This window comes from Lygodium microphyllum, chromosome 21 (genome assembly GCF_053477565.2).
Source record: "Lygodium microphyllum isolate KBCC chromosome 21, Lygodium_microphyllum_v1.1.10, whole genome shotgun sequence".
In the NCBI taxonomy this organism is placed as follows: Eukaryota; Viridiplantae; Streptophyta; class Polypodiopsida; order Schizaeales; family Lygodiaceae; genus Lygodium; species Lygodium microphyllum.
The window spans coordinates 95,680,995-96,834,427 of record NC_141155.1 but is presented as its reverse complement, the minus strand read 5'-3'; the positions used below and the strand labels follow the sequence as shown (position 1 = coordinate 96,834,427).

Here is a 1,153,433-nt window from a genome sequence, read left to right as displayed (position 1 = left end):
CCTGGAAATATTGATGACAGGCCAGCGAATGTAGTTCCATTGCCAGTTTTTAAGGGAGAGTACAATGAAGACCCCGATCTTCATGTAGCAGAGTTTATGGTAGCGTGTGTGGCTAACAATGCCAGAACCCCTGAGCATTGGTTAGCAATATTCCCCGCCACTTTCAAGGGCGCGGCGTTTCAGTGGTATGAGAGACAAGCAGCAGGAACTTTTGGCACATGGGACGACCTGAAGTTGGCCTTCCTCACTAAATTCAGGCGTGAAGGTTTTGAAGAGCGGATGAGAGAGGAATTTATGAACCTAAGTCAGTCCTCTGGAGAAAGAGTAGAAGCATATGTCTCACGAATGGAATCCATCCTGAAGAGGTGGACTAGCCATAATCTAGATGATGGTATTCAGAAGGGAGTGTTTCTCAGAGGATTACAACCAGAAGTCCGTAAGTTTGTGGAGCTACAAAGACTAGCCACCCTGCAAGCTGCAACAGAAGGTGCCAGACTGTACGATAAAGTGGAAGCTAGATTGGCAATGAATACAGGAAGAGGAGTCCTACCTCCTCTAGTGCCAGGAATGATGTACCCACCAAATGCAGTCCCGGGGACTGTTCCCTATCCCTACCAACAGATGCCCCCGGTATCACAGTACAGTGCACCAAATCCTCAGTGGCCACAATCCATGCCTCCAATGATGGCTCAACCACAACAACAATGGTCCCAACCAATTTCCTCAATGACAAATTAGCAGCAACAGTGGAACCCTACCAACTGGAGTCAACAGCCAACAGTTCAAACAGGAGCTCTGAATCAGAACCAGAACAGAGACCCCTCTGTACCAGCCCAACCAGTTTATGCAATGATTACAGAGACTCCTCAAAACCCTCCTGCCAGTGCCTCAGGAGGAGAAAGCTTGAAGGACTACTTATCCAACTCAGTTGCAAACATAAAAAAGGAGTTGATGGATGTGATTACAGAGCAACTACAGACGATGAAAGTGAACACAGCGAGCATATCCAACGTTGCAGGAGCAGGAAGAGATGTGATGCGGTCAAATACTTGGTGTGGTAAGTGTCATCAAGCAGGTCATTTAGCCACTGAATGTACACGAAAACCAACCATCCCTGGAGCCTTCTGTTCCTACTGTTTGCGGAAGAATCATACAGAGGACATTTGCTCTTTGAAGGAGATGCATGATAGGAGAAGGAAGGAAGAAGACGCAAGATTTAACTTGCTGGAATCCAAAATGACAACACAAGATATTGGACCCAAGCCTAGAGAGTTTGGTCCTAATTTCGGACCCAGAAGATTTCCTTCTCAAAGTTACAGAGGGAGACAGTCTGGCGGTGGTCAGAGATCAGAAGTGGAGTATTACAGATGCGGAGAAAAAGGCCACATCTCACCAAATTGTCCAAATCCTCGAAGGTCAGTGGATTACAAGCCCTCATGCAGTCGATGCAAAGGAGAAGGCCACACTGCAAAAGACTGTCCAAGCCCAGCCCTAGTGAAAAACAGTGCTACTGATAGTCCGTCCAAGGCCCAAGAGCCTACCTCCAATTTGGTAGAATTGGAAGTTGCTACCATCACCCGTGCAAAGCAGAAGGAACCACCTATCCAGAAAGAAAATAACCCTCCTGCCAGAACAGTGAAGTTCAATCTTCCACCAAAAGAACAGAACAGAACAGAGCCTAACAGTGCTGTACAGAGCCCTACAGTGCCACAGAGAGTTATAGAGACAATTACAGAGACAGGACCAGAGGTCCAGGATACAGAAGAGGAGGAAGTGCCCCAATTGGCAGAAGAAGTTCCTGTAATTCCTCTGTTGGAAGAAAGAGGGAAAATGAAAATGGGTGTTGCCCCATTCCCTAATCGATTAGAGAAGCCAGTGGATCCTATTAAGGAATACGATCTAGTTAGAGATCTAAATACCTTTAGACCAAACCTCACATTTCGACAATTATTGATGTTGTCTCCCAGTTGCCGGAAAAGATTCAAAAGTATACTGACAAGAAGATGTGGTTTAAGGATTGCTCCCTCCACAGTGACAAAGTCCAACAAGGCTCCAGAGCCTGTAAAAGAAGTGGATGTGGCTAACGCTTTCCTAGATCCAGGTACTCCAGAGACTGGCGTATGGATAGAAGGCTGCTTCATTGCAAATGCACTGATTGATGGTGGTTCATCAGTGAACATTATGACGGATGTGACAATGAAGGATCTAGGCTTACAAGGTGTGCAACCAACCCAATGGCTCATCAGACTGGCGGATCAGAGTAGAATCAAGCCTTTGGGCATTCTCCCATATGTGAAGACTACTGTGGCGGGAAAAGATTATTGGCTAACCTATTTGGTGGTGAAGCCAAACTCTTATGGTACATCCTATCCTCTGTTACTGGGTAGACCATGGCTTTTTGAAGCCAGAGCAAGGACGGATTGGTTTAAAGGAACTTTGACCTTGGGCAGAGGACCCAATAAAGTGGTGCTGAAACTGTATGGTTCTCAAAAAGGACATGGATTCACCTCCTTGGAATTATCTTCTGATTCCCCTAACGAGGCTACAGATGGAACATCAGCAGACGAAGATGCTGTCAAACAGATCCTTCCCAAGAAAATAACGGCACATTCTTTAACAGTGGATACTGTAAGCCGACTTCCAAAAGATGCAAAGCCATTATCAATGGGTGAATACTTCCTGCCTGAACCAGAAATGACTTCTGAAGTCACTTCTGATAGTGAGATAGAAGCATGGATGTACTGCTCTCCCTGTTACATGGTCACAGCAGCAGCAGAAGCAGACGCAGAGACAGAGGCAGGAGAGGAAACAGAGAATCTGTTCTTCTGTTACAGAGCTCCTACAGAGATAGAAGCAGCAGCAGAAGCAGAAGCAGAGACAGAGACAGAAGAGGATGAATATGATATGGATGAAAAAGATTATGAAAGTGAGCCAGAAGAATCTATCCCACTTGAAGAGGATACATTTGAAGAAGAAGTTCCAGAAGTATCGGAAGCCGATGAGCTCATGCTATGGGACAGAATGGCAATGGTACCATTTGGTCTAGTAAATGGATATTCTCATATGCAAAACCTTTATAAGAAATGGATTAAGAAGAGCAAGCCGTCTTTTAAGTGTGGCTCATACCGTCCTAACCCATCCTTGCCAAAGAAAGATGATGATGATGCACCGTGCCAACAAGTACCAGTCCCACCAACCCAACAGGCATCAGAGGGTCCCTATTATGTGACGTTCTTGGATATGTCATCTTCAGAAGATGAGTCTTCAAGCCAAGACGTAATTAATCTTGAAACCAAACCCGAAACAGCTCTAATTCCATTCCAACGTCTTAAGAAGCAACCTAAGTCTCCACCAAAAGAAGAAGTTGGTTCTAGTGGGACATCAGAAGAGGACACCACTCCCTTGAAGGAGTCGGATCTGTACCCAGAAGCAGTCCGCGGGACCTTCATTCGTGAAGTAGAAGGTGAAAGGTAGTTAACCTTTGTGGATGCAGAAGGCACTGAACGCCACTTGAAGGTGGGTAGCAGTCTCCCAGAAGAGGAGTTGTCAACCTTGTACAATTTGTTGAAAGAAAATTTGGACGTGTTTGCATGGTCTTACAAAGACCTAAAGGGGATTGATCCCACAATATGTCAACATCATATTGATTTGGAGCCTGATGCCAAGCCAGTACGGCAACGACAGAGGCGAATGAACCCGAATTATTCCACATTGGTGAAAGCGGAGCTGCTGAAGCTTCTGGAAGCCGAGTTCATCTATCCAGTGGCAAACAGTGAATGGGTTTCACCCATCGTGGTTGTACCCAAGAAGAATGGCAAATTGCGAATATGTGTGGATTTTCGAAAACTTAATTCCAAGACCAAGAAGGATCACTTTCCTATCCCTTTCACAGACCAACTGTTGGACACAGTGTCAAGACATGAGCTTTATTCCCTTCTGGATGGATTCAGCGGATGCAACCAAGTCCAAATCGCAGAAGAAGACCAATCCAAAAAAACCTTCACCACAGAATGGGGGACCTACGCTTATCGAGTGATGCCATTTGGGCTCTGCAATGCCCCTACTACTTTCCAACGAGTCATGATGGCCGCATTTCAAAATCATCTGCACGACTTCATTGAGGTATATTTGGATGACTTCTGTGTCTATAGTTTGATCAGTGAACACTGGGAACACCTGGAACAATGCTTTGACCGATGCCGGGAGTATGGGATTTCCCTCAACCCCGACAAATGCATCTTTGGGGTTTCTTCTGGAGTTCTGTTGGGCCACATTGTCTCTGCACAAGGGATATCAACAGACCCTGCAAAGATCGAAAAGATTGCCGCTCTGACAGCACCCACCAACCTCAAACAGTTGAGGGGATTCCTAGGCCATGTGGGTTACTACAGAAGGTTCATAGCCCATTTTGCGACAAAGGCAACCTCCTTGCACAAGCTCCTGAGGAAAGATGCAGAGTTTACTTGGACAGAAGAATGTGACAAAGCCTTCCACACTCTGAAGCAGTGTCTGATTGAGGCACCCATTCTGCAACCTCCTGATTGGACGAAAGAGTTCCATGTACACACTGATGCATCAATTGAAGGCTTAGGTGCTGTCCTCTGCCAAAAGGGCTCCTCGAAGCTGGATCAACCGATCTATTATGCAAGTCGAAAAGTCACTGATAGGGAACGGAACTATACAGTGACAGAGCTGGAGTGCTTGGCAATGGTGTTTGCCCTGGAGAAGTTCCGCCATTACCTCCTATCTACCCACTTTAAATTTTATGTGGATCATGAGGCCTTGTCCTTCTTGATGAACAAAGCAGATGTGGAAGGACGATTGATGAGATGGCTCCTTCTATTTCAGGAGTTCGATTTTGAGGTGATTACTAAGCCTAGTCGTTCCCATGTTCTGGCTGATCATCTGTCGCGTATCCCACAAACTGCAGACGAGGAGCAGGATGATCCAGACCTCCCTGATGCTTCCCTATTCTTGGTAGAAACTGTCACTCCCTGGTATGCGGGCATTGCCAATCTGCTGGCAACCCAACAGTACCCTCCTGGTATTTCTAGTCGGGAAAGGAAGAAGCTCATGCTAGAATCAGCCCCCTACACCTTGCTAGGCGGTGCACTGTACAAGAAAGGCAAAGATGAAGTGCTCCGAAGATGTGTTGCAGGAGATGAGATTGGGATTGTTCTGAAGGCTTGCCATGACAAGCCATGTGGAGGTCACTTTGCAGGAGAAGCTACAGCCAGGAAGGCTCTGCTAGCAGGATATTGGTGGCCTACCATCCACAAAGATTCCTATGATTACTGTAAAAGATGTGATGCTTGTCAAAGAATGGGGAAACCCACCAAGACAAGTGCCATGCCACTGCAACCTATCCTTCCTTTGAAGCCGTTTGAGAAGTGGGGCATTGACTTCATAGGTCCGATCGACCCTCCCACCAGAAGGAAACAGAACCGATACATCCTTGTATGTACGGATTATGTCACAAAGTGGTGTGAAGCTAAAGCCCTAAAGTGGGACGATGGTAACAGCGTGGCCCTGTTCATGTACGAGAATATCATCACCCGTTTTGGCAGTCCCTTAGAGCTGGTAAGTGACAGAGGCACTCATTTCCTCAACAAAGTCATGGAAGAGTTGACAGAGTTGTATAAGATCCGCCATCGCAAGTCCACTCCTTATTACCCCAGAGCCAACGGCCAAGTCGAAGTCACCAATCGCATCCTCTGCTCGATTCTGACAAGAACAATTGCCGCACATCGTCGTGATTGGGACGATCGACTTACAGAGGCCCTCTGGGCGTACAGAACCTCCCATAAAGCAGCAACGGGACAGACACCTTTCCAGTTGGTGTATGGTACAGAAGCTATTTTTCCTGTTGAACTGGAACTACCCTCTTTGAGAGTAGCTATCAAAGAGCGTTTGGGGGAGGATGATTCACTGCAACGCCGTCTCCTACACTTGGAATGTTTGGACGAAATTCGTAGGATGGCTTTACAGTGCATGGAAGCCACGCAAGCTCGACGCAAGGCTTACCATGACAGCTTCATCAAGCACAAGGAGTTCAAAGAAGGTGATTTGGTCCTAGCTTATGATTCACGATTTGGCAAGTTTCCTGGCAAGCTCCAACAGCGGTGGATGGGCCCCTATAAGGTACTTGCAGTCAACCCTAATGGTTCTGTTCAAGTGCAGACCGTTGATGCCTCTGATGATCCCTTTCTGATCAATGGATATCGCCTGAAGAAGTACTTCCCTCCTTGGGGATCTTGACAATTACGGACACTTGATCCTTCCCCTCGTTGGCACGGCACTGTGCCTCTTATGATGCTACTTTTGATAGTCGTTCTTCAATCACTTCTGATGAAGAGGGTGCAACCCTCTGTCCCCTCCAAACCCCCTTCCAGTCTTGATTTCTTATCCTCTATTTTCCACCAGCGACAGTGGCGAGGTGGGTTCTGACAAATGGTAGTTCTGCCATTCCCTTGCTCAATATTGAAAAAAAAAAGAAGAAAAAAAAAACAAAAAAAACAAAATATATCGGTCATGGGAGAAAAGGACTTAGGTCCCTGTCATGCCGACCTATTCTTCGAGAAAAGGTGGAAACACCCTCGGGAATAGGGAAAAATAAGAAAAAGAAAAAGAAAAAAAAAACAGAAGAAAAGAAAGAAAAAAAAAACAAAACAAATCTGTTATAAGAGAAAAGGAAGCAATTCCCTGTCATAGCAGGCCTCGTTCCAAGAAAAGGTGATAAACACCCTTGGGCGAGAAGCTGGCTGTGGAAAAGGTGGTAACACCCAGCAGTCCAGAAAGTGGATTCATTGATTGATATCCCTCGGATCCAATTCCGAAGCTGCCTCCCTTGGTACGCTGTGTCATGGGTCTCTTTGCAAAATGACTACCTGTCCTCTAGCAGATGACATGTCCTATTCAACACAATGTTCGATTTGATGGCTACCTCCCTGGGTACGCCTCTTCAACAACTGATGACGCGATCTTCATCGACAAACAATTGAGTGATGTGAGCTTTCATCCTAACCGGATGGGGAAGTGAGTATGGTTGCCCTCTGTATCTATCAACAGAGCGTGAGACAGAGGGTGGGGCGAGAGACCAGTCTTTTCCCTTCAAATCAAATGAGAGGTGAGAAGTGTGAATGAAGTGTTGCACGCACGGGATGGGCCTCTCAAAGCACAAAGCACAATTTGTTTCTGTGCACTGCACTATAAGGCTCCCTTGCCTTCCTTCTCGCACCGTATGCCGACACAGGGCGGGATGCACAGTTGCACCATCAAATGCGCACAAGGCATACACCCTTTGCACAAGTGACTGTGAGGATTACATCAATGGGTTTCAGGAAAAGGCTGCCCTTCTGTATCTATCAACAGAGCGTGAGACAGAGGGTGGGCTGAGTGTGACTGGAGTTTCTTCAATCATTTACCGAGAGGTGAGATTGAGGGACGTTACGACACTTGGAGTCAGGTATGTTCCTGTTTCCCTATGCACCCACGGGATGGGTCTTTACCGTCAACACAAGACACGTCACCCTGTTCTGTACACGGCACTGTAAGGCTCCCTTGCCTTCCTCCTTGCACTTATGCCAGACGGGTTGGACGCACTAATGCACCATCAAATGTGCACCCTGGCATACTCCTTCTGCACCATTCCCCCTTTGATGATTCCTCAACCGGGTATGAGATATGGGTTTTAATCATTCTTCCGCGAGTGATATTAGTCATGGGGCGAATGACTGTTCTTTCATTTCGTTTGAGTGACTGTGAGTTGAGTGCAATATCCCTCATCATCGACGACTTTCCTGCGATTCCTTCCATCAGCTACCTCCCTGGGTACTGCCGCGTGGTCCCTTGCATGACGGACGTGTGCGCTGAGAAGATGTCTTGGTCCCTCCAGCGCCGATAACAACACTGGACATGCCATCGATACTCAACCTTGATTCTTGACGAAACGGGCCAAGTTTTTCTAACCCTACACTTTGGTTTCTTCGTGCCGGTCATGTTTTAAGTGTGGGGACGTTGGTGGATGGTCTGTGGCGTGGTCCTAGGTCCCTATTGCTCGGTTAACCCTATCCGTTAAGGTCTTAAGTGTGGGGACGCGTCCCTGCGCGTCTACATTGCATACCCATCTGCATATGCCTTATCTTGCTCATGCATGAATACCATGACTTGCTTTTACCCTCCTGGGGTCCCTTCCCACCCACCCAGTTATGTTCCACCCACCCTTGGGACTGTTCCCTTGCAGTTTTCCTTCATTCCCTGATTTTGAGGTTTTTCCATGTGAATGCATCCTACGTTCACCGAAGTCCAAATACAACCTTATAGCCCTGTTCCTCTATTTGAACTGACCATTTTTCCTTTTTACCTACCCCTATTCCGGTGCACGGTTTTCGAGTTATTAATTTTTGAAGCATTTTACACAATTTAGCCGGTTTTTCCATGTGAACGCGCTTTTCTTGCTTCGAAACCGTGATCTAACGTCAGCCCTGACCAACGCTTTTCCCCTGACATTTTTCCTTTTTATTCCGCATCATTCCGCTACACGGTTTGTCCGTTATTAATTTTCCGGTTTTTTAAGACTTTTTCGTGTGTATTTTTGACATTTTTCCATGTGAACCTACCCTATTTGTATCGGAATTCCAATCTGATTTGACAGTCGTGTCCCTTGTGCCTTCCCCTACCTTTTTCCTTTTTCCTCCACCTTTTTTCGACTTCCGGATTTTTATTTATTAATTTTTAAATGACTTTTCGGGAGTATTTTTGGAGTTTTTCACATGTGAACCCCTCCTATTTCCGTCGGAACTGCGGTTTAACGTGATAACCCTGTGCCACTCCTTTCTGTGGACATTTTTCCTTCTTACTTCATGTCATTCCGGTGAACGGTTTGTTCGATATTAATTTCCGATCCCATTTTCGGGTTTGTTTTTTGGGTTTTTCCCATGTGAATGCGTCTTACCTTAGTCAGAATTATGTTTTGACATGATAGGATTGTCGGGCACATCTTTCTGCACAGTTTTCCTTTTTTCTGCACCTCATTCCGATGCACAGATCTTTCGATATTAATTTTTCAATTGCGTTTTTGGTTCTTTTTTGTGTTTTTTGCACGTGACCGCCCTTTATCCCTCCCGGAACCCCCGTCCCATATTTTTCTTGTTTCCCCCCTGTCGTCCTGCCCACTTTTCATTTTTACGATATTTCGTTTTGACGTCCGGATTGGGAGTTATTAATCTTTCTTTCTTTTTACGTTTTTTCTCGTGTTCGTTTTGCGCGTGAACGCGCCCTTTTTCGATTTTACGAATCTCCATGCGCCTCGGTCGTGTCCGCGTAACCCGTACCGTCTTCCTTGCGCCATTTCAATCCTGTCACGGCAAATTTTTTTACTCCGCCTCGCGCACGTGCGCGGGACGGAGGTACGCCTTGCCCTCTCATGGGCCCCCCCGCCCATTCTTTTTCATGGACTACCCCCGGGTGCCTGTAGCTACCCCCCTCATGTCCCTTACCCCTACCCCATCCCTTGGGCACCCCTTTGGACACCCCCCACCCCCCCATGGGCCCCTGCCCATATCCCCTTCCACCCTTTTCCACCCCCCCCCATGGATGCCCTTACCCCCCACACCCTTCCCTATCCCGACCCCTTTCCCCCCAACCGTCTCTCCTCACCCTCTCCCCCTGCGTACTCCTTCTCTCCCCTCGTCCTCCATTCCCTCCTCTTCCTCTGTTCCTTCCCTTCCTCCTCATCTTCTTCCTCCCTCCCTCCTTCATCTTCCCTTCCTCCTCATCTTCTTCCTCCCTCCCTCCTCCATCTCTCCTTCCTCTCCTTTCCCCCCTTTTTCCCCACCGTACTGCCCGACCGCCCCCTTCTTGTGTGCCTTTGCCCCCTCCCTCTTCGTTCTCGCTCCTGCACGCCGCTCGCCACAGTCGCCCCCGCCATGGTTCTGTGGCGCCCTTGCTGCCGCTCGCCACGGTCGCCCCTTCCTCGCCGGGTGCCGCCCCTCGCCTGACCTGCAGCACCTTCCCGCCGGGTGCCACTTCCTCATCGACGACGCCTCCAGCCCACAACGCCCGCCTCCAGCCCACAACGCCCGCCACTGTGTGCCCGCCATGTGGCCGCCTGGTGCTCGCCTGCCCTGCGCCCGCCAACGTGTGCACGCCACCTGCTCCCTGCGCTCCAGCCCCGCCATGCCTGCTGTTGGTCGCCGCTGCGCGCCTGAAGCGCCCCCGCCACGTGGCATGTGCCTCGTTCCCCGCCTCCAACGCCATTGTGCCGCCACGTGGAGCCCGCCTGCACGCTGACGTGCCGTCTCTGCGCCCCTGCCATCCGTTGTTGCCCCTGACACGTGCCCATCACACTCCCTAAACCCCCCCATCTAAGCCCCCCTTCCCCCCAAACACACAAACCTACCCTACCCCTACCTAAGCCCCCAATCACACACAAACCCCACCCACCAAACCCCTCCACAAACCCCTGTTCCAATGCAGACCCGCAGCAGGAACCCACCCTTCTTAACCACTGTTCACCCCCGCTGAACCGCCGATCCCCACCCAAACCCCTGTTCTCCCTCGAGATGCAGACATACGCACGTGGCTGTTCGTGCGAGTGTGATTGTGTGTGTTCGTGCGCGAGATCGGGTGCAGGAGATCGTTAGCTGGCTGTTCACACGCAGTTGCCACCCAGCCTATTTCTGGGTATTTTCCCGGATTGTTACTTACAAATACCCAAAAACCTTTTAAAAACATTGAAAATTAACACAAAAACATTAAAAAACACTTAAAATTCATACAAAAAATACATACAAATCTTGAAAATTTTCCAATCTTTTTGCAGCAAATTGCCCTATTTTTTCTAAACTGCAATTTCAGAAAAAAATTCAGACCATTTTCACATTCCAAAATTCTTTTAAAAATACCAAAAATGAAAAAAATTCATTAAAAATGCTAACAAATTCCAAATCAATTGCCGAAAATTTCCTAAAAATTCTATTTACATTTTTACTTCTTTTTGGCATATTTTCTAAGTTGTCAAAATACTTCATTAAATATCCTAAATTCATTACCAAAAAAACATATTTCATTCAAAATACCAACTACAACATATCGAAACAAATCCATATACCTTTTTGGATAGCGGAGAAGCGCATTCTTTGCATTTTCATACACCCACTACCAGGTATTCCCCTTTTATTCGTTTTTTTTAATACACAAAAAAACACAAGCTACCCCAAAACCCACGGTTAATATTGAAAAAAAAAAAACAAAACCACTAGAAACACACACAAACCAACAACCCAATATTTAACCTAAATCAAACCTAATTACCACCATGGCACGCGCATTCGTGCTAAAACACACATTTTTTTTAAATTAAAATCAACCAGTTGTTCACTTAGCACGCGCTACGTGCGCTACAGAGGCACTCTAAAATTTTAAATTAAAATGAACCAGCCGTCACATGAGCACGCGCTGGCAAAAAAGCGCTCCACATCACCTTAATTTATAATTAATGAATTGCATTTAGAGACCCAGTCGGGAATCGAAGTCCGGGAATCGAATAACTGCACCGTTTAACCTAATAATTGGTAATTAAATTTATAATAAGGAACCGCCGTTTTCTTATTAAGGTTTATCACCTAATAAAAATTCACCCATTTTTAATAATTGATTAAAATCAACCCTTCATTAAATTAAATCCCCCCTCACTGCACTTAATTCCCCTTTTTAATGAACCGTTTCGTGGGATGGGTATACGCAGTCATTAGTGTTATTTTCCATGGTCCAGTCTTGGTTCTATCACAAATATAGTATTGATATATGTTGGATATGGTATGGTTTTGGTTTCCTGTCTTAGTTACGGTTACGGGTACGGTATGCAGATTTTTTTCTTTTATTGCCTGATACGGGGTTCAGGGTGTTTGTTTGATGCATCGCATGAAGCTTTCGGTCGCATTTGTCTCAAGGTCATGTCAAATTTTTTCTAGGATGTGGTTTGCTTGGGGTTAGTAGGTCGAGTCACGTTTTATTGGTAATTCTCTTATCCTTGGTTTTTTGTCTGTTGCTTTGCAGGCATTCACCTTGATTGTCTGTGTTTGTGGTGTGTGTGTAACCATCTGAATGGCGCCTTCTCATGCTCCTCCCCCTATCCAGTACGTTCCACTAGTTAGTAGGGATTACTCGTCCCTACTTACTTTTGAGCCCCTCACGAAGGCAGGACTTGCTGCTTTTGTGGCCACTCCTTTTCCATTACTTCCAAAGGATCCGTCCTTATGTGATGAGTTCCTGGCCTCTTACAGCAAGAAGACAGGAGTAGTCCAAGGCATGTCTATGACATTGACGTCTCGCGGCTTAGGGAAGGCTCTGTCTTTACCCTTCAAAGGAGAACCTTTTGTGACCACTCGTCAGCTCTTCTCTAATGAAGAGATTCTCAAACTGTTGCAGAAGCAGACAAGGGAAGTCCTTGATGTTAAGAAGGTGATAAACTCTTTCGGAGTTTCGTTTTCTATGATTACTGATCCCGTTTGGAAGACGATCTGTCAGTTCCTTCAGGACAGGTTCATGCCTGCCAAAACGCCATCCCACTATTTGTCCAAATAGCTTTTCACAGCTTCTAGGATGGTGCTAAAAGGAGTTGCCATTGATTGGAGCACATACCTCCTTACTAAGATGGATCAACATTTTGTTAAAGTCACGAGGGGTAATGTTACCAATGTTACCTATGGATCCTATTTGTCAGCCTTCTTGACCTATTCAGGTTTACAGAAGACTGTACCTCCACCTCCATCCGATCCAGTACCTCCTCCTCCACCTTCAGAAGAGTCAGCACCTATTGACATTGAGGATGATGATTCTCCGCCTCCCCTGGTCATACAACGCAAACGCTTGAAGAGGGTAGCGGACAAAGCCCCTGCTGTACTTCCCTCAGTGTCTATCCCTGCTACTTCTGGCAGTGAACTCCCTGGGTATCTCACTTGCAATAATCTGTTCAGAGCACATAGAGAAGGATCTTTGGAGATCTCAGTTCCTTCCCTGAACAGTCTCGTTTCAGGAGATGCCATTCCTTTCCTCTGCAAGGATATTCAAAGTTCCATCGAGTTGTCAGTGACAGCCTGTGTTCAACAGCTGTACGCATCTTTCTATGAGGAGCTCATGCAGTCCAAAGACCAGTTGCATAAGGCAACATCTGAGTTAGCTTCTGCTAAGGATACCCTAGCAGATCTATTTAAGCAAATGGAACAGCAAACCCAACTAGTGGCCACCCAAAGTGATGAGATTTCTTCATTAAAGACCCAGTTATTCGAGGCTCAGTCACAGGTTACTAGCCTTTCAGCAGAGAAGGAGAGGATGTCCGGTGAAGCGAAAGAATTCCAAGTTCTCTTAGATGACAAGCTTTTAGCTTTACAGATGGCTAATGACACAGTGGCCAACCAAGCCTCCCAAATCCAGCAGTTGCAAGATCAGCTTGCAAAGTCCCGCTCTGTTCCTCCAAGCCCTCCTGTTCCATTAATTCCCTCTCTTTCACAACAGGACTTGGCTGCCCTACAGAGACAGGCTACTTTGTGCCCTCTATTCCAAGACAAAGTGGAAAGATTGCAGTCCAGAATGGACTTGTTATGGTCTACCTTTGAACAGTTTCAGGAATATGTCTTACCTGACCATTCTTTCTTTGTCCACTACCACTTGCAGAAGTTGGTCTTCTATATGAAGCTTTCCACGATGGATTTACCTTTTCCAGAGGATGGCTGGAGTGGGGCTTGGTCTGCTGAGTTGTTGACAGAGGTAGTCAGAATGCTCTTTGAAGATTCTGTTACGCCAGACACCATGCTGATGTCATACATGTATCTCCGAGGAGATTTGTTAATTCCAGATGAGGTAGATATGGCATGGTATGTGGGGGATGTGGTCTTACAGGCTGTTCTATATGTCAATCATTTGGAGTTGCACATAGCTGATATGTTTCAAAGTTATTCCTCCAAAGTAGCTGATTGTCAAGATAATTCGTGGCATCCCATGATTGATTCGGTGGTCCTCAATCAAAGATAAAACACAGCTCCTACCTTTGTACAGAGTACTAACCAATTGAGGATGGATCTCTTAACCTATCTTTCCAAACATAATCCATTTGATGCTATCTTCTTTGATGCCTATCATCGACGATCTCTCTTAGGACCTTCTGTTCCTACCCTCCTTTATTACCAACAATTGGCTCACCGCTATGCTATATATATTTCCCTTTGTCAAACAAATTCCACAGTAATTTTACCACTTCTTTTCCAACCTTCAAATTTCTCTCAAATTCCTATTTTCACTTACTGTTCCTTTATTGAGGATAGGGTATTTTCCCCTTCTCCACCCTGTCCTTCACCCCTCATAAATGTACCCTCTACATTTTCTATTTATCAGTTAACACCGTTCCTTAGTGATTCCTTACAAATTTCTGCCACTCCTTCTTTAACCTTTTCTTCCTTTTATGATTTTTCCTATCCTTCCCTACATCCACTTTCTCTTATTCCATTACCCTCTCCTAACACTTCCATATCTCAACCACCTCAGTTGGTTAGTGACTGTGACGGTTTTGATACTCAGATTTCCAGAAGAAGGGGATGGAGTTCGGATGATTGCCTTACAGGACCGCAGATTAATTGTCCAGTAATTCTAGGGGAATGGACAGCTTCAAGTCAAGCTTATCAAAACTATGTTCATTTTGCCCAACAATATTCACAGTCTGCAGATCCCTCAGTGAGATTAACTGCTCACTTTGCTTGGTACCTGGCGTATATGCATAGGCACTCTCATACTGATTCAAAGCCTATTCCAAAGTTGTGCATGAATGTCAATGTTAGCATTGATTCCCAACAGCTGGAGATACTGTATTTTCATGCCCTCTGTTTACCTAGCAGATACTTGGTCCTGTTGGAAAGGATGTGTTGTCTCCAATTTTTCCAAAATCCTCCTAAAAACTTTGTAGATGAATCCTTATCTATGGATCGATTCCGACAACATCAATCTTTTAAGAGGGATCATCTTCATTGATGCCTTTCCAATGTATAGTGAAAGCTTTTTAATGAACAACTCTCTTTTTGAGGAAGTCATTCAGATGGTTGTGTTGTGTATTAGTGTTTGTGTTGTGAGTTCATGTATGTCAAACGAACGTGGTGGTTTCCTATTGGATTTTGTGTACGAGCTATGTTTTGGAGATTTGTCGAGATGGGGTCGTGGATGGAGAGTTGAAGCTGATGATGAAAAAGAAGAAGCAAACTCTTATATCCTTTACAAATTTGTGGTGATTTTTAGTTTGATAAGAGGTGTTAATTTCAATAGAGTTTTCCTTTCTTTGTATTTTTATATCAGAAACAGGTTATAAGATGGGGTCCTGTTGGATGGATTCTTTTTGCAAAGATATTGAAGATCAAAGTGAAGCTTTTTCTTGAACTTGTATTCCTTTTTCCTGGGTCGCGAGGACGCTTCCTTATTAAGTGTGGGGATATGTTGAGTGTTGAAATGACTTATTTTTTGGCTGATTTTTGTTGTTTTTGAGAGCTGAATGGTTGATTTTATGGGATGATTGGTTGATTTGGAAGTGGTTTGAAAGTGTTTTGGATGATAATGATTGTGTTTTGGAAGATCATGATGTTTGTTGATGGTTCTGTGATGTTCTGATAGGTTCTGTATACCTTCTGTTTTGTTCTGTTTTGGTCTGTTTTGTTCTGATTATCTTCTGTAAGGAGGGAAGGAGTATTGATTGATGAAGAATGAGATATTGTGAAAGCTTAGTGAATGGTTTGTGAGAGTTTTGAATGGTTTGAGAATGAGTTATGTAGTTTTGATGACCTTCTGTAGGTCTTCTATAGAGCTTCTGCTTCTGTTCTGTTTCTGTTCTGTTCTGTACTGTAGCTGTTCTGGTACTGTTCTGTAGACTGTTCTGTATGCTTCTGTAAGTGTTCTGTGGAATGTATGTGTGACTTTTGGGAAAGTTTTCTAGCCTTGGAAAGAGGTGAATACAAGTGCAAAAGAGCTGAAAGAAGTGGAAGAAGTAGCTGCTGAAGACTCAAGAGAAGACTAGAGTGAAGTGACAGTAGTGAGCCGTGAAGAGACACTGTAGTGGCTCTGGTGACCCTTCATATCAGACATACCTCTTGGGAGGGGTATCCACGACCTAAGAGTGATTATTGAGAGTGAATTTTGAGAGATTGTAGTGAGGATATGATGTATTATTGATGGAGAGAGAGAGAGAGAGTCAGAGATAGCCAATTCTACTGAAACAGAGTGATTGTATAAGAGAGATTGAGAGAGAAGACTATGAAGATATTGAAGATGAATACTATGTGATGTATTTCCATTCAAAGATGGTGTACTTCTTTGCTTTCTTTGTTCTATTGATGGATTTTGTGAAGATGTTGAAGAATATGGTTGATTCTATTAAAAACCGTGGGAGATTTACATGATGCTGCATGAAGATTTGTTGTGCCTGGTGTTCTTCTCTTCATTATGATCATATAAAACATGATAAACAAGCTTGTTGATGTTACAAGATAGATTTTCTTGCAAGAGAATTCCCTTTTCCTTGGTGTTCTTCTCGGGGCTCCAAGGATGGTTCAATCGATACGATAAATACCCCAAGTGCTAACTAGGTTTTAGCACAATAAAGACTCGTTTTAGTTTCACACTTGTTGCCAAGTCGAAACCCTCATACCCAAAGGTCCTGCCCACATTCATGGAATGTAGGGTTAATTGGACGCACTTGCAAGAAACGATCTAGGGTTTCTACCTGAAGGATCACTTGATTAAATGTTAAAACTCGAATTGAATTGGAACCCATAGGGCCATCAGCCCAGTGGAATATGGCATGGGTTGGGTAAGAAGACACCCTAAATCTTGCTTCTTATCTAATCATGATTTGGTGACTAGAAAACGCCGTTCGATGGGCAAAATGATCCCATGGAATAGATGCGGCACTTGTGCGACAAGTTGCAACATCGCATGGTCTTGTGGTTTGATCACAAGAGAGTTGCCAATTCCTTGGAATGAGATTGGCAGATTCTTGCACAAGCTTAACTTGCAAGAGGATGAGTAGCCGTCCTACTACAGCACCTTTCTTGTGGAAATTTTGCCAAGATAAGGGAATTAGGTATTTGCTTGAAAGCAAAGGATCAGTCAACAATTTGGAGCGACATGGTCGCCAGGATTTATTGTTAATGTATGAAACCTAAGGTATTGGTTAAGTTGGGTTAGCACGGTATGGCCCTAACCCAAGGACAAAAGGGTTAACAAACAAACCCTTGGGGATCTTGCCAAGTCGCAATTGATCCTGGATGGAATGCTGGATGCATTCGGGAAAAAGGATTCACTCCTTAGCAGTTGGCCAAATAAACAACCACTAGAACTGATTATGCTTGTAATAGTTTAGAAAGCACTGTTTGCATTGTTTGCTCAAGGAACTAAAGGATGGTAAGATATTTAATGCTTTAGGTTGAAGGCCTAAAGGGAGAGGTAGCTTCAGTTACCTCCGACTGTCTGCTTGACACTAACGAAGGGGTTGATAGCCGTGCCAAGAACGTGGACCGAACTTGCCACGTAAGTTCTCTCCATTGAGTGCTACTTGGAGCAGGAGGATACTTGGATGCCAGGGGGGCTTTGGCCGTAAATCCCTTGCCTTCCGGGCACTGCACAAGAGGCCAACGTGACTCGGGATTGGATCTCGAGGCTCGCATACTAGTCTACCGACAGAATCTTGGATTAGTAATCCCTGTGGATTGCTGGATAGCCTTCGGGCGGATTATGGATAGCCTTCAGGAAGATTATGGATTAGCCTGCTTGGCTGGACTTTATGGATATATTCTAAAGATAAATATGATAACCTGTTGAAAAGGAACTTGTTTGACACTATTTTTCTATGTCAAGTGCTAAGATAACGTGAAGGAACCAGTGTCTAGTGGGCTAATTAAGTAAGCTACTTAATGCATGTCCAACTAAATGTGGTAGGTGATTAGACAACTAAAACAACCTTGAGGAAATTGCGGTGGATGTGGCCATGGGTCCATCCTACGGATGGGTGGTCCCAGTTGGTCGGGAACTTTTTCTATCGTAATGGATAGCAAGGAGCTCTTCTCAAAGGAAATGAATAGCAAGGGCGGTGACCTATAGTTTAGGTAATGACAAAAATCCCGATTTATGCTATTTTAGGGGAATGGAATGGGACTATGCCTTATGGGAGAGAGGTTGAGCCTTGCATCCCTCTCGTTTTCCATTCTCCTTGAACCAAGTGCAGCGTGAATCCGCTTCGACCCTGGCGTCTTTGCATAAAGTAGTGTGCTTGGGGTTCGACGCTAGTTGCCGTTTAGGAAAATGACCATTAGGGAAAACCCTGATTTAGGTCGATCCTAAGTGGGAACGACCGAAATACTTCCACTATGTGGCAAACATGGAAAGTCCTAGATCGCAAACCCCGTAACATTCCATGGGAATAGTATGCATACAAGAGTATTATAATTCAGGATGATCCATGCATCAATGGTACACAAATTGATCTTGCAATAAAGTCTTGTTGATATCACAAACCTGTTAGTTCATTGGGATCTTGATGATATGCATAGTTACCATAAACAATGACCATAATGACTAAGACTAAGATGCCTTGAGATTCGCCGATAGCGACTATGTTCATCAATCCTACTCGAGGTTGGACTAGATGCAACAACAGCTCCTGGGAAAATGAAGAGCTCAAGGAATTAGAAAACCCTAAGCCAAAGGAACCAATGCTTTTGTATTTGTTGAAGAAGGTTGGGTTAATAATCAATGTGAGTGATTAATAGAACTTAGGTCTTGTATAGTTTTTGAACCACTATAAGGATATGAAGGTATAGCGATGACGCTTTGCGACGCAAAATAGCGGCGTCATATTTGCATCACTACTAGTGTCGCAAATTCTATTTACGTTGCTATTAGCATCGCAAATAGCAAAGGTACTCAGACAAAAAATGTGGGTTGAGACCAAGCGCGTTACTTTATGCACATACACGAAAGAGAGGGCGAAAGGGAGAGTGAAAGAGAGATTGAATGTCTTTCATTTGAGAGGGAGAGGGAGAGAAAGATAGAGAAGAAAAGATTCTCACTGCCGCCGCTACCGTTTGCGAAGAAGAGGAGGAAGTGTACGAAGGGTGAAGAGAAGCCGATGAACCCTTCTTCGGGCCTTTACAATGAGTGCGTTGTTCCTTCTTGCTTTTTTTCTCTCTATTTTATCTTTCTCTTTTACTTGTTTTTGTTAAAATTCATGTGTATTGAGAGAGGGAGAGGAAATGAGAGAGAAAGAGAGGGAGAGGGAGAGGGAGAGGGATGGAGAGGAAATGAGAGAGGGAGAGGGAGGGAGAGGAAGAGGGAAGGAGAGGAAGCGAGGGAAACATTAAACATAATAGGGAAAGGGAGAAAGAGAGGGAGAGGGAGAGGGAGGTAGAGGAAATGAGAGAGGGAGATGAAGAGAGAAAAAGAAATGAGAGAGGGAGAGGAAGAGAGAAAAACATTAAACATAATAGGGAAAGGGAAAGGGAGAGGGAGAGGGAGAGGGAGAGGGAGAGGGAGAGGGAGAGGGAGGAAATGAGGGAGGGAGAGGAAGAGAGAAAAGAAAATGAGAGAGGGAGAGAAAGAGAGGGTGAGGGTGAGGGAGGGAGAGAAAATGAGAGAGGGAGAGGAAGAGAGAAAAGAAAACAAAGAACGAGAGTAAGAGGGAAAAAACATTAAACATAATAGGGAAAGAGAGAAAGAGAGGGTGAGGGAGAGAGAGAGGGAGGGAGACGAAATGAGAGAGGGAGAGGAAGAGAGAAAATGAAATGAGAGAGGGAGAGAAGAGAGAAAAAACATTAAACACAATAGGGAAAGAGAGAAAGAGAAGGAGAGGGAGAGGGAGGGAGAGGAAATGAGACAAAGAGAGGGTGAGGGTGAGGGAGGAAGAGAAAATGAGAGAGGTAGAGGAAGAGAAAAAAACATTAAACATAATAGGGAAAGAGAGAAAGAGAGGGAGCAGGAGAAATGAGAGAGGGAGAGGAAGAAAGAAAAGGAAATGAGAGAGGGAGAGGAGAGAGAAAAAACATTAAACATAATAGGGAAAGAGAGAAAGAGAGGGAGAGGGAGGGAGAGGAAATGAGAGAGGGAGAGGGAGGGAGAGAAAATAGAGAGAGAGGGAGAGGGAGAGGGAGAGGGAGGGAGAGGAAATGTGTAATATTTTCACTTTAAAAATGTTACTAGACCCGAATTCTCGCACACCACGTGAAATTTGTGCAAAGAAAGGTTACTTTCAGTATTGGAATTACCGGTAGTGTAAGCGGTAAACTGCACGTGAGGAATCAAGGCCTCCGCATTGGCAAACCAAGCCCGAGGGTTTAAAACCACATAAACCACGGGGATACACCCTCTTGGGAGGAGGTTAAGTGGATAATTGTAATTTATTTTTCTTTCCCCCAGCAGATGCATGGCTGAGGGAAGGGGATGGGCTTAGTGAGATGTGGACTATATGAGGAGGGGGGTGCCATGTAGTGGCCATGTAGTGGAGGCCCCTCTCCCCCCCTTGGCCTAGAAAAACCCTCCTTAGTGGGGGGGTAGGGGGTAGAAAGCAGAGAGGAGGCAATGCTGAGGTCATGGAAAGAGAGAGGGAAGCTATCGTGGAGAGAGAGAGGGAAGCTATTGTTGACATCACCAGCCATGGAGGTCGCCATCCATTGCAGCCGCCAACTCCGCCGTGCGTGCCGCCATTGGCCGTAGTTCACATCGCCACCAGCCGCCAATCGCTGTCTCCTTTTGCATTCCATTACTACCCCTCCCTCTTCCATGTGGATCAGTCCACTGCAAGAAGCTTCTTTAGGAATCTTTTAAGGGGGCTTCCTTAAGCCCCCTTCCCAGTAATGTCCCACAAGCCCATCCCTAGGCCCGGGATTTTAAGAGAAGAAGAAGAAGCTCTCAAAGCCTCCATTTTTGCAAGGGCCATTCACAAGAACCCTTGTCGCGAACCCCCTGGTAAGGCTTCAATTTCTAAAACTCCATTCATAGAAGCCCAATTCCCAAGAACTTTCCCTCTTGCAAAAGGCCCAAGCTCCAATCCCTAAGGCCTTCCATAAGCCAAATCCCGCAAGGTGGTACTTCTTCAAGGTTCTGTACTTCAAAGGGGATCTCTGCGTACGAGGGAGATGGGCAAAGATCTTAAGGCTATATACCAAGGCGAGTAATTCTAGACCGCGAAGGAAAACTAGAAGCCGAATCACGTCTATGATGGCCCCTAAAAAGTCACAAGGTGCGCCTGTAGGAGGTTCATCTCCTAGGATTCATGTGGATATTTCACTGAGCTCACAAGTCCAGGTTTTTTCTATTTTAATTTCACGAAAAAGTATTGCATTGCACGATAATTTCATGATCTAGGATGCACTTACGCTTGTCAAATCCACCTAGCTAAAAGCAATTGAAATAAATTGGCTATTTGAAACTTACTAGAAGTAACTCATGATATAAAGTTTGTCATTGGTATTTTCAATGGAATGAATGAAAAAAAACATAAGGTGTCTATGCATTTTTAGGACCTTATTAGCAAGTTGCCTTTTGTGCATTGCAAAGTGACGAGCCTAGAATAACTTATGCCTATCATTATAAGATCGAAATTATTAAAGTGCACCTTTGATTAGGTATGGAAATATTAATTGCATGTTGCCATTTTAGACAAACCTTATTTGTAATGATTCTTTAACGAAGTCGTTATCACCCGTAAGAAATAGTAAAGCATGGAAATAATTCTAAGGGTTGCATGAAATAGGTTAACTCTAGCTTCAATTGGCATGAATCTCATTTAACTACATAGTGGTTAGGAAAGGTTGCATAATGCACATTCATCGTACGAAGAATTTCATTCATCAAGAGATGTAATTAGGGAAAAGCTGCATGGTTCATTTAAGCATAACATCTTAAAAGCTTAGTGGCATCAAACGTGAATGCATGTCCTAGTAGGATCAATGGAAGTTATGCCGAAATTTAGCATGCCCTTTTGTCTTAACAAGAAAAGTTAGGGATTGTGAATCTAATCGTACGTAGAGGCAATGAATGGCGTCTTACGTGAATTGTGTCATAATGTAACTAGTTTTCCCCTTTTAGATCAAGATAGCATCTCTAGGAATGGTTCATCCTTGTTGCAACACAAATAAATTGGATCTACTAAACTGCAAGGAATTCGCATAGCATGGTTCAATCGATACGATAAATACCCCAAGTGCTAACTAGGTTTTAACACTATAAAGACTTGGTTTAGCTTCATACTTGTTGCCAAGTCAAAAGCCTCATACCCAAAGGTCCTGCCCACATTCACGGAGTGTAGGGACAATTGGACGCACTTGCAAGAAATGATCTAGGGTTTCTACCCTAAGGATCACTTGATTAAATGTTGAAACTCGGATTGAGTTGGAACCCCTAGAACCAAATGTTATCCGCCTAGTGCAATTGGGAATGGGTTGGGTAAGAAGACTCCCAAAACCGTGCTTCTTATCTAATCATGATTTCGTGACCTGAAAACGTCACTCGAGGGCGAAATGATCCCATGGAATAGATGCGACACTCGTGTGACAAGTTGCAACATCGCATGGTCTTGTGGTTTGATCACAAGAGAGTTGCGAATTCCTTGGAATGAGGTTGGCAGATTCAAGTTTAACTTGCAAGAGGATGAGTAGCCGTCCTGCTACAGCACATTTCTTGGGGAAAAATTACCAAGATAAGGGAATTAGGTATTTGCTTGGAAGCAAAGGATCAGTCAACAATTTGGAGTGACATGGTCGCCAGGATTTATTGTTAATGTATGAAACCTAAGGTATTGGTTAAGTTGGGTTAACAGGGTATGGCCCTAACCCAAGGACAAAAGGGTTAACAAACAAACCCTTGGGGATATTGCCAAGTCGCAATTGATCCCTGATCGAATGCTCGATGCATTCGGGAAAAAAGATTCACTCCTTAGAAGTTGGCCAAATAAACGACCACTGGAATTGATTGTGCTTGTGATAGTTTAGAAAGCACTGTTTGCATTGTTTGCTCAAGGAACTAAAGGATGGTAAGATATTTAATGCTTCAGGTTGAAGGCCTTAAGGGAGAGGCAGCTTCAGTTACCCTCAACTGTCTACCTGACCCTAAACAAAGGGGTTGATAGCCGCGCCAGGAACGTGGACCAAACCGACCGCGTGAGGTCTCTCCATTGAGTGCTACTTGGAGCAGGAGGAGGATTGGGTGCAAAGGGGGGCTCTGGCCGTAAATCCCTTGCCTTTTGGGCCCTATACAAGGGGCCACGTGACTCAAGATCGGATCTCAAGGCCCACATACTAGTCTACAGGCGGATTCTTCGATTAGTAATCCCTATGGATTGCTGGATAACCTTTGGGTGGATTATGGATAGCCTTCAGGTGGATTATTGATTAGCCTGCTAGCTAGAATTTATGGATGTATTCCAAAGATAAATATGATAACCTGTTGAAAAGGAACTTGTTTGACATTGCTTTTCTATGTCAAGTGCTAAGATTACGTGAAGGAACCAGTGTCTAACGGGATAATTCAGGAAGTTGGTTGATGCATGTCCAACTAAATGTGGTAGGTAATTAGACAACTAAAGCAACCTTGAGAAAAGTGTGATGGATGTGGCCATGGGTCCCCGTCCTATGGATGGGTGGTCTCAGTTGGCCGAAAACTTTTCTCAATCGTAATGGATAGCAAGGAGCTCTTCTCAAAGGAAATGAACAGCAAGGGCATTGACCTAGAGTTTAGGTAATAACAAAATTCCCAATTTATGATGTTTTAAGGGAATAGAATGGGACTATGCCTTATGGCAGAGAGGTTAAGCCTTGCATCCCTCTCGTTTCCCATTCTCCTTGAAGCAAGTGCAGTGTGAATCCACTTCCACCCTGGCATTTCTGCATAAAGTAGTGCACTTGGGGTTCGACACTAGTTGCCGTTTAGGAAAATGACAATTAGGTAAGACCATGATTCAGGTCGATCCTAAGTGGGAACTGCCAAAATACTTATGCTACCTGGTAGATGCGGAAAGTCCTACATTGCAAACCCCATAACATTCCATGGGAGTGTCAGGCGGAGCTTTCTAGACTCTCTTTCCGATGGATTGCTAAGACATGTCCTAAAAGGGAAAAGGTGGATACCTTACAGTTTGTATTAGAGTGAAGGATTTGTTTTTATAAGAAATCTTAAGAAGAAATAGTAAAGCAAATGTTGCTATTAAGAACATTTCCTTACTTTCAATGCTGTCTTGCAGAATTATGAAGCATGGAACAGGTTCTTAGTGTTCCGAGTCATGTTTATGACCGTGATGCATGCCTCAAATTATTGACAAAGGATCGATATGATGAACGTCCTAGATCGCATTTACAATCCATCACCTCTGTACATGGAGCGGAGATGGATGGGTGTTTTAGGGATATATTACATAGCTGCCCACAGACTTGCATATCTTCGAACCAACTTGAAAAGAATCAAGTGGATGGAGGACTTAAAGATCGTGAAGCTGTTCACCTTTGTTGAGGCTCACGCAAACACGACCCTACATGTGTCGGAGGTCAAAGGGTTAATCAGAATAAGTATGTGTACAGGGAAGTGATTTGAGTAATCCCTGCCAACTTAATTAAGGTGTTGGGACGTCATGAGAAGAACGATATCAAAGGAAAGGATACCCTAATCTTCCAATGACCTATCGATTCCTGAAAATCGATGACCTCAATCCATGCTACTACTCAGTTCTTGTAGCTGAATGCAACAACATCTTATTCTCCCCGAACTAATGTAACAGTTGCTCTATCGTCCCGGGAAATATTGTACTCTAAAAGGGCTATTCCCATATAAATGAAATAAGACCTATTTTTATCAATGATATCTTGTCTATGAGAATTGATAAAGAAGTAAAGTGACTTGGTCACTTGGCTAAAAGCTGAAATAGATGTGTAATGTAATGTGGAATTCTTACTACGAGGGTAAATCGACTTCGGTGAAATTTAGGGTCATGAACCTAGGTGTCCATGAGTGTTTACTCAGAATGGATTGGCTTAAACCTAACGATGCCCACATTCATTGTGGAAAGGGGCAAGTTTCTTTTTGAAACTCTGAAGGGGAATTGGTCACCACTCAAGGAGAGGCTGGAAAGTTGAAAATTCAATTGGCTAAAGCATCTCCGATTATAAAGGGAGTTAGAAAGGGACTACATGTCTAATTGATTAAGCTTAATAAGCTAGATCAGAAGCAGGAGTCTAGTGAAGAACCTTCATGGCTAAAGGAATACACGAACGTATTTCCTAAAGAGCTCATAGAACATCCACCTCAAAGGGAAGTTTATCATGAGATCAAGCTAGTGCCACGAACTACGCCAATTGCAAAGAGGCCTTATAGGATGTCCATCCTGGAAACAATTGAGCTGAAGGAGCAACTCAATGGATCAGGGCTACATTCGTCCTAGCAATTCACCATGGGGAGCTGAAGTGCTGTTCCAGGAAAAAAAAGATGGAACGCTTCGACTGTGTACTGATTATAGAGGATTGAATCAATAAATTGTTAAGAACAAGTACCCTATTCCTAGAATAGACGAAGTTCTTGACCGTCTTCAGGGTGCGCAAATCTTCTCCAAGATTGATCTCAGGTCTGAATACTATCAGATAAGGATCAAGGAAGAAGATATCCCAAAGATGGCCTTCAACACAAGATATGGACACTTTGAGTTCCTAGTCATGTCATTCGGGCTTACAAATGCACCTGCCACCTTCAACAGGTTAATGTATGATATCTTTAGGCCATATCTTGATAACTTCGTACTCGTCTTCTTCGACGATACCCTAGTCTATTCCAAACAGGAAGAAGATCATGAACCCCAGCTTCGCATTGTCCTTGAGACAGTGAGGGCACACAAGGCTTATGCTAAGATGAAGAAGTGTGCATTCTTCAAACATCAGATTGAATATATGGGATTCATCGTATCAACGGAAGAAATCTCTGTGGATCCGGCCTAAGTCAGAGACATTCTAGAATGGCCAATACCAACAACTGTCAAAGAAATACGTAGTTTTCTTGGATTGACAGGATGGTATAAGGTCTTCATCAAGAACTATGCTTTGATTGCAACACCTCTAATGGATCTACTAAAGAAGCAAACATCCATTGCATGGTCAACAATCGAACAATCTAGCTTTGATAGATTAAAGCAATGTTTGGTATCAGCACCTATCTTGGAACTTCCCAACCTCACTAAGGAGTTCGAAGTAGTAACTGATCCTAGCACGCTTGCCTTAGGATGTGTGCTCATGCAAGAAGGTCATCCTGTAGCTTACTCTTCAAGGAAACTGAAGAGCCATGAGAAGAATTATGCTACCCATGATCTAGAACTGTTAGCTGTGTCATCCATGCTCTAAAGCTTTGGAGACACTACCTATTGGGTAACAAGTTTACTCTAGTGACAGATCATAAAAGTCTCAAGTGGATCTTTACCCAGAACGAGCTCAATATGAGGCAATGTCGGTAGATTGAAGTGCTAGAGGAGTATGATTTTGAAATCAAATACCGACCTGGAAAGGAGAATGTAGTTGCCGATGCACTCAGTCGCAAGGCATTCCTAAATTCTCTAACCTTGCAAAATCCATCAACAGTTAGATCTCTAGCCACAAAGATATCCATGCCAAACAACCCAATACTTTAGGTAGCTAGAGAAGAAGCATGCCATGATCCAGCCTATCAAAAGATGCTAAGGGTGATCCCTATCAAGGATCAGGATCAAAAGCTACAGGCTAAGTATCATGAATTCTCTATCAATAGTGGACTTGTCTACTATAGAACGAAATTATGCATACCGGCAAGCCAGTCACTTAAGCAGAAGATACTTTGGGAAGCTCATGATTCCTCTTTCTCAGGACATCTTGGCTATGGCAAGACTCTCAATGTCATTGGGAAGAGCTACTATTGGGAGAGGCTTAAAGGTGATGTTCTCAAATATGTCACTGAGTCTTTGTCTTGTCAACGTATCAAAGCCGAACATGTCAAAACGCCAGGAAAGTTGCAACCACTTGACATTCCCCAAATGAAATGGGAATTCATAAGTATGGACTTTTTTGTTGGCCTACCCCAAGTTCAAGGAGGATACAACTCCCTCATTGTTGTGGTTGACATGCTTACTAAGGTTGCACACCTTATACCAGTTAAGACAAACTATAAAGCCTCAGACATTGCAAGGTTGTTTATCAAGGAGATATTCAAGCTACATGGGTTTCCCAGAAGAATTATTAGTGATCGTGATTCCCTCTTCACATCACACTTCTGGAGAGCTATCTTTGAAGCCATTGGGACTCAGCTCTATTTTAGTACAGCTTACCATCCCCAAACCGATGGCCAAACGGAGCGAGTCAATCAAATCATCGAGGATATGCTAAGGGCACACTGCTGCCGTGAACCAAAAAGGTGGATGCAATACTTGCCTTTGGTTGAATTTACCTACAATGCTTCTTACCAACAAACCATTCAGATGACCCCTTTTCAAGCATTGTATGGGCATGACTGTCAAAGTCCCCTAAAACTTCTTAGATCCAACCTTGAGGATTGAAGCTTCAAGGTAGATGCTGGAAGAGATGGATGACCAAATGAAGTCAATTAGAAACGACATCCAAGCGGCTAAGGATAGATATAAGGCATATGCAGATTTGAAGCATCAAGATAGAACCTTCGAGGAAGGAGACATGGTCTTCATTCGCACGCCCAAAGAAGAGTTCCCTATCCTTAGGAGATTGCAAGAAGCTAAGTCCAAGGTATTGTGGAACATACAAGATCCTTAAGTGCGTAGGACCCAATGCTTATAGACTGCAACTCCCTGAGAACCTAAAGATTCATAATGTATTCCATATCAGTCTACTGAAGAAGTATGTACCTAATCCTAGCCATGTACTTGATGACCAACAAGTTTTAATGACTAGCCAAGGAGTCCTTGAGCTATGGCCTGACAGAATCTTAGATGTTAGGGAGAGACAATTGAGATCCAAAACCTTGAGAGAATGCCTCGCCCAGTGGAAAGATTATCTTGAGGAGGATACCACTTGGATGCATGAAAGCACTCTCAATCAACAATACCCCTAGTTCTTCTCGAGATGAGGACATCTTGATTCCTCCAAGGGGGAGAGAACATAATATTTCCATTTAAATAATATTACTAGATCCGACTTCCCACACACCGCGTGAAACTCGTGCAAAGGTTACTTTCAGTATTGGAATTACCGACAGTGTAACCTGTAAACCACACGTGAGGAATCAAGGCCTCCGCAATGGCAAACTGAGCCTGAGGGTTTAAAACCACATAAATCGCAGGGAAACACAATCTTGGGAGGAGGTTAAGTGGATAATTGCAATTATTTTTTTCCCCCCAATCGATGCGTGGCTGAGGGAAGGGGATGGGCTTAGCAAGATGTGGACTGCATGAGGAGGGGGAAGGATGCCATGCAGTGGCCACGTAGTGGAGGCTCCTCTCCCCCCCTTGGCCTACAAAAACCCTCCTTAGTGGGGGCAGGGGTAGGGGGTAGAAAGTAGAGAGGAGGAAGTGCTGAGGTCATGGAAAGAGAGAGGGAAGCTATCATAGAGAGAGAGAGGGAAGCTGTTGTTGACGTCGCCAGCCGTGGAGGTTGCTGCCTATTTCAGCTGCCAGCTCCACCCCGTGAGTGCTGGCATTGGCCGTAGTTCACGTCGCCACCAACTGCCAATCTCCTGTTTGCCATCTCCTTTTGCATTCCATTACTACTTCTCCCTCTTCCACATGGATCGGTCCACTACATGAAGCTTCTAACGAGGCTTCCCTAAACCCCCTTCCCAGTAATCCCCCACAAGCCCATCCCTAGGCCCAAGATTTTAAGAGAAGAAGAAAAAGCTCTCAAAGCCTCCATTTTCGCAAGGGTCGTTCACAAGAACCCTTGTCGTGAACCCCCTCATAAGGCTTCAATTTCCGAAACTCCTTTCATAGAACCCCCATTCCCAAAAGGTTTCCCTCCTGCAAAAGGCCCAAGCTCCAATCCCTAAGGCCTTCCATAAGCCAAATCCCGCAAGCTGGTACTTCTTCAAGGATCTCTACTTCAAAGGGGATCTTCGCATACGAGGGAGATGGGCAAAGATCTTAAGGTTGCATACTAAGGCGAGTAATTCGTAGACCGCGAAGGAAAACCAGAAGCCAAAATCACGTCTACGATGGCCCCTGAAAAGTCACAAGGTGCGCCTGTAGGAGGTTCATCTCCTAGGATTCATGTGGATATTTCACTGAGCTCACAAGTCCAGTTTTTTCTATTTTAATTTCACAAAAAATTATTGCATTGCATGATAATTTCATGATCTAGGATACACTTATGCTTGTCAAATCCACCTAGCTAAAAGCAATTGCAATAAATTGGCTATTTGAAATTGACTAGAAGTAACTCGTGATATGAAGTTGGTCATTGGTATTTTCAATGGAATGAATGAAAAAAAACATAAGGTGTCTATGCATTTTTAGGACCTTATTAGCAAGTTGCTTTTGTGCATTGCAAAGTGATGAGCCTAGAACAACTTATGCCTATCATTATAAGATCGAAATTATTAAAGTGCACCTTCGATTAGGCATGGAAAGATTAATCGCATGTTTCCATTTTAGACAAACCTTCTTTGTAATGATTCTTTAACGAAGTCGTTATCACCCATAGGAAATAGTAAAGCATGGAAATAATTCTAAAGGTTGCATGAAATAGGTTAACTCTAGCTTCAATTGGCATGAATCTCATTTAACTACGTAGTAGTTAGGAAAGGTTGCATAATGCACATTCATCATATGAAGAATTTCATTCATCAAGAGATGTAATTAGGGAAAATATGCATGGTTCATTTAAGCATAAAATCTTAAAAGCTTAGTGGCATCAATCGTGAATGCATGTCCTAGTAGGATCAATGGAAGTTATGCCGAAATTTAACATGCCCTTTTGTCTTAACAAGAAAAGTTAGGGATTGTGAATCTAATCGTACGTAGAGGCAATGAATGGTGTCTTACGTGAATTGTGTCGTAATGTAACTAGCTTTCCCCTTTTAGATCAAGATAGCATCTCTAGGAATGGTTCATCCTTGTTGCAACACAAGTAAATTGGATCTACTAAATTGCAAGGAATTTGCATAGGATGGTTCAATCGATACGATAAATACCCCAAGTGCTAACTAGGTTTTAGCACTATAAAGACTTGGTTTAGCTTCGTACTTGTTGCCAAGTCAAAAGCCTCATACCCAAAGGTCCTTCCCACATTCACAGAATGTAGGGACAATTGGACGCACTTGCAAGAAACGATCTAGGGTTTCTACCCTAAGGATCACTTGATTAAATGTTGAAACTCGGATTGAGTTGGAACCCCTAGAACCAAATGTTATCCGCCTAGTGCAATTGGGAATGGGTTGGGTAAGAAGACTCTCTAAACCCTACTTCTTATCTAATCATGATTTCGTGAACTTAATACGCCGTTCGATGGGCGAAATGATCCCATGGAATAGATGCAACACTCGTGTGACAAGTTGCAACATCGCATGGTCTTGTGGTTTGATCACAAGAGAGTTGTGAATTCCTTGGAATGAGATTGGCAGATCCAAGTTTAACTTGCAAGAGGATGAGTAGCCGTCCTACTACAGCACATTTCTTGGGGAAAAATTACCAAGATAAGGGAATTAGGTATTTGCTTGGAAGCAAAGGATCAGTCAACAATTTGGAGTGACATGGTCGCCAGGATTTATTGTTAATGTATGAAACCTAAGGTATTGGTTAAGTTGGGTTAACAGGGTATGGCCCTAATCCAAGGACAAAAGGGTTAACAAACAAACCCTTGGGGAACTTGCCAAGTTGCAATTGATCCCTGATCGAATGCTAGATGCATTCAGGAAAAAGGATTCACTCCTTAGAAGTTGGCCAAATAAACGACCACTGGAATTGATTGTGCTTGTAATAGTTTAGAAAGCACTATTTGCATTGTTTGCTCAAGGAACTAAAGGATGGTAAGATATTTAATGCTTCAGGTTGAAGGCCTTAAGGGATAGGCAGCTTCAGTTACCCTCGACTCTCTGCCTGACCCTAACCAAAGGGGTTGATAGCCGCGCTAGGAATGTGGACCAAACCCACTACGTGAGGTCTCTCCCTTGAGTGCTACTTGGAGCAGGAGGAGGATTGGGTGGAAAGGGGGGCTCTGGCCGTAAATCCCTTGCCTTTTGGGCCCTATACAAAAGACCAACGTGACTTGGGATTGGATCCAAAGGCCCACATACTAGTCTGCAGGCGGATTTTTTGATTAGTAATCCCTATGGATTGCTGGATAGCCTTTGGGCGGATTATGGATAGCCTTCAGGTGGATTATGGATTAGCCTTCTAGCTAGAATTTATGAATGTATTCCAAAGATAAATATGATAACCTGTTGAAAAGGAACTTGTTTGACACTGCTTTTCTATGTCAAGTGCTAACATTACATGAAGGAACCAGTGTCTAACGGGCTAATTCAGGAAGTTGTTTGATGCATGTCCAACTAAATGTGGTAGGTAATTAGACAACTAAAGCAACCTTGAGGAAAGTGCGATGGATGTAATGTTAGCAAGGAGCTCTTCTCAAAGGAAATGAATAGCAAGGGCATTGACCTAAAGTTTAGGTAATAACAAAATTCCCAATTTATGATGTTTTAAGGGAACGGAATGGGACTATGCCTTATGGCAGAGAGGTTGAGCCTTGCATCCCTCTCGTTTCCCATTCTCCTTAAACCAAGTGCAGTGTGAATCCACTTCCACCCTGGCATCTCTGCATAAAGTAGTGCATTTGGGGTTCGACGCTAGTTGTCGTTTAGGAAAATGACCATTAGGGAAGACCATGATTCAGGTCGATCCTAAGTGGGAACTGCCAAAATACTTCTGCTACCTGGTAGATGCGGAAAGTCCTACATCACAAACCCTGTAACATTCCATGGGAGTGTCGGGCGGAGCTTTCTAGACTCTCTTTCCGATGGATTGCTAAGACATGTCCTGAAAGGAAAAAGGTGGATAGCTTACAGTTTGTATTAGAGTGAACCAACAAAGGATTTGTTTTTATAAGAAATCTTAAGAAGAAATAGTAAAGCAAATGTTGCTATTAAGAACATTTCCTTACTTTCAATGCTGTCTTGCAGAATTATGAAGCATGGAACATGTTCTTAGTGTTCCGAGTCATGTTTATGACCATGATGCATGCCTCAAATTATCGACAAAGGATCGATATGATGAACGTCCTAGATCTCATTTACAATCCATCACCTCTGTACATGGAGCGGAGATGGATGGGTGTCTTAGGGATCTATTATATAGCTGCCCACAGACTTGCGTATCTTCGAACCAACTTGAGAAGAATCAAGTGGATGGAGGACTTAAAGATCGTGAAGCTGTTCGTCTTTGTTGAGGCTCACGCAAACACGACCCTACATGTGTCGGAGGTCAAAGGGTTAATCAGAATAAGTATGTGTACAGGGAAGTAATTTGAGTAATCCCTACCGACTGAATTAAGGTGTTGGGACGTCATGAGAAGAACGATATCAAAGGAAAGGATACCCTAATCTTCCAATGACCTATCGATTCCTGAAAATCGATGACCTCAATCCATGCTACTACTCAGTTCCTGTAGCTGAATGCAACAACATCTTATTCTCCCCGAACTAATGTAACAATTGCTCTATCGTCCCGGAAAATATTGTACTCTAAAAGGGCTATTCCCATATAAATGAAATAAGACCTATTTTTATCAATGATATCTTGTCTATGAGAATTGATAAAGAAGTAAAGTGACTTCGTCACTTGGCTAAAAGCTGAAATAGATGTGTAATGTAATGTGGAATTCTTACTAGGAGGGTAAGTCGACTTCGGTCAAATTTAGGGTCATGAACCTAGGTGTCCATGAGTGTTTACTCGGAATGGATTGGATTAAACCTAAGGATACCCACATTCATTGTGGAAAGGGGCAAGTTTCCTTTCGAAACTCCGAAGGGGAATTGGTCACCACTCGAGAAGAGGCTGGAAAGTTGAAAATTCAATTGGCTAAAGCATCTCCGATTATAAAGGGAGTTAGAAAGGGACTACTTGTCTAATTGATTAAGCTTAATAAGCTAGATCAGAAACAGGAGTCTAGTGAAGAACCTTCATGGCTAAAGGAATACACGAACGTAATTCCTAAAGAGCTCATAGAACGTCCACCTCAAAGGGAAGTTTATCAGGAGATCAAGCTAGTGCCACAAACTACGCCAATTGCGAAGAGGCCTTATAGGATGTCCATCCTAGAAGCAATCGAGTTGAAGGAGCAACTCAATGGATTAGGGCTACATCCGTCCTAGCAATTCACCATGGGGAGCTCCAATGCTGTTCCAAGAAAAAAAAGATGGAACGCTTCGACTGTGTACTGATTACAGAGGATTGAATGAATCAACTGTTAAGAACAAGTACCCTATTCCTAGAATAGACGAAGTTCTTGACCATCTTCAGGGTGCACAGATATTCTCCAAGATTGATCTCAGGTCTGGATACTATCAGATAAGGATCAAGGAAGAAGATATCCCAAAGACGGCCTTCAACACAAGATATGGACACTTTGAGTTCCTAGTCATGTCATTCGGGCTTACGAATGCACCTGCCACCTTCAACAGGTTAATGCAGGATATCTTTAGGCCATATCTTGATAACTTCGTACTCGTCTTCTTCGACGATACCCTGGTCTATTCCAAATAGGAAGAAGATCATGAACCCTAGCTTTGCATTGTCCTTGAGACAGTGAGGGCACACAAGCTTTATGCTAAGATGAAGAAGTGTGCATTCTTCAAACGTTACATTCAATATATGGGATTCATCGTATCAACGAAAGAAATCTCAGTGGATCCGGCCAAAGTCAGAGACGTTCTAGAATGGCCAATACCAACAACTATCAAAGAAATACGTAGTTTTCTTCGATTGACAAGATGGTATAAGGTCTTCATCAAGAACTATGCTTTGATCGCAACACCTCTGACGGATCTACTAAAGAAGCAAACATCCATTGCATGGTCAACTACCGAACAATCTAGCTTTGATATATTAAAGTAAAGTTTGGTATCAGCACCTATCCTAAAACTTCCCGACCTTAGTAAGGAGTTCGAAGTAGTAACTGATCCTAGCACGCTTGCCTTAGGATGTGTGCTCATGCAAGAAGGTCATCCTGTAGCTTACTCTTCAAGGAAGCTAAAGAGCCATGAGAAGAATTATGCTACCCATGATCTAGAACTGTTAGCTGTGTCATCCATGCTCTAAAGCTTTGGAGACACTACCTATTGGGTAACAAGTTTACTCTAATGTGACGGATCATAAAAGTTTCAAGTGGATCCTTACCCAGAACGAGCTCAATATGAGGCAATGTCAGTAGATTGAAGTGCTAGAGGAGTATGATTTTGAAATCAAATACCGACCTGGAAAGGAGAATGTAGTTGCCGATGCACTCAGTCGCAAGGCATTCCTAAATTCTCTAACCTTGCAAAATCCATCAATAGCTAGATCTCTAGCCACAAAGGTATCCATGCCAAACAACCCAATACTTTAGGTAGCTAGAGAAGAAGCATGCCATGATCCAGCCTATCAAAAGATGCTAAGGAGATCCCTATCAAGGATCAGGATCAAAAGCTACAGGCTAAGTATCATGAATTCTCTATCAATAGTGGACTTGTCTACTATAGAACGAAATTATGCATACTCGCAAGCCAGTCACTTAAGTAGAAGATACTTTGGGAAGGTCATGATTCCTCTTTCTTAGGACATCTTGGCTATGCCAAGACTCTCAATGTAGTTAGGAAGAGCTACTATTGGGAGAGGCTTAAAGGTGATGTTCTCAAATATGTCACTGAGTCTTTGTCTTGTCAACGTATCAAAGCCGAACATATCAAAATGCCAGGAAAGTTACAACCACTTGACATTCCCCAAATGAAATGGGAATTCATAAGTATGGACTTTTCTATTGGCCTATCCCAAGTTCAGGGAGGATACAACTCCCTCATAGTCGTGGTTAGCATGCTTACTAAGGTTGCACACCTTATACCAGTTAAGACAAACTATAAAGCCTCAGACATTGCAAGGTTGTTTATCAAGGAGATATTCAAGCTACATGGGTTTCCCAGAAGAATTATTAGTGATCGTGATTCCCTGTTCACATCACACTTCTGGAGAGCTATCTTTGAAGCCATTGGGACTCAACTCTATTTTAGTACAGCTTACCATCCCCAAACCGATGGCCAAACGGAGTGCGTCAATCAAATCATCGAGGAGATGCTAAGGGCACAGTGCTGCCGTGAACCAAAAAGGTGGATTCAATACTTGCTTTTGGTTGAATTTACATACAATGGTTCTTACCAACAAACCATTCAGATGACCCCTTTTCAAGCATTGTATGGGCAGCTATAGGCTAAGTCCCCTAAAACTTCTCAGATCCAACCTTGAGGATTGAAGCTTCAAGGTAGATGACCAAATGAAGTCAATTAGAAAGGACATCCAAGCCGCCAAGGATAGATATAAAGCATATGCAGATTTGAAGCATCAAGATAGAACCTTCGAGGAAGGAGACATGGTCTTCATTCGCGTATACCCAAAGAAGAGTTCCCTATCCTTAGGAGATTGCAAGAAGCTAAGTCCAAGGTATTGTGGAACATAAAAGATCCTTAAGTGCCTAGGACCCAATGCTTATAGACTGCAACTCCCTGAGAACCTAAAGGTTCATAATGTATTCCATATCAGTCTACTGAAGAAGTATGTACCTAATCCTAGCCATGTACTTGATAACCAACAAGTTTTAATGACTAGCCAAGGAGTCCTTGAGCTATGGCCTGACAGAATCTTAGATGTTAGGGAGAGACAACTGAGATCCAGAACCTTGAGAGAATGCCTCTCCCAGTGGAAAGATTATCCCGAGGAGGATGCCACTTGGATGGATGAAAGCACTCTCAATCAACAATACCCCGAGTTCTTCTCGAGATGAGGACATCTCGATTCCTCCAAGGGGGAGAGAACATAATATTTCCACTTAAATAATATTACTAGACCCGAATTCCCGCACACCACGTGAAAATCGTGCAAAGGTTGCTTTCAGTATTGGAATTACCAACAGTGTAACTTGTAAACCGCACGTGAGGAATCAAGGCCTCCACAATGGCAAACTAAGCTGAGGGTAAAAAAATTCCCCCCAGCCGATGCGTGGCTGAGGGAAGGGTATGGGCTGAGCAAGATGTGGACTGCATGAGGAGGGGGAAGGATGCGATGCAGTGGCCACGTAGTGGAGGCTCCTCTCCCCCCCTTGGCCTACAAAAACCCTCCTTAGTGGGGGTAGGGGTAGGGGGTAGAAAGTAGAGAGGAGGCGGTGCTGAGGTTGTGGAAAGAGAGAGGGAAGCTATCGTGGAGAGAAAGAGGGAAGTTGTTGTTGACGCTGCCAGCCGTGGAGGTTGCTACTTATTTCAGCTGCCAGCTCCGCCCCGTGAGTGCTGCCATTGGCCGTAGTTCACGTCACCACCAGCCGCCAATCTCCTGTTTGCCGTCTCCTTTTGCATTTCATTACTACCCCTCCCTCTTCCACGTGGATTTATCCACTACATGAAGCTTCTAACGGGGCTTCCCTAAGCTCCCTTCCCAGTAATCCCCCACAAGCCCATCCCTAGGCCCAAGATTTTAAGAGAAGAAGAAAAAGCTCTCAAAGCCTCCATTTTTGCAAGGGCCGTTAACAAGAACCCTTGTCGTGAACCCCCTCGTAAGGCTTCAATTTCCGAAACTCCATTCATAGAAGCCCCATTCCCAAGAAGTTTCCCTCCCGCAAAAGACCCAAGCTCCAATCCCTAAGGCCTTCCATAAGCCAAATCCCACAAGCTGGTACTTCTTCAAGGATCTGTACTTCAAAGGGGATCTTCATGTACGAGGGAGATGGGCAAAGATCTTAAGGCTGCATACCAAGGCGAGTAATTCGTAGACCGCGAAGGAAAAACAGAAGCCAAAATGACGTCTACGATGGCCCCTGAAAAGTCACAAGGTGCGCCTGTAGGAGGTTCATCTCCTAGGATTCATGTGGATATTTCACTGAGCTCACAAGTTCAGTTTTTTCTATTTTAATTTCACAAAAAATTATTGCATTGCACGATAATTTCATGATCTAGGATACACTTATGCTTGTCAAATCCACCTAGCTAAAAGCAATTGCAATAAATTGGCTATTTGAAATTGACTAGAAGTAACTTATGATATGAAGTTGGTCATTGGTATTTTCAATGGAATGAATGAAAAAAAACATAAGGTGTCTATGCATTTTTAGGACCTTATTAGCAAGTTGCCTTTTGTGCATTGCAAAGTGACGAGCCGAGAACAACTTATGCCTATCATTATAAGATCGAAATTATTAAAGTGCACCTTCGGTTAGGCATGGAAAGATTAATCACATGTTTCCATTTTAGACAAACCTTCTTTGTAATGATTCTTTAACGAAGTCGTTATCACCCATAGGAAATAGTAAAGCATAGAAATAATTCTAAGGGTTGCATGAAATAGGTTAACTCTAGCTTCAATTGGCATGAATCTCATTTAACTACGTAGTATTTAGGAAAGGTTGCATAATGCACATTCATCGTACGAAGAATTTCATTCATCAAGAGATGTAGTTAGGGAAAGGTTGCATGGTTCATTTAAGCATAAAATCTTAAAAGCTTAATGGCATGAATCGTGAATGCATGTCCTAGTAGGATCAATGGAAGTTATGCCGAAATTTAACATGCGCTTTTGTCTTAACAAGAAAAGTTAGGAATTGTGAATCTAATCGTACGTGGAGGCAATGAATCGCATCTTACATGAATTTTGTCGTAATGTAACTAGTTTTCCCCTTTTAGATCAAGATAACATCTCTAGGAATGGTTCATCCTTGTCACAGAGGTTGTTGTTTTCTTATTTGTTGTAGTAGTAGTAGTTTTTTTTCTTTTCTTATTTTTTTTTTAGTTTTCTTATTTTTTGTATTTGTAGTAGTAGTAGTAGTAGTTTTTTTCTTCTTTTCTTGTTTATTGTTATTGTAGTAGTAGTAGTAGTTGTTGTTGTTTTTTCTTCTTTTCTTGTTTATTATAGTAGCAGTGGTAGTGGTAGTGGTAGTCGTGGTCATAGACATAGTCGTGGTCGTGGTCATAGTCATAGTCATAGTCATAGTCGTAGTCGTAGTCGTAGTCCTGGTCATAGTCATGGTTGTAGTAGTAGTGGTGGTTTTCTTGTTTGTTGTTGTTGTAGTAATAGTTTTTTTTTCTTGTTTATTGTTTTCTAGTTTTTTTATTTGGTGATGTTGTTATAGTAGTGGTAGTAGTAGTAGTTTTTTCTTCTTTTCTTATTTATTATAGTGGTACTGGTAGTGGTACTAGTAGTCCTAGTCATAGTGGTAGTCGTAGTTGTAGTCCTGGTCGTGGTCGTGGTTGTCGTTGTCGTCGTAGTCATAGTCGTAGTCGTAGTTGTGGTCGTGGTTGTAGTCATAGTCATAGTCATAGTCGTGGTCGTAGTCGTGGTCATAGTCATAGTCGTAGTCGTAGTCGTCGTAGTCATAGCCATAGTCGTCATGGTCGTAGTCATAGTCGTAGTTGTAGTCGTGGTCGTGGTCATGGTCGTGGTCGTGGTCGTGGTCGTGGTCGTGGTCGTGGTCGTGGTCGTGGTCGTGGTCGTGGTCGTGGTCATAGTCATAGTCATAGTCATAGTCATAGTCATAGTCGTAGTCGTAGTCGTAGTCGTGGTCGTGGTCATGGTCATGGTCGTAGTCGTGGTTGTAGTAGTAGTAGTGGTTTTCTTATTTGTTGTTGTTATTGAAGTAACCTTTTTTTTGTTTTCTTGTTTATTGTTGTCTAGTTTTCTTATTTATTGTTGTCGTTGTTGTAGTAGTGGTAGTAATAGTAGTTTTTTTTTGCTTTTTTTGTTTGTTGTTGTTGTTATTGTAGTAATAGTAGTAGTAGTTGTTGTTGTTGTTGTTGTAGTAGTAGAGAGAGAGATATGTTTTGTTAAAGAAAATGAGAGAGGGGGAGGAAGGAAAAAAGGAAGAAGGAATGAGAGAGAGGGAATAAACATATAATATAATAAAGAAAGAGAAAAAGAGAGAGAGATGGAAGGAGAGGAGGTAATGAATGGATAAAAAACAAAGAGAGAGTGGTGGCAAGGTCCGGTGAGGTCTGATACAACACCAAGAGACGGGAAACACTCCGATATACGTTAATTTGTGGGTGGGTGGGTAGAGACTTTACATACGTTAATTTTTACTGAGTTACGAGAGAAGAAATCCCTTCTCAAACAATTTAAGAAAGAAAAAAAGAATGATTAAAAAATTTTTTGTTTGTCCTAACATAAACAAAATGGAAAACAATGAAGGTCTTAATGTTCAAGATCATGAGGCGTATCTTAATCAGCGTGTCCCATGTCCTTGCTCTCAATGTAAGCTAGCAATTAGACGAAAACGTTGATTGTCTATAGAACACGTACAACGCTTTGGCGAGTTTCAATTTGAGATCATTGATCAAGTGATCTTGGATTTTCAGAAAACAGTAAGAAAAGCTAATATCAATCATTCATTATTAACACAAGCTAATTGAATACCATATACAAGAAGATTGGGTGTGGCTGGAAAATTTTCTATCCAGGGAGGTGACGTCTCGTCCCAAGGAGGAGTGCACCCTTTACAGCCAATTAGAAGACTTCATGAGCATGCAATGAATGGAGTGCATGAGCCAATCCACCACTTGGAAGGTACTACCCAATCTATACTGTAAATACCAGAGGAGACAGACAACCTTCGAGACTTACCTGTAATCTTGGAGCTTGAGATGGAGGCAATGATCGATGCATTGATTTCCATGGATGTTGAGACTTCTGATCCGTTTAGAGAGGAAGCATCCATACTGTTATATGATGGGTGCCGAGTATCTCACCTAAAGACATTGCTTGCACTCCTAAGTATGCAAGGAAAATACAGGTGGAGTGATGCGAGTGTGACCGAGTTAATCAGGTATATTGTATGTATGCTTCGTTGATTTCTTTTTGGCAATATCATTAAAAACATTTGTAATTTTTCAAGCTGTTTTATGATTTTTTTAAAGATTACTAAAGTATCATATATTATCACTTGCAAATACTATTCCTGAGTCTCGTGATGATACACGACATGTTTTATGAAAGCCTGGCATGGACTACAACAGCATCGATGCATGTATCAACGATTGTATACTATTTTGAGGAGAATAGAAGACTATGGAGACATGTCCCAAGTGTGGTTCTCACAAGTATTAGTAGGACTTGCAAGGGCAAACCATCCCTCAAAAAGTTTTTAGACACTTTTCACTTATCCCTCGCATAAACCACATGTTTCGTATGTCCGGCATGGAGAGCTTGATAACGTGGCATGCGTAGAATAGGTCCACAGATGGAGTTCAACGAATATGAGGGGATTCATGCGCATGGAGTCACATTGAATCTACCTTCTGAAGCTTTGCCCAAGAGCCAAGGAATCTTCGACTCGGTCTTGCAATGGATGGCATGAACCCATTTGGTCTGCGCTCAACTTCTTAAAGTGTGTGGCCTATAGTCCTTGTCAACTACAATATCCCTCCATGGCTTTCTACGAAGAAAGGATATCTCAACTTTAGCTTACTCATCCCTGATTGCTACAAAGTAAAAAATATGGATGTGTATCTTCGTTCATTAGTCGATGAGCTTAAGATTTTGTGGGAGGAGGGGGTCACCGTGCAAGATATGAGCAAGCACGATGGTCGATGGTCCGCCAACATTTGAGCCATTCTCACATGGACTATGCATGACTTTCGGAGATTCGGAGAGTGCTCAAGTAAATAGGCTTCCATTCTCGTTGTTAATATCTATCATAGCTCGTTCAAGTTTGTATTCACTAGATAGAGGTGTTGGGACAGGTTTGGTTACCTCAAGTTATCGTGCATGTCCATTGTGCGGGCCATGGTTAGACTCCCAAAGGTCACGAACCATGATGAAGATGGTATATCAAGAATACATCACTTTCTTGCCAGAGGATCATGAACTCAGGGAAGGTTTTCTTGGATGATCTCCAACACGTATGAATGCCCAAAGCTAGTACGAGCTGAAAATGGTCCACACTGAGTCACATCCAAACGGAATGTGACGGTTCTCAGTTTTCTACGAGTTGCCATATTGGACCCACTTACAGATCAACCACTTGTTGGATCCCATGCATATTTTCAAGAACGTGGGCATCTTGCTATGGAACCACATCACAGGAAAGAGAGACACTATAGGGGAACGAATGGATTTGAAGGAGATAGGCAAGATGGAGATGCTTTGGCCATAGTCAAGTGCTGATGGTCGCGTGTAGCTGCCTCACGCTCCTTGAGTTTTTTCCACTAAAGAAGAGCGCATTGTGAAGTAAATAGTCAAGTCTATCCGCACTCCGACGGGTATGATGCGTTCTCTCAGGTTTGCATTTTTTAAAGGTGACCATTTATCAGGGGTAAAATCCCATGATTGGTATGAGATATATCAGGTTTGTACTACAAATGGATTGTAAGTAGCCTGCGCATTTTGCTATTTGGAGTGTGGTCATTGTTCATAATGCTTTCTCATTTGTGAAAGTTTCTATTACCGATCGCGATCACAGGATGCCTTACTCCAGAAATACACGGGACCATTTACAAGTTGTTGACTTTAGTGCAATGGATCTCATAAAATGAGATTAAGACATCCTCTATTGAATTCGCAAGGTGGGGAGCAGTGGAGACGGTCTGTCTCTTTGAGAAATACCTGCCTACGAGCATGCTCACAATATAAATCCACCTTCTTGTGTATCTTGTAGATGAAGTGGAGATTACTAGACCTGTCCATACGCGATCTTCTTGGAGCGCTTCATGAAAACCCTAAAAGGCTTTGTGAGACAACGAGGTTGGCCAGAAGGTAGCATGGCTGAAGGTTGATTGGTGTTTGAGGTGCTAGTGCATATTTCACAATGGCTACCAATGGTGGATCCAGACAAAAGTATGCTATGGTAGTTGAATGTAACGTGTCCGCTTGTATCTTCAGGATACGTCTTAGCAGTCCATCGGAAAGGATGTTTAGAAAGCTCTGCCCAGCACTCCCATGGAATGTCACGGGGTTTGCGATCTAGGGCTTTCTGTGTCTGTCACGTAGCGGAAGTATTCCGGCCATTCCCACTTAGGATTGACCTGAATTAGGGTTTTCCTTATTGGTCATTTCCTAATAGCAACTAGCGTCGGACCCAAGAGAACTACTTTACGCAGAAACGCCAAGTCTGAAGCGGATTCATGCTGCACTTGGTTCAAGGAGAATGGAAAACGAGAGGGATGCAAAGCTCAACCTCTCTGCCATAAGGCATATTCCCATTCCGTTCCCCTAAAACAGCATAAATTGGGATTAGTCATAACTCTAGGTCAACGCTTTTTTGGGGGGGAATGGGACTATGCCTTATGGTAGAGAGGTTGAGCTTCACATCCCTCTTGTTTCCCATTCTCCTTGAACCAAGTGCAGCATGAATCCGCTTCGGAGTTGCGCCGTTTCTCCGTAAAGTAGTTCACTTAGGTCCGACGCTAGTTGCCATTAGGAAATGACCAATAAGGAAAAACCTAATTCAGGTCGATCCTAAGTGGGAACGGCTAGAATACTTCCGTTACGTGGCAAACGTGGAAAGCCCTAGATCGCAAACCCCGTAACATTCCATAGGAGTGCTGGGCAAAGCTTTCTAGACATCCTTTCCGATGGACTGCTAAGACATGTACTGAAGATACAAGCGGACACGTTACAATTGGTATCAGAGCCGACCAACAAAGAAATTGTTTTTATGAAATCATAATAAGATAAAGTAAAGCAAATATGGCTGTCCAAATATTTCCTTACTTCCAATACTATCTTGCAGAACTATGAAGCATGGAACATGTTCTTTGTGTTCCGCGTCATGTTTATGAGGGCAATGCATTCTCCGCATTATCAACAAAGGGTTGAGATGATGAACATCCTAGAGCGAATCTATAATCCATCGCCTTTGTATATGGAATGAAGATGGACGTGTGCCTCAGGAATCTACTATATAGCTACCCACCGGTTTGCTCATCTACAAACCAACCTAAAGAGGATCAAGTGGTTGGAAGACTTGAAAGTCGTGAAGCTATTCATTTTTGCGGAAGCTCACGTAAACTCAACTTTACATATTCGAGGTCGAAGGGTTGAGATGAACTCATATGTATATGAGGAAGTAACCCGTGTGATCCCCGTCGACAGGATTAAAGTGTTGGGGCACCATAAAAAGAATGGGTTCCAAAGGAAAGGATACCCTGAACTTCCAATGACTTACCGATTCCTAAAGATCCATGACCAGAAACCATACTATTATACAATTCCTATAGATAAATATAATACAACGTTGTTCTCCCCAAACTAAATATAACAGTTGGCTTCTCATTGCAAGAAATATTGTATTTTGAAAGGGCTATGCCCATATAAATACAAATAAGACTTCCTTTTATCAATATCTGATTGTGTATAAGAATTGATAAAAAGTTAAGTGGTTAGATTACTTGGTTGATAGCAGAAATTGAAGATGTAATATAAATCAATAACGTTTATCGTATAATAACGTTAAGAACCTTTATCCAGGCACAACCCCAGGTACAAGTTCCTAGTTTGCCTCCTACATCAAGTACTGCTGTAACCCAGGAGAAGAAGTCTCTTCTCAAGCAGATTAGGCCACCCGAGTTTGATGGGAGGGGTAGGTCGGTCCAAGCAAATACTAAAATTTGGATTGAATCCATGGAGGATTACTTCGAAGCAGCCGGTACTGCACTTGCCAATCAGGCTATGCTCGCCAAGCTGAAGCTCACCGGCAAAGCCAGGCTTTGATGGAAGCAATGGTGCAAGGATCAAGGGATCGCGGAGGGATCTCTTACCTAGGAGAAGCTGAAGAAAGCCGTGCAAGGAAGATACCTACCACTTGCGTATCGCACGCAGAAAATGAATGAGTTCTACGAGCTAAAACAGCTGGGACTCACCCTTGATACATACTATTCTAAATTCGTCTCACTTTTAAAGTATGTGCCACAGATGGGCATGACACAGCAAGTGTCCAAATTTTGTGTTGGTTTAAATCCACTAGTAAATACCCGTCTCGAATCTATGCATCTGTTAGATCTTCAACATGCACTCATTCGAGCTACGCTGATAATTCAGGAGGTGCAATCTAGACCAAGGGGTAACAAAACTTGGTCTTATAATGACCCGAACAGAGGAGCATTCAAACCTCAGATGAAGAGAGCTCAAGGTCAGAATCAGGGACAAAGAAAGAAAGCAAGAACTAACAATGTCAACAACTTTTTTCCTACTCAAAGCAATGGCCGAAACCTGCGTTGTTTCCACTACAACAAGCTCGGTCACTTCAAGTGGCAATGTCCCTGACTTGGAGGAGGACATCGCCAAGCATCTTTCCAAGGAACGGGTCGTGGTCAAGGAGCCGCTACCCGAGGCAGAGGAAGAACTGCCTGTGTTGCCAATAGGCAAATGTGCGAAGAAGAAGAAGAAGAAGAAGAAGATCCAACCATGGAAGCAGAGTTTGAAAGGGGGACAGTCCATGCCGCTCTACACAAGAAAGGGCCGAATCGCCAATTCTCGATGATTCAGACACCGTCGGACTATCAAGGTAAAAGTTTCAAGACCTTGATTGATTGTGGCAGTACACATTCCTTTATCTCACCAGCTTATGCAAAAAGAATAGGAATAGCCATAGTAGAAGCACCTATCTTGCTTGTGGAATTCGCAAATGGTTGTGAGGTTACTTGTACCAGGCAAACTGCTAAGGTGAAATTCTTTCTAGAAGGAAAAATAACTTCAATCAAATTCAGAGTCATGAATTTAGGTATCCATGAGTGCCTACTCGGAATAGATTGGCTTAGGCCTAATGACGCCCACATTCACTATGGAAATGGTCAAGTTTCCTTTGGAAACTTTGAAAGAGAATTAGTCACAAGTCAAGGTGAGGCTCGAGTGCCAAATTTCCAATTGGCCAAAGCATCTCAGATCATAAAAGGAGTCAGGAAAGGATTACTTGTCTACTTGATCAAGCTCAACAAGTTAGATTAGAAGGAGGAGTTTAGTGAAGGACCTTCTTGGCTAAAGGAATACACAGATATATTTCCTAAAGAGCTGACTGAACTCCTGCCTCAAAGAGAAGTGGATCATGAGATTAAGCTAGTACCAGGAGCTGCACCAATTGCAAAAAGACCTTATAGAATGTCTATACCAGAAGCAATTGAGCTGAAGGAACAACTCAAGCAACTGCTAGAACAGGGCTACATCCGTCCTAGCAGTTCACCATGGGGAGCTCCAGTACTATTCTAGAAAAATAAAGATGGGACACTTTGACTATGTATTGATTAGTAAGGATTGAATCAATCAACGATCAAGAACAAGTACCCTATTCCTAGAATAGATGAGCTTCTTGATCGTCTTCAGGGTGCAAAGATCTTCTCCAATATTGATCTCAGGTCACGTTATTATCAAATAAGGATCAAGGAAGTAGATATCCCAAAGACAGCCTTCAACACAAGATATGGGAGTTTTGAGTTCCTAGTAATGTCATTCGGGCTTACGAATGCACCTGCCACTTTCAACATGTTAATGTAGGATATCTTTAGGCCATATCTTGATGATTTCATGCTTGTCTTCTTCGACAACACTTTACTCTATTCTAAATGGGAAGAAGATCATGAACCCCAACTTCGGATTGTCCTTGAGACAATGAGATCACATAAGCTGTATGCTAAGATGAAGAAGCGTGCATTCTTCAAACGTCATATTGAATATCTGGGATTCATAGTATCAGTAGAAGGAATCTCAGTGGACCCACAGAGATGTGCTAGAATGGCCAATACCAACATCTATCAAAGAAATACGCAGCTTTCTTGGATTGACAGGATGGTATAGGTTCTTCATCAAAAACTATGCTTTAATTGCAGCACCTCCAACGGACTTACTGAAGAAGAAAACTTCCATTGCATGGTCAACTCCCAAACAAACTAGCTTCGATAGGTTGAAGCAGAGTTTGGTGTCAGCACCTATCCTGAAACTTCCTGACCTCAATAAGGAATTCGAGGTAGTAACCGATGCTAGCACACTTGCCTTGGGATGTATACTCATGCAGGAAGGTCATCCTGTAGCATACTCTTCAAGGAAATTGAAGAGTCATGAGAAGAATTATGCTACACATGATTTGGAATTGCTAGCTGTCATCCACGCTCTAAAGCTTTGGAGACACTACCTATTGGGTAACAAGTTTACTCTAGTAACTGACCATAAGAGTCTCAAATGGATCTTTACCTAGAATGAGCTCAACATGAGGCAACGTTAGTGGATTGAAGTGTTGGAGGAGTATGACTTTGAAATCAAGTACCGACCAGGAAAAGAGAATGTAGTTACCGATGCACTTAGTCGCAAGGCATTCCTTAATTCCCTAATCTTGCAGAATCCATCAATAGCTAGATCTCTAGCTACAAAAGTTTCTATGTCGAACAATCCAATACTTGAGTTAGCTAGAGAGGAAGCATGCCATGATCTAGCCTATCAAATGATGCTAAGGGAGATCTCTATCAAGGATCAGAACCAAAAGCTGCATGCTAAGTATCATGAATTCTCTGTCCATAGTAGACTTGTCTACTATAGAGCGAGGTTGTGTATACCGGCAAGTCAGCCATTTAAGCAGAAGATATTGTGGGAAGCTCATGATTCCCCTTTCTCAGGACATCCTGGATATGCCAAGACTTTTAATGCAGTTAGGAAGAGCTACCATTGGGAGAGGGTTAAAGGTGATGTTCTCAAATATGTCACCGAGTGTTTGTCTTGTCAACGTATCAAAGCCAAACATGTCAAGATGCCAGGGAAGCTACAACCACTTGACATTCCCCAAATGAAATGGGAATTCATCAGTATGGATTTTGTTGTAGGCCCACCCCAAGTCCAGGGAGGATACAACTCCATCATGGTTGTGGTTGACATGCTTACTAAGGTTGCACACCTTATTCTAGTGAAGACAAACTATAAAGCCTCAAACATTGCAAGATTGTTTATCAAGGAGATATTCAAGCTACATGGGTTACCCAGAAGAATAATTAGTGATCATGATTCTCTCTTCACATCACACTTCTAGAGAGCTATCTTTGAAGTTATTGGGACTCAACTCTACTTTAGCACATCTTACCATCCCCAAAAGGATGGCCAAACAGAGCGAGTCAATCAAGTCATCGAGGATATGCTTAGGGCATACTGCTGGCGTGAGCCAAAAAGGTGGATTCAATACTTGCCTTTGGTTGAATTCGCCTACAATGCTTCTTACCAACAAAGCATTTAGATGACCTCTTTCCAAGTATTGTATGGTCATGACTGTCGAAGTCCCCTAAACTTCTCAGATCCAACCTTAAGGGTTGAAGCTTCAAGGCAGATGTTGAAAGAGATGGATGACCAAATAAAGACAATAAGACATGGCATTCAAGCTGCCAAGGATAGACAAAAGGCCTATGTGGATTTAAGGTGTCAAGATAGAGTCTTCGAAGAAGGAGACATGGTCTTCATTCGCGTACGCCCAAAGAAGAGTTCCCTATCCTTAGGAGATTGCAAGAAGCTAAGTCCAAGGTATTGTGGACCATACAAGATCCTCACGTGCCTAGGACCTAATGCCTATAAATTGCAACTCCTTGAGAATCTAAAGGTTCATAATGTATTCCATATCAGCCTATTGAAAAAGTATGTACCTAATCCTAAACATGTTCTTGATGACCAACAAGTTTTAATGCCTAGTCAAGGAGTCCTTGAACTAAGACTTGACAGGATCCTAGATGTTAGGGAGAGACAATTGAGATCCAGAACCTTGAGAGAATGCCTCGTCCAGTGGAAAGATTATCCCGAAGAGGATGCCACTTGGATAGATGAAGGCACTCTCAACCATCAATATCCCTAGTTTATCTCGAGATGAGGATATCTCGATTCCTCCAAGGGGGGAGAGAATGTAACGTTCTAATTTTATTTTCTTCCTTTCACACGTGAATTACTTCTATAGGACATAGGGATAAATTTTTTAATTAAATAAAGGAAAAAAAATGCATCTCTCCTCCAGCCGACTGTTAAGCTGGAGGAAGAGGGGAATAGAATGTGAAGCAAGCTCCTTGCTGGAGCTTGCTTAAACTCTGAAGCATGCAGCTCGACGCATCGGGGAGGGAGGATCTTATCCCCTCCCCCTATTTAAATCGTGGCTACTAGAAGAGGCAGGAGGGTGCTACCATGAAGACCTTAATGATGCTGCTGTGAAGGAAAGTTCCCAACTCTGAGTAAGGAAGAGAGAGGTGATCGATTACTGCCTCATGAACAAGGGAGTGAAGAATCTGGCTGTGAGGAGGAGAGAAGGAGAGGAGGCATTGATTGCCGCCGAATGCCAGGACGGCATCGCCCTCTACCATCACAATCCGCGCCCCAGCAGTCAAAATCGGTGTTTGCTTTCCCCCCCCACGTGGCTCAGAAGCTTTAGAAGCTTCTTGGGGGGGGAAGCTTCTAAGGGGCTTTATAAGCCCCCTTTCTCCCCAAAAGAAATCTGACCTTAAAAGTCTTATTCCCCCCCCTAAAAAAGCTTTGACCTTAAAGGTCCCTTGCCACCCCGTGTTCATAAATCTCTCTAAGGACTCCGTTAGGTTTTTTTTCCCTCTCCAAAAGGTTTATCCTTTAAGGATACTTTGCTCCCCCCCTTAGAATTCCCCCCTTAGGGCTCTTTAGGCCCTTTCTATACCCTCTTGTTTACCCCCTTAAAAATTCCTCTCTAAGGCTCCCTTAGGGCCTTTTCTCCCCCCATAAAAGGTTACCCCAAAGGGCCTTTTCCTTCCCTGTGTTTTAAAACCCCCTTAGGCCTTTCATGTCTTTTTTTCTTTTCCCTCCTAGCCGAGGTTTGTAAGGGATTGTTAAACAATCCCTATCCCCCCCTCCCCCCCCAAGAAGGAAGCCTTCTAAAACTACTTTCGACGGACGGTGCAAGTTATCGAAAAAGGGAGCCACAGTGGAATTTCAAAAAGGAGTTGTAAAGCTGTATCCACGATGGAAAGACTGCATTCGTGATGCCTCCTAAGAAAGCCCAAGGCGTAGCCACCGCAGGAGGATTGTCTCCTAGCATCCACGTGGACATCTCACCCCAAGTCCAGGTTTTCCTTCCTAATTTTTAATTTGGTATTGTTATAATCACACAAGGTTAATTGTTGGAAATAAGATGCATTTTTCGTCTTAAATGCATTAGAAAAATTAGCGCATGAGGGAGGATTTTAGTCATTAATATTTTCAATAAAACAAGAAAAATAAAGGGAGCATAAATGCATTTTTAGTAAATAGCTTTATGCATTGCAATGAGTTAAAGTTAGATTAATGTCCATTGTTACAAAATGGAATTAAAATAGTATACCTAGTTTAAACATGGAAGTATAAACTGTATATCGCATTATTGAAGCCATATCTTCTTCGCAATGAATCATCATGGAAAGTGCCAGGAATCCTTAGCAAACTGCAAGGCATGAAATGATTCTTACGATGCATAACTCTAGGCAATTACCGTTTGTCAACTGCATAAATTATCAAGTAAAAGGTTGCTTCTTTAGCATAAAATTTTCGCAAGTTATAGGAAGATTAGTTGGAATTAACCTAATCTATGCCTGACCTTAATCGATAAGTTAAGGTTGAAAAATCAATTTACGCGTAGACAACAAGTCATGTGTTTATGAAATGTTAAAGTAACTATCTTCAAGAGTTAAACAAATTGGCACAAACCTAAAACCTAAACCTTGGAGTACTCGTTTAGAATGAGTTAAATTCCAAGAAATTCACTAGGAATTATTACGTGACCTAATTGTACGTATTGCTAAAACTGAAACTCCTATACCTTAAATACTTGCCCACATTCACCGAATGTAGGGACAGTGAAACATATTTGGAAAGTGAACTAGGGTTTGTCCCTAAGAATCTTACGAGATGGAACTTGGAACCCTAGGACTAACAACATCAGCCTAATGTAATCAGGAACGGATTGTTTCGTGACTGCATTCGATGAGTAGAATAGTTTCATAGTTCAACGCGACACTTGTGCAAAAAGTTCAGAGTCGTATGATCTTGTGATTGGATCACAAGTGAATGGCCAATTCTCGCAATGAGGTTGGTAGGTCCTTACGCAAGTTATCTTGCAAGAGGGTGAATAATCATCCTAAAATAGTATCTTTCTTGAGTAAAGAAAATTTACTTGGAAGAAAAAGATCAGCCGATAAATTGAAATATTTTATGAACTTAAGGTTTGACCAAGTCGGGTTAATAGGGTACACCCTAACCCAGGATATAGAGGATCTTGCAAAGTCGCAAGTCATCCCGGATCGAGTGCTGAACGCATTCGAGAGGGAGGATTCATTCCTTAGCAGTTTGCCAACAAAAACAACCAATGGATATGTTTGTGCTTGTTACAGATTTAAGAGCACTGTTTGGCTTTGTTTGATCAATGAACTAAACGATAAATGGATATCTAATACTTCAGGTTGAAGGCATGAAGGGAGAGGCAGCTTCAGTTAACACCGACTGCTTGTTTGACCCTAACCAAGGGGGTTGTTAACCGCACCAGGAAAGTGGACGGAACCCACCGCGAGAGGTCTCTCCGTTGAGCGCTACTTGGAGCAGGAGGATGCTTGGGTGCCAGGGGGGCTCTGGCCGTAAATCCCTCGCCTTCCGGGCCCTGCACAAGAGGCTAACGTGACTCAGGATTGGATCTCGAGGCCCGCATACTAGTCTACGGGCGAAAACTTGGATTAGTGATCCCTATGGATTGCCGGATAGCCTTTTAGCAGATTGTGGATAAGCCTACGGGCTGGACTTTTTGTATTTCAAAGATAAATAGGATAACCTGTTAATAAGGAACTTGTTTGACATTGTTTTTCTATGTCAAATGATATGATTACGTGAAAGAACCAGTGTCTAACGGGCTAATTAAGGAAGTTAGTTGATACATGTCCAACTAAATGTATTAGGTAATTAAATAACTAAAACAACTTGAGGAAAGTGCAGAGGATGTGGCCATAGGTCCGTCCTACGGATGGGTGGTCCCGGTTGGCCGGGAACTTTTCTCAAATCACGATGGACAGTAGGAAGATCGTCGAAGAACACAACCAAGAAAAGCGTTGACCTAGAGTTATGACTAATCCTGATTTACACTGTTTTAGGGGAACGAAATGGGACTATGCCTTATGGCAAAGAGGTTGAGCTTCGCATCCCTCTTGTTTTCCATTCTCCTTGAACCAAGTGCAGCATGAATCCGCTTCGGGCCTGACGTTTCTGCGTAAAGTAGTTCGCTTGGGTCCGACGCTAGTTGCCGTTAGAAAATGACCAATAAGGAAAACCCTAATTCAAGTCGATCCTAAGTGGGAACAATCGAAATAATTCCGCTACGTGGCAGACGCGGAAAGCCCTAGATCGCAAACCCCGTAACATTCCATGGGAGTGCCGGGTGGAGCTTTCTAGACATCCTTTCCGATGGACTGCTAAGACGTGTCCTAAAGATACAAGCAGACACGTTACATTGAAAGACGATGATAGACTGATCGGAGATGTGGTGGTTGAAAATGGGGTAGAAAAAAGAATGGATGCTACAATGGAGGTGAAAGTGAATCGCTTTTGTACGTTGCACCATGCCTCTATGGAGACGTGGCTCGCTAGGTACTAACAAGCTAGGCAAGATTGAGAGAAAGTGTGATCTGAATTTCAACGTATATGCACCATCAATCGATTTGATATCCCGAGGGCATGGAGAAGATGCCGCGGTTTATGTCAATGCAATGGTTGCATGGAGCTTTGATCGCAGCGTCTCGCAAAGGGACAGAGGTCTCAAGCAAGGAGTGGAAATTATCAAGGAGATGTAGTCCAAAGGTGATAACGTGTTTAGGGTTTGTTATATCTATATTTTATATGCGACAACTAATTGAGTGTTTCAATGTATAGTACAAAATATATAGTGCAGCGTGGTCGCACGGATGACATTTCCGCATGGAGCGTATTGACAAAATGCACTCCACAACAGATTGTGGTATCATGGCAAGGTTTGAGTAAGAGAGCCGATGATGAGAAATGGATCCAAACACGGTTATAGATGAGTGGAGTATTTTTTGGGAACTTGCAAAGTATTATGACAGTAAATTACCGCAACTTCTCCATGATACTATTCTATGTGCAGTGGTTCAAAGTGGTACTTGAAGGAGCTAGAGCAACAGTTCCACGAGGTCCATTTGGATTTCTCGAAATAGATTCTGAAAAAAAATGGATGGATTTGCACGACACCTTTGTGTTTCCGGCCCATTGTGAAAAGGTGCATGAACTCATTTGTTTGTTAATTATATTACGACATGGTACATGTTACAATAGTTAAATCTCTCTTGTACATGTTTGTGAACATGTAATCTTCCATCCAAACCCTCGACAATCTCGATGGTAGTATGTTATACCTTCACCTCCCTGAAGTGCGAGAGTATATGATGAAAGTGATGTTTCGAGCATAGATGAGGACAATATGTAAATAGAGGGGTCGATATTGCAAGGGGTAGAGGCCACCGAAATCTTGGAGCATGTAGAGGAGCCAGCATCGAGTAACAATGATGGAAATATAAGAGTCCAAGAATTCTTTGAGAATGAGGTGGACTCATCATTTTGTAGTGACATGTCTATCAACCTTCCAGTTTATGCCAAGTTGTGTCAGGAAATTGACATGGGACCATAGGATACTTCATACTTGGAGCATTCACTTACTCAATTTGTTGATTAATAACTTATAAGGGTACATAAGATATGCATTTTAATTAAGTTTATTTTTTAAAGATTTATATTACCGTGCTTTGTATGATTTAAATTGATTATGCTAACACCATTTTTTGTCTGTATAGGTGACCTTTGTGGATACTTAGATCATCAAGATGAGTTGACGGATGAGAAATTAGGATTTGCAAGATATCTTTACGTGCATGTCTCTAGATCAGATGGCGAGATTCAGAGACATAGTGGACCAAGAGCTGTCTCGGACATCGTCAGGCTACTCTATTAGATCTACTTCGGTGCGATCAGATGCTTTAGTTTTGAGGAGACGAGGTCGATGCTCCAAACTTGGGCCAGATGGAGGGAGTGCTTCAGAGTCAGGGGGTGCTACTACAGAGATACAGATGTAGTGAGCTCGTGGTCGACTCGGGATACACGTGCTACTCCTCGCTCTCATGGCAGTTCCAAAGAGCGCGGGTCAGGTGGTTGCTGTGGAGGCACGGACACGGTGTCTCTATCTCGTCGTTCTGCTAGAGTTTCATCACCTCCGTAGTTTCTCACACCTGTGGGGATGTCTACTCCAGTCACTCCGGCTTTTTCTCAGCCGTTCGCAGGTGGCATCCCTATGGGTGCTACTCCGATAGATACTACCCTGGTTGGCACACCAGATGTACAGGGGTTTCCTAGATATGTCCAAGAGCATGGTCGCAAGTGGGAGAGGACCCATCTTAGGCATACCGTAGAGGGATATGCCTACCTTGTAGATGATAGGTCAAGAGCTATCATCATGAATGATGAGAGGAGGAGGGTGATGGCTCGCATGAGAGAGTTGTGTTAACAAGTTTTTTAGCACAATGTCTTGGATCATTGGAAGAACATATCGGAGGGAAGCAAGGACTACATAGTAGCATCCTTGCATGAGGAGTTTCCGGTACCAGCCACATCAAATAGGTTTTCTATAGGATGGATGATGGTGTAACGTGTCCGTGTCCACTTGTTTGCTCGTAGGACACGTCTTAGCAACCCATTGGGAAGAGAGTCTAGAAAGCACCACCTGGCACTCCCACGAAATGTCATGAGGTTTGCAATCTAGGTCTTTCCGAGTGTGCGGTGAAGCAGAAGCATTCCGGCCGTTTCCACTTAGGACCGACCTGAATCAGGGTTTCCTAGTGGTCAAATTCCTAGAATGGCAGCTAGCGTCAAACCCCAGGCAAACTACTTTACACAAAAATGTCAGGGTCGAAGCGGATTCATGCTGCACTTGGTTCAAGGAGAATGGAAAACGAGAGGGATGCAAAGCTGGACCTCTTTGCCCATAAGGCATAGTCCCATTCCGTTCCCCTAAAACAACATAAATCAGGATTCTAGCAACCTAGATTCTAGGTCATCGTTCCTTGCTATCAACTTCTTTCGAGAAACGTTCCTGGCCAACTGGGACCACCCATCCGTAGGACGACCCATGGCCACATCCACCGCACTTTCCTCGGGGTTACTTTAGTTATCTAATTACCTACCATATTTAATTGGATACGCATAAGACAGCTTCCTTAATTACCCAATTAGTCACCGGTTCCTTCACGTAATCTTAGCGCTGACATAGAAAAACAATATCAACAAACATGTACTTTTACAACAATTAATCTTATTGATCTTTGGAATACATCTTATAATCGAGCCCGTAGGCTAATCCATAATCCGCCCAAAGGCAATTCATAATCTGCGCGAAGGAAATCCAGCGATCCATAAGGATTACTAATCCAAGATTCCACCATTAGACTAGTATGCGGGCCTCGAGATTCAATCTTGAGTCACGTCGGCCTCTTGTGCAGGGCCTGAAAGGCAAGGGATTTATGGCCAAAGCCCCCTTTGGCACCCAAGTGTCCTCCTGCTCTAGGTGGTGCCCAACGGAGAGACCTTCCATGGCAGGTTTGGTCCACATTCCCGATGCGACTAACAACCCCCTTGGTTAGGGTCAGGTAGACAGTCGGGGGTAACTAATGCTACCTCTCCCTCCAGGCCTTCAACTTGAAGCATTAATTATTTTTCCATCTTTAATTCTTTGAGCAAATCAATACAAAAAGTGTCCTAAACTGTACAAAAACAATCAATCTAGTGATCGTTTTATTTGGGCAATTGCTAAGGTGTGAATCCTCTTCTCTGAATGGGTCCAGCATCCGATCCGAGATCAATTGCGACTTGGCAAGATCCCAAGGATTTCATTGCTTGTATACCCTTGTATCCTTGGGTTAGGGTTATACCTTATTAACCCAAATTAACCAACACCTTAGGTTCCTTAAGTTAAGACAGTAAATCCTGGCGACTTTATCGCTTTGACTTGATTTGTTAATTGCTCATTACCCTAACTTGGCAACTCAGTAGCAGGATTACTCATCCTCTTGCAAGTTAGACTTGCGCTAGACCCTACCAACCTTGTTCTAAGGAGTGGCAAGTCTACTTTGTGATTTAACACAAAACCATGAGACATTGCAATCTTGATGCATAGGAGTCGCATCTAACTTGTGGGTTCAATCTCCAATCAATGACGTTCCTTGGTCAAGAAGTATGTTTAGTCAAGATGTAGGGTTTGGGGTGTCTTCTTACCCAACCCAATCCCTAACCTTACAAGGTCACCACGCTTGGTCCAAGGGATTCTAAACTCAATCGGAAGTTTAGTATTAAGTCGAGTATTAAGTCAATCGATCCTTAGGGTAAAGCCCTAGATTGTTAGTGTATGGGCATCCAATTAACCCAACATCCTGTGAATGTGGATAGGACCTTTGGGTTTGAAGGTCTCGACTTGGCATCCCAAGTGTGATACTAGGCAGAATTTTTAATGTGCTAAGCCCTAGCTAGCACTTTGAGGTGTTCATTGTACTATCTACTTATGCTTCTAAGAATCCCATGTGGGTTATGTCATTACAAGTGATCTATCTAAAATGATCTAAATGTCTTGCGACAAGAGTGATATTTGCTTAGAGATGCTAAACTTGTTCTAAAGGTGTAAATAGTTGCAAGACATCACATTACGTGTAAATATGCGATTCATTACTTCTCTGCAATTATAAGGTTTGAAATTGATCATTTCTTTTCTTGCTAAAAATCAAAATGATTGACAATTTGGAGAAAAACTTGCATAAAACCTACATAGATTTACATCAAGAATTTTACCTACAACCTTTCGTTTAATGCAATTGAAGTTTAGGCTTTGATATGACATGAAATCTTTTCTAGATGCAACTTTGATGAATGAAGTTCATGCATGACGAATATGTAACATGCAACCTTTTCTAGATACAACTTCGTTAAATGAAGTTCATACATGACGAATATTATAAGACTAATATTGACTTAATCTATTCTACAAGCATCTTTGCATGCAACGTGCAAGTCCATGGTTTCATTTTCATACCATGCAGTTCTTTAGACAACATCTAATGGATGTTAACGACTTTCTCATGTGAATCACAACAAGGAAGTTATTGCCTAAATGCAATATATGCTTGTTCTTTCCGGGAAAATCAAAGATGAATTTAAACAATTTTATCTTTTAACCCTAAGCAATATGCACTTAGGAATTCCAACTTGAAAATGCAAGCAACCAATTGCATGACATGCACTAATTTTCGTAAATCGTCCAAGGGGATAAGTTCCCAAATGTATCTTAACTATGAGATTTAGAGACTTGCGTAAATGCATTCTTCCCATGGAAATTAATCGTGCCTAAAGCATTGCCTTAATGCGGAATCATTCTTTTAAGAACTTGGGCTTGAGGGCTTGTAGGGATGTCCATGCGTATGCTTGGGGAAGAAACTTTCGCGTGAGCGCCTTGCGTCTTTTGTTTGGGGGCAATCAATGTCGAAGACTCTTGACTCCGCAAACTCGTTTTTTGCCTTAACCAAACTATGAAATTTCTCCAGCCCTTGGCAATCATCTTCAAGATCTGGCTACTTTTCCCCTCGCACAGGAATTGGGCTTATGAGCCCGATTTTTGAAACTGGGGAGGCTTGTGGAAAGGAGGCTTATGGAAGCCCAACCTTAGAAGCTTCTAAGAAGCTTCTACTTCAAACAAGATTACGTGAAGGAGGGGTAATGATTTGAGGAGAGGAGATTGACGACGAAGAGGAGAGTTATGATGATGATGGCGGTGGGGTGGGCAGCGGAAGCAGTGCAGCAGGGAGGCGGCATTTTTTCGTAGCAAGGCGGCATCCTGGGCAGCACGTCCACACTCCTCTCTCTCTCCTCGTGCCTCTCCCCAAGTGTGGGAGCTTTCGCTCAACCGCCAAGACCCACGGATGTCTTATTGTTTCAAGCCTTCCAAGCCAAGCACTAATGGCTACCTCTCACATAGCTGACGCGCCATCCATATCTACGGGTGTAGTGAGCTTACCTCTGTGTCGATCGAGTTACCTCCTCTCCCGCGCACTCCGGTAGCTCCACAATCCAATTGCAAGCTTTAAGCAAGCTCCATCCTCAAGCTCCACTCTCCAAGCTCCATCGCCGCAAGCAAGACAAGAGAAGAGAAAAGAAGAGAAGAAGAGAGGAGAAGATGTAGAGCTTCTCCTCCTCGGTCCCTCACCCTCACACTCACTCCCTCACACTCTCACACTCCCTCTCTCAAGCACAAGCTCAAGCAAGAAAGAAGAAGAAGAGTAAGAAGAAGAGGAGACCCAATTTTGGCCACACACAAGAATGAGCTTCTCATTCACTTTTCAAATTTAGATACAAAACCCTAAATCCCTTTTGGGCGATCATCCCCTTATCCCCTTTTTTATATGGCCGACCTTGGCCTAGGCCCTTTTTCCCATTGTCCTCCTATCTTCCTAGCTTCCTTCCTACCACCCATCTACCTTTACAAATTGCACGGGTGAGAGCCCGGCGCTCCTTAAATTAAATCATGATGCGCTTACGCTCTTTTACAAAAGTATTGACTTGCACTTTTCCTTGTGCACATTTTTCCCTAATTCAAGACTTTTCTACGCTTCTTGGGTTTCTAGATTTTTCTTGGCACATCTTCGTCTTCTGTTTCACTTTGCCTTGGCCTTTGTCTTCTACTTTAGCTTTTCTAGATTTTCCACCTTGTTCATCTTTCGGTTAACATTACCCCCCTCCTAGACGAGTGCCAGTCCCATGGCACTCACCGTTGTAGGTAGTAGGCTTTGATATGCATTGAAGATGTGGATGGAAGGGACATCGGTGGTTGTTGTGGAGGAGTGTTGGTGGTGGTGTGGAGAAAGGTCGTTGGGGACACGTTGGTGGCCTAGGTGGTTGGTGGTAGGGTTATTGGAGTTGGTGGTAGGGCTGCTCTTTGTTGGGGATTGCACTGATGGCCAGCACAAGTGGTAGTTTGTTGGGGATTCTGCACATGACAATTCTTGACGAGCTTGTAGGATGATAAGGGGTAAGAATTCAGAGTTGGGTGTCGATGAAGAGAAAATGACACGATCGTTGGAGTCTTCAATACCTGTAATTGAAAACCTCTCATAGGTGGTCTCTCCCTAGGGGTAGTGCTAGTCTTCTCTATCGTGCACAAGACATAGTTCAATTAGTTTGGGAGACAAGTCGAACTCTAAGCAAGTTGAGAGTATTATCCTATAGTTGAGGACCCAAACTGTGTATATATTTTGGTGCATATATTATGTGAGTGCTCGTGCATACTTAGATATTACATAGTTAGAAGACCACGGGCTGGTTTCTCATAACAATGTGTGGATGAAGCAAAGTTGTCCATGTTGAGAAGAAGTACGTATGAAGGTGTATGAGACATCCTTTGCATTGTGACTGCATGACGTAGCAGAATTGAATACAGGGACATCGCACGGTTGAACTTGCTATTGATGAGGATGGTGTACTTTTCATGGCCATTCGTGCGGTGCTTACCACAATTGATTGCAATTGTATTAAGGTAGAGTGCAAGAGGGAATCACACGAATGGGTCAGGGTGACAGGTCTAACCATAGGTGAGACAAGCTCCCTAGGTATGTCCTACCCTTGATGTGCCCTGAACAATTGTGGGTGATGCTAAAGGGCTAGGGGACTAGGGACGGAGCCAGCCGACCAAGGTCACTAGACGTACCTAATTTGAGGACCCCTAGGTGCTCTGCTGTGATCGTGGGTGCTTCGTATCTTTTCGTTCTTTTCTTTTCTTTTTCTTTTCTTTTTTGTTTCTTTTTCTTGCATTTCTTTTCTTTATTCCTTTCTTTCTTTTCTCTTTTTTTCTCTCTCTCTTTTTTTTTGGACTTACCTACGTACAACCATTGCAATATGTTGAGGCTATCAACATTTCAATGGGTTGGGAAATGTCAAGCTTCAAAGGCTCAGGAAATGGATATTACAGTGATGATTGTGCCCTAGCCTCGTTGTTAGAGAAGCAGTCATTGAGATGGGGAGATACACTTGAGATATTGTAACCCTCTTTGAAATGTGAGATGTTAATACAATTGGGGTAACAGCTGCCATGAGTGCCTGGTAGAGTGTATCCCAGAAAGAGAAAGTGGTTAAGATCATGCTTTGGGCCATGCAATGTGGGCACTTGCACATGTGATTTTTGCTTTCGGCAGCGTGGATTTGTCGTGGCTCTTTGTCGAGTCAGTGGTCTTACGGTGCTTGGGCATTGAACACTTTCGCATGAAGACTTGCGTCATCCTGCATCCACTTGTCACTTCATGAGAGTATATGCTAGTCGCATGTATCAAATACAACAAATAGATGCAATCATGCCAAGATATTACTTTATCAAAATCCTATGATGCTGATTGTGATGCATATTTCGGTGTTTATTAAAGACGTGGCATATATTAGCAATAGGTAAGGAAAGTGCATATAGGTGGGGAGCCTGCCCCTTTAACCATTTAAAGACAAAAAATTATGGCAGGATGGCCTTAGTTAAGCTGCTTATATATCATAGGGACTACTCTATTTGCACGAGGCGGGGTGAGTCCTGGTGGTCGGGTGATTGAGGCTCTGTTGGTGAGGGGCTCCTGTGAGGTTGGACAGGGAAGATGTCGGCTGGGACCCAAATGGTATAGTCCCTAGCCGCAACTGTTTCCAGAGTGCTTTTGAACAATGCATCAAATTCTTCATTGTCTCGAGTTGCCCTTTCCTCCTTCGAGCACCTGGTGCCCGAGCGTTTGGTGGGGGCCCACACAACGAGTGTTGGCACTCCCGGTGTGCTCCCTTGAGCTTCTATTCCCCTGGCTTGGGGATCTTTTGGCCTACATCTAGGCCAATGTCACTTGGGGCCTTGTTTCTTTGCATACCTTTTAAGGGTAGGTACGTAGTGTTCCGACGGAGGCACTTTTGCTACATGCTCCCTTTGATGGCGGATAGCGTCCTTACAAGCCAACTGCACTTAGTGCTCCTTGTCGGCTACCATAGGGGGACAAAATGCGAACCAAGGATTAGGACTTGAGGCAGGATAAAACTATTTGCATGGAAGGGATTATACAGTGGGTTATCAAGCGCATATGATGATGAGGGGAGAGGTGAGGCATGCAATGTTTGTTGTAGAGGGATGGCCCCCATGATGATGTTTGTTTTGCCTCTAGCCATTAGCAGATCTTGGTTTATGCTAAGTTGTGTAGATTGGTTGTCATGGAGTGGGGCAGGGCTCATCCTTGGAAGGATAGACCATCAGAGAAAGGGTTGTCATGGAGTGGTGCAGGGCTCATCCCTGGAAGGATAGACCGAAAAAGGGAAAAGGTGTATAGAAAGGTACGGTGCCCCATCTACACCATCAGTGATGTTAGTCAGAGCTTCGTATGGCAATAATGAGGGTTGCATGCCCTCCTCCTAGAGGTGGGAATGGTCACACAACTTCTAAATGTGTGATGAGAGGAGGACCTGAGGAGCTTAACATGTCAAACCCAACTCTTCTCCCTGTGCTTGACTATCATTGCTTGTGTGTGTTGATATTGTCTATACAAGGTCACACAAAAATCATTGTCTATTTATATATATATATATATACGAATCCATGTCACTTCACGAGGATAAAAGCCAATTATAGAACTCCGGATTGTACTGAAGTGTGGCACACGCATCTAGTACTGGTGGCAGCTTACTCAATACCGGTAGATATTTTGCAACATCGAGTAGCATGGAACCTTGTCCGAGTCTACTGGCAACATGTAACTCCTCCTCAGTGAGAACCTTATAAGACAGAGAGTTACCTTGGCTAGTTTCAGCTAAGTCCACACCCCAAATGGTAGTTAGCACTCGAAAGGAAGTTGGCACTGCATAGGTTGGGTCTCTTTGAGACCGCCATTTGGCCAATCGCTCTTCTGAGACTGTCATGATTTGGGCTCCTAGTTCGGCCATTGCAACACAGTTTTCAAAACAACGTTGTTCAAATTGACTTTGACCCTCTGATTGTCACTTTAGTTCCTTTAACTCTAAGAGATTTGGTTGGCAGAGCACATCATTGAATGTTACAGTTAAGCGTAGTTCATCAGCCTTCTCGTCAAAGGTGAGTCACATGCGTTCATGCAAGAGCTTTTCATAGTGCTCATCAAGATGTTCTTACTCTTCCCAGGATAGGGGAAATGGCAAGTATTCTGCAAGCTGCTCCTTAGGGAATGTGCCCATGTCTACCACGATGTAGACTCATGTGAACACTTTGAGCTTAGCCATCAACTCAGTTAAGCATTCTGCGATACTTCTATGTTCAATGCGGGCTTGCTCAATTGCTATCTCATGCAAGGTTCTAGGAGTTCGCCTAGGCTTTAGCATAGCTGGGGGCTCAAGCCTAGATGAGAAAGATTGGTCAACACTAGGATCTCTTACGCTCTTGGGGTTTGTGCGTTTTTCCTGAGGTTTTGCTACTATTTTATCATGGTTCTCGGATGTGACCGGTGTAGATTTGTCACCATATTGTGATAGCGTTGTATCCACTCTTGATTGGTCAATGTGAGTTCTATTGTCGCTGGATTGAGTGTTGAAAGCAACCATTGATGGTAATGGCTGCTTTGATTTTTTAGAGCATACGGATGTGTTTGAGGTTTCACCACTATTAGGAGAGACATCAATGGGTTCATTGGTGGATGGTCTCGATGCTTTATTCCTTACCTCTTCGGCACTCTTGGTTTCAATCTTCTTGGGGTCTACAGCCACTTGCAACTTCCATTTTTGTTTTCTTTCTTTTCTCTTCTTTTTCTTAGACAATCAAGGTGTATCCCTTGAAGACTCGGGACCTTGAACTAGGTCAGTCGTTGATGTGCTTGGCTGGTCCTCAACTTTCCCCTTCTTTGGTGTGTCCTCATGGGACATAGCTGCAGGCTATTGAATAGCCTTGCTAGGTTGATTGCTCAGATGCACCATCTCCTTGGCCACATCTTTGAGAGATTTCTCTTCAAGCCTAGGCTTTAGGTGCTTTGAAAGTGATGGAGTTGGCAAGGACATTGGTTGCGGCACCTCCTCCCCAGGTGAACTGCTAAGGACACGTTCTGCAAGGAGCATTGTCACGGCCAAGGGCTGTGACTGCTATGATCCCTGATTGGAAGTAGTAGCAGCTAGTCCATTGGGCTGGCTACTCTTGGTGGATTGCGGTATCAAGTCCCTAGGGCGATCGGAAGTGGTCGTGTCTTTTGTTGCCCTTTGAGCATTCACCTGTGTAGATTGAGCATGAGTTGATCTAGTCACATTAGGTTGCATAGGCATCTCCTTAGGTTGAGAGCTAAGGGTGGTGTCATGTCCTGCCTCTTGGAAATTTGGAAGCTTAGATGTAGGTAGAGATTGGGATTAAGTACCCGCACTTGACAACTGTTGTGCTTCTTGTGTCCAAGAGGGTGTAGGAGACTTGGGACTGCTAAGTGGCTTTGACACTGGCTGGGAGATTTGCTTGTGGTTGTTAGATGATTTTGCTATTTGCTTTGTTGAGCATTTAACCTGTCCATGAGCAATATTGTGCCTATGATGCCTATTATCCTCTCGAGAAATCAAAGACTTTTTGGGCACTAGTGGCTTTTGCGTATCCTCAATGATTACATCTGATATGTGCTTGTTAAGCACACTAGGTTGAGGATCTACCCTCTGATTGGTCACGCTTGGTTTCTTGATTTCAACCATGAGGGGCTTGGTCACTCCACTGTTGTTGACTCGAGACTTGGTTTTTTGTTTAGATCTCCTCCTAAGCTTCTTTCCTCTTGATATGATCTGTCCTTCAGTCAACAAGGGAGGTTTACCAAGGGGTTTTGGCACCCAAATCCATCGGTTACCTGTGTAATACCCTTGAGTACGTAGCAATGCTTTGGATATCCATCATGGCGTTGTGTTGACCCTCCATCGACGCCTTCATCTATAAGGCTTGGGATTCGTTTGGGGTCTTCTACGATATTTGTAAGTCCAAATCTCGTCCTTGGCATTGTCTCTTGACCTTCTTGTTTCAGGCATGGCCTCACTCACTAGTTCTCGTTGTTTGACCTGTGATTGTATCAACTCTTCCAACAAGTCCTTGCTCTCATTAATAGGATTGACTGTTATGTCAACACCTTCCTTGCCTTTCCCTCAAGGTTTGATGAGGTCCCCCTTGCTAAAGGTCATGATTATCCTCACACCCAAGTAGTATCAGGTGTATCCTCTGTGCTACATAGTCAGCCTCACACTTGGTCACCCTTTTGAAGGGTCTTTCAAGGAGGGTTTCCTTTCTGCAAGTAGCATTATTTGGAGGAATATGAAACAGGATAGGCAAGCTCTCAGTTTCAATTGTCGTAAGGATTTTGCACTTCCCTATAAGTGCTTGTGGGTGTCCCCTATAAGGGCTAAGAGTTGCATTAGTCGATGTCATCTCTGGTTGGCCTAGAAGGGTCCATGCCTCATAGGTCAAGATATTGAAATCTGCTCCTTCATTAATCAGAGCATTGATGGTATGATCTCTTTTCGCGGTGAGTTTGACCCTAAGATCAGTAGGTGGTATTATGTATTCGTCTTCTGGGTCTTGGCTTGTAAATTTAAGCCTTCTGACAAATTCCCTTGAGTCCCCAACTGCACAACCAGATGTGGATTCTCCACTAGTGTCTTGGATCATCAGTGTAGTGCTATCCACGAAGCATCTATCGTCAAGACTGTCATATCTAGTCATCCTCGCTGTTGTAGCTTGATGTTGTTGATTTTCGCTTTGGCTAGATTCAGTCCGAATGTAACACATATGTGTTTTTGCAGTGTGGCCTTTTTTCCCTTGTTGGCTAGATTGGCCTATTGAAGTTCTAGGGTCTCTGTTTGTCTTTGTTCGGGTATGGGATTTTGGTCGCTCTTTTGCAAGTGAGAATCCATGCTTGTGTAGAGCCATTACTACACCAAGGTCCAATTTGGAGGACCTGTCATAGCACACGTTTTCTCTCCAACCTACTTGGGAGAGGTACAGAGGGGGCAGAGCCCCCCTCTGTGGGGGTCCCGGGGGGTAGTCCCCCCGGCCCACAGGGCCGTTACGATAAATGCCATATGTGATTTGAAGGACCAATTTTGAACTACTTGCTTGTAGATTTCAGCCCAATGATCGATCTATGAGGTGGTTTCAGCTCTATATGGTCTCTTTGTCAATTTCAAGGTCTACAGGTTAAAATTTGAAAAAATCTAAATTCGGCCTAATAGGTCCGAATTGCAAGGGCCGAATGCCTGATTTGGCCTGTCCGAGGGCCGAGTAGGAAGGGCCGAATGTAACTCGTATGAATGTCAAACTCAGTCAGTCCGAGTCTGGTTATTCGAGGGTGTAGTGGGCCGAGGGCCGAGTGGTAGTGGGCCGAGGGCCGAGTGGGCCGAGGGTCAAGTCAGGTAGGCCGAGGCCGAATTTCAAAGTTGGTTCGAATGCTCAATTCGGACGGGCCGAGCGATGGGTGGTCCGAGTCAAGTGGGCCGAGTCGACAGGGCCGAGGGCCGAATTTTTGAGTGGTTCGAGGTCCCATTCTGGGACTGGCCCAGGATCGCCGTTACTGGGACACGCCGAGGGCGGTGCATTTTTTGCCGGTGCATCGATAAATCGCCTGAATCACACGATTCAGGTCACGACCTATCATACACACCTCCATATCAAAGCTATGGATGGAGAGGAAGAGTTGTATATACCTGGAATAGCCAATAAACTCCAAAATGCAAATCGCCAAATGAATCAAATCCTCATGCCCTGTTATGACATCACAAACCCTGATGCTTGTTTTTCTTTTTTTCTTTGTTTTTTTCCTACTCTAATGCACCCAAATCACAAAGTAAATAACTACTCTACTTCAACATGCTTTTCCAAATCCAAAAAACCAAAAACCTACTTGCTAAGGAGATCAAATACCTCTTCAAACTCCCTCGCTTCCTACCTACCTATCTCTAGCACCAGTTTGGGGGGAAACCCTCACTTCGATGCTCGATTTGAAGCGCATAAGCACTCAAGACTTGAATCCATTGGTCCTGGCAATGGAACCAAAATGTGGGAGCTTTCGCTCAACTGCCAAGACCCACGGACCACTTATTGTTTCAAGCATTCCAAGCCGAGCACTAATGGCTACCTCTCACATAGCCGATGCGCCATCCATATCTACGGGTGTAGTGAGCTCACCTTCGTACCGATCAAGTTACCTCCTCTCTCACGCACTCGGGTAGCTCCATGATCCAATTGCAAGCTTTAAGCAAGCTCCATCCTTAAGCTCCACACTCCAAGCTCCGTTGCCACGAGCAAGACAAGAGAAGAGAAAATAAAAGAAGAAGAGAGAATAAGATGGAGAGCTTCTCCTCCTCCATCCCTCACCCTCACACACTCACTCCCTCACACTCTCACACCCCCTCTCTCAAGCAAAAGCTCAGGCAAGAAAGAAGAAAAAGAAGAAGAAGAAGAGGAGACCCACTTTTGGCTACACACAAGAATGAGCTTCTCATTCACTTTTCAACTTTATATACAAAACCCTAAATCCCTTTTAGGCGATGATCCCCTTATCCCCTTTTTTACATGGCCGGCCGTGTCCTAGGCCCTTTTTCCCATTGTCCTCCTATCTTCCTAGCTTCCTTCCTACCACCCATCTACCTTTACAAATTGCACGGGTGAGAGCCCGTCACTCCTTAAATTAAATCATGATGCGCTTACACTCTTTTACAGAAGTATTGACTTGCACTTTTCCTTGTGCACATTTTTTCCTTATTTAGGACTTTTTTGCGCTTCTTGTGTCTCTGGATTTTTATTGGCGCGCCTTCATCTTCCATTTCACTTTGCCTTGGCCTTTGTCTTCTGCTTTAGCTTTTCTAGATTTTCCACCTTGTTCGTCTTTTGGTTAACACCAAGCTCAAGGGGAGGGGGTTCATATAGGATGGGGGGGAGAGGTAGCCACACCCGTGGAATAATTTTCATGTATTCTCTCTCCCCCATGCTCTCCACCTCACAAGGAGTTCTCACACTCCTTCTCACACTCCTCTCCCCCGCCATGCATGAGCTGAGGGAAGGGGTAATTAATAAAAAAAATTTCCTTAATCTTACCCATTCCAATTGCCCCTTTTTTCAAGAAGGTTGTTCTCACGCGGCTTTGCGGTGTTCAAGCCGCAGCCCTTTATGCACTGTGTGGGTGGGGTTTATTAACGCGTGAAGGACGGGTATTTAGCCCACAGTTCTTCTAGTCGCGGGGAGAATATTTTAAGCCGCTTTTGCGCGGGTGTGTAAAGGTTAAAATTCATTAATATTTCTTGTGGAAATATTAAATTCTTTCCCCCTTAGAGGAATCTAGATGTCCTCATCTTGAGAAGAACTGGGGTGTTTTTGGTTGAGAGTACTTTCATCCATCCAAGTGGCATTCTCCTCAGGATAATCTTTCCTCATCTTGAGAAGAACTGGGGGTGTTTTTGGTTGAGAGTATTTTCATCCATCCAAGTGGCATCCTCCTCGGGATAATCTTTCCACTGGACGAGATATTCTCTCAAGGTTCTGGATCTCAAATGTCTCTCCCTAACATCTAAGATCCTATCAGGCCGTAGCTCAAGGACTCCTTGGCTAGGCATTACAACTTGTTGATCATCAAGCATATGACTAGGGTTAGGTACATACTTCTTCAGTAGACTGATATGGAATACATTATGAACCTTTAGGTTCTCAGGGATTTGAAGTCTATAAGCATTAGGTCCTAAGCACTTGAGGATCTTATAGGGTCCACAATACCTTGGACTTAGCTTCTTGCATTCACCCAAGGATAGGGGACTCTTTTTTGGGCATATGCGAATGAAGCTCATATCTCCTTCAACGAAGGATCTATCTTGACGTTTCAAATCTGCGTATGCCTTTTGTCTATCCTTGGCAGCTTGGATGTCCTGTCTTATTGACTTCATTTGGTCATCCATATCTTCTTGCATTTGCTTTGAAGCTTCAACTCTTAGGGTTGGATCCGAGAAGTTTAAAGGACTTCAACAGTCGTGCCCATGCAATGCTTGAAAAGGGGTCATCTGAATGCTTTGTTGGTAGGAAGCATTGTAGGCAAACTCAACTAATGGCAAATATTGAATTCACTTTTTGGGTTCGCGACAGCAGTGTGCCCTTAGCATGTCTTCAATGACTTGGTTGACTCGCTCCGTTTGACCATCGGTTTGGGGATGGTAAGCTATACTAAAACAGAGTTGAGTCCCAAAGGCTTCGAAGATAGCTCTCCAGAAGTGTGATGTGAAGAGTGAGTCATGATCACTAATGATTATTCTGGGTAACCCATGCAGTTTGAATATCTCCTTAATAAAAAATCTTGTGATGTCTAAGGCTTTATAGTTTGTCTTAACAGGAATAAGATGTGAAACCTTGGTTAGCATATCCACCACAACCATAATGGAGTTGTATCCTCCCTGAACTTGGGGTATGCCAACAACAAAATCCATACTAATGAATTTTCATTTCATTTGGGGAATGTCAAGTGGTTGCAACTTCCCTGGCATTTTGACATGTTCGGCCTTCATGCGTTGACAAGACAAACATTCTGTGACATATTTGAGAACGTCACCTTTAAGCCTCTCCCAATAATAGCTCTTTCTGACTGCATTGAGGGACTTGGCATAGCGAGGATGTCCTGAAAAAGGGGAGTCATGAGATTCCCAAAGTATTTTTTGTTTGAGTGATTGGCTTACTGGTATACATAATCTCATTCTATAGTAGGCAAGTCCACTATTGATAGTGAATTCTTGATACTTTGCCTGTAGCTTCGTGTCTTGATCCTTGATAGGGATCTCCCTTAGCATTTTTTGGTAAGTTGGATCATAGCATGCCTCTTCTCTAGCTAGCTCAAGTATTGGGTTGTTTGGCATGGATACCTTTGTGGCTAGAGATCTAGCTGTTGATGGATCTTGCAATATCCGAGAATTTAGAAATACCTTGGGACTAAGTGCATTGGCAAATACATTCTCCTTTCCAGGCCGATATTTGATTTCAAAATCATACTCCTCCAACACTTCAATCCATCCACATTGCCTCATGTTGAGCTCATTCTGGGTAAAGATGCATTTGAGACTTTTATGATCCGTCACTAGGATAAACTTGTTACCCAACAGGGAGTGTCTCCAAAGCTTGAGAGCATGGATAACAGCTAACAACTCCAAATCATGGGTAGCATAATTCTTCTCATGGCTCTTCAGTTTCCTTGAAGAGTATGCTCCAGGATGACCTTCTTGCATAAGCACACATCCTAAGGCAAGTGTGCTAGCATCAGTTATCACTTCAAACTCCTTACTAAGGTCCAGAAGTTTCAAGATAGGTATTGATACCAAACTTTGCTTTAGTCTATCAAAGCTAGTTTTTTCAGCAGTTGACCATACAATCGATGTTTGATTCTTCAGTAGATCCTTCAGAGGCACTGCAATCAAAGCATAGTTTTTTATAAAGACCCTGTACCATCCTGTCAATCCAAGAAAACTGCGTATTTCTTTGATAGTTGTTGGTATTAGCCATTCTAGAACGTCTTTGACATTGGCTGGGTCTATTGAGATTCCTTCCACTAATATAATGAATCCCAGATATTCAATCTGTCGCTTGAAGAATTCACACTTCTTCTTAGCATAAAGCTTGTGTTCTCTCATTGTCTCAAGGACAATGCGAAGCTGGGATTCATGATCTTCTTCTTGTTTGGAGTAGACTAAGGTATCGTCAAAGAAGATGAGTAAAAAGTCATCAATATATGGCCTAAATATATCCTGCATTAACCTATTGAAGGTGGCAGGTACATTCGTTAGCCCGAATGATATGACCAAGAACTCAAAATGTCCATATCTCATATTGAATGCCGCTTTTGGGATATCTTCTTCCTTGATCCTTATCTGCTAGTATCTAGACCTGAGATCAATCTTGGAGAGGATCTTCGCATCTTGAAGAGGGTCAAGAAGTTCATCTATTCTTGGAATAGGATATTTGTTCTTAATGGTTGATTGATTCAACTCTCTGTAATCAATACATAACCGAAGCATTCCATCTTTCTTCTTCTGGAACAGCACTGGAGCTCCCCATGGTGAACTGCTAGGACAGATGTAGCCTTGGTCTAACAGTTGCTTGAGGTGCTCCTTCAATTCAATTGCTTATGGGATGGACATTCTATATGGCCTCTTTGCAATTGGTGCAGCTCCTAGCACTAGCTTGATTTCATGATCTACTTCCCTTTGAGGCAGAAGTTCTGTCAGCTCTTTAAGAAATACGTCTTTAGCCATGAAGGTTCTTCACAAGACTCCTGATTCTAATCTAGCTTATTAAGCTTAATCAAATAGACAGGTAGTCCCTTTCTAACTCTCTTTATTATCCGAGATGATTTGGCCAATTGAATTTTCGGCCCCTTCAGAATTTCAAAAGGAAAATTAGCCCTTTCCACAATGAATGTGGGCATCATTAGGTTTAAGCCAATCCATTCCAAGCAAACACTCATGGATACCTAGGTTCATGACCCTGAATCTGGATTTTCCTCCCAGTAGGAATTCCACCTTAGCAGTTTACCTGGTACGTGACATCACGACCATTTGCTAATTCCACAAGCAAGGTAGGTGCTTTTGTTGTGGCTATTCCTAGTCTTCTTACACAAACTGGTGAGATAAAGGAATGTGTACTGCCACAATCAATCAAGGTTTTGAAGCCTTTACCTTGATAGTACAATGGTGTCTGAATCACTGAAAGCTGGCGATTCGAGCCTTTCTTGTGAAGGGCGGCATGGACTGTTGCCCTCTCAAAGTCTGCTTCCATGGTCGGGTCTTCTTCTTTGCATATTTCCCTGTTGGCAACACAAGCGGTTCTTCCTCTGTCCTGGGTGGCAGCTCCTTGGCCACGGGTGGTTCCTTGGAATGGTCCTTGATGTTGTCCTCCCCGAAGCTTGGGACATTGCCTTTTGAAATGACCGGGCTCATTGCAATGGAAGCAACGGAGATTGCGACCATTACCTTGGGTAGGAATAAAATTATTGACATTGTTGGTTCTAGCTTTCTTCCTTTGTCCCTGGTTTTGACCTTGAACTCTCTTCACCTGGGACCTATATACTCCTTTGTTCTGATCCTTATAAGACCAAGTCTTGTTATTTCTTGGCCTGGTTTGCACTTCCTATATTATGGGTGCAACTCAAATGAGCGCATTCTGAAGGTCTATTGGGCACATTGATTCGAGGCGAGTGTTTACAGGTGGGTTTAATCCGGCACAAAACTTCAACACCTGTTGTTCATATTCATTTGTGGCGCATACTTCAAGAGAGAGATGAACTGTGAGTAGTATGGGTCAAGAGATAAACCAAGATGTTTCAGCTCATAGAACTTGTTTATCTTCTACGTGTGGTATGCAAGTGGTAAGTATCTTCCTTGCACAACTCTTTTCAGCTTCTCCCAAGTAATGGACCCTTCCGAGATCCCTTGGTCTCTGCACCATTGCTTCAACCAAAGTCTGGCTTCGTCGCTAAGCTTCAACTTGACGAGCATTGCTTGGTTAGTGGATGCAGTACCGACTGCTTCAAAGTAAGCTTCCATGGACTCAATCCAGATCTCCGCATCAGTTTGGATGGTCCTTCCCTTGCTATCAAATTATGGTGGCTTGATTTGCTTGAGAAGAAACTTCTTCTCCTGAATCATGGCCGTACTTGGTGTAGGGGTCAGACTAGGGAACTACACTTGAGGTTGTGCTTGGGCATTGATATTCTTAACGTTAACAACTTGCTAAATGTTTCTCACGTTACATTTCATACCCAATTAAACTTTCTGCCAAGAGACCTAATCACTTAACTTTTTTTTAAAAGCAATACTCACAGTCAAGACAATCATTGATAAAAAGAGTCTTATTACATTCATATGGGCATAGCCCTTTCGGAGTACAATTATTCTTGGGAAGATGAAACAAGCTGATACATTAATTCAGGGAGAATAAGGTTGTGTTACATTCAGCTACGGGAACCGAGTAATAATATGGATTGGGGTAATGGATTTTCAGGAATTGATAGGTCATTGGAAGATTGGGATATCCTTCCCTTTGATATCCCTTCTTCTCGTAACATCCCAACACCTTGATTCTGTCGGCAGGGATTATTCGGGTCACCTCCTTATACACATACATGTTCTGCTTGACCTTCCATCCTTTGACAAGTAGGGTTGCGTTTGCATGAGCCTCAACAAAGATGAACAACTTCACTATCGTCAAGTCCTCCAACCACTTGATTCTCTTTAGGTTGATTCGAAGGTACACAAATCGGTGGGCAGCTATGTAATAGATTCCTGAATCACCTGTCCATCTCCATTCCATGTACAATGGTGAAGGATCGTATATGCGGTCTAAGATATTCATCATATCGATCCTCTGTCGATAATTCGAGGCACGCATGGCAGTCATAAACATGACCCGGAACACCAAGAATTTGTTCCATTCTTCATGACTCTGCAAGATAACATTGATAAGTAAGGAAATGTTCTTAACAGCAACATTTTCTCTACTTCTCCTCATTAAGTCTTTTTATAGATATTAGTTTCTCGTTGGTTTGCTCTGATACCAACTGTAACGTGTCCACCTATTCGCTCGTAGGATACATTTTAGTAGCCCATCGGGAAGAGAGTCTAGAAAGCGCCGCCCAGCACTCCCACGGAATGTCACGGGGTTTGTGATCTAGGTCTTCCTGAGTCTGCCACGAAGCAAAAGCATTCGGGCCGTTCCCACTTAGGACTGGCCTAAGTCAGGGTTTCCTAGTGATCAAATTCCTAGAATTGCAGCTAGCGTCGAACCCCAAGCGAACTACTTTACACAGAAACGTCAGGGTCGAAGCGGATTCATGTTGCACTTGGTTCAAGGAGAATGGAAAACGAGAGGGATGCAAAACTCAACCTCTCTGCCCATAAGGCATAGTCCTATTCCATTCCCCTAAAACAACATAAATTGGGATTCTAGTAACCTAGATTCTAGGTCATCGTTCCTTGCTATCAACTTCTTTCGAGAAAAGTTATCGGCCAATCAAGACCACCCATCCGTAGGACGGACCCATGGCCACATCCACTGCATTTTTCTCGGGGTTGCTTTAGTTATCTAATTACCTACCACATTTAATTGGACACCACAAGACAGCTTCCTTAATTAGCCAATTAGTCACCGGTTTCTTCACGTAATCTTAGCACTGACATAGAAAAACAATGTCAAACACATTCCTTTACAATAATTTATCTTATTTATCTTTGGAATACATATTATAATCCATCCCGTAGGCTAATCCATAATCCGCCCGAAGGCAATCCATAATCCGCCTGAAGGCAATCCAGCAATCCACATGGATTACTTATCCAAGATTCCGCCCGCAGACAAGTATGTGGGCCTCGAGATCCAATCCTGAGTCATGTTGGCCTCTTGTGTAGGGCCCGAAAGGCAAGGGATTTACGGCCAGAGCCCCCTTTGGCACCCAAGCATCCTCCTGCTCCAAGTGGCGCCCAACAAAGAGACCTCTCACGGCGCGTCCAATCCACGTTCCAGGCATGACTAATAATCCCCTTGGTTAGGGTCAGGCAGACAGTCAGGGGTAACTGATGTTGCCTCTCCCTCCAGGTCTTCGACTTGAAGCATTAATTATTTTTCCATCTTTAATTCTTTGAGCAAAGCAATACAAACAGTGCTCCTAAACTGTATAGATATAATCAATCTAGTGGTCGTTTTATTTGGCCAACTGCTAAGGTGTGAATCCTCTTCTCGGAATGCATCTAGCATTTGATCGGGGATCAATTGCGACTTAGCAAGTTCCCAAGGGTTTCATTGCTTGTGTACCCTTGTATCCTTGGGTTAGGGTTATACCCTGTTAATCCAAATTAACCAATAGCTTAGGTTCCTTAAGTTAAGATAGTAAATCCTGGCGACTTTGTTGCTCTCACTTGATTTGTCAATTGCTCATTACTCTAACTTGGCAACTTAGTAGCAGGATTACTCATCCTCTTGCAAGTTAGACGTGCTAGAACCTGCCAACCTTGTTCTAAGGAGTGGCAACACTACTTTGTGATTTAACACAAAACCATGCGACATTGCAAACTTGTTGCATAGGAGTCGCATCTAACTTGTAATTTTAGTCAAGATGTAGGGTTTGGGGTGTCTTCTTACCCAACCCAATCCCTAACCTTACAAGGTCACCACGCTTGGTCCTAGGGATTCTAAACTCAATCGAAAGTTTAGTATTAGGTTGATCGATCCTTAAGGTAAAATCCTAGATCGTTAGTGTATGGGCATCCAATTAACCCAACATCCCATGAATGTGGATAGGACCTTTGGGTTTGAAGGTCTCGACTTGGCATCCCAAGTGCAATACTAGGAAGAATTTTTAACGTGCTAAGCCCTAGCTAGCACTTTGAAGCGTTCGTTGTACTATCTACTTATGCTTCTAAGAATCCCATGTGGGTTATGTCATTACAAGTGATCTATCTAAAATGATCTAAATGTCTTGCGACAAGAATGATCTTTGCTTAGAGATGCTAAACTTGTTCTAAAGGTGTAAATAGTTGCAAGACATCACATTACATGTAAATATGTGATTCATTACTTCTCTACAATTATAACGTTTGCAATGGACCATTTCTTTCCTTGCTAAAAATCAGAATGATTGACAATTTGGAGAATAACTTGCATAAAACGTACATAAATTTACATTAAGAGTTTTACCTACAACCTTTCGTTTAATGCAATTGAAGTTCAAGCTTTGATATGACATGCAACCATTTCTAGATGCAAATTCGATGAATGAAGTTCTTGCATGACGAATATGTAACATGCAACCTTTTTTACATACAACTTCGTTAAATGAAGTTCATGCATGACGAATATTATAAGACTAATATTGACTTAATCCATTCTACAAGCATCTTTGCATGCAACACGCAGGTCCATGGTTTCATTTTCATGCCATGCAGTTCTTTGGACAACATCTAATGGATGTTAACGACTTTCTCATGCAAATCACAACAAAGAAGTTATTTCCTAAATGCAATATAGGCTTGTTCTTTCCGCGGCCAATCAAAGATGCATTTAAACAATTTCATCTTTTAACGCTAAGCAATATGCACTTAGAAATTCCAACTTGGAAATGCAAGCAACCCAATTGCATGACATGCACTAATTTTTGTAAATCGTCCAAGGGAATAAATTTCCAAATGTATCTTAACTACGAGATTTAGAGACTTAAGTAAATGCATTCTTCCCATGGAAATTAATTGTGCCTAAAGCATTGCCTTAATGTGGAATTATTCTTTTAAGTACATGGGCTTGAGGGCTCATAGGGATGTCCATGTGTATGCTTGGGAAAGAAACTCCCGCGTGAGTGCCTTGCATCTTTTGTTTGGGGGCCATCGATGTCGAAGACTCTTGACTCCGCAAACTCGTTTTTTGCCTTTACAGAACTACAAAATTTCTCCAGCCCTTGGCAATCATCTTCAAGATCTGGCTACTTTTCCCCTAGCGCACGAATTGGGCTTATGAGCTCGGTTTTTGAAACCGGGGAGGCTTGTGGAAACGAGGCTTATGGAAGCCCAACCTTAGAAGAGATTGACGATGAAGAGGAGAGTTGTGATGATGATGGCGGTGGGGTGGGCAGTGGCAACAACACGACAGGCAGGCGACATTTTTTCAAAGCAAGGCAGCAACTTGGGCAGCACGTCCATGCTCCTCTCTCTCTCCTTGTACCTCTCCCCAAGCTCAAGGGGAGGGGGTTCATATAGGATAGGGGGGAGATGTAGCCACACCCGTGGCATGCTTTACATGCCTTCTCTCTCCCCCATTCTCTCCACCTCAGAAGGAGTTCTCACACTCCTTCTCACACTCCTCTCCCTCGCCATGCATCGACTGAGGGGAGGGGTAATTAATGAAAATTTTTTCCTTAATATTACCCATTTCAATTGCCCCTTTTTGCAAGAAGGGTGTTCTCACACGGCTTTGCGGTCTTCAAGCCGCGGCCCTTTATACACCGTGTGGGTGGGGTTTATTAACGCGTGAAGGAGGGGTATTTAGCCCAGGGTTCTTCTAGTCGCTAGGAGAATATTTTAAGCTGCTTTTGCACGGGCTTGTAAAGGTTAAAATTCATTAATATTTCTTGTGAAAATATTACAGATGGACTGCATGCGTGCATATATGTCACACAGATGATCAGACGCATGCAAGGCACTCAAGTGTGGAGTTGCAAAGCTCGAGTAGCTAGACGTGAACGACTAGCATTGACTGAGGGAGGAGGCTATAGATTCTCTAGGACATTGGAGACAGTAGCGTGAGGCGGCGAGGGCACAACTAGAGGCTGGAGTGGTCCATCATCTTGGGAGTGGCGGCCACAGGAAATATCTAGAGGACTTTGTAAGTTTTTCTTTTGTTTTGCTTGCTTATTTTTTTGCAATATCCTTTGTGCTAACAATTGTGTTTCTAACAGTTAGTATTTTGTTTCCTTTGCAACACTCCATTACAAATCGCGATTCGACCGGCCTTGAGACTCAATATGCAGAGAGGCACGGTCTCACTACATTGATCGATCGATTGTATGGACACAGCGGCCCTGTAAGCCACTCATATTTCTTGTCGTAGTTACCATGTTTAATTAGAATGCATTATTGTATGGTGGACTGATGTGTAGTTGTTTCCTTTTTTTGTAGAGTCTATTCGATGCTCCTTTGCAGCGGGATGAGCTTTCGGACGGCGATGATCTATAGCTCACCCTTGGATCCCTAGAGCTCACACACCCTTCTTTTTTGGTCACCTGATCTATGTAGACATTTTCTATGTAGTAGTGATATCTTGGCATGATTGTACCAATCGCTTTCATTATGCGATTACATATTTATTTCATGTATCAGTGTTATGATTTAATTACACTTATCTTTATTTACATGAGCATTGCACATAGTGTAGAAACTATTTTGAATGGCCCAAATATAGCGCAAGTTGTCCTGTGACAAAAAAAAAAAATCCCTGTTACGGTCGCTATTAGAGTCACAAATTTTCCTGCATGCGTCATTATTGGCATCATTATTGGTGTTACAAAGCATCTTTCATTATTTGCATCGGTATCAGCGTCGCAAATGCGACGTTGATACCGACGCAAATAGCGACACTGATAATGATGCTAATACCGACTATTCTATGGCGTTGCCAATAACGACGTTTTTTGCAACAAGAGGGGAAATTTTCTTTATTTACATTTTTGTCTCTTTTAACATCGGTATAAGGCCTATATCTTGTAGTGAACCCTTAACTTGTGCCTTAGGTGAAAGAAGGGTGTGTTAAGTAAATCTTACGTAGAACTACTCCTGATCCGAAGATGGAGAGTGAATATGTGATGGAAGGTTATCGCAACTATTCCCACAATGTTAGAAGAGGATATCATTATTTTATTTAACATCGTCTTAAATGCTTTTTGCATTCAATCGATTGTTGGGATGTGATTTGGATGATTATTCCAAGTGCTTGTGTTTGATGGTAAATGCATGACAGGGGTCAGTAATGACAAGTTGCCATGGGGAATAAATGATTATTTTCCTAGAAGATGATATTAGGTTTAATTGCCTTGATTGTGCATGATTCTTAATTGGATTAATTAAGGAAGAATATTTTGTGCGGGTGGATTATCTCCAAGGTTAGGCCGTGTTTCAACTTGAGAGGGCATTGCACCATTCACGGGCCAAAGGTTGAGTGGTTCTCACTCCTAGGTCGCTTGGAGTCAATGGAGCTCTCGACACCCCTGGCCTAGTTCGCAACACAGTTGTAGACTACTGTGAGCCCAATGTCTAGGGCCTTGGAAGATCCTATTCTAGATATTGGATGGAATTTATGGTTCCATGTGATTTGGACTGGGTACTTCTATTGGGCAGAAGGGAATATATAATTTCTCCTGTATGGGTAGGAGAGAAAGATTAACTTGAAGATAAGTTAAGGAACTTATTTGTCAAAAGGACTGCTTGCTTTGTCTTCGCGTCTGTGCTATAAATTACACGAATGAACCTTGTTCCCTGAAGGCTTAGTTAAGGAAGCTGGTTTTAGGTGTCACACGTAATTGTGGTAAGACCTAATTAGAAAACTAAAGCTATCAAGGGAAGCCGGTGGGCAAAACCCCTGACAAGTCTATCCTATTTTAGGGTGGTCCCTGATAATTGAGAGGCTTCTCACAAGATTTTATTGTCATTCGACGCTTAGAAATTGTTAGAACCCTGATTCATACTGTTTTAGGAAACTCAAATCATGGGACTATGCCCTACGAGCATGGGTCTGCTTCTACTTGGTATCTCTGTGTAAAGTAAGATGTCTAGGTCCCAATGCTAGAATGTTATCAGGAGACTTTGGCTCGTAGGAACCTACATTTCAGGTCGATCCTAGTAGTGGGTTCTCGTCCGCAAATGTTTCGTTGCGAGGCAGACTTGGGAAACCCTAGGAGGCGACAAAACGTAGAACATTCCATGGTAGTTCCAGGTAGCAACACTTAGATTCGTTCTCGATAGACTGCTAAAACGTGCTTGGACATGACACGTTACAATTGGTATCAGAGTGAAAATTCCTAATGATATATGATTGATTAATGTATAGATATCCTAAACAAATTAACCTAAGTGGTATGGCTTGACTATCAGGCATCTTTTGCACCCATGAATGTTGACATGCAAGAGAAAAAATTCATTCTCAAGCAAATTGAGGCCCTCGAATGTGATGGAAAAGGAATAGACGTCGTAGCTGAGATAGAGATATGGATTGAGTTGATGGATGACTATTTCTCTGCTACGAGACTTGTTGCTACCAATCAAGCAATGATAGACAAACGTAAGTTAGTTGGCTAGAGGCTCAGATATGGTGGAGGCAATGGTGCAAAGATTAAGGTATTTTCGAAGCTGCTGTCAGCTGAAAGATGTTGTATGCGGGCGATACCTTCCGCCAACCTACCATACTTTAAAGATGAATGAAATTTTCAAGCGCAAGCAGCTAGGAATTAACCTTGGAAGCCTACTAGTCGAAGTTTGTAACCCTAAAAAAATATGCGCTACCTATGGATATTGCGCAGCGCATATCCAAGTTTTTCCATGGCCTGAATACTCCTCTAAATTGCCATATGGAACCAATGTGTCCAAAAAATTTGCAAGATGCAATACTTTAAGTGAAGCCAATCATCCAAGAACTTGGATCGGGCAATCATGACAAAGATGATCCCTGAGATCAGGGCAATAGATGCCACATGTTCGAAGAGATAGGGCACATCTGTAGGAAATGTTCCTATTGTCATTGCTTCCATTGCAATGAGCTAGGACAAATCCAAGCAGATTGTCATGACTTAAGTCCAGAAGGCAGCAAGCCTCCAAGGAAACAAAACTACACAGGTGTAGTCTATGGATATATAGAGGAATCACATAAAGATGAAGACTTAGAACCCACTACACCTTTTCAAGATGATTAGCAAATTTTATCGACATGTAATACAACTTGTGTTGGAATAAATCCTACTCTTGTACCTCCGATAGTTAGAACAATATAAGTTGCACTACTTGAATCATTAAGAGTAGCATATCGGAGGCATGGTGGGTCCTAACCCACATGCCTTAAGTCCAATTAATCCTTTTCTTCCCCAGTTCTTCCAAGATGAGACACATGAGTTCATTTTCATAAGTAACCTAAAATTATATTTCAATAGTTAATGAACTCGTAGGGCGTTTCTAGGATAATTCTTTGGAAACCCTAGGTGACAAACCCTGAAACATTCCATGGGAGTGCCGGGTAGTGACGCTTAGATTTGTTTCTCAATGGATCACTAAAACATGCTTAGACAACCGATAGGCAAGCACGTTACATTAAGATCAAACCTGAGCCTCCCAAGTCAAAAGGAAAGATGATATCATGTCCATGCAACAATATATTCATGGCCACCAAGGCATAGGTATCATCATCCATGAAATAATAAGCATGTACTTTTGAATCTAGAAAACCATAAGCAACTGAGTCAAATAGAAATGCATGGTCATGATCTTCCTCATTTGAAACTTCATAGGTTGCAACTTTAAACCCTTTATCTTCATTTTAACCTACATCAAAATTTTCCTCATCATGACTATCTTCATTCTCTTCATCTAAATATTTGAGTACCAAGAATATCCTTGTGTTCTGTGCTCTGCATATGTCTTTATGATTGGAATACATCGGCTCAACACATCTATAACATAACCCTTGAGCATGCAATTCTCTAATCTGGTTATTGTTTACATGTCGAGCTCTATGAGCTTTAGACACACTTTTTCCCATATCATCACTATATAGATGAGCAATAGAATAGTCATACTGCTATCCATGGTATTCATGATAACCATGTAACTGATAAATAAATGATTGCTACTAATAATCATATTGTTGCCCATATAGATAATATTTCCTATAAGAGAGTGATTGTCCATACTCACACATGCACAAATTTAGCACAATAATTGTAGTAAGTCTTATTGAACTAGTGCATCAGCCATAGCAACCAATGAAACCAACATATACTTTTCATGTACATGTGGTAAAACCTCTTGCAAAACAACATTACCATAACAATTTATGAGAGCTTCGAAGATGCATGGCTATACCGACTAATCCATATGAGATGTCAAATTTTAGGCAAGTGCTTTTTCTATCCAGATTGCATCTACAACTTTAGCTGCCATCATGGTTCCATCAAAATCCATAAGTACATGTGCCATTACATCAATCATGTCAACCATGTGAGCATCTTACTTGCTAAATTCCATTTTTCTTATTATGTTCATAATATTTCCATGTAGCACATGATTAGGTGCAAAACCATATGAGTATTGCACTTGTTGAGGCATGTCTTGCATTATAGTCCACTACTATTGATCAATTTTTTTTTTAATGTTACTACTTGCAATTCTAACCAAAGGTAACTTCTGCTACTACTGAAGCACCAATGTCATCAAGGGAGTTGAAGTAGAAATAGGCTTCTTTGATGAGAGTCTAATCCCAAGGATGTGGATACACCAATTCAAGTCCAAAGAGCATGGTCTACATTCTCTTTCTTGAATGCACCATCAGTATTTTATCCTAGTGAAACTTGAATGCTATGTGTTTCCGAGCCTTGCTATACTACCACCTAGTGGCTTTTGCCTTGACTAGTTGCAATCAAAGATCTACCCTAGAAATTGTTTCTTTAGCTCAAGGAAACATTTCCTTAACCAAAATTTCATTGATCCACCTTTTCTTTGGTTCAATTTAGCTTTAATGTCACTTTCATAGCCAATCATTGCTTTTGCATTCAACCATTGTTTTTGCAGTTGAGTGAAAGCACTGTGATTATAGTTTTGCATTGCAAGAAGATGATTATCTCTGATTTGAAGGTAGGAAGGCTATCACAATTGCTACTTTCTTCTTTAATGTCTATAGTGCCTGACATCTTAACTACAAGTGTTCCAAAATGAATAAGGAGAAAAGGTGTTGGTGCCATCCCATAGGCTTGATGCTATCTCCAATTAGTCTACTTTGATGTCTACTCATGAAAGATTGTTGCAAGATCAATGTGATCTCTTGAGTCAATTTGGGAATGATATGTTTCTAGTTTGGATCTAGGTATATGGTTTAGTGTAAACCCTCCATCTTTAACTATTGTAGTTGCATGTGGGGCACTCCTTGTGGCCATAGCAGCCTATTCACCATCTTCACCATAGAGGATATCTGTGTTTGGTGGAGATTCACCATCTTCAAATTTTTAGAAAAATATGGCTCTACTACCAATTGATTGCTATTCTCATTGATAAATCCTCTCTTGAATACTATTGAGAGTTTCCCTTATTTCTATTATGCCTATCATGAACCTTTCTATTGTTCATAGAAGTTCCTAATAAATGCCACATGTACTCCAGTAGCATTACTGACACTTTCGTGAAATACATGGAGTTCCAAACACCATTCATTGCATCCCAACATATTCATGTGGAAGATTCAATAACTTTGTTATATAGCTCTACTAGCACATGATGATTTTTGTTGAGGATTGTAGGATTCTTGAAACCAGTCTCATTTTCAGCTACTTCAACATTACTAGGCCTATCTTAGATTCATGCAAAGAAAAACATCAATTTTTAGTGGAAGATTCATATGATCTTTCTTCCATCCCATGATTGCCATTTGCTTGAAAAAGGGAAAATTCATCAACATCCTATTGCTGGGAGTGAGTTTTTGAAGGCTAGACCTATCATCCTCAAGAACAAGGATCCAAGATGGCATAAACAACTATAATCCTGATGCCTTAATTATCAAGGATGTGTGATTGTTGCTTCATTGATTAGTCTCTAGGGTTCAATGGTATTCCAATGAAATTACAAAGTCAACTCATAGAATTGATGTCTAAATCTCATGAGTAGAGACCAAGGAATAATGATGAACTAACAATTTGCATTGAGGCTAATGATCTAGATGTTGTGATCCAGCCTCCATCAACAACCATAGCTTTGCAATCTGTGAGATACTTAAGCCTTACCTCCCAGTCATTGCAATCACAATCACATGGAAATGTTCTTCCCACTTGTTGCAGGCTTGTCTTGCAAGATCATAGAGTTAGGATTAAGTGGCTATGTCACCTCCCATTTCAACTTTTTAGAATTTTCATATGCTAGCTACATTTCTAATTCCAGATCCTGATGGTACCAACATAGATTTCCCCTAAATTATCTACCTTGACCAAACGATGCTTTGTATCCTGCAGCCTTCAAGATGGAGGGCTCACTTATGTTGACAAGTCATGGATCTTGCTATTCAACTTCTTTAGAACTAACACAACATTACTACAATGATTGAAATGAGTGAACTGATTAGATGGATTTGTGATGTCGGCACAACATCAAATATCTCAAGTGATCTTCTCATGTAAGTGATAATTCAAGTTGCCATTGGGAACACTGACTATGTATAACACAATATCCTATCAAAGAAACAAGGTGTCAATGATGAACCCTCCTGATGACTTCCAATTTTACATATAGTTATTTTTCCTCCTACTACTAGCGAAGATAACCAAGGCTCTTGGATGATGCCCCAATTTCAAAAGCTCTATAAGACTTTGCAATGAAGGAGTCTCAAACTACCAAGCTCAAAGAGAAATGCAAATAGAAGGAGATGGCTAAGGCCATGGAAGCATCAAGCATCAACATTATGTTGTGCAGTTTATACTTGTTCTCCAAATTGGTGGTTGTACCACCAATACTTGTAGGTATTATATCATAGAAATATGGAACCTCCTCTACTGCAGAGTAGTGCTTCAATCCTTTTATTACCAAACAAGAGGATCTCATTAGTGCATTGCAAGCCGTGATGGAAGGTATTTAGGAGCTATTGCTACCCTAAAGGTTTGTTAACTACCAAGTCTAGGGTTTTTGAGAATAAAGAAAAGCCAAAAGAAACTAAAGATAGAACTCAAATCTCAATCACATGAACTACCATTACTATGGCTATGATCTCTTTGATGACTAAGCTCTTCAAGTGGAGTTTCGTTGTGAAAATAGTGAAGAATTTTCATGGACTCCTAAAGCAAGTGCTCGTTAAACACTCCATAAAACAATACTTGATCTCCTGTAAATCATGAATGGAAGGTCCTCCAACAACTCCTTGATATTAGTAGGTGAAGATGAAGGAGAAAATGAAGTAAAGCCTCTGGTCTGCCATAAAACTTAGAGGAGGTTTGAGAAAGTTGAAGAAGAAGAATAAGACTATTTGAAAGTAACTGTATCTAAGCCTTTCCTAACTTTAGTGAAGCCCCATTCTTCAAAATGCTTGTCAAAATTACCTAAATCCAAGTGATGACCTACTACTTTGACCATCCACCACCATGTCTATCCCTCCTAGCTCCAAACATCTCTAGATTTATCTTCTTCCAATTGTATGTATCCTGCAAGTCATCGCTAGTCACAGTTAATGTCTTATACCTATAGTACCTATTTGAAATAGGACTTTATGATGAAAATTGAGATTGAATATGGAGAAAAAGAGAAAAAAATGAGTCAAAGACCAATGTTTTGATACTAGTTGTCACAAAGGGACCTGAGAGGAGACAGAAGACTACAAGAAATACTAAAGAAGAGTGCACTTATTAGGAGCAAAAATGGCCCCGACACTAGCTCTATCAGCTCTAGCTAGCTCCTACATACACAAACAACCCTCACAACCTTGTGGCTAGGCGCATCTATATAATAAAAAATGGTTTATCTAACTAATGTATTTGTAGACAAAAGTTTCAAATTGTAGTCTAGTGGTTTACCCATCTTGATTCTAAGCACATGGAGCTTTCCATACATATCTAACTACTTCACCTCGATTTACACATATAGAGGGAACCCCCTAGCTGAATGTTGTGGCCCTTGTGGCTCTTTTACACCCTAGGGATTGGCCTTGGGATGTATCATCTTAAGACATAGAAAAGAATGAAACATAGTCCTCTCTTTTTATTTTTTTGATCTAAGAGATTTATTATTTTCTGACACAAAGTTGTTCCAAAAATAGGCACTCTTACCTATGGAAAAGGAAACTCTTTCGCTCAATGTAGGTCAATAATTTGCTAGATAAGTGCTATGTATATCCAAGATTTATTCTTTGATATTGTTGAACCATTACTCAATGCAAAATCTTCATAGGATGGATGCAAGAATTTAATGCAAGGTCAATTTGAGTACCATCGATGCATGTTTCATATAGTCTTTTCCATGCATGCACCGACTATGTGCATAACCCTTAAGTACCCTTTTTGTTCTTTATGCCATGTGTAACTTTGTTGTGTAGCACTAGGATGCAAAGTATTTGAGTACATGGGTTTGTGCAAACCTCAATGTGCCATATGCATAAATCTATGCAATGTCATCTATGGTTGCAAAAGGAGTTAACCTACGATCCCCTATGAGTTCTTTAACTATTGAAAAATAAATTCAAGCTACTTGATGAAATGAATTCATGTGCATGCCTATGCCTCAATGGATAGCGAAGATGGTAATTAGTACCTAGATATTTGGCTAGATATGAATTGTCCATTCTTGACATTGTATTCACATTCCAGGAATGCCTTGGCTAGTGGCTTCATTGTTAGATACGGGATTACTGTTGATGCGTGTCTCCCTCCATTTTGGGGCCATGCCTTCAGCTTATGAATCTATCTCTCTTTCTCTCATCGGGAGAAATGATGTGCCGAGGTTACTCCTTTTGATTTGCAATGGGGTTAAACTCACGGGAAGATGGAGTGTTAAACTCACAGAAAGACAGTGTGAAGAGCAACACATGTGGTCACCCTCTAAGGAGGGGAAGAGGAATGGGTTCCTTTAGAGTGTCCCTCACTCACTCTCTCTCTCCTCCTCTTCTTCTTTTCCTCCTCTTCTTCTTCTCTCTCTCTCCCTCTTCTTCTCTTCTTCTTCTCCTCCTCTTATCCTCCTCTTTCTCTCTCCCTCTTCTTCTTCTTCTCCTCCTCTTTGTCTCCTCTCTCTCTCTCCCTCTTCTTCTTCTTTTCTCCTCCTCTCTCTCTCCCTCTTCTTCTTCTTCTTCTCCCTCTCTCTCTCCCTCCCTCTCTCTCTTGTCACCTTTCCCTTCCTTTTCCTTTTTCTTCCTCAGCAAAAAATTGGAGGGGGGGGAGAATAGGGTGGCCTTCCCTTCTTTTTCCCTATATGATGGGGGTGGAGCCTCTCAGCAACAAGGGGCATGGAATTAACATCTTCCTCCTTGTAACATATCCACCTGTTCCCTTACAGGACACGTCTTAACAGCCCATCGGAAAGAGGGTCTAGAAGGCTCCACCCGGCACTCCCATCAAATGTAACGGGGTTTGCGATCTAGGTCTTTTTGAATCTACCACATAGCGGAAGTATTCTGACCGTTCCCACTTAGTATCGACCTGAGTCAGGGTTTCCCCTAATGGTCAATTTCCTAAAACGACAGCTAGTGTTGAACCCTAGGCGAACTACTTTACGCAGAAACATCAGGGTCGAAGCGGATTCATGCTACACTTGATTCAAGGAGAATGGGAAACGAGAGGAATGCAAGGCTCGACCTCTTTGCCCGTAAGGCATAGTCCCATTCCGTTCCCCTAAAACAATATAAATCGGGTTCTAGTAACCTAGATTCTAGGTCAACGTTCCTTGCTGTTTGTTTCCTTCGAGCGAAGTTCCCTACTGTCCATTTCATTGAGAAAAGTTCCTGGCCAACCGGGACCACCCATCCGTAGGACAGACCCATGGCCACATCCACCGTACTTTCCTCAGGGTTGCTTTAATTGTCTAATTACCTACCACATTTAGTTGGACAGGACATGCATCAAGCAGCTTCCTTAATTAGCTAGTTAGACACTAGTTCCTTCATGTAATCTTAGCACTTGACATAGAAAAATAGCGCCAAACAAGTTCCTTTTCAATAGGTTATTTTACTTATCTTTGGAATACATACATAAAATCTAGCCCGTAGGCTAATCCATAATCTGCCCGAAGGCAATCCATAAACCGCTCGAAGGCTATCCAGCAATCCACAAGGATTACTAATCCAAGATTCTGCTTGTAGACTAGTATGCGCGCCTATCCAATCCCGAGTTACAATGGCCTCTTGTGCAGGGCCTGAAAGGCAAGGGATTTACGGCCAAAGCCCCCCTGCCACCCAAGCGTCCTCCTGCTCTAAGTAGCACCCAATGGAGACCTCTCGCGGCAGGTTCAATCCACATTCCCGGTGCGGCTAACAACCCCCTTGGTTAGAGTCAGACAGATAGTCGGGGGTAATTGAAGTTGCCTCTCCCTTCAGGCCTTCAACCTGAAGCATTAATTAACTTTTCATCAAACAATGCAAACAATGATCCTAAACTGTTACAAGCACAATCAATCTAGTGGTCATTTATTTGGCCAACTACTAAGGAGTGAGTCCTTATCTCCGAATGCAATCAGCATTTGATCCGGGATCAATTTCGACTTTGCAAGATCTCCAAGTGTTTTTTTGTTCACCCTTTTGTCCTTGGGTTAAGGCCACACCCTATTAACCCAACTTAACCAATATTTTAGATTTCATAATTTAACAGTAAATCCTGGTGACCATGTCGCTCTAACTTGATTGATCCTTTGCTTCCAAGTAAATAGCTAACTTTTCTTAACTTGGCAAATCAACCCAAGAAAGGTAATGTAGCAGGATGACTACTCATCCTCTTGCAAGTTAGACTTGCGCTAGAACCTACCAACCTCATTCCAAGGAATGACAAATTTATCTTGTGGATAAACCACAAAGCCGTGTAACGTTGCAACTTGTTGCACAAGTGTTGCACCTAACTCATGGGATCATCTCACCCATTGAACAACGTTTCTTGGTCAAGGACTTTTGTTTAGACAATATGTAGGGATTAGGGTGTCTTCTTACCCAACCCAATCCTAATTGTACTAGGCCGACACGATCCTAGGGTTTCCAAACTCAATCTGAGTTTTAGCATTAGCTCGAACGATCCTTAGGGTAGAAACCCTAGATCGTTATTTTCATGAGCGCCCAATTGACCCAAACATTCCGTGAATGTGGGCAGGACCTTAGGGTTTGAGGGTTTCAACTTGGCATTCCAAGTACAATATTAGGCAGCACTTCCAACGTGCCAAGCCCTAGCTAGTACTTAAGGTGTTTATTGTGTCGACTAGTTATGCCTATAGGAAACCCTAACAGTTATAATATCACAAGTGATTTGGGTAAACTATTCTACTTGTCTTGCGACAAGAATGACCCTTTCTTAGAGATGGTAAACTTGATCTAAAGGAAAAAATAGTTGCTACATGTCACAATACATGTAAACATGCGATTCATTGCTTCTACCTATCACAAGATTTGCAATAACCCTATCTTTTCTTGCTAGAGTCAAAACACATGATAATTTGCAGAATAACTTTCATAGGACCTACTAGGACTTACATCAAAGAGTCATGCCTACAGCCTTTTGTCTAGGCAATTGAGTTTCATGCTTTGATAAGCCATGCAATCTTTTCTAAATGCAACTCGATGAAATGAAATTTACGCACGACGAATATGCAACATGCAACCCTTTCCTAACTGCAATGTAGTTAATGAGTTCATGCAAAGTGAATATTGTAGGACTAGTGTTGACTTATTCCATTTTATAAGCATATGCCACATCCAAATCCATGGATTCATTTTCATGCTTTACAATTCCTTTTCAGATAACATCCTATGGGTGTTAACGACTTTTCCTCATGCGAATCATTACAAGGGAGATATTGCCTAAAATGCGACATACGCTGATTCTTTTCATGTCCAGTCAAACTGCACTTAACAATTTCATCCTTTGCCCTAACTAATCGGAGTTTAGACTCGTTACTTTGGAAATGCAAAAAAAAAAACAACATGCGACTATGCGCGTAAGATGAATGAGCAATTTATATTGTTAACTTCCCTATGAATTTTTAAACATGCCCAACGCGGAAATTACTCCAAGAACCTGGTTATGAGGACTTGCGGTGATGTCCGCCTGCAAGTTCGGGTCCGAGGCTTCCACACGTGCGCCTTGCGACTTGGACTTTGGATCCATCGTGGACGTAGTGAAGTATGGACTCCACGGGTTCCTCCTAGCCTCTATTCCCGCTCCTTTGAGGCTGCGTGTGGGTCAATGCCTATTCTCTTGCGTAGGAATTCGAGCCTTACAAGCTGGTTTTTGAAACCGAGGAGATCATGTAAAAACAGGGCTTAAGGAAGCCCCTTGTGGAAGCGTCCAAGGAAGCTTCTATGCTCTGAATCAGAGCTTGCGTGGAGAGGGAATCTAGAAGAGAGAGGTGATGAGGATGACGAATCGGATGGTGGCGTTGATGATGAGTGGCAGCGAATCTGCGTGGCGGCAACAAGAGTCAAAATGGTGGCAGCTTCCTGGCTTGGGGATGGTGATGGTGGCCTCCACTCTCTCTCTCCTCTCCCTCAGCATGGCGCAATCTTTTTTCCCTTGTCACCCCCTCCCTTCACCACAGGGGGGTTCTTATAGAGCTTGGGGGGGGGGGGGGGGAGACTCCACACACATGGAGCCGCCCCATGCTTCCCTCTTCTCCCATGCATCTCCACCTCTTCACCTCCTTCTCCCATTCCCTCCCCTCAAGCCATGCATCGGCTTGGGGAATTAGTAAAAAAATTTGCTTACATTTCATCATTATCCATTTTTTCCCCTTCAAAAAGGGTGTTTCCCCGCAGGATTTTATGGTCTTCATTCCCCAGCCTCGATTTCACAATGTGGATGGGGATTTTTAATGCGCGCGCGGGTTAACCACTTAGCCACTGTCATTAGTCAACACCGTCAGGGTCCCCCTATTAGAAACCAAAAAGGAAACAAAGCTTCCAAGAAGCTTCTAGAAGCTCCCATAAAGAGCCTTCTTAAGGGTACTTCACCTGCGGAATCACGCAAGGGACGCAATTCATTTGCGAAGGGAGTTTCCTTGCAGGAGGGAAGAACTGCGAGCTGCATGGAATTTCAACACACCCTCCACCTGCCCTAGCCCCAATTGCGATGGCCCCAAAGTGCCACACGAGAGGAGCACACACGGGAGTAAGAGGGGCACATGCAGGAGTCCCCACCCCAAGCGCGAAAGTTGATAATACCCCTCCTGCAAAATTTCAGGTTCCATCAAATTCACCCTTTCATTTCCGCATGATATGGGTGCATTAAGTATAAATTCGCATAGGGAAAACCTAGTTGCATTACTAGAACGCTTCGTTTTGAAAAGATCATAGGAATGTTTGGAAGATTTTTAAATTTCATGACAAGGTATTTATATTCCTCGCATCGACATGATGAAAGGTTTTCGCATTCGTGAATATATGGTTCATGTGTTAAAAGATGCACTCATGCAATAATGCCCTAGTCGCATCGCGCACATAGCTTAGACATATATTGCGATGCTCATGTGCATTGGAAGGTTTGCATTGGGTAACTTACGTTGGCAAGAATTGAGTTATGTTGTACACAATGCATTTGTGCAATAAAAAAATCCCTTGTGACGACCGTAAATAGGTTGATTCCTAGGAGGATGTTTAATTAAATAGGTAGTTGCTATGGAGAGGAATAAAAGGGTTATATTTTTGCATAAGCAACTGCATTCTATTTCGCGTGACTTGCATGGGAAAGGAAAAGATTATGTTTTTATTTCAATATCATTGTAGCTGTACATAGCATAACCTGCATGCATAAGCAACTTGCATGCATAAGTAAATGTATGAAAAGGAGAAGGGTTATATTTTAGTTGGTGAAAAGCATATAGGATGCAACACGCATGAAGTGATAGTTACATTCAATATGAAAAGATAAGTGCTTGCAGAGTTAATCCAAAATTCTCGTACTTAGACCATTCTAAGCTACAAGTAATGAGACGGTACCAGGCCTTAGGACACGAATCCTAGTAATATCGACAAAGGGATGGCATTCCTCAAGATAAGCACTGCTAGCTATCTCGTGCAAGTAGTCTGCAAGGTCAGATACTATTGCAACTAAATCATAAGATGTTGCTACTACATCTTAGGCCAAGGGAGGCGAGATCTAATTACGAGCTATATTCGTTAAGAAGTCGATTAGTCGCCCTACTACAACTCTCTCTCTTGGGGACCGATTTGTCAAACTTAGAGAAACTGTGAAATTGCCAAGAGGAAAATTGACCAATCGAGGACGACGGGGTTGTCCAAGATCTTATTGACTATAGTACAAGGGGACCTAAGGTAAGGATAATTGGGGTCGGTAGGGTAGAGAATCTAACCAAAGAAAAAGGGAAAACAAGCCACCTAGCTTTCCAAGCCCTCGAAATCTCGCCAAGTCGCGAACGATCCAGGTTCAAATGTTGGGAGTATTCAAGAAAAATGAAATCACACCTTAGCAGTTGGTCATATAAATGACCACTAAAATGATCGTGATTGTACATTAGGTACATCGTTTGAACTTCTTTGCTCAAGGAACTAATTCAAGGCCAAACATTAAATACTTCATGTCAATAGCCTGGAGGGAGAGGCAAGTTCAATTACCTCCAACCGTCTGCTTGGCCCTATCCAAGGGGGTTGTTAGCTACACCGGGTACATGGACCGAACCCACTGCGAGAGGTCTCTCCGTGGGTGCTGCTTGGAGCAGTAGGACCCTTGGGTGCCAGGGGACGCTCTAGCTGTAAATTCCTTGCCTTCGAATCCCGCACAAGAGGCTGACGTGACTCGAGATGGGATCTTGAGGCCCGTGTACCAGGCTACGGGTGAATCTTAGAGTAGCAATCCTATTGATTGATGGGATAGCCTTCGGGCAAGATACTTGATGTATTCCAAGACAATGATAAATAAAGGTCAAATATTTGGAAAAAGAAACTTGCTTGACATTGTTTTTTTTATATGTCAATGCCTAAGTTATGTGAAGGAACGTGTGTTTAAATTGACTAATGAAGGAAGCTGCCTTTGCATATCAAACATAATGTGGTAGGTAAGTAGATAACTAAGCAACCTGAGGAAATTGCAGTGGATGCGGTCCTATGGAAGGGTGGTCCTGGTTAGCTCGGAACTTTACTCAAAAGACATGATAATGAGACTGTGAAGACCTAGAGTCAGTAGAGTTATAATCCTGATTTATGCTCTTTTAGGGGAGCGGAATGGGATTATGCCTTATGGGTAGAAAGGTTGAGCTTTGCATCCCTCTCGTTTTCCATTCTCCATAAACCAAGTGTAGTATAAATGTGCTTCGACTCTGTTGTTCCTACGTAAACTGGTTCATCTGGAGCTCGACGCTAGCTACTTCCTAGAGATTTGGCTAATAGGAAACAAACCCTGACTTCAGGTTGGTCCCAAGTGTAAACGGCCAGATACTTTCACTTCAAGGCACACTCGAGAAGACCTAGATCACAAACTCTGTGACATTCCTTACGAGTGCCAAGCGGCGCTTTCTAGACTGTCTTCCCGATGGCTGCTAAGACGTGTCCCACAAGTGGATAAGCAGACACGTTACAGTTGGTATTAGAGCGAACCAAAGAGATCTAAAGATTATAAGGGTATGTAATGGAGGAAAATAAAGGGAATAAGGGGATAAACAAGGGAGGGTAAGTGGAATAGAGCAGTGTTTTCTGTTGAAAACATTTCTTTACTCACTTATGGATGCTAGGCTGTAGAGTCATGAAGCATGGAGAAGGTTCTTGGTGTTCTAGGTCATGTTCATGACTACAATGCATGCTTTGAATTATCATCAGAGGCTTAGCATGATGAATCTGATGGACCGCATCTATAATCCTTCGGCCCTGCATGTGGAGCGGAGATGGTCGGGAGACTCAGGAATATATTACATAGCATCCCACCGACTCACGTACCTTCAGATCAACTTGAATAGAATCAAGTGGATGGAGGATTTAAAGATCGTGAAGCTGTGCAAGGGAGGTATCTATCACTTGCCTACCACACACAAAAGATGAATGAATTCTATGACTTAAAGCAGCTAGGATTATCCCTTGAAGCATATTATTCGAAGTTCGTTTCACTTCTAAAGTATACACCCCTAATGGATATGACAGAGCAGGTGTCAAATTTCTATATTGGGTTGAATCCACCCATAAACACTCGATTGGAATCAATGCGCCCCACGAACCTACAAGACGCACTCATTCGAGCTACTCCAATAATACAGGAGGTACAGACCAAACCAAGGAGGAACAATAGGATTTGGCCTTACAAAGATCAGAATAAGGGCATGTCTAAGGCTCAGATTAAGAGAGCATAGGGTCAAAACCAAGGCCAAAGAAAGAAAGCTAGGGTCAATATTGTCAATAACTTTGTTCCAACACAAAGCAATGATCACAACCCACGTTGCTTCCATTGCAATGAGCCCAGACACTTCAAGAGGGAGTGTCCCAAGCTTGGTAGAGGGCATTGCCAAGGGCAATTCCAAGGTAAAGAAAAAGCCGCTCATGGCCAAGGGACCACCATTATGGCCAAAGGAAGAACCTCCAGTGTTTCCAACAAGGAACCAGACAATGAAGAAGACCCATCCATGGATACTGACATTGAGAGGGAAATGGTTCACACCACTCTTCACAAGAAGGGTCCGAATCGCCAATTCTCAGTGATTCAAACTCCATCAGAATATCAAGGTAAAAGCTTCAAAACCTTGATCGATTGTGGTAGTATACATTCCTTCATCTCACCAATTTGTGCAAAAAGATTAGGGATAGCCTTAGTAGATGCACCTACCTTACTTGTGGAATTAGCAAATGGTCGTGAGGTCACTTGTACTAGGCAAACTACTAAGGTGAAATTCCTACTGGGTGGGAAGCCAACTTCTGTGAGATTCAGGGTAATGAACCTAGGTGTCCATGAATGTTTACTTGGAATGGATTGGCTAATACCCAATGATGCCCACATCCACTATGGAAAGGGCCAAGTCTCCTCTTCTGAAATTCTTAGGGGAACTAGTCATGACTCAAGGTGAGACTGGTAAGCCAAAAATACAGTTGGCAAAAGCAACAAGGATAATAAAAGGTGGTCAAAAGGGTCTACGTGTCTATCTGATTAAACTTAATAAGCTAGATTAGAATCAGGAATCTGGAGAAGAACCTTCATGGTTAAAGGAATACGTAGACGTATTCCCTGAAGATCTGACGGAACGTTCTCCCCAAAGGAAAGTCGACCACGAAATCAAATTTGTGCCATGAGCTACACCGGTCACAAAGAGGCCATATAAGATGTCCATCCTGGAAGCTATCAAACTGAAAGAGCAACTCAAGCAACTATTAGATCAAGGCTACATCCGCCCTAGCAGTTCACCATGGGGAGCTCCAGTGCTGTTCCAAAAGAAGAAAGATGGAATGCTTCGACTATGCATTGACTAGAGAGGGTTGAATCAAGCAACCATAAAAAATAAATACCCCATTCTAAGAATAGATGAGTTACTTGACCGTCTTCAAGGGGAAAATATCTTCTCAAAGATAGATCTCAGACATCTGGATATTATCAGATAAGGATCAAGGAAGAAGATATCCTGAAGACTGCATTCAGTACAAGGTATGGACACTTCGAATTCCTAGTAATGTCATTTGGGCTGATGAATGCTCATGCTACCTTTAATAGATTAATACAGGATATCTTTAGGCCCTATCTTGATGACTTCGTACTCGTCTTTTTTGGCGATACCCTAGTCTACTCAAAACAGGGAAAGAACCATGAACCCCAGCTTCACATTGTTCTTGAAACAATGAGAGCACACAAGCTTTATGCCAAGAAGAAGAAGTGCACATTTTTCGAGAAACAAATAGAATATCTAGGATTCATTGTATTAACAGAAGGGATTTTAGTAGATCCAGCTAAGGTCAGAGACGTTCTGGAATTGCCAACACCAATTTATGTCAAAGAAATACCAAGTTTTCTTGGATTGAGAGGGTGGTACAGAATTTTCATCAAAGATTATGCTTTCATTGTAGCACCTCTGACTAATCTACTAAAAAAGCAAGTAGCAATTGTATGGTCACCTACTGAAAAGACCAGCTTTGACAAACTAAAGCAAAGCTTAGTATCAGCACCCATCCTAAAACTTCCTGATCTTAGTAAGGAGTTTGAAGTGATAACCGATGCTAGCGCACTTGCTTTAGGATGTGTACTTATGCAAGAAGGTCATCCCATAGCATATTCTTCAAGAAAATTGAAAAGACATGAAAGGAATTATGCTACCCATGACTTGGAGCTATTGGTTGTCATCCATGCTCTCAAACTTTGGAGACATTACTTGCTAGGTAACAAATTTTCCTTAGTAACGGACCAGAAGAGTCTTAAATGGATCTTCACCAAGAATGAGCTCAATATGAGGCAACGTTGATGGATCGAAGTGCTGGAAGAATATGATTTTGAAATCAAATATAGGCCCAGAAAAGAGAATGTAGTTGCCGATGCACTCAATCGCAAGGCACTTCTAAATTCTCTCATTTTGCAAGATCCATCAACAGCAAGGTCTCTAGCCACAAAGGTATCAATGCCAACCAACCCGATTCTTGAGCTAGTAAAAGAAGGGGCATATCATGACCCAGTCTATCAGAAAATGCTAAGGGAAATCCCCATCAAGGATCAAGACTCAAAGCTAAAGACGAACTATTAAGAATTCTCCATCAGTAGTGGGCTTGTCTACTTTAGGACAAGATTATGTATCCCTGTGAACCAAACTCTCAAGAGAAAGATACTTTGGGAAGCTCATGACTCCCCTTTCTCAGGGCATCCTGGTTATGCCAAGACTCTTAATACGGTCAGAAAGAGATATTATTGGGAAAGGCTCAAGGGAGAGATACTCAAATATGTCACGGAATATTTGTCTTGTCAACGCATTAAGGCAGAGCATGTTAAAATGCCTAGGAAATTGTAACCACTTGACATTTCACAAATGAAATGGGAGTTCATTAGTATGGACTTCATTGTTGGCTTACCCCAAGTTCAGGGAGGATATAACTCTATTTTGGTTATAGTAGATATGCTCACTAAGGTTGCACATCTCATCCCTGTTAAGACGAACTATAAAGCCTCAGACAACGCAAGATTATTCATCAAGGAAATATTAAAACTTCATGGGTTACCGCGAAGAATCATTAGTGATCGTGACTCTCTTTTCACATCACACTTCTGGAAGGCTATCTTTGAGGCCATTGGAACTCAACTGTATTTCAACACAGCTTACCATCCCCAAACTGATGGTCAAATAGAACGATTCAATCAAGTCATTGAAGAGATGCTTAGGGCATACTGCTCTCGCGAACCCAAAAAGTGGATTCAATACTTACCCCTGGTTGACTTTGCCTACAATGCTTCTTACCAACAGAGCATTCAGATAACCCCTTTTGCAAGCATTGTATGGGCATGATTGTCGTACCCCTTTGAACTTCTCGGATCCAACTTTGAGGGTAGAAGCTTCAAGATAGATGCTGGAAGACATGGATGATCAAATCAAATCAATAAGACAAGACATTCAAGCTACCAAGGATAGACAGAAGGCTTACACTGACTTGAAACGACAAGACAGATCCTTCATCGAATGTGATATGGTCTTCATCTGTGTACACCCTAAAAAGAGTTCACTGTCCTTGGGAGAGTACAAGAAGCTAAGTCCGAGGTATTGTGGACCTTAGAAGATCATCAAGTGACTAGGGCCTAATTCTTACAGACTACAACTGCCCGCAACTCTAAAGATTCATAATGTATTCCACGTTAGCCTATTGAAAAAGTATCTACCTAATTTGAATCATGTACTTGATGATCAGCAAATTGTAATGCCTAGCCAAGGAGTCCTTGAGCTACGGCCTGATAGAATCCTAGATGTTAGGGAGAGGCATTTGAGATCAAGGACCTTGAGAGAATACCTCATCGAGTGGAAAGATTATCCCAAAGAGGATGCCACCTAGATGGATGAAAATAATCTCAACCAAAAATATCCCCAGATCTTCTCGAGATGAGGACATCTCGATTCCTTTAAGGGGAAGAGGATGTAATATCTCCCCCCTCATGCTTCCCCCTGAGAATAACCCTTTTTTAATTTTTTAAAAATTAATTCAAATTTTTTTACTCTCCCTCTCTCTCCCCATTGATAGCATGTCGGGGAGAGAGAGAGAGAGGGAGTAAAGAGAGGGAAAGGGGGGCATGCACCCCCCTAGGTGGAGGGGTGGCTGCCGTTAAATGGTCATCTCCCCCCTCGTGAAGCCCTCCCTCCCCCACCATATAAGGGGAAGCCCCCCCCCTCCCCCATGGTCGTCTTCGGCAGTGCCCCCCTCCCCCTCGGTGATCAAAATGCTGCTTCCCCCTCCGCCTGACAGTAGCGCTACCCTCCTCCGCCTGACAACAACCCCCCCTCATCATCATCATCATCATCATCTTCGATGCTATCAGGGTTCCCCCTGTCTGAAACCAAAAAGGAAAAAAAAGATTCCAAGAAGCTTCTAGAAGTTCCCATAAAGAGCCTTCTTAAGGGTTCTTCACCCGCGGAATCGCGTAAGGGACGCAATTCGTCTGCGAAGGGAGTTTCCTTGCGGGAGGGAAGGAGTGCTAGTTGGAGGGAATTTCAACATACCCTCCACCTGCACTAGCCCCGATTGCGATGGCCCCAAAGTGCCACACGAGAGGAGCACACGCGGGAGTAAAAGGGGCACATGTAGGAGTCCCCACCCAAAGCACGTAAATCCGATAATACCCCTCCTACGAAAGTTTAGGTTCCATCAAATTCACCCTTTCGTTTCCGCATGATATGGGTGCATTAAGTATAAATTCGCACAGGGAAAACCTAGTTGCATTACTAGAACGCTTCGTTTTGAAAAGATCATAGGAATGTTTGGAAGATTTTTAAATTTCATGACAAGGTATTTATATTCCTCTCATCGACATGATGAAAGGTTGTCGCATTCGTGAATATATGGTTCATGTGTTAAAAGATGCACTCATGCAATAATGCCCTAGTTGCATCGCGCACATAGCTTAAACATATATTGTGATGCTCACGTGCATTGGAAGGTTTGCATTGGGTAACTTACGTTGGCAAGAATTGAGTTATGTTGTACACAATGCATTTGTGCAATAAAAAAATCCCTTGTGACGACCGTAAATAGGTTGATTCCTAGGAGGATGTTTAATTAAATAGGTAGTTGCTATGGAGAGGAATAAAAGGGTTATATTTTTGCATAAGCAACTGCATTCTATTTCGCGTGACTTGCATGGGAAAGGAAAAGATTATGTTTTTATTTCAATATCATTGTAACTATACATAGCATAACATGCATGCATAAGTAAATGTATGAAAAGGAAAAGGGTTATATTTCAGTTGGTGAAAAGCATATAGGATGCAATACACATGAATTGATAGTTACATTCAATATGAAAAGATAAGCGCTTGCAGAGTTAGTCCAACATTCTCATACTTAGACCATTCTAAGCTGCAAGTAATGAAAGGGTACCAAGCCCTAGGACATGAATCCTAGTAATACAAAGGGATGTAATTCCTCAAGATAGGCACTGCTACCTATCTCCTGCAACTAGTCTGCAAGGTCAGATACTACTGCAACTAAATCATAAGATGTTGCTATTGCATCTTAGGCCAAGGGAGGCGAGATCTAATTACGAGCTATATTCGTTAAGAAGTCGATTAGTTGCCCTACTACAACTCTCTCTCTTGGGGACCGATTTGTCAAACTTAGGGAAACTTTGAAATTGCCAAGAAGCAAATTGACCAACCGAGGACGACGGGGTTGTCCAAGATCTAATTGACTATAGTACAAGGAGACCTAAGGTAAGGATAATTGGAGTAGGTAGGGTACAAACCCTAACTCAAAGAAAAAGGGAAAACAAGCCACCTAGCTTGCCAAGCCCTCGGAATCTCGCCAAGTCGTGAACGATCCAGGATCGAATGCTGGGAGTATTCGGGAAAAAGGGAATCACACCTTAGCAGTTGGTAGTACGAACGGCCACTGAAATGATCGTGATTGTACACCTAGGTACATTGTTTGAACTTCTTTGCTCAAGGAACTTCAAGGCCAAACATTTAATACTTCAAGTCAATAGCCTGGAGGGAGAGGCAGGTTCAGTTACCTCCAATTGTCTGCCTGGCCCTATCCAAGGGGGTTGTTAGCCACATCGGGTACATGGACCGAACCCACCATGAGAGGTCTCTCCATGGGTGCTTCTTGGAGCGGGAGGACGCTTGGGTGCCAAGGGGGCTCTGCTTGTAAATTCCTTGCCTCCTGATCCCGCACAAGAGGCCGACGTGACTCGAGATGGGATCTCAAGGCCTGTATACTAGTCTACGAGCAAAACTTGGAGCAGCAATCCTGTTGATTGCTGGGATAGCATTTGGGCAAGATACTTGATGTATTCCAAGACTATGATAAATAAAGGTCAAATATTTGGAAAAATGAACTTGCTTGACATTGTTTTTTTAATATGTTAGTGCCTAAGTTACATGAAGGAACCTATGTTTAAATTGACTAGTTAAGGAAGCTGCCTTTGCATGTCAAACATAATGTGGTAGGTAATTAGATAACTAAGCAACCCTAGGAAAGTGCGGCGGATGCGACTTGGATTCGAAGGGTGGTCCCGGTTAGCTGGGAAATTTTCTCAAAAGACGTGATAATGAGACTGTGAAGACCTAGAGTCAATAGAGTTAGAATCTCGATTTATGATGTTTTAGGGGAGCGGAATGGGACTATGCCCTATGGGCAGAAGGGTGAGCTTCGCATCCCTCTTGTTTCCCATTCTCCATGAATGAAGTGCAGTATAAATCCGCTTCAACTCTGTTGTTCCTACGCAAAGTGGTTCATCTCGAGCTCGACGCTAGCTACTTTCTAGAGACTTGGCTGATAGGAAAGAAACCCTAACTTTAGGTCGGGGTCCAAAGTGGGAACGGCCGGATACTTCCACTTCGGGGCAGACTCAAGAAGTCCTAGATCGCAAACCCTGTGACATTCCTTGCAAGTGTCAGGCGGTGCTTTCTAGACTCTCTTCCCGATGGGCTGCTAAGACGTGTCCCACAAGTGGACAAGCAGACACGTTACATTTTACTTGATTCTCAACCCTCTAGTTATACTTATTTTGTGAGCCCTTGAAGATTAAATTGTTCATTCCATTTAGAATACTCTGTCTTGTTCTACAACTTGGATAATTGTAATAAATCCCAGATTTGTTTTTGAGGACAAAAACATCTGAGTGGGGATGGAACGTAAAGAGTTGAATTAGGGAAATATAAAAGGTGAAAGGGACATATATACGTACATACATACATACATACATACATACATAAATACATATGTACATATGTACGTACCTACATACGTACATATGTATATATATAGTAATACAAATCTATCATTCACCTCTCAAGCTTTTCCCTCACCTTTCATGGCTGCCAGCCATCTCTCTCATTGTTTCATATCTTTCTCTCCCCATTTTTAATATTTCTCTCTGCTCGTCTAGAATTTCTCTCACCTTTGCACTCTTTTTATCTCTTTCTTATAGCCTTCTCTCTCATCTTTCTCTCTCCTCTCAGGTCCCTTCATGATAATGAAAATAGTCTCCCATTACTAAATCCTCATAAAAAGAGAAACCCCCTCCTCTCTTCCCATAGAAACTATTTAAAGGAGGGCCCTACTTCTAATTTAAAACATATAATAATAAGGGGATTACTCTTGAGAGAGAAAGAGAGAGAGAGAGAGAGAGAGAGAGAGAGAGAGAGAGAGAGAGAGTGTGTGTGTGTGTGTGTGTAAGTGAGTGAGTGAGAGTTAATGAGCAAGAGGCATGAAAATTTAGAAAAAAAAGTTAGCGATAATTTTAGTGTTGATACATTATCCAAATCATTTCTTTTTTATTCTTCCAATCAACAATGGCCCAATGTAAGCATATCCATGTGGCAAAACCATTAGCCTCCAATGATGTTGACTATACTATCGTAAATATAGTCAATGTATATTGTTTTATTTTATTGTGTTTTATGTTCATTATTGAGTCATGTTATTTTTTGAATCTTAATCATGAAAACTCTTTTCAAATAACAAAATAATTCAATCTTAATTTTCTTAAAATTTACAACTTTTTAATTTAGAAATATAGTAAAAATAATAACAAAATTTTAACGAAATTAATAAGATAAAATTAAATATATAATTAAACTAGTTTCAAAATTAAAACCAATTAAATAAGACTAAAAATATTATTAGATTATTTATTACAAAACATCTTATAATTGGAACGGTAACTAATTTTTTATAAATATTTAATTTCTTTTAAAAATTATAAATTTATATAGAGAAATTATCAAAAAATCTTATTAAATGTCTAAGATATTCGGTTCTTCAAAACATTAAATAGTGAAAAGAAAACATTATCATTTCTTCATAGTTTGAAGTTATATTCCATGAAAATGCATTCTTGTGAATAAATTTTTTAAAAGTATAGTTAGAAAAAAGGATAAATGTATATATTTTTTCTTTATAGTTTTTTCACAAAAAATTAGTTTAAATTATTTGTTTTTCCATTAAAGGGCATTCTTGTGCATAGAATATTAGAGTATGCTTTCATGTAGTACGGAAAAGGAAAATCATGTGTGTTCACACACACACAAAATGTTATAGAACATTCAAGTGTATGAAGTTGAACTTCATTTTAAAATAGATGAATTGTGAAATTAAAGAAAAATATCTATTGAATAATTCAACTTATTGAAAATTTTAGCTATATCTTGCTTTGAAAATAATGATTGGAAAAAATAGTAAAAACTAATTGTGGTTGCTTTGAAGTATGAAAAAAAAATACTAACTACCATGGCTCCAATAGCCGAATAGGAAGGAGGTGTGAGGCCATCCCCAAGGCCAACTCCTCACCCATAATGTATATATACTATCTAAGGCAATTGACCACACAGGTCATGTATGTTTGGTCTTCCATATAGGAAGGTTTACCCTTATAATGGGGGAGAACTAGTGGGTCTCTAGTTTGAGTTGTAATCTTGATAGAAGTCCTACAATAGGGAAGGAAACCTATACGAGTCCAATGTGGTTGAGCATTGAAGGGCCCATGATTAATATAGTAAGGGTGATAACCCGATTATGGGTTGGTTTGCTCTTTGGAGCAAGTGGTATATATGAGAATAAATAAAAAATAGTTATGTTTTTCAAATGGATTGCTTTGTGTCCATTTCATAAAGGAATGCCAATGAACCCTATGTAAAATTAATTAATAAAGCTAATTTACATGTCACAATTGCATGGTAGCATGCTGGTTTAATCACAAAAATATGCCATGTTACTTATAGAAAGTAGGTGAATGGTCTCCTAATGAAACCATCCTATGGTTGGGTGGACCTAGTTAGGCGGGTGGCTTTCCCTAAGGCTTATAGAAAGACTTTGACAAGTGTTAATTTCCTAGAAACAATCCTAGAATTGGTTATGCACCATTTTAAGGGGCCGATGTGAGACTATGCCGTATGGGCATAGAGATTGATGTTCAACTCCCCCTCATTTCTCACTCTCATTTAACTAAGTGTGGTTATTGCCTACGTTGGTCTTTGACAATCCACAAAATATTTTCATTTTAAGATCCATGTTGGATTACTATTACATACTATGCTTGTGTCTTTAGAAACCCACAGGTTGATCCTTGTGGGATGATGGATGACATTTATGAGGTAGACCTAGGGAACACCTAGTCACCTAAATCAACATGCTCAAAGATAGCTCAGATGGTGGTGATTAAGATTGAGATGACTACCAAACTATTCCCCTTAGGAATTAGCATTATATATGTTTCAAATTTTCCACTCGTGTGTACACAAAAGTCAATTTTTCCATAAGTCAAACAAATGCATCAAGGTATATTATTTCTCTTTGGGTGTAAATTTTCTTGTCATGCATGATTTAATCATCTACACAAAATTTTTTACTTAGTTTTAACATTCAATGTCATGTTTCAATATTTTAGTTCTCTTATTTTAATTATATGACTTAATTTTTTGTGATTATACCAGTGTCTACCAATGTATAAATATGTGAGTGTGTTTATAAGTTATATTTCTTCAATGGACATACTTGTTTGATTCCTTTTCTACATTAATATAGTTGTTTCAAAATATCTTGTTTTTTTATGAGTAACTATTATTTAATAGAGACATTACATCCTTTGTCCCTTGGACAAATTAAGATGTCCTCATCTCGAGAGGACCTCAGTGTATTCTTCTTAAATAGTAACCCCGTTTACATAGCTAACATCTTCTTTAAGATAGTCTTTTTATCATAAAAGTTGTCCTCTTAAGATTTAGCTTCTTAAAGGCCTTTCCCTTACCCCAATGATCCCCTCTAATTTCAATTTAAGAATCTCTTGCGGCAAGGTCACTATTTGCTCATCATAGAGTGCATATTCTAGCTTTCATATATATGGCTTGAGTAGAGTCACATGAAATATATAAGGATTAAAATAGGACTTTTGCTAGTATTTGATAGTCTTCATATCATGATAAATAGCTTAAAATTGTTGGTCCATTTCTTCAAACATAGCTTTGCATTGAGAGTGGGATCCAAAAATTTCATTCTTGTCCATATAGATCTTAGAGTGGAGATATCATGATCGATTGTTATGGGTAGGTGGTGTTAAATTCAAATTCTAGAAGTGATAGATGCTAAACCACCTTCTTCTTTTTCTATCACAATAGGAACTTAGATAATCTTCAATGAATTGGTTAATCTTCTCATTTTGGCTATCATTTTGTACATAATGAGATGTATAGAAGCTTAGCTAAGTTTTGATGACTGAAAATAGGAAAGTCTAAAACTTCAAGATAAGCTTGGAATCTCCATCATTGACTATACTTTTTTATAGTCAATGTAGTTTGAATGTATGAATGTCTCTATAATAAAGATTCATGCAATGTTGGAGGATTTATATGTAGTCTTGACTGGAATCAAGTTGGTCAATTTGTCTACCACTAATATAATAGTCATATCCACAAACAAAATTGTGTAATCTAATTGTAAAAGCCATGCTTATAAGCTTCCACTTCATCTATAGAATGTTTAGTGATTAACGTTCTTATCAGTAACCTTCATTCTTTCTATTTTGATCCTTTGGGGTAAGCTAGATTTTGGGTTATATGTCATAATATATCTCGTTTCTTTCCGGTCCAATGATCTTACAAACAACATTTAGAGTCTTATAATAACTTGAATGTCCAAGTATCAAGTTGACATGAGATTTACATTGAAACTTAGCCTTAACACCTAGATTATTTGGAAATAAAAGCTAACCTTAATGATACTATAGACACCTAGTACTCACATCATTCTCCTTTTTATTAACTTGTTTCTTATCTAAGATTTTTTTCTTTGGGTACTTTTTACATGAGTAATTTGCATTAATTATCGAGGAGAATGGCCTAGTATCGAAGCTACAGAATAGGGTTGTCATGTATGGATATGGTTCTTAAGCTTTTCACCTTGATCATCCTATTAAGGGATGATTTTTAACTTAGGACATTAGCAATAATCTTGTCCTTTCTTGGACAATGTTTGATCTCCAAACGAAAATATTGCACCATCTCAATCCATCTTTGTTGTCTCATGTTCAAGTCAATCTAGCCAAGGATCACTTAAATCTTGTGTGGTTTATCAGGGAGTAAAATACCTTCTAGTAGAAAATATCATTATAATTTCAAGGCATGAATAACTATAAGGCGATTTAGGTCATATATGGCATATTTGGTATCATACAATTTCAAATCTTGAGAGATACAAGACAAATGTCTTCCTTCTTGTACCAACACTCATCTAATCACAAGCCTACATGTATTGGTAAGTACTTAAATTCTTCATTAAAGTTAAGAAGTTTTAGCATGGGGATGTAGCTACACATTCTTTGATATTGTAGCCTAGCCATTTACTATATGAGTATAATCAAATTGTACCCATCCATTGTAAAGGTCTCCATTTCACAACTTTCTCATGTGATTCACCAAGTCTACACCTAAGGCAATACCTTTTTTAGAAATCTTGAAAACAAAACATTTCTCTCCAAGTAGACATTGGCTAGGGAAGTGACTTCCATGGAATAAAGTATACATTGATCTTTTATTCAAAAGCAATAGTGCATCATAATACTCCCTTACTATCATCGTACTATTTTTCTCTTGTTGCACAATACCTCAAAATCTATAAAGCATCCAAAATGTTAGTAATGAGTATTCAATTTGGATAAAAAATACAATAGGTTGTATAATTGCAATTGTCAATAAGAGGTATCAACTCCTCCAAGAAATCTACAAACTCACAATTCCCCATAGCATTGCTGCTCAAATCTTAACCTTGTCCCATCAAAAACTTTATGATAAGGCCCCTTGTTATTGTCATTTTTGTACCTTTCATGGCCCTACACTCCTATCCATTCTTGAGACCTATGATACCATCATCCTTCTTTTTGTGGTCATTGACTTGGGCATGCCAAATTGCACTACATGGGGGTCGTGACTAATATGAAGCATTAGTCTTGTCATATTTGTATCGTATGGTATGACATAGTACACTACATATTTACAAGTGTCTACAGAAATAGTTATCTTTTAACAGTAATGGCACAACATAGTATTGCTAACTTGGTCACCGTAATTGTAACGTGTCCACCTCTTATCTTCAAGACACATCTTAGCAGTCCATCAGAAAGGATGTCTAGAAAGCTTCACCCGGCACACCCATGGAATGTTACGGGGTTTGTGATCTAAGACTCTCCATGTCTGCCATGTAGCGAAAGTATTTCAGCCGTTCCCACTTAGGACCGACCTGAATTAGGGTTTTCCCTATTGGTCATTTCCTAACGGCAACTAGCGTCGAACCCAAGAGAACTACTTTACACAGAAACGCCAGGTCCGAAGCGAATTCACGCTACAATTGGTTCAAGGAGAATGGGAAACGAGAGGGATGCGAAGCTCAACCTCTCTGCCATAAGGCATAGTCCCATTCCATTCCCCTAAAACAGTGTAAATTGGGATCATCTGTGTCTTAGACTCTAGGTCAACACTCTTGCTATTCGTATTCTCTGAATGATCTTCTGACTGTCCATCATGATTTGAGTAAAGTTTCCGGCCAACTGGGACCACCCATCTGTAGGATGGACCTATGGCCACATCCACCACACTTTCCTTAGGTTGTTTTAGTTATTTAATTACCTAACACATTTAGTATGACATGTATCAATCAGCTTCCTTAATTAACCTGTTAGGCAGTGGTTCCTTCACGTAATCATATCACTTGACATAGAAAATCAATGTCAAATAAGTTCCTTGTTAACAGGTTATCATATTTATCTTGGAAATACATAAAGTCCAGACCGTAGGCTTATCCTCAATCCGCTTGAAGGCTATCCAACAATCCACAAGGATTACTAATCCAAGATTCCGCCCATAGACTAGTATGCGGGCCTCGAGATCCAATCCTAGGTCACGTTAGCCTCTTCTGTAGGGCTCGGAAGGCGAGGGATTTACGGCCAGAGCCCCCCTTGGCACCCAAGCGACCTCCTGCTCCAAGCAGCGCTCAACGGAGAGACCTCTCGCGGCGGGTTCGGTCCACCTTCCCGGCGCGGTTAACAACCCTCTTGGTTAGGGTCAGACAGGCAGTTGGGGGTAACTGAAGTTGCCTCTCCCTTCAGGCCTTCAACCTGAAGCATTAGATATCCATTTATCCTTTAATTCATTAATCAAACAAAGTAAAACAGTGCTCTTAAATTTGTAACAAGCACAATCATTTCCATTGGTCGTTATTGTTGGCCAACTGCTAAGGAGTGAATCCTTCTTTCCAAATGCATCCAGCACTCGATCGGGGATTACTTGCGACTTGGCAAGATCCCCTATATCCTGGGTTAGGGCCGTATCCTATTAACCCAACTTGGTCAATACCTTAAGTTCATATGTTATTCCAATTTGTTGGTTGGTCTCTTGCTTTCAAGCAATTATCTTTACCCAAGAAAGATACTATATTAGGACGATTTTTCATCCTCTTGTAAGATAACTTGCGTAAGAGTCTGCCAACCTCATTCCAAGGAATTTGGCCATTTCCTTGTGATCAATTCACAAGATTCTGCGACTCTACTACTTGTGGCACAAGTGTCGCATCAAGCTCTGGGACTATTTACCCATCGAATGGAGTCACGAAATAATCTGTCTTTGGTGGCATTAGGCCGACCTGTTAGTCCTAGGGTTTGGAGTTTCATCTTTTTAGCGAGAGGTTCTTAGTAAAACCCTAGATCACTTTTCACAAGTAGGTCCGACTGTCCCTACATTACGTGAATGTGGAAAAGTCTTTAGGGTATCGGGGTTTTAGCTTTGGTAAAACGAGCAACTAGGTAATGTTTCCAACGTGCCAACCCTAGTCAGTTCCTTGGGATACATTGCATTGAATTAACCCTTTTCTAATGAGTACTCCATGAGTTTAGGTGTTTAGTTTTATGCCAATTTAACCTATCTATTTTTGAAGATAATTACGCTATCATTTCCATAACCACATGACTTATTATCTATGCGTAAGTTGATTTTCAAACCCTACCTCTTCGGTGTAAGATCAAGCATAGGTTAGGTTATAGCCTAATTCCAATTAATCATTCTAAAACATGCGAACAAGATTCATGCTAACACATGCAGCCTTTTACTAATAAATATGCAGTTGAAAAACGATATTTATACCAATTTACTAGAGTTATGCAACTTACGAATTATTTCACGCCTTCCAATTTCCTATGGATTATTAGCATTTTCCATAATGACTTATTGCAAAGAAGATATGTCCTAATAATGTGACATGCAGTTTATACTCCCATGCCTAAACGGTGTCGTATTGCTGCGCATTCGAGGTGTGAAAACCACCCAAAAGTTGTGCATGAGATTTGTTACTTTGTACATACTTAGACGTAGACGTTGTGCTTTGCTTTGCTTGAACATTTTGCTTTCAATTGGTTCATGTTCAATTTTACAGAAGAGACAAGCGCTGTTTGGGATTGAATATGATATTTGGTATAAACAAATTAGAAGGAGAATGGGTTCTAGATCTGCAATGAGTATGGTTTTTCCGAGCTTCCCAAGTTGTTTGCTTATGCTGAAGATACAAACGGTATCGACAAGGGAGTTTAAGAAGACCAGTGAATTTTCAGATGAACATGAGGCTCATGTGCAGCTTGCCCTTGAGCATGGAATCCCTACCATTTCTGCAGTGATGGGGACTCAAACGATTGGGAATTCATTGGAAGAAAATCAAGAATATGATGGACAAAGGGGGCGTGAAAAAGCAAAAGCAAAACAAGAACTATTTTGAAAGAGCCTTTGTGGGGGAAAAAAGAATACTATTTTTGAACAGAGAATCAGAAAGGGGGGAAATCTGGTATTCTGCGGCGGAATGAAGAAGAAAATAGACGTATGAGGAAGAAATAGGGGGGGAGAGCTTTATCAATTGGAAGGAAGGAAAATAGGGGGGATACGCTGCGCTGGACGAAGAGAAAAATGGTGGGTACTCTGCAATTCAAGAGGGCGACTTGATTGGAGGAGTATGCTTGGACTTGAAAAGAGAGGAGGGCTCAAAAGGAGACGACTACGGGAACAGAAGGAAGATAGGCAACTGTTGCGGAAACAGGGGAGAATTGGAGAAATGGTGCAGTCGAAAGGTGGTGAATAGATGAAGAACAAAGCAAAAGCATATAAATCGCAAGCAAAAAGTATATGAATCACAAGCAAAAACCATACGAATCGCAAGTGGAAAGCATATGAATCGAAAATGATTTTCTTGGATAAGCAGATCCTACATTTTTCAGATGTGGAGCTGGAGGAGACAAAATTTCTCAATCAATTGGAGAGCTTACGACCTGTGCTTTTGTTCTACATGAAGGGGAACCTGCTTTAAATCCTATTGAAGGAAGACGATCTTAGGGACCGGGGAGAGAAGGGGCGGTTGCTGCATACTAAGTTTGATCTACTACCACGGCGTCTGGATATTCATCCCCTTCCTATCGGCACCATCATCCTTTGCTGCTTGATGTTCCAGCGCAGTTGCACCGCAACATAAAGCATCCGAGGGATATTTTTTCATAGAATAGAGAACAGGGAAAACACAGACAGTTGACATAAGACAACATCATGCGCTCTCTTTGTGTGTCTGTGTAGCGAACATGGCGTTTAGGTGATTGCCAAAAGACTCAGGAAAAAAAAAAAAGAACCCAAAAAGGAAATTATACCTCCAGGCTTTTAGTGTGGACGGCTTGATGCAACTCCCTCAGGCTTTACAACTCACATGGACAAGATCAGCACTTGCTGAAGCCCTCCACTCTATGCAGTTCTTCTTCCACCATCTTGTGCACAAGGTGGCGATGCATGCGTGCAGCTTTGGCTTTGGGGTGGCATCTTGATGCAGGTCTTTGGAATGGCCTAACTCGCAGTATGATAGAAGTGTTAATCCTGCTTAATGTATGGCTGAAAACTGCACGGAGGTGCTTGCAACAGATTGCTAATTGCCTCAGGCTGTCATGACTCTGACAATGCCTGCCTTTGCCACTCAAACTCAACCCCTATTGCCACTACAAATAGTATCAACTAGGCTCATATCAATTGTTACCTAGCTGCTTCTATTCTAATTAAAATCTCATATATGCTGTTCTAAATGACCAGTTCAATTTTTAGCACTTGTTGATACATCCAACCAGCAGTAACAGAATCTATCCATTCAAAGTCTTGTTCAAGGTGCTGATAATCAAACAATTCCTACGAAACTTGATGCAAAACATTTGGGAAGTTTGAAGACTATACTCAACTTTGGAGACACACAAGTGGAGATATTCAATTATGGCCAAGGGTTGTTGCTATTACATCTAATTACCACTACCAAGCTTATACCTTCCCTTATTGTATGGGGTCAAAGGCTAGAGATAGACAGGACTTTACCATGGCTCCTTGATGCATCTCTTTAAACTAGATTTGAATAGCTATTCTCAGTTTTCATACTGCTCATGAGAGGGTGGCATAGATTTGTCAACTGTTGCAATCACATATAGATGATGCATAGCAGGCAGAAACTGTTGTCAATTGTGTGCATTTGAAACCTTGCTTTTCATAAGCTTGGACTCTAATAAGAGCTTGTATACATGGCATGGATCAATTGCACAGATCACATATGGTTTTGTTATGATGTTTCTCTATGCTCACAGTGATAACTTGGCAGTAAAACAATTGTTACTTGGCATCATATTTGTCTTGATTATTTGCTTCGCTTGATCTTCAGACTTGGAATTTCTTAAGAACCTATGTGGTTGCGACTTTTCTTTCGAAACCCCTTCGACATCTTTGGTGAACCCGATGTGAAAGCGTCGCAGAAATTTCAGGATGGGAGATACTTCAGCCTCTATTTCAGCTTCTTCTACAACTCCAGCTGCATCTACTTCAGCTCCATCAATGATTGCTGCGTCAAGTACTTCAACAGAGGATCTAAAACAGATTTTGCAGAATATGTCCATGTATGTGCAGCTCCAAAATCAGCAAACACAATTGTATATGCAGCAGCAACAACAATTGTATCAACAGCAGTTGTCTCAGCAAAGGCAACTCTATTCGGAGCAGGAGAATGCAAACAGCGCGACTAAGGCTATTGAAGCAGTTGAGAATGAGAAGAAGCTATTTGACGGGCGTAATGTTTCAGCATATTTGAAGAAATATGAGATCAAGATGGGGTTTTTTGGAGTTCCTGCTGGACTTATGAGTAAGTATTTCCTTCGTCTTGTCACACCTGCTTTGAGGACAAAAGTGACTGATCTTTTTATTCAAAATACACATTGGCAAGATTTTAAGAAGGCCTTGAAAGAAGAATACTTCCTTGAGGACTTTGGTATGACTACTCGGCGGTCATTCCGAGAGTGGGTCTACATGCCAAACAAAGGTCTAGCTGCTTCGAAGTTGATTTGAGAATTCGAAGAAAGGTATAGTCAACTTGATGCCATTGAACAAAGAGCATTGGATGTTGAAAAAGTTGAGCTTTTCTTGCAAGCTGCAGATCCTGCTCTTCAAGAAGAATTGGGTGAGCTTCTTGAAGATCGCACGAAGCCTATGGGTCTTAAAACGGATTGGCAAGATGCTCAGGATGCAGTCTCGACTTTGACCAAGAGGAGGATATGGAAGACTCGCCTACAGAATGGTTCCATGACACCTACACCACCATCAGTTCCTATGCCTACTTCTATCCCTGTTATTTCTTCTTCTCCTCAGCCAGTTTCTTGGCCTATGCCAGTGCCTACTGTTTCCACTCCACCTATTCCTCTTATTCCACGACCGATGCCTACACCTTCTACTCCAAAACCATCCGCTCCATCGGTGCCTACCTCTCTTGATGACATAATCAAAGGCATCACAGATTTGACACTGGAGTCAGTCAAAGCGGAGTTGGTGGGAAAGTTGAAGGAGCAGTTTGCTTCGACTGTGCCTACTACTTCTTCTAGTGCTCCTACTGCACTTAGGAGTGCTCCTAGTGCACCTAGGAGAGATCGGAGATGTATTTGGTGTGATAGTACGGACCATCAGCATTGCAGGGATTGTGATTCTTTTCAGGATGCAAGGAGGAAGAATGTGGTATATTGGGGGCAAGATGGTAAGATTTGGTTGATTGAGACAGGAGCTCCACTTGCTACCAACTTTGGTAAAGGTGGAATGAAAAAGTTAGTGGAGGACATGGCTGCGCGTACTTCTTATGTGACAGCTAGAGGTGATGCTTCTGCATATGGAGTCCAAATTGAGAAGGGATCAGAGACTCAGTCAGCGCTATGGACTTATGCTATGGAGACTACAAACAAAGGGAAAATTCAGCAAACTGTTTTGACCAGTGCAGGCTCTAGCATCAGATCAGAGACAGGTTGGGACTTGCCTGTTGACAGGTATTCTATTTATGCTTATTTGGCTAAGTCTCATGGTGCAGATGCACTTGTTGAGGAGAAGCGTAAGAGGGATGAAGAAAATCCAAGTGCAGCTAAGAAGACTAGAGGGCGTGAGTTTGTTACTCCACCTATTGCAGGACCGTCTTCAAGACTAGGGCCAGATCGACAGATGGAGGATGCTCAAAAGAGAGAAAAGAGGCAAGAGCCTAGAGAGAGAAAGCAGCCAGGATTCAGATTGATGTCCGATATTGAGACATCTACAGACATGAAGAAAATCTTTAATGATAAGATACTTGGCAGTGAGGTGACTTTCACTATTTCTGAGATTTTGGGCATCTCAAAAAGAGAGTTTCAGGATCAGTTTCAGGAGGTCCTGAAGAGGAAAAGACATGCATTGTCTACCACTGATACATAGGGAGTTTTGATTGGGGAGTTGGATGAGGATGAGGATGAGGTTATGGTTGATAATGCTTTTGTTTTCCCGCAGGTAGAGAAGAGGGTTCAGCCTATGCATTATGCTGAAATTGATGAGCCTGTCATGATACCGCGTAGTCACTTTTCGCGGAGCCATTGGGCTAGGGCAACTACAGAGACGATGGTAAAGATTGGAGAGAAACAGGTGCCTTATGTTGCATTGGTTGATCATGGTTCAGAGATTAATCTCATAGTTCGTGGAGTTTATGAAAGTAACAGATGGCCTATGGATGTAGAGCATGGGTGGCGTATGAGAGCCGCCAATAACACTGCAGGTGATTTGTATGCTGCCTATCCTAGTGTCAGGGTTTCTATTGGTGATGTAGAGGAGGATTTTCATTTCTTTGTGCAGGATTCATGCTCTTATTCCATAATTCTTGGCTAGCCATTCATTACAGAGATGCGCATGGAAACAAAGGTCATGGATGATGGATCTGCTTATGCACGGATTCGCAGTAAAGATGGTATGAGAGTAGTTCAGTTTATGACTGTATGTGTGAACCATGTTAAAAACAGAGATACTCTCAGAGATGCACATTTTCCCACTGTGAGGGATTCGGGTTTTCATTAGGTACCGCCGTTTTGCGAGACGACGATGGTACAGAGCAGAGGAGATTAGAGTTCTCGCCTCCTGGCAGCAGTGTTTTCTCCTCCGGTTTTGTTGGGATTTCAGCAAACAGTTCGATGAGTTATCAGAAGATTTCTAGGTTGCCTAGAGCTGCCAGGCAGTATATATGCAGAAAGGAGAAAAATTTGAAAAATGCAGGAATTTTGGAGGATGATGAGCACATAGATGGGATGTATGACAGTGTGATTTGTGCAGATACGATGACAGAGATGGGAGATATGCTGAAAACTGATATGCTGAATTGTCACGGTAATGTATTAGTGCAGTCCCTGGACATGTTTCATGAAATTGCAGATTTTATGTCACAGATTGAGTCAGAGGCTGAGGTAACTCAGCAAAGAGTGTTGAGTGCTGAAGAAATTCAGCAAATAGAGTTTCCAGCTGGTTATGATCAGCTTTCAGAGAGACAGAGGGCTGAAAATTTTCAGCCAACAGAGTTTACTGCTGAAATATTTCAGCATTCAGAGTTTGGGGCTGTTCCTATGCAATCCATAGAGCAGAGGGCTGAGAATATTCAGCCATTGGAGTGCAGAATTGCTGATTTACAGCAAGGGTTATGTAATGCAGAAGAGCATAATGAAGCCAGGGTTGACACAAAATACAAAATTGTGGATAAGAAGGTGAAGCCGGTTGCTGTACCGCTTCCACCTGACAGTGATCAGCAAATAGAGAGGGCTGCAAAACAGCAAATTTTGAGGAATCCGGAGCATATTGGTCATAAATTTTCAGCAGAGACTCTTGCTGAATTGAAAATTGGAAATGGTGATTTCTTGCTACCCATAGAGAAGCAATGCTTTCAGGATATGCTTGAGCATCATGGAAGGGGATTTGCTTTTTTCCCACATGAGATTGGATGCGTGAATCCTGATATTGTTGCTCCTATGGTCATTTTTACTATTTCTCATATCCCATGGAATCTCCGACCTATTCCAGTGCCTAAGGCACACTTGCCAAAGCTGATTGATTTATTGAATGAGAAAATCCGGATGGGAATCCTTGAGCCTTCATCTGCACCATACTCAAACAGGTGGTTTACAGTTCCAAAGAAGAATGGTACTCTTCGATTTATTCAGGACATGCAGCCAGTGAACAGAGTTACTATCAGGAATGTTGGTATAGGTCCAGTTGTGGATGAGTTTGCAGAGGCATTTGCTGGACGTGCCATCTATTCTTTAGGTGATTTGTATTTAGGGTATGATCAGTTTCAACTGGCTTTGGAAAGCAGGGACATAACCACCATGAGAACTCCTATTGGGCTTGTCAGGATGTGTACCTTACCTCAAGGTGCCACTAATTCTGTTGTGCATATGATGAATGCCATGCATAAGGTCCTTCGTGATTACATACCTCAGCTTACTATGCCTTTCTTGGATGATGTGCCCATTAAGGGGTGTGCAGAAGAAGAGAAGAATGAGAGTCTAAATGAGCAGGGATGCAGATATTTTGTGGCTGATCATATTTCAGCATGTGAGAAGATTTTGGCCAGGTTAGAAGAAGTGAACTTGACACTTTCAGGGCAAAAATCTGTTTTTGGAGTGAATGAGGTTGTCATTGTTGGGCATATGTGTGGATATTATGGCAGAAAACCCTCACCTGATAAGGTGAATGCTATAGGCAAGATTGTAGAGTATTGTTCTACTACTTCAGAGGTACGGAGATTCATTGGTGCTTGTGTGTTTTATATGATTTCGATACCTCATTTTGCACACATAGCAGATTGTTTGTATCAGCTGCTTCGAAAGGGGCAGAAATTCTATTGGGATGAGAGCCACACTAGAGCCATGCGTAAATTGAAGAAGTTATTGTAGAATGCTCCTACTCTTAGGAAAGCGGATTATAATTGTGAAAGGCCTATTGTATTGACAGTTGACACTAGTCCAATTGGCATAGGTTGGGCTGTGGGTCAAGATGATGCAGATGGAAATAGGTATGCTATTCGGTTTGGGGCGAAAGTCCTAAATGAGAGACAGAGGAGATATCCGCAAATCAAGAGGGAGTTATTGGGGATTGTCACGGCTCTCAAATGTGACAAGGAGTACTTTATTGGAGCTTCAGTTGTGGTAGAGACAGATTGCTTGCCATTGATTGGTATGATCACGAGTTGCTCTACTCCGGATATAGCTATGCTGAGATGGATTGCATATATCAAGTCATTAAATCCGGAATTTAAACACATAGCACGGAAGGATAATTCAATGGCAGATATGTTGTCTAGAGCCAGATATGATGATGAGGAGACTCTACTTGCAAAAGAGGATGATGCAGAAATTTCAGCCACTATGGTTGATCATGTTTGTCATGTCTATGATATTGTGGCTTTCATAGAAGAACTCTATGTTGGAGATTGGTTGCAGATTGGCAGGTACCTTAGTAAACTAAGCAAAAGAGATGAATGGATAGATGAAAAGTTCAAGAAGATCAGAAGGAAAGCCTATGGTTATTTTCTCAAGGACGGATTTCTTTGGAAGCATTCGAAGAAAAGAGGTGGATTACCTTTGCGGGTTGTCTGCGATAGAGAGACACAGTTACAGGTGATGAGGGAGTTTCATGAGAGTCCTTGGGCTGGTCATAGAGGAGTATGGGCTACTTATGAGAAAATCAAGGAGAAATATTGGTGGAAAGGCATGTATAGAGATGTTTCTTACTTTGTTGAGACTTGCAGAGACTGCCAGATGTATTCAGTAGTGCGTCATTGAGATGAGCTTCATCCGACCTATCCGCTATGCATTCATTATAAGTGGATAGTTGATTTGGTTACCATGCCTATGGGTCTATGGCAGATGAGATACATTGTTTTGGCTAGAGAGGATCTTACCAATCATGTTGAGGGAAGATCTTTGAGAACGAAGACCACTAGTGCAGTGTGTAAGTTCTTATTGGAGGAAATTTTCTGCAGGTATGGTTGTGTGGGTAAGATCACTGCGGATCGTGGTGAATTGGATGCAGATGAAGCTAGGGAGTTTTTCTCTCAGCTAGGAATCAAGTTGGCTCTAACCACAGCATATAATCCAGAGGGAAATGGGAAGAGTGAAAGAGGGCATCCGCTGATAGTGAAAGCATTAGCCAAAGCATGCAGAGGATGGATTGGAGAATGGCCGAGACTTTTACCATTGGCTTTGTGGGCTGATCGTACGACTCATAGTGTTACCACAAGATATATGCCTGCAGAGTTGATGTATGGTCAGAAACCGGTGATGCCGATTGAGACTTGTGCATTGACTTGGTCAGTTTTACCTTGGCAGGAGGATTTGACGAGAGAAGAGCTCTTAGCTCTTCGGATTCAACAGTTGGAGAGGAGACCAGAGGATATTCAGCTAGCTATTGACAGGTTGAAGGTTGCTAGACTAAGGAATAAGGACAGGTTTGATAGCAGGCATCGTTTGCGGCCTAGAGCAATAGAAGAGGGAGATTGGGTATTGGTCTTTGATAGCAGCCTTGAAAATCAGCATATTGCACTTCGGAAGATGGTGAAAAGATGGTTTGGGCCGTACATAGTCAGACATGTCTTTGATAATGCAACATATGAGCTGACAGAATTGGATGGGACAGTGCTTAGAGTGCCTATTGCTGGAAAAAGAATCAAGATTTTCAAGAAAAGGGATGATGAGGACTATGCATTGGAAGAATTTGCAAGAGAAGAGCAACGAGAAGAAACTCCAATGGAAGAGACAGATGATATGACAGATAATCTTGTTGATCTACCAGAAATGCATAATGAAGAGATTGATCTGTTTGTGGATCTACATGATAATGATCATGGGTAGTTGGCCCATTTGGAGGATGTGTAGGATTAGAGGGGGTGGATGTCGTATTGCTGCGCATTCGAGGTGTGAAAACCACCCAAAAGTTGTGCGTGAGATTTGTTACTTTGTACATACTTAGACGTAGATGTTGTGCTTTGCTTTGCTTGAACATTTTGCTTTCAGCTGGTTCATGTTCAATTTTACAGAAGAGACAAGCGCTGTTTGGGATTGAATCTGATATTTGGTATAAACAAATTAGAAGGAGAATGGGTTCTAGATCTGCAATGAGTATGGTTTTTCCGAGCTTCCCAAGTTGTTTGCTTATGCTGAAGATACAAACGGTATGGACAAGGGAGTTTAAGAAGACCAGTGAATTTTCAGATGAACATGAGGCTCATGTGCAGCTTGCCCTTGAGCATGGAATCCCTACCATTTCTGCAGTGATGGGGGCTCAAAGGATTGGGAATTCATTGGAAGAAAATCAAGAATATGATGGACAAAGGGGGCGTGAAAAAGCAAAAGCAAAACAAGAACTATTTTGAAAGAGCCTTTGTGGGGGGAAAAAGAATACTATTTTTGAACAGAGAATCAGAAAGGGGGGAAATCTGGTATTCTGCGGCGGAATGAAGAAGAAAATAGACGTATGAGGAAGAAATAGGGGGGGAGAGCTTTATCAATTGGAAGGAAGGAAAATAGGGGGATACGCTGCGCTCGACGAAGAGAAAAATGGTGGGTACTCTGCAGTTCAAGAGGGCGACTTGATTGGAGGAGTATGCTAGGACTTGAAAAGAGAGGAGGGCTCAAAAGGAGACGACTACGGGAACAGAAGGAAGATAGGCAACTGCTGCGGAAACAGGGGAGAACTAGAGAAATGGTGCAGTTGAAAGGTGATGAATAGATGAAGAACAAAGCAAAAGCATATAAATCGCAAGCAGAAAGCATATGAATCACAAGCAAAAAGCATACGAATCGCAAGTGGAAAGCATATGAATCGAAAATGATTTTCTTGGATAAGCAGATCCTACATTTTTCAGATGTGGAGCTGGAGGAGATGAAATTTCTCAATCAATTGGAGAGCTTACGACCTGTGCTTGTGTTCTACATGAAGGGAAACCTGCTTTAAATCCTGTTGAAGGAAGACGATCTCAGGGACCGGGGAGAGAAGGGGCGATTGCTGCATACTAAGTTTGATCTACTACCACGGCGTCTGGATATTCATCCCCTTCCTATCGGCACCATCATCCTTTGCTGCTTGATGTTCCAGCGCAGGTGCACCACAACATAAAGCATCCGAGGGATATTTTGTCACAGAATAGAGAACAGGGAAAACACAAACAGTTGACGTAAGACAACATCATGCGCTCTCTCTGTCTGTCTGTGTAGCGAACATGGCGTTTGGGTGATTGCAAAAGACTCAAGAAAAAAAAAAAGAACCCAAAAAGGAAATTATACCTCCAGGCTTTTAGTGTGGACGGCTTGATGCAACTCCCTCAGGCTTTACAACTCACATGGACAAGATCAGTACTTGCTGAAGCCCTCCACTCTATGCAGTTCTTCTTCCACCATCTTGTGCACAAGGTGGCGATGCATGCGTGTAGCTTTGGCTTTGGGGTGGCACCTTGATGCAGGTCTTTGGAATGGCCTAACTCGCAGTATGATAGAAGTGTTAATCCTGCTTAATGTATGGCTGAAAACTGCACGGAGGTGCTTGCAACAGATTGCTAATTGCCTCAGGCTGTCATGACTCTGACAATGCCTGCCTTTGCCACTCAAACTCAACCCCTATCGCCACTACAAATAGTATCAACCAGGCTCATATCAATTGTTACCTGGCTGCTTCTATTCTAATTAAAATCTCATATATGCTGTTCTAAATGACCAGTTCAATTTTTAGCACTTGTTGATACATCCAACCAGCAGTAACAGAATCTATCCATTCAAAGTCTTGTTCAAGGTGCTGATAATCAAACAATTCCTACGAAACTTGATGCAAAACATTTGGGAAGTTCGAAGACTATACTCAACTTTGGAGACACACAACTGGAGATATTCAATTATGGCCAAGGGTTGTTGCTATTACATCTAATTACCACTACCAAGCTTATACCTTCCCTTATTGTATGGGGTCAAAGGCTAGAGATAGACAGGACTTTACCATGGCTCCTTGATGCATCTCTTTAAACTAGATTTGAAGAGCTATTCTCAGTTTTCATACTGCTCATGAGAGGGTGGCATAGATTTGTCAACTGTTGCAATCACATATAGATGATGCATAGCAGGCAGAAACTATTGTCAATTGTGTGCATTTGAAACCTTGCTTTTCATAAGCTTGGACTCTAATAAGAGCTTTTATACATGGCATGGATCAATTGCATAGATCACATATGGTTTTGTTATGATGTTTCTCTATGCTCACAGTGATAACTTGGCAGTAAAACAATTGTTACTTGGCATCATATTTGTCTTGATTATTTGCTTCGCTTGATCTTCAGTCTTGGAATTTCTTAAGAACCTCTGTGGTTGCGACTTTGCTTTCGAAACCCCTTCGACAATGGAGTGCACTATCTTAATTCCGTTTTGTAAATATGGACATTAATCTAAGTTCAATTCATGGAAATGCACAAAAGCTACTTGCTAGAAATGCATATCAATTTTTTGCTCACTTTATTTTTTTTGTTTCATTGAAAATATTAATGACCGAACTTGTCCGTCGTAAGCTAATTCTTTTAAATTAACTAAAGTATTTAAGACAGAAAGTGCATCCTATCTCCAAAAATCATCCACGAATGTAAAATTATAACAACGTAAAATAAAAATTAAGAAGAAAAACCTGGACTTGGGGTGAGATGTCCACATGGATGTTAGGAGATGATCCTCCAGCGGTGGCGCCTGGTGCTTTCTTAGGAGCCATTTCGAATTCAGCCTTTTCGCCTTGAGCGCAGAGCTATGATCTTGTTCGTCTCCTTCTTACGCGAACACCCTTGGTGAATTTGGGGAAGGGATTTAGGTGGAATTCATGCGAAATTGGATAGAAGAATCCCGAGGAGGAGGGAAAAACAAAGGGTATGAAAGGGGCACACGAAGGGGCTTTGGATTCCTGGGCAAGGGGTGTTTTAGTAAGCCCACATGACCAGGGCTAGGAGGAAGCCCGAAAGAAGAATTTGTGGGGGGGGTTTAAAGTCTTTCGATGGTAAGGCTTCTTTAAAGCCACGAAAAGGACGCTTTTTCTTGAATCCCAAGGAGGAGCAAAAACAAAGGTATGAAAGAGCCTAAAGAAGGAATTTTTCATGGGGGGAAAAAGGGCTTAAGGATGCCACATAAAGGTGCTTCAAGGAAAATTTAAGGGGGGAAAGGGGCTTATAGAGCCCTTAGGAGGGAATCTCGTGTGGGGGGTGTTTATGAAAGGCCTTAAGTAGGCCAAATGAAGGGGGGCTTAGGAAGCCCACCCTTGGAAGCTTCCAAGGAGCTTCCAAAAGCTTCTGGGGGTCCAGACTCCCATGTGGAGGGGAAAGGAGGCGACTTCTCGGCGAGCTCGCAGCAGACGGCATCGCGAATGGCATACGGACTGAACGGCAACTGCTGGGACTGGGCGGCGTCGATAGTCTTCCCCTCCTTCACGACTGTACTCCTTCACGGAACGGCGGCATCAGACTCTCCTTTTCTCACCACACCAACACTTCCCCCCCTCGGTTGACAACGATGTGGGCAAGGGGTTTAGACTGCAGCGGTAGCTACAATTGGTGATTGGGCGGCGTCCCGTCTTGCTTCACGGCAGCCCTCCCTTGCTCTATGGTAGCGACAACCACCCCCTCTGCTCTCACGACCCTTGATATAAATAGGTGAGGGGAGGGGGATCCTCCCTCCCTTGCGTGGCATAGTGCATGTTTTCCCTCCTTGAGCAAGCTCTAGCAAGGAGCTTGCTCATACATGCTATTCCCCTCCCCTCCAGCACGACTTTCAGCTGGGGGTAAGGGGAATAAATTTTTTTTCCCCTTATCCTACTAATTATCCAAATCAAATAGCATTATCCCTATGACCTCTTCCCAAGAGGGGATTCATGCAACATATGCGGTTTCGTAGTCCTGGTTTTTGCCAAAGGAGATAATGCTACATTGCTTTTAAGTTTGTACCGTCTGGGATCCAATGCCGGCATTATCTTTTGCTGAGAATTCACATGACCTCAATATATGTTTTCGGTAGAAATATTACATTTTCTCCCCCTTGGAGGAATCGAGATGTCCTCTTCTCGAGACAAACTGGGGATATTGATGGTTGAGAGTGCTTTCACCTATCCAAGTGGCATCCTCTTTGGGATAATCTTTCCACTGGACGAGGCATTCTCTCAAGGTTTTAGATCTCAGTTGTCTCTCCCTAACATCTAAGATCCTGTCAGGCCTTAGTTTAAGGACTCCTTGACTAGGCATTACAAATTGTTGGTCATCAAGTACATGGTTAGGATTAGGTACATACTTCTTCAATAGGCTGATATGGAATACATTATGAACCTTTAGGTTCTCAGGGAGTTGGAGTATATAAGCATTAGATCCTAGGCACTTTGAGGATCTTGTACGGTCCACAATACCTTGGACTTAGCTTCTTGCAATCTCCTAAGGATAGGGAACTCTTCTTTGGGCATACGCGAATGAAGACCATGTCTCCTTCTTCGAAGATTCTATCTTGACGCTTCAAATCCGCGTATGCCTTCTGTCTATCCTTGGCGGCTTGGATGTCTCGTCTTATTGACTTTATTTGGTCATCTATCTCTTCCAACATTTTCCTTGAAGCTTCAACCATTAAGGTTGGATCTGAGAAGTTTAGGGGACTTCGACAATCATGACCATACAATGCTTGGAAAGGGGTCATCTGAATGCTTTGTTGGTAAGAAGCATTGTAGGAAAATTCAACCAAAGGTAAGTATTGAATCCACCTTTTTGGCTCATGACAGCAGTATGCCCTAAGCATATCCTCGATGACTTGATTGACTCGCTCTGTTTGGCCATCCGTTTGGGGATGGTAAGCAGTGCTAAAACAAAGTTGAGTCCCAATGGCTTCAAAGATAGCTCTCCAGAAGTGTAATGTGAAGAGAGAATCACGATCACTAATGATTCTTTTGGGTAACCCATGTAGCTTGAATATCTCCTTGATAAATAATCTTGCAATGTCTGAGGCTTTATAGTTTGTCTTTACTAGAATAAGGTGTGCAATGTTAGTAAGCATGTCAACCATGACCATGATGGAGTTGTATCCTCCCTGAACTTGGGGTAGGCCAACAACAAAATCCATACTGATGAATTCCCATTTCATTTGGGGAATATCAAGTGGTTGTAACTTCCCTGGCATTTTTACATGTTCGGCTTTGATACGTTGACAAGACAAACACTGGGTGACATATTTGAGAACGTCACCTTTAAGCCTCTCCCAATGGTAGTCTTCCTAACTACATTGAGAGTCTTGGCATAGCCAAGATGTCCTGAGAAAGGGGAATCATGAGCTTCCCACAATATCTTCTGCTTAAGTGATTGACTTGCCGGTATACATAGCCTTGTTCTATAGTAGACAAGTCCATTATTGATAGAGAATTCATGATCCTTAGCCTATAGCTTTTGGTCCTGATCCTTGATAGAGATTTCCCTTAGCATCTTTTGATAGGGTGGATCATGGCATGCTTCCTCTCTAGCTAACTCAAGTATTGGATTGTTTGGCATAGATACCTTTATAGCTAGAGACCTAGCTATTGATGGATTTTGCAAGATTAATTTGTTAATGAATGCCTTGCGACTGAGTGCATCAGCAACTACATTCTCTTTCCCTAGTCGGTACTTGATTTCAAAGTCATACTCCTCCAGTACTTCAATCCAGCGACGTTGCCTCATGTTGAGCTCGTTTTGGGTAAAGATCCACTTGAGACTCTTATGATCAGTCACTAGAGTAAACTTGTTACCCAACAAGTAGTGTCTCCAAAGTTTTAGAGCATGGATGACAGCTAACAATTCCAGATCATGCGTAGCATAATTCTTCTTAGGACTCTTCAATTTCCTTGAAGAGGATGCTACAAGATGACCTTCTTGCATGAGCACACAATCTAAGGCAAGCGTGCTAGCATCTGTTACTACCTCGAACTCCTTATTGAGGTCTGGAAGTTTTAGGATAGGTGCTAATACCAAACTTTGCTTCAATCTATTAAAGCTGGTTCGTTCGGGTGTTGACCATGCAATGGATGTTTGCTTCTTTAGTAAATCCGTCAGAGGTACTGCAATCAAAGCATAGTTTTTTATGAAGACCTTATACCATCCTATCAATCCAAGAAAGCTGCGTATTTCTTTGACAGATGTTGGTATTGGCCATTCTAGCACATCTCTGACCTTGGCTGGGTCCACTGAGATTCCTTCCACTGATATTATGAATCCCAGATATTCAATCTGACATTTGAAGAATGCACACTTCTTCATCTTAGCATACAGCTTATGTGACCTCATTGTCTCAAGGACAATCCGAAGTTGGGTCTCATGATCTTCCTCCTATTTAGAATAGACTAAAGTGTTGTCAAAGAAGATGAGCACGAAATCATCAAGATATGGCCTAAAGATATCCTGCATTAACCTGTTGAAGGTGCCAGGTGCATTCGTAATCCCGAATGACATAACTAGGAACTCAAAGTGCCCATATCTTGTGTTGAAGGCCGTCTTTGGGATGTCTTCTTCCTTGATCCTTATCTAATAGTAACCCGACCTGAGATCAATCTTGGAGAAGATCTTTGCACCCTGAAGATGATCAAGAATCTCATCTATTCTAGGAATAGGGTACTTGTTTTTGACAGTTGATTGATTCAATCCTCTGTAATCAATACATAGTCGAAGTGTTCCATCTTTCTTTTTCTGGAACAGTACTGGAGCTCCCCATGGTGAACTGCTAGGACGGATGTAGCCCTAGTCTACCAGTTTCTTGAGTTATTCCTTCACTAGACTCCTACTTCTAATCAAACTTGTTGAGCTTAATTAAGTAGACAGGTAGTCCTTTTCTGACTCCCTTTATAATCCGAGATGCTTTGGCTAATTGAATTTTTGGCTTCCCTGCTTCTCCTTGAGTTGTGACCAATTCCCCCTGAAAGTTTCGAAAGGAAATTTGGCCCTTTCCACAATGAATGTGGGCATCATTAGGCTTAAGCCAATCCATTCCGAGTAGACACTCATGGATACCTAGGCTCATGACTCTGAATTTGACCGAAGTCGTCTTTTCTCCCAGAAAGGGTTTCACCTTAGCAATTTGCCTGGTACAAGTAACCTCACGACCATTTGCCAATTCCAGAAGCAAGATAGGTGCTTTTACTGCGGCTATTCCTAATCCTTTTGCACAAGCTGGTGAGATAAAGGAATGTGTACTACCACAATCAATCAAGGTCTTGAAATATTTACCTTGACAGTCCAACGGTGTCTGATGAATCACCGAGAACTGGCGATTCGGGCCTTTCTTGTGTAGAGCGGCATGGACTGTCGCCCTTTCAAATTCTGCTTCCTTGGTCAGATCTTCTTCTTCTTCGCACATTTGCCTATTGGCAACGTAGGTGGTTCTTCCTCTGCCTCGGGCAGCGGCTCCCTGACCACGGCCCGTTCCTTGGAAAGGTGCTTGTGGCGATGTCCTCCTCCAAGATTGGGACATTGCCTCTTGAAATGACTGGGCTCGTTGCAATGGAAACAACGGAGGTTTCGGCCATTGCTTTGAGTAGGAACAAAGTTGTTGACATTGTTAGTTCTTCCTTTCTTTCTTTGTCCCTGATTCTAACCTTGAGCTCTCTTCATTTGAGGCCTGAATGCTCCCCTGTTCGGGTCATTATAAGACCAAGTTTTATTACCTCTTGGTCTAGCCTGCACCTCCTGAATTATAGGGGTAGCTCAAATGAGTGTGTCCTCAAGATTTGATGGGCACATCAATTCGAGACGGGTATTCATTGGTGGATTTAAACCAGCACAAAATTTTGGCACCTACTGTGTCATGTCCATCTGTGGCGCATATTTAAGAAGTGAGACAAATTTGGAATAGTATGCATCAAGAGTGAGTCCCAGCTGTTTTAGCTCGTAGAGCTCATTCATTTTCTATGTGCAATACACAGGTGGTAAGTATCTTCCCTGCACGGCTTTCTTCAGCTTCTCCCAAGTAAGGGATCCTTCTGCGATCCCTTGATCTCTGCACCATTGTTTCCACCAAAGCCTGGCTTCGTCGGTGAGCTTTAGCTTGGCAAGCATAGCCTGGTTGGCGGGTGTAGTACTGGTTGCTTCAAAGTAATCCTGCATGGATTTAATCCAAATTTCAGCATCTGCTTGGACAGACCTTCCTCTCCCGTCAAATTCGGACGGCTTAATCTGCTTGAGAAGAAACTTCTTCTCCTAGATTACAGCAGTACTTGATGTAGGAGGCGAACTAGGATTTGGTACCTGGGGTTGTGCCTGGATAAAGGTTTCTTGACGTTATTACATGATAATCGTTATGATTTATATTTCGTCTCCATTTCAGCTATCAACCAAGTAATCTAACCACTTAACTTTTTATCAATTCCCATGCACAATCAGACATTGATAAAAAGAAGTCTTATTCATATTTATATGGGCATAGCCCTTTCGGAATATAACATGTCTTGGGATGATAAGCCAACTGTTTACATTTAGTTTGGGGAGAATAATGTTGTATTACATTTATCTACAAGAACTATATAATAGTATGGTTTCAGGTCATGGATCTTCAGCAATCGGTAAGTCATTGCAAGTTCAGGGTATCCTTTCCTTTGGAACCCATTCTTCTCATGGTGCCCCAACACTTTAATCGTGTCAGTGGGGATTACACGAGTCACTTCCTCACATACATATGAGTTTAGCTCAACCCTCCCACCTCGAATATGTAAAGTTGAATTTATGTGAGCTTCCACAAAAATGAATAGCTCCACTGCTTTTAGGTCTTCCAACCACTTGATCCTCTTTAGGTTGGTCTGTAGGTATGCAAACTGGTGAGCAGCTATATAGTAGATTCCTGAGGCACTTGTCCATCTTTGTTCCATGTACAAAGGCGATGGATTATGGATTCGCTCTAGGATGTTCATCATCTCAACCCTTTGTCGATAATCCAGGGAATGCATCACAGTCATAAACATGACGTGGAACACTAAGAACCTGTTCCATGTTTCGTAGTTCTGCAAGATAGCATTGAAAGTAAGGAAATGTTTAGAATAGCAACATTTGCTTTACTTCATCTTATTAAGATTCAATAAAAACAATTCGCTTTGATACCAACTGTAACGTGCCCACCTCTTATCTTCAGGACATGACTTAGCAGTCCATCGGACAGGATTTTTAGAAAACTTCACCCGGCACTCCCATGGAATGTTATAGGGTTTGCAATCTAGGACTCTCCATGTCTGCCAAGTAGTAGAAGTATTCCGACCGTTCCCACTTAGGACTGACCTGAATTAGGGTTTTCCCTATTGGTCATTTTCTAACGGCAACTAGCATCGAACCCAAGCGAACTACTTTACGCAAAAACGCCAGGTTCGAAGCGGATTCACGTTGCACTTGGTTCAAGGAGAATGGAAAACGAGAGGGATGTGAAGCTCAACCTCTCTGCCCTAAGGCATAGTCCCATTCTGTTTCCCTAAAACAACATAAATCACGATCATCTGTATCTTAGACTCTAGGTCAACACTCTTACTGTTCGTATTCTCTGAACGATCTTCTGGCTGTCCATCATGATTTGAGAAAAGTTCCCGACCAATTGGGACCACCCATCCATAGGACGGACCTATGGCCACATCCAGTGCACTTTCCTCAGGTTGTTTTAGTTATTTAATTACCTAACACGTTTAGTTGGACATGTATCAATCAGCTTCCTTAATTAACCTATTAGGCAGTGGTTCCTTCACGTAATCATATAACTTGACATAGAAAAGCAATGTCAAACAAGTTCCTTGTTAACAGGTTATCATATTTATCTTGGAAATACATAAAGTCCAGACCGTAGGCTTATCCTCAATCCGCTTGAAGGCTATCCAACAATCCACAAGGATTACTAATCCAAGATTCCGCCCATAGACTAGTATGCGGGCCTCGAGATCCAATCCTAGGTCACGTTAGCCTCTTCTGTAGGGCTCGGAAGGCGAGGGATTTACGGCCAGAGCCCCCCTTGGCACCCAAGCGACCTCCTGCTCCAAGCAGCGCTCAACGGAGAGACCTCTCGCGGCGGGTTCGGTCCACCTTCCCGGCGCGGTTAACAACCCCCTTGGTTAGGGTCAGACAGGCAGTCGGGGGTAACTGAAGTTGCCTCTCCCTTCAGGCCTTCAACCTGAAGCATTAGATATCCATTTATCCTTTAATTCATTAATCAAACAAAGTAAAACAGTGCTCTTAAATTTGTAACAAGCACAATCATTTCCATTGGTCGTTATTGTTGGCCAACTGCTAAGGAGTGAATCCTTCTTTCCGAATGCATCCAACACTGGATCCGGGATTACTTGCGACTTAGCAAGATCCCCTATATCCTGGGTTAGGGCCGTATCCTATTAACTTGACTTGGTCAATACCTTAAGTTCATATGTTATTCCAATTTATTGGTTGGTCTCTTGCTTTCAAGCAATTATCTTTACCCAAGAAAGATACTATATTAGGACGATTTTTCATCCTCTTGTAAGATAACTTGCGTAAGAGTCAACCAACCTCATTCCGAGGAATTGGGCCATTTCCTTGTGATCAATTCACAAGATTGTGGGACTCTACTACTTGTTGCACAAGTGTTGCATCAAGCTTTGGGACTATTTACCCATCGAATGGAGTCACGAAATAATCTGTCCCTGGTGGCATTAGGCCAACTTGTTAGTCCTAGGGTTTCGAGTTTTATCCTTTTAGCCAGATGTTCTTAGGAAAACCCTCGCTCACTTTTTGCAAGTAGGTCCAACTGTCCCTACATTACGTGAATGTGGACAAGTCTTTAGGGTATTAGTGTTTTAGCTTTGGTAAAACGAGCGACTAGGTAATGTTTCTAACATGCCAACCCTAGTCAGTTCCTTGGGATACGTTGCATTGAATTAACCCTTTTCTAACGAGCACTCTGCGAGTTCAGGTGTTTAGATTTATGCCAAATTAACCTATCTATTTTTGAAGATAATTACGCTATCATTTCCATAACCACATGACTTATTATCTATGCATAAGTTGATTTTCAAACCCTAACTCTTCCGTTTAAGATCAAGCATAGGTTAGGTTATAGCCTAATTCCAATTAATCATTCTAAAACATGCGAACAAGATTCATGATAACACATGCAGCCTTTTATTAATAAATATGCAATTGAAAAATGATATTTATACCAATTTACTAGAGTTATGCAACTTAAGAATCATTTCATGCCTTCCAATTTCCTATGGATTATTAGCATTGTCCATAATGACTCATTGCAAAGAACATATGTCCTAATAATGTGACATGCAGTTTATACTCCCATGCCTAAACGGAGTGCACTATCTTAATTCCGTTTTATAAATATGGACATTAATGTAAGTTCAATTCATAGAAATGCACAAAAGCTACTTGCTAGAAATGCATATCAATTTTCTACTCACTTTATTTTGTTCGTTTTATTGAAAATGCTAATGACTGAACTTGTCCGTCGTAAGCTAATTCTTTTAAATTAACCAAAGTATTTAAGAGGGAAAGTGCATCCTATCTCCAAAAATCATCCACCTATGTAAAATTATAACAATGTAGAATAAAAATTAGGAAGGAAAACCTGGACTTAGGGTGAGATGTCCACGTGGATGTTAGGAGACGATCCTCCTACGGCGGCCCCTGGTGCTTTCTTAGGAGCTATTTCGAATTCAGCCTTTTTGCCTTGGGTGCAGAGATACGATCTTGTCCGTCTCCTTCTTACACGAACATCCTTAGTGAATTGGGGGAAGGGATTTAGGTGGAATTCATGCGAAATTGGGTGGAAGAATCCTGAGGAGGAGGGAATACCAAAGGGTATGAAAGGGGCACACGAAGGGGCTTTGGATTCCCGAGGCAAGGGGTATTTTAGTAAGCCCACATGACCAGGGCTAGGAGGAAGCCCGAAAGAAGAATTCATGGGGGGGTTTAAAGTCTTTTGATGGTAAGGCTTCTTTAAAGCCACAGAAAGGAGGCTTTTTCTTGAATCCTGAGGAGGAGGAAAAACAAAGGTATGAAAGGGCCTAAAAAAGGCAATTTTCATGGGGGGAAAAAGGGCTTAAGGATGCCACATAAAGGTGATTCAAGGAAAATTTAAGGGGGGAAAAGGGGCTTATAGAGCCCTAAGGAGGGAATCTCGTGTGGAGGGGGTGTTTATGAAAGGCCTTAAGTAGGCCAAATGAAGGGGGGCTTAGGAAGCCCACCCTTGGAAGCTTCCAAGGAGCTTCCAAAAGCTTCTGGGGTTTCAGACTCCCACATGGAGGGGAAAGGAGGCGACTTCTCAGCGAGCTGGCAGCAGACGGTGTGGCGAATGGCAGATGGACTGAATGACAACTGCTGGGACAGGGCGGCGTCGGCAGTCTTCCCCTCCTTCACGAGTGTACTCCTTCATGGCACGACGGCATCAGACTCTCCTTTTCTCACCACACCAACAATTCCCCCCCCCTCGGCTGATGACGATGTGGGCAGGGGGTTTAGACTCTAGCGGTAGCTGCAATTGGTGACTGGGCGGTGTCTCGTCTTGCTTCATGGCAGCCCTCCCTTGCTCTATGGTAGTGGCGACCACCCCCTGTGCTCTCACGACCCTTGATATAAATAGGTGAGGGGGGGATCCTCTCTCCCCTGCATGGCATAGTGCATGTTTTCCCTCCTTGAGCAAGCTCCAGCAAGGAGCTTGCTCATACATGCTATTCCCCTCCCCTCCAGCACGACTGTCAGCTGGGGGGTAAGGGGAATAAAAAAAATTTGCCCTTATCCTATTATCTATCCAAATCAAATATCATTATCCCCATGACCTCTTCCCAAGAGGGGATTCATGTGACATATGTGGTTTCGTAGTCCCGATTTTTGCCAAAGGAGATAATGCTGCATCGCATCTAAGTTCGTACCATCCGGGATCCAATGCAGGCATTATCTTTTGCCGAGAATTTACACGACCTCAATAAATATTTTTGTTAGAAATATTACAGTAATGTTTGAGTTTCACATTTCTTATCAGTATACCCTTGAATAAGAGATTATTTAATTTATTATTGGTGGTGAAGTAGGGGTAATTTATCCTATGCCACTCTAGCAAACCCAATAGCTAACTGGCACAATGCATGGAATTGACATGTTAGATGTTATAGGTTTAGTCCAAAGGTGGCCATCCTAATTTTACTCCATACCATCCATTCTTGAGACCTTGCCATATGTGGGTGGTAGCTCAAATATTTTATTGCCATCATACATTTCAAGAATATTTATTGATGTGATTGTGTCCTTCATTGCATGTACCTTTTGTTTGAGTACATTGCATGTATTACTTCCAAGTATCATATTGATAGCACTTACAATGACAGCATATTCCTTTGGCAATTCAAGTTCTTGAACCTCTACTCTTCCCATTGTCCCCTCCAAGTCAATAATACTAGCTCCCCCACCTGATTTGCTAGCATCCTAAACGAAGGGTTTATTATTATTGCTTATGTCATGTCTTTGATTAGAGTTGCTATCTTTGGAAGGTAGTACATTATGCACAATCTCATACTCACTAGAAAGGGAGGAGTCAACCATGTAGCATTCACTTCCCTCAACATCCTACTCCCTTGTTAATTTCATCTACAAATCATTGTCAAATATAGCAATGAGGTCAATGAACCTCCTTGCCACTGCTGGCACAAGCCCCTACAAGAATGATCTCATTGAAATAATCTTTCCTTTTCGCAAGTCACTTGCTACTCGCCCCATTGACAAATGTGTGTAAGGTGGTATCCATCAACTAGATGTGATGGAGCCAAAAGAAGATAGTAGGGAGATTATGGAATGATAAAAAGAAATGCTACATAGTACTCAAATTTCAGTGGAAAGATAGACTTACGAGAAATAAAGATAGTACTAGGATCCAAGAGAGACAAGCAAGAAAGTTTCCCAAGAGGGTGGGAAAAGAGGATGTGAAAAAGAGAGTCCTTTGCAAGATATAAAAACATGGGAGGTGATGGAGCCATAAATAATATGTAGGCACCACCTCTTCATGCCAATATATCCACTTGGATCCCTCTTTATTGCCTTGAATATTTTTTCCTCTCTATATCATCATGTCTCTCCCTCATTCTCTCTCCATATCGCTACCCGTTGTCATGCCACTGCATGGACACAATGTGAAAAACCTTGGAGTGCATCATGATCCCACTTTCTTATTAATCTAGAGAGTCAATGTCATATTATATCACTATCGTATTAGTGTCCATATTATGGATGGTCCAAAAATAAAGGATCTTTAAATAAATTTAGCCTATTTTTGATATTTTTGATATTATTTTTGTAAATATCCTAAGAAGGTGTAGAAAACTTCTAAAATAGGGTGACACTAAAAAACCAAGTTACTTTTCAACCAGTTTGGGAGATCTCGTGCCAAAAGAAGTGCTCATGAATTTGCACAGCACCATGCGGTCGTAGTTTTTAGGCAATAAAGAACATTCCAAACGGTGAAGAAGAAGGAGCAATCCAGGAGAATTTTCTATAGGTGACCTACAGTTTTACCCCCTTTCAGATCCAAAGAAACCATTAGATTTGCCATCTAAGCAGCAGAGATGAAGCTAGTGTTTGGTGCACATTTTTGTTATAACAAGGAACTCTAGGAGATCTAATGCTTGGAGATTGCTTCTGAGTAGTAATAGACATTGTCTAGATAATAAAAGATCCATTTTTCTTGGAGTTTAGCCATCGAAAAATCAGCTTTACGACTACTATAATAACAAAAAATTCACAGGGCGAAAGTGTGTTTGGAGTTTGATACAAGGCTTTTGTTTCCCTTCTCAGGTTCTATCAATACAAAGTTCTCCCTAGAGAAGTACTTTAACTTCTCCTACCAATAAATCATCTAAACCTATTGACATTTGGATCATTTGGACTCTTTGTCTTGGATGTATAGTAGAGTTTACATGTAATACATGTAGATTGCGAATCATTGAGCTTTGTCTTTATCTTGTGTAAAGGTTTTGGTAGACTTGATGGAAGGTTTTATGATTGATTCATGATGTATGGACATGTCCTGAAGAGAACTTGATTTTCAGCACTCTTGGGATTTATTTGAATCTCCTGCCTATTCTTTTTGTTCTCTTCTATCTCCTATTCTCTACTAAATTCTCTCTATGATCCACAGTACATACAACCTTTCGAATAAAACCCCTTTGATATTGCTCTCCCTCTAACTCTCTTGACCTCCGCACCTTCATCACACACCCACTCTCACATCTTTCTCACCCTCTCACGCGGCTTTCTTTCTCTCTTAAGTATAGCATGGATGTTGGTTACTGCCTACTCTTACACCTATATATGATGAGCTTAACTCAAGGCATGGATCGCTGTATTGCTTCAATGAACCTAAATTATAATAACACACACAAAAAACTCACTCAATCATTCCATGTGTGACTAGGATTCAAAATGCGGAAGTGCTTGAGTAGGGCTTAAAATATGTGTAACTATGGCTTTAAATGGGGGTGTGATCATGGCTATAAATGTGTGTGACTTGGCCTTGATTTTTTTGTGACGAGGGCTTTAAATGTGTGTGATTAGGGATTGATTTTCTTTTATTTGTGAAAATGTGGTAGAAGGCTATGTATGTTCTACAAAAGCCTATCAGGAACACAGGCTATGATTGGAAGTTGAATGTGTAAAGTTGAAAGGGAGCAACAAAAAGACCAGTCGAATGCCCTAGAGTGTAAGGCATACTTTCTTTAATATCCATTGGATTGTTTGGAATAGACATAGGAGTAGAATATAGTAGGGTCAATATAGCTAAGACTAAAATCACATAATTACTTCTCTTGCATGTCAGCATTTGTGGGTGCAGAAGGTGCTTGACAGTCAAGCCGTAGCACTTAGGTTAATCTATTTAGAATATCCAGACATTAATCAATTATATATCATTATTAAATTTTGTTGTGATACCAACTATAATGTGCTTGCCTATCGGTTGTCCAAGCACATTTTAGCGGTCCATAAAGAATGAATTTAAGCATCGCTACCTCGCACTCCCATGAAATGTTTTGGGGTTTGTCGTCTAGGGTTTCTCAAGTCCACCTCACAACAGAATCTTTGTGGCCAAACCCACTAGAATTGACCCCAAATCTGGGTTCCTAGTGGCCAAAGTCTCCTAAAATAAAACCTTGTGAGAAGCCTCCTAGTTCTCTAGGACAACCCTGCCATAGGACGACAGACCTGTCGGGGGTTCTGCCCACATGCTTCCCTTGATAGCTTTAGTTTTCTAGTTAGGTCCTACCACAATTACGTGTGACATCTAAAACCAGCTTCCTTAAATAATCCTTTAGGGAATAGGATTTGTTCATGTAATTTATAGCACAAACATGAAAACAGAGCAAGTAGTCCTTTTGACTACAATAGGATCTTCAACCGCCCTGGATTTTGGGCTCATGGTAGTCTACAACTCCGTTCTGGACTAGGAAAGGGGTGTGTCTTGAGCTCCATTGACCCCAAGCAACCTAGGAGTGAGACACAACTTCCCTGGTTGGTCTTTTTACCATTCTAGCTTCGGTCCATGAATCAAGCAGTGTCCTCTTGGGTTGAAATGGGGCATGACCTTTGAGATGATCCACCCATGAAAAATATCCTTCCTTAATTAATCCAATTAAGAATCACGCACAATCAAAGAAATTCAACCTAATATCATCTTCTAGAAAAACATGTCTTTATTCCCCATGGCAACTTGTCAGTACTAACCCCTGCAATGCATTTACCATCAAACACAAGAACTTGGAATAATCAACCAAATCACATCCCAACAATCAATTTAATGCAAAAAGCATTTAAGATGATGTTAAATAAAATAATGATATCCTTTTTCAACATTGCGGGAATAGTTGTAATAACATTGCATCGCATATTCACTCTCCCTCTTGATCAGGAGTGATTCTACGTAAGATTTACTTAGCACAACCTTCTTTCAGCTAAGGCATAAGTTAAGGGTTCAAACATATACAGGAACTAAGTTCTATTAATCACTCACATTGATCATTAACCTAGCCTTCTTCAACAAGTATAAAAGCATCGATCTTTCCTTTGGCTTAGGGTTTCCTAATTCCTTGAGCTCTTCATTTTCCCTGGAGTTGTTGTTGCATCTAGTCCAACCTCGAGTAGGATTGATGAACATAGTCACTATTGGTGAATCTCAAGGCATCTTAGTCTTAGTCCTTATGGTTTTTGTTTTTGTTAACTATGCACATCATCAAGACCCCAATGAAATAACAAATTCATGATATTAGTGGGACTTTATTGCAATATCAATTTGTGTACCATCAATGCATGTTTCATATAATCTTTCCCATGCATGCACCATCTATGCGCATAACCCCTAAGCAGTCTTATATGCTCTTTATGCTACGTATGATTTTGTCGACTAGCCCTTGGTTGCAATGATTGTATTTGGCTACAAGGGTTTGTGCGAACCTCAATGCGTCATATGCATGAACCTATGCAAGGTCATCTATGATTATGGAAAGATTTATCCTAAAAATCCCCTACGAGTTCATTAACTAAAATAATTTTGGGTTACTTATGAAGATGAAGTCATGCACATGCTAAGGTAATATAACCTATGTCTCAATGATTAGCGGAGATGGCAAGTAGTACCTGAATATTCATATATGAATAATCCATACCCAAGGTTGTATTCATATTAGCAGAAATAGCCTAGCTGGTGGCTCCATTGTTGGATGCGTGATTACCATTGGTGCGTGTCTCCCTCCGTTTTGGGGCAATACTTTCAGCTTATAAATCTCTCTCTCTCTTTCTCTCAACAAAGAGATGGTGTGCTCAAGGTGACTCTCCTCAATTGCATTGGGGGTTTAATCCACAAAAAAAGGGAATAAGTTGCGGGGGACGAGACAGAGTGTGTGATCACCCTATAAGGAGGGAAAAAGAAAGAGTTTCTCTCCCTTTCTCACACACACTCTCTCTCTTCTTCCCTCTTCTTCTTCCTTCTCTCTCTCTCTCTCTCTCTCTCTCTCTTCTTCCTTAGTCCAATGTGTGGAAAGGGGGATAATCATCTTGAAAAGGTGTAATGGGTTCTAAGTCTTCGTCTTCATCTAATTTTTCTATATATCCATAGACTGCACTTGTGTAGCTTCATTTCCTTGGAGGCTCGATGCCTTTTGTCTCACATTCATAAATGACTTCAAGCTCTTATGATAATCTCCAAGTGCATCTAAGCATACACATACGATATTATCATCATCAACTACCACACTAATAGATCCAAGAGCTTTCACAATACTCTTGATCTTCAAGGCATAATCATTATTATACATGTTCTCTATTTTCACTTAGATTAGCTCTAACTTGAGTTATAGCTTTCTGGTCTTTGTGTTTACTTTGAAGAAACTTGCCAAATTCTTTCATAGAATAGTAGGGATATTAAGTTTTTTCAAATAGCCTATCATGCTATTCGTGACATTAGCACAATACCAATACATGACTTTACTTTATGTCTTCTCCTAATCTTTACTATCCTTTACCTATTCTGTAGTAGCATTTTGCATGGGAACTTTAGCTAGTGCTACCATGTCTCCTTCAATTCGAAACACCTTTGTCCTTTAAGAAATTTGTCATCCTAAACTTCCATGCATGATATTTATTCTTATCAATCTTCTTACTAACAATCTACTTGAAGTTGTCAAACATTTTGATAAAATAACAACTTGTAAAAGATTGCAATCTACAAGCAAGTTGATACCAGATATACTATAACCAAAGGTGTAGCCTTTTTTATTGATTAATTACTAATTACAACTTGTAATTTGGAGGAAGATGCTTTTTTGGTCTATAATCTAACAGATAACTAAACTCTTACACATTTGAAATCTGTAACTTATGTATCTATAAATGACCGATATAGCTAAAACTATATTGTATCCAAAAAAATTTGTTGAAACTACTTGCATGTCTAGAATAGAGGATAAAATGAGCTCAAATGCCAAAAATCATTGCTAGAAAGTTCTAAAGGACATGTTTGCAGTATATACATTAATCTTCCTTCTTACCAAGTTTCATTATAATTGGACACTATATCCTTACAAGCATCAGGAGTCTCCGCTGGCTATAACTGAAGGCAAATCGAGAAAGTTGGAAAAACTTCTTGCCCATTGCTTGCTTGCTTACTTTCATGGTCCAATACCTTCATGTTGTGAAGCATTTTTTTGAAAACTGAAAACCCCTAGTCAAATTTTAGTTAGGTTTGATTTCTGCTAGCTTAGTTGTCTACGTGACAGTTTGTTTTGTTGTTTTGTGGTTGGACTTTCTGTGTTTGTTAGGCTTACGATTTTTTTTTTTGTCATTTTTTTAAATTTCTTAAGTGTGAAACTTGATAGCCTTGGTCGAGCTTGGTATATTTTGGATAGGTTGGAGCTGGAGTTTGTTAGTAGCTACCGAACATTGTGGAACAAGGTTTGTTTTCTTACTGCTGAGACTCTTGCACAGCACAAGGATTATGGGTTTACGAGCACTTCATGTTGCACTTGTTGATGCACTACACTCGGGGGTCATCTCCTATTTTTATCAAATACTTCCATGCCATGGGTTGGGTTTATGCACATTTTGCACCATCATTGAGAACTTGCATGGCATGAGACCTGTTGCAATTATATGCAGTAAATCCTAGTTGCACGTGCACTTGAGAAAGCACGTGTTATTGAGCATGCACATTTCTTACACACACGATATTTGGGATATTCATCACCAAGTTAGGAACCTCTAGATGAGTGTATAAGGTGGTTGGGTGAGTCAAAGGGTCGTGAAGGATGCCACCAATTGTGAGATGGGTTATTCTTATCTGGTCAACATCTTAAGGACTATCATTTCCAGAGAGATTGTGAAATTTTGGATGGGTGGAGTGGAGCATGACATATTTTCTTGCTAAGAGTTGAGAGGTGAGGTTAGGGATTTAAATAATCAAGGAACTATGTTTGCATTATGCATGACACACGATCACATGTAGATAGGCTAGGCACAATTCTTCAGTGCATACATAATTTTCGTGTGAGCATTGATTGATTGGGTGCATATCATAGATCCACTATTGCATATTTCTCAAATCATGTATGAATGGACACGATGTATATTTTTCAAACCATATTCCTGCTAAGGCACATTGCATAAAAAACACGTTCATATCTAGAGAATGTTTATTTTGAAGACTCAAGGATCAAAGAAAAAGGTCATAAGTTTTACATCGTCAGTGAGTATTTCTTGAAGAAAAAGATTACATGTGTGCTAAAAGTGTGTGTAATGATAAGAAGAAAAGGCCAAGGAAGGGAATAAGTCGTCCAAGATAAAATATGGAGAAAAATGATGCAATTTACAAACATTGATATTTTTTCCCATTTTTTATGGATTTTCACAATTCAACCCATGTTGAGCTGTCGACCATATACATTTCGATCCTTTTGAGTACTGGGACAACTATATTCAAATTTCATATGACGAAGTTATGATCCAAACAAGTTGACAATAGGCATAGGGTAGAAAAAATGAAAATAGTGAAAAGTAGTAGAAAAGCAAAAGCCAAAAGCTGAAAGCAAAAGGCCAAATGTATGCGAGAGAACTTGTGAAAACTATGTAAGGATGATGAAAGGAAGAGGTAAGGGCTTCCTCTTCAATTCCAATTGTATCTTGTGAGTGAGGAGAGAGAAGGGTCGCATGCGGGAGTGTGAACTCTAGTCGTGTTAGTTGTAAAGTTGTAGAATTTGGATGTTGAAGTACCAAGTGATGGCCCAAGGTTATCAAGGTATGAAGTTTCCATGATGTTGGAGTTGTCTTCAAAGTTTATTTTTATCTTTATGAAAAGTGTTGGTATTTTTGAACTTTTTGCTAGAATGATGCTCTACCCGAATTTGGGTTTTAACTATTTGAGTTACAAGAGGCATTATGCGTTGTTTCATTTCATGTGTGGTTCGTGTGGTGGTTGTCAAAACATTTAAAATTTTTGTGTTCTATTGTGCATCGGACGAAGTCAATTTCCCCAACGGGAACTCCTTAATGTCTCATTATCGAGTTGTGAGTGAGGCTTGCTCTCAATCACTGCTCATGTAACAACGTTAGCCTTCAATCAAGCTTTGTACAACCATGGGATGGCTCTAATACCATGAAAATAGACGAGACGGAAGAGAGGTTAAGAAACCAAGAGCATAGACACAAAGGCAATGGAGACTTGAGCACACAAAGAAATATGATTGAAATTTTCTTCTTCTTATTCTTTCTTCTTTTCCACATAAAGAAACTAAGTCTATAACATGATAAAAGACTAACATGAGTGTACCACAATGTATGTACATGTAGTCACTATAAGTGAGAATCCATTAAGGAAAGAAGAGGTAGCATAGTAAATGTGCCATAACCAAGGGTGGACTACGTGGGTGTAGTCTAACTATAGAATCACTATTGTATCCACATGTTTGTCACCTAGCATGCGAGTGAATAATATCATGCCACAATATCAAGGCATATCGTGAATGCCAAGTCATGTAGGGATCAACATCTTAACACCTATACATAAGGTTTACCATAATTCATATTATTACTTTAAAAATCTTTAGTGTCTTAGTTAATCTAATGCTCTTTCAGATTATATATATTTTTTACTTTCAACCATTGCACTTGAACATGTACATATTAGGGATATTTAGATTCTCATTTTCTATGTCTACTTGGAATTGATATAAAGAGACATTTGCCCTTGTAGCCAGCACTATTAAGAGCTCATTCTCTTGGCAAATCGCTAACATCATTATAAAATTATTAGTGTAATATTGTAATTATTCATCAATTACCATAATCATTCCAACCATGTAATGATATCTCATGTGTTAGGATAAAAGTTTGGATAAGATAAAGATAGGCAAATATGTGGACAAAAGGATCCCATAGTTATTCACCTTGTAAATATCTTAGATATTTAGAGAAGAAGCTTACCTACCTCATTGAATGTACCATGTATATATACAACTACTAGCAATGAAATGATTAACTACAGCTCACTCCATTTTCTACATTGTCTCTATCTCTTTCTCTTATTGTGCATAGTTTCCTTTCATCTACAAATCCTCTTAGAATTCCTAGTCTTCACTACATGGTTTCAAAGCCCTAGGTCCTAGTTCTCTAGCTTATCACATTCTCCTCAAAATCACAAACTATTAGCGCCCTCCTTTACTCTCATTCTTCCAATGGCTCTCATCAATGCCACTACCTCTTACAAGCAACACATCAAGATCGACGAACTTAATAGTAGCAACTATGAAGTATGGAAGCTAAGGATAGAACTTTACCTATCTCAAGCAAACCAATGGAGTATTATCAATGGCAAGGAATATTTCCTTGAATAAGAAGGAGCAGATAAGGAAGATTGGATGCAAAGAGACGCAGCTGCAAGAATGGAAATACTTGTCCATTGTGGAGATTGACAAGCATTTGGGATTTCTTCAACAATACATATGAATACAAATATATTTTTTTATCAAATGACCATGTTCAGAAAACTATCTACTGCCATTATGCATGAAGATTAGTTTGCCACTAAGTTCTTAGAACAGTGGCAATCCTGCTAGATGAAGCCATAATATCTGGTTTAGTAATCTCTGAAGAACTACAAACCATGTTCCTTCCTCCTCCTTGCCTCTACCTTGGAGAGCTTTTATTACAACTCAAACCTCCACTAATAAACTCAAGCTTCAACTGTGATGTCAGAGCGTTTGAGGTCGAAAGCCTACTCCAGGGGTAAGAGACAACAGGGTGAAGGGAGATTCATGGAGAGGAGTAGACGGAAGTGGAGGGGTTGAAAGAAATAGAAGATGTAGAAGAATACTCACAAAACTAAAGCCTCTTAATTTATTTCTACATTATGAGAAGATAAATCTCTTGTAGATAAAAACATACATAAAACAATACTTCCTCTATGCTGCTCAGACTGCCAATTGAATGCTTCCATTGGCTTTGAAAGGGGGATAAAATACTAACACGCGTGGCCAGAATACTCCCAGATCACTCCTTCTGCTCCGAGTTAAGAGTGTTGTTCACTGCCTAAAAACTGTGATTGTGTGTCACGTGATTTCAATAATCCCTTTTTTTTTACATAAAATCCTCTCAATTTGGTTAAAAGCTTCGTGCTTTATTTTACATATCATCCTATTCTAGATGTTGTCTACAGTTTTTGGAATTTTGTTTACACGAGGCAATATCTAAAATATCAAAAATTGATTAAACTTGTTCAAAAATCTAGTAGTTTTGGACCATCCACACTATGAACACTTACATTAATGGCATTCACTCTCTAGATCAATAAGAATCCTAATGATGATGCACTCTAGAGTTTTTCACATTGTGTGCGCATAGTGGCACGGCATCCATCCCCTCTTAACCTGCACATCCTCCAACAAGTGCTAAAGTCTTATGGATCTGTAGTGTTAGAAGAAGTATCCTCTGCCATTTCAATGTCTTCATCTTCTATCTCTTCTTCTTCCATATTCTCATGTTCATGCTCATAAACAAACTCTTGAATAACCTCCCTTTTTTTTTCCATGTTTTAAGTATTAATTGATACAAAAATTTTAGCCCTATATCAACATCAACTAGTCCTGTAAATATCCTTGAAATACCTTCATTTGTAGCCACCAAACCATATGTCTTATAGTTCTTTTTCAGCCCATCCTACATATTTCTTTTGAGCCTTGCACATGGCTGAAATATTCTTAAAATTATAAAGACTACATGCTGTCCATTCCTTCAATCCAGACACAAAAATAGTTTCCCCCTTTCTTAGATTTTCTTGGAGGCATAATTATATTTCTAGAGGAACTACCATAGACTCCACTTACAATAGTGCTATCTAAAAACCCTTAAACTCTCGTGCATTAGGTGGCATGGGATTATCCTGTAGAGCTGATCCTGATTGCGGGGATGATTCACACAAATAGTAAGAAACGGTGAGCTATAACAGGTGGTGAAACAAAGTCACCCCCTCTAGTCTTTTTGGAGGTGCTGAGACCCTCCTCTTCTCTTCTTCTCTTTTCCTCAACCATGGCATCTAAACCCTATGTTTTCGCCATATAAGCAAAAATAGAATACCTATCAACAGGAGAATCCCATCCCGTTTCTCCTCGAATGCTGGAGCCCACACAAGTCATAATAGATGCCTGAACTTTTCCTCTTCTCGCTATCTCCAAAGCAGAGGACCATAAAGTAGAGTCTCCATCTGATTTCTGCTCAAGCTGGACTCCATAAGCTGAAGCATCTCCTCTAACACTCACATAAGCTGATCGCGCAGCCTTATCATTAACGAGCTTCTTCATGCCTCCCTTACCAAAGTTCGTGTCAAGAGGAGCGCCAGTCTCTGTCAGCCATATCTTCCCATCTTGTCCCCAGAACACTACATTCTTCTTACGCGCTTCTTGAAAAGCATCACAATCTCTGCAGTGTTGGTGCTCTGTACTATCACACCAAATACATCGTCTCCCTTTTCTTTGACCAACTGGAAAAGCAGTCGCTGGAGTAGGTGCTACAGCAGGTACTGACATAAGTTGCTCCTTTAACTTACCAACTTCAGCATTGATTGCTTCAATCGTCAAATCTGCCAAGCCTTTAATAACATCATCTACAAATAAGGGCACTGGAGCAGCCGGAACTGGTGGATTTACAACAGGAGGAGTAGGCTTAGGCATAGAACTTGCAGCAGGGGTAGAAGAAGAGGTCTCTAAGGATTTTTCAGGAGCAGATCCTGCATTATGATGCAATCGTACTCTCCTGCGCTGTTTCTTAACAAGAGTATTCACAGCATCAATGATATGTCTCCACTCAGTCTTTAAACCTGAATCGGTAGCTTGATCTTCCAAAAGATCATCCAACTTTTCCTGTAAATCAGCATCAGCAGCTTGTAAAAATAATTCCACTTTCTGCATCTCCAAAGCTTGCTGCTCAGTTCCATCCAATTGATCATAGCGGCTCTCAAACTCTCGCAGAAGGGCGGTAACTGAAAGTCCCTTATTAGGCATAGAAACCCATGCTAAGAAATTCCTGCGGTTCATAAGACCTGTATCCTCCAGGAAATATTCATCTTTTAATGCCTTCTTAAACTCTACCCAACCTGCATGTGTTTCTTGAATTTCTGAAATTCGGACTTCAAGAGCACGCACCACGATCCACAAGAAGTAGCGGCTCCAAACATCTTGAGAAACCCCAAAAAACTTCATCTTTTCTTCATACAAATGCAGGTAAGTTGACACTTGTTGGCCATTGAACTACTTCATCTCCTGTTGGACAGCTTTCAAGGCATCCATGGCATCACTATCACGTTTCGCGTGAGCTTTCCACTGCATATAGATTGTAAATGACTGAAACTTGTTCTTCATGACATTGTCATCTGTCATCTCTTCTTGCGAGTCTCCCATCTTGCTGAAAAGTGACGCAGCACTTTCACGTCGGGTTCACCAGAAATATCGTAGATTTTGTGTAAGGGCTGTTGAACACGGAGTTCAAGTTGCAAGAAGTGAAGAGACTAACAAGAAGAAATCGAATTTTTGATGCCAAAGTTCACTATATTCCTTGTCAAGTGAGTTACATGAAGTTCATGTTCAGAAAAATCTGAAGTATCTCAAAAACTGTTTTGCATTCAGGTGTATGATGACAGTTACATTGAACAGAATAATGGACAATATCTAATATTCCAAATGCCTATCTTGCAGTTCTTCTCTCACTTTGCTCTCATTTCTGCTCAATGGGATGCCTGCCTGTAAGCATTTCAACAAGCAGTATCCCAAAGGAGTAGACATCACTCTTCTGTGTGAGCTGGTAAGTTCTAAGATATTCTGGATCCAGGTAACCGGCAGTCCCCTTCACTTATGTAGAGACATGGGTGGAATCAAGCTCCCAAGGCTCAAGATGAGAGAATCCAAAATCAGCAATTTTAGCTCGATAGCTGCTGGTTAACAGGATGTTAGTGGACTTTATGTCACGGTGGATGATAGGTCTATCAGCATATAGATGCAGGTAGGTAACTGCATGTGCTACATCAATAGCAAAGTCCAATCTTGTAGCCAAGTCAAGAACTGTACCAAACTGACCATCGTGCATTCCTCAAGAAAAGAGGCCCATAAACTTTGAAGAAATCCTGTGGAGCACAGTCTCCAGGAACTGCATCATAAAACTCATATGTGGAGTCAAAAATCCGCCTCTTGACAGGATCAATCAGCACCTCGTATGCCTTCTGGACAGCCTTAAAGTGTTGATCTATTTCTTCTTTCTTGGCTTCTTTCGTAGAATTCTAATCCAGTAGGATCAAATTGTTCAAAGTCAGAGACAGACTTTTTAATTGGTCCTGTGGGGTCGCCATCAGTTAGAAACTCTGCAATGCGAGAACCCCTTATTGCGTGTATCCGATCAAAACCGCGTTTGTTAGTATACTTGCAAGATTTCTCTCTCTGCTCGTCCTCTGTTTGCTGCCTATAGAGTGCACAGATGGCTCTTAAGCAAAGCACAATGTCCACATCAAGCATAGACAACATGTCAGCTTCAAAATCCCAAGAATAGTTTTTGCACTTCAACTCCTTTGCTCTCCTGAAATTCTGAGAACCTTCTGAAGAACTCGAATCATCATTTGAACAAGAGCTTTGAGGTTGTTCAACACTATCTTCCTCATCATGACTTTCTGACATGCTACCCTCACCAGAAGCCGGGGAGCTTCCACTACTGTCGGAACTTCCATCTACAATAAAGCCACTTAGGCTAGAGTCTTCAGAACTGTCACTATCTTCATCACCCTCTTCAGCCTCACACACATCCGCTCTTTTGAGCCAAGTCCTGCTTTCAGTCTGTAAGAATTCACCTCTGCAATACCCTCACACGTTCTTCTTGGAGATCAAAATCGAACCTTTGATTCCAGCTAAAAATGGTCAAAAAATCATCTACCAGTTCTCCATAACATTCTTATAGCCATACGATAGCTCTCCGCTTGGATGGATACATTTAAGATAGTCAGACTGTAACCAGATACGGCTCATGCCTTTCAAAGACTGAGTAGGAAAGCTTTTGTAAAATTTTATGTTGGTTTCCAGCACAGCCTTAGTAGCAGCATAGTGAGCCTTCCACCCACACGGCACAATGACACCACTCTGTTCAGTTGCAACATCCTTGTGAAATAAGGCCTTCCAGGCACTGTCATCATTAGCAGCCCTATGTTCCCCTTGCCATCATCTTCCACAGTTACAAGCTTGTTTTCCTCAATCTGAGGAATAGCTATTCGTTCTAAATTGGCCACGTAAGGCATCGGTACATATTTCTGTTATTCGCTCGACAAGTTCTTTTTCATAATCAAAGCTCTCTTCCACAACACTAGTGCATATCTCCCCCAAATTAGATTCCCCCTTCTCCTCTTTTAGCTGAGCGAAAACAAAAAACTCCTCTTTGATAGGAATAACTCTAGTTTCTTTACACCCTTAGGAGATCTATGCACCAACTTTGATTTTGACCTTGAGGACTATCTTTGGAGTCATGCATTGCCCCATTAACAGTCAGCTTTACGATGAGTGATCTGCGCAGAAACTTCGACTTCGGCCTTGAGAATTGGGTGGCCAAATTCTCCCTCGGTGCTTCACTAGTGCTTTACTCGCTTAAGCAGCTTTTGAGAGACTTCCTTCAACTCTATGTCATGGGAACTTTTGAACTTAGATGATCGGCTTCCACAAAGCTTCCTTTGATTCCACAATTCCCTGCACTTTTCTTAGAGATCATCATTGAAATTATCAGCTTGATAATGTCCTTTGGCATCAGTTTTTCATATTTTTCTAACACACACACATCATGCATCCAAACAGAATCACACACACACACTAACGGAATATATACATTGGATGCGGATTATCGTAATGCATCTCACACAATGAATCACACGCAGAAAAATAACACAAATGCACAACAAAAAAAATGGAGGTATATATGGCTCGGATGCGCAGCAGCACGACAGTAGTGTGAAGGGAGATTCAAGGAGATGAGTAGATGAAAGAGAAGGGGTTGAAAGAAATAGAAGATGTAGAAGAATACTCATAGAGTTGAAGACTATCAGTTTAGTTCTGCATTATAAGAAGATAAATATCTTGTAGACAAAAACGTACATAAAATAATACCTTCCTCTATGCTGCTCAAACTGCCAATCTGATGCTTCCATTTTCTCCAAAAGGGGGTTAAAATACTAGCACACCTAGCCAGAATACTCCCTGATCACTCCTTCTTCTTTTCCCCATTTCGGAGTGCTGCTCACTGCCTGAAAACTACGATCGCGTATTGCACGATTTTGCCAATCCCTCTTTTTACATAAAGTCCTATCAAATCGGCTGAAAGCTACATGTCATCCTATTCTTGAAGTTTTCTATAGTTTTTGGAGTTTTTGGACCATCCACACTACCAACACTGACATTAATGGCATTCGCTCTCTAAATCAATAAGAAGCTTAACAACGATGCACTCCAAAATTTTTCACACTGTGTGTGCATAGTAGCACGACAGTGCTGATTAATAGAATCAAGCAAGAGCAAGTCATGAGAGATACTCTTTCTACTTCTTACTATTGAATAATCCAAGGCCCTAGTTGTAACTGCCTACAACCCAAAACATCTTCACAAAAGAATTCAACCCCTTCATCAAAAGCCCAAGTTTTCTTCTCGATCTAACTTCAAAGGAATTCTTGGTAATCCTCAATATAAGCCCAACTCTTACTAGTCATTTCAATCCCGATCCTCAACTAGAAACCCTCTTTATCATCTCATGTGTAATGTTTGTAAATGACAATGTCATATGGGAAAAGACTATCGTTAAAAAAAAGGATTCAACAAACATCACTCAAAAGGTCAAGCTCATTTTGTTAGTGTTGGCAATTATGACATAAAAGAGCAACCAAAACTATCATCAACCTAGCCACAAGTGTTTAGGCACCTTCCTCAAACTCCAAAGAAGAATATACATGGTTCCTAGACTCTAAAGCTACTCACCATATGACTTTTCATAAAGAATGGTTTATCATCTTCCAAGAGATGTCCACTCTGCTTAGTGTTGCCATGGGGAACAAAAGCATTCAACAAGCTCACGGCTATGGAACCATTAAAATGGAGCTTCCCTACAATCACATAATCAAGTTACATAAAGTCTATTATTTTCCCAACCTTAAGAAAAATCTATTAAGTATCAATGAGCTCACTTCTCAATCCTCTCTCATTGCTCACTTCTACAAAGACCATTGTATCTTGCAACTACTCTAACCTTCTCTCAAACTCACGTGTCCAAAACTAGGTTGGCTTTACACACTTGGCTATTCACTTCTACAACCTTGTACAAATGCTTTTGCTAACTCCACCTCACTCACAAGTACACCACAACAAACTCTCCTATGGCACTCTCGACTTGGTCATGCTTCTCAAAATGTTCTCCAAAAACTTATTCATAAGAAACTTGTCCTTGGCATTCCACCATCCCTCTCTCAACTTTCGTTTTGTCAAGCTTGTTCTCTTAATAAAGCTACAAATCTTCTTTATGCCAAATCCTACTCCATTACAACCCAACCTCTTCAATTAGTACACTCCGACATTTGTGGTCTTGTCAATCCTATATTTCTCACTGGAGCAAAATACTTTATGGTGCTCATTGATGATTACTCTAGATATACTATTGTATATTTTCTCACAAGGATATCACAAGTCTTCTCCAAGTTCCAAGAATACAAGGAAGCAATTGAAAATAAGAACACGATTTAAGACTCAAAGCTCTTTGTACAGACAATGGAGGAGAATACACATCAAATGAGTTCAAAGACTATTGTTGCAAAGCTCTTGGCATTCAACATGTGCTTACCATGCCACATCATCCAAACAAATGGAGTTGCTAAACGTAAAAATCATACTCTAGTAAATGCCACAAGAGCTATGCTATCACTAGTTCTTATTAGAAAAGAATATTGGGAAGAATTAATTGCTACAATAACATATCTTTAAAACAAGTTGTACTCAAACTCTCTACATAATAACACTCCTTATGAATTATGGTTTGGTAAACCTCCTAACCTATCGCATTTGAAGGTTTTTGGATGCACTTCTTTTCTTGTAAATACAGATCACAAATCCAAGTTCTCTATGAGAGACATACAATTAATCTTTCTAGGATATGGTAAGCCCTATGTTCACAAAGCTTATCAGTTTTATGATCCACACAACAAGGTCTTCATTTATGGAAAGAGTGCCATATTTCATGAAGTTAATCTCCTTCTTGCAGGTTCCACCATCACACAACCTCAATCTCTAACCCTTTATTAAGTCACCCCATTTTACACCACATCTTCCCAATCAATGTCCAACAATACTCCTGATGGGCCCACTATATTTTCCCCGACACAATCCTCTCTTCTTGTCCCCTTCCATACACCTGTTGTAGTATGCTCCTCTCCCTTATCCCATCTCAACTTTCCCTCACCACTTGCCACATGTGGACAAGCTCCAAATCTCACCAAAACTAATTACTCTAACCTTAAAAAATCTAATAAATGTTCTAGCTCACGTTTATACCACCATGCTGGCAACTTGGAGCCTTTCTTTGCACTGAAATTAATGCAAATCTCACCTGCAATAGTTGCTCTCATGCTTGCTCAACATGCCACACAACCACAATAGCCCTCGTAAAAACATAGGGCACCACATTTGAAGAAACAACCACCACATCAGTTATCCTTGTTGTCCACCAATAGGTTCACTCCTCATCAAGCTCCTAAAAAATCAACTAAATCATATTCTCTCTCTACAATTCCTAGTACCAGCTCTTCAACTGAATATTTAGAACTACATATATCTCAGCAATCCTAAGATCCTCTCATTCCATTTTCCAAGGCACAAAATCCTACAGTTATTTCAATCCCTCTCAGTCCACACACAAATACCTCGTCTTCTCAAAAATCTTCTCCATTCATCCCTAAAGATCTCCCCACTAAAGTTCCCACAAATCAAGCACCCTCAAACTCCCTTCCCAATCTCGAAGGTCTGCTTGCATAGTTGTAATGTCCTCCACTTCAAGTAACTCTTTTCCTAATGCTCTCATTGTAACCACTCTAAAACCCCCATCTCCAATTTCCCCTTCTATGCCTATTACTCTCTTCAGCTCTTCCAACTTTGAGAATGATGAAGTTATCTCCCTAGCAACTCCATCTTACAAGAGCTTACATGACCTTCATCTCCAAGCCAACGTTGCCCTTGGACAAGTTGGATAGTCACCTCCAAACACGATTCCTGAGCCACCCAACTACTCTTCCATCACTCAAGCACTTAGGAGTTATGAAGCCTCTCAATGGCAAGATGTAATGCTCAAAGAATACAAGGCTCTTCTTCACAACAATACTTGGACATTGGTCCCGCTTCCTCCTAGAGAATACGCAATCAGCTGCAAATGGATACTTTGCAAAAAGCTCAAACCAGATGGCCCTATTGACAAATACAAAGCCCAACTTGTAGCTCAAGGTTTCGAAGAAATTGAAGGCCTCCAGTATGAAAGTACATTCTCTCCTGTACTATCTTTGACCTCCTTATGGGTATTAGTTTCCATGGCTGCTCATTTCAAATTTATTCTCCATCATGTTGATGTCAAAACTACCTTTTTACATGGTCACTTAGAAGACAAAATCTATATGTCCCAACCCCTGATCCAAAATTCTCTACTCATGTCTATTTATTTCATAAAGCCCTCTATGGCGTGAAACAAGGACCAAGGCAATGATACACTAGCATTCATTCTCACTTAATACACGATGGTTTTAGACAACTAGACACTGATCATAACATTTGTATTCTTCTTCAAGAAAACACCATTATTATCCTAGGCCTCTATGTTGATGACATTTCAATTCTCACCAACTCTCCTCATGCCATGTTCAAAGCCAAATCCATTATATCCTCCCAATTTACTATAATAGATTAAGGTCCTATGCATTATTCTATTGGCATTGAAATTGAACAGTCACCCACATCTATGAAAATGCATAACTACATCTATATTATGTCTATTCTCTCACATTACTCCATCCTCCATTGTAACCCCATGGTCACTCCACTTGCTCAAATTCTCCAACTAAATCCATCCTCATCTCACTCTCTTTCAAATGAGTAGGCTTGTGAAATGGAATCTATCCCTTATATGGAAGCACTCTGATAACTCCGGTATCTAATTACTTGTACCCATCCAGATTTTTCTTATGCAGGACATATTCTTTCCAAAGCCATGCATCAACCCACTTATGAACATTAGAAGCAGCTAAAATGTGTCTTAAGATATCTCAAGGCCACGTCTCATGTGGGGCTATGTTTTACTAAAGACAATGATTATTTTATTTTATAAGCATATTTAGATGCAGACTAGGGTGGCAATCTTGCTACCCAAAAATCTCTCACTAGTTTTGTTGTTACTCTAGCAGGAGGTCCTATCTCATGGAACACCAAACAACAACACTCAGTAGCACTTATTACTACAAAAGTCGAATGTGTGGCATGCAGCATGGCTACCTGAGAAGTTATTTACCTTAAAAAACTTTTGGAGAACATCAACCTCAGCAAATTCCAATCTTCACTAACAACAAAGCATGTATCTCAGTCCTTCAAGGCCCTAAATTAAGACTCAACTTCTGTCATATTGATATGATTCATCATTTTGTATGCAAATTAGTTGAAAATTCCCGTATCATCCCTCAATATGTGCCATCATGTGATAATGATTTTGATTTTCTCACCAAATTAGTTCCCCACCTGAAGCATAAAATTGCCATGCAAATCCTTTGCATGCTCTAATGGGGAGGGGAAAAAAGTTCTAATTGAATTGAATGTTCTCTGTTTTTTTTTTTGTAGATTTCTTATGGGATCCTTTTGAGGGGGGATGTTAGGATAAAAGTTTGGATAAGATAAGGATAGGCAAATATGTGGACAAAAGAACCCCATAGTTATTCACCTTGTAAATATCTCCGATATTTAGAGAAGAAGCTCACCTACTTCATTTAATAATGTACCATGTATATATATAATTATTAGCAATGAAATGATAAACTACAATTCACTCCATTTTCTACATTGTCTCTATCTCTTTCTCAGCTTATTGTGCACAGTTTCATTTCATCTACAAATCCTCTAATTCCTAGTTTTCATTACACCCTGTACTAGAAAAGTAAATAAAATTTTGTGATGCAATCATATATTTATAGATGATTTATGGGTTAAAAATAATTTTTATTATACTTCGGATATAATCCCACATATTTGTTTTGTATCGAGAGTTTGACCTAGGAGTTCCATGGATTTCTCTCATGGCATTTTTCAAATTTTGTCATTATAAAAGAAGTCCACAAAGACATATAGTGGCATGAAGATTATAATCTTCAGCTATTGACTTGCTAGATTAGATCATAAATATATTTAAATATCTATATAAATATATAATATAAAATATTTTCTTGTTTTCAATTTCAAAATTGGCCAACTTTATTCTCTGACAATAAACTATTTTAGAAGATGGATGTATGCCAGAAAAAATGGAAACCCTTAGCTACTATAAGCTCATTGAAGTGTTAGAATGGAGGAGGTTTAAGAGATCCATATCCTATCATGCTTGATGGTGCATTGTAAAATTTGTTATAAAAGAAAACTCTAGATTCCTTAGCAAATGACCTATTTGCTATAGCTTTTTATAATTGCTCGCCATTGGAACCATGAAATGTATCAAAGATCCTAATATCCTATTATATCTACAAACATACATAAAATTTTGTAAATTTCAAAGCGTATAACCTAGTTTGAAGCATGTTGAAATATCTTACAATTTAGTGTATACTATGGCATGTCAATGGGTCAATTTAGTAAGCGTAGTTTTGAGTGATTGTTTCTTCTGGTCCTTTGAGCTTGAAATCCTTCACTCACTCATTGTAAGTATCAACGACCTCATTTCCACATCTTTTTCTTTTATTTCTTTGCAACATATCCCAAGTACCAATAGAGATGGTTGTGGGAATCCAACTTTACTTGTCAATATCTGATTTCTCTGATAGAAGAGGAAGGTTGACGCTAAGGATATGAATCTTTTATTGAAATAGAAGGAAAAGTAGAACAATAAATTAAATGAAAATAGAGAATATCAAATCTTTTGCAAAATGGAGAGAGAAAATGTACTTTCTTGGATTGTTGGAGATTTTTTAGAGAAAGATAGGGATACTATAATGCAAGGAAAGGATCTATGTATATTATTCAAAAATTTCAGGAATAAGATTGAGAGACTACAAGATCACATGGGCATGGCAAGAAATGTGTAATATTTCTGTTGGCAAATATTACTAGCTGCATGAGACTCATGCAAATGACAATGCCGTCATTGAAGTTACAGACGGTGCAATCTTTAAATTGTACACGACGTATCATGACTCTCCACTGGCCAAAGGGGGCCGATGTTTAAAAACCCGCACATAGCCGCAGGTGAACATCCTCTTAGGAGGAGGTCAAGAGGATAATGTTAGGTTTATAAGATTTCAGCCAAGGCAAGAAGGTCAAATTCACGATGACCCCTAAAAAGGCACAAGGTGCAGCCGCGGGAGGATTCTCTCCTAACATTCATGTGGACATTTCACTGAGCCCACAATTCCAGGTTTTCTTCCTATTTCTTGATTTATGTCGAAGTATTACAAGCATGCATGGTTAAGTCATGGAATTAGGTTGCGCTTATGCTTATCAAATCCACCTAGTTGATAATATGCACTTTTGCGATTGAAAAACATTGGCCATTTTAAAGGAAATAACTCACGATTGAAGATCGGTCATTTGTATTTTTTTTTCAATGAAATGAACAAAAAAAAGAACATAAGATATCTATGCATTCTTAGCAAGTTTTTTTTAATGCATTGCAAAGTAATGAATCTAGATCAACTAATGACCATCATTACGAAGTCGAAATTATTGTAGTACACTTCGATTATGCATGGAAAGATTAAATCACATGTAACATTATTAGACATCTCTTTCTTTGCAATGATTCATTAAAGAAGATTGCTAACAACCGTAGGAATTTGCAAGGCATGGAAATGATTCTAGGGCTGCATGAAGTATGTTAAACTCTAGTCAATTGGCATAAATCTCAATCAACTACATAAGTAGTTAGGAAAGGTTGTGTAATGCTCATTCAACGTATGAATATTTCATTCAGAAATGAAGTTAGGGAAAGGCTGCATGGTTTGTTTTAACATAAACCCTAAAAGCTTAGCAGCATGAATCGTGAATGCATCAATGGAAATTATGCCGTAACTTAACATACGCTTTGATCTTAACCAAAAAAGTTAAGGTTTGTAAATCTAATCATATATGTGGGCAATGAATCGTGTGCTTATGAGAATGGTATTGTAATGCAACTAGTTTTTTTCCCCCTTTGATCAAGACAATATCTTTAGGAATAGACAAGTACATTGTTTTACCCTAAACACCTAAACTGCAAAGGACTCGCTTAGGAATGGTTAAATCGATGCAACATATCCCAAGTGCTAACTAGGGTTTAGCACGTTGAGGATGTGACCTAGTCGCACTTATTGCCAAGTTAAAATTCTCATACCCTAAAGACCTGCCCACATTCACGGAATGTAGGGATAATAGGACATACTTGCAAGAAACGATCTAGGGTTTCTACCCTAAGGATCGCTCACTAAAAAGATAAAACTCGATTGAGTTGGAACCCTAGGACCGACGATGTTGGCCTAGTGCAATCAAGAATGGATTGGATATAGAGACATCCTAAACCCTATTTCCTATCTAATCATGATTTCGTGATTAGAAGACGCCATTCGATGGGTAAAATAGTGCCATGGATTAAATGCAACACTTGTGCAACAAGTTGCAGAGTCGCATGATCTTGTGGTTTGATCACAAGAGAATGGCCAATTCCTTGGAATGAGATTGGCAGATTCTTGCACAAGTTTATCTTGCAAGAGGATGAGTAGTCGTCCTGATATAGCACCTTTCTTGGGAAAAGTGACCAAGATAAGGGGATTAGATATTTGCTTGGAAGCAAAAGACCAACGAATAAATTGAAGCAACATATTAATAGAAAGTAAGGTATTGGTTAAGTTGGGTTAATAGGGTAACGGCCCTAACCAAAGGACATAAGGGTTAACAAACAAACCCTTGGGAATCTTGTTGAGTTGCAATTGATCCCGGATCAAATGCTGGATGCATTCGGAGAGAAGGATTCACTCCTTAGCAGTTGGCCAGATATAACGACCACTGGAAATGATTGTGCTTGTAACAATTTAGAGAGCACTATTTGCTTTGTTTGCTCAATGAACTAAAGGATGAAAAGATATCTGATACTTCAGGTTGAAGGCCTAAAGGGAGAGGCAGCCTCTATTACCCCTGACTGTCTGCCTGACCCTATCCAAGGGGGTTGTTAGTCGCACTGGGAAGGTGAACCGAATCCGCCGCATGAGGTCTCTCTGTTGCGCGCTACTTGGTGCAGGAGGATGCTTGGGTACCAGGGGGCTCTGGCTGTAAATCCCTCGCCTTCGAGGCCGTGCACAAGAGGCCAACGTGACTCAGGATTGGATCTCAAGGCCCGCATACTAGTCTACGGGAAGAATCTTGGATTGGTAATCCCTGTGGATTGCTGGATAGCCTTCGGGTGGATTATGGATACGCCTATGGGCTGGACTTTATGAATGTATTCCAAAGATAAATATGATAACCTATTGAAAAGGAACTTGTTTGACACTGCTTTTGTATGTCAAATGCTAAGATTACGTGAAGGAATCGGTGCCTAACGGGCTAATTAAGGAAGCTGCTTGATGCATGTCCAACTAAATGTGGTAGGTAATTAGACAACTAAAACAACTTGAGGAAAGTGTGGTGAATGTGGCCATGGGTTCGTCCTACGGATGGGTGGTCCTGGTTGGCCAAGAACTTTTCTCAATCATAATGGATAGCAAGAAGATCATTTCAAAGGAAATGAATAGCAAGGACACTGACGTAGAGTCAAGGTGATAATAATCCCAGATTTATGTTGTTTTAGGGGAATCGAATGGGACTATGCCTTATAGTAGAGTGGTCGAGCCTTGCATCCCTCTCATTTCCCATTCTCCTTGAACCAAGTGCAGCGTGAATCTGCTTCGGCCCTGGCGTTTCTACGTAAAGTAGTTCACTCGGGGTTCGACGCTAGTTGCCGTTTAGGAAATGACCATTAAGGAAAACCGTGATTCAAGTCGATCCTAAGTGGGAACGGCCAGAATACTTCCGCTACGTGGCAGATGTGGGAAGTCCTATATCGCAAACCCCATAACATTCCATGGGATTGCCAGGCGGAGCTTTCTAGATCTCCTTTCCGATGGACTACTAAGACGTGTCCTGAAGGGAATAGGTGGACACGTTATAGTTGGTATTAGAGTGAACCAACGAAGGATTTGTTTTTTAAGAAATCTTAATAAGAAGAAGTAAAGCAAATGTTGTTGTTCAGAACATGTCCTTACTTTTGATGCTGTCTTGCAGAATTATGAAGCATGGAGCAGGTTCTTAGTGTTCTGAGTCATGTTAATGACCGCGATGCATTCCCCGGATTATCGACAAAGGGTTGAGATGATGAACATGCTAGATCCATTGCCTTTGTACATGGAACGAAGATGGACGGGTGACTTAAGAATCTACTACATAGCTGCCCACCAGTTTGCATACCTTCAAACCAACCTAAAAAGGATCAAGTGGTTGGATGACCTGAAGATCATGAAGCTATTCATTTTTATGGAGGCTCACATAAACTCAACTTTACATATTCAAGGTTGAAGGGTTGAGCTGAACTCATATGTATATGAGGAACTGACCCGTGCAATCCCCGCCGACGACAGCATCAAGGTGTTGGGGCACTATGAGAAGAATGGGTTCCAAAGGAAAGGATATCCTAATCTTCCGATGACTTACCGATTCCTGAAGATCCATGACCCGAAACCATACTATTATCCAGTTCCCATAGATAAATGTAATACAACATTATTCTCCCCAAACTAAATGTAAAAGTTGCTCTATCATCTCAGAAAATATTGTACTCCGAAAGGGCTATGCCCTTATAAATACAATAAGACTTATTTTTATCAATGTTTGTCTTCTCCATGAGAATTGACAAAAAGTTAAGTGGCTAGGATTCTTGGTTGATAGCTGAATCGGGTATGAAATATAAATCATAACAATTAGCGAGTTATAATGTTAAGAATCCTTTATTCAGGTACAACCCAAGGTACAGATTCCCAGTTCACCTCCTACATCAAGTACGGTCGTGATCCAGGAGAAGAAGTTTATTCTCAAGCAGATTATGCCGCCTGAATTTGATGGGAAAGGTAGGACTATCCAAGTGGATGTTGAAATTTGGATAGAGTCCATGGAGGATTACTTTGAAGAAGCCGGTACTACACCCGCCAACGAGGCTATGCTTGCCAAGCTGAAGCTCATCGGCGAAGCCATGCTTTGGTGGAAGCAATGGTGCAGAGATCTATGCGCCCGTCAGATCTACAGGGCGCACTCATTCGAGCTACGCCCATAATTCAGGAGGAGCAGGTTAGGCCTAGAGGTAACAAAACTTGGTCTTATAATGACCCAAACAGAGGAGAATATAGGCCTCAAATGAAGAGAGTTCAAGGTCAAAATCGAGGAAAAAGAAAGAAAGCAAGGACTAATAATTCCAACAGCTTTGTCCCTGCCCAAAGCAATGACCAAAACCTCCGTTGTTTCCACTGGAACGAGCCCAGTCATTTCAAGAGGCAATATCCCAAGCTTGGCGGAGGACATCACCAAGCACCTTTCCAAGGAACTGGCCGTGGCCAAGGAGCCGCTACCCGAGGCAAAGGAAGAACCGCCTGCATTGCCAGTAGGGAAATGTGCAAAGAAGAAGATCCGACCATGGAAGCAGAGTTTGAAAGGGCGACAGTCCATGCCGCTCTTCACAAGAAAGGGCCAAATCACCAGTTTTCGGTGATTCAAACACCATCAGACTATCAAGGTAAAGGTTTCAAGACCTTGATTGATTGTGGCAGTACACATTCCTTTATCTCACCAGCTTGTGCAAGAAGATTAGGAATAGCCACAGTAGAAGCATCTACCTTGCTTGTGGAATTACCAAATGGTCGTGAGGTCACTTGTACCAGGCAAACTGCTAAGCTGGAATTATTTCTGGGAGGAAAGATGACTTCGGTCAAATTCAGAGTCATGAACCTAGGTATCCACGAGTGTTTACTCAAATGACACCCATATTCATTATGGAAGGGGCCAAGTCTCCTTTCGAAACTCTGAAGGGGAATTGGTCGCACAACTCAAGGTGCGGCTCGAAAGTCAAAAATTCAATTGGCCAAAGTATCTCAGATTATAAAGGGAGTCAAAAAGGGACTACCTGTCTACTTGATTAAGCTCAATAAGTTAGATTAGAAGCAAGAGTCTAGTGAAGAACCTTCATGGCTAAAGGAGTATGCAGACGTATTTCCTAAAGAGTTGACAGAACTCCCGCCTCAAAGAGAAGTGGATCATGAGATCAAGCTAGTACCAGGAGCTGTGCCAATTGCAAAGAGACCTTATAGAATGTCCATCCTGGAAGCAATTGAGCTGAAGGAACAACTCAAGCAACTGCTAGATCAGGGCTACATCCGTCCTAGCAGTTCACCGTGGGGAGCTCCAGTACTGTTCCCAAAAAACAAAGATGGAACGCTTCGACTGTGTATTGATTACAGAGGGTTGAATCAATCAACTGTCAAGAACAAGTACCCTATTCCTAGAATAGATGAGCTTATTGATCGTCTTCAGGGTGCAAAGATCTTCTCCAAGATTGATCTCAGGTCTGGTTACTATCAGATAAGGATCAAGGAAGAAGATATCCCAAAGATGTCCTTCAACACAAGATATGGACACTTTGAGTTCCTAGTTATGTCATTCGGACTCACGAATGCACCTGCCACCTTCAACAGGTTAATGCAAGATATCTTTAGGCCATATCTTGATGACTTCGTACTCATCTTCTTTGACGACACCTTAGTCTATTCTAAACAGGAAGAAGATCATGAATCCCAACTTCAGATTGTCCTTGAGACAATGAGAGCACATAAGCTCTATGCTAAAATGAAGAAGTGGGCATTCTTCAAGCATCAGATTGAATATCTGGGATTCATCGTATCAGCGGAAGGAATCTCAGTGGATCCGAGATGTTCTAGAATGCCCAATACCAACAACTGTCAAAGAAATACACAGTTTTCTTGGATTGATAGGATGGTATAGGGTCTTCATAAAAAACTATGCTTTGATTGCAACACCTCTGACAGACTTACTTAATAAGCAAACATCCATTGCATGGTCAACTGCCGAACAAACTAGCTTTGATAGATTGAAGCAAAGTTTGGTATCAGCACCTATCCTAAAACTTCCAGACCTCAATAAGGAGTTCGAGGTAGTAACTGATGCTAGCACGCTTGCCTTAGGATGTGTTCTCATGCAAGAAGGTCATCCTGTAGCATACTCTTCAAGGAAACTAAAGAGTCATGAGAAGAATTATGCTACCCATGATCTAGAATTGTTAGCTGTCATCCATGCTTTAAAGCTTTGGAGACACTACCTGTTGGGTAACAAGTTTACTCTAGTGACCGATCATAAAAATCTCAAGTGGATCTTTACCCAGAACGAGCTCAACATGAGGCAACGTCAGTGGATTAAAGTGCTGGAGGAGTATGATTTTGAAATCAAATATTGACCTGGAAAGGAGAATATAGTTGCCGATACACTCAGTCGCAAGGCATTTCTTAATTCACTAATCTTGCAATATCCATCAACAGCTAGATCTCTAGCCACTAAGGTGTCCATGCCAAACAACCCAATACTTGAGCTAGCTAGAGAGGAAGCATGCGATGATCCAGCCTATCAAAATATGCTAAGGGAGATCCCTATCAAGGACCAGGACCAAAAGCTACAAGCTAAGTATCATGAATTCTCTATCAATAGTGGACTTGTCTACTATAGAATGAGATTATGTATACCATCAAGCCAGTCACTTAAGCACAAGATACTGTGGGAAGTTCATGATTCCCCTTTCTCAGGACACCTTGGCTATGCCAAGACTCTCAATGCAGTTAGAAAGAGCTACTATTGGGTGAGACTTAGAGGTGACATTCTCAAATATGTCACTGAGTGTTTGTCTTGTCAACGTATCAAATCCAAACATGTCAAAATGCCAGGAAAGTTACAACCACTTGACATTCCCCAAATGAAATGGGAATTCATCGGTATGGACTTTGTTGTTGGCCTACCCCAAGTCCAGGGAGGATACGACTCCATCATGGTTGTGGTTGACATGCTTACTAAGGTTGCACACCTTATTCCAGTTAAGACAAACTATAAATCCTCAAACATTGTAAGGTTGTTTATCAAGGAGATATTCAAGCTACATGGGCTACCCAGAATAATCATTAGTGATCATGATTCTCTCCTCATATCACACTTCTAGAGAGCTATATTTGAAGCCATTGGGACTCAACTCTGTTTTAGTACAGCTTACCGTTCCCAAATTGATTGCCAAATGGAGCGAGTCAATCAAGTTATCGAGGATATGCTTAGGGCACACTGCTGCTATGAACCAAAAAGGTGGATTCAATACTTGCCTTTGGTTGAATTTGCCTACAATGCTTCTTACCAACAAAGCATTCAGATGACCCCTTTTCAAGCATTGTATGGTCATGACTGTCGCAGTTCCCTAAACTTCTCAAATCCAACCTTGAGGGTTGAAGCTTCAAGGCAGATGTTGGAAGAGATGGATGACCAAGCAAAGTCAATAAGACAGGACATCCAAGCCATCAAGGATAGACAGAAGGCATACACGGATTTGAAACGTCCAAATAGAACCTTCGAGGAAGGAGACATGGTCTTCATTCACGTACACCCAAAGAAGAGTTTCTTATCCTTAGGAGATTTCAAGAAGCTAAGCCCAAGGTATTGTGGACCATACAAGATCCTCAAGTACCTAGGACCTAATGCTTATAGACTACAACTCCTTGAGAACCTAAAGGTTCATAATGTATTCCATATCAGCCTATTGAAGAAGTATGTACCTAATCCTAGCCATGTACTTGATGACCAATAAGTTGTAATGCCTAGTCAAGGAGTCCTTGAGCTACGGCTTGACAGGATCTTAGATGTTAGGGAGAGACAACTGAGATCGAGAACCTTGAGAGAATGCCTCGTCCAGTGGAAAGATTATCTTGAGGAGGATGCCACTTGGATAGATGAAAGCACTCTCAACCATCAATATCCCCAGTTTATCTCGAGGTAAGGACATCTCGATTCCTTCAAGGGGGAGAGAATGTAATATTTCTATTGGAAAATATTACTAGCCGCGTGAGACTCATGCAAATGACAATGCCGGCATTGAAGTTATGGGATGGTGCGATCTTTAAACTGTATGCGATGTATCATGAATCTCCACTGGCCAAACGGGGCTGAGGTTTAAAAACCTGCATAGCCACAGCTGAACATCCTCTTGGGAGGAGGTCAAGAGGATAATGTTAGATTTATTGCAAATTTTTTTATTACCTTCCCCCAGCCGAAGCGTGGCTGAGGGAAGGGGATGGATTGAAATGGGAACTTGAGAAATGGAGGGGAGGATAGCCATCCGGGGCACCACGTGGACAGGAGCTCTCCCCCACTTTTCCTATATGAACCCCCTATATGGGGTGGAGGGGAGGAGGAGTCGTGAGGGTGACAGACCATGAGAGAGGGTGGAGAGCTACGTCGCTTCCGAGTTGCGCTATGAGGAGGGAGGGGTTTCCGCATAAGAGCCGCCATTGCCAGTCAGAATGCCACCTCCCTCTTTGACTGTAGAGTACCTCGATTGCTGCATCCGCCGCTGGAGGCCGAGCTGCGCCGCCACTTTCCTCTTCCACTGCACATGCCCACAGAAGCTTCCAAGAAGCTTCTTGGAAGCTTCTAAGGGGGCTCTCTAAGCCCCTTTTTCCATTGCTCCTTATAAGGCAATTTTTTTTTTACCCCCCCCCCCCCCCCCTCGGGATTTAAGCACCCTTTTCCCTTGCATCCCCCCGGAATTAAACCCTTTCCCTCCTTGCATTCCCCAAAATCCACCTTAGCTTGGGTTTTTAAAGCCCCTTTCCATAGCATTTCCACAAAGCCTTTTTACCCCCCGGTTTCCTTTTAAACCCCTTCCCACACAAGTCCTTTAAAGCCATTTTATCCCTTCCGGTGAAGGCCATTCTATATTTGGAATTTTCAAGTTCCCTTTCCCTTGCATCCCCCAAAAGCCATTTTTTTTCCCGGTTGTAAAGTCCTACATGTGGAGTCCCTATTAAGTCCATTGCAACCCGGAATTTAAAGGGCTTTTTCATTGCATCCGTCACAAGGCCAATCTCCTTGCCAGGTTTAAGGGCTTTCCCATTGAACCCTCCTAAAGATAACTTTTCTTTCCTCCAAGCTTCGAGGAGGAAACCTGTAAGGCCTTCCCTCTAGTTCCCTAATACGCCTTTCCAGGGCTTTGAAGGAGAGGGAGATACAAAGCACTTCCCACTCAATTTTCCCTATAATTTCCCTAAACCCCCAGGATTTTTAAACAAAGAAGGCCCAAGCTCCGAATCCTAAGGCCTTCTAAAACTCAAATTCTACAAAACGGTGCTTTGATCAAGGAAGTCGTACCGCAAAGGGAATTTTTCATACGAGGGAGACTGGCCAAGATCATAAGACTCCGGCCAAGGCAAGAAGGTCGAATTCACGATGGCCCCTAAAAAGGCACAAGGTGCAACCATAGGAGGATCATCTCGTAACATTCATGTGGACATTTGACCCCAAACCCACAAGTCCACATTTTCTTCCTATTTCTTGATTTATGTCAAAGTATTACAAACATGCATGGTTAAGTCATGGAATTAGGTTACGCTTATGCCTATCAAATCCACCTAGTTGATAAGATGCACTTTTTCGGTTGAAATACATTGGCCATTTTAAAGGAAATAACTCACGATTGAAGATCGGTCATTTGTATTTTTTTAAAAATGAAACGAACGAAAAAAAGAACATAAGATGTCTATGTATTCTTAGCAAGTTGCTTTTTATGCATTGCAAAGTAACGAATCTAGATCAACTAACGACCATCATTACAAAGTCGAAATTATTGTAGTACACTTCAATTATGCATGGAAAGATTAAATCGCATGTCGCATTATTAGACATCTCTTTCTTTGCAATGATTCATTAAAGAAGATTGCTAACAACCGTAGGAATTTGCAAGGCATGGAAATGATTCCAGGGCTGCATGAAGTAGGTTACTCTAGTCAATTGGCATAAATCTCAATCAACTACGTAAGTAGTTAGGAAAGGTTGTGTAATGCTCATTCAGCGTACAAATATTTCATTCAGAAATGAAGTTAGGGAAAGGCTGTATGGTTCGTTTTAACATAAACCCTAAAATCTTAGCAACATGAATCATGAATGCATCAATGGAAATTATGCCGTAACTTAACATATGCTTTGATCTTAACCAAAAAAGTTAAGGTTTGTAAATCTAATCATACGTGGGAAATGAATCATGTGCTTACGAGATGTTGAGAGAGAGAGAGAGAGAGTACGAGAGAGATACACAAGACATGCTCCCAAAGAATGATTCATATTGATGTAGAGTTCGTATATATAGGTGAGATCCAAGTCAATTGAGAGATGATATATATAGTTGTAACACGAGAATGGTATTGTAATGAAACTAGTTTTTTTTCCCCTTTGATCAAGACAATATCTTTAGGAATAGACAAGTACATTGTTTTACCCTAAACATCTAAACTGCAAAGGACTCACTTAGGAATGGTTAAATCAATGCAACTTATTGCCAAGTTAAAACTCTCATACCCTAAAGACCTTCCCACATTCACGGAATGTAGGGACAATAGGACATACTTGGAAGAAATGATCTAGGGTTTCTACCCTAAGGATCCCTTGCTAAAAAGATGAAACCTGATTGAGTTGGAACCCTAGGACCGACGATGTCGGCCTAGTGCAATCAGGAATGGATTGAATATGAAGACACCCTAAACCTTGTTTCCTATCTAATCATGATTTCGTGATTAGAAGATGTCATTCGATGGGTAAAATAGTCCCATGGATTAAATGCGACACTTGTGCAACAAGTTGCAAAGTCACATGATCTTGTGGTTTGATCACAAGAGAATGGCCAATTCCTCAGAATGAGATTGGTAGATTCTTGCGTAAGTTTATCTTGCAAGAGGATGAGTAGTCGTCCTGATATAGTACCTTTCTTGGGAAAAGTGACCAAGATAAGGGGATTAGATATTTCCTTGGAAGAAAAAGACCAATAAATAAATCGGAGCAACATATTAATAGAACTTATGGTATTGGTTAAGTTGGGTTAATAGGGTAAGGCCCTAACCAAAGGACATAAGTGTTAACAAACAAACCCTTGGGAATCTTGCCGATTCGCAATTGATCCCGGATCGAATGTTGGATGCATTCGAAGAGAATGATTCAATCCTTAGCAGTTGGCCAAATAACGACCACTGGAAATGATTGTGCTTGTAACAATTTAGAGAGCACTATTTGCTTTCTTTGCTCAACGAACTAAACGATGAAAAGATATCTAATACTTTAGGTTGAAGGCCTGAAGGGAGAGGCAGCCTCAGTTACCCCCGACTATATGCCTGACCCTAACCAAGGGGGCTGTTAGTCGCATCGGGAAGGTGGACCAAACCCGCTGCGTGAGGTCTCTCCATTGAGTGCTACCAGGAGCAGGAGGACACTTGCGTGCCAGGGGGGGCTCTGGCCGTAAATCCCTCGCCTTCCAAGCCTTGCACAAGAGGCCAACGTGACTCAAGATTGGATCTTGAGGCCCGCATACTAATCTACGAGGGCGGAATCTTGGATTGGTAATCCCTGTGAATTGTTGGATAGTCTTCGGGAGGATTATGGATAAGCCTACGAGTTAGACTTTATGAATGTATTCGAAAGATAAATATGATAACATGTTGAAAAGGAACTTGTTTGACACTGCTTTTCTATGTCAAGTGCTAAGATTACGTGAAGGAAGCGGTGCCTAATGGGATAATTAAGGAAGCTATTTGATGCATGTCGAACTAAATGTGGTAGGTAATTAGACAACTAAAGCAACTTGAGGAAAGTGTGGTGGATGTGGCCATGGGTCTGTCCTACGGATGGGTAGTCCCGGTTGACCGAGAACTTTTCTCAATCATAATGGACAGCAAGAAGATCATTTCAAAGGAAATGAATAGCAAGGGCACTGACCTAGATTCTAGGTGATAATAATCCCAGATTTATGTTGTCTTAGGGGAACGGAATGGGACTATGCCTTACGGCAGAGAGGTTGAGCCTTGCATCCCTCTCATTTCCCATTCTCCTTGAACCAAGTGCAGCGTGAATCCGCTTCGGCCCTGGTGTTTCTACGTAAAGTAGTTCGCTTAGGGTTCAACGCTAGTTGCTGTTTAGGAAATGACCATTAAGGGAAACCCTGATTCAGGTCGGTCCTAAGTGGGAACGACCGGAATACTTTCGCTACGTGGTAGATGCTGGAAGTCCTAGATCGCAAACCCCGTAACATTCCATGGGAGTGCCGGGCGGAGCTTTCTAGATCTCCTTTCTGATGGACTACTAATACGTGTCCTGAAGGGAACAGGTGGACACGTTACAAAATGTCTCTATCAAATGTTTCAAAATTACACCAATACCTCTTGCTTTCTATGCATTCACAAATTTGTGCCCCAAAAATACAAAAAAAAATAATGTTAAAAACCTACAAAAATGAGATAAAACATATAAAAATTGAGTCTCTAAATATAAACTGCCCAAACTTGAGTCCACATCTTCCTTAATGAGGGCCATACTTTGCATGCTAATATAGGGGGATGGATATCATAGGTCTTCCTCTATGTCTACAATTGACATTGCCCATTATAAGATGATTTTTATGTAGTAAAGCCCTTTCTAAGATCATGGTAACATGCACTTCATTAAGGAATTGAGCTTCATGATATAAATAATTGGATATTATTTAAAAGAAAATAGTGTTTCAAATTAGAATTTAGCTAACCTTTAGGTGCTAGTATTTCAAAGGTTGAGAATAAAATCTTATAGGCAAGGTTCCTGAGAAAGATGTGGTGGCAAGTATAAGACAATATGAGTCATTAGTTGATGATGTGACTAGTTAATCTATATAATAACCTACTTCCTTCCTAGGGATTTTGTAGTTTAGTGTCAACCCCATAGTATCCACCCCCTATTTTGAAATTTCCTCCTGGTTGGATAGAAAAGTTAGTATCAATAATCAATACAAGGAATTATTTCACACAACATGTGATATGCATGCAAGTATGCTATGAATACCACATCTGCCACATCTCTACAAACTTCCAATCTACGCAATGCAAACCTATATAAATCTAACCATTAAAGGGTTAATGCATACTCTTTTGGTATATGTAGGTATCTTTATCTCTCTTTTTGTACTTGATTAGATTCCATGGAGGATGCTACATCCTCCCTCTATTTATTCACCCGTTTAACCATAATTAAAGGACCACATGGGCAGTTTTTATGAAATGCCAATATGGGTAGTTAGCATAGCATGGTAAATATGACATGTTTGCATGGCTAAGGATGTGAACTACTACACCTATGAGATACTTTGAAGTTTCTGTCAACAGTTTGTGTGAAGTTGATCTAGACTTTATCTAGGAGGATGGTGATGTAAGTGCAATGGATGTGGCCATGGGTCCGTCCTACGAATGGGTGGTCCTGGTTGGCCATGGGTCCTGTCCTACGGATGGGTGGTCCTGGTTGGCCAGGAACTTTTCTCAATCGTAATGGACAGCTAGGAGATCTTCTCAAAGGAAATGAATAGCAAGGGCACTAACCTAGAGTCTAGGTTACAAAAATCCTGGTTTATGCTGTTTTAGGGGAATGGAATGGAACTATGCCTTATGGCAGAGAGGTTGAGCCTTGCATCCCTCTCGTTTTCCATTCTCCTTGAACCAGGTGCAGTGTGAATCCACTTCGGCCCTGGCGTTTCTGTGTAAAGTAGTTCACTCGGGGTTCGACGCTAGTTGCTGTTTAGGAAATGACCATTAGGGGAATTCCTGATTTCGGTCGGTCCTAAGTGGGCACGGCCAGAATACTTCCGCTACGTGACAGACACAGAAAGTCCTAGATCGCAAACCTCGTAACATTCCATGGGAGTGCCGGACGGAGCTTTCTAGACTTCCTTTCCGATGGACTGCTAAGACATGTCCTGAAGGGAACAGGTGGACACGTTACATTGTCCAAGCTTCTGTTAATGTTGTAGCAACACCTTGCATTGCTAAATTCACTCTTGCAACATCATTTTCAACCATATGAAATTCATATTCTTCCTCCTCATCCATCATCCCATCTTCATTCTCATAACATGCTTGAGATAACATGTCTGCTATAGTGGGTTATCTCTTTCTACAATATGCTAAAATTTAGGGCTCAAAGATTTGATGTATGCAATCTACTGGAGCATAGCAATGTCTGGAGTATCACAACTAGTAATCATACCCAATACCGGCAAAGAGTCGGTCTCAATGACTACATGAGCACCCATAAAATACTTCTTATCACATTTAAGGGCTGTCACAATTTCCCATAATTCTCTTTTAACCTGTGGATATCTTCTCTATCATTTAGTAAATACTTTAGTACCAAAGCAAATTGCATATCTTTGCCCTTCCTCATCATCTTGCCAAATTGTCCATCCAATCCCGATTGGGCTTGTATCAATAGTAATAATGATAGGCTTTCCATGTAAATAGTCAGTTTTTCTCAATCTAGGAGCAGATTTTAAGAGTTGCTTCAATTTCTTCATTGCTTTCTGATGCTTCCTTTCCCAATGAAATTTTTGACCTTTCCTTAGAAGCTGATAAAGAGCATTGGCTACATGTGCAAAGTGAGGAATCCATATCCAATAGAACACACATGCACCCAAGAATCTACGCACCTCTAATACATTCCTGCATACATCTTGCATTCTATCAATCCCATCTATTTTAGCTGATGATGGTCTTCGCCCATAAGGCCCACACATATGCCCAACAATCAAAACCTCTTCAACTCCAAAGACAGACTTTTGTCCAGAAAGAGTTAAATGCACATCTTCTAGACATGTCAAAATCCTCTCATAATCCACAATATGGTCTGCAACAAATTGTCTACATCCATGTGCATCCATCTCTTCATTCCTTTCATCCACTACAAACCCTTTGATTGGAACATCATCCAATAAGGGCATAGTCAATTGTGGTATAAAATCCCTAAGTACCCTATTCATAGCATTTGTCATGTGTGCCACTGAGTTTGTTGCTCCCTGTGGGAGAGTACACATCCATACTAACCCCAAGGGAGTCTTCATGCTTGTGATATCCCTACTTTTAATTGCAAGCTGAAACAGATCATAACTCGAGTAAACATCACCCAAAGAATAGATCGCTCTGCTTGCAAAAGCCTTAGCAAATTCATCAACCACAGGACCTACACCCACATTTCTTATGGTTACTTTATTGACCGGTTGCATGTCCTAAATAAATCTCAAAGCCCCATTCTTTTTGGGCACAGTAAACCAAGAACTTGAGTTCGGGGCTGAAGAAGGCTCCAAGATCTTCATGGAATCTTTTCATTTAGCAAATCCATCAACTTTGGCAAGTAAGCTTTAGGCACTGGAATAGGCCGCCTCAAGTTCCATGGTACATGTGGCATAGCAAATATGACCATAGGAGAGACAACATTTGGATCCACACAACCTATTTCACTTGGTTGAAATGCAAATGCCTTTCCATGTCTAGCCAACATCCACATAAAACAGTCTCTCTCAGTAGGCAAAAGAAACCCTTCTACACCAACTTTCAATTCCTATAATGTTTAAAATGTAAATTGATGACCTATATCATTAGGATCTCGTAAGCTTGGCTGCCTTGACACTTTTTCATACATACCCTCACTCTTTGGTGGATGTGGCAAAGCAATTGATTTCACCTTTTTGTCAACTGTCTTATAGTTTGTCTCCACAAGTGGTTCAACCCATTGTAATCCTTCCTGTTGAGCAAACAATAATATAACATCATATATGTCCAAAGAACATACTGACAACACTCTATTTTCACTCTCATTTTCTGCATGTATAGTTGCTGAAATTTTGGCCATAGTGTCATTAATATTCAGCCCATAAAACATGCTTGAAATGCCTTCATTTTCAACTAAAGTCCCAATACTCTCAGTTCGTTAGTAGCCGATTTCATAGATATGTGTTTAGCCCTGCACATAGCTTCAATAGGCTTAAACCAACATGAGATGTTTGATGTAAATTGAGAATTACTAGTAGTATATACATGCTTCATTTCATCAAGAGGCGAGTACCCCCTCTGAACAGCACTACTATAGCCTGGCATTACAATAGTGCTTAATGAAAATCTAGGTCTTTGAATTCCGGTGCATTTGGAACCAAATGAGACTCTCGATTTCTAGGATGATTAACACAAATAGTAAGAAATTGGACTGCTTTTCTCCCATCCTTGCTTTTGACTCTTGCATAAGCAGAAGCATCATAAAGCACCTTTGTTTCCATACGCACACCTGTAATATAGGGGTATCCCAAAATTACTACATATGAGGAATTATCTTGCACAAAGAAGTGTTGCTCTTCCTGTACATCACCAATCGTCACTTTTACATTAGGACATGCAGCATAGAGCTCCCGTGAAGAAGTATTTGCAGCCCTCATTCACCAACCATGATCAGTGTCTATAGGCCATGCACCATTTTCATACAATCCACACTCAATGACATTTATCTCAGACCCATGTTCAAGTAAAGCAACACAAGAGTTTCACGCTCCCCTATTTTCACTACCATTTCAGTGGTAGCTCTAGCCCAATGATTTCTTGTGTAGTGACTTCGAGGAATAAATCCTAGAATCTCTTCTCCATATTCTTGCACTTGCCTTACTCCACCATGCATATTGCTACAAGACAATGCATTTTCAACCACTTTCTTCTCTTTTCCACATGTTGTCCACTACTAATTAGTAGCATCCTGCATAGAAAATCCTGAACTTACTTTATGCTCATATTCAGCCCGAATACCCAACAAACTAGTTTCCTCTTCAAATTGCAGCAATGCACTAGTGGTATCACCAAGAAACTGACGCTTCCTTTTAATTATATCAATGATTTCATCATGAAATTCTCGCTTGGCAATATCCCAAGCATTTAAGATCCATTCTTCAAGAACCTTCTTAAGATATGTGGCTGTCTCAATGTCAAATTGCAACTTATATCTTGGCTGCTTGCCCTTCTTTTTGCCCTTTTATTTGTTATCTTGTTTTTGCTCTTGACTGATCTCTTTCATAACATGCTCGGGAGGTGGCTGATTTGCAGCTTTAGGCTGATCCACACTTCTTCTTGTCATTCTTTTAGATGTCCCTACAATATCTTCATCTCTTTTTCATTTTTCTTCCACAAGTACATCCATGTTTTGAACCTTTGCTAAATATGCATACACTGAATATGCATCTACCGGTGATTCCCAATCAGTTATGCCACAAATGTCTTGCCCTGCATGAGACATTTCACTATCAGTGACCTTTTTCTTTTCAGCTACATGTAAAGCATGTGTCCATATTTTGGCCTTTGGACCAACCATCACTTGGCCATGCATTCTATCCAATTCTAGACCAAAAGTAGAAGCATGTACCGCCACATAAGCATTTCGGACAGCCAAGTCTTCCAACAACTTCTGTGTACCTCCCTTTCCAAAATTCAAAGCAAGAGGCAATCCCATTTCTTATGTATTGATCTTGCCATCTTTCCAAAAGATAAGCTATCATGCCAAGGCCTCTTGATAGGCATCATGATCCTTTATCTAGCGTTGCAAAGTGTTGCACCACATACATCTTTTTCCAGGCTTAGGGGCTGCTACCCATCCCCTTTCCTCTTGTTCTTTTTCGTCCAATTTTGCAACCTTGAATTGAAGATCCCGCATGCCTTTGACCAATTCATCTAAGACATCTTCCCTAACATAGGGAACAATAGCAGGTACAACCATAGGGTTACCCACATAAGTAGGTGGCTTACTGGATACTTCAACTATCTTGCCCATAACAGTGGGCAAGCTAGAGACATGCAATCTTTCTCTTCTTCTATGCTTCTTCACAAGTGTAGTATCAGCTTCCTTGACATGTCTCCACTCTATTTTCAAACCCGTCTCTGTAGTCTGATCCTCCAGCAAATCATCAAGCTTCTCCTGAAGTTCAGGATCAGCTACTTGTAGAAACAATTCAATTTTCTAAGTTGCAAGAGCTTGCTTTTCTGCAAGATCCAACTGCTCAAATCAACTTTCAAATTCTCTTAACAATTTCGTAGCCACAAGACCCTTATTGGATTGTAAAACCCACTCTTGAAAAGTCTTGCGTGTAATCAAATTGGTGTCCTCAATGTAAAATTCTTCCTTGAGTGTCTTCTTGAAGGCTACCTAATCAGAATCCTACAAGTATAATTTAGTAATCTGTGCTTCCAGTTCATGAACAGTAACACGTACAAAATACTAGCTCCATGCAGATTGAGCCACCCCAAAGAATTCCATCTTCTGAGCATAGGTATGTACATATGCAAATACATTTTTGCCATTGAGTAACTTCACCTCACGCCAAACTTCTTGCAAAGCATTCATCACAACACTTTCTATTAGAGTTAAAGCTTGCCTCACCTATTGTTGTGGTTATACTTGCATAAGCATATTCATATTTTGCACCAACTATTGTAAAACATCACTAGAGATTGTATTCCAAGATTCTACCATCTTGTCTTTCCTTCTTCTGACAACCTTTCATGTCGGGCTCACCAATGTCGGAGGGGTTTTTGTCGAAAGGTTGAATCCACCGGGGATCAAAAGTAGAGATAGGAGATGGAAGAGAAGATAGAGAATACCCAAGTGGTAAACACTATAAAGACAAAGCACAATGAATTGAATCAATATGTATTGAAAGAACCTTGAATATTCGCACTACTCAAAAGCAATCTCCAGGCATTAGATCTCTTGGAGCTTCTTCGTAGAACAAAACGTGCATCAAAATTACAACTCCTTCTTTGCTACTCAGAACCCAAATTTGATGGCTTCGTTGGCTCCGAAAGGGGGATAAAACACCAAGACACCTAGTCACTGATCTCCCAAATCACTCATTCTCCTTCTTTCAATTCAATTTGCAATTGTTAGTCTATTTTCAGTGATTGTGACGCGCGCGATTTTGTCAATCTGTCCCTCTTGTAAAAATCCCATAATTGGCTAAAAAAAGCAACTAGCTTTTTGCATGCCATCCTAATCTAGAAGCTTTTTCTAACTTGTTCATATTTTTATAATAAATAATATAAAAAATAAGCTAAAATTATCCAAAAAACTAGTATTTTTGGATAATCCATGCAACTCACATTAGTACTAATGGCTCAAATCACATTGACTCTCTAGATCAATAAAGAAGTCAGATGATGATGCATTCCATACTTTCTCACACTGTGTCCTCATAACATCATGACAACTAATTATGGTGGGACCGAATTAGCTAGTATGCGGGCCTCCAACGAAGACTAGTATGCGAGCCTCCAGATCTAATCCCGAGTCACGTTGGCCTCTTGTGCAGGACTCGGAAGGCAGGGGATTTATGGCCAGAGCCCCCCTGGCACCCAAGTGTCCTCCTGCTCCAAGTAGCGCCCATGAAGAGACCTCTCATGGTGGGTTCGGTCCACGTTCCCGGCGCGGATAACAACCCCCTTAGTTAGGGTCAGGTAGACAATCGAGGGTAACTGATGCTGCCTCTCCCTCCAGGCCTTCAACCTGAAGCATTAATTATTTTTCCATCTTTAGTACTTTGAGCAAAGCAATACAAACAGTGCTCCTAAACTGTACAAACACAATCAATCTAGTGGTCGTTTATTTGGCTAATGACTAAGGTGTGAATCCTCTTCTCCGAATGCGTCCATCATCCGATTCGGGATCAATTGCAACTTGGCAAGATCCCCATGGGTTTGTTTGTTTACCCTTTTATTCTTGGGTTAGGGCTTATATCCTGTTCGCCCAAACACCTTAGGTTCCTTAAATTAAGACAGTAAATCCTGGGTAATTCTCATCACCCTAACCTGATTCGTCAATCTGCTTGCTAGGAAATACATAACTTCCTTATCTTGGCAAATCAACCCAAGGAAGGGTGATGTACTAGGATGATTACTCATCCTCTTGCAAGTTAGACTTGCGCTAGAGCTTGCCAACCTTGTTCTAAGGAGTGTCAACTCTACTTTGTGGATTAACACAAAACCATGCGACATTGCAACTTGTTGCACAGGTGTTGCACCTAACTTGTGGGATCATTTCTCCCATCAAACGATGTTTCGTGGACAAGAAATATGTTTGGCCAAGATGTAGGGTTTGAGAGTCCTCTTGACCCAACCCAACCCTAACCTTACTAGGTCAACAACGTTTGGACCTAGGGTTTCTAAACTTAATCGGAGTTTTAGTGTTAGGTCGATCGATCCTTAGGATAAGTCCCTAGATCGTTGTTGCATGGATGTTTAGCTAACCCCAACATTCCGTGAACATGGGTAGGACCTTTGGGATCAAAAGTCTTGACTTGGCATCCCAAGTGTGATACTAAGTAGAATTTTTAACGTACTAAATCCTACCTAGCATTTTCAAGTGTTTATCATACCAACTAGTTATGCTTTCACGAATCCCTTGAGGGATGAACCATTACAAGTGATCTATCTAAAACAATCTAAAAGAGATGAAAATACTTTTCCTAAGAGATGCAAATAAATAAATTCAAGATCCAACATTCCATGCAGGTATGTGAATCATAGACTTTAACTATAAGGTTTGCAATTGAAAATTTCTTTTCCTTGCTAAAATTAGAATGATTGACAATATGGGGGATAACTTGCATGAAACCTACATAGATTTACATCAAGAACTTTGCCTAAAACCTTTCATTTAATGCAATTGAATTTTAGGCTTTAATACAACATACAACCCTTTTCTAGATACAACTTCAATAAATGAAGTTCATGTATGACGAATGTCATAAGACTAATGTTGACTTAATCCGTTCTACAGCACTTAATCCGTCTTAAAATGCAAGCATCATCACATGCAACATGCAAGTTCATGGTTTCATTTCCATGCAGTGGAACTACTTGGACAACATCGACAACGATTATGTCATACAAATCTACAAGTAGAAAATTACTACCTGAATGCCTTATGCACTTTTATTTTCCGCGGCCAATCAAAGATGCATTTAAACAATTTCATCTTTTTAAACCTAAGCAATATGCACTTAGGATTTGCAACTTGGAAATGCAAGCAACCCAAATGCACGACATGCACTAACTCTTGTAAATCGTCCAAGGAGATAAATTCCCAAATGTATTTCAACTTGACTATGTGAATTAGAGACAAGCGTAAATGCATTCTTCCCATGAAGTTAAACGTGCCTAATGCATTTCTTTTATGCGGAATTAAGCTCTAGAACCTGGGCATGAGAAATCATAGGAATATCCATGCGTAGACTTGGGTTGGAGACTTCCATGCGTGCGCCTTGCATCTTTTGTTTTGGGGCCATTTATACAGCGTATTTTTTGTTGCAACAACTTCCCTTGGGTTACTCACGCGTCCTGAAGACTCACAATCCGCAATTTTCCTCTCCTGCACAGGATCAGGGCCTTGGAGGCTTGGGTTTAAATTCCCGTGGATAAGCTGTATGCACAAGGCTTATGCAAGCTTGTCTTTAGAAGCTTCTAAAGAAGCTTCTTATACTCTGACACAGAACGTGACGTGGAAGGGAATGATTGGGGAGAAGGAAAGATGACGACGAAGATGCTGATTATGAAGGTGATGATGATGGCGATGGAGTGGGCGGTAGCAAGCGTCGACTGGTGGCGGCAGCTCCCTGGCGTGGCGACGACGATGGTGGCAACTCTTCTGACAGGCAGCAACACGGCATTTTTTGATTCCTTCTCTCCTTTCCTCCCAAGCTCAAGGGGAGGGGGGTTCATATAGGATGGGGGGGGGGGGGGGGGGGGGAGAGATAGCCACACACGTGGCTTGTGTGCATGCCTCCCCCCTCATGCTTCCCCACGCCACTTAGCTTCTCTCCCTCTCACACTCCTCTCCCCTACCATGCATCGGCTAAGGGGAGGGGGGTAAATAATAAAAAAATTTGCACTACTTTAATCATTTATCCATTTGCCTTTCCGTAAGGGGTGTTCTTGTGCGGCTTGCGGGTTTTAACCTCGGCCTTATTTGCACAACACGGATGGGGATTATTATTGCACACGTGGGGTAAGCGGTTAACTGCCAGCATTTTTCAATGTGGGAGATCGCTTTGGGACTCCTTATTGCACGAGGTGTGCGGGGTTTAAGGTTGACATAATATTTCGAGCGAAAATATTACAGGCCTGAACACTCCTTTAAATTACCATCTTGAAGGGATGCATCCAACAAATTTGCAAGATGCATTACTTCGAGTGAATCCAATCATCCAAGAACTTGAAACAGGCAACCATGACAAAGATGATCCCCAAGAGTAGGTCAAGAGTTACCACACATGCAAAGAGATAGGGAACATCCGTCGGAGATGTCCTTGCTGTCACTACTTCCATTGCAATGAGCTAGGACATGTCCTAGTACATTGTCCTGACTTAAGTCCAGGAGGCATTGAGCCTCCAAGGAAATGAAGCTACATAGGCACAGTCTATGGATATATAGAGGAATCGGATGAAGACGAAGACTTAGAGCCCACTACACCTTTTCAAGATTATTAGAAAATTTTATTGACATGTAATACAACTTGTGTTGGAATAAATCCTATTCTTATACATATGGTTAGTTAGAATAATATGAGTTGCACTACTTGAATCATTAAGAGTAGCCTAGCGGATGCATGGTGGATCCTAACCCACAGGCCTTAAGTCCAATTAATGCTTGTCATCCCTAGCTCTTCGGAGATGAGACACATGAGTTCATTTTAATAAGTAACATGAAATTATATTTCAATAGTTAATGAACTCATAGGGTATTTCTAGGATAAATCTTTTCATAATCATAGATGACATTTGCGTAGATTCATGCATATGACGCATTGATGTTCGCACAAACCCTTGCAATCAAATACAATCATTGCAACCCAGGGCTATGCAACAAAATCATACGTAGCATAAAGAGCATATAAGGTTACTTAAGGATTATTCACACAGATGGTGCATGCATGGGAAAGATTATATGAAACATGCATCAATGGGACACAAATTGATCTTGCAATAAAGTCTCACTAATATCGCAAATCTCTTAGTTCATTGGGATCTTGATGATGTGCGTAGTTAACTTAATAAATGGCCATAAGGATTAAAACTAATCTGCCTTGAGATCCACAAAAGTGACTATATTCATCAATCCTATTCGGGGTAACACTAGATGCAACAACAACTCGAGGGAAAATGAAGAGCTAAAGGAATTAGGAAACCCTAAGCCAAAGGAAAGACTGATACTTTTGTACTTGTTGAAGAAGGCTAGGTTAACGATCAATGTAAGTGATTAATAGAACCTAGGTCATGTATAATGTTTGAACCCTTAAATTATGCCTTAGCTGAAGGAAGGGCGTGTTAAGTAAATCTTACTATGTAGAACCAATCCCAAGGGGGAGATCAAATATGCGATGGAAGGCTATCGATGCACACAACTTGATCTTGTAATAAAGTCTCACTAACATTTGGAAAAAAATGAACTCACAATTGGGCTTTTTAGCCCCCCCTCTCTCCTCCTTAAAACAAGGAAAAGAGAAGAGAAGAATAGTAAAATAATCCTCCTCTCTCTCCACTTTTGCAATCTCATTTTACCTTTTCTATATTATCTACAAATATATACTCAGATTCCTTCTGTCTCATCATTCAAGAAGTATTTTTCAACCAAATTTTATATTCAAAAAGGAGTTAGTTACGGGAGTGTGGTGCTTCGTTTTCAATGCAAAATGATTGGTACATACAAGGTTATTGATTTTTTAATCGAGAACAAGGAAAATGAAATTTCGAAAGTTTATTTTAAGATATTTTGGGGATTTTTTATATCCTAGATTTTGGTCAAAAAACAAACCAACTGGTCAAATTTTGTGTTTTTTGGAGATGTTTTTGGAGGCAAAATAGAAATATCTAAAATAGGAAAAGTCTTGGACATCCCTACCCTCTAAGCTATTCCCCCCATATCTATACTCTATCATGGCTCTATTGTGACCTCTTCTCTGTATTTATGCAACCTTCATTAATAGAGTGAATTACTTACACCCTCCTTTTCCTTGGCACCTTTCGTGTGCCTCTCTGTGCATCTCCACTCTACCTCTTGTGACAACCAAGTAGGCTCCCCGTTTCTATTAATAGTAAAATGAAGACAGGAAAGAAGGAGCTACATATTGAGGTAGAGATTGAATATGCCCCACTATTCAAAAGAACCTAGCGTACCGGTGTCAACGCTCAGGTTTTGCAAAGTTACATGCAAATGGGATTGAAACATGTGGATTTGTGGGTTGATGTGGGAATCTATCCAATTGACCCCTTAAACAATAGACCTCCAACTTTCTCAAGAATCACAAATTTGTTGAAGTATGGGTGCGAGGATGAAAATGGGTTACTTGGTTATACTAGGCAGCTCAATGATCAGCTGTTCAAAGTATTTACAACTTGCCAAGAAACCATTAAAAATTGCCATGATGTGATCGTTGCATATCAACTTCATATACAACAGCTCATAGGACAAGTGGTACAAATGAATGACACTATAATTCAATAAAATAATGAAATTATTTCAATGCAGCACACTATCCATGACATTGGTATCTCATATGAGGATGCAAAATGCATAATTGGACAACCTGAGAAAGATCAACAACAAGCTAACACAGGAGTGCAAACGAAAGAAGAAGCCAATCACTGAGTTAATTGTGAATAGTGGCGAGTGGAAGCAACGTATCAAAGCATGCAAGGTAGCTCAGAAAGAAAACCTAGGTGAGGATGAGGTTGGATCATGTATTAGTAGATTATTGAAGGCAAGTACGTTGGAAAATGCTTTGAGAAATCCTAAGTTTAAGGCTATGAACGAAAATGTGATTGAGTGCACATTAAAAGATGTGTCAAATGAGTTCTCAGTTGTGGATGCACAGTCTATTTGTGATAGGGCCGGCATTAGCACAACGACTTACTCAAAGATATTCAAAAGTGTGAAAGCTAGGTTTGGTTGTGTGATGAAGAGAAATAGAATCGTGCCTCTTCCTCAACCTTAAAAGTTAATAGAGGCCTGATGGAAACTTAATACAAAGGTTTTGGAGTTAATAGGAGATCCCATGCATGTTCAATGTATAGAAACACTAAAGTTTGGGACCAAAAATGCATATGAGGTGAAGTTCACCGAACTCAACAATTACTATTTAGATTTGAACAAGGTACAATGGGCAATGGTGATGTACTACAATATGTCTGTTGAGTAATGTAATGGTAAATTGCAGTTTGTTATAAAATTAGATGAAAGTGAGGTCGTCAAATGAGTAAAGCTTGAAAGAGTTAGCGTAACTCTGATGAATAGAGCTTTACAATTTGACAAGAACAACCCAAGGAACTTTAGTGTTCAATCTAAGTGCCATGTGTGGTGGCTTGCTGCATTTAAAGTTCCTAAGAAAACGTTTGAGGTGTTGCAGCTATTCTTTATGTACACAAGCATTCCAAGCATCATCGATCGTCAGGAACATGGTGAGATGCTCTCGGTTGAAGGGTATGGTCAATACTTGGTTGAATGGCATCTTGCAGGAGACTTGAAAACTTTAAAATGCATGTGTGGAATCTCCAATGGTGCAAATACAAAGAATCCATGCCTATATTGCTTGACAGAGAGGGTGGAAGGAAAGGACGGAAAGAAGAACTGGCAAAAGGTGACAAGTGCTACACCGATGCACAATAGAGAAGATCCTAGTTGGAAGCCCATCATCAACATTCCCTTGGATCATAATCACATTTTTTCATTGCATGCTTTTGTCAGATTCATGGAGAAACTTGTATATGAATACATTTGCTTTGTTTATAGGATGCAACCAAAAAAAGAAGCCATTGCAACGTGTAGGAATATGGAGCGATTGCTATCAGAAATTGGGCTACACAAGCATCAAGTGACGATTGAAAAGATGAGAAGAGATCATGAAAATCTGGTAACTTGCCAAAAAATCCCTGCTTTGGAGGAGCAAAGGCTAGGATGTTTCTCTCAGTACCCATGTAATAAAGCAATTTTCATGCTACTTTAATTAGGCCAATTAGTCTATTTTAGGCTAGAATATAAAAGGCAAGAGAGTGCCAATGTAACATATCTTTTTCAATTCATTTCTTGAAACTCCACTTCTTGGAGCTAGAAGGTTTCTTCCTTCCCACCATTGCAAAGGGTGTGTACCTTGCAGTAGCTTTCATCATAGTATTCTCAACAAGCAGCCATCGCTTCAACATTTGTATTTCTCCTTCTCATTGAATATGAATGGCAAGCTATGGTTTGTTTCTAGCATTTCTTGGAAGTATTTCTTGTTAGTTTTATTGTATTTTCTTGGATTTGGCAAAGTATCATTTCAATTGGCATCAGAGCATGGATTTTGATCCATGGGAAGGGTCATTTTCATGGTGAATTTTAGTCACAGACTTGGTACAGGGTAACTGGGAGGACAAGATTTGGTCACACGCTTAGTTATAGTTAAACTGTGACTAGCCATGGCTATCTGCATCAAGTCGTCACTATTTTGGAGGTTCTATGGTGAAAATAGCAGCTCGTAGTAAATTCATAGGTCATTTTAGAGGGATATTGGACTAATTGGAGTTAAACAGGGATCAGGGAGGAGTAAACAGGGTTATTTTTGTTAACCAAGGGTTTCTTCTTCTCTTTCCTCTTTCTCTCAAGCTTCCATACAAACTGCCATAGAGATCTTTGCTCATATCTTCCTCCCATGGCTTCTATCCATCAAACCGCTTGGTAGGAATTTTCTTTGGATTATAAGCTTGCCATAGAGTACCTATATGGTACACTTCTCATCGATTTTCTCATGATGGTAAAGGAGTATGTGATCAGCAATTTTGCACCAATTTTCAGTATGTCTACTTACCACATGATCAAAACGATTTGATGCTTCAAGTCTTGAGCACTATGGCATGGCTATTTGGAGCATTATCTTGAAGATCTTTGCCTCAAATTTCTTCTTCTTCATTGACATTGGAGTTCTTGAAGCTTACATGAAACCCTAGGTATGGAGTTTGTGGACAGCTTGAAAACTTTCTCAATTTCTTGAAGATTTGGCTTCTTCTTGGTGCCTTCCAAAGGTCAAAGGCAAGCATCTACAACTGACATTGAAGCATTCTTGGACTTGAAACTTCAAAGAGAGTTAGCTATGGAGTCAAAACAAGGTAGCAAGTTATAGGCTTCAAATTTTTGGTCTATTCTCTTCTATTTCATGCGGCTTTGGTCTTAAATGACTTCAAGGACCTTCCAAACTACTCCAAGCACTCAAGATTTTTAAGGCTTTAAGCAATGGATTCAAGATTGAAGGCCAATCTTCTCTTGGACTTCAAGCATGACAGGGATTGAAGAATTTCTGGGAAATCTCAGTCAAAGAGGCTCCAATTACAAAGGATCTTCCATTCATTTGGCTTCTTGGAGTTGAATAATCACTCAAGGCATCATCTTTGGATCATACTTGGAGCTATTGTATGGAATTATGGAGTATTACTCTCTCTTGATCAATTGGAGGACTTATGAAGATGGGCTATCACTCTTTATGGTGGCTGAGGTTTGAGACAAGCAACATCTTCTTCTCCAAGCATTGAAAGAGGTACTTCTAATACTCTTTTTAATCTCTCCAATCATTAATCCACTTGTTGACTGCATCTCATATTGTTGAAGGAGAGATTAAGAGAGTAATCTAAGCAATGACTTGCTTAATAGACTTTACCTTCAGTATTGATTGATAATGAATCATCAAATTTCATACAATGAGCCCTCAATTTGGATTGTCAAGCATTGATTGAGTATCTACTCAGTCATTTATCCATTCATTGATTGAGTTTTGATCATCCCATTGATCTATTGCATTTGATTGATTGAAGACTTCAAATTTCATCATATAATCCTTCATATTTTGATTGAGATTTAGCTAACCCTAACCCATGAGTTTGTGTTGACCCAATCTTTGAGAATTTCCCAAAATAAATTTGTAAAGGTGAGCATAGTATGTAGTGAGTCACTGATACTATTGGTAAGCCTATCTCAACCCATTTTCATTCATGATACCTTTCCAATTCATGCATATCATGAAATGATCAATGTATTGATTTGGTCTTGCATATCATACCTTGTTTGTTAGAATACTAGCTCTATCATGTTCAATACCGACTGAGGAAAAAGGTCGAAGTCGAACGAGATAGCAAGAAGATAGTGAGGTGACCCTCCCTTGCTATTGATGACTCTGTAAGGGTGCACAACCTGGCCCGGAAGAAACTTTGCACACCTTCCGGAGTTTCAGAGCCCATTTAGGTGCATGTCCGCCATTTTATCCCTCACCACAGGTGGGGGACCAGGGAAGACCACTCAGGATGAGAGTGGAAAAGATTTGAATACACTTGGTACAAACAGGGGAAAAACAGGACAGTTTGGTCACAGTTTTGAACAATTTGACAGGTCTACAGGTGCTACAGATTTTATTCCAGGTAGTGATTATAGCCTACATGTTTCCCTTCAGTGCCCACATGCCATGGTTTATATGCATATGGGATGAAACAGTGCTCAAACAGTGCTTTTACAGGGTTTTATAGAGTGCAGTCCCATTCTGGACAGTCATAAAGAACCTATTACAAGAAAAGGAAATTTTAATTATGCAATAAGTATTCTTGTTCTCAGTACGTAGAGCTCAAATTTCTCTTCGATCCTAGCTATAGCACGCCTCATTTGGAGTAGTGGAGCTCAAGTTATAGCCCATTTTGTTACAGGTGGTCACTGTAGACTGCACTTTGACAGAGGTAGAGACACACTGTTTTGGTCTGGAACCATTATATACCTTTTCCAAAGTGCTTATTTCAGTAAATCTGGTATATATAAATATTGTAAGCTCCGTTTGGAGCTATAAAGCACTTGAATCAGGAAAGCATAGCTCAAGATATAGACCAATCTTTGACTGATAGTGCTGAAATTACAACATGGCAAGGAACAAGAAGAAAGAGCAAATGTTAGACCACATTGAGGAAGGCTTGGAGGAGTATCATGCTGAGACAAATGACAATAATAGAGCCACAAATCAGAGGCAAGAATTCATGGGAGTTAGTACCACCAATGAGGAACTGCAATGGCCAAAGAACCCTCATGTCATAGATCATGGGAATGAAGTAAATATCTCACGTGATTCTAACGACTTCCAACAAATGTCTAAGCAACTTGGCAACATGAATGATGGTTTACTTCAGCTTACCCACTCCATGGATGAAAAATTTAGCACGATTATTTCTCATATGGAGCAACAAAGTAGTAGATTGGATACCAAGTTTAATTAGTTGATCACTATATTCAGCAATTTGGGAGATAGATTCCAAAGTAAACCACCATCCCATGTTGAAGAAGTGCCACTTACTCATGGGAATGTGAGATCTACTATAGCTCATCAACATATACCATCGACTTATGAACATGGAGGTCCTTCTAGAGTCAATGAAACCACTCATCCACGTGCTAATTCATGGAGTAGAGGCCGGCCTAAATTTCCTATCTCAAGAGAACATGGACAGCAAGGTCATTCACTACATGAAGATGAAGAAGAGTTTATTCATGGATGTCACCCCTTTTATAAAGAGTTTGATACTCATCATTCTCAAACTCCTAATGTAAGATAACCTAATGTGAGGGAAGATCATGGACAGCATGTACATGGGGACAGTTTTCAACATGTTAATGCTCATGACAGTTTTCAGCATGTTAATGTTCATGAGGATAGAATGCCATATGGTGTTTCTAATCATACCCAATCACATGGAAATTCATTGCTTAGCCATCAATCTCATGGAAACCATCACAATGGGCAGCAATCATATACAAACAATCATGGGCAGCAAGCAAGGAGTGACTCTTTTCATAGACAATAATCTTTTGGCTTCAACAATCATGGTGGGCAGCAATATCACTATGATAAAGAATACAAGGATACGATCAATATAACAAATTTCAAAGAAGCTAACCCTTCACCGACCGAGCTTGAGGAGTGGATCAATAAATTGGAAATGTACTTCACTCTATACCCTCACAACGAACAAGCAAAGATTTGTTATGTAGCCCTACACCTAGAAGGGTATGCACATACTTGGTGGAGATTAGGGGTAAATTTTCAATCTTGGGATGAGTTTAAATCAACCATGACTCAAGTATTTGTGTCACCCATGGAAAAGAAAAGACTTGAACGAAGATGGTACGATCTTAGGCAAAGGGGATCTTCCATAAGGGATTATTCCAGCCAATTCTTAAATCTTTCCATGTATGTCAAAGGTATCTTGGATGCAGCCAAGTTAAATAAGTACATCTTTGGTCTTGATCCTAACCTTTCAGCCGAAGTTGGAGCAGCCTAGCCAACTAGTGTACATGCAGCCATACAATATGCTGAAAGGTATAGCCAAAAGTATAGAAGAGAGTTGACTGCATTTGAGCCCAAAACAGGGACACATTATCAAGAAAATCAGCCCATGAGATTTGGACAGCAATACAGCCCAACAAAGAGAAGGAAATAGAGCTAAAAATAGGGTCTCAAATGATTTCAGCGGGTGCCTATATATCCTACAGCTTATGCTTCAAGGCAGGGCACTAATTTTAGGAGTAATGCTGATTCAAAAGGGGATTTCAAGAGGACTCAAGCTACAGCCAAACCATATCCCATTGCCAACAACAATAAAGCACTTCCCAATGACAAAACCAAGGGCCTATGTTACAAGTGTGGGGAGAAGTCTCCTGAACATAAACAGAAGTGCAAGGGATACATAGAAAAGTCAAACATGCTGAATATAGAAGAATTTGAGGATGAAGAAGCAAATGAAGATGCTCTTTTGCAAGTGGATGCAGCCCCCACATATGAAGACATGCATGATCAAGAGGACCAAGATGTGCAAGAGGATTTAGAGCTGGTCAATAGCTTTCCCAATGATCCAGGTGGTTCTATGCTTTCTTGTCAACCCATGTTATGTTCCATATCTCAGGATGCATGGATGGGTTGTAAGGGTGAAAGTACACTTCGGCTCAAAGGTACTATAAATTCAAAGATTGCTCATATTCTCATTGATACGGGCAGCACACATAGTTTTGTCAATGCTAAGTCATTGTATGAGCTGAAGTTATTAACACAAGAAATGGATTCCCTATTGAAGGTACAAGTGGAAAATGGAGCTTAAGAGTTGAGTAAAGAGATATATCGGCAGACTCCTATTGAACTATCACAGTCTTGCACTATTATGACAGACTTGATTGTCCTAGATATGGGTCTTATTGATATCATCATTGGCTGCGATTGGCTTAAACAACTTGGAAAATTTTCCTTGGATCTTAACTAGATGTTTATGGAGTTTACTTGGAATGGGCAGTAAGTAAAACTTAATGGCATTGAGAGGAAACAAGTGGAAATAATCAGTAAGAAGAAGATGAAGAGGGAAATCAATGCTATGTCTTGCATTTTCACACTTCTTCTATGAAAGGCAGATGAAAATCAGCAATCTACTTCACCTAAGGAGCAAGATCCATGTCTATGTAAACTTTTGGAAGAGTTTAAGGACATATTTCAGCCACCTACATCGTTGCCTCCTCAGCGAGAAGTGGATCATCCTATTGATTTAATGCGTGACACTAAATCCATCAACAAACCTCCTTACAGATTATCCAAGTGTGAGAGAGAAGAGGTAGAGAAGCATGTTAAAGACTTGCTGGAAATGGGATTTATTCAGCCTAGTCAGTCACCTTTTGCTTCTCTCGTACTACTTGTCAAGAAGAAAGATGGGTCTTTTAGGATGTGTATTGACTATAGAGATCTAAATAAGAGCACTGTGAAGAACAGGTACCTGATTCCCCACATAGATGATTTGTTGGATGAACTCAAGGATGCAAAGGTTTTCACCAAGATCGACTTAAGGTTAGGGTATCATCAAATCAGAATGAAAGCAGGGGATGAGTATAAGACAGCTTTTAGGACAGAAAGAGGTCTCTACCACTTCCTAGTCATGCCATTCGGACTTTCCAATGCACCTGCAACCTTCCAAGCACTTATGAACAAGATTTTGCAGCCATTCTTGTATAAATCAGTCTTGGTATTCTTTGATGATATTCTCATCTATAGCAAGAATAGAGAGGAACATTTGGAACATGTCAGAGAAGTTCTCCTTACTTTGAGAAGACACAAGCTTTTTGCAAAGAAAAGCAAGTGTACTTTTATGGCTGATGAAGTGGAATATTTGGGTCATACAGTTGGTGAGAAAGAAATCATGGTTGATCCAAAGAAAGTACAGTGCATCAAAGATTGGCCCATACCACAAAATTCTACTTCATTGCAAGGATTTCTTGGATTATCTTCCTTCTATCGGAGATTCATCAAGAATTATGCCCATGTAGCAGCTCCTCTTACTGATAGATTGAAGAAAGAAGCTTTTTTCTGGGATGCTACAGCCACTATGAGCTTTAATGAGATGAAAAGTATTCTTATTTCAGCACCTATCTTAGTGTGTCCAAACTTTTCCAAGGAATTTACCATCTATGCACATGCTAGTGGCAGAGGTATTGGGGCAGTTTTATGCCAAGACCATGGTGTTATTGCTTATGAAAGCAGGAAGTTAGATGATAAAGAAAGGGAACTCCATGTCTATGAGCAGGAAATGTTAGCCATTCTTCATGCTATTAAGAAGTGGGATCACTACATCTATGGCAGCCATTTTAAGGAGAAGTGTGACCATCGAGTGTTGAAGTATTTTCTTTCTCAGCCAAATCTCTCTCCCAAACAAAGATGGTGGTTAGCTACACTTCAAGGATATGATTTTGAGATATCCAATATGGCAGAAAAGGATAATGTAGTGGCTGATGCCTTATCCAGGATGTGGGCATGTTCCATTTCTACTATCTCTACCATAAATAAAGATTGGATTCAGGACATTCAAGAAGAATATCTTTTGGATAAACACATTGCCAACATTTTGAAGAAATTACAGCAAGAAAATGGATCTGAATTTCCCAATTTCAAGTGGCAAAATAGACTTTTTTGGTTCAAAGGAAGATTCTATTTGACCCCTCAGTCATCATTTAGGCCATGTATTTTGCAGGAGATGCATTCTTCTCCTTTGGCAAGACATATTGGTGTAATATTCCCCACCCGTGAATATTGACTTCCCGCACATTGCGTAAACCTCGTGCAAAGGTTATCTTTCATATTGAAATTGCCGGCAGTGTAACCTGTGACCTGCACGCGAGAAATCGGGACCTCCGCATTGGCAAAGGAAACCCGAGAGTTCAAACCCGCAAATCACACGCAAACACCCTCTTGGGAGGGGCAAATTGATTATTATCAAGGCAAATTTTTTTATTTTATCCCTTTTCCCCAGCCGATGCACGGCTGGAGGAGAGGGAGTGTGGGGGGATGGGACTTGGTAGAATCGTGGGCTGCATGGGGAGGGGGGAACCCATGCAAGGGGCCACGTGGTGGAGCCCTTCTCTCCCCCCCCATGCCTATATAAACACCCGCTTAGGTGTTGAAGGGGGGGAGGAGGAGGAGGAGGAGGAGGCTCTGATACTCGTCGCCGTGCTGAGGAGGAGGAGAAGGATTGCGAAGAGGGGCCTGAGGTCGCCGCCTGCTCAGGCCGCAGTCACTGTGCTGCATCCGAGGAGGGATAGGCCGTCATGTTGATGAACGCTGCCGTGCTGCACCAGATTCCGCCAGGCTGCCGCCAGGATCATAGGGGTCTTCATCATAGTTTTTTTTCCCCCCTGTCGTTGTCAATTTTCCCCCCCAATCATTACTTTTCCTACCCACGTTTTCTGAAAAGGATAGAAGCTTCTTAGAAGCTTCTAAAGGAAAGGCCCTAAGCCCTGTGCACGCGGTCTTTACCCAGTGGGACTTAAAATCCCACACCTTGTGATGGGTATTCCGGCGTAAGGGAGAAGCGGATAGACTTGGAGGTTGTTTTGCCAAGGATAGGAGGAATCCGGGGAGCTCAAGTCATCAACGATGGCTCCCAAGAAGTCGCAAGGCGCACCTGCGGGAGGTTCTTCCCCGAACTTACACGTGGATATCACCGCGGATCCACAAATCCAGGTTCCATGAATATATTTCCACATGAAGAGATGTTTTAAATACGCTTAATTCCATAGGGAAATTCATTCTACGTTATCATTAATTCATGGGTAGTGATAAAAGTACATTCGATAAATTATAGATAAAGGATCTGTGCATATCATGCATCTACAAAGTTATGAATGAAAAGCACTTACTCTCCCTATGAACTTAGTTGCAAATTGCCTTGTCGTGCATTTTCAAAGTGAAAGCCACATATGGCCTAGGGTTAAAGGGGAAATTGTTAAGTGCATTGGTCATGTAGGAAAGGAGTATTTTGCATTTAGTCAATAACTCCCTTCGTTATGATTCGCGTGAGGGATTTATTAACTTCTGTTGCACGGCATGATAAAGAACCCCGATCTTATAAGTTGCATGGAAAAAGATGCTTGGAAATGGATTAAATCAACACTTGCCTTAGTGTTGCATGAGCTTCATTCACGATATTGTTGTACCTAAGGGTCGCATTTACACATTCGCAAATTTCATTTCATCAAGTTGCATTTAGGAATGATTACATGGCTTATAAAAGCATGAAATTCAAATACTTAGACAAAAGGTTGTAAGTGTTATTCCTTGATTTAAATCCTAGTAAGCCCTATGTAGGTTATTCTTCAAATTATCTTGCCTTTTGACTTTAACAAAAAAGGGATAGGGTTATTGCGGATCTTATGGTGCGTGGAAGTAATGAATTACATGTTTACATGTATTGTAACATTTTGCAACTATTTTCCCTACTTTAGATCAAGTATATCATCTCTAGGAAAGAACTGTCCTTGTCAAAGACAAGTAGGTCAATTTACCCAAGTCATTTGTGGTATCATGACTACTAGGGTTTCGTATAGGCATAGCTAGCCGATTCAATAAAAACCTCAAGTACTAGCTAGGGCTTGGCACGTTAGAGATGTAGCCAAGTATCGTACTTGGACACCAAGTCGAAGTCCTCAAACCCAAAGGTCCTACCCACCTTCCCGAAAAGTTGAGCCGATGGGACACGCACGCAAATTAATGATCTAGGGTTTCTACCCTAAGGATCATTCGACCTAGTGCTAGAACTTGGATTGAGTTGGAATCCCTAGGACCGAACGTTGTCGGTCTAGTGCAATTAGGATTGGGGTGAGTAAGAAGACACCCTAAACCCTACTTCGAGTCTAATCATAATTCTTTGACCAGAAAACACCATTCAATGGGTGAAATGATCTCTTGGAATGGAAGCGACACTCTGCAACAAGTTGCAACGTCGCATAGCCTTGTGGTTTGATCACAAGAAAGTTTTGCCATTCCTTGGAATGAGGTTGACAGGTTCTTGCGCAAGTTTAACTTGCAAGGGGATGGGTAGTCATCTTGTTACATCGCCCTCATTAGGGGAAATTTGCCAAGTTAAGGGAAGTTAGGTATTTGCTTAGACGCAAATGATTAATCAATAAATTAAAGCGACATGGCCGCCGGGATTTACTATTAATAAAACCTAAGGTATTGGTTAAGTTGGGTTAACAGGGTATGACCCTAACCCAAGGACAATAGGAATCTTGCCAAGTTGAAATTGATTCCAGATCGAATGCTGGATGCATTCGGAGAGAAGGATTCACTCCTTAACAGCTTGCCAAATAAACGACCACTGGAATTGATTGTGCTTGTAACAGTTTAGAAAGCACTGTTTGCATTGTTTGCTCAAGGAACTAAAGGATGAAAAGATATATAAATGCTTCAGGTTGAAGGCCTGAAGGGAGAGGCAGCTTTAGTTACCCCCGACTGCCTGCCTGACCCTAACCAAGGGGGTTGTTGACCGCGCCGGGAACGTGGACCGAACCCGCCGCGAGAGGTCTTTCCGTTGAGCTCTACTTGGAGCAGGAGGACGCTTGGGTGCCAGGGGCGCTCTGGCCGTAAATCCCTCACCTTCCGGGTCCTGCACAAGAGGCTAACGTGACTCGGGATTGGATCTCGAGGCCCGCATACTAGTCTATGGGCAGAAGCTTGGAATAGTGATCCCTAGCGGATTACTGGATAGCCTTCGGGCGGATTATGGGCAAGCCTACGGGCGGAACTCCTTGTATTTCAAAGATAAAATGATGAAATGATAATAAAGAAGTTGTTTGATATTGTTTTTCTATGTCACGTGATAAGATTACGTGAAGGAACCAGTGCTTAACGAGGTTAATTAAAGAAGCTGATTGTTATATGTCAAATTAATGTGTTAGATAATTACATAACTAAAACAAACCGAGGAAAGTGCGGAGGATGGACCATGGGTCCGTCCTACGGATGGGTGGTCCCGGTTAGCCGGGAACTTTTCTCAAAAATCTCGAAGAACAGCGAAATGATCATCATTATCAAAACGAATAACGAGAACGATGACCTAGAGTTACATCTTACCCAATTTACGTTGTTTTAGGGGAACGGAATGGGACTATGCCTTATGGCTGAGAGGTTGAGTTTTGCATCCCTCTCGTTCCCATTCTCCTTGAACCAAGTGCAGCGTGAATCCGCTTCGGACCTGGCGTTTCTACGTAAAGTAGTTCGCTTGGGTCTAACGCTAGTTGCTGTTAGCTAATGACCAAACAGGAAAACCCAAATTCCGGTCGATCCTAAGTGGGAACGGCCAGGATACTTCCGCTACGTGGCAGACACGGGAAGACCTAGATTGCAAAACCCGTAACATTCCATGGGAGTGCCGGGCGGAGTTTTCTAGACATCCTTTCCGATGGACTGCTAAGACGTGTCCTGGATGATTCTAGTGGACACGTTACAGTTGGTATCAGAGCAAACTAACAAAAGACTGGTTTTTAAGAAATTTTAATAAGAAGAAGTAAAGCAAATGTTGTGTCCCAAACATTTCCTTACTTTGAATGCTGTCTTCCAGAATTATGAAGCATGGAACAGGTTCTTAGTGTTTCGAGTCATGTTTATGACTGCGATGCGTTCCACGGATTATCGACAAAGGGTTGAGATGATGAACATCCTAGACCGCATTTACAATCCATCGCCTGTGTACGTGGAACAGAGATGGATGGGTGTTTCAGGGATCTATTACATAACTACCTATCGACCTGCGTATCTTCAAATTAGCTTGAAGAGAATCAAGTGGATGGAGGATTTGAAGATCGTGAAGCTATTCGTCTTTGTTGAGGCTCATGAAAACGCGACCCTACAGGTCGGAGGTCGAAGGGTTAACCAGAATAAGTATGTGTACGGAGAAGTGATTCAAAGAATCCCTGCCGACCGAATCAAGGTCTTGGGACATCATGTGAAGAATGGATATCAAAGGAAAAGATACCCTAATCTTCCAATGAACTATCAATTCCTGAAAATCGATGACCCCAATCCGTACTACTATTCAGTTCCTGTAGCTGAATGCAATAATATCTTATTCTCCTCGAATTAATGTATCAACTTGTTCCATCGCCCCAAGAAATAATTGTACCTCGAAAAGTGCTATGCTGATATGAATGGAATAAAACTTTTTTTTTCCGATTGTCTTGACTGTGAAAATTGATAAAGAAGTAAAGTGAAATGGGTCGCTTGGCTGAATGAATACGTGGACGTAGTTTCTGAAGAGTTAACAGAACTCCTACTTCAAAGAGAAGTAGACCATGAGATCAAGCTAGTAATAGGAGCTGCGCCAATTGCGAAGAGACCCTATAGAATGTCTATACCGGAAGCAATTGAGCTGAAAGAAACAACTCAAGCAACTGCTAGATCAGGGCTACATCCGTCCTAGCAGTTCACCTTGGGAAGCACCAGTACTATTCCAGAAAACAAAAGATGGAACACTTCAACTATGTATTGATTACAGTGGGTTGAATCAATCAACAATCAAGAACAAATATCATATTCCTAGAATTGATGAGCTTCTTGATAGTCTTCAGGGTGCCAAGATCTTCTCCAAGATTATCTTAGGTCTGGTTACTATAAGATAAGAATCAGAGAAGAAGATATCCCAAAGACGACTTTCAACACTAGATATGGACACTAAATTCTAGTTATGTCATTAGGGCTTACGAATGCGCCTGCCACCTTTAATAGATTAATGCAGGATATTTTTAGAGCATATCTTGATGATTTCGTGCTTGTCTTCTTCGATGACACTTTAGTTTATTCTAAACAGGAAGAAGATCATGAACCTCAACTTCGGATTATCCTTGAGACAATGAGGTCTCATAAGCTGTATGCAAAAATGAAGAAGTGTGCATTCTTCAAACGTCAGATTGAATATCTAGGATTCATAGTATCATCAGAAGGAATATCAGTAGACCCAGCCAAAGTCAGAGATGTGCTTGAATGGCCAATACCAGCATCCGTCAAAGAAATATGTAGTTTTCTTGGCTTGACGGGATGGTATAGGGTCTTTATCAAAAACTATGCTTTGATTGCAGCACCTCTTACAGACTTACTAAAGAAGCAGACTTCTATTACATGGTCAACTCCCGAACAAAATAGCTTCGACCAATTGAAGCAATGTTTGGTATCAGCACCTATTCTAAAACTTCCTGACCTCAATAAGGAGTTCGAGGTGGTAATTGATGCCAGCATTCTTGCCTTGGGGTGTTTACTTATGCAGGAAGGTCATCGAGTAGCATACTCTTCAAGGAAATTGAAGAGTCATGAAAAGAATTATGCCACACATGATCTGGAATTACTAGCTGTCATCCATGCTCTAAAGCTTTGGAGACACTACCTGTTGGGTAACAAGTTTACTCTAGTAACCGACCATAAGAGTCTCAAATGGATTTTTACCCAGAACGAGCTCAACATGAGGCAACGTCGATGGATTGAAGTATTGGAGGAGTATGATTTTGAAATCAAGTATCGACCAGGGAAAGAGAATGTAGTTGCTGATGCACTCAGTCGCAAAGCATTCCTAAATTCCCTAATCTTGCAGAATCCATCAACGGCCAGATCTCTGGCTACAAAGGTATCTATGCCAAGCAACCCTATACTGGAACTAGCTAGAGAGGAAGCAAGCCATGATTTGGCCTACCAAACAATGATAAAAGAAATATCTACCAAGGAGCAGAATCTGAAGTCACAAGCTAAGTATCGGGAATTTTCCATTGATAATGGACTTGTCTACTACAGAACAAGGCTATGTATACAAACAAGCCAGTCACTTAAGCAGAAGATATTATGGGAAGCTCATGATTCCCCTTTCGCAGGACATCCTGGCTATGCAAAAACTCTTAATGCAGTTAGGAAGAGCTACCATTGGGAGAGGCTCAAAGGTGACGTTCTCAAATATGTCACTGAATGTTTGTCTTGCCAACGTATCAAGGCTGAACATGTCATGATGCCAGGAAAATTGCAACTCCTTGACATTCCCCAAATGAAATGGGAATTCATCAGTATGGATTTTGTGGTGGGCTTACCCCAAGTCCAAGGAGGATACAACTCCATTATGGTTGTAGTTGACATGCTTACTAAGGTTGCACACCTGATTCTAGTAAAGACAAACTATAAAGCCTCCAACATTGCAAGAGTGTTTATCAAAGAGATATTCAAGCTACATGGGTTACCTAGAAGGATCATTAGCGATCGAGACTCTCTCTTCACTTCACACTTCTGGAGAGCTATCTTTGAAGCTATTGGAACTCAACTCTGTTTTAGCACTGCCTACCATCCCCAAACGGATGGACAAACAGAGCGAGTAAATCAAATCATTGAGGATATGCTTAGGGCATACTGCTGTCGAGAGCCGAAGAGATGGATTCAGTACTTGCCGTTAGTAGAATTTGCCTACAATGCTTCTTACCAGCAGAGCATTCAAATGACCCCTTTCCAGGCATTGTATGGTCATGATTGTCGAAGTCCCCTAAACTTTTCTGATCCAACCCTAAGAGTGGAAGCTTCAAGACAAATGTTGGAGGACATGGATGACCAAATAAGGTCAATAAGACAAGACATACAAGCAGCCAAAGATAGACAAAAGGCATATGCGGATTTGAAACGCCAAGAGAGGGTCTTCGGAGAAGGAGACATGGTCTTCATTCGTGTACACCCGAAAAGGAGTTCTCTATCTCTAGGAGAATGCAAGAAGCTAAGTCCAAGGTATTGTGGACCGTATAAAATCCTCAAATGCCTGGGACCCAATGCTTATAAATTGCAACTTCCGGATAACCTAAAAGTTCACAATGTATTCCATATTAGTCTCTTAAAAAAATATATACCCAACCCTGATCATGTACTTGATGACCAACAAATTGTATTGCCTAGCCAAGGAGTCCTTGAACTAAGACCGGATAAGATTTTAGATGTTAGGGAGAGACAGTTAAGATCTAGAACCTTGAAAGAATGCCTCGTCCAATGGAAAGATTATCCCAAAGAGGATGCTACCTGGATGGATGAAAGCTCTCTCTATCTTCAATATCCCCAGTTTATCTCGAGATGAGGACATCTCGATTCTTCTAAGGGGGAGAGGATGTAATATTCCCCACCCGTGAATATTGACTTCCCGCACATTGCGTAAACCTCGTGCAAAGGTTATCTTTCATATTGAAATTGCCGGCAGTGTAACCTGTGACCTGCACACGAGAAATCGGGACCTCCGCATTGGCAAAGCAAACCCGAGAGTTCAAACCCGCAAATCACACGCAAACACCCTCTTGGGAGGGGCAAATTGATTATTATCAAGGCAAATTTTTTATTTTATCCCTTTTCCCCAGCCGATGCACGGCTGGAGGAGAGGGAGTGTGGGGGGATGGGACTTGGTAGAATCGTGGGCTGCATGGGGAGGGGGGAACCCATGCAAGGGGCCACGTGGTGGAGCCCTTCTCTCCCCCCCCATGCCTATATAAACACCCGCTTAGGTGTTGAAGGGGGGGAGGAGGAGGAGGAGGAGGAGGCTCTGAAACTTGTCGCCGTGCTGAGGAGGAGGAGGAGGCTGTGATACTCGTCGCCGTGCTAAGGAGGAGGAGAAGGATTGCGAAGAGGGGCCTGAGGTCGCCGCCTGCTCAGGCCGCAGTCACCGTGCTGCATCCGAGGAGGGATAGGCCGTCGTGTTGATGAACGTTGCCGTGCTGCACCAGATTCCGCCAGGCTCCCGCCATGATCATAGGGGTCTTCATCATAGTTTTTTTTCCCCCCTATCGTCGTCAATTTTCCCCCCCAATCATTACTTTTCCTACCCACATTTTCTGAAAAGGATAGAAGCTTCTTAGAAGCTTCTAAAGGAAAGGCCCTAAGCCCTATGCACGTGGTCTTTACCCAGTGGGGCTTAAAATCCCACACCTTGTGACGGGTATTCCGGCGTAAGGGAGAAGCGGATCGACTTGGAGGTTGTTTTGCCAAGGATAGGAGGAATCCGGGGAGCTCAAGTCATCAACGATGGCTCCCAAGAAGACGCAAGGCGCACCTGCGGGAGGTTCTTCCCCGAACTTACACGTGGATATCACCGCGGATCCACAAATTCAAGTTCCGTGAATATATTTCCACATGAAGAGATGTTTTAAATACGCTTAATTCCATAGGGAAATTCATTCTACGTTATCATTAATTCATGGGTAGTGATAAAAGTACATTAGATAAATTAGAGATAAAGGATCTGTGCATATCATGCATCTACAAAGTTATGAATGAAAAGCACTTACTCTCCCTATGAACTTAGTTGCAAATTGCCTTGTCGTGCATTTTCAAAGTGAAAGCCACATATGGCCTAGGGTTAAAGGGGAAATTGTTAAGTGCATTGGTCATGTAGGAAAGGAGTATTTTGCATTTAGTCAATAACTCCCTTCGTTATGATTCGCGTGAGGGATTTGTTAACTTCTGTTGCACGGCATGATAAAGAACCCCAATCTTATAAGTTGCATGGAAAAAGATGCTTGGAAATGGATTAAATCAACACTTGCCTTAGTGTTGCATGAGCTTCATTCACGATATTGTTGTACCTAAGGGTCGCATTTACACATTCGCAAATTTCATTTCATCAAGTTGCATTTAGGAATGATTGCATGGCTTATAAAAGCATGAAATTCAAATACTTAGACAAAAGGTTGTAAGTGTTATTCCTTGATTTAAATCCTAGTAAGCCCTATGTAGGTTATTCTTCAAATTATCTTGCCTTTTGACTTTAACAAAAAAGGGATAGGGTTATTGCGGATCTTATGGTGCGTGGAAGTAATGAATTACATGTTTACATGTATTGTAACATTTTGCAACTATTTTCCCTACTTTAGATCAAGTATATCATCTCTAGGAAAGAAGTGTCCTTGTCAAAGACAAGTAGGTCAATTTACCCAAGTCATTTGTGGTATCATGACTGCTAGGGTTTCGTATAGGCATAGCTAGCCAATTCAATAAAAACCTCAAGTAGTAGCTAGGGCTTGGCACGTTAGAGATGTAGCCAAGTATCGTACTTGGACACCAAGTCGAAGTCCTCAAACCCAAAGGTCCTTCCCACCTTCCCGAAAAGTTGAGCCAATGGGACACGCACGCAAATTAATGATCTAGGGTTTCTACCCTAAGGATCATTTGACCTAGTGCTAGAACTTGGATTGAGTTGGAATCCCTAGGACCGAACGTTGTCGGTCTAGTGCAATTAGGATTGGGGTGAGTCAGAAGACACCCTAAACCCTACTTCGAGTCTAATCATAATTCTTTGACCAGAAAACACCATTCAATGGGTGAAATGATCTCTTGGAATGGAAGCGACACTTGTGCAACAAGTTGCAACGTCGCATAGCCTTGTGGTTTGATCACAAGAAAGTTTTGCCATTCCTTGGAATGAGGTTGACAGGTTCTTGCGCAAGTTTAACTTGCAAGGGGATGGGTAGTCATCTTGTTACATCGCCCTCATTAGGGGAAATTTGCCAAGTTAAGGGAAGTTAGGTATTTGCTTGGACGCAAATGATTAATCAATAAATTAAAGCGACATGGCCGCCGGGATTTACTATTAATAAAACCTAAGGTATTGGTTAAGTTGGGTTAACAAGGTATGACCCTAACCCAAGGACAATAGGAATCTTGCCAAGTTGAAATTGATTCCGGATCGAATGCTGGATGCATTCGAAGAGAAGGATTCACTCCTTAACAGCTTGCCAAATAAACGACCACTAGAATTGATTGTGCTTGTAACAGTTTAGAAAGCACTGTTTGCATTGTTTGCTCAAGGAACTAAAGGATGAAAAGATATATAAATGCTTCAGGTTGAAGGCCTGAAGGGAGAGGCAGCTTCAGTTACCCCCGACTGCCTGCCTGACCCTAACCAAGGGGGTTGTTGATCGCGCCGAGAACGTGGACCGAACCCGCCGCGAGAGGTCTTTCCGTTGAGCTCTACTTGGAGCAGGAGGACGCTTGGGTGCCAGGGGGGGCTCTGGCTGTAAATCCCTCGCCTTCTGGGTCATGCACAAGAGGCTAACGTGACTCGGGATTGGATCTCGAGGCCCGCATACTAGTCTACGGGCAGAAGCTTGGAATAGTGATCCCTAGCGGATTACTGGATAGCCTTCGGGCGGATTATGGGCAAGCCTACGGGCGGAACTCCTTGTATTTCAAAGATAAAATGATGAAATGATAATAAAGAAGTTGTTTGATATTGTTTTTCTATGTCACGTGATAAGATTACGTGAAGGAACCAGTGCTTAACGAGGTTAATTAAAGAAGCTGATTGTTATATGTCAAATTAATGTGTTAGATAATTATATAACTAAAACAAACCGAGGAAAGTGCGGAGGATGGACCATTGGTCCGTCCTACGGATGGGTGGTCCCGGTTAGCCGGGAACTTTTCTCAAAAATCTCGAAGAACAACGAAATGATCATCATTATCAAAACGAATAACGAGAACGATGACCTAGAGTTACATCTTACCCAATTTACGTTGTTTTAGGGGAACGGAATGGGACTATGCCTTATGGCTGAGAGGTTGAGTTTTGCATCCCTCTCGTTCCCATTCTCCTTGAACCAAGTGCAGCGTGAATCTGCTTCGGACGTGGCGTTTTTGCGTAAAGTAGTTCGCTTGGGTCTAACGCTAGTTGCTGTTAGCTAATGACCAAACAAGAAAACCCAAATTCCGGTCGATCCTAAGTGGGAACGGCCAGGATACTTCCGCTACGTGGCAGACACGGGAAGACCTAGATTGCAAAACCCGTAACATTCCATGGGAGTGCCGGGCGGAGTTTTCTAGACATCCTTTCCGATGGACTACTAAGACGTGTCCTGGATGATTCTAGTGGACACGTTACATATTGGCTTGTTTAAAACCTTTGATAAGATCCATAAATGTTTCTATTGGAAGGGACTTTGGAAAGATGTCAAGGAGTATGTGATGCAGTGCTTACCATGCCAGCAGAATCAAGATTCCAATTTATTGCCTAATGGTTTACTTCAACCTTTGCCTATTCCTCATGGTAAATGGACTGATATGAGTATGGAATTAATTATAGGACTTCCTACCACTAAGCAGGGGTGGAATAGCATTTTTGTTGTGGTTGATCGTCTTACCAAATCAGCCCACTTCTTATCTACCAAAGTCCAATATTCAGCCAAACAAATAGATGGCCAAACTGAAAGGGTGAATAAATGGTTAGAGGTCTATTTGAGACATTTTTGCCATGATACGCAGATTGCATGGAATCATTGGATTCATCTTGTGGAGTTCTGTTATAATAATACTCATCATATGAGTATTGGTATGTCACCATTCGAGGCATTTTATGGATACAAAGTCCAAGTACCTTCAGCATCTTTTCATGATGAAGTGAATCCTCTTGCTCGAGAAGAGTTGGAAAATATGGAAGCCTTAATGAAGCAATGCAAAGAAAACATCAGGAAGGCACAAGAGACAATGAAATTATATGCGGATGATAAGAGAAGACATGTGCATTTTGAAGAAGGAGAATGGATATTTTTGAAAGTACTTAAGTCTCGTTATGCTTCTCTCAAGGGCGGACATAATAAGCTTGCTCATCGCTATTATGGTCCATATCAAATCACAAGAAAAGTTGGAGATCTTGCTTACCAACTTGATTTGCCTTCATCCACACGCATTCATAATGTTTTTCATGTGTCTCAACTTAAGAAGTGTATTGGCCCTGACATACAAGTTCTTGAAGAACTACCTCCTCTTGATGAAGATGGCTTAATCATCTATGAGCCCGAAAGGATTATTGGTAAGATGGAGAAGGTTCTAAGGAACCGTATTGTTATGGAATACCTTGTCAAATGGAAAGGATTGCCTATGGAAGAATCATCTTGGCAGCATGCTTCATATTTGGATCAATATCCATGGCTTCTTCAAGAAGATACTTAGCTCATTACATAGTGGACAGCTTGCTGTTATAAATTGACCTATCGACATCAAAATTGGATTTTGATGACATGGATGGATACCTTATGAAGTAAACTTCATTTCTATACCTCATATGTGTCATTCTGACATTTCTATCGAAAGTTATGGGTCATTTACTATCACTACCCTATTCAGGACAGCATTCCAGATTTCCACTATTTCGAGTTTATTTTCAAGATTCTTTTCATGGAAGAGTATCTTCTTCAAAGGACAACTTCAACAAGGATATCCAGCATTGGTCTCTCGTTCCTTTACATTTACCATGCACTTGTCCTTTCAGTCTTCAAAGTTTTGAGGACAAAACTTTTGGGCAAGGATGGATTGTAATAAAGCAATTTTTATGCTATTTTAATTAGGCCAATTAGTCTATTTTAGGCTAGAGTATAAAAGGCAAGAGAGTGCCAATGTAACATATCTTTTTCAATTCATTTCTTGAAACTCCACTTCTTGGAGCTAGAAGGTTTCTTCCTTCCCACCATTGCAAAGGGTACACACCTTGCAACAGCTTTCATCATAGTATTCTCAACAAGCAGCCATGGCTTCAACATTTGTATTTCTCCTTCTCATTGAATATGAATGGCATGCTATGGTTTGTTTCTAGCATTTCTTGGAAGAATTTCTTGTTAGTTTTCTTGTATTTTCTTGGATGTGGCAAAGTATCATTTCAACCCATCAATGAGGAAGGGAATGTCATGGTTCGTAGGCTGCAAGACTACGATGGGTGGAAAAAGTTACATTTTGCAGTTCCTAATCGAAGAAATGGAGGAAAAAAAAGATTGGCCAAAGCTAAGGTTTGGATAAGTCTTAACAACTTGGCTCCCTTACTTCGCAAGATGGTGCTTAACAATGAAGATAAGCAAGAATTTTTCAATGTTGTGCATAGCTTCTACGAAAATATGTTGGAAGAATGGGGCAAAAGCTCTATCACACATTACATGATACGTACTAAGTTAATATTTTAAAATTGTATCAATTGTATGAACTATTGAGCACAGTTTTACTCATGTGTGATATGTGTCTTTGTAGCATATCCTTGAGGCACACGAGCCATACTTGGCAGAAAAGAGAAGCATCGGAATTTGGTCCACACAAGGGATGTAAAATTCACATTGGATAGTGCATGGTGCATACCAAAGAAAAACTAATCATGGTGGAGAGGTAAATGGTAGCAATCCAATGATCCAATTGCTATCTTGGTGGTGTAGGATTATAGTAGCAGATGAAGCTAAAATCTCTCAAATGAGAGCAAATGAAAGTGCTGATGAATCAGTTGTAAACATGATGGAATCACATCGTGTCACTAAAAGAGTGCATTATGAAGTCTCAAGTGCCAAAGAAAACCATGCCAAATGGCTAAAAACAAGGCTTTGACAAGGTAGCAAATGGGTTTGAAAAGAGCTAAGATAGTAAGATGAACAATGTGAGTCAGTGTGAATGCAATTCATAGTTTAAGAGAGAAAGAGAGAGTATGCATCTATGTGAATGAGTCTCACACTTTAGGGTTATATAAAAGAGGGTTTCACTTTCTATCTTATTCATTGAGTTTTCACATCTCTTGTGCATGAAAGATGGCTAGGTCTAAGGTAGTTGCAAATAAGCTTCCGCTCAAAGTCCCATATCGTGTTCAACCCCTTGGAGCATCTACTAGCCTAGATGCACCCCCTTCTCAACCTAATCGACCTTTCTCAAGTCTCCCTCACAAGGGTCCTCCTCAGCATCCCCACAAGAAATGCAAGTGGAAGTCAGGTACAGTGACCTTGAGAGAAATTAGAAGGTATCAATGCTCTTTTGATCTCATCATTCCAAAGGCAAGCTTCTCAAGACTTATTCGTGAGATTGTGCAAGACCTCTACCGCACAAAAAGTAGGAGGTGGTTTTTGGTTCAAGGTCAGGATAGACCTGATCACTTCACAAAAGAATTTCTTCATGCTCTATAGTGTGCTGCAGAGGCCTCTTTAGTTGACTTGATGAAGACTGATGCTCAACGTTGTGCAATACATGCAAAGCACATCACTGTAACTCCCAAGGACTTTCAACGTGTAAGAAATCTTCAAGCAGTGAAGGATGTATTCGTTCCAATGCAATGAACACAATTTGCAATTTTATCTTTTTTGGCATAGTGTTATCCTTGTACATTGGACATATGAGTATGTCCTAGTGCAAAATTATTGTATGCGCCCTTAAAATATGAATTAAAAGTTTACACTTGTCCTTCGCTCTCAACTTTGACTGTGCATCTTTGCTATATTTTCAATTCTTACTTACAAGTTTTGTTAGCATTGTCAATTTCAATAGGAATAACATGCAAAAATTTTCCATTTCTTGTTGTAGACTTTACTCCTAATGCCTTTGCATAGTCTATGTGATAGGAAGTTTCTAAGGGCCAATAGTCACGATGTTGATTTCTAAATTATCAATCCATCCATAATTTTGGTGTGGAATAAAATTTAAAATACTAAACTATATCGAAATGCGACAATAGATACTTTTTTTTCAAAAAAAAATTTGGCTCTTGGCCACCTTATGAGTGTGTGTGTGAAGTTTCGTCACATTTTGATAAAAGGTTATGGATTTACGATCACACGATGGACAGTGCGTATGAAGCTGCATTAACCCAGTTCTGGGGTTTAAGTGTGTGATTGTCTTGGCAACAGCCAAAGGTTGGAGTTTGCAGAAAATGGATATCAAGAATACCTTCTTGCATGGTGAATTGCAAGAAGACTTGTATATGGAGCAGCCAGCAGATTATGAGGATTTAGAGCATCCCACATATATGTCCATGGTAAGAAGGCGCTCTATGGACTGAAGCAAGCACCTAGAGCATGGTCTGATAAGATTGGAGAGTATCTTGTCAATATTGGATTTTGTATTTGTGATGCTGATCACTCACTTTATGTGAGAAAGGGAGATGCAGGTTTGGTCATCATAGTCATCTATGTGGATGACTTGATTATTACAAGTGACAGTGACATTGGGATTTCTGAAGTTAAGGACTTCTTGAAGAAGAAGTTTGAGATGAAAGATTTGGGTGAGCTGAGATACTTTCTTGGTATTGAGGTGATCACATGTGATGATGGTATATGGCTATTCCAAAGATAGTATGGCTTGGATATGTTATCCAAGTATGGTATGACAGCATGTAAGCCTCTTTCAGTACCATTGGAGCAAAATGTGAAGTTGAGTGTTGACGTTGGGGATGAGATAGAAGAACCTACTATGTTCAGGAGGATAGTAGGGAGTTTGATTTACATGACTATCACAAGGCTAGACTTGAGCTATGTTGTTGGCCTTGTCAGTTAGTTTATGCAGATGCCTAGAAAGTCTCATTTGGATGCAATTAGACGTATATTGAGGTATGTGAAGTCCACTTTACGTCTGGACTTTTTTATGAGGCAGGTAAGGACGTACAGGTCTTTGGATACATAGATGCAAATTGGGATGGTAGCATGCCAACAGAAGATCTACAAGTGGATTCATGTTTTCCGTTGGTAGTGCAGTAGTTACATGGAGCAGCAAAAAGCAACCTACAGTTGTTTTATCGAGTACAAAGGCTGAGTATAGAGGTGTTTCTATGTGTAACGTGTCTGCTTGTATTTTCAGGACACGTCTTAGCAGTCCATCGGAAAGGATGTCTAGAAAGCTCCGCCCGAAACTCCCATGGAATGTTACGGGGTTTGCGATCTAGGGCTTTCCGCATCTGCCACGTAGCGGAAGTACTTCGGCCGTTCCCACTTAGGATCGACCTGAATTAGGGTTTTCCTGATTGGTCATTTCCTAACAGTAACTAGCGTCAGACCCAAGCGAACTACTTTACGCAGAAACGCTAGGACCGAAGCTGATTCATGCTGCACTTGGTTCAAGGAGAATGGGAAATGAGAGGGATGCAAAGCTCAACCTCTCTGCCATAAGGCATAGTCCCATTCCATTCCCCTAAAATAACATAAATCGGGTTTAATCATAACTCTAGGTCGATGCTTTTGTTGTTCGTTATTTTTTTTAACGATCTTCCTGCTGTCCATCGCGATTTGAGAAAAGTTCCCAGCCAATCGGGACCACCCATCCGTAGGACGGACCTGTGTTCCATCCTCTGCACTTTCCTTAGGTTGTTTTAGTTATTTAATTACCTAACACATTACTTGGACATGTAACAACCAGCTTCTTTAATTAACCCATTAGGCACTGGTTCCTTCACGTAATCTTATCACTTGACATAGAAAAACAATATCAGACAAGTTCCTTATTAACAGGTTATCATGTTTATCTTTGAAATACAAAGAGTCCAGCCCGTAGGGTTATCCACAATCTGCCCGAAGGCTATCTAGCAACACAGGGATCACTAATCCAAGTTTCTGCCCGTAGACTAGTATGCGGGCCTCGAGATCCAATCCCGAGTCACGTTAGCCTATTGTGCAGGACCTGGAAGGCGAGGGATTTATGGCTAGAGCCCCCCTAGCACCCAAGCGTCCTCCTGCTCCAAGTAGCACTCAAGGGAGAGACCTCTCGCAGTGGGTTCGGTCCACTTTCCCGGCGCGGTCAACAACCCCCTTGGTTAGGGTCAAGAAGGCAGTCGAGGGTAACTGAAGCTGCCTCTCCCTTCAAGCCATTCAACCTAAAGTATAGATATCCATTTATCGTTTAATTCATTGATCAAACAAAGTCAAACAGTGCTCTAGAATCTGTAGCAAGCACAAACATTTCCATTGATCGTTTTTGTTGGCAAACTGCTAAGGAATGAATCCTTCCTTTCGAATGCATCCAGCACTCGATCCGGGATGACTTGCAACTTGGCAAGATCCCTATATCTTGGGTTAGGGCGTACCCTATTAACCCAACTTGGTCAAACCTTAAGTTCATTGGTTACTTCAATTTACCGACTGGTCTTTAGTTTCCAATCAATCCTCTTTACTCAAGAAAGACCACTAAATTAGGATGATTATTCATCCTCTTGCAAGATAACTTGCATAAGGACATGCCAACTTCATTGCGAGAACTTGGCCATTCCGTTGGGATCCAATCACAAGATCATATGACTTCGCACTTGTTGCGCAAGTGCTGCATCGAACTATGAGACTATGGAGTCACGAGACAATCTATTTTACGTTCTTTAAGCTAACGTCGTTAGACCTAGTGTTTCCAAGCTTCATCTTTGTAAGATTCTCAGGGACAAACCCTAGTTCCTTTTACGATTACAATTCACTGTCCCTACATTCATTGAATGTGGGCAAGTATTTAAGGTATAGGCGTTTCTTGGAATTTAACTCATTCCCAACGAGTATTTCGCAGCTTAGGTGTTTTAAGTTTATGTCAATTTGGTTGACTCTAGAAGATAATTTCGAGATTACTTCCACATGATTCGTTGTCTATGCGTAAATTGATTTTTCAATCCTAAACTTTATCGATTTGAGGTTAGGTTAATTCCAAATAATCTTCCTACACTTTGCAAACAAAATTCGTGCTAAACAAGCAATCTTTTACTTGATAATTTATGCTGTTGACAAACGATATTTTCCTAGAGTTTATGCATCGTAAGAATCATTTCATGCTTACACTTTCCATGATGATTCATTGCAAAGAGGATATGGTTTAATAGTACGAGATGCAGTTTATACTTCTAGGCTTAATCAAAGTATACTATTTCAATGGATAATAATCTAGCTTATAATTCAATTCAATGCATAAAGCTATTTGCTAGAAATGTGCTTATGCTTTCTTTATTTTGCATGTTTCATTAAATGTATTAATGACTAAGTTCCTTCGTCGTGAACAACTAGGACAAAAATATATCCTATTTCTAACAATTAACCTTGCATGATTGAATTACAACAATATCAAATAAAAATTTGGAAGGAAAACCTGGGTTTGGGGTGAGATATCCACATGGATGCCAGGAGACAAACCTCCCACAGTTGCGCCTTGGACTTTCTTAGGAGGCATTTCCACCATGGAAGCAGCTTTACAACTCCTTTTTGATATTCCACCATGGCTCTCTTTCGCAATAACTTGCACCGTCCGTCGAAAGCAGTTTTAGAAGGCTTCCTCCTTGGAGTCGGGAATTCGAAAGGGATGTTTTAGAATCTTTCACGACTAAGACTCATTAAGCCATGGGGAAGGCTTAATGGCCTTTGTAAACTCGCAGAAACGGGAATAGAAAGGTCTGGAAAAGACACAAGGTGCAGGAGAGCTCCAAGGGAAAATAATAACCGTAAAGGTTATAAGTAAGGGTCTAAAGACCCTTAGGCAAATTAGGAGAAAAGGGGCTTAAGGGTTTATAAAACACGGAAAAGGGGGGCTTAAGGAAAGGGGGCTAAGTGAACTTTAAAAGCACCGGGGGGGGGGGGGGGGGGAGAAAAAAAAAAGTTCAAAGCCCATAAGAAAGGCCTTAAAGGTTTAAATCACGGGACACCTGGAGCACAAGGTGGAGCCTCGTCTAGTGCAGCAACAGGTGCTTCTTGTAGAGCACAAGGACTACCATTGAAGAATAGGAGATGGAAATCGGGCACTATTTTCTTTCGAGAGATAAGGAGAATCCAACGCAAATACAAGCTTCTCATCCCGAAAAGTTCTTTTCATAAGGTTGTTCGAGAAGTCATGCAAGACTTGGAGCTGAAAGGGATGGGAAGATTTTGGGCACGAGTGTGGGATGGCCCACCAGCAGGAAGGTGAACTAGTGCGGCTATGGAGGCCCTACAAACAGCTGTAGAGGGGTTTCTCATCGACTTGTTTGATGATACATGGCTTACGGCCATCCATGCAAAGCGTGTCACAATCACAAATAAAGACATGAACTTTATCATTCGGCTTTGACACGGCAAGGGGACTCCACCATAGTTTACTAGATTAATGATGCAAGGTTTGTAATGAGTATTACAATGCCATAACATCTTGGAAGGCAAAAAACTTTTGTATGCTCTACCACATAGGAATATGTATTTATATATACATAATATCTCATGCGATGTGTACTGAATTCAAATGCATGACTCTTAATTTCTATTTAACATAGGAACGCATCAAAAGTAGTAATACATATGGATACAAGTTATATTATTGCTTATGTACAATTGCAAGTGCAGTACTACACGTTGAATTATGTTAATATATATGGATGCATCATTCACGTACCACACATTATCATCACACTAACACAATCACAAGTGCACTACTATGCGTTAAATTATGTTAACATATGCGAATGTGTCATTCATGTACCACACATTATCGTCACACTTATACAAACCACACATTTATTTAATAAATATTTATTTGTAGGGACAAAGTAAAGTATCATATATTTATCAAGAAAAATACATGTGATGGCTATTAGTGATGGTAGATACAAAAAGCCGATAGCCAACAAGAACTCTCAATTGTTCCTTGGCTTTTTCTTCAGTGGAGACAAGGGGCCAACTTGCGATGAAAATATAAGTTCCTTTTTTGCTTCAAAAATGATGCGCTCCCCCTTCAGCCCTTTCTCCAGGAGAAGTGGATCTGACACTTTAGCGAGGTCACCTAATATAGCAAGCACACACATTGCTTCACCATGCGTTTGGTCAAACAAGTAAAGAAGCTTTCACTACTTGATTAGCACCACCTTCTCCAAGCTAGATGTCACATGTATTGGTCAAAGCTCAAATTTTCATGATTATTTCTTGCCCTCCTGGTGAGCACTTCTTATGGAAGACCACCAAATCTACAATAAGGTTACCAACATACTCCTTCAAAGTTGAATCCTTGCGTCGATCCGCATGTCAAGCTCCTCCTTGCCTTGATGCAAACTAATCTATATATAGTATATTCTGAATGAAAAAGTCAAATCAAACAAACTATTTAGTGACTAACCTAGAGTTATCAGAAAGCAATGAAACTTGATGGTAGGGTGCATCAGGTCTTCGAAGTCTACCAATAAAATCTTGGCCAAAAATGATGCCTGCAGCTACCATGTTTGAAGTCTGGCGTCTAGGGCCACTTTTTGGCCTGTCTGGCATCTGGGGTCACTTTCTAGGCCAGAAAGTGGCCCCAGACGCCAGACTTCGGACAAGGCAACTGCAAGTATCATTTTTTGTGGCCAAAAAGTGGCCCTAGACGCCAGACTTTGGACACGATAGCTGTAGTATAATATTTTGCCAAGCTTTCACCGGTGGACTCCAGGGGACCCAACACATCCTACTATCAAGTTTCATTGCATAAAAATATATGGTAGTTAGAAATCTCACATTCTCTACCATAATATCTACACTCATCTTTGTCATGTGATGTGTAGCCCTCAATCTCCTCTAGTTGTATCTCTCTCTACTTGTGGTCCTCACTCTCAAAGAAGGGAACCAGCCTTTGTGTTGTGTAAGCATTGAGATCCCTTGTTGATAGGACATCTCTAATGCTAGAATAATGCATAATGTCCTCATATAATGGTAGATATGGTGACTTTTCCCCTACGATGCATATGGAGAATATGCTAGGGAAAAGTAACACACATGTATATATGGGGGCGATCTATAGGTATTTGGATCCACATGAGTTGAACCTCCTCATTTCTCCACATGAACTATGCCATACGATGTAGCTCCTCTCTATATAGAATAGCTAGTTCTCCAAACCCTGTAGTCCCTCCTCCTGAGATTAGGCTCTAGGATGGCATGTCATCTCTCATCTATATCCTCTCATCTCTAGCTAGTATGTGCTTAAACTTTAGTGTGTCTCTATATATAGGATGATATCCCTATTAATAAAGGTCTCTTTAAATAGCCCTACATATATCTTCATGCATTATAGTTCAACACTCTGGACTTCAATTGTGTCATAGCATACTACAAAAGGGACTCATCCAAATGAGAAGGGAAGAACCCAAAGGCATCAACCACAAATGCAAAAGCTCCTACACGGACAAGCCTAGCTGACAAAAGCATGACATATCCAACCACTATAGCTCACAACCATAAAATCATAAGCATGCCTCAAAGCCATAAATGCATAAGCATCCCTGAAACATAGGAGTATACATAACTTTGCAATGTCTTATACCATGTACTGACATACATGTCCAGCCAAGAACGGTAGGTGGAAAATAAACATGCAAGAATCAAGCTCCAATAAAAGTCCAAATATCCGTGTAAAAGCATCCAGGTAAGAGGCTTTGTAAAATAGATAGAAGCAGACCATGTGCATAGACGGGTCGCCATAAAGATCAACTTCTCCCTGACATACACGGGCAATAGTAGCCCAAATAGCATAGATGCCATACAATAGAGAAGAAAGACGGCCATAACTGTAAATCCGAAGCACTATCCAAGTCCACTGATCAGTAAGTATCCCTCATATCAAATGCAAATGAGCAATCATAGCTCAATAGGCAACTGCCAAAACAAGGGAGCATTTCACTGCTCAATACCTGTAAGTGCGTCCAAGTAATAGCCAAGATCCATAATCAGAGCATCAAATCCCATATAGCATCCAAGGTCATAACAAAAAAAGCCAAGTCAATGTCCAACTACTCAAGGAAATACTCAAATGAATGTCGAGACAAGCTCAAACAACTGCCATCCACAGCCAAAGCATACATCATTCACCAAGACATCATAACCCGTACTGGGTAGCCTAGGCATAAACCATGTCATGACATTGAAATGCATGTTGCAAGGAAGTGACAGTGAACCATCAAATCAAACCCTAATCTGAGCTCAAAACAATTTTGGATCATAGAAGAACCATGTGGCATCATCCAAATGCATGAATACATCAACCCAAGTAGCCGGGAGCACGCAATAGGCATAATGTGGCAAATCATTAAATAGCTTCAGCCCTGAAGTTTCTAGTAGCATATAACCTCTGTAAACTGAGCAAATCAGTGCTCAATCCAACCTCAAATCCATAGGCAAACCATAGGCATACATTCCCGTATGTATAGGCACAACCCAGGCATAATCGAGCATCAAATGCCAAGACCTATAAGCATAAAATTGAAGTAGCATGTGGCTGCCCTCATTTGGACAAATCTAGGACTATTTAAAGCAGTCAATGGCTGAGCTAAATCAGCTCCAAATGCCTCTCACATAAGAGGCATAACATCCACAAGTGATCTGGTATCAATAGACATCAGTAAAAGCATCACATAAGCCATAGGCATACAAATACATGCTATCTCAAACCTGAAATCTATTGCAGAATATTTTGTCATCAGAATTTGGCAAATCCAACATCACCATCATGTCCGGAGCGTGCCAAAACCCCAACTTAGACTCTTACCTTGCCTAGGGTTTTGAATGCCTAGGATATGACAAAAAGAGTGCTTTTTGAGCCATTTTTGCAAATAGCCACAAATAAAACATGAGCATGTTGCTATACTTGAGAGGCCAATCAGGGTGGGTAGGGGATAAGCAAGAGCCCAATGAAGGCCTACACAAGCCTAGGGCAAGTCCAAGCAAGAGGTGAAGAGAACAAGCTTCAATGATGGAAGCTATAGTTGGCTCTTCATGAAACCCTATTGTTCATGTCAAAGAATGGCTGAGAACTGAGTGAGAAGCAAGCTCTCATACCTATGTAGATGTTGGGAAGAGCTCACGAAGGAGTGGATCTAATACCAGTTGAAAGGGATGCAGGAGACACGAGAGAGAAGAGCACACACAATGTAGGTGCTATCAACAATGTTATGACAACCTTAATGCACTTTCATATATATATGAATAAAGAATATGGGTAATCACTGTACATGGGTAGGCCCAAGGGCCTTTTACCCGAACAGCTTGTGGCTCGAAGCTTGAGACCTTCAGAATGACCTTAAGAATCTCCCCTCCTTGATTTGATGCTGAAAAAAGTGTTGGACAACTTCAAATTGAGTGGATCAGAGTAGTAGAGGCTTGATTTGAGTGTCAAGAGAGAGAAATTAATGAAAAGATGAAGCTTTGAGTTCTTGGCTATGACAGTCATAGTTCGGGTTTGCAGGGCAGCTTGGTCTTTCATGAATTGTAGGAGCTGTAGTGCATCATTTCCAAAACTTTTTTTTATAGAAATAAAGCTTGGTAGATAGGCTACCAAAGACTTATGATCCCTTGCTAGATTGCGCAGCATAGAGAGCATGCCATTGTACGGACGCAAAGAAATGCAGAATGAGGCAGTGAGCTAAGAAAATGACAATGCTAGGCTGCCGATTGCCTAATGTAGACAATTTTTGTGACAAGATGAACCTCCTTGAAGTTAAGTACAATTCCTTAGAATGAAGTGTGTAGAGATAATGCTTGGATGTGGAGATATAAGAGCTCCACGCAAGGTTGGTGCTGCCTCATTATGGCTGCCATGGAAGATTGGTGAAGATAGAGTAAGAAAATGAACTCGTTGGTTGGACTTGAGCTGAGCAGAGTTGGAGAGAGACTAGAAGGGAGGTTTACTGATCTAAACTGATGTATGCCATGCTCACCCTGGCTCTAATACCATGTAAAAACATGAATCTAAAACATGGCTTGAGGCGGAAGCTATGGAGGTTGGAAAAGATAGAGTGAGTTCATGAAGGCATTGACATGATTGACTATTACACAAGTGAATTAGGTTCCAAAATGGAAGCTTGGACTCATAAACACAATCTTGTGTATAGATTGACAATGACACAAAGACTTTAATGAAGGAAAAAGTACTATGACATTGCATTAGAAAAGAGAGCAAGTACAATGCTTTATAGGAAATTGGATGGTAGCTTTTCTCCTACTGTGCTTATGGGATTCTAGTCTTGAGCCCACACTGCTCCATACAAAGAGGCTAAGTAGGTGTGATTGCAAAAAAACTCAACACTCTTTCTATAAATCGGTTTTGAAATCATGAGGCCTTTAAAAGGAAAAATCTTCATTGATGATTTCTTTTTGGATGTACTTCGTTTGGATTGAGCTTTAATGAAATCTCTCTTTTTTATTCTTCCTTATTAGGATATCATTTATACATTTTTTTGTTATGTGTTAGTGTGTGGGTGTGTTTAATTTGTATTTATCTAGAGATATGGTTTGAGAAAGTAAAAAAGATTTAAAGATGTTGATTTATGGATTTGACTAAAGTTTTGATGACTTTCAAAGGACTAGAAAAACCTCTTATATCCTTTACTAATTTGCTTGGTACTTTTTGAAAAGTAAGGATTCGTTTATACTTTAAGGTAATTTCCTTTTGTCAATGTATTTTATAGATCCAAGTTATTTTGAAGATTGATGGGGTCGAGGTTTGTTTGTGGATATTAATTGGTCGATGTACAAGAAAAAAATATTGAGCTAGTTTTTTGGCTTAGTATTCTTCCTTGTTTCAAGATCACAAGGATACTCCCCTATTAAGTGTGGGGATATGCTGAGAGCTGAATTGACTTATTTTTTGGATTTTTTTTAATAAAAAATTTGTGAGCTGGATGGTTGATTTTAAGGATTCATGTATTAATTTTGGATGTGTTTGAACTATTTTAAAATGTGTTGGGATGGATTAAGTATGTTTGAGAAGCTCATGATGGTTTTGGTTGAGATTTGATGTTCTAGTAGGTTTTGTAATGTGTCTTTTGGTTCTCATAAGGTCTATTTTTCCTCTATTTTGATATGATTTCTTTCTATTTGTGAGATTGGGATTTTTCATAAGTATTTTGAGGAATAATTTAGAGTATTTTAAAAGATTTTGGATGGTTTGAAGTGGTTTTTGTTTGAGCTCAATGGTTTTTATGCTTTCTGTAGACTCTCTATAGTGTTTTGTAAAGCTTGTATCTATTTTTTAAGCCTCTGCTTGCTTCTGTACCTTTTTTGATGGATGGATGTTTAGCTAGGGAAATATTTTGCAATCTTGGAAGAGGGAGAATACAAGCTTGAAATAGCTCAAAGAAGTAGAAGAAGTAGTTGAAGAAGATTTGAAGTGAAGACTACAATGATAGTGACAGTATTGAGCTCTCAAGGGACAGTGTATAGTAACTTTGGTGACTCTTCATATCAAGCATACCTCTTGGGAGGGACATCCATGACTAAGAGGTTTACTGAGGAATATTAATTTTAATTCAAATGTACTATTGAGAGAGAGCATATGTGAGAGAGATAGAGTATGAGAGATAGCAAATTTTCTATGAGAAACATTGTATCTACATGAGAGAGACTATGAAGACTATGAAGTTGATGAAAGATGTATACTATGCGATAATAAATGCATTCAAAGTTAGTATTTTCTTTGTTATCTTGTGGTTCTTAGATATATTCTATGAAGAATATGATGAATGTGTTGAACATTTATTATGATAAATCCATGGGAAAATCGCTATATGATATTGCAGAATATTTATGACAATTGGTGTTGTTTTTCTTCTTGTGGTTGATTTAAAAATAAAGAACATGCTTGTTGGTGTGACAAGATAGGTTTTCTTATAGTATATCTCTTATTTTTCTTGGTGTTTCTTTTTAGGGCTTCAAAAAGGTTCTAGAGGCAGAACCTGATGATCTTGCATGTTGTATCTGTTGGAGCTATATAGCTCACTCTATCTAGACTAGATCTCACCTATATATACGTAGATTGTGATCAATATGATATAGTCTTTGGGAGTGTATATGGTGTGTCTCTTCTCTCTCTATCACATCTCTACATATCTTTCCCTATATTTCAATATGGTATCGGAGCTATCACAATCGACTACAACCAATTTCTTGAAGAAAACAACAAGGAATTATACCTATATAGTATCTCTTCTATTGTTAATTCATGTTCCTTTTATGCTTAAATATGATGTATTGTGTATGTTACTAAAATCTTATGTTATTTCTTCTCTCATATGTTTTGTCTATTTTGGGTCGCTTTATTCTTATCCACATTTCATCTATCTTGGGTCTCTTTCTTTTGGAGTATACTTTTTGAACTAAACATCTTTTCTTAGAGCATAGCTTCTACGTATGATTTGTTAAACTACAAATTTGTCTCGTCATTTCGTACATGGTGTGCAGATTTTGTGATCTCATTTTGTATGTATTCTCTCAGCTAGCAATGTTAAATTCTATAATTGTCAATGTCTTTCCTTCTGGACAATGTTTGGTTCCTCACTTTCAAGGACAAGGATTCCTTGGGTGGAAAGTAAAAATGCTGCTAATTCTTGAAGGCAATGACTTACATGACATTGTTATTGGTAATTATGAATGTCCACCTCAACCAATTGATCAGGCTCATGATAATACCCTTGTAACTGAAGGACCTATCTTTGAAGAATGGCAAACTCTTTACCATGAGTGGGTCGGGCAACATGACAAAGCAGCTCATCAGTAAATTCTTTTTGCTCTTTAAGAATATCTTATGCTTGATGTATATAATCTTTCAACCTCAGAAGCTATATGAGAGTATTTGATAGCAAATTCTGAGAATAAATCTACACAAATGCTTTATCTTCATAACTAGCTCATTGAGTTACAATATAACTTATCTTGCTGATGACACAACCTCTCAAGTCAAAGGTATAGGTGATTTATATCTTGATACTCTTTCTTCGACAAGAATTATGGGTGGAGTTTTTTATACATGTCCCAGATCTATAAAGAAATCTTCTTTCAATTACAAGACTTGTGGATCTTGGTCTCTTTGTGAGTTTTGACCATACGAAGTGTCGCATTGGGAAAAACCACCAAACCATAGTTTTTGCTCCTCGAAATGGTAATCTTCTTGAGTTATATTTAAATAAAGATGTTGCAAATGTTGTACAACTCCTAGCAATCTTAACAGCAAAATATGGCATCATCACTTTGTTCACTCTTTTTTTTCTAAGTTTGTTGATCTTTATCGATGTGACATTGTTCAAGGTATGAAATTCAAAGATCGTCCTCATATGGGTATTTGTGAATATTGTGCACTTGAAAAACATTTTTTCAAACCCTTTTCCATTTCCACCACATCTCATTCTAGAGATTGGATTGATCTTATTCACATTGATATTTGTGGAACTTTTCCTCCATCCAAATCTCAATATCAATATTTCATGACTTTTATTGATGACTTCTCAAGAGACATCACTATTTTTCTCTCGTGACAAAAATCAAAATATTTATTATCTCTTAAGCAATATCAAAAACATGCAAAACTTCATACTGGTCGTCACATAAAGAAACTTTGTAGTGACAATGGTGGAGAATACATTTGAAATGATTTTGATTATTATTGTAATAATCAGGGTACTCATCATGAATATAGAGTTTCCTACTCTCCTCAATAGAATGCTATTGTTGAATGTAAAAACATGACTATTCTCAATGCCGTGTAATGTATGCTCATTCATTGTGGCTTATCTTGATGTTTTTGGATGCTAAAGCAGTCTTAATAGCAATATTTGTGCAAAATTAACTTCCTACAATTGCTCCTCCTGGTAAAATACCGATTACTACTTGGACATGTGAAACTCCTTGTGTTTCATATTTTTAAACTTTTGGATGTATTACTTATATTCATGTATCTAAAGAGACTCGAATAAAACTTGATCCTCCTAGTTTGAAAGATGTTTTCATTGGAAATTCAAATTTTTCTAAGGGATACAAGTTTTATGATCAAGTTTCCGAGAAGGCAATCATAAGTCATGATGGTATTTTCAATGAGCAACTTATGGGCAACACATGGTTTTAGGAGGATGATGTGAGAAAATGTGGTCACTAGAGGATGTTGATGGTACAAAGTCATTACTCACTTCTTTTACTTTTCTATATGATGATGAACCTCCTTCATGGGATAATACTGACTCTTCCAATTAGGATTCACAACCTGCACTTATTATTGATGATGATGACCTCGGCGTTGATCTTTATGTTGATCTTCGAATTGATAATGAGTATGGCACTTGTCATGTCTATGATGTTGATATTCTTGAGAATTCTCTTAATATTTGTGAATACCATTTCTCTTATAGTAATGTCATTTCATCCCCACAAAAGGAATAATGGCAGGAGGCCATGGAAGTTGAGTATGAATCTCTTCTCTCTAAAGGTATATGGGTTCTAACTAAGCTACCACTTGGATGTACTGCTATTAAATGCAAGTGGATTTATAAGACTAAAACAAAAGCATATGGAACATTTAACAAATTCAAAGCAAGGCTAGTTGCCAAAGGTTTCCCACAAATTGCAGGAGTTGATTATCAAGAAACTTTCTCACATATTGTTTGCATTACTAGTATTCGGGTCTTATTAGTTTTTGATGTTGAGTTTGATTTGGAGTTTCACGAAATGAATGTGAGAATTGTTTTTCTTAATGGCAATTTAAAGGAAGAGATATACATGGAACAACTAGAGGGATTTGTGGTCAAACATAGGGAAAATCTTGCTTGTAAACTTGATCGATATTGTCTCAAATAATTTTCACGAGCTTGGTATCAAAAGATTGATCTCTTCCTTACAAAACAAGGTTTTATCTCCTAGTTCTCCATGCCTTAAAACAACTAAACGAGTTTTGAAGTATTTGAAAGGCACTAAAGATTTTGGATTGGTTTATTCGTGCCAACAAAACTTAGATTCTCTACATTCACTTAAACTTTTTGGTTTTACAGATGGAGATTGGGCAAGCTCTCACTTATCTATGCATTCTACAAGTGGCAATTGTTTCTTTATCAATGGTTGTCTTGTTTCTTGGACTAGCAAGAAACAATGTTGTTTTTTTGTTTCCACTATAGAGGCCGAATATGTAGCTCAAGAGTTAGTATGGCTTTGAAAAATTTTATCAGATATTGGCCATCCTCCTCTCTCCAGCACACCACTTCAATGTGATAACCAAAGTGCTATTAGTCTTGCTAAAGTCTATGTTCAACATAGCAAGTATAAACATATTGTAGTTCATTATCATTATGTTTGATATGAAGTAAAGAAAGGCATGATCATGATTGAACATTGTCCAAGTGATCATATGACTGCAGATATATTCACCAAAGGACTCAATGAATTAGCACACTTCACTGTGCTGCGCTTACAACTTGGAGTTTTCTTAACTTTGATCTTTGGGAATGAATCTACTATGAAATTGTAGTGCCATTGTACATACTCCTTGTAGGCACCATATACTTCACATATGCACATGCACCTTATGCCTCTTGGTCATTTTTTATACATACATATTTAGTTTCACTTCACATGCATGGATTCACTTTACATGCACACAATAATCCTTCTTGATCATCTTTGTATATTTGTGTATAGGAGCTTGGGTTTTTCCTTTGTGCTCCCCAAGGCTTTTTTCATATGCAATTAGAGACCTTTGTTTGAGTGGGGGTGTTGGAGCTATATATAGCTCACCCTATCTAGACTAGGTCTCACTTATATATATTGCTTACCATGGTTAGTAAAAACAGTTCTAAAAAACAATTGAGCAGCTTGAGATGCAGTTAATGTTTTCTTGGATGGAAGGAAATATGCTTGTTTGCTAAATGAATCTAAAATAGTCCAAATCATATCATGATTAGCTTGGGTGTTAGGCAAACCAGTTATAAAATCCATTGAAATATGTTCCCATGGTCGTTTAGGAATCGGTAAAGGCATTAATAAATCACATTTCTTACCATGGTGTCTCTTAACTCTTTGACAAATTAAGCACTCAAATACAAAGTTAGAAACATTAGATTCCATATGTGGCTAGTAAAAAACTTCAACCAATGTACGTAAAGTAGAAATGATACCTCTATGACCTTGATATGGGTGACAATGAATTTCCTGTAACACAAATGATCTAAATGGAGCAGTTACACACAATCTTTTGTCATAATTCATAAATCCTTCAGAATAAGACAATGAATCTATTGGAATCCAGTTATTTGCAACTAATTTATTCCAATCAACTTGAAAATTGGGGTCTTGATCATAGGTATCTTTCATAGGGATAAGGGAATGGATACTTGGTCTTCTACTTAAGGCATTGTGAACAACATTCTCTTTTCCATGTTGATATTGGATAAGTGGATGAAAACTTTGAATAAAAGCAATCCATTTAATATGACACTTAGAGATTTGTGGTTGGCTAAGGAGATGTTTGATATTTTGTTGGTCAATTTTGATGATGAATTCAGATCCCATTAAATAATAGTATTTCCATTGATGTAAAGCTTGTACTACAAATTGCAATTCCTTATCATAGGTAGAATAATTGAGTTCACATTATTTAAGTTTGCAGCTAGAGTAGGCTATGAGATGTGGATCTTGCATAAGGACTGCTCCTATTCCAGATCCACTAGCATCAGTGACTACTAGGAAGAATGGTATGTTAAAGTTAAGTAATTGCAATACAAGGGCATGTGTTAAGGCATATTTTAGAAAATCAAAAGACTTTGCTGATTATCAGACCAATGATACACAATACCTTTCTTTAATAATTTTGTCAAAGATAATGCAAGCAATGAAAAATTTCTCATAAATTTTTTGTAGAAGCTAGCAGGGCCTAAGAAAAAAAATAATTCATGCACATTTTTTGGAATCGGCCAATTCAAATTTGCTTCTATCTTTCTAGGATAAACTTTAATACCATAAGAAGAAACAATATGTCCTAAGTATTCAATTTGGGTTTCGAAAATTTCACTCTTTTCAGGATAAGCATATAATTGATTCTCTTTCAATAATTTAAAAACCAAAGATAAATGTTCATAATGCTCATTCTCATTCTTACTGAAAACCAATATGTCATCAAAGAAAACAATTACACAATGCTGATGCTTCAAAAATATGTGATTCATCATACGAGTGAATGTGGATGGTGCATTAGTTAAACCAAAAGGCATAACAAGGAATTCATAATGACAAAATTGAGTTCTAAATGCAGTTTTGAAAATATCAGGTGTATCCAATCGTACTTGATGATATCCAAATTTGAGATCCATCTTGCTAAATATTGTGGCATCTTGTAATTTATCCATGAGGTCATCTACCCTAGTGATTGGATATCTATTCTTGACAGTGATCTTATTTAGGACACGATAATCAATGCACATCCTATAGGTGTTATTTTTCTTATTAACTAATAGGACAGGTGCACCAAAATGAGAACTACTAGGCCTAATGAGTCTGCAGGTTAAGAATTCTTCGAATTGGATTTGAATTTCTTTCTGTTCAATTTGATTATGTCTATAAGGTGCTTTACATGGTGGTTGTGAACCAAAAATTAAATCTATTTTATGATCTTCAAGACCTGTAGGTGGTAAGCTAGGTGGTAAGTCAGTAGCAAAACAATCTTTAAATTGTGAAAGAAATAGTGTGTACCTAGGATGCATCTGATTTTCCTTAGCTACAATTTCATTCACCCATACAAAATATGATTTGCTACCTTTTCTTAATGCACGTTTAGCATGTGTGTGACTAAGCAATGGAAGATTATCTAAAGTATGCGTACCATGTAATGTGGTTTGTTTCCCATTAGAATGAATCTTCATTGAATGTGTGGAATAATCTATATCGGGGTTATATTTATGACGCCAAGGCATTCCTAAACTAATATCACTAGATTGCAAGGCACAACCAAGAAATTTTTGCGCTCAACATAATCATCAGTTTTAATTTCTAAGTCATGAACTTCTTGTGTGCCATTGTATTTAGTACCTAATAATGCAACCTTAATGCGATAATGAGTTGGAATAGTATGTAAATTCAATTCTTTGACCAATTTTACAGAAATAAAATCATGTGTGCTCCCATCATCATACAAAATAATATTTCCTTAACCATGCACAAGACATTTCATCGTTAATAAAGAATGAGGATTTGGCATATGTGAAGTAGTACCGATATCATCATCGTTTTCTAGTAAAATATGGCATTTCTTCATTGTCTTCATCTTCAGCCGCTCCCAAGTAGTTGATCTGAACAATTGGCTTTTCAGATTGACAATTCATCGCTAGATGTCGAGGATGATGATACTTGTATCAAACTATGGGTTTGGCTTTGGAAAGATTATTAGTAATGGCTGGGAGTTTAGGTATATTGGAATTTGGCTAGAAATATGGCTTAGGATTTGGATTTGTGTTTGATGGTAAAGTAGGGGATTGTGTCCAGGATTTATAGATAGAAGATGGAACAAAGATATTTTCATTGAATCTTTGAAAGTTAGAATTGAATTGCTTTGTATTGAAGTTACCGTTAGTTGGGGATTGTTGTGGTTCCTTCTCTCGTCCTCGAATTTTGTCTTCAGCATCATGGGCCAAAGATATCGCATCCTCCAGAGTCATTGGCTTGAATATGTTCACCTATGCATAGAAGTGACCAAGCAAACCAAACATAAACTTGCGCTTGTGGATCGCCTGAAGTACATCTTCGAGCATTCGAAATTGCAATAAGGCATTCCAAAAATGCTCAGTATATTGTGAAATAGGCTCACGATCTCTTTGTTACAGAAGATCCCATTGTTTGATTGCTTTTTCATGGAGTTGCGGTGGAAGAAAATTTTGCAAAAAATTATTTTGAAAAGCTTCCCAAGTTGTAGGGCAATCAATACTTTTGCGGGCAACAATCCCCCATAATGATGCTCTATCCACTAAATGGTTAGTGACACACTTAAGTTTGTCGTTTTTAGCATACTATTCTTCATGGAAATAATCATGAAACTGCCTGATAAAAGCAAGAACATTCTTTTCATAACATAGCCCATTAAAAGTATGGAATTTGAAATTTCTTTTACTTATCTTAGCTTCTTTCCTGATAGATTGTGCTTCAAGTGTTGCATCGATCATACGTTGTATAACATCTTTGGGTTGCAGTTCATTTTGATCGACAGTAGATCATTGAAGAGTAGCCACCAGCTGAACTCGCAAAGTTTGACGTGTTCTTCATTCCTCTTGAAGCTACATCATAATTGGGTCCAATTTTTGCTCCACCGTTGGTTCCGATAAATCACATTCGGCCATCAAATCTTCCATATTTTAATCAGACGTCCTACAAAATCCCAAAAAACCTCACACACTCAAAATCTTATTAGTGGGATGAGCATAGCTCAAAGTTGGGTTTACAAGGCTTGCTTGTTTTTTTTAAATGACTTTTTGTAATATTTATTCTTTTTACGAGTACGAAAATTAATGAAGTCCTTCTTCCAACAAATACTTCATCCGTGTAGACTACGTATAGCAATCTACTTGCTAGAAATTGGCTCTATCAGAGTGCATCTATGAACAGGGGCTTACAACGAGGTTGTCGAGATTGGTTGTGTATGAACTTCCACTATGGAAAAGGTTGAAAAATTGGAATCTTAAGCTTTAGTAAGCTTAACTTTAAGCTTTATAAAAGCGTAAAGAAAATTTTGAGATCAACAAGTATAGGAGAACATCGACGGTTGATTCGATGACGATCAGTATATCCTACCGCGCGCTGTCATCGAGTTTTTGAAGCTTAAGCTTATCTAAAGCTTTATTAAGCTTATAGACTCAAGTTTGATTAAAATTATTGCCTTTTTTTTTAGAAGAAGAAGACTTAATAAAGGAACTTTCCAAGTGGTTCTCCGTTGAGACAGAGAGTGGTCCTTTGCAATCCAACAGCACAACATGGGGTTCTTCATCACTAGGAACACGTTGCTATTGATGTTTTGTCACGAGACTGACTATAGAGCCCATTCATTCTAGAAGCTTTGCCTTTGTGCAAGATGGTAAGCGATTGGAAGCCCTTGATCTCAACTTTGCTTTGATACCACTAATGCACAAATCGGATGTTGGATGCATATGTAGCGAGTGCTAGAAGGTCCCCAAGAACAAAGAACTCTACTTAAGCTTAAAAAGCAAGAAACAAGATTTGCACAACATGAGGCAAAAAGACTAATTGGGTACAATCTCCCCCCATGTCTTGTGTGAGCGCTTCACAATGCATGTATTTATAAATTTATTCATCTCAAAGCTAAAAATTAGCCCAATTTTACAATAAGAATGCTTTAGCTTTTGTGTTTGCTTTTGTCCAAATAAAGAATAAAGTAGATAGGTGGCCCAAAGTTCCGGTTGTGCCCAAACACAATGTCCCATAATGAAACATTTAAACCGTGTGTCCATGCGCATACAAAATAATAAACATTTGTCAAGTGCTTCAATAAATAAGCGCGCCTAAATAAATATTAGCAGCACGCCTTTAATAATAAGACGTGTACACATAAAAAATGATAATTTCTTGTGGATAATTTGAATACATGGTATCACCCACTGCTTCCTATCGCCACTGCCGCCTGCTCTACATATCAACTAAAGCATTCAAAATTGTTAAAAAATAATAAAATTAAACTGATAGAAGTGAATACCTAGCAGTCTTCACCTACAAAATAAATAAATAGGTTGGAACTCTGTCCGAACCTTAACTTATTAAGAGTGTACTCTAAACTCTCATAAATGTCCATTAATTTAAATATGTATTTTGTGAAATCACTTGCTATGGAGTCACCCATGTGCACATTAAATTAACATGATACCCGAAAGGAACAAGTGTCCCCATCAACTTCTCGCACAAGCAATCCACCTTGTGTACGAGTCTTAGAAAATAAATATAGTTTTACGGAATCCAATGCAAAACCTCACGAAATCCACCATGGAATAAAAAACTCACAAAATCCACTGTGGAATATGCATCCTAGCATCGTAAACACCTTCCATAGTATCCTTATAAGCAACCTCACAAGAAGTTGAAGAAAATTCCACCTCTACATCATCACAAATAACATCTTCGGGCCAATAACCTCAACCAAAGACTCCTCAAGTAGCTCCTCACAAAACCCTTCCAAGTCTATTTTCTTTTTTGTAAACCTCTCTTCCCTCAAAATTTCAATTCTTTTCAAGGACTTACTCAAATTTGCTCTCACATCCTCATCAATGACACTCTCAGGGTCCTCAAAACCCCAATCAGAATCATCACAAATAACATCAAAACCTTATGAAGAGCTCAACGAAACTAAAATACTATCAGATGAAGTTTTCTCTTCGATATTGTTCCCAAATCAACCAAACAATCATCCACACAACTATCAAGAAGCATAAAGTCAGGTCTACTAAAAAAAACATCATCAACAATACAAACCAAAGCCGCTCTAGGGCTACTCAAACCATCACCAATCAACTCACAAGACTCATCTGAGTCAACAACACCAACACAAAAATCACAACAAGATTCAGAACCCAAAACCTCAATACTTTCTCGATCAACAAACTGACAATCAAACTCACAACAAATCTCAACAAACTCATGAGGCAACAAATTCAAACCCTCAACTTCATCTTGAAAACTTACAATTTCTAAGCCCTCCCCCTCTTGGTCTTCTACTAAACTCAAAAATTCATTCTCTATTCTCTCTTCTCACAAACAGTTAGGTCCATCAAGACAAGTACACTCATTCTCAAAGTTGTCACTACTCTCTTCAGTACTCCTAAGACTTTCAGAACTTCCATCACAGCTTTTCTCATAAAAAATATCAAAAATCCCTTAACTCTCATCCTCTCTCATAAAACATCAAAACTCTTGGTCCTTTAAAAAATATGTTCTCTCATTTTCTTCTTTACGACTCAGATCCATATCTGGCTTATCTCTATAGTCCTCAACATCCAAATTATCATCATTCGATTCCTCCTCTTTAGTTAAATCACTAATCGCTAGACTAGAAGTATGAACCAATTTCCTGCTTCTCCTTGCAATTGATGACTAAGAATTTGGAGTTTCGCCTCAAGATTGCACTATAAGGATACGGAGGCATAGCAACGGTGCTTTCTGATGCAAAATAGTAGCGTCGCTATTTGTGTCGCTATTAGCATCGCAAATGCAACGCAAATAGCGACAGTGCTTAAACGAAAAAAATGCGGGCCGAAATCCCAATGCGTTAATTTGCACGAGTAAACGAAAGAGAGAGCGAACTCCATCTTGCATTTGAGAGGGAGAGGGAGAGAAAGAGAGAAAGAGGGAGAATGAAAGCTTCTTACAGCTACTGATGTCGTTCACGAATAAGAGGAGGAAGTGTACGGAGGGCAAAGAGGAGCCGCTATTGTGAAGAGGAGCCGCTGAATCCATCCTCGGGCCTTTACGGTGAGTGCATTGTTCCTTCTTGCTTTGTTTTGTGTTTTCTCTTTTTCTTTTACTTGTTTTTGTTAAAAATCATGTGTATTGAGAGAGGGAGAGGAAGTGAGAGAGAGAGAGGAAGAGAGAAAATGAAAGAAGGAATGAGAGAGAGAGGGAGAAAACATTAAAAATAATAGGGAAAGAGAGAAAGGGAGGGAGAGGGAGAGGGAAGGAGAGGAAATGAGAGAGGGAGAGGAAGAGAGAAAAGGAAAGAAGGAACAAGAGAGAGAGAGGGAGAAAACATTAGACATAATAGGGAAAGAGAGAAAGAGAGGGAGAGGGAGAGGGAGGGAGAGACAGAAGGAGGGAGAGGTTGTTGTTATTGTTGTTGTTGTTTTATTTTTTCTTTTCTTTTTTTATTGTTTGTTGTTGTTATGGTAGTGGTAGTAGTGGTAGTGGTAGTGGTAGTGGTAGTTGTTTGATTTCTTATTTTCTTATTTGTTGTTTTTGTGGTTGTTGTAGTAGTAGTAGTGGTAGTAGTAGTGGTAGTGGTAGTGATAGCGGTAGTGGTAGGGGTAGTGGTAGCGATAGCGGTAGCGGTAGCAGTAGTGGTAGTTGTTATTTAATTTCTTATTTTCTTGTTTGTTGTTGTTGTGGTAGTTTTAGTAGTAGTGGTGGTAGTGGAAGTGATAGTAGTAGTAGTTGTTTAATTTCTTCTCTTTTAGTTTGTTGTTGTTGTGGTAGTCATAGTTGTGGTCACCGTGTGGTCGTAGTCGTCGTAGTCATGATTGTAGTAGTAGTAGTACTACTAGTAATAGTAGTTTTCTTGTTTACTGTTGTTGTGGTAGTAGTAGTTTTTTTCTTTTCTTGTTTATTGTTATTTAGTTTGCTTATTTGTTATTGTTGTTGTTGTAGTAGTAGTTTTTTGTTCTTTTCTTATTTGTTGTTATTGTAGTAGTTGTTATTGTTGTTATTGTTTTTTCTTCTTTTCTTGTTTATTGTAGTGGTAGTGATTTGTTGTTGTGGTATTTGTAGTCGTAGTCGTAGTCCTTGTAGTCATAGTCGTGGTTGTAGTAGTAGTAGTAGTAGTAGTAGCAGCAATTGTGGTTTTCTAATTGTTTGTTGTTGTTGTTATTGTAGTAGTAGTAGTTTTTTTTCTTTTCTTGTTTATTGTTGTAGTAGTGGTAGTGTTAGTAGTTTCTTATTCTTTTCTTGTTTGTTGTTGTTGTTGTTGTTATTGTTGATTTTTCTTCTATTCTTGTTTATTCTAGTGGTAGTGGTAGTGGTAGTGGTAGAGAGATTGAGTTGTTGTGGTGGTCGTAGTCATGGTCGTAGTCGTCGTAGTCGTGATTGTAGTAGTAGTACTAGTAGTAGTAATAGTAGTTTTCTTGTTTGTTGTTATTGCAGTAGTAGTAGTAGTTGTTGTTGTTGTTTGTTGCTTTTTCTTATTTTCTTGTTTGTTATAGTGGTAGTGGTAGTGGTTTGTCGTAGTCGTAGTCATAGTCATAGTCGTGGTCGTAGACGTAGTCCTAGTCTTCATAGTCGTGGTAGTAGTAGTAGTAGTAGTGATTTTCTTGTTTGTTGTAGTAGTAGTAATAGTGTTTTTTGTTTTCTTGTTTATTGTTGTTTAGTTTTCTTGTTTGTTGTTGTTGTTGTTGTAGTAGTGGTAGTAGTAGTAGTTTTTTCTTCTTTTCTTGTTTGTTGTTGTTGTTGTAGTAGTAGTAGTAGTTGTTGTTGTTATTTTTTCTTCTTTTCTTGTTTATTGTAGTGGTAGTGGTAGTGGTAGTGGTGGAGAGAGAGATGTTTTGTTAAAGGAAATTGGTAGTAGAGAGAGATATATGTTTCGTTAAAGGAAATGAGAGACGGGGAGAAAGAGAAAAAGGAAGAAGGAATGAGAGAGAGGGAATAAACATATAGCATAATAAAGAAAGAGAAAAAGAGAGAGATGGAAGGAGAGGAGAGAATGAATGGATAAAAAACAAAGAGAGAGTGGTGGCGAACACAAATGGCACATTTCTCTCAAACAACTCCTTTACAAGTAGACAAAACTAATCCATGAAATTTTCATCAAAATCACTGGAAAAAATTTGGTTGAAATCCCTCGTGACAATCCTCACCATCTAAGGAAATTACATCATCCTCCAAATTCTTTGAATTGCAACCATAATCAAACATCTTCAAATCCCTCAAATTACAACCACACTTAAAATTGTTCATATCCCACCCATCCTCCCTAGGAAAAACCATGTTACTTCTAGAGTCTCTAAATAAAGTTTTGACCCTTTCTTTGTTGCCAATCACAAATTTATCCACTGATTTATCTATGCGATCAAGAACATGTGATCGTGTGCCATGCATAATGCAAAAATGGTTCCTTGATTATTTAAATCCCTAACCTTAGTTGTCAACTCTCAATAAGAAAATATGTAATGCTCCACTCCACCTATCCAAAATCTCACAGTCTGTCTAGAAATGATGGTCCTCAAGATGTTGACCCGATAAGAATAACCCATCTCACAATGGGCGGTGTTCTTCACGACCCTCTGACTCACCCAACAACCTTACACACTCATCTATAGGTTCCTAACTTGGTGATCAATATCCCAAATAGAGTGGGTGCTCAATGATAGGTACTCTCTCAAGTGCACGTGCAACTAGGATTTATTGCATATAGCTCTAGTAGGCCTTACGCTGTGTAAGTGCTCAACAATGGTGCAAAATGAGCATAAACCCAACCCATGATGGCATGGAAGTATTTGATAAAAATAGGAGATGACCACTGAGTGTAGTGCATCAACAAGTGCAATGTGAGTTACTCCTGAACCCATAATCCCTATGATGTGCAAGACTCTCAACAAGTAAACAAGCCTTGTTCCACAATGTTCAACAGTTACTAACAAACTCCAGCTCCAACATATCCAAAATATACCAAGCTCGACTAAGGCTATCAAGTTTCACACTCAACAAATAAAACAAAATGACAGAAACAAATCCTAAGCCTAAAAAACACAGAAAGTCCAACCACAAAACAACAAAACAAACAGTCACGTAGAAAACTAGGCTAGCAAAAATCAAGCTTGTGACTAGGGGTTTTCAGTTTTGAGAAAAACGCTTGACATATTTAGCCCTCCCCCTAGTATGCAAACATTCATATGCAGTAGTTTCTCATAAAATGATGCATCATTTATGATCCAATAAAAAATTGAATCCAACGATCTATCCACAATCTTCTCAACAAACACAAATGGCATATTTCTCTCAAACAACTCCTTTACAGGCAGACAAAACTAATCCATGAAATTTTCATTAAAATCACTCAATTTTTTTTGGTTGAAATCCCTCGAGACAATCCTCACCATCTAAGGAAATTACATCATCCTTGAAATTCTTCCAATTGCAACAATAATTAAACATCTTCAAATCCCTCAAATCGCAACCACACTTAAAATTGTTCATATCCCACCCATCCTCCCTAGGAAAAACCATGTTACTTCTAGAGTCTCTAAATAAAGTTTTAACCCTTTCTTTGTTGCCAATCACAAATTCATCCACTGATTTATCTATGCAATCATGAACAACTTCTCCCAAAGATACTATGCCAGGATCTTCCAACTCAATTTCCAAATCAAACACAACATCAAAAGGAGTCAACTCCAGACTCACAACACCACAAGAACCAACAAGAGCAACACATGGGGTCACTCCAAGACACCCAACCACATCACTCAATTCATCAACAATACAAGACTCCATCAAGTCTTTTATACACAAAGAGTGATAAACAATATCATCAACAACACAAACCAAAGTCTCTCTAGCGCTACTTCAACATTCACCAACCAACTCACAAGACTTATCTCAGTCAACAACACCAATAGCAAAATCACAAAAAGAGTCGGAACTCAAAACCTCAATATGTTCTTGATAAAAAAACTCACAATGAAACTCACAACAAATCTCAAGAAACTCATCAGGCAACAAATTCGAACCCTCAACTTCATCTTGAAAACTTAGAGTTTCTAAGCCCTCCCCCTCTCGGTCTTCTAACAAACTCAAAAACTCATCCTCTATTCTCTCTTCTTTTCTCAAACACTTAGGTCCATCAAGACGAATACACTCATTCTCAAAGTTGTCACTACTCTCTTTAGTATTCCCAATACTTTCAGAACTTCCATCACTCCTTTCCTTATTAAAAAATATCAAGAATCTCTTGACTCTCATCATCTCTCACAAAACACAAAAACTCTTGGTCCTTAAAAGAATATGGTCTCTCCTTTTCTTTTTTACAACTTAGATCCATCTCTAGCTCATTTCTATTGTCCTCAAGATCCAAAGTATCATCAGTCAATCCCTCCTCTTTAGTTAAATCACTAATCCATGGACTAGAAGTATTCGTGGTCAATTGGTATGGACTCACACTCCTAGATTCTTCAAGCCAATTAGTCAAACAAGAATTTTTCTCCTGAACCACCCTAGGTAGTTTCTCCTCATAGACTTCAATTGATTTTTCACAAGTCAACTCACCTCTCCTAAACAAAGAATATAGTATACCTCTCTTTGGATAGGCATAGTTAACTCTCTTCTCCTCAAAAACTTTTCTCTCAACTTGTCGTGAATGTAACCTTTCCCTTGGTTCATCAAACCCTAGCTCTTTTTTTCTTTTGTTCTTTCTCTCTTGATATTAAGCTATCTTCATGCTTCCTCTTAATCTCTATTTTCACTCTCCAATCTTCAAATTTTAACCCATTTACAAAATATATTATGTTCAACATAACTGGGGCTATCTTAGCTTCTAACAATGTCAAACTCCATCAATTCCACAATATTCTTTTAAACTCCCTAGCAAAATCCTTAACACACTGATCATCTTTTTAAAAACACAAGTTTTTGTTTTTGCCCAAATCTCACATTGACTTTCTCTTTTTTAAAACCTACATAAAAAAGCATTTTTAGTGCTCTCGTAGTCCAAATTTTGTCTCCTAAATTTCAGGCTTCTCTCAAAGTCAAGCAACTGGTTTCATGCTTCGCCTTGCAATTGATAACTAAGAATCTGGACTTTAGCCTTGGGATTGGTAACTCTTTGAATCAAACAACATAGCTCTATTTTCTCTAAAAATATTTTGGGATCTTCTATATGATTACAATGGAATTCACGAAAATCATCAGCCATTTTCAACAATCACAAGAAATCAAAACTAGGTCACATACAAGTAAAAACAACCAACACAAAATCAAATTTTTCGGCACTTCTCTTAGTGGGGGCGCCAAAAAACAAGATGTTACGCGAGGGATGATCGAGAGGAAGCCTCACTCCTCACAACCCGATAATGAGACATTAAGGAGTGTTGGTTGGGGACATTGACTTTGTTGGATGCACAATAGGACACAAAAGAATTAAATGTTTCAACAACCACCACACAAACCACACACAAAACGAAACAACACACAATGCCTCTTGTAGCTCAAATAGCTAAAACCCAAATTCAGGTACAACGTCACTCTAGAAAAAATTTTGAAAACACCAACACTTCACAGAAAAATCAAAACAAACCTAGAAGACGAATCCAACATCATGGAAACTTCATACCTTCATAACCTTGGGCCGTCACTCGACGCTTCGACATCCAAATTCTCTAACTTCACAACTAGCACGACTAGAGTTTACTATCCTGCATGGGACCCTCTTCTCTCCTCTCTCACAAGAGACAATTGGAATTGAGGGGGAAGCCCTAAACTCTTGCTTTCCTCATCCTTATATAGTTTTCACAAGTTCTCTCACATACATTAGGCTTTTTGCTTTCACCTTTTCGCTTTTTCTTTTCTATTGCTCTTCACTATTTTCATTTTTTCTACCCTATGCATGTTTACAACTTGTTTGGATAGTAACTTCATCAAATGAACTCTAAATATAGTTTTCTAGGTACACAAAACGATTGGAGTGCATTTGGTCGACAATTCGGGTACAACATCACTCTAGCACAAATTTCGAAAAAGATCAACACTTCGCACAGAAATCAAAACAAACCTTGAAGACAAATCCAACACCATGGACACTTCATACCTTGATAACCTTGGGTCGTCACTCGGCACTTCAACATCCAAATTATATGACTTCAGAACTAGCACGACTAGAGTTCACACTCCTGCATGCGACCCTTCTGTACTCACAAGATACAATTGGAGTTGAGGGGGAAGACCTTAACTCTTCCTTTCCTCATCCTTATATAGTTTTTATCAAGTTCACTCACATGCATTAGGCTTTTTGCTTTTGGCTTTTGACTTTTGCTTTTCTACTGCTTTTCCCTATTTTCATTTTTTCTGCCCTATGCATGTTCGCAATTTGTTTGCATAGTAACTTCTTCATATGAACTTCCAATATAGTTATTTTGGTACTTAAAACAATCGGAATGCATCTATTCAAAGACCCTATGTGTGTTGAATTGCAAAAATCCATCAAAAATGGAAAAAAATATCACTTTTCATAAATCACATCATTGATCTCCATCTTTTATCTTCGATGACTTATTTCCTTCCTTGGCCTTTTATTCTTGTAATTGCAAATACTTTCAACACACATGTCCTCTTTTTCTTCAAGAAATACTTTCTCACAATGTATAATTTATCCCCTTTTCCTTTGATCCTTTAGGTTTGAAAATAAACATTCTCTAGATACGAACGTATTTTTTATGCAATGTGCCCTAGTAGGAATATGCTTTGATAAATGTACGTCATGTCATACATGATTTGAGAAATATGCAATAGTGGATCTATGATATGCACCCAATCAATCAATGCTCACATGAAAATTATGTATGCACTAAAGAATTGTGTCTAGCCTATCTACATGTGATCGTGTGTCATGTATAATAAAAACATAGTTCCTTGATAATCTATATCCCTAACCTCACCTCTCAACTTTTAGCAATAAAATTTCTCATGCTTCAATCCACCCATCCAAAATCTCACAATCTCTCTAGAAATGATGGTCCTCAAGATGTTGACCAGATAAGAATAACCCATCTCACAATTGGCGGCATCGTTGACGACCCTTTGACTCACCCAACCACCTTACACACTCATCCAAAGGTTCCTAACTTGGTGATGAATATCCCAAATATCATGTGTACAAGAAATGTGCATGCTCAATGACAGGTGCTCTATCAAGTGCACGTGCAACTACGATTTACTGCATATAGCCCCAGCGGGCCTCGTGCTGTGCAAGTGCTCAACGATAGTGCAAGAGTCTTTATTTTCACTCTCCAGTCTTAAAATTTTAATCCATTTACAAAATACATTATCTTCAATATAACTCGGGCTATCTCACCTTCCGACAATGTCAAACTCCATTGATTCCACAATATTTCAAACTTCCTAGCAAAATCCTGAACACACTGATCATGTTTTTGAACACAAGTTTTTGCCCAAATCTCACATTGACTTTCTCTCTTTTTAAACATACATAAAAAATAATTTTTAATGGTCTCATAGTCCAAATCTTGTCTCCTAAATTTCAGGCTTCTCTCAAAGTCAAGCAACCAATTTCGTGCTTCTCACTGCAATTGATAACTAAGAATCTAGATTTTAGCCTCAGCATGGGTCACTCTTTGAATCAAACAACACAGGTCTATTTTCTCTAAAAATCTTTCGGGATCTTCTTATGATTACCATGGAACTAAAGAAAATCATCAGCCATTTTCAACAATCACAAGAAATCAATACTCGGTCAAATACAAGTAAAACAACCAAGACAGTCAAAATTTTCGGCACTCCTCAGCAGCGCAGGCACCAAAAAAGAGATGTGACATGACCAGTGATCCAGAGCAAGCCTCACTCCTCACAACCCGATAATGAGACATTAAGGAGTGCTAGTTCAAGACATTGACTTTGTCAGATGCACAACACAACACAAAAAAATTAAAAGTTTCAACAACCACCACACAAACCACACACGAAACAAAACAACACACACTGCCTCTTGTAGCTCAAATAGCTAAAACCCAAATTCGGGTACAGCATCACTCTAGCACAAATTTAGAAAACACCAACCCTTCACAGAAAAATCAAAACAAACCTTGAAGACAAATCCAACATCATGGAAACTTCATACCTTCATAACCTTGGGCCGTCACTCGACACTTCGACAACCAAGTTCTCCAACTTCACAACTAGCACAACTAGAGTTGAAACTCCCGCATCGGACCCTCCTCTATCCTGACTCACAAGATACAATTGGAATTGAGGGGGAAGCCCTTTACTCTTCCTTTCCTCATCCATAGATAGTTTTCACAAGTCCTCTCACCTACATTAGGCTTTTTACTTTCACCTTTTGGAATTTGCTTTTCTACTGCTTTTCTTTGCTTTTGTTTTTTCTACCCTATGCATGTTTGCAACTTGTTTGGATAGTAACTTCACCATATGAACTCCGAATATAGTCCTCCGGGTACACAAAACTATTGGAGTGCATTTGGTCGACAATTCAGGTACAACATCACTCTAGCACAAATTTTGAAAAGATCAACACCTCGCACAAAAATCAAAACAAACCTTCAAGACAAATCCAACATTGTGGAAACTTCATACCTTGATAACCTTGGGTCGTCACTCGGCGCTCCGACATCCAAATTATGTGACTTCAGAACTAGCACAACTAGAGTAAACACTCCCGCAAGCAACCCTCCTCTCTCTTCACTCACAAGATACAATTGGAGTTGAGGGGGAAGCCCTTAACTCTTCCTTTCCTCATCCTTATATACTTTTCATCAAGTTCTCTCACATACATTAGGCTTTTTGCTTTCAGCTTTTGACTTTTGCTTTTCTTTTGTATTTTTTCTATTTTTGTTTTTTCTGCCCTATGATTGCTTGCAATTTGTTTGGATAGTAACTTCTTCATATGAACTACGAATATAGTCATTTGGGTGCTCAAAACAATTCGAATGCATCTACTCGAAGACCCTACGTGTGTTGAATCATGAAAATCCATAAAAAACGGACAAAAATATCAATTTTCCTAAATCACATCATTCTTCTCCATATTTTATCTTGGATAACTTATTCTCTTCCTTGGCCTTTTTTTCTTGTAATTGCACACACTTTTAACACACATGTCATCTTTTTCTTCAAGAAATACTTGCTCACAATGTAAAACTTATCCCCTTTTCCTTTGATCCTTGAGTCTTCAAAATAAACATTTTGTGGATATGAACGTGTTTTTTATGTAGTGTGCCCTAGCATAAATATGCTTTGAAAAATGTAGGTCGTGTCCATTGATACATGATTTGAGAATATATGCAATAGTGAATCTATGATATGCACCCAATCAATCAATGCTCACATGAAAATTATGTATGCACTGAAGAATTGTGCCTAGCTTATCTACATGTGATCATGTGTCATGCATAATGCAAACATAGTTCCTTGATTATCTAGATCCCTAACCTCACCTCTCAATTCTCAGCAAGAAAATATGTCATGCTCCACTCCACCAATCCAAAATCTCACAATCTCTTTGGAATTGATGGTCCTCAAGATGTTAACCAGATAAGAATAACCCATCACACAATTGGCAGCATCCTACACGACCCTCTGACTCACCAAACCACCTTACACACTCATCCAGAGGTTCCTAACTTGGTGATGAATATCCCAAATATTGTGTGTGCAAGAAATGCACGTGCTCAATGGCAGGTGTTCTCTCAAGTGCACGTGCAACTAGGATTTATTGCATATAGTTGCAGGGGGCCTCATGCTGTGCAAGTACTGAACGATAGTGCAAGAGTCTCTATTGTCACTCTCTAGTCTTAAAAGTTTAACCCATGTACAAAATATACTATCTTCAACATAACTCGGGGCTATCTCACGTTTTGACAATGTCAAACTCCATGGATTCCACAATCTTGTTGAGATATCGAGATCCACTCATGATATGCCAGGGTGACAGTTGTGCATTTATGTCACCAACTTGTTAGCTGCAGATGCGGTTGGTACACCACCCATGAATAATAGCTAGATGACAGCTATCCTTATCTACTCTAGTTTGTGGCTCAGTTAGTATGCCACCTTAGTTAGTTGAGTTTGGTTTGAGACCCATATATAGGGTTCTTCTATTTCTATGTACTAGTGTTCTTTTGGCTTACACAAACTAAGAAGAGGAAAACTGTTTTCAGCCTCCACCTTTATGCGTATTCCCCCATTGTGCAAGCAAGAAAGTTACAAGTGAGACTCCTTCATTCTCTCCTACAATCTTGACATGGTATCAAAGCCTTGTTCGTGATAAGGAGCTCAAGAAAGCAAGCCAAGTTCGCGGTGTTCTAGTAAAAGGACCAGTGTTGCTTTCATTTTCTGTTTTGGGAGCAAGTCTCTGCAGGTAGCACAGCCGAAAAGTCCAAGAGTGCATTGTCTTAGATTGAGATGCCCTTCGCGGTGTAGCAAGAGGGCAGTATATGCTGCAGGATAGGTCTTTAGCCCTTGGTTGCTCAGTTTTTTTGATTTGAGGCCATTTCGGGGCCTGTTTTGGAGGCGGAAGTTTTCTGCACGCACTCAGGAAAAGGCCCAGTTTTATGCTGTGCGACCACTATTCTACAGGTCGGTGAAAAGTTACTGTAGAAATTGCATTGTATGCATGTGCGCAGAGACATTGGGAGTTACAGAATCATCCTTGTTGCCTGTTGATGCAAAATCATCACTAAGAAGTGACTGTGTGGTCATTTACCACTTTCGTCAGTTTTGCAGATTTGCCCTTGTGAGGCTGAAGCTGTGTTCTTTGCAGTGACATAATTTTTTGCAATGTTCTATAATGGCGTCTGATTCTCTTTCACAAATTGTCACTGAAAAGCTTGACAAGAACAACTTCCAAGCATGGAAGTTTAGAATGACGAATTTCCTTATGGGATAAGGATATTGGGAGTTCGTTGCAGGAAATGAAGAGGAACCAGTTCTTCCTGATGTTTCCAATCAACAGCAAATGCAGGCATTTAAAGCATGGCATGAGAGAGCCAGGAAAGTTATGTACTGGCTGTCTATCAGCATTTCAGACTCTATGATTGTGCATATTCAAGATGCAAGTACGCCAAAGGAGGCATGGGATACTTTGTCAAAAATGTATAGCACAAATACGCAAGCCAGGAAAATGCAGCTCAAGCAAGAGTTGCACAATGTGCAAAGAGAAAATATGAGCATCAATGACTACCACATGAAGGTGAAGAAGATTGCAGATGCACTTGCTTCCATTGGGTCGCCAGTGGAAGATGATGATTTAGTTTCTGTGACCTTGAATAGTCTAGGAAAGGATTATGCATAGTTTCGAACATCCATTTCCGTCCATGAAAGATTTCCTGATTTTGAGGAGTTGATTGCTCTTCTAATTTCTGAGGAGCAGAGAAATGGTGGTACATCTTCTTCAAGAGGAACTTCAAAAGAAGCTATCTTCTACTCAAATGCTGGAAGAGGTAGAGGTAGAGGTAGAGGAGGCCGATCTGGAGGCCGTGGTAGAAATCAAAATATGCAGCAAACTCAAGAAAACCAATCCTATGGAGGAGGATGTGGTAACTCTAGAGGCAGGGGGAGCCAAAGAGGTCATGGTGGATGGCAAAGAGGCCAAAATGCAAATAGTAATGTTGAATGCTACTACTGTGGTAAAATGGGTCATATGGCTAAAGACTGGTATAAAAAGCAGAATGACATCATGAATGGAAAATTGCAACAAGGGAATTATGCATCTTCTAGTAGATAGGGTGATGATAGAAATGAGCATTTGTTTATGGTGCAGCACATGAACAATTCTGTGACAAGTGCAGAAGAAAGCAACGATGTATGGTATGTTGACTCAGGTGGATCAAACCACATGACAGGTCATGCAGAATGGATGGAGGATACAAGGAAAATGGAAAAACCAGGATTTGTGGAGACTGGTGATGATACTGCACATCCTATTGTGCAGATTGGAAAAATTCCTTTGTCTATGCAGGATGGAAAAAAGAAATACCTATCCGATGTATTTCATGTCCCGAATATCACCAAGAATCTGGTTTCTGTTGGTCAAATGGTTGAGCAGGGCTTGCAGGTCAGATTTAATCCTCATGGATGCTTTGTTGAGAATATGAAAAATAAAGGTCGCTTGATAGCAAAAGGAAAGAAGAAGGGCAGAATGTTTACGTTGGATGCAGACATGCCTGAATTGAGTGCAGCAATGTTTGCACATGGGACCGGTGTAGTTGCAGATATTGATATCTGGCGTAAATGCATTGGTCATATTAATGTACAACGACTTAAATCAATGCAGGCCCAAAATATTATTGTAGGATTACCTAAATTCAAGGTTGCAGAAATGCATAAGGTATGCGAAGCCTATCAATTTGGAAAATAGGCAAGGAAACCATTTCCTAGACATGTTCAAGAGAGTAAGAAGCCATTGGAATTAATCCACTCTGATATGTGGACTATTAAAGCTGCATCTCTTGGAGGCTGTCATTATTTTATTACTTTTATTGATGACTATAGCAGAAAAGTTTGGGTGTATTTTATGAAAAAGAAGAGTGAAGTTTTTGGGCATTTCAAAACTCTTAAAGCTATGGTTGAGAAAGAAAGAGGCCTGCAAATAAAATGCCTAAGGTCAGATGGAGGGGGAGAGTACCTCTCAAATGAGTTTGCAAGGTTCCTGCAGGAGCATGGCATAAAGCAGTAATATTCATTCAGTCATACCCCACAACAAAATGGAATTGCAGAAAGGAAAAACAGGCATATTGGAGAGGTATCTCGTACCATGCTCAACGAAAAAGACTTGCCAGATTTTTACTAGGCTGAAGCAGTTGCTACAGCAGTCTACATAATGAACAGGACTCCCGCTGCAGCAATACATGGGATGACTCCAGAGGAGAGGTATACTGGTAGGAAACCAGATATTTCTCATTTGAAGATTTTTGGTTGCATTGCCTATGTTCATGTGCCAGATGAGTTGAGATCCAAGTTGGATCCAAAAGCTAAGAAGTGCATCTTTATTGGTTACTCTTTGCAGCAGAAAGGGTATAGATGCTATAACCCCTCTACTCCTAAGTTTACAGTGATCAGAGATGTTGTTTTTGATGAGATGAGTAGCTGGTATGAACCAATAAATGTGATTGATGATGTAGATGCACAAAATGGTAATGCTGCACAGGATTCACAGCAGCAGTCACAAAATATTAGTGGACCTGGAGCGTCCTCTAGCAGTGGTTCACATTCTTCACCATGGACAGGCAGATTGAGATAAGGAGAATCTTCTCAAAGCAATGCAGATAGTGGTATTCACGTATCACGAAAAGGAAAAGAGAAGGTAGATCAGTCCATGTTTGATGTGAATGCAGGTCACTCTTATGTGGATGGTGAATCTAGTGGCTCAGAACAAAGCATTGATGATGAGTTGGGTGTTCCTTCTATTGTTACACCTGGAGTAAGGAAGACCAGGGATGTTTTGAGACCACCTGGGAGTGAACCTACTTTGTGCAGGTCTACTAGAGCTAGGTATCCTGTGGATAGGCTGAAATATGATGGATTTACAGCCATTCACTATGCCTATATGGTCAAAGTGATACAGGAACCAGAACCCACTTCTTTTGAGCAAGCCATGGGAAAAGAAAAATGGGAGAAATCCATGGATGAAGAAATGGATGCCTTGGAAGCAAATGCTACATGGGAATTTGTACATTTGCCTAAAGGTAGGAATGCAATTGGCTGTAAGTGGGTTTATAAGGTGAAGCACAATGCAGATGGTTCTCTGAATAGATACAAGGCAAGATTAATAGTCAAGGGTTATGCACAAACATATGGCATTGATTATGAAGAAACATTCAGTCCGGTTGCAAGGATGGCAACCGTAAGAGCAGTCATTGCTATGGCTGCATCAAAGGAATGGTCTTTACATCAGATGGATGTAAAGAATGCCTTCTTACATGGTGATTTGCAAGAAGAGGTATATATGGAGCAGCCACCAAGTTATGTGCATGCTGTTCATCCTGAGTTTGTTTGCAGGTTGAAGAAAGCATTGTATGGCTTGAAGCAAGCACCTAGAGCATGGTCTGACAAGATAGGACAGTATCTTGTCACTATTGGATTTCAGATTTTCGAGGCAGATTTCTCACTTTATGTGAGAAAAATAGAGAAAGATATTATGCTACTTGTCATTTATGTTGATGATTTGATTATGATAGGTGACAGTGATGAAGATATCCTTCATGTGAAAATGCTATTGAAGCAAAAGTTTGAGATGAAGGATTTGGGAGAGCTGCGTTATTTCTTGGGCATTGAGGTGATTAGATCATCAAGTGGGATACGGCTCTTGCAGAGGCAGTATGGATTGGACATGCTGTCCAAATATGGGATGACAGGCTGTAAGCCTATTTCAATTCCTTTGGAGAAGAATGTGAATCTGAGCGCATGGATACACTGATGCTGATTGGGCTGGTAATATTTCTGATAGACGATCTACCAGTGGATATGTTTTCTCTTTTGGGAGTGCTGCAGTCACTTGGAGCAGCAAGAAACAGCTTACAGTTGCCTTGTCAAGCACAGAGGCTGAGTACAGGGCGACAGTTATCCTTATCTACTCTAGTTCGTGGCTCAGTTAGTATGCTACCTTAGTTAGTTGAGTTTGGTTTGAGACCCATGTATATGGTTCTTCTATTTCTATGTACTAGTGTTCTGTTGGCTTACACAAACTAAGAAGAGGAAAACTATTTTCAGCCTCCACCTTTGTGTGTATTCCCCCATTGTGCAAGCAAGAAAGCTAAAAGTGAGACTCCTTCCTTCTCTCCCACAATCTTGACAAATCTTTCAAACTCCCTAGCAAAATCCTCAACACACCGATCATCATTTTGAACACAAGTTTCTATTTTTGCCCAAATCTCACATTGACTTTCTCTTTTCTAAAACCTATATAAAAAAGCATTTTTAATGCTCTCATAGTCCAAATTTATCTCCTAAATTTCAAGCTTCTCTCAAAGTCATGAAACCAATTTGATGCTTCTCCCTGCAATTGATAACTAAGAATCTGGAGTTTAGCCTTAGGATTGGTCTCTTTGAATCAAGCAACACAGCTTTATTTTCTCTAAAAATTGTAATATTTTTGCTCGAAATATTAAAGAGCTTTGATCATTGCACGCTCACATAAAAGCTATGCAAAGTCATCTCCCACGTCGACTAATGACAGTGGCTAAGTGATTAACCCATGCATGTGATAAAAATCCCCATCCGCGATGTGCAATTAAGGCCGAGGCACAAAGACCACAAACCGCGCAAGAATACCCTTCTTGGATAAAGGGAAAATGGATAATGGTGAAAAGTTAGGCAAAACTTTTTTAATCCCTTCCCCCAGCCGATGCATGGCTGGAGGAGAGGGAGTGGGAGAAGGATGCGTAGAGGTGGAGTGCATGGGGAGAAGAGAGAAGCATGAGGGCTCCACGTGTGTGAAGTCTCTCCCTGCCCCCCTCCTTAGCACTATAAAATCACCCTTTAGCGTGGGCAGAGGGGAGAAGAACACACGAAAGGGAGGAGGATGCCGTGCTGTTGAAAAATGAGAGAGGGAGAGGGAGGAGCCAGAGGCTGCCGTGCAAGGTCAGGATCCTGGAGAGAGGAGGAGGGACTGCTGCCGCCGCCGTGAGATAACGGCACCACCTATAGTGCCTGCTGCTGGCGCCCATTTCCCCCCTGCCATCGTCATGAATAAACTTGTCCCCCTTCGTCATCATCCCCTCTCCAACAACCATTGCCTGCCTCCACATTTTTTGGATAAGACAAAAGCTTCTTAGAAGCTTCTTGAGAAGCTTCTAAGGGCGGGATCCCATAAGCCCCGTTTCTATAAGCCTTTCCGGTTTTTTTTCAAAACCACGTTTCGGTAAAGGAATTTCCTACGCACGAGAGAGAAGGCAGATCTTGAGGTTGTTCGGAGATCACATAAAAGCGAGAGCAATTCACGGATTCCAAATCATCAACGATGGCTCCAAAGCCCAAGTCGCAAGGCACATGCGCAGAAGGCTCGAACCCAAGCTTGCATGTGGACATCACCACAAGTCGTCATAACCAAGTTCTTGGAAGTTAAATTCCGCGTTGGGCATGCTTAAAATTCATAGGAAAGTTATGAATATAAACCACTTATTCATCTTACGAGCTAGTCGCATGTTGCCTTATCGTGCATTTCGAAAGTAACAAGCCTAAATGCACATTGCTTAGTGTTAATCGATGAAATTGTTAAGTGCATCTTTGATTGACATGGAAAGAATAAGCATATATTGCATTTAGGCAATAACTTTCTTGTTGAGATTCGCATGTGAAAGTCTTTTACATCCATTAAGTGTTGTCCAAAGGACTGCATAGCATGAGAATGAAACCATAGACTTGCATGTTGCATGTGAAGATTCTTGATTGAATGGATTAAAGGTTGCATGGTACATATTCGTCTTGCATGAACTTCATTAACGATGTTGTATCTAGAAAAGGGTTGCATTCATTCATCCAAGTTGCATTTAGAAAAGGTTGCATGGCTTATCAAAGCATGAAATTCAATTGCATTAAACGAAAGGTTGTAGACATAGTTCCTTGATGTAAATCTTTGTAGGTTTTATGCAAGTTATTCTCCAAATTATCATTCCTCATGACTTTAGCAAGAAAAGAAAAAGGATTATTGCAAACCTTATAGAACATAGAGGTAACAAAGCGCATATTTGCACGAAATGTGATATCTAGCAACTACTTACACCTTTAGAACAAGTTTAGCATCTCTAAGAAGTGACCGTTCCTTTTCGCAAGACAAGTAGACTGATTTGGTTAGATCACTTGTAAGGGTATAACCCTCAAGGGATTCGTATAAGCATAACTAGTTAGTACAATGATCACCCCAAGTGCTAGGTAGGGTTTAGCGCATTAGAGATTCTGCCTAGTATCGCACTTGGACGCCAAGTCAAGACCTTCAAACCCAAAGGTCCTACCCACATTCATAGAACGGTTTGGTTAAGTGAACGCCCATGCAATAATAGTCTAGGGTTTTTACCCTAAGGATCAAACGACATCCAATTGAGTTTAGAAACCCTAGGCTCAAACATTATTGGCCTAGCAAGGTTAGTGTTGGGTTGGGTAAGAAGACACCCCAAACCCTACATCTTGACTAAGCATACTCCTTGACAAGAAACGCCATTGATGGGTGAAATGATCCCATGAGTAAGATGCAACACTTGTGCAATAAGTTGCCACGTCGCATGGCTTTGTGGTTTAACCACAAGATAAATTTGCCACTCCTTGGAATAAGGTTGGCAGGTTCTAGCGCAAGTCTAACTTGCAAGAGGATGAGTAGACATCCTGCTACATTATCCTTCGTGGGCTGATTTGCCAAGTTAAGGGAAGTTATGTATTGCATGGTAAGCAAAGGATGAATCTAGTTAGAGCGACATGGTCGCCAGGATTTACTGTCCTAACTTATAAAACCTAAGGTGTTGATTAATTTGGGTTGACAGGGTATGACCCTAACCCAAGGATAAAAGGGTAAATAAACAAACACTTGGGGAACTTGCCAAGTCGCAATTGATCCCGGATCGAATGTTGGATGCATGTAGAGAAAAGGATTCACTCCTTAGCAGTTGGCCAAATAAATGACAACTCGATTGATTGTGTTTGTAACAGTTTAGGAGCACTGTTTGCATTGTTTGCTCAAGGAACTAAAGATGGAAATATAATTAATGCTTCAAGTTGAAGGCATGAAGGGAGAGGCAGCATCAGTTTGTCCTGACTGTCTGCATGACCCTAACCAAGGGGGTTTTTAGCCGCGCTGGGAACGTGGACTGAACACGCCGTGAGAGGTCTCTCTGTTGGGTGCTACTTGGAGCAAGAGGACGCTTGGGTGCCAAGGGGCTCTAGTCGTAAAATCCCTTGCCTTTCGGACCCTGCATAAGAGGCCAACATGACTCAGGATTGGATCTCGAGGCCCACATACTAGTCAACGGGTGGAATCTTGGATTAGTAATCCCTGTGGATTGTTGGATTGCCTTCGGGCAGATTATGGATTGCCTTCACGCGGATTATGGATTGCCTTTGGATGGATTATGGATTAGCCTATGGGCTAGATTACATGATGTATTCCAAAGATAAATTAGATCAATTGATGTAAAGGAACTTGTTTGACACTATTTTTCTATGTCAAGTGCTAAGATTATGTGAAGGAACCAGTGACTAATTGGCTAATTAAGGAAGCTGTTTTATGCATGTCCAACTAAATGTGGTAGGTAATTAGACAACTAAAGGAACCTTGAGGAAAGTGCAGTGGATGTGGCCATGGGTCCATCCTATGGATGGGTGGTCTCGGTTGGCCGGGAACTTTTCTCAAATGAAATCAACAGCAGGGAACCTTTCTCAAAGGAAATGAATAGCAAGGAACATTGACCTAGAGTCTAGATTACTAGAATCTTGATTTATGTTGTTTTAGGGGAACGGAATGGGACTATGCCTTATGGGCAGAGAGGTCAAGCTTTGCATCCCTCTCGTTCCCATTCTCCTTGAACCAAGTGTAGCATGAATCCACTCCGACCCTGCCGTTTCTATGTAAAGTAGTTCGCCTGGGGTTCGATGCTAGTTACTCTCTAGGAACTTGACCATTATGGAAACCGTGATTCAGGTCGGTCCTAAGTGGGAACGACCGGAATACTTTCGCCATGGCAGACTCAGAAAGATGTAGATCGCAAACTGTGTAATATTCCATGGGAGTGTCGGACGGAGCTTTCTAAAACCTCTTCCCGATGGGCTACTAAGACATGTCCTGGAAGCGAACAGGTGGACATGTTACAATTGGTATTAGAGTGAACCAACAAAGGATCTGTCTTTATAAGAAAACTTAATAAGGTGAAGTAATGCAAATGTTGCTATTAAGAACATTTTCTTACTTGTCAATGCTGACTTGCAGAGTTAAGAAGAATGGAATAGATTCTTGGTGTTTTAGGTCATGTTTATAACCATGATGTGTGCCTCGGATTATCGACAGAGGATCAATATGATGAATATCCTAGACTGCATCCACAATCCATCACCCTTGTACATGGAACGGAGATGGATGGGTGTTTCAGGGATCTATTACATAGCTGCCCACCGACTTGCGTACCTTCGAAGCAACTTGAAGAGAATCAAATGGATGGAGGACCTAAAGATCGTGAATCTGTTTGTCTTTGTTGAGGCTCATCCAAACGCAACCCTACATGTCCGAGGTTGAAGGGTCAAGCAGAATGCGTATGTGTACGAGGAAGTGACCCGGATAATCCTTGCCGACAGAATCAAGGTGTTGGGACGTTACGAGAAGAATGGGTACCAAAGGAAATGATGCCCTAATCTTCCAATGACTTATCGATTCTTGAAGATCCATGACCCAAATCCATATTATTACCCAGTTCCTGTAGCTGAACGCAACACAACCCTATTCTCTCCAAATTAATATATCAACTTGTTTCATCCTCCCAAGAATAATTGTACTCTGAAAGGGCTATGCCCATATGAATGAAATAAGACTCTTTTTATCAATGATTGTCTTGACTATGAATATTGGTTGTTAAAGTTAAGAATCTCATACCCAAGCACAACCCCAAGTATAGATTCCTAGTCCGACCCCTACACCAAGTATGATCGTGATTCAGGAGAAGAAGTTTCTTCTCAAGTAGATCAAGCCGAGAGAATTTGACGGCAAAGGAAAGATTGTCCAAACTCATGCTGAGATTTGGATCAAGTCCATGGAAGATTACTTTGAAGCGGCCAGTACTGCACCCGCTAACCAAGCAATACTCTCCAAGCTAAAGCTTACCGGTGAAGCCATACTTTGGTGGAAGCAATGGTGCAGAGACCAAGGGATATCGGAAGGGTCCGTTATGTGGGAGAAGCTGAAAAGAGTTGTGTAAGGAAGATACTTACCTCTTGCATAGCGCATGCAGAAAATGAACAAGTTCTATGAGATGAAACAGCTTGGTTGATCTCTTGATGCTTACTACTCAAAGTTCATCTCTCTTCTGAAGTATGCACCACAAATGGATATGACACAACAGGTGTTGAAGTTTTGTGCCAGACTAAACCCACCTGTAAATACCCGCCTCGAATCAATGCGCCCAACAGATCTTTAGGACACACTCATTCAAGCTGTGCCCATAATTCAGGAGGTGCAGACGAGGCCAAGAAGTAACAAGACTTGGTCTTATAAGAATCAAAACAAAGGAGTGTATAGGTCCCAGGCAAAGAGATTTCAAGGTCAAAACCAGGGACAAAGGAAGAAAGCGAGGACCAACAATGTCAATAACTTTGTTCCTATCCAAGGTAATGGCCACAACCTCCGTTGCTTCCATTACAACGAGCCTGATCATTTCAAAAGGCAATGTCCCAAACTTGGTGGAGGACAACGTCAAGGACCATTTCAAGGAACCGCTCGTAGCCAAGGAGCTGCCACCCGGGGCAGAGGAAGAACTGCCTGTGTTGCCAATAGAGAGATGTGCAAAGAAGAAGACCCGACCATGGGAGCAAACTTTGAGAGGGCAACAGTACATGCCTCCCTTCACAAGAAAGGCCCGAATCGCCAGTTTTTGGTGATTCAGACACCATCGGATTATCAAGGTAAAGGCTTCAAAACCTTGATTGATTGTGGCAGTACTCATTCCTTTATCTCACCAGCTTGTGCAAGAATATTAGGAATAGCCATAATGGAAGAACCTACCTTGCTTGTGGAATTAGCAAATGGTCGTGAGGTCACTTGTACCAGGAAAACTGCTAAGGTGGAATTCTTACTGGGAGAAAAATCGACTTCGGTCAGATTCAGGGTCATGAACCTAGGTATCCATGAGTGTTTGCTCGGAATGGATTGACTTAAACCCAACGATGCCCACATTCATTGTGGAAAGGGTTAAGTTTCCTTTCGAAACTCTAAAAGGGAATTGGTCACAACTCAAGGAGAGGTTCGAAAGCTGAAAATTCAATTGGCCAAAGCATCTTGGATAATAAAGAGAGTTAGAAAGGGACTACATGTCTATTTGATTAAGCTCAATAAGCTAGATCAAAATCAGGAGTCTAGTGAAGAACCTTCATGGCTAAAGGAGTAGGCAGACGTATTTTCTAAAGAGTTGACAGAACTTTCACCTCAAAGGGAAGTTGATCATGAAATCAAGCTAGTGCCAGGAGCTGCACCAATTGCAAGGAGGCCATATAGAATGTCCATCCCAAAAGCACTTGAGTTGAAGGAGTAACTCAAGCAACTGTTAGATTAGGGCTACATCTATCCCAGCAGTTTGCCATGGGGAGCTCCAGTGCTGTTCCAGAAGAAGAAGGATGGAATGCTTCGGCTATGTATCGATTACAGAGGGTTAAATCAATCAACCATTAAGAACAAATATCCTATTCCAAGAATAGATGAACTTCTTGACCGTCTTCAAGATGCGAAGATCTTCTCCAAGATTGATCTCAGGTCTGGATACTATCAGATAAGGATCAAGGAAGAGGATATCCCAAAGACGGCATTCAACACAAGATATGGGTATTTTGAGTTCCTGGCCATGTCATTCGGGCTGACCAATGCACCTGCCACCTTCAATAGGTTAATGCAGGATATCTTTAGGCCATATCTTGATGACTTGGTACTCGTCTTCTTCGACGATACCTTAGTCTACTCCAAACATGAAGAAGATCATGAACCCCAGCTTCGCATTGTCCTTGAGACAATGAGGGCACATAAGCTTTATGCCAAGATGAAGAAGTGTGCATTCTTCAAATGTTAGATTGAATATCTGGGATTCATCGTATCAGCGGAAGGAATCTCAGTGGATCCAGCCAAAGTCAGAGATATTCTGGAGTAGCCAATACCAACAAGAGTCAAAGAAATTGTAGTTTTCTTGGATTGACAGAATGGTACATGGTCTTTATAAAAAACTATGCTTTGATTGCAACACCTCTCAAGGATCTACTAAAGAAGCAAACATCGATTGTATGGTAAACTGCTGAATAATCTAGCTTTGATAGACTACAGCAAAGTTTGGTATCAGCACACCTATCCTCAAACTTCCGGAACTTAGTAAGGAGTTTGAAGAGATAACTGATGCTGGCACACTTGCCTTAGGATGTGTGCTTATGCAAGAAGGTCATCCTATGCATACTCTTCAAGGAAACTAAAGAGCCATGAGAAGAATTATGCTACCCACGATCTGGAGTTGTTAGGTGTCATCCATGCTCTCAAGCTTTGGAGACACTACTTACTAGGTAACAAGTTTACCTTAGTGACGGATCATAAAAGTCTCAAGTTGATCTTTACCCAGAATGAGCTCAATATGAGGCAACGTCGATGGATTGAAGTGTTGGAAGAGTATGATTTTGAAATCAAATACCAGCCTGGAAAGGAGAATGTAGTTGCCGATGCACTTAGTCGCAAGGCATTTCTAAATTCTCTAATCTTACAAGATCCATCAACAACTAGATCTCTAGCCACAAAGGTATCCATGCCAAACAACCCAATACTTGAGCTAGCTAGAGAGAGGCATGCCATGATCCAACCTATCAGAAGATGCTAAGGGAGATCCCTATCAAGGCTCAAGAACCGAAGCTGCAGGCTAAGTACCAAGAATTCTCTATCAATAGTGAACTTGTCTACTATAGAATGAGATTATGTATACCGACAAGCCAGTCACTCAAGCAAAAGATACTTTGGGAAGCTCATGATTCCCCTTTCTCAGGACATCCTGGCTATGCCAAGACCCTCAATGCAGTCAGAAAGAGCTACTATTGGGAGAGGCTTAAAGGTGAAGATTCTCAAATATGTCACTGAGTGTTTTTCTTGTGAATGCATTAAGGCCGAACATGTCAAAATGCCAGGAAAGTTGCAACCACTTGACATTTCCCAAATTGAAATGGGAATTCATTAGTATGGACTTTGTTGTTGGCCTGCCCCAAGTTCAGGGAGGATACAACTCCATTATGGTTGTAGTTGATATGCTAACCAAGGTTGTTTATCTTATTCATGTTAAGACAAACTATAAAGCCTCAGACATTGCAAGGTTGTTCATCTAGGAGATATTCAAACTGCATGGGTTACCCAGAAGAATCATTAGTGATCATGATTCTCTCTTCATATCACACTTCTGGAGGGCTATCTTCAAAGCCATCGGGACTCAACTCTATTTCAGTACAGCTTACCATCCCCAAATCGATGGTCAAACGGAGCGAGTCAACCAAATCATTGAGGATATGCTAAGGGCACACTGCTGTCGTGAACCAAAAAGGTGGATTCAATACTTGCCATTGGTTGAGTTTGCCTACAATGCTTCTTATCAACAAAGCATTCATATGACCCCTTTTCAAGCATTGTATGGGCACGACTGTCGAAGTCCTTTAAACTTCTTGAATCCAACCTTGAGGGTTGAAGCTTCAAGGCAGATGCTGGAAGATATGGATGACCAAACAAAGTCAATAAGATAGGACATCCAAGTCAGCAAGGATAGACAGAAGGCATACACAGAATTGAAACGTTAAGATAGAACCTTCGCTGAATGAGACATGGTCTTCATTCGCGTATGCCCAAAGAAGAGTTCCCTATCCTTAGGTGAATGCAATAAGCTAAGTCCAAGGTATTGTGGACCCTACAAGCTTCTCAAGTTCTTAGGGCCTAATGCTTATAGACTTCAACTCCCTGAGAACCTAAAGGTTCATAATGTATTTTATATCAGCCTACTGAAGAAGTATGTACCCAATCCAAGTCACATACTTGATGATCAACAAGTTGTAATGCCTAGCAAAGGAGTCCTTGAGCCATGGCCTGACACGATCTCAGATGTTATGGAGAGACAATTGAGATCCAAAACCTTGAGAGAATGTCCCATCTAGTGGAAATATTATCCTGAGGAGGATGCCACTTGGATGGATGAAAGTACTCTCAACCAACAATACCCCTAGTTCTTCTTGAGATGGGGACATCTTGATTCCTCTAAGGGGGAGAGAATGCAATACTTCCACTCGAAATATTAAAGAGCTTTGATCACCGCACGCCCGCGTAAAAGCTATGCAAAGTCATCTCCCATGTCGACTAATGACATTGGCTAAGTGGTTACCCCATGCGCGCGATAAAAATCCCCATCCGCGATGTGCAATTAAGGCTGGGGCACAAAGACCGCAAACTGTGCAAGAACACCCTTCTTGGATAAAGGGAAAATGGATAATGGTGAAAAGTGAGGCACTTTTTTTTTAATCCCTTACCCTAGCCGATGCATGGCTGGAGGAGAGGGAGTGGGAGAAGGATGCGTAAAGGTGGAGTGCATGGGGAGAAGAGAGAAGCATGAGGGCTCCACGTGTGTGGAGTCTCTCCCCCCCCTAGCACTATAAAATCAACCTTTAGCGTGGGCAGAGGGGGCAAGAAGGCACGAGAGGGAGGAGGCTGCCGTGCTGTTGAAAAACAAGAAAGGGAGAGGGAGGAGCCAGAGGCTGCCGTGGAAGGTCACGATCATGGAGAGAGGAGGAGGGACTGTTGCCGCTGCCGTGAGATAACGCCGCCACCTACAATGCCTGCTACTACTGCCCATTCTCCCCTCCCTGCCATCGTCATCAATAAAATTCTCCCCCTTCGTCATCATCCCCTCTCCACCAATCATTACCCTCCTCCACATTTTCTGGATAAGGAAGAAGCTTCTTAAAAAATTATTGAGAATCTTCTTAGGGTGGGCTTCCATAAGCCCCGTTCCTATAAGCCTTCCCGGGTTTTTTCTCAAAACCACGTTTAGGTGAAGGAATTTCCTGCGCACGAGGGAGAAGGCAAATCTTGAGGCTATTCGGAGATCGCATAAAAGTGAGAGCAATTCACGGAGTTCAAATCATCAACGATGGCTCCAAAGCCCAAGTCACAAGGCACATGCGCGGAAGGCTCGAACCCAAGCTTGCACGTGGACATCACCGCAAGTCCTCATAACCAAGTTCTTGGAAGTTAAATTCCGCATTGGGCATGCTTAAAATTCATAGGAAAGTTATGAATATAAACCACTTATTCATCTTACGAGCTAGTCGCATGTTGCCTTATCGTGCATTTTGAAAGTAACAAGCCTAAACGTATATTGCTTAGGGTTAATCGATGAAATTGTTAAGTTCATCTTTGATTGACCGTGGAAAGAATAAGCATATATTGCATTTAGGCAATAACTTCCTTGTTGAGATTCGCATGCAAAAGTTGTTTACATCCGTTAGGTGTTGTTCAAAGGACTGCATAGCATAAGAATGAAACCATAGACTTGCATGTTGCATGCGAAGATGCTTGATTGAATGGATTAAAGGTTGCATGGTACATATTCATCTTGCATGAACTTCATTAACAATGTTGTATCTAGAAAAGGGTTGCATGTTACATATTCGTCATGTGTAAATTTCATTCATCGAAGTTGTATTTAGAAAAGGTTGCATGGCTTATCAAAGCATGATATTCAATTGCATTAAACGAAAGGTTGTAGGCATAGTTCCTTGATGTAAATCTTTGTAGGTTTTATGCAAGTTATTCTCCAAATTATCATTCGTGATGACTTTAGCAAGAAAAGAAAAAGGATTATTGCAAACCCTATAGAACATAGAGGTAACAAATCGCATATTTGCATGAAATGTGATATCTAGCAACTACTTACACCTTTGGAACAAGTTTAGCATCTCTAAGAAGTGACCGTTCCTTGTCGTAAGACAAGTAGACTGATTTGGTTAGGTCACTTGTAAGGGTATAACCCTCAAGGGATTCGTATAAGCATAACTAGTTAGTACAATGATCACCCCAAGTGCTAGGTAGGGTTTAGTGCATTAGAGATTCTACCTAGTATCGCACTTGGATGCCAAGTTGAGACCCTTGGGTAAACAAACAAACCCCTAGGGATCTTGCCAAGTCGTAATTGATCCTGGATCGAATGTTGGATGCATTCGGAGAAAAGGATTCACTCCTTAGTAGTTGGCCAAACAAACAACCACTAGATTGATTGTGTTTGTAACAGTTTAGGAGCATTGTTTGCATTGTTTGCTCAAGGAACTAAATATGGAAAGATAATTAATGCTTTAGGTTGAAGGCCTGAAGGGAGAGGTAGCATCAGTTACCACCGACTGTCTGCCTAACCCTAACCAAGGGGGTTGTTAGTCGCGCTAGGAATGTGGATCGAACCCACCGCGAGAGGTCTCTCCGTTGGGCGCTACTTGGAGCAGGAGAACACTTGCATGCCCTGGGGGCTCTGGTCGTAAATCCCTTGCCTTCTGAGCCCTGCACAAGAGGCCAACATGACTCGGGATTGGATCTCGAGGCCTGCATACTAGTCAACGGGTGGAATCTTGGATTAGTAATCCCTGTGGATTTTTGGATTGCCTTCAGGCAGATTATGGATTGCCTTCTGGCGGATTATGGATTAGCGTACGGGCTGGATTATATGATGTATTCCAAAGATAAATAAGATCAACTGATGTAAAGGAACTTGTTTGACACTGTTTTTCTATGTCAAGTGCTAAGATTACGTGAAGGAACCAGTGACTAATTGGCTAATTAAGGAAGTTGTTTTATGCGTGTCCAACTAAATTTGGTAGGTAATTAGACAACTAAAGCAACCTTGAGGAAAGTGAGGTGGATGTGGCCATGGGTCCGTCTTACAGATGGGTGGTCCCGGTTGGCCGGGAACTTTTCTCAAACAAAATCAACAACAGGGAACCTTTCTCAAAGGAAATGAATAGCAAGGAACGTTGACCTAGAGTTTAGATTACTAGAATCCCGATTTATGTTGTTTTAGGGGAACAGAATGGGACTATGCCTTATGGGCAGAGAGGTTGAGCTTTGCATCCCTCTCGTTTCCTATTCTCCTTGAACCAAGTGTAGCATGAATCGACCCTGACATTTTTGCGTAAAGTAGTTCCGCCTGGGGTTCGATGCTAGTTACTCTCTAGGAACTTGACCATTAGGGAAACCCTAATTCCAGGTCAGTCCTAAGTGGGAACGGTCGGAATACTTTTGCTACGTGGTAGACTCAAAAATACCTAGATCTCAAACCCCGTAACATTCCATGGAAGTGCTCAGTGGAGCTTTCTGGACCCTCTTCCCGATGGGCTGCTAAGACGTGTCCTGCAAGTGAACAGGTGGACATGTTACAAAAATTCTTTCCGGATCTTTTGTAAGATTACCATGGAACTCAAAAAAATCATCAGCCATTTTCAATAATCACAAGAAATAAAAACTAGGTCACACAGAAGTAAAACAACCAAGAAATTTATGGGCACTCCTCAATGGGTGCACCAAAAAAAAGATGTTACGTGAGTGGTGATCGATAGCAAGTTCACTCCTCATAATGGGATAACGAGATGTTAAGGAGTGCCGGTTGGGGACATTCACTTTGTCGGATGCACAACACAAAATAAAAAAATTAAATGTTTCAACAACCACCACACGAACCACACACGAAATGAAACAACACACAATGCCTCTTGTCGCCCAAATAGCTAAAACCCAAATTCGAGTACAGCATCACTCTAGCACAAATTTTGAAAACACCAAAACTTCCCACAAAAATAAAAACAAACCTTGTAGACAAATCCAACATCATGGAAACTTCATAGCTTGATAACCTTGGGCCATCACTAGACTCTTCGACATCCAAATTTTTCGACTTCACAGCTAGCATGCCTGGAGTTCACACTGGCGCATGCGACCCTCCTCTCTCCTCACTCACAAGATAAAATTGGAATTGAGGGGGAAGCCCTTAACTCTTCCGTTGCTCATCCTTGTATAGTTTTCACAAGCTCTCTCAGAGACATTAGGCTTTTTGCTTTCACCTTTTGGTTTTTTCTTTTCTACTGCTTTTCACTATTTTCGTTTTTTCTACCGTAGGCCTATTTGCAACTTGTTTGGATAGTAACTTCGTCATATGAACTCCAAATATAGTCCTTTGGGTACTCAAAAGGATCGGAGTGCATTTGGTTGACAATTCGGGTACAACATCACTCTAGCACAAATTTCGAAAACACCAACACTTTACACAAAAATCAAAATAAACTTCGAAGAAAAATCCAACATCATGGAAACTTCATAGCTTGATAACATTGGGCTGTCACTCGGCACTTGGACATCCAAATTCTGTGACTTCAGAACTAGCACGACTAGAGTTCACACTCCCGCATGGGACCCTCCTCTCTCCTCACTCACAAGATACAATTGGAGTTGAGGGGGAAGCCCTTAACTCTTCCTTTCCTCATCCTTATATAGTTTTCATCAAGTTCTCTCACATACATTAGGCTTTTTGCTTTCAACTTTTGACTTTTGCTTTTCTACTGCTTTTCCCTATTTTTGTTTTTTCTACCCTATGCATGTTTGCAATTTGTTTGAATAGTAACTACCTCACCTGAATTGCCAATCTAGTTGTTCGGGTACTCAAAACCATCGGAATGCATATACTCGAAGACCTTGCGTGTGTTGAATTAAGAAATTCCATCAAAAATGGAGAAAAATATCAATTTTGATAAATCATATCATTTTTCTCCATCTTTTATCTTGGATGACTTATTGCCTTCCTTGGCCTTTTCTTCTTGTAATTTCACACACTTTTAGCACACATGTCCCCTTTCTTCAAGAAATACTTGCTCATGATGTAAAACTTACCTCTCTGAAAATGATGGTCCTCAAGATGTTGACCAGATAAGAATAACCAATCTCACAATTGGCGGCGTCCTTCACGACCCTCTGACTCACTCAACCACCTTACACACTCATCCAGAGGTTCCTAACTTGGTGGTGAATATCCCAAATATCTTGCATGCAAGAAATGCGCATGCTCAATGATAGGTGCTCTCTCAAGTGCACGTGCAACTAGGATTTACTATATATAGCTGCAGGGGGCCTCATGCTGTGCAAGTGCTAAACAATGGTGCAAGAGTCTCTATTTTCACTCTCCATTCTTAAAATTTTAATCCATTTACAAAATATATTATCTTCAACATAACTGGGGCTATCTCACTTCTAACAATGTCAAACTCCATCGATCCCACAATCTTTCAAACTCCCTAGCAAAATCCTCAACACACTGATCATCTTTTTGAACGCTAGTTTCTATTTTTGCCCAAATCTCACATTAACTTTCTCTTTTTTTAAACCTACATAAAAAACCATTTTTAATGCTCTCATTGTCCAAATTATGTCTCCTAAATTTCAGGCTTCTCTCAAAGTGAAGCAACCAATTTCATGCTTCTCCCTGCTATTGATAACTAAGAATCTGGAGTTTAGCCTCAAGATTGGTCACTCTTTGAATCAAACAACACAACTCTATTTTCTCTATAATTCTTTCGGGATCTTCTTTACGATTACCATGCAACTCAAGAAAATCATCAACCATTTTCAACAATCACAATAAATCAAAACTAGGTCATATAGAAGTAAAACAACCAAGAAAAAAACAAAATTTTGGGCACTCCTCAACAGGGACACCAAAAAAGAGATGTTACGCGAGCAATGATCGAGAGCAAGCCTCACTCCTCACAACCCGATAATGAGATGTTAAGGAGTGCCAGTTGGAGATATTGACTTTGTCAGATGCACAATACAACACAAAAAAATTAAAAGTTTGAACAACCACCATACGAACCACACACAAACGAAACAACACACAATGCCTCTTGTAGATCAAATAGCTAAAACCTGAATTCGGGTACAATATCACTCTAGTAACAATTTTGAAAACACCAACCCTTCACATAAAAATCAAAACAAACCTTGAAGACATCATGGAAACTTCATACCTTGATAACCTTGGCCCGTCACTCGATGCTTTGACATCCAAATTCTCCGACTTCACAAATAGCACAACTAGTGTTCACACTCCCGCATGTGACCCTCCTCTCTCCTCACTCAAAGATACAATTGAAATTGAGGGGGAATCCCTTAACTCTTCCTTTCCTAATACTTATATAGTTTTTACAAGTTCTCTCACCTACATTAGGCTTTTTGCTTTCAACTTTTGCCTTTTTCTTTTCTATTGCTTTTCACTATTTTTGTTTTTTTTTGCCTATCCATGTTTGCAACTTGTTTGGATAGTAACTTCTTCATATGAACTCCCAATATAGTCTTTCCGATACTCAAAACAATTGAAATGCATCTGGTCGACAATGCAACATGGGCTGAATTGTAGAAATCCATAAAAAACTGGACAAAAATATCCATTTTTGTAAATCGCATCATTTTTCTCAATCTTTTATCTTGGAGGACTTATTCCCTTCCTTGGCCTTTTGGTTTTCTAATTGCACACACTTTCAGCACACATGTCCTCTTTTTCTTCAAGAAATACTCCCTGACGATGTAAAACTTACAATCTTTTCCTTTGATCCTTGAGTCTTCTAAATAAACATTCTCTAGATATGAACCTATTTTTTGTGCAGCGCGCCGTAGAAGGAATATACTTTGAAAAATATATGTCCTGTCCATTCATACATGATTTGAGAAATATGCAATAGTGGATCTATGATATGCACCCAATCAATCAATGCTCACACTAAAATTAGGTATGCACTACTGAATAATTATGCCTAGCCTATCTACATGTAATCGTGTGTCATGCATAATGCAAATATAGTTCCTTGATTATCTAAATCCCTAACCTCACCTCTCAACTCTCAGCAAGAAAATATGTCATGCTCCACTCCACCCATCCAAAATCTCACAATCTCTCTAGAAATGATGGTCCTCAAGATGTTGACTAGATAAGAATAACCCATCTCACAATTGGTGACGTCCTTCACGACCCTTTGACTCAATCAAACACCTTACACACTCGTCCAAAGGTTCCTAACTTGCTGATGAATATTCCAATATCGTGCATGTAAGAAATGTTTGTGCTCAATGAGAGGTGCTCTCTCAAGTGTACGTGCAACTAGGATTTAGTGCATATAGTTGCAGCGGGCCTCATGCTGTGCAAGTGCTCAAGGATGTTGCAAAATGTGCATAAACCCAAAGCATGGCATGAAAGTATTTGATAAAAACAAGAGACGACCCCCAAGTATAGTGAATCAGCAAGTGCAACGTGAAGCGCTCGTGAACCCATATTCCTTGTGATGTGCAAGAGTCTAAGAAAAAAAACAAACGTTGTTCCACAATGTTCGGCAATTACTAACAAACTCCAACTCCAGCTTGTCCAAAATATACCCAGGTTGACCAAGCCTATGAATTTTCACACTCAACAAATCAATAAAAATGACAAAAACAAATCCTAAGCCTAACAAACATAGAAAGTCGAACCACAAAACAACAAAACAAACTGTCACACGTAGACAACTAAGCTAGCAGAAATTAAACTTGACTATAGTTTGATGAGGGGTTTTCAATTTTGAGAAAACAACATGACATATTTAGCCCTCCCCCTAGTCCGCAAACATTCATGTGAAGACGTTTCTCATAAACGGATGTAACATGTATGAGCCATTCAAAAATCAAATCCAACGATCTATCCACAATCTTCTCAACAAACACAAATGGCACATTTCTCTCAAACAACTCCTTTACATGTAGACAAAACTCATCCATGAAATTTTCATCAAAATCACTAAATTTTTTTGGTTGAAATCCCTCGAGACAATCCTCACCATCTAAGGAAATTACGTCAACCTCCAAATTCTTTGAATCCAAACTATAATCAAATATCTTCAAATCCCTTAAATCGCAACCACACTCAAAATTGTTCATATCCCACCCATCCTCCCTAGGAAAAACCATGTTACTTCTAGAGTCTCTAAATTAAGTTTTGACCCTTTCTTTGTTGCCAATCTCAAATTTATCCACTCATTTATCCATGCGTTCATGAACAACTTCTCCCAAAGATACTATGCAAGGATCTCTCAACTGAATTTCCAAATCAAACACAACATGAAAAGGAGTCAACTCCGGACTCACAACACCACAAGAAGTGACAATAGCAACACATGGGGTCACTCGAAGACACCCAGTCACATCACTAAACTCATCAACAATACATCCAATTCTCTCTCACATCCTCATCGATGTCACTCTCAGGGTCCTCAAAATCCCAATTAGAATCATCACAACCAACATCAAAACCTTCTGAAGAGCTCAAAGAAACTAAAAGACTATCAGATTAAGTTTTCTCTTCGATATTATTGCCAAACTCAAGCAAACAATCATCCACACAACTATCAAGAAGCATGAAGTCACGTCTACTCAAAACAACATCATCAATGACACAAACCAAAGCCTCTCCAAGGCTACTCAAACCATTACCAACCAACTCACAAGACTCATTTGAATCAACAATGCCAACACCAAAATCACAATAAGAGTCAGAACCCAAAACCTCAATACTTTATTGATCAATAAACTCACAATCAAACTCAAAACAAATCTCAATAAACTCATTAGGCAACAAATTCGAACCCTCAACTTCATCTTGAAAACTTAGAGTTTCTAAGGCCTCCCCCTTTTGGTCTTCTAACAAACTCAATAATTCATCCTCTATTCTCTCTTGTTCTCTCAAACACTTAGGTCCATCAACACAAATACACTCACTCCCAAAGTTGTCACTACTCTCTTTAGTACTCCCAAGACTTTCTGAACTTCCATCACTCCTTTCCTCATAAAAAAATATCAAAAATCTCTTGACTCTTATCCTTTCTCATAGAACATGTAAGCTCTTGCTCCTTAAAGCAATCTGGTCTCTCATTTTCTTCTTTACAACTTAGATCCATCTCTAGCTCATCTCTATAGTCCTCAAGATCCAAAGAATCATCACTCGATCCCTCCTCTTTAGTTAAATAACTAATAATTGGACTAGAAGTATCCGTGGTCAATGGGTATGAACTCACACTCCTAAATTATTCACTCCAATCAATCAAACAAATTTTTTTCTCCTCAACCACCCTAGGGAGTTTCTCCTCAACCTCCTAAGCAAAGAATATAGTATACCTCTCTCTGGATAGGCATAACTAACTCTCTTCTCCTCAAAAACTTTTGTTTCAGCTTGCCTTGAACACAACCTTTCCCTTGGTTCATCAAACCCTAACTCTTTTTTTTTTTGTCTTCCTCTCTTGATATTGAGCTATCTTCACCGCTTCCTCAAAAGTCTTAGGGTTGTTAATCTCTATTTTCACCCTCTTGTCTTCAAAATTTAACCCATTTACAAAATATATTATCTTCAACATAACTCAGGCTATCTCACCTTCTGGCAATGTCAGACTCCATTGATTCCACAATCTTTCAAACTCCCTAGCAAAATCCTTAACACACTGATGATCTTTTTGAACACAAGTTTTTGTTTTTTCCCAAATCTCACATTGACTTTCTTTTTTTTAAAGATCTACATAAAAAAGCATTTTTAATGGTTTCATAGTCCAAATTTTGTCTCCTAAATTTCAAGCTTCTCTCGAAGTCTAGAAACCAATTTCATGCTTGTCCCTGCAATTGATAACTAAGAATCTGAGGTTTATCCTCAGGATTAGTCACTCTTTGAATCAAAGAACATAGCTCTATTTTGTCCTAAAAATCTTTCGTGATCTTCTGTACGATTTCCATGGAACTCAGGAAAATCATCAGCCATTTTCAACTATCTTAAGAAATGAAAACTAGGTTACATACAAATAAAACAACCAAGACAAAGTCAAATTTTTCGGCATCCCTCAGCGGGGGAACCAAAAAGGAGATGTTACGTAAGCAGTGATTGAGAGCAAGCCTCACTCACAACCTGGTAATGAGACGTTAAGGAGTGTCAGTTGGGGAAATTGACTTTGTCATATGCACAACACAACACAAAAAATTTAAATGTTTTGAGAACCACCACAGAAACCACATAGGAAATGTAACAACACACAATCCCTCTTGTAGCTCAAATAGCTAAAACCCAAATTCAGGTACAATATCAGTCTAGTACAAATTTTGACAACACCAACACTTCACACAAAAATGAAAACAAACTTTGAAGACAAATCCAACATCATGGAAACTTCACACCTTGATAGCCTTGGGCTATCACTCGGTGCTTCGACATCCAAAATCTTTAACTTCACAGCTAGCACGACTAGAGTTTACACTCCCACATGCAACCCTCCTCTATCCTCACTCACAAGATACAATTAGAATTGAGCGAGAAGCCCTTAACTCTTCCTTTTCTCATCCTTATATATTTCTCACAAGTTCTCTCACATACCTTAGGCTTTTTTCTTTCAACTTTTGGCTTTCACTTTTCTATTGCTTCTCACTATTTTTGTTTTTTGTATCCTATGCATATTTGCAACTTAATTGGATAGTAAATTCATCATATGAACTCCGAATATAGTCCTCCGGGTACTCAAAATGATCAGAGTGCATTTGGTCAACAACCAAACGTGAGATGGGCAAAAATATCGATTTTTATAAATTGCATCATTTTTCTCCATCTTTTATCTTGGATGACTTATCCCCTTCCTTGGCCTTTTGTTCTTGTAATTGCACACACTTTCAATACACATGTCCTCTTTTTCTTCAAGAAATACTCACTGACGATGTAAAACTTTTGACCTTTTCCTTTGATCCTTGATTCTTGAAAATAAACACTCTCTATATATGAATGTATTTTTTATGTAGTGTGTCCTAGCAAGAATATGCTTTGAAAAATGTATGTTGTGTCCATTGATACATGATTTGAGAATATGCAATAGTGGATCTATGATATGAACCTAATCAATCAATGCTCACACCAAAATTATGTATGCATTAAAAAATTGTGCCTAGCCTATCTACATGTGATCGTGTGTCATGCATAATGCAAACATAGTTCCTTGATTATTTAAATCCCTAACATCACCCCTGAACTCTCAGTAGTAAAATATGTCATGCTCCACTCCACCCATCTAAAGTCTCACAATCTCTGTCGAAAGGATGGTTCTCAAGATGTTGGCCAGATAAGAACAACCCATCTCACAATTGGCAGCTTTCTTCATGACCCTCTGACTCACCCAAACTACCTTACACAGTCACCCATAGGTTCCTAACTTCGTGATGAATATCACAAATATTGTACATGCAAGAAATGTGTGTGCTCAGTGAGAGGTTCTCTCTCAAGTGCACCAGCAATTAGGATTTATTGCATATAGTTGTAGCACGCCTCATGCCATGCAAGTGCTCAAGGATGTTACAAAATGTGCATAAACCCAAAGCATGGCATGGAAGTATTTGATGAAAACAAGAGACGACCCCTGAGTGTTGTGCATCAACAAGTGCAATGTGAAATGCTCGTGAACCCATAATCCCTGTGATGTGCAAGAGTCTAAGCAAGAAAACAAACAATGTTTGGTAGCTACTAACAAAATCGAGATCTAACCTATCTAAAATATACCAAGCTCGACCAAGGCTATTGATCCGGGTTTTTTACAAACCGGATTTCTACCACAAAATTTGTCCAAAAACCCTATCAAGAACCTTACCCATAGCTTAAACCCTACATCTTATCACTTTGGGTTTACTCTTCAAGCACTAGGTATGTTACATTGCTTCTCAGTTATGATAACTCTAGCAAGTGGGGAAACAAGTTCTTAGGAGGAATGTCAATGTAAAGGGTAAAAGGGATGGGTTATTTTAGTGAAGATAAAATGGATTACATCTAGGGGTTGAGTGAATGCATAGATTTTTTCAAAGGACTAGTCTTCAACTACACTTGGGTTTCAAAATTTATGTGCTTACAGCCAGAAGTTACGAAGGTACAAATTGCTGGCTGTAAGCAATTTTCTTTTCTCTTTCACCCTTATCACATCAACTTCTCATTTTATCATTCTTGTAAATATATTGTAATAATATGCTTTGGACACTCACCTCTTGTAATCTAGATCCCTTTCTCTAGCTTGTCTACCACCACCCTTGGCTTCTTGCATGATAACCAAGGTGGGGACTTGTCCCATACATTATCCTCCATATTGTCAAAGATGCCATACATAATGTAGAATTATGTTAATCAAGAAGATTACCTTAATCTAATCCCTCATAAGGACTATATGAGGTGCCCATGGAGATGTAAAGAGAGACACAATCACAAGCACATGAGAGCACTCTAGATAACTAAGCCCAAAGGGGAGCTACTAAGAGCACATTATGCAACACCCTCATGCTAGTCCATCTCTTTGAAGTAATCTATGAGTGAGTTTCTTTTTTTATATAGCATTCCATAAATACATAATTGCAAGCTTCCTCTACCTCTTCTTGTCTTGTCTCTCTCTTCTTATCTCTCTCCCTCTCTCTCATATTCTAATATGACGTCTAGATGATATGGTTTCCAGATCATATTTGTTCTCTTCTAATTCTCCCTCTGCATTCATACTTAAACTTATTAAGTAAGACTTTCCATATGATCTATTGGTGGGGAATCCTTATTTCCTCATATTATATATACATTCATCGGAGAAATTAGGAGCCATCACCTCTCTTAACCTTCCATCATCTTCATTTCCTTTAAGATAGGCTACAAATTCTCTCTTGTGAATTTGTGTTTTGGTTCTTTCCATTTACTTAGGAAAGGGATGTCCTAACCCATCCTCCCTTTGGCTAGGTGGTGCCCTTCTTTAGCTCTCTTAGTGATGATTGGAGGCTGGGTGGGTAAGAGGCAACTCACTCATCTTTTCAACCCTCACTATCAAGTTCCACACTCAACAAATAAAAAAAATGACAAAAATAAATCCTAAACTTAACAAACACAAAAATTCCAACCACAAAGCAACAAAACAAATTGTAATGTAGACAACTAAGCTAACAGAAATCAAACGTAACTATAGTTTTACTAGGGGTTTTCAGTTTTCAAAAAAACACTTGGCAACGTGAAGGTATTGGAGCATGAAAGTAAGCAAGCAAGCAATGGACAAGAAGTTTTTTCAACTTTCTTGATTTGCCTTCAATTATAGCTAGTGGAGACTCCTAAGGCTTGCAAGGCTATAGTCTTCAATTTCAATGAAAGTTGGTAAAAACCTTAAGAGCTTTCCAGCAATGATTTTTGGCATTTGAGATCATTTTGGCCTCTATTCTAGACGTGCAAGTAGTTTCAACAACAATATTTGGATACATTATAGTTTTAGCTATATCGGTTGTTTATAGATATACAAGTTACAGATTTCAAATGTGTAAGAGTTTAGGTATTTGTTAGATTATAGATCAATTAATGATATGAAGGATAGTAGTATCTACCACAATCCAAAAGTACTATGATAAGCCTGCCTAGCTAAGCATACTATAGAATCTTTCTTGAATAGTCCTATTCATGCACTTTGTGATACCATTTGGGGTGGGATGTATAGAGCAATCAACTAATGCTTAATATCCCTCTCATCACAAAGTTGCCTAAATGCCTTGGAGTCATATTCACTCCCATTATTAGATCATAAGCATTTTAACCTATACCTAAACTGGTTCTCAACCATAGCAAGAAAGCATTGAAACATAGGTAGCACCTCTAATTTTACTTAACGGGATAAACCCAAACCTTATGTGAATAATCATAAATAAAATTGGCAAAATACTTAGCACTACCAAATGACTGAGAAGGCATGGAACCACAAACATGTGAATAAATAAAACCCAAAGGCTCATCCATGTGCATAGAACCATATTTTTTATGAGAGTTATATGTCTACCTATGATATAAACCATGATCACAAGAGTAAAAATATTTGTAGTCAAGAGGCAAAAAATATTACAAATGAGGAAGTACTTTCATTCCTTTAGGGATATATGCCTAAGATGACAATTCCAAAGAGATACATGAGAAAGATTAGTCATAACCAATGCATAATCCGACAAATCCAAATACAAGTAAAGAATAGGGGCTACTAACCTTGGGACCTTTAAAAAAACAACATTGCCCTCAATAATCTTCCATTTAAAATCACCAAAAGAGACATGGCACTTGTCATCATTCAACTCTTCAACAAAGATAAGGTTTTTAGTCAATATGATTAGCAATATTTATGTATGTTAGTCAATATGAATAGGCTTTTAATCAATATGAAGCATTTATCTCTTTTATGACTAAAAGCCATATGATTAGTAGTATTTATGACTAAAAGCCATATGATTAGCAGTATTTATGACTAAAAGCCATATTCAATCCCTAAATCAACTGATGAAGCAACAAGTATGTAATCATTTGTGTTGTACTCAAAGGCATTTATCTCTTTTATCTTAATAATGGAATTAGTAATAATGCTATAGTACTTAGAATATTTGTCAATATCATTCTCTTTCCCTCTGTCTCTTTTGCATCTATCATTACACATCTTATGGCAATAAGGCTTTATGTAACCCTACTACCCACAATAATGATAAGTAATAGAGAACTTGGTGCCAAAAGACTTACTACATGATTGTCCATGAGACTTAGACTTACTCCTCCCAAGAGTATTATTCTTATTACTACCTTGTTTGTCTCTCACTATAAGTATGTGAGAAGTATGGGCTATATCCAAATTCTTTGTATTCACTTCTTCTATGAGCAAAGAACCCTCTACATTCTTGAGTTGAAAGTCACCTTTGGGAGGGTTTACATTCATAGTAGTATGGAATGTATCCCAAGACTCAAGTAGTGTGACAAGTAAGAAAAGGGACTTAACATTTGCCTCAAACCTGAGACCTTGCAAAGTAAGCTGACTAAAAATATAATAAAAATCATTTATATAAGAAGACATAGATGTCCCTTCCTTTATGCAAAGGTCCAAGAGCTTCTTATGCCAATTGAATTGAGTTTCAAGACTCTGCTTATCATAGGGATTGCAAATCCTTTTCCATAATCTATATGTACCACCCTGAATCCGAATGATATTACAGTACACTTTCTTTGACAATGACAAAATAATAGTAGACTTACATAGCTCATCCAACTCTTTCCAATTCTCTACATCATAAATTTATGGCTTTATGCCCTCTAATTTCAATGGCTTGACTTACTTCTTTTGCATTCCTTGCCAAATCTGAGTCTTTCAACACTGGAAGTTATTGCTATCCAACTTCTCTACGTTGAAGATAGCACTATCATCGAAAGAATTTGAAGCACCTAGCATTATATTTGATAAAAAAGAAAGTATGGACTCCTATAATAATAGCAAATTAGGCCCAAAACCAAGCCAAAAAATGTTCAATAGGAAGAAGACAGAGCCAATACATTGTTGTCCACAAGCGGAAAGCACTCTAGTGTTGAACACAAGTGCTTTCTCTCAAAAGTACAACTCAAAACTTATTTTCAGCTTGGCTATGTATAAAGCTATAGCAAACCAGCATGTAATTGTAGAAAAACATAATAAAGAGTAGTCTTTCACTTCTAAGAAGATCTAGGTAGCAATTGAGATGTACAGTGCAATTAGTAGTGTACTATAGACCACCAAGTACCAAGGTCTATCAAAGCATCCAAGGTGTCAAGCACATATATGTATACCACAATGCATGCTAAGCATATATCCACCACTAAAAATATGTGGTACAAGTTATCCATGTCAAGGGAAAATCATCCCATAGTCATACGCTCTGCAATGATAATATATGCATAAAACTAAGAGGGTGTAAGAGAGTCTCCCACTCATTGACTCAATTGAACTAAGTTCTACAAAGAAAATACCAAGTACTCCCATTGCAGAAAATTTGAGTATCCAGAGTAGTAAAGGAAGCTCAATGCACAGATATAATAGCAGCTAGGTGCCCAAAGTACATCATGAATATATTTGAGGGCATACATCTTCAATAAGTCTTGAAGCCCACAAGTGAAAATCACTAGAGCAAATGGAAACTACCCGAATGCAATCAAACAAACTTAAATCCAAGACGTATACCTTAGCATAAACGTAAACAATAATGCCAAGAATCAGTGTGACCATATAGCATACTTGAATAGCATGTAGGCATTCAATATAAAGACATTAACTATGAATTATTGTTGTCCAAACCAAGACTATTCTATTATGTGTAAAACAGAGAACTAAACGTTGTAGAGAATCAACTCTATGAGTACTCAAATCCATTGTTCTCATCATGCTCTTTGCTTTGAGCTATAGAATACCTCAATTTGATATCATATACAAAATTTATGGCTAAAATACAAAAGTGTTGTCAAGCTACCATACCTCTCTATGGCTTCTACAATAGGCTCTATATCCACTTAAAATGGATAGAATGGTTACTTCTTAGCTAGTAAGCACCCAATAAGATTGAGCTAAGCCCAAGGGGAGCTCTTCAAGCAACTTGGAATAAGTGTTGAAGATAGAGAAGCCAATACATACCTCAAATAGAGTAGCTCTCTTCCTTGGGTTGAATACAATGTCAATGAAGCTTGTCAAATGCTTTACTCCAATACTAGTTGGAAGGTGGAGTGCAAGAGGAAGCAAGAGCTATGGAAGTTCAAGAAAATAAGAGATAGACCATTGTGTGGAAACACTAATAGTCACAATGTGTGACCCCCCTTTCCTTATTCTATTGTCATATAAAGAATAAAGAATGAAGTGACTATGTGATGGGCAGTCGCCACCTGTAATGTACATGTGTGGATAGTGAGTACAAGTAAATGTAGGTGGCTAGGCACAGATGACCTTTAACCCTCAACATCATTTTGCAAATTCATCTCCAACTGATTTCCTAGAAAGAACTCCTTCAAGGAGAATCCAATAGACTCCCCACTAACTTTATTAGAGCTTAATTTCTCTAGTTTACACGGTGTCAACAAAATGATGCTATGTTTAAATATTTCTTTTTCTCTAATATTCACAAACTAAAATCATATTTTCTACTACAACTTGGTGCAAAACACCAAGGACTCATCATTTAATATTCACAAACTAAAATCATATTTTCTACTACAACATGGTGCAAAACACCAAGGACTCATCATTTAGTTTGAGCAATACACTAAGCATTGTCTGAAGAAACAGAAGTTGAATGCTACTAATTAAGCCAAACTTGATGCCCTCAATGTTGAACAAGTGCTTAATACCATTTTGTATGCTAGTCATGATGCAACTAGATGCTATTAGGATGAAGAATTGCAGAACCCCTCATAGGCCACTCTTCCTTGCCTCCTACATACCTAGCCTTGTATTAACGTCTTATGGGGTTGTGATCAATATATCGACTCTGCCCATGGTTTTATGTTTCCCATTTTATTGGTCATACAACTCTATAAGGGGCACTTAGTAATCCAACTCATTAAGTTCCCTTGCCATGATGTCTATTAACCTTATGTGAATCCATGTTGCTCCCATAAGTCTCTTTTCTATTAGCTTATCCTTAATGCTAATTTTTGGGACAATTTCTAAATAGTCTTTCCTTTCTACACTTTGATATAATATTTTTTTATAGGGAGAAGCTATTAAAATTATATTAAGATGAGAAAATGTTACATATGAACATTTATTCAAAAGGCAATTTTGAGGAATAGCCAAAGAAAGACTAGTGATACTTTAGTATTGATTATATGACATGCTTGGGTGGAGACTGTTGGAGCAAAAACCCACTGTATGGGTCCCATTATAGGGCTATAGAATATAGAGATATTGATGGATTTTTTATTTAGGAACTGGGCTTGACATCTTAGTAGTGTGATGCTACTTTTTTGATGCCATTCAACACAAAGTCAAAGTCCATGTTAAGAGAAATAGTAGCCATTCAAAGTTTGATCCGAGCAGCATGTTCATCATGTTGCACTTTATTCTTCTTGATGGAAGATTTCTTATCAATTTGTACCTTTATTCCTTTTTCTGCCCTAGCTATTTTCCACAAAAAATCCAATTTTAGTGAAGAAATAGAGTTAACACACTTTCCCTAAGAAGTAGCCTCATTACTTTGTAGCCATGTAGCCTAGAGAAAGTAGGCTCTAATGAAGGTTTAGATTTCTATTTGAAGCCCATTAGCCTCCCTAAGCAATAGCTCCTTCCACTTTAACTCTGTGATATCAAAGGGTTTGATGATCTCTTGTAGGAAACTCAAGGTCTGCATGTTACACCTACATTGGATAAATAGATCAGTTAATGTTTTGATCTCACTATTACATCTAGCACATTTACCTTCCAAGATATGTAGCTTGGCATTCCGTTCTCTTGTCCACATTTCTTTATGCAAAATGATACAAAGTAATGTTGAATTTTAGTTGGGATATTGGGGCACTATGTGTGTTGAAACCTAAATTCCCATTTCCATTTATCCTAGTCAATGTGTCATTTGTCATTGAGTTTTTTAATGACTATTTGGTTAGTGATAGGGAGATTGAGTAGGGGTATTAGACTCTCCCAATGTTCCATGTGATGGCTTTGGTAAGAGAATTGACCATGAATTTGAAATAATTTAGCATGGCTAGAGTTCCAAATATTTATTCTTTGTGAGAGTACAACAATGTCATCTCTCTTGAGTTTGTATTTGTTTCTAATTGTTTCTTAATATTCTCGTGTACCATTATCATAGTCTCATATGTCTTCCCACAATTTTATCTCTTCCTTTTACATTCTCCACCCTTTGTCTAGGCTATCTACATGCGTTAGCCCACAATCAAGACTGAACTAGATGGAGTCGAAGGTGGACCATGTGAGAGTTTTTTGGGGGTTGCTGCTGAGTTTGGTCATGTTTTTATGTTTGAACCATGTTGTCCACATACTTTTAGCTAGGGAGAAGAATTACACACCATTATCTATAGAAAAGGTAGTCGTGGTGATCGAGAGTTGTTTCCATCCAGGGAGATCCTAAAGGGCACACTAAGGTACACTTCTATGTAGCAATAATGCCCAATATTTTGAAGCATGTTTTATGCTTATAATGATCCATTTAGAGGCCAATTTCTCTACTATTTTTCCAAAACTGGACGAGTTAAACCCTCTTTGCTCTTAGGAAGTATGTAGGTACCCCATGCCACTTTGGGAATCTTGTGATTATTCTCATTGGAACCCTGGACGAACTCTCGACAAATTTTTCAAGCTCCTTATGAGTTGCACTAGGGGGCCTCGAGCAAGAGAGCAAGTATATCTAGAGTCAATTAGTATGTGTTTTAGGACAATTGATCTTCATGCAAGGTTTCCTTGGGAACCTTTCTAGAAATCAAGCTTTTTCTTGAGACAGGATATCACCCATTACCATATTTGATTCAAGGAGACCATAAATCCCATAGTGATCCCTAAAAGATGAAAATTTTCTCATGTGGGATATCAAACAACCTCTTTGTAAGAACCCGTCAAGTGGGGGGTGGTAATAGTGGATTTGATACCAGTTTTGATTGGGCTAATTAGAGATCTTGATGCCAAACAAAATTCTTTGATACAATTCTGGAAGGATGATAATGAAGCATTGTCATTATGAATTATGCCATTGTTGTAACCTACAAAAGGGTTTAGAGTAGTTTGTCTATTGGAATTTGGAAATTTAGTATGCTTGATATTGCCAATCTCTACATTGAAATGTCTAGCCACCCCAAGGCATCTATTGCAATGGAAAAAAAGAGGGGAGCTAGAGGGTAGCCTTGCCTAATGGATTTTCAAAGTGGGAATGGGGGGGTCAGGTGGCCATTTACTAAGACTCGAGTAGATGCATTCTCAAACAAAATCATAATATAGATTATAAATTTTCTACTAAAACCTATATTATGCAAAGATTGAAATATAAAATCCCACTCTAGCTTGTCATATGCTTTGTCAAAATCTATCCTGAAGAAGAGAATGTATTGCTTGGTAGATTGGACATGTTCAAAACCCTCCCAAAGGCCAATGATGGCATCCAAAGTGTACCTACCCCTAATAAAACAGTTTTTCTCTTGTCTATTCAATTTATTAAGGTTCAGCTAATTCTTTTTTCTTCCTTGGTGAAATTTTTTAATCCAATTGTAAGATAAGTAATAGGTCTCTAACTAGCCAGCTGAGATTTGTCATCCCTTTTATGTAAGAGTTTTACTACTTCTACATTAAGACAATGTGGAAATGATCTAGATGCTCAATATTCTTGCCACATTACAAAGAGTGAGAGTATTAGGTATTCATTAAATTCTTGGAAAAACTCATTAGAGAGACCATCTAAGCCTGGGAATTCACCCTTTTTTAGCTCATTTTGTATCGTCCAGCTCATATGGAGTGAGGTCTTGTTCAAATATTTCAAAATTTTCTCTAAGGATAACTTTAAGCCTACATCTAGTAATTTTAGCCCTAGCAATAGTCTTTTATAGACTTTGAGGGGGGTAGAGCTAAAGATGTTGTAATAGAAGTCATAAACTATCGAGAGATTTTGGTCTTGATTTTTTGCCAAAGTGCCATTTGAGTTAGCCAAGAGAGGTAGTATTTCTCTTTCCCTCTTTTTGTTAAGAACTCTAAATATCTCCTTAGTGGGTTTGTCCAATTTTCCTACCCACTATGTCTTGGTGAAAAGTAGGAATTTTTCAGCCTCAAGCTCTTCTCCTTATTTAACTTCCAACTTAAGCTTAAGTGGCTTATCCTGAGTCTCAAGATCCCTCTCATTTACCCTATCTTCTAGGGTGTTGCATTCAATATACTTTCTAGATCTAACTTCTCTCCCTTGTGCACAATAACATTCATTTTAATGTTCCTAAGGAGTTCTTGAGTGTCCTTGATGCCTTTTTTGTCATGTAGAAATAGGAGATATCATAGGGAAATCCCATCCCCATATGTTATGAGCATTTTTCCTTACTATCCTAAGTTTGAATAACTTAGGATCAATATTAAGGAGTTAGCCTACTCTAACTATGTTATGATTACATGAGAGTGTCACCAAGATTGGGAAATGGTTTGACAATGCTAGATCCCTAAGTACCCTAGTATTTGCACTAATGTAGGTGGATAGTAGACTTGCAAAGACATAAGCTCTATCTAGCCTTGCTTTCTTAAGGGCTAAACCTTTGTGTTTATTGGATCAAGTGAAAACCCCTTCATTATCTACCTCAATAGATTATGCTGCTCTAGTGGTTGTTGAAACCTATCTTGGATATTTTCAACCATGTTAAAATCCCCATCAAGAATGATGGGGCATTCAAATGAGAGTGTGCTTATGTAGAAACAAGTCAGTAGTCATAGGCATTGACTGGACCACAAGAGTCTCCTAGTCATGGTTTTGTTTATAGACCTTGGAGATCATAGGGTACTCCACCAAGTACATTACAAATGTTAAGAAAACATAAGGAGAAAGCGATGGACTCACCTATTATGTAGATGTATCATCAGATTTCTCTCATGTTGATGTTAATTCACATGTCTCTTAGTAGAGTTTGGATGAGGAGCTTGGGGTTCCATCCATTAAAACACCTAGTGTATGAAAGGCACAAGACGATGCTAAAGCACCTGATAGTGATCTAGGTCCATGTAAGATAAGTAGAATAAGAAAACTAATGTGGTGATTGACATATGATAGCTATGTAGCTCATCACTATGCATACATGACTAAGGTTGTGCAACATGTGGAATCCACTTGCTTTGAGGATGTAGTTGGTAATGACTATTGGGATTGTGCTATGGATGAAAAAATGGCTACACTTAAGGATAATGACTCATAGAAGTTGGTGCCTTTAGCTGAAGGCAAGAAAGGTATTGGCTACAATTAATGTGTTTACAAGGTCAAGCATAAGTCAACTGGGCTTATTGAGTATTATAAGATACTACTAGTTGCTAAAGAATATACACAAACTCATGGTATTGATTATGAGGAGACTTTTGCTCCAATGGATAAAATGGCTACTACAAGGGTTGTCATAGCAATGGATTTATCAAATTGATGTTAAGAATGCCTTCATGTAGGGGGAGTTACAAGAGGAAGTTTATATGGAGCAAACATCTAATTATGTCTATGAGAATCATCCAGATTATGTATGCAAGCATCATAAGGCCTTATATGGATTGAAACAAGCACCCAAGGCATTGTATGATAGTACTACAAAATACCTTGTGAGCATTAGATTTTGTAGAGCACAATCTAATCAATCACTCTATGTCTATAAGAGTGATACAAATATAATTGTGGTTACTACCATACGTATGGATTATTTGATCATTTTGGGTGATAGTGAGATAGAGATTGACCATGTGAATGATCTCCTTAAGACTAAATTTGAGATGAAAGATTTGGGAGAGCTAGGCTATTTTCTTAGCATAGAGATAATCAAGACTCTAGAGGGTACATGGTTATCACCAAGATAATATGTATTGATATATTGAAGAAGTATAGTATGGATGATTGCAACCCTATTTCCATACCTTTTGATGTTAATGCTAATCTTAGTGCACATAAGGATGACTTGATTGAGGATGTCACTATGTATCAAAAGATTGTGGAAAATCTTATCAATTCGATGATCATTAGGCCATACCTAGACTACACAGTTGGTTTGGAGAGTCATTTTATACAGCTTCCATGATGGAAGCCACATTTGAATCTAGTGTGATACACATTGTACTATGTCAAGTTCACATTAGACTTTACCTTATTCTATGGTGCAGGTGTACTTTTAGACTTGCATGATTACATAGATGTAGATTAGGCTAGTAGTATTTCAGACAAGAGATCTACCAATGGTTTTATGTTTTTGTTTTGCAATGTTGTTGTTACTTGGAGCAACAAGAAACCACCTACAATTGCCTTGTCTAGTATAGAGGGGATGCAATTGTAGCATGTGAGGTAGCTTGGTTATGCAAGCTACTTGGTGATTTGGGGATGCACGTGGATAAGAAGGTTATCATTTATAGTGATACCCTTAGTAGCATTCAATTGGCTAAGAACCTAGTATATCATATGCAGACCAAACACATAGAGGTCCATTGCTATTTCATTTGGGAGCAGGTTTTGGCAAGTGATATTGACTTAGTTTATGTGAGCATAGAGGATCAAGCTGTAGATATTTTCACCAAGGTCTTAGGAGATGAGAAGCTTCAACACTTTATGACTATGCTTAGAGTCCACGAGCTCATGCTGAGCTCAAGGGGGAGTATTGAGATGTCAAACTCTACATGAGCTAGCATCCACTATGTGCCTTAGTGATATGCAAAGATATTACTCGCTAGCATATTAGGTGACTGACATGAGGATACTCTAGTGATTCTAGAGTTGGACTATACCCACATAGTCTACTCTTGGTTATGGCACATTTATTGTATCACCTCTTCTTTTCTTAATGGTTTCACACTTAGTGAATACATATATGTACATTGTGGTACTCTCATATTATTGTTTTATCATGTTGTAGACCTAGTTCTTTCAATGTGTGGAAGAAGAAGAATAGTTGAGCCATATCTCTTTGTGTGCTCAAGTCTCCATTGCCTTTGTGTGTGTGCCCTTGGTTTCTTTTCCTCTCTACCCTCTTGTATGCTTTCAGTAGATACCTTACGGAGAAAAGAGAAAAATATTTCACATAGATATATGTTCATGAAACAAGTCTTTATCTTGTGATAGCCTACTTAAGAGAAATATAAGTGACGTAACAAAAGCGATGAAAAATAATACAAATATATATTGAATTTCATTAAAAATATGATTTTGAAACTTAATTGCAAAGATGTATTTCATGTACAAGAGAAAAATGTGTGATTTAAGTACAAAATTTTCTACTTACCACACGTGGTTCGGCCTATCTATAGTCTTTGCATTCTCTCTATATCCAAACTTCATGCATCTGAAAGATATCATCCAAACTATCTAAATCTATATCATTATGATGGGTAGATGTATATGTGTAGTATTTCCATTGAAAATATTTCTAAACTCTGTGATACTCATGCAAGGGAATGCCGGCATTGTATAAATGGACGGTGCGATCTCTATTGGCATAAACAAAGGAACTGAATATCCTCGTATGAACCTCCTCTTGGGAGGAGGTCAAGAGGATAAGGATTAAAATATGGCAAATTTTTTTAAATTATTCCCTCTTTCCCCCCCAGATGACGGTCGTGCTGGAGGAGAGGGAGAAAGGAGCTTATGATTCATCATAGGAGCTGGAAGCCATGTGGAGGAGAAGGACCATGCGGGCAACCACGTGGGGGGGTAGGGAGACTTACCCCTCCTATAAATACCCCCCTGGCTGGGGTAAGTAGGGAGAAAGCTGAGAGAGCGTAACGCCGCCAGGCCGTGAGAGGGAGAGAATTGAGCCACGCTGCTCTGTGCCGCACCATGAGGGACGAGCACCACCGAGATCCGCACCATTTCGCCCTGGTTCGCCAATAAGCCACCATAAAGTAAACCATCTCTTCTTTTTTTTCCCCCACGTGGATAACTAAAGTCCAAAGAAGCTTCCAATAAGCTTCTTGGAAGCTTCTAAGGGGGGGCTCTCTAAGCCCCCTTTCCTGTTGGCTCTCAAGCGGGTTTCTATAACCCCCTCCGGAATTTAAGCACCTTCCCGTGGGTTTCCCTCCCCCCCCCCCCCCAAAATTCTTTAAAGTCATTGAAGCCCCCTTCCTATGAGGCTTTCATAAGGCCCTTCCCTTGCGGTTTTTTTTATATATCCCAAAGAATTAAGCCCCTTTTCCCCCTTTTTCATTCCACTAAATCCTATAAACTCACCTTGCACTAGGGTTTAAAGCAACCCTTCCCGTGTAAATCCTTACTCTCGGGTTTCAAAACCTCTTTTCCATCAGCCCTACAAAGTGGGTTTTTCAAACCCGGAATTTAAGCTCTTGCATTCCACAAAGTCCATTTAAAGCTCCCTACTTGAACTTTCATGAGCCTTCCCAATCGGTCCTTATAATCTCGGAATTTAAGCACTCTTTTCCCCCTTGCATCCCCCATAAAGCTCACAATAGCTGGGTTTTTCAAGCCCCTTTTCATAGCATCCCCACAAAGTTTTTAACCCCATTTCCTTTCAAAGTCTTTTGTCACAAGCCTTTTTAAATCTATTGTATCCCTTTTCGTGGAGGCCCTATTATATCTAGAATTTCCAACTCCCCTTTGCCTTCCATTCCCCAAAGTCATTTTTGACAGTTGTATTAAGTCCCAATCGTGAAATCCCTACTTCGAGGAGGAAGCCTATAAAGCCTTTTAAAGCCCAATTCCAAAAGCCGGTGCAATCGGTCAAGGAAGCCGAATCATAAAGGAAGTTTCGGGTGCGAAGGAGACAGGCCAAGAACATAAATCTGTGGCCAAGGTAAGAAGGTTGAATACACGATGGCTCCTAAAAAGGCACAAGGCGCAACCGCAGGAGGATCATCTCCTAACATCCATGTGGACATTTCACCACAAGTCCAGGTTTTCTTCCTAATTTTTAATTTACGTCATAATATTTCAAATTGTGGATGGATCATTTATGGAAATAGGATGCACTTTTCGATTGAAATACTTGGCTAAATTAAGGAAAATAACTTACGATCAAAGAATTGGTCATTTGTAGTAAACAAATGAAAAAGAAGAGCATAAGATCTCTATGCATTCCTTGCAAGTGGATTTTATGCATAATTTAGATTAACTAATGCCCATCTTTACAAGTCGAAATAATGATAGTACACTTCGATTATGCATGGAAGGAATAAATCGCACGTTGCATTATTGGACATCTTTTCTTTGAAATGATTCTTTAAAGAAGGTTGCTAACAACCATAGGAAATTGCTAGGCATGGAAATGACTTTAGGGCTGCATGAAGAAGATTAAACTCTAGGCAATTGGCATAAAACTTGTTTCAACTACGTAGTTGTTAGAAAAGGCTGCATGGTTCAAATATAAAACCCTAAAGCTTAATAGCATGAATCTGGAGTGAATGTTATAGAAGGATCAATAGGAATTATGCCATAACTTAACTTACTCTTTGATATTAACCAGAAAAGTTAGGGATTGTAAACCTACTCAAATGTAGGCAATGAATCATGTGGTTATGAAAATGGTATCTTAAATATCTTCAAGAATAGACAAGTAAATTGGTTTAACCTAAACCGCGAGGGACTCGTTCAAGAATGGTTAAAGTGATGCAACATATCCCAAGTGCTAATTGGGATTTAGCACACTGAGGACATGATCGAATCGCTCTTATTGCCAAAGCTGAAACTCTTAAACCTAAAGACTTGTCCACATTCACGGAATGTAGGGACAATAGGACGTACTTGCGAGAGACAATCTAGGGCTTCTACCCTAAGGACCACTCGCTAAAAAGATGAAACTCGATTTGAATTTGGAACCTTAGGACCGACAATGTCGGCCTAGTGCAATCGGGAACAGATTGTTATGAAGACACCCTAACCCTGTTCCCTATCTAATCAGGATTCCATGATTAGAAGACATCGTTGGATGGGGAAAAATAGCCCCATGGATTAGATGCAACGCTTATACAACAAGTTGCCGAGCCGCATGATCTTGTGATTTGATCACAAAGGAATGGCCAATTCCTCTGAATGAGATTGGCAGATTGCGCAAGTTTATCTTGCAAGAGGATGAGTAGTCATCCTGACATAGCACCTTTCTTGGGAAAAGTGACCAAGATAAGGAAATTAGATAATTTCTTGGAAGCAAAAGATCAATCAGTAAATTGGAATAACATATTTACTGCTAATAGAACTTAAGGTATTGGTTAAGTTGGGTTAATAGGGTACGGCCCTAATCCAAGGATATAAGGGTTAACAAACAAACCCTTGGGGATCTTGCCAAGTTGCAATTGATCCCGGATCGAGTGCTAGACGCATTCGGAAAGAAGGATTCACTCCTTAGTAGTTGGCCAAAATAATGACCACTGGAAATGATTGTGCTTGCACTACAAGATATAGACCTTATACCGACATTTAAAGCGACGAAAATACAAACAACAAAATTTGCCACCGTCATCGCAAAAAGCGTCGTTATTGACGACGCCATAGAATCGTCGCTATTGGCATCGCTATATGCGTTGCTATATGCGATGCAAATAGCGATACATATAGCGACACAACCAGTAAATTTGCGACGCACATAGCAACACCAATAGCGACGCGAGCAGTAAATTTGCGACACAAATAGCGACGGTAACAGGGAAAAAAAAATTTGTGGCAGGGCAGCAAGCTGCGCTGCCACATATAGCACTGTGTGCTGTATGAGAGCCATACAAAATAGTTTCTGCACTACTGCATAGAAAGCGCTTGTAAACAAAAAGAATGTATACTGAAATGATAAAACTGATACATGAAATAAAGACATGATCGCATAAAATGCGATTGGTACAATCATGAAAGGATATCACTAATACATAGAAAATATCTACATAGATCAGGCGACTAAAATCTAAAGGTGTGTGAGCTCCAAGGATTCAAGGGTGAGCTACAAATCCTCATCCCTCGAAAGCTCGTCCCGCCGAAAAGGATCATCGAACGGATTCTGCAGAAAAAGAAACAACACATCAATCCACCATACAATAATGCATTCAAATATCTCATGGTAACTACGGACAAGAAAGATGAGTGACTTACAGGGCCGCCGCGTCTATACAATCGGTCGATCAATGCATTGAGACCGTGCCTCTCTGCATATCGAGTCTCAAGGCCTTGCGGATCGCGATTTGTAATGGAGTGCTGCAAAGAAAACAAAATGCTAACTGTTAGAAACATGATTGTCAGTACAAAGAATATTTCAAAAAAACAAACAAGCAAAAAAAAAGAGAAACTTACAAAGTCCTCCAAATATGTCCTGTGGCGGCCACTCCCAAGATGATGGACCACTCCGGCCTTGAGTCGTGCCCTCACCGCCTCCCGCTGCTGACTCCAATGTCCTGGAGAATCTAACCACTCGGGCTTTGTAGCCCCACTCTTGATTGCCTTGCGTGCGTCGGATCGTGTATGTGACATGTATGCATGCATGCAATCCATCATCCAGCCCGTAGAGAATCTATCTGGCACCGAAAACTCCTCGTGCAAGGATGCTACTATGTAGTCCTTGCTCCCCTCCAGTATGTTCTTCCAATGATCCAGGACATTGTGCGGAAAAACTTGTTGCCACAACTCTCTCATGCGAGCCATCACCCTCCTCCCCTCATCACTCATGATGATGGCTCCTGACCTACTATCAACCAGGTATCCATAACCCCTAGGAGTCTGCCTAAGATAGGTCCTCTCCCATCTGGGTCCACGCTCCTAGGCATATCCAGGAGACCCCTCTACATCCGGTGTATCGACGGGGGTAACCTCTCTTGGAGTGGCACTCAAAGGGGTGCCACCAAAGGGGGTGCCACCAAAAGGGGTGCCACCTGCTGCTGACGGCTGCGCAAAAGCTGGAGTAACTGGAGTAGACATCCCCACAGGCGTGACAAATCCTGGAGGTGATGCAGCTCCAGCTGAACGACGAGACGGAGACACCACATCCGTGTCTCCATAGCAGCATCCCCCTGATCCCGATGCAATCCCTCCCTCTGGCCCAAGTCGTGAGCGTCGAGATCGTCTGCTCGAAGCTGAAGCATCTGATCGCGCTGAAGCAGATCTAGTAGAGCGCTCTGACGAAGAACAAGACAGCTCCTGGTCTTCCATCTCTCTGAACCTCGCGAGCTGGTCTGGAGATATGCATGTCATCATGTCCTGAAACTCCTCATCGCTCATCCCTCAACTCATCCTGAAAATGTCACTTGCACAAATAAAAAATGGTGTTAGAATAATCAATTTAAACTATACAAAGCATAGTAATATAAATCATTTTTGAAAAATCCCTCTTAAAATGCATATCTTATGGAAGATCTAAACAACGAATTGAGTAATACAATTCTCCAAGAATGAAGTATCCTATGGTCCCATGTTAATCTCCTGACATAACTCTGCATACACTGGAAGGTCGATAGACATGTCACCACAAAAGAATGAGTCTGCCTCGTTCTCAAAAAATTCTTGGACTCCTGTATTTCCATCATTGTTAGCCGATGCAGGCTCCAAGCTTGCGGTGGCCTCCACCCCTTGTAATATTGACCCCTCTATTTGCATATTATCTTCATCTATGCGCGGAACATCGCTTTGATCATATACTCTCGCACTTCGAGGAGTTGAAGGTATAACATACCACCATCGAGGTTGTCGGGGGTTTGGATAGAAGATTACAAACACGTACAAAGCGAGTTCAAACCATTGTGACGTAAACCATGTCGTATTACAATTAGCAAGCAAATGACTCTATGCACCTGTTCACAATGGGCCGGCAACACAAAGGTGTCGCGCAAATCCGTCCATTTTTTTTCGGAATCTATTTCGAGAAATCCAGATGGACCTCGTCGAACTGTTGCTCCAGCTCCTCCAAGTACCACTTTGAACCACTGCATATCGAATAGTATCATGGAGAAGCTACGGTAATCCACCGTAATAATACTTTGCAAGTTCCCAAAATACTCCATCTCATCCACAACCGTGTTCGGATCCGTTGCTCGTCGCCGGCTCTCTTGCTCAAACCTTGCCATGACACCACATTCCATTGTGAAGCGCATTTTGTCAATACGCTCCACGTGAAAATGCCGTCCGCGCGACCACGCTACACTATATATTTTGTACTGTACATTGAAACACTCACATTAGATGTCGCATATAAAATTTAAATACGACATATTCTAAACCCCTCATCACCTTTGGACTACATCCCCTCGAGAACTCCCACTCCTCCACATTGAGACCTCTGTCCCTTCGCTGGATGCTGTGGTCAAGGCTCCATGCAACCATCGTGTTGATATAAACCACGGCATCTCCTCCATGCCTTCGGGATATCGAATTGGTCGATGACGCATACTGCGTCGGAATTCAGCTCGTGCTTCCTCTCGATCTTGCCTTGCAATCTGGTACTAGTTGGCGAGCCACATCTCCATGGAGGCATGGTGCAACATACAAAAGTGATTCACCTTCTCTTCCATTGAAGCATCCATTCTTTTTTCTACCCCATTTCCAACCACCACATCTCCAGTCAGTCTATCATCGTCCTTCAGTGTCCATAGCATTTCATTGTCTGGTTCCACCGTTGGTAGCCATTGTGAGATATGCATTAACGCCTCTGACACCAACCAACCTTCCGCCTTGCTACCTTCTAGACGAGCTCATTGTCGCACAAAGCCTTTCAGGGTTTTCATGAAGCGCTCCAGGAAGAACATCCATTGCGTATGGACAGGTCCAGCAATCTCCACTTCGTCCACAAGATGCACAAGAAGGTGAACTTGTATCGTGAGCATGCTAGTGGGCAGGTATTTCTCAAAGAGACAGACCGTCTCCACTGCTCCCTGCCTCGCGGATTCAATAGAGGACGTCTTAATCTCTTTCTGTGAGATCCATTGCACCAAAGTCGAAAACATGTAAATGGCCCCACGAATTTCTGGAGTAAGGCATCCTGCGATCGCGATCGGTAGGACAAACTGCCACAAATGAGAAAGCATTATGAATAATGGCCACTTTTCAAATTGCAAGATGCCCACGCTAATTACAATCCATTCTGTTCACAAACCTAACATATCTTATGCCAGTCATGGGATTTTAGCCCCGAAAATTGGTCATCTTTAGAAAATGCGGACCTGAGAGAACGCATCATACCCGTCGAAGTGCGGATAGACTTGATTACTTGCTTCACAATGCACTCTTCTTTGGTGGACAAAACCCAAGGAGCGCGAGGAAACTACACTCCCCCTTCAGCACTCGACTGCGGCCAAAGCGCCTCCATCTTACCTACCTCCTTCAAATCCATTCGTGACCCTATAGTGTCTCTCTTTCCTATGATGTGGTCCCATAGCAAGATGACCACATTCTTGAAAATATGCATGGGATCCAACAAGTGGTTGACCTGTAAGTGGGTCCAATATGGCAACTCCTAGAAAACTGAGAACCATCGCATTCCATTTGGATGTGATTCCGGGTTTACCATTTTCAGCTCCTACCAGCTTGCAGCGTTCATATGTGTTAGAGGTCGTCCAAGAAAACCTTTCCTGAGTTAATGATCCTCCGGCAAGAAAGCGGCGTGTCCTTGATATGCCATCTTCTTCATGGTTCGTGACCTTCGGGAGTCTAACTGTGGCCCACACAATGGACATGTATGATAACCTGAGGTAACCAGACCTGTAAGGCGAGCCACGACCTAGTGAATACTTGATTGAAATAAATAAAATATAGATATTACCAGCGAGAATGGAGGTCTGCTCACCTGAGCACTCTCCCAATCCCGGAAAGTCATGCATCGTCCACATGAGAATGGCTCGAATGTTGGCTAACTGTTGACCATCTCACCTGCTCATATCTTGCACAGTGACCCCCTCCTCCCACAAAATCTTAAGCTCATAGACTAATGGACGAAGATACACATCCATATTTTTTACGTTGTAGTGGCCCGGGACGAGCAAGCTAAGGATGAGATGTCCTTTCTTCGTAGAAAGCCATGGAGGGATGTTGTAGTTGACAAGCACTATAGGCCACACATTGTAAGAAGTCGAGCGCAGACCGAATGGGTTCACACCATCCATGGCGAGACCGAGCCGAAGATTCCTTGGCTCTCGCGCAAAGCCTGGGAAGGTAGAGTCAATGTGGCTAAATGCGGGCGAATCCGTTGATATTCGTTGAACTCCATCCGTGGACCTATTCTGCACATGCCACATTGTCAAGCTTGCCATGCCAGACGTGCGAAACATGTGGTTTATGCGGGGGATGAGCAAAAAGTGTCTGAGAACTTTTTGAGGGATGGTTTGCCCTTGCAAGTCCTGTCGATACCTATGAGCACCACACTTTAGACATGTCTCCATAGTCTCGTATTTATCTCGAAACAGTATGCAGTCGTTGATACATGCATGGATGTTATTGTAGTCCATGCCAAGCTTCCATAAAACATGTCGTGTATCATCACGAGACTTAGGCATGGTATTTGCAGGTGGTAATATATGATATTTCAATAACCTGAAAAAAATCATAAAACACCTTGAAAATGCACAAATGTTTGCAATAATACTGTAAAAAAAAAATTCAATGAAGCCTATGTGCAAGGTACCTAAATAACTCGGTCACACTCGTATCGCTCCAACCGTATTTTGCTTGCACACTTAAGAGTGCAAGCAATGTCTTCAACTGAGATACTCGGCACCCATCATATAATGGTATGGATGCTTCCTCTCCAAGCGGGTCAGATGTCTCAACATCCATGGAAATCAATGCATCGATCATTGCCTCCATCTCAGGCTCCAAGATTGTAGGTAGGTCGAGAAGGTTGTCTGTCTCCTCTGGCATTGACGGTATAGATGGGCCTTGCGAGTGGTGGATTGGCTTCTGCAATCCATCCATCACACGTCCACGAACTCTTCTAATTGGCCGCAAAGGGTGCACTCCCCCTTGGATCGAGACATCACCCCCTGGATAGAAAATTCGCCAACAAGACCCAATCTTATTGTGTATGATTTTCAATTAGCTTGCAAGTACAATGCATGATTAATATTAACTTCAAATTACTATTTGCTCAAAATCCACAATCGCCTGATCAATGATCTCAGATTGAAACTCGCCAAATCGTCGTACGTGTTCTATAGACAATCGGCATTTTCGTCTAATTGCCAAGTTGCATTGAGAGCAAGGACATGGGACACGCTAATTAAGATACGTCTCGCGATCTTGAACAATAAGACCTTCTTCGTTTTCCATCTTATCTACATTACAGCAAACGAGGCTTAAATGGATAGCTTTATGGAGATGTACGTCAAGTTGCAAGTTGACCATAAATCTGGCATTGTACATAGTAGTTGAGAGATTTATTGATGTTATATCTCGGCCTTGTATCATGCTCAAGGATTTGTTTGTCCCGGTAGCTAATTATTCGTTATTGTAAAAAACTGCACTAGAGGGCTTTGAGTATAAGTAATCCATTTATGAGCATCATTGAGGATCTCTTAGTCTAATAATAAATCAGTCTCAACAAAAAGCATCTTAGAAATGTGGTTTTTTTGTCCTAGGATCGCGTATTAAAATTAATGCCATTTATGAAATTTATCAACTATAGTAATAAAATTTATTTCAATCAATTATACTCATAGTCAGAAGACTTGAGGGAAAATATCCTATACTCAATTTAAGGGATTCTTCTTCTATAACAATACTTTTGGGTTCATTTTGATGAAGTACCGTAATGACCATTAGCTAGGGTATCATCTTCTTTTAGTCCTTCCGTTGACTAGTAAGCATGATTTCTAATTTGTTATGCCTATAAAGTTAATTAAAAAACAATGAATTATGCATATCACAATTAGATCCCCTACTTGGACATTATGAAGGACATGACCAATTTTAAGCCATCTTAAAGAGTCACCAATGTACGTGGCCCATGGCAAAGCACATTGCATACCATTATCGATAAGTATATTATCGTGCATCTTAAATCTCCTAATTAGACTTTATAAACGGTATGACTAATTTTTAGCCCCCTTAAGTAGTCGATGTAATGGTACCCATAAAAAAAGTAAAGTGGATACCATTACCATAATCATGGATATGCTATCATTCCAATATATGTTATCTTTCTCTTTCTCTCCTCTCCCTCCCTCTCTTTCTCTTTCTCTCGTATTTCCTCTCCCTCTCACAATATATCTTAACACTCTCCAAAAGCAAAAGGGAGAGGGAGAGAGAAAATGCACTCTCCCTCCCTCTCTGTCTCCCTCTCGCTCTCTTTCTCTTTCTCTCCCTCTCTCATTTCCTTCCCCTCCCTCTCCCTCTCTCTCTCCCTCTCTCTCTCTCTTACTCTCTTTCTCTCTTTCTCTCTCATTTCCTCTCCTAAACAAGCAAAAAAGAAAGTGATTCAAACATTAAACAAGCAAGAGGGAGAGTGAGAGAGAGAATGCACTCTCCCTCCCTCTCCCTCTCCCTCTCCCTCTCTTTCTCTTTCTCTTTCTCTCCCTCTCTCATTTCCTTCCCCTCCCTCTCCCTCTCCCTCTCTTTCTCTCCCTCTCTTTCTCTCTTTCTCTCTCATTTCCTAAACAAGCAAAAAATAAAGTGATTTAAACATTAAACAAGCAAAAGGGAGAGGGAGAGAGACAATGCACTCTCCCTCCCTCTCCCTCTCCCTCTCTTTCTCTTTCTCTCCCTCTCTCATTTCCTTCCCCTCCCTCTCCCTCTCCCTCTCTTTCTCTCCCTCTCTTTCTCTCTCATTTCCTCTCCTAAACAAGCAAAAAATAAAGTGATTTAAACGTTAAACAAGCAAAAGGGAGAGGGAGAGAGAGAATGCACTCTCCCTCCCTCTCCCTCTCTTTCTCTTTCTCTCCCTCTCTCATTCCCTCCCTCTCCCTCTCCCTCTCTTTCTCTTTCTCTTTCTCTTTCTCTTTCTCTTTCTCTCCCTCTCTCTCCCTCTCCCTCTCCCTCTCTTTCTCTCTTACTCTCTCATTTCCTCTCCTAAACAAGCAAAAAAGAAAGTGATTTAAACATTAAACAAGCAAAAGGGAGAGGGAGAGAGAGAATGCACTCTCCCTCTCCCTCTCTTTCTCTTTCTCTCCCTCTCTCATTTCCTCCCCCTCCCTCTCCCTCTCCCTCTCCCTCTCCCTCTCTTTCTCTTTCTCTCTCTCCCTCTCCCTCTCCCTCTCCCTCTCTTTCTCTCTCATTTCCTCTCCTAAACAAGCAAAAGAGAAAGTGATTTAAACCTTAAACAAGCAAAAGAAAGAGAGAGGGAGACTCACCGATGAGATATGGCGAGCGTGGGACGGCTCCTTTTTGCGATAAAGGCTCCTCCTCTCCTTCGCGAACAATGGCAGCGGTGGCAAGTCTTCTTCCTCTCCTTCTCTCACGACGGTCGCTCTCTCCCTCGCTCTCGCTCTCAAAACTCACAAGCCGCAAACGCGAAATGAAAACCGCGCTCGGTTTCGGCCGCTTTTTTTCCTATGGAGCGTCGCTATTTGCGTCGCTATAAAAGATATCTAATGCTTCAGGTTGAAGGCCTGAAGGGAGAGGCAGCTTCAATTACCCCCAACTGCCTACCTGACCCTAACCAAGGGGGTTGTTAACCGCGCCGAGAAGGTGGATGGAACCCGTCGCGAGAGGTCTCTCCATTGAGCGCTACTTGGAGCAGGAGGACGCTTGGATGCCAAGGGGGCTCTGGCCGTAAATTCCTCACTTTCCAGGCCCTATACAAGAGGCCAACGTGACTCGAGATTGGATCTCAAGACCCGCATACTAGTCTACGAGTGGAATCTTGGATTAGTAATCCCTGTGGATTGTTGAATAGCCTTCGAGTAGATTATGGATAAGCCTACGCGTTGGACTTTATAAATGTATTTCAAAGATAAATATGATAACCTGTTGGAAATGAACTTGTTTGACATTGTTTTTCTATGTCAAGTGCTGTGATTACATGAAGGAACCGGTGCCTAACAGACTAATTAAGAAAGTTATTTGATACATGTCCAACTAAATGTGATAGGTAATTAGATAACTAAAACAACCTGAGGAAAGTGCGGTGGATGTGGTCATGGGTCCGTCCTACGGATGGGTGGTCCTGGTTGGCCGGAAACTTTTTTCAATCATGATGGACAGCAAGAAGATTGTTTCTAAGGACACGAATAGCAAGCGTGCTGACCTAGAGTCTAAGTTATAATAATCCCGATTTATGTTATTTTAGGGGAACGGAATGGGACTATTCTTTATGGCAGAGAGGTCGATCCTTGCATCCCTCTCGTTTTCTATTCTCCTTGAACCAAGTGTAGCGTGAGCCCGCTTCGGCCCTGGCATTTTTGCGTAAAGTAGTTCGCTTGGGATTCGACGCTAATTGCTGTTTAGGAAATGACCATTAGGAAAGAACCCTGATTCAGGTCGGTCCTAAGTGGGAATGGTCAGAATACTTCTGCTACGTGGCAAACGCGGAAAGTCCTACATCGCAAAACTCATGACATTCCATGGGAGTGCAGGGCGGAGCTTTCTAGACCTCCTTTCCGATGGACTGCTAAGATGTGTCTTGAAGGGAACAGGTGGACACGTTACAATTGGTATCAGAGCGAACCAACGAAGGATTTGTTTTAAGAAATCTTAATAAGAAGAAGTAAAGCAAATATTGTTGTTCCAAACATTTCCTTACTCTCGATGTTATCTTGCAGAATTATGAAGCATGGAACAGGTTCTTAGTATTTTGAGTCATGTTTATGACTGCGATGCATTCCCCGGATTATCCACAAAGGGTTGAGATGATGAACATCCTAGACCGCATTTACAATCCATCACCTTTATACGTGAAACGGAGATGGATGGGTGTTTTAGGGATTTATTACATAGCTGCCCATCGACCTGCGTACCTTCAAATTAACTTGAAGAGAATCAAGTGGATGAAGGACTTAAAAATCATGAAGTTGTTCGTCTTTATTGAGGCTCACGCAAACTCTACCCTACACGTCGGAGGTCGAAGGGTTAATCAGAATAAGTATGCGTACGAGGAAGTGATTCGAGTAGTCCCTGTCGACCGAATCAAGGTGTTGGGACGTCATGAGAAGAACGGATATGAAAGGAAAAGATACCCTAATCTTCCAATGACCTATCGATTCCTAAAAATCGATGACCCCAATCCGTACTACTACTCAGTTCTTATAGCTAAATGCAACAACATCTTATTCTCCTCGAATTAATGTAACAGCTTGTTCCATCGCCCCAAGAATAATTGTACTCCGAAAGGGCTATGGCCACATGAATGAAATAAGACTTCTTCTTAACAATGATTGTCTTAAATGTGAATATTGATAAAGAAGTAAAGTGACTTGGTCACTTGGCTAAAAGCTGAAGTAGATATGTAATGTGGAATTCTTTCTGGGAGGAAAGACGACTTTGGTCAAATTCAGAGTCATGAACTTAGGTATCCATGAGTGTCTACTTGGTATGGATTGGCTTAAACCTAATGACGCCCACATTCATTGTGGAAAGGGCCAAATTTCCTTTCGGAACTCTGAAGGGGACTTAGTCACAACTAAAGGTGAGGTTGGGAAATCAAAAATTTAATTGGCCAAAGCATCTCGGATTATAAAGGGAGTCAAAAAGGGACTACCTATCTACTTAATTAAGCTCAATAAGCTAGATCAGAAGAAGGAGTATACTGAAGGACCTTCATGGCTAAAGGAATACACGGACGTATTTCTTGAAGAGTTGACAGAACTCCCGCCTCAAAGAGAAGTGGATCATGAGATCAAGCTAGTACCAAGAGCTGCGCCAAATGCAAAGAGACCCTATAGAATGTCTATATTGGAAGCAATTGAGTTAAAGGAACAACTCAAGCAACTGCTAGATCAGGGCTACATCTGTCCTAGCAATTCATCATGGGGAGCTCCAGTACTGTTCCAGAAAAAGAAAGATGGAATGCTTCGACTGTATATTGATTACATAGGGTTGAATCAATCAATTATTAAGAACAAGTACCCTATTCCTAGAATAGATGAGCTTTTTGATCGTCTTTAGGGTGCGAAGATTTTCTCCAAGATTGATCTCAGGTCTGGTTACTATCAGATAAGGATCAAGGATGAAGATATTCCAAAGACAGCATTCAACAGAGGATATGGGCACTTTGAGTTTCTAGTTATGTCATTCAGGTTTACGAATGCATCTACCACCTTCAACAGGTTAATGCAAGATATCTTTAGGCCATATCTTGATGACTTCGTACTCGTCTTCTTTGACGACACTTTAGTCTATTCCAAACAAGAGGAAGATCATGAACCCCAACTTTGGATTGTCCTTGAGACAATGAGGTCACACAAGCTGTATGCCAAGATGAAGAAATGTGCATTCTTCAAGCATCAGATTGAATATCTGGGATTCATTGTATCAGCAGAAGGAAACTCAATGGACCCAGCCAAAGTCAGAGATATGCTAGAATGGCCAATACCAACAACTGTGTCAAAGAAATACGCAGTTTTCTTGGATTGACAGGATGGTATAGTATCTTCATCAAGAAAACTATGCTTTGATTGTAGCACCTCTGACGGACTTACTGAAGAAGCAAACATCCATTGCATGGTCAACTGCCGAACAAACCATCTTTGATAAATTAAAGCAAAGTTTGGTATGAGCACCTATCCTTAAATTTCCAAACCTCAGTAAGGAGTTCGAGATAGTAACTGATGCTAGCACACTTGCCTTAGGATGTGTGCTCATGCAGGAAGGTCACCTTGTAGCTTACTCTTCAAGGAAACTGAAGAGCCATGAGAAGAATTATACTACCCATGATCTAGAATTGTTAGCTGTCATCCATGCCCTAAAGCTTTGGAGACACTACCTGTTGGGTAAAAAGTTTACTCTAGTGACTGATCATAAAAGTCTCAAGTGGATCTTTACCCAAAACGAGCTCAACATGAGGAAACGTCGGTGGATTGAAGTGCTGGAAGAGTATGACTTTGAAATCAAATACCAACCTGGAAAGGAGAATGTAGTTGCCGATGCACTCAGTCACAAGGCATTCCTTAATTCTCCAATCCTGCAAAACCCATCAATAGCCAGATCTCTAGCCACAAAAGTATCCATGCCAAACAATCCAATACTTGAGCTAGCTAGAGAGGAAGCATGCCATGATCCAGCATATCCAAAAGATGCTAAGGGAGATCTCTATCAAGGACCAGCTAGAAGAATAATTAGTGATCGTGATTCTCTCTTCACATCACACTTCTGGAGAGCTATCTTTGAAGCCATTGGGACTCAACTCTGCTTTAGCACAGCTTACCATCCCCAAACTGATGGTCAAATGGAGCAAGTCAATCAAGTCATCGAGGATATGCTTAGGGCACACTGCTGTTGTGAGCTGAAAAGGTGGATTCAATACTTACCTTTGGTAGAATTTGCCTACAATGCTTCTTACCAACAAAGCATTCAAATGACCTCTTTTCAAGCATTGTATGGTCATGACTGTCGAAGTCCCCTAAACTTCTTAGATCCAACCTTGAGGGTCGAAGCTTCAAGGCAGATGTTGGAAGAGATGGATGACCAAATAAAGTCAATAAGACAGGACATCCAAGCCGCCAAGGATAGACAGAAGGCATACGCGGATTTGAAGCATCAAGATAGAATCTTCAAGGAAGGAGACATGGTCTTCATTCACGTACGCCCAAAGAAGAGTTCCCTATCCTTAGGAGATTGCAAGAAGCTAAGTCCAAGGTATTGTGAACCATACAAGATCCTCAAGTGCCTAGGGCCTTATGCTTATAGACTGCAACTCCCTAAGAACCTGAGGGTTCATAATGTATTCCATAGCAGCCTATTGAAGAAGTATGTACCAAATCCTAGCCATGTACTTGATGACCAACAAGTTATAATGCCTACTCAAGGAGTCCTTGAACTAAGGCCTGACAGGATCTTAGATGTTAGGGAGAGACAACTGAGATCCAGAACCTTGAGAGAATGCGTCGTCCAGTGGAAAGATTATCCTGAGGAGCATGCCACTTGGATAGATGAAAGCACTCTCAACCATCAATATCCCCAGTTTATCTCGAAGATGAGGACATCTCGATTCCTCTAAGGGGGAGAGAATGTAATATTTTCGTTGAAAATATTTCTAAACCCGGTGATACTCATGCAAGGGAATGTCGGCATTGTATAAATGGACGGTGCGATCTCTATTGGCATAAACAAAGGAACCGAATATCCTCATATGAACCTCCTCTTGGGAGGAGGTCAAGAGGATAAGGATTAAAATATGGAAATTTTTTTTAAATTATTCCCTCTTTCCCCCCCAGCCGATGGTCATGCTGGAGGAGAGGGAGAAAGGAGCTTATGATTCATCATAGGAGCTGGAAGCCATGTGGAGGAGAAGGACCATGCGAGCCACCACGTGGCGGGGAAGGGAGCCTTACCCCTCCTATAAATGCCCCCCTAGCTAGGGTAAGTAGGGAGAATGTTGAGAGAGCATAACGCCGCCAGGCCGTGAGAGGGAGAGAATTGAGCCACGCTGCTCTGTGCTGCGCCGTGAGGAAGGAGCACCGCCGAGATCCGTCACGGCCACCATTTCGCCTTGGTTCACCAATAAGCCACCATAAAGCAAATCGTCTCTTCTTCTTTTTTCCCCACGTGGATAACTGAAGTCTAGAGAAGCTTCCAAGAAGCTTCTTGGAAGCTTCTAAGGGGGGGGCTCTCTAAGCCCCCTTTCCTATTGGCTCTCAAGCGGGTTTCTATAACCCCCCCCCCCTATTTAAGCACCTTCCTCTGGGTTTCCCCCCCACCAAATTCTTTAAAGTCATTGAAGCCCCCTTTCTATGAGGCTTTCATAAGGCCCTTCCCTTGTGTTTTTTTCTAATATATCCTCGAGCACTTTTTCCCCCTTTTTCATTCCACTAAAGCCTATAAACAAAGGAAGTTTCACGTGCGAAGGAGACGGGCCAAGAACATAAGTCTGCGGCCAAGGCAAGAAGGTCGAATACGTGATGGCTCCTAAAAAGGCACAAGGCGCAACCGTAGGAGGATCATCTCCTAACATCCATGTGGACATTTCACCGCAAGTCCAGATTTTCTTCCTAATTTTTAATTTATGTCATAATATTTCAAATTGTGCATGGATCATTTATGGAAATAGGATGCACTTTTCGATTGAAATACTTGGCTAAATTAAAGAAAATAACTTACGATCAAAGAATCGGTCATTTGTAGTAAACGAATGAAAAAGAAGAGCATAAGATCTCTATGCATTCCTTGCAAGTGGTTTTTATGCTTAATTTAGATTAACTAATGCCCATCCTTACAAGTCAAAATAATGATAGTACACTTCGATTATGCATAGAAGGAATAAATCCCATGTTGCATTATTGGACATCTTTTCTTCGAAATGATTCTTTAAAGAAGGTTGCTAACAATCATAGGAAATTGCTAGGCATGGAAATGACTCTAGGGCTGCATGAAGAAGATTAAACTCTAGGCAATTGGCATAAAACTTGTTTCAACTACGTAGTTGTTAGAAAAGGCCGCATGGTTCAAACATAAAACCCTAAAGCTTAATAGCATGAATCTGGATTGCATGTTATAGAAGGATCAATAGGAATTATGCCATAACTTAACTTACGCTTTGATCTTAACCATAAAAGTTAGGGATTGTAAACCTACTCAAACGTAGGCAATGAATCATGTGGTTACGAAAACGGTATCGTAAATATCTTCAAGAATAGACAAGTAAATTGGTTTAACCTAAACCGTGAGGGACTCGTTCAAGAATGGTTAAATCGATGCAACATATCCCAAGTGCTAATTGGGATTTAGCATGTTGAGGACATGACCTAATCCCTCTTATTGCCAAAGTTGCAACTCTTAAACCTTAAGACTTGCCCACATTCACGAAATGTAGGGACAATAGGACGTACTTGCGAGAGACGATCTAGGGTTTCTACCCTAAGGATTGCTCGCTAAAAAGATGAAACTCCGTTTGAATTTGGAACCTTAGGACCGACAATGTCGGCCTAGTGCAATCGGGAATGGATTGTTATGAAGACACCCTAACCCTGTTCCCTATCTAATCACGAGCTTGTACAACAAGTTGCAGAGCCGCATGATCTTGTGATTTGATCACAAAGGAATGGCCAATTCCTCTGAATGAGATTGGTAGATTCTTGCGCAAGTTTATCTTGCAAGAGGATGAGTAGTTATCCTGACATAGTATATTTCTTGGGAAAAGTAACCAAGATAAGGAAATTAGATATTTGCTTGGAAGCAAAAGACCAATCAGTAAATTGGAATAACATATTTACTGCTAATAGAACTTAAGGTATTGATTGAGTTGGGTTAATAGGGTACGGCCCTAATCCAAGGATATAAGGGTTAACAAACAAACCTTTGGGGATCTTGCCAAGTCGCAATTGATCATGGATCGAGTGCTGGATGCATTCGGAAAGAAGGATTCACTCCTTAGCGGTTGGCCGAAATAATGACCATTGGAAATGATTGTGCTTGTAACAGTTTAGAGAGCACTGTTTGCTTTGTTTTCTCAAACAATTAAAGGATGAAAAGATATCTAATGCTTCAGGTTGAAGGCCTAAAGGGAGAGGCAGCTTTAGTTACCCCCGACTGCCTGCCTGACCCTAACCAAGGGGGTTGTTAACTGCGTTTGGAAGATGGACCGAACCTGCCACGAGAGATCTCTCTGTTGAGCGCTAGTTGGAGCAGGAGGACGCTTGGATGCAAGGGGGGGCTCTGGCCATAAATTCCTCGCCTTCCGTGCCCTGCATAAGAGGCCAACGTGACTCGAGATTGGATCTTGAGGCCCGCATACTAGTCTATGGGCAGAATCTTGGATTAGTAATCCCTGTGGATTGCTGGATAGCCTTCGGGCGGATTATGGATAAGCCTACGTGCTAGACTTTATAAATGTATTTCAAAGATAAATATGATAACATGTTGGAAAGGAACTTGTTTGACATTGTTTTTCTATATCAAGTGCTACGATTACGTGAAGGAACCGGTGCCTAACGGACTAATTAAGGAAGCTGTTTGATACATATCCAACTAAATGTGATAGGTAATTAGATAACAAAAACAACCTGAGGAAAGTGCAGTGGATGTGGCCATGGGTCCGTCCTACGGATGGGTGGTCTCGGTTGGACGGAAACTTTTCTCAATCATGATGGACAGCAAGAAGATCGTTTCAAAGGACATGAATAGCAAGAGCAGTGACCTAGAGTCTAAGTTATAATAATCTCGATTTACGCTGTTTTAGGGGAACAGAATGAGACTATGCTTTATGGCAGAGAGGTCGAGCCTTGCATCCCTCTCGTTTCCCATTCTCCTTGAACCAAGTGCAGTATGAATCCGTTTCGGCCCTAGCATTTCTATGTAAAGTAGTTCGCTTGGGATTCGACGCTAATTGCCGTTTAGGAAATGACCATTAGGGAAAAACCCTAATTCAGGTCGGTCCTAAGTGGGAACGGTCAGATTACTTCCACTACGTGGCAGACATGAAAAGTTCTAGATCGCAAAGCCCGTGACATTCCATGGGAGTGCCGGGCAGAGCTTTCTAAACCTCCTTTCCGATCGACTGCTAAGGCGTGTCCTGAAGGAAACAAGTGGACATGTTACAATATGCCAGTCCTCTCATATCCCTATGTGGTAGGCATGCTAGGAGAGGCACATAAGCAAGTGGTATCAAATTGTTTCTGTGTGATGCACAATTGATTATATTTTCCACATCTCATCCATAAACATAAGGAGATCATCATCTAGAAATTTTGTCAAGTGATCACACCACTAAAAATCATAGAAGATGAGGCAAAATATTAAGTCTTTAATACTTATACTTAGTCAATTTAAGAAAAATAAAAATTACATTTCTTGTTTGCATCTTGACTGGATGCTCTAACAATAGTTTAGTATTGTAGCAAACTCTCTAGCCATAGTTATAGTTGTGGCTACCATCCTTCTTTGTCACTTGCAATTGATCTTGTATTGTTGTCTAACATCTCATAGTACTACATCACAACTGCAAATCCATTGATAAGTTTTCCAATAGATCTATTTTGATAAAGAGAAACAATGTTAGTCCCCCCATCTCTCTCAAGCTCTCTCTCCATCCTCTTGATTGGCTTAAGAAACTCATCCCTTCACATTGTCATGGTAATGTTCCATTAAATTACCAAGAAAGCATCTCATTGTTGCAATACTGTACAATATTAAGATTTTATGAGATCCACATGGTAAAAAATATAAAATCTTTACACAAAAACAATCTTAGTATAATCATAATAATTTGCATTCCCCCTTGCATTGTGCCAATCTAGGATGTGCACAATGTGAGGGTAGGGCCTCTAGATTTTATACCAACCACCCCACATTGTATTGGTCCAAGGCTTGTACAACATGACTAAGTACTTCAAATTTTGGAAAAGGTCCCCCTTACATTCGGCCAATAAAGGACTCATAGAAAGCAAAGGGAGGGGCCTTAAGATTTTTCATAAGGGTCCCCTTTGTGTTGTGTTAGTCTAAGTCTCATAAAATGGGAGGGTGGGGCCTTCATATTCTACATTTGGACCCCTTTTGCATTGTCTGAGAGTCTAAGACTAGGAAAACATAAGAGTGGGGGCCATCATTAGGAGAAACTTGAGGTCAAAATGGTCTTATAAGGGACTTTGACCAAAATATTACCTTAAAAAATGGAACAAGGTAAAATTTTTGCAAATGAGCTGGAGGCTTGTCAAAGATTACATTTTTAGAACCTAAACTTCAAGAGCTTTTCATTAATATATAGGTATTTTCAAGGCAAAAAGTAATCTTTAGTATAACTTCATTATTTCACTTCCAAACCCTAATATATGGATATTCCCTAGGCAAAAAGCAATATTTAGTATAACTTCATTGTCCTACTTCCAAACCTTGACAACCCATAAATTAGTGGAAAAAGGTGCTAAAAATGAAATCTTCAACAAGTCTCAAGTTCATTTGCAAAAGTTTTATCATGCCCCTAGATTTCTGAGGGAAGATTTTAGTCAAACTCCATTACAAGGCCATATATTGACCTCAAATTTTTGCTAATGCGAGATTTTGCACCAACTCCCTATCACATTGTGCTAGTCTAGGTCCCACATAGTTGAGGATGGGAGGGAGCAAAATGAAATATTTTCTTTATTGACAAAATGAAATATTTTCTCTTTACAAAAACCCAAGTCCTTTATGACATTGGGGATTAGTATTGGATATCCATTAAAGCACATAACCTTGAAGAAGATTCTAATTTCCTTATTCCATATCAAGATAACTATTTGTTGATTGACTCAAATATGAAGGGTAATATTTTGTAGCAAAGATTTTGGCCATGATCTAAAAGGATGTTATTCAATATGATTCAATGCTTTTTGGAGTGACAATTTGAATCAACACAAAAGAATTGAAAGAGACAATGCATAGTTCCCTCTTTTTATATTGGATCTATCCCATTAGATGGAATGTAGAGAAGATAATGCAATTGAAGAACCAAGAATCTCTACAACCTTTTTATCAATCTAGTGGTTTCCATATGCAATGTGCCAAATATCATTTAGTATATGCATCTTCTAACTTAATGTGTGGGATTAGGGATCCAAATTTTCTTTATAGCCTACTTAGATCCAGATCAATAATTGATTAACTTTCTTAGAAGAATGAGAGAAATAATCAGTATAACAATTACATAATGAAGCTAAGTCATCTTCAAAAAGGCCATTATAGAGGAGTAAGCTTTAGCCATTGTATTATCACTTTACTCATGAATAATACTTTTCAAAAACATGAGTTGTAGTTCATTATACAAGGATCTTTACAAAATTTGATGAGTGTTCATTATGTCAAGTATTCTACAAAAGTTGTTAATTATTTCATTGGGTATGGGCTTGTGAGGAACTATTGGTTTTGGATATCCAACTGTTTCCTTGTCTTTGTCTATTCGTCACTCCATGATTTGTTTCATTGTTGCATTCAAAATTTGCGAAGATTCTTTTCTTCTTTGTTACTACAAATATTATATTAATTTGTTCATTTCAAATGTTTAGTAATTTTTTCCTATTAGCCTTATGGACAAGCTTTTTGAAGGTCCATTGGTGTAATTCTTCCTTGCTTTTCTACCATGTTTTCTATGGCTGAAATAACTAGTAGAAGCTTGTTCATGGGTTTTCTCCATTCCTTGAGTTGACCACAGTCATAAACTACCATATTCCTTAGCAAACAAAGGGGTATGATTATATATGATGTGTTGCTAAAAGATAAAAAAGGATGGATTATACTACACTTGCAATTAAATTTTTGAACTCTATCAAATTTTATGAAGATAATGCACCATATACTCAGTGTTACAACTATATATATCATCTCTCACTTGACTTGGGTCTCACCTATATATATTACCTCTATATCAATATGAATCATTCTTTGGGAGCATGTCTTGTGTATCTCTCTCGTACTCTCTCTCTCTCTCTTAACATGGTATCAAAGCTATGGATGCGTAGCAACAACAAGGAAGATAAGTTGTTTCATTGTTTATACTTGATTGAATTCTTTGCACAAGTGATGATTTGATACATGAACTTGTTCAAATTAGAAGTATTAGTTAATTTTATCTTTAAAAACAAAACCAGGTATTAGGTGCGTAGCTCTCGTCGTGCTCTCGAATCCTATCAAAACCGCTTGTCAATCGAAGTTTTGGATCAAAAGTTATGATAGTTCAAGATTCAAGACAGCAATTCTGCTCGAATCTGCGATTCTTTATTTAAAACTGTAATTCTAATTACAGTTTGTTAATCCCCGATTACAGTTTGCTAATTTCTCGTCTTCGTTAATGATGTTGATTACGACAAGCAAACATCTTGCTATTTTTAGCGATGTTTTATTATCGTTCACGTTCTTTGCTCGACCGAAATAGCACTTTTCTTATATGCGTCATCTCATCTTGCACGTTACGCCTCTCTATTTCGGGCTTTCTTTTTAGTCACTCAATACTTTTCGTCGTTCTTACGTGCATCTCCCTATTTTGATTGTCATGTGTCTCAACTACGCTCATCTTGATCATGGTTTGCAGATTCTGCGATCTCATCTTATTTGTTTTCTCTCGACATATAGGCATGGCCAATTGCGTAATTGTTAATGGATATCCGTCTGGCCAACGTTCGGTTCCCTTCTTCCAAGGACAAGGCTTTCCTGGGGGTGGAAAGCAAAGATGATGCTAATTCTTGAAGGTGACGAATTATTTGATATTGTTTTGGGTGACCTCTCTTGCCCAGTTCAACCTATTGATGTGATGAATAACAATTCTGTGATTACTGATGGTCCATTATTTGAACAATGGAAAATGGATCATATTGATTGGATTCGTCGTGACAAAGCGGCTCATCGTTATATATTGTCTGCACTTCCTGACTCACTTATGTTGGATGTCTTTCATCTGGAAACCTCTCATGCTATTTGGGAGTATCTTATCTCAACGTTTGAGAAGAAATCGGTCACCAAAATTTTATATCTCCAAACTTGTTTGAAGAATCTTCAATATAAGGTTGGTACTTCTATGCACTCTCATATCGAGGCTTTTAAAGACATTATCAATTAGCTTGGTGCTGCCGGCACTCCTGTTGCTAAAAATCAGATTGTTACTCAACTTCTTCATACCATCAAAGATCCTTTATATGACAATATCATCACTATTTTGTCTAACAAGGATGATATCCACTTTGACAAAGCATGTATATCTCTTATTAAATATTCTCAACGTCATGAGCATCATTTGGAAAAATCTGATGTTGTTTCGGTCACTCGCGAACAAAGGGATTTTGATGCTGCTTTTGTTGCTCGCAAGCGTCCTGCTTCACGTTTTCAGTAGGGTGGACGCCCTAATCAAGGTAGTAAATCTTCTCGTCTTGCTTATCCTAACAAACATTGTTCTTATTGTGATAAGAAAGGCCATGTGGCTTCTGATTGCTAGGCACGTCAATATGATGAGGAGCATGGAGTTACTACAAAGCAACCTCGCTCGTCCAAAAGTTTTCCTCCTTGTGATTATTGTGCACATACAGATCATCCATCTCGTCGTTGTTATAAATGCAGATATGATGAAGAACATTCTCGAGCTTATATTATTCAACAAACTACAACTGATGATGATCATACTCATCAGGAGCTCAATTTCGTCCATCATGATATCTCTCCAGAAAAGGTACTTCATGTTCATGATGGTTCTCTATTCATCGTTGATTCAGGTGCCACTGGAAACATGACATACCAATCGCAGTGGCTTCACAATTATCATTCTCTTCCTGTCAAGAAGTTTGTTTACCTTGCGGATGATACGACTTGTCAAGTCAAAGGAGTGGGTGATTTATATCTGGGGGACTGTTTCATCCACTAGAATATTAAGAGTTCTTCATGTTTCAGATTTGCAAAGAAATCTTCTTTCTGTTGCTCGTCTAGTTGATCTTGGTTTGTTTGTTGGCTTTGATCATAATCAATGTTGTATAGAGAAAGATGGGCATACTATAGCAGTGGCTCCTCCACATGGTAATCTATTTGAGCTATCATTGAACGATACAATTGCAAATGTTGTTACTACCCCTGGAGATGCAGATTGCAAATTATGGCATCAACGTTTTGCACACTCCGATTTTGCCAAAATTCTTGATCTTCATCGTCATGGTCTTGTGCAAGGTATGGATCTTAAATCTCATCCACGTATGGGAATATATGAGTACTGTGCACTTGGAAAACACCATCGTTCGCCTTTCCACACTTGTACTTCATCACATTCATGTGCTCTCTTAGATTTGGTTCATACCAATATTTGTGGTCCTTTTCCTGCCTCAAAGTCTCAATATCGATATTTTATAACTTTCATTGATGATTTCTCACGGTACACACATGTCTATCTTCTTCGACATAAGTCTGAGGCTTTATCTATATTTAAACAATACAAGATAAGTGTGGAGCTTCAAACTGGATTCTCTATAAAGATGCTTCGCAGTGACAATGGCGGTGAATATGTATCCAATCTATTTGATGACTTCTGTAAGGATCAAGGTATTCATAATGAGTTTACAGTTCCTTAACAATATTATTAATAAACTTTGTCTGGCGAACATAATGAGTTTACAGTTCCTTAACAATATTATTAATAAACTTTGTTCTGGCGAAGACGAAGAATACCTTGATCCTTACAGAAGTCATCAAATAGATTGGATACATATTCACCGCCATTGTCACTGCGAAGCGTCTTTGATCTAGAAATTCACCAAATGGATGTTAAAATGGCTTTTCTCAATGGGGATCTTGAAGAAGAAATCTATATGGAGCAACCTGAAGGTTTTATGATTGCAGGAAAGGAGCATCTTGTATGCCAGCTTCACCGTGCATTATATGGATTGAAGAAAGCCTCTCGTGCTTGGTATATTAAGATTGATTAGTTCCTCACATCTAAAGGTTTTGTTGCATGTTTTGCTGATCCAAATCTTTACATCAAAAGGGAGGACAAATATTTTATTATTCTTGCTCTATATGTTGATGATACTATTCTTGTGTCAAATAATATTGCTTTCTTGGATGCTATGAAGAAGCTGTTATCGACTGCATTTGAAATGGTGGATCTTGGTGAGATACATTCTTGTTTGGGTATTCAAGTTCAACGACACCGACAACAAGGCATTCTTCTTCTTCGCCAGACAAAGTTTATTAATGATATTGTTAAGAAGTTTGGGTTGACAAATGCGCACTCTGCCAATACTCCCATTCTTTCAAGCTCTACCAAGGGTACATCTACAACACGCAATGAAGAATCAGCCATTCATCAACCTTTTGCTAATCTTGTTGGCTGTCTTCAATTTATTGGTTTAAACACAAGACCAGATATTTTATTTGCAGCTAATTTTTTGGGACAGTATCTTTCTTCCCCTTCCACTATTCATTGGAGTGCTGCAAAACGTATTATTAAGTACCTCAAGGGTACTAAGAAATTTGGTCTTATTTATTGTCGTCGAGAGGATTTTTCTTTATCTTCTTCAACTTCTCTTGACCTTATTGGATATACAAATGCTGATTGGGCAAGTTCACACTTATCCATGCGATCTACAAGTGGGAATTGTTTCTTTTTAATTGGATGTTTGGTTTCTTGGTCCAGCAAGAAACAACGATGTGTTACGGTTTCTACAACTGAAGCCGAATATGTTGCTGCATCATTAGCAGCTCGCGAGCTAGTTTGGCTTCGACAACTACTTGCAGATTTGGGACATCCTTCATCATCTAGTACACCTCTTCGATGCGATAACCAAAGTGCTATTAGTCTTACCAAAGACTATATACAACATAGTAAATCAAAGCATATTGCTATTCATTATCATTATGTTCGACATGAAGTCAAGAAAGGTTCCATTATGGTGGAGCATTGTCCTAGTGATCAAATGGTTGCAGACATCTTCACAAAAGCTCTTAGTGAATCTCGCTTTAGCTCATTAAAACATGCACTTGGTATTGTTCCAGGTTCTTGTCTCACTGATTGAGGCATGTATCATTGTATTCAAGAAAACTTTATAGTAAATCATTTTTGTATCGTAGGTATGTGTAGGGGCTCGGGTTTTTCCCTTGTTCGCCCCAAGGGTTTTTTCACTCGCAGCCAGAGACCTTTGTTTGAGTGGGGATGTTACAACTATATATATCATCTCTCACTTGACTTGGGTCTCACCTATATATACTAACTCTATATCAATATGAATCATTCTTTGGGAGCATGTCTTGTGTATCTCTCTCGTACTCTCTCTCTCTCTCTTAACAATTAAAGCCACCTCAAGACTCACCAGTGGGGGCGATGGGGGCTACGACTCAAGATTCAAACCTTTGAATGTTGACAGGAAGGCCGGCGAAGCATTTCAAAACTGTGGAATAATGCACTCCTCAGTTGATGCAAGACCAGGTTCTTGAAGAGTTCATAGTCTCCATCATGTGCATTTCCATCACTAGTAAGATATCTGACATGAGGTCTAGCTATGTCATCATTGCCAACTACACCATCATCACCATCTTCATAATTATCAACACCCTCAACAACACCCCCAGCTGCAAGTTCTGGGTCTCCATGAGGTACCTTTTTCTATGCCTCTATTGAGAAGCATTGAATAAAACAAACTCATTGTATATATATATATATAAATACAAGATGAAGACAACAATTAAAATAAGAAATATGGCTTACATGCTTCTCATATCCCTCATTTATTATGTCTTCAATTCTTTTCATTTTGATGGACTTTTTAGACATGTATTTGCTCATGGCTTTCTTCAAAAATTGTGAAATATAGCTAGCCATATCCATAGAAGTCTTCTTATCTTCAAGGATCAAGTCCCATGCAAATTCAACCCTCTTAAGCATAGTAGAGTCAAACTTCTTCCTTGCCATTTCAAACTTTCTCTCCTTTTGGAAAAAGCACTTCTGACTCTGCCGCATAGAGGTATCAGTAGAGTACTCTCTGCGACATTCGCATGGACAGTGTCATCTGTACTAGGACATGTACTAGGATGACCAACCTTACGTAGAGGAATGTCTACGTCCAGGCCATGCTCTTTCTTCAAGTGTTGTATCATCCTTAACCTTTTGAACTCATTCACATGTCTCCTCGAACATACAAGACAAGCACGACACTATCATGCCACTCTACCATTTGGGCACACAATCTCCTCGTATAGAGGCTCCTAAAATGGAAAGAACACAAAGGCAAGCACAGTGTGAAGCACAATAACTATTTCATGTCTGCAATGAAAAAAATGCAATTCAATGTCAAATCAACAAACTTACGGTGCATGTATTTGTAGCAGCCCCGTTGTAACCCACATCAACATCATCGGATGTTGCGATATTGACATGGTTTGTTGTTAATGCTCCTAAGGCTTCGTACTCAACCTTGAATGCAACCTCATTTGATTCTTTTGGGAGCGTGTATGTGTCATTGTTTCCTGCGAGATATTTTTTTGACATAACCAAGTCTTATTACAAATAAGTAACTGCATAAAAAGTTTGTCATTTACAAATCCAGACATTTAATACATGAAGATTTGGTAGCAACTAGCAAAACTAAACATAGTCCCTCATAGCTATAAAGGTTACCCTGTATTTAGCTTTATAGCTTGACTCAATGTCAAGACAAGGAAATTGCACAAGATTTTTAGACAACTCATACTATAGCTAGACGGTATGGTCTGATCCCTTAAACAGAACAAAAAACGGTATGGCGTGATCATGGCATGAGTATACCATGATCACAGCATGGCCACAACAAGTACTTTATCGAGCATGATCGCATGACAAGCATGAAAGATTTCCATTACAGAACAAGCTGACTACAATACAAGCAGGATGTTGAAAACTCTTCCATTCCATCAACGTACTACAACATGCAACATCATCATCACTAGACAGTCTCATAAAAAATCACTCTTTGTTGTTCATAGGTAGAGGTAACATTTAGAAGTTACAAAAATCCTACTAATCAAACAAAGCTTTGTTGCATACACAATGCAGAAGGGGAATCCATCCCTCCAGTTATAATTTTCCAAGAACATACCCTAGAAAGAAACTCCAATAGATGCGTGCATTCGACATGAGAAACTAGGAGCTTAAAGTCAAATACAGAAAGAAACTCCAATCGATACGTACATTCGATGACAAACAATAAGAAAATATTATTGATTGCATTTAGATTTATAGCCCAAGTGGAGAGACGCACTGATTATGCAGATTGATGTATGTTTTCGAACTAGAGTCCACTCTGTGATGCGTAATATATAGCCTTGAAAATAGGTTCTATTGAAACCGATGCAACTATAACTTGTGACGACTTGATCAAGCATCCAAGTGCGACCAACAGCTGATTATCGCTCCATTCACAAGACTTGATGCAACCTGGCAGTCCATGTGTTGGTAACTAACAATGAGGCTATTGAGGGGAAGGGAATGACAATCTCTAAGGAATGCCTCATGGGAGGAAGAATGTCACAAGCAAGGATTATAGGATTAGAGGAAGAATGACAATCTCTAAGGAATGCCCTGTGGGGGAAAGAATGGCACAAGCAGGAATGCCCTGTGGCAGGAAGAACGGCACAAGTAGGAAGAACGTCTGTGGGCTGAAGCGTCAAAATCATCAGTGGGCAGTTCGAGGAGCTATTCGTCAAATTCGTTAACGCCCGATTTTCTGGCCTAGTTTACTTTTCGGGCCTAGTTTACTATTTTGGCCTAGTTTACTTTGGCCGCGCCGATAAAGTGCACAGACATCCATTTCAACACCCCACATCTCTTCGATACGCGTGGTGCCTTTTCAACCGTGGATCCCAACTCTCTCCTTCATTGAATACCCATGCAAGATAGTCTTGAGGGGCAGCGCGCGCTCTCGCATAGGTAGGCCATGCATGATGCCATATAGCATATGCTGGGAGCCTGTGGCCGTCTGCAAAAAAGTGCACGTCAATATTTATTTATTTCTTTCTTTCTCGTTCACATGTATTTCTCTCTACACAATTTTCTTTTCTTACCTTTCTCGAGATCGGTGATACATATATTAACCTTTTAAAAAAAGGTTGCCCAACTTTTCATTTAGAAGGTCTTAGAGGACCTCTCCTTTTCTTTTTAAAAAGTTTGGAAGGGCATATAACTATTTTTGTAAAATTCTTACATTTCTTTTGAAGGTTAATATATGTATCACCCTTCTCGAGAAGGGCAAAACCCCGGGGATTTGAAGGGTGTTGCAACCTGCAAAATTTAGGCTTGTGGCACTGCCACATAACATATCTTAAACCTGATTTCTAACGGTGACTCATTTATGGTAGATCTTTTCAAGTGAGTGGCGGCCCGCGAGAGCGCGCATTACGAGGACATACTGAGCTCAGACGAGGAGATGAAAAGTCGAGAGAGAGAGAGAGAGATGGGCTGTGGCAAGGTCCAGCTGAGGCGTATCGACAACACAACCATTCGCAACGTGACCTTCTGCAAGCGCCGCTGCGGCCGTATCCCCTTCCAGTACGCCAGCCCCTGGCGACCTTTCATCAGTCGTTACAAGATAACTTCTCTCCACTGCAGTTCTGTGACAGTGTCCTGTTCTCGCAGAGGTATGAAGGAGATTGTACAGCGATACTTGCGTCGCCAACTAGATTCAGCATCTACAGTTCAGTCGAACCATCAAGATCGAGTAAGAGCTTCTGCTGACGATCCCTTCTTGTCTACGCTCTGCTTATGATTTCGTTCATACTTCATACTCTATGTAGATACTCTTTTTTGAACGTACATTAATTGAACTGTTAGAAGTACAAAATTTTTGTACTTGAAGTGCGCAAGGTCGAGGTCAGTACAGACGTAACCTATGCAACTAGCAACTAGCTGGTCCTTGCAGTGTGTCCATCTAGTTCTGTCGCACTACATATGTTTCTAAAAAATGCGAACAATTGCCTCTCGGAGAGTTTCATCTGAAGCTAAATTACACCCTTATAAGCAAGAATTGCCTCCAAGAGAGTTTTTTGTGAAGCTAACGTATACCCTCATAAACGTGATCCACCCAAACTAGGATGACATAGATTAGGCTGCCCTTTTCTTTTGGGAGACTTTTTTCTCTCGACCTTGATTGAAGAACTCGACCCCCATATCCAAGCTTATATAATATGATTCTAAGAACTATTTGGGAACCTCTTTTATGAAAATGTACAAATGTAGAGACACCTAATTCGTAATGAAAACCTAAGATTTGATCACTAATATGTTGTCTACAACTATCAACTCTTTCCTTGAAACACATGTATTATGTTCCATTTTGTTTCCCATATGAAGGCTGAGAATCTTAAGAAAAGAACACAATCATTGTTCTAGTATGTGGATCCGGTACCAATAATATCCTTGGAACTTCAAAATCCAACGTAGATGTTCATAAAGATTCAAACACTTCCTTTCTCAAACATATGTAGCTAGGATGCAATTAAGCCCACTACAACATTTGATTAAGTTGCTCATTTTGAGTCTTTGTGTAATTTTGTTTCTCTCCTCTCTCTAGTCTATTTTAGTCATGTGTAAAGCAAGTTTGCAATATTAAGTCGTCAAGGAAATATAATTTATGGGTGCAACTATTTAATTTTGGTGGATGCTTCCCTTCCCCCCTGCTTCCCCCACTCATTCATTAAGAATACTTAAGTTCTAGTAGGTACCATCTAGCAATCAAAAGACTTACCATGGTACTAAGTAACTAATCATTGTAATGTAAAGGTTTTAAATTGAAGTAGCTAAGTACTTCAATCTAAAGATAAGATATTTGGGTATGCTATTCATCTTTAGTGAAATATACAACAAGGAGATCATCATTAGTACAATTTATATCCTCTAATGTAAGTATGCCACTCATAACAATCTTAGGGAGATGTTATGTAGAGCTTTGGTCATGAAATATAACTTTTGTTAATGTTGACTACAAAGCTAGCATGAGTCCCATTCTAGGAGTGTTTATCCATCCTTTTGCCTATTATAAGAAAAAGTGCTAACCAAGGCTTAAGGTGCATAAGATATGCTTAGGTCTCTATTTTTTACATTGGAAATAGTTAGCAATCTTTGATATTCAATATTAGATGCTCACATGATCATTCTCCTCTTAAGATCTATGATAAGTACACGAAGCACATTGCAAATTATGTCTTCAAAATGATATGTTCAAATACACATGGAATTGAAGTAAACACATATCCATTTGTGATGATGATAGATTTCCCAAATTTTCTGTCAAGAAGTGGACTGGAGAAAGAGGAAGAGGAGAGAGAAGACTGTAGAAGAGAGAACAAAGAGTGTAGACGAGAGAGAAATAGAGTGAAAAGGAGAGAGAAAGACTAGAATAGGAGAGAGAAAGACATGAAAGAGAAAGAAGCCATTGAAAATGTGAGCAAGATGAGAGAAGAAGGACAGTAATGTATTAATGTCTCAAAAAGATAGAAAAAATTACATGTCCTCTCCTTTTATACCAATGTCAGTGTGACATGGCATATCATCAATATTATTCACATTGATAAGTGGAATGGAGAGAGAAGATTGCGGAAGAGAGAGAAATAGAGTGACGAGGAGAGAGAAAGACATGAAAGAGAAAGAAGTCATTGAAGCTGTGAGTTAGATGAGAGAAGAATGACAATAATATATTAATGTGTGAAAAAGATAGGAAAAATTACATGTCCTCTCCTTTTATACCAATGTTAGTGTGACATGGCATATCATCAATATTATTCAAATACTAAATCCTTATTCTTCCCAACTTCTTACAAGAATAAGTAACCATGGATCACAAACACTATCTAATGTGGCAAATTGATGTTTGATTAAAATTTTAATGTGCTTGTTCATTGGTAGGTAAGGATTACATTATCATATGTTAGAGAAAGAGATGTTTTCTCAATCTATTGGGATTCTTCTACTGAATGGTTATTATATTTAATAAAGTAACAATTGCATTCATCACCAGTACAAGTACTATTTTTATCATATTGAATAATGATCCTAGGGATTAAAACCTCATTACATTTATCAAATTGTAGCAGATCATCAATCACTAAAGTAATAAGTGGATTCCTTTTAAAGGGTTTTAGTAAACTAATATGAAAAGGGTTATGGGTATGCCAATGAGGTGGGATTTCTAATTGAAAAGAATTATCATTAATGTTGTGAACAATTCTAAAACCTCCATAATATCACCAAGCAAGTTTAATTTTATGATGTTGTTTAATATATTTCAATATTTGTTTCTCAATTTGAAACCATATCAAATCGTTTTCTTTGAATGTCATAGATTTTCATTTTTTATTCTATTGAAAAATGTACCACAATTATGATTGTTGACTCTTATCAATGACTTCATAAAATATTTTCATATGACCATTGGCTAATCAATTAGCTCTATGAGTACATAAGTGAATATGGTGGACATAGGTGTAGGTAATTCCTTATCATATATTACCTCAAAAGGAATTGCTTACATTTATGTCCACCAAATTCGCTCATGTCCACCTATGTCCTCCATAGATGAAACTTTCCTACAACATACATGAAAGATTCCTTATCATAGGTGTCTTGTTGTAGGAAAATTGAAGTATAAGTATTAGCCCTTTGAAGCAAGAAAATATTATACACTTGTATGGATAGATGCTTCCTTTAAATTCTAGATATGGCAATCTTTCTAGTGGCAAATGAAGTAGCTATATCTATAACTAGAATTTTTTAGCAATGTTATTAGAACTATATTTGTATTCTAAAATTGTCTGCATACATTACCAAATTCATCATTAGATGCATACGTAGAATTCATTGAGTCAAAAGTTTGATTTTGAATAGCAGAAAAATGATTGAAGTAGACATTCTTGATCTTATCAAGGACAATTTTTTAACATGATGAAACATTGTCATGAGGTCTATGATTAAGTGTATCGAGATCAACATTAATGTGCTTAAGCTAGTAGTACTTTATAGGATGAAAGCTTTATATAAATGAAGCTAATTTAGAGACTAGGAAAGCGCCACATTTTTAATGGAACATTGGTTAGTCTTAATATGAACTTCAAATCCCATAAGATAGTGAATCTTTATATAAAAGAAGCTAGTTTAGAAACTGGGAAATCACGTTTTTAATGGGACATTAGTTAGCCTTGATACAAACTTCAAATCCCATAAGATAATGTTTCCATATGTCTAAATCACGCACAATAACTAGAAAATCATTTTTATATATTATAATTTGGTTCGAAAGATTTCACTTTTTAGTTTTCATAGGCAATAGGATAGTCATTTTGCATTAACTTATCTATGTTTAATCCAGTAGTGTCAATCTCGACTAGAGAGTAAAATTGTTTAAAATCAAGTAATTAAAGTACAAGAGCATTGATCAAACAATTAGTGAGTGTATCAATTAAGGTTGAAAAGTATGTAGTTTTGTTTGAATTCCCAGCTACAAATGATCTTCATATATCTAATCTAACATATCCTTAATAACATTTTCCAACATGCTATAATATCTCTGTCTTTCCATGGTAAGTGGGCCTAGTTACATTTAGCCTATAAATGAAGTTGCGGTGGTAGAAATGAGTCTTTCACCTTGGACTAGAAGTCATCCCATATAGTAGGCTTAGTTATGGAGAACATTTCACAAAAGAAAAGCTTTATTGAAATAATAGCCAAACTAACTAAACCATGACAATATAACTTTGGCATCTTTATAGCCACCAAATTTTGTAAATTGACAATTCATATGGCTAACTCCTTTCTCCTTTTGTGCTTATTGTGCATTGTAAACACTACAAAGAATGCATTGTCAAGATAATGTGTACGGATGCTTGGAAGACACTGGGTCTTTGGTTGTGAGAGTCAAAAAGAGTAGTAATGAATAGATAAATATATATGATGTTAGAGAGATTCTTAAATTAGGATTAACAATAGTAAGAGATTAGAAAATTTCTTGTATGAGAGCTGAGATGATGATAGAGATTACATAGAGTAAAGACAATAAGAAATGAAACACACATGTAAGAGATTAGAGGCTCAAAGTATCCCAAAACCAATCCTTGATTTAGAAAACATGTTTAAATGAGTCTCCCCTACATCGTCTTCTGTTTCACCCTATTATACCCAAAAACTTTGCACCAATTACTAGCTTATACTGCTCTACTGCTCAAATGGCAAATCACATGGTTTTGTTGGTTGCGAAAGATTGTGCTGAAAACTACAATCACATGCCATTGGAATTTGAGAGCCCTTCTTTTTTTATGAGATTTGTCAAAACTGGTTGAAAGGCCAGTTGCTTTCTATATGTTTTCTAAACCTTTTAAGGATATCTACAAGTAATAATGTCCAAAATATCAAAAATAGGCTAACATTGTCCAAAAATCTTGTCATTTTGAACCATCCATACTATGGACACTAACACTAATGACTAATATGACATTAACTCTCTAGATTAATAAGAAATCTTGATGATGATGCACTCGAGGATTTTTCAAAGTATGCGAATAGCAGCACGACATCCACCCCCTCCTCTGAATGTGCACATCCTCCGGTATGTATCACAGTTGCATCCAACTGGATCAAATACCCAAATAACGTTAGAGAGATTCTTACATGAGGATTAATGATAGTAAGAGATTAGTAATTCTTTTATATGAGAGTAGAAATGATGATAGAGATTACATAGAGTAGAGACTAACGAGAGATGAAATAACACACATATAAGATATCAGAGACTCAAAGTATTCCAAAACCAATACTTGATTAAGAAAACCTATTTATGATGAGTCTTCCCTTCACCGTGTCCTGTTTCACCCTATAATATCAAAAAATCCATACCAAATACTAGCTTCTACTCTGCTACTCAAACATCAAAATGGGTGGTTTTGTTGGTTTTGAAAGGTGGTTAAAATCCCAAGACACCTAACTAGAACTCTCCCACATTTCTCATTCTCTTTTCCTTCCATCGAGAGTGGTGTTTGCTGCTTGAAAACTGTGATCATGTGTGACCCGAATTCACGAGTCCTTTTTACATGAGATCTCCAAAAGTGGCTAAAAAGTAACTTGCTTTATATAAGACACCCTATTCTTGAAGTTTTCTACCCCTTTTATGATATTTGCAAGAAATAATGTAAAAAATATCATAAATAGGATAAAATGATTCAAAAATCCCGTAAATTTGAACCATCTATACTATGGACACTAACACTAATTACTTATGTTATATTGACTCTCTAGATTAATATAAAGAAAGACGGATGATGATGCAATCGAGGGTTTTTCACAGTGTGTCCATGTAGCAACACGATAGTATCTTATGTAATCATCTTCATCTTGGGATACTTGGGTCCATTCTTGTTTATGTTCTTATAGAACATGTGTGACCTAAGTTAAATTATGTTGAATTAAGTAGACTTACTACTGAAGAGTAACTTCTAGAAAAGAAGAATAGACTTAGTTGATGTTGGAATCCATATCTTGGGATTTTAATGTGTAACTCTTACTAGAAAAAATTTCTTATCACAACTTGTAAAGCTAGTGCAACAACAACCAATTGGTAAGACTTTGAGATACAAATCCATGATGGTAAAGAAAATTATCACTATAGACATAGATAAGCTCTTGAATATTCTTGTGTTTTGACAATTAAATGTTAAGCTAAATCAATCACTTGATAGGTATGCTAAGTGAAAAGGAAAGGTAATAGAGACCTTGAATGGTTATTAAATATAAGAATATAAAGTTTTGAGTAAGGAGATGGAAACCATGATAAGACTTAAATAACAATTTAGGTTTATAAAACATTAGAGGCTATTACTAGTCACAATGTAATTAGAGTAGCAAAAAAAATATTATTTTTCATTTTCTTTTGTTTTAGGATGAAGTAATTATAATGTACCCCTTCTATAGACATGCATCTTCAATTTGATAGGCAAAAAATATTTAGAGAAAGAGTCAAAGATTGCACCCAATGCATTTTTCAATGCAGTAGCCTATTAGAACTATGCAAAAGAAAGTGGAGAGACTAGATAGCCACATCAAGTCAAATGTCAATCAATAATATTTTCAACCCATCCAATCAATGATGACCCTCAAATTTACTCTCTAGCCTTGAAACTTTAACCTCTCTCTCTCTCTCTCTCTCTCTCTCTCTCTCTCTCTCTCTCTCTCTCTCTCTCTCTCTCTCTCTCTCTCTCTCTCTCTCTCTCTCTCTCCCTCTCTCCCTCCCTCCCTCCCTCCCTCCCTCCCTCCCTCTCTCTCTCTCTCCACAACCCTGAAGGCTCTCAAATAGAAACTCTATTTTCTTAATAGGGAAGAGAATGTGTCATGAGAATATGCTTTGAAAAGGCATCCATGGAAGTTAAATAAATTCTCTCCTTTCTAGTAAAGGTAAGGAGACTTTGTCATCATATAGAGAGGAAAAAGAGAGTGCTTATCCTTCAGGGAGATGAGTACAAGATCCAAATAAGGAGGAGAAGAGACATGGAATTAACAAATGGCTATCTGTGTTTGCAAAGTGGGAAAAAGCATGAATATCTAAGAGTAGATATGATTCTCTTTAACAACATGTCCATTAATCAGTGTTGAACTCTAATACAAATGCTATTAATCCACCAGAAACCAAAAATTGATAGCTCTCTTGCACAAAATTGAAACTGTATACACAAGAATAGAAGAAAATAGAAGGAAATATAAAAGGTGAGGTATGCCACAAATTGGGTGCAATCTCTCCTCCATGCATTGGGAGGGCTCTTTCTAATGCATATATATACTGACAATGTGCAATATACTGACAATGTGCAATATATACTGACATGTGCAATAAGTCATGATTGTGGAGCCTCATTCTTTTTGTGCAGGTTTTCACCCTTGTGTGCAATTTTCAGCCATTAGCCTTCATCCACGTGGTGGTCCTACCTTCGCGACTACCACCACTCCTTCCGCAGCTCCTTTAGTGCTGCCCGGCACCTTCTTCCATATTTGTCGCCCTCCTTCTAGTGGCGTATGGCATCCCTGTCATCGGCAACTCCTCTTGTTGCTTGTGTTTAGACTCCACAATCCCTGGCGTCAGGTGGCAGCCCTTCACATCTTCAAGTGACTTGCTGTTTGTGTTTGGCCTTCCCCTCACTTGGTGGCAGCTAGCATGCTTCTCCATCCTTTTGGCGGCTCATCCTCTATTGCATTTGTAGCTTTTTGGTGTCGCCCACATCGTCAACCATCATCCTTTATAGTTGCCTCAATCTTCTTACACTTTGATGACGAGTATTTGGTGTTTTTCTCACTTTGTCACTTCAATTGGTAGTCACAACACTTGGGATTTGTCTTCGATGGACGTCACTCTCTGACACTCCATAGCTTTGTCCTTGGGCAATACATTCATTTACAACATTTGTTCACTTCATAGTTTTTTATCTCTATGCTTATCTTTGCGTTTGAGCTTTGAGTTTTGTGTTTGTGCTTTGCACTTAGGGTTTGAGTTTGTGTTTCAGTCGTGGTCATATATGCTATGTTTCTTTAGTGCAAACCCTAGTATATCTTCACATGGTATCAGAACCGGTGCTCTTCTCAAGAGTTATCTTGTGGTGATTGTGGAGGATAGTCTTCATGCGACTCACACGCGGCCTGTTGCATTGGATTAACCCCCCCATGGCTCCAGCTAGATGCTTAGTCATAAGCACCTCTCTCCCTCTCCTCCAGCACGACCATCGGCTAGGGGAAAGAAGGGATACTTTAAAATTTTTTGCCATAATTCCAATATAACAATTTCATCTTGATCTCCTTCCAAGAGGGGGTTCACATGAGCATAAGCAAGTTTCATTGACTTTGGTCTCGTTCATGCCGATAGAGATTGTACAATCGCACCGTCCATTTATTCAATGCCAGCATTCCCTTGCATGAGTATCACGCGGGTTACTATATGCTGGTTGGGTTTTGCCTCAGTTGGGTACATAGAGTTTACATTTTATCATGGAGTTTGTTTGTCAAATTGTGGAGTTGAAGAAGAAGTTTTGCTTTTCTAAGCATGCGATTTCTACTTGAGTTTCAATCCTTGGAAGAGTGAAGGGTGATTTGATTTAGATGGAGTGTTCTATGAGGTTGAGCTCTGGCAGTTATGTGGCACCCAATTCGATCGCTTCTTACAGTGGTAGCTAACCAATCTGTTCCTTGAGCATTCAAGTCAATGGCTACATTGAAGGGTATTAACTTTGTAGTATATTGAAAAGGATGCATGATCATTGCATGTCTAAGACTTCCAATTTGCATTAGGGTTTCTAATGTGTGATGGCGGTAAAAAACTACATAGAAAAAGAAGGTTACAAGGTCTAGGTTTGTTTTTGGTATTAAGTGCTTGTGGATTTCCTTTTATATATCCCTCGACTTTTCTTTTTTGTTTGTTCCAATTTCCACAATTGTGTGTTGACTAGCACAAACAAAGACTCACACTTCTCCTTGATTTTAATTTTGTGCAAGTGCATAGTGTGCACGTAGGATTTCTTTTATTTTCAAACACTTGTGGATCTTGCAACACTTGGATTGTGATACCAATTGCTTGTGTTGGCTCTTGAGTTTCCGATTTCATTAGCTTCACGCATCCTTTGGTTCATCCTAGCCTGAGTCTTTCTTGTTCAACTCCTTCCAGTTTCTCTTTGAGTTTAATAGCCCTGATTCAAGATTTATTGCGCAACAAAGTTTCACAAGTACATTGGTATGATTTAACCTACATGCCTTGGTTCTAGGTGCTTGTGGACAAGTTGTGTAGTCCAAATGCATGGATGTGTGGTTCCTAGGGTGAATGCATGAGTTAGCATGTGTGTGTGAATGTGTGCTTATATGTGCAAACCCTAGATATATATGAACTATGTGCACTATTTGCAAATGTACCTATTCTGTTAAGCACATGAGTTTAGGTATATTTTATTTGCACTAATGCAAGATGTGTGGTAGGAAAACGAGATGCTTAAGCATGAAGTGTTCCTAGGCAAGGGTCTAGTATGACTATGTGCTAGGCATGGTTAGTATGTAAGTGCACTACATGTGTGTGAACGAGTATAGTGTGCGAGCACATTAAATGCACTCAAATATCCTAACATACATATGAATGTGCCTAAAAGTAGGGTGGATGCACTCTATGTGGTGTGCATGACTAGGTGTTTAGATGTGACTAAGATGTGTGGAGGGTGTAGTAGGTATACATATGTGCCCAATGCACTATGAAGTACAATGAGTGTGCGTGAATAGATGCTTAATGTATACTATATATGTGTAGGGTACTATGAGTGTTTGCATACATGTGAACGGATGGATACGGGGTTGTGGATACATATGTGGATCTTTGGATGTCACAGTAGGTAGATACAAATATGTGTGTGGATAGACACACATGGAGGTACACATGTCTAGTCGGATGCACACATGAATGCACATGGGTGCTTATAATGCAGGTGTGATGCACACTATGGATGTATGGATACATAAATGGATACACAATGCAAAATGTGATGTGTGCGGTCAAACACACTATGTGTAGTCAGACACACACAGATGCACATGTGTGCAGTCAGATGCACACATGAATACATTGAAATGTGATGTAAATTATGGATGCACTATGTGGGGTGGTGGATGCACAAGTGACTGCAAGTATTGATGAGTATACTACAATATAAATGGATGTACAGGTGTATAGTCTAATGCACACGAATACACACAATTGCGATAGAATGTACACAGATGTGCATGTGTGTAATCGAATGTATACGAGGTCTAGTTGGCTACATTATGGTCGTGTGAACATGTGCAATGTGTATATGAGATGTTACACATGCACCATGTGTGTGTGGACGCCTATGCCCATGGGTTTTACACGTGCACTTTGCATGCCACTTTTACTCCCTCTCTCTCCTTGACTCCATGTAAACACGGTAGTGCTAGGGGTGCATGGAAAGCCTACTAGTCGTAGGTGCGTTGCAAGTAGTGTGCATGTAAGTTGCCATATGGTAACCTAGTGCCCCTAGTGTATATGATGTGTGTATGCATGTACATTAAGGGTGTGAGTGTGTGTGTACGTGTATGCATGTACATTAAATATATGTGTGTCTGCATGTTAATTAGGGGTGTAAGTGTGTGTATGGTGCAGTGTGTGTGTTGTGTGTATATAATATGCTGTGCACATGGAGTGCATGTGTAGTGCATGTGGGATTAGTGTACTATGTAAGGATAAGGTTCACGTGGAATGTGAGCTAAGTATTTGTGTACACATGGGGTGTATGCGTGGGTGCACATGGAGGGTGTGTTGGCTTAATGTGTGTGCATGTGCTTTGTGAGGTGCGTGTGTGGTGTGGGTGTATTTATGCAGTGGTTGTTTACGTGTGTGTTGGTTGGTACGCCCAACCGTGGCGGTGTTGACAATGGGGGCGCAAACCAGGCAGCTCTGGCGACAACAACGGCCAGTAAAGTGGTAGTGGAGGAAGCCGCGAGTCCAATGGCCAAGGCGTCGTGGCTTTGTTGGATGAAGGTAGCATAGTGGAGAACTGGCGGCCTTGAGTATGACCTGGCGGGACGGTAGGGAGCTGGCCTTGGCAGAACTGTGTGGTGCAGTGGCGGACTGATCTAGTGGCTAGGCCGAGCGACTTACAGTGCTGGTGGGAGAGGGAGGTGTGACGGGCTTGAGGCGGTGGCCCCAGGGCGGCCCGGACATGTCTAGGCTAGACCAAGGCGGTGGCCACGATGAAGTAAAAGCGTGACGAGGAGGCAGAAGGTGCCAATGGCAGGGTGTAGAGGGTTCACTGGGTGCCTGCGTGGTCTATGGGACTGCGGTGGGAGGCGCAAGACAGCCGGGGTAGGATGGGCCTGGGCAACGGCGGTGTGATGCTTTGGAGACTGAGCGACAGGCAAAAGGATGGGGTGGCCAAATGCAGCAGGTGTAATCTCGCGCAGGGGCGGCATTGGGGGGTAAGGTACTGGTGGTGGTCGTGTGTGGGGTGAAGAAGGTGAGTTGGGAGCCACAGATAGCGAACGTGGAGGAAGGCGCGGCATTGTGGAGTAAGGCTGGTTACACTGTCAGTGACGGACGGCCAAAGCCCTTCTTAGAGTGTGTGCATACACTTTTTGAAATTAGGCGCGGACATGGGCGGAGATGGGCATCATACCTCTACATACCAAATTATGAATATAGTTTGTAAAAAAATAAAAAATAATAAATTTATAATTTTTTTGATTGATTGCAAATTCAAAAAGTGCACCCTTATCCGTCACTTTACAAAGTGAGCAAGGGAAACTCCCCATCCAAAACCCACTCTACTATTTTTGGGGCTTTTGGAAAGTGGGTGGTTTTGCACCCACTCCTCTTTTTCTTCTTCTTCTTCCTCTCTTCCCTCTCTTCTTTTACTTATTTTGCTATTTTGGGTGCGAGTGCAGGATGGCGCATTAGCAAGAAGGTAGACTGCGACAACTATGGAGGCTCTACAAATGGTTGCAGAGGGGTTTTTCATCGACTTGTTTGATGATATACATCTAGCAGTCATCCATGCAAAGTGCGTCACAATCATAGATAAAGACATGAACTTTATCGTTCGTCTTCAACACGGAAAGGGGACTCCTCCATAAGTTATGAGATTAATGATGCAAGGTTTTGTAATGAGTGTTATAGCATCATAGCATCTTGGAATGCCAAAATATTTTATATACTCTACTACATTAGAATATATATATATATATATATAATATCTCATGGGATATGTACTGAATTCAAATAATTGAGTAAAGTTGTTTTGTTTTGTTTCTTGAAATGCACGACTCTTAATTTTTGTTTAATATACGCACGTATCGAAAGTAGTAATACTTATGGATACGAGTTACGTTATTGCCTATACACAATCGCAAGTGCAGTACTATGCATCGACATAATTAAATTGGATTATGTTAACATATGTGAATGCGTCATTTATGTACTACATATTATCGTTACACTTACATAAGCCACACATTTATTCAATAAATATTTATTTATAGAAACAAAGTAAATTATATTATATTCATCAAGAAAAATGCATGCGATGTGGTTGATAGTGATGGCAGATACAAAAAGCCAATAACCAATAAAAACTCTCATTCGTTCCTTGGCTTTTTCATCAGTGGAGAGGAGGGGCCAACTTCCGATAAAAATATAAGTTCATTCTTTGCTTAAATAATGACACACTCCCCCTTCAGCTCTTTCTCCAGGAGAAGCGGATTTGACACTTTAGCAAGGTCACCCAATGTAGCAAGCACACACATTGCTCCACTATGCGTTTAGTCAAATAAGTAAAGAAGCTTTGACTGCTTTACTAGCACCACCTTCTCCAAGCTAGATGTCATATGTAACACTTGAAAAGGTCCAAACTTGGTCAAAGCACAAATTTTTATGATTGTTTTTTATCCTTCTAATGAGCACTTCAAATGGAAGACGACCAAGTCTCCAACAAGGTTTCCAATATACTCCTTCAGAGCTAAATCCTTCCATCAATCCGCATGCTGAGCTCCTCCTTGCCTTGATGCAAACTCATCTATATATAGTATGTCCTAAATGACAAAGTCAAATCAAATAATAGAACTACGAACTAACATAGAGTTATTGGAATGTGACGAAACTTGACGGTAGGGTGCATCGGTCCCCTCGGAGTCCATCGGTGAAATCTTGACAAAAAATGATGCTTGCACAACTACCATGTCCGAAGTCTGGCATCTGGGGCCACTTTCTTGCCAAGAAATTGACCCCAAACACCAGACTTGAAACAGGGTAGCTGTGCAAGCAAAAAATTTGCTAGAAACCAGTAGACTTTGGATAGGGCAACTATGTATGCATCATTTTTGTCCAAGAATATACGAGTCGGCTTCGGGGCAACTAATGTACCCTACCATCAAGTTTCGTCGTATAAAAATATATGGTATTTAGAAATCTCACATTATCCAGATCATCTTGTATCTTTATTTTCTTATGTGTCAGCGTGGCATCTCTTTGGGTAGAGGGATCTACAAACTCCTTGGTAGGAAGCTGGGGCCTTGGTCCGAACAGATCATGCTGTAGTGCTTCAAATTCAGCATCCGATATAAGGCAATCTTCTTCAATCGAGGTAATCTGCTATTGTGCTACTATGATGGCACTCATTGTATCTAAGCTTGTGCAATAGTATCTTCCAATCTCCGCCATCGTAGAATCCACATTCATGTAATCATAATCCATCATATCTTCCATTGAATCCCTCACACCGAAAACAACTCTTCTTCCTTCATTTCCAAATATTGTAGCACATCTGACAGAAGGGAGTATTATACACCATCTACTTCAATGGGCATCAAGGAGGCAAGCTTGGGTTTGTCAACTTGTGGCTGTTCTGAAGAAGATGGCACCATTGTTGGGGGTAAAGGCGCCTCTGCCTAGCTGCCCGTGTATTACTACACTGACAGTCACCGCCACTGCATACTGCAGGTGGCGGGCATCCGTCACCATCACTTTATTCTTTATTCTTTTAGTGACAATTTGAATAAAGGAAGTCCTGGTCACACATTGTGACTGTTGGAGTTCCCATTTCTAGTCTCTCCCTTTCTTACTCTTGCTCTCCCGCCATAGCTCTCGAGTCGAATCTTCGATCCATCGCTCCCTTTCAACTGGTATCAAAGCTTTGCTTTTCGACTCTTGAGCTTGGTTCGTGGCATTCCTAGCATCCCATTGACTCCCTACTTGCATTGGGTCTCCTTCCTGGCAGCCATATCCGACTCCTTCGAGCTCCCATTACTCCTCGGCTTCTCGAGCACCTTCCCGACATTGTTGGGTACCTTTAGGGCATTCAATCAGAGGTATTTGATAATTTTCTTCAGAGTTTACTTCAGTTCTCAGGTCTCACAGGCTGTAAACAAGATTGGGACAGCCACCATTGAAGATCCCTTGCTTCATATCTCACTTGCCTTTGAACAAGACTTGATGGAGCTTGTTTGAGGCCTTCCTTGGCTTTAACCGGACCCCTCTGAAGCTTGGCCACCTTTTTTTGCAGCCCTAGGACCAACATTTATAGTTGGTGGAATCATGCGGCCCTCCCATATGTGTCTTCAGCATTGACAATCACAACAATAGCTCTTCCCCTCCATTGGCTTTTGGAAAGGCTCCATTTCGGGCATATGAATATGCTTTGATGCTTGGTTTTGATGATTGAAGTGTTGGCATAGCATTTGGACTGATTTAACACTATTTTGGGACTGCCATAATAGTCCATAGGCACTTTATGATAGTGTTACACTGACATTTGATGCTACAGCTTGTTTGGCATTGTCATTTGATGCCCCGTTGGTCCCGTTTGATGCCAGGATGTTAGGGGAATGTATACCTATTATTTGGTAACCATTTGGAGCTGATTTTGGTGCTGAAATTCTCAATTCTGAATAGTAAATCACTACTGTACATAGTTGGACTAAAGTCATTTTACTCATGTATACTTATGCCTATGCTTTTCGGGCTATGTTTTGGGAATATATGGTGATGTATTGACAACATAGAGCTTGGTTTTGATTCAGGATCATTGGTTGAGCTTGAGCTCGCTTTGCAAAGCATTTGGATGCTCCGTCTTGGATGTACTTATGGCATCTATGTTGCTTATGTCTGACCGGTCTTGACAAGCTTAGCTTATGCCATTACTACATGCTAGTTACATTGTTTAGAGCCTATTGCTACTAGAGCTCGGTCTTGGCCTGACCTTGGATTCTTGGAGCTTACTTGAGCTATTTATTGGCTTGCCAGAGTTGTATCTTGAGATACATATGGATACTCTACCACCTACATGTTCGGGATGTACTATTGATGTATTGTCTTGGACTTATGTCATTGGCATAGTGTCTTGCCTTGGCTTGAGCTCTTGAGCTCGTACATACCACTTTTGTGCCAGTGGGAGCATTCTTGAATGCTTATCAGACATTGAGCAGGTGGTACTTTTATGCATTGAGCCGTTACATGCTATTGAGCAGTTACAGACACTTGAGACTTTGGGACTTCTTACCTTTTGGGATGATACATCATATGTCTTGGTTCACTGTATGCTTATGAGCTAAGTCTCAATTTTGGATCCATATCTTTGTGAACTGACACCTACTTGTGTCAAGTTTTGGTAGTGGCAGGAACACTCTGCCCCGTTGCCTGGGGGGGTGTGCCTACTCACTAGCAGATGTTTGTATGACATACTTGGGTGTTAGATTCATGCTTATCAACCATCATATGCTTATGCTATGCCCGCTTGATGCCAGCTTTGGTCTTGGCAGTATTTGATTGCCTTGGGATCCGATTTTGACACTATTAGCTCTCTTTTACTAAAATCTGAAATTTATACAGCAAGCATATATGTATGGACTGGCATGGATTTTTCATGCTGAAACACTCTGAAATGATATACTTTCACTATTACTTGGTGGGCACGAGCTTTGGTTCTACTTTCTTCACCATTTTTCCTCAATTTTGGTGATTTTTTGGTCAATTTCTGTAGTAAACAGCAAGCAGTTTTGAACTATCTATAGTCTTCCCGCCTGCATTATGGGGAGTTTGTCCACTGATCATGCTATTTTCAACATCACTAAGCTTGATGGTACGAATTACTCTTATTGGAAGAGCCAGATTTGGCAGGTATTGGTGCAAAAATTGTAGATCAAACCTTTGAGGTTAAGCGGGCATCTGCCTGCAACTATCCCAGATGAGGAATGGCTTGAGCTTGATGAGTTATGCAAGTCCACTATTGTATTGTCTCTCACATAACAGGTTCACTATAATGTCTTTGAGGAAGAACAGAGTGCATGGCAATTGTGGGAAAAGATAAAAAATCTCTATGACAAGAAAAGTCCAGCGAGTCAAATGTATTGGCTGAAGTAGCTTATGGATCTATGCATGAAGGAGAATGTGACTATATCTGCTCACTTGATCCATTTCCATGCTATACTCAAGAAATTGACTTTGCAGGATATCACTTTTGCAGAGGATGTCACTCCTCTTTTCTTGCTTGGTACTCTTAATGAGTCATGGGATTCTCAGAAATCTCAGTCCAAGTCTCGTGGGAAGTCATGTAGCAAATCCCGTGGCAGAAATGCAGATGTTACTTGTCACCATTGTGGGAAAAAGGGCCATATTAGGTCACAATGCCATGAATTGCAAAATGAAAGGCGCAATCTTAAGGGAAAAACAAAGTGCAGGATAAGTCTTCTGATCGCAGCATAGTACCTGCAAAGTCCAGTGTTAAAATTGAAGAGATCAATGGTATGCAGCCTAAGAATGCTGATGATGATGATTATATCCTAGCAGCTTCTTCTAGTGCTTCATAGAGATGACAGAGATACACTCTATGTCTGCACAGTATTGGCTCTTGGATTTAGGTGCATCCTTTCATGTGACACCTTGCCAAGAGTGGTTTCATTCATACCATACTGTTTTGGGTTTTGTGCGCTTAGATGATGACAACTCTCTTGATATTGTGGTCATTGGTGATGTTAGGCTGCACTTTCCTTCTAGTAGCAGTTTTGTTATGTAGGATGTACATCATGTATCTGCTTTGACACACACTCTCATTTCAGCTCGATAGCTTGATGATGCAGGATATCATGTATGTTTTGGAGACTCTGCATGGAAGATCACTCGTGGCAGACTTGTGATTGTGAGAGGTGCCAAGGCTGGCAGTCTCTACCCCTTGATTGTATCAGCTTCTTCCCTTGATCATATTTTGTCTATGGGTTCTATCCCACATGTATCTGTTTGGCATGTCCGTTTGGGCCATATGTCTTTGAAGGGAATGAAAATGCTTTTTGGTTTGCAGTACTTACTGCCGCTTGATTATGCATGTTTTGATTCATGTGAGCATTGTCTTTATGGCAGGCAGACTAGGTCTACGCATAAGAAGTCTGGTAGGCCATGCATGAGTGAGCGAGCCCTTGGCATTGGTACATTCAGATGTCTGTAAGCCCATGCCTTGTCACTCTACGGGTGGTGCAAAGTATTTTGTTACGTTCATAGATGATTTTTCACGGAAGCTGAAATCCGATGTATTGGTTGTGTTTCAGAGATGGCTTGCATTGGTTGAGAACCAGTCTGAGTATAGGCTAAAATGCCTAAGGACAGATAATGGGGGTGAGTATGTCTCATGTGCTTTTGAGCAGTTATGTGATGAGAGGGGTATTAAGCATCAGTTGACCACCCCCTACACCCCTCCCCAAAATGGTTTGGCTCAGCGGATGAATAGAACCATCCAAGAGCGTGTACGCAGTATGCTTAGCCATGCAGGCCTACCACAAAGCTTTTGGGCTGAGGCAGTTAGTACAGCTATGCATGTCATAAACAGATCACCCTCTAGTGGTTTGGATTTCCAAGTTGCAGAGGAGGTATGGACTAGAAAACCTCCCTCTTATGCACATCTCCGTGTCTTTGGATGTGAGCCATTTTGCCATGTGCCTAGGGACAAGAGAAGTAAGATGGATCCCAAGAGTGTCAAATGCATTTTCCTTGGTTATGGGGATGCAAGTGAGATGGGTTACCATCTCTAGGATCCGCAGGCGTGGAAAGTCATCTGCAATCATGATGTAGTCTTCCATGAAGACAAAATGCATAGGCAGCCCGAGAGAGTTGTTGAGATCAGCAAGGTCATATTTTAGGAGGAGCCGAGAGCTCCCACACAGCCAGTTGGACAGCCTACAGCTACAGAGATGCTCATGGTCAAGGTGTTGGACAGGCAGTTGGGCAAGCAGTAGAGCCTGCCATGAGACAGTCTACTAGAGACAGACGTCCACCTGATAGATTTCAGCCCTCGATACATTATGTCTTGGTTACAGATGCAGGAGAGCCTTTCACCTATGATGAGGCTATACGCAGGGGTGATAGTCACTCTTGGGAGAGGGCTATGCAGTCTGAGATAGACTCCCTGCATAAGAATGACACTTGGGATTCGGTTTCCTTGCCTACGGGCAAGTAGGCTTTTCCATGCAAGTGGGTGTACAAGATAAAAAGTACCCCTGGACACCCCAAGCCAGCATACAAGGCTAGATTGGTAGCAAAGGGTTTAAAGCATGTGCATGGTGTGGACTTTGACGAGGTCTTTTCTCCTGTGGTTAAGATGACCACCCTGCACTTAGTATTGACTTTGGTTTCTCAGCTTGACTTGGATTTATAGCAGATGGATGTTAAGACGGATTTCTTACATGGGGACTTGCATGATGAGATTTATATGGAGCAGCCTAAGGGCTTTGCAGAACCTGGTAGACAGTACCTAGTGTGCAAATTGAAGAAAAGTCTTTATGGCTTGAAGTAGGAACCTAGGGAGTGGTATCATAAGTTTGATGCCTTTATGCAGTCACAGGCCTACAGCCGGAGTGCTATGGGTCCGTGTCTTTACACGAAGAAAGCCCATGATGGTTCTTTATTGATTTTGGTACTCTATGTGGATTATATGCTAATAGCAGGGAAATCTCATGATGAGCTAGATGCTCTTAAGGCTCAGCTCAAGAAGAGCTTTGAGATGAAAGATTTGGGATAAGCTGCTCATATACTTGGTATGTGCATTAGACGGGACAGGCATCAGGGACTCCTCTACTTGTCACAGAGGGAGTACATTCATAAAGTCGGAGCGCTTCTGCATGCAGGACGTAAAACCTATTGGTTGTCCATTGCATTCTTATGTGAAGGTATCACAGACTGATTATGTGCAGATAGATGAGTAGAGAGCCGAGATGGCCAAGATTCCCTATGCATCTGCAGTGGGCAGTCTTATGTATGCCATGATAGCCACTCGTCCAGATATTTCCTTTACAGTTGGTGTTGTGGTACGCTATATGGCTACACCTAGCAAGAAGCATTGGGATGCTGTGAAGGGTATCATGAGGTACCTGAAGGGCACTGTAGATATGTGCATATGCTATGGCAGCCAGGATACAGGAGTCATGGAGTACACTGACTTTGATTATGCAGGACATGCAGATAGTAGGAAATCCACTTCCGGCTATGTATTCACCTATGTTGGAGGTGCTGTTTCTTGGATGTCCAGGGTGCAGAGATGCATGGCCCTTTCTACTACAGAGGCTGAGTATGTTGCAGCCACTGAGGCTTGCAAGGAGGCGATTTGGTTGGATCGTTTAGTTGCTGACCTTAGTATTGATGCTATTCCTACACTACATTCGGATTCTATGAGTGCTATTTAGTTAGCCAAGAATCCAGTCTTCCATGTGAAGACAAAACACATTGAGGTGAGGTATCACTTCATGCATGGGGTCGTTGAGGACAACTCTGTTGATCTTGTCAAGATCTCGACTGACTAGAATCCTAGAGATCCGCTCACGAAAAGCCTCTCTACAAAGCGCTTTGCCTTCCTCAGGAGGTTGATTGGCGTGGGATGAGATGACGTCTTTCCTCATCTTATTGTACATGTGTACATGTTGTACTACCTTTTTTCTTTTTCTTTTCACTCTTCATTGGGGCTGATTCGCCTTTAAGTGGGAGGTTGTTGGGGGTAAAGGCGCCTCTGCCTAGCCGCCCGTGTATTACTACAATGACAATCACCACCACTGCACGATGCAGGTGGCGGGCACCCATCACCATCACTTTATTCTTTATTCTTTTAATGTCATTTTGAATAAAGGAAGGCCTAGTCACACGTTGTGACTGTTGGAGTTTCCATTTCTAGTCTCTCTCTTTCTTGCTCTTGCTCTCCCGCCATAGCTCTCGAGTCTAACCTTCGATCCGTCACTCCCTTTCAACCATGAGAGCCAACCCTTGCTCTGCCACCACTGAATATTCCTCTTCAACATTTATGAGCTCTTCTCCCATGTACGTGATAGCAATAACCTGTGGAGTTGTATCTTCATCGCTATCCTCCTCTGGAAGTGTATCCAATGCAAGGAGGTAAATTGCCAATGCACAATCACACCACGAGATCCAAAGGTGCTTTACCTAGTGCATTTTCCATGGGAATAGTGCATACTCTGTGCGAAGGATCCACATGGGCCAAACACCTATTCACCACTTTTTAGTGATTCTTCCCTGCCTCAAATACCATCAGCTATTCTAGAGGCACCCAAGTCATATTGGATCCCTGGATGGAGTATATGCAGGTAGCAATGGGGCTTACAAAGTCTTCCAAAACCTAAAGAAGGGGAATAGTCTCATGGATCCACTCATCAAAGTGTGTACATGCATCCATCGTAGAAGGTAGGAGGGATGTGGTGGATGTAAAGAGATGAAGAGAGAAAGTGTGAAATGAAATAATGAAACAAGAACTAAACTAGTTCTACCTTAAAAACCTTAAGTTTTAAACCATTAAGCGTTGTTCACATACGATATTTAGTTATGTCTTTACTTAACATCTTTGTAAATTTCACATGCATATGTAAATGTGTCAATGTGGAAAGTGTATAGCATGTATGATTTTGCATAAATACCATAATTTTTAAATATTGCAAGTTTGCAAGCGCGACAATATTCTATTGGAAAAAATATGTGAAAATTTACAAGTTTTGGATATGGGTGTTGGGATTTTTAGGGAGACTCTACAATTTCTAAAATATATGGAGCCACACACATTCCACTGGTAATAGTATCCTTAGCTCGGCTTCGAATTTTCCTACCATGTAGTTTAAAATAGAAGCTAGTAGGTGGATTCTGCATTAACATTATAATTTCCTGTTGCATTATACTTAAGGGCCAATCATCCTCCATTTGCAACACTTGGGACTTGCGGGCCTCACAAATGACAGTGACATGTACAGCTGTACTTTCACACGTGTCTTGATCAAGGCACAACAATTTACCCTTGCGCATCCTCCATCTATAATGAACACTAGGCATAAAATTTGTCATGTGACAAAGTACCTATAATTGGAAAGGAAAGTTAGCTGATCCATTCCAAAATAAGATAGTAGTGAACTAAGAGAGAAAAATTTTACATGAAATCCATGTCCCTTGTTGTGACTCGACACTCCATTGTGTCAAGACTGTGAGGCATTTTTTATGTCAATGTTTTGCATAGAATCCTTGTTACATAATCCTCCAATGCACTTTTTATGACGTACGTGCTTTTAGTACGTCTCAAACCCTTACATTCCTTAAACATATGTGCAAAAATTGCAATTGGTATGAACCAGCTTAGATGTATCATGTTTTGCCTAGAATCCTTGTTACATAATCCTCCAATGCACTTTTCATGACGTACGTGCTTTTGGTACATCTTAAACCCTTACATTCCTTAAACATATGTGCAAAAATTGCAATTGGTATGAACCAGCTTATATTTATATTCTTTGAGTCAGTGCTTGGCCTTATAGAGTTCAATATGACTGTTGAAATTTTTATGCTACACATGTGCAAAATGTCGCTACACACAATGGCCATTCTATGCTATTGAGATTCAGTCCCAGGTATTTCATTATATGTATACTCTCTATATCATGTGCATTTAATGCCTATTTATAAATATCCTTATCTATGAATTTTCCCTTCATAAAACATGACCCTTTTCTATTCAATCTGCAAAAGGAACCCCTTTATATGGGACCCTTCTGTATGTAAAAAATGTGTGAAAATAGTATTTTAAAAATCCCTTATGTTGAACCCACATGATACATACATATATTTATAACTGACCTCCTCGGGGATTCAGTATGTGCATAGATTGAAGGGTTCTAGATTCTCAATCCCCCTTGGGCACTATGTACTTGGAGTCATAGAAAAAAAAAGGTTCTCTGCGAGCTACTTAGCTGTACGCCTCAAAGAGCAATCTACCAATTTTGGGGTCGTAACACTTAAAAGAACCTGTGAAACTCTCAACATTTTGCCACTCATAGCAATCCTAAGGGTATAGTTTTGTAAATAAGAGATAGGTAGTTACATAGATATCATGAAATTTCTCATTCTCAATGAGTTGCAAATACTTACTGTTTGCAATGTTTCATTGAAAGGGCACATTGGGCATAATATGTATTTGTTTTTTAATGAATACATATTGTACTAACACCTCTGTTTACAAGGTTAGAATCAACATTCCTCTATCTGAGAGCTAAAATTTTACCCTTCCAGTGCTTTGATACATCTGCAATTGCAAATGTTTTCACCTTGAAAGCTTCCTTCATACTTGGACGCATATGTATCCAAGACGAGAAATGGTACCTATCAGTTATTTAATTCTCTTCTTCATCTTTTATGTTACATACTTCTATTGAGAGAATGCTTGTTTTTCTCTCAAGCATTATAACCTAGGCATTAGATATAAAGAAGCATGTATTAACCCCTAAACAATAAACATTTTAAGTATGTCTAGTAATCACCAATATGCCATACAAATCAACATGGCATTAAGAGATGTTTGCACTTTTGTAAACATACATAAACATCAATATCGAAATACATGTGGATATGTACATCGACACAAAGTATAAGTTCAATTTCAAGGCATCAATTTAATCATACCGTTTACATGAAATATAATGAAAATAATAGCACAAGAATACTCAAAAAATTTTGCCAGAATAAAATTTATTATAATGAATAGGAGTTTTATTTGACTAAATACATTGTATGAAATGTGGGTATTACATAGTAGTGGTTACAAGGATAGTAGCCACATGGCATGTAAATATTAATAGGCACATTTGATTGACACCTGAGATATTCTATGACTCAACACATTGTGTATTATATAGATGATATGATACATGAGTTTCATGGATAATTGCCAATTGGCATGGAGATCTGAATAGACACACAGGACCAATAAAGCAGAGGATTTTTGAATCATCGACTTCTAGCAGATCTATATCATCCAGCACAAAGGAATCACTTACAACAGAAAAATAGTTGATCGATAACTATGTGCTTTACCTAAACCTTGTACAATACTTGCATGTACAAAAAAATACCTACATGAATTCCTTTCAACAAAAAATGTCTAGATAATTGCATGAATAGAGGCAACACAAAATAGGGCCAATTTACCTATAAGTTGATTTGCTGAAGATAAGATTGAATCGTTGTTGATCAAAACCCATTGCAAATGATGGACAAAAGAAATCAATCCCATCAAACATAAAAGTCACTAATCAAATGAATAATTTTGGCACCACAAAATATGGCGAATTTATCTGTAAATCAAGCTGCAGAATCTCTGTTCTACCTTGTGTTAACTGCTACAACAACAATTGATCCTTAAGTTAGAGCTAGCGTCAAACCCGATTGTAAAGATAGTAGAAAAGGAAAAACACAGAGAGGAAGAAAGAGAGAGTGTGTGAGTACACGGGAGAGAGAAAGAAATGAGTACCTATCCAATCTTGCCCAAATTGATCTCTGTAAAAGACAATAGTAAGAGTTAGTATTTACATGAAGGTATATTGAAACAACAGTAGAAAAGAGGAGACATAGAGAGAGAAAGAGCGAGGGAGAGAGAGATGAGCACTTATGCAATGTCACTCAAAATGATCTCTGCAATAAAACAACAACAAGGGTTAGAACTAACATCATGCTATATTAAAAAGATAGCAACAAAAAAAAACCAAACACAAAGCGAGAGAGAGAGAGAGAGGGGGAAGAAAGGGAGGAGAGAGAGAGAGAGAGAGAGAGAGAGAGAGAGAGAGAGAGAGAGAGAGAGAGAGAGATGAGCACCTATGCCTCCTGCCCACCAAAACAACCTTTGCAATACAACAACAATAACAACAAGAAATGACATCAAACCCTATTGAAAAAATAGCAAATGAGAGAAAATGCAAAGAGAGATGGGCACCTATGTTTTACCTAAAATCTGGAGCTTCACGGAGAAGAAAGTGTAGAGGTAAGAAAAACACTTAAAACCTTAATTACTCTCACCAGGGAACTTCAATGGAGACGAAAATTCACCAGTATAGAGAAGAGAGGGAAAGTGGTCTGATGCTCAACTTTTGGATCAAATGGATTTCGTAAGGGGAGAGAAAACCAAAATTGAAAATTCTCTAAAAAAGGGGGAGAAATATGAGGTGAGAGAAGCTCAAATTTTGTGTACTATTCATTCTCCCATTTTTAAAGTCCCCCACTACCTCTTTTTTAAATTAAAAACCCAAGATTTGGAGAGAGAAGATTCACCCTCCATAGATGTCAACATCTAGCCTTCCTATTGGACAATCCAAAAGGCCCACATCTTAAACTATATTATTTTTAAGGGCCCATTTGTGAGTTCATTTTTTTCCTAATGAATGCATATCTTGTTATATAGAATAAATAGCTAATAATGAGGGATATGATACTAGAGATCAAGAGACATATCTTGATTAGTGTGTCCCATATCCTTGCGCTCAATGTAAGCTTGCAATTTGTTGAAAATGTCACTTGTCTACACATCAAGTGCAATGTTGCGGTGAGTTTTGGCCCAAAATCATTGATTTAGTGATCTTGGATTTTGAATTAGTGGTGAGCAAAGTGTGCACTAATCATGGTTTAGAATCAAAATTCAATTGAAGATTATTTTAATACTATTAATCATGTATGAAAAATCTCCATAGAGGGATGCTAGTAGATCCCAAACAATGGATGCATTACAACCGATAGAAAGATTTTATGGGTGTACAATAGAAAGAGTACTCAAGCTAATAAAACACTAACTCCCTGAGAACCTGAGGGTTCATAATGTATTCCATATCAGCCTATTGAAGAAGTATGTACCAAATCCTAGTCATGTACTTGATGACCAAAAGTTATAATGCCTAGTCAAGGAGTCCTTGAACTAAGGCCTGACAGGATCTTAGATGTTAGGGAGAGACAACTGAGATCTAGAACCTTGAGAGAATTCCTCGTCCAGTGGAAAGATTATCCTGAGGAGGATGCCACTTGGATAGATGAAAGCACTCTCAACCATCAATATCCCCAATTTATCTCGAGATGAGGACATCTCAATTCCTCCAAGGGGGAGAGAATTTAATATTTCCATTGAAAATATTTCTAAACCCAGTGATACTCATGCAAGGGAATGCCAGAATTGTATAAATGGATGGTGTGATCTCTATTGGCATAAACAAAGGAATCGAATATCCTCGTATGAACCTCCTCTTGGGAGGAGGTCAAGAGGATAAGGATTAAAATATGGCAAATTTTTTTAAATTATTCCCTCTTTCCTCCCCAGCTGATGGTCGTGCTGGAGGAGAGGGAGAAAGGAGCTTAGGATTCATCATAGGAGCTGGAAGCCATGTGGAGGAGAAGGACCATGCGGGCCACCACGTGGCGGGGAAGGGAGCCTTACCCCTCCTATAAATACCCCCCTAGCTGGGGTAAGTAGGGAGAAAGCAGAGAGAGCGTAACGCCGCCAGGCCATGAGAGGGAGAGAATTGAGCCACGCTGCTCTGTGCTGCGCCGTGAGGGAGGAGCACCACCGAGATCCGTCACGGCCACCATTTCGCCTTGGTTCACCAATAAGCCGCCATAAAGCAAATCGTCTCTTCTTCTTTTTTTCCCACGTGGATAAGTGAAGTCCAGAGAAGCTTCCAAGAAGCTTCTTGGAAGCTTCTAAGGGGGGGGCTCTCTAAGCCCCCTTTCCTATTGGCTCTCAAGCGGGTTTCTATAACCCCCCCCCCCCCTATTTAAGCACCTTCCCATGGGTTTCCCCGCCCACAAAATTCTTTAAAGTCATTGAAGCCCCCTTTCTATGAGGCTTTCATAAGGCCCTTCCCTTGTGTTTTTTCTAATATATCCTTGAGAATTAAGCCCCTTTTCCCCCATTTTTCATTCCACTAAAGCCTATAAACTCACCTTGCACTAGGGTTTAAAGCAACCCTTCCCGTGGAAATCCTTACTCCCGGGTTTCAAACCCCCTTTTCCATCAGCCCTACAAAGTGGGTTTTTCAAACCCGGAGTTTAAGCCCTTGCATTCCACAAAGTCCATTTAAAGCTCCCTACTTGGACTTTCATGACCCTTCCCAATCGGTCCTTAAAATCCCAGAATTTAAGCACTCTTTTCCCCCTTGCGTCCCCCATAAAGCTCACAATAGCCAGGTTTTTCAGGCCCCTTTTCATAGCTTCCCCACAAGGTTTTTAACCCCGTTTCCTTTCAAAGTCTTCTGTTCCAAGCCTTTTGAAATCCATTGTATCCCTTTTCATGGAGGCCCTATTATATTCGGAATTTCCAATTCCCCTTTCCCTTACATTCCCCAAAGTCATTTTTGACGGTTGTAAAGTCCCAATCGTGCAATCCCTACTTCGAGGAGGAAGCCTATAAATCCTTCTAAAGCCTGATTCTGAAAGCTGGTGCAATCGGTCAAGGAAGCCGAATCACAAAGGAAGTTTCCCGTGCGAAGGAGACGGGCCAAGAACATAAGTCTGTGGCCAAGGCATGAAGGTCGAATACGCGATGGCTCCTAAAAAGGCACAAGGAGCAACCACAGGAGGATCATCTCCTAACATCCATGTGGACATTTCACCACAAGTCCGGGTTTTCTTCCTAATTTTTAATTTACGTCATAATATTTCAAATTGTGCATGGATCATTTATGGAAATAGGATGCACTTTTCGATTGAAATACTTGGCTAAATTAAAGAAAATAACTTACGATAAAAAAATCGGTCATTTGTAGTAAACGAATGAAAAAGAAGAGCATAAGATCTCTATGCATTCCTTGCAAGTGGTTTTTATGCATTACAAAGTAACGAATTTAGATTAACTAATGCCCATCCTTACAAGTCGAAATAATGATAGTACACTTTGATTATGCATAGAAGGAATAAATCCCATGTTGCATTATTGGACATCTTTTCTTCGAAATGATTCTTTAAAGAAGCTTGCTAACAATCATAGAAAATTGCTAGGCATGGAAATGACTCTAGGGCTGCATGAAGAAGATTAAACTCTAGGCAATTGGCATAAAACTTGTTTCAACTGCGTAGTTGTTAAAAAAGGCCGCATGGTTCAAACATAAAACCCTAAAGCTTAATAGCATGAATTTGGATTGCATGTTATAGAAGGATCAATAGGAATTATGCCATAACTTAACTTACGCTTTGATCTTAACCAGAAAAGTTAGGGGTTGTAAACCTACTCAAAGGTAGGTAATGAATCATGTGGTTACGAAAACGGTATCGTAAATATCTTCAAGAATAGACAAGTAAATTGGTTTAACCTAAACCGTGAGGGACTCATTCAAGAATGGTTAAAGCGATGCAACATATCCTAAGTGCTAACTGGGATTTAGCATGTTGAGGACATGACCTAATCCCTCTTATTGCCAAAGCTGAAACTCTTAAACCTTAAGACTTGCCCACATTCACGGAATGTAGGGACAATAGGACGTACTTGCGAGAGATAATCTAGGGTTTATACCCTAAGGATCGCTCGCTAAAAAGATGAAACTCGGTTTGAATTTGGAACCTTAGGACCGACAATGTCGGCCTAGTGCAATCGGGAATAGATTGTTATGAAGACACCCTAACCCTATTCCCTATCTAATCACGTGCTTGTACAACAAGTTGCAGAGCCGCATGATCTTGTGATTTGATCACAAAGGAATGGCCAATTCCTCTGAATGAGATTGGCAGATTCTTGCGTAAGTTTATCTTGCAAGAGGATGAGTAGTAATCCTGACATAGCACCTTTCTTGGGAAAAGTGACCAAGATAAGGGAATTAGATATTTGCTTGGAAGCAAAAGACCAATCAGTAAATTGGAATAACATATTTACTGCTAATAGAACTTAAGGTATTGGCTGATTGGGTTAATAGGGTACGGCCCTAATCCAAGGATATAAGGGTTAACAAACAAACCTTTAGGGATCTTGCCAAGTTGCAATTGATCTCGGATCGAGTGCTGGATGCATTTGGAAAGAAGGATTCACTCCTTAGCGGTTGGCCAAAATAACGACCACTGGAAATGATTATGCTTGTAACAGTTTAGAGAGCACTGTTTGCTTTGTTTTCTCAAACAATTAAAGGATGAAAAGATATCTAATGCTTCAAGTTGAAGGCCTAAAGGAAGAGGAAGCTTTAGTTACCCCTGATTGCCTGCCTGACCCTAACCAAGGGGGTTGTTAACCGCGTTTGGAAGGTGGACAGAACCCGCCGTGAGAGGTCTCTCTGTTGAGCGCTACTTGGAGCAGGAGGACGCTTGGATGCAAGGGGGGACTCTGGCCGTAAATTCTTCGCCTTCCGGGCCCTGCATAAGAGGCCAACGTGACTCGGGATTGGATCTCGAGGCCCGCATACTAGTCTACGGGCGGAATCTTGGATTAGTAATCCCTGTGGATTGCTGGATAGTCTTCGGGTGGATTATGGATAAGCCTATAGGCTAGACTTTATAAATGTATTTCAAAGATAAATATGATAACATGTTGGAAAGGAACTTGTTTGACATTGTTTTTCTATGTCAAGTGCTACGATTACGTGAAGGAACCGGTGCCTAACGAACTAGTTAAGGAAGCTATTTGATACATATCCAACTAAATGTGATAGGTAATTATATAACAAAAACAACCTGAGGAAAGTGCACTGGATGTGGCCATGGGTCCGTCCTACGGACGGGTGGTCTCGGTTGGATGGAAACTTTTCTCAATCATGATGGACAGCAAGAAGATCGTTTCAAAGGACATGAATAGCAAGAGCACTAACCTAGAGTCTAAGTTATAATAATCCCAATTTACACTGTTTTAGGGAAACATAATGAGACTATGCTTTATGGCAGAGAGGTCGATCCTTGCATCCCTCTCATTTCCCATTCTCCTTGAACCAAGTGCAGCATGAATCCCCTTCGGCCCTGGCGTTTCTGCGTAAAGTAGTTCGCTTGGGATTCGACGCTAATTGTCGTTTAGGAAATGACCATTAGGGAAAAACCCTAATTCAGGTCGGTCCTAAGTGGGAATGGCCAGATTACTTCCGCTACGTGGCAGACACGGAAAGTCCTAGATCGCAAAACCCGTGACATTCCATGGGAGTGCCGGGCAGAGCTTTCTAGACCTCCTTTCTGATCGATTACTAAGACATGTCCTGAAGGAAAGAAGTGGACACGTTACAATATGCCAGTCCTCTCATATCCCTATGTGGTAGGCATGCTAGGAGAGGCACATTAGCAAGTGGTATCAAAGTGTTTCTGTGTGATGCACAATTGATTATATTTTCCACATCTCATCCATAAACATAAGAAGATCATCATCTAGAAATTTTGTCAAGTGATCACACCACTAAAAATCATAGAAGATGAGGCAAAATATTAAGTCTTTAATATTTATGCTTAGTCAATTTAAGAAAAATAAAAATTACATTTCTTGTTTGCATCTTGAATGGATGCTCTAACAATAGTTTAGTATTGTAGCAAACTCTCTAGCCATAGTTATAGTTGTGGCTACCATCCTTCTTTGTCACTTGCAATTGATCTTGTATTGTTGTCTAACATCTCATAGTACTACATCACAACTGCAAATCCATTGATAAGTTTTCCAATAGATCTATTTTGATAAAGAGAAACAATGTTAGTCCCCCCATCTCTCTCAAGCTCTCTCTCCATCCTCTTGATTGGCTTAAGAAACTCATCGCTTCACATTGTCATGGTAATGTTCCATTAAATTACCAAGAAAGCATCTCATTGTTGCAATACTGTACAATATTAAGATTTTATGAGATCCACATGGTAAAAAATATAAAATCTTTACACAAAAACAATCTCAATATAATCATAATAATTTGCATTTCCCCTTGCATTGTGCCAATCTAGGATGTGCACAATGTGAGGGTAGGGCCTCTAGATTTTATACCAACCACCTCACGTTGTATTGGTCCAAGACTTGTACAACATGACTAAGTAATTCAGATTTTGGAAAAGGTCCCCCTTACATTCTACCAATAAAGGACTAATAGAAAGCAAAGGGAGGGGCCTTAAGATTTTTCATAAGGGTCCCCTTTGTGTTGTGTTAGTCTAAGTCTCATAAAATGTGAGGGTGGGGCCTTCATATTCTACATTTGGACCCCTTCTGCATTGTTTGAGAGTCTAAGACTAGGAAAACATAAGAGTGAGGGCCATCATTAGGAGAAACTTGAGGTCAAAATGGTCTTATAAGGGAGTTTGACCAAAATATTACCTTTAAAAATGGAACAAGGTAAATTTTTTGCAAATGAGCTGGAGGCTTGTCAAAGATTACATTTTTAGAACCTAAACTTCAAGAGCTTTTCATTATCATATAGGTATTTTCAAGGCAAAAATTAATCTTTAGTATAACTTCATTATTTCACTTCCAAACCCTAATATATGGATATTCCCTAGGCAAAAAGCAATATTTAGTATAACTTCATTGTCCTACTTCCAAACCTTGACAACCCATAAATTAGTGGAAAAAGGTGCTAAAAATGAAATCTTCAACAAGTCTCAAGTTCATTTGCAAAAGTTTTATCATGCCCCCAGATTTCTGAGGGAAGATTTTAGTCAAACTCCATTACAAGGCCATATATTGACCTCAAATTTTTGCTAATGCGAGATTTTGCACCGACTCCCTATCACATTGTGCTAGTCTAGGTCCCACATAGTTGAGGATGGGAGGGAGCACAATGAAATAGTTTCTCTATTGACAAAATGAAATATTTTCTCTTTACAAAAACCCAAGTCCTTTATGACATTGGGGATTAGTATTGGATATCCATTAAAGCACATAACCTTGAAGAATATTCTAATTTCCTTATTCCATATCAAGATAACTATTTGTTGATTGACTCAAATATGAAGGGTAATATTTTGTAGCAAATATTTTGGCCACGATCTAAAAGGATGTTATTCAATATGATTCAATGATTTTTGGAGTAACAATTTGAATCAACACAAAAGAATTGAATGTATCTCACTTGGGAAGATCAAATAATGACATGAATCCCAATTCATCGCAAGTCATTGGCTAATCAACCATTTAGATATGGAGTAAGAAATCGGTGGTTTTAGATGATAACTATAAGGATTGTTCCAAGCTATATTTTTTTAGATAGTATATTTCTTCTCATAACAAGTTTACTATAGTTCATTACGTATGTTGCCTTTTTTTAGGTTGTTGTATCAGAGGATGGTTTCATTGGTCATGGAGTTGATGGTGAAAAAAAGGAAGGTTTAGGTAAGGACTTTGCAATTTGTAATATCATATCAAAAACCTCACCTTTCAAAAGTTTGCTATTTTGATTATAAGTTCTCAAGAGACAATGCATAGTTCCCTCTTTTTATATTGGATCTATCCCATTAGATGGAATGTAGAGAAGATAATGCAATTGAAGAACCAAGAATCTCTACAACCTTTTTATCAATCTAGTGGTTTCCATATGCAATGTGCCAAATATCATTTAGTATATGCATCTTCTAACTTAATGTGTGGGATTCGGGATCCAAATTTTCTTTACAGCCTACTTAGATCGAGATCAATAATTGATTAACTTTCTTAGAACAATGAGAGAAACAATCAGTATAACAATTACATAATGAAGCTAAGTCATCTTCAAAAAGGCCATTATAGAGGAGTAAGCTTTAGCCATTGAATTATCACTTTACTCATGAATAATATTTTTCAAAAACATGAGATGTAGTTCATTATACAAGGATCTTTACAAAATTTGATGAGTGTTCATTATGTCAAGTATTCTACAAAAGTTGTTAATTATTTCATTGTGTATGGGCTTGTGAGGAACTATTGGTTTTGGATATCCAACCCTTTCCTTGTCTTTGTCTATTCGTCACTCCATGATTTGTTTCATTGTTGCATTCAAAATTTGCGAATATTCTTTTCTTCTTTGTTACTACAAATATTATATTAATTTTTTCATTTCAATTGTTACTACAAGCTTTTTGAAGGTCCATTGGTGTAATTCTTCCTTGCTTTTTTACCATGTTTTCTATGGCTGAAATAACTAGTAGAAGCTTGTTCATGGGTTTTCTCCACTCCTTGAGTTGACCACTGTCATAAACTACCATATTCCTTAGCAAACAAAGGGGTATGCTCAGTAATATATTGACCTATCTATGTGCTAACCATTGACTTTTTGAACTCGTCTTAACAATATTTCAAAGGCATGATAGTCATGCATATTCTATTCTTAAATGTCACAAAAACTTAAAGATTATATCTAAACACTTCCAAGCATTAGCCTTGCATGATCATGCCTCACCATTTTTTGGATGATCCATAACTATATTATTGATGCACTTCCATGTGTTACATTGAATATTTTGAGTGAACTGTATTTCTTAACAAGGATTATTATGTAAGGGTAGTGCATAAAAAAATCTTCATGTCCTCATGCCTCCAAATAAAAGTTTCTTTGATATGTCTTGATCATCCATCCTTTGACCTTTTCTCATTATTTTCAATCTTCATGTTTCCACCATGTAAATCAATGTTTGATGATGCATTCTCACATGCTGCAATTGCCATGATCTGCATAGACCTAGGTCATAGTGTCCAGAAAAAAGCATATATAGAAGAAATAATTTCTCAATAAGAGTGGAGAGACCATGTATTGTGCACATATGGACTCTTGAAAATGTATTATCTAAAATTAATGTAGTCTTTGTATCTTTAAAAGGAGGGCCAATCATGCACCCTTTCCCATTCTTCTTTTCGTATTTCATTACACTACACATGCAATATATATATGTGCTCTTTGAATTGGTCTCTCTTTGTGACATTGTACATGCATTTTAGGATCTCAAGATTCCCTATTAGATGCCACTCTACTTTGTACCACCCAAAGCTTTCCAGCTCCCACATTCTCTTGTTCCTTTTCTTACTAATAATTTGTGCTATATTTACCTTATGAAAAAACCAATGCAAGGTTTCAAAATTCTTAGACATAAACTAGAATACATACATATTTTAAGCTTGCAACACTCTTAGTTTAAGACACCCACACTATCAACATAAGTAGATTTCCATTATAAATATATTGCTTATCTCAAAGGGTCCTATAGAAAATATATTGCTCACCTTAAAGGACCCTAGAAGAAATATGTTACTCTCTGATCGGACACTAAGCCATTTTGGATTTTCCTTTGAAAATATTGTATCAAGTGCCTTGTCAATTAGGGTGATGGTGACATCTTCTAGCTTTCTATCCTTACATTCATTGCATTTGAATACAACTTTTTATGACACCATCACATTCATTTGGACTAACTTCAAATACTTGAACAGATCATGAATGTAAGGTCTCCAAGTTGTAAAATATGCTATAGTACTTTGTATAGACCACCACTTCCCCTGTTACACCATACTATCTATCTTTGATATGAAACGAAGCTTCTAGGATTTATGGTACTTATTTATTCACTTGCATTTGCATTAATTTGAGTAATAACAAATATGAAAATATTGATTTGTGCTCTCTCTCTCTCTCTCTCTCTCTCTCAGTATGTATGTCCCCTTTGGAAACATCATACACACACACACACTCTCTCTCCCTTCCATCACCCACCCAAATCACCCTTGTTCCCTCTATCCTCTATCACTTTACGACACACATCATGGTATTTACCACATATGCCTTTTGTGCTTTTATAGTCTACATGAGTATTAGAATCCACATTTCAATACAAGGGAATAAACATGTCGTGACACTCAACAATGACACTTTCTATTAGAGTCATCATTAGCATCGTTATCAACATTGCTCTATATAGTTATGCTAATAGCAATATCGATGCCAATACCAATTATCATATCCATGCTATTTTACTTACGTCAATACCAATACTAATAGTGATGATATATTGTGGGAGAAATGAGAGCCCAAATAGTTGGAGCAGCAAAAATCCATGATTTCTAGAGAGAGAGAGAGAGAGAGAGAGAGAGAGAGAGAGAGAGAGAGAGAGAGAGAGAGAGAGAGAGCCAAAGCTTGAAGAGTGTACTGGGGAGAACCAAGGGGATCACAAAGAGGAATGAGAAGGAGAAGGTCTCGTAGAAGAGCTTCAATGTAGCAAATGTCCATCTTTAAGCCTTGAGACATAGGCCTCATGTGCAAGAAGACATGGTTTGGTTATACTTATTAATAATCTCTATGCACACTATGGCCCTATTTGCCATGCTGCTCTTGATAGTGTAGTAAATTTTTGTTTTTACGATATAATATCTAATTTTGATTGATCTTCGGTTATGTTGTAGAGCCCTTTCAATAATCTATTGCATGGAAATGAGTTTTCAAATGGTGACCAGCTATAGAAATCTTCGGATACCCATTTATTTTTTAGCTTTGTGCTCTGTGTACACTTTGTTTGACTAATTGTATGCAATTTACTTTTACACATAGTTTTCCTTCATTGTATGTGGCTCACATTAAACAATATTTATAGAGACTTTTCCCTATTGTTGTTCTACTCTATCACTTACTATAGTACTATGTTATTTATATTATCATTGTACTTGTTTGAACATTCAATCCATGAATTGCTTGTTTTTGGCAAAGTGTTTATATTCTATCAAATCATGATATATAGTATTTAAAACTTAATTATATATTTCGTTGTAGTGTGGAAGAATATTGGGACCATTGTGACTATAACAATGGCAAGGATCTTTGAATGTAGCACTACTATCTCTCCTTTTTTTGTTTGAAATAATCACTATTATCATTAAAAAGTTTACTAAATGTCACTATTTTAGTATAATCACTGCTATTATTGCTAATAGCAACGGTTCTATGGCAATGATAATAATGAGATTTTTAGTGAGGGGGAGAATTTTTCCATAGACTAAAAATGTCGCTAGAAACATTGGTATAAGCCCGGTATGTTGCAGTGTTTCTCAACTTTTTGTAAAGCCTATTGATATGCAACATCCCTTTGTTTATTTATAAATTACATACATTCACCTAAATGTATTTTGTAGATTTTTTGGCACATTAATAACTACTTTTAGTAACACATGCATGACTATATATAATTCACATACATATCTTCAACTTACAAAATCTATGCACACACACACATGCACACATCGATATATATACATATATAGACCTTACATACATATATATTATTAAGCACAATGAACTAATATGAGAGGATACACTCATTGAGAGAGTTTTTTTAAAACGAACCCAAATATTTAAGAAAATCTTAGTAGTTTTTGTAGTGGTTACTACTATTAAAAGTGAGGAGACCTGTAAATCTAAATATTTGAGTTCTTATAAGGTTGGATTTTTTCTACGGTGTAGATTTGAAAAAAATAATTATGAGAGATTTTTGGCTTGTAATGTGTCCACCTGTTCTCTCATAGGACACGTCTTAGCAGCCCATCGGGAAGAGAATCCAAAAGGCGCCGCCCGGCACTCCCATGGAATGTCACGAGGTTTGCGATCTAGGACTTCCCAAGTTTGCCACATAGCGGAAGCATTCCAGCCATTCCCACTTAGGACTGACTTGAATCATGGTTTTCCTAATGGTCAAATCCCTAGAAAAGTAGCTAGGGTCGAACCCCAAGCGAACTACTTTACACAGAAACATCAGGGTCAAAGTGGATTCATGCTGCACTTGGTTCAAGGAGAATGGAAAATGAGAGGGATGCAAAGCACAACCTCTCTGCCCGTAAGGCATAGTCCCATTCCGTTTCCCTAAAACATCATAAATCGGGACTCTAGTACTCTAGATTCTGTTGAGAGAGAGAGAGTACGAGAGAGATACATAAGACATGCTCCCAAAGAATGATTCATATTGATGTAGAATTAGTATATATAGGTGAGACCCAAGTCAAGTGAGAGATGATATATATAGTTGTAACATCCCCACTCAAACAAAGGTCTCTGGCTGCGAGTGAAAAAACCCTTGGGGAGAACAAGGGAAAAACCCGAGCCCGTACACATACCTACGATACAAAAATGATTTACTATAAAGTTTTCTTGAATACAATGATACATGCCTCAATCAGTGAGACAAGAACTTAGAACAATACCAAGTGCATGTCTTAATGAGCTAAAGTGAGCTTCACTAAGAGCTTTTGTGAAGATATCTGCAACCATTTGATCACTGGGAAAATGCTCCACCATAATGGAACCTTTCTTGACTTCATGTCGAACATAATGATAATGAATAGCAATATGCTTTGATTTACTATGTTGTATATAGTCTTTGGTAAGACTAATAGCACTTTGGTTATCGCATCGAAGAGGTATACTAGATGATGAAGGATGTCCCAAATCTGCAAGTAGTTGTCGAAGCCAAACTAGCTCGCGAGCTGCTAATGATGCAGCAACATATTCGGCTTCAGTTGTAGAAACCGCAACACATCGTTGTTTCTTGCTAGACCAAGAAACCAAACATCCATTTACAAAGAAACAATTCCCACTTGTAGATCGCATGGATAAGTGTGAACTTGCCCAATCAGCGTCCGTATATCCAATAAGGTCAAGAGAAGTTGAAGAAGATAAAGAAGAATCCTCTCGACGACGATAAATAAGACCAAATTCCTTAGTACCCTTGAGGTACTTAAGAATACATTTTGCAACACTCCAATGAATAGTGGAAGGGAAAGAAAGATACTATCCCAAAAAATTAGCTACAAATAAAATATCTGGTCTTGTGTTTAAACCAATAAATTGAAGACAACCAACAATATTAGCAAAAGGTTGATGAATGGCTGATTCTTCATTGCGTGTTGTAGATGTACCCTTGGTAGAGCTTGAAAGAATGGGAGTGTTGGCAAAGTGCGCATTTGTCAACCCAAACCTCTTAACAATATCATTAATAAACTTTGTCTGGCGAAGAAGAAGAATGCCTTGTTGTTGGTGTCGTTGAACTTGAATACCCAAACAAGAATGTATCTTACCAAGATCCACCATTTCAAATGCAGTCGATAAAAGCTTCTTCATAGCATCCAAGAAAGCAATATTATTTGACACAAGAATAGTATCATCAACATATAGAGCAAGAATAATAAAATATTTGTCCTCCCTTTTGATGTAAAGATTTGGGTCAGCAAAACATGCAACAAAACCTTTAGATGTGAGGAAGTGATCAATCTTAATATACCAAGCACGAGAGGCTTGCTTTAATCCATATAATGCACGATGAAGCTGGCATACAAGATGCTGCTTTCCTGCAATCATAAAACCTTCAGGTTTCTCCATATAGATTTCTTCTTCAAGATCTCCATTGAGAAAAGCTGTTTTAACATCCATTTGGTGAATTTCTAGATCAAATAGTGTAACAAAAGCCAAAATCATACGAACAGTTGTGGAGCGCACAACGGGAGAAAATGTTTCTTGATAATCTACTCCTGCAATCTGTGAGTAACCTTTTGCAACAAGTCGTGCTTTGAACTTATCAAACGAGCCATCAGCTTTGGTCTTGGTTTTATAAACCCATTTACATTTGATAGGAACACGATTTGGGGGGAGTTCAGTAAGAATCCATGTACCTTTGGAGATTAAAGAATCGTACTCAGCTTGCATAGCTTCTTGCCATTGATCCCTTTGAGACGAATTGATAGCTTCCATTTACGATATTGGATCCTCTTGGACAGACATAACATCATCAAAGACATCATATTCAATAGAATAGAATCCATGCTCTATCTCAATAGGAAGATCGACATAGATCTCCAAATTTTCATTAATCTTCTTTGGAGGTGAAGGAGGTTTATGATCATCAAAATTAGTAGAATCACAAAGCAAGTAAAGAAATGCACTAAGCAAAGACTATGTATCATCTCAAACATGTGACGACCATGTGCCACCCATAGTGTTCTCATCAAATATAGCATTACGACTAATGATAACCTTTTGAGAAGAAGGATCATAAAATTTGTAACCTTTGGAATGATCTGAATAACCAAGAAAAATAACCTTCAAACTTGGAGGATCCGACTTAGGTCGAGTGTCCTTGGGCACATGAATATAAGCAATGTAGCCAAATGTGCGAAAGTGAGAGACTGAAGGTGTCTTCCCTGTCCAAATTGTTATAGGAATTTTGCCAGCAGGTGCAGTAGTTGGAAGATGATTTTGAATAAAAACAGTTGTTAGAAGTGCTTCAGTCCAAAACTTTCAAGACAAACCAAAGTGTATAAGCATGCAACGTATAGCATTAAGAATCGTGCAATTTTTGTGCTCAGCAACACCATTTTGCTGAGGAGAATAAGGAACTGTAAACTCATGATGAATAACTTGATCCTTACAGAAGTCATCAAATAGATTGGATACATATTCACTGCCATTGTCACTGCGAAGCGTCTTTATAGAGAATCCAGTTTGAAGCTCCACACTTATCTTGTATTGTTTAAATATAGATAAAGCCTCAGACTTATGTCAAAGAAGATAGACATGTGTGTACCGTGAGAAATCATCAATGAAATTTATAAAATATCGATATTGAGACTTTGAGGTAGGAAAAGGACCGCAAATATCGGTATGAACCAAATCCAAGAGAGCACAAGAATGTGATGAAGTAGAAGTGTGGAAAGGTGAACGATGGTGTTTTCCAAGTGCACAGTACTCACATATTCCCATACGTGGATGAGATTTAAGATCCACACCTTGCACAAGACCATGACGATGAAGATCAAGAATTTTGGCAAAATCGGAGTGTGCAAATCGTTGATGCCATAATTTGCAATCTGCATCTCTAGGGGCAGTAACAACATTTGCAACTGTATCGTTCAATGATAGCTCAAATAGATTACCATGTCGAGGAGCCACTGCTATAGTATGCCCGTCTTTCTCTATACGACATTGATTATGATCAAAGCCAACAAACAAACCAAGATCAACTAGACGAGCAACAGAAAGAAGATTTCTTTGCAAATCTGGAATATGAAGAACTGCTCTTAATATTCTAGTGGATGAAACAGTCCCCAGATATAAATCACCCACTCCTTTGACTTGACAAGTCGTATCATCCGCAAGGTAAACAAACTTCTTGACAGGAAGAGAATGATAATTGTGAAGCCACTACGATTGGTATGTCATGTTTCCAGTGGCACCTGAATCAACAATGAATAGAGAACCATCATGAACATGAAGTACATTTTCTAGAGAGATATCATAATGGACGAAATTGAGCTCATGATGAGTATGATCATCATCAGTTGTAGTTTGTTGAACAATATAAGCTCGAGAACGTTCTTCATCATATCTGCGTTTATAACAACGACGAGATGGATGATCTGTATGTGCACAATAATCACAAGGAGGAAAACTTTTGGACGAGCGAGGTTGCTTTGTAGTAACTCCATGCTCCTCATCATATTGACGTGCCCAGCAATCAGAAGCCACATGACCTTTCTTATCACAATAAGAACAATGTTTATTAGGATAAGCAAGACGAGAAGATTTACTACCTTGATTAGGGCATCCACCCTACTGAAAACGTGAAGCGGGACGCTTGCGAGCAACAAAAGCAGCATCAAAATCCCTTTGTTCGCAAGTGACCAAAACAGCATCAGATTATTCCAAATGATGCTCATGACATTGAGAATATTCAATAAGAGATACACATGCTTTGTCAAAGTGGATATCATCCTTGTTAGACAAAATAGTGATGATATTGTCTTTTAAAGGATCTTTGATGGTATGAAGAAGTTGAGTAACAATCTGATTTTTAGCAACAGGAGCGCCGACAGCACCAAGATGATTGATAATGTCTTTAAAAGCCTCGATATGAGAGTGCATAGAAGTACCAACCTTATATTGAAGATTCTTCAAACAAGTTTGGAGATATAAAATTTCGGTGACCGATTTCTTCTCAAACGTTGAGATAAGATATTCCCAAATAGCATGAGAGGTTTCCAGATGAAAGACATCCAACATAAGTGAGTCAGGAAGTGCAGACAATATATAACGATGAGCCGCTTTGTCACAACGAATCCAATCAGTATGATCAATTTTCCATTGTTCAAATAATGGACCATCAGTAATCACAGAATTGTTGTTCATCACATCAATAGGTTGAATTGGGCAAGACAGGTCACCCAAAACAATATCAAATAATTCATCACCTTCAAGAATTAGCATCATCTTTGCTTTCCACCAGGAAAGCCTTGTCCTTGGAAGAAGGGAACCGAACATTGGCCAGACGGATATCCGTTAACAATTACACAATTGGCCATGCCTGTATGTCGAGAGAAAACAAATAGGATGAGATCGCAGAATTTGCAAACCATAATCAAGACGAGCGTAGTTGAGACGCATGACAATCAAAATAGGGATATGCACGTAAGAACGACGAAAAGTATTGAGTGACTAAAAAGAAAGCACGAAATAGAGAAGCGTAATGTGCAAGACGAGATGATGCATATAAGAAAAGTGCTATTTCGGTCGAGCAAAGAACGTGAACGATAATAAAACATCGCTAAAAATAGCAAGACGTTTGCCTGTCATAATCAACATCATTAACGAAGACGAGCGATTAATAAACTGTAATTGGGGATTAACAAACTGTAATTAGAAATACAGTTTTAAATAAAGAATCGCAGATTCGAGCAAAATTGCTGTCTTGAATCCTGAACTGTCATAACTTTTGATCCAAAACTCCGATTGACAAGCGGTTTTGACAGGATTCGAGAGCACGATGAGAGCTACGCACCTAATACCTGGTTTTGTTTTTAAAGATAAAATTAACTAATACTTCTAATTTGAACAAGTTCATGTATCAAATCATCACTTATGCAAAGAATTCAATCAAGTATAAACAATGAAACAACTTATCTTCCTTGTTGTTGCTACGCATCCATAGCTCTGATACCATGTTGAGAGAGAGAGAGAGTATGAGAGAGATACACAAGACATGCTCCCAAAGAATGATTCATATTGATGTAGAGTTAGTATATATAGGTGAGACCCAAGTCAAGTGAGAGATGATATATATAGTTGTAATAGATTCTAGGTCATCGTTCCTTGCTGTCAATTTCATTCGAGAAAAGTTCCCGGCCAACTCGGACCACCCTTCCGTAGGACACCCATGGTCACATCCACCGCACTTTCCTCATGGTTGCTTTAGTTGTCTAATTACCTTCCACATTTAGTTTGACACACAAAAACAACTTCCTTAATTAGACAATTAATCACCGATTCCTTTACGTAACTTAAGCACAGACATAGAAAAACAGTGTCAAACAAATTCCTTTTCAAAATTTGATCTTATTTATCAGTCTTTGGAATACATCATATAATCCAGCCCGAAGGCTAATCCATAATTCGCCCGAAGGCAATCCATAATCTGCCTGAAGGCAATCCAGCAATCCTTAGGGATTACTAATCCAAGTTTCCACTTATAGACTAGTATGCGGGCCTCGAGATCCAATCGCGAGTCATGTTGGCCTCTTGTGTAGGACCCGGAGGCAAGGGATTTATGGCCAGAGCCCCCCTGGCACCCAAGCATCCTCCTGCTCCAAGTAGCACCCACGGAGAGACCTCTCGCGACTGGTTCGGTCCACGTACCCGGCGCGGCTAACAACCCCCTTGGTTAGGGTCAGGCAAACAATCGGGGGTAACTGATGCTACCTCTCCCTCTAGGCCTTCAACCTAAAGCATTAATTATTTTTCCATCTTTAGTTCCTTGAGCAAAGAAGTATAAACAGTGCTCCTAGCTGTACAAACACAATCAATCCAGTGGTCGTTTGTTTGGTCAACTACTCAGGAGTGAATTCCTTCTCTCCGAATGCATTCATCATTCGATCTGGGATCAATTGCGACTTGGCAAGATGCCCTAAGGGTTTCATAAGTTGTGTTGCTAGTTTACCCTCCTTCCTTAGTCTAGGATTTATACCCCATTAACCCAAAATAACAAACACCTTAGGTTCTTTATATTAAGGTCAATTGCTTGCCTTACAATCCATAATTACCCTAACTTGGCAACTCAGCCTCACAGAAGGGTGATGTAGTAGGATGACTACTCATCCTCTTGCAAATTAAACTTGTACTTAGAACCTACTAACCTTGTTTCAAGGAGTGGAAAATCTATCTTGTGATTTAAACACAAAGCCATGTGACGTTGCAATATTTTGCATGAGACAAGTATCGCACCTAACTTGTGGGATTGTTTCTCCCATCGCATGGTATTCCTTGGTCAAGGATACCTTGTTCAAGATGTAGGATTTGGGAGTCCTCTTGACCCAACCCAATCCTAATCTTACTAGGCCGACAACGTTTGGCCCTAGGGTTTCTAAATCCATACGGAGGTCTAGTCTTTGGCTAATTGATCCTTAGGGTAAAAACCCTAGATCGTTCTTGCATAGGTGTTCAGCTAACCCTAGCATTCTATGAATGTGGGTAGGATCTTTGGGATTGGAAGTATTGACTTGGTATCCCAAGTGCGATACTGGGCAGAATTTTTAGTGTACTAAAGTCTACCTAGCACATTGAGGTAATCATCATTTGAGTTACACCATTGCAAAGCGAATTACCTAATTGAACTAATTGTCTTGCGACAAGAAGTGATCTTTCCTTAAGATGCTAATACTTTTTCCTAAAAAGATGTAAATAATTTCAAAATGCAACATTCCATGCAAATATGCGGTTCATGGACTTTTTCCTTCTATGCAACTATGAGATTTACAATGACCATTTCTTTTCTTTGCCGAAACTATAAAGATTGACAATTTAGGACTAACTCGTATGGAAACCTACATTGAATTACATCAAGAACTATACCTATAAACCCTTTGTCCAATGCATTGAATTCATGATTTAATATTAAATGCACGTTTTTCTAAAACAACTTCAATAAAGATCTTGCCAAGTCGTAATTGATCCTGGATCGAATGTTGGATGCATTCGGAGAAAAGGATTCACTCCTTAGTAGTTGGCCAAACAAACAACCACTAGATTGATTGTGTTTGTAACAGTTTAGGAGCATTGTTTGCATTGTTTGCTCAAGGAACTAAATATGGAAAGATAATTAATGCTTTAGGTTGAAGGCCTGAAGGGAGAGGTAGCATCAGTTACCACCGACTGTCTGCCTAACCCTAACCAAGGGGGTTGTTAGTCGCGCTAGGAATGTGGATCGAACCCACCGCGAGAGGTCTCTCCGTTGGGCGCTACTTGGAGCAGGAGAACACTTGCATGCCCTGGGGGCTCTGGTCGTAAATCCCTTGCCTTCTGAGCCCTGCACAAGAGGCCAACATGACTCGGGATTGGATCTCGAGGCCTGCATACTAGTCAACGGGTGGAATCTTGGATTAGTAATCCCTGTGGATTTTTGGATTGCCTTCAGGCAGATTATGGATTGCCTTCTGGCGGATTATGGATTAGCGTACGGGCTGGATTATATGATGTATTCCAAAGATAAATAAGATCAACTGATGTAAAGGAACTTGTTTGACACTGTTTTTCTATGTCAAGTGCTAAGATTACGTGAAGGAACCAGTGACTAATTGGCTAATTAAGGAAGTTGTTTTATGCGTGTCCAACTAAATTTGGTAGGTAATTAGACAACTAAAGCAACCTTGAGGAAAGTGAGGTGGATGTGGCCATGGGTCCGTCTTACAGATGGGTGGTCCCGGTTGGCCGGGAACTTTTCTCAAACAAAATCAACAACAGGGAACCTTTCTCAAAGGAAATGAATAGCAAGGAACGTTGACCTAGAGTTTAGATTACTAGAATCCCGATTTATGTTGTTTTAGGGGAACAGAATGGGACTATGCCTTATGGGCAGAGAGGTTGAGCTTTGCATCCCTCTCGTTTCCTATTCTCCTTGAACCAAGTGTAGCATGAATCGACCCTGACATTTCTGCGTAAAGTAGTTCCGCCTGGGGTTCGATGCTAGTTACTCTCTAGGAACTTGACCATTAGGGAAACCCTAATTCCAGGTCAGTCCTAAGTGGGAACGGTCGGAATACTTTTGCTACGTGGTAGACTCAAAAATACCTAGATCTCAAACCCCGTAACATTCCATGGAAGTGCTCAGTGGAGCTTTCTGGACCCTCTTCCCGATGGGCTGCTAAGACGTGTCCTGCAAGTGAACAGGTGGACATGTTACAAAAATTCTTTCCGGATCTTTTGTAAGATTACCGTGGAACTCAAAAAAATCATCAGCCATTTTCAATAATCACAAGAAATAAAAACTAGGTCACACAGAAGTAAAACAACCAAGAAATTTATGGGCACTCCTCAATGGGTGCACCAAAAAAAAGATGTTACGTGAGTGGTGATCGATAGCAAGTTCACTCCTCATAATGGGATAACGAGATGTTAAGGAGTGCCGGTTGGGGACATTCACTTTGTCGGATGCACAACACAAAATAAAAAAATTAAATGTTTCAACAACCACCACACGAACCACACACGAAATGAAACAACACACAATGCCTCTTGTCGCCCAAATAGCTAAAACCCAAATTCGAGTACAGCATCACTCTAGCACAAATTTTGAAAACACCAAAACTTCCCACAAAAATAAAAACAAACCTTGTAGACAAATCCAACATCATGGAAACTTCATAGCTTGATAACCTTGGGCCATCACTAGACTCTTCGACATCCAAATTTTTCGACTTCACAACTAGCATGCCTGGAGTTCACACTGGCGCATGCGACCCTCCTCTCTCCTCACTCACAAGATAAAATTGGAATTGAGGGGGAAGCCCTTAACTCTTCCGTTGCTCATCCTTGTATAGTTTTCACAAGCTCTCTCAGAGACATTAGGCTTTTTGCTTTCACCTTTTGGTTTTTTCTTTTCTACTGCTTTTCACTATTTTCGTTTTTTCTACCGTAGGCCTATTTGCAACTTGTTTGGATAGTAACTTCGTCATATGAACTCCAAATATAGTCCTTTGGGTACTCAAAAGGATCGGAGTGCATTTGGTTGACAATTCGGGTACAACATCACTCTAGCACAAATTTCGAAAACACCAACACTTTACACAAAAATCAAAATAAACTTCGAAGAAAAATCCAACATCATGGAAACTTCATAGCTTGATAACATTGGGCTGTCACTCGGCACTTGGACATCCAAATTCTGTGACTTCAGAACTAGCACGACTAGAGTTCACACTCCCGCATGGGACCCTCCTCTCTCCTCACTCACAAGATACAATTGGAGTTGAGGGGGAAGCCCTTAACTCTTCCTTTCCTCATCCTTATATAGTTTTCATCAAGTTCTCTCACATACATTAGGCTTTTTGCTTTCAACTTTTGACTTTTGCTTTTCTACTGCTTTTCCCTATTTTTGTTTTTTCTACCCTATGCATGTTTGCAATTTGTTTGAATAGTAACTACCTCACCTGAATTGCCAATCTAGTTGTTCGGGTACTCAAAACCATCGGAATGCATATACTCGAAGACCTTGCGTGTGTTGAATTAAGAAATTCCATCAAAAATGGAGAAAAATATCAATTTTGATAAATCATATCATTTTTCTCCATCTTTTATCTTGGATGACTTATTGCCTTCCTTGGCCTTTTCTTCTTGTAATTTCACACACTTTTAGCACACATGTCCCCTTTCTTCAAGAAATACTTGCTCATGATGTAAAACTTACCTCTCTGAAAATGATGGTCCTCAAGATGTTGACCAGATAAGAATAACCAATCTCACAATTGGCGGCGTCCTTCACGACCCTCTGACTCACTCAACCACCTTACACACTCATCCAGAGGTTCCTAACTTGGTGGTGAATATCCCAAATATCTTGCATGCAAGAAATGCGCATGCTCAATGACAGGTGCTCTCTCAAGTGCACGTGCAACTAGGATTTACTATATATAGCTGCAGGGGGCCTCATGCTGTGCAAGTGCTAAACAATGGTGCAAGAGTCTCTATTTTCACTCTCCATTCTTAAAATTTTAATCCATTTACAAAATATATTATCTTCAACATAACTGGGGCTATCTCACTTCTAACAATGTCAAACTCCATCGATCCCACAATCTTTCAAACTCCCTAGCAAAATCCTCAACACACTGATCATCTTTTTGAACGCTAGTTTCTATTTTTGCCCAAATCTCACATTAACTTTCTCTTTTTTTAAACCTACATAAAAAACCATTTTTAATGCTCTCATTGTCCAAATTATGTCTCCTAAATTTCAGGCTTCTCTCAAAGTGAAGCAACCAATTTCATGCTTCTCCCTGCTATTGATAACTAAGAATCTGGAGTTTAGCCTCAAGATTGGTCACTCTTTGAATCAAACAACACAACTCTATTTTCTCTATAATTCTTTCGGGATCTTCTTTACGATTACCATGCAACTCAAGAAAATCATCAACCATTTTCAACAATCACAATAAATCAAAACTAGGTCATATAGAAGTAAAACAACCAAGAAAAAAACAAAATTTTGGGCACTCCTCAACAGGGACACCAAAAAAGAGATGTTACGCGAGCAATGATCGAGAGCAAGCCTCACTCCTCACAACCCGATAATGAGATGTTAAGGAGTGCCAGTTGGAGATATTGACTTTGTTAGATGCACAATACAACACAAAAAAATTAAAAGTTTGAACAACCACCATACGAACCACACACAAACGAAACAACACACAATGCCTCTTGTAGATCAAATAGCTAAAACCTGAATTCGGGTACAATATCACTCTAGTAACAATTTTGAAAACACCAACCCTTCACATAAAAATCAAAACAAACCTTGAAGACATCATGGAAACTTCATACCTTGATAACCTTGGCCCGTCACTCGATGCTTTGACATCCAAATTCTCCGACTTCACAAATAGCACAACTAGTGTTCACACTCCCGCATGTGACCCTCCTCTCTCCTCACTCAAAGATACAATTGAAATTGAGGGGGAATCCCTTAACTCTTCCTTTCCTAATACTTATATAGTTTTTACAAGTTCTCTCACCTACATTAGGCTTTTTGCTTTCAACTTTTGCCTTTTTCTTTTCTATTGCTTTTCACTATTTTTGTTTTTTTTTGCCTATCCATGTTTGCAACTTGTTTGGATAGTAACTTCTTCATATGAACTCCCAATATAGTCTTTCCGATACTCAAAACAATTGAAATGCATCTGGTCGACAATGCAACATGGGCTGAATTGTAGAAATCCATAAAAAACTGGACAAAAATATCCATTTTTGTAAATCGCATCATTTTTCTCAATCTTTTATCTTGGAGGACTTATTCCCTTCCTTGGCCTTTTGGTTTTCTAATTGCACACACTTTCAGCACACATGTCCTCTTTTTCTTCAAGAAATACTCCCTGACGATGTAAAACTTACAATCTTTTCCTTTGATCCTTGAGTCTTCTAAATAAACATTCTCTAGATATGAACCTATTTTTTGTGCAGCGCGCCGTAGAAGGAATATACTTTGAAAAATATATGTCCTGTCCATTCATACATGATTTGAGAAATATGAAATAGTGGATCTATGATATGCACCCAATCAATCAATGCTCACACTAAAATTAGGTATGCACTACTGAATAATTATGCCTAGCCTATCTACATGTAATCGTGTGTCATGCATAATGCAAATATAGTTCCTTGATTATCTAAATCCCTAACCTCACCTCTCAACTCTCAGCAAGAAAATATGTCATGCTCCACTCCACCCATCCAAAATCTCACAATCTCTCTAGAAATGATGGTCCTCAAGATGTTGACTAGATAAGAATAACCCATCTCACAATTGGTGACGTCCTTCACGACCCTTTGACTCAATCAAACACCTTACACACTCGTCCAAAGGTTCCTAACTTGCTGATGAATATTCCAATATCGTGCATGTAAGAAATGTTTGTGCTCAATGAGAGGTGCTCTCTCAAGTGTACGTGCAACTAGGATTTAGTGCATATAGTTGCAGCGGGCCTCATGCTGTGCAAGTGCTCAAGGATGTTGCAAAATGTGCATAAACCCAAAGCATGGCATGAAAGTATTTGATAAAAACAAGAGACGACCCCCAAGTATAGTGAATCAGCAAGTGCAACGTGAAGCGCTCGTGAACCCATATTCCTTGTGATGTGCAAGAGTCTAAGAAAAAAAACAAACGTTGTTCCACAATGTTCGGCAATTACTAACAAACTCCAACTCCAGCTTGTCCAAAATATACCCAGGTTGACCAAGCCTATGAATTTTCACACTCAACAAATCAATAAAAATGACAAAAACAAATCCTAAGCCTAACAAACATAGAAAGTCGAACCACAAAACAACAAAACAAACTGTCACACGTAGACAACTAAGCTAGCAGAAATTAAACTTGACTATAGTTTGATGAGGGGTTTTCAATTTTGAGAAAACAACATGACATATTTAGCCCTCCCCCTAGTCCGCAAACATTCATGTGAAGACGTTTCTCATAAACGGATGTAACATGTATGAGCCATTCAAAAATCAAATCCAACGATCTATCCACAATCTTCTCAACAAACACAAATGGCACATTTCTCTCAAACAACTCCTTTACATGTAGACAAAACTCATCCATGAAATTTTCATCAAAATCACTAAATTTTTTTGGTTGAAATCCCTCGAGACAATCCTCACCATCTAAGGAAATTACGTCAACCTCCAAATTCTTTGAATCCAAACTATAATCAAATATCTTCAAATCCCTTAAATCGCAACCACACTCAAAATTGTTCATATCCCACCCATCCTCCCTAGGAAAAACCATGTTACTTCTAGAGTCTCTAAATTAAGTTTTGACCCTTTCTTTGTTGCCAATCTCAAATTTATCCACTCATTTATCCATGCGTTCATGAACAACTTCTCCCAAAGATACTATGCAAGGATCTCTCAACTGAATTTCCAAATCAAACACAACATGAAAAGGAGTCAACTCCGGACTCACAACACCACAAGAAGTGACAATAGCAACACATGGGGTCACTCGAAGACACCCAGTCACATCACTAAACTCATCAACAATACATCCAATTCTCTCTCACATCCTCATCGATGTCACTCTCAGGGTCCTCAAAATCCCAATTAGAATCATCACAACCAACATCAAAACCTTCTGAAGAGCTCAAAGAAACTAAAAGACTATCAGATTAAGTTTTCTCTTCGATATTATTGCCAAACTCAAGCAAACAATCATCCACACAACTATCAAGAAGCATGAAGTCACGTCTACTCAAAACAACATCATCAATGACACAAACCAAAGCCTCTCCAAGGCTACTCAAACCATTACCAATCAACTCACAAGACTCATTTGAATCAACAATGCCAACACCAAAATCACAATAAGAGTCAGAACCCAAAACCTCAATACTTTATTGATCAATAAACTCACAATCAAACTCAAAACAAATCTCAATAAACTCATTAGGCAACAAATTCGAACCCTCAACTTCATCTTGAAAACTTAGAGTTTCTAAGGCCTCCCCCTTTTGGTCTTCTAACAAACTCAATAATTCATCCTCTATTCTCTCTTGTTCTCTCAAACACTTAGGTCCATCAACACAAATACACTCACTCCCAAAGTTGTCACTACTCTCTTTAGTACTCCCAAGACTTTCTGAACTTCCATCACTCCTTTCCTCATAAAAAAATATCAAAAATCTCTTGACTCTTATCCTTTCTCATAGAACATGTAAGCTCTTGCTCCTTAAAGCAATCTGGTCTCTCATTTTCTTCTTTACAACTTAGATCCATCTCTAGCTCATCTCTATAGTCCTCAAGATCCAAAGAATCATCACTCGATCCCTCCTCTTTAGTTAAATAACTAATAATTGGACTAGAAGTATCCGTGGTCAATGGGTATGAACTCACACTCCTAAATTATTCACTCCAATCAATCAAACAAATTTTTTTCTCCTCAACCACCCTAGGGAGTTTCTCCTCAACCTCCTAAGCAAAGAATATAGTATACCTCTCTCTGGATAGGCATAACTAACTCTCTTCTCCTCAAAAACTTTTGTTTCAGCTTGCCTTGAACACAACCTTTCCCTTGGTTCATCAAACCCTAACTCTTTTTTTTTTTGTCTTCCTCTCTTGATATTGAGCTATCTTCACCGCTTCCTCAAAAGTCTTAGGGTTGTTAATCTCTATTTTCACCCTCTTGTCTTCAAAATTTAACCCATTTACAAAATATATTATCTTCAACATAACTCAGGCTATCTCACCTTCTGGCAATGTCAGACTCCATTGATTCCACAATCTTTCAAACTCCCTAGCAAAATCCTTAACACACTGATGATCTTTTTGAACACAAGTTTTTGTTTTTTCCCAAATCTCACATTGACTTTCTTTTTTTTAAAGATCTACATAAAAAAGCATTTTTAATGGTTTCATAGTCCAAATTTTGTCTCCTAAATTTCAAGCTTCTCTCGAAGTCTAGAAACCAATTTCATGCTTGTCCCTGCAATTGATAACTAAGAATCTGAGGTTTATCCTCAGGATTAGTCACTCTTTGAATCAAAGAACATAGCTCTATTTTGTCCTAAAAATCTTTCGTGATCTTCTGTACGATTTCCATGGAACTCAGGAAAATCATCAACCATTTTCAACTATCTTAAGAAATGAAAACTAGGTTACATACAAATAAAACAACCAAGACAAAGTCAAATTTTTCGGCATCCCTCAGCGGGGGAACCAAAAAGGAGATGTTACGTAAGCAGTGATTGAGAGCAAGCCTCACTCACAACCTGGTAATGAGACGTTAAGGAGTGTCGGTTGGGGAAATTGACTTTGTCATATGCACAACACAACACAAAAAATTTAAATGTTTTGAGAACCACCACAGAAACCACATAGGAAATGTAACAACACACAATCCCTCTTGTAGCTCAAATAGCTAAAACCCAAATTCAGGTACAATATCAGTCTAGTACAAATTTTGACAACACCAACACTTCACACAAAAATGAAAACAAACTTTGAAGACAAATCCAACATCATGGAAACTTCACACCTTGATAGCCTTGGGCTATCACTCGGTGCTTCGACATCCAAAATCTTTAACTTCACAGCTAGCACGACTAGAGTTTACACTCCCACATGCAACCCTTCTCTATCCTCACTCACAAGATACAATTAGAATTGAGCGAGAAGCCCTTAACTCTTCCTTTTCTCATCCTTATATATTTCTCACAAGTTCTCTCACATACCTTAGGCTTTTTTCTTTCAACTTTTGGCTTTCACTTTTCTATTGCTTCTCACTATTTTTGTTTTTTGTATCCTATGCATATTTGCAACTTAATTGGATAGTAAATTCATCATATGAACTCCGAATATAGTCCTCCGGGTACTCAAAATGATCAGAGTGCATTTGGTCAACAACCAAACGTGAGATGGGCAAAAATATCGATTTTTATAAATTGCATCATTTTTCTCCATCTTTTATCTTGGATGACTTATCCCCTTCCTTGGCCTTTTGTTCTTGTAATTGCACACACTTTCAATACACATGTCCTCTTTTTCTTCAAGAAATACTCACTGACGATGTAAAACTTTTGACCTTTTCCTTTGATCCTTGATTCTTGAAAATAAACACTCTCTATATATGAATGTATTTTTTATGTAGTGTGTCCTAGCAAGAATATGCTTTGAAAAATGTATGTTGTGTCCATTGATACATGATTTGAGAATATGCAATAGTGGATCTATGATATGAACCTAATCAATCAATGCTCACACCAAAATTATGTATGCATTAAAGAATTGTGCCTAGCCTATCTACATGTGATCGTGTGTCATGCATAATGCAAACATAGTTCCTTGATTATTTAAATCCCTAACATCACCCCTGAACTCTCAGTAGTAAAATATGTCATGCTCCACTCCACCCATCTAAAGTCTCACAATCTCTGTCGAAAGGATGGTTCTCAAGATGTTGGCCAGATAAGAACAACCCATCTCACAATTGGCAGCTTTCTTCATGACCCTCTGACTCACCCAAACTACCTTACACAGTCACCCATAGGTTCCTAACTTCGTGATGAATATCACAAATATTGTACATGCAAGAAATGTGTGTGCTCAGTGAGAGGTTCTCTCTCAAGTGCACCAGCAATTAGGATTTATTGCATATAGTTGTAGCACGCCTCATGCCATGCAAGTGCTCAAGGATGTTACAAAATGTGCATAAACCCAAAGCATGGCATGGAAGTATTTGATGAAAACAAGAGACGACCCCTGAGTGTTGTGCATCAACAAGTGCAATGTGAAATGCTCGTGAACCCATAATCCCTGTGATGTGCAAGAGTCTAAGCAAGAAAACAAACAATGTTTGGTAGCTACTAACAAAATCGAGATCTAACCTATCTAAAATATACCAAGCTCGACCAAGGCTATTGATCCGGGTTTTTTACAAACCGGATTTCTACCACAAAATTTGTCCAAAAACCCTATCAAGAACCTTACCCATAGCTTAAACCCTACATCTTATCACTTTGGGTTTACTCTTCAAGCACTAGGTATGTTACATTGCTTCTCAGTTATGATAACTCTAGCAAGTGGGGAAACAAGTTCTTAGGAGGAATGTCAATGTAAAGGGTAAAAGGGATGGGTTATTTTAGTGAAGATAAAATGGATTACATCTAGGGGTTGAGTGAATGCATAGATTTTTTCAAAGGACTAGTCTTCAACTACACTTGGGTTTCAAAATTTATGTGCTTACAGCCAGAAGTTACGAAGGTACAAATTGCTGGCTGTAAGCAATTTTCTTTTCTCTTTCACCCTTATCACATCAACTTCTCATTTTATCATTCTTGTAAATATATTGTAATAATATGCTTTGGACACTCACCTCTTGTAATCTAGATCCCTTTCTCTAGCTTGTCTACCACCACCCTTGGCTTCTTGCATGATAACCAAGGTGGGGACTTGTCCCATACATTATCCTCCATATTGTCAAAGATGCCATACATAATGTAGAATTATGTTAATCAAGAAGATTACCTTAATCTAATCCCTCATAAGGACTATATGAGGTGCCCATGGAGATGTAAAGAGAGACACAATCACAAGCACATGAGAGCACTCTAGATAACTAAGCCCAAAGGGGAGCTACTAAGAGCACATTATGCAACACCCTCATGCTAGTCCATCTCTTTGAAGTAATCTATGAGTGAGTTTCTTTTTTTATATAGCATTCCATAAATACATAATTGCAAGCTTCCTCTACCTCTTCTTGTCTTGTCTCTCTCTTCTTATCTCTCTCCCTCTCTCTCATATTCTAATATGACGTCTAGATGATATGGTTTCCAGATCATATTTGTTCTCTTCTAATTCTCCCTCTGCATTCATACTTAAACTTATTAAGTAAGACTTTCCATATGATCTATTGGTGGGGAATCCTTATTTCCTCATATTATATATACATTCATCGGAGAAATTAGGAGCCATCACCTCTCTTAACCTTCCATCATCTTCATTTCCTTTAAGATAGGCTACAAATTCTCTCTTGTGAATTTGTGTTTTGGTTCTTTCCATTTACTTAGGAAAGGGATGTCCTAACCCATCCTCCCTTTGGCTAGGTGGTGCCCTTCTTTAGCTCTCTTAGTGATGATTGGAGGCTGGGTGGGTAAGAGGCAACTCACTCATCTTTTCAACCCTCACTATCAAGTTCCACACTCAACAAATAAAAAAAATGACAAAAATAAATCCTAAACTTAACAAACACAAAAATTCCAACCACAAAGCAACAAAACAAATTGTAATGTAGACAACTAAGCTAACAGAAATCAAACGTAACTATAGTTTTACTAGGGGTTTTCAGTTTTCAAAAAAACACTTGGCAACGTGAAGGTATTGGAGCATGAAAGTAAGCAAGCAAGCAATGGACAAGAAGTTTTTTCAACTTTCTTGATTTGCCTTCAATTATAGCTAGTGGAGACTCCTAAGGCTTGCAAGGCTATAGTCTTCAATTTCAATGAAAGTTGGTAAAAACCTTAAGAGCTTTCCAGCAATGATTTTTGGCATTTGAGATCATTTTGGCCTCTATTCTAGACGTGCAAGTAGTTTCAACAACAATATTTGGATACATTATAGTTTTAGCTATATCGGTTGTTTATAGATATACAAGTTACAGATTTCAAATGTGTAAGAGTTTAGGTATTTGTTAGATTATAGATCAATTAATGATATGAAGGATAGTAGTATCTACCACAATCCAAAAGTACTATGATAAGCCTGCCTAGCTAAGCATACTATAGAATCTTTCTTGAATAGTCCTATTCATGCACTTTGTGATACCATTTGGGGTGGGATGTATAGAGCAATCAACTAATGCTTAATATCCCTCTCATCACAAAGTTGCCTAAATGCCTTGGAGTCATATTCACTCCCATTATTAGATCATAAGCATTTTAACCTATACCTAAACTGGTTCTCAACCATAGCAAGAAAGCATTGAAACATAGGTAGCACCTCTAATTTTACTTAACGGGATAAACCCAAACCTTATGTGAATAATCATAAATAAAATTGGCAAAATACTTAGCACTACCAAATGACTGAGAAGGCATGGAACCACAAACATGTGAATAAATAAAACCCAAAGGCTCATCCATGTGCATAGAACCATATTTTTTATGAGAGTTATATGTCTACCTATGATATAAACCATGATCACAAGAGTAAAAATATTTGTAGTCAAGAGGCAAAAAATATTACAAATGAGGAAGTACTTTCATTCCTTTAGGGATATATGCCTAAGATGACAATTCCAAAGAGATACATGAGAAAGATTAGTCATAACCAATGCATAATCCGACAAATCCAAATACAAGTAAAGAATAGGGGCTACTAACCTTGGGACCTTTAAAAAAACAACATTGCCCTCAATAATCTTCCATTTAAAATCACCAAAAGAGACATGGCACTTGTCATCATTCAACTCTTCAACAAAGATAAGGTTTTTAGTCAATATGATTAGCAATATTTATGTATGTTAGTCAATATGAATAGGCTTTTAATCAATATGAAGCATTTATCTCTTTTATGACTAAAAGCCATATGATTAGTAGTATTTATGACTAAAAGCCATATGATTAGCAGTATTTATGACTAAAAGCCATATTCAATCCCTAAATCAACTGATGAAGCAACAAGTATGTAATCATTTGTGTTGTACTCAAAGGCATTTATCTCTTTTATCTTAATAATGGAATTAGTAATAATGCTATAGTACTTAGAATATTTGTCAATATCATTCTCTTTCCCTCTGTCTCTTTTGCATCTATCATTACACATCTTATGGCAATAAGGCTTTATGTAACCCTACTACCCACAATAATGATAAGTAATAGAGAACTTGGTGCCAAAAGACTTACTACATGATTGTCCATGAGACTTAGACTTACTCCTCCCAAGAGTATTATTCTTATTACTACCTTGTTTGTCTCTCACTATAAGTATGTGAGAAGTATGGGCTATATCCAAATTCTTTGTATTCACTTCTTCTATGAGCAAAGAACCCTCTACATTCTTGAGTTGAAAGTCACCTTTGGGAGGGTTTACATTCATAGTAGTATGGAATGTATCCCAAGACTCAAGTAGTGTGACAAGTAAGAAAAGGGACTTAACATTTGCCTCAAACCTGAGACCTTGCAAAGTAAGCTGACTAAAAATATAATAAAAATCATTTATATAAGAAGACATAGATGTCCCTTCCTTTATGCAAAGGTCCAAGAGCTTCTTATGCCAATTGAATTGAGTTTCAAGACTCTGCTTATCATAGGGATTGCAAATCCTTTTCCATAATCTATATGTACCACCCTGAATCCGAATGATATTACAGTACACTTTCTTTGACAATGACAAAATAATAGTAGACTTACATAGCTCATCCAACTCTTTCCAATTCTCTACATCATAAATTTATGGCTTTATGCCCTCTAATTTCAATGGCTTGACTTACTTCTTTTGCATTCCTTGCCAAATCTGAGTCTTTCAACACTGGAAGTTATTGCTATCCAACTTCTCTACGTTGAAGATAGCACTATCATCGAAAGAATTTGAAGCACCTAGCATTATATTTGATAAAAAAGAAAGTATGGACTCCTATAATAATAGCAAATTAGGCCCAAAACCAAGCCAAAAAATGTTCAATAGGAAGAAGACAGAGCCAATACATTGTTGTCCACAAGCGGAAAGCACTCTAGTGTTGAACACAAGTGCTTTCTCTCAAAAGTACAACTCAAAACTTATTTTCAGCTTGGCTATGTATAAAGCTATAGCAAACCAGCATGTAATTGTAGAAAAACATAATAAAGAGTAGTCTTTCACTTCTAAGAAGATCTAGGTAGCAATTGAGATGTACAGTGCAATTAGTAGTGTACTATAGACCACCAAGTACCAAGGTCTATCAAAGCATCCAAGGTGTCAAGCACATATATGTATACCACAATGCATGCTAAGCATATATCCACCACTAAAAATATGTGGTACAAGTTATCCATGTCAAGGGAAAATCATCCCATAGTCATACGCTCTGCAATGATAATATATGCATAAAACTAAGAGGGTGTAAGAGAGTCTCCCACTCATTGACTCAATTGAACTAAGTTCTACAAAGAAAATACCAAGTACTCCCATTGCAGAAAATTTGAGTATCCAAAGTAGTAAAGGAAGCTCAATGCACAGATATAATAGCAGCTAGGTGCCCAAAGTACATCATGAATATATTTGAGGGCATACATCTTCAATAAGTCTTGAAGCCCACAAGTGAAAATCACTAGAGCAAATGGAAACTACCCGAATGCAATCAAACAAACTTAAATCCAAGACGTATACCTTAGCATAAACGTAAACAATAATGCCAAGAATCAGTGTGACCATATAGCATACTTGAATAGCATGTAGGCATTCAATATAAAGACATTAACTATGAATTATTGTTGTCCAAACCAAGACTATTCTATTATGTGTAAAACAGAGAACTAAACGTTGTAGAGAATCAACTCTATGAGTACTCAAATCCATTGTTCTCATCATGCTCTTTGCTTTGAGCTATAGAATACCTCAATTTGATATCATATACAAAATTTATGGCTAAAATACAAAAGTGTTGTCAAGCTACCATACCTCTCTATGGCTTCTACAATAGGCTCTATATCCACTTAAAATGGATAGAATGGTTACTTCTTAGCTAGTAAGCACCCAATAAGATTGAGCTAAGCCCAAGGGGAGCTCTTCAAGCAACTTGGAATAAGTGTTGAAGATAGAGAAGCCAATACATACCTCAAATAGAGTAGCTCTCTTCCTTGGGTTGAATACAATGTCAATGAAGCTTGTCAAATGCTTTACTCCAATACTAGTTGGAAGGTGGAGTGCAAGAGGAAGCAAGAGCTATGGAAGTTCAAGAAAATAAGAGATAGACCATTGTGTGGAAACACTAATAGTCACAATGTGTGACCCCCCTTTCCTTATTCTATTGTCATATAAAGAATAAAGAATGAAGTGACTATGTGATGGGCAGTCGCCACCTGTAATGTACATGTGTGGATAGTGAGTACAAGTAAATGTAGGTGGCTAGGCACAGATGACCTTTAACCCTCAACATCATTTTGCAAATTCATCTCCAACTGATTTCCTAGAAAGAACTCCTTCAAGGAGAATCCAATAGACTCCCCACTAACTTTATTAGAGCTTAATTTCTCTAGTTTACACGGTGTCAACAAAATGATGCTATGTTTAAATATTTCTTTTTCTCTAATATTCACAAACTAAAATCATATTTTCTACTACAACTTGGTGCAAAACACCAAGGACTCATCATTTAATATTCACAAACTAAAATCATATTTTCTACTACAACATGGTGCAAAACACCAAGGACTCATCATTTAGTTTGAGCAATACACTAAGCATTGTCTGAAGAAACAGAAGTTGAATGCTACTAATTAAGCCAAACTTGATGCCCTCAATGTTGAACAAGTGCTTAATACCATTTTGTATGCTAGTCATGATGCAACTAGATGCTATTAGGATGAAGAATTGCAGAACCCCTCATAGGCCACTCTTCCTTGCCTCCTACATACCTAGCCTTGTATTAACGTCTTATGGGGTTGTGATCAATATATCGACTCTGCCCATGGTTTTATGTTTCCCATTTTATTGGTCATACAACTCTATAAGGGGCACTTAGTAATCCAACTCATTAAGTTCCCTTGCCATGATGTCTATTAACCTTATGTGAATCCATGTTGCTCCCATAAGTCTCTTTTCTATTAGCTTATCCTTAATGCTAATTTTTGGGACAATTTCTAAATAGTCTTTCCTTTCTACACTTTGATATAATATTTTTTTATAGGGAGAAGCTATTAAAATTATATTAAGATGAGAAAATGTTACATATGAACATTTATTCAAAAGGCAATTTTGAGGAATAGCCAAAGAAAGACTAGTGATACTTTAGTATTGATTATATGACATGCTTGGGTGGAGACTGTTGGAGCAAAAACCCACTGTATGGGTCCCATTATAGGGCTATAGAATATAGAGATATTGATGGATTTTTTATTTAGGAACTGGGCTTGACATCTTAGTAGTGTGATGCTACTTTTTTGATGCCATTCAACACAAAGTCAAAGTCCATGTTAAGAGAAATAGTAGCCATTCAAAGTTTGATCCGAGCAGCATGTTCATCATGTTGCACTTTATTCTTCTTGATGGAAGATTTCTTATCAATTTGTACCTTTATTCCTTTTTCTGCCCTAGCTATTTTCCACAAAAAATCCAATTTTAGTGAAGAAATAGAGTTAACACACTTTCCCTAAGAAGTAGCCTCATTACTTTGTAGCCATGTAGCCTAGAGAAAGTAGGCTCTAATGAAGGTTTAGATTTCTATTTGAAGCCCATTAGCCTCCCTAAGCAATAGCTCCTTCCACTTTAACTCTGTGATATCAAAGGGTTTGATGATCTCTTGTAGGAAACTCAAGGTCTGCATGTTACACCTACATTGGATAAATAGATCAGTTAATGTTTTGATCTCACTATTACATCTAGCACATTTACCTTCCAAGATATGTAGCTTGGCATTCCGTTCTCTTGTCCACATTTCTTTATGCAAAATGATACAAAGTAATGTTGAATTTTAGTTGGGATATTGGGGCACTATGTGTGTTGAAACCTAAATTCCCATTTCCATTTATCCTAGTCAATGTGTCATTTGTCATTGAGTTTTTTAATGACTATTTGGTTAGTGATAGGGAGATTGAGTAGGGGTATTAGACTCTCCCAATGTTCCATGTGATGGCTTTGGTAAGAGAATTGACCATGAATTTGAAATAATTTAGCATGGCTAGAGTTCCAAATATTTATTCTTTGTGAGAGTACAACAATGTCATCTCTCTTGAGTTTGTATTTGTTTCTAATTGTTTCTTAATATTCTCGTGTACCATTATCATAGTCCCATATGTCTTCCCACAATTTTATCTCTTCCTTTTACATTCTCCACCCTTTGTCTAGGCTATCTACATGCGTTAGCCCACAATCAAGACTGAACTAGATGGAGTCGAAGAGAGGGAAAGTGGTCTGATGCTCAACTTTTGGATCAAATGGATTTCGTAAGGGGAGAGAAAACCAAAATTGAAAATTCTCTAAAAAAGGGGGAGAAATATGAGGTGAGAGAAGCTCAAATTTTGTGTACTATTCATTCTCCCATTTTTAAAGTCCCCCACTACCTCTTTTTTAAATTAAAAACCCAAGATTTGGAGAGAGAAGATTCACCCTCCATAGATGTCAACATCTAGCCTTCCTATTGGACAATCCAAAAGGCCCACATCTTAAACTATATTATTTTTAAGGGCCCATTTGTGAGTTCATTTTTTTCCTAATGAATGCATATCTTGTTATATAGAATAAATAGCTAATAATGAGGGATATGATACTAGAGATCAAGAGACATATCTTGATTAGTGTGTCCCATATCCTTGCGCTCAATGTAAGCTTGCAATTTGTTGAAAATGTCACTTGTCTACACATCAAGTGCAATGTTGCGGTGAGTTTTGGCCCAAAATCATTGATTTAGTGATCTTGGATTTTGAATTAGTGGTGAGCAAAGTGTGCACTAATCATGGTTTAGAATCAAAATTCAATTGAAGATTATTTTAATACTATTAATCATGTATGAAAAATCTCCATAGAGGGATGCTAGTAGATCCCAAACAATGGATGCATTACAACCGATAGAAAGATTTTATGGGTGTACAATAGAAAGAGTACTCAAGCTAATAAAACACTAACTCCCTGAGAACCTGAGGGTTCATAATGTATTCCATATCAGCCTATTGAAGAAGTATGTACCAAATCCTAGTCATGTACTTGATGACCAAAAGTTATAATGCCTAGTCAAGGAGTCCTTGAACTAAGGCCTGACAGGATCTTAGATGTTAGGGAGAGACAACTGAGATCTAGAACCTTGAGAGAATTCCTCGTCCAGTGGAAAGATTATCCTGAGGAGGATGCCACTTGGATAGATGAAAGCACTCTCAACCATCAATATCCCCAATTTATCTCGAGATGAGGACATCTCAATTCCTCCAAGGGGGAGAGAATTTAATATTTCCATTGAAAATATTTCTAAACCCAGTGATACTCATGCAAGGGAATGCCAGAATTGTATAAATGGATGGTGTGATCTCTATTGGCATAAACAAAGGAATCGAATATCCTCGTATGAACCTCCTCTTGGGAGGAGGTCAAGAGGATAAGGATTAAAATATGGCAAATTTTTTTAAATTATTCCCTCTTTCCTCCCCAGCTGATGGTCGTGCTGGAGGAGAGGGAGAAAGGAGCTTAGGATTCATCATAGGAGCTGGAAGCCATGTGGAGGAGAAGGACCATGCGGGCCACCACGTGGCGGGGAAGGGAGCCTTACCCCTCCTATAAATACCCCCCTAGCTGGGGTAAGTAGGGAGAAAGCAGAGAGAGCGTAACGCCGCCAGGCCATGAGAGGGAGAGAATTGAGCCACGCTGCTCTGTGCTGCGCCGTGAGGGAGGAGCACCACCGAGATCCGTCACGGCCACCATTTCGCCTTGGTTCACCAATAAGCCGCCATAAAGCAAATCGTCTCTTCTTCTTTTTTTCCCACGTGGATAAGTGAAGTCCAGAGAAGCTTCCAAGAAGCTTCTTGGAAGCTTCTAAGGGGGGGGCTCTCTAAGCCCCCTTTCCTATTGGCTCTCAAGCGGGTTTCTATAACCCCCCCCCCCCCCTATTTAAGCACCTTCCCATGGGTTTCCCCGCCCACAAAATTCTTTAAAGTCATTGAAGCCCCCTTTCTATGAGGCTTTCATAAGGCCCTTCCCTTGTGTTTTTTCTAATATATCCTTGAGAATTAAGCCCCTTTTCCCCCATTTTTCATTCCACTAAAGCCTATAAACTCACCTTGCACTAGGGTTTAAAGCAACCCTTCCCGTGGAAATCCTTACTCCCGGGTTTCAAACCCCCTTTTCCATCAGCCCTACAAAGTGGGTTTTTCAAACCCGGAGTTTAAGCCCTTGCATTCCACAAAGTCCATTTAAAGCTCCCTACTTGGACTTTCATGACCCTTCCCAATCGGTCCTTAAAATCCCAGAATTTAAGCACTCTTTTCCCCCTTGCGTCCCCCATAAAGCTCACAATAGCCAGGTTTTTCAGGCCCCTTTTCATAGCTTCCCCACAAGGTTTTTAACCCCGTTTCCTTTCAAAGTCTTCTGTTCCAAGCCTTTTGAAATCCATTGTATCCCTTTTCATGGAGGCCCTATTATATTCGGAATTTCCAATTCCCCTTTCCCTTACATTCCCCAAAGTCATTTTTGACGGTTGTAAAGTCCCAATCGTGCAATCCCTACTTCGAGGAGGAAGCCTATAAATCCTTCTAAAGCCTGATTCTGAAAGCTGGTGCAATCGGTCAAGGAAGCCGAATCACAAAGGAAGTTTCCCGTGCGAAGGAGACGGGCCAAGAACATAAGTCTGTGGCCAAGGCATGAAGGTCGAATACGCGATGGCTCCTAAAAAGGCACAAGGCGCAACCACAGGAGGATCATCTCCTAACATCCATGTGGACATTTCACCACAAGTCCGGGTTTTCTTCCTAATTTTTAATTTACGTCATAATATTTCAAATTGTGCATGGATCATTTATGGAAATAGGATGCACTTTTCGATTGAAATACTTGGCTAAATTAAAGAAAATAACTTACGATAAAAAAATCGGTCATTTGTAGTAAACGAATGAAAAAGAAGAGCATAAGATCTCTATGCATTCCTTGCAAGTGGTTTTTATGCATTACAAAGTAACGAATTTAGATTAACTAATGCCCATCCTTACAAGTCGAAATAATGATAGTACACTTTGATTATGCATAGAAGGAATAAATCCCATGTTGCATTATTGGACATCTTTTCTTCGAAATGATTCTTTAAAGAAGCTTGCTAACAATCATAGAAAATTGCTAGGCATGGAAATGACTCTAGGGCTGCATGAAGAAGATTAAACTCTAGGCAATTGGCATAAAACTTGTTTCAACTGCGTAGTTGTTAAAAAAGGCCGCATGGTTCAAACATAAAACCCTAAAGCTTAATAGCATGAATCTGGATTGCATGTTATAGAAGGATCAATAGGAATTATGCCATAACTTAACTTACGCTTTGATCTTAACCAGAAAAGTTAGGGGTTGTAAACCTACTCAAAGGTAGGTAATGAATCATGTGGTTACGAAAACGGTATCGTAAATATCTTCAAGAATAGACAAGTAAATTGGTTTAACCTAAACCGTGAGGGACTCATTCAAGAATGGTTAAAGCGATGCAACATATCCTAAGTGCTAACTGGGATTTAGCATGTTGAGGACATGACCTAATCCCTCTTATTGCCAAAGCTGAAACTCTTAAACCTTAAGACTTGCCCACATTCACGGAATGTAGGGACAATAGGACGTACTTGCGAGAGATAATCTAGGGTTTATACCCTAAGGATCGCTCGCTAAAAAGATGAAACTCGGTTTGAATTTGGAACCTTAGGACCGACAATGTCGGCCTAGTGCAATCGGGAATAGATTGTTATGAAGACACCCTAACCCTATTCCCTATCTAATCACGTGCTTGTACAACAAGTTGCAGAGCCGCATGATCTTGTGATTTGATCACAAAGGAATGGCCAATTCCTCTGAATGAGATTGGCAGATTCTTGCGTAAGTTTATCTTGCAAGAGGATGAGTAGTCATCCTGACATAGCACCTTTCTTGGGAAAAGTGACCAAGATAAGGGAATTAGATATTTGCTTGGAAGCAAAAGACCAATCAGTAAATTGGAATAACATATTTACTGCTAATAGAACTTAAGGTATTGGCTGATTGGGTTAATAGGGTACGGCCCTAATCCAAGGATATAAGGGTTAACAAACAAACCTTTAGGGATCTTGCCAAGTTGCAATTGATCTCGGATCGAGTGCTGGATGCATTTGGAAAGAAGGATTCACTCCTTAGCGGTTGGCCAAAATAACGACCACTGGAAATGATTATGCTTGTAACAGTTTAGAGAGCACTGTTTGCTTTGTTTTCTCAAACAATTAAAGGATGAAAAGATATCTAATGCTTCAAGTTGAAGGCCTAAAGGAAGAGGAAGCTTTAGTTACCCCTAATTGCCTGCCTGACCCTAACCAAGGGGGTTGTTAACCGCGTTTGGAAGGTGGACAGAACCCGCCGTGAGAGGTCTCTCTGTTGAGCGCTACTTGGAGCAGGAGGACGCTTGGATGCAAGGGGGGACTCTGGCCGTAAATTCTTCGCCTTCCGGGCCCTGCATAAGAGGCCAACGTGACTCGGGATTGGATCTCGAGGCCCGCATACTAGTCTACGGGCGGAATCTTGGATTAGTAATCCCTGTGGATTGCTGGATAGTCTTCGGGTGGATTATGGATAAGCCTATAGGCTAGACTTTATAAATGTATTTCAAAGATAAATATGATAACATGTTGGAAAGGAACTTGTTTGACATTGTTTTTCTATGTCAAGTGCTACGATTACGTGAAGGAACCGGTGCCTAACGAACTAGTTAAGGAAGCTATTTGATACATATCCAACTAAATGTGATAGGTAATTATATAACAAAAACAACCTGAGGAAAGTGCACTGGATGTGGCCATGGGTCCGTCCTACGGATGGGTGGTCTCGGTTGGATGGAAACTTTTCTCAATCATGATGGACAGCAAGAAGATCGTTTCAAAGGACATGAATAGCAAGAGCACTAACCTAGAGTCTAAGTTATAATAATCCCAATTTACACTGTTTTAGGGAAACATAATGAGACTATGCTTTATGGCAGAGAGGTCGATCCTTGCATCCCTCTCATTTCCCATTCTCCTTGAACCAAGTGCAGCATGAATCCCCTTCGGCCCTGGCATTTCTGCGTAAAGTAGTTCGCTTGGGATTCGACGCTAATTGTCGTTTAGGAAATGACCATTAGGGAAAAACCCAAATTCAGGTCGGTCCTAAGTGGGAACGGCCAGATTACTTCCGCTACGTGGCAGACACGGAAAGTCCTAGATCGCAAAACCCGTGACATTCCATGGGAGTGCCGGGCAGAGCTTTCTAGACCTCCTTTCTGATCGATTACTAAGACATGTCCTGAAGGAAAGAAGTGGACACGTTACAATATGCCAGTCCTCTCATATCCCTATGTGGTAGGCATGCTAGGAGAGGCACATTAGCAAGTGGTATCAAAGTGTTTCTGTGTGATGCACAATTGATTATATTTTCCACATCTCATCCATAAACATAAGAAGATCATCATCTAGAAATTTTGTCAAGTGATCACACCACTAAAAATCATAGAAGATGAGGCAAAATATTAAGTCTTTAATATTTATGCTTAGTCAATTTAAGAAAAATAAAAATTACATTTCTTGTTTGCATCTTGAATGGATGCTCTAACAATAGTTTAGTATTGTAGCAAACTCTCTAGCCATAGTTATAGTTGTGGCTACCATCCTTCTTTGTCACTTGCAATTGATCTTGTATTGTTGTCTAACATCTCATAGTACTACATCACAACTGCAAATCCATTGATAAGTTTTCCAATAGATCTATTTTGATAAAGAGAAACAATGTTAGTCCCCCCATCTCTCTCAAGCTCTCTCTCCATCCTCTTGATTGGCTTAAGAAACTCATCGCTTCACATTGTCATGGTAATGTTCCATTAAATTACCAAGAAAGCATCTCATTGTTGCAATACTGTACAATATTAAGATTTTATGAGATCCACATGGTAAAAAATATAAAATCTTTACACAAAAACAATCTCAATAGAATCATAATAATTTGCATTTCCCCTTGCATTGTGCCAATCTAGGATGTGCACAATGTGAGGGTAGGGCCTCTAGATTTTATACCAACCACCTCACGTTGTATTGGTCCAAGACTTGTACAACATGACTAAGTAATTCAGATTTTGGAAAAGGTCCCCCTTACATTCTACCAATAAAGGACTAATAGAAAGCAAAGGGAGGGGCCTTAAGATTTTTCATAAGGGTCCCCTTTGTGTTGTGTTAGTCTAAGTCTCATAAAATGTGAGGGTGGGGCCTTCATATTCTACATTTGGACCCCTTCTGCATTGTTTGAGAGTCTAAGACTAGGAAAACATAAGAGTGAGGGCCATCATTAGGAGAAACTTGAGGTCAAAATGGTCTTATAAGGGAGTTTGACCAAAATATTACCTTTAAAAATGGAACAAGGTAAATTTTTTGCAAATGAGCTGGAGGCTTGTCAAAGATTACATTTTTAGAACCTAAACTTCAAGAGCTTTTCATTATCATATAGGTATTTTCAAGGCAAAAATTAATCTTTAGTATAACTTCATTATTTCACTTCCAAACCCTAATATATGGATATTCCCTAGGCAAAAAGCAATATTTAGTATAACTTCATTGTCCTACTTCCAAACCTTGACAACCCATAAATTAGTGGAAAAAGGTGCTAAAAATGAAATCTTCAACAAGTCTCAAGTTCATTTGCAAAAGTTTTATCATGCCCCCAGATTTCTGAGGGAAGATTTTAGTCAAACTCCATTACAAGGCCATATATTGACCTCAAATTTTTGCTAATGCGAGATTTTGCACCGACTCCCTATCACATTGTGCTAGTCTAGGTCCCACATAGTTGAGGATGGGAGGGAGCACAATGAAATAGTTTCTCTATTGACAAAATGAAATATTTTCTCTTTACAAAAACCCAAGTCCTTTATGACATTGGGGATTAGTATTGGATATCCATTAAAGCACATAACCTTGAAGAATATTCTAATTTCCTTATTCCATATCAAGATAACTATTTGTTGATTGACTCAAATATGAAGGGTAATATTTTGTAGCAAATATTTTGGCCACGATCTAAAAGGATGTTATTCAATATGATTCAATGATTTTTGGAGTAACAATTTGAATCAACACAAAAGAATTGAATGTATCTCACTTGGGAAGATCAAATAATGACATGAATCCCAATTCATCGCAAGTCATTGGCTAATCAACCATTTAGATATGGAGTAAGAAATCGGTGGTTTTAGATGATAACTATAAGGATTGTTCCAAGCTATATTTTTTTAGATAGTATATTTCTTCTCATAACAAGTTTACTATAGTTCATTACGTATGTTGCCTTTTTTTAGGTTGTTGTATCAGAGGATGGTTTCATTGGTCATGGAGTTGATGGTGAAAAAAAGGAAGGTTTAGGTAAGGACTTTGCAATTTGTAATATCATATCAAAAACCTCACCTTTCAAAAGTTTGCTATTTTGATTATAAGTTCTCAAGAGACAATGCATAGTTCCCTCTTTTTATATTGGATCTATCCCATTAGATGGAATGTAGAGAAGATAATGCAATTGAAGAACCAAGAATCTCTACAACCTTTTTATCAATCTAGTGGTTTCCATATGCAATGTGCCAAATATCATTTAGTATATGCATCTTCTAACTTAATGTGTGGGATTCGGGATCCAAATTTTCTTTACAGCCTACTTAGATCGAGATCAATAATTGATTAACTTTCTTAGAACAATGAGAGAAACAATCAGTATAACAATTACATAATGAAGCTAAGTCATCTTCAAAAAGGCCATTATAGAGGAGTAAGCTTTAGCCATTGAATTATCACTTTACTCATGAATAATATTTTTCAAAAACATGAGATGTAGTTCATTATACAAGGATCTTTACAAAATTTGATGAGTGTTCATTATGTCAAGTATTCTACAAAAGTTGTTAATTATTTCATTGTGTATGGGCTTGTGAGGAACTATTGGTTTTGGATATCCAACCCTTTCCTTGTCTTTGTCTATTCGTCACTCCATGATTTGTTTCATTGTTGCATTCAAAATTTGCGAATATTCTTTTCTTCTTTGTTACTACAAATATTATATTAATTTTTTCATTTCAATTGTTACTACAAGCTTTTTGAAGGTCCATTGGTGTAATTCTTCCTTGCTTTTTTACCATGTTTTCTATGGCTGAAATAACTAGTAGAAGCTTGTTCATGGGTTTTCTCCACTCCTTGAGTTGACCACTGTCATAAACTACCATATTCCTTAGCAAACAAAGGGGTATGCTCAGTAATATATTGACCTATCTATGTGCTAACCATTGACTTTTTGAACTCGTCTTAACAATATTTCAAAGGCATGATAGTCATGCATATTCTATTCTTAAATGTCACAAAAACTTAAAGATTATATCTAAACACTTCCAAGCATTAGCCTTGCATGATCATGCCTCACCATTTTTTGGATGATCCATAACTATATTATTGATGCACTTCCATGTGTTGCATTGAATATTTTGAGTGAACTGTATTTCTTAACAAGGATTATTATGTAAGGGTAGTGCATAAAAAAATCTTCATGTCCTCATGCCTCCAAATAAAAGTTTCTTTGATATGTCTTGATCATCCATCCTTTGACCTTTTCTCATTATTTTCAATCTTCATGTTTCCACCATGTAAATCAATGTTTGATGATGCATTCTCACATGCTGCAATTGCCATGATCTGCATAGACCTAGGTCATAGTGTCCAGAAAAAAGCATATATAGAAGAAATAATTTCTCAATAAGAGTGGAGAGACCATGTATTGTGCACATATGGACTCTTGAAAATGTATTATCTAAAATTAATGTAGTCTTTGTATCTTTAAAAGGAGGGCCAATCATGCACCCTTTCCCATTCTTCTTTTCGTATTTCATTACACTACACATGCAATATATATATGTGCTCTTTGAATTGGTCTCTCTTTGTGACATTGTACATGCATTTTAGGATCTCAAGATTCCCTATTAGATGCCACTCTACTTTGTACCACCCAAAGCTTTCCAGCTCCCACATTCTCTTGTTCCTTTTCTTACTAATAATTTGTGCTATATTTACCTTATGAAAAAACCAATGCAAGGTTTCAAAATTCTTAGACATAAACTAGAATACATACATATTTTAAGCTTGCAACACTCTTAGTTTAAGACACCCACACTATCAACATAAGTAGATTTCCATTATAAATATATTGCTTATCTCAAAGGGTCCTATAGAAAATATATTGCTCACCTTAAAGGACCCTAGAAGAAATATGTTACTCTCTGATCGGACACTAAGCCATTTTGGATTTTCCTTTGAAAATATTGTATCAAGTGCCTTGTCAATTAGGGTGATGGTGACATCTTCTAGCTTTCTATCCTTACATTCATTGCATTTGAATACAACTTTTTATGACACCATCACATTCATTTGGACTAACTTCAAATACTTGAACAGATCATGAATGTAAGGTCTCCAAGTTGTAAAATATGCTATAGTACTTTGTATAGACCACCACTTCCCCTGTTACACCATACTATCTATCTTTGATATGAAACGAAGCTTCTAGGATTTATGGTACTTATTTATTCACTTGCATTTGCATTAATTTGAGTAATAACAAATATGAAAATATTGATTTGTGCTCTCTCTCCCTCTCTCTCTCTCTCTCAGTATGTATGTCCCCTTTGGAAACATCATACACACACACACACTCTCTCTCCCTTCCATCACCCACCCAAATCACCCTTGTTCCCTCTATCCTCTATCACTTTACGACACACATCATGGTATTTACCACATATGCCTTTTGTGCTTTTATAGTCTACATGAGTATTAGAATCCACATTTCAATACAAGGGAATAAACATGTCGTGACACTCAACAATGACACTTTCTATTAGAGTCATCATTAGCATCGTTATCAACATTGCTCTATATAGTTATGCTAATAGCAATATCGATGCCAATACCAATTATCATATCCATGCTATTTTACTTACGTCAATACCAATACTAATAGTGATGATATATTGTGGGAGAAATGAGAGCCCAAATAGTTGGAGCAGCAAAAATCCATGAGAGAGAGAGAGAGAGAGAGAGAGAGAGAGAGAGAGAGAGAGAGAGAGAGAGAGAGAGAGAGAGAGAGAGAGAGAGAGAGAGAGAGAGAGAGAGAGCCAAAGCTTGAAGAGTGTACTGGGGAGAACCAAGGGGATCACAAAGAGGAATGAGAAGGAGAAGGTCTCGTAGAAGAGCTTCAATGTAGCAAATGTCCATCTTTAAGCCTTGAGACATAGGCCTCATGTGCAAGAAGACATGGTTTGGTTATACTTATTAATAATCTCTATGCACACTATGGCCCTATTTGCCATGCTGCTCTTGATAGTGTAGAAAATTTTTGTTTTTACGATATAATATCTAATTTTGATTGATCTTCGGTTATGTTGTAGAGCCCTTTCAATAATCTATTGCATGGAAATGAGTTTTCAAATGGTGACCAGCTATAGAAATCTTCGGATACCCATTTATTTTTTAGCTTTGTGCTCTGTGTACACTTTGTTTGACTAATTGTATGCAATTTACTTTTACACATAGTTTTCCTTCATTGTATGTGGCTCACATTAAACAATATTTATAGAGACTTTTCCCTATTGTTGTTCTACTCTATCACTTACTATAGTACTATGTTATTTATATTATCATTGTACTTGTTTGAACATTCAATCCATGAATTGCTTGTTTTTGGCAAAGTGTTTATATTCTATCAAATCATGATATATAGTATTTAAAACTTAATTATATATTTCGTTGTAGTGTGGAAGAATATTGGGACCATTGTGACTATAACAATGGCAAGGATCTTTGCATGTAGCACTACTATCTCTCCTTTTTTTGTTTGAAATAATCACTATTATCATTAAAAAGTTTACTAAATGTCACTATTTTAGTATAATCACTGCTATTATTGCTAATAGCAACGGTTCTATGGCAATGATAATAATGAGATTTTTAGTGAGGGGGAGAATTTTTCCATAGACTAAAAATGTCGCTAGAAACATTGGTATAAGCCCGGTATGTTGCAGTGTTTCTCAACTTTTTGTAAAGCCTATTGATATGCAACATCCCTTTGTTTATTTATAAATTACATACATTCACCTAAATGTATTTTGTAGATTTTTTGGCACATTAATAACTACTTTTAGTAACACATGCATGACTATATATAATTCACATACATATCTTCAACTTACAAAATCTATGCACACACACACATGCACACATCGATATATATACATATATAGACCTTACATACATATATATTATTAAGCACAATGAACTAATATGAGAGGATACACTCATTGAGAGAGTTTTTTTAAAACGAACCCAAATATTTAAGAAAATCTTAGTAGTTTTTGTAGTGGTTACTACTATTAAAAGTGAGGAGACCTGTAAATCTAAATATTTGAGTTCTTATAAGGTTGGATTTTTTCTACGGTGTAGATTTGAAAAAAATAATTATGAGAGATTTTTGGCTTGTAATGTGTCCACCTGTTCTCTCATAGGACACGTCTTAGCAGCCCATCGGGAAGAGAATCCAAAAGGCGCCGCCCGGCACTCCCATGGAATGTCACGAGGTTTGCGATCTAGGACTTCCCAAGTTTGCCACATAGCGGAAGCATTCCAGCCATTCCCACTTAGGACTGACTTGAATCATGGTTTTCCTAATGGTCAAATCCCTAGAAAAGTAGCTAGGGTCGAACCCCAAGCGAACTACTTTACACAGAAACATCAGGGTCAAAGTGGATTCATGCTGCACTTGGTTCAAGGAGAATGGAAAATGAGAGGGATGCAAAGCACAACCTCTCTGCCCGTAAGGCATAGTCCCATTCCGTTTCCCTAAAACATCATAAATCGGGACTCTAGTACTCTAGATTCTGTTGAGAGAGAGAGAGTACGAGAGAGATACATAAGACATGCTCCCAAAGAATGATTCATATTGATGTAGAATTAGTATATATAGGTGAGACCCAAGTCAAGTGAGAGATGATATATATAGTTGTAACATCCCCACTCAAACAAAGGTCTCTGGCTGCGAATAGTTGTAACATCCCCACTCAAACAAAGGTCTCTGGCTGCGAGTGAAAAAACCCTTGGGGAGAACAAGGGAAAAACCCGAGCCCGTACACATACCTACGATACAAAAATGATTTACTATAAAGTTTTCTTGAATACAATGATACATGCCTCAATCAGTGAGACAAGAACTTAGAACAATACCAAGTGCATGTCTTAATGAGCTAAAGTGAGCTTCACTAAGAGCTTTTGTGAAGATATCTGCAACCATTTGATCACTGGGAAAATGCTCCACCATAATGGAACCTTTCTTGACTTCATGTCGAACATAATGATAATGAATAGCAATATGCTTTGATTTACTATGTTGTATATAGTCTTTGGTAAGACTAATAGCACTTTGGTTATCGCATCGAAGAGGTATACTAGATGATGAAGGATGTCCCAAATCTGCAAGTAGTTGTCGAAGCCAAACTAGCTCGCGAGCTGCTAATGATGCAGCAACATATTCGGCTTCAGTTGTAGAAACCGCAACACATCGTTGTTTCTTGCTAGACCAAGAAACCAAACATCCATTTACAAAGAAACAATTCCCACTTGTAGATCGCATGGATAAGTGTGAACTTGCCCAATCAGCGTCCGTATATCCAATAAGGTCAAGAGAAGTTGAAGAAGATAAAGAAGAATCCTCTCGACGACGATAAATAAGACCAAATTCCTTAGTACCCTTGAGGTACTTAAGAATACATTTTGCAACACTCCAATGAATAGTGGAAGGGAAAGAAAGATACTATCCCAAAAAATTAGCTACAAATAAAATATCTGGTCTTGTGTTTAAACCAATAAATTGAAGACAACCAACAATATTAGCAAAAGGTTGATGAATGGCTGGTTCTTCATTGCGTGTTGTAGATGTACCCTTGGTAGAGCTTGAAAGAATGGGAGTGTTGGCAGAGTGCGAATTTGTCAACCCAAACCTCTTAACAATATCATTAATAAACTTTGTCTGGCGAAGAAGAAGAATGCCTTGTTGTTGGTGTTGTTGAACTTGAATACCCAAACAAGAATGTATCTTACCAAGATCCACCATTTCAAATGCAGTCGATAAAAGCTTCTTCATAGCATCCAAGAAAGCAATATTATTTGACACAAGAATAGTATCATCAACATATAGAGCAAGAATAATAAAATATTTGTCCTCCCTTTTGATGTAAAGATTTGGGTCAGCAAAACATGCAACAAAACCTTTAGATGTGAGGAAGTGATCAATCTTAATATACCAAGCACGAGAGGCTTGCTTTAATCCATATAATGCACGATGAAGCTGGCATACAAGATGCTACTTTCCTGCAATCATAAAACCTTCAGGTTTCTCCATATAGATTTCTTCTTCAAGATCTCCATTGAGAAAAGCTGTTTTAACATCCATTTGGTGAATTTCTAGATCAAATAGTGTAACAAAAGCCAAAATCATACGAACAGTTGTGGAGCGCACAACGGGAGAAAATGTTTCTTGATAATCTACTCCTGCAATCTGTGAGTAACCTTTTGCAACAAGTCGTGCTTTGAACTTATCAAACGAGCCATCAGCTTTGGTCTTGGTTTTATAAACCCATTTACATTTGATAGGAACACGATTTGGGGGGAGTTCAGTAAGAATCCATGTACCTTTGGAGATTAAAGAATCGTACTCAGCTTGCATAGCTTCTTGCCATTGATCCCTTTGAGACGAATTGATAGCTTCCATTTACGATATTGGATCCTCTTGGACAGACATAACATCATCAAAGACATCATATTCAATAGAATAGAATCCATGCTCTATCTCAATAGGAAGATCGACATAGATCTCCAAATTTTCATTAATCTTCTTTGGAGGTGAAGGAGGTTTATGATCATCAAAATTAGTAGAATCACAAAGCAAGTAAAGAAATGCACTAAGCAAAGACTATGTATCATCTCAAACATGTGACGACCATGTGCCACCCATAGTGTTCTCATCAAATATAGCATTACGACTAATGATAACCTTTTGAGAAGAAGGATCATAAAATTTGTAACCTTTGGAATGATCTGAATAACCAAGAAAAATAACCTTCAAACTTGGAGGATCCGACTTAGGTCGAGTGTCCTTGGGCACATGAATATAAGCAATGTAGCCAAATGTGCGAAAGTGAGAGACTGAAGGTGTCTTCCCTGTCCAAATTGTTATAGGAATTTTGCCAGCAGGTGCAGTAGTTGGAAGATGATTTTGAATAAAAACAGTTGTTAGAAGTGCTTCAGTCCAAAACTTTCAAGACAAACCAAAGTGTATAAGCATGCAACGTATAGCATTAAGAATCGTGCAATTTTTGTGCTCAGCAACACCATTTTGCTTAGGAGAATAAGGAACTGTAAACTCATGATGAATAACTTGATCCTTACAGAAGTCATCAAATAGATTGGATACATATTCACTGCCATTGTCACTGCGAAGCGTCTTTATAGAGAATCCAGTTTGAAGCTCCACACTTATCTTGTATTGTTTAAATATAGATAAAGCCTCAGACTTATGTCAAAGAAGATAGACATGTGTGTACCGTGAGAAATCATCAATGAAATTTATAAAATATCGATATTGAGACTTTGAGATAGGAAAAGGACCGCAAATATCGGTATGAACCAAATCCAAGAGAGCACAAGAATGTGATGAAGTAGAAGTGTGGAAAGGTGAACGATGGTGTTTTCCAAGTGCACAGTACTCACATATTCCCATACGTGGATGAGATTTAAGATCCACACCTTGCACAAGACCATGACGATGAAGATCAAGAATTTTGGCAAAATCGGAGTGTGCAAATCGTTGATGCCATAATTTGCAATCTGCATCTCTAGGGGCAGTAACAACATTTGCAACTGTATCGTTCAATGATAGCTCAAATAGATTACCATGTCGAGGAGCCACTGCTATAGTATGCCCGTCTTTCTCTATACGACATTGATTATGATCAAAGCCAACAAACAAACCAAGATCAACTAGACGAGCAACAGAAAGAAGATTTCTTTGCAAATCTGGAATATGAAGAACTGCTCTTAATATTCTAGTGGATGAAACAGTCCCCAGATATAAATCACCCACTCCTTTGACTTGACAAGTCGTATCATCCGCAAGGTAAACAAACTTCTTGACAGGAAGAGAATGATAATTGTGAAGCCACTACGATTGGTATGTCATGTTTCCAGTGGCACCTGAATCAACAATGAATAGAGAACCATCATGAACATGAAGTACATTTTCTAGAGAGATATCATAATGGACGAAATTGAGCTCATGATGAGTATGATCATCATCAGTTGTAGTTTGTTGAACAATATAAGCTCGAGAACGTTCTTCATCATATCTGCGTTTATAACAACGACGAGATGGATGATCTGTATGTGCACAATAATCACAAGGAGGAAAACTTTTGGACGAGCGAGGTTGCTTTGTAGTAACTCCATGCTCCTCATCATATTGACGTGCCCAGCAATCAGAAGCCACATGACCTTTCTTATCACAATAAGAACAATGTTTATTAGGATAAGCAAGACGAGAAGATTTACTACCTTGATTAGGGCATCCACCCTACTGAAAACGTGAAGCGGGACGCTTGCGAGCAACAAAAGCAGCATCAAAATCCCTTTGTTCGCAAGTGACCAAAACAGCATCAGATTATTCCAAATGATGCTCATGACATTGAGAATATTCAATAAGAGATACACATGCTTTGTCAAAGTGGATATCATCCTTGTTAGACAAAATAGTGATGATATTGTCTTTTAAAGGATCTTTGATGGTATGAAGAAGTTGAGTAACAATCTGATTTTTAGCAACAGGAGCGCCGACAGCACCAAGATGATTGATAATGTCTTTAAAAGCCTCGATTTGAGAGTGCATAGAAGTACCAACCTTATATTGAAGATTCTTCAAACAAGTTTGGAGATATAAAATTTCGGTGACCGATTTCTTCTCAAACGTTGAGATAAGATATTCCCAAATAGCATGAGAGGTTTCCAGATGAAAGACATCCAACATAAGTGAGTCAGGAAGTGCAGACAATATATAACGATGAGCCGCTTTGTCACAACGAATCCAATCAGTATGATCAATTTTCCATTGTTCAAATAATGGACCATCAGTAATCACAGAATTGTTGTTCATCACATCAATAGGTTGAATTGGGCAAGACAGGTCACCCAAAACAATATCAAATAATTCATCACCTTCAAGAATTAGCATCATCTTTGCTTTCCACCAGGAAAGCCTTGTCCTTGGAAGAAGGGAACCGAACATTGGCCAGACGGATATCCGTTAACAATTACACAATTGGCCATGCCTGTATGTCGAGAGAAAACAAATAGGATGAGATCGCAGAATTTGCAAACCATAATCAAGACGAGCGTAGTTGAGACGCATGACAATCAAAATAGGGATATGCACGTAAGAACGACGAAAAGTATTGAGTGACTAAAAAGAAAGCACGAAATAGAGAAGCGTAATGTGCAAGACGAGATGATGCATATAAGAAAAGTGCTATTTCGGTCGCAAAGAACGTGAACGATAATAAAACATCGCTAAAAATAGCAAGACGTTTGCCTGTCATAATCAACATCATTAACGAAGACGAGCGATTAATAAACTGTAATTGGGGATTAACAAACTGTAATTAGAAATACAGTTTTAAATAAAGAATCGCAGATTCGAGCAAAATTGCTGTCTTGAATCCTGAACTGTCATAACTTTTGATCCAAAACTCCGATTGACAAGCGGTTTTGACAGGATTCGAGAGCACGATGAGAGCTACGCACCTAATACCTGGTTTTGTTTTTAAAGATAAAATTAACTAATACTTCTAATTTGAACAAGTTCATGTATCAAATCATCACTTATGCAAAGAATTCAATCAAGTATAAACAATGAAACAACTTATCTTCCTTGTTGTTGCTACGCATCCATAGCTCTGATACCATGTTGAGAGAGAGAGAGAGTATGAGAGAGATACACAAGACATGCTCCCAAAGAATGATTCATATTGATGTAGAGTTAGTATATATAGGTGAGACCCAAGTCAAGTGAGAGATGATATATATAGTTGTAATAGATTCTAGGTCATCGTTCCTTGCTGTCAATTTCATTCGAGAAAAGTTCCCGGCCAACTCGGACCACCCTTCCGTAGGACACCCATGGTCACATCCACCGCACTTTCCTCATGGTTGCTTTAGTTGTCTAATTACCTTCCACATTTAGTTTGACACACAAAAACAACTTCCTTAATTAGACAATTAATCACCGATTCCTTTACGTAACTTAAGCACAGACATAGAAAAACAGTGTCAAACAAATTCCTTTTCAAAATTTGATCTTATTTATCAGTCTTTGGAATACATCATATAATCCAGCCCGAAGGCTAATCCATAATTCGCCCGAAGGCAATCCATAATCTGCCTGAAGGCAATCTAGCAATCCTTAGGGATTACTAATCCAAGTTTCCACTTATAGACTAGTATGCGGGCCTCGAGATCCAATCGCGAGTCATGTCGGCCTCTTGTGTAGGACCCGGAGGCAAGGGATTTATGGCCAGAGCCCCCCTGGCACCCAAGCATCCTCCTGCTCCAAGTAGCACCCACGGAGAGACCTCTCGCGACTGGTTCGGTCCACGTACCCGGCGCGGCTAACAACCCCCTTGGTTAGGGTCAGGCAAACAATCGGGGGTAACTGATGCTACCTCTCCCTCTAGGCCTTCAACCTAAAGCATTAATTATTTTTCCATCTTTAGTTCCTTGAGCAAAGAAGTATAAACAGTGCTCCTAGCTGTACAAACACAATCAATCCAGTGGTCGTTTGTTTGGTCAACTACTCAGGAGTGAATTCCTTCTCTCCGAATGCATTCATCATTCGATCTGGGATCAATTGCGACTTGGCAAGATCCCCTAAGGGTTTCATAAGTTGTGTTGCTAGTTTACCCTCCTTCCTTAGTCTAGGATTTATACCCCATTAACCCAAAATAACAAACACCTTAGGTTCTTTATATTAAGGTCAATTGCTTGCCTTACAATCCATAATTACCCTAACTTGGCAACTCAGCCTCACAGAAGGGTGATGTAGTAGGATGACTACTCATCCTCTTGCAAATTAAACTTGTACTTAGAACCTACTAACCTTGTTTCAAGGAGTGGAAAATCTATCTTGTGATTTAAACACAAAGCCATGTGACGTTGCAATATTTTGCATGAGACAAGTATCGCACCTAACTTGTGGGATTGTTTCTCCCATCGCATGGTATTCCTTGGTCAAGGATACCTTGTTCAAGATGTAGGATTTGGGAGTCCTCTTGACCCAACCCAATCCTAATCTTACTAGGCCGACAACGTTTGGCCCTAGGGTTTCTAAATCCATACGGAGGTCTAGTCTTTGGCTAATTGATCCTTAGGGTAAAAACCCTAGATCGTTCTTGCATAGGTGTTCAGCTAACCCTAGCATTCTATGAATGTGGGTAGGATCTTTGGGATTGGAAGTATTGACTTGGTATCCCAAGTGCGATACTGGGCAGAATTTTTAGTGTACTAAAGTCTACCTAGCACATTGAGGTAATCATCATTTGAGTTACACCATTGCAAAGCGAATTACCTGATCGAACTAATTGTCTTGCGACAAGAAGTGATCTTTCCTTAAGATGCTAATACTTTTTCCTAAAAAGATGTAAATAATTTCAAAATGCAACATTCCATGCAAATATGCGGTTCATGGACTTTTTCCTTCTATGCAACTATGAGATTTACAATGACCATTTCTTTTCTTTGCCGAAACTATAAAGATTGACAATTTAGGACTAACTCGTATGGAAACCTACATTGAATTACATCAAGAACTATACCTATAAACCCTTTGTCCAATGCATTGAATTCATGATTTAATATTAAATGCACGTTTTTCTAAAACAACTTCAATAAAGAAGTTCATGCATGAGTGAATGTCATAGGACTATTTATCGACTTAATATGTCCTATAGCATTTAACCCAACCTAGGATGTAATTAACATCGCATGCAATATGCATGGTACATAAATCCCTTTCATGCAATGCAACTACTTGGACAACATTTTATGGACATCAATGATTATCTCGTACAAATCACAACTAGGAGATTACTATCCAAATGCATTATGCGCTGTTTCTTTTTCGTGAGGAAGTCAAGGATACATTTGGACAATTCCTCCTTTTAACCTATGCAATATGCATTTGGGATTGCAACTTGGAAGTGCAAGCATTTTTTCAAAGGCATGACATGCACTAACTTCGTAAACGAATGGATAATTGCATTTAAAATTTCCAAATATATTTAACTCGACTATGTGTATTAAAGACATGCTTAAATGCATTTTTTCCATGCGAAATCAATTCCTAAGAACCTAGGCATTGAGGTTCGAGGTGTTATCCACACGCGAACTCGGAGTAAAAACTCCTGCATGTGCACCTCTCGCCATTTTCTTGGGAGCCATTGACGAATTCAAATCCTGGCTCAGCAACTTCCTCTTGGGTCCTTTACATGATACGAATCCCTCTCCGACCGATTATTTCTCCTCTATGTAGGACACAACCTTTACAGAATGTGGTTTTAAGAAAAACCTGAAATGCACGGGAGAACATGCTTTATGGAAGCTCTAATTTAGAAGCTTCCAAAGAAGCTTCTAAGCTTCTGTCTCTCACAGAAACGTGGAGAGAGAATGAAGTGATGAAGGAGATGACGATGATGGTGGTCGTGGCGATGAAGGCGGCGTGGCGCCTGGCGGCAACGGCCTGGGGGCGGTAGCAGCATGGCGTGAAGGCAGTGATGGTGGGTAGCATGACTACCTCTTTCTCCCTTTTTTTTCCTCCCCCCAAGCTTAGGGGGGAGGTCATATATAGGCTTTTAAGGGGGGGGATCCACGCACGTGGAGGGAGGCATGATCCCCTCCCATGCTCCTCTCTCCTCCACTTAGCTCCACTCCCTCACACACTCCTCTCCCCTGCCATGCATTGGATGAGGGGAGGGGGTAAATAATTAAAACATTTTCCTCAATTTTAACCCTTATTCATTTACCTTTTCCTTTGAAGGGGTGTTCCCGTGCGGCTTACGGTTTTTTTAGCCTTAGCCTCTTTTGCACAATGCGGCTAGAGTTTAGTGACTCCCGAGCGGGGTAAGCACTTAACCACCACATTTACCGATGCGAGAGATTATGTTAGTTTGCTTTTTGTGCGGATTACGAGTCTTCAATATTTCGAGGCGAAAATTTTACATGGATTTTGTTTGATGGTGCTATCTAGGGAGTTGATAGAGACCGACCAACCAATTTACCTACCAACATTACATTGATTTCACCTTTCTCAGCTTTGCATGAGAGGCAATGAATCTTTAACTTCATCTTGCTATGGATGGAATTAACCCATTGGGACTCCACTCAACCTCCTATGGTGTGTGACGAGCAATCCTTGTAAACTACAACACTCTGCCATATCTTTTATGAAGAAAGGACACCTCATCCTTAGCTTGTTCATACCTAGATGTTATAAAGTCAAGGATATGGATGTTTATCTCTATCCATTGGTTGATGAGCTTAAGATATGGGAGGAAGTGGATTACTATGGAAGACATGAGGAAGCATATTGGGAGGCAGTTTGTTAATATATGAGTTGTTTTTATATGGAACATACGTGACTTTTCAAGTTTTGGGGGGTGCTCAAGTAAATGAGTTTCCATACTTATTACTTTCTTTAATATCCCACTTTTATCTTTGCATTGACTAGATATAGATGTCATAGTAGGCCTAATCACCTTAAGTTACTATGTACATTCATTGTGTGGACCAAATTTGGACTCTCAAAGATCATGGATGATGAAAAGGTTAGTTTATTAGGAGCACATAGCATTCATGCCAGAGAGATGATTTGAGAAGACTCCTTGGATGACCTCCTGCAGCAGCAGTGATGAATGCCCACGGCTAATATGAGTTGAAAATGGTCCATGAAGAGTTGCTTTCAAGTGGAATGTGATGGTTCTCAATTTTCTATGAGTTGCAATATTGGACCCATTTGCAAATCAACCATTTGCTAGATCCCATGTACATTTTCAAGAATGTTGGCAACTTGTTATGGCACCCTATCATAGGAAAGAGAGAAACTCTAGAGCAACAATGGACTTGAAAGAGATATGTAAAATGAAAGCATATTGTTCATAGACATGCTCTAATGTTCATATACAACTACATTGTGCTCCTTGGGTGTGGTATCCACTAAAGAGAAGTGCATAATCAAGCAAATCATCAATCCTACCCACATGCCAATGAGTATAATACATTCTCTGAGGTCCATATTTTCTAAGGATAACAAATTAATAGGACTAAAATCCCACAATTGGCAAAAGATATGCCAGGTTTGTTCCGATTGCGATAGTCATTGACTTCATTAAGTATACATTGTGTTTTTTATTTTGCATTGATCTATAGTATGTAATGTGCTAAATTTCTAGCAATTCATACTACCTACCACGAATGTGTGTTATCTTACCCCAAAGATATGTTCGGTGATCTATAAGTTGTCATTCTTATTGGATATGGAAATCAAAAGTAATGTATCCTCTTTCCTTATAGTTGAAGCATTCAAAGTTCTCCCACTTATTCCTTGGAGGTTCTACAAATTCCAATTGCAAAAAAGGTTTCTTATCTAGCAATATATTCATGTTTAAATTTAGATTTTCCAAGTGCTCCTATACTTTCTCAATTACATCATCATGAGTTTTCTACAACCTTACTTTATACCATTTTGAGGTCTTTCAAATATCTTGGGAGGATTTACAACTTATATCTTGCATTTCTTGCAATAGTATCAACCATATTGTTGGCTATTTGAATTGCATTTATAGGAATACTTCTTGATTATTTTAACCTTATTTGTAGATTTCCTTGATTTTTCTTGGCTATTTTGTCTACATCCTCAAATGAGCTAGGGTCTTTATCAAGAACTTTTCTCTACTTTTAGATCTAAGCAAATAAACAAGTTTATCCTTTTTAAAGAATATGACTAGAGTTTCTCCATAGAGTGTGTAACCTCTATCCTTCTCTCTTCAAATCTAGCAACAAATTTTGGTGCTTTCTCATTCTCTTTTTGAAATAGCTTTTTCAAAGAGTTTTTCATAAACTCTCAGGAGTTTGCCTCACTACAAGCTTGGTAATAAACCAAGTTCTACCTTGATTCCAAATTTCTTTTGTTCCTTATTCAAGGAATCCCACCATAGTCTTGCAAAACCTTCAAGCACAGTATCTCAAACATTCAAAGATTATCTACATTACTATCTCAACAATCCTTGTATGCCATTCATTTCAATTTTTTGATAAACTTTCTGTAGCCTCATCTTCAGTACCACAAAATTATTCATATCCAATTGCAACCATGATTGAGTTTATGGTTTCCAAACCTTACACTTTCCAATTAATATGATTAGAGAGATATCCTCAATAGGAGCACCAATCTATGGTAGGTAAGTTGGGTGACTGGCCTCTATTGACTTCCAAGTTAATACCACAGGACAAAAGCGCAGTCTATAAGCATTAGGTCCTAGGCACTTGAGGATCTTGTATGGTTCACAATACCTTGGACTTAGCTTCTTGCAATCTCCTAAGGACAAGGAACTCTTCTTTGGGCGTACATGAATGAAGACCATGCCTCCTTCCTTGAAGATTCTATCTTGATGCTTCAAATCTGCGTATGCCTTCTGTCTATCCTTGGCGGCTTGGATGTCCTGTCTTATTGACTTTATTTGGTCATCCATCTCTTCCAACATCTGCCTTGAAGCTTCAACCCTCAAGGTTGGATCTGAGAAGTTTAGGGGACTTCGACAGTCATGACCATACAATGCTTGAAAAGAGGTCATCTGAATGCTTTGTTGGTAAGAAGCATTGTAGGCAAATTCTACCAAAGGTAAGTATTGAATCCACCTTTTCAGCTCATGATAGCAGTGTGCCCTAAGCATATCCTCGATGACTTGATTGACTTGCTCCGTTTGACCATCAGTTTGGGGATGGTAAGCTGTGCTAAAGCAGAGTTGAGTCCCAATGGCTTCAAAGATAGCTCTCCAGAAGTGTGATGTGAAGAGAGAATCACGATCACTAATGATTCTTCTGGGTAGCCAATGTAGCTTGAATATATCCTTGATAAAAAACCTTGCAATGTCTGAGGCTTTATACTTTGTCTTTACTGGAATAAGGTGTGTAATCTTAGTAAGCATGTCAACCACAACCATGATGGAGCTGTATCCTCCCTGAACTTGGGGTAGGCCAACAACAAAGTCCATACTGATGAATTCCCATTTCATTTGGGGAATATCGAGTGGTTGCAACTTCCCTGGCATCTTGACATGTTTGGTTGTGATACGTTGACAAGACAAACACTCAGTGACATATTTGATAACGTCACCTTTAAGCCTTTCCCAATGGTAGCTCTTCCTAACTGCATTGAGAGTCTTTGCATAGCCAGGATGTCCTGAGAAAGGGGAATCATGAGCTTCCCACAATATCTTCTACTTAAGTGACTGGCTTGCTGGTATACATACTCTCATTCTATAGTAGACAAGTCCACTATTGATAGAGAATTCATGATACTTAGCCTCTAAATTTTTGTCCTGGTCCTTGATAGAGATCTCCCTTAGCATCTTTTGGATAGGCTGGATCATGGCATGCTTCCTCTCTAGCTAGCTCAAGTATTGGATTGTTTGGCATGGATACTTTTATGGCTAGAGATCTAGCTGTTGATGGGTTTTGCAAGATTAGAGAATTAAGGAATGCCTTGCGACTAAGTGCATCGGCAACTACATTCTCCTTTCCAGGTTGGTATTTGATTTCAATGTCATACTCTTCCAGCACTTCAATCCACCAACGTTGCCTCATGTTGAGCTCGTTTTGGGTAAAGATCCACTTGAGACTTTTATGATTAGTCACTAGAGTAAACTTTTTACCCAATAGGTAGTGTCTCCAAAGCTTTAGGGCATGGATGACAGCTAACAATTCTAGATCATGGGTAGCATAATTCTTCTCATGGCTCTTCAGTTTCCTTGAAGAGTAAGCTACAAGGTGACCTTCTTGCATGAGCATACATCCTAAGGCGAGTGTGCTAGCATCAGTTACTACCTCGAACTCCTTAGTGAGGTTTGGAAGTTTTAGGATAGGTGTTCATACCAAACTTTGCTTTAATTTATTAAAGATGGTTTGTTCGGCAATTGACCATGCAATGGATGTTTGCTTCTTCAATAAGTCCGTCAGAGGTGCTGCAATCAAAGCATAGTTTTTTTTATGAAGATCCTATACCATCCTGTCAATCCAAGAAAACTGCGTATTTCTTTGACAGTTGTTGGTATTGGCCATTCTAGCATATCTCTGACTTTGGCTGGGTCCTTTGAGATTCCTTCCGCTGATACAATGAATCCCAGATATTCAATCTGACGCTTGAAGAATGCACATTTCTTCATCTTGGCATATAGCTTGTGTGACCTCATTGTCTCAAGGACAATCCAAAGTTGGGGTTCATGATCTTCCTCCTGTTTGGAATAGACTAAAGTGTCGTCGAAGAAGACGAGTACGAAGTCATTAAGATATGGCCTAAAGATATCTTGCATTAACCTGTTGAAGGTGGCAGGCGCATTCGTAAGCCTGAATGACATAACTAGAAACTCAAAGTGCCCATATCCTCTATTGAATGCCGTCTTTGGAATATCTTCATCCTTGATCCTTATCTGATAGTAACCAGACCTGAGATCAATCTTGGAGAAAATCTTCGCACCCTAAAGACGATCAAAAATCTCATCTATTCTAGAAATAGGATACTTGTTCTTGACAGTTGATTGATTCAATCCTTTGTAATCAATACATGGTCGAAGCATTCCATCTTTCTTTTTTTGGAACAGTACTGGAGCTCCCCATGGTGAACTGCTAGGACGGATGTAGCCCTGATCTAGTAGTTGCTTGAGTTGTTCCTTTAGCTCAATTGCTTCCAATATTGACATTCTATCTTGCATTTGGCGCAGCTCCTGGTACTAGCTTGATCTCATGATCCACTTCTCTTTGAGGCGGGAGTTCTGTCAACTCTTCAGGAAATACGTCTGTGTATTCCTTTAGCCATGAAGGTCCTTCAGTAGACTCTTGCTTCTGATCTAGCTTATTGAGCTTAATTAAGTAGATAGGTAGTTCCTTTCTGACTCCCTTTATAATCCGAGATGCTTTGGCCAATTGAATTTTTGGTTTCCGAGCCTCACCTTGTATGGTATCTTAAATATCTTCAAGAATAGACAAGTAAATTGTTTTAACCTAAACCACGAGGGACTCGTTCAAGAATGGTTAAAGCGATGCAACATAGCCCAAGTGCTACTGGGATTTAGCACACTGAGGACATGATCGAATCACTCTTATTGCCAAAGCTAAAACTCTTAAACCTAAAGACTTGCCCACATTCATGGAATGTAGGGACAATAGGACGTACTTGCGAGAGACGATCTAGGGTTTCTACCCTAAGGATCACTCGCTAAAAAGATGAAACTAGATTTGATTTTGATCTTAGGACTGGAGATGAAATATAAATCATAACGATTATCGTGTAATAACATTAAGAAATCGTTATCCAAGCACAAATCTAGGTACAGATTCCCAGTTCGCCTCCTACATCAAGTACTGCCGTAATCCAGGAGAAGAAGTTTCTTCTAAAGCAGATTAAGCCGCCTGAATTTGACAGGAAAGGCAGGTCCGTCCAAGCGGATGCTGAAATTTGGATTGAATCCATGGAGGATTACTTTGAAGCAGTCAGTACTGCACCCACCAGCCAAGCTATGCTCGCCAAGCTGAAGCTCACCGGCGAAGCCAAGCTTTGGTGGAAGCAATGGTGTAGGGATCAAGGGATCACAGAAGGATCTGTTACCTAGGAGAAGTAGAAGAAAGCCGTGCAGGAAAGATACTTACCACCTGCATATCGCACCCAAAAAATGAATGAGTTCTACGAGCTGAAACAGGTGGGACTCACTCTTAACACATACTACTCAAAATTCATCTCACTTCTTAAGTATGCGCCATAGATGGACATGACACAGGAGGTGTCAAAATTTTGTGCTGGTTTCCCGTCTCGAATCTATGCGCCCATCATATCTTCAGGACGCACTCATTCGAGCTGCGCCTATAATTAGGAGGTGTAGGCTAGACCAAGAGGTAACAAAACTTGGCCTTATAATGACCCGAGTAGAGGAGCATTTAGGCCTCAAATGAAGAGAGTTCAAGGTTAGAATCGGGGACAAAGAAAGAAAGCAAGGACTAATAATGCCAACAGCTTTGTCCCTACCCAAAGCAATGGTCGGAACTTCCATTGTTTCCACTGCAATGAGCCTGGTCATTTCAAGAGGCAATGTCCCAAGCTTGGAGGAGGACATCGTCAAGCACCTTTCCAAGGAACGGGCTGTGGTCAAGGAGCCGCTACCCGAGGCAGAGGAAGAACTGCCTGCGTTGCCAATAGGAAAATGTGCGAAGAAGAAGATCCGACCATGGAAGCAGAGTTTGAAAGGGCGACAGTCCATGCCGCTCTACATAAGAAAGGCCCGAATCGCCAGTTCTCGGTGATTCAGACACCGTCAGACTATCAAGGTAAAGGTTTCAATACCTTGATTGCTGTGGCAGTACACATTCCTTTATCTCACCATCCTGTGCAAAAAGATTAGGAATAGCCACAGTAGAAGCACGTACCTTGCTTGTGGAATTAGCAAATGGTCGTGAGGTCACTTGTACCAGGCAAACTGCTAAGGAGGAATTCTTTCTGGGAGGAAAGAAGACTTCGGTCAAATTCAGAGTCATGAACTCAAGTATCCATGAGTGTCTACTCGGAATGGATTGGCTTAAACCTAATGACGCCCACATTCATTGTGGAAAGGGCCAAATTTCCTTTCAGAACTCTGAAGGGGATTTAGTCACAACTCAATGTGAGCCTGGAAAGCCAAAAATTCAATTGGCCAGGGCATCTCGGATTATAAAGGGAGTCAAAAAAATACTACATGTCTACTTGATTAAGCTCAAAAAGTTAGATCAGAAGTAGGAGTTTAGTGAAGGACCTTCATGGCTAAAGGAATACACAGACGTATTTCCTGAAGAGTTGACAGAACTCCCACCTCAAAGAGAAGTGGATCATGAAATCAAGCTAGTGCCAGGAGCTGCGCCAATTGCAAAGAGACCTTATAGAATGTCCATCCCGAAAGCAATTGAGCTGAAGGAACAACTCAAGCAACTGCTAGATCAGGGCTACATCCGTCCTAGCAGTTCACCATGGGGAGCTTCGGTACTGTTCCAGAAAAAGAAAGATGGAATGCTTCGATTATGTATTGTTTACAGAGGGTTGAATTAGTCAACTATCAAGAACAAGTACCCTATTCCTAGAATAGATGAGCTTCTTGATCGTCTTCAAGGTGCGAAGATCTTTTCCAAATTGATCTCAGGTCTGGTTACTATCAAATAAGGATCAAGGAAGAAGATATCCCAAAGATGGCCTTCAACACCGAATCTCAGAGGATCCGACCAAAGTCAAGAGATGTTCTAGAATGGCCAATACCAACAACTATCAAAGAAATACGTAGTTTTCTTGGATTGACAGGATGGTATAGGATCTTCATCAAAAACTATGCTTTGATTGCAACACCTCTGACGGACTTACTGAAGAAGCAAACATCCATTGCATGGTTAACTGCCGAACAAACTAGCTTTGATCAATTAAAGCAAAGTTTGGTATTAGCACCTATCCTAAAACTTCCAGACCTCAGTAAGGAGTTCAAGGTAGTAACTGATGCTAACACACTTGCCTTAGGATGTGTGCTCATGCAGGAAGGTCACCCTGTAGCTTACTCTTCAAGGAAACTGAAGAGTTATGAGAAGAATTATGCTACCCATGATCTAGAATTGTTAGTTGACATCCATGCCCTAAAGCTTTGGAGACACTACCTGTTGGGTAATAAGTTTACACTAGTGACTGATCATAAAAGTCTCAAGTGGATCTTTACCCAGAACGAGCTCAACATGAGGCAACATCGGTAGATTGAAATGTTGAAGGAGTATGACTTTGAAATTAATTACCGACCTGGAAAGGAGAATGTAGTTGCCGATGCACTCAGTCGCAAGGAATTCCTTAATTCTCTAATCTTGTAAAACCCATCAACAACTAGATCTCTAGCTACAAAGGTGTCCATGCCGAACAATCCAATACTTTAGCTAGCTAGAGAGGAAGCATGCCATGACCCAGCCTATCAGAATATGCTAAGGGAGATCTCTATCAAGGATTAGGACCAAAAGCTACAAGCTAAGTATCATGAATTCTCTACCAATAGTGGACTTGTCTACTATAGAAGGAGGTTGTGTATATCGAAAAGCCAATCACTTAAGCAGAAGATATTGTGGGAAGCTCATGATTCCCCTTTCTTAGGACATCCTGACTATGCAAAGACTCTCAATGCAGTTAGGAAGAGCTACTATTGGGAGAGGCTTAAAGGTGACGTTCTCAAATATGTCACTGAGTGTTTATCTTGTCAACGTATCAAAGTCGAACATGTCAAAATGCGAGGAATATTACAACCACTCGACATTCCCCAAATGAAATGGGAATTCATCAAGTATGGACTTTGTTGTTGGCCTACCCCAAGTTCAGGGAGGATACAACTCCATCATGGTTGTGGTTGACATGCTGACTAAGGTTGCACACCTTATTCCAGTAAAGACAAACTATAAAGCCTCAGAAATTGCAAGGTTGTTTATCAAGGAGATATTCAAGCGACATGGGATACCCAAAAGAATCATTAGTGATCATGATTCTCTCTTCACACACACTTCTGGAGAGCTATCTTTGAAGCCATTGGCACTCAACTCTATTTTAGTACAGCTTACCATCCCCAAACTAACGGCCAAACGGAGCGGGTCAATCAAGTTATCGAGGATATGCTAAGGGCACACTGCTGTCGTAAGCCAAAAAGGTGGATTCAATACTTTCCTTTGGTTGAATTTGCCTACAATGCTTCTTACCAACAAAGCATTCAGATGACCCCTTTTCAAGCATTGTATGGTCATGACTGTCAAAGTCCCCTAAACTTCTCAAATTCAACCTTGAGGGTTGAAGCTTCAAGGCAGATGTTGGAAGAGATGGATGACCAAATAAAGTCAATGAGACATGACATCCAAGCCGCCAAGGATAGACAGAAGGCATATGCGGATTTGAAGCATCAAGATAGAATCTTTGAAGAAGGAGACATGGTCTTCATTCACGTACGCCCATAGAAGAGTTCTCTATCCTTAGGAGATTGCAAGAAGCTAAGTCGAAGGTATTGTGGACCCTACAAGATCCTCAAGTGCCTAGGACCTAATGCTTATAGACTGCAACTCCCTGAGAACCTAAAGGTTCATAATGTATTCCATATCAGCCTATTGAAGAAGTATGTACCTAATCTTAACCATGTACTTAATGACCAACAAGTTGTAATGTCTAGTCAAGGAGTCCTTGAACTACGGCCTGATAAGATCTTAGATGTTAGGGAGAGACAACTGAGAACTAGAACCTTGAGAGAATGCCTCGTCTAGCGGAAAGATTATCCCGAGGAGGATTCCACTTGGGTAAATGAAAGCACTCTCAACCATGAATATCCCCAGTTTATCTCGAGATGAGGACATCTCGACTCCTCCAAGGGGGAGAGAATGTAATATTATGACCCAACCCACACACTATCTATTATACATTCTCACAAGCTTAGCGCTTATTGAAAATGCCATCATTTGGGTCATGTGGCATACTATGGCTCAAAGCCAAGAATAGATGCTAAGGACAATCAATGCATTAGACTCAACTCCATATGTCAAGAAGTTCTAGAAAATGCAAAATCTAGTAGTAAATTCCCTATACCTATTGGCCCTAAAATTTCTACTTGTATGGCAAAAGCTATCATTACTAATCCTAAAGATAATGAGCTAGTTCCACCTACCTATCTTAGGGTCAAATAAATCATGAAACAAGAGCACATCATTGAAGAGCAAGATCTTAATGGCCTTAGAAACTAAATGCTTTCCAACTATGCTTTATGTGCTTTCTAATCGAGGGGGTGTCAAAAAGGAAATCCTACTTGGCAAGCCATTCAAGCATGCAACTAAGTGAGATGCACTTAACCCTACCAAGCATTAAGATCATCATGATATTTGGCAAAACTAACCTCATTATTGGTTAAGGCATGGGTAAGCAATCAAAATTTCCCCTAGATCAGTACTTAATGGAAGAGATTCGTGAAGTTCTTAGAGAACTCCTTGAAACATAAGACCACAAGAAAACGCCCCTCAGTGTACGAAGTTCTCTAATCCTAGCAAGAAACCCCAAGCATTTCATAGCTCCCACCCATTGCTAATACTGCTAAACATATACTCTCTCACAAGAAACTATGGATATTCTAGATATACTACCATAAAATCTAACAGAGAGTTAGCACAATGTCGTGATGGTGAGGGCTGAAATGATGAATGGGTTGCCTCTTACCAATCCAACCTCCAATCCTCACTAAGAGAACTAAAGAGGGGCACCACCTAGCAAAAGGGAGGATGGGCTAGGACATCCCTTTTCTCAAAGAGAATCAAAAGAACCAAGACACAAATTTACAAGAGAGAATATATGTACTAGACACCATATTAGAATATGAGAGAGAGAGAGAGATGAGAGGAGAGGGAGACAAGAGGAGAAGAGGTAGAGGAAGCTTGCCATTAGGAGAAGAGGTAGAGGAATCTTACCATTATGTATTCATGGAATGAGAAGATGAGAAGAGAGGGAGACAAGGGGAGAAGAGGTAGAGGAAGCTTGCCATTATGCTACATAATAAAAGAACTTACTCATAGCTTACCTTAAAGAGATGGACTAGCATGAGGGTATTCTAGAGTGCTCTCATGTGCTTGTCCTTCTCATTCTCATTGTGTCCTTCCCATTCTCCATGGGCTCTTTATATAGCCTCCATGAGGGATTAGATTAAGCTAATCTTCTTGATTAACATAATCCTAGATGATGTATGGCATCTTTGAAAATATGGAGAATAGTAGATGGGACAAGTCCCTACCTTGGTCATCATGCAAGAAGCCAAGGGTGGTGGTAGACAAAATAGAGAAAGAGAGCTAGATTACAAGAGGTGGGTGCCCAAAGCACATTATTATAATATATTTACAAGAAGGATAGAATGGAAAGTTGATGTGGTGAAAGAGAGAAGAAAATTGCATGTAGCCAGGAGTCTGCGCCTTCGTAACTTCAAATTGGTGAAGAATCTGAAAAAAGTTTCTTCTGCAATTTTGTAGACCAGGTCGAAACCGATCGGGCCACGTGGAAATTTTCTTAAAATTTACTTTTCCTTGGGAGTTATTAAGATAATAAAAAACGTCTTTCAAAAGTTACTTTGAATTTAGTCCCCCATATATATATATAAATACATATAAGCATGTGACAGAAGGGGTCCATGCTTCTAAGCTTTTGTTTAAGATCCAAATAACACCATGATGTGGATATTGACTTGTGTACTAGGGTGAGGTGTCCTCTAATTATGGTGATAGATTCCAAATCTTAGTGATGCAGGCCGAACCCATGTGTAGTTAGAGGCTAGTCCTTTGAAAAATCTATGCACTCACTCAACTCCTAGGTGTAATCCATTTCCATCTTCACTAAGATAACCATCCCTTTTACCCTTTACATTGACATTCCTCCTAAGAACTTGTTCCCTCCATTTGCTAGAGTTATCATAATCGAGAAGCAATGTAGCATACCTAGTGCTTGAAGAGTAAACCCAAAGTGATATGGTATGGCTCTTGATAGGGGTTTTGGCCAAATCAATGGGTTCCCAAAGTGTTGCTATCTGCTCAAGGATATTACAAAGGAAATCGATGGATTTAGTTATCCAAGCCACCAGTGTTATCACCTCTATCAATCATAGTCCAAAAGAGACATAGGGAGTGACTTGAATATGGATCATGGTCTAGGACAAAAACATTTAGAGAATTTTATTAAGCTAAGACAAAACCAAAAAGCCAAACTTTACCTAATAAAAAAAGGAGATAGAACCTAACTTTGAGGTATAATTGCATAATCTAGTTGTGGAATTTAAGGAGACAATGTTAATACCTCATAAGAAAACAAACCCAAAAGTGAAATCAAAGTGTCCACTCCATGGTGATATTCTTGATGGACAAGAATGTTCACAAGACAAAGGAGTCATCCTATCAAAAAACCACTAGAGGCAATAAGTAGCCCACTTAGGAGTCCCAAGTCTCCTAAGAATGCTTTTCCTAAGTAGGATCAAAAATCCTCACAATAGTAATCTCATACTAGTGCTCAACCTACATAAATAGGCTCATGAAAAATTAGCCATGAGCATTGTCACACCATTGTCACACCCAATGAGGGTGCGAATCTAATAAATCAGTCACCCTTAAACAACACAAGTGATAAAAGTCAGAGTGAGAGAGGTTGGAGCTAACACACAATGAGAAGCCTTATGCTCTCTCACGTATATTCCATTGTATATATTTTTCATAACTCAAAAGACTGTTTACAACCTAAGGTCACAAGGACCATTCACACCAAATAACTAAGTCCTAAGCACCAACTTATTCAATGTCTGCATCATGTAGTATAGCTAGATAACTCAAGTGTTGGGTACAATCATACCAAAGATAGAAGGATGAAGCTTAAAGTCTAGCACTCCCCCTCAAGCTCAAGATAGCATCTGTACACCAAGCAGCTGTCTAAAAACACTGAACTTATCTTTACCCAGAGACTTGGTAAAGATATCCACAACCTGTTCATCAGTCCTCACATGCATGAGATCAACTCTTCCTACAAGAATCATCTCTCTGATGAAGTGGTAGTTTACCTCAATGTGTTTTATCCTGGCATGGTATATTGGATTCATGGCCAAGGGTACACTACTAAGATTGTCACATAGCAGAGTCACTGGAGCATCTACCTGTATATCCAAATCAACCATAAGCTTGAGCAACCATGCAATCTCACATGCTACCAATGCAGCACCCCTGTACTCTGCCTCAGTACTACTCGATAAAGCAATCGTAGGCTACTTCTTGCTGCTCCAGCTAATCATTCTGCTTCCAAACCCAAAAGCGTAGCCACTCATAGATCTACGGTCATATGAGCATCCTGCCCAATCTACATCCATGTATCCAACCAGTTTCAAGGGCTTATCTCTCACAAAGAACAACCCATAATCTATAGTGGACTTAACATATCTCATAACGTATCTAATCACATCCAAGTGCGGCTTCCGAGGTTTTTGCATAAAATGACTTATGAGCCCTATAACATAGCTCAAATCAAGCCTAGTGATGGTCAAGTAAATCACACTACCAACCATCTGCCTGTACATAGTCACATCCTCAACCTCAGCCCTAGTGCTCATGTCTAACTTTACATTCTGATCAAGAGGTGTATCCAATGGTTTGCATTCAGCCATGCCATACTTCTTCAGCATTTCCATGGCATAGTGCTTCTGCATCAACCATAAACCATTTTCAACTGTAACCACCTCAATGCCCAAGAAATACTTCAAAACACCTAAGTCTTTCATGTCAAATTCAATTTTTAGCATCTTCATTACATGATGTATGCCCAAGTCATCATCACCAGTGATTATCAAATCATCAACATATATGACTAGCACTACCAAGCCACTATCAGTATTTTTCATAAATAGGCTGTGATCAGCCCTAACAAAATAAAATCCCAAGATCTACATGTAGTTACTGATCCTTGCATGCCAGGTTCTTAGAGCTTGCTTTAGCTCGTACAATGCTTTTTTCAGCTTGCATACATAGTGCTGAAAATCAGAGTGTACATACACTATCAGTCTTTTTCGTAAATAGGTTGTGATCAGCCCTACCAAAAGAAAATCCCAAGATCTACATGTAGTTACTGATCCTTGCATGCTAGGATCTCAGAGCTTGCTTCAGCTCATACAATGCTTTTTTCATCCTGCATACATAGTGTTGAAAATCAGGGTGTACATACCCTTCTAGCTGACCCATATAGGCATCCTCTACCAAGTCACCATTGAGGAATGCATTCTTCACGTCCATCTACTACAATTTCGAGCCTCTAGTAGCAGCCTGAATGTTTCCTCATAATCAAGTCCATATTGTTAGACATACCCCTTAGCAACCAGCCTGGCTTTGTACCTTTCCACACTGCCATCCGACTTGCATTTGATTTTATAGATCCATTTGCAGCTAATGGTATTTTTCCCTTCAGGCAATGGCACAAGATCCCATGTTTTATTTTTAGCCAAGGCATTCATTTCTTCATCCATAGTTGCACACCAGTTCTCATATTTTACTACTTCAGCATATGTACCTGGTTCTTTGATCTCCATCAATTTTGTCATGTAAGCATAATGCTTTGTAGAGTAGCCCCTGTACGTCAACTTGTTAGGATATCTGACGCTCTGGGAGCGTCTAGGCTATGGTGCATTGCTCGATTCCCCTCTCTCATGAGGCGGAATGTACCTGTTCTGCCTAGTATTGTGCGTATACACAGCCAGAATACCAAGTTCACTGTCTAGACTATCAGTTGAGTCATAGCCTGAAGTCATCTTGTTAGGTGTCATCACACCAGATATATCATCAGTGACTTTTTCTTTTCCTTTGCTGTCCACTACATCATGTCTCCCCCTCACTAACATAGTGGTGTTAGTGGACAGTGAGCCAGAGCTCTGCAATCTCCTCGTCCACAAAGATATCGTGTGACCACTAGTACGTGTCATAGTAGTACTCTGCTGTAAATCAATTGTAGATACATGAGTAGAAGGCATATCCGATGGCACTGCAATCAGTGATACATACCAAGAGGCCATCTCATCAAAGATAACATCCCTGCTCACCAAAGTCTCCCTGGTAGAGGGATCATAACATTTGTATGCCTTCTTCTCCTACGAATATCCAATGAAAACACACTTAGCTTATGCGCTTTTGGATCGAGCTTCTTCATTTTCTCATCTGGGATGTGCACATAAGCAAGATAGCCGAAGACTTTCATGTGACTTACATTTGGCTTATAGCCATACAGCTTCTCAAATGGTGTCATCTCATGAATACATGCAGTGGGAGTCCTATTCAAGATATACATGGGTGTCATAACAACCTCAGCCCAATAATAGAGTGGCATCTTCTTCTTGTTCATCATGGCATGAGCAGCTTCCATCAATACCCTGTTTTTATGCTCACCTACTCCATTCGACTCTGGAGTATAGCTGCAGGTAAGCTGCCTACGTATGTTAAACTCATTTGATACATACTTCCCACCACTATCTAATCTCAAACAAGAAATATAATAGTCAAATTCCTTTTCAACCTAATTTTTAAACTATTGAAAAACAACAAACACCTCATCCTTTATCTGTAGAATATACACCCAAGTATAACGATTGTAATCATCAATAAATGTCACATAGTACTTCAACCCGCCCATAGATGCATTATGGGCTAGCCCCCAAACATCAGAGTGCACTTACTGCAATGGACGTGTACTTTGCCTTACATGTCTGACAAATGGCAACCTTGACTCGATGCTATGCCAACACATCAACCATCAAAACCAAGCATGAAAGCATGTTCATATGCCCGAAATGGAGCCTTTCCAAGTGCCAATGGAGGGGGAGAGCTGTTGTTGTGACTGTCAATGCTGAAGACACATATGGGAGGGCTACGTGATTCTGCCAACTGTAAATGCTGGTCCTGGGGACAGGTCCCATTAAAGCCAAGGAAGGCCTAAATCAAGCTCCAGTAAGGGGAGAGCAGCCCACACATGAAATGAGAGCTTGGAGTGTAATGTCTGCCTTCTTTCAAGAGGGCTGAAAATTGAGGTAAACCTTGTAAAGAGTGAAGCAATACCTCTATGTGAATGCCTTGAGGGTGCCCAAAGGAGCCGGGTTGGTGCTCGGGAAGCCGGGGAGTGACGGGAGCTCGAAGGAGTCGGATATGGCTGCTGAGAAGGAGACCCAATGCGAGTGGGGAGTTGATGGGAAGCTGAGAATGCCACGAGCCAAGCTCAAGAGTCGGGAAGCCGAGCTCTGATACCAGTTGAAAGGTGAGAATGATCAAATCTTACACTCGAGAGCTATGGCGGGAGAGCAAGAGCAAGAAATAGAGAGAGACAAGAAATGGGAACTCCAACAGTCACAATGTGTGATCGGGTGTTCCTTTATTCAAACTGTCACTAAAAGAATAAAGAATAAAGTGACGGTGATGGGTGCCCCCCACCTGCAATGTGCAGTGGCAGTGACTGTTAGTGTAGTAATACACGGGTGGCTAGGTGGAGGAGCCTTTATCCCCAACATTTGCCATGTCATATGTTCTGCCTAGCTATCTGCAAGCCAAAAATATTTCTGACAATTCAGTTTCAGCCCCTGCAATTGTTTATGACAGTTTTCATCACTCTATGTGCTCAAACAATCAGTATTTCAGCCTGAAAAACAAAGATATATACACCTCCTAGCACTTGGCAATCACCTAAGTATTGCAGCTTGCATGTACGAACTGCATTCAATGCAAAACCAGCATGTATTTGGGCAGCTTGGTCATGTACAGATAAGAAGTCTGTAGGCTGATAAATAACAGTAAACAACAGCTTCTCTTTGAGCTCAACACAGAGGGTATGTGCCCCAAAAACACTTATAACATTTCAAAGATCTATTTTTGCATACGAGGTTCCAGACATGTCAATCTGACACTAAGTACATCATGTACTGCAAGTACAAGTATAGAATATTCTATTTGCAAATTCCAGTTAGCTAAGACCAGCCAAACACAATGTATTTCAGTCCACAAAGCTCCTCACAGTGTCACATGCATATGCCACTATACATGGGAGTCAATACATGAACCTGACAGTATCCAAGATTGTCCTGTGTTCCGAAATGTAGTGACATATAAAGCATTTACTATTCATTCATTGTTCATTGACATGCATATGCCACCATAGATGGGAGTCAATACATGAACCTGACAGTATCCAAGATTGTCTTGTGTTTCGAAATGTAGTGACATATAAAGCATTTACTTTTCATTCACTGTTCATTGACATTCAAGACCATGCCAAACCATTTGTTTCAGCTCCAGACATTTGCATCAACTCCCTCCTCATTGCTCAATGCATTTGACAGACAAAACTCAAGTCATCAAGTACCTGGAGCTGACCAGAGTCATCTAATTCTCTTCAAGAGTCAAGAGATACATGCAGCCCACTATTTTCAGTCAAGTAAAATGCTTCAAATCTAAGTGCATTTGATCAGTAATCTTCAGTTCCAAGACATTCAAACTAATACATATGACTTCCAATGTATGGCCAAGATTCAATTGTAGCCAGGGTACATGTCAAAGACTTCAATGCACCAACCAAGGTCAAGTATATACTGCCATGTCACTATTAACAATACGTTATACTGTATTCATATCTGTGTATCACTGTTACAGCTCACACATGAGCTCCCATCTGTCATGGCAAGGACAAGAGAAAGAGAAGAAGAGGAGGGAGAGAGGGTGCAGAAGAGAGAGAACGAATGCAAGAAGAGAGAGAAAGAGAGGGACGAGGAGAGAGAAATACTAGAAAAGGAGAGAGAAAGACAGAAAGAGAGAGGAAGAAGCCATGAGAGCTTGGAGAAGGAGATGAAGATAAAAGGAGACTTGTAGTATCCAAAAATCAAGTCCCTAACATCTTGTATACCAGCCAGTGTAGCTAGTATTTCCCCATTATTAAATCCCCCTCTCTTACATTCCATCCCTACCCAAAGGTCTTTTCCCTCAAAAACAATTTAGGCACTTATGATAACTAGGCAGGAGCAGATCACAGTACTACTCTGCTGCATTATTAAAGGGGTATACAAATGAATGAAGAGGTGTTATTGTGTATGATAGGTCATTGGGGTATGTACGAGACATGGGCCTTATTGGGGAATTATAAAAATGAATTTGACCCAAGTATCCTGGATGAATGTGAGCTGCAGACAGTGGATAGAAAACTGTTTACTACGGGTCCCTGCTGTAGTAAATCTGTCATAACTTCATATAGGAGACTTCGATTGGGGTGTACCATATATCACAACGAAGCTCTCAAGGAGTACTTTCAACCCATGTATGGTGTCCAGTGCTGTCCATAGTATAGAATAAAATCTTCTTTGAAACAGAGAGTTGTCTGCAGTCAATCTGGGAGAAAACGGGGCCATAGTTAGCTAGATTTTAGCCACCAAATCTACTTCTACTAGGTATGGAAACTCTTTCAAAACTGAAGCTAGCCTCCAAGAAGCTTCCTCAAGTGGTGAACCTTGTCACTTAATCAAGTATTCCATGATGGAGCGAGAGCGAAGCTTCTTTTCCCTTTGTCCTATGATTTGCTCGAGTATGTATTGAATGATGCCTTCTTCATCTATCTGTGGTAACTCCTCAACATAATCCATTGATGATCCAATGAAGGGCTTCAATTGAATCATATGGTAGACATTATGAATCTTTGTGGATGGGGGTAATGCTAACCGAAAGGCCAAGTCTCCCACTCTTTTGAAAATTTGGTATGGCCCATAGAACCTGTGAGCCAACTTATTGCTGGACCCATCCTTAAGGGTGGCATATCTAGACATGGGCACCTTCAAAAGCACCAAATCCCCTTCTTGGAATTCAACATCCCTACTTTTGTCATCAGCATAAAGCTTTATTTGATCTTGAGCTTTCTTCAAGTTAACTTTGCACTGCTGAAATAAGGCCTGAATTCTATCCAATTCCTCCTTGCTTTGTGGGTTTACTTTATCATTGAAGATAACCGTGGGGAGGGGCACATTTTAGCTGTACAATGCCTCGAAGGGTGAAACTCTAATGCTAGAGTGTGCAGAGTTAGTATAGGCAAACTCAGCCAGATGCAACCATGAGTCCCAAGCATTCTGCACATCATAATAGAAATGCCTCAAGTAAGTTTTCAGCCACTTGTTAACCCTCTCTGTCTGGCCATGAGTCTATGGATGGCAAGCAATGGAAGGGGCTAACTGAGTGCTCATAGAGCTGAAGACTTCCTGCCAAAAGTTGCTCGTGAACTTAGCATCCCGGTCATGCACAATGACCTATGGTAAGCCATGTAATTTGAAAACATGTTCCATGAATTGGCTGGCTACTTGAGAAGCATTATATTGAGTCTTTGTAGGAATGAAATGGGCTGCCTTGGTGAGTCTGTCCACAACTATGTAGATTCTATTCCACCCCTTCTTGGTCACTAGTAGGCCGGTTATGAAGTCCATAGTAATGTGTGTCCATTTTCCTTCAAGGCATAGGCAATGGCTGTAGTAAAACAGCTCGTTTTAAGGCATTGTCCTTGTTCTGTTGACATGGCACGCACATCAAGAGAAAATCTTTTACATCCTTCCATAGGCCCTTTCAATGAAAGCTTTTATCAATCTTGTCATAAGTTTTAAATATGCCCGAATGACTAGTTGTGGGTGAGGAATGCATCTCTTGCATAATCTTTTGCTTGAATGGGGAACTGTATGGGATGGCAATCCTGCCCTGAAACCATAAGAGACCGTTCTTAAGCTGATATGGAGAGTTTTCTTTTACATGCCCTTGCTGTAATTTTTGGAAAATGTGGATGAAATCAGTATCTAACAAATAGGCCTCTTGAAGCTCTTCTATCCAATCACTATGAAGTTCCATGATGGTTGAAACTTTACAAGCCCACATTCTAGATAATGAATCAGCAACTACATTGTCTTTTCCCTACGTATGTGTAATGTCAAAGTCATAGTTCTACAATGTAGCTACCCATCTGCATTGTTTGGGGGTAATATCAGACTAAGAGAGGAAGTATTTGAGGACCCATGGTTGCTCTTGACCCTAAATCTGCTGCCATACAAGTAGTGGTGCCATTTCTTAATGACATGAAGGATGGCCACCATTTCTTGGTCATATACATTCATGGTAATCTCATTTTCAGCAAGTTTGCGGCTCTCAAATGCTATAACCCCATGCTCCTGTAACAATACATCCCCTATGTCTCTGCCACTGGCATCACACTGAATGGTGAATTCTTTCAAAAAATCTAGGCCAACCAAGATGGGTGCCAAGGTAAGCAATTCTTTGACCTGATTAAAGCTCTTATCAGCTATGGCATTCCAAAAATAAGGTCTCTTTCTTAAGCCTATCCATCAAGGGAGCTGCAATAGTGGCATAATGCCTAATGAATCTGTGATAGAATGATGAGAGACCAAGAAATCCTCTAAGTGAAGTGGTATTTGCAGGTGTGGGCCAGTCTTTTATACACTGCACTTTCTTAGGATCAGCCCTAATTCCATCTTCACTAACAATGTACCCCAAGTATTCCACCTCCATCTCCATGAAAGAACATTTTGTCTCCATGGCAAAGAGTCTATGCTGCCTCAATACATCAAACACCTATCTCATGTGCCAAAGGTGATCCTTCAGTGATCTACTATAGATGAGGATGTCATCAAAGAAGACCAACACAAATCTAAAAAGAAAGGGCTGAAGTATTTTGTTCATTAAGCTCTGAAAGGTGGCCGGTGCATTAGTTAATGTGAAAGGCATGACCAAGAAATGATAAAGCCCCCGATCAATCCGAAATGATGTTTGACCTCATCCCCTACCCTCATGCGGATCTGGTGATAGCTTGACCTCAAATCTATCTTCGTAAAGTACTTAGCCCCCTTGAGTTCATCCAGCAAGCCATCTATGCGTGGAATAGGGTACCTGTTCTTCACAGTGATCTTATTAAGATCCCTATAGTCTATGCACATCCTGAAAGATCCATCCTTCTTTTTGACCAATAACACAGGGGAAGCATATGGTGAAGAACTGGGCTCAATGAATCCCATGTCCAGTAATTCTTTGACTTGTTTGGCAACTTCTTCTCTTTCACACCTAGACAATCTGTAAGGTGGCTTGTTCACAGGCTTTGATTGAGGCTCCAGATCTATGGGATGATCAACTGCCCTATTAGGGGGTAGTGCTATAGGTACTTGGAAGAGGTCATTGTACTCTTCTAAAAGAGTTCTTAATGCTGAATTCTTTACTGTTTTAGTGGACTGATCTGAATTTTCTTTATTTAACTACAATACAAAGATTTGGGACCATTTCTTGAACTCTTTCTTGAGTTGTTTGCTGGTAATGAGTGGAAATTCACTATCATTTTGAATTCCCTGCAAGTGAATGAGCTGTCCCACACTGACAAACTCCATATACAGCAAGGAAAATTCCATGGTTATAATGCCCAAATTTTTTAGCCAATCACAACCCAAGACAACATTTATAGGCCCCCATTTCCAATGCAATTAAATCCAATTGTTGTCCAAAATTTTCAACAAGCTGAATATGAATAGCAAGCCATACTTGCGTGCTAATTTCTTCATCCCCATTGGCAACTTGTACCTTCAATGGCTGCTGTAAGTCAGTGGGAAAACACTCCAGCCTGTCCATGACTGCTCTATTAATGAAACTATGAGTGCTACCACTGTCTATGAGTATATACACATCCTTCCCATGAATTTGGCCCTTAATACGCAATGTATTAGGGCTTCTGGATCCTTTCCAAGCATCCATAGATATGGTGTAAATAGTGGCAGCATGTATTTTAGCATGTGGTTCGATCTTTCTACCCATACCTCGTGATACATGGCCACCGGGGTCAAAAGGAAAAGAGTCAACAGGGTCAAAGAACTCTTCTTGATCAAACTCTTCATCAGCATCATCTGTTTCAACAGTCATCATAAAAGCATGTGTATCCTCAGGGTCCTCCTCCGAGTCCTTAAATACCAACATGCTGTGAACCCGTGACTTAGTATTTCTAAAAGCACATTTTGAGGCATGATCAGCTATATACTTCTTGCCACACTTGAAACAAAGCCCTTTTTTCTTTCTTTCTTTATACAAATCCATGGGAATGGACTTTGGAGCATTTTTATTTTTGTTGTCCCCTTGCTTATTATCCATTCTTGGGTTGTTTGCTGTCAAGCATTAAAAGTGGGGTATGTGGGGATTTTTGGAGTGTTGAATGGCATGTTACCACCATAACTGGCCCTAAACTGCCCCAACCTTACAGCACCTCTTTGCTATCCAAAATATGACTACGTATGTCCTCTTTGCTATCCAAAATATGACTACGTATGTCCTCTTTGCTGCCCAAACACTGGCTGAGATGCCCCTCTTTGCTGTCCGTGCTGAAATGAAGCATCCTGGTGATACTTGTGAGATTACCTCTCAGGCAATTCAATAGCTTTGAACAAATTTGATGGGTTTTGAGCTGAAACATTAGCTGAGAGTTGGGGATCCAACCCATACCCATACTTATGTAACTTGGCATCATCACTAATCGACTCAACATACATGGTAAGGTTAAGGAACTGATTTGTGTATTCTCTAACAGCAAGACCACGCTGTTCAAGGCCATACCATTGGCGGGCAAGCTTTTCTTTCTCCATCGATGAGACAAATACTTGCACCATGAGTGCCTTGAAAGCTTCCCACGAGTTCACTTTGCTGATTTTCTCTTGTAATGTACCTCCACCATGTATGTGCAAATCCTTCCAAGTGGATTGTTGCAAAATGGATCTTTTGGTCATCACTACGGGGCAAGATGTCAAAATAATCCTCAAGCTTGGAGAGCCACTCTTTGAGTTCAGTTGGAAATGAGGAGCGACCATTGAATTTTGAGAAAATAATATTGTCTCTCAGCTCTCTTTCATGGTTAGGCGGCTGTCCCATATATCCAAACTGAGGCTGATCCATGTGGCTACCCAAAAATGAACCATTGTTAGAGAAAATTCTGCCAAAAGATGGCTGAACTCGCATAGATGGCATGGGCCCTTGTGATGACTAAAAATTGCCCCTCCTTTCATTGTTCATGGGCTCCTCTTGTTTATGTGAAGGATCTCCGTGTTCAAAAGTGTTGTTAGGGATGCCCACTCTCCTCAAAATGCCTTGGGAGTTCATATTTGCTACATTCAACACTGATGGGCCCATCACTCGTTCAGCATGCATACCCGATCTATCCTCATTTTCCTGCCCTTTCATTTGGAATTCCATCCACTTAGTGAGCTGGGCAGTAAGGGTGTCCATAGTGGTCTTCATTTGACCAGTGCCTTTCATCAATTCTCTATGCCTCTCAGCATGCCTTGTCTCATGCGAACTGAGGGTGTTAGTGAGCGCATTGAGGCTCCCCACATCATGAGAATTATCCTCATCTTCCACCTTAGGGCTAGTTTCAGACCTTGGGGCACATGCATCCCTTATTTCTGAAGATCATCATTCACCTTAGCTTTTTCCTTATTCCTTGCCATGGTTAGGTGCAGTCCTGTTAGACCACTTGTCGTTGTTTTGCCCGTAACTTGAGCTAGGAAGCTCCGATTGACCTACTTTTTTGTTCAAGTCGGAGCCAAGGATGCCCTCTTTGAATTGAGAATAAGCATGCACTCCCAGATTTTATATAAAAAATTATGTAATAAGAAAAGTAATGCTGTACTCTACAGTCCAGCACTCTGTCTACACCTGTTAGGAGACCTATTTTGACATGTAAGTATCGTGTGCGGTCCAACTAGAGCTCCAAAATTGATCAAATCCTTTACAGGACCTGTGGGCACGCTGCAAGACTTACATCTCAGTTCCTGGGAGTAGGTACACTTCTGTAAATGCAAGCAGATTGCTTAGAGCACCCTGCGGGGGTCAAGAAAGGGATTACAAGGAATCAACTTGTTAATGCATGACTGAAGTGTTAGCTATATATAGTCTGTCTATATATAGTGCCCCAGGTCCCCTCTATATATTCCTATCATGTGTGCTCAATTGACACACTTCTGGGGTTCCACTTCTGGTGTCTCATATCTCTCTTCTCTCCTCTCTTCCTTTCGTCTCTCGTCTTTCTCGCAGTTTCCAACATGGTATCAGAGCGAGGTTCTACGACATCACAAAGATAAGTTTTCTTTATTGCTTTATTTCTTTGCTCAAAAGCAGACCTCTGTTTCATGATATTTTGTCAATTTCGTTGATGGGTCGTGCCACTTTCGATCATGGTAATTGTTTTCAAGCGGATCATGGTAATTGTTTTCAAGCTGAGGTAATAGTTTTTCATCTTTTGTTATAAGTTATGAAACGAGTTATGATTTTTTGAAGCCCGTCATGGTATTAGGCTTGAGTTATGCTTCATGCAACTCATGTTGCATATCGCTTGTCAAGCTATTAAAAGGCTTTCTCTACCCACACCATCTGATTGTTCAGATGTTTTATGCCTCATGGTTTGAATCGTGGAAGAGTGAGAGATTGTTAAGATGTTTTATGCCTCATGGTTTGCTTTGTGGAATAGAGAGATGTTTTATGCCTCATGGTTTGATTCATGGAAGCGAGAGAGAGGACATTCATGGAAGAGAGAGAGAGGACGAGGAAATGATCTCCTAGAACCGGAGAATATTTCTTGCTCCTTGCATTTGGCTTCAAGGAGGACAAGGATTTTTGTGTGCATCGAGTTCCCCTGCCGGTAGGCTCAGTCCCGCTCATCACTAGCATTCAAGTTCTGGGCAGGCTCGTCTTGTTTTGCTTGCTCATGACTTTGCTTGGCTGGATGATCGGTGCTCTGTAAGAAAACCTTGGTACCTGCCCTGGTTTCTAGAGCCGGAGCCCTGTCTTCACTGTGAGGACTTTTCAGGATGACGACTAATTTGCTTACATGGCTAGGAACCATGCTGATCTGCTATTATACGCAAGACAATGTTGATGTTGAAACGTAGAGAGAGGGAGAGAGAAAGCTTCTTGCAGAGCACGACAATTTGAAAAGCGTCTCTATTTTCACATCTTATGCCGATTTTAGCCTATTGCTGTGAGGCACAGCTTTAATCCTGCTCCTATTTTTGCCTCTTCTCCTCTTTCGGTGTACTCTTTGAACTTTCTAGAGCTTCGCTTCCTTGATTGATCCGTGCTTATTAGGCATGGAGCCTTATTAATGTGCTCGCTTTTGCTCCTATGGCATCTCGAATCTACAATGATCCGCAGTACAGTAAGGCAGAGCTTTAAATCGCGTCTATTGGCGCATCTCATCTTGATTTTGAATGGATTGCAGCATGGTAGAGCTTTAGTACACTTCCATTCTCACTGTAACTCAGTGTCGTGCTCTTATCAGTTACTTTATTTCTAAACCTTAGCTTTATGTGGAGCGTTAATTATATCTATCATGCTTTTGTAGCAGTAACGTAGGGAAGAAGCAACACCTATTATTATCACGAATGAAGCTTTTTCTAAGATTTTATCTCTTTTGCTTTTGTGTCGCTAACAGATCGTCCATCTTTTTCGTCTTCTTATTATTCAAAATCTTTATTCTTAAAAGCTTTATCCAAAGCTTTACATCAGTGCATCACCAAAGTGATTCTAATTATGGTTTTGTCTTTCAATGTATAAACTACCTAGATTCGACAGGATACTCCTTGTCACAGGTGATAATGTTATTATATCCAGGTTATTGTTAATAAGCTTCAGTATCAATAGCATCGACATTACGAAAAGAACCAACAATAGCAATGTCATGTCTTATGTTATGGATTCTTTGTCATGTCATTGTTTCATAAGTTTCATAGCTTATATTTTATATTTTTCATTCAATCAATGTTATTCAATTAATATTTCATTCAATGCTTTGGTATGTTGGTATTGCAATGCTTCATGATGCTTGCCCTCGTTCGTTATTCCATTGATGCTTCATTCCCTACTTTTGGATATTGATATTGCCATGCTTCCTGATGATCGTCCTCGTTCGTTATTCCATTGATGAGCATCTATATTCTAGCTGATGATACCCTATTTCATTTATATTCTTTCCAACTAATGAGGGTCTATATTCCAGCTGATGACAAATTGTTTCGTTTATATTCTTTCCTAATGAGCGTCTAAATTCCATCTGATGACACATTATTTCATTTATATTCTTTCCACAGCTGATGAGCGTCTATATTCTAGTTGATGACAAATTGTTTTATTTATATTCTGTTCATGGGGCTTGTTCAGAGAGAGAGAGAGTATGAGAGAGATACACAAGACATGCTCCCAAAGAATAATTCATATTGATGTTTGTTATATTCTTTCCTAATGAGCATCTAAATTATAGCTTATGATACATTATTTCGTTCATATTCTTTCCAGCTAATGAGCGTATATATTCCAATTGATGACAAATTGTTTTATTTATATTATGTTCATGGGGCCCCACATGTGTTATGTTGTCTATAGAGCGACGTCGCGAACTGTCTCTATAGACCTTGTGTTGTTCTAATTTCATTGTAACGTTTTTCTTTAAGTTTTGATGTCACAGATATACTGCTTACATCCCAAGTTTAGTTGACGGAATTTCTTGGAGATTTTATCTTTTGCAGTGATGTCGCTTATCCTTATTTTACATGTTGTATATTTAGGAGTGATAAAGCTCTTTTGATGCCTCTGAATAAGCTGTTGTAATTCAAGAGTGATGTAGCTCCTTCTTCGTTGATGTTGTAATTCACGAGTGATGTAGCTTCTTTGATGCCTATGAATAGGCTCTTGTAAGTTCAATTTTGTAATTTTATATTTTGAATATTAATATAACGGTAGGTCTATATAGAGCTGTGGGTTTTTCCCTTGAGCCCCCAAGGGTTTTTTCATCCATAGTAAGGGACCTTTATTTGAGCGGGGGTGTTAGCTATATATAGTCTGTCTATATATAGCGCCCCAAGTCCCCTCTATATATTCCTATCATGTGTGCTCAATTGACACACTTCTGGGGTTCCACTTCTGGTGTCTCATATCTCTCTTCTCTCCTCTCTTCCTTTCGTCTCTCATCTTCCTCGCAGTTTCCAACATGAAGGATCATCCCACATGGCATAATACATTGCCCAACCATCCAAATTCACTATTTGTACCCTTATTCCAGAATTGAGCATGCCATAAACATCTCTTAGCATAATTTTCCCATGCATAGGCATCTCCCATACATCCCAAGCATTGTATTCACTGCCATTGACTGCATATGTATTCTCATGTCTCCAAATACATCCTCAATAGAAATTTCCATACATTTGCAGCCAATAATACATCCGTACACCAGTGCCAAGTCAATATCTCAAATCCTCAAGTGGGTATCTGCACCTACAAGAAACTTCAAGCTTCGGATCACTGGGAGGTGGGCAAAGTTTCCCCCGGGCTGGGTTGTGCACGCCTTCAAGGTCTTTGATGGCAAGGGGGGGTCACCCCTCTTTTGTCTTGCCACCTCGCTTGGCATCGGGTTTTTTCCTCACCCGGAGTATACATGGCAGACATCTATTAATTAAGCAATCAGCATGATATGGATGGTACTTGGAAGTAATTCTTTTCATGAAGTGCATGGAATTGAGTTGGGAATAAGGAGAGGGCTTATCGATCAGTGACTCACTGCTAACTCACCTCATTTACAATGGATTTCAGAGATTAATTTGTCCTCAAACAATCATCACAATTCAAGAGGTTAGGGTGAAGCAATCAGCAAACAATAGTGACAATTTTCAGCATAGAATGGATCATTCTGAATGCAAGGAAGCCTAAGAGAGAACTGAAATTAAATTGGCAGCATGTGAGCATTGGAATCTTGAAGAAAATGCATGATTGACTACTTGAATCTCTTCCAACAATAGGCTTTTAGGCTCAGCAAGAGGATGGAATTAAAAGAGAGTTCAAGAGTCAATTATCTCTTTGATTGGTGAAGACGGGATGAGAATCAATGGCCAATGTCCCATGATTGCTCTCCAATGCTCCCATTAGCTCCATGATGACAACTTCAGCCAAGAATTGAGTCTTCAAGCTTGATTCTTCAATTGGAGAATGAAGGGTTGAACTTCAATAGTTCTCAGCATGCCTTGAAGGTCATAGAAGAAGAATGCCTAAAAATCTCACCCCATAATGCCTTCCCGTGCTCTAAAGCTCTTCTGATTGGGTAGGAAAGCTCCATTGATGGCAAGGAGTCCAATCTTGAAGCCCTGGGACCCAATCTTGAAGAGAACTTGAAGAAATTGAAGGTCGTGGTCTATGTCTATGGCTGCCCCAAATGTCCAGCTTGCATTCTTGCCTCCATCTTCAAATACGGGCTTCTTGATGCTTGCTTCTTCAAAGATTCCTATAGGCACAAGTTCTTGGGACCAAGGGAGGCAAAAGCCCTCAAGAATTAGTGAGTTTTGAAGAAGAATTCATGGCTGTCCATGGCCTGCACCTGTTAGGGTTTCAGAGGTTAAATGATGTTCAAGAAGATAAGAAGGTTGCTTCAGACTTGCAAGAACCAACTGTTAGATAGTGGGGAAGAAGGCCAAGATGAAGGAGAAGCTTGGTGTGCTGCTATTTGTGCCCAGATTCCTGCCCAAAAATTACGCCGCAAATTGCAGGTTGTACACAAGAGGGAAGAAGGTAGCTCAATCACCCAATTGGGTACTTGACATGAAGCATGAGACCTCCTCGAAGCTGTGGTAGAAGGCATCTGACCATTGGAGATGGAAGGAAGAAAATCTATGTTGTCTCTCCTCCATGGAAGCTTGGCAGGAGCTTGAGAATGAAGAAAGAGAAGAATACATGTGAAAAGTAACCAAGACTAACTCTTCCCTACTTCTTGTGACCACTGTTTCTAAAAATTTACCTTCAAATTTGGCCCAAAACGACCCAGAGCTACCAAATTTGGTCTCCGAGCCTCTAACTTGGTCCAAGGACTCCATTAATGCTCCTAACTGCTATCCTCCTTGTCCTTGACCTCTGGCTCTTTAGTGCTCCTCCATTTTTGTGCCTGTCACTATGTACCTAAAGCTTCTTTGATTTTTAAATTGAAAAGGATGGTAACTGAGCATGTAAGGTAACTAAATGGATCAGAACTAGAGCTCTGATACCACTTGTCATGGAGAGGACAAGAGAAAAAGAAGAAGAGGAGAGAGAGAGGGTGCAGAAGAGAGAGAAAGACTATAGGAAGAGAGAGAGAGTGACGAGGAGAGAGAAATACTAGAAAAAGAGAGGGAAAGATAGAAAGAGAGAGGAAAAATCCATGAGAGCTTGGAGAAGGAGATGAAGATGAAAGGAGACTTCTATTATAATCTGATCGAAAAATCAAGTCCCTAACACCTTATATATCAGCAAGTGTAGCTAGTATTTTCCCATTATTAAATCCCCCTCTCTTACACCATCAGTGCATTTTCCTCTTACAATCTTTGAGTAGCTCCCCAAGAGCATAACCAAGAATTCTATCACTTAGAATGCAACCAATGTGTTGATTGAAGAGCAAGGAAGCTTCAACCTGCATCATGCGCAATCACGCAGATCTGCACTCTTGTTCCAGCAGCACTTGATGAAGATACTGATGATTCCTAAGCACTCTAATAAGCTCAATGAAGTCTTACAAGACTCCCCAACAAGCCATTGCCAGTATTTCATCCAATGAAGACCACAACCTTACAATGCATACCTTCAAGAAACAATGGCAACCTGCATCTTCAAGGAACCTACTTTGTCTTCAAGCTTCAAGGTCTACTCCACCAATGCCATCCTCCACAAAGCCCATTCATGGCTCTAATACCATGATAAAAGTCAAAGTGAGAGAGCTTGGAGCTAACACACAGTGAGAAGCCTTATGCTCTCTCATGTATATTCCATTGTATATATTTTTCATAACTCAAAAGATTGTTTACAACCTTAGGTCACAAGGACCATTCACACCAAACAACTAAGTCCTAAGCACTAACTTATTTAATGTCCGCATCATGTAGTACAGCTGGACAACTCAAGTGTCGGGTATAGTCATACCAAAGACAGAGGATGAAGCTTGAAGTCTAACAACAAGTAGCTAGTCCACTGACTCGATTGCTATTTTTTCCCAATAGATAACTCAATAGTCATAACCTTTGGCTATGATAGATCCCACATTTGCACATGAACAAGCCTTGTCAGTCCTCTCTCAAAAATGATGTCTTAAAAAACATATTCATCACCTCCATAAGCTTCAATGCACCTCAATCCTAGGTGCACAAAAAAATTTGTTGAGGAGATGGTTGATGAGATAGCGTAAGAAAAAAAAAATGATAGACAAGCACCAAAGGCTCATAAAAAAGCCATTGATGTGGAATAAGCAGCAACAAAGTTTCTCTCAAACACTATATTAGGGAATTTGGCAATTCTCATATAGTTTGGGAATTCCTAATATAGTTAATATTTGGCCACATGATTAAATCTTGTCCCCTTACTTGAAGGTGGACTCTATCCTAATTACTATATAGGTTGTCTTTCCAATTCCCACTTTGAAGCATGGGTTAAGATTTAGCCACATGGCCAAATCTTTACCCCTTATTTGAAAGTGGGATTTGGGAGACTCCCAAATTCTCTAATATGGTGTTCTCACTACACGACCATTGCCCAGGAATTTACAAAATGTATGCCAAAAGCCATAGCTAGAGAATTGTGCCTAGTTCTCTCTTTCTATACCACCCTCCATGAGACAAATAAGGAAAACCTAGAAGCATTAGAGCAGGAAGGGAAGCAACAAGGTGCCTTTGCACACAAATGATATTCTAACCTAACTCTAGCATCTAAATTTGGCAACATTGACTAATGACATTATCCAAGCAAAGGAAAGCTCTTTGGACCTCTTTACATGATCTCACATATATTGTTCCTACATCCATACGAGTGTTATCAATCATCCATGATATCCAACTTTCAGCCACCATCCAAGAACACCCCTTGTTCGATAAGCTTCTTATCGAAGAAGACCTACATATAACTAGTATGCTAGAACTAGGAAGCATGGTGTTTAATATTAGTACATACATGTTTTCCCTTACCTAAGATCCAACAATCCTAAACAGCTATGCTTCGCTTCAATACAATCCTGATGTTTTAATCCACGGCTGTGTGACACAAAACCTAGTCTAGCTCTCTTGATTTTTCCATAGGGTCATCTACTCCTTCATTAAAGAATGAAAAGAAAAATGACTTGCCCATGTCCTCACCTCACATGACTAGAATAGACTAAAGCAATCATCTTTCTTTCTATTTGTTGACCCCACAACATTTTGCAAAAAGTTGGGATTTTATGGATTTTTACTTTATTGTTAATAGTATTCAATTGTGATAATGTTGGAAAAAAACTAGTTTTTACATAATTTGATAGGATAGAATCATATTTTTTCTTTTGATTTTTTAAAATCCTATGGTTTTTTAAATATACATTGGGGTGGTCTAGCTTGGAAATCACAATTGCATAGTTTGATGTTTTGGAAAAATTTTAATGGTAACACTATTCATGCATGCAGTTTACATTAGTGAAAAAGAAAAAGGGAGAAGTAAAAGAAAAGAAAAGAGGAGGAAGAAGAAGAAAAATAAATAGAAAGAAGTTGAAAAAAACAAAAAAAGACAGAAAAAAGGGAAAATGAAGTAGTAGTAGAAGAAGAAAGAGTAGTAGTAGAGAAAGGACGTAGGAGAAAAAGGGGAGGTACCCATTTAATTGAAAATTTAAAAAAAGGCGGTGTTAGCATTTTCCCTGCAGGGACATACTCTACCGCCCCGTCGCTCGGCCTCTTAGCCCTCTAGAATCCACGTCACGGCCCAAGCGAGCAGAGCCCGATAGATGCCAAGCAGGTCTGTTTGTCATTTGTGCCACGTGAGCATGGGGTGGGTGGTGGGGTTCATCGATGTGGCTGAAAATGGCATTATGTTTTTATTTTGTTCCTTTTACGTTGTTGTGAAATTTCTCACTGCAACGCTTGACTGTCAGAGACATGAGAAGTTGGGCCGGCAATCATTGCGAGGATGGAATAATGGCGAGGGAATGTGCACCAATACGCCATAGTGATAACTGTGGATGTGATATGCACAACTGATGTGATATACGAACACGATTGACTACATCGAGAGCACAGGTTTCAGCGTATGGACATACTTGCTCCTCCTTCCCTCGGTTTCTAGATCTACCACCTAGCAAAAGACGCTCAAGATATACGATCTTGCTCTCCACTCAGGATAGATCCCTCTCTCTCTCTCTCTCTCTCTCTCTCTCTCTCTCTCTCTCTCCTCAAACCTGCTTCTTTCACATAATCTCCCCTCCCTCTCTCCTCTCCCCCGCATACATAGCCTCGCTCTCCCTCCCTCTTGCCCCCTCCCTCCTACCTCTCTGTGTCTCTGATGACTCGGAAATAAGTGCGAAAATAGGCACCAAAATGTGCTCACATGGAAACAATTTTTGGTAGAATGGCTAATTGCAAATGTACCCCTTTGTCAAAATTTCAAATATGAAGCAATGTACAATGTGTAGTCCAAAAGGCTCACATTAAAAAATATAGAAAAGAAAAGGGAAGGTCGCACACCTTTGTCCCATTCTCAAAATAAAGGGTCCTTTAGACCTTAGCCAAAATGTGTGCAATTAAATTTTATAATATCAAGAAATTAAGGAAAAGGAAGAGGCTTGTCGGGTGATTTGAGGAGGTGGGAGGTTGAGGTGGTTACACCCTCTCTCTTCCTTTATCTTCTCCTCTCACGCTTCATTTCCCTCCCTCCCATTTTGGCACAACACTTGCCTTCTTGTTCTTGCTTTCCTCTCTTGTGCTTCATGCTTATCTTTAATGGAGAGTGAGGAAGAGGAAGAGGGTGAGGATGGAGGAATTTCTCTCAATTTCTTGTGTGCCGTTTCCTTGTGTGTTTGGAGAGCATGGTTCTTGGTGAGAAGAAGGAGAGTTTTCTTGCAGGTTTTCATGGCCAGCAAATGTATTTGCAACCTCTCTTGGCCGGTTTGTGGTTCTCATGGTGTCGTGGTAGGGTGATGTTCATTTGGTGCACTAGCGGGGAAAGAGGTGGTTATGGAGCTTGCAAGGGAAATGTTTGCAGCCTGGTTTTTGGACGTGGAAAGCCATCTTTCTTGGTTGCATTCCAAGACAAAGAAGGAAAATTTTCAATCATTTCGGACTTTCAAGGATCAAGAAGATGAATGAGGGGTGAAGAAGATGAAAAATTATTGATTACTGGTTCCCATGACTGCCCTATTGCCATGTCCACCATATGCTCCTGCTCTTGATGTAGTCCTTCTGTCTATTGCAATGCCATTCTCTGTGATAAATCAAGACGCCCCAACTTGCCATGTTGGGCCTTTTCTCTTCTACTTCAAGAAGACCTGCATTCAGCATCATAGCATGCAAATTGCAATTATAATGGCTTTGGATACACAATAAAGTGCCTATCTTCTATAATGCTAAAGCTTCACGGGCATGTTAATGTATTCATCAATGGTCTTTGGGCTGAAGATGAAAGGGCCATTTGTTGCACCAATACTATGACATCGGAGACAACAATGATGGCATTCAACATTGCACACAACAATGGCTGACAGGACGAAGTCAATAATGAACGTGCTGTTGATTCCGAAGCTAACCATAAAACAAAAGAAGAAAAAGAAAATTATGGTGTTCTGAAGACGTAAAAGAAGAAGATGACAAAGCTGACGGAGGAAGAGGCACGGGAAATACAGGTGAGACCAGGGGTGTTGGGTCTATTCCCAGACAAACGCAAAAGCATCAATAAGGGGGACAATGGAGGCATGGCAAAGAGCAAGGCCGCCGCCAGCTGAAGAGATTGCAACAATAATGAGGGTTTTGGCTCTTGATTGCAAGATCCGTACCACGACAGCAACCACCAGTGCTGTTTCATCCTCATCCACACACCTCCTTATCCTACACATGGGCAACGGCAGCATTATCCTATTCTACAGTTCTTTCATTCGTTTAATTATTTAGACCCTCAATACTATGAAGCAACAATTTTTTACCTTCAATGATCAAAACTTCCTCTAAGGCTCATTCACATGCATCATCTTTATGTTTAACATGCCCTTTCACCAAGATCATTCTCCTTCAAGCACACAAGATCGTTTTTTGTTCTGTTTCCATGTGATATCTTTCTTGGGTTTATTATTGGGCGGTGTGGTTTTCTTTCAACCTATCTTGGGTGTGATGTTATCCTTGTAAGCAAAATTGTTGAATAGCTCTATCTTTCAGGTTTTTTTTGTGGTTTTATTTGGTGTGATTGTCAACTTAGGATCCCCGTCCTAGTTGTGTGTATTTTTGTGTGATTATTTTCCTTCCCTATCCAATGACAATTCAAATACGATGAAGAAAATAAATGAAGATTGAAGACAGATTTTTCAAAGAGCTAGATGTGGTTCTTTTTCAAGTTTGTAAACGTAGATGCTTCACACTTAAGCATGGGAGGAATGATGACTGGGAAATGAGTGCGAAAATAGGCACCAAAATGTGCTCACATGGAAACAAATTTTTGTAAAATGTCTAATTGCAAATGTACCCCTTTGTCAAAATTTCAAATATGAAGCAATGTATAATGTGTAGTCCAAAAGGCTCACATTAAAAAATGTAGAAAGGAAAAGGGAAGGTCAAACACCTTTGTCCCATTCTCAAAATAAAGGGTCCTTTAGACCTTAGCCAAAATGTATGCAATTAAATTTTATAATATCAAGAAAAGGAAAAGGAAGAGGCTTGTCGGGTGATTTGAGGAGGTGGGAGGTTAAGGTGGTTACACCCTCTCTCTTCCTTTATCTTCTCCTCTCACGCTTCATTTCCCTCCCTCCCATTTTGGCACAACACTTGCCTTCTTGTTCTCCTCTCTTATGCTTCATGCTTATCTTTAATGGAGAGTGAGGAAGAGGAAGAGGGTGAGGATGGAATAATTTCTCTCAATTTCTTGTGTGTCATTTCCTTGTGTGTTTGGAGAGTATGGTTCTTGGTGAGAAGAAGGAGGGTTTTCTTGCAGGTTTTCATGGCCAACAAAAGTATTTGCAGCCTCTCTTGGCCGGTTTGTGATTCTCATGGTGTCGTGGCAGGGTGCTATTCATTCTCTCTCTATCTCTCTCTCTCTCTCTATATATATATATATATATATATATATATATATACGCGCGCACATGTTGAGATATCGAGTTCCACTTGTGATATGCTAGGGTGACCGTTGTGCATTTATGTCACCGACTTGTCAGTTGTAGATGCGGTTGGTACACCGCCCATGAATAATAGCTAGATGACAGCTATCCTTATCTACTCTAGTTCGTGGCTTGGTTAGTATGCCACCTTAGTTAGTTGAGTTTGGTTTGAGACCCATATATAGGGTTCTTCTATTTCTTTGTATGTGAGTTCTTTTGGCTTATACAACTAAGAAGAGGAAAACTGTTTTCAGCCTCCATCCTTGTGTGTATTCCCCCATTGTGCAAGCAAGAAAGCTACAAGTGAGACTCCTCCCTTCTCTCCCACAATCTTGACATGGTATCAGAGCCTTGTTCGTGGTAAGGAGCTCAAGAAAGCAAGCCAAGCTCGCGGTAGTCTGGTAAGAGGAGTAGTGTTGCTTTCATTTTCTATTTTGGGAGCAGATCTCTGTAGGTAGCACAGCCGGAAATTGCAGGAGTGCATTGTCTCAGGTTGAGACGCTCTTCGTGGTGAAGCAAGAGGGCATTTCGGGGCCTGTTTTGGAGGTGAAAGTTTTCTGCACGCACTCAGGAAAAGGGCCTGTTTTATGCTGTGCGACCACTGTTCTACAGGTCGGTGAAAAGTTATTGTAGAAATTGTATCGTATGCTTGTGCGTAGAGACATTGGGAGTTTCAGAATCATCCTTGGTTCCTGTTTATGCAAAATCGTCACTAGGAAGTGACTGTGTGGTCAAATATCACTTTCGCCAGTTTTGCAGATTTGCCCTTGTGAGGGTGAAGCTGAGTTTTTGTAGTGACAGAATTTTTCGCAGTGTTCTGTAATGGCGTCTGATTCTCTTTCACAGATTGTAACTGAAAAGCTTGACAAGAACAACTTCCAGGCATGGAAGTTTAGAATGACGAATTTCCTTATGGGAAAAGGATATTGGGAATTTGTTGCAGGAAATGAAGAAGAACCAGTTCTTCCTGATGTTCCCAATCAATAGCAAATGCAGGCATTCAAAGCATGGCATGAGAGAGCCAGGAAAGTTATGTACTGGCTGTCTATCAGCATTTCAGACTCTATGATTGTGCATATTCAGGATGCAAGTACGCCAAAGGAGGCATGGGATACTCTGTCAAAGATATATAGCACAAATACGCAAGCCAGGAAAATGCAGCTCAAGCAAGAGTTGCACAATGTGCAAAGAGAAAATATGAGCATCAATGACTACCACATGAAGGTGAAGAAGATTGCAGATGCACTTGCTTCCATTGGGTCGCCAGTGGAAGATGATGATTTATTTTCTGTGACCTTGAATGGTCTAGGAAAGGATTATGCGCAGTTTCGGACATCCATTTCCGTCCGTGAAAGATTTCCTGACTTTGAGGAGTTGATTGCTCTTCTAATTTCTGAGGAGCAGAGAAATGGTGGTGCATCTTCTTCAGGAGGAACTTCAAAAGAAGCTGTCTTCTACTCAAATGCTGGAAGAGGTAGAGGCAGAGGTAGAGTAGGCCGATCTGGAGGCCGTGGTAGAAATCAGAATATGCAGCAAACTCAAGAAAACCAGTCCTATGGAGGAGGACGTGGTAACTCTAGAGGTAGGGGGAGCCAAAGAGGTCATGGTGGATGGCAAAGAGGTCAAAATGCAAACAGTAATGTTGAATGCTACTACTGTGGTAAAATGGGTCATATGGCTAAAGACTGCTATAAAAAGCAGAACGACATCATGAATGGAAAACTGCAACAAGGGAATTATGCATCCTCTAGTAGACAGGGTGATGACAGAAATGAGCATTTGTTCATGGTGCAGCACATGAACAATTCTGTGACAAGTGCAGAAGAAAGCAATGATGTATGATATGTTGACTCAGGTGCATCAAACCACATGACAGGTCATGCAGAATGGATGGAGGATGCAAGAAAAATGGAAAAACCAGGATTTGTGGAGACTGGTGATGATACTGCACATCCGATTGTGCAGATTGGAAAAATTCCTTTATCTATGCAGGATGGGAAAAAGAAATACCTGTCCGATGTATTTCATGTCCCGAATATCACCAAGAATCTAGTTTCTGTTGGTCAAATGGTTGAATAGGGCTTGCAGGTCAGATTTAATCCTCATGGATGCTTTGTTGAGGATATGAAAAATAAAGGTCGCTTGATAGCAAAAGGAAAGAAGAAGGGCAGAATGTTTACATTGGATGCAGACATGCCTGAATTGAGTGCAGTAATGTTTGCACATGGGACCGGTGTAGTTGCAGATATTGATATCTGATATAAACGCATTGGTCATGTTAATGTATAGCGACTTAAATCAATGTAGGCCCAAAATATTGTTGCAGGATTGCCCAAATTCAAGGTTGCAGAAATGCATAAGGTATGTGAAGCGTGTCAGTTTGGAAAATAGGCAAGGAAACCATTTCCTAGACATGTTCAAGAGAGTAAGAAGCCATTGGAATTAATCCACTCTGATGTGTGGACTACTAAAGCTGCATCTCTTGGAGGCTGTCATTATTTTGTCACTTTTATTGATGACTATAGCAGAAAAGTTTGGGTGTATTTTATGAAAAAGAAAAGTAAAGTTTTTGGGCATTTCAAAACTCTTAAAGCTATGGTTGAAAAAGAAACAGGTTTGTAAATAAAATGCCTAAGGTCAGATGGAGGGGGAGAGTACCTCTCAAATGAGTTTGCAAGGTTCTTCCAGGAGCATGGCATAAAGCAGCAATATTCATGCAGTCATACCCCACAGCAAAATGGAATTGCAGAAAGAAAAAACAGGCATATTGGAGAGGTATCTCGTGCCATGCTCAATGAAAAAGACCTGCCAGATTTTTATTGGGCTGAGGCAGTTGCTACAGCAGTCTACATAATGAACAGGACTCCCATTGCAGCAATACATGGAGTGACTCCAAAGGAGAGGTATAGTGATAGGAAACCAGATATTTCTCATTTGAAAATTTTTGGCTGCATTGCCTATGTACATGTGCCAGATGAGTTGAGATCCAAGTTGGATCCAAAAGCTGAGAAGTGCATCTTTATTGGTTACTCTCTGCAGCAAAAAGGGTATAGATGCTATAACCCTTCTACTCGTAAGTTTATAGTGAGCAGAGATGTTGTTTTTGATGAGATGAGTAGCTGGTATAAACCAGTAAATGTGATTGATGATGTAGATGCACAAAATGGTAATGCTGCATAGAATTCACAGTAGGAGTCACAAAATATTAGTGGACCTGGAGCGTCCTCTAGCAGTGGTTCACATTCTTTGCCATGGACAGGCAGATTGAGATCAGGAGAATCTTCTCAAAGTAATGCAAATAGTGGTATGCAGGTATCACGAAAAGGAAAAGAGAAGGTTGATCAGCCCATGTTTGATGTGAATGCAGGTCCCTCTTATGTGGATGGTGAATCCAATGGCTCAGAACAGAGCATTGATGATGAGTTGGGTATTCCTTCTATTGTTACATTGGGAGTAAGGAAGACCAGGGTTGTTTTGAGAGCACTTGGGAGTGAACTCACTTTGCGCAGGTCTACCAGAGTTAGGTATCCTGTGGATAGGCTCAAATATGATGGATTTATAGCCATTCACTATACATATATGGTCAAGGTGATACAGGAACTAGAACCCACTTCTTTTGAGCAAGCCATGGGAAAAGAAAAATGGGAGAAAGCCATGGATGAAGAAATGGATGCCTTGGAAGCAAATGCTACATGGGAATTGGTACCTTTGCCTAAAGGTAAGAATGCAATTGGCTGTAAGTGGGTTTATAAGGTGAAGCACAATGCAGATGGTTCTGTGAACAGATACAAGGCAAGATTAGTAGTCAAGGGGTATGCGCAAACATATGGCATTCACTATGAAGAAACATTCAGTTCGGTTGCAAGGATGGCAACCGTAAGAGCAGTCATTGCTATGGCTGCATCAAAGGGATGGTCTTTACATCAGATGGATGTAAAGAATGCCTTCTTGCATGGTGATTTGCAAGAAGAGGTCTATATGGAGCAGCCACCAGGTTATGTGCATGCTGTTCATCCTGAGTTTGTTTGCAGGTTGAAGAAAGCCTTGTATGGCTTGAAGCAAGCACCTAGAGCATGGTCTGACAAGATAGGACAGTATCTTGTCACTATTGGCTTTCAGATTTCCAAGGCAGATTTCTCACTTTATGTGAGAAAAACATAGAAATGTATTATGCTACTTGTCATTTATGTTGATGATTTGATTATGACAGGTGACTGTGATGAAGATATCCTTCATGTGAAAATGCTATTGAAGTAGAAGTTTGAGATGAAAGATTTGGGAGAGCTGCATTATTTCTTGGGCATTGAGGTGATTAGATCACCAAGTGGGATACAGCTCTTGCAAAGGCAGTATGGATTGGACATGCTGTCCAAATATGGGATGACAGGCTGTAAGCCTATTTCAGTTCCTTTGGAGCAAAATGTGAAGCTGAGCGCAGATGCAGCTGAGCTTCTGGAAGAGCCTACTATGTACAGACGCATAGTAGGAAGCTTGATTTATATGACTATTACCAGACCAGATTTGAGCTATGTTGTTGGATTGGTAAGTCAGTTTATGCAGGCTCCAAGGAAACCGCATTTGGATGTGGCTAGACGTATACTCAGGTATGTGAAGTCCACATTGCAGTATGGACTATTTTATGAGACTGGGGTTCAGATACAGTTGCATGGATACACTGATGCTGATTGGGCTGGTAGCATTTCTGATAGACGATCTACCAGTGGATATGTGTTCTCTTTTGGGAGTGCTGCAGTCACTTGGAGCAGCAAGAAACAGCCTACAGTTGCCTTGTCGAGCACAGAGGCTGAGTACAGGGGTGCAGCAATGGCTGCATGTGAGGTAGCTTGGTTGCATAAGCTACTTTATGATATGCATCAGTCTACAGATGGGCCAGTTGTCATTTATTGTGACAACATGAGTAGTATACACTTGGCAAATAACCCAGTCTATCATGCTAGAACAAAGCACATTGAGGTGCATTATCACTATGTGCGGGAGAGGGTTTTACTAGGTCTTATTGATCTAGTTTATGTTAGCACAGAGGATCAGGTAGCTGACATATTTACGAAGGCATTGGGCGCAGAGAAGCTGCGCAAGTTCAGAGACCTGCTTGGTGTGCAGGAATTGGGATTGAGCTCGAGGGGGAGTGTTGAGATATCGAGCTCCACTCGTGATATGCCAGGGTGACCGTTGTGCATTTATGTCACCGACTTGTCAGTTGTAGATGCGGTTGGTACATCGCCCATGAATAATAGCTAGATGACAGCTATCCTTATCTACTCTAGTTTGTGGCTTGGTTAGTATGCCACCTTAGTTAGTTGAGTTTGGTTTGAGACCCATATATAGGGTTCTTCTATTTCTTTGTATGTGAGTTCTTTTGGCTTACACAACTATGAAGAGGAAAACTGTTTTCAGCCTCCACCCTTGTGTGTATTCCCCCATTGTGCAAGCAAGAAAGCTACAAGTGAGACTCATTCCTTCTCTCCCACAATCTTGACAGCACACACACACACACATACAAAACACATGGACAACCAAAGCAAGGCTGATCGCATTAACTTGCAAAACCCGCCCTCCTAGTTCATTCGATGGTGCGCAACCTCAATGAGAAATGAGGCATGACCCCCAATCCAAGTACAATGTATTGCGCCTCGCTTACATCCCTTGGAGCAGGCTCGTCAATTTTTTGAATGGAGAGAATAGAAGACTAGATGGCCCAATGAATTTTTGGAAGCAATGGGCTAAGAAGCATGCAGCTGGAAGCCTCATGCAACCCAACATTGATAGCTACCTCTAGCAAACTACGTAAGTTTTTTGGCACTACTGTGTCAATGAAGAAGGTTATTACAAATTGATTTTAAATTTTAAAGAAGCATACAAGGGATGCATATTCAACATGTGTCTCATAAATAAAAGATACTTCACAGGTATTGGTGTGCGTTTGGTCCCAAAGATGTACGTGAATGTCCTCCTTCCACTACACATAAGAAAAGAAGAGTCTCTTCTTCAGAGAGACATTTTTTAGGGTGTCAATGCCATTTTGTGGTCTCACAACTATACTTATGGCCCATGATCTATCGGATCAATTATGTACAATTCAATCATGTGGACCAGAAAGGTGATGTGTGCCATGGCCCGCATTACACTAGTCAAACATCTGCAAAGATGTCATTTGCTCCACGGTTGTCGGAGGAGATGAGATGTTGGGTGTATGAGATGTTTTTCAAGGGTTTCACACCACACCAAGTCCTACAACATCACATCAAACTATTGCAGATGGATATGACAGATGGTAAGCTACATGCAGCTAGGGATTCATTCCTCACATTGCGCGATATACTAAATATCACTAGTAAGCATGAGTCTTTGACTCTACGAACAGATGAGGAACATTTTTTAATCAAATATTTGATGCTGCAAAGGAGTAAGCTTTCATCTTGGGTATTCAAACTTCTTGGCAATTGGAGGTTTTGAATACGCATGGCAACAATGGCTTGGTTTCCATGGATGTTACTTTTGGGACGAACAAGTACAAGGTCAAAATTCTTCAATACCATTGTATTTGGATTATTTGTGTTCATTGTTACATGAGGGCACTAACATACAATCAATTTGTGTAGTTTTTGCTATACACCATCCTTGTCTTTGATAGCCATCGCAATGGTGTTCATGTTACATGGATAATTACATCATCGTGCTCATGCAGACACAAAGGCTTGGTTGAGGGGATTTAGAAATAAAATCCTTGACTACAATAAATCTTGGGAACCGAATGCATTTATGGTAGATGACGTGCAAGCTAAAATTATGGCCATCAAATAAGTACTATGACCTCTATCTATCGTGTTATTTGGGAGTTTCACTTCGTAGTCATTGATCAATAATGTCCATATAGGGAGGTCTGTGGGGTTCCAATTTATCTTTGTATATGGCATGTATGACGTTGCTGGTTAAAGCAACTAATAAAAAAGGTTCATGATCCATCACTTCGAGCTGAGATGTTCAGATGTTTGGGGGACATCATGAACATGCGCAAATGCACTAGTGGCAATACAATTCAGGAAGAGACCTCCTCACTTGTTGACTCTTTCATTGACAAGTACAAATCATAAGAGGCTTTCATTCGTTATTTCAAGGAGCAATGGTTTGGATGTTTAGGTAAAAGAGAGAATATGTAAACTAGTTTCTGTACAATCAAACTTATTTAATGGAGACTTACGTGTTGCCTTATGCATTTGCAGAAATGTGGGTTCGTGCAACAAGAGCACTACCACATGCTAATCAAGACACAAATGGAAGCATTGAGTCATACCATGGAATTTTGAAATCTCAATTTTTGATTGGAAGGAAGACAATTCATGGAAGCTGTCTAGATTGGCTGCTTTAGAAACTTCTAAGTCCTTGTCATTCTTTTTATTGGTATCAGGATATGTTGAAAGAGGCAGGTTTCAAGAAAAATTTCAACATTATGGATGTTGTAGTCAATTCATATGAGCAGGCCAAGAAGATTCCTGAAGAACATGTAGTGTTGTTGGGTGAAGACAAGAAGGATGCTAAGGTCCTTAGCCAAAGCAAGGAAGATATTTGGTACATAGTACTCAATGCAGACTATGAGTGGGCGTGTTGCTCCTGTGAATGGACGATGAAGGGAAATATTTGCAAGCGCCAATTGTGAGTCCTAATGTGTCATGGCCTTGAGCCCACCATGTTATTGGGTGTATCCTTGGACATGTACAAGGACACCTTTGCATGGCCTTCACATAAGTGCATACCTTGCATATCATTTGAAGTATTGTTTTAGTATTCTAAGACTCGCACTTATAGGTCATGGCTTCATGAATATGGGGGGGCAAGCACATGCAATGTCAGATTCTTCCGTATCACCACCACATGAGCCTGCACCAAGTGAGTGATCATCTTATGTTTATAGTGGAAATCATCCAAGCTTTGTCATAACAAATATCCATGTCATTCTTGCAAGGTGATGGTTCCCAAAATGTGGCAGATACTGCTAAATGGGAACAAGAACTATTTGCCACATTTACAAAAGTCCAGGAAGTTTGTGATAAGCACCCTTTATAATCGTAAGAATAATATAATATGCTCTATCTCAATAAGTTTCAAAAGGCATCCTTGCATCCATGACATGATGTGGACCTATAGTCTCATGCCCTTCGTTTGGCCCACCAAACATTGGCTGCCTTGCAACAAATGAAGGCCTCAAAGTTGGACATGGCTTCACATCCATGCTCCCAACTTCAACCAATAGATGATGGATTCGAGAATTCCTTGGTGTGTGCAAAACCCTTCATAGAGCAACAATTGTCACAATCTGGAAAGTAGACACGTGCACACAAAAGAGTACTACATCCTTTTCCAGTTCCCCCAAAGAAGAAGAGGGAGAAAATGCAAGAGAAACTAGACCGCCATTGCAAGGACGATGACATTGGAGCTATGTGTGACATAGCTATTTCAAGTCCTTGTCAATATTATAGACAATGTTTTCTCATTGACTGTGTTTTAGCAGTAGCATTACTCAAGTATTTTAACATTATCATGGAATATTTACTTGAGATTTGTCATGGGATTTTCATGATTGTATCAGAAAAGGTTCATTAAGATGTTTCAACAATTTGCTTGAAAGGTCCTTAAACAATAGGAAAACCTCTCAAGAAACTTTCTCTCATCTTGAGATAGTGACAAATTCAAACTACCTAAAGTCTCATGGGGCACATGTATGTTGCCAAAGAAATCCATATACCAAATACGTGACAATACAAACTGAGTCATGGAATGTATAGATACTAGCAAGGAGGCCTTAATCTTCCTAATGTTGAAAATAAGTCAAAAATATCCCATCAATATGATCAAGTCAACTAATAATAAAGACCTAAATTACCATGAAAATGTCATTAAAAACACCTAAAATATATGATTGTGCCAAGCCAACTAAAGCACGCACAAAGTCATGAGCTCGCATATCCAATCTCTCTGATCATGAGTAATCTAGTACAATACAATATACAATCATAATAAGCCATCAAAGTACATCCAACAATGTTCATCAAATAGAACCATCAATACCCAAGCAATGGTTGTGCAAGCCATTATCAAGGTATCTCAAAAAGAACCTAATATCGATGTCAATCATACTAGCTCTTGAAAATAGAAAAATCATAGCAACTCTATGTCCATCAACAATGCTATTGAAATAGCACGTAACAATGTCTATCAACAAGGTGTCTCAATAGCACGAGACCCCAACAACCATTGCCAAGGCCACATGATAAGAGCCTAAACCTAGACCTATAGATAGGAAAGACTCCTCAATCAAGAGTCATCACCTTACATCTTCAACCTCTTCCCCACACTAAGACTTCATTTTCTCCTTCCATATATCATCCCTGTCTAAAATTGGAATATTTGAAGCACCAAGAGACAACATCTTCACCCCAGTCCTAAATCTCAACATACCAAGTCTCCAATATCACACTCTTAGATAAGCAAACAATGTCTGCATGCTAAGTATCAATATGAGAATATGAAAAAGCCATGATAAGGACAATACAAAGAAGATCAATAGAGACAAGATATCTTGAGGCGTAAATGTGTGCCAAAAATACAAACTCACAAGAGTTCCAAGAGTTTGAGTAAAGCAAATATAAGAGTTTGGATCTACATTACACAATATGGTGTAGAGAAAAGAAACCACCAAAATGATAAATCACAAAGACTGATTTTTAAAAAAAGACAACTACGATGCAAAATAAGATAAATTAGGAGAAATTAGAGCAAATGCAACCATGCAAATATCAATCAAAGAGTTGGCAACATCAAGAGACCTAAAAATATTATATACCAACCTTCAAAGAATCAAAAACCTGAAAACACAAATAGCTGAAGCAAGAAGCACAAAGCAATAAATGCAACCCTGTAGTGGTTAAGAAATCACCCCAACCAAGGAACAAGACAAAAACAATAAACCCAAATTATTGTAGTAAAAACATAGATTGAGAATGACAAAAACACATAGAAAGATAATAAGTTTTCAAAGCTGATAATGACTCATGTCTAGAGAAGCACAAAGCAATAAATGCAACCCTGTAGTGGTTAAGAAATCACCCCAACCAAGGAACAAGACAAAAACAATAAACCCAAATTATTGTAGTAAAAACATAGATTGAGAATGACAAAAACACACAGAAAGATAATAAGTTTTCAAAGCTGATAAAGACTCATGTCTAGAGAAAGTCCAATGAATTGTAAACAATATCAAACACAAATCTACAACATTAAAGATCAACACTAACACACTGTAGATGACTGGTCACCAAGCAAAAGCAAAGCCCAAACTAAAATACTATACCATGTCAAAAGTGAATGTAGTAATGGATATATTAAAAACTATTATAATAGATTATGTAACACAAGTGAAGAAAATCAAAATACTGCAAAAAAAACTTGAAAAAAAACACTCGAGAAACGAAATCCATATACCAAATACGTGAAAATACAAATTGAGTCATGGAATATATAGATACTAGCACTTGTTCCCTCCCCCCATCGATCCCTACAATGAAAGTGCGCAGAGTGGTCCAACGACTGAAAAGAGAAAATGCTTGTATAAATAGACAAAAAATATGCCATCAATATGATCAAATCGACTACCATTAAATATTGGTCGACTTACGATGTCTAAATCACCATGAAAATAACAAACAAAAAATACCCTAAATATCGAAAAATACTACCAATTTTACTAAAATATTTTGCCTACTAATCTAAACAACTTTATTCAGTGTTCCACCCACTTATAACTACTATAATAGCCTTTTTTAAAGCCATGGTGCCGAGTTGGAGTATATAGTACAAAGCTCCCACGTCGTGCATTTGGTCAGCAAAGTATCAGTTGAAAAATGATATGAAGAAACTACCTTTGTATTAGGCCATGGGAAGGTAAGAAGCATCACAATTGTCATTAAGGAGGAGAGAAGAGAGTGTTGTGATCAAATAGTGAATTAACAAGGCAAACCCTCTACTTAAAGTAGTTTTCATTAGTATGAATCAAAAAATTTTCAAGAATATTGTAAGGAGTATATTTGAGTAATAGACTATTCCTCACATGGTAAGGGCTAAACACACTACAAGGAGTTGAGCTTATAGCGATGCCGATTAGCGACAGCGGGTACGGCGTCGCTATTTGCGTCACTATTCAAATACTGACGCAAATAGCGACGGTCCACAGGGAAAAAAATGGGCCGAAACCGAGCGCGGCTTTATTTTGCATTTTCGCGTTTTGTGTTTTGAGAGCGAGAGCAAGGGAGAGAGGGACCGTCATGAGAGAAGGAGAGGAAGAAAACTTGCCACCGCCGCCGCCGCCGTTGTTCGTGAAGGAGAGGAGGAGCCTTCATCGCAAAGAGGAGCCACCCCACACTCGCCAAATCTCATCAGTGAGTCTCCCTCTCTCCTTCTTTTGCTTGTTTAAGGTTTAAATCACTTTCTCTTTTGCTTTTTTAGGAGAGGAAATGTAAGAGAAAGAGAGGGAGAGGGAGAGAGATGGAGAGAAAGAGAAAGAGAAAGAGAAAGAGAGGGAGAGGGAGAGGTAGGGGGAGGAAATGAGAGAGGGAGAGAAAGAGAGGGAGAGGGAGAGTGCATTCTCTCTCTCCCTCTTCCTTTTGCTTTTGGAGAGTGTTAGGATATATTGTGAGAGGGAGAGGAAATGAGAGAGAAAGAGAGGGAAAGGGAGAGGGAGAGGGAGGGAGAGAAAGAGAGAGAGAGAGGGAGAAAGAGAGGGAGAGGGAGAGGGAGGGGGAGGAAATGAGAGAGGGAGAGAAAGAGAAAGAGAGGGAGAGGGAGAGGGAGAGGGAGGGAGAGTGCATTCTCTCTCTCCCTCTCCCTTTTTCTTTTGGAGAGTGTTAGGATATATTGTGAGAGGGAGAGAAAATGAGAGAGAGAGGGAGAGAGAGGGAGAGAAAGAGAAAGAGATGTATACTCAAATGTATAGCTTTATGGAGATGTATGTCTACTCAAATGGATAGCTTTTGTCTACTCAAGATGTAGTCCACGTGTGTGTGTATATATTGGGACGATAACATATCCATGATTATGGTAAGGGTATGCACTTTGCTTTTTTTATGGGTACCATTACATTGACTCCTTAAGAGGGCTAAAAATTGGTCATACACTTTATAAATTCTAATTAGGAGATTTAAGATGCACGAGAATAGACTTATCGATAATGGTATACAATGTGCTTTGCCATGGGCCACGTACATTGGTGACTCTTTAAGATGGCTTAAAATTGGTCATATCCTTCATAATGTCCAAGTAGGGGATCTAATTGTGATATGCATAATTCCTTGTTTTTGTATTAACTTTGTAGGCATAACAAATTAGTAATCATGCCAACTAGTCAACGGAAGGACTAAAAGAAAATGATACCCTAGCTAATGGTCATTATGGTACTTTATCAAAATGAACCCAAAAGTATTGCTATAGAAGAAGAATCCCTTAAATTGAGCATAGGATATTTTCTTCAAATGTTATGACTATGAGTAGAATTGATTGGAACAAATTTTATAACTATAGTTGATAAATTTCATAGATGGCATTAATTTTTATACATGGACCTAGGACAAAAAAACCACATTACTAAGATGCTTTTTGTTGAGAGTGATTTATTATTAGACTAAGAGATCCTCAATGATGCTCATAAATTTTGTTGACTAAGATTACTTATACTCAAAGCCCTCTAGTACAGTTGTATAAGTAATCCTAGTAGAGCCCCTCTAAGATACTCAAAGTACATAACCTAGAGACCGTAGCTAGGTATATAAGGTATAATGGCCATACAAGAAGACACCTCAATAATTGACTAATCACCACTAAATCCCAAAGAAGAATCGTGTTCCATCCCCTTCAACTCTATATTCACCTCGTGAAGAACTTCATTAATCATAACATCCTTGTCACCAATCTTTTTGTTGCAATGATGAAGTAACATATTCATCACTTTTGCTTTTAGCATCTAAGGCACTATCCAATCTTTTAGTCAATTCCAAATATTTAGTCTTCAACTCATGAACCTTATGAACCAATGATTTTTTTTTTACAATAATGAATAATTATCTATCGGGACAAACAAATCCTTGAGCATGGTATATGGCCGAGATATAGCATCAATAAATCTCTTAACTACTATGTCCCATGCATTCTTTACATCAATCAGTAAAGCATTTCTTATATCTTGAAGTTTAGATTTCAACACCATGGATGCATCAATATCAACCTCAATGTTTTACAAAATTTGCTTCTCAATCTCTTGCAGAGGCTAAAACCTCTCAAGCAAGAGCTTATGGTCAACTTGCAACTTGACATACATCTCCATAAAGCTATCCATTTAAGCCTCGTTTTCCCAAATTGTATTACAAGTCATTAAATTATTTGTTGTAATGTAGATAAGATGGAAAATGAACAAGGTCTTGTTGTTCAAGATCGTGAGGGCACGACTTGAGGCCGGAGTGGTCCATCATCTTGGGAGTGGCGGCCACAAGACATGTTTGGAGGACTTTGTAAGTTTTTGTTTTGTTTTGCTTGTTTGTTTTTTTGAAATATTCTTTGTACTGACAATCATATTTCTAACAGTTAGCATTTTGTTTTGTTTGCAGCACTCCATTACAAATCGCGATCCGATAGGCCTTAGGACTCAATATGCATAGAGGCACAATCTCAATGCATTGATTGATCGATTGTATAGACGCGGCGGCCCTGTAAGTCACTCATCTTTCTTGTCCGTAGTTACTATGAGATATTTGAATGCATTATTGTATGGTGGATTGATGTGTTGTTTCTTTTTCTACAGAGTCCATTCAATGCTCCTTTGTGGTAGGACGAGCTTTCGGGGGACGAGGATTTGTAGCTCGCCCTTGGATCCTTGGAGCTCACACATCTTTATTTTTTAGTCGCCTGATCTATGTAGACATTTTCTATGTATTAGTGATATCCTGTCATGATTGTACCAATCGCTTTTTATGCAATCATGTATTTATTTCATGTATCAGTTTTATGATTTTAGTATACATTCTTTTTGTTTGCAAGCGCTTTGTATACAGTAGTACAAAAACTATTTTGTGTGGCTCTCATACAGCACACAGTGCTATATCTGCCCTGCCACAAAATTTTTTTTATCCGTGTTACTGTTGCTATTAGTGTCGCAAATTTTACTGCTCGCATCGCTATTGCCGTTGCTATGCGCGTCGCAGAATGTCGCTATCAGCATCGCTATTGGTGTCGCTATTAGCGTCGCAAATGCGACACTGATAGCGACGCTAATAGCAACGCTAATAGCGACGTTTCTATGGCGTCGTTAATAACGACGCTTTTTGCGACGACGGGGGCAAATTTTGTTGTTTGTATTTTCATCGCTTTAAACGTCGGTATAAGGCCTATATCTTGTAGTGACATTCAAAGCAAGTCAACTTTGTTTTCGTGTAAGCTATTAGTAGAAAAAAAAATGACTCCACAATATGCAATATGAAGATTATTTTCATTTTATCAAGATACTTTCAATATTCCAAAGCTACGTAAGAAGCAGGAAGCATGAGGGATATCATGTGAGTACCTAGAATTAGGGGATTTGAGAAGCGCATGCATACCAACATCATTTCCATACACTTCATGTAAATATTGAGTAGTAGATTCGAATTGACCATAATTGTAAATGACCAAGACAGCGCCACACCAAGGCCACTCTCCAAGAAGAGTTGGGACTACATGAACAATGTGGGTAAAAAGTAAGAGAACATCACAACATATCATGGCAAAAACTATCGGTGCTCAGGCTACCCTACATTGGCATCGCTCAGTTGAATGATCTCCATATTGGGATGAGGCACATCCATGAGTACTATATTTATGCCGACCAGCATTAGAAGCTTGTATAAGGATATCTCTCCCCTCAACTCGCACTTCTTGCTCCCCCATATCCAAAGAATCTGGAAAAGCAATGCACTATCTGGATCACGTATGCATCACACTCATGGCATCCAAGTAAATGTACAATATAGACTTAAATTCAAACATTTCACCTCAATGTGCCATCCCTTGACTACTGTTACAGGTATTATCCAATACTCGCTGAGATTGGTAATTGTTGCAACCACCTCCATCCGCTATCGTACCAAGTCAACCCATGTTATTGTCAGCTGCACCAGCAAAGAAGCATACATTTCACATGGAGTATTGTAGAAAAGGACATGCGAGGGAAAACATATGCACACAAAATGATCAAAATATACCCTTTCTTTCAACGGCATCCCCAGACATAGATGAATTGATGGTCAAAATGATCAAAATATACCCTTTCTTTCAACGGCATTCCCAGACATAGATGAATTGATGGTCAAATAGTCAGGATCACCAACACCTATATGGATAGAAAACATGATTAGAGAAAATGAGTACACATTAAAAAACATAATCACTATACACTTTGCAATACATACCCTGATTTGCATGTTCTTCAAATTGAAGCCCAATTTCATTAGACCTGCAAAAAGAGAACCTGTCGTAGCGAATGCACTCGTCAATAATGAGAAACTTCTTGTTGCCAACCATAGTACCCTTGACCTGAAAGCCAGTTGTAAGGTAGTTGCGAATGAAGGTTTCCTTCTTCGCAACGTAATAATCCACGTGTTCCTTGCGTGCATGCTGCAATATTGTCTCCATCTTCACAGAAGCTTTGACAACCATAGAGTACTTTTTTGCATATGCCTTTTCATCAAACTTTGTTGGTTTGGTAGGGGTAGCAAGTGATGCCATGAACTTGGACAGTCTATTTGCTTCATGTTAGGCACTATCAAGGCTCTTGGGTGCTCTATGATTCTATGGTTATTAAAAAACTCAAGGCGGGCATATGCCTTGTCACATGGTGGAACCAAACACACATACTTCTTTATGTACTGCCCATTAGGCTTCTTGCCAAACCTACGTTCTTCCCACTACAGGGATGCATGGCTGTGATTAGAAATGTACTTGCCGAGACATTATAATCAAATGAGAAGTCATAGAAAATTAACACATCACCTACGTCAGGTCCGCACCTTGTGACTTCAAACCTTGGCGATCCCTCTTCGGTTGCCATTGGATCTCCTCGAGCGCGAGGTGCCTGCAACTGTGGTGGCATGGTACCATTAGCTAGTTGCTTCTCCACGCACTACCCGCTAGCCATAGCCCTGGTGATGACTATATTGAAATCTGTAACAAGGGATTCCAAATCGATCTCTTCAGCCTTCGCAAAGCTGGAACGTTTGTTGCCCTGTCCTGTGCACGCAGTGGATTCCAAATCGATTGCTTCAGCCTTTGCAAAGCTGGACTTCGCAAAGCCAAAACGTTTGCTGCCCTGTCCTATGTATGCAATGGATTCACAGTCTGAATCTGATCGAACAAAGATGGGCTCAAGCGTTGGTGCCTCTTGCTGTGGCTCCTCGGTCATGATTGGCTCCTCCTCAGACTGTTGCTTCTCCTCAAATGAAGAGAGTAAAATTTCAATAGTAGAAGTTGGGAAACATGATGAATCTCCCAGTGCATCTCCCAGGTTTGAACGGAAGCCTGTGGGGGTGAGGGAAGAAGAAAGAGAGGACACCATGCAAAGTGGGAGAGCACAGAGAGCTGGAGTTCGTCATGGCTGAGTTCCTTTTTTTAACACAGAGTCCATTTGGTCGACGATTTTAACACAGAGTCCGTCGTGACTGATTTTCATTGGTTAACACAGAGGGGGTTTGGTCGATGCTGAGTTTGTGGTTTGGTTAATGCAGACTAAGTTTATTAAAAGGCTTATATTATTATTATTTTTTAAAAAATAAAAAGCTTATTTTTTTATTATTAATATGTTTCGTTAACGCAGAGTCAGGTGACGCCAGTCGATTGATCCATGGACGAATGCCCTAGTCGGTTGGGAAAACCGGCATGGTGAAATTCACATGATTGATCGGTGGGGTTCGTCTACGTGGTTGATCTTAAGCGGGATCGACGAGCGGGGCCGAGTGAGTCCACCGTGTACAACACGACAAACCCACCCGCTTGCGATCTATCCTCAGCGCAAGCGAACCCCCTGTCCTTTGCCATCCATGCGCGCCCCAGTGTTCGGGAAAAGGCGGGTTCGCTTCATCCTAGGGCCGGTTCATTTTAGGAGAAAACTCGTTCGATCCAATCTGAGGAGGAATTGTCTACTTGTGAAAAATACATGCGAAAAGGATTTAGGCCGGTTCATCTTTATCATAGAGGGAGAATATCCTTCTCATGATTAATGTAGAAGGATAAGATCTTTCTAAATATAAATGAAAAAGGATTTTTAATAATACAATATATATTTAGCTAAGTGTCCACTGTCAACTTTCAAGTGAAACTTTAAAGTTTAAACGTTTTAAAATTTAGCCTTAATTATAATTAAAGCTGGCTGCTGCTGACTACTGTCAGTAAATTGGAGAGAGAGTGCCAAGTGGAGACTCGAGAGTTCAATCATCAATGTTCATAACTTCATCATGGCACATGCAAAGTTGCAGTGTGCACAATGCAAACTTTCAGTCTTCAAAGTTGCAGTTCAAAAAATGCGTGGCGCCGTGGCCCTGGGCACTTAGTAGATTGAATCCAAATTCCAAAAGAACTTCACAAGTTCACAGCCTCAGAGCCTCTCGAGTCTCGACTCTCAGGTCGGAACTTCCTGGGACCTGCACGCTGCCTCTCGACTCGAGTCTTCTGCAAGCCTCAAGGCCGCACGGCGCAGGCTGCCTCTCGGGATTCCAGACTCCTGCAAGGCCGCAGGCTGCCTCTCGGGTCTCGACTCTCAGCCTCGGCCCTCATTGCCTCTCGAGCCCCAGGTGGCAGGACCCGCAGGCTGCCCCTCGGCCCTCATTGCCTCTCGAGCCCCAGGTGGCAGGACCCACAGGCTGCCTCTCGGCCCTCGGGTCTCAGCGTCAGTGCCTCTCAGGCTCTCGGAACTTCCTACAGGGCCCAGCCGCCCAGGCTGCCTCACTGCTCAGTGCCTCTCGAGCCTCACTGCTCAGTGCCTCACCTGCAGGCTGCCTCTCAGACACTCGTGACTCCAGAGTCCACGTGGAGGCTGGCACCGTCCAAGCTCCTGCCTCTTGGGGTTTCAACTTTCCGTGGCCCGCCTCAGACTCCAGAGTCCAAAGCCTCGGCCCTCGACTCTCCAGTGACCGTGACCTGTCCGGCGTCCAGGCTGCCGCCTCCTGGCCCCTGGGGCCTCGACTCTCCAGAGTCCACGCCTCCTGAGTCCTGGGGCTGCCGCCTCCACACCTCCTGAGTCCTGGGGCTGCCGCTTCCTGGGGCTGCACCTCTGCAACCTCCCGCTACGACCTCCTACTACCTAGGCTCCTGGGGCTTACTCCCGCCTCCTCGGGCCTCCAGGCTTCCGCCTCCAAGGGGGGCTGCGACGCTGGCTGCTGCCTCCTGAACTTTGAAGGCTAACTCGTGAAGGTGAGAATCATATTTAACAAATAATGAGTGATTCAAAATAGCAAAGAAAGGTGAGAGGTGGTAGTTCTAAGTTTACACGATCAATCATCATTTGATAATACTCCGAAGTCTGATGGAAAGTACTTAGTATGGCCAACAAAGCTCGTAGGAGCACTTGCTTTGTCAACCATAGACACAAACACACACGTCACACACACACACACACACATATATATATATAGAGAGAGTGTGTGTGTGTGTGTGTATAATAATATATATGTGTGTGTGACATACATGTGCAATGTGCATTGTGTGTATATGTGTGTTAGTGAAAGCTTAAAGGCAAAATATTAGTACTAATTTTTATTTTTATTTTGCTATGTGATTGTTAATAGGTTAAAAAGCTTTGTGAGACATTGTAGTTTGAAGATAGAGGTTGGCTATTGGAGGAGCTTAGATTTTCAAAGGGAACGAATGCCTAACAAAAGGTAGAAAATTTCAACGATTATAAAAAACACGGTAAGATCGCAACCACTCTTTTTAACTTTGAGAATGGCACCTAAATTGAAAGATAAGAGACAAGGAAACCTTCTTGCATGGGTTGGGATTGAAAACATAGCCAAGCATCCTTCTAAAAAGTTAAAAGAAAATACGGATGATATTGGGGGCTCAACTTCAATTAATGTGTTATCTTCAAATGAATCATTCGATAACATGTCACTTGAAGAAAGGACTGAATTTGAAAGGAAAAAAGAAGGACGCTTACTTTTTCAAGAGGATTGGCTAGACCAATTTAAATGGCTTGTTTATGATAGAGATGAAGTAAAAATGTTTTGTAAATTTTGTTTGAAATATCCTCATCCCCATAGTGCATATTCAAAAGGGGGATCTATAAATTTTAAAATTAGCAACTTAAAATCCCATGTTCGCACATCATGTCATAAGTTTGCTATGCAAGCTATTTTACTCGAAGGAAAAGACTCAATTGAAAAGAGTGTTAAAAAAATAAGAGAAGTAAAAGATGAGGCATTACTTTCATTATTTAGAACGGCATATTTGATTGCAAAGCAAAATTTGCCATTTTCTGTGTTTCCTGACATGATAAGCTTATTGCAAGATTGCCTTGCACCATACACTACTAGTCTTTATAATGATGATAAGGCATGTGCTGAAATGATTTTTTGCATGGCATCGTCTCTTATGAAAAGTACAATAGAAAAGGTTTCAACTAGTCCATGGTTTGGTGTTTTAATTGATGAGTCAAATGATATCTCCTCACATGGACATATGGTTATTTATTTATCATATCTCGAGGCTGATTGTGTTCCTAAAACAAGCTTTTATGGTATCATACGTGTGCATGATGGCACTGCAAGATCTTTGTTTGAGGCTATTATTAAAGAGCTAAAGAAATGTAAGCTAGATTTATCTAGATTTGTTGCATTTGGGTCTGATGGATGTTCCACAATGGTAGGAAAGGAGAATGGTGTCCAGGCCTTATTGAAAAAACACGTTAATCCATTTTTAACATCAATTCATTGTGTTGCCCATCGTAGTGCCCTTGCAATATCTAGTGTAGCAAAAGAGATGCCTTATTGCAAAAAGCTAGAAAAACTTATTAATGCTATAGCTTCGCATTTTAATGTTAGCACGAAGAGATTAGAAGGGTTGCAAGCTATGCAACAAGATTTGGCATGTCCCATTCTTCGACTTGAGCATACTTTTGATGTGAGATGGTTAAGTAGATATAGAGCTATTAGTAGAGTGTGTAAGTCTTTAGATGCAATACTTGATATCACTAAAAGAGAGGCATTGCATATTTATGAAGAATTGGTTGAGTTTGAGTGTGTTTATTGCTTACATTTCTTAGCTGATATTTTGAGAGGTTTAACAACACTAAGCCAAATGTTTCAAAAAGACTTTGTAGATGTCACCACTATAGATAGTCTTGTAAAGAACGAAATTGTATCCATAACACAATATTACATTGATTGTCCTCCTGTTGATGTGAATGCATTAACTATTGGAGTATATGGATATGATATCCTTCCAGACTATGGGCCTGAAAAAGGATATTTATATACATTAAGAGGTGCTTTGCATGGGAAGAAATTTTATGAGCATGATTTAAAACGTAAAATTAATGGAGAAGACTTTAACAGGGCCTTAGAATTTCAAGTTGCTTTTGCCAATTCAGTGGTAAGTAACTTGAATTCTCGATTTCAAGATAATTCTATACTTAATTGTTTAAAAATACTTGTGCCTGCACAACATCCAATACATGAGAAGGCCTTAAAAAACTATGGAACCCAAGAGATAGATCAATTAACTTCATACTATGGTTTTCCTAAAAAGCTAAATATAGAAGAATTCCCTGCAATGATAGAAGTTGACGAGTTTAAGAAAGAATTTAGAAATTTTAAGCATCAAGCTTCTAGAGATTGGATACGATTCACATTGTTAGAAATAACTTCAACACTTGCTTGCAATAGTATGTGGAGGGATGCTTATCCGAATATTCTTACTCTTTGTCAAGTAGCTCTTGTCCAATGTTCGAGCATTGCTATTTGTGAGAGAGGTTTTAGTGCTCGAACTGTGATAAAGAGTAAGCTTCGTAATCGTTTGGAGATTAAGAGTTTAGATGCATTAATGAAAATCTTTATTGAAGGGCCTTCTAAGTTCACTGATATAGAGTTCATTGAGAGTATGGACTTATGGGCTGAAAAAACACATCGCCATTTATACACAGCACAAGGAATTTGTTCATTGATTTTGCAATAAATTTGCATATTCATAAGAGCAATTGATTTTTTATGGCCTATGATGATTTTGAAGTCACTATGCATTATTTGCACTTTTGTTGTTTTGATTCTTTTGACTCTTAATCATTTTCCTATGTTAAACTTATTTTTCCCTTGCTGGCTTCTATCTTTTGAATAAAAATCTTCCAATTTGTTTTTAGATCATGCTTGCTTTTATAAAATGTACTTGAACTTTTTTGTTTATAATGTTGGTTGTATTTCATTATGTTCTCTTTTATGTTAGTTTTTTTTTTTCTTTTTGTATCATGATTGCTTTTCATAAAATGTGTTTTGACTTTTTCTAAACTTTTTTATTTTTTGTTTTGCTTAAGTTTTTTTTTCTTTTTGTATCATGATTGCTTTTAATAAAATGTGTTTTGACTTTTTCTAAACTTTTTTATTTTTTGTTTTGCTTATATTTTATTATGTTATCTTTTATGCTAGTTTTTTTTTCTTTTTGTTTATTCTATGCTTTTAATAGTTAACTTCTTTTCTTTTTGGGTTTCTATTTTTTTTTAACGTTCTCTTTGTCTTTGTGCCTATAATGTGTATACTTCTCTGAGGCCATATGGCATAGACCCACTAAGAGACATAGAAACAACTTGCATACATTTGTTTTTATCTATTTAAATTTTAGATATGTAATGTAGATCAAGTTACTAATGATAATAAGGGTTTTGATTTCTAAGGTATAAGAGAAGTAATTGAACAAATTCCAAGGAAAACTTTTGAGATAAAAACCCTTTCAAATAATAGAAAAAAATGATTATCTTTTCATTAAAGATTTAAAAAGGAATTTGACCGATTCAATTTGTAGAATCAAGGGAATTGGGCCGATTCGATTTAGAATGTAAAGGTTTTGTAAGGTTCAAATTTTATGAAACCGCCTTAGGTTAAGAGAAGAAGGATCTAGGTTAAGAGAAGAAGGATCTATGTTAGGCTCACAATTTTTTTTTTCCCGAACACTGGCGCGCCGCCCCCCCCCCGGCCCACTGCCTCGATCTCATCCTCCTTTCCCCTATGATGCCCTGAACCGCAACACCATATGTCTTTCGTAGTGCCGCCCGCCTGCATCCTACTCCCGGTTCGTTCGCAGCCAATGCCCTCCTCCACTCATTCGGCATGCCTCTCCACTCCTCTGCACCACGCGGCTGCCCTGCTCTGCCATGCCCGTTGTCTTGCATGACCCCGACCTACCAGAAAGGCCTACCCGCTACTCCGTCGTCTTTCGCTCCGCTAATGGCTCAACTCCCTGGCAATGGCAGCAGCTCTGCCTCACCACACGCCCTCCACGGTAGCAACTACTTGGCTCCAACCAGCACCCACCATGAGTGCTACCGCCTCTGTTGCTTGTAATTGCCTCTTCCGCCTTTGTCGCCGCAGCAGAGCCCCGCTTCTCACATGCACATCAACTTAGCTCACACACAAACCCATACTTAAGTACATTGCACACACGCACATTACACACTCACATATCCCATGTGCACACCCTTACACACACATTAATCTCACCCCCACATCACACATTTAACGCACCTTAGGCACATACAAGGCAAACACCTCAACCACACACATTACGCATTATCGCCACATGCATTTACATCAACTCACCCACGCTTCCCATGTGCGCTGACCCCCATGCCTTCCCACATGCACTCATCCACTCACATGCACTCCATACACTAAACAGACACTCCATGTGTAAATCACACACACTCATCCACACTAAGCTCAACCCATATGCACACCCACCTCTCACCTTCCCACACATATTAATCACACACACATATACACCCCATCCCTCACACTAGAGGCGTTTCACCCCACAAACCAATTGGCACTATGGAGAACACACTTCACACATCCATATGAGATGCACTAGCCACACACGTGCATATGTATACACACATACATGCATAAGACATGTAGGGCGCTTATCACCCCTTTCCTTCCAACTCACCCTTAGGCACCCACCTTGTTGGCAAGGTGGAGGTCAAAGGGAGGGAGGAGGGAGAAAAAGAGGCCTGTGTAGTGTGCAATGCACCACCTACACAAGACACATGCCACCATACACACACACATGTGCTCATTAGGTATACACGTACCCCACATATACACTACACACTAGTGACATGCACATTGACACACTAGGCACAAATACCCACATATGCCTACCCCACCTTAGCTTTCCTTATTCCCTCCTATACAAGGAAAAAGAGAGTGGGGGGTATAGGTTGAAGTAGACCCCCATTAGTACACAAGATACAGACATGCGCACATACATGCATAACCTACGCATAACACCCTCACATACCACACATTCATATACACATATTGCACACACTAATTGTCAAGATTGTGGGAGGGAAGGAAGGAGTCTCACTTGTAGCTTTCTTGCTTGCACAATGGGGGAATACACACACAGGTGAAGGCTGAAAACAGTTTTCCTCTTCTTAGTTGTGTAAGCCAAAAGAACTCTCATACAAAGAAATAGAAGAACCCTATATATGGGTCTCAAACCAAACTCAACTAACTAAGGTGGCATACTAACTGAACCACGAACTAGAGTAGATAAGGATAACTGTCATCTAGCTATTATTCATGGGCGGTGTACCAACCGCATCTGCAACTAACAAGTCGGTGACATAAATGCACAACGGTCACTCTGGCATATCACAAGTGGAGCTCGATATCTCAACACTCCCCCTCGAGATCAATCCCAATTCTTGCATACCAAGCAAGTCTCTCTGAACTTGCGCAGCTTCTCTGCACCCAATGCCTTCGTAAATATGCCAGCTACCTGATCCTTTGTGCTGACATAAACTAGATCAATAAGACCTAGTAAAACCCTCTCCCGCACATAGTGATAATGCACCTCAATGTGCTTTGTTCTAGTATGATAGACTGGGTTATTTGCCAAGTGTATACTACTCATGTTGTCACAATAAATGACAACTGGCCCATCTGTAGGCTGATGCATATCATAAAGTAGCTTATGCAACCAAGCTACCTCACATGCAGCCATTGCTACACCCCTGTACTCAGCCTCTGTGCTCGAAAGGCAACTGTACGCTGTTTCTTGCTGCTCCAAGTGACTACAGCACTCCCAAAAGAGAACACATATCCACTGGTAGATCGTCTATCAGAAATACTACCAGCCCAATCAGCATCAGTGTATCCATGCAACTGTATCTGAATCCCAGTCTCATAAAATAGTCCATACCGCAATGTGGACTTCACATACATGAGTATGCATCTAGCCGCATCCAAATGCAGTTTCCTTGGAGCCTGCATAAACCGACTTACCAATCCAACAGCATAGCTCAAATCTGGCCTGGTAATAGTCATATAAATCAAACTTCCTACTATGCGTCTGTACATAGTAGGGTCTTCCAGAAGCTCACCTGCATCTACGCTCAGCTTCACATTCTGCTCTAAAGGAACTGAAATAGGCTTAGAACCTGTCATCCCATATTTGGACAGCATGTCCAATCCATACTGCCTCTGCAAGAGCTTTATCCCACTTGGTGATCTAATCACCTCAATGCCCAAGTTCACATGAAGGATATCTTCATCACTGTCACCTGTCATAATCAAATCATCAACATAAATGACAAGTAGCATAATACATTTCTCTGTTTTTCTCACATAAAGTGAGAAATCTGCCTTGGAAATTTGAAAGCCAATAGTGATAAGATACTGTCCTATCTTATCAGACCATGCTCTAGGTGCTTGCTTCAAGCCATACAAGGCTTTCTTCAACCTGCAAACAAACTCAGGATAAACAGCATGCACATAACCTAGTGGCTGCTCCATATAGACCTCTTCTTGCAAATCACCATGCAAGAATGCATTCTTTATATCCATATGATGTAAAGACCATCCCTTTGATGTAGCCATAGCAATGACTGCTCTTACGGTTGCCATCCTTGCAACCGGACTGAATGTTTATTCATAATCAATGCCATATGTTTGTGCATACCCCTTGACTACTAATCTTGCCTTGTATCTGTTCACAGAACCATCTGCATTGTGCTTCACCTTATAAACCCACTTACAACCAATTGCATTCTTATCTTTAGGCAAAGGTACCAATTCCCATGTAGCATTTTCTTCCAAAGCATCCATTTCTTCATCCATGGCTTTCTCCCATTTTTCTTTTCCCATGGCTTGCTCAAAAGAAGTGGGTTTTGGTTCCTGTATCACTTTGACCATATAGGTATAGTGAATGGCTGTAAATCCATCATATTTTAGCCTATCCACAGGATATCTAGCTCTGGTAGACCTGCGCAAAGTAGATTCACTCCGAGGTGCTCTCAAAACATCCCTGGTCTTCCTTACTCCAAGTGTAACAATAGAAGGAATACCCAACTCATGATCAATGCTCTGTTCTGAGCCATTGGATTTACCATCCACATAAGAGTGACCTGCATTCACATCAAATATGGGCTGATCTACCTTCTCTTTTTCTTTTCGTGAAACCTGCATACCACTATCTGCATTGTTTTTAGGAGATTCTCCTGATCTCAATCTGCCTATCCATGGTGAAGAATGTGAACCACTACTAGAGGACACTCCATGTCCATTAATATTTTGTGACTGCTGCTATGAATTCTGTGCAGCATTACCATTTTGTGCATCTACATCATCAATCACATTTACTGATTTATACCAGCTACTCATCTCATAAAAAACAACATCTCTACTCACTATAAACTTACGAGTAGAAGGGTTATAGCATCTATACCCTTTCTGCTGCAGAGAGTAACCAATAAAGATGCACTTCTCAGCTTTTGGATCCAACTTGGATCTCAACTCATCTGGCACATGGACATAGGCAATGCAATAAAAATTTTTCAAATGAGAAATATCTGGTTTCCTACAGTATAGCTCTCCTCTGGAGTCATCCCATGTATTGCTGTAGTGGGAGTCCTGTTCATTATGTAGATTGCTGTAGCAACTGCTTTAGCCTAGTAAAAATCTGGCAAGTCTTTTTCGTTGAGCATGGCACGAGATACCTCTCCAATATGTCTGTTTTTCCTTTCTGCAATTCCATTTTGTTGTGGGGTATGACTGCATGAATATTGCTGCTTTATGCCATGCTCCAGTATGAACCTTGCAAACTCATTTGAAATGTACTCTCCCCCTCCATCTGACCTTAGGCATTTTATTTGCAGGCCTGTTTCTTTTTCAACCATAGCTTTAAGAGTTTTGAAATGCCCAAACACTTCACTTTTCTTTTTCATAAAATACACCCAAACTTTTCTGCTATAGTCATCAATAAAAGTGACAAAATAATGACAGCCTCCAATAGATGCAGCTTTAGTAGTCCACACATCAGAGTGGATTAATTCCAATGGCTTCTTACTCTCTTGAACATGTCTAGGAAATGGTTTCCTTGCCTGTTTTTCAAATTGACAGGCTTCACATACCTTATGCATTTCTGCAACCTTGAATTTAGGCAATCCTGCAACAATATTTTGGGCTTGCATTGATTTTAAGTCGCTGTACATTAACATGACCAATGCGTTTATGCCAGATATCAATATCTGCAACTACACCGGTCCTATGTGCAAACATTGCTGCACTCAATTCAAGCATGTCTGCTTCCAACATAAACATTTTGCCTTTCTTCTTTCCTTTTTCTATCAAGCAACTTTTATTTTTCATATCCTCAACAAAGCATCCATGAGAATTAGATCTGACCTGCAAGCCCTGCTCAACCATTTGACCAACAAAAACTAGGTTCTTGGTGATATTTGGGACATGAAATACATCCGACAGGTATTTTTTTTTCCCATCCTGCATAGACAAAGGAATTTTTCCAATTTGGATAATAGGATGTGCAGTATCATCACCAGTCTCCACAAATCTTGATTTTTCCATTTTCCTTGCATCCTGTATCCATTCTGCATGACCTGTCATGTGGTTTGATGCACCTGAGTCAACATACCACACATCGTTGCTTTCTTTTGCACTTGTCACAGAATTGGTCATGTGCTGTACCATAAACAAATGCTCATTTCTGTCATCACCCTGTCTACTAGAAGATGCATAATTCCCTTGTTGCAATTTTCCATTCATGATGTCATTCTGCTTTTTATAGCAGTCTTTAGCCATATGACCCATTTTACCACAGTAGTAGCATTCAACATTGTTGTTTGCATTTTGGCCTCTTTGTCATCCACCACGACCTCTTTGGCTCCCCTTACATCTAGAGTTACCACGTCCTCCTCCATAGGACTAGTTTTGTTGAGTTTGCTGCATATTCTGATTTCTACCACGGCCTCCAGATCGGCCTCCTCTACCTCTGCCTCTACCTCTTCTAGAATTTGAGTAGAAGACAGCTTCTTTTGAAGTTCCTCTTGAAGAAGATGCAACACCATTTCTCTGCTCCTCAAAAATTAGAAGAGCAATCAACTCCTCAAAATCAAAAAATCTTTTATGGATGGAAATGGATGTTCGGAACTATGCGTAATCCTTTCCTAGACCATTCAAGGTCATAGAAACTAAATCATCATCTTCCACTGGCGACCCAATGGAAGCAAGTGCATCTGCAATCTTCTTCACCTTCATGTGGTAGTCATTGATGCTCATACTTTCTCTTTGCACATTGTGCAACTCTTGCTTGAGCTGCATTTTCTTGGCTTGCGTATTTGTGCTATACATTTTTGACAGAGTATCCCATGCCTCCTTTGCCGTACTTGCATCCTGAATATGCACAATCATAGAGTCTGAAATGTTGATAGACAGCCAGTACATAACTTTTCTGGCTCTCTCATGCCATCCATTAAATGCCTGCATTTGCTGTTGATTGGGAAAATCAGGAAGAACTGGTTCTTCTTCATTTCCTACAAGGAATTCCCAATATCCTTTTCCCATAAGAAAATTTGTCATTCTAAACTTTCATGCTTGGAAGTTGTTCTTGTCAAGATTTTCAGTGACAATCTATGAAAGAGAATCAGATGCCATTACAGAACACTGCAAAGAATTTTGTCACTGCAAAAAACACAGCTTCAGCCTCACAAGGGCAAATCTGCAAAACTGATAAAAGTGGTATTTGACCACACAGTCACTTCCTGGTGACGATTTTGCATCAACAGGCAACAAGGATGATTCTGTAACTCCCAATGTCTCTGCGCACAGACATACAATGCAATTTCTATGGTAACTTTTCACCGACCTATAGCACAGTAGTAGCACATAAAAAAACTGGGTCTTTTTTTAAGTGCGTGCAGAAAACTTCCGCCTCCAAAATAGGCCCCGAAATGGCCTCAAATCAAAAAAATAGGGCAACCTAAGGCTAAATCCCTTTTCCCGCAGCATATACTGCCCTCTTGCTACATCGCGAAGGGCGTCTCAATCTGAGACAATGCACTCTTGCACTTTCCGGCTGTGCTACCTACAGAGACATGCTCCCAAAACAGAAAAATGAAAGCAACACTGGTCCTCTTACCAGAACACCGCGAACTTGGTTTGCTTTCTTGAGCTCCTTACCACGAACAAGGCTCTGATACCATGTCAAGATTGTGGGAGAGAAGGAAAGAGTCTCACTTGTAGCTTTCTTGCTTGCACAATGGGGGAATACACACACAGGTGGAGGCTGAAAACAGTTTTCCTCTTCTTAGTTGTGTAAGCCAAAAAAACTCTCATACAAAGACATAGAAGAACCCTATATATGGGTCTCAAACCAAACTCAACTAACCAAGGTGGCATACTAATTGAACCACGAACTAGAGTAGATAAGGATAGCTATCATCTAGCTATTATTCATGGGCGGTGTACCAACCGCATCTGCAACTAGCAAGTCAGTGACGTAAATGCACAATGGTCACCCTGGCATATCATGAGTGGAGCTAGATATCTCAACACTAATTGCCTAGTGACCTACACATAGACACATCCCATATACGCATATGCATACACTGTATATAGTGGCATACACACTCATGACATGCACCCATATATAATTGCACACAAAGGCACACATATAGATCTGCAGAGCTCCACATGTAGGCACATCTACACATATTATGCACTACATACAACCACACATATAGCCACTCACACACATAGTAGTATGTCCATCCTTCCACCTACACATTATGTGGCTCCATACTCACACACATGCACACATACATTGTGCATCAACTCATTAGTCCACATAGTCGCATACACACACCCCACACACCTACTCATTCATGGTGCATATAGTATCCACCTACACATAATGCATCTATTTAACCAACAATGTGTATCCACATGTGCATCCCAACTATCCATGCCCTAGTGCATCCATCACCGCACATTGTGCATTCCCATTCAACTTAGCATACACACTTTTACACCCACCTTGCAATGTATCCATAGTGTACATCCAATCACCCACTATGTGCATCCACTCACATACCCACCTTATCACACATAGAATCCATTCATATGCACATAATACAATTGTGTACTAATCGCACCTAGTGCATTTGTGCACTAGAGGCCCCTTTAGGTACATCTTGTGCTCGAGCACCTTGTATCCCTTATCTTGAACACACCTAGGCATATCACATAGGCTAGACACAAATCCACATGCATCCGACTTCACGTGTGTGCATCTGTGTGCATCCAATCACACATATGTGAATCTTCCATGTGCATTCACCCATGCACCACAATGCATCCACTTGCATAAATGCATAAAGTGCATTCACTTTCTCACATCCACAAACACATACTGTGTATCACACTATGTGTCATTTTCTACACGCATATGTTCACGTACTCATGTGCAACCACGTGCATCCCAACACGCATGTGTGTATTGATACACATGCATACGATTGTTCACATGGTTGCATTCATGGCTCTTCACTAAGGTGCACCCATAGCATGTTGAGCACACCTAGTTACACATTAAGCACTCATTAACAAGTCATGAGTGCCTGCAAAGAATCAAAAGCCTACTTATGCAAGAAAATGTTAGGATCTAGTAGCCTACTGATTCCACTGTTGACTCTCGTACCAGAATCGACCTAGCTCAAAGAACACCTAGTTATTCCAATGATCAAAACTTGAACTGAACTCATTTTCTTAGGCATACCAAAATCCTTCTTCAACTTCATAGTAAGACAAACCAACTACAAAGAAAAATGCAAAGTCTAGGTGACCACATAAGACAAACTCCAAATGCTATGTAGTCATCCCATGACCCACCTCATAAATCACCACCCACAGCCTTATAAGCCTAATGATTGTCGAACTTTCCAACAATCTGCTCTGACCATGAGACCCATTATTTCCCAAAGCCAAGCACCAATACTGAGGACCCTCAATGCGTTGGATTCAACTCCATGTGTTAAGAAGATCCAAAAAATAGAATATTGAGTAGCAAGTTCCCAACACCTATTGGCCCTTAAATTTCTACTTGTATGGCAAAGGTTGTCATCATTGACTAGGGAAATGATGACCTTATTCCACCTACCTATCTTAGGGTCAAATTAATCATGAAACGAGAGCACATCACTTAAGCTCTCATTGACAAAGAAGTTGATTACAATATCCTCACTTATCACACTTCAACTTACATAGGACAACTTGAACTACTACTCATAGATGCTATAATCAATCCTTATGGAGGAACACCTTGCTCTCAAGTTCTCAAAAAATGCAAAATTCTACTTACATTCAAGACTGAAAGCTTGCCAACTATTTTTTTTGTGCTTCCCAATTGTGAGGATGTCGGAAAGGAAATCCTACTTGGAAGACCTTTCAAGTATGCAACTTAGTGCGATGTGGACTACAAAGCACAACAAATATAGTTGACACTACTTGATATCAAGATCATCATAGACTTTAGCAAAGGCAATCCCACCATTTCTCAAGAAAAGGGAAAGACACCAATCTTGGATCTCAATGAAAAACCTAGAGAAGAGAGTCAAATAGTTCTTAGAGAACTCTTGAAGGCAGAAGAGCGAAAGCAAATACCATTAGTGGAAAGTCTCCTAGTCCTAGCGAGAAAATCCAAGCACCTAATAGCTCCAATCCAATTTCTAATACTCCCAAAAAGAGACCATAATGCAAAAAGAGGTGAAGATCGTAGGGATACTACCATAAGCACTAACAAAGAGTTAGCATAATGCCACAATGGGCATCCAAAACATTGCTATGCGCTCAAGGGAACTATGTAGAGAATCGATGGATTTGGGTACATAAACCACCTACACCACCATTTCTATCAATCATAGCTTTTTAAAAAAACAAAGGAAATGACCTCAAATTGGACCCTAGCCACTTGAGAGTTTAAGCAAGCTAAGATAGGAACCCAAAAGCCAAACTTCATCTATCCAAAAAAGGAGATGGTGCCTAACATTGAGGTACAACTACATAACGTAGTTGTCAAATTTGAGGAGATAATGATAATGTCTCCTAGGACAACAAACCCAAAGAGTTATCAAAGTCTCCACTCTATGGCAATACTCTTGCTACACAAGAATGTTCACAAGATGAAAAAGTTGTGAGCAATGAGCAACCATTAGAGGCATCATGTAGTCCACTTAGGAGTCCCAAGTCTACTTTGAATGTTTCACCTAAGAAGAAACAGGAAGCCAAGCATGAGTAGCCCCATGCAGCTGCTCATCCTACATGAGTAGACTCATAAAAATCAACCAAGGATATTGTCACATACAACTAGGCTAAGTATAGAACAAAGTAATCAATCTCAAATGACACAAATAGGCACTTCATCGACTCAACTACTATTACTTTTCAACAAGAACATCAACACTCATTGCATTTGGCTGTGATAGCAATCATATCGACAAAGGAATAAGCCCTTGTCACTCCACTCATAGAAATGATGTTTCAAGAAACATATCCATTACCTCTAGATCCTCAAATGCACCTCAATCATGTGCTCACAAAGAAAAATCTTGAGGATATGAATGATGAGATAGCATAACAAACCAATGAGCCAACAATGAAGTGTTTAGTCTAGCTTGATGCAAAGATGGCATTACTCACATGACCACGCGTTTACATTGGAAGTGAAAATTCAAAAGATGAGCACAAAAAGCTCTTAGGAAAGCCATTGACTTGGGATAAGCAACACAAAGTTTTCTCTTACTACAAAACCGTTGCTAAGGATATCATGAAAGGTATACCAAAAGCCATAGCTAGAGAATTTAATATGGTTTCCTCTTTCTATACTGCTCTCATGAGACGAACAAGGAAAACAAGGTCCCTTTGAACACAAGTGGCATTTTAACCAAACTCTAGTAGCTAAAATTGGCCTTTGGATATCCCTACATGAGTCCACATATGTCTCTTCTATACCCCTATATGTGTTATCAATCATCCATGATGTTAAACTCTCACCCCCTACCCAAAATCATCCCTTTTTCGATAAGTTTCGCACAAAGAAGACCTACACATGGCTAGTAGACTAGGAGTAGTAAGCATTGTGCTTGATGCAAGTGCATATGTGTTTTTCCTTACCCAAGGCCCACAAATTCTAGATGGCTATGCTTCACTTTAATACAATCATGACTTCTTCAAGTGGTTTATTCCATGGATGGGTGACACAAACCTTACTCTACCTCTTGACTTTGCCCAAGTGTCATCCACTCCTTTTATTGCTATACTATAATTTTTTTGTCTATTGGGAAGATTTGGAGGCAAATGATACATGTTCCCTCTTGCTCTAAGTGGATAAGGACAATTTGTACTTATGTGACCTATCTCCCCAAGTAAAGAACAAGTCACCATTGGTCTTTTGGAATATCCTCTCCCATTTCCTCCTCTTTCTCCTCTCATATTTTTTTGATTACTTTGTCCCATCAATCCCCCATTACCTCTTTAGGTGGCCATTGTGGATTCAATGCAGTGTACTGTGGCATTGTTTGCATTTGGGGGTAGGGGTAGGGAATTGTCCTTGGGACTGCATTTGGTGGGTATACCATTCTTGACATGGGAGGAGATAAGACTCCTCTTCTTGTCAAGGTCATTGACAACCTTTCTTCAACTTCATCATACAACCTTGCGCCTTCCAGTGCGGCTTGCATGTTGCCTGGTCTTCTCAATTCCACAAACTTATGAATTGCTGGTTGTAGGCATCTAAGGAAAACTTCTGGTTGGTCCATCTCTTTAGTATGGATTCCATTTGTGAGACATATGCTTCTACTCTTTCACTAGAGGATTGACTTAGGTTCATAAACTCCTCTCACATTCACTCTTCAAAACCTTCATGCCTGAATTTAGAGAGGAAGGCCAACTTCAGGTCATCCCATGTGCCTGTATTTAGTGAGGAAGGCCAACTTCAGGTCGTCCCATGTGCCAAAAGTTCCTGCTACTTGTCTCTCATACCATTGAAATGCCACACCTTTGAAAGTAGTGGGAAATATTGCCAATCGATGCTTAGAGGTTCTAGCATTGTTGGCCACACATGCTACCATAAACTCTAGTACATGAAGATTATGGTCTTCATTGTACTATCCCTTAAAGATGGGAAATATGACTACATTCACTAGCTTGTCATCAATATTTCCAAGATGGATTTGACAAGGGGACCTTGAGTAACCAGGGGGACTCCCATAAAAAGTGCTGCTAGGGCATGAAAGGAGGCTTCTACTGCTAGCTCATTCTAGGCTTTGATTTTACCTTCTCTCTTCTCACGTACCTCTAGACTCATTCTAGTGCTTGCCTCTTGATTGCATCATTCATCAGCGAGTTAGCTCCACTCGGTTGGTCTCTGTACTCAATAGAACATAATAAGAGGGGGCTTCAGTCTCAGGAGGACTCTTTGGACAACATTTTTTCTACTTTTTTCTTTTCGACGTCTCTAAATTCAGCTTTCAAACCACTACAAAGGGGAAGGTATTTGGTTTCGAAGGTATCAAAACTCATTCTTTTGAGGATCGTTGTGGCGCCATCATCATAGTAATGCCATCTCTTGATGGTTTCAACAATGTATGTTGTGAAAAACACTCTATCTACTAACTTCTAATGGGTTGCTAATTGGACAAATAGGAGATTGTTAGTGCACCATGCGTCCCACGTGTCCTACTATTGAGCATCCATGAATAAATTTGAACTCTTTTCTTTCTTGTTTTTTGTGAATCTCCACTGACCCACAACTCGTGAAGCTTCTTCACGATCTCCCACTTGATGATGCCTCCCAAACAGTTTGCTACCAAGATGCATGTCTCTGTTGCTTCAACAAGAAGAGGGAATAGTCTGCCACATAGAGTGTGCATCAAGATGGTGATATTTTTTCGCCGTTGTGGGATGAACCTCTTGTAGAAAGTGGCTTTGGCAATGAGAATCTCCAATTATTTAGTGGTAGAAGGAACTTTGCAAGTATCCATTGAATTCTTATCTTCTTAGCAATGCCATTTTCTTCATTTTCAACCTCTTTTGATGCTTATTGATGGCATTTTTCCCTGCCTACATACCAAAAATATGGAGCCCCAAGAGAGACACCAAGGAAAACATGGTTTCTACTACAAGAAAATCTATCTCTTACTATCAATAACCATCTTTTTCATATTTGATATGATTTCAACAAAGAAAAGAACACCACGAACAAGAAATCTTCACGTAGCTTCATAGAAACAATTCTCCCACAGCTTTAACTTTAACAAAATCCATCATTCTCTTCATATTCTTCATATAGTTCTTTGATAGACACTGAAAACACAAAAGAATACTCCACTTTGAATGAAAAGATATCACATATAATTCATCTTCAACATTTCCATAGCTTTCTCCCACAATCTCTCATAGGTAGATACATTGTCTTACATAGAATTGGTTATCTCTCTCTCTCTCTCTCTCTCTCTCTAATACATCATCTCCTCACTAAAATAATCAATAATCACTCACAATAACCCTTCTTTGGTCGTGAATACCCCTCCTAAGAGGTATGTCTGATATGAAAGGTCACCAAAGCGACTACAATGACTTTTCATAGCTCACTACTATCACCTCACTCTAGTCTTCTCTTGAGTCTTCAGCAGCTACTTCTTCCACTTCCTTGAGTGCTTTTGAAATTGCATTCACCTCTTTCCAAGAATAGAAAAATTTTCCAAAGTCACACATACATTCCATAGAACACTTACAAAGGCATACAGAGGATTTACACAAAAGCTCAACAGAAGATCACAGAAAGTCAACAGAAGGCATCAAAAACACATAATTCATACTAAAACCAATCCAGACCATCAAAAACCACTTAATGAGATTTCAAAAAACCTCAAACTCCATCAATCATCACTTCATCCTTCCATACAGAAGAAAAACAGAACAAAACAAAAGCTATCAAAACCAAATAGAACCTCAACAAAACCTAAGAGAACATCACAGAGTCTCATATCTTTACTTAAAAAAATCATGACCTCATCAAAAGCATTCCATCTTATCCAAAACACTCTCAAACCACTTCAAACCAATCCATCATCATGTAAAATCAACCATATTGCCCACAAAAACAACAAAAATCAACCAAAAAACACATGTCATTTTAGCATTCAACATATAGCTAATGCCAATTGTTTTGAAAATACTTGAACTAGCTTCGAATAGCATCTCTAGATGAGGCTATATAGATTTTGTTCTATTATATCCACTATGCTAGGCTTGTATATTATTGACTAGCCCTCTAGGGTCAACAACCTTGTGATTCTAATTGCTAGAACAAATGAGAAATAAAATAGCAATAAATATAAGTACTTTTTAAAGAAATATTGAGTCACAAAGGCAATGCATCAAAATTTATGAATAGAATCCTCGCATATCTTATGTTAATCTCACGAGACTTTAATATATTGAACTAATTATTCTTAGTGAAAGCTCCATAAAGATTGTGCGAGACTATTTGGTATGCAAATATTTGAGATAATTCTCTTTGCCTTCTCTTTTTTAGGCCTTATTACAATCCATGGGGCCTTTGGAAGAAACATGAATCCGTCCTCATGCAGCTATAAATACTATACACACATGACATTCAACACACAGATGTCTTCAAGAATAGCCATTGAATCCCTTCAACATATGAGATGATCCTATAAGAGACCCCCAATTTTCTCAAATCTTTATAGTAGTGGATCAAGAAAATGGTTGATTAGTAGGGCATCCCAATATGGTAACATGTAGAATATGGAAAACATTTACATTCCATTTGGCAATATCTTGCCACATTGCATCCCTCCACAATCATCATGTGCTTTGGTGGTCTTCCAAGAAAGACCGTACTCTTATAGAAGAAATACTTGATGATCTCTGCATATCATCTTCCTTGAGATCTATGACCTTTAGGTATTTTACATTGGTCCACATGTAAGCAACCATGGTAACCACTTACAATAAGACCAGTATAGTTTGAATCTTAGTATACTATAGGGCATGTGATGTATACCTAAGAATTCTCCATACCTATAAAACTCATATATGATCATTATTAAGATCACTTGGACTAGCATATTTATTTATTGATCAAGGCTCATATCATTTTACTAGAATTCGAGACCATAATCTGTAATGCTCCTCAACTAGATATTGGAGATAGATCCATATTGTTCACCTTGTACCATTTGGGAATGATCAAAACGAGAATGAGATGGTCCTTCTTGGTTGCAAGCTCACTAAAATCATGGGGGGTTAGACATTTTACGTGGTCATGCATTGGCCAATAGGGTTGACCTCAGTCATCATAATGCCTAGTCTTGAGTGTCAAGGTTCCTTCCCAAAGCTAATTCATTGCTCCTAAATATGTTTCCACACTTGCAATTTACTAGGAAGCATGGCACACCATCTGAATTTTGATCTTTGGAGTTTGATAACATAAGGGTCATCAAATTCTTCAACATGAATATATGCTAAATCCAATGTATGAGAGGGAAATGATGAAGCACTTTGACTAGTACAAATTCACTAAGGAAAACCAAAAAGAGAGTGAAAAGTTTTGAGAAAAGCTAGAAAAGAGAGCATAAAACTAGATTAGTAGCATACCAAAATGAATAGATTGGTACTGGCATACCAAAACAAGTATATTGGTATCAATTTGAGAACAAAATTGTAGCTCCTAAGCTGCCTATCTAGTAGGACACTGGTAGTAGCCTAAAAGTAGCTCACTAATAGCACTCTGATGGCATAGTAGTAATAGGAAACTTGTGTGAATTCAAGAATAAAATGGTAGCTCCTGAGCTACCAACCTAGTAGCACACTGGTATAACATTGGAAACAATATGGTAGCTTTGACCTACCAATTTGATAGCACACTGGTAGTACCCTGGTAGTACCATGGTAGCATCCTAGTGGTGTCTACCTACCAAAAAGTAACACCTTGGTAGAACACTAAAATGGGCTGATACTGGAACAACATCTTTCATCCTATAATTTCCTAGGCTAGTAGAAAATTGTTCATAGTTCTCAGACAATGATCTCCTAGACCTTGTGTGTGGTACCAATGTGATAGGTAATAATCAATCAACATGCTATCAAGGTGGTAGATTACAATTTTCAATCACCCAAAACTTTTGTTGGTTGGCATTATGTTAACTTCTAATGTGCACACATGGTAGATAATATTAGAACAAAAGCCCTAATGTGACTAACATCCTACTAATTATAGTTTGATAAAAGAGTGGGAGTTAATATTGGATAGTTAGTTAAGAGTGCTCTCGTAGCTGGTTAGGTGGTGATGGACAAGTAGAATCAATTGCATGTTGAACTCAATGTGAAACCTGAAACATTTGAAGAACAATCACAAAAATTATATAATCAATGTCAAAATGAAGAAAAAAAACTTAAGTTTTCTTAAGAATATAAATTGGTGGTCCCTAATACACTTTTCTACCAATATGCTTTCAATAGACATCCTTTTTATTGGGCAAGTCATGTGCATTGTTTGTCCAAAAAGCACACCACTATGTCTTTGAATTCCTTTGTAACTACACTACTTGTGCATGGTTGTCACTCATAGGAGTGGTAGCATTGTCTCCTTTTGTTGTAATCAAGATCTAGCTATATAGAGGTTTCTTTGATGTATGCTTAGATGCCATGATGCAACTGATCTATTTGGTTTTTGCATCTAGTTTGTAGATTTAAATAGCATCATGATAATTTCCCATTTCAAGAAAAACTCTTTGAAGCTTTTTGGTTTCTTTGTTGTCTTGAGTGTATTGTGCAATCCACTCATGAAAGAGACTTTCTCAGCACTGGAAACCTCAAAATGATTACATTGAATTTGCAAGCCTCTTGACTCTCGGCATTTAAGAAACCTTTTGAGGATTTCCACCTTCTCCAACTTTCCAAGACCTCTATGCAATGCATGAAACACTTTAGCATCTCAAAGTAAATTTTGTATCATTTAGTATCGCTTAGCCTAACCTATGGATTTACAATATTCCAAGCCTTGACCTTTGTTTGATATTCTTGCTTTCTCTTTGCTTCGTAGTCCTTGATCAGAGCTCTTTTGCATGATCTACACAATGCATTGAGCCACTACATAGGCATGTCATAGTAGAAATCCTCCCATTTACTATTGAGATGTCCATCTCATGGATCTTTGGGAGACAAAGTAGAACGGAAAAATAATTTATCCCATTTCATAGATACACACCATAGGATTCTGGTTGCAATTTGTGTGTATCTGTTAATGAGAGAGAGTTTGTATGTATGAGTGAGTGAGTGAGTAAGTGAGTGAGGAGATACATAGAAAAACACAAAGAGAGAGAGAGAGAGAGAGAGAGAGAGAGAGAGAGAGAGAGAGAGAGAGAGAGAGAGAGAGAGAGAGAGAGAGAGAGAGAGAGAGAGAGAGAGAGAGAGAGAGAACTCTAATTGATTTAAAGAATGTTATGGGCCATCAATTCACCACATTCAATTATGTTAATGTAAATATTTAACTTTAAATGATTTAGCTTTAGACAAAGATTCCCATTCAATTAAAGAGGAAGCTACTAGCTTGCTAGTGATGTTTAGGACATATGTATAAAGTGTAGTTATTAATGCTTACACCCTATGTTTTCCACAGAGTTTATAAGAAGATATCAGATGGATTAGTTAGGGTTGGAAGTTGACAAAAGACTGAAATTGCATATGCCACACCTAGATAGACAACAAGCAATGGTTTGTTATGAGAAATAAATTTTGAAAAGTAGAGAATTTTTTAATATGTAATTGAGGAGGAAGTACTTTGCTTAGGGAATACTAGTCTCATGAGATATGACTGTAGTCTAAATTTTACTTTTTAAACTAACTTTTAAGTCAAATGAGAAGGATCCTATATCATCAAGGAGAAGTTTGAAAATGGTACATATTTATTACAAGGTCTATATGGGATAGTTCATAAAACCAAGATCAATGGGTTTCATCTCAAGAAATATATTTGCATAATCATGTAAATATGGATGCTATAAGTAGTGTATATTCAAGTCATAAAGTAGAATGTTATGGTTAGTAGTTGTGCATAATTTTGGTATTCTAAAATCTAATGTTAATTAGGGGGTTTTGAATTATGAAAAACATGCTCATAGTATACTTTCACACCTAATGAAGGTCCCAACAAAGCTTGGTAGCCAATCGAGCAAGTATGTGAGAGATACATGCTTTGGAAGTCTAATGTTTGCACCAGATTGTATGTAAACATGTAGGACTACAAACTATGAAAATAATTTTTGGCCTTGAAATATTTGGATTTTGACTCTAATTCCTCTAATAAGTTTCATTTTGAAATTAGAGTTATTTTCATTGTGAAAACTTGACAATCTAAGTTATGAGTCAAAATTTATAAATAGTTTTATGCCTAGGTATCCTGATTGACAAGATTTTGTGAGAGCTAAATTTAAAGCATAAAAGTGGCTTGAGATCCATAAAAGAGACTTTTTGAAGAAAAGTGTGTCGATCACGAATCAAAGAGCTTGAGTTTTCGTAGATGCATTTTGATGTCCAAAATCCAATGCAAGTGTCCATTCATGGATTGGAGTCCGTTCGACCCCCCATTTAATGGTTGCAAGGTTTGGCATTATGAATTAGTTACTAGATCCAAAAGTCACAAAGCAAGTGATAGAGGCCAAGGTAGTATATCTCGATGCCAAAAAGTCACACGTCCAGTCTGATCACAAATCTGAGGTCATTTGTCCCTCCATCCGACCTAAAACAACTTGCAAGTTAGCCCGGAAGGTCAATCATAGATATACATATGTATCACATGGATTCAATATAAGTGATTTATAAAATACATTCTTTTTACATTTTTTACATATAGAAGGTCCCATATAAAGGGATTACTTAGAGATTGAATAGAAAAATATTATATTTTATTAAGAAAAAAATCATAGAATAGGAATTTTATGAATAGGCCTTGAATGCACATGATATAGAGGATATACATATAGTGAACTACCTAGGCCGCATAGTATGAATATGCTGGAGTCAACAAGTTTTTTTGAAGTTTAGATGATTAATTATATTTTAAAGAAGCATGCAACACAAAAAGTTATCGAGATAGAGAGAGGGGTACAAATATTTTTGCACCCCAAAATTTCCCCCAATTTTGGATTTTTGCAACTATTGGAATCATTCTCCCTTATCCTGGAGCTGAGATGAATTCCACATTGCCAATTGCTCCAGACTGTGCTAGGTTCGACGCACTCTATGACAAGTTCATATTTCAATCTTTCTCTGTCCTCTTTTTCTCTCACCATAAACATTGTTCATATAGGCTAAGCGGATGAGGGAGAATGGGTGCGGGTTCATGAAAAAATGTAAGGCATGGGACAAGGAAGTGCAAATGAGGCATAATTGGCTTCTCGTTTTTGAAATACAATGTGTGCGTATGTGGATTATAGAGTAAGCATTTTTTATTTAATTTTACAATGAATATTTCGTTTTTGTTATGAAAATTTATTGGAAATGGTTGAATATGTTGTAAATTATAAAATATTCAATAATTTCTAGCAACTCACGTAATGAAAATTAAAACTATAAAATCTGCAATAGAGGATTTACTAGAAAAATGATAATTTCATGGACTTTTATGATTCAAATGGTGTTCTTATGGAGTTATATTGAATATAATATTAAATCGCAATCCACATAAGCTTCATAAATCTGAAAATAATAAAAAAACTAATAATTAATATTAAAATAAATGAGAAAAAAATAACAAATAGATTTTTTTGATAGAAAAAACTAGTTTTTATGCATAAAATTTACAATAAATTAAGTATATGTGTGTGGATGTATGTTAAAGGTAGGGCATGGAGATTTTCCTAAGCCTAACTTTGCTTTTGTGTGAAATTGTGTGTTTCTCGGCTTTCTACATAGAAAAAATGACATGAAACACCCTCTTTAATCAATGCACGATTGCAAAACCTAAATGGTAGGGGGAAATGGTTTGTAAACAGTAAAGTATCAATTGAATTTTGATTTCCATGCATATCATGACATATAAGAATTCGTTTATTTAAGATTAAAGAGATAATAACATGGATTAGTCTGGTGTTTTTTCTAAGCGACGAATCAATGCATTAGAAAGAAAATCATTAAAAGAATGTTTTTTTAAAAACATGACACATTGACTGATTATGGTTAATTTATTACAGCACTATATAGCATTACACCTTCCATTTGCATTCTTATATATGGTATCAACAAAAAGAAAGACTCTTGGATGCATTGCAATTAGTTTCTTAAATTATTGACCAATGAGATGAGACTATAAGGATCCCTAAGCTATACAATAGTAAAATTTTCTTTGGGAACTAATTAAGTGACGAAACAAAATTATCTCTTAGAATGCTTTATCAAAGAAGCTGACAATGTTATGCTTGTATTTTATATTTAGATGATGCATCCTAAGGCTGATTCCCTAGGGTGTAGGAGAGCTATAGGAGGCACAGTGATTGGCTGGGGGGATGCTTTGTATGTGTATGCAATGAGGTGTTAGTCATCTATATGTGTGGGATACTCCCTCTATTGGAGTTGAGAAGCAAAAAAATTGTCGAATTGCAAATCGATACAAATATTGATTTAGCTAGATCAGTATATAACCTCTAGATGCTCTTGGTTGCGAGGCTGTGAGGGTGGTTTGGTGAGCATAGGAGGCCCAGCTACTAGAGTCCTAGAGCAAGTATCAAATCCATTTTCAGTCCTGACATGTGGTGCATTTTTTGAGAGCCATTGATAAGTGGAAGTTTTTGAATCTTGGTTAATAGGGACAAATTGTTCAGTGTATGCCAAAAGCATTGAAATAGATCCTTATTTCATGATAGACACCTTCAAGTAGAGATTCAACATCAAGACAGAGATGAGAGGGATAGATGGTGAGTTGAAATCCTTAGGAGATATTCTTCTAAGTGTAGTAGTCAGATATCCTTGAGAAGGAGAGGTCTTCTTGATCCTATTATTCCAACTAGCCCATCACAGAAAGGGGGAAGCTCTAGTTTACCTCTTACCTTGACAAGTCAACCAACTTCGAGTGGGGATATAGTTCCACCAATATAGATCCTTGTAGCGAATTTGGTTATTGTTATGGAAAAACCCATTACAATACCTATAGGAATGCCAGATTTGTCAGTCTTGGGTTTCCCTCTATCCATCTTTAATGGGTCAGCAAAGGAAGATGCAGAGATCTACATCAATGAGTTCCAAAAATTAATGTTCAATTGTTGAATTCAAGATGAAGGACATCTCATGATATTTTTCAACATGACACTGAAAGGAGGAGCTGCAATGTGATATCATGGCTTGGAATCCGGGACCATAACTAGGATCGACTTATTCTTTATGGCCTTCCAAAGAGAGTTTGCCCCTCAAAGAGGTTAGTATTGGTTGTGCATTCTAAATGTGACTTGTGAAGAGCCTCATGAGAATGCTCAAGCATACACCAAGAAACGAAAAGAGGTGTTCCACAAATTGCAAACCTCTATTCATATTCCACCTCTACTGTTGCCCAATTGCAGTACTTTTTACATGGATGAGACTTCAATATCCAAGAGTAGTCAAGTAGTGTTTCTCTTGGTGATATAGATATTGCTATAACATGGGTAGAGGAGGTAGAGTCGCGCTTGCAAGTGGCCTACATATCTAGGGCTAACCTAAATTCAAGTCTGGGTCTTGAAAATAATTTGGCATTGATTAGTGTGGAAGTAAAGGCATGACTAGTATATATATTACCAATCTAAATGAAAGGGGAAGCATAATGCAGAATGTGTCCATGTTGCTTGCTCCTCCAAATGTTGCCACATCGATGGCTAGCCAAATGGTTCCACTAAATAATGGAAGCCAAATGATGAACCCTAATGTCATGCCAATTAATTAGCAGGATGATCCCTAATCAAGTGTGGTTAGGCAAGTTGAACAGCAAGTAAATGTTCATGGTTATGAGTCTAGTGCATTAAATATTCTAAGGACATGATGAAGCAATATACCTATATGATAATGAAGTCTGGCCATCTAGCTAGTACTTCTCGAGTAAGATAAGCTCTCTTTAGCAATGGAGTAGCCAGCCATGTCCAATTAATTATCGAGCACAAGCAAATAATCTTCTATAGGATGAGGGACCAAAGCAAATATTGTAGAGAGGAAAAGCTATCGTAGAAGAGCTATTAGGTAGTAGTGGTGTCTTACTAAAGTTGTGTGCATCAACACCACTGAGGCTTCCAATTTACGAGCCATTACAAGAGGATAGAAGATTCAAGCAAAAGATAGAGATAATGTAAAACCTATTGAGGCAAACCCTAAACATGGTTGAATATGCTTGACTATACTTGAAATTATAAAATAATAAGCAATTTTTAGCAATTCTCGTAAAGGAAATCAAAACCATAAAACCACTAGAAAAATAATAATTTCATGGATTTCATTTTTTTCAAATGGTGTTATTATGGACTTATATTGAATCTAATGCTAAATTAGAATCCACATAAGCTTCATAAATCTAAACATTAAAAAACTAATAATTAATATTATAAAAAATATTTAAATATATTTCTTGATAGAAAAAAATTATTTTCATGCGTAAAAAGTTACATTAAATTAGGTATATGTGTGTGATGTATGGTGAAGATAAGGCATGGAAATTTTCCTCAACCTACCTTTATCTTTTAAATATAAAAGTGTGTATTCACTGCTTCTCTACATGGAAAATAAGATATGAAACACCCTCTTAAACTAGTGCACAATTGTAAAACCTAAATGGTAGGAAGAAAGGAGTTATAAAAAGTTAAGTATCAATTATAAATAAAATCATTGAAAGAACATTTCTTTTTCACATGACATGTTAGTTGATTTGTGGCTAATTTTTTTGAGCACTATATGGCATTATACCTTGTATTTGTGTTCTTATACATGGTATCAAGAAAGAGGAAGTCTCTTGGATGCATTGCAATTGGCTGCTAAAATTATTGACCAACAATGAGTGTGCGAGGATCCATAAGCTATAGGATAGTAAAATTTTATTTGGGGATTGATTAAGTGGTGAGGAAACAGAATTATCACTTGGAATGCTTTATCAAAAGATTGGATAATGTTATACTTGTGTTTTATGTTTAGGTTGTAGATCATCATGGGGCCAATCCCCTGGGTGTAGGAAACCCATAACAGCCATAGTGATCTACTAGGGGGTGTTGTGTATGTGTGTGCAATGGGGTATTAGTTAGATATATGTGTGGAATACTCCCTTTGTTGGAGTTGGGAAGGGGCTCAATTATTGGACTCCAAATCGATACAAACACATAATTTAGCTAGATATCAATATATAGCCTCCAGACGCCCTAGCCATGAGGCCATAAGAGTGGTTTGGTGAGCACAGGAGGCTTGACTAGAGCCCTAGAGCCAATGTCAAGTCCATTTTTAGTCCCAACATTTTGGAAGTTAAAGCATGTCTTTGTCAAATATGGTTTGAATTTCCCAAAAAAATTGTTCACACTTTGTGTTCCAAACCACAATGGTAGACTAAACATGATGTGTGAAAATACTCAATCGTGAACATGTCACCACGTGCAAAAAAAACTAGACAAGTAATGTAAATGCAATTGGTTTGACTTTTCAATGGTTACCCACTACAAGAGTGGTGTTAATGGATGGGAGTCTTAACTGGTAAGTTGCATATTTGTCATGTGTTTTTGCTACTTAGTTTTTGAAGTGCATTATGCTGCAAGAAGTACGATCTCGCTATATGATTTGTGGTCCCAATGCACAATTTGTGACTCTGAGTGGAATTTCTAAGTGTTTAGCAACATCTTTGCTACTTGTCAAGGGAGAGAGAGCTTTGTAATAAGAAAAAACATGGGATATATTTTTTGGAGTATAATAACATAGTTTGTGGAGAAAAAGATCTATAATCAATAGAGGCTTTCAGGGATTTAGAGCTCAATGGCGATGTGATGAAGATGGAGACTTGGAATGAAACATGCTATTGTAATTCCTATATTCTCTAATTATCACATAAAGGTCTACTTTCAACTTGTCTTTTGTTTTCTTTTGTCATAGGGAACACAATAAATGCTTATTTTTGTTTGAGGTATTGTTGTTAGGAAGAGAGATAGCAAGAAAGCTATTTTTCTCAGTGGTATTAATGGTGTATGTAACATATCAGAGGTTTATGAGAGAAGGGAAAATGAAAATTTAACTATTTGAGGAATTTGTGTGTTGCAAAGGTTAACTAAGTCTTCTAGCTACTTATTGGACTCAACACTAGTCTTGTAGTAAAAAAGCCACTTTTATGGCAATTTGGAAACTCTATAAAAAACTCAACTTCCCATGAAGAAGAAAGATTAAGAGGATAAAGTTTCAGGAACATGTGATCAACACGAGATGATAGCTAGAAAAAATAACAAGGGTGAGAAGAAGCTACGAAGTGTATATTTTCATGCTAATCTTTAAGATTATTTTTGTAGAAAATAAAAAAAGTTTAGCATTTATAGTCAAAACCATCTCAAAATATTTCATGAAATATACTTTGACATATATAGAATGTATTCATGTTAAGACATTTGGAATAAGATAAAAATAGTCAACTTTTTAAAGAGCTCTAAATAGGATTATTGAGTATTGTTTTCATCAATTTTCATGTGCATTTGAGAATTCTTTTTATAAATAAAATAAAATATCACTTGAAACTTATTCCAAATACTTTATGCTACTATATTTAAATTTTGAAAAATTCCCATCCAGTTTTAATATCATATGCACATGCTATTTCAAATATAATGAAATAGGATATTAGTGGTTAAAGTGGCTTGTAGTCACTTTCATGGAAATTTACGAGACTAGTGTTAACTAATAGGTCTCAATCTATAGTCAATTTCTAGGATAGATTATTCTTCTTGCAAAGCATTCTACTTGTGGACTGCACATGAATATGTAGGCTATTTTGCATGGTGATAACAATACTAAGAACATGGTTGTCAACAACAAGGTTGAGTGATAGAAGTAGATGTATCAAAGTTTTGGAATGGCCAAAAGGTTATGGCCAAAATGAATATTGTGACTTCAATAGGGTGGTGTGAGGTTGACCTGCTAATGATGGCCACATTGGTGGAGGTGGTCAACACATTGCTCATGGTCAAGATGATGGTTGTGACTCTCATGCATTCCCTCTCTCCCTCACTCTCTCTTGAACACAATCATGATGGTGGTGGTAGCTTTTTAGTTAGAGTTACATGATGTTTTTGTAAGGAAACCAACCCAAAGGGGTGATAAACTCATGAAGGTGACAATTTTGAGGTAGTGTGGCTTGTTGGCTACACATTGGTCTCAAAAGGGTGGGTCTTGTGATCTCTACCCCTATGACTAGTAAGAAACCCCATTATTTTTGTAATATTAAGAGTATTCTTGTTAATATTACTCTAAGTATTTTATTTCCACATAAAATATGACTTGCCTCTCATGCCTATTTGTGTATTTAAAAGGTTCTTGCGTTTTAATAGAAGAAATCCTAGATATTTTAAGATTTATTCTCATGATTTAGTCCTCATACTTGTGGAAGTACAAAAAAAAAATTAATGTATGTAAATTGCTAGAAAATTTTAGCAATTGATTGAATGAATTGCACTTGGAAATATTAAAAATTTTACATTTTCTAACAAACAATACAATTAAAATTTTCTTTGAGTATTTCAAGATAGTTTCTCTATGCACAATGCAATTTGACTTCAGGTCCTTATATATGAATATGTGGTACATTACACCCTTCAAGTACCAAGTTTGCAAAACAAAACAAAGTAGCTCAAAAGGCAACAACCTGAGAGAGGTGTTTGAAAATGTGTATATGTAGTAGAGAGAAAGGAGAGACCAATCAATTGGTTCAGAGAGCGAGCAATAAGAGAGAAACTAATTAGTTCTAAGAGATTAATTTATTCTACTCTCTCATTAACCCATTTTTGAGCTACTTTCTTGTCTTTTTTTATTTGCAAAGTTATGTTAATGATATTATTAAGGAGTAGTAAACCCTAGTGTAGGTCATAGTCTTTCTTAACCTACACTTTATATGTTCAAGCATAGACTATGTTAGACAAAGTGTGTGCTAAGCTATGCTTACTGCCTATGTTATAGAGTAGATAGATAAGGTTTTTTGACTTTTGAAGGCTTACATGTGACAGCACTAAATACTCTTTCAACATCTCTGCTTAAGTGGAGAAGTATGAATAGAATTAAAGTTGCAAGTAAAGGAGTTTGCTAGTTTATAATTCCCCATTTAGTAAAGGAGTGATTGCAATTACAAATTAGGAAAGAAAATAGAATCATAATACAAATCAAGAACACTACAACTGAGATGGAAATTCTCACGAGTGTAGTTTTTATTAGAAAATCTTCCCATAAAACATACGCAAAAAGTGATTTATGAATCTTTGTTGATGGAGGCAAATGCATTGTCAATCTCTTTCTAACTTCCTATGAAGAAAGCATGAAAGTGACCTATTGTCAACATAAGGAAACCATGTACCAAGGAGATACCTTTTGCATATGTGAGATAGTCTTGTGAAGAACTTGCAATGGGGATGTTGTCTACATAGATGCCTAGAACAACAAAGAAATCATCATTGTTAAACATGTGAAGGTTACTCTCAACCTAGATGTAGTGAGAAAAAATCTATATACGAGAATTATGGACTCTATGGACCACTAGTGTGGGTTCTATTTCAAGATGTAAATGGACTTTTAGAGCTTTTAAACATAGGTGGGTTTGTAAAGATTTGTGAAAAAGGCATGCAAGACCACATACACCTCTTTATAGAGATTTCCATGTACAAATGCATTTTTATGTCCCTCTAGTGGAGTAGAATATTGTTTTAGCAACTAGAGTAACAAAGATTCTAAATGAAGTCATGCTTATAGTAGGAACATATATAATTGTAATCCATGATGTATATGTGTTTAAAAGCCTTGAGCCAAAAATTTTGCATTGAACTTTGTGGTGGTTGCATCAAGATCATATTTTTGTTGATGGAACCACTTGAAAGATACAAGATCTTTTCCAATTTGTAAGGATATAAGATCTCATTTTTTTAAATGAAAAGACATTATCTTGACATGCATCAAATGACACCAATCCTCATGGTTTGCACCTTCTAGTGCTTGGTTGATGCTTGAAGTATCATTCTCATTAGGGATAGGTGGACCCTTGGGATCATGGATTTCACTATGGTGGGTAAGGCATGGGCATAAATATCCTCAAGAGAAGAGAAAAATTGTGGAGGGAAGGAAGATAATAGCTACTAGCAATGTCGAAAGATTGGGCTACACTGTGGGTGAGGAAAGAGGAGACAATCCTTCATGTGTAAAGCAAATGGATCTCACAAGTGTGGAAGTCAAGGATAATATGTTGACATCTAAGATTCAGGATGTTTTCAAATGAATAGATTGAGAAGGGCTATGAACATGAGTGGTGACTTACAAGATGTGCATGCTTGATTGTGATGGATTGGACATGGGGGTGAAGGGTTTTTCTATGGGGGTAGTATAAGAGGAAAGTGAATTATTGGAGGGTGATAAATAGGAGGACCCCATATGTGAGGGTGTTGGAAGATGGCATGGATGAGGTTAAGAAAGGATTTGCAGAGGAAGAATGAGTAGATTCATGAAAATTGAGGAGAGACATGGGGAACATGGAGAGTGGATTTCAGATTTACCTTACTTCGGCATTTGGGACCTACTAATGGTGGTGATGGGTTAGGGTTTGAGAGACAATCACACAAGTGTTGTAATAGCACCATGTGATGTCACTAGACTTGTATTATGTGTAATGGAGTTCCCAATTGATTGTTGATAAGATTGGGCCACACCATGTAAGATTATGACTAATCACTATAGTAGAGAGATATTGGTAATGGCCACATGCATTTTACTACAGCGATTTTAGAGAGAGGAGCACTTGAGAATGTGGTTGCTTACTAGGGGAGGATGACATAAGTAATGTCAATAAAGAAAGGAACAAAGAGTGGAAAGGTTTGAAAATGGCAATCTTAAGGATGGCTGGAATGAATGGATGGAGAAGGGCTATAAACATCAGTGGTGGTGGCTGACCAGAAGTGGTTCGTTGTAGGACAAGTTGCAAAGTTTGAGAAGAGACCACTAGGAAACTTTCAAGGTCAACAACCATCAAGATGTGGGGGACTTGATTGTGATGGATTGGACATAGAGGTAAAGGGTTTTCTTATGGGGGTGGTACAATAGGAAAGTGAAGTATTGGAAGTTGATAAATAGGATGACTCCATGTAGGAGGGTGCCAAAGATGGCATGGATGAGGTTGAAAATGGATTTGAGGAGGAAGAATGTGTATGTTCATGAAGTTGTGAGGAGAGATATGCGAAAGAAGGAGGGTGAAACTAGGATTTACCTTACTTTGGTACTTGGGATCTGCTAATGGTAGTGGTATACTAGGGTTTGAGAGATACTCCACAAGTTTTTTTATGTAGCCATGCAATGCCCATTGACTTGTATTATGTATGATGGAGATCCCATGTGATGATCGATAGGATTTGGGCACATAATAAAAAACTGTGACTAGTGGGTAGAGTAGAGAGTTATTGGTAATAGTGAGTAGAGACCATAATCCTACCTACTCATCCATCAAATTTAAGCCTCTGTGCTATACAATCCCATACATCATGATCTTTCTCTCATACCCATGTATAGTGAAGGTCTTTATTAGTTAATATTTTGTAATGTTTGACTTGTTGCTCATTTTAAATTCCATGAGTTCTCTCTTTTAATAGACGACCAACATATAGGGGCTTGCGCTTAGGTCCCTATGTCAATCTATCCTCAATTGCATAGAGTAGCTAGGAGAATAGGCCATCAAGAAGAAAGAAAATGATTATTGGGGCTATTGTTGATGGTGTTAGAGGCCATGTGGAGTGTGCAAAGTGAACTCAGAGTGGCAAGATGAAGTTGTGTGGAAGATGCAAAGATGGGGCTAGGAGCCTAGTCAACTCGAATGGGAGAGGTTGATGGTGGGTGCATGTGGGGTGAGGCTCCCTATGTTTAGTGGGGAATGGAGGCCGTTCCAAGATCTTGGAACCTTATTGGTAGGGGCCCATGATAGGGTAGGTGCACCTGCAATGAATGGACAATCTCCCTAGTACGGCTCATGCACAATTCATGGAGGAGAAGATTAAGAAAATTCTAGAGTGAGGTGAAGTTAGTGTGCCATAAGAGAAGAATAGGAGAATGGGACCATGTATGATGAAATATAGGGTGGTAAGCCCATGGTAATAGAGGTGGTTCTTATGTTGGGAGAGTGAGAAATTGTGGTAGGTTGTATGTCAAGGACAGGGAAAAAAGAGAATTTGAGTTATTAAGAAAGTGGAAGAATATACATTCTCAGCAACGGCATCATCAACAAGGCTTCATTGATACTTGGTGTCAAAGACTAATAGGCATGGCACTATTGGTATTAAAGGTGGTGAGGTGTGAAAGGATGGAGATAGCAAATGTTGATGTTCATGAAATTTCTCACTCTTAGCGAATGAAAATACCTAATGAGTAACATCATATAGATTATTTATCTTCATGGCAACATTGGTAATATAGTGACAAGAAGTAACAATTGTTCTTCAACATTGCTTTTTAAAAGAAACACCTTATGGTAGAAAAAATAACACCAAAACATTTTGTTGCATTTTTGTCCTAGACTATTTGGACTTAAGAGGGAAAGAAAGGTTATGAGAGAGAAGAAGAGTGTGAGAGTAAGATTAGAAAGAGGGAGACAAGGAGGCCTCATATGAGAAAGGGAAGAGGGAAATGACAAAGGAGAATAAGAAGACTGTGAAGGAGAAGAAGAAAACTAGCATGAAGGAGACCTTTAAGGGAGCACCTATGTGTATTCAAGCCTTGAGGTAGACCCTTTATTTCTTTCCTTTCTCATTTTCCTTTGTACATTGTGTTTATGAGAAGACAAACACACACACACACACACACACACACACACACATGGAGATAGTAAAAGAGGGAGAAGGAGAGTAAAAGAACCAGAGGGAAATTGAGAGAGCAGAGGAGAGGGAGATGGAAAGGGAGAGAGAAAATTAATAAATTCTGTTTGATAGAAAGAGGGAGAGGAAAAGAGAACAAAATTGGTAGGGAGAGAGAGGAATGAAAAGGGATATAGAGGTAGGGAAAGAGAGAGAGGGAGAGGGAGAGAGAAGAAGATAGGTTCCTAGTTTCTCCTTTCTATTTTGAATGTATTTGAGGAGAGAGCTTGAGCATATGATCAAGTCAATAGTGACCTTTGTATCAAGCGTAAATGTAAATAGACCCTCTCCAATTTTATGTGACTTTTGAGGTATCAATCCTCACATTATGGGGGAGGAGTTTGATAATATTGTTTCCCCTCTATGAGGAAGAGATTGAGCATGTGCTCAAGCTTGTATCAATACTCTATTTTTTAATGTGATTTTCATTTCTCTTTTGGATGTGTTTGAGAGAGAGATTGAGTGTCTTTTTTTAAATATTACTTTGAGATGTCTTTGAGACAAATGGAGGGCAACTCAGGGAGACAATGGGACCGTGCTTGAGCACGTTGTCAAGCCTATGTAGACCCTCTCCATTTTATCTATGACTTTGAATTCTCTTTGGAATGGAGCTTGAGCACATGCTCAACAGCTTGTGTCAACTATTCCTTTCTAGGGGAGGAGCTTTGTAAGATAGGTTTCTAGTTTCTTATTTCTCTTGTAGATGTATTTCAAAGTGAGCTTGAGCATGCGATCAAGCCTATAGCAACCTTCTTTATTTGATATGTGCCTTGAGGTATATTCAAGACATAGGGAAGATCATCTTCTTATATCCATGTTCATGATTACTCACATTCACTTGACTTTTCTAATCCTTGCCGCACAAGTAATATCAATTATGTAAGCATTAGACCTTGCTTTGGCTATGATAATTTAAAATATCAAAACAGAATCATATGATGTAAACATAAACATGTTTTTGAAGCATTTCAATTATCAAATGGAACTAGAATCCAAGAATTTGAGTTGATTTTTAAAGCAAAATATCAAGTGAAATTAGAAGTATAAGAACATTATAACATAACTTTAGATGGTGACCAAGTTATAGTGCACACATGTCCATAAACACAATTTATAATGCTTAAAGTGCCTTTTGTGCATTGTAATATAAGAATCATATTTTATTGAACTTTTTTGAGAGATTAAATGTGCTTATATGATAGGAGTACCATGGCTACAAGCAATGTTAATGTGCTAAGCCTCACGCAACAAAGTCAATCTCAGCTTTTTAAATAAAATTTTCAAAATGCTATATCTTTTTTGTATGAGAAACTTGAGAATGGATAAACACACAGTTCTCTTTAGGTTGGAGCTTGAGCACAGGTTCAAGCTTGTATCAACCTTTCCTTTCTAGGGGAGGATCCTTGCAAAATAGGTTTCTAGTTTCTCCCTTCACTTTTAGATGTATTAGAGAGAGAGGTGGAGTAGGTGATAAAGCCTATGGGAAGCTTCTTTGTTTGCTATGAGCTTAAGGTATCTTTAGGATATAGGGGAGGGCAACTTGGCAAAACAATACAGTAGAGCTTGAGCACATGCTCAACCCTATATAGACCCTAGCCATTTTTATGTGACTTTGAGATCTATTTTGGGATGGAGCTTGAATACTTTCTCAAGCTTGTATCAACCCTCTCTTTACAAGGGAGGAGGTTGGTAATATTGCATCAACCCTCTCTTTATAGGGGAGGCGGTTGGAATCAAAGAGTTCGCAAGAGGCAAAGGCTTCAACAACAAAGAGAAATGATGTCATCTTCTAGAAGTGGTTTTGGCGCGTTAGGAAGCAGTGCAGGAGTTGGTGCTGTTGTACTGGCTATTCAAAAACTGAGGATTCGTCCACCAACCTTCAGTGAAGGAAAGTTAGATGGTATAAACTACACCTTATGGAAGTCTAAAAGTACAAATATCCTTGACTCTTATGAGCCTTTGGAGACTGTGTTGGGGATTGACAAGCCTACCTCGAACCCATCAAATTCTAGTGTGATGATTCCTCTAAATGTAGATCTTCTACAAGCTTGGAAACAAAGGAATGCAAATGCATTGTGTGCCTTAGTTACAAGCTATTATGATAGTGTTTTGACTTTGATTCAGCATACAACCAAAGCATCAGAGGCTTGGAATGTACTAAGGATTCAGTGTGAAACGCAAAACTAAACAAGGATTTAAAAATGGAGAATCAACTAGCAGTGAAGAAGTTTGCTAAAGGAGAGAGGGCTAAAGAATTCATCACTCGGATTAAGAATCTGTGCAACTAGATGACTGGTACTAGGATACAAAAGACTAGTAAGGAGCTAGCTCAGAGGTGTCTTCGGATTTGTCCACAAAAGTTTGATGGACTAGTAACTGTCCTTAATACTTAGGTGAGACCTCAAACTTTGACTTTTGAGGAGTTTTGTGCATTATTAGTGGAGGAGGAGTTGAGGTTGAAAGCTCGAGAAGGATGTAACAATTGAGATGTTGCATTCTTTGTGCCAATGCAAAAGGCAAAGGTGGTTCCTCCACCAAAAATGATGGTGGCAAAAAGAAAAAGGGCGGTAAGAAGAAGTTTGAAGGAGAGTGCAGAAATTCTCGACAGTGTTGGCAAAGTTACTAGCAAAGGAGAAAGAAGGAACAACTTGTATAAGCTAAGTGCTCTTATAGCCACCACTAGAGTGGGCACAAGTAAGCTTTGGCATGAAAGGTTTGGACACATTAGATTTGTAGTGTTGAAGGAGATCCAGAAGAAAGGTATGATTGTTCACCTACCTGCAGTGATGACTGAATTGAAGGAGCCATCGGAAGCTTGTATGATGGGCAAGCAACAAAGAAAGTCATTTCTATAGGAAAGGTGCATGCTGACTTGTGCAATAAGATGCCTACAGAGGCCTTGGGAGGATTTTCTTATTTTATGTTGATTGTCGACGACTACAGTAGGAAGATGTGGGTGTACTTCCTTTGTGATAAGGCTCAATCTTTTCGTAAGTTTAAAGAATGGCTAAAACTTATTGAGAATGAAACAAGGAAAAGTGTGAAGAAATTTAGAATAGATGGTGACGGTGAGTTCCAACTCAAAGGAGTTTGAAGACCTTTTCAAGAGCAAAGGGATCAAGCATCAATTGGTGATGCCTCACACATCTCAGTAGAATGGTGTTGTAGAACGTAGGAGTCGCACCATTGTGGAGATGGCAAGATGCATGCTAAAGGGCAAGGGATTGCCTAGCCATTTTTGGGTTGAAGCTGTAAATACTATAGTCTACATTCTAAATCGGAGCTACATAAATGCTCTCAAGGGAAAAACACCTCATGAGGCTTACATTGGTAAGAAACCATTTGTCTCACATTTCAGAATTTTTGGACGTGAATGCTATGCACATGTTCCAGATGAGAAGAGAAGAAAGTTAAAACACAAAAGCTGAAAATGTACCTTCTTTGGTTATAGTGATGAGCAAAAGGCTTACAAATTATATGACCAAGAGGCAAAGAAGATCACAGTGAGCCTTGATGTGGTATTCAAGGAGCAAACAAATACAGTGGAGGAGGAGAAGGCAAGTACTTTCACTTTATCATCAAGTGAAGAAGTAGTCCACTATGAACCTTTCTCGAGAGCTGTCCCTATCCTTAAGGAGGAGGAAACATCATCTCCAGATGATGAGAAAGAAGTTCACCAGCCTGACATCACCCCACAAGAAAAGCCATTACCACACTGGGTGAGTAGCTCTATGACCATAATAATCCTATGCCTACATCTGTTGAGGAGAAGGTAGAAGGAACAAGGAGGTCTCAGAGAATAGAGAAGCTAAGGAGGACTTTTGCTCACATAGTCAATATGTACTTGATGGTTGAGATTATGAGAGAAGTAAAGGAGCCAACTGACTTAGAAGAAGAACTTGCAGATCTAGCATGGAAGGTAGTTATGCAAGTTGAGTATGACAACATAATGAAGAATGACACTTGGGAGCTAGTGGATTGGCCAGCAAAGCAAAAGGTTATTGGCACCAAGTGGATCTAGAAGGTAAAGTACAAGGATGATGTGGTACCTTAGAAAAGTACAAAGCTAGACTGGTTTCCCAGAGATTTTCACAAGTTAAAGGGCTTGATTTTCAAGAGTCATTTGCTCCAACTTCCAGAATGACCACTATTTGCCCAATACTTGCAATGGCCGCCCACAAGCAATAGCCAATTTACCAAATGGATATTAAGTCAACGTTCTTAAATGGTGACCTTAAGGAGGAGGTGTACCTGGCTTAGCCACCAAGGTTTTGAGGCCCCCCATTCTAAGAACAAAGTGTGTAAGCTGAAGAAAGCATTGTATGGGTTGAAACAAGCCCCTAGAGCATAGTACTAGTGGAAAGATAAGTTCTTTTTAAGCTTAAATTTCAAAAGATATGCCTTAGATGCTAACTTGTATGTTTACAAGGATGGTGAAAAGTCTTTAGTGATTGTCCTATATATAGACAACCTTCTTATTAGAGGTGACTATGAAGATATGATCAACCAAACTTGAAAGGCTTTGAGTTCTAAGTTTGAAATGATAGACTTCAGCTTGTTACACTATTGTTTGGGGATTAAAGTCTGGCAAGAGGTAGGAAAGATCTTCATCTCTCAGAAGAAGTATGCATGGGAGATCTTGAAGGCATTTGGCATGGCCGAGTGCAAGGATATAGCTACACCTATGGAGGTGAATGCAAAGTTATCCATTGAGGATACATTAGCACTAGCAGACATTGGAAGGTACAGGAGGTTGGCTAGCAGTTTGCTGATCTACTTGTGCAACACCAAACCATATACTAGTTTTGCTATTGGTATTTTCAGCAGGTTCTCAAACAAACCTCATGAGAGTCATTGGAAAGCTAGGATGCGGGTGCTCAGATAGTTGAAGGAAACTCTTGACTATGGTATCACATGAAGTTTTGGAACTTCTCTTGTGGGAAACTATGACTCAGATTGGGCAAGACACATCGATTCCAGGAAGTTAGTATTTGGTTATTGTTTCTCTTTGGGTTCATGAATTTTCTCTTGGATTAGTAAGAAGCAGCCACCAACAGTGGCGACGCAGAGTATAAGGCAACTTTTTTTGCTGCATGTGAAACAATATGGTTGAGAAGGATCATATGGGCATATGGGAGTGCAGGATGAAAAAAAACTGTGCTAAGATGTGACAATTAGAGTTGCATTGCCATTGCCAAAAATCTAGTGTTTCATGCATGACCAAACATATAGAGATCCAATATCACTATGTGCATGATTTGATCAAGGATGGGATAGTGGAACTGGTGTATTGTCCAACAAAGGAGAATGGAGTGGATATCTTCACCAAAGCACTTACAAAGGATTTTCTTCAAGTTCATCTTCAGAGACTCAGCGTTGGGCCGAGGAGATAGTTCATCTATAGGTGGACATTGAGAGGGTGTTAGATATGCTCAATGCCCCACCCTCATAAGGTGCCAGCAATGATCCATGGTGATCAAAGTTGTAAGGCTCCCATTATGAGGAGAAGCCATATGTGAGCCCGAATATTGGTTGAGTCCTGACTTATATGTCACATCAGGTCTATGTGATCGGATTGAAGGGGATGCAATGGAAATGGAGAAGGAGAAGGAGAAAAGGAAGATGCGGGAGAGAAGAGCACACACAATGTAGGTGCTGTCCAACTGAACTAATAGCCTTATTGCACTATCATATCATATATAAATAAAGAATGGTTTGTCACAGTGTACATGGGCAGGTCTAGAGGCCTTTTACCCCAACAAACTCCCACTAAAAGGCCAATGTGGCTAGGAAGTGAAAACAAAGAAAAGAAAAAAAAGACAAGGTGAGGAATCATGACATCTCACCCAACGCCCAATCGGAAAGAGAGCTGTGCAAGAAGTTTCGGGAACCTTTGTAGAAGAAGAGTCAAGCATCCCGAGTCCATGACATCCAAGACATAAGCAATCCCGCAGCTCCATACAATGGAGCAATCCAAGAATGCTTCTCATGAAGCAAGCATAACTCATTAGTGCATGGTTGTAAAGCATCAAAGTCGTGCATAGCATCACCATAGCACATACAAGACAATGGAGAGCAGTCAAAATCTCTAGAGTCAATCGCTGAAAGAGAGCCAACATCCGGACACTTGTCCAACGGGGTCTCAAGACTACATGTAGCCTCAGCGAAGTGGAAGACTGACATATGGCTGGATTTCCAGCCTACAAAACTACAAGAAAATGGCTCTCATGAGCCTACAAGGGGTCTAGCAACTAACCACCAGCATCCTGACCCTAACAGCTATGCATAGTTGCGTCATCTAGGCCAAAAAGTGCCTCATTTTCAGCAGAAATAGCTTGTTGTAATGTCACTATAGTTGTTGTAAAATCAACCATAAAGCATATTGAATGCTCATCAAGAGACCTAAGAGGTGTGTGAGTCTCATAGAAGACAACATGATGGCTGTGTATGACCTGTTGGGCATCCAAATCCCATAATCTATAGGCCTTAAAGTCACAATCTCCATAACCAAGGAGGATACATCTACGTGACATAGGCTTATGTGGCATACATACAAATGCTTGGCAGCCAAACATCCTTAAGTAATCATAGGAGGGTTTCATGCCACTCCATGCCTCATGGGGTGTAATATGATCCAAGGTCAAGCATAGCATCTTGTTAACCAAATAGACTACTATCCTAATGGCCTCAACCCAAAAGCCATAAGACAACCCAACTGTGGCAAGCATAGAAGCAACCTTTGCATGTAAGGTCATGCACATGCCATGAGCAATCCCATAATACCGTGGGCACAAGAAATCAATGCCATATTGCTGACAAGAGGTCCAAAAGCTGGGAGAGAGAGCATGACTCTCATAATCCATCTGCAAGCACCTAGGCCTGCTACAATCAGAATCCATAAACCTATGAAGCAGAACTGCAGCATCCTCAATCTACACAAAGGAAAAAGCCTAAACAGGATGGGTAGCATGATCAACAAAGGTCACAAAGTACGACACTCCACCAAGTGATTGGGAAGGCATAGGTCCATATATTGCACAATGGAAAGATCTAGAGGAGCATGCCTCAGATGATTGCCATAAGCCAAGGGGGCTCTACAAGGACCAAGAGTACAATCAGGGCAAGCATCAAGATCTGTAAGTGACATAGGAGACAGCAATGATTCTAAATGAGACAAGATCTCTATCTCTCTGTGGTGTATATGGCCTAGGCAATAATGCCATAACAATGCATGTGGTATCCAGATAAGTGCAACCATAGAATCTTCCACATGAGAGACATGCACTGGGTAATGAGAGCCAACTCTAGAACCTCTAGCCAAAACCAAGCGACCACAACAAATCTTCCATGATCTATCCTAAAGAGAAATTGTATATCCTGCATTATGCAACTGACTGATAGAAATCAAGCTCTTACTGAGCATGGGAACATGTAAAACATCCTTCAGCATAAGAGAAGTCCCATTAGGCAAAGCTAGGTGTATATCCCCTGTACCAAGAATAGCATAAGACTGCTCAAGGCCCAAATCAATACATCCATCAACCTCCATGTAAGAAGAGAACCATGCTCTATGAGGGGTAACATGACAAGAAGCCATAGAGTCCAAAAGGCAATCAAATGCATAGGCCTAATCACTGAGCAAGTAAGTTGTAGGGAAACAAGATGACATGAGTACATGCTCAACTGCATCATCATGGGTAACTGCATGTACCTCACCACTAGTAAGAGTGATAACACCTACTGCATCTGTTGTATCTCTGACTCTCTTCTTAAGTCGAGTCCATCTCTGTCTCTGCTACTCTCTAATCCATCTAAAGCATTTTCTTTGAACATGCCCAAGCTTCCCACAATGGAAGCAAACAACATCTGAAGTAGAAGAACTTGTAGAAGACGACAAGGAATCCAAGTCATCATGATAGGGCTATCCATAGCATCCACAAAGCTCAAGCAGTCAAGGGCTATCCCAATCGAGGAAACCTACTCATAAAGACAATCATCTACAAGTACATCAGTGGTAGAAGCATTCTGCAAAGGCTCATGAAACCTCAACAGATGGGAGGACATAAAGGCATCAACCAAGGATGCAAAAACTCCCACATGAAGAAGAGTCATAGCCAACTACATGACATAACCAACCACAGTACGGTAAAGCATAGGACATCTGTCATAAGAGCATATGGTATTCAGCCATGAAATCAGCCCATAACCATACTGGCAAACATGACTCTATAGTACATCAGACCACATAGTAGCATCCAAGTCAATGCAAGACCAATAAGTGGCATAAGATCCTGCAACGGTCAAGCTCCAGGAGAAGCCCAAGTATTTGTACACCAACATCCAAATAAGTGTCTCTATAAAGTACATGAAAGTAGATAAAAAGCATAGCCGGGTAAGCATCAAGAGCAATTGCTCTCTGACCTATATGGGCGAAAGCAACCCAACTAGTATAGAAGTTAGGCAACACAGAAGCAACAAAGCCATAACTACTAAACCCAAGCACTATCAAGAAGTCTAGTGATCAAGGAGTAACCTGCAAAGAACCAAGCATCAATAAGCAATGAAATCTCAATAACCAACTACCAAGACAATGGAACAAGCACTACTCAAAACATGTATGTGTATCCAAGTAAATCCAAGATCCATAATCGGGGCATTAAGGGCCAAATAGCATCCAAGTTGCATAAGTGATAAGCCAACCAAATGCAAACTACTCCACAAAATTCTCAAATGCAAGTTGATTCAAGCCAAAACGTCTTCCATACTATAGTCAAACTGAAAAGCATCCACATCAATCCCATAATGGGTAGCAAGGAACATAAACCTTGTCAAGTGAAATGCCAGCTACAAAGAAAATGACAGTGAACCAAGCATTGAGCTCCACCCTTTGCTCAAGAAGCGTCCGGGAGCATAAACATCAAAGTGGCATCATCCAAATATATCACCATATCATCCTGAGTAATCGGGAGCACCCATAGACCATAGGCATAACCAAACTAGAGGTAAAATAACATATCAACCAAGGTAGCATAAATCCAAACGAAGAACGAAGTGTTTGCGTCCAAATCAAGGCTCAAAAGCTCTCAAATAGCATAACTGGGCATAAACCATGATGACCAAGCATCAATACATCCAGAAGGATACCGGAATGTCAACAAAGAGCATTATGCATAAGCCATCCTTTGATAAAACCTTGCTGCCTAAACAATGTATAGCAATAAATCCCTGCATAAATCAAGCTATGGAAGCTCAAACCAATATGGACGAGGAGTCTAGCCTTGTTTCTCTCCTGCGAGAGTACATAGACGTGTTTGCCTAGTCTCTGGATGAACTTAAGGGAGTCGACCCTAGGGTTGTGACCCACAAGATCCCTATGGTCCCTAACGTTGTCCCTGTAAAACAACGCCCTTACCCCATGAATCCAAAGCATGCCCATGCAATAAAAGAGGAGATTGATAAACTCATGAGAGCAGGACTCATCTATGAAATAGAGCACATGGACTGGGTATCACCAATAGTGATCGTTATGAAGAAAAACGGAAAGATTGGAGTGTGCATCAACTACAAGAAAGTCAATGCCGCTACGAAGAGAGATAACTACCCATTGCCATACACCGAGCACATGCTTGATAGGGTGGCAGGTAAAGAAGCCTAGAGTTTTCTGGATGGCTTCTCAGGCTACAATCAAGTGCAAATACACCTTGATGAGACACAAGATTGCCTTCACTACAGAGTGGGAGGTATTCACCTACATTGTTATGCCCTTTGGGCTAATGAACACGCCTGCAACCTTCCAACGCCTAATGTGCAGAATCTTCAAAGACATGCTCAGACATGAGCTAGAGGTGTTTGTGGACGATCTATCTGTACACTCTAGCTGGGCGGAACACTTAGAGAAACTACGTGTAGTCTTTGAACAGTGTCGACTTTATAATCTCTCGTTGAACCCCCTGAAGTGCCAATTTTTGGTGAAACACGGATGCATCCTAGGGCACATGGTGTCCAAGAACGGCATCGCCACTGATTCCTCGAAGATCAAGGCTATTGTGGACTTGCCACCACCCAACAATTATAAGGGCGTTCAGTGCTTCTTAGGTCACACGGGGTACTATCGACGCTTTGTATTGAATTATGCACTAATCGCAAGACCATTGTACAAGCTGCTCATTGTATTCAAGTGGACCGAAGAATGCCAACATGCTTACAAAGAATTTAAAAAGGCTCTTACCACCGCACCCTTCTTACAAGCCCCATATTGGACCAGAACGTTCCATGTGCATATAGATGCATCTAAGTTTGCCATTGGAGTTGTTCTATGCCAACCTAGTGAACACAACCTTGATTACCATGTGAGCTTTGCTATCTAAATTTTTTTCCTTGCATACAATGATTAACAGGCCCTGGTTGCCAACTGCCTTACTGGAGGGAATTGATCTTGCTCCAATAGGTGGCTGCTAAATGACCGGACTTCCCGCAAATGTTGCACTTGACATTTGGGCAATTACGTGAATAATGTTGCCCACCACACCATTTGTAGCTGAATCTAGAGGGTGCATCCTCTTCGGGGTGTCGACTCCCTATCAGATTCTGTTGTTTCTTTAAGAAGTTAAAGTCAACTGCTATTTGCTGATATTGTTCAAAGATCATATCCGTGTAGTGCTTCATCATGTCCTTGACTTCGCTAAGAATATTTGACGAACTCGACTCATAGTCTTCATCATCTACCCGTCAGTCCCTTGGTCACACAATTTGATTAGGAATTAGTTGCGTTAGTTGCTGATCCACATGAACGATGTTAGGATTTGCTACTTGCCTTCCCACATTTGGAGGCATCTGACTAGCCATAGGCATAGTCACACTAAGCGGAGCTGGCAATAGAGGAACATTCGGTACCACATTCTCTCTTCCATTAGGGTTGGCCATCCCCATCCCTTGGCTTCCACTGCCATTGATCAATTGCAAATTATTTCTTGATGCTAAATCCATATTTGGATTGATTCGAGAGGCATAGGCTACTTGTAGGCGGGACTCTATTTCTTGCGCTCGTCTAATGGTATTGTCTATATTTGCGAAGGTGACACTACTCAGCTGCACCTGGATGTTGAAATCAAGACCGTGCAAGAAGTATTGCAACTAGGTAGCGGGTGGAATAGGGATAGAGGCATCCAATTTATGAAAAACCTCTTTGATCTTATCGGCATACGCTCGTATATCTTCATGCGGTTTTTGGCGTGTCAAATTCAACAGGTGCAGTCAATATTGGCCACCTCTTTCAAGGGCGAACTCCCTTCGGAAGGCTTCATAAAATAAATCCATAGTGGTTATGGTTCTGACCTCAAGGCCGTGATACCATATAGCCCTTCCCTTCAGGTTCATATTGAAGAACATCATTAGATGCCCTTCCTCTTGGATGAGGCAATTAAACATCAGCTTTTGAAACTCCCTTATATGAAGCTCCACATCCTCTTCCACTAACCCATTAAAAATGGGTAGGGGGAAATCTAAGGCTAGAAAATCTGTCATTTCCATAGGGATTGCCATAGGTTGTGCCATCGGAATGATCAGATTTGCTAATGGAATTAGGACACGCAAAGTTATCACACCACTCGAAGTGGATAGATTAATTAAGAGGGGCGAAGTACTAGAACTTCCACCTCTCCTGACGCAGGCTAAGGTTACTAAGACGCCGCCCTTGAATAGGTTCAAGAATACTCCTTTTAAGATAATAACACTTATTGATTTTGGCCCTCCATCTAGCCCTCTCACCTCTCTCCTGTTTTTGAAGTTCGGCTTGACGGATCTCTTCATAGGACATCAACTAACAAGTAGGTCCCAAGAGACCATAGAATCAAAAACCACCACTTTGAGGTGTCTTCTGGCAGACACACCACTGATGTGACCAAAAATGGGCCGACGCTAGCTATGGCACTAGTCGGACCTCATGCATACAACAGACACCTCCACCACTACACGGCCTCACGGGCGAGGAGCGTATGTAATAACTCAATGCATACTAGATACATCTAATATTGTGTTTGTACTGAATAAGAGTCCAATGGTACCTTCCCCAAAACCCCTCGAAGGGGGTATCCCACACATATTGGCAATAAGTGCCATATATCACAAACATAGGAGGCACCCCATCGGTTGATTGTCATGGCCCCACTGCAGCTCTCGTATATCTTGGGGATTGGCCCCTAGATGCACTGCTTTTACATATAAACACATTCGCACAAGACTCCTCTCTCTGTCCCGTGAGATCTAGGAAATACCATGTTTCCTCACTAATAATCTCCCCCAAGGAAAAAATGGCTAACCTACGGGAAGGGAATTCTCACCCTCACAAGTGTGGGTCAACTATAATTCAAACAATTTCTATGCATTTCCAGGAGTTGATACCACATGTATGATTAATGCAAAACAATTATGTTTCGAAATCAGCCTATGTGCTAGTGCGCAAACAATCTTTCCATGAATTTCAACTAATACGCGTATGCTTCGTTGCATGAATCTAGCATCAAGGCGAACCTTGTGCTACTAGATCCCTAATTTCCAAATAGGCCGTTTCCTAAATGCTATGCATAATGAAAAAACCAATCAGAATTTGTATTATTTCAACCCTCAAACTATTGCACAAAATCCTACTCCCCCTCACCGTTTAAGTTTTGCTTTGTTGCATAGGTGTATAGAGGTTGTTTTGTCATGTTTTAGTGTATAAAGAGCAATAAAATACACACTGTAACAAAAAGATAGGGCAAACTGAGGCCAAACCTCATGCTTTGCCCCACCATACATCCACAACTACTTATTATATTTTTTCAATATTTTTCTAAGGCATATTCCTATTTTCTCTCTTATTTTTCTCTCATTTTTAATTTATCTCTATTTTTTCAATAAAAATTGATATATTTTCAAAGCTATGGCTCTTGATTCTTAGAACAACATAAATATAGATTTTATCAACATTTTAACCCATGTGTATTGATTTTTCCCACTCGAAAACACAAAAATCTAATTTTTCTCATAAAAATCGTGTTTTATGGGTTTTTAAAAATTATTTTGAGCATTTTAGATTTATGTTTTCTAAATTTTTTTATCATGGAAGTATAGAAAAAGTAGTGAGCATCATTTCTACGAATTTTCACTCCATAAGAACAACATTGACTCAATCAATTGTAAAAGACAAGCAATTTTCCTTTGTAAAATAAAATTACCGATTTTTTCCTTCTTTGCGGGTTTTAAAATCTAATGCGGGACTGCTGATCAACCCTCATTCAATGCTCATCCCATCTCCGAATAGCAAACTCTAGCCCTCCACCAATCCGGGAGTGATCGGATTGTTGAGAGAGAGAGAGAGTAGGAGAGAGATACACAAGACATGCTCCCAAAGAATGATTCATATTGATGTAGAGTTAGTATATATAGGTGAGACCCAAGTCAAGTGAGAGATGATATATATAGTTGTAACATCCCCACTCAAACAAAGGTATCTGGCTGCGAGTGAAAAAACCCTTGGGGAGAACAAGGGAAAAACCCGAGCCCCTACACATACCTACAATACAAAAATGATTTACTATAAAGTTTTCTTGAATACAATGATACATGCCTCAATCAGTGAGACAAGAACTTGGAACAATACCAAGTGCATGTCTTAATGAGCTAAAGCGAGCTTCACTAAGAGCTTTTGTGAAGATGTCTGCAACCATTTGATCACTGGGACAATGCTCCACCATAATGGAACCTTTCTTGACTTCATGTCGAACATAATGATAATGAATAGCAATACGCTTTGATTTACTATGTTGTATATAGTCTTTGGTAAGACTAATAGCACTTTGGTTATCGCATCGAAGAGGTGTACTAGATGATGAAGGATGTCCCAAATCTGCAAGTAGTTGTCGAAGCCAAACTAGCTCGCGAGCTGCTAATGATGCAGCAACATATTCGGCTTCAGTTGTAGAAACTGCAACACATCGTTGTTTCTTGCTGGACCAAGAAACCAAACATCCATTTACAAAGAAACAATTCCCACTTATAGATCGCATGGATAAGTGTGAACTTTCCCAATCAGCGTCTGTATATCCAATAAGGTCAAGAGAAGTTGAAGAAGATAAAGAAGAATCCTCTCGACGACGATAAATAAGACCAAATTCCTTAGTACCCTTGAGGTACTTAAGAATATGTTTTGCAGCACTCCAATGAATAGTGGAAGGGGAAGAAAGATACTGTCCCAAAAAATTAGCTACAAATAAAATATCTGGTCTTGTGTTTAAACCAATAAATTGAAGACAACCAACAAGATTAGCAAAAGGTTGATGAATGGCTGATTCTTCATTGCGTGTTGTAGATGTACCCTTGGTAGAGCTTGAAAGAATGGGAGTGTTGGCAAAGTGCGTGTTTGTCAACCCAAACTTCTTAACAATATCATTAATAAACTTTGTCTGGCGAAGAAGAAGAATGCCTTGTTGTCAGTGTCATTGAACTTGAATACCCAAACAAGAATGTATCTCACCAAGATCCACCATTTCAAATGCAGTCGATAAAAGCTTCTTCATAGCTTCCAAAAAAGCAATATTATTTGACACAAGAATAGTATCGTCAACATATAGAGCAAGAATAATAAAATATTTGTCCTCCCTTTTGATGTAAAGATTTGGGTCAGCAAAACATGCAACAAAACCTTTAGATGTGAGGAACTGATCAATCTTAATATACCAAGCACGAGAGGCTTGCTTCAATCCATATAATGCACGATGAAGCTGGCATACAAGATGCTCCTTTCCTGCAATCATAAAACCTTCAGGTTGCTCCATATAGATTTCTTCTTCAAGATCTCCATTGAGAAAAGCCGTTTTAACATCCATTTGGTGAATTTCTAGATCAAATAGTGTTGCAAAAGCCAAAATCATACGAACAGTTGTGAAGCGCACAACGGGAGAAAATGTTTCTTGATAATCTACTCCTGCAACCTGTGAGTAACCTTTTGCAACAAGTCGTGCTTTGAACTTATCAAACGAGCCATTAGCTTTGGTCTTGGTTTTATAAACCCATTTACATTTGATAGGAACACGATTTGGGGGGAGTTCAATAAGAATCCATGTACCTTTGGAGATTAAAAAATCATACTCAGCTTGCATAGCTTCTTGTCATTGATCCCTTTGAGACGAATTGGTAGCTTCCATATACGATATTGGATCCTCTTGGACAGACATAGCATCATCAAAGACATCATATTCAATAGAATAGAATCCATGCTCTATCTCAATAGGAAGATCGACATAGATCTCCAAATTTTCATCAATCTTCTTTGGAGGTGAAGGAGGTTTATGATCATCAGAATTAGTAGAATCACAAAGCAAGTAAGGAAATGCACTAAGCAAAGACTGTGTATCATCTGAAACATCTGACGACCATGTGCCACCCATAGTCTTCTCATCAAATATAGCATCACGACTAATGATAACCTTTTGAGAAGAAGGATCATAAAATTTGTAACCTTTGGAATGATCTGAATAACCAAGAAAAATAACCTTCAAACCTGGAGGATCCAACTTATGTCGAGTGTCCTTAGGCACATGAATATAAGCAATGCAACCAAATGTGTGAAAGTGAGAGACTGAAGGTGTCTTCCCTATCCAAATTGTTAAAGGAAATTTACCAGCAGGTGCAGTAGTTGGAAGATGATTTTGAATAAAAACAGCTGTTAGAAGTGCTTCAGTCCAAAACTTTCGAGACAAACCAGAGTGTATAAGCATGCAACGTATAGCATTAAGAATCGTGCGATTTTTGCACTCAGCAATACCATTTTGCTGAGGAGAATAAGGAACTGTAAACTCATGATGAATACCTTGATCCTTACAGAAGTCATCAAATAGATTGGATACATATTCACTGCCATTGTCATTGCGAAGCGTCTTTATAGAGAATCCAGTTTGAAGCTCCACACTTATCTTGTATTGTTTGAATATAGGTAAAGCCTCAGACTTATGTCAAAGAAGATAGGCATGTGTGTATCGTGAGAAATCATCAATGAAAGTTATAAAATATCGATATTGAGACTTTGAGGCAGGAAAAGGACCGCAAATATCGGTATGAACCAAATCCAAGAGAGCACAGGAATGTGATGAAGTAGAAGTGTGGAAAGGCGAACGATGGTGTTTTCCAAGTGCATAATACTCACATATTCCCATACGTGGATGAGATTTAAGATCCATACCTTGCACAAGACCATGACGATGAAGATCAAGAATTTTGGCAAAATCGGAGTGTGCAAATCGTTGATGCCATGATTTGCAATCTGCATCTCCAGGGGCAGTAACAACATTTGCAACTGTATCATTCAATGATAGCTCAAATAGATTACCATGTCGAGGAGCCACTGCTATAGTATGCTCGTCTTTCTCTATACGACATTGATTATGATCAAAGCCAACAAACAAACCAAGATCAACTAGACGAGCAACAGAAAGAAGATTTCTTTGCAAATCTGGAACATGAAGAACTCCTCTTAATATTCTAGTGGATGAAACAGTCCCCAGATATAAATCACCCACTCCTTTGACTTGACAAGTCGTATCATCCGCAAGGTAAACAAACTTCTTGACAGGAAGAGAATGATAATTGTGAAGCCACTGCGATTGGTATGTCATGTTTCCAATGGCACCTGAATCAACGATGAATAGAGAACCATCATGAACATGAAGTACCTTTTCTGGAGAGATATCATAATGGAAGAAATTGAGCTCCTGATGAGTATGATCATCATCAGTTATAGTTTGTTGAACAATATAAGCTCGAGAACGTTCTTCATCATATCTGCGTTTATAACAACGGCGAGATGGATGATCTGTATGTGCACAATAATCACGAGGAAAACTTTTGGACGAGCGAGGTTGCTTTGTAGTAACTCCATGCTCCTCATCATATTGACGTGCCCAACAATCAGAAGCCACATGACCTTTCTTATCACAATAAGAACAATGTTTGTTAGGATAAGCAAGACGAGAAGATCTACTACCTGGATTAGGGTGTCCACCCTGCTGAAAACGTGAAGCAGGACGCTTGCGAGCAACAAAAGCAGCATCAAAATCCCTTTGTTCGCAAGTGACCAAAACAGCATCAGATTTTTCCAAATGATGCTCATGACGTTGAGAATATTCAATAAGAGATATACATGCTTTGTCAAAGTGGATATCATCCTTGTTAGACAAAATAGTGATGATATTGTCATATAAAGGATCTTTGATGGTACGAAGAAGTTGAGTAACAATCTGATTTTTAGCAACAGGAGCGCCGGCAGCACCAAGCTGATTGATAATGTCTTTAAAAGCCTCGATATGAGAGTGCATAGAAGTACCAACCTTATATTGAAGATTCTTCAAACAAGTTTGGAGATATAAAATTTCGATGACCGATTTCTTCTCAAATGTTGAGATAAGATACTCCCAAATAGCATGAGAGGTTTCCAGATGAAAGACATCCAACATAAGTGAGTCAGGAAGTGCAGACAATATATAACGACGAGCCGCTTTGTCACGACGAATCCAATCAATATGATCAATTTTCCATTGTTCAAATAATGCACCATCAGTAATCAAAGAATTGTTATTCATCACATCAATAGGTTGAACTGGGCAAGACAGGTCGCCCAAAACAATATCAAATAATTCGTCACCTTCAAGAATTAGCATCATCTTTGCTTTCCACCGAGGAAAGCCTTGTCCTTGGAAGAAGGGAACCGAACATTGGCCAGACGGATATCCGTTAACAATTACGCAATTGGCCATGCCTGTATGTCGAGAGAAAACAAATAAGATGAGATCGCAGAATCTGCAAACCATGATCAAGACGAGCGTAGTTGAGACGCATGACAATCAAAATAGGGATATGCACGTAAGAACGACGAAAAGTATTGAGTGACTAAAAAGAAAGCCCGAAATAGAGAGGCATAACGTGCAAGACGAGATGACACATATAAGAAAAGTGCTATTTCTGTCGAGCAAAGAACGTGAACGATAATAAAACATCGCTAAAAATAGCAATATGTTTGCTTGTCATAATCAACATCATTAACGAAGACGGGCGATTAATAAACTGTAATTGGGGATTAATGAACGGTAATTAGAAATACAGTTTTAAATAAAGAATTGCAGCTTCCAGCAGAATTGCTATCTTGAATCCTGAACTGTCATAACTTTTGATCCAGAACTCCGATTGACTAATACTTCTAATTTGAACAAGTTCATGTATCAAATCATCACTTGTGCAAAGAATTCAATCAAGTATAAACAATGAAACAACTTATCTTCCTTGTTGTTGCTATGCATCCATAGCTCTAATACCATGTTGAGAGAGAGAGAGAGTACGAGAGAGATACACAAGACATCCTCCCAAAGAATGATTCATATTGATGTAGAGTTAGTATATATAGGTGAGACCCAAGTCAAGTGAGAGATGATATATATAGTTGTAACACCGATACCATGCTGGACACGCGGTCTTCAATCAGTCTTCAATCTTCTTCATGGGCATGAATTGCCTCTTAAGGGGAGAGAGAGGGCGGAGAGAGAAATACTATTTTTGGATCTCACCAATTGAGCAGCCATTGGAGGAGTAGAGACAAGCGATAAAGAGAAAGGATAGCAAGAAGATAATGCATCAGATTAGTTGGGGGGGTTGCTTTTAGGCTCTCCAACCCCCCTCTTCATCAAGCATGAAGATGGTGCCTTCATCCCTGCACAACGGTGAAAAAATGCCCTCCCTCCCCCCCTCCCCCCCACCAACGAAATTCAAGAAATTAGGGGGCCCCAAAGGGAGCCCTCAAAAGGCACACCCCTTTGGCTCTCAAGTCCATTTCCACTTAGCCCACTTTGGCCTTGGCCTCTCGGGCACTCCCCTTTTTTTGTCCAGCATCCGAATCACTTTCTGAAAATTCCTAGGCTTCCAACTCAAAGACCTCCACTTTTGGGCATCTCCTAGGGTCTCATCTGACATGCCAAAAAATTATGAAAATTCACTGACCGCCATCAAGTTGGTCTTTTAAGCACTTTTTGGGCCTTGCCGCTTAAAATCGTACTGATTGCAGCTACCACCTTTGACAAAGTCTATTTTTCCCCTAAAATTCAAAATTTTTGTCTATTTTTGTTGGTGTGTTACTATTTAAGCATTGAAAATATTGTCTTACTCTGTGGTATTTAGAAAAAGTCAATACCATGATCGGGAGTCCTTGATGTACTTTTTCAAGTTGTGTAAGATGGTGCCCCCATTGAGGAGTGCCAACAAAATTGAATTTTTTGAGATTTATTACATTCTTGAGACTATTTTCCCACGGCTAGTTCTTTCCCAAAATTTTATGGTATGCAAGGTGAGGATCCTTAATTATTCTTTGAGAAATTAGAGCTTGGATGCATCATCCAGCAAATAAGTCACTCAACCAAAACTTCTCAAAACCTTTTGTGAAAAATAGAATCTTCCCAAGAAAAGAATACCACAGTATAGATTTTTTTTCCCTAAAATACACATGACTTTTGGATCATTGGATCACATCCCTAGGTCTAGGAGAAAGAGCACTTGAAATGTTGAAAATAAAACATTCTGTGGAAAATTTACAAGGAGAGGTGAGAATAAAATTAGAAATAAAAGAACCAAGTACCTTTGAGGAAGCTATAATGATAGCAATAAAAAAAGAGAGAAATTTTGAGAAAATAAAAAAGAGAGAGCCATATAGAACATGTAACAATGAAACTAGAGATGAAAATTGGGATGGACAAAACTATCAACTTTTAGCAAGACAAAATACTCAATTAGCTTTGAAGGTTGAAGATTAATTGTCAGCACAAATGCAAAACATGAGGTTAGGAGCCACATCATTTTCGCAATTGTAATTTTTATAGTCTCCCATTCTTATTTCATTTGGTATAGAAAGTGCCTATCCCAATGAGGAGACATCAAGACCATAGATGGTTCAATCTCTCTTAGATAGTATAAAGCATAAGTTCTTCCACTTTCTCTATTAAAAAAAGTTCTCCTAAGTGATATTGTTTTTAGAGAGGATACAAAAGTTCTACTAACATTCCAAAGGAATGAGAGAGGTATCTAAGCTTGTTCATAAAACTTAACAACTTTTTCTTGTTGTGGACTATTTTGCAGTTGAAAATGAAACTAACACCTTTCCATCTTTTATATACATATCATTTTTTAATTATTTGTGACTAGAAGATACTTTCTTGTAAGCCATATAGCACTTGATAGGAAAACTACCCTCAAGTGACTAGAAATGTATATGCAAAATTCATCCATAAAAGACTAAATGGACTTAGAAACTAAATGGGTAAACATTATCCACCCATCTTTGGAAGTTGACATAAGCATTTGGATGTGTAGAAGGCATTACTATCAAACACAATATTAGTGAGCTTGGGAATCTCTCAATTCCCATTTTTTGAATACTAAAAAGGTGGCACCTGGATAACATACCCATAAGTTTCTCAAAACCATATGATGTGACCTATCATTGGAAAGCGCTTGAAAAATGGAATCTATTAAGCTATAGAGTGCTCGATTTGGAGTTATAGTGTTCAACTTATGACAAATCCAAAGATTTGACCATGTGTCCCAAACTTATGGGAAATTCCCATATTCCCCAATATGGTGTTTTCAATAATATTTAAAAGAGAATAGGTTGGAAACCTATTGAAGCAACATTCTCATCTATTTTATTTGCACCAGTCACTACAAGGAAAGGAGGGAATAGGAACACTAAGTTCTGATGCAAATTAGTGGCATTGTTATTTGCATCATAAATACGACACAAATAGCGATGGTTCTCAGACAAAGAAAATATGGCCGAGACTCGAGCGCAACATTTTGCGAAAGAGAGAGTGAAAGAGAGAGGGAGAGGGAAAGAAAGAGAGAAAGGAAAGGAAGGAGAGCTTCTCCCCACCGCTGATGCCGCCATTAGTGAAGAAGAGGAGGAAGTGTACAAAGGGCAAAGAGGAGCCGTCACCAAGAGGAGACAAAGAATCCATTCTCGAGCCTTTGCGGTGAGTACATTGCTCCCTCTTGCTTTGTTTTTTTTCTTTCTCCTTTTCTTTTGTTTGTTTTTGTTGAGAATGAGGTGCATTGAGGGAGAAAGAGAGGAAATTAGAGAGGGAGAAGAAGAAAGGAAAAGGAAGACAGAATGAGAGAGAGAGGGAATAAACATGAAATATAATAAAGAAAGAGAGAAAGAGAGACAAAGAGGGAGGGAGGGAGGGAGGGAGAGAGGAGAATGAATGAGAAAACACGAGGGGGTAGAGAAAAACAAAGAGATAGTAGTCATACAAGAGGACATTTCATGGTTTAAAGCTTGGTGAAAGAAACTCCCTACACCTTGACACGTCACAAGGGCCTAAAATAATCACTTATTAATCACTTCCTTGTCTAAACTAATCATTTATTAAGACTGTAGTCATGGAGGGGGTAGATAAAAGCAAAGAGAGGGGGAGAGAGGGAGGGAGAGAGGAGAATGAGTGAGAAAACGTAAGAGGGTGGATAGAAACAAAGAGAGAGGCAACAAAGAAAGAGAGAGAGAGTAAGAAAGGAAATGAGAGAGGGAGAAAAAGAAAGAAAAATGAAGAGAGAATGAGAGAGAGAGAGAGAATAAACTTGAAAGACAGAAAAGAAATGGGGAAAGAGAGAGAGAGAGAGGGAGGGAGACAGGACACTGAGTGAGAAAACATAAGGGGGTGGAGAGAAACAAAGAGAGGGGCAACAAAGAAAGAGAGAAAGAGAGAGAAATGGGAGAGAACATAAAAGGAAGGGCACAAAGAAAGGTGTAAAGAATGTGGGAGAATCCCTTCTCAAATAAATTCAAAAAGAAAGAGAATGAGAACAAAAACAATTTTTTTGTCGTAACATAGAAAAAATGGAAAACAATGAAGGTCGTAATGTTCAAGATCGCAAGATGTATCTTAATTAGCATGTCCCGTGTCCTTGCTCTCAATGCAAACTAGTAATCAGATGAAAGCATTGCTTGTCTATAGAACACGTACGATGCTTCGGCGAGTTTCAATCAGAGATCATTGATCAGGCGATCTCGGACTTTGAGCAAATGGTAAGAAAAGTGTGTCTCAATTATGCATTATATTTTCATACTAATTGAATATCATATACAACAACATTGGATATGACCGTAAAATTTATACAGGGAAGTGACGTCTCACCCCAAGGAGGAGTGTACCTATTGTGACCAGTTAGAAGAGTTCATAGGTGTGCCATGGATGGAGTGCTTGAGCCGATCCACCACTTTGAAGGCACTACCCAGTCTATACTATCAATACTAGAGGAGACAGCCAACCTTTTAAACTTTCCTATAGACTTGGAGCCTGAGATGGAGGCAATGATCGATGCATTAATGCTCGTGGATATCGATACATCTAATCCACTTAGAGAGGAAGCATCCATACCATTATATGATGGGTGCCAAGTATCTTGCATGAAGATGCTACTTGCACTCCTAAGTGTGCAAGCAAAATACAGGTGGAGCGATGCGAGTCTGACCGAGTTGTTCAAGTACCTTCTACGTATGCTTCGTTGATTTCTTTGCACCATTATAAAGAACAGTTGTACTTTTTCAAAGTGTTTTATGATTTCTTTTCAGGTTGCTAAAGTATCATATATTATCACTTGGAAATACCATGCCTAAGTCTTGTGATGATGCACAACATGTTTTACAAAAGCTTAGCATGGACTACAATAGCATCCATGCATGTATCAACGATTGCATGCTGTTTTGAGGAGAGTATGAGACTATGGAGACATGTCAAAAGTGTGGGGCTCAAAAGTATCGACAGGACTTGCAAGGATAAACCATCCCTCAAAAAGTTTGTAGACACTTTTCACTTATCCCCTGTATACTTCACATGTTTCGTACATCGGGTATGGCAAGCTTGACAACCTAGCATGCACAGAATAGATCCATAGATGGAGTCTAATGACTTTCAGCAGATTCATGGACATGGAGTCACATTCACTCTACCTTTCTAGGCTTTGCACGAGATCCAATGAATCTTTGACTCAGTCTTGCTATGGATGGCGTGAACCCATCTGCTCAACATCTTATAGTGTGGCATGTAATTCTTCTTAGCTACAACATCCCACCATGGATTTCTACAAAGAAAGGACACCTGAGCTTGCTCATTCTTGGCCACTACAAAGTCAAGAATATGGATATCTATCTCCGTCCATTAGTTGATGAGCTTAAGATTCTATGGGAGGAGGGGGTCGTGGTGGAAGATATGAGCAAGTACGATGGTCAACGGTCTGCCAATATATGAGCCATTCTCACGTGGACCATGCATGACTTTTCAGGATTCTCCGAGTTCTTAGGCAAGTAGGCTTTCATTCTCATTGGTCATATCTATCATAGCTCGTTCAAGTTTGTGTTCACTAAATAGAGGTGCTGGGACAAGTCTGGTTACCTTAGGTTATGATGCAAATCTATTGTGTGGGCCACAGTTAGACTCCCAAAGGTCACAAACCATGAAGAAGATGGTATATCAAGGACACGCCACTTTCTTGTCGGAGGGTCGTGAACTAAGGAAAGGTTTTCTTAGATGACCTCCAGCACAAATGAATGCCCAAAGCTGGTATGAGTTGAAAATGGTCCACACAAAGTTGTATCCAAATGGAATGCGATGATTCTATCTTTTCTACGAGTTGTCGTATTGGACCCACTTAGAGATCAAACACTTGCTGGATGGCATGCATATTTACAAGAATTTAGGAAGCTAACTATGGGACCACAACACATGAAAGAGAGACATTGTAGGGGCACGAATGGATTTAAAGGAGGTAGTCAAGATGGAGGCACTTTGGCCGCAGTCGAGCCGCAGTTGAGTGTGCTAATGGTCGCTTGCAAATACCTCACGCTCCTTGGGTTTTATCCACTAAAGAAGAGCACATTGTGAAGAAAATGATTAGGTCTATCCACACTCCGACAGGTATGATGCATTATCTCAGATCCGCATTTTCTAAAGACGACCAACTAAAAGGGCTAAAATCCCATGATTGGCATAAGATATGTCAGGTTTGTACTACGAATGGATTGTAAGTGGCTTGCGTATTTTGCTGTTTGGAGTGTAGTCATTATTCATAATACTTCTTAATTTGTGGCAATTTATACTACCAATCACGATCGCAGAATGGCTCACTCCAGAAATACGCAAGGTGATTTATAGGTTTTCAAATTTAGTGCAATGGATTTCACAGAAGGAGATCAAGACATCCTCTATTGAATCCGAAAGGCGGAGAGTAGTGGAGACGGTTTGTCTCTTTGAGAAGTACCTACCCACCAGCGTGCTCACGATACAAACCCACCTCCTGGTGCATCTTGTAGATGAAGTAGAGATTGCAGGACTTCTCCATATGTGATGGATGTTCTTCTTGGAGTAGTTCATGAAAACCATAAAAGGTTTTGTGCGACAATGAGCTCATTTAGAAGGTAGTATGGCTGAAGGTTGGTTGGTGTCCGAGACGTTAGTGCATATTTCATAGTGGCTACCAACAATGGATTCAGACAATAGTATGATATGGTCACTGAGGGATGATGATGGATTGACTGGAGATGTGGTGGTTGGAAATGGGGTAGAAAAAAGGATGGATGCTGCAATGGAGGAGAAAGTGAATCGTTTTTGTATGTTGCACCATGCCTCCATGGAGTCGTGGCTCATTAGGTACGAGCAAGCTAGGAAAGATCGAGAAGAAGCGCGATTCGAATTTTGAAATAGTACGCACCACCAACCAATTCAATATCCCGAGGGCAGGGAGGAGATAACATAGTTTATAACTATGTGATGGTTGCATGGAGCTTTCATCGCAGCCTCTTACGAAGGCGTAGACGTCTCTATTGAGTGGGAATTCTTGAGGGGATATTGTCAAAAGGCGACCACATGTTTTATAAGCTGTTGTGTCTAGATTTTATATATAACAAATAATTCAATGTACAATGCGACGTGGTCACATGGATGACATTTTAACGTGGAGAGTATCAACAAAATGTGCTCCACAATAGATTGTGGTGTCATGGCAAAGTTCGAGCAAGAGAGCTGATGGCAAGCCACAGATCCAAACACCATTATAGAAGAGATGGAGTATTTTGGAAACTTGCAAAGTATTATTATGGTGGTTTACCGTACGTTCTCCATGATCTTATTCGATGTGCAGTCGTTCAAAGTGGTACTCAAAGGAGTTGAGGCAATTGTTCGTCGACGAGGTCCATCTGGATTTCTTGAAATAGATTCTGAAATGTGTAACACATTTGTATTACTAGCCCATTGTGAACATGTGCATGAACTCATGTTTTTAAAACTTTTATTACGACATGGTATATGTCACAAATGTTAAATCTCTATTGTATGTGATTTTGAAGAGGTAATTTTCTATCCAAACCCCTAACAACCTCGATGGTGGTATGTTGTACCTTCAGCTACCCGAAGTGTGAGAGTATATTACAAAAGCAATGTTCCCAGTGTAGATGAGGAAAGCATGCAGACACAGGGGTCGATATTGCAAGGAGTGGAGGTTGTCCAAAGCTTGGTGGAGCATGTAGATGAGGCACAATCGAGTAACAATGATGGAAAGACACGAGGCCAAGAATTCTTTGAGAACGAGGTGGACTCATCCTTTTGTGGTGACCTTTCTATCCCCCTTCTAGTGTATGGGACCATAGGCTATGTCATACTTGGAGCATCCACCTACCCAATTTGTCGATGAATCGCTTATAAGGGTACTCTAGAATATGAATTTTAAATAAGATCATTTTTTAAAGTTATATTACCGTGCTATGCTTGAATCTTTATATTGATTATTCTAACATCAATTTTTGTATGTGCATGTGACCTTTGTGGATATTTGGATAGCACGATGAGTCAAGGGATGAGTGATGAGAAGCTATAGGATATCTTCACATATATGTCTCTAGATCAGATGGCTGCATTCAAAGATATGGTGGACCAGGGGCTGTCTCGGACACCATTAGGTCGTTTTGTTCGATCTACTTCGACACGCTTTGATGATTTGGTTTCTAGTAGACAAGGTCGATGCTGTAGACTTGGGCCAGATGGAGGGAGTGGTTCTGGGGGATACTGCAGAGATGTGGATGTCGTGAGCTTGCGGTTAGTTCGAGATACAGGTGCTACTCCTCACTCTTATGCAGGTTCGAGAGAGCGTGGTTGTTGTGGAAGTACCGGCACAGTGTCTTCGTCTCGTCATTCTGCTCCATTTGCATCACCTACAGGATTTGTCACACTTGTGGGGACGTCTACTCTAGTCACTCAGTTGCAGGTGGCCACCCTATGGGTGCTACCTCGAGAGATACCACCCCCTTGGATACACCAGATGTACATGGGTCTCCTAGATAGGCCCAGAACCGGTCGCAGGTGGGAGAGGACACATCTTAGACATATCCCCTAGAGGGATATGGATACCTTGTAGATGATAAGACAGGAACCATCATTATGAATGATGAGGGGATGAGGGTAATGGCTAGTATGAGAGAGTTGTGCCAGTAAGTTTTTCAGCACAATGTCTTGGATCATTGGAAGAACATACCGGAGAGGAGCAAGGACTACATATTAGCATCATTGCATGAGGAGTTTTTGATAGCCACTGTAGTAATATGTTCTCCACAGGCTGGATGATGGAATGCATGCATGCGTACATGTCACACAGATAATTAGACACACACAAGACACTTATGAGTGGGGCCTCAAAGCCCGAGTTGCTAGACACAGACAACTGGCACCAACTCAGGGAGGAGGCTATAGATTATCCAAGACATTGGAGACAGTAGTGCGAGGCAGCGAGGGTACGACTAGAAGTAGAGGTGGTCCATCATCTTGGGAGTGGCAGCCACCACAGGACTTACCTAGACGACTTTGTAAGTTTTTCCTTTGTTCTTCTACCTTATTTTTTTGCAATATTGCTTGTACTTACAATAGTATTTCTAACCTTTTTTAATTATTTTATTTGTAGTACTCCATTACAAACCACAATCCCACCTGCCTAGAGATTCGATATGCAGAGAGACACAGTCTCACTACATTGATCGATAGATTGTATGCATGCGGTGGCCTAGTAATATTTTTTTGTGAACATTTTCGTCGCTTTGAATGTCAGTATGAGGCCTGTATCTTGTGGTGAGTGTACTAGATACAAGTTTTCGAATTTAGTACAAACTCACCTTCTAGTACAAGTTATTATTGAATATTATTGATGGTAATATCTTAAAGGCATGCTCATGATACAAACTCACCTCCTAGTACATCTCGTGGACGAAGTGGAGATTTTGGGACCCATTCATATAAGATGGGAACTGTTTTTCTTATAGAATTTCATGAAAACCTTGAAGGGATTTCTGCGACAAGGAACTCAGCTAGAAGATAGAATGGCCAAAGGTTAGCTAGTGTCAAATGCATTAGTGCATATTTCGGACAAACTACCAACAATGAATTCACACAACAATATGCTATTGATACTAAGGGACCATGATAGACTGATTGGAGTTGTGGTGGTTGAAAATGGGTTAGAAAAAAGAATAGATGGTTCCATGAAGGAGTCATTTTTGTAATTGCATCATGCATCCATGGAGAAGTGGCTCGCTAGATACTAGTAGAGCAAAAGAGAGCAAGAGGGAGTGTGATTTGAATTTTCATGCTGTATATACACCATTGATGCACTATTTTGATGTTGCGGTTTATATCTAGAGTGGTTGCATGAAGATTTGATCACAACTTCGTGTCAAGGGATAGAGATCTCTACTAAGGAGTGGGAATTCTCAAGGGGATATAGTCCAAAGGTGACCACATTTCTTTGCTATTATATCTAGATTTTATGCACACCAAGAAATGTGGGCACTAGTTTGGGTTGTCCTATGCAAGTCCAAGTGTGATAGGTGAGGATATTAAAATCAACTTCTTTTTGAATGATAGATTCAGTAGTGTGCTCTCATTTCACAGTTAATTTGAACCAAAGATAGATAGGCGGGATTAGCTCATCATCTTTGGGGTCAATGATGATAGCCTTTTCCATACAAGTAGAAATTTTGGGGCCGATAGGCATATGGAATTTTCTACTAGATACTATGCATTGTAGATCTTCATGACACATGGAGGGGAACCCAGTACATTCAGTATCCTTAGCATTGGTGCTTGGCGTTGGGAAGTAGCAAGCCATGTGGCTTGATTGATAGCAATTGTCGCGAGATTTAGGCTTGTAAAGATATGTGATAAATAATCATGGGGGTGGTTATGCATGTAGAATTTGCATTTTATTGTGTAGCTGGTTTATCGTGTGGTGGAGTTGAAGAAGAGGTTTCACTTTTCTAAGCATGTGATTTCTTTTCAAGTTTTGATCCATGGAAAAGTGAATGGTTCTATGATCTAGGTAGACTGAACTATGAGATTTAAGTAGGAAATTTGTACGGCATCCAATCCTATTGCTTCTTATAGTTGTAGCTATAGTTGATCCATTCCTTGGGCACTCAATTGAATGAGTACTAGGATCTTATTGAATGATATTAACTCCACAGTGTGATGGAAAGGATGCATGATTACTGCATGTCCAAGACATCCAATTACACTAAGGTTTCTAATGTGTAATCAAGGTGAAGACTTACATAGAAGGATAAAGTTACAAGGTCTAGGTCCATTTTTAATATGTAAGCACTCTTAGATTTTGACTTGTTATTCTGGTTTCCTTTGATTTAGTGACTTTATAAATGTATGCTTTTATACTCCCCAATTGGGTCACTAACTCATGAAGAGTTATTGTGTTGTGCAGGAAACTACATGATAAATCTAATATCACACATATTAAATAAAAATAATATTATATACTATAAAATAATTAGATAAGTTACAAATTCAAAAGAAACAAGAGAAAACACATGATAGGGCCCAACCTTCCCCATGACAAAATCCATGGTTTTTCATTCTCTATTATGAAATATTGAATACATATTCATATCATGCATTTAATAATAAAGAAAACAAAGATAACAATCAAAGTATAGAGTTTTAGATATGAAGAGATTTCCTATAGCTTGCTACAATTGATACTGAGAATTTTGTATGTTTTGAATCATAATGATTTGATATCACCATCACTTTTAGAATGCTAAAATCCCAAAAATGACTTTGAAATCTTTGAATTTTGACTATAGATGAGGGAGAAATAACAAAACTTAGTTTTTACATTATTCTTTTGTTTCACACACTACTCCATTACTTTTGTAAGGAAAGCTAAGAAAGCTTTCTAAAACTAAACCACATAAAGAAAATAACAAAGCATCCTATGAATTTTTTTTATAAATAAAAGCATATATTTAATATATTTTGGTAATGCTATTTATATTAAAAATTTAGATGAAATACTTTAATAGTAAAGATGAATGATTCACTTAAAAGTACCACTAAATAAGCTTAAACTTGTAATTTATAAATAAACTAATAGCAATATGCGATAAATACATATTACTATATATTATGCTTATTATATAAATTCATTTCAAGATTATTTATACTCATTTTTTTGAAAGTATTAATTTATCTAATTCTCCCTTATAATCTACTTACTATAACATTAAACATATTAGTTCCCAACCATAGATGTCTATGAGCATAATGCAACCAATGTCATAATGTAGCACTTACATGTAAAAAGTCATGATTATATATTAAATAGTTATTAAAAATCTATAAATTAAAAAATCTAAAATTATCTTATTATTATAGTCTTTCTCTAATATCTATTGCATAATCCCATGGTATAAGTTGATTCCTATCACACTCTTAGCCTTATAATCTATAAAAAAGTGACCAAATGACAAGTAAAGTCTATTTTTCATAACATACTGTGATACAATGTTGTGAAGTCGAGCACATGGTAAATCTCATATCATAAATATTAAAGATAAATAACATTATAAAACATAATAGAATTGAATAAGTTAATATATTTAAAAATAATAATAATAAATATATGATAGAGCCTAGCTTTTTCAATGACAAAATCTATGATTTTTCAAATTTTATTATAAAATATTGATTACATATCTCTCTACATTTATAATATACACTTAATTGTAAAGAAAATACAAATAACAATCTAACTATAGACTTTTTTATATGAAGAGATCTCCTGCAACTTAATGCAATCGATATAAGAAATTATATGTGTCGAATCATTACATTTTGACATCACCATTGCTGTAAGAAGCTGGGAATAGTTAGAATGTTAATAATATGCCATGTCACATAGACACTGGTATATAAGGAGAGAAGTTGTAATTTTTCACATCTTTTGACAAATCAATACATTTACAATCTTTCTCTCCCTTCTTGTTCCAAGCTTCCATGGCTTCTTCATCTTTCTTGTCTTTCTCTCTCCAATTCTAGTCTTTCTCTCTCCTTGTCACTCTATTTCTCTCTCTTTCTGCAGTCTTTCTCTCTCCTCTTTCTCTCTCCCTGGTTCTCTCTCTGACAAGTGGTATCAGAGCTTTAGTCTTTGATTCATTATTTTCTTCCATTTTCACTCTTATTTTCCTATTTCAAAACCAAATTCAGACAAAAATGGTACAAGACAGTGACTAGTGGAGTGCTACAGGACAACTACAGTTAGCAAATGACTACATCTGGAGATATCCAAGGTTAGATATGGCGGATAAGGGCTTAAATGGCTGGATGTCATCAAATTTCATGCAAAAATGGAGGTAATTAGGGTAAAGAATGGTTAACCGGGCTTAGTTACAGACTAAACTACAGTTACTTTTCAAAAGAGAGCTTCTCTTCTCTCTCCTTCAAGCTTTTGGCTGAAGCTTTCATGGTGGATGTCAAGAAAGTCTCAAATATCTCTCTCTATTGAACTTATCTCTCTGTCAAAGCATGGGGCAAAGAATCTTTGTTGCATGAGCTACAGGAGGATTACCAATCTTGATCATTGCTGAGGAGTATCAGCCCTGGAACAGCCCGAAAAATGCGCCGAAAAATGCGTTGAATTCCCGGGTCACTACTCCCTGCTCAGCTTGCTCAACAACCTCAGCCATTGACCACAGCTCTTGAAGGCTTCATCAAGCACTGATTGGCAACAATCTTCAGCCTCTGAAGCATTCTGATCAGCCATTCCTTTGTTCAAACCCTAATACACAGCAGGGCAGCCATAGCCACAGACATGGAAGCTCAAATTTTTAAAAAATTGGACTTCCCCGACCTTCAAGGCTTCTCTAAAGCTGAATACAAGCTGGATAGACTTCAAGATTGAAGACATTGAAGAGATTTCAGCCCGTGCATGTCAGTGAAGCTCAAATGGAAGGATTATTTTGGGGCTTTTCATCAAGGAGCTTGAATCTTTGAAGTTCAAGTGTTCAAGCAAGGCTGGAGTATTGATCTTTCAAGGATTTCATCATATTGAAGCATGTATGGACTGATTTCATGGAGATTTCAAGCTTTATGTTGGATTTATGGTGGATTATGAAGAACTCTTGCATCAACCGGGTTAAAGCTGATATCCATCATCATTTTCAAGCTTAATGGAGGTATTTTCTTTTGCTAATCTCTGAAATTTCTCAATAATCCTATTGCTAATGGCTTTTCCACTTATTGATGAGAGGTTATTGATCAATTAATTCACTGGATTGATCAATAGATCAAAGAATAGTATTAATTTTCTTCAATCTCAGCCTATTTCATTGAATTCCTTTTGATTCAAAACCATTACTCATCTTAGGTAACATTTGATCAGCTTGATGCATAACCTTGGTCTGTTTTGTTGAAATTTTCTCACCCAAGCTGAAATATTGTAAAAGGGTAAGTACTAGCAATCAGTGAGTCACTGAATTGCATAGGTAAAACCCTTCTCCCATCTCAAGTTCTCTTATCTCAATCAATTGCATCTCATGAAAGGCTGAATGAATATTTTTGGAATTGCATATCATGCTGATTGCTTAGCACACTAGCCTCTGCCATGTTGATATTCCCACCGAGGAAAAAGGTGGATGCCGGGGGAGATAGTGGGACAAAAGAGAGGTGACCCTCCCTCACTATCAAAGATCCCGAAGGGGTGCAACCAACCGACCCGGGGGGAACTTTGCCCACCTCCCGGTGATTCGGAGCCCGTGTAGGGAGCCCGTCCTGCCATTTTATCCCTCACACAGGTACATCGAGTGGAGAATTAAAGATTGAAGACTTTCCAACGACTCAAGTACCTATTGGATTGAAACAGGGTAAAACAGGGAATTTACAGGTTACCCACAGGGTATTTACAGGTACATTCAGGTACACCCTTGGTTACTGAAGCACAGGTGCAGGTATTACAGGGTACCCACAGGTCCTATATACCCCTTTGCAGGGTTTGCTAGCCATTTGAGGTTACTCTCTTGCATTACAGGGTCAAAACAGGGCACTTACAGGTCTAAATAGGGTGCAGGACTGGACAGTTCAGACTCTGAAATTCAGTTATAGAATTTCCTGTCCTAAACCTCTTATAGCATGCTATATCTCATATCAAAGAGGGCATTGTTAGCTTCAATTCGCACAAAAAAGTTTTGCAATCGGAGTTTTCTAGCCAAAGTTATAGCCATTTTACTGACAAGGGGTACTGCAGGACTACACTAGTATGGCAGGACATAAAGGCAAAAATAAGGTCCAGGAGGACTATGCACAGCAAATCAGGGATTCTATGATGGATAGCGCACTTTAAGAGAACCCTGAAGAGCCTCAACAACAAGGAGAAATCAGTATACTTACTGATACCTTGTGTGCCCATGAATTGAGACATAGGGAATGACATGAGGCCATCTTGTCAAGAATGGAGCAGATGGTTCAATCTACTGATCAGACCAAGGCTTCTATTGATAAGTTGGTAGAATCCAACGAACAACTCATGGCACAAATTGCAAAATTTATGCAGTTGCAAATGACATCAAAGGAAGTTAATGAGAAATCTTGTTCAAACAGTGGCCCTTCAATCCCACTTCAGCCATCTATCCAGAATGGACATGGAAATGGGATCATTGGAAGAAGAGGCATTCCAAATAGTCAGTATGAAGTAGGAGAAGCTTCACAAAGGCATGATGACTATTTGGGCAGTTTGAATGGAGCTAATACTCAAGCTTTTGGACTGCATACTTAGAATTCTAGGGGTGCTTTACCAACAAGAAGATTACATGGTAATTCTCAGCCACCTGTTGGAAGATTTCAGTCCCAATATGGAGGTTCTGTACTTGGAAATCCTGATCAGCCAGTTTTGGGACAGCAACCCTTCCATGATAGAGAATTCAAGGACAAAATTGTCTTATCCAAATTCAATGGCCAATCATCTTCACCATCAGAATTAGAGGAATGGACCTCTAAGATGGAGTCTTATTTTGACATATTCCCTAAAACTGATGATATGAAGATATACTTTGCCTCCTTGCACTTAGAAGGATTTGCCCATACTTGGTGGAGGTATATCAAGAAAGAGAATGTACTTATTGAGAATTGGGAAGCTTTCAAGGCACTTATGGCTGAAGTCTTTGTTTCGCCTCTTGAAAAAGAGAAGCTAGCACGAAGATGGTATGGTTTGGAACAAAGGGGTCTAAGTGTAAGAGAATATACAAACCAATTCCTCAACTTGACCATGTATGTGGAAAGCATCAGTGATGAGGCCAAGTTACATAAGTATATGTATGTTTTAGAACCATCCTTGTCAGCTGATGTTATGGCGCAAAATCCTACTTCACTTTTCAAGGCTATTGAGCTTGGAGAGCACTATGGAAGGAAGTATAGGAAAGAGTCTTCATTTCAGCCAAGTTATGGACAGCCAAGGACTGTTTTAAAGCAAGGGCAAGTTGGTAACATTTATGGCAGCAATCATGTGTCTAGTGGGAACTTAAGGGTACCAACTTATCCTCCATTTAATGCTTCTAGGCTTCAAAGCAATTTCAGGACAGCAAACAGTCCAAAGGTTGAATTTAAGCAGGGTGATAACAAGCCTAAGTCCACTTCAGCCATTACAAATTCCAAATCTATTCCCATGGATCTTTACAAGGAAAGAAAGGACAAGGGCTTATGTTTCAAATGTGGAGAAAAGTATACTCCTGACCATGCTTCAAAGTGTGTATATAAGAACGTCAAGCCAAAGCTTCAGAGTATGCTAGTCTTTGAGGACTTTGAAGATGACATAAATGAGGCTAATGCAGTAATAGACAATGCTGAAAATGAAGATTTTGAGAATGATGGTGGACATGAGTACTTTTATGATCCATCTGACTCTTTTCCTTTTGATCCAGGCGGTGATATCCCATTTGATCCGGGTGGATTTTGTAATGAGTTGCCTGCTGCCACTAATTGTTCTATCTCTATGGATGCTTGGACGGGATCTAAGAGCCCTAATACACTTCATATGAAGGGAAGCATATGTGGAAAGTCAATGTTCATCTTGATAGATAGTGGTAGTACTCACAGTTTTGTCAATAAATCTATTATGTACAAGTTGAATTGTATTCCCACCGACTTACAGCAGCCCATTCGAGTACAAGTGGCTAATGGTGAAGAGGAAACCAGTACGCAGATTTGCCCACAGGTTTCTTTGCAGATGGCTGAAAATTTTGAAGTCAAAGTAAACCTGATCACTTTGGAAATGGGGCCCATAGATATTGTACTTGGTTGTGATTGGTTGATGACCTTAGGCAGGATTACTATGGATTTCTCACAGTTATATATGGAGTTTTTCTCCAATGGACAGCTCATCCATTTACAGGGGATCCCTAGTAGATCTGATTTTCAGCTTATCACCATTCAACAACTAAAGAAAGAGTACAAAAAGTGCTCACAGATATTTGTATTGCATTTGAACAAAGAAACACAGGATCAGCCCAATAATTCAGCAAACCATCTGGCCTTGACAGCTCTTCTTGAGGAGTATAGAGATTTATTTGAAGTACCTACTTCATTGCCTCCTAAGAGAGCGGTGGATCACCCCATTGATTTGGAACCCAACTCAAAGACAATCAATAAGCCACCTTACAGATTATCAAAATGTGAACGAGAGGAAGTAGCCAAGAAAATCAAAGAGCTTCTTGAAATGGGATTTATTGAACCAAGTTCTTCACCTTATGCATCTCCAGTCCTATTAGTCAAAAAGAAAGATGGATCTTTCAGAATGTGCATTGACTACAGGGATCTCAATAAGATAACAGTGAAGAACAGGTATCCTATACCCAGGATAGATGATTTGCTTGATGAGCTTAAGGGGGCTCGATTCTTCACGAAGATTGATTTGAGATCAGGGTATCATCAGATTCGTATGAGAGAGGGTGATGAGGTCAAGACTGCTTTTAGGATTGATCGTGGGCTCTACCATTTCTTGGTGATGCCATTCGGCCTTACAAACGCTCCAGCTACCTTTCAAAGCCTGATGAATAAGATTCTACAACCTTTCCTCTTTCAGTTTGTCTTGGTGTTCTTTGACGACATTTTGATCTATAGCAAGACTTTACAGGATCATTTGTCGCATATGAGGAAGGTTTTTGATGTGTTGAGACATCATAGGCTTTTTGCTAAGGAGAAGAAGTGTTCTTTCATGTAGACTGAAGTAGAATACTTGGGACATATAGTCAGTGAAAAAGGAATACAGGCTGATCCCAAGAAGGTGCAATGCATAAAAGATTGGCCAACGCCTACTACTACTACCTCTCTTAGAGGATTTCTTGGTCTATGTTCATTCTATCGCAGATTTATAAAGAATTATGCGGCAATTGCAGCTCCTTTAACTGACAGGTTGAAGAAAGAGGCTTTCTTTTGGGATGCTCTTGCAGATAGCAGCTTCAACCAGTTAAAGGAATTACTTACCTCTGCTCCTATTCTTGTATGCCCGAATTTCTCTAAAGAGTTTACTATACAGTGCGATGCTAGTGGCCGTGGCATTGGGGCTGTTTTGCTTCAGGAGCATGGAGTAATTGCATTTGAAAGCCGTAAGCTTACTAATAAGGAGATGGCCATGAATGTTTATGACCAGGAAATGTTGGCTATTCTGCATGCAATCAAGAAATTGCACCATTACTTATATGGCAGCCGATTCAGAGTACATAGTGATCATCGGGTACTCAAGTATTTCCTTACTCAGTCAAATCTTACTCCAAAGCAACGACGATGGATAGCAACATTACAAAATTATGACTTTGACATCACTCATACAAGGGGCAAAGATAACATAGTGGCTGATTCTCTCTCTCGTATGTGGGCCTGCAAAGTATCAGCCATGACAGAATTACATAGTGATTGGATTGAAGAGCTACAAGAGGCATATCTCTTAGATGAGGAATTCAGCCAAATCTTTCAGAAATTACAACAAGGTCTTATGGAAGAAAACTCACATTACCAGCTTAAAAATGGTCTCATTTGGTGGAAGGGCAAGATTGTTATTCCCTCTACTTCTTCTTTTAAGCGAAAAATTATGGAGGAGTTACATTCTTCGCCTTTAGCTGGACATTTGGGAGTTTTCAAAACTTATGACACGATCAGCAAGAGCTTTTATTGGAAAGGACTGTGGAAAGATGTCAAGGACTTCGTTATGAAGTGTATGCCTTGTCAGCAAAATAAGGATAGCACCCATAAGCCAGGAGGTTTGTTGCAGCCATTGCCTATTCCTACGGGTAAATGGACTCATATTACTATGGACTTTATCACTGGCTTACCTACTACCAAGAAGGGGTGGAATAGTATTTATGTGGTGGTTGACAGACTCACCAAAGCAGCTCATTTTATCCCAACAAAAATTCAGTTTACTGCTTCTCGAGTGGCCAACCAGTTTATGGAGCATATTTTCAGATTACATGGATTACCGCAGGTGATTGTCCATGACAGGGACTCAAAGTTTATGAGTAACTTTTGGCAAGCGGTATTTACATCTATGGGTACTAAGTTGGCTCCATCTACGGCTTATCATCCCCAAACTGATGGACAGACATAGAGAGTTAATAAATGGTTGGAGACTTATCTTCGCCATTTTTGCTATGATGTCCAAACCTCATGGGATTCTTGGTTACACTTGGCTGAGTTTGCTTATAATAATTCCACTCATGAGAGCATAGGAGTTTCACCCTTTGAGGGTTTGTATGGTTATAAGGTGCCCTTGCCCACAGTCATTTTTAATGAAAAGATCAACCCTCATGGGAAGGAAGAGTTGGAAAGAATGCAGACCCTTCTTCAGCAATGCAAGGTGAATCTAAGGAAGGCTCAGGATCAAATGAAGATGTATGCTGATGAGAAGAGGAGGCCTTTAGAGTTCCAGGAAGGAGAGCTGGTTTTGTTGAAGGTGCCCAAATCCAAGTACTCTACATTGAAGGACGGATCCAGTAATAAGCTTGCCCACAGATTTTATGGCCCTTACAGGATCCTTAAGCGGATTGGAGATTTGGCATGCAGACTAGAGCTTCCCTCTTCTACAAAGATTCATAACGTCTTCCATGTTAGTCAGCTCAAGCCCTATTATGGAGATCCAGTGGATTTAGTTGATGAGCTGCCACCTATTGATGAAGATGGTCTTGTTCAGTACATCCCAGAGGCTGTTATAGGTCAGCGTGAAAATAAGCTTCGATCACGTTCTATTGTGGAATATTTGATTAAATGGAGAGGTTTACCCTCTGAAGAGGCTTCTTGGAGACCTGATTCAATATTGGATGAGTATCCATACTTGAGGGATACATTGGTGGCTGAAGCCTATTGCTTATGGAGCTAGTATTGATGTAGACTGGTTCAGGACAGCACGCTGTTTTAGAACAATTTTTATCGTACTTCATTTTTAGAAATGAGCTATCTACATGAGCTTAAAGTACTCTTTAAGAGCTTCGTTTTGATATGTGGTACATCTCATTTGGACACTTCTATCAAAAGTTATGGCAGATTTGGTCCAGCAGGGACTGTTATTTCAGCAAGCTGTCTATTTTCTTTTGGAACTATTTGTTGAAGATTCTATGGCTCCAATTGCTTCTGAAGTTCTTCAAATCATGTATATAATGGGGTCCTCTTTCCGTTCTTCAAATTCAGCCCTTGTAATGATAATCTTTCATTCATTTCCATTTGTAAAGCTGTAAAACAGAGTAATACTCTGTTCTATCCATCTCTTCTTTAGTTCTTTCTAGGTTTGTTTTTTAGGACAAAAACTTTTGGGAAGGGATGGATTGTAAGAAGCTGGGAATAGTTAGAATGCTAATAATATGCCATGTCACATAGACACTGGTATATAAGGAGAGAAGTTGTAATTTTTCACATCTTTTGACAAATCAATACATTTACAATCTTTTTCTCCCTTCTTGTTCCAAGCTTCCATGGCTTCTTCATCTTTCTTGTCTTTCTCTCTCCAATTCTAGTCTTTCTCTCTCCTCGTCACTCTATTTCTCTCTCTTCCTGCAATCTTTCTCTCTCCTCTTTCTCTCTCCCTGGTTCTCTCTCTGACAATTGCATTTAAAACCTACCAAAATGACTCTTAAAGCTCTGAATTTTGAGTCTATAGTATGGAGAAATGAGAGAACTAAGCTTTTACCATATTTTTTCACACTATCTTATTACTTTTGTAAATAAAGCTAAGTAAGCTTTCTAAAAATGAACCAGATTAAGAAAATAATAAAGTATCATATGAAGAAATATTATTTTAATAAAAGCATATCTTAAGTCTATTGTTTTAATATTAGGTGCATTAAAGGTATTAAAGAAAATATTTGAATAGTGGCAAAGACCAATGATTCATTTGAAATTACCAAATAAAGAAGCTTAAATATGTAATTCACAAATAAAGTAATAATAATATCATATAAATAGATATTACCATATATTACCCTTACTATATAAATTTACCTAAAGATTACTTAAACTCAATAATTCTTTAAAAATATTAATTTACCTAATTTTGTCTCATAATCTATTCCCTGTAACACTAAACACAATAGTTCCCTACCATCTATTTATGAGCATAATGTGGCGAGTGTCACACAACCCTTAGATATAGTCTAGGGATTTAGTGTCTCGAACCTTATTTTATAGTATATAAGAACTTATTGGATTTAGTGTCTAGATAATAGTTTCTAATTAGAGTTGTGCATGCCATAAAGTGAACATTGGTATCTATTGCTCGGACATAGTCAACTAGGCTATACTTGGCTATCAACTCCCTCATAGTTTGATAGGTGTTGATCAATCTTGCTAAATTGGTCAGGAGCTAGAACTATATTAGTCCTACTCCCCACATGCTTAGTTGTACAATAAAATCCGATTGGCTTCCAAGGATTTGTCTACTTTTTCTGTGTTCTACTCAAAAGTCACTTGTTACTATTTTCAAGCTATTGTTCATTTGTTTCTATCCTTACATTTCATTCTTATAGAACTTTTCTTACTTGTAATAGTAACAAAATACTTGCAACATTCTTCAAGGTACCAACTCATTGATGTGCATCCCTTTCCATAGTATCCTTATTCCAATTTTAGAGAGCCTAGTTGTTCAATTCCCATCCATACTCAACTTCTTTATGCTAGTGACAACTAACTTATAAACATTTTTCAAGGTAGCATGTTGTTTTTCAAAATCCACACATTTTATTATTACAGTTCTATGGTTTGTCTAGTATTGGCACACTAGTTGGTACTATTCTTTGAGGTACCAACTCATCCATGCATAGTTGTGTGTCTTTTTTGTCATTTGACATTTCTACTCTTCTTGCCTCTCTTGTGATGTTGTTTTTCTATTTCTTGTCATACTTGAGTCAACCTTTTGTAGCAACTCTCTTACAATAGGATCATCTTTTACATTTTCAAGTCACAAAACAAATGTGACAAATGTGTCAATATTTTCTAAAAACTTTACCAAGACAATGTTTGTCGTTGAAGAAGAATTTCTACATATGAACTAGTTGAGGCAATTTTACATTATGACCAAAAATATTATTTACTACATGATACACTATATAAAGATATATATAAAACTTCAAAAGCTAACATTTGGCTTGAATGTAAAATGGCTGTCAAGATTGTGGGAGAGAAGGAAGGAGTCTCGCTTGAAGCTTTCTTGCTTGCACAATGGGGGAAGACACACAAGGGTGGAGGCTGAAAACAGTTTTCCTCTTCTTACTTGTGTAAGCCAAATGAACTCTCTTACAAAGAAATAGAAGAACCCTGTATATATGGGTCTCAAACCAAACTCAACTAACTAAGGTGGCATACTAACTGAGCCACAAACTAGAGTAGATAAGGATAGCTATCGTGTAGCTATTATTCAGGGGCGGTGTACCAACCGCGTCTGCAACTAACACGTCGGTGACATAAATGCACAATGGTCACCCTGGCGTATCACGAGTGGAGCTCGATATCTCAACACTCCCCCTCGAGCTCAATCCCAATTCCTGCACACCAAGCAGGTCTCTGAACTTGCGCAACTTCTCTGCGCCCAAAGCCTTCGTGAATATGTCAGCTACCTGATCCTCTGTGCTGACATAAACTAGATCAATAAGACCTAGTAAAACCCTCTCTCGCACATAGTGATAATGCACCTCAATGTGCTTTGTTCTAGCATGATAGACTGGGTTATTTGCCAAGTGTATACTACTCATGTTGTCACAATAAATGACAACTGGCCCATCTGTAGACTGATGCATATCATAAAGTAGCTTATGTAACCAAGCTACCTCACATGCAGCCATTGCTGCACCCCTGTACTCAGCCTCTGTGCTCGACAAGGCGACTGTAGGCTGTTTCTTGCTGCTCCAAGTGACTGCAGCACTCCCAAAAGAGAACACATATCCACTGGTAGATCGTCTATCAGAAATACTACCAGCCCAATCAGCATCAGTGTATCCATGCAGCTGTATCTGAATCCCAGTCTCATAAAATAGTCCATACTGCAATGTGGACTTCACATACCTGAGTATGCGTCTAGCCGCATCCAAATGTGGTTTCCTTGGAGCCTGCATAAACTGACTTACCAATCCAACAGCATAGCTCAAATCTGGCCTGGTAATAGTCATATAAATCAAACTTCCTACTATGCGTCTGTACATAGTAGGGTCTTCTAGAAGCTCACCTGTATCTGTGCTCAGCTTCACATTCTGCTCCAAAGGAACTGAAATAGGCTTACAGCCTGTCATCCCATATTTGGACAGCATGTCCAATCCATACTGCCTCTGCAAGAGCTGTATCCCACTTGGTGATCTAATCACCTCAATGCCCAAGAAATAACGCAGCTCTCCCAAATCCTTCATCTCAAACTTCTGCTTCAATAGCATTTTCACATGAAGGATATCTTCATCACTGTCACCTGTCATAATCAAATCATCAACATAAATGACAAGCAGCATAATACCTTTCTCTGTTTTTCTCACATAAAGTGAGAAATCTGCCTTGGAAATCTGAAAGCCAATAGTGACAAGATACTGTCCTATCTTGTCAGACCATGCTCTAGGTGCTTGCTTCAAGCCATACAAGGCTTTCTTCAACCTGCAAACAAACTCAGGATGAACAGCATGCACATAACCTGGTGGCTGCTCCATATAGACCTCTTCTTGCAAATCACCATGCAAGAAGGCATTCTTTACATCCATCTGATGTAAAGACCATCCCTTTGATGCAGCCATAGCAATGACTGCTCTTACGGTTGCCATCCTTGCAACCGGACTAAATGTTTCTTCATAGTCAATGCCATATGTTTGTGCATACCCCTTGACTACTAATCTTGCCTTGTATCTGTTCACAGAACCATCAGCATTGTGCTTCACCTTATAAACCCACTTACAGCCAATTGCATTCTTACCTTTAGGCAAAGGTACTAACTCCCATGTAGCATTTGCTTCCAAGGCATCCATTTCTTCATCCATGGCTTTCTCCCATTTTTCTTTTCCCATGGCTTGCTCAAAAGATGTGGGTTCTGGTTCCTGTATCACTTTGACCATATATGCATAGTGAATGGCTGTAAATCCATCATATTTCAGCCTATCCACAGGATACCTAGCTCTTGTAGACCTGCGCAAAGTAGGTTCACTCCCAGGTGCTCTCAAAACATCCCTGGTCTTCCTTACTCCAGGTGTAACAATAGAAGGAATACCCAACTCATCATCAATGCTCTGTTCTGAGCCACTGGATTCACCATCTACATAAGAGTGACCTGCATTCACATCAAACATGGGCTGATCAACCTTCTCTTTTCCTTTTCGTGATACCTGCATACCACTATCTGCATTGCTTTGAGAAGATTCTCCTGATCTCAATCTGCCTGTCCATGGCGAAGAATGTGAACCACTGCTAGAGGACGCTCCAGGTCCACTAATATTTTGTGACTGCTGCTGTGAATTCTGTGTAGCATTACCATTTTGTGCATCTTCATCATCAATCACATTTACTGGTCTATACCAGCTACTCATCTCATCAAAAATAACATCTCTGCTCACTGTAAACTTACGAGTAGAAGGGTTATAGCATCTATACCCTTTTTGCTGCAGAGAGTAACCAATAAAGATGCACTTCTCAGCTTTTGGATCCAACTTGGATCTCAGCTCATCTGGCACATGTACATAGGCAATGCAACCAAAAATTTTCAAATGAGAAATATCTGGTTTCCTACCAGTATACCTCTCCTCTGGAGTCATTCCATGTATTGCTGCAGTGGGAGTCCTGTTCATTATGTAGACTGCTGTAGCAACTGCTTCAGCCCAATAAAAATCTGGCAAGTCTTTTTCATTGAGCATGGCACGAGATACCTCTCCAATATGCCTGTTTTTCCTTTCTGCAATTCCATTTTGTTGTGGGGTATAACTGCATGAATATTGCTGCTTTATGCCATGCTCCTGCAAGAACTTTGCAAACTCATTTGAGAGGTACTCTCCCCCTCCATCTGACCTTAGGCATTTTATCTGCAAGCCTGTTTCTTTTTCAACCATAGCTTTAAGAGTTTTGAAATGCCCAAAAACTTCACTTTTCTTTTTCATAAAATACACCCAAACTTTTCTGCTATAGTCATCAATAAAACTGACAAAATAATGACAGCCTCCAAGAGATGCAGCTTTAGTTGCCCACACATCAGAGTGAATTAATTCCAATGGCTTCTCACTCTCTTGAACATGTCTAGGAAATGGTTTCCTTGCCTGTTTTCCAAACTGACAGGCTTCACATACCTTATGCATTTCTGCAACCTTGAATTTTGGCAATCCTGCAACAATATTTTGGGCCTGCATTGATTTAAGTCGCTGTACATTAACATGACCAATGCGTTTATGCCAGATATCAATATCTGCAACTACACCGGTCCCATGTGCAAACATTGCTGCACTCAATTCAGACATGTCTGCATCCAATGTAAACATTCTGCCCTTCTTCTTTCCTTTTGCTATCAAGCGACCTTTATTTTTCATATCCTCAACAAAGCATCCATGAGGATTAAATCTGACCTGCAAGCCCTGTTCAACCATTTGACCAACTGAAACCAGATTCTTGGTAATATTCGGGACATGAAATACATCGGACAGGTATTTCTTTTTCCCACCCTGCATAGACAAGGGAATTTTTCCAATCTGCACAATAGGATGTGCAGTATCATCACCAGTCTCCACAAATCCTGGTTTTTCCATTTTCCTTGCATCCTCCATCCATTCTGCATGACCTGTCATGTGGTTTGATGCACCTGAGTCAACATACCATACATCGTTGCTTTCTTCTGCACTTGTCACAGAATTGTTCATGTGCTGCACCATAAACAGATGCTCATTTCTGTCATCACCCTGTCTACTAGAGGATGCATAATTTCCTTGTTGCAGTTTTCCATTCATGATGTCATTCTGCTTTTTATAGCAGTCTTTAGCCATATGACCCATTTTACCACAATAGTAGCATTCAACATTACTGTTTGCATTTTGGCCTCTTTGCCATCCACCACGACCTCTTTGGCTCCCCCTGCCTCTAGAGTTACCACGTCCTCCTCCATAGGACTGGTTTTCTTGAGTTTGCTGCATATTTTGATTTCTGCCACGGCCTCCAAATCGGCCTCCTCTACCTCTGCCTCTACCTCTTCCAGCATTTGAGTAGAAGACAGCTTCTTTTGAAGTTCCTCCTGAAGAAGATGCACCACCATTTCTCTGTTCCTCAGAAATTAGAAGAGCAATCAACTCCTCAAAATCAGGAAATCTTTCACGAACTGAAATGGATGTCCGAAACTGTGCATAATCCTTTCCTAGACCATTCAAGGTCACGGAAACTAAATCATCATCTTCCACTGGCGACCCAATGGAAGCAAGTGCATCTGCAATCTTCTTCACCTTCATGTGGTAGTCGTTGATGCTCATACTTTCTCTTTGCACATTATGCAACTCTTGCTTGAGCTGCATTTTCCTGGCTTGCGTATTTGTGCTATACATTTTTGACAAAGTATCCCATGCCTCCTTTGGCGTACTTGCATCCTGAATATGCACAATCATAGAGTCTGAAATACTGATAGACAGCCAATACATAACTTTCCTGGCTCTCTCATGCCATGTTTTAAATGCCTGCATTTGTTGTTGATTGGGAACATCAGGAAGAACTGGTTCTTCTTCATTTCCTGCAACAAATTCCCAATATCCTTTTCCCATAAGGAAATTCGTCATTCTAAACTTCCATGCCTGGAAGTTGTTCTTGTCAAGCTTTTCAGTGACAATCTGTGAAAGAGAATCAGACGCCATTACAGAATACTGCAAGAAATTCTGTCACTGCAAAAAAACACAGCTTCACCCTCACAAGGGCAAATCTCCAAAACTGGCGAAAGTGGTATTTGACCACACAGTCGCTTCCTAGTGACGATTTTGCATAAACAGGAACCAAGGATGATTCTGAAACTCCCAATGTCTCTGCGCTCAAGCATACGATGCAATTTCTACAGTAACTTTTCACCGACCTGTAGAACAGTGGTCGCACAGCATAAAACTGAGCCTTTTCCTGAGTGCGTGCAGAAAACTTCCGTCTGCAAAACAGGCCCCGAAATGGCCTCAAATAAAAAAAACAAGGTCGCCGAGGGCTAAAGCCCTCTCCCGCAGCATATACTGCCCTCTTGCTTCACCGCGAAGGGCGTCTCAACCTGAGACAATGCACTCCTGCAATTTCCGGCTGTGCTACCTGCAGAGATCTGCTCCCAAAACAGGAAATGAAAGCAACACTGCTCCTCTTACCAGACCACCGCGAGCTTGGCTTGCTTTCTTGAGCTCCTTACCACGAACAAGGCTCTGATACCATGTCAAGATTGTGGGAGAGAAGGAAGGAGTCTCGCTTGAAGCTTTCTTGCTTGCACAATGGGGGAAGACACACAAGGGTGGAGGCTGAAAACAGTTTTCCTCTTCTTACTTGTGTAAGCCAAATGAACTCTCTTACAAAGAAATAGAAGAACCCTGTATATATGGGTCTCAAACCAAACTCAACTAACTAAGGTGGCATACTAACTGAGCCACAAACTAGAGTAGATAAGGATAGCTATCGTGTAGCTATTATTCAGGGGCGGTGTACCAACCGCGTCTGCAACTAACACGTCGGTGACATAAATGCACAATGGTCACCCTGGCGTATCACGAGTGGAGCTCGATATCTCAACAATGGCAAAAGTCATAGTTGCAAAATTATTTTGTTTTTTGCATTACTATTAACAATTGATATATGTGAAATTTTGAAAATAACATATTGGTGTATATTACAAAATAGAATGACCATGATGTGAGATAGTATATTGTTGCACCAAAACACTGATTCGTGGGTCAATTTTTGTTCATTCCACTATCCTCATCACAAACATTAGACTTTCTTCATCTTGGTTCCTCCTCTTCCTCTTCATTTCCCTCTATCTATAAAAATAAAGTAAATATTGTGATAACATTAGGGACATGCAGTTGTAGTGAATCAAAGCTTAGATACTTACAAACTTGTATTTCTTTTAAGCTCATCCTCTTACTACAAAGTGTGATGAGTCATTTTTTTTTATTTGAGCTCACCACATACACAATATGTTGTAAACAACCCTTAGTACCACATGCTTGTTTGCTTTGTTGTATATAGTCTCAGTCCACCTTGGGTTGGGTGTGGCTTATAAGGTGCTTTATACACCTTGGAAATCTATGCATCTATGTTTCTAGCTATAGTCCATATGGCATAGTGGACCACTAGATAACTCAATTTCTTAATTAATCTCAACCCATGCCTCAAATTCTTTCACCTTAAACATGTTTCAAACTTTGGGACTTAGATTATAATGCAAGTTTTCAAGACACCAATAAAATGCATCAAGGGATTGATTATGTAGGTTTTATAGTAAGGTATTTAAATCATTGATAGAAAGTATTATTATAGCTATAGATATACTAAATTCTATGTATTGATCTATAATTCAAACTTGAGGCCAAGGTAGTTGATGGACTCTTATATGTAAGCTATTACGTATAGCAGTTGACTTAACTATGCAAAGTCATTAAATAGAATTAGACAATGAACTACATATAAGCAAACTAGATGAGAAAAACTTATTAACATACTTATTTTTTAGCTCTCTTTTAATGGATGAGAGAGAGGGGGGAGTGAGAGAGTTCTTTAGTTGAGATAAAAATACATATGGAAAAGAACTCTTACAATCTATAGCCTTAACATTAGCACTTATGTTTTTTAAATGAAATGTTTGCTAGAAGTTGTCATTTCACATCTTGATGGAAGAAGAGTTGGCCATATCATTAGCACTTATCTTTCTCAAAAAAAACTCTTACAATCTATAGCTATGACATATTTAGCACTTATGGTTTTTAAATGAAATGCATGCTAGAACTCTTTTTACATCTTGATGGAAGAAGAGTCAACCATACCACATAATCATATCATCAAGTATCAACATAAATGCATGAGAGTTTTTAGATAATATATCCTTTGAAACAAGTTCGTTGTTTTCTACACTTTATTTTCTTCCCTTTATCATAAGTTGTAGAAAACGAAGAAGATGTTTCAAAGGAATTGATTATTCACATTTTGATACATGAGTACCAAAACTTATTGATTTCATAGTCTCCTAACTCTAGATCTATGATGTAGAAGTCCCTATACATAAATGAAGTTGCAATGTGCCAAATTATGAATCATAATGTATATACCAACCATGAGTATAGAATGTTAGTTTTAAGAAGGCATTCAAAATACAGATTGACATATTGTTATTTTAAATTTCTAACCAATCATATGTTCTTTTTGTCAATTCAAATTTTTGATTGATCATATGTTCTCTTTGGTAGCTCAAATTAATTAGTTTGGATCCAATGGGAATAAGAAGTATGAGCTACAGATGTATAATAATTCATATAAAAAAATAAAAGCTAAATGGTGAAACTTGTGGTGTGAGGAATTATTCTTGACTATAGAGAACACCAAAAAGGGATGAACTAATGCAATTCAACTACTAAAAATAGATAAAGATGATTATATAAATAATAGCTTGCTAGAAATTCTTATTTATACATATCTATAACTAGAAACTCATGTGCATAGCATCAAAAGTAGAATGGAACTCAATGCATAAGGAAAGTTTTGTATACAAATTCTTACCTACCTATAATAAAAGTCACATCTCTAACATCATGATTGAACTAAAACTAACAAAGACCATCAAGCTTCATGTACAAAAAGAACCCTTGTACCCATGGTTCACCCTATTGATTAATCCAGCCATTACTACCTATGGCTCACCCTCCTCATGACTCCATCCATGACTAACCAATGGTATTCATCCTTTAAAGAAATAAACCATTTGTCCCAATCAAGAAGAGGGTCTTTAGAGCATTCAATAAGAAGCTGATGAGATAATAGCACCAATAGAAGAGTATTACCAAAGGATTCGGGAGCCATTTAGGAAGCCAAACTCTCAATGTCTTTGTAAGCCATAACTCTTCACCATTAACACATGAACAAGAATTCCAAGGAGTAGTTTGAGAAAACCTTCAACTCCGAATCCAAAGCTCAACTTGGTCTTTCAAAATCACCAATATATTTTTTAATGGACTCTTGGATCTTCTAGCTTGGCAAACAAAGAAACCATATGATTATGAAAGATAGATGGATACAATAGCTTCCTTCTCTTCAAACTTAATAACACATAGCTTATAGATCAGAAAGAGGGAAAACTCCCATCCTATTATAATAGTAGTCCCAAAACACACAAGATCACCACATAAAATAATATTCACTATCTCTCTTCTATCACGAAAGAGGAGAAGGCCTTCTCAATACAATGAGAATCTCTCTCCCCCCTTCAAAACATACTCTATGTGCTACTTAGTGCACAAGGAATCCCTATCTCCCAAAACCCAAGTTGTGGGTTAGTCTCATGCATCACAAAATTTAATTCCTTCTCAATTTATAAGCAAGCCGAGGGTTGCCATGTTTGATTCTTGCCAATTGTGTTGATATATATAATTCCTATTGATTTTGTTGATGTTGAGATCATAATCTAATCTTATGCTATCAAGAAATTAGTATACTCTATGTGATAGGAATCCTTGAGGGATCTAATGCTAATTATGATCAACAAGATCATCATTATGTTCATCATGATGTTGCTTGCATGGTGTGAACTATATGCATGCTTTTTGTGTAGTCTCCACCTTTTTAGGATATATATTATGGATAATATCACTTCTAAAAGACAAATTTTCAAAGGAGCCACTAAGAGATAGTTCTTACTAGCATCCTCTTCCTTATTCCAAGGTCACTATATGCACAAGAAATTAGTGGGTTTGCATGGGCATAAGCATACATATTATCATCATCACAAGAACTCATGCTTTCAAATCCATTCACATATTTACAAAAGAAAGATATCTTCCTATGAGTGACTGCACATGTGAGGCATCTTGAATTGCAATGGATAAAACAAGTACTAGTAATTGATTTGAATTAAAATTAGATGATCCTCTTTGCATAAGTTTCAAATAAACAATCAACATGCTTTACTAAAATTTTTGACAAAATCAAATAATTCTCAAAAAAATACATTCCACTTTTTTTTGAAGAATCATATCCCATCAAGAAGGGTAATTTTGAGCTAAGTCATACCTTGAGCAATTTGGATTGTGCTAAGTCACACATTGAGCAATTTGGATTGTGCTATAAGATCCATCACACATTCAGTACAAAAGAAGGACTTATTTTGTCATTGTGGAGAGAGCTCACGCTCAACCGCTAAGACCCACGGACTGCTTATTGTTTCAAGTGTTTCAAGGGAGCTTTAATGGCTATCTCTAACCTAGCCGACGCGCCTTTGAACCTACGAGTGTAGTGATCTTACCTCAATGTCGAAATGAGTTGCCTCCTCCCTTGCAAACATTGGTAGCTCCACGATCCTAGATGCTAGCACAAGCATCCTCAAGCCTCCTCCATCAAGCTCCATCCACCATAGCCGCACACGTGAGAAAAGAGAAGATAATAGAAGAGAAGAAGAGAAGAGTAGAGGGTGAGAGCTTCATCCTCTTGATCCCTCACGTCCACACTCTCTCATACTCCCTCTCTCAAGAGCACACACACAAACAAGGTGAAGAGAAGAAGAGAGGACTCTTGTTAGCCACACACCCAAGAATGAGCTTTCATTCACTTTGAATAGGAGAGGGTGAAGAGCTTCATCCTCTTGATCCCTCACTTCCACACTCTCTCATACTCCCTCTCTCAAGAGCACACACACAACTCCCATACTCCCTCCCTCAAGAGCACACACACAAACAAGGTGAAGAGAAGAAGAGAGGACTCTTGTTAGCCACACACCCAAGAATAAGCTTTCATTCACTTTGAAGAGGAGAGGGTGAAGAGCTTCATCCTCTTGGTCCCTCACTTCCACACTCTCTCATACTCCCTCTCTCAAGAGCACACACACAAACAAGGTGAAGAGCTTCATCCTCTTGATCCCTCACTTCCACACTCTCTCATACTCCCTCTCTCAAGAGCACACACACAAACAAGGTGAAGAGAAGAAGAGAGGACTCTTGTTAGCCACACACCAAAGAATGAGCTTCCATTCACTTTTGGAACTTTATATACAAGCCCTAAAATCCCATGGGCACCCATCTCCTTTTACATGACTGGTGTTGTGGCAAGGTCCTTTTTCCTATTTCTCTCTTCTCGCCTCATGCCTTAAGCCTACACCAGTCTATTCTTTTACAAATAGCACAGGAGGGAGCCTAGTGCTCTTTTACAAGAGTTTTTAGAGTTTTTTGAGGTGCCTTCCATTTAAAATTGTGTTTTTTTCCTCAACTTAGCTTTAGGGACCACCTCTGCGCCTTTGCACTTTTTGTGTCCTTTTTCTAGTCTTTGCTTCATATTTTTGCCATCTCGAATTGAGGTTAACAATACCTCCCTCCGAGATGGGTGCCAGTCCCATGGCACTTCGAGCTCTTTGTTGTGGAAGTGTGGGCTCTGTGGTTGGTGGGGTGATGATAGGGCCGCATCTGGACTTCGTTGATTGGGAAGCTTTGGTAATTATTTGGAGGAAACACCCAAGGTATATCAAGTGGATGATGGGGGCCTCTGAAGTTGGTGGTTTGCAACATCTTATTGTACCTAAAAGGAGAAAGTGCTCTACCTAAGGGCAGTGCTTACCTTACTATGCATTGATCTGTGCTCATGCTGGTGGAACAGGGAGTTGGGTCTAACCATAGGCAAGCCTGGGTGATATCCCACACTTGAGGACCCCGTTCATGCGAAGGGAGGTGCAGTGTGCATAGCTTAGGGTGACAGGTCTAACCGTAGGCAAGTGTTACCTCCCTATGTATGTCCTACCCTTGAGGTGCCCTAAGCGTGAAGTGGGGAGTCAAAAAGGGATAGGGGGTTAGGAATGGAGCCAGCCAACCGAGGCCGCCGGACGTGCCTAACTTGAGGACCCCTAGATGCAGTGACTGTGAGCTATGTGTCATGACTTGTGTTTGGACATGTCATGTGCTCCTTTGATTGTTATTTGTTTGACATCTTTGTGTTTGGCCTTCTATTTTCTTTTCTTTACTTTTTTTTGTGCTTGATGAGTTACATTATTTGAGCGGTAGCTAATTGCTGGTAATCATCATTAGAATGTGGTGGGGAAGGGGATTTAACAGAGTGACTCTAAAATTTCCAGCTTTGCATCTAACCCTTAAGGTTCAAGTGGATATGGAGAGAGGTGGTGGAGAGAAATGGGTGGTTACAACGGGTGAATTGGTTGTCACTCGTATCCTTAAGAATAGCTAGACAGAAGGAAGGTAGAAGGTTGACTCGCATCATTAGGTGGGCCATTGTAGAGCTATCTATGGCATCAGGATAAAAAAAGAGTGGGGGGAGACCGCGTTTTTTCGGGGTGGGATCTTGCTTAAGTAATATTTTTAATAGCCTAAGGTAGTTTTATGTGGTAATGAAGGCAGGATCAGGATAGGAGGAGAAGTTAGCAATGAAGCGCGACCATGGGTGTTTGTATCAAAATCTACTCCTACCCTACGAAGATACGCCATAAAGGTGGGGTTGTTTCTCTTAGAGGGGAGGGTATTACAAAAATCCATCCAGAATAACACATTATTGTTGCAAATGCATCTCTGCCACAATGGCTAGCACTCGTATCCGATCACAGATCGAGGCACTTCAAAAACCTTATTTTTTCAATACTCTACATCCTTAGTGCCTAGAGGGTGGGATTCTTCTCTCTTTCTTCCAGCCCCATTGTTGACCTAGCTGGCTTCCAATGCTGATCACCTCTTCCACTACTTTAAGGAGAAGGACTCTATGCACACCATTGGGGAGGAGAAAGCTAAAGTTAAAAGGTTGTTTCTCTTTTTCTTATCTCTCCCAGAGTAGGAGTTATGCATGGAAGTTGGCCCACAGGTCACCTCATTATGGTGGAAGAGGTATGGGTGGCTGTGCCATAGGTTTGGCCCTCAATCTCTGTCTCGCTTCTTCCACCATTTTTTTTCTCTTTTCCCTCAGGGCGGTTTTTCTTTCCGTGGATGTGTTTGTTGACTATTGGTGTTCTTCAAAGTGGGGTGAAGGGGGTTGTGGGATTACTTCTTCTTCGAATCTGCCCTTGTCAAATTATTGCAGTTCAACTTCACCCCTTTGTCAATCTTCTTGATGTACCTCCTCCACAAACCCCAGTGCATCAATCTCTTGGCAGGTTAGGCTCGCCAACAACAGGTACTTGCATTCTTCATCAAGGCTCAACCCAATTTCAACGGGTTGTGGTGGCATGTGTAGCCATGCTTGCAGAGCTCTGCATGCTATGCTCAACTTCTTTTTTACCACCTCAAGGGACTCCCATTCCTCTCTGTGAGTGGCATCCATCATAGTATTCAAGAAAGCTTGTTGTTGAGTATTGAAGCCCACTTTGGCTGCCTCTATTCTTCTTTCTGCTAGGACTTTATCTTTTTCCAAGAGAGCCAAAGTGATGCGCCAAGGTCTTCACTCTTCGTTCATTTTGGCTTGCCCACTCTTCGAATCTCTTTTTTATCTCCTCGATACTTTCTCCTTGTCTTTGTACTAGGGCCAGGGGGCTCTACCTCTTGGTCTTCCGATTCCTTGCTCATTCTCTCCTACTCTTTTCTTTGAAGCCTCAACTTTTCAGTCATTGTTTTCATCTCTCTGTGGTGTTGCTCCTCTTCTTGCTTCCTTTCTTCTTCCCTTGCAGCAAACTCTTCCATGCCTCGTTTGATCCAATCTTCTTTTTTCTACCAAATCCTCATGTTGCATGAGTAAAAGTTTATATTCTCTCTGCATTTTCACTAGCTCTTGATTTTCATCTTCGAGCCATTGCTGCTAGCTTTCCTCCTTGTCATCATTGGCCTTTAGTTCCTATTTTAGATCAAAGATCTCCTTTTGTTGCAGGCCAATATTTTTTTCCCACAATGGTCGTAGTCTCCACACTCTTTCCTTGGGCCAGTTTCTTATTAATGAAGTACTGCATTCAAAACACAAAATTCTTTACATTGGCGTTGGCCGGGATGCTTGAAGGGAGAGTGATTTCTTTGCTAGTGGGCACCAAGAGGGGCAAGATGGGATGGATGGGACCCTTACCCTTGCTTTTGATGACCACAGGCAGTATGAATTCGGGTAGATGAGTGCTTGAACTAGGTTCCTCATCTTTGGGTGGACTTAAAGCCCCTAGGTCATCGAATTGGCCTTGATATTCTATGGACGAGTGAGTTGCTTCGGCCGTGTCTTCTTCCTTCTTTCTCCTTAGCTCTACCTCATTTTTCGTAGCTCTTCTCTCTCTCTCATCTGTTTTCCTTGATTCTTTTGCTATCTTTTCAACTTCTTCCTTCTCTTTCTTCTTCCTTTCTTCAGGCTCCCTTAGGGATTCCCTTTTGGCTCTCTCTAGATCTTCTTTTTCCTTCTTCCTGCCCTCATCCTGTTTCTTCTTCTGAGTTGTCTTTTTAGCAGGCTACTTTCCTTTTTTCCTTCTAGATTGAGCCTCCTGATCCTCCTTCTATGTGTCTTTATTTCTGTCATGTCGCTCGATGGCTCTTTCTCCTAGTGGATCAATGACCTATCTGGAGTCTCATCCTTTTTCTCCTTGCTGAGCTTCTTTTACAGCCTCCTAGATGATGGCTATTAGCACACTTCCATATCTGATGAAAGAGGCTTTCAAGGAAGGTTTCTTTCTCTCTCAATACTTTTAGAGACTAGGGACTCTCCATCTACCAGTTTGCTGCCGAGGGCTAGTGCTTTGGCTGCTTGGTCTATAGTCCTGCATACGTAGCCATTCTAGTCTACCTTATCGAAGGTGTAGGCTGTCACATTCTCCAGCATAGGCACACTAATTCAATGCATGAGGGAGTTATAGCGCCCGTTGGAGAAGAGTGAGTGCACCAATTTTTCCTGCATGTAGGCCTCAACATCAGGGATATCCTGTATGCTGATGCCATTATTTGTCAAAATATCCTCCCTCTTCATCTTTAGAATAGCATTCACATCTCTCTTATGTTTCTTCTCCACCTAAGGTTCCGACCCCAGTACCTTCTCCACCAAGGCCTGGTTCAATGGCACCTGCACCTGTTTAGCACTCTCCCCTCCTCCCAGAGTCATCATTCCACATTCTTGATTGGGGTTGTACATTCTCAGAAATTCCACACACTTTGTGTGGTCAAGCTCCTGTGCAAACTTCTCTAGGTACTTTAAGAGGTAACACTATTCCACCACTCTCCTTGCAGCCTCCTCCTTGGCTACCATCTCCTCGAGGTGTGATACTGTGGAATTTCAGCTAACTATAAGCATGGTTTTCTAAGTTGATGTTGTACTGCGTTCTCTCCTCCTCCGTGAAAGGGAGTTAGTGAACAAAATCTTACTGCGACATCTTTCGTTCTTGTCATGAACCATGATTCCCATTGGTGCTTTCAAAACAATTATTTGCTGAAAAGAAAGACTTCATGTTTGCTGAATGAAAACATTTAAGCTCCAAAATAAGCTTTCCTTTCAAACTTTTCATCATTTTATTCAAAAAATTTGTGCCACTTTTCCTCAATCACAAGTTAATATGTTTCTTTCCTTTCTACATTTAAGTGTAGACTGAGGTTTTCACGGCGGTGTGTTTTTTCTTATGTGTTTATGCGTTTGCTTGATTTTGATTTGTTCTGATTTGACTCGCCTTATCCCCTCCCCTTTCGGATTTGAGAAGAATCCTTTCTAGGATTGAAGGTTAGCGGGACAAGGGCATTCAACATATGAGTCGAGTGTTTACCTTCGCATGAGCCAAGCATAGAAGTCTGGATTGTACTCCAACTGAGCTTTGCGGTCCAAATCGAAGGATCGAATGCCTACATGTGTAATGTAAGTAAGGGCATCCATTAGGAAGTCACCATAATCGACACAACTAGCAATATGTAGCTCTTCCTCAGTCAGGAGGCGATCAAGTGAGGGTGTCCTTTGATGTGCTCTTCCATGGGCCAGCCACAAATAGTTGTTAACACCCTATACAAAGTTGAAACAACATAAGTTGGGTCATACTTGGATATCTTGATTGCGTGTCGTTGCTCAGCACTAGTCATTATTTGGCATCCTTTGAGTTCCCTTGCAATCAAAGAGTGTACTAATTTCATAAGAATGGCGATTCGGTCTCAACAAGCTATTTCAACTCCTCAATTTCTTGGTTAGTGATAACAGAAGTAGCTTGCTTATCGTATGGTGTAATGAGATGTTTTTTGATGGCTTGCTCTCTAGATATCTCAGTACTGAGCAACTCTACAGCTGAGTGAGGTGCTTTGACAAATGCAAGTTCAGATGTGTCGCATGAACAAGGCATCATACAAACTATGATTGCTAAGGGTTCTTGCAACAAGTTCAAATCCAAGCGGTCATAACTCAAAGCAGCAACATGAATGTGGCATCTAAGTGTCAAAGGCAAGCAATCATGTCATCCCTCGTGTCTTCGGCTAGATCTACGGCTAGTGTCAAGAATGATTTCCACTCATAGGAGGGTCTAAGACGTACGGGTGGTTGGGGTTTGACAGAACTAGAGAGTCTGGTAGCAAATGGTTGCGGTTTCACTTGTTCTTGATATTGCGATTGGGTCCCTTGCACAACGGTGGGCTAGGACTGGACTACTAATGGGGCATTGCTACTTGTAGATGCAGCTTCTTGAGTATGGGTAGAGTTATCTGGTAATGTTTTGGGAGTAGCAGGCTGAGATTTGGGCCAATAGATTTGGTTGGTCTTCACGGGCATAATCAGTTGTGAGTCTATGGGCTTGGTGTCTCGAGGCTTATGCAGCTTTAGGCCTTAACACATTGTATGGCTGGGTATGGTTAAGCGTAAAGCCAGTTTTTGATTAGTTCCTTTGGCTATTTTAGCCTTAGGGATCCATATCTAGGCATTACCCTCATAATATCCTTGCGCTTGCAATAGGGTCTTAGGAACCCATCATGGCTTGACTATACGTTGCTATCTATAGCTTTGTCTTGGCCTCCTAGGTTTTGGCCTCCTTGGTGTGGCTTTGATGTTTAGGTACCCATCTAAACTAGGGTTCATGGGAATTTGCTTTGGCCTTAGTGGGTTGCTGGCATAGAGGCTTGGTGGGTTGTAACAAGTCACAATTCCCCTCCTTAGACTTGGCTATAGGTGTTTCTACTAGTGGCTTTGCAGATCTTGTAGGAGTCGTGCAGCCCTTGCTGAAAGCTACTACTATGTGAACATTGCCAATGGCTAGGTGGATACATTGCGACTCATAATTGACATTGCAATGAGCTTGCTTTTTAAAGGTTTGACCTAGTATCGACTCCATGCCTACATCTTTACTATTTGGCAATACATAAAAGATCATTGGTATGCTCTCAGACTTGATAGAAACTCTGGCCCTATACTTCCCTAGGAGTGCATATGATCAACTCCCATAAGGGCTTAGTTTGGCGGTAGTGGGCTATAATTGTGGTTTGCTAATATGGGTCCAATGATCATGGGTTAAGACATTGAAGTCAGCTCCCTCATCGATCAAGGCGTTGAAAGTGCATGTCTGCTTGGTAGTGACCGTGATGCAGAGGTAAGCAAGTTCTACTGTGTCCTCATTTTCATTGTCAATCTCCGTGATTGTGGCTACTCGTACCTTGACAAGGAGTTCTAACATTGGTGGTTCATGCACATGATGTATGGGAGGGTAGTACTTCTTGATGTGACTGCCATTGAAGAAGCCTATGCCCTCGCCTTCCAAAGTCTTGAGTTCAACATTACCAGTTCGGCTGATGGCACAAACCTTAAAAGGACCTAGACCTTTAAACTTCATTTTCTCTTTACACCCCTTAACGAAGTAAAAGAGCACTAAGTCTCCCTATTCAAAGTTGTGTTCCTTGACATGCTTGTCAAACCAGCTTTTGCATCATGCATTCTTGCATATGAGTGCATGGGTAGCTAGAAGTTGAGTTTCTGAGAGACGTTTGAGTTCAATTAGATGTTCCATCTATGCCTCCTTCCCTTCCCATCGTTCATGATGTGCGATACTCAGGTTAGGAACAAAGAACTCTATAGGTAGAATTACTTCAGTTCCATAGGTCAACCTAAAAGGCGTCTGGTGTACAGCCATTTAATAGGATGTGTGGTAAGTCCACAAAGCTGCCATCAACTTGTTATCCCAGCCATTGCGCGAAGTAGAGACTACTTTGGTGATCAAGATGTTTACTAGAATTTTATTTGTGGATTCCACCTGGTCTTTTCCCTAAGGGTAGTATGGTGAGGATTTCCGATGGATAATTAGAAAGATGGATAGAAGATGCACAATCACTTCATTAATGAAGTGTGTGCCTTGGTTACTAACCAGTTTGATGGGGCAACCAAATTGTGAGATTACCTACTTCCATAGGAACTTGGTAGTCATTCTAGCATCATTCTTTCTCATAGCTCTTGCTTCTATCCATTTCTCACTATAAGGATATGGAGGTATAGCAACGGTAGTTTGCGACGTCGTAAAATAGCTGCATCTTTATTTGCATCGTGACGTTACTTAGATGAAAAAATACGGGCCGAAACCCGAGCACGTTATTTTGTGCACATACACAAAAGATAGAGTGAAAGGGAGCGCGAACATTTTGCATTTGAGAGGGAGAGGGAGATCAGAATGAGAGAAAGAGGGAGAAAGAAAGCTTCTCACCACCACCGCTGCCATTCGCGAAGAAGAGGAGAAGGTGTACGAAGGGCAAAGAGGAACCGCCGTTGCGAAAAAGAGCCGCCAAACCCTTCTTCAAGCCTTTACGATGAGTGCATTATTCCTTCTTGCTTTGCTTTTGTGTTTTCTCTTTCTCTTTTACTTATTTTTGTTAAAATTCGTGTGTATTGAGAGAGGGAGAGGAAATGAGAGAGAAAGAGAGGGAGAGGGAGAGAAAAAGGGAGAGGGAGGGAGACGAAAAGAGGAAAATATTAAACATGATAGGGAAAGAGAGAAAGAGAGGGAGAGGAAATGAGAGAGGGAGAGAGAGAAAAGAGAGGGAAACATTAAAAATAATAGGGAAAGAGAGAAAGAGAGGGAGAGGGAGAGGGAGGGAGAAGAAATGAGAGAGGGAGAGGAAGAGAAAAAAAACATTAAACATAATAGGGAAAGGGAGAAAGAGAGGGAGCGTGAGAGGAAACGAGAGAGGGAGAGAAAGAAAGAAAATGAAATGAGAGAGGGAGAGGAAGAGAGAAAAAACATTAAACATAATAGGGAAAGAGAGAAAGAGAGGGAGAGGAAAGAGAGGGAAACATTCAATATAATAGGGAAAGAGAGAGGGAAAGGAAGAGAGAGAAAACATTAAACATAATAGGGAAAGAGAGAAAAGGAGGGAGAGGAAATGAGAGAGGGAGAGGAAGAGAGAAAAAACATTAAACATAATAGGGAAAGAGACAAAGAGAGGGAGAGGAAAGAGAGGGAAACATTCAATATAATAGGGAAAGAGAGAGGGAAAGGAAGAGAGAGAAAACATTAAACATAATAGGGAAAGAAAGAAAAGGAGGGAGAGGAAATGAGAGAGGGATGGGAAGAGAGAAAAGAAAATGAGAGAGGGAGAGGAGAGAGAAAAAATATTAAACATAATAGGGAAAGAGAGAACGAGAGGGAGAGGGTGAGGGAGAGAGAAGAAATGAGGGAGGGAGAGGAAATGAAAGAGGGATGGGAAGAGAGAAAAGGAAATGAGAGAGGGAGAGGAGAGAGAAAAAATATTAAACATAATAGGAAAAGAGAGACAGAGAGGGAGAGGGTGAGGGAGGGAGAGGAAATGAGAGAGGGAGAGGAATAGAGAAAAGAAAATGAGAGAGGGAGAGGAGAGAGAAAAAACATTAAACATAATAGGGAAAGAGAGAGGGATGGGAAGAGAGAAAAGGAAATGAGAGAGGGAGAGGAGAGAGAAAAAACATTAAACATAATAGGGAAAGAGAGGCAGAGAGGGAGAGGGTGAGGGAGGGAGAGGAAGAGAGAAAAGAAAATGAGAGAGAGAGGAGAGAGAAAAACATTAAACATAATAGGGAAAGAGAGAAAGAGAGGGTGAGGGTGAGGGAGGGAGTAAACATAATAGGGAAAGAGAGAAAGAGAGAGAGAGGGAGAGGAAATGAGAGAGGGAGAGGAAGAGAGAAAAGGAAATGAGAGAGGGAGGAGAGAGAAAAAAAATTAAACATAATAGGGAAAGAGAGAAAGAGAGGGAGAGGGTGAGGGTGAGGGAGGGAGAGGAAATGAGAGAGGGAGACAAAGAGAGAAAAGGAAATGAGAGAGGGAGAGGATAGAGAAAAAAAATTAAACATAATAGGGAAAGAGAGAAAGAGAGGGTGAGGGAGGGAGAGGAAATGAGAGAGGGAGAGGAAGAGAGAAAAGGAAATAAGATAGGAAGAGGAGAGAGAAAAAACATTAAACATAGTAGGGAAAGAGCGAAAGAGAGGGAGAGGGTGAGGGAGGGACTCAACATAATAGGGAAAGAGAGAAAGAGAGGGAGGGGGTGAGGGAGGGAGAGGAAATGAGAGAGGGAGAGGAAGCGAGAAAAGGAAATGAGAGAGGGGGAGAGAGAAAAAACATTAAACAAAATAGGGAAAGAGAGAAAGAGAGGGTCAGGGTGAGGGAGGGAGAGGAAGGAAAAAACATTAAACATAATAGGGAAAGAGAGAAAGAGAGGGATAGGGAGAGGGAGGGAGAGGAAATGAGACAGGGAGAGGAAGAGCGAAAAGGAAATGAGAGAGGGAGAGGAGAGAGAAAAAACATTAAATATAATAGGAAAAGAGAGAAAGAGAGGGAGAGGGTGAGGGTGAGGGAGGGAGAGGAAATGAGAGAGGCAGAGGAAGAGAGAAAAGCAAATGAAAGAGGGAAAAGAGAGAAAAAACATTAAACATAATAGGAAAAGAGAAAGAGAGGGTGAGGGTGAGGGAGGGAGAGGAAGAGAGAGGAGAGGAGAGAGAAAAAACATTAAACATAATACGAAAAGAGAGAAAGAGAGGAAGAGGGTGAGGGAGGAAGAGGAAATGAGAGAGAGAGAGGAAGAGAGAAAATGAAAGAAAGAAGGAGAGAGAGGGAGGGAGAAAACATTAATCATAATAGGGAAAGAGAGAAAGAGAGGGAGAGGGAGAGGGAGGGAGAGAGAGGAGGGAAAGGTTGTTGTTTTCTTATTTGTTATAGTAGTAGTAGTAGTTTTTTTTTCCTTTTCTTGTTTATTGTTGTTTAGTTTTCTTGTTTTTTGTTATAGTAGTAGTAGTAGTAGTAGTAGTTTTCTTCTTTTCTTATTTATTGTTGTAGTAGTAGTAGTTGTTGTTTTTTATCTCTTTTCTTTTCTTGTTTATTATAGTGATAGTGGTAGTGGTAGTGGTAGTGGTGGTCGTGGTCGTGGCCGTGGTAGTAGTAGTAGTAGTAGTTGTTGTTTTTTCTTCTTTTCTTGTTTATTATAGTGGTAGTGGTAGTCGTGGTCGTGATCGTGGTCGTAGTCTCGATCATCGTCGTGGTCGTGGTCGTAGTCGTAGTCATAGTCGTGGTCTTGGTCGTGGTCATAGTCGTAGTCGTAGTCGTAGTCATAGTTATAGTCATGGTTGTGGTCGTAATCGTGGTGGTAGTTGTAGTCGTAGTCGTGGTCATAGTCATAGTCGCTGTAGTCATGGTTGTAGTAGTAGTAGTCGTTTTTTTTATTGTTATTGTTGTTGTTGTTGTTGTAATGGTTTTTTTAATTTTCTTGTTTATTGTTGTCTAGTTTTCTTATTTGTTGTTGTTGTTGTAGTAGTGGTAGTAATAGTAGTTTTTTTCCTTTTATTGTTTGTAGTAGTAGTAGTTGTTGTTGTTGTTGTTGTTGTTGTTGTTGTTATTGTTGTAGTAGAGAGAGAGATATGTTTTGTTAAAGAAAATGAGAGAGGGGGAGGAAGAGAGAAAAAAAGAAGGAACAAGAGAGAGGGAATAAACATACAACATAATAAAGAAATAGAAAAAGAGAGAGAGATGGAAGGAGAGGAGATAATGAATAGATAAGAAACGAAGAGAGAGTGGTGGTGAGGTTCGGTGCAACATCACGAGACGGGAAACACTCTGACATACGTTAATTTGTGGGCGCGTGGGTGGAGACTTTACATACGTTAACTTTTGCTAAGTTACAAGAGAAGAAATCCCTTCTCAAATAATTTAAGAGAGAAAAACAGAATGATAACAAAAACAAATTGTTTGTCGTAACATAGACAAAATAAAAAACCATGAAGGTCTTGATGTTCAAGATGATGAGGCGTATCTTAATCAGCGTGTCCCATGTCCTTGCTTTCAATGCAAGCTGACAATTAGACGAAAACGTCGATTGTCTGTAGAACACACACGACGCTTTGGCAAGTTTCAATCTGAGATCATTCATCAGGAGATCTTGGATTTTCAACAAACAGTAAGAAAAGTTAATATCAATCATGGATTGTACTCACAAGATAATTGAATACCATATATAAAAAGATTGGGTGTGGCTGGAAAATTTTCTATCCAGGGAGGTGATGTCTCATCCCATGGAGGAGTGCACCCTTTGCAGCCAATCAGAAGAGTTCGTGGGCGTGTGATGGATGGAGTGCCTGAGCCAATCCACCACTTGGAAGGTACTACCCAATCTATACCATCAATACCAGAGGAGACAGGCAACCTTCCAGACTTACCTATAACCTTGGAGCCTGAGATGGAGGCAATGATCGATGCATTGATTCCCATGGATGTCGAGACTTCTGATCCGCTTAGAGAGAAAGCATCCATACCATTATATGATGGGTGCCGAGTATCTCGCCTGAAGACACTGCTTGCACTCCTAAGTGTGCAAGCAAAATACGAGTGGAGCGATGCGAGTGTGACCGAGTTAGGTACCTTGTACTTATGCTTCGTTGATTTCTTTTTGACACTATTATTAAAAACATTTGTGTTTTTTTCAAGGTGTTTTATGATAATTTTCAAGTTACTAAAATATCATATATTACCACCTGCAAACACCATGCCTGAGTCTCGTGATGATACACGACATGTTTTACGAAAGCTTGGCATGGACTACAACAACATCCATGCATGTATCAACGATTGCATACTATTTCGAGGAGAATACGAGACTATGGAGACATGTTCAAAGTGTGGTGCTCACAGGTATCAACAGGACTTGCAAGGGCAAACCATCCCTCAAAAAGTTCTTAGACACTTTTTCCTTATCCCTCGCATAAACTACATGTTTAGTACATTCGACATGGCAAGCTTGACAACGTGGCATACTCAGAATAGGTCCACACATGGAGTTCAACGAATATCAGTGGATTGACGCATATGGAACCATATTGAATCTACCTTCCTAGGATTTGCCCAAGAGCCAAGGAATCTTCGGCTCGGTCTTGCAATGGATGGCGTGAACCCATTCAGTCTGCGCTCAACTTCTTACAATGTGTGGCCTATAGTCCTTGTCAACTACAATATCCCTCTATGGCTTTCTACGAAGAAAGGACATCTCATCCTTAGCTTACTCGTCCCTGACCACTATAGAGTAAAAAATATGGATGTGTATCATCATCCATTAGTCGATGAGCTTAAGATTTTGTGGGAGGAGGGGATCACCATGCAAGATATGAGTAAACAGGATGGTCGACGGTTCACCAATATTCGAGCCATTATCATGTGGACGATGCTTGACTTTCTGGGATTGGGAGAGTGCTCAGGTAAATAGGCTTCCATTCTCATTGGTAATATCTATCATAGCTTGTTCAAGTTTGTATTCACTAGATAGAGGTGTTGGAACAGGTCTGGTTACCTCAGGTTATTATGCAAATCCATTGTGTGGGCCACAGTTAGACTCTGAAGGTCACAAACCATGAAGAAGATGGTATATCAAGGACACAACGCTTTCTTGCTAGAGGGTCATGAACTCAAGAAAGGTTTTCTTGGACAACCTCCAATACGTATGAATGCCCAAAGATGGTACGAGTTGAAAATGGTCCATGCGGAGTCACATCCAAAAGAAATGCGATGGTTCTCAGTTTTCTACGAGTTGCCATATTGGACCCACTTAAACAGATCAACTACTTGTTGGATTCGATGCATATTTTCAAGAACGTGGGCAGCTTACTATGAGACCACATCTCAGGAAAGAGAGACACTATAAGGGTAAGAATGGATTTGAAGTAGGCATGATGGAGGCACTTTGGCCGCAGTCAAGTGCTAATGGTCGCATGCAGCTACCTCACGATCCTTGGGTTTTGTCAACTAAAGAAGAGTGCATTGTGAAGCAAATAGTCAAGTCTATCCGTACTCCGATGGGTATGATGCGTTCTCTCAGGTCTGCATACTCTAAAGACAACCAATTATCACGGCTAAAATCCCATGATTGGTATAAGATATGTTAGGTTTGTACTACGAATGGATTGTAAGCGGCATGCGTATTTTGCTATTTGGAGTGTAGTCATTGTTCATAATGCTTTCTTATTTGTGGCAGTTTATACTACCGATCGCGACTCGCAGGATGCCTTACTCCAAAAATATGCAGGGCCATTTACAGGTTGTCGACTTTATGGAATAGATCTCAGAGAAGGAGATTAAGGTGCCCTCTATTTAATCCGTGAGGCGGGGAGCAGTGGAGACAGTCTCTCTCTTTGAGAAATACCTGCTTACCAGCATGCTCACAATACAAATCCACCTTCTTATGTATCTTGTAGATCAAGTGGACATTGCTCGACTTGTCCATACGTAATGGATGTTCTTCTTGGAGCGCTTCATGAAAACTCTGAAAGGCTTTGTACGACAACGAGCTCGGCCACAAGGTAGCATGGTTGAAGGTTGGTTGGTATCTGAGATGCTAGTGCATATTTCACAATCGCTACCAATGGTGGATCCAGACAACAATATGCTATGGTCGCTAAAGGATGATGATAGAGTGACCGGAGATGAGGTGGTTGGAAATGGGGTAGAAAAAAGAATGGATGCTGCAATGGAGGAGAAAGTGAATCACTTTTGTATGTTGCACTATGCCTCTATGGAGATGTAGCTCGCCAGGTACAAGCAAGCTAGGCAAGATCAAGAGGAGGCATGATCTAAATTTCGACATAGTACATGCCATCGACCAATTCGATATCCTAAGGGCATGGAGGAGATGCCGCGGTTTATGTCAACGCGATAGTTGCATGGAGCTTTGACTACAGCATCTCGCAAAGAGGCGCAGGTCTCAACCAAGGAGTGGGAATTCTCAAGAGGAGATGTAGTCCAAAGGTGATGACGTGTTTATGATTTGTCGTATCTATATTTTATATGCAACAACTAATTGAGTGTTTCAATATACAGTACAAAATATATAGTGCAGCATGGTCGCGCGGACCATGTTTTCGTGTGGAGCATATTGACAAAATGCGCTCCACAATAGATTGTGGTATCATGGCAAGGTTAGATCAAGAGAGCTGATGACAAGCAACGGATCCAAACACTGTTATAGATGAGATGGAGTATTTTGGGAACTTGCAAAGTATTCTTATGGTGGATTACTATAGCTTCTCCATGATACTATTCGATGTGCAGTGGTTCAAAGTGGTACTTAAAGGAGCTAGAGCAATAGTTCGACGAGGTCCATCTAGATTTCTCAAAATAGATTCTGAAAAAAATGAACAAATTTGCGTGATACCTTTGTGTTGCGGGCCCATTGTGAACAGGTGCAAGAACTCATTTTTTTGTTAATTGTATTACGACATGGTATATGTCACAATAGTTAAATCTCTCTTGTCTGTGTTTGTGAACATGTAATCTTCTATTCAAACCCCTGATAACCTCGATGGTGGTATGTTATACCTTCACCTCCCCGAAGTGCGAGAGTATATGATGAAAGCGATGTTCCAAGCATAGATAAGGACAATATGCAAATAGAGCAGTCAGATGAAGATGCTTCCGATGATGAATATGAAGGTTGTCACTCCTTCAGTGATGACGAGAGTGAGGGTGAGCTAGATACCATAGAATACGAAACTAAAGGACGAGAGATAGAATAGATACGAGTAGACTCCAAGCCACACAGAAAGAACACCTTCACGATAGAGCGAGAGGTCATGTGCGTTGATTGTGATCATGCTTGGTTGGAGCATATAAAAGCCATAGACTTTGAACAAGCAGGCCTAACCCAACCATGTACCATACCACTACTTAGAACATAGTCACCCTCTCAGCTACGACCACTGGGAGAGACTACCTCTTCTAACAAAGACAAGAAGTTTGTTTTTTTGTCAAAAGTGAGTTTAGAGAGCGACCTAAAAATACCTAAACCTCCCAAGACTAGATGTACTAAGGGGGACCTACCCATCCACCTCAAGTATAGACGGTTAAAGGAAGAAAGGGCAAAACAGCCTAAGGATGCATGAGTAGACGAACAATGAAGACTAGAGGACCTTCCTAAGAGATTTACAAAGTTCAAGAAGGGTGATAGGGTAGTAATTCTGCTGGGTGCCAAATTTCAAGGGCAAGCAAGTGGATCCATCGAAGGACCTACCAAATTCAAGGAGATGAACCTAGCCCAGGAAGGGGAGACACCACGACCTATCTTTAGTTCCGATGGCTTGACGGAGGAAGATGAGACAAGTCTCTTGCGAGAGTATATATATGTATTTGCCTGGTCCTTAGACGAGCTTAAGGGGGTATATTTGAGTGTAGTGACTCATAACATACCCATGACGCTAGATGCAACACCGGTCAAGTAGCAACCATACCTTATGAATCCAAAACATGCTCATGCAGTCAAGGAAGAGATTGACAAGCTAATGAGAGTGGGATTCATCTACGAAATTAAGCACACAAACTAGGTGTCACCCATAGTCATTGTAATAAAGAAAAATGGAAATATTAGAGTGTGTGTCAATTACAAGAAGGTGAATGCTGCCACTAAGAGGGACAACTACCCATTGCTATACACTGAGCACATGCTTGAGAGAGTGGCAGGCAAAGAGGCCTACAAATTTCTAGATGGCTCCTTTGGATACAATCAAGTGGAGGTGTGTCCTGACGATAGGCATAAGAGTGCATTCGCCATTAAGTGGGGTGTCTTTGCCTACATAGTCATGCCCTTCGGGTTGACTAATGCTCTAGCCACCTTTCAATGCCTTATGTGCACTATATTTAAAGACATGCTTAGGAAAGAGTTAGAAGTCTTCATAGACGACTTGTGTGTTTACTCACCTGGAGAGAACACTTAGAAAAACTTCGAAGAGTCTTTGAATGGTGTCGCCTATATTGTCTCTCTCTGAATCCCTTAAATTGCTAGTTCTGGGTAAAGCACGAATGCATCCTAGGGCACGTGGTGTTGAAAAATGGCATTTCCATGGACTTTTCAAAAGTCAGGGTCATTGTTGATCTTCCACCCCCAACCAACTATAAGGGAGTTTAATGCTTCTTAGGAAATACGGGGTATTATTGGTGGTTTGTGCTGAATTATGTATTGATTGCTAGACCTCTATAAAAACTATTGATTATATTCGAATGTACTAAAGAATGCCAACGCGCATATGAGGAATTGAAAAAGGATCTGATGACAACATCAATTCTATGAGCTCCAGATTGAACCATTATCTATCACATGCATATTGATGCTTCAAAATTCATGGTGGGGGCAATGTTGTGCCAACCTGACAAACACAATCAAGTATCTAGTGAGCTTTGCTAGTAGACAACTCAATGAGACGGAGATAAACTACTTGATGAAAAAAATAGATGCTCTAGCCATGGTATTTTCTGTGAAGAAATTTTGGTATTATTTATTAGAGCCACGCCCTTCACTTTCTTTGTAAAACATCAAGCCTTGCTATATTTAGTAAAAAAACCTTGTGCTACAGGACACATAGCTCGATGGCTCCTTCTGCTTTTAGAATTTTACTTCTCCGTGGTTGTAAAAAAAGGAAAGTAGCTCTACATGGCCAACCACATGTCACACATCCCCACAGGAGAGGCCGCTAGACAAGGTATCATTAACGAGTTGCCAGACGCGCACTTGTTTAGCCTATCCAACGAGAGAGATTTATTTCGAGCCAACTTGATGCCATATTGGGCAGACGAGATAGTCCAAGTGCTTGAGCATGGACTACCTAGATGATTGATAGAGAAAGCCCGACTTAGGCAACTTATCCTCAAGATTCACCCTATTAGTTGATAGTAGGCCAGCTATATAGGCTAAGGCAAGATGGATTGTTGCATAGATGCATATGCAAGCATGAGATGCATGATGCACTCTCAGAGAGGCGCACAACGAAAATGTTGAAGGATACTTTAGTGGAGATACAATAGCCTACAAGGTATTGCAGTCTTAACTATGGTGGCCCATACTTTTTTGCGATGCGGCATGATTCGTTAAGCACTGTGACGAGTGTCAGTGGACAAAGGTTCTGATTCCCAAGAATCATATCGAGCTAACCACAATAATTGCACGACAACCCTTCGAAAAATGGGTAATTGACTTCATAGGACCCATAAGTCCTGCGACACAATACTCGCAAGCCAGGTACACCATTGTCGCCACTGACTATCTAAAGACACTACAAGATATAGGCCTTATACCGATGTTAAAAGTGATGAAAATGTAAATAAAGAAATTTGCCCCCATCGTCACAAAAAGTATCGTTATTGGCTAAGCCATAGAACAGTTGGTATTAGCGTCGCTATTTGCATCGGTTTGCGACGCTGATACCAACACAAATAACGACGCTGATAATGACGCTTTGCGATTCTAATAACGACGCATGTAGGTAAATTTGCGACGCTAATAGCGACGGTAACATGGAAAAAAGAATTGTGGTAGGGCAGTTTGGGCCATACAAAATAGTTTCTGCAATGTATACAATGCTCGTGTAAATAAAGACAAAGTGTACTTAAATCATAACACTGATACATGAAATAAATACATGATTGCATAATGAAAGTGACGGGTACAATCATGGCAAGATATCACTACTACATAGAAAATATCTACACAGATCAGGTGACAAAAAAATAAGGATGTGTGAGCTACAGGGATCCAAGGGCCCAGGAGTATACCGACCGGGGTAGTATCTATCAGTGTAGCACCCATAGGGGTGCCACCTGTGGCATTTGAGCAAAAGCCGGGAGCAAAAGCTAGAGTAACTCGAGTAGACGTCCCAACAGGTGTGACAAATCCTGGAGGTGATGCAACTTCAACAAAACGACGAGATGGAGACACCGCGTCCGTGGCTCCATAGCAACCACCTAAGCCATGCTCTCTAGAACTGCCATGAGAGCAAGGAGTAGTATTTGTATCCTGAGCCGACCGTGGGCTCATTGTATTCGTATCTCTGTAGCATCCTGCAGGTCCCTGAAGCACTCCCTCCCTCTGGCCCAAGTGTGGAACACCGACCTCATCTGCTCGAAGCTGAATCATCTGATCGCGCTGAAGTAGATCTAATAGAGCGGTCTGATGATGTGCGAGAGAGCTCCTGGTCTACCATGTCTCTGAATCTCGGCATTTGTTCTAGAGACATGCATGTGAAGATATCCTGCAACTCCTCATCGCTCATCCCTCGACTCATGTTGATGATTTAAGTATCCACAAAGGTCACCTGTATAGACAAAAAATGATGTTAGTATAATCAATTTCAATCATACAAATCACGATAATATAAATCTTAAAAAAATGATCTTACTTAAAATTCATATCTTATGTACCCTTATAAGTGATTAGTCAACGAATTGAGTAAGTGGATGCTCCAAGTATGAAGTACCCTATGGTCCCATGTCAATCTTCTGACAAAACTCGGCATAAATTGGAAGGTCAATAAACATGTCACCATAAAAGGATGAGTCCATCTCGTTCTCAAAGAATTCTTGGACTCCTGTATTTCCATCATTGTTACCCAATGTTGGCTCCTCTACATGCTCAAAGCTTTCGGTGGCCTCCATCCCTTGCAATATCAAGCACTCCTTACTATGGATGAGAGCCCCTAAAAACATTTGAACTTGAGGGAATTTTATGATTTTATGTACAGAGGCTTACTTATCAACATTGCTTCAATCATTTTGAGTTCAAAAATTACATTGTTGGTAGTCAAGATGCAAAGGAGAGGGATATGAATACAAGAGAAACGCTTATTTGACAATGATGTCATTACTCAATTATCAGTGACAATGTAGTGACGATGTTAACACACCTAGATCATTAGATAAACATATTATAAATTTGAAATAGTAATGTAATTAGTCATAAATAGATTATATATTGATGCACAATAGCTCATAAGGGAGGTCTCTTTATCCACTTCTCATGCCAATCCATACGACTTATCTATGTGGGATCATGCTGCATTTACGCTCATGGATTAGTGAAACATGCATTTTGTATATTCAATGAAATCATATACATCATACATACCTATATGACAATTTCAGTACTAATCTCTTGTATAAAAGAATCTCTCATGCAAGAGAAATTTCTCTCATACAAGAAAATCCCTTCCTATGAAAGAGCTAATACATTTTGTATAAAAATTGTCTATATTGCAAAGATTTTCATGTATGGTTTATGACTTGATAATATTTATGATTATTCAATTCTATATCATTAATTTTTAATTCAATATATATGTGACATCAAGAGTACTATATGTACATATATGTATATATAAAGAGAGAGAGAGACAGAGAGAGACAGAGAGAGACAGAGAGAGAGAGAGAGACAGAGAGAGAGAGATTGATCATTAAATTATTTTGTACAACCAGTCAAATTTTGTTTTGTGTTCTCTTGATGGCACTTTCCACACCATGTATTAGAATGCATCACATCTCTCCCACCTCCCGCAAGAGGGATATATTGGCGGTATTCACCTTCAACATTCGTAGCTATTCTGTAATCACATCCATAAGCTCCTTCTTGATACTTGCGACTCAATTGGATAGGTAGTCCTTCAAATTTTCACTTCTTAGAGTACAGGCAAAAGGGATTTGGGAAGCTTCTGTGATCACTGTATACATTGGTTGGGTTGATCCAGAGGGTCAACTATTCTGGTTTTGATTCAGAGCTCCTGTTGAGACTAGGGGTTGTTGATTCCAGTTGGTAGGATTCCACTATTGTTGAGTCACCATTGGGGGAACTATTTGAGACCATTATTGTTGTGGTTGAACAATCATTTTCAACTTGGCACAAACACAACCAAGAAAGGCTAGATCTGATGTAGACGGCAATGTAGAAGAGAAAAATACTAAAAAATGTTGATGAGAAGAGAGAAATGCTAAAAGCATAGGTGAGGAGAGAGGGAGACTAAAAATACAGTGTACAAGAGAGAGAAATACTAAAAACGCAGGTTGCAAGAGACAGAAATACTAAAAACGTAGGAAAAACCAACAATAGTAGTTAGCATATTGAAATGAGCTTTGAATAGTGTGTGGTAGGCTGGAAATCAGAGCAAGGGTATTTTAAACAATAATGGCCAGCTTGGACCACGATGTCCTCCACGTTCAGGATGTGGGCAATAAGCTAAAATACTTGAAATCTACAAAAATGAGATTAAGGTTGAATGGAAGGCATCATATATACTTATAGAAAGTTTGGGCCCTCCAAGTTGATTTATGCTTATGGGATACATACACTTTTTAGAAACTTATTTCTTTTTAAATAAACAAGGTTTCTTTCTTAGTTAAGCTTGTTTTGGGACTATTTAAGTGAAGCTAATGCATTTTTTGCTCAACACCCCTTCTCAAGCCCAGTTATGGTGCCACAAGAAGTGAATAGAAAGTTAACATATGGGATAATGCAAAGAGAGATTCAAGATATCATACACATGCAATATGCAATTCACTAGTGCCACTTAGACAGTGTGCTCACAGGAAAATTGTTAACTTGCCCAAGTATCCTTTTACAATCATGTCATCCTGATAGTGGGAATGAAGTTACAAATGTCCATAAGTACAAAACAATAGAATAAATGAATGAAAAACCTATAATCATTATCATTGCTATCACTATCAAGAAAAGTAGCCGCCCCCTCAAAAAATGGAAGGAAAATAAAGAGGGAAGCACCCTCTCCTTGTGAATATGAAGAAGTAGGGGGGATGTACCCAGGCTGATCCAGGTGGAGAAATAATCTACCGGTTCTTCCCAACTAGTTATCCCTCGAATGCACTGATTGGCATTAGTAAAATCATCTTTGGGTGCTTTGCCACCTTCTATTTAATCTAATGCCTACATCCATACTTTAGATTGCACATCTCTTTACATGCTTTCAAATTAGATCTAGTTGGCTCAATTTGCAGCCCATAGGTAGCCCCATCAATTGATGTGTAGACATTCTTTACAACTAAATCTTCTAATATTTTCTTCATTCCACCATTGCCAAAATTTGGCTCCAGTGGAAGAGCAGTTTCAGATGCATGGATTTTTCTGTCTTTCCAAAAGATGAGCTTCTGTGCTTTAGCCTCACGGAAGGGAGTACATTCCCTCTTGTCATGTTATTGGCTGTCACACCAAATGTAGCTCCTCTTATAGCCTTCTCCCATGGGTCTTTGAGCTAATGATCGTCCTCATTCTTCAACTTTGACATCCAACTTATCTACTTTGAAACTAATTTCTGTAAGATTAAAATAAAAACCTCACATGCTTTTAATGACTTCATCCATGACATCATTTTTAGAAGGAACAAAAGAAGAAAGAGTTGGTTGATTAGTCAAAGAGACAGGGGTTTTTGGAGATGGAACATGCTCCATCAATGGAGTTTTTGATGTTGATGTAGAACCCAATCTTAATTGCATTCTCTCTCTTTGAGCAATCATGTTAATTGCATCAGTAACATCTGTCCATGCAGTTTTGACTCCTGTGGAGGTAGCATCCTCTAGGCGATCAACAAGCTTCTCTTGCAAGATGGGATCTACAGTCTTAAGGAATAATTCAATCTTCTGACCTTCCATACTTTGTTGGTCTTTAGCGTCAAGTTTTCCAAATCTACTTTCAAACTCATGATATAGAGCTATTGCAGCTAATCCTCTGTTGGGTTTCTCAACCCAATCAGTGAAACTTTTCTTTGTATAAGATCAAAGTCTTCTAAGAGGAATTCTTTGAGTAGGGATTTTTTAAATGCAGCCCAATCTGCATCTCGCTAAAAAAGACCATGGATTCTCTCTTGAAGATGTACTTGGCTAGTCTAGCAAAATAGTGACTCCATGTATGTTGTGGTACATCAAAGAAGAGCATTTACTCAGCATACAAGCGAATGAAAATAGAGATATTTTGACCATTAAATTATTTTAATCCTCACCCAACTTCTTCTAGGGCCTTGATAGATGTGGAGTCAATCTTCTCTTTGTCTTGTCTTTGTTGTTGTTATTGTAACATTTGGATTTGTTGTTGTTGAGTCTGTTGTAGTATGTACACCTACTACAAGGATATGAGGGTATAGCAACACCCATTAGCGACAAGAAATAGCGGTGTCGCTATTTGTGTCACTATTAGTATCACAAGTGCCACGCTAATAGCGACGCAAATAGCGACAATACCCAGAGGAAAAAAACGCATGCCAAAATCTGAGCGTGTCATTTTTCTTGCATTCACGAAAGAGAGAGCGAGAGGGAGAGCAAGCATCTTGTTGGGAGGGAGAGAAAGAGAGAAAGAAGGCCTCTCACCACCACCTCCGCCACCGCCACCGTTTGCGAAGAAGAGGAGGAGGTGTACGGAGGGCGAAGAGGAGCCGCTGTCGTGAAGAGGAGCCGCCAAACCCTTCTTCGATCCTTTACGGCGAGTGCATTATCCATTCTTGCTTTGCTTTTGTGTTTTCTCTCTCTTTTACTTGTTTTTGGTATAATTCGTGTGTATTGAGAGAGGGAGAGGAAATGAGAGAGAAAGAGAGGGAGAGAGAGAGAGGGAGGGAGAGGAAATGAGAGAGAAAGAGAGGGAGAGAGAGAGGGAGGGAGAGGAAATGAGAGAGAAAGAGAGGGAGAGGGAGAGAAAATGAGAGAGGGAGAGGGAGTTTTCTCTCTCCCTTTTACTTGTTTTTAGTATAATTCATGTGTAGAGAGAGGAAATGACAGAGAGAGGGAGAGGGAGAAGGAGGGAGAGGAAATGAGAGAGGGAGGAAATGGGAGAGGGAGGGAGAGGAAATGAGGGAGGGAGAGGAAATGAGAGAGGGAGGAAATGGGAGAGGGAAGGAGAGGAAATGAGAGAGGGAGGAAATGGGAAAGGAAGAGGGAGGGAGAGGGAGAGGGAGAGGGAGGGAGAGAGGGAGAGGGAGAGGGAGGGAGACATTTAACATAATAGGGAAATGAGAGAGGGAGAGGGAGAGGGAGAGAGGGGGAGGGAGAGGAAAAGAGGGAAAAAACATTAAACATAATAGGGAAAGAGAGAAAGAGAGGGAGAGGGTGAGGGAGGGAGGGAGGAGAAATGAGAGAGGGAGAGGAACAGAGCAAAAGGAAATGAGAGAGGGAGAGGAGAGAGAAAAAAATGAGAGAAGGAGAGGAGAGAGAAAATATGTTAAATATAATAGGAAAATAGAGAAAGAGAGGGAGAGGGTGAGGGTGAGGGAGGGAGAGAAAATGAGAGAGGGAGAGGAAGACAAAAAAGGAAATGAGAGAGGGAGAGGAGAGATAAAAAGAGAGAAAAAATATTAAACGTAATAGGGGAAGAGAGAAAGAGAGGGAGAGGCTGAGGGAGGGAGAAGAAATAAGAGAGGGAGAGGAAGAGAGCAAAAGGAAATGAGAGACGGAGAGGAGAGAGAAAAAAATGAGAGAAGGAGAGGAGAGAGAAAAAGAGAGAAAAGATGTTAAACATAATAGGGAAAGAGAGAAAGAGAGGGTGAGGGTGAGGGTGAGGGAGGGAGAAAAAGAGAGAAAAGGAAATGAGAGAGGGAGAGGAGAGAGAAAAAGAGAGAAAAAACATTAAACCTAATAGGGAAAAAGAGAAAGAGAGGGTGAGGGTGAGGGAGGGAGAGAAAATGAGAGAGGGAGAGGAGAGAGAAAATGAGAGAAAAAACATTAAACCTAATAGGGAATGAGAGAAAGAGAGGGAGAGGGTGAGACAAGGAGAGTGAGTGAGAGAGGGAGAGGAAGAGAGAAAAGGAAATGAGAGAGAGAGGAGAGAGAAAAAACATTAAACATAGTAGGGAAAGAGAGAAAGAGAGGGTGAGGGTGAGGGAGGGAGAGAAAGAGAGAAAAAATGGGAGAGGGAGAGGAGAGAGAAAAAGAGAGAAAATGAGAGAAAAAACATTAAACCTGATAGGGAAAGAGAGAAAGAGAGAGAGAGGGTGAGGAAGGGAGCATATACAAGAGAGGAAGAGAAAGAGAGAAAAGTAAATGGGAGAGGGAGAGGAGAGAGAAAAAATGAGAGAGGGAGAGGAGAGAGAAAAAGATTTAAAAAACCCATATACCTAATAGGGAAAGAGAGAAAGAGAGGGAGAGGGTGAGGGAGGGAGAGGAAATGAGAGAGGGAGAGAAAGAGAGAAAAGGAAATGAGAGAGGGGGAGGAGAGAGAAAAAATGAGAGAGGGAGAGGAGAGAGAAAAAGAGAGAAAAAACATTAAACCTAATAGGGAAAGAGAGAAAGAGACGGAGAGGGTGAGGGAGGGAGAGGAAACAAGAGAGGGAGAGAAAGAGAGAAAAGGAAATGAGAGAGGGGGAGGAGAGAGAAAAAAATGAGAGAGGGAGAGGAGAGAGAAAAAACATTAAACCTAATAGAAAAAGAGCAAAAGAGAGGGAGAGGGTGAGGCATCGAGAGGAAATGAGAGAGTGAGAGGAAGAAAGAAAAGGAAATGAGAGACAGATAGGAGAGAGAAAATACACTAAACATAATAGGAAAAGAGAGAAAGAGAGGGAGAGGGTGAGGGAGGGAGAGGAAATGAGAGAGGGAGAGAAAGAGAGAAAAGGAAATGAGAGAGGGAGAGAAAAAGAGAGAAAAAACATTAAACCTAATAGGGAAAGAGAGAAAGAGAGGAAAAGGGTTAGGGAGGGAGACGAAATGAGAGAGGGAGAGGAAGAGAGAAAATGAAATTAATTGTTATTGTTTGTAGTAGTAGTAGTAGTAGTAGTTTTTTTTTTTCTTTTCTTGTTTATTGTTATTTAGTTTTCTTATTTTCTGTAGTAGTAGTAGTAATAGTTTTTTCTTCTTTTCTTGTTTATTGTTGTAGTAGTAGTAGTTGTTGTTGTTTTTTTTTTCTTCTTTTCTTGTTTATTATAGTGGTTATAGTCGTGGTAGTGGTAGTGGTAGTGGTAGATGTGATGGTCCTAGTCGTTGTCGCAGTCCTGGATAGTGGTAGTGGTAGTCGTGGTCGTGGTTGTGGTCATGGTCCTAGTTGTAGTCGTGGTTGTGGTCATTATAGTCGTAGTCGTATTCCTGGTCGTGGTCGTAGTCGTAGTCGTGGTGGTGGTGGTAGTGGTGGTCATAGTCGTAGTCATGGTCATGGTCATGGTCGTTTTAGTCCTAGTCGTGGTTGTGGTCGTGGTCGTCGTACTCGTAGTTGTAGTCATAGTCGTGGTCATGGTTGTGGTTGTGGTCGTGGTCATGGTCGTAGTCATAGTCATGGTCGTACTCATAGTCGTAGTCGTAGTCATGGTCATGGTCATCATAGTCGTAGTCGTGATCATGGTTGTGGTCATGGTCGTGGTCGTAGTCATGGTTGTGGTCTTCATCCTGGTCGTAGCCGTGATCATTAAAGAAAATAAGAGGGGGGGAGGAAGAGAAAAAACAAGAAGCAATGAGAGAGAGGAAATAAACATACAACATAGTAAAGAAATAGAAAAAGAGAGAGAGATGGAAGGAGAGGAGATAATGAATGGATAAAAAACAAAGAGAGAGTGGTGGAGAGGTCTGGTGCAACACCACGAGACGGAAAACACTTCGACATATATATGTTAATCTGGGTGGGTGGGTGGAGACTTTACATACGTTAATTTTTGCTGAGTTATAAGAGAAGAAATCCCTTTTCAAACAATTTAAGAAAAAAAAAGAGTGATAACAAAAACAAATTGTTTGTCGTAACGTAGATAAAATTGAAAAAAATGAAGGTCTTGTTATTCAAGATCGCGAGGCGTATCTTAATCAGCGTGTCCCATGTCCTTGCTTTCAATGCAAGCTGGCAATTAGATGAAAATGTCGATTGCCTATAGAACACGTATGACGCTTCGGCAAGTTTCAATCTGAGATCATTGATCAGGCGATCTTGGATTTTCAGCAAACGGTAAGAAAAGTTAATATCAGTCATGCATTGTACTCACAAGCTAATTGAATATCATATGCAAGAAGATTGGGTGTGGCTGGCAAATTTTCTATCCAGGGAGGTGACGTCTCATCCCAAGGAGGAGTGCACCCTTTGCGGCCAATTAGAAGAGTTCGTGGGCATGCGATGGATGGAGTGCCTGAGCCAATCCACCAGTTGGAAGGTACTACCCAATCTATACCATCAATACTAGAGGAGACAGGCAACCTTCTAGAACTACCTACAATCTTGGAGCCTGAGATGGAGGCAATGATCGATGCATTGATTCTCATGGATGTCGAGACTTCTAATCCACTTAGAGAGGAAGCATCCATACCATTATATGATGGGTGCCGAGTATCTCACCTGAAGTCACTGCTTGCACTCCTAAGTGTGCAAGCAAAATATGGGTGGAGTGATGCGAGTGTCACCGAGTTGTTTAGGTACCTTATACGTACGCTTCGTTGATTTCTTTTCGGCACTATCCTTAAAAACATTTGTGCTTTTTCAAGGTGTTTTATGATTTTTTTTAGGTTACTGAAATATCATATATTACCACTTGCAAATACCTTGCTTGAGTCTTGTGATGATGCATGACATGTTTTACGAAAGCTTGGCATGGACTACAACAACGTCCATGCATGTATCAATGATTTCATATTGTTTCGAGAAGAATACGAGACTATGGAGACATGTCCAAAGTGTGGTGCTCACAGGTATCGACAGGACTTGTAAGAGCAAACCATCCCTCAAAAAGTTCTTAGACACTTTCAGCTTATCCCCCACATAAACCACATGTTTTGTACATCTGGCATGGCAATCTTGACAACATGACATGCACAGAATAGGTCCATAGATGGAGTTCAACAAATATCAGCGGATTCACGCGCATGGAGCCACATTGACTCTACCTTCCCAGGCTTTGCCCAAGAGCCAAGGAATCTTCGGATCGGTCTTGCAATGGATGGCGTGAACCCATTCGGTCTGCGCTCAACTTCTTACAGTGTGTGGCCTATAGTACTTGTCAACTACAATATCCCTCCATGTCTTTCTACGAAGAAAGGACATCTCATCCTTAGCTTACTCATCCTTGACTGCTACAAAGTCAAAAATATGGACGTGTATCTTCGTCCATGATGGTCGACGGTCCGCCAATATTCGAGCCATTCTCATAGGGATGATGCATGACTTTTCGGGATTCAAAGAGTGCTCAGGTAAATAGGCTTCCATTCTCATTGGTAATATCTATATTTTATCTTGTTGAAGTTTGTATTCACTGGATAGAGGTATTGGAACAGGTCTAGTTACCTCACGTTATCATGCATGTCCATTGTGTGGGCCACAGTTAGACTCCCGAAGGTCACGAACCATGAAGAAGATGGTATATCAAGTACACGCTACTTTCTTGCCAGAGGGTCATGAACTCAGGGAAGGTTTTCTTCAACGACCTCCAATACATATGAATGCTGCAAGCTTGTACGAGCTGAAAATGGTCCCAGCGGAGTCACATCCAGATGGAATGGGACCGTTCTCAGTTTTCTACGAGTTGCCATATTGGACCCAGTTACAGATTAACCACTTATTGGATCCCATGCATATTTTCACGAATGTGGGCAGCTTGCTATGGGACCACATCACAGGAAAGACAGACACTATAGGGGCACGAATGGATTTGAAGGAGGTAGGAAAGATGGAGGTGTTTTGCCCACAGTCAAGTGCTGATGGTCGCGTGCAGCTACCTCGTGCTCCTTGGGTTTTGTCCACTAAAGAAGAGCGCATTATGAAGCAAGTAGTCAAGTCTATCCGCACTCCGACGAGTATGATGCGTTCTTTCAGGTCTGCATTTTCTAAAGATGACCAATTATTAGGGCTAAAATCCCATGACTGGCATAAGATATGTCAAGTTTGTACTACGAATGGATTGTAATTGGCATGCGCATTTTGCTATTTAGAGTATAGCCATTGTTCATAATGCTTTCTCATTTGTGGCAGTAGTACAAAAGGCTCCATAGACGCGCTTGTAGATGCAATATTTGAATTGTGAAAAAAAAAGTCTGGTGCGTTTATTAACGCGTCTATTTTCGCGTCTACAAAATCGCGTCTAAAAGCGTGCTTATAGGGAGAAGTAGACGCACATGTAGACGGGCCTATAGACGCAAATATAAACGCGCTACGTAAATATATAATCATATTTATAAAAAAGTGGATATATTCATATTGTGCGTCTATACACGCGTGTATCTACGCATCTATAACCGCATTTACTCTAAAAGTTTTTGACGATAATAGACGCGCATTTATCCTGTAATTTAGACGCGCTGATAGACACGCAAAACAGAGGTATTAAAAAAAAACCAAAGAGCATGTGGCTTTGTAGGCCACATGCTCTCTGGTTTCCCCCCCCCCCCCCCCCCCCATCAACATCAAATTGTATACTTAGGGAAAACAGAGAAAGATTATTTCGAAGATTGGATACTGAAAACAAAACAATGTATGTAGCACACGAAATTTCATATATATAGATGAAACGTTTTTACATTATGAGTTCTAGTGCTTGTGACCTCATGGTCGCAAGCACTAGCTGAAAGTAATACATATTAAAAATGAAAATTACAAGCCAAGGGGAGGCATGCATGCATGGGGCTCCTCTATATCTCCTCAGAAGAGGCATCATCATCGCTACCACCACCGCTGCCTGTGTCGCTGCCGTTGCCGCCCCACCGCTACTGCTAGTCCCCCCTTCGCTATCCTCAACTGCATTAGGGTTTGCCTACACAAAGGATTAAAGTATATAAATACCATTACAAACAATAAATCATATTGATCTATACTTTTCATGTAAAAAATAAAACATACCTCTTCTGGTGGTGGAATCCTCATGGCGCGATTATATTGCTCCTCCGTGATGAGTCCCTCCTCGTAGAAATGCTGCCAAGTGAATACCCGGTTATGACCTCGATGGTAGCCTACCTCTCTAGGAGTAGGCATCCTACCAACGATATGGAACTAAAAACCAATTTGAACATACAACGTATTAAAACACACTACATAATGAAGTGAAACAAATTACAAAATTTAATTTTAAAAAAGGAATCAAATAATACTTACAAACTCAGCCTCCCATGACTCCTTGCCACCCGATCCATAATGCGACAATCCCATGGTTGCCATCTGGATACGTCACGTCTCTGCATGCTGGTGGCTTGTCATTTTCTCTGTTGCTCTCTTCTTGGCCTCTTTCCACTCTTTGCGGTGGCAATTGGGTGGTTGGCCATATCCAGGGAGCCCCTGCTCTTGTCTCCGCAATGACTCCTTGGTGCGCATCATAAGGTGAGACCTCTTGTTATGAAGCGCGTCTCTCACCTTTGACCATCCCCAATCATCTGAGAATCGTGAATTCTCGGGATTAGGGTACCTTTTATGTACTGCCCGTAGCACCTCTTGCCACAAACCATTTTTTTGGTGCTTGGAGGGAATCATGCAATCTTTGTATGTAGCATGCACGACACTCCTCAAGTAGGCTATCACTTCCCTCCCCTCGAAGTCATGCAAGATACCACCAACATCAGTGATAGAGTAGTACATTTGTGGAGGCTCACCTCTCTCATTTTCTGGTGAGGGTGATTGAGAGCCACCACCTAGGCAACCCCCACAAAGCCCTCGACCTCCTTGTCCTCCCGTACCACTCTCCCTCCTCCCTCAACGTGCACTACCCTCTACCTCACTCGATATACGTGCCTTTGCAGATGTACGTGGTTTGTTGAGTGTTGAAATGACTTGTTTTTTTGGCTGATTTTTGTTGTTTTTGAGAGCTGAATGGTTGATTTTATGAGATGATTGATTGATTTAGAAGTGGTTTGAGAGTGTTTTGGATGATATTGATTGTGTTTTGGAAGTTCATGATGTTTGTTGATGGTTTTGTGAAGTTCTGATAGGTTCTGATTGGTTCTGTATACCTTCTGTTTTGTTTTGTTTTGGTCTGTTTTGTTCTGATTGTCTTCTGTAAGGAGGGATGAAGTATTGATTGATGAAGAATGAGATATTGTGAAAGCTTATTGAATGGTTTGTGAGAGTTTGAAATGGTTTGAGAGTGAGTTATGAGGTTTTGATGACCTTCTGTAACCTTCTGTAGGTCTTCTGTAGAGCTTTTTCTTCTGTTCTGTCTCTGTTCTGTTCTGTACTGTAGTTGTTCTGGTACTGTTCTGTAGACTGTTCTGTATGCTTCTGTAAGTGTTCTGTGGAATGTATGTGTGACTTTGGGAAAGTTTTCTAGCCTTGAAAAGAGGTGAATACAAGTGCAAAAGAGCTGGAGGAAGTGGAAGAAGTAGCTGCTGAAGACTCAAGAGAAGACTAGAGTGAAGTGATAGTAGTGAGCTGTGAAGAGACACTGTAGTGGCTCTGGTGACCCTTCATATCAGACATACCTCTTGGGAGGGGTATCCACGACCTAAGAGTGATTATTGAGAGTAATTTTAGAGAGATTGTAGTGAGGATATGATGTATTATTGATGGAGAGAAAGAGAGAGAGTCAGAGATAGCCAATTCTACTAAAACAGAGTGATTGTATATGAGAGATTGAGAGAGAAGACTATGAAGATATTGAAGATGAATACTATGTGATGTATTTCCATTCTAAGATGGTTTACTTCTTTGTTTTCTTTGTTCCATTGATGGATTTTGTGAAGATGTTGAAGAATATGGTTGATTCTATTAAAAACCGTGGGAGATTTACATGATGTTGCATGAAGATTTGTTGTGCCTGGTGTTCTTTTCTTCATTGTGATCATATGAAACATGATAAACAAGCTTGTTGATGTTACAAGATAGATTTTCTTGCAAGAGAATTCCCTTTTCCTTGGTGTTCCTCTTGGGGCTCCATGTTTTTGGTGCGCAGCCGGGGAAAATTGCCATCAACAAGCACCAAAAGAGGCTGAAAATGAAGGAAATGGCATTGCCAAGAAGAGAAGAATTCAATGGATGTTTGTAAAGTTCCTTCTTCCACTGAAGAGTTGGAATTTCTCATAATCAAAGCCACTTTCCACAAGAAGTTCATCCCACAATGGCGGAAACACATCACCATCATGATGCATGCTCTGTGTAGTGGACAGTTTCCTCTCCTTGTTGAAGCAGCAGAAACTTGCATCTTGGTGGCAAACTGTTTGGGAACAAACTGAAGAGCAGAAACAGAGAGAATGACCATCCATGGAAGATTTGGCATTCATTGAGAAGTTTCCAGACAACATCAAGTGGGAGATTGTGAAGAAGCTTCAGGAGTCTTGGTCTGTAGAGGTTCACAGGGACAAGAAGGAAAAGAGTTGGAATTTGTTTGTGGACGCTCAACAGCAAGATACATGGGATGCTTGGTGTACTGATAATCTTCTGTTTGTTCAATTAGCAACCCACTGGAAGTTGGTAGACAAAGTGTTTTTCACAACATACACTGTTGAAACCATCAGAAGCTGGCATTACTATGATGATGGCACCACCACAATGCTCAGATGTATGCATTTTGACACCTTCAGAACCGAATACCTTCCTCTGTGCAGTGGCATGAAAGCCGAATTCAGGGACGTTGAAAAGAAAGAAGTAGAAGAAATGTTGGCAAGAGAGTCCTCCAGAGACTGAAGCCTTCTGTTGACCCTCTGTGGAGCACTAACAACATAGTGGAGTCAACCCCCTGATGAATGACGCAATAAAGAGGCAAGCGTTAGAACGAGTCCAGAGGTACGTGAGAAGAGAGAAAGCAAGGATCAGTGCCGAGAGCAAGCTCGCAGCAGAAGCCGCCTTTGACGCCCTTGCGGAACTCTTTACAGAAGTCCCAATGGCACATCAAGCCCTTTCTCCTCCTGCTGCAGGTCCACTTCCAAGCCAGATCCGTCCTGGAAATATTGATGACAGGCCAGCGAATGTAGTCCCATTGCCAGTTTTTAAGGGAGAGCACAATGAAGACCCCGATCTTCATGTAGCAGAGTTTATGGTAGCATGTGTGGCTAATAATGCCAGAACCCCTGAGCATTGGTTAGCGATATTCCCCGCCACTTTCAAGGGCGCGGCGTTTCAGTGGTATGAGAGACAAGCAGCATGAACTTTTGGCACATGGGACGACCTGAAGTTGGCATTCCTCACTAAATTCAGGTGTGAAGGTTTTGAAGAGCGGATGAGAGAGGAATTTATGAACCTAAGTCAGTCCTCTGGAGAAAGAGTGGAAGCCTATGTCTCATGAATGGAATCTATCCTGAAGAGATGGACTAACCATAATCTAGATGATGGCATTCAAAAGGGGGTATTTCTCAGAGGATTACAACCAGAAGTCCGTAAGTTTGTGGAGCTACAAAGACCAGCCACCCTGCAAGCTGCAATAGAAGGAGCAAGACTGTACGATGAAGTGGAAGCTAGATTAGCGATGAATAGAGGAAGAGGAGTCTTACCTCCTCTGATGCCAGGAATGATATACCCACCAAATGCAGTCCTAGGGACTGTTCCCTACCCCTACCAACAGATGCCCTCAGTATCACAGTACAGTGCACCAAATCCACAGTGGCCACAACCCATGACTCAAGTGGTGGTTCCACCACAACAACCATGGTCTCAACCAATTTCCTCAATGCCAAATCAGCAGCAATAGTGGAACCCTACCAACTGGAGTCAACAACCAACAGTTCAAACAGGAGCACTGAATCAGAACCAGAACAGAGACCCCTCTGTACCAGCCCAACCCGTTTATGCAGTGATTAAAGAGACTCCTCAAAACCCTCCTGCCAGTACGTCCGGAGGAGAAAGCTTGAAGGATTATTTATCCAACTCAGTTGCAAACATTAAGAAGGAGTTGATGGATGTGATTACAGAGCAACTACAGACGTTGAAAGTGAATACCGCTAGCATATCCAACGTTGCAGGAGCAGGAAGAGATGTGATGCGGTCAAATACTTGGTGTGGTAAGTGTCATCAAGCAGGCCATTTAGCCACTGAATGTACACGGAAACCAACCATCCCTGGAGCCTTCTGTTCCTACTGTTTGCGGAAGAATCATACAGATGACATTTGCTCTCTGAAGGAGATGCATGATAGGAGAAGAAAGGAAGAAGACGCAAGATTCAACTTGCTGGAATCCAAAATGACAACACAAGATATTGGACCCAAGCCTAGAGAGTTTGGTCCTAATTTCGGACCCAGAAGATTTCCCTCTCAAAGTTACAGAGGAAGACAGTCTGGCGGTGGTCAAAGATCAGAAGTGGAATGTTACAGATGTGGAGAAAAGGGACACATCTCACCAAATTGTCCAAATCCTCGAAGGTCAGTGGATTACAAGCCCTTATGCAGTCGATGCAAAGGAGAAGGCCACACTGCAAAAGACTGTCCAAGCCCAGCCCCAGTGAAAAACAGTGCTACTGATAGTCCGTCCAAGGCCTAAGAGCCTACCTCCAATTTGGTAGAATTGGAAGTTGCTGCCATCACGCGTGCAAAGCAGAAGGAACCACCTATCTAGAAAGAAAATAACCCTCCTGCCACAACAGTGAAGTTCAATCTTCCACCAGAAGAACAGAACAGAACAGAGCCTAACAGTGCCGTACAGAGCCCTACAGTGCCACAGAGAGTTACAGAGACAGTTACAGAGGCAGGACCAGAGGTCCAGGATACAGAAGAGGAGGAAGTGCCACAAGTGGCAGAAGAAGTTCCTGTAATTCCTCTGATGGAAGGAAGAGGGAAAATGAAAATGGGTGTTGCCCCATTCCCTAATCGATTAGAGAAGCCAGTGGATCCTATTAAGGAATACGATCTGGTTAGAGATCTAGATACCTTTAAACCAAACCTCACATTCCGACAATTATTGATGTTGTCCCCCAGTTGCCGGAAAAGGTTCAAAAGTACATTGACAAGAAGACGTGGCTTAAGGATTGCTCCCTCAACAGCAACAAAGTCCAACAAGGCTTCAGAACCTGTAAAAGAAGTGGATGTGGCTAATGCTTTTCTAGATCCGGGTACTCCAGAGACTGGTGTGTGGATAGAAGGCTGCTTCATTGCAAAAGCACTGATTGATGGAGGTTCATCAGTGAACATTATGACGGATGTGACAATGAAGGATCTAGGCCTACAAGGTGTGCAACCCACCCAATGGCTCATCAGACTGGAGGATCAGAGTAGAATCAAGCCTTTGGGCATTCTTCCATATGTGAAGACTACAGTGGCTGGAAAAGATTATTGGCTAACCTATTTGGTGGTGAAGCCAAACTCTTATGGTACATCCTATCCTCTGTTACTGGGCAGACCTTGGCTTTTTGAAGCCCGAGCAAGGACGGATTGGTTTAAAGGAACTTTGACCTTGGGTAGAGGACCCAACAAAGTGGTGCTGAAACTGTATGGTTCTCAAAAAGGACATGGATCCACCTCCTTGGAATTATCTTCTGATTCCCCTAATGAGGCTACAGATGGAACATCAGCAGACGAAGATGCTGTCAAACAGATCCTTCCCAAGAAAGTAATGGCACATTCCTTAACAGTGGATATTGTAAGCCGACTTCCAACAGATGCAAAGCCATTATCAATGGGTGAATACTTCCTGCCTGAATCAGAAATGACTTCGGAAATCACTTCTAATAGTGAGATAGAAGCATGGATGTACTGCTCTCCCTATTACATGGCCATAGCAGAAGCTGAAGCTGAAGCAGGGACAAAGGCAGGAGAGGAAACAGAGAATCTGTTCTTCTGTTACAGAGCTCCTACAGAAGCAGAAGCAGAAGCAGAGACAGAAGCAGACGCAGAGACAGAGACAGAGACAGAAGAGGATGAATATGATATGGACGAAGAAGGTGATGAAAGTGAAATGGAAGAGTCTATCCCACCTGAAGAGGATACATTTGAAGAAGAAGTTCCAGAAGTATCAGAAGCCGATGAGCACATGCTATGGGACAGAATGGCGATGGTACCATTTGGTTTGGTAAATGGATCTTTTCATATGCAAAACCTTTATAAGAAATGGATTAAGAAGAGCAAGCCGTCTTTTGAAAGTGGCTCATGCCGTCCTAACCCATTTTTGCCAAAGAAAGATGATGATGATGCACCGTGCCAACAAGCACCAATCCGACAAACCCAACAGAAATTAGAGGGTCCCTGTTATGTGACGTTCCTGGATGTATCTTCAGAAGATGAGTCTTCAAGCCAAGACGTAATTAATCTTGAAACCAAACCCGAAACAGCTCTAATTCCATTCCAACGTCTTAAGGAGCAACCTAAGTCTCCACCAAAAGAAGAAGGTGGTTCTAGTGGGACATCAGAAGAGGACACCACTCCCTTGAAGGAGTCGGATCTGTACCCAGAAGCAGTCCGTGGGACCTTCATTCGTGAAGTAGAAGGTGAAAGGCAGTTAACCTTTGTGGATTCAGAAGGCACTGAACGCCACTTGAAGGTGGGTAGCAGTCTTCCAGAAGAGGAATGGTTAACCTTGTACAACTTGTTGAAAGAAAATTTGGACGTGTTTGCATGGTCTTACAAAGACCTAAAGGGGATTGATCCCACAATATGTCAACATCATATTGACTTGAGCCTGATGCCAAGCCAGTACGGCAACGACAGAGGCGAATGAACCCGAATTATTCCACATTGGTGAAAGCGGAGCTGCTGAAGCTTCTGGAAGCCGAGTTTATCTATCCAGTGGCAAATAGTGAATGGGTTTCACCCATCGTGGTTGTACCCAAGAAGAATGGCAAATTGCGAATATGTGTGGATTTTCAAAAGCTTAATTCCAAGACAAAGAAGGATCACTTTCCTATCCCTTTCACAGACCAACTGTTGGACACAGTGGCAGGACATGAACTTTATTCTCTTTTGGATGGATTCAGCAGATACAACCAAGTCCAAATCGCAGAAGAAGACCAATCCAAAACAACCTTCACCACAGAATGGGGGACCTACGCTTACCGAGTGATGCCATTTGGGCTCTGCAATGCCCCTGCTACTTTCCAACGAGTCATGATGGCTGCATTTCAAAATCATCTGCATGACTTTATTGAGGTATATTTGGATGACTTTTGTGTCTATAGTTTGATCAGTGAACATTGGGGACATTTGGAACAATGCTTTGACCGATGCCGGGAGTATGGGATTTCCCTCAACCCCGACAAATGCATCTTTGGGGTTTCTTCTGGAGTTCTGTTGGGCCACATTGTCTCAGCACAAGGGATATCAACAGACCCTGCAAAGATCGAAAAGATCGCAGCTCTGGCAGCACCCACCAACCTCAAACAGTTGAGGGGATTCCTAGGCCATGTGGGTTACTACAGAAGGTTCATAGCTCATTTTGCAACAAAGGCAACTTCCTTGCACAAGCTTCTGAGGAAAGATACAGAGTTTACTTGGACGGAAGAATGTGACAAAGCCTTCCACACTCTGAAGCAGTGTCTGATAGAGGCACCCATTCTGCAACCTCCTGATTGGACGAAAGAGTTCCATGTACACACTAATGCATCAATTGAAGGCTTAGGTGCTGTCCTCTGCGAGAAGGGCTCCTTGAAGTTGGATCAACCGATCTATTATGCAAGCCGAAAAGTCACTGATAGGGAACGGAACTATACAGTGACTGAGCTGGAGTGCTTGGCAATGGTGTTTGCCTTGGAAAAGTTTCGCCATTACCTCCTATCCACCCACTTTAAATTTTATGTGGATCATGAGGCCCTGTCCTTCTTGATGAACAAAGCAGATGTGAAAGGACGATTGATGAGATGGCTCCTTTTATTCCAAGAGTTCGACTTTGAGGTGATTACTAAGCCTGGTCGTTCCCATGTTCTGGCTGATCATCTGTCGCGTATCCCACAAACTGCAGACGAGGAGCAGGATGATCCAGACCTCCCTGATGCTTCCTTATTCTTGGTAGAAACTGTCACTCCCTGGTATGCGGACATTGCCAATCTGCTGGCAACCCAACAGTACCCTCCTGGTATCTCTAGTCGGGAAAGGAAGAAGCTCATGCTAGAATCAGCCCCATACACCCTGCTAGGCGGTGCATTGTACAAGAAAGGCAAAGTTGAAATGCTCAGAAGATGTGTTGCAGGGGATGAGATTGGGATTGTTCTGAAGGCTTGCCACGACGAGCCATGTGGAGGTCACTTTGCAGGAGAAGCTACGGCCAGGAAGGCTCTGCTAGCAGGTTATTGGTGGCCTGCAATTCACAAAGATTCCTATGATTATTGTAAAAGATGTGATGCTTGTCAAAGAATGGGGAAACCCACGAAGACAAGTGCCATGCCACTGCAACCTATCCTTCCTTTGAAGCCGTTTGAGAAGTGGGGTATCGACTTCGTAGGTCCGATCGACCCTCCCACCAGAAGGAAACAGAATCGATACATCCTCGTATGTACGGATTATGTCACAAAGTGGTGTGAAGCTAAAGCCCTAAAGCGGGAGGATGGTAACAGCGTGGCCCTGTTCATGTACGAGAATATCATCACCCGTTTTGGCAGTCCCTTAGAGCTGGTAAGTGACAGAGGCACTCGTTCTCTTTGCACAAGTGCCTGTGAGGATTACATCAATGGGTTTCAGGAAAAGGCTGCCCTCCTGTATCTATCCACAGAGCGTGAGACAGAGGGTGGGATGAGTGTGACTGGAGTTTCTTCAATCATTTACCGAGAGGTGAGATTGAGGGATGCTACGACACTTGGAGTCAGGTATGTTCCACTTTCCCTATGCACCCACGGGATGGGTCTTTACCGTCAACACAAGACACATCACCCTGTTCTGTACACGGCACTGTAAGGCTCCCTTGCCTTCCTCCTTGCACTTATGCCAGACGGGTTGGACGCACTAATGCACCATCAAATGTGCACCCTGGCATACTCCTTCTGCACCATTCCCCCCTTGTTGATTCCTCAACCGGGTATGAGATATGGGTTTCAATCCTTATTCCTCGAGTGATATTAGTCATGGGGCGAGTGACTGTTCTTTCATTCCAATTGAGTGATTGTGAGTTGAGTGTAGTATCCCTCATCATCGACGAATTTCCTGCGATTCCTTCCATCAGCTACCTCCCTGGGTGCTGCCGCGTGGTCCCTGCCATGACGGACGTGTGCCGAGAAGATGCCTTGGTCCCTCCAGCACCGACAACAACATTGGACGTGCCATCGATACTCAACCTTAATTCTTGATAAAACGGGCCAAGTTTTTCTAACCCTACAACTTCTGTTTCTTAGTGATGGTCATGTTTTAAATGTGGGGAAGTTAGTGGATGGTCTATGGCGTGGTCCTAGGTCCCTGTTGTTCGGTTAACCCTATCCGTTAAAGTCTTAAGTGTGGGGACGCGTCCCTGCGCGTCTATGTTGCATACCCCTCTGCATATGCCTTATCTTGTTCATGCATGAATGCCTTGCCTTTCTTTTACCCTAATGGGATCCCTTCCCACCCTTCCGGTTATGTTCTACCCACCCTTGGGGCTGTTTCCCTGCAGTTTTCCTTCATTCCTTGATTTTGAGATTTTTCCATGTGAATGCACCCTACGTTCACCAAAGTCCTCATCCAACCTCATAGCCCTGTTTCCCCCATTGAACTGATCATTTTTCCTTTTTACCTACCCCTGTTCCGGTGCACGGTTTTTGAGTTATTAATTTTTGAAGCATTTTGCGCAAATTAGCCGTTTTCCCATGTGAACGCGCTTTCCTTGCTTCGGAACCATGCTCTGATGTCATAGCCCTGCCAACCACTTTTCCCCTGACATTTTTCCTTTTTACTCCGAGTCATTTTGATGCACGGTTTGTCCATTATTAATTTTCCGGTTTTTTAAGACTTTTTCATGCATCTTTTTGCTATTTTTCCATGTGAACCTGCCCTATTTGCATCGGAATTCCAATTTTATTTGACAACCGTGTCCCCTGTGCCTTCCCCTACCTTTTTCCTTTTTCCTCCACCCTTTTTCGACTTCTGGATTTTTACTTATTAATTTTTAAATGAGTTTTCGGGAGTATTTCTGGAGTTTTTCACATGTGAACCCCTCCTATTTCCGCCGGAACTGCGTTGTAACGTGATAACCCTGTGCCACCCCTTCCTGCGGACATTTTTCCTTCTTACTGCGTGTCATTTCGGTGAATGATTTGTTCGATATTAATTTCCGACCCCATTTTCGGGTTTATTTTTTGGGTTTTTCCCATGTGAACGCGTCTTCTCTCAGTCGGGATTATGTTTTGATGTGATAGGATTGTCGGGCACATCTTTCTGCACAGTTTTCCTTTTTTCTGCACCTCATTCCGATGCACGGATTTTTCGATATTAATTTTTAAATTGCGTTATTGGTTCTTTTTTTGTGTTTTTTGCACGTGACCGCCCTTTACCCCTCCCGGAACCCCTGTCCCGTATTTTCCTTGTTTTCCCCCTGTCGTCCTGCCCACTTTTTGTTTTTACGCTATTTCGTTTTGACGTCCGGATTGGGAGTTATTAATTTTTCTTTATTTTTACGTTTTTTCTCGAGCCCGTTTTGCGCGTGAACGCGCCCTTTTCCGATTTTACGCGTCTCCACGCGCCCCGGTCGTGTCCGCGTAACCCATACCATCTTCCCCGTGCCATTTCAATCCCGGCACGGCAAATTTTTTTACCCCGCCCCGCGCACGTGCGCGGGACGGGGGTACGCACCCATCCCTTACCACCCTTCCCCTTCCTTCGGGCACCCCCTATCCTCCTGGGATCCCTACCCCGCCCATAACCCCACCCTTTCCCCCCACCCCTTCCCCCCATGGCCCCCCATGGGCCCCCACCCTTTCCCCCCACCCCTTCCCCCCCCAACTGCCACCCCTTCCCCAACCGCCTTCTCAACCTCTCTCTCTCTCTTTCTTTCTTTCTGCGTCTTCCCTTCCCCCCGCCATCGCTGCCTACCCCCTACCCCTCCCCCCCGACTTCCTTCGTCGCCTCCCCTCCCAGCGCCACTCCTCTAGCGCCTCCCCTCCCAACGCCTACCCTTCCCCCCGCCATCGCTGCCTACCCCCTACCCCTCCCCCCCGACTTCCTTCGTCGCCTCCCCTCCCAGCGCCTCCTCCCTCCCTCTTGCCCGCCGTGCAATCGCCACCACCGCCTGGCCACCGCCGCGTGGAGTCGCCACCACCGCCTGGACACCGCCGCGTGGAGCCGCCGGCGTCGCCGTGCAATCGCCTCACCGCCGACTCCGCCACAGCCGCCGCCGACTCCGCCACCGCCGCCGACGCACCTCTCCTTCCTCCTCCTCTTCCTACTCCACCTCCTCTCTACCCCTAGGTTAGTGCAACTAACCATAGGTTACTTCACCTAACCCTCATTAACCTAAACTAACCTTAATTAACTTAACCTAACCCCCTAGTAACCTTAGACCTAACCCTAACTAGGTTAGTTAGTCCAACCCTAACCTAGTTAGTTAACTTAATCACCTAACCATAGTTAACCTAGCTAGTTAACCTAACCTAACTTAATTAACTAACCCCAACTTAGTTAACTTACCTTAGTTGACTAACCTAACTTAGTTAGCTAACCTAGCCTAGTTGACTAACCTAAGCAACTTAGACTAACCTGACTTGACTTAGGTAGACTAACATGACTTACCCCACTAACCAGACTTAATTGACTTATGCCTAACTGACTTATTTGATTAATGTGATTTAGGTGACTTAATTAATCACTACATTAATTTTTCCATTAAAAAATTTCAGAAAAATTTCTAAAATTTCATTTTGCTTTTTGTCAATTTTTGGGAATTTGTCTGCTGGAAATTGCCTACCCTATAATTTCTGAAAATTCCACATTTCCTAAATTTACCCCTAAATTGCAAAACAATGTAGAAAATTCATTTAAAATTTTGCAAAAAAATTCTAAAAAATTCTAAACACATTCTAAAAAATTCCCCTCACCTCCCTTCCTCATTTTCCATTTATTCAACCATAAATAATCACAACTAAAAATTTAAAAAAAAATAATAATAAAAATAAAAATAAACAAAACCAACACAAACCAAATCAACACATCTGCTAAGGTGTTGTCATTGTTGTTTCATCAGTGCTCTTTACTTTTCCTTTACTGGAACTCTTCCGTGCGCATTCCTGCATTACATACACACCCCTTCCAGGTATTTATTTTATGTGCTGTATTTATTTTTATTTTCCCCCTTAATCACAAATTAATTGTTAAAATGAACCCTTTAATTCACCCACAGTTTTCACGCGCATTCGCGCTAAATCCACATTTTTTTTAATTAAAATAAACCAGCCGTTCACTTAGCACGCGCTATGTGCGCTAAAGAGGCACTTTAATTTTTAATTAAAATGAACCAGCCGTCACATGAGCACGCGCTGGCAAAAAAGCGCTCCACATCACCTTAAATTATAATCAATGAATTGCATTTAGAGACCCAGTCGGGAATCGAAGTCCGGGAATCGCATTAAAGCACCGTTTTAATCTAATAATTGGTAATTAAATTTATAATAAGGAACCGCCGTTTTCTTGTTAAGGTTTATCACCTAATAAAAATTCACCCATTTTTAATAATTTCTTAAAATCAACCCTTCATTAAATTAATTCCCCCCTCACTGCACTTAATTCCCTTTTTAATGAAGCGTTTCGTGGGATGGGTATGCGCAGTCATTAGTGTTATTTTCCATGGTCCAGTCTTGGTTCTATCACAGATGTCATATTGATATGTGTCGGATATGGTATGGTTTTGGTTTCATGTCTTAGTTACGGTTACGGGTACGGTATGCAGTTTTTTCTTTTATTGCCTGATACGGGGTTCAGGGTGTTTGTCTGATGCATCGTGTGAAGCTTTCGGTCGCATTTGTCTCGAGGTCATGTCAATTTTTTTCTAGGATGTGGTTTGCTTGGGATTAGTTGGTCGTGTCACGTTTTATTGGTAATTCTCTTATCCTTGGTTTTTGTATGTTGCTTTGCAGGCATTCTCCTTGATTATCTGTGTTTGTGGTGTGTGTGTAACCATCTGAATGGCGCCTTCTTATGCTCCTCCCCCTATCCAGTACGTCCCATTAGTTAGTAGGGATTACTCGTCCCTACTTACTTTTGAGCCCCTCACGAAGGCGGGACTTGCTGCTTTTGTGGCCACTCCTTTTCCATTACTTCTAGAGGATCCGTCCTTATGTGATGAGTTCCTGGCCTCTTACAGCAAGAAGACAGGCGTAGTCCAAGGAATGTCTATGACATTGACGTCTTGCGGCTTAGGGAAGGCTCTATCTTTACCCTCCAAAGGAGAACCTTTTGTGACCACTCGTCAGCTCTTCTCTAATGAAGAGATTCTCAAGCTGTTGTAGAAGCAGACAAGGGAAGTCCTTGATGTTAAGAAAGTGATAAACTCTTCAGGAGTTTCGTTTTCTATGATCACTGATCCCGTATGGAAGACGATGTGCCAGTTCCTTCAGGACAGGTTCATGCCTGCCAAAACGCCATCCCACTATTTGTCCAAAGAGCTTTTCACAGCTTCCAGGATGGTGCTAAAAGGAGTTGCTATTGATTGGAGCACATACCTCCTTACTAAAATGGATCAGCGTTTTGTTAAAGTCACCAGGGGTAATGTTACCAATGTTACCTATGGATCATATTTGTCTGCCTTCTTGACCTATTCAGGTTTACAGAAGACTGTACCTCCACCTCCTCCATCAGATCCAGTACCTCCTCCTCCACCTTCAGAAGAGTCAGCACCCATTGACATAGAGGATGATGATTCTCCGCTTCCCATGGTCATACAGCGCAAACGCTTGAAGAGGGTAGCGGATAAAGCCCCTGCTGTACTTCCCTCAGTGCCTATCCCTGCTACTTCTGGCAGTGAACTCCCTGGGTATCTCACTTGTAATAACCTGTTCAGAGCACATCGAGAAGGATCATTGGACATCTCAGTTCCTTCCCTGAACAGTCTCGTTTTAGGAGATGCCATTCCTTTCCTCTGCAAGGATATTCAAAGTTCCATTGAGTTGTCAGTGACAGCCTGTGTTCAACAGCTGTACGCATCTTTCTATGAAGAGCTCATGCAGTCCAAAGACCAATTGCATAAGGCAACATCTGAGTTAGCTTCTGCTAAGGATACCCTAGCAGATTTATTTAAGCAAATGGAACAGCAAACCCAACTGGTTGCCATCCAAAGCGATGAAATTTCTTCATTGAAGACCCAGTTATTCGAGGCTCAGTCACAGGTTACTAGCCTTTCAGCAGAGAAGGAGAGGATGTCCAGCGAAGCGAAAGAATTCCAAGTTCTTTTAGATGACAAGCTTTCAGCTTTACAGATGGCTAATGACACAGTGGCCAACCAAGCCTCCCAAATCCAGCAGTTGCAAGATCAGCTTGCAAAGTCCCGCTCTGTTCCTCCAAGCCCTCCTGTTCCATTGATTCCTTTTCTTTCCCAGTAGGACTTGGCTGCCCTACAGAGACAGGCTACTTTGTGCCCTCTTTTCCAAGACAAAGTGGAAAGATTGCAGTCCCGAATGGACTTATTATGGTCTACCTTTGAGCAGTTTCAGGACTTTGTCCTACCAGACCATTCTTTCTTTGTCCACTACCACTTACAGAAGTTGGTCTTCTATATGAAGCTTTCCACGATGGATTTGCCTTTTCCAAAGGATGGCTGGAGTGGGGCTTGGTCTGCTGAGTTGTTGACAGAGGTAGTCAGAATGGTCTTTGAAGATTCTATCACGCCAGATACCATGTTGATGTCATACATGTATCTCCGAGGAGACTTGTTAATCCCAGATGAGGTAGATATGGCATGGTATGTGGGGGATGTGGTCTTACAGGCTGTTCTATATGTCAATCATTTGGAGTTGCTCATAGCTGATATGTTTCAAAGTTATTCCTCCAAAGTAGCTGATTGTCACGATAATTCGTGGCATCCCATGATTGATTCGGTGGTCCTCAATCAAAGACAAAACACAGCTCCTACCTTTGCCCAGAGTACTAACCAACTGAGGATGGATCTCTTAACCTATCTTTCCAAACATAATCCATTTGATGCTCCCTTCTTTGATGCCTATCATAGACGATCTCTCTTGGGACCTTCTGTTCCTACCCTCCTCTATTACCAACAAATGGCTCACCGCTATGCTATATATATTTCCCTTTGTCAAACCAATTCCACAATAATTTTACCCCTTCTTTTCCAACCTTCATCTTTCCCTCAAATTCCTATTTTCACTTACTGTTCCTTTATTGAGGGTAGGGTATTTTCCCCTTCTCCACCCTGTCCTTCACCCCTCATAAATGTACCCTCCACATTTCCTATTTATCAGTTAACATCGTTCCTTAGTGATTCCTTACAAATTTCTGCCACTCCTTCTTTAACCTTTTTTTCCTTTTATGATTTTTCCTATCCTTCCCTTCATCCACTTTCTCTTATTCCACTACCTTCTCCTAACACTTCCATATCTCAACCACCTCAGTTGGTTAGTGACTGTGACGGTTTTGATACTCAGATTTCCAGAAGAAGGGGATGGAGTTCGGATGATTGCCTTACAAGACCGCAGATTAATTGGCCAGTAATTCCAAGGGAATGGACAGCTTCCAGTCAAGCTTATCAAAACTATGTTCATTTTGCCCAACAATATTCACAATCTGCAGATCCCTCAGTGAGATTAACTGCTCACTTTGCTTGGTACCTGGCGTATATGCATAGGCACTCTCATACTGATTCAAAGCCTATTCCAAAGCTGTGCATGAATGTCAATGTTAGCATTGATTCCCAACAGCTGGAGATACTGTATTTTCATGCCCTCTGTTTACCTAGCAGATACTTGGTCCTGTTGGAAAGGATGTGCTCTCTCCAATTTTTTCAAAATCCTCCTAAAAACTTTGTAGATGAATCCTTATCTATGGATCGATTCCGACAACATCAATCTTTTAAGAGGGATCATCTTCATTGATACCTTTCCAATGTATGGTGGAAGCTTTTAATGAACAACTCTCTTTTTGAAGAAGTCATTCAGATGGTTGTGTTGTGTATTAGTGTTTGTGTTGTGTGTTCCTTTATGTCAAACGAACGTGGTGGTTTCCTATTGGATTTTGTGTACGAGCTATGTTTTGGAGATTTGTAGAGATGGGGTCGTGGTTGGAGAGTTGCAGCTGATGCAGATGACGAAGAAGCAAACTCTTATATCCTTTACAAATTTGTGATGATTTTTAGTTCGATAAGAGGTGTTAATATATAAAGGGTTTTCCTTTCTTTGTATTTTTATATCAGAAACAGGTTATAAGTTGGGGTCATGGTGGATGGATTCTTTCTGCAAAGATATTGAAGATCAAAGTTGAGCTTTTCTATGAACTTGTATTCCCTTTTTCGTGGGTCGCGAGGACGCTTCCTTATTAAGTGTGGGGATATGTTGAGTGTTGAAATGACTTGTTTTTTTGGCTGATTTTTGTTGATTTTGAGAGCTGAATGGTTGATTTTATGAGATGATTGATTGATTTAGAAGTGGTTTGAGAGTGTTTTGGATGATATTGATTGTGTTTTGGAAGTTCATGATGTTTGTTGATGGTTTTGTGATGTTCTGATAGGTTCTGATTGGTTCTGTATACCTTCTGTTTTGTTCTGTTTTGGTATGTTTTGTTCTGATTGTCTTTTGTAAGGAGGGATGAAGTATTGATTGATGAAGAATGAGATATTGTGAAAGCTTATTGAATGGTTTGTGAGAGTTTGAAATGGTTTGAGAGTGAGTTATGAGGTTTTGATGACCTTCTGTAACCTTCTGTAGGTCTTCTGTAGAGCTTCTGCTTCTGTTCTGTCTCTGTTCTGTTCTGTACTGTAGCTGTTCTGGTACTGTTCTGTAGACTATTCTGTATGCTTCTGTAAGTGTTCTATGGAATGTATGTGTGACTTTGGGAAAGTTTTCTAGCCTTGAAAAGAGGTGAATACAAATGCAAAAGAGCTGGAGGAAGTGGAAGAAGTAGCTGCTGAAGACTCAAGAGAAGACTAGAGTGAAGTGATAGTAGTGAGCTGTGAAGAGACACTGTAGTGGCTCTGGTGACCCTTCATATCAGACATACCTCTTGGGAGGGGTATCCACGACCTAAGAGTGATTATTGAGAGTAATTTTAGAGAGATTGTAGTGAGGATATGATGTATTATTGATGGAGAGAGAGAGAGAGAGTCAGAGATAGCCAATTCTACTAAAACAGAGTGATTGTATATGAGAGATTGAGAGAGAAGACTATGAAGATATTGAAGATGAATACTATGTGATGTATTTCCATTCTAAGATGGTGTACTTCTTTGTTTTCTTTGTTCCATTGATGGATTTTGTGAAGATATTGAAGAATATGGCTGATTCTATTAAAAACCGTGGGAGATTTACATGATGCTGCATGAAGATTTGTTGTGCCTGGTGTTCTTTTCTTCATTGTGATCATATGAAACATGATAAACAAGCTTGTTGATGTTACAAGATAGATTTTCTTGCAAGAGAATTCCCTTTTCCTTGGTGTTCCTCTTGGGGCTCCATGGTTCGACCGATCCATGTACCTCAGCTGATCCCTGTGTAGGCAAAGATGTGATAGGTGTCCCAGACATCACACTGAAAACCTCATCTACAGTGGGAGGGCGACCAAGTTAATTGGTCATCTCCCCCATGAATTGCTCCTTGTTGAATGGGGTGTTGGAGGATCCACGATTCCACATCTACACAAAAAAAATCATATTACCCTGTGTAGATAAAACATATTACATACAATGTCTATACCTGCGTCTCTCTGAGCGTTTGTTAGAGCATGTATCCTCACGTGTACACTGCAGAACACACGCGCTAAAAGACGCGCCCCTAGAGAAACATTTTCTGCGACTATATCTGCGTTTACACTGAGATGTAGACGCGCTATCAGATGCGCTTTGTCGGATGATTTTGCCAGGCAACGGCCATTATTGATTTACAAAATGCAATACATAATGAAATCACAAATCCTAAATACACAGACAGAGCAGAGAGAGGAAGATAGAAAGAAAGAGAGAGAGAGAGAGAGATTCACCTTGGGTGTTTGGTGTGGTGGGTGGTAGCGCTTCTTCATTCTCCTTCTTCCTCTTCTTGGTAAGTTACCCTCCCTTGATGCTTGCTTCCTTGCTTGCTGCTTCTTTTTATTCTCCTCTCTCTTGTTCTCTCTTTCTTCCTCTCCTTGGATTTCGTTTTTCCCTTCTTGTGTGTTTGAAATGAAAGAAGAGGTGAGCCATGAGGAGGTAAGGCATGAAAAGACTAGGTGAGGCATGAAGAGACTGCATGTCAGCTAAACTCAAGCTTCAGAACCGCAAAAAACATAGGAAAGGAAAGGCGTAGTTTGAAAAGAAATGATTTAAGTATGATTTGAATTTTGACGTGCGCATTTATTTTTGCGTGCATAAGCGCGTCTATTTGCGCAGATATATAGACGCAAAAATCGCGTCTATTTACACGCATGTATAGACGTGCCGATAGACGCTGTGATAGACGCGGCCGACTTTGCGCGTCTAACATGCGCGTCTATGCCTCGTTTTTGTTGTAGTGCAAGTTCTCGACTTTGGTGCAATGGATCTCACAGAAGGAGATTAAGACGTCCTCTATTGAATCCGCGAGGTGGGGAGTAGTGGAGACGGTCTGTCTCTTTGAGAAATACTTGCCTATCAGCATGCTCACGATACAAATCCACCTTCTCGTGCATCTTGTAGATGAAGTGGAGATTGTTGGACCTGTCCATACGCAATGGATGTTCTTCTTGGAGCACTTCATGAAAACCTTGAAAGGCTTTGTGCGACAACAAGCTCGACCAGAAGATAGCATGGCTGAAGGTTAGTTGGTGTCTGAGGCACTAGTGCATATTTCACAATGGCTACCAACAGTGGATTCAGACAACAAAATGCTATGGTCACTGAAGGATGATGATAGACTGGCCAGAGATGTGGTGGTTGGAAATGGGGTAGAAAAAAGAATGGATGCTACAATGGAGGAGAATGTGAATCACTTTTGTGTGTTGCACCATGCCTCTATGGAGACGTGGCTCGCCAGGTACCAGATCGCTAGGCAAGATCGAGAGGAAGCACGATCTAAATTTTGACAAAGTACGCGCCATCGATCGATTCGATATCCCAAGGGCATGGAGGAGATGCCGCGGTTCATGTGAGTGCGATGGTTGCATGGAGCTTTGACCGCAGCGTCTCGTGAAGGAGCAGAGGTCTCAATGGAGGAGTGGGAATTCTCGAGGGGATATAGTCCAAAGGTGATGACATGTTTAGGATTTTTCATATCCATATTTTATATGTGACAACTAATCTGAGTGTTTCAACGTACAATACAAAATATATAGTGCAACATGGTCATGCGAATGGCATTTTTGCGTGGAGCATATTGACAAAATGCGCTCCACAATGGATTGTGGTATCATGGCAAGGTTCTAGCAAGAGAGCCGACGACGAGCAATGGATCCAAACATGGTTATAGATGAGATGGAGTATTTTGGAAACTTGCAAAGTATTGTTATGGTGGACTACCGTAGCTTCTCCATGATACTATTCGATGTGCAGTGGTTCAAAGTGGTACTTGAAGGAGCTGGAGCAACAATTTGACGAGGTCCATCTGGATTTCTTGAAATAGATTCTGAAAAAAAATAGACGGATTTGTGAGACACCTTTGTGTTACTGGCCCATTGTGAACAAATGCATGAACTCATTTGTTTGTTAATTGTATTACGACATGGTACATGTCACAATAGTTTAATCTCTCTTGTACGTGTTTGTGAACATGTAATCTTCTATCCAAACCCCTGACAATCTCAATGGTGGTATGTTATACCTTTAGCTCCCCGAAGTGCGAGAGTATATGATCAAAGGGATGTTCCGAGCATAGATGAGGACAATATGCAAATAGAGGGATCGATATTGCAAGGGGTGGAGGCCACCGAAAGCTTGGAGCATATAGAGGAGCCATCATCAGCTAACAATGACGAAAATACAAGAGTCTAAGAATTCTTTGAGAACGAGATGGGCTCATCTTTTTGTGGTGACATGTCTATCGACCTTCCAGTGTATGCGGAGTTGTGTCAAGAGATTGACATGGGACCATAGGATACTTCATACTTGGAGCATCCACTTACTCAATTCGTTGACTAATCGCTTATAAGGGTACATAGATATGCATTTTAAGTGAGATCATTTTTTTAAGATTTATATTATCGTGCTTTGTATGATTTAAATTGATTATGCTAACATCATTTTTTGTTTGTGTAGGTGACCTTTTTAGGATGAGTCGAGGAATGAGTGATGAAGAGTTGCATGATATCTTCACACGCATGTCTCCAAATCAGATGGCGAGATTCAAAGACATGGTAAACCAAGAGTTGTCTTGGAAATCATCAGGCCGCTCTACTAGATCTACTTTGGCACGATTAGATGCTTTAGCTTCGAGCTGAGGAGGTTGATGCTCTAGACTTGGGCCACAGGGAGGGAGTGCTTCAGGGTCAGGGGGATGTTGTAGAGATATGGAGGCGGTGAGCCCGCAGTCAGCACGGGATACAGGTGCGACTCCTCACTCTCGTGGTGGTTTCAGGAAGTGTGGCTCAAGTGGTTACTGTGGAGGCACGGATGCAGTGTCTTCGTCTCGTTGTTCTGCTAGAGTTGCATCACCTCCAGGATTTGTCACACCTTTGGGAACGTCTACTCCAATTACTTCGGCTTTTTCTCAGTCGTCTGTAGGTGGCACCCCTATGGATGCTACACCGATAGATACTACGCCGGTCAATACACTGGATGTACAGGGGTCTCCTGGATATGCCAAGAGCATGGACGTAGGTGGGACAGGACCCATCTTAGGCATACCCCATAGGGATATGCCTATCTTGTCAATGATAGGTCAGGAGCCATCATCATGAATGATGAGGGGAGGAGGGTGATGACTCGCATGAGAGAGTTGTGCCAACAAGTTTTTCGGCACAAAGTCTAAGATCATTGGAAAAACATACCGAAGGGGAGCAAGGACTACATAGTAGCATCCTTTCATGAGGAGTTTCCATTTTCAGCCACATCAAATAGATTTTGTACGGGCTGGATGATGGACTGCATGCATGCATATATGTCACATAGATAATTGGACGCACTCAAGGCTCTCAAGAGTGGACCTACAAAGCCCAAGTGGCTAGACGCGAACGACTGGCGCCGACTGAGGGAGGAGGATAAAGATTCTCCAGGACATTGGAGTCAGCAGAGCGTGAGGCGGCAAGGGCACAACTAGAGGCGGGAGTAGTCCATCATCTTGGGAGTGGCAGCCACAGGACATATCTGGAGGACTTTGTAAGTTTTTCTTTTGTTTTGCTTGCTTATTTTTTTGCAATATCCTTTGTATTGACAATCATATTTCTAATAGTTAGTATTTTATTTTCTTTGTAGCACTCCATTACAAATCACGATCTGACCAGCCTTAAGACTCGATATGCAGAGAGGCATGGTCTCACTGCATTGATCGACCGATTATATAGATGCAGCGGCCCTGTAAGTCACTCATCTTTCTTTTCCATAGTTGCCATGTTTAATTAAAATGCATTATTGTATGGTGGACTGATGTGTAGTTGTTTTCTTTTTGCACAATCCGTTCAATGCTCCTTTGCGGCAAGACGAGCTCTCGAATGGCGAGGATATGTAGCTCATCCTTGGATCCCTGGAGCTCACACACCCTTCTTTTTTGGTCGCCTAATCTGTGTAGATACTTTCTATGTAGTAGTGATATCTTGTCATGATTGTACCAGTCACTTTCATTATGCGATCATGTATTTATTTCATGTATTAGTATTATGATTTAAGTACAATTTGTTTTTGTTTACACGAGCATTGTATACTGTGCAGATACTATTTTGTATGGCCCAAATAAAGCACACATTGCTATATGTGGCAAGGCAGCTTGCTGCCCTGCCACAAATTTTTTTTTTTCCTGTTACCGTCATTATTAGCGTCGCAAATTTACCTGCACGTGTCTTTATTTGTGATCCGGGTTTTTTACAACCTGCATTTCTACCACAAAATTTGGCCCAAACCCCTATCAAGAGCTTTACCATATCACTTTGGGTTTACTCTTCAAGCACTAGGTACGCTACATTGCTTCTCGATTATGATAAATCTAGCAAATGGGGGGAACAAGTTCTTAGGAGGGATGTCAATGTAAAGGGTAAAAGGGATAGTTATCTTAGTAAAGATGGAAATGAATTACACCTAGGAGTTAAGTGAGTGCATAGATTTTTCAAAGGACTAGCCTCCAACTACACGTGGGTTCCGCCTGCATCACTAAGATTTAGAATCTATCACCATCATTAGAGGACACCTCACCCTAGTACACAAGTCAATATCCACATCATGGTGTCTTTTGGATCTTACACAAAATCTTACAAGCATGGACCCCTTCTATCACATGCTTATATGTATTTATATATATATGGGGGACTAAAGTCAAAGCAACTTTTGGAAACTATTTTTTATAATCTCAATAACTCCCAACGAAAAGTGAATTTCAAGAAAATTCTTGCGTGCCCAATCGGTTTTGATGTGGTCTACAAAGTTTCAGAAGAATTTTTTTTCAGATTCTTCACCGATTTGAAGCTACGAAGGCACAGACTGCTGGCTACATGCAATTTTCTTCTCTCTTTAACTACACCAACTTTCCATTCTATCCTTCCTGTAAATATATTATAATAATGTGCTTTGGGCACCCACCTCTTGTAATCTAGCTCCCTTTCTCTATCTTGTCTACCACAACCCTTGGCTTCTTGCATGATGAGCAAGGTGGGGACTTGTCCCATCCACTATTCTCTATATTTTCAAAGATGCCATAAATAATCTAGGATTATGTTAATCAAGAAGATTAGCTTAATCTAATCCCTCATGGAGGCTATAAAAAGATCCCATGGAGAATGGAAAAGGGGGGAGAAGGACAATGACAAGCACATGAGAGCACTCTAGAATACCCTCATGCTAGTCCATCTCTTTGAGGTAAGCTATGAGTAAGTTCTTTTATTATGTAGCATGATGGCAAGCTTCCTCTACCTCTTCTCCTCTTGTCTCCCTCTCTTCTCATCTTCTCATTCCATGAATACATAATGGCAAGCTTCCTCTACCTCTTCTCCTCTCATCTTTCTCTCATATATTCTAATAGGGTGTCTAGTACATATATTCTCTCTTGTAAATTTGTGTCTTGGTTCTTTTGATTCTCTTTGAGAAAAGGGATGTCCTAGCCCATCCTTCCTTTGGCTAGGTGGTGCCCCTCTTTAGTTCTCTTAGTGAGGATTGGAGGTTGGATGGGTAAGAGGCATCATCTCAACCCTCATTTTTTGTGCCCCCACTGAGGACATTCTCATCCACAATTCTCTACCTCCTTATGCGAGATGATACAACACATAGTGGTGCATCCTCTACAACAAGTGCTCCAAGTGGCTCTTCTCTAACACCTTTACCAACTCTTTTTGAAGCTGGTCGAAGTCCACAACTCCCACAATGGTCTCCCAAGGAAACCCAAGAAAGGAAATATGCCTATAGGATGACGGCACGTATGCGGGTAAAAGGTGTTCACCTTAGAAATTCCATTATCTCACAATAGAAAAAATCATGTTGCCATCAATTTTCTAGATTCTCATAATTGTGGTGAGTGTTTTGTAAACAAAGTGAAGGCCCTTTCTAGAGGTCCTTGTCTCCAAATCATCAAATCTCTCTCTCTCTCTAGCGTAATCCACATCAAAGGAGGACAACTATGCATGAACGGTGTGGAGTTTAGTAGAGGTGCAAAGAATGGAGACTACCTTCAACCGTTGCTAGCTCAAAGGTTGGGTATGGTTGAAAAGGTGGTCATCACACCTTATGAAATTTATGTCACCAAGAATGGACACACTAAGGCAAGAACAATCACTAGTGAGCAAATTATCTGTATAGCAAAGTTGGTGGGTTCTAGAAAGAAACACTCTGGGGAAAATCCTTCATCATTCAAGAAAGTGCATTCCCTCCACTCCCTTAAGTAGTATCCACTTATGAATAATAATAATAGCCCGAATTTTTACACCTTCCACTCTGTACAAAATATCCAAGTTAATGTATGCATCAGTAGGAAGATTTTCTTCCACCAGCGTCTTGTCATATACTTTGGGGTTGAAGGATTAAGGGAGATTCTTGTATCACCAAAACCTATAATCTTCCCAATGTTAGAATACAATGCATCCTTCAATGTATATGTCTTTATTTTATTATAATAGTTTCTCATGAATCACCACGAGTTGTATGGACCTATCCGTCCACTTGCTATGCAAACTGTGCATATTGTAGCCAGCACAAAGCTTAGATTTCAAGGCATTATTAGAAGCATATTGGGGCCTAGACGTCTTGCTGAAATCAATGCATCTGTGAACCCATTTATCCTTCCCCTCATAAAATACAACTTAAGTCTAGACGTGTTTATCTTTGTACTCTACTAAGGCAACATGGCATTTCCAAGATTTTTTGGGCACAAAGGAGAGAAAGCTCTAGACTTTTTGGATGACTTAGAAATGGCATTCCTAGTCACAGGCCGGGATGATGAAGCAACCCAAGTATGGGCCTTCTCTTTAGTTCTAAAGGGTGATACTCGAGTGTGGTATCAAGCTCTCTCGGAGGCTACAAGGGGTAATTGGGAGGATCTCAAGACCGCATTCATGCACAAGTACGAAGATATAGAGCCACCTGAAGATATTTGGAGACAACTCTTAGATCTTCGCTAAACCTTACTAGGGGAGTACCAAGCCTATGAAGGCATGTTTATAAAATTGTGGGATAAATTGACAGCCTCCTTAGCAGAGGGAGAAAGAGTACCTGATTGCCTTAAGAAAGATTGTTTTCTAGCCGGACTCCACCCTCTACTAAGGGAGAAGGTCAAAGGAAAGTTTCCCACATCCTATGAAGAATCAGTTGCTTATGCCAAGGAGAAATATAGAAAATTGAAGTATTAAGCCCAGTTGAAGGGGGGAGTTGAGCCCATACAGGTTTTACCAACCATGCCAAGGCCTAGAGAAATAGCAAAGGCCCCACGTGAACCGGAGATGCCACATCAACAGCTCCTACAATGCATTACTAATCAATTTGAAAGTCTTTCGTTAAATTTGGTGCAAGGAGTACAGCCCCCTCCCCTCATAAATAAAAGCAATCGAGGTCCAAGGAGACAAGAAAGAGAGTATGTTTACTATAATTGTGGGGAGACTGGCCATGGTATGTACTTTTGCCCTCATCCCAGGCGTTTTTCAGGAAATGGGTTCCAACCAAGAAGGAGGGGACAACAAGTGACACCACCTAGGGAGAGGCTTATTCCACCGAATCTAGGGCCTCCATCGCCGATTCAAGTTCTCCAACATCCTCGACCACTTGCAGAGGTGCCGTCCTTGCCTGTCTAGCCCCACCAGAGAATCATGATGTCACAATAATTAGTTTAGATGAGAGTGATGCCAAAGGGAAGGCCAAATTAGTAGAGGTTGAAGCAATGCTGGTGAAGAAAGCCCGTAGAATTGAGAGAATGGAGCCTACACCACCAGAGGAGATTGAAAATATGGAAGAGGAGGCAGAGTCTTCAAAGGTTGCAAAGACATGCAACAGTAAAAAGAGGAGGGCTAGCTCATGCCGACACATTCAGCCAAATGATTTTTCCTTGGATAAAGGTACTAGAGCTTATGATTTGCTTGCTGATGTGAGGGATAATGGGCCAAAAATTTCATGGCCACAATTACTACATCTATCTCCAATAGTGCGGCGACAATGGTCAAAGATGGTAAGCATTAGACCCATGAAGAATAGACATGTGAATGTAATCCAGGCTAGAAAGATGAAAGATATTGTGCCTCTAGTGAAAGCTGAAATCAATGGGCAAAGAGTTTCAAAGACATATGTGGATGGAGGGGCAGAGATTTGTGCCATGTGACGGAAAAGTTGATACATCATTTGGGATTAAAGGTAAATGAAACCACTAAATTTGGGGCCAAAATGGCTAACAATGTAGTAGTAAATTATTTGGGAGTTATAAAGAAAGTCAAGGTAAAGGTGTGTGGAGTGCAATTGGAGCTTGACATGTATGTGATGCTAGTGAAGGGGGATGGCGATCCGCTCATTCTCAAGCGACCATGGCTAATGGGAATGAAAGCTAGACAAGATTGGGAGATAGGGGCTTTAGAGCTAAGGCCACAAAAGGGGCTGCAGAAAAAATGGAAGAGCACTATCTACAACATGAAGGAGGGCCAACAAGAGGATCTTGTGTTAGATACCACCGCTGATGAATGGAGTTCTAGCAAGGGTTGGTCATCTATGACAGAGGGAGAGTCTTCTAATGAGGAGGAAAAAAGATCTCTAGAAGAAATGGGGATTACATTAAAAGGGCCTTCTAGTAGTGAAATTTCGCAGCAGCTTCCAAAAGTCGAGAATGAGGGGTTAGAAAAATTGTTGGCTAAGGATCTATCAGTTGAGGAGAAGGCAGCCTACATGGAAGTGGTGATAAAACACTCTACACTTTTTATTTTTGATTATGAACACATCACAGATGTGACAGCAGTACAATATCACATTAATCTAAAAAAGGGAGAAAGGTAAGTGGTGCAGTGACTACGGCGGTTGGGACTAGTTCAATAAAACGCTCTACTCGTTGACGTGCAGCGACTTTTGAAGGTAGGCTTCATCTATCCAATAGGGGACTTGGAGTGGATTTCATTTGTGGTGGTGATACCCAAGAAGAATGGAAAATGGAGGATTTGGGTGGATTACAAGCCGCTAAATGCTGCAACAAAGAGAGATCACTTTCCTCTTCCCTTTCAGGATGAAATACTCAATGAGGTGGCCGCGCATGAGAGATACACTGTTTGTGATGGGTATTCAACATAAGGCCACCTTCATTACGCCTTGGGGTTGTTTTTCTTACAAAGTAATGCCGTTTGGATTAACAAATGCCCCAGCTACCTTCCAGTGATTCATGAATTATGCCTTCCAATCATATTTTGGAAAATCCAGCAGGGTCTTTATTGATGATTTTTGTATTTATAGTTCTAAGGCTCTACATCTAGGGAAGGTGGATGAAGCTTTCAACCGCCTCGCACAAATGGGGGGCAATTAAACCATGAGAAGTGTCGCATTGGCGAAAGTAGTGTAACTTTGTTAGGGCATGTCGTAAGTGAGAGGGGCATTGAAGTAGATCCAAACAAAGTAAAGGACCTATTGGCAGTGCTATCACCATCTTCTGTGAAGCAACTAACCTCTTTCATTCAGAAGGCGCGATATATGGGGCGGTTCATTCATATCCTCTCCCAATTAGTATTTCCACTACAACAGTTAACCCACTCTAAGGAGCTCTTGTGGAGTGATGAAAGTGAAAGGTGCTTTCACGAGGTGAAGAAGGCTCTTAGCACCCTTCCTATAATTTTACAGCCTTTCTAGGATCAAGAGTTTTTTTATCAACCCAAGCTTTGGGGAAGATGCTCTAGGGACAGCACTAATACAAAAGGATGCTAAAACTGGCCTAATAAGACTGGTTTACTTTTTTAGCAGAGTAATGGTAGCATCAGAACGAGGGTACAAGATGGTAAAAGTGATGGTTTTGTCTCTAATGTTTGTTGTAAGAAAGTTTCATCCTTATCTTCTCCCTAGGCCATTCACAGTGATCATGATAGAAGAGAATTTTCCCTGTGCCGCCTTACAGCACATGGATGTTTCAGCCAGAATCGCTAAGTGGGTGATACAACTCCAAGAGTTTGACTACACCTTCAGGGTGGAGGATTCTAGTCAAGCTTGCCTAGCTGATTTGTTGACCCATAGATGCCATCAAAAGAAGGAAAAAGAGAAGGGAAAGGTAAAAGAGGAGACACCTCCTCTTGAGGAGCTGCCATGGGTGGAGAATGCCCATGCCCTCTACTTCGATGGGGCCTATAAGCATATTAAAGACAGAGCGATAGCAGGAATAGTGGTGTTTAGTCCCGAAGGTGACAAACTCTATGGAAAAGGTATCAGCTTGGAGGATGTCCATTCTAACAATAAGGCAGAATATCAAGCCTTGCTTTTAGGTTTGAGGTGGTGTCTCTCACATGGTGTCACTCGACTTAATGTTTTTGGGGATTCCATGCTAGTTATTAAGCAAATGAAAGGAATCTGGGCTTGTAAAAATGATAACTTAGTAGTGAAAATGAGAGAAGCTAAAACTCTCATGAGAAAGCTACAGAAAGCCCAAATCTATTTTGTGCCAAGGCGTACAAATGGCGACGCAGATGCCCTAGCAGCTGAAAAATTAAAAGAGGTAACGGTGGGCATCATTGCAGTAAAGCTTCCCTTGTTTCAGGGTAAGTTTCAACTACAAGATGTGCTTTATTTTCTTGAGCATGGTGAGGCACCTACACATATAAGTAAGAGTGAGAAAAGATGGCTGGCTACTAAGGCCACTAAATACCGCTTGATAAATGATGTGTTGTATTGTAAAGGAAAGGATGTAGTGCTTAAAAGGGTGCCAACATCAAAGGAGATTATGGATGTGATTAAGAGCTTCCATGAGGGGGTTTATGGCAGAAATTTTGCTTAAGAAATAACCAGCACAAAGATTCTCCATGCCGATTTTGTGTGGCCTAGTCTACATTGAGATGTGCAACATTCGTGCCGCACTTGTGAAGATTGCCAAAAGGCCTGCCAAAAGGCCGGATCAAGGAAGCTAGTGTATGAGGAACAAAATCCCATAACTGTTGAGATATCGAGCTCCACTCGTGATATGCCAGGGTGACTGTTGTGCATTTATGTCACCGACTTGTCAGTTGTAGATGCGGTTGGTACACTGCCCATGAATAATAGCTAGACGACAGCTATCCTTATCTACTCTAGTTCGTGGCTCAGTTAGTATGCCACCTTAGTTAGTTGTCTTTAGTTTGAGACCCATATATAGGGTTCTTCTATTTCTTTGTATTAGAGTTCTTTTGGCTTACACAACTAAGAAGAGGAAAACTGTTTTCAGCTTCCACCCTTGTGTGTCTTCCCCCATTGTGCAAGCAAGAAAGCTACAAGTGAGACTCCTTCCTTCTCTCCCACAATCTTGACATGGTATCAAAGCCTTGTTCGTGGTAAGGAGCTCAAGAAAGCAAGCCAAGCTCGCGGTGTTCTGGTGAGAGGAGCAGTGTTGATTTCATTTTCTGTTTTGGGAGCAGATCTCTGCAGGTAGCACAGCCGAAAATTGCAGGAGTGCATTGTCTCAGGTTGAGATGCCCTTCACGGTGAAGCAAGAGGGCAGTATATGCTGCGGGAATGGGCTTTAGCCCTCGGCGGCCCTGTTTTTTTGATTTGAGGCCATTTCGGGGCGTGTTTTGGAGGCGGAAGTTTTCTACACGCACTCAGGAAAAGGCCCAGTTTTATGCTGTGCGACCATTGTTCTACAGGTCGGTGAAAAGTTACCACAGAAATTGCATCGTATGTTTATGTGCAGAGACATTGGGAGTTACAAAATCATCCTTGGTTCCTGTTTATGCAAAATCGTCACTAGGAAGTGACTGTGTGGTCAAATACCACTTTCGCCAGTCTTGCAGATTTGCCCTTGTGAGGGTGAAATTGTGTTTTTTGCAGTGACAGAATTTTTTGCAGTGTTCTGTAATGGCGTCTGATTCTCTTTCACAGATTGTAACTAAAAAGCTTGACAAGAACAACTTCCAAGCATGGAAGTTTAGAATGACGAATTTCCTTATGGGAAAAGGATATTGGGAATTTGTTGCAGGAAATGAAGAAGAACCAGTTCTTCCTGATGTTCCCAATCAACAGCAAATGCAGGCATTCAAAGCATGGCATGAGAGAGCCAGGAAAGTTATGTACTGGCTGTCTATCAGCATTTCAGACTCTATGATTGTGCATATTCAGGATGCAAGTACGCCAAAGGAGGCATGGGATACTCTATTAAAGATGTATAGCACAAATACGCAAGCCAGGAAAATGCAGCTCAAGCAAGAGTTGCACAATGTGCAAAGAGAAAATATGAGCATCAATGACTACCACATGAAGGTGAAGAAGATTGCAGATGCACTTGTTTCCATTGGGTCGCCAGTGGAAGATGATGATTTAGTTTCTGTGACCTTGAATGGTCTAGGAAAGGATTATGCACATTTTCGGACATCCATTTCAGTTCGTGAAAGATTTCCTGATTTTGAGGAGTTGATTGCTCTTCTAATTTCTGAGGAGCAGAGAAATGGTGGTGCATCTTCTTCAGGAGAAACTTCAAAATAAACTGTCTTCTACTCAAATGCTGGAAGAGGTAGAGGCAGAGGTAGAGGAGGCCGATTTGGAGGCCGTGGTAGAAATCAAAATATGCAGCAAACTCAAGAAAACCAGTCCTATGGAGGAGGACGTGATAACTCTAGAGACAGGGGGAGCCAAAGAGGTCATGGTGGATGGCAAAGAGGCCAAAATGCAAACAGTAATGTTGAATGCTACTACTGTGGTAAAATGGGTCATATGGCTAAAGACTGCTATAAAAAGCAGAATGATATCATGAATGGAAAACTGCAACAAGGAAATTATGCATCTTCTAGTAGACAGGGTGATGACAGAAATGAGCATTTGTTTATGGTGCAGCACATGAACAATTCTGTGACAAGTGCAGAAGAAAGCAACGATGTGTGGTATGTTGACTCAGGTGCATCAAACCACATGATAGGTCATGCAGAATGGATGGAGGATGCAAGGAAAATGGAAAAACCAGGATTTGTGGAGACTGGTGATGATACTGCACATCCTATTGTGCAAATTGGAAAAATTCCTTTGTCTATGCAAGATGGGAAAAAGAAATACCTGTCCGATGTATTTCATGTCCCGAATATCACCAAGAATCTGGTTTCTATTGGTCAAATGGTTGAGCAGGGCTTGCAGGTCAGATTTAATCCTCATGGATGCTTTGTTGAGGATATGAAAAATAAAGGTCACTTGATAGCAAAAGGAAAGAAGAAGGGCATAATGTTTACATTGGATGCAGACATGTCTGAATTGAGTGCAACAATGTTTGCACATGGGACCGGTGTAGTTGCAGATATTGATATCTGGCATAAATCCATTGGTCATGTTAATGTACAGCGACTTAAATCAATGCAGGCCCAAAATATTGTTGCAGGATTGCCTGTTGAGTATTGAAATGACTTGTTTTTTGGCTGATTTTTGTTGTTTTTGAGAGCTGAATGGTTGATTTTTTGAGATGATTGATTGATTTGGAAGTGGTTTGAGAATGTTTTGGATGATATTGATTGTGTTTTGGAAGATCATGATGTTTGTTGGTGGTTCTGTGATGTTCTGATAGGTTCTGAATGGTTCTATATACCTTCTGTTTTGTTCTGTTTTGCTCTGTTTTGTTCTGATTGTCTTCTGTAAAGAGGGAAGGAGTATTGATTGATGAAGAATGAGATATTATGAAAGCTTATTGAACAGTTTGTGAGAGTTTTGAATGGTTTGAGAATGAGTTATGTAGTTTTGATAACCTTCTGTAACCTTCTGTAGGTCTTCTGTAGAGCTTCTGCTTCTGTTCTGTTTCTGTTCTGTTCTGTACTGTAGCTGTTCTGGTACTGTTCTGTAGACTGTTCTGTATGCTTCTGTAAGTGTTCTGTGGAATGTATGTGTGACTTTGGGAAAGTTTTCTAGCCTTGGAAAGAGGTGAATACAAGTGCAAAATAGCTGGAAGAAGTGGAAGAAGTAGCTGCTGAAGACTCAAGTGAAGACTAGAGTGAAGTGACAGTAGTGAGCTATGAAAGGACACTGTAGTGGCTCTGGTGACTCTTCATATCAGACATACCTCTTGGGAGGGGTATCCACGACCTAATAAGGATTATTGAGAGTGATTTTGAGATATTATAGTGATGATATGATGTATTATTGATGGAGAGAGAGAGAGAGAGAGAGTTAGAGATAGCCAATTTTACTAAAACAGAGTGATTGTATATGAGAGATTGAGAGAGAAGACTATGAAGATATTGAAGATGAATACTATGTGATGTATTTCCATTCAAAAATGGTGTACTTCTTTGCTTTCTTTGTTCTATTGGTGGATTTTGTGAAGATATTGAAGAATATGGTTGATTCTATTAAAAGCCGTGGGAGATCTACATGATGTTGTATGAAGATTTGTTGTGCCTGGTGTTCTTTTCTTCATTGTGATCATATGAAACATGATAAACAAGTTTGTTGATGTTACAAGATAGATTTTCTTGCAAGAGAATTCCCTTTTCCTTGGTGTTCCTCTTGGGGCTCCATGTTTTTGGTGTGCAGCCGGGGAAACTTGCCATCAACAAGCACCAAAAGAGGCTGAAAATAAAGGAAATAGCATTGCCAAGAAGAGAAGAATTCAATGGATGTTTGTAAAGTTCCTTCTTCCACTGAAGAGTTGGAATTTCTCATAATCAAAGCCACTTTCCACAAGAAGTTCATCCCACAATGGCGGAAACACATCACCATCATGATGCATACTCTATGTGGTGGACAGTTTCCTCTTCCTGTTGAAGCAACAGAAACTTGCATCTTGGTGGCAAACTGTTTGGGAACAAACTAAAGAGCAGAAACAGAGAGAATGAACATCCATGGAGGATTTGGCATTCATTAAGAAGTTTCCAGACAACATCAAGTGGGAGATTGTGAAGAATCTTCAGGAGTCTTGGTCTGTAGAGGTTCACAAAGACAAGAAGGAAAAGAGTTGGAATTTGTTCGTGGACGCTCAACAGCAAGATACATGGGATGCTTGGTGTACTGATAATCTTCTGTTTGTTCAATTAGCAACCCATTGGAAGTTGGTAGACAGAGTGTTTTTCACAACATACACTGTTGAAACCATCAGAAGTTGGCATTACTATGATGATGGCACCACCACAATGCTCAGACGTATGCATTTTGACACCTTCAGAACCGAATATCTTCCTCTGTGCAGTGGCATGAAAGTAGAATTCAGGGACATTGAAAAGAAAGAAGTAGAAGAAATGTTGGCAAGAGAATCCTCCAGAGACTGAAGCCTTCTGTTAACCCTCTGTGGAGCACTAACAACATAGTGGAGCCACACCCCTGATGAATGACGCAATAAAGAGGCAAGCGTTAGAACGAGTCCAGAGGTACGTGAGAAGAGAGAAAGCAAGAATCAGAGCTGAGAGCAAGCTCGCAGCAGAAGCCGCCTTTGACGCCCTTGCGGAACTCTTTATAGAAGTCCCAATGGCACATCAAGCCCTTCCTCCTCCTGCTGGAGGTCCACTTCCAAGCCAGATCCATCCTGGAAATATTGATGATAGGCCAGCGAATGTAGTCCCATTGCCAGTTTTTAAGGGAGAGTACAATGAAGACCCCGATCTTCATGTAGCAGAGTTTATGGTAGCATGTGTGGCTAACAATGCCAGAACCCCTGAGCATTGGTTAGCAATATTCCCCGCCACTTTCAAGGGCGCGGCGTTTCAGTGGTATGAGAGACAAGCAGCAGGAACTTTTGGCACATGGGACGACCTGAAGTTGGCCTTCCTCACTAAATTCAGGCGTGAAGGTTTTGAAGAGCGGATGCGAGAGGAATTTATGAACCTAAGTCAGTCCTCTCGAGAAAGAGTAGAAGCCTATGTCTCACGAATGGAATCCATCCTGAAGAGATGGACTAACCATAATCTAGATGATGGCATTCAGAAGGGAGTGTTTCTCAGAGGATTACAACCAGAAGTCCGTAAGTTTGTGGAGCTGCAAAGACCAGCCACACTGCAAGCTGCAACAGAAGGTGCAAGACTGTACGATGAAGTGGAAGCTAGATTGGCGATGAATACAGGAAGAGGAGTTCTACCTCCTCTGATGCTAGGAATTATGTATCCACCAAATGCAGTTCCAGGGACTGTTCCCTATCCCTACCAACAGATGCCCCCGGTCTCACAATACAGTGCACCAAATCCACAGTGGCCACAATCCATGCCTCAAATGATGGCTCAACCACAACAACAATGGTCCCAACCAATTTTCTCAATGACAAGTCAGCAGCAACAGTGGAATCCTACCAATTGGAGCCAACAGTCAACAGTTCAAACAGGAGCTCTGAATCAGAACCAGAACAGAGACCCCTCTGTACCAGCCCAACCCGTTTACGCAGTGATTATAGAGACTCCTCAAAACCCTCCTGCCAGTACGTTCGGAGGAGAAAGCTTGAAGGACTACTTATCTAACTCAGTTGCAAACATCAAAAAGGAGTTGATGGATGTGATTATAGAACAACTACAGACGCTGAAAGTAAATACCGCAAGCATATCCAATGTTGTAGGAGCAGGAAGAGATGTGATGCGGTCAAATACTTGGTGTGGTAAGTGTCATCAAGCAGGCCATTTAGCCACTGAATGTACATGGAAACCAACCATCCCTAGAGCCTTCTGTTCCTACTGTTTGCGGAAGAATCATACAGAGGACATTTGCTCTCTGAAGGAGATGCATGATAGGAGAAGGAAGGAAGAAGATGCAAGATTCAACCTGCTGGAATCCAAAATGACAACACAAGATATTGGACCCAAGCCTAGAGAGTTTGGTCCTAATTTCGGACCCAGAAGATTTCCCTCTCAAAGTTACAGAGGACGACAGTCCGGCGGTGGTCAGAGATCAGAAGTGGAGTGTTACAGATGCGGAGAAAAGGGACACATCTCACCAAATTGTCCAAATCCTTGAAGGTCAGTGGATTACAAGCCCTTATGCAGTCGATGCAAAGGAGAAGGCCACACTGCAAAAGATTGTCCAAGCCCATCCCCAGTGAAAAAAAGTGCTACTGATAGTCCAGCCAAGGCCCAAGAGCCTACCTCCAATTTGGTGGAATTGGAAGTTGCTGCCATCATGCGTGCAAAGCAGAAGGAACCACCTATCCAGAAAGAAAATAACCCTCCTGCCAGAACAGTGAAGTTCAATCTTCCACCAGAAGAACAGAACAGAACAGAGCCTAACAGTGCCGTACAGAGCCCTACAGTGCCACAGACAGTTACAGAGACAGTTACAGAGGCATGACCAGAGGTCCAGGAGACAGAAGAGGAGGAAGTGCCACAATTGGCAGAAGAAGCTCCTGTAACTCCTCTGTTGGAAGAAAGAGGGAAAATGAAAATGGGTGTTGCCTCATGCCCTAACCGATTAGAGAAGCCAGTGGATCCTATTAAGGAATACGACCTAGTTAGAGATCTAGATACCTTTAAACCAAACCTTACATTCCGACAATTATTGATGTTGTCCCCCAGTTGCCGAAAAAGGTTCAAAAGTATACTGACAAGAAGACGTGGCTTAAGGATTGCTCCCTCAACAGCAACAAAGCCCAACAAGGCTCCAGAGCCTGTAAAAGAAGTGGATGTGGCTAACGCTTTCCTAGATCCGAGTACTCCAGAGACTGGTGTATGGATAGAAGGTTGCTTCATTTCAAACGCACTGATTGATGGTGGTTCGTCAGTGAACATTATGACGGATGTGACAATGAAGGATCTAGGCCTACAAGGTGTGCAACCAACCCAATGGCTCATCAGACTGGCGGATCAGAGTAGAATCAAGCCTTTGGTCATTCTTCCATATGTGAAGACTACAGTGGCTGGAAAAGATTATTGGCTAACCTATCTGGTGGTGAAGCCAAACTCTTATGGTACATCCTATCCTCTGTTACTGGGCAGACCATGGCTTTTTGAAGCCAGAGCAAGGACGGATTGGTTCAAAGGAACCTTGACCTTGGGCAGAGGACCCAAAAAGTGGTGCTGAAACTGTATGGTTCTCAAAAAGGACATGGATCCACCTCCTTGGAATTATCTTCTGACTCCCCTAATGAGGCTACAGATGGAACATCAGCAGACGAAGATGCTGTCAAACAGATCCTTCCCAAGAAAACAGTGGCACATTCCTTAACAGTGGATACTATAAGTCGACTTCCAGAAGATGCAAAGCCATTATCAATGGGTGAATACTTCCTGCCTGAACCAGGAATGACTTCTGAAATCACTTCTGACAGTGAGATAGAAGCATGGATGTACTGCTCTCCCTGTTACATGGCCATAGCAGAAATAGAGACAGAGACAGGAGAGGAAATAGAGAATATGTTCTTCTGTTACAGAGCTCCTACAGAGACAGAAGCAGACGCAGAGACAGAAGCAGACGCAGAGGCGGAAGCAGAGATAGAGACAGAGACAAAAGAGGTTGGATATGATACAGACGAAGAAGATTATGAAAGTGAAATGGAAGGGTCTATCCCACCTGAAGAGGATATATTTGAAGAAGAAGTTCCAGAAGCATCAGAAGCAGACAAGCTCATGCTACGGGACAGAATGGCAATGGTACCATTTGGTTTGGTAAATGGATCTTCTCATATGCAAAACCTTTATAAGAAATGGATTAAGGAGAACAAGCCATCTTTTAGCAGTGGCTCATGCCGTCCTAACCCATCCTTGCCGAAGAAAGATGATGATGATGCACCGTGCCAACAAGCACCAATCCCACCAACCCAACAGGCATCAGAGGGTCCCTGTTATGTGACGTTCCTGGATGTATCATCAGAAGATGAGTCTTCAAGCCAAGAGGTAATTAGTTTTGAAACCAAACCCGAAACAGCTCTGATCCCATTCCAACATCTTAAAGAGCAACCTAAGTCTCCACCAAAATAAGAAATTGGTTCTAGTGGGACATCAGAAGAAGACACCACTCCCTTGAAGGAGTCGGATCTGTACCCAGAAGCAGTCCGTGGGACCTTCATCCGTGAAGTAGAAGGTGAAAGGCAGTTAACCTTTGTGGATGCAGAAGGCACTGAACGCCACTTGAAGGTGGGTAGCAGCCTCCCAGAAGAGGAGTTGTCAACCTTGTACAACTTGTTGAAAGAAAATTTGGACATGTTTGCGTGGTCTTACAAAGACCTAAAGGGGATTGATCCCACAATATGTCAACATCATATTGACTTGGAGCCTAATGCCAAGCCAGTACGGCAACGACAGAGGTGAATGAACCTGAATTATTCCACATTGGTGAAAGCGGAGCTGCTCAAGCTTCTGGAAGCCGAGTTCATCTATCCAGTGGCAAATAGTGAATGGGTTTCACCCATCGTGGTTGTACCCAAGAAGAATGGCAAATTGCGAATATGTGTGGATTTTCGAAAGCTTAATTCCAAGACGAAGAAGGATCACTTTCCTATCCCTTTCACAGACCAACTGTTGGACACAGTGGCAGGACATGAGCTTTATTCTCTTCTGGATGGATTCAGCGGATATAACCAAGTCCAAATCGCGGAAGAAGACCAATCCAAGACAACCTTCACCACAGAATGGGGGACCTATGCTTACCGAGTGATGCCATTTGGGCTCTGCAATGCCCCTGCTACTTTCCAACGAGTCATGATGGCCACATTTCAAAATCATCTGCACGACTTTATTGAGGTATATTTGGATGACTTCTGTGTCTATAGTTTGATCCGTGAATAGTGGGAACACCTGGAACAATGCTTTGACCGATGCCGGGAGTATGGGATTTCCCTCAACCCCGACAAATGCATCTTTGGTGTCTCTTCTGGAGTTCTATTGGGCCACATTGTCTCTGCACAAGGGATATCAACAGACCCTGCAAAGATTGAAAAGATTGCAGCTCTGACAGCACCCACCAACCTCAAACAGTTGAGGGGATTCCTAGGCCATGTGGGTTACTACAGAAGGTTCATAGCCCATTTTGCGACAAAGGCAACTTCCTTGCACAAGCTCCTGAGGAAAGATGCAGAGTTTACTTGGACGGAAGAATGTGACAAAGCCTTCCACACTCTGAAGCAATGTCTGATGGAGGCACCCATTCTGCAACCTCCTGATTGGACGAAAGAGTTCCATGTACACACTGATGCATCAATTGACGGCTTAGGTGCTGTCCTCTGCCAAAAGGGCTCCTCCAAATTGGATCAACCGATCTATTACGCAAGCCGAAAAGTCACTGATAGGGAACGGAACTATACAGTGACAGAGCTGGAGTGCTTGGCAATGGTGTTTGCCCTGGAGAAGTTCCGCCACTACCTCCTATCCACCCACTTTAAATTTTATGTGGATCATGAGGCCCTGTCCTTTTTTATGAACAAAGCGGATGTGAAAGGACGAATGATGAGATGGCTCCTTCTATTCCAGGAGTTCGACTTTGAGGTGATTACTAAGCCTAAAACTGCAGAAGAGGAGCAGGATGATCCAAACCTCCCTGATACTTCCCTATTCTTGGTAGAGACTGTAACTCCCTGGTATGCAGACATTGCCAATCTGCTGGCAACCCAACAGTACCCTCCTGGTAATTCTAGTCGGGAAAGGAAGAAGCTCATGCTAGAATCAGCCCCCTACACCCTGCTAGGCGGTGCACTGTACAAGAAAGGCAAATATGAAGTACTCAGAAGATGTGTTGCAGGAGATGAGATTGGGATTGTTCTGAAGGCTTGCCACGACAAGCCATGTGGAGGTCACTTTGCAGGAGAAGCTACAGCCAGGAAGGCTCTGCTAGCGGGATATTGGTGGCCTACCATCCACAAAGATTCCTATGATTACTGTAAAAGATGTGATGCTTGTCAAAGAATGGGGAAACCCACGAAGACAAGTGCCATGCCACTACAAGCTATCCTTCCTTTGAAGCCGTTTGAGAAGTGGGGCATTGACTTCGTAGGTCCAATCGATCCTCCTACCAGAAGGAAACAGAACAGATACATCCTCATATGTACGGATTATGTTACAAAGTGGTGTGAAGCTAAAGCCCTAAAGCGGGATGATGGTAACAGCGTGGCCCTGTTCATATACGAGAATATCATCACCCGTTTTGGTAGTCCCTTAGAGCTGGTAAGTGATAGAGGCACTCATTTCCTCAACAAAGTCATGGAAGAGTTGACGGAGTTGTATAAGATCCGCCATCGCAAGTCCACTCCTTATTACCCTAGAGCCAACGGCCAAGTCGAAGTCACCAATCGCATCCTCTGCTCGATTCTGACAAGAACAATTGCCACACATCGTCGTGATTGGGATGATCGACTTACAGAGGCCCTCTGGGCGAACAGAACCTCCCATAAAGCAGCAACGGGACAGACACCTTTCCAGTTGGTGTATGGAACAGAAGCTGTTTTTCCTGTTGAACTAGAACTACCCTCTTTGAGAGTGGCTATCAAAGAGCGTTTGGGGGAGGATGATTCACTGCAACGCCGTCTCCTGCACTTGGAATGTCTAGACGAAATTCGCAGGATGGCTCTACAGTGCATGGAAGCCACGCAAGCTCGACGTAAGGCTTACCATGACAGCTTTATCAAGCACAAGGAGTTCAAAGAAGGTGATTTGGTCCTAGCCTATGATTCACGCTTTGGCAAGTTTCCTGGCAAGCTCCAACAGCGGTGGATGGGCCCCTATAAGGTACTTGCAGTCAACCCTAATGGCTCTGTCCAAGTACAGACCGTTGATGCCTCTGATGATCCCTTTCTGATCAATGGATATCGCCTAAAGAAGTACTTCCCTCCTTGGGGATCTTGACAATTACGGACACTTGATCCTTTCCCTCGTTGGCGCGGCACTATACTTCTTATGATGCTACTTCTGATAGCCGTTCTTCAATCACTCCTGATGACGTGGACGCAACCCTCTGTCCCCTCAAACCCCCCTTCCAGCCTTGATATCTTATCCTCTATTTTCCACCAGGGACAGTGGCGAGGTTGGTCTTGATACATGGTCTTTCTACCATTCCCTTGCTCAATTTGCAGAACAAAAAAAAAAAGAAAAAAGAAAAAAAACAAAACATGTCGGTCATGGGAGAAAAGGACTTAGGTCCCTGTCATGCCGACCTCTTCTTCGAGAAAAGGTGGAAACACCCTCGCGAATAGGAGAAAACAAGAAAAAAAGAAAAAGAAAAAAAAAAACAAAACAAATCTGTTATGAGAGAAAAGGAAGCAATTCCCTGTCATAGCAGGCCTCATTCCAAGAAAAGGTGGTAAACACCCTTGGGCGAGAAGCTGGCTGTGGAAAAGGTGGTAACACCCAGCAGTACAGAAAGTGGATTCATTAATTGATATCCCTAGGATCCAATTCCGACGCTACCTCCCTTGGTACGCTGTGTCCTGGGACTCTCTGCAAAGTGACTACATGTCCTCTAGCAGACGACATGTTCCTGTCCGATACAACGTTTGATTTGATGGCTACCTCCCTGGGTACGGCTCTTTAACAATTGATGACGTGATCTTCATCGACAAACAATAGAGTAACGTGAGCTTTCATCCTAACCGGATGGGGAAGTGAGTATGGTTGCCCTCTGTAACTATCAACAACGAGTGAGACAGAGGGTGGGGTGAGAGACCAGTCTTTTCCCTTCAAATCAAATGAAAGGTGAGAAGTGTGAATGAAGTGTTGCACGCACAAGATGGGCCTCTCAATGCACAAAGCACAATTTGTTTCTGTGCACTACACCATAAGGCTCCCTAGCCTTCCTTCTCGCACCGTATGCCGGCACAGGGCGGGATGCACAGTTGCACCATCAAATGCGCACAAGGCATACAACCTTTGCACAAGTGACTGTGAGGATTATATCAATGGGTTTCAGAAAAAGGCTGCCCTCCTGTATCTATCAACAGAGAGTGAGACAGAGGGTGGGTTGAGTGTGACTGGAGTTTCTTCAATCAATTACCGAGAGGTGCGTTTGAGGGATGTTACGACACTTGGAGTTAGGTATGTTCCCGTTTCCCTATGCACCCACGGGATGGGTCTTTACCGTCATCACAAGACACATCACCCTGTTCAGTACACTGCACTGTAAGGCTCCCTTGCCTCCCTTCTTGTACCTATGCCAGACGGGTTGGACGCACTACTGCACCATCGACTGTGCACCCTGGCATACTCCTTCTGCACCATTCCCCCCTTGTCAATTCCTCAACCGGGTATGAGATATGGGTTTTAATCATGCTTCCTCGAGTGATATTAGTCATGGGGCGAGTGACTGTTCTTTCATTCCAATTGAGTGACTGTGAGTTGAGTGTAGTATCCCTCATTATCATCGACGAATTTCCTGCGCTTCCTTCCATCAGCTACCTCCCTGGGTGCGGCTGCGTGGTCCCTGCCATGACGAACATGTGCCGAGAAGAGACCTTGGTACCTCCAGAAGCCGACAACCACACTGGACGTGCCATCGACACTCAACCTTGATTCTTGACGAAACGGGCCAAGTTTTTCTAACCCTACACCTTCTGTTTCTTCATGATAGTGTGGGGACGTTGGTGGATGGTCTGTGGCGTGGTCCTAAGTCCCTGTTGCTCGGTTAACCCTATCCGTTAAGGTCTTAAGTGTGGGGACGCGTCCCTGCGCGTCTACATTGCATACCTTTCTGCATATGCCTTAACCTGCTCATGCATGAATGCCATGACTTGCTTTTACCCTGCTGGGGATCCCTTCCCACCCACCCGGTTATGTTCCACCCACCCTTGGGGTTCTTCCCTTGCAGTTTTCCTTCATTCCCTGATTTTGAGGTCCTGTCATGTGAATGCACCCTACATTCACCAAAGTCCAAATCCAATCTTATAGCCCTGTTCCTTCCATTGCACTGACCATTTTTCCTTTTTACCTACCCCTATTCTGGTGCACGGTTTTTGCGTTATTAATTTTTGAAGCATTTTGCGTAATTTAGACGGTTTTCCATGTAAACGCGCTTTTTTTTTGCTTCGGAACCGTGATCTGATGTCATCGCCCTGACAACCACTTTTCCCCTGACATTTTTCCTTTTTCCTCCGCATCATTCTGATACACGGTTTGTCCCTTATTAATTTTCCGGGTTTTCACGACTTTTTCGTGTGTATTTTTGACATTTTTCCATGTGAACCTGCCCTGTTTGCATCGGAATTCCAATTTAATCCACCACCTGTGTCCCCTGTTCCTTCCCCCACCTTTTTCTTTTTCCTCCCCCCTCTTTCGACTTTCGGATTTTTACTTATTAATTTTTAAATGAGTTTTCGGGCGTATTTTTGGCGTTTTTCGCATGTGAACCCCTCCTACTTCCACCGAAACTGCGGTTTAACATGATAACCCTGTGCCACTCCTTCTTGCGGACATTTTTCCTTCTTACTGCATGTCATTCCGGCGACCGGTTTGTCCGATATTAATTTCCGATCCCATTTTCGGGTTTGTTTTTTGGGTTTTTCCCATGTGAACGCGTCTTATCTCCGTCGGAATTATGTTTTGATGTAATAGGATTGTCGAGCACGTCTTTTTGCACCGTTTTTCTTTTTTCTGTACCTCATTTTGATGCACGGATTTTTCGATATTAATTTTTAATTGCGTTTTTTGGTTCGTTTTTTGTGTTTTTTGCACGTGACTGCCCTTTACCCCTCCCGGAACTTTCGTCATATATTTTCCTTGTTTTCCCCCTGTTGTCCTACCCACTTTTTGTTTTTACACTATTTTGTTTTGACGTCCGGATTGGGAGTTATTAATTTTTCTTTATTTTTACGTGTATTCGCACGCTCGTTTTGCACGTGCACGCGCCCGTTTTGCGCGTGCACGCGCCCTTTTTCAATTTTATGCGTCTCCACGTGTCCTAGTCATGTCCACATGACCCATATCGTCATCTCGGTGCCATCTCAATCCCGTCACGGCAAATCTTTTTACCCCGCCCTGCGCACGTGCGCGGGACGGGGGTACGCGCCTTTGTCCCTTACCCCCCTATTTCCCTTGTCCCTACCCACCCCTTACCCTCTTGACCCCTACCCAACCCATGGCCCCCCCATGGGCCCCCTCCCCTATTCCCCCCATGGGCCCCCACCCCTTCCCCCCAACTGCCCACCCCTTCCCCCCAACCGCCCGACCCCTTCCCCCCTCTTCCCCTCTCCTCCTCCTCCATTCCCTCCCTGCTTACTTCCTCCTTTCCTCCTTCTCCCTCCCCTCCATCGTCACCTCCTCCCTCTCCACCATCCTCTCCTCCTCCCTCCTCTTCCCCTCCCTCCCCCGCCTCCTGTCTCCACCCGCCTGTCGCTGCCGTGCCCGCCCTTCTCCAGCCGTCTGCCACCGCCATGTCCAGACGCGCCGCCTCCAGCCCTCCATGGCGCCTCCTCTAGCAGCCGTCGCATTCCTCCAGGCAGGCGCCGTCGTGTCCCTCCAGTCGCGCCACCGTTGCCCCCGTTGCAGCTTGTCGCCGCCCGCCCTCCCGACCCAGTCGCGCAGCCTCCTCCCCGCTCGCCGCCGTCGGCCTCCAGTCGCCGCCCTCCACCCGCAGGCGCCGCCCCAGGAGCTGCCGTCGCCGCTCGCCTCCGTCCCGCCGCCGCCATCCACCTCCCCTTCCTCCTCCTCTTCCTCTTCCACCTCCTCCCTCAAGTTAGTCACTAACCTAATTCCAGTTAACTAACCTAATTAGTGTTAATTCACCCTGGTTAACTAACCTAACTAGGTTCAACTAACCCTAAATTAACCCTAACTAGGTTTATTACCCCTAACCTTAGTTAGGTTAACTAACCTAACTAGGTTCAACTAACCCTAAATTAACCCTAACTAGGTTTATTACCCCTAACCTTAGTTAGGTTAACTAACCTAACCCCACCCACTAACCACCTAACCCTAGTTAGCTACCCTAACCTAGTTGACTAACCTAACTTAACCTACCCTGACTAACCTAGTTGACTAACCTACCTTGACTAACCTAGCTGACTAACTTAACCTGATTTGATTTAGGTAGACTAACATGACTTACCCACACTAACCAGACTTAACTGACTTCTTTCTAACTGACTTATTTGATTAACATGATTTATGTGATTTAATAAATTTCTCACTTAATTTTTCCATTAAAAAAATTCAAAAAAATTTCTAAAAATTCCTTTTGTTTTTTGCCAAGTTTTGGGAGTTTGTCCGCTGGAAATTACCTACCCTAAAATTTCTGCAAATTCAATATTTCCTAATTAATTCCCCAAATTGCCAATAAATGTGGAAAATTCATTTAAAAATAGTACAAAATTCTAAAAAATTCCCCTCACCTCCTTTGCTCATTTTTCATTTATTCAACCATAACTACTCCCAACTTAACCCAACAAAAAAAATAAAATAAAATAAAAAAATAAAAAAATAAACATAAAAATCAAAATCAAAATAAAACACCCACCAAAATCAAATTAACCCATCCGTTAAGGTGTGGTCGTTGTTGTTTCCTCAGTGATCTTTACTTTTCCTTTACTGGATTCACTTCTTTTGGGAGACTCTTCCGTGCGCATTTCTACATTACATACACACCCCTTCCAGGTATTTATTTTATGTGCTTTATTTATTTTCATTTTTCCCTTAATCACAAATGAATTGTTAAAATGATTTTTTTTTATTCACCCACAGTTTCCACGCGCATTCGCGCTCAACACATATTCTTTTTAATTAAAATAAACCCGCCGTTCACTTAGCACGCGCTACGTGCGCTAAAGAGACACTTTAAAATTTTAATTAAAATAAACCAGCCGTCACATGAGCATGCGCTGGCAAAAAAGCGCTCCACATCACCTTAATTTGTAATCAATGAATTGCATTTAGAGACCCAATCGGGAATCGAAGTCCGGGAATCGAATAAAAGCTCCGTTTTAACCTAATAATTGGTAATTTAATTTATAATAAGGAACCGCCGTTTTCTTGCTAAGGTTTATCACCTAATAAAAATTCACCCATTTTTAATAATTTTTTAAAATCAACCCTTCATTAAATTAATTCCCCCCTCACTGCACTTACTTCCCTTTTTAATGAACCGTTTCGTGGGATGGGTATGCGCAGTCATTAGAGTTGTTTCCATGGTCCAGTCTTGGTTTATCACAGATATAGATAGTTTTGATATGTGTCGGATATGGTCTTATTCTGGTTTCCTGTTTTAGTTACGGTTACGGGTACGGTATGCAGTTTTTTTTCTTTTGTTGCCTGTTACGGGGTTCAGGGTGTTTGTCTGATGCATCGCATGAAGCTTTCGGTCGCATTTGTCTCAAGGTCATGTCAAATTTTTTCTAGGATGTGGTTTGCTTGGGGTTAGTTGGTCGTGTCACGTTTTATTGGTTATTCTCTTATCCTTGGTTTTTGTCTGTTGCTTTGCAGGCATTCTCCTTGATTGTCTGTGTTTGTGGTGTGTGTGTAACCATCTGAATGGCGCCTTCTCATGCTCCTCCCCCTATCCAGTACGTCCCATTAGTTAGTAGGGATTACTCTTCCCTACTTACTTTTGAGCCCCTCACGAAGGCGGGACTTGCTGCTTTTGTGGCCACTTCTTTTCCCTTGCTTCCAGAGGATCCGTTGTTATGTGATGAGTTCCTAGCCTCTTACAGCAAGAAGACAGGCGTAGTCTAGGGCATGTCTATGACGTTGACATCTCGAGGCCTAGGGAAGGCTCTGTCTTTACCCTCCAAAGGTGAACCTTTTGTGACCACTCGTCAGCTCTTCTCTAATGAAGAGATTCTAAAGCTGTTGCAGAAGCAGACAAGGGAAATCCTCGATGTTAAGAATGTGATAAACTCTTCAGGAGTTTCCTTTTCTATGATCATTGATCCCGTATGGAAGACGATGTGTCAGTTCCTTCAGGACCGGTTTATGCCTGCCAAAACGCCATCCCACTATTTGTCCAAAGAGCTTTTCACAGCTTCCAGGATGGTGCTGAAAGGAGTTGCTATTGATTGGAGCACATACCTCCTCACTAAAATGGATCAGCATTTTGTTAAGGTCACCAGGGGTAATGTTACCAATGTCACATATGGATCATATTTGTCTGCCTTCTTGACCTATTCAGGTTTACAGAAGACCGTGCCTCTACCTCCTCCATCAGATCCAGTACCTCCTCCTCCACCTTCAGAAGAGTCAGAACCCATTGACATAGAGGATGATGATTCTCCGCCTCCCCTGGTCATACAACGCAAACGCTTGAAGAGGGTAGCGGATAAAGCCCCTTCTGTACTTCCTTCAGTGCCTATCCCTGTTACCTTTGGCAGTGCACTCCCTGGGTATCTCACTTGTAATAACCTGTTCCGAGCACATCGAGAAGGATCCTTGGAGATCTCAGTTCCTTCCCTGAACAGTCTCGTCTCAGGAGATGCCATTCCTTTCCTCTGCAAGGATATTCAAAGTTCCATTGAGTTGTCCGTGACAGCCTGTGTTCAACAGCTATACGCATCTTTCTATGAAGAGCTCATGCAGTCCAAAGACCAGTTGCATAAGGCAACATCTGAGTTAGCTTCTGCTAAGGATACCCTAGCAGATTTATTTAAGCAAATGGAATAGCAAACCCAACTGGTTGCCACCCAAAGCGATGAGATTTCTTCATTGAAGACCCAGTTACTCGAGGCTCAATCCCAGGTTACTAGCCTTTCAGCAGAGAAGGAGAGGATGTCCAGAGAAGCGAAAGAATTCCACGCTATCTTAGATGACAAGCTTTCAGCTTTACAAATGGCTAATGACACAGTGGCCAACCAAGCTTCCCAAATCCAGCAGTTGCAAGATCAACTTGCAAAGTCCCGCTCTGTTCCTCCAAGCCCTCCTGTTCCATTGATTCCTTCTCTTTTACAACAGGACTTGGCTGCTCTTCAGAGAGAGGCTACTTTGTGCCCTCTTTTCCAAGACAAAGTGGAAAGAGTGCAGTCCAGAATGGACTTGTTATGGTCTAGCTTTGAGCAGTTTTAGGAATATGTCTTACAAGACCATTCTTTCTTTGTCCACTACCACTTACAGAACTTGGTCTTCTATATGAAGCTTTCCACGATGGATTTACCTTTTCCAGAGGATGACTGGAGTGGGGCTTGGTCTGCTGAGTTGTTGACAGAGGTAGTCAGAATGGTCTTTGAAGATTCTGTCACGCCAGATACCATGTTGATGTCATACATGTATCTCCGAGGAGATTTGTTAATTCCAGATGAGGTAGATATGGCATGGTATGTGGGGGATGTGGTCTTACAGGCTATTTTATATGTCAATCATTTGGAGTTGCGCATAGCTGATATGTTCCAGAGTTATTCCTCCAAAGTGACTGATTGTCATGATAATTCGTGGCATCCCATGATTGATTCGGTGGTCCTAAATCAAAGACAAAACACAGCTCCTACCTTTGCCCAGAGTACTAATCAACTGAGGATGGATCTCTTAACCTATCTTTCAAAACATAATCCGTTTGATGCTACCTTCTTTGATGCCTATCATAGACGATCTCTTTTGGGACCTTCTGTTCCTACCCTCCTCTATTACCAACAAATGGCTCACCGCTATGCTATATATTTTTCCCTTTGTCAGTCTAATTCCACCATAATTTTACCCCTTCTTTTCCAACCTTCATCTTTCCCTCAAATTCCTATTTTCACTTACTGTTCCTTTATTGAGGATAGGGTATTTTCCCCTTCTCCACCCTGTCCTTCTTCCTCCATTAATGTACCCTCCACATTTCCTATTTATCAGTTAACATCGTTCCTTAGTGATTCCTTACAAATTTCTGCCACTCCCTCTTTAACCTTTTCTTCCTTTTATGATTTTTCCTATCCTTCCCTTCATCCACTTTCCCTTATTCCACTACCCTCTCCTAACACTTCCATAGCTCAACCACCTCAGTTGGTTAGTGACTGTGACAGGTTTGATAATCAGATTTCCAGAAGAAGGGGATGGAGTTCGGATGATTGCCTTACAGGACCGCAGATTAATTGGCCAGTAATTCCAGGAGAATGGACAGCTTCCAGTCAAGCTTATCAGAACTATGTTCATTTTGCCCAGTAGTATTCACAGTCTGCAGATCCCTCAGTGAGATTAACTGCTCACTTTGCTTGGTACCTGGCGTATATGCATAGGCACTCTCATAATGATTCCAAGCCTATTCCAAAGTTGTGCATGAATGTCAATGTTAGCATTGATTCCCAGCAGCTGGAGATATTGTATTTTCATGCCCTCTGTTTGCCTAGCAGATACCTGGTCCTGTTGGAAAGGATGTGCTGTCTCCAATTTTTTCAAAATCCTCCTAAAAACTTTGTAGATGAATCCTTATCTATGGATCGATTCCGACAACATCAATCTTTTAAGAGGGATCATCTTCATTGATACCTTTCCAATGTACGATGGAAGCTTTTAATGCAAAACTCTCTTTTTGAAGGAGTCATTCAGATGGTTGTGTTGTGTATTAGTATTTGTGTTGTGAGTTCATTTATGTCAAACGAACGTGGTGGTTTCCTATGGGATTTCGTGTACGAGCTACGTTTTGGAGAATTGTGGTGTTGGGGTCGTGGTTGGAGAATTGAAGCAGATGCAGCTGAAGAAGAAGCAAATTCTTATATCCTTTACAAATTTGTTGTGATTTTAGTTTGATAAGAGGTGTTAATGTATAAAGGGTTTTCCTTTCTTTGTATGTTTATCTTAGAAGCAGGTTATAAGTTGGGGTCGTGGTGGATGGATTCTTTTTAAGAAGATATGGAAGATTAAAGTTGAGCTTTTCAATGCACTTGTATTCCCTTTTTCCTGGGTCGCGAGGACGCTTCCTTATTAAGTGTGGGGATATGTTGAGTGTTGAAATGACTTGTTTTTTGGCTGATTTTTGTTGTTTTTGAGAGCTGAATGGTTGATTTTTTGAGATGATTGATTGATTTGGAAGTGGTTTGAGAATGTTTTGGATGATATTGATTGTGTTTTGGAAGATCATGATGTTTGTTGGTGGTTCTGTGATGTTCTGATAGGTTCTGAATGGTTATGTATACCTTCTGTTTTGTTCTGTTTTGCTCTGTTTTGTTCTGATTGTCTTCTGTAAAGAGGGAAGGAGTATTGATTGATGAAGAATGAGATATTGTGAAAGCTTATTGAATAGTTTGTGAGAGTTTTGAATGGTTTGAGAATGAGTTATGTAGTTTTGATAACCTTCTGTAACCTTCTGTAGGTCTTCTGTAGAGCTTGTGCTTCTGTTCTGTTTTGTACTGTAGCTGTTCTGGTACTGTTCTATAGACTGTTCTGTATGCTTTTGTAAGTGTTCTGTGGAATGTATGTGTGACTTTGGGAAAGTTTTCTAGCCTTGAAAAGAGGTGAATACAAGTGCAAAAGAGCTGGAAGAAGTAGCTGCTGAAGACTCAAGTGAAGACTAGAGTGAAGTGACAGTAGTGAGCTATGAAAGGACAATGTAGTGGCTCTGGTGACTCTTCATATCAGACATACCTCTTAGGAGGGGTATCCACGACCTAAGAAGGATTATTGAGAGTGATTTTGAGAGATTGTAGTGAGGATATAATGTATTATTGATGGAGAGAGAGAGAGAGAGAGTCAGAGATAGCCAATTATACTAAAACAGAGTGATTGTATATGAGAGATTGAGAGAGAAGACTATGAAGATATTGAAGATGAATACTATGTGATGTATTTCCATTCAAAGATGGTGTACTTCTTTGCTTTCTTTGTTCTATTGGTGGATTTTGTGAAGATATTGAAGAATATGGTTGATTCTATTAAAAACCGTGGGAGATCTACATGATGCTGTATGAAGATTTGTTGTGCCTGGTGTTCTTTTCTTCATTGTGATCATATGAAACATGATAAACAAGTTTGTTGATGTTACAAGATAGATTTTCTTGCAAGAGAATTCCCTTTTCCTTGGTGTTCCTCTTGGGGCTCCATTGCCTAAATTCAAGGTTGCAGAAATGCATAAGGTATGTGAAGCCTGTCAGTTTGGAAAACAGGCAAGGAAACCATTTCCTAGACATGTTCAAGAGAGTAAGAAGCCATTGGAATTAATCCACTCTGATGTGTGGACTACTAAAGCTGCATCTCTTGGAGGCTGTCATTATTTTGTCACTTTTATTGATGACTATAGCAGAAAAGTTTGGGTGTATTTTATGAAGAAGAAAAGTGAAGTGTTTGGGCATTTCAAAACTCTTAAAGCTATGGTTGAAAAAGAAACAGGTCTGCAAATAAAATGCCTAAGGTCAGATGGAGGGGGAGAGTACCTCTCAAATGAGTTTGCAAGGTTCTTGTAGGAGCATGGCATAAAGCAACAATATTCATGTAGTCATACCCCACAACAAAATGGAATTGCAGAAAGGAAAAACAGGCATATTGGAGAGGTATCTCGTGCCATGCTCAACGAAAAAGACTTGCCCGATTTTTACTGGGCTGAAGCAGTTGCTACAGCAGTCTACATAATGAACACGACTCCCACTGCAGCAATACATGGGATGACTCTAGAGGAGAGGTATACTTGTAGGAAACCAGATATTTCTCATTTGAAAATTTTTGGTTGCATTGCCTATGTACATGTGCCAGATGAGTTGAGATCCAAGTTGGATCCAAAAGCTGAGAAGTGCATCTTTATTGGTTACTCTCTACAACAGAAAGGGTATAGATGCTATAACCCTTCTACTCATAAGTTTACAGTGAGCAGAGATGTTGTTTTTGATGAGATGAGTAGCTGGTATAAACCAGTAAATGTGATTGATGATGTAGATGCACAAAATGGTAATGCTGCACAGAATTCACAGCAGCAGTCACAAAATATTAGTGGACCTGGAGCGTCCTCTAGCAGTGGTTCACATTCTTCGCCATGGACAGGCAGATTGAGATAAGGAGAATCTTCTCAAAGCAATGCAAATAGTGGTATGCAGGTATCAAGAAAAGGAAAAGAGAAGGTAGATCAGCCCATGTTTGATGTGAATGCAGGTCACTCTTATGTGGATGGTGAATCCAGTGGCTCAGAACAGAGCATTGATGATGAGTTGGGTATTCCTTCTATTGTTACACCTGGAGTAAGGAAGACCAGGGATGTTTTGAGAGCACCTGGGAGTGAATCTACTTTGCGCAGGTCAACCAGAGTTAGGTAACCTGTGGATAGGCTGAAATATGATGGATTTACAGCCATTCACTATGCATATATGGTCAAAGTGATACAGGAACCAGAACCCACTTCTTTTGAGCAAGCCATGGGAAAAGAAAAATGGGAGAAAGCCATGGATGAAGAAATGGATGCCTTGGAAGCAAATGCTACATGGGAATTGGTACCTTTGCCTAAAGGTAAGAATGCAATTGGCTGTAAGTGGGTTTATAAGGTGAAACACAATGCAGATGGTTCTGTGAACAGATACAAGGCAAGATTAGTAGTCAAGGGGTATGCACAAACATATGGCATTGACTATGAAGAAACATTCAGTCCCGTTGCAAGGATGGCAACCGTAAGAGCAGTCATTGCTATGGCTGCATCAAAGGGATGGTCTTTACATCAGATGGATGTAAAGAATGTCTTCTTGTATGGTGATTTGCAAGAAGAGGTCTATATGGAGCAGCCACCAGGATATGTACATGCTGTTCATCCTGAGTTTGTTTGCAGGTTGAAGAAAGCTTTGTATGGCTTGAAGCAAGCACCTAGAGCATGGTCTGACAAGATAGGGCAATTGGCTTTCAGATTTCCAAGGCAGATTTCTCACTTTATGTGAGAAAAACAGAGAAAGATATTATGCTACTTGTCATTTATGTTGATGATTTGATTATGACAGGTGATAGTGATGAAGATATCCTTCATGTGAAAATGCTATTAAAGCAGAAGTTTGAGATGAAGGATTTGGGAGAGCTGCGTTATTTCTTGGGCATTGAGGTGATTAGATCACCAAGTGGGATACAGCTCTTGCAGAGGCAGTATGGATTGGACATGCTGTCCAAATATGGGATGATAGGCTGTAAGCCTATTTCAGTTCCTTTGGAGCAGAATGTGAAGCTGAGCACAGATGTAGGTGAGCTTCTGGAAGACCCTACTATGTACAGACGCATAGTAGGAAGTTTGATTTATATGACTATTACCAGGCCAGATTTGAGCTATGATGTTGGATTGATAAGTCAGTTTATGCAGGCTCCAAGGAAACCGCATTTGGATACAGCTAGACGCATACTCAGGTATGTGAAGTCCACATTGCAGTATGGACTATTTTATGAGACTAGGGTTGAGATACAGCTGCATGGATACACTGATGCTGATTGGGCTGGTAGTATTTCTGATAGACGATCTACCAGTGGATATGTGTTCTCTTTTGGGAGTGCTGCAGTCACTTAGAGCAGCAAGAAACAGCCTACAGTTGCCTTGTCGAGCACAGAGGCTGAGTACAGGGGTACAGCAATGGCTGCATGTGAGGTAGCTTGGTTGCATAAGCTACTATATGATATGCATCAGTCTACAGATGGGCCAGTTGTCATTTATTGTGACAACATGAGTAGTATACATTTGGAAAATAACCCAGTCTATCATGCTAGAACAAAGCACATTGAGGTGCATTATCACTATGTGCGAGAGAGGGTTTTACTAGGTCTTATTGATCTAGTTTATGTCAGCACAGAGGATCAGGTAGCTGACATATTTACGAAGGCATTAGGTACAGAGAAGCTGCGCAAGTTCAGAGACCTGCTTGGTGTGCAAGAATTGGGATTGAGCTCGAGGGGGAGTGTTGAGATATCGAGCTCCACTCGTGATATGCCAGGGTGACCGTTGTACATTTATGTCACCGACTTGTCAGTTGTAGATGCGGTTGGTACACCGCCCATGAATAATAGCTAGACGACAGCTATCCTTATCTACTCTAGTTCGTGGCTCAGTTAGTATGCCACCTTAGTTAGTTTTCTTTGGTTTGAGACCCATATATAGGGTTCTTCTATTTCTTTGTATTAGAGTTCTTTTGGCTTACACAACTAAGAAGAGGAAAACTGTTTTTAGCCTCCGCCCTTGTGTGTCTTCCCCCATTGTGCAAGCAAGAAAGCTACAAGTGAGACTCCTTTCTTCTCTCCCACAATCTTGACAATAACCACATATGGCCCATTTGAGAAATGGGGGATTGATGCAATAGGGCCACTCCCACGAACTCAATCTAGCAAGGAATACATCATAATGGGTGTGGACTATATGAAGAGGTGGTAGAGGCTTCAGCAACTAGTAGGATCACAGCCCAAGAAGTGGAAAATTTTGTGTTTGTACATATATTCTCTCTTGTAAATTTGTGTCTTGGTTCTTTTGATTCTCTTTGAGAAAAGGGATATCCTAGCCCATCCTCCTTTTGGCTAGGTGGTGCCCCTCTTTAGTTCTGTTAGTGAGGATTGGAGGTTGGGTGGGGTAAGAGGCAACCCGTTCATAATTTCAGCCCTCAATTTGCATTGTTATTAGCATCGTTATCAGCGTCGCTATTTGCGTCAGTATCACCGATGAAAATAGCGACGCTGATAATGACATTGCCAATAATGACACTTTTTGCGATGATAGGGGAAAATTTTGTTATTTACATTTTCGTCACTTTTAAGGTCGGTATAAGGCCTATATCTTGTAGTGGTACCAACTGTTGCAGAGTAGCTCTGAACAATTTGCCATCTTGAATTTTTCTTACAACCAACCTTCACGTTGGGTTCACCAATGTTGCAGCATGTAGAGTTGAAGGTCACCATAGGGGTTTCATAAGAAAACTGGACAAGATAGATGGAGATGTGTCTTCAAGAGGTAAGTTGATTCTAGTGAATGTTTAAAGGTTCAAGAGGAACTTCATGGTCAACCACAAGGGTTTGAGAGAAAAGAATGTATGCGGGTTCAAGAGCTTAGACTTTGGATATGGTAGAGATAAGAGAAGGGTTTAAGACTTCAAGCCAAGTTCTCAAAGATGTTAATAAAGCTTCCAACTACATGTTCTTAGTAAAGATCACAACAGTATTACCTCATGAGATCTAACTCAAATCAAGCTTGTTTAATTGACTGTAAGAGCAATCACAAGATATGTATCCAAAGTACAATAAGCCATCATATATCATAAACAACTCTGCATTCCATCATCCATACATGATGCCAAATCAACTTTGCATGATTACATTCAATGTAGATTGTTGGGGACAAAAGACTATGAGTCAATTACAAGGCTTGTAGAGTAAAAGAGACTTACTTCAAAATAACATCAAATAGAGTTTCTTATAAGGTTAGGTTATTAAAAACTAAGAAATAAAGGGAAAAATCTATTCTGAATCCAACTCAAAGCATCTACAAATGATCTAAAAACATTGCCCTACCATAGGGGCACATAAGCCTTGCATATCTTGTCAAGACGACTTCTGTAGGGCAAGAATTGAATTGACGGATCATTGTTGTAGCTAATTCTCTTATTATGGCTGAAGATTTCAGCCCCAAATCAGTCACTAAATATCTTATGGGATTCACCTCTGATGATAGCATAAGCTTCCCCTAACATGCAGTGCATAGACTAGCCAAATGCAAGTGTCTATCACACTGTATGAAGCAATAGGGAAGAAAAAGGACTTGTTGTCCACAAGAATCACTATTTTGGCTACCTATTTCAACCCATATATATGGCTTCAGCCTTCCAATAAGATTCTTTGATTAGGTACAAAAGATTCCTCTATATTCAAGAACATGTAACAAGCAATAGGTAGCAATAGGCATGTAGAAGTAGGAGGGAATAAGGAAATCCTATTGCCTTTGTCTGCCCTGTTATTGGCTACCTATTTCAACTCCTAAGCATGTACATAGAGCAATCAAGATTTTTTCTTGATACCCCTTCCACAATGCTCATGTAATGTCAAGTAAGACCAATGATTGATCATGAATCTTCAAGAAGAGAAGTATATGTGATGTTGTCCACAATACTTTGTTTGGGCTACATATTTCAGCCCACTTTCATCACATAATCAAGTCAAGAAGGCTTCTTAATAATCCTATCTTTAAGCTTCTACAATGGTAGCTTACAGTTAACTCCCAAGAGCACGAATAAGCCCTCCTCTTTATACATTTTTTCCATGTTTTACATAGCCAAGAGTGGCCTTCCATTTTCATCATTGCATGGGAAGAGAGGTACTTAGATGTCAAGTATAGTCCTCTTTCGTTGCTTGTGGTTGCATGGCTTGAGCTCCTTTGTGTATGAGATTCATTCTCCTCCATCTAGGATGCCTCTTTTTTCAATCCTAAGAACTACTCGAAAAATGCAGCAATGATCACGCTGTCCTCTTGTTCTCTTTCTTGACTATTTCATAGGTATCATTAGTCATACAAGTAAGATGCAAGACATATACAATGTCCCATGCTCACAAACATAGTAAAATTCATGAACTTTAGTGGTTCTTCTTTATAATGAAATTGTGAGTCATGTTTTTGGAGTAACTACATCACTGACATATGTAATCAGGGCCTCAACCAAAGCCATATGATTGTCCTTGATCACATATACCATGACATCTGTAGCATGACTTACAGATCTTCATTTTCTCAAGTAGTGAATATATTCTTAGAGAGGAAAGGTTTCAAGCTAGAAGTCATCACATATTTCCAATTAACCGAGTTGAATGTTTCTTCTAAAACATTCAATGATTTATAGAGCATACATCATGTCCCATGGAGCCGAATTAGGTGACTTAGTCTAGACAAAGCATGAAATACACCTTACAAATTGTTCTAACCAAGAGCTAGCAAGGTCATCATATAGACAACCAATTTGTAATTTTCACATCATGAGCTTAGAATCTCATGACAACGTCTTTAAAATTATGTGATGAAGGCACAAACTCTAGGTGGATAGTGCCTAACTCAATGTGCTCTTTGGGAAACTGGAAGTGGATTCTCACATGCCGCATTTGTGATGTGATGATCAGATCACCCGCAAGGGCAATGACACTCTAGTTATCATAGTAGACAATGGTGGGAAAGTCATAAGGAAGGTGAAGCACCACCACTAAGCTCCTCAATTAGATGGCCTCGGTGGTTCCATTGAAGAGAGTCCTATACTCAACCTTAGCCATGGAAGCCACTACCATCTCTTGCTTATGGGGTGGACCCAAAAATTGGAGCCATGCCGAAGGTGAAGAGGTTGCCGCCATGGGAACATTGGACATCAAGATCTTGTGCCTATCAGAATTAGTGTACCCCTACAAACATAAATCAAAATCATAAGTGAGGCCATAAGAATAAGTATATAGTAAATAACGCAACACACAAAGACATGTGATCCGGCATGACATCCTAGTAGGTGCTATGAAATACTAACTATGAATGCTAATTGAGTAAGCTAAGTTTGGCCTAGTATGAATTAATCGGAGAAGTTTTCATATTTTATCATCAAGCATGTGTGTGTGTGCATGCAAATCAAAGACTCTGAAGTGAGATATGATAGGCCAAGAGCAAAAGAATCCCTTACAATGGGGTCTTTTGAGGAAGAGCTATAGTTGGTGGGCATTGATTGAGGATGTACACTACATTGTTAGCATCCTTAACCCAAAGGCACTCAGGGCACTCTACTGCGAACAACATAGAGCGTGCCATTTCTATGACTATTCGGTTTTGATGCTCTATGAATCCATTTTGAGAGGGGGAGTTGGTAGAGGTGCGCTAGTGAGAGATGCCTTGCTATTGTAAAAACTTGAGAAACTCGTGGAGATGAACTCACCACCACTATCACTCCTCATGCAACCAACACGATGACCCATCTGGTTATGAACCAACACCACCCAAGTAGAGAAATATGTGAAAGCATTAGATTTATGCTTCGAGGAAGTACACCCACATGTATCTCGAATGATCATCCACTATCAAAAAGAAGTACAGCATGCCATTCAAGGCAGCAGTGGTGGACGTGGGCCCACAAAGATCAACATGAGATGCCTCAATTGTATGTGTAGGCTGTTGGGAAACTGGGGTACAATGTTTCTTCTTGAGGTGACATGTTCTATAGACATCTCGAGCTAGCTTCAAGTGAGGAAGGTCCTCAATCATGTCACAACAAGAAAACTCATAAAGAGAGTCATAGCAAGATGCCCCATATGGAAATGCCAAAGATGCTCATTTTTTGTAGGCTCCTAAGATGTGACTAATGCCTCAAAGCTATGGAACATGGAGCCCTCAGTTGTAAGCTTGGTAAGAAAATCGGTCATGTGGTATAGGCCATTAGGTTGTGCCTCACTGAGAGCTATCACTAAACTAGTTTGAGAGTCAAGGACCTCGACTGTGATTATTGCAAAGAAAACTACTCGCCCCAACTAGCAAAGATGCTAAATAGATAACGAGTTCACACCTGCTAAGGAACATGGTATAAATTGTCCAACGAAGGTAGATCCGTATTAGTGTCCAAATGGATGCAACCTTGAGCCTCGATCTTGATTGAGGAGTTGTTTCCTATGCAAACGCACCTGTCGACTGTAGGGGCTCAAGTACAAAATATGACCTCTATAGGAGTCATGTGATCTGTAGCTCCACTATTCACAATCCAAACAAGTGTTGATGTGCTCAATTGTGAGGAGTGGGCCTCTATGGTAACCTTGTCAGGAGGAAACTCAAAGATGTGGGCGAGACTCATATCAAATGTCTCTATGGAGATGATGTGGGCCTCAGTAGGTGTAATATTTCCTGCTAAAAAAATATTACGTACTCGTGAGTCTCACGCAAGGACAATGCCAGCATTGAATATACGGATAGTGCGACCTTTAATTACTCGACGTATCCTTGGCAGAAATGAGACCAAGGGTTTAAAGAAACCTGCATTCTTCACAATAACCTCCTCTTAGGAGGCCAAAATGATAATTTTTGGAAAAATGACAAAAAAAATTTATCCCCTCTTCCCTCCAATCGACGGTCGTGCTGCAGGAGAGGGAGGAGAGGTGCGATGACTGAGCATCCTTGCTAGATGCCATGGAGGGGGTGAATGCCATGCATAAGGCCGCGTGGGGCAGGGAGGTTCCCCTCCCTTCACCTATAAAACCTTGTGAGGGGGGAGCTGTAAGGAAGGAGAGGAAGGCGCTGATAATCATGAAGCTGCCGTTAAGAGGGAATTAGCTGGGGAGAGTGAGGACATCGCCGTTGAAGGGGAGAAGAGAGCCGTGCCGCTCTACTGGTCGAGAGAGAGGAGGATTTGCCTGAGATCTGTGCCTGAGATCTGTTGCTGACATATTTTGTCTCCTGCCTGCCAACAACCGTCAAATATAGTCATCCCCTCTCCCCCCCCACATGATTTCTAGGAGCCACAAAAGCTTCCAAGAAGCTTCTTGGAAGCTTCTAAGGGGGCTCTCTAAGCCCTCTTTCATATTGCAAGCCCCACAAAAATTCTTTCTTGTGGGCTTCCTCAAAGCCCTTTCAAGTGGGTTTTAAAAACCCCCCTCTCCAGAATTTAAACCCCCTTCCTGTGGGTCCCGTCCAAGCCTTAAAAAAGCTCACTAAGCCCTTTCTTTTTTCCCCCCCTTAGGTTCCCCATAAGCTCCCATTAGCCTGAGGTTCTAAACCCCCTTCTCTATTGCCCTCTCAAGCGGGTTCTTGTTACCCCGGGATCTTTTAAAATCCCCTTTTATTTGCCTTCCCAAAGCAATCTTTTACACCCCTTTTTCCTTGAAGTTTAAGGCATTTTTCTTCCCTTATAGACCTAGAGTTTAAGACCTTGCATCCCCACAAAGTTTTTAAACCCTGTTTTCTTTCAAGGCCTTCCATTATAAGCCTTTTAAATCCAGGCCGAATTCGCGATGGCCCCTAAGAAGGCACAAGGCACAACCGCAGGAGGATCGTCTCCTAACATCCATGTGGACATTTCACCACAAGTCCAGGTTTTTCTTCCTAATTTTGATTTACGTCGTAATAATTCAATTATGCATGATTATTTTACGAAAATTAGGATGCACTTTTTTCGATTGAAATACTTTGGATAAATTAAAAGGAAATAGCTTACCATCAAGGAATTGGTCATTTGTATTTTTCCAATGGAACGAATGTAAGGACATAAGACGTCTATGCATTCTTAGCAATTTGTTTATATGCATTACAAGTAACAAATTAAGATCAATTAAAGATCATCTTTATAAAGTTAAAATTATTACTGTACACTTCAATTGTGCATGGAAAGAATAAATCACATGTCACATTATTAGGCATCTTTTCTTCGAATGATTCATTAAAAGAAGGTTTCTAATAATCCATAGGAACTTGCAAGGCATGGAAGTAGTTCTTGAGCTGCATGAAGTAGATTAAACCCTAAACAATTGACTTAAATCTCAATCAACTACATAAATAGTTACGAGAGGTCGTGTGATGCTCATTCAACGTACGAATATGTCACTTAGAAAAGAAGTTAGAAAAAGCTGTATGGGTCACATAAAACCCTAAAGTTTAGTAGCATGAATCTTGAATGCATGATTAAAAAAAAGGATCAATTGGAAATATGCCATAACTTAACTTACGCTTTGATCTTAACCAGAAAAGTTAGGGATTGTAAATCTACTCATACATAGGCAATGAATCATGTGGTTACGAAAATGGTATCATAAATATCTTCAAGTATAGACAAGGAAATTGGTTTAACCTAAAACACCTAAACCGCGAGGGACTTGTTCAAGAATGGTTAAAGCGATGCAACATATCCCAAGTGCTAATTGGGATTAAGCACGTTGAGGACATGACCTAATTGCTCTTATTGCCAAAGCTGAAACTCTTAAAACTAAAGACTTTCCCACATTCACGCAATGTAGGGACAATAGGACGTACTTGCGAGAGACGATCTAGGGTTTCTATCCTAAGGACCGCTCGCTAAAAAGGATGAAACTCGATTTGAATTTGGAACCTTAGGACCAACAATGTTGGCCTAGTGCAATCGGGAACAAATTGTTATGAAGACACCCTAAACATGTTTCCTATCTAATCATGATTTCGTGATTAGAAGATGCCATTCCATGGGTAAAATAGTCCCATGGTTTTTTATGTGACACTCGTGCAACAAGCTGTAGAGTCGCATGATCTTGTGAATTGATCACAAGGGAATGACCAATTCCTCGAAATGAGATTAGCAGATACTTATGCAAGTTTATCTTGCAAGAGGATGAATAATCTTCCTGATATAGTACCTTTCTTGGGTAAAGTGACCAAAGATACAGGGATTAGATATTTGCTTGGAAGCAAAGGACCAATCAGTAAATTGGAATAACATATTTTCTGCTAATAGAGCTTAAGGTATTGGTTAAGTTGGGTTAATAGGGTACGGCCCTAACCCAAGGATATAGGGTTAACAAATAAACCCTTGGGGAATCTTTTCAAGTCGCAATTGATCCCGGATCGAGTGCTAGATGCATTCGAAAAGAAGGATTCAATCCTTAGCAATTGGCCAAATAATGACCACTGGAAATGATTGTGCTTGTAATAGTTGTATAAAGCATTGTTTGCTTTGTTTGCTCAAGGAATTAAAGAATGAAAAGATATCTAATGCTCAGGTTGAAGGCCTGAAGGGAGAGGAAGCCTCAGTTACCCCCGACTGTCTGCCTAACCCTAACCAAGGGGGTTGCTAACCACGCCGGGAAGGTGGACTGAACCCGCCGCGAGAGGTCTCTCTGTTGACCACTACTTGGAGCAAGAGGACGCTTGGGTGCTAGGGGAGGCTCTGGCCGTAAATCCCTCGCCTTCTGGGCCCTGCACAAGAGGCCAATGTGACTCGGGATTGGATCTCGAGGCCCGCATACTAGTCCACGGGCAGAATCTTGGATTAGTAATCCCTGTGGATTGTTGGATAGCCTTTGGGCGGATTATGGATAAGCCTATAGGCTGGATTTTATAAATGTATTTCAAAGATAAATATGATAAGCTGTTGAAAACAAACTTGTTTGAAATTACTTTTCTATGTCAAGTGCTATGATTACGTGAAGGAACCAGTGCCTAACGGGCTAATTAAGGAACCTGATTGATGCATGTCCAACTAAATGTGGTAGGTGATTAAATAACTAAAACAACTTGAGGAAAGTGCGGTGGATGAGGCCATGCGTCCGTCCTATGGAAGGGTGGTCCCGGTTGGCTGGGAACTTTTCTCAGTCGTCATGATGGACAGCAAGAAGATCGTTCAAAAGACACAAACAGCAAGGGCGCTGACCTAGAGTCTAAGTTATAATAATCCCGATTTATGCTTTTTTAGGGGAACGGAATGGGACTATGCCTTATGGCAGAGAGGTTGAGCCTTGCATGCCTCTCGTTTCCCATTCTCCTTGAACCAAGTGCAGCATAAATCCACTTTGTCCCTAGCATTTCTACGTAAAGTAGTTCGCTCGGGTTCGATGCTAGTTTACCGTTTAGGAAATGACCATTAGGGAAAAACCCTGATTCAGGTTGATCCTAAGTGGGAACGGCTAGAATAATTTCACTATGTGGCACACGCGGAAAGTCCTAGATCGCAAGCCCCGTGACATTCCATGGGAGTGCTGGATGGAGCTTTCTAGACCTCATTTCCAATGGAATGCTAAGATGTGTCGTGAAGGGAATAGGTGGACACGTTATAGTTGGTATTAGAGCAAACCAACGAAGGATTTGTTTTAAGAAATTTTAATAAGATGAAGTAAAGCAAATGTTGTTGTTCCAAACATTTCCTTACTCTCGATGCTGTCTTGCAGAATTATGAAGCATGGAACAAGCTCTTAGTGTTCCGAGTCATGTTTATGACTGCGATGCATTCCCCAGATTATCAACAAAGGGTTGAGATGATGAACATCTTAGATCGTATCTATAATCCATCGCCTTTGTACATGGAATGAAGATGGACAGGTGCCTCAAGAATCTACTATATAGCTGCCCACCAGTTTGCATACCTTCAAATCAACCTAAAGAGGATCAAGTGGTTGGAAGACATGAAGATCGTGAAGTTGTTCATTTTTGTGGAGGCTCATGTAAACTCAACTTTACATATTCGAGGTCGGAGGGTTGAGCTGAACTCATATGTATTTGAGGAAGTGACCCGTGTAATCCCTGCCAACAGGATCAAAGTGTTGGGCCACTATGAGAAGAATGGCTTCCAAAGGAAAGGATACCCTGATCTTCCAATGACTTATCGATTCTTGAAGATCCATGACCCCAAACCATACTATTATTCAGTTCCCGTAGATAAATGTAATACAACATTATTCTCCCCAAACTAAATGTAACGGTTGCTCTATCATATCAGGAAATGTTATACTCCAAAAGGGCTATGCCCATATAAATGCAATAAGACTTCTTTTTATCAATGTCTATTTTGTTGATGAGAATTGATAAAAAGTTAAGTGGCTAGGATTCTTGGTTGGCAGCTCAATTGGAGATGAAATACAAGTCATAACGATTATCCTGTAATAACATTAAGAAATCGTTATCTAGGCACAACCCCAAGTACAGAGTCCCAATTCGCCTCCTACATCAAGTACTGCCGTAATCTAGGAGAAGAAGTGTCTTCTCAAGTAGATTAAGCCACCTGAATTTGACAGGAAAGGCAGATCCGTCCAAGTGGATGCTGAAATTTGGATTGAATTTATGGAGGATTACTTTGAAGCAGCCGTGTACTGCACCCGCCAACCAGGCTATGCTCGCCAAGCTGAAGCTCACTGGCGAAGCCAGGCTTTGGTGGAAATAATGGTGCAGAGATCAAGAGATCGCGGAAGGATCTGTTACCTGGAAAAAACTAAATAAAGCCGTGCAAGGAAGATACTTACCACCTACGTATCGCACGCAGAAAATGAATGAGTTCTACGAGCTAAAACAGTTGGGACTCACTCTTGCGCATACTACTCTAAATTGGTATCACTTCTTAAGTATGCGTCACAAATGTACATGACACAGCAGGTGTCAAAATTTTGTGCTGGTTTAAACCCACCAGTGAATACCCGTCTCGAATCTGTATTCCCATCAGATCTTTAGGACGCACTCATTTGAGCTGCATCTATAACTCAGGAGGTGCGAGCTAGACCAAGAGGTAACAAAACTTGGTCTTATAATGATCCAAAGAAAGGAGCATATAGGCCACAAATGAAGAGAGTTCAAGGTTAGAATCAGGGACAAAGAAAGAGGGCAAGGACTAACAATGCCAACAGCTTTGTCCCTATCCAAAGCAATGGGCGAAACCTCCATTGTTTCCACTGCAATGAGACTAGTCATTTCAAGAGGCAATGTCCCAAGCTTGGAGGAGGACATCGCCAAGCACCTTTCCAAGGATTTGGACGTGGACAACGAGCCGCTACCTGATGCAGAGGAAGAACCACCTATGTTGCCAACAGGGAAATATGCAAAGAAGAAGATCTGACCATGGAAGCAGAGTTTGAAAGAGCGACAATCCATGCCGCTCTTCACAAGAAAGGGCGGAATCGCCAATTCTTGGTGATTCACCGTCGGACTATCGAGGTAAAGGTTTCAAGACCTTGATTGATTGTGGTAGTACACATTCCTTTATCTCACCAGCTTGTGCAAGAAGATTAGAAATAGCCACAGTAGAAGAACCTACCTTGCTTGTGGAATTAGCAAATAGTCGTGAGGCCACTTGTACCAAGCAAACTGCTAAGGTGGAAATCTTTATGGGAGGAAAGACGACTTCGATCAAATTTAGAGTCATGAACCTAGGCATCCATAAGTGTCTACTCGGAATGGATTGGCCTAAACCTAATGACGGCCACATTCATTGTGGAAAGGGCCAAATTTCCTTTCGAGACTTTGAAGGGGGATTGGTCACAACTAAAGGTGAGGCTGGGAAGCCAAAAATTCAATTGGCCAAAGCATCTCGGATTATAAAGGGAGTTAGAAAAGGATTACCTGTCTACCTGATTAAGCTCAACAAGTTAGATCAGAAGTAGGAGGTTAGTGAAGGACCTTCATGGCTAAAGGAATACACGGATGTATTTCCTAAAGAGTTGACAGAACTCCCGCCTCAAAGAGAAGTGGACCATGAGATCAAACTAGTACTAGGAGTTGCGCTAATTGCAAAGAGACACTATAAAATGTCTATACCGGAAGCAATTGAACTGAAGGAACAACTTAAGCAACTACTAGATCAGGGCTACATTTGTCCTAGCAGTTCACCATGGGGAGCTCCAGTACTGTTCCAAAAAAAGAAAGATGGAACACCTCAACTGTGTATTGATTACAGAGGGTTAAATCAATCAACTATCAAGAACAAGTACCCTATTCCTAGAATAAATGAGCTTCTTGATCGTCTTCAGGATGCGAAGATATTCTCCAAGATTGATCTCAGGTCTGGTTACTATCAGATAAGAATCAAGGAAGAAGATATCCCAAAGACAGCATTCAATACAAGATATGGACACTTTGAGCTCCTAGTTATGTCATTCGGGCTTACGAATGCATCTGCCACCTTCAACAGGTTAATGCAGTATATCTTTAGGCCATATCTTGATGACTTCGTGCTCGTCTTCTTTGAGACACTTTAGTCTATTCCAAATAGGAGGAAGATCATGAAACCCAACTTTGAATTGTCCTTGAGACAATGAGGTCACACAAGTTGTATGCTAAGATGAAAAAATGTGTATTCTTCAAGCGTCAGATTGAATATCTGGGATTCATCGTATCAGTGAAAGGAATCTCAGTGGATCCGGCCAAAGTCAAAGATGTGCTAGAATGGCCAATACCAACAACTGTCAAGGAAATACACAATTTTCTTGGATTGACAGGATGGTATAGGGTCTTTATCAAAAAATATGCCTTAATTGCAACACCTCTGATGAACTTACTAAAGAAGCAAACATCTATTGCATGCTCAACTCCCAAACAAACTAGCTTTGATAGATTGAAGCAAAGTTTGGTATTAACACCTATCCTAAAACTTCCAGACCTCAGTAAGGAGTTCGAGGTAGTAACTGATGCTAGCACACTTGCCTTAGGATGTGTGCTCATGTTGTAGGAAGGTCATCCTGTAGCATACTCTTCAAGGAAACTGAAGAGCCATGAGAAGAACTATGCTACCCATGATCTAGAACTGTTAGTTGTCATTCATGCTATAAAGCTTTGGAGACACTACTTGTTGGGTAACAAGTTTACTCTAGTGACTGATCATAAGAGTCTCAAGTGGATCTTTACCCAAAACGAGCTCAACATGAGGCAACATCGGTGGATTGAAGTGCTAGAGGAGTATGACTTTGAAATCAAGTAACAACCGGGAAAGGAGAATGTAGTTGCTGATGCACTCAGTCGCAAGGCATTCCTTAACTCATTAATCTTGCAAAATCCATCAACAGCTAGATCTCTAGCTATAAAGGTGTCCATGCCAAACAACCCAATACTTGAGCTAGCTAGAGAAGAAGCATGCCATGATCCATCCTATTAAAAGATGCTAAGGGAGATCTCTATCAAGGATCACGACAAAAATTTACAGCCTAAGTATCATAAATTCTCTATCAATAGTGGACTTGTCTACTATAGAACGAGGCTATGTATACCGGCAAGCCAATCACTTAAGCATAAGATATTGTGGGAAGCTCATTATTCCCCTTTCTCAAGATATCCTGGCTATGCCAAGCCTCTCAATGCAGTTAGAAAGAGCTACCATTGGGAGAGGCTTAAAGGTGACATGCTCAAATATGTCACTGAGTGTTTGTCTTTTCAACGTATCAAAGCCGAACATGTCAAGATGCCAGGGAAGTTGCAACCACTTGACATTCCCCAAATGAAATGGGAATTCATCAGTATGGAATTTGTTGTTGGCCTACCCCAAGTTCAGGGAGGATACAACTCCATTATGGTTGTGGTTGACATGCTGACTAAGGTTGCACACCTTATTCTGGTAAATACAAACTATAAAGCCTCAGACATTGCAAGGTTGTTTATCAAGGAGATATTCAAGCTACATGGGTTACCGAGAAGAATCATTAGTGGTCGTGATTCTCTCTTCACATCACATTTCTGGAGAGCTATCTTTGAAGCCATTGGGACTCAACTCTATTTTAGCACAGCCTACCATCCCCAAACTGATGGCCAAATGGAGTGATTCAATCAAGTTATTGAGGATATGCTTAGGGCACACTGCTATTGTGAGCCAAAAAGGTGGATTCAATACTTGCCTTTGGTTGAATTTGCCTACAATGCTTCTTACCAACAAAGCATTCAGATGATCACTTTTCAAGCATTGTATGGTCATGACTATCGAAGTTCCCTAAACTTCTCACATCCAACCTTGAGGGTTGAAGCTTCAAGGCAAATGTTGGAAGAGATGGATGAACAAATAAAGTCAATAAGAGAGGACATCCAAGCCACCAAGGATAGACAGAAGGCATACGCGGATTTGAAGCATCAAGATAGAATCTTCGAGGAAGGAGACATGGTCTTCATTCGCGTTTGCCCAAAGAAGAGTTCTCTATCCTTAGGAGATTGCAAGAAGCTAAGTCCAAGGTATTGTGGACCATACAAGATCCTCAAGTGCTTAGGAATTAATGCTTATAGACTGCAACTCCCGGAGAACCTAAAGTTTCATAATGTATTCCATATCAGCCTATTGAAGAAGCATGTATCTAATCCTAACCATGTACTTGATGACCAACAAGTTGTAATGCCTAGTCAAGGAGTCCTTGAACTAAGGCTTGGCAGGATCTTAGATGTTAGGGAGAGACAACTGAGATCCAGAACCTTGAAAGAATACCTCATCCAGTGGAAAGATTATCCCGAGGAGGATGCCACTTGGATAGATGAAAGCACTCTCAACCATCAATATCCCTAGTTTATCTCGAGATGAGGACATCTTGATTTCTCCAAGGGGGACAAAATGTAATATTTCTTGCTAAAAAAATATTACGTACTCGTGAGTCTCACGCAAGGATGATGCCAGCATTGAATATAAGGATAGTGCGACCTTTTACTCGACGTATCCTTGGCAAAAACGAGACCAAGGGTTTAAAGAAATCTGCATTCTTTATAAGAACCTCCTCTTAGGATGCCAAAAGGATAATTTTTGAAAAAATGACAAATTTCTTTATCCCTTATTTCCTCCAGCTGATGGTCATGCTGGAGGAGAGGGAGGAGAGGCACGATGATTGAGCATCCTTGCTGGATGCCATGGAGGGGGTGAATGCCATGTGGGGGAGGGAGGTTCCCCTCCCTTCACCTATAAAACCTTATGAGGGGGGAGCTGTAAGGAAGGAGAGGAAGGCGGTGATAATCATGAAGCTGTCGTTAAGAGGGAGTTAGTTGGGGAGAGCCGGGATGCCGCCGTTGAACGAGAGAAGAGAGTTGTGCCCCTCTGCAGGCCGAGAGGGAGGAGGAATTGCCTGAGATCCATTGCTGCTATATTTCATCTCCTGCCCGCCAACAACCGTCGAATATAGTCATCCCCTCTCCCCCCCCCCCACATGATTTCTAAGAGCCACAAAAGCTTCCAAGAAGCTTCTTGGAAGCTTCTAAGGGGGCTCCCTAAGTCCCCCTTTCATATTGCAAGCCCCACAAAAATTCTTTCTTGTGGGCTTCCTCAAAGCCCTTCCAAGTGGGTTTTAAACCCCCCCGCCGCCCCCCCCCCCCCCCTCGCAATTTAAACCCCCTTCCTGTGGCTCCCATCCAAGCCTTAAAAAAAGCTCATTAAGCCCTTTCTTTTTTTTCCCCCTTAGGTTCCCCATAAGCTCCCATTAGCCCGAGGTTCTAAACCCCCTTCCCTATTGCCCTCTCAAGGGGGTTCTTGTTACCCCGCAATCTTTTAAAATCCCCTTTTATTTGCCTTCCCAAAGCAATCTTTTACACCCCTTTTGCCTTGAAGTTTAAGGCCTTTTTATTCCCTTATACACCGGAAGTTTAAGCCCTTGCATCCCCACAAAGTTTTTAAACCCTATTTCCTTTCAAGGCCTTCCGTTACAAGCCGTTTAAATCCATTTCCTAATCATGAAATCACTACTTCGAGGAGGAAGCCTTTAAGGCCTTCTAAAGCTCAGTTTCAAAAGATGGTGAAATTGATCAAGGAAGCCGAATCAGAAAGAGAGTTTCGCGTGCGAAGGATATGGCCAAGACCATAAATCTACATCCAAAGCGAAAAGACCAAATTCGCGATGGCCCCTAAGAAGGCACAAGGTGCAACCGCAGGAGGATCGTCTCCTAACATTGATGTGGACATTTCACCACAAGTCCAGGTTTTTCTTCCTAATTTTGATTTACGTCGTAATAATTCAATTATGCATGATTCATTTACAAAAATTAGGATGCACTTTTTTCAATTGAAATACTTTGGATAAATTAAAAGGAAATAGCTTACGATCAAGGAATTGGTCATTTGTATTTTTCCAATGGAATGAATGTAAGGACATAAGACATTTATGCATTCTTAGCAATTTGTTTATATGCATTACAAGTAATGAATTTAGATCAATTAAAGATCATCTTTATAAAGTTAAAATTATTACTGTACACTTAAATTGTGCATGGAAAGAATAAATCGCATGTCGCATTATTAGGCATATTTTCTTTGAATGATTCATTAAAAGAAGGTTGCTGATAATCCATAGGAATTTGCAAGGCATGGAAGTAGTTCTTGAGCTGCATGAAGTAGATTAAAGCCTAGACAATTGACTTAAATCTCAATCAACTACGTAAATAGTCACGAGAGGTCGTGTGATGCTCATTCAGCGTACGAATATGTCACTTAGAAAAGAAGTTAGAAAAAGCTATATGGGTCACATAAAACCCTAAAGTTTAGTAGCATGAATCTTGAATGCATGATTAAAAAAAAGGATCAATTGGAAATATGCCATAACTTAACTTACGCTTTGATCTTAACCAGAAAAGTTAGGGATTGTAAATCTACTCATACATAGGCAATGAATCATGTGGTTACGAAAATGGTATCGTAAATATCTTCAAGTATAGACAAGGAAATTGGTTTAACCTAAAACACCTAAACCGCGAGGGACTCGTTCAAGAATGGTTAAAGCGATGCAACATATCCCAAGTGCTAATTGGGATTTAGCACGTTGAGGACATGACCTAATCGCTCTTATTGCCAAAGCTGAAACTCTTAAACCTAAAGACTTTCCCATTTTCACGCAATTTAGGGACAATAGGACGTACTTGCGAGAGACGATTTAGGGTTTCTACCCTAAGGACCGCTCGCTAAAAAGGATGAAACTTGGTTTGAATTTGGAACCTTAGGACCAACAATGTCGGCCTAGTGCAATCGAGAACAAATTGTTATGAAGACACCCTAACCATGTTTCCTATCTAATCATGATTTCGTGATTAGAAGACGCCATTCCATGGGTAAAATAGTCCCATGGTTTTTGATGCGACACTCGTGCAACAAGTTGTAGAGTCGCATGATCTTGTGAATTGATCACAAGGGAATGGCCAGTTCCTCGAAATGAGATTGGCAGATTCTTACGCAAGTTTATCTTGCAAGAGGATGAATAATCTTTGTGATATAGTACCTTTCTTGGGTAAAGTGACCAAAGATACAGGGATTAGATATTTTCTTGGAAGCAAAGGACCAATCAGTAAATTGGAATAACATATTTACTGCTAATAGAGCTTAAGGTATTGGTTAAGTTGGGTTCATAGGGTACGGCCCTAACCCAAGGATATAGGGTTAACAAACAAACCGTTGGGGAATCTTTTCAAGTCGTAATTGATCTCGGATCGAGTGCTGGATGCATTCGGAAAGAAGGATTCACTCCTTAGCAGTTGCCCAAATAACACCAAATAATGACCACTGGAAATGATTGTGCTTGTAACAGTTGTATAAAGCACTGTTTGCTTTGTTTGCTCAAGGAATTAAAGAATGAAAAGATTTCTAATGCTCAGGTTAAAGGCCTGAAGGGAGAGGCAGCCTCAGTTACCCCCGACTGTCTGCCTAATCCTAACCAAGGGGGTTGTTAACCACGCCGGGAAGGTGGACTGAACCCGCCACGAGAGGTCTCTCTGTTGAGCACTACTTGGAGCAAGAGGATGCTTGGGTGCTAGGGGAGGCTCTGGCCATAAATCCCTCGCCTTTTGGGCCCTGCACAAGAGGCCAATGTGACTCGGGATTGGATCTCGAGGCCCGTATACTAGTCTATGGGCAGAATCTTGGATTAGTAATCCCTGTGGATTGCTAGATAGCCTTTGGGCGGATTATGGATAAGCCTACGGGATGGACTTTATAAATGTATTTCAAAGATAAATATGATAAGTTGTTGAAAAGGAACTTGTTTGAGATTGCTTTTCTATATCAGGTGCTATGATTACGTGAAGGAACGAGTGTCTAACAGGCTAATTAAGGAAGCTGATTGATGCATGTCCAACTAAATGTGGTAGATAATTAAATAAATAAAACAACTTGAGGAAAGTGCGGTGGATGAGGCCATGGGTCGGTCCTACGGATGGGTGGTCCCAATTGGCCGGGACCTTTTCTCAATCATGATGGACAGCAAGAAGATCGTTCAAAAGACACAAACAGTAAGGGCGCTGACCTAGAGTTTAAGTTATAATAATCCCGATTTATGCTATTTTAGGGGAATGAAATGGGACTATGCTTATGGCAGAGAGGTTGAGCCTTGCATCCCTCTCGTTTCCCATTCTCCTTGAACCAAGTGCAGCGTAAATCCTCTTCGGCCCTGGCATTTCTGCATAAAGTAGTTCGCTCGGGTTCGACTCTAGTTGCCGTTTAGGAAATCACCTTCAGGGAAAAACCCTGATTCAGGTCGGTCCTAAGTAGAAACGGCCAGAATACTTCCGCTACATGGCACACGCAGAAAGTCCTAGTTCGTAAACCCCATGAAATTCCATGGGAGTGCCAGGCGGAGCTTTCTAGACCTCCTTTCTGATGGACTACTAAGACGTGTCCTGAAGGGAACAGGTGGACATGTTACAGTAGGCTAGTCAAACAAGCCCTCTAAAGTTGAAAATATTGTTGACTGAGATGGCTGATTGGTAGCATTGTGAGTTTAACCTTTCCACTACCCCTTTCCATCACATTGTCTCCCTTGATGGGGGTTGCTTGATTGATGGGTGGAGGTCTGTGACATTGGTTTTGGTGTTGTGCCCTTGGACCCATGTAATTGACACTCCTCATCAAAATGGCCAACCTTTTGACAATGTTGACAATATGTATTCTTCTTAGGTGCATTCTACACCTGGGTTTGATTTGGCATTAGGAGTTTCCTTGTGGTTCCCTTATTTGATTTTGATTTTGATTTTGATTTTTCTTTCAATTTGAAGTTTGACTTGGTTTACCCTTCCCTTATTGCCCCTTTTGAGAATGAGCAACAAGAGTCCCCTCTAAGGAATTATTCATATGAAAATGATCAAACAACCATGCACAACGCAATAGCTGACATTCAATTTCATGGAATGTGGGTAAATTGGGTAGAGAAACCACGTTGCAAAAAATTGAAGTATTTACACAACAACGTGTTAAGAAACAATGTGACCTGATCATAAAAGGACTTAAGAGTCCCTATAGTGGAGAATCCGGCAAGGAGACACCAATATGTAACCAACTTGACTTTGAAGTCATCCCGATCAAAGATCTTGAAGTTATGAAGCTCATGGTCAAGATTTATTGGACGAGTCCTATCCTGAGCTACATAGTGGTCAGTCAAGTGTGCCCATCGCTTGGATGTGAAGTTACAATGTTAAAGCTAAGAATGAAACTCAAGTAATAAGCCTTGCATCAACTTGACAATAGTAGAGGCATTCTAAGCCTTCCATGAGCAGGTGACCTCATATGAAAAATGTGTGAAATCAAGTTGGGGTTCCAACCCCCATGCATAAGATCCCATAGGTTCTATGAGTCAAGGACATGTCTCATCAAGTTTGACCAAGTTATAAAATTTGACCCACTAAAATGAGCCTTATCATTGAATGCATGCTTAGCAAAAGATGAGGTAGATTCAGGAGGTGCCAGGAATGTGGGGTAAGATGGATGTGGAGGATAAGATGGCAGCGACGGCGGCGGTGGTGGTGGTGGTGGAGGTGTCTAATAAGAAGGAGGAGAGAGAATAGGTGGGTAGGAAAAAATAGTCTATGAGTCCATTGAGTGCCAATTGATGTGAATGCATGGAGCATGAATGTTCTCATAAGGTATCGATAGAGGTGGAGGCACTGGGACACATAAGCTGTGTCAAAATGTGGGTTGGGACAAAGCATAATGATCAAAGGGTCCACCAGCTAATGCCATGGAGGCAAACTATGGCACCAAAAATTGATCCATCCTTGAGAAAGGCTGGGGGGAATACCTAAGCTGCAATGATCCCGAAAGTGTGTGACAAAAAGGTAGAGCACCACCGAAGTGAAGAATAGATGAGGTCCTAACAATTGTGCCTAAGGTTGAAGAACCCCCTAGTGTGGTGAATGAAAACACGTGTGATCCTATATGAGAGGCAACATGGGGTGCACTTAATGGAGGCTAAAAGGATGTGGGAGTGGAATAAGAGGGTGAGATGGGAGGGAGATTAATGGATTTGTGATAGATGTAGATGTGGGAAATAATGTGGGGTCCTTTTGTCCATTAAATGCATTAAATTCAAATAATGATGATGAAGATGCACCTACTTCATTTTGACCTTTGAGAACAAAATTGTTTGAAGGAAAAGAAGAGGAAGGAGTACTCACAGTTTCTTGTTTCAACTTCTTACCTAGTCTTGAGTTCATAAAGAAACATTTGTCTTTCTTATTACTCATAAATTAGAAAAAAAAAATTCATATGCCCTTCATCATGAAAATCATCCATACCAATAGGAGAAGGTGAATAATCATTAATAGAACTTGAAATGCTAGATATACCTAGCACTGGAGAGAATAAGTATGAAGGCAATGGAGTATAATCTATGCTAGTTTTCACTTGTGGATGGCTAGTCCTAAGTGGAGATTCCACCCTTCCTGCATGGTTAGTAGATCAGTGGACCGAATCTAAAGGGTGAAATTCAAACTTACATTCTATCTGCTATTGGGCTCTACGCATCAAAATGTGATCGTACTTAAGTACAATGATCTCGTAAGGTTGTGGAATTGGTAGTCCAATGTCTCTGTCTAGCCGTGTGGGGACTTGTGAAGCAAGTTGTGAGGCCCACTTTGACTCATTACTTGATGGATTTAGCTCGAATGTGAGAAATGGTATGGAAGTAGTATTCAAAGTCATTTTTCCTTCTATTGTTCCTTCTTCTTGTGTAGAGCTTTTAGATCAAGGCTTGAGTTTCTCTCAAAGAACTTGGCTCTCATATCATGTGAAGAAATACCCAAACACAAAAATAAAAATAATACCATACGATAAAGCACTAGTTGATAGAAGAATAGAGTCATGGTTAGGGTAACTTAGAGACAATGAACACAGAGAAAGAATGAAATGAAATTACTATTGAATGTACAATGCTCATGCAGCAAATACACTATGTACTAAATGAATATTGTACCTCAAACTCCTCTATCTCAAGGATTAGGGCAAGGGTAATGAACTAGAGAGTTTGATGTACTCTGAAGGGATCACGAATCACAACAAGGTAGCCTTCGAATAGTGAACACTAGCAAACGGAGCCAAGGAAGATTGGATCTGATGTAGATGGTAGTGCAAGAGAGAGAAAGACTAAAAACACAAGTCAAGAGAGAGAGAAACTAAAAACACATGTGAGAAGAGAGGACTAATAACATAGGCTGCACGAGAGAGAAAACAACAAACACAGGCTGTAAGTAAAAACCACTCTTATAATAGAACCAAAGACAAAGGAGTGTAGTATGTACCTAAACAACTTGGTCATAGACACATCACTCCATTCATACTTTGCTTGTACACTTAAGAGCGCAAGTGGAGGCTTTAATTGAGATACACGACACCCATCATATAATGGTATGGATGTCTTCTGTCTCAATGGATCGGATGACTTGGCATCCATGGGCAGTAATGCATTAATAATTGCGCATACATCTCAAGCTTCAAGATTGGAGAAAGGTCCAAAAGATCCCCAATGTCGTTTTCTCTCTAATGGATTTATCGACTTAGGCACTCCATCCATTGCATGTCCACAAACTCTTCTTATAGGCTACAATAGGTGCTTTCCTTACAATGCAATGGCACCTCTCTACATACATTTCTAAGGCATATCTAATATTACTATATATGATATTCAATTACAATTTACATATAAAGCATGACTTATATACACTTTTCTTACCATTAAAGTCCAACATTACTTGGTCAATGATTTTCGATTGAGACCCATCAAAGTATCACACGTGCTCTATAGACAAGTGACATTTTCATCAAAATGCCAACTTGTACTGAGTGCAAGGGCATGGGACATGCTGATTGAGATATCCCTCTCAATCTTGAATGTTGCATCCATCATCATGGTCTATTTTGTCTATGTTACGATAGGTAATATACTTTTCTCTCTCAATTCATCACTTCCTTGCTTCCTCCCTCTCTCCCTTTCTATATATATATATTCTCCCTCATTGTTTCTCTTCCTCATTTCTTCTCTCTCCCTCCCTCCTTCTATATTTGTTTCTCCCTCCTCCCTCCTTCCCTCTTTGTTTCTTCCTCTCTTTATTTTTCCCTCTCCCTCTTTATTTATTTTTTATTCCTCTCTATTTTTTTTGTCTCCCTTTCCTCTTCTCTATATTTCTCTCTTCCCTCTCCCTCAATGCATCTCTCCATAAATTAATAAATAAATAAATTTTGGAAAATTAAAAAGTAAAGAAATGAGAGACAATGTCGCCCTCCCTCTCTTTATCTCTCTTTTTCCATCTCTCTCTACTTCTCTCTCACTCCTCTCTCTCATTTTCTCTTTGTTTCTCTATTTCTCTCTCCCTCTCTCTCTTTCTCTCTTTTTAGCTTTCCCCCTATCTCTCTATTTGGGTGGTCTCCCTCCCTCTCTATTTATTTCTCCTCCCTCTCTATATCTCTCTCCCTCTCTCTCTCTCTCTCTCTCTATTTTTCTCTTTCCCTTCATCTCTCTTTTTCTCTCTCCTTCTATCTCTCTATATTTCTCTCCATGCCTCTCTCTCTCTCTATTTTTCTCTTTCTTTCCATTCTCTATTTTTCTCTCCCACCTCTCTTCTTTTCACTCTCCTCCCTCTCTTTCCCTCACTCTTTTTTCTCTCTCCTCCCTCTCTCTCTTTCCTTCTCTCTCTCCCTCTCTATTTTTATCTCTCTTCTCTCTCTCTTTCTCCCCACCCCTCTCTTTTCTTTTCTCTTACTTCTATTTCTCTCTCTTTCCCTCCCTTCCTCTATTTCACTCTCTTTGTTTCTCTCTTCCCCCTCTCTCCCTCATTGTTTCTCCCTGATCCTCTTTCTCTCTCCCTTCATCTCTCTATTTTTCTCTTCCTTCTCTCTCTCTCTCTCTCTCTCTCTCTCTCTCTCTCTCTCTCTCTCTCTCTCTCTCTCTCTCTCTCTCTCTCTCTCTCTCTCTCTCTCTCTCTCTATCCCTCTCTCTTTGTTTCCCTTCCTTCTCTTTCTCTTTCTCGCATTCCCTATCTCTATTTTTCATGAAGCCCCCTCTCTCCTCCTTTTTCTTTCTCTCTCTCTTTTTCTCCTCCTCTCCCTCCCTTCATTTCTCTATTTCTCTCCCTCCCTCCCTCTCTTGCTTGCTCTCAATGCATCTCTCCACAAACAAAAATAAAGAAACAAAAGAAGAAAATACAAAAACAAAGAAAGGTAAGGCAATGTATCTACCTCAAAGGCTCAAAGATTAATTCATTTGCACCCTCCTTCTTCTTCCTCACCTTTGAGGCTTTCCTCCCTTCTCCTTTGCATCCCTCCTTGACGTATGACGAGGTAGCACTGATGAGCTTTCAGTCTATCTCTCTCGCTCCCTCTCTCTCTCTCCCTTACTCACTTTTTCTCTCACTCTCACTCTCTCAAAGCTTTGAGCTCTTCCTCTCTCTTTTGTTCTCTTTTGCAAACCATCTATAAAAATGCCACGCTCAAGTATTTGGATGCTTTTTTTCTCAAAACATCATTGTTATGTGTGTCACTATCAAAAAATAGACATCACTATTTGCCCATTCCCTTCTTGTAGTGTCTAAGCTCTAATTTAGTATGATTGTTTGTTTCTAATTTTATTACAATATTTTCTATATTTGTATAGATATAGGCAAATGAAGCATAGAGGAGGAGGAACCAAGTTTAAGAATGTCTAATGGTTGTGATGAACAAAAATTGAGTCATGAAGAGGTGTGTTAGTGCAAGTGATATTCTATCTTACACATCCTGATTATGTTATTTTATAATACATACAAATATTTTATCTTTAAAGTTTCATATACATCAATCCTTATTTGTAATACAACAAAAGAAATTATTTTGCAACTATGAGTTTTGGCATTTTACATGCAAGAAAAATCTTAACTTCTAAGGCTTTATGTATATCTTTATATAGTATATCATGTATAAACACTATTGTTTCATCATAATGTAAAAATACCCCTATCACTTCATAGAAATGCTTCTTCAATGACCAAATATTATTTTGGTTACTTTTTTAGAAAACATCTGTGTATTTGTTACATTTGTTTTGCGACTTGATAATGTAAAAGATTATCCTCTTTACAAGAGAGTTACTACACAAGGTTAACTCAAGTCCCAGGTAATTCACTATATGCATACCCTCTATATCACGTGCGTTCAAGGTCTATTTATAAATATCATTATCTATGAAATTTTCCTCAATAGAACATAACCCTTTTCTATTCAATCTATAAGTAACCCCTTGACATGGGACCCTTCTGTATGTAAAAAATGTGTAAAAGTGGTATTTTAAAAATCCCTTATGTTGAACCCACGTGATACATACATATATTTATAAATGACCTCCTCAAGACTCAAGTATGACAAGAAATAGAAAAGCATCATCACAAGAGGGACAAGAAGAGTATAAATGTTAAAGGAAAAAAAGCACACAACTACACATGGATGAGTTGGTATCTTAAAGAATAGTACCAACTAGTATGCGAATACTAGACGAAACATAAAATTGTAAGAATAAAATGTGTGGATTTTTTTAAAAAAAGTGCTTGCTTGAAAAATGTTTTTAAGCTACTTGTATAGAAGAGTTGAGTATGGGTGGATATGGAACAATTAGGGCTCTCTAAGGTGGGAACAATGATAGTGTGAAAATCAATGCATATGGATGAGTTGATACCTTGAAAAATATTGCAATTAGTTTTTGTCAGTATTACAAGCAAGATCAAAGTTCTATAAGAATGAAAGGTATGTATAGAAACAAAATGAATAGTAGCTTGAAAATAGTAGCAAGAAACTTGTAAGTAGAATATAGAAGTAGTAAACAAATCCTTGCAAGCCAATTGGATTTTAATGTACAAGTAAGCACATGGGAAGTAGGACTAATACAATTCCAACTCATGACCAATTTTGATGCCAGGAGGCATATTCCACGGTGGATTCCGTGCCACGGTGGATTCCGTGAGGTTTTACGGTGGATTCCGTAAACTTAGATGACCGGGGCTCATACACAAAGAGGATTCTTTGTGTGAGAAGTTGATGGGGACGCCTGTCCTTTTCGGGCGTTTCATTAATTTAGTGTGTACATGGGTGATTCCATAGCGGGTGATTCCGCAAAATGCATATTAAATTAATAAACGTTTATGAGTTTAGAGTGTGCACTCATAATAAATTAAGGTTAGGATTTATTTCTAACCAGTTGATTTATTTATGTAGCTGAAGACTGCTAGGTATTCACTTTTGTCGGTTTAATTATATTATTTTACTAACGATTGTGAATGCTTCAGTTGATGTATAGAGATAGCAGTAGTGGCGGAGGAAAGCATTGGAGTCTAGTGAGTATTCGACCTTTGGATTATATTTTGATAGGCGCCACGCCTATATTTTGTTATGTCTATTGAGACATTGATTATTGATTATTATTTTGTATGCGCCTATGCGCACGGATATGTTATTTCTATTTGGACATTGAAATTGGGCGTGCCAGACTCTATGGGCACCGTCCATTAGCTTTATTTTCCTATTTTTGTAGAAAGCAAACTCAAAAGCTAAAAGCTTGTCATATTTTTGTAAATTGGGCTATTATTGAGCATGAAGATGGAAATATACATAAAATACATGCTTTGTGAAGCGCTCACACAGGGCATGGGGGGAGATTGAACCCAATTTGTCTCTTGCTTCTTGTCATGCATGCTTTTACATGGTTTTTTGTGCAAAAAGGTAGAGTTCATTGTTCTTGGGACCTTCCGGGATTCACTACGTGAGCATTCTGCGTCCGATCTGCGCACCAGTGGTATCAGAGCGGAGCTGAGATCAAGAGCTTCCAATCGCTACCAATCTCGGGCGAAGGCGGAGCTCCAGGAATGATCGGGCTCTACAGTCAATCTCATCGCGAACCGTCGATACAGGCAGACTTCTGGCGATCAAGAACCCCTGTTTCTACTGTCAGATCGCGAAGGACCAGGCTCTGCAGGCGGAGGACCACGCATCCATGTCCTTCATCAAGTCGTGGAAAAACCAGAGATAAGCTTCATTATTTTTCTCATTACTTCTTTCAAAAATCTTAAGAGAAAGCTTAAGAAGCTTAATAAGCTTCATAATTTCACATCGAGCTGTAAGAGGAGCTTTCGATTTTTTTTGCGTGGCGAAAAAAACGCCCCCCCCCCCGCGAAATCAGACGGCGCCTATTCATTCATAAGCTTACTAAGCTTAATTTCCTTAAGTCAAGCAAGCTAAGCTATTCAAGTCACACAGAACAAGAAAGTCACTAAACTCCGGGTCCTGCGCATCAGAAGTTAAGTTTTGCAAGTCGGTTGGAATCAAGTCCTGCAAGTTCATCAAGTCGGCCTAAGTTCTGTAAGTCTGCAACTCTGTAAGTCGGCTAAGTCTGCAACTCTGCAAGTCAGACTAGTCAACTGGAGTCAGAACTGACTAGTGCTCAAAACTCCTAGAAGGCTTGTTCCTATGCAAAAACTCTGAACTGGAAAGTTGTTCGTGGCAAGGTGTTCTACCTATCTACAAGTTTGTTGAAGTACTTTCAGCAAACGAAGACAGAAATATTGCAGATTTTCTAAAAATTGAGAAAGAAATATCCAAAAATACATAGCCTTGTAACCCCGAATTTGAGCTACGCTCATCCCGCTAACCTGATTTTGAATGAGAAAGGTTTATTGAGTTTTACAGGATGACGACCCCACATATGGATGATCCTATGACTGAAGAGGACTTACCTGAGCCTACCATGGAACAAAAGCTGGATCTAATCATGCTACAATTGGAAGAAGAGCGAAGGGCTAGGCAAGCATTGCAAGCGCAATTGACAAAACTACAAAGAGCGTCTACCGATAAAGAAGAACCTCAAGCTGAAGATTTGATTCGACGTACCATCGACGCCACTCTTGAAGCACAAACCATTCGCAAGGAATCCAAGATAAGTAAACGAAGTTTCAAATTTCGTACTTTCAACGGCATACGAGAAGGAAAGACTGTTTTATCATTCGTTAGCCAGTTTGATGACTATTTCCATGAGGAAACTTATCCCGAAAAAGATAAAATCAAGTGTGTTACTAATCATCTGATAGACAGAGCATCACTTTGGTGGACTGTAGTACGCAAGAGCATAGAATGTCCTGCTACTTGGGAAGATTTCAAGAAGAAGTTCATGCAGAATTTCCTTCCACCGCAATTTCATGAGAAGGCTATCAAGCAATGGGATTTACTTCAACAACGGGATCGTGAGCCTATTCCACAGTATACAGAGCGTTTTTGGAATGCACTCCTACAGCTACGCATGCTTGAAGACGTACCAGAGACAATACATAAGCGGAAGTATATGTCTGGACTTCTTGGACATTACTACGCTGAAGTGAACATGTTCAAGCCTACTACCCTTGAAGACGCCATCTCACTAGCTCACGACACTGAAGATAAGTTACGCGGAAGAGACAGACGACCACAGCAATTCCAAGCCAACGGTAATTATGGATCTAAACAATTCAATTCCAATTTTAGAAGGTTTAATCCAGGTCGTTTCTCATCACTATCTTTCCGCAAGAATTGGCCTAAACCACCTGCATTACCCTCCAATGTCAATCCAAATCCTAAGCCTATTCCACAAGCAAATCCAAATGTACCCAGACTTCCAGCCATTGCAAATAATGTAACCAAAGCCAAGCCAATAGTATGCTGTAAGTGTCACCAGCCAGGGCATCTCGCAGCAAATTGTCATTCAAAGAAGCCACCAGCACATATCAACTATCTTGGAGCCATGGACGAAGACGAACATGAGGATATGCCAGATTTCACTGAAGATGAGGATGATCCTACTACTACTTCCGACACTTTACCAGGTATGCCTACTCCACATTCATTGTTGACTATGAAATGTATGGTGCATGGAAAGGAAAGAACTATCTTGCATGATGACGGTAGTACTCATGACTTTATTTCAGCAAAATTGGTAAATGAATTGAAATTACAGACTGTACCTACGCATTATCGCATAAAAGCTGCATTTTTAGGCACTAGGTACAATGGCACACAAGAAGTATAAGATTTAGAGATTCAAATTGGTTCATATATTGAAAGAAGAAATTTCTTAGTTGTCCCATTACAGTCAAGCAACATTATTTTAGGAATGCCTTGGAGACACTAGCATAATCCCAATATAGATTATTCCACACACACAATGAATATTAATTTTCAAGGAAAACCTATTACATTATATGGTATGCATGCATCTAATATTTTTCCACTGCTTTCGCATACTCAAGCAAAACGTGCACTACGAAAGAGTACTAAATCATATCTCATTTGGGTGAATGAATTGCACGCAAAGGAAAATCATATGCATCCTAGGCATAAGGAATTTCTTGCATATTTTAAGGACTGTTTTGCAGAAGATCTACCACCAGGTTTACCACCTTCACGTCCAGAAGACCATAAGATTGATTTAATTCCTAGCACACAACCACCTTGCAAAGCACCATATAGGCACAATCAAATAGAGCAAAAAGAAATCCAAAGTCAAGTTGAAGAATTACTAAATAGAGGCTTAATTCGACCTAGCAGTTCTCCATTCGGTGCACCTGTACTCTTAGTTAAGAAAAAGAATAATACCTATCGTATGTGTATTGACTACCGAGCATTAAATAAGATCACTGTAAAGAATAGGTATCCTATACCTAGAGTTGATGACCTTATGGACAAACTGCAAGGATCTTGTATATTTAGTAAAATTGACCTTAAGTCTGGATATCATCAGGTGAGGCTAGATAGATCCGACATATTTAAGACTGCATTCAGAACACAGTTTGGCCATTACAAATTCTTAGTCATGCCATTCGGATTAACTAATGCACCTGCTACTTTCAGCAGAATGATGAACCGTATCTTTCTGAAATATCAGTATTGTGTGATTGTTTTCTTTGATGATATTCTAGTGTTTAGTCAAAGTGAAAAAGAGCCTTATGAGCATTTATCATTAGTTTTTCAATTACTCAAAGAAAATCAATTGTTTGCAAATCCTGAAAAGAGTGAATTCTTTAAGACAGAAATAGAATATTTAGGTCATATTGTATCAAAAGAAGGAATTAAAGTTGATCCTAAGAAAATTGATGCAATATTGCATTGGCCTGTTCCTAAGAATGTGCATGAATTACGCTCATTCCTTGGTCTTGCTAGTTTCTATAGGAAGTTTGTACATAATTTTTCATTACTTGCTTTACCATTAACCAAACTTCTTAAGAAAGGAATTGTTTATCAATGGACTGAAACTCAGCAGAAATCCTTTGACTTACTGAAACGTGCATTAACTAATGCCCCTGTTCTACAATTGCATAACTTTAATAGACCATTCTTTCTAGTTGTAACCGATGCTAGCGGATCAGGAATAGGAGCCGTACTAATGCAAGACAATCATCCAATAGCATATTCTAGTTCTACGCTGAAACCCTCTGAGCTCAAATATTCCACTTATGACAAAGAACTATTAGCAGTTGTACAAGCATTAAAACAGTGGAAGCATTATTTAATGGGTTCAGAATTCATGATAAAGAGCGACCAGCAAAGCATTAGACATCTACTTAGCCAACCCCAAATTTCTGACCGTCATGTCAAATGGGCTTTCTTCATTCAAAGTTTTCATCCTATCATTCAATACCAACCTGGAAAAGAAAATGTAGTTGCTGATGCATTGAGTAGAAGACCTGCAATTCATAATATTTCTATCATATCTTTTGATTCTTTGATTGCTATGAAAGATACATATCACCAGGATATTACTTTTCATTCTGATTGGCAAAAATTAATTCAAAATAATTTCATTCCTGTTGATTCATTGTCATATAATGATGGATTTATGTTTTTTGAAAAGAGACTGTGTTACTATTCCATTCCGATCTTTTGTTTTGAATGAAATTCATTGTCCCCCATATCAAGGTCATAGAGGTATCATATCTACATTACGCATGTTAACTGAAGATTTTTATTGGCCGCATATGGATGCAGATGTATCTAATTTCGTTTCTGAATGTTTGATTTGTCAAAGAATAAAGAGACATCATGGTAAACAGTATGGATTACTAATGCCTTTGTCTATTCCATCTAAACCTTGGGAACATATTTCTATGGATTTCATTACTGGTTTACCAAATACTAAATCTAACCATGACATGATTTGGACAATTGTAGATAGATTTAGTAAGCAAGCACATTTCATTGCATGTAAGAAAACTTTAACAGCATCACAAGCAGCACAGTTATTTTTGAAAACTGTTTTTACTAACCATGGATTGCCAAAAGTGATTATTTCAGATCGTGATTCTAGATTTTGTAACAATTTTTGGATTACACTGTTTGCAAATATAGGCACAAAGATTGATTTCTCATCTACATTTCATCCAGAAACAAATGGACAAACATAAGCCACAAATAGCACCATTCTAGATCTTTTACGTGCATATACTATCTCTAAACCTCAGACATGGGATACTCATTTGCATTTATTATAGTTTGCATATAACAATACGCCACACACATCTACAAAGAAAGCACCTTTTGAAGTCATTTATGGATATAGATTATCTACACCTGTTGCATCTTTGTCTAATAAAATTCAGAGTGCTGATGATATTGCTACTATGCATAATAGTATTTTTGATGAGGTTAAGGATATGATTGCTAAAGCCCAACAATCATATACCAAACAAGCCAACAAGAAATGACAAGCTATGAATTTCAAAGTTGATGATTATGTTTGGCTTAGAATAGAAAAGCGTAGACTGCAAAGTGTAGATAGACATCCAGTTGTCAAATTAGCTCCTAGATTCTATGGACCATTTAGAATCATTCATAAGATTAACGATAATGCATTCAAGTTAGAATTGCCATCTCATTGGAAAATTCATAATACATTTCACATTAGTTTATTGAGACCATTTAGAGGCCAATTACCTATCCACCCTATTTATGAAAATCCACCTTTATTAGAAAAAGAGACTGAAATACTTGAACCAGAAGCCATCATAGACACTGACTACATGACCACTAGAACTGGCCGAAGGTATTCTAGATATCTAGTAAAATTTAAGAGCCATCCTGTAGAGGAAGCACAATGGATGCACGCTAGAGACTTAAATGCTTTCCCCACTCTGTTAGCTCCACATTGAGCTAATAGCAATTGAGGTCAATTGCTATCCCACCCCGGGGGTATGATGCCAGGAGGCATATTCCATAGTGGATTCCGTGCCACGGTGGATTCCGTGAGGTTTTACGGTGGATTCCGTAAACTTAGATGACCGGGGCTCATACACAAAGAGGATTCTTTGTGCGAGAAGTTGATGGGGACGCCTGTCCTTTTCGGGTGTTTCATTAATTTAGTGTGTACATGGGTGATTCCATAGCGGGTGATTCCGCAAAATGCATATTAAATTAATAAACGTTTATGAGTTTAGAGTGTGCACTCATAATAAATTAAGGTTAGGATTTATTTCTAACCAGTTGATTTATTTATGTAGCTGAAGACTGCTAGGTATTCACTTTTGTCGGTTTAATTATATTATTTTACTAACGATTGTGAATGCTTCAGTTGATGTATAGAGATAGCAGTAGTGGCGGAGGAAAGCATTGGAGTCTAGCGAGTATTCGACCTTTGGATTATATTTTGATAGGCGCCACGCCTATATTTTGTTATGTCTATTGAGACATTGATTATTGATTATTATTTTGTATGCGCCTATGCGCACGGATATGTTATTTCTATTTGGACATTGAAATTGGGCGTGCCAGACTCTATGGGCACCGTCCATTAGCTTTATTTTCCTATTTTTGTAGAAAGCAAACTCAAAAGCTAAAAGCTTGTCATATTTTTGTAAATTGGGCTATTATTGAGCATGAAGATGGAAATATACATAAAATACATGCTTTGTGAAGCGCTCACACAGGGCATGGGGGGAGATTGAACCCAATTTGTCTCTTGCTTCTTGTCATGCATGCTTTTACATGGTTTTTTGTGCAAAAAGGTAGAGTTCATTGTTCTTGGGACCTTCCGGGATTCACTACGTGAGCATTCTGCGTCCGATCTGCGCACCAAATTTAGCAAGATTGACCAGCATATATCAGACTACAAGATATAGGCCTTATACTGACGTTAAAAGTGATGAAAATGTTCGTAAAGAAATTTTCCCTCTTCGTCGAAAAAAGCATCGTTATTGGCGATGTCATAGAACAATCGGTATCAACGTTATCAATGTCATTATTTGCGACACATTTTGCGATGCTAATAGTGACACGTGCAGTAAATTTGCAATACTAATAGCGATGGTAACAAGGAAAAAAAAATTGTGGTAGGGCAACATGCTGCCGTGCCACATATAGCACTATGTGCTTTATTTGGGTCAACAACAATAACAACAACAACAACTACTACTACTACTATAGCAACAAACAAGAAAAGAAAAAAAACTACTATTACTACCACAACAACAACAACAACAACAACAACAACAAACAAAAAAACCACTACTACTACTACAACCATGACTACAATGACTACAACTATGACCACAACTATGACTACGACTACGAGCTATGACCACGATCACAACCACAACCACGGCCATGACTACAACTATGACCATGACTATGACTATAACTACGACTATGACTATGAATACGACTATGACCATGACCACGACCACGACCACGACCACGACTACGACTACGACTATGACCACAACCACGACCATGACCACGACCAGGACCACGACTACGACTACGACTATGACTATAACGATGACGATGACGATGACGATCGAGACTACGACTATGACCACAACCACGAATACCACTACCAGTATAATAAACAAGAAAAAAAGAAAAACAACAACAACAACTACTACTACTACCACGACCACGACCACGACTACCACTACCACTACCACTACCACTATAACAAACAAGAAAAGAAAAGAAAAGAAAAGAAAAACAACAATTACTACTACTACTACAACAATAATAAATAAGAAAAGAAGAAAAAACTACTACTACTACTACAACAACAACAAAACACAAGAAAACTAAACAACAATAAACAAGAAAAGAAATAAAACTACTACTACTACTACTACAAACAAGAAAACAAAAACCTCTCCCTTCCTCTCCCTCTTCCTCTCTTTCTCTCTTTCCCCATTATGTTTAATGTTTTCTCCCTCCCTCTCTCATTCTTTCTTTCCTTTTCTCTCTTCCTCTCTCTCTCTCTCATTTCCTCTCCCTCCCTCACCCTCTCCCTCTCTTTCTCACTTTCCCTATTATGTTTAATGTTTTTTCTCTCTCGTCTCCTGCTCTCATTTCCTTTTCTCTCTTCCTCTCCCACTCTCATTTCCTATCCCTCCCTCACCCTCACCCTCTTTCTCTCTTTCCCTATTATGTTTAATGTTTTTTTTCTCTTTTTCTCTCTCCTCTATCTCTCTCATTTCCTTTTCTCTCTTCCTCTCCCTCTCTCATTTCCTCTCCCTCCCTTACCCTCACCCTCTCCCTCTCTTTCTCTCTTTTCCTATTATGTTTAATGCTTTTTCTCTCTCTTGTCCCTCTCTCATTTCCATTTCTCTCTTCCTCTCCCTGTCTCATTTCCTCTCCTGCCCTCTCCCTCTCCCTCTCTTTCTCTCTTTCCCTATTATGTTTACTATTTTTTCCTTCCTCTCCCTGTCTCATTTTCTCTCCCTTCCTCACCCTCTCCTTGTCTTTCTGTCTTTCCCTATTATATTTAATGTTTTTTCTCTCTCTTTCCTCTCTCATTTTGCTTTCTCTCTTCCTCTCCCTCTCTCATTTCCTCTCCCTCCCTCACCCTCTCCCTCTTTTTCTCTATTATGTTTAGTCCCTCCCTCAACCTCTCCCTCTCTTTCTCTCTTTCCCTACTTTGTTTAATGTTTTTTCTCTCTCCTCTCCCTCTCTTGTTTCCTTTTCTCTCTTCCTCTTCCTCTCCCTCCCACACCCACACCCTCTCTTTCTCTCTTTCCCTACTATGTTTAATTTTTTTCTCTCTTTTTCTCTCTTCTCTCCCCCTCTTATTTCCTCTCCCTGCTCACCCTCACCCTCTCTTTCTCTCTTTCTCTATTATGTTTAATGTTTTTTCTCTCTCCTCTCCTTCTCTCGTTTCCTTTTCTCTCTTCCTCTCCCTGTCTCATTTCCTCTCCCTCCCTCTCCCTCTCCCTCTCTTTCTCTCTCTTTCCCTATTATGTTTAATGTTTTTTCTCTCTCCTCCCTCTCTCATTTCCTTTTCTCTCTTCCTCTCCCTCTCTCATTTCCTCTCCCTCCCTCCCTCACCGTCTCCCTCTCTTTCTCTCTTTCCCTATTATGTTTGCTCTCTCCCTTACCCTCACCCTCTCTTTCTCTCTTTCCCTATTATGTTTGCTCTCTCCCTTACCCTCACCCTCTCTTTCTCTCTTTCCCTATTATGTTTAATGTTTTTCTCTCTCCTCTCCCTCTCTCATTTTCTTTTCTCTCTTCCTCTCTATCTCTCTTTCCCTATTATGTTTAATTTTTTTTCTATCTTTTTCTCTCTTCTCTCCCTCTCTCATTTCCTTTTCTCTCCTCCTCTCCCTTGTTGAGATGACAAGCTCAAGACATGTGGACATTAATGATGAACCGCCTAGTTAGATGGGTCCACACATCTACACTTAGCACGTCGGTGGTCATTATTTGTAACGTGTCCCCTAGTATCATCCAGGACACGTCTTAGCAGTCCATCGGAAAGGATGTCTTGAAAACTCCGCCCGGCACTCCCATGGAATGTTACGGGTTTTGCGATCTAGGTCTTCCCGCGTCTGCCACGTAGCGGAAGTAACCTGGCCGTTCCCCACTTAGGATCGACCGGAATTAGGGTTTTCTTGATTGGTCATTAGCTAACAGCAACTAGCGTCAGACCCGAGCGAACTACTTTATGCAGAAACGCTAGGTCCGAAGTGGATTCATGCTGCACCTGGTTCAAGGAGAATGGGAAACGAGAGGGATGCAAGGCTCAACCTCTCTGCCATAAGGCATAGTCCCATTCCATTACCCTAAAACAACAGAAATCGGGTAAGACGTAACTCTAGGTCATCGTTCTCATTATTCGTTTTGATGATGATGATCATCCCGCTGTTCTTCGAGATTTTTGAGAAAAGTTCCCAGCTAATCGGGACTACCCAACCGGACCCATGGCCCATCCTCCACACTTTCCTCGGTTTGTTTTAGTTATGTAATTATCTAACACATTAATTTGACATATAACAATCAGCTTCTTTAATTAATCCTGTTAAGCACTGGTTCCTTCACGTAATCTTATCACGTGACATAGAAAAACAATATCAAGCAAGTTCTTTTTTAACATTTCATCATTTTATCTTTGAAATACAAGGAGTTCCGCCCGTAGGCTTGTCCAAAATCCGCCCGAAGGCTATCCACTGATTCCCAGGGATCACTATTCCAAGCTTCCACCCGTAAACTAGTATGCGGGCCTCGAGATCCAATCCCGAGTCACGTTAGCCTCTTGTGTAGGACCCGAAAGGCGAGGGATTTATGGCTAGAGCCCCCCCTGGCACCCAAGCGTCCTCCTGCTCCAAGTAGAACTCAACGGAGAGACCTCTCGCGGCAGGTTCGGTCCACATTCCCGGCGTGGTCAACAACCCCCTTGGTTAGGGTTAGGCAGGTAGTCGGGGGTAACTGAACTGCCTCTTCCTTCAGGCTTTTAACCTGAAGTATAGGTACTCATTTAATTTGTAATTCATAATTCAAACAGAACCCTAAAATCTCTTGCAAGCACAAACATTTCCATTAATCAACCGTGTTGTTTGGCAAACTGCTAAGGAAGTGTTCTTTCCTTTTTGAGTGTATCAGCACTCGTTCCCAAGGTATCTTGTAAATTGGCAAGATCCTTTACATTCTGGTGTAGGGCGTACCTTATTAACCCAACTTGGTCAACCCTAAAGTTCCTTAGATATGCTACTTTCCGGTTTACAACTTGTAACGTGTCCACTAGAATCATTCCGGACACGTCTTAGCAGTCCATCGGGAAGGATGTCTAGAAAGCTCCGCCCGGCACTCCCATGGAATGTTACGGGACTTGCGATCTAGGTCTTCTCGCGTGTGCCACGTAGCGGAAGTATCCTGGCCGTTCCCACTTAGGATCGACCTGAATTTGGGTTTTCCTATTTGGTCATTAGCTAGCAACAACTAGCGTCAGACCCGAGCGAACTACTTTACGCAGAAACGCCAGGTCCGAAGCGGATTCACGCTGCACTTGGTTCAAGGAGAATGGGAAACGAGAGGGATGCAAGGCTCGACCTCTCTGCCAAAAGGCATAGTCCCATTCCGTTCCCCTAAAACAGCGTGAATCGGGTAATCGGTAATTCCAAGTCATTGTTCTCATTACTTGTTTCGGTGATGTTGATCATCCTTCTGTTCGTCGAAGACTTTGAGAAAAGTTCCCGGCTAACCGGGACCACCCATCCATAGGACGGACCCATGGTCCATCCTCCGCACTTTCCTCGGTTTGTTTTAGTTATGTAATTACCTACCACATTAGTTTGACATATACAAACAGCTTCTTTGATTAACCCTGTTATGCACCGGTTCCTTCACGTAATCTTATCACAGGACATAAAGAAAACAATGCCAAACAACTTCTTTATTATCATTTTATCCTTTTATCTTTGAAATACAAGGAGTTCCTGCCCGTAGGCGTATTCATAATCCACCCGAAGGCTATCCAGTAATCCACCAGGGATCACTAATCCAAGTTTCCGCCCGTAGACTAGTATGCGGGCCTCAAGATCCAATCCCGAGTCACGTTAGTCTCTTGTGCAGGGCCCGGAAGGCAAGGGATTTACGGCCAGAGCCCCCTCTGGCACCCAAGCGTCCTCCTGCTCCAAGTAGAACTCAACGGAGAGACCTCTCACGGCGGGTTCAGTCCACGTTCCCGGCGCGGTTAACAACCCCCTTGGTTAGGGTCAGGCAGGCAGTCGGGGGTAACTGAAGCTGCCTCTCCCTTCAGGCTTCAACCTGAAGCTTTAGATATATTTTCATCCTTTAGTTCATTGAGCAAACAATGCAAACAGTGCTTTCTAAACTATTACAAGCACAATCAATTCCAGTGGTCGTTTTATTTGGCCAACTGTTAAAAAAGTGAATCATTCTCTCCGAATGCATCCAGCATTCGACCTGGGATCAAATTGCGCCTTTGGCAAGATCCCCAAGGGTTTGTTTGTTCACCCTTTTATCCTTGGGTTAGGGCCATACCCTGTTAACCCAACTTAATCAATACCTTAGGTAATAGTAAATCCTGGCGACCATGTCGCTTCAATTTATTGATTGGTCATTTGCTTTCAGCCAAATACCTAACTCTCCTTTTTCTTGGCAATTATTCCTCAAGAAAGGTGAAGTAACAGGATGACTACTCATCCCTTTTGTAAGTTATCTTAGCGCAATAACTTGCCAACATCATGACAAAACTCTCTTGTGGACAAATCTCAAGTCTATGCGATGTTGCAACTTTTGCACATGTGTTGCATCTATTCCATGGGATCATTTCACCCATTGGATGGCGTTTTCTGGTCACGGAATTACCTCCAGCCGAGTAGCAGGGTTTAGGGTGTCTTCTTACCCAGCCCATTCCTAATTATATTGGTCCACGGTCCTAGGAATTTCCAACCCAGTTGGAGTTTCATCATTTGAACGAATGATCCTTAGGATAAAACCTTAGATCATTTTATGCATGAGCATCCAATTGACTCGACATTTCGTGAATGTGTGTACGATCTTTGGGTTTGCGGGTTTTAACTTGGCAACAAGTGTAAAACTAGGTCGAATCCTTATCGCGCTAAACACTAGTTAGCACTTGGGATATTTGTCATATCGACTGAACCATGCCCATATGAATCTCTTGTGGTTTAGGTGACTTAGACAACTCAATATACTTGTCTTGCGACAAGGATGAAACCTTTCCTAAAGGTAATAAACTAGATCTAAAGGAGAACAATAGATACAACTTCACCAATACGTGTAAACATGCGATTCACTGCTTCTACGCATTACATGGTTCACAATAACCCTATCTTTCCTTGGCAAAGTAAAAATGCCTGATAATCTGAACACTAACTTTCCTAGGTCCTACTAGGACTTACATCAAATAATCATGCCACTTGCAAGTCCATAGATCATTTTCGTGCCCTTCTATTCCTTTTCGAATAACATCTTATGGGTGTTAACTTTTCCTCATGAATCATTACAAGGAAGATTTATCTAAAAATGGGACATGCCATTAATCTTTCCATGCCTAGTAAAAAGGTGTACCTCAATAATTTCAACCTTGTAATGAGGCAACAGTTGTCCTAGGCTCGTCACTTTTGAATACACAAAAGGAAACTTGCTAATAAGGTCCTACAAATGCATGGACACCTTATGCTCTTTTCATTAACTCCATTGAACGTACCAATGATCAATTTTCATATCTTAAGCTATTTCTAATAAATGTTCAAATAGCCAATCCATTTTCCAATTGCATTTAACTTGACTAGTTGAACTCGAACATGCATGAGTGCTTCCTAATCCATGAAGTTATCGTGATTAATTCAATACTTCTGTGTGGAATCCAAATAGATAAAAACCTGGACTTGTGGACTCCGGGAAATATCCACATAATTACTAGGAGAAGATCCTTCTGCAGGCGCGTCTTGTGACTTTTTAGGGGCCATTATGACATAATTACGGACTTCCAGGTTGCCTTTTCCCTTACGCAATCTGTGAATTTGCTCGCCCTGGTACGCAACCTCAAGATCTTGCTCTTTTCTCCCTGGTACGCGGGAGATCCCTTTCGAAATGTGGATCCTTGAGAATACCAGCTTGGGGAGTTTGGCCTTATGGAAGGCCTTGCGGGGTTGGAGCTTGGGGCTCCTATAAGATCTCTTGGAAATGGGGATTTTATGAATGGGTTTCAACAATTGGGGCCTTACGAGGATGTTCGTGGAAAGGGCTCTTGCAAATTGGCCTTGCAAGAATGGAGGCTTTAGAGTTCTTCTTCTCCTTCCCTGAAATCCTAGGACCGGCCTTGTAGGTGATTAGTGGGAAGGGCCTTTATGGGCTTCCTCTCTTATTCTTCAAAATCCCGGCCCAGGGATGACTGGTGGGAAGGGGTTTTTGTAGCCTCCTCCTCTTCAAAGTCTCGGATGGACTTATTGGGTGATTGGTGAGAAGGCTCGTAGCTTTCTTCTCTGCAAAGTCCCGGGGGTATGAATAGCCCTTTGGGGAGATGTAGTGGGAAGGGGGCTTAAGGAAGCCCCCTTAGAAGCTTCCTAGAAGAGCTTCTAAGAAGCTTCTGTCAGCACGTGGCCACGTCGGCAGAGGGGGGGGTCGTGATCCAGCAGCGGCGGCGGACTGAGGTGGCCGGGTGGCTTTACGGCAGCGGACTGTGGCGGCTCGCGACTGGCGGACTGGGCGGCAGCATTTCCTTCCCTACCTCCCACAGCGACGGCCTTCACACGACACGGCGACCTTCCCTCCAGCACGTTTAGTACGTCCTCCTCCCTCTTACGTCCGGCCTCCTTCCTTCACGGCAGCCTTCCGCCCATTGTTCCTATCCCCCCTCTCCAAAAGGGGGGTGTTTATATAGGCATGGGGGGGAAAAGAGGGCCTCCACACACGTGGAGGACTCCTCCTCATGCAATCTGACCTTCTCCTCCCTTGGCCATTCCTCCCCACACTCCCTCTCCTCCAGCCATGCATCGGCTGGGGGAAGGGATAAAAAAATTTGCCTTGATTTATCCAAATTGCCCCTTCAAAAAGGGTGTTCCCTTGCGGCTTTTACGGTCTTCAATCTCAGCCTCGTATTTCTCGACGTGGAGGCCTCATTTTTGAGCATGCATGGTGTGGATGAGGTTACCAATAATTACGAAGTAGGGAATACCCTTGCACAGGGTTTACACGGCGTGCGGGAAGTTAATATTTACGGTACGCGGTACGCGGAAATATTACACAACTTTTCCTTATTTAGAAGGATATCCAAAAATATGTCCTTTTGCAAGATAACTTGCGTAGGGATCTGCCATCCTTGATGAGGGTTTTTACCCTTTCTCCTTATGTATCAATCACAAGACTAAATGATTTCATACTTGCTGCGCAAGTCCTGCAATGGAATAATCCGTTTTAGATCCTTTAAGCTGATGTATGTCGGGCCTAGGGTTTCTTTTTTTAAGAACCTTAGGGACAAACCCTAGTTCTTTATCTTTACAAATTTATTGACCCTACAATAAGGAAAGTAGTCAAGTGCTTAGAGTATGAATATTTCTATGTTTAGATTGGTTTGGATATCTTTTGGAAGGTAATATTAATCGTCTTGTCACAGTTTTGCTATCCTTGTGACAATTTGCTTTTCAGTCAATACAGTTCAAATTAAACTTTCTTTTTCCTTGCAGATGAACTCATGCCAAATAACAAATACTTCCCTTGCTACGATGTGCAATTAGCAATGATAACTTCCTAGTAATTTGAGCAACGAAAGAAACCTTTCATGAATTTAATCATTTACAATGATTTGTTGCGAAAGGAATAAGACTAATGGTGCAATATATAATTTCTATACCTTTCGAATTTAACTAAAATAAACTACTATAGTAAATAGATAATCTTGCTCGTAATTTATAATGCTTGATGCCATTTGAAGGAAACTAAGTTCTATACATTATCATTCATTCAACTAAACTAAACTCCTTCATTACAAATAACTCGGACAAATATATCCTATCCCTAACAATTTTTCTTTGCATGATCGACTTAAAAACCGAATTAAAGACAAGAAGAAAAACCTAGTTTTGGGGTGAGATATCCACATGGATACCGGGAGATGACCCTCCCGTAGCTACACCTTGGACTTTCTTCGGTGGCATCGTAGTTCGAATGTGAGATAGCCTTTTTCTCTTTCTTCTGGAATTCCACCATCTCTAAAAAAGTTTATGGGTGAGTGTGGTTTTGCAACCACAGGAACCCTTGGAGGATTTTGACTTGGGGTAGAAGGAATAGAAAGCACTTATTCTCCTTCCTTCCCTCTCTTTTATCTTTTTCCCACTCTTCCTCCTTCACTCCTTCTTTTCACTCCCTCTACTTTCCCTCCCTATCTTTTATCTTTTCCCACTCTTCCTCCTTCACTCCCTCTACTTTCCCTCCCTATCTTTTATCTCACGGCTACTTTTCCCTTACGGGATATCATCCGAGGCCATGATGATGATTTGGATTTTTAGGTTCAGGGGGGGAAAAATAATAATGGGGATACGGGGGATTAAGAAGAAAGCTTAGGGAGTTGTGGGAAATAAAAGAGTTATGAGGGGGGTTGGAAAGGGTTAAAAGAGTTATAAGGGGGTGAAAAGGGATTAGTGGAATAAAACACCGGGGGGGGGGGGGGGAATAGTAGGGAGAATTTGGGGGGAAAAGGGCTTATAGAGCCCTAAGGGGGAAATTTTTTTTGGACGGGGGGGGAAAATAGGCAAAGGTGTGGAAAAGGGGGCTTAAGAAGGCCCCTTGGAAGCTTCCAAGGGCCTTCTAGAAGCCTTACGAAGGGCACGTGGGGGGTGGAGGGGAGGGGGGTTTCAGGGCCATCTGTCGACGGCGATGTCCAGGTGGCAAGAAATCGTGGCGGTTCCTCCCCAGCACGCTCTGCTATGTCCTTTGGCTTCTCCGTCCCTCAGGCCCTCTCTCTCTCACACGTTGATAGCATGATGGCTTCTCTCTCCCTTAGGCCCTCTCTCTCTCACACATTTACAGCACGACGTAATGGCGGCACTCCCTTCTTCACGACCACCCTCACGCATTCACGGTAGCTTCGTCCTCTTCATCTTTCGGCGGCCCCTCTTCAGCCTGCGGCCCCTCATTTAAATAGTGGAGGGGAGGGGGATCTTCCCTCCCCTGCGTGTCATCACGCATGTTTCCCCCCCTCATTCCAAGCTCCAGCAAGGAGCTTAATTGCTCCTTCTATTTCCCTCCCCCTCCAGCTCGTCAGTTGGCTGGGGGATAAGGGGGAATAATTTTTTTTTTCATTAATCCAATTTCCTTTTTATTTGAGACAGTTCACGCGGAATATTACATTATTGTTAGCTATATATAGTGTTAGCTACATATAGTCTGTCTATATATAGCGCCCCAGGTCCCCTCTATATATATTCCTATCATGTGTGCTCAGTTGACACACTTCTGGGGTTCCACTCTCGGTGTCTCGTGTCTCTCTTCTCCTCTCTCTTCCTCCGTTCCTTGTCTTCCTTGCGCACTGTTCAACATGGTATTAGAGCAGGCATTGGTCGATAGCTGAGAGTATCTTGCCTTATTGTACTTGCCGCCGTTATAGAAGGCCTGTGAATAACCCGCAAAACGAACGACAATAACAAGAGGCCAGTGTCAACAGTGACATCAGCTTCTTTCTTCTCTCGCTAGAAGACTACCAAGCTGTCCGCGTCTGCAACGTCTCGTGACACAGAGAAAACAAAGGAGGCTTTAGAACAGAAGAGCAACTGCATCGATGCGATGAGCATGTCTTGCTCCCTAGCATCAAACCTCTCAAGTCTCCACCGACACACAGTTAATATCACGAAAACCTGTGAGATGCTCGTGAGGTTCAGATCGAACGTTGATTGCGAAGGACGTTGATTGTGAAGGACGGGACCCAAAAACGAAGGACAACAGGTATGGATCAGAATATAGCTTCGATGGAGGAGGCCAGACGAAGCTTTTGTACAACAAAAAGACAGAACACGACCACATACGCAAGGAAACGAAAGGTGCAAGATGCACAACGGTGTGAGGGGCAGGAATCCCTCCTCACAAAACAGGAAAAAGTCTGCTCCAGGCGGACCCACCTTGTGAGCGCACCCATAGGGGAAGGATTCTCTCTTGCTGCGTCTCTAGAAAACGCAAAGCAGAGATAAAATCTCTCTGTTTCTCTCTCAAGATCTAGTAGCCTCAATCCAACTATGAGGATTACAGCCTCACAGGTAGTGTAATATTGGCAGTGAGATTACTAACTGGGTTAATAGAAGTCGGAAGTTGGAAGATCAGAAGAAAATAGAAGAAAGAATCAAGGCGGCTTGCATGGCAAGAATGCTGGCAGAGGAAGACAGTGGGAAAGATTCTACTGGTGATGATGAGAACAGAGTCACTCACACAGGGAAAGATCTTGCAAGGCTTAAAGTCCTTCATGGAATTGACAAGGTGATGGAAGTATGCAGCGAAAAATCTGTCATTTCGCATCGGCTTGATGCCTCCATTTGCAGAGCCTGGCCAACATCCACTGCTCCCTGTGGCGTCTTGATGCTCCCAACTTGCGCTACCAGGAACTGGGGATGATGTGAATGATGAATTAGATGAACTTGAGAATCTAGAAATAGCACAGCAACGTGCTCGAGATGAAGCTTACAAATCAGCAAAGAAAATTACAGGGATGTATGAGGATAAGTTCCAGAATGATATCAATGCTGTGCGAACAATACTTTCGCAGTATGATGAGGAGATGAAAGAAGCAAGCATGGTTTTGGATGAGACAGGAGGATTTAGTGAGGAAAGTTGTAAGAGATTGGAAGAGCTGAAGTTAAAACTGCAAGGTGTAGGTGAGAGAGCTCATGTTTCTTTGGGGGGAGCTAGTAATGTTACTTCAGAATATTACACACCAAAAGAAATGTTACAGTTTAACAAACCCAAGAAGAAGAAAAAGCTACGAAAGAAGGAGGTTCTTGATATTGATGCACTGGAAGTTGAGCGTAGGGTTTGAATCCCTTTTTGAAAGAAGGAAAGCTTGGAAAGAGTAGATGATCAGTGATCAACAGAGAGGTTTAAGTGCGCACGCCGTCAGGACCTCCACGAGCATATAGAGCAAATGATCAGTGACCAATGGAGAGGTTAAAGTGTGCATCGATGCATTTGCTTCCATTGTTTGGTCTCGTTCTAAATGATTGTCCTTGTTCGTTATTCCAGCTGATGAGGGTCTATATTCCAGCTGATGACACACTATTTCGTTTATATTCTTTCCAGCTGATGAGCATCTATATTCTTGCTGATGACACATTATTTCGTTTATATTCTTTCCAGCTGATGAGAGTCTATATTCCAGCTGATGAAATTTTTTTTTATTTATATTTTGTTCATGGGGCCCCACATGTGTTATGTTTTCTATAGAGCGGCGCCGTGAACCGTCTCTATAGACCTTGTGTTGTTCTAATGTCACTGTAACATTTTTTTTTTCTTTCTTTAAGTTTTGATGTGACTAATATACTGCTTACATCCCTAGTTCAAATGAAGGAATTTCTTGGAGATTTTATCTTTTGCAGTGCCTATGAATAGGCTCTTGTAAGTTCAACTTTGTAATTATAGATTTTGAATATTAATATAACGATAGGCCTATATAGAGCTGTGGGTTTTTCCCTTGAGCCCCCAAGGGTTTTTTCATCTACAGTAAGGGACCTTTATTTGAGCGGGGGTGTTAGCTATATATAGTGTTAGCAATATATAGCCTGTCTATATATAGCGCCCCAGGTCCCCTCTATATATTCCTATCATGTGTGCTCAGTTGACACACTTTTGGGGTTCCACTTTCGGTGTCTCGTGTCTCTCTTCTCCTCTCTCTTCCTCCATTCCTTGTTCAACAATTATGACTCTCACATGGCCACTGACTCATTACTTATTATATTCAGGTTGTTACACCTATTTAGAGTTGGCATAGTTATAGCGCTAGTCGACTAGTGTAGTCAGTTATGCATTGTTTGACTTAGTAGGCCACTTTCCTTTATATTGTATCTTATCTATACTTTGTGTACATTGTAAAGTGTGTGGAAGAAGAAGAAAAAACTAGCAAGAAAATGTTTTGGCCTCCATCTCTCTTCTTGTCTTTTGAGTGAGCTTCTCCTTGTGCATTCTGTGTGTGTTCGGCACAGCATCTTGAGCAAGTCCCCCACCATGCGATTCTTGACATGGTATCAGAGCCGTGCCACTGAGAGAGGCTGATTTCGAAGGTTGAAGTGAAGGAGAAGAAGCAAGGTTCGAGCAAGCAAGCCACGGATAAGAAGCTCTCCCATTCTTCCACTCTTTCTCTTGGAGAGTGCCTGTGGAGGCACCAGAAGCAGGGCAGCAGAGCAAAAATCTCATATCACTGCTTTTTTGACCATCCGAGGTTATTTCAGGCCCTGTTTTAGAGCCGCAAGGTTGCGGACAACAGTTCTAGATACCCTGCAATTTTAGTTGTGTCTATCATATATAGGTACACATGTTACACATTTCAAATCTGTAAGTTCAAAGGTGTTTACCAGCGAATAAACACAAGGTTTATCTGCAAACTGGTTGCAGATTACATGTATTGTTGAGAAAACAGTGAAAAAGGTTCTCTAATGTATTGTTGTGCACTACAGGTTGAGGGTTGCAGAAGAGTTGCTTACTGTTTGGTATTAGTTTTGTGATAATGGTAGAGAACAGTGGAAACCCCATCATTGAGAAGCTTGACAAGAACAACTACCCTTCATGGAAGTTTCGTGTCACGAACTTTCTTATTGAAAAAGCCCTTTACGAGTTTGTGCAGGTGAAGAAAAGGAGCCGAAGGTGAGTGATCCTCCAACTACAGAAGAGACAAAGGCACGGAAGAAATGGAATGCAAAAGACAAAAAGGTCATGTATTGGCTATCTGTAGTAATTGACAATAATTGTAATATTTCCGTGTACCGCGTACCGTAAATATTAACTTCCCGCACGCCGTGTAAACCCTGTGCAAGGTTATTCCCTACTTCGTAATTATTAGTAACTTAATCCATACCATTCACGAGGCCGCCACATTGTAAATTAGAGGCAGGGATTGAGGACCGTAAAAACCGCAAGGAAACGACCGTTTGGGAAGGGGCAATTGGATAAATTCAAGGCAAATTTTTTTATTATTATCCCTTCCCCCAGCCGATGCATGGCTGGAGGAGAGGGAGTGTGGGGGGGAATGGCCAAGGAGGAGTAAAGTCGGGCTGCATGAGGGGGAGTCCTCCACGTGTGTGGAGGCCCTCTTTCCCACCCCCCCAAGGCCTATATAAACACCCCCTAGCTAGAGGGTGCTAGAGGGTGTGCTGGACGGGCCGTGGAGAGGGAGGTGAGGTCGCCGTGGAGAGGAGGACATCGTGCAGGAGCCGTCGCGCTGCCGCCCAGTCCGCCAGACGCGCTGCCGCCCCGTCCGCCTGTCGTAGGCCACTCCAGTCCGCCGCCACGCTGGATCACGACCCCCCCCCTCTGCCCCCCACGTGGCCTGTAGAAGCTGGAAGCTTCTTAGAAGCTTCTAAGGAGGGGACTTCCTTAAGGCCCCTTCCCACCACATTCCCCAAAAGACCCATTCATACCCCTTCCCGGAAACTGAAGAGGAGAGGGTGAAGGCCGTAAAGACTCCCACAAGACCCTTCGAAAAAGGCTTTCACAAAAAGGACTTTAAAGCCCGCAAGCCATCCAAGAATCAACTCCGTGCCAACCCGGGGTTTTCCCTAAAGATCTCCTAAAGCCTTTTCGGCAAGCGCCATTCCGCAAAGGAATCTTCCGCATACGAGGAAAAGGCCAAAGGTCGGGAGGTTGCATTCCGAGGCAAGTAAATTCGAAGACCACAAAGGCAAATCAGAAGCCGAATCTATGCCTACGATGGCCCCCAAAAGATCACAAGGCGCGACTGCGGGAGGTTCATCTCCGAGTATACAAGTGGATATCTCCCCGACCCCTCAAGTCCAGGTTCTTTTGAGTTATTTTCGCATAAAGAAATGATTAGGCGCGCTTAGTTCATAAGGGAGATTGCATCTTTACGCTTAATTTTAATGCGTGTGGAAATTGGAAAAAAATACATTTGGTAAAGTATCTCTTGAAACATTAGGCAAGATTGAAATATGTCATGAATTTGAACGAGTTATCCACCTTAGAAAACTAGTTGCATGTAGTTTCTTTGGTACATTTTCAAAGTAATGAGTCTAAAATTAGGGCAAAGAAATGGAATTTATAAGTGCATTCTCTTTCGTCCTAGACATGGTAGGAATAAGCGTGTGCTGCATGTTAGGCAACATCCTCCTCGTAATGATTTCATGAGGCAAGGTTAACACCATAAGATATTATCCGAAAAGAAATAATAGAGTACGAAAATGATCTTATGGACTTGCAAATAGCATGTAAAATGGAATGAATTAACACTAGCTTTAGTTTGGTATAAACTTCGTTAACTACATTGTAGCTAGGAGAATGTTGCGTATTGCATAGTCATCATGCGAAAATGTCATTCATCAGAAGCCGCATTTAGGAAAGGTTGCATGGTTCGTCAAAGCATAGGATTCGAAAGTATAGACTACAAGGTTGTAGGCATGATTAATAGGACTTAGGAAAAGTTAGTATCCAGATTATCCTGCATTTTTGCTACACCAAGGAAATATAAAAATTATTGTGAACCATGTGATGCGTAGAAGCAATAAATCGCATGTTTACGCGTATTGGTGTAGTTGTAACTATTGTTCTCCATTAGATTTAGCTTATTACCTTAGGAAAGGTTCATCCTTGTCGTAAGACAAGTATATTGAGTTGTCTAAATCACCTAAACCACAAGGATTCTTATGGGCATGGTTGGGTCGATATGATAGGTATCCCAAGTGTTAACTAGGGTTTAGTGCAATAAGAATTCGACCTAGTTTTACACAGGTTGCCAAGACAAAACCCGCAAACCCAAAGATCTTACACATGTTCACGAAATGTCGAATCAATTGGATGTTCATGCATAAAATGATCTAAGGTTTTATCCTAAGGATCATTCGTTCTAATGATGAAACTCCGACGGAGTTGCAAATTTCTAGGACCATGGGCCAACATAATTAGGAATGGGTTGGAGGATACCCTAAACCCTGCTACTCGGCTAGAGGTAATTCCGTGGCCGGAGGACGCCATTCGATGGGTGGAATGATCCCGTGGAATGATGCAACACATGTGCAAAAAGGTTGCAACATCGTATAGACTTGAGATTTGTCCACAAGAGAGTTTTGTCATCTCTCGAAATGGGGTTGGCAAGTTATTGAAAGAATTTAACTTACAGGAGGATGAGTAATCATCCTGTTACTCACTTTTCTTGGGGAATAATTGCCAAGGAAAAAGGAAAGTTAGGTATTTGCCTTGAAGCAAATAACCAGACAATAAACTAAAGCGACATGGTCGCTGGAACCTACCACAACAAAACCTAAAGTATTGGTAGGGTATGACCCTAACCCAAGAATGATAGGAATCTTGCCAAGTTGCAATTGATTCTGGATCGAATGCGGGTTGCATTCGGAGGAAAGGAGTCACTCCTTAACAGTTTGCCAGCTAAACGACCATTGGAAATTGATTGTGCTTGTAACAGTTTGGAAAGCACTGTTTGCATTGTTTGCTCAATGAACTAAAGGACGAAAATATATCTAAATACTTCAGGTTGAAGCCTGAAGGGAGAGGCAGCTTCAGTTACCCCCGACTGCCTGCCTGACCCTAACCAAGGGGGTTGTTAGCCGCGCCGGGAACGTGGACCGAACCCGCCGCGAGAGGTCTCTCCGTTGAGTTCTACTTGGAGCAAGAGGACGCTTGGGTGCCAGAGGGGGCTCTGGCCGTAAATCCCTCGCCTTCCGGGCCCTGCACAAGAGACTAACGTGACTCGGGATTGGATCTTGAGGCCCGCATACTAGTCAACGGGCGGAAACTTGGATTAGTGATCCCTGGTGGATTACTGGATAGCCTTCGGGCGGATTATGAATACGCCTACAGGTGGGAACTCCTTGTATTTCAAAGATAAAAGGATAAAATGATAATAAAGAAGTTGTTTGGCATTGTTTTCTTTATGTCCTGTGATAAGATTACGTGAAGGAACCAGTGCATAAGAGGGTTAATTCAAAGAAGCTGTTTGTATATGTCAAACTAATGTGGTAGGTAATTACATAACTAAAACAAACCGAGGAAAGTGCGGAGGATGGACCATGGGTCCATCCTACGGATGGGTGGTCCCGGTTAGCCGGGAACTTTTCTCAAAGTCTTCGACGAACAGAAGGATGATCAACATCACCGAAACAAGTAATGAGAACGATGACTTGGAATTACCGATTACCCGATTCACGCTGTTTTAGGGGAACGGAATGGGACTATGCCTTTTGGCAGAGAGGTCGAGCCTTGCATCCCTCTCGTTTCCCATTCTCCTTGAACCAAGTGCAGCATGAATCTGCTTCAGACCAGGCGTTTCTGCGTAAAGTAGTTCGATCAGGTCTGACGCTAGTCGCTGTTAGTAAATGACCAAACAATTCCGGTCGATCCTAAGTGGGAACGGCCAGGACACTTCCGTTACGTGGCAGACGCGGAAAGTCCTAGATTGCAAAACCCGCAACATTCCATGGGAGTGCCGGGTGGAGTTTTCTAGACAACCTTTCCGATGGGCTGCTAAGACGTGTTCTAGAGGATTCTAGTGGACACGTTACAATAATATGTTGGGACATATCATAAATGTAGAGAATTCATATGCAGCTTGGACCATACTTGAAAGTATGTTTTCCTTAAATACAAAGACACGAAAGATTCAACTCAAGCAAGAGTTGAATACATTGAAGAAAGGGAAGATTTCTATCAATGAGTATGCACTGAAGGTAAGGAGCATTGCAGATGCTTTGGTAGCGATTGATGCAATGCTCGATGATGATGATTTGGTGTCGTCTACCTTGGGTGGACTTAACAGTGAAAAGGCTTGGAATTCTTTTGTAACTTCCGTATATGTCACAAAGCCATTTTCAGATTTTGATGAGTTGGTCTCCCTTATGATCACTGAAGAGATCAACATGCAGAGTGAGACATTTGAAAGAAGTGGTGAACAGGTCCAAGCTTTCTACTCCACTTCAGGAAGGGGATGTGGTAGGTTCTCTTCAAGAGGCCATAGTACAGGACGTGGTAGTGACAACCAGTAAAACAGATTGAATCAGCAATTTGGCGATATGCAGGGTTTCAGGAGGTCGTGGTAACTTTAGAGGCAGGGGGAGCTTTAGAGAAAGAGGTGGATAGCAGAACAGAGGTTCTAACAACTCTCGTATTGTGTGCCACTACTGTGACAAAACAGGTCATATTGCAACCGAATGTTATGCTAAGAAAGATGATATTCGTAGTGGTAAGTTGCAGTAAGGAAACTATGCATCGTCTTCACGACAGAATGAAGACAAAAATGAACGTTTGTTTGTTATGCAGTATATGCTGAATGTTGTTACAGGAAAGGGAACACATGATGATGTTTGGTATGTTGATTTAGGTGCATCCAATCATATGACCAGCCATGCAGAATGGTTTGGAGAGATACAAGATTTGAAAAATGCAGGTTATGTGCAGACAGGTGATGATTCATGCCACCCAATTTCACATATTGGAAAAGTTCCCTTGTCCTTGCATGATGGTAAGACAAAGATTCTTTCATATGTATTACATGTGCCATCTATTACAAAGAACTTGGTGTCAATTGGTCAGATGGTGCCAATCGGTTAGATGGTAGAGCAAGGGCTGCAAGTCAGATTTAATGCAAAGGGCTGCTTTGTAGAAGACTTCAATGACAAGTGCAGGTTAGTTGCGAAGGGTATGTTTACTCTGGATACTGGAATTCCTACTATGAATGCTAAAGGAAAATGTGTTGTTGCAAATATTGAAATTTGGCACAAACGCATTGGACTTGCAAATGTACAAAGGCTAAAATTAATTCAGTCCAAAGGGTTGGTTACAGGTTTGCCTACATTTAGAGTTGTAGAATTTCATAAGGTATGCGAAGCATGTCAGTTTGGTAAGCAGGCAAGACAACCCTTTTCATATGACAGAGATGTAAGCAGAAATATCCTTGACATTGTGCATACAGACATTTGGGGGCCTACACAAAATGTATATCTTGGAGGTAGTTCATACTTTGTCACATTCATTGATGATTGTTCTAGAAAGCTGTGGATATATTTTATGAAGGAAAAGAGTGAAGCATTTGAACACTTTAGAACTTTCAAGGCTGTAGTTGAAAGAGAAACATGCTTGAAAGTAAAGTGCTTGAGATCAGATGGAGGGGAAGAGTACCTCTCGAATGAGTTCAGTGATTTTCTGAGGTCTCATGGGATAAAGAGATAGTTTACATGCAGGTATACCCCATAGCAAAATGGGGTTGCAAAAAGGAAAAATAGGCATATTGCAGAAGTTGCACGCGCCTTGATGGTGGCTGAAAAGAATATGCCTAAGCATTTTTGGTCTGAGGCTGTTCATACTGCTGTTTATATTATGAACAGAACTCCCACAACTGCAGTTCATGGGATGACTCCTGAAGATTGCTTTACTGGCAAGAAGCCTGATGTATCGCACTTGAAGGTATTTGGCTGTGTTCCATATGTTCATGCGCTAGATGAGCTACAGAAGAAGCTTGATCCAAAGGCAGAAAAATTTGTCTTTATTGGATACTCTTTAGAGTAGAAACGGTATCATTGTTATAACCTTGTCACATGTAAGTTTAGAGTGAGAAGGGATGTCATCTTTGATGAAATGAGTAGTTGGTATGCATCTAGTGGTGATGCATTGGATGATGATGATGATCATGACACTCATGTGCAGGCTCAAAAGCAAGAATCATGAAATCTTAGTGGACCAGAGACATCATCTGGTAGTCCTTGGTCTGGGAGACTAAGGAGTAGCTCTACATCTTCGAGTGCATCTAGTAGCACTACAGATAAAGACAAAGGAAATAATAAAATGTCAGATGGCATTGATGTAGTTCTTGATGGAGACTTCAGTGGCTCAGAGAGCTTGGATGATGAGCTTGTGTAACATGTCCACCTGTTATCTTCAGGACATGTCTTAGTAGTCCATCAGAAAGGATGTCTAGAAAGCTCTGCCCGGTGCTCCCATGGAATGTTACGGGGTTTGCGATCTAGGGCTTTCCATGTCTACCAGGTAGCGGAAGTATTCCGGCCATTCCCACTTAGGATCGACCCAAATTAGGGTTTCCATTATTGGTCATTTCCTAATAGCAACTAGCGTCGCACCCAAGCGAACTACTTTACGCAGACACGCCAGGTCCAAAGTGGATTCACGCTGCACTTGGTTCAAAGAGTGTGGGAAACGAGAGGGATGCAAAGCTCAACCTCTCTGCCATAAGGCATAGTCCCATTCCATTCCCCTAAAACAGCATAAATCGGGATTAGTCATAACTCTAGGTCAACGCATTTGTTGTTCGTGTTCTTTGACGATCTTCTGGCTGTCCATCTTGATTCCAAAAAAGTTCTCAGCCAATCGGGACCACCCATTCGTAGGACGGACCTATGACCACAGCCTCCGCACTTTCCTCGGGTTGTTTTAGTTATTTAATTACCTAGCACATTTAGTTAGACATGTAACAATCAGCTTCTTTAATTAACCCATTAGGCACTGGTTCTTTCACGTAATCATATCACTTGATATAGAAAAGACTATCAAACAAGTTCCTTATTAATAGGTTATCATATTTATCTTTGAAATACAAAAAGTTCAGCCCGTAGGCTTATCCACAATCCGTCCGAATGCTATCCAGCAATCCACAGGGATCACTAATCCACATTTCTGCCCTTAGACTAGTATGCGGGCCTTGAGATCCAATCCCGAGTCATGTTAGCCTCTTGTGCAGGGCCCGAATGCGAGGGATTTACGGCCAGAGCCCCCCTGGCACCCAAGCCTCCTCCTACTCCAAGTAGCGCTCAACGAAGACACCTCTCACGACGGGTTCGGTCCACTTTCCCGGCACAGTTAACAACCCCCTTGGTTAGAGTTAGGCAGGCAGTCGGGGGTAACTGAAGCTGCCTCTCTCTTCAAGCCTTCAACTTGAAGTATTAGATATCCATTTATCTTTTAATTCATTGATCATACAAAGCCAAACAGTGCTCTTAACTCTGTAACAAGCACAAACATTTCCATTGGTCGTTTTTGTTGGCAAACTGTTAAGGAATGAATCCTTCCTTTCGAATGCATCTAGCAATCGATCCGGGATGACCTGTAACTTGGCAAGATCCCCTATATCCTGGATTAGGGTGTACCCTATTAACCCAACTTGGTCAAACCTTAAGTTCATAGGTTATTTTAATTTATCGGCTGGTCTTTAGCTTCCAATCTTCTTTACTCAAGAAAGATACTAAATTAGGATGATTATTCATCCTCTTGCAAGATAACTTGTGTAAGGACCTACCAACCTCATTGCGAGAATTTGGCCATTCCCTTGTGATCCAATCACAAGATCATATGACTTCGCACTTGCTGCGCAAGTGTCGCATCGAACTATGAGACTTATTCTACTCATTGAACGGTGTCACGAAACAATCTGTTCCTGATTACATTACGCTGACGCCATTAGTTCTAAGGTTCCAACTTTCATCTTGTAAGATTCTTAAGGACAAACCCTAGATCATTTCCCAAATATGTTTCACTATCCCTACATTTGGTGAATGTGGGCAAGTATTTTTGGTATAGGAGTTTCAGTTTTAGCAATACGTATGATTAGGTCACCTATTAATTTCCTAGCGAATTTCTTGGAATTTAACTCATTCTAAACGAGTACTCTGCGGTTTAGGTGGTTTAGGTTTATGCAAATTTGTTTAACTTCAGAAGATAATTACGTGATCATTTCCACATGACTCGTTGTCCACACGTAAATTGATTTTTCAACCCTAACTTATCGATTTAAGGTCAGGCATAGGTTAGGTAATTCCAACTAATCTTCCTATAACTTTGCGAACAAAATTCATGCTAAACAAGCAACCTTTTACTTGATAATTTATGCAGTTGACAAACGATAATTTCCTAGAGTTATGCATCGTAAGAATCATTTCATGCCTTGCACTTTCCATGATGATTCATTGCCAAGAGGATATGGGTTAATAGTGCGATATGCAGTTTATACTTTCAGGCTTAGACAAAGTATACTATTTTAATGGACATTAATCTAAATTTTAATTCATTTCAATGCATAAAGCTATTTGCTAGAAATGCATTTATGCTTCTTTATTTTTCTTCTTTTATTGAAAGTATTAATGACTAAGTTCCTCCATCGTGAGCATTTAGGACAAAAATGTATCCTATTTTCCAACAATTATCCTTGCATGATTGAATTACAACAATACCAAATAAAAATTAGGAAGGAAAACCTGGGCTTGGGGTGAGATGTCCACGTGGATGCTGGGAGATGACCCTCCCGCGACTGCGCCTTGGACTTTCTTAGGAGGCATTGCAATTGGAGTCTTTCTATCATGGAAGCAGCTTTACAACTACTTTTTGAAATTTCACCGTGGCTTCCTTTGCGATAAATTACACCATCCGTCGGAAATGGTTCCTAGAAGGTTTCCTCCTGCGAACTTGAGTGGGGATTTCCTAGATGAAGGGTCTTTAAAACCCCGGCTTAAAAGTGGGCAAAAGGCCTTGATCTCAACGGGGTAATGGGCTTTTAAACCCTACTTGAGAGGGCAATATGAGGGCTCACGGAAAAGGGCTTTGGATCCTAGGGCTCGGTGGAAAAGAAAGGGGAAAAAAGGTGTGTAAGACCTTCATGAGGTTATTTTGTGTGAGAAGGGGAAAGTCCTTAAAGAGGCACATGAGGGAATTTTATATGGGGGAAATAAAGGTTAAAGGTACCATATGAAGACATTTTTTGGAATTTTGGGGGGAAAGGGGCTTATGGAGCCTTAGGTGGGAATTCGGGGGGGGGGAAAGGGAAAAAGCCCAAGGAAGATTTAAAGTATGCGGGGGGGGGGGGGGGGGGGTAGGACCTTTAGGGTCAAACTTCTTTTGGGGGGAAAGGGCCTAAGGGAGCCTTAGAAAGGAAATTTAAAGGGGTGAAAAAAGTAGCCTTTAAAGGCTATAGGAAAGGGCATAAGGGTCCTTAAAGGAAAAATTGGAGGGGGGGAAGGAGTAACTCCAAAGCCCACAAGAAGGGGGGCTTAGGAAGCCCCCCTTGGAAACTTCTAAGCTTCTAGACTTACGGCCACGTGGAGGGGGGAGATTGAGATCTCCACGTGGGGGGGAATTTTTGGAGGCCGTCTGATGGCGATGACGACCAGGCGGCTCGGCAGCTCCTCCTTGGCACAAGCGACGATGGCAGTTCAGTGGCTTTCTCCCAGCCCTCACGATTTTGTCAGCAGCATGGCGAATTCTCTCCTCACAGTAACAGCATGCGACATCACTCTATCTACCTCACGATGCCCAGCAGTGATTTGAATAGGGGGAGGGAGAGGTTCCTCCCTACCCTAGGCGGCAGCACACATGGCTTCGGCTCCTTCGTGAGCTCTAGCATGCTGCTTATTCAATGTGACTTCCCTCCCTCCCCTCCAGCGCGACGTCGGCTGGGGGAGGAGGGGATAATTAATTTAAGAAGAAAAAATTTTTCCTTATCCGTTTGGCGATAATACATTCTCTACCCCTTGGAGGAATCGAGATGTCCTCATCTCGAGATAAACTGGGGATATTGATGGTTGAGAGTGCTTTCATCTATCCAAGTGGCATCCTCTTCGGGATAATCTTTCCACTGGATGAGGCATTCTTTCAAGGTTTTGGATCTCATTTGTCTCTCCCTAACATCTAAGATCTTGTCAGGCCTTAGTTCAAGGACTCCTTGACTAAGCATTATAATTTGTTGGTCATCAAGTACATGGTTAGGATTAGATACATACTTCTTCAATAGGATGATATGGAATACATTGTGAACCTTTAGGTTCTCAGGGAGTTGCAATCTATAAGCATTAGGTCCTAGGCATTTGAGGATCTTGTACGGTCCACAATACCTTGGACTTAGGTTCTTGCAATCACCTAAGGATAGGGAACTCTTTTTAGGGCGTACGCAAACGAAGACCATGTCTCCTTCTTCGAAGACTCTATCTTGATGCTTTAAATCCGCGTAGGCCTTTTGTCTATCCTTGGCAACTTGGATGTCCTATCTTATTGACTTTATTTGGTCATCCATCTCTTCCAACATTTGCCTTGAAGCTTCAACCCTCAAGAATGGATCTGAGAAGTTTAGGAGACTTCGACAGTCATGACCATACAATGCTTGGAAAGGGGTCATCTGAATGCTTTGTTGGTAATAAGCATTGTAGGCAAATTCAATCAAGGGAAAATATTGAATCCACCTCTTCGGCTCACGACAGCACTCGATGACTTGATTTACTCACTCTATTTGGCCATCCGTTTGGGGATGGTAAGTGGTGCTAAAATAGAGTTGGGTTCCAATGGCTTCAAAGATGGCTCTCCACAAGTGTGATGTGAAAAGAGAATCACGATCACTAATTATTCTTCTTGGTAGCCCATAAGCTTGAATATATACTTGATAAACAATCTTGCAATGTCTCAGGCTTTATAGTTTGTCTTTATAGGAATAAGGTGTGCAACCTTAGTAAGCATGTCAACCACAACCATGATGGAGTTGTATCCTCCCTAAACTTGGGATAGGCCAACAACAAAGTCCATACTGATGAATTCCCATTTCATTTGGGGAATGTCAAGCAATTGCAGCTTCCTTGGCATCTTAACATACTCGGCTTTGAAAACGTTGACAAGACAAACACTCAGTGACATACTTGAGAACGTCACCTTTGAGCCTCTCCCAATGGTAGCTCTTCCTAACTCCATTGAGAGTCTTGACATAGCCAGCATGTCCTGCGAAAGGGGAGTCATGAGCTTCCCACAAAATCTTCTGCTTAAGTGACTGACTTGCTGGTATACACAGCCTTGTTCTATAGTAGACAAGCCCATTATTAATAGAGAATTCATGATACTTAGCCTACAGCTTTTGATTCTGATCTTTGATAGAGATCTCCCTTAGCATTGTTTGGTAGACCGGGTCATGGCATGCATCCTCTCTAGCTAACTCAAGTATTAGATTGTTTGGCATAGATACTTTTGAAGCTAGAGATCTAGCCGTTGAAGGATTCTGCAAGATTAGTAAATTAAGGAATGCCTTGCGACTAAGTGCATCGGCAACTACATTCTCTTTTCCTAGTCGGTACTTGATTTCAAAGTCATATTCCTCTAGTACTTCAATCCACAAACGTTGCCTCATGTTGAGCTCATTCTAGGTAAAGATCCACTTGAGACTCTGATGATCAGTCACTAGGGTAGTGTCTCCAAAGCTTTGAAGCATGGATGACAGCTAGCAATTCCAGATCATGCGTGGCATAATTTTTCTCATGACTCTTCAATTTCCTTGAAGAGTATGCTATAGTATGACCTTCCTGCATGAGCACACAACCTAAGGCAAGTGTGCTAGTATCAGTTACTACCTCGAATTCAATATTGAGGTCTGGAAGTTTTAGGATAGGTGCTCATACCAAACTTTGCTTCAATCTGTCGAAGATATTTTGTTCCGGAGTTGACCATGCAATGGAAGTTTGCTTCTTCAATAAGTTCGTCAGAGGTACAGCAATCAAAGCATAGTTTTTTATGAAGACCCTATACCATCCTGTCAATCCAAGAAAGCTATGTATTTCTTTGACAGATGTTGGTATTGGCCATTCTAGCACATCTCTGACCTTGGCTAGGTCCACTGAGATTCCTTCTGCTGATATATTGAATCCGAGATATTCAATCTGACGTTTGAAGAATGCACACTTCTTCATCTTAGCATACAGCTTATGTGACCTCATTGTCTCAAGGACAATCCGAAGTTGGGGTTCATGATCTTCTTCATGTTTAGAATAGACTAAAGTGTCATCGAAGAAGACAAGCACGAAATCATCAAGATATGGCCTAAAGATATCCTACATTAACTTGTTGAAGGTGGCAGGTGCATTCGTAAGTCTGAATGACATAACTAGGAACTCAAAGTGCCCATATCTTGTATTGAAGGCCGTCTTGGGGATATCTTCTTCCGTGATCCTTATCTGATAGTAACCTGACCTGAGGTCTATCTTGGATAAGATCTTTGCACCCTGAAGATGATCAAGAAGCTCATCTATTCTAAGAATAGGGTACTTGTTCTTGACCGTTGATTGATTCAATACTCGATAATCAATACATAGTCCAAGTGTTCCATGTTTCTTTTTCTGGAATAGTACTGGGGCTCTCCATGGTGAACTGCTAGGATGGATGTAGCCTTGGTCTAGTAGTTGCTTAAGTTGTTCGTTCAGCTCAATTTCTTTTGGTATGGACATTCTATAAGGTCTCTTTGCAATCGACGCAACTCCTCGTACTAACTTAATCTCATGATCCACTTCTCTTTGAGGCGGGAGTTCCGTCAACTCTTCAGGGAATAATACGTCCGCGTATTCCTTTAGCCAAGAAGGTCCTTCACTAGAATCTTGCTTCTAATCTAACTTGTTGAGATTAATTAAGTAGATAGGTAATCCTTTTCTGACTCCTTTTATGATCCGAGATACATTGGCCAATTGGATTTTTGGCACTCCAGCCTCACCTTGAGTTGTGACTAATTCCCTTTCAGAGTTTCGAAAGGAAACTTGGCCCTTTCCACAATGAATGTGGGCATCATTAGGCTTAAGCCAATCCATTCCGAGTAGACACTCATGGATACCTAAATTCATGACTCTGAATTTGACTGAAGTCTTATTTCCTCCTAGAAATAATTCCAACTTAGCAGTTTGCCTCGTACAAGTAACCTCACGACCATTTGCCAATTCCACAAGCAAGGTAGGTGCTTCTACTTTGGCTATTCCTAATCTTTTTGCACAAGTTGCTGAGATAAAGGAATGTGTACTGCCACAATCAAGCAAGGTCTTGAAACTTTTACCTTGATAGTCCGACAGTGTCTGAATCACCGAGAACTGGCGATTCGGGTTTTTCTTGTGTAGAGTGGCATGGACTGTCGCCCTTTCAAACTCTGCTTCCATGGTCGGATCTTCTTCCTCTTCTTCTTCTCACATTTGCTTATTGGCAACATAGGCGGTTCTTCCTCTGCCTCAGGTAGTGGCTCCTTGACCATGGCCCGTTCCTTGGAAAGGTGCTTGGCGATGTCCTCCTCCAAGTTTGGGACATTGCCTCTTGAAGTGACCGGGCTCGTTGTAGTGGAAACAACGGAGGTTTTGGCCATTGCTTTGAGTAGGAACAAAGTTGTTGACGTTATTGGTCCTTGCTTTCTTTCTTTCTCCCTGATTATGACCTTGAACTCTCTTTATTTGAGGCCTGAATGCTCCTCTGTTCGGGTCATTATAAGACTAGGTTTTGTTACCCCTTGGTATAGACTAAACCTCCTGAATTATAGGTGCAGCTCGAATGAGTGCATCCTGAAGATCTGATGGACGTATAGATTCGAGACGGGTATTTATTGGTGGATTTAAACCAGCACAAAATTTGGACACCTGCTGTGTCATGTCCATCTGTGGCATATACTTAAGAAGTGAGACAAATTTAGAATAGTAGGCGTCAAGAGTGAGTCCCAACTGTTTTAGCTCATAGAACTCATTCATTTTGTGCGTGCGATACGCAGGTGGTAGGCATCTTCCTTGCACGGCTTTCTTCAGCTTGTCCCAAGTAATGCAGATCCTTCTACGATCCCTTGATCCTTGCACCATTGCTTCCACCAAAGCTTGGCTTCGCGGGTGAGCTTCAGCTTGGCAAGCATAGCCTGATTGGCGGGTGCAGTACCGGCTGCTTCAAAGTAATCCTCCATGGATTCAATCCAAATTTCAGCATCCTCTCCCATCAAACTCGGGCGGCTTAATCTGCTTGAGGAGAAACTTCTTCTCCTAGATTACAGCAGTACTTGATGTAGGAGGCAAACTAGGAACCTCTACCTAGGGTTGTGCATGGATAAAGGTTTCTTGACATTATTACACGATAATCCTTATTGATTTATATTACATCTCCAATTCCGATATCAACCAAGCAATCTAACCACTTAACTTTTTATCAATTCTAATGCACGACCAGACATTGATAAAAAGAAGTCTTATTTGTATTTAGATAGGCATGGCCCTTTCGGAATACAACATTTCTTGTGATGATAAGCCAACTATTACATTTAGTTTGGGCAGAACAACGTTGTGTTACATTTATCTTCAGGAACTGTATAATAGTATGGTTTCGGGTCATGGATCTTCAGGAATCGGTAAGTCATTGGAAGTTCAAGGTATCCTTTCCTGTGGAACCCATTCTTTTCATGGTGCCCCAATGCTTTAATCTTGTCGCCGGGATCACACGAGTTACTTCCTCATATACATATGAGTTCATCTCAACCCTTCGACCTCCAATATGTAAAGTTGAGTTCACATGAGCTTCCACAAAAATGAACAGCTTCACGACTTTCAAGTCTTCCAATCACTTGATCCTCTTTAGGTTGGTTTGTAGGTAAGCAAACCGGTGGGTGGCTATATAGTAGATTCCTGAGGCACTCGTCCATCTTCGTTCCATGTACAAAGGTGATGGATTATCGATTTGATCTAGGATGTTCATCATCTCAACCCTTTGTCGATAATGCGGAGAATGCATTGTAGTCATAAACATGATTCGAAATACTAAGAACTTGTTCCATGCTTCTTAGTTCTGCAAGATAGCATTGGAAGTAAGAAAATGTTTGGACAGCAACATTTGCTTTAATTTATCTTATTAAGATTTCATAAAAACAATTCCGTTGTTGGTTGGATCTGGTACCAACTGTAACGTGTCCACCTGTTATCTTCAGGACATGTCTTAGCAGTCCATCGGAAAGGATGTCTAGAAAGCTCCGCCTGGCACTCCCATGGAATGTTACGGGGTTTACGATCTAGGCCTTTTCGCGTCTGCCACATAGCGGAAGTATTTCGGTCGTTCCCACTTAGGATCGACCTGAATTAGGGTTTTCCTTATTGGTCATTTCCTAACAGCAACTAGCATCGGACCCAAGCGAACTACTTTACGCAAACACGCCAGGTCCGAAGCGGATTCACGCTGCACTTGGTTCAAGGAGAGTGGGAAACGAGAGGGATGAAAAGCTCAAACTCTCTGCCATAAGGCATAGTCCCATTCCATTCCCCTAAAACAGCGTAAATCAGGATCAGTCATAACTCTAGGTCAACGCATTTGTTGTTCGTGTTCTTTGACAATCTTCTGGCTGTCCATCGTGATTTGAGAAAAGTTCCCGGCCAACCGGGACCACCCATCCGTAGGACAGACCTATGGCCACATCCTCCGCATTTTCCTCAGGTTGTTTTAGTTATTTAATTACCTACCACATTTAGTTGGACTTGTAACAATATGCCATAGGTCCGCCATAGGTCCTTGACATAATCATATCACTTGACATAGAAAAATAATGTCAAACAAGTTCCTTATTAACATGTTATCATATTTATCTTTGAAATACAAAAAGTCCAGCCCGTAGGCTTATCCACAATCCACCGGAAGGCTATCTAGCAATCCACAGGGATCACTAATCTACGTTTCTGCCCGTAGACTAGTATGCGGGCCTCGAGATTCAATCCTGAGTTACGTTAGCCTCTTGTGCAGGGTCCAGAAGCCAAGGGATTTATGGCCAGAGCCCCCCTGGCACCCAATCATCCTCCTATTCCAAGTAGCACTCAACAGAGAGACCTCTGGCGGCGGGTTCAATCCACTTTCCCGGCACGGTTAACAACCCCCTTGGTTAGGGTTAGGCAAGTAGTCGGGGGTAACTGAAGCTGCCTCTCCCTTCAGACCTTCAACCTGAAGTATTAGATATCCATTTATCTTTTAATTCATTGATCATACAAATTCAAACAGTGCTCTTAACTCTGTAACAAGCACAAACATTTCCATTGGTCATTTTTATTGGCAAACTACTAAGGAATGAATCCTTCCTTTCGACCAGCACTCGATCTGGGATGACTTGTAACTTGGCAAGATCCCTTAATCCTGGATTAGGGTGTACCCTATTAACCCAACTTGGTCAAACCTTAAGTTCATAGGTTATTTCAGTTTATCGGCTCGTCTTTAGCTTCCAATCAATCTTCTTTACTCAAGAAAGATACTAAATTAGGATGATTATTCATCCTCTTGCAAGATAACTTGCGTAAGGACCTGTCAACCTCATTGTGAGAATTTGGCCATTCCCTTATATTCCAATCACAAGATCATATGACTCCGCACTTGCTGCGCAAGTGTCGCATCGAACTATGAGACTTATTCTACTCATTGAACGGAGTCACGAAACAGTCTGTTCCTGATTACATTAGACTGACATCGTTAGTCGTAGGGTTCCAAAATCCATCTTGTAAGATTCTTAAGGACAAACCCTAGATCATTTCCCAAATATGTTTCACTGTCCCTACATTTGGTGAATGTGGGCAAGTATTTTGGGTATAGGAGTTTCAGTTTTAGCAATACGTACGATTAGGTCACTTATTAATTTCCTAGTGAATTTCTTGGAATTTAACTCATTCTAAACGAGTACTCTGCGGTTTAGGTGGTTTAGGTTTATGCCAATTTATTTAACTTTAGAAGATAATTACGTGATAATTTTCACATGACTCGTTGTCTACGCGTAAATTTATTTTTCAACCCTAACTTATCGATTTAAGGTCAGGCATAGGTTAGGTAATTCCAACTAATCTTCCTATAACTTTGCGAACAAAATTCATGTTAAACAAGCAACCTTTTACTTGATAATTTATGCAGTTGACAAACGATAATTTCCTAGAGTTATGCATTGTAAGAATCATTTCATGCCTTGCACTTTCCATGATGATTTATTGCCAAGAGGATATGGGTTAATAGTGCGATATGCAGTTTATACTTCCAAGCTTAAACAAAGTTTACTATTTTAATGGACATTAATGTAATTTCTAATTCATTTCAATGCATAAAGCTATTTGCTAGAAATGCATTTATGCTTCTTTATTTTTCTTCTTTTATTGAAAGTATTAATGACTAAGTTCCTCCATCGTGAGCATTTAGGACAAAAATGTATCCTATTTTCCAACAATTATCCTTGCATGATTGAATTACAATAATACCAAATAAAAATTAGGAAGGAAAACCTGGGCTTGGGGTGAGATGTCCACGTGGATGCTGGGAGATGACCCTCCCGTGGCTGCACCTTGGACTTTCTTAGGAGGCATCGCAATAGTAGTCTTTCTATCATGGAAGCAGCTTTACAACTCCTGTTTGAAATTTCACCGTGGCTTCCTTTGCGATAAATTACACCATCCGTTGGAAATGGTTTCTAGAAGGTTTCCTCCTGCGAACTTGAGTGGGGATTTCCTAGATGAAGGGTCTTTAAAACCCCGGCTTAAAAGTGGGCTAAAGGCCTTGATCTCAACGGGGTAACGGGCTTTTAAACCCCACTTGAGAGGGCAATACGAGGGCTCATGGAAAGGGGCTTTGGATCCTGGGGTTGGGTGGAAAAGAAAGGGGGAAAAAGGTGTGTAAGACCTTGAAGAGGTTATATTGTGTGAGAAGGGGAAAGGCCTTAAAGAGGCACATGAGGGAATTTTATATGGGGGAAATAAAGGTTAAACGTACCATATGAAGACCTTTTTTGGAAATTTGGGGGAAAAGGGGCTTATAGAGCTTAGGAGGGAATTCGGGGGGGGGGGGTGGAATAGGACCTTTAGGGTCAAACTTCTTTTGGGGGGAAAGGGCCTAAGGGAGCCTTAGAGAGTTATTTTAAAGGGGAGAAAAAAGCAGCCTTTAAAGGCTATAAGAAAGGGCATAAGGGCCCTTAAAGGAATAATTGGAGGGGGGAAAGGATTAACTCCAAAGCCCACAGGAAGGGGGGCTTAGGAAGCCCCCCTTGGAAGCTTCTAAGCTTCCAGACTTACGGCCACGTGGAGGGGGGAGATTCAGATCTCCACATGGGGGGAAATTTTTGGAGGCCGTCTGATGGCGGCGACGACCAAGCAGCTGGGCGGCTCCTCCTTGGCACCGACGACGATGGCAGTGTGGCAGCTTTCTCCTAGCCCTCACGATTCCGTCAGTAGCATGGCGAATTCTCTCCTCATAGCAACAACAGGCGGTAGAACTCTATCTACCTCATGATGCCCAATAGTAATTTAAATAGGGGGAGGGAGAGGTTCCTCCCTCCCCTACGTGGCAGCACGCATGGCCTCGGCTCCTTCATGAGCTCTAGCGTGTTGCTTATTCAGCGTGACTTCCCTCCCTCTCCTGTAGCGCGACGGGGGAGAAGGAGGGGATAATTAATTTAAGAAGGAAAAATTTCCCCTTATCCATTTGGTGATAATAAATTATCTCCCCCTTGGAGGAATTGAGATGTCCTCATCTCGAGATAAACTCAGGATATTGATGGTTGAGAGTACTTTCATCTATCCAAGTGGCATCCTCTTCGGGATAATCTTTCCACTGGACGAGGCATTCTTTCAAGGTTCTGGATCTCAGTTGTCTCTCCCTAACATCTAAGATCCTGTCAGGCCTTAGTTCAAGGACTGCTTGACTAGGCATTACAATTTGTTGGTCATCAAGTACATGGTTAGGATTAGATACATACTTCTTCAATAGGATGATATGGAATACATTGTGAACCTTTAGGTTCTCAGGGAGTTGCAATCTATAAGCATTAGGTCCTAGGCATTTGAGGACCTCGTACGGTCCACAATACCTTGGACTTAGCTTCTTGCAATCACCTAAGGATATGGAACTCTTCTTAGGGCATATGCGAATGAAGACCATGTCTCCTTCTTTGAAGACTCTATCTTGATGCTTTAAATCCGCATAGGTCTTTTGTCTATCCTTGGCAGCTTGGATGTCCTATTGTATTGACTTTATTTGGTCATGCATCTCTTCCAACATATGCCTTGAAGCTTCAACCCTCAAGAATGGATCTGAGAAGCTTAGGGGACTTCGACAGTCATAACCATACAATGATTGGAAAGGGGTCATCTGATTGCTTTGTTGGTAAGAAGCATTGTAGGCAAATTCAATCAAAGGCAAGTATTGAATCCACCTCTTTGGCTCACGACACCAGTATGCCCTAAGCATATCCTCGATGACTTGATTTACTCGCTCTATTTAGCCATCCGTTTGGGGATGGTAAGCGGTGCTAAAACAGAGTTGGGTTCCAATGGCTTCAAAGATGGCTCTCAAGAAGTGTGAGCATACCCTCGATGACTTTATTTACTCGCTCTATTTGGCCATCCGTTTGGGGATGGTAAGCGGTGCTAAAACAGAGTTGGGTTCCAATGGCTTCAAAGATGGCTCTCAAGAAGTGTGATGTGAAAAGAGAATCACCATCACTAACAGTTTTTCTTGGTAGCCCATGTAGCTTGAATATCTCCTTAATAAACAATCTTGCAATTTCAGAGGCTTTATAGTTTGTCTTTACTGGAATAAGGTGTGCAACCTTAGTAAGCATGTCAACCACAACCATGATGGAGTTGTATCCTCCCTGAACTTGGGGTAGGCCAACAACAAAGTCCATACTAATGAATTCCCATTTCATTTGGGGAATGTCAAGTAGTTACAGCTTCCCTGGCATCTTGACATGCTCGGCTTTGAAAACATTGACAAGACAAACACTCGGTGACATACTTGAGAACGTCACCTTTGAGCCTCTCCCAATGGTAGCTCTTCCTAACTGCATTGAGAGACTTGGCATAGCCAGCATGTACTGCGAAAGGGGAATCATGAGCTTCCCACAAAATCTTCTACTTAAGTGACTGGCTTACTGGTATACACAACCTTGTTCTATAGTAGACAAGCCCATTATTAATAGAGAATTCATGATATTTAGCCTACATCTTTTGGTTCTGATCTTTGATACAGATCTCCCTGAGCATTGTTTGGTAGATTGGGTCATGGCATGCATCCTCTCTAGCTAACTCAAGTATTGGATTTTTTGGCATAGATACTTTTGTAGCTAGAGATCTAGCTGTTGATGGATTTTGTAAGATTAGTAAATTAAGGAATGCCTTGCGACTAAGTGCATCGGCAACTACATTCTCTTTTCCTAGTCGGTACTTGATTTCAAAGTCATATTCCTCTAGTACTTCAATCCAACAACGTTGCCTCATGTTGAGCTCATTCTAGGTAAAGATCCACTTGAGACTCTGATGATCAGTCACTAGGGTAAACTTGTTACCCAATAGGTAGTGTCTCCAAATCTTTAGAGCATGGATGACAGCTAGCAATTCCAGATCATGCGTGGCATAATTTTTCTCATGACTCTTCAATTTCCTTGAAGAGTATGCTACAGGATGACCTTCTTGCATGAGCACACAACCTAAGGCAAGTGTGCTAGCATCAGTTACTACCTTGAAATCCATATTGAGGTCTGGAAGTTTTAGGATAGGTGCTCATACCAAACTTTGCTTCAATCTGTCGAAGATATTTTGTTCGGGAGTTGACTATGCAATGCAAGTTTGCATCTTCAATAAGTACGTCAAAGGTGCTGCAATCCAAGCATAGTTTTTGATGAAGACCCTATACCATCCTGTCAATCCAAGAAAGCTGTGTATTTCTGTGACAGATGTTGGTATTGGCCATTCTAGCACATCTTTGACCTTGGCTGCGTCCACTAAGATTCCTTCTGCTGATACTATGAATCCCAGATATTCAATCTGACGTTTGAAGAATGCACACTTCTTCATCTTAGCATACAACTTATGTGACCTCATTGTCTCAAGGACAATCCGAAGTTGGGGTTCATGATCTTCTTCATGTTTAGAATAGACTAAAGTGTCATCGAAGAAGACAAGCACGAAATCATCAAGATATGGCCTAAAGATATCTTGCATTAACCTGTTGAAGGTGGCAGGTGCATTCGTAAGTCCAAATGACATAACTAAGAACTCAAAGTGCCCATCTCTTATATTGAAGGCCGTCTTGGGGATATCTTCTTCCTTGATCCTTATCTGATAGTAACCTAACCTGAGGTCAATCTTGGAGAAGATCTTTGCACCCTGAAGACGATCAAGAACCTCATCTATTCTAGGAATAGGGTACTTGTTCTTGACCGTTGATTGATTCAATCCTCGGTAATCAATACATAGTCGAAGTGTTCCATGTTTCTTTTTCTACAATAGTACTGGGGCTCCCCATGGTGAACTACTAGGACGGATGTAGCCCTGGTCTAGTAGTTGCTTGAGTTGTTCCTTCAGCTCAATTGCTTCTCGTGTGAACATTCTATAAGGTCTCTTTGCAATCGGCGCAAATCCTGGTACTAAATCTCATGATCCACTTCTCTTTGAGGCCGGAGTTCTAGTCAACTCTTCAGGAAATACGTCTGCGTATTCCTTTAGCCAAGAAGGTCCTTCACTAGACTCTTGCTTCTGACCTAACTTGTTGAGCTTAATTAAGTAGACATGTAATCCTTTTTTGACTCCTTTTATGATCCAAGATACTTTGGCCAATTGGATTTTTGGCACTCCAGCCTCACCTTGAGTTGTGACTAATTCCCTTTCAGAGTTTCGAAAGGAAACTTGGCCCTTTCCACAATGAATGTGGGTGTCATTAGGCTTAAGACAATCCATTCCGAGTAGACACTCATGGATACCTAAATTCATGACTCTGAATTTGACTGAAGTCTTCTTTCCTCCCAGAAAGAATTCCACCTTAGCAGTTTGCCTCGTATAAGTAACCTCACGACTATTTGCCAATTCCACAAGCAAGGTAGGTGCTTCTACTGTGGCTATTCCTAATCTTTTTGCACAAGCTAGTGAGATAAAGGAATGTGTACTGCCACAATCAAGCAAGGTCTTGAAACTTTTACCTTGATAGTCTGACGGTGTCTGAATCACCGAGAATTGGCGATTCGGGCCTTTCTTGTGTAGAGTGGCATGGATTGTCGCCCTTTCAAACTCTACTTCCATGGTCGGATCTTCTTCTTCTTCTTCTTTGCACATTTGCTTATTGGCAACATAGGCGGTTCTTCCTCTGCCTCGGGTAGTGGCTCCTTGACCACGGCCCGTTCCTTGGAAAGGTGCTTGGCGATGTCCTCCTCCAAGTTTGGGACATTGCCTCTTGAAGTGATCGGGCTCGTTGCAGTGGAAACAGCGGAGGTTTCGGCCATTTCTTTGAGTAGGAACAAAGTTATTGACGTTATTAGTCCTTGCTTTCTTTCTTTCTCCCCGATTATGACCTTGAACTCTCTTTATTTTAGGCTTGAATGCTCCTCTGTTCGGGTCATTATAAGACCAGGTTTTTTTACCCCTTGGTCTAGACTGCATCTCCTGAATTATAGGCGCAGCTCGAATGAGTGCATCCTAAAGATCTGATGGACGCATAGATTCGAGACGGGTATTTACTAGTGGATTTAAACCAGCACAAAATTTAGACACCTGCTGTGTCATGTCCATCTGTGGCGCATACTTAAGAAGTGAGACAAATTTAGAATGGTAGGCGTCAAGAGTGAGTCCCAGCTATTTTAGCTCATAGAACTCATTCATTTTCTGTGTGCGATACGCAGGTGGTAGGCATCTTCCTTGCACGGCTTTCTTCAGCTTGTCTGAGGTAACGGATCCTTCTACGATCCCTTGATCCGTGCACCATTGCTTCCACCAAAGCCTGGCTTCGCCGGTGAGCTTCAGCTTGGCGAGCATAGCCTGATTGGCGAGTGCAATACCGGCTGCTTCAAAGTAATCCTCCATGGATTCAATCCAAATTTCAGCATCTGTTTGGACGGACCTGCCTCTCCCATCAAACTCGGGCGGCTTAATCTGCTTGAGAATAAACTTCTTCTCCTAAATTACAGCAGCACTTGATGTAGCAGGCGAACTAGGAACCTATACCTGGGGTTGTGCCTGGATAAAGGTTTCTTGACGTTATTAGAAGATAATCGTTATTGATTTATATTACATCTCCAATTCCGATATCAACCAAGCAATCTAACCACTCAACTTTTTATCAATTCTTATGCACAATCAAACATTGATAAAAAGAAGTCTTATTTGTATTTAGATGGGCATGGCCCTTTCGGAATACAATATTTCTTGCGATGATAAGCCAACTATTACATTTAGTTTGGGGAGAACAATGTTGTATTATATTTATCTACAGGAACTGTATAATAGTATGGTTTCGGGTCATGGATCTTTAGGAATTGATAAGTCATTGGAAGTTCAGGGTATCCTTTCCTTTGGAACCCATTCTTTTCATGGTGCCCCAACGCTTTAATCCTGTCGGTGGGGATCACACGAGTTACTTCCTCATATACATATGAGTTCATCTCAACCCTTCGACATCCAATATGTAAATTTGAGTTCACATGAGCTTCCACAAAAATGAACAGTTTCACAACTTTCAAGTCTTCCAACCACTTGATCCTCTTTAGGTTGGTTTGTAGGTAAGTAAACTGGTGGGCAGCTATATAGTAGATTCTTGAGGCACCCATCCATCTTCGTTCCATGTACAAAGGTGATGGATTATCAATTTGATCCAGGATGTTCATCATCTCAACCCTTTGTCGATAATGCTGAGAATGCATTGTAGTCATAAACATGATTCGAAATACTAAGAACTTGTTCCACGCTTCGTAGTTCTGCAAGATAGCATTGGAAGTAAGAAAATGTTTGGACAGCAACATTTGCTTTACTTTATCTTATTAAGATTTCATAAAAACAATTCCGTTGTTGGTTGGCTCTGGTATCAACTGTAACGTGTCCACCTGTTATCTTCAGGATATGTCTTAGCAGTCCATCAGAAAGGATGTCTAGAAAGCTCCGCCTGGCACTCCCATGGAATGTTACAGGGTTTACGATCTAGGCCTTTCCGCGTCTGCCACATAGCGGAAGTATTTCAGTCATTCCCACTTAGGATCGACCTAAATTAGGGTTTTCCTTATTGGTTATTTCTTAACAGCAACTAGCATCGGACCCAAGCAAACTACTTTACGCAGACACGCCAGGTCCGAAGCAGATTCACGCTGCACTTGGTTCAAGGAGAGTGGGAAACGAGAGGGATGCAAAGCTCAACCTCTCTGCCATAAGGCATAGTCCCATTCCGTTCCCCTAAAACAACGTAAATTGGGATCAGTCATAACTCTAGGTCAATGCATTTGTTGTTCGTGTTCTTTGATGATCTTATGGCTGTCCATCGTGATTTGAGAAAAGTTCCCAGCCAACCGGGACCACCCATCCATAGGACGGACCTATGGTGGACCTATGGCCACATCCTCTACACTTTTCACAGGTTGTTTTAGTTATTTAATTACCTAGCAGATTTAGTTGGACATGTAAACATGTAATAATCAACTTCTTTAATTAATCTGTTAGGCACTAGTTCTTTCACGTAATCATATCACTTGACATAGAAAAACAATGTCAAACAAGTTCCTTATTAACATGTTATCATATTTATCTTTGAAATACAAAAAGTCCAACTTGTAGGCTTATCCATAATCCGCCCAAAGGCTATCCAGCAATCCACAGGGATCACTAATCCATGTTTCCGCCCATAGACTAGTATGCGGGCCTCAAGGTCCAATCCTGAGTCACGTAAGCCTCTTGTGTAGGGCTCCGAAGGCGAAAGATTTACGGCCAAAGCTCCCCCTGGCACCCAAGCGTCCTCCTACTCCAAGTAGCACTCAACGGAGAGACCTCTCATGGCGGGTTCGGTCCACTTTCCCGGCGTAGTTAACAACCCCCTTGGTTAGGGTTAGGCAGGCAATCGGGGGTAACTGAAGCTGCCTCTCCCTTTAGGCCTTCAATATAAAGTATTAGATATCCATTTATCTTTTAATTCATTGATCATACAAAGCCAAACAATGCTCTCAAATCTGTAACAAGCACAAACATTTCCATTGGTCGTTTTTGTTGGCAAACTACTAAGGAATGAATCCTTCCTTTCGAATGCGTCCAGCACTCCATCCGAGATGACTTGTAACTTGGTAAGATCCCCTATATCCTGGGTTAGGGTGTACCCTATTAACCTGACTTGGTCAAACCTTAAGTTCATAGGTTATTTCAGTTTATCAGCTGGTCTTTAGCTTCCAATCAATCTTCTCTACTCAAGAAAGATATTAAATTAGGATGATTATTCATCCTCTTGCAAGATAACTTGTGTAAGGACCTACCAACCTCATTGTGAGAATTTGGCCATTCCCTTGTGATCCAATCATAAGATCATATGACTGCACTTTGCTGCGCAAGTGTCGCATCGAACTATGAGACTTATTCTACTCATTGAATGGAGTCACGAAGCAATCTGTTCCCGATTACATTAGGCTGACATCGTTAGTCCTAGGGTTCCAAGTTCCATCTTGTAAGATTCTTAAGGACAAACCCTAGATCATTTCCCAAATATGTTTAACTGTCCCTACATTTGGTGAATGTGGGCAAGTATTTTTGGTATAGGAGTTTCAGTTTTAGCAATACGTACAATTAGGTCACGTATTAATTTCCTAGTGAATTTCTTGGAATTTAAATCATTCTAAACGAGTACTCCGTGGCTTAGGTGGTTTAGGTTTATGCCAATTTATTTAACTTTAGAAGATAATTACATGATCATTTTCGCATGACTCGTTGTCCACACGTAAATTGATTATTCAACCCTAACTTATCGATTTAAGGTCAAGCAAGGTAATTCCAACTAATCTTCCTATAACTTTGTGAACAAAATTCATGCTAAACAAGCAACCTTTTACTTGATAATTTATGCAGTTGACAAACGATAATTTCCTAGAGTTATGCATCGTAAGAATCATTTCATGCCTTACACTTTCCATGATGATTCATTGCCAAGAGGATATGGGTTAATAGTGTGATATGCAATTTATACTTCCAGGCTTAAACAAAGTATACTATTTTAATGGACATTAATGTAATTTTTAATTTATTTTAATGCATAAAGCTATTTTCTAGAAATGCATTTATGCTTCCTTTATTTTTCTTGTTTTATTGTAAGTATTAATGACTAAGTTCCTCCGTCATGAGCATTTAGGACAAAAATGTATCCTATTTTCCAACAATTATCCTTGCATGATTGAATTACAACAATAACAGATAAAATTTAGGAAGGAAAACCTGGGCTTGGGGTGAGATGTCCACGTGGATGCTAGGAGATGACCCTCCCGCGGCTGCGCCTTGGACTTTATTAGGAGGCATCGCAATTATAGTCTTTCCGTCGTGGAAGCAGCTTTACAACTCCTTTTTGCAATTTCACAGTGGCTTCCCTTGCGATAAATTGCACCATCCGTCGAAAACAGTTTCTATAAGGTTTCCTCCTACGAACTTGAGTTGGGATTTCCTACAGGAAGGGTCTTTAAAACCCCAGCTTAAAAGTGGGCAAAAGGCCTTGATCTCAACGGGGTAACGGGCTTTTAAACCCCACTTGAGAGGGCAATACGAGGGCTCGCAGAAAAGGGCTTTGGATCCTGGGGCTAGGTGGAAAAGAAAGGGGAAAAAAGGTGCATAAGACCTTCGAGAGGTTATTTTGTGTGAGAAGGGGAAAGGCCTTAAAGAGGCACATGAGGGAATTTTATATGGGGGAAATAAAGGTTAAAGGTACCATATGAAGAAATTTTTTGGAAATTTGGGGGGGAAGGGGCTTATAGAGCCTTAGGAGGGAATTCGGGGGGGGGGGGGGGGGGAACGAAAAAGGCCTAAGGGAGATTTAAAACACGGGGGGGGGGGGGAAGGAAAAAGGCCTAAGGGAGATTTAAAACACGGGGAGGGGGGGGGGGATAGGACCTTTAGGGTCAAACTTCTTTTGGGGTGAAAGGGTCTAAGGGAGCCGTAGAGAGGAATTTTATGTGAGAAAGGGAGATGTAGGTTTGGTCATCTATGCTGATCACTCACTTTATGTGAGAAAGGGAGATGCATGTTTGGTCATCATAGTCATCTATGTGGATGACTTGATTATTACAGGTGATAGTGATAGTGAGATTGCTGAAGTCATGGAATTTTTGAAGAAGAATTTTGAGATAAAGGATTTAGGTGAGCTAAGGTACTTCCTTGGCATTGAGGTGATGAGATGTGATGATGGTATATGGTTGTCCCAAAGACAATATGGCTTGGATATGTTGTAAAGTATGGTATGACAGTATGCAAACCAATTTTAGTTCCGTTGGAGCAGAATGTAAAGTTGAGTGCTGATGTTGGGGATGAGATAGAAGACCCTACTATGTTCAGGAGGATAGTTGGGATTTTGATCTACATGACCATTACAAGGCCAGACTTGAGTTACACTGTTGGTCTTGTGAGTCAGTTTATCCAAGTACCTAGAAAGCCACATTTGGATGTAGTCAGACGCATATTGAGATATGTGAAGTCCACATTACATTATGGACTTTTCTATGAGGCAAGTACAGATGTACAGGTGTTTGGATACACAAATGCAGATTGGGTTGGTAGTATGTCTGATAGAAGATCTACCAGCGGATACATGTTCTCTCTTGGTAGTGCAGCAGTTGCTTGGAGTAGTAAAAAGCAATCTACAATTGCTTTCTCGAGTATAGAGACTGAGTATAGAGGTACTGTTGTTGCAGCATGTGAGGTAGTATGGCTACAAAAGTTATTGGCTGATTTAGATGTGTAGATGGAAGGTCCAATTGTCATTTATTGTGACAACATGAGCAGTATACAGTTGGCTAGGAACCCTGTGTTCCATGCCAGGACAAAACATATTGAGGAACACTACCACTTTGTGAGAGAGAAGGTACTAGCAGGTGAGATTGACCTGGTATATGTCAGTACACATGATCAAATAGCTGACATCTTCACGAAGGCATTGGGTACAAAGAAGCTTCAAAAGTTTCAAAGCTTACTTGGAGTTGCAGAGATGCAGTTGAGCTTGAGGGGGAGTGTTGAGATGACAAGCTCAACACATGCGGACATTAATGATGGACCGCCTGGTTAGATGGGTCCACACATCTACACTTAGCACGTCGGTGGTCATTATGAATCTCACATGGCCATTGACTCATTACTTATTATATTTAGGTTGTTACACCTATTTACAGCTGGCATAGTTATAGCGCCAGTCGACTAGTGTAGTCGGTTTTGCATTGTTTGACTTAGTAGATCACTTTCCTTTATGTTGTATCTTATCTATACTTTGTGTACATTGTAAAGTGTGTGGAAGAAGAAGAAAAAACCAGCAACAAAACGTTTTGGCCTCCATCTCTCTTCTTGTCTCTTGAGTGAGCTTCTCCTTGTGCATTCTGTGTGTGCTCGGTGCATCATCTTGAGCAAGTCCCCCCACCACGCGATTCTTGACATCCCTCTCTCATTTCCTCTCCCTCCCTCATTTCTTCTCCCTCCCTCAGCCTCTCTCTCTCATTCTCTTGTTCTCTCCCTCTCATTCTCTCTTTCCCTATTATGTTTAATGTTTTTTCTCTCCCCTCTCCCTCTCTCATTTCCTTTTCTCTCTTCCTCTCCCTCCCTCTCCCTCTCCCTCTCTTTCTCTCTTTCCCTATTGCTTAATGTTTTTTCCTTCCTCTCCCTCTCTCATTTCCTCTCCCTCCCTTTCTCTCTTTTCCCATTATGTTTAATGTTTGTTCTCTCTTTCTCTCCCTCTCTCTTTCCCTATTATGTTGAATGTTAATGTTTCCCTCTCTTTCCTCTCCCTCCTCCCTCTCTTTCCCTATTATGTTTACTGTTTTTTCTCTCTTCCTCTCCCTCTCTCATTTCCTTTTCTCTCTTTCTCTCCCTCTCTCATTTCCTCTCCCTCCCTCTCCCTCTCTCGCTCCCTCTCTTTCTCCCTTTCCCTATTATGTTTAATGTTTTTCCCTATTATGTTTAATATTTTTTCTCTCTTCCTCTCCCTCTCTCATTTTCTTTTCTCCCTTCCTCTCCCTCTCTCATTTCCTCTCCCTCCCTCTCCCTCTCCCTCTCTTTATCTCTTTCCCTATTATGTTTAATGTTTCCCTCTCTTCGTCTCCCTCCCTCTCCCTCTCCCTCTCCCTCCCTTTTCCTCTCCCTCTCTAATTTCCTCTCCCTCTCCCTCTCCCTCTCCCTCTCTCTTTTCCTCTCCCTCTCTAATTTCCTCTCCCTCTCCCTGTCTTTCTCTCTCATTTCCTCTGCCTCTCTCAATACACATGAATTTTAACAAAAACAAGTAAAAGAGAAAGAGAAAACACAAAAGAAAAGCAAGAAGGAATAATGCACTCACCATAAATGCTTGAAGAAGGGTTTGGCAACTTCTTTTCCCGACATCAGCTCCTCTTTGCCCTTCGTATACCTCCTCCTCTTCTTCTCAAATGGCGGCGGCAATGGTGAGAATCTTTCTTTCTCCCTCTTTCTCTCTTTCTCTCCCTCTCCCTTTCAAATGCAAGATGTTCGCTCTCCCTTTCACTTTATCTTTCGTGATAATGCACTCAGGTTTTGGCCCACGTTTTTTTCATCTAAGTACCGTCACGATGCAAATAGCGATGTCACTATTTTGCATTGCAAACCGCCGTCGCTATACCTCCATATCCTTGTAGTGAGAAATGGGTAGAAGCTAGAGCTATGAGAAATAATGACGCTAGAATGACTACCAAGTTCCTATGGTAGTAGGTAGTCTCACGATTTGGTTGCCCCATCAAACTGGTTAGTAACTAAGGCACACACTTCATTAATGAAGTGATTGTGCATCTTCTATCCATATTTCTAATTATCCATTGAAAATCCTCGCCATACTACCCTCAAGGAAAAGGCCAAGTGGAATCCACAAATAAAAATCTAGTAAGCATATTGGAGACCAAGGTATTCTCTACTTTGCGCAATGACTGGGATAACAAGTTGATGGCAGCTTTGTGGACTTACCACATAACCTATTAAATGGCTGTACACCAGATGCCTTTTAGGTTGACCTATGGATTTGAAGTAATTCTACCTATAGAGTTCTTTGTTCTGAGCCTGAGGATCGCCCTTCACAAACAATGGGAAGGGAAGGAGGCATGGACGGAACGTCTAGTTGGACCTGAGATCGATTTTGGAGAAGATCTTTGCACCCTGAAGATGATCAAGAAGCTCATCTATTCTAGGAATAGAATACTTGTTCTTGACTATTGATTGATTCAACCCACGGTAATCAATACATAGTCGAAGAGTCCCATCTTTCTCTTTCTAGAATAGTACTAGAGCTCCCCACGGTGAATTGCTAGGCCGGATGTAGCCCTGATCTAGCAGTTGCTTGAGTTGTTCTTTCAGCTCAATTGCTTCTGGTATGGACATTCTATAAGGTCTCTTTGCAATTGGCGTAGCTCCTGGTACTAACCTAATCTCATGATCCACTTCTCGTTGAGGCGGAAGTTCCGTCAACTCTTCAGGGAATACGTCCGAGTATTCCTTTAACCACGAAGATCCTTCATGAGACTATTTCTTATTATCTAATTTGTTGAGTTTGATCAAGCAAACAGGTAATCCTTTTTTGACTCCTTTTATGATCCGAGATACTTTGGCCAATTGGATTCTCGGTACTCTAGCCTCGCCTTGAGTTGTGACTAATTCCGTTTCGGAGTTTTGAAAGGAAACTTGACCCTTTCCATAGTGAATGTGGGCATCGTTAGGCTTAAGCCAATCCATTCTGAGTAGACACTCATGGATACCTAAATTCATGACTTTGAATATGACCGAAGTCTTCTTTCCTCCCAGAAAGAATTCCACCTTAGCATTTTGCCTTGTACAAGTAACCTCACGACCATTTGCCAATTCCACAAGCAGGGTAGGTGCTTCTACTGTGGTTATTTCTAATCTTTTTGCACATGCTGGTGAGATCAAGGAATGTGTACTACCACAATCAATCAAGGTCTTGAAACTTTTACCTTGATAGTCCGACGGTGTCTGAATCACTGGGAATTGGCGATTCGGCCCTTTCTTGTGTAAAGTGGCATGGACTGTCGCTCTTTTGAATTCTGCTTCCATGGTCGGATCTTCCTCTTCTTCTTCTTCGCACATTTGCCTATTGGCAATGCAAGTGGTTCTTCCTCTTCCTCGGGTAGCGGCTCCTTGACCACGGCCTGTTCCTTTTGGAAAGGCGCTAGGCGATGTCCTCCACCAACCTTGGGACATTGCCTTTTGAAGTGACTGGGTTCGTTGCAATGGAAACAATAGAGGTTTCGACCATTACTTTGAATAGGAACAAAGTTGTTGACATTATTTGTCCTTGCTTTCTTTCTTTGTCCCTAATTATGACCTTGAACTCTCTTAATTTGAGGTCTAAATGCTCCTCTGTTCGGGTCATTGTAAGACCAAGCTTTGTTACCCCTTGCTCTAGACTATACCTACTGAATTATAGGCACTGCTCGAATGAGTGCATCCTAAAGATCTGATGGACGCATAGATTCAAGATGGGTATTGACTGGTGGATTTAAACCCACACAAAATTTGGACACTTGTTGTGTCATGTCCATCTGTGGTGTATACTTTAAAAGTGAGACGAATTTAGAGTAGTATGCGTCAAGAGTGAGTCCCAGCTGTTTTAGCTCGTAGAACTCATTCATCTTCTGAGTGCGATATGCAGGTGGCAAGTATCTTCCCTGTACGGCTTTCTTCAGCTTCTCCTAGGTAACAGATCCTTCTACGATCCCTTGATCCCTAAACCATTGCTTCCACCAAAGTCTAGCTTCGCCGGTGAGCTTTAACTTGGCGAGCATAGCTTGATTGGCGAGTGCAGTACTGGCTGCTTCGAAGTAATCCTCCATGGATTCAATCCAAATTTCAGCATCAGCTTGGATGAATCTGCCTCTCCCGTCAAACTCGGGTGGCTTAATCTGCTTGAGAAGGAACTTCTTCTCCTGGATTACAGCAGTACTTGATATAGGAGGCGAATTAGGAACCTGTACCTGGGGTTGCACCTGAATAAAGGTTTTCTTAACGTTATTATACGATAATTGTCATTAACTTATATTACATCTTCAATTCCGCTATCATGTAACCAATGTAGCTACTTAATTTTTTATCAACTCTTATGCACAATCAAACATAAAAAGAACTCTTTATTTGTATTTGTATGGGCCTAGCCCTTTTGAATACAACGTTTCATGCGATGATAAGCCAACTGCTACATTTCATTTGGGGAGAACAACGTTGTATTGCATTTATCTACAGGAACTGTGTAATAGTAAGGTTTTGGGTCATGGATCTTCAGGAATCGATAAGTCATTGGAAGTTCAGGATATCCTTTCCGTTGGAATCCATACTTCTCATAGCGGCCCAACACTTTAATCCTGTCGACGGGGATTACACGGGTTACTTCCTCATATACATATGAGCTCATCTCAACCCTCCAACCTCGAATATGTAAAATTGAATTTACGTGAGCTTCCACAAAAACGAACACCTTCACAACTTTCAGGTCTTCCAAACACTTGATCCTCTTTAGGTTGGTCTGTCGATAAGCAAACCGGTGGGCAACTATATAGTAGATTCCTAAAGCACCCGTCCATCTTCGTTCCATGTACAAAGGTGATGGATTATAGATCTGCTCCAGGATGTTCATCATCCCAATCCTTTGTCTATAAAGCGGAGAATGCATTGCAGTCATAAACATGACTCGAAATACCAAAAACTTATTCCACGCTTCGTAATTCTGCAAGACAGCATTGAAGGTAAGGAAATGTTTGGACAAAAACAATTGCTTTACTTCATTTCATTTGAGATTTCATAAAAACAATTCCGTTGTTGGTCGGCTCTGATACCAACTGTAACGTGTCCACTAGTATCATCCAGGACACGTCTTAGCAGTCCATCGGAAAGGATGTCTAGAAAGCTTCGCCTGGCACTCCCATGGAATGTTACAGAATTTGCAATCTAGGGCTTTCCGCGTCTACCATGTAGCGGAAGTATTCCGGCTATTCCCACTTAGGATCGACCTAAATTAGGGTTTTCCTCATTGGTCATTTCCTAATAGCAACTAGCGTTGGATCCAAGTGAACTACTTTACGCAGAAACGCCAGGTCCGAAGCGGATTCACGCTGCACTTGGTTTAAGGAGAATAGGAAACGAGAGGGATGCAAAGCTCAACCTCTCTACCATAAGGCATAGTCCCATTCTGTTCCCCTAAAACAACGTAAATCGAGTAAGACATAACTCTAGGTCAATGCTTTTGTTGTTTTGTCCTTTGATGATCATCCCACTGTTCCTCAAGATTTGAGAAAAGTTCTCGGCCAACCGGAACCACCCAACCATAGGACGGACCCATGGCCCATCCTCCGCACTTTCCTTGGTTTGGTTTAGTTATGTAATTATCTAACACATTAGTTTTACATGTAACAATCAGCTTCTTTAATTAAACCGTTAAGCACTGGTTCCTTCACGTAATCTTATCACATGACATAGAAAAACAATATCAGACAAGTTCTTTATTAACATATCATCATATTTATCTTTTAAATACAAGGAGTTCCGCCTGTAGGCTTGTCCATAATCCGGCCGAAGGCTATCCAGCAATCCATAGGGATCACTATTCCAAGTTTCCACCCATAGATTAGTATGCGGGCCTCGAGATCCAATCCCGAGTCACGTTAGCCTCTTGTGCAGGACCTGAAAGGCGAGGGATTTACAGCCAGAACCCCCTGGCACCTAAGCGTCCTCCTGCTCCAAGTAGTGCTCAATGGAGAGACCTCTCACAGCGGGTTCGGTCCACGTTCTCGGTGCGGTCAACAACCCCCATGGTTAGGGTCAGGCAGGCAATCGGGGATAACTGAAGCTGCCTCTCCCTTCAGGCCTTCAACCTGAAGTATAGATATTCATTTAATTTGTAATTCATAAATCAAACAGTGCTCTAAAATCTCTAGCAAGCACAAACATTTCCTTTGATCATTTTTTTGTTGTTGGCAAACTGCTAAGAAAGGAATCTTTCCTTTCGAATGCATCCAGCACTCGATGCGAGGAGTCTTGCAACTTGGCAAGATCTCTTATATTCTGGGTTAGGGCGTACCCTATAAATCCAACTTGGTCAAACCCTAAAGTTCATTGGATACTTGAGTTTCCGATTTTTAACCTTCCTTACTTCGAAGGATATCAAAGTATACATCCTCTTGCAAGATAACTTGCATAAGGATCCGCCCTCCTTGTTGCGAGAATTTAGCCTTTCTTCTTGTGAATCAATCACAAGACCATATGACTTCGTACTTGCCGCGCAAGTCCTGCATGGTTTAGTTTCTTTAAGCTAACGTTTGTCAAACCTAGGGTTTCCTAGCTTTATTATTTTCTTTTAATAAACTCAGGGACAATCCCAATTTCTTTTATGTTTACAATTTGCTGACCCTACAATCAGGGAATGTGGGCAAGTATTTAAGGTATAAATGTTTCTTGGATTTTAATTCATTCCAAATGAATATTTCGCAGCATAGGTATTTCTAAGTCTATATTGATTTGGTTAACTTTAGAGGGTAATATCGAGATCACCTCCGCATGATTTGTTATCTATGTGTCAATTTATTTTTCAATCCTAAACTTTATGGATTTGAGGTTAGGTTAAGTCAATTAATCTTCCCTTTTCTTTGCAAACAAACTCATGCTAAATAAGCAACCTTTTCCTTGCTAAGTTAAGCAGTTAGCAATGATAATTTCATAGAGTTTATGCATCGTAAAAGTCCTTTCATGATTTGCATTTTCCATGTATAAAGCTATATAAAAAAATTACGCTTATGCTTTATCTATTTTGCATGTTCCATTAAACTAACTTTCTTCGTCGTGAACAACTAGGACAAAATATATCCTATCCCTAACAATTGAATTACAACGATATAAAATTAAGAAGTAAAAACCTGGGTTTGGGGTGAGATATCCATATGGATACTGGGAGATGACCCTCCCGCAGCTACTCCTTGGACTTTCTTAGGAGGCATCGCAATTGTAGTCCTTCGAACGTGGAAGCACCTTTACACTCCTTTTCGGAATTTCACCGTCGCTCCCTTGCACGTCAATACTCTTCTTCTCTTTTTCGGGTAGGGGAAAAACCAAGTTCCAAGGGTATTTTGGAAAGGCAAGGAACAATTAAGGGTTTATCCACAAGGAGGGGGTAATAAGACCTTTAAGGTCTTAGTTTCTTTGGGAGGGAAAGGCTTACAAAGCCCAAGGAAAAAGGTCCTATAGGGATTTACACATGGGGGGTAACAAGCCCAAAAAAAGAGGGGCTTAAGGGTTAAATACGGGGGAAGAAAGGTTTAAATTACGGGGTTTCAACACCCATGGGATGAGGGGGCTTAAAACATAGGGGTGTGTGTGTGTTTCCAAAGGCATAAGAAGGGGGCCTTGGGAGATCTTTGGAAACGGGAGTGAAAGGTATAGAAAGAGGGATCTTGGAGGGATTTTAGGACACGAGGGTGAAAAGGACTTAGGGGTTTTAAAACCCAGGAGGGAAAAGATGAAAGGCAACTCAAGGGGGTAAAAGGGGCTTAGAAGGATTAAAAAAAAACCAGGGGGGTGAAAAGGGGGAAAAGGGGCTTATAGAGCACATATGAGGGGACCTTTTGGAGGCCTAAGGGGAAAAAAAAAAGAAACACTAATATCCAAGGAAAAGGGGGGGTGATATTTAAGTCGCTTGGGAAGGGGGCTTATGAAAGCCCCCTTAGAAGCTTCTAAGAGAAGCTTCCAAAGAGCTTCGTTACGTGGCGGCAGCTTCGGTCAGTAGACACAGATAGCAGCGATCAGCGTCTCTCTCATGCTCCCATGACAGAACTCAGGCGGCAATTTGCCCTCCCTCACCTAGCAACTACAGGTGGCGGCCGTGTGTGTGTGTGAGGTTGTGGAGCTCTCCCTCCCTTTTGGCATTCGGATGGCGTTTAGCATCGACTCTACCCCCCCTTTCATGGAGGCAGCAACCCCTCTCTTAAGTAGGGGAGGGAGGGGAATCCTCCCCCTCCTTATGTGTCAAGGTGCATGGCGGTGGAAGGCGTGGAGCTCCGCCAAGGAGCTTAGCCCTCCATTCTATTTCCCTCCCCTTACAGCAAGAGAGTCTTGGGAGGGAAAATGTAAAAAAATTGCATTATTCCATTTGATATATTACACTTTGGCTCTCTTGGAAAAAGATAAAGTCCTAGCAGAAAGCAGAATAGAGGCATCCAAAGTGGGCTTCAATACTCAACAACAATCTTTCTTAAATACTATGATGGATGCCACTCACACAGAGGAATGGGAGTCCCTTGAGCTAGTAAAAAATAAGTTGAGCATAGCACGTAGAGCTTTGTAAGTATGGCTACACATGCCACCACAACCCGTTGCAATTGGGTTGAGCCTTGATGAACAACGCAAGTACCTGTTGTTGGACAGCAGCCTAACCCGCCAAGAGATTGATGCACTGGGGTTTGTAGAGGAGGTACATCTAGAAGATTGCCAAAGGGGTGAAGTTGAACTGCAATAATTTGACAAGGGCAGATTCAAAGAAGAAGTAATCCCACAACCCCCTTCACCCCACTCCGAAGAACACCAATAGCCAATAAAAACATCTGCAGAAAGAAAAACCGCCCTGAGGGAAAAGAGGAAAAAAATGGTGGAAGAAGCGAGACACAGATTGAGGGCGAAACCTATGGCACAACCATCCATACCTCGTCCACCATACCGAGGTGACCTGTTGGCCAACTTCCATGCAGAACTCCTAGTCTGGGAGAGACAAGAAAAAGAGAAACAACCTTTTAACTTTAGCTTTCTCCTCCCCAATGGCATGCGCAAAGTCCTCCTTAAAGTAGTGGAAGAGGTGATCAGCATTGGAAGCCAGCTAGGCCAACAATGGCTGGAAGAAAGAGAGAAGAATCCCACCCTCTAGGCACTAAGGATGCAGAGTATTGGAAAAATAAGGTTTTTGAAATGCCTCGATTTGTGATCGGATACGAGTGCCAGCCATTGTGGTAGAGACGCATTTGCGACAATAATGTGTTCTCTTGGATGGATTTTTGTAATACTCTCCCCTCTAAGAGAAACAACCCCACCTTCATGGCGTATCTTCGTAGGGTAGGAGTAGATTTTGATACAAACACCCATGGTCGCTACGACTACCCCATCATATATAACCCTTGTACTACTACCTTAGCACAAGCTCTCACTTTCACCTTAGACAGCCTAGATGCTACCATGACCCACTTCATTGCTAACTTCTCTTCCTATCTTGATCGTGCCTTCATTACCACATGCAACTACCTTAGGCTATTAAAAATATTACTTAAGCAAGATCCCACCCCGACAAAACATGGTCTCCCCCCCACTCTTTTTTTTATCCTAATGCCATAGATAGCTCTACAATGGCCCGCCTAATGATGCGAGCCAGCCTTCTACCTTCCTTCTGTCTAGCTATTCTTGAGGATATGAGTGACAGCCAATTTACTCGTTGTAACCACCCATTCCTCTCCACCACCTCTCTCCATGTCCACTTGAACCTTAAGGGTTACATGCAAAGCTGGAAATTTTAGAGTCACTCCGTAAAATCCCCTTCCCCACCACATTCTAATGATGATAACTAGCAATTAGCTACCACTCAAATCATGTAACTCAGCAAGCACAAAAAAAAAAGTAAAGAAAAGAAAATAGAAGGCCAAACACAAAGACATCAAACAAATAACAATGAAAGGAGCACATGACATGTCCAATCACAAGTCGTGACACATAGCTCACAGTCAATGCATCTAGGGGTCCTCAAGTTAGGCACGCCTAGTGGCCTCGGTTGACTGGCTCCATTCCTAACCCCCTAGCCCTTTTTGACTCCCCTCTTCATGATTAGGGCACCTCAAGGGTAGGGGATACCTAGGGAGGTAACACTCACCTATGGTTAGACCTGTCACCCTAAGCTATGCACACCACACTACCCTTCGCATGAACAGGGTCCTCAAGTGTGGGATATCACCCAGGCTTGCCTCTGGTTAGACCCAGCTCTGTGTTCCACCAGCTCGAGCACAAACTACTGCACAGTGAGGTAAACACTCCCCTTAGGTAGAGCACTTTCTCCTTTCAAGTACAATAAGATTTGCAAACCACCAACTTCGGAGGCCCCCATCATCCACTTGATATACCTTGGGTGTTTCCTCCAAATCATTGCCAAAGCTTCCTAATCAAGGAAGTCCACATGTGGCCCTATCATCACCCCACCAACCACAGAGCCCACACTTCTACAACAAAGAGCTCGAAATGCCATGGAAGTGGCACCCATCTTGGAGGGGGGTATTGTTAACCTCAATTCGAGATGGCGAAAGTATGAAGCAAAGATTGGAAAAAGGACACAAAAAGTGCAAAGGTGCAGAAGTGGTCCCTAAAGCTAAGTTGAGGAAAAAAACACAATTTTAAATGGAAGGAGCCTCAAAAAACTCTAGAAACTCTTGTAAAAGAGCACCAGGCTCCCTCCTATGCTATTTGTAAAAGAATAGACTGGTCTAGGGTTAACGCATGAGGCAAGAAGAGGGAAATAGGAAAAATGACCTTGCCACAATGTCGGTCATGTAAAAAGAGATGGGTGCCCATGGGATTTTAGGGCTTGTATATAAAGTTCAAAAAGTGAATGGAATCTCATTCTTTGGTGTGTGGCTAACAAGAGTCCTCTCTTTTTCTCTTCACCTTGTTTGTGTGTATGCTCTGAGAGAGGGAGTATGAGAGTGTGTGGAAGTGAGGGATCAAGAGGATGAAGCTCTTCACCCTCTCCTCTTCTCTTTTTCTCTTCTATTATCTTCTCTTTTCTCACGTGTGTGGGGCTATGGTGGATGGAGCTTGATGGAGGAGGCTCCAGGATGCTTGCACTAGCATCTAGGATCGTGAAGCTACCAATGTCAGCGCGAGGGAGGAGGCAACTCATTTCGACATTGAGGTAAGATCACTACACTCGTGTCAAGAATCGCGCGGTGGAGGGGATTGCTCAAGATGCTGCGCCGAACACACACAGAATGCACAAGGAGAAGCTCACTCAAGAGACAAGAAGAGAGATGGAGGCCAAAACATTTTCTTGCTGATTTTTTCTTCTTCTTTCACACACTTCACAATGTACACAAAGTATAGATAAGATACAAGATAAAAGGAAAGTGGCCTACTAAGTCAAACAATGCATAACCGACTACACTAGTCGACTGGCGCTATAACTATGCCAGCTGTAAATAGGTGTAACAACCTGAATATAATAAGTAGTGAGTCAGTGGCCATGTGAGAGTCATAATGACCACCGACGTGCTAAGTGTAGACGTGTGGACCCATCTAACCAGGCGGTCCATCATCAATGTCCACATGTGTTGAGCTTGTCATCTCAACACTCCCCCTCAAGCTCAACTGCATCTCTGCAACTCCAAGTAAGCTTCGAAACTTTTGAAGCTTCTCTGTACCCAATGCCTTCGTGAAGATGTCAGCTATCTGATCCTGTGTGCTGACATACACCAAGTCAATCTCACCTGCTAGTACCTTCTCTCTCACAAAGTGGTAGTGTACCTCAATATGTTTTGTCCTGGCATGGAACACAGGGTTCCTAGCCAACTGTATACTGCTCATGTTGTCACAATAAATAACAACTGGACCTTCCACCTGCACATCCAAATCAGCCAATAACTTTTGCAACCATACTACCTCACATGCTGCAACAGCAGCACCTCTATACTCAGCCTCTGTACTCGACAAAGCAACTGTAGATTGCTTTTTGCTGCTCCAAGCAACTGCTGCACTACCAAGAGAGAACATGTATCCGCTGGTAGATCTTCTATCCAACATACTACCAGCCCAATCTGCATCTGTGTATCCAAACACATGTACGTCTGTACCTGCCTCATAGAAAAGTCCATAATGTAATGTGGACTTGACATATCTCAATATGCGTCTCACTGCATCCAAGTGTGGTTTTCTAGGTACTTGCATAAATTGACTCACAAGACCAACAGCGTAGCTCAAGTCTGGCCTTGTAATAGTCATGTAAATCAAACTCCCCACTATCCTCCTGAACATAGTAGGGTCTTCTATCTCATCCCCAACATCAGCACTCAGCTTTACATTCTGCTCCAACGGGACTGAAAGTGGTTTGCATGCTGTCATACCATACTTGGACAACATATCCAAGCCATACTGTCTTTGGGACAGCCATATACCATCATCACATCTGACCACCTCAATGCCAAGGAAGTACCTTAGCTCACCTAGATCCTTCATCTCAAACTTCATCTTCAAACAACCCTTGACTTCAGCAATCCCACTATCACTATCACCTGTAATAATCAAGTCATCCACATAGATGACTATGATGACCAAACTTGCATCTCCTTTTCTCACATAAAGTGAGTGATCAGCATCAGAAACATAAAAACCGATATTGACAAGATACTCTCTAATCTTGTCAGACCATGCTCTAGGTGCTTGCTTGAGCCCATAGAGTGCCTTCTTCAATTTGCACACATACGTGGGATGCTCTAAATCTTCATAACCTGCTGGCTGATCCATATACACTTCTTCCTGCAAATCACCATGCAAGAAGGCATTCTTTACATCCATTTGCTGCAACCTCCAACCTTTGCCTGCTGCCAAAGCAATCACACATCTGACAGCCGCCATCCTAGCAACTGGACTGAAGGTTTGATCATAATCTATGCCATATGTCTGGGCATAGCCTTTTGCAACCAACCTAGCTTTGTACCTGCTAATAGAACCATCTGCATTGTGCTTAATCTTATAAACCCACTTACATCCAATAGCTTTCTTTCCCTTCGGCAATGATACTAGATCCCAAGTCTTATTAGCCTCTAATGCAGCCATCTCCTCATCCATTGCTGCATCCCAATGAGCATGACCAACAGCCTCCTCAAAACATGTAGGCTCAACATCCTCAACTAGTTTCACCATATAAGCATAATGGTGAGCTGCATAACCTTCAAAACCAAATCTTTTAACAGGGTATCTCACCCTGCTAGACCTGCGTACCACTGGATCACTCAATGGAGTCTTTGCATTAGCCCGTGCTCTCTGCACACCTGGAGTTCTCACTGAAGGAATGCCAAGCTCATCATCTAAGCTCTCTGAGCCACTAGAGTCTCCATCAAGAACTGCATCAATGCCTTCTGACACTTTATTCTTTCCTTTGTCTTTACCTGTAGTGCTACTAGATGCACCTGAAGATGTAGAGGTACTCCTTAGTCTCCCAGACCAAGGACTACTAGATGATGTCTCTGGTCCACTAAGAGTCCGTGATTCTTTCTTTTCAGCCTGCACATGAGTGTCATGATCATCATCAACATCCAATGCATCACCACTAGATGCATACCAGCTGCTCATTTCATCAAAGATGACATCCCTGCTCACTCTGAACTTACATGTGACAGGGTTGTAACAGCGATACCCTTTCTGCTCTAAAGAGTATCCAATAAAGACACACTTTTCAGCCTTTGGATCCAGTTTCTTCCGCAATTCATCTGGCACATGAACATACGCAATGCAGCCAAATACTTTCAAGTGTGAAACATCAGGCTTCTTACCTGTAAAACATTCTTCGGGGGTCATACCATGAACTGCAGCTGTGGGAGTTCTGTTCATAATATAAACAGCAGTATGAACAGCCTCAGACCAAAAATGCTTAGGCATATTCTTTTCAGCCATCAAGGCGCGTGCAACTTCTGCAATATGCCTGTTTTTCCTTTCTGCAACCCCATTTTGCTGTGGGGTATACCTGCATGTGAACTGTCTCTTTATCCCATGAGACTTCAGAAAATCACTGAACTCATTTGAGAGGTACTCTCCCCCTCCATCTGACCTCAGGCACTTTACTTTCAAGCCTGTTTCTCTTTCAACTGCAGCCTTGAAAGTTCTAAAGTGCTCAAACGCTTCACTCTTTTCCTTCATAAAATATACCCACAGCTTTCTAGAACAATCATCAATGAATGTGACAAAGTATGAACTGCCTCCAAGAGATACATTTTGTGTAGGCCCCCAAATGTCTGTATGTACAACATCAAGAATATTTCTGCTTACATCTCTATCATGTGAAAAAGGTTGCCTTGCCTGCTTACCAAACTGACATGCTTCACATACCTTCTGAAATTCTGCAACTCTAAATGTAGGCAAACCTGTAACCAACCCTTTGGACTGCATTAGTTTCAGCCTTTGTACATTTGCATGTCCAATGCGTTTGTGCCAAATTTCAATGTCTGCAACAACACCTTTTCCTTTGGCATACATAGTAGCATTCATAGTAGGAATTCCGGCATCTAGAGTGAACATACGTCCAACTCTACTTCCCTTTGCTACCAACCTGCACTTGTCATTGAAGTCTTCTACAAAGCAGCCTTTTGCATTAAATCTGACTTGCAGCCCTTGCTCTACCATTTGACCGACTGACACCAAATTCTTTGTAATAGATGGCACATGTAATACATCTGAAAGACTCTTTGTCTTACCATCATGCAAGGACAAGGGAACTTTTCCAATGTGTGAAATTGGGTGGCATGAGTCATCACCCGTTTGCACATAACCTGCATTCTGCAAATCCTGCATCTCTCCAAACCATTCTGCATGGCTGGTCATATGATTGGATGCACCTGAATCGACATACCAAACATCTTCATGTGTTCCCTTTCCTGTAACAGCATTCAGCATATGCTGCATAACAAACAAACGTTCATTTTTGTCTTCATTCTGTCGTGAAGACGATGCATAGTTTCCTTGTTGCAACTTACCACTCCGAATATCATCTTTCTTGGCATAACATTGGGCTGCAATATGACCTGTTTTGCCACAGTAGTGGCACACAATACCAGAGTTGTTAGAACCTCTGTTCTGCCATCCACCTCTTCCTCTAAAGCTCCCCCTGCCTCTAAAGTTACCACGACCTCTTGAAACCTGCATATCGCCAAATTGCTGATTCAATCTATTTTGCTGGTTATCACTACCACGGCCTGTACCACGGCCTCTTGAAGAGAACCTACCATGTCCCCTTCCTGAACTGGAATAGAAAGCCTGCACCTGTTCACCACTTCTTTCAGATGTCTCACTCTGCATGTTGATTTCTTCAGTGATCATTAGAGAGACCAACTCATCAAAATCTGGAAATGGCTTTCTGACATATACGGAAGTTACAAAAGACTTCCAAGCCTTTTCATTGTTAAGTCCACCCAAGGTAGACGACACCAAATCATCATCATCGGGCATTGCATCAATCGCTGCCAATGCATCTGCAATGCTCCTTACCTTCAATGCATACTCATTGATAGGCATCTTCCCTTTCTTCAATGTATTCAACTCTTGCTTGAGTTGAATCTTTCGTGCCTTTGTATTTACAGAAAACATACTTTCAAGAATGGTCCAAGCTGCATATGCATTCTCTGCATTTCTAATGTGTCCCAACATATTATTGTCAATTACTGCAGACAACCAATACATGTCCTTCTTGTCTTTTGCATTCCATTCCTTTCGTGCCTTTATCTCTTCTGCAGTTGGAGGATCACTCACCTCCGGCTCCTTTTCTTCACCTGAAACGAACTCGTAAAGGCCTTTTCCAATAAGAAAGTTCGTGACACGGAACTTCCATGAAGGGTAGTTGTTCTTGTCAAGCTTCTCAATGATGGGGCTTCCACTGTTCTCTGCCATTATCACAAGAATAATACCAAACAGCAAGCAAATCTTCTGCAATCCTCGACCTGTAGTGCACAGCAATACACTAGACAGCCTTTTTCACTGTCTGCTCAACAATACATGCAATCTGCAACCTGTTTGTAGATAAACCTTGTGTTTACTCACTGGTAAACACCTTTAATCTTACAGATCTGAAATCTGTAACCTGCGCACCCACTGTCGGTCGATACAGCTGAAGTCACAGCGTACCCTGAAACTGTTGTCCGCAACTTGCGGCTCTAAAACGGGCCCTGAAACGGCCTCAAATGCCCAAAATAACTGCGGGAAAGCCCTAAAGGGCTCAATCTGCAGAATATACAGTGCTCTTCGCGCACACCAAATCTCACTGCAATCTGAGATTTTTGCTCTGCCTTACTTCCGGTGCCTCCACAGGCACTATCCAAGAGAAAGAGTGGAAGGATGGGAGAGCTTCTTACCCGTGGCTTGCTTGCTCGAACCTTGCTTCTTCCCCTTTGCTTCAACCTTGGAAATCAGCCTCTCTCAGTGGTGCGGCTCTGATACCATGTCAAGAATCGCATGGTGGAGGGGATTGCTCAAGATGCTGCGCCGAACACACACAGAATGCACAAGGAGAAGCTCACTCAAGAGACAAGAAGAGAGATGGAGGCCAAAACGTTTTCTTGCTGATTTTTTCTTCTTCTTTCACACACTTCACAATTTACACAAAGTATAGATAAGATACAAGATAAAAGGAAAGTGGCCTACTAAGTCAAACAATGCATAACCGACTACACTAGTCGACTGGCGCTATAACTATGCCAGCTGTAAATAGGTGTAACAACCTGAATATAATAAGTAGTGAGTCAGTGGCCATGTGAGAGTCATAATGACCACCGACGTGCTAAGTGTAGACGTGTGGACCCATCTAACCAGGCGGTCCATCATCAATGTCCACATGTGTTGAGCTTGTCATCTCAACAACTCGTAGGTTCAAACGCATTTCGGCTAGGTTAGAGATAGCCATTAGAGCTCCCTTGAAATGCTTGAAACAATAAGCAGTCCGTGGGTCTTGGCTGTTGAGCGTGAGGTCTCTCCATAATGACAGAACAAGTCCCTCTTTTGTACTAATAATATTTGCACCAAACTAACCGAAGAAAAATGTATTAAAAGACCTTGAATGTGTGATGGATCTTATAGCACAATCGAAATTGCTCAATGCATGACTTAGCACAATCCAAATTGCTCAATGCGTGACTTAGCACAATCCAAATTGCTCAAGGTATGACTTAGCTCAAAATTACCCTTCTTGATGGGATATGATTCTTTAAAAAAAAGTAAGATGTATTTTTTTGAAAATTATTTGATTTTGTCAAAAAGTTTAGTAAAGCATGTTGATTGTTTATTTGAAACTTATGCAAAGAGGATCATCTTATTTTAATTCAAATCAAGTACTAGTACTTTTTTTATCCATTGTAATTCAAGATGCCTCACATGTGCAGTCACTCATAGGAAGATATCTTGCTTTTGTACATATGTGAATGGATTTGAAAGCATGAGTTCTTGAGATGATGATAATATGTATGCTTATGCCCATGAAAACCCACTAATTTCTTGTGCATATAGTGACCTTGGAATAAGGAAGAGGATGCTAGTAAGAACTAGCTCTTAGTGGGTCCTTTGAAAATTTGTCTTTTAGAAGTGATATTAAGCATAATATATATCCTAAAAAGGTGGAGACTACAAAAAAAGCATGCATATAGTTCACACCATGCAAGCAACATCATGATGAACATAATGATGATCTTGTCGATCATAATTAGCATTAGATCCCTCAAGGATTCCTATCACATAGAGTATACTAATTTCCTGATAGCATAAGATTAGATTATGATCTCAACATCAACAAAATCAATAGGAGTTATATGTATCAACACAATTGGCAAGAATCAAACATGGCAACCCTCGGCTTGCTTATAAAGTGAGAAGGAATTAAATTTTGTGATGCATGATAGTAACCCACAACTTAGGTTTTGGGAGATAGGGATTCCTTGTGCACTAACTAGCACATAGAGTATGTTTTGAAGGGGAGAGAGAGATTCTCATTGTATTGAGAAGGCCTTCTCCTCTTTTGTGATAGAAGAGAGGTAGTGAATATTATTTTATGTGGTGATCTTGTGTGTTTTAGGACTACTATTACAATAGGAAGGGAGTTTTCCCTCTTTCTGATCTATAAGCTATGTGTTATTAAGTTTGAAGAGAAGGAGGCTAATGTATCCATCTATCTTTCATAATCATATGGTTTCTTTGTTTGTCAAGCTAGAAGATCCAAGAGTCCATAACAAAATATATTGGTGATTTTGAAAGACCAAGCTGAGCTATGGATTGGGAGTCGAAGGTTTTCTCAAACTACTCTTTGGAATTCTTGTTCATGTGTTAATGGTGAAGAGTTATGGCTTACAAAGACATTGAGAGTTTGGCTTCCTAAATGGATCTCAAATACTTTGGTAATACTCTTCTATTGGTGCTATTATCTCATTGGCTTCTTATTGAATGCTCTAAAGACCCTCTTCTTGATTGGGACAAATGGTTTATTTATTTAAAGAATGAATACCATTAGTTAGTCATGGATGGAATCATGAGGAGGGTGAGCCATAGGTAGTAATGGCTGGATTAATCAGTAGGGTGAACCATGGGTATAAGGGTTCTTTGTGTACATGAAGCTTGATGGTCTTTGTTATTTTAAGTAGTTCAATCATGATGTTAGAGATGTGATTTTTATTATAGGTAGGTAAGAATTTGTATACAAAACTTTCCTTATGCATTGAGTTCCATCATACTCTTGATGCTCTGCACATGAGTTTCTAGCTATAGATATGTATAAATAAGACTTTCTAGCAAGTTATTATTTATATAATCATCATCTTTATCTATTTTTAGTAGTTGAATTGCATTAGTTCATCCCTTTTTGGTGTTCTCTATGGTGAAGAATAATTCCTCACACCACAAGTTTCACGATTCAGCTTTTATTTTTATATGAATTATTCTACATCTGTAGCTCATACTTCTTATTCCCATTGGATCCAAACTAATTAATTTAAGCTACCAAAGAGAACATATGATCAATCAAAAATTTGAATTGACAAAAAGAACATATGATTGGTTAGAAATTTAAAATAACAATATGTCAATCAGTATTTTGAATGCCTTCTTAAAACTAACATTCTATACTCATGGTTGGTATATACATTATGATTCATACTTTGGCACATTGCAACTTCATATATGTATAGGGACTTCTACATCATAGATCTAGAGTTATGAGACTATGAAATCAATAAATTTTGGTACTCATGTATCAAAATGTGAATAATCAATTCCTTTGAAACATCTTCTTCGTTTTCTACAACTTATGATAAAGGGAAGAAAATAAAGTGTAAAAAACAAATAACTTGTTTCAAAGGATATATTATCTAAAAACTCTCATGCATTTATGTTGATACTTGATGATATGATTATCTGGTATGGTTGACTCTTCTTCCATCAAGATGTAAAAAGAGTTCTAGCATGCATTTCATTTAAAAATCATAAGTACTAAATATGTCATAGCTATAGATTGTAAGAGTTTTTTTCGAGAAAGATAAGTGCTAATGATATGGCCAACTCTTCTTCCATCAAGATGTGAAATGACAACTTCTAGCATGCATTTCATTAGAAAAAAATAAGTGCTAATGTTAAAGCTATAGATTGTAAGAGTTCTCTTCCATATGTACTTTTATCTCAACTAAAGAAGTCTCTCACTCCCCCCTCTCTCTCATCCATTCAAAGAGAGCTAAAAAATAAGTATGTTAATAAGTTTTTCTCATCTAGTTTGCTTATATGTAGTTCATTGTCTAATTCCATTTAATGAATTTGCATAGTTAAGTCAACTGCTACCTTAGATTTTGTCAAAGCAAGTAAAGAAATCAATATCCAAATGTTGATCCAATCAGTAAACCAATGGTGCCACCAAAATATCTTAAATTCAATCTATTAGCAACAAGATAAATCATTTTAGGTCCCATCATAAATGGAGCAATAGATCACAATATGCTAGCTTATGATGCTTGACCAACTTGAGCTTGTACCTACAACTACTTAGATTCACCCTTACATAGCACCCTTACATAGGCCACCCTACTCATTGTTAGGTAATGAGAAATCGTCTTGATTGTAGAAATAGAAAGCATACATAATTTTTTGGTTCACCTAACTATAAGAATTTAGGGACGTAGATATCATACTTGGCAAAAAAATTAATATCTGAATGAGTTGTAACATAGACTATTTAGTAAGAGAAACCGCAATAGGAACAAGGTAAAGGGAAGGACTGAGAACATACTATCCATTATCAAACCCAATTCTTTGACTAGAAAAAAGGGTAAAGAGAGGGTGAATATTTGTGAAAATGATATAAAAAATAATCAAGGAGTATGATGGACTAGTCAACCAAGTCCCTCAATGGCTAGATTCTAGAAAGATTCATTTTTTCTCTTAAAATATTCCAGTATTTTTAGTCATAATATAAAATTGCCTCAACTAGTTCATATGTAGCAATTCTTCTTCAATGACAAACATTGTCTTGGTGAATTTTTTAGAACATATCGACACATTTGTCATATTTGTTTTGTGACTTGAAAATGTAAAAGATTATCCTATTGTAAGAGAGTTGCTACAAAAGGTTGACTCAAGTATGACAAGAAATAGAAAAGCAACATCACAAGAGAGGCAAGAAGAGTAGAAATGTCAAATGACGAAAAAGGCACACAACTATGCATGGATGAGTTGGTACCTCAAAGAATAGTACCAACTAGTGTGCCAATACTAGACAAACCATAGAACTGTAATAATAAAATTTGTGGATTTTGAAAAACAACATGCTACCTTGAAAAATGTTTATAAGCTAGTTGTCACTAGTATAAAGAAGTTGAGTATGGATGGGAATTGAATAACCAGGCTCTCTAAGATGGGAATAAGGATACTATGGAAATGGATGCACATCAATGAGTTGGTACCTTGAAGAATGTTGCAAGTATTTTGTTATTATTACAAGTAAGAAAAGTTCTATAAGTCTGAAAAATAAGGATAGAAACAAATGAACAATAGCTTGAAAATAGTAATAAGTGACTTTTGAGTAGAACACAGAAAAAGTAGACAAATCCTTGGAAGCCAATCGGATTTTATTGCACGAGTAAGCATGTGGGGAGTAGGACTAATATAGTTCTAGCTCCTGACCAATTTAGCAAGATTGATCAACACCTATCAAACTATGAGGGAGTTGATAGCCAAGTATAGCCTAGTTGACTATGTCCAAGCAATAGATACCAATGTTCACTTTATGGCATGCACAACTCTAATTAGAAACCAATCGTCTAGACACTAAATCCAATAAGTTCTTATATACTATAAAATAAGGTTCTAGACACTAAATCCCTAGACTACATCTAAGGGCTATGTTGTGAGACTCGCCACATTATGCTCATAAATAGATGGTAGGGAACTACTATGTTTAGTGTTACAGTGAGTAGATTATGAGACAAAATTAGGTAAATTAATATTTTTAAAGAATTATTGAGTTTAAGTAAATCTTTAGGTAAATTTATACAGTAAGGGTAATATATAGTAATATCTATTTATATGATATTATTATACTTTATTTGTGAATTACATATTTAAGCTTCTTTATTTGGTAATTTCAAATGAATCATTGGTCTTTGCCACTATTAAAATATTTTCTTTAATACCTTTAATGCACCTAATATCAAAAAAATAGTCTTAAGATATGCTTTTATTCAAATAATATTTCTTCATAAGATACTTTATTATTTTCTTAATTTGGTTCATTTTTAGAAAGCTTAGTTAGCTTTATTTACAAAAGCAATAAGATTGTGTGAAAAAATATGATAAAAGCTTAGTTTTCTCATTTCTCCACTATATAGACTCAAAATTCAAAGCTTTAAGAGTCATTTTGGTAGGTTTTAAATGCATTGGTGATGTGAAAATGTAATGATTAGACACATAGAATTTCTTGTATCAATTGCATTCAGTTGCAGGAGATCTCTTCATATAAAAAGTCTACAGTTAGATTGTTATTTGTATTTTCTTTACAATTAAATGTATAATATAAATATAGAGAGATATGTAATCAATATTTTATAATAAAAAATGAAAAATCATAGCTTTTGTCATCGAAAAAGCTAGGCTCTATCATATATTTTTTATTATTCTTTTTAAATATATTAACTTATTCGATTTTATTATGTTTTATAAAGTTATTTATCTTTAATATTTATAATATGAGATTTACCATGTGCTCGACTTCACAACATTCTATTAGAGTATGTTATGAAAAATAGACTTTACTTGTCATTTGGTCACTTTTTTATAGATTATAAGGCTAAGAGTGTGATAGGAATCAACTTATACTATGGGATTATGCAATAAATATTAGAGAAATACCTCTAGTCGCACCCTCACCGCCTCGCGCTGCTGACTCCAACGTCTTGGAGAATCTATAGCCTTCTCTCTCAGTCGGTTCCAGTCGTTCGCGCCTAGCCACTCGAGCTTTACAGCCCCACTGTTGAGTGCCTTGCATAGAAAATCTATGTAGGATGCTACTATGATGGAGTGGGGCTGGAAACAGAAACTCCTCATGTAAGGATGCTACTATGTAGTCCTTGCTCTCCTTCGGTCTATTTTTCCAATGATCTAAGACATTGTGCACAAAAACTTGTTGGCACAACTCTCTCATGTGAGCCATCACCCTCCTCCCCTCATCATTCATGATGATGGCTCATGACCTATCATCGACAAGATAGACATATCCCTCTGGGGTATGCCTAAGATGGATCCTCTCCCACCTACGTCCACGTTCCTGGGCATATCCACAAGACCCCTGTACATCCAGTGTACCGACCGGGGTAGTATCTATCGGTGTAGCACCCATAGGGGTTCCACCTCTGCAGACGGCCAAACGCCAAAGTAATTGGAATAGACATTCCCACAGGTGTGACAAATCCTCGAGGTGACGCAACTCCGACAGAACGACGAGACGGAGACACCACCTCTGTGCCTCCATAGCAACCACCTGAGCCACGCTTCATGAAACGGCCATGAGAGTGAGGAGCCGCACCTGTATCCCGTGCTGACTGCAGGCTCACTACTTCCATATCTCTACAGCATCCCCCTGACCCTAAAGCACTCCCTCCTTGTGGCCCAAGTCTAGAGTGTCGACCTCGTCTGCTCAAAGCTGAAGCATCTGATCGTGCCGAAGTAGATCTAGTAGAGCGGCCTGATGATGTCCGAGACAGCTCCTGGTCCGCCATGTCTCTGAATCTCGCCATCTGATCTGGAGACATGCATGTGAAGATATCCTGCAACTCCTTAACCCTCATCCCTCGACTCATCCTTAAAATGTCACCTGCATAGACAAAAAATGATGTTAGCATAATTATTTTAAATCATACAAAGCACAATAATATAAATCCTAAAAAAATGATCTCACTTGAAATGCATATCTTAAGTACCATTATAAGCAATTAGTCAACGAATTGAGTAAGTGGATCCTCCAAGTATGAAGTATCCTATGGTCCCATGTCAATCTCCTGACACAACTCCGAATACACTGGAAGGTCGATAAACATGTCACCACAAAAGGATGAGTCCACCTCGTTCTCAAAGAATTCTTGGACTCTTGTATTTCCATCATTGTTAGTTGATGATGGCTCCTCTACATGCTCCAAGCTTTTAGTGGCCTCCACCCCTTGCAATATCAACCCCTTTATTTGCATATTGTCCTCATCTATGCTAAGAACATCGCTTTGATCATATACTCTCACACTTCAGGGAGCTGAAGGTATAACATACCACCATCGAGGTTGTCGGGGGTTTGAATAGAAGATTATATATTCACAAACATGTACAAGAGAGATTAAACTATTGTGACGTGTACCATGTCGTAATACAATTAACAAACAAATGAGCTCATGCAATTGTTCACAATGGGCCGGCAACACAAAGATGTCACACAAATCCATCCATTTTTTTTCGAAATCTATTTCGAGAAATCCAGATGGACCTCATTAGACTGTTGCTCCAGCTCCTTCAAGTACCACTTTGAACCACTGCACATCAAATAGTATCATGGAGAAGCTATGGTAATCTACCATAATAATACTTTGCAAGTTCCCAAAATACTGCATCTTATCTATAACCGTGTTTGGATCCATTGCTCATCGTCAGCTCTCTTGCTCGAACCTTGCCATGATACCACAGTCCATTGTGGAGTGCATTTTGTCAATACGCTCCACATGACCATGCTGCACTATATATTTTGTACCGTATATTGAAACACTCAAATTAGTTGTCGCATATAAAATATAGATATGAAAAATCCTAAACACGTCATCACCTTTGGACTACATCCCCTCGAGAATTCCCACTCCTCCATTGAGACCTTTGCCCCTTCGCGAGACACTGTGGTCAAAGCTCCATGCAACCATCGCATTGACATTAAGCGTGGCATATCCTCCATGCCCTCGGGATATCGAATAGGTTGATGGCATGTACTACGTCAAAATTAAGATCGTGCTTCCTCTTGATCTTGCCTAGCGATCTCGTAACTGGCAAGCCATGTCTCCATAGAGGCATGGTGCAACATACAAAAGCGATTCACCTTCTCCTCCATTGCAGCATCCATTCTTTTTTTTACCCCATTTCCAATCACCACATCTCTAATCAGTCTATCATCATCCTTCAGCGACCATAGCATTTTGTTGTCTGGATCCACCATTGGTAGCCATTGTGAAATATGCATTAGCGCCTCATACACCAACCAATCTTCAGCCATGCTACCTTCTGGCCGAGCTTATTGTTGCAAAAGCCTTTGAGGGTTTTCATGAAGTTCTCCAAGAACATCCATCGTGTATAGATAGGTCCAGCAATCTCCACTTCATCTACAAGATGTAGAAGAAGGTGGATTTGTATCGTGAGCATGCTGGTAGCAGGTATTTCTCCAAGAGACAGACCGTCTCTACTGCTCCCCGCCTCATGGATTTAATAAATGACATCTTAATCTCCTTTTTTGAGATCCATTGCACCAAATTTTACAACTTGTAAATGGCCCCACATATTTCTGGAGTAAGGCATCCTGTGATCACGATCGGTAGTACAAACTGCCACAAATGAAAAAGCATTATGAAGAATGGCTACACTCCAAATAGCAAAATGCACATGCCAATTACAATCCATTCGTAGTACAAACTTGACATATCTTATGCTAGTCATGGGATTTTAGCCCTGATAATTGGTCGTCTTTAGAAAATGCAAACCTGAGAGAACGCATCATACCCATCGGAGTGCAAATAGACTTGACTGCTTGCTTCACAATGCGCTCTTCTTTAGTGGAAAAAAACAAAGGAGGGCGAGGTAGCTGCACACGACCATCAGCACTTGAGTGTGGCCAAAGCGCCTCCATCATGCCTACCTCCTTCAAATCCATTCGTGTCCCTATAGTGTCTCTCTTTCGTGTGATGTGGTCCCATAGCAAGCTGCCCACATTCTTGAAAATATGCATGGGATCCAATAAGTGGTTAATCTATAAGTGGGTCCAATATGGCAACTCGTAGAAAACTGAGAACCATCGCATTCCATTTGGATGTGACTCCGCATGGACCATTTTCAACTCGTACCAGCTTGTGGCATTCATACATGTTGGAGGTCGTCCAAGAAAACCTTCCCTGAGTTCATGATCCTCTGGCAAGAAAGCGGCGTGTCCTTGATATACCATCTTCTTCATGATTCATGACCTTCGAGAGTCTAACTGTGGCCCGCACAATGGACATGCATAATAACCTGAGGTATCTAGACCTGTTCCAGCAGCTCTATCCAGTGAATACAAACTTGAACGAGATAAAATATAGATATTACCAACGAGAACGGAAGCCTATTTACCTGAGCACTCTCCGAATCCCGAAAAGTCATGCATCATCCCTATAAGAATGGCTCGAATATTGGCGGACCGTCAACCATCGCGCTTGCTCATATCTTCCACAGTGACCCCCTCCTCCCACAAAATCTTAAGCTCATCGACTAATGGACGAAGATACACGTCCATATTTTTTACTTTGTAGCGGTCGGGGATGAATAAGCTAAGGATGAGATCTCCTTTCTTCGTAGAAAGCCATGGAGGGATATTGTAGTTGACAAGGACTATAGGCCACACACTATAAGAAGTTGAGCACAAACCGAATGGGTCCACGCCATCCATTGCAAGACCGGGCCGAAGATTCCTTGGCTCTCGGGAAAAGCCTGGGAAGGTAGAGTCAACATGGCTGCATGCGCGTGAATCCGCTGATATTTGTTGAACTCCATTTGTGGACCTATTTTGCGCATGCCACATTGTCAAGCTCTCCATGCCAGACGTATGAAACATGTGGTTTATGCGGGGGATAAGCGAAAACTGTCTAAGAACTTTTTGAGAGATTGTTTGCCCTTGCAAGTCTTGTCGAAATCTTTGAGCACTACACTTTGGACATGTCTCCATAGTCTCGTATTCTCCTCGAAACAGTATGAAATCGTTGATACATGCATGGATGTTGTTGTAGTCCATGCAAAGCTTTCGTAAAACATGTCATGCATCATCACGAGACTCAGGCATGGTATTTGCAAGTGGTAATACAATAATCTAAAAAAAATCATAAAATACCTTGAAAAGGCACAAATGTTTTTAATGATAGTGCCAAAAAGAAATCAATGAAGCATACGTACAAGGTACCTGAATAACTCGGTGACACTCGCATTGCTCCACTCGTATTTTTCTTGCATACTTAGGAGTGCAAGCAGTGTCTTTAGGTGAGATACTCAGGACCCATCATATAATGGTATGGATGCTTCCTCTCTAAGCAGATCAGAAGTCTTGACATCCATGGGAATCAATGCATCGATCATTGCCTCTATCTCAGGCTCCAAGATTGTAGAAAGTCCTGGAAGGCTACCTGTCTCCTCTAGTATTGATGGTATAGATTGGGTAGTACCTTCCAACTAGCGGATTGGCTCTTTCTCTCTTTCCCTATTATGTTTAATGTTTTTTCTCTCTCATCTCCCTCTCATTTTCTTTTCTCTCTTCCTCTCCCTTTCTCACTCGCTCTCCCTCCCTCACCCTCTCCCTCTCTTTCTCTCTTTCCCTGTTAGGTTTAATGTTTTTTCTCTCTTTTTCTCTCTCCTCTCCCTCTCTCATTTTTTTCTCTCTCCTATCCCTCTCTCATTTCCTCTCCCTCTCTTTCTCTCTTTCCCTATTAGGTTTAATATTTTTTCTCTCTTTTTCTCTCTCCTCTCCCTCTCTGATTTCTTTTTCTCTCTTCTCTCCCTCTTTCATTTCCTTTTCTCTCTTCCTCTCCCTCCCTCACCCTCACCCTCTCCCTCTCTTTCTTTCTTTCCCTATTATGTTTAACATCTTTTCTCTCTTTTTTCTCTCTCCTCTGCTTCTCTCAATTTTTTCTCTCTCCTCTCCCTCTATCATTTCCTTTTCCTCTCTTCCTCTCCCTCTCTCATTTCTTCTCCCTCCCTCACCTTCCCTATATTTATGTTTAACATATTTTATCTCTTTTTCTCTCTCCTATCCTTCTCTCATTTTTTTCTCTCTCCTCTCCCTCTCTCATTTCCTTTTGCTCTGTTCCTCTCCCTCTCTCATTTCTCCTCCCTCCCTCCCTCCCTCCCTCACCCTCTCCCTCTCTTTCTCTCTTTTCCTATTATGTTTAATGTTTTTTCTCTCTTTTCCTCTCCCTCCCCCTCTCTTTCTCCCTCCTCCCTCTCCCTCTCCCTCTCCCTCTCTCATTTCCCTATTATGTTTAATGTCTCCCTCCCTCTCCCTCTTTCTCTCCCTCTCCCTCTCCCTCTCTCTCCCTCTTCCTTTCCCATTTCCTCCCTCTCTCATTTCCTCTCCCTCTCTCAAAACATACGAATTATACCAAAAACAAGTAAAAGAGAGAGAGAAAACTCCCTTCCCCTCTCTCATTTTCTCTCCCTCTCCCTATCTTTCTCTCTCTCTCTCTCTCTCTCTCTCTCTCTCTCTCTCTCTCTCTCATTTCCTCTCCCTCCCTCTCCCTCTCCCTCTCTTTCCCTCTCATTTCCTCTCCCTCTCTCAATACAAACGAATTATAACTTATTTCCTCTCTCTCCCTCTCCCTCTCTTTCTCTCTCATTTCCTCTCCCTCTCTCAATACATACAAATTATACCAAAAACAAGTAAGAGAGAGAGAGAGAGAAAACACAAAAGCAAAGAAAGAATGGACAATGCACTCACTGTAAAGGCTCGAAGAAGGGTTTAGCAGCTCCTCTTTGCGACAGTGGCTCCTCTTCACCCTCCGTACACATCCTCCTCTTCTTCGCAAATGGAGGTGGTGGTGGCGGTGGCAGTGAGAGGCCTTCTTTCTCTCTTTCTCTCCCTCTCAACAAGATGCTCGCTCTCCCTCTCTCTCTCTCTTTCATGAATGTACGAAAAATGATGCGCTCGGGTTTCGGCCCGCATTTTTTTCCTTTGGGTACCGTCTCTATTTGTGTCACTACACAAATAGCAATGCCGCTATTTCTTGTCGCTAATGGGCATTGCTATACCCTCATATCCTTGTAGTGGGTGTACATACTGCAACAAACTCAACAACAACAGATCCAAATGTTACAACAACAACAACAAAGGCAAGACGAAGAGAATATTGACTCAACATCTATCAAGGCCCTAGAAGAAGATGGGTGAGGATTAAAATAATTTAATGGTCAAAATGTATCTATTTTCATTCACTTGTATGTTGAGTAAATGCTCTTCTTTGATGTACCACAACATGCATGGAGTCACTATTTTGCCAGACTAGCCAAGTACATCTTCAAGAGAGAATCCATGGTCTTTTTCAGTGAGATGCAGATTGGGCTGCATTTAAAAAATCCCTACGCAAAGAGTTATTCTTAGAAGACTTTGGCCTTATACAAAGAAAAGTTTCACTAATTGGGTTGAGAAACCCAACAAAGGATTAGCTGCAATAGCTCTATATCATAAGTTTGAAAGTAAATTTGGAAAACTTGATGTTGAAGACCAACAAAGTATGGAAGGTCAAAAGATTGAATTATTCCTTAAGGCTGTAGATCCCATCCTACAAGAGAAGCTTGTTGATCGCCTAGAGGATGCTACCTCCACAGGAGTCAAAACTGCATGGACAGATGTTACTTATGCAGTTAACATGATTGCTCAAAGAGAGAGAATGCAATTAATATTGGGCTCTACATCAACTTCAACAACTCCATTAATGGAGCACGTTCCACCTCCAAAAAGCCCTTTCTCTTTGACTAATCAACCAACTCTTTCTTCTTCTGTTTCTTCTAAAAATGATGTCATGGATGAAGTCATTAAAAGCATGTGAGGTCTTTATTTTAATCTTACAAAAATTAGTTTCAAAGTAGAGAAGTTGGATGTCAAAGTTGAAGAACGAGGACGATCGTTAGCTCAAAGACCCATGAGAGAAGGCTATAAGAGAAGCTGCATTTGGTGTGACAGCCAACAACATGACAAGAGGGAATGTACTCCCTTTTGCGAGGCTGAAGTACAGAAGCTCGTCTTTTGGAAAGACGAAAAAATCCATGCATCTGAAATTGGTCTTCCTCTGGAGCCAAAATTTGGCAATGGTGGAATGAAGAAAAGATTAGAAGATTTAGTTGTAAAGAATGCCTACGCATCAATTGATGGGGCTACCTATGGGCTGCAAATTGAGCCAACTAAATCTAATTTGAAAGCATGTAAAGATGATGTGCAATATAAAGTACGGATGTAGGCATTAGATCAAATAAAAGGTGGCAAAGCACCCAAATATGATTTTACTAATGCCAATTAGTGCATTCGAGGGATAACTAGTTAGGAAGAACCGGTAGATTTTTTCTCCACCTTTGCACATTTGACTCAAGTCAATCATAAAGAGGACTTGATAGAAGTTAAGAGAAGAAGAGAAGAAGATCCTAGTCCTTCTCCTTCTGGCCCTCCAAAATGGGTAACTAGAAAAATGCTTGAACAACCAAAGCCTACTGAAAATACAAACCCAGATCAACAGATGGAAGATGCGTCACAATTCAAGAAGGCCAAAGGAAAAAATAAAGGCAAGAAACCAAGCTACAAATTGCAGTCTAATATAGAAATTGCAACTGATCTCAAAGGAGTCCTAGAAGAATGAATTCTTGGAGGTAAAATTAAATTTACCTTAGGAGAAATTCTTGGAATTTCCAAATGTGAATTTCGTGATGTAATTATTAATGTAATTTTAAAAAAGACACTATGTTGGTGATGATGCTAAAGAAACAATGCATGCTTTTTTGCAAACTCTTTGAGTGTTTGTGTACGATGAAGAGAAGATGAATGCACAAGGATTTCAACTTGAAACAATTAAATAGTTAATTGCAGAAATTGTAGCTAAAGATAAAGAAAGAATGGATGCAAAAATTGAAGAAATAAAGGCTGAAAATGTAGTGGTCGGTTGATCCAAGCCACTTGGGTAGCCTGCCTCTCAAAAAGAAGGTTGTCTACATGCATGATGAGAAAGAAGCTCGATTCATTCCAAGTAGTCACTACTCTCATATGCATTGGGCAAGAGAAACAACAGAGATAATTGTCAAAATTGGACAAAAAGAAACACCATGTATTGCACTGATCTTAGACCATAGTTCTGAGATAAACATCATGGCTAGGAGTCTCTATGAAAGTGTCGGATGCCCAATAGATGTTGATCCACGCTGGCAAATGAGAGCCGCAAAAATTTCTTTTGGAGAGTTATATGCTACATGTCCTAATGTGTAGGTAACTATTGGAGACATAAAAGAAAATTTTCACTTCTTTGTTCAAGACTCTTGTAGTTACCCTATCATTCTTGGGCAACCTTACATTTTTGAATCTTGCTTGGAAACAAAAGCTCTTGATGATGGTTCTTCCTATGCTCGAATCCGAAGCAAGGATAATGCACGAGCTGTCCAATTTCTTAATGTGTGTTAACCATCATCGAAAGAGAGATCAATTGCGAGAATATCTTGTGTCTCCTAATGCCTGAAAAATATACAACCAACAATATGGGCTGATATAAGTCTCTTCCAGCCATGACTAAAGCTAAAAGAAAATACTTATGTCACGTGAAAAGGGAGCTCAAAATGCATGACATGATGGCTAAAAATGAGGATATTTCAGGCATATTTCTTGGGTTGATTACTACTGACACATTGGTTGAAATGTATGCAGCTGCACATGCAAAAAATCAGGCTGAAAATGAGTCTATAGAAGTATGTACATTGGATTTTTATCAAGCAATTCAAGAATTTGTTGAACATGAAGATATTGGTTCTCTCAACAAGGCTGAAACACAAGTGGAAACAAAATACAAGATGATGGATAAGAAATTGAAACATGTGGTCGTCCCACTGCCTCCTAAAAGTGAAGGGCTGGCTGATAGGGCAGCAAATTAGCCAAGTCTTTGTAACCCTACCAACATTGGTCATAAATTTACATTGAAAAGTATAAAAGAGCTCAAAATAGGTGATAATTCTTTCATTTTATCAGCTGAAAAACACTTTTTTATGAAAATTCTAATGAAACATGGCAAATTTTTTGCATTTCAACTAAGTGAAATCAGTTGTGTGGAGCTAAATATTGTGGCTCCTATGGTCATTTTTATGGTTCCACATGTGCCTTGGAACCTCAAGCATATTCCTGTTCCAAGTTTGCATTTTCCCAAATTACTCGCACATCTGAATGAAAAGATCAAAATGAAGATTTTAGAACCTTCTTTAGCACCTTACTCAAATCGAGGGTTTACTGTGCCCAACAAAAATGGATCTTTACGATTCATTCAAGATCTATAGCCTGTTAATTGAGTCACAATCAAAAATGTTGGTTCAGGTCCAATTGTTGACGAGTTTGTTGAAGCTTTTGTAAGCAGAGCAATTTATTCCATGGGTGACCTATATTTAGGATATGACCAATTTTAGCTTTTATTAGAGAGCTGAGACATTACCGCAATGAAGCACCTCTTGGATTGGTCCACATGTGACCTCTACTGCAAGGTGCAACAAATTCCATGGCCCATATGATGAATGCCTTGCACAAAGTATTAAGGGACTTTATTCCATAGCTTACTCTTCCTTTTCTTGATGATGTATCTATCAAGGGATATGAAGTCTATGAAAAGAATGAGGAACTTGATGAACATGGATGCAACACATTTGTATTTAACCAGATTTATGCTTGTGACAAGATTTTAACAAGGCTAGAAGAGGTAGAACTTACCCTTTCTACAGCTAAATCAATTTTTGGAGTTCAAGAAGTCCTAGTAGTCAAACATTTGTGGCACTCTCAAAAGGGCTGATGAATTCAAATGGACAACCCATCATCCTTACTATGGATACAAGTCCCATTGGGATAGGATGGGCTGTTGGCCAAGAAGATCTTGAAGATAACAGATATGCAATTTGTTTAGGAGCAAAGGTTCTTAATGAACGTCAAAGAAGGTATGCACAAGTAAAAAGGGAATTGTGGGGAGTTGTAATAGCATTAAAGTGTGATTGTGAATACTTTATAAGTGCTTCCGTAATGGTAGAAACTGATTGTCTTCCACTCTTGGGCATGATTGTCAACTGCTCTACACCCGACATTTCTATGCTGAGATGGACTGCATATATTAAATCTCTCAACCCCAAACTAAAGCATATTGAAGGAAAGGAGAATCCAGTTCTTGACATGTTGTCACGTGTAAGATATGACAATGAAGATGAGCTAATGGAAGAAGATGAGATTTAAGAGTCTATACTTGCTAAATTTTATTCCATGACTACTAAAAATACATTTTCAGTTGTTGCATATACAGGACCAAAGCTGAAAACATCAAGTGCAGCTAATCTTTTTAATGGCACATCATTAAGTACAGCAAGAACAGAAAAATATACTATTGTAAATGAAAAAATAGTAACAAAGATTAAATATTTGCCTATAGAAGAAAGGTGGTCAGCAAGAAGCCAGCATTCTCATTGCATTACTCAAGTTCTAGCTTATTTCCTTAAAGAAGATTATGACGAAGATTTGCTAAAGAGGCCAATATTTGAGCACAATCAAGAAGAAGGATACTTGGACTGATGAGGAGTTCAAGCATATTAAGAGGAAAGATTATGGATTTTTTCTTAAAGATGGGCATCTATGGAAACACACAAAGAAGAAGAAAGGAGCACATGTCTGAGTTTTAGGTAACAAAAAATTGCAACAATAGGTAATGAAGGAATTTCATGAAAGTTTGTGGGCCGGAAATAGAGGCATATGGGGAATCTTTATTAAAGTCAATGAAAAATACTGGTGGGCAGAACATGTATTGAGACGTAGTGCATTTTGTTGAAACTTGTTATGTGTGTTAGATGTACTCTATGGTTAAGCATTGAGACAGGTTACAACCGACTTATCCCTTGTCTATACATTATAGATGGGTTATTGATCTTGTAACCATGCCTATAGGGATATGGAATATGCGATATTTAGTGCTTGAAAGAGAAGATCTAACCAATCAAGTTGAAGATAAAGATTTAACAACCAAGACCACTCAGGCTTTTTTTCGCTTTTTGCTTGAAGAAGTGTTTTGCAGATATGGTTGTGTCGGCAAAGTAACCACAAAGAGAGGAGAGTTGGATGATGATGAGGCACGCAATTTCTTTGCTCAATTGGGTATTAAGTTGGCTTTGACATCAGCCTACAATCCTGAAGGCAATGGGAAAAGTGAGAGAGAGCATCAGCCTATTTTCAAAGATCTAGCAAAGTCTTATAGAGGAAAGATCAAAGAATGGCCTAAAATGCTACCTTTTGCATTATGGACTGACCGAACTACACATAGTACTGTAACTGGCTATATGCCAGCTAAACTTATGCATGGGAAACAACCAATTATGCCAATTGAAGAATCTATTCTCACATGGAGTCTTCTACCTTGGGAGGAAGTCATTAGTAGAGAAGAGTTACTGACTTTGCACATATGGAAGCTAGAAAGAAGGTCTGAAGATGTTCAAGTAGCTATTCAAAAGCTAAAAATAGCAATACTAAAGAACAAAAGAAGATTTGATAGGAGACATCAACTTCGGCCAAGAGCTATCCAAGAAAATGACTAGGTGCTTGTCTATGAGGGTAGCCTAGACAATCAATACAATGCTTCCAAGAAAATGGTAAATCATTGGTTTGGCCCGTATGTGGTAATGGTTGTTCATGACAATGCTACCTAATCATTGGTTGAATTAGATGGAACAAGTGTGAAAGTACCAATATCTGGAAAACGGATCAAGCTCTTTAAATGAAGAGAAGCAGCTACCTATAAACTATAGGACTTAGAAACATGTCAAGGACTTGAAGACACGAAAGAGGAAGAAGACTTCAAAAATGAAGATGAGGACATGACAGAAGAAGAATCTTCCAAAACTGCAAATTCATGAAGTGGCACATGCCCGAGGATGTGTAGGCTAGGAGGGGGTGAATGTCATGGGATTCTAGGCTCATGATGTGAAAATTATAGTTTGGTTGTCTATATGATGGTCTTGCTAGCTCTTTGTAAGGACAAGCTGTAAGGTGTATTTCATGCTTCCTCAAGACTAAGTCACCTAAGTTTGCTCCATGGAACATGATGCATGCTCTATAAATCATTCATTGTTTTAGAAGAAACATACAACTTGGTTAATTGGCAATATGTGATGACTTCTAGATTGAAACCTTTCCTCTTAGGAGTATATTCACTAATTGAGAAAATTAAGATCTATAAGTCATGCTACATATGTCATGGTATATGTGATCATGGACAATCATATGACTTGGTTGAGGCCCTGACTACATGGGTCAGTGATGTAGTTACTCCAAAAACATGACTCACAAGTTCATTATAAAGAAGAACCACTAAGGTTCATGAAGCTTACTATGTTTGTGACAATAGGACATTGTATATGTCTTGCAACTTACTTGTGTGACTAATGATAGCTATGAAATAGTTAAGAAAGAAAACAAGAGGACAACGTGATCAGCACCACATTTTTCGGGCAGTTCTCAGGACTGAAATAGGGTGCAACTTGGATGGAGGAGAATGAAGCTCGTAGACAAAGGAGCTCAAGCCATGCAACCACAAGCAACTGAAGAGGACTCTACTTGATACGTAAGTACCTCTCTTCCCATGCAATGACTAAAATGGAAAGAAAATATTGGCTATGTAAAACAGGGTAAAAATATATAAAGAGGAGGGTTGATTCTTGCTCTTGGGAGTTAACTGCAAGATACCATTTTAGAAGCTTGAAGAAAGGATTATCAAGAAGCCTTCTTTACTTGATTATGTGATGAAAGTGGGCTGAAATAGGCAGCCCAAACAAATTATTGTGGACAACAATACATATCCTTCTCTTCTAGAAGATTCATGATCAATCATTCATCTTACTTGACATTGATATGCTTAATGCAAGTTGACATCGCATGAGCATTGTGGAAGGGGTATCAAGAAAACATATTGATTGCTCTATGTACATGTTTAGGGGTTGAAATAGCTAGCCAATAACAGGGCAGGCAAAGGTAACATGATTTCCTTCTTCCCTCCTACTTCTACATGCCTATTGCAATGCTTGTTACATGCTCTTGAATATAGGGGCAGTTTTTGTACCTAATCAAAGAATCTCCTTGGAAGGTTGAAGCCATTTATATGGGCTGAAATAGGTAGCCAACACAGTGAATTTTATGGACAATAGGTCCTTTTTCTTCCCTATTGCTTCATACGGTGTGATAGACACTTGCATTTGGCTAATCTATGCACTCCATACTAGGGAAAGCTTATGCTATCATCAGAGGTGAATCCCATAAGATATTCAGGATGATTTGGGGCTGAAATCTTCCGCCATAATCAGAGAATTAGCTACAACAATGATCCATTGATTCAATTCTTGCCCTATAGAAGTTGTCTTGACAAGATATGCAAGTCTTATGTGCCCCTATGGTAGGGAAATGGTTGTAGATCATTCACAGATGCTTTGAGTTGGATTAAGAAGAGGTATTTCCCTTTATTTCTTGGCTATAATAACCAAACCTTATCAGAAAATATATTTGATTCTTTCTTGAAGCAAGTCTCTTTTACTCTACAAGCCTTGTAATTGACTCATAGTCTCTTTTCCCTTAAAGTCTACATGGAATGTAATCATGCGAAGTTGATTCACGCTTTGGCATCATGTATGAATGATGGGATGCACAGTTTTTTATGATATGTGACGGCTTATTGTACTTCAATACATATCTTGTGACTGCTCTTACAGTCAATTAAACAAGCTTGATTTGAGTTAGATCTCAAGAGGTAATACTATTGTGATCTTTACTAAGAACATGCAACTAGAAGCTTTATTAACATCTATGAGAACTTTGCCTGAAGTCTTTAACCCTTCTCTTATCTCTACCATCTCCAGAGTCTAAGCTCTTGAACTCACATACATTCTTCTCTCTCAAATCCCTGTGGTTGACCGTGAAGTTTCTCTTGAACCTTTAAACATTCACTCGAATCAACTTACCTCTTGAAGACACATCTCCTTCTATCTTGTCCATTTTTCTTGCCAAACCCTTGTGGTGACCTTCAACCCTACGTGCTCTGACAACATTTTGACCAAAGTAGTCAATCGGCCGGTTCTTCATCACCTTTTACCTAGGATTGGCCTGGGTACATACGCCCCTACTTCTTCATATTGGCAAGGAGAGGGTGCTTCCCTCTTTATTTTCCTTCCAGTTTTTGAGGGGGCGGCTACTTTTCTTGATAGTGATAGCAATGATAATGATTATAGGTTTTTCATTCATTTATTCTTTTGTATTGTACTTATGGACATTTGTAACTTCATTCCCACTATCAGGATGACATGATTGTAAAAGGGCACTTGGGCAAGTTAATAATTTTCTTGTGAGCACTGTAGGGGAGCTACAGAGCTCTACCCCGAGACCTACAGACCGCTTATTGATCAAGTTTCAAGCCGAGTGGCCATGGCTACCTCTCACATAGCCAACCTGCAATGCCTACCTTGTGGTTGTAGTGAGCTTACCTTGATGCTCGATCGAGTTCCATCCTCTCTCTTGCACTCCGGTAGCTCCATGATCCTTGTGGCAAGCCTAAGCAACCTCCAGCCCCCTCTATCAAGCTCCATCCTCCATAGCCGTGCGAGAAAAGAGAAGAGAAGAAGAGAAGAGAAGATGAAGAGAGAAGATGGAGAGCTTCTTCTTCACGATCCCTCACTCTCACACACTCACTCCTTCACTCCCTCACACTCCCTCAATCCCTCACTCAAGCACAAGCAAGAAGGCAAGAAATAAGAGAAGAAGAAGAAGAAGCTTTGGCCACACACAAGAATGAACTCATTCACTTTTGAACTTTATATACATAGCCTGCTTTTTGGGCGGTTATCCCCACTTTTTACATGGCCGGCCATTAGCCTAGGCCCTCTTTTCCTATTTCCCACCGTTCTGACTTATCATGTTCCCACTAATGCATACAATTTTCACAGGAGTGAGCCCGACGCTCTTTTTACAAGGATTCGGGAGTGCCTTCATATTTAATGGCACGCTTTTACTCTTTTCTTTTCTTGAGGTGACACCTCATTCAAATTTTCAAGGTCTGACCTCTATCCAAGATTCCTTTTCTTTCCTTTGTCTTGTGCCTTCTTGGTTATCTCCTTCTTCCATTTTTCGCGCACTTCCGCTCCATTTTCTATTCCTCTGTGCTGCGGTAAACATTACCCCCCCCTAGTGAAGTGCCAGTCCCATGGCACTAGGGTGGGGAGCAGAAGGGTAGTTTGGGTTGGTCCTAACTGGAATTGGCGGGTAGATGACCACAATAAAAAAGGTGGTGCTATGAATGAGAGATGATGGGGTTCTGATTCCTGATGATTTGGAGAGATTCTGGCTTGCTCTGATCTTCATGAAGATGCTCGGCCTTCGTTACATAATTGGAATTTGCCGGCGGCAATGACTGTCAAAATCGGGGCTCCGTAATCAGTTGCAAAACATGTGGTTTCAAGATCTATGCCAATGGCGGGCCCCAATTGAGTTACAAACAGCCTGCAAAAGAAAGTTGTGCACTCCCTAAGGGGTGTGTCTATCTCACGGTGTGGTGTAAGTGCATGTACAGTGGAACTGGGAGATGGGTCCAACCTTAGGCAAGTACTCAGTTATATCCCACACTTGAAGACCCAGTTCATGTGTTGTTGGAGGTGCAATGGAGAGCTTAGGGTGACAGGTCTGGAAGTCATGCCCTTGATGTGCCCTAAGCATGAAGTGGGGAGAGAGGCTAGGGGTGAACAACAAAGTGAGGCTTCATGCATTTTTCTTTCTTTATTTTCTTTTCTTTCCTTTTTTCTTTTGAGATTATATACATAGAAGGTGTTTTGGCTAGTGCCAATAACCTTCGACCGAAGCACGGGTGGTCGCAGGCATTGGGATAAAAAGGCACGGCTTTGTAGGTATTCTTTAATAGCAGCCCGGGCCTTCAGAGGTGTGGATGACAAAAAGGGATGGTTACACCACGTGAAGTGGGTGTCATGCATATTCTCTAAGAGTTCTAAGCAGAAGGAGGGAAGCAGGGTTTCCCACATCATTAATCTAGTCATAGCCTTGCTATCTATTCCTAGATTGATGTCAAAAAAGAGGGGGGGAAGGTGGGCTTCCTCGCCTCTAGGCTTCTGCATTAATAGGAATTTGATCAGCCTAAGATAATTGTAGGTGGTTAGGAAGGCAGGATCCGGGCAAGAAGAAAAGTCCGTGAGGAAGCCGTTGATGGATGGAAGGAGATCCTCTACTCTAAAAACTAGGCATTCCTCGGGAGTTCAAGCATTTACATTATATATTCTAGGAAAATCAAAATCCCCATAAATAGTGCAGTCATAATCCACTCCATGCCGATGGGGATAGGGCATGTAGGTTGGGTCATTATGCTCTTCAAGAAGTGAGATACAGAAGGCGGTCCAGGTGTCAAAATTGGTGTCCCAAATCCTCCTCTGCCACTTCGGCTGCACCTCGTAGCCTTGGACGGATTTGGAAATCCGGTTCACATTGTCCTACCAGTAATTTGCAGGCTCTTGTCTCCACCTGGTTATAATAAGGCTCCTCTCTTCTATCCATCTGTTCGCCAGGTCATTGGCCAGGTCCTTGATCTTGGATAGGATGCCTAGAGGCAACGCACGGTCTAGGGAGCGTGGATAGGAAAATGACTGCTCGAATGGTCTTGTCTAGAACTCTCGGTCATGCCAGATGATCAATTCCTGATGCCAATCGATAGGGTTGGGGTCCCCTCGTAGTGGCACCAGCTCGTTAAGGAATTGTCTGGGAAGTGACCATTCTCTATGTTGTGCGCCTCTGCCAGTTCCTGCCTCCTTCTTCTAGTTGCCACGATGTGCTCAGGCATGTGGGCCTCTTCGGGCTCGTCTAGCGGGAGGTCTGGTAGAGGCGAACTGGGCATTTTTCATTGTTCTTCTTCGGCCTCCTGTTCCAAGTCCGGGCCCTCTTCGATATTCTGCTCAGGGGTCACTTGTGGTGGTGGTGTAGGCTGCTCATGTTCTTCAAACCCTAGTTCCCTGAGCTCAATGGTGGAGAGGCCGGCACGGCACAGGTAGTGGAATTGTTGTTCCTTGGTGATTCCCGTGCCGGTGGGGAGCTCCTCTTCTTGAAGGCCATATCTTAGCGCTCGAGTAGTCAACTCGAGCTTTCTTCTCACCCTCTCCACTGAATCATTGCCCTCTGCTTGGGTGACATGTAGCATGGTGCTGAGAAAGGCTTGACTCTATGCATTGGCGTATACATCAGCTGCTTCAGCCCTGGAGTCGGTAAGCACTCTCTCGCACTCAGCCACTGCCAAGCGCTCTGTTAACTGTGTGATTCTTTAAAATTTGTTCTCTTCCCATGTGGTGGATCTTTCATCCATGTTTCTCCTTCCCTCTTCCAGCTCACTTGCTAATGTGGTTACCACCTGCTGCTATTCGTTTGTTAAGACCCAGAGTTGGTACCACTCCCTGGACTTCCAAGCCAGCTGTTCTTTGGCAATTTCTTTTGCTTGATTTGCAATACTGAACCTCTATTCTGCCTCAATGATTAGTTCTAACTTTTCCTGCGCTAGCTGCTCGTGGCTTTGGATTTCTGCAAGGTGCAGTCTTCATTGCATGAAGGCCATGGCCATGAGGGCCTCGATGTCTTCCTTGGCAACTTCCAACGCACCTTGCAGCCGTTGTGCCTCCTGTTGCTGCCCTTGTCCTTCTATTGCGAGGATTGCTGGCCTTTCCTATGCTAGGAACTCTATCTCTCTCTCTAGTCTATCTTGTTCCTTGAGTTCATATTGTAGCTTTGCTATGGTATTCTCCTGCCGCTCGCTCGGCTCACCCTCTTGAGTTGCCAATTGTCCATACCCTTCTAGTCTAGCTGTTCTCTATTCTAGATCAGCATATTGCTGCACTAGCAACTTTAAGATCCGCTGCTCAGTCACCAGGTTTTGTTCTTTGTCGTCTAGCCTCTGTTTCAGGTGGCTTTCATTATCTTGGCTTCTTTTGTTTTGATCTTGCAACACTTTTACCTCCCTTTGCCGATTGGCTCCTTGCCTTAAAACTTCGAGCCTCAGGGCTGTCAAAGTTTCCCTTTCCTTTTCCAGCTCTAACAGGGCCTTTGCTTTATCCAGTTGTGCCAGGAGCTCAGCCACGTAGGCATCGTAGTCTGCACCAGGTGGCATGGGAATAGGAGCTGTGGTGGTTGACGCTTCTAGCTTTTGCCATTTCGGGACTTTCCTGGACTCAACATCTGTAGTGGCAGGTCTTTTTGCTCCAGTCTTTGGGACAATCTTAGTCACTTTACTGACGAGCATCTCCATCATGCTCATCAGCTGGGCCGTGTCTAGAGAGGGCGTGGGTTGCGGGGCAACCATGGTGTCTATTGGCACCAGCACGAAGGAGGAAGGCAGGGGTGTAACAGCAACTTCCCCTTGCCTACGATCATTGGGGCTGCCCTCGTGCTGCGACTTGCTTTGGCCTCATGGTGAGGACTCAAGGGGTTGATCTCTCCTCTTCCAAGAGTTTCTTCAATAGATCTACGAGTGGCCTCTGCCAACTCAGCCAGTTCTTTCATCCTCATCTCGTGGGCTTCCTCCTCCACCCTTCTTTGCCTTTCCTCTTCTGCCTTTTTTGACTCCTCTCTAACTCTTTCGAGCTCTTCCTCCTCCTTCTTCTGTCATTGCTCCTCCACCCTCCTTGACTCTATTTAAGACCTCTTCACCTTGGCCCGCTCCTCTTTGTTGTGTCTCTCCTCCTTTTTCTGGCTCTTGCCAATCTTCATTTGCTTCTATGGCTCGGCCGTTTGAGTGGGTGGTATTTCAGGCTCTCCTTCATCGCTTACTGTATCTTCGCTCGAGCTTTCTTCCTCATGATGTGGTGAGATTTGGTGCTTAAGTTTCTCTTCCTCCCCGCTGGCATCCTTGATAGCCTTGTTAATGATTGTAGTGAGGACACCTCCGTATCTAATTGTAGAGGCTTTTGTGGTAGGTTTCTTTCTTATGGATCGTGCGGTAGAGGCCGGAGATTCCCCACCAGCTGGTGCTACGGCTAGAGCTAGAAGGGCAGGTGAACTCTTGATAGTATTCTAGACAAAGCCCTTCCAGTCCACCTCCTTCGGAACTCCTGCCGGCAATGCTTTCCAGTAGTGGCACACTGATTCTATTAATGAGTGCATTGTATCTGTGGCCCGAGAAAAGAGCGTGGATCATCTTAGCTTGCATCCTCGTCGCAAGGTCTAGAATGTTAGCTAGATTGATTCCATCAACCGTATGCACGTCCTCTTTTTGGGCATCTTTCTTTTTTGGGCACAAGCCCTAAGGCTCTCTCGACAATGTCTGTGTTAACGGGCACTCGCACCCTTCTTTCTTGATCACCCGCCCTCACTGTGACCATGCCACAGCTTTGTCCTTCATCAAAGCTCCTTAAGAAATCTACGCACATGCCGTAGTCCACTGCCTATCCGACCTTCTCTATGTACTTTTGGAGGTTACATTTATCCACCATCTCCCTCACGGCCGGCTCTTCCAAGATAGCTTCATCTAGATTCATGGTATGCTTGAATGTGAATTGGTTGAATCCACGCATCTTAATGCTGATTCCATACTTTTCTCTGCTTTTATAAATGGGAGTCTACCCTGTCTTGCCATGGTAGGTACCTGTCGTCACCCAAGTCAACGTTAGAGTTATAACTTGATTCATTCCTAGCAAAACCCAAGAAAGAATGTGTGTGACAGTTTGCCGTGCGGATTCACAGGAATGAAACTTAGAAATAATTCACAACCAGCATCTACTTCCTCCTTGCATTCTTTCCTATTTGAATTCAGTTGATCACTTTCAGCCTTTATACCTCTTGCTACATCACTTGGTTCGTCACTTGGTTGTCACTTGCTCTTCCCCCTTTTTCCCAAGTGTTACAGGAATCCTTTTTAGGATTTGCGAGGGGAGGAGGAGGGCTCGCATGGGCTGTGTGGGGTGAGCTACTTGGCCAATAGCCAAGTATAAAGGTTAGGGTTATATTCAAACTGGGCATGACGATCAAGTTTGCATGGTTGTATGGAAGCTTGAATGATGTAGGTCAAGACATCATGAAAGATGTCCCCAAAGTTGAGGTGAGTAGCAATGTGCAAGTCCTCTTCCGTGAGGAACTAGTCAATGTACAGGTGGGCCAATACCTGATCATCTAAGTGTAAGTTGCGTGTAATGGCCAAAACTCTAAATGAAAGAGGTGCCACATAAGTAGGGTCGCGTTCAATTGTTTTGATTTCCCTCCTTTGCTTAGCATTGGTCATGATATAGCGGCATTCTTTCTCCCATTGGAGTCATAAGGCATACCACAATTGTAAGAATGGAGAAGCATAGTTGGTAAGTTCTGTGAGCTCCTCCAGTTCTCATTCAGGTATAGAGTGAGTAGGCTTGCGGTAAGAGGTGACTAGTCATCTGAGAACATCTTGCTCCTTTGAGATTTCTCCATTAGCGATTAGCTAAGCCGCAATTTCGGGAAATTTAATGGTCATAAACTCGTAGTCTTCCCAAGTACACGGCAGCGCGCGAACATTAGAAGTAAGGGGTTCGTTAAGAAGTCCTAGGTCAAGCCTCTCATAGCTCCTATCAAATGTAGTGAAGGTGTCATCCACCTCCTTGATCCATGCCACTACGTCATTCCCTGAGGTCTCAGTGAGATCCTTGGCCGCTGAAAGGAAAGATCATCTTTCGTATGAAGGCTTAAGACATGCTGGTGGTGATGGTGCAGTTGGGCTGGATAGTGGTGACTCCATTGCTGGTATCACAAATGGGACTTTACACTCTGGAGCATTTGGAGATGCTGCAGCGGGCTTCTGTGGTATAGGAGGCGTGCTACATTCTATTCAAGTCGGGATGGGGGTGTGCAAGTCCTCTAACCTGGGTGGTGCTAGGGCATCTAGCTCGGGACAATGAATGTGTTGGGGGTCCTTAATCATCACTAGTGCGAGTTCGGCGTTCCTTGTGACTTGTGAGTTGTATGTGCCAACCTTTCCAGCTGGAGTGGGGTTGCTCAGAGTTAGGCTCCTTGAGTGTCCACCCTTAGGCACCCATATCCACGGGTTGCCCTCATAGTATCCTTGTGCTCCACAGGAGATCTTTCGATATCCATCATAGCGTGGTAGTGCGCCTATGTGGATAGCATATGGGCTGCCTCTTAGGCTGTGACTGATGGATTTTGTGTTTAGAAGCATATTTTTGCAGTCTACCAGGAGGTGGCCCTTGCCGTTTTGGCACCCATATGCGTGTGGGCTCTTTGGCCATGTGAATGGCTTGGGTGGGTTTGATTCTGGAAATTGGAGTGCGGGGTAAGATATCCATGCCCTTCTCCTTAGGCTTGGTTGTGGGGTTCTCTATCGGTGGCTCTACAATTGTAGAAGGTGCAAGATGGCCCTTACTGAAAGTAGTTACTATGCACACATTGCGGCCTACAACACCATGGATGCGATCTAGGTTGTAGTCCACATTGTAGCTTGTCTGCTTTTTGAAAGTGTGGCCTAGTAGTGATTTATCACCGGTCCCCTTAGTGTTTGGTAACACATAAAAGACGACCGGGATACTTTCCCACTCGATGGAGATAGCCACTTGGCATTTTCCTAAGAGAGGGTAAGTGTTGCCCCCAAATGGGCTAAGTTTCGTGTTTGCGGGCTATAATTTAGGCTGACAAATGCATGTCCAATGGTCATGCATCAAGATATTACGGTCGGCACCTTCGTCGATCAAGGCATCAAAAAAATGCATCCGTTCTGCGGTGATTGTGATTCGTAGGTAGGCGGGTGCTATTGCTTCTTCATCTTGATCTATTAGTTCGGTAATTGTGGCCACATAGACCTTGACAGGAGCTTTGCGCATAGGTGGCTCGTGCAATGGATGGGAAGGAGGATAGTATTTTTTCATGTGACTGCCATTGAAGAAGCCTATTCCTTCCCCTTCGAGCGTTTCCAAACTCGACATTGCCCATTCTACTAATTGCACACACCCGAAAAGGTCCCAGTCCTCGAAATTTCATTTTTTGTTTGTGACCTTTCACCGAGTAGAGTAGGACAAGGTCTCCTTGATCAAAGTTGCACTAGTTGACATGCTTGTCAAACCACATCTTTTATCGTGGCTTCTCACAGATCAGAGCGTGGGTAGCTAAAAGTCGAGTCTCCATGAGACGCTCTAAGTCCATTAAGAGGTCAATCCAAGCTTCTCTCCCCTCCCATCACTCCTGAGCTGCTATTCTTAAGCTAGGAACAAAGAACTCTAAAGGTAGAATGGCCTCCGTTCTACAGGTCATCCTAAATGGCGTTTGTCTGACGGCCGTCTTATAAGCTGTCCGATAGGCCCATAAGGCCACCATCAATTTATTATCCTAGTCTCTTCATGATGTGGATACTATCTTAGTAAGCATATTGACTAGGATTTTATTTGTGGACTTCGCTTGGCCATTTTCTTAAGGGTAGTAGGGAGAGGACCTTCTATGAATGATTAGGAAGGCTGAGAGTAGGTGAAATATTACTTCATTAATGAAGTGCGTGCCCTAATCACTCACTAGTTCGATTGAACAACCAAATCGTGAAAAGACTTGCTCCCACAGGAACTTCACAGTGGTCTAGCAATCGGCGTGTAGTTCAGTACAAAGCGATGGTAGTATCTCGTATGGCCTAAGAGACACTGAACTCCCTTGTAATTAATGGGTGGTGGTAGGTCGACAATGACCCTGACTTTTGAGAAGTCAGTGGCAATGCCATTCTTTGACACTACGTGCCCTAGGATGCATCCATGCTTCACCCAGAACTGGCACTACAAGGGGTTCAATGAGAGTTTGTATAAATGACATTGTTCAAAGAGTGCTCTCAACCTCTTTAAGTGTTCGGCCCAATGAGAGTGTATGCACAATTCGTCTACGAACACCTCTAACTCGCGTCGTAGCATATCCTTGAAGATGGTGCACATTAATCGTTGGAAAGTTGCAGGTGCATTCATTAGCCCAAAGGGCATAACGATGTAGGTGAATATGCCCCACTCCGTGGCGAAGCCAGTCTTGTGCCTGTCTCATCAGGGTGCACTTGCACTTGATTATAGCCAAAGATACCATCCACGAAGCTGTAAGCTTCTTTGCCTGCCACCCTCTCCAGCATGTGCTCGGTATACGGTAAGGGGTAGTTATCCCTCTTCCTAGTGGCATTGACATTCTTGTAATTCAGGCACACTCGAATTTTACCATTCTTTTTCATAACAATCACTATGGGCGATACCCAATCCGTGTGCTCAATCTCATATATGAATCCCACCTTCATGAGCTTATCGATTTCTTCCTTCACTACCTGGGTGTGTTTGGGATTCATAGGGTAAGGTCACTCCTTTGTTGGCACCGCATCTCAACCCATTGGAATATTATGGGTCATAACCCTAGGATCGACTCCTCTAAGTTCCTCCAAGGACCAAGCAAACACATCGACATACTCTCGCAAGAGAGAAACGAGTCTAGCCTCCTAAAATGGTTCACTAGCTTGCCCTTGTCTCTTTGCTCCTAGCAACACCACCACTCTATCACCCTTCTTAAACTTCATGAAGTGTTTGGGGAGGTCCTGTGGCTTCTTTTGCCTCTCTACTTCTGAATCTTTAGTTTGCTTTCCTGGCCTCCTCCCTTAACCGTCTGCGCCTTAGGTGGACTGGAAAGTCCCCTCTGGTGCGTCTGACCTTAGAGAGTTGGGGTATTTCAGGATCACTCTTTGTATGACTTCAAACTCGGAGTTAAACTCACATCCCTCGCTTGAGGAAGGAGTTTCGCCAGGGGGTCGTAGTTCAGTAGGTGAATCCGTCTTTAGTATTGGAGCTACCAGTGACTATGCCACCCTTGCCTCCTCATAATCCATGGCTCCCATGTGCTCCAGCCAGGTCCTATCGCACTCCATCCACATGACTCCCTTTTCATTTTAGCCTGCCCTTCCCCTTCTAGACCTAGAGTCTGCCTCGATCTGTTGGATTGCTCTCCCTTCAGTGTCATATTCTATCGTGTCTAACTCCTCTTCACTCTCATCTGCCTCATAGCAATAGTGCTCGTACCCCTCATCATTGAAATCTTTCCCCTTTGACTACTCGTCATCCCCCAGGTTTTCCTCTCCAATCTCCTCTTCGTTGGTGATTAAAATCCAATTGTATAATAGGTTAAGATCGTCAATTTTGGTCCATTTCCACTCGGGCCAAGCCAAGAGATCACTTAGGGGTTTTAGATTAGCCGCCTTGTTGCCTTTCAGTTTATTAGTTAGGCACTCCACGATTTCTTGAAGCTCAAGCTTGGTGGGGATATGGAATGAGACTGGTCTGCCTGGGTCACATGAGCTTCGTGCCATCATGTAGAGTGGCATAGTGGGCTCCTTTGTTGGCATGCTTCGTGATTTAGCAGCTTGCTTATACAGCTCTTCCTCATCTGAGAATGGTAGGTTAACGATTGCCAAGACATGCATCCAATCCCTCTCATCACGGCAGGGGATGTACTTGGTCAATGACCCATAGGGCTTGGTTGCCTGGGCATCACCTTTTAGCATGGTCCAGATAGCATCGAGGTCCACTAGGGTAGTCTTCCAGGTGTCCATCTCAACCCTTACCGCTTCCGTCCTATTCCCCAAGAAGATGAGGTTGTTTCCCCAATATTCAATAACTCCCGCGTTCCTTATCCAAGGATGGCCTAGCAATATATCGTAGTCCACACCCTTCATGACAATGAAGTTCACAGAAAATTGCACTCCTGTGACCTTCACTGGCCAGTTCTTTAAGGCCCCGAATGGTCTGACCTTCATTCTGTTGGCCAATGTAACATGAAACCTAGCCGCTTCCACAAGTGAGTTTCCCCACGCCTGTAGAACTGCATGGCTCAAGACACTGACCCCAGCGCCGGTGTCTACAATTCCTTTTCGTGTTGCGTCCCGTAAGGCTAAGATAGGTAGGACTACATGCATCTCTGTGCCTTCCCAGAAAGCATTGATGTGTAGTGACCTTGGAGCTGAGTGCAGCATTAGGCTTGGAATTTGCGTGACTGCATCCTCCTCAGTCACCATTCTTTGGCCATATGTCCTAGTTAGCTTGTTGACAAGCTTCTCCCTAGTCTTGCCTCTGTGGCATCTCTCGTGGTGTGGGTGCGTTCCCTGATTGAGATTGCAATGGCAAAACAGGTGTGCTCACATTAGAGAGGTCTTCCATTTGTTCTTCCAGTATGGGTTCTACATCTTTAAGGTGTTCTTGGGCATCCTTGACCCACTCCTTAACTTTGGCTATAGCCTCGATTTGCCGTCTGGGATGGGGGTATTCCCCTACCTTGGCTTTCCCTAGTATTGTTGTCTTGGGAGCTGAGGTCTCTGCCTCGACATCAATGACCCCCTTTCCCGCCACTAAGGTTGTAGCTTCCTCAGTGTTAAGGGTAATCTTTGTGTATGTTTTCTTTCTCCTTCTCCTCTGGCTTTTCTTTTGCAATGAGGCTGCATCCAGGTTACTTGGCCTAGGCAACGAGATGCTTGTTCATTTTGTGTGAGCTCGCGTCATGACATGCAATGGGATGGGTGTATCCTCCCCGCCAAAGGTCTCCACACCAAATTGTCCCAAGGGCACGGAGGGCACATTGGTAGAACTGGCTGATGGTTTTTGTGTAGGGCAGTCAAGAAACAGGTGTGTGATCCCACACTGACGCATCGAAGGTCAGCTTTATCCTGGTTTGGTTGTTCCCTTTTCGAGCAGCGTGATGAAATATGGCTTGGGTGATCGCAAGTCCAGCATGAGATTGGATCCTGGCTTGGTTCTCCAAAGCCTCTACCTCTTCCTCTCCCCAGCGCCATCACCGGTACCAGTCGATAGTCCATCAGGACTGGATTGCCTTCCTCATCATAGGAGATGTATGGGTTCACATAGCTTTCTTCTTCACTAGGTTCTTCCACATAGTGAACATGAGCGTCACTTGGTGGTTCGGTTACATAGGGTCCTGGTGGTCTAGGTATGCCTATTGGGTTCATCTCTGGCCTAGGAATGGCTGGTCTTGCTTGGTACTGGAAGTGCCAGCTGAGCTCCCCTGCCAAAGAAGTTAGATGGCCTATTGCCTAAGTACGGAGGGTTGTATTGCTGCGCATATGGGAACCTCCTAGGCAATTTGCAGTGCAATGCATCATGACCGAACCTACCACAGTTCGAACACGGCCTAGATCTAGGATCTTGTCACTCGGCTGGGAGGTGGTTTCCACCACAGTGTATACACTGCACGTGAGTCCTCGTAGGATTCCTTATTTGTTCTTGCAATCATGCAAGCTCCATTCTTACCTCAGCTAGGTCCTGTCCTTGGTCAACACCCTTTCCCTTATCTCGTATGCTAGATTTTTCTCTCTCTCCCAATGTCATTGTCTACTTTGGCTTGTATTGTCCTGACTGGAGTTCCTCATGCTTCACTCCCTAAGCTGATCGTCCACCCTTATTGCCTCTTCAAAAACCCTAGCTAACACATCTCTGTGTAGGGTGGAGTTACTAGCCAAGGCCTTGTAGAGTTCCTCGCTTCGGATTCCATTTATAAACATCGTAGACACAGCCTTCTCGTTAAGTCGCTCATTGGTCGGGATTCTCTTGAAGAGGTTACGCACAGTCTCTTACGTCCTTCTTTTCCCTCTGACTAACATTCATCAATGGGATGATGAGGTTGTCAAAGTATCCTGCCTCAGAGAACCTCTTGATAAAATGGTCTTTAGGATGGGCAAAGTTCGTGCGCTCGGCTACATCTAGACTAGTGTACCAAAATTTCCCCTTATCACCTAAACATAGCCCAAAAGCTTGAGAGCGTTGTACAAGGTCCGTGAGACTGCTTGCTTTGCAAACTTGTTTGAACTACTCCACAAAGCTATATGGATCGTTGCTAGGTTCATACTTGTCTAGTTGCTTTGCCACTACAGGGATAATAGATTGCCCCTTTGCCCCTTGCGTGACCCGTAATCTCGAGAGTAGTGCTGTGGCTAAGGTTGCTGGGCTCTGCTCAGCGGACGTGTTGTCCATGAGCCGCCTGGCTATAAGTTCACTTAATGGTAAGTCAGCCTCCACTGCTCGCTCTCTCTCTGCATTTAGTCCTGCTTTGGCTGCTCCAACTAGGGCTAGCACACACCGAGCCTCGTACATATCTACGTCTTGTTGGAGTTTCCTAGCATTTTGCTCGTGGTTATAGGCGATCATGCTCTCTAGCGCCCTTCCAATCGCCTTTCTTTCCTCTTCTAGGATTGCTACCACTTCCTCTACTGGCCTACCCTGAACTACCATCCTAGCCAACAAGTCATACTCATTGACTAAATCCTGCACCATGACTGGGAATTCTCCCAAGTCCAGTCAGTCCTCTCCCTTTTCGCCTCACGATCTTGACATTGCTCCCACTTCCAGCTCCACAACCTGATCGATCAATTTGAGTAACTCCGGCAATGTCTGATCCTCTATGTTGTTGCCTTTCGGATCTCTGTGTTGTCTTGGGGTCCTACTGATGGGGCCTTCTAGTAGCTATCTATGTTTTGGGATCTTCTCCTGGTAGTGGGTTCCTTGATGTTATTATGTTTCTTGATGAGCTCCTTGTTATTGGAAGCATTCGTCAATCTTATCCACAACTTGTGCTTCATGCTTTCTAGTGCTCAATGCAAAAACAGGCTTTTCCTTTTCTTTTAGTGCACCTTAGGTGATGAAATCAAAAAGTGAGGTGAGGATGCACGAAATGCTCAATGCAGACTCCACTCTACCCCTCACATGCATAGCCTGATGTGGCTCTAAGTGCAGGTTCTGGCTGATCTAAAGTTTTACTAAAAGACCCTGTTGCATTCTCTATTCTTCTTCAGGGTTGGTTAGTTGGTTGATTGGTTGCCAAACCTCACGTCCAATTCCAAATTTGGTATACCAGTATCTAGCTGTTCGGGGTGAATCTTTGCTTATCCTGTCTGGCCTCTAGCTTCTAAGGTTAAACTGGGTTCCCTGGGGGATCCGAGATGTGAACAAGGTGACCAAGACTGTGGGACATGTTTAAAAACCTTCTATTCAAACTCTGGTAAATTGGTCCGATTCTGGGAATCCGAGGAGATGGTCTAATTCTAGGAATCGAACGGGCTAGTCCGATTATAGCGATCGGATGGGCTGGTTCGATTATAGCAATCGGACTGGCAGGTTCAATTTTACTTAGGTTGGACTTCCCTAGTTGGACGGGAATGGTCCAACTACTGCAATGGGTTGAGTGGTCCAAGTCTAGGACTAGGACACGTGGCCTGACTTTGATATCGGGTCTGATTCTGGGAATCGGATTGGACAAGTGGTCCAAATCTGGAGATTGGATCAGACAAGTGGTCCAATTTTTCGAGTCGAACAGTCCAACTACTGAAATCAGGAATTCCTATTATGGGACTCGAATGCACTGGTCCGATGGCGCGGACGATGGCCTGCGAGTTGCACGCGATGCCTCTAGGTCAACGTCTACTCCACCGAATTGTGCCATGCCTTCCAAATAGATGCAAAGAAACAGAGGGAACCGCGTGGCATACCTCGAAGCGATGTGGCGCTCGAATCGATCAGCACTTCACGATTTCTTATAGCTCTCTCTTTCTTGCTCTCTCTTGGCTCTCAAGTTCACCCTGTTCTCAGAAGTCAGAATGTCAAATGTGGCATTTCTTAACTCCCTGGGCCCCTTATTACCTAATCCCAGCCTGTTGCAGACTTAGAGATTAATCTCGCACACTCTTCTAGCCAGATGTCTAAATCTGTGCCCCTACTTCCCTGTCTTCAGCAGCAGCAAAACCCTTCTGTTTCCTTCTTTTTTCTATCCTACACTTAACCTAATGCAACAAAAATAAAAAATAGAGATAGAGATGGATGGTCCTACTCTAATATTCAACAACAAATCAAAATACTTACTTGCTCCAGGGATTAAAACCTCCTAAATCTCCTAACTATCTCGAGCACAGCTTTAGGCTGCAAACCCTACTGGTATGCTTGATTCGATGCACGCGGTGCTCAAGGCACGATTCCGTCGGTCCCAGCAACGGAATCAAAATGTAGGGGAGCTACGGAGCTCTACCCCGAGACCTACAGACCGCTTATTGATCAAGCGTAATGCCTACCTTGTGGGTGTAGTGAGCTTACCTTGATGCTCAATCAAGCTCCCTTCTCTCTCTTGCACTCCGGTAGCTCCACGATCCTTGTGGCAAGCTCAAGCAAGCTCAAGCCCCCTCCGTCAAGCTCCATCCTCCATAGCCGCGCAAGAAAAGAGAAGAGAATAAGAGAAGAGAAGATGAAGAGAGAAGATGGAGAGCTTCTTCTTCACGATCCCTCACTCTCACACACTCACTCCCTCACACTCCCTCAATCCCTCACTCAAGCACAAGCAAGAAGGCAAGAAACAAGAGAAGAAGAAAAAGAAGCTTTGGCCACACACAAGAATGAACTTCTCATTCAATTTTGAACTTTATATGCGTGCCCTACTTTTTGGGCAGTCATCCCCACTTTTTACATGGATGGCCATTAGCCTAGGCCCTCTTTTCCTATTTCCCACCATTCTAACTTATCCCATTCCCACTAATGCATACAATTTGCAGAGGAGTGAGCCCGACGCTCTTTTTACAAGGATTTGGGAGTGCCTTCATATTTAATGGTGCGCTTTTACTCTTTTCTTTTCTCAACGCGACACCGTCATTCAAATTTTTAGGGTGTAGTCTCCATCCAAGACGCCTTTTCCTTCCTTTGTCCTGTCCCTTCTTGGTTATCTCCTTCTTCCATTTTTCCCGCACTTCCGCTCCATTTTCGGTTCCTCTGTGCTACAATAAACAATCACACTGTCTAAGTGGCACTAGTGAATTGCTTATTGCATGTGTATGACATCTTGAATCTCTCTTTGCATTATCACATGTGTTGACTTTCTATTCGCTTCTTGTGGCACCGTTGTTGGGCCTGAGAAGGGGTGTCGAGCAAAAAATGCATTAGCTTCACTTAAATAGTCCCAAAACAAGCTTAACTAAGAAAGAAACCTTGTTTATTTAAAAAGAAATAAGTTTCTAGAAAGTGTATGTATCCCATAAGCATAAATCCACTTGGGAGGGCCCAAACTTTTTATAAATATATATGATGCCCTCCATTCAACCTTAATCTCATTTTTGTAGATTTCAAGTATTTTAGCTTGTTGCCCACATCCTGAACGTGGAGGACATCGTGGTCCAAGCTGGCCATTATTGTTTACAATAGCCTCACTCTTATTTCTAGCCTACCATACACTATTCGAAGCTCATTTCAACATGCTGACTACTGTTGCTGGTTTTTCTTATGTTTTTAGTATTTCTCTCTCTTGCAACCTATGTTTTTAGTAATTCTCTCTCTTGTACACTGCATTTTTAGTCTCCCTCTCTCCTCACCTATGCTTTTAGTCTTTCTCTCTTCTCACCTGCATTTTTAGTATTTCTCTCTTCTACACTACCATCTACATCAGATCTAGCCTTTCTTGGTTGTGTTTGTTGGTGTATGACATCCAAAGATTGCCTTGCTGGGATTTGGGATCTCTTCACAGTACGACACACTCTCTACCTCATTATCCCTACCTTGATCTATGAGATGCAAGAGTTCAAAGTATAATATTCATTCACTACATAGTGTGTTTGTTGCATGAGCATTGTATATTTAATAGTCATATCATTTTATTCATTCTTTGTGTTCATTGTCTTTGAGTTACCCTAACCCTAGCTGTGTTATTCTATTATTCAATGCTTTATTGTATGGTGTTGTGTTTTTATGTTAGGGTATTTCTTCACATGGGGGTGGTTCTAGGGGTTGCTAGAGATATGTGGATGTTGTGACCCCATGGCCAATTGCTACTCTTCACTCTCATGCCGATTCTAGAGAGAGTGGCTATAGAGGATTGAGAAATACTCAAGGAGGAGGCCATAGACTCTGCAGGATGATAGTAGCAATATAGTAGGAGGCAAGAGTGAAAAGTTGGAGGTAGGGGTCATGCAACATCTGGGAAGTGGTAGACATAGTACTTATTTGGAGGATTTTATAAGTTTTCTTTTGGTTTTTTTCACTTTTTTATTTGGTATACTACCTATACTAATAACCTTATTTTAATACTATTATATTTTTCTTGGAGCATTCGATCATAGATCGTGATCTAACAAGTTTAGAGACTTAGTATGCAAAGAGACATAGTCTTATTGCACTCATTGATAGATTACACATGCATGAAAATCCAATAAGTCATGCCTCTTTCTTATTTTCAATTATTAGTTTCTTTGTAATGCATTACATATTGTGGATTAATCTCTGGTTGTTTATATTGCAAAGTCTATTTGATGCTCCATTGTATTGGAATAAGCTCTCGGATGGTGAGGAGTTATAATAGTCGCTTGGATTTATGGAGTGTATATTCTTTCCTTTTTTGGCCCTATGATCTATGCAGGATCTTTCTATATAGCTTTCATTGGATAAGTTTCCCATTCTTTGCCTTAACTTGCATTTTGGGATATTTATAGATATTGGAAGGGTGGTAGGGTAGCCACCTAATTTTTCTTTCTCTACAACCATCACTATTAGCATCACAAATTTACCTACACATGTCACTATTTGTATCAATAAATTCATGGAAAGATGCAAATAGCAATGCACTTGTAGACATGTATATATCAATGATTTTAGTGGTGACAAGAGACAATTTCTTTGATGAATATTTTCATTGCTTTAGGCGTTGGTATGTTGCCTCTATCTTATACTGAGATAATTAAAAACTTTTCTCTCTATGGTGTTCATCCTCTTACTACAAAGTGTGATGACCCATGTTGTTTTATCTAAACTCACCATATACATCAATGTATTGTTCACAAAACAACCCCTAGTACAACATATTTATTTGATTTATTGTAGATAGTCTCATGCCTTGGGTTGGGTGTGGCTTATAACGTGATTTGTATGCCTTAGAAATCTATGCATCTATGTTTTTAGTTATACTCCATATGGCATAATGGACCACCATATAACTCAATCATCTAAATCCATGACTCCAATTCTTTCACCTTAAGCATGTTTCAAAGTTTGAGAATTATATTATAACACTAGTTTTGAAGGCATGGATAGAATGTGCCAAGTGATTGATTATGTGGCTTATATAGTATGGTATTTTAATCTCTTATAAAAAGTCCTATTTTAGCTATAGATGTATGAATTTCTATGTTTTGCTCTATAAGTCAAGCTTGAGACAAAGGTATATGATGTACTCTTACATGTAACTTACTACATAATAGTTGACATAATTAATCATTAGCAAAGTCATTCAATAGAATGGGACAAGGAACTACATCATATAAGTAAACTAGAGAAACAAAAAACTTATTACAATCCATAACGTTTAGCTCTCTCTAAATGGATGAGAGAGAGAGAGAGAGAGAGAGAGAGAGAGAGAGAGAGATCCTAGGTTGAGATAAAGATACATATGGAAAAGAACTCTTAAAATATATAGCTATAACATTAGCACTTATGCTTATTAAATGAAATGCATGCTAGGTTGCTTTTTAACATCTTGATGGAAGGAGAGTAGACCACATCATTAGCACTCATCTTGCAAGAAAATAACTCTTATAATCTATAACTATAACATTAGCACTTATGTTTTTTTAAATGAAATCCTTGTTTAAAGTTTTTTCACATCTTAATGGAAGAACATCTGGCCATACCACATAACCATATCATCAAGTGCCAACATAAATGCATCTGAGTGTTTAGAGAATATATCCTTTGAAACAATTTCTTTCTTTATTATACTTTATTTTCTTCACTTTATAATAAGTTTCAGAAAATTAAAAATATGTTTCGAAGGAATTGACTATTCACATTCTCATACATTAGTGCCAAAGCTTATTGATTTTAGTCTCATAATTCTAGATCTATGATGTAGAAGTCCCTATGCATAAAGGGAATTGCAATGTGCCAAAGTATGAATTATAATGTATTTACCAACCATGACCATAGAATGTTAGTTTGTGAGAAGGAATTAAAAATACAAAATTGACATATTGTTATTTCAATTTTCTAACCACTAATATGTTCCTTTTGTCAATTCAAAATTTTGATTAATTGTATGTCCTTTTTGGTAGTTGATCGATTTCGACAGAACACACAAAAATCACCACATAAAATATTACTCACTACCTTTCTTATATCACACAAGAGGAGAAGGCATTCTCAATACAATAGAAAACCTATGTATGCCCTTCACGACATCCTCGATATGCTACTCAGTGCACAAAGTGTCTCTATTTCCCAAAACCCAAGTTGTGGGTTACTCTCATGTGTCACAAAATTTAATGCCTTCTCACTTTATAAGAAAGTCTAGGGTCACCATGTTTAATTCTTGTGAATTTTGACGATACATATAATTTCTACCAAATTTTTTGATATGGAGATCATAAATTAATCTTATGCTATCTAGATATTACTATACTCTATGTGTGGTAGGCATGCTTGAGGGATCATATCAACAAGATCATTATTATGGACATCATGATCTTGTTTGCATGGTGGCCTGAATTAGACATATGCTTTTTGTGTAGTCTAAACCTCTCTAGGATATATATTATATATAATACCAAAAAAAATTATTATTTTTTCAATAGATCCAGTAAGAGCTAGTTCATATATGAGCACCCTCTTCCTTATTCCAATGTCACTATAAGCACAAGAAATCAGTGGATTCGCATGGGCAGAAGCATACATATTATCATCGTCTCAAGAACTCATGCTTTCAAATCCATTGACATATGTACAAAAGCAATATGTCTTCCCATGAGTGACTATACATATGAGGCATCTTGGATCGCAATGGAGAAAATCGAGTACTAGTAATTGATTTGAATTAAAATTAGATAATCGTGATCGAATAAAGATAAAATAAAGAATCAATATGCTTTACTCAAGTTTGTGAAAAAAATCTTGTAACACTCAAAAAAACGCATCGCACATGTTTTTTTGAAAAACCATATCCCATCAAGCATAGTAATATTGAGCCAAGTCATACCTTGAGCAAGTTGGATTGTGCTAAGTCATACTTTGAGCAATTTGGATTGTGATTTAAGATTCATCACACATTCAAGGTCTTTCAATAACTTTTTCTTTGGTTAGTTTGGTGTAAATATTCTTAGTACGAAAGAAGGGCTTGTTTTATTATACCTACAATGAGCCATCATTTTCATCCTTTCTTTGATATAGCACTTAAAAAAATGTTTAGAACTTACATATGATTGTATCAAGTATATATGTGTTGCTCCATCACATAACTTTCACTAATATTAGAGAGAACTCATGATATTGATATCATTGTATCATTTCTCTTAAAGAATTGACATTTATTTAGACTATTGCCAAACATTATGAAGATCCTTAAGGGTGCAATTGGAGAAGGTTAACTCAAGCCATTGACAAGTTTAAAGCTTTGTGTGACTCTCAAGTGCTCATATATTTATGAGTCCCTATTGACTTCTCTTGGGCACCTACTTTTGAATAAGATGAGCAAGAATTGAGGAAACTTGGTAGTCTTTCATGCAACAAAGATCATAATGCTAGCACATGGGTTAGAAGAGGGTCAATAGTGTTTTTACTTATACGTGGATTTCACTCAATTGCATAGAAGATAAAGCCCAAGGTAAAGTATGAAGATCTATTCTATTATAGCTTGTCTAAGGGACTTATAAGTGGGGGCCATTGGTAGTCTCTTCTTTGGGGAATAATTGTTGCAAACTTGGCCACAAACAAGGTTCAATACACAAAATTTTCCTATTATATTCTATAAAAAACCCTTCCTTGCCACATATGGCTATAATCTAGACTCTTCTAGGCATTTTTATCTCCAAAATTTTCCTTGGCCGCCTCAACTAAAGAGGTATAATAAATGCCAAAGTTCTTATTTTTTAGATAAATTTTGCATTTCTAAGTTATGTAATACTAGATAAGTAGTGGAGTGTGTGTGTTTATGTATGTGTACATCTTTTGTGTATATATATATATATGTGTGTGTGTGTCTTAGTTAGTTTATAAGTTTAGATGATAAATGAACTTTGGCAACATTTAAAGTACAATCTAGGAGAACTAGGAGCACAAATGAAAGACATAGACTAAGTAATATCATGAGATAAAATCTCAACCTCTCAAAGGAAATGTGAAAATTTATAAATTTTGAGTCATATTCACTCATCTCAAAATCTATTTTTTTAAACATTTAGGTGCATATGTAGGCTAATTAGTGTAGGTCTAAACATTGATCAATCCACAAATTATACTAGTTTTATGAGCACATAATTTCATCTTTAGTTTTTCCCTTTTAACCCATATTAGTAGCATAATAAGACATCACAAGATAGTCTTTATCGACATCAACCCTTAGACAATGTATGATGATCTAGGACATTTTCATTATGTAGTCAACTATAACATGCCCTCCTAGCTATAAATTGAAGTTAATGATGAAGTTTTTCTAGCAAGTTGGTGATTGCATATAAGTGACATTTTGAGTTCATGCTTTTGTAGAGAATAGTAGAAAGTAACAAAACTCTAGGAGATGAGATCTTACTTTAGAAGAGCTTGAAAACTCACAAGATCACACAATGCAATGACCTCCAACTTGTGGGAGAACCATACTTACCTCTTTTAATTCCTACCCAGAAGAACACATTATCTACCATTAACTATCTAAGGAACCAATTCATCATATATTATCTAAAGGTTGATGATGAAGGTGTCTTATTATGTTATCATTATATGGACAAAAGGGATAGACCTAAGGATAACATATTGTATTGAGTAAAGTAGTAAGATTATATATAGTGTTAAGCAAGCAAGGTCTCTTTCTCAAGGTTTGGAAGATCCTAATGATTTTTCAATGTATCCAATAGCTACACACATGTGTTACAAGGGGTGATAGAGCTATATACCATCCTTCCTTTTATCCTTGTTTTCATAGTAAATTCAAGAGTCTCCAAACATTGTAAATCCACTAAAAATTTTCATATGTTGTTAAGTATTTGGTCTTTTAGAATCCAAAAATAGCTTCATGGATATTTCTACATTTAATAAATATTACAGTTTGAAGATATATCAAGGTCATGATCTTTGAAATCTAAAAGCAAAATAATATGTTTTGGATAGTCTTACAAAAATTTCTCCATCCTAAAAGATGAAGGATCTAATAATGTTGGAGCAACTCCAAGATATCTTGTGAAATGGGATAAAAGTAAGCACAATAGAAAGCTAGAGCATCCATTATGATAGAGGACAAAATCAAATGAATAGCTAAATTATTTGGCACATCACAAATTCCAATGGCCAAATTGAAAATGATTGTTCAACCACAACAACAATGGTCTCAAACAGTTCCCCCAATGGCGACTCAACAACAGTGGAATCCTATCAACTGGAATCAACAACCCCTAGTCTTAATAGGAGCTTTGAATCAGAACCAAAATAGATGACCCTCTCGATCAACCCAACCAATGTACACAGTGATCACAAAAGCTTCGCAAATCCCTTTTGCCAGTACTCTAAGAAGTGAAAATTTGAAGGACTACCTATCCAATTGAGTCCCAAGTATTAAGAAGGAGCTTATGGATGTGATTACAAAATAGCTACAAATGGTGAAGGTGAATACTGCCAATATATCCCTCTTGCAAGAGGTGGGAGAGATGTGATGCATTCTAATACATGGTGTGGAAAGTGCCATCAAGCAGACACAAAACAAAATTTGATTGGTTGTACAAAATAATTTAATGATCAATCTCTCTCTTTCTCTCTCTCTCTCTCTCTCTCTCTCTATATATATATATATATATATATATATATATATATATATATATATATATATATATATATATATATATATATATATATATATATATATATATAGTACTCTTGATGTCACATATATATTCAATTAAAAATTAATGATATAGAATTGAATAATCATAAATATTATCAAGTCATAAACCATACATGAAAATCTTTGCAATATAGACAATTTTTATACAAAATGTATTAGCTCTTTCATAGGAAGGGATTTTTTTGTATGAGAGAAATTTCTATTGCATGAGAGATTCTTTCATATAAGAGATTAGTACTTAAATTATCATATAGGTATGTATGACGTATATGATTTCACTGAACATACAAAATGCATGTTTCACCAATCCATGAGCATAAATGCAGCCTGATCCCACATAGATAAGTCGTATGGATTGGCATGAGAAGTGGATAAAGAGACCTCCCTTATGAGATATTGTGCATCAATATATAATCTATTTATGACTAATTACATTACTATTTCAAATTTAGAATATGTTTCTCTTATATTCATATCCCTCTCCTTTGCATCTTGACTACCAACAATGTAACTTTTGAACTCAAAATGATTGGACCAATGTTGATAAGTAAGCCTTTGTACATAAAGTCATAAAATTCCCTCAAGTTCAAATGTTTTTAGGGGCTCTCATCCATAGTAAGGAGTGCTTGGTGCAATCAAACTACCTATGAATAGGGTGAATCAAACTAGCCTTGGAGAGCAGATCGAGGCAAGAGTGGTGTTCAAATCAAATCTTAATATAACCAAAATATATTTTAGATCTCTTAAGATGCAAGACCCTCAAAGTATATGATCAACTCTTACTTAGGAGAAATGTTGCAACTTAGCTAGTGATGCCCAAAAAGGACACTTAATAAAGTACCTATTTAGAGCATACTAAAACAAAGAATAACATTAGGGACAAGTGAAGAATCTACCCATAGAGGTAGCTAAAGAAATCGAAGAATTGAACCAAGAAACAAGAATAAGAAAGGATCAACTTTAGCAAGCAACAAAGATCTTTAACATTAGATTACCTAACAAGAGTGAGAATTGAGTTGACATGAGTAAGAGACAAATAACGTAGAATCTAGGAAGTAGGAATCCTACCTACTTAGTGCTTTCATGAGGTCTCTTTGAGAAGGACAGAGAACTTAAGCATATGCTAGCTTGCATGGATATAGATTGAATGTGTACATGGTCAATGCTATTCTATCGTACATAGGCATGTTAAAGACCATTTCTTCTTGAAGTTGGAGCTTTAAAACCTTGAATATTCAATTGCATTTTTCAAAATATGCAAGACCCCTCATGGTGGGTGGGTGTGCCACGTCTCTTTTGTCCCATAAGCTCATGCTTCTACGAGGAATGTAGATGCAATCAAGGACATTTTGCTTAAGAAATAACCAACACGAAGATTCTCCATGCCGGTTTTGTGTGGCCTAGTCTACATTGAGATGTGCAACATTGGTGCCGCACTTGTGACGATTGCCAAAAGGCTTGCCAAAAGGCCGGATCAAGGAAGCTAGTGTATGAGGAACAAATTCCCATAACTACATATGGCCCATTTGAGAAATGGGGGATTGATGCAATAGGGCCACTCCCACGAACTCAGTCTAGCAAGGAATACATCATAATGGGTGTAGACTATATGACGAGGTGGGCAGAGGCTTCAGCAACTAGTAGGATCACAGCCCAAGAAGTGGAAAATTTTGTGTTTGAAAATATTTGTTGTAGGTTTGGCACACCTTTGGAAATTATATCTGATCGGGGTCCTGGTTTAGGGCAAATCTAGTAGGGGAGCTAATGGAAAGGCTAAAAATCAAGTGCATGCACTCTACTCCCTACTATCCACAGTGTAATGGTTTGGTCGAAAAAGTGAATGGGCTGATTTGTAAGATAATTACCAAGCAAGTACATATGCACCCCAAGCACTGGGATAAAAAATTGAGTGCATCCCTTTAGGCCTACATGACTTCATTCACAACCTCACTTGGCTATACTCCATTTCGCCTTGTCTATGGCCAAGAGGCTTTGCTTCCTATAGAGGTGGAATTGGCTAGTTTGTGTGTTTTAGTAGCCAATCGAGAGAAGAATCATGATAAGAAGTTAGAGGAAAGGATCTTGGATCTAGAGAGGCTGGAGTTAGACAGAGAAGCAATAGTCCAACACGATTCCATGTAGGCTAAAGAGAGGAGGAAGACATTTAATAAGAAGCTGGCTAGCAAACACATAAGGGAAGGATCACTTGTGCTATGCTATGATAGCTGCTTTGATAACAGAAAGACTGCTAAACTTGTGTTCAAGTGGGAAGGGCCATTCATGGTCATAAGGAGATATCCAAATGGCAATTACAAGCTAGGTGACATGGATGGGAAGGTTCACAAGATAAGGGTAAATGGATGGTGGTGACTGAAGCCTTATTTTCAAAGAAATATGAACACTTTGGAGCAGTCATTCAATGAAGAGCCACCAATGAGGGGGTGTAGTCCCCCTTGCTCTATTGGACCGTCATTAGCAAGCTAGAGGCATGAATGTCTCTAGCTTAAGGGGAAGGATAATGATCCGGGTTTTTTACAATCCGGATTTCTACCACAAAATTTGGCCAAAACCTCTATCAAGAGCTTTACCATATCACTTTGGGTTTACTCTTCAAGCACTAGGTATGCTACATTGCTTTTTGATTATGATAACTCTAGCAAATGGGGGGAACAAGTTCTTAGGAGGGATGTCAATGTAAAGGGTAAAAGGGATGGTTATCTTAGTAAAGATGGAAATGAATTACACCTAGGAGTTGAGTGAGTACATAGATTTTTCAAAGGACTAGCCTCCAACTACATGTGGGTTCCGCCTGCATCACTAAGATTTGGAATCTATCACCATCATTAGAGGACACCTCACCCTAGTACACAAGTCAATATCCACATCATGGTGTCATTTGAATCTTACACAAAATCTTACAAGCATGGACCCCTTTTGTCACATGCTTATATGTATTTATATATATATGGGGGACTAAAGTCAAAGCAGCTTTTGGAAGCTGTTTTTTATAATCTCAATAACTCCCAAGGAAAATCAAATTTCAAAAAAATTCCCACGCTTCCCAATCGGTTTTGACGTGGTCTACAAAGTTTCAGAAGAAACTTTTTTCAGATTCTTCACTGATTTGAAGCTATGAAGGCACAGACTGCTGGCTACATCCAATTTTCTTCTCTCTTTCACCACACCAACTTTCCATTCTATCCTTCCTATAAATATATTATAATAATGTGCTTTGGGCACCCATCTCTTGTAATCTAGCTCCCTTTCTCTATCTTTTCTACCACCACCCTTGGCTTCTAGCATGATGACCAAGGTGGGGACTTGTCCCATCCACTATTCTCTATATTTTCAAAGATGCCATACATCATCTAGGATTATGTTAATCAAGAATATTAGCTTAATCCAATCCCTCATGGAGGCTATATAAAGAGCCCATGGAGAATGGAAAAGGGGGGATAAGGGCAATGACATGCGTATGAGAGCACTCTAGAATACCCTCATACTAGTCCATCTCTTTGAGGTAAGCTATGAGTAAGTTCTTTTATTATGTAGCATGATGGAAAGCTTCCTCTACCTCTTCTCCTCTTGTCTCCCTCTCTTCTCATCTTCTCATTCCATGAATACATAATGGCAAGCTTCCTCTACCTCTTCTCCTCTCGTCTCCCTCTCCTCTCATATCTCTCTCATATATTCTAATAGGGTGTCTAGTACATATATTCTCTCTTATAAATTTGTGTCTTGGTTCTTTTGATTCTCTTTGAGAAAAGGGATGTCTTGGCCCATCCTCCCTTTGGCTAGGTGGTGTCCCTCTTTAGTTTTCTTACTGAGGATTGGAGGTTGGGTGGGGTAAGAGGCAACCCGTTCATCATTTCAGCCCCCTCAATTTGCATCGTTATTAGCATCGTTATCAGCGTCGCTATTTGCGTCAGTATCACCGATGAAAATAGAGACGCTGATAATGACGCTGATATGGACTGTTCTATGGCGTTGCCAATAATGACACTTTTTGTGACGATGGGGGAAATTTTTGTTATTTACATTTTCGTCACTTTTAAGGTCGGTATAAGGCCTATATCTTGTAGTGACCAACTGTTGCAGAGTAACTCTGAACAATTTCCCATCTTGAATTTTTCTTACAACCAACCTTCACGTTGGGTTCACCAATGTTGTAGCATGTAGTGTTGAAGGTCACCACAGGGGTTTCACAAGAAAACTGGACAAGATAGATGGAGATGTGTCTTCAAGAGGTAAGTTGATTCTAGTGAATGTTTAAAGGTTCAAGAGGAACTTCACGGTCAACCACAAGGGTTTGAGAGATAAGAATGTATGCGGGTTCAAGAGCTTAGACTCTGGATATGGTAGAGATAAGAGAAGGGTTTAAGACTTCAAGCCAAGTTCTCAAAGATGTTAATAAAGCTTCCAACTACATGTTCTTAGTAAAGATCACAAGAGTATTACCTCATGAGATCTAACTCAAATCAAGCTTGTTTAATTGACTGTAAGAGTAATCACAAGATATGTATTCAAAGTACAATAAGCCATCATATATCATAAACAAATTTGCATCCCATCATCCATACATGATGCCAAAGCATGAATCAACTTTGCATGATTACATTCAATGTAGATTGTTGGGGACAAAAGACTATGAGTCAATTACAAGGCTTGTAGAGTAAAAGAGACTTGCTTCAAAATAGCATCAAATAGAGTTTATTATAAGGTTAGGTTATTAAAAACCAATAAATAAAGGGAAAAATCTATTCTGAATCCAACTCAAAGCATCTACGAATGATCTAAAAACATTGCCCTACCATAGGGGCACATAAGACTTGCATATCTTGTCAAGACGACTTCTGTAGGGCAAGAATTGAATTGATGGATCATTGTTGTAGCTAATTATCTTATTATGGCTGAATATTTCAGCCCCAAATCAGTCACTAAATATCTTATGGGATTCACCTCTGATGATAGCATAAGCTTCCCCTAACATGCAGTGCATAGACTAGCCAAATGCAAGTGTCTATCACACTGTATGAAGCAATAGGGAAGAAAAAAGACCTGTTGTCCACAAGAATCACTATTTTGGCTACCTATTTCAACCCATATATATGGCTTCAACCTTCGAAGAAAATTCTTTGATTAGGTACAAAAGATTCCTCTATATTCAAGAACATGTAACAAGCAATAGGTAGCAATAGGCATGTAGAAGTAGGAGGGAATAAGGAAATCCTATTGCCTTTGTCTGCCCTATTATTGGCTACCTATTTCAACTCCTAAGCATGTACATAGAGCAATCAAGATGTTTTCTTGATACCCCTTCCACAATGCTCATGCAATGTCAACTTTCATCAAGCATATCAATGTCAAGTAAGACCAATGATTGATCATGAATCTTCAAGAAGAGAAGTATATGTGGTGTTGTCCAAAATACTTTGTTTGGGATACATATTTCAGCCCACTTTCATCACATAATCAAGTCAAGAAGGCTTCTTAATAATCCTATCTTTAAGCTTGTACAATGGTAGCTTGCAGTTAACTCCCAATAGCACGAATAAGCCCTCCTCTTTATACATTTTTCCATGTTTTATGCACAGCCAAGAGTGGCCTTCCATTTTCATCATTGCATGGGAAGAGAGGTACTTAGATGTCAAGTACAATCCTCTTTCGTTGCTTGTGGTTGCATGGCTTGAGCTCCTTTGTGTATGAGATTCATTCTCCTCCATCCAGGATGCCTCTTTTCTCAATCCTAAGAACTACCCAAAAAATGCAGCAATGATCACGCTGTCCTCTTGTTTTCTTTCTTGACTATTTCATAGGTATCATTAGTCATACAAGTAAGATGCAAGACATATACAATGTCCCATGCTCACAAACATAGTAAAATTCATGAACTTTAGTGGTTCTTCTTTATAATGAAATTGTGAGTCATGTTTTTGGAGTAGCTACATCACTGACATATGTAGTCAGGTCCTCAACCAAAGCCATATGATTGTCCTTGATCACATATACCATGACATATGTAGCATGACTTACATATCTTCATTTTCTCAAGTAGTGAATATATTCTTAAAGAGGAAAGGTTTCAAGCTAGAAGTCATCATATATTTCCAATTAACCGAGTTGAATGTTTCTTCTAAAACATTCAATGATTTAAAGAGCATACATCGTGTCCCATGGAGCAGAATTAGGTGACTTAGTCTAGACAAAGCATGAAATACACCTTACAAATTGTTCTAACCAAGAGCTAGCAAGGTCATCATATAGACAACCAATTTGTAATTTTCACATCATGAGCTTAGAATCTCATGACAACGTCTTTAAAATTATGTGATGAAGGCACAAAGTCTAGGCGGATAGTGCCTAACTCAATGTGCTCTTTGGGAAACTGGAAGTGGATTCTCACATGCTGCATTTGTGATTTGATGATCAGATCACCCGCAAGGGCAATGCCACTTTAGTTATCATAGTAGACAATGGTGGGAGAGTCATAAGGAAAGTGAAGCACCACCACTAAGCTCCTCAAATAGATGGCCTCGGTGGTTCCATTGAAGAGAGTCCTATACTCAACCTTAGCCATGGAAGCCACTACCATCTCTTGCTTATGGGGTGAACCCAAAAATTGGAGCCATGCCGAAGGTGAAGAGGTTTCCGCCATGGGAACATTGGACATCAAGATCTTGTGCCCTATCAGAATTAGTGTACCCCTACAAACATAAATCAAAATCATAAGTGAGACCATAAGAATAAGTATATAGTAAATAACGCAACAGACAAAGACATGCGATCCGGCATGACATCCTAGTAGGTGCTTTGAAATACTGACTATGAATGCTAATTGAGTAAGCTAAGTTTGGCCTAGTATGAATTAATCGGAAAAGTTTTCATATTTTATCATCAGGCATGTGTGTGTGTGCATGCAAATCAAAGACTCTGAAGTGAGATATGATAGGCTGAGAGAAAAAGAATCCCTTACAATGGGGTCTTTTGAGGAAGAGCTACAATTGGTGGGCATTGATTGAGGATGTACACTACATTGTTAGCATCCTTAACCCAAAGGCACTCAGGGCACTCTACTATGAACAACATAGAGTGTGCCATTTCTATGACTATTCGGTTTTGATGCTCTATGAATCCATTCTGAGAGGGGGAGTTGGTAGAGGTGCGCTAGTGAGAGATGCCTTGCTATTGTAAAAACTTGAGAAACTCGTGGGAGATGAACTCACCACCACTATCACTCCTCATGCAACCAACACGATGACCCATCTGGTTATGAACCAACACCACCCAAGTAGAGAAATATGTGAAAGCATTAGATTTATGCTTTGAGGAAGTACACCCACATGTATCTCGAATGATCATCCACTATCAAAAACAAGTACAACATGCCATTCAAGGCAGTAGTGGTGGACGTGGGCCCACAAAGATCAACATGAGATGCCTCAATTGTATGTGTAGGCTGTTGGGAAAATGGGGTACAATGTTGTAACGTGTCCCCTAGAATCATCCCGGACACGTCTTAGCAGTCCATCGGAAAGGATGTCTAGAAAGCTCCGCCCGGCACTCCCATGGAATGTTACGGGACTTGCAATCTAGGTCTTTCCGCGTCTGCCACGTAGCGGAAGTATCCTGGCCGTTCCCACTTAGGATTGACCTAAATTTGGGTTTTCCTGTTTGGTCATTAGCTAGCAGCAACTAGCGTCAGACCCGAGCGAACTACTTTACGCAGAAACGCCAGGTCCAAAGCGGAATCACGCTGCACTTGGTTCAAGGAGAATGGGAAACGAGAGGGATGCAAAACTCAACCTCTCTGCCATAGTCCCATTCCGTTCCCCTAAAACAGCGTAAATTGGGTAAAACATAATTCTCGGTCATTGCTTTCGATGAACCTCCCGCTGCTCTTCCAGATCTTTGAGAAAAGTTCCCGGCTAACCGGGACCACCCATCCGTAGGACGAACCCATGGTCCATCCTCCGCACTTTCCTCGGTTTTTTTTAGTTATGTAATTATCTAACACATTAATTTGACATATAACAATCAGCTTCTTTAATTAACCCTGTTAAGCACTGGTTCCTTCACGTAATCTTATCACGTGACATAGAAAAACAATATCAAACAACTTCTTTATTATCATTTCATCATTTTATCTTTGGAATACAAGGAGTTCCGCCCATAGGCTTGTCCATAATCCGCCCGAAGGCTATCCAGTAATCCGCCAGGGATCACTATTCCAAGCTTCTGCCCGTAGACTAGTATGCGGGCCTCGAGATCCAATCCCGAGTCACATTAGCCTCTTGTGCAGGACCCAGAAGGCGAGGGATTTACAGCCAGAGCCCCCCCTGGCACCCAAGCGTCCTCCTGCTCCAAGTAGAGCTCAACGAAAAGACCTCTCGCGGCGGGTTCGGTCCACGTTCTCGGCGCGGTCAACAACCCCCTTGGTTAGGGTCAGGCAGGCAGTCGGGGGTAACTGAAGCTGCCTCTCCCTTCAGGCCTTCAACCTGAAGCATTTAGATATCTTTTCATCCTTTAGTTCCTTGAGCAAACAATGCAAACAGTGCTTTCTAAACTATTACAAGCACAATCAATTTCAGTGGTCGTTTATTTGGCCAACTGTTAAGGAGTGAATCTTTCTCTCCGAATGCAGCCAGCATTCGATCTGGGATCAAATTGCGACTTGGCAAGATCCCCAAGGGTTTGTTTGTTCACCCTTTTGTCCTTGGGTTAGGACCATACCCTGTTAACCCAATTTAACCAATACCTTAGGTTTTATTAATAGTAAATCCTGGCGACTATGTCGCTTCAATTTATTGATTGGTCATTTGCTTCCAGGCAAATACCTAACTCTCCTTTTTCTTGGCAATTATTCCCCAAGAAAGGTGATGTAACAGGATGATTACTCATCCTCTTGTAAGTTAAATTTGCGCAAGAACCTGCCAACCTCATTCCAAGGATTGGCAAAACTTTCTTGTGATCAAACCACAAGGCTATGCGACGTTGCAACTTGTTGCACAAGTGTCGCCTCCATTCCAAGAGATCATTTCACTTTTGAATGGTGTTTTCTGGTCAAGAATTATGATTAGACTCGAAGTAGGGTTTAGGGCGTCTTCTCACTCACCCCAATCCTAATTGCACTAGACCGACAACGTTCGGTCCCAGGGATTCCAACTCAAACCAAGTTCTAGCACTAGGTCGAATGATCCTTAGGGTAGAAACCCTAGATCATTATTTGCGTGCGTGTCCCATTGGCTCAATTTCTTCGGGAAGGTGGGTAGGACCTTTGGGTTTGAGGACTTTGACTTGGCAACAAGTGTAAAACTAGGTCGAATCCTTATCGCGCTAAACCCTAGTTAGCACTTGGGATATTTGTCATATCGACTGAACCATGCCCATATGAATCCCTTGTGGGTTAGGTGATTTAGACAACTCAATATACTTGTCTTGCGACAAGGATGAACCTTTCCTAGAGATAATAAACTAGATCTAAAGGAGGAAAAATAATTACAACTACACCAATACATGTAAACATGCGATTCATTGCTTCTACGCATCACATGGTTCACAATAACCCTATCTTTCCTTGGTAAAGTAAAAATGCCTGATAATCTGGACACTAACTTTCCTAGGTCCTACTAGGACTTACATCAAATAATCATGCCTACAACCTTGTTGTCTACACTTTAGAATCTCATGCTTTGATAAACCATGCAACCTTTTCCTAAATGCGGCTCCTGATGAATGAAATTCATGCCAATTGAAGCTAGAGTTAACCTATTTCATGCAAGCTCAAAGAATCATTTCCACGCTTTGCTATTTCCTTCGGGTGTTAACGACTTTCCCTAATGAATCATTATAATGAAGATTTGCCTAAAAATGTGACATGCCATTAATCTTTCCATGCCTAGTAAAAAGGTGTACCTCAATAATTTCAACCTTGTAGTGAGGTAACAGTCGTCCTCGGCTCGTCACTTTTGAATGCACAAAAGGAAACTTACTAATAAGGTCCTACAAATGCATAGACACCTTATGCTCTTTTCATTCATTCCATTGAACGTACCAATGATCAATTTTCATATCTTAAGCTATTTCTAATAAATGTTCAAATAGCCAATTCATTTTCCAATTGCATTTAACTTGACTAGTTGAATTTGAACATGCATGAGTGCTTCCTAATCCATGAAGTTATCGTGATTAGTTCAATAATTTTGTGTGGAATCCAAATAGATAAATCCTGGACTTGTGGACTCCGGGAAATATCCACGTAAATACTAGGAGAAGATGCTTCCGCATGCGCGTCTTGTGACTTTTTAGGGCCCATTGTAGGCGTGATTTTGGCTTCCGGTTTGCCTTCGCGGTCTATAAATTTACTCGCCTTGGTATGCAGCCTCAAGATCTTTGCCTTTCTCCATCGTACATAGGAGATTCCTTCGCGGAACTTCAGATGAACAGTGCTTGCGGAAAAGGGCCTTGATGAGCTTCTTAGGAAGAACCCGAGTGTTGGCTAGGACTGGGTTTATGGATGGCTGGTGGGCTTTGAAGCCTATTTGTGGAAAGGCTCTTACGATGGGTCCCAAGGGAAGTGAGCTTCTTCTTCTTCTCTTCAAAATTCCAAGGCTAGGAATGAGCTTGTGTGTGTTACAATGGAAAAGGGGTTTAAAAAGAACCCGTGGGGGTAAAATGGGCTTTATGGGGAATCCATGGGAAGGGGGTTAGAAAACGGGGGAGGGTATAAAGGCTTGTGAAAGTTGTAATTGGAAAGGGTTTAAAAGGAACCGGGTGGTAAAGTGAACTTAAGGAGGTTTAGTGGAAAGAAAGGGGGTTTAAAAAAAACCGGCTAGTGTGAGTCTACGAGAAGGGGGTTTATAAAACCCGAGCTAAGGTGGGCTTTATAGGGGATGCTAGGGGGAAAAAGGCTTAATTCCCGAGGATGCAAGGAAAAAGGGGTTTTGAAGAAACCTGGGGTAAATGGCCCAAACGGGACTTGTATGGGAAATTCCACGAGAAGGGGTGCTTGGAGAGCCCCCCCCCTTAGAAGCTTCCAAGAAGCTTCCAGGAAGCTTCTGGGGGACATGTGGTCGTGAAGGGGAAACGTGGCGGCGCAGCTAGGCCTCAGCGGCGTATGTAGTAGTCGAGGTACTCTATGGAAGGTGGCGTTCTGACTGGCAACGGCGGCTCTCAAGCGGCAACTCCTCCCTCTCATGGCGCAATGTAGCTCTCCTCCCTCTCTTACGTCTGTCAACCTCTCGGTTCCTTTTTTTTTTCAAGCCCTCTCTCCCCAATCCCTCTTTCCTCCCACTACTTCAGCATGGTGTCCTCCCGGTCCTGCAGCATGGCCGCACGGCATCGACTTCCAGTCCTCCTCTCACCTCTCAAGCCGGATTCCGCAGCTCTCCCCTCTTCCACGGCCACCTTCCTTCACGCCCCTTCTTCACGGCCGTCTCCTTCACGACCCTCTCCCCCCTCCTTCCTTCCAACACCTTAGAAGGTGTTCTTATAGTTTGGGGGGGGAAGAGAGGACCTTCCCCTACGTGGCCCCTCGCATGGCCTCTTCCCCTCCACCTCTTAAATTTCTATAATAGCCCATCCTCTTCCCTCAGCCACGCATCGGCTGGGGGAAGGAATATATAAAAAAAAATCAACAATTTTGTCCCAACATTATCCTCTTGACCTCCTCCCAAGAGGGAGTTCACCTATGGTTATGCGGGTTATTTAAACCTTGGTCCCGTTTTGCCAGTGGAGAGGTCATGATTCTTCGGTCCCGATTTACCAATGCGGAGTACTCCTTTTCTCGCGTACGATCATAAATCAGCTACCGGAAATGGAGATAACCTTTTCACAAATTTACGATGTGCGGGAGGTTGGTCTAGTAATATTTCAACGGAAATATTACATTCTCTCCCCTTTGGAGGAATCGAGATGTCCTCATCTCGAGATGAGCTGGGGATATTTATGGTCGAGAGTGCTTATCATCCACCCAAGTGGTATCCTCCTCGGGATAATCTTTCCACTGGACGAGGCATTCTTTCAAGGTTCTAGATCTTAGTCGTTTTTCCCCTAGCATCTAAGATCCCATCAGGCCGTAGCTCAAGGACTCCTTGACTAAATATTACAATTTGTTGGTCATCAAGTACATGGTTAGGGTTAGGTACATACTTCATTCTTCAATAGACTGATAGGGAATACATTATGAACCATTAGGTTTTCCTAACTGTAATGAGAGTCTTGGCATAGCCAGGATGTCCTGAGAAAGGGGGATCATGAGCTTCCCACAATATCTTCTACTTAAGTGACTGGCTTGCTGGTATACATACTCTCGTCCCATAGTAGACAAGTCCACTATTGATAGAGAATTCATGATACTTAGCCTCTAGCTTTTGTTCCTGGTCCTCGATAGAGACTTCCCTTAGCATCCTTTGATAGGCTAGATCATGGCATCCTTCCTCTCCAGCTAGCTCAAGTATGGGGTTGTTTGGCATTGACACCTTTGTGGCTAGAGATCTAGCTATTCATGGATTTTGCAAGATTAAGGAATGCCTTGCGACTGAGTGCATCAGCAACTACATTCTCTTTCCCTGGACGGTACTTGATCTTAAGGTCACACTCCTCCAATACTTCAATCCACCGACATTTCCTCATGTTGAGCTCGTTCTGGGTAAAAATCCATTTGAGACTCTTATGATCGGTTACTAGAGTAAACTTGTTACCCAACAGGTAGTGTCTCCAAAGCTTTAGAGCATGGATGACAGCTAATAACTCCAGATCATGCGTGGCATAATTCTTTTCATGACTCTTCAATTTCCTTGAAGAATATGCTACTGGATGACCTTCTTGCATAAGTACACACCCCAAGGCAAGAATGCTGGCATCAGTTACTACCTCGAACTCCTTATTGAGGTCAGGAAGTTTCAGAATAGGTGCTGATACCAAACATTGCTTCAATTGGTCGAAGTTATTTTGCTCGGGAGTTGACCATGTAATAGAACTCTGCTTCTTTAGTAAGTCGGTAAGAGGTGCTGCAATCAAAGCATAGTTTTTGATAAAGACCCTATACCATCCTGTCAAGCCAAGAAAACTACGTATCTCTTTGACGGATACTGGTATTGGCCATTCAAGCACATCTCTGACTTTGGCTGGATCTACTGATATTCCTTCTGATGATACTATGAATCCTAGATATTCAATCTGACGTTTGAAAAATGCACACTTCTTCATTTTTGCATATAGCTTATGAGACCTCATTGTCTCAAGGACAATCCGAAGTTGAGATTCATGATCTTCTTCCTGTTTAGAATAGACTAAAGTATCATCAAAGAAGACAAGCACGAAATCATCAAGATATGGTCTAAAAATATCCTGCATTAATCTATTGAAGGTGGCAGGTGCATTTGTAAGCCCGAATGACATAACCAAGAATTCAAAGTGCCCATATCTTGTATTGAAGGCCGTTTTTGGAATATCTTCATCCTTGATCCTGATTTGATAGTATGCTGACCTGAGATCAATTTTGGAGAAGATCTTTGCACCTTGAAGGCGATCAAGAAGCTCATCTATTCTAGGAATAGGATACTTTTTCTTGACTGTTGATTGATTCAACCCACGGTAATCAATACATAGTCGAAGTGTCCCATCTTTCTTTTTCTGGAATAGGGCTGGAGCTCCCCATGGTGAGTTGCTAGGCCGGATGTAACCCTGTTCTAACAGTTGCTTGAGTTGTTCTTTTAACTCAATAGCTTCCGGAATAGACATTCTATAAGGTCTCTTTGCAATTGGCGCAGCTCCAGGTATTAGCCTTATTTCATGATCAACTTCTCTTGGAGGTGGAAGTTCAGTTAATTCCTCAGGGAATATGTCAGCGTATTCTTTTAGCCAAGAGGGTCTCTCATGAGACTCTTGCTTTTGATCTAACTTGTTGAGTTTGATCAAGTAAACAGGTAATCCTTTCCTAACCCCTTTTATGATCCGCGATACTTTGGCTAACTGGATTCTTAGCACTCCTGCTTCACCTTGTGTCGTAACAAACTCTCTTTCAGAGTTTCGAAAAGAAACTTGACCCTTTCCACAGTGGATGTGAGCATCATTAGGCTTAAGCCAATCCATCCCGAGTAGACACTCATGGATACCTAAATTCATGACTCTGAATTTGACTGAGGTTTTCTTTCCTCCCAGATAGAACTCCTCCTTAGCAGTTTGCCTAGTACAAGTTACCTCACGACCGTTTGCCAATTCCACAAGTAGGGTAGGTGCTTCTACTGTGGCTATTCCTAATCTCTTAGCACACGCTGGTGAGATAAAGGAATGTGTACTGCCACAATCAATCAAGGTTTTGAAACCTTTACCTTGATAGTCCGACGGTGTTTGAATCACCGAGAACTGGCGATTCGGCCCCTTCTTGTGTAAAGCGGCATGGACCCTCGCTCTTTCGAATTCCGCTTCCATAGTCGGATCTTCCCCTTCTTCTGCATCACATCTTTGCCTATTGATAATGCAGGCAATTCTTCCTCTTCCACGGGTGGCGGCTCCCTGACCGCGACCTGCACCTTGACGGTATCCCTCGCTGAGCTTGGGACATTGCCTTTTGAAGTGACCGAGTTCGTTGCAGTGGAAACATCGGAGGTTTCGGCCATTACTGTGAGTAGGAACAAAGTTGTTGACGTTATTTGTCCTTGCTTTCTTCCTTCGTCCCTGATTGTGGCCTTGAACTCTCTTAACTTGGGGTCTGAATGCTCCTCTGTTCGAGTCGCTATAAGACCAATTCTTAATACCCCTTGGTTTAGCTTGCACTTCCTGAATTATAGGTGCCGCTCGAATGAGTGCATCCTGAAGATCTGATGGTCGCATAGATTCGAGATGGGTATTTACAAGTGGATTTAAGCCTGCGCAAAATTTGGACACCTGCTGTGTTGTGTCCATTTGTGGCGCATACTTTAAGAGTGAGACAAATTTAGAGTAGTATGCGTCAAGGGTGAGTCCTAACTGTTTTAACTCATAGAACTCATTCATTTTCTGTGTACGATATGCAGGTGGCAAATATCTCCCTTGCACGGATTGCTTTAACTTCTCCCAGGTAACGGACCCCTCTGAAATCCCTTGATCCCTGCACCATTGTTTCCACCATAGTCTGGCTTCACCGGTGAGTTTTAATTTGGTGAGCATGGCCTGATTGGTAGGTGCAGTACCAGCTGCTTCGAAGTAGTCCTCCATAGATTCAATCCAAATCTCAGCATCCGACTGGACGAATCTGCCTCTCCCGTCAAACTCGGGTGGCTTTATCTGTTTGAGGAGGAACTTCTTCTCCTGGATCACAGTAGTACTTGATGTAGGGGGTGAATTTGGACCCTGTTCCTGGGGTTGTGCCTGGATAAAAGTTTTCTTAACATTATTGTATGATAATTGACATTAGCTTATCTTTAGTTTAGCTATCTCGTAGATCATGAAGCTACTTAACTTTTTGCAACAACCCTGATGCACAATCGGATATTGATAAAATAAGTCCTTATTTATATTTACATGGGCGTAGCCTCATACAACATCTCATGTGATGATAATCCAATCATTACATTTAGTTTGGGGAGAACAACATTGTATTGGATTTGTCTACAGGAACTGTGTAATAGTAGGGTTTTGGGTCATGAATCTTTAGGAATCGATAATTCATCGGAAGTTCAGGATATCCTTTCCGCTGGAATCCATACTTCCCATGGCGGCCCAACACCTTAATCCTATCAGTTGGAATTACACGGGTTACTTACTCATATACATATGAGTTCAATTCCACCCTCCGACCTTGAATATGCAGAGTCGAATTTACGTGAGCTTCCACAAAAATGAACAGCTTCACGACTTTCAAATCTTCCAGCCACTTGATCCTCATTAGGTTGGTTTGTAAATAAGCGAACCGGTGGGCAGCTATGTAGTAGATTCCTGAAGACCCAGTCCATCTTCGTTCTATATATAAAGGTGATGGATTATAAATCTGCTCCAGGATGTTCATCATTTCAATTCTCTGCCTATAATGCGGAGAATGCATTGCAGTCATAAACATGATCCGGAACACCAAAAACTTGTTCCACGTCTCATAGTTCTGCAAGACAGTATTGAAGATGAGGAAATGTTTGGACAGCAACAATTTCTTTACTTTATTTTTAATGAAATCTCATGAAAACAATTCCGTTGTTGGTCGGCTCTGATACCAACTGTAACGTGTCCCCTAGAATCATCCCGGACACGTCTTAGCAGTCCATCGGAAAGGATGTCTAGAAAGCTCCACCCGGCACTCCCATGGAATGTTACGGGACTTGCGATCTAGGTCTTTCCGCGTCTGCCACGTAGCGGAAGTATCCTGGCCGTTCCCACTTAGGATCGACCTGAATTTGGGTTTTCCTGTTTGGTCATTAGCTAGTAGCAACTAGCGTCAGACCCGAGCGAACTACTTTACACAGAAACGCCAGGTCCGAAGCGGAATCACGCTGCACTTGGTTCAAGGAGAATGGGAAACGAGAGGGATGCAAAACTCAACCTCTCTGCCATAGTCCCATTCCGTTCCCCTAAAACAGCGTAAATTGGGTAAAACATAATTCTCGGTCATTGCTTTCGATGAACCTCCTGCTGCTCTTCCAGATCTTTGAGAAAAGTTCCCGGCTAACCGGGACCACCCATCCGTAGGACGGACCCATGGTCCATCCTCCGCACTTTCCTCGGTTTGTTTTAGTTATATAATTATCTAACACATTAATTTGACATATAACAATCAGCTTCTTTAATTAACCCTGTTAAGCACTGGTTCCTTCACGTAATCTAATCTTGTGACATAGAAAAACAATATCAAACAACTTCTTTATTATCATTTCATCATTTTATCTTTGGAATACAAGGAGTTCCGCCCATAGGCTTGTCCATAATCCGCCCGAAGGCTATCCAGTAATCCGCCAGGGATCACTATTCCAAGCTTCTGCCCGTAGACTAGTATGCGGGCCTCGAGATCCAATCCCGAGTCACGTTAGCCTCTTGTGCAGGACCCGGAAGGCGAGGGATTTACAGCCAGAGCCCCCCCTGGCACCCAAGCGTCCTCCTGCTCCAAGTAGAGCTCAACGGAAAGACCTCTCGCGGCGGGTTCGGTCCACGTTCCCGGCGCGGTCAACAACCCCCTTGGTTAGGGTCAGGCAGGCAATCGGGGGTAACTGAAGCTGCCTCTCCCTTCAGGCCTTCAACCTGAAGCATTTAGATATCTTTTCATCCTTTAGTTCCTTGAGCAAACAATGCAAACAGTGCTTTCTAAACTATTACAAGCACAATCAATTTCAGTGGTCGTTTATTTGGCCAACTGTTAAGGAGTGAATCTTTCTCTCCGAATGCAGCCAGCATTCGATCTGGGATCAAATTGCGACTTGGCAAGATCCCCAAGGGTTTGTTTGTTCACCCTTTTGTCCTTGGGTTAGGACCATACCCTGTTAACCCAATTTAACCAATACCTTAGGTTTTATTAATAGTAAATCCTGGCGACCATGTCGCTTCAATTTATTGATTGGTCATTTGCTTCCAGGCAAATACCTAACTCTCCTTTTTCTTAGCAATTATTCCCCAAGAAAGGTGATGTAACAGGATGATTACTCATCCTCTTGTAAGTTAAATTTGCGCAAGAACCTGCCAACCTCATTGCAAGGATTGGCAAAACTTTCTTGTGATCAAACCACAAGGCTATGCGACGTTGCAACTTGTTGCACAAGTGTCGCCTCCATTCCAAGAGATCATTTCACTTTTGAATGTTGTTTTCTGGTCAAGAATTATGATTAGACTCGAAGTAGGGTTTAGGGCGTCTTCTCACTCACCCCAATCCTAATTGCACTAGACCGATAACGTTCGGTCCCAGGGATTCCAACTCAAACCAAGTTCTAGCACTAGGTCGAATGATCCTTAGGGTAGAAACCCTAGATCATTATTTGCGTGCGTGTCCCATTGGCTCAATTTCTCCGGGAAGGTGGGTAGGACCTTTGGGTTTGAGGACTTTGACTTGGCAACAAGTGTAAAACTAGGTCGAATCCTTATCGCGCTAAACCCTAGTTAGCACTTGGGATATTTGTCATATCGACTGAACCATGCCCATATGAATCCCTTGTGGGTTAGGTGATTTAGACAACTCAATATACTTGTCTTGCGACAAGGATGAACCTTTCCTAGAGATAATAAACTAGATCTAAAGGAGGAAAAATAATTACAACTACACCAATACATGTAAACATGCGATTCATTGCTTCTACGCATCACATGGTTCACAATAACCCTATCTTTCCTTGGTAAAGTAAAAATGCCTGATAATCTGGACACTAACTTTCCTAGGTCCTACTAGGACTTACATCAAATAATCATGCCTACAATCTTGTTGTCTACACTTTAGAATATCATGCTTTGATAAACCATGCAACCTTTTCCTAAATGCGGCTCCTAATGAATGAAATTCATGCCAATTGAAGCTAGAGTTAACCTATTTCATGCAAGCTCAAAGAATCATTTCCACGCTTTGCTATTTCCTTCGGGTGTTAAGGACTTTCCCTAATGAATCATTATAATGAAGATTTGCCTAAAAATGTGACATGCCATTAATCTTTCCATGCCTAATAAAAAGGTGTACCTCAATAATTTCAACCTTGTAGTGAGGTAACAGTCGTCCTAGGCTCGTCACTTTTGAATGCACAAAAGGAAACTTACTAATAAGGTCCTACAAATGCATAGACACCTTATGCTCTTTTCATTCATTCCATTGAACGTACCAATGATCAATTTTCATATCTTAAGCTATTTCTAATAAATGTTCAAATAGCCAATTCATTTTCCAATTGCATTTAACTTGACTAGTTGAATTTGAACATGCATGAGTGCTTCCTAATCCATGAAGTTATCGTGATTAATTCAATACTTTTGTGTGGAATCCAAATAGATAAAACCTGGACTTGTGGACTCCGGGAAATATCCACGTAAATACTAGGAGAAGATGCTTCCGCATGCGCGTCTTGTGACTTTTTAGGGCCCATTGTAGGCGTGATTTTGGCTTCCGGTTTGCCTTCGCGGTCTATAAATTTACTCGCCTTGGTATGCAGCCTCAAGATCTTTGCCTTTCTCCATCGTACATAGGAGATTCCTTCGCGGAACTTCAGATGAACAGTGCTTGTGGAAAAGGGCCTTGATGAGCTTCTTAGGAAGAACCCGAGTGTTGGCTAGGACTGGGTTTACGGATGGCTGGTGGGCTTTGAAGCCTATTTGCGGAAAGGCTCTTACGATGGGTCCCAGGGGAAGGGAGCTTCTTCTTCTTCTCTTCAAAATTCCAAGGCTAGGAATGAGCTTGTGTGTGTTACAATGGAAAAGGGGTTTAAAAAGAACCCGTGGGGGTAAAATGGGCTTTATGGGGAATCCATGGGAAGGGGGTTAGAAAACGGGGGAGGGTATAAAGGCTTGTGAAAGTTGTAATTGGAAAGGGTTTAAAAGGAACCGGGTGGTAAAGTGAACTTAAGGAGGTTTAGTGGAAAGAAAGGGGGTTTAAAAAAAACCGGCTAGTGTGAGTCTACGAGAAGGGGGTTTATAAAACCCGAGCTAAGGTGGGCTTTATAGGGGATGCAAGGGGGAAAAAGGCTTAATTCCTGAGGATGCAAGGAAAAAGGGGTTTTGAAGAAACCTGGGGTAAATGGCCCAAACGGGACTTGTATGGGAAATTCCACGAGAAGGGGTGCTTGGAGAGCCCCCCCCCTAGAAGCTTCCAAGAAGCTTCCAAGAAGCTTCTGGGGGACATGTGGTCGTGAAGGGGAAACGTGGCGGTGCAGCTAGGCCTCAGCGGCGTATGTAGCAGTCGAGGTACTCTATGGAAGGTGGCGTTTTGACTGACAACGGCGGCTCTCAAGCGGCAACTCCTCCCTCTCATGGCGCAATGTAGCTCTCCTCCCTCTCTTACGTCTGTCAACCTCTTGGTTCCTTTTTTTTTTCAAGCCCTCTCTCCCCAATCCCTCTTTCCTCCCACTACTTCAGCACGGTGTCCTCCCAGTCCTGCAGCATGGCCGCACGGCATCGACTTCCAGTCCTCCTCTCACCTCTCAAGCCGGATTCCGCAGCTCTCCCCTCTTCCACGGCCGCCTTCCTTCACGCCCCTTCTTCACGGCCGTCTCCTTCACGACCCCCTCCCCCCTCCTTCCTTCCAACACCTTAGAAGGTGTTCTTATAGTTTGGGGGGGGGGAAGAGAGGACCTTCCCCTACGTGGCCCCTTGCATGGCCTCTTCCCCTCCACCTCTTAAATTTCTATAATAGCCCATCCTCTTCCCTCAGCCACGCATTGGCTGGGGGGAAGGAATATATTAAAAAATTTCAACAATTTTGTCCCAACATTATCCTCTTGACCTCCTCCCAAGAGGGAGTTCACCTATGGTTATGCGGGTTATTTAAACCTTGGTCCCGTTTTGCCAGTGGAGAGGTCATGATTCTTCGGTCCCGATTTACCAATGCGGAGTACTCCTTTTCTCGCGTACGATCATAAATCAGCTACCGGAAATGGAGATAACCTTTTCACAAATTTACGATGTGCGGGAGGTTGGTCTAGTAATATTTCAAACGGAAATATTACAAATGTTGCTTCTTGAGGTGACATGTTCTATAGACATCTTGAGCTAGCTTCAAGTGAGGAAGGTCCTCAATCATGTCACAACAAGAAAACTCATAAAGAGAGTCATAGCAAGATGTCCCATATGGAAATGCCAAAGATGCTCATTTTTCGTAGGCTCCTAAGATGTGACTAATGCCTCAAAGCTATGGAACATGGAGCCCTCAGTTGTAAGCTTGGTAAGAAAATCGGTCATGTGGTATAGGCCATTAGGTTGTGCCTCACTGAGAGCTATCACTAAACTAGTTTGAGAGTCAAGGACCTCGACTATGATTATTGCAAAGAAAACTACTCGCCCCAACTAGCAAAGTTGCTAAATAGATAACGAGTTCACACCTGCTAAGGAACATGGTATAAATTGTCCAACGAAGGTAGATCCGTATTAGTGTCCAAATGGATGCAACCTTGAGCCTCGATCTTGATTGAGGAGTTGTTTCCTATGCAAACGCACCTATCGACTGTAGGGGCTCAAGTACAAAAGATGACCTCTATAGGAGTCATGTGATCTGTAGCTCCACTGTTCACAATCCAAACAAGTGTTGATGCGCTCAATTCTGAGGAGTGGGCCTCTATGGTAACCTTGTCAGGAGGCAACTCAAAGATGTGGGCGAGACTCATATCAAATGTCTCTATGGAGATGATGTGGGCCTCAGTAGGTGTAATATTTCCTGCTAAAAAAATATTACGTACTAGTGAGTCTCACGCAAGGACGATGCCATCATTGAATATACAGATAGTGCAACCTTTAATTACTCGACGTATCCTTGGCAAAAACGAGACCAAGGGTTTAAAGAAACCTGCATTCTTCACAAGAACCTCCTCTTAGGAGGCCAAAAGGATAATTTTTGGAAAAATGACAAAAAAATTTTACCCCCTCTTTCCTCCAGTCAACGGTCGTGCTGGAGGAGAGGGAGGGGAGGTGCGATGACTGAGCATCCTTGCTAGATGCTATAGAGGGGGTGAATGCCATGCATAAGGCCACATTGGGGAGGGAGGTTCCCCTCCCTTCACCTATAAAACCTTGTGAGGGGGGAGCTATAAGGAAGGAGAGGAAGGCGGTGATAATCATGAAGCTGCCGTTAAGAGGGAATTAGCTGGGGAGAGCCAGGACATCTCCGTTGAATAGGAGAAGAGAGCCGTGCCGCTCTACTGGTCGAGAGAGAGGAGGATTTGCCTGAGATCCGTGCCTGAGATCTGCTCCTGCCATATTTTGTCTCCTGCCTGCCAATAGCCGTCGAATATAGTCATCCCCTCTCCCCCCACGTGATTTTTAGGAGCCACAAAAGCTTCCAAGAAGCTTCTTGGAAGCTTCTAAGGGGGCTCCCTAAGCCCCCTTTCATATTGCAAGCCCCACAAAAATTCTTTCTTGTGGGCTTCCTCAAAGCCCTTTCAAGTGGGTTTTAAAAACCCCCCCTCCCCAGAATTTAAACCCCCTTCTTGTGGGTCCCATCCAAGCCTTAAAAAAGCTCACTAAGCCCTTTCTTTTTTTCCCCCCTTAGGTTCCCCACAAGCTCCCATTAGCCCGAGGTTCTAAAACCCCTTCCCTATTGCCCTCTCAAGCAGGTTCTTGTTACCCCGGGATCTTTTAAAATCCCCTTTTATTTGCCTTCCCAAAGCAATCTTTTACACCCCTTTTTCCTTGAAGTTTAAGGCATTTTTATTCCCTTATAGACTCGGAGTTTAAGCCCTTGCATCCCCACAAAGTTTTTAAACCATGTTTCCTTTCAAGGCCTTCCGTTACAAGCCTTTTAAATCCATTTCCTAATCGTGAAATCACTACTTCGAGGAGGAAGCCTTTAAGGCCTTCTAAAGCTCGGTTTCAAAAGATGGTGAAATTGATCAAGGAAGCGGAAGCACAAAGAGAGTTTCGTGTGCGAAGGATATGGCCAAGATCATAAATCTGCGTCCAAGGCGAAAAGGCCGAATTCGCGATGGCCCCTAAGAAGGCACAAGGCGCAACTGCAAGAGGATCGTCTCCTAACATCCATGTGGACATTTCACCACAAGTCCAGGTTTTTCTTCCTAATTTTGATTTACGTCGTAATAATTCAATTATGCATGATTCTTTTACAAAAATTAGGATGCACTTTTTTCGATTGAAATACTTTGGATAAATTAAAAGGAAATAGCTTACAATCAAGGAATTGGTCATTTGTATGTTTGCAATGGAACGAATGTAAGGACATAAGATGTCTATGCATTCTTAGCAATTTGTTTATATGCATTACAAGTAACAAATTAAGATCATCTTTATAAAGTCCAAATTATTATTGTACACTTAAATTGTGCATGGAAAGAATAAATCGCATGTCGCATTATTAGGCATCTTTTCTTCGAATGATTCATTAAAAGAAGGTTGCTAATAATCCATCGGAACTTGCAAGGCATGGAAGTAGTTCTTGAGCTGCATGAAGTAGATTAAACCCTAACCAATTGACTTAAATCTCAATAAACTACGTAAATAGTTACGAGAGGTCGTGTGTTGCTCATTCAGCGTATGAATATGTCACTTAGAAAAGAAGTAGAAAAAGCTGTATGGGTCACATAAAACCCTAAAGTTTAGTAGCATGAATCTTGAATGCATGATTAAAAAAAAGGATCAATTGGAAATATGCCATAACTTAACTTACGCTTTGATCTTAACCAGAAAAGTTAGGGATTGTTAACCTACTCATACATAGGGAATGAATCATGTGGTTACGAAAATGGTATCGTAAATATCTTCAAGTATAGACAAGGAAATTGGTTTAACCTAAAACACCTAAACCGTGAGGGACTCGTTCAAGAATGGTTAAAGCGATGCAACATATCCCAAGTGCTAACTGGGATTTAGCACGTTGAGGACATGACCTAATCGCTCTTATTGCCAAAGTTGAAACTCTTAAACCTAAAGACTTTCCCACATTCACGCAATGTAGGGACAATAGGACGTACTTGCGAGAGATGATCTAGGGTTTCTACCCTAAGGACCGCTCGCTAAAAAGGATGAAACTCGGTTTGAATTTGGAACCTTAGGACCAACAATGTCGGCCTAGTGCAATCGGGAACGAATTGTTATGAAGATACCCTAACCATGTTTCCTATCTAATCATGATTTCGTGATTAGAAGATGCCATTCCATGGGTAAAATAGTCCCATGGTTTTTTATGCGACACTCGTGCAACAAGTTGTAGAGTCGCATGATCTTGTGAATTGATCACAAGGGAATGGCCAATTCCTCAAAATGAGATTGGCAGATTCTTACGCAAGTTTATCTTGCAAGAGGATGAATAATCTTCCTGATATAGTACCTTTCTTGGGTAAAGTGACCAAAGATACAGGGATTAGATATTTGCTTGGAAGCAAAGGACCAATCAGTAAATTGGAATAACATATTTACTACTAATAGAGCTTAAGGTATTGGTTAAGTTGGGTTAATAGGGTACGGCCCTAACCCAAGGATATAGGGTTAACAAACAAACCCTTGGGGAATCTTTTTAAGTCGCAATTGATCCCGAATCAAGTGCTAGATGCATTCGAAAAGAAGGATTCACTCCTTAGCAATTGGCCAAATAATGACCACTGGAAATGATTGTGCTTGTAACAGTTGTATAAATCACTGTTTGCGTTGTTTGCTCAAGGAATTAAAGAATGAAAAGATATCTAATGCTCAGGTTGAAGGCGTGAAGGGAGAGGTAGCCCCAGTTACCCCCGACTATCTGCCTAACCCTAACCAAGGGGGTTGTTAACCACGCCGGGAAGGTGGACCGAACCCGCCGTGAGAGGTCTCTCCGTTGAGCACTACATGGAGCAAGAGGATGCTTGGGTGCTAGGGGGGCTCTGGCCGTAAATCCCTCGCCTTCTGGGCCGTGCACAAGAGGCCAATGTGACTTGGGATTAGATCTCGAGGCCCGCATACTAGTCCACGGGCAGAATCTTGGATTAGTAATCCCTATGGATTGTTGGATAGCCTTTGGGCGGATTATGGATAAGCCTACAGGCTAGACTTTATAAATGTATTTCAAAGATAAATATGATAAGCGGTTGAAAATGAACTTGTTTGAAATTACTTTTCTATGTCAAGTGCTATGATTACGTGAAGGAACCAGTGCCTAACAGGCTAATTAAGGAACCTGATTGATGCATGTCCAACTAAATGTGGTAGGTGATTAAATAACTAAAAAAACTTGAGGAAAGTGCGGTGGATAAGGCCATGGGTCCGTCCTACGGATGGGTGGTCCCGACTGGCCGAGAACTTTTCTCAGTCGTCATGATGGACAGCAAGAAGATCGTTCAAAAGACACAAACAGCAAGGGTGCTGACCTAGAGTCTAAGTTATAATAATCCTGATTTTTGCTGTTTTAGGGAAACGGAATGGGACTATGCCTTATGGCAGAGAGGTTGAGCCTTGCATCCCTCTCATTTCCCATTCTCCTTGAACCAAGTGCAGCGTAAATCCACTTCGGCCCTAGCATTTCTACATAAAGTAGTTCGCTCGGGTTCGACGCTAGTTACTGTTTAGGAAATGACCATTAGTGTAACGTGTCCACTAGAATCATCCCGGACACGTCTTAGCAGTCCATCGGGAAGGATGTCTAGAAAGCTCCGCCCGGCACTCCCATGGAATGTTACGGGACTTGCGATCTAGGTCTTCCCGCGTCTGCCACGTAGCGGAAGTATCCTGGCCGTTCCCACATAGGATCGACCTGAATTTGGGTTTTCCTGTTTAGTCATTATCTAGCAACCACTAGCGTCAGACCCGAATGAACTACTTTACGTAGAAACGCCCAGTCTGAAGCGGATTCAAGTTGCACTTGGTTCAAGGAGAATGGAAAACGAGAGGGATGCAGAGCTCGACCTCTCTGCCATAAGGCATAGTCCCATTCCGTTCCCCTAAAACAGCGTAAATCGGGTAATAGTTAATTCTAGGTTATCGTCCTCGTTACTTGTTTCGGTGATGACGATCATCCTCTGTTCGTTGAAGACTTTGAGAAAAGTTCCCGGCTAACCAGGACCACCCTTCCATAGGACAGACCCATGGTCCATCCTCCGCACTTTCCTCGGTTTGTTTTAGTTATGTAATTACCTACCACATTAGTTTGACATATACAAACAGCTTCCTTGATTAACCCTGTTATGCACTGGTTCCTTCACGTAATCTTATCACAGGACATAAAGAAAACAATGCCAAACAACTCCTTTATTATCATTATATCCTTTTATCTTTGAAATACAAGGAGTTCCCGCCCGTAGGCGTATTCATGATCCGCCCGAAGGCTTTCCAGTAATCCTTCCTGTGATTACTATCCCAAGTTTCCGCCCGTAGACTAGTATGCGGGCCTCGAGATCCAATCCCGAGTCACGTTAGTCTCTTGTGCAGGGCCCGGAAGGCGAGGGATTTACAGCCAGAGCCCCCCCTGGCACCCAAGCGTCCTCCTGCTCCAAGCAGAACTCAACGGAGAGACCTCTCACGGCGGGTTCGGTCCACGTTCCCGGCGCGGTTCACAACCCCCTTGGTTAGGGTTAGGCAGGCAGTCGGGGGTAACTAAAGCTGCCTCTTCCTTCAGGACTTTCACCTGAAGCGTTTAAATATGTTTTCCTCCTTTAGTTCATTGAGCAAACAATGCAAACAGTCCTTTCTAAACTGTTACAAGCACAATCAATTTCAGTGGTCTTTTAGTTGGCAAACTGTTAAGGAGTGGCTCCTTTTCTCCGAATGCAACCCGCATTCGATCCGGAATCAATTGCAACTTGGCAAGATTCCTATCATTCTTGGGTTAGGGTCATACCCTACCCATACTTTAGTGTTTAGCTGTGGTAGGTTCCAGCGACCATGTCGCTTTAGTTTATTGTCTGGTCATTTACTTCAAGGCAACCACCTAACCTTTCCCAAGGGTGATAAACTAGATCAATAGTTACAACTACACCAATACATGTAAACATGTGATTCACTGTTTCAACGCATCACATGGTTCACAATAACCCCATTCTTTCTTGGTAACGTAAAAATGCCTAATAATCTGGACACTAACTTTCCTAGGTCCTATTAGGATTTACATCAAATAAACATGCCACTTGCAAGTCCATAGTTCATGTTTGTGCCCTTCTATTCCTTTTCGAATAACATCTTATGGGTGATAACTTTTCCTTATGAATCATTACAAGGAAGATTTATCTAAAAATGGGACATGCCATTAATCTTTCCATACCTAGTAAAAAGGTGTACCTCAATAACTTCAACCTTGTAATGAGGCAACAATTGTCCTCGACTTGTCACTTTAGAATGCACAAAAGGAAACTTGCTAATAAGGTCCTACAAATGCATAGACACCTTATGCTCTTTTCATTCATTCCTTTGAACGTACCAATGATTTATTTCCATATCTTAAGCTATTTCTAATAATGTTCAAATAGCCAATTCATGTCCTAATTGCATTTAACTTGACTAGTTGCATTTGACATGCATGAGTGCCTCTAATCCGTGAAGTTATCGCGAATAATTCAATACTTTTGTGTGGAATCCAAATAGATAAAACCTGGACTTGCGAACTTCGGAAAATATCCACGTATGCTCGGGGTGAACCTTCCGCATCGCACCTTGTGATCTTTCTAGAACCCATCGCGAATTCGATCTCCAGCTAGCCTTTGTGGACTTCAACTTTTTGCCTTGGCTTGCAATCTTATGACCTTGGCTCGCCTCCTTTGTATGCGCAACTCCCTTTGTTATATAGCTTCCTTGACCGAAGTTCCGATTTGCGGAATTTGCCTTGGCGACCCTTAGGGTTCTTATGAGATCCCTTTGACAGTGGCGATTTGAGAGCTTTAATCCTCCTTGAAATTCCGGATTAAGGAAGGATTGATGATGTTCGCGGAAAAAGGCTCTTGCGAATGGGCCTTGCAAGAATAGGCCTTTAGGGTTCTTCTTCTTCGTCCCAAAAAATCCAAGGACCGGCTTTGGGGGAATTGGTGGGGAAGGACCCTTATAGTCTTCCTCTTTTATTCTTCTAGAATCCCGAGGATTAAGGATACTGTGGCAAGGTGTTTACGGATCCCCTCTTCCTCTCTACAAGATCTGGCCAAGAGGCTTATGGGAAATCGTTGAGAAGGTTCGTCGCCTCCTCTTTCCTCAAGTTCCGAGATGTGTGCGGATAGACCGATGGACAACGTAGTGGGAAGGACTTTTGTCACCTCCTATTCTTCAAATCCGGGAAAATAATGGCCTTAACGAGGCCTCCCCGTGTCACCTCCTTCTCTTCTGAATTCCCGGGGGATGTGGATAGACTAACGAAGAAGAGTGAGTGGGAAGGGGGGCTTAAGAAGCCCCCTTAGAAGCTTTTTTAGAGAAGCTTCTAAGAAGCTTCTCTCAGACACGTGGGGGGGGAAAAATGGTCGTGACCAGGGCGGCGGACAGCGTCAGCAAGGCGGCGCTTCTTCATCATCGTTGTCCTCTCCATGGCTCCCCCACGGCGGCAGCAGCAGCGATCTCCACGGCCGGCCCTTCACACGGCGGCTTCCTACATGGTCCGCCTCCTCCTCCACACGGCGGCCTCATCCAGCATCACCTCACGGCCCCAACGGCCAGCGGCTTCCCAGCAGCCTCTCCTCCATGGCATTCCCCCCTTTACGTCGACATGGCGACTCCCCCCTGCAGCATGGCCAACTTTCGAATGCAGCACGGTCCTCCCACACACGCCCGACAGCACCCACCTTCAGCCCACGGCCGTCTCCTCACTCACAGTCCTTCCTCTTCACGGCATACGACAGCCCTCTCACAATCCTTCTTTTTCCTCCTTCTCCCCAAGAGGGGGTTTTTATATAGGCCAAGGGGAGTGAGGGTTCCTCCCCCACGTGGTCAGATGCATGGCCTCTCTCCCATCCTTCCTTCCCATGCTGACCCATCTCCTTTCCCCAAGCCACACATCGGCTGGGGAAATTAAAAAAAAATTGCAATAATCTTACCTTTATCCTCTTGACCTCTTCCCAAGAGGCTGTTTTCACGCGGTTATGGGGTTTGAATCCTCCGGTCCTATTCTCGTAAGGTAGAGTGTCACTATTTCCCGCGTGTAGCTATAGCTCAACTGCTGGCACTAGTGATAATCCTTGCACGAGATTCGTATGACGTGTGGCAAGTTAATATTTACCGTACATGGTACGCGGAAATATTACATTCTCTCCTCCTTAGAAGAATCGAGATGTCCTCATCTCGAGGTAAACTGGGGATATCGAAGATTGAGAGAGCTTTCATCCATCCAGGTAGCATCCTCCTCAGGATGATCTTTCCACTGGACGAGGCATTCTCTCAAGGTTCCGGATCTTAGTTGTCTCACCCTAGCATCCGGCCTTAGTTCACGGATTCCTTGACCAGGCATTACAATTTGTTGGTCATCAAGTACATGATTAGGGCTAGGTACATACTTCATTCTTCAATAGACTGTTATGGAATACATTATGAACCTTTAGGTTTTCAGGGAGTTGCAGTCTATAAACATTAGGTCTTAAGCACTTAAGGATCTTGTATGGTCCACAATACTTTGGACTTAGCTTCCTGCAATCTCTTAAGGATAGAGAACTCTTCTTTGGGCATACGTGAATGAAGACCATGTCTCCTTCCTCAATTACTCTATCTTGACATTTCAAATCCATGTATGCCTTCTGTCTATCCTTCGCAGCTTTGATGTCCCGAGAAAGTGAAATCATGAGCTTCGCACAATATCTTCTATATAAATAACTAGCTTGCTCGTATACATACTCTCATCCTATAGTAGACAAGTCCACTACTGATAGAAAATTCACGATACTTAGCCTCTAGCTTTTGTTTCTGGTCCTTGATAAAGACTTCCCTTAGCATCCTTGTTAGGCTAGATCATGGCATCCTTCCTCTCTAGCTAGCTCAAGTATTAGGTCGTTTACCTCTGTAGCTAGAGATCTAGCTATTGATAGATTTTGCAAGGTTTAGTAAATTAAGGAATGCCTTGCGATTGAGTGCATCAACACTACATTCTCTTTCCCTGTTCGATACTTGATTTCAAAATCATGTTCCTCCAATACTTCAATCTACCGACGTTGCCTCATGTTGAGCTCGTTCTTGGTGAAAATCCATTTGAGCCTCGTATGATCGGTTACTAGAGTAGACTTGTTACCCAACAGATAGTGTCTCCAAAACTTTAGAGTATGGATGACAGCTAATAACTCCAGGTCATGCGTGGCATAATTCTTTTCGTGACTCTTCAATTTCCTTGAGGAATATGCTACTGGATGATTTTCCTACATGAGCACATATCTTTAAGGCAAGCATGCTAGTATCAGTTACTACCCCTACTCCTTACTGTGGTCTAGAAGTTTAGGATCAGTGCTGATACCAAACTTTGCTTCAACCTATCGAAGCTAGTTTGTTCGTCAGTTGACCAAGCAATGTTTGCTTCCTCAGTAAGTCTTTCAAAGGTGCTGCAATCAAAGCATAGTTTTTGATAAAGATCCTATACCATCCTGTCAAGCTAAGAAAACTACGTATCTCTTTGACAGATACTGGTATTGGCCATTCAAGCACATCTCTGACTTTGGCTGGGTCTACTGAAATTCCTCCTAGATATTTAATCTGATGCTTGAAGAATGCACACTTCTTCATTTTTGCATACAACTTATGAAACCTCATTGTCTCTAACACAATCCGTAATTGGGGTTCATGATCTTCTTCCTGTTTAGAATAGACTAAAATGTCATCGAAGAAGACAAGCATGAAATCATCAGGATATGGTCTAAAAATATCCTGCATTAATCTATTAAAGGTGGTAGGTGCATCTGTAAGCCCGAATGACATAATCAAGAATTCAAAGTGCCCATACCTTGCATTAAAAACCGTTTTAGGAATATCCTCATCCTTGATCCTGATTTGATAGTAGCCTGACTTGCGGTCAATTTTTGGAGAGGATCTTTGCATCTTGAAGGCGATCAAAAAGCTAATCTATTCTAGGAACATGATATTTGTTCTTAACTGTTGATTAATTCAACCCACGGTAATCAATACATAGTCGAAGTGTTCCATCTTCTTTTTTCTGGAATAGGACTGGAGCTCTCCATGGGGAACTACTAGGACTGTTGTAGCCTTGGCTTAACAGCTGCTTGAGTTGTTTCTTCAACTCAATTGCTTCCGATATAGACATTCTATAGGTTCTCTTCACAATTGGCACAGCTCCTATTACTGGCTTGATCTCATGATCTACTTCTCTTTGAAGTGGGAGTTCTGTTAACTCTTCAGAACTACGTCCCCGTATTCCTTCAGCCAAGTGACCAAATCAATATTCATAGTCAAGACAATCGGGAAAAAGTTTTATTCCATTCATATCAGCATAGCCCTTTCGGGGCACAATTATTTCTTGGGCCGATGGTACAAGTTAATACATTAATTCAAGGAGAATAAGATATTATTGCATTCAGCTACAGGAACTGAGTAGTAGTACGGATTAGGATCATCGATTTTCAGGAATCGATAGTTCATTGGAAGATTAGGGTATCTCTTCCTTCGATATCCATTCTTCTCACGACGCCCCAAAACCTTGATTCGGTCGGCAGGGATTCTTTGAATCACTTCCCCGTACACATACTTATTCTGGTTAACCCTTCGACCTCCGACCTGTAGGGTTGCGTTTGCATGAGCCTCAATAAAGACGAACAGCTTTACGATCTTCAAATCCTCCATCCACTTGATTCTCTTCAAGTTAATTTGAAGGTACGCAGGTTGATAGGCAGTTATGTAATAGACCCCTATAACACCCATCCATCTCCATTCCACGTACACAGGTGATGGATTGTAAATGCGGTCTAGGATGTTCATCATTTCAATTCTCTGCCTATAATGCGGAGAGTGCATTGCAGTCATAAACATGATCCGGAACACCAAAAACTTGTTCCACGCCTCGTAATTCTGCAAGACAGCATTCAAAGTAAGGAAATGTTTGGGACACAACATTTGCTTTACTTCCTCTTATTAAAATTTCCTACAACAAATCCTTTGTTGGTTCGCTCTGATACCAACTGTAACGTGTCCACTAGAATCATCCCGGACACGTCTTAGCAGTCCATCGGGAAGGATGTCTAGAAAGCTCCGCCCGGCACTCCCATGGAATGTTACGGGACTTGCGATCTAGGTCTTCCCGCGTCTGCCACGTAGCGGAAGTATCCTGGCCGTTCCCACTTAGGATCGACCTGAATTTGGGTTTTCCTGTTTGGTCATTATCTAGCAACCACTAGCGTCAGACCCGAATGAACTACTTTACGTAGAAACGCCCAGTCTGAAGCGGATTCAAGCTGCACTTGGTTCAAGGAGAATGGAAAACGAGAGGGATGCAGAGCTCGACCTCTCTGCCATAAGGCATAGTCCCATTCCGTTCCCCTAAAACAGCGTAAATCGGGTAATAGTTAATTCTAGGTTATCGTCCTCGTTACTTGTTTCGGTGATGACGATCATCCTCTGTTCGTTGAAGACTTTGAGAAAAGTTCCCGGCTAACCAGGACCACCCTTCCATAGGACAGACCCATGGTCCATCCTCCGCACTTTCCTCGGTTTGTTTTAGTTATGTAATTACCTACCACATTAGTTTGACATATACAAACAGCTTCCTTGATTAACCCTGTTATGCACTGGTTCCTTCACGTAATCTTATCACAGGACATAAAGAAAACAATGCCAAACAACTCCTTTATTATCATTATATCCTTTTATCTTTGAAATACAAGGAGTTCCCGCCCGTAGGCGTATTCATGATCCGCCCGAAGGCTTTCCAGTAATCCTTCCTGTGATTACTATCCCAAGTTTCCGCCCGTAGACTAGTATGCGGGCCTCGAGATCCAATCCCGAGTCACGTTAGTCTCTTGTGCAGGGCCCGGAAGGCGAGGGATTTACAGCCAGAGCCCCCCTGGCACCCAAGCGTCCTCCTGCTCCAAGCAGAACTCAACGGAGAGACCTCTCACGGCGGGTTCGGTCCACGTTCCCGGCGCGGTTCACAACCCCCTTGGTTAGGGTTAGGCAGGCAGTCGGGGGTAACTAAAGCTGCCTCTTCCTTCAGGACTTTCACCTGAAGCGTTTAAATATGTTTTCCTCCTTTAGTTCATTGAGCAAACAATGCAAACAGTCCTTTCTAAACTGTTACAAGCACAATCAATTTCAGTGGTCTTTTAGTTGGCAAACTGTTAAGGAGTGGCTCCTTTTCTCCGAATGCAACCCGCATTCCATCCGGAATCAATTGCAACTTGGCAAGATTCCTATCATTCTTGGGTTAGGGTCATACCCTACCCATACTTTAGTGTTTAGCTGTGGTAGGTTCCAGCGACCATGTCGCTTTAGTTTATTGTCTGGTCATTTACTTCAAGGCAACCACCTAACCTTTCCCAAGGGTGATAAACTAGATCAATAGTTACAACTACACCAATACATGTAAACATGTGATTCACTGTTTCAACGCATCACATGGTTCACAATAACCCCATTCTTTCTTGGTAACGTAAAAATGCCTAATAATCTGGACACTAACTTTCCTAGGTCCTACTAGGATTTACATCAAATAAACATGCCACTTGCAAGTCCATAGTTCATGTTTGTGCCCTTCTATTCCTTTTCGAATAACATCTTATGGGTGATAACTTTTCCTTATGAATCATTACAAGGAAGATTTATCTAAAAATGGGACATGCCATTAATCTTTCCATACCTAGTATAAAGGTGTACCTCAATAACTTCAACCTTGTAATGAGGCAACAATTGTCCTCGGCTTGTCACTTTAGAATGCACAAAAGGAAACTTGCTAGTAAGGTCCTACAAATGCATAGACACCTTATGCTCTTTTCATTCATTCCTTTGAACGTACCAATGATCAATTTCCATATCTTAAGCTATTTCTAATAATGTTCAAATAGCCAATTCATGTCCTAATTGCATTTAACTTGACTAGTTGCATTTGACATGCATGAGTGCCTCTAATCCGTGAAGTTATCATGAATAATTCAATACTTTTGTGTGGAATCCAAATAGATAAAACCTGGACTTGCGGACTCCGGAAAATATCCACGTATGCTCGGGGTGAACCTTCCGCATCGCACCTTGTGATCTTTCTAGAACCCATCGCGAATTCGATCTCCAGCTAGCCTTTGTGGACTTCAACTTTTTGCCTTGGCTTGCAATCTTATGACCTTGGCTCGCCTTCTTTGTATGTGCAACTCCCTTTGTTATATAGCTTCCTTGACCGAAGTTCCGATTTGCGGAATTTGCCTTGGCGACCCTTAGGGTTCTTATGAGATCCCTTTGACAGTGGCGATTTGAGAGCTTTAATCCTCCTTGAAATTCCGGATTAAGGAAGGATTGATGATGTTCGCGGAAAAAGGCTCTTGCGAATGGGCCTTGCAAGAATAGGCCTTTAGGGTTCTTCTTCTTCGTCCCAAAAAATCCAAGGACCGGCTTTGGGGGAATTGGTGGGGAAGGACCCTTATAGTCTTCCTCTTTTATTCTTCTAGAATCCCGAGGATTAAGGATACTGTGGCAAGGTGTTTACGGATCCCCTCTTCCTCTCTACAAGATCTGGCCAAGAGGCTTATGGGAAATCGTTGAGAAGGTTCGTCGCCTCCTCTTTCCTCAAGTTCCGAGATGTGTGCGGATAGACCGATGGACAACGTAGTGGGAAGGACTTTTGTCACCTCCTATTCTTCAAATCCGGGAAAATAATGGCCTTAACGAGGCCTCCCCGTGTCACCTCCTTCTCTTCTGAATTCCCGGGGGATGTGGATAGACTAACGAAGAAGAGTGAGTGGGAAGGGGGGCTTAAGAAGCCCCCTTAGAAGCTTTTTTAGAGAAGCTTCTAAGAAGCTTCTCTCAGACACGTGGGGGGGGAAAAATGGTCGTGACCAGGGCGGCGGACAGCGTCAGCAAGGCGGCGCTTCTTCATCATCGTTGTCCTCTCCATGGCTCCCCCACGGCGGCAGCAGCAGCGATCTCCACGGCCGGCCCTTCACACGGCGGCTTCCTACATGGTCCGCCTCCTCCTCCACACGGCGGCCTCATCCAGCATCACCTCACGGCCCCAACGGCCAGCGGCTTCCCAGCAGCCTCTCCTCCATGGCATTCCCCCCTTTACGTCGACATGGCGACTCCCCCCTGCAGCACTGCCAACTTCCGAATGCAGCACGGTCCTCCCACACACACCCGATAGCACCCACCTTCAGCCCACGGCCGTCTCCTCACTCACAGTCCTTCCTCTTCACGGCATACGACAGCCCTCTCACAATCCTTCTTTTTCCTCCTTCTCCCCAAGAGGGGGTTTTTATATAGGCCAAGGGGAGTGAGGGTTCCTCCCCCACGTGGTCAGATGCATGGCCTCTCTCCCATCCTTCCTTCCCATGCTGACCCATCTCCTTTCCCCAAGCCACACATCGGCTGGGGAAATTAAAAAAAAATTGCAATAATCTTACCTTTATCCTCTTGACCTCTTCCCAAGAGGCTGTTTTCACGCGGTTATGGGGTTTGAATCCTCCGGTCCTATTCTCGTAAGGTAGAGTGTCACTATTTCCCGCGTGTAGCTATAGCTCAACTGCTGGCACTAGTGATAATCCTTGCACGAGATTCGTATGACGTGCGGCAAGTTAATATTTACCGTACATGGTACGCGGAAATATTACAATTAGGGAAAAACCCTGATTCAGGTCGGTCCTAAGTGGGAACGGCTAGAATACTTCCGCTACGTGGCAGACGCGGAAAGTCCTAGATCGCAAACCCTGTGACATTCCATGGGAGTGACGGATGGAGCTTTCTAGACCTCCTTTCCAATGGACTGCTAAGACGTGTCGTGAAGGGAATAGGTGGACATGTTACAATTGGTATTAGAGCAAACCAACGAAGGATTTGTTTTAAGAAATTTTAATAAGATGAAGTAAAGCAAATGTTGTTGTTCCAAACATTTCCTTACTCTCGATGCTGTCTTGCAGAATTATGAAGCATGGAACAAGCTCTTAGTGTTCCGAGTCATGTTTATGACTGCGATGCATTCCCCGAATTATCAACAAAGGGTTGACATGATGAACATCTTAGATCGTATCTATAATCCATCGCCTTTGTACGTGGAACGAAGATGGACGGGTGCCTCAGGAGTCTACTATATAGCTGCCCACCGGTTTGCATACCTTCAAACCAACTTAGAGGGGCCAAAAGGATAATTTATTTCTCCTCCCTCTCTATATCTCTCTCCCTCCCTCTCTCTCTCTCTATTTTTCTCTTTCCCTCCATCTCTCTTTTTCTCTCTCCTTCTATCTCTCTATATTTCTCTCCATGCCTCTCTCTCTCTCTCTATTTTTCTCTTTCTTTCCATTCTCTATTTTTCTCTCCCACCTCTCTTCTTTTCACTCTCCTCCCTCTCTTTCCCTCACTCTTTTTTCTCTCTCCTCCCTCTCTCTCTTTCCTTCTCTCTCTCCCTCTCTATTTTTATCTCTTTTCTCTCTCTCTTTCTCCCCACCCCTCTCTTTTCTTTTCTCTTACTTCTGTTTCTCTCTCTTTCCCTCCCTTCCTCTATTTCACTCTCTTTGTTTCTCTCTTCCCCCTCTCTCCCTCATTGTTTCTCCCTGATCCTCTTTCCCTTCATCTCTCTATTTTTCTCTTTCCTTCTCTCTCTCTCTCTCTCTCTCTCTCTCTCTCTCTCTCTCTCTCTCTCTCTCTTTGTTTCCCTTCCTTCTATTTCTCTTTCTCTCATTCCCTATCTCTATTTTTCATGAAGCCCCCTCTCTCCCCCTTTTTCTTTCTCTCTCTCTTTTTCTCCTCCTCTCCCTCCCTTCATTTCTCTATTTCTCTCCCTCCCTCCCTCTCTTGCTTGCTCTCAATGCATCTCTCCACAAACAAAAATAAAGAAACAAAAGAAGAAAATACAAAAACAAAGAAAGGTAAGGCAATGTATCTACCTCAAAGGCTTAAAGATTAATTCATTTGCACCCTCCTTCTTCTTCCTCACCTTTGAGGCTTTCCTCCCTTCTCCTTTGCATCCCTCCTTGACGTACGACGAGGTGGCACTGATGAGATTTCTGTCTATCTATCTCCCTCCCCCTCTCTCTCTCCCTTACTCACTTTTTCTCTCACTCTCACTCTCTCAAAGCTTTGAGCTCTTCCTCTCTCTTTTGTTCTCTTTTGCAAACCATCTATAAAAATGCCACACTCAAGTATTTGGATGCTTTTTTTTCTCAAAACATCATTGCTATGTGTGTCACTATCAAAAAATAGACATCACTATTTGCCCATTCCCTTCTTGTAGTGTCTAAGCTCTAATTCAGTATGATTGTTTGTTTCTAATGTTATTACAATATTTTCTATATTTTTATAGATACAGGGAAATGAAGAATAGAGGAGGAGGAACCAAGATTAATAATGTCTAATGGTTGTGATGAACAAAAATTGAGTCATGAAGAGGTGTGTTAGTGCAAGTGATATTCTATCTTATACATCCTGATTATGTCACTTTATAATACATACCAATATTTTATCTTTAAAGTTTCATATACATCAATCCTTATTCGTAATGCAACAAAAGAAATTATTTTGCAACTATGAGTTTTGGCATTTTACATGCAAGCCAAATCTTAACTTCTAAGGCTTTATGTATATCTTTATATAGTAAATCATGTATGAACACTATTGTTTCATCATAATGTAAAAATACCCCTACCACTTCATACAAATTCTTCTTCAATGACCAAATATTATTTTGGTTACTTTTTTAGAAAACATCTGTGTATTTGTTACATTTGTTTTGTGACTTGATAATATAAAAGATTATCCTCTTTACAAGAGAGTTACTACAAAAGGTTGACTCAAGTCCTAGGTAATTCACTATATGCATACCCTCTATATCACGTGCGTTCAAGGTCTATTTATAAATATCATTATCTATGAAATTTTCCTCAATAGAACATAACCCTTTTCTATTCAATCTATAAGTAACCCCTTGACATGGGACCCTTTTATATGTAAAAAATTTGTAAAAGTGGTATTTTAAAAATCCCTTATGTTGAACCCACGTGATACATACATATATTTATAAATGACCTCCTCAAGACTCAAGTATGACAAGAAATAGAAAAGCATCATCACAAGAGGGACAAGAAGAGTATAAATGTTAAAGGAAAGAAAGCACACAACTACACATGGATGAGTTGGTATCTTAAAGAATAGTACCAACTAGTATGAGAATACTAGACAAAACATAAAATTGTAAGAATAAAATGTGTGGATTTTTTTAAAAAAAGTGCTTGCTTGAAAAATGTTTTTAAGCTACTTGTATAGAAGAGTTGAGTATGGGTGGGAATGGAACAATTAGGGCTCTCTAAGGTGGGAACAATGATAGTGTGAAAATCAATGCACATGGATGAGTTGATACCTTGAAAAATATTGCAATTATTTTTTGTCAGTATTACAAGCAAGATCAAAGCTCTATAAGAATGAAAGGTATGTATAGAAACAAAATGAATAATAGCTTGAAAATAGTAGCAAGAAACTTGTAAGTAGAATATAGAAGTAGTAAACAAATCCTTGCAAGCCAATTGGATTTTAATGTACAAGTAAGCACATGGGAAGTAGGACTAATACAATTCCAACTCATGACCAATTTAGCAAGATTGACCAGCATATATCAAACTACAAGATATAGGCCTTATACTGACGTTAAAAGCGATGAAAATGTTCATAAAGAAAATTTCCATCGTCGTTGAAAAAAGCATCATTATTGGCGATGCCATAGAATAATCGGTATCAACGTCATTATCAATGTCATTATTTGCGACACATTTTGCGATGCTAATAGTGACACGTGCAGTAAATTTGCGATACTAATAGCGATGGTAATAGGGAAAAAAAATTTGTGGTAGGGCAACATGTTGCCATGCCACATATAGCACTATGTACTTTATTTGGGTCAACAACAATAACAACAACAATAACTACTACTACTACTACAGCAACAAACAAGAAAAGAAAAAAAACTACTGTTACTACCACTACAACAATAACAACAACAACAACAAACAAAAAAACCACTACTACTACTACAACCACGACTACAATGACTACAACTATGACCACAACTATGACTATGACTACGAGCTATGACCACGATCACAACCACAACCACGACCACGACTACAACTACGACCATGACTACGACTATAACTACGATTACGACTACGGATACGACTACGACCATGACCACGACCACGACTATGACTATGACCACAACCACGACCATGACCATGACCACGACCATGACCACGACCACGACCATGACTACGACTATGACTACAATGACGATGATGACGATGACGATCGAGACTACGACTATGACCATGACCACGACTACCACTACCAGTATAATAAACAAGAAAGAAGAAAAAACAACAACAACAACTACTACTACTACTACCATGACCACGACTACCACTACCACTACCACTATAACAAACAAGAAAAGAAAAGAAAAGAAAAGAAAAATAACAATTACTACTACTACTACTACAATAATAAATAAGAAAAGAAGAAAAAACTACTACTACTACTACTACTACTACTACTACTACAAAACACAAGAAAACTAAACAACAATAAACAAGAAAAGAAATAAAACTACTACTACTACTACTACAAACAAGTAAACAACCTCTCCCTCCCTCTCCCTCTTCCTCTCTTTCTCTCTTTCCCCATTATGTTTAATGTTTTCTCCCTCCCTCTCTCGTTCTTTCTTTCCTTTTCTCTCTTCCTCTCTCTCTCTCTCATTTCCTCTCCCTCCCTTACTCTCTCCCTCTCTTTCTCACTTTCCCTATTATGTTTAATGTTTTTTCTCTCTCCTCTCCCGCTCTCATTTCCTTTTCTCTCTTCCTCTCCCTCTCTCATTTCCTATCCCTCCCTCACCCTCACCCTCTCCCTCTCTTTCTCTCTTCCCTCTCTCATTTCCCTTTCTCTCTTCCTCTCTTCCCTCTCTCATTTCCTCTCCCTCTTTCTCTCTTCCCTCTCTCATTTCCCTTTCTCTCTTCCTCTCCCTCCCTCACCCTCTCCCTCTCTTTCTCTCTTTCTCTATTATGTTTAGTCCCTCCCTCAACCTCTCCCTCTCTTTCTCTCTTTCCCTACTTTGTTTAATGTTTTTTCTCTCTCCTCTCCCTCTCTTGTTTCCTTTTCTCTCTTCCTCTTCCTCTCTCATTTCCTCTCCCTCCCTCACCCTCACCCTCTCTTTCTCTCTTTCCCTACTATGTTTAATTTTTTTCTCTCTTTTTCTCTCTTCTCTCCCTCTCTCATTTCCTCTCCTTGCTCACCCTCACCCTCTCTTTCTCTCTTTCTCTATTATGTTTAATGTTTTTTCTCTCTCCTCTCCTTCTCTCATTTCCTTTTCTCTCTTCCTCTCCCTGTCTCATTTCCTCTCCCTCCCTCTCCCTCTCCCTCTCTTTCTCTCTCTTTCCCTATTATGTTTAATGTTTTTCTCTCTCCTCCCTCTCTCATTTCCTCTCCCCCCTCCCTCACCCTCTCTCTCTCTTTCTCTCTTTCCCTATTATGTTTACTCTCTCCCTTACCCTCACCCTCTCTTTCTCTCTTTCCCTATTATGTTTAATGTTTTTCTCTCTCCTCTCCCTCTCTCATTTTCTTTTCTCTCTTCCTCTCTGTCTCTCTTTCCCTATTATGTTTAATTTTTTTTCTATCTTTTTCTCTCTTCTCTCCCTCTCTCATTTCCTTTTCTCTCCTCCTCTCCCTTGTTGAGATGACAAGCTCAACACATGCGGACATTAATGATGAACCGCCTGGTTAGATGGGTCCACACATCTACACTTAGCATGTCAGTGGTCATTATTGTTAGCTATATATAGTGTTAGCTATATATAGTCTGTCTATATATAGTGCCCTAGGTCCCCTCTATATATTCCTATCATGTGTGCTCAGTTAACACACTTTTGGGGTTCCACATTCGGTGTCTCGTGTCTCTCTTCTCCTCTCTCTTCCTCCGTTCCTTGTCTTCCTTGTGCACTGTTCAACATGGTATCAGAGCAGGCACAGGTCGATAGCTGAGAGTATCTTGCCTTATTGTACTTGCCGCCGTTGCAGAAGGCCTATGAATAACCCACAAAACGAACGATAATAACAAGAGGCCAGCATCAACAGCGACATCAGCTTCTTTTTTCTCCCACCGAAAGACTACCAAGCTGTCCGCCTCTGCAATGTCTCGTGACACAGAGAGAACAAAGGAGGCCTTAGAACAGAAGAGCAACTGCATCGGTGCGATGAGCATGTCCCTCTCAAGTCTCGACCGAGACATAGTTAATATCCCGAAGACCTGTGAGACGCTCGTGAGGTTCAGATCGAACGTTGATTGCGAAGGGCAGGACCCAAAAACGAAGGACAACAGGTATGGATCAAAATATAGCTTCGATGGAGGAGGCCAGAAGAAGATTTTGTACAACAAAAAGACAGAACATGACCACATACGCAAGGAAACGAAAGGTGCAAGACGCGCAACGGTGTGAGGGGCAGGAATCCCTCCTCACAAAATAGGAAAAAGTCTGGTCCAGGTGGACCCACCCCGTGAGCGCACCCATAGGGGAAGGATTCTCTCTTGCTGCGTCTCTAGAAAACGCAAAGCAGAGATAAAATCTCTATGTTTCTCTCTCAAGATCTAGTAGCCTCAATCCAGCTATGAGGATTATGGCCTCACAGGTAGCGTAATATTGGCGGTGAGATTACTAACTGGGTTAATAGAAGTCGGAAGTTGGAAGATCAGAAGAAAATAGAAGAAAGAATCAAGGCGGCTTGCATGGCAAGAATGCTGGCAGAGCAAGACAGTGGGAAAGATTCTACTAGCGATGATGAGAACAGAGTTGCTCACACAGGGAAAGATCTTGCCGGCCTTAAAGTCCTTCATGGAATTGACAAGGTGATGGAAGTATGTAGCGAAAAATCTGTCCTTTTGCATCGGCTTGATGCCTCTATTTGCAGAGCCTGGCCAACATCCACCGCTCCCTGTGGCGTCTCGATGCTCCCAACTTGCACTACCAGGAACTGGGGATGATGTGAATGATGAATTAGATGAACTTGAGAATCTAGAAATAGCATAGCAACGTCTCGAGATGAAGCTTACAAATCAGCAAAGAAAATTACAGGAATGTATGAGGATAAGTTCCAGAATGATATCAATGCTGTGCGAACAATACTTTCCTAGTATGATGAGGAGATGAAACAAGCAGGCATGGTTTTGGATGAGACAGGAGGATTTAGTGAGGAAAGTCGTAAGAGATTGGAAGAGCTGAAGTTAAAACTGCAAGGTGTAGGTGAGAGAGTTCATGTTTCTTTGGGGGAAGTTGGTAATGTTACTTCAAAATATTACACACCAGAAGAAATGTTACAGTTTAACAAACCCAAGAAGAAGAAAAAGCTGCGGAAGAAGGAGGTTCTTGATATTGATGCACTGGAAGTTGAGGCAAAGGCAGAAGGCTTGGGTTCCAGTGATCTTGGGAGCCGAATGTTAGGTGCAAGGAGAGCTGCAAAGCAGGAAGAAGAGAAGGCTGCTGAAGAAGCTCGTAAAGCAGCCTATATGAATGATTGGCAATTGGGGCAGCAATGACTCCAGTTGTTTGAGTGCTGGTTTTCTTTTTCTTTCTTCCCCATAACATATCAAATTAGCAAGGTAGAGGTCTACCCTAGAATCCTAGGGTTTAAATCCCGTTTTGGAAGAAGGAAAGCTTGGAAAGAGTAGATGATCAATGACCAATAGAGAGGTTTAAGTGCGCACGCCGTCAGGACCTCCGTGAGCATATAGAGCAAATCATCAGTGACCAATGGAGAGGTTGAAATGTGCATCTATGCATTTGCTTCCATTGATTTGTCTCGTTCTAAATAATCATCCTCGTTTGTTATTCCAGCTGATGAGGGTCTATATTCCAGCTGATGACACATTATTTCGTTTATATTCTTTCCAGCTGATGAGCATCTATATTCCTGCTGATGACACATTATTTCGTTTATATTCTTTCCAGCTGATGAGCGTCTATATTCCAGCTGATGACAAATTGTTTTATTTATATTCTGTTCATGGGGCCCCACATGTGTTATGTTTTCTATAGAGCGGCGCCGCGAACCATCTCTATAGACCTTGTGTTGTTCTAATGTCACTGTAAAGTTTTTTTTATTTCTTTCTTTAAGTTTTGATGTGATAGATATACTGCTTACATCCCTAGTTCAAATGAAGAAATTTCTTGGAGATTTTATCTTTTGCAGTGCCTATGAATAGGCTCTTGTAAGTTTAACTTTGTAATTATATATTTTGAATATTAATATAACAGTAGGCCTATATAGAGCTATGGGTTTTCCCTTGAGCCCCCAAGGGTTTTTTCATCTACAGTAAGGGACCTTTATTTAAGCGGGGGTGTTAGCTATATATAGTCTGTCTATATATAGCGCCCCAGGTCCCCTCTATATATTCCTATCATGTGTGCTCAGTTGACACACTTCTGGGGTTCCACTTTCGGTATCTCATGTCTCTCTTCTCCTCTCTCTTCCTCCGTTCCTTGTCTTTCTTGCGCACTGTTCAACAATTATGACTCTCACATGGCCACTAACTCATTACTTATTATATTCAGGTTGTTACACCTATTTAGAGCCGGCATAGTTATAGCGCCAGTCGACTAGTGTAGTCAGTTATGCATTGTTTGACTTAGTAGGCCACTTTCCTTTATATTGTATCTTATCTATACTTTGTGTACATTGTAAAGTGTGTGGAAGAAGAAGAAAAAACTAGCAAGAAAATGTTTTGGCCTCCATCTCTCTTCTTGTCTCTTGAGTGAGCTTCTCCTTGTGCATTCTGTGTGTGTTCGGCACAGCATCTTGAGCAAGTCCCCCCACCAAGCGATTGTTGACATGGTATCAGAGCCTTGCCACTGAGAGAGGCTGATTTCGAAGGCTGAAGTGAAGGAGAAGAAGCAAGGTTCGAGCAAGCAAGCCATGGGTAAGAAGCTCTCCCATTCTTCCACTCTTTCTCTTGGAGAGAGCCTGTGGAGGCACCAGAAGTAGGGCAACAGAGCAAAAATCTCATATCGCTGCTATTTTGACCATCCGAGGCCATTTCAGGCCCTGTTTTAGAGTCGCAAGGTTGCGGACAACAGATCGAGATACCCTGCAATTTTAGTTGTGTCTATCGTATACAGGTGCAGAGGTTACAGATTTCAAATCTGTAAGTTCAAAGGTGTTTACCAGCGAAGAAACACAAGGTTTATCTGCAAACTGGTTGCAGATTACATGTAATGTTGAGCAAATAGTGAAAAAGGCTCTCTGATGTATTGCTGTGCACTACAGGTTGAGGGTTGCAGAAGATTTGCTTACTGTTTGGTATTAGTTTTGTGATAATGGCAGAGAACAGTGGAAACCCCATCATTGAGAAGCTTGAAAAGAACAACTACCCTTCATGGAAGTTTAGTGTCATGAACTTTCTTATTGGAAAAGGCCTCTACAAGTTTGTGCAGGTGAAGAAAAGGAGCCGGAGGTGAGTGATCCTCCAACTATAGAAGAGACAAAGGCACGGAAGAAATGGAATGAAAAAGACAAAAAGGTCATGTATTGGCTATGTTGGGACATATCAAAAATATAGAGAATTCATATGCAGCTTGGACCATACTTGAAAGTATGTTTTCCGTAAATACAAAGACACGAAAGATTCAACTCAAGCAAGAGTTGAATACATTGAAGAAAGGGAAGATTTCTATCAATGAGTATGTAGAAGGTAAGGAGCATTGCAGATGCTTTGGTAGCGATTGATGCAATGCCAGATGATGATGATTTGGTGTCGTCTACCTTAGGTGGACTTAACAATGAAAAGGCTTGGAAGTCTTTTGTAACTTCCGTATATGTCAGAAAGCCATTTCCAGATTTTGATGAGTTGGTCTCCCTTATGATCACTAAAGAGATCAATATGCAGAGTGAGACATTTGAAAGAAGTGGTGAACAGGTCCAAGCTTTCTACTCCACTTCAGGAAGGGGATGTGGTAGGTTCTCTGCAAGAGGCCATAGTATAGGATGTGATAGTGACAACCAGCAAAACAGATTGAATCAGTAATTTGGTGATATGCAGGTTTCAGGAGGTCGTGGTAACTTTAGAGGCAGGGGGAGCTTTAGAGAAAGAGGTGGATAGCAGAACAGAGGTTCTAATAACTCTGGTATTGTATGCCACTACTGTGGCAAAACATGTCATATTACAACCGAATGTTATGCTAAGAAAGATGATATTCGTAGTGGTAAGTTGCAACAAGGAAACTATGCATCGTCTTCACGACAGAATGAAGACAAAAATGAACGTCTGTTTGTTATGCAGCATATGCTGAATGTTGTTACAGGAAAGGGAACACATGATAATGTTTGGTATGTTCATTCAGGTGCATCCAATCATATGACCAGCCATGCAGAATGGTTTGGAGAGATGCAAGTGTAACATGTCCACTAGAATCATCTACGACACGTCTTGGCAGTCCATCGGAAAGGATGTCTAGAAAACTCCGCCCGGCACTCCCATGGAATGTTACGAGTTTTGCAATCTAGGTCTTCCCGTGTCTGCCACGTAGCGGAAGTATCCTGGCCGTTTCCCAATTAGGATCGACCGGAATTAGGGTTTTCCTGTTTGGTCATTAGCTAACAACAACTAGCGTCAGACCCGATCGAACTACTTTACGCAAAAACGCCAGGTCTGAAGCGGATTCACGCTGCACTTGGTTCAAGGAGAATGGGAAACGAGAGGGATGCAAGGCTCAACCTCTCTGCCATAAGGCATAGTCCCATTCCGTTCCCCTAAAATAGCGTAAATCGGGTAAGACGTAACTCTAGGTTATCGCTCTCATTATTCGCTTTGATAATGATGATCATCCCGTTGTTCTTCGAGATTTTTGAGAAAAGTTCCCGGCTAACCGGGACCACCCAACCGTAGGACGGACCCATGGTCCATCCTCCGCACTTTCCTCGGTTTGTTTTAGTTATGTAATTATCTAACGCATTTAATTTGACATATAGCAATCAGCTTCTTTAATTAATCCTGTTAAGCACTGGTTCCTTCACGTAATCTTATCACGTGACATAGAAAAACAATATTAGACAAATTCTTTATTATCATTTCATCATTTTATCCTTGAAATACAAGGAGTTCCGCCCGTAGGCTTGTCCATAATCTGCCGGAAGGCTAACCAATAATCCGCCAGGGATCACTATTCCAAGCTTCTGCCCGTAAACTAGTATGCGGGCCTCGAGATCCATTCCCGAGTCACGTTAGCCTCTTGTGTAGGACCCGGAAGGCGAGGGATTTACGGCCAAAGCCCCCCCTGGCACCCAAGCGTCGTCCTGCTCCAAGTAGAGCTCAACGGAAAGACCTCTCGTGGCGGGTTCGGTCCACGTTCCCGGCGCGGTCAACAACCCCCTGGTTAGGGTCAGGTAGGCAGTCGGGGGTAACTGAAGCTGCCTCTCCCTTCAGGCCTTCAACCTGAAGCATTTATATATCTTTTCATCCTTTAGTTCCTTGAGCAAACAATGCAAACAGTGCTTTCTAAACTGTTACAAGCACAATCAATTCCAATGGTCGTTTATTTGGCAAACTGTTAAGGAGTGAATCCTTCTCTCCGAATGCATCCAGCATTCGATCCGGAATCAATTGCAACTTGGCAAGATTCCTATTGTCCTTGGGTTAGGGTCATACCCTGTTAACCCAACTTAACCAATACCTTAGGTTTTATTAATAGTAAATCCCGGCGGCCATGTCGCTTTAATTTATTGATTAATCATTTGCGTCCAAGCAAATACCTAACTTCCCTTAACTTGGCAAATTTCCCCTAATGAGGGCGATGTAACAGGATGACTACCCATCCCCTTGCAAGTTAAACTTGCGCAAGAACCTGCCAACCTCATTCCAAGGAATGGCAAAACTTTCTTGTGATCAAACCACAAGGCTATGCGATGTTGCAACTTGTTGCACAAGTGTCGTTTCCATTCCAAGAGATCATTTCACCCATTGAATGGTGTTTTCTGGTCAAAGAATTATGATTAGACTCGAAGTAGGGTTTAGGGTGTCTTCTTACTCACCCCAATCCTAATTGCACTAGACTGACAACGTTCGGTCCTAGGGATTCCAACTCAATCCAAGTTCTAGCACTAGGTCGAATGATCCTTAGGGTAGAAACCCTAGATCATTATTTGCGTGCGCGTCCCATTGGCTCAACTTTCCGGTAAGGTGGGTAGGACCTTTGGGTTTGAGGACTTCGGCTTGGTGTCCAAGTATGATACTTGGCTACATCTCTAACGTGCCAAGCCCTAGCTAGTACTTGAGGTTTTTATTGAATCGGCTAGCTATGCCTATACGAAACCCTAGCAGTCATGATACCACAAATGACTTGGGTAAATTGACCTACTTGTCTTACGACAAGGACAATTCTTTCCTATAGATGATAAACTTGATCTAAAGTAGAAAAGTAGTTGCAAAATGTTACAATACATGTAATCATGTAATTTATTACTTCTACGCACCATAAGATCCGCAATAGCCCTATCCCTTTTTGCTAAAGTCAAAAGGCATGATAATTTGAAGAATAACTTACATAGGGCTTACTAGGATTTAAATCAAGGGATAACACCTACAACCTTGTGTCTAAGTATTTGCATTTCATGTTTTTATAAGCCATGCAATCATTCCTAAATACTACATGATGAAATGAAATTTGCGAAAGTATAAGTGCGACCCTTAGATACAACAACATCGTGAATGAAGTTCATGCAATACTAAGGCAAGTGTCGATTTAATATATTTGCAAGCATCGTTTCCCATGCAACTTATATAAGATCGGGGTTCTTTTTCATGCCATGCAACAGAAATTAACAATTTCCTCTTTAACCCTAGGCAATATGTGGCTTTCCTTTGAAAATGCACGACAAGACAATTTACTATTAAGGTCGTAAGATGGATGGACAAATAGCGTTTATATTGAAAATACCAATTTTTCCCAATTGCATTTAACTAGGCTAGGTGAATTTGAACATGCACGGGTGCTTCCTAATCCGTGGAGTCGTCATGCTTAATGAATTACTTTAGTATGAAATCACAATAGTAAAAAAAAACCTGGGTCTGTGGGCTCGCGGAGATGTCCACGTGAATGCTAGGAGAAGAACCTCCCGCAGGCGCGCCTTGCGACTTCTTGGGAGCCATCGTTAGCGTGCTTACGGACTTCCGGTTTGCCTTTACCCTTACGCGATCGGTGAGTCTTCTCCAACCGTTTGTGAGTAGCTTCAAGATCTTTTCCCCTTTTCCCTCGTACGCAGGAGATCCCCTCCGAAGTACGGATCCCTGAGAATACCGGCTTGCGGGGTTTGGGCTTATTGGAGGCCTTGTGGGGTTGGAGCTTGGATTGTGGAGATGGCCCTTTTACGAGAGAGCTATGGGAATGGAGGCTTTCTAAGCTTCTTCTTCTTCTTTTAAAAATCCCGTGGTGGCCACGCGAAAATAGGTCTTAAGGAAGCTGGGACTTTTCCCCCTCGTGCGCAAGAATTCTTCCACAAAAATGGGTTCCCTTGAAAACCCGCGGTGGCTAGTGGGAAGGGACTTATAAATGGCTTGTGTGAATGGGGCTTATGAAAGCCCCCTTAGAAGCTTCTTAAAAGAAGCTTCTGGCTATGACCAGAACCCACATGGAAGAGGGAGGGGGTGATAACGTGGCGAAAGATGACGTCGCTTAGGGGGGTGATTGACCTTCTGTGGCGACGTGGAGCCTCAGCGCCGCCAGCACGCTGCAATGGCAGCAACAGCAAGCGCTGCAAGCGGTGGCGTGCTCAGCCCGGCAGCGTCCCTTCCCCTCGATCCTCCAGCTCGGCCTCTCCTTCCCCTCTTGTCTCCTCTGGACGTTAGCACGGCCTCTCTCTTATCCCTACCTCTAATCGTGCATATCTCTCGGCTATCTTTCGTCTGATTCCTTCCCTCTCACGCAGCCTTCTCTCCACAGTTTTTTTTTCCCTTTTCTTTTTTTCAACATCTTAGAAGGTGTTTATATAGGCATGGGGGGGGGGAGAGAAGGGCTCCTCCACGTGGCCCCCTGCATGGGTTCCCCCCTCCCCATGCAGCCCACGACTCCACCACGTCCCATCCCCCCACACTCCCTCTCCTCCAGCCGTGCATCGGTTGGGGAAAAGGGATAAAAATAAAAAAATTTGCCTTGATAATATTCAATTTGCCCCTCCCAAGAGGGTGTTTACGTGTGATTTGCGGGTTTGAACTCTCGAGTTTGCCTTGCCAATGCGGAGGTCCTGATTTCTCGCGTGCAGGTCACAGATCACACTGCCAGAAATTCCAACAAGAAGGATAACCTTTGCACGAGGTTCACGCGGTGTGTGGGAAGTCAATAGTCACGGGTGGGAATATTACATTCTCTCCCCCTTAGAAGAATCGAGATGTCCTCATCTCGAGATAAACTGGGGATATTGAAGGTTGAGAGAGCTTTCATCCATCCAGGTAGCATCCTCTTCGGGATAATCTTTCCACTGGACGAGACATTCTTTCAAGGTTCTAGATCTTAACTGTCTCTCCCTAACATCTAAAATCTTATCCGGTCTTAGTTCAAGGACTCCTTGACTAGGCATTACAATTTGTTGGTCATCAAGTACATGATTAGGGTTGGGTATATATTTTTTTAAGAGATTAATATGGAATACATTGTGAACTTTTAGGTTATCCGGAAGTTGCAATTTATAAGCATTGGGTCCCAGACATTTGAGGATTTTATACGGCCCACAATACCTTGGACTTAGCTTCTTGCATTCTCCTAGAGATAGAGAACTCCTTTTAGGGCGTACACGAATGAAGACCATGTCTCCTTCTCTGAAGACCCTCTCTTGGCATTTCAAATCCGCATATGCCTTTTGTCTATCTTTGGCTGCTTGTATGTCTTGTCTTATTGACCTTATTTGGTCATCCATGTCTTCCAACATTTGTCTTGAAGCTTCAACTCTTAGGGTTGGATCAGAAAAGTTTAGGGGACTTCGACAATCATGACCATACAATGCCTAGAAAGGGGTCATTTGAATGCTCTGCTGGTAAGAAGCATTGTAGGCAAATTCTACTAACGGCAAGTATTGAATCCACCTCTTCGACTCTCGACAGCAGTAAGCCCTAAGCATATCCTCAATAATTTGATTCACTCGCTCTGTTTGTCCATCCGTTTGGGGATGGTAGGCGGTGCTAAAACAGAGTTGAGTCCCAATAGCTTCAAAGATAGCTCTCCAAAAGTGTGATGTGAAGAGAGAATCTCGATCACTAATGATTCTTTTAGGTAACCCATGTAGCTTGAATATTTCCTTGATAAACAATCTTGCAATGTCAGAGGCTTTATAGTTTGTCTTTACTGGAATTAGGTGTGCAACCTTGGTAAGCATGTCAACCACAACCATAATGGAATTGTATCCTCCTTGGACTTGGGGTAAGCCCACAACAAAATCCATACTGATGAATTCCCATTTCATTTGGGGAATGTCAAGTGGTTGCAATTTTCCTGGCATCATGACATGTTCAGCCTTGATACGTTGGCAAGACAAACATTCAGTGACATATTTGAGAACGTCACCTTTGAGCCTCTCCCAATGGTAGCTCTTCCTAACAGCATTAAGAGTTTTTGCATAGCCAGGATGTCCTGCAAAAGGGGAATCATGAGCTTCCCATAATATCTTCTGCTTAAGTGACTGGCTTGTTGGTATACACAGCCTTGTTCTGTAGTAGACAAGTCCATTATCAATGGAAAATTCCTGATACTTAGCTTGTGACTTCAGATTCTGCTCCTTGGTAGATATTTCTTTTATCATGGATTGGTAGGCCAAATCATGGCATGCTTCCTCTCTAGCTAGTTCGAGTATAGGGTTGCTTGGCATAGATACCTTTGTAGCCAGAGATCTGGCCGTTGATGGATTCTGCAAATTAGGGAATTTAGGAATGCCTTGCGATTGAGTGCATCGGCAACTACATTCTCTTTCCCTGGTCGATACTTGATTTCAAAATCATACTCCTCCAATACTTCAATCCATCGACGTTGCCTCATATTGAGCTCGTTCTGGGTAAAAATCCATTTGAGACTCTTATGATCGGTTACTAGAGTAAACTTGTTACCCAACAGGTAATGTCTCCAAAGCTTTAGAGCATGGATGACAGCTAATAACTCCAGATCATGCGTGGCATAATTCTTTTCATGACTCTTCAATTTCCTTGAAGAATATGCTACTGGATGACCTTCCTGCATAAGTACACACCCCAAGGCAAGAATGCTGGCATCAGTTACTACCTCGAACTCTTTATTGAGGTCAGGAAGTTTTAGAATAGGTGCTGATACCAAACATTGCTTCAATTGGTCGAAGCTATTTCGTTCGGGAGTTGACCATGTAATAGAAGTCTGCTTCTTTAGTAAGTCGGTAAGAGGTGCTGCAATCAAAGCATAGTTTTTGATAAAGACCCTATACCATCCCGTCAAGCCAAGAAAACTACGTATTTCTTTGACGGATACTGGTATTGGCCATTCAAGCACATCTCTGACTTTGGCTGGGTCTACTGATATTCCTTCTGATGATACTATGAATCCTAGATATTCAATCTGACGTTTGAAGAATGCACACTTCTTCATTTTTGCATACAGCTTATGAGACCTCATTGTTTCAAGGACAATCCGAAGTTGAGGTTCATGATCTTCTTCCTGTTTAGAATAAACTAAAATGTCATCGAAGAAGACAAGCACGAAATCATCAAGATATGGTCTAAAAATATCCTGCATTAATCTATTGAAGGTGGCAGGTGCATTTGTAAGCCCGAATGACATAACCAAGAACTCAAAGTGCCCATATCTTGTATTGAAGGCCGTTTTTGGAATATCTTCATCCTTGATCCTTATTTGATAGTAACCTGACCTGAGATCAATTTTGGAGAAGATCTTTGCACCTTGAAGGCGATCAAGAAGCTCATTTATTCTAGGAATAGGATACTTATTTTTTACTGTTGATTGATTCAACCCACGGTAATCAATACATAGTCGAAGTGTCCTATCTTTCTTTTTCTGGAATAGTACTGGAGCTCCCCATGGTGAGTTGCTAGGCCGGATGTAACCCTGATCTAACAGTTTCTTGAGTTGTTCCTTCAACTCAATAGCTTCTGGTATGGACATTCTATAAGGTCTCTTTGCAATTGGCGCAGCTCCAGGCATTAGCCTTATTTCATGATCAACTTCTCTTGGAGGTGGAAGTTCAGTTAATTCCTCAGGGAATACGTCAGCGTATTCCTTTAGCCAAGAGGGTCCCTCATGAGACTCTTGCCTTTGATCTAATTTGTTGAGTTTGATCAGGTAAACAGGTAATCCTTTCCTAACCCCTTTTATGATCCGCGATACTTTGGCTAACTGGATTCTTGGCACTCCCGCTTCACCTTGAGTCGTAACAAACTCTCTTTCAGAGTTTCGAAAGGAAACTTGACCCTTTCCACAGTGGATGTGAGCGTCATTAGGCTTAAGCCAATCCATCCCGAGTAGACACTCATGGATACCTAAAATCATGACTCTGAATTTGACTGAGGTTTTCTTTCCTCCCAGAAAGAACTCTTCCTTAGCAGTTTGCCTGGTACAAGTTACCTCACGACCGTTTGCCAATTCCACAAGTAGGGTAGGTGCTTCTACTGTGGCTATTCCTAATTTTTTAGCACATGCTGGTGAGATAAAGGAATGTGTACTGCCACAATCAATCAAGGTTTTGAAGCCTTTACCTTGATAGTCCGACGGTGTTTGAATCACTGAGAACTGGCGATTCGGCCCCTTCTTGTGTAAAGCGGCATGGACTGTCGCTCTTTCGAATTCCGCTTCCATAGTCGGATCTTCCTCTTCTTCTGCTTCACATCTTTGCCTATTGGTAATGCAGGCAGTTCTTCCTCTTCCACGGGTGGCGGCTCCTTGACCGCGGCCTGCACCTTGACGATGTCCCTCGCTGAGCTTGGGACATTGTCTTTTGAAGTGACCGAGTTCGTTGCAGTGGAAACATCGGAGGTTTCGGCCATTACTGTGAGTAGGAACAAAGTTGTTGACGTTATTTGTCCTTGCTTTCTTCCTTTGTCCCTGATTGTGGCCTTGAACTCTCTTAACTTGGGGTCTGAATGCTCCTCTGTTCGGGTCGCTATAAGACCAATTTTTGTTACCCCTTGGTCTAGCTTGCACTTCCTGAATTATAGGTGCCGCTCGAATGAGTGCATCCTGAAGATCTGATGGTTGCATAGATTCGAGACGGGTATTTACGGGTGGATTTAAGCCCACGCAAAATTTGGACACCTGCTGCGTCGTGTCCATTTGTGGCGCATACTTTAAGAGTGAGACAAATTTAGAGTAGTATGCGTCAAGGGTGAGTCCTAATTGTTTTAGCTCATAGAACTCATTCATTTTCTGTGTACGATATGCAGGTGGAAAATATCTCCCCTGCACGGCTTGCTTTAACTTCTCCCAGGTAACGGACCCCTCTAAAGTCCCTTGATCCCTGCACCATTGTTTCCACCATAGTCTAGCTTCACCGGTGAGTTTTAATTTGGCGAGCATGGCCTGATTGGTAGGTATAGTACCAACTGCTTCGAAGTAATCCTCCATAGATTCAATCCAAATTTCAGCATCAGACTGGACGAATCTGCCTCTCCCGTCAAACTCGGGTGGCTTTATCTGTTTGAGGAGGAACTTCTTCTCCTGGATCACAGCAGTACTTGATGTAGGGGGCGAATTTGGAACCTGTACCTAGGGTTGTGCCTGAGTAAAAGTTTTCTTAACGTTATTGTATGATAATTGACATTAGCTTATCTTTAGTTCAGCTATCTCGTAAATCATGAAGCTACTTAACTTTTTGTAACAACCCTGATGCACGATCGGATATTCATAAAAAAGAGTCCTTATTTATATTTACATGGGCGTAGCCTTATACAACATCTCGTGTGATGATAATCCAATCATTGCATTTAGTTTGGGGAGAACAACATTGTATTGCATTTGTCTATAGGAACTGTGTAATAGTAGGGTTTTGGGTCATGGATCTTTAGGAATCAATAATTCATTGGAAGTTCAGGATATCCTTTCCGCTGGAATCCATACTTCTCATGGCGGCCCAACACCTTAATCCTGTCGGCTGGGATTACACGGGTTACTTCCTCATATACATATGAGTTCAATTCAACCCTCCGACCTTCAATATGCAAAGTCGAATTTACGTGAGCTTCCACAAAAATGAACAGCTTCACGACTTTCAAGTCTTCCAACCACTTGATCCTCTTTAGGTTGGTTTGTAGATAAGCGAAGCGGTGGGCAGCTATGTAGTAGATTCCTGAAGACCCAGTCCATCTTCGTTCTATATATAAAGGTGATGGATTATAAATCTGCTCCAGGATGTTCATCATTTCAACTCTCTGCCTATAATGCGGAGAATGCATTGCAGCCATAAACATGATCCGGAACACCAAAAACTTGTTCCACGCTTCATAGTTCTGCAAGACAGTATTGAAGATGAGGAAATGTTTGGACAACAACAATTTCTTTACTTCATTTTATTGAGATCTCACGAAAACAATTCCGTTGTTGGTTGGCTCTGATACCAACTGTAACGTGTCCACTAGAATCATCTAGGACACGTCTTGGCAGTCCATCGGAAAGGATGTCTAGAAAACTCCGCCCGGCACTCCCATGGAATGTTACGGGTTTTGCAATCTAGGTCTTCCCGTGTCTGCCACGTAGCGGAAGTATCCTGGCCGTTTCCCACTTAGGATCGACCGGAATTAGGATTTTCCTGTTTGGTCATTAGCTAACAACAACTAGCGTCAGACCCGATCGAACTACTTTACGCAGAAACGCCAGGTCTGAAGCGGATTCACGCTGCACTTGGTTCAAGGAGAATGGGAAATGAGAGGGATGCAAGGCTCAACCTCTCTGCCATAAGGCATAGTCCCATTCCGTTCCCCTAAAACAACGTAAATCGGGTAAGACGTAACTCTAGGTTATCGCTCTCATTATTCACTTTGATAATGATGATCATCCCGTTGTTCTTCGAGATTTTTGAGAAAAGTTCCCGGCTAACCGGGACCACCCAACCGTAGGACGGACCCATGGTCCATCCTCCGCACTTTCCTCGGTTTGTTTTAGTTATGTAATTATCTAACACATTTAATTTGACATATAGCAATCAGCTTCTTTAATTAATCCTGTTAAGCACTGGTTCCTTCACGTAATCTTATCACGTGACATAGAAAAACAATATCAGACAAATTCTTTATTATCATTTCATCATTTTATCCTTGAAATACAAGGAGTTCCGCCCGTAGGCTTGTCCATAATCTACCGGAAGGCTAACCAGTAATCCGCCAGGGATCACTATTCCAAGCTTCTGCCCGTAAACTAGTATGCGGGCCTCGAGATCCAATCCCAAGTCACGTTAGCCTCTTGTGCAGGACCCAGAAGGCGAGGGATTTACGGCTAGAGCCCCCCCTGGCACCCAAGCGTCCTCCTGCTCCAAGTAGAGCTCAACGGAAAGACCTCTCGTGGCGGGTTCGGTCCACGTTCCCGGCGCGGTCAACAACCCCCTTGGTTAGGGTCAGGCAGGCAGTCGGGGGTAACTGAAGCTGCCTCTCCCTTCAGGCCTTCAACCTGAAGCATTTAGATATCTTTTCATCCTTTAGTTCCTTGAGCAAACAATGCAAACAGTGCTTTCTAAACTGTTACAAGCACAATCAATTCCAGTGGTCGTTTATTTGGCAAACTGTTAAGGAGTGAATCCTTCTCTCCGAATGCATCCAGCATTCGATCCGGAATCAATTGCAACTTGGCAAGATTCCTATTGTCCTTGGGTTAGGGTCATACCCTGTTAACCCAACTTAACCAATACCTTAGGTTTTATTAATAGTAAATCCCGGCGGCCATGTCGCTTTAATTTATTGATTAATCATTTGCGTCCAAGCAAATACCTAACTTCCCTTAACTTGGCAAATTTCCCCTAATGAGGGCGATGTAACAGGATGACTACCCATCCCCTTGCAAGTTAAACTTGCGCAAGAACCTGCCAACCTCATTCTAAGGAATGGCAAAACTTTCTTGTGATCAAACCACAAGGCTATGCGACGTTGCAACTTGTTGCACAAGTGTCGCTTCCATTCCAAGAGATCATTTCACCCATTGAATTGTGTTTTCTGGTCAAAGAATTATGATTAGACTCGAAGTAGGGTTTAGGGTGTCTTCTTACTCACCCCAATCCTAATTGCACTAGACTGACAACGTTCGGTCCTAGGGATTCCAACTCAATCCAAGTTCTAGCACTAGGTCGAATGATCCTTAGGGTAGAAACCCTAGATCATTATTTGCGTGCGCGTCCCATTGGCTCAACTTTCCGGGAAGGTGGGTAGGACCTTTGGGTTTGAGGACTTCGGCTTGGTGTCCAAGTACGATACTTGGCTACATCTCTAACGTGCCAAGCCCTAGCTAGTACTTGAGGTTTTTATTGAATCGGCTAGCTATGCCTATACGAAACCCTAGCAGTCATGATACCACAAATGACTTGGGTAAATTGACCTACTTGTCTTACGACAAGGACAATTCTTTCCTATAGATGATAAACTTGATCTAAAGTAGAAAAGTAGTTGCAAAATGTTACAATACATGTAAACATGTAATTTATTACTTCTACGCACCATAAGATCCGCAATAGCCCTATCCCTTTTTGCTAAAGTCAAAAGGCATGATAATTTGAAGAATAACTTACATAGGGCTTACTAGGATTTAAATCAAGGGATAACACCTACAACCTTGTGTCTAAGTATTTGCATTTCATGTTTTTATAAGCCATGCAATCATTCCTAAATACTACATGATGAAATGAAATTTGCGAAAGTATAAGTGCGACCCTTAGATACAACAACATCGTGAATGAAGTTCATGCAATACTAAGGCAAGTGTCGATTTAATATATTTGCAAGCATCGTTTCCCATGCAACTTATATAAGATCGGGGTTCTTTTTCATGCCGTGCAACAGAAATTAACAATTTCCTCTTTAACCCTAGGCAATATGTGGCTTTCCTTTGAAAATGCACGACAAGACAATTTACTATTAAGGTCGTAAGATGGATGGACAAATAGCGTTTATATTGAAAATACCAATTTTTCCCAATTGCATTTAACTAGGCTAGGTGAATTTGAACATGCACGGGTGCTTCCTAATCCGTGGAGTCGTCATGCTTAATGAATTACTTTAGTATGAAATCACAATAGTAAAAAAAAACCTGGGTCTGTGGGCTCAGGGAGATGTCCACGTGAATGCTAGGAGAAGAACCTCCCGCAGGCGCGCCTTGCGACTTCTTGGGAGCCATCGTTAGCATGCTTACGGACTTCCGGTTTGCCTTTACCCTTACGCGATCGGTGAGTCTTCTCCAACCGTTTGTGAGTAGCTTCAAGATCTTTTCCCCTTTTCCCTCGTACGCAGGAGATCCCCTCCGAAGTACGGATCCCTGAGAATACCGGCTTGTGGGGTTTGGGCTTATTGGAGGCCTTGTGGGGTTGGAGCTTGGATTGTGGAGATGGCCCTTTTACGAGAGAGCTATGGGAATGGAGGCTTTCTAAGCTTCTTCTTCTTCTTTTAAAAATCCCGTGGTGGCCACGCAAAAATAGGTATTAAGGAAGCTGGGACTTTTCCCCCTCGTGCGCAAGAATTCTTCCACAAAAATGGGTTCCCTTGAAAACCCGCGGTGGCTAGTGGGAAAGGACTTATAAATGGCTTGTGTGAATGGGGCTTATGAAAGCCCCCTTAGAAGCTTCTTAAAAGAAGCTTCTGGCTATGACCAGAACCCACGTGGAAGAGGGAGGGGGTGATAACGTGGCGAAAGATGACGTCGCTTAGGGGGGTGATTGACCTTCTGTGGCGACGTGGAGCCTCAGCGCTGCCAGCACGCTGCAATGGCAGCAACAGCAAGCGCTGCAAGCGGTGGCGTGCTCAGCCCGGCAGCGTCCCTTCCCCTCGATCCTCCAGCTCGGCCCCTCCTTCCCCTCTTGTCTCCTCTGGACGTTAGCACGGCCTCTCTCTTATCCCTACCTCTAATCGTGCATATCTCGGCTATCTTTCGTCTGATTCCTTCCCTCTCACGCAGCCTTCTCTCCACAGTTTTTTTTTTCCTTTTCTTTTTTTCAACATCTTAGAAGGTGTTTATATAGGCATGGGGGGGGGGGAGAGAAGGGCTCCTCCACGTGGGCCCCTGCATGGGTTCCCCCCTCCCCATGCAGCCCACGACTCCACCACGTCCCATCCCCCCACACTCCCTCTCCTCCAGCCGTGCATCGGCTGGGGAAAAGGGATAAAAATAAAAAAATTGCCTTGATAATATTCAATTTGCCCCTCCCAAGAGGGTGTTTACGTGTGATTTGCGGGTTTGAACTCTCGGGTTTGCCTTGCCAATGCGGAGGTCCTGATTTCTCGCGTGCAGGTCACAAATCACACTGCCAGAAATTCCAACAAGAAGGATAACCTTTGCACGAGGTTCACGCGGTGTGTGGGAAGTCAATATTCACGGGTGGGAATATTACAACAAGATTTGCAAAATGCAGGTTATGTGCAGATGGGTGATGATTCATGCCACCCAATTTCACATATTGGAAAAGTTCCCTTGTCCTTGCATGATGGTAAGACAAAGAGTCTTTCAGGTGTCTTACATGTGCCATCTATTAGAAAGGACTTGGTGTCAATCGGTCAGATGGTGTCAATGGGTTAGATGGTAGAGTAAGGGCTGCAAGTCAGATTTAATGCAAAGGGCTGCTTTGTAGAAGACTTCAATGACAAGTGCAGGTTAGTTGCAAAGGGTATGTTTACTCTGGATGCTCGAATTCCTACTATGAATGCTACTATGTATGCTAAAGGAAAATGTGTTGTTACAAATATTGAAATTTGGCACAAACGCATTGGACATGCAAATGTACAAAGGCTAAAATTAATGCAGTCCAAAGGGTTGGTTACAGGTTTGCCTACATTTAGAGTTGTAGAATTCATAAGGTATGCGAAGCATGTCAGTTTGGTAAGCAGGCAAGACAACCCTTTTCATATGACAGAGATGTAAGCAAAAATATCATTGACGTTGTGCATACAGACATTTGGGGGCCTATACAAAATGTATCTCTTGGAGGCAGTTCATACTTTTTCACATTCATTGATGATTGTTCTAGAAAGCTGTGGATATATTTTATGAAGGAAAAGAGTGAAGCGTTTGAGCACTTTAGAACTTTCAAGGCTGCAGTTGAAAGAGAAACATGCTTGAAAGTAAAGTGCTTGAGGTCAGATGGAGGGGGAGAGTACCTCTCGAATGAGTTCAGTGATTTTCTGAGGTCTCATGGGATAAAGAGATAGTTCACATGTAGGTATACCCCACAGCAAAATGGGGTTGCAGAAAGGAAAAATAGGCATATTGCAGAAGTTGCACGCGCCTTGATGGCTGAAAAGAATATGCCTAAGCATTTTTGGTCTGAGGCTGTTCATACTGCTGTTTATATTATGAACAGAACTCCCACAGCTACAGTTCATGGGATGACTCCTGAAGATTGCTTTACTAGCAAGAAGCCTGATGTATCGCACTTGAAGGTATTTGGATGTGTTCCATATGTTCATGTGCTAGATGAGCTACAGAAGAAGCTTGATCTAAAGGCAGAAAATTTTGTCTTTATTGGATACTCTTTAGAGCAGAAACGGTATCGTTGTTATAACCTTCTCACATGTAAGTTTAGAGTGAGAAGGGATGTCATCTTTGATGAAATGAGTAGTTGGTATGCATCTAGTGGTGATGCATTGGATGATGATCATGATCATGACACTCATGTGTAGGCTGAAAAGCAAGAATCATGAACTCTTAGTGGACCAGAGACATCATCTGGTAGTCCTTGGTCTGGGAGACTAAGGAGTAGCTCTACATCTTCAAGTGCATCTAGTAGCACTACAAATAAAGACAAATGAAAGAATAAAATGCCAGATGGCATTGATGTAGTTCTTGATGGAGACTTCAGTGGCTCAGAGAGCTTGGATGATGAGCTTGTGTAACATGTCCACATGTTATCTTCAGGACACATCTTAGCAGTCCATCGGAAAGGATGTCTAGAAAGCTTCGCCTGGCGCTCCCATGGAATGTTACGGGGTTTGCAATCTAGGTCTTTCCATGACTGCCACGTAGCAAAAGTATTCCGGCCGTTCGCACTTAGGATCGTAGGGTTTCCCTTATTGGTCATTTCCTAACAGCAACTAGCGTCGGACCCAAGCGAACTACTTTACGCAGACACGCCAGGTCCGAAGCGGATTCATGCTGCACTTGGTTCAAAGAGAGTGGGAAACGAGAGGGATGCAAAGCTCAACCTCTCTGCCATAAGGCATAGTCCCATTCCTTCCCCTAAAACAGCATAAATCGGGATTAGTCATAACTCTAGGTCAACGCATTTGTTGTTCGTGTTCTTTGACGTGTCCATCTTGATTCCAAAAAAGTTCTCAGCCAATCGGGACCACCCATCCGTAGGACGTATGACCACATCCTCCGCACTTTCCTCGGTTGTTTTAGTTATTTAATTACCTAGCACATTTAGTTAGACATGTAACAATCAGCTTCTTTAATTAACCCGTTAGGCACTGGTTCTTTCACGTAATCATATCACTTGACATAGAAAAACAATGTCAAACAAGTTCCTTGTTAATAGGTTATCATATTTATCTTTGAAATACAAAAATTCCAGCCCGTAGGCTTATCCACAATCCGTTCGAAGGCTATCTAGCAATCCACAGGGATCACTAATCCACATTTTTGCCCGTAGACTAGTATGCGGGCCTCGAGATCCAATCCCAAATCATGTTAGCCTCTTGTGCAGGGCCCGAAAGGCGAGGGATTTATGGCCAGAGCCCCCCCGGCACCCAAGCGTCCTCCTACTCCAAGTAGCACTCAACGAAGAGACCTCTCGCGGCGGGTTTGGTCCACTTTCCCGGCACGGTTAACAACCCCCTTGGTTGGAGTTAGGCATGCAGTCAGGGGTAACTGAAGCTGCCTCTCTCTTCAAGCCTTCAACCTGAAGTATTAGATATCCATTTATCTTTTAATTCATTGATCATACAAAGCCAAACAATGCTCTTAACTCTGTAACAAGCACAAACATTTCCATTGGTCGTTTTTGTTGGCAAACTACCAAGGAATGAATCCTTCCTTTCGAATGCATCGAGCAGTCCATCTGCGATGACCTGTAACTTGGCAAGATCCCCTATATCCTGGGTTATGGTGTACCCTATTAACCCGACTTGGTCAAACCTTAAGTTCATAGGTTATTTCAATTTATGGGCTAGTCTTTAGCTTCCAATCAATCTTCTTTACTCAAGAAAGATACTAAATTAGGATGATTATTCATCCTCTTGCAAGATAACTTGCATAAGGACCTATCAACCTCATTGCGAGAATTTGGCCATTCCCTTGTGATCCAATCACAAGATCATATGACTGCACTTGCTACGCAAGTGTTGCATCGAACTATGAGACTTATTCTACTCATTGAACGGAGTCGCGAAACAATCTGTTCCTGATTACATTAGGCTGACGTCGTTAGTCCTAGGGTTCCAAGTTCCATCTTGTAAGATTCTTAAGGACAAACCCTAGATCATTTCCCAAATATGTTTCACTATCCCTACATTTGGTGAATGTGGGCAAGTATTTTGGGTATAGGAGTTTCAGTTTTAGCAATATGTATGATTAGGTCACATATTAATTTCCTAGTGAATTTCTTGGAATTTAACTCATTCTAAATGAGTACTCCACGGTTTAGGTGGTTTAGGTTTATGCAAATTTGTTTAACTTTAGAAGATAATTACGTGATCATTTCCACATGACTCGTTGTCCATGCGTAAATTGATTTTTCAACCCTAACTTATTGATTTAAGGTCAGGCATAGGTTAGGTAATTTATGCAGTTGACAAACGATAATTTCCTAGAGTTATGCATCGTAAGAATCATTTTATGCCTTGCACTTTCCATGATGATTCATTGCCAAGAGGATATGGGTTAATAGTGCGATATGCAGTTTAGTCTTCCAGGCTTAAACGAAGTATACTATTTTAATGGACATTAATCTAATTTTTAATTCATTTCAATCCATAAAGCTATTTGCTAGAAATGCATTTATGCTTCCTTTATTTTTTTTATTTTATTGAAATTATTAATGACTAAGTTCCTCCGTCGTGAGCATTTAGGACAAAAATGTATCCTATTTTCCAACAATTATCCTTGCATGATTGAATTACAACAATACCAAATAAAAATTAGGAAGGAAGACCTAGGCTTGGGGTGAGATGTCCATGTGGATGCTAGGAGACGACCCTCCCGCAACTGCACCTTGGACTTTCTTAGGAGGCATCGCAATTGTAGTCTTTCCGTCGTGGAAGCAGCTTTACAACTCCTTTTTGAAAATTCACCATGGCTTCCTTTGGGATAAATTGCACCGTCCATCGGAAACGGTTTCTAAAAGGTTTTCTCCTGCGAACTTGAGTGAGGATTTCCTACATGAAGGGTCTTTAAAACCCCGGCTTAAAAGTGGGCAAAAGGCCTTGATCTCAACGGGGTAATGGGCTTTTAAACCCCACTTGAGAGGGCAATACGAGGGCTCACGGAAAAGGGCTTTGGATCCTAGGGCCAGGTGGAAAAGAAAGGGGAAAAAAGGTGTGTAAGACCTTCAAGAGGTTATTTTGTGTGAGAAGGGGAAAGGCCTTAAAGAGGCACATGAGGGAATTTTATATGGGGGAAATAAAGGTTAAAGGTACCATATGAAGACCTTTTTTGGAAATTTGGGGGGAAAGGGGCTTATAGAGCCTTAGGAGGGAATTCGGGGGGAGGGGATAGGACCTTTAGGGTCAAACTTCTTTTGGGGGGAAAGGGCCTAAGGGAGCCTTAGAAAGGAATTTTAAAGGGGTGAAAAAAGTAACCTTTAAAGGCTATAGGAAAGGGCATAAGGGCCCTTAAAGGAAAAATTGGAGGGGGGGAAAGGAGTAACTCCGAACCCCACAGGAAGGGGGGCTTAGGAAACCCCCCTTGAAAACTTCTAAGATTCCAGACTTACGGCCACGTGGAGGGGGGAGATTCAGATCTCCACGTGGGGGGAAATTTTTGGAGGCTTTCTGATGGCGGCAACGACCAGGCAGCTCGGCGGCTCCTCCTTGGCACAGGCAACGATGGAAGTTTGGTGGCTTTCTCCCAGCCCTCACGATTTTGTCAATAGCATGGCGAATTCTCTCCTCACAGTAACAGCAAGCAGCAGCACTCTATCTACCTCACAATTCCCAACAGTGATTTAAATAGGGGGAGGGAGAGGTTCCTCCCTCCCCTACGTGGCAGCACACATGGCTTCGGCTCCTTCATGAGCTCTAGCGTGCTGCTTATTCAATGTGACTTCCCTCCCTCTCCTCCAGCGAGACGTTGGCTGGGGTAGGAGGGGATAATTAATTTAAGAAGAAAAATTTTCCCCTTATCTGTTTGGGGATAATACATTCACTACCCCTTGGAGGAATCGAGATGTCCTCATCTCGAGATAAACTGGGGATATTGATGGTTGAGAGTGCTTTCATCTATCCAAGTGGCATCCTCTTCAGGATAATCTTTCCACTGGATGAGGCATTCTTTCAAGGTTTTGGATCTCAGTTGTCTCTCCCTAACGTCTAAGATCCTGTCAGGCCTTAGTTCAAGGACTCCTTGACTAGGCAATATAATTTGTTGGTCATCAAGTACATGGTTAGGATTAGATACATACTTCTTCAATAGGATGATATGGAATACATTGTGAACTTTTAGGTTCTCAGGGAGTTGCAATCTATAAGCATTAGGTCCTAGGCATTTGAGGACCTTGTACGGTCCACAATACCTTGGACTTAGGTTCTTGCAATCACCTAAGGATAGGGAACTCTTCTTAGGGCATACGCGAATGAAGACCATGTCTCCTTCTTCGAAGACTCTATCTTGATGCTTTAAATCCGCGTAGTCCTTTTGTCGATCCTTGGCAGCTTGGATGTCCTATCTTATTGACTTTATTTGGTCATCCATCTCTTCCAACATTTTCCTTGAAGCTTCAACCCTCAAGGTTGGATCTGAGAAGTTTAGGGGACTTCGACAGTCATGACCATACAATGCTTGGAAAGGGGTCATCTGAATGCTTTGTTGGTAAGAAGCATTGTAGGAAAATTCAATCAAAGGCAAATATTAAATCCACCTCTTTGGCTCACGACAGCAGTATGCCCTAAGCATATCCTCGATGACTTGATTTACTCGCTCTCTTTGGCCATCCGTTTGGGGATGGTAAGTGGTGCTAAAACAGAGTTGGGTTCCAATGGCTTCAAAGATGGCTCTCCAGAAGTGTGATGTGAAAAGAGAATCATGATCACTAACGATTCTTCTTGGTAGCCCATGTAGCTTGAATATCTCCTTGATAAACAATCTTGCAATGTCTGATTCTTTTTAGTTTGTCTTTACTGGAATAAGGTGTGCAACCTTAGTAAGCATGTCAACCACAACCACGATGGAGTTGTATCCTCCCTGAACTTGGGGTAGGCCAACAACAAAGTCCATACTGATGAATTCCCATTTCATTTGGGGAATGTCAAGCAATTGCAGCTTCCCTGGCATCTTGACATGCTCGCCTTTGAAAACGTTGACAAGACAAACACTCAGTGACATACTTGAGAACGTCACCTTTGAGCCTCTCCCAATGGTAGCTCTTCCTAACTGCATTGAGAGTCTTGGCATAGCCAGCATGTCCTGCAAAAGGGGAATCATGAGCTTCCCACAAAATCTTCTGCTTAAGTGACTGGCTTGCTAGTATACACAGCCTTGTTCTATAGTAGACAAGCCCATTATTAATAGAGAATTCATGATACTTAGCCTGCAGCTTTTGGTTCTGATCTTTGATAGAGATCTTCCTTAGCATTGTTTGGTAGACCGGGTCATGGCATGCATCCTCTCTAGCTAACTCAAGTATTGGATTGTTTGGCATAGATACTTTTGTAGCTAGAGATCTAGCTGTTGATGGATTCTGCAAGATTAGTAAATTAAGGAATGCCTTGCGACTAAGTGCGTCAGCAACTACATTCTCTTTTCCTGGTCGGTACTTGATTTCAAAGTCATATTCCTCCAGTACTTCAATCCACAAATGTTGCCTCATGTTGAGCTCGTTCTAGGTAAAGATCCACTTGAGACTCTTATGATCAGTCACTAGGGTAAACTTGTTACCCAACAGGTAGTGTCTCCAAAGCTTTAGAGCATGGATGACAGCTAGCAATTCTAGATCATGCGTGGCATAATTTTTCTCATGACTCTTCAATTTCCTTGAAGAGTATGCTACAGTATGACCTTACTGCATGAGCACACAACCTAAGGAAAGTGTGCTAGCATCAGTTACTACCTCGAACTCCATATTGAGGTCTAGAAGTTTTAGGATAGGTGCTAATACCAAACTTTGCTTCAATCTGTCGAAGATATTTTGTTCGGGAGTTGACCATACAATGGAAGTTTGCTTCTTCAATAAGTCCGTTAGAGGTGCTGTAATCAAAGCATAGTTTTTGATGAAGACCCTATACCATCCTGTCAATCCAAGAAAGCTACGTATTTCTTTGACAGATGTTGGTATTGGCCATTCTAGCACATCTTTGACCTTGGCTAGGTCCACTGAGATTCCTTCTACTAATATTATGAATCCCAGATATTCAATCTGACGTTTGAAGAATGCACACTTCTTCATCTTAGGATATAGCTTATGTGACCTCATTGTCTCAAGGACAATCCAAAGTTGGGGTTCATGATCTTCTTCATGTTTAGAATAGACTAAAGTGTCATCGAAGAAGACGAGCACGAAATCATCAAGATATGGCCTAAAGATATCCTGCCTTAACCTGTTGAAGGTAGCAGGTGCATTCGTATGTCTGAATGACATAACTAGGAACTTAAAGTGCCCATATCTTGTATTGAAGGCCGTCTTGGGGATATCTTCTTCTGTGATCCTTATCTGATAGTAACCTAACTTGAGGTCAATCTTGGAGAAGATCTTTGCACCCTGAAGACGATCAAGAGGCTCATCTATTCTAGGAATAGGGTACTTGTTCTTGACCGTTGATTGATTCAATACTCGGTAATCAATACATAGTCCAAGTGTTCCATGTTTCTTTTTCTGGAAACTGGGACTCTCCATGGTGAACTGCTAAGATGGATGTAGCCCTGGTTTAGCAGTTGCTTGAGTTGTTCCTTCAACTCAATTGCTTCTGGTATGGACATTCTATAAGGTCTCTTTGCAATCGGCGCAACTCTTGGTACTAACTTAATCTCATGATCCACTTCTCTTTGAGGCAGGAGTTCCGTCAACTCTTCAGGGAATACGTCCGCGTATTCCTTTAGCCAAGAAGGTCCTTCACAGACTCTTGCTTCTGATCTAACTTGTTGAGATTAATTAAGTAGATAGGTGATCCTTTTCTGACTCCTTTTATGATCTGAGATACTTTGGCCAATTGGATTTTTGGCACTCCAGCCTCACCTCGAGTTGTGACTAATTCCCTTTCAGATTTTTGAAATGAAAATTGGCCCTTTCCACAATGAATGTGGGCGTCATGAGGCTTAAGCCAATCCATTCCGAGTAGACACTCATGGATACCTAAATTCATGACTCTGAATTTGACTGAAGTCTTCTTTCCTCCCAGAAAGAATTCCACCTTAGCAGTCTGCCTGGTACAAGTAACCTCATGACCATTTGCCAATTCCACAAGCAAGGTAGGTGCTTCTACTGTGGCTATTCCTAATCTTTTTGCACGAGCTCGTGAGATAAAGGAATGTGTACTGCCACAATCAAGCAAGGTCCTGAAACTTTTACCTTGATAGTTCGACGGTGTATGAATCACCGAGAACTGGCAATTCAAGCCTTTCTTGTGTAGAGTGGCATGGACTGTCGCCCTTTCAAACTCTACTTCCATGGTCGGATCTTCTTCTTCTTCTTCTTCGCACATTTGCTTATTGGCAACGTAGGTGGTTCTTCCTCTGCCTCGGGTAGTGGCTCCTTGACCACGGCCCGTTCCTTGGAAAGGTGCTTGGCGATGTCCTCCTCCAAGTTTGGGACATTGCCTCTTGAAGTGACCAGGCTCATTGTAGTGGAAACAATAGAGGTTTCGGCAATTGCTTTGAGTAGGAACAAAGTTGTTGATGTTATTGGTCCTTGCTTTCTTTCTTTGTCCCTGATTATGACCTTGAACTCCCTTTATTTGAGGCCTGAATGCTCCTCTGTTCGGGTCATTATAAGACCAGGTTTTATTACCCCTTGGTCTAGACTGCACCTCCTGAATTATAGGCGCAGCTCGAATGAGTGCATCCTGAAGATCTGATGGATGCATAGATTCAAGACGGGTATTTACTGGTGGATTTAAACCAGCACAAAATTTGGACACCTGCTGTGTGATGTCCATCTGTGGCGCATACTTAAGAAGTGAGACAAATTTAGAAAAGTATGCGTCAAGAGTGAGTCCCAACTGTTTTAGCTTGTAGAACTCATTCATTTTCTGCGTGCGATACGCAGGTGGTAGGTATCTTCCTTGCACGGCTTTCTTCAGCTTGTCCCAGGTAATGCGGATCCTTCTACGATCCCTTGATCCTTGCACCATTTCTTCCACCAAAGTCTGGCTTCACCGCTGAGCTTCAGCTTGGCGAGCATAGCCTGATTGGCAGGTGCAGTACCGGCTGCTTCAAAGTAATCCTCCATGGATTCAATCCAAAATTCAGCATCTGCTTGGACGGACGTGCCTCTCCCATCAAACTCGGGCGGCTTAATCTGCTTGAGATAAAAACTTCTTCTCCTAGATTACAGTAGTACTTGATGTAGGAGGCGAAATAGGAACCTGTACTTGAGGTTGTGCCTGGATAAAGGTTTCTTGACGTTATTACACGATAATTTTTATTGATTTATATTACATCTCCAATTCCGATATCAACCAAGCAATCTAACCACTTAAGTTTTTATCAATTTTAATGCACAATTAGACATTGATAAAAAGAAGTCTTATTTGTATTTAGATGGGCATGGCCCTTTTGGAATACAACATTTCTTGCGATGATAAGCCAACTGTTACATTTAGTTTGGGCAGAACAACATTGTATTACATTTATCTACAGGAATTGTATAATAGTATGGTTTCGGGTCATGGATCTTCAGGAATCGATAAGTCATTGGAAGTTCAGGGTATCCTTTCCTTTGGAACCCATTCTTTTCATGGCGCCGCAATGCTTTAATCTTGTCGGCCGGGATCACAAGAGTTACTTCCTCATATACATATGAGTTCATCTCAACCCTTCGACCTCCAATATGTAAAGTTGAGTTCACGTGAGCTTCCACAAAAATGAACAGCTTCACGACTTTCAAGTCTTCCAACCACTTGATCCTCTTTAGGTTGGTTTGTAGGTAAGCAAACCGGTGGGCGGCTATATAGTATATTCCTAAGGCACCGGTCCATCTTCGTTCCATGTACAAAGGTGATGGATTATCGATTTGATCCAGGATGTTCATAATCTCAACCCTTTGTCAATAATGCGGAGAATGCATTGTAGTCATAAACATGATTTGAAATATTAAGAACTTGTTCCATGCTTCGTACTTTTGCAAGATAGCATTGGAAGTAAGAAAATGTTTGGACAACAACATTTGCTTTACTTTATCTTATTAAAATTTCATAAAAACAATTCCATTGTTGGTTGGCTCTGGTACCAACTGTAACATGTCCACCTGTTATCTTCAGGATATGTCTTAGCAGTCCATCGGAAAGGATGTCTAGAAAGCTCCGCCTGGCACTCCCATGGAATGTTACGGGGTTTGCGATCTAGTCCTTTCCGCGTCTACCACATAGCGGAAGTATTTCGGTCGTTCCCAGTTAGGATCAACCTGAATTAGGGTTTTCCTTATTGGTCATTTCCTAACAGTAACTAGCGTCGGACCCAAGTGAACTACTTTATGCAGACACGCCAGGTCCGAAGCGGATTCACGTTGCACTTGGTTCAAGGAGAGTGGGAAACGAGAGGGATGCAAAGCTCAACCTCTCTGCCATAAGGCATAGTCCCATTCCGTTCCCCTAAAATAGCGTTAAATCGGGATTAGTCATAACTCTAGGTCAACGCATTTGTTGTTCGTGTTCTTTGACGATCTTCTGGTTGTCCATCGTGATTTGAGAAAAGTTCCCGGCCAACCGGGACCACCCATTCGTAGGACAGACCTATGGCCACATCCTCCATACTTTCCTCAGATTGTTTTAGTTATTTAATTACCTAGCACATTTAGTTGGACATGTAACAATCATCCATTGGTCCGCCGCCATAGGTCCTCAACATAATCATATCACTTGACATAGAAAAATAATGTCAAACAAGTTCCTTATTAAGATGTTATCATATTTATCTTTGAAATACAAAAAGTTCAGCCCGTAGGCTTATCCACAATCCTCCCGAAGGCTATCCAGCAATCCACAGGGATCACTAATCCACGTTTCTGCCCGTAGACTAGTATGCGAGTCTCAAGATCCAATCCTGAGTCACATTAGCCTCTTGTGTAGGGTCCGGAAGCCGAGGGATTTACGGCCAGAGCCCCCCTAGCACCCAAGCATCCTCCTACTCCAAGTAGCACTCAACGGAGAGACCTCTTGCGGCGGGTCGGGTTCGGTCCACTTTCCCGGCGCGGTTAACAACCCCCTTGGTTAGGGTTAGGCAAGTAGTCGGGGGTAACTGAAGAAGTATTAGATATCCATTTATCTTTTAATTCATTGATCATACAAAGTCAAACAGTGCTCTTAAATCTGTAACAAACACAAACATTTCCATTGGTCGTTTTTGTTGGCAAACTGCTAAGGAATGAATCCTTCCTTTCGACCAGCACTCGATCCAGGATAACTTGTAACTTGGCAAGATCCCCTATATCCTGGGTTAGGGTGTACCTTATTAACCCCACTTGGTCAAACCTTAAGTTCATAGGTTATTTCAGTTTATCGGCTGGTTTTTAGCTTCCAATAAATCTTCTTTACTTAAGAAAGACACTAAATTAGGATGATTATTCATCCTCTTGCAAGATAACTTGCGTAAGGACCTGCCAACCTCATTGTGAGAATTTGGCCATTCCCTTATGATCCAATCACAAGATCATATGACTCCGCACTTGTTGCGCATGTGTCGCATCGAACTATGAGACTTATTCTACTCATTGAATGGAGTCACGAAACAATCTGTTCTTGATTACATTAGGCTCACGTCGTTAGTCCTAGGGTTCCAAGTTCCATCTTGTAAGATTCTTAAGGACAACCCTAGATCATTTCCCAAATATGCTTCACACCCTCCAGCTCCATCAGGTTGTCCATGAGTTGCATGCCACACATTCCCATGCACACCTCATCTTCTTCGACATTGTTGCTGCCTACGTCCACATCCGGTCAACCTCTCCTCCATGTTGGTTGCAACTATCCTTCCCCCATCTTTTAAGCTTGACGGCCCTGCTCGTAATCATCATTCTCTCCCAATGTGGAGCACATAGCTAAAAAATCTTAAGAAAATATTTTTATTGTCTTTTCTATCACCATCTTGGCATCAATGCCTACATTTAAAATGCCTCCACCATAGTACATTTGGTGAATGTGGGCAAGTATTTTGGGTATAGGAGTTTCAGTTTTAGCAATACGTACGATTAGGTCACGTACTAATTTCGTGATGAATTTCTTGGAATTTAACTCATTCTAAACGAGTACTCTACGGTTTAAGTGGTTTAGGTTTATGCAAATTTGTTTAACTTTAGAAGATAATTACGTGATGATTTCCACATGACTCGTTGTCTACGCGTAAATTGATTTTTCAACCCTAACTTATTGATTCAAGGTCAGGCATAGGTTAGGTAATTCCAACTAATCTTCCTATAACTTTGCGAACAAAACTCATGCTAAACAAGCAACCTTTTACTTGATAATTTATGCACTTGACAAATGATAATTTCCTAGAGTTGTGCATTATAAGAATCATTTCATGCCTTGCACTTTCCATGATGATTTATTGCCAATAGGATATGGGTTAATAGTGCGATATGCAGTTTATACTTCCAGGCTTAAACAAAGTTTACTATTTTAATGGACATTAATGTAATTTCTAATTCATTTTAATGCATAAAGCTATTTGCTAGAAATGCATTTATGCTTCCTTTATTTTTCTTCTTTTATTGAAAGTATCAATGACTAAGTTCCTCCATCGTGAGCATTTAGGACAAAAATGTATCCTATTTTCCAACAATTATCCTTACATGATTGAATTACAACAATACCAAATAAAAATTAGGAAGGAAAACCTGAGCTTGGGGTGAGATGTCCACGTGGATGCTGGGAGATGACCCTCTCGCGGCTGCGCCTTGGACTTTCTTAGGAGGCATCGCAATTGTAGTCTTTCTGTCATGGAAGCAGCTTTACAACTCCTTTTTGAAATTTCACCGTGGCTTCCTTTGCGATAAATTGCACCATCCATCGGAAATGGTTTCTAGAAGGTTTCCTCCTGTGAACTTGAGTGGGGTTTTCCTACATGAAGGGTCTTTAAAACCCCAACTTAAAAGTGGGAAAAAGGCCTTGATCTCAACGGGGTAACGGGCTTTTAAACCCCACTTGAGAGGGAAATACGAGGGCTTACAGAAAAGGGCTTTGGATCCTGGGGCTGGGTGGAAAAGAAAGGGGAAAAAAGGTGTGTAAGACCTTCAAGAGGTTATTTTGTGTGAGAAGGGGAAAGGCCTTAAAGAGGCACATGAGGGAATTTTATATGGGGAAAATAAAGGTTAAAGGTACCATATGAAGACCTTTTTTGGAAATTTGGGGGGAAAGGGGCTTACAGAGCTTAGGAGGGAATTCCGGGGGGGGGGGGAAGGAAAAAGGCCTAAGGGAGATTTAAAACACGGGGAGGGGGGGGGGGGGAATAGGACCTTTAGGGTCAAACTTCTTTTGGGGAGAAAGGGCCTAAAGGAGCCTTAGAGAGAAATTTTAAAGGGGAGAAAAATGTAGCCTTTAAAGGCTATAAGAAAGGGCATAAGGGCCCTTAAAGGCAAAATTGGAGGGGGGGAAAGGAGTAACTCCAAAGCCCACATGAAGGGGGGCTTAGGAAGCCCCCCTTGCAGCTTCTAAGCTTCCTGATATACGGCCACTTGGAGGGGGGAGATTCAGATCTCCACATGGGGGGAAATTTTTGCAGGCTGTTTGATGGCGGCGATGACCAGGCGGCTTGGCGGCTCCTCCTTGGCACCGACAACGATGGCAATTTGGTGGCTTTCTCCTAGCCCTCACGATTGCGTCAGCAGCATGGCAAATTCTCTCCTCACAGCAACAACAGGCGGTAGCACTCTATCTACCTCATGATTCCCAGTAGTGATTTAAATAGGGGGAGGGAGAGGTTCCTCCCTCCCCTACGTGGCAGAATGCATGGCCTCGGCTCCTTCATGAGATCTAGCATGTTGCTTATTCAGCGTGACTTCCCTCCCTCTCCTGTAGTGCGACGTCGGCTGGGGGAGAAGAAGGGGATAATTAATTTAAGAAGAAAAATTTTCCCCTTATCCGTTTGGTGATAATACATTATCTCCCCCTTGGAGGAATCAAGATGTCCTCATCTCGAGATAAACTAGGGATATTGATGGTTGAGAGTGCTTTCATCTATCCAAGTAGCATCCTCTTTCGGATAATCTTTCCACTAGACGAGGCATTCTTTCAAGGTTCTGGATCTTAGTTGTCTCTCCCTAACATCTAAGGTCGTCAGGCCTTAGTTCAAGGACTCCTTGACTAGGAATTACAATTTGTTGGTCATCAAGTACATGGTTAGGATTAGGTACATACTTCTTCAATAGGATGATATGGAATACATTGTGAACCTTTAGGTTCTCAGGGAGTTGCAATCTATAAGCATTAGGTCCTAGGCATTTGAGGACCTTGTACGGTCCACAATACCTTGGACTTAGGTTCTTGCAATCACCTAAGGATAGGGAACTCTTCTTAGGGCATATGCGAATGAAGACCATGTCTCCTTCTTCGAAGACTCTATCTTGACGCTTTAAATCCACATAGGCCTTTTGTCGATCCTTGGCAGCTTGGATATCCTATTGTATTGACTTTATTTGGTCATGCATCTCTTCCAACATATGCCTTGAAGCTTCAACCCTCAAGGTTGGATCTGAGAAGTTTAGGGGACTTTGACAGTCATGACCATACAATGCTTGGAAAGGGGTCATCTGATTGCTTTGTTGGTAAGAAGCATTGTAGGCAAATTCAATCAAAAGCAAGTATTGAATCCACCTCTTTGGCTCACGACAGCAGTATGCCCTAAGCATATCCTCGATGACTTGATTTACTCGCTCTCTTTGGCCATCCGTTTGGGGATGGTAAGTGGTGCTTAAACAAAGTTGGGTTCCAATGGCTTCAAAGATGGCTCTCCAGAAGTGTGATGTGAAAAGAGAATCATGATCACTAACGATTCTTCTTGGTAGCCCATGTAGCTTGAATATCTCCTTGATAAACAATCTTGCAATGTCTGATTCTTTTTAGTTTGTCTTTACTGGAATAAGGTGTGCAACCTTAGTAAGCATGTCAACCACAACCATGATGGAGTTGTATCCTCCCTGAACTTGGGGTAGGCCAACAACAAAGTCCATACTGATGAATTCCCATTTCATTTGGGGAATGTCAAGCAATTGCAGCTTCCCTGGCATCTTGACATGCTCGCCTTTGAAAACGTTGACAAGACAAACACTCAGTGACATACTTGAGAACGTCACCTTTGAGCCTCTCCCAATGGTAGCTCTTCCTAACTGCATTGAGAGTCTTGGCATAGCCAGCATGTCCTGCAAAAGGGGAATCATGAGCTTCCCACAAAATCTTCTGCTTAAGTGACTGGCTTGCTAGTATACACAGCCTTGTTCTATAGTAGACAAGCCCATTATTAATAGAGAATTCAGGATACTTAGCCTGCAGCTTTTGGTTCTGATCTTTGATAGAGATCTCCCTTAGCATTGTTTGGTAGATCGAGTCATGGCATGCATCCTCTCTAGCTAACTCAAGTATTGGATTGTTTGGCATAGATACGTTTGTAGCTAGAGATCTAGCTGTTGATGGATTTTGCAAGATTAGTAAATTAAGGAATGCCTTGCGACTAAGTGCATCGGCAACTACATTCTCTTTTCCTAGTCGATACTTGATTTCAAAGTCATATTCCTCCAGTACTTCAATCCACCAACGTTGCCTCATGTTGAGTTCGTTCTAGGTAAAGATCCACTTGAGACTCTTATGATCAGTCACTAGGGTAAACTTGTTACCCAACAGGTAGTGTCTCCAAAGCTTTAGAGCATGGATGATAGCTAGCGATTCCAGATCATGCGTGGCATAATTTTTCTCATGACTCTTCAATTTCCTTGAAGAGTATGCTAAAGGATGACCTTCTTGCATGAGCACACAACCTATGGCAAGTGTGCTAGCATCAGTTACTACCTCGAAATCCATATTGAGGTTTGGAAGTTTTAGGATAGGTGCTCATACCAAACTTTGCTTCAATCTGTCAAAGATATTTTGTTCGGGAGTTGACCATACAATGGAAGTTTGCTTCTTCAATAAGTACGTCAGAGGTGCTGCAATCCAAGCATAGTTTTTTATGAAGACCCTATACCATCCTGTCAATCCAAGAAAGCTTTTTATTTCTGTGACAGATGTTGGTATTCGCCATTCTAGCACATCTCTGTCCTTGGCTGCATCCACTGAGATTCCTTTTGCTGATACTATGAATCCCACATATTCAATATACGTTTGAAGAATGCACACTTCTTCATCTTAGCGTACAACTTATGTGACCTCATTGTCTCAAGGACAATCCAAAGTTGGGGTTCATGATCTTCTTCATGTTTAGAATAGACTAAAGTGTCTTCGAATAAGACGAGCACGAAATCATCAAGATATGGCCTAAAGGTATCCTGCATTAACCTGTTGAAGGTGGCAGGTGCATTCGTAAGTCCGAATGACATAACTAGGAACTCAAAGTGCCCATATCTTTTATTGAAGGCCGTCTTGGGGATATCTTCTTCCTTGATCCTTATCTGGTAGTAACCTAACCTGAGGTCAATCTTGGAGAAGATCTTTGCACCCTAAAGACGATCAAGAAGCTCATCTATTCTAGGAATAGGGTACTTGTTCTTGACCGTTGATTGATTCAATCCTCGGTAATCAATACATAGTCCAAGTGTTCCATGTTTCTTTTTCTAGAATAGTACTGGGGCTCCCCATGGTGAACTGCTAGGATGGATGTAGCCCTAGTCTAGTAGTTGCTTGAGTTGTTCCTTCAGCTCAATTTCTTCTAGTATGGACATTCTATAAGGTCTCTTTGCAATCGGCGCAACTCCTGGTACTAACTTAATCTCATGATCCACTTCTCTTTGAGGTGGGAGTTTTAGTAAACTCTTTAGGGAATACGTCTGCGTATTCCTTTAGCCAAGAAGGTCCTTCACTAGACTCTTGCTTCTGACCTAACTTGTTGAGCTTAATTAAGTAGACATGTAATCCTTTTCCGACTCCTTTTATGATCTGAGATACTTTGGCCAATTGGATTTTCGGCACTCCAGCCTCACCTTGAGTTGTGACTAATTCCCTTTCAGATTTTCGAAAGGAAACTTGGCCCTTTCCATAATGAATGTGGGTGTCATTAGGCTTAAGCCAATCCATTCCGAGTAGACACTCATGGATACCTAAATTCATGACTCTGAATTTGACTAGAGTCTTCTTTCCTCCCAGAAAGAATTCCACCTTAGTAGTTTGCCTGGTACAAGTAACCTCACGACCATTTGCCAATTCCACAAGCAAGGTAGGTGCTTCTACAGTGGCTATTCCTAATCTTTTTGCACAAGCTGGTGAGATAAAGGAATGTGTACTGCCACAATCAAGCAAGGTCTTGAAACTTTTACCTTGATAGTCTGACGGTGTCTGAATCACCGAGAACTTGCGATTCGGGCCTTTCTTGTGTAGAGTGGCATGGACTATTGCCCTTTCAAACTCTCCTTCCATGGTCGGATCTTCTTCTTCTTCTTCTTTGCACATTTGCTTATTGGCAACGTAGGTGTTCTTCCTCTGCCTCGTGTAGTGGCTCCTTCACCACGGTCCGTTCCTTGGAAAGGTGCTTGGCGATGTCCTCCTCCAAGTTTGGGACATTGCCTCTTGAAATGACCGGGCTCGTTGTAGTGGAAACAACGGAGGTTTCGGCCATTGCTTTGAGTAGGAACAAAGTTGTTGATGTTATTGGTCCTTGATTTCTTTCTTTGTCCCTGATTATGACCTTGAACTCTCTTTATTTGAGGCCTGAATGCTCCTCTGTTCGGGTCATTATAAGACCAGGTTTTTTTACCCCTTGGTCTAGACTGCACCTCCTGAACTATAGGCGCAGCTCGAATGAGTGCATCCTGAAGATCTGATGGACGCATAGATTTGAGACAGGTATTTACTAGTGGATTTAAACCAGCACGAAATTTGGACACATGTTGTGTCATGTCCATCTATGGCGCATACTTAAGAAGTGAGATAAATTTAGAATAGTAGGCGTTAAGAGTGAGTCCCAGCAATTTTAGCTCGTAGAATTCATTCATTTTCTGCGTGCGATACGCAGGTGGTAGGTATCTTCCTTACATGGCTTTCTTCAGCTTGTCTGAGGTAAGGGATCCTTCTACGATCCCTTGATCCCTCCACCATTGCTTCCACCAAAGCCTTGCTTCGCCGGTGAGCTTCAGCTTGGCGAGCATAGCCTGATTGGCGGGTGTAGTACCGGCTGCTTCAAAGTAATCGTCCATGGATTCAATCCAAAATTCAGCATCTGCTTGGATGGACGTGCCTCTCCCATCAAACTCGGGCGGCTTAATCTGCTTGAGAATAAACTTCTTCTCCTAAATTACAGCAGTACTTGATGTAGGAGGTGAACTAGGAACCTATACCTAGGGTTGTGCCTGGATAAAGGTTTCTTGATGTTATTACATGATAATCGTTATTGATTTATATTACATCTCCAATTTGGATATCAACCAAGCAATCTAACCACTTAAGTTTTTATCAATTCTAATGCACAATCAGACATTGATAAAAAGAAGTCTTATTTGTATTTAGATGGGCATGGGCCTTTCGGAATACAACATTTCTTGCGATAATAAGCCAACTATTACATTTAGTTTGGGGAGAACAACATTGTATTTCATTTATCTACAGGAATTGTATAATAGTATGGTTTCGGGTCATGGATCTTTAGGAATCGATAAGTCATTGGAAGTTCAGGGTATCCTTTCCTTTGGAACCCATTCTTTTCATGGCGTCCCAACGCTTTAATCCTGTCGGTGGGGATCACACGAGTTACTTCCTCATATACTAATGAGTTCATCTCAACCCTTCGACCTCCAATATGTAAAGTTGAGTTCACGTGAGCTTCCACAAAAATGAACAGCTTCACGACTTTCAAGTCTTCCAACCACTTGATCCTCTTTAGGTTGGTTTGTAGGTAAGAAAACCGGTGGGTGGCTATATAGTAGATTCCTAAGGAACCCGTTCATTTTCCTTCCATGTACAAAGGTGATGGATTATAGATTTGCTCCAGGATGTTCATCATCTCAACCCTTTGTCGATAATGCAGAGAATGCATTACAGTCATAAACATGATTCGAAATACTAAGAACTTGTTTCACGCTTTGTAATTTTGCAAGATAGAATTGGAAGTAAAAAAATGTTTGCACAGCAACATTTGCTTTACTTTATCTTATTAAGATTTCATAAAAACAATTCCATTGTTGGTTGGCTCTAGTACCAATTGTAACGTGTCCATCTTTTATCTTCAGGACATGTCTTAGTAGTCCATCGGAAAGGATGTCTAGAAAGCTCCGCCTGGCACTCCCATGGAATGTTACGGGGTTTGCGATCTAGCCTTTTCGCATCTGCCACATAGCGGAAGTATTTCGATCGTTCTCACTTAGGATCGACCTGAATTAGGGTTTTCCTTATTGGTCATTTCCTAACAGCAACAAGCGTCGGACCCAAGCGAACTACTTTACGCAAACACGCGAGGTCCGAAGCGGATTCACGCTGCACTTGGTTCAAGGAGAGTGGGAAACGAGAGGGATGCAAAGCTCAACCTCTCTGCCATAAGGCATAGTCCCATTCCGTTCCTCTAAAAAAACATAAATCAGGATCAGTCATAACTCTAGGTCAACGCATTTGTTGTTTGTGTTCTTTGATGATCTTCTGGCTATCCATCGTGATTCGAGAAAAGTTCCCAGCCAACTGGGACCACCCTTCCATAGGACGGACCTATGGCCACATCCTCTGCACTTTTCTCAGGTTGTTTTAGTTATTTAATTACCTAGCACATTTAGTTGGACATGTAAACATGTAACAATCAACCTCTTTAATTAACCCGTTAGGCACTAGTTCTTTCACGTAATCATATCACTTGACATAGAAAAACAATGTCAAATAAGCTCCTTATTAATAGGTTATCATATTTAACTTTGAAATACAAAAATTCCAGCCTGTAGGCTTATCCATAATCCGTCCGAAGGCTATCCAGCAATCCATAGGGATCACTAATCCATGTTTCCGCCCGTAGACTAGTATGCGGGCCTCAAGATCCAATCCCCAGTCACGTTAGCCTCTTGTGTAGGGCTCCGAAGACGAGGGATTTACGGCCAGAGCCCCCCTGGCACCCAAGCATCCTCCTACTCCAAGTAGCACTCAATGGAGAGACCTCTGGTAACGGGTTCAGTCCACTTTCCTGGCGCGGTTAACAACCCCCTTCGTTAGGGTTAGGCAGGCAGTCGAGGGTAACTGAAGCTGCCTCTCCTTTCAGGCCTTCAACCTAAAGTATTAGATATCCATTTATCTTTTAATTCATTGATCATACAAAGCCAAACAATGCTCTCAAATCTGTAACAAACACAAACATTTCCATTGGTCGTTTTTGTTGGCAAATTGCTAAGGAATGAATCCTTCCTTTCGAATGCGTCCAGCACTTCATCCGAGATGACTTGTAACTTGGCAAGATCCCCTATATCCTGGGTTAGGGTGTACCCTATTAACCCGACTTGGTCAAACCTTAAGTTCATAGGTTATTTCAGTTTATCAGATAGTCTTTAGCTTCCAATCAATCTTCTCTACTCAAGAAAGATATTAAATTAGGATGATTATTCATCCTCTTGCAAGATAACTTGCGTAAGGACCTGCCAACCTCATTGTGAGAATTTGGCCATTCCCTTGTGATCCAATCATAAGATCATATGACTCCGCACTTTGCTGCGCATGTGTCGCATCAAACTATGAGACTTATTCTACTCATTGAACGGAGTCACGAAACAATCTGTTTCTGATTACATTAGGCTGACATCGTTAGTCCTAGGGTTCCAAGTTCCATCTTGTAAGATTCTTAAGGACAAACCTTAGATCATTTCCCAAATATGTTTCACTGTCCCTACATTTGGTGAATGTGGGCAAGTATTTTGGGTATAGGAGTTTCAGTTTTAGCAATACGTACAATTAGGTCACGTATTAATTTCCTAGTGAATTTCTTGGAATTTCACTCATTCTAAACGAGTACTCCGTGGCTTAGGTGGTTTAGGTTTATGCCAATTTGTTTAACTTTAGAAGATAATTACATGATCATTTCCACATGACTCGTTGTCCACACGTAAATTGATTTTTCAACCCTAACTTATCAATTTAAGGTCAGGCATAGGTTAAGTAATTTCAACTAATCTTCCTATAACTTTGCAAATAAAACTCATACTAAACAAGCAACCTTTTACTTGATAATTTATGCAGTTGACAAACGATAATTTCCTAGAGTTATGCATCATAAGAATCATTTCATGCCTTGCACTTTCCATGATGATTCATTGCCAAGAGGATATGGGTTAATAGTGTAATATGCAGTTTATACTTCCAGGCTTAAACAAAGTATACTATTTTAATGGACATTAATCTAATTTTTAATTCATTTCAATGCATAAAGCTATTTTCTAGAAATGCATTTATGCTTCCTTTATTTTGCTTGTTTTATTGAAAGTATTAATGACTAAGTTCCTCCGTCGTGAGCATTTAGGACAAAAATGTATCCTATTTTCCAACAATTATCCTTACATGATTGAATTACAACAATACCAAATAAAATTTAGGAAGGAAAACCTGGGCTTGGGGTGAGATGTCCACGTGGATGCTAGGAGATGACCCTCCCGCGGTTGCGCCTTGGACTTTCTTAGGAGGCATCACAATTATAGTCTTTCCATCATGGAAGCAGCTTTACAACTCCTTTTTGCAATTTCACAGTGGTTTCCTTTGCAATAAATTGCATCGTCCATCGAAAACGGTTTCTATAAGCTTTCCTCCTGCGAACTTGAGTTGGGATTTCCTACAGGAAGGGTCTTTAAAACCCCGGCTTAAAAGTGGGAAAAAGGCCTTGATTTCAATGGGGCAATAGGCTTTTAAACCCCACTTGAGAGGGCAATACGAGGGCTCGCAGAAAAGGGCTTTGGATCCTGGGGCTGGGTGGAAAAGAAAGGGGAAAAAATGTGCATAAGACCTTCAAGAGGATATTTTGTGTGAGAAGGGGAAAGGCCTTAAAGAGGCACATGAGGGAATTTTATATGGGGGAAATAAAGGTTAAAGATACCATATGAAGACCTTTTTTGGAAATTTGGGGGGGAAGGGGCTTATAGAGCCTTAGGAGGGAATTCGGGGGGGGGAAAGGAAAAAGGCCTAAGGGAGATTTAAAACACGGGAGGGGGGGGGGATAGGACCTTTAGGGTCAAACTTCTTTTGGGGGGAAAGGGCCTCAGGGAGCCTTAGAGAGGAATTTTATGTAAGAAAGGGAGATGCAGGTTTGGTCATCATAGTCATCTATGTGGATGACTTGATTATTACAGGTGATAGTGATAGTGAGATTGCTGAAGTCAAGGACTTTTTGAAGAAGAAGTTTAAGATAAAGGATTTAGGTGAGCTAAGGTACTTCCTTGGCATTGAGGTGATGAGATGTGATGATGGTATATGGTTATCCCAAAGACAGTACGGCTTGGATATGTTGTACAAGTATGGTATGACAGCATGCAAACCACTTTCAGTTCCGTTGGAGCAGAATGTAAAGTTGAGTGCTGATGTTGGGGATGAGATAGAAGACCCTACTATGTTCAGGAGGATAGTTGGGATTTTGATCTACATGACCATTACAAGGCCAGACTTGAGTTACACTATTGGTCTTGTGAGTCAGTTTATGCAAGTACCTAGAAAGCCACATTTGGATGCAGTCAGACGCATATTGAGATATGTGAAGTCCACATTACATTATGGACTTTTCTATGAGGCAGGTACAGATGTACAGGTGTTTGGATACACAGATGCAGATTGGGTTGGTAGTATGTCTAATAGAAGATCTACCAGCGGATACATGTTCTCTCTTGGTAGTGCAACAGTTGCTTGGAGTAGCAAAAAGTAATCTACAATTGCTTTCTCGAGTATAGAGACTGAGTATAGAGGTACTCTTGTTGCAGCATGTGAGGTAGTATGGCTACAAAAGTTATTGGCTGATTTAGATGTGTAGATGGAAGGTCCAGTTGTCATTTATTGTGACAACATGAGCAGTATACAATTGGCTAGGAACCTTGTGTTCCATGCCAAGACAAAACATATTGAGGTACACTACCACTTTGTTAGAGAGAAGGTACTAGTAGGTGAGATTGACCTGGTGTATGTCAATACACAGGATCAAATAGCTGACATCTTCACGAAGACATTGAGTACAAAGAAGCTTCAAAAGTTTCAAAGCTTACTTGGAGTTGTAGAGATGCAGTTGAGCTTGAGGGGGAGTGTTGAGATGACAAGCTCAACACATGCGGACATTAATGATGGACCGCCTGGTTAGATGGGTCCACATGTCTACACTTAGCACGTAGGTGGTCATTATGACTCTTACATGGCCATTGACTCATTACTTATTATATTCAGGTTGTTACACCTATTTACAGCTGGCATAGTTATAGCGCCAGTCAACTAGTGTAGTCAGTTTTGCATTGTTTGACTTAGTAGACCACTTTCCTTTATGTTGTATCTTATCTATACTTTGTGTACATTGTAAAGTGTGTGGAAGAAGAAGAAAAAACCAGCAACAAAACGTTTTGGCCTCCATCGCTCTTCTTGTCTCTTGAGTGAGCTTCTCCTTGTGCATTCTGTGTGTGTTCGGCGCATCATCTTGAGCAAGTCCCCCCACCACGTGATTCTTGACATCCCTCTCTCATTTCCTCTCCCTCCCTCATTTCTTCTCCCTCCCTCAGCCTCTCCCTCTCATTCTCTCATTCTCTCCCTCTCATTCTCTCTTTCCCTATTATGTTTAATGTTTTTTCTCTCCCCTCTCCCTCTCTCATTTCCTTTTCTCTCTTCCTCTCCCTCCCTCTCCCTCTCCCTCTCTTTCTCTCTTTCCCTATTATGTTTAATTTTTTTTCCTTCCTCTCCCTCTCTCATTTTCTCTCCCTCCCTTTCTCTCTTTTCCCATTATGTTTAATGTTTGTTCTCTCTTCCTCTCCCTCTCTCTTTCCCTGTTATATTGAATGTTAATGTTTCCCTCTCTTTCCTCTCCCTCCTTCTCCCTCTCTTTCCCTATTATGTTTATTGTTTTTTCTCTCTTCCTCTCCCTCTCTCATTTCCTTTTCTCTCTTTCTCTCCCTCTCTCATTTCCTCTCCCTCCCTCTCCCTCTCTCACTCCCTCTCTTTCTCCCTTTCCCTATTATGTTTAATATTTTTTCTCTCTTCCTCTCTCTCTCTCTCATTTCCTTTTCTCCCTTCCTCTCCCTCTCTCATTTCCTCTCCCTCCCTCTCCCTCTCCCTCTCCCTCTCCCTCTCTTTATCTCTTTCCCTATTATGTTTAATGTTTCCCTCTCTTCGTCTCCCTCCCTCTCCCTCTCCCTCTCCCTCTCCCTCTCCCTCTCCCTTTTCCTCTCCTTCTCCCTCTCCCTCTCTCTTTTCCTCTCCCTCTCTAATTTCCTCTCCCTCTCCCTCTCTTTCTCTCTCATTTCCTCTCCCTCTCTCAATACACACGAATTTTAACAAAAACCAGTAAAAGAGAAAGAGAAAACACAAAAGCAAAGCAAGAAGGAATAATGCACTCACCGTAAATGCTTGAAGAAGGGTTTGGCGGCTTCTTTTCGCGACAGCGGCTCCTCTTTGCCCTTCATATACCTCCTCCTCTTCTTCTCAAATGGCAGCGGCAATGGTGAGAATCTTTCTTTCTCCCTCTTTCTCTCTTTCTCTCCCTCTCCCTCTCAAATGCAAGATGTTCACTCTCCCTTTCACTCTATCTTTCGTGTATGCATGCAAAATAATGCGCTCGGGTTTTGGCCCGCGTTTTTTTCATCTGAGTACCGTCGCGATGCAAATAGAGATGCCGCTATTTTGCATCGCAAACTGCCATCGCTATACCTCCATATCCTTGTAGTGAGAAATGGGTAGAAGCTAGAGCTATGAGAAAGAATGACGCTAGAATGACTACCAAGTTCCTATGGGAGTAGGTAATCTCACGATTTGGTTGCCCCATCAAACTAGTTAGTAACTAAGACACACACTTCATTAATGAAGTGATTGTGCATCTTCTATACATATTTCTAATTATCCATTGAAAATCCTCGCCATACTACCCTCAAGGAAAAGGCCAAGTGGAATCCACAAATAAAAATCTAGTAAACATCTTGATGACCAAGGTATTCTCTACTTTGCGCAATGACTGGGATAACAAGTTGATGGCAGCTTTGTAGACTTACCACACAACCTATTAAATGGCTGTACACCAGACGCCTTTTAGGTTGACCTATGGATTTGAAGTAATTCTACCTATAGAGTTCTTTGTTCTGAACCTGAGGATCGCACTTCACAAACAATGGGAAGGGAAGGAGGCATGGACGAAACGTCTAGTTGAACTCGAACGTCTCTCAGAAACTCGACTTCGAGCTACCCATGTGCTCATATGCAAGAAAGCACGATGCAAAAGCTGGTTTGACAAGCATGTCAAGTAGCACAACTTTAAACAGGGAGATTTAGTGCTCTTTTTCTCCATTCAGGGGTGTAAATAGAAAATGAATTCTAAAAGGTCTAGGGCCTTTTAAGGTTTGTGCCATCAGCCAAACTGGTAATGTTGAACTTGAAACTTTGGAAGGCGAGGACATAGGCTTCTTCAATGGCAGCCATATCAAGAAGTACTACCCTCCCATGCAACCTCTGCATGAACCACCAATGTTAGAACACCTTGTCAAGGTACAAGTGGCCACAATCATGGAGATTGACAATGAAAATGAGAAAGCAGTAGAACTTGCTTACCTCTACATCACGGTCATTGCGAAGCAGACATGCACTTTCAATGCCTTGATCGATGAAGGAGCAAACTTAAATGTCTCAACTCATGATCATTGGACCCACATTGGTAAACCACAATTATAGCCCACTAGTATCAAACTAAGCCCTTATCAGAGCTAATCATATGCACTCCTAGGGAAGTGCAGGGCTACAGTTTCTATCAAGTCTGAGAGCATACCAATGATCTTTTATGTGTTGCCAAATAGTAAAGATGTAGGCACGGAGTCACTACTAGGTCAAACCTTTAAAAAGCAAGCTCACTGCAATGTTGATTATGAGTCACAATGTATCCAACTAGCCATTGGCAATGTTCACATAGTAGTAGCTTTTAGCAAGGGCTGCGTGACTCCTACGAGATCTGCAAACCCACCAGTAGAAACACCTACAGCCAAGTCTAAGGAGGGGGTTTGTGACTTGTTACAACCTGCTAAGCCTCTATGCCAGCAAATCGCTAAGGCCAAAGCCAATTCCCATGAACCCCAGTTTAGATGGGTACCTAAACATCAGAGCTTGCCACATCAAGGAGCAATCAGCCATGCCTTTGCAAGGCTAAGATCGCAACCTCAAAACCTAGGAGGCCAAGACAAAGCTACAGATAGCAACGTACAGTCAAGCCATGATGGGTTCCTAAGACCCTATTGCAAGCGCAAGGATATTATGAGGGTAATGCATGGATATGGATCCCTAAGGCTAAAACAGCCAAAGACACTAATCAAAAACCGGCCTTACACTTAACCATAACCAGCCATATAACATGTTAAGACATAAAGCCACATAAACCTCGAGACACCAAGCCCATACACTCACAACTGATTATGCCCGTGAAGACCAACCAAGTCTATTGGCCCAGATCTCAGCCTGATACTCCCAAACCATTACCACATAACACTACCCAGACTCAAGAAGCTGCATCTACAATTAGCAATGCCCCATTAGTAGTCCAGTCCCATCCCGTTGTGCAAGGGACCCAACCGCAATATCAAGAACAAGTAAAACCGCAACCATTTGCTACCAAACTCTCTAATTTTGTCAAACCCCAACCACCTACAGGCCTTAGACCCTCCTATGAGTGGAAATCATTATTGACATTGGCCGTAGATCTAGCCGAAGACATGAGGGATGACATGATTGCTTGCCTTGGATGCTTAGATGCCACATTCATGTTGCTGCTTTGAGCTATGACCGCTTGGATTTGGACTTGTTACAAGAACCCTTAGTAATCAAAGTTTCTATGATGCCTTGTTCATGGGACAAATTTGAATTTGCACTTATCAAAGCACATCACTCAGCTGTAGAGTTGCTCAACACTAAGATATCTAGAGAGCAAGCCATCAAACAACATCTCATTACACCATATGATAAGCGAGCTACTTTTGCTATCACTGACCAAGAAATCGAGGAGTTGAAATATCCTGTTGAAACCGAATCACCATTCTTACAAAATTAGTATGCTCTTTGATTGCAAGGGAACTCAAAGGATGCCAAATAATGACTAGTGCTAAGCAATGACACGCAATCAAGACATCAGAGTATGATCCAACTTATGTTGCTCCAACCTTGTATAGGGTGTTAACAACTATTTGTGGCCAACCCATGGAAGAGCACATCAAAGAACACCCTCACCTTGATCGCCTCCTACCCGAGGAAGAGCTACATATTGCTAGCTGTGTCGATTATGGTGACTTCCTAATGGATGCCCTTACTTACATCACACATGTAGGCATTCGATCCTTTGATCTGGACCACAAAGCTTAGTTGGAGTACAATCCAGACTTCTATGTTTGGCTCATGCAAAGGTAAACACTCAGCTCATATGTTGAATGTCCTTGGCTCGCTAACCTTCAATCCTAGAAAGGATTCTTCTCAAATCCGAAAGGGGAGGGGGTAAGGTGAGTCAAATCAAAACCAATTAAAATCAAGCAAACGCATAAAGACATAAGAAAAAACAAAACATCATGAAAACCTCAGTCTACACTTAAACGTAGAAAGGAAAGAAACATATTAACTTGTGATTGACGAAAAATGGCACAAAAATTTTGAGTAAGATGATGAAAAGTTTGAAAGGAAAGCTTATTTTGGAGCTTAAATGTTTTCATTAAGCAAACATGAAGTCTTTCTTTTCAGCAAATAACCGTTTTTGAAATCACTAATGGGAATCATGGTTCATGACAAGAACGAAAGATGTCGCAACAAGATTGTGTTCACTGACTCCCTTTCACAGAGGAGGAGAGAATGCAGTACGGCATCAACTTAGAAAACCGTGCTTACAATTAGCTGAAATTCCACAGTATCCACAACCTCGAGGAGGTGGTAGCCAAGGGGGAGATTGCAAGGAGAGTGGTGAAATAGTGTAATCTCTTAAAGTACCTAGAGAAATTTGCACAAGAGGATGACCACACAAATTGTGTGGAATTTCTGAGAATGTACAACCCCAATCAAGAATGTGGAATGATGAATCTGGGAGGAGGGGAGAGTGCTAAACAGGTGCAGGTGCCATTGAACCAGGCCTTGGTGGAGAAGGCATTGGGGTTGGAACCTTAGGTGGAGAAGAAACATAAGAGAGATGTGTATGCTATTCTAAAGATGAAGAGGGAGGATATTTTGACAAACAATGGCATCAGCATAATGGATATCTCTGATGTTGAGTCACGCATGCAAGCAAAATTGGTTCACTCACTCTTCTCCAACAGGCACTATAACTCCCTCATGTATTGAATCAGTGTGCTTATGATGGAGAATGTGACAGCCTACACCTTGGTTGAGGTAGACTAGAATGGCTACATATGTAGGACTATAGACCAAGCAACCAAAGTACTAGCCCTTGGCAGCAAACTGGCAGACGGAGAGTCCCTAGTCTCTAAAAGTACCGAGAGAGAAAGAAACCTTCCTCAAAAGCCTCTTTCATCGGATATGAAAGTGTGCTAATAGCCATCATCCAGGAGGCTGTAAAAGAAGCTCAGCAAGGAGAAAAAGGATGAGACTCTAGATAGATCGTCGATCCACCAAGAGAAAGAGCCATCGAGCGACATGACGGAAACTGAGACACATAGAAGGAGGATCAGGAGGCTCAATCTAGAAGGAAAAAAGAAAAGCAGCCCGCTAAAAAGAAAATTCAGAAGAAGAAATAGGATGAGGGTAGGAAGAAGGAAAAAGAAGATCTAGAGAGAGCCGAAAGGGAATCCCTAAGGGAGCCTGAAGAGAGGAAGAAGAAACAGAAGGAAGAAGTTGAAAAGCTAGCAAAAGAATCAAGGAAAACAGGTGAGAGAGAGAGAAGAACTGCGGAAAAGGAGGCAGAGCTGAGGAGAAAGAAGGAGGAAGACACAGCCGAAGCAACCCACTGGTCCATAGAATAGCAAAGCCAACTCGATGACCTAGGGGCTTTAAGTCCACCCAGGGATGAGGAACCTAGCTCAAGCACCATGTACGCAAATTCATATCGCCTGTGGTCATCAAAAGCAAGGGTAAGGCTCCCATTCATCCCATTCTGCCCCTCTTGGTGGCCACTAGCAAAGAAACCACTCTCACTTCAAGCATCCCGGCCAATGCCAATGTAAAGAATTTTGTGTTTTGGATGCAATACTTCATTAATAAGGAACTGGCCCAAGGAAAGAGTGTGGAGACTGCGACCATTATGGGAGAGGAAAGAGTGCTTAGACTCGGCAATGGCTCTAGCTAGTGACAAGGAGGAAAGCTAGTGGCAATGGCTCGAAGATGAAAATCAAGAGCTAGAGAGAATATAAACTTTTACTCATACAACATGAGGATTTGCTAGCAAAAAAAGATCGGATCAAACGAGGCATGGAAGAGTTTTCCGCAAGGAAGGAAGAAAGGAAGCAAGAAGAGGAGCAACACCACAGAGAGATGGAAACAATGATCCAAAATTTGAGGCTTGAAAGAAAAGAGTAGAAGAGAATGAGCAGGGAATCGGAAGACCAAGAGGTAGAGACTCATGGCCCTAGTACAAAGACAAGGAGAAAGTATGGAGGAGATAAAAAAGAGAGTCGAAGAGTGGGCAGGCCAAAATGGACGAAGAGTGAAGACCTTGGCATGTCACTTTGTGTAACGTGTCCACTAGTATCATCCAAGACACGTCTTAGCAGTCCATCGAAAAGGATGTCTAGAAAGCTCCACCCGGCACTCCCATGGAATGTTATGAAAATTGTGATCTAGGGCTTTCTATATCTGCCATGTAGCGGAAGTATTCCGGCCGTTCCCACTTAGGATCGACCTAAATTAGGGTTTTTCTGATTGGTCATTTCCTAACAGCAACTAGCGTCGGACCCAAGCAAACTACTTTACGCAGAAACGCGAGGTCCGAAGCGGATTCACACTGCACTTGGTTCAAGGAGAATGGGAAACGAGAGGGATGAAAAGCTCAACCTCTCTGCCATAAGGCATAGTTCCATTCCGTTCCCCTAAAACAGCGTAAATCGGGTAAGATATAACTCTAGGTCAACGCTTTTGTTGTTTGTGTCCTTTGACGATCATCCTACTGTTCCTCGAGATTTGAGAAAAGTTCCCGGCCAACCGGGACCACCCAACTGTAGGATGGACCCATGGCCCATCCTTCGCACTTTCCTCGGTTTGTTTTAGTTATGTAATTATCTAACACATTAGTTGGACATGTAACAATCAGCTTCTTTAATTAAACCGTTAAGCACTGGTTCCTTCACGTAATCTTATCACGTGACATAGAAAAACAATATCAGACAAGTTCTTTATTAACATATCATCATATTTATCTTTGAAATACAAGGAGTTCCGCCCGTAGGCTTGTCTATAATCCACCCAAAGGCTATCCAACAATCCACAGGGATCACTATTCCAAGTTTTCGCCCGTAGACTAGTATGCGGGCCTCGAGATCCAATCTCGAGTCACGTTAGCCTCTTGTGCAGGACCTGCAAGGTGAGGGATTTACGACCAGAGCCCCCCCTGGCACCCAAGCGTACTCTTGCTCCAAGTAGTGCTCAATGGAGAGACCTCTCGCGATGGGTTCGGTCCACGTTCCCTGCACGATCAACAACCCCCTTGGTTAGGGTCAGGCAGGCAGTCGGGGGTAACTGAAGCTGCCTCTCCCTTCAGGCCTTCAACCTGAAGTATAGATATTCATTTAATTTGTAATTCATAAATCAAACAGTGCTCTAAAATCTCTAGCAAGAACAAACATTTCCTTTGATAATTTTTTTGTTGTTGGCAAACTGCTAAGGAAGGAATCTTTCCTTTCAAATGCATCCAGCACTCGATCCGGGGTGTCTTGCAACTTGGCAAGATCTCTTATATTCTGGGTTAGGGTGTACCCTATTAACCCAACCTGGTCAAACCCTAAAGCTCATTGGATACTTCACTTTCTGGTTTTAACCTTCCTTACTTAGAAGGATATCAAAGTATACATCCTCTTGCAAGATAACTTGCGTAAGGATCCACCATCCTTGTTGTGAGAATTTAGCCTTTCTTCTTATGAATCAATAACAAGACCATATGACTTCATACTTGCCACTCAAGTCCTGCATCGTACTATGCGATAATGGGGTTACGAAACAATCCGTTTCAGTTTCTTTAAGCTGATGTTTGTCAGACCTAGGGTTTCCTAGCTTTATTATTTTCTTTTAAGAAACTCAGGGACAAACCCTAATTTCTTTTACGTTTACAATTTGCTGACCCTACAATCAGGGAATGTGGGCAAGTATTTAAGGTATAAACGTTTCTTGGATTTTAATTCATTCCAAATGAATATTTCGCAGCATAGGTATTTCTAAGTCTGTATTAATTTGGTTAACTTTAGAGGGTAATATCGAGATCACCTCTGCATGATTTGTTATCTATGTGTCAATTTATTTTTCAATCCTAAACTTTATCGATTTGAGGTTAGGTTAATTCAATTAATCTTCCCTTTTCTTTGCGAACAAACTCATGCTAAATAAGCAACCTTTCCCTTGCTAAGTTAAGTAGTTAGCAACGATAATTTCATAGAGTTTATGCATCATAAAAGTCCTTTCATGATTTGCATTTCCCATGTATAAAGCTATATTAAAAAATTACGCTTATGCTTTATCTATTTTGCATGTTCCATTAAACTAACTTCCTTTGTCGTGAACAACTAGGACAAAATATATCCTATCCCTAACAATTGAATTACAATGATATAAAATTAAGAAGAAAAAACCTGGGTTTGGGGTGAGATATCCACATGGATACCGGGAGATGACCCTCCTGCAGCTACTCCTTGGACTTTCTTAGGAGGCATGGCAGTTGTAGTCCTTCGAACGTGGAAGCAGCTTTACACTCCTTTTCGGAATTCCACCGTCGCTCTCTTGCACGTCAATACTCTTCTTCTCTTTTTCGGGTAGGGGAAAACCAAGTCCCAAGGGTATTTTGGAAAGGCAAGGAACAGTTAAGGGTTTATCCATGAGGAGGGGGTAATAAGACCTTTAAGGTCTTAGTTTCTTTGGGAGGGAAAGGCTTACAAAGCCCAAGGAAAAAGGCCCTATAGGGGTTTACACACGGCAGGTAACAAGCCCAAAAAAAGAGGGGCTTAAGGGTTAAATACGGGGGAAGAAAGGTTTAAATTACGGGGTTCCAACACCCATGGGATGAGGGGGCTTAAAACATGGGGGTGTGTGTGTGTTTCCGAAGGCATAAGAAGGGGGCCTAAGGAGATCTTTGGACACGGGAGTGAAAGTTATAGGAAGGGGGATCTTGGAGGGATTTTAGGACACAGGGGTGAAAAGGACTTAGGGGTTTTAAAACCCAGGGGGGAAAAGATGAAAGGAAACTCAAGGGGGTAAAAGGGGCTTAGAAGGATTTTAAAAAAACCGGGGGGGGGGGGGGGGGGGGGGGTGAAAAGGGGGAAAAGGGGGAAAGGGGGCTTATATAGCACATATGAGGGGACCTTTTGGAGGCCCAAGGGGGAAAAAAAAAAGAAACACTAAAAACCAAGGAGAAGGGGGGGTGATATTTAAGTCACTTGGGAAGGGGGCTTATGAAAGCCCCCTTAGAAGCTTCTAAGAGAAGCTTCCAAAGAGCTTTGTTACGTGGCGGTAGCTTTGGTCAGCAGACACAAACGGCAGGCGATCAGTGTCTCTCTCATGCTTCCACGGTAGAACTCAGGCGGCAATTTTCCCTCCCTCACCTAGCAACTGCAGGCGGTGGCCGTGTGTGTGTGTGAAGTTGTCAAGCTCTCCCTCCCTTTTGGCATTCCGACAGCATTTAGTGTCGACTCTACCCCCCCTTTCATGGAGGCAACAACCCCTCTCTTAAATAGGGGAGGGAGGGGAATCCTCCCCCTCCTTATGTGTCAAGGTGCATGGCAGTGGAAGGCGCCGAGATCCACCAAGGAGCTTAGCCCTCCATTCTATTTCCCTCCCCTTACAGCATGACAGTCGGGAGGGAAAATTTAAAAAAAATACATTATTCCATTTGATATATTACATTCTCTCCCCCTTAGAGGAATCAAGATGTCCTCATTTCGAGATAAACCGGGGATATTGATGGTTGAGTGTGCCTTCATCTACCCAAGTGGCATCCTCTTCGGGATAGTCTTTCCACAGCATGAGGTATTCTCTCAAGGTTCTGGATCTTAATTGTCTCTCCCTAACATCTAAGATCCTACCAGGCCTTAGTTCAAGAACTCCTTGACTAGGCATTACAATTTGTTGATCGTCAAGTACATGGTTAGGATTAGGTACATACTTTTTCAATAGGCCGATATGGAATACATTATGAACTTTTAGGTTCTCAGGGAGTTGCAGTTTATAAGCATTAGGTCCTAGGCATTTGAGGATTTTGTATGGCCCACAATACCTTAGACTTAGCTTCTTGCAATCTCCTAAGGATAGAGAACTCTTTTTACGGCATACGCGAATGAAGATCATGTCTCCTTCTTCGAAGACCCTTTCTTCACGCTTCAAATCCGCGTATGCCTTCTGTCTATCCTTGGCCGCTTGTATGTCCTATCTTATTGACTTTATTTGATCATCCATGTCTTCCAACATATGTCTTGAAGCTTCAACCCTTAAGGTTGGATCAGAAAAGTTTAGGGGACTTCAACAGTCATGACCATACAATGCTTGGAAAGGGGTCATCTGAATGCTTTGCTAGTAAGAAGCATTGTATGCAAATTCAACCAAAGGCAAGTATTGAATCCACCTCTTCGGCTCTTGACAGCTCTATGCCCTAAGCATATCCTCGATGACTTGATTTACTCGCTCTGTTTGGCCATCCGTTTGGGGATGGTAGGCGGTGCTAAAACAGAGTTGAGTCCCAATAGCTTCAAAGATAGCTCTCCAGAAGTGTGATGTGAAGAGAGAATCTCGGCCACTAATGATTCTTCTGGGTATACCATGTAGCTTGAATATCTCCTTGATAGACAATCTTGCAATGTCTGAGGCTTTATAGTTTGTCTTTACTGGAATAAGGTGTGCAACCTTAGTAAGCATGTCAACCACAACCATGATGGAGTTGTATCCTCCCTGGACTTGGGGTAGGCCTACAACAAAATCCATACTGATGAATTTCCATTTCATTTGGGGGATGTCAAGCAGTTGCAGTTTCCCTGGCATCTTGACATGTTCGGCTTTGATACGTTGGCAAGACAAACACTCGGTGATATATTTGAGAACGTCACCTTTGAGCCTCTCCCAATGGTAGCTCTTCCTAACTGCATTAGAGTCTTAGCATAGCCAGGATGTCCTGCGAAAGGAGAATCATGAGCTTCCCACAATATCTTCTACTTAAGTGACCGGCTTGCTGGTATACACAGTCTTGTTTTGTAGTAGACAAGTCCATTATTAGTAGAAAATTCCTGATACCTAGCTTGCAACTTTTGATTCTGCTCCTTGATAGAGATCTCCTTTAGCATTGTTTGGTAGGCCAAATCATGGCATGCTTCTTCTCTAGCTTACTCAAGTATAGGGTTGTTTGGCATAGATACTTTTGTAGCTAGAGATCTGGCTGTTGTTGTATTTTGCAAGATTAGGGAATTTAGGAATGCCTTGTGACTAAGTGCATCGGCAACTACATTCTCTTTCCCTGGTCGGTACTACTTGATTTCAAAGTCATATTCCTCCAACACTTCAATCCACCGGCGTTGCCTCATGTTGAGCTCGTTCTGGGTAAAGAGGCTATAAGAGAAGCTGCATTTGGTGTGACAGCCAACAACATGACAAGAGGGAGTGTACTCCCTTTCACGAGGTTGAAGTACAAAAGCTCATCTTTTGGAAAGACGAAAAAATCCAGGCATCTGAAATTGGTCTTCCACTGGAGCCAAATTTTGGCAATGGTGGAATGAAGAAAAGATTAGAAGATTTAGTTGCAAAGAATGCCTACGCATCAATTGATGGGGCTACCTATGGGCTGCAAATTGAGCCAACTAAATCTAATTTGAAAGCATGTAAAGATGATGTGCAATCTAAAGTACGGATGCAGGCATCAGATCAAATAAAAGGTGGCAAAGAACCGAAAGATGATTTTAATAATGCCAATCAGTGCATTCTAGGGATAACTAGTTAGGAAGAACCGGTAGATTCTTTCTCCACCTTTTCACATTTGACTCAATTCAATCATAAAGAGGACTTGATAGAAGTTAAGAGAAGAAGAGAAGAAGATCCTAGTCCTTCTCCTTCTGGCCCTCCAAAATGGGTAACTAGAAAAATGCCTGAACAACCAAAGCCTACTGAAAATACAAACCCAGATCAACAGATGGAAGATGCGTCACAATTCAAGAAGGCCAAAGGATAAAATAAAGGCAAGAAACCAAGCTACAAATTGTAGTCTGATATAGAAACTGCAACCGATCTCAAAGGAGTCCTAGAACAATGAATTCTTGGAGGTAAAATTAAATTTACCTTAGGAGAAATTCTTGGAATTTCCAAATGTGAATTTCGTGATGTAATTATTAATGTAATTTCAAAAAAGACACTATGTTGGTGATGATGCTAAAGAAACAGTGCATGCTTTTTGGCAAACTCTTTGAGTGTTTGTGCACGATGAAGAGAAGCTAAATGCACAAGGAATTCAACTTGAAATAATTAAATAATTAATTGCAAAAATTGTAGCTAAAGATAAAGAAAGAATGGATGCAAAAATTGAAGAAGTAAAGGCTGAAAATGTAATGGTCGGTTGATCCAAGCCACTTGGGTAGCCTACCTCTCAAAAAGAAGGTTGTCTACATGCATGATGAGAACGAAGCTCGATTCATTCCAAGTAGTCACTACTCTCGTATGCATTGGGCAAGAGAAACAACAGAGATAATTTTCAAAATTGGACAAAAAGAAACACCATGTATTGCACTCTTAGACCATAGTTTTGAGATAAACATCATGGCTAGGAGTCTCTATGAAAGTGTCGGATGCCCCATAGATGTTGATCCATGTTGGCAAATGAGAGCCGCAAAAAATTCTTTTGGAGAGTTATATGCTACATGTCCTAATGTGTAGGTAACTATTGGAGACATAAAAGAAAAATTTCACTTCTTTGTTCAAGACTCTTATAGTTACCCTATCATTCTTGGGAAACCTTACATTTTTGAATCTTGCTTGGAAACAAAATCTCTTGATGATGGTTCTTCCTATGCTCGAATCCGAAGCAAGGATAATGCACGAGCTGTCTAATTTCTTACTATGTGTTAACCATCATCGAAAGAGAGATCAATTGCGAGAATATCCTGTGCCTCCTAATGCTCGAAAAATATACAGCCAACAATATGGGCTGATATAAGTCTCTTCCAGCCATGACTAAAGCTGAAAGAAAATACTTATGTCACGTGAAAAGGGAGCTCAAAATGCATGACATGATGGCTAAAAATGAGGATATTTCAGGCATATTTTTTGGGTTGATTACTACTGACACATTGGTTGAAATGTATGCAGCTGCACATGCAGAAAATCAGGCTGAAAATGAGTCTATAGAAGTATGTACATTGGATTTTTATCAAGCAATTCAAGAATTTGTTGAACATGAAGATATTGGTTCTCTCAACAAGGCTGAAACACAAGTGGAAACAAAATACAAGATGATGGATAAGAAATTGAAACATGTGATCGTCCCACTGCCTCCTGAAAGTGAAGGGCTAGCTGATAGGGCAACAAATTAGCCAAGTCTTTGTAACCCTACCAACATTGGTCATAAGTTTACATTAAAAAGTATAAAAGAGCTCAAAATAGGTGATAATTCTTTCATTTTATCAGCTCAAAAACACTTTTTTATGAAAATTCTAATGAAACATGGCAAATTTTTTGCATTTCAACTAAGTGAAATCGGTTATGTGGAACCAAATATTGTGGCTCCTATGGTCATTTTTATGGTTCCACATGTGCCTTGGAACCTCAAGCATATTCATGTTCCAAGTTTGCAGTTTCCCAAATTACTCACACATCTGAATGAAAAGATCAAAATGAAGATTTTAGAACCTTCTTTAGCACCTTACTCAAATCGAGGGTTTACTGTGCCCAACAAAAATGGATCTTTACGATTCATTCAAGATCTATAGCCTGTTAATTGAGTCACAATCAAAAATGTTGGTTCAGGTCCAATTGTTGATGAGTTTGTTGAAGCTTTTGTAAGCAGAGAAATTTATTCCATGGGTGACCTATATTCAGGATATGACCAATTTTAGCTTTTATTAGAGAGCTGAGACATTACCGCAATGAAGCACCTCTTGGACTGGTCCACATGTGACCTCTATCGCAAGGTGCAACAAATTCCATGGCCCATATGATGAATGCCATGCACAAAGTATTAAGAGACTTTATTCCATAGCTTACTCTTCCTTTTCTTGATGATGTATCTATCAAGGGATGTGAAGTCTATGAAAAGAATGAGGAACTTGATGAACATGGATGCAATACATTTGTATTAAACCAGATTTATGCTTGTGACAATATTCTAACAAGGCTAGAAGGGGTAGAACTTACCCTTTCTGCAGCTAAATCAATTTTTGGAGTTGAAGAAGTCCTAGTAATCAAACATTTGTGGCACTCTCAAAAGGGCTGATGAATTCAAATGGACAACCCATCATCCTTACTATGGATACAAGTCCCATTGGGATAGGATGGCCTGTTGGCCAAGAAGATCTTGAAGATAACAGATATGCAATGTTTTTAGGAGCAAAGGTTCTCAATGAACGTCAAAGAAGGTATGCACAAGTAAAAAGGGAATTGTGGGGAGTTGTAATAGCATTAAAGTGTGATTGTGAATACTTTATAAGTGCTTCCGTAATGGTAGAAACTGATTGTCTTCCACTCTTGGGCATGATTGTCAACTGCTCTACACCCAACATTGCTATGCTAAGATGGATTGCATATATTAAATCTCTCAACCCCAAACTAAAGCATAATGAAGGAAAGGAGAATCCAGTTCTTGACATGTTGTCACGTGTAAGATATGACAATGAAGAGGAGCTAATGGAAGAAGATGAGATTTAAGAGTCTATACTTGCTAAATTTTATTCCATGACTACTAAAAATACATTTTCAGTTGTTGCATATATAGGACCAAAGCTGAAAGCATCAAGTGTAGCTAATCTTTTTAATGGCACATCATTAAGTACAACAAGAACGGAAAAATATACTATTGTAAATCAAAAAACAGTAACAAAGATTAAATATTTTCCTATAGAAGAAGGGTGGTCAGCAAGAAGCCAGCATTCTTATTGCATTACTCAAGTTCTAGCTTATTTCCTTAAAGAAGATTATGACGAAGATTTGCTGAAGAGGCCAATATTTGAGCACAATCAAGAAGAAGGATACTTGGACTGATGAGGAGTTCAAGCATATTAAGAGGAAAGATTATGGATTTTTTCTTAAAGATGGGCATCTATGGAAACACACAAAGAAGAAGAAAGGAGCACATGTCTGAGTTTTAGGTAACAAAAAATTGCAACAATAGGTAATGAAGGAATTTCATGAAAGTTTGTGGGCCCGACATATAGGCATATGGGGAATCTTTATTAAAGTCAAAGAAAAATACTGGTGGAAGAACATGTATTAAGACGTAGTGCATTTTGTTGAAACTTGTTATGTGTGTTAGATGTACTCTATGGTTAAGCATTGAGACAGGTTACAACCGACTTATCCCTTGTCTATACATTATAGATGGGTTATTGATCTTGTAACCATGCCTATAGGGATATGGAATATGCTATATTTAGTGCTTGCAAGAGAAGATCTAACCAATCAAGTTGAAGGTAAAGATTTAACAACCAAGGCCACTCAGGCTTTTTTTCGCTTTTTGCTTGAAGAAGTGTTTTGCAGATATGGTTGTGTTGGCAAAGTAACCACAGAGAGAGGAGAGTTGGATGCTCATGAGGCACGCAATTTCTTTGCTCAATTGGGTATTAAGTTGGCTTTGACATCAGCCTACAATCTTAAAGGCAATGGGAAAAGTGAGAGAGGGCATCAGCCTATTTTCAAAGATCTAGCAAAGTCTTGTAGAGGAAAGATCAAAGAATGGCCTAAAATGCTACCTTTTGCATTATGGACTGACCGAACTACACATAGTACTATAACTGGCTATATGCCAGCTAAACTTATGCATGGGAAACAACCAATTATGCCAATTGAAGAATCTATTCTCACATGGAGTCTTCTACCTTGGGAGGAAGGCATTAGTAGAGAAGAGTTACTGACTTTGCACATATGGAAGCTAGAAAGAAGGTCTGAAGATGTTCAAGTAGCTATTCAAAAGCTAAAAATAGCAATACTAAAGAACAAAAGAAGATTTGATAGGAGACATCAACTTCGGCCAAGAGCTATCCAAGAAAATGACTAGGTGCTTGTCTATGAGGGTAGCCTAGACAATCAATACAATGCTTCCAAGAAAATGGTAAATCATTGGTTTGGCCCATATGTGGTAATGGTTCTTCATGACAATGCTACCTACTCATTGGTTGAATTAGATGGAACAAGTATGAAAGTACCAATATCTGGAAAACGGATCAAGCTCTTTAAATGAAGAGAAGCATCTACCTATAAACTATAGGACTTAGAAACATGTCAAGGACTTGAAGACACGGAAGAGGAAGAAGACTTCAAAAATGAAGATGAGGACATGACAGAAGAAGAATCTTCCAAAACTGCAAATTCATGAAGTGGCACATGCCCGAGGATGTGTAGGCTAGGAGGGGGTGAATGTCATGGGATTCTAGGCTCATGATGTGAAAATTATAGTTTGGTTGTCTATATGATGGTCTTGCTAGCTCTTTGTAAGGACAAGCTGTAAGGTGTATTTCATGCTTCGTCAAGACTAAGTCACCTAAGTCTGCTCCATGGAACATGATGCATGCTCTATAAATCATTCATTGTTTTAGAAGAAACATTCAACTTGTTTAATTGGCAATATGTGATGACTTCTAGATTGAAACCTTTCCTCTTAGGAGTATATTTACTAATTGAGAAAATTAAGATCTATAAGTCATGCTACATATGTCATGGTATATGTGATCATGGACAATCATATGACTTGGTTGAGGCCCTGACTACATGGGTCAGTGATGTAGTTACTCCAAAAACATGACTCACAAGTTCATTATAAAGAAGAACCACTAAGGTTCATGAAGCTTACTATGTTTGTGACAATAGGACATTGTATATGTCTTGCAATTTACTTGTGTGACTAATGATAGATATGAAATAGTCAAGAAAGAAAACAAGAGGACAACGTGATCAGCACCACATTTTTTGGGCAGTTCTCAAGACTAAAATAGGGTGCATCTTGGATGGAGGAGAATGAAGCTCATAGACAAAGGAGCTCAAGCCATGCAACCACAAGCAACTGAAGAGGACTCTACTTGATACGTAAGTACCTCTCTTCCCATGCAATGACTAAAATGGAAAGAAAATATTGGCTATGTAAAACAGGGTAAAAATGTATAAAGAGGAGGCTTGATTCTTGCTCTTGGGAGTTAACTGCAAGCTACCATTTTAGAAGCTTGAAGAGAGGATTATCAAGAAGCCTTCTTTACTTGATTATGTGATGAAAGTGGGCTAAAATAGGCAGCCCAAAAAAATTATTGTGGACAACAGTACATATCCTTCTCTTCTAGAAGATTCATGATCAATCATTCGTCTTACTTGACATTGATATGCTTAATGCAAGTTGACATTGCATGAGCATTGTGGAAGGGGTATCAAGAGAACATCTTGATTGCTCTATGTACATGTTTATGGGTTGAAATAGGTAGCCAATAACAGGGCAGGCAAAGGTAACATGATTTCCTTCTTCCCTCCTACTTCTGCATGCCTATTGCAATGCTTGTTACATGCTCTTGAATATAGGGGCAGTTTTTGTACCCAATCAAAGAATCTCCTTGGAAGGTTGAAGCCATATATATGGGCTGAAATAGGTAGCCAACACAGTGACTTTTGTGGACAATAGGTCCTTTTTCTTCCCTATTGCTTCATATGGTGTGATAGACACTTGCATTTGGCTAATCTATGCACTCCATATTAGGGGAATCTTATGCTATCATCAGAGGTGAATCCCATAAGATATTCAGGATGATTTGGGGCTGAAATCTTCCACCATAATTAGAGAATTAGCTACAACAATGATCCATTGATTCAATTCTTGCCCTATAGAAGTTGTCTTGACAAGATATTCAAGTCTTATGTGCCCCTATGGTAGGGCAATGGTTGTAGATCATTCATAGATGCTTTGAGTTGGATTAAGAAGAGGTTTTTCCCTTTTTTTCTTGGCTTTAATAACCAAACCTTATCATAAAATCTATTTGATGCTTTCTTGAAGCAAGTCTCTTTTACTCTGCAAGCCTTGTAATTGACTCATAGTCTCCTTTCCCTTAAAGTCTACATTGAATGTAATCATGCGAAGTTGATTCACGCTTTGGCATCATGTATGAATGATGGGATGCATAGTTTTTTATGATATGTGACGGCTTATTGTACTTTAATACATATCTTGTGACTGCTCTTACAATCAATTAAACAAGCTTGATTTGAGTTAGATCTCAAGAGGTAATACTATTGTGATCTTTACTAAGAACATGCAGCTGGAAGCTTTATTAACATCGATGAGAACTTTGCCTGAAGTCTTCAACCCTTCTCTTATCTCTACCATCCCCAGAGTCTAAGCTCTTGAACTCGCATACATTCTTCTCTCTCAAATCCCTATGGTTGACCGTGAAGTTTCTCTTGAACCTTTAAACATTCACTGGAATCAACTTACCTCTTGAAGACACATCTCCTTCTATCTTGTCCATTTTTCTTGCCAAACCCTTGTGGTGACCTTCAACCCTACGTGCTCTGACAACATTTTGACCAAAGTAGTCAATCGGCCAGTTCTTCATCACCTTTTACCTAGGATTGTCCTGGGTACATCCGCCCCTACTTCTTCATATTGGCAAGGAGAGGGTGCTTCCCTCTTTATTTTCCTTCCAGTTTTTGAGGGGGTGGCTACTTTTCTTGATAGTGATAGCGATGATAATGATTATAGGTTTTTCATTCATTTATTCTTTTGTATTGTACTTATGGACATTTATAACTTCATTCCCACTATCAGGATGACATGATTGTAAAAGGGCAGTTGGGCAAGTTAACAATTTTCCTGTGAGCACTGTAGGGGAGCTACAGAGCTCTACCTCGAGACCTACAGACCGCTTATTGATCAAGCGTTTCAAGCCGAGTGGCCATGGCTACCTCTCACATAGCCGACGTGCAATGCATACCTTGTGGGTGTAGTGAGCTTACCTTGATGCTCGATCGAGTTCCCTTCTCTCTCTTGCACTCCGGTAGCTCCATGATCCTTGTGGCAAGCCCAAGCAACCTCCAGCCCCCTCTGTCAAGCTCCACCCTCCATAGCCGCGCGAGAAAAGAGAAGAGAAGAAGAGAAGAGAAGATGAAGAGAGAAGATGGAGAGCTTCTTCTTCACGATCCCTCACTCTCACACACTCACTCCTTCGCTTCCTCACACTCCCTTAATCCCTCACTCAAGCAAAAGCAAGAAGGCAAGAAATAAGAGAAGAAGAAGAAGAAGCTTTGGCCACACACAAGAATGAACTTCTCATTCACTTTTGAACTTTATATACATACCCTACTTTTTGGGCGGTTATCCCCACTTTTTACATGCCTGGCCATTAGCCTAGGCCCTCTTTTCCTATTTTCCACTGTTCTGACTTATCATGTTTCCACTAATGCATACAATTTGCGCAGGAGTGAGCCCGATGCTCTTTTTACAAGGATTTGGGAGTTCCTTCATATTTAATGGTGCACTTTTCCTCTTTTCTTTTCTCGAGGCGACACCTCATTCAAATTTTCAAGGTCGAACCTCTATCCAAGATGCCTTTTCTTTCCTTTGTCTAGTGCCTTCTTGGTTATCTCCTTCTTCCATTTTTCCCACACTTCCGCTCCATTTTATGTTCCTCTGTGTTGCGGTAAACATTACCCCCCTCCTAGTGGAGTGCCAGTCCCATGGCACTAGGGTGGGGAGCAGAAGGGTAGTTGGGGTTGGTGCTAAGTGGAATTGGCGGGTAGATGACCACAATCAAAAAGGTGGTGCTGTGAATGAGAGATGATGGGGTTCTGATTCCTAATGATTTGGAGAGATTCTTGCTTGCTCTGATCTTCATGAAGATAATCGGCCTTTGTTACACAGTTGGAATTTGCCGGCGGCGATGACTGTCAAAATCGGGGCTCTGTAATCAGTTACAAAACATGTGATTTCAATATCTATGCCAATGGCGGGCCCCAATTGAGTTACAAACAGCCTGCAAAAGAAAGTTGTGCACTCCCTAAGGGGTGTATTTATCTCATGGTGTGGTGTAAGTGCATGTACAGTGGAACTAGGAGATCGGTCCAACCTTAGGCAAGTCCTCGGTAATATCCCACACTTGAAGACCCAGTTCATGTGTTGTTGGAGGTGCAGCGGAGAGCTTAGGGTGACAGGTCTGGAAGTCATGCCCTTGATGTGCCCTAAGCGTGAAGTGGAGAGAGGGGCTAGGGGTGAACCCTAGGTGTAGTGAACAAAGTGAGGCTTCATGCATTTTTCTTTCTTTCTTTTCTTTTCTTTCCTTTTTTTTTTGAGATTATATACATAAAAGGTGTTTTGGCTAGTGCCTATTACCTTCGTCGAAGCACAGGGTAGTCGCAAGCATTGGGATAAAAAGACACGGCTTTGTAGGTATTCTTTAATAGCAGCCCGAGCCTTCAGAGGTGTGGATGACAAAAAGGGATGGTTACACCTAGTGAAGTGGGTGTCATGCATATTCTCTAAGAGTTCTAAGCAAAAGAAGGGAAGCAGGGTTGCCCACATCATTAATCTAGTCATAGCCCTGCTATCTATTCCTAGATTGATGTCAAAAAAGAGGGGGGGAAGGTGGGCTTCCTCGGCTCTAGGCTTTTGCATTAATAGGAATTTGATCAACCTAAGATAATTGTAGGTGGTTAGGAAGGTAGGATCTGGGCAAGAAGAAAAGTCAGTGAGGAAGCGGTTGATGGATGGAAGGAGATCCTCTACTCTAAAAACTAGGCATTCCTCGAGAGTTCAGGCATTTACATTATATATTCTAGGAAAATCAAAATCCCCATCAATAGTGCGGTCATAATCCACTCCATGCCGACGGGGATAGGGCATGTAGGTTGGGTCGTTACGCTCTTCAAGAAGTGAGCTACAAAAGGCGGTCCAGGTGTCAAAATTGGTGTCCCAAATCCTCCTCTACCACTTCGGCTGCACCTCATAGCCTTGGACGGATTTGGAAATCCGGTTCACCTTGTCCTGCCAGTAATCTACAGGCTCTTGTCTCCACCTATTTATAATAAGGCTCCTCTCTTCTATTCATCTGTTCGCCAGGTCATTGGCCAGGTCCTTGATCTTGGATAGGATGCCTAGAGGCAACGCACGGTCTAGAGAGCGTGGATAGGAAAATGACAGCTTGAATGGTCTCGTCTAGAACTCCCGGTCATGCCAGATGATCAATTCCTGATGCCAATCGATAGGGTTGGGGTCCCCTCGTAGTGGCACCAGCTCGTCAAGGAATTGTCTGGGTAGTGACCATTCTCTACATTGTGCATCCTCTGCCAGTTCCTGTCTCCTTCTTCTGGTTGCCATGATGTGCTCAGGCATGTGGGCCTCTTCAGGCTCGTTTAGTGGGAGGTCTGGTAGAGGCGAACTGGGCATTTTTCATTGTTCTTCTTCGGTCTCCTATTCCAAGTCTGGGCCCTCTTCGGTATTCTGCTCAGGGGTCACTTCTGGTGGTGGTGCAGGCTGCTCCTGTTCTTCAAACCCTAGTTCCTTGAGCTCAGCGATAGAGAGGTCAGCACTGCGCAGGTAGTGGTCTGGGAATCGGACAGGCTGGTTCGATTATAGTGATCGGATGGGCTGGTCCAATTATAGCAATCGGATTGGCGGGTTCAATTTTACTTAGGTTGGACTTCCCTAGTTGGACGGGGGTGGTCCGACTACTGCAATGGGTTGAGTGGTCCAAGTCTAGGACTAGGACACATGGCCTGACTTTGATATTGAGTCTGATTCTGGGAATCGGATCAGACAAGTGGTCCGATTTTCGGCTGGTCCGATTCTGGAGATTGGATCAGACAAGTGGTCCAATTTTCGGAGTCGAACAGTCCAACTACTAAAATCGGGCAATCCTATTATGGGACTCGAACGCACTGGTCCGATGGCGCGGACGACGGCCTGCGAGTTGCACGCGATGCCTCTAGGTCAACGCCTACTCCACCGAATTGTGCCATGCCTTCCAAATAGATGCAAAGAAACAGAGGGAATCGCCTGGCATACCTCGAAGCGATGTGGCGCTTGAATCGATCAGCACTTCACGATTTCTTACAACTCTCTCTCTCTTGCTCTCTCCTGGCTCTCAAGCTCACCCTCTTCTCAAAAGTCAGAATGTCAAATGTGGCATTTTCTGACTCCCTGGGCCCCTTATTACCTAATCCCAGCTTGTTGTAGACTTAGAGATTAATCTCGCACACTCTTCCAGCCAGATGTCTGAATCTATGCCCCTATTTCCCTGTCTTCAGCAGCAGCAAAACCCTTATGTTTCCTTCTTTTTCCTATCCTATACTTAACTTAATGCAACAAAAATAAAAAACAGAGATAGAGATGGATGGTCCTACTCTAATATTCAACAACAAATCAAAATACTTACTTGCTCTAGGGATTAAAACCTCCTAAATCTCCTAACCATCTCGAGCACAAGTTCAGGCTGCAAACCCTACTGGTATGCTTGATTCAATACACGCGGTTCTCAAGGCTTGATTCCGTCGGTCCCAGCAACGGAACCAAAATGTAGGGGAGCTACGGAGCTCTACCCCGAGACCTACAGACCGCTTATTGATCAAGCGTTTCAAGCCAAGCGGCCATGGCTATCTCTCACATAGCCGATGCGTAATGCCTACCTTGTGGGTGTAGTGATCTTACCTTGATGCTCGATTGAGTTCCCTTCTCTCTCTTGCACTCCGGTAGCTCCACGATCCTTGTGGCAAGCTCAAGCCCCCTCCGTCAAGCTCCATCCTCCATAGCTGCGCAAGAAAAGAGAAGAGAATAAGAGAAGAGAAGATGAAGACAAAAGATGGAGAGCTTCTTCTTCACGATCCCTCACTCTCACACACTCACTCCCTCACTCCCTCAATCCCTCACTCAAGCACAAGCAAGAAGGCAAGAAACAAGAGAAGAAGAAGAAGAAGCTTTGGCCACACACAAGAATGAACTTCTCATTCAATTTTGAACTTTATATACATGCCCTACTTTTTGGGCAGCCATCCCCACTTTTTACATGGATGGCCATTAGCCTAGGCCCTCTTTTCCTATTTCCCACCATTCTAACTTATCCCATTCCCACTAATGCATACAATTTGCACAAGAGTGAGCCCGACGCTCTTTTTACAAGGATTCGGGAGTGCCTTCATATTTAATGGTGCGCTTTTACTCTTTTCTTTTCTCGAGGCGACACCTTCATTCAAATTTTCAGGGTCTGGCCTCCATCCAAGACGCCTTTTCCTTCCTTTGTCCTGTCCCTTCTTGGTTATCTCCTTCTTCCATTTTTCCCGCACTTCCACTCCATTTTCGGTTCCTTTGTGCTACAGTAAACAATCACACTGTCTAAGTGGCACTAGTGAATTGCTTATTGCATGTGTATGACATCTTGAATCTCTCTTTGCATTATCGCATGTGTTGACTTTCTATTCGCTTCTTGTGGCACCGTTGTTGGGCCTGAGAAGGGGTGTCGAGCAAAAAATGCATTAGCTTCACTTAAACAGTCCCAAAACAAGCTTAACTAAGAAAGAAACCTTGTTTATTTAAAAAGAAATAAGTTTCTAGAAAGTGTATGTATCCCATAAGCATAAATCCACTTGGGAGGGCCCAAACTTTTTATAAATATATATAACGCCCTCCATTCAACCTTAATCTCATTTTTGTAGATTTCAAGTATTTTAGCTTGTTGCCCACATCCTGAACGTGGAGGACATCGTGGTCCAAGCTGGCCATTATTGTTTACAATAGCCTCACTCTTATTTCTAGCCTACCATACACTATTCAAAGCTCATTTCAACATGCTGACTATTGTTGTTGGTTTTTCCTATGTTTTTAGTATTTCTCTCTCTTGCAACCTATGTTTTTAGTAATTCTCTCTCTTGTACACTACATTTTTAGTCTCCCTCTCTCCTCACCTGTGCTTTTAGTCTTTCTCTCTTCTCACCTGCATTTTTAGTATTTCTCTCTTCTACATTGCCTTCTACATCAGATCTAGCCTTTCTTGGTTGTGTTTGTTGGTGTATGACATCCAAAGATTGCCTTGCTGGGATTTGGGATCTCTTCGTAGTACGACACACTCTCTACCTCATTATCCCTACCTTGATCCATAAGATGCAAGAGTTCAAGGTATAATATTCATTCACTACATAGTGTGTTTGTTGCATGAGCATTGTATTTTTAATAGTCATATCATTTTATCCATTCTCTGTGTTCATTGTCTTTGAGTTACCCTAACGCTAGCTGTGTTATTCTATTATTCAATGCTTTATTGTATGGTGTTGTGTTTTTATGTTAGGGTATTTCTTCACATGGGGGTGGTTCTAGGGGGTGCTACAGATATGTGGATGTTGTGACCCCATGGCCGATTGCTACTCTTCACTCTCATACCGATTCTAGAGAGAGTGGCTATAGAGGATTGATAAATACTCAAGGAGGAGGCCATAGACTCTCTAGGACGATAGCAACAATATAGTAGGAGGCAAGAGTGAAAAGTTGGAGGTAGGGGTCATGCAACATCTAGGAAGTGGCAAACATAGTACTTATTTGGAGGATTTTATAAGTTTTCTTTTGGTTTTTTTCGCTTTTTTAATTGGTATACTACCTATACTAATAACCTTATTTTAATACTATTATATTTTTCTTGGAGCATTCGATCATAGATCGTGATCTAACAAGTTTAGAGACTTAGTATGCAAAGAGACATAGTCTTATTGCACTCATTGATAGATTATACATGCACGACAATCCAATAAGTCATGCCTCTTTCTTATTTTCAATTATTAGTTTCTTTGTAATGCATTACATATTGTGGATTAATCTCTGGTTGTTTATATTGCAGAGTCTATTTGATGCTCCATTCTATTGGAATAAGCTCTTGGATGGTGAGGAGTTATAACAGTCGCTTGGATTTATGGAGTGTCTATTCTTTCCTTTTTTGGCCCTATGATCTATGCAGGTTATTTCTATATAGCTTTCATTGGATAAGTTTCCCATTCTTTGCCTAAACTTGCATTTTGGGATATTTATAGATATATATTCCTATCAGTTTTGGACTCTCCTCTCTATCATTCCACTTAGTTCTATGAGTTATCATCATCAATATTATACTTATTTGAATATTGAATCAATGACTCTTTCTACCTAGCATCTCACAATGTATGTGTTTTGATGACAATTGTATACTCAATTTATAAATGCTTTCTGGAACATTGTTCAGTACATGGGATTGGAAGGGTGGTAGGGTAGCCACCTAATTTTTCTTTCTCTACAACCATCACTATTAGCATCACAAATTTTCCTACACATGTCACTATTTGTATCAATAAATGCATGGAAAGATGCAAATAGCAATGCACTTGTAGAGATGTATATATCAATTATTTTAGTGGTGACAGGAGACAATTTCTTTGATGAATATTTTCATTGCTTTAGGCGTTGGTATGTTGCCTCTATCTTATACTGAGATAATTAAAAACTTTTCTCTCTATGGTGTTCATCCTCTTACTACAAAGTGTGATGACCCATGTTGTTTTATCTAAACTCACCATATACATCAATGTATTGTTCACAAAACAACCCCTAGTACAACATATTTATTTGATTTATTGTAGATAGTCTCATGCCTTGGGTTGGGTGTGGCTTATAACGTGATTTGTATGCCTTAGAAATCTATGTATCTATGTTTTTAGTTATACTCCATATGGCATAGTGGACCACCATATAACTCAATCATCTGAATCCATGATTCCAATTCTTTCACCTTAAGCATGTTTCAAAGTTTGAGAATTATATTATAACACTAGTTTTGAAGGCATGGATAGAATGTGTCAAGTGATTGATTATGTGGCTTATATAGTATGGTATTTTAATCTCTTATAAAAAGTACTATTTTAGCTATAGATGTATGAATTTCTATGTTTTGCTCTATAAGTCATGCTTGAGACAAAGGTATATGATGTACTCTTACATGTAACTTACTACATAATAGTTGACATAATTAATCATTAGCAAAGTCATTCAATAGAATGGGACAAGGAACTACATCATATAAGTAAACTAGAGAAACAAAAAACTTATTACAATCCTTAACGTTTAGCTCTCTCTAAATGGATGAGAGAGAGAGAGATAGAGAGAGAGAGAGAGAGAGAGAGAGAGAGAGAGAGAGAGAGAGAGATCCTAGGTTGAGATAAAGATACATATGGAAAAGAACTCTTACAATATATAGCTATAACATTAGCACTTATGCTTATTAAATGAAATGCATGCTAGGTTACTTTTTAACATCTTGATGGAAGGAGAGTAGACCACATCATTAGCACTCATCTTGCAAGAAAATAACTCTTATAAACTATAACTATAACATTAGCACTTATGTTTTCTTAAATGAAATGCTTGTTTAAAGTTTTTTCACATCTTAAAGGAAGAACAATTGGCCATACCACATAACCATATCATCAAGTGCCAACATAAATGCATCTGAGTGTTTAGAGAATATATCCTTTGAAACAATTTCTTTCTTTATTATACTTTATTTTCTTCACTTTATAATAAGTTTCAGAAAATGAAAAATATGTTTCGAAGGAATTGACTATTCACATTCTCATACATTAGTGCCAAAGCTTATTGATTTTAGTCTCATAATTCTAGATCTATGATGCAGAAGTCCCTATGCATAAAGGGAATTGCAATGTGCCAAAGTATGAATTATAATGTATTTACCAACCATGACCATAGGATGTTGGTTTGTGAGAAGGAATTAAAAATACAAAATTGACATATTGTTATTTCAATTTTCTAACCACTAATATGTTCCTTTTGTCAATTCAAAATTTTGATTAATTGTATGTCCTTTTTGGTAGCTCAAATTTATCGATTTCGACAGAACACACAAAAATCACCACATAAAATATTACTCACTACCTTTCTTCTATCACATAAGAGGAGAAGGCATTCTCAATACAATAGAGAACCTATGTATGCCCTCCAGGACATCCTCAATATGCTACTCAGTGCACAAAGTGTCTCTATTTCCCAAAACCCAAGTTGTGGGTTACTCTCATGTGTCACAAAATTTAATGCCTTCTCACTTTATAAGAAAGTCTAGGGTCACCATGTTTAATTCTTGTGAATTTTGATGATACATATAATTTCTACCAAATTTTTTGATATGGAGATCATAAATTAATCTTATGCTATCTAGATATTACTATACTCTATGTGTGGTAGGCATCCTTGAGGGATCATATCAACAAGATCATTATTATAAACATCATTGATCTTGTTTGCATGGTTGCCTGAATTAGACACATGCTTTTTGTGTAGTCTAAACCTCTCTAGGATATATATTACATATAATACCAAAAAAAAAAAAAAATCAATAGATCCACTAAGAGCTAGTTCATATATGAGCACCCTCTTTCTTATTCCAATGTCACTATATGCACAAGAAATCAGTGGATTTGCATGGGCAGAAGCATACATATTATCATCGTCTCAAGAACTCATGCTTTCAAATCCATTGACATATGTACAAAAGCAAGATGTCTTCCCATGAGTGACTATACATATGAGGGATCTTGGATCGCAATGGATAAAATCGAGTACTAGTAATTGATTTGAATTAAAATTAGATAATCATGATCGAATAAAGATAAAATAAAGAATCAATATGCTTTACTCAAGTTTGTGAAAAAAAATCTAGTAATTCTCAAAAAAACGCATCGCACATGTTTTTTTGAAAAACCATATCCCATCAAGCACAGTAATATTGAGCCAAGTCATACCTTGAGCAAGTTGGATTTTGCTAAGTCATACTTTGAGCAATTTGGATTGTGATTTAAGATTCATCACACATTCAAGGTCTTTCAATAACTTTTTCTTTGGTTAGTTTGGTGTAAATATTCTTAGTACAAAAGAAGGGCTTGTTTTATTATACCTACAATGAGCCATCATTTTCATCCTTTCTTTGATATAGCACTTTAAAAAATGTTTAGAACTTACATATGATTGTATCAAGTATATATGCGTTGCTCCATCGCATAACTTTCACTAATATTAGAGAGAACTCATGATATTGATATCTTTGTATCATTTCTCTTGAAGAATTGACCTTTATTTAGACTATTGTCAAACATTATGAAGATCCTTAAGGGTGCAATTGGAGAAGGTTAACTCAAGCCATTGACAAGTTTAAAGCTTTATGTGACTCTCAAGTGCTCATATATTTATGAGTCCCTATTGACTTCTCTTGGGCACCTACTTTTGAATAAGATGAGCAAGAATTGAGGAAACTTGGTAGTCTTTCATGCAACAAAGATCATAATGCTAGCACATGGGTTAGAAGAGGGTCAATAGTGTTTTTACTTATACGTGGATTTCACTCAATTGCATAGAAGATAAAGCCCAAGGTCAAGTATGAAGATCTATTCTATTATAGCTTGTGTAAGGGACTTATAAGTGGGAGCCATTGGTAGTCTCTTCTTTGGGGAATAATTGTTGCAAACTTGGCCACAAACAAGGTTCAATACACAAAATTTTCCTATATTCTATAAAAAACCCTTCCTTGCCACATATGGCTATAATCTAGACTCTTCTAGGCATTTTTATCTCCAAAATTTTCCTTGGCCGCCTCAACTAAAGAGGTATAATAAATGCCAAAGTTCTTATTTTTTAGATAAATTTTGCATTTCTAAGTTATGTAATACTAGATAAGTAGTGGAGTGTGTGTGTTTATGTATGTGTACATCTTTTGTGTATATATATATGTGTGTGTGTCTTAGTCAGTTTATAAGTTTAGATGATAAATGAACTTTGGCAACATTTAAAGTGCAATCTAGGAGAACTAGGAGCACAAATGAAAGATATAGACTAAGTAATATCATGAGATAAAATCTCAACCTCTCAAAGGAAATGTGAAAATTTATAAATTTTGAGTCATATTCACTCATTTCAAAATCTATTTTTTTTAACATTTAGGTGCATATGTAGGCTAATTAGTGTAGGTCTAAACATTGATCAATCCACAAATTATACTAGTTTTATGAGCACATAATTTCATCTTTAGTTTTTCCCTTTTAACCCATATTAGTAGCATAATAAGACATCACACGATAGTCTTTATCGACATCAACCCTTAGACAATGTATGATGATCTAGGACATTTTCATTATGTAGTCAACTATAACATGTCCTCCTAGCTATAAATTGAAGTTAATGATGAAGTTTTTCTAGCAAGTTGGTGATTGCATATAAGTGACATTTTGAGTTCATGTTTTTGTAGAGAATAGTAGAAAGTAACAAAACTCTAGGAGATGAGATCTTACTTTAGAAGAGCTTGAAAACTCACAAGATCACACAATGCAATGACCTCCAACTTGTGGGAGAACCATACTTACCTCTTTTAATTCCTACCCAGAAGAACACATTATCTACCATTAACTATCTAAGGAACCAATTCATCATATATTATCTAAAGGTTGATGATGAAGGTGTCTTATTATGTTATCATTATATGGACAAAAGGGATAGACCTAAGGATAACATATTGTATTGAGTAAAGTAGTAAGATTATATATAGTGTTAAGCAAGCAAGGTCTCTTTCTCAAGGTTTGGAATTAGATCCTAATGCTTTTTCAATGTATCCAATAGCTACACACATGTGTTACAAGGGGTGATAGAGCTATATACCATCCTTCCTTTTATCCTTGTTTTCATAGTAAATTCAAGAGTCTCCAAACATTGTAAATCCACTAAAAATTTTCATATGTTGTTAAGTATTTGGTCTTTTAGAATCCAAAAATAGCTTCATGGATATTTTTACATTTAATAAATATTACAGTTTAAAGATATATCAAGGTCATGATCTTTGAAATCTAAAAGCAAAATAATATGTTTTGGATAGTCTTACAAAAATTTCTCCATCCTAAAAGATGAAGGATCTAATAATGTTGGAGCAACTCCAAGATATCTTGTGAAATGGGATAAAAGTAAGCACAGTAGAAAGCTAGAGCATCCATTATGATAGAGGAAAAAATCAAGTGAATAGCTAAATTGTTTGGCACATCACAAATTCCAATGGCCAAGTTGAAAATGATTGTTCAACCACAACAACAATGGTCTCAAATAGTTCCCCCAATGGCGACTCAACAACAGTGGAATCCTACCAACTGGAATCAACAACCCCTAGTCTCAATAGGAGCTTTGAATCAGAACCAGAATAGATGCCCCTCTGGATCAACCCAACCAATGTATACAGTGATCACAAAAGCTTTGCAAATCCCTTTTGCCAGTACTCTAAGAAGTGAAAATTTGAAAGACTACCTATCCAATTGGGTCCCAAGTATCAAGAAGGAGCTTATGGATGTGATTACAGAATAGCTACAAATGCTGAAGATGAATACTGCCAATATATCCCTCTTGCAAGAGGTGGGAGAGATGTGATGCATTCTAATACATGGTGTGGAAAGTGCCATCAAGCAGACACAAAACAAAATTTGATTGGTTGTACAAAATAATTTAATGATCAATCTCTCTCTTTCTCTCTCTCTCTCTCTCTCTATATATATATATATATATATATATATGTATATATAGTACTCTTGATGTCACATATATATTCAATTAAAAATTAATGATATAGAATTGAATAATCATAAATATTATCAAGTCATAAACCATACATGAAAATATTTGCAATATAGACAATTTTTATACAAAATGTATTAGCTCTTTCATAGGAAGGGATTTTTTTGTATGAGAGAAATTTCTCTTGCATGAGAGATTCTTTCATACAAGAGATTAGTACTTAAATTATCATATAGGTATGTATGACGTATATGATTTCACTGAACATACAAAATGCATGTTTCACTAATCCATGAGTGTAAATGTAGCCTGATCACACATAGATAAGTCGTATGGATTGGCATGAGAAGTGGATAAAGAGACCTCCCTTATGAGCTATTGTGCATCAATATATAATCTATTTATGACTAATTACATTACTATTTCAAATTTAGAATATGTTTCTCTTATATTCATATCCCTCTCCTTTGCATCTTGACTACCAACAATGTAACTTTTGAACTCAAAATGATTGGACCAATGTTGATAAGTAAGCCTTTGTACATAAAGTCATAAAATTCCCTCAAGTTCAAATGTTTTTAGGGGCTCTCATCCATAGTAAGGAGTTCTTCGTGCAATCAAACTACCTATGAATAGGGTGAATCAAACTAGCCTTGGAGAGCAGATCGAGGCGAGTGGTGTTCAAATCAAATCTTAATATAACCAAAATATATTTTAGATATCTTAAGATGCAAGACCCTCAAAGTATATGATCAACTCTTACTTAGGAGAAAAGTTGTAACTTAGCTAGTGATGCCCAAAAAGGACACTTAATAAAGTACCTATTTAGAGCATACTAAAACAAAGAATAACATTAGGGACAAGTGAAGAATCTACCCATAGAGGTAGCTAAAGAAATCGAAGAATTGAACCAAGAAACAAGAATAAGCAAGGATCAACTTTAGCAAGCAATAAAGAGCTTTAACATTAGATTACCTAACAAGAGTGTGAATTGAGTTGACATGAGTAAGAGACAAATAATGTAGAATCCAGGAAGTAGGAATCCTACCTACTGAGTGCTTTCAAGAGGTCTCTTTAAGAAGGACAGAGAACTTAAGCATATGCTAGCTTGCATGGATATAGATTGAATGTGTCCATGGTCAACGCTATTCTATCGTACATAGGCATGTTAAAGACCATTTCTTCTTGAAGTTGGAGCTTTAAAACCTTGAATATTCAATTTCATTTTTCCAAATATGCAAGATCCCTCATGGTGGGTGGGTGTGCAACGTCTCTTTTGTCCCATAAGCTCACGCTTCTACGAGGAATGTAGATGCAATCAAGGACACTAAGACACAATATGTTAGTCTAAAACATTTGATGCACCTTATTCAAAGAGATGGTGGAACGAGGGAGGTGTGGTTGGAGCAATGTATAACTTAAATACAGCTTACATGTGGGCATGCAAAAACTACCTCAAATTGAAGCTACATGTATGTGTATTGGTCCATATATACAGCTGAAGATAAATATCAGTATGGGCCCTAGATTTTTGCAGATGTGTCGGTTCTCTTTCGGTGACTTGCCGGTTGTTTAATTTTTTATATTTATTTGAATAATCAATTTGGATGATGGAGCTCTATCATCATCCTCTCATGTGGGTGCATGGTTCTGAGTGTCTGCCTGTGATCAAGAGGGTGCAGGGTTCGAAACCTGGGAGTCAGTCGGGGAGAGACCAAACCTCATTTTAGGGGTCTTTTTAATCTCTAGGACCCATAATTACCTGGTACGGGCTGAACCCGTCAAGATTTGTTGGGCCCGTGCTGATATATATCCACAGCCCATATATACTGTTATGTTACATTACAAATGATCATGCCGCTCCGGCACATCGTCGTATCAAGAATATCGGCATTAGGCTAGCTGCAGCTTTTTGATGATTTTGGGTGGCAGAAAGCGTACATCCTTGCCATTACAGGCTCTTGATTTTGGGTGGTAGAAAGCGTACATCCTTGCCATTAGGTTGGCTGCAGCTTCTTGATGATTTTGGGTGGCAGAAAGCATACACCCTTGCCATTGCACGCAGGAAGAAAACTAGCGAAGTCTCGGAAGTTGACAGATCGGACATGTCGTGAAAATGGCATCTTGCCACAATGCACATGGATTGTAGTGAAGGCCACCTCATCCACTAGATCCCATGCAGTCATTACGCGGATGTATGCCTCCAGTTCTCGCCTTCTTAAGACCTGAAGGAGTCTGAGCTTGTCTTCTTCCTGAGTACTTTTAGTACGGGAGGCTGCTTCCACTCGGTCATCGGATCTCGCACTCATAAACAACTGCATATCGCCATCTACGTGCTCCCTTGTACTATCTGCTCCAACATGTGTACTAAAGCTTGATTGCCACAGTGCATCTACAGCGTCCATGCATAATACTTTGATACTCTCTTTGTCTCTCGGGCACGTTGACCAGCTGATGTATCTGCTCAGATCAACGTTGGACCTCCACAGTAGGCTCTCTGCAACAGTCATCCTCGCTGGTCCGGGAAGGTGATGAAGAAGGAGTTGTTGCGCCTCATTATGCTCGGCCATATTACCGTCATTATCGCCTCTGGCGGCCATGTAAACTGAAGTCTGAATCGGAGTAGAAAGGGCAATAATATAATGAAGGATCAATGAAACAAGAACTGATTAGTGATAATGAATTATTGTAGCTAAGTCACGCAACCGTACTTCAAGCTTGGTAAGGAACTCAAAATCCATAAATACACAGTATTTCATCTATACAACCGACAAGGAAGTATTGCTGAGTGATGAAGTCGGACGTTTGCATCACTTCCATTTGATTCAGAATAAGCATGTCAAGACTGCTCGTTCCATTTGATTAGGGTTTCCGACTAGCTATTTTGAATGTTCATGAAATAAAGGATTCTTTCTTTACATTTGACACTTACACATCAGGTCACACTCAAATAAAAAGAATTGAAGCAGGATTCTCATCTATTTCATCTGCACGTACAAGTAGTTATATGTGGAAGGTCTACAAAAGAATCAAAATGGCTAGCTAGTGACACCAACGGATGCATTGTGTGATAGTTTTTTGAAGGCCAACAATTCAAAATGAGTATGTTGTTAGACATTCTAACTCGAATAGCATCTATACATATCAAACATCAATGAATTTGTTTTATTGCTCCAAATAGTGACAAATGATGCATTATTTGTTTAAAGTTGTTACTAAATTTGGGTTAGTTTTGCTTCTTGCATACATAACTTTAATTACAAGTCCTTTACCCTATATTGTACGCATGTATCCTTTTGTAGTAGAGCAAATATGTTGATCAAACAACCATTCTAACAAGGTGACATTATATCCTCCCATAACCTTCAGGATATTGTTTTTCTCTGTTGTAGAGTGAAGTCTTCCCTTCTATCCTTACTCTAAATAATACAATTTTATAAAGATAATCACAATTAAAATCTTTGAGCATGATCTATATTTCACACACCAAATATAAGGGACTAACTACAAAATGTGATGCCATGACATGTGAAGCTTACATGCTCTGATGCCAGGAGATCAATATTTCACACACCAAACATAAGGGACTGACTACACAACGTGACGCCATGACATGTGAAGCTTACATGCTCTGATGGCAGGAGATATAGTCACAGTGGATTCCATGAGATTTTACGATGGATTCTATAAAATTTATTTATTGATTAGGGCTCGTACATAAGGTTGTTGAGAGAGAGAGAGAGAGTATGAGAGAGATACACAAGACATGCTCCCAAAGAATGATTCATATTGATGTAGAGTTAGTATATACATAGGTGAGACCCAAGTCAAGTGAGAGATGATATATATAGTTGTAACATCCCCACTCAAACAAAGGTCTCTGGCTGCGAGTGAAAAAACCCTTGGGGAGAACAAGGGAAAAACCCGAGCCCCTACACATACCTACGATACAAAAAATGATTTACTATAAAGTTTTCTTGAATACAATGATACATGCCTCAATCAGTGAGACAAGAACTTGGAACAATACCAAGTGCATGTCTTAATGAACTAAAGCGAGCTTCACTAAGAGCTTTTATGAAGATGTCTGCAACCATTTGATCACTGGTACAATGCTCCACCATAATGGAACCTTTCTTGACTTCATGTCGAACATAATGATAATGAATAGCAATATGCTTTGATTTACTATGTTGAATATAGTCTTTGGTAAGACTAATAGCACTTTGGTTGTCGCATCGAAGAGGTGTACTAAATGATGAAGGATGTCCCAAATCTGCAAGTAGTTATCGAAGCCAAACTAGCTCGCGAGAAGTTGCTAATGATGCAGCAACATATTCGGCCTCAGTTGTAGAAACCACAACAAATCGTTGTTTCTTGCTAGACCAAGAAACCAAACATCCATTTATAAAGAAACAATTCCCACTTGTAGATCGCATGGATAAATGTGAACTTTCCCAATCAGCATCTGTATATCCAATAAGGTCAAGAGAAGTTGAAGAAGATAAAGAAGAATCCTCTGGACGACGATAAATAATACCAAACTCCTTAGTACCCTTGAGGTACTTAAGAATACATTTTGCAGCACTCCAATGAATAGTGGAAGGGGAATAAAGATATTGTCCCAAAAAGTTAGCTGCAAATAAAATATCTGGTCTTGTGTTTAAACCAATAAATTGAAGACAACCAACAATATTAGCAAAAGGTTGATGAATGGCTGATTCTTCATTGCGTGTTGTAGATGTACCCAATTGGTAGAGCTCGAAAGAATGGGAGTGTTGGCAGAGTGCGCATTTGTCAATCCAAACTTCTCAACAATATCATTAATAAACTTTGTCTAGCGAAGAAGAAGAATGCCTTGTTGTCGGTGTCGTTGAACTTGAATACCCAAACAAGAATGTATCTCACCAAGATCCACCATTTCAAATGCAGTCGATAAAAGCTTCTTCATAGCATCCAAGAAAGCAATATTATTTGACACAAGAATAGTATCATCTTTGCTTTCCACCAAGGAAAGCCTTGTCCTTGGAAGAAGGGAACCAAACGTTGGCCAGACGGATATCCATTAACAATTACGCAATTGGCCATGCTTGAATCTCGAGAGAAAACAAATAAGATGAGATCGCAGAATAGTTTTAAATAAAGAATCGCAGATTCGAGCAGAATTGTTATCTTGAATCCTGAACTGTCATAACTTTTGATCCAGAACTCTGATTGACAAGCGGTTTTGACAGGATTCGAGAGCATAACTAATATTTCTAGTTTGAACAAGTTCATATATCAAATCATCACTTGTGCAAAGAATTCAATCAAGTATAAACAATGAAACAACTTATCTTCCTTGTTGTTACTACGCATCCATAGCTCTAATACCATGTCGAGAGAGAGATAGAGAGAGAGTACGAGAGAGACACACAAGACATGCTCCCAAAGAATGATTCATATCGATGTAGAGTTAGTATATATATAGATGAGACCCAAGTCAAGTGAGAGATGATATATATATAGTTGTAACAAAGGTGGATTCCTTATGTGAGAAGTTGATGGGGACACATGTCTTTCTCGATCGTTTTATTAACTAATGTGCACATGGGTGATTTCACAGTGGGTGATTTTACAAAATTCATATTAATTGATTAAGCTTTTACAAGTTTAGAGTGCACACTCAAAATAGATTAAGGTTAGGAGAGTGTTCCAATCTATTTTAATTATTTGTAGCTAAAGACTACTAGATATTCTCTGTTTTTTGTTTATTTTATTTATAAACAATTGTGAATGCTTCAGTTGATGTGTAGAGCAGGTAGTAGTGGCTTTGGGTAGCATGGGGCATTAGTGTAAGTCCAAGCATAAATTCTATAATTATGATTTGTTATCTTAAGTATAATATATAATATTATGTATTTATATGATATTGTATTATTAAAATTATTACTCTATTTTTAAGTTATAAATTTAAACTTCTTAGTAATAATTAGATCATTGTCCTTAGTACTATTAATTAATTTATTTTTAATATAGATTATTTTAGAATATGAGATTTAAGATATGCTTTTATTGAAATAAGCTTTCGTTATGGAATACCTTGCTATTTTCTTAATGGGTTAAGTTTTAGAAGGCTTTTCTAGCTTTCTTTATAAAAGCAACAGGATCGCGTGCAAAATAGGAGAATATGGTGAAAACTCAGTTTTTTTGTTTGTCCCTCATCCAAAATCGGAATTGAGAGCTTCAAGTGTCGTTTTGGGTGTTTTGGCACGCTCTGGACACGATGGTGATGTCAAAACGTCAAGTTTCAATTGATATTTGTACTTTCTTTGTAAGATATGAATACAAATATCCATGTAAAACTATAATATATAATAAGGACGACAAACCATGCCTTTTGTCATGGGGGAGGTTGGGCCCAATTGTGCGCTTTTCTCTTGTCTTTCTCAATCTATTGAGTTATTCAAATCCTCTTATGTATTATAATGTTATTTGTATTTAATAGTTGAGATTTTTTATTTGTTAGATTTTTCCATTAAGTTTTATTATGTGTGTCATAAAGTTGTTTATGATTGAGATTTGATTTACTAGATTTACCACGTGTTGCGTTGCTTCGAAACATGCTCACCTTAGCAACTACATTGATAAAATTGTTAAAGCTCTAAAAGAATGTGTATTTCTTTGGATTGTTCATTCACAATATCTTGCTTTGACATTTTTCTTTACATATCATTTGAATGTGTACTGAAGGATTGTTCAAATGAATCATCTCATGAGGATGGTCTTGTTGATTATCTCATGAAATTACATTACAATAAGATGTTAGGAAAAATGACTTCATCCAAGTTTCTTGTGGACAACCAATCAATCATCTTAGATTTGGGCTTTTCAAATGATTCAAGCAGTCTTAGTTTATGTTCTTGGTCTTTGAAACAAGCTATAGTATGCATCTTAATTTGTACATGTAAATAAAAACTTTTTTATCTACTTTACAACTTTTAGTTGTCATCTTTCTCCTTGCTTTTAGAACATGAGAAAGACCCAACTAACATGACGAGAGTACTTTGGTTTTATGCTACTCAAAACTTTTATTGTCCATGGGATAGCTAAAATATATTTGATTTTATTACCCTTAGAAACTTCACTTCTTGATTTGCTAGTGTATGTGGACATGGTCTCAATTTGAATGCTCCCATATAACTAACTCAAAATAATAAAAGGGCTTGCCCATTGAGAGGTGACACATGTTCATTATAACAAATTGATGCAACATTTTCTTTCTTAGCTCTTGCTTCTTATCTTACATATGATAATGGCATTTTCTTGAGGTACAAGTTTGGTTTCCTTCTTTTACTCTTTCTCAACCACTATTTCTCTACATCATGACCTAGATGAGAGTCAAGGTCTTGATCTAGCACCCGCATGCACTCATTTGTAATATGATAATTCTTAAAAAATTTCCATAGGTTCTTAGCCTATCCTCTTTCAGATATTATTGATTATTTGAGCATAATCTATAGTACCCTATTTTCATTTGAAGAAATGGTTTAAACCTATTGATCAAAAAGGTAGAAGGCTAAGTACAATCCAAAAGATGTGTTCAATTCATGATCAAGTGATACGGCATGACATTTTTGCTACAATGGTCATGCCTTTGGCATGTCCAAATTATTATGTCAACTTCAAAAGATGGGTGAATCATATATTTACCCATTTAGTTGGTTAGACCATTTAGGTTTTTATGGATGACTTTTGCATCTATATTTCTAGACACTTGAGGGAAATTGTCCTAGCAAATGCAATATAGCTTGCAGTAAATTATCTTTTTGGTCACAAATAATCAAAAAATAAAATGTATATACAACTTAGAAAAGTGGAAGTTTCACTTTTTGCAAGATAGTCCATAACAAGATTTTAAAAAAAAGTTTTATGGACAAGCTTAGATACCTATGTCATTCCTTTGGAATGTTAGTAGAACTTGTGTATCCTCTTTGAAAATCACTTAGAAAGACCTTTTTCAGTAGAGAAAGTAGAAGAACTTTTGTTTTAGACTATCTAAGTGATATTGAACCCTCTATGGTCTTGATGTCTCCTCATTTGGATAGGCACTTTGTGTACCAAATGAAATACAAATTGGAGACTATAAAAATTACAATTGTGAGATGATGTAGCCAAATGATATTTTGAGCTTGACCAATGAAATTTGTGATGTGCCAAATAATTAATGTATTCACTTGATTTTGTCCTCTATCATAATGGATGCTCTATCTTTATATTGTTCTTACTTTTATCTCATTTCACGTGATACTCATGCAAGGGAATGCCGGCATTGAATAAATGGACGGTGCGATTGTACAATCTCTATCGGCATGAACGAGACCAAAGTCATTGAAACCCGCTTATGCTTGTGTGAACCCCCTCTTGGAAGGAGATCAAGATGAAATTGTTATATCAAAAATATGGAATTTTTTAAAAATTATCCCCTCTTTCCCCCAGCCGACGATTATGTTGGAGGAGAGGGAGAGAGGTGCTTATGACTAAGCATCTAGCTGGAGCCATGGGGGGTTAATGCCCATGCAACAGGCCACATGGGGCGTGAGGGAGATCCCTCTCCCTAGCCTATAAAAAAAACCCCTGTGGAAGGGGAGAAAGGGGAGAGGACAGTAATGATGTAGGCCGCGAGAGAGAAAGAAGAGCACAACGTTGTGAAGAGGGACGAGGAAGCTATTGTGACTGCGCTGTGAGGAAGAGAGAAGCCATCAGTCAAGCTAAATGCCGCCATCAACTACCAGCCAAACTGCCGTCGATTGCTACTGATGCCACCATTCCACGTATTGAGCCTCCCTCTTCATCCACGTGGGTCTCCATGCCACCCCCAAAAGCTTTAGAAGCTTGTTGAAGCCCCCTTAGGAAGCCCCCCCTTTTTGTGGGCTTCCACAAGCCTTTTCAAGTGGGTTTTATAACCCAAACCCCCCTCCCCCCCCCCCCCACCCCCCCGGGATTTTAGCATCCATTGCCTTGCAATTTCCACCTAACTCCCTTTCATATTGCCATTTAACCCCCGGGATCTTTTAAAAATCCCCTTTTATTTGCCTTCTCAAAGTGATCTTTTACACCCCTTTTCCCTTGGAGTTTAAGCCCTTTTTCTCCCCTTATATTCCCCGAAAATTAAACCCTTTTGGTGCTTGGTTTCAACAAAAGACACCATAGTCAGGTTCTCTTTTCCCCTTCTTGTGGATCCGCAATAGCCAAGATTAAAACCCCTTTTCAATTGGCCCTACAAAGCGGTCTTTACACCCTCAGAATTAAGGCCTTTCCCTTGCATCCTCGGGAATTAACCTTTTTCCCCTTGCATCCCCCATAAGCCCACTAGCCGGGTTTTAAAGGCCTTTCCCTACCAATTCCACAAAGCCTTTTTACAACCCCCGTTTCCTTTTAAAATCCTTCCATTTCAAGTCTTTTAAATCCATTCCCTACTTCGAGGAGGCAGCTTTAAGGCCTTCTAAAGCTCGATTCTAAAAGACGGTGGAATCGATCAAGGAAGCCGAATCACAAAGGGAGTTTCGCGTGCAAAGGAGATGGCCCAAGAACATAAGTCTGCAGCCAAGGCGAGAAGGTTGATTACACATGGCTCCTAAAAAGGCACAAGGCACAACCGCAGGAGGATCATCTCCTAACATCCATGTGGACATTTCACCACAAGTCCAGGTTTTCTTTCTAATTTTTAATTTACATCGTAATATTTCAATTGTGCATGGATCATTTTAGGAAATAGAATGCACTTTTTCGATTGAAATACTTTGGATAAATTAAAGGAAATAGCTTATGATCAAGGAATTGGTCATTTGTATTTTTTTTCAAATAAACGAATGTAAAAAAGGAGCATAAGATCTCTATAGCAAGTGGTTTTTATGCATTGCAAAGTAATGAATTTAGATCAACTAATGCCCATCTTTACAAATCGAAATTATGGTAGTACACTTCGATCATGCATGGAAAGAATGAATCGCATGTCCCATTATTAGGCTCGAAATGATTCATTAAAACAAGGTTGCTAATAATCCATAGGAATTTGCAAGGCATGGAAATTGTTCTTGAGTTGCATGAAGTAGATTAAACTCTAGTCAATTGGCTTAAATCTCAATCAACTACATAAATAGTTACAAGAGGTTGTGTAATGCTCATTCATCGTACGAATATCTCATTTAGAAAAGAAGTTAGAAAAAGCTGCATGGTTCACATAAAACCCTAAAGTCTAGTAGCATGAATCTTGAATGCATGTTATAAAAGGATCAATTGATTGGAATTAGGCCATAACTTAACATATGCTTTGATATTAACCAGAAAAGTTAGGGTTTGTAAATCTACTCATACGTAGGCAATGAATCATTTGGTTATGAAAATGGTATCGTAAATACCTTCAAGAATAGACAAGTAAATTAGTTTAACCTAAACACCTAAAATCGCGAGGGACTCATTTAGGAATGGTTAAATCGATGCAACATATTCCAAGTGCTAACTGGGATTTAGCACGATGAGGATGTGACCTAATTGCTCTTATTGCCAAAGTTGAAACCCTTATGCCCTAAAGACTTGCCCACATTCACGGAATGTAGGGACACTAGGACATACTTGCGAGAGACGATCTAGGGTTTTTACCCTAAGGATCGCTCGCTAAAAGAATGAAACTCGATTTGGATTTGGACGTTTAGGACCGACAATGTCCGCCTAGTGCAATCAGGAGCGGATTGTTATGAAGACACCCTAACCCTGTTCCTTATCTAATCATGACCCGTGATTAGAAGACGTCGTTTGATGGGTAAAATAGTCCCATGGATTAGTTGCAACACTCGTGTAATAAGTTTTAGAGTTGCATGATCTTATGATTTGATCACAAGGGAATAGCCAAATTCCTCGGAATGAGATTGGCAGATTCTTACACAAGTTTATCTTGCAAGAGGATGAATAATCGTCCTAATATAGTACGGTTCTTGGGTAAAGTGACCGAGATACGGGGATTAGATATTTGCTTGGAAGCAAAAGACCAATTAGTAAATTGGAATAACATATTTATTGCTAATAGAACTTAAGGTATTGGTTAAGTTGGGTTAATAGGGTACGGCCCTAACCCAAGGATATAAGGATTAACAAACAAACCCTTGGGAATCTTGCCAAGTCATGATTGATCTCGGATTGAATGCTGAATGCATTGGGAAAGAAGGATTCACTCCTTAGCAGTTGGCCAAAAATAACGACCAATGGAAATGATTGTGCTTGTAACAGTTTAAAAAGCAGTGTTTTGCTCAAGGAATTAAAGGATGAAAAAATATCTAATGCTTCAGGTTGAAGGCTTGAAGGGAGAGACAACTCCATTTACCCCCTCACTGTCTACCTGACCCTAACCAAGGGGGTTGTTAACCGCGCCGGGAAGGTGGACCAAACCCACTGCGAGAGGTCTCTCCGTTGAGTGCTACTTGGAGTAGGAGGACGCTTGGGTGCCAAGGGGGCTCTAGCCATAAATACCTCGCCTTCCGGGCCCTGCACAAGAGGCCAACGTGACCCAGGATTGGATCTCGAGGCCTGTATACTAGTCTACAGGTGGAATCTTGGATTAGTAAGCCCTGTGGATTGCTGGATAGCCTTCAGGCGGATTATGGATAAGCCTACGGGCTGGACTTTATAAATGTATTTCAAAGATAAATATGATAACCTGTTGAAAAGAAACTTGTTTGACACCGCTTTTCTATGTCAAGTACTATGATTATGTGAAGGAATGGGTGTCTAATAGACTAATTGAGGAAGTTGTTTGATACATGTCCAACTAAATGTGATAGGTAATTAGACAACTAAAACAATTGAGGAAAGTGTGGTGGATGTGGCCATGGGTCCGTCCTACGAAATGGGTGGTCCCAATTGGCCGGGAACTTTTCTCAACCATGAATGACAACAAGAAGATCATTTCAAAAGACACGAACAGCAAGGGCGCTGACCTAGAGTCTAAGTTATAATAATCCGGATTTACACTGTTTTAGGGGAACGGAATGGGACTATGCCTTATGGCAGAGAGGTCGAGCCTTGCATCCCTCTTGTTTCCCATTCTCCTTGAACCAAGTGTAGTGTGAATCCACTTCGGCCCTGGCGTTTCTGCATAAAGTAGTTCGCCCCAAGTTCGAGGCTAGTTGCCGTTTAGGAAATGACCATTAGGGAAAACCCTGAGTCAGGACGGTCCTAAGTGGGAATGGCTAGAATACTTCCGTTACGTGGCAGACGCGGAAAGTTCTAGATCGCAATCCCCATGACATTCCATGGGAGTGCCGGGCGGAGCTTTCTAGACCTCCTTTCCGATGGGCTGCTAAGACGTGTCCTAAAGGGAACAGGTGGACACGTTACAGTTGGTATCAGAGCAAACCAAGGAAGGATTTGTTTTTAAGAAATCTTAATAGGATAAATTAAAGTAAATTTGTTGTTTTGAACATTTCCTTACTTTCAATGCTGTCTTGTAGAATTATGAAGCATGGAGCAGGTTCTTAGTGTTCTGCGTCATGTTTATGACTGCGATGCATTCCCCGGATTATCGACAAAGGGTTGAAATGCTGAACATCCTAGATCTTATCTATAATCCATCACCTTTGTACATGGAACGAAGATGGACAGGTGCCTCAGGAATCTACTATATAGCTGCCCACTAGTTTGCATACCTTTAAACCAACCTAAAGAGGATCAAGTGGTTGGAAGACCTGAAGATCGTGAAGTTGTTCATTTTTGTGGAGGCTCACGAAAACTCAACTTTACATATTCGAGGTCAGAGGGTTGAGCTGAACTCATATGTATATGAGGAAGTGACCCGTGTAATTCCCACCGATAGGATCAAGGTGCTGAGGCGCTATGAGAAGAATGGGTTCCAAAGGAAAGGATACCCTAATCTTCCGATGACTTACTGATTCTTGAAGATTCATGACCCGAAACCATACTATTATCCAGTTCCCATAGATAAATGTAATACAACATTATTCTCCCCAAACTAAATGTAACAGTTGCTCTATCATCTCAGGGAATGTTGTACTTCGAAAGGGCTAGACCCATATAAATGGAATAAGACTTCTTTTTATCAATGTTTGTTTTGTCTATGAGAATTGATAAAAAGTTAAGTGGCTAGGATTCTTGGTTGATAGCTAAATTGGAGATGAAATATAAATCATAACGATTATCATGTAATAACATTAAGAAACCGTTATCCAGGCACAACCCCAAGTAGTACAGGTTCCAGTTCGCCTCCTACATCAAGTACTACTGTAGTCCAGGAGAAGAAGTTTCTTCTCAAGCAGATTAAGTCGCTTGAATTTCACGGGAAAGGCAGATTTGTCCAAGCGGATGCTGAAATTTGGATTGAATCCATGAAGGATTACTTTGAAGCAGCCAGTACTGCACCCACCAACCAGGCTATGCTCGCCAAGGTGAAGCTCACCAGCGAAGCCAGGCTTTGGTGGAAGCAATGGTGTAGAGATCAAGGGATCACAAAAGGATCTGTTACCTGGGAGAAGCTGAAGAAAGCCGTGTAGGGAAGATACTTACCACCTACGTATCGCACACAGAAAATGAATGAGTTCTACAATCTGAAGTAGCTCAGACTCACTCTTGACGCATACTACTCAAAATTCATCTCACTTCTTAAGTATGCGCCATAGATGGACATGACACAGCAGGTGTCAAAATTTTGTGCTGGTTTAAACCCACCAGTAAATACCCATCTCGAATCTATGCGCCCATCAGATCTTTAGGACGCACTCATTCGAGCTACGCCTACAATTCAGGAGGTGTAGGCTAGACCAAGAGGTAACAAAACTGGGTCTTATAATGATCCGAATAGAGGAGCATTTAGGCCTCAAATGAAGAGAGTTCAAGGTCAAAATCGGGGACAAAGAAAGAAAGCAAGGACTAATAATACGAACAGGTTTGTCCCTACCCAAAGCAATGGTCGGAACTTCCGTTGTTTCCACTGCAATGAGCCTAGTCATTTCAAGAGGCAATGTTCCAAGCTTGGAGGAGGACATCGCCAAGCACCTTTCCAAGGAACGGGTTGTGGTCAGGGAGCCACTACCCGAGGCAGAGGAAGAACCGCCTGCGTTGCCAACAGGGAAATGTGAGAAGAAGAAGATCCGACCATGGAAGCAGAGTTTGAAAGGGCGATAGTCCATACTGCTCTACACAAGAAAGGCCCGAATCGCCAGTTCTCGGTGATTCAGACACCGTCGGACTATCAAGGTAAAGGTTTCAAGACCTTGATTGATTGTGGCAGTACACATTCCTTTATCTCACCAGCCTGTGCAAAAAGATTAGGAATAGCCACAGTAGAAACACCTACCTTGCTTGTGGAATTAGCAAATGGTCATGAGGTCACTTGTACCAGGAAAACTGCTAAGGAGGAATTCTTTCTAGGAGGAAAGAAGACTTCGGTTAAATTCAGAGTCATGAACTTAGGTATCCATGAGTGTCTACTCGGAATGGATTGGCTTAAACCTAATGATGCCCACATTCATTGTGGAAAGGGCCAAATTTCCTTTCAGAACTCTGAAGGGGATTTAGTCACAACTCAAGGTGAGGCTGGAAAGCCAAAAATTCAATTGGCCAAGGCATTTCGGATTATAAAGGGAGTCAGAAAAGGACTACCTGTCTACTTGATTAAGCTCAACAAGTTAGATCAGAAGCAAGAGTCTAGTGAATGACCTTCATGGCTAAAGGAATACGTGGACGTATTTCCTGAAGAGTTGACAGAACTCTTGCCTCAAAGAGAAGTGGATCATGAGATCAAGCTAGTGCCAGGAGCTGTGCCAATTGCAAGGAGACCTTATAGAATGTCCATCCCAGAAGCAATTGAGCTGAAGGAACAACTTAAGAAACTACTAGATCAGGGCTACATCCGTCCTAGTAGTTCACCATGGGGAGCTCCAGTACAGTTCCAGAAAAAGAAAGATGGAACGCTTCGATTATGTATTGATTACAGAGGGTTGAATCAATCAACTATCAAGAACAAGTACCCTATTCCTAGAATAGATGAGCTTCTTGATCATCTTCAAGTTGCAAAGTTCTTTTCCAAAATTGATCTAAGGTTTGGTTATTATCAGATAAGGATCAAGGAAAAAGATATCCCAAAGACGGCCTTCAACACAAGATATGGATACTTTGAGTTTCTAGTTATGTCATTCGGGCTCATGAATGCGCCTGCTACCTTCAACAGGTTAATGCAGGATATCTTTAGACCATATCTTGATGACTTCGTACTCATCTTCTTCGACGACACTTTAGTCTATTCCAAACAGGAGGAAGATCATGAACCCCAACTTCGGATTGTCCTTGAGACAATGAGGTCACACAAGCTATATGCCAAGATGAAGAAATGTGCATTCTTCAAACGTTAGATTGAATATCTAGGACTCATCGTTTCAGTAGAAGGAATCTCAGAGGATCCGGAGATATGCTAGAATGGCCAATACCAACAACTATCAAAGAAATACGCAGTTTTCTTGGATTGACAGGATGATATAGGATCTTCATCAAAAACTATGCTTTGATTGCAGCACCTCTAACCTTACTGAAGAAGCAAACATCCATTGCATGGTCAACTACTGAATAAACTAGCTTTGATAAATTAAAGCAAATTTTGGTATCAGCACCTATCCTAAAACTTCCAGACCTCAGTAAGGAGTTCGAGGTAGTAACTGATGCTAGCACACTTGCCTTAGGATGTGTACTCATGTAGGAAGGTCACCCTATAGCTTACTCTTCAAGGAAACTGAAGAGCCATGAGAAGAATTATGCTACCCATGATCTAGAATTGTTAGCTGTCATCCATGCCCTAAAGCTTTGGAGACACTACCTGTTGGGTAACAAGTTTACACTAGTGACTGATCATAAAAGTCTCAAGTGGATCTTTATCCAAAACGAGCTCAACATGAGGCAACGTCGGTGGATTGAAGTGCTGGAGGAGTATGACTTTCAAATCAAGTACCAACCTGGAAAGGAGAATGTAGTTGCCGATGCACTCAGTTGCAAGGCATTCCTTAATTCTCTAATCTTGCAAAACCCATCAACAGCTAGATCTCTAGCTACAAAGGTGTCCATGCTGAACAATCCAATACTTGAGCTAGCTAGAGAGGAAGCATGCCATGACCCAGCCTATCAGAAGATGCTAAGGGAGATCTCTATCAAGGATCAAGACCAAAAGCTACAGGCTAAGTATCATGAATTCTCTACCAATAGTGGACTTGTCCACTATAGAACGAGGTTGTGTTTACCAGCAAGCTAGTCACTTAAGTAGAAGATATTGTGGGAAGCTCATGATTCCCCTTTCTCAGGACATCGTAGCTATGCCAAGACTCTCAATGCAGTTAGGAAGAGCTACCATTGGGAGAGGCTTAAAGGTGACGTTCTCAAATATGTCACTGAGTGTTTGTCTTGTCAACGTATCAAAGCGGAACATGTCAAAATGCTAGGAAAGTTAAAACCACTCGACATTCCCCAAATGAAATGGGAATTCATCAAGTATGGACTTTGTTGCTGGCCTACCCCAAGTTCAAGGAGGATACAACTCCATCATGGTTGTGGTTGACATGCTGACTAAGGTTGCACACCTTATTACAGTAAAGACAAACTATAAAGCCTCAGACATTGCAAGGTTGTTTATCAATGAGATATTCAAGCTACATGGGCTACCCAGAAGAATCATTAGTGATCTTGATTCTCTCTTTAGATCACACTTCTAGAGAGCTATGTTTGAAGCCATTGGGACTTAACTCTGTTTTAGTACAACTTACCATCCCCAAACTGATGGCCAAACGGAGCGGGTCAATCAAGTTATTGAGGATATGCTTAGGGAACACTTCTCTCGTGAGCCAAAAAGGTGAATTCAATACTTGCCTTTGGTTGAATTTGCCTACAATGCTTCTTACCAATAAAGCATTCAGATGACCCCTTTTCAAGCATTATATGGTCATGATTGTCGAAGTCCCCTAAACTTCTCTGATCCAACCTTGAGGGTTGAAGCTTCAAGGTAGATGTTGGAAGAGATGGATGACCAAATAAAGTCAATAAGATAGGACATCCAAGCCGCCATGGATAGATAGAAGGCATACGCAAATTTGAAGCGTCAAGATAGAATCTTCGAAGAAGGAGACATGGTCTTCATTCACGTATGCCCAAAGAAGAGTTGTCTATCCTTAGGAGATTGCAAGAAGCTAAGTCCAAAGTATTGTGGACCATACAAGATCCTCAAGTGCCTAGGACCTAATGCTTATAGACTGCAACTCCGTGAGAACCTAAAGGTTCATAATGTATTCCATATCAGCCTATTGAAGAAGTATGTACCTAATCTTGACCATGTACTTGATGACCAACAAGTTGTAATGCCTGGTCAAGGAGTCCTTGAACTACGGCCTGATAGGATCTTAGATGTTAGGGAGAGACATCAATATCCCCAATTTATCTCGAGATGAGGACATCTCGATTCCTCCAAGGGGGAGAGAATGAAATATTTCAGTTGAAAATATTTCTAACCCATGTGATACTCATGCAAGGGAATGCCACCATTGAATAAATAGACGGTGCGATTGTACAATCTCTATCGGCATGAATGAGACCAAAGTCAATGAAACCCGCTTATGCTCGTGTGAATCCCCTCTTGGAAGGAGATCAAGATGAAATTGTTATATTGGAATTATGGCAATTTTTTTAAATTATCCCCTCTTTCCCCCAGCGGACGGTCATGCTGGAGGAGAGGGAGAGAGGTGCTTATGACTAAGCATCTAGCTGGAGCCCTGGGGGGGTTAATGACCATGCAACCGACTGCGTGGGGTGTGAGGGAGATCCCTCTCCCTAGCCTTTAAAAAAACCCCCTGTGGAAGGGGAGAAAGGGGAGAGGAGGGTAATGTTGCATGCCGCGAGAGAGAAAGAAGAGCACAACGTTGTGAAGAGGGAGGAGGAAGCTATTGTGACTGCACCGTGAGGAAGAGAGAAGCCGCCAGTCAAGCTGAACGTCGCCACCAACTACCAGCCAAACTGCCGCCAAGATTGATGCTGACGCCGCCATTCTACGTATTGAGCCTCCATCTTCATCCACGTGGGTCTCCACGCCACCCCCAGAAGCTTCAGAAGCTTCTTTCTAAATCCCCCTTAGGAAGCCCCCCTTCTTGTGGGCTTCCACAAGCCTTTTCAAGCGGGTTTTATACCCCCCCTGGATTTTTAGCATCCATTCCCTTGCAATTTCCACCTAACTCCCTTTCCTATTGCCATTTAACCCTCGGGATCTTTTAAAAATCCCCTTTTATTTGCCTTCCCAAAGCAATCTTTTACACCCCTTTTCCCTTGGATTTTAAGCCCTTTTTCTCCCCTTATATCCCCCGAAAATTAAACCCTTTCGGCCCTTGGTTTTCGCAAAAGACACCATTTCTTTTCCCCTTCTTGTGGATCCACAATAGCCTAAATTAAAAGCCCTTTTTCATTGGCCCTACAAAGTGGTCTTTACAACCTTGGAATTAAGGCTTTTCCCTTGTATCCTCGGGAGTAACTTTTTTCCCCTTGTATCCCCCATAAGCCCACTAGCCAGGTTTAAAAGCCTTTCCCTAGCAATTCCACAAAGCCTTTTTACAACCCCGATTTCCTTTTAAAAGCCTTCCATTTCAAGTCTTTTAAATCCATTCCCTACTTCGAGGAGGCAGCTTTAAGGCCTTCTAAAGCTCGATTCTGAAAGACGGTGGAATCGATCAAGGAAGCCGAATCACAAAGGGAGTTTCCCTTGCAAAGGAGATGGCCCAAGAACATAAGTCTGTGGCCAAGGCGAGAAGGTCGAATACACGATGGCTCCTAAAAAGGCACAACGCGCAACCGTAGGAGGATCATATCCTAACATCCATGTGGACATTTCACCACAAGTCCAGGTTTTCTTCCTAATTTTTAATTTACATCGTAATATTTCAATTGTGCATGGATCATTTTAGGAAATAGAATGCACTTTTTCGATTGAAATACTTTGGATAAATTAAAGGAAATAGCTTATGATCAAGGAATCGGTCATTTGTATTTTTTTTCAAATAAACGAATGTAAAAAAGGAGCATAAGATCTCTATAGCAAGTGGTTTTTATGCATTGCAAAGTAGCAAATTTAAATCCATCTTTACAAATCGAAATTATGGTAGTACACTTCGATCATACATGGAAAGAATAAATCGCATGTCGCATTATTAGGCGTCTTTCCTTCGAAATGATTCATTCAAAGGAGGTTGCTAATAATCCGTAGGAATTTGAAAGGCATGGAAATGGTTCTTGAGCTGCATGAAGTAGATTAAACTCTAGTCAATTGGCTTAAATCTCAATCAACTACGTAAATAGTTACGAGAGGTTGTGTAATGCTCATTTAGCATACAAATATCTTATTTAGAAAAGAAGTTAGAAAAAGCTGCATCATTCACATAAAACCATAAAGTTTAGTAGCATGAAACTTGAATGCATGTTATAAAAGGATCAATTGGAATTATGCCATAACTTAACATATGCTTTGATCTTAACCAGAAAAGTTAGGGTTTTAAATCTACTCATACGTAGGCAATGAATCATGTGGTTATGAAAATGGTATCGTAAATATATTCAAGAATAGATAAGTAAATTGGTTTAACCTAAACACCTAAACCACGAGGGACTCGTTTAGGAATGGTTAAATCGATGCAACATATCCCAAGTGCTAACTGGGATTTAGAACATTGAGGAAGTGACCTAATCGCTCTTATTGCCAAATCTGAAACCCTTATACCCTAAAGACTTGCCCACATTCATGGAATGTAGGGACACTAGGACGTACTTGCGAGAGACGATATAGGGTTTTTACCTAAGGATCGCTCGCTAAAAGAATGAAACTCGATTTGGATTTGGACCTTTAGGACCGAAAATGTCGGCCTAGTGCAATCAGGAGCGGATTGTTATAAAGACACCCTAACCCTGTTCCTTATCTAATCATGACCCATGATTAGAAGACGTCGTTTTATGGGTAAAATAGTCCCATGGATTAGATGCAACACTCGTGCAACAAGTTTTAGAGTCGTGTGATCTTGTGATTTGATCACAAGGGAATGGCCAAATTCCTCGGAATGAGATTGGCAGATTCTTACGCATGTTTATATTGCAAGAGGATGAATAATCGTCCTGATACAATACCTTTCTTGGGTAAAGTGATCGAGATATGGGGATTAGATATTTGCTTGCAAGAAAAAGACCAATCAATAAATTGGAATAACATATTTACTGCTAATAGAACTTAAGGTATTGGTTAAGTTGGATTAATAGGGTATGTCCGTAACCCAAGGATATAAGGGTTAACAAACAAACCCTTGGGAATCTTGCCAAGTCACAATTGATCCCGGATTGAATGCTGAATTCATTGGGAAAGAAGGATTCACTCCTTAGCAGTTGGCCAAAAATAACGACCAATGGAAATGATTGTGCTTGTAATAGTTCAAAGAGCACTGTTTTGCTTTGTTTGCTCAAGGAATTAAAGGATGAAAATATATCTAATGCTTCAGGTTGAAGGCCTGAAGGGAGAGACAGCTTCAGTTACCCCCGACTGTCTGCCTGACCCTGACCAAGGGGGTTGTTAACCGCGCCGGAAAGGTGGACCAAACCCGCCACGAGAGGTCTCTCCATTGAGTGCTACTTGGAGCAGGAGGATGCTTGGGTGCCAGGGGGGGCTCTAGCCGTAAATCCCTCGCCTTCCGGGCCCTGCACAAGAGGCCAACGTGACTCGGGATTGGAACTCAAGGCCGGCATACTAGTCTAAGGGCAGAATCTTGGATTAGTAATCCCTGTGGATTGTTGGATAGCCTTCGGGAAGATTATGGATAAGCCTACGGGCTGGACTTTATAAATGTATTTCAAAGATAAATATGATAACCTATTGAAAAGGAACTTGTTTGACACTGCTTTTCTATATCAAGTGCTATGATTATGTGAAGGAACTGGTGCCTGACGGACTAATTAAGGAAGCTGTTTGATACATGTCCAACTAAATGTGATAGGTAATTAGACAACTAAAACAATTGAGGAAAGTGCGGTGGATGTGGCCATGGGTCTGGCCTACGGATGGGTGGTCTCGGTTGGCCAGGAACTTTTCTCAACCATGAATGACAACAAGAAGATCGTTTCAAAAGACACAAACATCAAGGGCGCTGACCTAGAGTCTAAGTTATAATAATCCCGATTTACGATGTTTTAGGGGAACGGAATGGGACTATGCCTTATGGCAGAGAGGTCGAGCCTTGCATCCCTCTCGTTTCCCATTCTCCTTGAACCAAGTGCAGCGTGAATTCACTTCGGCCCTGGCGTTTTTGCGTAAAGTAGTTTGCTCGGGGTTTGTCGCTCGAGGTTTGACGCTAGTTGTCGTTTAGGAAATGACCATTAGGGAAAACCTTTATTCATGATGGTCCTAAGTGGGAACGACCAGAATACTTCCACTAAGTGGTAGACGCAAAAAGTTCTAGATCGCAAACCCCGTGACATTCAATGGGAGTGTCAGGCGGAGCTTTCTAGACCTCCTTTCGGATGGACTGCTAAGACTTGTCCTAAAGGGAACATGTGGACACGTTACATTTCACAAGAGCTTTTGGAGTTGCTTCAACATTGTTAGATCCTTCATCTTTTAGGATGGAGACATTTTTTAAAGGCTATCTACAACATCTTATTATGATTTTAGAGTTTAGAAATGCTAACCTTGATGTATCTTTAAACTATGATATCTATTAAGATGTAGAAATTTCTATGATGCTATATTCTGATTCTAAATGACCAAATATTTCACAATATATAAGATTTTTTGGTGGATTTACAAAGTTTTGAGACACTCAAATTTTATTGTGAAGATAAAGATAAGAGGAATGATTATATATAGCTCTGCCACCCCTTCTTATAACACATGAAACTTAGACGAAACTTATAACACATGAAACTTATACATAGGTTTTGTAATATTTCTACAAGAAATATTAATGAATTTTAAACCTCTACACGCCGTGCAAAAATAACTTAAAATATTCTCCTCACAACTAGAAGAATCCTAGGCTAAATATCCCACCTTCACACATTAGTAAACTCCACTCGCATGGTGCATAAGGAGCCACGGCTTGAAGACCGCAAAGCTACGTGAGAACACCCTTCTTGAAAAAGGGACAATTGGATAAATGGGTAAGATTAAGGTAATTTTTTTAATGAATTACCCCTCCCCTCAGCCGATGCATGGAAGGGGAGAGGGAGTGTGTGAAGGAGTGAGTTAAGTGGAGAGAGGGAGGAGTTGGGTGTGTGGAAGCATGAGGGGGGAGGCATGCACAAGCCACGTGTGTGGCTACCTCTCCCCCCCAACCTATATAACCTCCCCCTTAGAGCTTTGGGGAGGCACGACGAAGAGAGAGAAAGAGGAGGCTATGCCTATCGTGGTGCAGCCCGCCATCGCCGCCCTGCTACGCCACGCAGCCACCTTCAGCGCCACGATTCCCATCGCCATCATCATCCTCCTATCATCATCGATCTCCTCTCCTCCAATCATTACCCCCCCTCCACATCATTCTACTATAAAGTAGAAGCTTCTAGGGATAAGGCTCCCATAAGCCTTGTGCACGCGGTTTTTTTCCCGGGTTCTTAAAACCCACATCCTGAAAAGGGGTATTTCTGTGTGAGGGAGAAGTAGACAGACTTTGAGGCTGTTTTGCCAAATCTTGAAGGAAGTGCAGAGATCACATAGACGCAAGGACAAATCGTAGAGTCCAAAATTCCCTACATCAATGATGGCTCCAAAACAAAAGATGCAAGGCGCACACGCCGAAGTCTCCAACCCAAGCATACGCGTGGATATTCCTACGAGCCTTCAAGCTCAGGTTCTTAAAAGAATGATTCCACATTTAAGCAATGCATTAGACACGTTAAATTTTATGGGAAGAATGCATTTACTCATGTTTCTAATTCACATAGCCTAGTTAAAATACATTTGGGAAATTGTCTCCTTGAACGATTTACAAGAGTTAGTGCATGTCGTGCAACTAGGTTGCTTGTATTTCCAAGTTGCAAATCCTAAGTGCATATTGCTTAGGGTGGCTTGCAGAGGTTACAGGTATCACGCCTGGCATGGATACCCAATCATGATATCTATATTTCATTATGCTTTGGAGACACGGTTGGTTGAAGCACTCTTAAGAATCAATTAGCTTCTGTCAAACTAAATTTGTTTCACAAGCAGCTTGGTTTTCAAAATGTTTGGTAAAAGATCGTTCAATTTATAGATCGGATCACTAAGGCCGACTTTCCTCCCTGCTCGACTGGTAGGTTTGAGATTGTTTAAAGCTAGAACAACAAAATAACCATCCTGGAACGCAAAAACAATAAGGTTCTTGAAAAGCTAATTATGCTTGCTTGGCTAACACATGGATTACGTCTTTAAAAATAAGTTTATTACTACATTTTGCTTTTTGGAACCTAGAAGAATCCAAATTGGGGGATTCAATCCCTAAGGATTGCCGGATTGCCTTTGGGCGGATTATGGATTGCCTTCGGGCGGATTATGGATTAGCCTACGGGCTGGATTATCTGATGTATTCCAAAGATAAATAAAATAAACTATTGAAAGGGAACTTGTTTGACATTGCTTTTCTATGTCAGTGCTAAGATTACGTGAAGGAACCAGTGACTAATTGGTTAATTAAGGAAGGTGCTTTATGCGTGCCCAACTAAATGTGGTAGGTAATTAAACAACTAAAGCAACCCTGAGGAAAGTGCAGTGCATGTGGCCATGGGTCTGTCCTACGGATGGGTGGTCTAGGTTGGCCGGGAACTTTTCTCAAAGGAAATGAACAACAAGGAACGATGACTTAGAATCTAGGGTACTAGAGTCCCGAGTTATGATGTTTTAGGGGAACAGAATGGGACTATACCTTATGGGCAGAGAGGTTGAGCTTTGCATCCCTCTCATTTCACATTCTCCTTGAACCAAGTGCAGCATGAATTCACTTCGAACCTGACGTTTTTGCGTAAAGTAGTTCGTCTGGAGTTTGACGCTAGCTGTTGTTCTAGGAATTTGACCACTAGGAAAAGCCCTAGATTCAGGTCGGTCCTAAGTGGGAACAGCCGGAATGCTTCCGCTTCGTGGCAGACTCGGAAAGACCTAGATCGCAAACCCCATGACATTCCATGGGAGTGCCTGGCGCGCTTTCTGGACTCTCTTTCCGATGGGCTGCTAGGATGTGTCCTGCACAAGCAAATAGGTGGACACGTTATAGTTGGTATCAGAGCAAACCAACAAGGATCTGTCTTTTACAAGAAAACTTAATAAGGAAAAGTAGAGCAAATGTTACTGTTAAGATCGTCTCCTTACTTATCAATGCTGAATTGCAGAGTCATGAAGCATGGAAGAGATTCTTGGTATTCCAAGTTATGTTTATGACTGCGATGAGTGCTTCAGATTATCGATGGAGGATCGGTATGATGAATATCCTAGACTTCATATACAATCCTTTACCCTTATATGTGGAACAGTGATGAACAGGTGATTCAGAAATTTATTACATAGCTGCCCACCGATTTGCGTATCTTCGAACCAACCTAAAGAGAATTAAGTGGTTGAAGGACCTGAAGATCGTGGAGCTATTCATCTTTGTTGAGGCTCATGCAAACACAACCCTACATGTCAGAGGTCAGAAGGTCAAGCTGAACACGTATGTGTACGAGAAAGTGACCCGAATAATCCCTGCCGATAGAATCAAGGTGTTGGGATGTTACGAGAAGAATGAGTACCAAAGGAAATGATACCCTAATCTTCCAATGACCTATCGATTCTTGAAGATCCATGACCCAAATCCATATTATTACCCAATTCCCGTAGCTGAATGCAACACAACCTTATTCTCCCCGAATTAATGTATTAGCTCGCTCTACCATCCCAAGAATAATTGTACTCGAAAGGGCTATGCCCATATGAATGAAATAAGACTCTTTTTATCAATGATTGTCTTGACTATGAGTATTGATTAAAAAAAAGGTTAAGTGATTAGTTTTCTTGGTTGAAAGCTAAATTGGGCATGAAATGTAATGTGAGAAACGTTTAGCGAGTTGTTAACATTAAGAATATCAATGCCCAGGCACAACCTCAAGTGCAGATCCTTAATCCGACCCCTACCCCAAGTTCAGCCGTGATTCAGGAGAAAAAGTTTTTTCTCAAGAAAATCAAGCCACCAGAATTTTATGGCAAGGAAAGGTCCGTCCAAATTGATGTGGAGATCTAGATCGAGTCCATGAAAGATTACTTTGAAGCGGTCGGTATTGCACCCGCTAACGAAGCAATGCTCGCCAAGCTGAAGATTATCGATGAAGCAAGACTTTGGTGGAAGCAATGGTGCAAAGACCAAGGGATCTCAGAAGGGTCCATTACTTGGAAGAAGTTGAAAAGAGCTGCACAATGAAGATACTTACCACCTGCCTACCGCACGTAGAAGATGAACGAGTTCTATGAGCTAAAACAGCTTGGTTTATCTCTTGACGCATACTACTCGAAGTTTGTCTCCCTTTTGAAGTATGCGCCACAAATGGATATGACACAACATGTGTCAAAGTTTTGTGCCGGATTAAACCCACGTGTAAACACCCGTCTCGAGTCGATGCGCCCAACAGATCTTCAGGACGCACTCATTCGAGCTACGCCCATCATTGAGGAGGTGCAGACCAGGCCAAGATTAAATAACAATACTTGGACTTATTAGGATCAGAACAAAGGAGTGTATAGGTCCCAGGCAGAGAGAGTTCAAGGTCAAAACCAAGGACAAAAGAAGAAAGCTAGAACTAACAAAGTCAATAATTTTGTTTCTACCCAAGGTAATGGCTGCAATCTCCGTTGCTTCCATTGCAACGAGCTCGGTCATTTCAAAAGGCAATGTCCCAAGATTAGCAGAGGACAACTTCAAGGACCATTCCAAGGAACCACGCGTGGCCAAGGAGTCACCACCCGGGGTAGAGGAAGAACCATTTGTGTTGCCAATAGGGAGATATGCGAAGAAGAAGACCCGACCATGAAAGTAGACTTTGAGAGGGCAACAATCCATGCCACCCTTCATAAGAAAGGCCAGAATCACCAGTTCTCGGTGATTCAGACACCATCAGATTATCAAGATAAAGGCTTCAAAACCTTGATTGATTGTGGCAGTATGCATTCCTTTATTTCACCAGCTTGTGCAAGAAGATTAGGAATAGCCACAAAAGATGCACCTACCTTGCTTGTGGAACTAGCAAATGGTCATAAGATCACTTGTACCAGGTAAACTGCTAAGGTGGAATTCTTACTGGGAGGAAAGTCGACTTCGGTCAGATTCAGGGTTATGAACCTAGGTATCCATGAGTGTTTGCTCGGAATGGATTGGCTTAAACCTAATGATGCCCACATTCATTGTGGAAAGGGCAAAGTTTCCTTTCAAAACTCTGACAGGGAATTGGTTACAACTCAAGGAGAGGCTGGGAAGCCAAAAATTCAATTGGCCAAAGCATCTCGGATAATAAAGGGAGTTAGGAAGGGACTACTTGTCTACTTGATTAAGCTAAATAAGCTAGATCAGAATCAAGAGTCTAATGAAGAACCTTCATGGCTAAAGGAGTACGCTAACGTATTTCCTGAAGAGCTGACAGAACTTCCTCCTCAAAGGAAAGTTGATCATGAAATCAAGCTAGTGCCAGGAGCTACACTAATTGCAAAGAGGCCATATAGAATGTCCATTCCGGAAGCAATTGAGCTAAAGGAGCAACTCAAGCAACTGTTAGATCAGGGCTACATCCATCCCAGTAGTTCGCCATGGGGAGCTCCACTGCTATTCCAGAAAAAGAAAGATGGAACGCTTCGGCTATGTATTGATTACAGAGGGTTGAATCAATCAACCATTAAGAACAAATATCCTATTCCAAGAATAGATGAACTCCTTGACCATCTTCAAGGTGTGAAGATCTTCTCCAAGATTGATCTGAGGACTGGATATTATCAGATTAGGATCAAGGAAGATGGCATTCAGCATAAGATATGGGCACTTTGAGTTCCTAGTCATGTCATTCGAGCTTACGAATGCACCTGCCACCTTCAATAGGTTAATGCAGGATATTATTAGACCATATCTTGATGACTTTGTACTCATCTTCTTCGACGATACCTTAGTCTACTCCAAACAGGAAGAAGATCATGAACCCTAGCTTCGCATTGTCCTTGAGACAATGAGGGCACACAAGCTTTATGCCAAAAAGAAGAAGTGTGCATTCTTTAAGCGACAGATTAAATATTTGGGACTCATTGTATCAGCGGAAGGAATCTTAGTAGACCCGGCCAAGGTGAGAGACGTTCTAGAGTGTACAATACCAACAACTGTCAAAGAAATACGAAGTTTTCTTGGATTGACAGGATGGTATAGAGTCTTTATCAAAAACTATGCTTTGATTGCAGCGCCTCTGACGAATCTATTGAAGAAGCAAACATCGATTGTATGGTCAGCTGCTAAACAATCTAGCTTTGATAGACTAAAGAAAAGCTTAGTATCAACACCTATCCTGAAACTTTCGGACCTTAGTAAGGAGTTTGAAGTGATAACTAATGCTAGCACACTTGCCTTAGGATGTGTGCTTATGCAAGAAGGTCATCCTGTAGCATACTCTTCAAGAAAACTGAAGAGCCATGAGAAGAATTATGCTACCCAGGATCTAGAGTTGTTAGCTGTCATCCATGCTCTTAAGCTTTGGAGACAGTACCTGCTGGGTAACAAGTTTACCCTAGTGATCGATCAAAAAAGTCTCAAATGGATCTTTACCCAAAATGAGCTCAATATGAGGCAACGTTGATGGATTGAAGTGTTGGAGGAGTATGATTTTGAAATCAAATACCGGCTTGGAAAGGAGAACGTAGTTGCCAATGCACTCAGCGCAAGGCATTTCTAAATTCTCTAATCTTGCGAGATTCATCAACAGCTAGATCTCTAGCCACAAAGGTATTCATGCCAAACAACCCAATACTTGAGTTAGCTAGAGAAGAGGCATGCCATGATCCAACCTATCAGAAGATGCTAAGGGAGATCCCTATCAAGGATCAAGACCCGAAGCTACGGGCTAAGTATCAAGAATTCTCTATCAATAGTGGACTTGTCTACTATAGAACGAGATTATGTATACCAGCAAGCCAATCACTCAAATAGAAAATACTTTGAGAAGCTCATGATTCCCCTTTTTCAGGACATCTTGGCTATGCCAAGACCCTCAATGCAGTCACAAAGAGCTATTATTGGGAGAGGCTTAAAGGTGACATTCTCAAATATGTCACTGAGTGTTTATCTTGTCAACATATTAAGGCTGAACATGTCAAAATGCCAGGGAAGTTGCAACCACTTGACATTCCCCAAATGAAATGGGAATTCATTAGTATGGATTTTGTTTTTGGCCTATCCCAAGTTTAGGGAGGATACAACTCCATTATGGTTGTGGTGGATATGCTCATCAAGGTTGCACATCTTATCCCTGTTAATACAAATTATAAAGCCTCAGACATTGCAAGGTTGTTCATCAAGGAGATATTCAAACTACATGGGTTACCCAGAATAATCATTAGTGATCGTGACTCATTCTTCACATCACATTTCTGGAGAGCTATCTTCGAGCCATTGGGACTCAACTTTGTTTCAGTACAGCTTGCCATCCCCAAACTGATCGTCAAATGGAGCGAGTCAACCAAGTCATTGAGGATATGCTGAGGGCACACTACTGTCGCGAACCCAAAAAGTGGATTCAATATTTTCCACTAGTTGAGTATGCCTACAATGCTTCTTATCAACAAAGCATTCACATGACCCCTTTTCAAGCATTGTATGGGCACGACTGTCGAAGTCCTTTAAACTTCTCGGATCCAACCCTAAGAGTTGAAGCTTCAAAGCAAATGCTCGAAGACATGGATGACCAAATGAAGTCAATAAGATAGGACATCCAAGCCACCAAGGATAGACAGAAGGCTTATGCGGATTTGAAACATCAATATAGATCCTTCGCTGAAGGAGATATGGTCTTCGTTCGCGTATGCCCAAAGAGGAGTTCCCTATCCTTAGGTGACTGCAAGAAGCTAAGTCCAAGGTTTGTGGACCCTACAAGATTGTCAAGTGCTTAGTGCCTAATGCTTATAGACTACAACTCCTTGAGAACCTATAGGTTCATAATGTATTCCATATCAATCTACTGAAGAAGTATGTACCTAACCCTAATCATGTGCTTGATGATCAACAAGTTGTAATGCCTAGCCAAGGAGTCCTTCAGCTACGGCCTGGTAGGATCTTAGATGTTAGGGAGAGACATTTGAGATCCAGAACTTTGAGAGAATACCTCATCCAGTGGAAAGATTATCCCGAGGAGGATGCCACTTGGATGGATGAAAGTACTCTCAACCAACAATACCCCTAGTTCTTCTCGAGATGAGGACATATCGATTCCTCTAAGGGGGAGAGAATGTAATATTTTCGCAAGAAATATTAATGAATTTTAAACCTCTACACGCCGTGCAAAAATAGCCTAAAATATTCCCCCCGTGACTAGAATAACCTTGGGTTAAATATCCCACCTTCACGCGTTAGTAAACTCCACCCGCACGCTGCATAAGGAGTCGCGGCTTGAAGACCGCAAAGCCGCATGAGAACACCCTTCTTGAAAAAGGGGCAATTGGATAAATGCGTAAGATTAAGGCAAATTTTTTCATTAATTACCCCTCCCCTCAGCCGATGCATGGCAAGGGGAGAGGGAGTGTGTGGAGGAGTGAGTTAAGTGGAGAGAGGGAGGAGTGGGGTGTGTGGAAGCATGAGGGGGAAGGCATGCACAAGCCATGTGTGTGGCTACCTCCACCCCCCCTTAGCCTATATAACATCCCCCTTAGAGCTTGGGGGGAGGCACGATGAAGAGAGAGAAAGAGAGGCTCTGCCTATCGTGCTGCAGCCCACCATTGCCGCCCTACTGCGCCACACAGTCGCCAGGTTGCCGCCTTTGGTGCCACAATCCCCATCGCCATCATCATCCTCTTGTCATCATCAATCTCCTCTCCTCCAATCATTTACCCCCCCTCCACATCATTCTGCTGTAAAGCAGAACCTTCTTGGAAGCTTCCTTAGAAGCTTCTAAGGATAAGGCTCCCATAAGCCTTGTGCACGCAGGTTTTTTTCCCCAGTTCTTAAAACCCACATCCTGAAAAGGGGTATTTCTGCGTGAGGGAGAAGTAGATAGACTTTGAGGCTGTTTTGCCAAAGCTTGAAGGAAGTGCAAAGATCGCATAGAGGCAAGGACAAACTGTGGAGTCCAAAATTTCCTACATCAACGATGGCTCCAAACCAAAAGATGCAAGGGGCACGTGTGGAAGTCTCCAACCCAAGCATGCGCGTGGATATTCCTACGAGCCCTCAAGCCCAAGTTCTTAAATGAATGATTCCACATTTAAGCAATGCATTAGACACGTTAAATTTCATGGGAAGAATGAATTTACACATGTTTCTAATTCATGTAGCCTAGTTAAAATACATTTGGAAAATTGTCTCCTTGAATGATTTACAAGAGTTAGTGTATGTCATGCAATTGGGTTGCTTGTATTTCCAAGTTGCGAATCCTAAGCACATATTGCTTAGGGTTAAAAGATGAAATTGTTTAAGTGCATCTTTGATTGTCCGCAAAAAGAACAAGCCTATATTGCATTTAGGCAATAACTTCATTGTTGTGATTCGTATGAGAAAGTCGTTAAAATCCGTAGTTGTTGTCCAAGGACTGCGTGGCATGAAAATGAAACCATGGACTTGGATGTTGCATGCGAAGATGCTTGTAGAATGGATTAAGTCGACAATAGTCTTATGATATTTGTCATGCATGAAATTCATTCATGTAAGGTGTCCGTCTGTTAACTTCAGGACACATCTTAGCAATCCATCGGAAAGGATGTCTAGAAAGCTCCACTCGGCACTCCCATGGAATATTTGCGATCTAGGACTTTCTGCGTCTGCCACGTAGCAGAAGTATTTCCCTATTGGTCATTTCCTAACGGCCGTTCTTACTTAGGACCGACATGAATTTGGGTTTTCCCTATTGGTCATTTCCTAACGGCAACTAGCATCGAACCCGAGCGAACTACTTTATGCAAAAACGCCAGATCCGAAACGGATTCACACTGCACTTGGCTCAAGGAGAATGGGAAACGAGAGGAATGTGAAGCTCAACCTCTCTGCCATAAGGCATAGTCCCATTCCGTTCCCCTAAAACAACGTAAATCGGGATTATTTATAACTTAGAATCTAGGTCAATGCTCTTGTTGTTCGTGTTCTTTGAACGATCTTTTCACTGTCCATCATGATTGAGAAAAGATCCGAGCCAACCGGGACCACCCATTCATAGGACGAACCTATGGCCACATCCTCCGCACTTTCCTAAGGTTGTTTTAGTTATTTAATTACCTAACATATTTAGTTGTACATGTAACAATCAGCTTCCTTAATTAGTCCGTTAAGCACTGGTTCCTTCACGTAATAATGACATTTGACATAGAAAAGAAATGTCAAACAAGTTCCTTTTCAACAGGTTATCATATTTATCTTTGAAATACATGAAGTCCAGCTATTAGGCTTATCCATAATCCGCCCGAAGGCTATCCAGCAATCCACATGGATCACTAATCCAAGATTCGGCCCGTAGACTAGTATGCGGGCCTCGAGATCCAATCGTTATTCATGTTGGCCTCTTGTGTAGGGCCCGGAAGGTAAGGGATTTATGGCCAGAGCCCCCCTGGCACCCAAGCGTCCTCTTGCTCCAAGTAGCGCTCAACGGGGAGACCTCTCACGGTGGGTTTTGTCCACCTTCCCGGTGCAGTTAACAACCCCCTTGGTTAGGGCCAGGCAAGCAGTTAGGGGTAACTGAAGCTGCCTCTCCCTTTAGGGCTTCAACCTGAAGCATTAGATATGTTTTCACCTTTTAATTCTTTGAGGAAACAAAGCAAAACAGTGCTCTTAAAATTATTACAAGCACAAAAAATTCCATTAGTTGTTATTTTTGGCCAACTGCTAATGTGTGAATCCTTATTTCCGAATGCATCTAGCACTCGATCTGGGATCAATTGCGACTTGGCAAGATCCCCAAGGGTTTATTTGTTAAAACCCTATATCCTGCGTTAGGGCCGTACCCTATTAACCCGATTTAGTCAACACCTTAAGTTCATGTATTATTCCAATTCATTGATTGGACTTTTGCTTCCAAGCAAATATCTAATCCCCATATCTTGGTCACTTTAGCCAAGGAAGGTACTATATCAAGATGATTATTCATCCTCATGCAAGATAACTTGCGTAAGAATCTGCCAATCTCATTCCGAGGAATTGGCCATTCCCTTGTGATCAAATCACAAGATCATGCGACTCTACAACTTGTTGCACAAGTGTCGCATCAACTATGGGACTATTCTACCCATCAACAGTGTCTTCTAATCACGGTATCATGATTAGATATAACAATCCATTCCTGATTGCATTAGGCCGATATTGTCAGTCCTAGGGTTCCGAGTTTCATCTTTTTAGCGAGACCTTAGATCTTTTCTCGCAAGTATGTCCTACTGTCCCTACATTCCGTGAATGTGGGCAAGTCTTTAGGTTATAGAAGTTTCAGCTTTGGCAATACGAGCGAGTAGGTAAATGTCCTTAAAGTGCTAACCCTAGTTAGTTCTTTGGGATACGTTGCATTGAATTAACTTTTTCTAAACGAGTCCCTTCACGGTTTTTAGGTGTTTAGGTTTAAACCAACTTGTCTATTCTTGAAGATAATTACACTGCCATTTTCGTAGCCACATGATTCATTGTCTACGTGTAAGTTGATTTACAAACCCTGACTTTACGGTTTAAGGTCAAAGCATAGGTTAAGTTATAGCCTAATTCCAATTGATCATCCTATAACATGCAAACAAGATTCATGCTACTAAACTTTAGGATTTTATGTTTAAACATGCAGCCTTTTTCTACTTTCTTTTTCAAATGAATTTTGTCGTATGCTGAGCTTACACACCCTTTCGTTGATTTAAGTTTTTTAGGCCACTTGCCTAGAGTTAATTCTTCTTCATGTATCCCTAGCCATTCCCTACGGTTGCTAGCAACTTTCTTTAGGAATCATTTCGAAAAAGATGTTCAATAATACAATATGCAGTTTATTTCTTCCATGCTTAATCAATGTGTACTATCATAATTCTGTTTTGTAAAAATGGACATTAATCTAATTTCAATTCATTGCAATGCATAAAAACTACTTGCTAGAAATGCATAGCAATCTTCTGCTCACGTTATTTTGTTCGTTTTATTAAAAATACTAATGACCAAATTCTTTCATCATGAGCTATTTATTTTAAATTAGTCAAAGTATTTAAAACGAAATATGTATCCTATCTCCAAAAATGATCCATGACGATTGGATTATAGCGACGTAAGTCAAAAATTAGAAAAAAAAAACCTGGACTTGTGGTGAAATGTCCACATGGATGTTAGGAGACAATCCTCTTGCGGTTGCGCCTTGTGCCTTCTTAGGGGCCATCGTGAATTCCGCCTTTTCGCCTTGGATGCAGAGTTATGATCTTGTCCGTCTCTTCGTACACGAAACTCCCTTTGTGAATCAGCTTTAGAAGGCCTTAAAAACTTGTGGAAGTTGCAATAGGAAAGATGGTTTTTTTAAAATCCATGATAAACTTAACTTAAGGAGAATCACTTGGAAAGAAACGGGTTTAAAACTTTGTGGGGATGCTACGAAAATGGGTTTTTTTTTTAAAAACCAGTTATGGTAAACTTTATGGGAGATGTATGAAAAGGAAAATCCATGGAAATGGAATTTAAAAACATGGCTTTGTGGAATACGGGGTCCTAAATTTCGGAGTGAGAATGGGGAAAAGGAAGTGTAAGGGCCCACTTATGAAGGGGTTAAATCCCGAGGAGGGGGTTTTAAAACCTTTCGAGGTAAGGCTTAGTAAAGCCACGGGAAAGGGCTTAGTGGCTTTTTACAAGGTCTGCCAAGACCCCACGGGAAAAAGGAGGGGGAAACAAGGATGTATAAGCCCTTTTATAAAAAAAAGGGATTTTATGTGGGGGGGTTTTACCAAGCCCACATGGACAAGGGCTAAGAGGACCCACAAAGAGAAATGGGGGTGTAATGTGGAAGGGGGATTAGGAGGCCCACCCTTGGAAGCTTCCAAGAAGCTTCCAAAGCTTCTGGAGATTTGCAGAAGCCCACGTGGAAGAAGGCCAAGTGGGTTTTGACTGGCGGCAGCGACAGCATGTTGCACAACTGGCGATCGATGCCCCCTTCTCTCTCCTCTTGACGCAGCGTGTCGACTCCTCCTCTCCCTCTCACGGCTGCGTTAGCAGTCTCTCCCTCCTTCACGACTGCGCACCAATCTTGACTCCTTCCCCAATGGCAACGACAGTAGTCTATCCCTCCACCTCTCTCCACACCCACACTCTCCCTCACAGTTGTAGTTTCTCCGCCGTAGCATGACAATCTTTTCCCTCTCTCTCACCACCATGGCAGCATCAGTGTGTGTCGGTCTCCCTCTCAACGGTCCCTCCCATGGTATTTATAGGTGAGGGAGGGATTCTTCCCGCCCCCACGTGGCCATAATGCATGGCCTCCTACCTTCAACAAGCTCCAGCAAGGAGCTTGCTTACCCTTACTATTCCCTTCTCCTCTAGCACGACAGTTGACTGGAGGAGAGAGGGATAATTAATTTAAAAAAAATTCCCTTATTCTAACCTTTTAGCCTGCTAAGAGGAGATTTGTATGCAGAATGCGTGTTCTAGATTCGACAATGTTACAGTCATCGAAGTTGTATCTAGAAAAGGTTACATATCATATTAAAGCCTGAAAATTCAATAGCATTAAACAAAAGGTTGTAGGCATAGCTCCTTGATGTAGATCTTTGTAGGTTTTATGCAAGCTATTCTCCAAATTCTCATTCATAATGACTTTAGTAAGAAAAGAAAGGGTTATTGCAAACCTTATAGTGCATAGAAGTAATGAATCACATATTTGCACGTAATTTGATGTCTTGCAACTATTTAAACCCTTAGAACAAATTTAGCATCTCTAAGAAGAGATTGTTTCTTGTCGCAAGACAAGTAGACCAATTTGGTAGATCATTTGTGATGTTATAACCCTCAAGGGATTCGTAAAAGCATAACTAGTCGATACAATGAACACTCCCAAGTGCTAGCTAGGGTTTAGCACATTAGAAATTCTGCCTAGTATCGCACTTGAGACGCCAAGTCGAGACCTTCAAACCCGAAGGTAAAAGGTCGTGACTATCCTCACACCCAGTAGTGTCAGGTGTATCCTCTGTGCTACATAGTCGGCCTCACACTTGGTCGCCTTTTTGAAGGGCCTTCCTAGGAGGGTTTCTTTCCCGCAGCTAGCACTATTTGGAGGAACATGAAATAGGATAGGCAAGCTTTCCGTTTCAATTGTCGCAAGGATTTTGCACTTCCCTATGAGTGCTTATGGGTGTCCCCCATAAGGGCTAAGAGTTGCACTAGTCGGTGTGAGCTCTAGTTGGCCTAGTAGGGTCCATGATTCATAGGTCAAGATATTAAAATCTGCTCCTTCATCAATTAGAGCATCAATAGTATGCTCTCTTTTCGTGGTGAGTTTGACCCTAAGATAAGCAGGTGGTACTATGTCTTCATCTTCCGGGTCTTGGCTTGTAAACTTTTTGCCTTCTAATAGATGCCCTTGAGTCCCCACTTGCATGACCAGACGTGGATTCTCCACCAATGTCTTGGGTTTTCTGTGTAGTGTTGCTCAAGGTACATCTCTCATCAAGAGTGTCATGTCTAGTCATCTTGGCATTTGTAGCTTGCTGATGTTGCATTTCGCCCTGCCTAGACGTGGTCTGAACACAATGTCTTTGTGTTCTCGTGGTGTGGCCTTTTTGCCCTTGATGGCTAGATTGGCCCATTGATGTTCTAGGGTCTCTGTTTCCCTCTGTTTGGGTATGGGCTTTTGGTTGCTCTTTTGCAAGTGAGAATCCATGCTCGTATAGAGCCCTTACTACACTAGGGTCCAATTTGGAGGACTTGTCACGGTGCGCGTTTTCTCTCCAACCTACTTGGGGGAGGTGCGGAGGGGGCAGAGCCCCCTCTGCGGGGGTCCGGGGGGGGCAGTCCCCCCGGCCCGCAGGGCCGTTACAGTAGACTCCATATGCAATTTGGGGGACCGTTTATAGCCAAATTTTAAACTACGTGCTCTAAATTTTAGCCCAGTGAGGATCTGTGATGTGCCCTTAGCTCTATGTGGTCTTTGGGGTCAATCTTGGGGTTTAGATGCGTCAGAATTCGTGTTCTAGATACCTGTCCAATTTTGACAGTTTTTTGTCCGATTCTCAGATGTCTGATTTTCAGGAGTCCGATTATCAGAATCGGATGTCCGATTTTGGGTTGGTCCGATCGGCCTAGTGGTTCGATTTTGGTCAGGTCCGATTCTAGGAGTCAGATCAAAAAGTGGTCTGATTCTGGAAATCGGATCAGACAGGGTGGTCCAAGTGTCCGAGTGTCCGAGTCGGATGGGTTGGTCCGAATCTGAGTGGTCTGAGTGCCACATGGCATGTCCAATCGGACTGTCCAATTCTGGGAATCGGACAGGTCTGGTCCAACTCCCTCAGTCGAATGGTCCGATTCTGACGGACGGTCCGACCCCAAGACTCGGGTGGTCTGATTCTAGGAATCGGACCACTGCAAGTTGGTCCGACTGCATCGATGGCGGGTGCGATTCCCGTGCGTTTGAGTCGCGATTCCGGCGCGTTTGACCCCTCCTTATTGTCCGCTACACACAATCACCACAGACTTCCTAGATCTGATTAGAGCACTATTGGAAAACACCAGACTCACGTGGAGTAGCACAAATCGCTGGCGCCTAGAAATCGGGGTAGGGCTTCCTCATCCTGTGAACCAGAAGCTCTCTCTCTCTCTCTCTCACACACAAGGCCAACCAAGGAAATGAGGTCTGTCCTGGCCTCCCAGGCCGCTTAAGGCCCTTTCCCAGCGCTGCAGAACCTTACAGCTAGTTCCCTGTCCCTGTCTCACCCAGAAACTTGAATCTCGTCCTCTATTTCCCTGTTTTAGCCTGTTATATAGCAACAGAAAACCCTACTGTTTGCTTGTTTTTTCTTTGTTTTTTCTTTTTTTTTCCTATCCTAAATGCATCCAAATCACAAAATAAATACCTACACTACTCCATTCCACAACATAGATCTCAAGAAAGCAAAAAACCTACTTGCCAAGGAGATCGAATACCCTCTTCAACCCCTTCACTTCCTACCTATCTACCTCAAGCACCGGTTCGGGAAAAACCCTACTCCAATGCTCGATTCGAAGCACGCAAGCGCTCAAGGCTTGAATCCGTTGGTCTCGGCAACGGAACCAAAATGTGGGAGCTTTCACTCAACCGCCAAGACCCTCGGACCGCTTATTGTTTCAAGCGTTCCAAGCCGAGCACTAATGGCTACCTCTCACATAGCCGACGCACAATGCCTACCTTACGGGTGTAGTGAGCTTACCTTGATGCCGTTCGAGTTACCTCCTCTTCCGCGCACTCCGGTACCACGATCCAAGTGCAAGCTTCAAGCACACTCCATCCTCAAGCTCCGCACTCCAAGCTCCATGTCCGCGAGCAAGACAAGAGAAGAGAAGAGAAGAGAAGAAGAGAGGAGAAGATGGAGAGCTTCTCCTCCTCGGTCCCTCACCCTTACACGCTCACTCCCTCACACTCTCACACTCCCTCTCTCAAGCACAAGCTCAAGCAAGCAAGAACAAGAAGAAGAAGAAGAAGAGGAGAGCTACTTTTGGCCACACACAAGAATGAGCTTCTCATTCACTTTTCAACTTTATATACAAAACCCTAAATCCCTTTTGGGCAGTCAACCCCTTTTCCCCTTTTTTACATGGCTGGTCGTAGCCTAGGCCCCTTTTCCCATTGTCCTTCTATCTTCCTAGCTTCCTTTCCACCACTGTTCTACATTTACAAATTGCACAGATGAGAGCCCGGCACTCCTTGAATTAAACCATGATGCGCTTGCGCTCTTTTACAAAAGTTTTGACTTGCGCTTTTCCTTGTGCGCCTTTCTCCCTTATTTAGGACTCTTCTCCTTGTGCATCTTTGTCTTCCGTTTCTATTTGCCTTGGCCTTTGTCTTTGTCTTCTGCTTTAGCTTTTCTGGATTTTCCACCTTCGTTCGTTTGAGGGTTAACAGTAGAGTCAATGTGGCTCCATGTGCGTGAATCCACTGATATTCATTGAACTCTATCTGTGGACCTAGTCTACGTATGCCATGTTGTGAAGCCCACCATGTCGGATGTATGAAACATGTGGTTTATGCGGGGGAGAAGCGGAAAGTGTCTAAGAACTTTTTGAGGGATGGTTTGCCCTTGCAAGTCATGTCGATACATGTGAGAACCACACTTTGGACATGACTCCATAGTCTCATGTTCTCCTCAAAACAGTATGCAATCATTGATACATGCATCGATGTTGTTGTAGTCCATGCCAAGCTTTCGTAAAACATGTCATGCATCATCATGAGACTCAGTCATGGTGTTTGCAGGTGGTAATATATGATATTTCAGTAAGTTGAAAAAAATCATAAAACACCTTGACAAAAGCACAAATGTTTTTAATGATAGTGTCAAAAAGAAATCAACGAAGCGTATGTACAAGGTACCTAACTCGGTCACACTCGCATCACTCCACTTGTATTTTGATTGCACATAGGAGTAAAAACAATGTCTTCAGGCAAGATACTTGGCACCCATCATATAATGGTATGGATGCTTCCTCTCTAAGCAGATCAGAAGTCTCGACATCCTAGGGAATCAATGCATTGATCATTGCCTCCATCTCAGCCTCCAAGATTGTAGGTAAGTCTGGAAGGCTGCATGTCTCCTCTCATATTGATGGTATAGATTGGGTAGTACCTTCTAAGTGGTGGATTGGCTCAGGCACTCCATCCATCGCACGCCCACGAACTCTTCTAATTGGCCGCAAAGGATGCACTCCTCCTTAGGACGAGACATCACCTCTATGGATAGAAAATTTGCTAGCCACACCCAATCTTTTTGTATATGGTATTTAATTAGCTTGCAAGTACAATCCATGATTGATATTAACTTTTCTTACCATTTGTTGAAAATTCAAAAACAAAGTGCTCTGGACTCTATTTTTCCCTATGAGTTGAAGCACAAAGGAGCCGGACTGGCCTTGAAGTGAACTGCGAAAATCCCAATTCGCAGAGCCCTCTTTTTTTTTCTCCTCCTTGAATTGGGGGATACATAAAATGGTACAGGACCTCAAAGACCATAAACTCAGGTAAATCAGATATACATTATTGCAGCCATCTTTCAATCCATCCCTCACCTCGGGTAACCATATCCAGCTTGAGGGTACGGCTGACCGTAAGCGACCTGACCATAAATTGGCGGAGGTGGAACAACATACGGGGTATAGCCAACGTTCAGTGGCACAGCTTGGTCTATGTGGGACATATTTCCTCAGAAGCTACAGCAAGATTGTCTTCATCGAGCTCGCCAATGCGCTCCCTTGATGGTCTTTCATTGTTCGTCCCTGTTTAGCTTCGTGTTTGCTGATGTTGTTTCTCAACAATGTCGTCACCTCATGCCATCCTTTATCTTTGTCTTTGTCTTCATCCTCTATTACTTCTTTGTCATCGTCCTCTATTTGTCTCGTCCCTCTTTCATGTTTATCGCAGCTTTACGATCGATATCGCCTTTCCCCTTTGTTATTGCTTTCCCATTATCTTTAGTCGTCACCTCTGAGATCTAGCATCGTCGTCCCCATTCGTCCCACGTCACTACTTCCCCCTAAAAAGACTCTTTCCTCCAAAAAGCAGAGATCATCCCCCATTTTTACAAAAGTGAAAAATAACTTGCAGCGCCCTCAAAGGAAGCCAAGAAAGTAGAGTCCCAAAGGAGCACCTGGTGCCTAAGGCATATCAAGATTCAGACCGGAAGTTTCCAGCTCAGGTTCACTTCCATATTCACAAGGAATGCATGCTCAATGTGATGTATCTATGGTTCCCGTTGCTTACAATACTTTCCAACCTACTAGACTGCTATAGGATAGATCTCATAAGGTGTGTCTTTCTTGGCACTGGCATAGTTTACATCAGTGTCAGAGTCAGACGCCTCTTAGTTGTTCCTACAGGTGTATTCCATATGTTCCATTCCATTTTTCTTTGACCGCCTGCTCTTTGTGGAAGCAGTTCCATCATCATCAAAATCATCTTTATTCCTATCAAAATGCAAATAGACCCAAAGTTTCTTCTCTCCATCATAACATACACAAGGATCCCTTTCACAATGCAGCCGATCTAGTGCCCCACTTGTTCTAAATCCAAATTTGGAGCTTCTGAAAGTTGAAGCTATCAGGCGTAGGCAATTGCAAGATGCTGAGTTGTGCCTCCGCTATGTTGGACAATCAAACTAATTAGGGCAAGTCCAAGCTTGTCAACAGGGTCATTCCTGCTTCACCAAGTCATCAAGGTTCCTAGTCGTCCACTTGTAGGGCATTCTTGTTTTTTTTTTCTGATCTTAGATTCGGGATTTCTTGTACCACTTTGACAGCTTCAGCAAGCTACCTTGGCATCGGTTCAATATTTTTGACACATACACACACACAAGCATTCATTCACACACACGCAGAGATAGATGCACACATATAATATTATTTACAATGGAACGAAGTCCTAGCACACACACAAGTTTAAGACGATAAATCGAAACACACTTACGGGAAAACTAGGGTTCATACACACACAAACACGCAAGCCACACGCAGAACAAAATGCAAACATAACGACTAGGTATACACAAAACACGAATGTCACACACACAAAATTTATGGTGGATTCCACACCTCGGATATGCAGCAGTACGACATCCACCCCCTCTGATCCTACCCATCCTTCGAATGGGCCAACTACCCATGATCATTGTTGTCAAGATCCACAAACAGATCAATCTCTTCATTGACTATTTCCAGTATATCAGCAAGGTTATTTGTCATATCATCTGTCTCTTCTACTAGAGTTTCTTCTCGTTGCTCTTCTCTTGCAAATTCTTCCAATGCATAATCCTCATCATCTCTTTTCTTGAAAATCTTGATTCTTTTTCCTGCAATGTGCACTCTAAGCATTGGCCCATCCAATTCTGTCAGCTCATATGTTGCATTGTCAAAGACATGTCTGACTATGTACGGCCCAAACCATCTTTTCACCATCTTTCGAAGTGCAGTATGCTGATTTTCAAGGCTTCTATCAAAGACTAATACCCAGTCTCCCTCTTCTATTGCTCTAGGCTGTAAGCAATGGCTACTGTTAAACCTTTTCTTATTTCTAAGTCTAGCAACCTTCAACCTGTCAATAGCTAGCTGAGTATCCTCTGGTCTTCTCTTCAACTACCGGATCCGAAGAGCTAAGAGGTCCTCTCTTGTCAAATCCTCCTGCCAAGGTAAAACTGACCAAGTCAAAGCACAAGTCTCAGTCGGCATAACCAGATTCTGACCATACATCAACTCTACGGGCATATATCATGTGGTAACACTGTGAGTCGTGCGATCAGCCCACAAAGCAAATGGTAGAAGTCTCGGCCATTCTCCAATCCGTCCTCTACATGCTTTGGCTAATGCTTTCACTATCAGCGGATGCCCTCTTTCACTCTTTCCATTTCCCTCTGGATTGTATGCTGTGGTTAGAGCCAACTTGATTCCTAGTTGAGAGAAAAACTCCCTAGCTTCATCTGCATCTAATTCACTGCGATCTGCAGTGATCTTACCCACACAGCCATACCTGTAGAAAATTTCTTCCAATAAGAACTTACACACTGCACTAGTGGTCTTCATTCTCAAAGGTCTGCCCTCAACATGATTGGTAAAATCCTCTCTAGCCAAAACAATATATCTCATCTGCCATAAACCCATCAGCATAGTAACCAAGTCAACTACCCACTTATAATGAATGCATAACGGATAGGTCGGATGAAGCTCATCTCGATGACACACTACGGAATACATCTGACAGTCTCTGCAAGTCTCTACAAAGCGAGAAACATCTCTGTACATGCCTTTCCACCAATATTTTTCTTTGATTTTCTCATAAGTAGCCTACACTCCTCTATGACCAGCCCAAGGACTCTCATGAAATTCTCTCATCACATGTATCTGGGTCTCTTTATTGCAGACAACCCGCAAGGGTAATCCACCTCTTTTCTTCGAGTGCTTCCAAAGAAATCCGTCCTTGAGAAAATAACCATAGGCTTTTCTTGTGATCTTCTTGAACTCTTCATCTGTCCATTCATCTCTTTGCTTAGTGTACTAAGGTACTTGCCAATCTGCAACCAATCTCCAACATAGAGTTCTTCTATGAAATCCATAATATCATAGACATGACAAACATGATCAACCATAGCGGCTGAAATTTTTGCATCATCCTCTTCTGCAAGTAGTGTCTTCTCATCATTATATCTGGCTTAGCATATCCGACACTGGATTATCCTTCCTTGCTATGTGTTTAAATTCTGGATTTAATGACTTGATGTATGCGATCCATCTCAGCATAGCTATATCCAGAGTAGAGCAACTCATATACCTATCAATGGCAAGCAATCTATCTCTACCACAATTGGGGCTCCAATAAAATACTCCTTGTCACATTTGAGAGCCGTAACAATTCCCAGTAATTCCCTCTTGATTTGCGGATACCTCCTCTATCTCTCGTTTAGGACTTTCGGCCCAAACTGAATAGCGTACATGTTTCCATCTACATCATCTTGACCCACAACCCAACCTATGCCAATTGGACTAGTGTCAATTGTCAATACAATAGGCCTTCTGAAATTATAATCTGCTTTCCTGAGAGTAGGAGCAATTTGTAATAACTTCTTCAATTTTTGCATGGCTCTAGTGTGGCTCTCATCCCAATAAAATTTATGCCCCTTTCGAAGCAGCTGATATAAACAATCTGCTATGTGTGCAAAATGGGGTACTTCTTATTGAATTAAAAATTGAAAATGGTGATTTCTTACTACTCTCAGAGAAGCAGTGCTTTCAGGATATGCTTGAGCAACATGGAAGGGGGTTTGCTTTCTTTTTGCATGAGATTGGATGTGTGAATCCGGATATTGTTGCCCCTATGGTGTTCTTTACTATTCCTCATATTCCATGGAACCTCCGACCTATTCCAGTGCCTAGGGCACACCTGCCAAAGCTAGTTGACTTGTTGAATGAGAAAATCAGGATGGGAATCCTAGAGCCATCATCTGCGCCATACTCAAATAGGTGGTTTACGGGTCCAAAGAAGAATGATACTCTCCCATTTATATAGGACATGCAGCCAGTAAATAGAGTTATTATCAAGAATGTTGGTATAGGTACAGTTGTGGATGAGTTTGCAGAAGCATTTGTTGGACGTGCCATCTATTCTTTAGGTGACTTGTATTCGGGATATGATCAGTTTCAGCTGGCCTTGGAAAGCAGGGACCTACCCACTATGAGAGCTCCTATTGGCCTTGTCAGGATGTGTACCTTGCCTCAAGGTGCCACTAATTCTGTTGCACATATGATGAATGCCATGCATAAGGTCCTTCGTGAGTACATACCTCAGCTTACCATGCCTTTCTTGGATGATGTGCCCATTAAGGGGTGTGCAGAAGAAGAGAAGAATGAGAGTCTAAATGAGCAGGGATGCAGATACTTTGTGGTTGATCATATTGTTGCTTGTGAAAAGATTTTGGCCAGGTTAGAAGAAGTGAAGTTGACACTATCAGGGCAGAAATCTATTTTTGGAGTAAATGAGGTCGTCATTGTTGGACATATATGTGGGTATTATGGCAGGACACCTTCACTTTGGATTCCTTAAAATTGGCTGCTTGGCAACCCTCTCTATTTGTTGATCACTGTCAAGTGGAAGCCGTCCAGCTACCCGCTTCACCTTCTTATCCACAGTCTTGTATTTCATGTCAACCCTAGCTTCATTATGATCCTCTCCACTACTCAAATCATGCTGTATATCAGCAATTCTGCCCTCTGGTGGTGGCGGAATATCCTCAGCCCTCTCCTCTATGGACTGCATAGAAACAGCCCTAAACTCTGGATGCTGAAATATTTCAGCAGTAAACTCTATTGGTTGAAAGCTTTCATCCCTCTGTGTCTCTGTAGGAGGCTGATCATAATCAGCCGAAAACTCTGTTTGCTGAATTTCTTCAGCTCTCAACACTTTTTGCTGAGTCACCTCAGCCTCTGACTCTATCTGTGACACAAAATCTAAAATTTCATGAAACATGTCTAGGGACTACACTGATATATTACTAAGATAGCTCTGCATATCAGCTTTCAGCATATTTTCCATCTCTGTCATCGTATCTGTACAAACCATACTATCATATATCCCATCTATATACTCATCATCCTCTAAAATACCTGCATTTTTCAAATCTTTCTACTTCCTGCATATGTACTGCCTGGCACCTCTAGGCAACTTAGAAATCTTCTGATAACTCATCGAACTATTTGCTGAAATTCCAACAAAATTGGAGGAGAAAACACTGCTGCGAGGAGGCGAGAACTCCAATCTCCTTTGCTCTCTGTACCACGGTCGTCTCGCGGAACAGCAGTACCTAATGAAAACCCGAATCCCTCACAGTGGGCAAAGGCGCATCTCAAAGAGTATCCCTATTTCTAGCATGGTTTACACACAGTGGACTGCTCTCATACCATTTTTATTGTGAATCCATGCATAAGTAGATCCATCATCCATTAGTTTTGTCTCCATGCGCATCTCTGTGATGAATGGTTGTCCTAGGATTATGGGGTAAGAGCATGAATCCTGCACAAAGAAATGGAAATCCTCCTCTACATCTCCAATAGAAATTCTAACACTAGGACAGGCAGCATACAAATCACCTGCAGTGTTGTTGACGGCTCTCATACGCCACCCATGCTGTGCATCCATAGGCCATCTATTACTGATGCCAGGAGGCATATTTCACGATGGATTCTATGCCACGGTGGATTCCGTGAGGTTTTACGGTGGATTCCGTAAACTTTGATGACCGGGGCTCATACACAAAGTGGATTCTTTGTGCGAGAAGTTGATGGGGACACCTATCATTTTCGGGCGTTTCGTTAATTTAGTGTGTACATGGGTGATTCCATAGCGGGTGATTCCGCAAAATGCATATTAAATTAATAAACGTTTATGAGTTTAGATTGCGCACTCGTAATAAATTAAGGTTAGGATTGATTTCTAACCAGTTGATTTATTTATATAGCTGAAGACTACTAGGTATTCACTTTTTTCGGTTTAATTGTATTATTTTACTAACGATTGTGAATGCTTCAGCTGATGTGTAGAGATAGCAGCAGTGGCGGAGGAAAGCATTGGAGGATAGCGAGTATTCGACTTATCATTTATATTTTGATGGGCGCATACCTTAGGCATGGCGCCTATATTTTGTCACGCCTATTTATTGAGGCGTTGGATATTTATTTATTATTTTGTATGCACATGGGCGCACGATTATGTTATTTGTACTTGGACATTGTATTGGGCATGTCAGACTCTTTGGGCACCGCCTGTTAGCTTTATTCCTATTTTGTGCTAAAGCAAACTCAAAAGCTAAAAGCTTGCTATTTTGTAATTTGGGCTATTATTTGAGCTTGAAGATGATTAATACATAAAATACATGCTTTGTGGAGTGCTCACACAAGGCATGGGGGGAGATTGCACCCAATTGGTCTCTTGTTCATGTCGTTCATGCTTTTTACCTTGAATTTTGTGCAAAAAGTAGAGTTCTATTGTTCTTGGGGACCTTCCGGCATTCACTACGCAAGCGTACAACATCCGATCTGTGCACCAGTGGTATCAAAGCAAAGCTGAGATCAAGAGCTTCCAATCTCTACCCATCTTGTGCGAAGGCGGAGCTCCTGGAACGATCGAGCTCTACGGTCAATCTCGTCGCGAACGGTCGATACAGGTGGATTCCTGGCGATCAAGAACCTCTGTTTCCATCATCAGACTGCGAAGGACCTGCTTGCAGAGGCGGAGGACCACGTGGATATCTCCTACATCAGGTCGTCTTCATACAGAGAGATAAGACTCCATAGCCTAAAAGCTTAAAAGCTTTTATTATTATTAAGCTTAGTAGTAAAGCTTAGAGAAGCTTTATGCTTCTAAAATTTCATCGTGAGGTATCAGAAGATGGCCGCGATTTTTCCATCGGGCTAAAAAACGGCCCCCCCTCCCCTAAATTTTGTCGTTTCAGATTCTTTTAAGCCACAAGCTTAGTTACTAAAGCTCTAAATCACACAAGCCTCACAAACTCAGCAAGTACTACAAGTTCTCCAAGTTCAAGTTTTGCAAGTCACATAAAGCAACCAAGTTCTGCAAGTCTTGGAACTCTGCAAGTCACATAAGTCTGCAACTCTGCAAGTCAGACAAGTCACCTGAAGTCAAAACTGACTTCTGTTCAAAACTCATAGAAGGGCTGTTCCTGCGCAGAAACTCCGAACTACAAAGTTGTTCATTGGAAGGTACTCTTCGCATACGAAGGTTTGCTGAAGCATTTTCAGCACACGCAGAAGGATAAAACACAGATTTTGCAAAGATTACAAATCCCGCAATAGCCAAAAACAAAGATTGTGAAAGCCACATACAAAAATATATAAGCCTTGTATACCCGATCTTGAGCTACGCTCATCCCGCTAACTTGATTTTGAGAGTGAGAGGTCTTTTGAGTTTTGCAGGATGACGGAACCACATATGGATGATTTAATGGCTGAAGGCAACCTACCTGAACCTACGATGGAGCAAAAGCTGGACTTAATTATGATGCAGTTGGATGAAGAACGACGAGCTAGGCAAGCATTGCAAGTTCAATTGGCAAATTTACAAAGATCGACTACCGACAAAGATGAACCTCAATCTGAAGATCTTATTCGACGTACCATCGACGCAACTCTCGAAGCTCAATCCATCCGCAAGTAAACAAAGATAAGTAAAAGAAATTTCAAATTCCGTACTTTCAATGGCACTAGAAAGGGAAAAACTGTTCTTGCATTCATTAGTCAGTTTGATGACTACTTTCATGAGGAAACATATGTAGAAAAAGATAAAATCAAGTGTGTCACTAATCATTTAGTGGATAGAGCATCTCTTTGGTGGACCGTGGTTCGTAAAAGTATAGATTGTCTCACTACCTGGGAGAATTTCAAGAAGAAGTTTATGCAGAATTTCCTTCCACCACAATTCCATGAAAAAGCCATAAAGCAATGGGACCTTCTTCAGCAACGAGTTCGTGTACCTATTCCTCAGTACACCAAACGCTTTTGGAATGCATTACTCCAGTTACGTATGCTTGAAGACGTACCTGAAGCGACACACAAGCGCAAGTATATGTCTGGACTACTTGGGCATTACTACGCTGAAGTTAATATGTTCAAGCCTGCATTTCTTGAAGACGCAACTTCTTTAGCTCACGACACTGAAGACAAGCTGCGAGGAAGAGACAAGTGTCCATAGCAATTCCAAGCCAATGGTAACTATGGATCTAAGCAATTCAACTCAAATTTTAGAAGATTTAATCAAGGTCGTTTTCCTTCATCATCTTTCCATAAGAATTGGGCAAAACCACCTGCTTTACCATCCAATGCCAACCAAAACCCTAAGCCTATTCCATAGCCAAATCCTAATGTCCCTAGACTTCCCGCCATTGCAAACAATGTAACCAAAGCAAAGCCTGTAGTGTGTTATAAATGCCACCAACCTGGACATTTAGCAGCAAATTGCCATTCAAAGAAGCCACCTATCCATATCAACTACCTTGGAGCAATGGAAGATGACGAACATGAAGAAATGCCTGATTTCACAGAAGATGAAGACAACATTACCACTCCTTCGGATACTTTACCAAGTATGCCAACTCCGCATTCTTTATTGACAATAAAATGTTTAGTGCATGGAAAAGAAAAGATTATTTTGCATGATGATGGTAGTACTCATGATTTTATTTCTGCAAAGTTAGTAAAAGAATTGAAGTTACAGACTGTACCTACGCATTATCGCATCAAAGCAACATTCCTAGGCACTAGGTATAATGGTACACAGGAAGTGCATGACTTAGAAATTCAAATTGGTGAATACATTGAAAGAAGAAATTTTCTAGTTGTACCACTACAGTCCAGTGACATTATTTTAGGTATGCCTTGGCATCATCAGCATAACCCTGATATAGATTATTCCACACGTTCGATTAATTTTAAATTTCAAGGAAAATATATTACATTGTATGGTATGCATGCATCTAATGCTTTTCCACTGCTTTTGCATACTCAAGCTAAGCGTGCATTACGCAAAAGTAGTAAATCTTATCTCATTTGGGTGAATGAACTGCAAGTTAAAGAAAATCATATGCATCCTAGGCATAAAGAATTTATTGCACATTTTAAAGACTATTTTGCGGAAGATCTACCACCTGGTTTACCTCCTTCACGTCCAGAAGACCATAAAATAGATTTGATTCCTGGTACACAACCACATTGTAAAGCACTATATAGGCATAACCAGATAGAGCAAAAAGAAATTCAAAGTCAAGTTGAGGAATTACTAAATAGAGGATTGATTAGACCGAGTAGTTCTCCATTTGGTGCACCTGTTCTGTTAGTAAAGAAAAAGAATAATACCTATCGTATGTGCATTGACTATCGAGCTTTAAATAAGATCACAGTAAAGAATAGGTATCCAATTCCTAGAGTCAATGACCTTATGGATAAACTGCAAGGTTCTGCCATATTTAGTAAAATAGACCTTAAATCTGGTTATCATCAGGTGAGACTAGATAAGTCTGACATATTCAAGACTGCATTTAGGACACAATTCGGTCATTATGAATTTTTAGTGATGCCTTTCGGATTGACTAATGCACCTGCTATATTTAGTAGAATGATGAACCGTATATTTTTGAAATATCAGTATTGTGTTATTGTCTTCTTTGATGATATTTTGGTGTTTAGTCAAAATGAGAAAGAACATTATGAGCATTTGTCATTGGTTTTCTAGTTATTAAAAGATAATCAACTTTATGCAAATCTAGAAAAGAGTGAGTTTTTTAAAACAGAAATTGAATATTTAGGTCATATTGTATCATCTGATGGAATTAAAGTTGACCCTAAGAAAATAGATGCAATATTGAATTGGCCTATACCTAAAAATGTGCATGAGTTACAATTGTTCCTAGGTCTTGCTAGTTTCTATAGGAAGTTTGTGCGTAATTTTTCATTATTTGCTTTACCATTGACCAAACTTCTGAAGAAATGTATTGTTTATCATTGGTCCGATAATCAACAGAAATCCTTTGACTTATTGAAACATGCATTAACCCATGCTCCTGTACTACAGTTGCCTGATTTTAATAGACCATTCTTTTTAGTAGTGACTGATTTATGATGCCAAGAGGCATATTTCACGGTGGATTCCATGCCACGGTGGATTCCGTGAGGTTTTACGGTGGATTCCGTAAACTTTGATGACCGGGGCTCATACACAAAGTGGATTCTTTGTGCGAGAAGTTGATGGGGATGCCTATCCTTTTCGGGCGTTTCATTAATTTAGTGTGTACATGGGTGATTCCATAGCGGGTGATTCCGCAAAATGCATATTAAATTAATAAACGTTTATGAGTTTAGAGTACGCACTCGTAATAAATCAAGGTTAGGATTGATTTCTAACCAGTTGATTTATTTATATAGCTGAAGACTGCTAGGTATTCACTTTTGTTGGTTTAATTGTATTGTTTTACTAACGATTGTGAATGCTTCAGTTGATGTGTAGAGATAGCAACAGTGGCGGAGGAAAGCATTGGAGGATAGCGAGTATTCGATTTATCATTTATATTTTGATGGGCGCATACCTTAGGCATGGCGCCTATATTTTGTCACGTCTATTTATTGAGGCGTTGGATATTTATTTATTATTTTGTATGCGCATGGGTGCAGGATTATGTTATTTGTACTTGGACATTGTATTGGGCATGCCAGACTCTTTGGGCACCACCCGTTAGCTTTATTCCTATTTTGTGCTAAAGTAAACTTAAAAGCTAAAAGCTTGCTATTTTATAATTTGGGCTATTATTTGAGCTTGAAGATGATTAATACATAAAATACATGCTTTGTGGAGCGCTCACACAAGGCATGGGGGGAGATTGCACCCAATTGGTCTCTTGTTCATGTCGTTCATGCTTTTTACCTTGAATTTTGTGCAAAAAGTAGAGTTCTATTGTTCTTGGGACCTTCTGGCATTCACTACGCAAGCATACAGCATCTGATCTGTGCACCAATTACTTTCATAAACTCCATGAACTATGATATTAATCTCTGAACCATGATCCACCAAAGCAACATAATGCTCCTGTTTCTCTCCAATTTTTACCATTGTTTCTGTAGTTGCTCTAGCCCAATGACTCCGCAAAAAATGACTACACGGTACCAAGATAGGCTCATCAGTTTCAGCATAATACATAGGCTGAACTCTCTTCTCTATTTGCGAAAAAACAGAAGCATTCTCGACCATAACCTCATCCTCATCTTCATCCAACTCCCCAATCAAAACTCCCTGTGTATCAGTAGTAGGCAATGTATGTCTTTTTCTCTTCAGGACTTCTTGGAACTGATCTTGAAACTCTCTTTTTGAGATGCCCAAAACCTTAGAAATAGTAAAAGTCACCTCACTGCCAAGTAACTTGTCATTAAAGATTTTCTTCATGTCCGTAGATGTCTCAATATCGGACATTAATCTAAACCTTGGCTGCTTTCTTTGTCTGGGTTCCTGGCTCTTTTCTTTCTTTTGAGCATCCTCCATTTGTCGTTCTGGGTCTGGTCTCGAAGACGGCCCTGCAATAGGTGGAGTAACAAACTCACCCCTCTAGTCTTTTTAGCTGCATTTGGATTCTCTTCATCTCTCTTACGCTTCTCCTCAACAAGTACATCTGCTCCCTGAGACTTAGCCAAGTAGGCATAAATAGTGTACCTGTCAACTGGCGAATCCCAACCTATATAGCATAGGTCCATAATGCTGACTGACTTTCTAAACCTTTCTCAATCTAGACTCCATATGCAGAGGCATCTCCTCTAGCTGCCACATAAGAAGTATGCGTAGCCATGTCATTTACTAATTTCTTCATTCCGCCTTTCCCAAAATTGGTAGCAAGCGGAGCTCCTGTTTCAGTCGACCAGATCTTGCCATCTTGTCCCCAAAATACCAAATTCTTCCTCCTTGCATCTTGAAAAGATTCGCAATCCCAGCAATACTGATGGTCCATACTATCACACAGAATACATCTTCGATCTCTCCTAGGTGCAGTAGGAGCACTCCTAGGTGCACTAGGAGCACTCCTAGGTGCACTAGGAGCACTAGAAGAAATAGTAGGCACGGTCGAAGCAAACTACTCTTTTAATTTTTCCACAAATTCTATTTTAACTGACTCCAATGTCAAATCCATTATGCCTTTGATTATGTCATCAAGAGAGGAAGGAACCAAAGGAGCGGATGATTTCGGAGCAGAAGGAGCTGGCATCGGTCTTGGAACAGGAGGATTATAAACAGTAGGCACTGGCATAGGCCAAGTAACTGGCTAAGAAAGAGAAGAAATGACAGGGGTAGAAGCAGACATAGGAGCAGAAGACGGCGTCGGTGTCATAGATCCATTCTGTAGGTGGGTCTTCCATATCCGCCTCTTGGTCAAAGTCGAGACCGCATCCTGGGTGTCTTGCCAATCTATTTTAAGACCCATAGGCTTCGTGTGATCCTCAAGAAGCTCTCCTAATTCTTCTTGAAGAGCAAGAAAAACTCAACTTTCTCAATATCCAATGCTCTTTGTTCAATGGCATCAAGCTGACTATACCTCTCTTCAAATTCTCGTATCAATTCTGAAGCAGCTAGACCTTTGTTTGGCATGTAGACCCACTCTCAGAATGACCACCGTGTAGCCATCCCAAAGTCCTCAAGAAAATACTCCTCCTTCAAGGCCTTCTTAAAATCTTGCCAATGCGAATTTTGAAAGAAAATATCAATCAATTTTACCCTCAAGGTGGGTGTGACAAGGCGAAGAAAATATTTACTCATAAGTCCTGTCGATACTCCAAAAAATACCATCTTAATCTCATAAGTCTTCAAATAAGCAGATACATTACGGCCATCAAATAACTTCTTTTCATTTTCAACTGCTTCAATCGCCTTAATCGCGCTGATTGCATTCTCTTGCTCCGAATATAGTTGCCTTTGTTGAGACAACTGTTGTTGATGTAACTGATGTTACTGCTGCATATACAATTGTGTCTGTTGATTTTGAAGTTGCATATACATAGACATATTCTACAAAATCTGCTTTAAATTATCCGTAGAAGTACTTGAAGCAGAAGTCGATGATAAAGTCGAAGTAGAGGACAAAACAAGAATCGTAAAAGGGGCTGAAATTGATGCTGAAGCATCTCCCATCCTGAAATTTTTTTTAAATGCGACGCTTTCACGTCGGGTTCACAAAGATATTGAAGGGTTTTTGAAAACAAAGTCGCTTCCACAGAGGACCTTGACGAATTTCAAGATAGAAGATCAATCAAGTGAATAAGTAAGACGAGAAAATGATGCCAAGACTCTGTTTTATTTCTGCCAATAACAAATACAAGGTACAAGAAGAAGAAACCCGAGCAGCCTCTGGGCATAGGCCACTCATACATATTGAAGAGAATTTCCAAGAGTATGGTCTTCATCCATGAGTGAGAAAGTGTATGAACGTGGATAATCTTCTGATCCAAGTTCCATCATGATGGCTATTTACTGATATTGAGATGGCTTATGGTTAGAGACAATCTTCAAATTGTCCATATTTATATATTATGTTAGCCTTCAATCTGCCCTGTTTCGTGGATCTGTTAGACCCAGAGATAGTCATAAGTTGTAGCTAATAAGTCAGATTTCTAGCACTCTTTATCAGGAACAAACATAATTTGTGTTAGGGAATATGGATGGTCAAAGGAAAACTTAGAATCTGCCTTGAAATCTCATGTTTTCTCATCAAGCATGATGCACAGGTATCAGAAACAGAAATAGCAATCAGTGAGCTGGAAATTTGGATAGCATGACTTCTTTCTTCAAGATAGTTTGATGGTATGGTTCAAGGACTGATGGTACTTAATTCCAGAGGAAACTGATGTGGGATGAGCATCTGTACATGACTCTTCATGAAGCATTGACACGCCATCATCTGGATTAGAAGAAAGCTTTGCAACATCTGGATGAGGGGTTTCCAATTCAAAAGCTTTTCAGACCATATCTATTAGCACCGTATGGGAGAACATACTATTTCCCAAGCTCGAGTACCAATTCTAATTACTGCTATTGTTCTCCCAAGGATGACTATCCTAATTTTCCCCAGAACGATTGTTTTTCTTCTCCCTAGGATGGCTGTTCTTCTCCTCAGGACGGGTAGTTCTTCTTCTTAGGACAGGTTGTTCTTCTTTTTCACACATATCAGAGTGTGTCGCCCTCATGAGCTGCAACAAAGTTGATACAAGTTTCATCCCTCCAGACCTGAATCTTGGCGCTTTGGTAACCTGCCAAAAGGTAGTCTTCTTTGACTACAAGGGTTCTCACTGCACCTAAATGCAAAGATCCTTCAAGTACACACACTTCAAATCAAACAAAGTGCTCTGGACTCTATTTTTCCCTATGAGTTGAAGCACAAAGGAGCCGGACTAGCCTTGAAGTGAACTACAAAAATCCCAATTCGCAAAGCCCTCTTTTTTTTTCTCCTCCTTTAATTTGGCGATACATAAAATGGTAAAGGACCTCAAACACCACAAACTCAAGTAAAGCGGATATACATTATTGCAGCCATCTTTCAATCACTCCCTCAGCTCAGGTAGCCATATCCAGCTTGAGGGTACGGCTAACCGTAAGTGACTTGACCAGAAACTGGCGGAGGTGGAGTAGCATACGGGGTATAGCCAACGTTCGGTGGCACAGCTTGGTCTATGCGGGACATATTTTCTCAGAAGCTACAGCAAGGTTGTCTTCATCAAGCTTGCCAATGCGCTCCCTTGATGGTCTTTCATTGTTCGTCCCTGTTTAGCTTTGTGTTTGCTGATGTTGTTTCTCAACAATGTCGTCACCTCGTGCCGTCCTTTATCTTTGTCTTCGTCTTCATCCTCTGTTACTTCTTTATCATCGTCCTCTGTTTGTCTCGTCCCTCTTTCATGTTTACTGCAGCTTTACGATCGATATCGGCCTCCCCCTTTGTTATTGCTTTCCCATTATCTTCAGTCATCGTCACCTCCGAGATTTAGCATCGTCGTCCCCGTTTGTCCCACATCAGTGCTTCCCCCTAAAAATCCAGGACTCATCCCTCCAAAAAGCAGAGATCAGCCCCCGTTTTTACAAAAGTAAAAAATAACTTGCAGCGCCCTCAAATGAAGCCGAGAAAGCAGAGTCCCAAAGGAGCACCTGGTGCCTAAGGCATATCAAGATTCAGACCGGAAGTTTTCAGCTCAGGTTCACTTCCGTATTCACAAGGAATGCATGCTCTGTGATGTATCTATGGTTCCCATTGCTTACAATACTTTCCAACCTGCTACACTACTATAGGATAGATCTCATAAGGTGTGTCTTTCTTGGCACTGGCATAGTTTACATCGGTGTTGGAGTCGGACACCTCTTGGTTGTTCCTACAAGTATATTCCATATGTTTCATCCCATTTTTCTTTGACCGCTTGCTCCTCTTTGTGAAAGTAGTTCCATCATCATGAAAATCATCTTTATTCCTGTCAGAATGCAAATAGACCCAAAGTTTCTTCTCTCCATCATAACATACACAAGGATCCCTTTCACAATGCAGCTGATCTAGTGCCCCACTTGTTACAAATCGAGATCTGGAGCTTCTGGAAGTTGAAGTTATCAGGCGCAGGCAATTGCAGGATGCTGAGTTGTGCCTCCTCTATGTTGGACAATCAAACTAATTAGGGCAAGTCCAAGCTTGTCAACAGGGTCATTCCTGCTTCACCAAGTCATCACGTCTCCTAGTCGTCCACTTGTAGGGCATTCTTGTTTTTTTTTTTCTTATCTTAGATCCGGGATTTCTTGTATCACTTTGACAGCTTCAACAAACTACCTTGGCATGGGTTCAATATTTTTAACACATACACACACACAAGCATTCATTCACACACACAGAGAGATAGATGCACACATATAATATTATTTACAATGGAACAAAGTCCAAGCACACACACAGGTTTAAGGCGATAACTCGAAACACACTTACGAGAAAAATAGGGTTCATACACACACAAACACGCAAGCCACATGCAGAACAAAATGCAAACACAACGACTAGGTATACACAAAACACGAATGTCACACACACAAACTTTTTAGTGGATTCCACACCTTGGATACGCAACAGTATGATGGCGTCCATGCCGCCACAGCAACTATCAGAGCCACACTCCCTGAAACCACCACGAGAGTGAGGAGTTGCACCTGCATCCCGTGTTGACCGTAGGCTTGCTGCCTCTATATTTCTACAGCATCCCCCTGACCCTGAAGCACTCCCTCCTTGTGGCACAAGTCTGGAGCATCGACCTCGTCTGCTCAAAGTTAAAGCATCTGATCGCGCCAAAGTAGATCCAGTAGAGCGGCCTGACGATGTTCGAGACAGCTCCTTGTCTGCCATGTCTCTGAATCTCGCCATCTGATCTAGAGACATGAGCGTGAAGATATCTTGCAACTCCTCAATGCTCATTCCTCGACTCATCTTGAAAAGGTCACCTACACAGAGAAAAAATGATGTTAGCATAAGCAATTTAAATCATACAAAGCACGATAATATAAATCCTTAAAAAATTATCTCACTTAAAATGCATATCTTATGTACCCTTATAAGCGATTAGTCAACAAATTCAATAAGTGGATCCTCCAAGTATGAAGTATTCTATGGTCCCATGTCAATCTCCTGACACAACTCCACATACACTGGAAGGTCTATAGACATATCACCACAAAAGGATGAGTCCACCTTGTTCTCAAAGAATTCTTGGACTCTTACATTTCCATCATTGTTAGCTGATGATGGCTCCTCTACATGCTCCAAGCTTTCGGTGGCCTCCACCCCTTGCAATATCGACCCCTCTATTTGCATATTGTCCTCATCTATGCTCGGAACATCGCTTTGATCATATACTCTCGCACTTCCGAGAGCTGAAGGTATAACATACCACCATCGAGGTTGTCAGGGGTTTGGATAGAAGATTACATGTTCACAAACACGTATAAGAGAAATTAAACTATTGTAACATGTACCATGCCGTAATACAATTAACAAACACATGAGTTCATGCACTTGTTCACAATGGGCCGGCAACACAAAGGTGTCGCACAAATCCGTCCACTTTTTTTTGGAATCTATTGTTGAGATATCGAGCTCCACTCGTGATACGCCAGGGTGACCGTTGTGTATTTATGTCATCGACTTGTCAGTTGCAGATGCGGTTGGTACACCGCCCTTGAATAATAGCTACATGATAGCTATCCTTATCTACTCTAGTTCGTGGCTCAGTTAGTATGCCACCTTAGTTAATTGAGTTTGGTTTGAGACCCATATATAGGGTTCTTCTATTTCTTTGTACTAGAGTTCTTTTGGCTTACACAACCAAGAAGAGGAAAACTGTTTTCAGCCTCCACCCTTGTGTGTATTCCCCCATTGTGCAAGCAAGAAAGCTACAAGTGAGACTCCTTCCTTCTCTCCCACAATCTTGACATGGTATCAGAGCCTTGTTCGTGGTAAGGAGCTCAAGAAAGCAAGCCAAGCTCGCGGTGTTCTGGTAAGAGGAGTAGTGTTGCTTTCATTTTCTGTTTTGGGAGCAGATCTCTGCAGGTACACAGCCGGAAATTGCAGGAGTGCATTGTCTCAAGTTGAGACGCCCTTCGCGGTGAAGCAAGAGGGCAGTATATGTTGCGGGACAGGGCTTTGGCCCTCGGCGACCTTGTTTTTTTTATTTGAGGCCATTTCGGGGCCTGTTTTGGAGGCGGAAGTTTTCTGCACGCACTCAGGAAAAGGCCCAGTTTTATGCTGTGCAACCACTGTTCTACAGGTCGGTGAATAGTTACTGTAAAAATTGCATTGTATGCTTGTGCGCAGAGACATTGGGAGTAACAAAATCATCCCTATTGCATGTTGATGCAAAATCGTCAGTAGGAAGTGACTGTGTGGTCATATACCACTTTCGCCAGTTTTGCAGATTTTCCCTTGTGAGGGTGAAGCTGTGGTTTTTGCAGTGACAGAATTTTTTGCAGTCTTCTGTAATGGCATCTGATTCTCTTTCACAGATTGTCACTGAAAAGCTTGACAAGGACAACTTCCAAGCATGGAAGTTTAGAATGAAGAATTTCCTTATGGGAAAAGGATATTGGGAATTTGTTGCAGAAAATGAAGAAGAGCCAGTTCTTCCTGATGTTCCCAATCAACAGCAAATGCAGGCATTCAAAGCATGGCATGAGAGAGCCAGGAAAGTTATGTACTGGCTGTCTATCAGCATTTCAGACTCTATGATTGTGCATATTCAGGATGCAAGTACGCCAAAGGAGGCATGGGATACTTTGTCAAAGATGTATAGCACAAATATGCAAGCCAGGAAAATGCAGCTCAAGCAAGAGTTGCATAATGTGCAAAGAGAAAATATGAGCATCAATGACTACCACATGAAGATGAAGAAGATTGCAGATGCACTTGCTTCCATTGGGTCACCAGTGGAAGATAATGATTTAGTTTCTGTGACCTTGAATGGTCTAGGAAAGGATTATGCACAGTTTCGAATCCATTTCAATTCATGAAAGATTTCCTGATTTTGAGGAGTTGATTGCTCTTCTAATTTCTGAGGAACAGAGAAATGGTGGTGCATCTTCTTCAGGAGGAACTTCAAAAGAAGCTGTCTTCTACTCAAATGCTGGAAGAGGTAGAGGCAGAGGTAGAGGAGACCGATTTGGAGGCCGTGGTAGAAATCAGAATATGCAACAAACTCAAGAAAACCAATCCTATGGAGGAGGACGTGGTAATTCTAGAGGCAGGGGGAGCCAAAGAGGTCGTGGTGGATGGCAAAGAGGTCAAAATGCAAACAGTAATGTTGAATGCTACTACTGTGGTAAAATGGGTCATATGGCTAAAGACTGCTATAAAAAGCAGAATGACATTATGAATGGAAAACTGCAACAAGCAAATTATGCATCCTCTAGTAGACAAGGTGATGACAGAAATGAGCATCTGTTTATGGTGCAGCACATGAACAATTTTGTGACAAGTGCAGAAGAAAGCAAGGATGTATGGTATGTTGACTCAGGTGCATCAAACCACATGACAGGTCATGCAGAATGGATGGAGGATGCAAGGAAAATGGAAAAACCAGGATTTGTGGAGACTGGTGATGATACTGCACATCCTATTGTGCAGATTGGAAAAATTCTCTTGTCTATGCAGGATGGGAAAAAGAAATACCTGTCCGATGTATTTCATGTCCCGAATATCACCAAGAATCTGGTTTCTGTTGGTCAAATGGTTGAACAGGGCTTGCAGGTCAGATTTAATCCTCATGGATGCTTTGTTGAGGATATGAAAAATACAGGTCGCTTGATAGCAAAAGGAAAGAAGAAGGGCAGAATGTTTACGTTGGATGCAGACATGTCTGAATTGAGTGCAGCAATGTTTGCACATGGGACCGGTGTAGTTGCAGATATTGATATCTGGCATAAATGCATTGGTCATGTTAATGTACAGCGACTTAAATCAATGCAGGCCCAAAATATTGTTGCAGGTTTACCAAAATTCAAGGTTGCAGAAATGCATAAGGTATGTGAAGCCTGTCAGTTTGGAAAACAGGCAAGGAAACCATTTCCTAGACATGTTCAAGAGAGTAAGAAGCCATTGGAATTAATCCACTCTGATGTGTGGACAACTAAAGCTGCATCTCTTGGAGGCTGTCATTATTTTGTCAGTTTTATTGATGACTATAGCAGAAAAGTTTGGGTGTATTTTATGAAAAAGAAAAGTGAAGTTTTTGGGCATTTCAAAACTCTTAAAGCTATGGTTGAAAAAGAAACAGGCTTGCAGATAAAATGCCTAAGGTCAGATGGAGGGGGAGAGTACCTCTCAAATGAGTTTGCAAGGTTCCTGCAGGAGCATGGCATAAAGCAGCAATATTCATGCAGTCATACCCCACAACAAAATGGAATTGCAGAAAGAAAAAACAGGCATATTGGAGAGGTATCTCGTGCCATGCTCAATGAAAAAGACTTGCCAGATTTTTATTGGGCTGAAGCAGTTGCTACAGCGGTCTACATAATGAACAGGACTCCCACTGCAGCAATACATGGAATGACTCCAGAGGAGAGGTATACTGGTAGGAAACCAGATATTTCTCATTTGAAAATTTTTGGTTGCATTGCCTATGTACATGTGCCAGATGAGTTGAGATCCAAGTTGGATCCAAAAGCTGAGAAGTGCATCTTTATTGGTTACTCTCTGCAGCAAAAAGGGTATAGATGCTATAACCCTTCTACTCGTAAGTTTACAGTGAGCAGAGATGTTGTTTTTGATGAGATGAGTAGCTGGTATAAACCAGTAAATGTGATTGATGATGTAGATGCACAAAATGGTAATGCTGCACAAAATTCACAGCAGCAGTCACAAAATATAAGTGGACCTGGAGCGTCCTCTAGTAGTGGTTCACATTCTTCGCCATGGATAGGAAGATTGAGATCAGGAGAATCTTCTCAAAGTAATGCAGATAGTGGTATGCAGGTATCACGAAAAGGAAAAGAGAAGGTTTATCAGTCCATGTTTGATGTGAATGCAGGTCACTCTTATGCGGATGGTGAATCCAGTGGCTCAGAACAGAGCATTGATGATGAGTTGGGTATTCCTTCTATTGTTACACCTGGAGTAAGGAAGACCAGGGATGTTTTGAGAGCACCTGGGAGTGAACCTACTTTGCGCAGGTCTACGAGAGCTAGGTATCCTGTGGATAGACTGAAATATGATGGATTTACAGCCATTCACTATGCATATATGGTTAAAGTGATACAGGAACTAGAACCCACTTCTTTTAAGGAAGCCATGGGAAAAGAAAAATGGGAGAAAGCCATGGATGAAGAAATGGATGCCTTGGAAGCAAATGCTACATGGGAATTAGTACCTTTGCCTAAAGGTAAAAATGCAATTGGCTGTAAGTGGGTTTATAAGGTGAAGCACAATGCAGATGGTTCTGTGAATAGATACAAGGCAAGATTAGTAGTCAAGGGGTATGCACAAACATATGGCATTGACTATGAAGAAACATTCAGTCCGGTTGCAAGGATGGCAACCGTAAGAGCAGTCATTGCTATGGCTGCATCAAAGGGATGGTCTTTACATCAGATGGATGTAAAGAATGCCTTCTTGCATGGTGATTTGCAAGAAAAGGTCTATATGGAGCAGCCACCAGGTTATGTGCATACTGTTCATCCTGAGTTTGTTTGCAGGTTGAAGAAAGCCTTGTATGGCTTGAAGCAAGCACCTAAAGCATGGTCTGACAAGATAGGACAGTATCTTGTCACTATTGGCTTTCAGATTTCCAAGGCAGATTTCTCACTTTATGTGAGAAAAACAGAGAAAGGTATTATGCTACTTGCCATTTATGTTGATGATTTGATTATGACAGGTGACAGTGATGAAGACATCCTTCATGTGAAAATGCTATTGAAGCAGAAGTTTGAGATGAAGGATTTGGGAGAGCTGCGTTATTTCTTGGGCATTGAGGTGATTAGATCACCAAGTGGGATACAGCTCTTGCAGAGGCAGTATGGATTGGACATGCTGTCCAAATATGGGATGACAGGATGTAAGCCTATTTCAGTTTCTTTGGAGCAGAATGTGAAGCTGAGCACAGATGTAGGTGAGCTTCTAGAAGACCCTACTATGTACAGCACATAGTAGGAAGTTTGATTTATATGACTATTACCAGGCCAGATTTGAGCTATGCTGTTGGATTGGTAAGTCAGTTTATGCAGACTCCAAGGAAACCACATTTGGATGCGGCTAGACACATACTCAGGTATGTGAAGTCCACATTGCAGTATGGACTATTTTATGAGGCTGGGGTTCAGATACAGTTGCATGGATACACTGATGCTGATTGGGCTGGTAGTATTTCTGATAGACGATCTACCAGTGGATATGTGTTCTCTTTTGGGAGTGCTGCAGTCACTTGGAGTAGCAAGAAATAGCCTACAGTTGCCTTGTCGAGCACAGAGGCTGAGTACAGGGGTGCAGCAATGGCTGCATGTGAGGTAGCTTGGTTGCATAAGCTACTTTATGATATGCATCAGTCTACAGATGGGCCAGTTGTCATTTATTGTGACAACATGAGTAGTATACACTTGGCAAATAACCCAGTCTATCATGCTAGAACAAAGCACATTGAGGTGCATTATCACTATGTGCGAGAGAGGGTTTTACTAGGTCTTATTGATCTAGTTTATGTCAGCACAGAGGATTAGGTAGCTGACATATTCACGAAGGCATTGGGCGCAGAGAAGCTGCGCAAGTTCAGAGACCTGCTTGGTGTGCAGGAATTGGGATTGAGCTCGAGGGGGAGTGTTGAGATATCGAGCTCCACTCGTGATACGCCAGGGTGACCGTTGTGTATTTATGTCACCGACTTGTCAGTTGCAGATGCGGTTGGTACACCGCCCCTGAATAATAGCTACATGATAGCTATCCTTATCTACTCTAGTTCGTGGCTCAGTTAGTTGAGTTTGGTTTGAGACCCATATATAGGGTTCTTCTATTTCTTTGTACTAGAGTTCTTTTGGCTTACACAACTAAGAAGAGGAAAATTGTTTTCAGCCTCCACCCTTGTGTGTATTCCCCCATTGTGCAAGCAAGAAAGCTACAAGTGAGACTCCTTTCTTCTCTCCCACAATCTTGACATCTATTTCGAGAAATCTAGATGGACCTCATCGAATTGTTGCTCTAGCTCCTTCAAGTAACACTTTGACCCACTACATATCGAATAGTATCATGGAGAGGCTACGATAATCCACCGTAACAATACTTTGCGAGTTCCCAAAATACTCCATCTCATCTATAACTCTGTTTGGATTCGTTGCTCGTCGTCAGCTCTCCTGCTTGAACCTTGCCTTGATACCACATTCCATTGTGGAGCGTATTTTGTCAATATGCTCTACGCGAAAATGCCGTCTGTGTGACTAGCTGCACTATATATTTTGTACTGTACATTGAAACACTCAAATTAGTTGTCGCATATAAAATATAGATACAAAAAATCCTAAACACGTCATCACCTTTGGACTACATCCCCTCGAGAATTCCCACTCCTCCATTGAGACCTCCGCCCCTTCGTGAGACGCTGCGGTCAAAGCTCCATGCAATCATCGTGTTGACATGAACCGCGGCATATCCTCCACCCTCGAGATATCAAATCAGTCAGTCTATTATTGTTCTTCAGCGACCATAGCATTTTGTTGTCTGGATCCACCATTGGTAGCCATTGTGAAATATGCACTAGCGCCTCAGAAACCAACTAACCTTCAGCCATGCTACCTTCTGGCCGAGCTTGTTGTCGCACAAAGCCTTTCAGGGTTTTCATGAAGTGCTCCAAGAAGAACATCCATCATGTATGGACAAGTCTCCAGCAATCTTCACTTCATCTACAAGATGCACAAGAAGGTGGATTTGTATCATGAGCATGTTGGTAGGCTGGTATTTCTCAAAGAGACAAAATGTTTCCACTACTCCCCGCCTTGCAGATTCAATAGAGGACATCTTAATCTCCTTTTATGAGATCCAGTGCACCAAAGTCGACAACCTATAAATGGCCCCATGTATTTCTAGAGTAAGGCATCCTGTGATCACGATCGATAGTACAAACTGCCACAAGTGAGAAAGCATTATGAACAATGGCTACACTCCAAATAGCAAAATGTGCATGTCAATTATAATCCATTCGTAGTACAAACTTGACATATCTTATGTCAGTCATGGGATTTTAGCCCTGATAATTGGTCGTCTTTAGAAAATGCAAACCTGAGAGAACCTATCATAGCAGTCGGAGTGCGGATAGACTTGACTACTTGCTTCACAATGCACTCTTCTTTAGTGGACAAAACCCAAGGAGCGCGACGTAGCTGCACGCGATTTCAACACTTGACTGTGGCCAAAGCGCTTGTATCTTTCCTATCTCCTTCCAATCCATCCGTGCCCCTATAGTGTCTCTCTTTCCTGTGACGTGGTCCCATAGCAAGCTGCCCACATTCTTGAAAATATGCATGGGATCCAACAAGTGGTTAATCTGTAAGTGGGTCCAATATGGCAAGTCGTAGAAAACTGAGAACCGTCACATTCCATTTGGATGTGACTCCACGTGGACCATTTTCAACTCATACCAGCTTGCGGAATTCATATGTGTTGGAGGTTGTCCAAGAAAACCTTCCTTGAGTTCATGACCCTCTGGCAAGAAAGCGGCATGTCCTTGATATACCATCTTCTTCATGGTACTTAGACTCCGAATGTACAATGGACATGTACTTAGACTCCCAATGGACATGTCCTTGATATACCATCTTCACAATGAGAACGGAAGCCTATTTACTTGAGCACTCTCCGAATCCCGAAAAGTCATGCATCATCCCTATGAGAATGGCTCGAATATTGGCGGATTGTCGACCATCGCGCTTGCTCATATCTTGCACGGTGGCCCCCTCCTCCCACAAAATCTTAAGCTCATCGACTAATGGATGAAGATACACGTCCATATTTTTGACTTTGTGGCAGTCGGGGATGAGTAAGCTAAGGATGAGATGTCCTTTCTTCGTAGAAAGCCATGGAGGGATATTGTAGTTGACAAGGACTATAGGCCACACACTGTAAGAAGTTGAGCGCAGACCGAATGGGTTCACGCCATCCATTGCAAGACCAAGACGAAGATTCCTTGGCTCTTGGGCAAGTCTTGGGAAGGTAGAGTCAATGTGGCTCCATGCACGTAAATCCGCTAATATTTGTTGAACTCCATCTATGGACCTATTCTGTGCATGCCACATTGTGAAGCTCGCCATGCCAGACGTATGAAACATGTGGCTTATGTGGGGGATAAGCGGAAAGTGTCTAAGAACTTTTTGAGGGATGGTTTGTCCTTGCAAGTCCTGTCGATACGTGTGAGAACCACACTTTGGACATGTCTCCATAGTCTCATATTCTCCTCGAAACAGTATGAAATCATTGATACATGCATGGATGCTGTTGTAGTCCATTCCAAGCTTTCGTAAAACATATCATGCATCATCACGAGAGTTAAGCATGGTATTTGCAGGTGGTAATATATAATATTTTAGTAACCTGAAAAAAATCATAAAACATATTGAAAAAGCACAAATGTTTTTAATGATAGTGCCGAAAAGAAATCAACAAAGCATACGTACAAGGTACCTGAACAACTCGGTGACACTAGCATCACTCCACCCGTATTTTGCTTGCACACTTGTGCAAGCAGTATCTTCAGGCAAGATACTTGGCACCCATCATATAATGGTATGGATGCTTCCTCTTTAAGCGGATCAGAAGTCTTGACATCCATGGGAATCAATGCATCGATCATTGCCTCCATCTCAGGCTCCAAGATTGTAGGTAGTTTTGGAAGGCTGTTTGTCTCCTCTAGTATTGATGGTATAGATTGGGTAGTACCTTCCAAGTGGTGGATTGGCTAAGGCACTCCATCCATCACATGCCCACGAACTCTTCTAATTGGCTACAAAGGGTGCACTCCTCCTTGGGACGAGACATCACCTCCTTGGATAGAAAATTTACCAGCCACACCCAATCTTCTTGTATATGGTATTCAATTAGCTTGCGAGTACAATGCATGATTGATATTAACTTTTCTTATTGTTTGCTGATAATCCAAGATCGCTTGATCAATGATCTCAGACTCGTGGAAGCATCGTATGTGTTCTACAGACAATCGACGTTTTCGTCTAATTGCCAGCTTGCATTGAGAGCAAGGACATGGGACACGTTGATTAAGATACGCCTTGCGATCTTGAACAACAAGACCTTCATCATTTTTCATTTTGTCTACGTTATGACAAACAATTTGTTTTCTTATCACTCTTTTTTTCTTTCTTAAATTGTTTGAGAATGGATTTTTTCTCTTGTAACTGAGCAAAAGTTAACGTATGTAAAGTCTCCACCCACCACCCACAAATTAACATATATATGTCAAAGTGTTTCCTGTCTCATGGTGTTGCACCGGACCTCGCCACCACTCTCTATTTTTTATCCATTCATTACCTCCTCTCCTTCCATCTCTCTCTCTTGTTTTCTTTCATTATTATGTCTTATGTTTATTCCCTCTCTCTCCTTCCTTCTACTTTTTTCTCTTCCTTCCCCTCTCTCATTTTCGTTAACGATCACGGCTATGACCAAGATGAAGACCACGACCATGACTACGACCACGACCACGACCACAACCACAACCACGACCACGACCACGACCACGACGACCACGACCATGACCATGACTACGACTATGACTATGAGTACGACCACGACTATGACCATGACTACGACCATGACCACGACCACGACCATGACCACGACTACAACTATGACTATGACTACGACGACCACGACCACGACCATGACCACGACCACGACCACGACTATGACAACCACGACCGCGACTACGACTACGACTATGACCATGACGACGACCATGACCATGACCACGAATACGACTATGACTACAACAACCACGACCACGACTACAACTCCGACTGTGACCACGACCACGACTACCACTACCACTACCACTACCACTACCACTACCATTACCACTACCACTACCACTACCACTACCACTACCACTACCACTACCATGACTACGACAATGACTATGACCACCACATCTACCACTACCACTACCACTACCATGACTACAACCACTATAATAAACAAGAAAAGAAGAAGAAAAAAAAAAAACAACAACAACAACTACTACTACTACTATAACAATAAACAAGAAAAGAAGAAAAAACCACTACTACTACTACTACAAAAAAAAACTAAACAACAATAAACAAGAAAAGAAAAAAAAACTACTACTACTACTACAACAAACAACAACAATTAATTTCCTTTTCTCTCTTCCTCTCCCTCTCTCATTTCCTCTCCCTCCCTCACCCTCTCCCTCTCTTTCTCTCTTTCCCTATCAGGTTTAATGTTTTTTCTCTCTTTTTCTCTCTCCTCTCCCTCTCTTATTTTTTTCTCTCTCCTCTCCCTCTCTCATTTCCTTTTCCCTCTTTCTCTCCCTCTCTCATTTCCTCTCCCTCCCTCACCTTCTCCCTCTCTTTCTCTCTTTCTCTATTATGTTTAGTGTATTTTCTCTCTCCTCTCTCTCTCTCTCATTTCCTTTTCTCTCTTCCTCTCCCTCTCTCATTTCCTCTCGCTGCCTCACCCTCTCCCTCTCTTTCTCTCTTTCCCTATTAGGTTTAATGTTTTTTCTCTCTTTTTCTCTCTCCTCTCCCTCTCTCATTTTTTCTCTCTCCTCCCCCTCTCTCATTTTCTTTTCTCTCTTTCTCTCCGTCTCTCGTTTCCTCTCCCTCCCTCACCCTCTCCGTCTCTTTCTCTCTTTCCCTATTAGGTTTAATGTTTTTTCTCTCTTTTTCTCGCTCCTCTCTCTCATTTTTTCTCTCTCCTTGTCCTCTCTCATTTCATTTTCTCTCCTTCTCTCCCTCTCTCTTTTCCTCTCCCTCCCTCACCCTCTCCCTCTCTTTCTCTCTTTCCTTATTATGTATATGGGTTTTTTTTGTCTTTTTCTTTCTCCTCTCCCTCTCTCATTTCCTTTTCTCTCTTTCTCTCCCTCTCTCGTATACGTTCCCTCCCTCACCCTCTCCCTCTCTATCTCTCTTTCCGTATCAGGTTTAATATATTTTTCTCTCTTTTTATCTCTCCTCTCCCTCTCTCATTTTTCTTCTCTCTTTCTCTCATTTTTTTCTCTCTCTCTCCCTCTCTCATTTCCTCTCCCTCCCTCACCCTCACCCTCTCTTTCTCTTTTTTCCTATTACATTTAATGTTTTTTCTCTCTCCTCTCCCTCTTTTATTTCCTTTTCTCTCTTCCTCTGCCTCTCTCACTCGCTCTCCCTACCTCACCCTCTCCCTCTCTTTCCCTATTAGGTTTAATGTTTTTTTCTCTCTTTTTCTCTCTCCTCTCCCTCTCTCATTTCCTTTCTCTCTTTCTCTCCCTCTCTCATTTTCTCTCCCTCCCTTACCCTCACCCTCTCTTTCTCTCTTTCCCTATTAAGTTTAATTTTTTTTCTCTCTTTTTCTCTCTCCTCTCCCTCTCTCATTTCCTTTTCTCTCTTCCTCTCCCTCCCTCACCCTCAGCCTCTCCCTCTCTTTCTCTCTTTCCCTATTATGTTTAACATCTTTTCTCTCTTTTTCTCTCTCCTCTCCTCTCATTTTTTCTCTCTCCTCTCCCTCTCTCATTTCCTTTTGCTCTCTTCCTCTCCCTCTCTCATTTCGTCTCCCTCCCTCACCCTCTCCCTCTCTTTCTCTCTTCCCCTATTATGTTTAATGTTTTTTCTCTCTTTTTGTCTCTCCTCTCCCTCTCTCATTTCCTCTCCCTCCCTTGCCCTCACCCTCTCCCTCTCTTTCTCTCTTTCCCTATTATGTTTAACATCTTTTCTCTCTTTTTCTCTCTCCTCTCCTTCTCTCATTTTTTTCTCTCTCCTCTCCCTCTCTCATTTCCTTTTGCTCTGTTCCTCTCCCTCTCTCATTTCTCTTCCCTCACCCTCTCCCTCTCTTTCTCTCTTTCCCTATTATGTTTAATGTTTTTTCTCTCTTTTCCTCTCCCTCCCCCTCTCTTTCTCTCTCCCTCCCTCTCCCTCTCTTTCTTTCTCCCTCCCTCTCCCTCTCCCTCTCCCTCTCTCATTTCCTCTCCCTCCCGCTCTCTTTCTCTCTCCCTCTCCCATTTCCTTCCTCTCTCATTTCCTCTCCCTCACTCTCCCTCTTTCTCTCTCATTTCCTCTCCCTCTCTCAATACACACGAATTATACCAAAAACAAGTAAAAGAGAGAGAGAAAACTCCCTCTCCCTTTCTCATTTTCTCTCCCTCCCCATCTCCCTCTCCCTCTTTTTCTCTCTCTCTCTCCCTCTCTCATTTCCTCTCCCTCCCTCTTCCTCTCCCTCTCTTTCTCTCTCATTTCCTCTCCCTCTCTCAATACACATAAATTATACCAAAAACAAGTGAGAGAGAGAGAATACAAAAGCAAAGCAAGAATGGACAATGCACTCACTATAAAGGCTCGAAGAAGGGTTTGGTGGCTCCTCTTCGTGACAGCGACTCCTCTTCGCCCTCCGTACACTTCCTCCTCTTTTTCGCGAACGACGGCGGTGGTGGCGATGGCGGTGAGAGGCCTTCTTTCTCTCTTTCTCTCCCTCTCAGCAAGATGCTCGCTCTCCCTCTCCCTCTCTCTTTTGTGAATGCACGAGAAATGACATGCTTGGGTTTTAGCCCGCGTTTTTTTCCTCTGTGTAGCATCGCTATTTGCGTCACTATTACGACACAAATAGTGACGCTGCTATTTCTTGTCACTAATAATGGGCGTTGCTATACCCTCATATCCTTATAGTGGGTGTCTCTATCAATTTTACTCAACAACAACAAATCCAAATGTTACAACAACAATAACAAAGGCAAGACGAAGAGAAGATTGACTCCACATCTATCAAGGCCCTAGAAGAAGTTGGGTGAGGATTAAAATAATTTAATGGTCAAAATGTCTCTATTTTCATTCACTTGTATGTTGAGTAAATATTCTTATTTGATGTACCACAATATGCATGGAGTCATTATTTTGCCAGACTAGCCAAGTACATCTTCAAGAGAGAATCCATGGTCTTTTTCAGCGAGATGCAAATTGGGCTGCATTTAAAAAATCCCTACGTAAAGAATTCTTCTTAGAAGACTTTGGCCTTATACAAAGAAAAGTTTCACTAATTGGGTTGAGAAACCCAACAAAGGATTAGCTGCAATAGCTCTATATCATGAGTTTGAAAGTAAATTTGGACAACTTGATGTTGAAGACCAACAAAGTATGGAAGGTCAGAAGATTGAATTATTCCTTATGGCTCCAGATCCCATCCTGCAAGAGAAGCTTGTTGATTGCCTAGAGGATGCTACCTCCACAGGAGTCAAAATTGCATGGACAGATGTTACTGATGCAGTTAACATGATTGCTCGAAGAGAGAGAATGCAATTAAGATTGGGCTCTACATAAACTTCAACAACTCCATTGATGGAGCACGTTCCACCTCCAAAAACCCCTATCTCTTTGACTAATCAACCAACTCTTTCTTCTTCTATTCCTTCTAAAAATGATGTCATGGATGAAGTCATTAAAAGCATATGAGGTCTTTATTTTAATCTTACATAAATTAGTTTCAAAGTAGAGAAGTTGGATGTCAAAGTTGAATAACGAGGACGATCGTTAGCTCAAAGACCCATGAGAGAAGGCTATAAGAGAAGTTGCATTTGGTGTGACAGCCAACAACATGACAAGAGGGAATGTACTCCCTTTCGTGAGGCTGAAGCACAGAAGCTCATCTTTTGGAAAGACGGAAAAATCCATGCATCTGAAATTGGTCTTTCACTGGAGCAAAATTTTGGCAATGGTGGAATGAAGAAAAGATTAGAAGATTTAGTTGTAAAGAATGCCTACGCATCAATTGATGGGGCTACCTATGGGCTACAAATTGAGCCAACTAAATCTAATTTGAAAGCATGTAAAGTTGATGTGCAATCTAAAGTATGGATATAGACATTAGATCAAATAGAAGGTGGCAAAGCACCCAAAGTTGATTTTACTAATGCCAATCAGTGCATTCAAGGGATAACTAGTTGGGAAGAACAAGTAGATTATTTCGAGGGATAACTAGTTGGGAAGAACTGGTAGATTCTTTCTCCACCTTTGTACATTTGACTGAAGTCAATCATTAAGAAGACTTGGTAGAAGTAAAGAGAAGAAGATCCTAGTCCTTCTTCTTCTGGCCCTCCAAAATGGGTAATTAGAAGAACACCTAAACAACCAAAGCCTACTGAAAATACAAACCCAGATCAACAGATGGAAGATGCGTCACAATTCAAGAAGGCCAAAGGAAAAAATAAAGGCAAGAAACCAGGCTACAAATTGCAGTCTGATATAGAAATTGCAACCAATCTCAAAGGAGTCCTAGAAGAATGAATTCTTGGAGGTAAAATTAATTTTACCTTAGGAGAAATTCCTGGAATTTCCAAATGTGAATTTCATGATGTAATTATTAATGTAATTTAAAAAAAATACAATATGTTGGTGATGATGCTGAAGAAACAGTGCATGCTTTTTTGCAAACTCTTCGAGTGTTTGTGCACGATGAAGAGAAGCTGAATGCACAAGGAATTCAACTTGAAACAATTAAAGAATTAATTGCAAAAATTGTAGCTAAAGTTAAAGAAAGAATGGATGCAAAAATTGAAGAAGTAAAGGTTGAAAATGTAATGGTTGGTTTATCCAAGCCACTTGAGTAGCCTGCCTCTCAAAAAGAAGGTTGTCTACATGCATGATGAGAAAGAAGCTCAATTCATTCCAAGTAGTCACTACTCTCGTATGCATTGGGCAAGAGCAATAACGGAGACAATTGTCAAAATTGGAGAAAAAGAAACACCATGTATTGCACTCTTAGACCATAGTTCTGAGATAAACATTATGGCTAGGAGTCTCTATGAAAGTGTCGGATAGCCCATAGATGTTGATCCACGCTGGCAAATGAGAGCTGCAAAAAATTCGTTTGGAGAGTTATATGCTAGATGTCCTAATGTGTAGGTAGCTATTGGAGACATAAAAGACAAATTTCACTTCTTTGTTCAAGACTCTTGTAGTTACCCTATCATTCTTGGGTAACCTTACATTTTTGAAGCTCTCTTGGAAACAAAAGCTCTTGATGATGGTTCTTTCTATGCTCGAATCCGAAGCAAAGATAATGCACAAGCTGTCCAATTTCTTACTGTGTGTTAACCATCATCAAAACACAGATCAATTGCGAGAATATCCTTTGCCTCCTAATACCCGAGAAATATACAGCCAACAATATGGGCTGGTATAAGTCTCTTCCAACCATTAATAAAGCTGAAAGAAAATACTTATGTCATGTGAAAAGGGAGCTCAAAATGCATGACATGATGGCTGAAAATGAAGATATTTTAGGCATCTTTTTTGGTTGATTACTACTGACACATTGTTTGAAATGTATACAGCTACACATGCAAAAAATCAGGCTAAAAATGAGTCTAGAGAAGTATGTACATTGGATTTTTATCAAGCAATTTAAGAATTTGTGGAACATGAAGATATTGGTTCTCTCAACAAGGTTGAAACACAAGTGGAAAAAAAATTCAAGACAATGGATAAGAAATTCAAACATGTGGTAGTCCCAATGCCTCCTCAAAGTGAAGGGCTGGCTGATAGGGCAACAAATCAGCCAAGTCTTTGTAACCCTACCAACATTGGTCATAAGTTTACATTGAAAAGTATTAAAGAGCTCAAAATAGGTGATAACTCTTTCATTTTATCAGCTGAAAAACACTCTTTTATGCAAATGCTAATGAAACATGTAAAATTTTTTGCATTTCAGCCAAGTGAAATCGGCTGTGTGGATCCAAATATTGTGGCTCTTATGGTCATTTTTATGGTTCCACATGTGCCTTGGAACCTCAAGCATATTCCTGTTCCAAGTTTGCATTTGCCCAAATTACTGGCACATCTAAATGAAAAGATCAAAATGAAGATTTTAGAACCTTCTTTAGCACCTTACTCAAATCGATTGTTTACTGTGCCCAAGAAAAATGGATCTTTACAATTCATTCAACATCTATGGCCTATTAATTGAGTCACAATCAGAAATGTTAGTTCGGGTCCAATTGTTGACGAGTTTGTTGAAGCTTTCGCAGGTAGAGCAATTTATTCCATGGGTGATCTATATTCAGGATATGACCAATTTTAGCTTTAATTAGAGAGCTGAGACATTACCACAATGAAGCACCTCTTGGATTGGTCCACATGTGGCCTCTACTGCAAGGTGCAACAAATTCCATGGCCCATATGATGAACGCCATGCACAAAGTATTAAGGGACTTTATTCCATAGCTTACTCTTCCTTTTCTTGATGATGTATCTATCAAGGGATGTGAAGTCTATGAAAAGAATGAGGAACTTGACAAACATGGATGCAAGACATTTGTATTTAACCATATTTATGCTTGTGACAAGATTTTAACAAGGCTAGAAGAGGTACAACTTACCCTTTCTATAGCTAAATCAATTTTTGGAGTTGAAGAAGTCCTAGTAGTCAAACATTTGTAAGGCCCCTATAGACGTAAATCTTCACCAATCAAGATAGATTCCATTAGCAAATTGCAAGAAAAATGCATAAATATTTCAGGTGTGAGAAGATTTCTTGGCCCATGTGTATTCTATCTCATATGGATACCATGTTTTGCTCATGGAGCCAAAAATCTTTATCAAATATTAAGAAAAGGCCAAAGATTCTTTTGGAAAAAGAACACACTCTCACTATACGCTGTCGTATTGCTGCGCATTCGAGGTGTGTAAACCACCCAAAAGTTGTGCATGGGATTTGGTACTTTGTACATATTTAGTTGTTGTGATTACATTTATTCTCTGCGTATGAGTATTGATGCTCACATGAAGGGCTTCACTTCAGAAGCTTTTGTTAATAGCACACTTATTAGTATCTATGGTAAATGTGGCGCTTGTAGCCCCTTGGTGGGCAACTCTCTTGTGGATATGTATGGGAAATTTGGCTCCCTTGCGGAAGCGCATCATGTTTTCAACAACTTACCCATTCGTGATGCAGTCTCTTGCCTCATTACAGGCTACTCCGAACATGGTTTTGGTGAGGAAGTGCTCACATGTTTCAAGCTTATGCAACAAGGGGGTGTGTCTGCAGATGCTGTAACTTATGTTCTTTGCTTGAAAGCATGTGGTAGTGTAGGACCACTGCCACAGATCCAGTAACACTTCTTGCCATTTTTCAAGAACTCGGGACTGATGTGAATCTTTATGCCCTTGTTTTTGGTGAATCCGTTCTGAATGATGCGGTTGCGATATCTCTTTACAAGACAGTGGTGAATGTTCGACATCATCCAGCTGCCAAGCACAGTCTTATTGCAGGATTCAGAGGGTCTAAAAAAAGGAAGAAAAGCAAATGGCTATTTTTAAAAAGGGAGCTTTTTGAATCGGAAAGGAGGGAAAAATGGGCAATCGTGGAAGGGAAAAAAAACAACGATGGAAGAATTCTGGAAAAAGCTCTGAGCGCGGACGGAGGCGGAGTCGTATGGAAGAGAAAAGATTGGAGGATTGAAACAGGGGAAGAAGGAGGATAATACGGACGCAGAATTCTGGGGAGGAAGGGAGTCGACACGCAGGAAAAAAAAACTCTGCAATTTGGGGGCACAGGAGAGGATTGGAAGAGAAACAGTGACGAGGAGGAAAAGAGAGGATTGGGGAAGAAAGCGCTGGAAGGCAGAGACAGAGTGCTGAAGTCGTAGGCAAGAGAGAGGATTGAAGGAAAACAGGGACGATAAGGGACAGGGGAGTTTACGCTGAATCAGAGGAAAGAGGAAGGAACGGAGCATAGGAAAACCAGAGAAAGGATTGGAGAAGAAGCCGAAGCCTCATCAGAATATCACGGATGAAAGTAATACAGTTACAAGAGAATCGGCGAGCCTTTCATTACAAAATTACAACTTCTGTGTGATTGGAGCTTCACCTTCTCTGACAACGCCTGGAATACGACGAAGAGAATGACCTGCCTTCTGCAATGAAGGAGGGGCCAAGTTCTGACAAACATTGTTGGAAGCTATGGTCTCTACCGCCAATTACAACAGAGGACATTTGGAGTTGTGTAACGATGATGAAGATGAAAAAGATAACTTTGACATGTTCGGAGAGTGACGAAGAAACGGCCAACTTGCTTGCTACGATGAAGGGGCCGTGACAACGCGGAAGGAACCAGTAAGAAGGCCCTACTGAAGGTCATCATCATCGCACACTGAGGAAGGAAGAACGGTGATGGAGTAAAAGACGTGAACAAAGCCATATTGAAGTTGATGAAGTGATGAGTTCTTTAGAAGAACAAGAAGCTATAGTGACGATGGCGAGCTCGGGCAACGTCGATGGTGGAAAGGAAAAACAAAGATGATGCTGCAGAAGTTGATGTCGAAGCTGTGAAGGCCGAAGAAGGGAGTGCTGAAGTCTAGTAAAAAAAAGAAGAGAGGATTGGAAGAGAAATAGTGGACGAGCACCTTGGAATACTGTGTATGGTAGTGGTGACCAGATAGGATCCATTCCAAACAGAATTATACATGAAGCTGAAAGGGATACCAGATGCCCTTCGTAGGATGATCGCTATGGACAGAACTGAATTCAAAGTTTTTGTACATCTGCAGCTAATGTCTACAGTTTTACTTTCATCTTGACAGTGAAAGCATCATAATGCTCCTCATTGACAAGTGCTAAACGTGTTAAGAAGTGATCTGCCATTGGTCTAAAGTTTTTGAGGTCACATTATGAAACCTGCAAGAATGAGATGAAATGACAGGTTTGGTTTATATACAATGTGAACATAGTATGTCACTCAGAATCGTGGTAACTGTTGGTTATTCTACTGACAGTGGCAGTGATATGTCAGATTGGTTTTTCTCTGAATTTTGTGGCAGTGAATTCATGTGAGGGCATTTCAGTCTTGAGCTAGTTTGATCTGATTAGTGAGTTTGGATCTGCTTATCTCCGAACAAGCACAACACGTATTCTTTACTGATTTCTCTTCTTGCAATATGTTTCTGTTGGGGTTGATTCTGGCACATCTCTGAATCTTGACATGGCTTCTGGACATGGCTTGGACGGTCTTCTCCAAATGGAAGGGATTGAAGCTATTGTGGTGGGAATAGATACTCTGCAGTGAACCCCAATATATATAGCTACTTACATGTAGGCATCTTGGTTGGCACAGGATCTGACTCAAGTATAGCTATTTCCGTCAGTGCTGCATCTTTAAAGTTAAGGATTGTTCTTCTATCCTGAAATTAGTCAAGGTCCTCTGTGGTCTGACTTTACTTTCGACAACCCTTCGACAACGCAAATTAAAGAAGCTGTTTATTTCATCTCCCACTCTCAAAAGGGCTGGTTATTCAAATGGACAACCCATCATCCTTACTATGGATACAAGTCCTATTGCGATAGGATGGGATGTTGGCCAAGAAGATCTTGAAGGTAACAGATCTGCAATTTGTTTAGGAGCAAAGATTCTCAATGAAAATCAAAGAAGGTATGCACAAGTAAAAAGGGAATTGTGGGGAGTTGTAATAGCATTAAAGTGTGATTGTGAATACTTTATAAGTGCTTCCATAATGGTAGAAACTGATTGTCTTCCACTCTTGGGCATGATTGCCAACTGCTCTACACCCGACATTGCTATGCTAAGATGGATTGCATATATTAAATCTCTCAACCCTAAATTAAAGCATATTGAAGGAAAGGAGAATTGTTCTTGACATGTTGTCACGTGTAAGATATGACAATGAAGAGGAGTTGATGGAAGAAGATGAGATTGAAGAGTCTATACTTGCTAAATTTTATTCCATGACTACTAAAAATACATTTTCAGTTGTTGTATATATAGAACCAAAGTTGAAAACATCAAGTGTGGCTAATCTTTTTAATGGTACATCATTAAGTACATCAAGAATAGAAAAATGTACTATTGTAAATCAGAAAATAGTAACAAAGATTAAATATTTGCCTATAGAAGAAGGGTGGTCAGCAAGAAGCCAGCATGCTCATTGCATTACTAAGTTCTAGCTTATTTTATGAAGGAGATTTGCTGAAGAGGCCAATATTTGAGTACAATCAAGAAGAAGGATAGTTGGACTGATGAGGAGTTCAAGCATATTAAGAGGAAAGCTTATGGCTTTTTTCTTAAAGATGGGCATCTACAATATTTTTGTTGGAAGATATTACTAGCCACATGAGACTCATGCTTATGGCAATGCCAGCATTGAAGTTACGGACGGTGCAGTTTTTAAATGGTACACGACGTATCATGAGTCTCCACTGGCCAAACGAGATTGAGGTTTAAAAACCCGCATATCTAGGAGATTAAAAGGATAATGTGGAGATAAAAATCCAAATTCTTTTTATATTATATTACCCCTTCTTTTCCCCCCAATCGAAGGCCATGCTGGAGGAGAGGGAGTGAAGCGCAGATGTGTAAGCACCATTGCTGGAGGTCATGGGGGGAATATGGCCATGCAACAGGCCATGTGGGAGAGAGAGGTCTCCTCTCCCTTATCCTATAAAAACCCCCTATGGGGAGGGGGGGGGGGGGGTTAAGGGAAGGAGAGAGGTGAGAAGTACAGTTGTGACAGGCTGCTATTGTCATGAGAGGAGGGAGTTGAAGAAGGCACCGAGTGCCGTGCTGCGCCAGCTACCGCCGCCTGAAGCGTGAATACGCCACCAGCGCCGTCTCGATTCGCTGCCGCCTGAAGATTGTGGCCACCATCAAGCTCCCATCCTCTTCCCTCCACGCCACATACTGCAATCCAGAAGCTTCCAAGAAGCTTCTTGGAAGCTTCTAAGGGGGCTTTCCAAGCCCCCTCTTCCCGTGGGTTTCCACCCAAGTCCCTATCAAGCCCACCTTACCCCGAGGTTTTAAACCCCCCTTCCCATGGATTCACACTAGCCAGTTTTAAACCCTTTTTTTCCCCCTGAATCTCCTTAAGTCCACTTCCCCCCCCCCGCCCCCCCCCCCCCCCCCCATTTTCTTTAAAACCATTTTTCCATTGCAATTCCCACAAGCACATTTTACCCCCGGGTTTCCCTCAAACCCCCTTCCCATTGCAACTCCCATAAGTCCCTTTAGATTCTCAATAAGCCATCCCGGCTTTGAAGCAAAGGAGAAGTTTATAAATCCCCATTTTTTCAAAGCTATACAAACCTTCCTAGCTGGAATTTCAAGAGAAGAGTCTCCCAAGCCTCCGATTCCGCAAGGCTTTTGCAAGAACCCACCCAGAAATCCCTCTTTTCAGAAAGAAAGAAAGCCCAAAGCTCCGAACTCTAAGGCCTTCCAAAGCCCAATTCCGCAAGTCAGTACTTTGGTCAAGGAGCCGTACCTCACAGGGATTCACGCGTACAAGGAAGAACGGGCCAAGATCATAAGACTGCGGCCAAGGCAAGAAGGTCAAATTCACGATGGCCCCTAAAAAGGCACAAGGCACAACCGCAGGAGGATCATCTCCGAACATTCATGTGGACATTTCACCAAACCCACAAGTCTAGGTTTTCTTCCTAATTTCGGTTTACGTCGAAATATTGCAATTGTGCATGGATAAATTATGGAATTAGGATGCACTCTTACGATTGAAATACATTGGCTATTGTAAAGGAAATAACTCATGAATGAAGATTGGTCAATTGAATTTTTTTAAAAGGGAATGAATGAAAGATGTTTATGCATTTTTAGCAAGTGGCTTCTGTGCATTGCAAAGTAATGAATCTAGAACAACAATGATTATCATTACAAAGTCGGAATTATTGTAGTACACCTTCGACTATGCATGGAAAGATTAAATCGCATGTCGCATTATTAAATGAATCTTTCTTAGTAATGATTCATTAGAGAAATTTGCTAACAATCGTAGGAATTTGCAAGGCATGGAAAATATTCTAGGGCTGCATGAAGTAGGTTAAACTCTAGTTAATTGGTATAAATCCCAATCAACTACATAAGTAGTTAGGAAAGGTTGTGTAATGCTCATTCAACGTACGAATATTTCATTTAGAAATGAAGTTAGGGAAAGACTGCATGGTTCGTTTTAACATAAAACCCTAAAAGCTTAGTGGCATGAATCATGAATGCATCAATGGAAATTATGCCGTAACTTAACATATGCTTTGATCTTAACCAAAAAAGTTAGGGGTTGTAAATCTAATCATACGTAGGCAATGAATCGTGGGCTTACGAGAATGGTATTGTAATGCAACTAGTTTTTCCCCTCTTTAATCAAGACAATATCTTCATGAATAGACAAGTAAATTGGTTTACCCTAAACACCTAAACCACAAAGGAATCACTTAGGAATGGTTAAATTGATACAACATATCCCAAGTGCTAACTAGGGTTTAGCACGTTGAGGACGTGACCTAGTCGCACTTATTGCCAAGTTGAAACTCTCATACCCTAAAGACCTGCCCACATTCACGGAATGTAGGGACAATAGGACATACTTGCAAGAAATGATCTAGGGTTTCTACCCTAAGGATCGCTCGCTAAAAAGATGAAACTCGGATTGAGTGGAACCCTAGGACCGACGATGTCGGCCTAGTGCAATCGGAAGTGGATTGGATATGAAGACACCCTAAATCCTATTTCCTATCTAATCATGATTCTGTGATTAAAAGACATCGTTCGATGGGTGAAATAGTCCCATGAATTAGATGCGACACTTGTGCAACAAGTTGCAACATCGCATGATCTTATGGTTTGACCACAAGAGAATAACCAATTCCTCGGAATGAGATTGGCATATTCTTGCGCAAGTTATCTTGCAAGAGGATGAGTAGTCGTCCTGATATAGTACCTTTCTTGGGAAAAGTGACCAAGATAAGGGGATTAGATATTTGCTTGGAAGCAAAGGACCAACCAATAATTTGAGCAACATATTTTCTATTAAAAGAACTTAAGGTATTGGTTAAGTTGGGTTAATAGGGTATGGCCCTAACCTAAGGACATAAGGTTTATCAAACAATCCCTTGGGGATCTTGCCAAGTCGCAACTGATCCCGGATCGAATGCTGGATGCATTCGGAGAGAAGGATTCACTCCTTAGCAGTTGGCCAAATAACGACCACTGGAAATGATTGTGCTTGTATCAGTTTAAAGAGCATTGTTTGCTTTGTTTGCTTTGTTTGCTCAATGAACTAAAAGATGAAAAGATATCTAATGCGGAAAGTCCTAGATCACAAACCCCGTGACATTCCCTGGAGTGCCGAGCAGAGCTTTCTAGACCTCCCTTCTGATGGACTGCTAAGATGTGTCCTGAAGGAAATAGGTAGACACGTTATAGCATAAATGGAAGCACACAAAGAAAAAGAAAGGAGCACATGTTCGAGTTTTAGATAACAAAAGATTGCAACAATAGATAATGAAGGAATTTCACGAAAGTTTGTGGGCTAGACATAGAGTCATATGGGGAACCTTTATTAAAGTCAAAGAAAAATATTGGTGGTGGCAGAACATGTATCAAGACGTAGAGCATTTTGTTGAAACTTGTTATGTGTGTTAGATGTGCTCTATGGTTATAAATCGAGACATGTTACAATTGACTTATCCCTTGTCTAAACATTATAGATGGGTTATTGATCTTGTAACCATGCCTATAGGGATATAGAATATGTGATATTTAGTGCTTGCAAGAGAAGACCTAACCAATCAAGTTGAAGGTAAAGATTTAACAACCAAGACCACTCAAGCTTTTTGTCACTTTTTGCTTGAAGAAGTGTTTTGCAGATATGGCTGTGTCGGCAAAGTAACCGCAGACAGTGGAGAGTTGGATGCTGATAAGGCATGCGATTTCTTTGCTCAATTGGGTATTAAGTTGGCTTTGCACATTTGACTGAAGTCAATCATAAAGAAGACTTAGTAGAAGTAAAGAGAAGAAGAGAAGAAGATCCTACTCCTCCTTCTGCCCCTCCAAAATGGGTAACTAGAAGAACACCTAAAAAACCAAAGTCTACTGAAAATACAAACCCAGATCAACAGATGGAAAATGCGTCACAATTCAAGAAGGCCAAAGGAAAAAATAAAGACAAGAAACCAAGCTACAAATTGCAGTCTGATATAGAAACTGCAACCAATCTCAAAGGAGTCCTAGAAGAATGAATTCTTGGAGGTAAAATTAATTTTACCTTAGGAGAAATTCTTGGAATTTCCAAATGTGAATTTCGTGATGTAATGATTAATGCAATTAAAAAAAGACAATATGTTGGTGATGATGCTAAAGAAACAGTGCATGCTTTTTTGTGAACTCTTTGAGTGTTTGTGCACGATGAAGAGAAGCTGAATGCACAAGGAATTCAACTTGAAACAATTAAAGAATTAGTTGCAAAAATTATAGCTAAAGATAAAGAAAGAATGGATGCAAAAATTGAAGAAGTAAAGGCCAATAATGTAATGGTCAATTGATCCAAGCCACTTGGGTAGCCTGCCTCTCAAAAACAAGGTTGTCTACATGCATGATGAGAAAGAAGCTCGATTCATTCCAAGTAGTCACTACTCTCGTATGCATTGGGCAAGAGTAACAACGGAGATAATTGTCAAAATTGGAGAAAAGAAAATACCATGTACTACACTCTTAGACCATAGTTCTGAGATAAACATCATGGCTAGGAGTCTCTATGAAAGTGTCGGATGGCACATAGATGTTGATCCACACTGAAAAATGAGAGCCGCAATAAATTATTTTGGAGAGTTATATGCTACATGTCCTAATGTGTAGGTAACTATTGGAGACATAAAAGACAAATTTCACTTCTTTGTTCAAGACTCTTGTAGTTACCCTATCATTCTTGGGCAACCTTACATTTTTTAAGCTCGCTTGGAAACAAAAGTTCTTGATGATGGTTCTTCCTATGCTTGAATCCGATATGTCCTAATTATTTTGAGAGTGGGAGAATATCCTGTGCCTCCTAATGCCCGAGAAATATACAGCCAACAATATGGGCTGGTATAAGTCTCTTCCAGTCATGAATAAAGCTAAAAGAAAATACTTATGTCATGTGAAAAGGGAGCTCAAAATGCATGACATGATGGCTGAAAATGAAGATATTTCAGGCATCTTTTTTGGGTTGATTACCACTGACACATTGGTTGAAATGTATGCAGTTGCACACACAGAAAATCAGGCTGAAAATGAGTCTATAGAAGTATGTACATTGGATTTTTATCAAGCAATTCAAGAATTTGTGGAACATGAAGATATTGGTCTCTCAGCAAGACTGAAACACAAGTGGAAACAAAATACAAGATGATGGATAAGAAATTCAAACATGTGGTAGTCCCACTACCTTCTTAAAGTGAAGGGCTGGCTGATAGGGCACCAAATCAACCAAGTCTTTGTAACCCTACTAACATTGGTCATAAGTTTACATTGAAACGTATAAAAGAGCTCAAAATAGGTGATAATTCTTTCATTTTATCAGCTGAAAAACACTCTTTTATGCAAATGCTAATGAAACATGGCAAAGTTTTTGCATTTCAGCCAAGTGAAATTGGCATTGTGGATCCAAATATTGTGGCTCCTATGGTCATTTTTATGGTTCCACATGTGCCTTGGAACCTCAAGCCTATTCCTATTCCAAGTTTGCATTTGCCCAGATTACTGGCACATCTGAATGAAAAGATCAAAATGAAGATTTTAGAACCTTCTTTAGCACCTTACTCAAATCGATTGTTTATTGTGCCCAAGAAAAAGGGATCTTTACAATTCATTCAAGATCTATAGCCTATTAATTGAGTCACAATCAGAAATGTTGGTTTGGGTCGAATTGTTGACGAGTTTGTTGAAGCTTTTGCAGGCAGAGCAATTTATTCCATGGGTGACCTATATTCAGGATATGACCAATTTTAGCTCTTATTAGAGAGCTGAGACCTTAAACAATGAAGCACCTCTTTGATTGGTCCACATGTGACCTCTACTGCAAGGTGCAACAAATTCCGTGGCCCATATGATGAACACCATGCACAAAGTATTAAGGGACTTTATTCCATAGCTTACTCTTCCTTTTCTTGATGATGTATCTATCAAGGGATGTGAAGTCTATGAAAAGAATGAGGAACTTGACGAACATGGATGCAAGACATTTGTATTTAACCATATTTATGCTTGTGACAAGATTTTAACAAGGCTAGAAGAGGTACAACTTACCCTTTCTACAGCTAAATCAATTTTTGGAGTTGAAGAAGTCCTAGTAGTCAAACATTTGTAAGGCCCCTACAAACGTAGACCTTCACCAATCAAGATAGATTCCATTAGCAGAATGCAAGAAAAACGCATAAATATTTTAGACGTGAGAAGATTTCTTGGCCCATGTGTATTCTATCTCATATGGATACCACATTTTGCTTATGGAGCCAAAAATCTTTATCAACTATTAAGAAAAGGCCAAACATTCTTTTGGAAAAAGGAACACACTCTCACCATACACAAATTAAAGAAGTTGTTAATTTCATCTCCCACTCTCAAAAGGGCTGGTTATTCAAATGGACAACCCATCATCCTTAGTATGGATACAAGTCCCATTGGGATAGGATGGCCTATTGGCCAAGAAAATCTTGAAGGTAACAGATATGCAATTTGTCAGAAAAATATGAAAAATTGATGCGAAAGGACATTATCAAGTTGTTAATTTCAATGATGATCTCCAAGAAAAGTGCAGGAAATCGTGGAATCAAAGGAAGCTTTGTAGAAGCTGACATTTAAGCTATGAAGATAAAGGTTGCACGTGAACATGGTCAACGTAATATGCGGGATAAAGCAGTTTACTATCTACCATGGAGGAGAAGGGTTCATATGCCTTTGCCGAAGACTTTTGAATGGAGGAATAAAGATTGATTCTTCCCTCTTGAATATGCTAGAATTCGCCATGCCAATGAAGTCAAGACTGCAAAGAAAGGAGGGGAACATCAATTCAATGGACTCATGGATGTCTACAAGAAGACTCTTAGAAAGTTTTTATAAATTTGGGTTTGTGATGATATTGACACCCACAGAGAATCTTTAGATTATCGACTTAAGGGTGCCCGTCCGGATGGATCTAAAAGAAAAGCCTATAGAGCCTATTGTTTTGTGAGAAGGCTTTCCGTTTCGAAAATTGGAGAGAAAGATAAAAAGGTTTGCATCCTCAAAATAGCTTTATTAATGCTAAGTTGAGATAGGGGGGCCCTCAAAATTCAAAAGGGGCACATTGCTATGAATTTAGGGGGGGGAAGCTAAGAAAGGGGGGTATCCCCAGGATTTTCAGAACGCTATCAATGGCCGGCTTCCACTCAAGATGGTGTAGGGCAACCAAACCACCAATTCTAGTGTAGTTTTCTGCAGCTTATCGAAATCATTCAACATCGACAAAGTTTGTTGACTCCAAAATCAATTATCAGAAGAAGAAGCGTCGGTTGATTGGATCAACTCATGAGATTTTGGGAGTCAGGATTGGCGTGTCTTTGAGCCACAAATGCTTTGTCCTGGATGTTATCAACCATGGCGATGAAGAGTGAAACGGAGCTTTCAAGCAGAGCAGAAGTCTTCCGCAATAAGAAGAATTGAGGCAACACACGCTACGGTGACGAGACCTTGGATCCTGCTCAACAATCGTATCCGAAGCTAACTAAACGTCTATGAAGATGTATCCTCCCGCTTCCCATTCCACACTCTCCAGCGATTCCATGCTGCCGTGTCGGGATCCCCTGACTCCTGGAATACAGGCATGCCCCTCGATCCATACAAGAGTTCCACGGAGTCCAAATACATTACAAACGTGCCCAACCTGTGGATGAAGCAAAGGAACATGAAGAAAAGCAGCCCAGGCCCCATGCTTCAGTCAAAATTCTTGCAATTCTTCTGCATGGGTTTGGAGCCTCATTATTTTCGTGGGAGAGAGTCATGAAGCACTTGGCCCAGATTCTCAAAGCAAAAGTTGTTGCTTTTGACCATCCTGCATTTGGTCTAACTTCTCAAGTGAGGATACCCTCAGCAAATCCAAGCAACGGAGTGCTTCTGATTCATACAAATCCTTATACCATTGGTTTTTCTGCTGCTGCCACTATAGCATTTATAGCTTTTTTTGCAATCCAACAAGGCTATACTAATTGGCCATTCTGCAGGCTGCCTTGTGGCACTTGATGCATATTTAAAGGCACCAGAAAGAATATCTGCTATTGTGATGGTGGCTCGTGCAGTGATGGCTCCTCTTTTGTTGCCAAGCAAGGCTCAAGTATCAAATGATCAGGATCAGAAAAAGCATCAGCATCTTAAGCAGGCCAGTACTACTAGCACTGTGAGCAGTGCTATCCACAGAACTCCATTGTTTTGAGATTGTATGGATTTCTAAAAATTGTTTACAGGGATTACTATCCAGCAGATTTTAACAAGTCTATGTGCTAATGGCAAAACTGATCTCGAACACCTGAATGCAAAGCTGGTTATGAGATACTACAGATTTTTCTGAACATGGACTTCATGTATTTTACTTGACAAGCAATATAGAGTACTTTGGCATCAAAAATTTGAGTTCTTCTTGTTAGCCTCTTTCCTTGCTGTATCTTGAACCTCGTGTTCTGCAGCTCTTGCATGAACTTTACGACACCACAAACAGAGGAGAGTTGGATGCTAATGAGGCACGCAATTTCTTTGCTCAATTGGGTATTAAGTTGGCTTTGACATCAGTCTACAATCCTGAAGGCAATGGGAAAAGTGAGAGAGGGCATTAGCCTATTCTCAAAGATCTAGCAAAGTCTTATAGAGGAAAGATCAAAGAATGGTGTAAAATGCTACCTTTTGCATTATGGGCTGACCGAACTACACATAGTACCGTAACTGGCTATATGCCAGCTAAACTTATGCATGGGAAACAACCAATTATGCCAATTGAAGAATCTATTCTCACATGGAGTCTTCTACCTTGGGAGGAAGGCATTAGTAGAGAAGAGTTACTAACTTTGCACATATGGCAGCTAGAAAGAAGGTCTGAAGATGTTCAAGTAGCTATTCAAAAGCTAAAAATAGCAATACTAAAGAACAAAAGAAGATTTGATAGGCGACATTGACTTCAGCCAAGAGCTATCCAAGAAAATGACTAGGTGCTTGTCTATGATGGTAGCATAGACAATCAATACAATGCTTCCTAGAAAATGGTAAATCATTGGTTTGGCCCATATGTGGTAATGGTTGTTCATGACAATGCTACCTACTCATTGGTTGAAATAGATGGAACAAGTATGAAAGTACCAATAGCTGGAAAATGGATCAAGCTCTTTAAATGAAGAGAAGCATCTACCTATAAAATATAAGACTTAGAAACATGTCAGGACTTGAAGACACGGAAGAGGAAGAAGACTTCAAAAATGAAGATGAGGACATGACAGAAGAAGAATCTTCCAAAACTGCAAATTCATGAAGTGGCACATGCCGGAGGATGTGCAGGTTAGGAGGGGGTGAATGTCATGGGATTCTAGGCTCATGATGTGAAAATTATAGTTTGGTTGTCTATATGATGATCTTGCTAGCTCTTTGTAAGGACAAGCTGTAAGGTGTATTTCATGCTTCGTCAAGACTAAGTCACCTAAGTCTGCTCCATGGGACATGATGCACGCTCTATAAATCATTCATTGTTTTAGAATAAACATTCAACTTGGTTAATTGGCAATATTTGATGACTTCTAGATTGAAACCTTTCCTCTCTAGGAGTATATTCACTAATTGAGAAAATTAAGATCTATAAGCCATGCTACATATGTCATGGTATATGTGATCATGGACAATCATATGACTTGGTTGAGGCCCTAACTACATGTGTCAGAGATGTAGTTACTCCAAAAACATGACTCACAAGTTCATTATAAAGAAGAACCACTAAGGTTCATGAAGCTTACTATGTTTGTGAGCATAGGACATTGTATATGTCTTGCAACTTACTTGTGTGACCAATGATACCTATGAAATAGTCAAGAAAGAAAACAAGAGGACAATGTGATCAACACCGCATTTTTCGGGCAGTTCTCAGGACTAAAATAGGGTGCATCTTGGATGGAGGAGAATGAAGCTCATACACAAAGGAGCTCAAGCCATGCAACCACAAGCAACTAAAGAAGACTCTACTTGACATGTAAGTACCTCTCTTCCCATACAATGACTAAAATGGAAAGAAACTCTTGGCTATGTAAAATAGGGTAAAAATGTATAAAGAGGAGGGCTGATTCTTACTCTTGGGAGTTAATTGCAAGCTACCATTGTAGAAGCTTGAAGAGAGGATTATTAAGAAGCCTTCTTTACTTGACTATGTGATGAAAGTGGGCTGAAATAGGCTGCCCAAAAAAATTATTGTGGATGATAGTACATATCCTTCTCTTCTAGAAGATTCATGATCAATCATTTGTATTACTTGACATTGATATGCTTAATGCAAGTTGACATTGCATGAGCATTGTGGAAGGCGTATCAAGAGAACATCTTGATTGCTCTATGTACATGTTTAGGGGTTGAAATAGGTAGCCAATAATGGGGCAGTCAAAGGTAACATGATTTCCTTCTTCCCTCCTACTTCTACATGCCTATTGCAAGCTACCCATTGCTTGTTACATGCTCTTGAATATAGGGGCAGTTTTTGTACCTAATCAAAGAATCTCCTTAGAAGGTTTAAGCCATATATATGGGCTAAAATAGGTAGCCAACATAGTGACTTTTGTGGACAGCATGTCCTTTTTCTTCCCTATTTCTTCATACGGTGTGATAGACACTTGCATTTGGTTGATCTATGCACTCCATATTAGGGGAGGCTTATGCTATCATCAGAGGTGAATCCCATAAGATATTTAGGCTGATTTGGGGCTGAAATCTTCAGCAATAATCAGAGAATTAGCTACAACAATGATACGTTGATTCAATTCTTGCCCTACAGTTGTCTTGACAAGATATGCAAGTCTTATGTGCCCCTATGGTAGGGCAATGGTTGTAGATCATTCACAGATGCTTTGAGTTGGATTAAGAAGAGGATTTTCCCTTTATTTCTTGGCTGTAATAACCTAACCTTATCAGAAAATCTATTTGATGCTTTCTTGAAGCAGGTCTCTTTTACTCTACAAGCCTTGTAATTGACTCATAGTCTCTTGTCCCTTAAAGTCTACATTGAATGTAATCATGCAAAGTTGATTCATGCTTTGGCATCATGTATGAATGATGGAATGCATAGTTTTTTATGATATATGATGGCTTATTGTACTTGAATACATATCTTGTGATTGCTCTTACAGTCAATTAAACAAGCTTGATTTGAGTTAGATCTCAAGAGGTAATACTCTTGTGATCTTTACTAAGAACATGCAGCTGGAAGCTTTATTAACATCTTTGAGAACTTGGCCTGAAGTCTTCAACCCTTCTCTTATCTCTACCATCTCCAGAGTCTAAGCTCTTGAACCTGCATACATTCTTCTCTCTCAACCCTTGTGGTTGACCGTGAAGTTCCTCTTGAACCTTTAAACATTCACTGGAATCAGCTTACCTCTTGAAGATACATCTCCATCTATCTTGTCCATTTTTCTTGCCAAACCCTTGTGGTGACCTTCAACCCTACGTGTTCTGACAACGTTTTGACCAAAGTAGTCAATTGGCCGGTTCTTCATCACCTTTTACCTAGGATCGGCCCGGGTATATTCCCCTCTACTTCTTCATATTGACAAGGAGAGGGTGCTTCCCTCTTTATTTTCCTTCCGGTTTTTGAGGGGGTGGCTACTTTTCTTGATAGTGATAACGATGATAATGATTATAGGTTTTTCATTCATTTATTATTTTGTATTGTACTTATGGACATTTGTGACTTCATTCCCACTATCAGGATGACTTGATTGTAAAAGGGCACTTGGGCAAGTTAACAATTTTCCTGTGAGCACACTGTCTAAGTGGCACTAGTGAATTGCATATTGCATGTGCATGACATCTTGAATCTCTCTTTGCATTATCCCATGTGTTGACTTTCTATTCACTTCTTGTGGCACCATTGTTGGGCCTGAGAAGGGGTGTTGAACAAAAAATGCATTAGCTTCACTTAAACAGTCCCAAAACAACCTTAACTAAGAAAGAAACCTTGTTTATTTAAAAAGAAATAAGAACACCATATTGGGGAATGTGGAAATTTTCCATAAGTTTGGGACACGTGGTCAAAACTTTGGATTTGTCATAACTTGAACACTATAACTCCAAATAGATCAGTCTATAGCTCGATAGATTCCACTTTTCAAGCTCTTTCCAATGATAGGTCACATCATATGGTTTTGAGAAACTTATGGGCATGTTATCCGGGTGCCACATTTTTAGTATTTAGAAAATGGGAATTGGGAGATTCCCAAACTCACTAATATTGTGTTTAAGTTTTTAGAAAGTGTATGTATCCCATAAGCATAAATCCACTTGGGATGGCCCAAACTTTCTATAAATATATATGATCCCCTCCATTCAACCTTAATCTCATTTTTGTAGATTTCAAGTATTTTAGCTTGTTGCCCACATCCTGAACGTGGAGGACATCATGGTCCAAGCTGGCCATTATTGTTTACAATAGCCTCACTCTTATTTCCAGCCTACCACACACTATTCAAAGCTCATTTCAACATGCTGACTACTGTTGCTAGTTTTTCCTACGTTTTTAGTATTTCTCTCTCCTGCAACCTGCGTTTTTAGTATTTCTTTCTCTTGCACACTGCATTTTTAGTCTCCCTCTCTCCTCACCTATGCTTTTAGTCTTTCTCTCTTCTCACCTGCATTTTTAGTATTTCTCTCTCCTGCAACCTGCATTTTTAGTATTTCTCTCTTCTACACTACCGTCTACATCAGGTCTAGCCTTTCTTGGTTGTGTTTGTTGGTGTATGACATCCAAAGATTGCCTTACTGGGATTTGGGATCTCTTCGCAGTACGACACACTCTCTACCTAATTATCCCTACCTTGATCCATGAGATACAAGAGTTCAAGGTATAATATTCATTCACTACATAGTGTGTTTGTTGCATGAGCATTGTATATTTAATAGTTATATCATTTTATTCATTCTCTGTGTTCATTGTCTTTGAGTTACCCTAACCCTAAGTGTGTTATTCTATTAGTCTATGCTTTATTGTATGGTGTTGTGTTTTTATGTTAGGGTATTTTTTCACATGGGGGTGGTTCTAGGGGGTGCTAGAGATATGTGGATGTTGTGACCCCATGGCTGATTGCTACTCCTCACTCTCATACGGATTCTAGAGAGAGTGGTTGTAATGTCTCTATCTTATCGATTGAGTGGTCACTTATCACCTCCAGGGTTTTGCCACACTTGTAGAGATGTCTATTGTCATGACTCTAGGTTTTGCCCAACCATATGTAAATAGTACCCCTATAGGTGCTACTCTGAGAGATACCATGCCTACAAGTACGCTAGATGGACAGGGGTTCCCTAGTTATGCCCAAGTGCATAGTCACAGGTAGGAGAGGGTGTATCTTAGACATACCCAACCAGGATATAAACACCTAATGGATGAGAAAACTAATGCCATATGCAGGAATAATGAGGGAAGGAGGGTAATGGCATATATGAGAGAGTTGTATCAACAAGTATTTAAGTGCAACATCCTAGACCACTAGAAAAATAAAATGGAGGGGAGAAAAGAATATATGGTAGTGTCCTTGCATGAGAAGTTTTCAGTACCTATAGCGGCCGGCATATTTCTCACATGATGGAAGATGGATTATATGCATATATACATATCATGTAAACGATCAGATGCACACAAGAAGGCAATCAACAATGGCACTTCAAAGCCTCAATAGTTAGACATAAAGGATTTAGAAATACTCAAGGAGGAGGATATAGACTCTCTAGAACGATAGCAGCAATATAGTAGGAGGCAGGAGGGCAAAGTTGGAGGTAGGGGTCATGCAACATTTGGGGAGTGGCTGACATAGTACTTATTTGGAGGATTTTATAAGTTTTCTTTTGGTTTTTTTCACTTTTTTAATTGGTATACTACCTATACTAAAAACCTTATTTTAATACTATTATATTTTTCTTGGAGCATTTGATCATAGATCGTGATCTTACAAGTTTAGAGACTTAGTATGCAAAGACACATAATCTTATTGCACTCATTGATAGATTATACAGGCATGACAATCCAATAAGTCATGCCTCTTTCTTATTTTCAATTATTAGTTTCTTTGTAATTCATCACATATTGTGGATTAATCTGTGGTTGTTTATATTGCAGAGTCTGTTTGATGCTCCATTGTATTGGAATAAGCTCTCGGATGGTGAGGAGTTATAACAGTCGGTTGGATTTATGGAGTGTATATTCTTTCCTTTTTTGGCCCTATGATCTATGCAGGATCTTTCTATATAGCTTTCATTGGATAAGTTTCCCATTCTTTGCCTAAACTTGCATTTTGGGATATTTATAGATACATATTCCTATCATTTTTGGACTCTCCTCTCTATCATTCCACTTAGTTCTATGAGTTATCATCATCAATATTATACTTATTTGAATATTGAATCAATGACTCTTTCTACCTATCATCTCACAATGTATGTGTTTTGATGACAATATAAATGCTTTCTGGAACATTGTTCAGTACATGGGATTGGAAGGGTGGTAGGGTAGCCACCTAATTTTTCTTTCTCTGCAACCGTCGCTATTAGCATCACAAATTTACCTACACATGTCACTATTTGTATCAATAAATGCATGGAAAGATGCAAATAGCAATGCACTTGTAGAGATGTATATATCAATGATTTTAGTGGTGACAGGAGACAATTTCTTTGATGAATATTTTCATTTCTTTAGGCGTTGGTATGTTGCCTCTATCTTATACTAAGATAATTATAAAATTTTCTCTCTATGGTGTTTATCCTCTTACTACAAAGTGTGATGACCCACATTCTTTTATCTAAACTCGCCATATACACCAATGTATTGTTCACAAAACAACCCCTAGTACAACATACTTATTTGCTTTGCTGTATATAGTCTCATGCCTTGGGTTGGGTGTGGCTTATAACGTGATTTGTATGCCTTAGAAATCTATGCATCTATGTTTCTAGCTATACTCCATATGGCATAGTGGATCACCATATAACTCAATCATCTGAATCCATGACTCGAATTCTTTCACCTTAAGCATGTTTCAAATTTTGAGAATTATATTATAACACTAGTTTTGAAGGCATGGATAGAATGTGTCAAGTGATTGATTATGTGGCTTATATAGTATGGTATTTTAATCTCTTATAAAAAGTACTATTTTAGATATAGATGTATGAATTTCTATGTATTTCTCTATAAGTCAAGCTTGAGACAAGCTTGATACAAAGGTATCTGATGTACTCTTACATGTAACTTGCTACACAATAGTTGACATAATTAATTGTTAGCAAAGTCATTCAATAGAATGGGACAAGGAACTACATCATATAAGCGAACTAGAGATGTAACTTGCTACACAATAGTTGACATAATTAATTGTTAGCAAAGTCATTCAATAGAATGGGACAAGGAACTACATCATATAAGCGAACTAGAGAAACAAAAAACTTATTACAATACTTAACGTTTAGCTCTCTCTAAATGGATGAGAGAGAGAGAGAGAGAGAGAGAGAGAGAGAGAGTGTGTGTGTGTGTGTGTGTGTGTGTTCCTAGGTTGAGATAAAGATACATATGGAAAAGAACTCTTACAATATATAGCTATAACATTAGCACTTATGCTTGTTAAATGAAATGCATGCTAGGTTGCTTTTTAACATCTTGATGGAAGGAGAGTAGACCACATCATTAGCACTCATCTTGCAAGAAAATAACTCTTATAATCTATAACTATAGCATTACCACTTATGTTTTTTAAATGAAATGCTTGTTTAAAGTTTTTTCACATCTTAATGGAAGAACAGTTGGCCATACCACATAATTGTATCATCAAGTGCCAACATAAATGCATCTGAGTGTTTAGAGAATATATCCTTTGAAACAATTCCTTTGTTTATTATACTTTATTTTCTTCACTTTATAATAAGTTTTAGAAAATGAAGAATATGTTTATTCACATTCTCATACATTAGTACCAAAACTTATTGATTTTAGTCTCATAATTCTAGATCTATGATGCAGAAGTCCCTATACATAAAGGGAATTGCAATGTGCCAAAGTATGAATTATAATGTATTTACCAACCATGACCATAGAATGTTAGTTTGTGAGAAGGAATTAAAAATACAAAATTGACATATTGTTATTTCAATTTTCTAACCACTAATATGTTCCTTTTGTCAATTCAAAATTTTGATTGATTGTATGTCCTTTTTGGTAGCTCAAATTTATCACTCTAGACAGAACACACAAAAATCAACACATAAAATAATACTCACTACCTCTCTTCTATCACACAAGAGGAGAAGGCATTCTCAATACAATAGAGAACCTGTGTATGTCCTTCAGGACATCCTCGATATGCTACTCAGTACACAAAGTGTCTCTATTTCCCAAAACCCAAGTTGTGGGTTACTCTCATGTGTCACAAAATGTAATGCCTTCTCACTTTATAAGAAAGTCTAGGGTCACCATGTTTAATTCTTGTGAATTGTGATGATACATATAATTTCTACCAATTTTTTTGATATGGAGATCATAAATTAATCTTATGCTATCTAGATATTACTATACTCTATGTGTGGTAGGCATCCTTGAGGGATCATATCAACAAGATCATTATTCTGGACATCATGATCTTGTTTGCATGGTGGCCTGAATTAGACACATGCTTTTGGGTAGTCTGAACCTCTCTAGGATATATATTACATATAATACCACTTAAAAAATATAATTTGTCAAAAGATCCACTAAGAGCTAGTTCATATATGAGCACCCTCTTCCTTATTCCAATGTCTTTATATGCACAAGAAATCAGTGGATTCGAATGGGCAGAAGCATACATATTATCATCATCTCAAGAACTCATGCTTTCAAATCCATTGATATATGTACAAAATCAAGATGTCTTCCCATGAGTGACTATACATATGAGGCATCTTGGATCGCAATGGATAAAATCGAGTACTAGTAATTGATTTGAATTAAAATTAGATTATCATGATTGAATAAAGATAAAATAAAGAATCAATATGCTTTACTCAAGTTTGTGAAAAAAATCTAGTAATTCTCAAAAAAACGCATCCCACATTTTTTTTTGAAAAACCATATCCCATCAAGCACGGTAATATTGAGCTAAGTCATACCTTGAGCAAGTTGGATTGTGCTAAGTCATACTTTGAGCAATTTGGATTGTGATTTAAGATTCATCACACATTCAAGGTCTTTCAATAACTTTTTCTTTGGTTAGCTTGGTGTAAATATTCTTAGTACGAAAGAAGGGCTTGTTTTATTATACCTACAATGAGCCATAATTTTCTCATTTCTTTTTTTCATCCTTTGTTTGATATAGCACCAAAAAAAATGTTTAGAACTTACATATGATTGTATCAAGTATATATACGTTGCTCCATCACATAACTTGCACTAATATTAGAGAGAACTCATGATATTGATATCGTTGTATCATTTCTCTTGAAGACTTGACCTTTATTTAGACTATTGTCAAACATTATGAATATCCTTAAGGGTACAATTGGAGAAGGTTAACCCAAGCCATTGACAACTTTAAAGCTTTGTGTTACTCTCAAGTGCTCATATATTTATGAGTCCCTATTGACTTCTCTTGGGCACCTACTTTTGAATAAGATGAGCAAGAATTGAGGAAACTTGGTAGTCTTTAATGGAACAAATGTCATAATGCTAGCACATGGGTTAGAAGAGGGTCAATGGTGTTTTTACTTATATGTGGATTTCACTCAATTGCATAAAAGATAAAGCTCAAGGTAAAGTATGAAGATTTATTCTATTATAGCTTGTCTAAGGGACTTATAAGTGGGGGCCATTGGTAGTCTCTTCTTTGGGGAATAATTGTTGCAAACTTGGCCACAAACAAGGTTCAATACAATAAAATTTCCTATTATATTCTATAAAAAACCCTTCCTTGCCACATATGGCTAGAATCTAGACTCTTCTAGGCATTTTTATCTCCAAAAGTTTCCTTGGCCACCTCAACTAAAGAGGTATAATAAATGCCAAAGTTCTTAACTTTTAGATAAAGTTTGCATTTCTAAGTTATGTAATACTAGATAAGTAGTGGAGTGTGTGTGTTTATGTATGTGTACATCTTTTGTGTGTATATATATATGTGTGTGTGTCTTACCTAGTTGATAAGTTTAGATTATAAATGAACTTTGGAAACATTTAAAGTACAATCTAGGAGAACTAGGAGTACAAATGAAAGACATAAACTAAGTACTATCATGAGATAAAATCTCAACCTCTCAAAGGAAATGTGAAAATTTATAAATTTTGAGTCACATGCACTCATCTCGAAATCTATTTTTTTAAACATTTAGGTGCATATGTAGGCTAAGTGTAGGTCTAAACATTGATCAATCCACAAATTATACTAGTTTTATGATCACACTATTTCATCTTTAGTTTTTCCCCTTTAACCCATATTAGTAGCATAATAAGACATCACAAGATAGCCTTTATCGGCATCAACCCTTTGACAATGTATAATGATCTAGGACATTTTCATTATGTAATCAACTATAACATGTCCTCCTAGGTGAAGTTAATGATGAAGTTTTTCTAGCAAGTTGGTGATTGCATATAAGTGACATTTTGAGTTCATGCTCTTGTAGAGAATAGTAGAAAGTAACAAAACTCTAGGAGATGAGATCTTAATTTAGAAGAGCTTGAAAACTCACAAGATCACACAATGCAATGACCTCCAACTTGTGGGAGAACCATCCTTACTTCTTTTAATTCCTACCTAGAAGAACACATTATCTACCATTAACTATCTAAGGAACCAATTCATCATATATTATCTAAAGGTTGATGATGAAGGTGTCTTATTATGTTATCATTATATGGACAAAAGGGATAGACCTAAGGATAACATATTGTATTGAGTAAAGTAGTAAGATTATATATAGTGTTAAGCAAGCAAGGTCTCTTTCTCAAGGTTTGGAAGATCCTAATGCTTTTTCAATGTATCCAATAGCTACACACATGTGTTACAAGGGGTGATAGAGCTATATATCATCCTTTCTTTTATCCTTGTTTTCATAGTAAATTCAAGAGTCTCCAAACATTGTAAATCCACTAAAAATTTTCATATGTTGTTAAGTATTTGGTCTTTGAGAATCCAAAAATAGCTTCATGGATATTTCTACATTTAATAAATATTACAATTTAAAGATATATCAAGGTCATGATCTTTGAAATCTAAAAGCAAAATAATATGTTTTGGATAGTCTTACAAAAATTTCTCCATCCTAAAAGATGAAGGATCTAATAATGTTGGAGCAACTCCAAGATATCTTGTGAAATGGGATAAAAGTAAGCACAATAGAAAGCTAGAGCATCCATTATGATAGAGGACAAAATCAAGTGAATAGCTAAATTATTTGGCACATCACAAATTCCAATGGCCAAGTTGAAAATGATTGTTCAACCACAACAACAATGGTCTCAAACAGTTCCCCCAATGGCGACTCAACAACAGTGGAATCCTACCAATTGGAATCAACAACCCCTAGTCTCAACAGGAGCTCTGAATCAAAACCAGAATAGATGACCCTCTAGATCAACCCAACCAATGTATACAGTGATCACAAAAGCTTCCCAAATCCCTTTTTCCAGTACTCTAAGAAGTGAAAATTTGAAGGACTAACTATCCAATTGAGTCACAAGTATCAAGAAGGAGCTTATGGATGTGATTACAGAATAGCTACGAATGTTGAAGGTGAATACCGCCAATATATCCCTCTTACGGGAGGTGGGAGAGATGTGATGCATTCTAATACATGGTGTGGAAAGTGCCATCAAGCGGACACAAAACAAAATTTGATTGGTTGTACAAAATAATTTAATGATCAATCTCGCTCTCTCTCTCTCTCTCTCTCTCTCTCTCTCTCTCTCTCTCTCTCTCTCTATATATATATATATATATATATATATATATATATATATATATATATATATATATATATATATATATATATATATATATATATGTATGTATGTATGTATGTATGTATGTATGTATGTATGTATGTATGTATGTATGTATGTATGTATGTATGTATGTATGTATGTATGTATGTATGTATGTATGTATGTATGTATGTATGTATGTATATATAGTACTCTTGATGTCACATATATATTCAATTAAAAATTAATGATATAGAATTGAATAATCATAAATATTATCAATTCATAAACCATACATGAAAATCTTTGCAATATAGACAATTTTTATACAAAATGTATTAGCTCTTTCATAGGAAGGGATTTTTTTGTATGAGAGAAATTTCTCTTGTATGAGAGATTCTTTCATACAAGAGATTAGTACTTAAATTATCATATAGGTATGTATGTCGTATATGATTTCATTGAACATACAAAATGCATGTTTCACTAATCCATGAGCGTAAATGTAGCCTGATCCCACATAGATAAGTCGTATCGATTGGCATGAGAAGTGGATAAAGAGACCTCCCTTATGAGCTATTGTGCATCAATATATAATCTATTTATGACTAATTACATTACTATTTCAAATTTAGAATATGTTTATCTAATGATCTAGGTGTGTTAACATCGTCACTACATTGTCACTGATGATTGAATAATGCCATCATTGTCAAATAAGTGTTTTCTTGTATTCATATCCCTCTCCTAATTTGCATCTTGACTACTAACAATGTAATTTTTTAACTCAAAATGATTGGAGCAATGTCAATAAGTAAGCCTCTGTACATAAAATCATAAAATTCCCTCAAGTTCAAATGTTTTTAGGGGCTAGATGCGAGACCTTTAAAGTATATGATCAACTCTTACTTAGGAGAAAAGGTGTAACTTAGCTAGTGATGCCCAAAAAGGACACTTAATAAAGTACCTATTTAGAGCATGCTAAAACAAAGAATAACATTAGGGACAAGTGAAGAATCTACCCATAGAGGTAGCTAAAGAAATCGAAGAATTGAACCAAGAAACAAGAATAAGCAAGGATCAACTTTAGCAAGCAACAAAGAGCTTTAACATTAGATTACCTAACAAGAGTCTAAATTGAGTTGACATGAGTAAGAGACAAATAATGTAGAATCCAAGAAGTAGGAATCCTACCTACTTAGTGCTTTCAAGTTGTCTCTTTGAGAAGGACAGAGAACTTAAGCATAAGCTAGCTTGCATGGATATAGATTGAATGTGTACATGGTCAATGCCATTCTATCGTACATAGGCACGTTAAAGACCATTTCTTGTTGAAGTTGGAGCTTTAAAACCTTGAATATTCAATTGCATTTTTCCAAATATGCAAGACCCCTCATGGTGGGTGGGTGTGCCACGTCTCTTTTGTCCCATAAGCTCATGCTTCTACGAGGAATGTAGATCCAATCAAGGACACTAAGACACAAGATATTAGTCTAAAACATTTGATGCACCTTATTCAAAGAGATGGTGGAACGAGGGAGGTGTGGTTGGAGCAATGTATAACTTAAATATAGCTTACATGTGGGCATGCAAAAACTACCTCCAATTGAAGCTACATGTACGTGTATTGGTCCATATATACTGTTATGTTACATCACAAATGATCATGCCGCTCTGGCACGTCGTCGTCTCAAGAATATGGGCATTAGGCTGGCTGCAGCTTCTTGATGATTTTGGGTGGTAGAAAGCGTACGTCCTTGCCATTGCACGCGGGAAGAAAATTGGTGAAGTCTTGGAAGTTGACGGATCGGACATGTCGTCAAGATGGCATCTTGCCACAATGCACGTGAATTGTAGTGAAGGCCACCTCATCCACTAGATCCCATGCAGTCATTACGCAGATGTATGCCTCCAGTTCTCGCCTTCTTAAGACCTGAAAGAGTCTGAGCTTGTCTTCTTCGTGAGTAATTTTAGTACGGGAGGCTGCTTCATCTGTACGATCGACAAGGAAGTATTGCTGAGCGACGAAGTCGGACGTTTGCATCACTTCCATTTGATTCAGAATAAGCATGTCAAGACTGCTCGTTCCATTTGATTACGGTTTTCGACTAGCTATTTTGAATGTTCATGAAATAAAGGATTCTTTCTTTACATTTGACACTTACACATCAGGTCACACTCAAATAAAAAGAATTGAAGCAGCATTCTCATCTATTTCATCTGCACGTATAGGTAGTTATATGTGGAAGGTCTACAAAAGAATCAAGATGGCCAGCTAGTGACACCAACGGATGCATTGTGTGAAGGTTTTTCGAAGGCCAACAATCAAAATGAGTATGTTGTTAGACATTCTAACTCGAATAGCATCTATAAATATCAAACATCAATGAATTTGTTTTATAGCTCCAAATAGTGACAAATCATGCATCATTTGTTTAAAGTTGTTGCTAAATTTGGGTTAGTTTTGCTTCTTGCATACATAACTTTAATTACAAGCCCTTTACCCTATATTGTATGCATGTATCCTTTTATAGTAGAGGAAATATGTTAAACAAACAACCATTCTAACAAGGTGACATTATATCCTCCCATAACCTTCAGGATATTGTTTTCCTCTGTTGCAGAGTGAAGTCTTCCCTTATATCCTTACTCTAAATAATACACTTTTAAAAAGATAATCAAGATTAAAATCTTTGAGCATGATCAATATTTCACACACCAAATATAAGGGACTGACTACACAACATGACACCATGACATGTGAAGCTTACATGCTCTGATGTCAGGAGATCAATATTTCACACACCAAACATAAGGGACTGATTACACAACATGATGCCATGACATATGAAGCTTACATGCTCTGATGCAAGGAGGTATAGTCACGGTGGATTCCATGAGATTTTACGATGGATTATCACTACAACAAAAAGGCTCCATAGACGTGCTTGTAGACGCAATATTTGAACTGTGATAAAAAATGTCGGGCGTGTTTATTACAGCGTCTACTACTGCGTCTACAATTTCGCGTCTAAAAGTGCGCTTATAGTCAGAGTTACATGCCCATATAGACGCGCATATAGATGCGTGTATTGACGTGCTATGTAAATATATAATCATATTTATAAAAAAAGTGGATATATTCATATTGTGTGTCTATACATGCGTGTATCTACGTTCTAAAAAAGCGTTTACTCTGCAAGTTTTGACGAGAATAGATGCACATTTATCCTGCAATTTAGACACGCTGATAGACGCGCAAAACAGAGGTATGAAAAAAAAACAGAGAGCATGTGGCTTTGCAAGCCACATATTGCTCTCTGGTTTTTTTCCCCGCATCAACATCAAATTGTATGCTTAGGGAAAACAGAGAAAGATTATTTCGAAGATTTTTGTACTGAAAACAAAACAATGTATGTAGAACACGAAATTTCTTATATATAAATGAAACATTTTTACATAATGAGTTCTAGTGCTTGTGACCTCAAGCATAGTCATGGTCGCAAGCACTAGCTGAAAGTAATACATATCAAAACTGAAAATTACAAGCCAAGGGGATGCATGCATGCATGGGGCTCCTCTACATCTCCTCTGAAGAGGCATCATCATCGCTACCACCACCGTTGCTTGTGTCGCTGCCATTGCCACCACCGCTACTGCTAGTCCCCCCTTCGCTATCCTCAACTGCATCAAGGTTCGCCTACACAAAGGATTAAGGTATATAAATACCATTACAAACAATAAATTAGAGTTACCTATACTTTTCATGTAAAAAATAAAACATACCTCTACTAGTGGTGGAATCCTCATGGCAGGATTATATTGCTCCTCCGTGATGAGTCCCTCCTCGTAGAAATACTGCCAAGTGGATGCCCGGTTATGACCTCGATGGTAGCCTACCTCTCTAGGAGTAGGCATCCTACCAACGATATGATACTACAAAATAATTTGAACATACAACGTATTAGAACACACTACATAATGAAGTGAAACAAATTACAAATTTTAATTTAAAAAAAGAAATCAAATAATACTTACAAACTCAGCCTCCCATGACTCCCTGCCACCCGATCCATAATGCAATGATCCCATGGTTGCCATCTGGATACGTCGCGCCTCTGCATACTGGCGTCATTTTCTCGGCTGCTCTCTTCTTGGCCTCTTTCCACTCCCTGCGGTGGCAATTGGGTGGTTGGCCATATCCAAGGCGTCCCTGCTCTTGTCTCCGCAGTGACTCCTTGGCGCGCGTCATAAAGTGAGACCTCTTGTTATGAAGCGTGTCTCTCAACTTTGACCATCCCCAATCATCTGAGAATTGTGAATTCTCGGGATTAGGGTACCTTCTATGTACTGCCCACAGCACCTCTTGCTACAAACCATTTTTTTGGTGCTTGAAGGGAATCATGCAATCTTTGTATGTGGCATGCATGACACTCCTCAAGTAGGATATCACTTCCCTCCCCTTAGAGTCATGCAAGATACCACCAACATCACTGAGACAGAGTAGTATATTTGTGGAGGCTCACCTCTCTCATTTCCCCGTGAGGGTGATCGAGAGCCACCTCCTAGGCAACCCCCACAAATCCCTCGACCTCCTTGTCCTCCCGCATGACTCTCCCTCCTCCCTCGACGGGCACTACCCTCTACCTCACTCGATGCACATGCTTCTGCAGTTACACGTGCTTCGGCCGATCCATGTACTTCAGCTGATCCATGTGCATTAGCTGATCTATGTGTATGCATAGTGCGTGGAGTACCTATTAGTAGAGGTGTGCCAAGGTTTGGTGTTTGTGCGGAAGTGCTAGGCAAAGATGTGATAGGTATCCCAGACATCACACTAAAAACCTCCTCTGCAGTGGGAGGGCGACCAAGATAATTGGTCATCTCCCCCATGAATTTCTCCTTGTTTGGAAAACCTCCAAAAAAGCTACTAACACCTCTAGAAAACTCCGCTAAGGTGTTGTTCATGTGTTCCAACTCAGGATCAGTGCTGGAGGATCCAGGATTCCACATCTACACAAGAAAAATCGTATTACCCGGTGCAAATAAAACATATTACATGCTGCGTCTATATCTGTGTCTCTGTGTGCATCTGTCAGCGCATCTATTTTCGCGTCTATACCTGCATCTACACTATCATCTGGACGCGCTCAGACACACACAGTCGGACCATTTTTTTTCAAACTTGGTTAAAAAACGCGCAAAAAAACCTCCATAGATGACAGTCTATAGCATGTAAAGAGAGAGAGAGAGAGAGAGAAACAAACAGAGAAAGCAAACAAGATTGAGAGAGAGAAGAAGAACTCACCTTCTTTGCTTGTTCCAACGGGTGGCGGCTAGGTTGCAAGCTCCTTGTCCTCCTTCTCCCTTCCCTTGGTAAGTTGCTTGAATCTTGTTCTCTTCCTTGCTGTTTGGCTCTTGTTCTTTACTCTTTGGATCTTCTTTCCTCATATCCTCTTTTTACTCTTATTTCCTTCCCTCATTGTCTTCATGAAGTGATAGATAGACATGAGTAGTGATGTCGAGCTCGAACAAAAGAAAATGCGCAAAAAACGCAAGAAAGCACAGGTTTGAAAGGAAAGCCACAACTTTTTTTAAATTTTTTTAATATTTGCGTAGCGCATCTATAAGTGCGTGTAATTGCGTGTGTATATGCGCAGATAATACCTATTACACGTGCTGATAGACGCGCAGGAACAATTAAACTGATTAGATGCTAGCTTTTGGTTGTTTTTGGATCAATATGACATGACTTTCCTAGTCTTTCAATATCAAAATGTTTTCCTCCATGTTGTAAGTATCAATGCATGCATTTAGGGAATATGACATATATAGATTTTATGTGCATAGTGATCCAACAAATCAAGCCTCTTTCTTATTTGCAAGCATTATATATTGTAGTTAAACTCTAACAGTTTATATTGTGCAAAAAGGTGTCATTGATTTAAGCTAAGATCTTGATCTACATTTCTATTCATACAATTTCATTTATGTTGGGTTGGCCAATCTGCTTGATTAATGCAAGATATGCTTGATATAATGTTTTTGATTGAGAATACTGGTGAAATATATAGAAAATATTGAGATAAGAGATGGTACACTAGCAAATCAATTGACCTATGTGGTGACATATATAACAAAGCTTGAGGATAAGAGATAACACATTGGTAAGTCAATTAGCACATATGTGGTGACTTACTAGACCATCCCACTTGCAATTGCATGCAAGTATCAATAGGTGGATAAAGCACGAATGGTTTTTAGCTAGAGAGAGATAATGCAATGAAAGTGTATATGAAAGAGATAGAGAAAGGCATATTATCCATCAATCAATCAAAGATATGTACATGAAGTGACTTGATATAGTAATTAGAGTATCATCATTTTTAGGATGCTCCATTGACTTCTGCAAGTTCCCATAACCTTGAAGTAGATAGCCAACCACACTGTCCATGGAAGAAACTTGACCTCATCAAATTAACCAAGTTAATTTACTTATACATTTCATAGATAAGAGATTTGTAGTTGGCTTGTTGGTATTGCAAAGTATCCTTACAGTGATCTATTTTAGTCACCAACAAGTGGACACATTGGCTAAAGATGATGAAAAGAGGACATGTGCACATTGGCTACATGTGGTCCACCTTATCTAAAATTATATGTGAGCTATAAGTGCACCTTGACATGATTGGAATAGCTTGCACATGCACAAGCCAACTGATTTACATCAATCTACTCATGCTATGAATTGGCATGCATGTCTTGCTTTTGCTTTGATTGTATTGATTGTGATATATATTCCTCAAGAATAATGAGAATCAAGGGACTACCCTAAAAAGTGAGGGTACTCCCTTGAATCACTGATTAAGCTTTAATCTATAAGTTTATGCATGGCTAGGTTAAGTGCACAACAAATGAGACATGTGAGTGTATTGATCAGTTCTATATATTTATTTATTTATTTATTTATTTATTTATTTATTTATTTATTTATTTATTTATTTTGCACATGCACAAGTCAACCTTTGATCTATAAGTTTTAGCCATGGCTAGACTAAGTTCACAATAGATGCAACATGTGCATATATCAATCACTTCTCTGATAATTATATCGTATATACATCCAATCATCATGCCCTATCCAATCACATTTGTATAGGGCATGATTGGATGAATATAGGGCATGAAATCACATATATATAATTAGCTTTGAATGATTGGATGTATATTTGTAATACTCAGAAAGAAGTAAAGTTGGTAATGTATATCATGTCCTATACATGTATGCCCTATACATGTATGCCCTATACATGTATATCATGTCGTATATACATGTATATCATGTCCTTATGATCCAAGTATAATTATGTCGCATATACATCCAATCATGCCCTATCCAATCACATTTGTATAGGGCATGATTGGATGTATGTAGGGCATGAAATCACACATATATAATTAGCTTTGAATGATTGGATGTATATTTGTAATACTCAGAAAGAAGTAAAGTTGGTAATGTATTCAAACAAATACTAGTTGTTAAGAGGTTTGGTCATATTCAAGGACTTTATGAGAAATGAAAAATATGTGCGTTTATTTTTGCATCTATAGGCGCATTTATAAACGCGGATATATAGACGTGTTCTGTATACTAGCATAAATAGACGCATTGATACACGCACTTATAAACATGTCCACTTTTTCGCGTGTACAGTGCGCGTCTATAGGGCCTTTCTCTTGTAGTCTATGTAAAATTTATTTGTTGATTGGGGCTTGTACATAAGGTGGATTCCTTATGTGAGAAGTTGATGGGGACACATGTCTTTCTCGATCGTTTTATTAATTAATGTGCACATGGGTGATTTCACAGCGAGTGATTTTGTAAAATTCATATTAATTGATTAATATTTTACAAGTTTAGAGTGCACACTCAAAATAAATTAAGGTTAGGATAGTGTTCCAACCTATTTTAATCATTTGTAGCTAGAGACTACTAGATATTCCTTATTTTTTGTTTATTTTATTTATAAACAATTGTGAATGCTTCAATTGATGTGTAGAGCAGGTAGTAGTGGCTTTGGGTGGTACGGGACGTTAGTGTAAGTCCAAGCATAAATTTTATAATTATGATTAGTTATCTTAAGTATAATATATAATATTATGTATTCATATGATATTGTGTTATTAAAATTATTACTCTATTTGTAAGTTATAAATTTAAACTTCTTAGTAATAATTAGATCATTGTCCTTAGTACTATTAATTAAATTATTTTTAATATAGATTATTTTAGAATATGAGATTTAAGATATGCTTTTATTAAAATAAGCTTTCGTTATGGAATACCTTGCTATTTTATTAATGTGGTTAAGTTTTAGAAGGCTTTTCTAGCTTTCTTTATAAAAGCAACAAGATCGCGCGCAAAACAGGAGAATATGGTGAAAACTGAGTTTTATTGTTTGTCCCTCATCCGAAATCCGAATTGAGAGCTTCAAGTGTCATTTTGGGTGTTTTGGCACGCTCTGGACACGATGGTGATGTCAAAACGTCAAGATTCAGAGAGCACAAAATTTTTACAAGATATCTCTTGAATCTTAAAACGTTGTATTTCAATTGATATTTGTACTTTCTTTGTAATTATATGTAAGATATGAATGCAAATGTTCATATAAAACTATAATATATAATAAGGATGGCAAACCATGCCTTTTGCCATGGGGAAGGTTGGGCCCAAGCGTGCATTTTTCTCTTGTCTTTCTCAATCTATTTGTCAGAGAGAGAACTAGGGAGAGAAGAAGAGGAGAGAGAAAGACTGCAAAGGAGAGAGAAAGACTGCAGGAAGAGAGAGAAATAGAGTGACGAGGAGAGAGAAAGACTAGAATTGGAGAGAGAAAGACAGGAAAGATGAAGAAGCCATGGAAGCTTGGAGCAAGAAGGGAGAGAAAGATTGTAATTGTATTGATATGTCAAAAGATGTGAAAAATTACAACTTCTCTCCTTATATACCAGTGTCAATGTGACATGGCATATTATTAGTATTCTAAGTATTCCCAGCTTCTTACAATCCATCCCTTCCCAAAAGTTTTTGTCCCCAAAAACAAAACTAGAAAGAGCTAAAGAAAAGATGGATAGAACAGAGTACTACTCTGTTTTACAGCTTTACAAATAGGGAATGAGTGAAGAATTTATCATTACAAGGGCTGAATTTGAAGTACGGAAAGTGGACCCTGCTATATACATGATTTGAAGAACTTTAGAAGCCATTGGAGCCATAGAATCTTCAACAAATAGTTCCAGAAGAAAGTAGACATCTTGCTGAAATAACAGTCCCTGCTGGACCAAATCAGCCATAACTTTTGATAGAAGTGTCCAAATGAGGTGTACCACATATCAAAACGAAGCTCTTGAAGAGTACTTTAAGCTCATGTAGATAGCTCAATTCTGAAAATGAAGTACGGCAAAAACTGTTCTAAAACAACGTGCTGTCCTGAACCAGTCTGCACCAATACTAGCTCCATAAGCAATAGACTTCAGCCACCAATGTATCCTTCAAGTATGGATACTCATCCAATATTGAATCAGGTCTCCAAGAAGCCTCTTCAGAGGGTAAACCTCTCCATTTAATCAAATATTCCACAATAGAACGTGATCGAAGCTTCTTTTCACGCTGACCTATAACATCCTCTGGGATGTACTGAATGATACCATCTTCATCAATAGGTGGCAGCTCATCAACTAAATCCACTGGATCACCATAATAGGGCTTGAGCTGACTAACATGGAAGACGTTATGAATCTTTGTAGAAGAGGGAAGCTCTAGTCTGTATGCCCAATCTCCAATCCGCTTAAGGATCCTGTAAGGGCCATAGAATCTGTGGGCAAGCTTATTACTGGATCCATCTTTCAATGTAGAATACTTGGATTTGGGCACCTTCAACAAAACCAGCTCTCCTTCCTGGAACTCTAAAGGCCTCCTCTTCTCATCAGCATACATCTTCATCTGATCTTGAGCCTTCCTTAGATTCACCTTGCATTGCTGAAGAAGGGTCTGCATTCTATCCAACTCTTCCTTCCCATGAGGGTTGATCTTTTCGTTAAAAATGACTGTAGATAGGGGCACCTTGTAACCATACAAAGCCTCAAAGGGTGAAACTCCTATGCTCGCATGAGTGGAATTATTATAAGCAAACTCAGCCAGGTGTAACCAAGAATCCCATGAGGTTTGGACATCATAGCAAAAATGGCGAAGATAAGTCTCCAACCATTTATTAACTCTCTCTGTCTGTCCATCAGTTTGGGGATGATAAGCCGTAGGTGGAGCCAACTTGGTACCCATAGATGTAAATACCGCTTGCCAAAAGTTACTCATAAACTTTGAGTCCCTATCATGGACAATCACCTGCGGTAATCCATGCAATCTGAAAATATGCTCCATAAACTGGTTGGCCACCTGAGAAGCAGTAAACTGAATTTTTGTTGGGATAAAATGAGCTGCTTTGGTGAGTCTGTCAACCACCACATAAATACTATTCCACCCCTTCTTGGTAGTAGGTAAGCCAGTGATAAAGTCCATAGTAATATGAGTCCATTTACCCGTAGGAATAGGCAATGGCTGCAATAAACCCCCTGGCTTATGGGTGCTATCCTTATTTTGCTGACAAGGCATACACTTCATAACGAAGTCCTTGACATCTTTCCACAATCCTTTCCAATAAAAGCTCTTGCTGATCCTGTCATAAGTCTTGAAAACTCCCAAGTGTCCAGCTAAAGGCGAAGAATGCATCTCTTCCATAATTTTTCGCTTGAAAGAAGAAGTAGAGGGAATAACAATCTTGCCCTTCCACCAAATAAGACTATTTTTAAGCTGGTAATGTGAGTTTTCTTCCATAAGACCTTGCTGTAATTTCTGAAAGATTTGGCTGAATTCTTCATCTAAGAGATATGCCTCTTGTAGCTCTTCAATCCAATCACTATGTAATTCCGTCATAGCTGATACTTTGCAGGCCCACATACGAGAGAGAGAATTAGCCACTATGTTATCTTTGCCCCTTGTATGAGTGATGTCAAAGTCATAATTTTGTAATGTTGCTACCCATCATCGTTGCTTTGGAGTAAGATTTGACTGAGTAAGGAAATACTTGAGTACGCGATGATCACTATGTACTCTGAATCGGCTGCCATATAAGTAATGGTGCCATTTCTTGATTGCATGCAAAATAGCCAACATTTCCTGATCATAAACATTCATGGCCATCTCCTTATCAGTAAGCTTACGGCTTTCAAATGCAATTACTCCATGCTCCTGAAGCAAAACAGCCCCAATGCCACGGCCACTAGCATCACATTGTATAGTAAACTCTTTAGAGAAATCCGGGCATACAAGAATAGGAGCGGAGGTAAGTAATTCCTTTAACTGGTTGAAGTTGCTATCTGCAAGAGAATCCCAAAAGAAAGCCTCTTTCTTCAACCTGTCAGTTAAAGGGGCTGCAATTGCCGCATAATGCTTTATAAATCTGCGATAGAATGAAGATAGACCAAGAAATCCTCTAAGAGAGGTAGTAGTAGTAGGCGTTGGCCAATCTTTTATGCATTGCACCTTCTTGGGATCAGCCTGTATTCCTTTTTCACTGACTATATGTCCCAAGTATTCCACTTCAGTCTGCATGAAAGAACACTTCTTCTCCTTAGCAAAAAGCCTATGATGTCTCAACACATCAAAAACCTTCCTCATATGCGACAAATGATCCTGAAAAGTCTTGCTGTAGATCAAAATGTCGTCGAAGAACACCAAGACAAACTGAAAGAGAAAAGGTTGTAGAATCTTATTCATCAAGCTTTGAAAGGTAGCTGGAGCGTTTGTAAGGCCGAATGGCATCACCAAGAAATGGTAGAGCCCACGATCAGTCCTAAAAGCAGTCTTGACTTCATCACCCTCTCTCATGCGAATCTGATGATACCCTGATCTCAAATCAATCTTCGTGAAGAATCGAGCCCCCTTAAGCTCATCAAGCAAATCATCTATCCTTGGTATAGGATACCTGTTCTTCACTGTTATCTTGTTAAGATCCCTGTAGTCAATGCACATTCTGAAAGATCCATCTTTCTTTTTGACTAACAGGACTGGGGATGCATACGGTGAAGAACTTGGTTAATGAATCCCATTTCAAGAAGCTCTTTGATTTGCTTGGCTACTTCCTCTCGTTCACATTTTGATAGTCTGTAAGGTGGCTTATTGATCGTCTTTGAGTTGGGTTCCAAATCAATGGGGTGATCCACCGCTCTCTTAGGAGGCAATGAAGTAGGTACTTCAAATAAATCTCTATACTCCTCAAGAAGAGCTGTCAAGGCTGGATGGTTTGCTGAATTATTGGGCTGATCCTGTGTTTCTTTGTTCAAATGCAATACAAATATCTGTGAGCGCTTCTTGTACTCTTTCTTGAGTTGTTGAATGGTGATAAGCTGAAAATCAGATTTACTAGGGATCCCCTGTAAACGAATGAGCTGTCCATTGGAGAAAAACTCCATATATAACTGTGAGAAATCCATAGTAATCCTGCCTAAGGTCATCAACCAGTCACAACCAAGTACAATATCTATGGGCCTCATTTCCAAAGTGATCAGGTTTACTTTGACTTCAAAATTTTCAACCATCTGCAAAGAAACCTGTGGACAAATCTGTGTGCTGATTTCCTCTTCACCATTAGCCACTTGTACTCTAATGGGCTGCTGTAAGTCGGTGGGAACACAATTCAACTTGTACAAAATGAATTTATTAACAAAACTGTGGGTACTGCCACTATCTATCAGAATGAACACTGGCTTTCCACATATGCTTCCCTTCATACGAAGTGTATTAGGGTTCTTAGATCCCGTCCAAGCATCCATAGAGATAGAACAATTAGTGGCAGCAGGCAACTCATTACAAAATCCACCAGGATCAAATGGAATATCACCGCCTGGATCAAAAGGAAAAGAGTCAGATGGATTATAGAAGTACTCATGTCCACCATCATCCTCGAAATCTTCATTTTCAGCATTGATTGGGACTGCATTAACTTCATCTATGTCATTTTCAAGATCCTCAAGAACTAGCATACTCTGAATTTTTGGCTTGGCATTTTTGTATACACACTTTGAAGCATGGTCAGGAGTATACTTTTCTCCACATTTGAAGCATAAGCCTTTTTCCTTTCTTTCCTTATAAAGATCCATGGGAATATTTCTGGAATTTGTATTGGCTGAAGTAGACTTAGGCTTATTGTCACCTTGCTTAAATTCAACCTTTGGACTGTTTGCTGTCCTGAAATTGCCTTGAAGCCTAGAAGCATTAAATGGGGGATAAGTTGGTATCCGTAAGCTCCCACTAGGCATATGATTGCTGCCATAATTGTTACCAACTTGCCCTTGCTTTAAAACAGTCCTTGGCTGTCCATAACTTGGCTGAAATGAAGACTCTTTCCTATACTTCCTTCCAAAGCGCTCTGCAAGCTCAATAGCCTTGAAAAGTGAAGTAGGATTCTGCGTCATAACATCAGCTGACAAGGATGGTTCTAAACCATACATGAACTTGTGTAACTTGGCCTCATCACTGATGTTTTCCACATACATGGTTAAGTTGAGGAATTGGTTTGTATATTCTCTTACACTTAGGCTCCTTTGTTCCAAGTTATACAATCTTCGTTCTAACTTCTCTTTTTCAAGAGGTGAAACAAAGACTTCAACCATAAGTGCCTTGAAAGCTTCCCAATTCTCAATAAGTACATTCTCTTTCTTGATATACCTCCACCAAGTGTGAGCAAATCCTTCTAAGTGCAAGGAGGCAAAGTATATCTTCATAACATCAGTTTTAGGAAATATGTCAAAATAAGACTCCATCTTAGAGGTCCATTCCTCTAATTCTGATGGTGAAGATGACTGGCCATTGAATTTGGATAAAACAATTTTGTCCTTGAATTCTCTATCATGGAAGGGTTGCTGTCCCAAAACTGGCTGATCATAATTTCCAAGTACAGAACCCCCAAAATGAGATTGAAATCTTCCAACAGGTGGCTGAGAATTACCCTGTAATCTTCCTGTTGGTAAAACACCCCTAGAATGCTGAGTATGCAGTCCAAAAGCTTGAGTATTGGCACCGTTCAAACTGCCCAAATAGTCATCATGCCTTTGTGAAGCTTCTCCCACTTCATATTGACTATTGGGTATGCCTCTTCTTCCTATGATTCCATCTCCATGACCATTTTGGTTGGATGGCTGAAGTGGAACTGAAGGATCAATATTTGAACAGGCCTTTTCATTAGCTTCTTTTGATGCCACTTGTAATTGTAAAAGTTTAGAGATTTGTGCCATGAGTAGGTCGTTGGACATTACCAATCTATCAATGGAAGCCTTGGTCTGATCAGTAGATTGAACCATCTGATCCATTCTTGATAGCATGGCCTCATGTCGCTCTCTATGCCTTAGTTCATGGGCACACAAAGTATCATTGAGCATACTAATTTCTCCTTGTTGAGGCTCTTCAGGGTTCTCTTGAAATGTGCTTTCCATCATAGAATCCCTGATTTACTGTGCATAGTCCTCCTGGACCTTATTTTTGCCTTTATGCCCTGCCATACTAGTGCAGTCCTGCAGTACCCCCTGTCAGTAAAACGGCTATAACTTTGGCTAGAAAACTCCGATTGCAAAACTTTTTCATGCGAATCGAAGCTTACAATGCCCTCTTCGAGATGAGCTATAGCACGCTATAACAGGTCAAGGACAGAAAATTCCGTAACTGAATTTCAGAGTCTGAACTGTCCAGTCCTGCACCCTGTTTAGACCTGTAAGTGCCCTGTTTTGACCATGTAATGCAAGAAAGTAACCTCAAATGGCTACCAAACCCTGCAAAGGGGTATATAGGACCTGTGGGTACCCTGTAGTACCTGCACCTGTACTTCAGTATCAAAGGGTGTACCTGTATCCACCTGTAAATTCCTTGTGGGTAACCTGAAAATGCCCTGTTTTACCCTGTTTTACTCCAGTAGGTACTTAAGTCGTTGGAAAGTCTTCAATCTTAAATTCTCCACTCGCTGTACCTGTGTGAGGGATAAAACGGCAAGACGGGCTCCCTACACGGGCTCCGAATCACCGGGAGGTGGGCAAAGCTCCCCCCGGGTCGGTTGGTTGCACCCCTTCGGGATCTTCGATAGTGAGGGAGGGTCACCTCTCTTTTGTCCCACTATCTTCCCCAGCATCCACATTTTTCCTCGGTGGGAATATCAACATGGCAGAGGCTAGTGTGCTAAGCAATCAGCATGATATGCAATTGAAAAATAACCATTCAGCCTTTCATGAGATGCAATTGATTGAGATAAAAGAACTTGAGATGGGAGAAGGGTTTTACCTATGCAATTCAGTGACTCACTGATTGCTAGTACTTACCCTTTACAATTTTCCAATTTAGGCAAAAGAGAATCAACCAATCAATTGGATTAGAGTAAGCAAAGGAATCAATCAATGTATTCAGTTCATAGGATTCAAATGTTATGCTGAAATCTCAGATTAAGGCCATTCATTCACTGATTGAAGCTAATATGCATTAGACAAGCATTGCATTCATGAATAGATGAATTCAAGCAAAGGTTGGCTGAGAATTTGATGAAAATGTTCAATTCTTTAATCTCTCAGTCAAATGGCTTAAGCTCAGCAATTGGATTAATGAGAGAGATTAAAAATTAAAGAGAAATACATTGACATGGCTGAAAATAACTTGCCAAATGCTTGATAGGGCTCCCGGTTGTCCAATGTTATCAAAATACTCCATGAAGCTTGCTTATCTGATGGTAGAGACCAATCTTGAAGCTTCAAATGCTTGAAATTGAAGCATTAAACCCGTTTCTCCCAAATTTTTGCTCCATAAAAGCTCTTGATCTTCAATCTTAAGCCATCCCGTGCTTAATCCTTGCAATTTGTTGAAGAATCCTTGCTGAAATGATTCCACGGGCCAAAAGGATGAAGAATCTTCAAGAAATTGTCAAGAAATGGAAGCTTGGGCTGAAGCTTTCATGGCTGCCCATGGACTGTTCACCTAGGGTTCAAGGGAGCTGAGGAATCTTCAAATGTTGCTGAGAATCTCAATGTGGCTGAAGATTAATGCCTGGAATGGATGAAGAAGAGTGCCAAGGCTGAGGGGAAGCAAGCTTGGAGGAGGGCAGGGCTGGAATCAGCCCAAAAATTGCGTCGCAATTTTCGGGGCTGTTTCTGGCCTGTATGCTGCCCAATCTTGAGCAATCTTATGCTCAATCTGAAGCTCTTGAAGTCAGGGATCTATTCCAGGTAGATTTTGGTCAAGAAGATCTGAGGTGAGAGAGATATGAGTAGATCTTGGGGCTGAACCTCCATGAAACCTGCAGGAATTTTGTAACGTGTCCACTAACATCCTCTAGGACACGTCTTAGCAGTCCATCGGAAAGGTTGTCTAGAAGACTCCACCCGGCACTCCCATGGAATGTTGCGGGTTTTGTAATCTAGGACTTTCCGCGTATGCCCCGTAACGGAAGTGTCCTGGGCGCTTTCCACTTAGGATCGAACGGAATTGTTTGGTCGTTTGCTAACAGCGACTAGCGTCAGACCTGATCGAACTACTTTACGCACAACGCCCGGTCTGAAGCGGATTCATGCTGCACTTGGTTCAAGGAGAATGGGAAACGAGAGGGATGCAAGGCTCGACCTCTCTGCCAAAAGGCATAGTCCCATTCCGTTCCCTTAAAACAGCCTGAATCGGGTAATTGGTATTTCCAAGTCATCGTTCTCCTTACTTGTTTCGGTGATGACAATCATCCTCTGTCCGTTGAAGACCTTGAGAAAAGTTCCCGGCTAACCGGGACCACCCATCCGTAGGACGGACCCATGGTCCATCCTCCGCACTTTCCTCGGTTTGTTTTAGTTATGTAATTACCTACCACATTAGTTTGACACATACAAACAGCTTCCTTGATTAACCCTGTTAAGCACTGGTTCCTTCACGTAATCTTATCACGGACACAAAGAAAACAATGTCAAACAACTCCTTTATTATCATTATATCCTTTTATCTTTGAAATACAAGGAGTTCCCGCCCGTAGGAGTATTCATAATCCGCCCGAAGGCTATCCAGTAATCCTTCCTGTGATTACTATCCCAAGTTTCCGCCCGTAGACTAGTATGCGGGCCTCGAGATCCAATCCCGAGTCACGTTAGTCTCTTGTGCAGGACCCGGAAGGCGAGGGATTTACAGCCAGAGCCCCCCTGGCACCCAAGCGTCCTCCTGCTCCAAGCAGAACTCAACGGAGAGACCTCTCACGGCGGGTTCGGTCCACGTTCCCGGCGCGGTTCACAACCCCCTTGGTTAGGGTCAGGCAGGCTGTCGAGGGTAACTGAAGCTGCCTCTCAGGCACCAACCTGAAGCTTTAGACATATTTTCATCCTTTAGTTCATTGAGCAAACAATGCAAACAGTCCTTTCTAAACTGTTACAAATACAATCAAATTCCAATGGCCGTTTGGCTGGCAAACTGTCAAGGAGTAACTCCTTTTCCTCCGAATGCAACCCGCATTCGATCCAGAATCAATTGCAACTTGGCAAGATTCCTATCATTCTTAGGGTCAGGATCATACCCTTCCAATACATTAGGTTTGTTGTGGCAGGATCCAGCGACCATGTCGCCTTAGTTTATTGTCGGTCATTTGCTTCAAGGCAACGCCTAATCTTCCTTTCCCTTGGCAATTACTTTTCCAAGGAAAGTGAGTTAACAGGATGATTACTCATCCTCTTGTAAGTTAAATTCTTTCAATAACTTGCTAATCTCATTTCGAGAGATGGCAAGACTCTTTGCGGACAAATCCCAAATCTATACAATACTGCAGCTTTGTGCACAAGTATTGCATCTATTTCACGGAATCCTTCTATCCATATCTTAGCGTTCCGATCACGGAATTTAACCCTAGCCGAGTAACAGGATTTTGGGGTATCCTCCAAGTCATTTCTAATTAGGTTTGGCTCATGATTCTAGAATATGCAACTCCGTCGGAGTTCCATCATGATCCTTAGGTTCACAGTTTTTGTCTAAGCGAGGTCAAATTATCCTTGCACTAAATCCTAGTTATCTCTTAGGATTCCTGTGTTTATATGATTCCTTGTGGTTCATATTACTTAGCCAATCCGATTATGCCTGTTTGCGACAAGGATGATCCTTCTAGGGTGATAAACCAAATCTACGGAATCGAATTCGCGTAAACAAGCGATTGATTGCCGTTTCCTTGGTGAGGTAAAATTACTTGCTAATCTGTACGCTAACTTCCCTAATTAATCAAGCCTATACTTTGTAGTCTATGCTCTCGAAACTTATGCATTGGCGAATCATACAATCTTTCCTTGGTGCACGATAATTTGGTTACTAACTTTTCCTAGGACCTCCTACTAGGTCTTACATCAATAGTCGTACCTACAACCTTGTTGTTTATCCTTTTTCATCCTATGCTTTTACACCTAATTACTGCTCTTAATGATTGACCTTTTTCTCATGACGACTACGCAATTTCTAACATTCTCCTAGCCACGAAGTCGTTGGTGAAACACAAGCGAAACTAGTGTTATTCTATTCCATCTTATAACTATGTTGCAAGTCATACGTTCACTTTAGTACCCTATTAGTTCTTTCCGAATGAAATCTTATGGTGCTAGACTTTCCCTATGAAATCATAATGTGCATATACGCTTAATTCATCATATCTAGGATGGCAACTAATGCACATCTAAACTTCGTCTTCTTGCTTAGGATTAGATTCTTACCTTTAAAAATACCATCTACATGCATCTAATTCCCTAACCGTTCAATCTTTCATAATGCTCAAAAAGATGCATTTCTTTCAATGCTTTTAATTTAAACGTAACTTGAATTTCCCTTCCTAAGCGCGCCTAATCATTTCTTATGCGGAATTTGACACGGAAGAACCTGGACTTGTGGTGTCGGGGTGATGTCCACTTGCACGTTTGGAGTTGAACCTCCCGCGGTTGCCTCCTGGGATCTTTTAGGAGCCATCGTAGTCGTAAATTCGACTCCTGATCTGCCTTTGTGCTTGTATGCGGTTGGGTTCCTCTTCGGAATAGAGCTTGCGACAAAAGCTTAGGAGTCTCCACGAATTCGAATCGGCGCGGTAATTGGACGGCTTGCGGCTTAACCCTTCTTGCGGAGATCACTCGATGGATCTTGCGGTGGTCTTTGAGGCTCCGCCGTCTCTACTTCTTTGGAAATCCCGGTCTTTAACGGATCTTCGAGGAGATACTGTGGGAAAGGCCTTTTGGCCAAATGGTGGGAAAATTTCCCCTAAAATGGGTGACAAAGGATAGGAGATTTTGGGTCGTGGGAAGGGGGTCTAGGGAGGCCCCCCCTATGGAAGCTTCTAAGAAGCTTCCAAAGGAGCTTCTTTTTCTTCAACTCCACGTGGGGAAAGGAGGTGTCGTGGACGACGTGTCGGCGGCTCGAATCTGGACGGTGGACAGGCGGCAGAATAGTCGGCGGGGCTGGCGACAGCTGCGTTCGATGGCGGCAGCAGCACGAAGGACCGTGGCAGCGGCGGCCAGGCCGGACTGGGCGGCAGCAATCGGCTGGCGATCTGGCGGCTTTCCACGACGGCCTCTCCTCCTCCTCTCAGAGTCTTTGCCCCTCCTCTCCCTCCTTAAGCACACGACTTCCTCCTCTTCTCTCCCCACAGAGTCCTCTCCAGTCTTCTCCCTTAAGCCACCCCCCCCATCAAGGGGGTGTTTTTATAGCCAGTGGGGGTGGGGAAGGGGTCTCCCCCACGTGGGGGATCTTCCCATGCAAACTCCTCTTTCCCATCCCCCCCCACACACTCCCTTTCCTCCAGCCATGCATCGGCTAGGGGAAAGGGATAAATACATAAAAAAATTTGCCTTTAATTAATTGAATTTGCCCCTCCCAAGAGGGTGTTTCCGTGCGGCTTGCGGTTTTTTAACACCCGGTTCAATTTACCATTCGCAGAGGACCCCATTTCACGTGCGCGGGTCACACATTACGCCGTCAACAATTTCAATGCAAGAGATACCCTTTACACAGGGTTTACACGGTATACGGAAAGTTAATATTTACGGTACGGTACGCGGAAATATTACATTCTCTCCCCCTTAGAAGAATCGAGATGTCCTCATCTCGAGATAAATTGGGGATATTGAAGATTGAGAGAGCTTTCATCCATCCAAGTAGCATCCTCTTCGGAATAATCTTGCCACTGGACGAGGCATTCTCTCAAGGTTCTAGATCTCAACTGTCCCTCCCTGACCGTGGCCAATACCTTGACGGTGTCCCTCGCTGAGCTTGGGGCATTGCTTTCTGAAGTGACCGAGTTCATTGCAGTGGAAACATCGGATGTTTCGGCCATTACCGTGAGTAGGAACAAAGTTGTTGACGTTATTTGTCCTTGCCTTCTTTCTTTGTCCCTGATTGTGGCCTTGAACTCTCTTAACCTGGGGTCTGAATGCTCCTCCGCTTGGGTCGCTATAAGACCAATTCTTAATACTCCTTGGTTTAGCTTGCACTTCCTGAATTATGGGTGCCGCTCGAATGAGTGCATCCTGAAGATCTGATGGTCTCATAGATTCGAGACGGGTATTTACAGGTGGATTTAAGCCTGCGCAAAATTTGGACACCTGCTGTGTCGTGTCCATTCGTGGCACATACTTCAGGAGTGAGACAAACTTAGAGTAGTATGCGTCAAGCGTGAGTCCTAACTGTTTTAACTCATAAAACTCATTCATTTTCTGAGTACGATATGCTGGTGGCAAATATCTCCCTTGTACGGCTTGCTTTAACTTCTCCCAGGTAACAGACCCCTCTGAAATTCCTTGATCCCTGCACCATTGCTTCCACCAAAGTCTAGCTTCACCGGTGAGTTTTAATTTAGCGAGCATGGCCTGATTGGTAGGTGCAGTGCCAGCGGCTTCGAAGTAGTCCTCCATAGATTCAATCCAAATCTCAGCGTCCGTCTGGACAAATCTGCCTCTCCCGTCAAACTCGGGTGGCTTAATCTGTTTGAGGAGGAACTTCTTCTCCTGGATCACAGTAGTACTTGATGTAGGGGGCGAATTTGGAACCTGTACCTGGGGTTGTGCCTGGCGTAAAAAGTTTTCATAACGTTATTATATGATAATTGCCATTAGCTTATCTTTAGTTCAGCTAATTCGTAACTCATGAAGCAACTAGACTTTTTGCAACAACTTTGATGCACAATCGGATAGTGATAAAAGAAGTCCTTATTTATATTTATATGGCGTAGCCTCATACAACAATTCCAGTCATTACATCTAGTTTGGGGAGAACAACATAGTATTGGATTTGTCTACAGGAACTGTGTAGTAGTAGGGTTTTGGGTCATGTATCTTTAGGAATCGATAATTCATCGGAAGTTCGGGATATCCTTCCCGCTGGAAACCATACTTCCCATGGCGTCCCAATACCTTGATCCTATCAGCTGGAATTACACGGGTTACTTCCTCATAAACATATGAGTTTAATTCAACCCTCCGACCTTGAATATGCAAAGTCGAATTCACGTGAGCTTCCACAAAAATGAACAGCTTCACGACTTTCAAATCTTCCAACCACTTGATCCTCTTCAGGTTGGTCTGTAGATAGGCGAACCGGTGGGCAGCTATGTAGTAGATTCCTGAAGACCCAGTCCATCTTCGCTCTATATATAGAGGTGATGGGTTATAAATCTGTTCCAAGATGTTCATCATTCCAATTCTCTGCCTATAATGCGGAGAATGCATCGCAGTCATGAACATGATCCGGAACACCAGAAATTTATTCCACGCCTCGTAATTCTGGAAGACAGTATTGAAGATGAGAAAATGTTTGGACAGGAACAAATTCTTTACTTCACTTCTAATGAAATCTTATGAAAACAATTCCATTGTAAGTCGGCTCTGATACCAACTGTAACGTGTCCACTAACATCCTCTAGGACACGTCTTAGCAGTCCATCGGAAAGGTTGTCTAGAAGACTCCACCCGGCACTCCCATGGAATGTTGCGGGTTTTGTAATCTAGGACTTTCCGCGTCTGCCCCGTAACGGAAGTGTCCTGGGCGCTTTCCACTTAGGATCGAACGGAATTGTTTGGTCGTTTGCTAACAGCGACTAGCGTCAGACCTGATCGAACTACTTTACGCACAACGCCCGGTCTGAAGCGGATTCATGCTGCACTTGGTTCAAGGAGAATGGGAAACGAGAGGGATGCAAGGCTCGACCTCTCTACCAAAAGGCATAGTCCCATTCCGTTCCCTTAAAACAGCCTGAATCGGGTAATTGGTATTTCCAAGTCATCGTTCTCCTTACTTGTTTCGGTGATGACAATCATCCTCTGTCCATTGAAGACCTTGAGAAAAGTTCCCGGCTAACCGGGACCACCCATCCGTAGGACGGACCCATGGTCCATCCTCCGCACTTTCCTCGGTTTGTTTTAGTTATGTAATTACCTACCACATTAGTTTGACACATACAAACAGCTTCCTTGATTAACCCTGTTAAGCACTGCTTCCTTCACGTAATCTTATCACGGACACAAAGAAAACAATGTCAAACAACTCCTTTATTATCATTATATCCTTTTATCTTTGAAATACAAGGAGTTCCCGCCCGTAGGCGTATTCATAATCCGCCCGAAGGCTATCCAGTAATCCTTCCTGTGATTACTATCCCAAGTTTCCGCCCGTAGACTAGTATGCGGGCCTCGAGATCCAATCCCGAGTCACGTTAGTCTCTTGTGCAGGACCCGGAAGGCGAGGGATTTACAGCCAGAGCCCCCCTGGCACCCAAGCGTCCTCCTGCTCCAAGCAGAACTCAACGGAGAGACCTCTCACGGCGGGTTCGGTCCACGTTCCCGGCGCGGTTCACAACCCCCTTGGTTAGGGTCAGGCAGGCAGTCGGGGGTAACTGAAGCTGCCTCTCAGGCACCAACCTGAAGCTTTAGACATATTTTCATCCTTTAGTTCATTGAGCAAACAATGCAAACAGTCCTTTCTAAACTGTTACAAATACAATCAAATTCCAATGGCCGTTTGGCTGGCAAACTGTCAAGGAGTAACTCCTTTTCCTCCGAATGCAACCCGCATTCGATCCAGAATCAATTGCAACTTGGCAAGATTCCTATCATTCTTAGGGTCAGGATCATACCCTTCCAATACATTAGGTTTGTTGTGGCAGGATCCAGCGACCATGTCGCCTTAGTTTATTGTCGGTCATTTGCTTCAAGGCAACGCCTAATCTTCCTTTCCCTTGGCAATTACTTTTCCAAGGAAAGTGAGTTAACAGGATGATTACTCATCCTCTTGTAAGTTAAATTCTTTCAATAACTTGCTAATCTCATTTCGAGAGATGGCAAGACTCTTTGCGGACAAATCCCAAATCTATACAATACTGCAGCTTTGTGCACAAGTATTGCATCTATTTCACGGAATCCTTCTATCCATATCTTAGCGTTCCGATCACGGAATTTAACCCTAGCCGAGTAACAGGATTTTGGGGTATCCTCCAAGTCATTTCTAATTAGGTTTGGCTCATGATTCTAGAATATGCAACTCCGTCGGAGTTCCATCATGATCCTTAGGTTCACAGTTTTTGTCTAAGCGAGGTCAAATTATCCTTGCACTAAATCCTAGTTATCTCTTAGGATTCCTGTGTTTATATGATTCCTTGTGGTTCATATTACTTAGCCAATCCGATTATGCCTGTTTGCGACAAGGATGATCCTTCTAGGGTGATAAACCAAATCTACGGAATCGAATTCGCGTAAACAAGCGATTGATTGCCGTTTCCTTGGTGAGGTAAAATTACTTGCTAATCTGTACGCTAACTTCCCTAATTAATCAAGCCTATACTTTGTAGTCTATGCTCTCGAAACTTATGCATTGGCGAATCATACAATCTTTCCTTGGTGCACGATAATTTGGTTACTAACTTTTCCTAGGACCTCCTACTAGGTCTTACATCAATAGTCGTACCTACAACCTTGTTGTTTATCCTTTTTCATCCTATGCTTTTACACCTAATTACTGCTCTTAATGATTGACCTTTTTCTCATGACGACTACGCAATTTCTAACATTCTCCTAGCCACGAAGTCGTTGGTGAAACACAAGCGAAACTAGTGTTATTCTATTCCATCTTATAACTATGTTGCAAGTCATACGTTCACTTTAGTACCCTATTAGTTCTTTCCGAATGAAATCTTATGGTGCTAGACTTTCCCTATGAAATCATAATGTGCATATACGCTTAATTCATCATATCTAGGATGGCAACTAATGCACATCTAAACTTCGTCTTCTTGCTTAGGATTAGATTCTTACCTTTAAAAATACCATCTACATGCATCTAATTCCCTAACCGTTCAATCTTTCATAATGCTCAAAACGATGCATTTCTTTCAATGCTTTTAATTTAAACGTAACTTGAATTTCCCTTCCTAAGCGCGCCTAATCATTTCTTATGCGGAATTTAACACGGAAGAACCTGGACTTGTGGTGTCGGGGTGATGTCCACTTGCACGTTTGGAGTTGAACCTCCCGCGGTTGCCTCCTGGGATCTTTTAGGAGCCATCGTAGTCGTAAATTCGACTCCCGATCTGCCTTTGTGCTTGTATGCGGTTGGGTTCCTCTTCGGAATAGAGCTTGCGACAAAAGCTTAGGAGTCTCCACGAATTCGAATCGGCGCGGTAATTGGACGGCTTGCGGCTTAACCCTTCTTGCGGAGATCACTCGATGGATCTTGCGGTGGTCTTTGAGGCTCCGCCGTCTCTACTTCTTTGGAAATCCCGGTCTTTAACGGATCTTCGAGGAGATACTGTGGGAAAGGCCTTTTGGCCAAATGGTGGGAAAATTTCCCCTAAAATGGGTAACAAAGGATAGGAGATTTTGGGTCGTGGGAAGGGGGTCTAGGGAGGCCCCCCCTATGGAAGCTTCTAAGAAGCTTCCAAAGGAGCTTCTTTTTCTTCAACTCCACGTGGGGAAAGGAGGTGTCGTGGACGACGTGTCGGCGGCTCGAATCTGAACGGTGGACAGGCGGCAGAATAGTCGGCGGGGCTGGCGACAGCTGCGTTCGATGGCGGCAGCAGCACGGCGGACCGTGGCAGCGGCGGCCAGGCCGGACTGGGCGGCAGCAATCGGCTGGCGATCTGGCGGCTTCCCACGACGGCCTCTCCTCCTCCTCTCAGAGTCTTTGCCCCTCCTCTCCCTCCTTAAGCACACGACTTCCTCCTCTTCTCTCCCCACAGAGCCCTCTCCAGTCTTCTCCCTTAAGCCACCCCCCCCCATCAAGGGGGTGTTTTTATAGCCAGTGGGGGTGGGGAAGGGGTCTCCCCCACGTGGGGGATCTTCCCATGCAAACTCCTCTTTCCCATCCCCCCCCACACACTCCCTTTCCTCCAGCCATGCATCGGCTAGGGGAAAGGGATAAATACATAAAAAAATTTGCCTTTAATTAATTGAATTTGCCCCTCCCAAGAGGGTGTTTCCGTGCGGCTTGCGGTTTTTTAACACCCGGTTCAATTTACCATTCGCAGAGGACCCCATTTCACGTGCGCGGGTCACACATTACGCCGTCAACAATTTCAATGCAAGAGATACCCTTTACACAGGGTTTACACGGTATACGGAAAGTTAATATTTACGGTACGGTACGCGGAAATATTACATTCTCTCCCCCTTAGAAGAATCGAGATGTCCTCATCTCGAGATAAATTGGGGATATTGAAGATTGAGAGAGCTTTCATCCATCCAGGTAGCATCCTCTTCGGAATAATCTTGCCACTGGACGAGGCATTCTCTCAAGGTTCTAGATCTCAACTGTCCCTCCCTGACCGTGGCCAATACCTTGACGGTGTCCCTCGCTGAGCTTGGGGCATTGCTTTCTGAAGTGACCGAGTTCATTGCAGTGGAAACATCGGATGTTTCGGCCATTACCGTGAGTAGGAACAAAGTTGTTGACGTTATTTGTCCTTGCCTTCTTTCTTTGTCCCTGATTGTGGCCTTGAACTCTCTTAACCTGGGGTCTGAATGCTCCTCCGCTTGGGTCGCTATAAGACCAATTCTTAATACTCCTTGGTTTAGCTTGCACTTCCTGAATTATGGGTGCCGCTCGAATGAGTGCATCCTGAAGATCTGATGGTCTCATAGATTCGAGACGGGTATTTACAGGTGGATTTAAGCCTGCGCAAAATTTGGACACCTGCTGTGTCGTGTCCATTCGTGGCGCATACTTCAGGAGTGAGACAAACTTAGAGTAGTATGCGTCAAGCGTGAGTCCTAACTGTTTTAACTCATAAAACTCATTCATTTTCTGAGTACGATATGCTGGTGGCAAATATCTCCCTTGTACGGCTTGCTTTAACTTCTCCCAGGTAACAGACCCCTCTGAAATTCCTTGATCCCTGCACCATTGCTTCCACCAAAGTCTGGCTTCACCGGTGAGTTTTAATTTAGCGAGCATGGCCTGATTGGTAGGTGCAGTGCCAGCGGCTTCGAAGTAGTCCTCCATAGATTCAATCCAAATCTCAGCGTCTGTCTGGACGAATCTGCCTCTCCCGTCAAACTCGGGTGGCTTAATCTGTTTGAGGAGGAACTTCTTCTCCTGGATCACAGTAGTACTTGATGTAGGGGGCGAATTTGGAACCTGTACCTGGGGTTGTGCCTGGCGTAAAAAGTTTTCATAACGTTATTATATGATAATTGCCATTAGCTTATCTTTAGTTCAGCTAATTCGTAACTCATGAAGCAACTAGACTTTTTGCAACAACTTTGATGCACAATCGGATAGTGATAAAAGAAGTCCTTATTTATATTTATATGGCATAGCCTCATACAACAATTCCAGTCATTACATCTAGTTTGGGGAGAACAACATAGTATTGGATTTGTCTACAGGAACTGTGTAGTAGGGTTTTGGGTCATGTATCTTTAGGAATCGATAATTCATCGGAAGTTCGGGATATCCTTCCCGCTGGAAACCATACTTCCCATGGCGTCCCAATACCTTGATCCTATCAGCTGGAATTACACGGGTTACTTCCTCATAAACATATGAGTTTAATTCAACCCTCCGACCTTGAATATGCAAAGTCGAATTCACGTGAGCTTCCACAAAAATGAACAGCTTCACGACTTTCAAATCTTCCAACCACTTGATCCTCTTCAGGTTGGTCTGTAGATAGGCGAACCGGTGGGCAGCTATGTAGTAGATTCCTGAAGACCCAGTCCATCTTCGCTCTATATATAGAGGTGATGGGTTATAAATCTGTTCCAAGATGTTCATCATTCCAATTCTCTGCCTATAATGCGGAGAATGCATCGCAGTCATGAACATGATCCGGAACACCAGAAATTTATTCCACGCCTCGTAATTCTGGAAGACAGTATTGAAGATGAGAAAATGTTTGGACAGGAACAAATTCTTTACTTCACTTCTAATGAAATCTTATGAAAACAATTCCATTGTAAGTCGGCTCTGATACCAACTGTAACGTGTCCACTAACATCCTCTAGGACACGTCTTAGCAGTCCATCGGAAAGGTTGTCTAGAAGACTCCACCCGGCACTCCCATGGAATGTTGCGGGTTTTGTAATCTAGGACTTTCCGCGTCTGCCCCGTAACGGAAGTGTCCTGGGCGCTTTCCACTTAGGATCGAACGGAATTGTTTGGTCGTTTGCTAACAGCGACTAGCGTCAGACCTGATCGAACTACTTTACGCACAACGCCCGGTCTGAAGCGGATTCATGCTGCACTTGGTTCAAGGAGAATGGGAAACGAGAGGGATGCAAGGCTCGACCTCTCTGCCAAAAGGCATAGTCCCATTCCGTTCCCTTAAAACAGCCTGAATCGGGTAATTGGTATTTCCAAGTCATCGTTCTCCTTACTTGTTTCGGTGATGACAATCATCCTCTGTCCGTTGAAGACCTTGAGAAAAGTTCCCGGCTAAGCGGGACCACCCATCCGTAGGACGGACCCATGGTCCATCCTCCGCACTTTCCTCGGTTTGTTTTAGTTATGTAATTACCTACCACATTAGTTTGACACATACAAACAGCTTCCTTGATTAACCCTGTTAAGCACTGCTTCCTTCACGTAATCTTATCACAGACACAAAGAAAACAATGTCAAACAACTCCTTTATTATCATTATATCCTTTTATCTTTGAAATACAAGGAGTTCCCGCCCGTAGGCGTATTCATAATCCGCCCGAAGGCTATCCAGTAATCCTTCCTGTGATTACTATCCCAAGTTTCCGCCCGTAGACTAGTATGCGGGCCTCGAGATCCAATCCCGAGTCACGTTAGTCTCTTGTGCAGGACCCGGAAGGCGAGGGATTTATAGCCAGAGCCCCCCCTGGCACCCAAGCATCCTCCTGCTCCAAGCAGAACTCAACGGAGAGACCTCTCACGGCGGGTTCGGTCCACGTTCCCGGCGCGGTTCACAACCCCCTTGGTTAGGGTCAGGCAGGCAGTCGGGGGTAACTGAAGCTGCCTCTCATGCACCAACCTGAAGCTTTAGATATATTTTCATCCTTTAGTTCATTGAGCAAACAATGCAAACAGTCCTTTCTAAACTGTTACGAATACAATCAAATTCCAATGGCCGTTTGGCTGGCAAACTGTCAAGGAGTAACTCCTTTTCCTCCGAATGCAACCCGCATTCGATCCAGAATCAATTGCAACTTGGCAAGATTCCTATCATTCTTAGGGTCAGGATCATACCCTTCCAATACATTAGGTTTGTTGTGGCAGGATCCAGCGACCATGTCGCCTTAGTTTATTGTCGGTCATTTGCTTCAAGGCAATGCCTAATCTTCCTTTCCCTTGGCAATTACTTTTCCAAGGAAAGTGAGTTAACAGGATGATTACTCATCCTCTTGTAAGTTAAATTCTTTCAATAACTTGCTAATCTCATTTCGAGAGATGGCAAGACTCTTTGCGGACAAATCCCAAATCTATACAATACTGCAGCTTTGTGCACAAGTATTGCATCTATTTCACGGAATCCTTCTATCCATATCTTAGCGTTCTGATCACGGAATTTAACCCTAGCCGAGTAACAGGATTTTGGGGTATCCTCCAAGTCATTTCTAATTAGGTTTGGCTCATGATTCTAGAATATGCAACTCCGTCGGAGTTCCATCATGATCCTTAGGTTCACAGTTTTTGTCTAAGCGAGGTCAAATTATCCTTGCACTAAATCCTAGTTATCTCTTAGGATTCCTGTGTTTATATGATTCCTTGTGGTTCATATTACTTAGCCAATCCGATTATGCCTGTTTGCGACAAGGATGATCCTTCTAGGGTGATAAACCAAATCTACGGAATCGAATTCGCGTAAACAAGCGATTGATTGCCGTTTCCTTGGTGAGGTAAAATTACTTGCTAATCTGTACGCTAACTTCCCTAATTAATCAAGCCTATACTTTGTAGTCTATGCTCTCGAAACTTATGCATTGGCGAATCATACAATCTTTCCTTGGTGCACGATAATTTGGTTACTAACTTTTCCTAGGACCTCCTACTAGGTCTTACATCAATAGTCGTACCTACAACCTTGTTGTTTATCCTTTTTCATCCTATGCTTTTACACCTAATTACTGCTCTTAATGATTGACCTTTTTCTCATGACGACTACGCAATTTCTAACATTCTCCTAGCCACGAAGTCGTTGATGAAACACAAGCGAAACTAGTGTTATTCTATTCCATCTTATAACTATGTTGCAAGTCATACGTTCACTTTAGTACCCTATTAGTTCTTTCCGAATGAAATCTTATGGTGCTAGACTTTCCCTATGAAATCATAATGTGCATATACGCTTAATTCATCATATCTAGGATGGCAACTAATGCACATCTAAACTTCGTCTTCTTGCTTAGGATTAGATTCTTACCTTTAAAAATACCATCTACATGCATCTAATTCCCTAACCGTTCAATCTTTCATAATGCTCAAAAAGATGCATTTCTTTCAATGCTTTTAATTTAAACGTAACTTGAATTTCCCTTCCTAAGCGCGCCTAATCATTTCTTATGCGGAATTCGACACGGAAGAACCTGGACTTGTGGTGTCGGGGTGATGTCCACTTGCACGTTTGGAGTTGAACCTCCCGCGGTTGCCTCCTGGGATCTTTTAGGAGCCATCGTAGTCGTAAATTCGACTCCCGATCTGCCTTTGTGCTTGTATGCGGTTGGGTTCCTCTTCGGAATAGAGCTTGCGACAAAAGCTTAGGAGTCTCCACGAATTCGAATCGGTGCGGTAATTGGACGGCTTGCGGCTTAACCCTTCTTGCGGAGATCACTCGATGGATCTTGCGGTGGTCTTTGAGGCTCCGCCGTCTCTACTTCTTTGGAAATCCCGGTCTTTAACGGATCTTCGAGGAGATACTGTGGGAAAGGCCTTTTGGCCAAATGGTGGGAAAATTTCCCCTAAAATGGGTGACAAAGGATAGGAGATTTTGGGTCGTGGGAAGGGGGTCTAGGGAGGCCCCCCCTATGGAAGCTTCTAAGAAGCTTCCAAAGGAGCTTCTTTTTCTTCAACTCCACGTGGGGAAAGGAGGTGTCGTGGACGACGTGTCGGCGGCTCGAATCTAGACGGTGGACAGGCGGCAGAATAGTCGGCGGGGCTGGCGACAGCTGCGTTCGATGGCGGCAGCAGCACGGCGGACCGTGGCAGCGGCGGCCAGGCCGGACTGGGCGGCAGCAATCGGCTGGCGATCTGGCGGCTTCCCACGACGGCCTCTCCTCCTCCTCTCAGAGTCTTTGCCCCTCCTCTCCCTCCTTAAGCACACGACTTCCTCCTCTTCTCTCCCCACAGAGTCCTCTCCAGTCTTCTCCCTTAAGCCACCCCCCCCCCATCAAGGGGGTGTTTTTATAACCAGTGGGGGTGGGGAAGGGGTCTCCCCCACGTGGGGGATCTTCCCATGCAAACTCCTCTTTCCCATCCCCCCCCACACACTCCCTTTCCTCCAGCCATGCATCGGCTAGGGGAAAGGGATAAATACATAAAAAAATTTGCCTTTAATTAATTGAATTTGCCCCTCCCAAGAGGGTGTTTCCGTGCGGCTTGCGGTTTTTTAACACCCGGTTCAATTTACCATTCGCAGAGGACCCCATTTCACGTGCGCGGGTCACACATTACGCCGTCAACAATTTCAATGCAAGAGATACCCTTTACACAGGGTTTACACGGTATACGGAAAGTTAATATTTACGGTACGGTACGCGGAAATATTACATTCTCTCCCCCTTAGAAGAATCGAGATGTCCTCATCTCGAGATAAATTGGGGATATTGAAGATTGAGAGAGCTTTCATCCATCCAGGTAGCATCCTCTTCGGAATAATCTTGCCACTGGACGAGGCATTCTCTCAAGGTTCTAGATCTCAACTGTCCCTCCCTGACCGTGGCCAATACCTTGACGGTGTCCCTCGCTGAGCTTGGGGCATTGCTTTCTGAAGTGACCGAGTTCATTGCAGTGGAAACATCGGATGTTTCGGCCATTACCGTGAGTAGGAACAAAGTTGTTGACGTTATTTGTCCTTGCCTTCTTTCTTTGTCCCTGATTGTGGCCTTGAACTCTCTTAACCTGGGGTCTGAATGCTCCTCCGCTTGGGTCGCTATAAGACCAATTCTTAATACTCCTTGGTTTAGCTTGCACTTCCTGAATTATGGATGCCGCTCGAATGAGTGCATCCTGAAGATCTGATGGTCTCATAGATTCGAGACGGGTATTTACAGGTGGATTTAAGCCTGCGCAAAATTTGGACACCTGCTGTGTCGTGTCCATTCGTGGCGCATACTTCAGGAGTGAGACAAACTTAGAGTAGTATGCGTCAAGCGTGAGTCCTAACTGTTTTAACTCATAAAACTCATTCATTTTCTGAGTACGATATGCTGGTGGCAAATATCTCCCTTGTATGGCTTGCTTTAACTTCTCCCAGGTAACAGACCCCTCTGAAATTCCTTGATCCCTGCACCATTGCTTCCACCAAAGTCTGGCTTCACCGGTGAGTTTTAATTTAGCGAGCATAGCCTGATTGGTAGGTGCAGTGCCAGCGGCTTCGAAGTAGTCCTCCATAGATTCAATCCAAATCTCAGCGTCGTCTGGACGAATCTGCCTCTCCCGTCAAACTCGGGTGGCTTAATCTGTTTGAGGAGGAACTTCTTCTCCTGGATCACAGTAGTACTTGATGTAGGGGGCGAATTTGGAACCTGTACCTGGGGTTGTGCCTGGCGTAAAAAGTTTTCTTAACGTTATTATATGATAATTGCCATTAGCTTATCTTTAGTTCAGCTAATTCGTAACTCATGAAGCAACTAGACTTTTTGCAACAACTTTGATGCACAATCGGATAGTGATAAAAGAAGTCCTTATTTATATTTATATGGCATAGCCTCATACAACAATTCCAGTCATTACATCTACTTTGGGGAGAACAACATAGTATTGGATTTGTCTACAGGAACTGTGTAGTAGTAGGGTTTTGGGTCATGTATCTTTAGGAATCGATAATTCATCGGAAGTTCGGGATATCCTTCCCGCTGGAAACCATACTTCCCATGGCGTCCCAATACCTTGATCCTATCAGCTGGAATTACACGGGTTACTTCCTCATAAACATATGAGTTTAATTCAACCCTCCGACCTTGAATATGCAAAGTCGAATTCACGTGAGCTTCCACAAAAATGAACAGCTTCACGACTTTCAAATCTTCCAACCACTTGATCCTCTTCAGGTTGGTCTGTAGATAGGCGAACCGGTGGGCAGCTATGTAGTAGATTCCTGAAGACCCAGTCCATCTTCGCTCTATATATAGAGGTGATGGGTTATAAATCTGTTCCAAGATGTTCATCATTCCAATTCTCTGCCTATAATGCGGAGAATGCATCGCAGTCATGAACATGATCCGGAACACCAGAAATTTATTCCACGCCTCGTAATTCTGGAAGACAGTATTGAAGATGAGAAAATGTTTGGACAGGAACAAATTCTTTACTTCACTTCTAATGAAATCTTATGAAAACAATTCCATTGTAAGTCGGCTCTGATACCAACTGTAACGTGTCCACTAACATCCTCTAGGACACGTCTTAGCAGTCCATCGGAAAGGTTGTCTAGAAGACTCCACCCGGCACTCCCATGGAATGTTGCGGGTTTTGTAATCTAGGACTTTCCGCGTCTGCCCCGTAACGGAAGTGTCCTGGGCGCTTTCCACTTAGGATCGAACGGAATTGTTTGGTCGTTTGCTAACAGCGACTAGCGTCAGACCTGATCGAACTACTTTACGCACAACGCCCGGTCTGAAGCGGATTCATGCTGCACTTGGTTCAAGGAGAATGGGAAACGAGAGGAATGCAAGGCTCGACCTCTCTGCCAAAAGGCATAGTCCCATTCCGTTCCCTTAAAACAGCCTGAATCGGGTAATTGGTATTTCCAAGTCATCGTTCTCCTTACTTGTTTCGGTGATGACAATCATCCTCTGTCCATTGAAGACCTTGAGAAAAGTTCTCGGCTAACCGGGACCACCCATCCGTAGGACGGACCCATGGTCCATCCTCCGCACTTTCCTCGGTTTGTTTTAGTTATGTAATTACCTACCACATTAGTTTGACACATACAAACAGCTTCCTTGATTAACCCTGTTAAGCACTGCTTCCTTCACGTAATCTTATCACGGACACAAAGAAAACAATGTCAAACAACTCCTTTATTATCATTATATCCTTTTATCTTTGAAATACAAGGAGTTCCCGCCCGTAGGCGTATTCATAATCCGCCCGAAGGCTATCCAGTAATCCTTCCTGTGATTACTATCCCAAGTTTCCGCCCGTAGACTAGTATGCGGGCCTCGAGATCCAATCCCGAGTCACGTTAGTCTCTTGTGCAGGACCCGGAAGGCGAGGGATTTACAGCCAGAGCCCCCCTGGCACCCAAGCGTCCTCCTGCTCCAAGCAGAACTCAACGGAGAGACCTCTCACGGCGGGTTCGGTCCACGTTCCCGGCGCGGTTCACAACCCCCTTGGTTAGGGTCAGGCAGGCAGTCGGGGGTAACTGAAGCTGCCTCTCAGGCACCAACCTGAAGCTTTAGACATATTTTCATCCTTTAGTTCATTGAGCAAACAATGCAAACAGTCCTTTCTAAACTGTTACAAATACAATCAAATTCCAATGGCCGTTTGGCTGGCAAACTGTCAAGGAGTAACTCCTTTTCCTCCGAATGCAACCCGCATTCGATCCAGAATCAATTGCAACTTGGCAAGATTCCTATCATTCTTAGGGTCAGGATCATACCCTTCCAATACATTAGGTTTGTTGTGGCAGGATCCAGCGACCATGTCGCCTTAGTTTATTGTCGGTCATTTGCTTCAAGGCAACGCCTAATCTTCCTTTCCCTTGGCAATTACTTTTCCAAGGAAAGTGAGTTAACAGGATGATTACTCATCCTCTTGTAAGTTAAATTCTTTCAATAACTTGCTAATCTCATTTCGAGAGATGGCAAGACTCTTTGCGGACAAATCCCAAATCTATACAATACTGCAGCTTTGTGCACAAGTATTGCATCTATTTCACGGAATCCTTCTATCCATATCTTAGCGTTCCGATCACGGAATTTAACCCTAGCCGAGTAACAGGATTTTGGGGTATCCTCCAAGTCATTTCTAATTAGGTTTGGCTCATGATTCTAGAATATGCAACTCCGTCGGAGTTCCATCATGATCCTTAGGTTCACAGTTTTTGTCTAAGCGAGGTCAAATTATCCTTGCACTAAATCCTAGTTATCTCTTAGGATTCCTGTGTTTATATGATTCCTTGTGGTTCATATTACTTAGCCAATCCGATTATGCCTGTTTGCGACAAGGATGATCCTTCTAGGGTGATAAACCAAATCTACGGAATCGAATTCGCGTAAACAAGCGATTGATTGCCGTTTCCTTGGTGAGGTAAAATTACTTGCTAATCTGTACGCTAACTTCCCTAATTAATCAAGCCTATACTTTGTAGTCTATGCTCTCGAAACTTATGCATTGGCGAATCATACAATCTTTCCTTGGTGCACGATAATTTGGTTACTAACTTTTCCTAGGACCTCCTACTAGGTCTTACATCAATAGTCGTACCTACAACCTTGTTGTTTATCCTTTTTCATCCTATGCTTTTACACCTAATTACTGCTCTTAATGATTGACCTTTTTCTCATGACGACTACGCAATTTCTAACATTCTCCTAGCCACGAAGTCGTTGGTGAAACACAAGCGAAACTAGTGTTATTCTATTCCATCTTATAACTATGTTGCAAGTCATACGTTCACTTTAGTACCCTATTAGTTCTTTCCGAATGAAATCTTATGGTGCTAGACTTTCCCTATGAAATCATAATGTGCATATACGCTTAATTCATCATATCTAGGATGGCAACTAATGCACATCTAAACTTCGTCTTCTTGCTTAGGATTAGATTCTTACCTTTAAAAATACCATCTACATGCATCTAATTCCCTAACCGTTCAATCTTTCATAATGCTCAAAAAGATGCATTTCTTTCAATGCTTTTAATTTAAACGTAACTTGAATTTCCCTTCCTAAGCGCGCCTAATCATTTCTTATGCGGAATTTAACACGGAAGAACCTGGACTTGTGGTGTCGGGGTGATGTCCACTTGCACGTTTGGAGTTGAACCTCCCGCGGTTGCCTCCTGGGATCTTTTAGGAGCCATCGTAGTCGTAAATTCGACTCCGGATCTGCCTTTGTGCTTGTATGCGGTTGGGTTCCTCTTCGGAATAGAGCTTGCGACAAAAGCTTAGGAGTCTCCACGAATTCGAATCGGTGCGGTAATTGGACGGCTTGCGGCTTAACCCTTCTTGCGGAGATCACTCGATGGATCTTGCGGTGGTCTTTGAGGCTCCGCCGTCTCTACTTCTTTGGAAATCCCGGTCTTTAACGGATCTTCGAGGAGATACTGTGGGAAAGGCCTTTTGGCCAAATGGTGGGAAAATTTCCCCTAAAATGGGTGACAAAGGATAGGAGATTTTGGGTCGTGGGAAGGGGGTCTAGGGAGGCCCCCCCTATGGAAGCTTCTAAGAAGCTTCCAAAGGAGCTTCTTTTTCTTCAACACCACATGGGGAAAGGAGGTGTCGTGGACGATGTGTCGGCGGCTCGAATCTGGACGGTGGACAGGCGGCAGAATGGTCGGCGGGGCTGGCGACAGCTGCGTTCGATGGCGGCAGCAGCACGGCGGACCGTGGCAGCAGCGGCCAGGCCGGACTGGGCGGCAGCAATCGGCTGGCGATCTGGCAGCTTCCCACGACGGCCTCTCCTCCTCCTCTCAGAGTCTTTGCCCCTCCTCTCCCTCCTTAAGCACACGACTTCCTCCTCTTCTCTCCCCACAGAGTCCTCTCCAGTCTTCTCCCTTAAGCCACCCCCCCCATCAAGGGGGTGTTTTTATAGCCAGTGGGGGTGGGGAAGGGGTCTCCCCCACGTGGGGGATCTTCCCATGCAAACTCCTCTTTCCCATCCCCCCCCACACACTCCCTTTCCTCCAGCCATGCATCGGCTGGGGGAAAGGGATAAATACATAAAAAATTTTGCCTTTAATTAATTGAATTTCCCCCTCCCAAGAGGGTGTTTCCGTGCGGTTTGCGGTTTTTTAACACCCGGTTCAATTTACCATTCGCAGAGGACCCCATTTCACGCGCGCGGGTCACACATTACACCGTCAACAATTTCAATGCAAGAGATACCCTTTACACAGGGTTTACACGGTATACGGAAAGTTAATATTTACGGTACGGTACGCGGAAATATTACAAATTTCCAGGAAAGGGGAAAGAGAAACCCCTCTTTTCAAAGTAACCACAGTTTGTTCTCAAACTAAGCCCGGTTAACCATCCTTTACCCTAGTTACCTCCATTTTTGCATAAAATTTGATGACGTCCAGCCATTTAAGCCTTTACCCGCCATATCTGACCTTGGATATCTCCAGATGTAGTCATTGCTAACTGTAGTTGTCCTGCAGCACTCCACTAGTCACTGTCTTGTACCATTTTTTGTCTGAAATTGGTTTTGAAATAGGAAAATGAGAGTGAAAATGGAAGAAAATAATGGATCAAAGACTGAAGCTCTGATACCACTTGTCAGAGAGAGAACTAGGGAGAGAAGAAGAGGAGAGAGAAAGATTGTAGAGGAGAGAGAAAGACTGTAGGAAGAGAGAGAAATAGAGTGACGAGGAGAGAGAAAGACTAGAATTGGAGAGAGAAAGACAGGAAAGATGAAGAAGCCATGGAAGCTTGGAGCAAGAAGGGAGAGAAAGATTGTAATTGTATTGATATGTCAAAAGATGTGAAAAATTACAACTTCTCTCCTTATATACCAGTGTCAATGTGACATGGCATATTATTAGTATTCTAAGTATTCCCAGCTTCTTACACTATTGAGTTATTCAAATCCTCTTATGTATTATAATGTTGTTTGTATTTAATAGTTGAGATGTTTTATTTGTTAGATTTTTCCACTAAGTTTTATTATGTGTATCATAAAGTTTTTTATGATTGAGATTTGATTTACTAGATTTGCCACGTGTTTCGCTGCTTTAGAACATACTCACCTTAGCAACTACATTGATGAAATTGTTAAAGCTCCAAAAGAATGTGTATTTCTTTGGATTGTTCATTCACAATATCTTGCTTTGACATTTTTCTTTACATATCATTTGAATGTGTACCAAAGGATTGTTCAAATGAATCATCTCGTGAGGATGGTCTTGTTGATTATCTCATGAAGTTACATTACAATAAGATGTTAGGAAAAATGACTTCATCCAAGTTTCTTGTGGACAACCAATCAATCATCTTAGATTTGGGCTTTTCAAATGATTTAAGCAATCTTAGTTTATGTTCTTGGTCTTTGAAACAAGCTATAGTATGCATCTTAATTTGTACGTATAAATAACAACTTTTTTATCTACTTTACAACTTTTAGTTGTCATCTTTCTCCTTGCTTTTAGAACATGAGAAAGACACAACTAATATGACGAGAGTACTTTGGTTCTATGCTACTCAAAAATTTTATTGACCATGGGATAGCTTTAATATATTTGATTTTATTACCCTTAGAAACTTCACTTATTGATTTGCTAGTGTATGTGGACATGGTCTCAATTTGAATGCTCCCATATAACTAACTGACAATAATAAAAGGGCTTGCCCATTGAGAGGTGAGACATGTTCATTATAACAAATTGATGCAATGTTTTCTTTCTTAGCTCTTGCTTCTTATCTTACATATGATAATGGCATTTTCTTGAGATACAAGTTTGGTTTCCTTCTTTTACTCTTTCTCAACCACTATTTCTCTACATCATGACCTAAATGAGAGTCAAGATCTTGATCTAGCACCCACATGCACTCTTTTGTAATATGATAATTCTTAAAAGTTTTCCATAGGTTCTTACCCTATCCTCTTTCAGATATTATTGATTATTTGAGCATAATGTATAGTACCCTATTTTCATTTGAAGAAATGGTTTAAACCTATTGACCAAAAACATAGAAGGCTAAGCACAATCCAAAAGATGTGTTCAATTCATGATCAAGTGATACGGCATGACATTTTCGCTACAATGGTCATGCCTTTGGCATGCCCAAATTATTATGTCAACTTCAAAAGATGGGTGAATCATATATTTACCCATTTAGTTGGTCAGACCATTTAGGTTTTTATGGATGACTTTTGCATATATATTTCTAGTCACTTAAGGGAAATTGTCCTAGCAAATGCAATATAGCTTGTAGTAAATTATCTTTTTGGTCACAAATGATCAAAAAATAAAATGTATATACAACTTAGAAAGGTGGAAGTTTCACTTTTTGCAAGATAGTCCATAACAAGATTTTTTTAAAAAAAATTATGAACAAGCTTAGATACCTATGTCATTCCTTTGGAATGTTAGTAGAACTTGTGTATCCTCTTTTGAAAATCACTTAGGAAGACCTTTTTCAGTAGAGAAAGTAGAAGAACTTGTGTTTTAGACTATCTAAGAGATATTGAACCCTCTATGGTCTTGATGTCTCCTCATTTGGACAGGCACTTTGTGTACCAAATGAAATACGAATTGGAGACTATAAAAATTACAATTGTGAGACAATGTAGCCAAATGATATTTTGAGCTTGGCCAATGAAATTTGTGATGTGCCAAATAATTTATGTATTCACTTGATTTTGTCCTCTATCATAATGGATGTTCTATCTTTATATTGTTCTTACTTTTATCTCATTTCACAAGAGCTTTTGGAGTTGCTCCAACACAGTTAGATCCTTTATCTTTTAGGATGGAGAAATTTTTTAAAGACTATCTACAACATCTTATTATGCTTTTAGAGTTTAGAAATGCTAACCTTGATGTATCTTTAAACTATGATATCTATTAAGATGTAGAAATTTCTATGATGCTATATTCTGATTCTAAATGACCAAATATTTCACAATATATAAGATTGTTTGGTGGATTTACAAAGTTTGGAGACACTCAAATTTTATTGTGAAGATAAGGATAAGAGGAAGGATTATATATAACTCTGCCACCCCTTCTTATAACACATGAAACTTAGATGAAACTTATAACACATGAAACTTATACATAGCTTTGAATTCTTTAGACCTTACGTGGAGACCTTTCTTTCTTAACACTTCCCTAGAGAATAGAGATATTTGTAAATCTATAACCATACTATCCTTGACATAATATGTTATTCTTAGCTTTTCTCCTTTAGTCCATATTGCTACCATAACAAGACAACATTGGATACCCTTCATCATCAACATTTAGACTATATATAATGAATTTTTTCTTTAGATAGTTAATGATAAATAACTTGTTTTTGTAGCTAAGAATTGAAAGTAGTAATGAAGGTTCTCCCACAAGTTGGGGGTCATTGCAAGTGTGTGATCTTGTGATTTTTGAAGCTCTTTTATCTCCTAGAGTTTTATTACTTTTATTTCCACTCCTAGAGCTTTATTACTTTTATTTACCATTTGGAAGAGCATGAACTCCAAATTCCACATATACAAAATTACCAATTTATCAAAAAAACTTCATTATTAGTTTCAATTTATAGCTAGGATGGCATGTTATAGTTGACTACGTAATGAAAATGTCCTAGATCATTGTACATTGTCTAAGGGTTGATGTCGATAAAGGCTATCTAGTGATGTCTTATTGTCCTCCTAGTATGGGCTAAAGGGGAAAAAATAAATATGAAAAAATATGCTCATAAAATTTGTATAATCTAGACCTATAGTTAGCCTACATATACACCTAAATTATCTTTTTTTTTAGATTTTGAGATGAGTAAATATGACTCAAAATCATTGAATCTTCACAATCAATGTACTTTACATGGCATTAAAGATCATATATAATCTAAACTTATCAATTAGCTAAGACACACACACATATATATAGAAATAATGTACACATACATACACACACACACTCCACTACTTATCGAGCATTAGATAACTTATGAATGCAGATTCTATTAATAAAAAATATGTGTAAAAGTTAAGAACTTTTACATTTATTATACCTCTTTAGTTGAGGCCAAGGTGCCTTTTGCACATAAAAATGCCTCAAAAATTCTAGCTTATAGCCATATGTGGCGAGAAAGGGTTATTTTTTACAAAATATAATAGGCAAATTTTGTGTATTGAATCTCATTTGCGGACAAGTTTGCAACAGTTTCCCCCCCAAAGAAGACACTGCCAATGGCCCCACTTATAAGTCCCTTGGACAAGCTATAATAGCATAAAACTTCATACTGTACCTTGAGCTCTATCTTTTATGCAATCAAGTGGCATCCACGTATAAATAAAGACACTATTTACCCTCTTGCAACCCATGTGCTAGCATTATGATCTTCGTTCCATTAAAGACTACCGAATTCCCTCAATTCCGGCTCTTGTTATTTAAAAGGAGGTGCCCAAGAGAAGTTAATAGGCACCCATAAATATAGGAGCACTTGAGAGACACACAAAGAGTAGTACTTGACAGAGCCTTGGTTAACCTCCTCTCATCATAGCCTTAAGGATCTTCATAATGTTTGACAATAGTCTAAATAAAGAGCCATTCTTGAAGAGAAATGATACAATGATAGCAGTCTAATGAGTTTCTCTCTAATATTGGTCCAATTATGTGATGGCGCAATGTATATATACACAATAGAATCATATGTAAGTTTTAAACATTTTTCTTAGTACTACATTAACAAAATTATGAAAAAAATAAATGAGAAAATGATGGCCCATTGAAGGTATGATTGTTAACCTCAATTCGAGATGGCGGAAATATAAAGTAAAGGCAGAAAAAGGACAAAAAAAGAGCAAAGGTGCAAAGGTAGCCCTTAAAGCTAAGTTCAGGCAAAAAGTGCAATTTTAAATGGAAGATGCCTCAAAAAACTCTAAAAACTCTTGTAAAAGAGCACCAAGCTCCCTCCCATGCCATTTGTAAAAGAATAGATGGGTGAAGGCTTAAGGGATGAGGCGAGAATAAGGAAATAGGAAAAAGAGCCTTGCCACAATGGTCAGTCATGTAAACAGGGATGGGTGCCCATGGGATTTAAGGGCTTGTATATAAAGTTCAAAAAGTGAATGGAAGCTCATTCTTTGGTGTGTGGCTAACAAGAGTCCTCTCTTCTTCTCTTCTTCTCTTCGCCTTGCTTGTGTGTGTGCTCTTTGAGAGAGGGAGTGTGAGAGTGTGTGAGAGTGAGGGATCAAGATGGTGAAGCTCTTCACCATCTCCTCTTCTCTTCTTCTATTCTCTTCTTTTCTCTTTTCTTAGGTGCGCGCGGCTATGGTGGGTGGAGCTTGATGGGGGAGGCTTGAGGATGCTTGAGCTAGCATCTAGGATCGTGGAGCTACTTGTGTGTGTGAGGGAGGAGGCAACTCATTTTGGCATCGAGGTAAGCTCACTACACTCGTAGGTTCGAAGGCGCGTTGGCTAGGTAAGAGATAGCAATTAGAGCTCTCTCCACATTTTGGTTCCGTTGGCCGGAACCAATGGATTCAAGCTTGAGCACTTGCGCACCTCATATCGAGCATCGAAGTAAGGGATCCATCCCCGAAATGGAGCTTTTTTTTAGAGCATGCCAATAATTTTCTATGTGTTGCCCAACACTAAGGATATAGACACAAAATTGCTGCTAGGATGAACTTTTAAGAAGCAAGCTTGTTGCAATGTTGACTAATAGTCGCAATGCATCCACCTAGCTGTGGGTAACATCCGCACTATCATAGCTTTCAGCAAGGGCAGTGTGACTCCTTCTAGGTCCACAAAGCCACTGGTAGAGAAACCCACTAGCAAGTCTCAGGAGGGGGATTGTGATGTGTCATAGTCTGCCTAGCCTCGAGGCCAGCAAACCACTTGAACCAACACTAAATCCCATGAACCCCAGTTCAAATGGGCACCTAAACAGGGAGCGCTACACCTAGGAATAGAAACCCACGGCCTCAGAAGGCTAACCATCCACACTAAAAAACTAGGAAGCCAAGGTGGAACCATAAATATTGATGCATGGTCAAGCAGTGATGGGTCCCCAGGACCTTATTAGAAGTGCAAGGCTACTATGTGGGTAACACTTGGGTTTGGCTACCTAAAGCCCAAACATCCAAAGACACTACTCAAATGACATCTTCAAGCTTCAAATACCTCTAATGTAATGCCCTGAAGGTGCCCAACAATGCCGGGAAGGTGCTCGGGAAGCCGGGGAGTGATGGGAGCTCGAAGGAGTCGAATATGGCTGCCGGGAAGGAGACTGTTAACCCTCAAACGAGCGAAGGTGGAAAATCCAGAAAAGCTTAAGCAAAAGACAAAGACAAAGGCCAAGGCAAAGAGAAACGGAAGACAAAGATGCACAAGGAGAAGAGTCCTAAATAAGGGAGAAATGTGCACAAGGAAAAGCGCAAGTCAAAAATTTTATAAAAGAGCGCAAGCGCATCATAGTTTAATTCAAGGAGCACCGGGCTCTCACCCGTGTAATTTGTAAATGTAGACGGGCAATGGAAAGGAAGCTAGGAAGATAGAAGGACAATGGGCATCCCATTAGAGCCACTCAAACCACAAGCAACTCAAATCACTAAATCCATGGAACCTCTAAAGCCTAGCTCAGCAGGGCATAAGCCAATATATCGCCCAAAATTGCAACCTCTTACTAACAAACCAACCACATCTACTCTTGGTCATGCCCCCCTCAACTCTCAAACGCACCGAATAGCACGTCAACTATAGCCACAACCGCGTCCATCAAACATAAGGCCAAGCTACAATCTCATGAGCAAACCAAGCGACAACCATTAGCTGCTAACCTCTCTAGCACTATCAAACCTCAACCACTTGCGGAGCTTAGACCCTCTTGTGAGCGGCTCTCAATTATAACCTTGGCCTTGGATTTAGCTGAAAATACTAGGGACGACTTGGTTGCTTGCCTCCGACACTTGGATGCTACTTTCATGACATTGGCTAAAAGCTACGATCGACTATATCTAAGACTCTTGGAAGAACCTATAGTGACGAAAGTGTGAACACTCCCTTGTTCTTGGGAGGAGTCAGAATTCGTATTCATTAAAGCTTTCGAAGTAGCTGTGGGTCTAATTGCAACCAAGGTATCCAAGGAACAAGCAATCAAACAGCATCTCATCACATCGTATAGCAAGAGCACAATCATGGCCACAAACCAAGAAATCAAGAAGTTGCAACGGCTTGCCGATAACAATTTTCCCTTCTTGCGGAAATGGTACGCTCTACAATTGCAGTGGGAGCTAGAGGGATACCAAATAATGACCAACACTGAACAACGATGCACAATCAAAGCATTTGATTATGACCCAACCTATGCCGCTTCAACTTCATATAGGGTGTTGACTACTCTTTGTAATCGGCCCATGGAAGACCATATTAAAGAACAACCTTATTTAGATCGTATTCTCATTGAGGAGGAGTTGCACGTTGCTAGAAGACTGGTCTCTCGTGACTTCTTACTTGATGTCCTCACTTACGTTACACATATGGGCATCCACCCTTTTGATATGGATAGCTATACTCGGTTAGAATATAATTCGAGTTTCTATGCCTAGCTCATGCAAAAGTAAAACATTAAGCTTGTGTGCTAAGGCCCTTCATCCTCTAACCCTCTCATCCTAGGAAGGATTCTTTTCATTGCAAAGGGGGAAGGGATAAGGTGAATCAAACCAAACACATAAAGAAAACAATAAAAGAAAAGCTCACACTACAAGGGTAAAATGCAACAACCTGTGATTAAGAAAAAGATCAATAAAGGTAAAAATCAATAGACTACTAGGAGGAAAAAGTCTACTTCTACATGCAAGCATTTCAATTCAATAAGCATGTAGTCGTTTCCTGTTGCTTGCAATTATTCTAAAAACCACTAATGGCGAATATGGCTTCATGACACGAACCCATCATGGTAGGCCAAGAAAAGGCTAGAAAATTGCCTTTTTCAAAGGAAGAATAAGAAAAATATGGACTTTCGATGGAAATGCGAGCCTTCAACCAATTCAAATTTCGGCATATCTTCAACCTAGATGACGTTCCCATTGAAGAACATGTAGTAGAACAGATCATCGAGTAATGCAATTGGTGCACAGATCGGATGTCGTAAGCGCGCGTAGTGAGCGTCAGAAGGTCCCCAAGGACAAAAGAACTCTACTTTTTGCACACAAATCAATTTAGAAAGCTTGCACGACATGAACAAGAGACCAATTGGGTGCAATCTCCCCCCATGCCTTGTGTGAGCGCTCCACAAAGCATGTATTTTATATATTAATCATCTTCAAGCTCAAATAATAGCCCAAATTACAAAATAGCATGCTTTAGCTTTTGAGTTTGCTTTTGTGCCAAATAGAAATAAAGCTAATGGGCTCCCAAGAAGTTGGGCGTACCCAAATACAATGTCCAAATACAACTATCTAAATCCTGTGCCCATGTGTATACAAAAATAATAAATAAATATCAAACGGTTTGATAAATAAGCACGATAAAATATAGGCACCATGCCTAAGGTATGAGCCCATCAAAATATTGACAACAATAAATTTAAATACACGCTATCCTCCAATGCTTTCCATTGCCACTGCTACTATCTCTATACATCAACTGAAGCATTCACAATCGTTAGTAAAATAATACAATTAAATCGACAAAAGTGAATACCTAGCAATCTTCAGCTACATAAATAAATTGGTTAGAAATCAATCCTAATCTTAATTTATCACGAGTGCGCACTCTAAACTCATAAACGTTTATTAATTTAAATATATATTTTACGGAATCACCCGCTATGGAATCACCCATGTACACACTAAATTAACAAAACGCGCGAAAAGGATAGGCGTCCCCATCGACTTCTCGCACAAAGAATCTACTTTGTGTATGAGCCCCGGTAATAAAAGTTTACGGAATCCACCGTAAAACCTCACGGAATCCACTGTGGCATGGAATCCACCGTGTAATATGCCTCCTGGCATCATATCCCTGGGGTGGGATAGCAATTGTCCTCAATTGCTATTAGCTGAATGTGGAGCTAACAGAGTGGGGAAAGCATTTAAGTCTCTAGCGTGCATCCATTGGGCCTCTTCAACAGGATGGTTTTTAAACTTGACCAAATATCTAGAATATCTATGGCCAGTTCTAGTGGTCATAAAGTCAGTATCTATAATAGTTTCAGGCTCAAGGATTTCAGTCTCATCATCTAGCAAAGGTGGGTTTTCATAGACAGGGTGTACAGGTAATTGGCCTCTAAATGGGTCGTAATAAATTAATATGAAAGGTGTTGTGAATTTTCCAATGTTGTGGTAGTTCTAGTTTAAATGCATTGTCATTGATTTTATGAATGATCTTGAATGGTCCATAGAATCTAGGTGCTAATTTCACAACTGGGTGTTTATCTACACTTTGTAATCTACGTTTTTCTATTCATAACCAAACATAATCATCAACTTTAAAATTCATAGCTTGTCTTTTCTTATTTGCTTGCTTTGTATATGATTTCTAGGCTTTGGCAATCATGTCTTTAACTTCATCAAAAATAGTAACGTGCATGTTAGCAATATCATCAACAGTTTGAATTTTGTTTGATAATGATGCAACAGGTGTAGGCAATCTATATCCATAAATAGCTTCAAATGGTGCTTTCTTTGTAGCTGTATGTGGTGTATTATTATATGCAAACTGAAGTAAATGTAAATATGTATCACATGTGTGTGGTTCAGAAATAGTGTAAGTACGTAAAAGATCTAAAGTAGTACTGTTAGTAGCTTCTGTTTGACCATTAGTTTCAGGATGAAATGCAGATGAAAAATCAATCTTTGTTCCTAAGTTAGCAAACAAAGTAATCCAAAAATTATTACAGAATCTAGAATCACGATCAAAAATAATAACTTTTGGTAAACCATGATTAATAAACACAGTTTTCAAAAACAATTGAGCTGTTTGAGATGCAGTTAAAGTTTTCTTGCATGGAATGAAATATGCTTGTTTGCTAAACCTGTCTACAACAATCCAAATCATATCATGGTTAGCTTTAGTGTTAGGTAAACCAGTAATAAAATCCATAGAAATGTGTTCCCATGGTCGTGATGGAATAGATAATGGCATTAGTAAACCATATTGTTTACCATGGTTTCTTTTAACTCGTTGACAAACTAAACATTCAGAAACAAAGTTAGATACATCTGTGTCCATATGTGGCCAATAAAAATCTTCAGTCAATGTGCGCAAAGTAGATATAATACCTCTATGACCTTGATATGGAGGACAATGAATCTCATTCAAAAAAAATGATCTAAATGGAATTATCACACATAATCTCTTTTCATAAAATATGAATCCATTATTGTAAAACAGTGAATCAATAGGAATCCAATTATTTGCAACTAATTTATTCCAATCAGCTTGAAAAGTAAGATCCTGATGATAAGTATCTTTCATAGGGATAAGGGAATCAAATGATATCACAGAAATATTATGAATTGTCGGTCTTCTACTTAAAGCGTCGGCTACAACATTCTCTTTTCCTAGTTGATATTGTATAAGGGGATGAAAACTTTGAATGAAAGCTGCCCATTTAACATGTCGGTCAGATATTTGGGGTTGACTAAGGAGATGTCTAATACTTTGTTGGTCAGTTTTAATCATAAATTCAAAACCCATTAAATAATGTTTCCATTGACGTAAGGCTTGTACTACGGCTAGCAATTCTTTATCATATGTACAATATTTAAGTTTGAATGGTTTCAATTTACAGCTTGAGTAGGCTATGGGATGGTTATCTTGCATAAGGATGGCTCCTATTCCAGATCCACTAGCATCAGTAACTACTAAAAAGAATGGACTATTGAAATCAGGTAGTTGTAATATAGGAGCATGGGTTAATGCATGTTTCAATAAATCAAAATATTTTGGTCGATTATCAAACCAGTGATACACAATACCCTTCTTTAAAAGTTTAGTCAAAGGTAATGCAAGTAATGAGAAATTTCTCACAAACTTTCTATAAAAACTAGCAAGACCTAGAAAAGAATGTAACTCATGCACATTTTTGGGTATGGGCCAATTTAAAATTGCTTCTATCTTTTTAGGGTCAACCTTAATACCTTCTGATGAAACAATATGACCAAGATATTCAATTTCTGTTTGAAAGAATTCACTTTTTTTCTAGATTAGCATACAAGTGATTATCTTTTAACAACTTGAAAACTAAAGACAGATGTTCATAATGTTCATTCTCATTTTTACTGAATACTAATATATCATCAAAGAATACTATAACACAATGCTGATATTTTAGAAATATGTGATTCATCATTCAACTAAATGTAGCATGTGCATTAGTTAGACCAAAAGGCATCACTAGAAATTCATAGTGTCCAAATTGTGTTCTAAATGTAGTTTTGAATATATCAGATTTATCCAATCTTACTTGATGATAACTAGATTTAAGATCTATATTACTGAATATGGCAGATCCTTGTAGTTTATCTATAAGATCATCTACCCTAGGAATCGGATATCTATTCTTAACAGTAATTTTATTTAGGGCACGATAATCAATGCACATGCGATAAGTATTATTCTTCTTTTTCACTAATAAAACAGGTGCGCCAAATGGAGAACTACTAGGTCTAATTAATCCTCTATTTAGCAATTCTTCTATTTGATTTTGAATTTCTTTCTGTTCAATTTGGTGATGCCTATATGGTGCTTTACATGGTGGTTGTGTACCAGGAATAAAATCTATTTTGTGATCTTTAGGACGTGACTGTGGTAGTCCAGGTGGTAAATCATCAGCAAAACAATCTTTAAATTGAGCAAGAAATTGTTTATGCCTAAGATGCATATGTTTTTCTTTAGCTTGAAGTTCATTCACCCATATTAAATAAGATTTGCTACTTTTACGTAATGCACGTTTAGCTTGAGTATGAGTAAGCAGTGGAAATTTATTAAAAGCGTGCATACCATGCAATGTGATTTGTTTTCCTTGGAAATAAATTTTAATAGAATGCCTAGAATAATCTATGTCAGGATTGTACTGATGACGCCAAGGCATTCCTAAAATAATATCACTAGACTATAAAGGTTCAACTAGGAAATTCCTTCCTTCAGTGTAGTCACCAATTTTAATTTCTAAGTTATCCACCTCTTGTGTTGCATTATATCTTATGCCTATGAATGCTGCTTTAATGTGATAATGTGTAGAAACAGTTTGTAAATTCAATTCTTTCACTAACTTTGCATAAATAAAATCATGTGTGCTACCATCATCATGTAGAATAATCTTTTCTTTACCATGCACTAAACATTTCATTGTCAACAAAGAATGTGGAGTTGGCATACCTGGAAAAGTATCCGAAGTAGTACCAATGTCGTCATCATCTTCCGTAAAGTCAAGCATTTCCTCATATTCTTCTTCTTCCATTGCTCCAAGATAATTAATATGGACAGGTGGCTTTTTCGATTGAGAATTGGCTGCTAGATGTCCAGGTTGATGGCATTTGTAACAAACTATGGATTTGGCTTTAGATACATTGTTGGTAATGGCAGGAAGTTTAGGAATATTGGGATTTGGCTGTGAGGATGGCCTAGGGTTTGGATTGGTGTTTGATGGCAAAGCAGGTGGTCGTGTCCAAGACTTACGGAATGAAGATGGAAGAAAACGACTTTGATTGAGTCTTCGAAAATTTGAATTGAATTGTTTGGAACCATAGTTACCATTAGTTTGAAATTGTTGTGGACGCTTGTCTCTTCCTCGAATCTTGTCTTCAGTGTCATGGGCCAAAGAATTGCATCTTCAAGGGTTGTTGGTTTGAACATATTGACTTCAACATAATAATGTCCAAGTAGGCCAGACATAAACTTGCGTTTGTGAGTCGCTTCAGGTACATCTTCGAGCATGCGTAAATGCAATAGGCCATTCCAAAAACGTTCAGTGTATTGGGAAATAGGTACACAATCTCTTTGCTATAGAAGATCCCATTGCTTTATGGCTTTTTCATGGAATTGAGAGGAAGAAAATTCTACAAAAACTTCTTTTGGAAACTCTCCTAGGTAGTGGGACAATCAATGCTCTTGCGAAGCACGGTCCACCATAGAGATGCTCGATCGACTAAATGGTTAGTGACACATTTAATTTTGTCTTTCTCAGCATATGTCTCTTCATGAAAGTAATCATCAAACTGACTGATAAATGCAAGTACAGTCTTTCCATCTCGAGATCCGTTGAAAGTACGAAAAGCTTATTTATGTCCTAAAAATCCACGACGGCTCAAGAAGCTTAAAGCTTCCTAGTCTTCGAGAGCCATCGTGATTTCGTTAGTTTGAAGCTCTTTATAAGCTTGTTATAAAGCTTATGACTAAGCTTTAATTCAAAGCTTTAAAACTTTTGAGATATGGAACTTGTTGTCTCTGGTTTAAAATGACTTGAAGTAGGAGTTATCCACGTGGTCCTCCGCCTCCTCAGGCTGGTCCTTCGCAATCAAAGAGTGCAAATAGGGGTTCTTGACCGCCAGGAAGACACCCGTATCGACCGTTCACGATGAAACTGACTGTAGAGCTCGATCATTCTAGGAGCTCCGCCTTCGCCCAAGATGGTAAGCGATTGGAAGCTCTCGATCTCAGCTTCGCTCTGATACCACTGGTGCACAGATCGGATGCTGTAAGCATGCGTAGTGAGCGTCAAAAGATCCCCAAGAACAAAAGAACTCTATTTTTTGCACACAAATCAATGTAGAAAGCTTGCACGACATGAACAAGAGACCAATTGGGTGCAATCTCCCCCCATGCCTTGTGTAAGCGCCCCACAAAGCATGTATTTTATATATTAATCATCTTCAAGCTTAAATAATAGCCCAAATTACAAAATAGCATGCTTTAGCTTTTGAGTTTGCTTTTGTGCCAAATAGAAATAAAGCTAATGGGTGCCCAAGAAGTTAGGCGTACCCAAATACAATGTCCAAATACAAATATCTAAATCGTGTACCCATGCACGTACAAAAATAATAAATAAATATCAAGCACTTTGATAAATAAGCGCGACAAAATATAGACGCCATGCCTAAGGTATGCGCCCATCAAAATATTAACAACGATAAATTTGAATACATGCTATCCTCCAATGCTTTCCATTGCCACCGCTACTATCTCTACACATCAACTGAAGCATTCACAATCGTTAGTAAAATAATACAATTAAACCGAAAAAAGTGAATACCTAGCAGTCTTCAGCTACATAAATAAATTGGTTAGAAATCAATCCTAACCTTAATTTATGACGAGTACGCACTCTAAATTCATAAACATTTTTTAATTTAAATATGTATTTTGCGGAATCACCCGCTATGGAATCATCCATGTATACACTAAATTAACAAAATGCCCGAAAAGGATAGGCGTCCCCATCGACTTCTCGCACAAAGAATCTACTTTGTGTATGAGCCCCAGTAATAAAAGTTTACGGAATCCACCGTAAAACCTCACGGAATCCACCGTGTAATATGCCTCCTGGCATCAGCAATCTACAGAAATATGTGGAAGAAGTGAGACGGGGGTGGACTACTTTAATTGTGCAGAGTTTCTAGGGACTTTCCACAAAAATTGATGCACCATAACTGTGCATGAGGAGGAGGAAACTCACCAAATGCAGATTGAATTGACCTGAGAGCTGGTGGAAAAGGCATTCGGCCTAGCGAACGAAGTAGAAAGGAAGCCAAAAAGAGACAATTATGCCTTACTAGGGATGGACAAGGTAAAAGTCCACACCAATGACGATATCAGCTTGGCGGATATTCCTGATCACGAAGTCCAACTCCAAGCCAAGATGGTGCATGTGCTATTTTCTAGCCAAAGATACAACTCCATAATGATCCACATCAATGTCACCCTGCCAGAAAGTATCATAGCAAGGTCACTAGATGAGGTTAACCCTCAATGAGTTTGTGAGGAAGACCATTGAGACCTTAGGAAAATCCTTGACAACGAGAGAGTCCTGATGGAGGAGAATCTCTCGCCACCAAGACTAAAAGGAAAACTTTGTCTTCAAAGGCTGCAACCATCGGATTTGGTGGGATCCTCACTGCGATCATCGGGGAAGCCCTAGGATAGGAACAAGAAGAAGGAGAAGAAAGGGTGGATGAAACACCAAGCAAGTTGCCACCCCACCAGGAATGGGAGGCACAATCCAAGATAAGGACGCTGAGTGAAGAAGAACAAGGCAAGGAATAAAAAGAGAAAACTAGTCGGGGAGAGGCTAGGAAGACAAAGAAGAAAACTGCACAAGAACAACAAGAGGAGGAGAGAAGGAAACAAGAAAAGGCAGACTTTCAAAGGGCCCGCAGGGAGTCCAAATGTGCCAAGGAGGAGAGAAAGAAAAAGTAGGAAGAGGAGGAGGAGGACCTAAGGAAAAAAGAGGAGGAAGACATGGCCCTCGCCACATGCGCATCTCCACTGAGCAGAAGTCCATGTACGATGAGCCAAGCCCACAAGCCCCATCAGAAATGAAGGGCTGAGCGCAAGTGCCTATGTGCCTGAGTTCGTGCCACTTGTAGTATAAGAAGGCAAGGACAAGGCTCCGATCACCCTCATCCCTACCCTCTTGATGCATGCTACCACCACTACCATCTCCACTCCCAGATCTGAAACCCAGGTGGACCACAGCAACCTAATGGATTGGGTCCAATACTTTGTGAATAAATAAATGGGCCAAGGAGAAGGAGAAGGAATCCCCGTGGTAGAGACCAAAAGACCAGCTACAGAGCAAACACCGAGTTGAGGTGAGACCCTAAGAAGCAAAAGGTGGAAAGCTCTACAACCTCCATCCCCGCAATAGAGAGGCTGCCCGAAGAATAAAATGAGTACGTCAAAGAGCTCCTCTATCAACTAGAGAGAGCCAATGAGGAGAAGAGAACTGTGGTGGTAGAGCTTGAAGCTGGAAAGGAGGCCATGGCAGTATTTGAGCTGGAGAGAATAGGCCAAATTGCCATGGCCTAAAGGGAAGTCAATGAGATGAAAGAGCAAGTATAAGCTAAGAAAGAGATAGAAGCTGAATGGTAGGTGTGATTGAATGAAGAATCCAAGACCACACTACTCCTACGGTAGCACAATGAAGAGATTGTGGCACTCTATGAAGGTCTGCAAGCTCAAATGGAGAAACTCACTAAAGCCAGAAAAGAGTTGAAGGAGCTAAGGGAGGTGAGGGAGGTGAGAGCTCGTAGGTATGAAACAGAAGTAGAGAGACTAACCCAAGAGGCTACCTTGGCAGAGGAAGAGCAACAAAAGCTAAGGGAAGAAATGGAAGACCAAGAACGAAGACTGATAGTGCTAGCCCAAAGGCAGGGGGAAAGCCTCAAAGACATGAACAAGAGGGGGGAAGAATGGGCTGATCAAAATGAAAAAAGGGTCAAAGCCTTGGCATGTCACCTTGTTCAAGCCGAAAAAGAAAAGATACTTGCTAAAAGCAAAGCGGAGGCCGCCCAAGTGAGCTTCTACACCCAACAACACACCTTCCTAGAAACCCTATTGGACATCACCCAGGCAGAGGAGGGAGAGTCCATGGAAACAATGAAAAAGGAACTGGGAATGGCTAGTAGGGCACTGAAGGCCGGACTGTAGATGCCACCACAACCTAGTGGAGTTGGCCCAAGCTTGGAAGAATAACACCATTATCTCCTATTGGCAAGCCTAACCTCACAGGAAGTGGATGTACTCGGGTTTCTTATAAGCCGGCAAAGGGAGGTGGATGTGAACTTTGAAATGGGACCACATGAAGACGAGCTTGTCCCACCGCCTCCTTCCTCGAGGCCTAAAGAGTAACAACACACACACACCTCCACAGAATGAAAGGCGAAACTGAGAGAAAGAGGGAAGAAAATGGTGGAGGAGACAAGGAGAAAATGGAATGCCAAGGGAGTGAGGGCACCCCAGGCACCTATCCCACCATGTGCAAATGACACCCCAGCAAGCTTCCACTCCAACCTCATAATCTGGGAGAGGCAAGAAATGGCCAGGAGTCCCTTTGACCTCAACTTCCAATTCCCTACCACCCTGCGTAGAATGTTACCTATCAGGGTGGTGGAGGAGGTGATTAACATTGGAAACAGGCCTCAGACAAAGATGGCTTATGAAATGCTAAGAGACCATAGATCTACCATCTCTAATTAGTAATTCATTATAGCCTCTTAGCATTTTGTCTGATACACATCTACAATCTCTCATCTCTATACACCGTAAAGCCACTCACCTCTATACACCCAAGAGCCAACTCACCTCTATATACACCCAAAAGCCAAATATGTGGGAAAACTCTCTTTAAACCCAAACAAAGCACTTTCCAACAAATTTGAACAATTGTAATGGTGGAGCACATGCCCAATGGTTGCCCTATCTTTGCACAAAATATCTTTTTTAAATAAAATCTTTGATTATATGACTAAATCAAGCAAGGTGCATATATAAGGAAACACATATGTACACATATAAAAATAAATTTCTTATTAATATAGCTACTTGTGTTTCTCCCTATCATATAGAAATACATTTTGAGTTCTCTCCACTCTCACATCCTATTGAGTGTTTGTTGCTATTAGTTACTGAGTAGGATGCAATCTCAGTGATAGAATTGTTATACATAGGTGGCATGCCAACAATGAAGATATGTGTGCTCCTCAACTCACTGAATTGAGAAACATATTCACGCCCGCTCCTATGACCCATGGTATGGATTGTGATGTAATTTTATTCTTGAGGTTGTACATGAGCTTAAAATCACTAGGAGCAGGGGAGGGTATCATGATGATAGAGCTTATGATGTGAATTCTTCTTCTTACCTTTTTGTAAAGGTATGCATTATTGACCAGTACAACATTTCCATCCACTCTCAATTTACTTCCTTGGGCATGTATACATGTATGTACATGAGAATCATGTATTCTATGAAGTGAAGGTAACACATTCTTTTATATTCACTAAGATTCACTAAACTATGTTTCATAGATGATCATCATCCTTTAGGAGGTCAAGGAATATGAGAGAGAGAGAGAGAGAGAGAGAGAGAGAGAGACACACACACACACACACACACACACACACACACACACACACACACACACACACACACACAGTCCTGCTAAGTTGGCTTGATTGACATTGGCATCTTGTCTTATGTTATCATATAGTGTGATACATTAAATAGAAGATAATCACATAGTTAGTTTCTCAAGGTTTACATGTTGGACACCTATGTGATGATAATCTATTAAAATGAAGTGGAGGTTGTTGCAACATACTTGCTTTAGTTGCAAAAGGGTTGAAATAAAAGGCTATTGCAATATAGCATACCAAGAATTAGTGTATGCAAGCTACAACCAAATGGAAACTGTAGATTAGATAGGGAATCATATTTTAGAGAGGATTTGAGAACGAGATATGATAATATGGACATTAAATTCATTGCTTTAATGTGTAGCATACATGGCACTATTGTGGGAAGACTCCATATCATGTCTCTCTATAAAAAGCATGCCAATGATGTCAAAAAAATTGATCAAAAACGAAACAAAAACATATAATATTTTCATTTAAACGATTGGGGTTGTCCTCGATGATCCATCATGGCTTTACTTAAAATTTCTCCTATAAAATTTGTGGAAAGTATGTTCAATAGGAGGAGAAATTTACCAAGGTAGATGTTCATCAAACTCAAAAAAAAAAAAAAAAACACACACACACACACACATGTACACACATAAAATCTCAAATATTGTGATATTTGACATGGAGAGTGGTGAATAAGGGGAAATTTTAGTATCTTACCATGAAATATTTAACATTCACCTCAAGGAATGCTTTTTGATTGGTGCTTCTCAAGCACATATTCGTTTCATTTAATTTCATGAAGTTATTTTAACTTCTTGGGAAAATTTTGTGGGTCTAATTGTACATATTTGGGGATGATTCATCAGCCTATTCCTTACTATGATCAATAGCTTGGGGCTTGAATATTATTCGACACTATGGGGCCTTTCGAATGCTACATATGGTTCAGAAATACTCAATGCTCTTCTTGAAGCTTTGAGAAACTCTGATTTAGACCATCTTGGACATTAGTGAGCTACCACATATAGGGAGTTGCTTACTTATCCCATTCCTCACACTTGATGAGTCTTATTTGTGTTGTCTTTGAGGCACATCTAATATATGTGTGAGACTCTAGAAGCATTCATGGCTCTAGAATCATATTGGTTTCCTCACCCCATTGTAATTGCTTCTTACTGTAACATTTATGTAGAGTATGAAGAGGGGGTGTTAGAAATATGTATGCCACTCTATTATAAAATGTATTATGGTTTCTCTCATGAGGGTCCTCATTTATATTTTTTTGTAACTTTACATTGTCTTGTTACCAACCAAGTGCATAATCTTGTAATATCATAAGCACACATTCAGTATCCTAAAGAGAATATGTTATTAATGAGTTGCTAGCTAAGGAAACTAGTGGACCAACTCTTAGTAAACCCAACTAATCATGAACAAAGCCCTTTACCATAAATTTTAATTTCACCCATTGTAGAACCTCCTCATTAGAGGGTAGTTCCTCATGAAAAACATGAAAAAAAATAGCCATAGCTTGAGATACACATCAAGATTGGCTAGGTGCCTTTTTGAGGATTGATTTGTCACCTAGGTTATCTATTTGATTGAATGATTTGGGCTTTGAAGAGGATATATTTATTATGATGGAAAATCCTAAGTTGGCCCATGAATTATCAAAATGAAATCAACTTTTGGAGAACTTGTGAGATTACATGAGATACCAAGGGGACATACTAGAAAAGAAACATGAGGCATCATTCAGATAGTTACACACACACCACACACACAGACAATCACAGTAAACGCCTACAAAATAACAAAATAACTAGAAATAAGAGATCGATCATAACAAGCACAGACAAATGTGTCTTATCAACTGACCACCCCAAGCAATCCACATCCTTAAAAAAATTTGGTATAACCTCTACACATATGCGACCGAAAGCTTCAAGTAATGCAAGACAAACAAGCACCCTAAATCCTCATATCAGGTAAAAAAGAAAACTACAGGCCATACCCATAATCATATCATAGAAATCAAACCATAATACAACAACAACCCACTCATAACATGACCAGAACTCTAGTAAGCAATTACAGCTCGAAAGACAGCACGTGCCCATTCCACAAAAGCGCATTTATTGAAAAGGGGAGTAACTACAGTGAGGGGAATTAGTCTTAATGAATGGTTTATTTTAAGAAATTATTTAAAAATGGGAGAAATTTTATTAGGTATTAAACCTTAATAAGAAAATGGTGGTTCCTTCTTAAAATATTAATTACAAATTATTAGGGTGAAACGATACTTTAAACGAACCCCAAACACCAATATCCAAACTAAGGTCCCTAAATGTAAATTCATTGATTAAAAATTAAGTGTGTGAAATTTAGCACTTTTTGTGTAGTGTGTGCACTTGTGACAACAGGTTCATTTTTAAATAAACTTGATGTGTCTATAGCACACGAAGTGTATGCTAAGTGAACGACTAGTTCATTTTAATTTATTAAAAGAATGTGTGTTTGGCACGAGCGTGCATGAAAAAGTGGGTGATTAAAGCTTATTTTAACTATTTACTGTGGTTATGGGGTGATAAAATATAAATAAAGCAAAAAATATAAAAAATAAATACCTCACAGGGGTGTGTATGTAAGAAATTAAGGTACACAGACTAGTCCCAAGATGTAATGAGTCCAACAAAAAAGCAAAAGACACTAACTAGAAAAAAAATGAAACACCTTTTTTTTAAATTAATATCAAGGCAAGGTTAATGTGGTCCTATTGAGTTTGGTAAGTTGTAATTAGGGTTTGTGTGTTGTTATTATTATTATTATTATTAAAGTTTATTATGGTTTTCTTCAAAACAAATTTAATAACAAGCTTTCTGCAATCAACCCTAAGTGAGAATTGAACCATTAGACTTCAACAATGTGTATATATTTTTTAGTAGTTTCAGCTTATTTTTTAAATGTAAAATGAGATTTCAATAAATTTAGGTAAAAATTTTAGCATTTTGGCCTTTAAAAATATTTTATCAATTGGATACAACGTTTTCAGCAAGTGAAACATGCCAAAACGATGCAAATGAGGTTGGGGGATTTTTCAATCATTTTTGGAATTATTTTTTATTTTGATTAATTTTTTAATGAATTTATTCAATTTTCAAGTATTTTAAAAAGATTTTGAATATTTTTACTTTTTTAAAATTAATTTTATGCAATTACGGCCATGAAAATAATCCAAAAAACTTTCCAATTTGTTAAAGAAATTTTCAACTATTTTTTAGGTTTTTTATTGGATTTATATGATTTTTTTATGAATTTTTTAAAAATTTTAAAGTGTTTTGTCAAGTTTGTTGGGAAATAATTTTAAAAAAAGATACCATAGTCTACATGTGATTAGTAGTGACCTTGCGTCTGCGCAAGTGAACACCCGCAAAGACGGCGAACACGAGCAATAACACCAACACGCATAGGAACACCCACAAGCGGTGTGGGGGGATGAGGCAAGGTTGGGGACATGTTGGAACGGGAAAACGTACGCGTTGGCAGAGGGGGGGACTATGGGAGGGGGGTAAGGGAAAAATTGAGGGTGGGGGGATAAAACAAGGATGAAGGGGGGGAAAGGAGGGTGTGGGTAGGTAGGAGTAGTGGGGGGGGGGGGGGGGGAGGAAATGGGGGTAGGGAGGGTAATGGGCGGCTAGGTAGGGGGGATGGGAGGGGGGTAGGAAAGGGGGGTAGGGGGGTTATGGCCAAGGGCGGGGAGGGGGGGGTGTGGGAGGGTGTGGTGATAGGCCGGGTGGGGTATGGTTGGGAGGTGGTGGGCGTATGGGGTGTGGCAGGAATGTGGCAAGCAACGACGAAGGCCACAACGGCGGGCGCGGGCAAAGAGGACAGCGGCGGCGTTGGAGGACAGCGACGATCGTCTAGGGGGGTTGGCGGCCAATCTGTGGGGGGTTGCAAATGTGATTGCATCAACGGCGGCAAAGCGGAGGGCGGCAGGAGCGATGGCACGAGCAAGGAGGGAGGGGAGGAGAAGATAAGAGGAGGAGGAGGAGGAGGAGGAGGAGGAGGAGGAGAAGGTGGAGAGGGAGAGGGAGGAGGAACGGGTGGAGGGGAGGGTGGAGAAGGAGAAGAAGGGAGGAAGGGGGGAAGAAGGAAGGAGGTGGAGGAGATGGTGTAGGAGGAGGAGGAAGGGGAAGAAGGGAGGAGGAGAGGAGATGGAGGAAAGAGAAGAAGATGCGGGAGGAGGAGAAGAGATGGAGAAGGAGAAGACGCAGGCGAGGGAGAGAGAGAGGGAGAGGTCGGGGATAGAGAAGAAGAAAGAAAGAGAGAGAAAGAAGAGGAGAGAGAAGAGGGAGGAAGGAGAGGGGGTGAAATCTTTGGGAAGGGGAGAGGAGTGAGTGGTTTTGAATTTTAAAAAATAAAAAAAACATAAAAGATAATTTTTTTAAAATAAATTTTTAAAAAGAAAACAAGGTGGCCCCCTGTGTCCTGTGCATAGGCACGAGGCAGGGGTAAAAACATTTGCGTCGACGGGGGCAGACGGGACCAGGATGGCGGCGGGGGAGTCGCGGATGCCACAGGGACGTCGCGAGGCACAAAAGCAAAAACACGTGTGTTCACGCGTGAGGCGAGGCGCGCAACAACACAGCGATACAAAGAAAAATTAACAACATGCAAAGCATGCATCAGAACGAAATTTTGTAAAAAGGAAAAATGGGTCAAACGATGAGAGGAAGATGACGGAAAAGGGCTATAGGGTATCCAAGGCGAAATTAGGGTGGTCATAAAGAAAAAATCCAAAAAATGAGTCCAAAAATACATATGAGGATGAATATCAAAAAAGTCACACACCGAAACGCCGGGGAGAAAGAAGGAAAAATGTGCAAAATACAGTGTCCATCAAAGCCAGCATGTCAAAACATGGGTCCGACGGAGATAGGATACGTTTACATGGGAAAATTCCAAAAAAACTGACTCGAAAATGGACTCGAAAATTAATACGAGAAGAACCGAGTACCAGAACAAAGGGTAGTAAAAAGAAAAATGGTCCGCGAGAAGGGGATTTATAGGATTGGCATATCAAAACTCATTTATGGGGGAATGAGGAGGGGTTCACATGCAAAAAACACAAAAAAGAAACCCAAAAACACATGAAAATTTTAATAACTAAAAATCCAATGGGGAAAATAGGGTGGATAAAAAAGGAAAAATGTGAGAAAAGAGTAGCTAGACACGGCTATCAAAGTGAATGGGAAGTGTAGTGAAAATAGGACATGTTCACATGGAAAAATGTAAAAAAATACGCACGAAAATGTCCCAAAAAACCCAAAGTACAAATTAATAACCCACAAACTATGCATCGGAATGACAGGGTGTAAAAAGAAAAAATGTCATATGGAAGGTGTAGGGCAAGGCTGGCACATCAGATTGTTGTTCCAAAGCAAAAAGGATGTGTTCACATGGAAACACGGCCAATTGATGAAAAATGGTTAAAAATTTAATAACTCAAGAATCATCTGGCAGAACAGGGGTTGGTAAAAAGGAAAAATGGTCAATTCAAAGGGACCAAGAGGGTTAGAAGGTGGGATTTGGGTTTCGCTGAGGATAGGGTGCGTTCTCATAAAAAAACTTCAAAACAAGGGAGAAAGGAAAATAGAGAAGAAACGGCCCCAGGAGTGGAGTGAAAGTGAAATGGTGGATGGGGGAGGGACCCCATCAAGGTAAAAGTAGGTCATGGCATAGAGGCATGATCAAATTGAGACATATGCAGTGGGGTATGTATCATAGACGCCGAGGGACACATCCCCACACTTAAAACCTTAACGGACAAGGTTAGATGCATCAACACAGCCTAGGACTCATCAACGAACTGGACTCTGACATCCCCACACTTAACACATAACATACACATGCAATTAGAAGGATAGGGTTAGAAAAACTTTGCCCATTTCGTGTATGGTCGAAGGAACCATCACTGCTATAGAAGGGTTGGAGTCGGCTATAGGAGTTACCACAGCTCACTCCAACATTCAATCAGCATGGTAGGGACCATGCAGCAGCACCCAGGGAGGTAGCTAGTTGATAAAGCCCATCGGGGTAGGTGTCATTGATGAAGGATAGTCATTCAAATCACGGGCACTCAGATGGGATGAGAAAGCAATCACTTGCCCCATAAGGTACATCATTCAAGGTAATATTGATGGAAACCCAGATCTCACACCTAGTTAAGGAATCAACAAGGGGGATGGTATAGAGGGAGTATACCAGGGTGCACAATTGATGGTGCATTAGAGTGTCCAACCCTGTCTAGCATAGGTGGAAGTAGGAAGGCTAGGGAGCCTTATGGTGCAATGTATAGAAACAGGGTGACATGTCCTATGATGATGGTGGAGACCCATCCTGTGGGTGCATAGGGAAAGGAAACATACCTTGCACCAAGTATCAAACGTCCCTCAGTCTCACCTCTCGATGAGTGATTTAGGAAACACTAGTCACGCTCAATCCCCCTCTGTCGGCTCACACTCTACTGATAGATATAAGAGGGCAACCCGTTCTTAAAACTCATTGATGTTATCCTCACAATCGTTTGTGTGAAGGTTTATGCCTTGTGTGCATTTGATGGTGCAACTGTGCATCCCGTCCTGTGCTGACATACGGTGCAAGAAGGAAAGCCAGGGAGTCTTGTAGTGCAATGCACATGAACATATCGTGCTTTGTGCATTGAGAGGCCCAACCTGTGTGTACAACACTCCATTTACACATCCCACCTCTCTGTTAAATGTAAATGGCAAGGACTCGTTACTCACCCCACCCTTTGTCTCACACTCTACTAATGATAAATACAGAGGGTAGCCAACACTTACAGCCCATCCTCTTAGGCTAAGTGTGGGTACTCTTTTTCTAATGCAATGATAGTAGTCTTTTCTTTCCAGTAAAGTGTCATGTCACTATCAATACACAAGATTGTGTTTATGAGTCCAAGTCTCAATCTTGGAACCTGATTCACTTGTGTAACAATTTGACCTTTGTCAAGTTCAATGTCTTCATGAGTTCCTTTTTCCTCTTTCAACCTCCATAGCTTTTGCATCTGCCATGCTCTAGATCCCCTATATTTTATCATGGTATCAAAGCCCAGTCAGGCATGGCACTGCTCCTCCCCTTCATTCTACTCTCATCTGCCATGCTCTAGATCCCCTATATTTTATCATGGTATCAAAGACCAGTCAGGCATGGCACTGCTCCTCCACCTTCATTCTACTCTCATCTAGCTCAACTTGAGCTCAGTCTAGCTCAGGACAAGTCCAAGTCCTCATCTCCCACTCTTTCTTCTCCAGTTGACCTTGTGGCAGCCATAGCCAATAGTACCTTGCTTACTCGAAGCTCTCATAACTTCCTCTACCAACCAAATCTTACCAAGCTTTTTTCTAGAGAAGTGTTCCCCCACTACTAATGGTTCTTTGTATCACATAAGATCCTAATATTTCCCTACCTGGAGCTCAACATTGTCGCTTCTGTTAGTTGTTGCCATAACCTCTGCTTGTGGCCTGCAAGATATATCCACCTTGGAGGAGCTGGATCTCTAAATATAGAGCATATCTTCATAAACCTTCTTCTAAACAAATCATCATCAACATCAGGCACTCCTTTGTGGCACATCATGCTATTACATTGGTCCTTCTATGCTTCAGCATTGCTGAAGATTCGTCACGCTGTGAGAATATGCGCTGGTGTTGATCGAAGGCTCTAATCCATCTTTGTGCAACGCGATGTCAATTGCCATCATACGAAAATGATAGCACTTGAAGTAAGCTTCATCCTCATATAATTTTTTTAAAACATGATCAAGTATAGCTCTCGCAATCAGAAAAAAACTAGGGCTCGATCAAAACCCTAATTCAAGAAGCCATAGCCAAACTTCATCAAGCTCAAAAATCTCATCACTTTCTCTCTCCTGCCACTTGAAACAACCCATTGTCACTCAGATTTGAAGGTCCTAGCATCAAATCAAGAAGGGGAAGATTTGGATCTGAAAGATGTTGAAGGATTTTGCAGATTTTGAAAGATTTAAGAAAGAAACATAGTGTCTATTGACACTCATTTTAGTGCTCTAAGCACTTGTGTTCTTTGACACATCCCAACCAACTCTTCTGTATCTTAAATCTGATAACTCTGAAGCTGATTTGCTACTGTTCTCGCAAGTTTAACATGGGCAAAGATTCTCCAACTGCCCATTTCAAAGGAGTCGGGTCTCATGCTTGGCAAACCCGCATCAAATTGATCCTGATGAATAAGGGCCTTTGGGCCATTACCACTGGAAAAGAAAAGAAGCCTCATGATGCGGATCTTGCTATCACTTGGCAAAAGAACGATGATAAGGCTCAGGCCATTGTCAAACTGGAGCTAGACGATAACTATATCCACCATGTGGATAACTGTGAGACCTTACAGGATACATGGAAGAGACTTGACACTTTGTTCAGTGCATAGTCTAAATCATCAAAGTATGGTCTCCTGATAGAGTTTTTCAAGCTTGAAATGAAGTCCAGCACATCACTTGCCATGCATCTAAATTAAAGGGAAGGACTTCTAACCCAACTTGCAGGAATCAACATTAAAATGGAAGAAGATGTTTGCATTGGTGTTCTACTTAAGAGTTTGCCTCCTGAATATAAAAATGTATCAACAACTCTAATTAATATACCAAACCATGATCTTGTTTATATCCAGGCATCACTGTTAGAGGAGGAAAAGAAGCACCTCTAGAGATGAACATGCATTATATGTTGGCAACAGGTACAAAGGCAAGAAGGATTAGCTTTTCTGTGACTTCTGCAAAAGGACCGAACACACCGAGAAGTTTTGCCACACCAAAAAGAGGTCCCAAAAGGCCTACCTAATTGCAATGAAAGAAGAAGAAGAAAACAGAGTGAAGGAAGAAGAAGAAGACCACCAGGAGAAGGATAAACCTCATCAATCCTTCTATTCAGATAGACTTTTTTAGTGTTGTATTTCCTAGCCCTAATGCCTCAAACATAAACTTGTAAACTCCTTAGTTAGCCTTGTACTATAGCCTCTGTACACTTTGTGAGGCCCTTGCTACAGCCTCTAGATGTCCATCATGTTTTTGGTACCCACACTTAGCCTTTTCTGTAACAGCCTTTGGTGTTTTGCCATGTTTAAGGTGTGCCCACACTTTGCACTTGTTTCTTTCACTAAAGTCTCTATACGCTTTGTACTTCTGGTTGTGATTGAGGAGGGGTGTTGAGATTTTTGCAATCACATCTACTTCAGTCCCTTTGTGAGAAGTAGTGAGGGCTCAAGACCAGAATCCCATATGCACGGTAGGAGAAAGTAGCACCACTCAATTCCTATAAAGCATTGTAATTGCACTCTTTTTCTAGTGCAATGATAGTACTCTTTTCTTTCTAGTAAAGTGTCATGTCATTGTTAATACACAAGATTGTGTTTATGAGTCCAAGTCTCAATCTTAGAATCTAATTCACTTGTGTAACAATTTATCCTTTTTCAAGTTCAATGTCTTCATGAGTTCCTTTTTCCTCTTTCAACCTCCATAGCTTTCGCATCTACCATGCTCTAGATCCCATGTATTTTATCATTTCCACTTTTTCTCGAAGAATAGGTCAGCATGACAAGGACCTAAGTCTTTTTCTTCTATAACCGATTTTTTTTTCTTTTTTTTTAATTTAATAAAGAGAATGATAAAAATACCATGTGTCAGGACCATCCTCACTACCACTGCTAGATCAAACGAGAGGAGAATAGAGCAAGGATGGGAGGTATCTAGGTGGGGCTAGCAGAAGGATGCCACTTCATAAAGAAGATCATAATGGCTATCAAGAGCACAAGGAGAAGGGCAGTGTGACTCCCAAAAGGGAAATGGTGTCAAATGTGATTGTCAAGATCCCGAGGGAGGGAAGTACTTCTTCAGGCGATAGCCATTGATCAAGAAGGGATCATCAGAGGCATCAACTATCTCGACTAGGACTGAGCTATTCGAATTGACGTCAAATACCTTATAAGGACCCATCCATCATTGTTGAATCTTTCTTGGAAACTTGCCAAATCAGGAATCATAAGCGAGAACTAAGTCACCTTCCTTGAACTCCTTCTGCTTGATGAAGCTATCATGATATACCTTTATGCGAGATTGTGTGTCTTCCATGCACTGTAGGGCCATGCTGTAGATCTCATCAAGATACTCTAAGTGCAAAAGAACGCATTGCAGGGACTCCTCATCTCCCAAGTGTTCGTTCATGGCCACGGCAGAGAGGCTAGCTTGAGTTCAACAGGAAAGACATCTTCTATTCCATACACCAACTGAAAAGGAGTTTCTCATGTAGCTGCCTTATGGGAGGTTCTATACACCCAGAGGGCCTTTATAAGTCGATCATCCCAATCATGGAGATGTGCGACAATCGTCCTTGTTAGGATCGGAGCAGAGGATGCGATTGGTGACTTCAACTTGGTCGTTGGATCTGGGGTAATAGGGGGTGGTCTTTCAATGGCAAATCTTATACAATTCTGTCAACTCTTTCATAATCTTATTAAGGAAGTGCATACCTTGGTCACTTACGAGCTCTAAGGGATTGCCAAAATGGGTGATGATGTTATCATACAGAAATAAGGCTACACTATTACCATTATCTCGCTTCAGAGCTTTAGCTTCACACCACTCTTGAAACAGAAGGATCCATCTCATTATTCTTCTCTTCATGTCGGCCTTGTTCATCATGAAGGAAAGGGCTTCATGGTCCACATATAGAATTTGAAATGCATCAATAGCAAATAATGTCAGAACTTCTCCAAAGCAAACATCGTTGCTAAACACTCAAGCTCTGTCATTGTGTAGTTCTGCTCTCAGTCAGTTACTTGAAACTTGTATAATAGATTGGTTAATCTAATCGAGAGGGGGCCTTTTGTCATAAGACTACACCTAGGCTTTCAACCAATGCATCCATGTGAACATGGAACTTCTTCGTCCAATCAGGAGGCTAGAGGATGGGTGCTTCAATCAAACTTTGCTTCAGGGTGTTAAATGTTTCGTCATAATCAGTGGTCCATGTAAACTCGACATCTTTTCTTATGAGTTTATGCAAAGGGACTGCCTTCATTGCAAAGTGTGCAATGAACCTTCTGTAGTAGCCCACATGGCCAACAAATCCCCTCAATTGCTTAAGGTTAGTTGGGGCTGTCAAGGAGGCAATCTTCTCAATCTTAGCAGGATTTGTTGCTATTCCTTGTGTAGAGACAATATGGCCTAGAAGAACTCCTGATGAGATGCCAAAAACACATTTTTCAGGATTGTACTCTCAGCATTTGTTAAAACATTGTTCTAAGTATCCCCAATGCTCACGGATTAGGCTATAGACACAAAAGTCATCAAGATACACCTCAATGAAATCATGAAAATAGTTTTAGTAGGTAGCCATTATCACTCGTTAGAAGATAGGAGGAGCATTATAGAGCCCAAAAGGCATCACTCTGTAGGCATAGGTTTCCATTCTGTTGTGAAGGTTGTTTTGGATTGGTCCTCTTCTGCGGTTTGGACTTGGTTGTATCTGCTGAATCCATCCAAGAGGAAATAGAGCTCATGGCCTACCATTTCATCCAACAATTGGTCTCTGAAAGGGATAGGGAAATGATCCTTCTTCATCTTAGATTTCAGCTTTTGAAAGTCCACACATATTCGAAGTTTTTGGTTCTTCTTGGGTACTACCACAGTGGATGAAACCCATTCATTGTTAGTCATGGGATAAATGAAATCAGCTTCAAAGAGCTTCAATAATTTAGCCTTCACCAGAGTAGAATAATTGGGATTCATGTGCCTCTGTCTTTGCCTCACAAGTTTGGCATCATGCTCGATGTGGTGTTGGCATATTGTAGGATCAATCCCCTTTAGATGTTTATATGACCATGCAAACACATCTAAGTTCTCCTTTAGTAGGTCTTGTAGGACCACTAGTTCTTCTTCTGCAAGATTTAGACCCACTTTCAGGTGATGTTCAGTACCATCAACATCCTGGAAGGTCAGTTTCCTTTCACCTTCCACTTCACAGATAAATGTCCCACGGATTGACTTTCGATAAACATCCAACTCATTCAAGAAATTTGTCTCATCTTCTAATGATGCACTCGAACTATTATTGTCTTTTAATGGAGGCTTAGCTTGCTCTTTGGGAGGTTGAAAGGGTATCATTGAGGTTTCAAGTTTGGATTGGGGATGAGTTACTTCTTGGCTCAAGAATTCATCTTCTGAAGATGCATCTGAAAATGTCACAAAGAGTGCATATAGAAACAAAGGTGCTTGATGATGTTTCTACTTATGCGAGAGTCAGAAGAAAGGATGGGAAGAAAGCATTCCAATTTCTTACTGTTTGTGTTAATCATCCTAGAAATCGGGATACGCTTCGAGAGTCTCCTTTGGCTCTAAGTGCAAGGGAATTCAAAGACCTGGATTTTCATTAAGCATTGCTGTAATGTGAGGCTATAGTAGTGTTGTTCAAAGGATGTACTCACCTCTTGTGCAAGGCTGAATGCATATCTATGAAATGGGCTACTAAGGAACTGAAAGCATTGGATTGTTAGAAAATGAAGGCATTTTAGGAATATTTTATGGGCTGAATATTAATGACACTATGGCTGAAATTTCAGCAATTATACATGTAGAAAGTGAGGGTGAAAACAGAGTATTGTCAGTATGTTCTTTGGACATGTATGATATTATAGCATTTGTTTGCTCAACAGGAAGGATTACAATGGGCTGAAGCACTTGTGGAGACAAAGTATAAGAAAGTTGACAAAAAGATGATACCAATTGCTTTTCCACTTCCACCACAAAGTAAGGGTTTGTATGAAAAATTGTCAAGGCAGCCAAGCTTACAGGATCCTAAAGATATAGGTAATCAGTTTACATCTAAAACATTACAAGAATTGAAAGTTGGTGCAAAAGGGTTTGTTTTGCTTGTTGAAAGAGATTGTTTTATGCAAATGTTGGCTAGGCATGGAAAGGCATTTTCATTTTAGGCAATTGAAATAGGTTGTGTGGATCCAAATCTTCTCTCTCCTATGGTAATATTTATTGTGCCACATGTACCGTGGAACTTGAGGCCTATTCCAGTGCCTAAATCTTACTTGCCAAAGTTGATGGATTTGCTAAATGAAAAGATCTGCATGAAGATCTTGGATCCCTCTTCAACTTCGTACTCAAATTTTTGGTTTATTGTGCCCAAAAAGAATGGGGCTTTGAGATTTATTCAAGACATGCAACCGGTCAATAAAGTGACCATAAGAAATGTGGGTGCAAGTCCTGTGGTTGATGAATTTACAGAGGATTTTGCAGGTAGAGCGATCTATTCTTTGGGTGATCTTTACTCAGGGTATGATCACTTTCACCTTGCACTTGAAAGCAGGGATATCAGGACCATGAAGACTCCTTTGGGGTTAGTACGGATGTGTACTCTCCCGCAGGGTGCAACAAACTCAGTGGCACACATGGCTAATGCTATGAATAGGGTACTCATGGATTTTATACCACAAATGACAATGCCCTTCTTGGATGATGTTCTAATCAAAGGGTATGCAGTGGATGAAACGAATGAAGAGATGGATGCTCATGGGTGCAGACAATTTGTTGCAAACCATATTGTGGATTGTGAGAGGATTTTGATGCGTGTAGAGGAGGTGCATTTTAACTCTTTATGGACAAAAATCTATCTTTGGAGTTGAAGAGGTTTTGATTGTTGTGCATATGTGTGGGCCCTATGGGCGAAGACCATCACCAACAAAAATAGATGGGATTGATAGAATGCAAGATGTATGCACAAATGTATCAGAGGTGCATAGATTCTTGGGAGCATGTGTGTTCTATTTGATATGGATTCCTCACTTTTCACATGTAGCGATGCTCTATATCAGCTTTTGAGGAAAGTTCAGAGATTTCATTGGGAAAGTAAGCATATGAAAGCAATGAAGAAATTGAAGCAGCTCTTAAAATCTTCTCCTACATTGAGAAAGGTTGACTATTCACATGGAAAGCGTATCATTATTATTGTTGATACAAGCCCAATCGGAATTGGATGGACAATTGGGCAAGATGATGAGGAAGGAAAAAAATATGCAATACGCTTTGGTGCTAAAGTATTGACTCAACGAAAAAGAAGGTATCCACATGTAAAAATAGAATTATGGGGAATTCTGACAGCCCTTAAATGTAATAAGGAGTATTTTATGGGTTCTCGTGTAGTCATTGAGACCGATTTTTTGGCGGTATTTGGTATGATTACTAGTTGTTCTACCCCCCAAACATTTCTATACTCTGGTGGATTGCATACATCAAATCTTTAAACCTTGAATTTCTGTATATTGTAGGAAGAGATAACGTAGTGGCAAATATGTTATCTGGGGCAGGCTATGAGAACGAAGATGGGATGATGGATGAGGAGGAAGAAGATGACTTTCTTGCGGCTGAAAATGATGTTGTAAGAGTGAATTTAGCAATGCAAGGTGTTGTTATAGCATTAACAAAAGCTTGGACAACAAAGAGAAGACACTTTAGATGTTTTGTATCTTGTGTAGAAGTGTTTCAAGAAGACAAATATGCTTGAGAGTGGTTGAGAATTGGTCAATACCTCAGTACATTAACAAAGAGAGATGAATGGACATATGAGGATTTTAAGAAGATCAAGAGGAAATCCTATGGTTTTCTCTTAAAAAAAGATGGATACTTATGGAAATATGCTAAAAAGAAACAAGGTATGCCATTGCGAGTTTTGGGTGATAGAGTTTCACAAGTAGATGTTATGCAAGAATTTCATGAAAGCTTGTGGGGTGGCCATAGAGGTGTTTGGGATACTTTTGCAAAGATCAAAGAAAGATATTTGTGGCAAGGTATGTATAAGGATGTTGCTAACTTTGTGGAAATATGTACGACATGTCAAATGTATTCATTTGTTAGACATTGAGATGGATTGCAGCCCACATATCCATTGTCTCTTCATTTTAAGTGGGTGGTGGATTTAGTAATGATGCCTACACATCTTTGGCAAATGAAATATCTTGTGCTTTCCTTTGAAGACTTGACTAATCAAGTAGAAGGGAGAGCTCTACGTACTAAGACAACAAATTCTGTGCGTACTTTTCTCTTAGAAGAGATCTTTTGTCGATATGGTTGTGTGGGAAAAATTAATGCAGATACAGGTGAGCTGGATGCAGATGAAGCTCATGATTTCTTTGCACGATTCGGGATAAAGCTTGCTTTAACTTCAGTCTATAACCCTGAAGGAAATGGAAAAAGTGAAAGAGGTCATCCACCTATTGTGAAGGCATTGGCAAAAGCATATGGAAAGAATGTAAAAGAGTGGTCATGATTACTCCCTTATGCCTTGTGGGCTGACATAACAACTCATAGTGATGTTATAGGATATATGCCTACAGAATTGATGTATGGTCAAAAACCTATCATGCCAATAGAAGAGATGATAGTCACATGGAGTGTGCTACCTTGGGAAGAGGAGTTGTTGGCCTTACGTATTAGACAGTTGGAAAGAAAGTTAGAAGACATAGAGACAGCAATTGCAAAGTTGAGGACAACAAGGGTACAAAACAAGAAACAATTTAAAAAAAGACATAGATTGAGGCCAAGAACCATACAAGATGGGGATTGGGTATTGTTTTATGATAGGAGTTTACACAACCATCATAGTGCCATGCGTAACCAAAAGATGGTTTGGACCCTATGTGGTAAAACATGTGTTTGATAATGCTACTTATGCATTAAATGAACTGGATGGGACAGCCATAAAACTTCTGGTAACAGGGAAAAGAATCAAATTATTCAAGAGGTGGGAATCTAATGTCTATGAGTTGCCAGAATTGAAAGAAAATAGTGGCCAAGATACAGGGGGTAGCCAAGAAGATATGGAAGATGAATAAGCAAAGGATATGGTTACAAAGGATAAGGATGACTCAGAATCTAATGGCAACTAGGATTTTCCACATACCGGAGGATGTGAAAATTTAGAGGGGATGGATGTCATGCCACTACGCAGGCACAATGTGCAAAACTCTAGAGTGCATAATCATCTAACTTTTTTATTGATATAGAGAGGCAATGTGATCAGAGTCATTAGTACTAGTGTCCGTCGCGTAAATGGTCCAAAAATACTAGATTTTTGGATAATTTTAGCCTATTTTTTATATTATATACTGTAAAAATCCTAAAAAGTTAGAAAATCTTCTAGATTAGGATGGCATGCAAAAAGCAAGTTGCTTTTCAGCTACTTATGGGATTTTTCATAAAAAGGAAAGATGGGCAAAATCATGCGCATCACAATCAGTGTTTGGCAGGTTGAAACTACACTTAGAACTGGAAGAAGAAGGAGTGAACTAGGAGATTTTGGAGTAGGTTTCTACGGTTTTACCCCCCTTCTGAAGCCAACGGAGCCATCAGATTCGAGTTCCAAGCAGTAGAGAAGGAGCTGTTATTTTGATGCACTTTTTTTATCTATGAAGGAGCTCCAGGAGATCTAATGCCTGGAGATTGCTTCTGAGTAGTGCTAGACAAAGGATTTCAAGTTTTGTCGATACATATTGATTCAATTCATTGTGCTTTGTCTTTTTCGTGTTTACCTCTTATCTATTCTTTTTCTTCTCTTCCATCTCCTATCTCTACTTCCTTCTATCTCTGATCCCCGGTGGATATGACCTTTCGACAAAAACCCCTCCGACAATGTGTCCTACTGTTGAGCACCCATGAACAAATTCCAACTCTTTTCTTTCTTGTTTTCGTGAACCTCCACCGACCATGACTCCTGAAGATTCTTCATGATCTCCCACTTGATGTTATCTGGAAACTTATCAATGAATGTCAAATCTTCTATGGATGGTCATTCTCTCTGTTTCTACACTTCAGCTTGTTTCGAAACAATTTTCCACCAAGATGCAAGTTTCTGCTATTTCAACAGGAAGAGGAAATAGTCCACCACATAGAGCTTGCATCATGATGGTAATATGTTTCCACCGTTGTGGGATGAATTTCTTGTGGAAACTGGATTTGGAAATAAAAATCTCCAATTCTTTAGTAGAAGAAGGAACTTTGCAAGCATCCATTGAATTCTTCTCTTCTTGGCAATGCCATTTTCTTTATTTTTAGCATTTTCTAGTGCTTAATGATGGCAGTTTTTCCCGACCCCAAAAAATATGGAGCCCCAAGAGAGCCACCAAGGAAAAAGGGTTTCTATGCAATAAAATCTATCTTAAAACATCAGCAAGATTTTGTTTCATTCTTTAGAGAACCACAACAAGGAAAAAAAACAAATCTTCATGCAGCATCATAGAAACAATCTCCCATGTATTTGATAGAATCAACCATAATCTTCAACGTATTCATAGAATCCATCAAAACTAACAAGAACACAAAAGAATACACCAATTTTAAAGGAAAAAATATAACATATTATTCATATTCATTGTCTTCATAGTTCTCTCTCTCAATCTCTCATAGATAGATACATTGTTTTACATAGAATTGGCTATCTTTGACTCTCTTTCTCTCTCAATCAATAGTACATCATATTCTCACTAAAATACTCAATAATCACTCATAATAATCCTTCTGAGGTCATGGATGCCCCTTTCAAGAGGTGTGTCAGATACGAAAGGTCACCAGAGAGCCACTACAGTGACTCTTCATAGCTCACTACTGTCACTTCACTCCAGTCTTCTCTTCAGTCTTCAACAGCTACTTCTTCCACTTCATTGAGCTCTTTTGAACTTACATTCACCTCTTTCCAAGGCTATAAAACTTTCCCAAAGTCAGAGATACATTCCATAGAACAATTATAGATGCATACATAACAGAACAGAACAGGATTAGAGCAGGAACAGAGGCTCTACAGAAGCTCAACATAGGGTTACAGAAGGTCAACAGAAAACATGAAAATCTCATAACTCATACTAAAACCATTCCAAACTATCAAACACTATTCAATGAGCTTTCAAAAGACCACAACCTTCATCAATCATCAATCCATGCTTCATACAGAAGAAAATTAGAACAAAACAGAAGCTAAACAAAAGGTATCAGAACCAATCAGAACCTCATTAAAACCTATCAAAGCATCACAGAACCTCATATTTCTACTGTGAGAATGATCATGAGATTCCAAAACATAATCAATATAATCTAAAACACTCTCAAACACTTCCAAAATAACTAATCATCACTCAAAATCCATTAAAAAATAACCATTCAAGCCTCAAAAACAACAAAAATTAGCCAAAAAATCTAGTCATTTTAACATTCAACACTATCCAAAGATTATATGAAATGAGAAATCAAAGGATGGAAGTGCTAAAGCAAGGGATATGGAATGGAATTTAAGAGGGTCCCATTAGATTCAAAAGTGAAATTGCAAATGACAAATTGTTTCACCAATATCTTGAGTCTTTTATGTTTTTTATAGTATATCCGAATGTATTGTATTAAAAATATTTTTATTACTTACATGAGAAGTAAATTTCACCTTCACAAGGATGTTATGCCCAAGCATGCATTTGTTAGGATTCAGATTTGCTCTTGTGACTCTTTCAATAACTAAAGAGATTTGATGATCAATGAGTATTCCTCAATTTGCAATTGCCATTGCATAGATTGCAAGTTTCCCAAAGTAATTAGATTATAATGTATTTTCCCAAGGATGAGTCTATAAGGGACATAAGGATCGTTAGGCTACATTCAGAGATAAAGCCTTATGATGCGAGAAGGAAGTGTCTCTACATTGTTAAGAGTTGCATCTTTCTAACCGAATAACTTTATGCAATATAAAGAGGCCAAAAAAGTACTATCTCAACTTCCAACATATATGTAATTGGGATAAATATATATATGTGTATGTATGTGTGTGTGCATCTGTAAGAGAGCAGGATTTAATAACGAGGAAATACTAGCTACACTAACTAGTATATAAGGTGAGAGAGACTTAATTTTTCATTATCAGATAAATATACAAGTCTTATTTCTCCTTCACCTTGCTCTCCAAGCTTCCATGTCTTCCTTCCCTATCTTCTAGTCTTTCTCTCTCCTTGTAACTATCTTTCTCTCTCTTCTGCTCTTCTTCTTCTTCTATGCAGTCTTCTCTCTCCTCTTTCTCTCTCCCAGTTGCCCTCCTTGACAATTGGCATCAGAGCCTAGGTTCTTGGTCCCAATTAGTCCCTCATTTTACCCAGTTACAACTTTCTAGTCACATGGAATTTTGAGTCACAGGTACACAGGTACACGGAGCAGTAGGGGAGTTCCCAAAGATTTCTAGACCACAAGGACTACAGGCAGGAGCATTAATGGCGGTTGGACCAAGTTTGGCTCTCGTTCTCTCCCATTAAGCCTCTTGTTGAATCCTATCCACTTGTTTGAGAGAATGCATGAGACCAAGTAGGTAATAGGAGTCCCAGACATTGTATGCATGCTGAATATTAATCTCAGTCATTTTCATCTGATCTTATGGCATTGAAATGGATTTTACTCATGCTGAAGCTTCATTGAGATTATATTTTGCTTACCCATAACCCGTTTGGCTTCTTGTGCATTGGTTGAGCCAAGAATTGATTATGAAATCCGTTGTGTAAGGGTGAGTAGGCAATGAGTCACTGCCGGTAAGCTCTCTATCCCTATTCCCCATTCCAATTCCATGAACTTCATGAAAAGCCCAAAAATTACATTCCTAAAATGCATCTCATGCTAGGTGTTTAATTAATAAATGTCTGCCATGTATATTTTGGGTGAGGAAAAGCCCGATGCCAGGCGAGGTGGTAAGACAAAAGAGGGGTGACCCCCTTGCCATCAACGACCCTAAAGGGGTGCACAACCCAGCCCGGGGGAAACTTTTCCCACCTCCCGGTGATCCGGAGCCCAAAACTCATTTACAGGTGCAAGTACTTCTTGGAAAATTGAGAAATTGACTTGGCATGATGGAATTTTGATGACTACGACATGACACACTCTTGTGTGCATGAGATGTATGGATGTACCTCAGCAAATGTATCTTTAGATACACATGCATCCATGTATGCAGTGATGTATGGGAATGCATTGCCTTACTTGGGTTGAAGATGGATGTATGTATCATTGGATACACCTATGTAGTCATATATGTAGTAATGGCAGTGATTATGCATGTATGAGAGCCTATCTTGTTGATATGGTCATGGAAATGCTTATTATTGTACTCAGTAATGCTAAAGTGATGCCCTCAAGTGATGCATGATACTAAGCAAACAATGAATCCCACAGTGCAATAGAAGGAGAACCCAATTTTAACCCTCTTGTGACTGTTTCAGAGTGCTGGAGAAATTGCTTGCATTTGCAGAGGTGTTGCCACTCCCAAGAATTGAGGTACTAACCTTGGAGAGTACCTTCAGGCCTTTCCAAGAACGCCATTCAGTTTTGGATACCCACTTGCAGCATACCAAGTACCTACAGTCCAAAACATGCCTTTCCTAGGTGTGGACATGGTGCTGAATTGCACAAAACAGTCCCACATTTCTGATTACAAAAATTTATGTATAAAACCTCAAAACACGTGCATATGTATATCTTGAAGAGGGCATTGCTATCTCCATTTTGAACAAAAAAGTAAGTCAATCGGAGTTGTCTAGATCTAGTTATAGCCAAAACAGTGACAGGTGGTCTCACGGGACTGCACCTAGACATGGCGGGTAACATGGGAAAAAAAAATCAAATGAAGATGTTCAGCAACAGAGAAGTGATGCGTGCACTCCAAGGGATGACAAAAACTTTGAGGTTGAAGAGGAAGACCTCTCTCACTCCATGGGAAGTCTTAGTGCACTCAATCATGCCCTCAGTTCACACGAGACTAGACATGCGGAGAGGCATAGGGAAATAATGGAAGGTCAAGCTCAAATGGTGACGGAGATGCACCAAATGACCTCTACCATGGAAGCACTTGCAGCCAAGTTCTCAATGTGGATGGAGTCCCAAATTAAAGGCAAGGAAAAATAGGATAGACCAAGCATACAAGCTAAAAGAGTGACAGTCCCATCCGTCAATGCAGCCTATGCAAGTACCCAAGGTATTTTGGGAAGAATGGGCATTCCCAACATTAGCTTTGAGCAAGGAGAGCCCTCAGGCATGAGGAGCCCACAAACAATGGGATGAGAAGTAACTCTCAGCCACCAACCGTGCCCATGCTACCTATGCGTGCTCAGCCATCTTTTGGAAGGAATCACTCAAACAATTGGTCATTTCTTGGCAGCCCAATGGATCAACCCCACTTTGGGTATATGGGACAGCCCCCCAACCATGAAAGGGAGTTGAGAGACAATATCATTTTCTCAAAGTTCAATGGCCAATCATCCTCCCCAGCTAAATTAGAAGAATGGCTCTCGAAGCTTGAAGACTACTTCAACATAATGCTAAGAAATGACGATCAAAAGATACACTTTGCCACGATACACTTAAAGGGCTTTGCCCACACGTGGTGGTGGTACATAAAGAGGGAAAATCAGTAGCTTGTTGACACTTGGGAAGCATTCAAAGCCCTTATGATTCAAGTCTTTGTATCTCTGGTTGAGAAGGTGAAGCTTGCAAGCCAATGGTATGGTTTAGAGCAACGTGGGATGATGCTGCGTGACTACACAAACAAATTCCTCAATCTCACAATGTATGTTGAGTCCATTAGTGATTATACAAAGCTTCACAAGTACATTTATGGTTTAGATCCCCAACTCTCGGCTGATGTTTCATCCCAAAGCCCATCAAATTTTTTCAAAGCTATTGAGTTGGCTGAGAGGTACTCTCGTAAGTACCGTCAAGATGCTTCATTTCAGCATGGGCAGCAAAGAGGGGCATCTCAGCCAGTGTTTGGGCAACAAAGGGGACCTATGCAGTCACATTTTGGGCATCAAAGAAGTGCTGTAAGACCCGTGCACTTTGGAGCAAGTTATGGTGGTGGAAATATGCCATTCAACACCCCGAAGATCCCCACATACCCCATTTTTAATGCCTCTAGGCAAAATAGTAATTTGGGACTGTGAACCAAGGAAGAGCTGAAAATAGACAAGGGGACAGCAAGGGGAAAAATACTTTAGCTTTTGGTGGTCAACGCTCTATCCTGATGGACCTCTACAAAGAGAGGAAAGAAAAAAGACTTTGCTTTAAATGAGGGGAAAAGTATACAGCCAAGCATGCATCTAAATGTGCTTATAGAAATGCAAAAGCAAGGATACATAGCATGTTAGTCTTTGATGAATTTGATGAGGATCATGAGGATGCAAGTGCCTTTGCAATCACGACCGAATATGAGGAAATTAGTACTCATGTATGCCCAGATGTACCTATTAAGCTTGCTGAAAATTATGAGCAGAAAGTGGATTTGATTGTACTCAATACGGGGCCGATAGACATTGTGTTGGGCTGCGATTGGCTAAAAACTTTGTGCACAATTTCCATGGATTTTTCATTGCTATACATGCAGTTTTTTAGGGCTGGAAAGCTTGTTCACCTGCATGGAATTAAAAACATCATTGAATTTCAGCTTATTACAGCCAAACAGCTCAAGAAAGAGTTCAAGAAACACTCCCCGATTTTTGTGCTACAATTAAACAAGGAAAATGCAGATCAGTCCCAAAAAATGCATGATAATTCAGCCCTTAAGGCTCTACTTGCGGAGTATGGTGACTTGTTTCAGTTACCTATAGCATTACCTCCCAAGAGAGCGGTTTATCACCCCATTGATTTGGAGCCCCATTCCAAGCCAGTCAATAAACCCCCTTACAGGTTGTCCAAATGTGAAAGAGAAGAAGTGGCCAAGCAGGTCAAAGATCTAGTAGATATGGGATTCATTGAGCCTAGCTCATCCCCTTTTGCATCACCTATCTTGCTGGTAAAAAAGAAAGATGGCACTTTTAGGATGTGCATTGATTACAGAGATCTAAATAAGATCACTATCAAGAATAGATGCCCTATTCCTAGGGTGGATGACCTGTTAGATGAGTTGAAGGGAGCTAAGTATTTCACAAAGATTGATTTGAGATTTGGCTACCATCAGATACGCATGCGTGAAGGGGATGAGATAAAGACTACATTCAAGACCGATCGTGGGCTCTATCACTTCTTAGTCATGCCCTTTGGCTTGACTAATGCACCAGCCATGTTTCAGAGCCTCATGAAAAAAATACTTCAACCTTACTTATTCAAATTTGTATTGGTATTTTTCGATGACATCCTCATTTATAGTCACTCAAAGGAAGCTCACCTTATGCACATGAGGCAGATATTTGGCATACTTAGATAGCATAGATTCTTTGCTAAGGAGACAAAGTGTTCGTTCATGCAGACTGAGGTTGAGTACTTAGGACACATTGTCAGTGAGGCAAGCATTAGAGCTGACCCAAAAAAAGTGTAGTGTGTCAAAGATTGGCCCACACCTGCAAATACTACCTCCTTGAGAGGATTCTTGGGTCTCTCCACATTTTACCATAGATTCATTCGGCACTATGCCACTATTGCAGCCCCTCTCACGGATCGGCTGAAGAAAGAAGCATTTTTCTTGGGTGCATTGGCAGATAGAAGCTTCAATCAGTTGAAAGATTTGATTACTTCAGCCCCTATCTTGGTATGCCCTGATTTTTCTAGGAAGTTCACCATTCAGTGTGATGCCAGTGGGAGAGGAATTGGTGCAGTCTTGCTGCAAGAACATGGGTTCATAGCTTTTGAGAACCGAAAGCTGGCTGAAAATGAGAGGGTTATGAATGTCTACGATCAGAAAATGCTGGCCATCCTTCATGCCATCAAGAAATGGCATCATTATCTATATGGCATCCGGTTTAGAGTGAAAAGCAACCTTAGAGTACTCAAGTACTTCTTGTCTCAGTCAAATCTGACTCCAAAGCAGAGGAGATGGATATCCACCTTACAGAACTATGACTTTGTGACATCACCCACACTTGTGGGAAGGAAAATACAGTGGCTGATTCCATGTCTAGGATGTGGGCATGTAAAGTCTCTGCTATCATGGAGTTACATAGTGATTGGATACATGAGCTTTAGGAGGCTTACCTATTAGACGCTAATTTCAGCAATGTGTTTCAGAAGCAAGGACAATGTGTGGAAAACTCTTCGTATCAGCTGAAAAATGGGCTTTTATGGTATAATGGCTGAATTGCCATCCCTCATACCTCCCCATTCAAGCAGAAAATCATGCAAGAGATGCATTCAGCCCCTATAGCTGGTCATTTGGGAGTCTTTAAGACCTGTGATAAAATCGCTAAAAGCTTTTACTGGAAGGGCCTTTGGAAAGATGTGAAAGACTTTGTCTTGGGCTACGTGCCTTGTCAACAAAACAAGGATAGCACCTTAAAACCAGCTGGTTTACTTCAGCCATTTCCTATGCCTGAAGGCAAGTGGACACACATCACTATGGACTTCATTACCGGCCTACCGGTGACCAAGAAAGGTTGGGACATCATCTATGTAGTTGTGGAAAGACTCACAAAGGTAGCCCATTTCATTTCCACAAATACTCAGTATAATGCTTCCCAAGTAGCCAGCCAATTCATGGAGCATGTTTTCAAATTACATGGCTTACCACAGGTCATTGTGCATGATCGAGATGCTAAGTTTATGAGTAACTTTTGGCGGGCAGTTTTCAGCTCTATGGGCACTCAATTAGCCCCTTCCACTGCTTACCATCCATAGACAGATGGTCGGACAGAAAGGGTTAAGCTACCGTTGGCACTGGTAATGCGGGAGAGGCAAGCGGAGCGACCAACATGACAAATGCCTCTACGATCAAAAGGATAAAATAAATCCACGAAGCAAAGAAGAATTGGATAGAATGCAGGCCTTACTTCAGCAATGTAAAGCTAACTTGAAGAGAGCCCAAGATCAAATGAAGCTTTATGCTGATGGCAAAAGATGGGATGTCGAGTTCCAAGAAGGGGATTTGGTGCTCTTGAAAGTGCCTAAGTCGAGATATGGCTCCTTTAAAGATGGGTCTAGCAATAAGTTGGCACACAGGTTCTATGGACCATACCTGATTATCAAGAGAGTGGGAGACTTGGCATATCGATTGGCATTACCCCCATCTACGAAGATCCATAATGTCTTCCATGTGAGTCAATTTAAGTCCTTCATTGGCTCAGCAGTGGACTATATTGAGGAACTCCCACCGATAGATGAAGAAGGCATCATTCAATACATACCTGAAAAAGTCATAGGACAAAGGGAAAAGGCTTCGCTCTCGCTCGATCATGGAATACTTGATTAAGTGGCAAGGATTACCACTTGAGAAATCTTCTTCTAGGCCAGCTTCAGTTTTGGAAGAGTTCCCATACCTTCTAGAAGCAGATTTGGCTAAAATCTAGCTAACTATGGCCCTATTTTCCCCCAAACAGACTGCAAACAACACTATTTTAAAGCAGATTTTATTTTGCACTACGGACAGGAATGCACACCATACATGGGCTAAAAGTAATTCTTGAGCTCTGTTCGGAGCCTCCCACAGAAAGTTATGACAGATTTACTACAGCAGGGTCCTGTAGTAAACAGCATGCTGTCCACTGTCTGCAACACGCATTTACTCTAGATATTTGGGTCAAAAACTCATGTTTATAACTCCCCAATAAGACCCATGTATCATACATACCCCATGACCCATCATACACAATAATACCTCTTCATTCATCAGTATACCCTTGTAATAATGCCATAGAGTAGTACTCTGATCGGCCCCTCCCAGTTACCACACGTGCCCCAAATTGTTTTTGAGGGAAAAAAAACATTCGGGTGGGGATGGAATGTAAGAGAGGGGGATTTAATAACAAGGAAATACTAGCTACACTGGCTGGTATATAAGGTGAGAGAGACTTAATTTTTCATTATCAGATAAATATACAAGTCTTCTTTCTCCTTTACCTTGCTCTCCAAGCTTCCATGTCTTCCTTTCCTATCTTCTAGTCTTTCTCTCTATTTCTAGTCTTTCTCTCTCCTCGTAACTGTCTTTCTCTCTCTTCTACTCTTCTTCTTCTTCTCTGCAATCTTATCTCTCCTCTTTCTCTCTCCCAATTCCCCTCCTTGACGGTGTGTGTGTGTGTGTGTGTGTGTTTATATATATGTATGTGTATGTGTATGTGCGCACACACATGCAAATACATACATACATACATACATACATACATACATACGTACGTACATAAATACATACACACACATATATATAATGAGTTTCTATAATCATAGCACTCTAGGGAGGACTATGTTGGCAAATTTTTTGTAACGTGTCCACTAGAATCCTCTAGGACACGTCTTAGCAGTCCATCGAAAAGGTTGTCTAGAAAACTCCACCCGGCACTCCCATGGAATGTTGCGGGTTTTGCAATCTAGGACTTTCCGCGTCTGCCACGTAACGGAAGTGTCCTGGCCATTTCCCACTTAGGATCGACCAGAATTGTTTGGTCATTTACTAACAGTGACTAGCGTCAGACCTGATCGATCTACTTTACGCAGAAACGCCTGGTCTGAAGCGGATTCATGCTGCACTTGGTTCAAGGAGAATGGGAAACGAGAGGGATGCAAGGCTCGACCTCTCTGCCAAAAGGCATAGTCCCATTCCGTTCCCCTAAAACAGCGTGAATCGGATAATCGGTAATTCCAAGTCATCGTTCTCATTACTTGTTTCGGTGATGTTGATCATCCTTCTGTTCGTCGAAGACTTTGAGAAAAGTTCCCGGCTAACCGGGACCACCCATCCATAGGACGGACCCATGGTCCATCCTCCGCACTTTCCTCGGTTTGTTTTAGTTATGTAATTACCTACCACATTAGTTTGACATATACAACCAGCTTCTTTGATTAACCCTCTTATGCACTGGTTCCTTCACGTAATCTTATCACAGGACATAAAGAAAACAATGCCAAACAACTTCTTTATTATCATTTTATCCTTTTATCTTTGAAATACAAGGAGTTCCCACCCGTAGGCGTATTCATAATCCGCCCGAAGGCTATCCAGTAATCCACCAGGGATCACTAATCCAAGCTTCCGCCCGTAGACTAGTATGCGGGCCTCGAGATCCAATCCCGAGTCACGTTAGCCTCTTGTGCAGGACCCGGAAGGCGAGGGATTTATGGCCAGAGCCCCCCCTGGCACCCAAGCGTCCTCCTGCTCCAAGTAGAACTCAACGGAGAGACCTCTCGCGGCGGGTTCGGTCCACGTTCCCGGCGCGGCTAACAACCCCCTTGGTTAGGGTCAGGCAGGCAGTCGGGGGTAACTGAAGCTGCCTCTCCCTTCAGGCCTTCAACCTGAAGTATTTAGATATATTCTCATCCTTTAGTTCATTGAGCAAACAATGCAAACAGTGCTTTCTAAACTGTTACAAGCACAATCAATTTCCAGTGATCGTTTAGCTGGCAAACTGTTAAGGAGTGACTCCTTTTCTCCGAATGCAATCCGCATTCGATCCGGAATCAATTGCAACTTGGCAAGATTCCTATCATTCTTGGGTTAGGATCATACCCTACCAATACTTTAGGTTTTGTTGTGGTAGGTTCCAGCGACCATGTCGCTTTAGTTTATTGTCTGGTCATTTGCTTCAAGGCAAATACCTAACTTTCCTTTTCCTTGGCAATTATCCCCCAAGAAAAGTGAGTAACAGGATGATTACTCATCCTCTTGTAAGTTAAATTCTTTCAATAACTTGCCAACCTCATTTCGAGAGATGACAAAACTCTCTTGTGGACAAATCTCAAGTCTATACAATGTTGCAACCTTTTTGCACATGTGTTGCATCATTCCACGGGATCATTCCACCCATTGAATGGCGTCCTCCGGCCACGGAATTACCTCTAGCCGAGTAGCAGGGTTTAGGGTATCCTCCAACCCATTCCTAATTATGTTGTCCCATGGTCCTAGAAATTTGCAACTCCGTCGGAGTTTCATCATTAGAACGAATGATCCTTAGGATAAAACCTTAGATCATTTTATGCATGAACATCCAATTGATTCGACATTTCGTGAACGTGTGTAAGATCTTTGGGTTTGCGGGTTTAGACTTGGCAACAAGTGTAAAACTAGGTCGAATTCTTATTGCACTTGGCACTTGGGATACCTATCATATCGACTGAGCCATGCCCATATGAATCCCTTGTGTTTTAGGTTACTTAGACAACTCAATATACTTGTATTGCGACAAGGATGAACCTTCTAAAGGTAATAAACTAAATCTAATGGAGAACAATAGTTACAACTACACCAATACGCGTAAACATGCGATTTATTGCTTCTACGCATCACATGGTTCACGATAATTTTATCTTTCCTTGGTGTAGCAAAAATGCATGATAATCTGGATACTAACTTTTCCTAAGACCTATTAATCATGCCTACAACCTTGTAGTCTATACTTTCGAATCTTATGCTTTGACGAACCATGCAACCTTTCCTAAATGCGGCTTCTGATGAATGACGTCTTCGCATGATGACTATGCAATACGCAACATTCTCCTAGCTATAATGTAGTTAACGAAGTTTATACCAAACTAAAGCTAGTGTTAACTCATTCCATTTTACATGCTATTTGCAGGTCCATAAGATCATTTTCGTACTCTATTATTTCTTTTCGGATAATATCTTATGGGTGTTAACCTTTCCTCATGAAATCATTACGAGGAGGATGTTACCTAACATGCGGCACACGCTTATTCCTACCATGTCTAGGACGAAAGAGAATGCACTTATAAATTCCATTTCTTTGCCCTAAGTTTAGGCTCATTACTTTGATAATGTACCAAAAAAAAAAAAAAACTACATGCAACTAGTCTTCTAAGGTGGATAACTTGTTTCAAATTCATGACATATTTCAATCCTGCCTAATGTTTCAAGAGATACTTTATCAAATGTATTTTTTTCCAATTTCCACATGCATTGAAATTAAGCGTAAAAATGCAATTCCCTTTATGAACTAAGCGCGCCTAATCATTTCTTTATGCGAAAATAACTCGAAAGAACTTGGACTTGAGGGCTCGGGGAGATATCCACTTGTATACTTGGAGATGAACCTCCCGCGGTCGCACCTTGTGATCTTTTTGGGGCCATCGTAGGCGTAGATTCGGCTTCTGATTTGCCTTTGTGGTCTACGAATTGACTTGCCTCGGAATGCGGCCTTCCGACTTTTGCCTTTTTCCTCGTATGCGGAAGATTCCTTTGCGGGATGGCGCTTGCGGAAAAAGGGCTTTAAAGTCTTTTTGCGAAAAGCCTTTTTCGATGGGTCTAGTGGGGGTCCTTACGGGCTTCACCTTCCCCTCTTCAAAGTCCCGGGGAGGGGTATGAATGGGCCTTTGGGAAATGTGGTGGGAAGGGGGCTTAAGGAAGCCCCCTCCTTAGAAGCTTCTAAGAAGCTTCTGGACTCCTCCAGCCACGTGGGGGGGGGGGGGGGGGGGGGGGGGGGGTCTGCGGCAGTCTGGCGGGGCCGTGGCGGTGGCTATGGCAGACTGGCGGCTAGCGGCCGGACTGGGCGACTGCAGCGCGACGATGTCGGCGACCTCCACCAACACGGCGACCAGCTCCAGCACGTCCGGCGCGGCGACCTCCTCCAGCTCCTCTAGCACCCCCTTGCTAGGGGGTGTTTATATAGGCATGGGGGGGGGGGGGGGGGGGGGGTGGGGAAGAGAGTCCTCCACACACGTGGAGGACTCCCCCTCATGCAGTCCGACTTCACTCCTCTTAGCCATTCCCCCCCCACACTCCCTCTCCTCCAGCCATGCATCGGCTGGGAGAAGGGATAATAATTAAAAAAATTTGCCTTGAATTTATCCAATTGCCCCTTCCCAAGCGGTCGTTTCCTTGCGGTTTTTTACGGTCCTCAACCCCTGCCTCTAATTTACAATGTGGCGGCCTCGTGAATGGTATGGATTAAGCTACCAATAATACGATGTAGGTGATACCCTTGCACAGGGTCTACACGGCGTGCGGAAAATTTAATATTTACGGTACGCAGTACGCGGAAATATTACATTTTTTGACCTTCTACAATACCTAAGGGTGTTCGTCATGAGAAAATATTGCTTTTCCTAGTTTCAAAATACGTGTTTTTTGTCTTATTTTTATTTGGACCCTAAGAGTCCTCTAAGGGGAAGATTTGTACGCACTCTTAGGGTTTGCCAAACGAGTGTTTAATGTAGATGTGGATCACCTCCATGGTCTCATTGTAGAAAAAGGATGCCAATAAAGGCAAGAAACCTGAAAGGGAACTTTTGGATAGGTATGAAGGCAACTACACAATGTGGGTTTGGTCCTATGGTACCTTGCAAGTTAGGGAAGCTGTAGACACCTCACCCTAGGCCTAGAATGGAGATGGAAAACCTGTGTAACCTAATGTTTGTGGACATTGTAAGAGCCTATTTTAGATAAAGGATGCATTATGGATTGTGTCCATGGAACTTGTACAAGGGTATTGAGTTGTTTACATACATGTCTAGGTGTAAGGGACAGAAGATGGGATTAGTGTTACACCTTGGAGGAGATGCAGATAGATACATTATTGTCACTATCTTCTAAATATTGTTTGATATTGTCTTTGTGTTAGTGTGTAAATTATGTATACAACCCTTGCATTAATGGATTAAATAAAGAAGTTGTTTTTATATGTTGATCTCATTGTGCTAGGTAATTAAAAAAAATGGTCTTTAAAGGAAAATCAGAGAGAGGATCCCCAACAGGTCCATCCTATCAATGAATTGTCTTCATGAATTGAGAGTTTTCTTTAAAAGGCATTAGACTTAGGAGATATTAGGCTGGATGATGATGACTATTCGAGGAAATGCTATAGTACTTGACCTCATGTCATTTATGGGGACTCAAGTGAGACTTTGCCTTATTGGAAAAGAATTTGATGCATAAGCTTACCTTATTTTTCACTCTCTTTGAGCCAAGTGTGACATAGATCCACTTTTGTTTGGCATGAATTGTAAAAGTAGTTACCCATGACCAATGCAGATAAACTCTTAGCTGACATTAGCGTTTTCTAGAGACCTTAATTTAAGTTGATCATCATGGGTATGGAGTGGATTTTTCTTTGTGAGATAGACTTAAGAGAGCCTAGGTAACAATATCCGTAATATTCCAAAGTGATTTTTGAAGGGCAGGCATCATCTAGGACTATCTCTTGACACAAGGAACTTTTAATTATTCCCTACATAGGAAAAAAAAGGGAATTCCCTATCAATTCCCTAGTTAAAATACACATAAATAGATAAAGTAAATCATAGGAAAAATGGAACATTTCCTGGTTTGAGAAACTAGGGAATCACATTTGAAATTTCCTACATAGGAAAAAATGTGATTTTCCTACATAGGAAAATTTTCCCACATAGAAAAAATTCCCTACATAGGGAAAAATTAAATTTCCTATGCTCCTTTCTCTAACTAGAAAATGTTACATTTTCCCTATGATTCTCTTTCCCTACTTATGTGTGTGTTTATCTAGGGAATTAATAGAGAATCCTCTTTTTTTTTGGCTAAAATAAACATATAGATAATTAAATACTAAATCACATTTAGAATTTCACAACGTTATGTAAATATAACCATCACATAAATATTAATATTTACCTTTTTCTTTCTCAAAAATGTTCACGTTACTTCATCCTTTTTCTCATCTACATAAACCTATATTTGATAATAAACTTAGTAATAAAATTTAAAAACATATAAATACAATATCAAAATAAAACATATACCTTATCTTTGCTTGAGTTGTTGATGTTTTGTTGTATAGTTTCTTTAGAATATACTCGTTTCGTTAAACCATGTAACAACAACTTTGAAAAGTTTGCACAACTTTTCAAATCAAGATCCTCATCTTCATTTTCATCATCCTTTAGTAATAGCACATTTTAACAAAGTAAATAATAAAATAAAATATTAAAAATATAAATATATAGTCAAAATAAATTTTAACATAGATATCAAAACCTGATTTGTTGTATAATCTTGAAATTCTTTTATACTAACAAGATAATCATAAACCCAAACATATAAATGATATTATCTTACTGGTGATGCTATTGCATTTGAAATCACATCTTCGGGTATAGGTTTTACGTTATCCAAGCTTTCCACTCCAATAAAGGTTGTGGACTCTTTCTATATGCCAGAAATTTAATGGATTCACCAACTAAAATTCTTTGTCTCAAATATTAGGAAAGTTAATGAGAAAAAAATTGACTAACTTACCTTCTTTAGAAGGCCCTTTCTTCTCAAATGCTTCCTCTCATCTTGCCTTGTACTTTTCCACCAGTCAATAAATATCACGCTCTCTCCACAAGTACTCACATCCATGAAACTTCAATGGTAAAATTTCATGGTGATTTTGAGAGATTATTAATTCAATACGTTATTTTTCAATCTTTTTGTAGAGTAGATCATTTGACTTGGAGGAGTCAAACCATCTTCGTACCCGTCGATAATTTTCAAGCATGATTGCATGTTGGCTTTTAAAGCATTCAACCAAGAGCTTTTTTCCATAAAATCTAACCTTTTGTCTCCTTTCAAAGGTGGGTGGTAAAAAGAGTTCATCATATGACGATAGGCAAATTATACATGATGAAACTTAAGATATAAAATATCCCTAATTAGATAGTTGTTTGTAATATTTCCCTCCCCCGCCGTATGACCCCCCCTTTTAATTAACCAAAAAAATTTTAAAAAGAATAAATGCCCCCTTGACTCATGCCGCCGCCAATTGGCAGACAGAGGGGGGTTGCTGTGTGATGATGAGTGGGAGTGGGGCGTGAGGAAGACGAGTTCATCTTCCTAGCTGGTCATGGTCATCACGAAGAGCACCGCAGGAGATGACATGATGATGAGATGGGATGGCGAAGCTGCATGGTGTGGCTGACAGCTACTGTGGGAGGACGTGATGATGTGGAGCATGGAGGCATTGACTGTATGGCGGCCATACACCTGGCTGCCCTGATGGGGATAAGGGGGGGCCTCCATACCATATTGTTCCCCCCTCCAATACCACTATAAAAGCCCTTAGGCGTAAGAAGGAGAGGGATTACTACCACTATCCTCCCCTACTATCGATCTGGAGAGAGAGAGTAAGAGAGAGAGAGAGAGAGAGAGTAAGAGAAAAGAGAGAGAGAGAGAGAGAGAAAGAGAAAGAGAGAGAGAGAGAGAGAGAGAGAGAGAGAGAGAAAGGGAAATTTCCCTTGAAGGCTTTCAAGGTTCCCCTTTCTTTTTTCCCCCTCTTTGAGAGGGCTCTCACTGTCGATTTCCTTCCATAAGGAGCCAACTCTCTTATAGCCCGGGTGCGTAGCTATGAGGAAAAAGCCACACTATACGATGCCTCCCAAGAAAATTAAGGTCCAATCGAGCGTGAATCCTGCTTCAACTGATGGAGCTGCGGGTCAAGGAACCGCGACACTTGGTAATTAAGTGCATCCCATAAATCCTACTTTGATGGGAACTCTTAAAAACGTAGATGGACTTCATTGGGAAGGGAGAAGTATTCTGGTAAAAATCTATGACAACTGTAATGAAGGGGACCTAGGAGAGAGAAGGAGGGAAGGGAGAGACTATAGAGAGGAGAGAAAAAGAGGAGGAAGATGGGAGAAGAAGGGAGAGAAAGACTAGTAGAAGAGAGAGAAAGATAGGAAAAGAGAGAGAAAGAGAAGGGAAGCCATGAAAGCTGGAAGGAAGGGAAAAAGAGACTTGATTATTGATGAACTGATGCCCTAATTGGGTCTCTCAACACCTTATATACCCCATCACTATAACTGGGTATTCCCATGCTAAACTGTGTCCTACCCATCTATCCCCACTCTCTTACATTCCATCCCGACCCCGAAGATTTTTGCGCTCAAAAACAAAAAAGAGAACTTATTGATGTGGCTCACAAAAAGGGAAGGGGGGTCACAAAGTACTACTCTGTTCAGCATTACAAAGGATATTATCAATATAAAAAAGTATAATCTCATGTGGAATTGGGGCATGCAAATGTGTGTATGATGCATACAACATGTGTAAGTTGATAGCGTTTGAGTTTAGCCACCAATTCATGACAATTAGAGGTTGACAAACAGTGGACAACATGCTATCTAGAACAAGCCGACTGGAGAAAACTAATCATAACTTCCTATGGGCAGCTCTGTTTGAGGCATGTGACATGTCAAAACAATGCTCATGAGGTGTACTTTCAAGCCATATAAGAGACACTTGACTATCATTAATGCAGGGTAAAAACTATTCTAAAATAGTGTGATGTCTGCAAGTTGTCTGCATTGCAGACTAGGGCAAATTTAGCTACTGCTCAATTAAAATTGCACCCTTGAAGGAGGGAAAGAACTGCACTCGTGAAATGTTGATCGGGGTAGGGATTTTCCAAGACCATTCCATTTCCCGAGATCAAATGGATAACCTACATAATAAGCATCAAGAGCACAAGGGTCATCCATACAAGCATGGGTCACTGTACTACCATCGTGGTCAAAAGGATAATTTTGATCCAATGCATCCGATGTATCATAGAAGTAATTCATGGTGTCATCTTCAAGCACTGATAGTGACACAAGATCCTTACCGACCCATATGGTAGCATGCATTGACTTGTCCATAAACTCATTGGTAACCACTAGGCTAAGTCAAACTGGAGCAGCTGAGGTTGCAATCACTACATCATTCACTGTATCAAATAGTAGGCATTTCATGTCCATGAGTTCCACATGTGTGGCTACTACTGGGCATTCAAAGCTAAGGGCCTTGAGCTAATGGGGCAACTGCTTATGAGACTGCAACAGTGCCTGTAGCAGTGAGATGCTCTCATCATGGAAACTTTCTTGAGAAGTATCATGTGGCTCAGAAGGATGCACATGTTGCTTATAGTAATGATCAAGTGGCTGATAATATCGAGCACTCCGTTGCTAATAATGATGTTGCTCCCCATGTACATACTTGTATACATCTGCATGATGTTGTCCATGTACATAGTGATGTCTAGATTGTTGTCATATATGTGTCCAGAATGTAGCTCATAAAAACATACATAGTCATCAGATGCATGCTGCTCAAAATATTCACAATCATCATATGCATGTTGACCATAAATAGGCGCATGCACTTGCCTTTGCACATCAAACCCATGCCAATGGTCAAGGTACTCATAATGTCTGTGAGAATGCCCATACATGCCTTGCTGACCAAAATGTTATTGGGTGCCATGCTGCCCATGCATTACATGTGGGAAAAACTGATTATTAGGCCCTTATTGCCCAAAATTTCATGTTGCCCATGTGCACCTGCATTAGGGTCTTGCTGCCCAAAATTTCCATGCTACCCATACAATACATTCAAACCAAACTGAACATTGGGACCTTGCTGCCCAAAACTGCCATGTGTATGCTACCCATGTGTACCCTGCATACTATGCTGCTCAAATTTTGCATTTTGCCCTTGCATATAACTTCCACTACAGGGGAGTTGTTGTCCCAAGGATGGGTTGGAAGGGTGTGTCATGGGTGAGGGGAGGATGAGCTCATCATGTCACATAGAGGGCTTGCCTAACTCATAGGTGCTATGGGGAAAACCATGGGTGCTACCAAAATCTTACTGGCCACGTCCCGTCTCCAAGGGGGGAGCGTTGTTGGTCTCACAGGGAGGACCATGCTCCTTGGGCTGAGTCGAGGAGGGTGAGAGGGTGGAGATGAGGGCGCCCATGTGCTATACGAGTAAGTCCATCTTAGCCATCATATTGCTATGATGCTAATCTTGGCGATTTTCCATCTCCCTATGGTGGTGTTCTAGCTCTCGATGCCGCTCAGCATGATGGGTCTCATGTTGGCATAGTGTGTCATTAAGCATAGCAAAACGGTTTGTCTCGGGGGCCCTTACTTCCAACATGTCTTTACGATCCTCTTGGGCAGAGCTAGGATCATTCATAGATGCACATGAATCTCTAATCTCACACTAGAAGCCCTCTTGGGTCTTAGCTTTACCCTTATGACTTGTTATACTAGGTGTAGTCCACCAGACCCCCTGTCACAAAAATGAGCTAGGGAGCTCTGATCGTTGAGCCTCTTGATTCAAAATGGAGCCCTTGATCCCCTATATGATGCCATGTAAAAATATTTCTCATAGTAAGTATGTAAAATTTGTTGTAATTGACTTTTCAGAACTGAGACAGGGTACACCTATCTCCCACTACATACATCCACTATACATCCATCAAAGTCATACATGTTCACTGCCAATACATGTGCATTTAGCCATCATACACCCACAAGTCATACATTTTTTGTCCATACATGTGCAAGCTTCTTGATGTCAATGATTGGGGCTTGGGCCACCAATTTAGAGTACCTACATCTACAAACAAATTTCGAGCTGCGGATCACTGGGAGGTGGGAAAAGTTCCCCCCCTGTGTTGGGTTGTGCACCCCTTTAGGATCTTTTATGGCAAGGGTGGGTCACCCCTCTTTTATCTTGCCACCTTGCCTAGCATTGGGCTTTTCCTCACCCGGAATATACATGGCAGACATTTATTATTAAGCAACCAGTATGATATGCATTTACAAATTGAGGATTGGGCCTTTCATGATATGCATGATCAATAAGGAAAATGGGATGTGGAAAGGGGTTACCTCTACAAATCAGTGACTCACTAATTACATCACTTACCCTTTCTTACAATTTTTGGCTTAATGATCAATAATCAAGATGAAGCACGGTCATGGGTTAGGAGTTAAATTCTCAACCATAGGAAAGAAATTTGAAGTGTGCTCAATCATGCATGTATTTGAAGAAGTGCATAATGGAAGAAGGAAATCAATAGGTGATCCCTAGCTTCAGCTTAAACAAGAATTCATGTAATTATTTAATCTCTCTAAGCAAGAGATTGGGCTTAGCAAGTGGTTGGAGAAGAGAGACCAAGAGCCATGAGACATACCTTGCTTAAGCTTAGGGAAGAGGTAGTGGCTGCCCACTCCAAGAAATTCATGGTTGTCCTCCAAGCTATTTCATCCACAGTTCAGAAAATGCATGGAGCCTGTGGAGAAGTTCCTAAGGGATGCCAAGATGGACAAGAGCAGCATCCACGATGTCGTGCTTGTGCGAGGCTCGACAAGTATCCTGAAGGTTCAACGGCTGCTTCAAGAATTCTTCAATAGAAAGGAGCTATGTAAGAGCATCAATCCAGATGAGGCTATTGCTTATGGTGCAACTATACAGGCCGCCATTTTGAGCGGTAAAGGAAATGAGAAGGTTCAAGATCTCTTGCTTATGGATTTCACACCCCTATCTCTCGATCTAGAGACTGTTGATGGTGTGATGACAGGCACATCCAGAAGGAGAGATGTTGATGTTGCTTCTTCTTCTTCTTCTTCTTCTTCTTCTTCTTGAAGGTTGTGGCACTAACACATGATTCTTTAGAAATAACTAGTGCAAAGGTGAAGCCTTTGATACTAATTTGGTGGAAGGTGAGACTGAAATTACCTCGAAAATGAATCCTTTAGACCCTCAGGATTTTTTTGTAGTTGAGCCACTACACAGTTTAGAGCGTGTAGAAGACAACCAATTGTTAGCCAAAACAAGTCCAGTTACTGAGGAGGGTGAAAACGGGCCTACACATAAGCCCTCGCACTTGGAAAATGTTGATTTGTTCACAGAAGATGGTGGTATTTCCCTCAATCTTGAGCCCTCCAAACCTTTAGTTGATAGTCTTATGGAAGGGGAAAGTGTACATTCACTAAATGTGAATTCATTGGAGAATGGTCATGGTGCATCCTTGTAGTCGGCAGATCATCTAAGGGAGGGCGGATTTTTGCCGCAAGTTGAGTCCTTGGAGCTTGATGTTTCAAAAAAGGCAGATAATTTACTACCTTTAATGGAGGCTACCAAGCCTAGAGCAGGTGCTGTGGTTGATGACTTTTTGATGAGTGGAATGATTGTGTTCAAGTTGGAGAGAGAGAGGTCAGTGTATACTGTGTATGGAGGGACTCTTTATTATGTGAAAGAGTGACCTCTTTGGAGCTATGACTTTGCCTCAGTAAGAGAAAACTCTTTGTTTTGTATCCAAGAACAACAAGCATGAACCAGGCACTGAAATCTCTGAGCTACAACCCTTTGTCTTCCACTGATGTCCTTTTCTATGTCGATATAGGTAACTTGTGCCGTGCAGAAGATCAAATTGTCCTTTTTTATGTACAGTAGAGAACAATTTTAGGTGAAATCAATGTTCCATTTGTGAAATATGAAGTCTTACAAATAGACTCAATAGAGTACATCTTCAAGATTGCTGTGATAAAGAAAAAGTCTGATGAGGTTCTAAAAATGATCAAGAATTCTCAACTTTGTGGGTAGGCTATAGTTGTGTATCTTCAACAAAAGGTTTTCCAGTCATAGCTTTGCATTTTGTGAAGGGTGAAAGTACTCGGTTCAATCTTGCAATTGAATCTCGAAATATTGCAATTACTCTTGCTTCTAGGTGTTCTTCTTGAGCGTATGAAAATTGGAAGGAGTTAGGTCACCTTCCTCTTGCATATGCTATGGCTGCAATCCCTGGGCTCATAGATATAGTAGATCATCTAGCTGAAGAACTTGGTGAAAACGTTCCAACACTTCCTCAGAAGTTTGAACTTCTGCAGCCACTTGTGCCTTGGGTGAGGAAGTGGAAAAGAGGGAAAAGCTATATACATGAACAACAAAGCTTTTTATTGTGGTGTTCAAGAAAGCTGCCATCCCCTGTGGTACTCCATCACTGCTCCTTACAGCTTCTGTCCTTGTTGTACCTATCTAAACAAAGGCTCTTTTTTTGTAAAATGTAACTAGATGCGAGGAAAGAGAAGGAATAAAGGACCAAATACCTAAGCTTTGATACCAATTGTAATGAATGAGACCTAGGAGAGAGAAGGAGAGAAGGGATAGACTGCATAGAGGAGAGAGAAAGAGGAGGAAGATGAGAGAAGAAGAGAGACAAAGACTAGCAAAAGAGAGAGAAAGACAGGAAAAGAGAGAGAAAGAGAAGGGATTAAGCCATGAAAGCTAGAAGGAAGGGGAAAAAGGACTTCATTATTGATAAACTGATGCCTTAATTGGGTCTCTCAACACCTTATATACCCCTTTCAGTATAACTAGGTATTCCCATGCTAAACTGTGTCCTACCCCATCTATCCCCACTCTCTTACAATAACTAACCACCAATTAGGTTGTGTTTTCTTGCACTCTGGCATGTTTTAGAATGAACAACTTACGTAAAAGATTATGCACGGATGCACATTGAAATCAAGGACTTTATTGATTTTGTTTATAGTGCATTAGATTTATGCACTAGCATTGGCATGCTTAAGAGGTAAGGAAACTGGAAAATGGGCTATCGAAATGATAAAGTATAGTCATCGTTGGGCAAAAATCATAATTTTTGCATCGCAAAATTTGCAAAATTGGAAAGGTAGGTGTAAGGGCTTGAATCACGTTCATGATGATCATGGGTTGCCATGAAAATGGTTAAGTTGTGCAATACTAAGTCGAGTATTAGGCTCCTGTAAACCTTTAAAGAGAAGTAGCTTGCATTTGCATTAGGCCTGATAACTTCATGTCCCCCGCACAAAAGAAAAATATAAGTCTCTATTTATGTTTTGCATAAGTGCATTGAAACGAATTCCCAAGAGTAGAAGCACCACATTGCATCATCGTCATAGGAAATACTCACATCTATTTTATGTGGCAGCATGGTCAGTTTCAGTTGCATTGCTAGGGATTCTCTTAAGGATAGATATAAGATGCTCTTATGAAGTGCTAAACTTAATTGCTCAAGGCAGTTCAATAAGATGAATCCTGTATGATACGTAAGACTAGGGCTTAGCGTGACTTATTTAGGGTTTAAAAGTAAATGAGTCAAACTATTGTTACATTCAAAGGTTGACCTAGAGACAAGTGAGCCACTCATTGGTCTCTATCCTACATCTGGCCACGATAAGGCCAAAACAACCTCAGAGATATCACCTTTAGCCATGACACACTCGATGTTAATACAAGAAAAAATTGAATGTTGTTTTCCCAAGACAAGAACCATGGACTAAGGTCCAGCACACTAGGATAGCTATCATCAGAGAACTACCAGATATAGATCCAATTGCATAATTGCTCGCTCCTATCACATAGGAGTGGGCTCGGAAAGAAGGTATTATCTATCCCTTGGAGGATATTGGAAATTGATGTCAAGGCAAGAAGTACAAATGCTAAGCTTCAAATATAGGGACTCCATCTTAGCAGTTATTCCAACCACTCGTCTTCACCATTGCTTCTGCTTGTAGATTTAGAAACACCACTTGTAAAAGGATTGTATGACCCCAAACTCATAAAAGAAATGGGAATAATGAATCAAGTTGAACTCTTGGAGGGTGCACCAAACCACCCCAAGCTGGCCACAAACCCTAGCCAACGGGGTTTTAATAGCCATGACGGGAACGTGGACGAAATCACCATGAAAGTTCTCTCCACGGGTTGGTTTGAATGTAGAAAGATGCTTGGATGCCAAGGGGGCTCTGGCTGTAAATTCCCTGCCTCTCTGGGTCCTACTCAATCGATCTGCATGACTTGAGATAGATTTTCGAGGCCCCTGTTACTAGTGCAAGGGTGAAATCTTAGAGGAAATAAGGTGCATCCTCACAGATTGCGGAAATTGTCCCTTTTGAACAAGACTTGTATCTCAGTTAAAATGCTAATATTAAGTTCACTTCCAAAGAACCTGTCTGAAATGGTTTTCGTGTTAGTGCCATAAGATTACGTGAACGAACCCTGTTCCCTAAAAGGCTTAATTAAGGAAGCTGATTTTAAATGTCGCACATAAATGTGATAGGGGGTAATTAGATAACTAAAGTACATCTATGGAGGGAAGCGGATGGGCAAAACCCCAAGAGGTCTACCCTATGGTAGGGTGGTCCTAGAGAACTGGGAGACTTCTCATAAGGTTTTACCATCGTTTGACCTCTAGGCAACATGGGGTTAGAACCCGATTCATGCTGTTTTAGGGGACCAAATGGGATTATGCTTTATGGGCAGAGAGGTGGAGTGACACATCTCGTCTCATTAAATGCTCTTGCAAAGGAACTCAAAGCATCACCCATTCTCTAACCCTTTTTACATCCTTCACATCTAGCCATGTTTTTTTTGTATTTCAAGTAGTTAAAAAGATTCTTTTACTACCCGAAAAGCATTCAAAATAAATCATTTACATGCTCCAAGCATATGCACAAAGCATACACTAATATGGTTTCTATAAGTGATTCAATTCCCTGAAGAGATTGGGGAAAAATGACTATAGTAGTAATACACTATTTTATGACAGCATAAAACCCTATCTCAAAATACTACAAAAGTCCTAACTTCACTCTAATACTCCTCTTGATAAGCGCAAAGCTTATACCACGTATACATGAGAAGAAGCTTCATGTGAATAGCATATATACCTTACTTTTTGATGTGAAGATCACGCCATAAACTCCTCAAAAGACCTACTATGATTGCTTCCCTTAATGCTCTATATGTCCCATTTCCTAATTCTCTGCTCTCTTATCTCTTTCCTTGTTCATGTTGATCACCATGCCAACATCCTCTTTTCCTTTAGGCTAAAAACAATCTGCACATAAGGATTTTCCAAGCCTACTACAAGTTATCTACCAAGTTGCCAATTCCAAGTCACAAGTAGACTCTAGTTTCTCTAAGTTTTAGCTTGCCTTAACACTTTCCCTCTTTATGGAAGCCAAACACATGAGTTTATGCACAAATAAGTCATTACAGTATGTAAACTTCTTGAAAGACACACCCTTCCATGACCAGTATGCATATCACTAAAGTTTTTGAGATATGGTATTTCTTATCCTCTTATATCATTGATAGAGAATCATATGGCACTAGTGCCAGTTGATACTACTCTCACAGATGCTAGGAAGGGTGGCTCCAATGGTGGTTGTAGAGATACAAATATGGTGTCCTCCGTCTAGTGATCGAGTAGATGCCTCTTATGTGTATTGGCCTTATACATATGTACCATCACTCTTCTCACACTTAGATTTGCTTTATCATCTATGGATGGCACTTTGTTAACCCTCAAATGAACAAGCTAGAAAATCAAAAAATCTAAAGTGGAGGAAAAGGCCAAAGCAAAAGTGGAACAGAAGATGAAGGCACGCCAATAAAAATATGGAAACACAAGAAGTATAGAAAAGTCCTAAATCAAGGAGAAATGCACACAAGAAAAAGCACAAGTCAATACTTTTGTAAAAGAGTGCAAGGTGCATCATGATTTAATTTAAGAGTGTCGGGCTCTCACCCTGCAACTTTTAAAGGTAGATGGGCGGGAGGAAGGAAGCTAGGACGATAGGAGGACAATGGGAAAAAGGGCCTAGTAGACCACGACCGACCATGTAAAAAAGGGGATAAGGGGATGACTGTCCAAAAGGGATTTAGGGTTTTGTATATAAAGTTGAAAAGTGAATGAGAAGCTCATTCTTGTGTGTGGTCAAAAGTGGCTCTCCTCTTCTTCTTCTTCTTCTTCTTCTTGCTTACTTGAACTTATGCTTGAGAGAGGGAGTGTAAGAGTGTCAAAGAGTGAGTGTGTGAGGGTAAGGAACTGGGGAGGAGAAGCTCTCCATCTTCTCTTCTCTTCTCTTCTCTTGCTTGCAGCAATGGAGCTTGGAGCATAGAGCTTGAGGATGGACCTTGCTTGAAGCTTGCACTTGGATCATGGAGCTACCGGAGTGCTCAGGAGAGGAGGTAACTCGATCGGGCATGGAGGTAAGCTCACTACACCCATAGAGAGGGATAGCGCATCAGCTATGTGAGAGGTAGCCATTAGTGCTTGGCTTGGAACACTTGAAACAATAAGCGGTCCATGGGTCTTGGCAGTTGATTGCCCCCACATTTTGGTTCTGTTATTGAGATCAATAGATTCAAGCATTGAGCACTTGCACACTTCGAATCGAGCATTGAAGTAGGGTTTTTCCCGAACTGGTGCTTGAGCTAGATAGGTAGGAAGCGAAGGAGTTTGAAGAGGTATTCGATCTCCTTACCAAGTAGGTTTTTGGTTTTTTGGATTTGGAAAAGCATGTTGGAGTAGTATAGGTATTTTTTTTGTGATTTGAATGCATTAGAATAGGAAAAAACAAAGAAAAAAGACAAAAACAAGCATTAGGGTTTTTGCTCTCATAACAAGGAAAAATAGGACACAAGTCGTGGTAAATGGGAAAAACAAGTGGTTGAAATGATTAATGTCGGCAAGTAAGTGATTGGGGATAGCAAGACCTTGCCCGGGAAGGGTTTTAAGGGCCAGGAGACCATAGAAGAGCTCATTTTCCACCCTAGCATTGCGAGAGAGAGAGAGGGAGAGGAAGCTTCCATTGGTGATTCGAATCGATCTTGCTATTAGGGAGTTATTATCACGCGCAAGGTATATCAAACCCTTCCTCCTACGTCCTTGTTGTGATCTAGAAGTTTGTGTATCTTGTGATTGCTGGGATTGCTAGATTTAACAAAATAGCCCTCGGCACTGCCGTCATCGTGTGCAATTCGGCCCATCCAAGTGGCTTGTTTCTGGGCCAAGTCCCAGAAGCGGCCCTCGGCCCTCTTGCATTTGGCCAATTCAGCCCGTCCAAACGGACAAGTTGGCCAACACCTTTAAATTCGGCCCTTGGCCCTCGCGGCTCGGCCCATTTGAACATAACATTCCGCCCTATTTGGATTCGGCCCAAACCACTCGATTTCCACTCGGCTCGTCCGAACAATCAACTCGGGTTACTAACCTCACTTGGCTCTCGGCCACGTCCATTCAGCCGTCCAAGCTGCAAATTTGGCCACTATTCCCATTCGGCCCTTGACCCCCATTCGAGTCCACCACTCGCCCCTGAAATTTGGACAAGTTGAGCCGAGTCAGATATTTGCAAATTTTTTGGAAAATTGCGCCAAACCCAGCTAGATCTCAACCACGCAAACCTTGGTGAGCCATGCCGATGCCCAAAACTTGATTCTAGTACAAGGAATAGGCAAATTTGCAAGATGTAGCTGCTTAGTAGCTTGAGTAGGCTGTTGAGAGAGTCAACACCTTAACAACAGCCAGTGGAGTCATAGACCTCAAAATGAACGTGAAACAAGTAAGATGCAGCAAGAAACCCTAGAACCTCAATGGGCCAATCTAGCCAACAAGGGAAAAAAGGCCACACCACAAAAACATGTATAGGTTGCATTCGGACTATATCTAGTCAAAGCGTAATGTAACAACATGAAGCTACAACTGGGAGGGTGACTAGACATGACCGTCCTGACAATAGATGTACCTTGAATAGCACTGCACTGATGAACCAAGACATTAGTGGTTGGAGAATCCACATCAGGTTGTGTAGTCGAGGTACTCAAAGGCATGTATCAGGAGGCTTGAATTTACGAGTCAAGACCCGGAAGATGAAGACATAGTGCCACTTTCTCATCTTAGGGTCAAACTCACCGCAAAAAGAGAGCATAGTATCGATACTCTCATTGATGAAGGGGCAAATTTTACTCTACTAGGCCAACTAGAGCTCACACCGACTAATGCAACTCTTAGTCCATACAGGGGACATCCACAAGCACTCATAGGAAAGTGCAAAATCCTTGTAACTATTGAAACTAAAAGATTGCATATCCTCTTTCATATTCCTCCAAATAGTGCTAGTTATGGAAAGGAAACCCTCCTAAGACGACCCTTCAAAATGGTGACAAAGTGTGAGGCTGATTATGTAGCACAAAGGATACACTTGACACTACCGGGTGTGAGGATAATCACAACCTTTAGTAAAGGTGACCTCATCAAACCTTGAGGGAAAGACAAGGAACATTATGATATACCAAGAAAGTCTAGTGATGAGAGAAAGGACTTATTGAAAGAGTTTATACACGTGCATGTTGAATAGAGAAAACTGGTGAGAGCAAGGCCATGCTCAAAACAAGAAGGTCAGGAGACAATGCCAAGGACAGGCTTGGGACCTACAAATATCATAGAAGACCCCAAAATTAGAAGCCCAAGCCTTATAGATGAAGGTATCGATGGAGAGCCAGCACAACACCGAGATGGATATCCAAAGCATTGATACGTGCTCAAGGGTATTATGCAAGTAACCAATGGATTTGGATACCAAAACCCCTTACTAAACCACCTCTGTCAGCCAAAGGCCAGGATGTGTTAAGAGCAAAAAAGTGGAGGAAATCTAAACAAAAAGGAGTGACCGAGCCCCTCACAATTGAAATCAAGGAACCAAATGAGACTATTCGAAGGGTAGATCCTCAGCCTAGCGTGCTTAACAAGCACATATCATATGTACATGCCAAGTGTACACAAAGGCCACTAGTGCCCAAGGAGCCTTTGATTTCCCAAAAGGATAATGAGCCTCTTAGGCGCAGCATTTCTCATGGTAAGGTTGATTTCTCAGTAAAGAAACAGGCAGAATCATGTAACAGCCACAAGCAAATCTCCCAGCCAGTGCCAAGTCCACCAAGGAGCCCCAAATCTCTTACACCCTCTTTCCCTAAGCAGACACAGGAAGCACAACAGCAGTCGTAAAGTGCAATTGCTCAATCCCAATCTATGTCTCCATCTAACCTTCCAAATGTCCAAGAGGTGGGTATGCCTCTACAATCCATCGTGACTGGCTCAACTCATGCTCAATCTGCACAAGAGAATGCACAAAGGGCAACAAAAGACACTACCACTTCTAATCTACTTAAGGACTTTCCACCGCAATTGACTAATAGTAGTTGATCAACTAAACTAGCTGCTACCACTTCCAATCAGGAATCACAGTAGCCACAGCCTTTGGCCATGATGATGCCTCTTGTGCAGAACGCGTCCTTAGCAATTCATCGGTGGAAGAGGTATTGCAATCAACATCCTTGACACCTCTAGCACTGTCAAAGCACCTCAATCCTAGGCTTGAGGAGAAACCTCTCGAAGATGTGGCAAAGGAAATGGTGCATCGAACCAATCAACCTAGCAAGGCTAGCCAGCAGGTCGCAGCTACGTCCCATGAGGACACACCAGAGAAAGAGAAAGCTGAGGCCCAACCAAGCATATTAACGGTTGACCTAGTTCAGGGTCCTGAGTCTTTAAGGGACCTTCATTGACCAAGAAAAAGAGGGGAAAACAGTGAAAACAATGGCAGTTACAAGTGGTTGGGGACACCAAGAAGACAGAGACCAAGAGAATGAAAGGGCTTGGGAAATGGCAGTTACAAGTGGTTGGGGACACCAAGAAGACAGAGACCAAGAGAATGAAAGGGCTTGGGAATAAAGCATTGAATCCACTTACTAAGGAACCCATGGCTATCTCTCCTAGCAGCACTGAAACCTCAGACACATCCATGTGTTCTGATAAGTCAAAGCAACCATTACCATCAATGGTTGCTTGTAACACTCAATCCACCAACAACAGAACTTACATTGACCAGTCAAGAGAGGATACAACACTATCCCAACAAGTTGACACAATTACACTCGTCACATCCTGGGAAGAGCAAGAATATCTTAATGAGCACTATGACAAGCTTCTACATGAACACATGCAACTCATCTCTGATGAGGAGGCCAAAAAACTACACTTAACTGTGACATTCAAAGAAGTGCTTTGCCAACCAAATCTCTTAGAGATAGAGCAACTTGAGCAACAATCAAAGGGTCTAAGTCAAATTGAAGAACCTTGGTTTGAAAACCGTGTTACAATGGCCGAACTAGGAGCCCAGATTTGACGGTCTCAGAGGAGTGATTAGCCAAATGGTGGTCTCAAAGAGACCCAACCTATGTGGTGCCAACTTCCTTCTAAGTACTAACTACTATTCTGAGTATGGACTTAGCTGGAACTAGCCAAGAGAACTCTCTAGCTGATAAGGTTTTACTGAGGAGGAGCTACATGTTGAGACTCTAGACTTGGACAAGGTACCATGCTACTTGATGTTGAAAAATACATATTGCTATTAAGTAGGCTGCCACGAGTACTAGATGTGTGTGCCACATTCCAGTACAATCTTGAGTTCTACAATTGGTTTTTAGCTTCACGAAGTGACATGGGTCCATAAATATGTACATAAATAAACAATGAATTTTGTAACTATGTATAGATAATGCCAACACACACAAGCAATGATAATCAAGCGCAGGGAGAAAAGTTAAGTTTGAGAGGATGAGCTCCTAAGGTCCTCTTCTCGCCACACGTCTAGAAGTCGTGTGAGCATTCTCGCCTCCAGGTAGAGGACATGTAGTCCTCATGGCCACCATGGGAAGCCTTGACCAATGCCTTTGAGGGCGTACACAGGGCACCATCCCACTCTACAAGCTTTTTCTCTTTCTGATCCATCCTTCTAGGGATGAGCGCTACCCCATTCCATCACAACCAGTTCATGCAACTGGGAGTGAGAAAATATCTATTACTGGCTGGAATACGCCCCACAGTTGAGGCAGGACTAACATCATCACAGAGGCCGTCCCTCTACAATGACTACTGCATACCTTACCTCACCCCTCCTCATCATATGTGCTTGATAATCCACTATTTAATCCCTTTCATGCAAATAATTCTATCCTCGCTCAAGGCCTAGCCCTTGGTTCACTTTTTGCAAGCTCCCCCACAGTAGTTGTCATGGAGCACACAGTGCAGCTGGCCTGCAAGGAAGCTCTCTGTCATGGAGGGAGCATACGACACAAGCTCCTCCACCAGAGTGGTATGTGCCCACCCTTAAGAGGTATGCACCGAAACGAGGACCCAAGAAAGTGACACTGCCCATGACACAGGCCGAAAACTCCCCAAGCCAGGAGGACGAAGGCTCAAGGAAATACTCATCGAGGGTGGCAATCCCGATCGTGCAGGCTCTCACCAGACGCTTAGGCACCAAGTGCTCAAAGGTTTAGAAGGGAGCTAAAAACAAGAGGGAATTTGATGAATTATTTAAAAGCATTCTTGAAACGACAATGGCCAGGGGCCACACCATTTGGGTCCCAGCCAATATCTCCCATGCTGGCCTGATAGGAACCCCTTACTAGCAATGCCCCTGTCACCTCATCACCCAGAATCGCCCCACTTCAAACAAATAGAATAGCCCCTGTTTTGTACAAAATGCTTACCAAATGCTCTCTAGCCACAACTTTTTGTCATTAAATGGTTCAAAGGGACATCCTCTCCAATTGTGTAAACTTTCTATATCTATTTTTAATATATTTCATGACTTTAACAAAAATCAAGCACAAGTGATATGCATCTAATTCAACACCATGGGATTCTGATGAGTGATGTCTCTTTGTGTTGCACTTGTTCACTATAATTGAAAAAATGACTTGCATGTATCCTCATGAGTTGTCAAGTGGATACAGGATGCACATGTCTCTATACGAAAGCATTCATTGTCCAAGATGCCACAAGACCACCAACCCACATGGAGCCATCACAAAAAAAGTAACAGAAATACTAGGAACAAAGAGCCACAACAGAAGCCTCACTATCAAAAGCGAGAATCACCCTTGCAGACCGCTAAACATCACACGGCCCAAAGCATAGTCATTGGCTACTCTCTCTTTCTGGGTCACACTCTACATTTGGCTCGCAGCAGTTGTTACCTCAATTGTATTGACGTCGCATATTACAAAGAGATTTTGTGAAATCTCAGGTGTATCGCCCCATCTCCACAACTGTTCCTTTCACAACAAGGTGAGTAACACAATCATCGTTGTAATATATATCTTCATAGCCTCTGATTCTCTACATTTCCAGTCCAAATGAAAGGTTGATAGTCTCAACATATTGCAATGGTTGTATTTCAAAAAAAAAGAGAAAAAACAAAAATAAATGACAATAAAAGAAAAGAAAGAAAGAAACAACAAAAGAAAAATGAAAAAGCACTCGCAATCACAGCACAACACTTAGGGGTTCTCAAATTAGGTGCGTCTAGTGACCTTAGTCGGTTGGCTCCATACCTAATCCCCTAGCCCCTTTACACATCCCCCACAATTGTTCATGGCACCTCAAAGGCAGGACATACCTAGGGAGCTTGTCTCACCTATGGTTAGACGTGTCACCCTGACCCACTTGCACAAATTCTTTTTTGCATTCCACTTCACGACCATTGCAATTGATTGTGATAATCAATGCATGAACGACCATGTAAAGTACACCGTACTCGTCAAGCAATATAAGTAGCTAATAGCTACCAAAAGTTAAGGTGTCGATGAGTTCAATTATGCTACTTTATGTTGTCACAACATAAATTATGTCTCATCCACCTTCAGGTGCACTTTTCCTCAACCACATGTTTCTACGCGGCACCAGCCTAGCAGTCTTCTAACTATGTAATATCTCAGTATGCACATGCACTCACATAATATCTGTACCACAATCTATACAGAGTTTGGGTCCTCAAGTGTAGAACATTACTCTTGGCTTCGACCTGTCTCCCAAACTCATCAAACTCTGTCTTGTGCACGATAAGAAGACTAGCACTACCCCAGGGAGAGACCACATATGAGAGGTTTTCAATTGTGCAAGTATTGAAGACTCCAACGAAAGTATCGTCAGCTCATCATCAACACTCAACTCTGAATTCTTATCCTTTATCATCTTGCAAGCCCAGCAAGGAATAGTTGCCCATCGAATCCCCAGCACATCTACATCTCTGCCAACCCATGAGTGCAACTCCCACAAAAAACTAGCCCTATCAACTACTTCAATAGCCCTATCACCAACCACTCAAGCCAACAAAGTGGCACCAACCACCTTCATCCGCACCACCACTAAACTCATCCAAGACCAATCACAGTAGTCCCTTCCACACACGTCTTCGGTGCATGCCAACGTCTGCTACCTACGACGATGAGTGCCATGGAACTGGCACTCGTCTAGGAAGGGGGTAATGTTAACAAGGCACATCATGATTTGATTTAAGAGCACCGTGCTCCGCCATGTAATTTGTAAATGTAGATGGGCGGTAGGAAGGAAGCTAGGAAGATATGAGGACAATGGGAAAAAGGGCCTAGTAGGCCATGTAAAAAAGAGGATGAGGGGATGAGCGCCCAAAAGGGATTTAGGGTTTTGTATATTAGGTTGAAAAGTGAATGACAAGCTCATTCTTTTGTGTGGCCAAAGGTGGCTCTCTTCTTCTTTTTCTTGTTCTTCTTGTTCTTGTCCTTCTTATTCTTCTTGCTTGCTTGAGCTTGTGTTTGAGAGACGAAGTGTCAGAGCGTGCAGAAGTGAGTGTGTGAGGGTGAGGGACCAGGGAGGAGAAGCTCTCCATCTTCTCCTCTCTTCTTCTCTTCTCTTCTCTTGCTCATGGCAATGGAGCATGGAGCTTGAGGATGGAGCTTTCTTGAAGCTTGCACTTGGATCCTGGAGCTACCGGAGTGCTCGGGAGAGAAGGTAACTTGATTGGGCATGGAGGTAAGCTCACTACACCTGTAGAGAGGGATAGCATGTTGGCTGTGTGAGAGGTAGCCATTAGTGCTCAAAATAAGTGGTCCGTGGGACTTGGCAGTTGATCGCCTCCACACACTTGCACTTACACCACTCCTATGTACATACACCTGACAGAGAGGAATCTTTGTATTATATTGAGTAGCATACTTCTAGGTGCGAGAGGGAGAAAACATATATTAGACATTGACCACTAGGCTACAAGTTGTTGGTGCCAAACACAACCACTTGTACTATGATTATAAATAATGAGGGGAAGAGAGTTGTGGCATGCATATATAAGTTGTATCAGTATGTCTTTTAGCACAATATATTGAATAGATAGAAGAGCATACAAGAGAATAACAAGGACCATGTTATAATAACCTTGTATGAGGAGTTTTTGGTATCTACTACCACTATTGATCATTTCACCATAGGATGGATAATGGAGTAAATGCAGGCATACATGCCACATACGTGATCAGATACACTGAAGGAAATAAAGTATGAGAGATAGAAGCATGAGAGGTGATAGGTCATATCAAGCTTAAAACAAGATATGTAGATCATCGACAAGCTCTATGCACATGGTGGTCTAGCATGTAATGTCTCTTTTGATACTATAGCAAATTTATAGTTTTAATTATGTTTTTCTAATTTAGATTAGTGTTTGACTTTGTTGTAGGACCCTTTTGATTATTTGTTTCAAAAAGATGAGCTTTTAGATGGTGCAACTAGCTATAGGTGTTTGGATACTTAGAGCACCCTTCTCCTTCTTGTCTTTGCTCTATCTTGGCTATTACATGTAGCTTAGGTAGTTCACTCTATGTATACCCTCTATATCACATGCGTTCAAAGCCTATTTATAAATATCCTTATATGTGAATTTTTTCTTAATAAAATAAAACCCTTTTCTATTCAATCTGTAAGTAACCCCTTTATATGGGACCCTTCTATATGTAAAAAATATGTAAAATTTGTATTTTAAAAATTCCTTATATTGAACTCACGTGATACATACATAAATTTATGAATAATCTCCTCGGGCATGTAGCTTACATTTACAGACACTTTTTCCCTTCATTGTATGCAACTTACATTGAGCGACATTTATAGAAACTTTTGTGTATTCTTATTATATCTTATGGCTTGTTGTGGCTCTAGTCACATTATCATTCTACATTTTGAGACATTTAATCAATGATTATTTGCTTTTGGTAAAGTTTTTATAATCTTTAAATATTGTACACTCTTTAAAATTTAATGATATGATTGGTTTTCAATGCAATGTGGTAGAATATTGTTGTTAGTCCCATGTGGCTAATAGGATAGTAGATCTACATGCAATCCTATCACCCAAGTTTCTTTTTGTTGTAATTATAGCCACTAGCATCACTATTTTAACTACAATTGTCACTATCAACATCGATTATTGTGAATCATCCTCAAACCATCGCTAGTAGCACCATTATATAGAAGAGTTGCTATTGGTGTAAATATTAGCATTGCTATCACGATGCAAACAACAACACTTCTATAGCGACAACTTTACCGATGCTATTAGCAAGGAGATTGGGGGAAGTTATCCATACACTAAAAATGCCACTAATAGTGAAAAATGTTAAAATTCTAGTTTGTATTGATGAAAATTGGGTATTTTTATGAGGTTATAGTCATGAAATTGACTCTTCTCTTTCAAGACTAGTCATATTTTGACCCCTTTCTATTTTGCATTAGATAAATATTCAAGGTTTTCATGAATACTAGGGACCCAATTATTGCCCAAGAATGTGTTTAACACCAAATTGTGGTTGCAGATGAAAGCATATAGCGAATGCATTTGTTGGATTGGCAATTAGAAAGATAAATTCTTTTATTTGTGTTGATAATCTTAAGAGAACTTTGGATAGATGCCATACCTTGGTATAGATGAACTTTGGAAGTGAATATTTGAAGAGGGAAATAACAAAGCTTTTAGGGGTACCACGTTGTATGCAATCAATACTTCCCCCTTCCCGCACTCTGTGTACAGCTCTGGGGATGGGTCATATGGTCAAAGTAACAACATACTATACCTACGTGAAACTTCTGTAACTAATAGCACTCTTATCAAAGAAAAGCTTAGGGCATGAAGCGCGGACGGTTTTTTGAAGCAACACTTTGCACAATTTCGATGTGGCGCACCTAATACATATTCATATGCATATATGCATGTGCATTCACACACACACATACACACACACACACACACATGCATGCATATATTTATATATACATGCATGCATATGTATATATGTAGATCTACGTATTTATAGATGTATATATATATACGTATGTATATATATGTGTATGTATACACACACGTCTATGTGTGTGTATGTATATGCCTTCGACAAATTCTCTTTATATCCTGTAAAGCATAAGGAGCGAAGATCTTGGGACAATGGCTCTTAGCGACGAGTTTGCGTTTATCCTCTTTGCGACGTTGATGATGGTCTTCGTGACAACATCCAAAGGTCAGGATCTTCATGGCGGAGACGTCCCTGGTGGTAGCTGGTTATACACAGTGGGAGAGACAGATGGATGGCGTCTGGGGGTTGACTATAGCGCTTGGGCTCAGAGACACAAGTTCAAGGTTGGCGACAGCTTAGGTAAGACCATCCTGGTGAACATCGTCCCACGCGCTTATTATATTCTCCATCTTTAGATGTTATTGTCATGGTATTGTGGCTCCGTGGCCTCAAGTATGGTTAATGCTGGTGTGCTGAAACATTTAATGTTACAACATCGTTTCTTTCTACTGCTGCAGTTTTCATCTATGAGGAAGGCATGCACAACGTCCAAAAAGTAAGCCAAGAGAGATTCATGGCGTGTGATGATCAATCCACGGAAGTCTTTCATCTAATGAAAGATGGAGAACAGAGGAGCCTTATGGCTGGTCACGAGCGGCTCGTTGTAACGCTGCGCACAGTTGGTAGGCACTACTTCATTTGTGGAGTGGCAGACCATTGCGCCGAGGGTATGAGGTTCTTCATAGACGTCGACCAAGCGCCTCCTCGCGACGACCGCGATGGCAGTAACGCACCAGCTCAGGCTCCAGCTCAAATATATTGTTCTCCTCCTCCTCATCACGCTCAGGTCCCCGGTCAGGATGATCCTCGTCGGCCCCATCCTCATTATACTTACAACTACCGTCAGCATCGTCTTCCCGCTCGGGCTCCGGCTCCGGCGGCCACAAGAGCTGCTACTGTGAATTCTTCAGCTCATTGATGGCACAACTCCCATCCTCGTCTCATCAGGCGCCTAGTCCTGCAATTGCTGACCCTCACGGGAGTGTGAGCTGTCCATTGCCTTGGGACTTGTGCCTGCCGTAAGCCTGATATATTGGCCAGTTGCACTAGTTGCTGAAGTATTGGCCAGTTGCACTAGTTGCTCAAGTATTGAGCTTTTTTCCAGCTTTGTACATTCGTTGGGTTGTTCAACTTTCTCTTAGAGCTATATATAGCTCACCCTAGTACATTCGTTGGGTTGTTCAACTTTCTTTTGGATCTATATATAGCTCACCCTATCTAGACTAGGTCTCACATATGTATGTGTAGAAACTTTTTCGTGGAGCTATATATAGCTCGCCCTATCTAAACTAGGTCTCACTTATATATGTGTAAATTGTGATCAATATGAAATAGTTTTTGGGAGTGTACATGGCGGGTCTCCTCTCTCTCTCTCTCTCTCTCTCTCTCTCTCTCTCTCTCTCTCTCTCTCTCTCTCTCTACACATATTCTCTCTCTACATCTTGTCTCAAACAATCTTCACGAGCTTGGTATTAAAAGATTAAAAGATTGATCTCTTCTTTATAAAATAAGGTTTTATATCTTGTTCTTTAGATCCTAGCTTATATGTCAAATGCTGCAATGATATTTTTGTTATTCTTACTCTATGTGTGGATGATATCATACTTGTTTCTAACAATCTCAACTTCCTTCAACAAGAAAAGAAATTTTTGTCTTTTGTATTTGACACGGTAGATCTTGGAGACATATACTCATATCTTGGTATTCGGACTCAACGCTACTAAGATAAGGGTATTTTATTATAGCATCAAACAAAGTTCATTGAAGATATTATTCAGAAGTCCCATTTGAGTTGTGCGCATACTACTATTACTCCTTGTCTTGTGAACTCTACCAAAAACTCTTAGTTTCTGTAGAATGATAGATAATTAGCATTACATCAACCTTATGCTAATCTTGTTGGATGTCTTTAATTTGTTGCCCTAAATTTTTTCCTTGATAATCTTTTTGTTTTAAATTTTCTTGGACACTATCTTAGTTCTTTATGCCTTAAACATTGGACTGTAGCCAACTAAACAAGTATTGAACTATTTGAAAGGCACTAAAGATTTTGGATTGGTTTACATCTACAAGAATAGTGGTCGTGTCGTGAAAGATTACCCCAAAAAGAAGGAGGGACTACGGATCAAGCTAAACAAAAAGAGAAGCCTTTGGAAAAAAATATAGATTAAAACATAGAATAATAAAATGGAAATTACAGAGAAGAAGATGGAGCTATGAGAATAAGTATAAGAGACACATGGCATGTACTTTTAGGCTATCTACATGAATCCAAAGCTATCTTTGGAGCTATGACAAAAGTCTTGGACAATTTTGGAAACAAAGCAGCCAAAATATCATGCCATTATCAAATTTGAAGCGATTTTTAAGGATTGTGGTAAAGAATTGGTCTCAATGATTGAAGAAGACAAAGTATTACTAATTTTCAAAGCACGGTTTCCCGTTTCTCTGTAAGTATATTTCAAGCTCTTCCATGGTGGATCTTGCTCATTTCTTTCTACCTAAGACTATTTGGCTGCATTAGCCTCTTGATCCTCCTTCTAGCCATCATAAGAAGCATGGAAACTACCGTTTAGGGAGGGAGTAATGGCATGGCAACCAACTAAAAACTAGTGTAATTTGCACCAAGACATAGGCCTATACTACAACAAATCTTCATCTATACTAATCACATTTTGAGTCTTGCTTGCTCCAATGCTTGACTATTGATTATGGCAAGCTCCCTCTACAAGTATTGAAGGCCATATCACTTTCTTTGAGCCATAGGCTTCATTCTTCAAGCTAGAATGAATAGCACAATAGTCATTATTCCTTGATTTACTCACTAATCTCATCCATTTGCAATCTTGTATCTTGATAAGATCATTAGTGGCTTCTATGGTAGATATTGGAGATCATTTGTTGGCATTACACACTCTATAAAATATATGCTTCTTTCTTTCAATCATGCAAATAGGGAAGCCGTGGATTTGTGGTGGAAGCTCCAAGATCTCTGAGAAGAACTCATCAATTCATTGCTGCGAGATCATTCTATAATGAGCTTAGTTGAAGATTTTACCTACATTGATCAACATTGAAGGCATTCATCCTCTCATTCTTCTATTTTCCTCTTTCTTTTAGCCCCCGTAGAAGTGAACTTTCATAAGGGGTAGCCAATTGAAGCAAGATTGTTGAAATTTGTAAGAGTGGAGTCCCCCATTGATTCAAGAATTGCAGCATGTAATGCACCTACCTTTATTATGTGATGAGTAACTTTTTAGTAGTCGCCCAGAGTTTACCTTCCAGTTGTTGCCATTCATACTCTAACCAAAATGATTGGATTTTGTACGGCTCTATAACCCTATGTCTAGCCCACAAGGGAAGCGTCATGCCGTTACCCACGGAGGACCGACCTAAAGATTTCTAATTGACCTAACAATCACCTATCAACAACTAGCTCACATCCTGAGGTGTCCCTCAAGAGGCTTCTTGTCCGTAAGGAGGGATTGACATTACCCTTGGTTCATGGAGTACAACACTTTTTTCCAATAGTACCTTTCCCCTAAGATAATTTATAGTTCAGGTTCTGAGACCAAACCCTAAGTCAACAAATCGGCCCTTCCTAGCGTTTGTTTTTTGGGAAACCTCTCAGCTAATCAAGACCACCCTGCCATAGGACTGGATTCGTCAAGAATCCATCCACCTGCTTCCCTCTATGGAACCTCTTAGTTATCTAATTACCTACCACATTACATGAACCATATAAAAACAGCTTCATTAACTAAAATGTTGAGAGTGGAAAAAGATTGAATTTTTTATTGATTTTTGTTGTTTTGAGGTTTGAATGGTTGATTTTTTATGGATTTAGAGTGATGTATGGTTGTTAATGAAAGTGTTTGAGAGTTTTTTGGATGATATTGATTATGTTTTGGAAGTTCAGGATGATTTTAGTAGAAATATGAAGCTCTATGATGTTCTGATAGGTTCTGTTGAGGTTCTGATTGGTTCTGATACCTTCTGTATAGCTTTTATTTTGTTCTGATTTTCTTCTGTATGAAGCATGGATTTGATGATTGATGAAGGTTGAAATCTTTTGAAAGCTTATTGAATAGTTTTGATAGTTTGGAATGGTTTTAGTATGAGTTATGAGGATTTTTTGTTTTCTGATGACCTTCTATAACCCTCTGTAAATCTTCTGTTGTCCTGTTCTGTTCTGTTCTGTAGATCTTTTGTAAGTGTTCTATAGAATGTATGTGTGACTTTGGAAAAGTTTTCTAACTTTTGGAAAGGATGAATCTAAGTTCAAAAGAGCTAAAACAAATGGAAGAAGCAGCTGCTAAAGAGTGAAGAGAAGACTGGAGTGACAGAGACAGGAGCGAGATATGAAGGGTTGCTATAGTGGCTCTGGTGCCTCTTCGACACAGACATACCTCTTGGGAGGTATATCCACGACCTAAGAAGGATTATTGAAAGTCATTATTGATTATTGTAGTAAGAAGATGATGTATTATTGATAGAGAGAGAGAGAGAGAGAGAGAGTTAGAGATAGTCAATTCTATCAAAACAGTGCATTTGTATATGAGAGATTGAGAGAGGAAACTATGAAGACATTGAAGATGAATACTATGTGATTTATTTCCACTCAAAAATTGTGTATTCTTTTATGTTCCTTGTTCTATTGATGGATTCTATGAAGATATTGAAGATTATGGTTGATTCTATCAAATCCGTGGGAGATATCTACAAATTTAATGCTGCATGAAGATTTGTTATTTTCTTTGTTTTGGGCATCAAAAGAATGAAATAAAATTCTGTTGATATTACAAGATAGATTTTCTTGTAGTAGAATTCCTTGGTGTCTCTCTTGGGACACCATGTTTTTGGTGCGCAGCCGGGGAAGCTTGTCATCAACAAGCATTAGAAGAGGCTGAAAATGAAGGAAATGGCATTGCCAAGAAGAGAAGAATTCAAAGAGCGGATGTGAGAGGAGTTCAGGATCCTAAGTCAGTCTTCTGGAGAAAGAGTAGAAGCTTATGTCTTGCGAATGGAATCAATCCTAAAGAGATGGACTAACCATCATTTGGACGAAGGTATCCAAAAAGGAGTGTTCCTCAGAGGCCTACAACCAGAGGTTTGCAAGTTTGTGGAATTGAGAAGACCAGTCAATTTGCAAGCTGCAATGGAAGATGCAAGATTGTATGACTAAGTTTAAGCAAGGTTGTCAATGACTCCAAGAAGAGGAGTCTTACCTCCTCCCATGCCAGGAATGGTATAACCACCAAATGCAGTTCTAGGGACAGTTCCCTATCCCCATCCCCAGATACAAACAATGCCGCAGTATAGTGCACCTAATCCATTGTGGTCACCACAGACGACAGTGTGTCAAATGATGGTTCACAACAACAGTGGCCTCAAACAGTTCCTCCAATGGCTACTCAACAACAGTGGAACCCTACCAACTGGAATCAACAACCCCAAGTCTCAACAGGAGCTCTGAATTAGAACCAGAACAGAGGACCCTTTGGATCAACCCAACCAATGTATGCAGTAATTACAAAAGCTTTCCAAAACCCTACTACAAGTACTTCAGGAAGTGAAAATCTGAAGGACTACTTATCCAACTCAGTTGCAAGTATCAAGAAAGAGCTTATGGATGTGATTACAGAGCATCTACAGATGTTGAAGGTGAATACTGCCAATATATCCACTCTTGTAGGAGCTGGGAGAGATGTGATGTGTTCAAATACATGATGCGGAAAGTGCCATCAGGCGGGACATTTAGCCACTAAATATACCCGAAAACCAACTATTCCTGGAGCTTTCTATTCGTATTGTTTGCGAAAGAACGATACAGAGGATATTTTCTCTCTAAAAGAGATGCACAAACAAAGACAGAAGGATGAAAATGCAAGATTCAACTTGCTAGAATCCAAAATGACAACACAGGATATTGGACCAAAGCCTAGGGAATTTTGTCCTAATTTCGGTCCAAGGACGTTTCCCTCTCAAAGTTACAGAGGACGACAGTCTGCTGGCAGTGGTCAAAGATCAGAGGTGGAATGTTATAGGTGTGGAGAAAAGGGTTATATCTCCCCGAATTATCCAAACCCTAGACGATCTGTGGATTATAAGCCCTTATGCAGCAGATGCAAAGGATAAGGCCACACTGCAAAGGACTGTCCAAGTCCAACCCCTATCAAGGCCAATGCCACTGATAGCTAACAGAAGGTACAAGAGCTTGCCTCCAATTTGGTAGAGTTGAAAGTTGTCGTTATCACACGTGCCAAGAAGAAGGAACTAGTTGTCCAAGAAAAGAACAACTCCCTTTCCAAGACTGTGAAGTTCAACCTGCCAACTGAGGGACAAAGCAGTACAGGACATAACAGTGCAGTACAGAGCACTACAATGCCACAAAGAGTCACAGAGACAGTCCCAAAAACAGGACCAGATGTCCAGAGATAGAGGATGCAGAAGTACCTTCAAAAATAGAAGAAATGCCAATGCTGCCATTGCTAGAAGAAAAAGGAAAGATGAAAATGGGTGTAGCCCTATTCCCCAGCAGGTTGGAGAAGCCCGTGGATTCTATCAAAGAATATGACTTGGTAAAAGACCTAGACACTTTTAAACCTAACTTAACATTCCAACAGTTGCTAATGTTGTCTCCCAGCTACCGAAAGAAATTCAAAAGCATCTTGACAAGAAGATGCGGACTACGATTGCTCCCCCAACAACAATAAAGTCCACCAGAGCCGCAGAGCCTGTAAAGAAAGTACATGTGGCTAACGCCTTCTTAGATCCTGGAACCCCAGAGATTAGTGTATGGATAGAAGGATGCTTTATTTCATAAGTATTGATTAATGGAGGCTCATCAGTAAACATAATGATGGATGTGACAATGAAGGACTTAGGGTTGCAAGGAATTCAACCTACACAGTAGCTTATCAGATTGGCAGACCAAAGCAGAATTAAACTGTTGGGCATCCTCCCATACGTAAAAACAACCCTTGCAGGAAGAGACTATTGGCTAATATATTTGGTGCAAACCAAATTCTTATGGGACCTCATACCCTCTATTATTGGGAAGACCTTGGCTTTTTGAAGCGAGAGCCAGGATGGGCTGGTTCAAAGAAACCCTAACCCTAGGCAGAGGACCCAACAAAGTGGTGTTGAAATTGTATGGATCACAAAAAGGCAATGGATCCACATCCATTGAAGTCATAATTGACTCCTCTAATGAGGTAATAGATGGTACATCAAGAGACAAAGAGCCTGTTAAACAGATCTTTCCCAAGAAAACAGAGGCACAGTCCCTAATAGTGGGCACTGTAAGCCAACTACCAAAGGAAGCAAAGTCTTTGTCCATGGGAGAATACATCCTACCTCAACTAGAATTGACTTCTGAAATCACCTTTGACAGTGAAATAGAAGCATGGATGTACTATTTTCCTAGTTACATGGCAGTCGCAGAGACAGTAGCAGAGACAGAGCTAGAGACAGAAGTAGAAGCAGAAACAGACGTAGAAGCAAAAGATCTATTCTTCTCCTACGGAGCTTCTACAGAAGCAGACACAGAGTCTCCAGAGGAAGAGGATTAAAATGATGAGGAAGAAAATGAAACAGGTTATAAAAGTGCAGTTGAAGAAGATCCTCTGATAGTGGATGATCTTGTCAATGTCCCTACGGAGACCTAAGAGGCTGAAGATCTCAGGGTGTTGGATGGAATAACCATGGTTCCATTTGGATTGACCAATGGACCACAAAGTATGCAGAATCCGCATAAGCAATGGATCAAAGATATAAAAACTAAGTTCACCAGTGGCTTCCGTCGCCCTGATCGTTCAGTTCTGAGAAAAGATGATGATGATGCCCCTTGTCAACATAAGCCAAAACCATCAAAGCTTCGGATTCTAGAAGGTCCGTGCTATGTGACATTCCTGGATGCATCCTCTAAAGATGAATCCCTAAGTCCAGAAGAAATCACAACTTATATAGAAGCAAACAAAGCTCTGATACCCTTCCAGCAATTTCAACAGACAAATGAGTCATCTGTTCAGAAGGAGGACACTGGTTCTAGTGGATCATCAGGCGATGATGCTACTCTCTTGAAAGAGTCAGACCTCTTTATCTAGAAGCAATCCGTGGGACATTTATCCGCGAAGTGGAAGGTGAAAGAAAAGTGACGTTCTTGGATACTGATGGTAATGAACGTCACCTAAAAGTGGGTCTCAATCTTCCAGAAGAAGAACTAGTGGTCCTGCGAGATTTACTAAAGGAGAACTTAGATGTGTTTGCTTTGTCGTACAAAGATCTAAAGTGGATTGATCCCACAATATGCCAACATCACATTGACCTAGAGCCTAATGCCAAACCTGTAAGGCAAAGACAAAGGCGTATGAATCCTAATTATTATGCTCTGGTGAAGGCCAAATTATTGAAACTTCTTGAATCCGAGTTCATTTATCCCGTGGCTAACAGTGAATGGGTTTCGCCCATCGTGATAGTACCCAAGAAGAACGAGAAACTTTGAATATATGTGGACTTTAGAAAGCTCAATTCGAAAACGAAGAAGGATCATTTCCCTATCCCTTTTACAGACCAACTGTTGGACACAGTGGTAGGCCATGAGCTATATTCCCTCTTGGATGGATTCAACGGATATAACCAAGTCCAAATCGTAGAAGAGGACCAATCCAAAACAACATTCACCACAGAATGGGGGACCTATGCCTATAGAGTGGTGCCATTTGGGCTCTGTAATGCTCTTGCCACCTTCCAACGAGTAATAATGGCTACCTTCTAGAATAATTTGCATGATTTCATTAAGGTGTATCTTGATGATTTTTGTGTCTATAGTTTAATCTGTGAGCACTGGGGACACCTAAAGCAATGTTTTGACAGATGTCGAGAGTATGGGATTTCTCTCAACCCCGACAAATGTGTCTTTGGCATCTCATCGGAAGTTCTTTTGGGCTATATTATCTCTGCACAAGGGATTGCAACAGACCCAGCGAAGATTGAGAAGACTGCCACCTTGACGGCACTAACAAACCTCAAGGAATTGAGAGGATTTCTTGGCCATGTGGGCTACTATAGAAGATTTATTACACATTTTGCAACCAAGGCAGCCCCTCTGCACAACCTCCTAAGAAAAGATGTGGATTTCCTTTGGACTGATGACTGCAAAGGAGCCTTTAATACCCTAAAACAATGCCTTATCCAAGCACCTAACTTGCAGCCTCCTGATTGGACAAAGGAGTTTCATGTGCACACAGATGCATCAGTTGAATGGCTAGGTGCTGTCCTATGTCAAAAAGGCCCCTCTAAATTAGATCAACCAATATATTATGCAAGCCAAAAGGCCATTGATAGGGAACGGAACTACACGGTGATAGAGCTTGAGTGTTAGCAATGGTGTTTGCACTGGAGAAGTTTCGACACTATCTATTGTCAACACATTTCAAGTTCTACATGGATCATGAAGCCATGTCCTTCTTGATGAACAAAGCAGATGTTAAAGGATGACTGATGAGATGGTTGCTCCTATTCCAGGAGTTTGATTTTAAACTGGTCACTAAGCCTGGCCGTTCCCATGTCCTAGCCAATCATCTATCACAGGTCCCTCAAACTGCAGAAGAGGAACATGATGATCCAGACCTTCCTAATACTTTCTTTTTTCTAGTTGAAACAGTTACTCCCTGGTATGCAGACATAGTCAACCTACTAGCAACTCAGCAGTATCCTCCTGGCATCTCAAGCCGTGAGAAGAAGAAGCTTCTGTTAAAATCATCCCCCTATACTTTGCTAAGTGGTGCATTGTACAGGAGAGGCAAAGATGAAGTCTTGCGAATATGTGTTCCAGGGGATGAAATCGACATAGTATTGAAAGCATGCCATGACGAACCATGTGGTGGACACTTCGCACGAGAAGCGATAGCCAGGAAGGCTCTGTTAGAGAGATACTGGTGGCCGACTCTCCACAAGGATGCATATGACTACTGCAAGAGATGTGATGCTTGTCAGTGAATGGGGAAACCCACCAAAACAAGTGCCATGTCATTGCAGTCTATTCTTCCCCTAAAGCCGTTTGAGAAATGGGAGATTAATTTCATGGGACCCATTGATCCACCCACCAAACGGAAGCAGAACCGATACATCTTATTATGTATGGATTATGTCACAAAGTGGTGTAAAGCTAAAGCCCTAAAGCAGGACGATGGTAACAGCGTAACCCTGTTCATGTATGAGAATATTATCACCCGTTTTGGTAGTCCCCTCGAGTTGGTATGTAACAAAGGTACTCATTTCCTTAACAAAATCATGGAGGAGCTGACGGAGCTGTATAAGATCTGCCATCACAAGTCCACTCCCTATTATCCCAGAGCCAATGGCCAAGTTAAAGTCACCAATCGCATCCTTTGCTCGATCCTGACAAGAACGATTGCTGCACATCGTCGCGATTGGGATGATCGACTTACAGATGCCCTCTAGGTATACAAAACCTCCCATAAGGTAGCTACAGGACAGACACCTTTCCAGCTAGTATATGGTACAGAAGCCATCTTCCCTGTTGAACTGAAATTTCCCTCTTTGTGAGTGGCAGTTAAAGAACACTTGGGAGATGATGAGTCACTACAATGCCGCCTCTTGCACTTGGAATGTTTGGATGAGATACGGAAGATGGCTCTATAGTGTATGGAAACCGCTTAGGCATGGCACAACGCCTATCATGACAGTTTTATCAAGCACAAGAGGTGATCTTGTCCTAGCCTATGATTCAAGATTTTGCAAGTTTCATGGCAAGCTTCAACAATGGTGGATGGGCCCATACAAGGTACTTGCTGTCAATCTTAATTGCTCGGTTTAGGTGCAGACCCTTGATGCCTCTGATCATCCTTTTCTGATCAATGGCTATCGTTTGAAGAAGTACTTTCCTCCTTGGGGATATTGACAATCACAGTCAACCTACCCTCTCCCTTTTGGATATCGCACTGTCATTCTCTTCATGCTTCTGATAGCCCTTATGATTCTCCTTATGAGGCGGTCTCATTCTGCTAGCCCCTCACAGATATCTCTCAACCCTACCTTGTTCTCTTCTCATCTAATCCAACAATGATGACAAGGGTGGTCCTAATATATGGTATTTCTACCATTCTCTTTCTTAATGGAAAAAGAAAAAAAATAGAAAAAACTGTTATGGGATAAAAGGAATAAATTCCCTCTCATATTAGGCCTCATTCCAAGAAAAGGTGGAAACACCCTTGGATGGGAAGCTGATTGTGGAAAAGGTGGTAACACCCCATAGTTCAGGATAGTTGATTCATCAGCAGAACCTTTCTAGCAAGTACTTTGAAGCCACGTCCCTTGGTGTGCTGTCTCTGCAATATCCATCCGTCTGCCCTTTTTAAGAGATGACCTTCCATACAAATCATTGAAGTACTAGACTTGTTGGCTGCCTCTCTGGGTACGCCTCGTCTTCAATATCCTAATGACAACAACAGCCGACATGATCTTCATCACCAACCCCTTGAATGATATGAGCTTTCATCCTAATAAGATGGGGAAGTGTGTATGGGGTGCCATCTGTATCTATCAGCAAAGAGTGAGACAGAGGGTGGGTGAGTGACCAGTCTTTCCCTTCAAATCAAATGAGAGGTGAGATGTGTGAACAGAGTGTTGCACGCACGGGATGGGCCTCTCAATGCACAACGCACGATCTGTTCATGTGCAATGCACTATAAGTCTCCTTAGCCGTTCTTCTTGCACTGTATACCGGCACAGGGCAGGATGCACTATTGCACCATCAAATGTGCACAAGACATACAACCTCTGCACAAGTGACAGTGAGGATTACATCAATGGGTTTCAGGAATGGATGACCCTTTGTATCTTTCAACAGAGCGTGAGACAGAGAGTGGGCTAATTGTGACATCAATTCATTATTGAGAGGTGAGGATTGAGGGACGTTACGACCATTGAAGTCAGGTACGTTTATGTTTCCCTCTGCACCCACGGGATGGGTCTCTGCCATCAGACCACGGCAGGTCATTCTGTTCTATACACGGTACTGCAAGGCTCCTTAGCCTTCCTACTTGCACCTATGCCAGACGGGTTGGACGCACTAATGCAACATCAATTGTGCACCCTAGCATACTCCTTTTGTCCCACCCCCTTGTCAATTTCTAGACCGGGTGTGAAATTTGGGTTTCCATCAATATTACCTTGAGTGATGTAAGTTATGGGGCGAGTGATTGTTCTCTCATTTCATTTGAGTGCCCGTGAGTTGAGTGACTATCTTTTGTCAACAACACCTCCCCCGACGGGCTTCATCAACTAGCTACCTCCCTGGGTGCTGATGTATGGTCCCTGCCATGCTGGTTGAACGCTGGAGCGAGCCGTGGTACCTCCTGCAGTTGACTCCAACCCTTTTGTAGTAGTGACGGTTTCTTTGAACATACACGAAACGGGCCAAGTCTTTCTAACCTTATCCTTATGATTGCAAGTGTACGTTATGTTTTAAGTGTGGGGACACTAGAGTTCAGCCGATTGACGAGTCCTAGGTTATGTTGTTGCATCTAACCCTGCCCGGTAAGGTCTTAAGTGTGGGGACGCGTCCCTGCACATCTGTTCCGCATATCATCATGGAAATACATCTATCCACCTCCAAATGCAAAAATTCATTTTTTATACTCTGATGGATCCTTGCCCTACTCATCCGTTCTATTTCACCCTATCCCCAAGGTTGTTTCTTGTCCGTTTGCCTTTATTCCTTGTTTTGCTCTCTTTCCATGTGAATGCACCCTATGTTCACTGAGACTCACATCCAAGCTTATAACCTTGTTCGTTCCTCTGAACTGGTCATTTTTCCTTTTTGTACACCCTTGTTCCGACTTATAGTTCATCCACTATTCCATTTTGAACAGTTTTATGTATTTCCATGTGAACACATCCTACGTTCACTGGACCTGATATCTGATGTCATAACCCAGTTCCTCCCTTCGACTAACACACTTTTTCTTTTTACATCCCCTTGTTCCGGCTTACTATTTTTGAGTTATTAATTTTTGACGCAATTCCTGCTAATTGGATATATTTCCATGTGAACAGGTCCTTTTCGCTTCAAAACAGAAATCTAACGTACCAGCCCTATCCTACACCTCCCCTTGGATATATTGCCTTTTTACACCCTATCCATCGGCTGTACGGGTTGTCCGTTATTAATTTTTGTGAGTTTTCGTGTCTTTTTTGTACGTTGTCTTGCCCTTTTTTCCATGTGAACCTGCCCTATTCTCTTCGGAATTCCATTCGGCCTAGATAGCCTTGTCCGGTTACCTTTCTTGCACAATTATCATTTTTTCTTTGCCCTGTTTCGCCCCCTGAATTTTTTGTTATTAATTTTCATTGTTGTTTTTTAGCTCCATTTTCTTGTTTTTTCCATGAGAACGCCTCCTAACCCCATCCGAACTGAGATTTGATGTGACAGCCCTGAAGATTATATGTGTCTGGACATTCTTTCTTTTTACTATCCTCCATTCCCGCACACGGATCATTCCATAGTAATTTCTGAATCCCTTTTTGGATAAGATTTTTGGGTTTTTTCCATGTGAACGGATCTTATCTTCATCGGAACTGTGTTCTAATGTGATAGACATGTCCGACATGTCTTTTTGCACATTTTTTCATTTTCCCCCCTTTCGTTCCGGTGCACGATTTGGGTTTTATAAAATTTCCGACTCATTTGTGCCTGTCATGCCTCTCGCGTCACGTGTGACCGCCCATTTTTTTTATTTTTAATCATGACGACACGTCCATCGCATCCTCCCGCACCCATGCCGCCGTCTTGCCCCCGTTGCTTCCCGCCCCTACAATTTTCTTTTTTTGCCCTTGGTGCGCAGATCGGACGCAGATAGATCACATGGTGAATCCTGGAAGGTCCCCAAGAACAAAGTACTCTACTTTTTAGCACAAAAACCCATGTAAAAGCAAGCACGACATGAGACAAGAGACAAATTGGGTTCAATCTCCCCCATGCCTTGTGTGAGCGCTTCATAAAGCATGTATTTAATGTATATTTCCAATCTTTATGCTCAAAAATAGCCCCATTACAAAAATATGACAAGCTTTTAGCTTTTGAGTTTGCTTTCTACCAAAAATAGGAAAATAAAGCTAATGGACGGTGCCCATAGAGTCTGGCACGCCCAATCTCAATGTCCAAATAGAAATAACATATCCAGGCGCATAAGCGCATACAAAATAATAATAAATAATCGATGTCTCTATAGACATAACAAAATATAGGCGTGGCGCCTATCAAAATCTAATCCAAGAGTCGAAAACCCGCTAGACTCCAATGCTTTCCTCCGCCACTGCTGCTATCTCTACACATCAACTGAAGCATTCACAATCGTTAGTAAAATAACACAATTAAACCGACAAAAGTGAATACCTAGCAGTCTTCAGCTACATAAATAAATCAACTGGTTAGAAATAAATCCTAACCTTAATTTATTACGAGTGCGCACTCTAAACTCATAAACGTTTATTAATTTAATATGCATTTTGCGGAATCACCCGCTATGGAATCACCCATATACACACTAAATTAATGAAATGCCTGAAAAGGACAGGCGTCCCCATCAACTTCTCGCACAAAGAATCCTCTTTGCGTATGAGCCCCGGTCATCTAAATTTACGGAATCCACCGTAAAACCTCACGGAATCCACCGTGGAATATGCCTCCTGGCATCATACCCCCGGGGTGGGATAGCAATTGACCTCAATTGCTATTAGCTCAATGTGGAGCTAACAGAGTGGGGAAAGCATTTAGGTCTCTAGCGTGCATCCATTGTGCTTCCTCTACAGGATGGTTCTTAAATTTCACTAAATATCTAGAATACCTTCGGCCAGTTCTAGTGGTCATGTAGTCAGTGTCTATAATGGCTTCTGGTTCAAGTATTTCAGTCTCTTCTTCTAGTAAAGGTGGGTTTTCATAGACAGGGTGGATAGGTAATTGTCCTCTAAATGGTCTCAATAAACTAATATGAAATGTATTATGAATTTTCCAATGGGATGGCAGTTCTAACTTGAATGCATTGTCATTAATCTTATGAATGATTCTAAATGGTCCGTAGAATCTAGGAGCTAATTTGACAACTGGATGTCTATCTACACTTTGCAGTCTACGCTTTTCTATTCTAAGCCAAACATAATCATCAACTTTGAAATTCATGGCTTGTCTTTTCTTGTTGGCTTGTTTGGTATATGATTGTTGGGCTTTAGCAATCATATCCTTTACTTCATCAAAAATAGTGTTATGCATAACAGCAATATCATCGGCACTTTGTATTCTATTAGACAAAGATGCAACAGGTGTAGATAATCTATGTCCATAAATAACTTCAAAAGGTGCTTTCTTTGTAGATGTGTGCGGTGTATTATTGTAAGCAAACTGTAATAAATGCAAATGAGTATCCCATGTTTGAGGTTTAGAGATAGTGTATGCACGTAAAAGATCTAGAATAGTGCTATTTGTGGCTTCTGTTTGTCCATTTGTTTCTGGATGAAATGCAGATGAAAAATCAATCTTTGTGCCTAGATTTGCAAACAGTGTAATCCAGAAATTATTACAAAATCTAGAATCTCTATCTGAAATAATCACTTTCGGCAATCCATGGTTAGTAAAAACAGTTTTCAAAAATAACTGTGCTGCTTGTGATGCTGTTAAAGTTTTCTTACATGCAATAAAATATGCTTGCTTACTAAATCTATCTACAATTGTCCAAATCATGTCATGGTTAGATTTAGTATTTGGTAAACCAGTAATGAAATCCATAGATATATGTTCCCAAGGTTTAGATGGAATAGATAAAGGCATTAATAACCCATACTGTTTACCATGATGTCTTTTTATTCTTTGACAAATCAGACATTCAGAAACAAAATTAGACACATCTGCATCCATATGCGGCCAATAAAAATCTTCAGTTAACATGCATAATGTAGAAATGATACCTCTATGACCTTGATATGGGGGACAATGAATTTCATTCAAAACAAATGATCGGAATGGAATAGTAGCACACAGTCTCTTTTCAAAGAACATGAATCCATCATTATATGATAATGAATCAATTGGAATGAAATTATTTTGAACTAATTTTTGCCAATCAGAATGAAAAGTAATATCCTGGTGATATGTGTCTTTCATAGCAATCAAAGAATCAAAAGATATGATAGAAATGTTATGAATTGCAGGTCTTTTACTTAATGTATCAGCAACTACATTTTCTTTTCCAGGTTGGTATTGAATGATAGGATGGAAACTTTGAATGAATGAAGCCCATTTGATATGGCGGTCAGAAATTTGGGGTTGGCTAAGTAGATGTCTAATGCTTTCCTGGTCGGTCTTTATCATAAATTCTGAACCCATTAAATAATGCTTCCATTGTTTTAATGCTTGTACAACTGCTAAGAGTTCCTTGTCATAAGTGGAATATTTAAGCTCAGAGGGTTTCAGCTTAGAACTAGAATATGCTATTGGATGGTTGTCTTGCATTAGCACGGCTCCTATTCCTAATCCGCTAGCATCGGTCACAACTAAAAAGAATGGTCTGTTAAAGTCAGGCAATTGTAGAACAGGGGCATTGGTCAATGCACGTTTGAGTAAATCAAAGGATTTCTGCTGGTTTTCAGTCCATTGATAATCAATGCCTTTCTTAAGAAGTTTGGTCAGTGGTAAAGCAAGTAATGAGAAATTACGTACAAACTTCCTATAGAAACTAGCAAGACCAAGGAATGAGCGTAGTTCATGTACATTTTTAGAAATAGGCCAATGCAATATTGCGTCAATTTTCTTAGGATCAACTTTTATTCCTTCTTTTGATACAATATGACCTAGATATTCTATTTCTGTCTTAAAGAATTCACTCTTGTCAGGATTTGCAAACAATTGATTTTCTTTCAGTAATTGAAAAACTAATTATAAATGCTCATAATGCTCTTTTTCACTTTGACTGAACACTAAAATATCATCAAAGAAAACAATCACACAATATTGATATTTTAGGAAAATACGGTTCATCATTCTACTGAAAGTAGCAGGTGCATTAGTTAATCCGAATGGCATAACTAAAAATTCGTAATGGCCAAACTGTGTCCTGAATGCAGTCTTAAATATGTCGGATCTATCAAGCCTCACCTGATGATATCCAGACTTAAGGTCAATTTTACTAAATATAGAAGATCCTTGCAGTTTGTCCATAAGGTCATCAACCCTAGGTATAGGATACCTATTCTTTACAGTGATCTTGTTTAATGCTCGGTAGTCAATACACATCCGATAAGTATTATTCTTTTTCTTGACTAAGAGCACAGGTGCACCGAATGGAGAACTGCTAGGTCGAATTAAACCTCTATTGAGTAATTCTTCTACTTGACTCTGGATTTCTTTTTGCTCTATTTGATTGTGCCTATATGGGGCTTTGCAAGGTGGTTGTGTGCCAGGTATTAGGTCAATCTTATGGTCTTCTGGACGTGATGGAGGTAAACCTGGTGGTAGGTCTTCTGCAAAACAATCCTTAAAATATGCGAGAAATTCCTTATGCCTAGGGTGCATATGAGTTTCTTTTGCGTGCAATTCATTCACCCAAATGAGATATGATTTAGTATTCTTGCGTAGTGCACGTTTTGCTTGAGTATGCGAAAGCAGTGGAAACATATGAGATGCATGCATACCAAATAATGTAATAGATTTTCCTTGAAAATTTATATTCATTGTGTGTGTGGAATTATCTATATTGGGATTATGTTGGTGTCTCCATGGCATTCCTAGAATAATGTCGCTAGACTGTAATGGGACAACTAAGAAATTTCTTCTTTCAATATATGGACCAATTTGAATTTCTAAATCTTGAACTTCTTGTGTGCCATTGTACCTAGTGCCTAAAAATGCAGCTTTTATGCGATAATGCGTAGGTACAGTATGCAATTTCAATTCCTTTACCAATTTTGCTGAAATAAAGTCATGGGTACTACCGTCATCATGTAATATAATTCTTTCTTTTCCATGCACCATACATTTCATAGTCAACAATGAATGTGGAGTAGGCATACCTGGTAAAGTGTCGGAAGTAGTAGTAGGATCATCTTCTTCTTCAGTGAAATCCGGCATATCCTCATGCTCTTCTTCGTCCATGGCTCCAAGGTAGTTGATATGTGCTGATGGCTTCTTTGAATGACAATTTGCTGCGAGATGCCCTGGCTGGTGACACTTGTAGCATACGATGGGCTTGGCTTTGGTCACATTATTTGCAATGGCTGGGAGTCTGGGTATATTTGGATTTGCTTGTGGAATAGGCTTAGGATTTGGATTGACAGTGGATGGTAATGCAGGTGGTTTAGGCCAATTCTTGCGGAAAGATGGTGATGAAAAACGACCTGGATTAAACCTTCTGAAATTGGAATTGAATTGTTTAGATCCATAATTACCGTTTACTTGGAATGGCTGTGGTCGTCGATCTCTTCCACGTAACTTATCTTCAGTGTCGTGAGCTAAGGAGATGGCATCTTCAAGGGTAGCAGGCTTGAACATATTCACCTCAGCGTAGTAATGTCCAAGAAGTCCAGACATGTACTTCCGCTTATGGGTCGTCTCTGGTACGTCTTCAAGCATGCGTAACTGTAGAAGTGCATTCCAAAAACGCTCTGTATACTGTGGAATAGGCTCACGATCGCGCTGTTGAAGTAAATCCCATTGCTTGATAACCTTCTCATGAAATTGCGGTGGAAGGAAATTTTGCATGAACTTCTTCTTGAAATCTTCCCATGTAGCAGGACATTCTATACTCTTGCGGACTACAGTCCACCAAAGTGATGCTCTATCTATCAGATGATTAGTAACACACTTGATTTTATCTTTCTCAAGATAAGTTTCCTCATGGAAATAGTCATCAAACTGGCTAATGAATGATAAAACAGTCTTTCCTTCCCTTATGCCATTGAAAGTGCGAAACTTGAAACTTCGTTTACTTATCTTGGATTCCTTGCGAATGGTTTGTGCTTCAAGAGTGGCGTCGATGGTACGGCGAATCAAATCTTCAGCTTGAGGTTCTTCTTTATCAGTGGACGCTCCTTGTAGCTTTGTCAATTGCGCTTGCAAGGCTTGCCTAGCTCTTCGCTCTTCTTCCAATTGCAGCATGATAAGATCCAGCTTTTGTTCCATGGTAGGCTCGGGTAGGTCGTCTTCAGCCATAGGATCATCCATATGTGGGGTAGTCATCCTGTAAAACTCAACAAACCTTTCTCACTCAAAATCAGTTAGCGGGATGAGCGTAGCTCAAATTTGGGGTTACAAGGCTATGTATTTTTGGGTATTTTCTTCTTCAATTTTCAGAAATTCTACAATATTTCTGTCTCCGTTTGCTGAAAGTACTTCAACGAACTTGTAGATAGGTAAAACAGCTTGCTGCGAACAACTTTCCAGTTCAGAGTTTTTGCAAACGAACAAGTCTTCTATGAGTTTTAAGCACTAGTCAGTTCTGATTTAGTCTGACTTGCAGAGTTGCAGACTTAGCAGACTTGCAGAGTTGTTGACTTACTGGACTTAGCCGACTTGCAGAACTTGCAGTACTTGATTCCAAGTGACTTACTGAACTTGACTTCTGGAGTGCGAGACCCGAAGTTTACAGACTTGTTTGCCTTAACTGACTTGTAGAGTATGGAGGGACTTAAACTTAATGAATTAAGCTTAAGCTTAAAGCTTGGGTTATGGAAGGAAGGAGTATGGCAGCAGCACGTCGTCAATTTTCGTGGGGGGGGGGCCGTTTTTTGCCCGCGCGGATTTTTCGGGACCTCCTCTTGCCAGTCGATTTGACGATTTGAAGCTTATAAAGCTTCTTAAGCTTAAGACTAAGCTTTAAGGTAATAACAAACTTGATTATGAAAGATCTTATCTCTGTTTGCAACAACTTGATGAAGAACATGTATGAGTGGTCCTCCGCCGACAGAGATTGGTCCTTCGCGATCTGACAGTGGAAACAGGGGTTCTTGATCGCCAGAAGTCTGCCTGTATCGACGGTTCGCGACGAGATTGACTGTAGAGGCCGTTTGTTCCTAGAGCTCCGCCTTCGCCCGAGATTGGTAGTGATTGGAAGCCCTTGATCTCTGCTCCGCTCTGATACCACTGGTGCGCAGATCGGATGCAGATAGCTCACGTGGTGAATCCTGGAAGGTCCCCAAGAACAAAGTACTCTACTTTTTAGCACAAAAACCCATGTAAAAGCAAGCACGACATGAGACAAGAGACAAATTGGGTTCAATCTCCCCCATGCCTTGTGTGAGCGCTTCACAAAGCATGTATTTAATGTATATTTCCAATCTTTATGCTCAAAAATAGCCCCATTACAAAAATATGACAAGCTTTTAGCTTTTGAGTTTGCTTTCTACCAAAAATAGGAAAATAAAGCTAATGGACGGTGCCCATAGAGTCTGGCACGCCCAATCTCAATGTCCAAATAGAAATAACATATCCAGGCGCATAAGCGCATACAAAATAATAATAAATAATCGATGTCTCTATAGACATAACAAAATATAGGCGTGGCGCCTATCAAAATCTAATCCAAGAGTCGAAAACCCGCTAGACTCCAATGCTTTCCTCCGCCACTGCTGCTATCTCTACACATCAACTGAAGCATTCACAATCGTTAGTAAAATAACACAATTAAACCGACAAAAGTGAATACCTAGCAGTCTTCAGCTACATAAATAAATCAACTGGTTAGAAATAAATCCTAACCTTAATTTATTACGAGTGCGCACTCTAAACTCATAAACGTTTATTAATTTAATATGCATTTTGCGGAATCACCCGCTATGGAATCACCCATGTACACACTAAATTAATGAAACGCCCGAAAAGGACAGGCGTCCCCATCAACTTCTCGCACAAAGAATCCTCTTTGCGTATGAGCCCCGGTCATCTAAATTTACGGAATCCACCGTAAAACCTCACGGAATCCACCGTGGAATATGCCTCCTGGCATCAGCCCTCGCTCCGCACTTATGCGCGGGACGAGGGAGTCGGCTTCTTTTACTTATGTCTCTTAATTTTACGTCTTTATTTATTTATTTTTAATAAATTAATTTAATTTTTTTCAAATCCCCCTGCCCTTTCCCAACCCTCCCCTTCTCCTCTCTCTCTCCTTTTCTTTCTCCCTCTCTTCTTTTTCTTCTCTCTCCTCGATCCTTCCCTCTCTCTCCCCTCTCTCTCTGCTTCTTCTTCCCCTTCTACTTCTTCTCTCTCCTCCCCTCCACCTCCTTCTCTTCTCCTCCTCCTTCTCTTCCCCTCCTCCTTCTCTTCCCTTCTTCTCCCTGCCTTCCACCTATTCTTCCCCTCTCCTCCCCTCCTTCTCCTTCTCTTTCCTTCCTCCTCTCCTTCCTCCCTCTGCTCCTAGACCCCCCGTTGCCCCTGCCATCGTCGCTGCACCCCTTGCTGTCGTCGCCGCTAGCCATTGCATGCGCCGTTGTTGCCCGCGCGACGCCTACCCTTTCTCCTCCCACCCCTTCCTCCTCTTCCACCTCCTCCCTGGTCTCCTCTCCACCCCCCCCCCCCCCCCCACTTTAACCCTTCCCCCACTCAATTTAACCCCTTCCCCTAATTTTACCCCTCCCCTCCACATTTTACCCCCCATTCCAACTTTGACCCCCCCTCCCCCTAAATTTGACCCCTCCCCTTCTCTTCATTTACCTCCCCCCCACCTAAGCCCCCTGTCCCACCCCCTCCCTCCGCCCTTTGCCCCTCCCCCCTTGTTTTCCCCCCTTCGTACGCTGCGGTCAACGTTTTGGTATCGGGGAGATGTTCGCGTGCGTTCACGCGCGACGATGCGCATCCACCTTGTTCATGCGGTAGGGTCTTGCAACCATTCATATGCAGTCACAGTCATCAGCAATCGTTCCTATGCAGTCACCGGTACTTGAAATCCCGAAATCTCTAAAAACACATTAAAAAATTTAAACATTCATTAAAATTCATTTAAAATTCAAAAAAACTAAAAGAAAAAATCTTGAAAAATCTCCAATATTTTTGCAAACAATTGAAATATTTTTCAAACTAGAAATCTCATAAAAAATTTGCAAAAAAATCAAAAATTGAAAATTCTTTTCAAAAACATTAAAAAACTTGTCAAAATTCATTAAAAATTGATAAAAATACCAATATAATTTTTTTAAAAAATTTAAAAATTTCCATAAACTCCCTTGTATATTTTGAGAATATTTGACCAATTGAAAATGCTTCCCTAAGTGGCCAAAGTATTATTTGGAGACAAAACCCTAATTTTGATATCCAAATTCATATAAAATTCATTTTAAATCTCAACAATGAGCTGAAAAATGTGAATTAAATTTGATTACCTTTTTAACACTTAATGCTCATGATTGGTTGCTGAAATTTCATATTCACATCATTTTTTAAAAAAATTTAAAAAACAACAACCAAAAATCTATTATTAAAAAAATAAAATAAAAATCATAACCATAAATCCTAATCAATTCAACATCCCAACATATCCATCTTTTTGTTTTGGTCATACATATCATTTGTTTTATTATTTGATCAATGTGTTAGTTGTTTTTTCGTTTTTTCTGTATGACAGGACGACTAGTTTTAGTCGGCCTTTTGTCCGTTGTGTGGAATATTTATGGATTGCGCCTTTCCTTTTTTTTAAGGACATGGTATCAAACTTTGCAGACAGCCCCACCCATTTCCAGGTTTTTTATCTTTTTCCCTCTCTCAAGTTGCACCGCAACACATATGTAATTGTAATAAAATCAACCGACCATTGCACCCACCAAAAAAACAGAATGCACTTCATTAATTTTTAATTTAAAAGGAACCCGACTGTTAATTGTAAAAGGAACCCCGCTGTTGCACGAGCATATGGCACAATAACCCACATAATTTTCTAAAATAAATTCACAGTGCATGCACACACGTACTGCAGACACAATTTATTTGTAATTAAAATGAACCCCCGCCGTCACACATGCATACGCTTTGCGAAACAAATCACGTAAGTTGTAATAATGAATTGCATTTTTAGAGACCCCTAGTCAGTCAAGTCAGTCTAAGTAGGGGTTGGGATTGCAGAATCGACTCACTATGCATTAATGGTTAATTAATAACGAACTGCAATCTAATTTATACATGGTTAAAATGAATTCAATAGTGTTCGCCCATCCACATTCACTACACCATAGATTTATGCAATGCGTTTACGGGGATTGAGATTCGTTAAGTCTAAGATGTCGGTCTTGTTCATCTCTCTTTATTCTGTTGGTCCAAGTCTTGGATTCTGTTTGAGTTTGGTCATTGTTTGGGGTATGGTATGTTTGCGTTTTTATTTTTGATGGCTTGATTCTACAGGGTCTTGGGTGCCGGCTTGTTGCATAGTATGAATCTTTTGGTCGCACGAGTATGTAGATCATGTCAAAATTTTTCTGTAGGATGTCAATTGTTTGGGGAAGTCTGGTTCAGTCTGGTCTGGTTGTTTGTCCTTTGTTTTGATATTCTTCTCGGTGATGACTTGTCTGGGTTTTGCAAGAAATGTTCATCTTTTTCCTTGGTTGTGTGTGTGGATTTTTTTGTTGTAGTTTGAATGGCATCTACCTCTATTCCTCCTATTGTCATCCAGCATGTGTCGTTGCCGATGCATGACTATGCTCTTCTCCTGGAGGCGGATTGCATTCGCCGTGCTGGTCTTCGTCCTTTTGTGGCTTTGAAGTTTTTGCCAGTGGTGGACAACACGATTTGCTACTCCTTCCTAGCATCCTACAAGAACCAACCTAGCTTGGTTTATAACCGATGCTTTTGCTTATCCACAGCCAATATCAGTGATGCGTTGTGTTTGCCTCTTTCAGCATCTTTCGTCCCTAGTGGAAATCAATTATTAACAGTTGAGGAGATCCTTTCTCTCCTGCAGAAAGAAACATCTACTCCTTTGGTCTCCAACAAAGTTATCACCAGTTCTGGAGTTTCTGTAGCTCACATCTCCTCCCTAGTATGGAAACAACTTTGCCAGTTTTTGCAAGACAGGTTCATGTTAGGGAAGCCTACTTCCAAATGTCTCTCCAAGGAGCTATTCACTGCTTCTCTTAGGATCTTGGAGGGAGCCAAGTTCAATTGGGCAGCATTCATGCTCACGAAGATGGAACATCATTTTCAGAGAGTTCGCAAAGGTCAAGGTAGTCATGTCTCCTACAGTGTTTTTCTTTAGAAGATTATCTCCCTTGCACCTCCTCTTAGTGGTGTCCTAGTTCCTGATCCTGCTCCTCTTCCAAAGTAGCCTCCACCTTCTGTTCCAACTCCTCCTCCATTACAACCCAATTATGATTTGGAGAATGAACCCCCTGCTAGATTCTCTTGCAGTAAAAGAATATGTACTAAAGGGCCCCTTAGTCTTGTTTCTATTTCAGTTTCTGATTCTCCTACACAGGACTCCATTCCTCCTATTTCTACCAGTTCGCTTCCTTCATTCTTGTCATGTCCTAATCTATTTGAAGCACAAAAGGATGGGCAATTGGATAAACAGGTCCATGCTTCCTTACAAACAATGTTAGCTAGACCTTTGCTTCCTCAACTAGTTTCTTGTGTCCAAGCTACATTGGAGACTTCACTAACGACTTCAGGGGTGTATAATTCCTTGCAGGACAAAGTGGATTCCCTGAATATTCAATTGAGTAAGACTTTGGAGGATCTAGCATTTGAGAAATCCTCCCTCACGAATATTCACAAACAAATGACTGAAGCTACTACCCTGATGGATTCCCAGAAGGCCACCATTCAGAAGTTAGAAGTTCAAGTAGTTACCCTGGAAGCAAAGAATGCATCTTTGACTAAAGAGAAGAATTCTGCCCTCGAGGAGGTGATTGACTTAGCTAGTAGGCTAGGTACTTGTGAGGTTCAGCTATAGTCTTCTCAGGAAACTATTGAGTCACAGAAGAAGATGATTGCAGAGCTTAATCAGAAGATTGTTACTCTTTCTATTCCTCCACCTCCTGTGGTTTCTTCTGTAGTATCTTCCAACGAGGAGCTTGACTAGTTACAGTAGAAGGCGAAGTTGTGTAATGATTTTTTTGCTAAGGTAGAACACCTTCATCAACTAATGAACTGTGTGCAGGATGATTTTACTAGCTATGCTGAGCTAGTGTAACCCCCACCATCTTTTTGGATCAAGTATAATTAGTAGCATTTTGCCTTGTATATCTATTTGAGCAATGTGGATTTAGAACCTCTAGAGGATGGGTGGCAGAATTTGTGGTCTGCAAATTTACTGAAGTCTGTGTTTGACAAATTTTTTGATGAGCTAATTTCGCATGAAGTACAGTTATTGTCTTTCATGTATCTTATAGGTCATTTGCAGATTCCTGATGAGGAGGATTTGAATGCTTATGTGGGAGATGTGATCTTACAAGCAGTGTCAAACATGGATGTGTCCTAGGGCACATGGTGTCCAAGAACGACATTGCCACTGATTTCTCAAAAATCAGAGTTATTATTGACTTGCTACTACCAACCAATTATAAGGGAGTTCAATGCTTCCTAGGACACACAAGATACTATCGGTGCTTCATCTTAAACTATGCATTGATTACTAACCTCTTTATAAGTTGCTAACCGTATTCAAGTGGACAGAGGAGTGCTAACGCGCTTATGAGAAACTAAAAAAGGCTCTCACTACCACACCTATTCTACGAGCCCCATATTGGAACATAACATTCCACGTGCACATTGATGAGTCAAAGTTTGCCAAGGGAGTTGTTTTGTGCCAACCTGGTGAACACAATCTTGACTATCCGGTGAGCTTTGCTAGCAAGACAACTCACAAATACAAAGATAAACTACTCCACAATGGAGAGGGAAGGACTAACCATGGTATTTGCTATAAAGAAGTTTCAAATTTATCTTTTGGCTATGCCTTTCACCTTCTTTGTGGAGCATCAAGCTTTGACTTATCTTGTAAATAAACCCTACACTACAGGGGGTGTATAGCTAGAATTGTTGCTTTTAGAGTTTGACTTTTCTCTAGTAGTGTGCAAGGGCAAGCAGCATTACGTGGCTGATCACATGTCTCGCATACCCATAAGAGAGGCTGTTGGATAGGGGATTGTAGATGACCTACCCGATGCACACTTGTTTAGCATGTCCAATGAAAGAGACTTGTTCAAGGCAAACTTAACCCCATATTGGGCAAATGACATAGTCAAGATCTTAAAGCACAGATTACCTGAGAGACCTATCGAAAAGGCCAGGCTAGAGCACCTTATCCTCAAGATTTAGCCCTAACAGTTAACTGTTGGCTAGCTCTATAGATTGGGACACAGGATGGCTTATTGCAAAGATGTGTGTGTGAGCACGAAATGCATGATGTGCTAACTGAAGCACATGTTGGAATTGCTAGTGGAGGGAACTTCAACAGAGATGCCACAACCCCAAGGTGCTTCAATCTCAACTGTGGTGGCCCATCCTTTTCTTTGATGCTGATACATTCATCAAGTACTATGGCAAGTGCCAAAGGACCAAGGTCCATGTTCGTAAAGATAAGATGGAGTTGACCTTGTTCATAGTATGACAACCCTTTGAAAAATGGGGAATCCACTTCATTGGGCTGATCAATCCCATGACATAGTATTCCTAAGCCAAGTACATCATAGTGGCCACTAATCATCTCACAAAATGGGCCGAAGCTGAAGCCACCAGGAACAATGATGTTAGAACTACGGCTAAGTTCCTTTGAGAACAAGCGATCTCACGATTTGGCTGCCCCATTGTGATGGTTAGTGACCAAGGCACTCACTTCATTAACAAAGTAATTGCCCACTTGCTTTCCATCTTCTTAATCATCCATAGGAAATCATCACCATACTACCTTGAAGCTAATTGTTAGGCGGATTCCACAAATAAGATCCTAGTGAATGTGCTGACTAAAGTAGTCTATGCCTCATGCTATGACTGGGACAACAAGCTCATGGAAATGCTATGGACTTATAGGATAGCCTACAAGGCGGCATTGGGGTAAACACCCTTTAAGCTGACCTACGGGACCAAAGCGATCTTGCCAACTAGTAGAGTTTTTTCTTCCAAGCTTGAGAGTAGTAATACAAGAGAGATGGGATGGAAAGGAGGCATGGATGGTACACCTAATAGAGCTAGAACGTCTTTCTGAGACCCCACTCTTAGCTACCCATGTTCTAATTTGAGAAAAATCACGACGCAAGAGTTGATTTGAAAAGAATGTTAAACATCATGACTTCGAACAAGGTGACCTTGTATTGCTATACTCTGTGAACGACCATAAGCAAAAAATGAAATTCAAAGGATTAGGGCCCTTTAAAGTTTGCAACATTAGTCGAACCGGCAATGTCAAGCTTGAGACCTTACAGGGCGAGGGCATAGGCTTCTTCAATGGTAGTCGCCTCAAGAAGTACTACCCTCCAATCCATCCATGGCATGAGCCACCAATGGTGCAGCCCCTTGTAAATGTAAGAGTGGCATGTATATCACAAAGATCAAGGACACGGATGAGGAAGCAGTAGCACCCACTTACTTGCGAATAACAATCGTACTCAAAAAATACACGCTTTTGATGCACTTATCGAATGAGGGAGCTAACTTCAACATCCTTACCCATGAGCATTGGACTCTCATTGGTCATCCCCAATCGAATGCTAAGCTCAACCCATTCGAGGGGTAGTCCTACCCCACTTCTCGGAAAGTGCAAAGTAGCGGTCTCTATCGAGCCTAAAATCCTCCCTACGATCTTCTATGTGTTACCAAACATGAAGGATGCTAGTAGGGAATCGTTGTTAGGCTATACATTTAAGAAGAAAGCCCATTGCAATGTTGACTATAACTCGCAACGCATTCACCTTGCCATTGGCAATGTTTGGATAGTAGTGGCTTTTAGCAAAAGGGTTACATAGCTCCATCACAACCTGTAGTACCACCAATAGAGAAAATGAGTGCAAGGTCTAAGGAGGGGGTCGTAACTTGTCCCACCCTGCCAAAACAAACCGCCCGCAACCCAAACGAGACATATCCAGGACCACTGAGCAACATCTCAAATTAGAGCCCAAATGATAACCAAAGCTACCTAGAAGCCACCCTACATGAGATTGTAACCACAGAACCTCACGTCCTAGGCCTAGGAGGCAAAGCTAATGCTACCGAAATAGATGAGCAGTCAAGCCATGATGGGTACCCAAAGACCTGTTGCGCACACAAGGCTACTATGAAGGCAACAACTGGATTTGGTTGCCCAAGACCAAGAGCGATGTGCGTGCTCCTCAATCCAAGCCCTCTAACCCATCTCCAAAAACTTTGAAGCCACCTAGAACAAAGATATTGCCCGAACTAAAAGCCACCAAACCCATAGAGTCTCGATGGGTCTATCGACCAAAACCGCAACCTACTGTCCCTCAACCGACGCAACCCGACACTCTCAATGTCACTATTGTTCCACAAGTAGGAAGTAGTGCAACCTCGAAGTCCCCCCAGATAAGTCCCTCACACAAGCCACCGATAAGAGCTCCACTGGCCAATCCATGCACCATGCCTCAATTGCTAAGTTATCTAGCCCCCCAACCTCCTACATACCTTAGATCCTCTTATAAGTGTGGATCTATTCTCACTTTGGCCTCCAATTTAGCCAAGAATACGGGGGATGACTTGGTCACTTGCATTCGACGTTTGGATGCCACCATCATTATGCTTGCTAAAAGCTATGAGCGTTGGGAAGAGCCTTTGACAACTAATGTACACACACTGCCATGCACCATGGAAGAATCGAAATTCATGTTTGTTAAAGTCCCCATGGTAGTAGCTGAGGAGTTGATTGCTAATGGAATTTCTCGAGAGTAAGCTCACAAACAATGAAGGGACCTCCTATAGCAAGAGCAAAATCTCTGCAACCCGTCAAGAACTAAACCAGCTGAAAACACTAGTTGACTACTTTGACTCTTCTTTTCTACGGAGATGGTATGCTCTCTATCTCCAATGGAAACAAGAGGGTTGCCAAATCATGACCAATGCTGAGCAGAGATGCGCCATCAAAACCACGGAGTATGATCCAACGTACGTAGCTCGTACCTCCTTCAGAGTATTGGTTATCATCCATAATCGACCCTTAGAAAATCATGTTATGGTCCATCCTTACTTGGATCACATCCCGAGTGAGGAAGAACTACACATTGCTAGCCAAATCAACTCTGGTGATTTCCTAACTAATGTCCTGACCTACATCACACATGTCAGCATTTGACCTCACATGGACCATCATGCCACCTTAAAGTACAACCTGTAGTTTGGCACTTGGCTCATGAAAAAGTAAAAGCATCATGCCCATGCGCTTAATGCCCTTCACCCTTCATCCTCCAATCCTAGGAAGGATTTGCATCATTCCTAGGGGGGAGGGGGAGTAAGGAGGAAAATAAAACCTCAGAGGAGCACGAATGATAAAGCATAAAAAGGGGAGGCAGACATGAGGAAAACTTTGAGATCGAAACCCAAAAGTAAAAAGGTGAATAAAAAGACTTTGTGCTTAAGAAGAATAGTCAAGAGATGCCTATTGTGGGAATTTACGGACTGCCTGAAGCAAAAATTTTCATTCTATATTTGAAGTCCCCTTGTTTCATTGTGTAAAGTTACTATCTTTTGCTTTCATGTTAGAACATGGTCTTGCAAGTGAACTAATAGAAGTCGTTGTATCTTTATAGGAACCCAAAATGGCAACACAAATTCCATTATCAGAAGAAGAGCATAATAGGTATCGATTGGCCATCGAGACAAGAGTCTTCAATCAACTCAAGTACCGTAGCATATCGGCAACCTAAAGGAACTAATAAATGTTGAAGATGCAGTGAAGAGGATGATCAACTAGTACAACCTTCACGAATATGTGGAAAAAGCTAGCCAAGAGATCAACCACATCTGATGCACAGAGTTCTTGAGGACCTTTGATGTAAGCAAGGGCAATAGCATGGCAAGTATTAGGTGAGGAGGCTCTTCCAGGAAGGTCAAGGTTGCACTAAGGCCATAACTGGTGGAGAAAGCATTAGGGCAGGTGAATTCCAAGGAAAAAGATAGAAGAAATGAAGCAAAGAGCCGAAGAGTGGGTAGCTAGAATTAGGAAAGAGTGAAAGACTTAGCAAGCCATCTAGCCCATGTGAAGATCAATAGAGTGCTAGAAGAGAGTAGGGAAGAGGCACTGGAGACGAGGATGGTGGGCCAACAACATGCCTTCCTCAACACCATCTTAGATATCACACAACCTAAAGAGGAGGAGGCCATGGAAATTTCGAAGAAGAAGCTAGAAATTTCCCGTAGAGCCATAAGGCATGGCTTGTGTGCTCACACGCAAGAACTAGAGACCCATCTAAGCTAAACACACACCATACACACAAGAGGAAGCTCATTCAAGAACACAAAAAGAGAGATGGAGGCCAAAACATTTTATTGTTGGTTTCCTCTTCTTCTATTTCACACAATACAATGTACCCAACGTATAGATAAGATACAATATAAAGGAACATGGTCTACAAAGTCAAATAATGCATAACTAACAATACTAATTAATCGGTACTATAACTATGCTAGCCATAGATAGATGTAACAACCAAATATAATAAGTAATAAGTCAGCGGCCATGTGAGGATCATAATGATCACCGATGTGCTAAGTGTAGACGTGTAGACCCATCTAACCAGGTGGTCTATCTGAAATGCAGTGAGCTAAGGAAAATGGGCAATATAGCAAGCACAAATCACACTAGCTATATTGACCTTATAGCTAGTTGTTTTGCTCAATTTGGAGACTCAATCACTGATGTATACTACAACCTTGGAGCAAGTCTTAAGAGGAAGGTACAAGCTGAGAAGTAGGTAAGATCAAATGCATACCTTTGAAATTGAAGCTATGGCTATCATGAATAAATAGACTATAGGTATTGGAATTGGGCTAAAGCAATGGCAGGTGAAGCTCCTTGATCTTAGCTCTAATACTAGTTCAAGCATTATGATACTTTTTTATGATAGTGCTTTTGATGCTTTTGCTTTTGAGGATTAATTAAAACAACAACTCAAGCAAAGGTCTCAAAGTAAAGAATAACATGAAACAACAACTCAAAGCATTTTGATGGTAATGCTTTTGTGAGATAATGATTTTGAGAGTTCCCATTTAAAAGGCATTCTTTGTTAATACTTCAAAGCAAAGTGTGATTTAGACTTCCCATTATTTTATCATTTTAACAAAAAGTAATCTCTATCAACAAAACCAAAAAGTTATGATGTAATAGAAAAACAATTGTACTAAAAAAGTAATCATACTAGCAAAGCACATTGGCAGATGTGGAGAGATGTAAAGCATTCCAAGGCAAAGTATAGTAAGTTAAGGAACACTTTCTAAAAGGTACATAGCTAATTATGATCCTTTCAATTCAATATTTATGCGGATCCCAAACACAACAATGTTGTTAGTCTTCTCTAAATGCCTTTGTTTTGCTTGGATTATAGGTTGGTTAGTTTATCACCACCTCGTCTCTAGTCATCTCTATAGTCACCTAGTCTCTCAATATGGAAGCATCATTTCATGTTTTATTTGACCAGCAAAAAGATTATTTTGTTATTTAATTATAGTTTAGTTTGAAAAACTAATTAGTTAATTACTTAGTAATGGCTAGTATCCAATGTTGTAAATAATTAGTTAGTGATGGTTTGATATATTAGTCAGTAATGAGAGAGAGAGAGAGAGAGAGAGGGATCGTGTGTGTGTGTGACAAATTAGTCAATTCAATATAATTTATTATTAGTTACTTTAATTCTTATAATAAATACAATTAATTACATATATTTATGTGTATAGTGAAATATGGTGTACTTTTTCTTATTTTTGGAAAACAAAAGTCTTACTCTATAGTATTATATAGATAATATTGTTATTCTTGTAAAAGAACTCTACTTTTGCACAAAAAACAAGGAAGAAAGCTTGCACGACATAAAGCAAGAGACTAATTGGGTACAATCTCCCCCCATGCCTTGTGTGAGCGCTCCACAAAGCATGTATTTTATATATTATTCATATTCAAGCTCAAAAAATAGCCCAATTTACAATTAGCACGCTTTAGCTTTTGTGTTTGCTTTTGTGCCACTAAAGAATTAAAGCTATTGGGCGCCCAAGGAGTCAGGCGGTACCCAAATACAATGTCCAATACAAATATTTAAATCGTGCACCCATGCACATACAAAAGTAATAAATAAATATCAAGCGCTTTAATAAATAAGCGCGTCAAAATATGGGCGCCATGCCTAAGATACACGCCCATAAAAAATTGATAATAATTTGAATACACGCTATCCTCCAATGCTTCCCAATGCCACCGCTGCTTGCTCTACACATCAACTGAAGCATTCACAATTGTTAGAAAAATAATACAATTAAACCGAAAAAAGTGAATACCTAGCAGTCTTCAGCTACAAAAATAAATAAATTGGTTAGAACTCAATCCTAACCTTAATTTATTACGAGTGCGCACTCTAAACTCATAAACATTTATTAATTTAAATATATATTTTGCGGAATCACCTGCTATGGAATCACCCACTTACACATTAAATTAACAAAACGCCCGAAAAGGATAGGCATCCCCATCGACTTTTTGCACAAAGAATCCACCTTGTGTATGAGCCCCGGTAATAAAATTTTACGGAATCCACCGCGAAACCTCACGGGATCCATTGTGGAATATGCCTATTGGCATCATACCCCCGGGATGGGATAGCAATTGTCCTCAATTGCTATTAGCTCAATGTGGAGCTAACAATGTGGGAAAAGCACTTAGGTCTCTAGTGTGCATCCATTGGGCCTCTTCAAGAGGATGATTTTTAAACTTAACCAAATATCTAGATTATCTATGGCTAATTCTAATGGTCATAAAGTCTGTATCTATAATAGTTTCAGGCTCAAGAATTTCAGTTTGCTCGTCTAGCAAAGGAGGGTTTTCATAGACAGGATGTACAGGTAGTTGTCCTCTAAAAGGTCGTAATAAACTGATATGGAAGGTGTTGTGGATTTTCCAATGTTGTGGTAATTCTAGTTTAAATGCATTGTCATTAATTTTGTATATGATTTTGAATGGTCTATGAAATCTAGGTGCTAATTTAACAACGGGGTGTTTATCTACACTTTGTAATCTTCGCTTTTCAATTCGTAACCAAACATAATCATCAACTTTAAGACTCATAGCTTTTCTTTTCTTGTTTGCTTGTTTTGTGTATGATTGCTGGGCTTTAGCAATCATATCTTTAACTTCATAAAAAATAGTAGCATGCATGTTAGCAATATCATCAACAGTTTGAATTTTATTTGATAATGATGTAACAAGTGTAGGCAATCGATATCCATAAATAATTTCAAATGGTACTTTCTTTGTAGCTGTATGTGGTGTGTTATTATATGCAAACTGAAGTAAATGTAGATATGTATCCCATGTGTGTGGTCTTGAAATTGTGTAGGCACGCAAAAGATCTAAAATGGTACTGTTAATAGCTTCTGTTTGACCATTTGTTCAGGATGAAATGCAAATGAAAAATCAATCTTTGTTCCTAAGTTAGCAAACAAAGTAATCCAAAAATTATTGCAGAATCTAGAATCACGATCTGAAATAATGACTTTTGGTAAACCATGGTTAGTGAAAACAATTTTCAAAAAGAATTGAGCAGCTTGAGATGGAGTTAAGGTTTTCTTGCATAGAATAAAATATGCTTGTTTGCTAAACCTATCTACAATAGTCTAAATCATATCATGATTAGTTTTAGTGTTAGGTAGACCAGTGATAAAATCCATTGAAATATGTTCCCACATGGTCGTGATGGAATGGATAATGGCATTAGTAGGCCATATTGTTTACCATGGTGTCTTTTAACTTGTTGACAAATTAGGCATTCCGATACAAAATTAGATACATTGGTGTCCATGTGTGGCCAATAAAAATCTTCAGTCAATGTATGCAAAGTAGATATAATTCCTCTATGACCTTGATATGGGAGACAATGAATTTCATGCAAAACAAATGATCGAAATGAAACAATCACACATAATCTTTTTTCATAAAACATAAATCCATTAGTGTAAGACAATGAATCAATAGGAATCCAATTATTTGCAACTAGTTTATTCCAATCAGCTTGAAAAGTAGGATCTTGGTGATAAGTATCTTTCATAGGGATAAGGGAATCAAATGATATCACAAAAATATTGTGAATTGTCGGTCTTCTACTCAAAGCATCAGCAACAACATTCTCTTTTCCAGGTTGATATTGTATAAGGGGGTGAAAACTTTGAATAAAAGTAGCCCATTTAATGTGCTGGTCAGATATTTGTGGTTGACTAAGGAGATGTCTAATGCTTTGTTGGTCAGTTTTGATCATGAATTCAGATCCCATTAAATAATGTTTCCATTAACGTAAGGCTTGTACTACTGCTAGCAATTCCTTGTCATATGTAGAATATTTAAGTTCAGTTGGTTTGAGTTTGCAGCTAGAGTAGGCTATGGGATGAGAATCTTGCATAAGGACTGCTCCTATTCCAGATCCACTAGCATCAGTAAGTACTAAGAAAAAGGGTCTATTGAAGTCAGGTAATTGTAATACAGGAGCATGAGTTAAAGCATGTTTCAGCAAATCAAAGGACTTTTGTTGATTGTCAGACCAATTATACACGATACCCTTCTTTAAGAGTTTTGTCAAAGGTAATGCAAGTAATGAGAAATTCCTCACAAATTTTCTATAAAAGCTAGCAAGACCTAGAAAAGAACGTAATTCATGCACATTTTTGGGTATTGGCCAATTTGAAATTGCTTCTAGTTTTTTAGGGTCGACTTTAATACCTTTTGATGAAATAATATGTCCTAAATATTCAATTTATGTTTGAAAAAAATCACTCTTTTTTGGATTAGCATATAATTGATTGTCTTTTAATAATTTAAAAACTAAAGACAAATGTTCATAATGCTCATTCTCATTTTTACTGAAAACTAATATGTTATCAAAGAAAACAATGACACAGTGCTGATGTTTCAAAAATATGCAATTTATCGTACGACTGAATGTGGCTGGTGCATTAGTTAAACCGAAAGGCATAACCAGGAATTCATAGTGTCCAAATTGTGTTCTAAATGCAGTTTTGAATATATCAGATTTGTCCAATCTTACTTGATGATATCCAAATTTAAGATCTATCTTGCTGAATATGGCAGATTCTTGTAGCTTGTCCATAAGATCGTCTACCCTAGGAATCAGGTATCTATTCTTAATAGTAATTTTATTTAGGGCACAATAATCAATGCACATGTGATAGGTATTATTTTTCTTCTTCACTAATAAGACAGGTGCACCAAATGGAGAACTACTAGGTCTAATTAATCCTCTGTTAAGCAATTCGTCTATTTGGTTTTGAATTTCTTTCTGTTCAATTTGGTTATGTCTATAAGGTGCTTTACATGGTGGTTGTGATCCAGGAATTAAATCTATCTTATGATCTTCAGAATGTACAGGTGGTAATCCAGGTGGTAAATCAGCAGCAAAACAATCTTGAAATTGGGAAAGAAATTGTGCATATCTAGGATGCGTCTGGTTTTCTTTAGCTTAAATTTCATTCACCCATATTAAATAGGATTTGCTACCTTTACGTAATGCACGTTTAGCCTGAGTATGAGTAAGCAATGGAAAATTATTGGAAGTGTGCATACCATGCAGTGTAATTTGTTTTTCTTGAAAATAAATTTTTATTGAATGCGTAGAATAATCTATATCAAGATTGTATTGATGACGCCAAGGCATTCCTAATATAATGTCACTAGACTGCAAAGGTACAACTAAGAAATTTCTTCGTTCAGTATAATCACCAATTTTAATTTCTAAATTATGCACCTCTTGTGTTCCATTATATCTCGTACCTAAGAATGTAGCCTTGATGCGATAATGTGTAGAAACAGTATGTAAATTCAATTCTTTGACCAATTTTGCAGAAATAAAGTCGTGTGTGCTCCCATCATCATGTAAAATAGTCTTTTCTTTACCATGCACAAAACATTTCATTGTTAATAAGAAATGGGGAGTTGGCATACCTGGCAAAGTATCGGAAGTAGTACTAATGTCGTCATCATCTTTCGTAAAATCCGACATCTCTTCACATTCTTCATCTTCTATTGCTCCCAGATAATTGATATGAACAGATGGCTTTTTGGATTGACAATTGGCTACTAGATGTCAAGGTTGATGACATTTGTAACAAACTATGGGTTTTGCTTTGGATACATTATTGGTAATGGCAGGAAGTTTAGGAATGTTGGTATTTGACTGAAGAGATGGCTTAGGGTTTGGATTTGTGTTTGATGGCAAGGCAGGTAGTCCTGTCCAAGATTTACGGAATGAAGATGGAAGAAAACGACTTTGATTGAATCTTTGAAATTTTGAATTGAATTGTTTGGAACCAAAGTTACCATTAGTTGGAAATTGTTGTGGTCGCTTATCTCATCCACGAATTTTTTCTTCAGTGTCATGGGCCAAGGAAATTGCATCTTCAAGGGTTGTTGGCTTGAACATATTGACCTCCGCATAAAAATGTCCAAGTAGGCCAGACATAAACTTGTGTTTATGAGTTGCTTCAGGTACATCTTCGAGCATTCGTAGTTGCAATAGAGCATTCCAGAAATGCTTAGTATATTGTGAAATAGGTTCGCAATCCCTTTGTTGTAGAAGATTCCATTGTTTGATTGCTTTTTCGTGGAATTGAGGTGGAAGGAAATTCTGCAAAAAATTATTTTGGAAAGTCTCCCAGGTAGTGGGACAATCAACGCTTTTGCAGACAACAGTCCACCATAAGGATGCTCAGTCAACTAAATGGTTAGTGACACATTTAATTTTATCTTTCTCTGTCAGAGAGAGAACCAGGGAGGGAGAAAGAGGAGAGAGAAGACTGCAGAGGAGAGAGAAAGACTGCAGGAAGAGAGAGAATAAGAGTGACGAGGAGAGAGAAAGACAAGAAAGAAGGGAAAGCCATAGAAGCTGTGAGCAAGAAGGAAGAGAAAGATTGTAATTGTATTAATGTGTCAAAAAGATATGTAAAATTACATGTCCTCTCCTTTTATACCAATGTTAATATGACATGGCATAATATCAATGTTATTTACACTAATTCCTTATTCTCAGCTTCTTACAATCCATCCCTTCCCAAAAGTTTTTGTCCTCAAAAACAAACCTGAAAGACTAGAAAAGGATAGATGAAACAGAGTACTACTCTGATACAAGGGCTACAAAAATAGGAAAAACACTAGTTTGTACTAAGTAGTAGAGAGGATCATAAGTGGGAAAAGTGAATAGGCCATATGAACATCCATTTTGAAATGATAAAACTGAAAACTGAACCATCATAACTCCCAGAAAGGACACCTGCAAGAAATAGACAACTTGCTGTCTACTACAAAACCTGCTGTAGTAAAAATGGAGATATCTTGTGATGGGCATATCCAAATCAAGTGTGCTATGAGTCAAAAGAAAACTCATTAGACATACTTGCAACCCATATAGATATCCTTCTTTTGTAATCAAACCAAAATTGAAGCTGAACCAAAACAGTAAGCTGTCCAAAAACTGTCTGCAATAGAACCAGAGATAAATGGACTAATTTTCAGCCAAATAAGCCTCTCAAAGATGAAAATTCTGAACCCCAATATGGATGTTGGCCTAATGAAGGTGCAAAATCCTGCTCAAAACCTCCTGGATCAAAAGGTATTCCGTCATAATGATTGTCCAAGAGAATAAAATGCCTCTCAACCACATACTTTAATCCACTCGGATCAAATGGATACGATGAAGTATCCCCAAAATCAAGTCCATGATCACATCCATAATCCCCCGGATCATAGGGAAGCACAATGCCATCTTCATATTCATGTATGCCCAAATCGTGTATTATGTCATCAGCAGACATGTGCCAGTCATCATAACCATGATCAAGGTACTCATTATCAAATGCGTTCAATGGCTGTTGTAAACCTTGATTAAGTGTAAAATGATGCTCAAGAATATCATCATGAGGTTCCTCTAAGAGTCTAAAACCTTCAACATGACCAATGAAGATGCCATCAGCTTGTACATCTTGCTCATCTGCAAGTGCTTCATGTAATTCATCAACAAAGATACCATCAGCTTGTACATCTTGCTCTTCATTGTTCCCTTCTTGTACATCTTCTTGGGCTTGTACATCTTCTTGGTCTTCTTCTTGCTCATGCTCTTGTTGATCATGTTGTTCATTATCCAAATCTTGTTGTTGAAGAGATGGATGCTCATAAGCATAAGCATGTTGACCATAATAACCATTTTGCTGCCAAGGTTTAATAGAATGATACTCTGCATTATGATATGGTACATCATATTTATAAGCATTAACATGCTGTCCAGATGTACTTGCATACTCCTCATATTCATTTGCACGTTGTTACTGTTCGTATTCATAAGATGCATGTAGATCATAGTGTATACCATCAGCATATACATGTTGTCCATAAGCATAAGCATTTGATTCAAGTGTACCATCAGCATATAGATGATGGCCATAAGCATAAGCATTTGATTCAGGTCTTGCTATTTTTTCCATAACCGCCTTTATAAGAGCAATACACTAATCAGTCAAAACTCCAAGTTTGTCAATTCTAGCTTGTGTTTGAAGCCAACCTTGTCCAAGTTTGTCAATATTAGCCTGTGTTTGAAGCCAACCTTGTTCACTAGAGCTGGAGCTACTGATCTCAGCTGCCATTGCAGTCAAGTTGAAGAGATATGTTGTTCCTTGAAAAATATAAGTCCAAATAAGGTGTATGATAGCTTGACTCGAAGGTTAGGATATCTAGTATCAAGTAGAAATCCTGGTTTGAATTTAGGAGTAGCAATACCCCTCTCTGTTTAAGAATTTCCAAAACTGTCCATAGTGAACTGTCTGCACAAAATTGGCTCTAATTTGAGAAATATGTGTCCAAATGAAGCATTTGATAGCTCCGCTCGAAGCTTGTGATGCCTAATATCCACTCCAAGTGTTCTTTTCTCGTTAGAATGAGTTGACAAATTTCAATAGCAAAATTACCAAATCTTTCTTGTTATTACAACACCCTGGCTGAAACAGAGCAACTCAAATGCCGATAAGCTAAAGCAAAGAAATTCTCCAAGTGCAGAAGAAAAGCATGTGGTATGGGAGGTTGAGCTGAAAGTTGCTCAACAACAGCACATGACACTTGTGACTGAGAAATCAAGCTCACTCTCTGAAATCTCAAGGTCCCTTGAAACACATGATCTAGCTCAATTTGAAGCCTTGGGAGCTCTTGTTGTTACATGCTTTGTAAGCTCGGTCAACTTCATAGCAACATAGCAAATCATGGATGTGCTTTGGAGTGTATGTAAACATAGGAGAAACCACCACTCAGATCAGACTTTCAGGTAAACAAGCCTTCTATAAAAGTGAGAGCTGCAACATTGTCAGCATGGTCCTTCCTTTTTAACTACTATGCCTTCCAGTAAAATAGTAATCCATCACATGCCAGAGTGCCTATCAATCTTGTCATCACAGCTAGGAAAGCAGCCTGCATTTACAGAATATTTATGCAATTATTCAGAGCATGCTGGTAATGACATTCTTTGCAAAAAGTTGTCTCTGCATGAGGTAAGGTCCGGTGGCCATCAAAGAAGAAGCAGTTTCAAAAATCAAATCCAGAACTGGAAATACAGAAGCGTTTCTTAAACTGATGTTGCCTTCACTTGAGAAGGAAGGTCACAATGGGAGCATGCCACTATCCCCTTCTTGACTAAATTTCTAAACTCCCTCAAGGGCATGCTGTCTCATGTGGATATGATCTACTGCATTGTTCAATATTTCTGTTATATGACCAATCTACAGATGCTGTAATGAAATCACCTCCAACTTCAAAATGTTGGGGCCTTCTGAAAAGACTTCACTGCTGAGGCAGCTTGTGGTCAAAGTATGAAACAGGGCTGCAAAAGAGTCTGTGTCTTCTTGAAGATGAGTCTTCAAAAGACAATAGAGAGACTGCTGAATCTGATGGGTCAGAGCCTCCGTTGAATGAAGATTATGCAGACAATAGAGAGACTGCTGAATCTGATGGGTCAGAGCCTCTATTGAATGAAGATGATGCCAGCAGTACAGTTCCGCCTTATGCTTCCTTAAACAACCGCTTTCTCTCTTGTTGGTTGAAATGAGCACAATAGTAAAAGGCTACTGCGTATAGCCATGAATCGTTGTGAACAGCCACGAGAGAGAGCCAATCCTGATCCTTCAACCTATCTCTTGCAAAGTTAACACCTAGAGCAGGCTCAGGGAGCTCTGGAATTCGAGCTTGTCATGGAGACTTTCGAGTACTAGAGAGAAATAGAAGCCTGGGCCGTCAACTGTTCAATAGAGGTCTATGTTTGCTGATCCATCAGTGGAGATTCAAGATCTCACAGCTTGGGCCAATGGTTCAACAACTGATTCATAGGTTCCAACTTCAAGGCTTGGTAATCATGAGGAGAGTACAACGGCTTTTACTCTGCAGCAAGTTGCACAACAGCAGATGGTTCCACTCAGCTTTTGTTGTGCTTATACAACTGTTGCAGCCTTTAGAGTCAGCACGTTTTGTAGGACCTAATTCAGATGAATCTACTGCAGGAGTTGGGGATGGAGGAGATCCACAGAAGAGCTGAGTTCTTGAAGGGTTCAGTCTCTGGCTCATCTCCAAATCATGTTCATGGTCTTCACCACAGCAGCCAGATGACCACAAAAGCATAGTATTGTTGGCTTTTGAGACAATCAAGAAAATAGTCAGAGAGTATTTTCCATACATAACCGAAACAGAGACAACTACAATCACAGATTGTGTTAACTGTCTTATTGCATTCACAAACAGCAGATTTAATCAGGATGTCAGTTTGAATGCAATTGCATTTTTACGATTCAGAAGGTTAACCAAGTAAGAGGCAAATACTGAATGTGTAAGAGAGAAGATTAATCAGGAGAAAGGCATTACAGCCTCCTGAGCAGTGACAAGAACCTGTTCATGGCTACAGATTTGCAGCAGAGTTTGGTTTCTTATGCTGCTGTTGCTGGTGGCAATGCAATCATGGCAGGGTATGCAGATGGAGACCCCGAATCTTCATGCATGGCTTTAAAATGCTTGCAACATTTGCCTCCCCTGCATAGTAGGTTCAGCTATACGACCTGTAACCGCATGTTTATCTGTTTGATTGAAGGCCTCTTCATCTATTGTGCAATTGTTGATGAGGCTCTTAGCAAGACCAAAGCATTCATGTTCTTGGAGCATGTCAGGGATGCATTCAAGGTGCTTCTGCAGCAACAAGGCTCTGATAGAGTGAACCCTCCACCCTACTTCTTGGATAAAGAGATGGCTCCCTTTTTTTTTTGAGCATCTTGCAACCCCACTTGTTGGCACACCACAGAAAGAAAAGGATCGCATACAAGAGGAACTCCAGGCACAACGGTATGTAGACATTGACTTTGAAATCAGCTCACCCTCTGCTATTGCACCTCTGCATGAGAGTGATCAGGATTTTGACCAACAAACGGAACAGAAACCTGTGGGCACTCGGTTACTATGCTTTCCATGGATTGGTAAAGGTAAATCAGACAGTGAAAGGCCCCTGTGTTCAAATTTGGTCGAAGCACGGAAAACATTGGTCCTTTTGGTGTATGCCGAATTACCAACAAGACATAATCTGAAACTTGCTTCTTGATCTGGCTTCGTTTGTTGACGCCGGTGCACTTTATGACATCACAACTAGCATCATCAGTATCATCGTTATCATTTGCGGTACTGTGCATCCTGCTGGCAGCCAGTGGTCGAACAATATGCAAGAATGCATTGCGAATGATGATGTCCACGATCATGAAGAAGACATCTCAAAATATCGTGATGTAAGCAGCGGCCATAGCTTCAATGGCGAGGAGCCTCAGATTGAACAAGATTCCAGGGGAAAAAGAACAGAGAAGGAATGCCATTTCTGCTTTCCAATCCGCCATTGCATGTTGAAGAAGAAGAAGGCGAAGATGAAGAAGAAGGAGAAGCTGACATGGTCCAGAAGTTGTTGCATTGGGTCATTGTCGGCCATTGCTGACAAGAAGAAGGAAGGTTGTGGCAACATTACTACTGGCAACCGGCAGTCCAACGCTATGCATGAATGAAGAAGGATATGTCTGACTACAACGATGAGCTCCTGTGGTACAAAGACCTTGTGCACCACGCCCGCAACGACTTATCCATGGCCACAGTTTAAGCCAATGTCAGCATGGAGGATCACATCCAGGTTGAGATTGGCATGCTGGAACATTTATTGGTATCTATGATGGTCAAAGGAGACCTAGAGATAGCAAAGAAGCGCAACATTGAGGAGGATAAGCTTATGTATAACACAATTGATGAGAGCAATGGATCCTTCGAGTGCCCTGTAGAGAAGTTAGAGCGCTCACAGATGAATGTTCCCTTCACCATGGAGACTCCAGAGTTAGAGGCACAGTTTATCAAAGAAGCAACAACGTAGGGAATGGTGTAGCTCAAAGTCTAGATGTTGGTTGCTTTGTTGGCAAAGCAGGCCGAGCGCTTTTGTCCTCCCTCCCTCCGAAGTCTCTTATGTGCGTGTCTTCCCTGGAGTTGCAGCATGGGCGGAGGACCCTTCAGGAAGGAGCACAGGTCGTGGCGGCGGCAAAGCACCCCGAGCTGATGCAACCACCTTCCCTTTGAACAAAGTCACACCCCCGCTGAGCAGCACATATAGAGCCTCATCGGCACTTCAATAAGCTAGGGACGGAAGATATTTCGACAGAGAATGATGGCCCTCAACTCTTTAAACAGAGAATGATGGCCCTCAACTCTTGCCCAAGCAGCCTACGGCTGCACCACCACTGATGGAAGCCTCCAAAGATCCGTCCATACTCAACAATGCCATCGGAAGCATGCTCAATATGAAAAATGAGCTACGATTCTTGCCCTTTTGTCTCCACGTTTGCTCAATATGAAATTGCTGGCATAGGTCTGCCATGGAAGCTTGAAAGAGAGCTCAGGAAGAGGAAAGAAAAGGCCTCTCTTCAAAAGTAACCCTGACTTAAGCCTTCCCTAATTGCTGTTACCTTCAAAATTGGCCTGAGCTTGCAAAAGGAGCTGCCATCTTTGTCTATCTGCCTCCATTTTTGGTCCAAGCTCCATTTAAAACTCCAAGAAAGGCTATCATGGTCTATGTGGTCTTCAAGAAAGCTGCCATGTCTAGTACTTCTTGACTGTTGTGGTTCTTCAATGCTGTACCTGTGCATAGTAAGGCTTCCTGAAACTGACAAGAAACTAAATGTAAAGAAGGAGAGAGAAAGGAAGGATCTGAAAACTAAGCTCTGATACCACTTGTCAGAGAGAGAACCAGGGAGGGAGAAAGAGGAGAGAGAAGACTGCAGAGGAGAGAGAAAGACTGCAGGAAGAGAGAGAATAAGAGTGACGAGGAGAGAGAAAGACTAGATTTAGAGAGAGAAAGACAAGAAAGAAGGGAAAGCCATAGAAGCTGTGAGCAAGAAGGGAGAGAAAGACTGTAATTGTATTAATGTGTCAAAAAGATATGTAAAATTACATGTCCTCTCCTTTTATACCAATGTCAATGTGACATGGCATAATATCAATGTTATTTACACTAATTCCTTATTCTCAGCTTCTTACATTCTCAACATATGATTCTTGATGGAAATAATAATCAAATTGACTTATAAAAGCAAGTATAGTCTTTCCATCGCGTGATCCATTGAAAGTACAAAATTTGAAGTTTCTTTTACTTATCTTTGTTTCTTTCCGAATAGATTGGGCTTCAAGTGTTGCATCAATAGTACGTCGTATAAGATCTTTAGGTTACGATTCATCTTGGTCGATGGTAGATCGTTGCAGATTGGCCAATTGAGCTTGCAAAGTTTGTCGTGCTCTTCGTTCTTCTTGAAGCTGCATCATAATCAAATCCAATTTTTGCTCTATTGTTGGTTCGGGTAGATCACCTTCAGCCATAAAATCTTCCATAGTTACGGAAAGCTGGTTTAATCTTCCCTGTACAACATATAGAATGGTGTTCACCAGTTGTCATCAAGAAGAAGAAAAATAACCAGATCTGATTATGTGTAGATTTTAGAGAGCTGAATAAGCAGATGGTTAAGGATTACTACCCCCGCTGCCATTTATTGACCAGATTTTGGATCAATTAGTGGGCAAGGAAATATATTCGTTTATGGATTGCCTTGCAGGATACAACCAGATGGCAATTGTAGAAGAGAACAAGTTGAAAACGACTTTTATTACTGTCTTTGGTACTTTTGCGTACCATGTGATGGCCTTTGGTTTGTGCAATGCACCTGGATCATGGCAACAAACAACAGACAAGACCTTTGGTGACATCTCCCCAAATGAGTTGAAAGTATTTACAGGCCAGGAGCGTCTAAGACTCACTTTGCACTAAATTCTTATGATGATTTTGCGTTTGTATCCAATATGTAGTCCAACCTTCACCTTCCCTTCTTCTCAAAGGGAGATCCCATAACATATAGGCACAATGCCTCGTAATACACACATAGGGAAGCATCTCTCGGTTGATTACCGTAGCTCCACTGCGACTCTTCTACACCTCAGGGATTGGCCCCAAGATGCATCACTAACACATATAACATTCGCACAAACTCCACTATTTCATAATTCAGCATTCCAGGAGTCACCTTGGACTTTTCCCATGAGACCAATTCGGATGTTGCTAGTACAAATGATATGTTTCTTCATATGTGAAGTTAGTTTTACAAGGCTTATATATATATATGTTTGGCTTTTGTAGTATTTCTCCTTTACGATTGCGAAATTCGATATCATAGTCGTCTTCCAAGAAAATAATTTTGCATAAAGACTGCGTGTTGCCGGTTGTTCGCTAGAATCTGATTCTGTCAATTCACAGCCTTCCAGAGAGTAGCAAGTAGATTCGTGTGTTGCCGAATAGGAACTACCTCAATAGTAGTTGTTGGAGATTGAAGCTTATGATCTTTAGAACCTTGGCGACTTAGAGTTTTTAGTCTCTCTAACTAATCATGGATTTTAAGGACATGGGTATGTTTTCGCCCGTTTCGGCGAGACGGGCAGTACATGCTGCCGCCCCGCCGATGGGTTAAAACGAATTTTGAAGCTTTTAATAAACTTCTCTTTAAGCCTTGCAAGCTTAACTTTGAAGCTTTAAGATCTATGGATGAAATTTCTTATCTGTTGAGAAGAAACCAACGACTTGATGAAGGATCTTTCCGCGTGGTCCTCCGCCTACAAAGGCCGGTCCCTCGCGATCTGAGTGTACAGCAGGTGGTTCTTGACTGCCAGGAACATGCTGGTATCGACCGTTTGCCACGAGACTGACTGTAGAGCTCCATCGTTCCAAGAGCTCCACCTTCGCGCGAGGTGGTAAGCGATTGGAAGCTCTCGATCTCAACTTCGCTCTGATACCACTAGTGCACAGGTCGGACACTGTATGCGCGCGTATTGAGCGTCAGAAGGTCCCCAAGAACAAAAGAACTCTACTTTTGCACAAAAAAACAAGGAAGAAAGCTTGCATGACATGAAGCAAGAGACTAATTGGGTACAATCTCCTCCCATGCCTTGTGTGAGCGCTCCACAAAGCATGTATTTTATATATTATTCATCTTCAAGCTCAAAAAATAGCTCAATTTACAATTAGCACACTTTAGCTTTTGTGTTTGCTTTTGTGCCACTAAAGAATTAAAGCTATTGGGTGCCCAAGGAGTCAGGCAGTATCCAAATAAAATGTCCAATACAAATATTTAAATTGTGCGCCCATGTGCATACAAAAGTAATAAATAAATATCAAGCACTTTAATAAATAAGCGTGTCAAAATATGGGCGCCATGCCTAAGATACACACCCATAAAAAAATTATAATTATTTGAATACACGCTATCCTCCAATGCTTTCCAATGCCACCGCTGCTTGCTCTACACATCAACTGAAGCATTCACAATTGTTAGAAAAATAATACAATTAAACTAAAAAAAGTGAATACCTAGCAGTCTTCAGCTACAAAAATAAATAAATTGGTTAGAACTCAACCCTAACCTTAATTTATTACGAGTACGCACTCTAAACTCATAAACGTTAATTAATTTAAATATGTATTTTGCGGAATCACCTGCTATGGAATCACCCACTTACACATTAAATTAACAAAACCCCCGAAAAGGATAGGCGTCCCCATCGACTTTTTGCACAAAGAATCCACCTTGTGTATGAGCCCCGGTAATAAAATTTTACGGAATCCACCGCAAAACCTCACGGAATCCACCGTGGAATATACCTCTTGGCATCACATGTTATAGTCAAATAATTAGTGATGGCTAGTGTAGTTAATAATTAATAAGTTCATTAAGTAATTAACTATTAATAAGTCAATGTATATTGTTGAGAGAGAGAGAGAGAGAGAGAGAGAGAGAGAGAGAGAGAGAATGTGTGTGTATATGTGACAAATAGTTATATAGCTATTTAATTACTTTGTTACTTATAAACAAATAATCATTACTTCTTTTTATTTTTGGACATGAAACTTATAATTCTTGAACTTAGAATCAATTTAGTTTGCTCACTCAATTTTATCTCATCATTAGAGGCTAGCAAAGGCAATTGCAATATTCATATATATAACATTTCACAAGGTTTAAATATACAATTTTTTTCTTTTTGTCATAATGAATAGTAGAAAAAAAAAGCAAAGAGAAGTGCATATCATCCCAAAAGATAAGGGAATGTTACCTTCTCCTATAATTGTAAAACAACAAAGAGACATGTACCAACTCTTCGATATGCTACTTGTATAGAATGTTTATCTAATTTTTTATATTACAGCTATGTTTTTACAAAGTTCTAAGTTAAGTATTCACCAAAAATTTAGTAAAATGTAAACGTCACCATATCTCAGACTTTAACTAAGATTTTTTCTCATTTTTGGTTTTATACACACATGTGCACACACACATACACACAAATACAAGATATTTGAACTCCCCACCTTTGCACCCATCTATGTCTACATGCTAAGTAGGACATTCACATATGTACATATAGGCCAAGCAATAATGGTTTTGCACCTATATATGTGCATACACCAACATGCTTACATACATGTATACACACATGTATGCATGCATGAACACACTTGCACACACACACACACACACACACACACACACACACACACTCTCTCTCTCTCTCTCTCTCTCTCTCTCTCTCTCTCTCTCTCTCTCTCTCTCTCTCTCTCTCTCTCTCTCTCTCTCTCTCTCTCTCTCTCTCATGTCAAGATTTGGCATTAGTCTTCTCTTTGCCATGGCTACATCACCATTGTGAGGAGAAAAATGAATGACCTAGCAAATAGGAATGTATGCACCTATATATCCATACATGTCATACTTCACTACAAAGATCCTAATCCCTCCAAATGCTTTGCCTCAAAACCTTAACCATGAGTCCTACTAAGCCTCTTGGTTGAAAACACTAATTATCCTCCAAACCTAGCCTCCTATTTTAGAATCAAACCCTACCTTGCAAATCAAACCTTAATCCTTCTACCTTCCCCTAAAAATCTAATCTCCACTCCCCCAAACAAAAACCTAATTAACATGCTATCCCCACTACCCTAATCTTGCATCTCATAAGGAAGATAGACATACACACATGCACGCATGCATATGTGTGCATATGTATGTGCACGCACACACACACACACACACACACACTCTCTCTCTCTCTCTCTCTCTCTCTCTCTCTCTCTCTCTCTCTCTCTCTCTCTCTCTCTCTCTCTCTCTCTCTCTCTCTCTCTCTCTCTCTCTCTCTCTCTCTCTCTCTCCAACCATAATATTAACTCCTAACCCTTTGGCCTTGGAAATAACATCCCTTGTTCATCTTTTTTGTAGAACAAACCATTGGGTTCTAAACAATAAAAAACTAGGATGTCACCTTAAATACTATAATTTGAGAGCCACCCAAGCTTATCCTCCTGCTAAAATACTTTTTCACCTCAAATCCCTAGTCGCCCACCCACAAAAAACCTTACTCCCTAGCTGCCACCTCACATAAAACCTTAATCCTAGGGTTTTACGTGTCAAGAGAATGCAAGTATATAATGCATGTGCATTTATTGGAAGCGAAATGTGCCTAGCTTCCAATTACCTTAAACGCCCCATCTCTAAGTCCTAATGCTCTCCCCCCATTTTGGCAACTTAACTCCTAATACATGCCCTTCCCATTGGGAGAGAGAGGGCATCCATCCTTGCCAGCTCAAAAATGTAAATCTAATGTCTCCTCCTGAAACCTAACATCATGCCAACTACAATGTGTATAAAAGGATAAGAAATGAGGGAAGAACCTCACAATGCCATGAAGTAGCCTAATGTAAGAGAAATAGATATAGATATAAATAAATATAAGAACAATGAGAGGAGAGTGATCAAAGAGATAAAAGAAGAGGCATGGAGAAGAAGAGAGACGAGAGATGAAAAAGATGAGAGGAGAGTGATCAAAAAGAAAAAAAGAGGAGAGAGAAGAGAAAAAAGAAGAGGACTTCAAGTTTGATAGATGGAACCATATGAGAGAGAGAGAGAGAGAGAGAGAGAGAGAGAGAGAGAGAGAGATGCAATGTGGGAGAATCCTCCCAAACGAAAGGAGGTGGGGAACCAATGCTGCTTTGCAGTAGCTTTACGCAATAGCACAAAGGTGTTGTGAATTGGCCTAGCGTTCCTTGTGTGTGAAGCACACAAACAATACTAGTTCAATCAATTGTGGAATGGTCTTGCTAGAAACTTGCTTGCCATTGTATTGTTCAATCATTTTACCCTCTTATCAAGGTGATCGTGCAACCAATTGTGGAATGGTCTTGCTAGAAACTTACTTCCACTTGTATTATCCAATCACTTATATTTCTAGTCCATATACCAATGTCTTTGCCTAGATCAAGGCCATGTCTTTAGCCAATATATTAGTAACCATGAGGGTATGGTAGTGCTTGACATAGTCTTTAATATAATGGTTTTATTAAAGCACCATCCAATAAGAAGCCCTTACCTTATTTGGAATTCAAAAATATTGTCCCAACAAGGTCTCACCCCATTTTGACAAGGTGGGTGTGGTTTCTTTGTAATGATTTGGCTTTAAAACATATTTGTAGTTGTACTAGTAAAGGGATTAGGTTATATGCCAACCTAGCTGTTATGCTTCTTGTGCATAGGTGGAGGCTTGAAGTCAAATTTGAAGACATGATAGGGTTTGGGAGTTGAGATCATGCACCAAACCTATCCATGGAGATTGTGATCTCTTGTATATAGATATAAAGGCCATTAGCCACAACATAATTAAAAAACTCTTAGGTGTTAATGTGCTAGTCATGGAACATGGCATGAGCTTATGCCAATCAAAAGTGGAAGCTCCATTTGAACCATTGTAGGGCCTCACATGAGTTTAGATATTTGTTACTAGAGTTATCGAGCTCTTTTTGTGTTCCTTGCAAAGTTGTCACGTAATATGTTCCCTTGGGGTGGTGCCACACCTAGGCACTTTACCAATTGTTCAAAGAGTCTAGCAAGTAAAAATAGCTACATTCTCAGTAAGAAAGCTAAAGAGCATGTGACTCCATGCTTTAAAACTTCCACAATATAGTACGAGCAACACTTTGTATGCCCCATAAGCTTGGTGCGACAACTAGGCACTTTATCAATTTGAATTGTTCAAGAGTCTAGTGAGTAAAGATGGCTGAGTTCTTAGTAAGGCTGTAGATAGTATGCCCCTTTAGGGTGGTGCCATTGTCCACACCTAGGCACTTTAGAAATCTTTCAAGAGTTTGGCAAGTAAAAATAGCTGCATTTTTAGTAAGGAAGCAAAAGAGCACATCACACCATTTTCACCTTATAAAACTTCCACATCATAGCAAAAGTAAAACGCGACAGTGTGCTTACTCGGAATGTTGGTTTCTCCAATGGAAATTATGCAGAAGAAAGGATATACGCATTATCGTAAAGGACACGTTTTTGGATAGTGTGCAAAGTCCACGTATGTGAAGCAGTCCTGATACCTGGATCGTGAGAAGTGGATGATATGACAAGCATACACCACATATGGAAAAGCAAATATCTGCGCATGCTGCAAAGGACTCTTTGAATTTGCCAAATATCATCAAATAATGCTGTAGGCCAGAAGTGGGGCCCTATAGACAAAAGGTAAGAAACCGGAAGAGAGATGCCCATTGAGCCTGCGTGGGGCCCACTGGCCTTTCGTCCACGTAGGCAGGGCAAGCCAGCAAGGTTCGTGTCGAAATATCTTCAAGCGAGAGGGCTGTATGATGTATCACTGTGCCCTCGTTCATACAATCAATCAGTCGCCTTTGCATTCTTCTGAGAGAGAAAAGGATTGCTCAGGGCCTCCCTCTCCCTCCATCTCTCTCCTTCTGTGCTCCTCCGTCTAGAGAGAACGGTACTAAGAAGGAAGAGGATATGAGCTTCTCCTACTCCTCCGTCCTCTCACACTCGACCATCTGCTGCTCCCCATCGCAGCTCGGCGGATCAGCCATGCTTGTGCACAAGCCGCGACTCGTTTGGCAGCTGCTCGAGCTCCCTCCAGCCCTATAGCTGCGTCCGAATTCGCCATCGTTGTAGTAGTCAAGGTGTAAATATTCGTCTTCGGCCCGCCCGATCACAAGGGGAGGATGAACCTCGACCATCTCCATGCTAGCTCAGCAGGAGGCAGGCTTTTCCAGCCGTTGATGCTGGTGCAGGGGGAGAGCGCCATGGATCCGGCATGCTTGCTGGATCAACGGTTCCGCTTGCCTGTTGCTGTCTTGTGTTCAAAGAGGTTCTCTCCCAGCTTTTTGAGGGAGAATGTGAATGGGATCCTCTCGCATCAATTCTATTATACAAAGGCATCAGGCTCCTTTATGAGCATGCCCGCCATTGTATCCTGTAGACGAGGCCATAGCGATAATTCAGGGAGATTCGAGGATTCTGCAGGAGCAGGAGGTCCAGCAGGAGGACGGGATGGTGGAGGAGGAGGAGGGGGCGGTGATCACTTGGGTGCCTTCAATGACATTTGCAAGGGAGATAAGAAACGCAGTGACAGGAGAACGAATGGAGATTCCTTCGATTTCTCCAGACCTCGCCCTGCTTGGAACGGCTCACTAGGGGATGCAGGGTTGAGATCTGGCTTCCTTCACGATTGCTCCGATTACAATTACTCATCCTCTTCTTCCTCCAAGGATGCAATCCCTTACCCGTCTTCTCTTCCAGGGGAAGACAGGATAATTGGTCGCTCCATTGCTAATGGATACGATGAGATTTTGCACAGAGGTAAGGTGGTTAGACAATCTCTTGAAGAGAACCCATTCTGTAAGAAAATCGGCTGCTCCAATCTTAATGGACTTGACCTCAAGAACAAAGTGGGTGCTGCTGGCATGCCCATGTCCTTAAGAATGCTCAAGAAGAAGCAAAATCAGAACCGTGCTATAAGGCAGAATGGCTCACCAAATGGACGAAGTACTTTTTCGCATGGCACACTGCTGGCAATGGGGGAATCAACATATTGCTCTTTCAGGAAGGCATTCTCTTCCATGGTCTTCATGATCAGAACATTGCAAAGCTACACCATCCAGCTACGACAAGCAGTTATATGTGAGGACTTGCAAGAAATTTTGGCAGCTGTGCAGAGGGAATTGCACAGCTCCTTTCTCTGGCTGTTTCAACAAGTATTTGCATGCACCCCAAAGCTCATGCTTTCTGTCATGTTGCTATTGGCCAATTACACGGTCTTTTCTATGGGTAATCACATTGCTGCTGGTTCATTGTCACTTTTACCCACAGAACGAGCCGTGAGCGAAGTTAGCATGGTTGATCAAACAACTCTGGGCCAAAGGCAAAGTTTACAGGCTGTCTTTGGTAATCTCAATGAGCTTGTGACTGATGTTCCAACAGCAACCTTCGATGTTGCAGTTTATGAGGATGTTGCTGAACTCTGGGATAATTCCCAAACAGAAAATGGTGCTGGAGGCTCAAGCCGGTCACTTGTTCTCGTGTCTGGTGCTTCTGAAGGTCCTGGCTTGCCTGGAGATGTACTTTGGAATGGGGCAATATTTTCATCTCAGGATCTTAATGTGAAAGAGAGCAGTGACTTTAATGGAAAGCAATATGTCACAAAACAAGCAAAAACACAGTTTCAACCACTGGGCTTGGATCCAAGTACCAAGAAAGACTTGATAGCACCTGTGGTTGCAAAGCTAGCCCCTGACAACTATTCATGCTATGATCGCACGGAGCTTATTTATCAGCATGCTATATGCAATGATGTTTGCAATGCAATGATTTTAGCAAACTATGCTCAGTTCCTCTTTCTTGTGCGTCATGATCATGACAGGTGCGGTTGCTGTATACTTTTGCCTGTCACTTAGCTTTCATGCCCATATAAGATTTACTTTACTTTCAGTGAAAACTTGCTGTAGGACTGTTTTCTCTTCTTCAAATGGGTTATTATGCATCCGTCTTTAACTCACTGTATCACTACAGGACTCTATTGCTGCAGGGCAGTTTTCTGTTGTTCAAAGTAATGAATTATGGATGTTGGACAGTCCTTATATCATGTGGCATAAGAAAGTACACAAGCTTTTGTAGCTAGGTCAACACCTAGAAATGCATCTTATCAACATGTACATCTAATTGTCTTGGGCTTTAATATGAATGAGGGAGATAGGTTTCTTTGTACGATTGAAAACTATCTAGTATTAAGGATATGTTGAGCTGTGTGACCATGGCCATCTTAGCCTGTCCTCTACGCCAGAACTATGCCCTGTCTGCTCTGTGCATGCTTGTAGGTGAGTTGTGGGTTAAGCCCTTTGTAACATACCCTTACTTTGCTGTTTGTTCAGCTCTTGTCTATGTCTGCTTGTGCACCTGTTCCTGAATCCGCGCACTGCTAGCCAACATTTATTTGGCCTGTTGTTCCTCCGCCTCTACACGCCTCACCTGCTTCTGTTCATACTTGTTGCATAGCTGACTGTCACCCTGCCTGCCTCCTGCTATGCTGTTGTGGATCCTGTGTAAGATATGCAACATTTGCATGCTTTGTTGCAGGCTTCAAATTTTCCAATAGCATTGTGATCAGTACTTAATATGAGAAAGGCAGAGACAACTTTTCTGCATCTGAATGAGCACTTAAAAGTAAACTGTTCAGCATGACTTGTGCCAAACCTGTCATACAAGACTGATATTCCTGCTGCTTGTTTCTAATTAAGAAACTTGCCAAAACAAATTGACAAAAGACTGAATGATACAAGGCTGCAACAGTCAGCCCCAACCCGCAGTTCAGAGCCCTAGTGTGGGTGGTAGATGGAAGCAAGGGGATGAGACAAGAATGAGGAGAGCTAGCTGAATTATGACTGAATGGAGTGAGGGGGAAGGGTGCCTCCAAACAGGTGAACTGAGGCTACAATTGGTATAAAAAGTAGCCAGGCCCAAAATGTGGGCACCTAGGTCGGCGGCCCGCCCAAATGACCTAGATGACCACAGTACCAGAAATGAAATGCACTGGTGTCAACTCCATTTGAATAGTCTAAAACACATTAAATGATAGACAAACCCAATATCAAAGCTAATGTCCTCATTTGATTCAGATTGAGTCTCACAGGTAGGAATTGACTAGACATGACATACATGACTCTAACATCCCCTCTCAGATCTTGGATGTGGCAGGAAGACCAAAGATGGAATGCATCTACAAGTGGCAAGAGGAGTGCCATTGTTGGTGAAGTTCATCAATGATGAATGCTAGCCAAGAAGTAAGATCCCCTCTCTAGATGAAAGCTTGATCCAATTGCAGGACACCATAGGCCAATGAGAGTGGAAAGGCCTAGAATGGATTGCTCTAGTGATATCCAGTTGAGAAATTGGGTATGCTAAGTCTTTGATTCAATTGACAAAGGATAGTGGGGAGCTATCAAATGTGCCGTATTGTACCAAGAAAGAGCAAGGACCAAGGGCCATGGGATGGGTATGCAAGCGGTAGGGGATGGTGGCTCGATGACAAAGGAAAGAGATTGCTACATGAAAGAAAGGCCCAGAGAAGACTGCAATCCTTGAAGAATCTCCTTATGATCATGGAAATCCTCTTTTAAAACACAAAGGGCTAGGGAATCCACAACTGCATCACCAAGATTCTCTCACTCTGAAAGGGATGGGAGGTAAAAGGGAACCATGAGAATATGGTGGAGGATGGGGGTAGAACTTGTAGGGTCGGTGGTGCACGCATGGAAATGGGTGCGGCAACAAGGGGAAGATGCCTTGAAAGGTCCCTCACGAAGGGGAATGGAGTGTGTAGAGCCCTCTCTCCTACCAACCTATCACAAGAATTGCTCATGACAAAGAATCCTCAACAAATATGGCGTGCTCGTTGAAGATAACTTGGACACCAAGCCTCATAGGGCCATGAATTGAGAGGAGATGGAAACCCAAGTCTACATAATGTAGGACTTTCAAGACAAAGCTTGAAGATGGACGATGGGGCAATAGAGGCAAGGTACTAACATCACAAATAGGCACTAAGGTAATGTCACCAACAATGACTTTACCCTTCTAAGTACGAAGATCCTGGAGCCATCTTATGGAGTCATATGACTTAGTGCATTGTTGTTGATGAGCCAAGTCCTCCTAGAGAGAGAGAGTCAAAGAAGGTTGCTCCAAGTGATGGATGTGAAAGGACCATAAACTTGGTAGTAATAGTGGTTATAGAAGTAGAGGTAGATGGAGGCTTTGATGTAGCTCTGCTGCAATTGTGGCATAATGGCGAATAAATCTCCGATAAAAAGAGGAGAGGCCAAGAAAATCACGCAAGGAAGTAGTGGTAGTGGGTGTGGGCCAATCTCGAATACACTGCACTTTCTTAGGGTCAGCTTGGATGCCTTTTTCACTAACAATGTGTCCCAAGTACTCAATCTCTGTTTGCATGAAGACACACTCGCTTTCCTTGGCAAATAATCGGTGCTTTCTTAGTATATCAAAAATTTGTCTGACATGCTTCAAATGCTTATGCAGTGACTTGTTGTAAATGAGTATATCATCAAAGAATACCAACACAAACTGGAAAAGCCATGGCTGCAATATTTTTTTCATTAGGCTTTGAAACGTGGTTGGGGCATTAGTGAGCCCAAATGGCATGACAAGGAAATGGTACAAGCCACGGTTAGTCCGGAAGGCTGTTTCAACTTCATCACCCATTCTCATTCTGATTTGGTGGTAGCTGGATCGCAAATCAATCTTGGTGAAGTAGCGTGCTTCCTTGAGCTCATCAAGCAAGTCATCGATTCAAGGGATGGGGTATCTATTTTTTACGGTGATCTTATTGAGATCACGGTAGTCAATGCACAACCGGAAGGATCCGTCCTTTTTCTCAACCAATAGAACCGGGGAGGCATAAGGGGAAGAGCTAGGCTCTATGAATCCCATTTCAGTGAGCTCCTTGGCTTGCTTAGCTACTTCCTCTTGCTCATATTTAGAGAGCCGATATGGGGGTTTATTGATGGGCTTGGCATGGGGCTCCAAGTCAATCGGGTGATCCACCGATCTCTGAGGTGGGAGAGTGGTGGGGGGCTGAAATAGGTCCTCGTATTCAGCCAAAATTGCTTTTAGTGCTGCATTTTGCTTTCCCAAGGTGTGCTGGTCATCATTATCCTTATGCAAATGCAAGACAAAGATCTGTGAGCGTTTCTTGAATTTCTTTTTGAGTTGTCTTGCTGTTATAAGCTGAAAATCTGCAATTTCTTTGATGCACTTCAAATGTACAAGCTGCCCATGCATTACAGACTCCATATACAACTGAGAGAAGTCCATAGAGATTTTTCCCAATTGCTGTAGCCAATCACAATATAAAACAACATCCAGGGGGCCCATATCAAGGGTAATTAAGTCCACCTTTGCTGTATAATTTTCGGTCAGCGTAAGATACACTTGTGTGCATACATGGGAGCTTATTTCCTCACTTCCATTGGCCACTTGAACCCTAAGAGATTGCTGTAATTCAACAGGAATACATGTCAAACGGGCAAGAGTCGATTTATTCACAAAAGAGTGTGTGCTGCCACTATCTATAAGAATGTATACATTCTTACTATCAATGTTACCATGTACCCGTAGGGTGTTTGGGCTCCTAGAGCTGGTCCATGCGTCCATGGAGATTGAGCAAGCTGATATAGTGGTAAGTGTGGGGTGCAAAGGGTCATTCCCAAGCATGCCATCTATGGGGCAGCCACCGGGGTCAAAAGGGAACCCGTCCGGTGAGTCCTAAAACTGATCGGTGTCAAGATCCTCTTCGTATTCAGCATTTTCAGCAAGTGTCATCATGGGAGAGTTGTCATGTGAGTCCTCTTCCAACTTGTCACTATCTTCTAGCATATACATGCTATTAAACTTGACAATGGTGTTTTTAAAGGAGCATTTGGATGCATGATCAGTCGCGTACTTATCCCCACTTTCAAAGCACAAGCCCTTAGCCTTGCGATCCTTGACAACCTCAGGAGGAATGAATTTTTGATCGTTAGGACTGAAGCCATTCCGTATCTTATTTTCAGCATACTTTGGGTCACTTTTGGAAGTGGGTGCTGTCCCAAAATTGCCATATTTCCTTTCAGCATTAAAAGTGGGGTAGATGGGGATTTTAGGGCTGCCATTCCCTGCATTGTTGCTGCTATAATTACCGGCATATGGGGGTTGCCTAGTAGGGTATTTTTGCTGTCCTGCAATGGGCTGCATATCCTCATTGCGACGGTATTTCCGACCATATCGTTCAGCCAATTCTATGGTTGCAAACAAGGTGGCTGGCTTTTGAGCCATTACATCAGCTGAAAGATGCGTATCTAGCCCATAAATTTATTTATGCAATTTGGCCTCATCACTGAGGGCCTCAACATACATGGATAGGCTCATAAACTGGTTGGTATACTCTCTCACAGTGAGTTTTCGCTGATCAAACTGATACCATTGCCTAGCCAAACGTTCTTTCTCTATCGGGGAGACAAAAATTTGGATCATATGCATCTTGAAATCTTCCTACTCATGAAACTGCTGATTTTCTCTTTGAATAAATCTCCACCATGTGTGGGCAAAACCTTCCAGATGAAGGGTGACAAAAATAATCTTTGCCTCATCGGTATAGGGATAAATGAGAAAATAGGCTTCCAATTTAGAGTTCCATTTCTCTAATTCAGCTGAGGATGAGGACTGCCCATTAAACTTAGCAAACACAATCTTGTCACACAGCTCGTTTGGGCCTTGCTGTCCATGTATGCCATGTGCTACATGCTGCCCATGTATGTTGTGCTGCCCATACATGCCTTGCTGTCCAAACTCTGGCTGTCCAAAATTTCCATGTGGACCATGCTGCCCATGCATTACATGAGGACCAAATTGCACATTAGGACCTTGCTGTCCAAAATGACCATGCTGCCCATGCATTAAATGCAAACCGGGCTGAGCATTAGGGCCTTGCTGCCCAAAACTGCCATGTGCATGTTGCCCATTGCCATGTGCATACTGTCCATGTACACCTTGCATTCCATGCTACCCAAAATTTGCATTAGGCCCTTGCTGGCCATTTCCATGAGTGTACATATAGCTTCCATTACGGGGGAGTTGTGGTCCCAAGGATGGGCTTGAAGGGTTCGTAATGGGGGAGGGAAGGATGGGTTTATCATGTCGAGTGGAGGGCTCACCCGTCTCATAAGTGCTATGGGGAACGCCATGGGTGCCACCAAAACCTTGTGGGCTATGCCCGGTCTCCAAGGGGGGAAGGCGGTTGGCCTCACAGGGAGAGACATGCTCCTTGGGCCGATCCGAGGGGGGTGTAATGGTGGGGATGAGGTCGCCCATGCGCTTGATGAGTAAGTCCATCTTGGCCATCATCTCGGAATGACGATGATCTTGGCGGGTTTCCATTGTTAGCCTGCTCTTCTTCAGTCTCAGTCTGTCATCTCCTGGTTGTGAGCTCCTGTCAGAGTCTGACAGGAGACAGAGGAGCTCTGTCAGGACATTTGTGTGGCTGCCCTAGTCAGCATGCAGTCCTGGGTTTGTTACAGCCCAAACTGGGCTGTTTTTTGTCCAGACTGCCCATTTTTCTGGGCAGTCGGCCAGATCTGGCCAAAGTCGGCCAGATCTGGCTGGTCGGCCAAATCTGGCCAGGTCGGCCAGTTTGGCTGGTCGGCCAGTTTGCTGGCCTGGGGGCTATTTATAGCAGCCCCCCCAGTCAGTCCAGTATTGTTCTCCGCAGGTACAGCACTGCTCCCTCCGTCTCCGTCTCCGGCATTGGTGCTGCCACTGCTTCCAGTCTGTCCTGGTTCCCTCACTGACGCTCCGGGCTGCGTGCAGGGACTGTTCTGTCCATTTCAGTGTATTCAGCATTCATCTCAGTCAGTGCAGACTTTCTTCCTTCATTCTCTGCTTTCTCTCTCCTCTCCTCCGTGTTCGTGTTCTTCTTCCGTTGCGCACTCTCACATGGTATCATCGCCTGATTGAGAGCACGGAGGACATACCTTCAGGAGAGAAATACCTTACTGCTACTGCCAACAGATCCACACCAGCCAGGCGACTGCTTCAGAAGGCTGTACAGCCTGTGTTTGCTGCCCACGCTGACTGCAGAGGCTGCCACGTCATCCAGCGACGCAGCAACCCTGCGTTTTCCACCAGGCGGCCTCTCCTGCTGCTGGGCGACCTCCCTACAGGCTGCGTTTTGCTGCTCTGCAGGTCGCTTCCACCCCAGGCGGCTCTTTTCCTGCTGGCGACCTCTGTCCGGGCTGTTTTCCTGGTGCTGGTGGTCTCTTTTCTGGTGTTCGACATCAGTATTCTTGCGTTTTGCAGATCCAGGTGTTTGTAGGCACTCTCTGCCTGCGTCTTGGTGGTTGGTGACCACATTGCTGGTCCTATTTCGACAGCGGCACAACTTTCTTTGGTTTTTTGCAGATTGGAAGATGTCTTACCAGTTTTCAGGCTTTGAAGACTCAGAGGATGAGCTTCTTTCTCATCATTCCTCTGAGCGAAGGCGGGATTATCGTGAAGTTCGACATCGGGAAGAACCTCCTCGCACTCGTCCTTCTTCAGTCCATGCATCTCAAAGGGTTCCATCTACTACGAAGGTTTCTTCAGTGAAGACTGCTTCAGATGTGCGGATGCCTTCCTTGATTCCCTCTATCCAGGTGCCAATTCTTCCTTCCTTTCCGAAGGAAGATAAGTTGGATGGTTCCAACTACTCCCTATGGTCGCGCAAGGTGGCTTGCATCCTTGATACCTTTGATCTTTGGGAGCTTGTTTCTTCGCCCATCGACCGACCCCCCGTGGATTCGTCCAATGGCACCTCTATGGACCGTGCAGCCTTATGGGATAGGTTCCTTTCTTTTTATGAGTCTCCATGATTCCGTTCTTGTACATGTTCACAGGTTAAAGACCGCGGCGGAAGTATGGACAAAGCTTGCGTCTTTGTATCAGCACAAGACATTTGCCCACAAGATTTCCCTGGAGAAGAAGTTGCGGATGCTCAGTCTTGATGGTTCTTCTTCTATGAAGGAGCACATCACGAAGATGGAGGATATGCGAGGCGAGCTAGCCTCTCTTGGTCGTCTGATATCGTCTGAGGATATGGCGATGATTCTGTTGACTCAGCTGCCATCACCCCGTTATGATGTCTTCTACACCAGCCTCATCACTTCGAGGACCCGTAAGACACTCCTATGGGAGGAGCTTTCCCCGCTTGTCTTGGAGTATGACGAGCGACTCCAAGAGGTGGGAGCCAGTGGTTCCACCAAGGCATTTACGGCCGGCACAGGTGGCGGCAAGAAGAAGAAACAAAAGAAGGAGAAGGCCAAGGACAAGAAGGAGGAGGACAAGAAGGATGCGAAGGAGAAGAAGCCCAAGTGTCCCCATTGTGGGAAGGGTACTCATCCCGAGGAGAAGTGTTGGCAGAAGTATCCCCATTTGAAGCCTAAGGAGAAGGACTCGAAGGCGGCCCCAGCCACAACAGAATCTGCGTTTGTGCATGTCTTTGTTGAGGAAGACACTGCCCTAGCTTCTACCACTCAGGAGAAGCCTTGGCTCGTCGACAGTGGAGCATCTTCACATATGACTTTCCGTCAGGATTGGCTTCAGGATCTTCGTTCCAGAGGGGGTACAGTCACCATTGGTGACAATTCTACAGTTCCTGTTTGAGGCGTGGGGACTTTACCTATGTTTTCTGACATGCGGTCTTCCTCCGCCCAAGTTCTCTATGTCCCTGATTTGGGCTTTAACCTATTATCTATGCATGGCCTTACACAGTTAGGTACCCGAGTCATTCTTACACAGGATGCATTCACAGTGGAGGATGCTTCTACAGGTGATGCTCTTTGGACAGGTACACAGGAGGGTGGGCTTTATACGCTCACAGCCTTGGCTGCGCGGACTTCCCATGAGCTTGGGCTGCTTTGGCATGCTCGGTATGGTCATTTGAACCTCGATTCTCTTCGCCGGGCTTCTACGAGGAAGATGGTGGAGGGACTTCCTGATTTCCCTCCTCTTCACACTTTGTGCCCTAGCTGCTTGAGGGGCAAGCAGCACCGGCAGCCTCACCCGCAGGTTGCTTCTAGGCGGGCTACTTCTCCGCTTGAGTTGGTTCATACCGACCTTTGCGGCCCGATGGGCACGGCCTCCCTTGGGAAGGCCAAGTATTTGATGCTGATTGTGGACGACTTTAGTCGTTATGTGTGGCCTTATTTCTTGGAGTACAAGAGCGAGGCATACTCCCGTTTCTGTGAGTGGCAGGTGTTTGTGGAGACCCAAACCACTTCCAAGGTTCGTGGTGTTCGAGCTGATCACGGTGGCGAGTTCACTTCTCACCTTTTCTCTCAGTTTTGCAGGGATCATGGTATTCGGGTGGAGTATTCCCATCCGAACACACCATCAGAGAATGGTGTGGTGGAGCGTGCGAATCGGACCATGATTGAGATGGCCCGATCTATGTTGGAGCATAGGAGTCTTCCTCATTTCCTTTGGGGTGAGGCGGTGGCTACAGCGGTGCATATTCGCAACCGCTCTCCGACTTCGGCATTATAGGACATGACTCCGTATGAGGCTTTCTTTGGGAAAAAGCCTTCTGTGTCCCATTTTCGCATCTTTGGGTGCGATGCTTTTGTCCATGTGGACAAGAAGAAGAGGAAGATGAAGTTCGACTCTAAGTCGCGAAAACTTATCTTCGTTGGTTATAGTACGACCACGAAGGGATATCGGCTCTATGACCCGATGACGCGAACGGTTGAGGTGAGCAGGGATGTGATCTTTGATGAGGCTTCGGCCTCTGAGGATCCGATTGATGGTTCTATTACAGATGTTTCTTCATCCTCGACGGACCCTCCCCCACCTTCTCTCCCTTCCCTTCCTTCCAGGATGCCCCTTAGCACCCCCCCTATTCCTCCTCCTTCGGCTTCCCTTTCCCCTTTGATGGATGTGCCTTCGTCTTCTACGAGCTCTTCTACAGCCACTTCGGGATCTTCACGGGATATACAGCCTTCTTCAGATGCGGAGGATCTACCTTCACTCGGTGAGGGGGAGTCCCTCTCCGATTTGGGTGCTTTAAAGGTTTCGAAGACCCCCCGGTCTCCCTCACAGCAGCAGGAGTCTCTCAGGATTCCTTTATGGTATCGCCGGCTCATGAAGATTCAGGTGTTACTCACTTTCCTGCTTCTTCTTCAGGTCCACGTCGATCAGCACGTTTACAAGCCCAGTGGGACAGTTCACTATGTGTGAACTATGCTCTTATGTCCCAGATTCTTCAGGATTCCGAGCCTTCTACTGTGGAGGAGGCTCTTACATAGGATATTTGGAGACAGGCTATGCAGGCCGAGCTCGATTCCATCGAGCGAAAACATACGTGGGAGCTTGTTCCGCCTCCCGCGAAACGGAAGGTGATTGGTGTGAAATGGGTCTTTAAGACCAAATATCTTGCAGATGGCTCCTTGGACAAGCATAAAGCTAGGCTTGTTTCCAAGGGTTTTGCTCAGCGTGCAGGGTTGGATTACTTTGAGACTTTTGCTCCTACAGCCAGGATGTCTACCATCCGAGTTCTTTTGGCTCTTGCTGCTCACCACCGTTGGCCTGTCTTTCAGATGGACGTCAAGTCTGCTTTTCTGAATGGTGTTCTTGAGGAGGAGATTTATGTTTCACAGCCTCCTGGTTTTCTTGTGCAGGGGAAGGAGGATCATGTCTACAGGCTGTGGAAGGCTCTTTATGGCCTAAAGCAGGCTCCTCGTGCTTGGTACCAGCGGATTGACCGCTTCTTTCTACAGAGTGGCTTTGCGCGCTCCGCTTATGATCCCAACCTCTACTTACGGGTTGTGGATTCTCTTTCGGTGTTCCTTATCTTGTATGTGGATGATCTTATCATTACAGGGAGCGACACTCAGCAGGTGGAGCATACACGGTCCATTCTTCAGCAGGAGTTTGACATGACGGATCTAGGGATCCTTCACTTCTTTCTAGGTCTGGAGATCTATCAGATGGCACAGGGCATTTTTATCTCGCAGCACAGGTACATCTCTGAGCTTCTTTCAGAGTTTGATATGGCTGAGTGTCGGCCTATCTCATGCCCCATGGACCCTGAGTCCAAGCTTTTGACAGCTGGAGTTCCTCTTACCGATCCCACTCGTTACAGGTGCCTTGTCGGCTCTCTTATTTGGCTGCTTCACACTCGGCCGGATATATCTTTTGTGGTGGCTTTATTGCCTTCTTTTATACAGACTCCTACCCAGGATCACTGGCAGGCGGCCTTGCGGGTTCTTCGCTATTTACAGGGGACTCGATCCTTCGGGATCATGTATGGAGATGGGATTACCCTTTCTGGATGGAGTGATTCTGATTGGGCAGGTGATGTGGATTCGAGACGATCCACTACAGGATATGCTTTCACCCTTGGATCTGGTGCTATCTCTTGGAGCAGCAAGAAGCAGCCTATTGTGGCACTTTCTTCTACAGAGGCTGAGTATCGAGCCCTATGTTCGACCGCTATGGAGGCAGTTTGGCTCCGTCGCTTACTCGCGGAGATTGGCTTTTCCCAGACCGGACCTACGGAGCTGCGCGTGGATAACCAGAGTGCTCTTGCTCTGGCCAAGAACCCGGTGTTTCATGCTCGCACGAAGCACATTGAGGTTCAGTATCACTATGTTCGAGAGCGGATCGCGGATTCGGAGCTGGTGGTGGTCTATTGTCCTACGGCGGCCAATGCAGCTGATCTCTTTACGAAGCCGTTGCCTCAGGCTTCTTTGCTTCATCACATCCGGTTCTTGGGTCTTCAGACTCTCCCAGGAGTTGAGAGGGGATGTTAGCCTGCTCTTCTTCAGTCTCAGTCTGTCATCTCCTGGTTGTGAGCTCCTATCAGAGTTTGACAGGAGACAGAGGAGCTCTGTCAGGACATTTGTGTGGCTGCCCTAGTCAGCATGCAGTCCTGGGTTTGTTACAGCCCAAACTGGGCTGTTTTTTGTCCAGACTGCCCATTTTTCTGGGCAGTCGGCCAGATCTGGCCAAAGTCGGCCAAATCTGGCCAGGTCGGCCAGTTTGGCTGGTCGGCCAGTTTGCTGGCCTGGGGGCTATTTATAGCAGCCCCCCCAGTCAGTCCAGTATTGTTCTCCGCAGGTACAGCACTGCTTCCTCCGTCTCCGTGTCCAGCATTGGTGCTGCCACTGCTTCCAGTCTGTCCTAGTTCCCTCACTGACGCTCCGGGCTGCGTGCAGGGACTGTTCTGTCCATTTCAGTGTATTCAGCATTCATCTCAGTCAGTGCAGACTTTCTTCCTTCATTCTCTGCTTTCTCTCTCCTCTCCTCCGTGTTCGTGTTCTTCTTCCGTTGCGCACTCTCACATCCATCTCCCTGTGGCGTTGTTCCAACTCTCGATGTCGTTCGGCATGAGGGGTCTCATGTCGGCATAGAGTATGGTTAAGCATAGAGAAATGGTCCATCTCGGGGGCACCCTCTTCAAACATGTCTTCATGATCCTCTCGGGTTGAGCTAGGATCATTCATTGAGGCACAGGAGTCCCTTATTTCACACTGGAAGTCCTCTTGGGCCTTTGCTTTACCCTTGTGGCCTGCCATCCCAAGTGCAGTCCACTAGACCCCTTGTTACAGAAATAGCAATATCTTGAGCTAGGAAGCTCCCGATTGTCAAACTTTTTGATTCAAATTAAAGCTCTTGATCCCCTCTACGAGGCTGTGTAAAAATATCTGTGATAGTAAATGATCGGGGCTTTTTTGTAATTGACTTTTGTGGGCTGACTGAGTAGGACTGCTGCCCGTCCCACAGTACCTCTGAGCACAAAATTGGACATATCTCCCAAACCGTAGGGCGGAATGGGGAGATTTTTGGTTCAGATCGAAGGGGGGGGGGGTGTGCCCTCTTCGAATCAATCTATGGGGCCCGCATTCAGTCACACAAGAAGGCTTTGCTGTAATTGACTTTTGCGCAATAACTGTGTGGGACTGGCTGTCTGCAATACCCTGCAAGGACTCCTTCAATGAGCATACATTATCCCAATGCTGAGGTGCTTATTTCAAGACATCCAAGGCCTCAATGGTGGTTCTCAATGGCACATAGAGCCATACATCATTTGCATCCATAGTTCTCTTGCTGAGACCATTTTCATGACTGCATACCCTGCCTTTCCTGCATGCATCCACCATATATTCCCAAGTGATACATGTCATTACCAATATATGTACAGGGTTGTGGACGTAAATGATCAGGGCTCGGGCTATTTATTCAAGAATACCTGCCTCTGCAAGAACCTTTGGGCTCCGGATCACCGAGAGGTGGGCAGAGTTCCCCCCGGGCCGGGTTGTGCACCCCTTCAGGGTCTTTGATGGCAAGGGGGGGTCACCCCTCTTTTGTTTTGCCACCTCGCTTGGCATCGGGCTTTTCCTCACCTGGAATATACATGGCAGACATTTATTATTAAGCAACTAGCATGATATGCATTTACAAATTGAGAATTAGGCCTTTCATGATATGCATGATCAATAAGGAAAATGGGATGGGAAAAGGGGTTACCTTTGTAAATCAATGACTCATTGATTGTATGACTTACCCTTCTTACAAATTCTTTTTTATCAATCGAAATCAAAATAAGAGTACGTTAAGGATTAGAGTAAAATCTTGATCAATGGGGACAGAAATTTAAAGAGCATCCAGCCATGCATGCATTTCAAGGGTGTGGAATGGGGATGGGAGTCCAATTGGCACTCTCAAACTCCAAGAAGGCATGCAATTCTTCCATCTCTCTCATCAAGTGGCTGGGCTCAACAATTGGATGTAAAAGAGAGAGCAAGAACCGATTCACGTACCTTATTCAAGCTTGGGGAAGAGTTAATGGCTGCCCTTCTCCAAGAAATTTGTGGTTGCCCTTCTTCTTGCAGCCCGTGGTCGTATGGGGGCCTTCAATGTTGTATATCTTCACTTGTTGAAGCTTGTGGCTACTCCCAAGGCTCCTGGGGTAAGAAAATTGAAGGGACTTCAGTGGGCCATGAGCTTAGTTGAAGGTTTCATGGCTGCCATGACTGCTGCCCACAGTAGGGTTTGAGATATTGTCAAGAACTGGTGGAGGACCTCAATACCCGTGCTTGCCCAGAAGTGTGCCAAAGGATGGAGAATGAAGCAGGGAAGGTTGGAGCTGAGTTGGAGCAGGAGGAGTGAGCATGCCACTCAGCGCAAAATGTGCCGTGATTTTTGGGCTGTCCTCAGGAGGCTCCAAGTAGGTCAGATGGAGCTCATTGGTGCTCTAGATGCTGAGCATGATGGGAGTAAGGCTTTGGGACAAGCCATTCAGGCTGAGGGAGAGGGGGAAGCTGTCAGAAGTGGAGCAGCGGTGGAAGCATAAACATGTGCTGAAATAAACTGCTGAAACACAAGACAAAAAGAGAAAAGAAAAGAACACGATATAGACGAGAACTCAGATGTATGCACGGGAAATGGAATCCATATATCTGAACACGAGACAGTCGCATACAACAGTGAGTCACTGGCTGCGTGGGCACTGGCACTGGCTCCTCTCTCCACAGAGTCTGCAGATGGTGAAGATGAAGTGATTGACTGAGAAGGAGCCACTGAGTATAAATAGGCTGAAAAAGTGGGGAGCAATAATGCTGGTCGGACAGCATTAAAGCTGGCCGACTGGTGCATAAAATGCTCCACTGGCATAAAATGCCACACCAGAAAAAAACCTAAAATACCTAATAAAAATGCCTAGCCCAGATCAAGCTCAGACTCACACATGAGCTGACAAATACTCTACTAACACCCTCTCTCAGATCATGAGTGATCTGATACAATACAATAGTACAATGAAAAGGGATCAGAAACTATACAACAGAGAACCACCAAGTAGAACCATGGATACCCAAGCAGTGGGTGATCAAGCCACCACCAAGGTGCCTCGGAGAGAACCTGATGTTGATCATACCAAACACCTGAAAATAGAGAAGATCATAGCATGTCTCTGTGTCCATCATCAATGTCTCGCAGTAGCATACAAGACCATCCTGTCAAAAATGCCTCTGAACATAGGTGACCATGGATTCTCCGCCTTTGGCCAGACCGCCAAAGTGTCCCCTCATGTGAGCTCCAGACGAAAGCCTCCCGCTCTCTGTCAGATAACCAGCTCAGCATGAACCTGGATGTCAATCCCAGCTCCAGGATTTGATTCCACCAGACTGAAGTCGATGCGTCAGGGACGTCCCTCTCTGGAACCTGTGCACCTGTATAAAAAATATAGATGAGGCGCGGCTGCCCCACCTGAACACCTGCTCACACTCCCTCTCTGGCACAAGAGAGTCGTGAGGGATGATCTCATCACCACCACTAGAAAGCAGCCGAGGAAGGGGCCACCAAGCCCTTCCCACGATCCAAAGAAGAGGATCCCTTCCGCTCCTTGGACTTCACCTTGGTCGGAGGATCGGAGTCGGAGTTTGATGAAGGAGAGGACTCATCGGTAGAGCCAGCATCCCGCTTCGTCTTCTGCTCCTTCTTCCTGGAAGCCGCTAACTTCTTGCAGTCCTTCCGCAAATGTCCCTTCTTGCCACAGTGGTAACACTGGGCCTTCGACTTCTTCTTCCTGTCAACCCTCTCTGAAGCTACATAAGCCTCACCTCCATAATGTGCCGGAAGCCGCCCCTGTAATCTCAAGGATGTCGCATGGTTGTCCTCATCAAAATCTTCAGGAAGAAGAAAAGGACGGAGAGGTCGAGGAATAGCTCCACAGACGATGTACCATAACCGCTTCTACACAAACCAAGCTTTCATGACAGCACTCCATGTGAGATAATCAGGTCCATGTAACTTATCATCAGTGGAAGTGCACGGAGGAGCCATATGGAGAGGATAAGAAGAGAAGTAGAGAAGAGATGGAATTGAGAGAGGAAACACAGCCAAAACACAAGCACAGACTGTAGAAAATGAGAGTTCACATGCAATATAACCCAAAATCTGATCAATAGAAGACAAAATCTGCTGCAGAAAGTCAAACAATCAATCAAAAACTGCCAAAAACAGCAAAAACGGCCTGAATTAACAGTCACCCAGCCACGAGAGACGCTGAATCAGCAAAACGCAGGCTGTAAACAGGAGAAGGGAGGAAGAAGAAGAAGAAGAAGAAGAAGCCGCCATGAAAGCTTGTGAAGGTGAAAAAGAGAGATTCTTGATAATTTTGTGATGCCTCAGAATATCCTCTTACACCTTATATACCGTCAGTGTGACTGGTATGTTCCCATGCCATGTTCACGTGTTCCCCGCTTGTTATAGGAACTTCAAGTGAAGGCTTTAGCATTACCTTTAGTGCACCTTGCTATCCTAAAGGTGTAGAAGATGACTTCTTCTTCTTGCCCTTGCTGTCCTTTTTCGGAGCACCCAAAAATCGGGTGAATTGGGGATTCTTTGCTAATTCAGCAAAGAGATTTGTTGCTGTCCTTATTCGATTCTTGAACTGGTCATCAATTTTCTCTTCGCTTTGGTGGTCACTAGCCTCATTATGCTTGGAAGGCCTTGCATCTTGTCCAATAGTAACATTTTCAGTTTGCTGTCCATGGTTTGATCCTTGTCCAAGATTAGGCATTCCATTTCCTTCTTCCCCATGTGTGTCCATACTGAGAGGCATCATCATTGCTTGATTTCATCTCACTGTATGAAGACAAATTGCTCTAATTTCTCAGTTGAGAGAAAAAATCAGCACTAGCACTAAGCTTTGGCTTGCCATCAGGTGCATTGGGCCCACCAAATCAAAGGATTGAGTGGTATCTCGGCAATGGAACCATGAAACCAGCATTCCTTCTTGGAAAGAGTGGTAATTCCCTGATCAAGCACTTAATTACAACAATCAACAAATAGACATGAATTGTGGACAATAGCCACCTTGTTGGCCCCAAAACTAATGCCTTCTTTGGTATTTCTTAAACTTCAATTGCTAATGGATGTACTACAAGTAGAGATTTCATGATCTCCTTGGTTGATCCAAAAGCCCCTTGCTAATCCAACAATCAGTAAATAATTTGGGCAATTTGCCCCTTGATTTTCACCTAGAACTTGCTCTAAGTGGACCCCGACTGGCCAAATACAACGGATGGTGGGGCATTTGAAATCCTTGGCAATACAACATATTACAGGTGCTGATATAAGTGTACAATACCTTGTCGTGCTAGCACGGGTCCTAAGATGGCTGCTAAACCTTAATTTCTATAGAAATTTAGGATTTCAGCAAAGATCCCTTTGTTGTCTACCAAAATTGACTGAGATATGCTCAAAATGGTTGTGAAATGTTGAGATCTCCTGAGAATGGGTTGGAGAAGGTGAGAGAAAGCAAAGATGAGAGAGAAATTTGATACTCTTTGTGCGAAAACCCTTAAATCTGCTTGCTGCTTGCTCCAGCTTGCATTTAATGCAGTTACCTATTGCGAGGCACCTCCAAAATGGTGTCTACTAATTAGCGATGCTGTTGCTAGCTCCCTTGAAAGGTGTCTTTCTATTGTCCCTTGCTTGTTGAGGCCCCCAGATGGCTGTCTTCTATAGCAAATTGTTGTTCGTTAATTAGAAAAGGGACCAACAGCTCCCTCTCTTTCTCTCCCCTAGGCTGTAAATTAATTGAATGGTTGAGATCCAACCCCTTGAAATGTTTGCTTAATTTGCATGGGCATTTTTGCCAAGTGGAAGCCTTCTAAATTCATTTTTTAGCATTATTCAGCCATTTACTTAATTTTCAAAATTAAATAATCTTGAAAATTAATTTCAACTTTTTGACCCGCCCAAAATTAAATGTGGCTATCCATAATTAAATTAGCTAGGCCATTTGTAGTCTAGAGTAGTTCCCAACCTCTATTGACCCTTAGAGTGGCTTTAATTAATTAATTAATGCTAGTCCCTAGTGCCACCACTGATACTTATTGGCCAAACAATTATCCTAGGGTCAAAACTGACACCAACCAACCACCAAAACCCAGTTGGCATAACTTATCACAACTTTTACCTTTGATACCCACTGCATCCTAAGGGTCCTTGGCTTGTTACCATGAAATAATTGCCATGTATGTCACATGTGCTAAACAACCTTGCACATTTGATTAATATCTTAATCAAATGTTATCGGCAAGATTAGTGCATATCAAAATTTCACGTCCCTACATGGGACAATAACAAGAACAAGGAGCTACCATCCCCAATGTTCCTAAATCCAAAACTGTTTCTTGACATGCCAATGAAACTTGGGAATGTGACCCAAATATATATATCGGAGAATACTCACTCCACTTCCAATATTTGGCACTATTATGTGAACCATTGTGCTAAATCATCTTGGTGGAGGCCTGACAGATTCTTTGCACATTGGTGTGTTGAGGGGTTTAAACCATTTCTCGTATCACCTATGGTTGTATGAGAATGGTTCAAATAATCACCTAGGCTTTCTTTTTTTCTTGGACCCCTTTTAGTAGAAACATTTGAATGTTGCATAGAGCTTTGTGATAAAGCTTAGTAAACTTGAAAGAAAATTAAGCGAGTTGTTTCTGAAAATTCTTTCAAAGCAAAATATTGTCTTGACCAAATCTTTAACAGAGACGTACAGATTGATGATACTGAGTCATGGATCTTTTCAAAATCTTTTCCTGCAACGGTATTCTTCCACTAACAATTATGCTTCTCTTGTGTGTGCGCAGAGCTGAGCAGTTATTTGTAAGGGCAATACGTGCTGATCCTCGTGATGCAGATATTATTGGACGCTATGCAAGCTTCCTTTGGCTGGCTCGTGGTGATAGGATGGCAGCAGAGAAAGCTTATAAAACAGTTGTTAATTTGGACCCAACAAATCCCTACTTCACAGGTATATATGCAAACTTCCTTTGGCATGCTGTGGAAGAGGAAGCAGTGTGTAGCATAAAGCAACAGCCTGCGGATAACATGACAGGAGTCTCAAGGGAAGAACTCACATGATCATACCACATAAGTTTCCCCCAAAATTCTTCAGGAGGGACAAAGATGACAGGATTGGAAACATACCTAAATTACCATGATTGATAATGAGATCCTCTAAGGTTTAGACATTTCTATGTACTGTTCAATCATCATGAATTGAGAAACATTTATTCATATTTCCTGGCTAATGCTCTCCTAAATATTCTGTGCCTTTCCAAAGCTTTCGAATTCCAGTCACACCATCAGCTAATACACTCACGACAAACTCAAATCTCCTGTTGCCCTATGCTCACCAGGCATATGACAATAAGATAAACTTTTTTTGAAAGGACTAAAATCAGAGGTACTTGAACCAATGAACCCTCTTGAATGGATTACCATGTGAGTCCCCTGACAAACATAGATATGCCACCTCTCAATGCATTAGTACACAAAACATCTAGTAGAATCTACGGAAATTAGCTAGCATCAGTATAGAAAACGTCCAGTGGAAGTCCCCAATGAATGCATCAGTCAGTAAAACACCATTAGCAGAATGCCAAGGTGATGGCTCTAGTATTAGTCCTCACACTAAGTGTTTCTTTAACACAACCTCTGACAAAGAACCATGTGTATTAGACAGGACAACAAAAATGACTAAGAAGCCTGAACTTGGCTGAAACTCATTTTGTATCACTGAACTGAAGAGGGGAGTGGGACACAGTAGCTTGAATGGCAGCAGCACTCTCAAATTACGTTCTGGGAGAGATCTCTCACCTCACTTTAGCCAATTTGTGCACAAGACTTTGCTAAGGACTTTGAAGCACTCTATGAAAAGGGTAGTTTGTTTCACGCTTTCTAAATTCCTCAGCAATAAGATAAAACTTGGTAATCAAAGTAATTATGGGAGCATTGGTTGCTTGGAACACATAATTAAAATGAATATAATTATCAATTGTGAGACTCTTTACATGTCTAGCATAAGATTCCTTGTACACCTTTAGTTTCTCTTCAAGATTTTCCAAGAGCTCTTGCAAATTAAAAGGAATATTTATATCCTTGACATACATAAATTTGGATGAGTTTCTTGTTTTCTAGAATAAATCAACGTGTTTATCTTCACACGTGCCCTCCAATTCTTTTTGTTCCATTTTCTTTAGGGAAAGCTTCCATTTTGACATTCTAACCTTAGAAAAACTAACAATTGCAAATAAGAAACTCAACTAAGAAAGTAAAACTGACAAATACATTGTGAGATGCATATTATAAATTTTGTTATACGAAACATGAAATAGAAGGTAGACAGGAGAAAAGCACATATGAAACTTTATTCATACAGCGATATTTTAAAAAATCACTAATCAAGAATTAGTATAAAACATGAAAACAACTCAGGAAAATACAACTCACAGATTCACAAATTGTGTTTCACAAGACCATCAACCAAGAATTGAGTTTATTGCAATAATTCACCATAGCTCAAATAAATAATGAAGAAATTCGGAAAGCCAAAAATATACAAGGAAGAGAAGTTGAGAGACAATTCTTGCTCGAGACACCCATTGGGTACAATAATCCCCCTATGCATTGGGGGTGGGCACTTTCAAATGCATGTATTTGTAATTTTAGATTATCTTCTTGCCTTAGGTACATGCTAAGCCTCACTTTAAGGCTTTTACTTTGGTCGAATGCTTTTTTCCAAAAATGTGGTTCTAAAATACCAATCTCTATTCTATTCCCATAACATTTTCAACAAAATAATGTTGTAGTCTTTTTTAGGCTTTTACAAAATAATATTCCAATAAATCATTTGCACATCTATGCATACAATAATTGTGTGCTATAGAGAGTGCTTACAAGAAATATAATAAATCTTCACTAGCTAGAGCGCTCATTAATAATGTGTCAATCTCTGTTATAAATCACATTAATGTACTCAACATCCTTGCATAATGGGACTAGTGGCATGCATTCACATGTGTAACAAGTCACGATCATATATCGTATCGTCAAATAAAAACTCATAAAATAAATCATCAGATCATTTTTTCATAACATACTCTCCAATTGAGGAGCAATTGTCCTCAATTGCTTAGATTCTGAAAATAAAATACATAAGAGGAAAAGAATTAGTACCAAATCTAAAACAATGACAATAATAAATTGAAAATACTCAAGTCAAAAACCTAAACAAGTCAAGTATTCAATCACACATTCTAGTGTCCCATACCACAAGAATATAGAATATGTGTCATATTCTAATAACTTAGAATATTAGTGATAACCTAGCTTGATAAAACAAAGCTTTTGAAAATTTTAAATACCATAAGAGATATGGGTGGTTAGCCACACATCAGTGATGGCTCAATGCGGTGAAGTTGCACCACAAATCAAATGTGTTACCTCATGTAGTGAATCTACACAAAGATTACCAATTGTTTGATAGGGGAAATACTTAACAAGAGCAAAAACATCAAATCCACACAAAAATTAAAAAGAGAGTTACCCAACATAGATAGATGACATCACAATCAAGAAGGAAACGATTGGCATTCGAGATAAATAAATAGTTGAACTAAAAAACACATCTTCGATGCTAGTTGTGAATACTAGTGCTCCTTAAATATACCCTTGAAAAATAATAAAATAGATACAGAGCTGAGAGTGGTATTGCGATTATCAAAACTAGTAACTTCTTTGCATATGCATAAATTATAGAAGACTTAGATGAAGAAATAATAAATTTGTAGCTTGTGAGTTGTAGATGGAGAGATAAAAAGGTTGTGGCTCCACTAGTGTGAGTGATAAGGACTTTGAAAGAACCATCTTAGAGTAATAAATCGTGTAGTTTTTATAATAACTGCACCCTTGCTCAAGTATACATATATGACGATATCCACTAGTCATGCCAAAAGATAGATAATAAGAGAAACTTCTTCAAGATACCCCTGCCTACGGCATAGAAAAGAATGTGAATAATAATAATAGAAGATCCAATCTCTCGTCCATGGTAGGTGGCAGTGGCGAAGTTGGCATAGGTAGAGCTTATATGAAAACTCCTTGAGTTGTTCAAATCAAACTTGTAATGTCTTGAATTAGTCCCATGTAGGGACAACATCTAAGAAAGCTTGTAAGAATAAATTTACTGCATATTGACAAAGGGTTACTACTAGGCAATGCCAATACTTTTATGTGTATGAACATGCCTTTGAAGAATTCTTACAGAATAGATCAAGAGCTCTTACATAGTATTCACACGAGAACTACCTTTATGATGAGGTAAAAAGAGTGATGGTAAAAGGGTTATATGGAAAAGGGGATTATTAAAAGTGCCCCTCCCTTCTTAGTTCAAATGAATGGCCATTGGCCATTATTTAAGTAATATTTTTTTAAAAATAAAGTAGGCTTATTAAATATTAGTAAATTGCAAAATCAGGATAGTCAAGCCCTCTCCCCTTGCCCCTCCCCGCTCCAATAAAGCGGATTGCAAAGGGTAGCAAGTGTGGCAGAAATTTCAGACTATGTCAACCACGCAATGATGATATCAACAACTCTTTGTTAGCTCTAAAGTTATTTGTGATGAAAAGAGTGCTTTTGGAGCCACATGGATAGTAGCAATAGACTCATGACTTTAGATTTGACTATCTCTTTTGCTTTAGGAAAACCGTCATGAAGAGGCAAACCACTTGATGGTGGTTTAGCAATGGGAAATTGCTACATTGAAGAAGGAGGGTTAAATAGTAAACCTTGATAGGGTCTCTTTCACTAAGGAAATAATGAAATCAACCACTCTCATACTCCTAAGCAACAAACCAATGGAGAAAAGCTTTATCCCGTAGATGCTTTAGTGATGCTTGATGGTGAAGATGGAGAAGATCTTATTGATGGATGGATGCCTTGATCTTGATGGTGACCTTAAAAGTGACACATAGACCAATTATTGTGCTTTGATACCAATGTTGTAAGAATTTATGATAGCTTAAATACATATTGAAGAAAATTGAAATTTCAAAAATTTACAAGGAAGAGTAGTTGAGAGACAATTCTTGCACGAGACATCCATTGAGTACAATCATCCCCCCATGCATTGGGAGAGCACTTTCTAATGCATGTATTTATAATTTTAGATTGTCTTCTTGTCCAATATACATACTAAGCCTCACTCTTAGGCTCTTGTTTTGCACAGATGTTTTTTTTCAAAAGGATGGCCCTAAAATACCAATCTCTATCCTATTCTCATAAAATTTTCAACAAGATAATATTATAACCTTTTCTAGGCGTTTACAAAATAATATTCTAATAAATCCTTTGTGCATGTGTGCATATGATAATTGTGTACTATAAAGAGAGCTTGTAAGAAATATAATAGATCCTCACTAGCTAGAGCGCTCATTAATAATTCACCAATCTTTGTTGTAAATCACATTAATATACTTGATATCTACCTTGCACAATGCGATTAGTACCACATGTTCGCATGTGTGACATGTCATGATCATGCAATAGATCATAAAATAAAAATTCACATAAAGCAAATCATTAGATTTATTTTTCATGATAGTGTTGAAATGATCACTTCCGAGGTTTGATTTGTTGATACTATGAAAAAACAGTAGGTGATGGATGCTATGCTTTTTGTTGCAATGGAGCACATGAGGACTTTGCTTAATGAAGGAGATACGAGAAGATTGCATTTGAAAATGGAAAGCTTATGTGAGATCCTACTCTTAAAAGAAATTTTAAAAAACATTTAACAATAGAGCCATTATTCTTGGAACTTGTGCAAAAAAGAACGTTTTTAAATTTGAAAAGAGAGCTCTTATTTTCTTGCTTTTTAAGAGGTAAATTCCCATATGTGATGCTATTTTTGGGGTCTTAAAATTTTTATCTATGTGCAATCAAACAACACTATAATTAATCATTTCAATGTTATTTTTCTTGAGCTAAGATAAACTCTAGTAACTTGAGCTAAGATAAACTCTAGTATTTCAATCCAACCTTTCTAGTAAAAGCTCATTTTACCCCTTCACAGGCTCATTTCAAATCGAGCAAGCTCCCCAACTCCAACAAGGGTATCCTAGGAAGTCTCAATCCTCTAAGGTAGACACTTTACCAATCACAACCTAAGGGCAAAAAGCACTAGTTTTCTTGGGGCTTTGAGGAAAACTTGTTGCAGGATGTGATTTTAGTGTGTATCTCATTTCTTTGCCAACTTGTCATGTTTCATACGTTGATAGAGAATTTTTGCACCGATGTCGTACAAACTACAAATTTTTTGGTTGTGGTTTATCTTGCAAGTTTAGTTTTGCATTTCACGTGTTTTTGCAGGGCTGTTGTGTAAAATGCAAAAGGAATTGCTTGCTTTTGTATGACTTGCTTGTTTTTTGTATGTTATCCATTTTTCAGTCTCAATGGTTGGATTGGTGTTGCATGAAACACAATTTTGATAGATTTCTATTCATTGCATGGTATTGTTTTCACACTTCATATGTCAACGTGAACATATTGGTTATTGATTGTATTGCTAGGACTTTTTTTTGCAGTTGGTAAGTATAACTACGACTATAACAAAAGCCACTACAAGGAAGTAGAAGGTTGATGCTAGAAATATTGCTTAAAGGATCCATCAATCTTCCAAGCCATCCAAGCCACCAACAAAGCATAAGAGAAAATTTTCACATGCTGTGAGATGTTTGAGAGAGATCAGAAAGGCAATAAAGGCTCTTAATAATACAGTTCCAAAGCTGCCATTCCAAAGGATGGTTAGGGAGACATGTGATAAGCATAATCTCAATAGTTTCATGTGGACAACAAATATCATCAATTGCACCTAGGAGGCTGCAAATGAATTTTTGATCGAGTTTTTTTAGGACTTATATATCTATGGTACCCATGCACATAGGTTAATATTTATGGATAAGGATATCATTATCTTAAGAAGGTTGTGATATAGATTTTGTAAGATTCTAAAGGCAATTTCTCTTACAGATGAGAAGACACACAATTCTAAATATGACACCATATATGAAGAAAAAGGAAGTTGCATGTTTTAAAGTGGAGGATATCACATATGAGAGAGACATAAGATTGCATGAGAAGGAGAAAAAGGTTATAGAGGAACAAGTAGAGAAATGGAAGGAGCACAAAGGAAGAAAGTGAAAGAAAAAGAAGCAGAGAAACTAAGAGCACTAGAGGATAAGCTCTCCAACATGCTTGAGGGGGTTAATCCAATAGGTTTCACCAAGTATTGATTTTTACCTAGTGACATATGCAAGAGAAATGATATTGTTACTTTTGAACTTAGAATATATTTAGATCCTCAAGGATAACAGGAGAAAAGTAAATGACTCTATTTGCTAGATTGAGGTATAACATACCCAAATTTGTTTATTCTTAGGAATTTTTACTATATACTTACTATCTTATTGCATTTATTATAGGTGTATGATGCATGGACTCCCTTTCAATGTGCATTAAAAAATTGAGATTCTTGATCTTTCAATCTCCTATTATATAAGGCTAAGTGAGCTTGAAACAAATGGATTTGACCATTGGCTCAATTGAATTGATTTTGATACTTTAGAACTTGTTTTGATTCCATATCATGAAAAATAAGTAGTTTGGTATTTATTTTAATTTAAAAATATTTTATTATACTAAATTATTTGCATAGGATTGTTTTCAGATCTCATTGGAGCTTGATTGCCATATATTGCATTGTGTAGTATTTTTACTAGGTGTATGATGCATGAACTCTCTTTCAATAGACAATTAAAAAATGAGATTCTTGATTCTTCAATCTCCAATTAAATGAGGCTAAGTGAGCTTAAAACAAATAGATCTAATGATTGGCTCAATCGAATTGATTTTAATACTTTAGAGCTTATTTTGATTTCATACCATGAAAAGTAAGTAGTTTGGCATTTAATCTAATTTCAAAAGAGTTTATTATACTAAATTATTTGTTTATAATTGTTTTAGATCTCATTGGAGCCTGATTGCTAAACTACATTGAGCAATGTTTCTCTATCAATTCTTTGAAAAGAATCCATGGAAATGCTAAGATGTAAGGTGAATAATCCAAGGCTCCTTGATCATTTGAACTTTTATTTGTTGCAAGTACTCCAAATTTATTAGTATTTGATGTAGAGGTGCAAAAAGATTGATTGAAGTGCTAAGAAAAAAGCCCTTTATGTTTCTTGATCTACTTGCACAAATGGAGTATATCACGATACTTCATTCCATAGACTACCATAAATAAGTTGCATAATTTTGCTTTGTGTTGTTGGTTGTAGAGCCCTCTTCAAGATGATAGTCATTATCATGGTCGAAGGATAATTACAAAAGCTAGAAAATTGGTCAAATTTATTTACCTTAATGAAGACAATATTGTAAAGGTATTGTGGAAGATGTTTAGAGCTAGTTATGAGTTTTTTGAAATGTAAGTCATCTTCCAATTCTTGTCTTGTTCTAATCTTTGTCTTATATCGAGTCTTGTCTTGTAATTAAGTCACAATCTTGTAATATCGAGCTCTCTTATAATCGAATTATCTCACAATCAAGCTCTAGCTCAATTTCTCTTTTAAGTTCTTCTCTTCTAAGTTGTGAGAGCAATCTCCTTGCTGTTGAAGAGCACTTGCCATGCCCATAATAGTTTCACAAGACTCTTCTACCACAATCTTGCCTAGTCATGATGGAAGCTATTGTTGCTTCTTTACAAATCATCCAATAGCAAATCCAAGAGCTTCAACAAAGTAATGCAAAGATACAAGTAGAGTAACCACAAGCTTTGGGCTTAAATGTGCAAGACCTACAATGACAACTTAAAGAAATTCAAGAGACAAGCCTATATTAAGCTGGAGGTCCATTAGCTATATTGGCAACCTTCATGATCAATGTAAGAAAGAACCAAAGGTTAGCCTTCTAGAGAAATTTGATGGCCCAAGGTCAAAATTCAGAGGTTTCCTCCAACAAGTATGATTGTTTATATATATGCAACTAGATCATTATCCAAATGATGCTTCTTGGGTTAGCCTCATAGGCACTAACCTCTCAAGTACAACTCTGTCTTGGTTAACCCCCTTTCTTGAGAAGGAATCCCCATTGGTATATAATGTTGAGGCCTTCGTACAAGAGTTCTCTACCACATTTGGAGAAGTGGACAGAGCAAGAGTCATTGAAACAAAGATTAGAAATCTATGCTAAGGGTCAAGACCCACCTCGATATATGCATCATAATTATGGCAACTTACATATGATTTAACATGGCATGAGGACTATTTTATTAGTCAATTTCATTGAATAGGGAACAAGAATACAATAATAGTAGTGGACATAAATAAAATTCTAAGATTCAATGCAAGAAGGATATTTGGTGTATTGGTACAACTCAAGTACGAGTTGAAAGTCATAAAATTTTAAAACGGTTATTCTCTCGTACAGGTATTCCTCATATTATTAAGTTTCAAAGTAAAGGAGAAACATTAATAGTTTATGGGGTTAGTAGTTTCAATGCAGAATGGCATATGAGTGTTGAGGGTAAAACTATTAAATGTATACTTGGAATATACAATGGGGCTGTTGCAAAATACACTTGTATTTATTGCATGAAAAGTATGGAATATAAATATTGGAGTAATTTACATTCAAATATGACATTAAAGATCTTTTTCTCACTATGCTATAAGTGCATACATTTAGTGAAATTATCTCTCAAGCAATCAAATGTGACAATCTTTTGTTTGAGAGAATGGCAAGAAAGATGTTAAGGAGCTACCTTGAATTCAAGTAGGACAAAGACTTTTGAAGATCCAATCAGCCAAGAAGTGTAACTATCTGAGGTGGAGCCTATGCAAACTGATATGACACGATTCACACCATTGATAGCTCAAGAAAAACAAAGGTGACACATTAATGCATCATGCATCTATTATGGCCAGATGGAACACGTAGCCAATATTGTCCTAAAAAATGAATGATGAGAATTCATGGCACCATTACTCCATCATTGTTAGGAAACATTGATGTCTAGCCTCAATAGAGAATGTATGGCTAGACAAAGCCAAGAAATGCAAAAGGTCTTTTTCTATTTGTATTTCAGCCCCATCTACAAGAACATAGAAAATATATTGATGAGAATCATGAAAATGGATTCATACATCATTCAAAATATCTAGCAGGTGCTCCAATTCTATTTATCAAGAAAAATGATAGACCCTCTCTATGTGTGCATTATAGAGGGCTCAATAAGATTACTATCAAGAATCACTATCCTCTTTCCTTGATTCTAGAACTCCTTAGACGACTTGGGAAAGCCAAACTCTTCACCAAGATAGATATTTGTGGCCCTTACAATCTTGTCAGGATAAAGGAAGGTGATGAATGGAAGATAGCTTTTTGCACAAGGTATGGGCTTTTTGAATACGCTGTCATGCCAATTGGCCTCATGAATGCTCCATCAACATACGATGAATGATATCTTTCAAGAATACTTGCATGACTTTATTGTGATCTATTTGGATAATATCTTGATATTTTCCAAGAACAAGAGGAGCATGAGCATCATGTTAAAATAGTCTTAAATAAATTGTGGAAAGTGGGCCTATATGCAAAGCTAGAAAAGTATTATTTCCATCAAATTCAAGTTCAATTTTTTGGGATATGTCATTTCTGAGAAGGGAATGTCTATGGACCCTAAGAAGGTACAAACTATCATGGAATGGAAGACTCCTTCATTTATGCAAGATGTTTAATGCTTTTTGGGATTTGCAAATTTCTATTGAACCTTTATCAAGGATTACTCTAATATTGCTACCCCTTTAACCAACCTAACAGAAATGACAAGTTTGCATGGGATCAAAAGGCTGAACTAACTTTTCAAAGATTAAAGAATTTTATCTAGTGTTTTTTAAAGTTTGGGTTTTCTATTTTGAGCTTGTCCATTATCAGTATGATTCTTAACTACACTATGCAATGATTTCTATTGATTGTATTTAATGGTTGAACCCCCATTTCTAGAGTTCATCTTGCTAAGTTTTCCATGAAAGCTTAGGAACCATTTAGCCTTAACCCCAATTCTCTCACTAAGAATGACGAGAGACATGATCCTCTGGAAATGAGGAGAGAAGTGATTTTCTCTTTCTAAGGTCTGAAATGACACAAGCTTTTGTGTGGAATTCAATCTTAAGGTTGAGGCCCAAGGCAATCTAATGAACTCTCCTTATCTATGGCTCAAGGTGGTTGCATGACCACAAGTTAAGAGTACGGTTTAAAAAGCTGTTAAAAAAAAAAGACATGGTGAATCCATTTTTAAAAATATATTGCGATAAAAAGAAGATCTCTAAAAACGGCCCGCGATGGCTATTGGAAATAATGAGATCTACAACTTTTATGTTGGACATTTTTTCATCTAAGCAACACACGAAGAGATATCTCAAAATTGATGCTGCAAACTAGGCCCTGGAACAACCACATCTTGCATGAAGATCAACTCAATTCTCTCTCCAAGAAGAGAAGCTCTTGAAATCCTATAAAAGAGGAGGCTCTCCTTGGGTGTGAGAGAGGTGAAGGAAGCATCACTTTGCATGCATCAAAGAGGAGAAGAGAAGGTGCAAGTGCTGTGGAAGCTCTGTTGAAATCAAGTTCAAGAGGAGAAGAGAAGGTGCAAGAGCTGTAGAAGCTCTACTAAAATCAAGTTCCAAGAGGAGAAGAGAAGGTGAAAGTGCTATGGAAGCTCTACTGAAATCAAGCTCCAAGAGGAGATCCCTACACATATTGTGTAGGAGAGAATGAGAGACTCAAGAAGGATCAAAAGGTGGCAACTTTCAAGTTGTGTAAGTGTTAGTTGGTTGTATATTGTGCAAGGAACCGTGATCTTGTTCCCAAGATCTACAAGTAAGAACTGGTTTATGTGTGATGGAGGAGCTTGCTCCTTGTCAATAATATAACTCCACAAGGGGGGGGACTGGCCCATCTTCTAGTCCCTATTGTGTTATCAATCTCTCTATCTCTCGCTCTCTCTCTCTCTCTCTCTCTCTATATATATATATATATATATATATATATATATATATATATATATCTACATCTTTCTTTTCTCTCATCTGTTCTCTCTCTGCGCCAGCATAATATTCACCATATATATTTTAAGTATATAAGAAAGTCGAGCGTATAACTCGGATCTTATAACCCTATAGGTTTCATGGAGTCTAACATCAAGATCTCTTTAAAACTCTCAATTCCCTACTCTTCTTGACCAAGCAACATATGATATAGCTCCCTTGCTTCAAGATCTTCCAAATGATAACTCATTTGCCACAAGAGAGCTTAGCTATGGAGCTAGGAATAGCTCTGAAAAATGGAGCACACTTTTTGGGCTGATTCCAACCTGCCCCTTGCAATACGTGTTGACTGCTCAGCTCTTGGCACTACTTCAGACCTTTGGAAAGTGAAACCCCTCAACAAACTCCCAAGATTGTACTCCATTTTTTAATCTTCAGCGTTCCTATAAACCATAACTGTGCAGTCCATGGCAGCCATGAAAGCTTCAATCCAAGCTTTTAATTCTCATCAATTTCTTGAAGATTCTTCATCATTTCGGCCTATGGGACCATTAGGATTCTTGAAAAAATTGCAAGGATTGAGCACGGATGTCAAAGATTGAAGCTCAAGAGCTTCCATGGTGCCCAAATTTGGGGAAAATGGGTTTAATGCTTCAATCTTAAGCATCTGAAGCTTCAAGATTTCTCTCAAGCATTAAATACACACTCCTTGAAGATTATTTTAGCAACATTGGACCACCAAACTTGCTGAGCTTAATCCACTTGATTGAGAGATTAAAGAATTGAATAAATTCCATCAAATCTCAACCAACCATTGCTTGAATCAATCCATCTATTAATGCAGTGCTTGCTTGATGCATATTGATTCTAATCAGTGAATTAGAGGCTTCAAATTGAAATTTCTAGTATTACATTTAATCTGATTGATTAAGCCCATTGATTGATAAGATTTCTCATTCTAATCCATTGATTTGCTGATTTCTTTTACCTAAGTTTGAAATATTGTAAAGGGTAAGTACTAGCAATCAGTGAGTCACTGAATTGCATTGGTAAGACCCTCTTCCCATCCAATCTTTTAAAATTTCCATCCTATTGCATTCCATGAAAGATCCCATGCAGTCATTACATGGATGTACGCCTCCAACTCTCACCTTCTTAAGACCTGAAGGACTCTCAACTTGTCTTCTTGAATTTCCTTTCCTAAGGGACACATTGGTGGGGCTGAAGCTTACTGACTATGGAACCAATTATGGTGTAGAGAGGGTCCTGACAGCAGATTGTTTTAAAATACTTTTTATTTTGCCTAAATTTTAGAATTATGCCACCTACCATGAAATCCTTATTCATCCCATTTTCTTACAATTCATCCCATCCCAAAGGTTTTTGCCCTAAAAAACAAACTTACAAAGACTAGACAAGGATGGATAGAACATAGTACAAGTCTCGACTCTTGAAACTTGAAAGTTGAGTCTTGAAAGTTGAAAGGGAGGGAGACTCGAGAGGCCCTAGGGTTGGGTAAAAGTTGAAAGAGCAAGAGTGAGAGAGAGGGGATGGGAGATGAGAATGGAAAATCCTTTGATAGGGTGCAGGATAGAGGGAATGGGAGATGAGATTTGAGAATGGCAAATGCTTCAATAGGGTGAGAGAAAGAGGGGATGGGAGGTGAGATTCGATAATGACAAATCACAAGTCCATTCGAGAATCAAGATCCATGTCAGAGAGAGAACTAGGGAGAGAAGAAGAGGAGAGAGAAAGACTGCAGAGGAGAGAGAAAGACTGCAGGAAGAGAGAGAAATAGAGTGACGAGGAGAGAGAAAGACTAGAATTGGAGAGAGAAAGACAGGAAAGGTGAAGAAGCCATGGAAGCTTGGAGCAAGAAGGGAGAGAAAGATTGTAATTGTATTGATATGTCAAAAAGATATGAAAAATTACAACTTATCTCCTTATATACCAATGTCAGTGTGACATGGCATATTATCAACATTTTAACTATTTCCAACTTCTTACAATCCATCCCTTCCCAAAAAGGTTTTTGTCCTCAAAAACAAACCTAGAAACAAGCTAAAGAGAAGATGGATAGAACAGAGTACTACTCTGTACAGCATTACAAGAGATAAAGGAAAAGATTACCTAATACTTAATAGTAGTACTAATCTATACAGGAGGTCAAAATCAGCCTATAGCCTCCCGGATCAAAAGGAAAAGTTGTATCTTTGCCATGCATAGGATCAACTTTCATAAGATCGAAATCAAATACTCCTGGAAACACGATCATCATGATAGTACTCACTAACAAAGTCTCCATTGCATGATGATCTTCCAAGTCCACACACTGTCCATAATCTGCCTTCTTGAACTGAACTTCTTGTTGTTGAACTTCTTGTTGTGGACTCATACCAGAATGGTCTTCAACAAGATGTTCTTCATCATCTTCAACAAGATGTTCTTCATCATTTACATCATAATATTCGAATAACAAGATTATTTTGGCAGACCTTGCACTACATGTGGCTTGGTGGTTACAAGATAGTGGCTTAGCACAACGATAGCATAAGCCCGCAGCATGCAGTTCCCGTATTGTATCACTAGTAAGGTGTCTAACACGTTTAGCTTTAGATAGCAATTTACACACCTGTTCATCACCATTAGTCAGCTCTATGATATTTTTGACATGCTGCTCATAGTCACCTTGCTGCTCATGCATAACAGATGGCTGTCCATGCTCATTATGTACAACAGATGGCTGTCCATGCTCATCATGTACAACAGATGGCTGTCCATACTCATAACCATATTGCTCATGCTGTCCATACTGCATATGGTGATAATAGTCCTGCTGCACATCAGAGGGACAATTAGGTTGAGCATATGCAGTTGTTTCCACTGCAGTTTGCTGCTCACATTCATAAGCATGTTGCCTTTGATCATTGATCCCACTGTATTGGTCATAATCACTTGCTTGCTGTTGATCAAAGCTAGAAGTGTACTGATAAGCATAACCATTTCTGTTACATCCATAAGAACTATTTTGCTGAAGAGATGGATGCTCATAAGCATAAGCATGCTGACCATAATAACCATTCTGCTGCCAAGGTTCAATGGGATAATACTCTGCACTATGATATGGTACATCATATTTATAAGCATTAACATGCTGTCCAGATGTACTTGCATACTGCTCATATTCATTTGCATATTGTTGCTGTTCATATTCATAAGATGCATGTGGATCATAGTGTGTACCATCAGCATATAAATGCTGTCCATAAGCATGAACATTTGATTCAGCTCCTGCTGTTTTTCCCATAGGAGCAATACACTGTTGAATCGAAACTACAAGTTTGTCAATATTAGCTTTTGTTTGAAGCTGATCTTGTACAAGTTTGTCCATTTTAGCCTGTGTTTGAAGCCAACCTTGTCCAAGTTTGTCCATATTAGCCTGTATTTGAAGCCAACGTTGTTCACTAGAGCTGGAGCTATTGTTCTTAGCTACTGCCATTGCAGTCAAGTTGAAGAGATATGCTGTTCCTTGAAAAATAGAAATCCAAATAAGGTGTATGATAGCTTGACTCGAAGGTTAGGATGTCTAGTATCAATTAGAAATCCTGGTTTGAATTTAGGAGTAGCAATACCCCTCTCTGTTTAAGAATTTCCAGAACTGTCCACAGTAAACTGCTAGTGAACTGCCGGTACCAAATAGGCTCTAGTTCAAGAAATATGTGTCCAAATGAGACGTTTGATGGCTCCACTCGAAGCTTATGATAACTAGTATCACTTCCAATTGTTCCTTTGTCGTTAGAATGATGCTACTAATTTCTGTAGCAACTTTTTCAAATCTGTCCCTGTTTGGACTGCACCCTGTTTTAGCCCTGTTCCAAGTGTTTTGAGTACTTCTTATCCAACTTGAGTCAATACCCAATACCTATACACTCAAATGAGTAGGAGAGAGCATTCCATGAATATGGCATTACAAGATTGCATCCCCAAAGCATCATACCCTTGAGAATGCTCCATCGGTCTTCCATAGGCAATAGGTTGATGACGAGGAGTCAAGTGGCACCAGATTCTTCAAATAGATCATTGCTGAGCCTTCAAGAAATGGTTCATAGATGATGCTAATGCAATGTATGAATTTGGATCTCCAGTGAGCCAAGAGACAATCAGATCCATCCCATTGTACACTTGATGATCAGAGTGATGCAAAGCTTCGCTGAATCTATTCCTCCACCAAAGGGGCTGCTGAGACCACTTCACTTTTGAATGGCACAAAAGTAAGAGGATGCTGCATACAAGTACAGCCTGCAATCATGTCCAGTTCAAGTGATAGGTCTAAAGGCTAACTGTAATTCCTCCAAGCCTCAGGAGCCTGGTGTGCTTAAAAAGAAAAGATCAGCATATGCAGTGTTTTTGTTGAACAAAATTTTGGAACAAGTGCTGAACTATTTGGGAGCAGAAAGTGTTGGACCTCGTCATACACTTCCCAATCTAAACAAGATAATTCAGCTCGTATGTTCTGGAGTATGCAGAGTTGCCTGAACTGTTCAAATTATGAACATAAGTGCCATTGATGGTATCATGAGTAGTAGCCATGGATCACCTGGAGGCAGTTAATGTGGATGCTCATTCTGCAAAACTCTTTGCTTTCTATGTTAGCATAGCAGTTTGTTGTAATATAGCATTTAAGAGGTTCCCTGCTGGGCATTCAAACCTCTTCCACACATCCAAAATTCTGAGGTCCTCTATTTATGTTGTAGCTCCACTAAACATCATGAAGCCTGATCTTTATAACGATTCAAATGAACAAGAGGCGTCTGCAGCAGCACTTGGTTATGTTTCACATGTGAGTGCAATTGCTGGTCAAGGGTAGAAGCCATCCGGGCTTCCCAGCTATTCTTCATGGGTATTGTGTCTGGTATCCATCAAGTATTTAATGGATGCACTTGTAGCAGCAACATTCCACTCCAAATCTCCAAGAGATGTTCTTTTAGATGCATCATTATAGAGGATTAGATCATTGGAGTGTGAATTGGTAGAGACACAGAAGACTCTTAAGGGCTGTGCTTAAGAAGCAAACAGAGCATACACTTGCCTTGAAAAGTTCACAAAGATAAAAGGGAAGTAGAAGGCAAGTTGGGGAAGCTGTTAGCTAAGACCAATCCTCCAGGCGTTTCAACCTCAAACATATGCTCAGCCCAGCCAATGAAGCACGCGTGATATAGAAGCACTGATCCTCCTTTGTAAACTATCAATACACATGGTAAGATGTAAAATTTTTGCAGACATAGCTCTCAGGTGCTGAAGATTTGACTTGTTTCCATCAAACATAACCACTGGCCAGTCAAATATCATTATCTCTGCATCAGGGTGGACAGGCAGGAGGTTGTTCATGAGAAGAACCTGGGGTGGAAATTCCGAGGCAACCAACTGTATTCGTTGATGGCAAACCTGTGGAGGTGTTTTGGGATGTACACAATTGGCTGTTAAATTCTAGCGTCAGCAATGCCATCTTCATCTTCCAGACCTGCTTGACTGCTGCTGCTGCTACAATCAGCTCCCTGCAGCTTTGAAGAAATTGCCATTTGACAGGCACTTATCATTGCAGAGTGTCCGCAAAATCGTGTCTGAAGCAGATGGTTATCAGCCGCATTTGATAGCCCCAGAGCAAGGTTATAGGAGACTGATTGAGGGTGCTCTCACATACTTCAGGGGTCCTGCTGTCCTGCTGAAGCAACTGTTGATGCAGTCCATTTTGTCTTATGAGAGCTTGTAAGGAAGTCTCTCAGGGAGACTCATGAGCTCAAAAGGTTTCCTACCCTCCAAGCTGAGCTTTCAGCTGCAACAATTGAGGCTCTTGAGAAGTTTCGTGACGATGGTCGTAAAACAGCTCTACGACTGGTTGATATGGAGGCAAGCTATCTAACTGTGGAGTTCTTTAGACGTCTTCCTCATGAGTTGGACAAAGGTGGGAATCCATCTGCCTCAACAACTGACCGCTATACGGAGGCTCATCCTCGAAGGATCGGCTCCAATGTCTCAGCGTATATTGGCATGGTGTGTGAAACACTTCGGAATTCGATCCCAAAGGTGGTTGTACATTGTCAAGTACGAGAGGCCAAATGTTCTCTGTTGGATCACTTCTATACTCAAGTTGAGAAAAGGAATTGGAAGCCCCTTCAACAGCACCGGCATACTTGGAGGAATGCTTCAGGATGGCAGGGAGGTGGCAATCAAGAGAGGTGAAGTGTGTTGTTTCTGCGTCTCTCCCTTTCGGAATTCTCCCTCTCTGTTCGTTGTGCTGGTTCTGGAATGGCTTTTCCTGCCTGAAAGCAGCATTCAATCAAGCCATTGAGCCGCGCCTTTTCCTGCTTCCAAGCTTTCAGTGTTCTCTGAGATCAGCCAAACACGCATGACATAAACTCTTCTCAAGAGTTCTATGATGCGCTCAAGAACACAGGGGACAATGTCGTGCTGGTGGATTTCTATTCAGCCGGTTGCCGGTCTTGCAAGGCCCTCTATCCAAAGATTTGCCAATAGCCGTGCCTTTTCCTGGCTTTCTCCCATCCCACCATATTTTGCACCCTTGCCTTCCCGGCTTCCCCTTTCCCCACTGTTTCTTGAAGTTTCTGTATCTTCTAGCTTCAATTTTTTTTTCTGAACCTTCAGCGCAAGCATAAAAGCTTCGGTTGCCTTACAAACGTATCAGAACCACGTAGCAATTTTACGAAGTTGTTATCTACAGATGATCAGACCATTGAATCTACCTAACGATGCTTCTCACCGCCAAGTTCTGAGACAATGTTAAATGGTGCTCAAGGTGGAGCTCTAAGCATAACGAATCAAGTCGTGTATGCCTTAAGAGTCATGGGAGTCCTGGGAGAAAGGTAGGAGCAAGAGGTCCTCCATGGGAGCTCTCAAGAAAGCTTGAAGGAGGTAGAAGAAGACTTCTCTTTGAAAAGTAACAGTGGTTTAACTTTCCCTTAACTCCTGTGTAGATTTTTCCCAAAAAGAACCCTAGAATTTCACCTCAAAGTTGGAAAACGAGCTGCCATTTTGTCTCCATGCCTTCAAATTTGATCAAACCTCCTGACATAGCTTGTGTGGAGTCCAAGAAAGCTGCCATTAATGCTTCTGCATGCAGTCCTTGTGGTCCAGAGATGCTTTGGAAACTCCCCTACTGCTCCCGTACTTGTGTACCTGTGGCTCAAAATTCCATGTAACTAGAAAGTTGTAACTAGGTGAAAATGAGGGACTAACTGGGACCAAGAACCAAGGCTCTGATACCACTTGTCAGAGAGAGAACTAGGGAGAGAAGAAGAGGAGAGAGAAAGACTGCAGAGGAGAGAGAAAGACTGCAGGAAGAGAGAGAAATAGAGTGACGAGGAGAGAGAAAGACTAGAATTGGAGAGAGAAAGACAGGAAAGGTGAAGAAGCCATGGAAGCTTGGAGCAAGAAGGGAGAGAAAGATTGTAATTGTATTGATATGTCAAAAAGATATGAAAAATTACAACTTATCTCCTTATATACCAATGTCAGTGTGACATGGCATATTATCAACATTTTAACTATTTCCAACTTCTTACAATCCAAGAGAGGAAGATGAGAATGGTAAGTGCTTGTTGAACTGGTGTGGAAACATGGAGGAGAGGAGCACCTTTTGTAGATGAGAGAAGGGTCAAAGTTCAAATAGTCAAAGAGGAGTCAATGGTCAAAGAGAGGGTTGCCAGCTAGAAGGAATCCTAGGAGGGCTAGGGAGGGGAGTGCATGGCTAGAAAAGGGGGTGGGATGAGGTATCCAAGGCTTCCCACCCCCCAAAAAGTGCCATGCAGATAAGTGGAGTAAAAGCGGGGGTGCAGGAAATGTGTGACGTGGGATGTAGAACACTCCTTTCGTTACTTGATTGCACGTTTATCATTGTACATGTGTTTCTATTATCGATGTTGGATGAAGAAAGCAAGCCAATGGATTTCCTTGGAGTCTATTATTGAAAACATGAGACAAGCATTTGATATTCAAATTTATATGCCAAGTGAAGTGATTGAGTCAATCATAATGAATGATTATTGGAGTCTCCTAAATCTACAGGAGCATCTTATCTTTATGGGAAGTGTTCATACAAAGAGCTTCAACTTCTGTATTGGTGGTAGAAATGTAAGCTTGTTTAATATTTGAATCTTTTTGTTTTAGTTGAAATATAGTATTTTGAATCTTATTTGGGCTTTTTTTCTTTCAAATGAGTAAAAGAATAGAGAAGAATTATGTGTTATCGAATGTTTTGCAATAAATCAGGACTTATGTACAAAATGATGTATCAAAAATTAACAATGAATAAATCATGGGATTTTATTTTTTAATTATTGATACATATTTTAGATTCTCTAATATTTTATATTTTGTATTATTTTGTAAAAAAATTTAAACATTCAAAAATCTATTAAAATATTTAATGGATTTTTTAAAACTAAAACTTTAAGTCTGTGACCTATAAAAACCATTCACTTGGTCTCATTTTCATTTTTCAACTCTACAACCACTTTTCCTTTCCCAAGCACCCTTGCACTTGCCTTCTACAACCCTTCTTTCACGATGGATTGCACTCTTAATAGCTTCATGCAATTCCTTCAAGGTACAGAATTCATCGGGAGATTATATCTTTACAAGATCTTTTGTCCCAATATCAAGTACTATGATGCGGTATTATGGTATGGTCAAAGCTTGCAATACCCTATCGAGTATATGAATACATACTTATGAGAATATACCATCAGATTCAAGGATTTAGACAAGGAAAAGATGCCATGCAATCTCTTGAAGTATATTGATGGCATGGAGGCATTTTGAAAACTAGGTCATTCTGTGAAAATCTCATTCCCACCTACTTTATGCACCTCACTCCTTAGCAAGCCAGGGAATACGTCTTTGATCAGCAAAGCATAGTCTACACCTCATAAAGTGGCACTTTTGTTTTGTTGCTCAATGAAGGTGAGGACCCCCTTGCAATCACAATGGATGTTGAAGAGCATGTGGGAGGGTTACTGAAGGATGTCCCTGATCTAAAGCTTTCACTAGTAGACAATGCAAGTAAAAGAGGTAAAAGCTCCACCTTATGGTCAATAGATCTATAGTTGATGCAGATAGCACCTTAGGAGGTGGGTTAGGTGAGCAAGAGGCTGCACTCTTTACCGTTGATGCAAACTATCGCGCATCGATAACATTAGTGAAGACTTTATTGACGACAAAGAATTCATGTTTCTCCATGATTTGAAGAAATTTTTTGGAGTCAGAGAATAAGACATTGTTGATACTAGCAATTATCACAAATGAATTGCCCTTCATGTTTAATGATTTGCCTATGAAGTACATCAACTCGAATCTGAAAGACTTAGACGGTGCATTCATAGATCTTCGAGACGTCATGGACTTGGCAGACCATGCCATGGTTGGCACCTAGGAGTTTGAGGCAATGCATGCCAGCTTGGTGGTAGGATAGGTGCCCTTGAGCAGCAAGTCCCCCCGATCAATGAGTTCAAGTCAAGTGTGAACTTGATCAAACCCTCAAAGATTATTGCTGCTCTCTATTTGAAAAACCTTGTCAAAAGTGTTGTGTGTATCCACCATTACCTAAAATTTGGATAAGATCATTCTTGTTAAAAAGGAGTTGGTGAAGCATATTTTTTATACACACCTATGGGAAGGATACTACAAGCCATGGGGATGGACAAAGACCGTTGTGCAGGAGACAATCACACTCGATCACTAAGACCTACAGACTACTTATTGTTTCAAGTGTTTCAAGCAAGCGACTAATGGCTATCTCTCACCTAGCTGTATATGTGCTCTTGATCCTCCAAATGTAGTGAACTTACCTTGATGCCCGCCTAAGTAGCCTCCTCCCTCAAGCACTCCAGTAGCTTCATGATCCGAGATGTGAGCTCAAGCAAGCACAATCCTCTACCTTCAGGTTCCATCCTCCATAGCTGCATGCATGAGACAAGAGAAGAGAAGAGAAGAGAAGAGAAGAAGAGAGGAAAAGATGGAGAGCTTCTCCACCACAGTACCTCACACTCACACTCTCACACTCCCTCTCTCAGACACAAGCACAAGCACAAGCAAGGAGAAGAGAAGAAGAGAGTCACTTTAGCCACACACCAAGAATGAGCTCTTCCAGTCACTTTTTGATTTTTATACATGCCCTTATCCCTTTGGACACCCATCCCCTTTTTACATGATCGGGCATCTTGCCAATGTCCTCTTTTCCTATTCCTTTCTATTTACATTATCCCTTCACCTATGCCCATCTACTCTTTACAATTTGCACAGAAGGGAGCCTAGTGCTCTTTTACAAAATTTGGGTGCCTTTGCGTTTTAAAATGCGCCTTTCCCCTTTGCCTTCTTTGACGCTCACAAAAAATGAGATGTATTATTTTCTTTCATTTTTTTAAATTTTCTATTGTTTTGCTTTTTCCTTTTGTCTTTTCCTTCTCTTTTTTTTTGTACAAACAAGTATGCATAGAGCTAGTCCTCATGATCGCAATCGTGGGAGGAGGAGGCTGGGGGCTTAAGGGACTTGCCAAGAAAGTACTTACCATCCATGTATCCTCTTAAGTTTATATGTACGTTGAGAGGGGTAGTGGACAGGAGTAGGTGGTTGCATCTGGTGAAACGGTTGTCATTAATGTCCTCTAAGAGGACCATACAAAAGGATGGAAGGAGGGTGGCTCGCATCATTAACCTAGCCATGGCGCAACTATCTATACTGGCAGTTAGATAAAAAAATAGGGACGGGAGGTGGTATTCATGAGAGGTAGGTAGTTGCTTAAGCAAAACCCTAAGTAGCCTAAGGTAGTTACAGGTTGTGATAAAAGCAGGATCAGGGTAGGAGGAGAATTTGCTAAGGAAGTAGGAGATGTATTTTTTGAGGATACAAGAGCTTCCTCCAGCTTAATAGCATTTACATTGTAGATTTTAGGAAGGTCATAGTAGTGACCATGGATGTCAGGGTTAAAGTCCAACCCTACCCTTCTTGGATATGGCATTTTATACTAGGTCGTTTCTTTTGTAGGGTAGAGTGTTGTAAAATGACATGCATCTATGTTTCTATCCTAGATTCTCCACCTCCATCTTGACTGTGATTCGTACCCTTTAACAGTCCTGGGTACCTCCATGACCTTGTCTTCCCAATAGTCATGTGCCTCTATCCCCCATAGTGTTGGATGTGTCTCTCTTTCTGTGCTCCACCACTCCACAAGCCTTCTATCTATACTGATCACTTCCTTTGCCACTTTAGGGGATACTACCCAGCTTAGTGTGGGTGGGTATCGGAAAGTGAATTCAAGGGCTTGCTTGTTCTCCCACTGCTCCCATATTGTGAATTCCAGGTCCCAATTGACCAGAAAGCATTCTTCTCTTTGCGCAATGGGGGCTTCTGGGGTTGCTAGGGGTCATGCCCTTAGCCTTCTGTGTGCTTGCTTCAGTATCTTCTTCCTTCTTTTTCTAATCTCTTTTCTTTCCGTTGTTGCATCCTCAGGTGGCACTTCTTATTGGGCTTCGGATCTTGGAGAGGGTGGTTGGGAGACTTGTTCCTCATCTTGTTACCTTACTTTGAAATCTAGCCCCTCTTTTGGTGGAAGTGCCTATTTCTCTTTCTCTCTCATTGGCTTTTGTGGTCCTTGTTCCTCCTTAAAGCCTAACAACTCCACCTCTTGGACTGTCAACTATGTCCTTAACAAGTATTCTCGTTGCTCCTATTGCCTTAGGCTAGTTCTCGCTCCTTGCGATTGGACACACAGTCCATGCCTTATGGCTTTGCATGGGCGATCTCTAGCTTCCTCTTTAGAGTTTCAATGGCCTCCTCCTCTTCTGACTGTGTCATGTCCAAGATGGTATACTGAGGAAGGCACATTGTTGGGCTTCCAATCTTGTGCTCGTAGCCTCCGCCCTACTTTCCACTAATGCTCTATCACCTTCTACATGGGCTAGACGACTTGCCAAGTCTTTTACTCTTCCTTCACTTTAGGTCACCCACGCTTCGACCTTGTGTTTCATCTCATCTACTCTCTCACTCTGCCTTTGGGCTAAGGCCGCTATCTGGAGCCCCAAGAGGAATACCAAGGAAAATGGAATTCTCTTGCAAGAAAATCTATCTTGTAACGTCAACAAGCTTTTATTTCATGCTTTTGATCATCAAAACAAAGAAAACAACCATTCTTCATGCATCATCATAGTAGATTTCTCCCACGGATTTGGTAGAATCAACCATAATCTTCAACATCTTCATATAATCCATCAATAGAACAAAGAACACAAAAGAATACACCATCTTTTGAATGGAAATCAATCACATATTATCCTTCTTCAATGTCTTCATAGTTCTCTCTCTCAATCTCTCATATACAGTTACACTGTTTTGATAGAATTGACTATCTCTGGCTCTCTCTCTCTCTCTCTCTCCATCAATAGTACATCATATCCTCACTACAATACTCTCCTAATAACCCTCAATAATCCTTCTTAGGTCGTGGATGCACCTCCCAAGAGGTATGTCTAATATGAAGAGTCACCAGAGCCACTACAGTGTCTTTTCACAGCTCACTACTGTCACTGTCACTTAGTCTTCTCTTCAGTCTTCAGCAGCTACTTCTTCCACTTTTTTTAGATCTTTTGAACTTAGATTCATCCTTTCCAAAGGTTAGAAAACTTTCCCAAAGTCACACATACATTCTACAGAACACTTACAGAAGGTCTACAAAACAATTACAGTACAGTACCAGAACAGCTACAGAGCAGAGACAGAGGCTCTACATAAGGTCTACAGAGGGTCATCAGAACCTCATAACTCATACTCAAACCATTCCAAACTATCAAAAACTATTCAATAGGCTTCCAAAAGATCTCAATCTTCATCAATCATCAATCCATGCTTCATACATAAGACAATCAAAACAAAACAGAAGCAAGAAGGGCAGACGGATTGATATTGCCAAGATAGTGCACCAAGGGAGGTGGCTTCAAATTACTTGCTAAAGAGGTTCTGCTGGAGAGTCAGCTATCTTAAACTGTAGGGTGTTACCACCTTTTTCACAGTCAGCTTCCCGCCCAAGGGTGTTTCCACCTTTTCTTGGAACGAGGCCTGTTGTGACAAGGAATTTATTCTTTTTCTCCCATAACAGTTTTGTTTGTTTTTTTTTTCTTATCTTTTTCTTTCTTTTCTTTTTTTTTAAAAAATTTAAGAAATAGAATGGTAGAAATGCCATATGTCAGGACCAACCTCGCCACCGTTATTGGATCAGACGAGAAGAGAACAATGTCAAGTTGAGATGTTTCTGCGAGGGGCTAGTAGAACGAGATCGCCTCATGAGGAGAATCATAAGGGCTATCAGAAGCACGACAAGAAGGACAGTGTGACGCCCAAAAGAGAAGGGGTAGGTTGACTATGATTGTCAAGATCCCCAGGGAGGGAAATACTTTTTCAGGCGATAGCCATTGATTTATAGCTATTCGGATTTATAGCAAGTACCTTGTACAGGCCCATCCACCATTGTTCAAGCTTGCCAGGAAACTTGCCAAATCTTGAATCATAGGCTAGGACAAGATCACCTTCTTTGAACTCCTTAAGCTTGATGAAATTGTCATGATAGGCCTTGCGTCGCGCTTGAGTGGTTTCCATGCACTGTAGGGCCATCCATCGTATCTCGTCTAAGCATTCCAAGTGCAGGAGACTACGTTGCAGTGACTCATTATCTCCCATGCGTTCTTTAACTGCCACTCGTAAAGAGGGTAATTCCAACTCAACAGGGAAGACAGCTTCTATACCATACACTAGCTGAAAAGGGGTCTATCCTGTTGCTGCCTTAAAAGAGGTTCTGTACACCCAGAGGGCCTCTGTAAGTCGATTGTCCTAGTCGCGACGATGTGCGGCAATCGTTCTTGTTAGAATTGAGCAGAGGATGCGATTGGTGACTTCAACTTGGCCATTGGCTCTGGGGTAGTAAGGAGTGGACTTATGATGGCGGATCTTATACAGCTCAGTCAGCTCCTCCATGATTTTGTTAAGGAAATGAGTACCTCTGTCACTTACCAGCTCGAGGGAATGACCAAAATGGGTGATAATATTCTCGTACATGAATAGAGCTACACTGTTACCATTGTCCCGCTTCAAGGCTTTAGCTTCACACCATTTTGTGATATAATCCATACATACTAGAATGTATCTGTTCTGCTTCTGTCTGGTGGGTGGATCAATGGGATCCACAAAATCAATTTTCCACTTTTCGAACGGCTTTAGGGGAAGAATGGGTTGCAGTGGCATGGCACTTGTTTTGGTGGGTTTCCCCATTCGCTGACAAGCATCACATCTCTTGCAGTAATTATATGCATCCTTGTGGAGGGTCAGCCACCAATATCCTGCTAATAGAGCCTTCCTGGCTGTCGCTTCTCCTGCAAAGTTTCCACCACATGGTTCGTCATGGCATGCTTTCAATACTATGCTGATTTCATCTCCTACAATACATCTTCGCATCACTTCATCTTTGCCTCTCTTATACAGTGCACCGCCTAGCAAGGTGTAGGGGGTTGATTCTAACAGAAGCTTCTTCTTCTCATGGCTTGAGATGCCAGGAGGATACTGTTGAGTTGCTAGGAGGTTGGCTATGTCTGCATACCAGAGAGTAACTATTTCAACTAGAAACAAGGAAGCATCAGGAAGGTCTGGATCATCATGTTCCTCTTCTTCTGTTTGAGGGATCCGTTGATAGATGATCGGCTGAGACATGGGAACGGCCAGGCTTAGTGACCACTTCAAAGTTGAACTCTTGGAATAGGAGCAACCATCTCATCAGTCATCCTTTAACATCTGCTTTGTTCATCAAGAAGGACAAGGCTTCATGATCCACGTAGAACTTGAAATGCGTTGACAATAGATAGTGTCGAAACTTCTCCAGTGCAAACACCATTGCCAAGCACTCAAGCTCTGTCATTGTATAGTTCCGTTCCCTAATAGTGACCTTTCAGCTTACATAATATATCGGTTGATCTAATTTAGAGGGGCCCTTTTGACATCAGACAGCACCTAGCCCTTCAACTGATGCATCTATATGCACATGGAACTCCTTCGTCCAATCAGGAGGCTGTAAAATAGGTGCTTGGATCAGGCACTATTTTAGGGTATTAAAGGCTTCTTCACAATCATCAGTCCAAAGGAAATCCGCTTCTTTCCTTAGGAGCTTGTGCAGAGGGGCTACCTTAGTTGCAAAATGTGCAATAAATCTTCTGCAATAGCCCACATGGCCTAGAAATCCTCTTAATTGCTTGAGGTTTGTTGGTGTTGTTAAGGCAGCAATCTTTTCAATCTTTGCCAGGTCTGTTGCAATCCCTTGTGCAGAGAAGATATGGCCCAACGGAACTCCTGAGGAGACACCAAAGACACATTTGTCGGGGTTGAGAGAAATCCCATACTCTCGACATCTGTCAAAACATTGCTCTAGGTGTCCCCAGTGCTCTCGGATCAAACTATAGACACAGAAGTCATCAAGATACACCTCAATGAAATCATGTAGATGATTCTGGAAGGCAACCATCATTACTCGTTGGAAGGTGGCAGGAGCATTACAGAGCCCAAATGGCATCACTCTATAGGCATAGGTCCCCCATTCTACGGTGAAGGTTGTTTTGGATTGGTCCTCTTCTGCGATTTGGACTTGGTTATATCCGCTGAATCCATCCAAGAGGGAATACAGCTCATGGCCTGCCACTGTGTCTAATAGTTGGTTTGTAAAAGGAACAGGGAAATGATCCTTCTTCATCTTCGAATTGAGCTTCCAAAAGTCAATACATATTCGAAGTTTCCCATTCTTCTTGGGTACTACCACAATGGGCGAAACCCATTCACTGTTAGCCACGGGATAAATGAACTTTGCTTCAAGAAGTTTCAATAATTCTGCCTTCACCAGAGCAGAGTAATTAGGATTCATGCACCTTTGTCTTTGCCTTACAGGTTTGGCATCAGGCTCTAGGTCAATGTGATGTTTACATACTGTGGGATCAATCCCCTTTAGGTCTTTATATGACCAAGCAAACACATCTAAGTTCTCCTTGAGTAGGTCTCGCAAGACCACTAGTTCTTCTTCTAAAAGATTGAGACCCACTTTTAGGTGACGTTCAGTACCCTCAGCATCCAAGAATGTTACTTTTCTTTCACCTTCCACTTCACGGATAAACGTCCCATGGATTGCTTCTGGATAGAGGTCTGACTCTTTCAAGAGAGTAGTATCCTCGTCTGATGTCCCACTAGAACTAGTGTCCTCCTTCTGTACAGATGACTCACTCGTCTGTTTAGGTTGCTGGAAGGGGATCAGAGCTTTGTTTGCTTCAATGTGAGTGGTAATTTCTTCTGGACTTAGGGATTCATCTTTCGAGGATGCGTCTAGGAATGTCACATAGCACGGACCTGCTAGAGGCCGGGACTCTGGCGGCTCTAGCTTTTGTTGGTAGGGGGCATCATCATCGTCTTTTCTTTGGACTGAACAATCAAGATGACAAGAGCCACTGGTGAACTTAATTTTTGTGCTTTTAAACCATTACTTATACAGATTCTTCATACTTTGTGGTCCATTGATCAACCCAAACGCCACCATGGTCATTCCATCCAGTACCCTGAGATATTCGGCTTCTGAGGTCTCTGTAGGGAGATCAACCAGATCATCCTCTATCAGAGAGAATTCTTCATCTGCACTTTCATAACCTGCTTCATTTTCTTCCTCTAGAGGCTCTGTCTCTGCGACTGTAGAGGCTCTATAGGAGAAGAACAGATCTTCTACCTCTGCATCTGCTTCTGTTTCTGTCACCGGTTCTGACTCTGCTTCTACCTCTGGCTCTGGCTCTGTATCTGTTACTGTCTCTGTGACTGTCTCTGTATCCACTCTGTCTCTGTTCTCTAACCGCTCTGTATCTGCTCTATCTCTGTACTGTCTCTGCTCTGTAACTGTATTGTCTCTGCTCTGTCTCTGCGCGACTGTCATGTAACAGGGAGAACAGTACATCCATGCTTCTATTTCACTGTCAGAGGCAATTTCAGAAGTTAATTCTAGTTGAGGTAGGAGGTATTCACCCATGGATAAGGATTTTACATCCCGTGGCAGTTGGCTTACAGTGCCCACTGTTAGGGACTGTGCCTCTGTTTTCTTAGGAAATAGCCTCTTCATCTCCTGATGTACCATCTGTTACCTCGTTAGAGGAGTCAGCTAAGACTTCAATGGCTTTTTGCGATCCATACAGCTTTAACACCACTTTGTTGGGTCCTGTGCCTAGGGTTAGGATTCCTTTGAACCAGTCCATCCTGGCTCTTGCTTCAAAAAGCCAAGGTCTTTCCAATAGCAGAGGGTATGAGGTCCCATAAGAATTTGGTTTGACCACCAAATATGTCAGCCAATAGTCTCTTCCTGCAAGGGTTGTTTTCATGTATGGGAGGATGCCCAACAGTTTGACTCTACTTTGGTCTACCAATCTGATAAGCCACTGTGTAGGTTGAATTCCTTGCAACCCTAAGTCCTTCATTGTGACATCCATCATTATGTTTACTGATGAGCCTCCATCAATCAATGCATCTGAAATGAAGCATCCTTCTATCCATACACTAATCTCTGGGGTTCCAGGATCTAGGAAGGCATTAGCCAGATCTACTTCCTTTATAGGCTCTTGGGCCTTATTGGTCTTGGTCGCTGTTGAGGGAGCGATCCTTAGTCCACGCCTTCTTGTCAAGATGCTTTTGAATCTCTTTCAGTAGCTGGGAGACAACATCAGCAACTGTTGAATGTTAATTTTTGTTTAAAAGTGTCTAGGTCTTTGATCAAGTCATAATCTTTGATAGGATCCACATGCTTCTCCAGCCTGCTGGGGAATGGGGCTACTCCCATTTTCATCTTTCCTTTTTTTTCTAACAATTGTAGCATCAACACTTCCTCTGTTTTTGGAAGTGCTTCTGTATCTTCTATCTCCTGGGCCTCTAGTCCTGTCTTTGGGACTGTCTCTGTAACTCTCTATGGCACTGTAGTGCTTTGTACTGCACTATTCTGTTCTGTACTGCTCTGTCCCTCTGTTGGTAGGTTGAACTTCACAGTCTTAGTAGGAGAATCATTTTCATTCTGAACCACCGGTTCCTTCTTCTTAGTGCGTGTCACAGCGGCAACTTCCAACTCTACCAAATTGGAGGCAGGCTCTTGTACCTTTTGTTGGCTATCAGTGACATTGGCCTTTACAGGGGCTGGACTGGGACAGTCCTTTACAGTGTGGCCTTCTCCTTTGCATCGATTGCACAAGGGCTTGTAATTCATAGATCGTCTAGGGTTTGGACAATTCGGGGAGATATGTCCCTTTTCTCCACACCTATAACATTCCACCTTTGATCTCTGACCACCGCCAAACTGTCGTCCTCTGTAACTTTGGGAGGGAAACCTCCTTGGACCAAAATTAGGACCAGATTCCCTAGGCTTGGGTCCAATATCTTGTGTTGTCATTTTGGATTCTAGCAAGTTGAATCTTGCATTTTCATTCTTCTATCTTCGTTCATGCATCTCTTTCAAAGAGCAAATATCCTCTGTATGGTTCTTCCGCAAATAGTAGAAACAGAAGGCTCCAGGGATGGTTAGTTTTCTGGTACATTCAGTGGCTAAATGTCCCGCTTGACGACACTTTCCACACCATATATTAGAGCGCATCACATCTCTTCCAGCTCCCATAGGAGTGGATATATTGGCGGTATTCACCTTCAGCGTCTGTAGCTGCTTTGTAATCACATCCAGAAGCTCTTTCTTGATACTTGCAACTGAGTTGGATAAGTAATCCTTTAGATTTTCACCTCTTGAAGTACTTGTAATAGGGTTTTGGGAAGCTTCGGTAATTGCTACATAAACTGGTTGGGTAGATCCAGAAGGTCTTTTGTTCTGGCTCTGATTCAGAGCACCTGTTGAGACTTGGGGTTGTGGATTCTAGTTGGTAGGATTCCAATGTTGTTGAGTTGCCATTGGAGAAAGTGTTTGAGGCCACTGTTGTTGTGGTTGAACCATCATTTGTGGCACTGTCGTCTGCGGTGACCACACTGGATTAGGTGCATTATACCGTGACACTATTTGCATATGGGGATAGGCGTAGGGAACTGTCCCTGGGACTGCATTTGGTGGGTATACCATTCCAGGCATGGGAGGAAGTAAAAATCCTCTTCCTGGAGTCATTGACAGCCTTGCTTCAACTTCACCATACAATCTTGCACCTTCCACTACAGCTTGAAGATTGACCGGTCTTCTCAATTCTACGAACTTGCGAACCTCTGGTTGTAGGCCCCTGAGAAACACTCCTTTTTGGATTCCTTCGTCCAAATGATGGTTAGTCCATCTCTTCAAGATGGATTCCATTCGCGAGACATAAGCTTCTACTCTTTCTCCAGAGGACTGACTTAGGTTCATGAACTCCTCTTGCATCCGCTCTTCAAAACCTTCACGCCTGAATTTAGTGAGGAAGGCCAACTTTAGGTCGTCCCATGTCCCAAAAGTTCCTATTGCTTGTCTCTCATACCACTGAAACGACGTGCCCTTGAAAGTGGCGGGGAAGATTGTTAACCAATGCTTAGGGGTTCTGGCATTGTTAGCCACACATGCTACCATGAATTCTGCTACATGAAGATCAGGGTCTTCATTGTACTCTCCCTTAAAAACTAGCAATGGGACTACATTTGCTGGCCTGTCATCAATATTTCCAGGACGAATCTGACTAGGAAGGGGACCTTGAGTCACCATGGGGACTTCTGTAAAGAGTGCTTTTAGGGCTCAAAGGAGGCTTCTGTCGCGAGCTCGTTCTCAGCTTTGATTTTTTCCTTCTCTCTTCTCACGTACCTCTGGACTCGTTCTAACGCTTGCCTCTTTATTGCATCATTCATCAGGGGGTTGGCTTCAACCAGTTGGTCTAGACTCAACAGGATAGTATCAGAGAGGGCTTCAGTCTCTCTTGGATTCTCTAGCCAACATCTCTTCTACTTCCTTCTTTTCAACATCTCTGAATTCAGCTTTCAAACCACTACAGAGGGGAAGATATTCTATTCTGAAAGTATCAAAACTCATTCTTCTTAGGATTGTTGTTGTGTCATTATAATAATGCCAGCTTCTGAGGGTTTCAACAGTGTATGTTGTGAAAAACACTCTGTCTACCAACTTCCAGTGGGTTGCTAATTGAACAAAGAGAAGATTGTCAATGCACCAAGCATCCCATGTATCTTGCTGTTGAGCATCCACGAACAAATTCCAACTCTTTTCCTTCTTGTCTTCGTGAACCTCCATAGACTAAGACTCCTGAAGCTTCTTCACAATCTCCCACTTGATGATGTTTGGAAACTTCTCAATGAATGACAAATCTTCCATGGATGGTCATTCTCTCTATTTCTGCTCTTCAATTTGTTCCCAAACAGTTTGCCACCAAGATGCAAGTTTCTGCTACTTCAACAGGACGAGGAAACAGTCCACCACATAGAGCATGCATCATGATGGTGATATGCTTCTGCAATTGTGGGATGAACTTCTTGTGGAAAGTGGCTTTGATAATGAGAAATTCCAACTCTTCAGTGGAAGAAGAAACTTTGCTAACATCCATTGAATTTTTCTCTTCTTGGCAATGCCATTTCCTTCATTTTTAGCCTCTTCTGAAGCTTGGTGATGGCAAGTTTCCCTGGTTGCGCACCAAAAACATGGAGCCCCAAGAGGAACACCAAGGAAAAGGGAATCAACCATAATCTTCAACATCTTTATATAATCCATCAATAGAAAAAAGAACACAAAATAATACACCATCTTTTGAATGGAAATCAATCACATATTATCCTTCTTCAATGTCCTTATAGTTCTCTCTCTCAATCTCTCATATACAGTTACACTGTTTTGATAGAATTGACTATCTTTGGCTCTCTCTCTCTCTCTCTCCATCAATAATACATCATATCCTCACTACAATACTCTTCTAATAACCCTCAATAATTCTTATTAGGTCATGGATGCACCTCCCAAGAGGTATGTCTGATATAAAGAGTCACCAGAGCCACTACAATGCCTTTTCACAGCTCACTACTGTCACTGTCACTTAGTCTCATCTTCAGTCTTCAGCAGTTGCTTCTTCCACTTGTTTTAGCTCTTTTGAACTTAGATTCATCCTTTCCAAAGGTTAGAAAACTTTCCCAAAGTCACACATACATTCTATAGAACACTTACAGAAGGTCTACAGAACAATTACAGTGCAGCACTAGAACAGCTATAGTACAGCTACAGTATAGAGACAGAGCAGAGACAAAGGCTCTACAGAATGTCTACAGAGGGTCATTAGAACCTCATAACTCATACTCAAACAATTCCAAACTATCAAAAACTATTCAATAGGCTTCCAAAATATCTCAATCTTCATCAATCATCAATCCATGCTTCATACATAAGACAATCAAAACAAAACAGAAGCTATACAGAAGGTATACAGAACCAATCAAAACCTATCAGAACATCACAGAGCTTCATATCTCTACTCAGAATCATCATGAACTTCCAAAACATAATCAATATCATCCAAAACACTCTCAAATACTTCCATTAACAACCATACATCACTCTAAATCCATCAAAAATCAATCATTCAATCCTCAAAAACAACAAAAATCAGTCAAAAATTCAGTCTTTTTTCACTCTCAACACTATCATTGGCTCTTGGTCTCTCCACTTTTGGGTCACTCTTTTCTTCTCCTCCTCCAAGTACTCGATTTCTCTTTCCAGTCTTCCTTGCTCCTCTATCTCCATTAGCAGTCTATAGCTCATTTCCTCCATCGCTCTTTGATGCTCTTCTTTGATACATGAGCTCTCTATGCTTCTCCTACAGTGAGCTTATCCATGGCTTCTTGAACTCTTCTCATATGCCTTGTCAAGTCTTCATGTTGCACGATTAGTAGCTTGTATTGTCTTTGTAAGCCAATTAGCTCTTGTGCTTCTTCTGCAATCCTTTCTTGCCACCTGTCTTGGTCTCTTTCTCTAGCCTTGAGCTCTGCCTTCATCTCACTTATCTCTTTTTTATAACTAGCCACTTGGCGAGTTCTTTCTAGTTAAAATATTGCCAATGTTTCTCTTTTAGCCTCCAACTCGACCACTGTTGTTTTCTTTGCTTCCTTAGCCCTCTCTAGCTGTGAAAGGAGCTCTTTGATGTACTCATGATAGCCCACGGATGGCAGCACTACTATAGGGATGGGCATTGTGGATGCCTCTATTTTTGGCTTCTTTGGGTCTTGTCTTGATTTGGCATCTGCAACTATTGATCTCTTTGTGTCAATTGTCGCAGCTCCTCCACTTGAATCTGGAGCTACATCTTGCGCTTTATTTACTCAAGAATTATACCAAAGTCAAGAGATTGCTTGCCTCCATCATGGTTGAGGTGCCTTGGTGAGAGTGGTAGCCAGGGCAATAGGCAGGAGAATAGATGGAATTGGATGTAATGAGCTCTTGCCATTGCCTTCTATTACTAGTGGTGCTGCAGTTTCTAGCACTTGGGCACTAGTGCTTGGGCCTTCTTCTCCTCACGGGCTCATGGCAATCAATTCCTCCTGCCTGGAGGGCCACTCTACCGACATGCATAATGCTTGAGCCATGTCTTCATCTTCCCTTCTGTGTAGCTCTTTTGCCTCTTCTTCTGCTCTCCTCTTTCTTTTCTCTTCCGCTCTCTTAGACTCCTCTTGTATCCTTTGCAATTCGGCTTCTTCTTTCCTCCATCTCTCTTCTTCAGTCTTCTTTGACTCTCTTTGCGCCTTTTGCAAGTCGACCTCTCTTTTTTTGTCATTCTCTTCTTGACTTCTTGCTGTTGCTTTTGGGGAGTCTTCTTCTTTGGCTTTTTGACCCCTCCTCGATTGGAGTGTGTCTCTTGTTCTTCTCCTTGCTTATTGTTTTTTCGCTAGACTGTTCTTGTTCATGAGAGATTATGTCCTCTCAGATTTCTCTCCTACTTCCTCTTCACCCTACCACCTCTCTCACTGCCTCCTGGATGAGGGCAGTTATAGTACTTCACCGAACCCTATGAATGAAGCTTTTAAGGCATGTTTCTTTCTTTCTTTCCAGCTTTTGATACTGGAGACTCTCTGTCTCTCTGTCAACTAGCCTGCTCCAGTCTGCTCCCTAAGGCTAGTGCTCTGGTAGATCGATGGACCGTCTTTCACACATAGCCATTCCAGATAATCTCATCGGGTGAATGGGCTACTCTCCAATAGAGACACTCCAAGAGCTAGTTGTACCTCTGGCTTGAAAACAATGTATGGATGATCTTTACCTGGAGTCTCACTTCATGATTAGGGATATCTTGGATGTTGATGCCATCGTTTATTAGGACTTGGTTCTTGTTCATGTTGAGCATGGCATAGGCATCTCTTTTTGGTCTCCTATCCGCCTTGTGTGCTAACCCCAGTGCCTTCTCCACCAAGGCCTTGCTCAGCTCTACATGCACATGTTTGGTCTCTTTGCCTCTTCCCACAGTCACAGCACCACATGCTCTATCAAAGTCATAGGTTCTCAAGAACTCTACGCATTGATTGTAATCGGCCTCCTACCCAAACTTCTCAATGTACTTTGCTAGGTTGCACTGTTATATGATTCTTCTAGTTGCTTTCTCCTTGGCCACCACCTTGTCGACATTATGGATGGTCTTGAACTTCAACTGATTATAGGCCTGGTTCTCAAGGGCGATGTCGTATCATCTTCTCTCTTCTTCCATGAATGGAAATCGATAGGCACGGTCTTGTTGTCCTTCCATTTCTAGCTCTTGTTGAGCACAACAAGCTTCCATTAGTTTATTTGCAAGATCGTTTTCAGAAGACAAAGGGATTGTAACATAATTTTCACTTCAAGGAATTTATTTAATCCAAGCAAGCATTTCCTCCTTATTCTTTTTTTTAGGTTTCAATTTTGAGGTTCTCTTATTGTTTATTTTTCCTTTCCATACTTATTTTGTTTGCTTTTTAGTGTTTTGATTTCCAATTGATTTCTATCTTATCTCCTCCCCCCCATGAATGATGTGAATCCTTTCGAAGACTATAGATTGAAGGGTTAAGGGCATTCAACGCATGCTCAAGGTACTTTACTTCTGCATGAGCCAAGTGTAAAAGTGCGGGTTGTACTCCAAGTTAGCATAGCAGTCCACATCAAAAGGTCGAATGCCTACGTGAGTAATGTAGGTAAGGACATCTGTTAGGAAGTCGTTAGAGTCAATTCTGCAATGTGTAGCTCTTCCTCAATAAGGATACGATCTAAATAGGGGTGGATCACAACATGCTCTTCTAGAGGTTGGTTTGTGAGTAATGACCAATACCCTATAGGAGGTGGGAGCTACATAAGTTGGGTCATACTCAGAGGTTTTGATTGCACATCTTTGCTCAACGTTGGTCATAATTTGGTAGCCCTCTTGCTCCCATTGAAGTCGAAGAGCATATCATTTTTTCAAGAAAGAGGAGTCGTTGTTGGCTAGGTTTTTCAACTCTTCAATTTCCTTGTTTGTGGGCAGAGATCATGCTCTTGTAATAAGATGTGATGAGTCATTGTTTGCGCACTTGCTCGCAAGAAATTTCATTTGCATTTAACTCTTCAATTACCATGGAGGTCTTAACAAACATGAATTCCAATTCCTCTAAGATGTAAGGCAGTTATATGTACTTATATTGCTGAAGGCTCTTCTAAAATACCCAAGTCTAATCACTCATAACTTTTACCAAGCATGGTAAATGTAGCATCCAAACATCAAATGCAAGTGACCAAGTCATCCCTCGTATTTTCAGCTAAGTCAAAGGCCAAGATAAGGATGGATTGCTGCTCATAAGAGGGTTTAAGTACTGCAAGGTTGGGGTTTGACTAGACTAGATAGCTCAAACTGGTGTCTACGACTTTAGTTGATCTTGAGGGTGCGGTTTAGCCTCTTGTGCAAGTGATAGGCATGGTTTGTGATACTGAGATTGTGCTCTTAGATACTTGTGATGCCCTTGGGACACTAGCAGCATTAGGTTGAGTCAGTTTGGAAGTAGTAAGCTACTACGGTTTTTGTCGCTAGACTTATTAAGGCTCTGCAAGCTTAGTGGTATTGGGATCTATAGGCTTTGCAGCTTGAGTCTCCTGTGGTTTTGACTCCTTAACTATTGTGCAATCTTGTGTAGACAAGTTTGAGGTAGTGCTTGAGTGGTGCCCTTGGCAATCTTGGCTTTAGGTACCTATATCTAGGTATTAGCCTCATAATAGCCTTGCACTTGCAATAGAGTTTTGGGGACCCATCGTGGCTTGATCGTTTGTCTATGCCTATAATATCTTCTTTACTTCTTAAGTCTCGAGTATAAGTTTCTCGCAGTGTGAGGTTGTGTCTGCTTATTTCTAAGTGGCGGTCCTTGGTGCTTAGGCACCCATTATAACTTGGGTTCATTGGCCTTGGTTACACTCTTGGTGGTTTTGTTGGTGTTGAGGCTTGGTAGGTTGTGACAAGTCACAACTCCCCTCCTTAGACTTGGTTGTAGGTTTATCTATTGGTGGCTTTGCGGGCTTTGATGGAGCCATGATGCCCTTACTGAAAGTTGTCATTATGCATATGTTGTCAATGTCAAGGTGAATGCACTGCAACTTGTAATCGATATTGCAATGTGTGTGCTTCTTAAATGCACGCACAGTCTAACAATGATTCCTTACTAGCATCCTTTGTGTTGGGAAATACATAAAAGACCATGGGTATGCTCTTAGAATCAATAAAGGCTACAACTTTACACTTTCCCAAAAGCATGTATGATTGACCTCCAAATGGGCTAAGTTTAGCATTCATGGGTTGTAGTTGTGGTCGACCAATGAGAGTCCAATGATCGTGAGTTAAGATATTAAAGTCGGCCCCTCATCGATCAACGCATCGAAAGTATGCATTTGTTGGGCAATGACCATTAGCATAGGTAAGCGGGTGCTACTGCTTTGTCATCTTTGTCCTCAATCTCTCTAATTGTAGCAACTCATACATTCACAGGGGACTCTAGCATCAGAGGCTCATGCAATGGATGGATGGTGGGAGGATAGTACTTCTTTATGCAACTACCATTGAAGAAGTCAATGTCCTCTCCGTCTAGGGTCTCGAGCTCTACATTTCCAGTTCGGCTAATGGTGCAGACTCTAAAAAGCCCTAATCCCCTAAACTTCATCTTTTTTTTATGGCCTTTCACTGAGGATAACAACACTAGGTCACCCTAGTCAAAGTCTTGTTGCTTGACATGCTTGTCAAACCAACTCTTATGTTGTGCCTTTTCACAAATTAGTGCATGGATAGCTACAAGTCCAATCTCTGATAGGCGTTCTAGCTCAACTAGGCGTTCCATCCATGCCTCCTTTCCATCCCATCTCTCTTGGAGGGCTACTCTCAGGCTAGGGACAAAGAATTCCACTAGTAGAATAGCTTCAGTGCCGTGCAGATCAACTTAAAGGGAGTTTATCCCATAGTCGTTTTATAGGCTATTCCATAGGCCCATAAGGTTGTCATTCAGCTTATTGTCCCAATCATTGTGAAAGCAGAGACTACCTTAGTTAGGATGTTCGTTGAGATCTTATTTGTGGATTCATCTTAGCCGTTTGCTTGAGGGTAGTAGGGTGAAGATTTCCTACGGATGCTCAAGAAGGTAGGCTGGAGGTGGGCAATCACTTCATTGATAAAGTGTGTGCCTTAGTCATTAAGTAGTTCAATGGGACAGTCAAATTGTGAGATCACCTACTCCCAAAGGAACTTACTCATGGTCCTAGCATCATTTTTCCTAGTGGCTTGTGCTTCTGCCCACTTTGTGAGGTAGTTTGTGGTGACTATGATATACTTGGCCTATGAGTATTGTGTTGTAGGACTAATCAGCCCAAGGAAGTCAATCCCCCATTTTTCGAATGGTTGCCTTGTAATTATTGGGTTTAGCTTCATCCTGTCCTTGCAAACAGGGACCTTGTTCTGTTGTGGCACTCATCACAATGCTTCACAAATCGTGCTGGCATGGAAATGCATGGGCCACCACAGTTGAGATTGTAGCACCTTGCATGTTGTTGTGTCTCTGTTGAAGTGTCCTCTAGCGATTGTGTCATGTGCCTCTGCAAGTACGTCATACATCTCATGTTTGCACATACATCATCGTAGTAAGCTATCTTGCCCTAACCTATAGAGATAATCGGCTATCAACTAATAGGGTTGTATCTTGAGGATAAGTCACCTAAGCTAGGCTAGGCCTTCTCGATAGATCTTTTGAATATTCCATGGGCTTCAAACCATCTCTAAATAGATCATTCTCACTAATGAGTTAAAAAGATGTGTGTTTGGTAAGTGGTCTACGATACCCTATCCCAATGGCTTCTCCCACGGGTATGCGAGACATGTGATCATCCATGTAGTGTTGTTTTCCCTTGCGTACAACCATGCAGAAGTTGAATTCTAGCAATAGTAGCCACCTGGCTATGCATCTAGTAGCACAAGGTTTATTCACGAGATACAACAAAGCTTGATGGCCTACGAAGAAAGTGAAAGGCATAGCTAAAAGATAATGCCGGAATTTCTTCATAGCAAACACCATGGCCAAACCTTCTCTCTTAGTTGATCAGTGAGTTGTCTGCTAGGAAAGCTCACTAGATAGTCTAGGTTGTGTTGACCAGGCTAGCACAAAATAGCTCCCACGGCAAACTTCGAGGTGTCAATATGTACGTGCAAGGTTATGGTCTAGCTTGGGGCTCTTAGGATTGGCACGTTTGCCAGAGCCTTCTTCAACTCTTCATATGCACATTGACATTCCTTGGTCCATTCGAATACTATCTGCAATTTGTAGAGTGGACTAGCAATTAGTGCATAGTTCAACACAAATCGCTGACAGTACCCTAAATGTCCTAGGAAGCATTGAACACCCTTGTAGTTAGTTGGTGGTGGAATGTCAACAATAACTTTGTCTTTCGAGAAGTCGATGTGGCAATGTCATTCTTGGACAGTTGTTCTTGGACACCACGTGCCCCAAGGTATATCCATGTTTCACCCAAAAATTGGCACTTAAAGGGGTTCAATGAGAGACGATACAATCTACATCGTTCAAAGAGACTGCATGGAGGTTGTCTAAGTATTCCCTCCAACTTGAGTGAACACACAAATCATCGCAACGAACACTTCTAGCTCTCGCCTAAGCATGTCCTTGAAGATGGCACACATGAGCCATTGGAACATGGCTGGTGCGTTTGTCAGCCCAAAGGGCATGACTATGTAGGCAAAGATGCCCCACTCAGTAGCGAATACAGTCTTATGCATGTCATCAGGATGCACTTGCATCTTATTGTAACCTAAGAAGCCATCTAAGAAACTATAGGCCTCTTTACCAACCACTTTCTCGAGCATATGCTCATTGTATGGTAGTGGCTAGTTGTCTCTCTTTGTAGCAGGGTCGACTTTCTGATAATTGATGCACACTCTAATTTTTTCGTTCTTCTTCAGGATGATTATGATGGGTGATTGCAAAACCCAATCAGTGTGCGCAATTTCATAGATGAATCCAGCTCTTAACAACTTGTCCATCTCCTCCTTAATTGCATGAGCATGCTTGGGATTCATCAAATATAGTCATTTCTTGACCGGTGTTGCATCTAGCATTATGGGAATATTATGAGTCACCACACTCGAATCTACTCCTTTTAG

The 1,153,433-nt window shown here is 40.9% G+C and overlaps 3 protein-coding genes and 1 pseudogene across 6 annotated transcripts; all 4 read left to right on the top strand.

The window, feature by feature from the left end:
- Window positions 1-296,467: 296,467 nt before the first annotated feature.
- Window positions 296,468-308,869, top strand: LOC148018317 (uncharacterized). 4 transcript variants are annotated; one of them, XM_087662002.1, is made up of 3 exons: window positions 296,468-296,649; window positions 296,737-296,818; window positions 308,560-308,869. In XM_087662002.1, the coding sequence occupies exons 1-3, from the start codon at window positions 296,528-296,530 to the stop codon at window positions 308,581-308,583; spliced, it is 228 nt and encodes a 75-aa protein (XP_087518128.1). In that variant the 5' UTR covers window positions 296,468-296,527; the 3' UTR covers window positions 308,584-308,869. The 4 variants fall into 4 exon arrangements, with proteins under 4 accessions (XP_087518128.1, XP_087518127.1, XP_087518126.1 ...); XM_087662001.1 differs by lacking the exon at window positions 308,560-308,869 and adding an exon at window positions 304,002-304,139; XM_087662000.1 differs by having other exon boundaries at window positions 296,468-296,818.
- A 121,526-nt stretch (window positions 308,870-430,395) lies between these two features.
- Window positions 430,396-433,942, top strand: LOC148018316 (uncharacterized). Its single transcript, XM_087661559.1, has 2 exons — window positions 430,396-432,042; window positions 433,703-433,942. Exons 1-2 carry the CDS (start codon window positions 430,396-430,398, stop codon window positions 433,940-433,942), a joined length of 1,887 nt encoding a protein of 628 aa, XP_087517685.1.
- A 650,200-nt stretch (window positions 433,943-1,084,142) lies between these two features.
- On the top strand, window positions 1,084,143-1,084,895 carry LOC148018315 (phytolongin Phyl2.1-like; annotated as a pseudogene).
- Window positions 1,084,896-1,093,542: 8,647 nt separating this feature from the next.
- Window positions 1,093,543-1,113,866, top strand: LOC148018314 (uncharacterized). The gene is made up of 2 exons (XM_087661953.1): window positions 1,093,543-1,095,604; window positions 1,113,435-1,113,866. The coding sequence occupies exons 1-2, from the start codon at window positions 1,093,908-1,093,910 to the stop codon at window positions 1,113,706-1,113,708; spliced, it is 1,971 nt and encodes a 656-aa protein (XP_087518079.1). The 5' UTR covers window positions 1,093,543-1,093,907; the 3' UTR covers window positions 1,113,709-1,113,866.
- The last annotated feature ends 39,567 nt before the right edge of the window (window positions 1,113,867-1,153,433 follow it).

Excerpts from the sequence above, each read along its gene's own strand:
- LOC148018317 (XM_087661999.1), top strand. The coding sequence starts at position 296,528 with ATGAAAAGTCGAGAGAGAGAGAGAGAGATGGGCTGTGGCAAGGTCCAG. Across the intron at positions 296,819-304,001 it reads AGTCGAACCATCAAGATCGA|GTTTTCACCCTTGTGTGCAA; the intron begins GTAAGAGCTTCT and ends CTTTTTGTGCAG.
- LOC148018316 (XM_087661559.1), top strand. The coding sequence starts at position 430,396 with ATGGCACCTAAATTGAAAGATAAGAGACAAGGAAACCTTCTTGCATGG. Across the intron at positions 432,043-433,702 it reads TTGCTTTTGCCAATTCAGTG|TGCCGCCCGCCTGCATCCTA; the intron begins GTAAGTAACTTG and ends TGTCTTTCGTAG.
- LOC148018314 (XM_087661953.1), top strand. The coding sequence starts at position 1,093,908 with ATGAACCTCGACCATCTCCATGCTAGCTCAGCAGGAGGCAGGCTTTTC. Across the intron at positions 1,095,605-1,113,434 it reads GTGCGTCATGATCATGACAG|AGCTGAGCAGTTATTTGTAA; the intron begins GTGCGGTTGCTG and ends GTGTGTGCGCAG.